At 40.8% G+C, this 973,804-nt stretch overlaps 5 protein-coding genes and 1 non-coding gene across 18 annotated transcripts; 4 read left to right on the top strand and 2 right to left on the bottom strand.

The window, feature by feature from the left end:
• Positions 1 to 71,907: 71,907 nt before the first annotated feature.
• On the top strand, positions 71,908 to 363,286 carry FANCC (FA complementation group C). Of its 5 annotated transcripts, none has more exons than XM_060101949.1 (16): positions 71,908 to 72,119; positions 156,162 to 156,295; positions 163,448 to 163,690; positions 165,578 to 165,662; positions 171,058 to 171,158; positions 279,170 to 279,283; positions 280,203 to 280,267; positions 301,555 to 301,719; positions 325,283 to 325,439; positions 334,904 to 334,956; positions 336,270 to 336,369; positions 343,530 to 343,605; positions 346,287 to 346,368; positions 351,251 to 351,431; positions 355,390 to 355,596; positions 361,143 to 363,286. In XM_060101949.1, the coding sequence occupies exons 3-16, from the start codon at positions 163,526 to 163,528 to the stop codon at positions 361,284 to 361,286; spliced, it is 1,695 nt and encodes a 564-aa protein (XP_059957932.1). In that variant the 5' UTR covers positions 71,908 to 72,119; positions 156,162 to 156,295; positions 163,448 to 163,525; the 3' UTR covers positions 361,287 to 363,286. The 5 variants fall into 5 exon arrangements, with proteins under 5 accessions (XP_059957932.1, XP_059957934.1, XP_059957935.1 ...); XM_060101951.1 differs by having other exon boundaries at positions 171,058 to 171,152; XM_060101952.1 differs by having other exon boundaries at positions 163,565 to 163,690.
• Positions 360,366 to 360,470, top strand: LOC132492880 (U6 spliceosomal RNA). The gene has a single exon (XR_009532930.1). It is a non-coding gene; the product is annotated as a U6 spliceosomal RNA (small nuclear RNA).
• A 10,160-nt stretch (positions 363,287 to 373,446) lies between the features above and the next one.
• AOPEP (aminopeptidase O (putative)) lies at positions 373,447 to 755,876 on the bottom strand. Of its 9 annotated transcripts, none has more exons than XM_060101598.1 (17): positions 755,793 to 755,876; positions 696,970 to 697,882; positions 684,106 to 684,272; positions 666,332 to 666,485; positions 658,639 to 658,884; positions 530,169 to 530,358; positions 525,143 to 525,252; positions 500,231 to 500,333; positions 499,473 to 499,580; positions 489,610 to 489,653; positions 481,803 to 481,863; positions 458,810 to 458,872; positions 458,332 to 458,406; positions 405,445 to 405,561; positions 380,022 to 380,108; positions 377,793 to 377,937; positions 373,447 to 374,667 (listed from the first exon to the last, which is right to left on the bottom strand). In XM_060101598.1, exons 2-16 carry the CDS (start codon positions 697,743 to 697,745, stop codon positions 377,797 to 377,799), a joined length of 2,442 nt encoding a protein of 813 aa, XP_059957581.1. In that variant the 5' UTR covers positions 697,746 to 697,882; positions 755,793 to 755,876; the 3' UTR covers positions 373,447 to 374,667; positions 377,793 to 377,796. The 9 variants fall into 9 exon arrangements, 7 of the variants coding, with proteins under 7 accessions (XP_059957581.1, XP_059957582.1, XP_059957580.1 ...); XM_060101599.1 differs by lacking the exon at positions 755,793 to 755,876 and adding an exon at positions 754,604 to 754,625 and having other exon boundaries at positions 525,143 to 525,249; XM_060101597.1 differs by lacking the exon at positions 755,793 to 755,876 and adding an exon at positions 754,604 to 754,625.
• Positions 755,877 to 846,756: 90,880 nt separating this feature from the next.
• On the top strand, positions 846,757 to 874,402 carry FBP1 (fructose-bisphosphatase 1). Its single transcript, XM_060100789.1, has 7 exons — positions 846,757 to 847,113; positions 857,584 to 857,746; positions 861,033 to 861,125; positions 867,400 to 867,540; positions 870,472 to 870,609; positions 872,312 to 872,431; positions 874,010 to 874,402. The coding sequence occupies exons 1-7, from the start codon at positions 846,944 to 846,946 to the stop codon at positions 874,199 to 874,201; spliced, it is 1,017 nt and encodes a 338-aa protein (XP_059956772.1). The 5' UTR covers positions 846,757 to 846,943; the 3' UTR covers positions 874,202 to 874,402.
• Positions 874,403 to 886,214: 11,812 nt separating this feature from the next.
• FBP2 (fructose-bisphosphatase 2) lies at positions 886,215 to 922,459 on the top strand. Its single transcript, XM_060101092.1, has 7 exons — positions 886,215 to 886,384; positions 890,710 to 890,872; positions 892,964 to 893,056; positions 904,556 to 904,696; positions 913,427 to 913,564; positions 919,107 to 919,226; positions 922,265 to 922,459. Exons 1-7 carry the CDS (start codon positions 886,215 to 886,217, stop codon positions 922,457 to 922,459), a joined length of 1,020 nt encoding a protein of 339 aa, XP_059957075.1.
• Positions 922,460 to 936,861: 14,402 nt separating this feature from the next.
• CTSL (cathepsin L) lies at positions 936,862 to 941,551 on the bottom strand. The gene is made up of 8 exons (XM_060100920.1): positions 941,504 to 941,551; positions 940,876 to 941,012; positions 940,451 to 940,573; positions 940,212 to 940,358; positions 939,323 to 939,547; positions 938,711 to 938,873; positions 937,925 to 938,042; positions 936,862 to 937,113 (listed from the first exon to the last, which is right to left on the bottom strand). Exons 2-8 carry the CDS (start codon positions 940,999 to 941,001, stop codon positions 937,014 to 937,016), a joined length of 1,002 nt encoding a protein of 333 aa, XP_059956903.1. The 5' UTR covers positions 941,002 to 941,012; positions 941,504 to 941,551; the 3' UTR covers positions 936,862 to 937,013.
• Positions 941,552 to 973,804: the final 32,253 nt, after the last annotated feature.

Consider the following 973,804-nt stretch of genomic DNA (forward strand, 5'->3'; position numbering starts at 1 on the left):
GGTTAATTTAAAAATTACAGTATGCATATTTAATTGATGAAAGGTAAAGTTAATCAATACCTTTCTAATCACTTCTCCAGAGTTCCCAGTATCAGTTAATGATAACTCTATTTTTCCAGTTGCTCAGGCCTAAAATCTTGATCAGGGTAGGCTTCATGGACTTGTAACTTGCGCAGTCACACAGGATCCCACACTCAAAGTGCCTTGAGCCTGATTTACTGCCCTGCAGTAGCTGTCTTGAAATTCTTCACAAGTTTTGAACAGAGAGCCCCACAATTTCATTTCACACTGAACCCTGCAAATTGTGCAACCAGCCCTGACCTTGATGTATACTTCACCCCCTTTTTTCCCCTCTTGCCTCACATCTATTACATTAGCAAATCATATTGGTTTCCCTCCTAAATAGTTCCAGAATTTGACAATTTCTCACTGTCCCCCACCCCACCACCATCCTAGTTCAAGTCACAATTATCCTTTGCCTGAATTTTCAATTTAGAGCCAAGTGATCCTGCTCAAACTCAAGTCAGATCATGTCACTCTGCTCAGACTCTCTGAAGGCATCCCATATTACTCATGGTGAAACTTACCAAGTCCTTACCATGACATAAAAGGCCCACAGTATCTGGCCCCTATTCCTTTTCTCATTGCATTTCTTTCTATTCTCCCCTTTTACTCAGATCTAGCCACACTAGCATCCTTCCTGTTCTTTGAGCACTCTAGGCTTGTTCTCACCTCAGAGCCTTTGCAGTCTTCTTTCTGCCTGGAATGCTCTCCTTCTCCATCTGCCCCTCTCCCTGTCCCACCCAACACATACATACTCCAGGCATGGCTAGCTTCCTCGATTCTTTCAGATTGACTCAAAGTCACTTTTCTGTGCAATATTCCCTCGCCAGCCCATATATAATGTAAAAGCCAACAACCAATATTTTACATTCCCCTGATTTGTTTTAGTTATTTCTGTACTTATCACATTATACAATACTTTTTTAAAACTTTTTTTTGTTGTTTATTTTCTCTGTTTACACTAGAATATAAATAAGCTCTAAAAACAAGGGTTTTTGTCTGTTTGTTCATCAGTGCATTCCCAGTGCCTAGAAAAGTGTCAGGTACATAACAAAACCTCCAAAACTTTTGTTGAATGAATAATACAAGAACTTTTGAAAGCTTTAACTCCATGAACTACTCCAATGTATGTTATTATTGTCTTTATTTTAGTTCTACCTTGTTCTTTTTTCACAAGTAGACATTATTATTACTGTTTTTTAATAGTCAGTGTTCATTTACATTTGCCCATATTTTTACCACTTTCTTTGCTCTTCATTCTTTCTTGTATTTTAGACCTGTCATCTGGGAATAATTTCCTACTGCCTAAAATATATATCCTTTAGAATTAAAGTCAGTAAGTACCTGCTGGTTACAAACTTTCTTAATTCTTTTCTCTGAGAATATTTTTATCTCTCCTTCCTTTTTGGAAGATAGTTTTCCTGGGTATGGAATTCTAGGTGATAGTTACCTTCTTGCAACACATTGAAAATATCATCTCTCTGACTTTGGGCTTCCATGATTCCTAATGAACCTTTAATCTAACTACTAATCCATTGAAGAGAAATTATCTTTATTCTGTGGTTGCTCTTTTTTTTTAATTTGTTTTTCTGCATTTTAATTTTGATGTGACTACATGTGGGTTTCTTTTTTTTTACATTTATCATGTGTGGTAGGTTGAAAACTCGCCCCTAAAAAAATATGTCCATGTCTTAATCTTTGGAATATCTGAATTTTAATTTATTTGGAAAAAGAATATTTGCTTATGCAGTCAAATTAAGGATTTTGAGATGAGAAGGTTATATAGGTGGGCCCTAAATGCCACCACAAATTTCCTCATAGAAGTAGGCAAAGAGAGATGTGACAGACACACAGAGGAGGAAGCAATGTGACTACAGAGGCAAGGATTGGAGTGATGTAATCACAAGCCAAAGAATGCTGGCAGCTACCAGAAGCTAGAAGAGACAAGGAATGGATTCTTCTCCAGAGCTTCCAGAGAGAGTACAGCCCTGCACCATCTTGAATTCAGACTTCTATTCTGCAGAAGTGTGAAGGAATAAATTTCTGTTGTTCTTCTAAGCCACATTTGTGGTAATTTGTTACAGCAGCCACAGAAAACTAAAACAGCATGCTTGGGGCTCAGTGTGCATCTCAAATGTGTGTACAGATGTCTTTGGTCAGTTCTAGAAAATTCCTAGCCATTACCTTTTCAAATATTGCCTTTGCTATTTCTTTCTTGTCTCTTCTTTTTGGAAATCAAGTATTTGTTATATTTATCTCACTACATCATAGCTCTTACCTTTTCTTCTGTATTTTCCATATTTATTTTCTCTTTGTGCTACATTCTGAATAATTTCTTCTGATTTGTATTGCAGTTCATGGATTCTGTCTTCTGCTGCTAAACAAGTTTTTTAGTTTTTTTTTTTTTTTTTTTTTTTTTTTTTTTGCTGTATGCAGGCCTCTCACTGTTGTGGCCTCTCCCGTTGCGGAGCACAGGCTCCGGATGCACAGGCCCAGCGGCCATGGCTCACGGGCCCAGCCGCTCCGCGGCATATGGGATCCTCCCAGACCGGGGCACGAACCCGTATCCCCTGCATCGGCAGGCGGACTCTCAACCACTGCGCCACCAGGGAGGCCCTAGTTTTTTATTTTATAAAAGTAATTTTTACTTCTACAGGTTTTGTTTGACTCATCTTCATATGTATACATGTTTGTCATGTTTTATAATTTCCTATTCCATACAAGTTGGCATCCAGGAGACACTTTAAGCTGTGTAACAGCTCCTAGAAGCTAAGGGGTGTGTGATCCCACAACAGCCCAATATGTCTCAATTAGCAGTAATTAAGTCTGGATAGAATGGCGTAAGAATCGTGGCATGTTTTTTGCAATTGGTAGTCTGGAATCAAATACTTAGAAGCCTACAAAGTTTTTTTTTTTTTTTTTTTATACTGGCAAAAATGCTACCAGCCCAGAATAAAAGAGGAGACTTAAATGCTAGAATCCTCATGTCTGTAACTGGTTATAAGATTTTAACTGATATTTATGATCTCCCCCCTCCACTACCCATTCCATGTTCCCTTTCAATTCAGGGTTTACATTTCATAGTTATTTATCCAATGGAGTAACCCAAAATGGATCTGAGCCCTTGGTCTCACTGCACAGGGTTGCTTTGGTCGCTCATTAATTTTTATCACTGAATATGGTAAAACCAGCAGGTGGATCTTGTGGGTTCCACTCATACTCCTCTCAGTTCTTGTTAGGGGGCATCAACCCTATTTCCCTGGACAATTAGTATAAATCAACCCAACCAACACTTAATCCAACTTTTGCATGATCACTTAATAATATGAAGAGCCTCAAGCAATCAAGGTGGAAGTCACAGCTATCAATTCAGTAATTGTGTGCCCAAGGGAAGCATTTCTCTCTTGGGCTCTAAGATCTCTTCTAAATCAATACAGACCAGAATCATAGAGGCAATAAACAAAAATTTTGAAAGGGCAATAAGGGAAAATTTTCTAAGTAGATGATTGAATGTAATAATAAGAGGTGCCATGCCCTCTCCAACTCATTAATTCTGGCCATGGGAGAAACCACATTGGTCATTGATTCCAAGCAAACAGCATGTCTCATGAGACAACATGCCAACATCACAAGGTGTTGTTAGCAACACACCCATCTTCTATAGGCTATTTTGTTATGAATTCAGATGCTTCTGGGTATGTGGGAAGTGAAACCCATTTTTATCTTTCCATTACCTTACTTCTTTATGAAGTGAGCTTCTTTGTCAAAAACACAAAGATGCTTAGGTATTCAGTAAATTCATGAATGTCATTGCTGGAAGAAGCATAGTGGGTAGGGGAAAAAAGCCAAACCCCAAATAAGTGTCTATGTAGGTTCATCAATTGTAATAAGTACACCACTCTGGAGGGAGATGTTGATTATGGAGAAACTAGGCATAGATGGGCTCAAGGGGTATATGGGAAATCTCTGTACCTTCTGCTGAATTTTGCTATGAACATACAACTGCTCTAAAAAATAAAGCCTATTTTTTAAATGAAAAAATCTATTACATTCCCTCTTCACCTACCACAGGTGACTAGCTTGCCCTCCCAGGCATGATACCTTGGCAGGGTTTCAGGCATGGTCACTGCTGCTGGCAAGTTAGGAACTCAGGAATGATGTGAAGGGAAGTGATATGGTTTTGTTTATTGACAGACTTCTTTCCTACTACTGTGGCCACTTTTTTAAAAAGCCCATTGAACAAGCAATTGGGAGGCTATTGAAAGAGGCTAATTCATGTCCAGAGGGTGGGTCATTTGTCCACCTGTATATTTGTAGCCACCTCTGTGATAGGGGCTTTGGGGTGGCCAATCACATGGGATAAAAATATTGTCACACACTACTGCAAAAAAAGTCCATTTAAAATCTTCTTCTCCAAGCTTCCTTGTTACAGTCCTCCAATCTTGGTCCTTCCAAGTCTCTGATCATTTGTCCAAATGATAGCCACTGCCTATGAAACAATAAAGATCCTTACTTCAGGCAATCTCACCTTTCAAGAAAAGTAAACAATGAGCTGTATCAATTAAAGTTCATAAAACTAGGAAGATTTTCCTCGCCAATGTCCTGCTGACCCATTGACTCCACGTTTCAGTAAACCACCCGAGAAGACCATCAAGACCACTTCCAATTGTGCAGGCTATCATATTGAGTCTAGATTCTTTGGTAAGAGATCTTGAAAAGTTCAGATTATCCAACATTCAAATAATTGTTGTTCTAGAGAACAAGAATGGAGAAAATAAAGGGGAGGAAATTAACAATGAAATAATGTAAGAAACATTCCCAAAACTGAAGGATACAAGTTTCTAGATGGAAAGGGCTTAGGCCTTCAGATGAAAATTAACCCGCACCAAAGCACATCACTGTGAAATTCAGAACCTCCAATATTCTAGAGAATATTTTTTAAGGTCACAATCTGATAGACATGAAAATGCTTTTAGACTTCTCAACAATAACACTGGAAACTAAGAGTAATGGAGCAATGCCTCAGAAAAAAAGTCTGAAGGAAAATGATCTCCAATCTAGATTCTATGTACAACAAACTATCAATTAAAAATGAGAGTAAAATAAAGACAAGTTCAGACATTCCAGGTTTCAAAAAATGTATCTCCTACACACCGTTTCTCAAGAAGCTACTGGAGGATACCTTCACAACAATGAGGAAGTAAACCAAGAAAGAGGAAGATATGGGAGATAGAAAACAGGAAATTCTGCATAGCGTAGAATCGAAGGGAGTCTAGGATGCTTGAGAGAGAGCCCAAGATACAGCTGTATCTTGGCCAAGTGCAGCCAGTCCCGACAGAGACAGCATGGCTCAGGGAAGAGCACGTGGGAGCACACTCATCACCATGCCCTCTGCCATTGTACGACTTGCTTGTTGTCCTCAAACAAACACATACACATAGCTTTAAAAGCCAAATAGTACTGAAAGGCATTAATAAAATACAGTTGTCCTGGCAATCAAAACTATACGCAACAACATAGATAAATCTCAGAAATATTATGCTGAGTGAAAGAAGCCAGACCCTCAAAAATACTTTTTATATAAAGTCCTAGAATTGACAAAACAAATCTAATAATTGTGATGGAAATCAGATCAATGGTTGTTTGGGGAGTGTGGGGTGGGACTAACTGGGAAATGGCACAAGAGAACTTTCTGCGGTATAGAAATGTTCTATATCTTACTCAGGGATATTCACTTATCAAATCCCACTGAGCTATACAATTAAGATACATGCATTTTACTGAGTGTAAATGATACCTCAATAAACTTAACATGTGATATATGTGTGTGTATACAAATGTATGTGTATGTATCTGTGCTTTGCCCCACTCCTTTCCATTCCTCCCTTGAGAAGATGTAAGATCTAGGAACTAGGGGATACAATCACAGACAAAGTCAAGGCAATTACAAGGATGACAGAAAAGAAGTCTCAGGATGACAGCTGTACCATTTGCCCAGATAGAGAGAGAATGGAGGTCTGTAGGACCTCCAAGAAAATAAATGGAATGCATAGATTCCTTCATGAGGAAGCCTGAGGACTTTCCTTGTGGAACGTTGTACCAGGAGGTTATTAATAGGTATGGGAAAGAACACTAAACAAAAGAAAAAGGAAGGCAACCATTAACTTCAGGAGAGAAAAGATAAGGAAGAATACAATGCTCAGCTGAGAATATTTGTATAGCCATAGTAACGTAAACACCAAATATTAACTAATTCTAAAATTTGTGACATAATTATATCAGGGGAACAAAGGAAGGGAGTCTGAGAGGATGGCTCCTCTACTGTAGTATGAAGTCAGTAGATAAAACAGATGAGTCAAGGGACTTCCCTGGCAGTCCAGTGGTTAAGACTTCATGCTTCCACTGCAGGGGGCATGGGTTTGACCCCTGGTCAGGGAACTAAGATCCCACACGTTGTGATGGGGCATGGTCAAAAAAAAAAAAAAAACCAGATGAGTCAAAATAATTCACTCAGTTCATACATACATTACTTAGAATCATGGACATGTAACTGGCAGGAAAAAATAGCTTAAAAAAAGTAGTTGTCCCTAAGACAGGAGTGGAGGATGAGGAGAGCAGATACCACAGTTTTGGCACAAGCTGTTGAATACTATTTCACTTTATAAATATTGTGCATGTACTGCACTGACAAAATAAAAATTACCTAAAACTTGTTGTAGACTTTAAATTCTATTTACAAGGCAACATTATTCTTTTCCAGCAGTAGAGTTCAACTTTTTAGGGAGATTTCCAGAGCAATTTGGAAAAAAAATCTGAAGCAATTTAATAAGGTTTATTAATTCAAGAGGCCTTACAGACACACAGGACAGATTCCCCAATTTTTCTTTACTCACTTATTTGTTTCCTTATTTTCAGAGGTTCAGACAAAAACAAGTAAACAAGCAAAAACAAAATTTGAAAGTAGCTTAGAAGCAAAGAAAAGATCGGAGCACTTACCTCCTGACTGTGAGTGGAGCCAGAGTCCCTCTTCTCAAGCAATTTGCAGACCTAAGATCCCTTTGCCCCCAGAGTCCTATTTATCAGCCCGTCAATTCATCATAGTATTTCCTCAATTCTAAGATTTTCTACTTTAATATCCACCATCAATTTAATAACAGCTTTGGAGTAGGCAGGGTGGGGAAGAGTTGGCAAGCCTATTTTGACATGAATTGCGAAATGCATCCCAATTTCAGAAATATTAACATGTGAAGACTGTGTATCTCTCAACTGAGGGATACTTTAAAATGCCGTTTTTTGGTCTTGTTCCATCTTGGACTGACGGCTTTGGTATTTGGGTACACCTGTACTGTGAATGCATCACCAGAGGCCCCTCTAGGACTGAGGCCCCGGTTCCCTCAGCTGTGCTAAGTGTTGGCTGCCAACAGCTTTTAACTGAGTCCCTCTTTATGGTTTGCCTTTGGTTCAGAAGAACTACCTTTCCCAAGTTCACGCCTCTTCCCCAGAATAGCTCGCATCTAATGAGTAATGGGGCAGGGGTGAGAAATACCAGCCCTGGAGGTCACTTTCAGCTCCAGAGCTGCTGGGGTTGGCTGAGGCCTTTGCTGAGACCGTCTAGCATCTCATCCCCTCCTCTGTGCAGTCCTGCTTGCCTCCCTTCTCCTCCAAGGATGCAGATCCGAGAATGCTCCCCAACAGAACCACAGAATGCAAATCTGCTGGGATCCGAACCTGGGATTGAGTCTAATTTCAGACTTCAGCCTTTCCCTTCATGCCGAAGGTAAGAATTCTGGCATTTAAGGTTTTTAGGCCTGACAGGATCATCCCTGTCTGTGTGGAAATGACACCATCAGATACCTGAAGACTTGACTTACTTCCTAATGCCAAAGGCTGGTGCTTTTCTGGGCCAAAGCCAATAGCAACACTCCTGACCATGCCACTCAGACAGACACAGGCTGCAATCCTACTTTTCTACTGATGGGACACCTCCCTTCCACAAACTGCTTACTGCCGTCCTCCACGTAAAATGAGGATAAACGAGAGAACTGCTGGAAAGCAGTTATCACAGGCCTGGCACATCACAGGGGCCCAGGGATCTGTCCTTCCCATTCCTGTCTCCTGTGCCCCACTCCAGGTTGTACCATATCCCAGTCTGCCGCCCTCAGCCCTCCCTCTGAACACCCGATGTAAGATCAGGAAAATGGGCTCAGCTCAGGTTCAGAGCAGACTCCACCTGCGCCTGCAGTGAAAGGCAGGACATGAGCAAACAAGTTTTTCCAGGTGCGGTGGGCCACCCTGATCTCTCACCCCGGCCCCAGGGAAGAGGCCACTGCATTCAGTGAACCAAGAGGCACCGAGGGGGAGGGCTCAAGCTGCCTCCCGTTCCCTTGGGAACAGGAGGGGGTATCAGGATGCATCCCCTTTCTGCACTCAGCTGGGAATGAGCTGGTGGAGAATTTCCCCCTGCAAGCAGAGAGAATGCTCTTCCCCTCCCCCATCCCCACTCCCATCCCCGCCTCAGCCCACCAGTTCTCTGGGCAACCCTGGTTTGCAGTTTGGGCCTTTCTTTCTGCACACAATTGAGGTGGAGAGCCTGAATCTGGTGCATTCAAAAACCACATGGAACACTCTGTTTTTGTCACTCAGCTTCTAGAAACATGACCTTATCCAACAGAGGCAAAATCCAACTGGCCAGTTCTCTCCCAGTGACAATGTCTGTGCTTCCTCCCATGGCGTGCTGTTTTCTATAACTTTTAGATTTAACATTTTAAATTATTTTGAGTGGGGCTCCTATATAGACACTGAGCTCTGGTTACTTTATTCCCCCTAATGCTGAAAAGGTTCGATTCTTCCACCTATCCATCAACAAATTGCATTGAATGACGGTGCTCAGTGACCCAGGATGCCACTGGAGACAAAACACACCATACATATTTTCTGGTCTCCCTGGAAAATTAGTGCAAACACTTTCACCACTGCAAAGAAGGAAAATATGCACAGAGAGGTGAAGATTTGCTTTGTTTTTTGTTGTTGTTGTTTTTCTAAGAAGAGCTTTCTCCCTCCTCCAAACAGTGAACTTTATGTTGTTCTCATTTGTCTGCAATTTAACTAGTTAACTTAAATTCCTGTGTGATTCACTCACTTTCTCCCAGCTAAGGCCCTCCTTTCTACATATTCTACATATGTATTCTTTCTACATATGTATTCTACATACTCCAGGATCACGGTCTTTCCTCCTCCAGAGCGGCTTGAAATTCATTTCATCTTCCTCCTGCCTTGTTAAAAGTAGCCCTGAAAATATTTTAATTCGAATTCTTATCCCCTATGTCCCTCTTTTTAACCCCACTGTAAAGAATCCTCTTTTGTTCATGAAGGACTTGTTTTTAATTCAGTGGAAAACGGATTGGGTTGCTCAGTCCTTTTTCTCTCTTCTGCTAAATTTTCCCTTTTATGGAAGAGATACAGTCTCACCCTCTGGAAATGAAGCAGGAGGAGACCCAGGAGCTCTGGGCCTCGTGGAAGCTCTCACGTCGCGTGCTGTCTGTGAAGTCGCCCCGTCTGTGAGGTGGAGAGGACAATTACTCTTACTACACAGAAGTGGTGCCTGAATGCTTTAAGATGAGAATGTTTGTGTACAGGGTGGTCTATTTAAACCAGTTCCCACATGATGCAATGCATCTTGAAAAGGAAACTCTTTCAGATGAGTCACTCATTTAACAATAATAATTAGCATTTGGGAATCTTGCTTGGAACGCCCAGCAGAATATTTTATTGATTCCTTAAGAGTTTCCACACTCTGGCTGGGGCCTCAAACAAGGCAATATATTAAAGACTAACATCCAATTTCATTCGTAGGAGTTTGGAATGGGGGAGACCAAGTTTACAACAGTTCAAGGGAAAAGAACTTAGGGAATTAAGAAGACTTTAAACTCAGATAAGCCATTAGTGGGACCAAGCTGTTCAAAAAGCCAATAAAATGTTGGGATGCAATAATAAAAGTAAAATATCTCAAACAAGGAAAGTGATGGGCCCATAGTACTCTTTTATAGTCAGGCCATGTTTGGAATATTTTTTCAGATATAGGTGGTGGATTTAAAAATAGACATTAATAAATAAATAAGAAAGCATCCAAGGAGGACAATCTGAATAATGAAGGATCTGGAAACCATACAAAATAATCATACCTAGCTAGGAAAACAGAGTTCTGAGTTAGATAGAATTGGGTTACAGTCCCAGCTCTACAACTTACCAGCTGTGACCTTGGGAAAGCTACTTAACCTTGCCTCTGTATCCTTACCTATAAAAATGGACTAATAATAGTAAAACCCATTATCATGGGGTTATTCTGCAGACTAAATAGGATCATTCATGTATACCTTGTGGCACAGTGCTCAGTAAACATTAGATATTATTATTAATATTGATAATAAAAATAGTCATTATATTACCTTATAGTTGTGTAGCAATTTTTGGTTTATGAACTGATTTTACGTATTTCACCCTGTTTTCTCATGTTCACATTTAATGTTAGTCAGTCGTTATTACTCTCATTTTCAGAAGAAGAGAACTTCATGTGCCCCAAGAGGCCTTTCCTTTATGCTCAGCTACGGAGCACTGATCTCCTATGCCACCACCATACTGTCCTCACAGCCCAGAGCGGCATCTTGGCGCCCAGCAGCTGACAGGTTGAAACGGTCCTACTCCTGAGGAGGGAGCTGTGGACAGCCCAGAGGGAGAGTCCCTGACAATCAATTGGGCCAGTCTTTGTGATCACAAAGCCTCTAGTCAACCTGGCCTTTTGTGAGTGTCTATATCTATAAGTGATAGCTAGATCACTATGCATTATCATCATGCTCATTGCCTTGAGAAAGAAGAGCCTCCAAACTGGCAGCAGTCGAGCCTTGAGCAAGTGATTTTACTTCTGTGCACAAAGGTTTTCTTAGCAGAGAAACAGAGACCCTTCCTGAATCAGGCAGTTCATGAATCAAATGTGTAAGCATATGACAGTCTTGTGAAAACACTAGAAAGTGCCCACAACAGCATTGCTAAAGTAATTTCAAAGCAGATGAAATGTTTAAACATCAAAAATGCTCTAAGTCAAGGCTACGCTAAACATAGCAGACTTATGTAAAAGTCATTGGGTAGATGTTGATAATGAGACATTCGTAAATGGAATCACTATTTGGCTCAGCAATTTTACCTGGAGTGGGGGCCCCTGCCTATGCCATGAGCCATCCAACACAGCAGCCTGGTTCACCCAGTCCTGCCTCGGCTGCCTACATAAACCCAGGCAAGCACACCCCCTCTCCTGGCCTCCCCCGTCTCTTTGAGGAAATCTCTGGACTTCTCTAGTGTCCTGGTCTTTCACCCTATCTGCCCTTTTCCACTTCTGCTTTAGGCATTCATCACTTCTGGTCATTCTTCTGGCACAAGCTCTGGCCCCCAGAAACCCACTTCTTAGGCCAGCTCCCGGTCCCTGGGGAAATGAGCAAAGGGATTCAAATCCCACTCTTCACCTTCACCTTCGAAGGCACCTCAAGGACATGACATCTCTGGAATTGAGGTCTGACCCCAAAAGTGAGGTCTAGGGGAAAGCTCATGACATTGATCTTGGTAATGATTTCATGGATATGACACCAAAGGCATAGGCAATAAAAGCAAAAATAGACAAGTGGGACTGCATCAAACTAAAAAGCTTCTGCACAGCAAAGGAAACAATTAATAGAATAAAAAGGTAACCTAGGGGCCTCCCTGGTGGCGCAAGTGGTTAAGAGTCCGCCTGCCGATGCAGGGGATACGGGTTCGTGCCCCGGTCTGGGAGGATCCCATATGCCGCGGAGCGGCTGGGCCCGTGAGCCATGGCCGCTGAGCCTGCGTCCGGAGCCTGCGCGTCCGGAGCCTGTGCTCCGCAACGGGGGAGGCCACAACAGTGAGAGGCCCGCATACCACAAAAAGAAAAAAAAAAAAAAAAAAAAAAAGGTAACCTACAGGACTGGAGAAAATATTTGCAAACTATATACCTGATAAGAGATTTATTTCCAAAATAGATAAGGAACTCCTACAACTCAATAACAAAAATACTAATAACCCAATTAAAAAATGGTCAAAGGACTTGAATAGACATTTCTCCAAGGATGATATACAAATAACCAACAGGTACATGAAAAAATGCTCAACGTTACTAGTCATCAGGGAAATGCAAATCAAATCCACAATGAGATATCATTTCACACCTGTTAGAATGGCTTTTATAAAAAAAAAAAAAAAACAAGTGTTGGCAAGGATGTAGAGAAATTGGAACCCTGTACCCTGCTAGTGGGAATGCAAAATGGTGCACAGCTACAGAAAACAGTATGGAGTTTCCTCAAAAAATAAAAAATAAAACTACCATATGATCCAACAACCCTACTTCTGGATATTTCTCCAAAAAAAATTGAAATCAGGATCTCAAAGAGATATTAGCACTACCATGTTCATTGCAGCACTATTCTCAATAGACAAGATGTGAAAACAACCTGTGTCTATCAGCAGATAAACAGATAAAACCAATGTGTGTGTGTGTGTGCGCATGTGCACATGTGCACACAGGTGAGAGAGAATCTATGTATCAGTTGAAATACACGAACATCCTGTTGGGTTGAGCAAGGTTATACCTTCATTCTGCTTTAGAATCAAGCTTATAGTATGGCAATGCCAGGAATAAAAATAAAGATATTCAAAGTTAATCAGTCCATTTTTTAAAATTATTTTATACGTATGCATGTGTATCATGTGTCTGTGTGTGTATGATTGTGTATGTGTCAATGTTTGAAAGGAAATACACCTCAAGGTTAACATGGGTTCTTTCTACAGAATAGGTTAAAAGTATTTTTTCTCAATATTGTTTTCTAAGTTAAAGAAATTTACAATGAACTTGTATTACTGAATAATAAGGAACTAATAAGAGCTTTACAACAGTCTGGAGCTCTTGTAACTGGCTCATAGAAACTAACATTAGAAATGCCCAAAAGATGGTGAGTTGGCAGAACCTGCTAGTGTCAATCCAATGTCCACCCTCTCCATATTCCTTACCATCAATCCGTGACTCTGTCTGGGGCAGCACTGGGTCCAGAAATCACTCACCTTCTTTTGCAACCAAGAGTGTTCACACAACCCAGTTCTAATCAACAAGATGTGAGCAGAAGTTACTGAGTGGAGCTTTAACTTTATTCTTGTTATGATCTTCTTCTATCATATCCCTGCAGCAATAGAAGTCTGTATGAAGTATGAATTCAAGCAATTTTCTGACCTAAGAAAATTTTAATACAGAATTGAAGATCATGAAAGCCAGGTGGGCAAACACCTGGAAATAGCATATGGGCAGAATCCTTAATAGGGTACAACACCCATTTGCCCTCCTCATGAAAATGTGGGACTGTGGTTAGACTCCAAATTTGGAGGTCTTTTCAACTGATCTTGACAAAGTAGTGGCAGTAGACCAAGGGAAGGGAGGCAGGTGAGGTATGAGTCTTTTCTTCTTCTAAATTCAGTAATTCTGAATGTCACAAAGGTCCTTTATTTAAGAATACTGCATGTTCCAAGCAATTCCCGGAATTTTTTAAATGGCTTCCATTTTCCTGGAGGAGAAGCTTATAATGATCTGCTTGGCTCTCTGCCTTCATAGCCTCTACTGGAGTCACTTAACCCCCAATTTGTAGGTTCAGCCCTGCTCCCAACCCTGTCCCCAGGCAGGGGGAGGTATGTCAACCCAGTCTTTCCTGTCTGTCTTCCCCGGTCACCTGGATTATCTACGAAAAGCAAGGATCCCTGTTAGTCTCTGATAGAGATGGACATTTGCTTCTGCGTAGAAGTCAAAAATAAACGATGTACTATTTTTTAAAGTCTGTTTGTAAATATAAAACGAAAGTGAAATCTTAAAAGAAAATAAGTGTTCCAAAACACTTGCCAAGTATCTGCACTCTGAGGCGGTCAAGGCATTTAATGCGTGGGGACCTTCTGCTTCCAACTGGTCACAGGAGGCTTAGGGATCCTTTAGGATTTATTCTAATTTTCCAGGAAACATCCCATTTAAAGGGAGAGAAAAAATAATTTAAAAGAATTCCATGAAGCCTCCACTATATAACCCTTAACATACAGCCTCTTCCTTTAAAAGCCTTCACATTTCCATACTATCTCACTTTTATTCAGGCAGGTCAAAACTGTGCTTTTTTTTTTTTAATTTAAGGAAAGTAATTTGAAGAAATTTAACAGCCTTAGTGAATTAAGCTGAGGAAAATGTAGAAGGCTTTAATAACAGCAAACCTATTGAAATGAAAGAGCCTATACATTGTTCTACTGACAGACTTACTAGCAGAGCAAACCAGATGTAGGTTGCCAAGGGAAGTTCAGCTTGTAAATTGTAAGAAAAGAGTATACTGCCAGGCTCTGCTAGGCTCTGTTATTTCTTCATTAAAATGCACTGTCAATCAGGTTGAAAAGAAATGTCTAATTAACACCATAGGGCACCAAAAAATTTAGGGTCAGAAACTCAGCTGCTATCCCCTTTTACAACTGTATCTCTCTAAGCAACTCCATTCGTCTCTTTCAATCCTCCCCCCATAATAGACCCCCCACTCAATATTCTAGCTTATGATCAAAGCATCAGAGAAATTACAAAATGCTTTGCCATTGCACAATTCCCTCTTTATAGCTTTGAACAAGCTAGAACTAAAGTTTCCAGTAACTTCCCTTCTTTTTATGCCCTGCATCATTGCAAGGACCAAAATACAATAGAACATAACAAAAACCAACAGGGTCCATCCTAAGATTCCCCCCCTCCAAGATGTGGAAGAATTAACAGCGTTCTAGCCTGGGAGACTCTAGTGCTGGCTTCACCACTAAAGAACTTGTGTGACTTGGGGGATCTTCCTTCATATCGCTGAGCCTCAGCTTCACCAGTCATAAAATAGGGGTAAGTAATAAGGTCTCATCAGCCTACTTCAAGGATTGCTTCCAGGATCAACCAAGACAAGGCGTATAAGAGGGCTTTGTAATATTTGATGCACGATTATTATTATTACCTTGTGTCAGCAGAGTTGTGTGAAGCCAACATATGTTTGGTTAGTAGGAAGCTTACTGCATTCTGATGCTTCCTGAAGGGTCGTGCAGCTCCCCTCAGCTCACACATCGCTCATGCCCAGGTCATGGGGACCAAGTGGAAGCTGAGGATGAATCCAGGGATTTGGGTTTGGGGGAAGTTCTAGGAGAAGGGAATACAAGATGTCAATCAGAGACTCTAAGGCTTAAACTAGAATCCTCCCTACTTGCTTGACAGCCAGGCACCAAATACTGTTGGTTTCTCCATCATGATGGTTTTCCTGCTTCCACAAATTCTTTCTATTCTCATTTCTCTTAGGAGCACACACTGGCACTCCCGCCATGGAATTTCCAATTGATCTTTATGGAGCCCTCTAGCCTCTAGTCTCTTCTGCATACAGTTACCAGATTAGTCCTAGTTAAACTCCACTTAACATATGTCAGTCTCACTGTCTGAAGATTTCAGTGGTTCCATTGTGTGTATATACAAAGTCCCACGTTCTTCACCTGGCAAGGCTCACCACAGTTATGCCACTATCTGCTTTGCAGGTTCATCTCTCATCACTTCCCTTTTTAAATCTGCCTGGTCATTTTTAAGTCTCTAGTTGCTTACTTGTACTTTTAATAGCCTCTTTTGTTTCTTCAAATATATTCAACATAGTAACTTTATACTCTGTTTATGATCACTTTAATATTGGGTATATTTGCTGGTCTGGTTCTACAGTTTGTTGTTTTGCTGACTCTCACTCATAGTACCTTGTTTTCTCACATGTCCTCTGATTTTTTAAAAAAAAAATTTGATGCACATTCTCTATAATTTTCTCTAAAGAAGTTCTTCAAGGCCTGGTTTTAGGAGCATTCCTCCAAGGAGAATTTTAGTTTGCATCTGCCGTGTATCTCAGCCTGGTTCATTCTGAACTAAATTCTTAGCTTGATATTTATCAAATCATATGGGCAGTGTGAATTTAGGCCACACTCACCATAAGGAGCTGGCCTGTGGTTGTGAATTCTCAGTGATTTCTTCTTCCCCTGAGCTAAAACCAGAAGAGGACAAGTTTTCTTCCAGTCTCCCTTTGAGGTGGCAGATGTTTGTACAGGTAATCCACTGAAGTAGTTTCAGGTTTTTGTGGGGATCTCCAAGCTGACACCCTTTGTCCTTGTCACCCTTGGGCAGCCCTTTAAAGAGCAATGCTCCAGGCAGTCAAGGACTGACAAAGGCTCACAGAGCAGCAGCTGGCTTCAGTGCCCATTACTTCCCTATATCCATCCTTTTTACACATTTTAGAATTCAAAGGTTTCCCTTATTTTTTGAAAATTTAGCTATACATTTTAAAAGACCTGAATAATCCAGAATTTTTAGGGACTTCATAGGTGAGTGATTTTCAGGACATATTGCTATGACTTCTATACAAGACCTCTTGGATAATCCAAATAATCTTTTTTCAAGTCTGCCATGCACCTTGCACACTCCTCACCACAGCGCATTTTGTCTTGTCTGTTTAGAATGCTGTAGTCATCCTCACCACTCCCATCTTGAGGCTTGTCTAAGCATTCCCCTCTTTTTTTTTTTTAATTTTATTTTACAAATTTAATCAGTTATACATATACATATGTTCCCATATCCCCTCCCTTTTGCGTCTCCCTCCCACCCTCCCTATCCCACCCCTCCAGGCGGTCACAAAGAACCGAGCTGATCTCCCTGTGCTATGCGGCTGCTTCCCACTAGCTATCCACCTCACTTTTGGTAGTGTATATACGTCCATGCCGCTCTTTCACTCTGTCACAGCTTACCCTTCCCCCTCCCCATATCCTCAAGTCCATGCTCTAGTAGGTCTGTGTCTTTATTCCTGTCTTACCCCTATGTTCTTCATGACATCTTTTTTCTTAAATTCCATATATATGTGTCAGCATACAGTATTTGTCTTTCTCTTTCTGACTTACTTCACTCTGTATGACAGACTCTAGGTCCATCCACCTCATTACAAATAGCTCAATTTCATTTCTTTTTATGGCTGAGTAATATTCCATTGTATATATGTGCCACATCTTCTTTACCCATTCATCCGATGATGGACACTTAGGTTGTTTCCATCTCCGGGCTATTGTAAATAGGGCTGCTATGAACATTTTGGTACATGTCTCTTTTTGAATTATGGTTTTCTCAGGGTATATGCCCAGTAGTGGGATTGCTGGGTCATATGGTAGTTCTATTTGTAGTTTTTTAAGGAACCTCCATACCGTTCTCCATAGTGGCTGTACCAATTCACATTCCCACCAGCAGTGCAAGAGTGTTCCCTTTTTTCCACACCCTCTCCAGCATTTATTGTTTCTAGATTTTTTGATGATGGCCATTCTGACTGGTGTGAGATGATATCTCATTGTAGTTTTGATTTGCATTTCTCTAATGAGTAAAGATGTTGAGCATCCTTTCATGTGTTTGTTGGCAGTCTGTATATCTTCTGTGGAGAAATGTCTATTTAGGTCTTCTGCCCATTTTTGGATTGGGTTGTTTGTTTTTTTGCTATTGAGCTGCATGAGCTGCTTATAAATTTTGGAGATTAATCCTTTGTCAGTTGCTTCATTTGCAAATATTTTCTCCCATTCTGAGGGTTGTCTTTTCGTCTTGTTTATGGTTTCCTTTGCTGTGCAAAAGCTTTGAAGTTTCATTAGGTCCCATGTGTTTATTTTTGTCTTTATTTCCATTTCTCTAGGAGGTGGGTCAAAAAAGATCTTGCTGTGATTTATGTCATAGAGTGTTCTGCCTATGTTTTCCTCTAGGAGTTTGATAGTGTCTGGCCTTACATTTAGGTCTTTAATCCATTTTGAGCTTATTTTTGTGTATGGTGTTAGGGAGTGATCTAATCTCATACTTTTACATGTCCCTGTCCAGTTTGCCCAGCACCACTTATTGAAGAGACTGTCCTTTCTCCACTGTACATTCCTGCCTCCCTTATCAAAGATAAGGTGACCATATGTCCATGGGTTTATCTCTGGGCTTTCTATCCTGTTCCATTGATCTATATTTCTGTTTTTGTGCCAGTACCATACTGTCTTGATTACTGTAGCTTTGTAGTATAGTCTGAAGTCAGGGAGCCTGATTCCTCCAGCTCCATTTTTCGTTCTCAAGATTGCTTTGGCTATTCGGGGTCTTTTGTGTTTCCATACAAATTGTGAAATTTTTTGTTCTAGTTCTGTGAAAAATGCCATTGGTAGTTTGATAGGGATTGCATTGAATCTGTAGATTGCTTTGGGTAGTAGAGTCATTTTCACAATGTTGATTCTTCCAATCCAAGAACATGGTACATCTCTCCATCTATTTGTATCATCTTTAATTTCTTTCATCAGTGTCTTATAATTTTCTGCATACAGGTCTTTTGTCTCCTTAGGTAGGTTTATTCCTAGATATTTTATTCTTTTTGTTGCAATGGTAAATGGGAGTGTTTCCTTGATTTCACTTTCAGATTTTTCATCATTAGTATATAGGAATGCCAGAGATTTCTGTGCATTAATTTTGTATCCTGCTACTTTACCAAATTCATTGATTAGCTCTAGTAGTTTTCTGGTAGCATCTTTAGGATTCTCTATGTATAGTATCATGTCATCTGCAAACAGTGACAGCTTTACTTCTTCTTTTCCCATTTGGATTCCTTTTATTTCCTTTTCTTCTCTGATTGCTGTGGCTAAAACTTCCAAAACTTTGTTGAATAAGAGTGGTTAGAGTGGGCAACCTGGTCTTGTTCCTGATCTTAGTGGAAATGGTTTCAGTTTTTCACCATTGAGGACGATGCTGGCTGTGGGTTTGTCATATATGGCCTTTATTATGTTGAGGAAAGTTCCCTCTATGCCTACTTTCTGCAGGGTTTTTATCATAAATGGGTGTTGAATTTTGTCAAAAGCTTTCTCTGCATCTATTGAGATGATCATGTGGTTTTTCTCCTTCAGTTTGTTAATATGGTGTATCACGTTGATTGATTTGCGTATATTGAAGAATCCTTGCATTCCTGGAATAAACCCCACTTGATCATGGTGTATGATCCTTTTAATGTGCTGTTGGATTCTGTTTGCTAGTATTTTGTTGAGGATTTTTGCATCTATGTTCATCAGTGATATTGGCCTGTAGTTTTCTTTCTTTGTGACATCCTTGTCTGGTTTTGGTATCAAGGTGATGGTGGCCTCATAGAATGAGTTTGGGAGTGTTCCTCCCTCTGCTATATTTTGGAAGAGTTTCAGAAGGATAGGTGTTAGCTCTTCTCTAAATGCTTGATAGAATTCGCCTGTGAAGCCATCTGGTCCTGGGCTTTTGTTTGTCGGAAGATTTTTTATCACAGTTTCAATTTCAGTGCTTGTGATTGGTCTGTTCATATTTTCTATTTCTTCCTGATTCAGTCTTGGCAGGTTGTGCATTTCTAACAATTTGTCCATTTCTTCCAGGTTGTCCATTTTATTGGCAGAGAGTTGCTTATAGTAATCTCTCATGATCTTTTGTATTTCTGCAGTGTCAGTTGTTACTTCTCCTTTTTCATTTCTAATTCTATTGATTTGAGTCTTCTCCCTTTTTTTCTTGATGAGTCTGGCTAATGGTTTATCAATTTTGTTTATCTTCTCAAAGAACCAGCTTTTAGTTTTATTGATCTTTGCTATCGTTTCCTTCATTTCTTTTTCATTTATTTCTGATCTGATTTTTATGATTTCTTTCCTTCTGCTAACTTTGGGATGTTTTTGTTCTTCTTTCTCTAATTGCTTTAGGTGCAAGGTTAGGTTGTTTATTCGAGATGTTTCCTGTTTCTTAAGGTGGGATTGTATTGCCATAAACTTCCCTCTTAGAACTGCTTTTGCTGCATCCCATAGGTTTTGGGTCGTCGTGTCTCCATTGTCATTTGTTTCTAGGTATTTTTAAATTTCCTCTTTGATTTCTTCAGTGATCACTTCGTTATTAAGTAGTGTATTGTTTAGCCTCCATGTGTTTGTATGTTTTACAGCTCTTTTCCTGTAATTGATATCTAGTCTCATAGCATTGTGGTCAGAAAAGATACTTGATACAATTTCAATTTTCTTAAATTTACCAAGGCTTGATTTGTGACCCAAGATATGATCTATCCTGGAGAATGTTCCATGAGCACTTGAGAAAAATGTGTATTCTGTTGTTTTTGGATGGAATGTCCTATAAATATCAATTAAGTCCATCTTGTTTAATGTATCATTTAAAGCTTGTGTTTCCTTATTTATTTTCATTTTGGATGACCTGTCCATTGGTGAAAGTGGGGTGTTAAAGTCCCCTACTATGATTGTGTTACTGTCGATTTCTCCTTTTATGGCTGTTAATATTTCCCTTATGTATTGGGGTGCTCCTATGTTTGGTGCATAAATATTTACAATTGTTATATCTTCTTCTTGGATTGATCCCTTGATCATTATGTAGTGTCCTTCTTTGTCTCTTCTAGTAGTCTTTATTTTAAAGTCTATTTTGTCTGATATGAGAATTGCTACTCCAGCTTTCTTTTGGTTTCCATTTGCATGGAATATCTTTTTCCATCCCCTTACTTTCAGTCTGTATGTGTCTCTAGATCTGAAGTGGGTCTCTTGTAGACAGCATATATATGGGTCTTGTTTTTGTATCCATTCAGCCAGTCTGTGTCTTTTGGTGGGAGCATTTAGTCCATTTACATTTAAGGTAATTATTGATATGTATGTTCCTATTCCCATTTTCTTAATTGTTTTGGGTTCGTTATTGTAGTTCTTTTCCTTCTGTTGTGTTTCTTGCCTAGAGAAGTTCCTTTAGCATTTGTTGTAAAGCTGGTTTGGTGGTGCTGAACTCTCTCAGCTTTTGCTTGTCTGTAAAGGTTTTAATTTCTCCATCAAATCTGAATGAGATCCTTGCTGGGTAGAGTAATCTTGGTTGCAGGTTTTTCTCCTTCATCACTTTAATTATGTCCTGCCACTCCCTTCTGGCTTGTAGAGTTTCTGCTGAGAGATCAGCTGTTATCCTGATGGGGATTCCCTTGTGTGTTATTTGTTGTTTTTGCCTTGCTGCTTTTAATATGATTTCTTTGTGTTTAATTTTTGACAGTTTGATTAATATGTGTCTTGGTGTATTTCTCCTTGGATTTATTCTGTATGGGACTCTCTGTGCCTCCTGGACTTGATTAACTATTTCCTTTCCCATATTAGGGAAGTTTTCAACTATAATCTCTTCAAATATTTTCTCAGTCCCTTTCTTTTTCTCTTCTTCTTCTGGAACCCCTATAATTCGAATGTTGGTGCGTTTAATGTTGTCCCAGAGGTCTCTGAGACTGTCCTCTGTTCTTTTCATTCTTTTTTCTTTATTTTGCTCTGCAGCAGTTATTTCCACTATTTTATCTTCCACCTCACTTATCCGTTCTTCTGCCTCAGTTATTCTGCTATTGATCCCATCTAGAGTATTTTTTATTTCATGTATTGTGTTTTTAATCGATGCTTGATTCATCTTTAGTTCTTCTAGGTCCTTGTTAACTGTTTCTTGCATTTTGTCTATTCTATTTCCAAGATTTTGGATCATCTTTACCATCATTATTCTGAATTCTTTTTCAGGTAGACTGCCTATTACCTCTTCATTTGTTAGGTCTGGTGGGTTTTTATCTTGCTCCTTCTCCTGCTGTGTGTTTTTCTGTCTTCTCATTTTGCTTATGTTACTGTGTTTGGGGTCTCCTTTTTGCAGGCTGCAGGTTCGTAGTTCCCGTTGTTTTTGGTGTCTGTCCCCAGTGGCTAAGGTTGGTTTAGTGGGTTGTGTAGGCTTCTTGGTGGAGGGGACTACTGCCTGTGTTCTGGTGGATGAGGCTGGATCTTGTCTTTCTGGTGGGCAGGTCCACATCTGGTGGTGTGTTTTGGGGTGTCTGTGGACTTTTTATGATTTTAGGCCACCTCTCTGCTAATGGGTGGCGTTGTGTTCCTGTCTTGCTAGTTGTTTGGCATAGGGTGTCCAGCACTGTAGCTTGCTGGTCGTTGAGTGAAGCTGGGTGCTGCTGTTGAGATGGAGATCTCTGGAAGATTTTTGCCGTTTGATATTATGTGGAGCTGGGAGGTCTCTTGTGGACCAGTGTCCTGAAGTTGGCTCTCCCACCTCAGAGGCACAGCACTGACTCCTGGCTCCTCAATTTGGGATGATTTGTTGTCTATTCATGTATTCCACAGATGCAGGGTACATCAAGTTGATTGTGGAGCTTTAATCCGCTGCTTCTGAGGCTGCTGGGAGAGGTTTCCCTTTCTCTTCTTTGTTCTCACAGCTCCTGGGTCTCAGCTTTGGATTTGGCCCCGCCTCTGCGTGTAGGTCGCCGGAGGGCGTCTGTTCTTCGCTCAGACAGGACAGGGTTAAAGGAGCAGCCTCTTCGGGGACTCTGGCTCACTCAGGCCGGGCGGGAGGGAGGGGCACGGAGTGCGGGGCGAGCCTGCAGCGGCAGAGGTCGGCGTGACGTTGCACCAGCCCGAGGCGCGCCGTGCGTTCTCTCAGGGAAGCTGCCCCTGGATCCCGGGACCCCGGCAGTGGCAGGCTGCCCAGGCTCCCGGAAGGGCGGTGTGGACAGTGACCTGCGCTCGCACACAGGCTTCTTGGCGGCGGCAGCAGCAGCTCCAGCGTCCCACGCCCGTCTCTGGGCTCGGCGCTTTCAGCCGCGACTCGCGCCCGTCTCTGGAGCTCCTTTACGCGGCGCTCTTAATCCCCTCTCCTCGCGCACCAGGAAACCAAGAGGGAAGAAAAAGTCTCCTGCCTCTTCGGCAGCTCCAGAGTTTTCCCGGACTCCCTCCCGGCTAGCTGTGGCACATTAGCCCCCTTCAGGCTGAGTTTTCGCCGCCAGCCCCAGTCCTCTCGCTGCGCTCTGACCGAAGCCCGAGCCTCAGCTCCAGCGCCGCCCTCCATGGCGGGGGAGCAGACAAGCCTCTCGGGCTGGTGAGTGCCGCTCGGCACCGCTCCTCTGTGCGGGAATCTCTCTGCTTTGCCCTACCCAGGTATGTGGGGAGTTTCTTGCCTTTTGGGAGGTCTGGGGTCTTCTGCCAGCATTCAGTAGGTGTTCTGTAGGAGTTGTTCCACGTGTAGCTCTATTTCTGGTGTATCTGTGGGGAGGAAGGTGATCTCCGCGTCTTACTCTTCCGCCATCTTACCCGGAAGTGCATTCCTCTCTTATTGAGGGCCAGACCAGGCCCACCTCCTCCATAAAGCCTTTCCTCACTACTTTCTGTGGTCATCCCTATTGTACTTTGCATTACCCAGTTGTCATTTACTTGTGCTGTAATGCTACCCTATCATGTTATTTATATTTAACAGCTCCCAGTTACTAAGGGCTTCTTATGTCAAGGGCTTCTTATGTTAAGCACAGAGCAAAGTACTTTTCATATATTGTATCATTTAAACTCATAAAAACTTTAGGGACTTCCCTGGTGGTGCAGTGGTTAAGAATCTGCCTGCCAATTCAGGGGACACGGGTTTGATCCCTGGTCCAGGAAGGTCGCACATGCTGTGAAGCAACTAAGCCTGTGTGCCACAACTACTCAGCCTGTGCTCTACAGCCCACATGCCACAACTACTGAGCCCACGTGCCACAACTACTGAAGCCTGTGCGCCTAGAGCCCATGCTCTGCAGCAAGAGAACCCACTGCAATGAGAAGCCCGTGCACTGCAATGAAGAGTAGCTCCCATTCGCCGCAGCTAGAGAAAGCTCGCGCACAGCAACTAAAACCCAGTGCAGCCAAAAATAAATTAATTTAAAAAAAATTTTTTAAAGAAATATTTTTTAAAAACTCATAAAAACTTTAAGTGACTCTAGCACCTATTTTTTGACTCTTTTTAAACAGCAGTTTTAGATTCCCAACAAAATTGAGAGGAAGGTATAGAAATATCCCATATGCCCTCTGCTCCCCCTACTCCACATGCATAGCCTCCCGCATTATCAATATCCCCCACCAGAATATTATACATTTGTTAAAATTGATGAACCTACACTGACACATCATTATCACCCAAAGTCCATAGTTTACATTATTGTTCACTCTTGATGTTGAACATTCTATGGGTTTGGATAAATATATAATGACATGTATCCACCATTATAGTATCATACAGAGTAATTTCACCGCCCTAAAAATCTGTGCTCCATCTCTTCATCTCTCCCTCTCTGCAACCCCTGGCAACCACATATCTTTTTACTTTCTCTGACGTTTTGACTTTTCCAGAATGTCATATAGTTGGAATTATACAGTATGTAGCCGTTTCCAGCTTCTTTCACTTAGCAATATGCACTCAAAGACTCTCCATGTCTTTTCATGGCTTGGTAGCTCAATTCTTTTTAACGGCGAAGAATAGCCTACTGTCAGGATGTACCACAGTTTATCTGTTCATCCACTGAAAGGACATCTTGGTTGCTTCCAAGTTTTGACAATTATGAATGAAGCTTTTATAAACATACAGGCTTTTGTATGGACATAAGTTTTCAACTCCTTTGAGTAAATACCAAGGAGCACAATTGCTGAATCTTATGATAAAATATGTTTACTTTTTTTTTTGCGGTACACGGGCTTCTCACTGTTGTGGCCTCTCCCCTTGCGGAGCACAGGCTCCGGACGCGCAGGCTCAGTGGCCATGCCTCACGGGCCCAGCCGCTCCGCGGCCTGTGGGATCCTCCCGGACCAGGGCACGAACCCGTGTTCCCTGCATCGGCAGGCGGACTCTCAACCACTGCGCCATCAGGGAAGCCCAAGTTTGTTTACTTCTGTGAGAAACTAGCAAACGGTCTTTCACACTGGTTGTATTGAATTCCCACCAACAATGAATGAGAGTTCCTGGTGTTCCACATTCCCACCAGCATCTGGTGTTGCCAGTGTTCTGAATTTTGGCCATTCTAATAGGAGTGTAGTAGTATCTCACTGTTGTTTCAGTTTGCATTTCCCTTATGTCATATGATGTGGAACATTTTTCATATGCTTACTTGTCATCTGTATATCTTCATGACGTGTATATTAACGTCATTGCCCCATTTTTAAAACTGAGTTGTTCATTTTTTTGGTTGTTGAGTTTTAAGAGTTCTTTGTACATTTTGGATAACAGTCTTTTATCAGACATGTCTTTTGTAAATATTTTCTCCAAGTCTGTGGCTTATCTTTTTACCCTCTTGACAGTATCTTTTGTAGAACAGAAATTTTTAATTTTAATGAAGTCCAGCTTCTCAGTTCTTTCTCTCGTGGATTGTCTTTTTGGTGTTGTACCTAAAAAGTCATTGCCAAACTCAGGGTCACCTAGGTTTTCTCCTGTTATCTTCTAGGAGTTTTATAGTTTTGTGTTTTAAAGTTAGGTTTAGGATCTTGAGTTAATTTTTGTCAAGGGCATAAGATCTGTGTCTAGATTTTTTTTTTTTTTTACATGTGGATGTCCAGTTGTTCCAGCACTATTTACTGAAAAGATTACCTTTTCTCCATTATATTGCCTTTGCTCTTTTGTCAAAGATCAGTTGACTATATTTATTTGGGTTTATTTCTGGGCCCTCTATTCTGTTTCAATGATATATCTGTCTTCTTTTACCAATACCACACTGTCTTGACTACTGTAGCTTTACAGTAAGTCCTGAAGTTTGGTAGTATCAGCTCTCTTCCCCAGGTCACAGACTTCTAGTTTTATCAGCACATGGCAGATGGGGCTAGGGGAATTTATGGGATCTCTTTTATAAGAGTACTAATCCCATTCATGAGGACTCTACCCTCATGACCTAATCACCTCCCAAAGGCCTCACAAAGCAATACCATCACCTTTGGGGATTAGGGTTTCAACATATAAATTTGGGAAGAACACAGATATTCAGACCTTAACATTACTTTAAATATAATTGGTCTTAAAATACCAATTAAGAGACAGATATTAACAGAGTGATTTTAAAAATGAACCAACAATATGCAGTCTACAAGAAACTTCAAATACAACATAGGAAGAATGAAAGTAAACAGAAAAAGATACACCAGGCAAACACTAATTTTAAAAATAGGATTAGCTATATTTATATCAGATCCAGTAGACTTCACATCGAAAAAATATACTACAGATCAAAAGAGACATTACATAATGATAAAAGGTTAGATCCATCAGGAAGACATAGCAATCCTAAATGTGTACACACCAAACATCAGAGCCTCATCATACATGAAGCAAAAACTGATAAAGCTGAAAGGAGAAATGGAAAAGTCTGCAATTATAGTTTAAGGCCTTAACACTGTGCACTCAGCAATTGATAGAACTACTAGATAGAAAACCAGCAAGAATACAGAAGAACTGAAGAACACAATCACCAATAGTATCTAATTGACTTATGTAGAACATTCCATCAGTAACAGTGGAATACACACTTTTTTCTAGTGCTTATGAAATATGACTCACCAAGATAGACCATATCTTGTGTCATACAACAGATCTCAAAAAGTTATAAGAATCAAAATCACACTGAGTATATCCTCTGAGAATAAAATCAAACTAGAAATCAATAACTGAAAGACAACAAGAAAATATCCAATCACATGGAAATTAACCAATACACTTCGAACTAATCCATTATTCAAAAGGAAGTCTCAAAGGAACTATTGTAAAAATACACAGAACTAAATGAAAATGAAAATACAACATATCAAAGTTTCTGGGACACAGTGATGAGAGGGAAATTTGTAGTACTAAATGTTTACATTTAGAAAAGAGGAAAAGTCTCAAATCAATAATTTAAATAGCTTTCTCAAGAAACTAGGAGAAGAGCAAAATAAACCCAAAGCCAGCAGAAGAGAACAAAAAGACAAGAGCAGTAATCAATGAAATTGCAATCAGAAAAGCAATAGAGAAAACTAATGAAACAAAAGCTGGTTCCTCAAAAAAAATCCATAAAATTTGTGAACCTTTCATAAGGCTGATGTATTAGTTTCCTAAGGCTGCCATAACAAATTACCACAAACTGGTGGTTTACAACAGAAACCCATTCTCTCATTCAGGAGAACAGAAGCCCAAAATCTAGGTCTCAGGAAGATTGGTTCCTTCCGGGAACTCTGAGCAAGAATCTGTTCCATGCCTCTCTCCTAACTTCTGATGCTTGCCAGCAAACTTTGGGCTTTCTTGGCTTGTAGACACATCACTCCAATTTCTGCCTCCATATTTTACATCATCTTCTTTGAATCTGTGTGTGTCTCGTCTCCTTCTCCTTTTTCTTCTAAGGACACAAGTCTCGTATTTAGGCCCAACCTAAATCCAGGATGATCTCACCTCAAGATCTTTACCTTAATTACACCTGCAAAGATCCTCGTTCCAAACGAGGTGACATTCTGAGGTTCCAGGTGGATATACCTTTTGGAGGCCACAATTCAACCTACTACAACTGACAAAGATAAAAAGAGAAGACACAAATCATCAGTGTCAAGAATGAAACAGGGGTTATCATTGCAGACCCTGTAGGTATTTTTTAAATATTATTCTCTTAGCATTTTTTAATGGCTTCAGGATCTTCAGGGATATCCCCTGTTCATTCCTGGTTTTACTAGAGAATTCTACCAAACATATAAAGAAGAAATAATGCCAATTTACACAAACTCTTTCAGAAAATAAATGAGAGAATACTTTGGAACTCATTTTGTGAGATTAGCCTGATACCAAAACCAAACAAAGACAGCCCCCAAAAGAAAACTACATACTCTCATGAACTTACACATAAAAGTCCTCAATAAAATATTTGCAAGCCAAATCCAGTAATGAATAAAAAGAATTATACCATGACCAACTGGAATTTATTCTAGGTACACAAGGCTGATTCAACGTTTTTAAATGAATCAATGTAATCTACTAATCAATGGGCTAAAAAGAACTAATCACGATTATATCAACTGATGCAGAAAAAGTACTGGACCACATCAAAGTTTAAAACATTTTTTTCTGTGAAAGCCCATGTAAAGAGATGAAAAGACAAGCTACAGGTGGGAGAGAGTATTTTCAAACCACATATCTGATGAAGGACTAGCATCTAGACTACATGAAGAAGTCTCAAAACTCAATAGTAAAAAAAAAAATCCAATTAGAAAACAGGCAAAAGATCTAAACATGTATTTTAGCAAAAAAATGCACAGATGGCAAATGTGCACATGAAAAGATGTTCAACATTATTAGCCATCAGGGAAATGCAAAAATTAAAACCACAGTGAAATATTATTACACACCTATCAAAATGGCTAAAATAAAAAATAGTGAGAACACCAAATGCTGGCAAGGATGTGAGGAAATTGAATCACTCGTACATTTCCGGTGGGAATGTAAAATTGTACAGCCACTCTAGAAAACAGTTGGTAGATTCTTATGAAACTGATCATGCCACTACCATATCACTCAGAATTTTTTTTTTTTTTTAATTTTTGGCCGTGCCACGCAGCATGCAGGATCTTAGTTCCCTGACCAGGGATTGAACCAGCGCCCCTTGCAGTGGAAGTGCCACTGGACCACTAAGGAATTCCCTCACCCAGAAATTTTACTATTGGGCATTTATTCCAAAGAAATGAAAACTTATGTACAAAAATCTGCACATAAATATTCACAGCAGCTTTATTTGTAATAACCAATGTGTGAATGGTTAAACAAATTTTGCTGCATCCATATCATGGAATACTTCTCAGCAATAAAAAGGAGTTATTGATACATGCAGCATGCAACAACTTGGATGAATCTCCAGAGAATTATGCTGAGTGAAAAAAAGAAAAACTAATCCCCAAAAGTCATATACTGTTTTATTCCATTTATATAACATTCTTGAAATGATAAAATTATATAAATGGAAAGCAGATTAATGGTCACCTAGGGAGAAAGTGGGTATGGCTATGAAAGGGCAACAAGAGAGATTCTTGTGGTGATGGAATTGTTCCGTATCTTGACTGTATCAATGTCCATATTCTGGTTGTAATATTGTACAGAGTTTTGAAAGATGTTACCACTGGAGGATTACTGGATAAACAGTATACAGGTCTCCCTGTATTATTTCTTACAAGTATATGTGAATCTACAGTTATCATAAAGTTGAAAGCTTAATTTAATTTAAAAATATTCGCGTGCACATGCACACACACACACACACACACACACACAAAGTAATAGGAGACAGAAATGTACACATGAGGAGGAATGCAGTTCTCCCAGAGTTAAGTGGGGAGTTAGGTAAATTTTCATGGATGATATGGCCATTGACTTGATCTTTCAAGGTAAACGTATGTTCTCCAGATGGACAAAGAAAGGGAAAGAAGGCACTGGAATTAGAGAAAATATCCTGCAAGATGGGTAGACAAACTTGTCCAGAGAGGGGAAGAAAAGTTCAGGGTGTATCAACTCCTTAATGGGCATTTCCAGGAGTGCCTAAGCCCCCCAAAAGAATCATCCAAGCATGGGGGTAGTCAGAAGGTCAATTTAGCTTAAATGAAATAGTGTCTGTTGCAATCCACATTAGTAAAATAAATTAACTTGCTGGTACAGAATTAGAAAATTTGGAGATAACTTCTGAATTGTAATCAATGTAATTATTTTATTGATAAAATTATTTTTTCTCAAATATAATAAGGAAAAATACATGAGTCAATACTTTCATTCAGGACTCTGTGACTCAAGAGATTTCTACAATAGTGTATTTATTATAGGAGGATTTTTATTTGTTTTCAGCAAAGTGACAGTGACATTAACGGAATCTAATCAATCTGTTCTGCCTGTACTCTTCTTTGTGGAGGTTTGAGATATCAGAGCATGTCATCATTTTGAAATGCAGGTCAATACAAAGATAGGATTAGGATAAACAAATTAACTTAATATACACATTGGAATGCAAGTCTTCCAAACTGTAGAATATTTCTGTGCTTACCGTTTTCTCATCATCTCATTTTCTAGAATGAATTAATCTGCCTAGAGGTTAACCCCATCAACCACCAGGGTAAGTGGAGATAGATTTTATCCACAAAATCTGAGGACACTCCAAAAACTAATTCATGAGACTCTCTTTAGCATATCTTATTTTCTAGAAATAAAGGGAATATTTTCATTGTTAGGTATAAAATGTGCAAATTATTTCTTCAGCTTTGAGTATATCTATCAGTAAAAATCTGAAGTTGGCAAGAATGCAGACATCAGCAGGTCAACAACTGCAATACTTTACACAGGGTTGGGGCATATTTTTAAATGCTATTCAGTTATTTTCTGTTTTCAGTCTTTGGTTCATCTCAGATGCTTCATTTATTTTCAGACCCCAGGCTAAAGCTAACTTGTTGAGTTTTTCTTAGCCCCAGAAAGATGAAGAAGGAGACCAACCTTGTGTTTGGCCTCCATCTCATTTTCCAACAGCTTGTTTTTCTCCTTCACCTCTCACTAAGCACCCAGTATTCATGAGCCACCCCTCAGAATCTATAAACCTTCCCCTAGAAATTTAAGTGAATTTGGCCTGTTGCCAGTCTGACCAGGGCAGAGCATCTGAAATGCAATTGAGTTGTAGATGAGCTTTTGTTCTGAATCAACTTTGAGAAAAGACATAAGCCAAAATGTGGGTGCCTGGAGAGATCATTAATTTGATGACTGTATGATGATCCAAACGCAGGTTGGTCTCTAGTTGTTATATAACATAGTAGTGGGCTTCAAACACAAAACAAACCTTTAGTAAGCTCCTTCCATGTGCCAGAGGCTGTTCTAGGTACTGGAAATAACAAGAAGATGTAATCTATGCCTTCAGGTAGCTCAAGATCTTTGAAGAACTCAGGGTCCAAGGGAAATAATTACAGCATACAATTAGTTGCTCCAACTTAGAATTTCCATTGCATTAGGCACAAATGTCTGTTGGCACTTACCTCACACCATGGTTTCCCCAGCTTCTAACACAGGCATATAGCAGGCTCTCAAAAATACCTGATGAAAGAATGAGTGAATAAACAAATGAGTAAGCAAAACATTACTGAATTATCAATACAGAGTATGGCAGAAGCAATTAACTCTGGTGGAAAAAGGAAGTCTTATAAGAGAGCAGAGACTTAAAGCATGTCTAGCACAGTGTCTGACCTTGAATAAGCTCACAGTAAAAGTCAGATAATTCAATTAAGTGGAAGTTCAGGTGGAGAAAGAAGGCATTTGGAGGCAATGATGTTCCAGGTAGAAGTACCTCCAGCACTTACCATACATAATGCCTGGCACATGATAGGAACACAAGGCATACTTGCTGAAGGAATGAATAATGGGTGAATGAATGGATAAAGGAATGTAACAAACAGCATATACAAAGTCACCCTTATTGTGAAAAAGGAGGAACATTTAGGGAATGATATATTTGGAAAATTATGTAATTGTGAAAGAGAGAAGGAAGAGAGAGATGGTTAGGGCAAAAAAAGAATGGAGAATATAAGAAAAACATCATGCAAGGAACAGAGCTGCTTGGAAATAGAGGAACTGGACAAGGAGAAAAGAAATTTTTTAATAAGCACATGGGAATATTTCAGGGACTGCAGAGGTGGAGGTCTGGTGGTTGTGAGGAATGAACTTAAGTGCATCACCAGGGTCAAAGAAGGGCAACAGGACTCTGACTGGGAAAGAAGTACTGTAAATTATTAAGGAAAGATCACGCAAAAGATCATGGTCCAGAAGGAGCTGACCCATAAGGAAAATAAAAATGAGAAGAGTCAGGGGAAAAGATGATTGTCTTTAAGCTGGGGCAAATCTGACTGAGCGTTATTAGACTCTATATTAGTTATCTAATGCTGCATAACAAATTAACCTCAAAAATAGTGGCTTTAAACAACAATGCACACTTATTACCTCATACAGTTTCTATGAGTCAGGAATTCAGGAAAAGTTTAGTTGGTGGTTCTGGACCAAGGTCTGTCCTGAGGTTGCAGTGAAGATGTTGGCTGGAGCTTCAGTCATCTGAAGGCTTGGCTGGGGCTGGAGAGTAACTCAATCACATGTTTGTAGGAGGCCTGAGTTTCACTTTATGTGGAACTGTACGCAGAGCTAATTGATGTCCTTGGGGCATGCAGCTGGTTTCCCCCAAAGCAAGTATTCCAAGAGAGGGCAAAGCGGTGGCTGCAATATCTTTTATGACCCAGCTTTGGAGATGAAACTCCATCATTTCTGCAATATTCTACTGGCTACATAGATCAGCCCTATTCAAAGTGGGGCCTCCATAAAGCTGATACAAGGCGGCAAGAACCAGTGGGAGGCTATCTAAGAGTCTCCCTTGGAGGCTATGTTGGAGGCTGGTTACCACCAATTGCATTCTATAATGGCCCGATCTCATGTAGTTCTCTAAATTTCTCAGGCAGGGAAGTTCAACAAGAGAGACAAAAGTAGCCTTCCATAGTTCCAGGCTTATGATATCCTTGTCATAGTTGGTAATCCTCTCAGAAATAAAACACTACTTCTTGGTAGTTCTAGCCAGGCTCCAGAAGTTGAGCCTCATTGGCTTGGCTTGGCTCCGATAACCATGAACCCAGTCATTGTGAAGCGGTGGGTGGGGAGGTGCTGGCACAGGGACAGGTCCATCTGAACTGCGTGGGCTGTGACCATGAGACACCTCCCAGCAGTGTGGCAGGAGCAGTCAACTCTGGTTGCTTCTGATTCTGGCTTGATTTCCCCCAAAAGAAGAGATGCAGGGCAAACAATAGAAGAGGTGGCAAATACCCTTTACAACACCAATGTAAAAATATGCCCACTCGGCCCATTCTAAGGTCTTCTCTGGCTGGTATAACATCACATCTTTTATCTCCCTGTTTTTCTTTCTTTTTTTTAAAACAAAACATTTTTATTGGAGTATAATTGCCTTACAATGTTGTGTTACTTTCTGCTGTATAACAAAGTGAACCAGTTAATGTATACATATATCCCCATATCCCCTCCCTCTTGCGTCTCCCTCCCACCCTCCTTAGCCCACCCCTCTAGGTGGTCATAAGGCACCGAGGTGATGCCCTCCGTGCAATGCAGCTGCTTCCCACTAGCTATCTATTTTACAGTTTCTAGTGTATATATATCAATGCCACTCTCTCACTTCGTCCCACCTTACTCTTCCCCCTCCCCGTGTCCTCAAGTCCATTCTCTACATCTGGGTCTTTACTCCTGTCCTGTCCTTAGGTTCATCAGAACCTTTTTTTTTAGATTCCATATATATGTGTTAGCATATGGTATTTTTTTCTCTCTTTCTGCTTACTTCACTCTGTATGACAGACTCTAGGTCCATCCACTTCACTACAAAAGACACAATTTCATTTCTTTTTATGGCTGAGTAATATTCCATTGTATATATGTGTCACATCTTCTTTATACATTCATCTGTCAATGGACACTTAGGTTGCTTCCATGTTCTGGCTATTGTAAAGAGAGCTGCAGTAAACAATGTGGTACATGACTCTTTTTGAATTATGGTTTTCTCAAGGTATATGTCCAGTAGTGGGAATGCTGGGTCATATGGTAGTTCTATTTTTAGTTTTCTAAGGAGCCTCCACACTGTTCTCCTTAGTGGCTGTATCAATTTACATTCCCACCAACAATGCAAGAGGGTTCCCTTTTCTCCACACCCTCACCAGCATTTATTGTTTGTAGATTTTTTGATGATGGCCATTCTGAATGGTGTGAGACAAACCTACAAACAAACTACAAACCTCATTGTAGTTTTGATTTGCATTTCTCGAATGATTAGTGATGTTGAGCATCCTTTCATGTGCTTGAAGGCAATCTGTATATTGTCTTTGGAGAAATGTCTATTAGGTCTTCTGCCCATTTTTGGATTGGGTTATTTGTTTTTTGGTATTGAGCTGCTGGAGCTGCTTGTAAATTTTGGAGATTAAGCCTTTGTCAGTTGCTTCATTTGCAAATATTTTCTCCCATTCGGAGAGTTGTCTTTTCATCTTGTTTATGGTTTCTTTTGCTGTGCAAAAGCTTTTAAGTTTCATTAGGTCCCATTTGTTTATTTTTGTTTTTATTTCCATTTCTCTAGCAGGTGGGTCAAAAACGATCTTGCTGCTACTTACGTCAAAGAGTGTTCTTCCTATGTTTTCCTCTAAGAGTTTTATAGTGTCTGGCCTTACATTTAGGTCTTTAATCCATTTTGAGTTTATTTCTGTGTATGGTGTTAGGGAGTGTTCTAATTTCATTCTTTTACATGTAGCTGCCCAGTTTTCCAAGCAACACTTATTGAAGAGGCTGTCTTTTCTCCTTTGTATATTCTTGCCTCCTTTATCAAAGATAAGGTGACCATATGTGCATGGGTTTGTCTCTGGGCTTTCTATCCTGTTCCATTGATCTATATTTCTGTTTTTGTGCCAGTACCATACTGTCTTGATTACTGTAGGTTTGTAGTATACTCTGAAATCAGGGAGCCTGATTCCTCCAGCTCCATTTTTCGTTCTCAACATTGCTTTAGCTATTCGGGACTTTTTTTTTCCATCCGAACTGTGAAATTTTTTGTTCTAGTTCTGTGAAAAATGCCATTGGTTGTTCGATAGGGATTGCATTAAATCTGTAGATTGCTTTGGGTAGTAGAGTCATTTTCACAATGTTGACTCTTCCAATCCAAGAACATGGTATATCTCTCCATCTGTTTGTATCATCTTTAATTTCTTTCATCAGTGTCTTATAATTTTCTGCATACAGGTCTTTTGTCTCCTTAGGTAGGTTTATTCCTAGGTATTTTATTCTTTTTGTTGCCATGGTAAATGGGAGTGTTTCCTTAATTTCTCTTTCAGATTTTTCATCATTAGTGTATAGGAATGCAAGAGATTTCTGTGCATTAATTTTGTATCTTGCTACTTCACCAAATTCACTGATTACCTCTAGTAGTTTTCTGGTGGCATCCTTAGGATTCTTTATGTATAGTATCATGTCATCTGCAAACAGTGACAGCTTTACTTCTTCTTTTCTAATTTGGATTCCTTTTATTTCTTTTTCTTCTCTGATTGCCGCTGCTAAAACTTCCAAAACTATGCTGAATAATAGCGGTGAGTGTGAGCATTCTTGTCTTGTTCCTGATTTTAGAAGAAATGGTTTCAGTTTTTTCACCACTGAGAACGATGTTGGCTGTGGGTTTGTCTTATATGGCCTTTATTAAGTTGAGGTAAGTTCCCTCTGTGTCTACTTACTGGAGGGTTTTTATCATAAATGGGTATTGAATTTTGTCCAAAGCTCTTTCCGTAACTATTGAGATGATCATATGGATTTTATCCTTCAGCTTGTTAATATGGTGTATCACACTGATTGATTTGCATATTTTGAGGAATCCTTGCATTCCTGGGATAAACCTGACTTGATCATGGTGTATGATCCCTTAATTTGCTGTTCGATTCTCTTTGCTAGTATTTTGTTGAGGATTTTTGCATCTATGCTCATCAGTGATATTGGTCTGTAGTTTTTTTGTGTGTGTGATATCTTTGTCTGGTTTTGGTATCAGGGTGATGGTGGCCTCATAGAATGAGTTTGGGAGTGTTCCTCCCTCTGCTATATTTTGGAAGAGTTTGAGAAGGATAGGTGTTAGCTCTTCTCTAAATGTTTGATAGAATTCACCTGTGAAGCCCTCTGGTCCTGGGCTTTTGTTTCTTGGAAGATTTTAAATCACAGTTTCAATTTCATTGCTTGTGATTCGTCTGTTTGTATATTCTATTTCTTCCTGGTTCAGTCTCAGAAGGTTGTGCTTTTCTAAGACTTTGTCCATTTCTTCCAGGTTGTCCATTTTATTGGCATATAGTTGCTTTTAGTAATCTCTCATGATCCTTTGTATTTTTGCAGTGTCAGTTGTTACTTCTTCTCTTTCATTTCTAATTCTGTTGATTTGAGCCTTCTCACTTTTTTTCTTGATGATTCTGGCTAGTGGTTTATCAATTTTGTTTATCTTCTCAAAGAACCAGCTTTTAGTTTTATTGATCTTTGCTATTGTTTTCTTCATTTCTTTTTCATTATTTCTGATCTGATCTTTATGATTTCTTTCCTTCTGCTAACTTTGGAGTTTTCTTGTTCTTCTTTCCCTAATTGCTTTAGGTGTAAGGTTAGGTTGTTTGTTTGAGATGTTTCTTGTTTCTTGAGGTAAGATTGTATTGCTATAAACTTCCCTCTTAGAACTGCTTTTGCTGCATCTCATAGGTTTTGGGTTTTCGTGTTTTCATTGTAATTTTTTTCTAGGTATTTTATGATATCCTCTTTGATTTCTTTATTGATCTCTTGGTTATTTAGTAGTGTATTGTTAACCTCCATGTGTTTGTAGTTTTTACAGTCTTTTTCCTATAATTGATATCTAGTCTCATAGTGTTGTAGTTGGGAACAATAATTGATACGATTTCAATTCTCTTAAATTTACTTGAGAAGAAAGTGTATTCTGTTGTTTTTGGATGGAATGTACTATAAATATCAATTAAGTCCATCTTGTTTAATGTGTCATTTAAAGCTTGTGTTTCCTTATTTATTTTCATTTTGGATGATCTGTCCATTGGTGAAAGTGGGGCATTAAAGTCCCCTACTATTATTGTGTTACTGTCGATTTCCCCTTTTATGGCTGTTAGCATTTGCCTTAGGTATTGAGGTGCTCCTATGTTGGGTGCATAAATATTTACATTGTTATGTCTTCTTCTTGGATTGATCCCTTGATCATTATGTAGTGTCCGTCTTTGTCTTTTGTAATAGTCTTTATTTTAAAGTCTATTTTGTCTGATACGAGAATTGCTACTCTAGCTTCCTTTTGATTTCCGTTTGCATGGAATATCTTTTTCCATCCTCTCATTTTCAGTCTGTATGTTTCCCTAGGTCTGAAGTGGGTCTCTTTTAGACAGCATATATACGGGTCTTGTTTTTGTATCCATTCAGCCAGTCTATGTCTTTTGGTTGGAACATGTAATCCATTTTCATTTAAAGTAATTATCGATGTGTATGTTCCTATTACCATTTTCTTAATTGTTTTGGGTTGTTTTTGTAGGTCTTTTCCTTCTCTTGTGTTTTCTGCCTAGAGAAGTTCCTTTAGCATTGTTTTAAAGTTGGTTTGGTGGTCCTGAATTCTCTTAACTTTTGCTTGTCTGTAAAGGTTTTAATTTCTCCATCATATCTGAATGAGATCCTTGCTGGGTAATCTTGGTTGTAGGTTTTTCCTGTTCATCACTTTAAATATGTCCTGCCACTCCCTTCTGGCTTCCAGAGTTTCTGCTGAAAGATCAGCTGTTAACTTTATGGGGATTCCCTTTATGTTATTTGTTGCTTGTTCCTTGCTGCTTTTAATATTTTTTCTTTGTATTTAATTTTTAAAATAAATTTGTTTATTTTTTATTTATTTATTTTTTTGGCTGAGTTGGGTCTTTGTTGCTGAGTGCGGGCTTTCTCTAGTTGCAGTGAGCAGGAGCTACTCTTCATTGTGGTGTGTGTGCTTCTCATAGCAGTGTCTTCTCTTGTTGTGGATCACAGGCTGTAGGCGTGTGGGCTTTAGTAGTTGTGGCTCACGGGCTCTAAAGCACAGGCTTAGTAGTTGTGGCACACGGGCTTAGTTGCTCCATGGCATGAGGGATTTTCCTGGACCAGGGCTTGAACCCATGTCCCCTGCATTGGCAGGTGGATTCTTTTTTTTTTTTTTTCTTTTTGCGGTATGTGGGCCTCTCACTGTTGTGGCCTCTCCCGTTGCGGAGCACAGCCTCCGGACGCGCAGGCCCAGCGGCCATGGCTCACGGGCCCAGCCGCTCCGCGGCATATGGGATCCTCCCAGACCGGGGCACGAACCCGTATCCCCTGCATCGGCAGGTGGACTCTTAACCACTGCGCCACCAGGGAGGCCCTGGCAGGTGGATTCTTAACTACTGCACCACCAGGGAAGTCCTTGCTAGTTGTTTGACATGGGGCATCCAGCACTTGAGTTTGCTGACCATTAGGTAGAACTGTGTCTTAGTGCTGAGATGGAGATCTCTGGGAGAGGTCTCACCGATTGACATTACATGGGACCAGGAGGCCTCTGTTCGCCCAGTGTCCTGAACTCGGCTCTCCCACATCAGAGTCTCAGGCCTGACAACAGGCCGGAGCACTAAGACCCTGTCTGCCCCACAGCTCAGAAAAAAAGAAAGAAAAAATAAAATAAAATAATTTTTTAAATTATTAAAATAAAAAAATAATAAAAGAAGAGAAGAGAGCAACCAAACCAATAAACAAATCCACCAATGATAACAAGAGCTAAAAACTATACTAAGGTAAAGATAAAAATCAGAAACAAGTCAGTCACAGACAGGAAACCCCAAGTCTAGAGTTGCTCCCCATGTCCACCGCCTCAATTTGGGATGATTCATTATCTATTCAGTTATTCCACAGTTATTCCACCTCACGTTGATTGTGGGGATTTAATCCACTGCTCCTCAGGCTGCATGGAGAAAGTTCCCTTTCTCTTTGTTCGCATAGCTCCTGGGTTTCAGTTTTGGATTTGGCCCCACCTCTGCATGTAGGTTGCTGTCAGGCTTCTGCTCCCACCCAGACAGGATGGGGTTAAAGCAGCAGCTGATTAGGGGGCTCTGGGTCACTCATGCCAGGGGGACGGAGGGGTATGGTAGTTATAATTTGAATGTGGGGCGAGCCTGTGGCGGCAGAGGCCGGTGTGATGTTGCAACAGCCTGAGGCGCACCATATGTTCTCCCGGGGAAGTTGTCCCTGGATCACAGAACCCTGGCAGTGGCGGGCTGCACAGGCTCCCGGGGTGGGGGTGGGGTGGAGTGCGTGTTGGTAGTGACCTGTGCTTGCACACAGGATTCTTGGTGGTTGCAGCAGCAGCGTTAGTGTTTCATGCCCGTCTCTGGGGTCCAAGCTGAGAGCCGCAGCTCGCACCCATCTCTGGAGCTGGTTTAGGCGGTGCTCTGCCTTCTGTGGGTAGACGAAGAAGGAATCCCCTCTCCTTGCGCACCCCGAAGCAATGGTCTCTTGCCTCTTAGGCAGGTCCAGAGTTTTTCCCAGGCTCCCTCCTGGCTAGCTGTGCTGCACTAGCCCCCTTCAGGCTGTGTTCACACAGCCAACCCCAGTCCTCTCCTGGGATCTGAACTCTGAATCCCGAGCCTCAGCTCCCAGCCCCCACCTGCCCTGACAGGTGAGCAGAGAAGCCTCTCAGGTTGCTGAGTGCTGGTCAGCACTGATCATCTGTGCAGGAATCTCTCCTCTTTGCCCTCTGCACCCCTTTTGCTGCACTCTCCTTGGTGGCTCCAAAGCTTCCACCCTGCCCACCCCCCATCTCCGCCAGTGAAGGGGCTTCCTAGTGTGTGGAAACTTTTCCTCCTTCACAGCTCCCTCCCAGCAGTGCAAGTCCCATCCCTATTCTTTTGTCTCTGTTTTTTTCTTTTTTTCTTTTGCCATACCAAGGTATGTGGGGAGTTTCTTGCCTTTTTGGAAGTCTGAGACCTTCTGCCAGAATTCAGTGGGTGTTCTGTAGGAGTTGTTCCACATGTAGATGTATTTTTGATGTATTTGTGGGGAGGAAGGTGATTTCCACATTTAACTCCTCCACCATCTTGAAGGTCCCCCATCCCCATCTTTTTCATCAACTTATTTTTATCATCTGAGTGTATTGAAAATGTAAGTATATAATCCACTAAAAGATGTGCAAGACGTGTACACTGAAAACTATGAAACATGGTTGAGAAAACTAAATAAATGTAAATAAGTGCAGAAATATACTATGTTCGTAGAATGGAAGACTGAATATTGTTAAGACATCAGTTATCCCCAAATTGATCCATAGATTCAATGCAATCCAAATCAAAATTCAGCAAGACCTTTTTTATGGTCCAAATTGATAATAGGATTATAAAATGTATATGGAAATGCAAAGGACCTAGAATAGCCAACACAACATTGAAAAAGAAAAACAAAATAGAGAATTTACTTTACCTAAAAAGCTACAATGATCCAGACAGTTTTTTATTAGCATAAAGGTAGATTAATGGAAGAAAACTAGGTCCAGAAACAGACCCAAATATATACAGTCATTTGACTTTCAACAAATGTGCAAAGTTAATTCCATAAATAAGGACTGTCTTTCCAACAAATAGTGCTGGAACAATTAAATATCTGTATGTTAAACAATGAAGTTCAGTCTATACTTCATATAATATATAAAAATAAACTCAAAATTGGTCACAGACCAAAATGTAAACATTAAAACTATAAATCTTGTAGAAGAAAACATAGGACAAAATCTTTGAAACTTAGGGTTGATCAAAACATTTTTAGAACAGCAAAAGTATAATACATTTTTTAATTGATGTTAGATTTTGTCAAATTAAGAACTTCTACTCTTCAAAAGACACTGTTAAGAGAATGAAAAGACATGTTGCAAAATGGGAGAAAGCATTTGTAAATTAGATATCTGATAAAGGATTTGAATCAGGATATAAAAAGAACTTTCTCGAAACTCAATAATTAGAAAACAACCCATTTTTTGAAAGTTGCCAAAAGGTTTGAACAGACCAATGAAAATATTCAAATGGCAAATAAGCCCATGAAAAATGCTCAACATCATTAGGAAAATGCAAATTAAAACCACAATGAGATACCAGTACATATTTAATTAGAATGGCTAAAATTAAAAGGACTGACTGCACCAAGTGTTGGTGAGAAGCAACTGAAGCTCTCTTACTCTTCTGGTGGGAATTTAAAATGGCACAACCACTTTGGAAAAACAGCTTGGCGGTTTCTTAGACTTAAGTAGATACCTACCATAAGACCCAATCATTTGACTTCCAGGAATCAAAGATCTAAATTTCTTGGAATTTATCCAAAACAAATGATACCATTTTTACATAAAAGGAGAGGAACTGTGCATGAATGCACATAACAGTTTTATTTGTAACAGCTTAAAACTGGAAACAATTCAAATGTAAATGCATAGGTGGTAGAATAAGGAAATAGTGGTATATGTGTATCATGGAATACCATTCATCAATAAAAAGGTATGAACAATTTATATAATGCAACATGGAATAAGCTCAAAATAATTCTGTTAAATGTACACCCTCTATGAGTACATTTTTATAAAATTCTAGGACATTCTAACTAATCTATAATGTCAAAAGATATCAGTTTTACTTACAGGTGGAAGAGAGGCACATGGAGCACCAGAAGGGAGATATGACCAAGGAACAGGAAAACTTTTGGGGGTGATGGTTCATTATCACAATTGTAGTAATGGCTTCACAAGTGCATACACGTGCCATTTGTTTTAAGTCAATTATACCCCAATTAAGCTATAAAAAGAAAGAATGCAAGATCTCAATTTACCTCCCATGTACCCTTTCTCAAGAAGCTACTAAAAAAAAAAAAAAAAGAAGTTACTATAGGGTGTGGTCCATAAAAATAAGGACTAAACAAAGAGAGAAGAAGACAGGGCATTCAGGATAAAGGGAATTCAATGCAGGGGAAAGAAAAGTGAATCCTAGGATAATGATGAAAGGCTATCTCAGTAGTACAACTCTTCAGGAAATTTGGAGAGCAACCAGTTCAGATATGACCAGGTAAGAAGGTTCCTGGAGAGATTTCTTCAAAAAAAATGAAACTGATAGAATGTCCAGTAAGTCCTAATATGTTGAAAGGGGATTTAGTCAAACTGAGAAGAAGAGTCTGGGGATAACTTATAGTAGACATATAGAGAACTCAGCATATGAGGAAATAAGAAAATAACTCCAGGGAAAACAAAATACTGTGCAAGAAAGTAATATTTTCTACATGGCTCTGCTCTAAATTGTGTTCCATCCAAATCTACCAGCATGAAAATGTCAACAATGCATAGTCATCTGGCTAAAATTATTGTATAATTATATGGGGAGGATGGGAGTATAAGAAGTACACGTGTGAGGTAGTAGTAAGCCAGTACAAGAATAAAATCCTCATATTCATGGTAGGAAAAAATAGATAATTTCTAAAATTGAAAAAAATCAAGGGAAGTGGCCAAGATGGCAAAGTAGGAAGATGCTGAGTATACCTCCTCCCATGAGGGCACCAAAATTACAACTATTACAAAGTAACTCTCAATGAGAACAACCTGAAGACTAGCAAAAAGTTCTTTTACAACTAAAGGTACAAAGAAGGAATCATAACAAAATGGGTGGAAGGTGCACAGACACTGTATAGTCAAGACGTATACACCCAGGTGGGCGACCCACAAAAAAGAAGATAAATCAATTGCTGAGGTTATCCTCAAGGAGCAAGGGGACAAAAACCCCATCCCAACAAACAAAAGTCCTGGACCAGAGAGCTTCACAGGTGGATTCTACCAAACAGTTAGAGAAGAGTTAACACTTATCCTTCTCAAAGTATTCCAAAACATTGCAGAGGAAAGAATGCTTCTAAACTCATTCTATGAGGCTAGCATCACCCTAATAGCAAAACCAGACAAAGATATCACAACAAAAGAAAATTATAGGCCAGTGTCACTGATGAACATAGATGTAAAAATCCTCAACAAAATATTAGCAAACCAAATCCAACAATACATTAAAAGGATCACACACCATGGTTAAGTGGGATTTATCCCAGGGATGCAATATCCACAATCAATCAATGTGACACACCACATTAGTAAATTGAAGAATAACAATCATATGATCATCTCATTAGATGCAGAAAAAGCATCTGACAGGATTCAACATCAATTTATGAAAAAACTCTCAACAAAGGGAGTATAGAGGGGACATACTTCAACATAATAAAGGCCATATATGACAAACCCACGGGAACATCATACTCAACAGTCAAAACCTGAAAACATTTCCTTTAAAATCAGGAACAAGACAAGAATTCCCACTCTCACCACTTTTACTCAACATAGTATAGGAAGTTCTTGCCCCAGCAATCAGACAAAAATGAAAAGGAAAGAAATGTTGCCCAAATTGAAAAAGAAGTAAAATTGTTAGTTTGCAGGTGACATGATACCATACATAGAAAATCCTACAGACACCACCAAAAACCTACTAGAACTCATCAATGAATTTGGTAAAGTTGTAGGACAAAAAATCAATATACAGAAATCTGTTGTGTATCTATACACTAGCAACAAACTATTATAAAGAAAAATTAAGAAAACAGTCCCATTTACAATCGCATCAAAAAAATAAAATTCCTGGGAATTAATCTAACTAAGGAGGTAAAAAACTTGTACTTAGAAAACCATAAGACATTGATGAAAGAAATTAAAGATGACAAAAACACATGAATAGCATGCTCATGGAGGAATTAATATTGTTAAAATGACCATACTACAACAAGACAATCTACAGATTCAATATAATCCCTGTCAAAACACTGATGGCATTTTTCACAGAACCAGAACAAATAATTCTAAAATGTGTATGGAAACACAGAAGACCCCAAATAGCCAAAATAATCTTAAGAAAGAAGAACAAAACTGGAGGTAACACAGTCCCTGATTTCAAACTATACTACAAAGTTACAGTAATCAAAATATTATGGTACTGGCACAAAAACAAACACATAGATCAATGGAACAGAATAGAGGGCCCAGAAATAAACCTACACTCATATAGGCAATTAGTCTGTGACAAAGGAAGCAAGAATATGCAGTGGGCAAAAGACAGCCTCTTCAAGAAATGGTTTTGGCTATAATTAGAAAAGATACATACCCCACAATGTTCACAGCAGAGCTATTTACAATAGCCAAGACATGGAAGAAATAGACAGATGATGGATAAAGAAAATGTGGTATACACACACACACACACTCACACACACAATGGAATACTACTCAGCCATAAAGAAGAATGAAATGATGCCATTTGTAGCAACATGGATGGACCTAGAGATGATCATACTAAGTGAAGTAAGTCAAAAGGGCAAATGCCATGTGATACCACTTACGTGTGGAATCTAAAATGTGACACAAATGAACTTACTTACAAACCAGAAACAGACCCACAGACATAGAGAACAGACTTGTGGTTGCCAAGGGGAAGGTGGGGTGGAGGAAGGATGGATTGGGAGTTTATATGATATCTTTGTATGGTGAGAAATGACAATTAGACTTATGATGATCATTTTGAAATGTATTGACATATTGGATCACTATGTTGTATACCAGGAACTAACATAGCGTTGTAAGTCAATTATACTTCAAAATAACAAACAAACAATGAAAAAGAAATCAGATTTGTAGTTATCAGAGGTAGGCTTTGGGGTGTGGGGAGAGGGAATTGGATGAAAGCAGCCAAAAGTACAAACTTCCAGTTATAAGATAAATAAGTACTAGGGATGTAATGTACAACATGACATATATAATGAACTCTGCTGTAGCTACATATGAATGTTGTTAACAGAGTAAATCCTAAGAGTTTCAGTCACAATGTTTTTCTATTTCTTTAATGTTGTATCCATATGAGATGATGGATGTTCACTAAACTTATTGTGACAATCATTTCATGATGTATGTAAGTCTAAGTACTATGTTGTACACCTTAAACTTATTCAGTGATGTATGTCAATTATATCTCAATAAAACTGGAAGAAAAAATAAAATAAACATAACACAGATCTTGCCTCAGAACAGAGCCTGATAAAGTCAGAGAGGTAATTTTCAATGAATAAAGTGCCTATGAAAACTGAAAAAAAAAGAAAAAGATGGGAATTCCCTGGTGGTCCGGTGGTTAGGACTCTGCGCTTTCACTGCTGAGGGCCCGGGTTCAATTCCTGGTCAGGAAACTAAGACCCCACAAAAAAGACCCCACTTTTTTTGTGGCCAAAAAAAGAAGAGAAATCAAAAAGTAGCAACATATTTGATATGTAGACCTAAGTACAGAAGGAATAGATGAAAGAATTGGAAATGGTTGATCCTGAGGAGGAGAAATGGGGAATGGGTGGGCCAGGAATTGCTAATGTAAGTAACAAGCCTCATGGAACCATTTTATTCAAAACTCTGCATTTACATAATTTTGATAGAATTAAGAACCAAATTAATATATATGATGTAATGAAAAATACATCATTTAGGATAGTGGTCACGGTTGCACAACAATGTGAATATGCTTAATGCCACTAAATTGTACACTCAGAAATGGTTAAAGTGGTAAATTTTACGTTATGTATATTTTACCACGATAAAAAACCTCATTTATTATTTAAAAAAGTGAATAATGTGCAAGAATCTTCAGTGAATGATGGGTGACAAAGACCATGTGGGACAAGAGGTGGACTAGGGCATGGAGTGGAGTGGAGGAAGCTTTGAAGAAGGCAGAGGGAAGTTGGGTCGGGGAAGAAGATGCACAATGGAACGGAAAAAGGCTATGATTGAGGATGGATTAAATATTCCATAGTGCGTACAAACTAGGATTTCATGAATCTGAGGTATGTTGAGCTTAGCTAGCTGAAAATTTACCTTCTAAAATAGTTTTCTGGTGAGTGGGAAGACCATTTAGAAGGAATTAGATTCATCTTCTTTCTCTATTTGACAATGCTACACACCCACTGCTAAAGTTTGCTTTTCTCCATTCTAATTCTCTGAGCTGGACAGACACTTAGTGGAGGCATTCTTTCTGCAAATGTGTGACCCTTCTTGGTGAAGCTGCTTTTTCTTGTCAAGCACTTTTGTAAGAATAGTCTACCGTTCTTATTTTATGTTGATTTGACTTAAATATCAAAAGGCAACACCAGATTTGGGGGAGGGGGGATATGGGGTCTTCACTGTCCCATGCACAATTAACTACATCTGACAAGTCCAGCTGTGAAGATCTGGTGTGTTTCCCACCTCCTCAGTGTAATATTTCTTGACCAACCCAGGTTGGAGGGAGGGTTCATTCTGCTCCACTTGTCTCATGCATATTATTATATAATCCAGAATGTTCTCTTGGTTCTTCTAATGCACTAACTCATTGTTCATTATTTAGTTAACCCACATTTTTTCAAGCACCTACAATGTTGAACTATATTAAGCAACTACAAAGATAGCTGTAGAAAGCATTACAGTTCAGAGTGAAAGTACTGGAAAGTCCAGAAGAAGGGGTGATTAACTCCCTCAAGGAAGGAATACCAAAGGAGGGTCAGGATAGAGAGTCTTGAGCTGATCTTGAAGGATGAATATGAGGGTTTTTTAAATAATATAATCTTTTATCATCTATTCAATTATAAGCAATTCAAGACAGGCACCATGCCTTAGACTTTACAGTTTCCCCTACACTCATTAGCCTTGCATGGAGTAAATATTCATTATGTATTAGTGAACTGATAAATAAATTCATATAGATGGACAGAGGCCTAGACTTCTCAGCTTAGAAATTCCATTTTCACTGAGAAATTACCACATTAAGCTTTACAAATTTGTGTTCTGTAACCCACACTGAGATAGTCTAACTTGATTATTAACCTTTTGTGAGGATATGATGGCTATGTTGCCAAAATAAAAATGGGAGCATCTTAGGCAACACGGAGATAACAGCTGCCCTTCTGTTATGTAAAAGTGCTAATCTTGTTTCCTTTAAGCATTTTCAATTTGGGGGCAGAAAACATTCATTCTAATGTGGATGTGGTCATATGTCCCTATGATGTGAAATATTCCAGGCTCACCTTTCAAAATGAAAGTCCACAGTGACCCCATGGGACAGGTTATCATTGCTAAAAATAACTTATGGGTGTCCATCTGCTCTATCCTCACAGCCACGCCTCAACTGGGAACTCCATGAGTTTAATATTATATGCTTCTAGTAGCATCAGATACTATGAAATTCAATGAAAGGAGGAAGTGTTAGCAAATCTGTTAAATCTGTAAGACACAAATAATAAGTTCTGCTTCCTTGTGTGGGTGTCTGCCTCATACATCTACTTCTTGTTTTTAACTCCAAGTGTTTCATGAGTCGAGAGGGAGAGGAAGAAATATAGAGGGATTGAGGGTGTTTCATGTTTAAATGGTAGTGCCGCACCCCTAAGGGACCCCAGGTGGTGAGTAGGAAAGAAGTTTCTGAGCTTTGGTGTAAAAAACAGGTTGATACTGGTTACTTCATTCTATTTTAACATGGAGATATGGGTAATCATATATAAATTATTAGCAATGGTTTGTCCCAGATGAAGTGGGCTCTGGGAAACTAGCACAACATAAATAACATCTGAAATATGGAACTGGCAGAGACCACTTTGATTTCATTCAGTATTTTTTTTCAGCATTGTTACCAATTTTATTTAGGAATTGAAACAGACAAATTTCTTCCCTGGGCATTTAAGGGCTTACTGAATTGCGATTTTTAATTACCAAATCTATCTGGCTTTTACCTACTCGAACCAGTTCAAAGTAATGTTTTTCCTTTGCTACTCTCAAGGTATGCAAATATATTAAGCACAAACTAATTTTCCAGGCTTGTTCTTCCCACAGATATTTTGAGTTCTCACTCCTCATACAAGAGAGAAACAAGTCCAATAAACAAAATTGGCATGCTTGTCAAAAAGTGGTTATTCAGGCAGGCCAAGTATGCTTGTCAGATGGAGATGTTGTGAATGTCCGTTGAGAGAGATGATTCCAAAGTGCTTCCCAGCATTTGTGCCTGGTCATTAAGAAGAGATTCATTCCCATGCCCTCTGAATCTGGCAGCAAAATCTCTTTCCCAGGTGATTTCACAGCCTGGTCCTCAAGTGTGGCTGCTCAGAGGGTGCGACCCATAACTTTCAGAGGAAATCTCCCCATTGAATGCTGAGTTTCCACAATTACTTTCAAGATCCGAAGTAGCAAGTGACAAAGTGCATCTTGTTGACATATGATGTAGGCATATTTACGTAGGGCTCTACTAGACCCACAGTTTGCCAGCCCAGGCATTTTTCTCTCTGAAAATTTCCAGAGGACGTGGGCAGGGGTGGGCACAGTAGGGTAGAAGCACACAGAGATTCATGTGGCTCCAGATGTGATGAGAGGGATGCCAGAAAATATGATTAAGACTTGGAATTCTATAGACACTGGGGGCTGCAGAAGGTGGGGAAAGTAGGTTTTTATTTTACTACTTGCAGAAATGACAAGAATATAGCCCTTCTAAGATGTTTCTCTTTGGCCAGAAGTTAGGCAGATACAAAATTATTCAGGAAACATTGATGGATATACAAATGACTGATACAGGTATATGTATCAGCTAGGATGCTTCTGACTGGAAATAATAGAAAACCTGCTTCAAACAGGATTAAGTGATCAAAGAGATCTACTAGTTCACTGAACTAAAAAGTCGAGAAACAGGGCTGTTTTAAGGCTTGATCCAGAGGCTGACCCATGTTACCAAGGCCTCGGTTTCTTTCCAGTTCTCAGAGCTGCTTTCTGCTTCATCTTGAGATGACTCCTCCTATGGTCCCAAGATGGTTGCCACCAGATTCCAGGGCGGCAGGCTTTTGTCCACATCCAGCAGAAAAGAAAGAGTGATTTTGTCACACCATTCCCATAAATGTCCTGAGAAAGTGCTTATTGAACCCCACCTGAAGCAATCACTGTGGCTAGAAGATGAAATGCATTATCTTAATTAACCTCTAGGTTACATGTCAACCACAAGGGTAGGAAAATATTTCAATTTATCAATAAACATGTGTTTGGGGATGTTGGGTGCAAAAGATGAGGGGACATCTGACTCTGCCAGAGGAAGGAATAGTGTGGGTGGGAAAAAAGAGGTTGGGGAATGCTTCACAGAAAAGGAGATGTCAGCTGGGACCAGAATATGAAGAACCTTGAATGCCATGCTAAGAATCTGGACCTTCAAACTGTGAGGAAAGACATTGTTAAAGCAAATCCATAGCATAAGCCAAATGGACTTATTAGTGTCAAGACATAATTTTCAGAAAGTTAAAACATGACTCGTATAAATCTAGGATGGGTACACGTCAAATATTTCATTCAGCTCATTAATTAATAAGGAATCTGATAAGAGTGTGAAGCTGGTTTGAAGAGCATCTCAGGGACAAGGGTTTATATCACTCATCAGGAAAGTGACTTTTTTTTAAAAAGGGGGTTAGAATAACATTACTAAATTAAAGACAAAACTGGTTAATATGCTTCAGAGAAATGAAATTATAACCTTTGGGGATATCTTTTCTACCTGAAAGAAATTACTCACACTTCTGTTGGACAGGATACAGGTCTACAAGTTAATAGTTAACTGCAAGAAGTCTGAGTCTTTAGTAGTAGCTAGGGAAGTAAAATAATAGTACAATTTCTTAGATGCACAGAATGAAATAATCCTTAGATGGGCCTGTTAAACCACGCTCTAGTAGGACATTAAAAAGACAGACAATCTTCTTGGGTTTATTTCTAAGTTCTGAATAATTTTTGTTATTATCTAATACCAGCAGAGCAATCTATTTAAAGCAGGTTTGTTGTGTGTTTGTTTGTTTGTTTAACGGACTTGAGCCTTATAGTACTTACACGTCAGTAAATACTGCTGATTGTAATCAATTGTAACATAGTCATTAAAGGGAGCTTGAGGAGATCTGCTCAAGGAAAGAGACATTTTGACTGATTCCTTGAGTGGGAAGTAGTTGAAATTAGACACCCTTCACTAGGAGGAGAGGTGTCCTGCTACGGTCAGACTAGAGAAGAGTCAAGTAAGAGAAGCCGGCAGAAATGAGAAAGCCTAGGGACCTCCAGTGCCCACAGAGACAATTGTTCCAGGGGTTATTCAGAAAGCAGCTGGAGTGGAAATCAGGGGTGTTTCAACACTGCCAGTCAAGGAGGCATCAAATCTGAACCCATCCTACACTGTGATAGTCCTACTTCCTGGCCCCTCTCTTGCCCATGAAATGTTTTGGTTAAAAGGGAAAAACATTCTATACACTCAATAATTAAGTAAGGCCAAGCTAAGCCATGTTTAGCTCCACATTTTTGGATAACAGATTTATTAATGGGCTGGTTGAGAGAATTGAACCATTTGGTGTTTGAGAAAATTGGAAATGTTTAAAATAAATACTTGGCATCCTTTCTCTCTGACTGCTGTGATATGTTCATTTATTCTTAGGGGTAAAATGCCCACATTGAAGATTAACTTGATAGAAATTGGTTAGCAGATTTTCACTAAAAACAGAGTACGAAATATTAAAAGGCGAATATCCATTTTCACAAAATGGAGAAAGCAGCTCACCAGTCCAAAGACAATTTTTTGTTTATTGTTTGAGTCTTAGGTGTAATTGTTATCGTGCCATAGAGAATATATGCCACTAGGGTTGCCACATTTAGAAAATAAAAGCACAATATGCCCAGTTAAATTTTATGTATATATATATTTTTTAAATTAATTTATTTATTTTTGGCTGCATTGGGTCTTCATGGCTGCGCGTGGGCCTTCTCTAGTTGTGGTGAGTGGGTGCTACTCTTCGTTGCAGTGCACGGGCTTAGCTTCTCTAATTGCGATGCACAGGCTCTAAGCGTTCAGGCTTCAGTAGTTGCATCATGTGGACTCAGTAGTTGTGGCTCATGGGATCTAGAGCACAGGCTCAGTAGTTGTGGCACACGGGCTTAGTTGCTCTGCAGCATGTGGGATCTTCCCAGACCAGGGATCGAACCCGTGTCCCCTGCATTGGCAGGCAGATTCTTAACCACCGCACCACCAGGGAAGTCGTGCCCAGTTAAATTTGAATGTCAGAAAATCAATGAATAATTTTTTAGTGTAGGTAGGTTCCATGAAATATCTGGGACATACTTGTAGTAGGCAGAAAAATGATCCAAAAAGGTGTCCACATTTTAATTTCTGAATAGTTTATCTTATGTGTCTAAAGGGACTTTCCATGTGTGATTAAATTAGATTCTTCAAGTTGTTAAAAAAAATTAGATTCTTCAGATGGAAGATTATCCTGGATTATCTGAGTAGACCCAATGCAATCATAAGGGTCCTGATAAGAAAGGCAGAAGGATCAGAAACAGAGAGAGATTAGAAGATGCTACAATGCTGTCTTTGAAGATGGAAGAAGGGTTCACAAGCCAAAGAATTGCCAGTGGTCTCTAGAAGTTGTAATAGGTAAGGAAACAGATTCTCCTTTAGAGACTTCAGAAGGAACGCAGCCCTGCTGACACCTTGATTTTAGCACAGTGAGACCCAGTGGGATTTCTGGCATATAGAACTGTAAGATAATAAATTTGTGTTGCTTTAAGCCACTAAGTTTGTGGTAGTTTTTTACAGGAGCAATAGGAAACATACAGAACTTACACTAAAAATCATTTGTTGTTTATCTGACATTCAAATTTAATTTAATTATCCTGTATTTTATCTGGCAACTTGCTTAAAAGCATGAAGCAGTGGGACGTAGTAGAAAACATACTCACATAGGAAGTAGATGACTACTTTACCTTCAGGCCTGACTCCTCTGATGGAAAATGAGGGGCTTGACCAGGATGTCCACTATGGTTCCCTTGTGGTCCATGATCCCATTAAAGAAACAATACTTGCCAAAACAAAATAAAACAAACAGATGAATTTTAAAATGTTTATAGTTCAGGACAGTTGTCTTCATTTGCTGAGTGTATTTGTATGTTTGTGTGTTTGTGTTCTAACTTTTCAGTAGTTCTCCTTTAAGTACTCACCCCAATCTGGTGAGTTGGTTGATGACAGGGCATGGCCTACTTTCCTTGGCTCATGGCCCCACATCACTTCGACTCCTACTGCCATCATCACATCTCCTTGCCCGACTCTGTCCCTTCTGCCATCCTCTTTTAAGGACCCTTATGATTGCCTTAGGTCTACCCAGATAATCCAGGGTAATCTCCTCATCTGAAGAGCCTTAAGTGAATCACATATGCAAAAAGTCCTTTTTTCCATGCAAGGTAACTTAATCACAGATTCAATAATTAGGACAGGGACATCATTGGGGAACCATTATGCTGCCTCCCACACCTACCCAATATCTAGTCTTCCCTTCTTCCTTTTTAATACTTTGTTCAGGGTGAGATTGGTTGAAAATTTTTATTTACAAAGTTCCCTTAAAGCTGCATGTGCTCATGTGACATGTCTGGCCAATGAGATGTCGATAGAAGTCTACTGGCCAATGAGAAGCAGAATCCTGGCTTCCAAGAAAGCTACTGTTTTCCTGATTAAAAGAGGCAGACTCAGCTGTCATATACCATTTGCCCTCTTCCGTTAACTCTCTATCCTGTAAAAAAAATTAATCTGATACCCAGAAGGGCAGCCACTCTATTGACAGAATGAGAATGAAAATCACACATGAAAGATGGCAAAGCAAAAACAGTCAAAGGATCTGAGATCCCTGACGGCATTGTGGAAATGCCTCATCAGCCCAATTCTGCCAGTCCCCAGGTTTGATGGCTAAGAAAAAGAAATCCTTAATTGTTGGCACCAGCGTAATCTATTCATACAACTGATTCACAACTGATGCAACTGAGACACGGGTTCTGTCTAAATCCTCTCTACTCAAGGTGTGCTCCCTGAACCAGCAGCAAGGATGTCACCTGGCAGTGTGTTAAAATGCAGAATCTACGGCCTTTCCCCGGATCAGCTGAACCAGAATCTGCATTTTAACAAGAAAACGATGAACTTTCATTTGCTGGGGTTGATCTAGAGGCACTTCAGAATTGGAGGAGCACTGCTCTGGAGCACACACAGGTCAAGGAAGGACATTTTCCTTAGTTCTTCTCTCCTAGGCTGAAAGATATGGTCTGTCTGGAAACAGTGATATCCTTGGGATTTACTGGGATAAATTTCAAACACTGGGAGGTGGGTGCAAAATTATATATGTACAATCATTAAGTATGTTTCTCACTGCCCCCCGACACACACCGGTTACCCTGATTTAGTTCTTTTCTTGTTCCTGCTTAAAAAGTTGTATTTCATTGCTAGTCAGCCTAAGACCTCACATCTATTTTATTCAATCAAGACTAAATTAATAAGGAGTTGAAAACTGGGTGAAATCAGGAAGAGGAAGACACTTACCTCCTCTTTTAAAAACTCTTTGTGGGGCTTCCCTGGTGGCGCAGTGGTTGAGAGTCCGCCTGCCGATGCAGGGGACATGGGTTCCTGCTCTGGTCTGGGTGGATCCCGCGTGCCGCGGAGCGGCTGGGGCCGTGGGCCATGGCCGCTGGGCCTGCGCATCCGGAGCCTGTGCTCCGCAACGGGAGAGGCCACAACGGTGAGAGGCCCCCGTACAGCAAAAAAAAAAAAAAAATCTTTGTGGTTTGTAAAGACACCTGAAACGTCTTTGGTGTGATCCACCACCCAGATGAAGAAAGTGCAGTACATATATAAATTCACAGAGAGGGAGAGCCAAAGTGCCTTTCAACACACTGCACTTCTCATTTCTATTCAATCTCTGAATTTATGCATTTAATTGTAGGTTAATTTATACATTTAATACAAACTATAAATTGTAGGCTAATTGTAGGCAATGATTTCTATCAGAGTATTACAAAGAAACATGAAGGATAAAGCACAGCCACCAAGTTTCCTGGAGAATGGAGGGAAAATATCAAGGGAGCAGATCTTCTGATTGAATTTGCCCTCTTGAAAACTGTTTTAGGAGGTTTTGTGGGTTTTTTTTTAATTTTAATTAAATTTTGAATAGGTAAATCCAAAAGGTACAGAAGAGTACACAGTGAAAAAATCTCCCCCTCATTAATCCCTCCCTCCATCTGCCAAATTTCTCTCCCTCAAGGCAACCACTGTGACCAGTTTTTTGGGAATCCTACCACATGGGAACTTTGTATGTTGGAAGATGCTAAAAAATGTGGCTGAAAATCAAGTGTGTAGTGTAGATTGCTCTGAACTGTGCTTGAGGGCATACATTAAAATTAACCTTTCTCATCATCCAATTCCTTTCTGTTAAGATCTTATGCTCACATTTAATTTTCTATATCATAGATGTCTGTCAAGTAAAGATCAAGAGTCTTGCCACCTACTCATCCCAGAGGAGTAAGGAGATTGTGCTTACAAAACACTGAGCAAGGCTCAAAATAAACATAAGTGGTTGTTATAGCTGTAGCTCCCTTCTATATAATCTGCATTTTATAACTCACTCCTCACCCCCAAGCCTACCACATACTTTTCCCCTACTGCAGCATCTTTTGAGGGCGAGAAGTTGATAAGAAAGGGTGATTGATATAAGGCAAGATTAAGGAGAATGCTTTGAGGAGTTTTGATTTGTTTGCCTAAAACTTCCCAACTCATTGTTCTTCAAGGAACCTGGAATTTTTTCAAAAAGAGAGACACATAACTGAATAAGTTCACAGTTGTGTGACTTTAATACTTCAAATAATTTGAGAATATTTTCCTTTCTTTTTTAAAAAATAGGATCATATTTTACATACTTTCTTCTTTCACGTAGTAATATGTTATGGGCGTCACTGTTCTGAACATGTTTAATCATGTATAGCATGAGTATTTGAAAATAAGAATAGCTACTGTGTTTAAAGATGCATATACAGAGACTTGGTTCACATGTATACAGTCAAATCAATACATGTTTTGGGGGGACTTCCATGTGCTAAAAACAAAATAGACACTGCATAGACACCTAAGATGTTTTCCCTGCCCAATACAAAACATTCAGTGATAAGCGTGAAATTGAAAGATTCAGAGAGAGTTCTCTGGGACCTGAGAAATGCAGGTGGTGGCTTAAATTGCAGTGTTTGTTTTTGTTTGTTTGTTTTGCAGTACACGGGCCTCCCACTGTTGTGGACTCTCCCGTTGCGGAGCACAAGCTCCGGACGCGCAGGCTCAGTGGCCATGGCTCACGGGCCCAGCTGCTCTGTGGCATGTGGGATCTTCCCGGACCGGGGCACGAACCCGTGTCCCCTGCATCAGCAGGCAGACTCTCAACCACTGCGCCACCAGGGAAGCCCAATTGCAGTGTTTTAAGAAGACTTCTTGACTTTGTTCTAGATCATTTTGAGTACTGATTACCTTCCAGTGAATTGATTAACAAATAGGTATACTTTTTTAAGAGATAAAAACCCCTGTACAAAGATGCTAAGAAAAAATACAAAACTAACTCTGGCAAGGGATATAAAAATCATAAGCAACTGAAATAGATAGAAATTAATAGACTTTGTTTCCTTTTAAAATCCAGGACCTTTAATTATAGCACTGTTGGACAGAATACTGAATGGTGATTTAAATCATCTGATCGGCCAATGTATAAAACAATAATTGCCATATACATTCCAAATTAAAGGGCATAGTGTATAAAGATGATATTAGGAGCTTATAGTTCCTTCTCCTTAATCTTGTACTATAGCTAACCTCCCAGACCCAAGACATTTCTAGCAACTAATGATTGGTTGAGGTTAATAGTTCTGACGAAGCCTTAGCTCATTGATCCTCCTCGTATTGTATATATATGTGCATAGTAGTTTAAAGTTTCTTTAGGTTTTTATTTCTAGAATGTTCTTCCAATACAAAAGAATAATTTGACATAAATATGCTATGTATGTAGGGAAAGCTATTACTAATATCTGGCATCCTAAAATGTTTTTATTGGCTCAAAGAAAAGGGGGTATAAAATTCACTTTAAAGATGGGAGTGTTTGTTTTTGTCCTTAATACTTTGGATGAATTTATTAAAAGTCATAATGTGAGTGAAAATTGGACTGTAGGTGAATGTCCACTTGAAAATGATGCTGTATGTTTCCCATATTCTTAAAAGAACCGAGTATAAAGTGTACTTGAAATATCACAAACATAGGCCAGTTTATTATTATAACCTCAAATCATATTTTTCACAGTAATTTGTTCTGATGTCGGAATTTTCATAAGGAAAGATATGAAGTCTCAGTGGATCATTACATTGCTTACTCTTGATTCAACATTTAATAGGCTTTCCTCTGACTTTATGTCCTGAGTCCATAAAGCTTATTAAATGACACTGCAAAATTTCTTTAGATGGTAGAAAGCTTTGGTTAAGTGAAAAAGCCTGTTGAGGTTTTTTTCCCCTGTAGTTTCCTAATTGGGGCTTCCTTATTACATCACAAACATTAATCACACATTATCCAGATCAGACTTACCCTATCTTTCAGATCCTCATTAATCTACTAGTAAAGTTATGAGCTCCATTAATATGGTTACATTTAGAATGTTTCCCTAAAGCACAGTATACCTATTACTGGGCTGAATAATGCAAAAGCCATAAGTCTCCTTCAGGCTGAAGATGTTTCTTGAAATGTCGGCTCTGACAGAGCAGCCTTCCCCACACTCTCCACATAGGATTCCTACAGAATGTTTGCTTTATTTACTGCTTTGTTTACTCTTTTAGCAGGAAAAATATTCTCTGAGCAGGATCAGGTTTGCATCTTGCAGAGACCAAACCATGTGCTGTTGTCCAGAGCTTGGCTGTTTTCCATTTGGAATGGTTGAAAACAAATGTGAGATCTTCCTATAGTGGATCACCTCATCAAGCAGAGGGAACTGCCATTTCCTTGCAATCCTAAACCGACCAGTATTTCCCGAGTGCAAATGTTTTTTGGATGATTGTTAGTAAAAATGGCAGAACATCAAGCTCACCTGTCCACATCCACATCACCGAATGTGGCCAGTTCAGATGCAGAGCCTAATGCGGTCCTGCAAGAGCACCAGTCATGGAAAGACTCTCCAGCCATTCACAGTTTGTGGATGTCTCATAAATGCCTATCATTTATGAGCTATGGGAGTGTGGGGTTTTCTTTCAGAACCTGAAAGAAAGAAGTCTCTGAGTCTCTCAGCCTACCTCATCGAATTCACTGCGTTTGTGGCTGTAATCAGCAGTTACTTTTTGCATTCTGATTTTCTGTAGAGTAGTATATAGATTTAAGCATGCTGTTGCCTACAAAGGATGTCAAAATGAATAAGCAGTTAAGATATTACTATATACATATGGTATTCATCATAAGACACATTTAAGAGAGCTTAAATAAATATGATACTCTCAAGAAATTTCTTAAAATTAGAAAGTATTCTCCTCAAAACAAAATACTGAAGTCAATGAATATTTTGTCCAACATGTTATCCAGATAAGACAAAATTCAGACTAACAAGGTAAAAGAAGGGAAATATTCATTAAGGCAGAGCTCTGTTAAAACAACTTAGTGATAATATTTTTTAAAGACTAGTTTCAAAGATTAGAGATTATGGATTTGTGAGCAGAATAATGTAGTTATCAAAATTTTCAGCAAAACAATCTAGTCTTGCAATTTGGGGACTCATTTCATTCTTGAGATCAAGGAAACACTTTACTGTTTAGTGAGCTGCAATGAAAGGTAAGGAAAAATGAAATGAGTCTGGAAATAAATGAACAGTTTCTTGGCTTCAGATAAGCACTTCTCAGAGTCTTTCATGATACTATTGTAGAGCACATGGAGAATTAAGGCCTGGGAAATGGTACAGTCTGGTGGATTTATAGTTGATTAAACCTAAGAGGTCAAAGAGGCAATGTATCAATGTTATATGGGAAAGAAGGCCTTTAAAGGAAAGCTCTAGGGCTCTGTATTTGACCTTGCAACAGAGAAATGTGCTTCTCAGATTTGTAAAGTATGTAAAACTCACGATTCAAAGGATCTCTAAAGATTGTAGAGATGGACAAAAATCAACAAAATGAAATTTAATGCACAGAAGTAAAAATAAAAACCTGCCTTTAGGTTAAAAAATCCCACTGTAAAGTACACAGCCTGGCATAAGTTTATATGAGAAAACAGACACACACATGCAAACACATTCTAGGTGTTTCAGTTGATTTCAAGGGGAAAATAAGCCAAGAATGTGAGCTGATAAATGAACTAACTAATGAGAACTTAATTTATATTAACTAAAGGATGGCGTCCAGATCAAGGGAAATAACCATCCCAATAGGCGCGTCCCTGGTCAGTCCACATCTGGAGTTACAATTCTGTGTGCCACCCTGGGGAGGCCAGGCTGGGCTGAAGGGTAATGGAGAACAGGCCGAGGTCAGCAACGAGGGAGGTCGAGGGGATGATTGTGGGGGATGTGGAGAGAGGCAGGCTAATGAGGATCTAAGTCTCTGAAAGCTCGGAAGTTTCCCATAACAGGGAACGAGGCTTATTTCTTCTAGAATGAAAATGGAACATTAAAGGGGCTGAGAGAAAATTTTAAATAAAGGAAATTCACCATTACACCATCCTACAACTGCAACACAAGCAAAACAGTAATCTGATGTATTAATTAAGGGATTGTTTCAACAAATCAGTGGCATGAAAAAGAGAAGGGAAATGGATGGATTTTAAAAGAGCCTTAAGAGATTTATCAACCAAATGAATTGTGTGGGCCTTGTTATATCTTGATTCCAACAACTACCTGGTAGATCAGAGATTTTCTTTTTAAATAATTAGGGAAATTGCTTTTTAATAATAGCTTTATTGAAATGAGTCACCTGCCATAAAATTCACCCTTTAAAAGTGTACAAGTCAGTGATTTTTAGTATAGTCACAATCTTACACAGCACTCACCACTATTTAATTCTAGACCATTTTTATCACCCCCAAAAGATACCCCATAATCATTAACAATCATTGCCCATTCCCCCTCATCCCAGCCCCTAGTAAGCATTAATCTGTTTTCTGTCTCTGTGGATTTGCCCTTCTGGACATGAATGGAATGATACAATATGTGGTCTTTTGTGTCTGGCTTCTTTCACTTAGCATAATGCCTTCAAGGTTCACACACATTGTAGCAGGATATCAGTACTTCATTTCTTTTTATGGATGAATAATATTCCTTTGTATAGATATGCCGCATTTGTTTATCCATTCATCGGTTGATAGACATTTGGATTGTTTCCATGTTTTGACGATTATGAGTAATACTGCTATGAACATTTATGTAAAAGGTTTTGTGTGGTCATATGTTTTCAGTTCTTTGAGATATATACTTAGAAGTGGAACTGATGGGTCATATAATAGGGTAACTCCATTTTAACGTTTTGAGGAACTACCAAATTCTTTTTCCAAAGTGGCTGTACATTTCACATCCCCACCAGTGATGTGTGAGAGTTCAAATTTCTCCACATATTTGATATTATAGCCACCCTAGTCAGTATGAAGTAGTGGCTTATTGTGGTTTTGATTTGCGTTTCTCTATTGATTGATGATGCTGAGAATCTTTTCATGTGCTCATCGGACCTTTGTATATCTTCTTCAGAGAAATGTCTACTCAAATAATTTACTGATTTTTATATTGGTTTATTTATCATTTTATTACTGAGTTGTAAGAATTCTTTATACGTTCTAGATATGTCCCTCATCAGATATGTGATTTGTGAATATTTTCTCCCATTCTGTGGGTTGTTTTTTCACTTTCTTGATGGCATCATTTGAAACACAAAGTTTTAAATTTTGATGAAGTCTGTTTTAATTAATTTTTCTTTTTTCACTTGTGCTTTTCTTTATATTTCTATAGTTGGATTTTACAAATACCTTTTCCACGAATTAATTTAATGTGGTTAAATATGTTATTAAAATGGTGAAATAACCACTGTCATGGTTGTGGAGGAGATGTTAAATGCAGTCCATTTAATTTTATTAAGGTAGCTTCTCATGATGAAGATGATAAATTTTCCATGATAACCTAGTCAGCTTAAATTCACATTATACCAGCAGTTTAATTATCACAATGATTTAGTCAAGTCTGGAAGGCAATAGACCTTGGTGGAAATCATTGTCTAAAACATACATTGCTTGAAAATTCTTCCCCTTGCCCGAAATTTCACAGAATAGTTATGCTAATGAATTAGGGGAAAAAATATTGCTTCTAAAATCATCCTAAACATAGTTTTACCAACTTGCTAAGTCACCTGTCCTCCCTCCTACCCCCAGCAGGGGGAACTAATTAGAATCTGGAGAAATGAGAAAATACGATTTGAATACATATATTTACTCAATACTTTATATTTGGAAATATAAATAAAACCTTACTTTTTGTGTGTGTGTGTGCGGTACGCGGGCCTCCCACTGTTGTGGCCTCTCCCGTTGCGGAGCACAGGCTCCGGGCGCGCAGGCTCAGCGGCCATGGCTCACAGGCCCAGCCGCTCTGGGGCATGTGGGATCTTCCCGGACCAGGGCACGAACCCATGTCCCCTGCATCGGCAGGTGGACTCTCAACCACTGCGCCACCAGGGAGGCCCAATGAAAAGTTTTATATTTGTTCAAAAGAGACATTAGTTTAAAAATATTGGGAAACAGTGTCCCAGCGGAACAGATGATTCATGTTATAGAGGGGAAAATTACAATACTTCCACCCATCATTTTTAAATGTCTTTAAAGATTAGATACTTTTTAGATAGTATTGCACAAATAAGCATATATGGAGTAAAACTTGGTTTCATTTGATAATCAGTGTCCTGATGTAAACACAATCTCTCAAAAAGAAAAATGCAAGTGTTTTTCTTTTATTTTTACATAAATAATATTTATATTGGACATAACACAAATCACTTCCAATTAAATAATTTAATTTTTGCTCCCTCCCAAAATCCCACTAAAATAGGGCAAAATAAATTAAACAGACATAAACCCATAAGAATAAAGAAAGCAGAATAGACAACAGCAGAGGCAAGAGCATAATAAAATTTTGGAAGCTGGCAAGCAAATCAGTGGCTGACATCTTTCTTAGCAAACTGGAAGCGAAAATCTCCACCTTTTGAGAAGATCAGAAGTGAGCAGGTTTGCACTACTAAACCCTGGGATGGCTCAGGAATTGGAGGTGCTGGGTACTTCAGAAGCATGGGTGCAGTGCAGAGTTAAAAGCAGGAGTAAAATTGGTGGTAAGAAATAGACCCCCAAGCTGCATCCCTCCCCTTCCCCACCGTGCAGCTAGAGAATTACCCTGCCCCTACACTGGCTGAAGACAGGAAGATTGAACCACATGGACTCTGATCTTGTGGCTACACTCCAACTTATGGCAGGGATAAAGTTCTGTACTGGAAAACTCCAGTGAAAATCTACACTCTGAACTGGGAGAACTGCAGCCCCCTGTATTCTGCTCAGGTCCCTTACCTCTGGCAGTCAGGAGTATGCTCCCAGGGACGAGCTTCTCTACTGGAAGACTAACCAGCCTCCTCCCCGAAATTCTATAGATACTGATATTTAAGGTTCCCCTGCAAAAAGGACAGGCTGACACCTATCACCATCCATTGAGGACCACCCATTGACAGGATCCAACCAGGTATGTGGAATTTCCAATGGGCTTTTAGTGCCTCAGTATTCAATATGAATAGACAAAGTTCATCATAAATTTGAAGAAATCTTTCAGTATAGAAAACAAAAACAAAAAAAAGAAAACAGAGGAAAAAGACAATGCCAGAAAACTTCAAAATAAGAGAACACATTGTATCCATGATAAAAATTGGGGATTATAAATATGGAACATTTAGAAAACAAGAAAGAGCTTTTGAAAATGAAATATGATTGCAGAAATGTAAAATTCAATCCAATATTCAGAAAATAAAGATGAAGAAATAACCCAGTAATTAAAAGGAAAAAGACAATTAGACAGAAATTTGGAAGATAAATCATAAGAAAAGTAGAGCATTATTCATTCGTTCATTCATTCATTCAACCAATATTTACTGAATGCCTGCTTTGTGCCAGCCTGGGTATTCAGGATATATCAGTAAGCAAGCCAGTAGAAGATCCCTGCCCTCAAGGCTTCACATGTTTTCTGGAGGATCCAGAAAATAAACAATAAACATAATAAATAAGTAAATTACATAATATGTTAGGAGATGCTTTGGTCAAAAAGAATAAAAATTGAGCAGGATAAGGGAATTGGGAGTGCTGGGAGAGCTTTCTGTTTTGGTTTTTGTTTCCATTTTAGATAGGAGGATCAGGGTATACCTCATTAAGAAGGAACATTTGAGCAAAGACATCAAAGAGGTGAGAGAAAGAAGAAGCAACAGCTAGTGCAAGGGCCCCAAGGTGGGACCTTCCATAGCATGCTTGAAGAAGAGCAAAAAGGCCAATGTACTGAAGCCCAGTGAGCTAAGAGGGGATTAACAGGGAGATGATGCCACATCAATAGCAAGAATTCAGATGCGGTGCGCCTTTGTAGGCCAAGCTATGGAGTTTGACTTTTTTTCCCTTAGTCAAATAGGGTGCCACTGGAGGATGTTCAGTGGAGAAGTGCCAATTTTGGCTTTTAAAAGGACTGTATAGCTACAAGGTGGAAGCAGAGAAATCCAACAGCAATGCTTTGTAGTGATCCAGGTGAGAGACGGTGATACCTGGAACTAGAGTAGTAGCAGTTGAGTAGTACTTTTAGGGGAAGATGCAAATGTTGAAAAGTTTAAGAAGTCAATAGGGATAAACATGAGTACAACTGCTACTGAACAAAAATATTACATAACTTAAACTAGCAGAAGAAATCTCAAAGTATCCAGTGGAAATCAGGAAAAGAGAAAAAAATTAATGGATTCATGGATATAAAACAGAAAATTTGAATTAGTTGCTTTTATTTTTATTATTTCTTACTAGTTTATGGTTTCTGAAATAAACTCATATTACCTTTTTTTTTTTTTTTTTTTTGCGGTACACAGGCCTCTCACTGCTGTGGCCTCTCCCGTTGCGGAGCGCAGGCTCAGCAGCCCATGGCTCATGGGCCCAACTCTTTAAAATTTAAAAGGTAATATGGGGCTTCCCTGGTGGCACAGTGGTTGAGAGTCTGCCTGCCAATGCAGGGGACACGGGTTTGTGCCCCGGTCCGGGGGATCTCACGTGCCACGGAGCGGCTGGGCCCGTGGGCCGTGGCTGCTGAGCCTGCGTGTCCAGAGCCTGGACTCTGCAACGGGAGAGGCCACAACAGTGAGAGGCCCGCATACCGCAAAAAAAAAAAAAAAAAAAAGATTGTATCAGTGTCTTAAGCTGTTGCTTAGCCTTCTCAGATAGAAGTATTTCTCATTTGCCCCTTCCCCCTTTCTTCTCTTGAGATAATATCTTGAGATATGAGTGGTAGAGTGTCTTATACCCTCTTATGGTGACAGAGAAGGGTTGGGATGTCTGGTTGAGGTGTCCTTTGACTTCTCTGGCCTCTGGGACCATGGCTCTAGTCCTGTTTGCAGGTTGCCTGGATGTCATTCACCTCTGGTTTGGTCTCTTTGTCAGACTGGTCACAGTCTGAGGTGACCCCTCCTGACTTGGCATCACATTGACCTTCACTGACTGTAGACACCTGGGTCTATGCCACATATTCCTTCCAGCCTATGGGCTAAGCAGACAGAGGTCCATTTACTGTCCACTCACTCTGACCATCAACTTTCAAATCACCCATAGTACTGTGGGGAGCCCCAGAGGCAGAAAGTATTCTTTTTATTGTGGCAAAAAATACATAATATAAAATTTGTCATTTCAACCATTTTAAGCATATGATTCAGTAGCATTAATTTGATTCATAGTATTCATCACCACAATTTCCAAAACTTTTTCAACATCTGAAACAGAATTTCTCCTCATTACTCCCTTTTCCCAGCCTCTGGTCATCTCTAATCTACTTTCTGCCTCTATAAATCTGCCTATTCTAAATATTTCGTGTAAGTATAATCATACAATATTTATCCTTTAGTGTGTCCGGCTAATTTCACTCATCATAATGTCCTCGAGATGTATCCATGTTGCAACATGGAGTAGAACTTCATTCTTTTTTATGGCTATATTATATTCCATTGTAGGCATATACCTAATTTTGTTCATCCATTCATCTGTTGGTGGACACAGGTTGTTTCCACCATTTGGCTATTGAGACTAATGGTGCAATGAACATTGGTGTACAAATATCTGTTTCAGTCCCTGTTTTCAATTCTTTTGGGTCTATACCTAGGAGGGGAATTGCTGGATCATATAGTCGTTCTATGTTTAGCTTTTTGAGGAACTGCCAAACTGTTTTCCACAGCAGCTAAACCATTCTATATTCTAAAAAACAATGTATGAGAGTTCCAGTTTCTCCACATCAGCGCTAACACTTGTTTTCTGTTTTGTTTTGTTTTATTTTATAATAGCCATCCTATTTGGTGTGAAATGGTTTTGATTTGCATTTCTCTGTTGACTGATGATGTTGAACCTCTTTTCATGTGCTTATTGGCCATTTGTAGATCTTTGGAAAGATATCTATTCAAGTCCTTTGTCCATTTTTACATTGTGCTGTCCTTTTGTCAGAAGCAGATTTTAAGAGAAGAGTGAGGACAAAAAAACCCTTGTGCCTTCATGTGGTCTTTATGGAATCTATACACCTTTCTGGAGAAGGGAGGACATGTAGGACATGCTCAGACCCTGGACCAAAGGTCTCTCCTGCCTCTATATTCTTCCCTCAATTCTTAGTGCTAAAAAGAGTGGTGCTTTTCTTTCACTGTTCTTACAGTGTATCCTCCTTCTGTCATCAAGAATAATAGGTAAATTCTATGCGTTGGATTTTCGTGGCCTAAGCCTAGAGACATTACCTCATATTCTTTTTTATTTTAATCTCTTTCCATTCATTTAGAATAATGCTTCTGACTCTACATTCAGAAAGGCAAAAGAGAAAGACTTGTTAGTAATTTTAAAAGTATTATTTCCATGACACAAAAATGAGTGAATTTGGCCTGGCCTTGGGGTGTTTGTGCATGTGTGCGTGTGTGTGTGTTTGTGTGTGTGTGTGAGAGGGATAGGGTTAGCCATGAACTTCATCTAGAGGAGTACTTCTCAAATTTTAATTCATATACACATCACATGGGTATGTTGCTAAACTGCAGATTCTGGTTCAGTAGAGTTTTTAATAAGATCCCAGATGATGTTAATGCTGTAGGTTCACAGATTACACTTTGATTAGCCAGGTCTTAGAGGACAATTTAAACGTTAAAAATGTTTTGTGAAGATTCCCTCAAATAGATCCTGGGCCAAACATGGGTTTAGCAAGCAGGTTCCACACTTGAAAAATGATGGAATACTATTAGGACATCACTAAAGATTTCTATGGCATGTCTAGTACAGGAATCCCAAAGTCAAGCACTTATTGGGGTCAGTCTGGGGCTGGATGGAGGCTACCCAGCTGGAGAACCACTGCCTATCTACAGGAGGTACTGCTCTTGAACTACAGGTGATGGTTCCCAGGCAGAAACGCTGGCCCAGGGTGCCCATATTTTCCATTTTTAGAAGAAAAGTGGGACGTAGAGAATTTTTTGTGAGATCCTCTGATTTCTAAATGTTTTCAATCAATTGTTTTCTCAAACAGCCTTCAAGGTAAACAAAACAAGTCTGTTGGCAAGACGCAAACTTCAGGGTGTTTGCTTATTCTTTCTGGCCCAATATTTTGCTAGACCCTCAAGAGATACAGAAGAAGAGGACCTGGTTTCAGCCCCTAAGATGACTGTGGCCTTGTTGGGAGCTAAGATATATGCACATGAAGCCAGGGAGCAAGGCAAAGACAGGTGTCTGCAAGTGTGAGAAGAAAAGAGATCCAAGACATTTAAGGAAGTTGTGAAATCAAGCCCCAGTGAGACTGCAGATGATGCTCTGTCACTTGCAGTCATGATTTTTTTTTTTACAGTTAAAATGATTATTCCTGATACATTGTCTCTACTGGCTTACATGAAAAATGGGAGTGACATTTTTTAAAAATTATACTTACATGTGATGAGATTATGCCAGAGAAAGTAATCAAATGAGATAATAAATGTTACATGCGTAAAAAAATGCCTGACATAATAGGTGCTCATTAAATGTTAGTTTCTCCCACTCACCTTTATAGATCTTGGATCTTGAGGAATGAAAGCTATATATATATATATGTATATATATATGTATATATTATACAATATACATGTATATAGTATGATATATACATATATGTATATATTATACTATATAGTATAATACTATACTTTATATATACATGTTGGTGTCATGTTTGGGTTTTTTTCCTTTATCATGCAGCAGGTTTTTTTCTAGCATTATTGAATTATAATTGACATATAACATTGTATAAGTTAAAGCATACAATGTGATGATTTGATACATGTGTATATTGTGAAATGATTACAATAGGGTTAGGTCCATCACCTCACATAATTACCTTTTTTTTTTTTTTTGATGAGAACATTTAAGATTTACTCTCTTAGCAACTTTCAAGTATATAATACAGTATTGTTAACTACAGTCACTACGCTGTACATTAGATCCCCAGAACTCACTCATCTTATAACTGGAAGTTTGTACCCTTTGAGCCACATCTCCACATTTCGCCACTCACCAGCAGCTGTTTTATTGTATGATTTGAGTGTATTGAAACCTAAATGTAGCACATTAATAAATGCAGTTAACTAGTCTTACTGAGAAATCCTAGGCAATTAAAGGGTCAATCTGACACTGACACAAGAATGGGAAAAAACTTATTTATTTTTGACTAAATAGTTTCCAGAATTAATCAAATCATAAATGTGCAGAATTTCTTTTCATTTGCTATTTTTAAAGTGCTTATTCTTAGCAGTCCTTTACTATTAATTTCATGCTAAACGAATCATTATGAAATACTTAAGAAGAAAATTATTTTTAAGCCATGTGCTTATTTCAAAATGTAATTTATTATTTTTTGCAGGCAATAAAAATGTGCTATGTTAGTTACAACACACCATGATTAGTGGGAATGCATGCTCTAAATAGGAATGCATTTTTTACTGAACTAAAGAAAATCAGGGCTTCCCTGGTGGCGCAGTGGTTGAGAATCTGCCTGCCAATGCAGGGGACACGGGTTCGAGCCCTGGTCTGGGAAGATCCCACATGCCACGGAGCAACTGGGCCCGTGAGCCACAGCTACTGAGCCTGCACGTCTGGAGCCTGTGCTCCGCAACAAGAGAGGCCGTGATAGTGAGAGGCCCGCGCACCGCGATGAAGAGTGGCCCCCACTTGCCGCAACTAGAAAAAGTCCTTGCACAGAAACGAAGAACCAAGACAGCCAAAAATAATAAATAAATTAATTATTAAAAAAAAAAAAAAGAAAATCAGATGAAAACTGCCCTTGTATACATATCTTTTTTTCTTTTTCTTTTTTTTTTCCCAAACAGGGTATATCATTGATCAATAGAAAAAGAACAAACGTTTGTTTTCTGGGAATTCTGTGTCAGAGATTGCGAAATGATAAAGTTGTTTCTCCATTCTACGACATTTATAGGATTTTAGTAAGCGGATAAGAGTCTCCTGCCTTCCTGTCTCTTGAGGTGGTTTAGGACCCCCCACCCCCTTTTTTGAATGAAACATGCTAGTGTCTTGAGTTTATCTCATTTTGACAACATCTATGTTACTGGCAGAGAAGATGTTGATTAATTAAAGGACGATCCCCTTCACTAGACTAAGCTTCACAAGGGCAGGGGATATATATTTTTTCTCTTTCTTTTATTTTTTTCATCACAGTAACCTCAGATCCTACTATAGTGCCTCAGCTGAACTCAGCTGCTAGCAAGAAAGACCTAAAGTAACAGTAGTGGGGTAGGGAGGGTGGGAGGGAGGGAGATGCAAGAGGGAGGAGATATGGGGGTATATGTATATGTATAGCTGATTCACTTTGTTATAAAGCAGAAACTAACACACCATTGTAAAGCAATTATACTCCAATAAAGATGTTAAAAAAATATAAAATAACAATAGTTATTTAGAAACAAAACAGATTTATTTTTGTTTGTTCTGAAAGAAGTCCAGAACTTCCCTGGTGGCACAGTGGTTAAGAATCCGCCTGCCAATGCAGGGGGCACGGGTTCAAGTCCTGGTCCAGGAAGATCCCACATGCCGCAGAGCAGCTAAGCCCATGTGCCACAACTACTAAGCCTGCGCCCTAGAACCCGCGAGCCACAACTACTGAGTCCACATGCCACAACTACTGAAGCCCACGTGCCTAGAGCCCGTGCTCTGCAACAAGAGGAGCCACTGCAGTCAGAAGCTGGCGCACCTCAACGAAGAGTAACCCCCGCTCGCCACAACTAGGGAAAGTCCGCGTACAGCAACAAAGACCCAACGCAGCCATAAATAAATAAATAAATTTATTTAAAAAATAAAAAAAGTCCAGAGTTAGGAAAACCAGGTGACTCCCATGATTACTGGGGACCCAGGGTCCTTTTATTTCCTTTGCCGTCCGTATTCCATGACCACTGTCCTTGAGGTACTTTATGGTCCAAGGTGACTGGACCTCCAGCAGGAAAAAAGAGAAAGAGGGAAAGAGCTAAAAAGCTCCTTGTCTATTGTCTTTCGGCCTTTCAAGAAACCTTTCTGAAAGTCCTAACCGACAGCTTCCACTTCTCTCTCACTGGCTACAACCTCTTTACGCGGCCACCCCTAATAGCAAGGGAGTCTGGGAAATGTAGTCTTTTTTTATTGGGCACATTGCCATGCTAAGTAAAAGCAGTGTTCTCATACTAACAAGGAAAGAGGAAGTGGTAAAACAAGATTAATAAGGACAATCTAATGAGTTTTTCGTGAAGAAAAATTTATTCAGTTTATAAGACTGTTCTTTGAGACTCCTTCCCATCTTTTTTGAAAGTCAAAAATGTTACTAAAAAAAGTGAAATGATGGTAGATTCCCCCTTGCTCCCCAAAGTCTTTATTTGACCTAATAAACAGTTAACTCTGTTAGTCTTCTAATATTATTGACACTTTACTGGCCCACATACAGGGAACTCCTGGACTATATAGGTGAGCTGTGAGATTTCTCCAAACTCCAATATACTCAGATGGATCTGTGTTTTCAATGCAGCCTATATGCTTCATGCCTTCTGCTTGGGAGGTTCTCATGAGGTATCCACTGATTAACTTATCAAGTAGGTTTTATCCAAAGTGCTAATGCCCAGTAACACAAAGAAGAGCTGCCACTGCCAGGTCCTTAGTCAGGGCTTGCTTTGCAGTAAGGGAGAGAAACTCACTGAAGTTAGAATAAGTGAAGGAGTGATTGTTGCAGTGATACAAGGGAATCTCACCAACAACTAAGAACAGAAAAATAAGCTAGTCAGTTTGCCTTAAAATTGGTCTTAAAAATGGAAAGTTGGGAATGGTAACTACCCTCTATCTCTCATGGAATAACATGGTCTTTCAACATTTTCTGCCAACTAACTTTGTTTGCTACTTATATTTTTTTTTCCCCCAGTGTCTTTGGTTGGCATGGGGTTTGGCTTCTGTGATGTAGGGGTGGGACAGTCAGTCTCAGCGCTGCGATTTCAAATTCCCCAGCAACAGTTTGATTGGTTCAGTGAGGATCAGGTTACTATTTCTGGTTCAAGTCGTTGTGGCAAGGAGCTGGGTGATTAGTACAAATATATTTTCCTAAGGTTCATTCTTTCACCAGAGCCTAGAGAATGAGCATGTTGGGGGAGGGTGGCAGTACCATGCAACAATTATAATACATTTCCCTTTTTCTGTTATTTTCCACCTCTGGCAGCCCTGTTTCCTGACCTCAGGTGCTTTTCCGCCATCAGCGTGGCAGATCAAAGACTTTCACTATTACTTGCAACATTTCTTGATGCATTTCGTGCACAAGCATTATTATTACTGTTTTCATCTGCAATTCAACATTCATTTCCTCAGTCAGAATGTTTTAAGAGGAAAGCAGTGCGGTGATGAACATGCACAGTCTCTGGGGTCACATCACCCTTCCCCCACTTCTGCCCCACTAAAATCTTGGGAAGTGGTCTGGTACCCAGACTGGGGCAAGAGCAAGAGAATGGCAAGTAATAAGAAGCACCAGAATCAATCTACTTGTATTCGAAGGTATAACACCTATTAGTTGAGGTTGCTCTGTGCATCAGTTTCTTTATCTGTGAAACTGGAATATTGTCTGCCACAAAAGATCACTGTGAGAATTAAAGAAAATAATCAGCCTAGTGCTTGGGACTTAATAAACACTTATTAAATATTCACAGTTGAGATACCAGCGGCAAATATTAGAGCCAAGGACAAGATAGTGTTGGGGTGCCAAATGAGAGCCAGAAACCAGGTGGGTGTCTGGACTAACTCTGGAAACATGAGTCTTACTACAATGGCTAGAATCTGAGACAGTTTATTCTATTTGTTTGTTGAATTTTAAAGGAAGATTTAATGTCAGTAACCTTGCAGCACGCAGCTGTGGTGTTTCTTCTCTCTAGAATGTAAAGATTCTAAAGGATGGATTCCATTAGAATGGATTCTAATTCTAATTGTGTCTAAGGATGAAATAATTTCCACCTACACATGCCATTTTTCATTTTTGCCATATTATTTGTGTGATTTGACTCTATACTGTAACCAAAATTGTTTCTAGAACACACATACTCAATTTTATGAGGCAGTTAAAAATAGGATTCATATCTAAGTATTTTTCTCAAGAAACTTTTCAGGCATTTATAGTGATCATCTCAGTATTAAAGTATTAGGATAGCTCCATACATATGGATGCCAGATAAAATGAATGTCTATAAATTCCCATAAATTTATATTTGGAAATTTATACTATACACGCTACCCATTTAGGTCTAAATTAGGCTGAAATATGATGTCCTTTCATATACTGTAATGAGCCATGCAACTCTTTATTAACCACTGAATTAAAAAGACAAAACTACAATATGGCAAGACCTCAATTATTAACACTACAAACACTAGAAATGATTTTTCAGCAAATACTTAAAAGGACCTGAGTAACAAAACAGATATTTTCTCTAAAGAAATACATGGTTTAATTGCTTCCTTTGCTGGTAAACACAAAACTTAAACTTGTCACATTTGTCACCACATAGGCGACTTTCTTCTTATGGCCTAGGTGCCATGATGAATATCACTCAAGCATGTGTCTCTCTGAAAAAGCCCTGCTTTAGACTTACTCACCTTGAAGTATGCACACATCAAACAAGCACAGACCTCTTTAGCTGGCAGGGAATATTTTCAAGAATATAGTTAACACCTTATTTCTTGATACAGATCCTGACAATTTTGTCTCAAATTCTAGGTCTGGTTCCTTTTGCATCTCTCTTTAATTAAAAAAATTTTTGTTGTTGTTGTCACCATTACCCGACACACTAACTTTGTCACTTACAAGCTGTATAACCTTAATAGATTATCTAATCTCTGAATTCAATTTATTCAGTAAAGTGCATATTTGGTAAAGTGGATATTCCTTTATTATAGAAGGCTGGAGGTGTCTGAATAGTTTTATTATGTGTGTACATTGCCTTGTAGTAAATTTTTTGGAAGCACTTGTTAAGTTGTAGTTTTATAATTATGTCATTGATTTAAAAAAAAAAATAAGGGTTAAGGTTAGTTTCCTCAAAAAATTTTTTTGTAAAAATTTAAACATCTGTGAAAAACCTTCGTGTATTACTAAGTTCAAGAATTAAAATAAAAAAACCCACCAAGGCACGCTAATACTAATGACATTAATGGAAGTTTATTAAAGAATGCTGTTTTCCATTTATTTATTTAAACCACTTAGGTTTAAATGCAGCGTAGAACTGATTTGAACCCCAATCAAACAGTGTATAGAACTGATTTTGGTGGTGGTGAGGGGCATCAACCCAAGAAAGATCCCTTTTTTGTGTGTGACCATACTTAGAAAATCATATTCTAGGCCTTCTTTCGAGGTTTTACCTTCTTGACAAAGACCCAATTTTTCTTTTAAAAATTCTCTGCATTTTGAACAGAATCTTGAAATAACTGAGCAACAACCGATTAAAAAATCCTTGTTTTTCCCCTCCAGGTACTTCCTCCGGTCTAGTTGTGGCCAGCGACACCAACCAGAGACCGGTGACATCTAAGGCAGCCTCAGCAGGCCCCCTCGCCGGGGAACCCGCCCCGCCAGACCGACTTCCGGTTGAGCCGGGGCCCCTACCCCGCCCCGCCCCGCCCCACGAGCAAGAGATTCGTCGGAATTTTCCCGCGAGGCCGCGGGGGCGCGGAGCCGCTGGCCAGGCCCCAGAGTGCACTGCGGATACGTGCGCGCGCGGCTCCATTGATGAGCGACCGCGGGAAAGTTCTAAAAAAGTCAAAGCAAAACAAAAAACCAGTACGAGGCAAAGTCAAATTTTCAAGCCACAGAACCGGGCGGTGGCAGCCTTTCCGTCACTGCCCAAACTGCTGAAACAGCTCTGGCGCGGACCAGCTGGTAAGAGAGGCCGCAGAACGACAGCGAAGGCAGCTGCCTCCTTCGGGGGTCTGGCCGACACGTCAGCCTGGGGGTGTGCGTTGGGTGGGGGTGAGGGAGACTCGCTAGAACGTTCTCCCCGTTCCCCGCCTCTAGGTGGGTGAGCAGGGCTCTCGCTGTCTGTAGGGACTGAGGAGAGTGGGTAGGGGATGGGATGGCGCCAGCCGTAGGGGCGGGGCCTCGGGCGAGGGGCGTGGTTAGAGGGCGGAGCAGGCCCAGGGGGTGGAGCCGACAGAGGGGTAGCAAGGAAGGGAGTCCCCCAGAGCGGTGGGAGCTGGGGGTTAGTGTTTTGCTTCTTTCTGTTCATTGAGCCTAGGTTAGCTATGTCTTCTTAAAAGGACAGGAGCAAAGGTGAATTTCTTCGCCCTGGATCCGTGGGAGACGTGAAAAGCTCGCCTTTTAAAATTCATCACCCTTTACAGCTGGCCGCATGCTCTCCGCACCACCCCCCTTCCTCAGGGCGCTGGGAGCGGGAGGCCAACTAGAGGAGCCCAGGGCGGGCTGTTACCCCTCGTACTCTGCAGGCTTTTCATCCTGTGAGGGGAGGAGGGTTCTGGTGGGCGATCATCTCCCAGTAACTCACTTTTTTTGAATGAAAGGCCAAATAGCATCCAAAGCCTTTGAGAGGTTTTTTTTTGGGTGGGGTGGGGTGGGGTGTGTTTGTTTAGCTTGCTTTTTTCGAATTTTTTTACGTTTACAACCATGAACCCTCTGTGGTCATGCTGCATGGGCTAGAAAAGTCGGGAGGGGGAAAAAGATTTGGAGTTTTTAAAACATCAGAAATTTGGGACCAGAATGTCAAAGGCCAAGGAATTTTCCAGCAAAGACCTGTATGTGCCTCTGCATTTGTCCTAATCTAAAATTGTTGGAAAGCTCCCGGGCTCCTGGTTTCATTCTAACCTGTGTCCCATTTAATGCGTCTTAACTGAGATGTGACTGAGTTATTTATCAGATGAGCAGGCACTTTTGGACCACCCAACTTCAGTTCTTTCTGGATGCCACTCACCTTTAGTGATGTGCAGCTCAGAACAGTTTTTTCATTACTCCCCTCATGAGAGGTGGAAAGGTTGTTACAAATGATAGAATTCATACTGTGTGTTGGGGTCATTTATACATAAACTTATATAAAAATATATTCATTGTGACTTTATCCATTAAGCTTAAATCAAATTGATGTTTCAATCTAATGTACTGTGCCAGATTCGCAGGGAAATAAGCCCTCATATACATTACTCATATACGTGTACAAGAAAGACTGCATCAAAAAAGAATTTGCTTTTCCTAGTTATATCAAAGGCCTCTTTCCCCCAGAGTAAAAGTTAGGTCCTGCTTCTTTAGAGTTGAGCTAATTATACCTTGGTATATTATACATTTTAATTCATTCTTTTCATTATTTAGTCATATACCTCTTGATTTCGTGGAAAACGTTTACTAAGGCCCCAGAAAAGAAAGGCAAACTCTGTAGTGGAATATCTGAATTTTTTGTTCCGTTCTCTAATACGAAGCATTAACTTGATTGATTGGCTGGATGTGAAAGATGTGCTGCTGCTTGTATGTGAAACTGTGCATGTACATTTTAAAATAAATGGTACTTCTAACAAGTTCCATATTTCAGCAAGTAGTTCCAGTAACAATTATACAAATTTTGTATTTATGAAAACCAGTTACAGGGAGGCTAGCCTAGCCAATAGAAAGTTGGATTGATTATCCAGGCCACAGAGACAGCTGAGGAAATCTCACATCTGTGGCAGTTCCAGGTTGGTAGTGGCGGAGCCTCAAGTCAGGCTGGAAGTCAGCACCAAATGGATTAATATTATTTTTTTAAGTGAAGTATACTCGATTTACAATATTGTGTTAGTTTCAGGCGTACAGCATAGTGATACAGTATTTTTGCAGATTATACTCCATTATAGGTTATTACAAGATAATGGGTATAATCCCACGTGCTATACAGTGTATCCTTGTTGCTTATCTATTTTATATATAGTAGTTTGTATCTGTTAATCCCGTACCCCTAGTTTGGCCCTCCCCCACTTTCCTTTCCCCTTTGGTAACCATGAGTTTGTTTTCTACATCTGTGCATGTTTCTGTTATTGCATATACCTTCATTTGTATTATTTTTTAGATTCCATGTACAAGTGATACTACACAGTATTTGTCTTTCTCTGTTTCACTTATTTCACTAAGCATAATATTCTCTAAGTCCATCCATATTGCTGCAAATGGAAGTATTTCATTCTTTTTTATGGCTAACATATTGCATATATATACTACATATCTTAATCCAGTCATCTGTTAATGGGCACTTGGGTTGCTTTCATATCTCGGCTATTGTAAATAGTGCTTCTGTGAACATTGGGGTGGATTTATCTTTTCGAATTAGTGTTTTCATTTTTTCCAGAGACCGTACACAGGAGTGGATCATATGGTAGTTCTATTTTTAGCTTTTTAAGGAGTCTCCATACTGTTTTTCATAGTGGTTACACCAATTTACATTCCCACCAACAGTGTAGGAGGGTTCCCTTTTCTCTACATCCCTGGCAACATTTGTTATTTGTAGACTTTTTGATGATAACCATTCTGACAGGTGTGAGGTGATACCTCATTGTGGTTTTGATTTGCATTTTTCTAATAATTAGCAATGTTGAGCATTTTTTCATGTGCCTGTTAGCCATCTGTATGTCTTCTTCAGAAAGATGTCTATTCAGGTCTTCTGTCCATATTTTGATTAGGTTGTTCGGTTGTTGTTTTTTTTAAATTAATTAATTTAATTTATTTACTTTTGGCTGCATTGGGTCTTTGTTGCTGCGCGCGGGCTTTCTCTAGTTGCCGTGAGTGGGGGCTACTCTTCGTTGTGGTGAGTGGGCTTCTCATTGTGGTGGCTTCTTTTGTTGCGGAGCACAGGCTCTAGGCGTGCGGGCTTCAGTGGTTGTGGCTAGTGGGCTCTAGAGCATAGGCTCAGTAGTTGTGGCACACAGGCTTAGTTGCTCTGTGGCATGTGGGATCTTCCTGGAAAGAAAGTGGGCTTGAACTCGTGTCCCCTGCATTGGCAGGAGGATTCTTAACCACTGCGCCACCAGAGAAGCCCAGGTTGTTTGGTTTTTGATGCTGAGTGGTAAGAGCTCTTTGTACATTTTGGATATTAACCCCTTGTCGGTTGCATCATTTGCAAGTATTTTCTCCTATTCTGTAGGTTGTGTTTTTATTTTGTTGATGGTTTCCTTTGCAGTGCAACAGCTTTAAAGTTTAATTAGGCCCCATTTGTTTATTTTTGCTTTTATTTAATTGCCCTAGAAGGCTGATCCAAGAAAATATTGTTACAACTTATGTAAAAATGTTCCACCTATGTTCTCTTTTAGGAGTTTTATGGTTTCAGGTCTTACATTTAGGTCTTTAAACCATTTTGAGTTTATTTTTGTATATTGTGTGAGGGAATATTCTAATCTCATTGTTTTACCTATGGCTGTCCAGTTTTTCCAGCACCACTTGTTGAAGACACTGCTTTTTCTCTATTGTATATTCTTGCCTCCTTTGTCATAGAGTAATTGACCATTGGTGCTTGGGCTCTGTATTCTGTTCCATTGATCATGTGTCTTTTTTTGTGACAATACCATGTTGTTTTCATTACTGTAGCTTTGTAGTATAGTCTGAAGTCTGGGAGGATTAAACCTGTATCTTGTATCCTGCAATCTTGCTGGTTTCATTTATTCTAATAGTTTTCAGTGGAAACTTTAGGGCTCTTTATATAGAGTATCATGTCATCTGCAAATAGAGACAGTTTTACCTCTTTCCTTCTAATTTAGATACCTTTTATTTCTTTTTCTTGTCTTATTGCTGTGGCTAGGACTTCCAGTAGAAGTGACGAGAGTGGGCATCTTTGTCTTATTTCTGAATTTAGCAGGAAGGGTTTCACCTTTTCACTGTTGAGTATTATGTTGGCTGTGGATTTGTTGTAAATGTCCTTTATTATGTTGAGATATGTTCCCTCCATACTCACTTTGATGAGGGTTTTTATCATGAATGGATGTTGAATTTTGTCAAATGCTTTTTCAGCATCTATTGAGATGATCATTTGGTTTTTGTCTTTTCTTTTGTTAATGTGGTGTATCATATTGACTGATTTGTGTATGTTGAGCCATCCTTGTGACCCTGGAATAAATAAAACTTGATTGTTTAGGTGTTCCTGTATTGGGTGCTTGTATGTTAACAAGTATAATATCCTCTTCTTGTACTGGTCCCTTTATCATTATATAATGCCCCTTTAAAAAAAATTATTTTATTGTAGTATAGTTGCTTTACAATGTTGTAAAGCAAAGTGTACAGCAAAGTGAATCAGTTATACATATACATATATCCACTCTTTTTCAGGTTTCCTTCCCATTTAGGTCACCACAGAGCACTGAGTAGAGTTCCCTGTGCTGTACAGTAGGTTCTCATTAGTTATCTATTTTATAAATAGTAGTATGTATATGTCAATCCCATTCTCCCAGTTCATCCCACCCCCTCGTCCCCCCTTGGTTACCATAAGTTTATTTTCTAATCCATGACTCTATTTCTGCTTTGCAAATAAGTTCATCTGAACCATTTTTCTAGATTCCACTTATAAGCAATATTATACAATATTTGTCTTTCTCTTTCTGACTGACTTCACTCTGTATGACAATATCTGGGTCCATCCATATCTCTGCAAATGGCATTATTTCGTTCCTTTTTATTTATTTTATTATTTATTTATTTATTTGGCTGTGCCAGGTCTTAGTCATGGCACGCAGGACCTTCATTGCCGCGTGTGCGATCTTTGTTGCAGCACGTGGGGTCTTTATTTGTGGCATGGAGAATCTTTTAGTTGTGGCATGGGGGCTCTTAGTTGCAGCATGTGGGATCTAGTTCCCTGACCAGGGATCGAACCCGGGCCCCCTGCATTGGGAGCGCGGAGTCTTAACCACTGGACCACCAGGGAAGTCCCTCGTCCCTTTTTAATGGCTGAGTAATATTCCATTGTATATATGCACCACATCTTCTTTATCCATTCCTCTATCAATGGACATTTAGGTTGCTTCCATGTCCTGGCTGTTGTAAATAGTGCTGCAGTGAACATTAGTGTGCATGCATCCTTTCAAATTATGGTTTTCTCTGGATATATGCCCAGGAGTGGGATTGCTGGGTCATATGGTAGCTCTATTTTTAGTTTTTTAAGGAGCCTCCATACTGTTCTCCGTAGTAGCTGTACCAATTTACATTCCCACCAACAGTGTAGGAGGGTTATATAATGCCCTTCTTTGTCCTTCATTATAGCCTTTGTTTTAAAGTCTAGTATTTTGTCTGATACGAGTATTGCTACCACCACTTTCTTGTTGTTTCTGTTTATATAAAATATCTTTTTCCATCCCCTCACTTTCAGTCTATGTGTGACTCTGAAGTGAGTCTCTTGTAAGCAGCTTATCGATGGGTCTTGTTTTTTTATCCAGTCAGCCACCTTATGTCATTTGATTGGAGCATTTAGTCCAATTGACATTAAAGTAATTATTGATAGATATGTACTTATTGCCACTTTATTCCTTGTTTACCAGTTTTTTGTTTTTGTTTGTTTGTTTTTTGTAGTTCTTCCTTGTTCATTTCTTCTTCTTTTTTCTTTCTCCCATTGTGGTTTGATGATTTTCTTTTCTCCTATGCTTGGGTTCCTTTCTTTTTGGTTTTTGTGTATCTATCATAGGTTTTCGATTTGTGGTTACCATGGGGTTCATATATGTTGACCCTTAATTATATCTACTTGCTTTAAACTGATAGTCATTTAAATTCAAACATATTCTAAAAGGTCTACATTTGTCTTTCTGTTTGCTGTTCTGATTGGGTGATTTCTATTATTTTCATCTTCCAGATCACTACGTGTTTTTCTGTGTCATTTGGTCTGCTATCCATTGCTTCTAGAGTGCTTTTTAATCTCAGAAGTTGAACTGTTTTTGATAGGGTCTTCTTTATATTTTCTAGTTTCTTGTTAAGATGATCTGTGCTGAGATCAATTCTCTTCCCTAATTCAGTTAGCATTTTTATTACCAATGTTTTGAATTTATTGTCTGGTAGGCTGATTATCTCTGTTTCATTATTTATTTTTTCAGGGGTTTTCTCTTGCTCTTTCAACTGAGGGTAGTTTCTGTGCCTTTTTATCTTATGTAACTTCCTCTGTTTCTATGAATTTAGGTGAAACAGTTATATCTTGTGGTCTTGAAGGAGTGTTCTTACGTGGGAACATCCCTGTGTAGACTGCGTGTGCCCAGTGCCTTTGGTGTTAGGACTGAATTTGATGTGGATGCCAGTCATGTTTTTCCTCAGAGTGTGCTGGCTGCTATCACTTTGGTAGGGGGTGTGGCTGATGATTGGGGAGCTAGAGTCTGTGCAGGGTGTAAGGCAGTACTTGCTCTCTGCTCAGTGGCTGTAGCCACCCTGTAAGGGACAGGTTCTGCTCCCAGGTTGCTGAAGAGGATGCCCTGAATGTCAGACTGAAGCTGGCTCTGTTTCCTTTAAGTGTGTGTTTTTCCTTCTCCCTGCACTGGGGCCTTTGCCTCAAAGGAGGGGAGTACTGTAGCAAATGGGACTTGTGTGCTTACAAAGACCTGATGTTCTGCCTTTGTAGGCATCTGCAGCTCTGCTCAGACGCAGCTCAAGGTGTGTCTTTTCCCCTGCTGTGGTTGTCCCAGATCTAGTGCTAGGTTGTTGTGTGGCGTGGAGTGGGCAGGGCCGGAGCATTCACTGAGCTGGGACTGGGGAGCATGGTTTGGTGGTTGGGGGAAGCAGTTGTGCTGCTTTCAGAAATCTGGGCTGTGGTGCTGTTTGCATCAACAGTGGCCACTGCTGCCTCACCTGGACCACACCGTAGGCCCCCATGTCTCCTCTGTGTCCCTAGATCGAGTCTTTCCCCAGGTCCTGGCTACCCTAGATCCCATGCCAAGCATGGGATTGGTGTGGATTGGGGAGTGTGGCAAGGAAGCAGCCACTAGGGCAGACCTCTCTCCTCCCTGTCTGGTGGTGAGTCAGCACCTATGTACCTCTTACTAGTGGAGTCTTGGCTTCTCCAGTCTTTCTGTCTGTCCCAACAGTTCTCCAGTCAGCCAAGCGGGTTTGTCTCCTCCGCATAGGTCCCACTCACTCCCCAGGGTAAGTGCCTGCCCATGCCATCTCCCTTTCCCTCTTAGTCCCATCCTAGGGGCACAGGTCCAACTGATGCTTTTCTTTCGGTCCTGCCCAATTATGTACGTATCTTTATTACAGCCTTGATGTAATAGGATTTCTTCTGCCAGTTTCCAGTTAGTTTTCCTTGAGAATTATTCCACATGTAGATGTGAGCTCCATGTCCTCTTATTCCGCCATCTTGATCCCCCTCCCTTAAATGGATTTATTAAATTTTATTTTAGGCTGGGGTATGTACATTCTCTGTTTTCGTTCATAGATCTTGAGTGACTGATTTTTAATATGAAAGAACACTTATAGGGGAAGTGCACTGACTTCGCAGTGTTTTAATAAAATGCAGTAGAAGTAGAGAAGGAAAAACTTTAAAAATTTCATCAGAAAAGTTAGATAACAAGGCAAATCTTGAGCATTTTTAATTTTCTACTAAATATCAGACTTTTTTTTTTTTTGGACTGATTTTGGAAGAGACTTTGCAAAGTTATCTGGTCCATTCTCTTACGCTCTTCATAAACTCTGCTGCATGTGTAGATCTCTGTTAAGATCTCTAATATGGGAACATCTATAATCTTCCTGGTACCTTTCTCTAGTTACAGGAAGGTAGAGTTCATATGGAAATCACCTTTTGGAAACTATATCCTCATTTTCTAAATAATTAAGTGATTTTTAGTAAATTTAGTAAATTTGGGGGATTGTGCAGTGATCACCACAATTCAGTTTTAGAAGTTTTGCATCACCTTAACAAGTTTGCCCATGCGAGTTTTGTACTCAAACCTGGCGCTGGCTTTCAGCTTCAGGCAACCATTGATTTGCTTTCTGTCTCTATTGATTAACTCTTTCTGGACATTTCATATAAATGGATGTATAGAATAAGTGCTGTCTTGTGCTTGGCTTCATTTAGTATAAAGTTTTTGAGATTCATCCATGTTGTAGCATTTATCAGTAATTTGTTCTTATTTATTGATGAATAACCATTGTATGATTATACCACATTTTGTTTATCCATTCATCAGTTGATGGACATTTCAGTTGTTTTTACTTTTTGGCTATTATGAATAATGCTGCTGTGAGCATTTTGTGCAAGTCTTTGTGTGGACATACGTTTTCATTTTTCTTGGACAGATACCTATGAAGGAATTACTGGGTTGTATAGTAAGTTCACGTTTTAACTTTTTAAGAAATTGCCAAACTGTTTTCCAGTATGGCTGTACCATATCAAATTCCCACAAGCAGTGTATGAGGGTTTCAATTTTTCTATATCTTCACTTGTTATTGTGTCTTTTTTTTATAGCCATCTTACTGTGAAGTAGTATCTCATATTGGTTTTAATTTGCATTTCCCCATTGGCTAATGATGTTGAACATATTTTCATGTTCTTATTAACTGTTGCTATGTTGTCTTTGAAATGTCTACTGAAATTTTTTGTCCATTTTTTGGACTGGGTTTGCCTTCTTACTGGGCTGTAGGCATTCTTTGTATATTCTGAGTACAAGTCCATTATCAGATATATGTTTTATAAGTTATTTCGGTAAATAATTTTTTTTACCCAGCCTGTTATCTGTCTTTTCATTTTCTCCATGGTATCTTTTGAAATACAAAAGTTTTTACTTTGAGGAAGTCCAGTTTATCAGTTTTTTTTTTTTGGATCATTCTTTAGGTTTATGATCATTTCCTGTTAACTTTTGTGTATGGTATGAGGTATGAGTTCAAATTCATCTTTTTTTGTTTATGAATATCCAGTTGTTCTAGCACTATGTGTTCAGGAAAAAAAAGGACCTTTCCCCATTTAATTGCCTCGGCACCTTTGTTAAAAATCAAGTGACCAGGGCTTCCCTGGTGGCGCAGTGGTTGGGAGTCCGCCTGCTGATGCAGGGGACATGGGTTCATGCCCCGGTCCGGGAAGATCCCACATGCCGTGGAGCGGCTGGGCCCGTGAGCCATGGCCACTGAGCCTGCATGTCTGGAGCCTGTGCTCTGCAACAGGAGAGGCCACAGCAGTGAGAGGCCCGGGTACCGCAAAAAAAAAAAAAAAAAAAAAAAAATCAAGTGACCATAAATTATTTCCAGACTCTCATTTCTGTTTGAGTGATCTTTATGCCTCTTATTACACCAGCACCACACTGTCTTTATTATATGGTATCTTTGTAGTAAATTTTGAAATTGGGTAGTATAAGTCTTCTGATGTTTTTCTTCTTTTTCAAAATTGTTTTGGCTATTCTGGTTTCCTTACATTTCCATATAAATTTTAGCATCAGCTTGTCATTTTTTCCAAAAAGCCTACTGTGATGGATTTTGATAGAAATTGCATAGACTCTGTAGATCTGTTTGGGGGAGAATTGCCATTGCCATCTTAACATGAACATGGGAATGTCTTTCTGTTTAAGATATTTAATTTCTCTTAGCAATGTTTTGTGATTTTCAGTGTACAAGTCTTGCCCTTCTTTTGTTAACTTTATTTTGAAGTATTTCATTTTTTTGTGCTATTGTGAGTAAAATTATTTTTCAGATTTCATTTTTGGATTGTTCATTGCCAGTATGTAAAAATACAATTGATTTTTTTATATTTATCTTGTATCCTGCAACCTTATTTGATTATTACTGTAAGCAGATTTTTTATGATTTCCTTAGAATTTTCTACATACAGTATCATGTCACTGTGAATATAGACAATTTTACTTCTTTGTATCTGGATGCCTTTAGGTTTTTTTTTTCCCCCTAGAATCTCCAATACATTGCTGAACAGAAGTGAGGAGAGTGGACATTCTTGTTCCTGATCTTAGGGGGAAAACATTTAATCTTTTGTTACCAAATGCAACTTTGTGTGCCCGACGCACAGTAACGGTCTGTGTTCTGTTAGGAACTGGGCCACACAGCAGAAGGTGAGCAGCGGACATGAGAGTGAAGCTTCATCTGTATTTACAGCCGCTCCCCATCGCTTGCATTACCACCTGAGCTCCGCCTCCTGTCAGATCAGCAGTGGCACTAGATTCTCATAGGAGTGCAAACCCTACTGTGAACTGCGCATGTGTGGGATCTAGGTTGCGCACTCCTTATGAGAATCTGATGCCTGATGATCTGAGGTGGAGCTGAGGCAGTGATGCTAGCACTGGGGAGTGGCTGCAAATACAGATTATCAGCAGCAGAGAGGTCTGACTGCACAGAGACCATAATAAATCAATGGCTTGCAGACATATTAAAACACTATCAGGGAGTGGCAAGTGAAAAGAAGCTCAGGGCTCCCACTGATCCTGCATTATGGTGAGTTGTATAATTATTTCATTATATATTATAATGTAATAATAATAGAAATAAAGTGCACAATAAATGTAATGTGCTTGAATCATCCTGAAACCACCCCCCCACCCCGTGGAAAAATTGTCTTCCACAAAACTGGTCCCTGGTGCCAGAAAGGTTGGGGACTGCTGGTGAAGCTAAAGGTTTATTGGTTTTGATCTTTTCAAATCCAAAAAGAACCAACTTTTTGTTTCATTGATTTTACCTGTTGTTTTTCTGTGTTCTATTTCATTGATTTCCACTCTGATCTTTATTATTTCTTTCCTTCTGCTTGCTTTAGGTTTAGTTTGATGTTCTTTTTCTAGTTTCTTAAGGTAGAAGCTTAAGTTATTGATTTGAGACCTTTATTTTTTTCTAATACACCTGTTTAGTTACAAGTTTCTCTTTAAGCACTGCTTAGGCTGCATCCCCCAAATTTTGATATGCTGTGTTTTTGTCCTCAGTTCAAGATATTTTCTAATTTCCTTTGTGATTTCTTTTTTTGACCCATTGGTTATTTAGAAGTGTGAGCCTAATTTCCAAATATTTTAGGATTTCATACATTTTTTGTTATTGATTTCTAAATTTAAGTCCATTGTGGTCAGAACATGTGCTTTTTTAAAAAAAAGTATTTATTTATTTATTTGGCTGCGCCGGGTTTTAGTTGAGGCGTGTGAACCTCTTAGTTGTGGCATGTGAGATCTAGTTCCCTGACTGGCGTTTGAACCTGGGCCCCCTGCACTGGGAGTGTGGAGTCTTAGCCACTGGACCACCAAGGAAGTCCCCCAGAACATGTGCTTTTAAAATTTATTAAGGCCTGTTGTTTTGGCTGTATAACAACAAAACAGCTGTATTTCTCCCCAACAAGGTAAAGCTATCCTTAACAAGTGAACAAATTTTACTCTTTTCCCAAATGAGCAAATGCACAATCCCAAGAGTCATTGTATTAATTGCTTACTATATTACTTTTCAAAATCAGCAGTAGTCCCACTGAATATTCTGTTGCTTAAAGACAAAATCATAAAGCTAACTTCTAAAAACTTGTACATAAGATAAAAATGGGAAGGAAAGAGAAGGAAATTTGCTAACATATGTGTACCTGTGAGTGTGTATATACACACACACACACACACACATATAATAAGCAAATAGAAAATATGCAAAAGTACTTACAATCCTTGTTCCTCTAGTTGACCACAGGGCTATAATTGATATCTGTGACTTCTTTCCACAACTTACTCCCTATTTCCTTTGCCCTCAGCCAGAGCCTTAGATGGTTGGGGTTTTTTTTTTTTTTTTTTTTGCTGTACGCGGGCCTCTCACTGCTGTGGCCTCTCCCGTTGCGGAGCACAGGCTCCGGACACACAGGCTCCGCGGCCATGGCTCGCGGGCCCAGCCGCTCCGCGGCATGTGGGATCCTCCGGGATCGGGGCACGAACCCGTGTCCCCTGCATCGGCAGGCGGACTCTCAACCACTGCGCCACCAGGGAAGCCTGGTTGGGGGTTTTTGCCTGGTAAATGAGCAGATCTTTATTCTTGAAGGATCTAGCTTCAGAGACTTCTCTTGCTCTGATCCCACTCAAAGCAGGCAGCTTACCCTTGACTCTATAGACGGGTCAAAATAATACATGTGAATGTGATATTGTGCCTCCAAAATTCAAAAAAATTACCCCACCATTGTGATTCTTTTCTTGGTAGGGGGTGCAAGGTAGAGAAACTTATATTTCACCTTGTAGAGGATACCTCGACATGCTCCAGATCAAGAATCAGCAAACTATGGCCTGTGGGTCTGATTCGGCCTGCTACCTGTTTTTGTGTGACCTGTGAGCTAAGAATGTGTTTTATATTTTTAAGTGTTTGAAAAAAAACCCCAAAAGAATATGTGACAGAATCCCTAAAGCCTAAAATATTTACTATGTGGATATTTATAGAAGAAGTTTGCTAACTTCTGCTTCAAACTATTAAACCCATTTATTTTACTGAGGTGGGGGACCCATGAATTTTTTGGGGGTTTATCTCTCACCCACTTATTGGCATATGTGTTAATAAGGCATCTAGAGTACTTGTTATTTCCTGTTCATCAGATGCAATCAGCATAATGTTGTTCAAGTAGTAGACCAGTGTGATATTTTACGTACTGTCAGGACAAGTACTTCTAGCTCCTGCAGCCCACATGGCTTCCCCAGTGCCCAGCTCCTGTAGCTTGAGTGGTTCCTCCAGAGCACGGCTCCCCCACTGCCCAGCTCCTTGGACTTGTGGCTCCTCTGGCAGGCTCCTGGGCATGTGTGGCTTTTTTAGTGCCCCGTCCTATTGTGCACTATGGCCAGCAGCACCCAGTTGCCAGCAACTTACCCCATCATTCCCCTCAGGTGATTTTGTAACAGAGTGCCTCTGGTGAGACACCTCCTTGTGACCGTGGCACCCTAGAGGGTAGGTATCTGGCAAGTTACAAAAGGTGGATTTCCAGCAAGTTCTACCGGCACAGCACCCATAGACACTTCACTGTCATTCAGTGAGCCATGGCTGTGCCCTCTCCAACAAGATCTAGATCTTACTGCATGCATGGTGGGTAAGGTCAAAGGGGGTGCTCTTCCTTGGGTGCTGAATTCTAGCACTAGAAGGTAGTGGGTCCTGTTTATATCTGCTATTCCTATATTATTTAGTTTTTTGGTTTTTTTTTTTTTACTTTTGACTAGCTAATCCCTGGTTACTCCAATCTCCTGTTATAGTGACTAATTGTTTATATTTGATTTTCTTTTTTCAAATTACTGTGTGATTTCTCTCTCCTGATGGGACCCAGATTGATCCATTATCTTTGCTTCCAACCTTCTCAAGAGATAGTGGTGAGAGTATTTAGCCTATTCATTTTCTTGAACTGTGAAAGTAAAACCTTAGGGTTATTACCACTTCCATATCACAAAAGGTAGGTTTTGGTGAGAATACGATTTATGTATGTCACTGTACAAAAGTATAGTGATGAATTGGGCTTTGTATTTCCTTTGCTTCTTTCAGGCCTCCAAAAATTAGAAATAGTACAGGTACCAAGGGAAGTGGGGTTGGGGGTAAGAGGGAAGGGGAAGAGGAAGGGAATTGGTGCTGTGATCAGTGTTAATGGCATCCAGTGGGTAGGACCCCCAGATAGCATGACTTTACATCTGTCTGGCTATACTTCTTATTACCTTTTACCCCATGGTTTTCATTTTTCAGATTTTTAGGACTGTTGTTTTTTCATTTTCCTTTAGAGGCCCAACACTGATTTTGTAATACAGAATATATATGTTATATAAACATTTTGTGTAAATTTAATCTATTTTAGCATAATCTGAGATCTGGGGTCTGATACTCTGGTAACTACCAATAAGACAGTTTGAGACTGCTGTTTTTCACATACACACAATTATTCAGGTCAGGCATTATTTAAGAATTTGAGTTTGGCGCTATGATCCCTTACCTGGTCAGGTTTGAAGGTGCAGAACTGCTAAACTAATTTGCTTCTTTCATAGGAATTTGGATGTGCTATTTACCTTAATGACTTCCAACCTCCTCCTGGGGCTGGTTCCTTTTTTGTTGTTGTTGTTTATTTAGAGCAATCACATTATAAGTCCTCCTTGTACTTAGTCCTATCCTAACTCCATTTCTCTGATTTTGTTTGTACATTTATGTGCTGTATCCATAGATTTCCTTACCAAGCCCTGATTGCTTGATGATCATTTCTGGTCCTTATTCACTGTAATTTATACTGTTGTCTTATGTGTGTATGCTTTATTTCCACAACTCTTAGCCTGCTTCTTCAGGATTGTTGACCTTGCTGGGTGCCTACCCAGCATCCGTTCTTGCTTTTCTCCTTCCTTACTGGGCCTGGATTTTCTTTCAGAAGGCACCATTATATAGACTTCAGGGAACACACATTTCACTTCTAGCTCCTGCGGTAGACTCTGATTGGCTTAAAACAATCTGCCTTAAAATAGGCAATAAAATTTGCATGATCACAATCATTGCTTAGGGATGGACATAAGCTTAAACAAGTCCAGTCTGAAAACATCTGAGGTCTTTTACTTGGGGGGATGCTGCAACAGCATCTCATCTATACTCTCTTTTTGGGTGGTATGGTGTGTAATGGGACTCCTGTAGTGACTGAGCTATTTTGCTATCATGAGGGAAATAGGATGGAGGTAGATCAATCATGAAGTCTGCCCTGTCTCAGGATTTTCCAGTTTCTTTTTTTTTCTTTTATAAAATTATGTATCTTTTGATTTAGTAGTACATGCAAGTGATATAAAATTCCCCAAAGTATAAAAACCTATTAAACAATGAACAAGTTGCCTTCCACAGAGCTTGCCACTGTAACTATAAGGCACATGTTTTCTCCATAAGGTGCATCAAAGCCTTCTTGTGTTTAGTAATATTAGTTAGCACTTGAACACTATGCTTGGGGGCCATTTTAAACAGCAAAATCACCCACAAAAAGCATAAAAATGTGAAAAATATGACACTAAACAGACCCCAAAGTAACATTTGTTTATAGTATGAGCAGTGAACAAGAAGGCAGAGAGACATGTTGTTGGACCTCAGTCAGCTAAGAATGAGTGTACAGGGTGGCACAGATTTTTTGCTGTTCTGTGTATATCCGCAAATGAACACAAAAGTTCAATGGATATTGATTTTGGGGTTACAGGAAGATTATACTGAGTAGATGAATTCACAAATGCAGAATTAGTGAATAATGAGGATGGATTTCCTTAATAATATCCCTTGGCAGTCTCTCCTAATAGTACACAGAATGTTGCCCCATTCTTTTAAATAGTTACATTTTATTCAGTCTGTAAATGCAACACAATGGATTTAGATTTTTTTGTTGTTGCAAATAATGCTACCAGAAATATTTGCATACATGTCATTTTGCACATGTGTAACTATAATTGTAGTGTATATTTCTAGAAATTGGATTGCCAAATCAAAGTATATGTGAACTTTTCATTTTTTAATTGAGGTATAATGACATATATTAGTTTCAGGTATACAACATAATAATTCAATATCTGTATATATTGCTAAATGATCATCACAATAAGTCTGGTTAATATTCATCACCATACATAGTTACAGAATTTTAATTTTCTTGTGATGAGAACTTTAGATCTGTTCTCCTAGCAACTTTCAAATATGCAGTACAGTACTACTAACTATAGTCATCATGCTGTACATTATATTCCCATGACTTATTTATTATATAACTGGAAGCTTATACCTTTTGACTTCATTCACCTATTTGGCCTGTTACAGTCCCCTGCTCCCCCACTGTGGCAGCCACCAATCTCATCTCTGTATCAATAAGTTCAGATGTCAGTGAGACCAAACAGTATCTGCCTTTCTCTGTCTGACTTATTTCACTTAGCATAATGTCCTCAAGGTCCATCTATGTTGTCGCAAATGGCAAGATTCCATTCTTTTTTTTTTTTTTTTTTTTTTTTTTTTTGCGGTATGTGGGCCTCTCACTGTTGTGGCCTCCCCCGTTGCGGAGCACAGGCTCCGGATGCGCAGGCCCAGCGGCCATGGCTCACGGGCCCAGCCGCTCCGCGGCATATGGGATCCTCCCAGACCGGGGCACAAACCCGTATCCCCTGCATCGGCAGGCGGACTCTCAACCACTGCGCCACCAGGGAGGCCCTCCATTCTTTTTTATGGCTGAATAATATTCCACCGTATATATGTACCACATACTCTCTATTCATACATCTATCAGTGGACACTTAAGTTGTTTCCATATCTTGGCTACTGTAAATAATGCTGCAGTGAACATAGGAGTGTATATATCTTTTTAAGTTAGTGTTTTTGTTTTCTTCAGTTAAATACCCAGAAGTGGAACTCTTGGATCATATGGTAGTCTCCATAGTGTTTTTCATAGTGGCTGCATCAATTTACATTCCCACTAACAGTGCACAAGGGTTTCCTTTTCTCTGAATCCTCATCAACACTTGTTATTCTTGTTTTTTTTTTTTTTTTAAATAATAGCCATCCTGACGGGTATGAGATGATACATAATTATGGTTGTGATTTGCTGTGATTTGGCTGTAATTTGGCTGATTTGCCCTGGTGATTAGTCATGTCGAGCAATTCATGAACCCTTGGCCATCTGTATGTCTTCTTTGGAAAAGTATCTGTTCAGGACCTCTGCCCATTTTTTAGTTGGGTTGTTTGTTTTTTTGATGTTGAGTTGTATGAGGTTATATATTTTGGATATTAACTCCTTACTGGATATATGATTTACAGATATCTTCCAATCAGTAGGTTACCTTTTCGTTTTGATGATGGGGAAGCTTCACTATGGGAAAACTTTTAGTTTGATATAGCACTATTGTTTATTTTTGCTTTTGGTTCACTTGCTTTTGGAGTATAATCCACAAAAAAATCACTAAGACCGATGTCAGTGAAGTTACTGCCTATGTTTTCTTCTAGGAATTTTATGGTTTCAGGTCTTACATTCGAGTCTTTTTTTTTTCCCCTTCCAGTTTTATTGAGATATAATTGACATAACAGCTCTGTAAGTTTAAGGTGTACAGCATAATTATTTGACTTACATACATCATGAAATGATTATCACAGTAAGTTTAGTGAATATCCATCATCTCATATGGATACAAAATTTAAAAAAAATGGAAAAAAATCTCTTTCTTGTGATGAGAAATCTTAGGATTTACTTTCTTAACTTTCATATATAACATATAACAGCGTTAATTATATTTATCATGTTGTACATTACACTCCTAGGACTTATTTATCTTTTTTTGTAACTTTTTTTTGAAGTATAGTTGATGTACAATATTCTGTAAGTTTCAGGTGTACAACATAGTGATTTGCAATTTTTAGAAGTTATACTCCATTTATAGTTATTATAAATTATTGGATATATTCCCTGTGTTTTCCTGGTACTTATTTATCCTATAACTGGACGTCTGTACCTTTTGATTGCTTTCATCCAATTCCCCTTTCCCCCCAATTCCTGCCTCTGGTAACCACAAACCTGATCTCTTTTTCTATGAGTTTGTTTGTTTTTGAAGTATAACTGACCTATAATACTATGTTATTTCCCATTACACAACATAGTGATTTGGTATTTCTGTACATTTCAAAATGATCACCACTATAAGTCTAGTTACAATGTTATCATATAAAAATATTACATAATTACTGACTATATTCCCCACACTGTACATAGCTATCTTATCTCTATATCTATGATTATTTTAAGTTGCTGATCTCTTAAGCTCAAACACATTTTAACAACACTGCATTTTACTGTTTTGACATCATATTTTACATCTTTTTGTTTTGTGTATCCCTTAACTACTTATTGCGGATATAGACGGTTTTACTGCTTTTGTCTTTCAACCTTCCTACTATGTTTATACATGGCTGATTTGCTACCTTTACTGTATATTTGACTTGACCAATGAGATTTTTCCTTTTGTAGTTTTCATGTTTCTAGTTGTGGCCTTTTTTTGCATGGAGAAGTCCTTTTAATATTTATTGTAAAGCTGGTGTGGTGCTGCCGAACTCTCTTAGCTTTTTGTTGTCTGTAAAACTTTTGATCTCTCCTTTAAATCTGAATGAAAGCCTTGCCAGGCAGAGTATTCTTGGTTGTAGGTTTTTCCCTTTCATCACTTTAAATATATGTGCCACTGCCTTCTGGCCTGTAGAGTTTCTGCTGAAAAGTAAGCTGATAGCCTCATTGGCGTTCACTTGTACTTAACTTATTGATTTTCCCTTTCTGCTTTTAATAGTCTCTCTTTATCTTTAATTTTTGCCATTTTAATTACAGTGTGTTGTTGAGTTGATCCTGTTTTGGACTCTGTACTTTCTGAACCTAGATGTCTGTTTCCTTTCCCAGGTTAGGGAAGTTTTCAGCTATTATGTCTTCCAATATGTTCTCTGTGTCTTTCTTGCTCTCTTCTCCTGGGACCCCTGTAATGCTATTGTTAGCATGTTTGATGTTTTCCCAGAGGTCTCTTAAACTGTCCTCATTTCTTTTTATTCTTTTTTCTGTTCAGCTTCAGTGATTTCCACTACTCTGTCTTTCAGCTCGCTGATCCATTCCTCTGTCTTCTAATCTACTATTGATTCCTTTTAGTATATTTTTCTTGTTTTTTAGAAAAATATTTATTTATTTATTTATTTGGCTGCATTGGGTCTTAGTTGCGGCACACGGGATCTTCAGTGCAGCACGTGGGATCTTTCGTTGTGGCATGCAGGTTCTTCGTTGCGGCATGCGGGCTTCTCTCTGGTTGTGGCATGTGGGCGGCTCTCTAGTTGTGGCGCATGGGCTCTCTAGTTGTAGTGCGTGGGCTCTAGAGCACGTGGGCTTAGTTGCCCCGTGGCATGTGGGATCTTAGTTCCCTGACCAGGGATCGAAACCACGTCCCCTGCATTGGAAGGTGGATTCTTAACCACTGGACCACCAGGGAAGTCCCATATTTTTCATTTTAGTTATTGTATTCTTCATCTCTGCTTGGTTCTTCTTTATATTTTCTAACTCTTTGTTAAAAACTTCCAACTTCTCAATCTGTTCATCCAATTTTCTCCTGAGTTGTTTGAACATCTTTACAATCATTACCTTGAACTTTCTATTGAGTAGGTTGTCTGTCTCCACTTCACTTACTTTTTCTTCTGGGGTTTTATCTTGTTCCTTCATTTTGAACATATTCCTCTGTTGCCTCATTTTGTCTAATTTGCTGTTTTTATTTCTATATATCTGGTAGATTGGTTATATTTCCAAACCTTGGAGAAGTGGCCTTTTGTTGGAGATGTTCTGTGTGTCCCAGCAGTACACTCTTCTCTTGTCACCAGAACTGTACTGTCTATGGATGCCCTCTATGTGGGCTGTATGGGTCATTCTGTTGTGGCTGGCTGACTACTGTGGGCACACTGGTAGAAGTGGCTAGTCCCGGTCCAGTTGGTTGCCAGGTCTGGCCTTGTGTGGAGGCTGCCAGCCACTGGTATGTGGGACTGGGTCCTGGCATTGTTGGCTGCATGGCCAGAGGAGTCCCAGTCCTGGTGCTAGTATGCTGGTAGCTGGGGCTGGGTCATGAAGTGGCTGGCTACAGAGCCCTGGGGGGTCCCAGAACTAGTGTCAGCCTGCCTGGGTGAGGCGGTGGTCCCATGGATCCCAGGGTTGGTGTCTCTCCATTGGTGGGTGAGGCTGGTCCTGGCACGAGTGCTAGCCCACTGGGGATGAGGCCGTGTCCCAGGGTCTCTGGCTTCAGGGCCCTGGGGGTGTGCTGGTGTGCTGGGCTGGATCCTGTGCCTTCTGGTGATCAGGGCCAATCCCAGGGCTGCTGTGGGCTCAGGGGCTTAGGGCAGCAGGTCTCCTGGTGGGTGGGGTTGTGTCTCTGCTCTGCTAGTTGTTTGGCCCAAGGTGTTCCAGTTCTGCTGCCTACAGGCTGGTGGGTGGTCCTGGGTCTCAGCTCTAATAAGCTAGAGGCATGATTCCAAAATAGTGCTCAGCAGCAGCATTGTCCTCCGGGTAGAATGAGCTTCCAGTAATGGCTGCCACCACTGTCAGTATTTACAGGGTGAGCTCCATTTGCCTCCTGCCTCTCTGGGAAGCTCTCCAAGATCAGCAGGTGAGTCTCACCCAGGCTCCTTTTGAATTACTGCTTCTTCCCTGGGTCCCGGAGTGTGTGAGATTTTGTGTGTACCCTTTAGGAGTGGAGTCTCTATTTTGCACAGCCTTCTGGCTTTCCTGAAAATAATCCCCTTTGACCTTCAAAGCCAAATGTTCTGGAGGCTTGTCTTCCCAGTGTGGGACCCCTGAGCTGGGGAGCCTGATGAGTGTCTTGGATTTGGATCCCTCGCTCCTTGGGGAGAACCTCTGTGCAATTGTAATTATTTTCCCATTTGTGGGTTGCCTACCCGGGGGTATGGGTCTTGACAATACTGCATCTCTACCTCTCCTGCCCTTCTATGTGGTTCCGTTATATCTTTAGTTGTAGAAGATCTTTTCTGCTAATTTTCTATTTTTTCTCATCAGTAGTTGCTCTGTAAATAGTTGTAATTTTGGTGTGTCTATGGGAGGAGGTGAGCTCAGGGTCTTCCTACTCTGCCATCTTGGCCACTCCCTTACATTCAAGTCTTTAATCCACATTGAGTTAATTTTGTGTATGGTGTAAAATGGTGGTCTAGTTTCATTCTTTTGCATGTGACTCTCCAGTTTTCCTATTTATTGAAGAGACTATCCTTTATCCATTGTATGTTGTTTGCTCCTCTGTCATAAATTAATTGTTCATGTACGTGTGGGTTTATTTCTGGACTTTCAGTTCCATTGATCTATATGTTTGTTTCTGTACCAGTATCATACTATTTTGATTTTGTTAGCTTTGTAGTATAGTCGGAAATCTGGGATTTTAATACCTCCAGCTTTGTTCTTCTTTCTCAAGATTGTTTTGGCTAGTTAGGATATTTTATGGTTACATACAAATTTTAGAATTATTTGTTCTAGTTCTGTGAATATGCCATTGGAATTTTGATTGGGATTACATTGAATCTGTATATTGTTTTGGGTAGAATGGACATTTCAACAATATTAATTCTTAGCTTCACTTGCAGCTAAGCACAGCTGTGTGATTCTTTAGCTAATAGGTTTTAAGCAAGTTACTTCTAGGTAGAAACATTTAGTAGTAGATGAATGACCTAGCTGTCTCTCTTCCCTGCGGTGGTGATTATGGATGCCAGGTGCTAAGATGTCAGAGTATCTGTCATCTTGGGTCCACAAGTGAGTAAGCAGGCCACTCTCATGCCCTTCACCTCCCACACAGGCATTGAACATACAGCATAAGCAAAAACTTACCATAGCATAATTTATCTTATTTTGATGAATAAAGTTAGGTTTCAGTTACTAGAAACCAAAAGCATTCTAAGTGATATAGCTTATAATTACTTGTGTATGTGATATACACAGTGTATGCAGATTATGTATTCAAACTGATGTGTAAGACTTATGCTTGTTTGAAGAAATCATTTGTACTTAACCCTAGCTTTCTGAACTTGGGGTACTCAAACATGACCTTGTAAAACATGGATTGTGATGATTCTTTAGCCTATCCCTGCAAATCAGCAATTATAACAAAAGGCTATATAGAATGTGTATTTGGACATTTCCAATTTCTAGTGAGACTCATTTTTGCTTTTATTTGAAGCTGTTAGCTATGTATCTGTAATCATAGGCCTTGAGAGTAAGTAACCTTGTGTTAGTGGTATAACAGTATGATATTTTATTTATCAAGTGGTATTTTCTACAGTATTTGGCACACAGAAAAATATCCTGTTTCTGATTCTGATCAGCACCATTAGACTTCTTAGTCATTATACTAAAAATGTTGGCAAAGCTAGTGAAAACTTTGCTTGCTGATAAGTATTTTGATGAATTGGTATTTTTTTGAAACTGTGCAGCCAGTTTTAGAAGTAACACACATAAAAATACTTTTATATGAAGTACTGTAATAAGAATGACTTTATTTTTAAATTGAGTGATTATAAATTAAGATAAGTGCAATGAACAGTGTCTTGAATTTGGTAGTGACATTTGGAACTATATTAAAAGCTAGAAATTTATTTCATTATATGAAAGATCTGTATTTCCATTTAGTTCTACAAGTGTGTACAGTACACATTTAATATATGGCTAATACTGCACTAAGTTCTTTAAGTTTTAAAATAATTTGTCTAATTTCTTTACCTTTAAAATAATGTGAGTTTTTAAAGAATTATCTGTTTTTGCGACAAAATAGTTAAAATAAGACAAGTGTTTGAAAATACTGTTATACTTGATTAGAACAATCTTTGGTTATGTTGTTTTGTGGCCACAGTAGCTATGAGTATCTGACTATACCTTAATTATTTTTTGAAACAGATTGACTGTTTTATTGATAGACAGTGAGCTACAGGTATGTCAAAACATATCAAATTGAACTCTTCAAATATGAATACATCCTTGAAACCATCACCACAATTAAGACAATGAACATGCATATCGTACCCTCAAGTTTCCTAGTGCTCCTTTGTCATCCTCTCCCCTGTTCCACTCCACCCCTTCCCCCATTCCCAGGCAATCACTAATCTGCTTTCTGTTACTGTAAACTAATTTGCATTTTCTAAAATTTTATACAAATTGAATCAGATGATATCTACTCTTTTTTTCTTTTTTCTGGTCTTTTTTCACTTAGTATAATTGTTTTGATAATTGTGTTATATAGCATGTATTACTAGTTCATTTTTATTGCTGAGTTGCATTTCATTGTTTGGATATAGCACAGTTTATCTTTCTCCTTTTCATGGACATTGGGTAGTTTCCATTTTTTGTCTGTACAAATAAAATTGTTATGAATATTTATGTACAAGTCTTTCTATGAACATAGCTTTTATTTCTCATGGGTAAAACTCTAGGAGTGGAAGGGCTAGATTGTAGGGTAGGTGAAAGCTTAACTTTTTAAGAAATTGCTGCTGTACACCTGAAACTAACACAATATTGTAAACCAGCTATACTTGAATAAAAAAATTGCTAAGTTATTTTCAAAAGGGGTTATACCATTTTATATTCCCACTTGCAATATATGAGAGTTTCCAGTTGCTCCACATCTTCACCAGTACTTGGTATGGTCAGTCTTTTTAATTTTAGTCCTTTTAATGGGTTTGTAGTGATATCTCAGTCATTTTAAATTGCACTTCTCTAGTACAAGTCCTTTGTCAGATACCTGATTTGCAAATGTTTTCTTCCCAGTTTATGGCTTCCCTTTTTATTTTTATAATGGTATCTTTTGAAGAACAAGAAGTTTTAATTTTGATGAAGTTCAGCTTAGCTCTTACATTTTAGGTCTATGATCCATTGTGAGTTCAGTTTTTATGTATTGTATGAGGAAAGAGTTCAGGTTCATTTTTTTTTTTTTTTTTTTTTTTTTTTTTTTGCGGTATGCGGGCCTCTCACTGTTGTGGCCTCCCCCGTTGCGGAGCACAGGCTCCGGACGCGCAGGCTCCGGACGCGCAGGCTCAGCGGCCATGGCTCACGGGCCCAGCCGCTCCGCGGCATATGGGATCCTCCCAGACCGGGGCACGAACCCGTATCCCCTGCATCGGCAGGCGGACTCTCAACCACTTGCGCCACCAGGGAGGCCCCAGGTTCATTTTTTTTATGTACCTTTCCGGTTGTTCCATACTTTAAAGATTATTCTTTCCCTATTGAATTGCTTTGGAGCTTGTCAAAAATCACACAGTATATGTGTGGCTCTATCTCTGAACTCTTTTTTCTGTTCCATTGTCTATATACATGTCTATATGCCTTGATTATTATAGCCTCTTGATAAGTCTTGAAATTAAGTAGTGTAAGTCCTCCAACATTGTTCTTTTCAAAGTTGTTTGGCTATTCTAGGTTATTTACATATACATTTTAGAATTAGCTTGTTCATATCTCCAGAAAACCCTCCTGAGATTTTGATAGGGATTGCACTGAATCTGTAGATCACATTAGGAGAATTGTTAGCTTAACAATATTGAGTTTTCCAAGTATTCTTTCTTTCATCATTAAGTATAATGATACATGTAGTAGGTTTTTTGTAGATGTCCTTTGTCAGGCTGAGGAAGTTTTTCTGTATTCCTAGTTTGATGAGATGTTTAAAAACACGAATGGATATTAATTTTTGTTACATGCTTTTTCTGCCTCTGTTGAGGTACACATAAGTTCTTGGAGATTCTATTCTCATTTAACTGTTTTGACTGCCTTTGTGCTAATTTTGTGGTTGTTTTCCACAATCACCTGTGTTTTGAAATTCAAGCCATAATGTCTGTAATGGGGTTGAAGATCATTACTTTAGCATTTGTCAACCAACTCAGAGGGACAGGAATCTTTGCACTTTTGATGCCTAGATTCTTACTTGCCTAAGGCATTTATTTATTTATTTAGGTGTTCATTTAACAAATATTGAACACATTATTAGTCAAAGTAAATGCTAGTTGTGGTAACAAAATCCTAAATCTCAGTGGCTTAACATAATACAAGTGCTAATTTTTGCTGGTGTCACAGGCCCCTGTATGTCAGATGTCTCTTTTGTGCATATTTCCATGGTACAGATTTTCTGCAGAGTCCCCAGTTTCTCTGGGCTCCTTCCATTTTCTAGCTGCACTGACTCAGTCCTTTACTTCCAGCCTTGTGTATTGGGGGAGAAGTTAGACTACTGCACAGGATGTTTTAGAGGCCAGGCCTGGAAGTAGTATACATCATTTATGCTCTCATTCCTTTGGCCAGAACTTAGTCATATGGCCAGCCTAACTACCAAGGAGCTGGGAAATACTCATTTGCCCCAGATGTGGGGAGCACTATTAAACTCTGTCACATACAACTATTATGAGTTAGGCACTGTGCTAGGTGCTGAGGATATAATAGTGGGCAAAGTAGACTTGATTCCTGTCCTAGCTGAGGTTACCTTCCAGGATGGATTGTGGGGAGAGGGTGTGATGGCATACTTGGGTATTTGGTAAAAGAAGAATCGTTTACTGTTTTCCATTTGCGACTGGCCAGATGAATTCTCTTGCTTGATGAAGTTCAGGTAATAATTTTTATAGGAAAAAGCCAACTCTGTTGAATACATTAACATGACTCGTAGTATAATTGAAGCATTACAAGAATGTCACCAAAGTTCTTTTCAATCTTGTAATGGTATTTTAAATAGATCTATATAGAGCAAACATGGTAGAGATGATAAAGCTGAGACCAGATCTGCTTTGCAGATATGTGTGGCTTGCATGATGTTGTAAGCTTTTTTGAGCCACTTACCTACATTTAAACACTTAAGTTATTTTACCTTTAAAAATCCATATTTTCAGCTTATCTTTTAGATTAAAAGCAATCTGGCAACACTAAATCTGACTTCTTTTTTTGGCAGCAGCTGGCAGGAGCTAAGTTCTGGCCGTCTTCTTTGGATAGTGCTTTGTCTTCTGGTTGCTTCAAGCCCATCTGATTGCTTTACTCATTTTACTTACCTATTGTGGACATTTGAATTTATGACCTTTGTCTAAAGTGATTTACTAACTTGAATCATTTTGAAATGCCAAACTGACACTTAGAAAAAACAATGGGTAGTTCAAAACAAATTTATCATACTTATTGGGGAAATTACTACAGTAGTCTATGTTCTCTGGTGAGTTCAAAGTTTCATACTTGTAGAAAAAAGCTTATTATTATTATCTTGAACAATAAAATACCATATACCCTTTAGAAACCAGAGCTTTTGTTCTATTGATGTTTTTAAGAAGTTCATTGATTTTTTTTTTTTGCGGTACGCAGGCCTCTCACTGCTGTGGCCTCTCCCGTTGCAGAGCACAGGCTCTGGACGCACAGGCTCAGCGGCCATGTCTCACGGGCCTAGCTGCTCCGTGGCATGTGGGATCTTCCCAGACCGGGGCACGAACCCGTGTCCCCTGCATCGGCAGGTGGACTCTCAACCACTGCGCCACCAGGGAAGCCCCGTGAAGTTCATTGATTTTATAAGCTTTTTTTTTTTCACTACTTTTGGGTCTTGGTTCATTTCTAACATTGCCTTGGTCATAAGCCCTACTAAATATGTTTCATACTTTCCAAGTTATTTTCATATAGATTGTATGTGATTCTTACAGTAACCATATGTACCAAGGTAAGACAGGTATTAAAACAAAAAGGAAAATAGAGTGGAGCTTTTTCAAAAAAATTAATTTCGACCAGGATTAAGGGTTCCCGAGAGATTGCCCAAAAAGAAGATAGCTGCTAGAGAACTGCTGGGGTTACTTCTGTTGTGCAACTTTTACATATGTCTTAATTCTTATGGCATGATAACCTTTTCAGTTACTAAAAGAGCTGAGCATTTCTGGTTACCCAGACTCAACTTATTTTAGCAGAAAACATTCACGTTCAGTAATAACTTCTCTTTGAAATGTTTGCAGAGGAGGAAGATGAGGTTAGTGGCAAAGCTGTTGAGTGTTACCCTGAGAAGCTAACTCTTTTCGGTGCTCTTTTCATTGCACCAGCAACTCCACATCAAGGGTTGCTGATGCTTCCTATTGAAGCATTCTTTTTTTTTTTAATAAATTTATTTATTTTATTTATTTATTATTTTTGGCTGTGTTGGGTCTTTGTTGCTGTGTGCAGGTTTTCTCTAGTTGCGGCGAGCAGCGGCTACTTTTTGTTGAGGTGTGCAGGCTTCTCATTGCTGTGGCTTGTTGTGGAGCACGGGCTCTAGGTTCACGGGCTTCAGTAGTTGTGGCATGTGGGCTCAGTAGTTGTGGCTCGTGGGCTCTAGAGCGCAGTCTCAGTAGTTGTGGCACACAGGCTTAGTTGCTCCACGGCATGTGGGATCTTCCTGGACCAGGGATTGAACCCATGTCCCCTGCATTGGCAGGCAGATTCTTAACCACTGTGCCACCAGGGAAGCCCCTGAAGCATTCTGAAGAAAGTGTTTGGCAGGCTTTTTTGTTGCATCTTTCTACGTGTAAATAGAGGCATTAGAAGAAATGTAATTTTTGAATACTGCCCAACCAGTTTCCGCTTGATAATGTGCCCCAAGACCCTCAATGAATGCCAGCAAACAAATTAGACCCACAGTGTGTTTGATATGCATATCTTTTCCCCAAACAAAATTTGAATTCAACAAACACAAATTGAGTCATTTTCCAAATGTTTGTATATGAATGGAAGTTTTTGTCTTTTCCTTCTTTAACCAATACCATAAGACTTCTGAAGGTCCATGATGCATTTGTTTTACAGTGTTAATCCAAAACAAAACTATATTCTGACTAAACTTGTAGCTGTAGAGAGATACCAAACTCATTTCCATTGATCAGTACAACATGTTTGTACCAACCATATCCAAAAAAAAAATGTGTAAAAGAGTGCCGTCCTGTAAATTATAGTTGTAAACACAAGTGCAGCTGTTACAAATCTAGCAAAACCTCAGATTAAACAGTTTAAAATTTACTGAAGATGACATTCCAGACCCATTTTTCATAATATAAACACTCTGGGACATGCCTTTGAAATGAGTGGGATTGTCATTAATATTAATGCCACTGAATTCAAGACTGGGAGGTCATTTCTTTTGAGCTTCATTTTCACTTCTAATTTTGGTATAAAATACTTTTAGCCTAAAGTATGGCATGTTTATTCACAGCCTGAAAAAATTTGATACTGTTGCTTTTGAATTGTAGGAATGCAAAAATATGGTATAAGTATTTTTATTCTTTCATTATGGTCTTTTAACTTAAGTGAGTTTGTTAGAATTAAATTAGGCAAAAATTAGCTATTAATGGAATCCAATTGCATTGGTCAATTAAAATATAAAAAGATACTAAAAATAGTTGATATTTTAGGATGGTATTAGTTTGACATTTTATTTTATTTTATTTTATTATTTTTTAACACCTTTATTGGAGTATAATTGTTTTACAATGGTGTGTTAGTTTCTGCTGTATAACAAAGTGAATCAGCTATACATACACATATATCCCTGTGTCCCCTCCCTCTTGAGTCTCTCTCCCACCCTCCCTATCCCTGTCCTCTAGGTGGTCACGAAGCACCGAGCTGATCTCCCTGTGCTATGTGGCTGCTTCCCACTAGCTATCTATTTTACATTTGATAGTGTATATATGTCCATGCCACTCTCTCACTTCATCCCAGCTTCCCCTTCCCCATGTCCTCAAGTCCATTCTGTACGTCTGCGTCTTTATTCCTGTCCTGCCCCTAGGTTCTTCAGAACCATTTTTTTTGTTTGTTTTAGATTCCATATATATTTGTTAGCATACGGTATTTGTCTTTCTCTTTCTGACTTACTTCACTCTGTATGACAGACTCTAGGTCCATCCACCTCACTACAAATAACTCTATTTTGTTTCTTTTTATGGCTGAGTAATATTCCATTGTATATATGTGCCACCTCTTCTTTATCTATTCATCTGTTGATGGACACTTAGGTTGATTCCATGTCATGGCTATTGTAAATAGTCCTGCAGTGAACACTGTGGTACATGAATTATGGTTTTCTCAGGGTATATGCCCAGTAGTGAGATTGTTGGGTCATATGGTAGTTCTATTTTTAGTTTTTTAAGGAACCTCCATACTGTTCTCCATAGTGGCTGTATCAATTTACATTTCCACCAACAGTGCAGGAGGGTTCCCTTTTCTCCACACCCTCTCCAGCATTTATTGTTGGTAGATTTTTTGATGATGGCCATTTTGACTGGTGTGAGGTGATACCTCATTGTAGTTTTTATTTGCATTTCTCTAATGATTAGTGGTGTTGAGCATCCTTTTCATGTGTTTGTTGGCAATCTGTATATCTTCTTTAGAGAAATGTCTATTTAGGTCTTCTGCCCATTTTTGGATTGGGTTGTTTGTTTTTTTGATATTGAGCTGCATGAGCAGCTTGTATATTTTGGAGATTAATCCTTTGTCCGTTGCTTCATTTGCAAATATTTTCTCCCATTCTGAGGGTTGTCTTTTCGTCTTGTTTATGGTTTCCTTTGCTGTGCAAAAGGTTTTAAGTTTCATTAGGTTCCGTTTGTTTATTTTTGTTTTCATTTCCATTTCTCTAAGAGGTGGGTCAAAAAGGATCTTGCTGTGATTTATGTCATAGAGCGTTCTGCCTGTTTCCCTTTAAGAGTTTGATAGTGTCTGGCCTTACATTTAGGTCTTTAATCCATTTTGAGTTTTTTTTGTGTATGGTGTTAGGAAGTGTTCTAATTTCATTCTTTTACATGTAGCTGTCCAGTTTTCCCAGTACCACTTATTGAAGAAGCTGTCTGTTCTCCATTGTATATTCTTGCCTCCTTTATCAAAGATAAGGTGACCATATGTGCGAGGGTTTATCTCTGGGCTTTCTATCCTGTTCCATTGATCTATATTTCTGTTTTTGTGTCAGTACCATACTGTCTTGATTACTGTAGCTTTGTAGTATAGTCTGAAGTCCAGGAGCCTGATTCCTCCAGCTCCGTTTTTCTTTCTCAAGATTGCCTTGGCTATTCGGGGTCTTTTGTAGTTTGACACTTTAGGGTGCTGTATTTAAGGAAATAATTTTATTTAAATGATTCTGAGCATGTTTCTTGTGGTTTTGTCTTTCAGCTAGACCAGGGTGGGACAAGCATTCAAAATCTGCACCACTCTAATTTGTTTTTCTCCTCATTTTCCACTTAGTGATATGACTGGTTAGGTATCAATTCAGCAATATATTTTCTAGAGTTACATTCTGTGCTCTGATTTCCTATGAAATCTTGTATGAATTTGGAGTATATAAAGGTCAAATTTAAGGGTCTATAAAGGTCCACTGGAGGCTTTTTGAATGAATTGGGCCAAATAGTTCTGGCGGGGTCGGGGGTGGTGGGAAGGAGGCAGGTGCTTGTTTTGGTTTTGTTCGCTTGTTTATTGTTGACTAGATTTTAAAATTCATTTGCCTTTACTGAATTTCTTAACTAGAATTTTGAGGGAGCCTTTAAATTGGGTAATAGAGTGGTTATGTGTCTGTTGATAAGCTATCCCTAGTCCCTGAATAAAAAGAGGCAACAGTTATCAAACGTGGGCAGTGGAATCTCTCATTTACATTTGTTCTTTAACTTCTGTTGAACATTTGATCAGGAGAATTGCCAACCATTGTCAAGTACCATGTTGTAACCTAAAGTTGGTAATTTTGAAAGCACAGAGCTGATTTGGTAATCCCTTATTCAAAAGAGCTTTGGATATTTCTATCAACATAAAAGATTGGTATACCACTATGACTGCTGCTGTTGTTTTTGCCTCCCTCTTCTTTCTTGCTTCCCTCCCCATTCTTTTTTTTTTTTTTTTTTTTTTTTTTTGCGGTACGCGGGCCTCTCACTGCTGCGGCCCCTCCCAATGCGGAGCACAGGCTCCGGACGCGCAGGCTCAGCGGCCACGGCTCTGTGGCCCAGCCGCCCCGCGGCATGTGGGACCCTCCCGGACCGGGGCATGAACCCGCGTCCCCCGCATCGGCAGGCGGACCCTCAACCACTGAGCCACCAGGGAAGCCCCCCATTCTTTTAATTTAAGAGTTTGTGGAGGTTTCTTTTATGTCTTTTGGTATTTACATAAACTTCTGTATTTTGAGATGGTAATCTGGGCAGATATAAATAGGCCCTTCCTTTCTTGTTTAAAAACTTCTTTGCAACCATCCTCGGACTTTCCTTCATTGTCATCCATTCTTCTATCCTTTCGTTGATATTATATCTTCTCTTTACTGTATCTTCTCTCTTGGTTCACTCCCTGCTTTTGGTGGAGCACATCTTCTAGCTTCTTCTTAAAATGGTGTGTGGGAGGTAAATTATTTTTGGTCACTGACTGTTGAATGTGTCATTCTACTAGTCATACTTGATTGATAGTTTGTCTGGATATAGAATTCCAGGTTAGAAATAATTTTCTTTCAGAATTGTGGATGCACTGTTCCATTTCCTTCTGCCTTCCAGTGTTTTTATGATTTCATGATGACATACTGTGGTACATCTTTTCATCCATTGTGTTGGGCACTTGTTCAGCCCTTCCAATCTGGAAATGCTTGTCTTTTAGTTCTAAAATAAAGTTTTCTTGATTATATCCTTCCCTTCGTTTTCTTTGGCCCTCCTGTATTTGGAGTTCGACTTCCAGGATTAATGCTTCTGTAACTGGGGCGAATGTTCTTTAAGAGATAGGGGGGCAAGTTTTTTTTTTAATATAAAAATGTTTGTGGTTTGATATGTTGGGGGTGCTCATGATAACCCCCAGGTTTGATGATTTACTAGGAAAACACAGAATTCAGCATGTAGTTATCCTCATGGTTATAATTTATTACAGGGAAAGAACGCAAAGCAAAATCAACAAAGGGAAAAGGTGCATGGGACAAAGTCTGGAGGAAACCAGACAGAAGCTTCTAAGAGTCTTTTCCTTGTAGAGTCACACAAGACTCACATAATTCCTCTAGCAGAGTTGTGACAACACATGTGCAATGTCATCCATCAAGGAAGTTCATTAGAGATTCAATGCCTAAGGTTTATTTTGGGGGCTGGTCACGTAGTTATCGTATGTCTAGCAAGTACCAAAATTCCAGACCCTCAGAAGGAAAGCAGATGTTCAGCATCAATCACATTGTTTGTACAAACAGTTTGGGCAGAGAGAGTCCCTCTTAGTAGTTAGGGAGGTGGGAACTCTTCCAGTATCCAAGTTCCCAGACCCTATCCAGGGGCCAACCTTACAAACAGTTTTTTCTAAGGAGAGCAGTATCAGGCCTGCTATGTTAAATAACTCTTTTCTGCATAATCAGTTTAAGAGGTAAGAAGTCATTTTTGAGGGCCAAAGATAAGTTTTAATCTCAGTGAATTTCAGAGTTGTCTGATGAGAGGGTTAAAGCCTTACTCAGGTGTAAATTGGTGGTGTAGTAAGAGAAGGCAGAAAACTAAGCCTCTAGAAGATTATGAATTAAGGGCAAGAAATATGGCTTATGGAATATTGGAACTCATGATAAAAAAGCTAGTTATGGGAGAGTGGAAGCTTGTGCAAAGACTGAATTTTGCCACCCCCAGATTCACACATTGAAGCCCTATCCCCCAGTGTGACAGTATTTGGAGATAGGGCCTTTAGAAAGATAATTAAGGTTTAATGAAGTAAGGGTGGAGTCCTAATCTAATAGGTCTGGTGGCCTTATAAAAAGAGGATAAGAGATCCCTTTCCCTGCACCCACCAAAGAAGAGGTCATGTGAGTACACAGAGAGATGGCCGCCATCTACAAGGTAGGAAGAGGATCTCACCAGGAGCCAATTTGTCCAGAACCTTGATCTTTGGCTTTTTAGTTTCCAAAACTGTTAGAAGATAAATTTGTGTTGTTTAAGCCACCCAGTTTATGGTTTTTTGTTGTGGCAGCCTGAGCTGACTATGACAGGTTGAGATCAGAGTAGGACCTCAGCTTTATCAAGGTGAATCCTGTGTGAAGCAAGAGAAATATTAACATGGTGCTGGGTTTTTTGTTGTTGTTGTTGTGTGTGTTTTGTTTGTTTCTCTTCTTGTCTTTGTTAGCTTTTAAACTTCACTAACTCATCCACATACCACCTTTTTTGAGTTAGCACAAGTCATTAAACCAGTGTTCTAGATTTGTGCCATCCAGTACCATAGTCAATAGCCATATTTCATGAAACAAATTAATTTAAATTAGTTAAAATTAAATAAAATAAAAAATTAAGTTCCTCAGTTGTACTAGCCACATTTCATGTGTTCAGTAGCCCCATGTGGCTCGTGGCTATGGTATTGGATGACATAGAGAAAAATTTTTCATCCTTGTGGAAAGTCTTTCTTAGCAGCACTTTTCTAGATAGTGGTCTCAAACCTCTCACTATTTATTTTCTGTCTGAGTGGTTCCAAACTTCTGCAGGTTCAAGGCATACTTATGAATACTAAAGTTTTTGGTGGGCATCCCTAAAGTTTTTAAAATAATAACACTAAGAAATGGACACCAATTACAGTGCAAACTCTGTTAAAGTATAATATGTCAAGCTGAGTCTGTAACAATATCTGCAATTATCAAGCTATTCATTTGGTCATGCTTCTGCAGTACGTGCCCCTAGAAGAACTGTTTTCTACTCCTTCTGGGCTTGCTTATATATTTGTAGGACAAAGAACTTGGATAAACATGCCTTTGTTATCTGATGCCTGCTTCCCTGTTTTTCTCGGCTGGATGTTTGCTCTCTCCTGGAGGTAGTAGATATAGATGCTGTAGAAGCAAGCATCAGTAACCAGATTGCTCTGCTGAACACTAATTAGTCTGAGGAATCATAGACTGAGGGGAGGTCAGTAAAAGTGGCAAACAATGTGGCATGATTCAGAACAGATTGTTTCATGAGATGATAAACAGTGTAACATTGTTCAGAAGGGTCAAAATCTCCCTGGTACCTAGCCCACCAGTCTGTTGGCATATGTGGGAGCTGGTCTTGATAATCCTCAAAACAACCCTGTGAGGTATGTATTATTCCACTCCTGAAGCCAAGTGAAGGTAGCACTCAGAAATTTCATGTAATTTGCCCTGGGTCACTGAACTAGTGAGTAGAGATGCTGGATTCAAGTCTTTTCATTGGTCTTCACGGCTTGTGTTTTTTCCACCATAATGCAGCTGGACTTGGCCTGGGGCCCCTCCTCTCCACTGGGTGGGAGCAGGTCTCTCAAAGCTGTGCTCTATGTAAAAGGGGTTTTTGTAGATTGAATACACATTTAGTTCAAGGTAAAGACTGAATGACCTGCAAGGGGATATTTTTTCTTTTATTTGAGGGGATTGTTGTTATTTTATCAATAATTACATTTAAAAATGCAGGAAAAATGAAAAAGAAGTAAAAACCACTCATAATACCAGCACTTATTTTGGAATCATTTAAAGATGTTTCCTGTGTTTGTACAGGCGTATTTTTACAAAAATGTTATCATGTTATTATATGTATTTGTCTGCAGCTTCCTTGTTGAACTTCAGAATTTAGGATGAACATCTCTCCAAGTCATTCAGGAATATTCTTTGTGCAGTTCACTGCTCTGTTACTTTAAAAATGTGTGTGTGTGTGTGTGTGTGTGTGTGTGTGTGTGTGTGTGTGTGTTTAATGGTTATTGTTATACCCACTTTAACCACTCTCCTTCATTTTAGCCTTTAGGTCTATTTTTTCTTTGTATGGTTACTAAGAAATAATTGCAAGAGAGTAACAAAGTCTTAAATTTGGTGGTACTCAGCACCAAATAATTCCAGATGTTTGCTTTTCCCTGCGTGTAGAAAGAACCCACACTGGTGCTGTGTTTGTTCTTCTCATCCTCCCTTGTCTTTATTTCTCTTCCATTTCATTTAATTTTAACCTCAATACCAGACTTCTTTTGTGCAGTCCTTAGCCTGTTGCTGTGGTATATTTGCCACTGGCTCTTGTTCCAGCCCCCAGTCACTGATGTGTCTCTTGGCAGGGAATGGAAATGATGGTGGTCCTCTCAATTGACTCGAGAGCACCCCAAGTCAGCAGTAATATTTGGCATAAAAAGCACCACGGTGGGATAACCACACATCAGTGGACTGGACTTTGAAAGTTGTTAGTTGTCCTGTGAGCTGTGGTTTAGTGATCAGTTTAAGCAAGAGATTAAATTTATTTCCTATAGGCTTCTTTTTCTTGGTCGTCATGTGACATTATTGCCTTATTATCTGTTTTATTCCTTTTTAATTTTTTTGGCTTAAATTTCCCTTTAGTCATTTTACTTTGCTCATTTTTTCTTACATTTTCCCTATTTCTGATTCCTCAGACTTTTTCCTTTTTCTTAATCAGCCCTATGCTAATCAGATTTTCATTCTACTTGCATCTAATGATCTAGTTTTTCATTGGGTGGGGACAGGAGGGTGGGATAGGGAGGTGGGGGTAAATATACCACCTGCTAATTGTTTCATATAATGTTAAACAAGACATTAAAGAACCTAATTTCTTTTTGATTCCTCATGTTTGGGAGACCGTAGAATCAGTTGGACACTAATATCAAGTGGCTTTTGTGTGCAAAGCCTTACAAAGAGATAATGGTAAGTCCCCATTTCCCATGAGTTCATGATGCATTGTGGGAAAAGGTACCTGCCTGTGTAGAAGGTACAAGAAAAATACGCCAGCAAAGATAAACCAACATGACAGTAAGAAACTATGGTATCAGTGACACATACATTGTGAATGGATGATAGATAAAAATGGAAAGACTTTCAGAAGGAGCTGAGTTTTAAGTATACAGAGAGGTTTTATGTTGGCAATAAACAGGGCTATACTGTTAGTTACTCTTATTTGAAGAAAGTTTAAGTACTAAGGGATAGAACCTATTCTGGGCCTCAGAAAACAAGGTTTTGTTCCTAGAAGACAGTTAAATTTGAATAATAATTTCAGTATTGAATTGGACAGCTTCTTACTAAAATGTGGTCTGAATGTGGTTATTATATCTAACCTTATATCTAGCAATAGAATAATTGTTAATGAAGCAGTTAAAGGGACATATAGTTGAATCAGATAGAATTTCTTAACCTGTTCATCATTTTTGGGGGAATCCTAGTTGAAACTGGAAAAATTTTAATTTTATTATTGCTCATTACAAATTATAGGGATTTGATATTGTTCAGTCAAAATTCAGTAGGGGCTTCCCTGGTGGCGCAGTGGTTGAGAGTCCGCCTGCCGATGCAGGGGATACAGGTTTGTGCCCCGGTCCGGGAGGATCCCACATGCCGCGGAGTGGCTGGGCCCGTGAGCCATGGCGGCTGAGCCTGCGCGTCTGGAGCCTGTGCTCCGCAACAGGAGAGGTCATAACAGTGAGAGGCCCACGTACCGCAAAAAAAAAAAAGAAAAACAAATTCAGTAGATTTTAGAAACTAGTTATTGACCTTAGTTTTGCACATTTTTGTTGCTTTGCAAGGATACCCTTAAGGTTCAAATCAAGTTAAAAGTAGGGTAAATGGTGTGTGCCTGTAAAGTCAGACTAAAACTATATTTTTTCCTGTCAACACTTGAATAGAAAAAAACTAGTCTAAGAATCCGACTACAATGTAGAATCTTATTCAAAACCACATATACTATAGTATTTTTAAAGCCTGGAACCAAAATGTAGAATCACTGTGTTTTATAGCAGCTGAAACTACATCTGATATTACTTGTATGTTTGTGCTGCCCTGATATGGCTTTTGGATTGCATTAGTGGTACAAGAATGATTCTTATATTTAAGTAAGATACATTGCTTCACTGCACAGATGGTATCAGTTTTGAATTACTAAGTAAAAGAAAACTAGAACAACAATGATTTTGCCAGTTTTTACTGATTATTTATTTTGGATGACTGTAGTCCTTGTGAAGGTGGCTGACTTAACCTAGAAACTAGAGCCAAGAGCAGAATGGGTGGACACTCCTCCTGTTCCCTACTACAGGTCTGCTAATTTGTCCCAGGAGAATCAGTGCAGTTTCTCCCTGAATGCAAGACTTTGCTCCCTTAAAATGACTAGTGTCGTGATTAACTTCCCTCCCCTCCTCGTTTAAATATCTGCAAGTCAACGAAATCCTCCATAGCTCTCACATCCCTATGTCCTTGGCCCAATCCTTCTTTTTTTTCCATCCTCCCTAGGTTAGCTCATCCATTTCCATGGCTTTAAATACCTTCTATCTTTTGATGGTTCCCACATCTAAGTTTTTAGCTCATATCTGTCTCCTAGCCTCTATACTCATATAGCCCATTGCTCATTGGACATTTTCACTTGGATGCCTCAAGTATCTTACACTCAACATGCCGCAAACTGAACTCATCTTTCTATCTAAGTATGTCCTTGTTCTTCTGTTCCCTCTTTTAGTACATGGTGGCACCATGCATCTAGTTTCCTAATCAGAAACCTGAACACCATCTTTAGTTCCTCCCTATTCCTTTTTTGCCATGTTTAATCAGACACCAAATATTATATACTCTACGTCTTAAGTATCTCTCATACTACACACTTTTCTACGTTCTTTCATGCATTTAGATTAGGCCTCGATTACTAAAATATGATCTTCTATCCTACAGTGTAGTCTTCGTGTTTTCTACTCATTTTCTACACTGCTTCTTAGTGATCTTTCTAAAATACAAACCTAATTATATGACTTCTGTGCTAAAAATTCTTCAGTGGCTTCCCATTGCTCTTAGAATATAGTCTGGCGTCCTTACCAATCTTATAAGGTTCTTTCAAATCCATCTACTGCTTGCCTAAACAAGGTGACAGCCTTGGTCAAATTTACTTTTTTAGCCTGAAGTCCCCCTAACACTTACCATTTATGATGCTTTTCTTATGAGAAGCCAGAAATTTTATTGTGGTCTATTGTCCATTAGTAAACCCCAGTCAGAGCTGTGTGCCCTTCTTCCTAAAGATACATTATACATATTGTAGCAGATAGTTGTACTAGTTGGCAAATTCCATTGAGAAGTCTCTACAAGTTATGCTTGATGTTATTTTAATGTTTTTATTACATACTATAGAGAGGCTATCTACCTTATTGAGCCTGACTCAAATAAAGTAATGGAGGTGATTACATGTCACCGCACCCTGTCATTTTTTTCCAGACAAGGTAATAAAAGAGTTAACAACAGCTCCCATTGAAGCAGTTGCCCAAACATGCCAACAGAGGTTAGCTGTAGGTAAGTCTCCCTCTAAGAGAGTGGAGTTCCTGAAAATCTTAGGAAGGAAAGGAAGGAAGGAAGGGAGGGAGGGAGGAAGGAAGGAAGGAAGGAAGGAAGGAAGGAAAAAAGAAAAGAATGTCTCTGGTGGAGGGATACAAATGATGAGGTCAGAATACAAAAGCACCAGTAGAGTAGTCCTTTGGCTGGTCTCTGTCTCTAAATGCCCTAAAATGTTTGTTTTCATGATTAAAAAAGAAGTCAGTGTTGGCCTCTCCCAGAGAAAGGAGTATTTCCTGATTTGGCAAGATCCTAAAACAGCTCTCTTGTTAGTCTGTGCTTTGTCTACTGACAGGTCCTCTTGCCTCAGTCTTCGCACATGCTGTTCCCTCTACCTGTAACCTTCTGCCTACTGTTCACTTGATGAACCCTCACATGTTGTTCAGGTCTCTTTCTCTGGAAACCTTCCTTGACACCCCAAGTCTGGATTAAGTGTTCTGCTGAGTCTCCCACACCACAGAACACTTCTCATACTGCAGCTTTAGCTTAAGTTCATTGACTAAGACTAATTTTACCATTTAAAATGAAAGGGATTTTAGGAGGTTTTTAAAAGAGAATTGACTAGAGTCATGAGGCATTTCTCCACTCCTGAAACCAATAAAGCCATGAGTTGCCTTTGAACCTAATTACAACTTTGAAAAATTTAGGCAGAGCATACCATAAGGTATTCTGTGGAGGAGAGCTAGCCTGCCCCAGTCTAGTTGTGAATGACTTGAATGTGAATGCTGGTGTTCATGTTTAATGTGCTTTATTTTGGTATATACTCCAGCTTTAAAGCCAGCCCAGTCTTGTCCCAATACATGACCTGTGCTTGTTTGGCTAACTTGATATACCCTACCTGCATTTTCTCCACTTTCAGCCTAAAAGTTTTCTTTGCCCTCTTTAGCACTTAGCCCCTAAATCCCCTCCTGTTAGAATGGATATTTACTTTTATTAACCAGGTGTTTTTCCTCAGGTGGTGTTGTCTAGAACTGTTGTTTCTGAGAGCACTTTTATTTCTATGCTCAGAGGAGTTTAATATCTTGATATACTGTAGTCCAATAAGGATATGTAATTTCCTAATTTATGCTTTACTGGAACCCTATTGGAAAATCCAAATAAATTACCTTTGAATAAGAAAAAAATACTTAACAAAGATATATGGGTTTGATGTGGAATCTAAAGGAGCAATGAAAAAAAGAGTACATTTCTTTTCAAATATGTTTTTTTCACTTTATCACAGTCTTCTTTGTCATCCAAAAGACATGACATTTGGGGCCTCTGTCTCTTTTCCATTTTCTAGGCAATGAAGCCTCCTGATATATTAAATCAGTGTGTCTACATCATGATCCTTATTTCATTTTAAATTCGAGTGTGATATAGAGGGTTTTCAGTATAATATACAGTAGACTTTAGATAGTTTCAGATTTAACATGTGCAGTTTTGGCTATTTGCAATTGATTTCAAAAATCTATGAGATGCAGTAAGTTGTAGTTTTGCTGAGACTCATATTTGAGTAATCGATACTGTGAGGCAAGTTTGTGGGCATGAGGCACTGACTTAGTGAGTAAGCTTAACTCATGCCTCAGAGTCTTCCTTTCAGAGTGACTTTGCTGTCTGCTCATCATAAGAGCTTACACAATAGTTCTTATGAAGTACTAATAAAACATTTTTTAAATGGTTTTATAAAGAAAGCCAACTGCTAGTCCTGTTGAAGAAAGAGAAGAGAAAATATTAAGAGCTAAGAACATGTTGATTCTAGGTGTGAATAGTAAAGTTTTGTATAAATTAAAGATTAGGATGTCTAATTAAATTGTAGTTCTGAACTAAAATGTGAATGAGCCCATGGTAGTCATCAAGTTAGTGAACCTGTTGCATTGAGTACTGAAGCCAGTGTGAAAGTTGCTCAAGCGAATGAGAAATTGTAGAAGTTGGATAGGTAATTAGTTTGTGCTCTGAAGATAGGAAGAAGTCTGCTATTTGTGGAAATATTCTGTAGAAAACCAGGGTCATGGATATAAAATATGAAACATCAAGTATTGAAGGCACTAGTCAATTTCTAAAAAATAATCTTTAATGAGAGTAAAGGTCCATAATTTTTTTTGGGGGGGCAGAATAAAAAATTATATTTTTGTTATACTGCACATAGAAAACAAAGACTAAATGAATAGTCACCAAACTATAATTAATATGTAGAGGGTGAAATTAGATGATCCTTTTTTCCTTTTAAAGGTCCATAATTTTAAGACATGAGGTAAATTTCTGAAGGTTATACTCCATTTATAGTAATTATAAAATATTGGCTATATTCCCATGCTGTATAATATATCTTTTCTAACTTTTTAATTTTATATATAGTAGTTTTACCTCTTAATCCGCTACCCTATTACTGCCCCTTAAAGAATATTTAATAACTATTTTTTCCCTTTCTACCTTTTTATAAATTTATTTTACATGGGGCTAATGAGAAATTTACTGCTCAGGCATTCTTCAGTTCATCAATACAGTAAGTCCCCTACATACGAACGAGTTCCATTCCGAGAGCGCATTTTAAGTCCAATTTGTAAGTCCAACAAAGTTAGCCTAGGTACCCAACTAACGCAATCAACTATATAGTACTGTACTGTAATAGGTTTATAATACTTTTCACACAAATAATACATAAAAAACAAACACGAAAAATAAAGAAAACATTTTTAATCTCACAGTACAGTATCTTGAAAAATACAGTAGTACAGTACAGCAGCTGGCATACAGGGACTGGTATCGAGTGAACAGGCAAGAAGAGTTACTGACTGGAGGAGGGAGAGAAGGTGGGAGATGGTAGAGCTGAAGGATCATCAGCAATAGGAGACGGAGGGCAAGCTGCAGTTTCACTCACGCCTGACGTTGATGGAACGTACGTGTTTGCATCTTTGAGAGTTTGCAACTTGAAGGTTCGTATGTAGGGGACTTAACTGTATGTCACAAATGATTGAATATGGCAGTTAGCAACTTCTAATATTAGAGTACTTCTCCAGGGTTCTGAACATCACACACTGCTTATTCATATTCCTCACCACTTGTTTTTGTCTCTGTCATCTTATAGAGTACACTTCTGGTCAATAACATCTTCACCTTCTGGAACTCAAGAGGAAACTTGTCCCTAGCACTATGATTGGTTTATGCTTCACATTAACTTTGCATTACACAAAGAAAATCCCTGTTATCCTCCCAACACCCCTTGAATCCTTGACCCTCACCCATCCCTGGCAACTGCTAATATGCTGTCCCTATGGATTTGCCTATTCTGGGCATTTTGTATAAATGGATTCTTACAATATGTGTCTTTTTGTGTCTTTTTTCTTTCACTCAGTAAATGTTTTCAGGGTTCCCCATTGTAGTATGTATCAATATTTCATTCCATTTTATGGTTAAATAATATTCTATCATATAGATATACCATATTTTACCCATTCATCAGTTGATGGATATTTGGGTTGCTTCCACTTTTTGACTATTATGAATAATGCTGATATGAATATATGTATACAAATTTTTGTTTGAATACCTGTTTTTTATTTTCTTGGGCCTATACCCAGGAGTAGAATTTCTGGGTCATATGGTATTTCTATGTTTAACTTTTTGAGGAGCTGCCAAACTGTTTTCCACAATTTGCCGCACCATTTTACATTCTCACCAGCAGTGTATGAGGATTCCAGTTTCTCCACAACCCATCAGCACTTGTTATTGTTTTTTTATATCACTAGTTTACAAATGATTTTTTAAAAATTTAACTATTTACAATTGATTTAAAATACTGTTAATTTTCAGTGTACAGCTTCAGATTCTTCTTCATTATAGGTTATCACAAGATACTGAATATAGTTCCATGTGCTATACAGTAAATCCTTGTTGTTTTATCTATTTTATATATAGTGGTGTGTATCTGTTAATCCCATACTCCCAATTTATCCCTCCCCCTCCTTTTTCCCTTTGGGTAACCATAAGTTTGTTTTCTATGTCTGTTTCTGTTTTGTAAATAAGTTGACTTGTATTATTCTTTTAGGTTTCATGTAAGTGATATCATACTTTGTCTTTCTCTGCCTGGCTATAGATGGTTTTGATTGGTACAACAATTAAAGTCTGAAAGAGTCATTTAAAACTTTTAGTTATGTTTTGCTCTGTAATATACTTTATTGGTTTTGACAAAGATCTCAAGATCATATTTCTTATGTAAGGTCTTTTATAGTTAGGAACTTTAATTTATAACAGATTCATAACTGGGTTATAAACTTTTCTTGAACAGTTTCTTCTGAGTAATAATCTAGTATTTCTTCCTTTTTGCTCTTATTTGGATTCTTTTTTTTTTTCCTAACTTCTTGAGGTACCTAACTTATTAATTAAAATTTTTTTCACTGTGGTAAAATATACCGAACATAAAAGTTATGTAACATATAAAATATACACAAAATAAAAGTTTCATTGTATGTATATATCACAATTTATGTGTCTGTTCATCTGTTGTTGGACATTTGGGTTGTTTCCACCTTTTGACTATTGTGAACAATGCTGATGTGAACATGGGTGTACATGTTCCGGTCTCTGCTTTCAATTCTTTTGGATATATACCCAGAGGTGGAATTGCTGGATCATATATGGTAATTCTGTTTAATTTTTAAAGGAACATTCTTATACTGTTTTCCACAGTGTTTGCATCATGATACGTTCATTCCAGCAATGCCCAAGGGTTCCGATTTCTCTACAGTTTCACTAGCACTTATTTTCTGTTTTGTTTGTTTGTTTTGATGATAGCCATCCTAATGGGTGTGAAGAGATATCTCATGGTGGTTATGGTGGTTTTGATTTACATTTCCCTAATGATTAGTGATGTTGACTATCTTTTCATGTGCTTATTGGCCATTTGTATATCTTATTGGGGTTATGTCTATTCAAGACCTTTGCCCATTTTTTAATCAAGTTGTTTTTGTTTTTTGTTGTTGAGTCATAGGACTTCTTTATATATTCTCCATATTAACTCATCAGAAATATGATTTCCAAATTTTTTTTCTCATTCTATGTGTTCTTTTCACTCTTCATAGTGTCCTTTAATGCATAAAAGTTTAAAATTTTTATGAAGTTCAATCTCTTTTTCTTTTGACACCTGTACTTTTGATGTCATATCTAAGAAAACATTACCAAGTCCAGTGTCATGAAGCTTTCCCCTTATGTTTTCTTCTAAGAGTTGTATAGTTTTAGCACTTATATTAAGATCTTTGTTCCATTTTGAGTTAATTTTGTATATGGTATAAGGTTAGAGTACATTAATTTTTAAGCCTTTAAAAAATGTACACAGTTACAGCTATACATGCTTTAATTATGTCCCACTTGTTTTGTTTGTGGAACTATTCCATTTCTTCTTGGAGTTTTGCCAGTTTTTGCTTTATGTTTCACTTTATAGTATCAAATATAGTTTGATACTATATTGTTTGATGAATACAAATTTAAAATTATTATAACATACTGGTGAATTGAATTTTGTCATTGTGAAGTGAACCTCTGTCTCTAGTAATGATTTTTGCTCTAAAGCCTATTTTGTTTAATAGAAAACACTACACCAACCTTATTTTTGTCAATGTTTGTATCCATACTCAGCCTTTCTTTATCCTTACGTTTTACCTGTCATGCTGATAAACATTGTATGTTTGGATAATCCAATTTGATCATCTTTTTCAAACTAGATCATTTTAGTATATTTACATTTGGTGTGACCAATGCTAAATCAGTCTTTTATTTCCTTCCTTCTTTGAACTCCAGCTATTCTGCATTCCATTTTCTCTCCTTTCTTGCATTCTTTTTTTTTTTTTTTTTTTTTTTTTGGCGGTACGTGGGCCTCCCACCACCGCGGCCTCTCCCGTCGCGGAGCACAGGCTCCGGACGCGCAGTGCCCAGCGGCCATGGCCCATGGGCCCAGCTGCTCTGCGGCATAAGGGACCCTCCCGGACCGGGGCATGAACCTGCGTCCCCTGCACCGGCAGGCGGACCCCCAACCACTGCGCCACCAGGGAAGCCCCTCTTGCATTCTTTTTGATTGATAATTTAAAAAAATCATTACATAGTTTATTTCTGTTAGTTTCAAAATTACATACTCTATGTCTGTTCTTTTAATGGTTATCCTCAAAATTCTCTTCCCTGTATCTTTTCTCCACTTCCCTAACAGTTTACCTTCCAAATAAACTACTTCTAGGGAACCCAAAATAAGGCATTTATCGTTCTTGGCATTAATTAGAGTTCTAAGATCTGTGGATTAATGTGCATATTGGTGATGGAAACATACAGTTGGAAGATGTTCAGTTTCCTTAATGATAATAGATTTGGAAATCTGTGGATCAAGCCCCCTTAGTAGTTCTCATGAGTTTTTTTTACATTTTTGGTCATTTAGCACCCCTAATGCTTGAATGTTATTGTTCTGGAACCCAGTGACATGCCTACCCACTCAATAGGTAGAAGTAATAGATACACAGCAATCCCCACACATTCTTCAGAGTTTACTGCAAGATTGGATGGACATGAAGACCAGTTTTCTGGGAGCATTCTCTCAGCAGGCCTAAACTTAAGACATGTCCAAGCATGTTCTGAAATCTGTGTGCTACAGTTAAGGTTAAAATTAAATTTTTTAAAAATTTGAGAATAGAGAATTTTGAATATTGGAATTTATATGAATTCTGTGGAGAAAAATGATTTATGAATTTTAGCATGATCAGAAGCTTTAACTATAGATATTAACACATGAAATTATTACTACCCTGTGAAATACAGGTGTAAAAGACAACTGCCCTTTTATGGTGTGCTCTGTTTATAATATACTTATGTATATTTTGTCAAGGTTCAGTTGTATAGTTTTTAGGTTCCTACTCCAACCAGTGGAAATGCAAACACTCAGTGATTGTGTGAAAACCATACCCATTAATTTATGTATACCTCAGTGGCAGGAGATACATAGTGCTATATATAGGAATTATATATGCTTCTGAGCATTTACCGCACCAGACTTTTTAAAGGTTCAGAAAATTAAAAAAAGAAAGGCTGAATCCCACGTAAGACCTTTGACAAACTGTAAAAGACACGTTAGTGAAATATAAAAGGAGAAACTATAGATTGAAATGAAACTCTTAGAGGAACAGAAAACAGTGAAGAAAGAGAAATGTGATTGGAAATAAGAAAAAGAGTAAAGTGCTATAATGCTAATCAAGTAGAAGCACTGGATGCAAATACTCAACAAACTAATCAAGGTGGAAGAGCATAGGAAATTTGTGTCCTGGCAAGAGCTTGATAATGCAAGATATTAATGCAGCACCAGCTTTAAACACTGAATCCATGTACTACGTGTTATAACTATTACCTATTATGAGAACATTTAAAAGGACATTTACATAAAACACGGACACCTGTATGAGAGTGCAGTTTGCCAGGGGAGCTTGTATCAGGGCATGCTAAGATGAAGCAATGACCTTGAAATGGTCCAGTGGTTTTCAAGTACATGGGCAGATAAATAAAATACATCAATGTCTTATTTATAACTATTAAAATCTGTTGGATGGGAATATATGTATATGTATAACTGATTTACTTTGTTATAAAGCAGAAACTAACACACCATTGTAAAGCAATTATACTCCAATAAAGATGTTAAAAAAAAAGATCTGTTGGAGAAAATAATTCCATACCAAGTTTAATTTTCTCTTATTATGGTCTTAGTAAAGACATGTCATCTTACATAAAAAAGACACGATCACTTGGACAATGAAATTGTAAATAAAACCCTACTTTGAAAATTATTCTTCCTTGTTGAAACATTAGCCTTTGTTGTAGAGAAAGCACAAATGTTTTTAGATAAAAAAGAAACAATTTTTAATCCCATTCATTAATGTTAAATGCCAAACATTTTACTTCTGTCACATACCCTGTTCTAATACGTACATAGATTATCAGGAACTGGGGACATGAATTTTCTACAACTGAGGACATGAATTTAGAAATTAAATTTCAGAGCTCTTGAGAGAAATTGTGTATTGGACTTGGAAAGATAGGGAAACCTTATCAGCTAGAAAAACTGATTTTACTACTGTATAGCCATGGTAAAAACATCTATACCAAATCCCTTATCTTGGATATGTGTCTTGAATTTTGATTTAAGAGAATAAAAGCACATTTTTATTCAGGAAAAAGCATATTGCAGGTAACAGCTTCTGTCTACAAATGCCTGCCTTTTTGTTATAGACAAAAAAGATTTTCTAGTTTAACTTTTTGAGGGCAATTTGAATAGTTTCCATCTTGGAAATTATGCAATTTAATGGTGATGAGGTGGTCAGAGGGAAGTGTTCAGTTTATTCAGCATCATCAGATTGATTTGACAAAAGGAGTTCTTTTAACTGTGTGGAAAACATTTTGCTCCCTTTATCCTTTGGCAGAGGCAGACATTGTCTGTCTGTGGTTTCCCCACAGAAGTTTGGGTGGGTAGAAATGGGATGTGTAAATAGAAACAGCAGACAGAGAGATTGCCTCTGACAGTTGGAAGGACCCACTGAGAATTTAGAATGAGACAGTTGACCCTGATGATGTGGGATGGGACGGGGTTGTTAGAGAGATTTGAGAGAAGAATTAAGTAATTTGAATGTAAATGAGGAATGCAAATGCTCAGAATAAAATGGTAATTTCTCCTTAAGAAATAAGCCAAAAATTTTAGGTCAAGGTCCCCGAAAAATTTTTCTTTTGTTATGGATAAAAACAAACAAAAGTTACTTTTTATATTCAGCCTTCTTTCCTTTTGTGACATGGCATCAGTGATTGTGATGTGGATGAGTACTTGATCTGTTCCTCAGTGAATGGTTCTGTCTCACAAGATACATGACCTTGGGCAAAAAATTTCATCTCTCTTTGCCTCAGTTTCCTCATCTACAGAATGGGATTGTGGAGATTAATTGAGGTATATCAAAAGAGCTTATAGCTGTGGGCATAAAATAAGCACTGTTTAAGTGTTAGCTGCTATAATAATCATCATCATCATCATTTTTATATCAATAGATTAAGAAAGTCTCTTGAAGAGGAAGTTACTTCTTCTAATAACCTAAGTATATTTGATGTATTTTTATAGAAATGAATTAGGAATGAATTAATTGTTCAGTGTTTAAGGTGATTTGTAATATGTCCATGTTACCTTTGAAAAATTAACTTTTGAAAAATGTAAGTATTTTCTTAGCATTTTTCCTAATTAAAACATGAGCCAGTAAATGTCACATAAAAAAAATACAGCCATGTGAAGCCATTTAGTGTAGGGGCAAAGAACTCTACACACCCCAGTGTGCCCTAAGGGCATTATTATATTACGGAGCTACACAGCAATTCTTAATGGTGGCCAGCCCCAAAGTCATCCAGATTTTCAGATGTGCTTTTAAAAAGACATGGAATTGTATATCTGCTTTCGAAAAAGATCTCCATCTTGAATACATATAGCAAGTTTTGGCACTTAAAATTCCTCTGCGATTTTAGCAACCTCTGTCAGGTTTAGTGTATTCTTAGGTGCATTGAAATGAAAGATTCATGTATTTTTTTCACAGTCTTAAAGTTAGCATGAGAGGAAACAAAGCCCTTAATCTTCCTTCCAGACTTTCATACTCCTCTTATCTTTTGTAATATTGTCTGTCCATAATGTGTAATAGGGTAATGATGGCTTGAAGCTGTCTTGTCTTTATTTTTGTTTTGTTTTGCTTAACCTATGCAATTGGTCAGGTTTTTGTTGTTGTGTTGTTTGTTTTGTTTTCTTGTACAATACTGCCATGGAGTCAACAAATTCTCTTACCTGTGACAAATAAAGTGGAAGATGGATGATAATTAAGATTTTTGTATTTAACTACTAAAGCTATTAATTTAGGACTCTTAGAAGTAATAGCAAACATAATCTATTTAGAGATGGGTTAAGAACTGCACAGTAGGTGTTCAGGTAAATGTGTATTGAATGATAAATAAATGAATCACATCTAGATGTGACCGTTTTCAGAAGAAAGCAATACCTCTCCCACTTTTCTTCTCAGAAGCAAGGAAACCTTTCCTGATGTCTCCTTGTATCTCCTTGGCCAGGGTATAGTCACAACAGGGGAGTGGGATTACCCTGATAGACTTAGGTGGAATAAGTGTTTTGGGTAAAGCACAAAGATGACTGTACTGATTATAAAAATAATACACAATTATCATAGGAAATTTGGAAAATAATGAAAAGTATAATTCAGAAAATAAAAACATCACACAAAGATAACTGTTGTTAACATTGCAGTGTTCGCTTTTCAGTTTTTGGTTGTATATGGATATATGTTGTGTGTGTAAAAGAAAATTGCAATTATATTGTATATAGTGTTTTAGAGTCTTAAATTTAGCAGTCTAACACAAGCATTTTTCCATGCCACTAAATCACGTTCATCTAAAATGAGACAGGAGTTCATTGGTTCCTTCATATGGCTATATTACAAATTAATTAATTGCTTGTTATTGGAAATTTAGATAGTGGTTTTTTACTGTTGTAAATATGCAGTGAACATCATTTTATATCAGTCATTGCTTACGCTTCTGGTTATTTCCTTAGGCTCAGTTCCTAGAAGTCCAGAAAACTTGTGTCAGTTACACTCCCATAAACCTGTATATGAGTGACTATTTAACTGTATTCTTGCCAACACTGGGAATTATTATTATTATTATTATTATTTTTTTTTTAATTTTTATTTATTTATTTATTCATTTATTTATGGCTGTGTTGGCTCTTCGTTTCTGTGTGAGGGCTTTCTCTAGTTGCGGCAAGTGGGGGCCACTCCTCATCGCGGTGCGCGGGCCTCTCACTATCGCGGCCTCTCGTTGCGGAGCACAGGCTCCAGACGCGCAGGCTCAGTATTTGTGGCTCACGGGGCTAGTTGCTCCGCGGCATGTGGGATCTTCCCAGACCAGGGCTCGAACCCGTGTCCCCTGCATTGGCAGGCAGATTCTCAACCACTATGCCACCAGGGAAGCCCGGGAATTATTTTTTAATTGCTAATTTTATAGGCAAAAAGTGGTATTCTTTTGTTTTTTTGTTTTTTGTTTTGGATTACCAGTGTAATGGAATACTTTTTCATTTAGTCAAGCAATCCAGATATCAGTTGAATGAAAGAATAAATGTATGTTTCTTGATGTGATCTCCTTTACGTGCATCATTATTTTTACTTTAATATGATATACATAAAGAACATAACATTATAGTTTCTCAGAGCCAACTCTGATTGGGTGAGTTATTTCATCCTTCCTGGTGCTCCTAATTACATATAAACTTCATCTTTGATACTGACTGAAAAATAAATTGTTTCTTTTCAGATTCTTTTATGTTATTTAGTAAATATATGTGACTCTTACTCACATTTCTTTGCTTTGACAACATAGCATTTTATTTATCTTCACTTTCTCCCAGGTATAAAAACCTTTTTATATAGGAGGAATTTTAAATTATGTTCTTTCTAAGCTTTCCTTCTCACTCCATAGATCAGATTCCTTTTTCTTTTTCTTTTTTTTAATTGTATGAGTGTGTGTGTATGTGTGTGTATGTGTGTTTGTGTAATCTCAGAGCTCAAGTAAATGATATTTTCCTGTGTTATTTATTAATAGTTACAACTCTACTTATTGTTAACATTTATCTCATTTAATCTACTTTTTGGTTCTAGGAGATTAGTATCATTACCCCTTTCTTTTAGAGAGAGGTGAAATATTTTAAGGCACACAGCTAATAGTGGTAGAGCTAGATCGGAACCCAGTTTGCTATTAATGTGTTTGGATTTCACATAATAAACTGTACTGTGTTTGGTCTTACACGTAAAAGGAGACCGAACTGAAGTTTCCCAGTTATGCTGAGAAATTTACAGTTTATTTAAATTTGTTTCTTGCTTTCAAGTAGACTCTTCTCGCTATTATTTTCAGCTAGAAAAATAAAAGGCCTCAAATATAATTTAATATAACCATTAAGAACCATACCACTTTTACAATCATTTTTGTTGTAAACTAGTGTTTATACAACCCATGACTTGACAGCAGACCAAACCATCTTATATTACCATATTTTGAATGTAGCAGGAAAACTGGCTTAGCAAAATCTTGAAACTTCTGACTCTAATATTTGTGGTATAGTAAAACAAACAACTTTGTGGCTTTAAGGTTTGTGTGGTGCAGCCTGTCCAAGGCATTGATGCTTATTCTCACTGTTGACTCCCTTGCTTTCATGAGCACTTTTGCTGACAGGCATTTAGATTCGCCAAGAGAGATTATCTCTACCTAGTGGAGAAATCTTGGAGAAAGCCATCATAGTCTTTTTATTAGAAATGCCATAACTAATGATAGTAGCTAACATTTTTTGAGTGCTTACAATGTGCCAGGCACAAGTCTAAGTGCTTTCTAGATAGTAATATATTTTATTATTCACAGTAACCCTCCTAGGTTGTCCCCATTTTACGGATGCAGAAACTGAGGCATGGAGAGGTTAAATAATTTCCCAAGGTCACAGGGCAGAGTGGGGATTCAAACCTTGGTAGTCTGCCTCCAGAGGCAGTCTCCTTAATCACTGTTATACTGACTTTTATTAGATGAAAAGAGAGAGGGGGATAGATGACTCCTAAGTAGCTGTTCATGTTTTTGGAAAAGGTTTAATTTTATGTCTAGTGGCAGCTCAAAATAGTTAAGCTATTGCCATTCATTAAATTCTTAACTCTTAAAAATGAATTGTCTTGTACCTAATATTATGGTAGAAACAGTGGGTAAAGCATATTCTTATGTGTTTATAAAAATTTAGATAAGCTTGCATTTCTAATAAATAAAATGGTCTCCTAGAAAGACAGTGTTTAAAACAAAATATGAAGAGTGGGTTCAGAATCAAAGTGATAGTCACAGAATGATCAAGTGATCTTGTTAATGCTTTGTAATAAATAGACCATGCCTTATTGGTCCTGTACTCCATTCTTTATAACTGAATGTTCTAGAAATGGCAGGCTAAATAGTTTGGAATTGCCCAGGCTGGCTGTAGGCAGAATTTGTCTTTGACACCTTCTCATTTTACCTATCATTGGCACCTTGGTCTCTTCTGCCTTTCCCCATTACTAGGTGGGATGGGGTGCCTAACCACCTTTACTCACTGTCAACAAGTCCCTCCTAAGATATTCATATTAATGTTTAAGATTATAGTTCATCTTCTCAGGGAATTTTCATTTAATAAAAAATCAAAGGCCAGGGTACAGAAGTACTTTCACTATTTGCCTCTCTTCTTCATGCAGCTCAGGAGATTTCTCCTTCTCATCCTCATCTCTCTTCCAGCAGTCTCTCTGTTTTGCTGTCAAGTCTAGACCTCAAGAAGAGGTGATGGACAGGGAGAACAGTAGATGGAAAAAGTCTTAGATGGGAAGAGATATGAGTAGATCATGGATGGGAAGAGTGAGGGATCATGTGTGGGAAAAGTGAGGGAACTCAGGGAAGTAGGAAAGGATGAATCTTCATTTGGAAATGAGGCAAGTATGGGAAGTTGAGGATATTCAGGATAGATAGTTCAAAGATGAAGAAGCTTCTGACTGAGTAGAATACAGTGAAACAAGAATATAGGTATGTTATGTAATAGAGTTAAAATTCTGCAATAAAATGTATATAATTTAAGATGATGCATTTAACTTTTTTCCTGAATTTAGTTATCTTTTAAATTATTCCTAGTACACAATTGATTAAAATGATGTAGACATTGTATGCGTTTTGAAAATAATCTATTAAAGATAAAAGTAAAATGTCATGTGAATTGCAGCTGTTAAGGAGAGTATGGGGTGGTGGTGCTTTGTTGGTGGGTGCCTTCAGAAATGTTATCAGTGCTCATCTTTTGAATGGTCCCTTTGTTTTGCTGTGCAAAAGTTTTCTAATTTGATGGAGTCCCAATTGTCTATTTTTGCTTTTCTTTCCCTTGCCTGAGGAGATATATCCAAAAAAATATTCCTTTAGACCAGGGTCAAAGAGCATACTGTCTGTGTTTTTTTCTAGGAGTTTTATGGTTTCAGGTCTTACATTTAAGTCTTTAATTCATTTTGAGTTGATTTTTGTATAAAGTGTGAGAAAGTATTCCAGTTTGTTTCTTTTGCATGTAGCTGTTCAGTTTTCCCAACACCATTTATTGAAGAGTGCGTCTTTTCCCCATTGTATAGTCTTGCCTCCTTTGTCGTAGATTAATTGACCATATAAATGTGGGCTCATTTCTGGGCTCTCCTGTTCCATTGATCTATGTGTCTGTTTTTGTGCCAGTACCATACTGTTTTGATTACTGTACTGTAGATTTGTACTATAGTTTGAAATCAGGGCATGTGATACCTTCAGCTTTATTCTTTTTTCTCAAGATTGTTTTAGCTATTTAAGGTCTTTTGTGTTTCTACACAAATTTTGGAATTATTTGTTCCAGTTCTGTGAAAGTTGCCATTGGTTTTTTGTTAAGGGTTGCATTGAATCTGTATTCCTTTTGTAGTATGGTCATTTTAACAATATTAATTCTTTAATCCATGAACACGGTATATCTTTCATTTCTTTGCACCATCTTCAGTTTCTTTCAATGATGTCCTATAAATTTTTGGGTACAGGTCTTTTACTCCTTGGTTATTTTAGTCCTAGATATTTTATTCTTTTTGATGCAATTGTAAATGGGATTGTTTTCTTAATTTCTCTTTCTGAAAAATCATTGTTCATGTATAGAAATGCAACAAATTTCTGTATATTAATTTTGTATTGTGCAGCTTTACTGAATTCGTTTATTAGTTTTAATATTTTTTGGTGGCATCTTTAGGATTTTCTATATATGATATCAAGTCATCTGCAAACAATGGTAGTTTTACTTCCTTTCCCATTTGGATGCCTTTTATTTCATTTTCTTTTCTGATTACTGTAGCTAGGACTTCCAATACTATGTTGAATGAAAATGGCAAGAGAGTAGACATCCTTATCTTGTTCCTGATCTTAGGAGAAATGCTTTCATTTTTTCATTCTTGAGTATGATGTTGGCTGTAGGTTTGTCATATATTGCCTTTATTACATTTAGATATGTTCCTTCTATGCTCCCTTCATTGAGAGTTTTTATCATAAATGAATGTTGAATTTTGTCAAAAGCCTTTTCTTCACTGAGATGATTATACGATTTTCATTCTTTAGGTTTTTAATATGGTGTATCACAATGATTGATTTGTGGATATTGAACCATCCTTGCATCTCTGGGCTAAATCCTACTTGATCATGGTGTAAGGTCCTTTTAATGTATTGTTGGGTTTGGTTTGTAATATTTATTGAGGATTTTTTACCTATGTTCATCAATGATATTGTCCTGTAATTGTGTGTGTGTGTGTGTGTGTGTGCGCGCGCGCACGCGCACACGTGTGGTGTCTTTGTTTTGTCTATCAGGGTGATGCTGAGCTCATGGGATGAGTTTGGAAGTGTTCCTTACTCTTAAATCTTTTGGAATAGTTTGAGGAGGGTGAGTGTTAATTTTTCTTTAAATTTTGGTAGAATTTATCCAAGAAACCATCTGGTTCTGGACTTCTGTTTGTTGAGAGTTTTGGTATTACTGATTCAATTTCATTACTGGTAATTGGTCTGTTCATATTTTCTGTTTCTTCCTGATTTAGTCTTGGGAGATTGTACATTTCTAGGAATTTATCCATTGCTTCTAGGTTGTCCATTTTATTGGCATATATATAATTGTTCATAGTAATCTCTTTTGATTCTTTGTATTTCTCTGGTGACAGTTGTAACTTCTCCTCTTTCCTTTCTGATTTTATTTATTGGGGCCTTCTCTCTTTTTTTCTTGATGAACCTGGCTAAAGGTTTATCAATTTTGTTTATCTTTTCAAAGAAACAGCTCATTTATTTCTGCTCTGATCTTTATGATTTCTTTTTTCTACTAACTTTGGGTTTTGTTTGTTCTTTCTGCGTTCCTTTTGGTATAAGTTAGATTGTTTATTTGAGACTTTTCTTGTTTCCTGATGTAGGCTTGCTATAAGCTTACCTCTTAAAATTGCTTTTGCTGGGTCCCATAGATTGTGGATCATTATGTTTCTGTTTTAATTTGTCTCCAAGTATTGTTTTGATTTCCTCTTTGATTTCTTCAGTGACCTGTTGGTTGTTTAGTAGCATATTGTTTAGACTCCACATGTTTGTGTTTTTGCAGTTTTTTCCCTTGTAGTTTACCTCTATGCTCATACCATTGTGGCCAGAAAAGATGCTTGATATAATTTCAATCTTTTTAAATTTATTACTTGTTTTGTGGCCTAGCATGTGATCTATCCTTGAGAATGTTTCATGTGCCCTTGAAAAGAATGTATTCTGCTACTTTTGGATGGAATGTTCTGTATATATCTATTAAGTTCATCTGATTAATGGATCATTTAAGGCCAGTGTTTTCTTATTGATTTTTTTTTGGTCTGGTTGATGTGTTTATTGATGTGAGTGTTAAAGCCCCCTACTGTCATTGTGTTAATGTCAATTTCTCCCTTTATGTGCATTAATATTTGCTGTATGTATTTAGGTCCTTCTTCATTTGGTACATCTTTGTTTACAATTGTTATATCTTCTTGTTGGATTGATCCCTTTATCATCATGTAATGTCCTTTGTCTCTTGTTAAAGTCTTTATTTTAAAGTCTATTTTGTGTGATATAAGTATTGTTACTCCTGCTTTCTCTTCATTTCCATTTGCATGGAATATCTTTTTCCATCCCCTTACTTTGAGTCTGTGTGTGTCTTTAGATCTGAAGTGAGTCTCTTGTAGGCAGCATATATATGGGTCTTGTTTTTTAATCCATTGAGCTACTCTGAGTCTGTTGATTGGAACATTTGTTCCATTTACACTTAAAGTAGTTATTTATAAGTACGTACTAATTACCATTTTGTTCATTGTTTCCTGCTTGTTTCTCTAGTTTCTTTTCCTCCCTCATTTTTTGCTTTCTTCCCTTGTGATTTGATGATTGTCTTAGTATTATGTTTGGATTCTTTTCTTTCTTTTTTTTTCTTTTTTTGTATGTATCATAGGTTTTGGTTTGTGGTTACCATGAGATTCACATATAACAACATATATAAATATGAATATGAATATGAGTGATTATTTTGAGTTGGTGATCTCTTAAGTTCAAATACTAACAACCCTGCATTTTTACTTCCCCTTCCCCCACTTTTTATGTTTTTGACATTCTATTTTACATGTTTATATTTTGTGTATCTCTCAACTACTTATTGTAGATATAGATGATTTTACTACTTTTGTCTTTAACCTTTGTATCTGATTATAAGTGGTTGATCTACTGCCTTTGCTGTATGATGTGTGCCTTAACTAATGAGATTTTTTCTTTTGTAATTTTCATATTTCTAGTTGTGATCATTTCTTTTTCACATAGAGAAATTCCTTTAACATTTCTTAGTGGTGCTGAGATCTTTTAGATTTGCTTGTCTGTAAAGTTCTCTCTCTTCTTCAACTCTTAATGATAGCCTTGCTGGGTAGAGTGTTCTTGGTTTTAAGTTTTTTTTTCTTTCATCATTTTGAATTAATAGTGTCACTCCCTACTGGCCTGCAAAGTTGCCACTGAAATGTCAGCTTATAGTCTTAGTGGAGTTCCCTTGTACTTAACTAGTTGCTTTTCTCTTGCTGCTTTTAAGGTTCTCTGTCTTTAGTTTTTGCCATTTTTGTCTTGGTGTGGACCTCTTTGGTTTCATCTTGTTTGGAATCTCTGTACTTCCTGGACCCGAATGTCTGTTTCCTTCCCCAGAGTAGGAAAGCTTTCAGCTATTATCCTTTCAAATAAGTTATCTGCCCCTTTTTCTCTGTCTCTTTTTCTGGGACTTCTAGAATTCAAATTTTAGTATGCTTGATGTTGTCCCAGAGGTCTCTTATTTAAACTATCCTCATTTTTTAAAAAAATTCTTTTTTCTTTTTTCTGTTCAGCTTGGGTGATTTCCACTAGTCTTCCAGTTCACTGATTGGTTTTTCTGTATCCTTTCATCTACTATTTATTCCTTCTAGTGTATTTTTAATTTCAGTTACTGTGTTATTTACCTTTGTTTGGTTCTTGTTATGTTTTCTAACTCTTTGTTCAGCTTCTCACTTTGTTCATTCATTCTTCTCTTAAGTTTGTTGAGCAACTTTATGATCATTACCTTGAACTCTTTATCAGATAGATTGCTTATTTACACTTTGTTAAGTTCTTCTGGGGTTTTACCTTGTTCTTTGTTTGGAAAATATTCTTCTATCACTTCATTTTGCCTAATTCTTTGTTTTTATTTCTATATATTAGGTAGATGGGTTATGTCCCTGATCTTGGCAAAGTGGTCTTATGTAGGAGACATTCTATGGGGCCCAGCAACACACTCTCCTCTGGTCATCAGAGCAACATACTCTAGGAGGCAGGGGTCCCCAACCCCCGGGCTGCAGACTGGTACCAGTCCATGGCCTGTTAGGAATTGGGCCGCACAGCAGGAGGTGGGTGGCAGGTGAGTGAGCGAAGCTTCATCTGCTGCTCTCCATTGCTCCCCATCATTGCATTACTGACTGAACCATTGCTTGCATTACCGCCTGAACCATCCCCACCCCCGACCCCTGCCATCCGTGGAAAAATTGTCTTTCACAAAACCAGTCCCTGGTGCCACAAAGGTTGGGGCCGCTGCTCTAGGGGTGCCCCCTAGGTGGGTTTTTTGGGCCCTTCTGTTGTCATGAGGCCAACTGCTGTGAGCATGCTGGTAGCTGGGGCTGGCTTCTCAGCCAGTTGGCCACCAGATTCTGCTTTGTGGTGAGGCTGCTGGCCATTGGTGGGTATGGCCAGGGCTGGTGCCTGCCTACTGGGCATGATTCCGGGGTGGCTGGCTGTGGAGGTGGGGGGTCCCTGGAACTGATGTCAATCAGCTGGTGGATGGGAAGCCTCTAGTGTTAAGAGGCTAAGGGGAGGACTCCAAAATGGCACTGTCAGCACTACTGTCCTGGTGGTAAAATGAACTCACTCAAATGGCTGCTTCCAGCATCTGTGTCTCCAGGGTGAATCCCCATTGCATCCTGACTCTCCAGGAGGCTCTCCAAGATCAGCAAGTGAGTCTGGCCAAGGCTCCTTCAAAATTACTGCCTCTGTGCTGGGACTTAGAGCTTGTGATATTTTGCATCCACCCTTTAAGAATGGAGTCTCTGGTTCCTACAGCCCTCCAGCTATCCTGTACCCAAGCCTCACTGGTCTTGTAAGCCAGCTGTTCTGGAGGCTTATCATCCCAGTGCATCCCAGTCTGAGGAGCCCAATATGGGGCTCAGACTCCTTGCTACTTGGGGAGATCCTCTGCACTTCTGATTACACTCCTGTTTGTGGGTCACCTACCCAGTGGTGTGGGTCTTGACTGTACCACATCTCCATCCCTCCTACCCATCTCACGTGGTTCTTTCTTTGTAACTTTAATTGTGGAAAATCTTATCTGCTGATCTTCAGGTTGTTCTCACAGATAGTTGCTTTGTAAATAGTTGTAATTTTGATGTGCCCATGGGAGAGGTGAGCTCAGGGTCTTCCTACTCTGCCATCTTGGCCACTCCAGCTTTAGTTTTCTTTTTTTGTTTTTAGTGGTTCCTTGAAAGCTAACCATATATATTTTAACTTATTTTAATCATTTTCAGGTTATACTAGTTTAATTTCAGTGGTATATAGTAATGTTAATCCTATATATCTTTATTCCCTTCTCCCCCCACCTTTTTGTGTTATACAGATTACATCATTTAATGTTTCAAACCCAACCATTTGTTGTTATAGATATTATTTTACCATATGTAGTTATTTCCTTAGCCTTACTGGGCTTTGCTCCCACACACCTCATTTGCACTGGTATTGGCAAATATATCACACATATCTTACATTTCTTTATGTTATAGGGCCAACAGTACATTATATACAACAGTACATTATATACATAATGTTTTAATTGATTTTTTTTTTTTTTTTTTTTTGCGGTATGCGGGCCTCTCACTGTTGTGGCCTCTCCTGTTGCGGAGCACAGGCTCCGGACGCGCAGGCCCAGCGGCCATGGCTCACGGGCCCAGCCGCTCCGCGGCATATGGGATCCTCCCAGACCGGGGCACGAACCCGTATCCCCTGCATCGGCAGGCGGACTCTCAACCACTGCGCCACCAGGGAGGCCCCTTAATTGATTTTTATACAGTTATGAGAAGAAAGAAAAATATGCATTTACAATTAAATAATTATCTTTACTAGTGTTCTTTGTTTTATTGTGTGGACTCTGGTTACTTGCTTTCAATATGAAGAACTGACTTTCTTCTAAGAAACAAGTTTTCTGCTTTTTATTTTTTTGATGTGGGAAAGTTTCTATTTCATCTTCATTTTTGAAAGATAGTTTTGCTGGATATGAGATTTTTGCTTTGAGCACTTTGATATGTTACCCCAGTCTCTTCTGGCACCTGTTGTTTTTGCTGAGAACTCAAGCTTTTAATCTTACTGGGGTTTCCTTGTAAGTAATGGGTTATTTTTCTTTTGCTGCTTTTAAGATTTTTTCCTTGTCCTTGACTTTCAACAGTTTTATTACTATATTTCTGTTTGTGGATCTCTTTGCTTTTATTCTACTTGGGCTTTGTTGGTCTTCCTGCATTTTTTTCATTAGATTTGGGAAAGTTTAACCATTATTTTTAGTTGTGTGTGTGTGTGTGTGCACGCGCGCATACACGCATTTGTGTGCTCCCTTCCCTCTATTCTTTTCTTCTGGTACTCCTGTTATGAGGATGTTGGTGCACTTAATGGATCCCACATTTCTCTGAGGCTCTTTTCATTTTTTTCATTATTTTTCTTCTTTGAGTTGATCTATGTCAATTTATCTTCAAGTTTGCTTATTCTTTCTTCTATCAGTTCAAATCTGCGATTGAGACACTCTAGTGAGGTGTTTTCTTAAAGGTTTGTTACTGTACTTTTCAACTCCAGAATTTCCATTTGGTCCTTTCTTTGTAATTTCTGTTTGTTTATTGATATCCTCTATTTGATGCAGTATTGTCATCATACCTTCCTTTATTTCTTTAATCATGGTTTTCTTTAGTTCTGAGAACATGTTTATAGTGCTTACTTTGAAATCTTTTTCTGATAAATCCAACAACTGATTGCTCTCACAGGCAGTTTTTGTTGCCTGCTTTTTTCAGGAGTATGCGTTATACTTTCCTGTTTGTTTTCATTCCTCATAGGTTTTTTTGGTTGTTTTTGTTGGAAACTGGACATTTTAAATAATATATTGTAGCAAACCTGGACACTGGTTGTCTTCCCTTACTCCCTTCCAGGGCCTGTTATGCTATTTACTTGTTTATTTCTTTAGCAACTGGTTAGTTTATTTTCCTTTACAGTGTTAAGCCTCTGATGTTGCTCCTCAGCAGCTTTGGTATGCCAGTTGTCACGCTGGGATGACAGTGATAGTGGTAGGGCTCTGTTCAACTCTTTCTCTGACCACACCCAGCTGATGATTTCCACTGATTGCTGGCTAATTACTCTACGGTTTTTAACAGTGCCCTGGGACATACATTGCTCTACAAACTAATCCAATCAAATTGTGACTCCTTTGAAGGTATAGTTTTTGAGATCAGAGTTTGATATTTGTTCCAGGCCCAGAAGGGCTTCTCCTGACTTATCCACAGTTCTCTCCTGCAAACTAGCTAGCCTGTACTGAAGCCTGTTTCTTGAATCTCCTCCCAATTGCCTTTTCCCACATTTTCCAGTGTTTTGGGGAGCACACTTAGGCTTGAACTTCTTCAGACTCTGTTGCAAATGAAATCAGTTCCTTTGGGTAAAGATTAGAAGCTGTCTGTTACGACCGGCTTCCCCTTTCAGGTAAAATCTCTGAGTCGGGACTCTGGAGCTTGGGTTGGTGACAATAACAATCTTCTTTGAGTGACATTCTTGCTCCAGGAGGTGAGCACTTGGTGGGAGTGCAATAGCCTGAGGTCTTCTCAGCTGGCCATATCTGGTGTGGAACCACTGGGGCAGGAGTGTTCAGGGCCCCATTATTCTCTGTGTGCCACACACAAGGTAGAGCTGCCATTCTGCAAGCGGGGGCTGGGTGGAAGAAAGGAGCTCCCACCTTAGTCTTACTCCTCTGGGACTTAGCAACAGGTGGCTGGAGGCAAGATGAGAAAAGCTAAAGTCCCACTCCTTCTAGAAAGAAAGCCTTTGGCTAGTAGCTGGAGGGAGCATGAGCTGTTCTGGATGAAGCAGTGTGGAGTGGGCCACACTGAGTTGAGAGGAGGGAAGTAGATAGTGGTCTGGTTTAAATACCACAGACTCACCCTTACCAAATTTTCATACATTTCCTTGAATTTTTTTCATTTGCTGTTTGCCCGTAGGACCATTTCCAGAGGCTTTACATTGTTGTTGTTTTAATAATTTTCACCAGTTTCACTGGGGAGCAGGTCAGCAGAGCTCCTCATGTTGTCTTGCTGGAAGTTGATCCATTCTTCTATAGGTTTTTAACAAGTGTGAAGTGATAATGGGTTTAGGCTCAAAAAAAGTTTTGGGAATGCTCTTTGCTGTTCCCATAGGATCCTCTGTTTACTCTCTTATGTCACCCATTATATTTTATTATAATTTGTATTGTAATGTATTTCTTCTGCTAGAGCAGGGTTTTCGAAAACTTTTTCACTGTGTTCCACAATAAGAAATACACTTTATATCCTATTTAGAACACACACACACATAATTTTTTAAAAGGTTTCACCAAATAGCACCTACTCTTTCTATGTATGGTACACTATGATATTTTCTACTATATCTTACTTCATTTAAAAAATCCTTGGTTGCTATCTACCTAATTGATTTCACAACTTGCAATTTGAAAATCACTCTTTAGACTGAAGCTTCTTGAGGCAAGGGACTGTTCCTGGGACTTACATTTTGTCACTAATTTCTGGCACAGTGCCTGGTACACAGTAGCCGTTTAATGAATGTTTGTTGAATGATCGTGTGAATGCCAGACTTCCCAGTCTTTTTTTAACAAGTTACTGTGCACTGAGATACCCTAAGAGAGATTATAGCATACAGTTAGAAACCTTATCTGACTCCTGAACCTTTTGATTGTGGAGTCCCTACAAGTATCTCAGAACTAGTGCTTGGGAATTTTTTTTTTAATGAATAAAAGTATGGCTTGTAAATTTCTTTTTCCAATGAAAATGATGGGTAGAACCCAGGATATACCATGTAAACATTTTGTACTTTCATAGGATCTTCCTTCCCAGATGTTTAAAGGAAGAAATCTGTACTATTAGGAAGGAGGCATAGAAACAGAAGACAAGGTAGACAAAAATAATTATGTATGAGCTAGTTTATTTTCATGTCTTAACTTTAATTAGCCAAAGGTTACATTTATGCTTCTTTAGCTAGTGGAAAATTTCAAGATGTTTACCCACAGTTAGTAAGCAAATGGACTCATACTCTTTCTTTCTTTTTTTTAAGATATTAGCCAAATAAATGTCATTAAACCTTTTGAGGATTGCCAGACCAAATACAATTCTTGGGGTGTGACAAGGAATGATCAGTAGCACTTTATTAATACTTAGGCTGGGTACATACATACATGACTAAGCTGTTACTTGAGATTACCTTGCCCCTAAATGAGGGGTCTTGAAGGTGAGGTAGAGGAGGGTAAGAAAAAGACTAGGTTCCTTGTGACAGGGAGAGGAACATCTGTTAGAGGAAGGGATTAAAGAAAAGTTGGTCCATGGAATTAATGCCAGAGGCCATATGGTACTGTTAGAATATCCTGCAGTCTAAGTCGGGATGAAAACTTCTTTAAGAACAAACAAACCCAGCAACAAAAAAACCTTCATATCTTACATGTTAGAGGGGATTTCCCCTGTGAAATTCTTAGTTGACATTGGAAATGCATAATATCTTGAGGGTAGAGTTAGGGGGGGACCCAATAAAAAACTTCTGTATTTTAATTTCCTGGTGGTTGAGGAGTTCACATAGTAGACTTTGAAGCAGATAATACCTCATAGTATAACCAACAGGAATTATCCTCTGTGTCTGGAGGAAGCAAGCATCTGGCTGTCTGAATTTATGAAATTGTAACTCAGGGAACTGATTACTTTTATTATATAGGGTATGAGGGCTGCAGCTGCTGCCAGATAATAGTTGAGAGCTGTTCTTGCCTTTTTTTTTTTTTTTTTTTGCGGTATGCGGGCCTCTCACTGTTGTGGCCTCTCCCGTTGCGGAGCACAGGCTCCAGACACGCAGGCTCAGCGGCCATGGCTCACAGGCCCACCCGCTCCGCGGCATGTGGGATCTTCCTGGACTGGGGCACGAACCCATGTCCCCTGCATCGGCAGGCGGACTCTCAACCACTGCACCACCAGGGAAGCCCTGTTCTTGTCTTTTTCACTCTGTTCCTGCTATTTCTGACCCTTATGCTCAGAGTGTCTAGAGTAGGTTTGGGTTTGTTGTGCCAAAATTGCTCCTGTCACCATGGCCTTTTTAAAAAGACTTTTCTTTTTTAGTAGAGGAGTTTTAGGTTCACAGAAATATTGAGTGGAAAGTACAAACTTCCCATATATTTCTTTCCCCTACATATGCACAGTCTCCCCCATTCTCAACATCCTGTACCACAGTAGTACAGTTGTTACAGTTGATGAACCTATATTGACATATCATAATCATCCAAAGTCCATCATTTACTTTAGAGTTCACTCTTGGTGTGGTACATTCTATGGGTTTGGGAAAGTATATAATGACATGTATTCACTATTAGAGTATCATACAGAGTGGTTTCAACGTCCTAAGAATTCTCTGTGTCCTGCCTATTCATCCTCCCCTCTCCTCAACCCCTGTCAGGCTTTTTTTTTTTTTTTTTTTTTTTTTAATTACCCAAGGACCAGTTCTGTTACAATTCCACTGCTCTGTTGAACTGTGGCACTGTACTTTGACCATAACTAGTTCAGAGGATTTTTACTTCTGTAAGCACTACTGATACCTTCCCTTTATTCCTTTCCTCCCTTCCTTTCCCCCAGTAATGGCAAGTCAGTGACCATATTGTATAACAGAGATGTTCTTTCATTTCCTGAGATTTCCTTGATGGTCTGCTAATTGGAGATACTTCTGGATAAATGATACAATCTGATAATATAGCCCTAAGTAGTAAGGTTTTGCTCTAGACCCATAGATCTAGAAGGAAATTTTTAAATGACTCCTACTCTCTTTACAGATTGTGGTCATCTCTTCCACAGATCTCAGATACAGAAATGACATAATCTTCCTGGGTAGGCTTAACTATTGGGTTGGCCAAAAAGTTCATTCAGGTTTTTCCGTGAGATGTTCATAAAAACGTAAACAAACTTTTTGGCCAACCGAATAAAAGAGCTATATAACTCTTGAGTACCTTAATGCACATGCTGATCATTTCCTCTTTTCTATACCCGCCTTTGAAGAATCTGCACAGACTTTAGTACCTTTCGAACACCAGTCTTTGTGGGATGAGCAGCTGACCCAATAGAAAACAATTTAGAGACTCCATTGGATGGATTGAGCCAATTAAATTTTCCTCATGAGAATGGGGACCTTGAGATTCTGAGATAATTGGTTGATGATGAATCCTTGGGCTGAAGGATCATATAGAGTTGTGACCAGGTTTTGAACTACACCATAAAAGCCATGTGCGTGCAAGTCAGAGGCAACAAAGAAAGCAGAGGAAGCTAGTCTATAGTGAGAAGCTGTAGAGTGGAGCAGATGTATAGAGACCCATGAGAGACGGTGGTGGGAGCTTCTAGTTCCAGTTCTCATTTGGTCCACCTAATCTTTGTTTTCTTTCCTTGTGTATCCATGATATCTTTTGTAGCCTTTTTGTAACCACCCCCCATTTGACTTGGGCTAGTTGTGTGAGTTTTTGTTTTGCAACTGAGATAGTGCTAGTAGAATCTAATATAAGAGAGTCTTGTATAATTAAAGTCTTGAAGACTCTTTGGGTTGTAAGACTCAAAAAAAGAAAGTCAGGGTCTTTATCAGTGCAAAATAAGTGTATGTCACTTTAGTAGCCTTTAGTAGCCTTTAGTCAGTCAGTGTTTGCTTCACTTCTAGGCATTTATTAACTCATTCACTACCCTTCCCTTTTCTAGGCTAAAGAATGTCTGTATCATTTCATCTTTTCTCAAAAAAGAAAAAAGTTTTGTTGTTTTCTGACTCTGACTCAAAAAAGAAAAAAGTTTTGTTGTTTTCTGACTCTTTATTCATCGCATTTTTCTTCAGTTCCTTCATATAACCTTAGGTAGCATACTGGACTAGGTGCTAGGAGCCCTGGATTCTGTTCTTACTGGGACTCCAACCAGATGGATGGTCTAAGGAAGGTACTTCATTCCTCCTTCCCCTGTTACCTCTTCAGCGAAGTGAAAGGGTTGGGCTGGATCACTGATTTCCAACTTATAGCTCTTGCATTCCTTAAAGGTAATATTAACAGGTTCCAGGGATTAGGATGTGGACATATATTCAGTATTTTGGAATGGGAGAGTACTGTTTAACTTACAATAGATGAGATGGCATGTTTGAACCATTTTTAAAACTTTTGTTCCATATTCTTGATAAGGCATTAATGAAGAGGGTTAAGAAATCAATCTACTTACCAGGCATTTACTATAGATGAAATAGATGTACCTTAATGACTTTAATTCATTTCTGTAAACTCAGTCACTAAGTGAAAAGCTAGTGAAGAAAAAACTACTTCTGTTAATTTTAATGGGAAAATTTATGACGTGTTTCAACCTAACCTAAGATACCGAAACATTTTCCACAAATAGACAAATATATCATTGAGCAATGAAAACATTTTTATGTAAGAAGTAAACAATAATTTGAAAACAACTACAGTTTATACATAAAATATAAATAAAATGTTGCTTTCTTGCCTCAATAAATAAGAAAGAGGCATCTTGACAGGCTGTGAGGATTGATGGAAGAAGGAAGGAGCCAATCTTTGGAAGATGGTAGAGTCAGGTGATGGGTTTTCAGGCATGTATTCAATATCAGGAGTGCTTAGTGATAATTTTTTTTCTTTGGGACTTTGACAGAAGAAACTTCTGATTGTGAAAACCTTTGGCATCAAAGAAGAAGTACCTTTGGGAACAAAAAAATAGCAAGATATAAGTTTGCTTCCGTTCTTGTAGTCTGCAATTCTTATACCTCTTTGTAGGATGCTGTGTTAGTTACCTGAGGCTGCTGTAACAAATGACTACAAATTTAGTTGCTGAAAGCAGCAGAAATGTATTATTCTTGTATAGTTCTGGAGGCCAGAAGTCTGAAATCTGGCAGGGCCGCTCTCCTGCTGGGGACACTAGAGGAGAATCTGGTCCTGGCTTCTGGTGTTGCCAGCGTGGCATTCCTGAGCTTGTGGCTACATCACTCCAATCTCTGCCTGTCTTTACGTTGCCTCCTCCTCTGTGTGTCTGTCTCAAACGCCCTCTCCCTCTCTCATAAGGATACATCTGATTAATTTTATGGCTTACCTTGATACTCCGTTGTAAGTATTGATACTTCCTTTCAAGATCCTTAGCTCTTACATCTTTTGCCTTACAAGGTGAATATGAATTCACTCCTTCAAAGTAATAATCACAGGTCCCAGGGGGACTTTACATTTGAGAGGGCTGTCATTTAGCCTACTGCAGATGAGGTGGCATATTTGAATGATTTTAAAAATCTTTTTGTTCTGTGATATTCTTGACAAAAAACTGCTGTGTTGTGTAAATTAGTGAGTGTTCTTTCTCTGAAATCGTAATGTCGATATGTTACCTTCGGTGATTTATGTAGTGTGCTATGGGGTGAAAAAGTCGTATAATGAGGGGAAAAAAAAGGAGTCATTGTCAAAAAAGTGGTATATCTTTTTAAGAGCCCTAATGGCAGGAAGTCATCACCTGAAATCTGTGTTTGCCTACCACACTTCACCCTAAAGCTGGCTTCCGTGTGGATTTGAGATGGCTCGCAGCAGCAACTAGAATTCTTATTTCCTTTACATCTGACAAAGAGTCTTTTTTCAGTAGCTCCTGAGTGAGAGAAGAGTGTTCTAGCATGGGTGAGGGAGTGACATTTTGGGCCAGATAATTATTGGTCTTGGGGAACTGTCCTGTGCATTATAGGATGTTTAGCATCATCCCTGGCCTGTACTCACTAGGTGTCAGCAGCACACTCCTCCAGTTATGACAACCAAAAGTGTCTTCAAACGTTGTCAAAGGTCCCCCTGTGGGTCAAGATTGCCCCTGATTGAGAACCAAACAGAGCTATTCTTGTCTCACCAAAATCTGCTGGCTAGGAAATTTCAGGTCTTCTTAGGAAGGAGGAATGTAGAAAATGGGTGTTGGAGAGGTAACTGCAAATTTTCACTACACCTGAAATTCTAATGAGGACCAAAATTGGGTCAAATGTAGCAGACCTAGTAAATTTTTTTTAGGTCCTTGTTGGTATAGTCTAACATTATGGTCTTTTATATTGGACAAATAAAACCCAATATTATGCCTTTTTAAAAAAAATTCTATGGGCCTGTGACTCACTTGTTGGGTTTTTTTCTGCTTTACTTATGCCAACTAGTCAGTTGCTCTTTATCTTAGAATTTCATTACATCTAAGGCCTAATAGAGGTTACACATACAATGGCTCATAAATAGGGTACCCCCATCAGACCAATAAAATGTAACAAAACTAAATGACTTACAAGCTAGAATTTATGTGAATTGTTCAAATGAGTCTGGGTCAGGGTTTTTGTAATTGGCAATAACTAAGAGCTTCATGAAAGCCTGAAGGGCTACAGAAAGAACCCTGTTTTTGCCATGGCTTTAGTTTTATTCTGTATGTATACAGCATAGCAGAAACAATGTCACACTCTGATATTAGATATTAATATCCCATAAATTATCTTTCCCTATGTATTTTCTTCTTTATTCTATTTTACTAGTATCTCATTTGGCCTCCAGCTTTGCTGGTCTAGAACTTCTGTGTTCATTTTAAGCTCCTTGAGGGGAGGGAGACTATTGTAATCATCTTTAAATGAGTTTGGAAAACAAAGCACAATTCCCTAATCTTAGTATCGTGCCTTGTATGGTTTAAAATTTGACTGAATGACTTGACACATATATCCTTTCCAGGCCCATTAGAACTACTATAGGTTCTCCCCTTGAGTTTTCTCTGCTTCTTGTAAAACAGGTAGGGGAAGAGTTCTAGAAATAGCGGTATTCACTGAGATAGCTGAAGCTGGATAGGAGAGAAAGAGGATATTGATGGTAGCAAGACTCATTTTACTGTGGTTATTAAAGCAAAAATGAGGAGAGCGATTTCTTTTTCAGGAGGTCTTGGCAGGGGCCCTAGTTTTAAACAAGAAAGAGACACAGCCAGTTATATTGAAACGATTTGAAGTCCATCCCTCCACAGTCATATTTTTCTGAAGCCAAGTAAACAGTTGGTTAGAGGTGGGTATATAGCTAGCCATTTTCCAATAAATGGACTAACTTGTCCCTTGGAACAATTTCAGTAGGTGGTGCTCTTATGCCATAATATAACAAATTTTTAAAGAAAATTTCTGAGACCCGGTGGCAAGTTCTAAAGCCTTTGTCCTTATTGATCCCCTTGAGTGACTACCAGATGCACCACTTGGATAGTATCATATGGTGCTTTTGGTGAGAGATTTTAAGTCTGGAAATAAGGTGAATTTAGGTCTTTACCTTCTCTAGCTTGCCTGAGCTCTGCTTTCCAGGGGAACCTAAATGAGAGGTTTGCTAACCTTTTTTAAAAAATTTGTGGCTCTAGTCTTTTTCCAATTATGATGTGTGTTGTGTGTTACCAGTTTTCTGAGACCGTTTGTTCTACTGGAAATCAGCTATGATCCTCCAAATCAAGTTCTTTTCCAGATAACTCAGGCTATCATTCTTATTTCTTTATGTTTTCAGATAAGATGCAATTGAATGAAATAATATGTGGTAGAGAAATTTGTGATGAAGGAACACAGATGAAAAAACATCAAGTTCAGATAGCAGCTAGTCATAACTAGAGCTGACAGTGAGCCCTGCTGGCATCAGCTCCTTGCCTCACTTCTTTTGCTGTGTCATGAGTCTTGGTCTGAAGTTGGTTGTGATACCATGATGGTGAACAAGGCATCCAAGAAAGTCCATGTTTGATGCTGCTGGCAGAAGCGTGGTGGGCAAGGAAGAGAAATTTAAATCCAGACTGAGTATCATTCCAGGGAGGACAAATCTCTTGTTGCTAGAAGTTGCTGGAAACATTTAAGGTTCTGCTTTTTCAGGGAGTTTCTTGGGGTTGTCTCTAAAATGAAAGACAGTCACTTCACTTTGTACCCACCAACTGTTAAGGAAGAGGCAAAATTCTTGTGGGACTTCTGAATCAGCCTGGTGTGCTGATCTGAGCTGCTTAATTCCCCATTGTCTCAGCAGGCTGTCAGGTCTCAGTGAGCTCACCCGGAGCTCCAGCAGCTTGCCTCTTGAGCCTTGTGACCCAGCAGATCCAGTGATGTTCAGGGTGCTTTCTGGTAGCTTTTGAGATTTTCTTTTTACAATTAATATTTTAGTTTGTGTGGGTTTTAAAACTTGATTTATTTATCTGATTATTTAAATTGTCTTTCTCAGTATTTAGAATGTACTTTAAATCTGAGAACTCATGTATTTCTTGAACATTCCTAGCTTTTATCTCTTTAAACAAACATTGCTTCTCTTCCATTCTCTTCACTTTTTTTTTTTCCCTATGCCACCTCCTAGATGTTTGTGGATTTATCCTTATATGTTTCTTAATTGCTCTCTCATAATTTTCTGCTTTTCTTTCTGGGCTGCATTCTGAGTGAATTCCTTAGTATTATCTTCAAATTTACCAGTTCTTTCTTCAATTTCTTCTGGTCTAAAATATCTTGTATACTGAGTTTTTAATTTTACTGACTGTATTCTTCACTTACATAATTTTCAATTGATTCTTTTTTAACCATCTATTGTTTTAATTCTGCACTTCTTGCTTTATAATTTCTTGTTTTTAATTAGCCTTATAACATCTCAAATACAATTATTTTGATTTTTTAATTGAAGTATAATTTACTTACAATGTTATATTAGTTTCAGGTGTAAAACATAGTGATCTGATATTTTTGTACATTACAAAATGATCACCACAGTAAGTCCAGTTACCATCTGTCACCATACAGAGTTATAACAATATTACTGACTGTATTCACTGTGCTGTATATTACATCCCCATGACTTATTTATTTTATAAATGGAAGTTGGTAGTACCTCTTAATCCCTTTTACCTGTTTTGCCCATTTCACTTCTCTTCTGGCAACCACTGTTTTTTTCTATGTATCTATGAGTCTTTTTCTGTTTTGTTATGTTTGTTCATTTGTTTTTAAGATTCCACGTGTAAGTGAAATCATATGTTATTTGTCGTTTTCTGTCTGACATTTCATTTAGCATAACACCTTCTAGGTCCATCCACATTGTCACAAATGGCAAGATTTCATACTTTTATATGGCTAAGCAATATTCCATTTTGTGTGTGTGTTCGTGTGTGTGTGTGTGACATCTTTATCCATTTATCTATTAGTGGACTTCTGGGTTGCTTCCATATCTTGACTGTTGAAAATAAAACTACAGTGAACACTGGTTTGCATGTATCTTGTTGAATTAGTGTTTTTCTTTTCTTGGGATAAATACCCAGAAGTGGAATTTCTGGACCATATGGTAGTTTTATTTTTAATTTTTTGAGGAACCTCCATACTGTTTTCCATAGTAGCTGTACCAATTTACATTCCCACCAACAGCATACTAGGGTTCCTTTTTCTCCACATCCTTCCTAACATTTATTCTTTGTTATTTTTTTGACGATAGCCATTTGACAGGTTTTGATTTGCATTTCCCTGATGATTAGTGATGCTGACTATCTTTTCATGTGCCTGTTGGCTGTCTGTATGTCTTCTCTGGGAAAATATCTATTCAGGTCCTCTGCTCATTTTTTTTTTTTTGGCTCATTTTTTAATTGGATTTTTTTTTTTTTTTTTTTACATATTGAGTTGTATGAGTTTCTTATATGTTTTGGATATTAATCCCTTACTGGATTTGCAAATGTCTTCTTCCATTCAGTAGGTCGCCTTTTTGTTTCATTGGTAGTTTCCTTTGCTGTACAAAAGGTTTTTAGTTTGATGTGGTCTCCTTTGTTTATTTTTGCTTTTGTTGCCCTTGCCTGAGGAGACAGATCAAAAAAATTACTAAAGACCGATGTCAAAGAGCTTATTGCTTGTCTTCTTCTAGGAGTTTTATGGTTTCAGGTCTTAAATTTAAGTCTTTAATTCAGTTAAATATACTTATTTTGTTGGACTATTTTCTAATATTCATTTCATCTGAAATGAATTAGTGGTTTGATGGCTGACTTTTAGTTGCCTTTACTGGCATTAGATTTCTTCATGTACTTTAGAATTTTGGTTGAATGGCCTATTTTGAATGAGATATATTTTTAAATTGCTTTCATTCATTCATTTTCCACCTGTCTTTCTCCCTCTCTGCTCAGTCTTTTCTTGTTTAACAATTTATAGTTGTCTCTGACTGGCTTCCACAGAGCCCCAATCTAGAACTACAGTGGTGTTTCAGTTACTTGGGCAATCACAGGCTGCTTCATTGAGTTCCTGGTCTCTGGCTGGTCTCTGTTCTCCCTCCTCCCTGGGCCATAGCTCCATATGAGATAACGAACCTTCTTTCAGGAATGGAGGAACCCTCCTCCAGTTTCACCTCTGACCCTGCCTTCAAGTATGATGCTAGTTCTGAGTCTGTCCTTTGTGGGTTATGGTTAGCCACCAAATTGTGTAGGTCTCATGCTTCCAGTTTCAGTGCCTGTTTTTGGATCCTGAGCTTAGCGGGCTAAAGGCTTTAACTTTGAGGATTTACCTCACTGTGTTTCTGCCCTATATCAATTTCATAGAAATTTTTATATTGTTTTTGAGCTTGCCTGCATCCTCTTGGTTTTCTCTTCTTGTTTCCTCTCTTGTTGCTGTGTTTGGAGTAGAGGGGATCCATCAGAGAGTGAATTTACTTGCCATCTTAACTGGAGGTCACGTGGGCTGAGGGTTTAAAGGAAACAAAGTCAGATATTTGGTTTTACATAGTACTCAAAGCTAACCACAAAAATGCTTTTCTTTGTGACTTCAGTGACCCATAGCATACATTTATTTAAATTCCTCCTTCAGAGGCTTGCAGCCCCAAAAAGATGCGTGGGATTAAGCAGGATGCCATAGTTCTCTACAAGGATTTCACCTTTTATTTTTTATACATATATAAATTTATGTATTTATTTTTGGCTGCGTTGGGTTTCTGTCGCTGTGCGCGGGCTTTCTCTAGTTGCGGTGAGCAGGGGCTACTCTTCATTGCACTGCATGGGCTTCTCATTGCGGTGGCTTCTCTTGTTGCGGAGCATGGGCTCTAGGTGCAGGGGCTTCAGTAGTTGTGGCACGCAGGCTCAGTAGTTGTGGCTCACAAGCTCTAGAGCACAGGCTCAGTAGTTGTGGCACACGGGCTTAGTTGCTCTGCGGCATGTGGGATCTTCCCAGACCAGGGCTCGAACCCGTGTCCCCTGCATTGGCAGGCGGAAGAGTCTTAACCACTTTGCCGCCAGGGAAGTCCCTTATTTTTCATTTTCATGGTAATTTTAAGAATTCAGTTGTTTCCAAACACCTAACTGCCCACAGTTCTAACTGAACACTGTCTCAAGATGTCAGTGCCTGCAGTTGTGCTTGTCTTGGCACCAAGTAGCACTACTTTTAGATGCTGAAAACCGAACAGAGGTGAAAATGTAAACAATGTGTTTGAATGGGAGAGTGAGAGGTGATTGCTGGGCGAGGTGCCCCTTCTTTTTTTTGCGGAGTAGAGGCTCTGGACGCGCAGGCTCAGCGGCCATGGCTCACGGGCCCAGCCGCTCCGCGTCATGTGGGATCCTCCCGGACCGGGGCACGAACCCATGTTCCCTGCATCGACAGGCGGACTCTCAACCACTGCGCCACCAGGGAAGCCCTGAAGTGCCCCTTCTTGATGCTCCCTGCAGCACCCCGTGTTTCCGTCTCTCACAGCCCTTCCCAGAAGGGATTATGTTTTATCTGTTTGCAGTTCCTGATTTCCTCATTAGCCATGGGTTGCTTGAGAGCAGGTAACACTGCCATCTTTTTATTTGCAGTGTTTTTAGAGTTCCTGTCATGTGGTAGTTTTCCAATAAATGTGTGGGCTTTTTTGTTTGTTTTTGTTTATTTAGTAATAAATTATGAGTAGAACTAAGGGTGGAAAGAGGCAGAAATAACTTGCAGCCAAGTAGGCAAAAAGATTTCTAATATTTTTATATCTAATGTGCTCCTCAGCCCATTTTTGTATCTGGTCTCACTGAAAGCTCAGTCTTACTGTCAGTTAAGTGAATTGAGGACAAGAATGCAAGGAAAGTAAGTAACCACTATTTCTAACAGAATGTATGTGGGAAGACTGGTATTTTTCAAGTCCCAATACTAGATCTTTGGTTCTCTGATGGAGAACAAGGTCAGGGGTTTCTACCTGAGCAGCTTCAAAGGTAAACCACTCATGAAGGGATGCTTCTACTTGGAAGCCAGATCCAGGGAGCAGCTCTACTTCCCACGTGGCTAGGGACATGGGTGGGAGAATGGAGCTCAATAAACCCCCAGAAAGTTATCTGCTGGATTAAACTTCCCTCATTCTTTGCAAAGTTGAGTGCAGAGTGTGTACACTCTGCACCTGGATTGCAGTTGCCTCCTCTGATTCCTTAGGCCCAGATTTTGTTTATGATTGGGGTTTGTTTGAAATTATCTGCAAATTTCAGGTCTGTGTTTTGGTTAGAGTAGCTCAGAGGCCAAACACTCCTGACTCAACAGAGAAAAAGCCAGCTCCTCCTAGTGGACCTTTTCTTAAAACCTCATTGTTTTTAGGGGAAAAAAATATCACTTGTTTCTCTCATAAGTGCTTTATGGGAACAAGAATATTTTATTGTGAATTTTTTTAGAACGCTACAAACAAAAAGACAAATCGATCACTTCTATTTAAAGTAATGAAGCAAAGAAACATTAAAGTAAGTTAAAAATACTGGTAACAGGTTTTCAGTAAGGAAGAGGAGGAATATTGTCAAGTTTAAGCATAGTTGAGCATAAATTTCTTAACTTTATATTTGATCATATTTATGGAGGTTTTAAGTAGTTTCAGACAAGGCCATTGTGCCGCTAGTTAGTGACATTGATTGGAGGCTAGGTATTTGATTTGTCTCTTTTCCTTCTTCCATAAACAGTGTGTTTTCTAGCATTCTGTCCATAAATCTCTGTTTGGTGCTTATTTCATGGGCGAAGTGACTTCAGTTGACTCATGCTCAGGGGAAATGAGGAAAAATAAGAACCAGTGCTTTTTATCAGGTTGCCACTAGGTTATGGTCTGTATTTGGCATGTGTAGACTTACCTCTCATACCTCTGGCTTGGAGATTGTGCAGACTAAAAGAAAGCAATTTCTAACTCTCTTGGCCCACCTGACAGGTACAGTATGCAGCCATTTTTGATACTATGAGGTTTATAATGAGATTTGTTTTAAATGTTGACAATCTGGGAGCTACACAGCATTCTGTCAACACAAAATCAGTCAAAATTTTATCTTAGTCTCTCCTCTACAACAGCCTTAGTGGATTTGTTTGTTTACTTACTTATTTATTCATACATTTGTTCAACAAATATTTATTGAGCTTCTACTGTGTGCCAGCTACGTACACAATGGTGGTTTTCAGAATATGTTCAGCAAACTAGGTTCTGAGGAGATGTGCCAGCTAGGACACATTTGACTGTAAGAAAACCCAATGAATGGTGACTTAAGCCAAAAGGAAAATTTCAAGATTGGCTCCTTCATTCCCTCAGCTGTGCTAGTGAGAGGACCCAGGTCCATCTTTCTGCTTTACTCTTTGCAGCATGTTGGCCAGTCCCCTCAGGCTTACTTACTGCTTGAGTCCCAAGGTAACTACTGCTGTTATTTTGTGTCACATGAAGACTACAGTGTCTAATATGGAAAAAAGTGAATTTATTTAAGATTGAGAAAGACTCTCTCAATAATCCTCCAGCTGAAGCTCAGTTCTTATTGTCCAGAGTTGCATAACATTTCCCATTCCTACATTCCTACAGTTAGTTGGAAGACAAATGGAAATACCATGACTGGTCTGCACCAGCCATTCTCAAAATGTGGCATTGGGTATCTCTGAGAGTCTTTCAGGAGATTCACAAGAGCAAAACTATTTTCATAATAATGCTAAAACATCGTTTATGTTTTTTACTAGTCTAATTTTCTCACTAGTCTACAGTGGAGTTGTTAAGAGGTTACATGATATATGATGACGTCATTGCTCTGGCAACTAATAGAATATATTCTTGGGTTTTAAGTTTTCTCAGTTTCAGTTTCTAACATGGTAAATATTGATAAATATAACTCACTTAAACAAAAGCTCTCAGTAATGTCCTCAATAACGTGTATGAGTATGAAGGGGGCCTGAGAACAAAATGTTTGAGATCCACTGGTCTTCATTAATCAAGATTCACCCCTGGGGCTTCCCTGGTGGCGCAGTGGTTGAGAGTCCGCCTGCCGATGCAGGGAACACGGGTTCGTGCCCCGGTCCGGGAGGATTCCACATGCCGCGGAGCGGCTGGGCCCGTGAGCCATGGCCCCTGAGCCTGCGCGTCCGAAGCCTGTGCTCTGCAACGGGAGAGGCCACAACAGTGAGAGGCCCGCGTACCGCAAAAAAAAAAAAAAAAAAGATTCACCCCTGGCATTTAGGAAGATCCCAGCCTCCCCCAAGACTCAGTGGCTGTGAGATTCCTGGACAAAACTGATTCTGTTAACAAAGAAGCAGTAGAGGGGTTAGGCTGTTGGATGGGCAACCAGCAGTGTTTATAGAACTATTATGAGGAGGGGGCTTTGGCAGGGAGGGCATGGCTGAGACCCAGGGTGTGCTCCAGGTCCTGCCTCTGCTTTGACTGGAGCCACTCCACCCAGGTCTATCCTTTCTTTTTTGATTGTGGTAAAATATACATACCATAAAATTTACCATTTTAACCATTTTTAAAAAGTGTACAGTTAAGTGGCATTATTACATTCACATTCTTGTGCAACCATCACCACTGTTCACCTCCAGAACTTTTTCATTTTCCCAACTGAAACTTTTTACCCGTTAAACAATATATCCCCACCTCCTCCATTTCTCCCAGCCGCTGACAACCACCATTGTATTTTCTGCCTCTGAGTTTTGACCATTCTAGGTATCTCCTATCAGTGGAATCATACAGTATTTGTCCTTTTGTGTCTGGCTTATCCCTCTTAGCATAGCGTTTTCAAGGTTCATCCATGTATCAGAATTTCCTTCCTTTTCATGACTGAGTAATATTCCACTGTCTGCATATATTCATTGTGTTTATCCATCCATCTGTTGATGAACATTTGGGTTGTTTCTACCTTTTGGCTACTGTGAATGCTGCTATGAATATGGGGAAACAAATTATCTGTTTGAGTCCCTACTTTCTTTTATTTATTTATTTCTTTATTTATTTTTGGCTGCGTTGGGTCTTTGTTGCTGTGTGCGGGCTTTCTCTAGTTGCGGCGAGCAGGCGCTACTCTTCGTTATGGCGTGCGGGCTTCTCATTGTGGTGGCTTCTCTTGTTGCAGAGCATGGGCTCTAGGGCACACGGGCTTCAGTAGTTGTGGCTTGTGGGCCCTAGAGCGCAGTCTCAGTAGTTGCGGCACGTGGGCTTAGTTGCTCCACTGCATATGGGATCTTCCCAGACCAGGGCTTAAACCCATGTCCCCTGCTTTGGCAGGTGGATTCTTAATCACTGTGCCACTAGGGAAGCCCAACTTTCAGTTATTTGGGGTATGTACATAGAAGTGTATCATATGATAATTCAATGTTTAATTATTTTAAAGGAACCACCATACCATTTTCCACAGTAGCTACACTCTTTTGCATTCCCACCAGCAGTTGAGGTTCCAGTTTCTCCACATCCTCACCAACACTTGCTATTTTTTGTGTTTTTGATGATAGCCAGCCTAATGGGTATAAAGTAGTATCTCTTTGTGGCTTTGATTTGCATTTCCCTAATGATTAGTGATGTTGAGCTTCTTTTTTTAAATACTTAAAAAATTTTATTCAAGTAGAGTTGATTTACAGTGTTGTGTTAATTTCTCCTGTACCACAAAATGATTCAGTTATACATATGTATACATTCTTTTTCATATTCTTTTCATTATGGTTTATCACAGGATACTGAATATAGTTCCCTGTGTTCTACAGTAGGATCTTGTTGTTTATCCATTCTATATATAATAGTTTGCATCTGCTAATCCCGAACTCCCAACCCACCCCTCCCCCACTTCCCTTCCCCCTTAGAAACCACAAGTCTGGAGAACTTTTATATTTGCTTCTGCCAGATATTACAGAGGTATCCTTCCTCCAGGATCATTTGTATGTTAATTTCTTGGTGTTGGATTTCCGTGATTATGTGGGTAAGGTAAATTCGAACCCCAAATATTGTCCCATAGATATTCACAGGGAAGTTTTTTCTACTTCAGAGCCAAGACTAGGACAGGCTTTGTTTTTCTCAAGGCTGGTGAATCAGTTTTTCACTAATCTGCCTTTTTATTGAGGGTGTATCTCTTCAAGGGTTACAGCCTTCATGTAGGCATCTCAGTTCTGATTCCCTGCCCCACTCAAGGCCAAGATGTCACATATCCCATACCAGTGTTAAATGGTGAAACTCAAGCACTTAGGTCCAAAACTCCCTCAAAGAAAGCCATAGATTCAGCTTATCCAAAATCTGCTTTAGTTTTATTTATTTTTTAAATTTAATTTTTATTTTATATTCAAGTATAGCTGATTTACAATGTTGTGTTAGTTTCAGGCATACAACAAAGTGATTCATTTATACATATACATATATCCATTCTCTTTTAGATTATTTGCCCATGTAGTTGTTACAGAATATTGGGTAGAGTTCCCTGAGCCATACAGAGTAGGTCCTTGTTGATTATCTATTTTATATATAGTAGTGTGTATATGTTAATCCCAAACTCCTAATTTATCCCTCCCCAGACGTTTCCCCTTTGGTAACCATGCAGCCCCATGGTTTGTTTTTGAAGTCTGTGAGTTTGTTTCTGTTTTGTAAATAAGTTCATTTTTAATTTTTTAGATTTCACATATAAGTGACTTACTTCACTTAGTATGATAATCTCCAGGTCCATCCATGTTGCTTCAAATGGCATTATTTCATTTTTTATGCCTGAGTAATATTCCATTATATATATATATATATATATATATATATCACATCTTCTTTATCCATTCATCTCTCGATGGACATTTAGGTTGCTTCCATGTCTTGGCTGTTGTAAATAATGCTGCTGTGAACATTGGGGTGCATGTATCTCTTTGAATTACGGTTTTCTCTGGATATATGCCCAGGATTGGGATTGCTGGATCATATGGTAGTTCTATTTTAGTGTTTTAAGGAAACTCTATACCATTCTCCATAATGGTTGTACCAGTTTACATTCCCACCAACAGTGTAGGAGGGTTCCCTTTTCTTCACACCCTCTCCAGCATTTATTGTTTGTAGACTTTTTGATGATGGCCATTCTGACCAGTGTGAGGTGATACCTGATTGAAGTTTTGATTTGCATTTCTATAATAATTAGTGATGTTGAGCATCTTTTCATGTGCTTTTTGGCCATCTGTATTTCTTCTTTGGACAAATGTTTATTTAGATCTTCTGCCCATCCTTTGATTGGGTTGTTTGTTTTTTTTGATGTTGAGCTGTATGAGCTGCTTGTATATTTTGAAGATTAAGCCCTTGTTGGTTGCTTCGTTTGGCAAATATTTTCTTTCATTGTGTGGGTTGTCTTTTTGTTTCGTTTGTGGTTTCCTGTGATGTGTAAAAGCTTTTAAGTTTCATTAGGTCCCATTTGTTTATTTTTGTTTTTATTTTCACTACTCTAGGAGGTAGATTCAAAAAGATATTGCTGTAATTTATGTCAAAGAGTGTTCTGCCTATGTTTTCCTCTAAGAGTTTTATAGTATCTGGTCTTACATTTAGGTTTTTAATCTATTTTGAGTTTATTTTTGTGTATGGTGTTAGAAGATGTTCTAGTTTCATTCTTCTACATGTAGCTCTCCAGTTTTCCTAGCACCACTTACTGAAGAGACTGTCTTTTCTCCATTGTCTAGTCTTGCCTCCTTTTGCATAGATTAATTGACCATAGGTGTGTGGGTTTATTTCTGGGCTTTCTATCCTGTTCTGTTGACCTATAGTTCTGTTTTTGTAGGAGTACCATACTGTTTTGACTAATGTAGCTTTGTAGTAGTAGTTTCTTGTGTTTTCTGATGATAACCATTCTAGTGGGTATAAAGTAGTATCTCATTGTGGTTTTGATTTGCATTTCACTAATGATTAGTGATGTTGAACTTCTTTTTATATGTTTATTGGCCATTTGTATATCTTTGGAGAGATGTCTGGTCAAGCCCCTTTCCCATTTTTTAAAAACAGGGTCATTTGTTTTTTTATCATTGAGTTATAGTTCTTTGTATATTCTGGATATTAATCCCTTATCAGGTACATGATTTGCATGGGTCTGTCCATTTTGTATGTAGAACTTTTACACAAGGTTTCATTTTGCTAAATGATTTTTAAAAGAGCTTTAAAGCTCTATATCACTGTTGTTGTTATTTTCACGTTTGTTATCCTAGGTGTTACACACTGCACTGGTTTAGAAGGTATAGATGGTAGGACCTTGGTAATTACTTCATTGCTCATGATTAATTTACAGTAACTGCTTTAGAATTTCTCACACTATTCAAAATGTGGCACTGGCTACTCTTATTTGCATACATGGCTTTATAGATTACCTCATATTTGCCATGAAAGAAAACGATGATTAAGGCTAAATGATTTTTTAAATATTTTTTCTTTCATCCATGGCAATTGTATCCTTTGACAGAACTTTAAAGGTACCAGATTCTTCATCATATCAGCTGAGTAGGGATTCTTTTTAGACTTTTCAGAAAATCTTTAAAAGATTGAGTTCTAAGATGTTTCTAGATGGAACCACCATTTGAGATGTGAAAGTGTCATTCAACCAACAGTAATGCAAATGGAGGACCAGAATATCAGGTTAAATTATAGAATGTTTATTTTTCCATCCTGAAACATAGTAACTTAGGAGGGGAAATAATGTCATATAATGTTAAGCAAGAGGCTGAAATTGCTCATGTCATTACTGGTCACTGGTCCTAGCACTGTGGTAGACTGGACAAACTGTGCAGCCCTTGTGGCTCTTTGAAGTCGGGGCTGCTTAAATGCTCAGGTGTTAACATAGAACTTTAGGAGCCCACTTTGCTTTCTGAAAGATAATTTGAGAACCACTGGTCTAGGGCTGTCCCTTGCCAGGTTCTTAAACCTCTTGATTTCTAAATTAAGGGAAATGTTTTTGTTTTTAATGAATTAGGACACTTTGTTCCAGTCTGTCTCCCAGTTGTTTCTTCACTTTTTGTCATCTTTCTTCAGACAGTACGTTAAGTGTTTTGATGCTTTTATTTCCTTCTTCGACTCTAATGAATTGTGCCTGGTGAAATCCATATACCTTGTGTCGACATTTCTATGAAGCTTTTGAATATATCCTTTTCCTAAAGAACAGAAGTCAACCAAAATGGGGAATCTTTTAGCCCTGAAGTATTACTTCTCTCTCACCTGCTGTACTTTGAGTCTGAGTATGAACCGTCATAGACATTGAGGGTATTGAGGGTATGCAATAGTGTATCTTTGTGCCATGTGATTTGAGTTCATAGAATAGTACTTGGCAAGCAACAAAGTAACTTTTGACCAATTTATAGATGAGAGGGGAAGGGCAAATGCAGTGATCCCAACCTGACACCATTTTGGCCCTGTCTCTTTTCAGTATCTCAGGTGTTTGCTGGACCCCATAGCTGGTTTCCCTTGCCACTTTACTCCTCCCCCTCCCACCTCCTGCTTTCCTCTGATCAGCAGGAAACAGGGACATGAACAAGCACATGGGAATCTTTCACAGGACAGTCGTTTCCATTCAGGTGTCTAGGTCTCTCTGCTCATAGGACTTTCCCTTTAGTTCACTCTTCATGAGAATTTCTGAAGGTCATTTTATTTTCTTTTGGATATATATACTGAGGAGAGTAGCAATTTCTGTTATTTTTAGTCTCTGTATGTGGAGAAGGTGAAAACATGGTTTGATTCCTTAGGAACCTGTGTAAATGTGCTAAAAGAGAAATATTCAAGAAATGAAAAAGGGGATTTCCTTCTAACTTTCCATGCCCTTTGCTTTTGCTACGTTAGTATACATTAGTATATATGTGTGTGTGTGTGTGTGTGTGTGCGTGCACAACATACTTGTTAAAATCTTGAGTTTTGAGGAAAGATGTCATTGAGCATCCACCTTTCTTTTATGCTCTTAAATAAAAGATGCTAAACAATATTTCTTTAGTTGTTTGTATGAAATGAATATAGGCATAGACATCCATGTGAGGGCCTATACACTCAGCAGGATCATAAGAAAGCCAAGGATTTACATTCAGGGCAGTATCAAGGATTTTTGTACCGATCAAAAGATGTGGTATCAATCAAAAGTATAGTTAATTCTCAGTTGTGTAGTAAGTGTGCAGATTAACTGGTATAAAAAAATCAGTGCATTTGTGAAAAAAGTTGAAATCACTATGAATCTGAAGAATCATCCCCATTTTACAAGGCATGCATTTCTCTCTCTCTTTTTTTTTGAGATACATGGACACTGCCTCATACATGAGCACAGACCACCTTATGCTCTCACCAGTTATCCTCCCCTGTGTAGTAGATTGGATGTCTCTCCCTTCTTGTGGCAATGGCCCTCACAGGGCAAAGCAGTAGCCACATAGCTAAGGGAAGGGAGATGGAGGGAGAAGGCTGTTGATTTTCTCTTCCTCAGAGCCAGGATTGGGAAAATGGGGACATTTTGAGGACAGGAATAAAGAAGAGGAAGCAAGCGCTGGAACTGTATCCCTGGCCAATTCTGGTGGTTTTAATTTTTTCAAACAGAGAACTGAACTAAAAAATAGAAAATGCAGACTATTTCAACAATTTAAAACCTTTTATTTTGTTCATCAAGTACTTTATGTCTTGATTCGCATTTACAAACTATACTATGTTTTCTTTTTTTCCTTACTTTGGGGTGATATCTGTATGGCAAATATGTAGCTAGAAGTTAAAACAATTTTTCTGTAGTTGTAGAAATAATACATGTAGAAAAGTACATAAACATGATTTACACTTTAATAAATTATTAAAACATTAATACATATGTAACTGCCATCCAGGTCAATAAATAGAATATTGCCAGCATCTTGAAAGCCTTTCTCACATACCCTCCCAATAATACTGCTTCCTTTCCTCTAAATGTAGCAGGTTTCCTGGCTTTTTTGGAGTAATCACTACAGTTTAGTTTTACCTGTTTTTGAACATTATATAAATGAATCATACCTTATATATTCTTATGGGTTGGTTTCTTTCTCTCAACCAGTGATTGTCAGTTCATCTCTATGACTGTAGTAGTAGTTTCTACATTTTCATTGCTCCATAGTATTCCCTTGTACGAATATTTTATTTATTCTACTCTTGATTGGCATATAGATTGTTTTCAATTTAGGTCTATTATGAATAATACTGCTACGAGCATTCTACTAGTGTACATAAACACATAAGCTTAGAGTGTGCTTTGAGGGAAAACTTGTAATTCATGGATTTTTGTCTGATTATCCTATGATTTACCGAGAGAAGTGTGTGAAAATTTCCTGCTATGATTGGAATTTATTATTTTTCATTGTAGTTATGTTAATTTTTGTGTTATATTTTAAGCTTTATATGTTGTTCTACATTCCCATGTTATTGTGTACATGCAAACTTAAATTGTCATGTATTCCTGGTAAATTAAACATTTTATCATTATGAAGTGATTCCGTTTACCTCTAGTAATGCTTTTTGCCCCAAAGTGTGTTTAAATTGAAACTATTTGATTTTCTTTTTTTAACATCTTTATTGGAGTATAATTGCTTTTCAATGTTGTGTTAGTTTCTGCTGTGTAACAAAGTGAATCAGTTATATATATACATATATCCCCATATCCCCTCCTGCTTGTGCCTCCCTCCCACCCTCTCTGTTTGATTCTTTTGGTTAGGTTAACATGGCATTTTTTTCTTTATTCTTCTTTTAGCCTCTCTGTTATTCCTACATCCTTACATTTTAGATGTGTCTTTGTAACAACATTTAGCTTTTTAAAAAATTCAAAACTGATCATCTGTGGTTTTTACGCGTAGAATTTAATCTATTTGCATATTATATAATTACTGATATATTTGAGTTTAAATCTACCATCTTATTGTGTGCTTTTTATTTATTTTGTCTATTCTATATTCCTTTTCTCTCCAGTCTTGCCCTTTTGGGGGTTAAGTGTTTTTTACTATGAATTTTTCTCCTCTGATATCTTGGAGATTCTATACTGTCTTTTATTCTTCCATTAGCGGATAGCCTAGAAATTATGGTATGCTTTTTTGAATTATTAAAGTCGAATGTTAACACTTTTATCCTCCTTTTCCTGGAAAATGCAAGGACTTTAGAAATCTTTAGTCTGTCATTCTCCTGGCATATGTACTGTTGTTTTGTATATTTTAATTTCAGTATATATATGTATAAAACCCCAATAATACTATTCTTATTTTATATCATAAGTGTTAATTTAAAATTTCACATGTATTTATCATTTTTTATTATTTTTTCATTTCTTCTGACATCTCTAGACTTCCATCTGGAATCATTTTCCATCTTCCTGAAGAGCATCCTTTAGAGCAGGTTTACTGGTGACAGATTCTTTCAGTGTGTCAAAAGGGCTTTATTTTACCTTTATTCCTGAAGAGTATTTTAGCTTGGTGTAGTATTCTAGGTTGGTCCTTTCTTCCTTTCATTGCATTGAAGATAGGTTTTCTAGCTTTTTCTCACTGTATTTCTGTGTATCTTATCCATTCTTCTGTATTTTTCCACTGTTTTTACTTTCCATGTTGAATTCTGGATAGTTTCTTCTAATATATCTTCCAAGTTTATCAAATCCCTTTTCAACTGTGTTTAATTAGCTGTTAAACCTGTCTGTTGAATTCTTAATTTCAGTTTTTTTTTAGTTCTAGAATTCCTGCTTTTTTTGTTTGTTTGTTTGTTTTTCATCTACAGGGTCATTTTAAAAATAATTTTCAGTTCCTTGATGAAATTTTGGCTTTCATCTTCATAAGGGACCCTCTTAGTTACTTTATAGTTTTTGTCTAGTTTTTGAACTATCTTGAGTACCTCTCTGTTTTGGGTTTTTTTTTTGTTGTTGTTCTTGTCCATTGTTTTGGGGTTCTTGTTCATGTGTTCTTTTCTTCCTGTGTGCCTGTCTTTGATTATTTAATTTTGTTGGATTTGAAAAATTATTTTCAGAAATAATTAGAAAGGTATGATGATGTTAGTTTTCTCCAGAGAGGAATTTTGTTTGCATCTTGCAGGTACCTAGCAGCACTAGCAACCTGGGACCACCTTAATTCAGTTTCAGTTTCATAGTTAGGCTGTAGTCTGTATGCAGGCTGGTTTACTTCTGGGTCACCCATACTCTCAGGGTGGACCTCTGTGGGTGCAGTCCTCAATGTGGGGTGGTTTACCAAGACCTCACTTTGACAGGCCTGGCCTCCTACTTTTACTCTCTAGCAAGGCTGTCAGAATTGCTGTTTTGTCTTTAAACTACCTCTTCAGGATCAGAAAAGCCTCCCTAGGCCTGTGCCACCTTATGTGCCAAGATCTTTCTCTGAAAATTCCGCACTATCTTGCTGTTTCTTTGGTGATTTTTGAATTATGTTTTTATATTTCATGTAGCCTTATAGAATAACTTTCAGCAGGAAGGTTGGTCTCAACTATATAGTCTGAAATAGTACTGAAATTGGGTGCAATTTTAAAGAAAGTATGTTTGCATTAGATATAGTCTGTATCATACTTTTTTCTACCTCACCTATCCTGGTTAATCAAGAGAACTTATTATAGACTTTACCTCCAGCTAATTTAGAGTGGTTAGAAAAGCCAGATAAAACATATTTGGAAGATACTGGAGAACTATGAAGGTACTCATGACTCAAGGGGTTAAGATCTTGGGATGAAGGGAGGTGCAAAGTTCTGAGCAGACATTTTACAGCAGCTTTTCAACCTCAGGGCATTTGTCACTTCTTGAGAAGCTGGGAGAGACCAAGAACCTAGAAGAGGGCCTGTACTACTAAAAGTGAGAGAAGTTAGCAGACTTTTGGCAATTTCACAGGATTGGAGAGACATACATTGGAGTTCCAAAGGTAAGATTGTTAACCTGACTACCTAAAAATGTACAACTTCTATACGTCAGGAAACATCATAATAGCAGGAGAATGGATAAAATTAGAAAAATCACTATTTTTCAACCTCTGATGGACCTAAAATGATCATCAGAAGATCCTAAAACCATTAGAGAAAAGGTGGTGGTGAACTTTATAATGGATGGATTTGTTTGACAATACCTGAAACCACTGATCAGTTTCAACATTATGATACATGAGACAACCCGATATTATATGTGACTTCTGATTTGATTCAAAGAACACAACACCACAAATGAAGTATTCTTGCAAAAGAACTAACCCTGAATCTAATGAAACCTCTAGGTCTAGCTATCAGTTTGCAAGCAATATAGAAGAGAGAGCAAAACATGTTAAAGACCACCACAAGAAATGCTAAATGCACAAGTGTGAGAGATTCTGTAGGTCAAATGTGTTGGTTTTTCCTGGGGATAAATGATATGAAGAGGTTAAAAAAAAAAGAAGAGTACTTGTTACAGATTAGAGAAGCCTTTTTTTTTTTTACATCATTTTGTTACAGATTAAAGGAGAAATATCAGTACTGACTACATTCAATGTGTGGATCTTGTTTGGATCCAATTATAAACGATCCAAATATAAAGGGAAGTTTTTAAGAAATTTGAACATAGAAGGGCTATTAGATGATAGCATTGTTGGCTTTATTGGATATGAAAGAGATATTGTAGTTAAGTTTCTTCTAAGTCTTTATAAAAAAGAGACACAGATCAAGGTATTTTGAGTAAAGTGATATGGTATCTGTGATTTGCTTTAAAAATGGAAAATCTTGATAATTGTTTGAACTGTTTAAAGGGTACATAGGATTCATTTGGCTGTTTACTTTTTTTTTTTTTTTTTTTTTTTTTTGCGGTACGTGGGCCTCTCACTGTTGTGGCCTCTCCCGTTGCGGAGCACAGGCTCCAGACGCACAGGCTCAGCGGCCATGGCTCATGGGCCCAGCCGCTCCGCGGCATGTGGGATCTTCCCGGACCGGGGCACGAACCCATCTGTGTCCCCTGCATCGGCAGGCAGACTCTCAACCACTGCGCCACCAGGGAAGCCCTACTTTTTTTTTTTTGAATATTAAAAAATACTCACTGAACAGTACCAGAAAAGAAAAAGAAAGAAAACATCATAAAAAGAATTTCACTTGTGCCACACAATTTGTATTTTAAGTGAGATCATCATAAAGTACTCTCCTTAATGGGTGAAAGTCTACGGTTTATGTCAGATAAAAAGGGCATAAACTCATTTTATTTGTATAGTGTATTCCTTAGCTGTTAGTTTTATCTGTTAGACTTGTGTAACTCTTCCACTTCTGAGGAGGCAAACCAGTCTCATTAAAACTATATGGAAAAGAAGGGCAGTTCTTCAGAGCATAAGTGGGGTGTGTATACAGTTGTCCCTTGATATCTGCAGGGGGTTTATTCCAGGACCCCGCAGATACCAAAATCCACAGCTGCTCAATTCCCTTGTATAAAGTGGCATAATATTTGCATATAACCTACACACATTCTCCCATATAGTTTACATCATTTCTAGATTACTTACAATACCTAATACAATGTAAATGCTGTGTAAATAGTTGTAAATACAAGGTAAATGCTTTGTAAATAGTAGCGGGTGCATGGCAAATTTTTTGGAACCTTCTGAAATTAAAAAAATTTTCCATCCACAGATGCAAAACCTGTGGATAGGGAGTGCTGACTGTATATTAAAAGAACAGGAAAAGGGTGTTAGGCGGGCAAAAACAACAGATACGCCCACTGTCTCTTGTTGGTTACTCAAGACATTCAAACCTATTGCTTTCCATACAAAGAATTTTTAAAACACTTTCCACTAACATAATTTAGCTTTCTCTTCCTTCCAAAAAGGGAGGTAATTAAAAGTAATGCCTGGTTAATGCGTCTAGCTTGAAGTCCAGCGGTTCTGGATAATGTCAGTTCCTTTTCCCATCTTTGTTATTATCTGTAAATTATAGATTTTAGCAAATTTATCTACTAATCATATACTTTATATATGCAGTCGTAGGAGAGGGGAAAATGAAAGAGAAGGGAATTTTTAAAAATTATGTGACATAGCAAGCAAAACATATACAGATAACATCCAAAAACCTCACTCATGCATTTTGACCAAGCAGGCATAATTTGCACATGATGATAGAGTGCTGCTGGGTACACCCAGCTTTGTGGCTTGGAAGATCAGTCCAGTCACTGAGGCCTGCCCTAAGGTTTTTCCAGAATCCAGGTCTTCCACACAGGCTATTAAGAGTGTCGGATCTGCTGGATCGTAGCTGAGTGGCGGAGCACTTCAGTGTGGACAGATTAGCTGTATCGTGATTAGTCCTCTGGGCCTACCCACATTTCCTCCTTGCCAGGCAGGTGGGTAGAAGCAGGTAAATGGTCTAAAACCCATGTAGTATATGTGACCTTCAGAATCCCAGAGGTATCAGCCAAGCATTTTGCTTCTTAGCAGGTGTAAGGTATAGCACTTATCATTCACTTTCTTTTTTGTTTGTTTATTATTATTAATTTTGAGTCAGTAACTAGTACACATGGCATTAAATTGAAAAGGTGCAAAAAGGTGTACAGTAAAAGTACAGAAAAGGACATTTCCTTTCCTGCACTTATCATCCATCTACTTAGGTCTCCACAATGGAGGCAACCACTGGTACTAGATTCTGGTATATCCTCATTTTAAAGGGCATATCCTGACCAGACCACAGACCATTGGATTACAAGAAACTTCCTGAAGTGGCAGGCCCTGTATGTTCATGGGATTTATATCCCACCATATGGAATACAAACAAGGCATCCATATCTTCCTACTTTGATCAGCCTGATATCTTCAATATGGTAGACCAGTGTAATGTGCTATATCCGGAATTGATATCTTTGAGTCAGATGAAAGTCAACTGCTTTCTCATGTCCTCAGTTTATCGCCATGGAGAAATGCATTTACCAGCTTCTTAACTGTATTCTATGTGCCAAGGGTAGTGTTAATTTGCTCCAGTTAGGATTCATATCTAAAAGTACACCTTGAGTTGGAGTCACCATTTGATTACATTTATGACAGCCTAATATCACTGACTAAGACCCATTGGCCCCTCAGCTGGGCAGTGAGGTTCTCTGCAAGTCATCAGATATGTGACTTTTTTTTTTGATAGTCAAGTGGTTTCACTTGGCCATTCCTACTAGAAGAGTATAATGATTCAGGACCCCTGTGTGAGGGTGATGCCTCATTGATCTGTATTACCTTCTTCTTCCATGGACTTCTGGTTTCCAGTTCCCTAATAGGAACAGAAGTTTCACTGTCATTTTACCTGACTTGGCCCAGTAGCAGTTCTAAATTCCCCTCCTTTATCCAAAGGTCTGTTGTCTGCAGCCCACTATCTGGTATCAGTTTGTATCCGATACTGTATAACATCAGACTATATCAGTTTGTGTTCTTTTGTTTTGTTTTGTTTTGTTTTGTTTTTTGTGGTATGTGGGCCTCTCACTGTTGTGGCCTCTCCCGTTGCGGAGAACAGGCCCCGGACGCGCAGGCTCAGCGGCCATGGCTCACGGGCCCAGCCACTTCGTGGCATGTGGGGTCCTCCCAGACCAGGGCACAAACCCGTATCCCCTGCATCAGTAGGCGGACTCTCAACCACTGCGCCATCAGGGAAGCCCTGTGTTCTTTTACTGAAAATCACAGAAACCAATAGTGGTTAATTTAAGCAAAAAAAAAAAAAAAAAAAAAAAAAAAAAAATTAGACGGCCTCTGGGTAGCTGACAGAATTAAAGAGAAAGCTGAAAAGTCATACCTTGTTAAGGAGATGACATAGGGATCTAGACTAAGAGAATCTTTGAATGACTTAGTTCCACCTTTATGGCAATCTGCTCAAGATTCAGATTCCCAGTAGAGAGTCTAGTTTGCCTAATTTGTTTTTTTTTTTTTTTTTTTTTTTTTTTTTTTGTGGTATGTGGGCCTCTCATTGTTGTGGTCTCTCCCGTTGTGAAGCACAGGCTCCGGACGCGCAAGCTATGCAGGCATGGCTCACGGGCCCAGCCGCTCCGCGGCATGTGGGATCTTCCCAGACTGGGGCACGAACCCGTGTCCCCTGCATCGGCAGGCGGACTCTCAACCACTGCACCACCAGGGAAGCCCCTAGTTTGCCTAATTTGAATCATCATCTCACCCCTTGACTGATGGCATAGGTACCTTGATTAATGGACCTGCCAAGACTTGGGGAATATAGAGGAGATACTTCCCTAAAGGAAAAGTAAGGTGTTATAACTAAAAATGGCAAATGGTAAACAGGCAAAACCAACAGATGCCCATTCCAGAGTGTGCAGATTAGGTCAGCATTTCTCAGTAGGGGCATCGTTGGTTGGCCTTTGGGGGAAGACCATTTTCCTTTTTGAGCTGCTGTCCCAGTGCATTGCAGTGTGTTCAGCATCCTTGGCTCTTGGACAGTAAATGCCAGCAGCACCTCCACTGCTACCATCACAACCAGGGTACCACCTGTTTCACAACCACTATCATCTCCCTACTCCCACTGCCCCCACTCCCCAGATAGGCTGTGAAATAGAGCATCCAGGACCACTGCACTGCATGATCCCTAAAGCTTTTTCCATTTAAAACAGTCAGATGCATTTCCTTTGCTAAACTAAAGGTTGTTTGTAATTTTGTTAAAATAAAATAGTTTCTTGTCTCTTCTATCAAAAAGTTCTTCAATTTGATATCCCTAAATATCTAAACTGACTTACATGTAGAGCCATATGAAACATGTTAGAAATTCATCAATTTGTTTCTTCAGTTTATTTCTTTGTTTAAGGGCATGGACTTTAGAGCTGAAGTCTTTGAATTCAAATTCCACAACCATAGCTTTGCTAGTTACTAACAGTTACTTCCTTTGGCTTTTACATAATCTTTCTTTGGGCAGTTGCATAATCTCTCTGTGCTTCTGTAAAATGAGGATAGTAGTACATACCCATTTCATAGGGTTGTTGTGAGGATCAAATTAGCTAGTATGCATAAGGTATTTAATATATTGCCAAAAGCATAGTAATTATATGAATATGTAAGCTATTACTATATTTATAAAATGGGATATTAATAATTAAGTTTTACATAGGTAACATAAAAATACCTTCAAAATTTCTTTTTGGGGGGAGTTACCTTTTAAAAATTAAATTGCTCTACCTGGAAAAGCATTTTGTTATAACATTTAGCTTAGAACTATACTTTGAAAAATACTTCCTCATTCAACATTTATTGAGTATTTTCTAGACCTGGGCTAAATTCAAGGAAGACAGAGAATGCATGTACCAGTAGAGGCAATAATAACTGAGTGAACAAGTAAATGCCCAGGGTAATTAACCGGTGTGCTCAGAGCTGTGGAGGCATCGCAGAAAAGCCTGGAAGGAGGGTTTGGTGTGTTGGTAAACAGATGAAAGGCCTGGAGTGGACTCTGGTCAGCTGGGGAGAGGCAACATAGGACATGGGAGGATGTGCTGGAGCTATGTTTTACAAGGCCTTGGAGACTCTGGTAAGGAGCCGGTATCTTTTCTGCAGGGGGTTGAGATTTCCTTCCAAGGAACGTATTGAAGGGGGTTTTAAGCAGGAGTGTACTAAGTCTGATTTACATTTGGGAAAGTTGTTTTTGTTGACAGTGTAGAAAATGAACTGGAGATGAATAGGTGGGACCAGATAGAAGACTCTAGGGAAGAAATGGACAGGAATGGGATTGGGATGGCAGTAGTGGAAATGGAAAGAAATGAATGAGGTCAAATGAAATCACGTATATTTATTTTAGAGGTAGAATTGACAGGTATTGGTGGTGGCTTGGATGAAGAAGATAGAGAAAGAGGAATCAGACATCTAGATTTTTGGCTATGTATGTGCCATTTGACAGTATGCATATATTCCCTCTGTAATTAAACTTTTAAAATATTTTATGGTACTTTTCAAAACTAAATTTTTAGTACTATTTTAAAACATTCATCTTCCTGGTCTAGATTTTTTTTGCACTGCAGCAAAATTGTACAATCTTCCTATTTTTTTTCTTATTTTCCTGTTTAGCAATGAAAACCTCCATTGTTGATGTTATTGGCATTTAATTGGGAGCACTTTATCTGTTAATTATCACTGTTGAAGATTTAAACTCACTTACCACTTGCAGAATAATCTTTTGAAATTACATAGCTGAGTATTATCCCTGCCCCAGGAAACTATGAGTCTGTAAAAGCCTGCACCTGTTGAGAAGTAGCCTTCCCTTCTTTGCCCAGTATGCTTCCCATGGGTGTGGATGGCAAGGAGCTGGGATGGTGGTGAGGCACCTGGAGTTTATTTACCTATCTCTGCCTGAGGTACTCGCTCACTCTGCATGTAACTCCACTATTCTTTTTAACATGTACTTCAGATGTGGTAAGTCAGGTTTGTGAGTTTTTATTTTCTGTCACTTAGGACTGGCATACCTCCTCAACAATTGGAGTTTATCTTATTTTACCAAAATATGATTTCTTCTTGTGAATGGAGACCAAGCATATATAGCAGTCATTAATTAAATTAAGCAGATTGGTCAAATTGGTGCATGTGGAATGAATTATTTTACTTTTTTCTCAGAATTGAGAAACTAGGAAGAAAATTCATTAGACAGTAATGCATAGAGATTTTTTTTACACCTAAATGAGAAGCCAGAAGTGCATATAAAACATAAGAACTTCAAAAACATTTCTTAGGCACAGACTATTATGAAACTCCCATGGATGTTTTTGATTTCCCATTACATTAAAATACTCAAATGAACTTCATATTCAGAACATTTAAAAATAGCTCAATCTTAAAAAGAAGATATAAAGTATTATCAGCTGTGCTTTTTGTACATAATTAGCATGTGCCTATGGAGGTATAATGACTTTTAGTGTAATGATATTACTCATGATAAAAAGTTCAGATGGTAAAAATTGGAGATACAGCTGGGTGACACATTTTAAAATAACTCAAAGATGACTTCACAGAAGGCATGCTATTTTGGTCCCTTGTAATCCTCCTTTCACTCATCAGTGGTTATGAAGGCATTGATAAAAGATCCTTTTTTAAATGTTTCATTTCTTTCCCCCTTTCTTATAGATTTGATGTGTGTTCACTGTTTCCTTCAGTGTGTGACAAACCACTGTGAAGGTACATCACCTTTTCTCTTTTTCTGAGATGGCTCAAGATTCAGTAGGCCTTCCTTCTGATTTTCAGTTTTGGATGCAGAAGCTTTCCGTATGGGACCAGGCATCCACTTTGGAGACCCAACAAGACACCTGTCTTCACCTGCCTCAGTTCCAGGAGTTCCTGAGGCAGTTGTATGAATCCTTGAAAGAGATGGTGAGTAGTGGACCAAAATAATAAGGTTATTTTGTGACATCAGGAACTCTTTACCAGATTTTATTAAGCCTGAATGCAGTCCAGGGACTTGTGGTATTGACCTAACGTATTGAAAGATTAGACAGACAAATTACCTGTAAATATTGTAGACGGGATGTGGTTTCCTAGTGTCTGATTCATTATGACTTTAGTCTTTTCTTTCTTGATTAGTTATATTGTCACATGAGACTTCCCGACCAATCAAGTTTTTTTTTTTTTTTTTTTTTTTTTTGCTGTACGCGGGCCTCTCACTGCTGTGGCCTCTCCCGTTGCGGAGCACAGGCTCCGGACACACAGGCTCCGCGGCCATGGCTCGCGGGCCCAGCCGCTCCGCGGCATGTGGGATCTTCCGGGATCGGGGCACGAACCCGTGTCCCCTGCATCGGCAGGCGGACTCTCAACCACTGCGCCACCAGGGAAGCCCTCAAGTTGTTTTTAAATAAACAAGACTTTGACACTTGTTGTCAGGTAATAATTGGGTTTCTTTTAAAGGCCTTTGTATCTTTTAAATATTGAAGGGTTTGCTGAAATGCTTACTCTTTTCTCAACCCTATTCTGAAGTGGGCTCTACTAAGAGATGATAAATGTTAAGATCTCTTCTTTATAAATATTTTAAGTGGACTTTTCTTGTGAATATTAAGATTATGAGTGTCTTCACTATTGTTGTTTAAGTTACTGTGTTCAAAATTTGGTATTTTTTCATTTTGACAGATTTCTTATTTTCATTGCAATAGGCATTTTTGTGAATTAATGTATTTTCATAATATCAAAATATTATTTGTTTATACTTATTTTCTAATTTCAAAATGAAAAGCAAAATTGTCATTTAATGTAGGTGTTCTTGTGTTATACTTTTCTTTCCTTAATCAAAGAAGCAAGTAGGAAATTTGAAGAATAATTCATAGTGATAATATGAGTTCACATGTCTTTAGAAAGTAGAAGAAAAGATACTGTCTGTATGAACAACTAATGCTAACTTTTAAAATTGTTTTTTGGCAATGAGACTTTTGTAACTTGACCTTAAAGTGATTCCAGAAAGTCCAGGACTGACCTTGATGCTCAGACAAATGTGAGGAATTTATTGCTTCAGCAGTAGGAAATGCTTATCATTTCAGCTTACGTGCATGTTAGCCCAGTTTGGTCTTATTTTTTAACTTTCTTGAAAGGTAAAGAAATGGGAAAGGGCCAAGTGTACAACAGCAAGTGTATTTTTTAATCTTAAGCTGTTTTCTATTTGGTTGATCATTTTTTGTGTCAGGTTTTAGGTCGTTGCAGACAAGTATGATGTCATTTAGCATATAGTAATCAAAATAGTAATAAACAGAGATATGTATCTATATGCTTTGGCTGCTTTTATTTCTTTTTACAAGTTCCAGAGTTCTTGTCCTGCTAAACCTTCTTTGAGATAGCGCTACTGGAGCTGACTCAGGAACTTCTCTTATTATGTTAGAAAAAAACCCCAGGATGAACATATGGTGTTATATAGATATTAATCACCTATATATTTTTTTCACTATTATGCAGTCTTTGTTATTTTTTAGATAAAGTGGCCTTTCTTGACTTAAATATGAGTAAAATGAAGTTAATGCTGCAATAATATTGATTTTACTTAAACTTATACTTCTTAGTTTTGGTGGCCTGGTTTAAGGATGAAGTATGGTGATTGCTTGTTAAACTTTATTAGAATTACTTACCTAAAGATCTTCTCTAACCTTTTTCTCCCCCTACTTTTCTAAAATATATGCTAAACAAGAAACATTCAAGCTCCCTCAACCTATAATGGCAGTTCAGGCTTTTCTGAGTTGCGTAGTGTCCTTTTACTGACCAAAACATAATTTTCTTTTATAGGATTCAAGTGCAATTATTGAAAGATTCCCCACAATTGGTCAACTGTTGGCAAAAACTTGCTGGAATCCTTTTATCTTAGCATATGGTAAGAATCCAAAGCATGTCCTCTCAAAATACAAACTCCTAATGATAATTTTAATCTTTGCATTGTTTAACAAAACACAGAACTTTAAATTATAAGCCTTTCTCTGATTTTTCATGAGACAACTTATCAAATGTATTCCTTGTTCCATTACAAAGAAGGCACCCTTTATTGTTGTCCATATATGTTTGTGTATGTGTATATAGATAAACACACACAAACAAACACATACATGCAGATGTGTAGGAGAACAGAACTCCTTGAATTAGAGGGCAGAAACTCCCAGATGATTGTTATAACTTCATTTTTAATTCAGTGTAAAATGGTTATAATAATGAAATAATTTCTTTGTTTTGCAATTTCATATTAACTCACACACCATTTTCCATGTGTAAAATTCTTCAGTGTTTGAATCCTGCCATGGCTCTGCCATTATTTAGGGGTGACAGTTTGGTTTTACCCAAGGTTAAGAGGAATTTGGGGATACTTTGGGGGAGGTGTCCCTTCACTGACCTCCTGCCTACCTGTCTAGCCTCATTTCCTGTTTAATCCTCCACAGCTATACCACATGCATTGTAGACAGTTTAAATTACTAACAGTGCTTGATGTCTGGGCCTGCGACATGCAGTTCTTTTTGCCTGGAACTCTGTTCTCATCTCATGTCCTCAAATCTTCTTCAAAATAGCCTTGCTAGGGCTGAGTTAGGAACCTTTCTTAGTGTGTGCATAGCTGCCAGTATCTCCCTTAATTATAACACTTACTACACTGCTTTATAATTGTTGGTTTGCCTGTCTGATGCCCTGGAAGACTGAATGCCTCTCAAGAGCAGGAACTGTGGTTTTAGTTCTCTTTGTTGTCCCAGAGCTTAGCACAGGGTGAATAGGCACATCTGAAGGTATATAGTGGAGGTTTATTGCCTTGATTTGACTATATTGTTAGCTAATGTAATATTTACTTTTCATATTTTTAAAGTCAGAGACTAATTGCATAATATAATGATAGTAGAATCAAAAATAATCTGAATATTCCCCTTTGATGTTTAGAGAATTATACAGTATCTCTTTCCTAGCCTGTTCTAAGTCATTAGAAGGAGCTTGAACTAGGTGGGGAAGGGACAACATTTGCATTTGGTTCCATGAGCATACATGCATGGGTGCACTGCATATACTCAAACTTGCTGGCTCCACCCCCATCTTCATTCTATTCCTTTTCCTCTTCACTTAATGCCTCTTGCTTCCTCTTCCCCCTTAAGTTGACGCTTCCTCCTTTACCCACTTAGCTTGTTCAAGTTCTTAATCTAAAATGGCAAAGCCATCACTGTATTTGCCTACCAGGGCCACACTTACCTGCCCTAAATTTATATATTTCAGCTAGGCCAGTGTTTCTCAAAAAACCTTTGACCAGAAATACATTTTCTATACATGTGTATATATGCATACATACAGTTATACACATGCACCCACACATTTCATGAAAAAATGCTTGCTTTTATTATGCACAATTCATATTCACTATACCATTTTTTTAATGGTTTTCATGACCCAAAACTGATTTTACAATCCACCTATAGGTCGTGACCAAAAGTGTGAAAAACATTGAGCTAGGCCAATGCTGTTGATGGCAGGAGAAAGGAAAAGAAACTGTTGAATTTCCTGCATTTAAAGGCATCACTCATTGTTAGGTACTTCATTGACTGAATAACCACTTTTTAGAAAAAAGAAATAATATGCCCTTTAAGTGTACCTAGTGGATGTGGGACACATCCTTAATTCAGAAATGTTAAAATGTGGGAAAGTTTGGGTTGTAGGATTGAAGTAGAATGAGGGGCATTGCTCACTTTGTGCTGAGCACTATTCTCTATGGATTGCATAGTGGGTCTAATTGAATTCTTGATAGGCTTGCAGGATAGGTATTTATGGATTAGCCTAAATATGTCACTTTTCTCAGAATATAGAACTAATAAAATCCAGGATCCTACTCCTCTAAAGCCCATATTGTTGTAATGATCTGCCCCCATGGACTGTACCACTGTGGTTGAAATGTTCCAGTCCTGGCTTTACCACCAGCCAGCTTCATGTGAATGTATATAGTCACTATTTTTTTTTTTTTTTTAATGTCAAGCCCTAGGAAAACATGGCTCACAATTTCTGCCCTCTAGGAGCTTCCAGTCAGGGAAAAAAAGAAACCTAAGGAGATCAGCCAGAGTCAGGATGATGGTTGGTACTGTGGAGCTTTGACTAAGTTGCTGAGGGGAAGGAGAGTTTCACAGTGGAGGTTTTGCAGGGGCTGACTCTTGGAGGAAAATAGATGAGATAGGATTTTCTAAGGCAAGCCACAGAACTCACTGGGTCTCCGATTCTTTATTTGTAAAAGTGAGAGGTTGAGGGCTTCCCTGGTGGCGCAGTGGTTGAGGGTCCGCCTGCCGATGCAGGGGACACAGGTTCGTGACCCGGTCCGGTAGGATCCCACATGCCACGGAGCGGCTGGGCCCGTGAGCCATGGCCGCTGGGCCTGCGCGTCTGGAGCCTGTGCTCCGCAACGGGAGAGGCCACAGCAGTGAGAGGCCCGTGTACCGCAAAAAAAAAAAAAAAAAAAAAAAAAAAGTGAGAGGCTGAACTGATTTTTCCCTGTGGATTTAGACTTGCATCTGTCTGTGATCTTTCCTTAGCACCTAATCTCTATTACTTTGGCCCCCTCTGTCAACCAGAAACAGATTCTCCATCTCTTTCTGTTTAAATGCCTGTGTTACCATTCGAACTGCCCATTAAATTTCAGTTTCCTGTTTGAGGTATGCATTTGGTTTTGAGCTCGTAGAGGAGACTGACAGGCACAGAACAAATGAGTAATCAAATCTTGCCTGTGTTGCCACTGTTGTTTCACTAGTTGGGCACTTTCTTCCAGGAAAGGATCTTTTCTTATGGTGTTGTAATATCAAAATTATTTTTTTTTTTTGCGGTACGTCGGCCTCTCACTGTTGTGGCTTCTCCCGTTGCGGAGCACAGGCTCCGGACGCGCAGGCTCAGCGGCCATGGCTCACGGGCCAAGCCACTCCGGGGCATGTGGGATCCTCCCAGACCGGGGCACGAACCCGCGTCCCCTGCATCGGCAGGCGGACCCTCAACCACTGCGCCACCAGGGAAGCCCCGAAATTATTTTTTAAGTACAGTAAAAGTAAACAGTTTCCATCAAGGAAAGAAGTAAGTAAGTGAGAATAGGATCAGAAATAAGGATAATAAGGAAGGAGGAAGGATTTGGAAATTAAAAGACTCCACAAAGGGAAGAGAAAAAATAGGTAATAGAAAGGGAAAAAACACCTTTTATTCAGTGGTGTTCTCTCCATAAAATTACTGCCTTCACCTCCTTGGTGTTCTGGCTGGTAGGTTCTAGGTCTGAGCTCTTTATTCACATAGCTATAACCTGTTTTCCTCATGCTTTTTATTACTGTGTGAGAGTTTGCCCCCAAACTTGGCAGCTTAAAACAAATATTTATTGTCTAAAAAAATGCTGCCATCACACTTTTAAACTATAGAATTAATTTAAAGAATTAATTTAGCTTTCATTTGAGCTTTCAGTTCAAGATATCAAAAAATAAAATATTAGGTGGCAAATATATGTTGGTATATTCCTTTCCCTTACACTCATTTTTAGATGAGTGCTTTGCACTAATGACTGTCTGCATGATGAGTCCCATGCAGTTTTCTATCCCCAGTGCTCCAGCTCCGATGTCTGAGCCTCTAGGGAGGAGCCTGACAGATGCCATCCCCTGTAGACAGTGCTGGTGGCATTCATGAATAATAGGTGATGGCTTGCATCTTTAAATCCCTAAAGCAAAGTAAGCTCATTAGCAGTGCATTTCACTGCATTGACTCTGGGCAAAGAAATAAAGGCTGGGGGCAAGTTACTCTTGCTCTTCTCTTTCTTTTTGAGAGAAAAGTAAAAAATAATATGCTGTTGAACTAAATGTGCAGAGTCACTCAACACCTGGGGAAAACTCCTATCTTTTGGATTCTTTTAGATTTACACTCCATAATTAACATTTTCTGTTTTTTTTCTCCTTAGTGGTATCTGATTTTTGGAAATGCTCCCCATCAGGTTGCATTCTGTATAACATGGAAAGCTGCTTACATAAGCATATCATTAGATGTGTTTGTCACACTTGTGACATGCAGATAGTTATAATTTCTTCTGATATTTAAACCATAGAAAGTACAAGTCAGATTTTTAATAGTGGCATTGGTTCAACCTGAAGAACCCTAGGATCTCCAGTGGTTAAATTATGTGATTCTTGCAATGAACTGATTTCAGGCAAGCCAGTGATGTATTTGAGCTCATAAAAGCTAGGAAAAATAGGAATATCCCTCAGGATAACCCCTGATAAAGTTTGTTCAGAGATGTTAGTTATTAGGAGAGCCTAAGTTTATGGGGGGAAAATGGATTTAAAATTACTCTCAGGGTCTTTTGGTTTGTGGTTGAAAATGCCGAGATAGCTTACTGTAGTTTGTATTCTCCTTATTTCTTGTTAATGAAGCCCTTAGAAATGCTGTGTTTATGAAATTGCAGTAGATAACAAAGTAAAGAACATCAGGTGATTCTGCAGAGGAGTGATTCCAGGTGCTGGGTTTCCTCAGCATCACCTCCATGGCCTTGTGGTAAAGTCCATAGTAGCTTGGCTCTAGTTCAGGTACTGACATCTTCAGTTTTTAGGTCTCATTTTTGCTTCTCAGTTGTGTTATAGAATCTCCAACTTGAATGGACTTAGTTACCAAAGGAGGAAGGAGAAAATGGCTTACCAAGTAGATGTTCTAGCCAAATAGATTTCAAAGGTCAGCATTGTTATCACATATTTAGTAAAGTTTTATATTTTAGAGTAAAGAATTAGGAGAATGTAAAAGGCTTCTATTTTATCCAAACCATTTGGTACTAAAAAGAATGTATTTTAAAACAATTCTTTTTGTTAAATTTATTTTTAACAAGTGGGGGTATTTTGGCCAGTTAGATTAAATCAGAAATATTGACTACTGCTTATGGCAGTGATATTGCCTTAAAAAGGTTGAAATTACTAATGGTTTGAATATAAAATAAAGAACTGATCTTGAAAAAAGCTAGTTCTTTTAGTTCTTTCCATCATTCTCTTTTGGCTTTAAAAATTGCTGCTGTGACAGAAAGAGAATTGACCTCACAAGGGCTAAGCATAAGTGATCCTGAACCCACAAGAAGGAAAAAAACCACAAAGTTTCACAGATGGTCCTGGATGCTTGTTCTATGAACTTAGTAGTTTGTGATTTTCCTAAAATATAATAAATATATTTCCTTTAGTATATAATGTTACAAATTTTATACTGATTATCTTTTCTTTCTATTTGATAAAACCTACTCATTTTAGTTTTCCTTTTTGCAGATGAAAGCCAAAAAATTCTAATATGGTGCTTGTGTTGTCTGATTAAGAAAGATCCACAGAATTCTGGAGAATCAAAACTTAACTCCTGGACACGGGTAAAAGTAAATCTTGCATTATACTGCTTTGAATTCAGTAAAGGTGCTGCTTTGACAGTCCAGAAACTTTTTCAAACACATCCTTCACTGTTAAACTTGTAAAGCTTTTCAAGAGATTTCATTTTTGTTTGATTGTGAATTCCTTAAGAGATAGGTCCTCAGGGTGAACTTCCCCATGCCTGCAAGAACTAATGTTGAGTGGTTTTAGAAAGTTACTCTCAGGTAATTAAAAGAATGTACTTTCCTTCCCTCTAACAGTTTTTTCTTCCTACCAACATACTTTAAATACTTATATAATTTCTCTTCAGGTACGTCTCTGCCTCTCTCAGAATCTATTCTGTAGTAAAACTAAAATTCAGAAGTGCCCTGGGAGCAGCAGTCTTTATTTTGTGTCCTAAAGTTGGTACCCTGGCCAGTGTGCTCAGACTAGCATCTAGGGCTGGTTGGCTAATGCTGCAAACACCGTCAAATCAGTTACCTGACCGTGCTAGTCCAGATATCTGACAGCTTCCTGAATTCCCCCTGTTTCTGCTTCCTCTTGAATGGTGGGCACACATAGGAGAATGTTGTAAGGCTGTGCTGTAGCTGCCCTCACCACCAGCAAGTTGGCTGGTCTTTTCTCTTACCCCCCACTGTCCTGCTGCGATAACCTCAAGGACTTGCTGATGCCTGTCAGACTCCACTTACTATGCATATGGTCTAGATTAGCTGCTTAGTATTATGAAACCAACCACCCAGATTAATGCATATGGTTTTGTCTACCAATCTGACTGGTGATATCATTCCGTTCACTGCTTTTTACCATTCCTTTGTTTTATACAGAATTGCTGACAGAGATGACAAAGACAGTATTTGTATTTTTGTTAGATTAAAAGGAGAATTGGAGGGACAGTAGAATAAAGAGCTGAAGGAAGGAACTGATAAGTAGAATTAGGGAAGAAAAGGTATGAAAAACAAGGCTATAGAAATAGAATAATATACTTAGTTTTCAATTTTTTTAATTATTGCTTTTGTTGAGTATTTGCTATTTTAGTGATTATTTAGGATATATATATATTTTTGTTTGTTTGTTTGTTTGCGGTACGCGGGACTCTCACTGTTGTGGCCTCTCCCATTGTGGAGCACAGGCTCTGGATATGCAGGCTCAGCGGCCATGGCTCACGGGCCCAGCCGCTCCGCGGCATGTGGAATCCTCCCGGACCAGAGCACAAACCTGTGTCCCCTGCATCGGCAGATGGATTTTCAACCACTGTGCCACCAGGGAAGCCCTAGGATATATATTTTTATTGGCTAGCTCATTAAATCCAGAAATAGGCCGTCTAATAAAGTTTTTTAGAGTGATTAGAGTTTTTAGGTTTTTAGAGTGATTAGGTTAACTTTCTTCATGTAACTCGTGACTTATATTAGCCGACTTTTAAGTTTCTAGCCTTGCAGTTTATTCTGTGGGTTTCCCTTATTTAATATTGTGTCCATTTAATAAATAGGTGCTCATTAAGTATAGTACAGGGAGGTAAAGTTAAAACACTTAATTCCTACCTTCAGGGAGTTTACAGACTAGTAACCAGGTCATTCTAGGGCAGTGTCATTGGATTATTGGTAGAGCTGTGTGTAGGGGTGATGGTGACGCAGAGGAGGGACACTTGTTCAGACTTGGTGGTTTGGAGATGTTTCCTGGGAGAGATGATATATCAGCTGAGTTTTGAAGGATGACTAAGAGAACAGGATAGAGTTTTAGGAACCATATTCCTGCCAGCAAAAAGAGCATGTGCAAAGAATGGTGGTGAGGAAGCAAATGCTGTATTCTGGAAACTGCAGGTGCTTAGATATCCCTGAGCTTGGGATTTTATAGGGTTTATGATGAAGCATAAAGCCTTATGTATGATTATAAGAAGTTTTTATTTTAACTTGAAGGCAGTGGGGAAACCACCGAAGTATTTTAAATGGAGAAATCATATGGCCAGGTGTGAATTTTAGAAACTTACCAGCAAAAGGAAGTTGCTTTGGAAGGTGCCAGGGTTAGCACTTTCGAAGCAATTGTAGTGATAAAAGTGAGAAATCATGAAGGCCTGAATGAAATGGAAAAGAGGGACCAGATTTATGATATTAATAAGGTAAATATGTAAGGATGTAATGGCAAATTAAGTGCAGGTGTACTTAGGTGTAGGTGGAGTTGAACTTAGTGTTTTCAGGAGAGGGGCTGATTTGCACATAGAGGGTTGACAGTCCTCAGGGTACAGGAACAGTGGGAGCCATGCGTGAGGGTGAGATCACCCAAGGAAAGTACCTAGTGTGAGGAGGGGAAAGGGCCTAGGGACAACCTTGGGAGACACTGGCATTTAAGGAGTGAGTAGAAGAATAAGTTACACTGCACACTAGAAAGGGGGAGTCCAAGAAGAAGAAGGAGAAAAGCAGCAGCATTTTAAGAAGGAATGAGTGGTCATTTATATCTAATGCTATAGCACCCCACTGTCCAATAGAAACAAAGTACATTCTACATAGATAATTTTCAGTTTTCTAGTACCTGCTTTAAGAAATGTAAAAAGAAAAAGTTGAGTATAATTTTAATGATTATTTTATTTATCCCAGTATATCCAAAATACCATTATTAAAATATGTAATCAATATAAAAATTATTAATGTGATCATTTTATAATCTTTTTTATACTGAGTCATTGAGATCCAGTGTATATGTTATACTTAATTCAGTGTATATGTTACATCTTAATTCAGAGGCTAAATTTTCATTGGAAATTCTTGATTTGTTTTATAAAATATACAGTTGAAAAAGTAGGTTCACATACCCAAATTGTTTCAAAGAAACTTAAAGCTGAATCATATGTCTGTTTTCAAATTTAAATTTAATTAAAATTTTAAAAGTTAAAAATTCATTTTTCTTGATTGTACCTGTTACATGTGAAAGTGCTGAGTAGCCTCATGTGGCTAGTTGTCACTGTATTGGACACGGCAATTGTAGAGCATAAAGGATTGAAAGAGCAAGGTAAGGACTGAAAAGCACTACTTGGATTTAGCCACTAAGGAGGAATGACTTTGGTTAGAACAGGTTTAGTGGGAGGTTGAGGGAAGTAGCCAGGTTGCTATAGATATTGAGGAATGATGGGGAGGTAGAGAAGCAGAGGTAATAAACTTTGATTACTCTTTGAAGAAACTTGGCAGTGAAGGAAGGAGAGAAAGTTGATTGAAATAAAGATGGTTCTGAATCTGCTTTTACTCTAAGAAGATGGTGCCACTAGAGAGGAGTTGAGCACTTAAGAGACTAGGGGGCTTCCCTGGTGGCACAGTGGTTGAGAGTCCACCTGCCGATGCAGGGGACACGGGTTCGTGCCCCAGTCGGGGAAGATCCCACATGCCGCGGAGTGGCTGGGCCCGTGAGCCATGGCCGCTGGGCCTGCGCATCCGGAGCCTGTGCTCCGCAACGGGAGAGGCCACAACAGTGAGAGGCCCGCATACCACAAAAAAAAAAAAAAAAAAAAAAGAGACTAGGAAAACAGTTTCCCTCATCGTTGTACTAGGCAAACCTGTAATATTAACTGATTAAAAAAAATGATGTGTAGGAATAATATTAATTATTTAACTTTTAGCAGTCTAAAGCTAATTACATATACCTATCACAAATCAGTACCTTCATAATTGTATAATGTTGACTATAAATGCAGCAAGACAGAAGATGGTTGCTAGTTTATGAATCAATTGTACATATCTTGGGTATACTTTCTTTTATCTTGAAAGTTATATTTTCTCCATAAAAGTTATAGAGTGACATATTACACTTTAAAAATGTGTAACTTGTCATCAAGTATCCTTCTAAAACTATGTAACAAGCCATATTTTAATAACATTTGTTAGTTTCATTCAGTGAGCATTTATTTAGTACCTGATCTATGATAGCCTGTTTTAATTGTGGTAATAAAATCTTGGGTCATTCTGTGTTTCTGGAGCATCACAAATGTGATTGAAACACCCTGAGTCAAAAACAAAGAATTTCTTCTATAAATTCTAAAATGCAATAAAAATTCATGTTAATTATTAAATTTGAAAATGTTAGACTGAATTGATTAGTTGTATTTTTAGGACAGAGATGTAATAGAAATTCTGGGGTTTTTTTGTGTGTTTTGTTTTTGCTGAATGACTAGTTAACTTTATTCCTCTGAATTTTCTTATACTTGTCATTTAAAAAAATTTTATATTGGAGCATAGTTGATTAACAGTGTTGTGTTAGTTTCAGGTGTACAGCAAAGTGATTCAGTTATATATATACATGTATCTATTCTTTTTCAAATTCTTTTCCCATTTTGGTTATTACAGAATATTGAGCAGCACTCCCTGTGCTATACAGTAGATCCTTGTTGGTTATCTGTTTTAAATATAGCAGTGTGTACATGTCAATCTCAAACTCCAAATCAATCCCTCCTCCTCGTCCTCTAAGTCTGTGAGTCAGCTTCTGTTTTGTAAATAAGTTCATTTCTATCATTTTTATTAAAGATTTACATATAAGCGATACCATGTGATATTTGTCTTTCTCTGTCTGACTTAATTCACTTAGTATGATAATCTCCACGTCCATCCATGTTGCTTCAAATGGCATAATTTCATTCTTTTTAATGGCTGAGTAATATCCCATAGTATATATGTACCACATCTTTTTCATCAACTCCTCTGTTGATGGCCATTTAGGCTGCTTCCATGTCTTGCTTATTGTAAACAGCACTGCAATTGACATTGGGGTGCATGTATTCTTTTGAACTGTATTTTTCTCCAGATATATGCCCAGGAGTGGGATTGCTTAATAATATGATAGCTCTATTTTTAGTTTCTTAAGGAACCTCCATAACTGTTCTCCATAGTAGCTGTACCAATGTACATTCCTGCCAACAGTGTAGGAGAGTTCCCTTTTCTCCGCACCCTCTCCAGCATTTATTGTTTGTAGATTTTTTGATGATGGCCATCCTGACCGGTGTGAGGTGATACCTCATGGTAGTTTTGATTTGCATTTCTCTAATAATTAGTGATGTTGAGCATCTTTTCATGTGCTTTTTGACCATCTGTATTTCTTCTTTGGAGAAATGTTTATTTAGATCTTCTGCCTATTTTTTGATTGGGTTGTTTGTTTCTTTGATACTGAGCTGCATGAGCTGTTTGTAAATTTTGGAGAATAATCTAATCCCTTATTGGTCACATTGTTTGCAAATATTTTCTTCCATTGTGTGGGTTGTCTTTTCATTTTGTTTATGGTTTCCATTGATGTGCAACAGCTTTTGAGTTAATTAGGTCCCATTTGTTTATTTTTGTTTTTATTTCCATTACTCTAGGAGACAGCTCAGAAAAGACATTGCTCTGGTTTATATCAAAGAGTGTTCTGCCTATGTTTTCCTCTAAGAGTTTTGTAGTACCCAGTCTTACATTTAGGTCTTTAATCCATTTTGAGTTTATTTTTGTCTGTGGTGATAAAGAATGTTCTAATTTCACTTTTTTACATGTAGCTCTCCAGTTTTCCCAGCACCATTTATTGAAGAGACTGTCTTTCCTCCATTGTCTAGTCTTGCCTCCTTTTTCATAGATTAATTGACCATAGGTGTGTGGATTTATTTCTGGGCTTTCTATCCTGTTCTGTTGACCTATAGTTCTGTTTTTGTAGGAGTACCATACTGTTTTGATGACTGTAGCTTTATAGTATAGTCTGAAGTCAGGGAGCCTGATTCCTCCAGCTCCATTTTTCTTTTTCAAGACTGTTTGACTATTTGGGGTCTTTTGTGTCTCCATACAAATTTTGAGATTTTTTTTTGTTCTAGTTCTCTGAAAAATGCTATTGATACTTTGATAGGGATTGTATTGAATCTGTAGATTGCCTTGGGTAGTATAGTCATTTTGACAATATTGATTCTTCCAATCCAAGAACATTGTATATCTTTCCATCTGTTTGTGTCATCTTTGATTTCTTTCATCAGCATCTTACAGTTTTTGGAGTACAGGTCTTTTGTCTCATTAGGTAGGTTTATTCCTAGGTATTTTGTTCTTTTTGATGTGTTCGTAAATGGGACTGTTTCTTTAATTTCTCTTTCTGATCTTTCGTTGTTAGTGTATAGAACAGATTTCTGTGTATTAATTTTGTATTCTGCAACTTTACTGAATTCATTGATGAGCTCTAGTAGTTTTCTGGTGGCATCTTTAGGATTATCTATGTATAGTATCATGTCATCTGCAAACAGTGACAGTTTTTACTTCTTTTCCAATTTGGATTCCTTTTATTTCTTTTTTTTTCTCTGATTGCTGTGGCTAGGATTTCCAAAGCTATATTGAATAAAAGTGGTGAGAGTGGACATCCTTGTCTTGTTCCCGATCTTAGAGGAAGTGCTTTCAGCTTTTCACTGTTGAGTATGATGTTAGCTGTGGGTTTGTCATATGTGACCATTATTATGTTGAGGTATGTTCCCTCTATGCCCACTTTCTGGAGAGTTTTTATCATAAATCAGTGTTGAATTTTGTCACAGCCTTTTTCTGCATCTATTGATATGATCATATGGTTTTTATTCTTCAGTTTGTTGATGTGGTGTATCACACTGATTGATTTGCAGATAATGAAAAATCCTTGCATCCCTGGGATAAATCCCACTTGATCATTATTGTGTATGATTCTTTTAATGTATTGTTGGATTCAGATTGCTAGTATTTTGTTGAAGATTTTTGCATCTGTTCATCAGTGATATTGGCCTGTAATTTTCTTTTTTGTAGTATCTTTGTCTGGTTTTGGTATCAGGGTGATGGTATCCTCATAGAATGAGTTTGGGAGTACTCCTTCCTCTGTAATTTTTGGAATAGTTTCAGAAGGAGAGGTGTTAGCTCTTTTCTAAATGTTTGATAGAATTTGCCTCTGAAGCTATCTGGTCCTGAACTTTTGTTTTTTGGGAATTTTTAAATCACAGTTTCAATTTCAGTACTTGTGATTGTTCTGTTCATATTTTCTGTTTCTTCTTGGTTCAGTTTTGGGAGGCTGTACCTTTCTAAGAATTTGTCCATTTCTTCCAGGTTGTCAGTTTTATTGGCATATAGTTGCTTGTAGTAGTCTGTCATGATCCTTTGTATTTCTGTGGGGTCCATTGTAACTTCTTGTTTTTCATTTCTCATTTTATTGATTTGGGCCCTCTCCCTTTTTTTCTTGATGAGTCTCGCTAATTTGATTACCTTTTCAAAGAACCGGCTTTTATTCATGCACCTTTGCTATTGTTTTCTTCGTTTCTATTTCATTTATTTCTGCTCTGATCTTTATGTTTTCTTTCCTTCTGCTAACTTTGGGTTTCGTTTGTTCTTCTTTCTCTAATTGCTTTAGGTGTGAGGTTAGGTTGTTTGTGACTTTTCTTGTTTCCTGAGGTAAGATTGTATTGCTATACACTTCCCTCTTAGAACTGCTTTTGCTGCGTCCCATAGGTTTTAGATCGTTGTGTTTTCGTTTTCATTTGTCTCTAGATATTTTTTGATTTCCTCTTTGATTTCTTCAGTGATCCATTGGTTGTTTAGTAGCATATTGTTTAGCCTCCATGTGTTTGTGTTTTTACAATTTTTTTCTTGTAGTTGATTTCTAATTTCTGAGCACTGTGGTCAGAAAAGATGCTTGATATGATGTCAGTTTTCTTAAATTTACTAAGGCTTGCTTTGTGTCCCAGCATGTGATCAGTCCAGGAGAATGCTTCATGTGCACTTGAGAAGAATGTGTATTCTGCTACTTTTGGATGGAATGCTGTATAAATATCGATAAAGTCCATCTGGTCTAATGTGACATTTAAGGCCTGTGTCTCCTTATTGATCTTCTGACTGGATGACCTGTCCATTGATTAAAGTGGGGTGTTAAAGTTCCCCACTATTGGAATCTAGAAAAATGGTATAGATGATCTTATTTGCAAAGCAGATATAGAGACACAGACGTAGAGAACAAACTTATGGATGCAAAGGGGGAAAAGAGGGGGTGGGATGAACTGGGAGATTGGGATTGACATACATACACTACTGTATAAAATAGAAAACTAATGAGATCTCACTGTATAGCACAGGGAATTCTACTCGGTGCTCTGTGGTGACCTTAGCGGGAAGGAAATCCAAAAAAGAGGGGATATATGTATATGTATGGCTGATTCACTTTGCTGTACAGCAGAAACTGACACTGCGGTGTAAAGCAACTCTACTCCAATATAAATAAATAAATAAATAAATAAAGCCTCCCACTATTATTATGTTACTGTAGATTCCTCCTTTTATGCTGTTCCCTTATATATTGGGGTGTTCCTATGTTGGGGTGCATATATATTTACAGTTGTCATATCTTCTTCTTGGATTGATCCTTTGATCATTATGTAGTGTCCTTCTTTGTTTCTTGTAACAGTTTTTATTTTAAAGTCTATTTTGTCTGTATTGCTATTCCAGCTTTCTTTTGATTTTCATTTGCCTGGAATACCTTTTTCCATTCCCTCACTTTCAGATTGTATGTGTCCCTAGATCTGAAGTGGGTCTCTAGTAGACAGCATATATATTGGTCTTGTTTTTGTATCCATTCAGCCAGTATGTGTCTGTTGGTTGGAGCATTTGATCCATTTACATTTAAAGAAATGCATATCTATTGTAGATTTTCAGTTTGCTTTTACCATGATGTTTTGATATAGCAGTCTATATATAAACAAGATTGCTTTAAGTTGCTGGTCTTTTAATTTCAAATGCATTTCCAATATCCAGCATTTGTGCTCTCTCCTTCTGACAATTGCTGGTTTGATATCATATTTCTGTGCAGATGATCTCCTACCTTTACTTTATGCTTGCCTTTACCAGTGAGCTTTTCCATTCATAATTTCCTTCTTTCTAGTAGTGGCCTTTTCTTTTCCGCTTAGAGAAGTTTTTTTAGCATTTGTTGCAAAGCTGGTCTGGTGGTGCTGAATTCTCTTAGCTTTTGTTTGTCTGTAAAGGTTTTGATTTCTCTGTCGAATCTGAATGAGAGCCTTGCTGGATAGAGTATTCTTGGTTGCAGTTTCTTCCCTTTCATCACTTTAAATATATCGTGCCACTCCCTTCTGGCCTGCAGAGTTGCTGCTGAGAAATCAGGTGATAACCTTATGGGAGTTCCCTTGTATGTTATTTGTTGCTTTTAGTATTTTTTCTTTGTTTTAACTTTTGTCAATTTGATTACTATGTGTCTTGGCATGTTCCTCTTTGGGTTTATCCTGCCTGGGACTCTCTGCACTTCCTGGACTTGGGTGACTGTTTCCTTTCCCATGTTAGGGAAGTTTTCTGTTATTATGTCTTCAAATATTTTCTCAGGCCCTTTCTCTCCCTCTTCTCCTTCTGGGAACCCTGTAATGCAAATGTTGGTTCATTTAATGTTGTCCCAGAGGTCTCTTAGACTGTCTTCATTTCTTTTCATTCTTTTTATACTGTTCTGCGGCAGTGATTTCCACCATTCTGTCTTCCAGCTCACTTATCCCTTCTTCTGCCTCAGTTACTCTGCTACTGATTCTTTCTAGTGTATTTTTCATTTCAGTTACTGTGTTGTTCATCTCTGTTTGTGCTTTAGTTTTCTAGGTCTCTGTTAAACATTCTTGCATCTTCTCAAACTCTGCCTCCTTTGTTTTTCTGAGATCTTATATCATCTTCACTATCATTACTCTGAATTCTTCTTCTGGTAGATAGCCTATCTCCACTTCACTTAGTTGTTCTTCTGGGGTTTTATCTTGTTCCTTCATGTAGGACATGTTCCTCTGCTGTCATTTTGTCTAACTTTCTGTGATTGCAGTTTCTGTTCTGCAGGCTGTAGAACTGTAGTTCTTCTTGCTTCTGCTGTCTGCCCTCTGGTGGATGAGGCTATCTAAGAGGCTTGTGCCGGATTCTTGTTGGGAGGGTCTGATTACTGCCCACTGGTGGGTGGATCTGGGTCTTGTCTGTCTGGTGAGCAGGGCCATGCTCGGGAAGACTTCAAACAGCCTAGCTGCTGATGGCGGGGCTGTGTTCCCACGCTGTTTGTTGTTTGGCCCAAGGTGCCCAGCACTGACACCTACAGGCTGTTGGGTAGGGCTAGGCCTTGGGGAGGAAATGGTGACCTCCAGGAAGGCTCACGCCAATGAGCACTCACCGGAACTCTGCTGCCAGTGTCTTTTTCCCCCTCAGTGAGCCACATCCATCCCTTTCCTCTGCAGGAGACCATCCAATACTAGCAGGTAGGTTTGTCCCAGTCTCTTATGAGGTCACTGCTTTTTTCCCTGGGTCCTGGTGAGCATGGGACCTTGTGTGAGCCCCCCAAGAGTGGAGTTTCTTTTTCCCCCAGTCCTGTGGAATTCTGCAGTCAAACCCCACTGGCCTTCAAAACCGATTCTCTGGGGGTTCCTCCTCCTGTTGCCAGACCCCCAGGCTTGGAAGCCTGACATGGGGCTCAGGACTTTCCCTCCTTTGGGAGAACTTCTGTGGTGTAATTATTTTCCAGTTTGTGGGTTGCCCACCAGGTGGATATGGGATTTGATTTTATCGTGATTGTGCCCCTCCTACCATCTTGTTGTGGCTTCTTTTTTGTCTTTGGATGAAGGGTATCTTTCCTGTCAGGTTTCAGTGTTTTTTTTGTTAGTGGTTTTTCAGCAGTTAGTTGTGATTTTGGTGTTTTTGTAGGAAGGGGTGAGCTCACATCCTTCTACTCCGTCATCTTGCCAGCCCTCCAGTGACGGCACAAACAACATCCAATGGAAGATGGCACAGAGGCAAATTCCACACCTGTCCTAGAAATTGTTTGATGCTTGCCATATGTTAGCCTTTGTTAATATGTTATGTTGGAAATACATTAATTTTTTTGGAGTCTTACTAGTAACCTCAAATGTACTGTCAAATAACACCGCCTCTATGGCTCTTCTTACAGCTCTTAGAGACTGGTTGAAGTCACAGGACTCTTTCACATCTGTTTGGAATATTTGGTTCTTGAAAAATTTAGTTTTACCAGTGAGTGCATTGAACAGATGCTTTTTGAGAACCTACTGTTTGCCTGGCACTATTAAAGAAGCTGAGGATACAGTAGTGGATCTAAAGACAGTCTGTTCTCAGAGTTTATAATCCAAAGGGAAGGTCTCTGGGCCTGCCAAATTTAGGAACTACTTATGTTCTTTGGTCAAGACCATACCAGTATTATATTTTATTCTGATGAGAAGAAATGGCAGAATACCAGGAGTGGAGATCAGTCAGAAGGGTTTTATTCAATCTTTATTCCCTTTAAATGCAGTAGTAAGCAATATCCAGATGTTCCTGTATTGCTTCAGCCCTCTACTTCATTCTTTAGAATTAAAAAAAAACCCTTTTAAATTACAAAATCTAACCAATATGCAGAAAAGTGCATGAAGCATAAATGCCATACTTAACAGATTGTTGCAAATAAATACCCTTTCAACTATCACCCAGGTCAGGAAATAGAATGGAACATTGTCTCCCTGCTAGAAGCTCCCAAGTGCCCCTTCCTATTTATATGCCCTTATGTGCCTTGCTAGCAGTTACTACTAGCCTGACTTTTATTTACATTGCTTTATGGTTTTACCACTTAATTATGCAGTTTGGCCTGTTATTTTATCTTGGTAAAAATGGAATAATGCAGTATGTATTTGAGATATTGTGATTCATAAGAAATATATATTTGGTCATTCAGATGACCAAATATATATTTTTTATTTATATTTGGTCTTCGTCTGCAGTTCCTGGCTCACAGCTGCCAAAACTCTTGGAATCGCCTAAGTGTTGCGAGTGATAAAAGGTGTCTTGTGTTATGTTAATAAGGTGACTTTTGGAGGGCACCTGAGGATGAGGGCTGCTTGGCAGGAGAACCAACCTTGTGAGTAGAGGGTTGGAACTTTCAGTCCCACCATCTGGTTTCCTGCGAGGGGAGAGGGGCTTGAGGTTGAACCAGTTGCCATTAGCCAGTGATTTAGTCAATCATGACTATATAATGAAGCCTCCATAAAAACCCAAAGGACCGCTTTTTGGCCCCTTTTCAGAGAGCTTCCACATGGGGGAAGCAAAATGTTTCTGCATGCCACCTTGACAGGCCCCAAGCTGTATAAGGACAGAAGCTTCTCTGTTTGGGACCTTGCCCTATGCATCTCTTCACCTGACTGTTGACTTGTATCCTTTAATATCCTTTTATAAGAAATCAGTAATCTAGTATGTAAGTGGGTTTCTTGAATTCTGTGAGCCACTCTAACAAATTAATTGAACCCAGTGAGGGGGTTGTGGGAATCTCTGATTTAGCCAGTCGGTCAGAAGTACAGGTAATAATCTGGGCTTGGGATTAGCATCCTGAGTTGGAGGGGGTCATTGGGACCTCCAGTCACAATGTAGCCAGTCAGTCAGAAGCACAGGTAACAACATGGGCTTGGGCTGGCCTCTGAAGTACCTGTCTTACCTTCTTTTAAGAAAGACATTCAAAATTTTATTGTTGTCAGATTTATCAGTTTTCTCCTTGTGGTTAATAACTTTGTATCTTATTTAAGAAAATTTATCCCCACTTCAGGGTCATGAAGACCTTTCACATTATCTTCTAAAAGTATATTGGTTTGCCTTTCCCATTTAGGTCTGTGATCTACCTGTAACTGTTTCATTGTGTGGTCTAAGGTAGGAGTTCATTTTCACTTTGCTTCCACATGGATACCCCATTGTCCCAACACCATCATTGAAAAGTCTTTTTTCCTCACTGAGCTATGGTGCTACCTTCATAAAAAATCAAATGTCTTTTTTAAAACATTTTTTAAAGTATTTATTTATGTGTGCAGCAACTGGTCTTAGTTGCAGCATGGGGACTTCTTAGTTGTGACATGCACGTGAGATCTAGTTACCTGACCAGGGATCGAACCTGGGTCCCCTACATTGGGAGCGTGGAGTCTTACCCACTGGACCACCAGAAAAATACCATAAATCAAATGTCTTTTTGTGTGCAGGTTTGATCCTAAATGTCTCCAATGTTCTCATTGTCTATTTGCGATGCTTAATTTTATGTGTCAATTTGAATGGGCCATAGGGTGCCCAGATATTTGGTCAAACATTATTCTGGATGTTTCTGCAAGAGTATTTTTTAGATGAGATTAACATATAAATCAACAGACTGAATAAAGCAGTTACCCTCCCTCATGTGCATGGGCCTCATACAGTTAGTTGAAGGGCTGAGTAGAACAAAAAGGCTAAACCCTTCAATGAGTAAGAGAATTCCTTCTGCTTGACAGGGCTTGCACTGGAACCTGAGTTTTTTCCCTGCCTTCAGACTCAAACTAAAACATTGGATCTTCCTAGGTATTGAGTCGGCCAGCCTTCAGAAACCATTGGCTTTCCTTGTTTCAGGCCCTCAAATTTGGACTAGAACTAAACTATCAGCTTTCCTGGGTCTTCAGCTTGCCTCCATAATTGAGCCAATTCCTTATAATAAGTCTCTCTATATGTATCTATATAATCTCCTGTTAGTTCTTTGTCTCTGGAGATTCCCCACTAAAACACTATCTTTATGCCAATGCCACATTGTCTTCATTAATGTGGCCTTCTAAGTGTCTTACTATCCAGGAGGCAGTCCTTGCAGCTTGGTTTTTATTTTTATCAAAAAAATCATCAAATCATCTTGGCTGATGATTGAACTTTGCATTGCCATTATATAGATTTTAGAATCTGTTTGTCAAGTTTCACCCCAAAACAAAATAACTTGTTGGGATTTTGACTGACATTATAATCAATCAATTGGTGAGACTCTCAGTGAACACTGTACCCTTAGGGCAAAATTGCTTGTTATCAGCTTTTTAACTGTTAGCAAATTGAGCAATACCTGCACAGTAAAATTTTGAAAGAGTGAATGAATTCTTATTAAGGTCTATAAATTCATTATTTCACATGGTCTTCCTGATAATTTTGAAAATTTTTTGCTGGCCTCTTATTAGCTTATTCTCTTAATGAGGCTGATGAATAGCTCACAGTGGGAATAGAAGTGTCAGCTCTATCATTTCCTAGTTTCCAACTTTTGTTGCCTTGATAGTATTATCTTTAATCTCTGACTTCTTTGCAAGAATCTTTTTAAGCAATGTGTCCATTTAATGGTTACTTTAGTTAAATAGTATACTCAGTATATCTTCCTTGATGGTCCTGTAGAAACTGTAATGTATATCCTGAAAGTGAATGAAAGGCTGAGGGTTCCCTGCATGTGGTAGAACCCCTACTCTTTCTTCAAGATACCACTTGGACAGTTTGTGACACATGACCACCTTATGTTAAGATTGAATGAGGCTGCAGCATTGATCCATTTATAAAATCTTACTAAAGCTTAATTTTTTCTTTTATATAAAAATTCTAACTTTTTTTCACAACTCAGTGGATTATCTTGTACACAAGTTGGCTTGCACATCCCCAAGTTTAGTGACTACTAGTCTAATTGATAAAATCCACATGCTACCTTGGTATATGCAGCTTTTCTCAACCTTTTCTCAATCCTCATATCCTGCCATTTCCCATTGTCTGCACCCCACACACCAGGAAGGCCATCTCAGGATCTAACTACATCCTAGGATCTTACCACATTGGTTCCATATATGGCAAACATTTTCACAGATTTGTACTTTGCATATTCCTTTTCCTCTTCTTGGAATGGTTTTCAACCCTTGTTTTTCTAGAAAGCTCATATTTGAAAGATAATTTAAAATATCCAACTTATTTGTCCCTTTCCTTTCCCTAGTTCTCCTGAAGTAGGATTGCTCTGTTTGCATGGTATCTATATTTCTTAGTCTTTCATACTGAAAGTAATTGTATTATAGGTATCTTTTACCATGGTCAGGGGCAGGGCAGTGTCATAGTAATTCTTGTAGCTGAAGCTTATGTAGCTTTGTGTCTACCATATACTGTCAGTGCTCAATAAATATTTGCTGGATATATGATTGTTGTTGAATGACCAATGATACTTTGATTTTTACCAATCTTAGTTTTTACTAGTTTTTAAAATTGGTATTCCTCATATCCTGAAGAGTAAACCATTAAGTATTCTCTTCAAATGGAAAATATATTTCTTGTTATAATCAGTAAATTGTTGGTCTGAACTATATATCATTTCCTATAAGATTTGCCAGCATGGCTCAGTGTGTGAGAAGCCTCACTGTGTTGAGTGTGCTGCTTCTCACATTTCTTGCCCTGCTGAGGAGTAGACCCAGGGCCACTGCACTGAGAGGTCTCTGAGGGACCATTGCGAGGGTCTTCCTTTACCCTGGCTCTATTTCACTCCTTTTAATGGTAGTAGAACTTATCATTTATGTAGCTTTTGTTTTTTTCAATATGTTTTGGTGTGCAGTACCTGGAACCTGAACATCTGTCCTTGTGTTTGCTTCTCCTTCTTATTGTCATGTTATGCACTTCCATCCACTGAAGACACTCTTTATCTTGTCACTTGTTTTCTCCATCAGAACATTTTTCCTCCTTCTCTTTACCTGTTTTATACACCGACCTCTTGATTTTTCTTTGCCCTTTATGCCCTTTGGTGGATGTGTGTCCTATTAAATACTAAATATTTTACTTTTGTATCTATCTCATTAATTCTTTTTCAGTTTTTATGATACTTTTTTTCATAAATACTTTCTGGGATTTTTAGTGTATCTTTTAAGTGTCTGTCACTGCTGCACATAAACAGTGTCCAGTGAGGTGAAGGAGTGAGCATCTCCTATGGGAAAGGCTTTGTACTAGGTACTTCTCATAGATGATCTCATGTAAGCCTCACAGCAACTCTGTCAGGGAGGTATTATTGGCCCTATTTTAATAGATGAGGAAATGAAGACACAGAGAGATTAAGTAGCTTGTTTAAAAGTACACAGTGAGTAAGTGATGGGGCTGCAATTCAAACCCAGATCTGTATGACTTTGAAGCTCAGGCCCCTAAGACCATTTATCATGTTGGTGCAAAGGTATAGAACTGAATGGCCTAGGTTTTGGGGAAAAGTTATAATTTTAAACATTTTGTCTGGTAGATATATCATATATTCTGATTTTTGGTTATATTATAATAATTATATATTATATTATAGCATCGTGTGTTAAACTTCGCTGTCCCTAAGCTTAACAAAGGCTTTGCCTCTAAATGAATATGATGGTCTGATCTCAATATTCAGGCAAAGAAAAATAAATTTAGAGGTATAATTTCTTTTTCTTTATTTTGCTTTTCCCCTAAGTTTTCTCTCTGTTGGAATCTAATAAACAGTGGTTTTTTAGTTTTGCTTAGTTTTTTTCCTTTTTTCTTTTTTTCCTCAGTGCAGGCCATCTTTTGTGCTCTTCCTCTGCCATGTTCCACAGTGCCAGTATCTTCTGGAGGGGAGCTTTTACACATGCCTGGTGCCCAGGTTTTTATATACCTGGTGCCCCAGTTTTTGCAACCATAGCTGAGGGACACCCCTTGAGTGCCTGGCTCTGAAGGATGGTGGGGGTCCATCCTGGGTCCCATGGGACTGTAACAATTGGAGAGACAGTTCTTGGCAGTCTGCCACCCCAGGGGCACTGCATGGATAGCAGACTGAAACACAACTCCCATCTTTCTGGTAAAGTAGCCTATTTGCATGCCCAGAAGCTTTGGCTTGAGGGGCAGGCTTCTAGTCTGGCACACTCCTTGAGGATTGTGGAATACTCAGGGAACAGAGGCTGGTGGATGAGTCATTGAGCTCCCCCTCTGCCTTGCTACAGCTTGCTGGTATCTCCCAGAAAGGAACTAATTCCCTAGTCTGGTGCCCTGATTTTTTTTGTAGCTGTTGCCAGGGGACACCTGTATATCATCTGGCTCTGGAGGTCATCATGGCTTATACTCACAGATCCCACAGGACTGTAACCAACAGAGAAAGACTTCTTAAACAGCTACCGTCCTCTACCAGGAAGAGGCAACAGACCCAGGAGATCAGTCTTCCTGTGAAAGAGGCCTATAAGCTCATTATCATAGCTGCAGTCTGAGAGCAGGCTTCTAATTAAACATACATCTCATTGATGACTGCTAACCTTTCTAGGGACCTCAGAAGGTGGGCTCTATCTTCCTGCCCTCTGGTTCCCCAGTTTTTTCAGCTGCCACATGGGGGACACTCGTTGATTGCCTGGCTCTGGTGGCCATTGGAGCTTGTGTTTCTGAGTCTCACAGACTTTAACAATTGGACATTTCCAGATTGCCTACTCTAGAGACCACCAGAGTTTACGATTGTGGTCCCATACAACTGTATATATTTGCATATTTTAAAAGCTGTTGCTTGTAGGTCTGGCCTCTAGCCCTAAACTAGGTGCTGACTGAGATCTCTCTTGTTGGGACACTGACAGGTCTTGGCACATGCTTAAGCTCTAGAAGCTGTTAAAAATAAAATAGGCTGCTTGGACAATCACAAAGGTCCAAGACACAACCATTGCTAGGGCAAGGTTGAAGGAAGATGAATCTCCTAACAAGGCCACTCCTTCACTGGGAAGGTAGCTGTTTCATCTAATACATAGAAACATAGAGAGTCACGCAAAATGAGGAAAACAGAGGAATATGTTCTAAATGAAAGAACCAAATAAAACCTCAGGGGAAAAAAAAAAAGAAAAAGCTTAGTGAAACATAGATAAGTAATTGTCAGTAACTCCTGATAAAGAGTTCAAAATAATGGTCATAAAGTTGATCAACAAACTTGGGGGAAGCATGGATGAACACAGTGAGAACTTCAACAAAAAGGTAGAAAATTAAAGAAAGTACCAAACTAAAATTACAGAGCCAAAGAATACAGTAATCTGAACTGAAAAATACAGTAGAGGGGTTCAACAGGAGACTAGATGAAGCAGATGGAAGGATCAGTGATCTTGAAATCAGGGCAGTGGAACTCACCCAAGCAGAGCAACAAAACAAAAAAGGATTTTAAAAAGTGAAGATAGGTTAAGGAACTATGGGACAACACCAGGCAGAATACATTCACATTATAGGAGTCCCAGAAGGAGAAGAGGGAGAGAAAGGGAGAGAAAACTTATTTGAAGAAGTATGACTGCAAACTTCCCTAACCTGGGAAGGAAACAGACATACAGATTCAGGAAACCCAGAGAATTCCAAATAAGATGAACCCAAAGAGATCCACACCAAGACACATTATGATTAAAATGTCTAAAGTTAAAGGTAAAAGGAGAATCTTTATCTTTAAAGTGCTACACAAGATAAAAAGATGTAAAATGACATAAATATATAAAATGTGTTAGGGGGAGAGTAAAAATGTAGAGCTTTAGTGCATTCAAGCTTAAGTTGTTTTCAACTTAAAATATACTGTTATAAATGTAAGTGTTATATGTAAGTCTCATGGTAACCCCAGAGCAGAAACCAATAGTATATACACAAAAATTAATGAGAAAGGAACCTAAGCATACCACTAAAGAAAGTCATCAAACCACAAAGGAAGAGAGCAAGAGAAGAAGAAAGGAACAGAGGAACTACAAAACAGTCAGAAAATAGTTAATAAAATGTCAATAAGTACATACCTATCAATAATTTCTTTAAATGTAAATGGACTAAAATTTCCCTAAAAAGACAAAGTAGCTGAATGGATTAAAAAAAATAAGACCAGGACTTCCCTGGTAGCACAATGGTTAAGAATACACCTGCCAATACAGGGGACACAGGTTTGATCCCTGGTCCAGGAAGATCCCACATGCCACAGAGCAACTAAGCCCATGTGCCACAACTACTGAGGCTGTTCTCTAGAGCCCACAAGCTGCAACTACTGAAGCCCGTGTGCCTAGAGCCTGTGCTCCGTAACAAGAGAAGCCACCACGATGAGAAGCCTGCACACCCCAACGAAGAGTAGCCACCACTGGCCGCAAGTAGAGAAAGCCTGTGTGCAGCAATGAAGACCCAACGCAGCCAAAAATAGTAATAATAATAATAATCTATATGCTGCCTATAAGAGACTCACTTTAGATAAAAGAAACCTGGGGTAGCTATACTTATATCAGATAAAATAGACTTTAAAACAAACACTATAATCAAAGACAAGGGCATTAAATAACAGTAAAGGCATCAATCCAACAAGAGGGTATTACATTTGTAAATATTTATGTAGCCAACATACGAGCACCTAAACATATAAAGTAAATATTAACAGACCTAAAGGGAGAAATAGACAGCAATCCAATAATAGTAGAGAACTTTAATACCCCACTCACATCAATGGATAGATCATCTAGACAGAAAATCAATATGGAAACATCAACCTTAAATGACACTTTAGACCAGATAGACTTAATAGATGTATATAGAACATTCCATCCAAAAGCAGAAGATCTGCTCCTCAGGTGCACCTACAGCTTTCTAGAGGATAGATTATATGTTAGGCCAAAAGCCAAGTCTTAACAAATTTAGGAAGATGGAAATTATAAGGATTTTTTTTACCACAGTGGTATGAAACCAGAAATCAATTACAAGAATAAAACTGTAAAGATCACAAAAATGTGGAGATTAAACAACCTGCTACTGAACAACCAAAGGACTGACAAAGAAATCAAAAGGGAAATCAAAAAAATACTTTGAGAAAAATGAAAATGGAAATACAACATACCAAAATGTATGGGATACAGCAAAAACAGTTCTAAGAGGGAAGTTCATAGTGATTCATACCTAGCTCAAGAATCAAGAAAAATCTGAAATAAACAATCTAACTTACACCTCAAGTAACTGGAAAAAAGAATAAAACAAAGCCCAGAGTTAGTAGAAGGAAGGAAATAGCAAAGATCAGAGATAAAATAAATGAAATAGAGACTCAAAAGGCAATAGAAAAGATCAATGAAACTAAGAGCTGCTTCTTTGAAAAGATAAATAAACCTTTAGCTAGACTCACCAAGATAAAAGGGCAGAGCTCAAATAAATAAAATGAGAAACGAAAGAGGAGATGTTACAACTGATAGCCACAAAAAATGCAAAGGATCATAAGAGACCACTATGAACAATAATACACCAATAAAATGGACAACCTAGAAGAAATGGATACATTCCTAGAAACATACCACCTATCAACACTTAATCATGAAGAAATGGAAAATCTGAATAGACCAATTACTGGTAAGAAGATTGAATCAGTAATCAAAATCCTCCCAATAGTCAAAAGTCTAGAACCAGATGGCTTCACTGGTGAATTCTACTAAACATTTAAAGAAGAATTGATACCAATCAATTACCAAAAAATAGAAGAGGAGGTAATGCTTTCCAACTCATTTTATGAGACCAGCATTACCCTGATATCAAAACCAGATAAGGACACCAAAGAAAAGAAAATTACAGGTCAATATCCCTGATGAATATAGATACAAATATCCTCAACATAATATTAACAAACTGAATTCAAGAATACATTAAAAGGATTGTATACCATGATGAAGTGGTATTTATTCCAGGATTGTTCAATATCTGCACATGAGTCAGTATGATACACCACATTAACAAAATGATGGTGGGAATCATATGATCCTTTCAACGGATGCAGGAAAAGCATTTGTCAAATTTCACATCCATTTATGATAAAAACTCTCAACATAGTAGGCTTAGAGGGAATGTGCCTCAACATAATAAAGGCTGTATAATGACAAGCCCACAACTAACATCATACTCGGTGAAAAACTGAAAGCTTTTTCTCTAAGATAAAGAACAAGACAAGGATATCCACTCTCGTCACTTTTATTCAACATAATATTGGAAGTCCTAGACAGAGGAATTAGGCATGAAAGAGAAATAAAAGGCATCCAGATTGGAAAGGAAGAAATAAAACCATCACTATTTGCAGATGACGTGATATTACATAGAGAAAACTCTAAAGACTCCACCAAAAACTGTTGTAATAAACAAATTTGGTAAAGTTGCAGAATACAAAACCAGTATGCAGTATAATATATTCATGTCTCTATACACTAATAATGGACTATCAGAAAGAGAAATTAAGAAAATAATCCCATTTACAGTTGCATCAAAAAGAATAAAATACCTAGGAATAAATTTAACCAAGGAGGTGAAAGATGTGTACTGAAAATGATAAGACACCAATGAAAGAAATTGAAGAAGTTACAAATAAATGGAAAGATATACTGTGCTCATGGATTGGAAGAATTCATATTGTTAAAATGACCATACTACCCAAAGCAATTTACAGATTCAGTGTAATCCGTATCAAATTTCCAATGGCGTTTTTTACAGAAATAGAACAAACAATCCTAAAATTAGTATGGAACCACAAAAGGCCCCAGATAGCCAAAGAAATCTTGAGAAAGAACAAAGCTGGAGGCATCACACTCCTTTATTCAAACTATATTACAAAGCTGTAGTAATTCAAACAGTGTGATAGTGATATAAAAACAGACACACAGATCAATGGAACAGAATAAAGAGCCCAGAAATAGAACCACATATATGGTCAATTAATTTAGGACAAAGGAGCCAAGAATATACAGTAGGGAATGGAAAGTTCCTTTAATAAACAGTATTAGGCCAGAGAAAACTATAATTTGAAAAGATACATGCACCCTAGTGTTCATAGCAGCACTATTTACAATAGCCAAGACATGGAAGCAACGTAAATGTCCATTGACAGATGAATGGATAAAGAAGATGTGGTATTATATACAATGGAATACTATTCAGCCATAAAAGAGAATGAAATAATGCCATTGGCAGCAATATGGATGGACCTAGAGATTATCATACTAAATAAAGTCAGACAAAGACAAATACCATATATCACTTATATGTGGAATCTAAAATATGACACAAATGAACTTATTTGCAACAGAAACAGACTCAAAGACATAGAAAATAAACTTACGGTTACCAAAGGAGAAAGGGGGTTGGGGATAAATTAGGAGTTTGGGATTAGCAGATACAAACTACTCTATATAAAATAAACAACAAGTTCCTACCGTATAGCACAGGGAACTATATTCAATACCCGATAATAAACTGTAATGGAAAAGAAAATGAAAAAGAATATGTATACATATGTATAAATGAATCACTTTGTTGTACACCAGTGTAACACAATGTTGTAAATCAATGGTACTTAAATTTTAAAAAGTGGTATTGGGGAGACTGGACAGCCACATGCAAAAGAATAAAACTAGGCCAAAAAAATTAACTCAAAATGTATTGAAGACCTCAAGGTAAGATATGAATCCATAAAACTCCTAGAAGAAAGTATATGTGGTAAGCTCCTTGACATCAGTCTTGGCGATGATTTTTTGGATCTGACCTCAAAAGCAAAGGCAACAAAGCAAAAACAAACAAGTGAGACGACATCAAACTAAAAACTTTTGCACAGCAAAGGAAATCATCAACAAAATGGAAAGGCAGTTTACTGACTGGAAGAAAATATTACAAACTGTATATCTGATAAGGGGCTAATATCCAAAATGCATTTAAAAACTCAGAGAACTCAATAGCAAAAAAAAAAAAAAAAGAAAAAGAAAGAAAGAAAGAAGAAAAGAAAGGTCAGAGGACCTGAATAGGCATTATTCTGAAGAAGACATACAGATGGCCAACAGGCACATGAAAAGATGCTCAATGTCACTAATCATCAGGTAAACTCAAGTCAAAACCATAATGAGATATCACCTCACACCTGTCAGAATGGCTATTATCAAAAGGTCTACAAGTAACAAATGTCGGTGAGGATATGGAAAAAGGGAACCATTGTCCACTGTTAGTGGGAATGTAAATTTGTGCAGCCACTATGGAAAACAGTATGGAGGTTCCTCAAAAAATTACGACTAGAACTACCATATGACACAACAGTTCTCCTTCTGGGTATTTGAAGAAAATGAAGAAACTAACTTGAAAATACATATATATCCCCATATTTATTGCAGCATTATTTACAATAGCCCAGATATGGAAACATCCAAAATGTCCATTGATGGATGAATGGAAAATGTGGTGTGTATATATATAATGGAATACTATTCATACATAAAAAGAATGGAATCTTGCTGTTTGTGAAAAAAAAACATGGATGAACCCTGAAGGCATTATGCCAAGGGAAATAAGTCAGATAGAGAAAGACAAATACTGTATGATCTCACTTATGTGTGGAATCTAAAAACCCAAGCAAAAAAACCCCCAAGCTCATAGGTACAGAGAATAGATTTGTGGTTGCCAGAGGGGAGGGGTTGTGGGGAATTGGTAAAAGGGTGAAGATGGTTAAAAGATCAAATCTCCAGTTATAAAATAAGTCATAGGGATGTAATGTATAGTATGGTGACTATAGTTAATAATACTATATTGCATATTTGAAAGTTGCTAAGAGAGTAGATCTTAAAAGTCCTTATCATGAGAAAAAAAATTGTAACTATGTATGGTGATGGTTGGTAACTAGACTTACTGTGGTGATCATTTCACCATGTATAGAAATACGGAATCATTATGTTGTGCACTCAGAGGGAAAAAAAGTGATTCTTGAGTGAATCCCAAATTGTATGTTTTGTTATTTTTAGTGTAACATATCATTGTCAGGGCATTCTACAGAGAGCATTCTGCATTTTTAGAAAACCAGTATTATTAGACATAATGGTGGTATGTACAGCAAGATGTAAGACAGGCAGGGGACTCAGAAGAAACAGACAGTAGGTTTGGTACAGCCCAACTGCACTAGGAATTGGTCAGCCAAGGGACCGACGCTGATATTTTGGAAACATGATGATGTCTGTGTTATTGGTAATTTCTATTGTTATTTGTTTTTGTGTTGTTTTGGATTTGAAAATTCTAGCCTGGTGCAGCTAGGATATCAAAACTTAGGGAAAGAATTTCTGTCCACATTTGAATGGTAGTTTAAAAGAGAAAATACCATTTTCCTGGGGGTGATTAGTAAAACACAGTAGAGGCAAGGTGAAATTCAGGGACAAAGCTGGGTTAAAGTCTTATTTATTCAAAGGATACTCTGAATAAACAGTGAATTTAATGAAATACTTTTAGTTTCTTAAAAGTTGCTTTAATTCATACTTGATTCATAGTTGTTTTTACCACTACCACTCATTGTGGAAGATATGTTTTGAAGAAGGTGTCCTTAAAAGACCGACAGCAGCATCATGGTGATGTAAGACTTCCCTCAGTTTAGTCTCCCCATAGCATCTATAATTTGACAACTGTCTGTGAACAAAAGTGCCTCTGTGGGAGTTGTGGGATCTAGCACTGTACACCAAGGGACCCCGGGAGGAGTCTCACTGTTGGAAGATGGAGGAAATGAAAGTGCCTACTGAACTGAGAATGCATCTTGAGATCGAAAAAGGAGGCAGACAGCTCCATGTCATCAATGCATCAGTTTATTATAGGGTAAGTTACTCACAGGTGGGATCTAGATGAGGTGGACAGTGATCTGGAAGCATTCACAGATCCACTCCACTCTGCTGAGGGGACATAGGGCTAATTTTATAGTTAACCTAAGGTATGGGGGTTGGTGCTTGGAAACAGGATATGCAGTCCAAAGTCAAGATTTATGAATGAGTAACTAGTGTTGTGGGCTCTGGGAATATGTTAGAGAAGGTTTTCATCATTGTTCGGGGACTAGAATCCACCTAGTCCTAATGATTATTAAACAATATCTGTTAACTCCAAAGCCCTTGACAACAGAGAAGTGATTCACTGCACAGTACAGTCCTGGGTAGGGTCAGTGAAAGGATAGGAGAAACTGTAAGGGCACAAAATGGTGTCAGTCATGCTAACAGCCATATATTTGCCTACCTGTGCATTGGGTAATAGGCAGAAAAACTCTGGGTTGTGGTTAGGGCCCTTCCCAGCCTCAGTTCATTTCACTTTTTTGCACAGTCGTGAAGTGAGATTGTAATGTAATTGTCACCTCATACTCATTTACATAGTAGCAGACTGAAATGGCATAAACCAAAAAAGTGTCACCACAAGATCTTGCTGAAAGAGAGACTAGCCCGCATGTGGTACCTTTATCCCATGTTACAGCTTACCATGTAATAAAGGACTGGCCAATATAAATTTCTTTTTAAAATGTCCCTTTCTCTGACCTGCATCTCCATAAAAATTCTTCAAGTCAGTCATGAGCAGTATACCTCTTTCTTTCTCCACATTTGAAACTTTCAAATATAGTGTGACCTTGATTTGATGAATCATTGTTTTTAAAAAGATTCTTTGCAACCTCCTCTGGAAAACTGACATAACTTAGATATTTTATGGACTTGGTTTTTACTTTCTGAAAATATTGCATTGTAGACCATCTCAGAAAAATAAAGCATAAGGGTACACTAATGTTCTAAAAACAGTACTTGTGAAAATTTGCAGAATTCAAAGGTTCAGGCTTAAAATTGAATATAATAAGTCAGATTTTTTAAATGGTATAAAGTTACACAAAAAAATTCTCCTACTAAGGTTAAACAGTTTTGCACTGGAGATGAGGGTCTTTTATTCATCCATAGGCCAGATGCAATGTAGAAAGCAAGATATGTGCTTCTCCAGACTTCTTACCCATGAAAACAGACTTAACCTGGTAAAACCACTCCCTTGTGTGAAAAGCATTTAGACTCTATACTACATGACATCTGACCTACTCTGGCCAGTGGCCCAAAGTTCATGCAGTATGTGTGATTGCACTGTGTCTACATTTTCTGGAGCGGGACATTGGTAGTAACCAGTGAAGGAGAGCTCGTTCACTGTCCTCCAGACTGTTGGGGACAACAGAGGGCAGAATTTTCTTCATGTGGCCTTGAAAAAGTCTCTATTTTTTCTGAATTGAATACTTAAAAAAAATTTTTTTATGACTAAAAAAAATTAAGGAAGCACTGTTTAAGCAGTATTTGTCAGCTTACCAGATGTTAAATTCCATATAATTGAGTTGTGTCTGTTTTGTTTAGCATTGTATTTCTAGCTTATAACAGGCACAAAATTTAAAACTACTGAATGGACTAAAATTAAGTAAATTTTAATTCAGAATTTTGTTCATTCTCTTTTTCCTAAATTGTAGATTATCAGACGTTTTTGTTTTATTTTGAGATGAATCTGTTTCCAGATCAAATGTGGAAGGAGCCATGAAAGAGGGATAAATTTTTGTACTGGGGGAGGGCACAGGGAGATGTGTGTGTGCATATGCACTAAGTCCTAAGCTTACATCTTTAGGTCAAACCTCTCCTCTGAGCTCCAGATTCATAACTGCCTGTCTGATATCTGCACTTGGATGTCCATAAGCATCTTATACTGAACCTGTCCAAAATGAATTCCTATCTTTTCTCCAAAACTTGTTTCTCCTACAGGCTTCCCTAATCCAGTTAAAAACAACCTTCATCTTTCCTGTTTCTCAACTCAAAAATTCTGGAATCATCTGTGGCTGTTCTTTTCCTCTTGTGTTTCAGTCTGTCAACAAATATGTTGATACCATCTATGAAATATATCCAGGATCTGACTGTTTCTCACCAGCTTCAATGCTTCTGCCTCCATCCAAGCCACCATCACCTCTCATCAGGACCCCTGCAGTATACCTCGTCTGTCTTCCTGCTTTCACCCTTGCTCTCCTATAGTCTCAGTCCAAATGATCTTTTTAAAAGGGCCTCTGCTCAAAACCTTTTGATAGTTTCCCATATTATTCAGAGTGAAATGCAATGTGTATTTGGGTTACGAGTCCCTCCATGACCTGGCCCCAAGTGACCTCTCTGATCTTCTCTCCCATTTTCTCACTTCACTCCAGCCATATTGGCCTTGCTGTTCTTCCTGTGTACCCAGCAACCCTGTCCCTGGAGTTTATGCAAGCGTTTCCACAGCTCTTTCCCAGAGAGCCACATGGTTCTTCTGGCACCTTTTTCAGGCCACAGCTGAAATATCATCTTACCTGAGAGACCTTCCTTCTCATCCTGTCTCAAGCACTTGCTCTTCTCATTTTGAACTATTTTTCTTCTTAGTGCTGATTGTCCCCTGACATACTGATTTTTTTTTTTTTTTTTTGTCTCCCTGTTACCTCCCAACTTGGTTTCAAGTTCCATAAGAGCAGAGACTTTGTTCTAAAGCCTAGAACAGTGCCTGGCACATAAGCATTTGATAATTGTTTGCTGAATTAGTAAATAAATGAGTACAGTTTTAGATGGTAAAATCTGGTGGTGGTGATTGGTGGAGGCGGTTTCCACTTGGAAAGAAGAGAATGAACACAGAGAAGGTTGGGCATGGCCAGGAAAATATGAGTACTCCTAAAAAGGGAGTATTTCCTACATAAATGTATATTTTTTCTAAATAAATATATTTATTCCCTCAGTAAATATAAATAAGATAGTAGCTTTAGTGTTGAAAATACACTTGAGAGCATATTAGGGCAGGGCTTGGTACTGATTAGTTGTTAGGGAAAGGAAAGAAGAGCAGTTAAGAATAATGTTGAGCTTTGGAGGAACTAATAAAGAACACCTCTGTCTTCTCCTGAGATAGGAACCCATTGAGATATAAGATATCAGAGGTAGACAGTTGGAAATCAAAACATCTGTCCCTTAACTGTTAAAACAGATTCAAGAATGTAACTTATGGTTCAGTTGGGCCCTTCTGGATCTGGTAGACAAATCAGCCAGTCACAGCTAAGATGAACCACCATAGGCCTGCCTGGCAGGGAATAAGCCTTCCTGGCTAAACATGGTGCAACAGTAGATAAGATCACATCCCTTCTCAAGTAAGGAAAGTCAGAAAGACACAGGGAGAGCAGTGTGTGGTGCTGGTCATTTTTAGTTTCTTCTTGCAAATTGACCAGTTCTTTCCCTGGAGAGGAGAGTGAGAGAATTGAGAGCTGATGTCATAGTTTGGGCTCACTGGAAATCTGACTTTGAGATGGAGATTAGTGTGCAGGGAGTGTTTGGGGGAGTGACAGTTGTGGAAGGGAAAGGAAGGAGGCAGGACTGTGCAGAGGGAAAAGATTAGCTGCAATGTAGTCTCAACAGAAGCTTCTGCTGTGCCTACAGGGACAAAGATGGGAGACCATTCAGAGCTTTTCTGCTTGGGGAAAGAGGACTGGGCCTTTATACCTCTCTGTCCATCAGTCATGGGGGTGTGGCCACCTCTGGGAAGGGGCTGTGATCTTGGGCAAGGTAGAGACAGCTGAGGATGGTACAGATGTAGCAGCACAACATCCATCACATGTACCAAAAGTATTCCTTCTCTGTTTCCCTCCTAGGGAGCGGGCTGGGTATTCTATCTTCTCTGGAAATAGGAGGGCTCAGCAATATGTTTCCCTCTAAGAGAGAACTCCTAGGTTTCAGACTTGGGCATCATGGTGGATGGTAGTACCATTCACTGAGAAATATAAGGGGCAGAGGTGGCAGGATCCCTGAAATAAGCCAAGAAAGAACATATAAGAGTGAGGAGGTGGAGATCAGGTCATCCCAGCAACTGTCCCATATTCCTCTTCTGTGTCATGTAGAGACCCTGTCTACTCTCCTGCCTTCCTCACTGCTTTTTGTTGTCTCTATACATGCTTGGCACCATAGTGCAGGGAATATAATACAAATTGAGTCCTCTTCCATTTATCTTCCTGTCTGTTATTTAGTAGAACTGACAGGGAACAGGCCACTGAGAATGGGAAAGTGTGGGAAACTTCTTTATAATTTTGTTAATGTATGTTCCCTAGGGTTTTGGAAACCACCAGAGCTGTCTGTCATACTGTGTTTGGGCAGTGGAGTCTGGTAGTAGGCTGGATTCAGCAAATACTTAAGTAAATCCACAAAATGCCATCTGCCTTACTAAATATCATGTTTTTATTTAGTCTGATAAGGTTTTTTCAACATTTCATAGTTTTGCAGTATAAATATGATATTTAGGATTTTTCAGGGCTCTGGAAAATGGAAAATCACTGTAATTCTCATTCCCAGGTATTTTAAGTTCATTTGATGTGATCAGCAGTTCATTGCATATATGAAGTCTAATTGTGAATGTTTTTTGTCTTTATATGTGTGTGTTTTGAGGGAGTTGAAATACACTGAACTTATTAAACTTCCCAGATTGAAAATTTGCTTCCTCTAAAGGGGCAAAATGAGATACCATTTGTGTTTTGGCTAGGTTTTTCTGTTTTTGATTTCATTTAGATGGAGTTCTGCTCATTTTAACTCTAAATCGTATCAGATTGTTTTTTAGTAAGTTGCCATTGCTCAAATAGGCCAGATCAAGGCATTTATTGCCAATTAGGAACAGGATGTTTGAGATGTTTAGTGATGTTCTCCGGATGACCTGTTTTATGTTTTCTGTTTATTTTGTTTTATTTTTTTTATGATCATGTTGGCTTTTCCATTAAACTATAACTTTAATTGAGTTGGCTTAGTAAATAGAACATTAACCAGATCCCCTTCTCTAACTCCTAGCTCTCTCCTCATTCCACACCCCTCCCCCCAATTCTCTTATTGTGCCCCAACCTTAGTCTGGAGTGACTGGAATTTTTAGGTCTGTGGGTTACAGATAAAATATATGTTTCTAAGATATGGGCTCACTGTGTTTCAATCTAAATTGTCTGGCTGGTGCTCCTTGGGCTGTTTAGGGATAAGTCCCTGTGAAGAGCAAATTTAAACAGCAATATCTGTAGTGGGAGGCATTTGAATAGCCACTGGTGAGGGGCTGTGTGGATATCTGTACTACATGTGGCAGCATGATCTCTACATCTGTTTTGAAGTCATTTGTTTCCCAGACTACATGTGTATTTCTTTAAGGGACTGACATCCCTCCCAGCACTCAGGCATTGTAAGCTGGTAACTATAACTGGCTTATTCTTTTTGACCTAGAGATTGTCTACTTTGTCTTAGTTTACTGACTATTGTTCCTATCAGATCTGGTTCTGTTTAATATTGACAACATTGGAGTTTCTATAAATTAGCAGCATGGCAAAAGAACCAGACATATTTAAACCCATAAATCTTGATTTCCAGATCTTTTAAAAGCTTTGTGGTTTAAAATAGTCCTTTACTCCATGGTAGACATAGCAGTACTTATAAAAATTCTGGCTATCAGAAGGCTCTCATAGTTCAACTGGAACTAAAAAATGACCTCAAATGAGTCACTCTTAAGAATCAGAAAATTCAAATCTGTTCTGGCTCTGCTAGTGAGACCTTTTATGAGTCACATACCCTCATTTCCTTGTCTTAAAAAAAGGATAACAAATACTATATGATTCCACTTACATGAAGTATCTAAAGTAGTCAAATTCATAGAAACAAAGTACAGGGGTGGGGGGAGAGAGAGATGGGGGTCTGTTTAAAGGGCATAGAGTTTCAGTTTTGCAAGAAGAAAAGTTCTGGAAATCTGTTACACAACAATGTGAATATACTTAACACTACTGAACTGTACACTTAAAATGGTTAAGATGGTGAACCTTATGTTATTTTTTTCACAATTTTTAAATGTTTTAATTTTTTAAATTAATAGTGTTATTGTTAATTGAGTGCTTAGTATGTACCTTAGATGCATTATCTCAATAAATATTCACAACTCCATGAAGGCAGGTATTATTTATTACCCTGTTTTATAGATGAGAAGACTTAGAGAAGTAATTTACTAGCTAGTAAGTGGCAGACCATTTTGGATCTAGGTGTGACTCTAAAGCCATTCAAAAAATATAGTGCTACCAGCTAAGCATAAGTCATACTATTCCTGTCTTTTTAGCTCTGGAATATGTGATTCTATGATTCTGAGATGCCCCAGGGACCCTGCAGAGACCTTACAAGTGAGGGGGAAAAAAAGTTTCAATGTTTGGTGTTCAGAGACTACCCCCCTACCATGTATAGTGAATAAAAATTGCCATACTAGATTTAGTCTGTGGTACATCAACAGCTCCAGTTGCTGTTTATGGCAGGCCAAGGTGTTATTCAAATGTTAGAAAAATTAAGGTGCTAATAGTGATTACTTCTCTAGAAAGGCTTGGTTCTCAGAGACTGAGAAGGGCCTTCACCTTTTCATTGTATATTTTTCTGCCTTTTGAGTTTTTAATAACAAGTATAAATTTTGCTTTGGGTTAAATTGTGTTCCCCCCAAATTCACGTGTTAAAGTCCTAAATCCCAGTACCTTAGAATGTGACCTTATTTGCAAGTAGGATCATTGCAGATGTAATTAGTTAAGATGAGGTCATCTGGAGTAGGGTGGGCCCCTAATCCAATATGACTTGTGTCCTTATAAAGAAGGAAAATTTGGACACAGAGACAGGCACACAGGGAGAAGGTCAGGTGAAGATGAAGTTAGAGATTGGGGTGATACTCTATGAGCCAAGGAGTGATTTTTTTTTAAGTTTATTTATTTATTTTAATTTTATTTATTTATTGGCTGTGTTGGATCTTCATTGCTGCACGTGGGCTTTCTCTAGTTGTGGTGAGTGGGGGCTACTCTTTGTTGCGGTGCATGGGCTTCTCATTGCGGTGGCTTTTTATGCCGCAGAGCATGGGCTCTAGGCATTCAAGCTTCAGTAGTTGTGGCTGTCAGGCTCAGTAGTTGTGGCTCACGGGCTCTAGAGTGCAGGCTCAGTAGTTGTGGTGTATGGGCCTAGCTGCCCTGCTGCATGTGGAATCTTCGTGAACCAGGGATCGAACCCGTGTCCCCTGCATTGGCAAGTGGATTTTTAACCACTGTGCCACAAGGGAGGGCCCAATTTTTGTGATTTTAAGCTACTCAGTTTGTGGTACTTTTTTACAGCAGCCCTAACCCTCTCCTATAACTTCTAAAATGAAAAAGAAAAAGGAAAAAAAAGTTAGCCATAGTTCCTGGGAATTTATCCCAAAAAGTATTCAAATTAAGAAGGGATCTTAATACATGATGTTCATTATAATAATTTTTATGATCAGAAAGAGTGAGAAGTAACCAAAATGTCTAGGCATTAGTAAATAACCAAGTTATATCTACTTGATGAAATATTATATTGTCATTTTATATAGCCTATGAAAGAATGTGAAGAATGTGTGTAATGTAAATATGTAAAAAAGTTGAATGCAAAATTGTTTATACAAAATGATAACAGCTGTGCAAAGTACATATGCATTCACTAAGATCAGGAGGGAACACAGAAATGAAAAGGCTTTGTTAGGAAAGTGGGATCTGGTGGGTTTTTCCTTTTAATTTGTTACTTTTATTACATATAATTATGCTAATGTATTATTGTGGTTGCAATATTATTATTTTTGTTTGTTTGTTTATTTTTTGTTTTTTTGTGGTACGCAGGCCTCTCACTGTTGTGGCCTCTCCCGCTGCGGAGCACAGGCTCTGGGCACGCAGGCCCAGTGGCCATGGCTCACGGGCCCAGCTGCTCCGCGGCATGTGGGATCTTCCCAGACCGGGGCACGAACCCGTGTCCCCTGCATCGGCAGGCGGACTCTCAACCACTGCACCACCAGGGAAGCCCTGCAATATTATTTTTTAAAAATCAACTTTATTTAGGCAAATTTTATGTAGAATAAAATTTACCCTTTTAAAGTATACAGTTGGGTAGTTTTAATGTGTATATGTCCTTATAACTACCATTGTAATCAAGGAATAAACATTTCTTTCATCACAGAATGTTCTCTGTTGACTTTTATAGTCAGTCACTCTCTCAATCCTGGTCTTAGTCAACTCTGATCTGTTTTCTGCCACCACAGATTAGCTTTTTCTTTTCTGTAATTTCGTTTAAACAGAGTAATATAGTATACTCTCTTTTGTCTGGCTTCTTTCAGCATAATGTTGTTGAGATTTATCCATTTGTAGCTTATCTGAGTAGTTGATTCCTTTTTATTATTAAGAAGTATATTCCCTAGTATTGATATACCAATTTGTTTATCCATTTATCTGTTGATGTTGATTTAGATTGTTTCTAATTTTTGACTACTATGAATAAGTTGCTATGAACATACCTGTACGGGTTTTGTGTAGTCATATGTTTTTATTTCTGTTGAATAAATACTTAGGATTGGAATTGTTGGATTGTGTAATAAGTACATGCTTAATGTTATAAGAAACTGCCAAGTGGTTTTCATTCTCAGCAACAATGTATGAGAGTTTCAGTAGCTCCACATAGTCACCAATGCTTAGTATTTTTAGTCTATTTTTTTTTTAGTCATTCTCATGGCTGTCTCTTTTTGTGATTTTAATATGAATTTTCCTGATGATTTAATGTTGAAACAACTTTTATGTACTTATATTTTCATTTGTAAAGTGTCTATTCAAATATTTTCCTAATTTAAAAAAATTGCTTTCTTACTAAAGTATAAGAGTGCTTTTTTAAGTATTACAGATAGTGCTCCTTTGTTTTTCCTTAGAGAAAGCATTCACTCCATTTGTGGTTTGCGTTTTCATTTTCTTAATAGTATACTTAAGAGTGCATAAGTTTTAAATTTTGCTCAAATTTATGTTTGTCAATTTTTTCTCTTATGATTCAGACTTCTGTGTGTGAAATTTTTGCATATACCAAGTTTATAAAGGTCTTCTGTGTTTTCTTCCAAAAGTTTATAGTGTTAGCCTTCACATTTAGATACATGATCTATTTTGAGTTAACTTTTTACATAGATGTGAGGTAAGGGTAGAGGTTTGTTTTCTTCTAAATTGATATCCAGTTATTCAGTTAGCCATATTTATTATGTTTCTTCAAAAATGTGTGAAATAATTTTGATTGTAATCTATAGATCAATTTGAGGACAACTGAATATTCAGTATTGAGTGTTCCAATTCATAAGCATAGTATAGCTGTCCATTTAAGTCTTTAATGTCTCTCATCGGTATTTTATAATTTATAGTATACATCTCTTGCTCATGTGAAATTTATACCAAGTATTTCGTGTTTTGGGATGCTTATAATTTATATCATTTTCTAGTCTTTGGTGGCCAGTTGATAGAAATATACTTTTTAAAATTGACTTAGTATCCTGGGACCTTGCTATACTTACTAGCTCTACATAGATTATTTAGGATTTTGTACATAGATAGTTATGTTTTAATATTTAGTTCCCCTTCTGTATGCCTTTAACTTTTTTTGCTTGCTTAATTGAACTGGCTAAAACTTCACTACAGTGTTGAATACATGCTGTGAGAGTAGACACCTAGCCTGTTTCCTGATCTTAAGAGGAAAGCATTCAGCCTTTCACCATTAAGCATGACTGTGGTTTTCATGGTTGTCCTTTATAAAGTTGTGGAAATTCCCTTCTATTTATAATTTATTGAAAGTTTTATAATAAATGAATGTTGGATTTTTAAAAAAATTATTTAATTTTTCAACATGGTGATAAAATATACAAACATAAAATTTATCATTTTAACTGTTTAAGTGTACAGTTCAGTTGCATAAATACATTCACACTGCTGTGCAACCACCATCACCATTCATCTTCAGAAATTTTTTCATCTTAAAGAACTGAAACCCTGTACCCACTGAACAAGAACTCCACATCCCACAGCCCTAGGTAACCACCATTCTACTTTCTGTCTCTATGAATTTGACTACTCCAGATTTCTCATATTAGTGGTTTCATACAGCATTTGTCTTTTTGTGACTGGCTTATTTCACTCAGCATAATGTATTCACAATTCATCCGTGTTGTGGCATATGTTAGAATTTCCTTCCTTTTTAAGGCTGAGTAATAATCCATTGTATGTACATACCACATGTATTTATCCACTAATGTGTCAAAACATACTTGGATTGCTTCCACCTTTTGTCTTTTGAGGATAATGCTGCTAAGAACATGGGTGTACGAATGCCTCTGTGAATCTCTACTTTCAGTTCTTTTGGTCAGGTACTCAAAAGTGGAATTGCTGGGTCATCTGATATTTTTTTTTGAGATGCCACCATATTTTCCATAATGCCTGGGGAGTTTTATATTCCTACCAGCAGTGCATGAGGTTTCCACTTTCTCCAAAACCTTCCCAACACTTTTTATCTTTTGTTTGTTTTTTTAATATTAACCATCTTAATGGGTGTAAAGTGGTTTCTCATTGCAGTTTTTTTGTTTTTTTTTTTTTTTTTTTTTTTTTTGCGGTATGCGGGCCTCTCACTGTTGTGGCCTCCCCCGTTGCGGAGCACAGGCTCCGGACGCGCAGGCTCCGGACGCGCAGGCTCAGCGGCCATGGCTCACGGGCCCAGCCGCTCCGCGGCATATGGGATCCTCCCAGACCGGGGCACGAACCCGTATCCCCTGCATCGGCAGGCGGACTCTCAACCACTTGCGCCACCAGGGAGGCCCTCTCATTGCAGTTTTGATTTCCATTTTCCTAATGATAAGTGTCATTGAGAACCTTTTCACCTGCTTATTGGCCATTTATAAATCTTCTTTAGGGAAATGTCTATTCAAGTTCTTTACCCACTTTTTAACCAGCTTGTCTTATTGTTATTGAGTTGTAGGAATTCTTTATATATTCTGAATATTAAGTCCTTATCATATATATGACTTGCATATATTTTCTCCTGTTCTGTGGGTTGCCTTTTCACTGTTTTTTTCCTTGAATTTCATTTTATTATTTTTTTATAGAGCAGGTTCTTATTAGTTGTCTATTTTATACATATTAGTGTATATATGTAAATCCCAATCTCCCAATTCATCACACTACCACCCTCCCCGCCTTGGAGTCCATGCGTTTGTTCTCTACATCTATGTCTCTATTTCTGCCTTGCAAACTGGTTCATCTGTACCATTTTTCTAGATTCCACATGTATGCGTTAATATATAATATTTGGTTTTCTCTTTCTGACTTACTTCACTCTGTATGACAGTCTCTAGGTCCATCCACGTCTCTATAAATGACCCAATTTTGTTCCTTTTTATGGCTGAGTAATATTCCATTGTATATATGTAGTGCATCTTCTTTAAAAATGATTTATTTATTATTTATTTTTGGCTGTGTTCGGTCTTTGTTTCTGTGCGAGGGCTTTCTCCAGTTGGCGGCGAGCGGGGGCCACTCTTCATCACGATGCGCGGGCCTCTCACTATCGCGCCCTCTCGTTGCGGAGCGCAGGCTCAGTAGTTGTGGCTCACGGGCCTAGTTGCTCCGCGGCATGTGGGATCTTCCCAGACCAGGGCTTGAACCCGTGTCCCCTGCATTGGCAGGCAGACTCCCAACCACTGCGCCACCAGGGAAGCCCGCATCTTCTTTATCCATTGGTCTCTTAGCGGGCATTTAGGTTGCTTCCATGACCTGCCTATTGTAAATAGTGCTGCAGTGAACATTGGGGTGCATGTGTCTTTTTGTTTTGTTTTGTTTTTTTAATTATTCTACTCACTTTATTTTTTATTTTATTTTAGTTTTTTAGTTTTTTTTTATTAGTTTCTGCTTTATAAGAAAGTGAATCAGTCATACATATACATCTGTTCCCACATCCCTTCCCTCATGCATCTCCCTCCCTCCCACCCTCCCCATTTTCTCTAGGTATATGCCCAGTAGTGGGATTGCTGGTAATCCAAAGCAATGGTAATTCTATTTTTAGTTTTTTAAGGAACCTCCATACTGTTCTCCATAGTGGCTGTATTAATTTACATTTCCCACCAACAGTGCAAGAGGGTTCCCTTTTCTCCACACCCTCTCCAGCATTTGTTGTTTGTAGATTTTCTGATGATGCCCATTCTGACTGGTGTGAGGTGATACCTCATTGTAGTTTTGATTTGCATTTCTCTAATAATCAGTGATGTTGAGCATCTTTTCATGTGCCTCCTGGCCATCTGTATGTCTTCTTTGGAGGAATGTCTATTTAGGTCTTCTACCCATTTTTTGATTGGGTTGTTTATTTTTTTAATATTGAGCTGCATAAGCTGTTTATATATTTTGGAGATTAATCCTTTGTCCGTTGATTCGTTTGTAAATATTTTCTCCCATTCTGAGGGTTGTCTTTTCATCTTGTTTATAGCTTGCTTTGCTGTGCAAAAGCTTTTAAGTTTCATTAGGTCCCATTTGTTTATTTTTGTTTTTATTTCCATTACTCTATGAGGTGGATCAGAAAGGATCTTGCTGTGATTTATGTCAGAGTGTTCTTCCTATGGTTTCCTCTAAGAGTTTTATAGTGTCTGGTCTTACATTTAGGTCTCGAATCCATTTTGAGTTTATTTTTGTGTATGGTGTTAGGGAGTGTTCTAATTTCATTCTTTTGCATGTAGCTGTCCAGTTTTCCCAGCACCACTTATTGGAGAGGCTGTCTTTTCTCCATTGTATATCCTTGCATCCTTTGTCATAGATTAGTTCACCATAGTTGCATGGGTTTATCTCTGGGCTTCCTATCCTGTTTCATTGATCTGTGTTTCTGTTTTGTGCCAGTACCATATTGTCTCGATTACTGTAGCTTTGTAGTATAGTCTGAAGTCAGGGAGTCTGATTCCTCCAACTCCATTTTTTTCCCTCAAGACTGCTTTGGCTATTTGGGGTCTTTTGTGTCTCCATACAAATGTTAAGATATTTTGTTCTAGTTCTGTAAAAAAATGCCGTTGGTGATTTGATAAGGATTGCATTGAATCTGTAGATTGCTTTGGGTAGTATAGTCACTCTCACAATATTGATTCTTCCAATCCAAGAACATAGTATATCTCTCCATCTGTTGGAGTCATCTTTGATTTCTTTCATCAGTGTCTTATAGTTTTCTGAGTACAGCTCTTTTACTTCCTTAGGTAGGTCTATTCCTAGGTAGTTGATTCTTTTTGATGCAGTGGTGAATGGGATTGTTTCCTCAATTTCTCTTTCTGATCTTTCATTGTTAGTGTATAGGAATGCAAGAGATTTCTGTGCATTAATTTTGTATCCTGCAACTTTACCAAATTCATTGACTGGCTCTAGTAGTTTTCTGATGGCATCTTTAGGATTATCTATGTATAGTATCATGTCAGCTGCAAACAGTGATAGGTTTACTTCTTCTTTTCCTATTTGGATTCCTTTTATTTCTTTTTCTTCTCTGACTGCCATGGCTAAAACTTCCAAAACTATGTTGAATAACAGTGGTGAGAGTGGGCAACCTTGTCTTTTTCTTGATCTTAGAGGAAATGGTTTCAGGTTTTCACTATTGAGAATGATGTTTGCTGTGGGTTTGTCGTATATGGCCTTTATTATGTTGAGGTAGGCTCCCTCTATGCCCACTTTCTAGAGAGTTTTTATCATAAATGGGTGTTGAATTTTGTCAAAAGCTTTTTTTTAATCTAATGAGATGATCATATGGTTTTTCTTCTTTAATTTGCTAATATGGTGTATCACATTGATTGATTTGTGTATATTGAAGGATCCTTGAATCCCTGGGATAAATCCCACTTGATCATCTTGTATGATCCTTTTAATGTGTTGTTGGATTCTGTTTGCTAGTATTTTGTTGAGAATTTTTGCATCTATGTTCATCAGTGATATTGCTCTATAATTTTCTTTTTTTGTGGTATCTTTGTCTGGTTTTGGTATCAGGGTGATGGTGGCCTCGTAGAATGAGTTTGGGAGTGTTCCTCCCTCTGCTATATTTTGGAAGCGTTTGAGAAGGGTAGGTGTTAGCTCTTCTCTAAATGTTTGATAGAATTCACCTGTGAAGCCATCTGGTCCTGGGCTTTTGTTTGTTAGAAGATTTTTAATCACAGTTTCAATTTCATTACTTGTGATTGGTCTGTTCATATTTTCTATTTCTTCCTGGTTCAGTCTTGGAAGGTTATACCTTTCTAAGAATTTGTCCATTTCTTCCAGGTTGTCCATTTTATTGGCATAGAGTTGCTTGTAGTACTCTCTTAGGATGAGTTGTATTTTTGCAGTGTGTGTTGTAACTTCTCCTTTTTTATTTCTAATTTTATTGATTTGAGTCCTCTCCCTCTTTTTCTTGATGAGTCTGGCTAATGGTTTATCAATTTTGTTTATCTTCTCAAAGAACCAGCTTTTAATTTTATTGATCTTTGCTATTGTTTTCTTTGTCTCTATTTCATTTATTTCTGCTCTGATCTTTATGATTTCTTTCCTTCTGCTAACTTTGGGTTTTGTTTTTTCTTCTTTCTCTAGTTCCTTTAGGTGTAAGGTTAGATTGTTTACGTGAGATTTTTCTTGTTTCTTGAGGTGGGCTTGTATAGCTATAAACTTCCCTCTTAGAACTGCTTTTGCTGCATCCCATAGGTTTTGGATCGTCGTGTTTTCATTGTCATTTGTCTCTAGGTATTTCTTGGTTTCCTCTTTGATTTCTTCAGTGATCTCTTGGTTATTTAGTAATGTATTGTTTAGCCTCCATGTGTTTGTGTTTTTTACGGTTTTTTCCCTGTAAGTGATTTCTAATCTCATAGCTTTGTGGTCGGAAAAGATGCTTGATATGATTTCAGTTTTCTTAAATTTACCAAGGCTTGATTTGTGACCCAAGATATGATCTATCCTGGAGAATGTTCTGTGTGCATTTGAGAACAAAGTGTAATCTACTGTTTTTGGATGGAATGTCCTATAAATATCAGTTAAATCTATCTGGTCCATTGTGTTATTTAAAGCTTGTGTTTCCTTATTAATTTTCTGTCTGGATTATCTGTTCATTGGTGTAAATGAGGTGTTAAAGTCCTCCACTATTGTTGTGTTACTGTCAGTTTCCTCTTTTATAGCTGTTAACATTTGCCTTATGTATTGAACTGCTCCTATGTTGGGTGCATATATATTTATAATTGTTATATCTTCCTGGATTGATCTCTTGATAATTATGTAGTGTCCTTCCTTGTCTGTTGTAACAATCTTTAAAGTCTATTTTATCTGATATGAGTATTGCTACTCCAGCTTTCTTTTGATTTCCATTTGCATGGAATATCTTTTTCCATCCCCTCACTTTCAGTCTGTATGTGTCCCTAGGTCTGAAGTGGGTGTCTTGTAGACAGCATATATATGGGTCTTGTTTTTATATCTATTCTGCGAGCTTGCATGTTTTGGTTGGAGCATTTAATCCATTTACATTTAAGATAATTATCGATATGTATGTTCCTATTACCATTTTCTTAATTGTTCTGGGTTTGTTTTTGTAGGTCCTTCTCTTGTGTTTCCCACTTAGAGAAGTTCCTTTAGCATTTGTTACGGAGCTGGTTTAGTGGTGCTGAATCCTCTTAGCTTTTCCTTGTCTTTAAAGCTTTTGATTTCTCTGTCGAATCTGAATGAGTTCCTTGCTGGGTAGAGTAATTTTGGTTGTAGATTCTTCCCTTTCATCACTTTAAATATATTGTGCCACTCCCTTCTGGCTTGCAGAGTCTCTGCTGAGAAATCAGCTGTTAACCTTATGGGAGTTCCCTTGTATGTTATTTGTCATTTTTCCCTTGGTGCTTTTAGTAATTTTTCTTTGTCTTTAACTTTTGTCAATTTGATTACTATGTGTCTCGGCGTGTTTCTCCTTGGGTTTATCCTGCCTGGGACCCTGTGCTTTTGGACTTGGGTGGCTATTTCCTTTCTCATGTTACGGAATTTTTCAACTATAAACTCTTCAGATATTTCTCGGGTCCTTTCTCTCTCTCTTCTCCTTCTGGGACCCCTATAATGCGAATGTTGGTGCGTTTAGTGTTGTACCACAAGTGTCTTAGGCTGTCTTCATTTGTTTTCATTCCTTTTTCTGTATTCTGTTCTGTGGCAGTGAATCCCACCATTCTGTCTTCCAGGTCACTTATCCGTTCTTCTACCTCAGTTATTCTGCTATTTATTCTTTCTAGTGTATTTTTCATTTCAGTTATTGTATTGTGCATCTCTGTTTGTTTGTTCTTTATTTCTTCTAGGTGTTTTTCTTTAATTCTTCTAGGTGTTTGTTAAACATTTCTTGCATCTTGTCAGTCTTTGTCTCCATTCTTTTTCCAAGGTCCTAGATCATCTTCACTATCATTATTCTGACTTTTTTTTCTGGAAGGTTGTATATCTCCACTTTAGTTGTTTTTCTGGGGTTTTATCTTGTTCCTTCATCTGGTACATAGTCCTTGGCCTTTTCATTTTGTCTGTCTTTCTGTGAGTGTGGTTTTCATTCCACAGACTGCAGGATTGCAGTTCTTCCTTCTGTTGTCTGCCCTCTGGTGGATGAGACTATCTAAGAGGCTTGTGAAAGCTTCCTGATGGGAGGGACTGGTGGTGCATAGAGCTGGGTGTTTCTCTGGTGGGCAGAGCTCGGTAAAACTTTAATCCAATTGTCTGCTGATGGATGGGGCTGAGTTCCATCTGTATTGGTTGTTTGGCCTGAGGTGACCCAGCACTGGAGGCTACCGGCTCTTTGGTGGGGTTAATGGTGGACTCTGTGAGGGCTCACACCAAGGAGTACTTCCCAGAACTTCTTCTGCCAGTGTCTTTGTCCCTGCAGTGAGCCACTGCCACCCCTCGCCTCTTCAGGAGACCCTCCAACACTAGCAGGTAGGTTTGGTTCTGTCTCCTATGGTGTCACTGCTCTTCCCCCTGGGTCCTGATGCACACACTACTTTGTGTGTGCCCTCCAAGTGTGGAGTCTCTGTTTCCCCCAGACCTGTCGAAGTACTGCAATCAAATCCCTCTAGCCTTCAGAGTCTGATTCTCTGGGAATTCCTCCTCCTGTTGCCAGACCCCTAGGTTGGGAAGCCTGACATGGGGCTCAGAACCTTCACACCAGTGGGTGGACTTCTGTGGTATAACTGTTCTCCAGTTTGTGTATCACCCAGCTAGTGCTTATTGGATTTTATTTTATTGTGATTGCGCCCCTTCTGCCGTCTCATTGTGGCTTCTCCTTTGTCTTTGGATGTGAGTCTGTTTTCATGAGTTCCAGTGTCTTCCTGTCAATGATTGTTCAGCAGTTAGTTGTGATTCTGGTGCTCTCTCAAGAGGGAGTGAGGACATGTCCTTCTAGTCCACCATCTTGAACCAATCTCCTTAAGCCATACAGAAAATTCGTATGTATGAAAAAGGTTGAGATCCAGTATATTAAGATCTGCCTTTTCACTATGTTGATAGCTTCCTTTGATGCACAAAAGTTTTAAATTTTTGTGAAGTCCAGATTATCTATTTTTTTTCTTTGGTTGCCTTTGATTTTTTGGTGTCCTATTCAAGAAATCATTGCCAAATCTGATGTTATAAAGCTTTTTCCTTATGTTTTGTCCCATGAGTTTTATAGTTTTGGGTTTTATATTTGGAAGCTTGATCCACTCTAAGTCAATTTTTGTATATGGTGTAAGTTAAAAGTCCAATTTTAGTATTTTGCATGTGGATATACAGTTTTCCTAACACCATTTGACAAAAAGACTGTTTTTCCCCATCAGAGAGACTCTGCACCCCTGTCGAAAATCATTTAAACAAATACATGAGCGTTTATTTCTGAGTTCTCTCTACTGTTTCATTGGTCTATATTTTCACCTTTATTCCATTACCACCATGTTTTGATTATTGCAGAGTTGTAGTAAGTTTGAATTCAATAAGTGTGAGACCCCTAACTTGGTTCTTTGTTTTCAAGATTGTTGTAGCTATTTGGACACCCCTGAAAGTCTAATTTGAATATTAGGATAGATTTTCTATTTCTGCAAAAAGCATCATTAGAATTTTAATAGGGATTGCATTGAATTTGTAGATTGCTTTAGGGAGTATTGATAGTAATATTAAGTCTTCTAGCCTGTAAATATTGGATGCCTTTATTGGTATCTTCTTTAATTTCTTTCAGCATTGTATTGTAGTTTTCAGTTTATAAATTTTCTTCTTGCTTAAATTTATTCGTAAGTAATTCATTCTTTTTGATGCTATTGTAAAGCGAATTGTTTTTTTATATTCCTTTTTGGTCATCATTATTCATGTATAGAAACATAATTGGATATTGTGTGTTGACTTTCTGTCCCGCAGCTTTGCAGAATTCACGTATTAGTTCTAACATTTTTTTTGGGGTGGAATCTTTAGATTTTTCTACATATAAGACCATGTTATCTATGAAAAGAGATAATTTTGCTTCTTCCTTTCAAGTTTGGATATCTTTTATTTCTTTTTGTTACCTTATTGCCCTGGCTAGAACTTTCAGTACTGTATTGAATAGAAGTGGTGAGAGAGGACATCCTTGCTTTGTTCCTCATGTTTAGAGGGAAAGCTTTCAGTTTTTCATCATTGAGTGTAATGTTGTGGGCTTTTCACATACGGCCTTTATTATATGACATAGTTTCCTTGTACTCCTAATTGAGTGTTTTTATCCTGAACAGGTATTGAATTTTGATTTTCTGCAATAGGTTTTCTACATCAATTCACATGGTCATGTGTTTTTTTCATTTTGTTATTATGGTTCATTTATTGATTGATTTTTGTATAATGAGTCATCTTTATTTTATATTTATTTATTTCAGGAATAAATCCTACTTAGTCACGGTGTATAAACTTTTTAATGTGTTGTTAAGTTTGGTGGGATAGTATTTTGTTGAAGTTCTTTGTATCACTATTCACCAGAGATGCTGGTTTATAGTTTTTTTATAGTGTCTTTATCTGGATTTGGTATCAGGTTAATGGTCCTCGGAATGATTTAGTAAATGTTCTCTCTTCTTCAATTTTTTGTAAGTGATTGAGAAGGAGTGGTGTTAATTTTTTTTTTTTAATGTTTGGTAGAATTCTCCCCTGAAGCCATCTGGTCCTGGGCTTTTGGAGGACCAAAAACTGTTGGGAGTTTTTTGATTACTCAGTCTCCCTACTTGTTATAAGTCTGTTTAGATTTTGTATTTCTTCATGATTCAGTCTTGGTAGTTTATTTTTTTCTAGGAATTTGTCCATTTCATCTAGATAATCCAATGTGTTGGTATACAGTTGTTCTGCATACTCTCTTACAATCCTTTTTATTTCTGTAAAATGTCTCCTCTTCCATTTTCAATCGTGTTACTTGAGTTTTCTCTTTTTTTCGAATTCAGTAGAGGTTAAAGTTTGTCAATTTTTATTCTTTGTTCTTTACAAAGAACTAACTCCAGGTTTTGTTGATTTTTGTCTAGTTTTTTATTCTCTATTTTGTTTCTCTCTATTTTAGTGTTTGTTATTTCCCTCTTTCTGGTAACTGATGTAGTTTTTTTTATTTTTCTAGTTTCTTAAGATTTAAAGTTAGGTTAAGATTGTTTTTCTCCTTAATGTAAATATTTATAGCTGTAAATTTTCCTCTTACCATGTCTTTCCCTGCATCCCATAAGTTTTCATATATTTTGTTTTCATTTTCATTTGTCTTAATATATTTCCTACTTTCCCTCGAGATTTCTTCTCTGAACTATTGGTTGTTTAAGAGTTGTTTAATTTCCACATATTTGTGGATTTTCCATATTTTATTTTATCATTGTGTCTTAGTGTCATTCCACTGTGATTGGAAAAAATACTTTGTGTGATTTCAGGCTTTTTTAAATTTATTAAGACTTGTTTTGCATCCTAAGTTGTGGTTTGTTCCAGAGAACATTCCATGTGCATTTGAGAAAAATGTGTATTCTGGGATTATTGGGTGAAATATTCCATACGAAAGGAAAAATCCTATTGGTAAGGGCTCATATATAGTGAAGGTAGTAGATCAACCACTTATAAAGTTAATAGGAAGTTTAAAAGACAAAATAATAAAATTATTGGCATCCAGAATAAGTAGTTAAGGGATACACAGAACAAAAAGATGTAAAATATGATGTCAGAACATTAAATGGGAGGGAAAGGATAAAAATGCAGCGTTGTTAGAATGTGTTCAAATTTAAGAGACCATCAACTTAATCATGTGTGTATATATATATATATATATATATATATATATATATATATATATATGGGAACATATTATATATATATATATATATATACATACATACACACACACACACACACACATACATATGGAGTTTGCTATACATAAACCTCATGGTAACAACAAACCAAAAGATCTTTAATAGATACACACACAAAAAAGAAAGGAATCCAAACATAATACTAAAGATAGACACCAAACCACAAGGGAAAAGAGCAAAAGAAGAAGAAAGGCATAAAGAAGAGCTACAAAATCAACCTGAAATCAGTTAACAAAATGGCAGTAAGTACATACTTATTAATAATTACTTAAACATGAATGATTAAATGCTCCGATAAAAAGCAAAGAGTGGCTGAATGGATATGAAAACGAGACCCATATATGCTGTCTATAAGAGACACTTCAGATCTGGACACACACAGAATGAAAGTGAGGGGTGATGGAAAAGGTAGTCTGTGCAAATGGAAATGGAAAAGAAAGCTGGAGTAGCAATACTTTTATCAGACAAAGTAGAATTTAAAACAAAGACTGTAACAAGAGACAGATAAGGACATTACATAGTAATAAAGAGTTTGATCCAACAAGAATATATAACAATTGTAAATATATGTGCTCAACATAGGAGCACCTAAATACATAAATCAAATATAAACAAACATAAAGAGAGAGAAGTGACAGTAACATGATAATAGTAGGGGACTTTTTACCCCACTAACATCAATAGAGAGATCATCTAGGTAGAAAAAAAGGAAACACTGGCCTTAACACATTAGACCAGATGGATATATATATATGCATATAAAAAGTTCCATCCAAAAGCAGCAGAATATACATTTTTCTCAAGTGCTTACGGAACATTCTTCAGGATAGATCACATGCTAGGCCACAAAACAAGTCTTGATAAACTTAAGATTGAAATCATATCAAGTATCTTTTTCAACCACAGTGTTATGAGGCTAGAAAAAAACTGCAAAGAGAAAAACAAACAAACCAAGATGTGGAAGCTAAACAATATACTACTAAATAACCAATGGATCATTGAAGAAATCAAAGAGGAAATTAGAAAATACCTAGAGACACGGCTTCCCTGGTGGCGCAGTGGTTGAGAGTCTGTCTGCTGATGCAGGGGACACGAGTTCGTGCCCCGGTCTGGGAAGATCCCACATGCCACGGAGCGGCTGGGCCCGTGAGCCATGGCCGCTGGGTCTATGTGTCCGGAGCCTGTGCTCTGCAATGGGAGAGGCCACAACAGTGAGAGGCCCGCATACCACCAACAAAAAACAAAAAATGAAAAAAAGAAAATACCTAGAGACAGTGAAACACGAAAATGAAAACACTCTGAAACCTATAGGACCTAGCAAAAGCAGTTGTAAACGGGAGGTTCTTAGTGATACAAGCCTACTTCAGGAAACAAGAAAAATCTCAAATAAACAACCTAACCTTATACCTAAAGGAACTAGAAGAAGAAGAAACAAAAACCAAAGTTAGCAGAAGGAAAGAAATCGTAAATATCAGAGTAGAAGTAAATGAAATGGAGACTAACAACAAGTAGAAAAGATCAATGAAACTAAGAGCTGTTTCTTTGAAAAGATAAAATTGATAAACCTTTGGTGGTACTCATCAAGAAAAAAAGAGAAGGCCCAAATGAAGAAAATCAGAAATGCAAAATAAGTTACAACTGACAGCACAAAAATACAAAGGATCATTAGAGATTACTACATATAATTGTATGCCAATAAAATGGACATTCTAGAAGAAATGGATAAATTCCTAGAAATGTACAATCTCCCAAGATTGAATTAGGAGGAAATAGAAAGTATGAACAGACTGATCACCAGTAATGAAATTGTTTCAGTAATCAAAAAACTCCCCCAAAAACGTAAGTCCTGGATCAGACGGCTTCACGGGTGTATTCTACCAAACATTTAAAGAAGAATTAATACCCTTTTTTTCCCCTCAAACCATTCCAAAAAATTGCAGGAAGGAATGCTTTAGAGTTTATTCTATAAGGCCAGCATCACCATGAATCCAAAATCAGACAAAAACACAACAATAAAAGGAAATTACAGGCCAGTATATATATTGATATACATAGATGAAAAAATCCTCAACAGAAAAGTAGCAAACTGAATTCAACATTAAATGGATCGTACACCATGATCAATTGGAATTTATCCTGGGAATGCAAGGATGGTTCAATATCTGCAAAGAATCAAATGTGATACACCACATTAACAAATTGAAGAATAAAAACCATATAGTTAGCTCAATAGATGCAGAAAAAGCTTTTGGCAAAATTCAGCATCCATTTATGATACTCTGAACCAAAGTGATTATAGAGAGAATATACCTCAAACTAATAAAATCTGTATATGACAAACCATAGCCAGCATTATACTCGGCATTGAAAAGCTGAAAACTTCTTCTCTAAGATCAGGAACAAAACATGGATGCCCACTCTCTTCACTTTTATTCAACATAGTATTGGAAGTCTTAGCTACAGCAATCAGACAAGAAAAAGAGAAGGCATCCAAACAGGAAAGGAAAAAATAAAATGGTCAGTGTTTGCTGATGACATGATACTATATGTAGAAAATCCTAAAGATGCCACCAAAAAAATTATTAGAACTAATAAGTGAAATCAGCAAAGTTCAGGATACAAAATTAATATACAGAAATCTGTTGTGTTTCCATGGACTAATAACAAACTATCAGAAAAAGAAATTTTAAAAACTATCCCATTTATAATTGTTTTAAAAATAATAAAATAAATATGAATAAATTTAACCAAGGAGGTAAAAGACTTCTACATGGAAAACCAGAAGACATTCATGAAAGAAATTGAAGACGATACAAAGAAATGAAAAGATATGTTGTATACACAAATGGAAGATTTAATATTGCTAAAATGGCCACATTGCCCAAGGCAATCTACAGACTTAATGCAATCCCTGTAAAAATTCTCATGAAATTTTTCACAGAACTAAAAAAAATAATCCTAATATATGTATGGAAACACAAATGACCCTGAGTAGCCAAAACCATCTTGGGAAATAAGAACAAAATTGGAGTTATTATGCTCCCTGATTTCACATTATATTACACATCTACAGTAATCAAAACATTATGGTCCTTGTACTAAAACAAACAGATAGATCAATAGAACAGAATAGAGAGCCCAGAAATGAAACCACATTTATATGGTCAGTTAATCTATGACAGAAGAGGCAAGAATATCCAATGGGGAAAAGTCAGCCTCTTCACTAAATGTTGTTGGGAAAACTGGACAGCTACATGCAAAATAATCAAACTGGACTACTTTCTAACAGCATGTATAAAAGTAAACTCAAAATGGATTAAAGACTTAAAGGTAAGATCTGAAACCATAAAAATCCTAGAAAAATCATAGGCAGTATGCTCTTTGACATCAATCTTACCAATAGTTTTTTGAATCTGTCTCCTAAGGCAAGGAAAAAAATGAAGAAAATTAACGGATGGGACTGTATCAGACTAGAAGGCTTTTGCACAGCAATGCAAACTATCAACAAAACAAAAGGCAGCCTATTGAATGGGGAAGATATTTGTAAATGATATGATAAGAGGTTAATATCCAAAATATGTAAGAACTCATACAAGTCAACATCAAAAAAAAATATATATATATATATATATATATATATATATCCCAATTTAAAAATGGGTAGAGGACCTGCGTAGTTATTTTTCAAAATAGATGTACAGATGACCAAGAGACACATGAAAGGATGCTCAGTATCACTAATCATTAGGGAAATGCAAATGAAACCAGAATGAGATACCACCTCATACCACCTGTCAGAATGGCTTTCATTAAAAAGGCAAGAAATTACAAGTGTTGCTGAGGATGTGGCGAAAAGGGAACTCTCATGTACTGTTGGTGAGATTATAAATTGTTGCAGCCACAATGGAAAACAGTTTTGAGGTTCCTCAAAAAATTAAAAATAGAACTACCATACTATTTTGCTTTTTTATATTTACCCTCCCCTCAAAAAAAAACAAAAACACTAATTCAAAAAGATATATGAATTTCAGTGTTCGTTGCAGCATTATTTACAATAGCCAAGATAAGGAAGCAACCTAAATGTCCCATTGATAAACAGATAAAGAAGATGCGCTTAAATATATAACAGAAATTCACTCAACCATAAAAAATATGAAATCTTACCATTAAGGACAATATGAATGGATCTAGAGGGTATAATGCTAAGTGAAATAAGTCAGCTAGTGAAAGACAAGTATTGCACTGATATGTAGAATCTAAAAAACAAAACAAAACAAAGCAAAAGCAGATTCATAGATACAGAGAACAAACAGGTGATTGCCAGAGAGAAGGGGTTGGGGTCAGTGGGTGAAATTGCTGAAGGGGATTAAGAGGTATAAACCTCCAGTTATATAATAAATAAATCATGGGCATGTAATATACAGCATAAGGTATATGATCAGTAATATTGTAATAATTTTGTATGAGGGCAGGTGGTTACTAGACTTACGGTTATGATTTCATAATGTATGCAAATATAAAATCATTATGTAGTACACCTGAAACTAACATAATATTGTATGTCAACTATATTTTAATTTTGAAAGCAATCCATCACAAAATCTTTCTCTTTAAAAAAATAGTAAGAGACTTCCCTGGAGGTCCAGTGGTTACGACTCCACGCTTCCAATGCAGGGGCGCAGGTTTGACCCCTGGTTGTGGATCTAAGATCCCACATGCCCTGCGGTGCGGTCAAGTAATAATAATAATAATAAAATGCTTTTTTTTTTTTTTGCGTTACATGGGCCTCTCACTGTTGTGGCCTCTCCCATTGCGGAGCACAGGCTCCGGACGCGCAGGCTCAACGGCCATGGCTCACGGGCCCAGCCGCTCCGCGGCATGTGGGACCTTCCCAGACCGGGGCACGAACCCGTGTCCCCTGCATCGGCAGGCGGACTCTCAACCACTGCGCCACCAGGGAAGCCCCTAAAATGCTTTTTTATTCATGTATTGGAATGATAATATTTTTCCTTTATACTATTAATGCTAGTATCATGAATTGCGTTTATTGATTTTAGATTGTTAACCACAGCTCTCATTACTGGGATTAACCCCGTTTCATGATGTAGTGTAATCCTTTTTATGTATATTGCTGCTTTCTACATACTAAAACTTTGTTCAAAGATTTTTATATCTATGTTCATGAAGAATATTGATCTGTAGTTTTCTTATAATGTCTTGGTGGTTTTGATATCAGGGTAATTCATCTTTATTTTCTAAGTGTATGTAGTAATAGTATTTTTTATTTCTTAAATGTTTAATTAATATGATTAATGAAACTATCTGGTTCTGATATTTTCTTTGTGGGAGGTTTTTAAATTATGGGTTTATTTTCTTTAATATGTAATTCTATTGAGGTTCTTAATTTCCTTTTCAGTCAGTTTTAGTAATTTTTCACTTTTACGTAATTTCTTCATCTCATCTTGACATAACATTCTTTTAAAATGCTTTAGTTTCTGTAGGATATGTAGTGATATACTCACATTTATTTTTGACATTAGAACCTGTGTGTTCTTCCCTTTTTTTCTCATGAAAGGAACTAGATTTTAACAAATTTACTAAGTTGTTTTTTTTTTTTTTTTTTTAGTGTTTAAATTTTTTTTTTTATTTTACAAATTTAATCAGTTATACATATACATATGTTCCCATATCCCCTCCCTTTTGCGTCTCCCTCCCACCCTCCCTATCCCACCCCTCCAGGCGGTCACAAAGAACCGAGCTGATCTCCCTGTGCTATGCGGCTGCTTCCCACTAGCTATCTACCTTACGTTTGGTAGTGTATATATGTCCATGCCGCTCTTTCACTTTGTCACAGCTTACCCTTCCCCCTCCCCATATCCTCAAGTCCATGCTCTAGTAGGTCTGTGTCTTTATTCCTGTCTTACCCCTATGTTCTTGATGACATTTTTTTCTTAAATTCCATATATATGTGTCAGCATACAGTATTTGTCTTTCTCTTTCTGACTTACTTCACTCTGTATGACAGACTCTAGGTCCATCCACCTCATTACAAATAGCTCAATTTCATTTCTTTTTATGGCTGAGTAATATTCCATTGTATATATGTGCCACATCTTCTTTATCCATTCATCCGATGATGGACACTTAGGTTGTTTCCATCTCCGGGCTATTGTAAATAGGGCTGCTATGAACATTTTGGTACATGTCTCTTTTTGAATTATGGTTTTCTCAGGGTATATGCCCAGTAGTGGGATTGCTGGGTCATATGGTAGTTCTATTTGTAGTTTTTTAAGGAACCTCCATACCGTTCTCCATAGTGGCTGTACCAATTCACATTCCCACCAGCAGTGCAAGAGTGTTCCCTTTTTTCCACACCCTCTCCAGCATTTATTGTTTCTAGATTTTTTGATGATGGCCATTCTGACTGGTGTGAGATGATATCTCATTGTAGTTTTCATTTGCATTTCTCTAATGAGTAAAGATGTTGAGCATCCTTTCATGTGTTTGTTGGCTGTTTGTATATCTTCTGTGGAGAAATGTCTATTTAGGTCTTCTGCCCATTTTTGGATTGGGTTGTTTGTTTTTTTGCTATTGAGCTGCATGAGCTGCTTATAAATTTTGGAGATTAATCCTTTGTCAGTTGCTTCATTTGCAAATATTTTCTCCCATTCTGAGGGTTGTCTTTTGGTCTTGTTTATGGTTTCCTTTGCTGTGCAAAAGCTTTGAAGTTTCATTAGGTCCCATGTGTTTATTTTTGTCTTTATTTCCATTTCTCTAGGAGGTGGGTCAAAAAGGATCTTGCTGTGATTTATGTCATAGAGTGTTCTGCCTATGTTTTCCTCTAGGAGTTTGATAGTGTCTGGCCTTACATTTAGGTCTTTAATCCATTTTGAGCTAATTTTTGTGTATGGTGTTAGGGAGTGATCTAATCTCATACTTTTACATGTCCCTGTCCAGTTTTCCCAGCACCACTTATTGAAGAGACTGTCCTTTCTCCACTGTACATTCCTGCCTCCTTTATCAAAGATAAGGTGACCATATGTCCGTGGGTTTATCTCTGGGCTTTCTATCCTGTTCCATTGATCTATCTTTCTGTTTTTGTGCCAGTACCATACTGTCTTGATTACTGTAGCTTTGTAGTATAGTCTGAAGTCAGGGAGCCTGATTCCTCCAGCTCCGTTTTTCGTTCTCAAGATTGCTTTGGCTACTCGGGGTCTTTTGTGTTTCCATACAAATTGTGAAATTTTTTGTTCTAGTTCTGTGAAAAATGCCATTGGTAGTTTGATAGGGATTGCATTGAATCTGTAGATTGCTTTGGGTAGTAGAGTCATTTTCACAATGTTGATTCTTCCAATCCAAGAACATGGTACATCTCTCCATCTATTTGTATCATCTTTAATTTCTTTCATCAGTGTCTTATAATTTTCTGCATACAGGTCTTTTGTCTCCTTAGGTAGGTTTATTCCTAGATATTTTATTCTTTTTGTTGCAATGGTAAATGGGAGTGTTTCCTTGATTTCACTTTCAGATTTTTCATCATTAGTATATAGGAATGCCAGAGATTTCTGTGCATTAATTTTGTATCCTGCAACTTTACCAAATTCATTGATTAGCTCTAGTAGTTTTCTGGTAGCATCTTTAGGATTCTCTATGTATAGTATCATGTCATCTGCAAACAGTGACAGCTTTACTTCTTCTTTTCCCATTTGGATTCCTTTTATTTCCTTTTCTTCTCTGATTGCTGTGGCTAAAACTTCCAAAACTAGGTTGAATAAGAGTGGTGAGAGTGGGCAACCTTGTCTTGTTCCTGATCTTAGTGGAAATGGTTTCAGTTTTTCACCATTGAGGACGATGCTGGCTGTGGGTTTGTCATATATGGCCTTTATTATGTTGAGGAAAGTTCCCTCTATGCCTACTTTCTGCAGGGTTTTTATCATAAATGGGTGTTGAATTTTGTCAAAAGCTTTCTCTGCATCTATTGAGATGATCATATGGTTTTTCTCCTTCAGTTTGTTAATATGGTGTATCACGTTGATTGATTTGCGTATATTGAAGAATCCTTGCATTCCTGGAATAAACCCCACTTGATCATGGTGTATGATCCTTTTAATGTGCTGTTGGATTCTGTTTGCTAGTATTTTGTTGAGGATTTTTGCATCTATGTTCATCAGTGATATTGGCCTGTAGTTTTCTTTCTTTGTGACATCCTTGTCTGGTTTTGGTATCAAGGTGATGGTGGCCTCGTAGAATGAGTTTGGGAGTGTTCCTCCCTCTGCTATATTTTGGAAGAGTTTGAGAAGGATAGGTGTTAGCTCTTCTCTAAATGCTTGATAGAATTCGCCTGTGAAGCCATCTGGTCCTGGGCTTTTGTTTGTTGGAAGATTTTTAATCACAGTTTCAATTTCAGTGCTTGTGATTGGTCTGTTCATATTTTCTATTTCTTCCTGATTCAGTCTTGGCAGGTTGTGCATTTCTAACAATTTGTCCATTTCTTCCAGGTTGTCCATTTTATTGGCATAGAGTTGCTTATAGTAATCTCTCATGATCTTTTGTATTTCTGCAGTGTCAGTTGTTACTTCTCCTTTTTCATTTCTAATTCTATTGATTTGAGTCTTCTCCCTTTTTTTCTTGATGAGTCTGGCTAATGGTTTATCAATTTTGTTTATCTTCTCAAAGAACCAGCTTTTAGTTTTATTGATCTTTGCTATCGTTTCCTTCATTTCTTTTTCATTTATTTCTGATCTGATTTTTATGATTTCTTTCCTTCTGCTAACTTTGGGATGTTTTTGTTCTTCTTTCTCTAATTGCTTTAGGTGCAAGGTTAGGTTGTTTATTCGAGATATTTCCTGTTTCTTAAGGTGGGATTGTATTGCCATAAACTTCCCTCTTAGGACTGCTTTTGCTGCATCCCATAGGTTTTGGGTCGTCGTGTCTCCATTGTCATTTGTTTCTAGGTATTTTTTAATTTCCTCTTTGATTTCTTCAGTGATCACTTCGTTATTAAGTAGTGTATTGTTTAGCCTCCATGTGTTTGTATGTTTTACAGCTCTTTTCCTGTAATTGATATCTAGTCTCATAGCATTGTGGTCGGAAAAGATACTTGATACAATTTCAATTTTCTTAAATTTACCAAGGCTTGATTTGTGACCCAAGATATGATCTATCCTGGAGAATGTTCCATGAGCACTTGAGAAAAATGTGTATTCTGTTGTTTTTGGATGGAATGTCCTATAAATATCAATTAAGTCCATCTTGTTTAATGTATCATTTAAAGCTTGTGTTTCCTTATTTATTTTCATTTTGGATGACCTGTCCATTGGTGAAAGTGGGGTGTTAAAGTCCCCTACTATGATTGTGTTACTGTCGATTTCTCCTTTTATGGCTGTTAATATTTCCCTTATGTATTGAGGTGCTCCTATGTTGGGTGCATAAATATTTACAATTGTTATATCTTCTTCTTGGATTGATCCCTTGATCATTATGTAGTGTCCTTCTTTGTCTCTTCTAGTAGTCTTTATTTTAAAGTCTATTTTGTCTGATATGAGAATTGCTACTCCAGCTTTCTTTTGGTTTCCATTTGCATGGAATATCTTTTTCCATCCCCTTACTTTCAGTCTGTATGTGTCTCTAGGTCTGAAGTGGGTCTCTTGTAGACAGCATATATATGGGTCTTGTTTTTGTATCCATTCAGCCAGTCTGTGTCTTTTGGTGGGAGCATTTAGTCCATTTACATTTAAGGTAATTATTGATATGTATGTTCCTATTCCCATTTTCTTAATTGTTTTGGGTTCGTTATTGTAGTTCTTTTCCTTCTGTTGTGTTTCTTGCCTAGAGAAGTTCCTTTAGCATTTGTTGTAAAGCTGGTTTGGTGGTGCTGAACTCTCTCAGCTTTTGCTTGTCTGTAAACGTTTTAATTTCTCCATCAAATCTGAATGAGATCCTTGCTGGGTAGAGTAATCTTGGTTGCAGGTTTTTCTCCTTCATCACTTTAAGTATGTCCTGCCACTCCCTTCTGGCTTGTAGAGTTTCTGCTGAGAGATCAGCTGTTATCCTGATGGGGATTCCCTTGTGTGTTATTTGTTGTTTTTGCCTTGCTGCTTTTAATATGATTTCTTTGTGTTTAATTTTTGACAGTTTGATTAATATGTGTCTTGGTGTATTTCTCCTTGGATTTATTCTGTATGGGACTCTCTGTGCCTCCTGGACTTGATTAACTATTTCCTTTCCCATATTAGGGAAGTTTTCAACTATAATCTCTTCAAATATTTTCTCAGTCCCTTTCTTTTTCTCTTCTTCTTCTGGAACCCCTATAATTCGAATGTTGGTGCGTTTAATGTTGTCCCAGAGGTCTCTGAGACTGTCCTCTGTTCTTTTCATTCTTTTTTCTTTATTTTGCTGTGCAGCAGTTATTTCCACTATTTTATCTTCCACCTCACTTATCCGTTCTTCTGCCTCAGTTATTCTGCTATTGATCCCATCTAGAGTATTTTTTATTTCATTTATTGTGTTTTTAATCGATGCTTGATTCGTCTTTAGTTCTTCTAGGTCCTTGTTAACTGTTTCTTGCATTTTGTCTATTCTATTTCCAAGATTTTGGATCATCTTTACCATCATTATTCTGAATTCTTTTTCAGATAGACTGCCTATTACCTCTTCATTTGTTAGGTCTGGTGGGTTTTTATCTTGCTCCTTCTCCTGCTGTGTGTTTTTCTGTTTTCTCATTTTGCTTATGTTACTGTGTTTGGGGTCTCCTTTTTGCAGGCTGCAAGTTCGTAGTTCCCGTTGTTTTTGGTGTCTGTCCCCAGTGGCTAAGGTTGGTTTAGTGGGTTGTGTAGGCTTCTTGGTGGAGGGGACTACTGCCTGTGTTCTGGTGGATGAGGCTGGATCTTGTCTTTCTGGTGGGCAGGTCCACGTCTGGTGGTGTGTTTTGGGGTGTTTGCGGACTTTTTATGATTTGAGGCAGCCTCTCAGCTAATGGGTGGCGTTGTGTTCCTGTCTTGTTAGTTGTTTGGCATAGGGTGTCCAGCACTGTAGCTTGCTGGTCGTTGAGTGAAGCTGGGTGCTGGTGTTGAGATGGAGATCTCTGGAAGATTTTCTCCGTTTGATATTATGTGGAGCTGGGAGGTCTCTTGTGGACCAGTGTCCTGAAGTTCGCTCTCCCACCTCAGAGGCACAGCACTGACTCCTGGCTCCTCAATTTGGGATGATTTGTTGTCTATTCATGTATTCCACAGATGCAGGGTACATGAAGTTGATTGTGGAGCTTTAATCCGCTGCTTCTGAGGCTGCTGGGAGAGGTTTCCCTTTCTCTTCTTTGTTCTCACAGCTCCTGGGTCTCAGCTTTGGATTTGGCCCCGCCTCTGCGTGTAGGTCGCCGGAGGGCGTCTGTTCTTCGCTCAGACAGGACAGGGTTAAAGGAGCAGCCTCTTCGGGGACTCTGGCTCACTCAGGCCGGGCGGGATGGAGGGGCACGGAGTGCGGGGCGAGCCTGCAGCGGCAGAGGTTGGCGTGACGTTGCACCAGCCCGAGGCGCGCCGTGCGTTCTCCCAGGGAAGCCGCCCCTGGATCCCGGGACCCCGGCAGTGGCAGGCTGCACAGGCTCCCGGAAGGGCGGTGTGGACAGTGACCTGCGCTCGCACACAGGCTTCTTGTCGGCGGCAGCAGCAGCCCCAGCGTCCCACGCCCGTCTCTGGGCTCCGCGCTTTCAGCCGCGACTCGCGCCCGTCTCTGGAGCTGCTTTACGCGGCGCTCTTAATCCCCTCTCCTCGCGCACCAGGAAACCAAGAGGGAAGAAAAAGTCTCCTGCCTCTTCGGCAGCTCCAGAGTTTTCCCGGACTCCCTCCCGGCTAGCTGTGGCACATCAGCCCCCTTCAGGCTGAGTTCTCGCCGCCAGCCCCAGTCCTCTCCCTGCGCTCCGACCGAAGCCCGAGCCTCAGCTCCAGCGCCGCCCGCCCCGGCGGGGTAGCAGACAAGCCTCTCGGGCTGGTGAGTGCCGCTCGGCACCTCTCCCCTGTGCGGGAATCTCTCTGCTTTGCCCTACCCAGGTATGTGGGGAGTTTCTTGCCTTTTGGGAGGTCTGGGGTCTTCTGCCAGCGTTCAGTAGGTGTTCTGTAGGAGTTGTTCCACGTGTAGCTGTATTTCTGGTGTATCTTCTCCGGAGGGATCGAATCAGCGCATGTCCCCGCGCCGGCTGCCCCGGGGCCGCAGTGCCGCCGCGCCGGGTCTGTGCTTGGTCCTACTAAGTTGTTTTTTAAAGAACCAGATTTGAGCCTCATCGATTTTTATCTTATTGGTGCATTTTCTCTTTCTTGTATTTCTGCCATTATATTTATTATTTCCTTTCTTCTGCTTACTTTGGATTTAATTGAATCTTTTTTTCCCTTAACTCTTAAGCTGGAGTTTAAATACTTGATCTGAGACCTTTCTGCATCTGTAACAATAAAACTGCTATAAATTTACATCTAGTCACCTCATTTCTTGCTTGTAAGTTTTTTCTTTGATTCATTGGTTATTTAGAAATGTGTTATCTAATATCCAAGTATGTGAGGGTTTTCCAGGTATATTTACATATGTGTAATGTATATATATCTGTTTGTGATACATAGTTTAATTCTGTTGTGACTAAGAAAATATTTGTATTATTTCAGTCCTTTTCAGTTCTCTGAGACTTGCTTTATGGCCCTGAATTTGGTCTGTGTTTGTGAGTATTCCATGTAAACTTGAAAATAACATTGGATGGAGTATTCTGTAGGTGTCAGTTGAGTCAAGTAGTTGAATGTTGTTGAAGACTGTGAATGGTCTGAGATTTTTCCCTCCTTGCAAGCTGACAAGTTAGCCGGCCACTGTTTAATGCCTGCTGGCAGAAGACATAGATCTCCTGAGTCAGCCACAAAGGACTTTATTACTCAGAGCACAAGAAACAGTATGACTTAGATGTTTGTGTCTATTCCCTGTGTCTCCCATATCTTATGGGGGAGATTCAGAGAGTCCCAGGTAAGTACTGTTCATACGTGTTTTTCAGTCACAGCTGAGGAACCTTCAGCTTGGAGTACTCAAATCTTTTATGACAGGCTAAAGACAAACTTCATTTTATCCTGGAGGGAGTCATAATATATTGGATAGTAAACAAACTTGCCTTTTGTTTCTGATTGAGACCCTACTTCTCTCTTCCAAAGCTTTTTGCTATCGAAGCATCTTTGAAAACATAGTCTGGTACAAAGGCAGTCAATGCATCTGCTCCCAAAACATACATATTACAAGAGACTCATGGGAATTGTCTCTTAATAATAGTGTCGTTCAAGTCTTCTGTAGACCAACTGATTTTCTATTTTCCATCAGTTAGTAAGAGATAATGTTGGAGTCTCCAATTATAATTGTGAGTTATCCATTTCTATTTTCAATTCTGTCATTTTTTTTGTTTAATTTATATTGAAGCTTTGTATATTGAAGCTTTGTTATATTGAAGAATTGTTATATCTTTGTGTTGAATCAACTGTTTTATTGTTAATGAAATGTCTGTTTTTGTCCTGGTAATACTTTTTATTGTGAAGTTCAACTTGTCTGATACTTTTTAAAAAAACAAAAAACACCCTAGCTTTCTTTTGTTTAGTGTTTGCATGTTACATCCTTTTCCATCCTTTTACTTTTAAACTATTTGTGTCTTTATATTTAAAGTGGGTTTCTTATAGGTAGCATGTAGTTGGTTCCTGGTGTTTATTCAGTCTGACAACTGCTGTCTCTTCATGTTTAAAGTGTTTAAATATCTGTACTTAATGTAATTCTTGATGTGCTGGATTTAAAACTTTTGTACCAGTTGCTATTCTGAAGTAACAAGCCATCCCAAAATTAGTAGGATGAAATAATAATCATTTTAATACCCTTTTGGATTCTGTCAGTCAGGAACTCAGAACGTGTTATGATTAGAAGTCCTGAGGACGACTGGGGTGCTTTAAAATATTTGAACAAATTAATAAGGCTTTAAGAAATTTCCAGATCAGTTTTATATATTAGCATATATAGTAAGATGCTACTTGCCTTCTGTATAATTAACATTTTCAGGTAACAAAGCTCTATTATGACCTGTCCTATAAGCATACAAATTGTAAAAGTTTACAGAATGTACATGAAATGTTTTAAGAGTCTTTGTTCTCTAATAATTGTCATTTGTTAAGATTGTTAAATTTTTAAAAATTGTTGGGCATTCATATCAGATCTAGTAGGAATTATTCCAGTTTGAGACAGTGTTTTGGAATGGTTATGTGTAGGCACTCGGCAACATAACTGACTGGGTTCAAATTTTGGGTCTGCCACTTATTAGCTTGGTATTACTTTAGGCAAATCACATAACTTCTCAGAATCACAATTTTTTTTCCTGCAAAGGGAAAATAATTTTACCACCTCATGCTATTGTTGGGAGAATTAAATGATTATATGTATGATATATGTGCATGTGTGTACATGTGTGTTGTGTTGTGTGTATGTTAAGTTTTTATAGCAATGGGCTGACGTTAAGTGATCAATAAATAGTAGTCATTATTGTCATTGTTGTGACTGTCATATCAGGGGACTGAGTTTCTGATTAGATTAATGTTTATTCCTCTAAACCTCAAAAAAATTTTTGACCATTTTAATGGAAACATTCCTTGTTTTTTTTTTAAATTAATTTATTTTATTTATTTATTTTTGGCTGTGTTGGGTCTTCATTGCTGCACACAGGCTTTCTCTAGTTGCAGTGAGTGGGGACTACTCCTCGTTGTTGTGTGAGGGCTTCTCGTTGCGGTGGCTTCTCCTGTCACGGGGCATGAGCTCTAGGCACACAGGCTCAGTAGTTGTGTCTCGCAGGCTCTAGAGTGCAGACTCAGTAGTTGTGGCTTACGGGCTTCGTTGCTCCATGGCACGTGGGATCCTCCTGGACCAGGGCTCGAATCCATGTCCCCTGCATTGGCAGACAGATTCTTAACCACTGCGCCACCAGGGAAGTCCCGAAACATCCCCCTTTTTTTAAACCATGTATATCATTGTAGAATTTAAAGAATAATAAATAACATATGTACCATTCAGCATTAGGAATAGAATGTTATGTTCAAAGTCAGCCATACAGCTCTCCCCACTCACATATTCCATTCTCTTTCTTATCTTGAATTTTCTATTTATTGTTGTCCTGCTTTTTAAAAAATAGTTTGACTATATACTGATTTAACCATAAATAGTATATAACTTAATTTTTCATATTGTTTGAATTTCATTTAAATATGATGATGTATTCTTCTACTTCTTGCTTATTTTGCTCAATGTTATATATATTTTTGAGATTCATATATGTTGCCACATGTAGCTGTAGTACATTCACTTTCACTACTATATAGTATTTTTCTTCTAGGTTTTTGCTGTTACAGGTAGTGTGGCTCTGAATATTTCTATGCATGCCTCCTGGTGTACATGTGCTAGAGTTTCTGAGTATATGTCTAGAAACAGAAATTTCAGGTTGTAATTTTCAGCCAGCTGCCAGCAGAAAGCAGTCCAGCATGGAAGTGAGTTGTTGCAGTAGGCCAGGCAAAGGATTTCTGGGGCTTGAACCATAAGGGCTACCAGGTGATGAAGCAGAAGGGAAGGGAAGCAGATGTATTTCAGATTCTGTTTGGAAATTAACAGGTGTTGATAGTGTATTTCATAAAAAGGGGGACCATGCAAGGAAGATGGAGCATCAAGGATGACTCCCAGCCCCCAACAAGGACAGAGACTGCCATCACACCCAGGAGAAACCCAACTCCCTCAGGCTCCTTGGGTCCCTCCCCCACCCCTGATAGAGTGGTGACAGCCACTGAGCATAGGAGAAGCCCCTGCTTGCACCTGGCTCTGGCTCTATCCCCTGCAACTCCAGCCCTACCTCCCACCAAGGCAGTGGCTGCCAGCACAACTTGGAGGGACACGTGGCCCATGCTCAATTCATATCCAGACCTCCCACCAAAGCCACTGGGCACATACAGACCGCAGAGAGAGGAATCATGTTTTAGAAGGAAGAACAAAAGAAAAAACCCTAATAAAAACAGATAATTTACCTGATAAATAGTTAAAAAAAGAAAGCAATAGTGAAAAAGAATGGGAAAAGAATAGACAAACACAGTGAGAATTTCAAAAAGAACCTAAAATATAAAAAAGAACCAGTAATAGTTGAAGAATACAATAACTGAAATGGAGAATATACTAGAAGGGCTTAACAGCAGATTAGGTGATACAGAAGAACTCATAAGCAATTTGGAAGATAGAATAATGGAAACCACCCAATCAGAACAGCAAAATGAAAAATAAAATTTTTAAAATGAGGATAATTTAAAGGGACCTTTGGGACAACATCAAATATATTAACATTTGCATTATAGGGGTCCCAGAAGGAGAAGAGAGAACAGGATAGAAAATGTATTTGATGAAATTATGGCTGAAAACTTCTTGAACCTGAAGAAAGAGACAGATATCCAGGTACAGGAAGTACAGAGAGAGTCCCATACTAGATGAACCCAAAGAGACCCACAACAAGACGTATCATAATTAAAATGGCAAAGTTAAAGATAAAAAGAGAATTTTAAAAGCAGCAAGAGAAAAACGGAGAGTCACATACAAGGGAACCCCCATAAAGCTGTTAGCTGATTTTTCAGAAGAAACTTTGCAGGCCAGAAGGGAGTGACATATATTTCAAGTGCTGAAAGGAAAAAACCTACAACCTAGGATGTTTTACCCAGCAAGGTTGTCATTCAGAATTGAAGGAGAGAGAAAGCTTCTCAAACAAGCAAAAACTAACAGTTCATCAGTACTAAACTGACTTTACAAGAAGTGTTAAAGGGTCTTTTCTAAATGGAAACGAAAAGGCTACAACAGGATTTTAAATGGAGGTGCCATTTACTGAAATGGGGACTTCTCACAATAGATAAGACATTTTATTTTATTTCATTTCATTTCATCCATGGGTATTTTTTTTAAGTTTTAATATCCCATTAGCTACTATTCGTAATGTCAGTATGCTTGCCTATAAACTGTACTGTTCTGTTTCCCATATACTGCTTTAGATCTGCTTTAAACATAAATAAGAACTAAATGGTTTGGGATTATATGTAATGACAATATGGATACAAGAGGCTCCCTTAGGAATATCCTGAGATTTGAACTTGATATCTCTTGATTACACCCAATTTTGAGCTGTGTTGGTGGAGGTTGTTAGTTGGCTAAGTTTCATATAGGTTAGGTATGATCCTGTTAAGGTCTTTTATCCATATTTAAGTAATTTAAATGCAGTGACAGTTGGAGGTAAAAGATGATGCCTTATATGTTAAAGGACAGTGGAAAATAAGGGACATGGCAAATGAGATGAAGTCTGAAGCTGTTTGTTTGAATCTTGGCCCTGCTACTGATGAGATGTGTATTAGTTTCCTAGTGCTTCTTTAACAAATTACCACAGATTTAGTGGCTTAAACAATACATTTTTACCTTGCTGCTCTGGAAGTCAGAAGTCCAAATGGGTCTCACTGGGCTAAAATCAGGTGTCAACAAGCTGCGTTCCTTTTAGAGACTCTAGGGGAGGATCCATTTCCTTGCCTTTTCCAGCTTCTAGAGGCCACCCCACATTCCTTGGCTTGTGGCCCCTTCCTCCATCTTCAGAACCAACAAGTCCTTCTCAGACTGCCATCTCTCTGGTTCTTCCTTTCCTGCCTGCTATTTCTACTTTTAGGACCCTTAGGGTTAAACTGAGCCCAGGTAGATAACCCAGGATAACCTCCCTATTTTAAAGTCAGCTGATTAGCAATTTAAATTCCATCTGCAACCTTAATTCCCTTTTGCTATATAAAGTAACATATTTACAATTTCCAGGGAATAGGACATGCTTATGTGCACACATGCACACCTACCACAAATTTGATGTCCATAGACCAGTCACATGGGCAACTTGAGCACCTTTCTTATCTATGAAATTAATAATAATAACAATAACAGTGCCACCACCCACCTCCAGATTTAGACAAACAGTTGTGGGGTTTTTTTGGAAGACTTTAAAAGAATAAACAGTTTGCAAATGTTGCAAGTGTTATTTGTGTTACGATTTATACTGAAGTCAGTATATAATACAAGAAGACCCTTAAAGACTCATAATCCACTTTAAGCTTGTATCTGTGTGTCCATAAATGAGGCATTTTAAAATTCAGGAGATTTGTATGAATTTTAGTGTATTCTGTATAATGTGTGTAAATGAGATATTTTAAATGTGTATTACACATACTCTAATCCCCATTTCCTAGCTAGGTCAGGGACAAATAACTTTATGGGCCCAAGACCTCTGGCTCTATTGAAAACTCCTTAAACTTGAAATTGTATTAGATTTATAAAAAGAAAAGAAAATGGCCTTCATATAAAACAGGCGTAAAGTAGTAAAGGATATATATGGGTGACTTTTCTCTGAAAAGGCTTGCGGATTAGCGAAGTCATTTAAAGAGCTTACTCCTTTCCAGTCCTTTGCCTCCTCCCTAAAAAGTTTATTAGACGATGGAGATTAAGAGCCAGACCACAATATTGCAGTCAGGGCCGTTCGTGTCATACTCATAAACACAGTCTAATCTATATTAGTAAAATTTTTAAATAAACATCAAAAAGGAACTCTCAAACAATCTGAGGCCTTTAACTCAAATACGTAACTTTACAAACTGTAAATATATCTATTTTTTCGTTTTCCCCTTCCTTGGAACCAAGTAAAATTTAAGTTAAATTAAGCCTCTTAACATAAACTGCTTTATGATTGTAAGGTCAGTTCATGGCTCACACAGCTTTGTGTCATTTTTTTATCTGTGTAGCATTTTGCCACATGTAAAGTATATACATAATGAGTTAGGTGGGAGTGGGTCGTGGGAAGGTTGTGAGAGAGAGACTTCCTTCTTCTCTCTGCCCCATCACTGAGTAGTGGAGCCATCTGCAATTCACGGGAGCATATATCCAGGGGAGAGATGGGAATTGTTGTCTCCTGGAGGCCAGCACAGTTCAGAGTTGGTTTTCTCAGTCTTGGTCTTGTGGTTTTGGGGATTTTATGGCTTTCTGAGGTATGTTTGGGAATGAAGGATCCTCATTCCTTGCTTAACCTATGCAAATAATCTTTAAGGACTTTGATCATTGGGAAGAGGAAAATGAGGCTGTCATCTGTCCTCCAGATGAAAGGCTCATTTTGGCAGGAGCATTACAGAGATGGGTCATGATTTTTTGGTTGTTTTGATTTTATGCTCCTATAAAGGATCTTGTAAAAAATTCTTATGGTTATTTTGTTTTCTTTTATTCTTTCGGTTTCCCTCCTATTTAGTGATAAAAGCCATGGCCAGCTGTCTGTGTGAGCTCACTCATGCACCCCTCCCAAGGCAGGGGCTCTGAAGTAGACAGGTTTAGGTGGAGGTTTGGAGGTCTTCCTTACTTGCCTTTGGGCCAGACCTGCCTGCCAATTTCTGGTTGAGCTGACTTGTTCTTTTCTAAAAAGACTTAAAAAAGAACCCCAACTTCATATTATCCTGGCTCCTGCAGAGAAGGCCTGCTATGCTGGGGCGACAGCTTCTCCAGCAGGGTGGGAGGGTAGGGTTGGGGGAAGTTGTTGATCCAGGAATTGGTAGCATTCCCATTCATTTAGTTCACATCCTTTTCTGAAAGCCTATTCTGGGTGTTCTGACTAACGTTTTCACACTACCTGGGGTAATGCTTCTTGAAACGTATGTCTTTAAAGCCACATTATTGTTGGGGGAAAAAATTACAATGGAAAGCACATTTTTTATAGAAAACAAAAGTTTGGGGGGTAAACAGACCTGCAGAATTTTACAACTGCTGTATTCCTTGGTATTCACCCGTGTATTTAATCACTGGAGAGATAACCGGTGAATTGTTCCTTGATATATGTTTAACCTACCTCTTAGCTACTTATTAAGGGGTTTAACTTGAGCTATATATCTTCTTTAAGAGGATTGAAGGGAATTTGGAGTGGCATATCTGTTTTCATTGTAGTATTAGATGTATGGTAAGTTAAACCATTTTTGTGAAAGTTGAAAGTGTAATATTAAAAGAATTCAGTTTTCTAGGCATTTATGCACGTTATAAATAACTTGCTATTCATGTTCAGTGGTTTTCTTGTTACACAGTGTAGGGAACTTGCCATGACACATGCAACAGATTACAAAAAGACTGCAAATTTAATAATTACAACATGGCATAGACTGTGCTGGCAGATACTGGAGTACAGCACTCTCTTTAATCACGGTGCTTCCCATAGTGTGGGTGGTCACAGTCCGCAGACGTTTCAGGCAGTCCAGCCCCCTTGCGAGAGGGATTGTGAAGCAGAGCACAAGTAAACAGCATTTCACAAGCTTTTCAGGATTTCCATTTCTTTTAGGTTGCTTTTCCACTTTCTCTCCTCCTCCAACCTTCTCCTTTAAATTTTTGTTGCTTAGATTATTTGCTTTTATCAGATGAAACCTTACTGCATATGCTTTTGCTTTCTTTGTTCGGCTTTTTTTTTTTTTTTTTGGCAACAAAATAAAATATGTTTAACACTTTGAAGTTCTGTTTCAGCACAAAAGCTGAAAATGACCAGTAGGATGTTGTGATCATTACAAGTTAGCAACTTCTTGCAGTAAGCCCTGGAAAATTGCATTTAATCAACTTATTATCTTATTTCATTTTTTAAAACATCTAACTTCTGTCCCTTGTTTCCTTTGATGTTTGTTTGACTGAAAGAAAATTTGAATCATTTGCAAAGATTTTTCTTCCCCATTCAAAAATGTTGTCCTTGCTACCCTATTTTGTTCCTTAGTAATCTATTTTCCCTTTTTATAAGCTTGTATTGTCCTAGTCCTTAATGTTTATGAATATCAAAGAAAGAAGCAAGTGATAGAAATGCAAAGTCACTAGTTTTTGTCCATTCATGAGAATTAATGGAATTTATTACAGCTCTTGGTCGATTTCTCTAGGGAGGAATTATTTTAAATGATAAATGGGTACAAATGGTAATGTATTATCTGAAGCTTTAACATTTTCTCTCTGAAAGAGAGATTTTTAAAAGAAAGACTTGGAAAAATGTAAATACGTTAATAAAAGAACAGTTAATGTTACAAATGTGTACCCTTACCTCCTCTCATCCCTCTGTCTTATTGCTTAAAATTATAGACAGGCTGTTCCTATATATAAGAACATATATAAAATTGTAAACAGACTGTTTCTAGTTGTGAAGTTTTTAAATAAAACATGACATTTTAGTTGATATTTTATGTTAGCATACATAAGTAACATAAAGAAGGTATGTAAAAAAGAAAATAATTTGCAAACTTTTATATAAGATATAGTCCCTAATAAAGTCACATATATTGTACTCCTTTCCCGTAAACTGATTATAAATAAGTTGCCTACAATTATAATGTATAACGATACTGTCAAAACCAGCTTAAAGAGAAAGTAGAGTGATTATACATTTTCGAAGAAATAAGTTCCTTTTAAAGTCATACCTGTAAAAAATCCAGTACTCTACATAGATCTTTGGAGAATTTTATTGTTATTCATGAAAGCATTTTAAAAATACTTTAGTCATTTTCGTTTATGATAAAGCTAATCTAATTCTCTGTTCTAATGCTACTTGCCAAGCTTTAGATCACAACGGCTTAATTTAAGAAAAAAAATTGCTGGCTAATCCCCTTTGGTATTTTGAAGCTATTTTGGGCACCCTTTGTTCTATGGTACATTACAGTCTGTTTATGGGGAGCCATCGGGTGTTTGATGTGGGACCCTCTGGCAGAGGGGATTGGAACTTGAGAGTCTGGGTGCAACTGGGATAAGTTAAGGATGCTGAAATTAACTTTCTTTTGGAATTGTCTTTCATCTATAAATTGAAGGATTACATTTAATTTTAAATGGAGTAGGGGTAAGGCAGGTTGGTTTTGGTTTTAGAAATTACCATTTGGAGTTTAGTAACAATATGAAAAGCAGGGATGTTGACATTTTTAATTTTAATAGTACTGGTTAATATACACTTACGACTGAGTGTTCCATCTCCCTTTTCCTGAGCTTCCTGATGGTTCCCAGAATTTGCCTAAGACATCAGGGTAAACCCTCTTTCACAGAAAATGTGCCTTAAAGTCTTAAATGTCTCATTTCAGGCTCATGTGTGGTTCCTCACTGCATGAGACCCAGTGGAGGTACAACAGGTTTCTATCACAGACCTGTTTTCGGAACATTTCCCCGGTTACCAGTATGTAATTATGCCGATGTCCTCATGATGGAGATTCATGGGTTTATACAGATGTAGCCCCTTTAATTTCTTCCATAAAAAAAGATACACAGCAATACAAGAGAGAAAAGTAATAAAACTGGAAGATAATGCTCTGTATCTTATGTTTTTTGTTTCTTGAATGAAATTAAAGCACAAATATATTACATGAACTTAGATTACTGTTCTTGAAATTAATTTCCTTTCCTGGCTTTTGGTCTATAAAGAACACACTAACACACCAATGTGGTGTTTATATGCCCCTGGTGGAATTTACAGTCCTGTATTCCCCTCACTTCACCCAAAGTGTAAATATTCATCATTATGTTTTGTGTCATTGACTAGCAGCTCTCAAAGTGTGGTTCAAGGACACTGGGGTCTCTGAGACCCTTCCAGGAAGCCTGCCATGTCCTTCCTTTTCCAGCTATGTATCTTTGTGATAATGGATTTCCTTTATAAATTGAACCAAAGCAACATATTGCAACAGATTGAATGCAGCAGCAGACATGAGAACAGTTGTCTTCTATTAAGCCAGACATTAAAGAGATTTGCCAAAAAAATGTAAAACCATGCCACTCTAAGTCAAAATTTGTTTATTTTGGAAAATATAGTTTTCTTCATAAATAATATTTCTGTTAACATATAAAGGGTTTATTATCTCTAATGAATTAATATATAATATTGTAAAATTTTCTGAGATTTAATTACTAATATAGTGAATATTGATACATAAAATCTATATAAAAATTTTTCTTTGGGGTCCTAAGACCAGAAAATTTAAGAACTGTTATGTTAAATATTAAGACTGGTGCTGTGATTCTCAAATCAATCTTCCATTGGCTTCTCTGAGAGTCTGATCCAAGTGAGCCTGTAAAATGTATAAAATTAGCCCACAGGCATGAGGTTTTAATGAAATGTCTCCTTTACATTTTCAGGATGTTTTCATGATGTGTCTTTTTATAAATGAAATATCAAGCAAGCTGCCAATGTCCTCTTGTAAATTTAAAAAGGAGACATAGATTATGGAGTTATGATCCCTTTTACTTATATAACTGATATTCTTTGTGGTTTGACATAATATGCTCCCATCTGCATCTTAATACATGGCTTTTTTTTTTTTTTTTTTTCTTTTTGCGGTATGCGGGCCTCTCACTGTTGTGGCCTCTCCCGTTGCGGAGCACAGGCTCCGGATGCGCAGGCCCAGCGGCCATGGCTCACGGGCCCAGCCGCTCCGCGGCATATGGGATCCTCCCAGATCGGGGCACGAACCCGTATCCCCTGCATCGGCAGGCGGACTCTCAACCACTGCGCCACCAGGGAGGCCCAATACATGGCTTTTAATAAACACTATAGATTGCCATATTTCATATATGACTCCATGGCAATCATAGAATCCACAGCAATTTTAATAAGCATAGAATACCTTGTTCTTATGTGTACTTGGGATGTTTCTAACCACATTTGTGTCAGTTACCTAATGTTTTTTATTTTTCAATTGATTCCTAGTTTGGGGATGAAGAAGAAAAAGAAAGTAACTGGCAAAATAACCACTACTTTTGCCTTTATTCTTACCTTAAATCTTTTTCTTTTTAATTGAAGTATAGTTGCATACAAAATTATATGTTACAGGTGTAAAATATAGTGATTCACAATTTTTAAAAGTTTTTATTTATTTATAGTTATAAAATATTGGCTATATTTCACATCTTATACAATACATCCTTATAGCTTATTTTTTACATAAGAGTTTGTACCTCTTACTCCCCTACCCCTGTGTTGCCCCTCCCCCTTTCCATCTCCCCACTGGTAACCACTAGTTTGTTCTCTATATCTGTGAATCTGCTTCTTTTTTGTTATATTCACTAGTTTGTTTTATTTTTTAGATTCCACATATAAGTGATATCATACAGTATTTGTCTTTCTCTGTCTGAGTTATATCACTTAGCATAATGCCCTCCAAGTCCGTCCATGTTGCTGCAAACAACAAAATTTTGTTCTTTTTTATGGCTGAGTAGTATTCCATTACATGTATATACCACATGTTTTTTATCCATTCCTCTTTGATGGACACTTAGGTTGCTTCTGTATCTTGGCAATTGTAAGTAGTGCTGCTGTAAACATTGGAATACATGTAACTTTTCGAGTTAGTATTTGTTTTTTTCCAATATATACCCAGGAGTGGAATTGCTGGGTCATATGGTAGTTCTATTTTTAGTTTTCTGAGAAACCTCCATACTGTTTTCCACAGTGGCTGCAACAGTTTACATTCCCACCAACATTGTATGAGGGTTCCCTTTCCTCCATATCCTTGCCAACATTTGTCATTTGTGTTCTTTTTGATGATGACCATTCTGACAGGTATGAGGTGGTATCTCATTGTGGTTCTGATTTGAATTTTCCTGATGACTAGTGATGTTGAGCATCTTTTCATGTGCCTGTTGGCCATTTCCTCTTTGGAAAAATGTTCAGTTCTGCCCATTTTTTAATCACGTTGTTTGTTTTTTTGATGTTGAGTTTTACGAGCTGTTTAGATATGTTGAATTTTAATCTCTTATTGATCATATCATTTCTAAATATTTTCTCCCATTCAGTAGGTTGTCTTTTCATTTTGTCGATGGTTTCTTTTGCTTTGCAAAAGCTTTTAAGTTTAATTAGGTCCCATTTGTTTATTTTTGCTTTTATTTCCTTTAGGAGATGGATCCAAAAAATATTGCTGCAGTTTATGTCAAAGAGTGTTCTGCCTGTGCTTTCCTCTAGGAATTTTATAGTATCTGGTCTCACCTTTAGGTCTTTAATTCATTTTGAGTTTATTTTTGTGTATGGTGTTAAAGAATGTTCTAATTTCATTCTTTTACATGTAGCTATCCAGTTTTCCAAGCACCACTTATTGAAGAGACTTTTTATTGAAGAGTCTTTTCTCCATTGTATATTCTTGCCCCCTTTGTTATAGATTAAATGACCATAAGTATATGTGCTCTCTATCCTGTTGCATTGATCTATGTATCTGTTTTTGTGCTAATATGTTTTGATTACTGTAGCTTTGTAGTATAGTCTAAAGTCAGGGAGCCTGATTCTTCCAGCTCTGTTTTTCTTTCTCAAGATTGTTTTGGCTATTCAGGGTCTTTTGTGTTTCCATAGAAATTTTAAAATTATTTGTTCTAGTTCTGTGAAAAAATGCCATTGGTATTTTGTTAGGGATTGCAATGAATCTGTAGATTGCCTTAGATAGTATGATCATTTTAATAACACTGATTCTTCCAATCCAAGAACACAGTCCATCTTTCCATCTGTTTATGTCATCTTCAGTTTCTTTCATCAGTGTCTTATGGTTTTCCGAGTACAGGTCTTTTGTCTCTTTAGGTAGGTTTATTTCCAGTATTATATTCTTTTTGATGCACTGGTAAATGGGATTGTTTCCTTAATTTTTCTGATAGTTCATTGTTAGTGTATAGAGATGCAGCAGATTTCTGTATATTAATTTTGTATCCTGCAACTTTACCAGATTCATTGATGAGCTCTAATAGTTTTCTGGCGGCATCTTTAGGATTTTCTATGTATCTGCAGTCAGTGACAGTTTTACTTCTTCCTTTCCAATTTGGGATTCTTTTATTTCTTTTTCTTCTCTGGTTGTTGAGGCTAGGACTTCCAAAACTATGTTTATAAAAGTGACAAGAATGGGCATTCTTGTCTTGTTCCTGATCTCAGAGGAAATGCTTTCAGCTTTTCACTCTTGAGTATGATGTTAGCTGTGGGTTTGTCATATATGGCCTTTATTATTTTGATGTATGTTCCCTCTATGCCCACTGTCTGGAGAATTTATATCATAAATGGATGTTGAAATTTATCAAAAGCTTTTTATGCATCTATTGAGATGATCATATGGGTTTTATTCTTCAGTGTGTTAATGTGGTATATATCACATTGGTTGATTTGTGGATATTGAAAAATCCTTGCATCCCTGGAATAAATCCCACTTGATCATAGTGTATGATCCTTTTTAATGTATTGTTGGATTTGGTTTGCTAATATTTTGTTGAGGATTTTTACATCTATTTTCATCAGTGATATTGGCCTGTAATTTTCTTTTTTGGTGATATCTTTATCTGGTTTTGGTATCAGGGTAATGGTAGTCTCATAGAGTGAGTTCGGAAGTGTTAACTGCCTCTGAAATTATTTGGAAATAGTTTAAGAAGGATAGGTGTATTTTGATTGTCTTCTCTAAATGTTTGGTAGAATTCACCTGTGAAGCCATCTGGTCCTGGACTTTTGTTTATTGGGAATTTTTAAATTACTGATTCAATTTCATTACTGGTAATTGGTCTGTTCATATTTTCTGTTTCTTCCTGGTTCAGTCTTGGGAGATTGTACCTTTCTAAGAATTTGTCTGTTTCTTCCAGGTTGTCCATTTTATTGGCATATAGTTGCTCATAATAGTCTCTTATGATCCTTTGTATTTCTGTGGTGTTGGTTGTAAGTTCTCCTTTTTCATTTCTGATTTTATTGGTTTGGGCCCTCTCCCTCTTTTTCTTGATGAGTCTGGCTATCAATTTTGTTTATCTTTTCAAAGAACCAACTTTTAGTTTCACTGATCTTTTCTATTGTTTTCTCAGTCTCTATGTCATTTATTTCTGCTCTGACCTTTATGATTTCTTCCCTTTTACTAACTTTGGGTTTTGCTTATGCTTCTTTCTCTAGTTCCTTTATTTTTTTTTTATAATTTTAAAAAATTTTTATTGGAGTATAGTTGATTTACAATGTTGTATTAGTTTCAGGTGTACAGCAAAGTGAATCAGTTATACATGTACATATATCCACTCTTCTTTTAGTTTCTTTTCCCATATAGGCCACTACAGAGTATTGAGTAGAGTTCCATGTGCTATATAGTAGGTGCTTATTAGTTATCTGTTTCATATATAATAGTGTGTATATGTCAATCCCAATCTCCCAATTTATCCCTCTCCCATTTTACCCCCTGGTAACCATAAGTTTGTTTTCTACATCTGTGATTCTACTTCTGTTTCATAAATAAGTTCATTTGTACTCTTTTTTTAGATTCCACATATAAGCGATATATATTTACTCTCCAGAAAGTGGGTATAGAGGGAACCTACCTTAACATAATAAGAGCCATATATGACACATCCACAGCAAACATTCTTAATGGTGAAAAGCTGAAAGCATATGATATTTGTCTTTCTCTGTCTGACTTACTTTACTCAGTATGGTAACTCTAGTTCCTTTAGGTGTAAGGTTAGATTGTTTGGGATTTTTCTTGTTTCCTGAGGTGAGCTTGTATAGGGATAAACTTCCCTCTTAGAACTGCTTTTGCTGCATCGCATAGGTTTTGAATTGTCATTTTCATTTGTCTCTGTCTTAAATCTTCCATTTTTAGTTTATCTTGCTTTGTAACTAATCTCTTAGAATGTGGTTACTTCTGACTTAGAAGGTGCTAACTGCCCTATGGAGTAAACTTCTGTATTGGAAATGGAGTCATGTAAGATCTGATCCAGTTCCTTTCTTAAATCTTTGGAACAAGTGATTGCTTATCTTCTGTGTATCTCCAGAAACAGAGAGTATTCCTTGGCAACTTAGGGCTGGGTTGATTCACTGATCTATGTAGGAAGTTGTCTAACTTCTGATTCGTGCTAAGAGAGCTGGCTTTTTCTTGAGACTAGAATTTCTTCCTTAACACCCTGTCCCTTCCACCTCTGCTGGGGGAGTTTCCCCAGCCCTCCTCGCAGCCAGCAGCACCTCTGAAGTCTTCCATTTAGTCTCTAATCACATGGATGGGGAGGAAGTTTTCCTCTTCTGAGCTTAATGCAGCAATTCTATATATTTGGCATTGCAGGTGATTTGCATGATAATGAGCTTACACTGTTTGTTGAGTTCTACCAAATACATACCTAACTGATATTTTCAGTTTTCTTCTGAGATTATAGTAGTCAAGAACCATCGGCCTTCTGTATTAATGGGTAGAGCTGTAAATGCTTTCGTGAAATAAGCAAAATGTAGGTGTGTACCTTATTATAGAAAGTAATGCAATATCCTAATCTGAGGTTTGGAGTATATTAAAGGACTTTGGACTTCAGTTCTGGAAATCTTTTTAAACTTGGAAACCTTTTAAACCAGCTATTACCTATCACTTAAAAATGGATCTACTACTGTCTAAGTAGGTGGCCTTCTGTGTCTTGGTTAGTATGAGAGTGTGGTGTTTCTTATGCATAAAGAAATTTAAATCACTAGGTGCTAAACCAACAGATTTCATTGTGGATTAGTTAAGAACTATTGTAGTTTTTGTTATGTGGTGGCATAAATGGGTTTCTTCCACATTTCGTTTATGCAAAATCTGTCTTCATTCCTTCATCCTTTTCCTTTTTTTCACTGAAAAAAAATTAGCAGTTTTGTTAGTGGGTTGCTTTGAAGAAAATGCAGAGGGAAAGAGAGAACTGGACTGAACCTGTGATTACTTTTCATGAGTGTGGATAAGCATAAGCTTCAGAGCTTGCCAGGACTTCAGTCTTTGGCTTTTTTTTTTCTTAACATTTCCAAGGGTTTTGTTAGTGACTTTCAAATGGAACTTCAGATCTTGGATCAGTTCCATTAAAAAGTTGTGTGGTCTTAGCCACAGTAGCAGCTCAGTTTATTTTTCCTGTACTAGTTTCACAGAGGTTAACTGAGCTGGAATTGATGAGAGACTAGCAGTGCAAGGGTGTGTGTGGGGTGTGTGTCTTTGTGTGTGTGTGTTAGGTTTGGCTTTTTCCCTCTTGATTTGTGTAATAAAGAATGCTTTAACAGAATTAACATTTGCCTATTGCTTAAAAAGGAAGCAAATCAAATGATTCAAAAATGCTTAATGTTACATTGTTTAAAGATTTTGTGTGTGTGTGTGTGTGTGTGTGTGCGCGGTACGCAGGCCTCTTGGTGTTGTGGCCTTTCCCGTTGCGGAGCACAGGCTCCGGACGCGCAGGCTCAGCGGCCATGGCTCACGGGCCTAGTCGCTCTGTGGCATGTGGGATCTTCCCTGACCGGGGCACGAACCCATGTCCCCTGCATCGGCAGGCGGACTCTCAACCACTGCGCCACCAGGGAAGCCCTGAAGATTTTTTTTTTTTTTTTTTTTTTGCGGTATGCGGGCCTCTCACTGCTGCGGCCTCCCCCGTTGCGGAGCACAGGCTCTGGACGCACAGGCTCCGGACGCGCAGGCTCAGCGGCCATGGCTCACGGGCCCAGCCGCTCCGCGGCATATGGGATCCTCCCAGACCGGGGCACGAACCCGTATCCCCTGCATCGGCAGGCGGACTCTCAACCACTTGCGCCACCAGGGAGGCCCCTGAAGATTTTTTAAATGATCTTTTGTTAACTGTATTTTTATATTGCTTAGTACCAGATTGCATTGTGTGGATTTGTTTTCTTGTTGGGAGATGTACTTCAGTTTACAGCTAAGTATAATCTTAGTTGACTTGTTCTAGAGAGTATATTTTGATTATCTGAAAAGAACATTTGACTATGTTCATGATTGGGAAAGTCTTATTCAAATAAATATCATGAAATTAAATAGATGCCTTTTATTCTTTATATTGTTATAGTTTTTAAGAAAAAATGATCTGCCATTTATATGTGATCTGCTTATTATACATGTCAGTAATTCGAGGAATAGTGAATTTCTAAGGAAAATAAAACTGTATTAATACTTTAGATTTGATTCTGTTTAGTAGATTTCGAAGTAAATCCATATGTTATCTAACTTAATTCTCACAACAACCTCGTGATATGACAGGGCAGATATAATTATCTCCATGTCGTAGATGAGATGAGACCCATAAGGAATTTGCCTGAAACTTCCCATTTGGCAAATGAAGGTACTTCACTGAACATCTTGCTGCTCCTCTATGAAAGAGAAACAGCCACATTGGCTTCCAGTTAGATCTCCTTTGTATTTTACATGTGGATGAAGAGCAGTAGTAATATTGTTTATAATGCACATTTATTAACCGCATTCAAAGTGCCACACACTTTGAGATAATGTCTTATCTCATTTAATCCCTTCAACATCCTCCCTATTTTGTAGATGAGAAAACTAAGGTAAAGAGAGATTAAGTAACTTTCCTAAGGTTATAAAGCCAGTAAGTGGTGGGCACCAGTGTGAACCCCAGAAGTTTTGCTCTAAGATTCAGGATTCCTAACTGCTGTGCTACATTAGCTCCCAATAGTGGTTCATCTGCACTAATTTTCAAACTCCAAGTATTCACTAGTATTTCTAATAGCATCTTTTTGCACTTGCCTGTAATCTTAAAGATTTGACAATGAAAATTTAGAAATAAGAGGTTTTAGTCTTTAGATTTACACCAAAAAAAAGAAGGAGAAAACATTTGTAAATGTTAACTATCTATTATGGTCAGTAGGTACACTACCTGGAGCAGATAGATGTTAACTAGTATAAAAGTAAGACCAATGTTTGCTGAGAAAGAAGACTCATACGAGCTTTGAAAATTTTTACCTAATATATGTCCTTTCTCTTATATAAAAGGTTCTTAATAATGTAATATAAAACTTTGAGGGGGGAGTGAGGTATGGAAGAGTCTCATCTAAACAAGAGAATCATTGTACCAAGGTGAATGTGCACCTTTCAAAACCCTGTAAGGAAGTCATTGCTGTAAAACACTCATTCTTGGAATGGAAACCAGGGGCCTCTAATGGTGTTTTTCTCTCTGTTCTTCCACTCCATCATTCACCAGATGGAATGCCTGTCTGTACCAGGCCCTACCTGTTCTGTGCTGAACATACAATGGTGCTCAAACTGACCCAGGCCCTGCCCTGTGGAGCATATTTTCCAGGGGGCAGACTGCCATCAGTCAGTGCTCACTCAGACCAGGGGACCATACCTGGGAGAAGGGTGGGCCAGTAACATCATGGCAAATGGACATGAGGTGCTCTTGGTTGGAGCTAATACCTAAAGAGGGATTAAGGGTTTAGTAGGTGAAGAGCAGAGGGAAGGGGATACAGGAAAGAGGCAACATGTAGTGGGAGGGAACATGATGAGTATAAGGGGCTGAATGAAGCAGTGAAGGCTGTGGGATACAAGGTGGGGCTGCAGAGGTCGACCCTGGGGTTTGTTTGTATCTGAGCCACAGCAGGAGGACATGGAAGGGATTTTAAGGGGTGGGGGAACTTTGAAAGTGTGACCTGAGCGCAGATTGTTTTAAGGACATGGTAAATAATACGGTACTTTCAGACCCAACACCAGTTTCTTAGAACAGATATTTTATAATGCCGCCTTGGCTGTCCTGAAGTGAAATTCATAAATACTTTCTCTGTTTTAAAGTCTATTTTGTCTGATATAAGTATTGCTACGCCAGCTTTCTTTTGATTTCCATTTGCATGGAATATCTTTTTCTATCCCCTCACTTTCAGCCTGTAGGTGTCTGTAGATCTGAAGTGGGTCTCTTATAGACAGCATATATATCGGTCTTGTTTTTGTATCCATTCTGCTAGTCTGTGTCTTTTGGTTGGAGCATTTAATCCATTTACATTTAAGGTAATTATTGATATGAATGTTCTTTTTGCCATTTAGTTAATTGTTTTGAACTTGCTTTTGTAGGTCTTTTTTTTTCCCCCTTTCTTCTTTTCTTCTCTTGTGATTTGATGACTACCATTAGTGTTGTATTTGGATTCCTTTTTCTTTGCTGTGTGTATATCTATTATAGATTTTTGTTTTGCAGTTACCATGAGGTATTGGTATAGCAGTCTATATATATACATGATTGTTTTAGGTTGCTGGTGTCTTAATTTCAAGTACATTTAAAATATCCTGCATTTGTACTCTCCTCTTATCACAATTACTAGTTTTGATACCATATTTGTGCGTAGAAGGTCTCCTTCCTTTACTTTATGTTTGCCTTTACCAGTGAGCTTTCCCATTTTGTAATTTTCTTGTTTCTAGTTGTGACCTTTTGTCTTCTGCTTAGAGAAGTTCCTTTAGCATTTGTTGGAAAACTGGTTTGGTGGTGCTGAACTGTTTTAGCTTCTTCTTGTCTGTAAAGCTTTTGATTTATCCATTAAATCTGAATGAGAGCCTTGCTGGGTAGAGTATTCCTGGTTGTAGGTTTTTCCGTTTCATCACTTTAAATATATTTTGCCACTCCCTTCTGGCCCACAGAGTTTCTGCTGAAAAATCAGCTACAGTCTTATAGGGATTCCCTTGTATGTTATTTGTTGCTTTTCCATTGTTGCTTTTAATATTTTCTCTTGGTCTTTAATTGCTAATCAGTTTGATTACTATGTGTCTCAGCATGTTTCTCCTTGGGTTTCTCCTATATGGGACTCTCTGTGCTTCCTGGACTTGGGTGACTGTTTCCTTTCCTATGTTAGGGAAGTTTTCAGATATTATCTCTTAATATATTTTCTCAGGCCCTTTCTCTCCCTCTTCTCCTTCTGGGACCTCTATAATGCAAATATTGGTGTGTTTAATGTTGTCCCAGAGGTCTCTTAAACTGTCCTCATTTCTTTTCATTTTTTTTTTATTCTGTTCTGTGGCAGTGATTTCCACCACTCTGTCTTTCAGATTTCTTCTGCCTCATTTATTTTGCTATTGATTCCTTCTAGTGTATTTTTCATTTCAGTCATTGTATTCTTCAACTCTGTTTGGTTGTTCTTTATATTTTCTAACTATTTGTTAAAAACTTCTTATAACTTATCACTCTGTGCATCCATTCTTTTCTTGAGTTCTTACATCATCTTTACGATCATTACTCTGAACTCTTTCTCAGATAGATTGCCTATCTCCACGTCACTTAGCTGTTCTTCTGGGCTTTTATCTTGTTCCTTCATCTGGAATATATTCCTTTGCCATCTCATTTTGTTTAAATTTCTATTTGTATTTTTATGTACGTGATAGGTTAGTTATGTTTCTTGACCTTGGAGAAATGTCCCTCTGTAGGGGAAGTCCTGTGTGTCCCAGCAGTACACTCCCCTCTTGTCACCCAAGGGCCAGGGACCAGCTAATTCTGGGGTAGGTTCTGACCTCTGTTTGCAGACTCAGTTCCACAGGCTGTGGGATGATAGTTTTCTTGCTTCTGGTGGCTGCCCCCTGGTGGCTGATCTTTGTCTAGAGGCTTGTGCAGGATTCCTGGTGGGAGGGGCCAGCACCTGCCCACTGGTGCGTAGAGCTGGGTCTTGGCCCTCTGGTGGGCAAGTGTGTGTCATGGGGTGTGTCTAGAGGTGGCCGTGGGCTTAGGAACTCTTTAGGCAGCCTGTCTGCTGATGGGTGGTCCTGTGTTCTGAGACATTGGTGGTTTGGCCTGAGACATCCAGCCCTGGAGCCTACAGGCTGTTGGGTGAGGCCAGGTCTTGGTGCTTATGACCCAAGCAAGCATCTTGCTATGTGCCTCCAGCAAGAATTCCCATAGATGAACAGTCCCCAGTATGTCCGCCACCAGCTTTTATGACCCCAGAGAGAGCCACTGCCACCCTCCCTCCACCTCTCTAGGAGACCCTCCAAGACCAGCAGGTAGATTAGCCCCAGGTTCCTGTGAAGTCTCTGCTTTTGGCCTGGGTCCCAGTACAGCAGAGACCTTCTGTGTGCCCTCCAAGAGTGGAGTCTCTGTTTCCCCCAGTCCTGTGGAGCTCTTGCAATCAAGCCCTGCTGGCCATCAGAACCAAATACTCTGGGGGCTCCTCCTACCAATGGCGACCCTTAGGCTGGGGAGCCTGACATGAGACTCAGAACTCTCACTCCTGTGGGAGAACTTCTCCAATATAATTGTTCTCTGGTTTGTGGATCACCACCTAGGATGTATGGGATTTGATTATATCACAAGTATGCCCCTCCTACTATCTTGTGGTTTCTTCTTTACATCTTTGGATATAGAATATCTTTGTTAGGTAGGTTCCAGTCTTTTTTATCAGTGGTTGTTCAGCAGTTAGTTGTGATTTTGGTGTGTTTATGAGAGGAGGTGATCTCAGAGTCCTTCTGCTCAGCCATCTGTCTCCAGTCCCCGGCAATGGATTCTTTTTTTCCTTTCTGCTTAAACTAGTTTCACTTGCTCATAGGGGGCCACACGCAGAGGCCTTGTACCTAGCCCTTCAGACCAGAGTTCCTACTGTGAAAATCCATAAATACTTTCTTTTAAAAAAAAAATCGTTATATTGCCTTTACTAAAGTAAAGAAAAAAATAAAAGGAAAATAATTTTAAATAAAATAATGTACATTTTGAAATGTAAGTGCTTGGACATTATGACCCTAGAAGACATAATAAACAGCCTGATGTATGCATAGGTCCTGTGAGAGTGTGACCACCACAAATGAAGGCTGATATAGGAGGGTGATGTGGCAGTGAGGCAAATACCATGAGTGACCTTGCCTTCTGTGAGGTGATCTTCTAAAATGATGGACAACTCTGATAAAGCTCTTACTAAAGTGCCATAAAATCTAAAAAAATAAATACATAAATATAAAATGCCGTAAGATCTGCCCTGACAACATGGTAGTTACATTTTTGGAGAAGTCAGAGGATGTCAAAACATGCAAATAATGCTTTGTGTTTATGTGTAAAACAGGTTTAGGCTCTAACAATAGGTTTCAGATGCATGAAGACACATACATGGGACATCTGAAAATTGTATGTGACAGTTCGTCATTGTAAGGTGTATTCCTAGGCTTTGCTTTCTTAACCATTAAATGCCACTAGAGCCACAAATTTAAAGAAAAAAAGTGGATTTTGATTAGTCCCATTGAGAACCACTGTTCTGCACTATAGACTTTTTCTGCCCAAATCTACAGCCTTTAACACCAGTCAAGTGTGTTAGCATTTTGGAAATTCCATTATCACTAGCTGCTGCTAGGTCATGAAGCATGTCTCACTCCTCTGAGTGCTGGCTCTGGGTGCCTTTAGTATACATCAAGGCCTACTTAGCTACAGCTGTTGCCTCTGGCATGAAGCCATGTGCCCATTCTAGGGGTCTGAGTCTCAAGCTTCTGATTATATTCTTGATTGTAGACCATTTCCCCTTCTGAGGTTGACCCCTTCCCTATGGACTCCTGGAAAATGGCCACTATTGCCCTCTTGACTACCATTTTTGGATCCTGTGGGGACCTCTGTTTTTTTACTCCTCCTACCAGGAAGGTCTATTTGGATGGCTCCATCAGTTCAAAACATGGCCAGGTCTGAGATGTTGTTCCTTGGCCTTCTGCCTAGCAACTCCTTTATGTTGACTCAGGGTTCAGTAGCATCTCAGCAGGAGCAGCAGTAGAAAGTTCTGCCCCCGGCACTGATGGTTTTCCTCATGAGTCAGCCCAGCACTTTCAATACCAACAAGCTATGCTTCCTGCATAGAGTGGAAGGGGTAAGCACAAAAACAAGCATGATTATAGGGCTGTGCTATTAGCATCATACCTGGCAGAGAAAGCTGTCAGTACATGTGAACCATACCGTCTCCATTTCTTTTTACTATATTAAGCTTTTAACTTTAGGACCTTGGACCCTGGAGTTCATGGATGGGCTTTAGAGGGTCAGCAAACTCCACGAAATTGTATTAGAATGTTGTAGGTCTGTATAGTTTTCCTGGAAGAAAGTTCATTCCTTTTCTCAGATACTCAGAATAGGTTTTAAGGGACTTCTCTTTGTAACAATTGAAAACTCAACAATTAGATGAACAATATTTTAAAAACATGCTTAAAGGAATGAAAAAGCTGATAAACTAGTAAAGACTTACCAAGTCAGGATCCATGTAAGGACAGAGGCCAAGGGAAGTAAATCCATTGTTTGGGCTGGGGGTGTGTCTACCAATTCCAAAGGAGGCAACCTTATAAGAAGCAAGGTGCTTTTACAGCATTGCAGGCTAAGAAGATAGGAATTAGAGTTCATGGCCTACCAAGTGAGGATGTCCTGGAGAACCCTTCAGTTTAGGTTGGAACTCTGAAAGGATATACCTTAAGAGTAAGTGTTAACTGAAGTAAACAGGCCCTCACAAGGAGTGCAACTTAGCTTCAAATCTTCTCAGTTGCTGAAATTGTATTAAGGTGATCCTGGATTGCTAGTGCTTCAGGTCTGGCAGAATCCTCTTTGGAAGAAACTAGCATCACCTTGGTGATTCAGATTATTTCTACCAACAGTTTTGCAAATAACAGTGTTCGGCACAAAATAAAAATAACCAGTCACATGAAAAGCTTAGACAGCAAAATTGAATCAGTAGAAACAACAGGCTACAAAACTGACACATAAGGGCTCCAGATACTGGGATTATTATAGAACTCAGACTTTAAAATAACCATTCTAAATCAATCAGCATACTCTACCATATTAACAAGCAAAAGAAGAAAAATCATATTATCATATCAGGTGATGCAGCAAAAGGCATTTGATGAAATCCAGCATCCATTCATGACAAAAATCTGTCAATGAGTTAGGAATAGAGAGGAATTACCTTAATTTGATAAAGAGCACCTACAGCTACCTACACTAATAACATCATACTTTATGGTGAAAGATTGGATGTTTTTCCCTTACGATCAGAAACAAAATAAGGATGTCGGATCTCACAGCACTGGAAGTTCTAGCTACTGTTATAAGGCACAAAAAAGAACTAAAAGCTCTACATAGTGGAAAGGAAGAGATAAAACTGTCCCTGGTTGTAGATGATATGATTCTTTATGTAGAAAACCCCAAGGAAGCTACCTAAAAATAAAAGGAAGGAAAAGAAAACATCTCTTAGAAATAATGAGTTCATCAGAGTCACGAAATATAAGATCAACACACAAAAATCAACTATATTTCCACATAATAACAATGAACATGTTGAAACCAAAATTAAAAACAGGGCTTCCCTGGTGGCGCAGTGGTTGAGAATCCGCCTGCCGATGCAGGGGACATGGGTTCATGCCCCAGTCTGGGAAGATCCCACATGCTGTGGAGCGGCTAGGCCCGTGAGCCATGGCTGCTGAGCCTGCGTGTCCGGAGCCTGTGCTCTGCAATGGGAGAGGCCACAACGGTGAGAGGCCCGCGTACCGCAAAAAAAATAAAAATAAAAAAAATAAAAACAATATTACAGTCATTCCTAAGAAATGAAATACTTCAGTATATACTCAACAAAACAGATCTGTATGTTAAAAGTTACAAAATGGCTGATGAATTAAATTTTAAAAGTGGAGAGACATATAGTGTTTGTGCATTGAAAGATTCAACATAGTAAAACCATCTGTTCTCCTCAAATTAATCTATAAGTTTAAAGCATTTCCTATTAAAATCGCAGCTAGGTGTTTTGTAGACAAAGGCAGACTTATTCTAAAACTTACATGGAAAGGTACAGGCACTAGCTATAACAATCTTAACAAAAAAGAATAAAGTGGGAGGAATCACTATTCAATATTAAGGCTTACTATAAGATTAGATCACGTGATATTGGCAGAGGCATAAACACATAGATGAGTGGAACAGAACAGAGACCCTAGAAACAGACCCACTGAAATATGCTCAACTGATTTTGACAAAGGTACAGGAGCAATTCAATGGAGGAATGTCAACAAATGGTGCCAAAGCAATTGGACATCCATCTAAGCCTTACAACTGACCCAGAGTTTAACTGGAATGGATCAGGGACTTAAATATAAAATTAAAACTATAAACTTTGGGGGAAAATATAGAAAATCTTTAGAACTTAGAGCTAGGCAAAGAGTTCTTAGACTTGATAACAAAAGCATAGTACATAAAAGAAAAAATGATCACTGGACCTCATCAGAATTAAAAACTTTTGTTCTGTGGAGACCCATGTGAAGAGGATGAAAAGACTTGCTACAGACTGGAGGAAAATATTTGCAAACCACGTATCTGATGAAGGGTTAGTGTCCAGACTGTATAAAGTCTCAAAACTCAATAGTAAAAACGCAAGCAACACAGTTAGAAAATGGGCAAAAGACATGAGCAGACATGTTATCAGAAAACATGTACAGATGGCAAATAAGCACATGAAAAGATGTTCAACCTCACTGGCCGTCAGGAAATGCAAAAAATAAAATGACAATGAGATATCACTGCACACCTGTCCGGTGGCTCAAATGAAATATAGACTTCTAAATGTTGGTGAGGATGTGGAGGAACTGGATCGCTTACATTTCTGGTAGGAATGTGACAGTGGATACAGTTTTGCATCCGTGGCAAGCACCTTACTTGCATTACTCTAGTACCAGCATTGATAATTAGACTGACGGTTGACTTCTAATAGAAGTAATGGAAGACAAGAGAATGATATCTTCAAATGCCAGCGGGGGAAAAAGACTCCTTCATTGAAGAATGAGACATTTTAAGGTAGACAAAAAGTGGGAGAATTTATCACCAGCAGACTACACTAAAGGAAATACTAAAAGTTTTCTTCAGGCAGAGGGAAAATGACCAAAATAATCCTCCAGCAAAGAATACAAGAAATGAATCCTGTTTCTGTACTCCGTGTGAGCCAGTAAGTTTCAGCTCTAGCTGCACATCAGAATCACCAATGGAATTAAAAGGAAAATAACCTCCACCTTCTTCTGTAGGATTGATGTGTGGCTTGGGGTCCCTAATGACACTGATGCCCAGCCTTGGATGAGACACACTGGAATGCTGGACCAGAATAATGTAGTGAGGTAGCAGAATGAAAAGTAGTGTCATGGCCCAAACTGAATGCATTATCTTCCCTTTAGCAGGCCTATGCCTTCCTTTGTACTTTGTATGTCTTCCTTATGGCAGCATTATTTAGTCTCTAGGTTGAAAACCCCCTCCACAATTCTGATTCCTCCTCTTTTGCACCAGTCGAACCAAATTCTGTCCATTCTGCCTGTGTAGTGTATGTCCCTTTCATCCTTCTTTTTCATTTCTTTGCTGTCGTTGCAATTCAAACACTTACTACGTTTTGACTTTACATAATAGCTGGCTATTAGTCTCTCAGCCTCCAGTATCTTCCTCTTCTTCCAGTCTGTCTTGCACAGTGTTGCCAACCCAATCTTCATAAGCATAGCTAATGTCACTGAGAAACATTTTCATTGTTCCTCACTATCCACAAAATAAAGTTCAAACATAATACCTTTAAAGATATCAAATCAAGTTACATTCCTACTATACACCCTTTAGTGTCATTCTGTTGCACTGGAAATAACATCCGTAGTCCTTATTACCACAGGCTGTAAGACACTGTTTTGAATCCAGTTTCATCTCCACCCTCATCTCATACCATTCTTCCCTCTGCTCACCACGGCCCAGCTCCACTGGCCTTCTTGGGCTTTCTTCAGCAATACTTTCTTTCTTGCATTTGTTCTGGGCTGGAATGCTCTTCCTTCAACAAGCTTTTGGTCCCATACTCAGTTTTCAGAGTTGCCTTTCCTTACTTATCTGAACTAAATCCATTCTCTCCCTCCCTTTTTCTTTTCTAATCACAGCACCCTGATTATTTCCTCTACAACACTTGTCATTATATTGTTTACCTCTTTATTTATTCATTTCCTCTTCCCCTTCCCCTTACTAGAGTAAAAACTACATGAGTGCAGTGACTAAACAGTCTTGTTCACTGCTGTGAGGTACAAAGTAGGTGCTTAATAAATATCCTCTAATTTATTTTGAATTATAGATACGGTAAAGTTCTTATATTAAAGCAACTCTGACAAGAGAAGCTTGGTTTCCATTGATTTTAACATATATTAATTTATGAAATTGTTTTGTTTAATGAAATTCTTTCTGTTCACAGTCTCACATGTAACCTTTGGATGAATGGAAGCCAGGAATGTGGTAGGAAACAAAACTGTATAGGAAAAGACTGATATCCGGGGAAAAACAAGCTAGAAATAGAATTCTATAATTATTGCAATATCCAAGAATTTTTACCTTATGAGTATAGCTTTATATATCTCTTAAACTTCCATAATGATCTTTATCTATTGTTCCTATAATTTTTAGTAAATTAAAAAAAAAGCCAAATTAAAAGTACTTTTTGTCTAAAGGGCATGTCAAAGGGAGTTATATTAACAACTTATATTTGGATGGTGCCCTATAGTTTGTTCACACATAATTGTATTTAACAGCCCACTGTGAAAAATACCATACCTTCACTCCAAAAAGGTGAGGCTCAAAAAGTCAAAAAACATTTAGAAAGCTGGCTAAGTTGGGAAACTAGGAATTTTTTTTGAGATATCTATTACACATTAAAAGATATCAAGTAAGCCAATTACGTATATGAATTTAGGGCATAAGAGAGGGGGCAGGGCTGGAGCTAGAATTTTGGAATGTGTTGCAGTCACTCTACAGGAGAGGATGGACCTCCTACCACACCATCCCCCAATTTGGTTCTGATACAGAGACTGATGGTCTTACACCCAAACCAAGAGGGTACCACACCCATACCAAGAGGGTATAAAAAGATTTATTACTCACATAATGGGGGAGCAGGGCTGGTTCCCCAGCTGTTCCAAAGTGGCTTGAGAGAGCAGAAAAGGAGACTGGTTTAGCTTTCATGGTGAATAGAGGATGCACTTGGGGCAAGAGTTACCCTGTGTGAGCTGGGCCTCGCAAGGTTTGAACTTCCACCCAGGCCTTCTTATCAGCTTCTTTATCAGCTTGCCCAGATGCGGGGCAGAAGAGGAAAGGGGAGCAGTGGGACTTGAAAGCTGTCAGCAGTCAGACATCAAAAGTGGATTTAAACTCTTTATGACAGAAGATATTGGCAATAAATGGTATCTAAAATCATGGAACTAGATAAGACCTCCTGGGGGATTACTGAACTCTGAGGACTCCAGCATTTAAAAATCAGGTTGAGGAGAAGGTAGCAGCAAATTAGACAGGATGAGGGGAGAAACGTGTATAGTGTAGTATGCTACCAGCTAAGACAAAAGTACTTCAAGCAAGCAGAAGCTAGGAACACCAAGTGTATCTGCACAGGTGTGTGCCACAGTGCCATGAGGTGCAGTCTGTGTCTGAACTGGAGGTGTGCAGGGTGGTCCCCTGGGAGGAGAGTCAACACTAGCATAGTGCTGAGGAGGTGAGCAAGGGTGGGGCAGAAGTGGATCCATTGGTTTGCATCATGGAGTTCTGATGGGTGAATTGGTAGGGAAGCCAGATTAGAGAAGACTGAAGAATGAATGTGAGGTGGGAAGTAGAGAAGGCGAATTTAGACATCTTTCTCAGGAAACTGTTAAATGGAGAGCAAAGAAATGGGCAGTGATTAGAAGGAAGGAGATGTTAATGTAGGGACATCTTAAGGCATGTTTGTAAGCTGACATGAGCAATTCAGTGCTCATGCCAGAGGGACTAGGGATCACTGCTGTAGAGAGTCCTGGCCACGAAGGGAGTTGAGGGGGTCAGAGACCAAGTGGCCAACTCCACTTTATGGTAACAGAGACACTTCATCCTTCAGAACAGGAGGGAAGACAGAAAAGGGGTGTGTGTAGGTGCCTGTAAGGTTGTCAGCCGCTTGGTGACGAGATGAGAGGTTCAAGCTAATTGCTGTTTTTTCAACTATATATGAGGCAAGGTCCTCAGCCGGGAAGCAGGGGTGATGTGATGAGAGAGAAGACGTGAAATAATTGCTCAGGAAGTTGCCAAGCAGACTGACTAGGGAAGCATAGGAGGGTGGGTTGGGAGGCAGCACAGAGCCCATCAAGGATTGTGGTAATGAAATCAGAGTCGTTGGCTCAGGTGTCTGATGTTCTTAGCAGTTCAGCTGTGTGGGCACTGACTGGTAAAGAGAAAGTGCAGAATTGGATTCACAAGGGTCAGGGTTTTACAAGGCAAGTACCATAGTACTTTAGAAAGGGAGTGGGCAGAAAGCAGGGAGTTGAGGGTGTGATTACTTAAGCTTGGCAACGTATTTATCAAACACGTGACTGGCTTATAGTAAGTGTATTTAGTAAAGTATACACTTCTATGTCTATCTACTTATAGTCTTTCTGTGTTACATGATTATTGATATGTTTTAATGCCATTGTTTAAATCATTCATACTGTTATTTAGTTCAGGCTTACTTTCTAAAGCCTTTTGGTTTTGATTTTTGGAAAACCAACTCTATCCTCTCTCCCCTGCCCCTCGGAACTAATGAGCGAGCAAGCCAGAGGTTCTGTAAGCAAAAGTAAAAATTGCAGACTTTGTTATGATTGGAGATGTGTTTAGAAATTCTGTGAATTGTGTCATGTCAGCATCCTGCTCATGGAGTAAGCTATGTAAACAATGGGTGTTAGGCGGTTCTGTGAATGAGCAGCCTTCCTTCACACTTACAAACTTAACCACTGCAATTCTCCAGATTTCTGAGTGTTTATTTCATGGTAAAACAGGCTCTAAAAATACCAGGCCAGTTAAGTTTTTTATTGTAGATCATTTCATTTAAGCTGCAATGGGACATATAAATTAAAAAAAAAATTGAAAGCAGGATTTTGAAGGAAAAGCTACAGAAATCTGTGCAGTAATTTGTTCTGGCTATGGATGTAAAAGTGCAAAAGGAATGGGAATAACTTTGTTCCATATTTTAAGTGAGAGAAATTGGTACATTTAATTGATGTTCAAAGGACTTGAATAATAGCATACCAGAATGCACAATATGCCATTGTGAAAATATTACATGTACCAAGTTTTAAATTAAAAGAAATTCTCATTTTGAATTTGATTTTAGGTATCATTCATAACTTTACATCTGTAATATTATTTAAAAAAATTATACAGGAATATCATACCATAATTTTGAGTATCCAGAGTGAAATGAGAAAAAGGTTAAGAGAAGAGACAGGGGCCCACAAGTCATGCAGGGAAGGATTATTAGTTAGGGGATGAGAGGTGGACTTTATACAATGAGAGAACAGGAAACTGCAGGAGTAGAAATTAGTAGGAAACAGATACCCTATAGAGAAAACAAACTCAAACACTTAATTGTTTCAGATTTCCTGGTAACAGCAATTTTAGGGATATAAGTTTTATTGATTATAAAGACTTAAAAGTATGGACAGAAATAATAAGTACAAAGAAAATTAATGTTTTTCCTTTCACTGGGCAATAATTTCTGCCTTCCCAGGAACCCCAGACCTGGGCTTCTCTCTGTTCTCTCAGTTTTCCCCCCAGTGCATAGGAGATAAGTATACATAGCGTTTAGATACATAGTGTTTGAGCTGTGGTCAGGTGCTCGGGTCACAGTGCAGTGAGATGGGTGGTGGTCCTGTTGGAAAAGCAGATTCTAGAGCTCTACAGCCTGAGGTTTTGATTCAGTGGACTGTCTGTATGGTAGTAAGAAAAAAGATGATTCAGATCCAGGTATTTACACATCACACCAGGAGAAACACTGAGGTAGGCAACCCAGTTTTCACATACAGCTCCTCTTGGGTCTCCTCATACATTTCTTATTTGATTGTGGCAAACCTAGAGATGCTCCCCTCACTGTTAGGTAAGTATATGCGAGACCAGGCGTTTATGATGAGTCAGAGATCAGGACACAGACCTTGACTGTGATAGTGAAGAGAGAGAAGATTGAAGGTACCCAGAACCCAGGAATAGGTTTCAATTTTACCCAAACTGAGACTTACGATATAGCAGCCACTGATGATAAAGGATGTGCTGTGAGCTGACACACCATGCTAGCTACTTCCCGTGTATATGTCTCATTTAATTTTATAACAAACCTATAAAATCAATTTCATAATCTACAGTTTATAGAAGAAGGAACTGAGGAGACCTAACACTGTTAAAAAAAATTACCCCAAGGTCATGTAACTAGGACTCAAAGTCTGTTTAATTTGAAAGTCCCATGACCTTTTTTCTTTCTTTTTCTTTATTTCTTAAATTATACAAATAAGTCATTAATAGTCTCAAAAGAAAATCTAATAAATCCAAGCATAGCAGCCTTCCCCCAACCTTATATCCCTCCACAGAAGTAACTCTGATATATCAATTGACTGTAGATCCTTCTAGTCTTCTCTGCATTTATATATGAAAATATATTAATTTGTTTTATGTTTCTTTTCACATTAATGGAGTTATACTGGATGTATTATTCTGCAATTTAACTTTTCTTCATAAAATACTAACTCCTGGAGTTACTTCCATATCAGTCACAAGGTCTCCTTTATATTGCCAGCACTCATCATTATACCAGAGACAAATGAATATTCAAAAAGTATAATCCAAACTGATTTTAAAAAGCAGACAGTTGTCCGTCCCTATACTAGGGGGTTGGTTTCAGTACCCCCAACACCACTTACCCCATCCCCACCCCTCCCTTAGGATACCAGGACCCTCTGATGCTCAAGTCCCTTATATGAAGTGGCATAATATTTGCTAATAACATACACACATCCTCCTGTGTTTTTTAAATCATCTCTAGATTACTTATAGTACCTAATACAATGTAAATGCGATGTAAATACACTGTAAATGCTATGTAATTAGTTGCCGGTACACCAAAATTCAAGTTTTGCTTTTTGGAACTTTCTGGAAACTCTTATTCCCAAATATTTTCAACCCACAGTTGGTTGAATCTGCAGAGGCAGAGCCCATGGATATGGAGGGCTGATCGTATATGTTTAAACCCGAGTTTCTTAGCCAGGACTATTTTGCTCTTGAGGGGATTTGGCAAGGTCTCGAGACAATTTTGGTTATCACAGCTTGGAGGGGGGTTATTATTGGTATCTAGTGGATAGAGGCCAGAAATGCACCCCCCTCACCAGCACCACCACCCCTGTAGCGAAGAATCATCAGGCCCCAAAATGTCAATAATGCCAAGATTGAGAAAACCTACTCATCTCAAGGTATTTCAGCAGCCCCATGAAGGGGCTTGATCAATACATAGTTTCTCAGCACTAACCTTTACTTAAAAGAGTGCTGGGTAATAAATCCATTTGTTTTAAATGGTAGGCTTTCAGGCTTTCTAAGGGAAAAAAAACTGTTATACTCTGGCTTCTCCCTGATTTGAAATCACATTTGAAATTTTATACATCTCAGAGTGTGGTTTATGAAGGAGGCAAAATAATCATTGACTAACTACTAATTGAATTTTGCTTCCCAACCATGTAATAGGGAAAAGTGTTTCTCAACACATGTTTTATATGGTTAGTTTTTCTTCAGTAGTAAGTTGTCCACCGAATTCAACTTTGTCCACTTGTGCTTAAGTAGATATAGACTCTGTGAAATTGGAAGTCATTTAACAGGGAATTATTGTATTGAAATAAAAGGAACTCTTGTAATTGTAGATCTATTAGTTTGAAACTATGAATGCCCTAGTAAGACTAATAAGCAAGACCGTCAACTGTAGGAAACAAATTGTTGGGTTCCAGGTTGGGAATTGGGCATTGTTTGTTTTCTTTGGCATTGTTTAGGTTAATTTATTCAGACTGCCATTTTGTGTTTGAAGGAAATAATGTACAAATCCTAAGCTTAGCCTGTCTTCATTCCTTAAAAAATTTAACCATCCATTATTACTTTGCTAAAGAATACATTATCACAAATATTTGTAATGAAAATAATGAGGTGTTTTTCCCCTCAAAATGATTTTAAATTAATTTAGACATGTTTGATTTTTAGAAAGAATGCATTAGAAATAAACCTATACCTTAATTTAGGATTCATTTCTTCTCGATTTTAATTATAGATTATTCTAGTATTGGGTGTACCAGTTACATGTTGAACTATATTTTAATTCTTAATTTATAGAAATAACAAATACATGGAAGCTTAAAAAAATTTTAACTAACAGAATTCTAAATAAGTTTTCAAGCAATTTTTATCTTATTTTTTTTAGTTTTATCAGCAATGGGTATGCATTATATCTTATATAGTGAAATCTTCCTTATAATTTCAGATATTAAGGATTTCAGATTTTAGAAGACTTAGAAGTAAAACTACATCATAATAATGATATTCCCTCCTGAGAAGTCTCAGAATTACGGGTGCTTCAGACTAACAGACACAGAATAGCTGTTGTGATGGTGTGAAATATTTCATTTGACATACTCCTTGTCTCTTAGAACCTGCATCCAGAAGTAATTTGAGGAATATGTAGTTCTGCCCATTGTATATGTACCCCTGATCAGCATCTTGTTTAGTGTGCCTGTTTTTGAACTTCATAGAAATGGAGTCACCCTATATGTTTACTTCTATAATTTTCTTCTTTCCCTTAGCATGTGCTGTGCTTGGCCACTTGCTTTTCTATGGAAATTTTAGAAAAGCTTCTGAAGTTCCACTAAAAAACATATTTAGGGTTGTTGATGGTATTGCATTGAGTCTATATGACAGAGAATTGACATCTTTATGACATTGAATTTTTCTTGATATGACCATAGTATTGATTTATCTCTCCATTTATGCAGGTCTTTACTATGTGTTTTTTTAAGTTTTATAACACTTGTCTTCTTTCTTGTTTTGTTATGTGCTGTGCACAGAGCATTTCTTGCCATTTTAGTACTTTATAGAGGGCAACTTTTTTTTCAGTGAAGTAATATATTTAGTTGATGCTTACATGTTGGTCTAGTTTCTAGATTGCCTTTGTTGGCAGGGAGAAATGATAATTTAAGATTGTGTTATTAAGAAAATTAGACAATTTTCACTATGGTGTCTAATTTAGAAAAATCTAAATCACTTAGCAGTGATTTATTAATTTGGGAATTTTAATATTGCTTAAGAAAACAAACAGTTTCAGGATAAGAATATAAATGTTTTATTAGATTTTTACATAAAATGTCATGGGAACATAAAAAAGGAAGTGACTAATTCAGTGTTTGGGCACAGGTATTTCATATGGTAAAAGAACCTGCCAGATATTCAAAATGGCAGCATCTCTGCTGGCCAAGGTCTGAATACACCAGATACTTCTGCGAAAGCTTGAGAAAAGAGAAGATTAAACATGTTGTGCTCTACCTCGAGGATTAAATTTTTGGGCCAAGAATAATTGAATAAATTGGATTGAACTAACAAAAGTTTTGTTTTCTTACTTGGGTTTGCTGGGGAAAAAATGTTTTTCAAATGTATAATTTTTATTTAAGCATATCTGAGATAATTTTGTAGTTTTCCAGTGCCCCTTTCAGCAAAGATGGTCCTTGCTACTTACTGATTCTCCTGTCCCTTCTGGGTGCTCTAATACTGTGGCATACTCATAGGTTGCCACAGGCAGAGTTGCACCAAAGCAGTGTTTTATTCAATGAAATTACATCCACATCAATGTGCCAGGTTCCAGTCAGTGTTATGAAATTAAGTAAAACTCTTTGAAGTAAAAGTACATAGCAGTGTAATGGTTTTTTCCAGTATTATGTGGGTATTTCATGGACTGAAACTTAGGAAATTGTGAGAAGATTTATCATTTTGTACTGTAATGAGGTCACAAAGGAATCCTACAGTAATTTTATTGTTCATTGAGTGTAAATGAGCGATTCATTCTAATGAGTTTGATTCAGCTAAGGTTTATTGAACGCCTAGTGTGTGAAATGCCAAGGGCAAGTTAACAGTTGATCTAAAGAATATAAATATTAGTAAGACAGTCTTTTCCTTGGACAGCCTGTGTGCTAATGAGTAGGAGGGGGAAATATAACTACAAGGCAGAACTTGGAAGGCATTGTGAGAGAAATACAAATAGGATACCGTGGAGATTTCAGGAGAATTCTATCTCATACTGTTGGGAATTGGAACAGGAATCTTGGAGAAGGATGGATTTTGAAAGATTGGTATACCTTTGGCAGCTAGAGATGAGTGAGGGTTGTTGGGTTTCTCAGGAGAAAGAAATGGTATGGCAGTGGGAAAGAGCTGGGTGAGTCTGGAGACCAGCAGGGAGTCTGATGTTACCAAATCACGGGGATCAAAGAGAAAGATTGGGAGAAATAAGTTTTTTTTTAACATCTTTATTGGAGTATAATTGCATTACAATGGTGTGTTAGTTTCTGCTGTATAACAAAGTGAATCAGCTATATGTATACATATATCCCCATATCCCCTCCCTCTTGTGTCTCCCTCCCACCCTTGCTATGCCACCCCTCTAGGGGGACAGAGAGCACAGAGGTGATCTCCCTGTGCTATGCAGCTGCTTCCCACTAGCTATCTATTTTATATTTGGTAGTGTATATATGTCCATGCCACTCTCTCACTTCGCCCCAGCTTACCCTTCCGCCTCTCTGTGTCCTCAAGTCCATTCTCTACATATGCGTCTTTATTCCTGTCCTGCCCCTAGGTTCATCAGAACCTTTTTTTTTTTTTTAGATTCCATATCTGTGTGTTAGCATACGGTATTTGGTTTTCTCTTTCTGACTTACTTCACTCTGTATGACAGTCTCTAGGCCCATCCACCTCACTGCAAATAACTCAATTTCATTTCTTTTTAGGGCTGAGTAATATTCCATTGCATATATGTGCCACATCTTCTTTTTTTTTTGCGGTATGCGGGCCTCTCACTGCTGTGGCCTCTCCCGTTGTGGAGCACAGGCTCCGGACGCGCGGGCTCAGCGGCCATGGCTCACGGGCCCAGCTGCTCCGCAGCATGTGGGATCCTCCCCGACCAGGGCACGAACCCGTGTCCCCTGCATTGGCAGGCGGACTCTCAACCACTGCGCCACCAGGGAAGCCCAGTGCCACATCTTCTTTATCCATTCATCTGTCAATGGACACTTAAGTTCCTTCCATGTCCTGGCTATTGCAAATAGTGCTGCAGTGAACATTGTGGTACATGACTCTTTGAATTATGGTGTTCTCAGGGTATATGCCCAGTAGTGGGATTGCTGGGTCATATGGTAGTTCTGTTTTTAGGTTTTTAAGGAACCTCCATACTGTTCTCCATAGTGGCTGTATCAATTTACATTCCCATCCAACAGTGCAAGAGGGTTCCCTTTTCTCCACACCCTCTCCAGCATTTATTGTTTGTAAATTTTTTGATGATGGCCATTCTGACCAGTGTGAGGTGATATCTCATTGTAGTTTTTTTTTGTTTCTTTTTTTTGTTTTTTTTTTTTGCGGTACGCGGGCCTCTCGCTGTTGTGGCCTCTCCCGTTGCGGAGCACAGGCTCCAGACGCGCAGGCTCAGCGGCCATGGCTCACGGGCCCAGCCACTCCGCGGCATGTGGGATCTTCCTGGACCGGGTCACGAACCCGTGTCCCCTGCATCGGCAGGTGGACCCCCAACCACTGCGCCACCAGGGAAGCCCCTCATTGTAGTTTTGATTTGCATTTCTCTAATGATTAGTGGTGTTGAGCATCCTTTCATGTGTTAGTTGGCCATCTGTATATCTTCTTTGGGGAAATGTCTATTTAGGTCTTCTGCCCATTTTTGGCTTGGGTTGTTTATTTTTTTGATATTGAGCTGCACGAGCTGTTTATATATTTTGGAGATTAATCCTTTGTCAGTTGCTTCGTTTGCAAATATTTCCTCCCATCCTGAGGGTTGTCTTTTCGTCTTGTTTATACGTTTCCTTTGCTGTGCAAAAGCTTTGAAGTTTCATTAGGTCCCATTTGTTTATTTTTGTTTTTATTTCGATTTCTCTAGGAGGCGGGTCAAAGAGGATCTTGCTGTGATTTATGTCATAGAGTGTTCTGCCTATATTTTCCTCTAAGAGTTTGATAGTGTCTGGCCTTACATTTAGGTCTTTAATCCAATTTATTTTTGTGTATGATGTTAGGGAGTGTTCTAATTTCATTCTTTTACATGTAGCTGCCCAGTTTTCCCAGCACCACTTACTGAAGAGACTGTCTTTTCTCCATTGTATATTCTTGCCTCCTTTATCAAAGATAAGGTGACCATATGTGCGAGGGTTTATCTCTGGGCTTTCTGTCTTGTTCCATTGATCTATATTTCTGTTTTTGTGACTGTATCATACTGTCTTGATTACTGTAGCTTTGCAGTATAGTCTGAAGTCAGGGAGCCTGATTCCTCCAACTCTTTTTTTCTTTCTCAAGATTGCTTTGGCTATTCAGGGTCTTTTGTGTTTCCATCCAAAATGTGAAATTTTTTGTTCTAGTTCTGTGAAAAATGCCACTGGTAGTTTGATAGGGATTGCATTGAATCTGTAGATTGCTTTGGGTAGTAGAGTCATTTTCACCATGTTGATTCTTCCAATCCAAGAACATGGTATATCTCTCCATCTGTTTGTATCATCTTTAATTTCTTTCATCAGTGTCTTATAGTTTTCTGCATACAGGTCCTTTGTCTCCTTAGGTAGGTTTATTCCTAGGTATTTTATTCTTTTTGTTGCCATGGTAAATGGGAGTGTTTCCTTAATTTCTCTTTCAGATTTTCATCATTAGAGTATAGGAATGCCAGAGATTTCTGTGCATTAATTTTGTATCCTGCTACTTTACCAAATTCATTGATTAGCTCTAGTAGGTTTCTGGTATCATCTTTAGGATTCTCTATGTATAGTATCATGTCATCTGCAAACAGTGACAGATTTATTTCTCCTTTTCCTATTTGGATTCCTTTTATTTCTTTTTCTTCTCTGATTTCTGTGGCTAAAACTTCCAAAACTATGTTGGATAATAGTGGTGAGAGTGGGCAACCTTGTCTTGTTCCTGATCTTAGTGGAAATGGTTTCAGTTTTTCCCATTCAGAATGATGCTGGCAGTGCGTTTGTCACATATGGTCTTTATTATGTTGAGGAAAGTTCCCTCTATGCCTACTTTCTGGATGGTTTTTATCATAAATGGGTGTTGAATTTTGTCAAAAGGTTTTTCTGCATCTGTTGAGATGATCATATGGTTTTTCTCCTTCAGTTTGTTAATATGGTGTATCACATTGATTGATTTGCGTATATTGAAGAATCCTTGCATTCTTGGGGTAAACCCCACTTGATCATGGTGTATGATCCCTTTAATGTGCTCTTGGATTCTGTTTGCTAGTATTTTGTTGAGAATTTTTGCATCTATGTTCATCAGTGATATTGGCCTGTAGTTTCCTTTTTTTGTGACATCTTTGTCTGGTTTTGGTATCAGGGTGATGGTGCCTCGTACAATGAGTTCAGGAGTGTTCCTCCCTCTGCTATATTTTGGAAGAGTTTGAGAAAGATAGGTGTTAGCTCTTCTCTAAATGTTTGATAGAATTCGCCTGTGAAGCCATCTGGTCCTGGACTTCTGTTTGTTGGAAGATTTTTAATCACAGTTTCAATTTCAGTTCTTGTGATTGGTCTGTTTATATTCTCTATTTCTTCCTGGTTCAGTCTCAGAAGGTTGTGCTTTTCTAAGAATTTGTCCATTTTTTCCAGGTTGTCCATTTTATTGGCATATAGTTGCTTCTAGTAATCTCTCATGAACCTTTGTATTTCTTCAGTGTCAGTTGTTACTTCTCCTTTTTCATTTCTAATTCTATTGATTTCAGTCTTCTCCCTTTTTTTCTTGATGAGTCTGGCTAATGGTTTATCAATTTTGTTTATCTTCTCAAAGAAACAGCTTTTAGTTTTATTGATCTTTGCTGTTGTTTCCTTTGTTTCTTTTTCATTTATTTTTGATCTGATCTTTATGATTTCTTTCCTTCTGCTAACTTTGGGGTTTTTTTGTTCTTTCCCTAATTGCTTTAGTTGTAGGGTTAGGTTATTTATTTGAAATGTTTCTTGTTTCATGAGGTAGGATTGTATTGCTATAAACTTCCCTCTTAGAACTGCTTTTGCTGCATCCCATAGGTTTTGAGTCATCGTGTTTTCATTGTCATTTGTATCTAGGTATTTTTTGTTGTCCTCTTTGATTTCTTCAGTGATCTCTTGGTTATTTAGTAGTGTATTGTTTAGCCTCCATGGGTTTATATGTTTTACAGATTTTTTCCTGTAATTGATATCTAGTCTCATAGCGTTGTGGTTGGAAAAGATACTTGATATGATTTCATTTTTCTTAAATTTACCAAGGCTTGATTTGTGACCCAGTCTATGATCTATCCTGGAGAATGTTCCATGAGCACTTGAGAAGAAAGTGTATTCTCTTGTTTTTGGATGGAATGTCCTATAAATATCAATTAAGTCCATCTTTTTTAATGTATCATTTAAAGCTTGTGTTTTCTTATTTATTTTCATTTTGGATTATTTGTCCATTGGTGAAAATGGGTTGTTTAAGTCCCCTACTATTATTGTGTTACTGTCGATTTCCCCTTTTATGGCTGTTAGCATTTGCCTTATGTATTGAGGTGCTTCTATGTTGGGTACATAAATATTTACAATTGTTGTATATCTTCTTGGGTTGATCCCTTGATCATTATGTAGTGTCCTTCTTTGTCTCTTGTAATAGCCTTTATTTTAAAGTCTATTTTGTCTGATATGAGAGTTGCTACACCAGCTTTCTTTTGATTTCCATTTGCATGGAATATCTTTTTCCATCCCCTCACTTTCAGTCTGTGTGTGTCTGTAGGTCTGAGGTGGGTCTCTTGTAGACAGGATATATACGGGTCTTGTTTTTATATTCATTCAGGCAGTCTATGTCTTTTGGTTGGAGCATTTAATCCATTTACATTTAAGGTAGTTATTGATATGTATATTCCTCTTACCATTTTCTTAATTGTTTTGCATTTGTTATTGTAGGTCTTTTCCTTCTCTTGTGTTTCCTGCCTAGAGAAGTTCCTTTAGCATTTGTTGCAAAGCTGGTTTGGTGGTGCTGAATTCTCTTAGCTTTTGCTTGTCTCTAAAGGTTTTCATTTCTCTGTCAAATCTGAAGGAGATCCTTGCTGGGTAGAGTAATCTTGGTTGTAGGTTTTTCCCTTTCATCACTTTAAATATGTCCTGCCACTCCCTTCTGGCTTGCAGAGTTTTTGCAGAAAGATCAGCTGTTAACCTTTTGGGAATTCTGTTGTATGTTATTTGTTGCTTTTCATTTGCTGCTTTTAATATTTTTTCTTTGTATTTAATTTCTGATAGTTTGATTAATACATGTCTTGGCGTGTTTCTCCTTGGATTTATCCTGTATGGGGCTCTCTGTGGTTCCTGGACTTGATTGACTATTTCCTTTCCCATATTAGGGAAGTTTTCAACTATAATCTCTTCAAATATTTTCTCAGACTGTTTCTTTTTCTCTTCTTCTTCTGGGACCCCTGCAAATCGAATGTTGGTGCATTTAGTGTTGTCCCGGAGGTCTCTGAGACTGTCCTCAATTCTTTTCATTCTTCTTTCTTTATTCTGCTCTGCAGTAGTTATTTCCACTATTTTATCTTCCAGGTCACTTATCCGTTCTTCTGCCTCAGTTATTCTGCTGTTGATTACTTTTAGAGAATTTTTTATTTCATTTATTGTGTTGTTCATCATTGTTTGTTTGCTCTTGAGTTCTTCTGGGTCCTTGTTATATGTTTCTTGTATTTTCTCCATTCTATTTCCAGGATTTTGGATAATCTTTACTATCATTACTCTGAATTCTTTTTCAGGTAGACTGCCTGTTTATTCTTCATTTGTTTGGTCTGGTGGGTTTTTACCTTGCTGCTTCATCTGCTGTGTGTTTCTCTGTCTTCTCATTTTGCTTAACTTAAACTGTGTTTGGGGTCTCCTTTTCGCAGACTGCCGTTCGGTAGTTCCCGTTGTTTTTGGTGTCTGCTGCCAGTGGCTAAGCTTGCTTCAGAGGGTTGTGTAGGTTTCCTGGTGGAGGGACTGTTGGCTGTGTTCCGGTGGATGAGGCTGGATCTTGTCTTCTGGTGGCAGGACCGCATCCAGTGGTGTGTTTTGGGTTGTCTGTGAACTTAGTGTGATTTTAGGCAGCCTCTCTTCTAATGGGTGGGGTTGTGTTCCTGTCTTGCTAGTTGTTTGGCATAGGGTGTCCAGCACTGCGGCTTGCTCGTTGTTGAGTGGAGCTGGGTCTTAGCGTTGAGATGGAGATCTCCGTGAGATCTCTGTGTGATATTACATGGGGCCAGGAAGTCTCTGGTGGGCCAGTGGCCTGAACTTGGCTCTCCCACTTCAGAGGCTCAGGCCTGACAGACGGCCGGAGCAGCAGTTCCCTGTCAACCACTCGGCTCAGAAGTAAAGGGAGAAAAAAAATGAAAGAAAGAAAGGAAACAATAAAATAAAGTTATTAAAATTAAAAATTAAAAAAATTATTAAACATAAAAAAATAAGAAAGTAATAAAGAAAAAAGAAAGAACAACCAAACCAAGAAACAAATCCACCAATGATAACAAGCGCTAAAAACTATACAAAAACAAAAAAAAATCACAAAAAATGGGACAGACAGAACCCTAGGACAAAAGATAAAAATTTCTTTGAGGACTTTCAGCTTTCAGGGTAAGGCTTGGCCAGTAAATTGTGGATAATTGCAGCCCTTCTCATGGTAGAGACCACCCATCACCCCCTAGACTTATGGCAGGCAGCTCTACCTGCATTCCTAGATAGGCTTGCGGGAAAAAGGGTTAGCAGTGCTTGATAAATTTTGGTGTAGTATCAAAGGAGAATATGTGTAATGTGTGAAGAAGCTATTATAATACTCCTGTCTTTTAAAACTACATATCTGTGTGGGGCTAGACTCTCCATATAGTTCAACCCAAAAAAACATATTGCAACAAAGTAAATGCAGAAGTAAATACAAGAATCCAGCTGTCTTCTTTCAAGCCATATAGGAAAGAAATTTGCAAACATATAAAAGAGTGCTGGGCTTCCCTGGTGGCGCAGTGGTTAACAATCCGCCTGCCAATCCAGGGTACACAGGTCCAAGCCCTGGTCCGTGAAGATCACACATGCCATGGAGTAGCTAGGCCCGTGCACCACAACTACTGAGCCTGCGCTCTAGAGCCCCTGAGCCAAACTACTGAGCCCGCCTGCCTCAGCTACTGAAGCCCCTGACCCTGGAGCCCGTACTCCTCAACCAGAGAAGCTACCACAGTGAGAAGCCCGTGCACTGCAACAAGAAGCCCGCACAGAGCAACAAGAAGCCTGCGCACTGCAACGAAGAGCAGCCCCCACTCACTGCAACTGGAGAAGGCCCGCATGCAGCAACAAAGACCCGGTGCAGCCAAAAATAAGTAAATAAGAAGAGCACACTGTATACTTAAAAAAAAAAAAGAAACCGACAGACACAACCCTAGGACAAATGGTAAAAGCAAAGCTATACAGACAAAATCACAAAAAGAAGCATACAGATACACACTCACAAAAAGAGAAAAAAGGAAATATATATGTATATTAAAAAAAAAAAAAGGAAGAGAGCAACCAAATCAATAAACCAATCTACCAATGATAATAAGCTCTAAATACTAAACTAAAATAAACATAACACCAGAAACAAATTAGATGCAGAAAGCCAACCCCAAGTCTACAGTTGCTCCCAAAGTCAACCACCTTAATTTTGGGATGGTTCATTGTCTATTCAGGTATTTCACAGATGCAGGGTACATCACGTTGATTGTGGAGATTTAATCGGCTGCTCCTGAGGCTGCTGGGAGAGATTTCCCTTTCTCTTCTTTGTTCTCACAGCTCCCAGGGTTCAGCTTTGGATTTGGCCCCGCCTCTGCATGTAGGTCGCCTGAGAGCGTCCGTTCAAGCCCAGGCAGGACGGGCTTAAAGTAGCAGCTGATTCGGGGGCTCTGGCTCACTCAGGCTTGGGGGAGGGAGGGGTTTGGCATGCGGGGCGAGCCTGCAGCGGCAGAGGCCAGCATGACGTTGCACCAACCTGAGGCGTGCCATGTGTTCTCCTGGGGAAGTTGTCCCTGGATCACAGGACCCTGTCTGTGGCGGGCTGCACAGGCTCCCGGGAGGGGAGGTGTAGATAGTGACCTGTGCTTGCACACAGGCTCCTTGGTGGCTGCAGCAGCAGCCTTAGTGTCTCATGCCCGTCTCTGGGGTCCGTGCTGATAGCCGCGGCTCGTGCCCATCTCTGGACCTCGTTTGGCGGTGCTCTGAATCCCTTCTCCTCGCGCACCCTGAAACAACGGTCTCCTGACTCTTAGGCAGATCCAGACCTTTTCCCGGACTCCCTCCCGGCTAGCCATGGCGCACTAGCCCCCTTCAGGCTGTGTTCACACAGCCAACCCCAGTCCTCTCCCTGGGATCCGACCTCTGAAGCCGGAGCCTCAGCTCCCAGTCCCCACCCGTCCCAGCGGATGAGCAGACAAGCCTCTTGGGCTGGTGAGTGCTGGTCAGCACCGATCCTCTGTGCAGGAATCTCTCCGCTTTGCCCTCTAAACCCCTGTTGCTGCGCTCTCCTCCGTGGCCCCAAAGCTTCCCCCCCACCCACTCCCCATCTCTGCCAGTGAAGGGGCTTCCTAGCGTGTGGAAAATTTTCCTCCTTCACAGCTCCCTCCCCGAGGTGCAGGTCCCATCCCTATTCTTTTGTCTCTGTTTTCCTTTTTGCCCTACCCAGGTATGTGGGGGAATTTCTTGCCTTTTGGGAAGTCTGAGGTTTTCTGCCAGCGTTCAGTAGGTGCTCAGTAGTTGTTCCACATATAGATGTACTATTGATGTGTTTGTGGGGAGGAAGGTGATCTCCACGTCTTACTCCTCCACAATCTTGAAGGTCCCTCCTCGGGAGAAGTTAGTTTGACCACGTAGGCTGAGGCCCTGTAGGGGAGGCTATGCTTAGAAATCCAGTGAAGGATTGGAGTAGTAGGGGTTACAGGAACACTTCCCATGTCTTTGCCCACACACGATGGCCGCTTTTCCACCACCCTTCTCTGATCCCTCTAGTCATTTTTCTCCGTCTAGCGCAGCCAACATTACATACCCTCTCTTTCCTATACCTCCTTCTCCTCTCTCTTTCTCTCCTTCCCTAGCTGTCAGAATCAGCTCAGAAGTCATCATCTCTGGGAGCACTCTGAAACCCTACAGTTAGAATTAGTCATTACTTCCTCTGTTTCTACAGTGATTGTCTTACCCCTTCATTATAGCACTTAGTGCATTCTGTCTTGTATTACGGATATTTCCATCTCTATCTCCCTTCATCGGATTGTAGGGGGCTTCTTATCACAATAGCCCCAGTAGAGTGGCTTGAATGCAGATCATACTTAATATATGTTTGTTGATGAATGAATAAGGGATCCTTGTTTACAAAAGTTTTTATTTATATTATGTGTTCAGAGATAGATGTAGTAGAGACCAAAGTGGTGGAAATTCTAAAGGACTTTAATGATCAGATGAAGAAATTGTTTGGAGAAGTATAAAATACGTGCTCTTTCTCAGTTCAAGAGTATTGACCACAATTTGGCTCTCCTAACCCTTTGCCTGAGCATAAACCACAGCCCTTCTTCCACACCCATACCCTGCGCCAAACCGCAACCTCATAGCTCCAGCTTTACTAACCCGCCTGTGAATGTGCTGCCTGTTACAAGACGGAGCAGATACAATGAGACTAGGACAAGAAAGAACACCTGAAAACAAGGGAAATGGATTTTCCCCTGATTTATTTAAAACTTTTCTTCTCAAAAGTTCACTTTCATGGTATAAGCAGTTTTAAGTGGCTTTTCAAACATTAGCAGAGTTCAAACTCATACATGAATCAAAATTGGGCTTAAAATGTTTTATGCACAGCTGTGTTGGTTCTTGCACTTTCCATGCTTGAAGGATTTTAGATCACTAATCAGTGTGTTGCATTTGCACGTTTTCTTTATGCCTTTCAAATCGGAGCCTATTCATATACATGCACATCTTTTTGTAGATAATGATTTATGTATTTAGAAGCTTACTTCCTCATCAGTAAAATGAGGGGGTTGGAGTAGATTTCCAAGATTGCTCTGTCAGCATTTTAAAATGAGTCAATGATCGTGTGACTGTAGGAATTAATTTTTGTCCAAGGGCCAGTGCCTACAGAATCTTTAATGGTTTTTTCTTTAGAATGTTTGCCACTAGGTGGCAGTAAGAAATATTATTCTTAGCGATGAGAAGTGCTTATCAATTTTTAAGTTTACTTTAAAAGAGAGATTTGTAGGTCTAAAGTTTAAGGTGTCTGTTTTGAAGTTATGCAACCATAGCCAGACCTCAATATGTTGTTTCTAGGATTTATGCTTATTTCATCCAGGGATAAAACTGTTGTGTCCCTTCATAGCAATTTGTATTAGGGAATTATGAGAAAAAACACATAAGTTAAAGCACGTAATTGCATTTTACAAAACATTTTTTTACGATAAAAAGTAAGATATGGTAATTGTAGAAACTTTGGAAATACAGGTAGTATAAAGGAGAAATTTTAAATCACTCCCAGAAATAATATATGTTAACTGTTTGTCATGTTTCTTCCTAGTATTTTTTTTCGCATATAAAATTAATCACATTGAATATACAGTTTTTACACCTTGATTTTCAAATTAATGTTACATTGTCTTTTCCTATGTCATTAAATATCTTTTTTACAATGTGATTCATGCTGTTGGATAAACCAAGATGGATTCAACCAATCCAATGTTGTTGGGTGCTTTGGTTGCTTCTAGTTTTTCACTCTTATAAGTAATACTGTCATGAACCTAAATCTTTCCTTAGGATATATTTTTGGAAATCAAATTACTGAATAAAAGGATATGAATTTTAATGCTTTGGTTACATATCATCAAGTGAGTTCCCAAGAAGGCTTTACAAATTTGTGCTCCCAGAACTTCCCTGGTGGTGCAGTGGTTAAAGAATCCACCTACCAATGAAGGGGACACGGGTTCGAGCCCTGGTCTGGGAAGATCTCATATGCCGTGGAGCAACTAAGCCCGTGTGCCACAACTACTGAAGCCCGTGCACCTAGAGCCCGTGCACTGCAACAAGAGAAGCCACCTCAATGAGAAGCCAGCCCGCCACAACAGAAGAGTAGCCCCCACTCACCGCAGCTAGAGAAAACCCACATGCAGCAACGAAGACCCAACACAGCCAAAAATAAATAAGTAAATAAGTAAATAAAAAATAAATTTATTTATTTAAAAAAATTTGTGCGTCCAACAGCAATGGAGTGCCCCTTACCACATCCTTGCCAACACTGAGTATTAAGGTATAGGGTTGTTTTTCTTTTTATTTTTTAAACAGCAAGAGGTAGGGTGGGGAACTAATCTTTATAGCATTTGATTTTTAAAAAAATCAGTTTCTAACCATATCATTTTGGGAATTTAAGCCAAGACAGGTCTGCCAGTTAAGTTATTTTCGTCTTTCCAAGACCTTAAGCATTATAGTCAGCTTGTATAATGCAGGTGTTGTGAATACTGTTGAGGGAAATGTTTATGGCTATTTTAAACATTACTCAGGAATTATTTACAGTCCCTGATTGCACCCTCTGAATCTATTGAATGTCCTAGATTTTTTTTTTTTTTAACTTTCATTGGCTCAGCTGCCGGAGTAACTCATGCAGTTTTGGGGAGATAACCTCCATGCCTTGGTCCAACACCCAGCCTGTGAGTGCTTCTGGGCAGCACTGGATTACAAGGGAAAGGCTTTACGTGGTTTTCCTTAAGACCTACAATCTTAGCTGACCCTTAACTGTTACCGGCTTGAAACCGGTTTTCTTCTATTGTGCATACACTGTGTTACTTTCTATCTCAACTGGGTCTGTAATACTTCATGCTTTAATTTTTAAAAGTCAATCAAGTGAATTATGATGGCAGCCACCGGTTTCTAGGTGGCTTAATTGAAACTTTGCTTAATTTAATTGTATTAAAAACTGAATTTATGGGACTTTAAGTGATATGCCATACTTAGAGAATGTAGCCCAGTGCTTCACACATGGTAAGCACTCAAAAAACTTTGGTTGTTATAATTGTTAGAATTCCCTCAAGAAGCAACACTTAACCAGCTAAATGGACTAGAACATACTAAAATCTTGGGGGACCAAAGAGCCTTCAGGGCCCCAAACAAGCTAGTGAGGGAAAGTCAGCCCTAGGCAAGGGCTGCAAAACCAGTGGGGCCAGGTTCCTCCTTTGGAGAGAAGTTTGGGCTTCACTATAAGAGTTATTGGGAGTCTTAAGCTGAATACCAATCAGATTTGCATTGTTAAACTATTCTAGCTGCTTCATAGAGAATGCATACAGGGAGATTCCCTACAAGGTTTGGCCGCAGAGTAGGTAACCAGCCTTGGGCATGTTACTTACTTTCATTGTGTCTCAGTTTCCTCATCTGTAACACATTTAGTAGTAGCACTTACCCCATAGGCTGTGGGGATTAAATGAGTTGATATTGATAGAACAGCTCCCAGCATATAAGTGCTTTAAATGTGTGTTAAATAGATGCCAAAAGTTTGGTAACAGAAAGTTAAGCACCGCCAGTGCTGCCCTCCCTCCATCTAACATCAGACTGACCTCCTCTGTGAAAAACCCAGACTGCTCCTGACTCTGAACCATTGGCTGCCTCGTTTCCAAATAAGGAAACTGGGCTTCCTCCCTCCCCCTGCCTGGTCTGCTGTGGGCACCTCCACATGGATGTGGCATATGGTTGGCCAAGCCTGGACTTTTCTTCACCAGAACACCTACATTGCACCCCACACAGGGAGTCAAGTCCCACTTGCTGAGAGCACCATGTGTGCTCCTTGCTGTGGTGAACTCAGCAGAATCTACCAGTAAACACCGCCTCTCAAAGGATGGTACGTTGGCTGTAATTGACTTCTCCTGGCTCTGCCAGCCTAACCACAACTGCTTGATCTCACCCAGATTGCACTTAGTGTTTGAAAATAACTGGGAGATGAACTCTCCTGGGGCTATTGTCAGCTCCTGTTTGCTTTCTGTATTTATAAAGGACAGCTTTGAACTGAAAGGAAAAAAAGGCCAATACATGCAGGTAGCTTCCATCCAGACTTTTCTTCACTCTAGAAGGAGCCTTTTCATGATCTTACACCTTATTAAAAAGTTCACTTTAGCTCTGTAAATTTCCTGTTTTTCTCCCTCTCCAGTTGTTTCATTTTCTGTGAATCACATTATGCATGTGGCTGGGCCTTTTTTTGTTGTTGTTTAAATCATGAATATCTTCTACTGAGTAGCAATATTTCAAAGTTACTTTGTTAGCTTGCTATAAACTCTTCTAATTTGAAAACAGTAGATGGGATCTCATGTAAGGACAGCAGGTTTCAATCTCTATTACTTAGTAGTGTTGCCTGGAGTTCTGTTTTGAGGATACTGAGGCAAGTCTGAGCTCATAGGGAGAAAGTACCATGATCTACCTGAAAGGGTGCACACCAGACTGGGGTAGATTTTTCCCCAGGGAGAAGGACTGCTGTAGAATTGTGGTGGGGAAAAGGAGAGATGGCACAGAAGTCTTCCTTGGTGTTTCTAATGCTTTATTAAGTTACATGGCGGGCAAAATTTGTCATTTTATATCTTTTGAATATGTGAAATCGTTTATGATAGATCTGAAAAGAGTGACATGATGGATTAGTGATATGTGCCCTTTTGTGTTAACTGGTGTGTTTGTTGCCCCAGCCTCGTGGGGCCTACCTGTGACTGAAGTGATGCATAGCCTCTTCCCTAGATTTGACTGCCCTAAGTATTTGTGTATGAACTCACACACATTTATACAAATTCATTTTATCTTGTAATGTGTACTCACAAAATGCAGTACAAGACTTTAAAAAAAGAATTAAAATGAAGACTGTTGGCTGGCTAATGAGTATACTAAAAACCACTGAGTTTTATACACTTAAAGGGGTGAATTTTATGGTATATGAATTATATCTCAATAAAGCTGTTGTTAAAACATAAAATATTTCCAAATAACACTTTCCAAAAAGTAAAGATATTTTTCCTGATTAAAAAGTAGTACAAACAAATATACGAAACTGGAAAGTGTACTGAAGTAGAAAGAAGAAAAAAGATATAAACCCGTACTAGCACCATCCCAGAGACTGTTAACATTTGCTGATATTTTCTTCCATTATTTTTTCATTCCCATGTCTGGATTGTTTTTATATTGATAAGATCATTTCTCTATATACAATTTTGCATCTTCCTTTCTTCATTTAACATTATAACCATTTAAAATGCTGTCATAAATTCTTTATAAGCATTTTAATGGCTTACAGTGAGCCATGGTATTGAGGGTATTATAAATTAATCATTCCCTGCTGTTAGACATTTTTTACTATGAGAAATAACACTGTAGTGAACATCTTTGAGCATAATCCCCATCATGATATTTGGATTTATTTCCTTAAATATACGTTAAAAGCTCTGAATACTTTTAAAAACTTTAATATACATTCTCAAGTTGTTTTCTATAAAGTAGGCCTCTACCAACCTATAAGGTGTCTCCATGTTACAAACATCTAGGCAGACATAGCCCTGGCAGTCCAAGCTTGGGGGTGGGTATGGTTTGTGTTATACTTGCTTACACTCTATAGGTGCCTTCGTGCAGTTCACAATAGCAGTGATGTGTGGATCCCATTTGTATTTTTCCAATAGCTCACACAGAGTACCTGTTTCAGAGAATGCAGATTAGCATTAGGTATTCATGTCTTTAAAACTCTTTAATTCATTTAGTGGAAAATGTTATGTTGATATTTAAATTTGCCTTTTTGATTATGAGACTGAACATTTATCCATGTGTTTCTTGGGCATTTGTGTTTTGTTTTAGGAATTATCTGTTCATACTCCTTTTTTATGCTCTTAGTATTTGTCATATGGTATTTTGCACACTAATATGATTACATATGTCTGTATTATTTGTTGTTAATATTCTTCATAGTTTTGTGCTTATATTATTCGCTGGAAAACACAAGAGTTTTTTTGTTTTTTAATTTAGGACGATCAGTGATTTGCTCCCTTGATTTTCAGTTTACAAAGTTCTTCCCCATTCAGACATGTGAAAAGTACTTGTATTTTCTTCTTGTTTATTTTATTTCAGTTTTACATTGATCTCTTAATTTACAGTAAATTCAAGTATATTTTGATAAATAATGTGAGAATCTAATTTTTTTCAAATAGTTTTCCTAGCACCATTTATTGCATAATCTTTCCTCTGTGATTTGTGGTGTGTTCCTTGTTATGTATTTAATTATCATCTCTACTCTGATAAAAATATTCTACTGAGTTTGAAAACAGTAAAGATCACATTTTTAATATGGTTTAAGCACTGTTCATTAGTTATACATTTTTTTCACTGTTAGTATTTGTTTAAATTTACTTAATGTAATAATTTTATCACTAACTTATTTATTCTTTATACCTGAATCAAAGTGACCTGAGTTATTTGGACAAATTAAGATTATTCGTTTCATAGAGACCACCCCATTTGCAAATGACCCAGATTCTAAGCATTATATATAATGGGGACTTACATTCATTTTTAAGACCTTTTTCTCTTTCTGTTTATGTTTTTTAGGGGTTGTTATCTCATATACTTTCCACATTCAGATTTGATATAAAAGAAGTTGATCTTTTTACTCAAGTTCTTGGGTATGCACCCACAGATTACTATTCTGGTTTACTTAAAAATGTGAGTATTTTTAATTTATTAGTATTGAAATTTTCATTGCTTAATGTACCATCTGCAAAAAAGGTAAATGGAAATATTTCACTCCTCCAGGAGAGCTGTTTAACTTTTCTATGTTTATCTCTTCTTACCTTGGGCGGACTTATGGCCATGTAAGGAAAAAATGTGAGATGGAAGATTATGAGAAAGAAGAAGGAAACCAGGAGAGGTTATTCTAAATCAACCAACCTCTCTGTCCCTTAACACATACGTCTCATTTATTCTCTCAAAGGTTTTTGGGAGAAAAGATTCCCTTAACCAATATAAACACAGCCTTTTACTGTTAGACAAATTTCATATTCAAAAATAACCTGATAGGAATTTTATGTTAAAGCAAAATATTCAATAATAACAATCTTGTTAATAGTATTATATATTTACATCTTAGTATTAAAGCTGCGATTTCGTCTACCTTAAATTTTAGCCAAATTTAAGAAATTTTAACTTGTGGTCTTTCTTAACATAGCTCTTCTAAAAAATGTTATGAGATTTTTAATGTTTATTAACTATTCCTGTATTTTGGAAGGTTTATACATGAATAACATTTTAAAAAAATAAAGAACTAAGTTAAGAAAGAAAAAAAGTAAGCTAACTCTAACATGTTTTTATTTTTAACAGGTTTGGTTTTAATTTGGGGGAAATTAATGACTTGTCTATTATTCATTTGCTTACATCAGAATATGGAGTAACAGACATTAAACATAAAATCCAAGTTATTAGTAAATGTGACTTGGCACTGCTTTGACAAAGTAAGACAAGGAAAAGATTGGTGGGGGAAGAGAGTAGGGAATCTCAACGGAAATATCACTCACATCAAGAAAAATAGAACTGATGTAATCCTGTTTGCAGTGTGAGTTAACCTGCAACTGATTTTGTTTTACAGATGGTTTTATCATTAGTGTCTGAACTCAGAGAGAATCATCTTAATGGATTTAACACTCAAAGGCGGTAGGTGTTAAACTAAACATTCCTATTCTCAAGTTTCAAAACGTATCAGTTTGGTTATGAGAGAAAAATTTTATAATACTTAGGAAATGCATGTTCATAGTTATGGTTGTATTCTATGTGGAGAGATTATTTTCAGGGGATACATGGCAAATTGGTAAGTTTTACAAATTTTCTTTTTTTAATTACTATTCTCTCAACTCTCAGGTCAGTAAGTAGATCATGCAATGACTCTTGGGCACCCATTGAGTAAAAAGCCCCACATATGCAGTATGGAACATAAAAGTAAGAAGTGTGCAGCTCAGTGTGAGTGTGTATCGTTCAGACACACACATACACGATCAGAATATTTACAAGGCAATAGATATTTGATGTACACAAATAACCTATTTTAAGAAACATAATATTCCAAAATCTAGACTAAACAAATCAAACAGATTCAGACAAATTTAAAGGCAATTAATCATATTACAAACTGTTTCTTCACTATATGAAGGAATTCAAAGTTGTTTTTATTGGTGAGCATTTCATTTTTAACAACTCATTAAGAGAATCCGGGGGACAAAGAAATTTGTGACTTTTTTTTTTTGTAAAGCTATTGACAATTAAAGCTCTATCAGAAATGGTCTTTGCCCTCAGCCTTTAGGAATCCTTTGCATTTAACCCCTCAAACTATAAAACTCTTAGATGAAAACACTGGAGAAAATCTTCATGACATTAGATTTGGCAGGGATTTTTGGAATATGACACCAAAAGCACAAGAAACAAAGCAAAAGTAGATAAATTGGATTTCATTAATATTAAGACAACATCTAAGTGAGTGAAAACATTTGGGAATGATATATCTGATAAGGGACTAATATCCAGACTATAAAAAGAACTCCTAAACCTCAACAAGAAAAAACTCAGTTCAAAAATGGGTAAGAGACTTAACTAGACACTCCTCCAAAGATGTACAACTATCCAATAAGCACATTAAAAAAATGCTTAAAATTACCAATTATGGAAATGCAAATTAAAATCACAGTGGGATACCACAACATACCTAGTAGGATAGCTATAATTTAAAAAACGAACAAACAAAATGGAAAACGACAAATGTTGGCAAGGATGTGGAGAAAGTAGAACCCTTATACATAGCTGATGAGAGTGTAAAGTGGTGCAGCCCTTGTGGAAAACAGTTTGGCAGTTCCTCAAAAAGTTAAGCGTAGAATTTCCATAAGTCCTAGCAATTCCCCTCTTTGGTATATATTCCAAAAAATTGAAAGCAGGGATTTGAACAGATACCTGTAAACCAATATTCATAGCAGCATTGTTCACAATAGCCAAAAGGTGGAAACAACCAAGTGCCCATCAACAGGTGAACAGATAAACAAAATGTATATAAATATAAAAGAATACTATTCATCCATAAAAAGGAAAAAATCTTTTACATATGCAAGAACGTGGATGGACCACTGAAGCCACCGAAGGACAAATATTCTATGATTCCACTTATATAAGGTACCTAGAATAAGCAAAGTCATAGAGGTAGGAAACAGAATAGAGGTTATCAGGGGCTTGAGGGAATGGAATTATTGTTTCATAGGTACATAGTTAATGTTGGGGATGATTAAAACTTTGGGTATAGACTGTGGTGACAGAAGGTGAATATATTTAATACCATGGAATGGTTAACCACTTATAATTGGTTAAACTGATAACTATTATGTGTGTTTTACCACAATAAAAAAAATTAAGAAAAAAAAACGTGATACCACTGTACACTCCCTCAAATGACTAAAATTTAAAACACTCACATTAGCATGTGTTGGAAAGGATATGGAACTACTGGATTTCTCACACACTGTTTTTAAGAATGTGAAGTGGGGTGACTACTTTGGTAAACAGTGTGGCAGTTTATTATAAAGTTAAACATACACTTACCACTGAGCCCACCAATTCCACTCTTGAGTATTGTCATGACAAATGAAAATGTAAGTATTCACAAATATTTCTATATATTCATAGCTGCTTTATTTGTAATAGTTCAAAACCAGAAACAGGGCTTTCCTGGTGGCGCAGTGTTTGAGAGTCCACCTGCTGATGCAGGGGACACGGGTTCGTGCCCCAGTCCAGGAAGATCCCACATGCCGTGGAGCGACTGGGCCCGTGAGCCATGACCGCTGAGCCTGCACGTCCAGAGCCTGTGCTCCGCAGCGGGAGAGGCCACAACAGTGAGAGGCCCGTGTACCGCAAAAAAAAAAACCCAGAAATGATCCAAAGGACCATCTGCAAGTGAATGCATAAACAAATAAAAAATTATCTTTTACCACTGTTTAAAAAATGAAAAGACAGGTCATAGACTGTGAGAAAGTATTTTCAAATCATACATCTGATAAAGGGCTTATACCCAGAATATACAAAGATCCCAGTAATAAGAAGACAAATAACCCTGTTATGAAACAGGCAAAAGATTGGAATACATGTCACCAAAAATATGTACACAAATGGCTAATAAGCACACAAATGCTTGTGTATGAATGTTCAAAGTGGCATTATTCATAGTAGACAAAAAATGGAAGCAACCCAAATATCCATCAACTCATGAATGGATAAACAAAATATAGTATTGAATGGATAAACAAAATATAGTATGTGCATACAATGGAATACTATTCCTCAGTAAAAAAGGAAGTCTCCTGATTCATGCTATAATATGTGTGAACTTCAAAAACATAATGCTTAGTGAAAGAAGCCAGTCATGAAAGACCACATATTGTATGATTCCATGCTTATAAAATGTCCAGAATAGACAAATAATACTATAGAGACAGAAAGTAGATTAGTTGTTACCTGGGACTAGAGGTAGATACAGGGATTTCCTGCCGATGAACACAAAAGATCTTGAGGTGATGAAAATGTCCTGAAAGTGGATGATGATGATGATGATGATGATGATGATGATGATGATGGTTGTCCAAGTCATTAATTTGTTAAAAATCTTTGAATTGTACATTTCAAATAGGTGCATTTTGTGGTATATAAAGTATACCTTAAAAAGTAATAAGAAGAGCCTGTAGGGTGCATGGAAAGCACTTACCATCATTTACATGTCAGGTAAAGACTTTGATTTAGCCTTGAGGTGAATGTTGAATAATGGATCTTTTAAATAATAGAATTAAAAATTACTGAAGGGGACTTCAAAAATCAATAAGATGCAGTGTGTACATACACCCCACACCAAACTCCCAATATAGGTAAAGTTGATTTCTTAAAATTCAGCTAAGAATAAATAAAAACAGAAACAGAAAGCTGTTAACAAATAGAAAAGAGCAGCCAGACGGAGAAGATATTTGCAACTTGTAAAACAGACAAAGGACTAGTATGCAGACTATAGAAATGCCTCCTGGAAATCACTCATAAAGACGCAAACACTCCAGTATGGAAATGGCCAAGCTATATAAGCAGGTCATTACCAAAAGAGGAAAACAGTAAATAATAAACATTTAAAAAATTCTTTAGGAGTGATGCCAGCAAGATAGAATAGGAAGCCCTAGTCCTGTTCTTCCACAGAGACACTAACTTAAAAATAGTGTATGACCCAAAGAGACTTTATGAGACTTCAGAAATCAATTACAAAGTCACAGTACCCCTGGCAAACTCAAAGTCAAGCATAGCCGTATCAAAATGGGTAAGAAAGCCATTTCATATCAACCACAGTAGCCCCTCCCCTAAGCTGGCCTGGCTTGGGAGGATTGGGAGGAAAAGTCCAGCTTGAAGTATCTCCCTTGGGAGGGAAAGACTGGAATATGTCCAGTGTTCTAACTTTTGGGGGGCTACCTGAGGGACTGCTATCTGTCCTTCCTGACTCTGACCACTGACAGGGAATCGGCATACTTTCAATTGCTGGAGACCAGGGAGAGTTAAAGAGAGCTCAGCTGCTCTTTGCAGCAACAGAGAACTGGCAGTGCCACAGACAGGTTGGCTCAGGTCAGCATGATTAGGACAAAGTACCCAACTCACAACTTCTCTTTTGGGGTGGGGATGGGGAGAAGAGTGGAATGTGCATACCATGTTACAACTTTTAAAAGGGATACCCTAGAGATTAGTTTCCGTCTCCCCTGACTTGAGGCAGTAACAGAACCAGCATACTTTGGATGCCTGGGGGGCTGGAGAGAACAAAAGAGCTTAGTGGCTTGTTGAAGCATCAGAGAACCTGTGGTACCACAGATAAACACTAGAGGGAGGAGGAGATTATCAACTCCTGAAAAAGAAACTGGCAAAGCTCTAACTGGGAAATTATGTGCCTAGGCCCAGAGAAGATGCATCCCCAGAAAATGTTTGAAGGACCCCCAGGTTCTCTAGCCAGGTTGATTGTGAAAGTCTTCTCCTGTACAAAGCCAGTCTGTAAAGACTGGGAGAGGTGACTGTTTCTTCAAATTCACAAAACAGAAAAAAATAATAAGGCACACAAAGAAACAGGAAAACGTGGCTCAATCAAAGGAATAAAAATAATCTCTACAAACCTACCCTAAAGAAATAGAAGTCTATGAATTACCTGGCAAAGAACTCAAAATAATCATTCTAAAGAAACTCAATGCACTGCAGTAGAATACAGATAAACAACTAAACAAAATCAGAAAAATCATGAATGAACAAAATGGGACTATCAACAAAGAGATAGAAATTATTGAGAAACAACCAGACGGATATTCTGGAGCTGAAGAATACAATGATTGAAATGAAAAATTCACTGGAAGAGTTCAGCAGTAAACTTGATCAAGCAGTTAACTTGAAGACATGTTATTTGAAATTATTAAATTAGGGAAATGTAAAGAAAAAAGAATAAAGAAAAGTAAATTAAGCCTAAGAACTAATGGGACACCATCAAGTGGACCAATTATATGCATTGTGGGAGTCCTAGAAGGAGAAGAGAGAAAGAAAAGGGCAAAGAGCTTATCAAATCTGAGGAAGGAATTGGGCATCCAAATTAAAGAAGCTTAAAGAACTTTAACTAGGATGAACCGAAAAGGCCCATACTGAGACATGTTATAATCAAACTGTCAAAAGTCAAAGACAAGAGGTTGGAGGAGGAAAAAAAGTCAAAGACAGAGAATGTTGACAACAGCAAGAAAAAACTCATCACATTCAAGGAAGCTCCCATAAGATTATTAGTGGATTACTCAGCAGAAACCTTAAGGCCAGAAGGGAGTGGGATGATATATTCAAAGTGCTAAAAGTAAAAACCTGCCAACCAAGATGATTATATTCTGCTAACTGTCTGTGGCAGGAAGGAGAAATTAAGACCTTTCCAGATGAACAAAAGCTGAGGGAGTTCATCACCACTAGACTTGCTGTAAGAATTGTTAAAGGGAGTTTTTCAAGTTGAAACAAAGACTCTAGACAGCAACACAGGAGCATCCCAAGATACAAAATTCTCTGGTAAAAGTAAATATGTAAACAAATACAAAACCATGTAATATGTAACGGTGGTGCATAAATTACTTTTATTTCTGTTATAAAACTTAAAATATAAAATCAGAAAAAATTACGATAATTGTAAAATTATGTTAATGGATACAAAATATTAAAAAGGTGAAACTAGGGGCCTCCCTGGTGGCGCAAGTGGTTGAGAGTCCGCCTGCCGATGCAGGGGATACGGGTTCGTGCCCCGGTCTGGGAGGATCCCATATGCCGCGGAGCGGCTGGGCCCGTGAGCCATGGCCGCTGAGCCTGCGCGTCCGGAGCCTGCGCGTCTGGAGCCTGTGCTCCGCAACGGGGGAGGCCACAACAGTGAGAGGCCCGCATACCGCAAAAAAAAAAAAAAAAAAAAAAAAAGGTGAAACTTATGACATCAAAAACATAAAGCAGAGGGAGGAGGTATAAAGGAGTAATGTTTTTTACTGCAACTGAAGTTATCAGTTTAAAATAGATGGTATATATGTATACAATGGAATACTACTCAGCCACAAAAAAGAACAAAATTTTGCCATTTGCAACAACATGAATGGACCTGGAGGGCATTATGCCAAGTGAAATAAGTCAGACAGAGAAAGACAAATACTGTATGGTATCACTTATATGTGGAATCTAAAATATCAGACAAGCTAGTGACTATAACAAAAAGGAAACAGACTCCCCAGATATAGAGAACAAACTAGTAGTTACCAGTGAGGAGAGGGAAGGTGGAGAGTCAAGATAGGGGTAGGGGATTGAGAGGTACAAACTATTATGTATAAAATAAATAAGCTACAAGGATATATTGTACAACAGAAGGAATATAGCCAGTGTTTTCTAATAACTATAAATGGAGAATAACCTTTAAAAATTGTGTACAGCTGTAATTTATATAATATTGTACATCAGCTACATCTCAATTTAAGAAAAAGTTAAAAAAAATTTTTAAATAAAATAGATTGCTTTAACCATAAGATATTTAATGTAATCCCCATGGCAACAACAAAGAAAATACCTATAGAAGTTGCACAAAGGAAAATGAGAAGGGAGTCAAAGCATATCTCCACCAAAACAAAAATTTTTTTTCAACAAAACAAAGGAAGGCAGCAAGTAAGGAAAAGAGGGACAGAATAACTGCAGGACATACAGAAAACAATGAAATGGCAATAGTAAGTCCTTCTCTGTTAGTAATTACTTTAAGTGTAAATGGATTAAACGCTCCGATCAAAAAACATAGAGTGACTAAATGGATAAAAAACAGGGTCAACTATATGCTGTCTACAGGAGACTCATTTTAGATGTAAGGATATATATAAGCTGAAAGTGAAAAAGATATTCCATGCAAATGGTAACCACAAGAGAGCAGGAGTGACCATACTTATATTAGACAAAGTATAACTTAAGTCAAAAACTGTTCCAAGAGACAAAGAAGAACATTATTTAATGATAAAGAGGATCAGTTCTCTAGGAAGATATAACAATTATAAATATATATGCACCTAACAGCAGAGCACCAAAATATATGAAGCAAACATTGATTGCAGGGAGAAATAGAAAGCAGGAAAATAATAATAGGAGATTTCAATACCCCAGTTTCAATAATGTATAGATCAACCAGACCAAAGGTCAATAAGGAAACAGAAGACTTGAAAAACATCATAAATGAACTGGACCTTATAGTTATATGTAGAACACTCTATAATAGCAGAATGTACATTATTCTCAAGCACACACAGAAATTCTCCAGTATAGATCATGTTAGGCCACAAAACAAGTCCTAACAAATTCAAGATTGAAATCATACCAAATACCTTTTCTAATCATGATAGTATGAAACTAAAAATCAATAACAGGAGGAAGACTGGGAAATTCACAAATATGTGCAAATTAAACAATATGCTATTGAAAAATTAATGGGTCAAAGAAGAAATCACAAGGGAAATTAGAAAATATATTGAGACAAATGAAAACAAAAACGCAATATACCAAAAATTATAGGATGCAGGAAAAGCATTATTAAGAGGGAAGTATCTAGTGGTAAATGCCTTCATTAAAAAAGAAGAGGGGACTTCCCTGATGGTCCAGTGGTTAAGAATCGGCCTTGCAATGCAGGGGATGCCAGTTTGATCGCTGGTCAGGGAACTGAGATCCCACATGCTGCAGGACAACTAAGCCTGTGCCTCAGCTAATGAGCCTGGGTACTCTAGAGCCTGTGCACCACAACTAAGACCTGATACAGCAAATAAATAAATAAATATTTTTTAAAAAATAAAATAAAAATAAAAAGATCTCAAATCAACAACATAATTTTATATCTCTAAGGAGCTAGAAGAACAGGCTAAACCCAAAGATACAGCAGGAATGAAAAAAATAAAGATTACAACAGAAATAAACTAAATAGAGAATAGAAAAACAATAGAAAAAACTCAAACTAGGGTTAGTTTTTTTAAAAAATCAACAAAATTGACAAACCCTTAGCTAGACTAACAAAAATAGAATATTCAAGCAATAAATACCAGAAATGAAAGAGGAGACATTACAACTGATGCCATAAAAATAGTAAGAATCATAAGAGAGACTATGAACTTTTATACACCAATGAATTGAATAACCTAGAAGAAATGGCTAAATTTTTATAAACATACAGCCTATTAATACTGAATTACAAATTTAAAAATCTGAACAGATCTATAACTAGTAAGGAGATAGAATCAGTAATCAAAAACCTCTCAACAGGGCCTCCCTGGTGGCGCAAGTGGTTGAGAGTCCGCCTGCCGATGCAGGGGATACGGGTTCGTGCCCCGGTCTGGGAGGATCCCATATGCCGCGGAGCGGCTGGGCCCGTGAGCCATGGCCGCTGAGCCTGCGCGTCCGGAGCCTGCGCGTCCGGAGCCTGTGCTCCGCAACGGGGGAGGCCACAACAGTGAGAGGCCCGCATACCGCAAAAAAAAAAAAAAAAAAAAAAAAACCTCTCAACAAAGACAAGTCTAGGACCAGATAACTTCACTGGAGAATTCTACTAGACATTTAAAGAAGAATTAATACCAGTCCTTCCCAAAACTCTTTCAAAAAGTTAGAGAAGGGAATACTTCAATATTCATTTTATGGAGCCAGCCCTGATATCAAAATCATACAAATATACCATAAGAAGAGAAAACCAAGACCAATATCCCTGATGAATATTGATGCAAAAATCCTCAACAAAATAGTAGCAAAAGAAACTCAACAACACATTAAAAAGCTGATGCAGCATGACCAAGTGGGATTTATTCCTAGCATGCAAGGATGGTTCAACATACAAAAATTAATCAGTGTAATACACCATATTAACGGAATGATGGACAAAACCACACAATAATTTCCATTGATACAGAAAAATTATTTGATAAAATTCAATACCCTTTCATGATAAGAACATTCAACAGACTAGGAACAAGGGAACTACCTCAACCATAATAAAGACCATATGTAAAGGGCCCACAGCTAACATCAGACTCACTGGTGAAAGATTGAAAGCTTTTTTTTGAAAACCAGGAAGCAAAGATACCCTGTCTCACCACTTGTTTTCAACATAGTACTGAAGTCTTGGCCAGAGCAATTAGGCAAGACAAAGAAATAAAAGCCATTCAAGTATAAAAGGAAAAAGTAAAGTGATGTATGTTTATAGATGACATGATCTTATATGCAGAAAACCCTAAAGACTCCACAAGAAAATGGTTAGAACTAAAAAATGAATTCAGCAAAGTTACAGGACACAGAATCAACACTCAAAAATCAGTTTTGTTTCTATACACTAACGATGAGCAATCCAAAAAGGAAATTTAAAAAACAATCCCATTAACAGTAGCGTCAAAAAGAAAAAATGTTTAGGAATAAACTTAAGGAAGTAAAAGACTTGCACACTGCAAACTACAAAACATTAATGAAAGAAATTAAATATGACACAAATAAATGGTAAGGCATCCTGTGTTCATGTATTAGAAGACTCCATATTGTTAAAATATCCATACAACCCAATCAGTCTATAGGTGTGATGCAATTCTGTCAAAATCCAAATGGCATTCTTCTTTCGCAGAGATAGAAAAACATCCTAAAATTCATGTAGCATCTCAAAGGACTCCAAAAAACTAAAACAATCTTGAAAAGAAAAACAAAACTAGAGGCTTCATACTCCATGATTTCAAAACATAATTCAAAACTACATTCATCAAAACAATTTGCTACTGGCATAAAGCCAGACATGTAGACCCATGGAACAGACTAGCAGTGAAGTTGCAAAAAGATATCTGTAATACGTCATTACTTACACAAAATTTCAAAACACTCAAAACAATGCTTACATATAAAGTAAAAGTGTTAAAACTATTCAGAAATGATCTGCACCATTTCCTCCTGGAAGAGGAAATGGAATGAGAAGAAAGGTGTTTCAACTGTAATTGAAACATTTTATTTCTTAAAACATCAAATATAAATATTAATAAAATGTTAGCATTTTAAGATCTGGGCAGTAGGTATACAGTTGATGTTTAATAATTCTCTATGTTTTTGTATATGTCATAAGTATTTTATAATTAAACTTTTAAAAACAAAAATGCAGTGTTACCTAGTAAAATGCTAAAAATTAGATAATATTCAAAATAAAGAAATGACTTCCTGCCTCCAGGTCTTGTTTCCAAAATAGCAGGTGTAGTTCATGAAAAAATAATCATCTTTAATCAGCCTTAGATAGCTTAGTATGTATTCCTCTCTGCAATTTTCCCCTTTATTTACATATTTTTGCACTCTATCCATTATTTAATTATACTGGTCTCTTCAGACTTTTTTCTCAGAATTATTTGTGCTTTTCTTGTTCTCAGTTTTGGACAAGAGAGGACAGCAGTTCAGAAAAGTGTCTGAACTCTGCTGACCACAATCAGGAGAGCCTGCTGGAAGATATTAGCAGATCCTCTCTTTATAGCTGAGGCTCCGTTTGTACCAGATTGGGCCATTTTGTGGGGCAGGTTCATTTCCAAATTCATGACTGTTTCTTCATTAAGGATACTTGTTTTTTGAAAACAACATGGACAAATTTCCTGGCGCAGAGCAAAGTGCACTGAAGGGAGTCCATGCTGGCACCCCAGCTGGCAGTAGCAGCAAGGATAAAATGGTGATTAATTTGGTTAGTAGTTTAGAGCACTCTTAGTCAAGGCAAATCTGTGATTTAATTAGTAAAATTCTTAACTGAATTTACCAAGAATATGAGATGCCTGTGCTAATAGAATGTCCTCTAGACACTGACACATCGATACATTCCTAATGTGCTCTATTGAATGATGTTTTCTATGGAGTTTTTTTTTTTTTTTCCTTTTTAGAGAGAATTTTAGAATTCAACCAGAGAAACTTCTTGTGGATATTTTTCTGAATGTGTTGTGTTTTTAGGGAAATTCAATCTCTTGGATTAGGTTCATTTATACTTACCAGAAGGTTGAATTTAGAAAGGAATTTGATACCCAATATACTTTTTGAGTCTCATAAAGAGAGCGAGAGCTTTGAAAATCCTACTTTTAAGACCTAAAACCAGGAAGTTCTCTTCTACCTCCAGAAAAGACCCGGGTCCGTAAAACCTTGTGTGAGACTCAGAACTCTTAAGTCTACAGTTCTCTAGTGAATTATAAATTGAACCAAGTGTGTTCTCTTGTCTTGGGTAGGAAGTGATCTTGTGAAATGAGTTAGTGGAAAGTTAGTGGAATGGCATCATGATAATATTTGAAAGAGCTGCCAAACATGCTGGAGCCATTACAGTTGTTGCTGTAATAAGTTATAATAATTAAAATATGTATCATAATAATATGTTCGTCAAACTATGTATCTGAAGTTATCTGTACATTTTTAATTAAAAAGTTTAATTTGAATACAGCATGGTGGGCAAAACTACTTTCTGATACACTTGAATCCAGATATTCCTATTATTTATGAAACTTGAGTTTTATCATTACTTTCCTTCTACTTGTATGGCTTCAAATGTTAAAACAACCAAAAGACTCTCAAACTTAAATTGCTTATAAATGATGCTATACTGCTTTTTTTCTGGGGTTTGTTTTTTTATAGAGGGTTTCTACACTTTTTTTCTTTTTGCCACTTGAATGCTTAAAGTTCATTTCAAAAGATTTGAAAGCCTCATAGAAAATATAGAAATTAATGTAATAACGTCAATGCATAAATTGTCAGTGGAACAAAAGGAGAAATTAGGAAAATCTGTTTGGTTCTTTTTGCATTATTTTTAGACGCCTGATAAACGGTCTTGTCATAGTGCTTTAAATAGAGTTTCACTTGCCACCAAGTAAAATCAACAATCCAATGACAGAATGTTTAAAATCTCTCTTGCTCTTTGCTATAAGCTGTCTAGAAGGAGCAACATTGTGGACTTTCTGAGAATCATCAGTTTATCTTGTAGTTCTATGGTTTGCTGCAGATGGTTTGGAAACTTCAGTACAACCACATAGGAAGGATGTCTCCAGCAGTATATGGTTACCATTGAGCCTTCTGTAGTTGAATTCTTGTGCAGAAATCATTTGGAAGTGCTGCTCTGGCAATCAGTCAAGACCTAATGCTAGTGTAATCCAGTCTGGAAAACATTGTGTAACTCTGGTTGAAGTTGAATCTCTGCTCTCTGGCAAGCTTCTGCCAAAAGAGGGAGCCTTGAAGGCTGTGAGCACTTTGCAGCCCTTCAGAAGATTATCATTTGGCCTGCCTGCATTTTGGTAGAACCAAGAGCTACCTCAGTTTACTGGAGACTTTAGAATTTTTCAGAAAAATTATCTTGGATTTTTTTCAGTCTAAGGAGAGATACAATCTGCAGCCCATAAGCTTCAGTGCTTGATAAATGCCCTTGGTGCTGAGGTCCTCTTGTCCACCCATTCAGTCACCAGTGATAGTCTCTGACTCTCTTCCTTTTTTTTAAGATAATGAGAGAAAAGTTGTACGTATAGGTCTTTTAAAGAGGAGGACTGATGAGTCAAGGCTTTGGAGGCAAAATCACCATCTCTGTCCTCCTATATTTCAGAGTTCTGGATTTATTATGAGTGCATGTAATTCTCAGGCATATTTTTCAATTTCTCAAACATTCATAGAGCCCTTGCTCTATGCAAAATATTCTGCTAGATTCTGTGCAAAATATGCACACAAAAAAGCATCCTACATCAGACACAACTTTCCCTTCTCTTATCCTACCCAGTAAGCTCATATATTCCAAAAATTTAAGGTATTTACAACTCAAGATAAATATGTCTTTTTGTTAACAACTTAGATGATAGACTCAAAAACACATGAATTAATTTTAGGTCTGAAACCACCTAGATGGTAAATTAGAGAAAGATGATAGAGCACTGTGGAAGATAAATGCAGTTGAAGAGACCTCAGTCATTTAGGAAAGTGGTAAAGAACAAGAAGTGAGTTTTAGGGTGAATATTTAAAGAGAAAAGGCAAACTGTTTACACAAAAGAAGATATCATTGTGTCGTTTGACAAAAAAATTATCTCTATGAGAATTTTACTCCTGATTATCAAGAAAATAATGCAGCTAAACTAATAATTTGTAGGAATTAATTAATAAAAATATAAACCTGAAATGCAGTTCTATCATGTTTCCTTAAAGTATTCAGATTATTGCTAGAGATTGATATCTAGTTCTGGGGACTGCTATTAAAGTGTAGAGCAGTATTTCTCAAACTTCAATGTGTATAAGATTCCCCTGGAAAAATGTAAACAGTTTTCTTGGCCTTACTCCCAAGGATGCTGATACTGCTGATTCCCAGGACCATACTTTGAGTAGCTCTGCTGTAGAGAACTTGGACAGACCCTAAAGACTAAGTGCAAGACCTATGAGGAATAGCAACTCTAATAGTCTAGCCAGGAGATTAAGATGAAAATGTAATTTAAAAAATTAAGTCAAGTGATGAACTAAGCACCTGAATGTCCTAGCATTCTTTTTATGCTTCCAACCTCTAGAAATTACAGGGAAATTTTAACAATTAAATATATAATATTGTGAAATAAGGGGGGCTTTTGATGACCCACAAACTGTGAGAAAGGCTTAAAATGGTTGGTAGTGGGATATTTTTTAAGGCAAATATCACATCCCAGAAAGTTTGCAAGAGGGTTGCTTTGGGGGTGGATTCAAGGAGTAGGAGGGTACATGGCAGCCAACAAGATACCTGTTAGAGTACTGCAGTAATGGCAGCCAGCTGACTAGTCCCTCATACACTCCTCCAACTCATCTGCTGCCCCCAAAAAAAAGAGATAACAAAAGTGTCCTGTTTGGGCCTCCCTGGTGGCGCAAGTGGTTGAGAGTCCGCCTGCCGATGCAGGGGATACGGGTTCGTGCCCCGGTCTGGGAGGATCCCATATGCCGCGGAGCGGCTGGGCCCGTGAGCCATGGCCGCTGGGCCTGCGCATCCGGAGCCTGTGCTCCGCAACGGGAGAGGCCACAACAGTGAGAGGCCCACATACCGCAAAAAGAAAAAAAAAAAAAAAAAAAAAGTGTCCTGTTTCCCACAAGAATGGGGGAGGAAGCTTTGGAGGAGAACAAGCACCGGATGGCTGTCAACTCCCAGCAGTGTGGGGACGCTCTAACGCCCAGAATGCAATTTACTGGCACCCCCGGCCAGCACTGCATCCTGACCCTTGACCAGGTGCTGGAGGCGGGCTGCACTGAACAGAGCACTCCCGGGGAGAATAATATGGAACCCCAAATGCCAGGAAGAGCAAATAAACGAAAATCACCAGACGTTCATGAAAAGTTGACCCCATAAGGGAAAAATGAACCAAATGCAACAAACAGAAAATGCAAATGTACCAATTATATGCGTTCCCAAGGACAAGCAAATGGATTTTTAAAATAAAAAATGAATAATTAATTATCTTAAGAATAGTAAGAGAAACGATCAAATCCTTGAAGTAGGAATAAGCTGAGTTTTTTTCTAAAGAGACTTACGGGGGAAAAAAAAGAAAATTCAATAAACAGGAGTTTATTGAGTTTATGAATAGGAGATAAAGCTAAATATTAACAAACAATGACTCCAAAGATTGAGCTGAGTAGTTCTCCTAGGATATAATACAAAAGGACAAAGAAATGGAACGTAAGAAATGTGGTTTTTTTATTTTTAACTTTTAATATGGAGATCAAAAGGGGTGTCAAGGAAGATGGTGGATTAGGAAGTGCCAGGAATCCATCTCTTCACCTAGACAAAAATTTCATTGACAGGATCTGTTTGATGTAACTATTTTAGTACTCTAGTCTGTTTGAGGACTTTGAGCTTTCAGGGTAAGGCTTGGCCAGTAAATTGTGGATAATTTCAGCCCTTCTCATGGTAGAGGCCACCCATCACCAACCCCCTAGACCTATGGCAGGCAGCTCTACCTGCATTCCTAGATAGGCTTGGAGGAAAAAGGGTGAGCAGTGCTTGATAAATTTTGGTGTAGTATCAAAGGAGAATATGTGTAATTGTGTGAAGAAGCTATTATAATACTCCTGCCTTTTAAAACTACATATCTATGTGGGGCTAGACTCTCCATATAGTTCAACCAAAAGAAACGTATTGCAACAAATTAAATGCAGAAGTAAATACAAGAATCCAGCTGTCTTCTTTCAAGCTATATAGGAAAGAAAATTGCAAACATATAAAAGAGTGCCAGGCATCCCTGGTGGCGCAGTGGTTAACAATCCACCTGCCAATGCAGGAGATACGGGTTTGAGCCCTGGTCCGGGAAGATCCCATGTGCCACGGAGCAAATAAGCCCGTGCTCCACAACTACTGAGCCTGCGCTCTAGAGCCCTCAAGCCACAACTACTGAAGCCCGTGTGCCTAGAGCCCGTGCTCTGCAACAAGAGAAACCACCGCAATGAAAAGCCCACGCACTGCAACAAAGAGTAACCCCTGTTCACTGGAACTAGAGGAAGCACGCTAGCAGCAGCGAAGACCCAGTGCAGCCAAAAATAAATAAATGAAATAAATACATTTTAAAAAATAAAAGAACTTTCAATTGAGAATCAAGTAACTAAGAGATCCAGTTTTACCAAGAATTAAAAAAAAAGAGTGCCACTCTTCTCACTAAATATTTTTGTTTTGTAAAATATAGTAATTTTTCAACAAAAATGTTATTCGTGTTAATACCTAATGGATTTGTTATTGTTACTTTTAGTGAATTGATAAATACTTGTAGGTGGCTTTGTTTTAATTCCAAATATGAGTATCAATAGTTATAACCTCAGAAACAAAAGCTGTTTGGTCTTTCAGTAATTTTTAAGGGTTTTTGAAACTCAAAAAGTCTAAAAACTACTGTCCTGTAGTGAAGATCACAGTCACCTTTCCCCACCCATGCACATATTACTCACTACTGGGTTTTTAGTGCCTGACTGTTAAATATAAGATGACAGGCCATAACTTCTGTTCCACTAGCAGATCGCCCAACTCAGAAACAAGAACCAGAAATGTAATCTTTCTCAGGCTGGTCAAGCCAGACTATTGCTGAAATAATTGGAAGTAAACCCTTAAGTTACTACCCGTTGCTACTTTTCCAAAAGTATTGCATCACTTCATTTATCATAGGTAACGGCCCCTGTGCCTTTTAGTCCAGCAAAGTCAAGCTATGGGAGCCCTTAAAATGGTGGAAGTTCACATTGGGTTTGTGGACTATAGTATCAAAAGCCTTAGTTATAACACATTAAGCCTATAATTACACTCTGATTTGATGTGATTTCTGATATTTGGCACTAGTCAAAATGCGATTTTCCCTTTTCTTTTTCTTCTTTTTTTTTTTTTTTTTTTTTTTTTAGTGCAGATGATTGAACAGAGCCTTCCCTGTTTATTTGGTGCAGTGAAGTATAGAAGATAAAATGGGGGAAGGAGAAATGATCACCTTTAACAAGATTAATTTTTAAATGTTTTTATATATATTTGAAATTGTTAAATTGGTTTTGCTGAAACAGAATTTCACCCTTGGGATACTATTTGAATGTTGGTTTCAATAAAGGTTCTTGAAAGTGTTAAGTAATATAAAATAAATTTATATATATGTATATATATATATATATATATATATATATATATGGTGTTTAAAAATAAAGATGATGGGCAATGGTCACTACATATTTAAGGAAATATATTAAGCATATAGTATTGAAAGTAGAAACCAGTAAAAATAAAGAAAAAAAGATTATTTAAAGAAAAGATCATCTAAAATAAATTCATATCAACGTCCCCATTAAGGGACTTCCCTGGTGGTCCAGTGGTAAAGAATCCACCTTCCAATGCAGGGGATGTGGTTTCAATCCCTGCTTGGGGAACTAGGATCCCACATGCCACAGGGCAACTAAGCCCGTGCGCCACAACTATTGAGCCTGCCCGCCTCAACTAGAGAGCCACGTGCCCCAAACTACAGAGCCCACGTGCTCTGGAGCCTGCTGCGCCACAAAGAGAGAAAAAAAAAAAACCCTCACACCACAACTAGAGAGAAGCCCACGTGCCGCAACAAAAAGTTCCTGCGTGTCGCCACTAAGACCCAACTCAGCCACAAAAAAAAAAAAAGTCCCTATTAAAATAAAAGGTAATATTATATCCACTAAACAAGAGCAGAATGCTAAACTTACAGATATAGAGAACAAACTAGTGGTTACCAGGGGGAGATGGAAGGGGAGAGGGGCAATATAGGAGTAGGGGAGTAAGAGATACAAGCTATTAGGTATAAAATAAGCTACAAGGATATATTATACAACCTGGAGAATATAGCCAATATTTTATAATAACTATAAATGGAGTGTAACCTTTAAAAATTGTGAGTCACTATATTGTACACCTGTAACTTACATAATATTGTACAGCAGCTATACTTCAATAAAAAATAAATCAATAAAGGAGTCCTAAGACAAATAAAATTTTAAAAAGGAACCGAATGCTGTTTTTTTTTTAAAAAAGAAACATCCAGGGCTTCCCTGGTGGCGCAGTGGTTGAGAGTCTGCCTGGCGATGCAGGGGACATGGGTTTGTGCCCCGGTCCGGGAAGATCCCACATGCCGCAGAGCGGATGGGCCCGTGAGCCATGGCCACTGAGCCTGCACGTCTGGAGCGTGTGCTCCGCAACGGGAGAGGCCACAACAGTGAGAGGCCCACGTACTGCAAAAAACAAACAAACAAACAAAACATCCAGAGAGTGAAGAAAATAGTTCTTGGAAATTAATAATGAGAGAGTGGTAATTAAAAACATAATAAAAGATTGGAAGGTAAAGTTGAACAATTCTTTCAAAATCTAGAGCAAAAAGACCAAGAGATGAAAAATAAGAAAGAAAAGATAAGAGAGAACTGTCCAGGAAGTTCAATATCCAAAAAATCAGCATCCCCAGAGAGAAAGGAGAAAAGAATAGGTAGGAAATCATCAAAGAAAGAATTCAAAAGATCTTTCCAGATTTAAGGTCCACTGAATGTCCAGCACAATGAATAGAAATAAATCCATACCAAGACACATCAATGTGAAATTTCTAAGAGGATATCCAAAAGCCTCCAGGGAGTAAAAACAGGACTTATATAAAGGGTCAAGATTCATAACAGCATGGGACTTCTCAGGAACAACACTGAAATTGAAAAGATAGTAGAACCAGACTTTCACAATTCTGTAGAAAAATTACCAGAATTCTATAATCTGCCAAAGTATCAATCAAGTATGAGAGTAAAATACTGATATTTTCAAACATGCAAGGTCTCAAATACTTTACCTCTCTTGTACCTTTTCTCACGTGAGAAGGATGAACCAAGAAAGAAGAAGATATGGGATCCAGGAGAGAAGTGAAGGAAATCCCTATGGTAGAGGTCCCAAGATAACTGTACAGAGGGAGTAAAAAGGAACCTGTTCAGATTGGAATAGGTCAGAAGGTTCTAGGAGAAATTTCTTATAAGAAGTTGAAAATGGCAGAATATCAGATATGTTTGAATGTATTGCAAGGAGATTACATACTTGGGTGGGAGTTTAGCATTAAAATAATATCAGTGCCAAAAAAAAGAGAAAAAATCAAACAAGCAAGCCAAGTAGTAGTCACTAAACCCACAGAAAACAACATATTGAATATCTAAAGCATGAGTTAGGCTTGAAAGTGGTTGCCTCTAAGATCAGAAAATGGGAGTGGGAGTGCTTGTTCAAAAGCTGCTGTTTTTTCATAAGCTTTGAAGAGCTATTTGGCTGTTTAAGGTAGTTGTATCTGTAAGTTTGATAAAACTAAAAAATAAGTTAAAAAAAAAAAGACTAATATCCCAAGTTCTTAATACTGGTCTCTTCAAAACCTGCCTTCCTCCTCCCGCCCCACATTCACTCTGGACTTGCCACCTCGGACTCTGTTGTACTTAGATACTCCAGGCCTTCGTGTTTGCTTTGCATCTGCCTGTGACATTCTTCTCCCACATACAAATATGGTTTGTTCATACACTTCCTTTAGATCTCTGCTCAAATGCTCCCCTCAGTAAATTCTTGCCCTCTCTTACCCCTCAGTGTACTTTTACTTTCATTATGGCACTTGATATCATCTGGCATTTTATGCTTTTCATTACTAAGTTTTGTCTTGTCTTTGCTTCTGTAGCACTACCACTGCAAACAGGTTTGAATATAGTAAGGGTTCAAAAAATATTTATTAGATGAATAAATAGGACAAATATACAAAACTTTAAAAACAAATTCACGGAAGCAGAGATACAAGTGGGTAACACACAAATATTCAATCTCAAAAAATATCAGGGAAATACAGATGAAAGCAATGGGATAATTTTTGCCCAGATTAGGAATAAATAAAAATATCCAGAATAATATCACTGTCAGGGGTAGAAAAGTAAATTGGTAGTCTTTTGGAAAGCAATTCAATATGCAGATATTCACATGGGGGCACAAACAGGCATGTGCAAGGATACTGCTGCAGCAGTATTTCATAGTGAAAAATTAGAAACAACCTAAATGCCCATAAATGGAGATATTGTTAAATTACAAAACACATATTTTTTTTTAAACCTATGCATTTTTTAAAATTTATTTATTTATTTATTTATTTTTGGCTCTGTTGGGTCTTCGTTTCCGTGCAAGGGCTTTCTCTAGTTGCGGCGAGCGGGGGCCACTCTTCATCGCGGTGCGCAGGCCTCTCACTGTCGAGGCCTCTCGTTGCGGAGCACAAGCTCCAGACGCGCAGGCTCAATAGTTGTGGCTCACGGGCCTAGTTGCTCCGTGGCATGTGGGATCTTCCCAGACCAGGGCTCGAACCCGTGTCCCCTGCATTGGCAGGCAGATTCTCAACCACTGTGCCACCAGGGAAGGCCCACAAAACACATATTTTAATAATAGGCAGCAAGTAAAAAAAAAAAATGAGTGACAGCTGTATGTTCTATATTGTGGTTTCCTTTGTGTTTCACAAAAAAGACTAAATTTGTAGATTTATGGTTTTATATGAAGATACCTAGAGAATGATCTAATAGCATACATCCCAAACTTTCATTTTGCTGATTTCTAGCTGTTCATTTATTCATTTAATATCTGTTTCTGGAGCTATAAGTAGGAGTTGTCCCTACATACTAGGAATAGAGGAGTGAGCAAAATAGGAAAAGTGCCTGCCCTTACAGAGTGGAAGTCCTAGCAGGAAGAAACAGACCATGAACAATAAACAAGCAAATACGTTATAGGTCAGGTGATGAAAAGTACAGTGAAGAAAAATAAAACAGGGTAAGAGAGAGAAGAAGAACACAGTGAGATAAGAGGACACTTGCTATGTTTAGCTCTGCTGTCAGTGGAGCTTTCTGCAGTAATGGACAAGCCTTGTGAATTTGCATTGTCTGATACAGTAAACCAGTAGCCTCATGTAGCTGTTGGAACTCTTGATCTGTGCTAGTGCAACTGAGGAATGGAGTTTAAGTTTCATTTCATTCCAGTTAATTTAAGTTTAAGTTGCCATATCTGGCTGATTGCTACCATATTAGCCAGTGCATTTATATGGGATGGTCAGGGAACTCCCCTACATACAGCAAGATTTGAGCTGAGACCTATACGAGATGAAGGAGCTAAGCATGTGTTCCAGGCAGAATGAACAACAGGACCTTATCTGGAGTACTCAGAGGCTGGAAAGGCCAGAGCAGAATGGGCAAGGTAAGAGTGGAAAGAGATGAAGCCAGAGAAACAGAGGGGGCCCCACCATGGAAGGCCTTGGCAACTAATGTAAGACTTGGCTTGTTCTCTGTGTGAGGTGGAAAGCCATTGAGCAGACAAGTGAAGTGATCTGAATTTCTAAGGGGTCTGAACCTGTTCCAATGATAGACAAGGCAGGTGAGGGCAGAAGCAGAGAGAAAATTAGGAGGATCTACAGTAACCCAGGCTGGAGGTGATGGTGAATTAGGGGGTAGTGATGGATGTGTAGAGAAGTAATGAAAGAAACTGATGGTATTAACCAGTGGATCAGTTAAGGGGCAGGAGAGAAAAAGGAGGAATCAAGGATGGACTTCAAGGGTTTGGGCTTGAGCAAATGAGATAAGGGAGCACTGGCGGAAGAGAACATTTGGGGAAGGAATTCAAGTTCTATTTTGGGCATGGTAAGCTGGAAGTGCCTGTAGAGGGTTAAGCCACAGTCCTGACAATGAGAGAGATCAAAATGGGAAGTGCAGCTAAAGGGTTTCTTCCTAGAGAACTATGTAAGAGAATAGAGTTCATAGATGGTGTTAGGGTACCCCTTTTTATGTGAGGGGCAAAGCAAGTGACCTGTCATGGACCTTTTTAACATGAAGATTTTATATGCCTTTAACTATCAGTACATGTGGCTCTAAGATTTGGGTACTTATTTCTCATTTTATTTATTCTATAGAATGGCTCCTGAACGAGTAAGGTCCCTGTCACGAGTTTGTGTCCCACTTGTTACTCTGCCAGATTTTGAACCATTGGTGGAGGCTCTGCTCACCTACCATGGACATGAACCTCAGGAAGTGCTCTGGCCTGAGTTCTGTGATGCTGTGAATGAGGCTTTTTTGCTGTAAGTGATGACCATTTACCTTATCATCCAATTTTGTTTTTCCTTTTCTTAGAATACTTCAGTATGTTGGAAATGCAATTTTCAAATGTTTTGGTCTCAGTACCACTTTACATTCCTAAAAACTATTGAGGATCTCAATGAGCTTTCTAAAAAATGTGGGTTTTGTCTATCAATATTTACCATATTTGAAATTAAAACAAAAGTTTAAAAAATATTTATCACTTCATTTTAAAATAACAATAAATTGATTACATGTTAATACAAATAGCATATTTTTAATGAAACACAGTGACCTTTTCCAGGAGAAAAATTGTCTTGACAAGAGTGGCATTGTTTTCACATTTTTGCAAACCTCTTTATTGTTTGACTTAAAAGAAGACAGCTAAGTTCTCACAGATATTTCTGTATTCAGTCTGGTGCAGTATGTTTTTTTGGTTGAGGAATATGAAGAAAATCCAGCTTCACACAGATATGTACTTGTTAAAGATATATTTTAATAGCCATCTCAGGTAATTGTGGATATTCAACATGGATACCTCACCAAAAATTGAAAATGGTGGTTTTTTAAAGGTTAGTTGCGATGTGGAACCTGAAATTATATCAATGAGCTGTTCATACTGTTACATTAAAACCAGTTGGTCTGTCTTGCATCTTTAATGGATCTTATTTTATAGCTTCATACAAGGTTCATTTGGAAAATATTGGTTCATTAAGTTAGGCAGATCTTCCAAACATTGACATATTTCATTTTATACTACCAAAATTTACATTCATTCACCACCAGTCTCATCAGAAATGTCTTATAAGTGTTGAGAAGCTGTAAAGCTCACATTGGTGAAAGCAAATTTTCCAAGATTCTAATTTCTGAGCTTAAAAACTCAAATTTATCATTGGTTATAAATACTGTCAGTTGTTTTCCTTAGCGTACTAGGGTCACTTCTCTAATTTTTGAGAAAGTATGTGCCAAATACTCAAGTCTGAATAACGATTGTTTGTCTGCCAGTGATTTTTTTCAAGTAAATTTCCAAGAAGGAAAAAAGCGGCTAGTTGATCTTATAGCTCAGCAAGTTGCCCAAGTGCTTCTCCTCTAGACAATCATCGTTTTCTGGTATGTAGCAGAAATGCTTTATGCATACCTTTTCACCACACAGAATTTTTTTAATTGGAAGTATCCTCAAGGGTAAAATTTAATGAAATCAATATTTTATATAAATATTTTTCATGAAATGCATTTTTATGTGAAACTGGCAGTGTTTTTACTGTGAGTTTGTAGTAGTAAAGAATACAGTGCCTACTGTCCCTGCTTTGATTTGTGTTAGGCATAGCAGTTTTACTCACTATTGCTTTTGCACTATGAATGCATATGTCAACACAGTTGTTCTAGGAAAACCATGAGATTCAAAATAGTTATTCAGCACTTCAGGTATTTCTGTACACATGTGTGTATTGCCAAGTTCACATAAAAAATCTCCTGTCCTTAGTTGGTGCTAATACCAGATGAATACAAGCAACACAACTTGTCCAGCCATATCTAGAGATTCAATTTTAAGGCAGAAGTACAGTTCTGTTGATGAAATATTAACTTATCACATACACATTTGAATTATTTAATTCCTTTTTGTTTAGATTCTGAATGATTGGTCTCAAGTTGCTGCTGCAATTAATTAGCACTATAATAGTATTTGAAAACATTCTATCGAATAAGACACAGTAAGGTAAATTATTAACATCTATAAAGCCAAGGGAAAAATAACTTTCCTCATATTTGTTTTTCATTTACAGTTTAGTGCATTACTTTGGAGTAGATGTCCCATTCTCACAAGTCAGAGAAATCTCTGACGTTTTGATTTCATCTTTTCCTGATGAAACACCTGTGAGATGAGAAATCTCTTAATTCTCCTTTGTAAAACCAGGGGTCCATTTTTAATATAAGAAAATATATTATAAATAAATTTTATTTTTGAATAAAATATTAAATTCTAAAATAAATCTAAAAATATGTTATATAAAATTTGTAAAAATATATGAAACATAAAATGTATTTATATCTACAATAATTAGGATAAAATTTAGGAAAGTTTAAAAAAATGTTTAATATTATTACCAAATAAGACAAAAATGCACTTGCTTCTTGTTATGTTTCCATGTAGGCACAAGAGAAAATATCAGAATTTATATTAATTTATTACATTTTATTTTTTCCCAGCTTTTTTGAGATATAAGTGACATATAACATTGCATATGTTTAAGATGTACACTTTTATATTGCAAAATGACTACTACCATAGTGTTAGTTAACACCTCCCTCACATCACAGGATTACCATTTCTTTTTTTGTGATGAGAACATTTAAGTTCCACTCTCTTAGCAACTTTCAAATATGCAATACAGTATTATTGACTATAATCACCATCCTGTACATTATTAGATCCTCAGAACTTATAACTGGAAGTTTGTACTTTTTGATCAACATATTCCCATTTCTCCCACCCCCCAGTCCCTAATAACCATCATTCTAGTCTCTGTTTCTATGAGTTCAGCTTTTTTAGATTCCACATAAAGTGATATCATACTTGTGTTTCTCTTTCTAACTTATTTCACTTAGCATAATGCCCTCAATATCCATCCATGTTGTCACAGCCAAGGATTTCCTTCTTTCTCATGGCTAAATAATAGCCGATTTTGTGTATGTGTGTATATATATACACACACTATGTATATATAGCATATATATAACTAGATATAGATATAGATATATATACTACATCTTCTTTACTTATTCATCTATTGATAGACACTTAGGTTGTTTTCATATCTTGGCTGTTATGAATATACCATAATAAACATGGGAGTGCAGATATCTATTTGATATCCTGTTTTCATTTCCTTTGAATATATACCCAGAAGTGGGATTGCTGGATCATGTGGTAGTTATAGTTTTAATTTTTTGAAGAACCACCATACTGTTTTCCATAGTGGCTGCACCAATTTGCATTCCCACCAACTGTGCACAAGGTTTCCCTTTTCTCCACATTCTCATCAACACTTATTATCTCTTATCTTTTTGGTGGTAGCTATTCTTTTTTTTTTTTTTTTTTTTTTTTCTTTTTTGCGGTATGCGGGCCTCTCACTGTTGTGGCCTCTCCCGTCGCGGAGCACAGGCTCCGGATGCGCAGGCCCAGCGGCCATGGCTCACGGGCCCAGCCGCTCCGCGGCATATGGGATCCTCCCAGACCGGGGCACGAACCCGTATCCCCTGCATCGGCAGGCGGACTCTTAACCACTGCGCCACCAGGGAGGCCCTGGTGGTAGCTATTCTAATAGGTGTGAGGTGGTATCTCATTTTGGTTTTGATTTGCATTTCCCTGGTGATTAGTGATGTTGAGTACCTTTTCATGTACCTGTTGGGCATTTGCATATCATCTTTGGAAAAATGTTTATTTGGATGCTCTGCCCATTTTTTAATCAGATTGTTTGGATTTTTTTTTTCTGTTGAGTTATATGAGTTCTTTATATATTTTGGATATTAACTCATTATCAGACATATGATTTGCAAATATTTTCTTCCCTTCTGTAGGTTGCCTTTTCACTTTGTTGATGGTGTAGAAGCTTTTTGCAGTATAGAAGCTTTTTAGTTTGATGTAGTCCCACTTATTTATTTTTGCTTTTGTCACCTTTGCTTTTGATGTCAAATCAAAAATGTCATTGCCAAGACTAATGTCATTCTTATCCCCTATATTTTCTTTTAGGAGTTTTATGGTTTTAGGTCTTAACATTCAATTCCTTAATCCATTTTGAGTTGATTTTTGTGTTTTGTATAAGATAGGGGTCCCGTTTCATTTTTTTGCATGTGGCTATTCAGTTTTCCCAGTATCATTTATTGAAGCAACTATTCTTTCCACATTGTATATTCTTGCCTCCTTTGTTGTAACTTAGTTGATTCATATATGTGTGAGTTTATTTCTGGGCTCTCTGTTCTGATCTGTGTGTGTATACTGATCTATGTGTGTATACCAGTACCATACTGTTTTGATTATTATAGCTTTGTAATACAGTTTGAAATCAGGAATTATGATACCTCCAGCCTGTTCTTCTTTCTCAGGATTGCTTTGGCTATCCAGGGTTGTGTTTCCATACAAATTTTAGGATTATTTCTTCTGTCTCTCTGAAAAATAGCATTAGAATTTTGATAGAGATTGCACTGAATCTGTAGATTGTTTTGGGTAGTATGGACATTTTAACAATATTGTCTTCCAATCCATGAGCACAGTATATATTTTCATTTATTTGTGTCTTCTTCAGTTTCTTTCCTCAAAGTCTTATGGTTTTCAGTGAACAGATCATTAACCTCGTTGGTTAAATTTATTCCTAGGTATTTTAGCCTTTTTGATGCAATTGTAAATGTGATTGTTTTCTTAATTTCTTTTTTAGATAATTTATTGTTAATGTTTAGAAGCACAGTTGATTTTTGTATTGATTTTGTGTCCTACAACTTTACTGAATTTGTTTATTAGTTGTAACAGTTTTTTTGTGAAGTCTTTAGGGTGTGTGTGTGTGTGTGTGTGTATGTATGTGTGTTTCTGTGTGTATCTCCTGTCATGTGCAAATAGAAACAGTTTTACTTCTTTTCAGATTTGAATGCCTTTCACTTCTCTTTCTTGCCTAATTGCTCTGGCTAGGGCTTCCAGTACTATGTTGGATAAAAGCGACAAGAGTGGGCATTCTTAGAGGAAAAGCTTTCACTTTTTCATTGTTGAATATGATGTCAGCTGTGTGCTTGTCATATATGGCCTTTACTATGTTGAGCTATTTGCCTTCTATACCTGTTTTTTTGAGAGTTTTCATCATAAATGGATATTGAAATTTGCCAAATGCTTTTTCTACATCTATTGAGATGATGATAAGATTTTTTTTATCCTTCAGTTTGTTAATGTGGTATGTCACATTGACTGATTTGTGGGTGTTGAACCATCCTTGTATTCTAGGTATAAATCCCACTTGGTCAACAAATTAGGCCCCTGGACCCAATTCCAACGTGTGTGTGTGTGTGTGTGTGTGTGTGTGTGTAGGTTTCTCCACACCAACAAGTAGTTCTCTGACATTAGCAGGCTATTCGAGAATTCAGCTCAATTCTGATATTATCAGAGATAGCATCAGATTGCACAGGTAAAGGGCCCAGTTGCACAAGACCACCTTCCACTTCAGATGCAGTTGCCAGCCCAGGTTGTTGCCTATGCTTCTGACTAACTAGTTACAAATTGGGGGTTCCCACAACTCCCTCCTTGGCTTTGATTAATTTGCTAGAATGGCTCACAGAACTCAGGGCAACATTTTACTTTCTAGATTACTGGTTTATTATAAAAAGATGTAACTCAGCAACAACCAGATGGAAGAAATGCATAGGGCAAGGTAGGGGGAAAGGGTGCAGAGCTTTCTTGCCCTCTCAAGGTGTGCCACTCTCACCTGATCTCCACATGTTTACCACCCTGGAAGCTCTCCAAACACCATCCTTTTGGGTTTTAAGGGAGGCTTCATTAATAGACATGACCGATTAAACCATTGGCTATTGGCAAGTGATTCAATCTCCAGACTCTTCTCCCCTCCCTGGAGGTTAGTGGGATGGGACTGAAAATTCCCATCCTCTAGTCACATGGTTGGTTCTCTTGGCAACCAGCCCCTACCCTTAGGTGAAGTCTAAAAGTCACCTCATTAACATAACAATAGATACCTTAATAGCTCTCTTCACTTAGGAAATTCCAAGGGTTTTAGGAGCTCTGTGTCAGGAATGGGGTCCAAGGCCAAATACATATCTTATTATAAATCACAATATCAGTCATGGTATGTGATCTTTTTAATGTATTGTTGAATTTGTTTTGCTAATATTTTGTTGAAGATTTTTGCATCAATATTCATCAGGGATATTGACCTGTAATTATCCTTCCTTGTGGTATCCTTGTCTGGTTTTGGTATCTGAGTAGTGCTGCCCTCATAAAATGAGTTTGGAAGTGTTCTCCCTCTTCTATTTTTTTGGAAGACTGAGGAGGATTGATATTAGTTCTTTAAGTGTCTGGTAGAATTCACCAGTGAAGCCATCTGGCTGGACTTTTCTTTGTTGGCAAGTTTTGATTACTGTCTCAATCTCCTTGCTAGTAATTATTCTGTTCAGATTTTCTATTTCTTCACGATTCAGTCTTGGTTGGTTGTATGTTTATAGGAATTTATCCATTTCTTCTAGGTTGTCCAATTTGTTGGTGTATAATTTTTCATAGTAGTCTCTTATGATCATTTGTATTTGTATGGTGTCAGTTGTAATATGTTTCCTCTTTTATTTATAATTTTATTTATTTGAGATTTGAGCTCTCTCTCTCTCTCTCTCTCTCTTATTAGTTTAGCTTATCAATTCTTTCTTTCATGGATTGTATTTTTTTTTTTTTTTTATCTAAAAGGTCATCACCATCGCCAAACTCAATCATCTAGGTTTTCTCCTATGTTATCTTCTAGGAGTTTTATAGTTTGTAGTTTAAATTTAGATTTAGGATCCATTTTTGAGTTAATTCTTATGAGGGGTATAAGGTCAGTGTCTAGAATCAGATTTTTTGCATGTGGATGTCCATGTGATGAAAAGACAATCTTTACTGTATTACCTTTGCTCCTTTATCAAAAATCAATTGACTATACTTAGGTCTATTTCTGGTCTCTCTGTCTGTTGCAGTGGTCTATTTATCAATATCACACTGTCTTGATTACTGTAGCTTTGTGTAAATCTTGAAGTCAGGTGGTGTCAGTCCTCCAGCTTTGCTCTTCTTCAATATTGTATTGGCTATTCTGGGTCTTTTGCCTCTCCATATAAACTTTAAAATCGGTTTGTTGATATCCACAAAATAACTTGTTGGGATTTTGATTGAGATTTCATTGAATCTATAGGTCAAATTGGGAAGAACTGAGATCTTGACAATATTGAGTCTTCCTCTCCATGGATATCCTCCATTTATGTAGTTCTTTGATTTTGTTCATCAGAGTTTCGTATTTTTTCTAATCTAGGTCTTGTATATATTTTATAAGATTTATACATAATTATTTAATTTGGGAGGTACTTGGTATCTTCTTTTTAATTTCAAACTCCACTTGTTCACTGCTGGTATATAAGAAGGTGATTGGCTTTTGTATTTTAATTTGTATCCTGCTACTTTTCTATAATTGCTTATTAGTTCCAGGTTTTTTTTATCAGTTATTTTGGATTTTCTACATAGATAATCAGTTAATCTGTGAACAAAGACAGTTTTATTTGTTTATTTTTTTTATTTTTATTAAAAAAAATTTTTGGCTGCGTTGGGTCTTCGTTGCTGTGTGGGCTTTCTCTAGTTGTGGCAAGCGGTGGCTACTCTGTTGCGGTGCGCGGGCTTCTTGTGGAGCACAGGCTCTAGGCACACAGGCTTCAGTAGTTGTGGCTCACGGGATCTAGAGCGCAGGCTCAGTAGTTGTGCCGGACGGGCTTAGTTGCTCCACGGCATGTGGGATATTCCCGGACCAGGGCTCAAACCCATGTCCCTGCATTGGCAGACGGATTCTTAACCACTGCGCCACCAGGGAAGTCCTGACAGTTTTCTTTCTTTCTTCCCAATCTGTGTAGCTTTTATTTCCTTTTCCGTTCTTACTGCATTAGCTAGACTTTATAATGAAGTTGAAAAAGTATGGTGCAGGAGGACATCTTTGACTTGTACCTGAACTCAGTGGGCAAGCTTCAAGTTTCTTACAATTATTATGATTATTAGTTGTAGGGTTTCTGTAGATATTCTTTATCAATTTGAGGGAGTGCCTCTCTATTCCTAGTTTACTGAAAGTTTTTGTATTGAATGGGTTTGGATTTTATCAAATGCTTTTTCTGCATTTACTGATATGATCATGTGATTTTTCCTTTTAGCCTATTGATGTGATGATGTGATGTGATTAATTGATTGATTTTCAAAAGTTGAACCAGCCATGCATATCTGGGACAAATTCCACTTGAGCATGATATTTAATTCTTTATACATTGTTGGATTCTAGTATTTTGTTGAGAATTTTTGCATCTATGATCATCAGAGATATTGGTCTCTAAGTTTTCTTTGCTTGTAATGTCTTTGTCTGCTTTCAGTATCAGTGTAATTCTGGCCTCATAGAATGAGTTAGGAAGTATTCCCTCAGCGTCTATCCTCCAAAAGAGATTGTAAAGAATTGGTATAATTTCGTCCTTAAATGTTTAGTAGAATTCACCGGTGAATTCATCCAAGCCTGGTGCTTTCTGTTTTGAAAGATTATTACTTATTCATTCCATTTCTTTTAAGAGATGTAGGCCTACTCATTTAGTCTTTTTCTTCTTGTGTGAGTTTGGGCAGATTGTGTCTTTCAAGTATTTGGTCCATTTCATTTAGGGTATCAAATTTGTTGGCATTAACTTGTTCAGAGTACTAATTTATTATCCTTTTGATGCCTTAGGATCTGCAGTGATGTCTCCTCTTTCATTTCTGGCGTTAGTAGTTTGTGCCCTCTCTTTTTTCTTAGTTAGCCTGGCTAGTTGATTTTATTGGTCTTTTCCATAACCACCTTTTGGTTTCATTTATTTTCTCTATTGATTTCCTGTTTGCATTTTCATTTGATTTCAGCTCTAATTTTATTTTTTCTTCTACTTACTTTAGATTGAATTTGCTCTTCTTTTTCTAGTTACCTGAGTTGGAAACTTAGATTATTCATCTTAGATATTTCTTTTTTTTCTAAATATATATTCAGTGCTATAAATTTCCCTCTAAGAACTGCTTCACTGTATTCCACAAATTTTGATAAGTTATGTTTTCATTTTCATTTAGTTTAAAATAATTTTAAATTTCTCTGGAGGTTTCTTCTTTGATTTGTGTTACTTAGAACTATGTTATTAAATCTCCACATAATTTGAGATTTTCAAGTTAACTTTCTGTTATTGATTCCTAATTTAATTCCATTGTGGTCTGAGAACAGACATTATATGACTTTTGTTCTTTTAAATTTGTTAAGGTATGTTTTATAGCCCAGAGTATGGTCTGTCTTGGTGAATGTTCCATGTGAGCTTAAGAAGAATGTGTGTTCTGCTGTGGTTGGATAAAGTAGTCTATAGATGACAATCATATTCACTTGATTGATGGTTTTGTTGCATTCAGCTATGTTCTTATAGATTTTCTGGCTGCTGGATTAGTCTATTTTTGATAGAGGGATGTTGAAGTCTCTAGCTATGATAGTAGATTCATCTGTTTCTCTTTACACTTCTATTAGTTTTTTTCCTCACATAATTTGACAGTCTGTTGTTAAGCCCATACAAGTTAAGGATTTTTATATCTTCTTGGAAAATTGAACCCTTTTATCATTATGTAATGAGCTACATATTCCTGATAACTTTCCTTGCTTTGAAGTCTGCTGTATTTGAAATTAATATAGCTACTCCTGCTTTCTTTTGATTAGTGTTAGCGTGGTATATTTTCTCCATCCATTTAGTTGTTGTCCTTTTTTTTTAAAATTTATTTTATTTATTTATTTTTGGCTGCACTGGGTCTTTGTTGCTGTGCGCAGGCTTCCTCTTGCTGCGGTGCTTCATTGCAGTGCGCATGCTTCTCATTGTGGTGGCTTCTCTTGTTGCACGGCATGGGCTCTAGGCATGTGGGCTTCAGTAGTTGTGGCAGGAGGGCTCAGTAGTTGTGGTTCACGGGCTCTAGAGAGCAGGCTCAGTAGTTGTGGTGCATGGGCTTAGTTACTCCACGGTATGTGGGATCTTCCCAGACCAGGGATTGAACCAGTGTCCCCTGCATTGGCAGGTGGATTCTTAACCACTGTGCCACCAGGGAAGTCCCATCCATTTAGTTTTAATCTATATGTGCTTTTATATTTAACATAGGTTTCTTGTAGACAAGGTATAGTTGGGTCTTGTTTTGATCCACTCTGTCAATCTCAGTCTTTTAATTGATGCATTTAGACCATTGAGGTTCAAAGTGATTATTGTTATAGTTGGACTAATATCTATTATATTTATTACTGCTTTATATTTGTTGTCCTTGCTATTTGTTCCTCTTTTTGTCTTCTACCCTTTTTCTGCCTTTGGTGGTTCTAATTGAACATTTTATGTGATCTCATTTTATCTCCTTTCTTGGCATATTTGTTACACTTCTTTTTTTTTACCTTTTTTAGTGTTTGCCCTGGAGTTTGCAATATACATCGGCAGCTAATCCAAATCCACTTTCAAGTAACACTACACCACTTCACAGGTAGTGTGAATACCTTATAATAACAACATAATCCTAATTCCTCCCTCTCGTTCCTTATAGCGTTGCTGTCATTCGTTTCACATACATATCAGCATATGTAAGCATATACATACACATAAACATACATAATTGAGTACATTGTTCATATTATTATTTTTGAACAATTATCTGTTACCTCAATTAAGAATAGGAAAAATAAAAGTTTTTATTTTGTCTTCAGTTATTTCTTCTTCAATGCTCTTCGTGTAGTTCTGAGTTTCTGACCTATATTATTTTCCTTCTTTCTAAAGAACTTCTTTCAACATTTCTTACAAAGCAGGTGTATTGGCAACAGATCCTCTCAATTTCCATTTGTCTGAGAAAGCCTTTATTTCTTCTCCACTTTTGAAGAATAATTTCACAGGGTACAGAATTCTAGATGGTGGGTTTTTTCTCTCAACACTTTTGTATGTCATTTTACTCTCTGCTTGCTTGCATGGTTTCTGAGAAGTTGGATGTAATCTTATCTCTGTTCCTCTATAGGTAAGATATTTCTTTTCCTCTGGCTTCTTTCAAGGTTTTTCCTTATCTTTAATTTTTTTTTTTTTGGTAGTTGCAAAATGATATGCCTAGGTGTAGGATTTTGGCATTAATCTTGCATGTGTTCTCTGAGCTTCCTGGAATTGTGATTTGGTGTCTGACATTAATTTGGGAAAAGTCTCAGTCATTATCATTTCAAATATTTCTTCTGTACCTTTCTCTCTTCTTCTGTTAGACCCATTACACATATGCTGTATTTTGTAGCTGTGCCACATCCCTTGGAAATTCTGTTCTGGTTTGTTTCAGTCTTTGTCATCTTTGCTTTTCAGATTTCAAGGTTTCCATTCATATATCCTCTAGGTCAGAAATTTCTTTTCCCACCAAGTCTACTAATAAGCTCATCAAAGGCATTCTTCATTTCTTTTACAGTGTTTTTTTATCTCTCATGTTTCTTTTTTGGTTCTTTCTTAGTATTTCCATCTCTCTGCTTACATTGCCCATCTGTTCTTGCATGCTGTCTACTTTATCCATTAGAGCACTTAGCATGTTAATCATAGTTCTTTTTAATTTCCAGTCTGATAATTCCAACATCTCTGCCATGTCTGGTTCTGATTCTTCCTCTGTCTCTTCAAATTGTGTTTCTTTCCCCTTTTGGTATGTCAAGTTATTTTTTTCTTAATAGCTGGACAAGATGTGTACTAAGTAAAAGGAACTGCTGTAAATAGGCTTTTTGTAATGTGGTGGTGAGATGTGAGGGGAGGGGAAGTGTTCTATAGTCTTAAGATTAGGTCTCAGGCTTTCAGTGAGCCTGTCTGCACTGGGAACTTCATAAGTTTTTCTCAGTTTTTTCTTCCTCTTAAGTGGGATAGTATGCCTAGAGCTGTCTGGAAGTGGTTATTTCTTTCCCCCTGGTCAGTTAGGCTCTGATAATACTCCTGAGGTCAGGCCTTGTTAAGAAAAACAGAGAGCTCTGTTGTATTTAAAAGTGATTCCCTTTCCCCTCTTTCTGCCTAAAGCAGGGGTGACTTTTTCTCTGATATTTACTATGTGAACCTGGTGGGAACTCCTGGAGGTAAATCTCACAGTATTGTGGGGGCCCCTCTAGGACTGAGTCTCCCTGGAGTGTTGTTGTTGGTTTTTTTTTGCGGTACACGGGCCTCTCTCTGTTGTGGCCTCTCCCATTGCGGAGCATAGGCTCCGGACGCTCAGGCTCAGCGGCCATGGCTCACGGGCCCAGCCGCTCCGTGGCATGTGGGATCTTCCTGGACCAGGGCACGAACCTGCATCCCCTGCATCGGCAGGTGGACTCTCAACCACTGTGCCACCAGGGAAGCCCTCCCTGGAGTTTTTAACTCTCAGAGTTGTTCACACTGACCCTCCAGTCATTTGCTAATTCCAGTTCAGGTTTTCCTACCCAGCACTGGTGCCTGTGGTGGTTTCTACTTGTGGATCTCTGCTCCAGTCAGCCATGATTCCCTGTATCTGCTTACCTATTATCTCCAGTCTCGGGGACCAAGGTTTGCCCTGTGTCCTCCCTTCTCTTAAGGATGCAAGAAGAGTTGTTGATTTTTCAGTCTGTTCTGCCTTTTACTTTTGTTAGGACGAAGTGGTGACTTACAAGCTCCTGACATGCAGAATGGGAAACCAGAAGTCTCTATGGTACATTTTTTAAAAACATTAACTACAGTACCATTTTTTAAATTGACACTGAGTCATGATCATCACCACGTATTTAGGCAGAGAACAAATTCTTCTGTTTGGTTTTTTGGAATTAAGAGTCCAAAGTCCACACATTGCATTTGGTTGATGGGTTCACAAATCTCTTTCAATCTATAGGTTCCTTTTGTTTTGCAAATTATTTCTTGAAGTAATTTTGTTGCTTTTCCCCACTCTCAGGTTACAGAGCATGCTACCACCTTGAGTGTGATAAAGGGTGCATTCGCCCCCTCAACCCTCCACCGACTTAAGATGCTCCCTTAGTCATATACAGTCATCTCTCAGTATCCATGGGGGATTGGTTTCAGGATGCCCATGGATACCAAAATCCACAGATGCTCAAGTCCCTTATGTAAAATGGCAGAGTACAGTTGGTAGTACAGTTAACCCTCCTTATCCGTGGATTGAGTTGTACTTAATTTCTGTATGCATTTAGGCCTGTTTTATTATTTTCTGTTCTGTTTCTTTGGCCTATCATATATTTACACATCAGTACCACTTTGATTTAATAACAGAGTCTTTCTAATATAAAGTAAGGCTATTTCCCACTCATTTCTCTTCTTTTTCTGGGTTTTTCTGGCAATTCTTGATTGTCTTATCTTTCAAGTAAACTTTGAAACCAATTTGTCTAGTTCCAGGAAAGTCAGCTCATGTTATTTGGAGGGAGGCTCGTGTTGAATATGTAGATTAACCGAGGAAGAATGGGCAACTTTATGATGTTAAGGGTTTCTATCCACCTATCCAAGAACACTTATGTTTTTCCATTTTGTTCAGGTTTACTTTTATTATCTTAAGGAGTCTTTTACATATTTTTCACATATAGGTTTTAGACATTTCTTATTCCTAATGGTTTCATTTATTTATTTATGCTGTAGTAAGTGGATCTTCTTCCCATTTTCAAATTGATTTATTACATTTGGAAAGTGAACAACCTCAAAGCTGCCATCATTCTTTCAGAAGAGGTAGTTACCAATAGAGTATTTGTTGTTTTTCATAGATAATTCCTAAAAATTATAATGTATATTTTAATTTCATTTTTTCGAAAGTTATAACTCAGGAATTTGTTAAGGGAAGATTTAGAAAGAGATATAGAATGTTAAATTATTTGATGCTTTAAAAAAAGGTCAGGGGCTTCCCTGGTGGCACAGTGGTTGAGAGTCCGCCTGCCGATGCAGGGGACACGGGTTCGTGCCCCGGTCCGGGAAGATCCCACATGCGCTGAGCGGCTGGACCCGTGAGCCATGGCCGCTGAGCCTGCGCGTCCAGAGCCTGTGCTCTGCAACGGGAGAGGCCACATCAGTGAGAGGCCTGCATACCACCAAAAAAAAAAAAAAAAAAAGGTCAGAACATAATTTTCATGGTTAAAAATATGAAGTCTTTTTTTCTGTCTACTTTAAACTTATGTCAAAATTTATCCAAGAGTCTGAACTTGCTGAGGAGTCTGATCAGTTATCTTTGTTATTTATGTAAGATATTGGGTAATAATCAATCTGAAAGTCTGTATAATGTGGTAAGTGTGCTCCACATGCATGTGTCCGTCACATCATTTACCTGAGTACACACTGCAGGTTCTAGTGGCTCACCCCAGCAAATTTCATTTTTTACCCTCCAAAGCAATTATTCACAGTATTTACTTTTAAGTAAAATGCTCTTTGCATTTCACCTTGGTAGCTCTATTTCTGATTTATTTAGTAATACATCTTATTGAAGAATATGGTCTTAACAACTTGTATTTCCAGTTTTTCAACAAGAGTTGGATTAAAGGGAATGAGAAGGAGAATGCCCCTTGGTATCCTCTGTGAAACCCCACAAAGTTGCATCAGAAATTACTGGCGAGAAGGAGGCCTGCTTAGAGAATAGCCACTCTTCCTCGACCAGCAGTGCTCAGATGGAAAGCTGAGGGTAGTGGCTCCATGAGTAGACCTGAACTCCTTTGCTATTTATTTTACTTGTGATAGCATGTTCTCCCTCAGTAACTAATAAAATTTATTTGGTTTGGAAAATTATGTCTGCTAATCCACAGGGGACAGACTGTCGAGAAATGCTGGGTGGTCTTCAACTTGTCCAATTCTTATGGCTTCAGCTCAGCAAGTTCCCCAAGCAGTGGCGTAAGGGCTGGAGCCTTTCCATGGACACTTTCCCATAGACAGAGCATCCCAGCCACATGTTGACACGGGGAGGCTGATTCACATTACCACCTCCTCACTGGTACCCCCTTTTCCCCAGCCCCTTGAAGAGTTCCCCAAATGTGCTGCGTGGTCATTTAGAAACCATGTACTTTCTTTGACCAAGGTGCCCTGCCCTGTGTTTAGCCTTCCAACTATTTGCTTACCACAATCACCAGTGGAATTTCATCTGGTTTACAATTGGTTGGGTGTCTTTGGCCTTGGCTGCCAAATACAGTCATGTATTTTCAGAAATGGGCAGCCCGTCTTCTTTTAAACAGCAGATGCTTGCTCCTCTCTGCAGTTTAGATAACCTAGAGGAACTTTATAATTTCTTGGCTTAAAAGTCAAACCAAACTCCTTAAGTCTATCCCTGGGGTTGCCGTAATAGCCACCTGCAGGCTGCACATTGTGTAAAACCTTTCTGGGAGGGCTGCTGCAATCCTTTCATAAGTTTGTGGAGTACAAGTAATTCTGCATGACATGGCCTCTAAGGTAAACATAAATCTATTGCTTCAGAAATATTGAGAAGTTTGATAACTAGTTGGAGAATTTCTTCTACATACTGGAATGAATGAGCCAATGAACAAATGAAAGAAAGAGTGGGTGTGTGACTGCCCAAGCAACTGACCGCATGCAGTAACTGTGAGTGTCAAATAGGGTGATGATACACTTATAAGTTGTAGACCGTGACACTTTTGAGAGTTAAAAGAGGTACCTATTATAATTATGGTGGGATAACAGACACAAACCTGTCCTAGGCACACTGAAACATATTTAAATGGGCCTAGTGCCTATAAAATGTTTAGCACGGTGCCTGGCACCCAAAATAAATACTCAATAACTGTTAGCTTGTGCTGTTATTATTGTTGTTGACTTTAATAATAATTATATTATTTTTGATAATGTTTTATTAGGTTTTCTCAAGCTTATATCTTTTCCTCCTAATGAAATTATCACTGAACTAAGTCCAGATGTAGCTAAATTTCCATTGCTGAAAAAACTAATACAGCCTTCAAAGATGCTAAATAAGAAAAAAATAAATTACAAGAAAAGGCTAACCTTCAACCAAGCTTCTAGTTTTGTGTTTTTTCAGCTCTGATAAGAAAAAATCGCTTTAAGGCTTTAAATCTGGCAATCCAGTGGTTAGGACTCGGGAACTAAGATCCCGAAAAACGTGCAGCACGGCCAGAAAAAAAAAAGAAAGAAAAATCAGGCTTTAAATATTGTCAGTATAAATGAATGTCTAAACGAAGAAAAGCTAGTGTAATACCAAGGACAAAAAGTTAGCAAAGCAGTAGTAGTAACTAATACTCCCATTTCTATCTATCCTGGCATCCTCTTTTTTTTTTCTTTTTTTTTAGTCTTACTAAGATATGATCACAAAATTAGTTATTGAAAAAGTTTACTTTTCAAGTAAAAACCTGCTGATACTGATTTGTAATAGACATTCCAGTATGTTGGGATTTGTACATTTCCTTTGATTGGTATTGCTGCTCTTTGCTTTAAGAAGTGACTTCTCTGCACATATAAGTGATAATGATGGCACAGTTTCCTCAAATTTGATATACTTCTTCAATCAAGCTTTCATGGAAATACACCTTTGAAATGTAATAGAGAATATTCTTTCCGGGTCCTTGGAATTAAGTAGTTCTCCAAAAAAGTTGGTCCTGATTTCTTTGGGCTACTCCGGCAGCCCAGCCAGCCCTTGATCTCTTTCTGGTTTGGAAAGATGGAACACTGCCTGTGTTCCTCTTGAGTAAGGAAGCTCCTTTCTCTCCTCTACCTCTCAAACAGTGTTAGAACACATTCCCTACCGATGATCGCCGCCCTCCGGAACCTCTCTTGCAAAGTATTGAATTCCATATTCTGGTTTTGCTATAAAAAACATTTGGAGCCAAAATTATTTAATAAGCATCTGGACCAATTTCTTTACCTAATTACATATTTTTCAAGAGGATGGGGTACACAACTAACTCACTAAATTGAGTATTTAGGGAAACAAAGTACAGTTTTTTAAATGTCCAGGAGGCATCTGTCCAGAAGAGTCTAATAGCAGGAGATGTTGGACAGGGTAGAGTGTCCTGTCCAGGCCTCTCCTGCTCTGTGTCAGAAATTATAAAACAGCTATAATGCAGAAAACTTCCTGTGATTGATTATTAGGTAGGAATTTTGGAGAGCCAAGTTTTTAATCTTAATCTATTTTTCTTGAATTTGTCATTTTGATCAGTATCCAGGCTAGAAGGATGGAATAACTATAGACAGAGTAGGAAAAGGACAGCCTTAGAGTTTCTGTAACTAACACATGTTGAATAGAATGAAATTTTTCAGTGTCCCTAAAAACGTTTTTCATTTTTTACTTTATTGGCTCTTTAACATTTCCACAGAAATATATACATTTTATCAGGTCAGGTCAAACAATGCAGAAGTATATACAGAAAATGTCAATTATCCCCTCCTTATCACACTGTAATACTTCTGGTAACCATACCTTATATTCTTGTAAACATTAGAAATCTATGTGAAACAATTTTCTCTCTTTTTTTAATAAGCTTTTTAAAAAAAAGGAAAACAGCATTGCATCATACACATGACTCTGGAACCTGTTTTTTAACCAACATATCTTGGATATCCCTCAAGGGATATAGATCCAATTCATTATAAAATAGGAACAGGGCCTCCCTGGTGGCGCAGTGGTTGAGAGTCCGCCTGCCGATGCAGGGGATACGGGTTCGTGCCCCGGTCTGGGAGGATCCCATATGCCGCGGAGCGGCTGGGCCCGTGAGCCATGGCCGCTGGGCCTGTGCGTCCGGAGCCTGTGCTCCGCAACGGGAGAGGCCACAACAGTGAGAGGCCCGCATACCGCAAAAAGAAAAAAAAAAAAAAATAGGAACATATTTCCTGTTATGAATGGACCTTAATTTATTTAGCTATTTGCCAATGGATACATTCAAGTTGTTTCTAATTTTTTCTTTAGAATATTGCTGCAATAAATACCTTCTAACTAATGCTTTTATTTCTGCCAGGCAGATTCACAAAAGTATGGTTATGATGACTAGGGATATGTGTATTTTACAGTTTATTAGGTGGTATCACATGACTTAACCAAAAGGGCAAAGCCATTCCCTGTCCCACTTCTGAGAACACCCATATCCTATACCTGCTTTAGCACTGGATGTTACCATTCATCTAAACATTTGCTGATGTGAGCATGAAAAAATGATATCTCCTTGATGTGTTAGTTTACCCTTCTATACTATTAATAAGGTTGAAAATCTGCATATTTTTATTAGCCATTTGCACTTCTTCTTTTATAATTTGCCTTCTTTTTTCCTGGTTTTATTGAGATATAATTTATATATAATGTAAATTATATATAATTTACATTTACAGTCCAGCCAAATTCTGTTATGCAATATATTAAGATCATGTTGCTTTGGTAATTTCTGCATCCAAGATTAATTGTAGTTAAGTCTTTGATGTTTTAGAGAAAATTTGATTTTTTTTTTGTTAATAGATGATTCAAATACTAAACATGAGCCCATAGATTTAATCATTTACAGCAATTAGTAGAGTGTGCTATGAATCAAGGGTAATAAAAAGACAATTGTTAACATATACATTTTTCAAACTGTGTCTGAGAATAGAACAAAAATATTATGTACTTACTGATTTGAGTATAGAACTTACACAACTCTTATGTAATTTTGTAACTGAGCAATATCTTTTAATTCAGATATTTGCTGGAACTACCATTTTACACTAGCTTCCTTTTACATTTGTTCATATCTATCTACTGTTCATCATTCTTAACAGCTTCTGCCTCTGTGCACTGGGCATCACTCGGCCACCATGACCTCATGATAGAAATTACACTGTGCATATTGCTGCTCAGAGGGCTTAGGAATGGGACTGCCTCTGAAGAACTCTCACTGAAGTGAGAAACTTTTCTAATGATGTACATATTTATTTCACATAGAACCTCAAAAAAGATAAGTTGTGATGAGAGCAGGTGTTATTTGGGAAGGGAGGGGCCACTGTGCGGCCAAGCTCTTCCCCCTGCACCTCAGAGCTTCCCTGCCTCCCAGCGGCTTTCTGGCTCTGAGACAGAGGCTACAGACACCCTCTCCCTACTCCCAAGGGGTATTCTTCTTCCTCAAGAAAGCTGGACAGAAATCCCTTCCCAGGCGTCTGTTAATGTGGCTAAAATTGGCTGATAGCCTGGACTTTTGAAAAGACTTCCCTAGACACTGAAGGGAGTGAACACAGAGTCCAGGCATCTGGCTCACCCGGGAAAACTGTCTGCTCTCACCCCTGTACCAGGCCCCAGCTTCTGAGCAACATCCTCCATTATCCTGCCTGCAGAGTGGAGAGGCTTATGTATGACTTGAGGCTGAGGACTGGCTCCAGCACCAGACCTCCTAAGTTCAAATCGTGGCTGTGAGCCCTCGGTCCCACTCCAACCTCAAAAAATAAGGATAATAATGGTACCTGTTTTGTAGGGTTGTTATGAGGATTAAAATACAAGTAAAATGCTTAGCATTGTTCCAGGTGAGACCTTAATAAATGGCAGCTACTGGCCCTTCAGCCTCTCCAGCTTCTCTTCATCCAGCCCATCAGCAGTCAGCCTAAAACACCACCTTTCAGGAACACACAAGGCCACCACCCTGTGTGGCTTCCTGTTGTCACTCACTCCTAGCACAGCCATACCTCTGAAGACCAGTCTGCAATGCTGGCTGCACTTCCACTCTTCTCCTCATGGACTCTGCCTTCAGCTTCCATCACTCCATCCCCATCCAGCACTTTTCTTGGGGAGGTCACAAAGGGCCTGCCCGATGCAGTGCTCGTGCTCCCCTCCGCATGTTCTCAGCCTCTCCGCAGACTTGGTCACAGCTGGACTGGCCTTCTCTTCCTTGGTGACATGGTTCTCTGCTTCTGTCTCCTGTCTGTCTGGCACTCCTCCTTCTGTCTGCAGCTCCTCCACCTCTTCCTTTACCTGTTGAAACTCCTTGGGGCACAGACCTGGGCCCTCTCCCCACTCAGACCTCTGTCCCTCAGAGTTCTCCTCCATTCTCTTGCTGCTCCATGCCAGCTGACAGCTCCCTAATATAGATCTTCAGCCCAGATCTCTCCCCAGAACTTCCAACTTGGATACTCAAGGACCTGCGTCATACCTCTGTTGGATTGTGCCTCAGACGTTCTAAATTCACACACCCCAAACTAAGCTCTCAGTAAATCCTTCACAAATCTTTTCTTCCCTTCTTTCCATTGAGTAAATGTCATGTCCATCCATCTTGCAGCTCAAGAAACTTGCGACAGCCTTGATTCCTACCTCATCTTCACCAGCTCTCATCAAATTCATTGCCAATATCTCTTGATATTACTGCTAGACTACATTATCTCTCCTTCTCCAGTGCCACCCAGGTCCAAGCTAACACCAGCTCCCCCCGGAAATCTGCACCCACCCTGAACTGAGTTCTCCATGCAGCAATCAGAGTGATCTTTGAAATGTAAATTGGATCGTGGCACTTCTCTATTTAAAACCTTCTGGTCCAAGGCTTCCCTGGTGGCGCAGTGGTTAAGAATCCGGCTGCCAATACAGGGGACACGGGTTCGAGCCCTGGTCTGGGAAGATCCCACATGCTGTGGAGCAACTAAGCCCGTGCGCCACAACTACTGAGCCTGCACTCTAGAGCCCGCGAGCCACAACTACTGAGCCCACGTGCCACAACTACTGAAGCATGCACACCTAGAGCCCATGCTGTGCAACAAAAGAAGTCACTGCAATGAGAAGCCCGTGCACCGCAATGAAGAGTAGCCCCTGCTCACCGCAACTAGAGAAAGCCCGCGTGCAGCAACGAAGACCCAATGCAGCCAAAAATTAATTAATTAATACATTTTAAAAAAAAAAAAAACCTGGGCCAGAATAAAACACCAGACCCTTGCCTTGCCTGGGGTCCTGCACAGCCTCATCACAGGCCGCCTCACCTTTGCTCTCTTCTGACACAGCTGCTGTTCCCTCTGCTGAGGTGCTCTTCCCACTACTCTTCACCTTGCCTATCCCACCAAGCTAGTCTCTAGCTAAACTCAACTGGAGAAGCTGTCCCTGACCACCTGGTCTAAATTGGGCCCCTCCTGATATTCTCTTTTTCCTCAGCCTGTCCTTTTCCTTCATTGCCTTTATCACAGTTTGGTGTGTGTGTGTATATATATATGTATGTATACCTCCCACTGGGCCCTAAACCGCTAAGGATACAGGTTAGGTCTGTTTGTTCCCAGTTGTTTGGCCTGCACCCAGCACATTGAGTGCCACACGGGAAGTGCTTAGTCATCTTCCTTGAATGCGTGACTACCAGCTCCTTGCCATCGAGTATAACAGGGGTGGTGGTGGCATGGGAATGGCAGCCCAAAGCACTGGTGCCGCAATAGAGGACATCCATAGTGTGGCCCCAGAATGTGCCAGGTGATACGAGTTTGGGGCACCATGGCAGTTCTTCATTGCCAGGTATGGAGAGGTGAGGGAAGGGGGTCCTGTAAGACTTCCCAGAAGAGCTGATGCTCAGGGTGAGATGGGAGTTATAAAGAGGGTCGGATGAGGGCCATGCTTCCCTCCCTTTCTCCTGCCCTTCTGCCTGCTCCTGTGACAGACCCTACAATTCTTCAGCCTCTTCCAGTCTTGCCCCAGAGTTAATCTAGGACAAGGTCTACAGGAGTTAGGCTATGGGAGAAGAACAAAAAGAAACTACTAGAAATTGCTACCCTGTGTCTTCGCCTATTCATTCCCTGCCCCTGTACCTATTCCCTGGGCTTCATGCCAGCTCCTGCAGAGAAATGGCCCAGAAGTGATGGTGAAGGGAAAGACCCTGAAGGGGTTGTTGGGTAATGGGAAACCTTTGTGTCCCCAGCTTTCGTTTTTCTTATTAAAAGCAGTAAATATCTTTAGTAGAACCTGGAAAAGCACTCTGCTCTCTGTGGTCCTGAAGGTGAAAGGGCAGGAGGCCTTGGAAAAGCAGGGCCGAGAGAAGAAAGCCAAGTTCCACCAGGCCAGAATAGGCTCAGCATTCACAGGGAGGACCCCCCCGCCGGTGACTCAGAGTTAGACAGATGTCCCCCTAGTGCTCCCTCCCAGGAGAAGTAGAATCCCTAATTCACTGACCTGACATAGGAGGAATCTCCAAATACATTATCCTATAGAAATGTAACTATACAAAATGGTTAGGGTCTATAGTGTATCATGCTGTGGATCAACCAGTCCAACCACCTTTTATGAAATTATTACTAAAGAAAATTTTCAACAGATTTACAAATACAGTGATTAAATATTTACTATGTGCCAAGAACTGTCCTAAGTACTCACTGTACATGTGTTATTATTGCCTTTGATCCTTCTGACAACACTAGGAGGGGGGTAGGCCTGTTTTACAGATGAGTAAACTGAGGTTTAGAGGTTAAGTAACTTTCCCAAGGTCATATAGTGAGCAGGTGGTGGCTCTGGGACTCAAACCCAGGGCCAACTCCACATTTTATACCATTATGATGCACTTTCAAACATAACTGTTTCTTAAATTAGGGACTGCATTTACCTGGATATCTCAAGGCCTTTTTCCATCACATTTTTTATCACTCTCTTTCTTCCTTCACTATATATTTGTTCTTTTGAAAGCATTTTTTTTTTCTTGAGTTGAAGTGGAAGCATATTTGCAAAGGGATACTTGGTACATATTCGTTGATACTATAAGTATTAACTGCTACTATGACCATAATGAAAAAAAGTCACAGATTGGATTTGTTACTGCATTTTGAACTTTCTTTTTTTTTTTTTAGAGTATAATTGCTTTACAATGTTGTGTTAGTTTCTGCTGTACAGTGAAGTGAGTCAGCTATATGTATACCTATATCCCTTCCCTCTTGGACCTCCCTCCCACCCCCCAATCCCACTCATCTAGGTCGTCACGGAGCACCGAGCTGAATTCCCTGTGCTATACAGAAGGTTCCCCCTAGCTATCCATTTTATACATGGCAGTGTATTTACGTCAAACCCAATCTCCCTATTCGACCCACCCTCTCCTTCCCCCACTGTGTCCACATGTCCGTTCTCTACATCTGTATCTCTATTCCTGCCCTACAAATAGGTTTATCTGTACGATTTTTCTAGATTCCACATATATGCATTAATATATGATATTTGTTTTTCTCTTTATGGCTTACTTCACTCTGTATGACAAACTCTAGCACCATCCACATCTCTACAAATGACCCACTTTCCTTTTTATGGCTGAGTAATATTCCATTCTATATATGTGCCACATCTTCTTTATCCATTCATCTGTCGTTGGACATTTAGGTTGTTTCCATGTCCTGGCTATTGTAAATAGTGCTGCAGTGAACATTGGGGTACATGTGTCCTTTTGAATTATGGTTTTCTCAGGGTATATGCCCAGTAGTTAGTGGGATTGCTGGGTTGTATGGTAGTTCTATTTTTAGGTTTTTGAGGAACCTCCATACTTTTCTCCATAGTGGCTGTATCAATCTACATTGCCAACAACAGTGCAAGAGGGTTCCCTTTTCTCCACACCCTCTCCAGCATTTATTGTTTGTAGGTTTTTTGATGATAGCCATTCTGACCGGTATGAGGTGATACCTCATTGCAGTTTTGATTTGCATTTCTCTAATGATTAGTGATGTTGAGCATCTTTTCATGTGCCTCTTGGCCATCTGTATGTCTTCTTTGGTGAAATGTCTATTTAGATCTTCCGCCCATTTTTTAATTGGGTTGTTTGGTTTTTTGATGTTGAGCTCCATGAGCTGTTTGTATATTTTGGAAATTAATCCTTTGTCAGTTGCTTCTTTTTTCAGTGACTCATTTATATTAAAATTTTGTTTATTTCTTACTGAAAGGAAGAAGATTTCTCTCCCCACGTCAGCTATACTCTGCCTCTGGCTTCGGCACCTTCCCAGCCTTGAAAATACAGTGCTGCATCTTTTTGAAAAGCTTATCTCCAGTGACAGAAATTTTCTGAGGAGGATCGAATGCTTTATGAAAGATTCATCGCTGGTATGTGCTGGTTTTTGATGAGGAGAAAATCCTTAAAGACGATGCTGGGTATCATTTCTTTTAGTCAGCACAAGCAGAAAAAAATGTAAACTTAAGAGTGATTGGCACCTTTTAAAATAATCATCTATCTACATTTTATTTTTGAAATGCCTAATGTAGGGGGCTTTTCTGCATACTTAGAGCATGTATTAAAAATAAGGTGAGGGAATTCCTTGGTGGTCCAGTGGTTAGGACTTGGTGCTTTCACAGCTGTGGCCCCAGGTTCAATCCCTGGTCGGGGAACTAAGATCCCACCAGCCCACAAGCTGAGTGGCATGGGCAAAAAAAAAAAGGCAAGCTTCGAGATTTACTTGATCATTGCACCTTATATTGCATATTCACAAGAATTGACCTGACATTTGGACAACAAATTTTTTAAAACAGTATTTCTCATTTCCATATGAAAAGTTAAGTTTTAAAAAGTGAGGATTTTATGAACAATAGGAGGAATCAATTAACAAAGAAAAGCATTCAAAAAATAAACTTTTAACCCTTCACTAGAGGAAAAATAAAATACTTAAAAGATACAAAACAAAACCCCAGAAAAATGGTTAAAACAACAAAAACAACTGAGAATTCTGTCAGTTTTCTTTTGGTGTCAGCCTGCCAGCCTTGAACCCTCCCTCCATTCAGGGGCTGCCCAGTCTCCCCTCTACTCAGAACTTCTCAGGCCTGGGAAGTCGGGCGCTCAGTGGGCCAAATGGGCCCTATTGCCTAATCCGGTGTCAGGGGCCCAGGCCCTCCGGCAGTCCTCGGCACCGACCAATGGGGATGCTTTTCCTCTGTGGGAGGCAGCTCTGGAATTTATGTGCATTTTTGTAAGAACAGGAATAAAGACCAACACACTCTGAAAAAAACAATTAAAAACCTACAGGAGGTGTCATGCTTCTGGGGCCTCTTACAGGAACCTCAGTGGGCTCTAGCATGTTTTCTCATTAGCTTTTGTAACCTAGGGGAGATATGGGGCAGAGATTTGCTTCCTATTGTACAGATGGAGAAACTTAGCTTGAGGGAGATGGTGAACCGTCAAATCTTATGTTGGTGTTCAGGAAACTGGGCGGAGGAGAGTGCGTGCCTCCCTGCTGAGCTGAGGCGTGTTGGGCAGGGGGTGAGTCTCTGCATAGAGTGCGCTAAGGTTGGCTGAGTTTGCTCAGCCCCCCCTCCGACACTTTCTATTGGTTTAATTCACTTAGAACTTCCTGGTTTTTTTCTTTCTCTTTTAAATTGGAGGCTGTGTAAGAGAATCATAATTGAATCTGCTGCCTTCTTACAATATCCCAGTTCTCTTTTTAGGTCCTGATCAGTCCCTACCAGCTCACGTGTGTGACCATGGCCGTGCTTGCCTTCTCCCTATTTCCTGGGCTCCCCTTTGCCTTCCCATTCTGGGGCCTCCCAGGTGACCATGGATAGTGTTGTAGTCACCAGCAGCCAAGATGCTTTCATCTGCAAGTTAGCTGGCACAAACTGAACCCAACTGATTTAGAAGTTTATAGTGTTTGATAGAAAAAAAGAAAAGAAGATAGGTATAAAGACTGAGAGAGCCCAAAGAGAGTTACTTTTAGGAAAATTCTCCTTGACCTCATCATTCAAAAGAGTTGCATATTATGGTGAAAAATAAGAAGGCACTTTATATAAAAATAATTATAATAAAATTCAATATAAACAAAGGCTTTTAGAAGCCTCTGGCAACCCATTCAAAACATTACCTTTATTATCAGGTAAATCTATTTCTAACTTAAATATACATCCTATAATTTAATTTTCTCTGGTCCTTTTTCAGTGGCAAAATATAGTAGCTGAGCTCTTTTCTTGCTTTCAAGGTTCTCATTAAATTTCCTTTAAGTCTTCTCCCTATAGAAAAATTCCAGTTTCGTCGACTTCTCTAAGTTGGTTTGATTCAGCAACCTTGTGATTCTTCTCTGAGCCTCTTTGCGTCCTTTTCCCTGTGGCCCTAGGGCCTGAGCAGCACTTCAGTAAACACAGGATACTGTGTATGAGAGAGAGAGCAGGTGCTCCCATTAAACACCGCATTGTATAACCTTCGGTCTCCAATTTACAGTGTAAAATGATTTCCCCCAAACAGTTTTGAAGTCAGTTGATTTACCAAAAGCATTTATCAGGATCATGTGTGTAGACATTCAGAGCTTCCATTATGGTTAAAGGGGGGATTCCAGAGGGTGTTATTTGGTTTAATTTATTGTGGCATTGGCAGGATGTAACCCCTCTGTGCCTTATGGTTCAAGGAGGTAATTATAATACAGAGCTGCAAGTCCTTGATTGGCGTGGGCTGCTCTCCTCAGGCATACTGGGCCAAAAAACCAGGCAGGCTGGAATAAGCCTGTGACGTGACTGAGTGATTGGAAGGGTAACCTGAAGAACCTGCTTCCTAATTGCATCATCTGATTCATTTATCATAGCACAATATCTTGGTGCAGTGACAGGACCGTGCATAAGTATCAGAGAGATCTTGAAGACTCAGCTAACACAGGACTGTTGTACTTTCCTCCAGAAGAAACTCGATGCCTATTACATTAGAGCTGGATTCTGAGAGTAATTAAAGTGTGATGGTCTACATAACTTGTATTTTATATGGAGCACTGTTAATTATGTTTCCGTCTCTTGGGACTATCCAGAATTAGCCCTAGAAATTCTACAGTTACCAAGATGTTGCAAAAACAAAAGATAAAAGTGTAGTACAGGTTGTACAAAGTGAAATAATCTCCCCAAATGTTGTTTGGCCTCTCAAGGACGCGAGGCGTGGTATTTTCCATTAAGACTATGAATAATAAGGCACTAACCTAATAATCACCTGAATTCTAAGTGCATGTATATGTGTTTTGTTTTGGTTTTTTTGCGGTACACGGGCCTCTCACTGTTGTGGCCTCTCCCGTTGTGGAGCACAGGCTCCGGACGCGCAGGCTCAGCGGCCATGGCTCACGGGCCCAGCTGCTCCGCGGCATGTGGGATCCTCCCGGACCAGGGCATGAACCCGTGTCCCCTGCATCGGCAGGCGGACTCCCAACCACTGTGCCACCAGGGAAGCCCCATGTATATGCTTTTGACTTCTAAAATAAAAGTAAGTTTTCAAAACCTGTTTACTTTTGAGACTCACCCTTTGGCTCTCGTGGGCTGGACCTCCCCCAAGTACATGCCCACCTGCCACATTTGGTGCTCCTAAATAAACCAAGGTATTAACCTCAGTTTGTCATCTACTGAGCAGACTGACACTTTTCAAAAGCAGATGGTCTTGTGTGTCCCTTGACAGAACAGGCAATGGAAGACCTAATCCGTAGCTTCAGACTTGACCTTAAAAACTGATGTCACCAAAAGCAGTGAAAGCCACTTGCTAATTATTCAGCTTTCTTGGCACTGTTTGGTTTCCCAAGGCTGGCCCCAAATCAGAAGGATGTTATGTTTTGCAGTTACAATTCTGTTTGTGGAGCCCAGAATGCTATTGTTTATATTCCACATTTGAATGAAAAGTGCTGGCTGGGTGGCACTGTGCTTGGCTGCCCTGCTGCATGCCAGGGCCAGGATATACCCTGGTTCCCATGCCCTCCCATCTGATCCTTCGCTGGCTGGCCCCTCCAGCGGGATCTAGAGATTTGCCCACGAAAGAGTGAGGGGGTGGGGCGGGGGGGTGGTTTTGTTAATTCAGATTTTAAATCAGGAAACACTCCTAGTATTCTCTTCATAGCGCCCTTAAAATTAGTTCTTTATCTTGTCAAGTATACCTCAATAAAGATAGGGTGAAAAACTAGTTCTTGATCTAATAAGAGCTTAAGAATAATAAACATGCAGATACCTCAGTGTCCTGCTTGACCTCCCTCATATGAGATAAGATGGCTTCTTTTTTTTTTTCATTCTCCAGATAGCAATCATAGCCACTTCCAAAAGAAAAAGAAACTTCTTTTACACAAAATTCCAAACACAGCTGCCCTTTAATAAAAAATTATACTGAAGAATTAACTCCACATCCTGGATGATGTCAGTTTTCTCTGTTTGAATAACTTCTTACTAATGTTCTAGGGTTTTCTTTTCCTGTTTTCTCATTAGCAGTCTTTTAAGCATTTCTTTTTTGAGCTCTTTAATGTGATGCATGTAATTTAACAAAAGCTGAGGTAGATAATTTAGCAGTGATCGAATAGAAAAGAGTGGAGGTGGTTTCTTTTTGTAGCTAAGAGGTAAAAAAAAAAAAAAAAAAATCTCAGACAGTAATTGCACTTTCCAGCATCGACCTCAAGGGGGCACCAGATCACCCGGCATTGTCTGTAAAGAAAGAGGCCTAGATCTCACGTTCTGTTTTCACTGCTGGGGATGCAGGACTTGGCAGCCAGTCAGGGATGAAGGGAGAGAAACAAACAAACAAAAAAAACCAAAAAGAGAAAACAAAACAGGGCAGTAGTTGACCTGGGAGGTCACTGCCACTCAGAGGCTGAGCCAAGAAGCAGCAGGGGGCTGAAGAGCTATCTTCCCCGCTCAGGCTACACAAACCAACAGGATAGAGGCCACTGGGCGAGGCTAGAAGAGGAACTTCAGATTTGAGGGATTTTGCTCTGCTTCCAGAGCTGGCATCCCTGTGTCTTAACCCTCTCAGAGAGCACGGATAAATTTAAAATACAAAAGTACATTTGGTACTTGTTAATTTTTTTTTAAGCCCAGAAATGACAGATTTATCACTAATTAAACAATAATTGCATTATGGAGTACTGAAAAAAAAATTGCTTGTAGTATAAACAGCATCTGGTAAAGATTAAAAAGAAAGAATCATTTTTCCGAGCTCAAATTTGTTGAAAGAAATGTGAATGTTTTGAAACAAAACAGATCTTAAAATGCAAAAGGGATATTTACCGTCTTAAGTTTGGTATTTGAAAGAAACGAAGAACATGGCATAATAAAAGAAAATACATGTTTATAAAGGTCCCTTATTTTACATGACAGGTGAAGATTTTTTATATAAGTAGATTTTTTTTAAACCAAATTGTTTTTGAACTCAGTAAAGGAGTTTTTTGAAATGAAACTTATGAAGAGTCTTTTTTTTAAAGAAGAGTGTTATTTCTTGATGAATAGTCACCTTTTAACTTATATATTAAGACAAGGGCTCCTCCCTGTCAAGGGTTTGGAAGAGTCAGCTACACAGTGGGACGTGATTGCCGGCTGTCGCATAAACTGGAGGAAAAGCGTCTCATCAGCAATTAATTAAAAACAAAAAACTCCATTCCAGAGTGAACTATATAAAACTACATAAAAATAGATTATGAAAGAGAAGCTATCCCAGCCTTACTGAACTTCAGTTTATCTCTCACCTGAAATTTCTCTCTTTATTTTTTTAGGAAAAATATCTATGAAGGGTGATCAATGTAGATGGCTTGAGAATTTCTTTTTTCTGTGTCTTCACTGCCTTTTTGTTTTTTATGAGAGGCATTCACTTTTCTCTGTGAATTACCTCAAATCATAGTATAATTTCCCTTTCTGGTTTGTATTATTTTTCATCCCTTTACCCATACTCTTTCTTTCTCACACACACAAATAATCAAAAAATGATAGAAAAAAGGAAAGATTCCTTCCTGAGAATTTTGTTCTTCCATGTTCTTGGGCCTCTTTCAAGTGGCAGGTGGCTTGTAATAATCATTGATGAACCGGGATGAAAACAGGTTAGACACTAAGGACAGAGAGCAAGCACTGATGTTATCTGTACAGTTCACTGCACAGAATGACAAGCTGGCCTCTCCCGCACCTCTGCCTACAACGCAGGCCTAGAGAACGCGGCCGCCGCGCACTTCTCTATGTTGCTTAGTCTTCCCTTGTTTTTTCGAGGGATGGGAAGGGGCTGTCCTTCTGGGCAGAGAGGAGATGAGCAACGCAGTTCTGGGTAGCTGTGGCAGAGGTAAGGGGATGAGCACCCCAGAACAACCTGGTCCATAAGAAAAGGAAACCAGAGTCTGGAGCTCACCGTCATCGTCTTCCAGTCATCCTCTGACGTTTAGTGAAAGAATTGGGGGCAGCGTGAGGGGAGAGAAGAAGGGCATATCTCCTGTTATTGATGGCCTCCTAGTAACATAGTTTCCCTAGACTTGAAATAATCTGTACACGGAAATCGTTAGACCATATGGAGAAGAGAAGAGCTTGAGAAGGAACAGATTTTGGTAGGATGGAGAAAAACAGGCAAACAGATGGAACCCAAGAAAGGTTTTCTTTTCTGTCCTCATTTTCAAGAAAGGTTTTCTTTTCTGTCTTCATTTTAACAGGAAAGATAATTGCCTGGATTGTGGGGCTTCGGAGCTAGGGTGTGGAGCTCTGGGTTGCAGAGTGACCTGTTGTGTTCATGTTAGGGTCCCGTTTTAAAAATAAAACAGGATACAGAGGGGTTAAATGTTTGCCTCTTCCCTCACATGGATGCTGTAAAGATTTAGGGGGGGAATTTATGGCTTCCAGAGGAGCATAAATTAAGACTTTAATTCTATTTAGAGGATTCCCTTGATAAGAAAAGCGGCTTACTTTTGCTTTTGTGATTTGATGTCACTGGGACACATGCCTGGCCTGTGAGCACTCCGGGCTTTATGAGGGGACTCACTGACCTTGAAATTATGTGCTTGGGAAGTGTGAAGAGTGTCTTTTTTTTTTTTTCGCGGTACGCGGGCCTCTCACTGTTATGGCCTCTCCCGTTGCGGAGCACAGGCTCCGGACGCGCAAGCTCAGCTGCCATGGCTCATGGGCCCAGCCGCTCCACGGCATGTGGGATCTTCCCGGACCGGGCACAAACCCGTGTCCCCTGCATCGGCAGGCGGACTCGCAACCACTGCGCCACCAGGGAAGCCCGAAGAGTGTCATTTTTAAAACCATCCATAAAGGCTGCAGATGAGAAAGCTGTTCACAACTCTGGAGTGGCGAGGGAGACTGGTTTTTAAATCAAAATCTCTGCTATTGCTGTTTCAAGCCTGGTCACCTCCAGGAGGTTCCCCTGCCTCCTAACATCTTATCTGTTTTAAAAGCTAAAACAGGTTGTAGAAGCAGGTTGAGAGCAACCAAAGGTCTGAAATATTTGGACAGAAAGAAATCTAAAAGGAGAGTCCATTGGCATGGAGAGAACAGGAAGATTCCACACAGTCTTCAGATATTTAAAACATTTGATTGAGCTGTTTTGCTAGAAAACACTGCATAAAAGAAGAGCATGTCCAAGCTCTTGTCCTCTTTCAACAAACTGAGTTAGAGCTTTCTTGCTTTCCCCCTTGCTTTTCACGGTAGCCCTGTTCTACATGTTGGATCAGCCTTTTCTTTGCCATTTGGAAATCCCTGTAATCAGTATTGAATGATTTTCTACTAGCATCAAATTTATAGAGTGGTTCTGGAGTAGTTAAACCATTTAGAACAAAGGGAATGGTTCTATTTTACCATTTTCAATTTTAGTCTTATTTTCTATCAATGCATTTTTAGGCTCTATGTGTCACATGACAGTGTTGTTTGGTCTTAAACACACATTGTCTATATATAAGACTTTGAAAAATCGTTCTGGCAAATTTGATGAATCACATTTCTTCAAGACAGTACAGTTTGCTTTACCCTTCTTTTTTTTAATTTATTTATTTTATTTTTTGACTGCGTTGGGTCTTCGTTGCTGTGCACGGGCTTTCTCTAGTTGCGGTGAGCGGGCACTACTCTTCGTTGCAGTGCGTGGACTTCTCATTGCGGTGGCTTCTATTGTTGTGGAGCACGGGCTCTAGGCACGCGGGCTTCAGTAGTTGTGGTGCACAGGCTCAGTAGTTGTGGTGTGCAGGCTCTAGCATGCAGGCTCAGTAGTTGTAGCCCATGGGCTTAGTTGCTCCATGGCATGTGGGATCTTCCTGGACCAGGGCTCAAACACGTGTCCCCTGCATTGGCAGGCAGATTCTTAACCACTGTGCCACCAGGGAAGCCCTGCTTTTCCCTTCTTGTTTGATTTTTCCATTATGAATACATAGAAACTTCCATGATATTTTCTGGGCATATATCCAGTGACCTTTTAATAACTGTTATTATTTACAGTGAGGCTGAAAAGCAGAGAGATTAACTGACTTGTCTGAAATCAAAGCCAAAAAATATTCTGCCTCTCTTCTGTTGGACCTGCCTTTCTTCTGCCTCTCTTCAGTTTGAATTCTGCCAAATCACTCTGAGTATATAATGAATTTATCTATGAAAAACTTTAGTTGGTTTCTTTTAGATAAAAATGGACATCAGTGAAGGATTAGGGAGTATGGATTACTCAGAAAATAGAGATCTATAACTTACAAATCGCAAATATCTCTTCAAATAAAAGGAATTATCTCATCATTTTGACAAGTGACAATGCTCTCTTGCCTGGAGCCTTCTGTAACAGCCTGTAATGGCGGTGTTTGAACACTAGATGGCGCACATTCAATGTTACAACAGCGCAGAACAGGGTGGAAGAGAGTCTATGGAGATGGGCATCATTCTTTCTTCAGCTTGGTCTAGAAAACTTAAGAGAAAACGCATCTCCTTTTTTCTGTTTTTATAGTTGAGGGGGTATGAAAAAATGTTTCCCAGAGCTAGTCATATCAAGCTCAGTGTGACTCAGAGAAATTCCCTATAGAGCCAATTCACTAACCTTTGGATGCTACTGTAAAATATCTTAGAACCCAAATGGCATCTTCCTCTGGCTTAATGTCATGCTTTGAGCTCTGGCCAAAAAGATATGGAATCTGGGTCAGGCCCACTGAAGGCCCACCCAGGCCACAGTAGGTCGGCTTCTGCAGATTTATACAATCAAAACCTGTCATAAAAATACTCGTGGAATAAATTAGATTGCTTTCATCATTCAAGATCATGGTATCTTTATTCTTTTTTCATCTGAAGTAATTTAAGCTGCTAAATTCATAGTGCACTAAGATGTAATATTATTTAGTCTGGCATGGTAGTGGCCACTGCATTTCCTCAATAATAATTCTAAATTATGCACTCATTTCCTAATAAGCAGGAATGAAAAGATAGCCGGCCCAGATTCGACCTTGAGGCACTTTTAAGTCATGTGAGGAGGTCAGACACACAGAGCACATTATGTAAAACTAGCAACACAGGTAGGCTCTGTGTCTTCATTACAGCATGCCGGTAGAAGGTATATTTTAATGTTCCATGATACTTAATGACTCTTTTTTCTGTATCATATGGGCTTATTGTTGAAAATGTGGAACGTACAGAGTATAAAGAAGAAATAAAGGTTGTACATAATCCCCTTGCCCCAAGAGAACTACTGTTTGTATTTGTATGTAGGGCCTTTGCTATGAACTGGTTCTTGTTTTTTCCTAACTCACAGGAATGTACCCATTTTCTAGACACCAGCAGTTCTAGACAACTCATTTGCCTGATAAGAGCAAGTCATTATTGATGAAATGCTTCTGATATTTTACTTTCTCATGGTCTTTTCCTTACAGCCTGCAGCTGCCTGCCATCCTGCCATATTCAGAGTTGTTGATGAAATGTTCAGGTCAGTATTGTGCTGTTTCTGCTAGTAAATTGGTCTAAATATGTTCAGCTTCCAAATGCGAATAAAAAACTCTGTGGTAGTCTCTGGCTGTACCACGGGGGAATTAGTTTCTGCTTCCATCCCCTCCTGCTGAGCTTTCTGGTAAAACCCAAATGTCAGTGTATATTTAAAAGCCAATGCCTAAAAATTAAGATAACTATCTTTTTTTAACCTTTTAAAATTCTAATAATAATGGTAGAAAAGCAAAATTACATTAGATTTACATCATTCAATATTCATGTAGAATTTTTCTCAACTCAAAATAAAGCGTAGTAGTGTTCTTCCTTCACCACATGAGGGCTGACCAATCTTTTTAAAGGATTTGAAAGCTAAGGAAAACCAAGAATAATAAATAAATGATGCCATTCTTAACAGAGCTCTTCTGAAAGGCAGAATCAACTATGCATGTTATCTTACAGCACACTAATTTTTATTCTGCAAATACCAGAACTTCTTGGTAAAGGCACTGGATTTACAATGATGAAAGATGAGGGGACCCCTGGACATTAGGTTGGGTTATGGCTGACAGTGGGGGGCCGGACTTGCCCACCCCGGGAGGGTTTCAAGCCTCTTTCCTGGGTGCTGGTACAACCAGGGTATCTACTCTGTTTATCCCATCCCCCTCACACTCAGCAAACAGAGGCCCCATGGCAGACAGCAGTCACTGGGGAAAAGAATTTTTACAATAGCAAGTAATCCAGCACTTGGGTTGGTCTTGAAACATACCAACTTTAAGCTAAATGAGTACAGAAATAAGTCAGAATGCTGTTTTTAGTTTAAAGCTAGCAAAGTTTCAGTTGATTTTTTTGTTATTGTTTAAACAAACATAAAGAAAAGTTAGTTGTGTGAAAATGCATAGAAAACAAACCAGGAATATGCAGATTCTTCCAGCACTTTGCTGGGTGGATTTGACTGAGCTATTTTAACCCCGGGGGCACCTCTTTCTCCACTTGCAAAAGCAAAAGTTCTGTGGATGTTGCATTTCTGGGCATACAGTACGCAAATATTTGTAAAGAGCATTCCAGGCCCATGTGGAAGGGATATGAAGTGCTTAATAATTTAAAAAACAAGAAAGGGAGCTCTGCATGTTTGCAATTTTAAAGAAAATCTTTAGAAAAGGGATTTCACGCAAGGACTGAAAACTGATGAGTTGAGATACTGTTGAAGCTTATGGCACAAAAAAATGTTTCCATTTTTCCCTTTTACATGTTCAGGTTCACGTGTTTGCCAGGTTAATCACTGAATGTGTTGTGATCTGGCTTTGCATTGTTCAGGTACGCACTCCTGGAAACTGATGGAGCCCTAGAAGTACTAGCCACTATCCAAGTGTTTACACGATGCTTTGTAGAAGCTCTGGAAAAAGAAAACAAGCAGGTTCGTTATATTGCAGATATTATTCATTCCCCCAAAGAAAAAGAAGCTGTTAAGAGTATTTGATTGATCACCAGAAGGGAGCACTTTATTTTCAGTGATTTTGATAGACTGTTTTGTTCAAGAAGAAAACTTCCAAATGAAAACCCCAGCAAAGGTAAAACCATTTTAATTGAAAGTAAATCAAGATGGTTCCTGTCTGTCCTGTGTCCTGGTACCCAGAAGCATTTATCTACTGCTGCGCAGAGAACTCTGCCATGCCAGCACGTGCCACCCCAGAGGGTGAACTTTCTGGGCCCTGTGTTGTATGCTGTTTGTCAAGCAGGACTCTGCCCCTCCCAGGCTAGAGAGAGGTATTCTGGAGTCTATATGGCATGTGCTAAGAAGGAAATGCCACTTATTACAAAGCAATACTGGACATTCTTAATTATTAGTTTCCATTCATATCAGAGACCTAAATGTGAATTGGGTTCCAGGGGAGAAAGGAGATAGAGTGACAAGGAAATATTTGAATAATTGTAGATGAGGAGCTAGGAATGGCCGTGATCAAGAGGTGTCAGTTGGACTCAGTAAGCAAGAAGCTGGACCTAGGGATCTGCAGGAGGACTTGCACTGGGGGCCTGTCAGCAGAGGCAGCTGATCCATTAGAGTGACCTGTGTAACAGGAACCTTTTCTACCAGAGAGCTTTTGTCTTTGGGCATTCTAACTGGCCTGTACTTCTGATGGCCACAGACCTAATGTCTGTGTAGTGCTTTGCCTGTTCAAGTGCCCAAGTCCACTGCAGTTTCCTGTGGGATATGTCATGGTCCCTTGGTATGCTTTCTGCAGTTTGACTTAGGATAGCACTGCTGTGATGCTTGGTTGTACTAAAATCCCATACACTCCTACACCAAGAAATCTCTCAGGTTTTAGCAGAGGTTTCTGTTTTTTAAGGCAATGATAAATATTTACGATGCTTTTTTCCCATCTTTTCTTTCCCAAGGGAAGTTAGCTAGACTGTAGCAAACAGCATTATCAATGGTACCAAGCCTGGAATTCGGGAGGAGAGCTCTGCTGAAAGGCACTGGCTGGCCCTCACGCTTATTTTGAGGCATAACTATAAATATCTTTTATCTTCCCTGAATATTCTTAGTATTTCCAATTAGGAACTGACCTCTAGAAAACCTGTGCCTTTGACTCCTGGAACAGACCTAGGTTACGGCGGAGGGCATCGGTGAAAGAAGTATTGCTCTGTACCATTAGCTTGAATCTGTTTTCCTTACCAGCTTTTCCCCTGAGTTGCGGGGTTGGCCTTGGCACTTTAGATTTGGACTGGTTGAACTGTTCTTACAGTGACTTTTAATTTAAAATAGTACCCTGCCCAGGCTACATGTGTCTGCTAGTGTGAGGGGCACAGATTGGCTTCTGGTGGAAGGCAGGGCAGGGATCCAAAAAGAAACAGGAATTCACTGCCCTCACCTTGGGTTTGGGATACAAGAGCAATAACCTCTTAACTTTGCAAATGCCTTCATCCACATTTGTTATGTCATTTCTTTTCCTGGGGCTGTTCCTGATTGCCTGCCTTTCTAGTCAATGCCATTCTCATCATCAATCCCCTGCCTTCCTGAGTGCCCGTTTGTAGATTAATCATAATCCCTGATGCATGACATCCTTTGTCCTACTTGGCCCATGCATGGCCCTCTTTTCTTTCAGTGTTTTATCCATCCATCCACATATTCATTCTTAGTAAATGAGTATCTACCAACCTGACATCCAACAAGACCTGGCCCACTAGTAGCAACTTTCAGGTATCCACGTGCTCCTCCTCTATCCTGTCACTTTGACTTTCTCCCCTCAGGTAGCTGCTGTTTTGATTTTATGTTTATCATTCCTTTGCTTTTTCTGAAAATAGTTTGATCACCTGTATATGATTGCTAAACCGTGTTTTCTTTACTTGTGACTGTTTTTGCACTTTATAAAACCAACAACAGGTAAGAGGAGCACACCGTATGCAGTCTTTTGAGCCTTGTTCTTTCCAGCATCGTGCTACCAGGATTGCTCTGTGCTGTGCGTGGTCGTGGTCCTGGTGGGGATTGCTGTGTAGTGCTCTGTTGGGAAAGTGTACTACAATGTCGCTCTCTTCCTGGTGGTGGGCTTTTGGATTATTTCCAGATTTTGTTTTCTTTCGTAAACAGTGTTGCTCTGAACGTTCTGGGGCATATACTTAGGACTGGAAGTGCTGGTTATTAGAAGTGCTTTGGCAGATGCTGCCAAATGGTTTCCATACATGCTTGTGCAAATTTACATTCCCCCCAGCAGTTTGGTTTTTTTTAGAATATCTTTTTTTTTTTTTTTTTGGATGTGGACCATTTTTAAAGTCTTTCATTGAATTTTTACAATATTGCTTCTGTTTTATGTTTTGGTTTTTTGGCCGCGAGGCATGTGGCACCTTAGCTCCCCGAACAGGGATCGAAACTGGCACCCCCTGCATTGGAAGGCGAAGTCTTAACCACTGGACCACCAGGGAAGTCCCTCCCCCCAGCAGTTTATGAGAAATCCCATTAATCCACATTCTTTCCCATTGTCAGAAATGTTTATCTTCAGTGCTTCTCATTCTCTTTTTATCCTTTCCTCTCACCCTTGTTTTAGTTGGAGAGCACAGTGCAGCTCCATCAATGTGCGCAGTCAGACTAGTAGGCAAGAACTTAAGGCTGTCCTGACAAGCCTCTTTTCTGAGCTTGCATAACGAATGGCTCCAGTACAAACAGCAAACCAGCTCAGGTTCTGGTGCCAGTAGTGCAGAGTTTAATAATGTACTAGACTAAATCTCCCACAGATAAAAACTATAAACTCTGGAGAAAATATTTTTTTAAACTATTTGAAGGTATTGGAGAGCAACCCAAAAAGCAGATTACAACTGGAGGGGATTCAACCCTTGAAAAAGGAAACCACATTGGGTAATCTTCTAACTTTTCCATGAGGGCTGTCATGTAAGGGGTAGAAGCGGGGTTGAGTGAGTGGAGGGGTGAGGGGGTGGCCAGAACTCAAGGCACAATCTGATTGACTTGAGGTGTCAAAAGACAGAGCTGTGGGCTGCCAGAGGAACAAAAAATAGATGGGGCAAAAGAAACTAATATAAAAAGATAAACCCAAATATATCTACAAGTACATTAATTACAAAAACTAAGTGAAAATCAACTAAATATACTAGTAAAAAAGCAAATATAGGACTTCCCTGGTGGCACAGTTGTTAAGAATCCACCTGCCAATGCAGGGGACACGGGTTCAAGCCCTGGTCCAGGAAGATCCCACATGCCATGGAGCAGCTAAGCCCATGCACCACAACTACTGAGCTGCATTCTAGAGCCCATGAGCCACAACTACTGAGCCTGCATGCCACAACTACTGAAGCCCGTGCGCCTAGAGTCGTGCTCTGCAGCAAGAGAAGCCACTGCAGTGAGAAGCCCACGCACCACAAAGAAGAGTAGCCCCCACTCACCACAACTAGAGAAAGCCTGTGCACAGCAACGAAGACCCAACGCAGCCAAAAATAAATAAATAAACCAATAAGCAAATATGTCAGACTGGATGAAAAACCAAGACCCACTATATGTTGTTTTCAAGAGACCGGTTCTAATTATAAAGACACAGATAGGTTAAAAGGAAGGAAAGGGATACGTAATATAAATAATAAGCACAAGAAAGCTGGTATCACTCTACTAGCAGCAGATGCATTAGGTTTCAAGATAAGGAGTATGACCAGACAAAAGAGGTACATTTTATAATTATGCAATAGTTCATCAGGAGAAATGCCAATTACAAATGGATATATGCCTAATAACAGAGTTCTGAAATACACAAAGCAAAAACTGACAGAAGTAAAAAGAGAAATAGACAAATCCACAGTCTCACATAAAACACTTGGAAGTAAATTTTTGAAAAGGTGTATCAGTTTTCCTGGAACTTCCCTGGTGGCACAGTGGTTAAGAATCCGCCTGCCAATGCAGGGGACACGGGTTCGATCCCTGGTCCGGGAAGATCCCACATGCCATTGGAGCAACTAAGCCCGTGTGCCACAACTACTGAGCCTGTGCTCTAGAGCCCACAAGACACAACTACTGAAGCCCACACACCTAGAGCCCGTGCTCTGCAACAAGAGAAGTCCGCACACCAAAACAGAGTAGCCCCCGCTCGCCGCAACTAGAGAAAGCCCGCATGCAGCAATGAAGACCCAGTGCAGCCAAAAATAAATAAATAAATAAATTTATTTTTTTTAAAAAAAAGGTGTATAAGACCTCTACTTGGAAAACTATAAAACATTGGTGAGACAAACCAAAGAAAACTTAAACATATAAAGAGAGAAACGATATTCATGAATTGTTGAGATGCCTGGTTCAATGTAATCCTAGTTAAAACCCCAACATGGTTTTCAAAACAGAAACTGACAGGCTGATTCTAAAACTTATATGAAAATGCAGAGGACCTACAGTAGCTAGAACAATTGTGAAAAAACAAAAGAAAACACATTCAGACTCCCATATTCTTATGGGAAGCCGAGGGGCAATGGTCCATTTTCTGTAACTGCTTCAAGGCTGAGTAGGGGCCTGTCAGGAAGTAAAAATCTCTGGATGCCTGATCTAGGGGCCCCAGGGGCAGGACAGCTCCTTGTTTTAAGTTGGTATGGGCTGGAATCCTCGCATAGCCATCATCTTGATGTGGAACTGTTGTAACGGTTTCCATAGCCTTTCCATGAATCTCCTTGATGATGAGGCACTTTTTGTAACAGCATCAGAGTACAAAAATATCTGTAAATGACAAAAGACTTAAAAGGCATTGTTAAACATCTGGTTACATTTAATTTAACATACGAAATAATCCTCATTAAATATTTCTCTTTGAGATACCTCAGGGGCCCTCTAAGGTATCCCAAAGTTAGCTGGAAATCAAAAGAACTTTACTTAAAATTTGATATTTTAGGAAGTTTGTCAAAAAGTTTTAAAACACTTGGTCAAATAAGATCATAGGTCACTGTGAGACAATACTTATTCCTTAACCAAAGTGGCAATAAAAGATTTCAAAGGCAAAAAAAAAATAATAATAATCAGAGGATTCAAACTACCTGATTTCAAGACTTTAAGCTATAGTAATCAAGACCAAGACAGTGAGGTATTGGCAAAAAGATAGATCAGTGGAACAGAACAGTGTCTAGAAATAGATCCATACATACATTAATATGTAGTCAACAGATTTTTGACAGAGATGCCAGGAAAATCAATGGGAAAAGGAAAGTTTTCAACAAACGGCACTGAAACAAGTGGATATCCAGGTAGGAAAAAATGAACCTCTACCTCACAAACACAAAAATTAATTTGAGATGGATCATAGACTTCAAAATAAATGCTAAAGCCATAAAGCTCCTAGAAGAAAATGAAGAGAATATCTTTTTTGACATTGGGATAATCTAAGATTTCTTAGAAGGAATGCAGAAAAGCACTAGCAATATGAGAAAAATGGATAAATTAGACTTCATCAGAATTTAAAACTTCCGGTGTTTGTAGACATCCTTAAGAAAATGAAAAAGCAATCCACCAACAGGTAAAAAATATTCTCAATACATATATCTGATAGGGGACTTATATCCAGAATATATAAAGATCTCTTACAACTCAAGAACATAAGAAACAACTCAGTTTTAAAAATGAACAAAAGACTTGAATACACACTTCAAAAAATATGTATAAGTTGGCAGTAAACACATCAGGAAAATGAATAGTAAAGTCATAATAAGGTAATATTTCACACCCACTAATATTGCTAAAATTAATAAGATTGACAATACCAAAAGTTGACAAGTATGTGGAGCAACTGAAATTCTCATAAATTGTGATGGGAGTGTGAAGCAGTACAACCACTTTGAAAAATTACATGGCAGTTTCTTATAAAGTTAAACAAGCATCTACTCTATGACCTACTAATTCCATTCCTATGGTATTTACCCAAGAGAATGATAGCACATATCCACAAAAAGACATAAATGTGAATGTTAACTGCAGCTTTATTCATAACAGCCCCAAACTGGAAACAACCCAAGTGCCCATCAATGGGAGAATAAATAAACAGATTATGGTATATTCATACAATGACTACTTCAGAGCAATTTTTTAAAAAGTGAACTCCGCATACACAATAACATGGATGAGCTGCAAAAGAACATGTTGAGCCAAAGAAGCCAGACACACAAAAATACATCCTCTTATGATTCTATTTGTGTGAAATTCAAGAAAATACAAAACTACTCTCTCTTGTTGAAATAAAATATTGGTTGCCAGGATGGGGTGGAGGGATTGACTATAACAGCCACAAGGGAACTTTCTGGGGTGATCGAAATGTTCTGTGTCTTGGGCTTCCCTGGTGGCGCAGTGGTTGAGAGTCCGCCTGCCGATGCAGGGGACACGGGTTCGTGCCCCGGTCTGGGAAGATCCCACATGCCGCGGAGCGGCTGGGCCCGTGAGCCATGGCTGCTGATCCTGCGCGTCCGGAGCCTGTGCTCCGCAACGAGAGAGGCCACAACAGTGAGAGGCCCATGTACCGCAAAAAAAAAAAAAAAGAAAAGAAAAAGGTTCTGTGTCTTGATTGGAGTGATGGTCACATTGGATTTACACATTTACCAAAAGTCATCAAATTGTACACTTAAAGCCCTTGCACTTCACTGCTTATAGATTTTACCTCAACTTTTTACAAAAGTACTTCGAAACTTCTGTGCCTTCTGAGGGCATAGATAGGATAGCGCTTTGGCCCTCAAAGTATTGTGAGCACCATTGTTGTTTTATACTTTTTTGATTATAAAAAAACCATCTCACAACTGCCTTGGAAACTCTCACTTAAATAGAAGATTTATGTATATAATTGAGTTCATGTGAGGTGAAGAACTGTTATAAGGAGTATAACTTTATTTTTCTTAAGTCCTAGAAGGTGACTTTAAAAAGGTTTAATTTTTTGGAACATATTTACAAGATTATTAGGAGATTTTTTTTTTTTTTTTTTTGATAAGCATGCAAGGAAACATTCTGACCACATAAAGTAGAGGGTCTTTTTTGGGCGGAGGATGCAAGATTTTGTATTTTCTTAATACCCTTTCCAATGCTAATGTTCAAATGGTTTTGAATTTTTGATTCTATTGTAGCTGAAGTTTGCATTCAAGACCTACTTTCCATATGCATCTCCATCTCTTGTCATGGTGCTACTCCAGCACCCGAAAGGTATGTGAAGGTTGATTCTGCCCATATTTAAATAACTTCTGGGGGCTTCCCTAGTGGCGCAGTGGTTGAGAGTCCGCCTGCCCATGCAGGGGACAGGGGTTCGTGCCCCGGTCCGGGAAGATCCCACATGTCGTGGAGCGGCTGGGCCCGTGAGCCATGGCTGCTGAGCCTGCGCGTCGGGAGCCTGTGCTCCGCAATGGGAGAGGCCACAGCAGTGAGAGGCCCGCGTACCGGAAAAAAAAAAAAAAAAACAACTTCTGGGAATACACTGATTAAATTATAACTGTTTCCTCCCAGTTCCTTATCTGTAAAGGGAATTGGTCATTGCTAACATCCTTTAAGCTCTCAGGGTCTCACATTCTGTGGATTTTGATGTGAGAATTTGCTTGACTTCCCAGTTACAATCATTTACCAAAAGAAAGAAAAAAAACCAAAATGGTCTCTAGTTGGGTTTTGTTTTTTTTTTTTTTTTGCGATATGCGGGCCTCTCTCTGTTGTGGCCTCTCCCGTTGCGGAGCACAGGCTCCGGACGCGCAGGCTCAGCGGCCGTGGCTCACGGGCCCAGCTGCTCCGCAGCATGTGGGATCTTCCCGGACGGAGGCATGAACCCGTGTCCCCTGCATCAGCAGGCAGACTCTCAACCACTGCGCCACCAGGGAAGCCCTCTAGTTGGGTTTTGATATTCTGTTCTGGATAACACAAGGCCTCTGCTCGTGCCAGCCAGATCTACCTGGATGCCAGGAACAGGCTAAGACTTGGCTGATTTGGAATAAAACAGTATGTTTATTTGTATTTCATTCTGTCTACTCTGTGCCCCCTGTGGCAAAAGAAAAGATAAAATGATGAATGAAGCCAAGGAAGTTTAGTGGAAATTTCTCCTAACCAAGCCAAGGGAAGCCTTTTGAAAGAATTGAGTAAGTGTATTAGACCACAGGCCTCTCTGATTTCATTTGCCAGCCTTCCAGAGGCCATATCCAGTTGGGGAAGTGATGATTCTGCCCTGATTCCACTGATGTTGATCTGTTAACATGCCTGTGAGCTCCTGTTTAAGAAACATTTCAGAGATAGAGAATATAGACATCCTTCCCGTCTAAAGCCTGAAATCTGAAGCAGAGGCAACACTGGACACAAGACAGACTCTGTGCCGTAGAAAAAGGCACGTCTGACCATGGAAGGAAAGAGGGGAGAGAAGAGTAAAAGAGTCCACAATATTTCCTTTTTATGCCGTGTTTTTCCCTGGCTTTTTCCTGAGACTTCAGTAAGTAAATTCATTTGAGGAAAGTATGATTCGAGGTTTCAGAGCATTTTACAAAATCAAAGTTCCTCTTCCTTGTTCTAAAATATTAGGTTCTCACCCGAAGTGACCCACTTGATGCTGTCCTCTCAGATGCTAGAGGTGGAGGTGGTGATGGGCCTGGTGGGATCTCTAGTCAAGTGTTTTGTGGAACTTAACCTGTGGGGACACAATGGAAAAACTTAAATAACAAGACAGAAAAGTCAGTAATTCACTTTCCAGGGCCATGTCTCACAGCCTAAGTCAGATCAGCAAAGCCTAAGGTCAGCCTATGTGAGCAGCTGAATGAGCTCCAGAAAAAGTATTGGGGTTGTTAGTTTTTAAATTTGGAAATCTCTAAACAAAAGACTACCTCTGCTAGTTCCTAGAACAGTTTTCTGCATATTACATTCAGAAAAACAATGTTACATTCACAAATTGAAGTGTTTTTTACCAGTAGAATCTTCTATGCATCAGAAATTGATTTTGTGCCCACTGTAAAGTCTTGTAGGCATAAAAGATGGGTCACTTATGAGCCCTGACTATCCAGGAGCTACAAATAAAGGAGACATAAAATACATATCTAAACAACTAATAGAAAGAAGAAAACAAAAATGCCTTCAAAGCCTGCAAATCAAGAGTTATGGGAGTTCAGAAGAGGGAGAGAGATAATTTATGATTCTTTAACATTTGTGGGGGAGTAGTGGTTATTGTATCACTTACATTATCTTTCTCGTGTATTTAATTATAGAACCTATCACTACATGGAAATGTGGTAACCTTTTTCAGATGTTGTTCAGAACTACAGATACATACATGCTCAGAAGTGTTTAAGACCATGGGAAAATTGTGAAACCAGAAAAACTAACAAAGAAAAGACATTTGTCTCTATGATACCCATGTATTTTTTATGACCATTTAAAAAAAAAAAAAACTATACACCTGAAATCTTATTCTAAATTCATCACAATCGTAGAAAAACAGTTGGGCAGCCCATTCCTAATTCCTTGTTGATTATTTTATTATAATCTCCATGTATGTTGAAATCACAGACTACTAGTGATATAGAGGAGGGGGTAGGTGAGTAGAAAAGAAAACATCCTGGGGCATCTTCCACATAGCCTTTGTAAACCCCACGGTGGGCTGCCTGTGCAGTCTCTGTCCACTCCCATGTACCTGAGTTAAAGAGCCTTTGAGTTTAGCTCTGTGTAACACTGACAGATCTTTCTTCCCAGGCCAGAGACATAGATTCTGGCTGGGATCAGCGTGAGAGCAGTGGTACGGATTCTGTGGACCAGGAAAATTAAGGCCTTTCCTCCAAAAGGCCTCTTCTGGTCTTAGCTGTAGATGATTCCTAATAGGTTTGACTTTTCTTCAGCTCCTCTCTGATGGCTCTCTCCACCCACAGATATCCCACAGGGACTTTGGCACCAGGCACTGAAACATATCTCTGAAATGCTCAAAGAAGTAGTTGAAGACCAAACTCATGGGTAAGCAAACACTGATGACTCGTAGGTCTGTTTCACACGCATTTGCTCTGGATCCTTATCTTCCCTTTGAGCAGGCCTGACAGGGGAGGGCATTACAAGCATACCTCAGAGATATTGCAGGCTTCGTTCCAGACCACATCAATAAAGTGAGTCACACGACTTTTTTGGTTTCCCAGTGCATATAGAAGTTATGTTTACACTATCCTGCAGTCTGTTTAGTGTTCAATAGCATTATGTCTAAAAAAACAATGCACATACCTTAATTTAAAAATACTTTATTACTAAAAATTGCTAACCATTGTCCGAGCCTTCGGTGAGTCATAATCTTTTTGCTGATAGAGGATCTTGCCTCAATGTTGATGCTGCTGCTGACTGATCATGGTGGTGGTTGCTATAGGTTGGGGTGGCTGTGGAAATTTCTTTTTTTCTTTTCTTTTTTTTTTTTTTTTGCATTATGCAGGCCTCTCACTGTTGTGGCCTCTCCCGTTGCAGAGCACAGGCTCCGGATGCACAGGCTCAGTGGCCATGGCTCATGGGCCTAGCCGCTCCGCGGCATGTGGGATCTTCCCGGACTGGGGCACGAACCCGTGTCCCCTGCATCAGCAGGCGGACTCTCAACCACTGCGCCACCAGGGAAGCCCTGGAAGTTTCTTAAAATAAGACAATATGAAGTTAATCACATCAGTTGACTCCTCCTTTCACAAACGATTTCTCTGTAGCATGCAGTGCTGTTTGATAGTATTTTACCCACAGCAGAACTACTAAACCCTGTCACTGCTTTATCAACTAAGTTTATGTAATACTCTAAACACTGTGTTGTCATTTCAACAGTCTCACAGCAGATTCACCAGGAGTAGGTTTCATCTCAAGAAACTACTATCTTTGTTCATCCATAAGAAGCAACTCCTTGTCCATTAAAATTTTATCATGAGATTGCAGCAATTCAGTCACGTCTTCAGGCTCCACTTCTAGCTCTAGTTTTCTTGCTGTTTCTGCCTCATCTGCAGTTACTTCCTCCACTGAAGCCTTGAACCCCTCAAAGTCGTCCATGAGGATTGGAATCAACTTCTTCCAAACTCCTGTTAATGTTGATATTTTGACCTCTTCCCATGAGTCACAACTGTGCTTAATGGCATCTAGGAAGGTGAATCCTTTCCAGAAGATTTTCAGTTTACTTTGCCCAGATCCCTCAGAGGAATGTATTTCTTAAATAGTAAGAGTTGAAAGTCGAAATTACTCTTTGATTTATGGGCTGCAGAATGGCTGTTGTGTTAGCAGGCATGAAAACAACATTAATCTCACTGTACATCTCCATCAGAGCTCTTGGGTGACCAGGTGCATTGTCAATGAGCAGTAATATTTTGAAAGGATTTTTTTTTCTGAGCAGTAGATCTCAGCGGTGGGCGTAAAATATTCAGTAAAACATATTGTTAAATAGATGTGCTGTCATCCAGCCTTTGTTGTTCTATTAATAGAGCACAGGCACAGTAGATTTTTAAAAGGGCCCTAAGATTTTCAGAATGGTAAATAAGAATTGACTTCAACGTAAAGTCACCAACTACATTTGTCCCTAACAAGAGAGTTGGTCTGTCCTTTGAAGCTTTGAAGCCAGGCATTGACTTCTCCTCTCTAGCTATGAAAGTCCTAGATGGCATCTTCTTCCAATATAAAGCTATTTCATCTACATTGAAAATCTGTTGTTTAATGTAGCCACCTTCATTAATTATCTTGCTAGATCTTCCAGATAACTTGCTGCAGCTTCTACACCAGCACTTGCTGCTTCATCTTTCACTTTTACATATGGAGATGGTTTCTTTCCTTAAACCTCATGAGCCAACCTGTGCTAGCTTCAGACTTTTCTTCGGTAGCTTCCTTACCTCTCTCAGCCCTCACAGAATTGAAGAGAGTTAGGGCCTTGATCTGGATTAGGCTTTGGCTTAAGAGAATGTTGTGGCTTGTTTGATCTTTTATCCAGACCACTACAACTTTCTTCATATCAGCAATGACTGTTTTGCTTTCTTGTCATTCATGTGTTCACTGTAGTAGCACTTTTAATTCCCTTCAAGAACATTTCCTTTGCATTCACACCTTGGCTGTTTGGCACAAGAAGCTTAGCTTTCAGCGCATCTCAGCTTTAGACGTGCCTTCCTCACCAAGCTTTGTAATTTCTAGCTTCTGATTTAAAGTAAGAGATGCGCCACTCTTCCTTTCACTTGAACAGTTAGAGGCTGTTGTAGGGTTATTAACTGGCCTAATTTCAATATTGTTGTGTCTCTTACGGAGGCCCAAGGAGGAGAGAAAACGGACAATTGGTAGGACAGTCAGAACACACACATTTATCGATTACGTTCATCATTGTATATTGGCACAGTTCATGGCACCCCAGAACAATTACAGTAGTAACAAGGAACATCACTGATCACAGATCACCATGACAAATATAATGGAAAAGTTTGAAATATTGTGAGAATCACCAAAATGTACACAGAGACAGGAAGCGAGCAAATGCTCTTGGAAAAATGAAGCCAATAGACTTGCTTGACGCAGGGTTGCCACGACCTTCAGTCTGTGAAAAAACACAATTACCTGTGAAGTGCAGTAAAATGAGGTATGGCTGTATTGGTCTGTTTCCATCCCCAAACAGGTGAGCACATTGCTGAGTAAGAAGTGGAGGAAGCACTTCGAGCAGCTCAGAATAAATAGGCTGCATGTGTAAATAGCTGGCATAGAAACTGTTCTGAGTAATGGCTAGTGTTAGGCTTTGAAATGTACAAACATAACAATAAAAATAATAGACCTTAGAGAAAAAGCAGTGCTCACATGCTGCAACCCCTGGCCTGCAGAACGAGAAGGGCACCTCTCTGGGCCCTTCGGTCTTCTCTACCTCTCTAGGGAAGGAAATTCTAAACTCCTGCACAGTAGGATGAAATGTTTCTTTTCCTCCTCCTTGTAATAAATATTTGTCTAAAATTAGAAAATCCATTCTAACATAAAGTAATTTCTAACATTATGATATTAGGTACCCTCTTATATGTGTTATTTCCCTAGAAGCATTCACATTTAGGCTTTGCTAAGTTCTTTGTAACATAGTACCTTTGGCTTCCTCTTCAACTTCTTTGCTTTTAGAGTATACATATTTTATTCATCGTCTATACTAGCCTACTAATACTGTCTTTATTTGTTGCTGCTTTTCCTTCTTGAAATTCTCTATAATCTCATTACTGAGCCATCACATACTACGGCTGGTGCTCTTCTGTTCATCCTCACTGATGCAGGTTTGGGTGCCAGTTACTCACTTACACAGCCTCCCTCCCCAACCCTGTCCCCAAACTCTTAACAGTAGAGGAGACAGACAGAACTGTCAGCCAAGTGGGGATCAGAGGATTGGCCATATGAGTGACCTGCCATACCCTGGCAGCCCCATACACACCCCTTCTGGTTGTCTCTGTTGAAGAGCAGGGCCTAGACCCCAAACCTCTTAGGGCTCCTGCCTAACCCAGATCTGCCTCAACTAGGCTTCAGGGCCACCTGCGGGGAGGGGTCTGTGAACAGCTTTAGGCACCTTCTCAGCCAGCCCCATGAGACTGCATTGCACACTCGGCTGCTAGAGGAAGAGAGGCAGAATGACCAGGCCTTGAGCCGTGATCCAGGAGGGATGCCCATGTGGGGGCAGCGATCATGGGGGAGCCCTTGCTCAGCTCACTCGTCCGTGAGGCCTGCAGGAGGGAGACCCCGTGGAGCTGGTTCCTTGCTTCTGAGACATAACCCAGCCCACTGCTCATGTGGCCCCTGGAGCATCAGCTCTCCCTCTTGTGGGGACAAGGGATTAATACTAATGCTCCTCCTCCTTCCTTTTCTGTCATTGTTTTGCAAGTTAGATTTCAGAACATTTAATCACTGGTTTTCAGGGAGGACTTGAACAGGAGGAGAGCAGTGACTAGGAGAGGTGGGAACGGCGCTGGCTTGGGGATTCCACGGGCCAAGCAGGGGACCACGCACCCAGATCCAGCAAAGACGGAGCGCTGCAGAGGGGCTCAGAGCTTTCCTGTTCTAGGAGCTTCCCCAGTTCAGAAGGAAAGTTCTGCTCTGTGTTAATCTCCGGCCAGTCCTGCTCCATTTCTCCCAAGGGAGACGTTAAACTGCTAGGACTGTCACTATGCAAAACTAGTGGGTCCTTAACCTTAAGCAGAGTCTACCCTTTATTGCAACTCCCGGCTCCCTCTGTGACAAAAGGATAGCTTCACAAAAGCTTTACCTTTTCAGCATTGATGTATACTTGATGACAGGAAAGAGTACAATATACAGCTCATTAAACATTCATAATTGCCAAAATACTGACCAGAATCTTTTGCCTTGTGAGAAAAGGAATAACACGTGTTTCGGCCTGCGTCCCTTCTCTGGTCTCCGTCTGGACCCCAGGGAGCCCCCTTGTTTCTTGCTCGGGGCTACCTGGGTGGCTGCCTGGTGGCTGAGGGGCCCCACTCTCCACAGCAGCCCAACTGTGCAGGCCACACAGAAGGCAGAGAGGTGGGCCTGCAGGTTCTCATCTTGCATCGTTCTTGATGATCATGGGCCAAAACCTTCCTTTCTTGAAGGCCTGTGCTCACTCAGTGTCCCTGGATGACCTTGATTTAAAGATTTAAATGTCTGAGGTCCTCAGGGCACATGAGGTTTTGAGAGGCATGCGGTTGAAAGTCCTGTGACAGGTTCAGGGCAGCATTGTGAGCTCTTTTTCTGAAGCTAACTCGTATTCCTTGAAAGTTGTACTTCAGTGGATAAGAACAATTGAAGCCAACCATTCACAAACGTTAAGTTGCTTTAAGAACCTAAAGGAAAAAGAAATCAAGTTGCCCGGCTGCCATGTGTTTTGGTTCTGTTCCAGGTCCTACGGAGGCCCCTTTGAGAGCTGGTTTTTGTTCGTTCACTTTGGAGGATGGGCTGATATGGCGGCCGAGCAGTTACTGACGTCGGAAGCTGAGGCTGAAGCTCCAGAGGCCCTGCTGTGGCTCCTGGCTTTCAGCTGTGGTCCAGGAGCTGAGCATCAGCAGAGAGCACAGATCATGGTGGGTGGCCAGGCCTATAGTGTGCCGCCTCAGGATCAGTCTCTCAGGGGCTAGAAGGGGCCCTGCAGTGGGTTTGGCTTTCACTGACCCCCAGGCACCTCGGCAGGTACATGCAGACATCCGCCTGGACGAGTGAGTGGGAGCTGGGCCTGTGGTCTAGGTGTTTTCCTGCCCTCAGGAGTGGACTGGAGGCCAGGCGCTGCCTGCTGTCCCGGGAGGCACCGAGGAGATGAGGTGCAACCCTTCCATCCCTGGGTCATTTTATCTCTTCTTTGTCACTGCCACTCTGTCATGCTTCGCAGGCACGCCTGGCCCTGGGGCCGCTCCCTCCAGGGGATGCCATGCAGGGTCTGACCGCTCTTCTGAGGAGCATCGTCCTCTTTCTGATCAGTGGCCTGGCACTGTCTGCTTCCGTCTTGACTTAACTCCTTTTTTGGATCAGTCAATAGATCCTCACAGTACTGGCTTTGTTTAGAACTCTTAGAAAAGTAATCACATGATATTAACCACTTAGCTTCTGGAAAAGGACTTGGTCATTTCCTACATAACAGAGCAGCAAAGTACAGGAGTGGCTAGCTGTCTGTGGCAAAGACAGTTGTTATTTTGTGTGGGATATAATAATTACAGGAGCAATGTTTTGATTAAAGGCATTTGCGCCTTCCTTGCAAACATTTATTTGCTGGTTTTTAAAAGTTCAACTGCCAGCGCTTTTTGCTGATTTTAATAATTAAAGGGAGCAGGTTTCTTTATGTAGAGAGCAGTGCTCCTATTTGCTTGATGTTTTCTGTTTGAAAAAAACAGAGACTAGTTCAGATATGGCTGTATATTTTACTTGTTTAAAAGCATGTTATATGGCAGGAGAAAGAAAAGAGTTGGGATTTTAAAAAGTTGAAATTTGATGATGATTTTGGATCAAAAATAGAACATTTTTAAAGAAATTAACATGTATCTCAGAATTGCTATCTGATGAAAAAGAAAGCCTATTTTTTCCCTTTTAAAATATCACATTAAACTAATTGAAGAGAATCCTAATTTTTCATTATCTTAATTTTAATAATAATTAAAATGTATGAAGCACTAATGATTTCTGAAGCCTTTTTATATATACTTTATATTTGATTCTGTATAAGCTAAATTGGTAGGTTATATGTTAAACTCCAAATCGATCATAGAAGCTGACAGATTACTTTTGAAGTGTAGAGAAATAAATTGTCCAATAAGGTTTATTTTCTAGAGAGTTCTGCATTGGCCTATCTTTCTACTAGTTAAGTTGGTCCTTTTTTTTTTTTTTTTTTTTTTAAATAAAACTTATGCCTAGTTCTTACTCAGGGGGTGCTTTGGCAGCCTGGATAAAAACAGATTAGCTCACTCAGAGTAGTTTAGTGCCGGTACGTCTGTTTCCTTCCTCTTCCTTCTTGGTGTTCAACCTGAGGCACCAGTTTGTGCGGCATCCCGGGGAGCAAATGGGGCCCAGTTTTCCTAGTTTAACTAATAGTGCATACTTCTCGCTCTCCTGACCTTTGATGGTCTGTTGGATGACTTGACAAACTGTGAACTGTCTTTGAAAGCATGATTATTGTAAGATTTGACTGAGCTTGACAATATCTGTGCCTTTGCCTTGAAAGGCATAATTAAATCAGGGTACCGGACTGTACGCAGCAGCGTTCTGTGACTGGAACCGTCACCTCTGCTGGGCATCCTTGAGGTGCAGGATTGGGAGGGGGTGGGGCAAAGAGCAGCCATTCCTGCCTGGGACTTGTACGCCGGCTCAGAGACCGCTCCACTCTGCAAACCATGTTCTCTGCCAGCCAGTGTTCATCTCCTTTTGCTGACTTTGAATTAAATCATGATAAAAGACAAAAACTATGTTTGTATACTCTTAAGAATTAGGTGAGGGTTCATACTCTTTAACCCTATCAATCATTCTACTTCTAGGAATTATCCTAAGGAAGTAGTTAGAGAGCCATATAAAGATTTATGTACAAGATCATTGCAGCATTGTTTGTAACTGCAATAACTGAAAATGGCCTACATTTCAATAGTAAGGATATCAGCTAAATAAATTGTGGTGTATTACAACCACAGAATAGCATTCTACCATGAAAAATCATGTTATCAAAGAAAATGTGCTATAGATAATGGTAAATTGCTTACAGTGAACTGTGAAAACTCTAGAATACCTTTATGTATAGTGAGTGCTGTGTTCACAATGCATAGAAAAAAGATAAGGATGTAAACCTCACTTTCAACGAGTCTCTTTGGATACTGGAGTTATAGTCATTTAGATTATTTTTCTTTTTACTTTTTTGTTCAAATGTTTTACAGTGAGCATATATAAATTTTCATAATGCAGGATAAAAATTAATACTTAGGAAAGAAAGCTTATATTTTTCTCCTGAAAAGATTTTTAGAAAGCATTAAAGTTTTGGGCATTGAGGAAGGTATTTGAAGGGAAAGACGGCCTGCAGTGAAAGAGAAAGGAAGAAGACAAGCCTCAGGGAATATTGGACGAGAGGAGAAAATCAAATGCCAGTCAGGAAGAAAATGGATACGGAGGCATTGCTTCCTAAACCCTGACATTTTTGCAGACCTACCTAGACGCAGGACAGCCATGGGCCCCCGTAGACGCTGTCAGACGAGGGCAGGCTGGTCCCGGGCAAGAGAAGAGGGGGTGAGGGACGCTGCCCTCCTGCATGGAAGGGCCCTGGGGTGCAGTTTCTCACGGTCTTGCCTTGTGGTTGGAGTCGCTCACACAGCACTGCTAGTGTACTGGAGCTTATGACAGACTTCATTGAATGAAGCCTTAACTTCGGGGGAAAAAACGACTCACACAAAAATCCATAAAATTGGTCATGGGAATTTTCAGAGTAGGCCTAAGTATTCTTTTGAAAATGAGGGAACATAGCTCTTCATGAGTTCCATGTGGCATTTTGGATCTACAGCTTTCAGTTTTTACTGTTTTCCAAGTCACAACTTGATGTACCATTCTTAGAGCAAACAGAAATCTCAGCATGAAATAAATATTTTTTATGCAAAAACAACCCACAGACTTATAACAGCCACTATTATTATGTGGATTCCACAGACTTGTGACCTCTCCTTGAGCTTTAAACATGTATGAACAGTGTCCCAGTGTCTAAACCAAACCAGTGTGGTATGTGTGTGTGTGTGTGTGTGTGTGTGTGTGTGCACGCACACGCTTCCTCCCCGCCGAAGGTGGCAAAAAGGCAAACCTTATTCTTTTTTTTTTCTTTTACATCTTTATTGGAGTATAATTGCTTTACTCCAGCAATTATGGAGTAAATTGGTGTGTTAGTTTCTGCTTTATAACAAAGTGAATCAGTTATACTTATACATATGTTCCCATGTCTCTTCCCTCTTGCGTCTCCCTCCCTCCCACCCTCCCTATCCCACCCCTCCAGGCGGTCACAAAGCACCGAGCTGATCTCCCTGTGCTATGCGGCTGCTTCCCACTAGCTATCTACCTTACGTTTGGTAGTGTATATATGTCCATGCCTCTCTCTCACTTTGTCAAACCTCACTCTTATCAGCACGTTGGCTCCGCGGAGGTCCGAACACTGAGCTTTAATTGACCTGTGGCTGTAATAGTGAGCAAGTCTTCAAGGAGCCTTTTGTTCTTTTTCCCACAATATAAAAATCTGACTACATTCTGCTGAGGACTTTTCTCCATTTCCTTTCATACAAAAAAAGGTCGATTCCTGGCATGATGCCCTGGCTGCTTAGTGAGCAGGATGAAAGAAAGTCAAGAAATTTCCATTACGCCATTTGGGTTTGTGTGGCGCAGTGTGTAAACTCTGACATGGTCCACCCCATCCACCCTCCCTCGGGCGCCAGTCCTCTCCTGTTTCTGGGGGTTGCTTCAGAGAACTGAGTCATCCTACAACCTGTGTGTCCCGACTCTTCCCTAATCTCTTCCCTTTGAAATTATACTTCCCAGGTGGAGGTGAAGGCAGTGCTCAGCTGCCTCATGAAGCTGCTCAGGAGTCCAACCTTCTCGGCCAGGGATCTGCAGGCAGCAGCTGGAGAGGGCGGGGAGGGAGCCTCCAGACCGCCTGCCTGTCAGCAGCTGATCAGGCGCCTCCTCCTGAACTTCCTGCTCTGGGCTCCCGGAGGCCACGCGATTGCCCAGGAAGTCATCACGCTCGTAAGTCTCCCCTTTTCTGGCATCCTGGTTCTCATTCTCATCCCAGGGAAAAGGTGGGTTATCACCCAAGGACCCAGCCTTTGAAGAGTGTGGGTACCAGATGCTGTCCAAACGTGGCTGGACAGGCCGGGAGGGGACAGCTGGGCCAGATCCAAAGCCTGCCCTATGCGACACCTGCATGGCACAGGAGAGGGAAGGGAGGCTCAGACAAGGGAGGGGACTTCTCCCAGGTCACACAGCTCACTGCCAGGGCCCACGGTGAGAGCTCATCTCCGGTCTCCCCAGGCTGTCGTCTTTCAGTTACAGTTCATGACTCTTCCTCCTCATGAAGAGAAACAAGACTTCAGTGAGAATATGGTCACTGCAGTGGCTCAAAGAATTTCATTTGATAATTTTTTTTAAAGTTTGCTAATTACAAAGAGCTCCTTCTGGAAGCCCAGCTGACCTGAGGGGTTCTTTACGGTCCAAGTCAAACGTGAGCACCGCTTATGGCATGGGACTTAGCAATGATTTCTTAAATAATGACACTAAAAGCACAGGCAACAAAAGAAAAAATACATTGGATTTCATCCAAATAAAAACCTTTGCAAATCAAAGGACACTACCTAGAAGGTGAAAAGACAAATCTTGAAATGGGAGAAAAATTTCGAATTTATACTTGAAAATATTTGGAAATCACTTATCTGATAGGGGTTTAATGTTTAGTGTTTAGGCTATAAAAGGAATTTGTACAGCTCAACAACAGTAAAACAACCCAGTTCAAAAACTGGCAGTGAATTTTAGACATCTCTCCAAAGAAGATGTACAAATGGCCAATAAGCATATGAATAAAATGTTCAACATCATGAGCTCTTAGGGAAATGCAGTCAAAACCACAATGAGGTACCGCTCCATACTCACGAGGACATATACTATAAACCAAGCCAAACAAAATGGAAAAGAAGACAGAAAGTAGAATAGAGGTTATTAGGGGCTGGGGAGTGGTGCAGAGTTCCTGTTTGGGATAATGAAAAAGTTTTGGAAATGGATAGTAGTGGTGGTTGTACAGCATTGTGAATGTACTTGATGCCACTGAATTGTACATATAAAAGTGGTTAAAATAGCAAATTTTATGTTATGAGCTCATCTCAAAAAAAAAAAAAACAACGTGCTGGTTCTTGGAGTTAGGTTTTTTTATGTTTTTGTTTTTACTTTTTATTGTCATATAAGGTATATACAGAAAGGTATAGCTTGATGAATTTTTGCAAACCAAAAACACCCATGCAGCCAGCAACCAAATCAAGAAAGGAATGTTCCCAGTACCCAGAGGCCCCCTCCCGCTCCCCTCCAGGGCAGGCTCTGTTTGAATGTGAACATGAAGAAAGTCCCAGTGACCAGTGGGACTGCCAAGAGCCTCAGTAACCAGTGCCCACAAGGTTCTCCTTGGTCCTAGGAGAACAACATGTGTGGGGTGGGCAGACCACGCAGCCAGCCTGTCAGTCCGCCCTCTCGGGCTCAGACAGAAGACCTCCCAGAGCCCGGGTGTGGCCGAGAGCAGAGGAGGACTTGCTTGTCACCTGCTGGGTGCCATCTCCTCAGGGCCCGCCCCAGCACAATGATCTATCGTGTGCTTTTATAAAATGCACATCTCACTTACCTCCAAATCCATTTGGGGAGGGGAACTACATAGGTGAGAGTTAAATAATGTCCTCATATCTGTAGAACTTGGTATCAACCAACTTTTTCTCTGGCCAAGTGTAAATTATAATAGTCACTTTTTGGCCACTACCTCAGCCAGGTGATCAAGGTCAGCATCAGCAGGGATAAGTCATGTTGCTATGAAGTGATGAACATGGCACTTTACTTCTGTGGCCTTCCTATCCCAAACCTATAACCCCAGCCTAATTTTGAAAAAACAGTTGACAAAAACCCCAGCTGAAGGACATTTGACAAAAATACCTGACCAGGGCTTCCCTGGTGGCGCAGTGGTTGGGAGTCCTCCTGCCGATGCAGGGGACACGTGTTCGTGCCCCGCTCCGGGAGGATCCCACATGCCGCGGAGCAGCTGGGCCCGTGACCCATGGCCGCTGAGCCTGCGTGTCCGGAGCCTGTGCTCCGCAACAGGAGAGGCCACAGCAGTGAGAGGCCCACGTACCGCAAAAAAAAATAAATAAATAAAACCTGACCAGTCCTCCTTAAGACTGTCAAGGTCATCAAAAACAGGAAAGTCTGAGAAACTGTCACAGCCAAGAAGAGCCTAAGGAGGGATGATGACTAAATGTAATGTGGTGTCTTGGATGGAATCCTGGAACAGAAGGACATTAGGGAAAAACTGAGGAAATCAGAATAAAGTCTGACCTAAAGATAAGGTTAATAAAACATTAATATCGGTTCATTAATTCTGACAAATGTACTATACTAAGGTAAGATGTTAACAGGAAAACTGAGTGTAGGGGATATGGGATTTCTCAGTATTTTCTTTTGGGTCAAACTATAAATTTAAACCTCTTCTAAAATTGAAAGTTATTTTAAAAGTCAAAGGCAGACACTTCTGAATCATGCAGGTGCTGGTGGCATTTTTGTTGCCTGACCTCTGACTTCCCGCCCAGGCCCTGGACACCTGTGGGAGGGGCCTCAGCCCGTGGAGCCTGCTCAGACCCGGCTGCCCCTCCTCCCTGAGCCTGCACCCTCCTGCTCCTCTGCTGTCCTGTCACCCTGAGAGTGGAGAGCAGGCCAAGGAGACCACGGCCGGCCCAGCACATAGGGTGTGAGAGAATGTAACCCAGAGAAGGCTCCTCAGAGACACGCAGGTCTCTGCTTCTGTATTGCAATCACATTTCCCTCCATTCTGGGGAGACGGTCCAGGCTCCCAATGGACCGCTCCCTGGTCTCACCCACAGACTGGCTGCTGGGGCTCAGGGTCTGGGTCGTGTCACCAAGCTCAGGATTGCCGCCGATGCTGGAGCCCCATCGCCACAGAACAGCTCACCTGCAGCCACGCATCAGCGCTGCCAGTCTACACCTGCGCCTGGGGCAACTCGGAAAACCCCAGCGCCTTCATTCACGTTCAGAAGTCAGCTCAGCTGCAAAAAAGATTAACTAAAGGATGAAGCTCGGTGTTTTCTCTTCCCGCACCGGCTCCTTAGGAGGTGGGTGCTGGCCTCCCGGGCACCTCGGAGCCCGTCACAGCTGAGAGCGCCTCCTGGGCGCTGTCTTTGCAGATGTTCAGAAACTGTTTTAACTAACAAACATACCGGCCTTCCTACCTCGAAGGTTTCCTGCAGTGGCCACACAATCGGTTGAAGGCAGCCCGGCAAGAGCAGCTACAAACAGGACAGGTGGAAGGGGTCCACCCAGTGCCAGCCCCTCGTGGGCTCCTTGGGGGCTCCCTCCGTGAGCAGCCTGGGAAGAGCCCTGGGCCAGGTCTGCTTGGCCAGGAGCAGGTGGACGGCCTTTCTCTTTCAGGGGCTTTGGCATCACCACCCTCAGGACCCTAGCCCTGGCCTGGCTTTGGTGTGAACTCAGAGAGGCGGGAGCAGGGCCAGCTTCTGGGCCCGGGTCCTGGTCTCGGCCCTCTCGTCTCGCCCTCAGCTCCGGACAGCCGTGCTCGCTCTAGGCCGCGCGTCCGAGCCCTGTCTCTTTGCGGCCTTCGATCCTCCTCTGAGCTGGCCCTCGCGCCATCGGCTCACCTTCCTCCTTCCTCCTCTCCTGGCCTCACACCCCAGCCTCGGCCACAGCACGCTCCCCCGCTTCCTCAGGCTCCCGCACGGGCCCCAGGGCGCAGCTTCTGAGTCTCCACTGAATCCCCCCATCGGAGCCCCTGCCCCTCCCACCCGCGTTCTGCCCCTCTGCCCCTGCGCCTGCTTGACCAGCTCCGCTCTCTCCTCCTGGAGCCTCCAGGACGAGGATGAGGCGTAAGCAGCCTGCCTGGCGCCCGGATTCCTCCTGCCCCTCGTCCTGCCCTGAGTTCACGTTTCTCTCCCCCTCTCCTTCTGTCTTCTGTTGCTGGACCACAGCAACAAGAGCCAAAAGTTAGCCAGAATCTGAAATATAGAGTTCAGTTAGGTAATTGCTGAGCTCAAAATGAATTTGACCTCCACAAGGGTGCCCTCAGCTGAGCCCGGCAGGACGCGGCTTCCCCTCCCTCAGTGGCAGTGAGGCGGGGTTTGTACGTGACCGGAGACCTAGAGTGGAACGTGGGCATTGAGGTGGCTTGTAAAGAGGGTCAGTGATGGCACCGCCGCTCCGCGTCCGGCTCCGAGGAGCCCCCGTGGTCCCTGGGCACTGGAGCGGGAGGCAGTCTTCCCCCCACTCGGGTCTGAGGTAGTAAATTAACTCTTCTAAGGTGCCCCAGGGAAGCTCATGTTGTTTCATCCGTAAAGTCATCTACAGCATCTGTGACTTCTGAGGAAAACCAAGAGAGGATTCTGTAGACACCAAGAGCCACAGTGAACCCCACCCAGGCTGGCAGCCTGCCCCCTGACCCCAGCAGAGCCCTCTCAGCTTGGGCCACTGCCAGTAATGGCCGGGGAGCACCAGTGCTGTCCAGGGGGCCCAGGGCGTCCCCCGCTGCCACTCACTTAGTACCCGTGCTGCAGAGAGTCTGCCTTGACTCATGGCCAGAGGTGGCCTGGGATTAAAGGATGTCCTGGGCCCTAGGAGAGTCCCGGCTGGACCAGGGCGGCTGGTCACCCTACCAGAAGGGCTCAGTGTGGACCCAGAGGAGGAGCTGACCTTGGGCTACTCAGGCTACTTAAATATTTGACTCACACATGAAAAACGAACATGTGGTGCTCACTTTGGCAGCACATAGACTAAAACTGGAAGGACCCAGACAACTCGCATGGCCCCTGTGCAAGGATGACATGCAAATTCGTGAAGCGTTCCATAGTTAAAAGAAAAAAAAATGAATATGTGGACTACTCTCAAAAACAGAGGTTCTCAATATGCTTGTGTCTAAAAAAATCACAGTAACTTCTCCACGCAGACAAATCGTTAGATTCTCATCCTCCCTTTATGAGTACCAACAGCGAAGGCTGTATTTAGTAGAACTGACAGTTCCTGTGTTTCCTGCTTCCCTTAAGAATCAAGTGTTAAAACCTTAGGTGCCTATTAACAAACAAGTGGGCCTGCCGTTCGCCCACGAACGCCATTTATAAAGCTGTTTGTGTAAGAACAGGTGGCACTCTCTTTTCAGCATTTTCCAGTTCTCATAGTGGTGTGAGCCTTTGGCAGGAAGTCAAGCCACAGCACGCTCATTGGCCTCTGTTCCCCACGGCAAATAACCCCAAAGCTTGTGATGGGTGTTCCAAGAAACAGCATTTGTCTGTAGCCATTGTGGGTCTGAGAGGGCCAGCATTAGGAAATGGCTCTGCTCACTAGATGGCCCACCTCTGAGAACACATTCGCTTTGCTCATCACCTTGAAGACAAAACAAGAGCCCTTTGGAGCTGATAGGAATGCAGGTGCTTTTTGGGGACAGGATGGTTACAGTTGGTCCACTGGACGAAGAGATGAATCTGTCTGGAAAGTGTTTTAATTTGCCTTCTCTTCTGTCCTCACTGCAGATGGCTCAGACTGATGCGATAATGCACGAGATTATTGGCTTTCTGGACCAGACCTTGTACAGATGGGACCATCTTTGTGTGGAAGCCCCTAGGTCGAGAAAACTGGCCAGAGAGCTCCTCTCAGAGCTGCGTGGGCAAGCCTAGCCCAGGCCAGTTAACCAGGGAGGCTACGCGATGAAATGGTGGGGCTGCTTCTTATGGCCTCCGTTTGTCGAATGCATTCCCTCTTTGAGTTGCAAGAATGAGCCATAAACATCTTGGCAAGATCTGGTAGTACATATTTTACAAAATGAGAAGTCAGGTGCTTTAGCCTGAATTCAGTGAGATTTACTCACTAATGACGGGATTATGGTTCAGCATTCCCTGTGCCTGTTCAGCCCGGATGTAGATTAGAGAATCACTCAAGGAAAGGCTTGGATGGGAGAACAGATTTTTATTTCCTTCCCCGCCCCCCCATATCAAACCAAGATGCACAACTATTATTTGGATGTTTCAAACTCTTTGGACCAAGAAATTGGTCATGAACCACTGATAATTTAGAAAGTAACTTAGCCGTTTTCCACAGATCTCTTTTTTAAGAAGTCCTGTAATTGTTACTGGTATTTCGTCTTATCCACCGGGATACTCTCTTGCTCCCCTAAGACGTTCTTCATCCAGGATAGTCAGGATCCCTCAAGTTTCCCTCCCATGTCCCCTGAGCAGAGCCCACCCAAGCCCAGTAGCAAGTAGTGTTGACTGGGGAGCAACACTGCTTAGCAATGAAGTAAAGCCAGCTTTGGGGTTTTTTGCTTTATACTGGCTAAGCACTGGCTGTTACTAAAAGAGCTCATATTACCTCAAAGGTGGCTGACAGGGGAGGGTACAGGACGTGTACTAGAAACATTGGAAGAGATTATGTGTCAGTTCTCTATTAACTAAAATGGAAATTGGAAACTTTTAATAAAGAATTGGGGGGGTTCCCTGGTGGCACAGTGGTTAAGAATCTGCCTGCCGGGCTTCCCTGGTGGCGCAGTGGTTGAGAGTCCGCCTGCCAATGCAGGACACGGGTTCGTGTCCCGGTCCGGGAAGATCCCACATACTGTGGAGCGGCTGGGCCCGTGAGCCATGGCTGCTGAGCCTGCACGTCTGGAGCCTGTGCTCCGCAACGGGAGAGGCCACAACAGTGAGAGGTGCACTGCAACGAAGGGTAGCCCCCGCTCACCGCAACTAGAGAAAGCCTGCGTGCAGCAAAGAAGACCCAACGCAGCCAAAAATAAATAAGTAAATTTATTTTAAAAAAATAAAAAAGAATTGGTGACGCCAACATTAATTTTATTTCACATCAGTTTTTTCCTTTCAGGTTTATTCTTTTGCTCTTTTGTGTATGATCTGTTTGTCGAGTGAGTCCAGACTTCTCTCACTTGGATTTCTGCATCAGTCATCTCTGAATTTCCCTCATTCTTGGCTCCTGTTTGAGGTATAAGTAGAGTTTTGATGTATTCGAGGTTGAGCTTTTAGGGGAGTTACTTGTTTTGGTATATGGATCCACCTGAAGATCTGGAAACTTCCAAGACCTGACCTGAGCCTTTCTTTAGAGAAACGTTACAGTATGAAAGGTATATTGTTAAAATACTTTTATCACAAGTGCCGTCATCATACGCTTCCCTTGGTGTTGAGGACGCCTCTCCTATGTTGGCTTTTGCCAGGGAAGCTGTGACCAACCTCTGTGGACATGAAGAAAAGGGCTTAGTTTGGTGGCAGTGAGTAACCCCTAAACCAAGCCGCCACTGGGAACCAGACCTCCCTGTGGGGAGTGTGCTTCCACATGGACATCCATTCACACTGTATTTCACAGCAAACAATAAAAACAAGACGGTTATCTCAGATTGTTTAAGCTGCATTTCTGGAAAGTCCCTTCCTGTCCTGACCTTACCCCAGTCTGTTTGTAGTATTTCCCAATTCCTTTACAAAGCCTCTAACGTTCTCCTAAGCCTTGGACTTGGATCAAAGAGGACAGAGCCCAAAACTACAGGGAGAAGAGGCATTAATGACCCCCTGAATACAGAGGTTATGTTACTCAGCAGGACTTCATGATGTTTGCAGAGTTTGTTAGCTTTTTAAAATTTGTAATTTGTTTTATAGTTTGTCATTCTAAATAAAAAGTCACATGGCACCTAATTTTGTATTCGTCAAGTATTATAATCTTTCTCAGAGAAAGCTCCCCTCTACTCCCCAATTATGGAAGCTTCAGGTCTCACAAAACCTAGATAGGCCTGCCCCTGGAAAAGACCAACTGTGGTTTATCTCTAGGCCTGGGAATCTTGGCACCGGATGTCTGAAAACTGCCAAGGAGAGTGACTGCAGGGCATGCAGTCAGCAGGAGCTGCTAAAACCAAATGAAATGCGTCATACATATATACACTTTTTTCCCTTTAAGCCAGACTTAAATATTACCACTGAGTGTAAGTTGATCTACACATTGTTTCCCATCTCTCAAGAGGGAGTGCATCTGACAAAGCACAGCCCACCCTCTTGCTCGTTCTGCTGTTTCAGACTCATGGCCCTGGCGCTCCGGCCTCCCCGGGCTCCCCTGGGTGTCAGGAAGGAGGGACTCGGCCCGCAGCTCCACTCATCTTTGAAGCACGCGTCCCGTGGCTCCCACAGGACCCTGGCCGCTCCCGGTTTTACTGCAAGCAGACTGCATGGGTTTTCTAGACGATCACTCTGCTTCCTGACATCGGGCGCTGAGGGCCTCTTATCTTGTCCAGGAGGCACCTGAGACAGCAGAGGGCACCTGGGGACAAGCCCCTGTCCGGGCGTTCCTGGGCTCCAGCTTCTTCATTTGGCCCCGTTCTCGGCCCCGTTCTTGCTGGGACAAGGGTACTAGACAAAAATGGGAGCTCTTCCAGAGGCCAGCAGAAAGCCACATTTTCCGTCAAAGTGGAGGAGTCAAGGACAGGGATACCTGGAGAGGATGCGGACCTGGGCAGTGGGCAGAAATGTGAGGAAAACCTAAATGGAGCCTGTCCCTGTGTTACCCAAAGGGGCCCGGTGTTTGCACAGTGAGAACAAACGTGAGGAATGTTCTTCCTTATTCGACAAGGAATCCAAATTATGCTCTCCAAGGAGGAAGAGAATGAACTTGACTTGTTGCTGTCCTTGCCTTTCTCTTCCTCTGCCAGCCCATCACCACGTCACCCACAGCCAGCACTGCTGATGATGGCATCCTTCCTCTGCCTGACACTGGGTTTGACATGGATTTCGTGAAACAATCCTAAGTTATTAATCATCACCAAACCATCTCACTCCTAAAGAACCAAAATTAAGGCAAAATAAGTGTCTTAAAGCCTTGTAAAATTCAAGTCCACAGTTTGTTTATAGCATGGGTCCAAATCATATCTCTCATATATAGACTGACAGTAATAAAGGAAGCTGATAATGTAGGACCTTCCCTTTTCCCCAGTACTGACATAACTGTGATACAGCTTATTGTACTTGGTGTTTGGGGTAGAAAACTTGCATGCTTGGATACTGAAAGTTTCACACTTCTCAGCTTTTCTGTAGAAGTAGAAAGTCTCAAAAATCAATGTTGAAAATCTCGACCTCTGGTGTTTCTCACAATATGATGAATCCATGTGAATCAGTCAGGATTCTTGGTTGCAAGCAACAGAAACAGACACGATGTTGAGAGCAAAAGGGAAGCAATCCAAAGGGTATTTAAAAGCCCACAGAATTGTCAGGCAGACAAGACTTAGCTCTAGCCAGCCAGCAGCAGCGCCCAAAACCCAGCCTCAGAGTGGCCTGGTGAGGAAACTCCTGCTGCTGCTGTCACTGAATTCTGCAACCCTTGTAGCTCGTCCTGCAAGGTCTGCAACCTTCAGTGGCGAGACAGGTCCCTGCACCCCGCTCTTTGAAGGGCTGGCCACAGCCCCAGCTGCTGCATCTGACTAGAGAAGCCCAGGTCCCCCACCCGCAGTTAGGCTGTAAGGGGAGCTGGGAAAGCAAGTGTGGAGCTGGTTTCGCTTCTGTGACGGTACTGGACATCACCAACTGCATCTCCCACAGACAGGAAGGGGCCAGAGCCTGGGCAGCAGAAGAGAATTTAAAACGTGCACAACACTACATATTGTCGACGCTTCTCGAGCACTGCAGAAGGCTGAGTGCCATGCAGCAGCCCGACACTCTACTCAGTAAGAAAAGGAAGACGAGGGCCCTTAGCAGAAAGCCAGTGTGCAGGCATTTGAGGCTGGGCTTCTCCAGTGTGGCGCTACTACCCTGGGGACCGGGTAAGTCTCTGTGGCGGCGGCTTGATCCCACCCTCTCTGAGCTAGGCGGCAGCCCAGGAGCGACAATCGAAACTTTGTCCAGACATTGCCAAGTTGAGAACCACTGCTCTCTAACTGGTGGTCCTTTCCTTCTGGAAAGATATCCTGAATAGAAACAGTAACTGTCTTAGAGATATAAATTAGACTTAATAGAATCCTAATAGGAGAACTAGATGATCTGACTCCAGAATTCATATGGAAAAATAAACGTTCAAGAACAGCCAAGAAAATCCTGAAAGTGAAGTGTGATGGAGTATAATGAAGAGTACACACATCTTCTAAAGCTCGACTCATTATGACGGCTTGGTGGGACCTAAGCTAGGGAGCCCACAGAGACTGTCCCCATCGGGGTCATGAGGGCCCTCCTTGGGGCTCCAGCCAACCATTCTCAGGCCTCCGGCACCAGCCTGGGCAGTACCTGACCCACTGGGTCTCCCTCCTCCCTGACAGCTTCCTTTGGCTGGTGGAACATTCCAGGGCTTCCCCTCAGCCTGAGGGGGCTGGGCCCTGCTCAATCCCTGACCTCGGCCTGGCGGGTGCGCCCAGGCCCCCACCCTGTGTACCCTCACTCTGCTGGGCTTTCCACGAGCCACCTCTGCAGAGGGGCCGCACCCTCCCCGGACCACAGACCTGAATACCCACAGCCCAGCGGCTGTTTCCACTGAGAGGTCAGGTGACCATGTCAAACTAACACGTCCAAAGCTGATGCCACCAACCCCCGACCCAAAACCACAGTCTCCCCAAGTCAGTCGATGGCCGTCCCGTCTTTCCAGGGACTCAGGCCCAATTGTGTAGTTATTTTTCACTCCTCTCTCACCCCCACGTCTGAGTCACTAGGACGTTGCTGGATCGGACTGTTCCTTGCCCTCCTCGCAGACACCAGCATCTGCCTGCTCTCCCCGCCGCCGCCCTGGCCCCTCTTTAGCATCTCAGCGATCCCTTGCCGGTGCCATCACGTCACACCCCTGATCAGAGCACGACAAAAGCTCCCGTCTTCATTCAGTAAAACTCAACACTCTTAAAATGGCTTTCAAGGCCCTACACAGTATGGGCCCCCTTTTACTCTCTGACTTCACCACCTAATATTCTGTGACCCCTTCGCCCACCCACCTGTTCCAGCCACAGGGGCCCAGGGCCTTTGCATGGGCTTCCCCAGACATGCACAGCTATCCCTCACCTGCTCACATGTCACCACCTCCATATGGCCTGACCCCCCCGTCTCCAGTGGCACCCCACTCTCCACCCCTCAGCTTTCGTCCCTAACACGTAACACCTTCTAGACCCCAGGTAGTCTACTTATATACTTGACTGTCTCCAATACAAGTGCCTGGAACAGTTCCAGGCATACAATAGGTGCCCAATATTTGTTGAGTTAGTCCATACAGGGATTAATATACGGTAAAGGCATTTCCATCAACAGGGAAAGATGGTGCTGAGAAATCACGTTGGAGCTCTACTTCTTAGATAATAATAAACACACACAAAAGTGCCTAGCCCTCTTTCTTTACCAAAGTATCTGGAGGTTTCCTCTCTGGGGTTGTGGGTTTTCTCCAGAGAAAACTAGCAGTTCTGCTCGGAAGAAGAGGAGGGACAAGGGTGGTTGGAAGGCTGCTGCCACTCTGAGAAGAGGGTCTATTACTCAGATAAGTACACAATTAGTTTATAAAATCAAGACTTTCCTACTCCCAAAATGTAGAAAGAATGTTCTTGTATTTCATTAAGAATTTCTTGCTCACCTGTGGTTTGCAGACTTTCACATAAACCCTGATTTCAGCCCCTGGCCTCCCCCTCCCCACTGCCTGGAGTCTGCAAGTTCAAAGCCTTTGGGTCACTGCTTCCAAGAAGACTTCTTGGTCCTTTGAGGGGAGGAGAGGGTCCTTCTCCACAGGAGGTAGGGAAGGGGCCTGAGGCAGAATCTAAGAATCCTGTCTTCAGCCCTCAGGCCAGAAAGGGAACCCTTTCTACACAAGATGCAAACCCAGACCCCACAGCAGGCTGTCCATCGACAGGTGAGTGGATAAGCAAAATGTGGCATACGGCATATCCATACAATGGAATATTAGTCACCCTTAAAAAAGAATGAAGTTCTGACACACGCTACAACAGGGAAGAACCTTGAGGATATTTTGCCACGTGAAGTAAGTCAGACAAAAAAAGACACCACTGTGTGATTTCGCTCACATGAGGTACCTAGAATCGTCAAATTTGGAGAGACAGAAAATAGAACGGTGGACATTTCTACCTTTTGGCTACTGTGAATAATGCTGCTATGAACATCGGTGGACCAACACCTCTTTGAGTCTCTGCTTTCAGTTATTTTGGGAATACATCTGGAAGTAGAATTGCTGGATCATATGGTAATTCTGTTACCATACAGGTGCCATGGGCTGCAGGAGAGAATTCCATTCTCTTCCAGGTTGTTGTTTAACAGGTGAGAGTCTCACCTTGGGGTGATAAAAAAGTTCTGGAGATGGACAGATGGTGGTGATGGCCACACAACAACGTGAATGTACCTAATGCCCCTGAACTGTACACTTGAAAATGGTAAATTTTATGTATGTGTTACCATGGTAGAGCATTGAATAAAAAATTTTTTAACTATATATCCTTTTATCTAGTAACAAAAAGCCAGTTCTTCAGAGCTGCCTTCCCCCACTTCAGGTTGCGTGGACCCACCACGAGCAAGTCTAGAAATTATCCCACAGACACACTGGTGCCCGGGCATATGTGAAATGCCCAGGGCTTTACTGCAGTGCAGCTTCACATCACTGCCCACTGGAAACAACTCACAGGTTCATCAGTAGAGGGCTGGTTGAATAAAGTAAACCAACGATCAAAGGGTAACACATACCTTTATAGTTGATGCCAGGCCCTGTTATCAGGGTTTTACATAAACTCATTTAGTTCTCACAACCACCTAACGAAGCTGTCCATGGTTTATAGATGAGGAAACCAAAGCCCAGAGAGGTTACACAGGCGACATCTAGCAGGGCTGGGATGTGAACAAAAGGACCTAAGAAGACTGTGACCACTGCCTCTTGAGCTGTGTGATGTCCCGACAACGGAGCCGCTGAAAGAGCGGTGCACACCCTGCCGCACGTGTGCGTAAGCCGGGCACGCACGTGTGCTGCGGCACCGCCTCAGTCTCTGCCGCCACTCTCCTCCCAGCGGCGGCCTTGGAGGAGGGGCGGGACGAGGCGGGGCGCGCTTTTTGTTGACATACTGTTTATATGTGATGTGTGCAGGAAGAATTTATAATCATCAGTGTGTGAAGGAAGATTTGTATTTGTCTGTTCCAAGAGAGACTCACTGTTAAATGACACTGCAGAGAAAAGGAGGCCTCCGTCCCCACCTGTAACTCAGAAAGGAGACCCCTGCACTGGCGCCCCTGCTGTGCCACCAGCACGGTGGCACCTTTACAGCCTATTAATAGGACTTATGTTCTAGTACTGGACAGAAAGCTTTCTAGAAGAACAAGAGGTACCCCGACCTAGAGGGAGGGTGGCCTGAGGACCGGGGCTTTGGTCCCCCAAGTTGGGGCAGTCTGTGGGCCATGACCCAACTCCCCTGATGTCAATCCGTCCATCTGTCCAGCTTCTGCCATCACTAATCATCACTCTCTTGCTCTACAAAATGCCTCCTCCGCCCCCAGCTGCGCTGAAGCCACAATTTCTGCACTTCTCTCTCCCTCAACGTTATCATTTAATTTATTAAAGCAGGTAAACTCTCAAAGCTACAATTCCTTTCCCTTTTACGTCTTTTCTTTACAACCAACCTGAGGGCACCATTGTACCTGTGCTGTCCGATTGGCAAACTCTAAAATTGGCTCCTATCTAATTGCTGGCTTATCCCCATAATTCACATTGTCTTGAGCCTCCCTCCTTAGACGTAACTGATGTCAAAGTCCTGGGAGACTTAAATCTTGCAGTCAGAACGTGAAAACCCGCGCCATCTCCTGCCTTTCTAATCTTACCACGAGCGTCCTCACCCGTCTTAGGACACACGCTTCTGCTTCCAAGGCCCGTCCTGCCAGACCTGATGTGACAAGGACAGCCTATGAGAGCAGAAAAGAACTTTCCGAACTTGGGACTCCAGGCAGTGTGGTTAGGGCCCAACGGCAGGCAGTTTCAGCGCCTCCTCCACCCCACAGGTAAGAACACCTTCTGGGCCGGGTTTTCTGTGCTGGAACCATCCCCAAAGGCCGGAGCCGGAGGAAATTACAGGCAGAAAGAGCACGAAGAAGGCTTAAGAAAACAGAAACCACAATGTGCGCCCAGTCCCCTCTGCTTCCCAGACAAAGCCACAGAGGAGCTGTTCGGGAAGCAGGCGCGAGGCTCCCCAGCGGGGCAGGGCTCTGCCCGCCAAGGTGGGCATCCCGCGAGGGAGCCCCAGCCGGCCCCCTTCAGCTGCCCGGGCGGTGGTGAGCAGCCAGAAAAGGCTGGGGGCCTAGGCGGGTGACACAGGAGGCCACGGACAGGTCTCAGGAGCAGTTCGTCCCATTTCAGTCCTTGGAGCTGAGAAGCCAAATCCCTGAACTTGTTTTATCTCAAACGACACTTGGCAGGGCCCAGATTAGTTTTATGGGAGCTGTCTGGAGTAGGGGAAAATGTGTGGTCAGAGAGGCCTTTATCTGCATTTCTGCACTCAGACTCGCATTCCCAAACACGCACACGCAGACCAGCGCGGGGTTCTGGTCCCATCACCAGCCCCCTTTCTCAGGCCCAGCCCCCAAGAGCGGGCTCCTTTGGCTGGTCCTCCCCCCAGGGCCGGGTCTGCCTCTGCTCTGATGCTCCAATGCCAGGGTGCCCGGATGCCCACCCACCATCCAGGCAGGAGGCTCTCGGCAGACTGTGCTAGTCCTGGGAACCACTGGGAACGTTTGTAGTTTTATGGTAACTTCCTTCCGCCCCCAGGCTTGGCTGACAGCCTCCTCCCTCTTTTTTCTCACACCCTCTCTAGTCATCAGACTGGAACAGAAATACCTCATTAGCCGATCAATCTCCCAGACAGCACCAAAGGATGGGAAAAGATCTATAAAACCTCGCCCGTGAATGGCCCCAACCAGCTTCTCCTCCCTTCCACCTTGTAAACCCCCAGGGCCCAGCCAGGGAGGGTGAGGTCATTGTCCCCGGGACAGTGGCCTGGGCGTTTAAGAGCTCTCCTCACTGAGCTTGGCCTCTGGGCACCGCCCTGGGAGGTCCAGGCAGCCCTTTAAACGCCCAGGTCCCTTGGGCTTTAGAGCCCCAGCGCTCCAGCCCTCCTTGGACTGAGGCGGCTCCGGGAGGTCTAGGCCTGGACTCACCACTGTCCTGGCACCTTGTATAGAGTCTTTGCCGTGGCTGGGCCCTGCACAGAGGGCCCCCACCCTCTCTCTGCACCCTGAGGTGGTCCAGTCCAAGGTGCCCTGGGGAGGGGATGCTGTAAAGCATCACCTAACGAAGCCCTGTCGCCTGCTGGCACTTGTAACCTGGTGGCCAAGTGCCAGGGGGAGCATCTCCCTCGCTGACTTCTCAGGAATGGGGTGTGGCCAGCCTGCCGCCCCAGGGAGGCCACAGGCTTGGGACACCAGGAGTTCTGTTTGGCAGGAGATCGTGGGGCACTGTGCTTACTTGCAGGGCAGGTAGGCCGTGCAGAAGTTCTGGGCAGATCCCTTCTCACATGCCCCACCCTCCCATCCAGCCGGCTCCATCCACAGAATGAGGAGGTGGCTGGCCTAGAGCATCGCGCTCTAAAAAAACTAGCCCTTGATGAGTCACTCAGCTTTTGCTTTCCAGCTGTCTGGGGGGTTACCGCTGCCTTTGGTGAGGCCGGCTGTGGCTGAGGCAACCCTTTGCAAGCAGACTGCCCTGCACAGCAGCCTAGCCGCCTCCACGGCACTGCTTGGGGCTTTGCTGAATGTTCGTGCTGTCAGGCCAGTTTCAGGAAACCCAGAATGCACTGGAAATACCTGCCTGAAACCTTTTAGAGGTCTTCTCTTCATTTGAAAGCGATGCGTTAACGTTAGGGACGAGGTTTGCTATTTCTGGTTGCTGCCACTGGGGCACTGGGTTCTGCCTAACGTTACATCTCTGTACCTCGTTTGGGATGCAGACTGTAATTTCGATGTTTTGATGTGAAATTCCAATAAAGCTAAGTGCTTGAAACCCTTTAATCCTAAAATAGAGGCCAAGAGAGAGACCTGAACCTCTTCTCTTGACTTCTTTCCCATCTCCTCCCCCACCTCGGGTCCCGCCCCAGGCAGGCCAGGGGGTGACAGCCAGGCCGGGGGCACATCCACACGTGGGAAGCTGAGGCGAGGGCTCAGGTCCTGTGCCGGGTACCGGGAGCATCTCCATTTGTGGAGTCCTTTGTTCTCCGGGGAGAGGCCATTCGCTTGGCAATTAACGCCTTAACTCGCTCAGGGAACAAGATCACCTCTTCTCACCCGGTTTAACAAGCCCGCAAACCAGGCCAAGTTACCCCACCAACAGTTCTGGACCGACCATGGCGATGAAAGAGCAAGCCGTCCTCTCCCAGGACTGGCCCCTGCCGGCCAGGAATACCGCCAGCGGTCCGGAGCCCAACGTATGCAACGGCAGAAGGGGCACAGGCTGGGGCTTCCTCGCTTCCACCAGACCAGGGCACCAACGGAGGCTCACGCTGGGCGCCTCCTGTGCCCTGGTCCCCCCTCCGGATGGAGGCATCACCTTGTTCGTGACCAGACTGGCTCCCGTCGGCTCATTTCCTCTACTCAGCCTGGAGGGCAGAGCTCATGCCGTCCCGTCTGCTCACCCTGGGAACGTGACAGGGGGAACACTGAGGCTGGAAAGGTATACTTCCTGGGGCAGCAAAGATCAGAAGTTGTGCCCCTGAGAAAGTAAGTGCCAGACTCCCCCATGGACCAGTCTTGACGACTTCCCCACGGGGACATAACTGTTCCAGATTCAAGTTGATGTGCTCCCCGGGCCCCAGCCAGGCCCCCCTCACAGCAAACTGGGTGAGGAGTGCAGGTTCTCAAGTCTCCTCTGGCTAAAGGACAAGACCAGGAATCCCTGAGGAGTTTATTACCGAAGAGACAGTCTACACCCTGAAAGGGACTCGGGGGAGGAGAATCCCGAGCCAGGTGGACACATTGAAATCCCGCCTGTCACTTAGTATGTGACCTTGGGGATAGCACTGTGTAGGCCTGACCCACAGGGGGAACTTGGGGAGGGCAGGCTCCCACACCCTTGCCTCTCCGATACAGCCATCCTCTGTCCCCGGGGCTCCTGGCCCCTCGGCAAACACTCCCCCCTGGACCGAGGCATCCCTCAGGAGGTCCCCGGGTCGTGCTGATAAAGCAGCCTAAGTTCCATGATGTGCCCTGGGGAACCTGCCCATCACCCACATGAAACTTCTTTCAAAACAGATGAATTGTGTACGAATGCAGAGTGCTAGCTTTACACACCTGTCTTCTGACTGACTAGTGGCCACTCTGGAACCCGGCAGCGCCTGCCAGGCCCTGGCCTCAGGATCCTCCACAGCACGCTCTCCGAAGCCCTCGCGGGAGGTACGGAGGGCCAGCTCGGAGAACCCGCCCCAGGAGTCCCGGAGCCTGGACAGAGCAGGAGCAGGTGCGGGGTGCAGCTGGAGGGAGGCCGCTCGCCCCTCCCTCACCACAGGCACAGCCCCACCCGCAAGAGTGCCAGCCTGCAGGCGGGAAGCAGGCGAGGCGGTGCTCGGGTCCCAACGGCCCCTCCAGGACCGGCCGCCTGCGGGCCGGACCCGAGCTCGGAGCCAGCGCGGGACCCCCGGCCACGGGGCTAGGGGACCAGCCGTCTTAGCGCGAAGCCACTCACGCGGCCGCTCACCTCTGCCTCAGCAGTTTCTAAAGATGACAAAGCGTGGCTTTAACTTTTCGGAAAAACAAGACCAAAGCAAACCACCAGGCTGGTTGGTCACCCGGAGCCCCTGCGGTGCACAGAGCAGCAGGCTGTGCCTGGGCTTCCTGCTCCGCTGCACAAAGGACCAGACTCATGCCGACCAGAGGGAGAGTCATTTATTACAAGCCTTCACAGAGAACAGTGTTCTGACATCTCTTCATATTTAAAAACCGAATTTTTATTCTTCTACCAACATGGTGAACAAAGCACATACAACCATAGGCAGAGCACATGTAACAGCAAAGAACCAACCCGTAGGAACCCTTCCGGAATGACGGTCACTGTTAAGTAACTCTGAAGGTCAGGAGCTCCTAACAAAGGGCTGTGTGGAGCCACACGTCCCCCCACCGGCGGGCCCGCAGCCCCACGAACGCAGCCCCTGCAGGCGGGTCAGTTCACTCCCGCTCAGTTCAGCCTCACGCCATCACGTGACTGCACCAACCACTGTGGCTTCTGGAGCGTTTTAAAGCCATCCTTCCCTATGGACAGTCCTAAGAAGCTTCATTTTTTTTTTTTAAACTTCAAACATTTGTGGGAAAAGAGGCAACATCACCACAGACCCCATGGTGCCCGATGGTGCCTCCACCAGGAGCAGGGGGCCCACTGTCCTCCCAGGAATAGCACCACCACCTTGAAAACTACAGGGAAAACCAGTAAGGTGAGAAAAGGATAACACCAGAAGGGGGAGACGACTCTCTTCTTTCACGTTTTTTTTTTTTTCCTTTTCAAAAACAGTATTAAATTAGGAAGCAAACAGGAAGAAAATAAAAACGAATCCATTACATTTTATTATTAATACATCTTAGAATGTTATCCTGCACTTCTACCAAAAGGTACTAAAATTTTGGAAAATCTAAATACAGGCCCTATCAATCAAAGTAATCCTGCAGAGGTGGTCCCAGTATGCAGAAACTCTGACTTTCTGGAAGCGCAGAAATATCCACATATTTATATGAGGGATAGATGGAGAAGGTCCAGCAGGTCTTCCAATGGGCCTCAGGTATCTTCCATCTTTGTGTGAAAAGAACTGCACTGAACTCACAGGGGAGACTCAATTCCGATTCAGGATCTGAGGTGGCACATCCAGGGTGGGCACAAAGGCATCACACAGCCCTGTGGAGACCGTTTACAAGGATGTGCCTTTGACACGGGCTCCACTGTGAGGGCCTCTGGGAAGGTTGCCCCACGATGTGCACACTGCTGTCGGCTGATGGCTTTAGCAGCCCCATAATCCTTCCTTTGATGTCCAGGGTCAATGTGATCCTGGTCCCACCAGGGCTACGAGTAGATGCATGAAAAAGAATCTCGCTGTGATCTTCCCTGCAAAGGAAACAGCAATAAAATTTACTGCCCAGTCACAACGGAGGAATTCTTGTAAACGAGTACCTTTGTGTGTGCCTTTGCTCTCGGCTTTGGAGAGAGGACCATGAGCGGAGGACAGGAGGAGACTAGGGCACATCTCACAGCCCCGAGAAGGGGCTTTACAGCTGCACCATGTGCCATTCACTTTGCTCACACAGGGCTGTGAAAGCCGGCGGCTATAACTTGGGCTCTGTTCACAGGACAGATACTAGAAAGGCAGCCTGTTTCAGCCCCGCACTCACTCCGACTGCTTTCGGGCCGTCCTACACCGTGACAGAGGTATGCACTGCCTGCGTGGCAGGCGTGGCGCCCATGGGTGGAAGCTCGTTCCTGTCATGTCAGCAAAGCTCTAGCAACATCCACACACAGGGCACATACGCAGGGGCCTCCGCCGCCGGTCAGCTCTGCTGCGGACGCTTGGGCCTGTCTTCGTGCGGCTGCAGCCCCAGCTCCCGAGCCTCCGGGCACTCACAGACAGGAAGGCTTTGCTCTAGGGCTCGACTCCTGTTCCTGCTGAACTGAGCCAGTGTGTAAAATGAGAACTGATATCAGCTCAGTAGGCACCGGAGGGCGGGTCCAATTGACAGCCCGGAGAAGCAGTGCCTCAGCTGGGAGCTTGGTCGGCCTCGTCCCGCGCGCGGGCAGCTGCAGAAGACGCAGAAACCTGGACTGCAAATACAAGAGAGAGTTCACCGTGCTCGGAAATCACAACAGGGAGTCTCCTTTGAAAGCACCCAGCTCTACTCACACGCCATCGACTGCTGACATGGTCTTACTCGACTTTCGTGATTCACTGGGTTTTAGATTTTTAAAAGAATAATTTTGCAGCTTTCAATACATTTGAACTTTCAGACACCGATGTCTAATTAGCGGATTTATATTTCCATAGACTTTTGGTATGTTCCTTGCATTCGTAACAAGACAAAGTGCATCATCCTTGGGGCCAGACAGGCTCTCATCCTCCAGAATCGTGCTCGGTCCCCGAGCTGACCGCTCAGCAGCGGCCTCTGCCCCGGCAGCTCCAACTTAACTGTCCCCATCTCACCTTCTCTTCAGGTGCAGAACTTAGCCACTGTGAACAAAGCGGAAACCAGTCACTGTTCACCAATCAGCTAAGCTCTGCACCTCGTCAGAGAGGTCGTCGGCTGGGCATAATGAAAGGGCTGGAGAGCATCTTCCAAGGCTGTTGGCTTCTTCTGTTTCCAGAGAGGAGCTATGAGATGCATCTGTTCCCCGAACTGCAGAGAGAGAGTAACTATGGCTTCTGGAGGAGCAGTCAGGGTCGTGGTTGCGTGGTAATCCCTGGCAATGTGATTTTAATCTTAAGTCACAAATCAGCATGCCAGGAACCCAAGCAGCCAGAGCACTTGGGGGCAGCGCCGCAGGGCTGCCCACATCACACGCACCAGCTTCCTCGGGCACAAGGTGAGAGCACCACCTCCAGGCCTGCTACACTATCAAATGGGTTTTATTTCTGTTCGCTGTTCATTTACTGGGTGTCCTAGGGGTATAATTTTTAAAAATCAAAGGACTCACAGATGACCATACAAATGCCAGTGCAGCTTTGGAAAATGAAATGAAAAATGCACTGAACAGCTGTTCTGGGGTAGCAGGGGGAAAGGGCGTGCACATGACCCTGCGTTCATCCAGAAGGGCAGGGACGGAGGGGCGGTGAGAAAAGAGCAGGCTTGTGACCAGGACTACTCCTTTGCTTGGGGCAAAAAAATCACAATGAAGAACTGCCAAAGCTGTGTAGCCCGCGGTGGTTTCTCCACAATTTGGAACCCAGGGAACATCAAAGGCATGGTCTGCACCACTGTAGTTTCACACACTTCAAGAAACACAAACTCTCCGTGAAATTAAAACTCTGAAGAGAAATACGATTTATACTGATTATATGAGGTTGGCAACACGTAACTGTGTAACTGTTCTGTGTTTTAAACTGGCCCGTCGTTGAACAGGCTCTGAAGCTGCCACAGGGGAGCTCTGGGGAAGCCTGCACATAGCTGCTCCACTATGAGATACACAATCGTGGCAATTATTCCCACTATTTCCCTTCCTGGCCAACATGGCTCCTTGACTCTTCTGGAAGAACAGAATCGGACTTTAGAAAACCTTTCTCTCTTCAGTATTAGACTTCTTTCAGATAAATAAGACAGTTAAACATATTAGACAGAAATGGTTTTTATAAGAGCAAAACATTAGAAGCAAACTAAATGTCCAACAATAGGTTAAGAATATCAACATAAAATATTAAATATCCATTAAAATTATAGAGAAGCTATATTACATGAAAAATGCTTGGAATTTGATGCTAAGTTTTAAAAAAAACACAAAATTAGACACACCCTATATCATCATGTAAAACCTTAAAGAAAACCAGAGAGTCAGAGAAATGACAACGTTAGACAAAAAAAAAAAAAAAATACACTTATAATCCCACAGTTCTACTTACAAAACTTTATGTACCATTGCTAAATCACTTTTAGAATGCAGAAATCCACAGTTAAAAACTGCTAAAACGTGAACGTAACAGGTCAGTGCCAAGCACAATTCAAGAGGAAGCAGTTTAAATATTTAGGACTCCCACTCCAGGTAACCTGCCCAGCTGCCAGCAGACACGCAATGTGGAGATATTCAGGACACTGGGGAGGAAGGACCTGCCAGCCTCGCCCACCAGGCGGTGTCGGACAGCCCGAGGGACCGCAAGTTCTCACACGGCTGCTCACAGCTCAGGGTGTGGGGAGCCCGCCACACACCCCCGCGTCAGCCTTCCCCTTGAAGACGCGGCTCACGGTTCCACGAGGCTCTCTAGCGCACCTTCTAACCGGCTCAGGATGTTCTCCTGCGAATTACCTCCCCACAAATAACAAAACCGCAAGTGGCCAAAACGGCGCCGAGGAAGGCTGTTCCGCCGGGGTGGGCGGCATGGGCTTTCCAGTGGCCGCTCGGCCAGACGAGGTGCCCCCGCACCGTAAGGGAAGCTGCTGGGGCCCTCAGCTCACCACCTGGCTTACTGGCTTACTTAGCTCCTAAGAGGAACCTCAGAGCCGAGCAATGAGAAAGGAAAGAGAGAGAATCACCTCTTTAAAATAACATCTCGGCCACCACCTCGGCTGAGGATCTGTCCATCTGCTCCTTGCTCAGCTCGAAGCACCTGCGGGCGAGATGCTGCTGCCGGGCATCCTCACTCACCATCAGCTCCCCGTAGAGGTAGATGCCCATGGCCTGTAGAAGGCACAGAGGCCAGAGAGCTGAAGAAAAGGCAATCATGTGTCCCCACGCACTTGAGTGCACAGTCTGTGCTTGTTCCGCACGGACTTGCTGGTCTGGAAGTTACAAAGACCCTAGAAAAGACAGACAGCTGACTAGCTGTACTTCAGGAACCTGCAGTTTTCGATCCCCTTCTCTTTCTTGTTCTCACTGCAACCCCCAAGGAATTCTTGGCTATCAAGTCCGTCAATAGACCCTGGTGGTTGAACTGACGACACGGCGAGCATTTCTCTAGTGATGGCTGACGAGGACAGGGAGGTTCCCATGGTGACTGACCCCCGTGGAAACCCCCTCAGCTGAAAGAAGCACCCGAGGCGCCGTGTGTATGTCATACGACACAGGCCATGTTCCTAAGAAAGTGTGTGCCTAGCACAGCTGAGGAACGAAGACCACCCCATCACATGGCGCCACGGGTTGGGAGAGCCATCGGGCCGCCGTGGAAGATGCCTGTTGCTCCAGCCCAGCCTGCCAGCTCCCTTCAACGGGCCCCACTACCGCGGCAAACACTGGCTCTTCTGTTTCGAGAACAATGACGCACATCTGCATTTTTCCTACAGTTTTAAAAACAGCCAGTTATGTTCTGGAAAACCAAGAGATCCACTTGGTTCCGCCTTCTCTCTTGTTCTAAGCTTAGTTATGCTACAAATTATGTTCTCCTGGAGCAAATTAAAAGAAGGATCTCAAATACAGCGCAACAATGGTTAGGGGTTAGGGGGTTCAAAAATTCTTTCCTGAAAAAGCCGATGGTAATCCTTATTTGGCAAAGTTCATGATTCCAAATAGACTGCAGTTAATTTTGGTTTTCAGAACAGGCCTTAAGTTGCTCTTACATTTTGTCCTTATACTCCCCTCTGTGTTTCCAAACACCTCTTGCTTCACTGTGCAAATGTGACATTTCTTCTGGTACAAAGCCGTGTATTTTTCTTTGCGGGAATAACGAGCCCTCACTTGCTGGCTGCCCCCTGTACTCAGGCCCTCTCAAAAGTCCCTTTGTTGGGCTTCCCTGGTGGCGCAGTGGTTGAGAGTCCGCCTGCCGATGCAGGGGACGCGGGTTCGTGTCCCGGTCCGGGAAGATCCCACATGCCGCGGAGCGGCTGGGCCCGTGGGCCATGGCCGCTGAGCCTGCGCGTCTGGAGTCTGTGCTGCGCAACGGGAGAGGCCACGACAGTGAGAGGCCCGCATACCGCAAAAAAAAAAAAAAAAAAAGTCCCTTTGTTGCCCCTACCCCAACTCTCCACCCCAACTGAAACATGGCTCCATTCTGTCAGCCCACAGCGCCCGGCAGAAAGCTCACTCAGAGGCATGCACTGGTCACGCCAACAGGAACGAGAGGCAGCCAACTTCCCGCGGCCGACAGAAGCCATGGCACATGCACCACCATGGACAGCCACGCTGGGGGACACGGTGTGGTGGGGTGCTGACCCCCACAGGCTGCGGCCCAGCAGAGGTGGCAAGGAAAACATCTTCCCACGGGTTCGTGCACGCACGTGCTTCCTGTGGGCTCCTTGCAAGGTGATCGCTTTCCCTGGTGAACACTGAGGAAAGTTCTCACGGGAAGGAATCTCAGCACAAGGTTCCACCTGGTGTGGCAGGTGCAGATACAGACCAGACTGTCCCAGCCAGCCGGGGCTCTCCTCGTCTAATCTTCATATATACTTTAAGTGAGGGCCACTGAAGGCAAAGGACACACCATGGCATCACTAAGCCACAACCCTGACCTAATGAATCTGAGGTTCAAAGATGCAGAAAGCTCCTGAGGTCTGCCCATGCTTCACTTGGTAACAGCAGTGGGCCACAGTTACGTCAAACCAAGGGAGCTTCTAAGGGACATGATTCAATGGGATACAAAGACAGAGGAAAAAAATCAGCTCACAAGTTTGGTAGGTAAGCACCTAACAACTCTTTAAAATCCTTGAAAAATGTTTAAATATTTGCTGTTTAAATAGAGATGTCGACAAATTGGGTCCCTGTGTTAAGTGTACTGCATAGTCAGGGGAGGGCATTTGAAGAATCCCCATCTGCTGAAAACGGAAACTTACCTGATCCTCCTGAAGGAACCTCTCAATGCTTCTGTATGCTTTTGTGTATTTGTGCTTAACAACAAGTTCACACCATCGATGGCGAACCTAAAGAAAGGGGAAGATCCAGTAAGCAAAAAACTGGTAGGTTTCCTTGGCCTAACAAGTTTAATGATGGAGAGCCTTTCCTGTTCGAAAAAGTTACTCTCTGAAGCATATTAACTTTGTTGACACTTTTAAATTTCATTTTAATTTCACTTCTTTTACAAAGGAAGGAACCATGAGGTCCCTTCATGAGGAGGGCTGCCAGTCCACTTTAGGGAAAGAGGGTGCATGTTTCACTTAGGTGTTTTGATGTTTTTAAAGACAATTTTGCAAGATAATAGATAAATGCACAATGTAACTGGGAAATTAAACACACAGCCCTGGGCAGCCAGGCTGCTGCTCTGCCCTGCGGGATGCTGTCAACGAAGGTTTCCTTTATAAACCACAACTACTTAATTTCCTGCAATAACCGATTTGGTTCAGTGCTGGTGATTTCAACAGTAAACACAGTAAAAGGAGGAAGACACCGCTCTCCACATTCCTAAGAGGCAAAGCGCACCCTCTGAGGAGCTCAGGGTGCCTGCCGGAGGGGAGCAGCCCACTTTGACGCAGGCAGACCCTGCCACGTGCCCACGACTGTGTGGCTGCAGGGCTGCACAACCTACTGAAAACAGACGAGCTAAGTGTGGGGGTGCCCTTTAGTAAAGATATGTGACAAAAGGCTTACAAGCAGGAATTTGCCAGGAAACCCTCCCCCAAACCCTACAGACAATAGGGGAGCTGGATCCCAGCACTGGCTGCCTCTGCGGGTAAGAGGCAGTATCGCACCCCCCCCCCCCATCTCTAGGCACTTCAGACACATTCTTTACGTGGAGATGCTACCTACATTTGGTTTAAGAATTCAGTCCTGGGCCATTTTCTACTGCATTAAAGCCCTCTCAGTTAAATCCGGTGAGCAGTCCACCATTTTATATTCCATTATTGGTTCAACACTAGCCATACATGGAAGTGATTACGTGCATTTAAAAAATAAAAAAGCCTCCTTCCATCACTCTTTGTTTTTACTGCCTTTGAAAGAGGGAGACCCTTTATAGTAATCCATTTGTGGCAATAGTAAAATGTAAGCAATTTCAACATTTTGGCTGGGGCCCCTGTAAATTGTATCATTACCCACTGATGGCTGGATCTCTTCTTTCATCCACCATAAATAGATTTACACACAAACAATTAGGAATGAAGTAAAGAAAAAATCTTTTGGAAAGAATCCTTCCCCTAAGCTACAGTGCACTCTGAGACATGAGGGGGTTCTGGTGGTGGGCCCTTTGCTTACAGGCAGCCGGGCCCTTTGAACTTCTAAGAAAAGGATGCCAACAAACTTTTTACATTCACGAAGGAATTTCAGAGGCACATGGAAATGAGCTAATAGCCTTGGATCATCACAGCAAAAGGGAAGCAGGTTGGGCTGGACAGGTCTTGGAAATCTTTCTACCTTCAACAAAATGTTCTCCTTCCTATATAGCCAGTAGAAATTAACACCATAACAGGGAAAGGGTAGCCCTTAAAATATCTGGAGCAAAAGAACAATTGAACAGAGCTCAGATACTGCACCAACCAGAGAAGAAGCTACCAGAACAACCAAATCCCCGCTCTCGTGCTTTGGTTTGAGTCCCAAAGGCTGAGCACTGGACAGAACCCAAATGGGCCCCTTGGATGCCTCCATTTCTCGTTTCTGTCCCAAATCACAGAAACCACCAGTCCCATCCACGCACCAGTGGATGTGCTGTGTCTTTCTGTTTGTGAGCTCTGTGAAAGGAGAAGGCCCCGGCAAGCCAGTGTGGACGGTGGGACGTCCGCCATGTGGCATGAGAGTCAGGGGACTTGGGGCCACCTGCTCTCACTTCTCACCACTGCACAGGGGGACAGCTGTACCAGCTTTTAGGAGAGACAAGTATAAGAGAACTCTTGTCAGCTTGACAGTGATCTAACGACTTAGATTTTGCAACCTGATCACACCAAGCCTTTGACAAGGACAGTTGTTTATCACTCCAAAACTTGGGGACACTATATTTTTTTAGATCCGATTTTGAGAATGGGGGTATTATTGGCCTCCCATTATTTTTCTCCCTGTGCTCTCCTTCATCTTATTTACACATACAGAAGTAACAAAGCATAAATTAGGGTCTGTTTCCTGGTAGGATAAGGTCCACAGAGGGGCAAAAGGCAGGGTCGGTCCCACTACAACGACTGGAAGAAGATCCAGCAGCTGAGCTGAGTGAAAGAGGCTCTTTCACAACCAATATGAAGTCAGCATTTCCACTTCTCTTACTGTTAAAAATAGTCAGTTATCACAATTAATAAGAGATCTAGTCTTCTGACCCCTGAAGGCTAACATGGCATCCAGGAAATACAGACCAACCCCTCTCTCCACCCCACAAAGAGCAGAAAAAACAACAAGACTTTTCATTACAAAAGAATTAAACATAATTCAAAATTTCAATGACAGGATGTTTACAAGACATCACGGAGATGCTGTGTGAGGCTGAGGGCCCAACAGATATCTCTTGCTTGTGCCCAGGGTTTTTACTTCTCTTCGCATTTCTTTGAGAAACAAAGAAAATTTTTATCTCTTATCCTCTAAATTGTCCAGGACCCACAATTCACAAGGCCACTTGTCACACCTGGAACGGGGGTCTTCCCGAAAAGCTGGCAGCAAAGTGACATTTGTCACAATTTCTCCCAGCAATATTTCCACGGTGGGCACTGATGGAATACCTCCTTTCTCCAGATCACTGAGAAACTTAAAAAAAAAAATTCCTGACAGAGGTCACCACACTTGTATCTGGCTCCTTCCCCTGTTGATAATGGAGGAAAGTGAAGTTCCCGGTACTGGGGAGCATCAGAGAATTCAGAAGCAGAGGCAGGTCTCTAAGAAGAAAGCTGTCTGCTCTGCAGATCTGCTCTTCTTCATTTTCTAATTAATTAATTAGTTAATGGCGGTAGTGGTCACCTTGTCTTTTAACTTCCTCAGTGAGGTGAAAAGTAAACAAACACCACCACATAAATACATCTGTGGGAACACCTGGGCCCAGCAGGCCTTCCCAGGCCTTCCACAGTGTCTATGGCCTCTTGACTCAGTTCATTTAGCATCAACGTTTCACGGGTGTATACATTACGCTAAAACCATTCAATACTTACACTTTGAATATCCACATTATTCCACAATGTCTCAAGAGAGAGAAAAAAATTTAATGACTTTTTCAACGGTGACTCAGATTCATAAAGTCATTCCAAAGTCATGCTAGGAATCACCTGAAAGCCTCGAGCCGAGCCAGCAAACCTCAGCCCTGAATTCCAGCAACAACTTCACGCCACAGACAGGTAAGGGGCAAGGGCGAGGGAAGGGGGAGCGGGCAGAAAAAGAATAAGAAATCTCAAGAAAGTCAGAAAAGGGACGTTTCAGGAGTGGGAAGAGGTGAAGCTGCCCGTGGTGGCGAACAGCAGGGTCGGAGGACCTGGAGCACCAGCACCCTCGTTCCAGCTGCCCCAGAGCGTGTGGTGTCGCAGGGCACTGGAAGCCTTGCCTCTGGAGCATGTGCCCATCTTTTCCTCACTGAGTCTTCAGTGCAGACAGCAGCTGGTCTGGCCCACCTCCTGCCAGGACAGGAGTGCATCCACCACCCACACCACGCTGAAGGTTCCATAACACAAGCAAAGCATTTAGCAGTCCCTGGCACAGGAATGAGGGGGGGATGATGATGAAGAAGGGGAACGTGGGTCCCTGACCCTTGCCACAGTGAAGATGTGCACACACAGGTGTGCACCCATTATACTTTGGTCCAACAAAAATTAGTTGGACTAATTCGAACACTTTTCAAAGTGTTCTGCTTAAGGGACATTGAGCAGAAAAATGATATGGGTGGTTCCCTCAGTGCACAGGTAGGTTTTTAATTAGCAGTGCTAATTTACACCTTTGGAAATGAATTCCAGAAGCTTCCAGGTTTCCAAAGCCTCCATGAACAGAGGGTGAGGAGCGCAGAGATATCAGTGCTCTCCCAGGAGTGCCCACTAATGCAACGGTTCTTTGGGGCTGGGTGAACACGGGAGGGTCTCAGAATTTGGGGCAGGAAGAAGGAAGGGTAAGCCTGCAGAAGCCCATTCATGTCAGACCCACATTTGGTGATGGGACATTAAAACCCTCCTATAATTCATGTAACTGTAACTGCTCCAGGATGGGGGACCCCCGACCCACAGCAGGGACTCCACCGGGAGGATGGAGCGTATTGGTGGTAACAGGCCCGAGCCACCTGGGAGACCTGAGCAGACATGTGTCCTGGGTATACAAAATATATTTGGCACATGATATGTATACATGTGTATGTGCACACATGCGCGCGCACACGCACACCGAAACGAAAGTTTCTTTTTTAATACTTTCCCTCACTATATGCACCGCTGAGAGTTACTGTTCTTCTTTCTTTATGCTGGCTGGCAACCTACTCAACTGACGTCATGACCCACTGGGTCCTGATCCACAGCTGTCTCCCCAGGGCGGGGGCCAGAAGAGGCTCTGCCCCTGGGCTACTGTGGGAACTGCCCCAGGTCGCTGCTGCAAGCGTTAGGATTTTGACTCCCACACACTAAGTGCTTGTCTTCTTAGCAGGAGTAGCATGTTTCTGGCTTTCATTTCCACTTCAAAAGTTCTATTTCTTGAATTTATAAAAACTTGATAGTATCAACTCCAAGGAACGGTTTGTTAACTGGTGAAAACCGAAGGAGCAAGGTGCCTGTCAGGTGGGTGTTGAGGAGGGAAGGCACTGGCAGGGAGTGGGAAGCGGGAGGGAGAGGATGGGACAACACAGCGGAGGAGGAAGAGCCGGCCCGCCCTGCACCTAGCCTCAGGACTGAGAGGCCAACGCCAGCGGGAACCCGCAGAGGAAGCAGGGGCTCCTTCAGGGAGGGGCCTCCTCGAGGCCTGGAGGAGCTGGTACTTACCATCCACCCTCGGGGAAGTATACCCAGGGGCCAGGCGCCTGGGAATTTTACAAACCCGTCTGTAAAGACAGCCTTGCCCCAGCATCAGCTCTAGGCACATGGCATTTCTACCATTTCAAGAACATTATCACTACCCAAGAGGCCCAGGCGATCTGAACGACTTCTGGCCGGCCTCTCTGATTTCCAGCAGTGCTGGAAAAGCGAGACCTGCCTTGTAGGGTCAAACCACAGCTCAGATTCAGGGACAAGTCCCACGATCCACTGGGCACCTCTGTGATATAACCACACGTACCTCTCATTTAATTGTTCCCTCCTGGAAAAGCTAAGAAAAACTGCTAAAAGACAACACCCCCCACCAGCCCCCCAATCTCTTCAATCTGAGAATTTTAACACATCCAGAACCAACTCCTATTAAACTCTAGAACAGGGGTTGCCAATTTTTTCTGTCAAGGGCTATACACAGTGAGCATTTATGGCTTCTCACCCCATTTGCCCTCGTATCACAAGAGCAGCCCTAGACAATACGTAAATGAGTGGGCATGGCTATCTTCAGATAAAACTTTATTTACCAAAAAAAAGGGCAGTGGGCTGGACCAGACAGCTCTAGTTTGCTGACCCTTGATCTGCAAAGGAAGCCCACGCCTTAGGCCGCCCGAGTGATGTGCTAACCCCCCAAATCCACCAGCACGACACCAGAGAACACAGAGCTGGGAGGCCCTCACCAGCTGGCTCCGGCCAGCTTCTGCCCATTCTGCCAGGAAATCTAGGGTGTTCTTGAATGTGGGGACTTTTCTTTCCTCCGTGGACTGCACTCCTCTGCAGCGAAAAATCTGCTCTGGCATTCGTTCAGAAACAGAGTACCTCTTGGCCTACAGCCCAGCATGAATGCAAGGCGCCACTTGTGGGTAGGGGATCGAACACTGAGGAAATGCGAACTTTAGGAAGAATAATCCCCTCCACCAGGTCACTCCCAATCTCCCTCGCTGACCAGACGCTTCCTCTGCAAATCACTACACACCCCAGACCCTGTGTTCATTAACACTTTACAATTCTCAATGCTCTTTTTATACCTTTTGTCTCAAATTTCTTTTTTTTTTTTTTGTCTTCAATTTTAGTGTGTTCTCCATGAAGCTACTTCAAAGAAATAATTCTTACACGAGAATACTCCCCCACAAGCTGCTCATTATCTTATGGATTAATTTTCCACAGGAGTTTTTCAGACTTTCCTTAAACATAATTCTTCTTTTAATAAAAATGTAATCTGTAACTCCAGTACATATAAAGACGTATTAGGGAGAAAAACATACGTGGGTTATTCAAGCAGTTTAAATCAGTCTGGTAGAAAACATCTTAAATTAAAGACTAAACTCCCTTGGTTGGGGGGTGCGGGGGGCTGGGTTCCTTTGAGGTGGAGTCTGCAAACCAGGGTCTTACAGAAGCCTAACTGTGCTTGAAGAGTAAGTGGAGTCACAGAGGCTGAACAGACGCGCTGCAGGGTTAGACAAAACAGGTCAGTGTTAACAAGTTGGCTAACACCCCAAATTTGGTTCTGGTAGCCACTGTGCCATCAACAAAGCACATTACACAGTCAAGGTCGGACTCAGAAAATCAGCTGGGTTGCTTCTGTCACTGCAAGCCTGGAGCCAGGGTTTGTTTCGGTGCATACTCACCGCCACGCTTGAAAAAGCACCTGTGGCTCCTGCACACAGCTGCTTCCCTTGCTTTATTTTTGAATAGTAAAAATTATAAAAAGGTAGCTTTACATATAAACAACATGGATATATTATTTTGTGTTTTTCCTTATTCTCCATTTGCTGCTGTTGGATTTACCAGCTTAGTGTGGCCCATATACTTTAACATAATAACAACTGCAGGGCATCCCCTTATTAATATACTACAGTTCCATTAGTCTTTCAATCCACTGACGATGCCAGAAAGTCCATCTCAATCAACTGTGTCCCAGAAAGTCCCAAAGTGTGTTAATAGCCTTTAGCTTTTTACCAAGAAGGCTATGAGGGGTCAAGCCAACAGAGGTCAAGGACATCTGCTGTGACACTGGATGGCACTGCTGTGGCCCCACCTCATCCAGCACACCCTAGGTTAGTGGAATGACCTGATATTGATATGTCCACATCCCTTAACTCACCTCTTGGGCCCAGAATTCCTCAGCTCCACCCGCTTCCCCAGGGGTCACTCTCTCAGATCTGTGTCTTACATCCTTTCCAGCCCAATGGTCGTTGAAACGGCTGTCTCCTTATTCAGTAGTTTATGTCTTTACTAACAATAAAGTGCAAGCTCAGTGAGAGCATGGGCCTGGGAGCCTTCAGGCTACCTCCAGGCCCTGTCTCAATGCCTGGCACATAAGTAGCTGCTTAATAAATGTTTCTGAATAAACGTACCATTTAAAAAACTCAGAATGCTTTTCAGCTACTTTGAAATTATAATGCACAGTTGGAAGCTGTAAAATGCTTTGAAGAATGCCACCCATCCTATTTATAACAGGAAGCACTCCTCTTTTTAAGTCCTTTTGATTTCAGAATTTACTGTTGAAGGGAAAAAAAAAAAAAATCTGTCCAGGGAACACGATCTGGGAAGCCCATTAAACCTCATTTTGAGTTCCATTTTATAATCTGTAAACAGAAAGACCAAGGCTCATGGCTTTTGTGAGTTAATAAGTCTAACACTGCAATAAACGAACCTACTTTTTAAATTTGTGCCCTTAAATTAGATTTAATGTTGCTTTAAAGTGGGTTTACTGCTGGTGAGGGAAGCCTGCCTGGCAGCCTGGGCGTGGGGAAGCCTTCCTAGAGCAGCTCCAGAACAGCCTTTCCAGCAAGTATTTCGTTTAGGGGCCATCTGTAACGATCCAGGATGTCTCATCTGCTCATTCTCATGAGAAAAGATGAGGGCACAGTTGAGTGTACAGTTGTCACATAAAGATTTCCAACACTTCTCTTCTCCTTCTCTCTCTCACCTTACAGCTCCTTACTCTCAAAGGGCTGAGATCTTAACACTGTTTTAACTAAAGGGAATGAAAAGTTGCTCTGTGCACTGCCACAAAGCCAGGCCAGTCAACCCCCTTCGCCCTGAAGTTAAGACAACAAACGAGGCAGCGGAGGCTCTCGGCTCTTTTTCAAGGGCTCTTGCTAACCTTGCTTGAGTCAGACCCTAAAACTCTCTGCTCTATGTTAACTGGTTATAGCCGGTAATAACGGGTTTTTACCAGTTATAACTAGAGCTGTGGCAACGTGCAAAACAGGGATCGTCCAAACCTGCTATCGGGATCATCACACCAAGTGTGCACATGGAGAGTGACAGTGAGGATCAAAGGTGATGACAAACATCAAGTTTTATATGTTCTCTCAGGCCAATTCCAACCTTTCTTCCTTCTCCTATGTATATACTATTTCATTTAATGACATTAATGCTATTCAAGGCAGCTGGCTCCAAAAAGTAGAACTCAGTAGGCCATGTTGAGTCCACCCTGAAATACAGCACAGTGAGCCTTCCCTCCCTATCAAAATAGCACACTAAATGGTAAAACGTTCCAGTATGGAATTCCACCTCCTTTCCTCATTTCAATAACATACGACACATGGCCTTTGCTAAAAAAAGGACTTTTACTGTTGGCAGAAAACTGACCATGGGTTACTTCCTCTGAGAAGCTCTGAAGGGACACCCATGCTTTCTCTCCATTTCCTCAGGGGCAGACGTGACCGACTCCAGAGGGCCTCACCAAGTCTGCCAAAAAGGTTCGCTCCCTCCTGAAGGGGCTTCCCTATAGCTTTAGTTATCCAATCACCTTATCCTGTCATATACTAGTCACTCTATTCCAGAATACCTGGAGATCCAGGAAATGTCATTCTCCAAAAAAATAAGTACTGGGTATTAAGGATGAAGTGGTGAATAAAACAGATAAGATCCTGCCCTCTTTGAGCTTACAGTTCAGTAGAAAGTCTAAGAAAAATCCAGTAAACAGGCAGGAACAGACTCATGTTAGTGACAAACGCCCTGACAGGAGATAACAGGGTGCAATGAGGGCAATGGGAGTGACCCAGGGATGTAGTAAGGAGACTCCCTGAGAAAGGGCCACTCAAACTAAGAGACAAAGGAAGAAAAGACACCAACTGCTGAACGGGGCAGCCTAAGCTCAGTCGATTTCCAGCCTTACCACATGTTCCATGAAAAAATTCAACCCTCCCTTCCCCGTTTCTTCTTAGCGGCTATTTCTTCCAATACCTTCCTTACAGAAGCTAGAGAAATGAACTTTAAAAATTAAACCCGAAGATTTAAATGTAAGAGCTAAAACTATAAAACTCTTAGAAGAAAACACAGACATAAATCTTCTAGACATTGGATTAGGCACTAGTTTTCTATATCTGACACCAAAAGCACAAGCAAAATAAGAAAATACAGGTGAATCAGATGGCTTCAAAATTAAAACGTCTGTGCTTCAAAGGACACTATCAAGAACGTGAAAAGACAACCTAAGAAAATGAGAGAATATTTTTGCAAATCATATACCTGATAAGGGTCTTGTATCTAAAATATACAAAAAACGATTATAATTCAATAATAAAAAAGAAAAACCTGTTTAAAAATGAGCAAAAGATCTGACTAGGCATTTTTCCAAAGATGTATAAATGGCCAATAAACAGATGAAAAGATGCTGACCATAATTAGTTAATAGGGAAATGAAAATCAAAACCACAATGAGAGGGGCCCCGTGGAGCGTCGATGCCTGGGAGAGGATGCTCTAGAGGCAGGGGTCCCTGTGGGAAGTTGCCACTCCCCTAGGGCACTGCTCCACGCCTCAGTCACCTCCTACCCTGGTTTTCTTTCACCGCCACCCACTGTACTTTGTGTCTTGTCACTCCCGAGTCATCTTACCTCCAGTTTTCCAGAAAATAATTCGGATTTTCCTGTTAACTCCTGGTCATTTCCAGTACTGCTGACAGAAGTAAATGCATGGATGAACAGGCTGAACAAAAATTCTGGAGGTGGGAAGTTATGATCAACGCTAAGACCCAGCTCCACCCAATGGTCAGCAAGCTCCAGTGCTGGATGCCCCATGTCAAAGAACTAGCAAGACAGCAAGACAACCCCATCCATTAGCAGAGAGGCTGCCCCAAATCATACTAAGTTCACAGACACCCCAAAACACACCATCGGATGCAGCCCTGCCCCCCAGAAAGACAAGATCCAGCCCCACCCTCCAGAACACAGGCACCAGTCCCCTCCACCAGGAAGCCAATACAAGCCACTGAAACAACCTTAACCACTGAGGGCAGACACCAAAACCAATGGGAACTACGAACCTGCAGCCTGCAAAAAGGAAACCCCAAACACAGTAAGTTAAGCAAAATGAGAAGACAGAGAAATACGCAGCAGATGAAGGAGCAAGATAAAAACCCACGAGACCAAACAAATGAAGAGGAAATAGGCAGTCTACCTGAAAAAGAATTCAGAGTAATGATAGTAAAGATGATCCAAAATCTTGGAAATAGAATGAAGAAACGTTTAACAAGGACCTAGAAAAACTAAAGAGCAAACAATGATGAACAACACAATAAATGAAATTAAGAATTCTCTAGAAGGAATCAATAGCAGAATAACTGAGGCAGAAGAACGGATAAGTGACCTGGAAGAAAAAATAGTGGAAATAACTGCTACAGAGCAAGAATAAAGAAAAAAGAATGAAAAGAATTGAGGACAGTCTCCGAGACCTCTGGGACAACATTGAACGCACCAACTTTCGAATTATAGGGGCCCCAGAAGAAGAGAAAAAGGAAGAGTCTGAGAAAACATTTGAAGATATTATAGTTGAAAACTTCCCTAACATGGGAAAGGAAACAGTCAATCAAGTCCAGGAAGCGCAGAGAGTCCCATGCAGGATAAATCCAAGGAGAAACATGCCAAGACACGTTAATCAAACTATCAAAACTTAAATACAAAGAAAACATGTTAAAAGCAGCAAGGGAAAAGCAACAAATAACATACAAAGGAATCCCCATAAGGTTAACAGCTGATCCTTCAGCAGAAACTCTGCAAGCCAGAAGGCAGTGGCAGGACACATTTAAAGTGATGGAAGGGAAAAACCTACAACCAAGATTACTCTACCCAGCAAGGATCTCATTCAGATTCGATGGAGACATTAAAACCTTTACAGACAAGCAAAAGTTAAAGAGAATTCAGCACCACCAAGCCAGCTTTACAACGAATGCTAAAGGAACTTCTCTAGGCAGGAAACACAAGATAAGGAAAAGACCTGGAAAAACAAACCCAAAACAATTAAGAAAATGGTAATACAAACATACATATCAATAATTACCTTAAATGTAAATGGATTACCATTTGGTCTTGTGTCCAAACAAAAGACACAGACTGGCTAAATGGATACAAAAATAAGACCCATATATATGCTGTCTACAAGAGACCCACTTCAAACCTAGGGACACACACAGACTGAAAGTGAGGGGATGGAAAAAGATATTCCATGCAAATGGAAATCAAAAGAAAGCTCGAGTAGCAATTCTCATATCAGACAAAATACTTTATTTTAAAATAAAGGCTATTACAAGAGACAAAGAAGGACACTACATAACGATCAAAGGATCAAACCAAGAAGAGGATATAACACTTGTAAATATTTATGCACCCAACAAAGAAGCATCACAATACATAAGGCAAATGCTAACAGGCATAAAAGGGGAAACTGACAGTAACACAATCATAGTAGGGGACTTTAACACCCCACTTTCACCAATGGACAGATCATCCAAAATGAAAATAAATAAGGAAACACAAGCTTTAAATGACACATTAGACAAGATGGACTTAACTGATATTTACAGGACATTCCATCCAAAAACAGAAAACACTTTCTTCTCAAGTGCTCATGAGGTTTCTCCAGGATAGATCTATCCTATTCTAGAGGACAGATCATATCTTGGGTCACAAATCAAGCCTTGGTAAATTTAAGAAAACTGAGATCGTATCAAGTACCTTTTCTGATCACAACGCTATGAAACTAGATATCAATTACAGGAAAAAAACTGTAAAAAACACAAAAGCATGGAGGCTAAACAATACACTACTAAATAACCAAGAGATTACTGAAGAAATCAAAGCGGAAATCAAAAAATACCTAGGAACAAATGACAATGAAAACACGATGACCCAAAACCTATGGGATGCAGCAAAAGCAGTTCTAAGAGGGAAGTTTATAGCAATACAATCCTACCTCAAGAAACAAGAAAAATCTCAAATAGACAACCTAACCTTACACCTAAAGCAGTCAGAGAAAGAAGAAAAAAAAAAACACCCCAAAGTTAGCAGAAGGAAAGAAATCGTAAAGATCAGATCAGAAATAAATGAAAAAGAAATGAAGAAAACAATACCAAAGATCAATAACACTAAAAGCTGGTTCTTTGAGAAGATAAAACTGATAAACCATTAGACAGACTCATCAAGAAAAAAAGGGAGAAGACTCAAATCAATAGAATTAGAAATGAAAAAGGAGAAGTAACAACTGACACTGCAGAAATACAAAGGATCATGAGAGATTACTACAAGCAACTATATGCCAATAAAATGGACAACCTGGAAGAAATGGACACATTCTTAGAAAAGCACAACCTTCTGAGACTGAACCAGGAAGAAACAGATAATATAAACAGACCAATCACAAGCACTGAAATTGAAACTGTGATAAAAAATCTTCCAACAAACAAAAGCCCAGGACCAGATGGCTTCACAGGTGAATTCTATCAAACATTTAGAGAACAGCTAACACCTATCCTTCTCAAACTCTTCCAAAATATAGCAGAGTAAAGAACACTCCCAAACTCATTCTACGAGGCCACCATCAACTTGATACCCAAACCAGACGAAGATGTCACAAAAAAAAGTAAGCTATAGGCCAACATCACTGATGAACACAGATGTGAAAATCCTCAACAAAATACTAGGAAACAGAATCCAACAGCACATTAAAAGGCCCATACACCACGATCAAGTGTAGTTTATCCCAGGAATGCAAGGAATCTTCAATATACGCAAATCAATCAATGTGTTAATGATATTAACAGATTGAAGGAGAAAAACCATATGATCATCTCACCAGATGCAGAAAAGGTTTTCGACAAATATGAACACCCATTTATGATAAAAACCCTCCAGAAAGTAGGCAGAGAGGGAACCTACCTCAACATAATAAAGGCCACATGTGACAAACCCACAGCCCACATCGTCCTCAATGGTGAAAAACTGAAACCATTTCCTCTAAGATCAGGAACAAGAAAAGGGTGCCCACTCTCACCCCTCTTATTCAACATAGTTTCGGAAGTTTTAGCCACAGAACTCAGAGAAGAAAAAGAAATAAAAGGAATCCAAATCAGAAAAGGAGAAGTAAAACTGTCACTGTTTGCAGATGACATGATACTATACATATAGAATCCTAAAGATGCTACCAGAAAACTAGTAGAGTTAATCAATGAATTTGGTAAAGTAGCAGGATACAAAATTAATGCACAGAAATCTCTGGTATTCCTATACACTAATAAAGAAAAATCTGAAAGAGAAATTAAGGAAACACTCCCATTTACCACTGCAACAAAAAGAAGAAAATACCTAGGAATAAACCTACCTAAGGAGACAAAAGACCTGTATGCAGAAAACTATAAAACACTGATGAAAGAAATTAACGATGATACAAACAGATGGAGAGATATACCACATTCTTAGATTGGAAGAATCAACACTGTGAAAATGACTATACCACCCACAGCAATCTACAGATTCAATGCAATCCCTATGAAACTACCAATGTTATTCTTCACAGAACTAGAACAAAAAATTTCACAATTTGTATGGAAACACAGAAGACCTCGAATAGCCTAAGCATTCCTGAAAAAAGAAAAACGGAGCTGGAGGAATCAGGGTCCCAGACTTCAGACTATACTACAAAGCTACAGTAATCAAGACAATATGGTACTGGCACAAAAACTGAAATATAGATCAATGGAACAGGACAGAAAGCCCAGAGATAAACCCACGCACATCTGGTCACCTTATCTTTGATAAAGGAGCAAGAATATACAATGGAGAAAAGACAGCCTCTTCAATAAGTGGTGCTGGGAAAACTGGACAGCTACATGTAGAAGAATAAAATTAGAATACTCCCTAACACCATACACAAAAATAAACTCAAAATGGATTAAAGACCTAAATGTAAGGTCAGACACTATAAAACTCTTTAGGGAAAACATAGGCAGAACACTCTATGACATAAATCACAGCAAGATCCTTTTTGACCTACCTCCTAGAGAAATGGAAATAAAAACAAAAATAAGCAAATGGGACCTAATGAAACTTCAAAGCTTTTGCACAGCAAAGGAAACCATAAGCAAGATGAAAAGACAACCCTCAGAATGGGAGAAAATATCTGCAAATGAAGCAACTGACAAAGGATTAATCTCCAAAATATACAAGCAGCTCACACAGCTCAATATCAAAAAAACAAACAACCCAATTAAAAAATGGGCAGAAGACCTAAATAGACATTTCTCCCAAGAAGATATACAGATTGCCAACAAACACATGAAAGGATGCTCAACATCACTAATCATTCGAGAAATGCAAATCAAAACTACAATGAGGTTTCACCTCACACCGGTCAGAATGGCCATCATCAAAAAATCTACAAACAATAAACGCTGGAGAGGGTGTGGAGAAAAGGGAACCCTCCTGCACTGTTGGTGGGAATGTAAATTGATACAGCCACTATGGAGAACAGTATGGAGGCTCCTTAAAAAACTAAAAACAGAACTACCATATGACCCAGCAATCCCACTACTGGGCATATACCCAGAGAACACCATAATTCAAGGAGACATGTACCACAGTGTTCACTGCAGCACTATTTACAATAGCCAGGACATGGAAGCAACCTAAGTGTCCACTGACAGATGAATGGATAAAGAAGATGTGGCACATATATACAACGGAATATTTCTCAGCCATAAAAAGAAACGAAATTGAGTTATTTGTAGTGAGGTGGATGGACGTAGATAGTCTGTTATACACAGTGAAGTCAGTTACAAAGAGGAAAACAAATACCATATGCTAATACATATATATGGAATCTAAAAAAAAAGAAAAGAAAGGGTTCTCATGAACCTTGAGGCAGGACAGGAATAAAGACGCAGATGTGGAGAATGGACTTGAGGACATGGGGAGGGGTAAGGGTAAGCTGGGACGAAATGAGACCGTAGCACTGACATATATACACGACCAAATGTAAAACAGATAACTAGTGGGAAGCAGCTGCACAGCACAGGGAGATCAGCTCGGTGCACTTTGTGACCACCTAGAGGGGTGGGATAGGGAGGGTGGGAGGGAGACGCAAGAGGGAGGGGGTATGGGGATACATGTATACATATAGCTGATTCACTTTGTTATACAGCAGAAACTAACACAACATCGTAAAGCAATTATACTCCAATAAAGATGTTTAAGGGCTTCCCTGGTGGCGCAGTGGTTGAGAGTCCGCCTGCTGATGCAGGGGACGCGGGTTCGTGCCCCAGTCTGGGAAGATCCCACATGCTGCGGAGCAGCTGGGCCCGTGAGCCATGGCCACTGAGCCTGCGCGTCCGGAGCCTGTGCTCCGCAACAGGAGAGGCCACAACAGTGAGAGGCCCGCGTACCGCAAACAAACAAACAAACAAACAAAAAAACAAGCCTAGAGTCAAGCTGGGGAAGGCTGTTTCAGGAAATGGTACTACTCTACGCAGTCAATTCCTGAGGAGACTACCTGCTGTCCTGACAGTGGAGCCAGGGGGACAAGCCTGCTCTGGGCTGCTGGCCGGCTGGTTGCTCTCCCCAGTGCCTGCAGACTTCCACGCTCAGCGTGGCCATCTGCTCCTACCCACAGATCAGTTGGTCTATGGAACACAAGTCCATGTGGTTCAAAGCTGCAGCAAAGCAACACGTAGACCAAGTAGCTTTAAAAATCATTTTTAGTGCCACCCCGTAAAGTCTGCTGATCTTTAAACTTCATGCCCTGACAAACACAAGATACCATCATTTGCACATAAACGGAGGTCCTTTCATTTTTTAAAACAATTTGAATTCAATACAATTGTTTTCTCTTTGCTATCAGGTACCACCACAAACATTCGCCCATAAGAGGCATAAGCTGCCAGGGAATCCTGGAGGATCTATGGAGCACCACCTCCTCCCTAAAGGGCAGGTTCAGGGACCATACTTAGGCCACTGATGCTCTGGGAGGCTCCCATAGACTACAGGAAGAGCTCATGTTATCTACAGCCTGAAGGTTCCACAGCTTGAAGGCCAGAGAGAGCGAACTCTCAAATCCTGGTGTACCATGGAACTAGAAAGCAAAGGAGGGCGCACCGGAAAGGCACCAGAGGGAAGAAGAGCAATCTGGAAAGATATTTTGGCAAAAGGGAGCCCTCTGTTTTAGGGCACTGAAGGCAAACTTTACATGGGAATATGACTCTATAATTGTGAAAGAAAATGGCAGTGGCTCACAGACAACTGTGTGCTTTTTTGGGGGGTGGATTTCAGTACAGAAATCTAATACAAAAATATATAAACTACTGATGGAGGTATAAAGAACCTAGAAACACCAATAAAACCCCACATGTTGATTTTACTCATAACAACATTGAAGACAAAAAAGAATAGGAGATGTAGCTGGGTTTGGGGCACTATCAAAAGAAGAGTGTCAGGGCAATGTTATTTATTAACCCAGAAAATGTGTACATCTCCACATCTTTCTGAGAAAATCTGTACAGACTTGGGGTGGGGGGGGAAACATACACAGATGGCAAGAGGTGATAATGCCCCTTAAATCTCCAAATATCTATACAGTAGGACGTGCTGCTAAGTACATGGAAGAAAGAATGGCAAATAAGCAGCCAGGGACTTTTCTCATAAAGTCTGGCTGAACCTGTAGCTAAAAGCCCGCCGTTAAATGCTCTTTTCCTCTTTTATTTAACAGATAAATTCTAAATGTTTTGACAGATTATAATTGTTTACTTAAAAGGTCTTTTCAGAAAAATTAGGCAGATTATGCAACCAGTGACTCATTTTTTCTTTAAACAAACATCTGATCAGCCACAATGTCCTGTAACAATTCAAGGTAAATGAAACACAGGCCCTGGCCTCAGGAACAAGAGAGGAATACTAATCTAAAAACAAACAAACAAAAAAAACAAAGTCCTTTGTCATTTTAGATCAGTTTTCAAAAATCCTTGTATCACTGTATAAAGCAATGGAGACTTTGTTTGTTTGTTTGTTTTGCGGTACGCAGGCCTCTCACTGTTGTGGCCTCTCCCGTTGTGCAGCACAGGCTCCAGACGCGCAGGCTCAGCGGCCATGGCTCATGGGCCCAGCCGCTCCGCGGCATGTGGGATCTTCCCAGACCGGGGCACGAACCCGTGTCCCCTGCATCGGCAGGCGGACTCTCAACCACTGCGCCACCAGGGAACTTTTTTGTTACAAGGTTTCCACAGAAAAATTCTAGGGGCACTGAACTGAATAACAGAGAAAGAAAACTCCAAGAAGAAATACCTAGAGCTATCTTCCTGACTTTGAAGAAATGTTCTAAAGCAGTAAATGTTTCATAAACCAAATACAACAAAGAAAAAAAATACACAAATATAACTAAAGAATTATATAAGAGCTTTTTATCCCACATTATAGAAGGCACATGTTTTAAAAGTCCCAATATGTCTAAACAACCAAAGAAAATCACCCCAACCAACCCTTTTATCAATCCATACCCTGCCTAGCTTTCCCAACTCTACAAATTACAAGGCTGTGTGAAAATGACAGCTGCGTCCATCACCAGGACTGTTTTAGCTTTTTAAAAAATGGATATTAAGTCACACTACTTATAGTTCACGTCCTAAAGTTCAGATCCATCAATGTTTGACCCTCTGATTTGCAACCTGAGCTTGACCATGTCAAGGAGCCAAGGAGCCAGACCCCTTGTCCCTGGGAAGAAACTGTGACAAAACGGCCCAATGTTGGATATGGCAGGTGTCAACCTGCCTTTCTGAAAGTTCCCATTCCATCTGGCTCCTTGTATTTTACCCTGGAAAACCACTTTGCTAATTGCACCACATCATTCCAACCCTCCACAACGGTCTCCTTTTTTTTTTTTTTTTGTCTACGTTGGGTCTTCATTGCTGCACGAGGACTTTCTCTAGTTGAGGCAAGCGGGGGCTACTCTTCGTTGCAGTGCACGGGCTTCTCATTGCGGTGACTTCTCTTGTTGCAGAGCACGGGCTCTAGGCGCACAGGCTTCAGTAGTTGTGGCACGTGGGCTTCAGTAGTTGTGGCTCGCGGGCTCTAGAGCGCAGGCTCAGTAGTTGTGGCACACAGGCTTAGCTGCTCCACGGCATGTGGGATCTTCCCGGACCAGGGCTCGAACCTGTGTCCCCTGCACCGGCAGGCATATTCTTAACCACTGCGCCACCAGGGAAGACCCAACAGTCTCCTTTTTATGTTCAATCTGAAAACCTGCCTTCTGGCGCACTGTTCCACAATGGTGCCTCCTGACACTGCTGGGCAGTGACCTGGGGAAGCCTGGGGATATGCATTCCCCCAAGACAGACTCCAAAAGGGAAGGAGGGGAGGAAGAGGCGCCCACCAAGGGGGCTGGGGCCGGCGCTCTGGCACTGCTCCTACGCTTGGGCCCTGGTGACCCTGCACAGCCCTGCAGTCCTGCAGGGGCTGTGGCGCCAGCCCGGCAGGCTGCCCTCACACACCGCCGTGATGACAGGACCTGACATCAGCAAGGCTGGTTTCTGCCTTTGTGCTACTTAGATTCCGCAACGAGGTGTACCAAAGGGGAAGGAGGCACCAAGTTCAGCAAACCGCGGTTTACTAAATATAAACAGTTGAGCACCCTGAAGTGGCAACAGAGCCCACTGAGATTACATCTAACCTCTCCTCCAAACTCTTCCTGTGAGGAGCACAAAATAGGAATGTTTTCTTTATTTTGTAGCCAGAATGCTACAGAAAAGCAGCCGGGGGAGAAAAGGGGAGTGCTGAGCCCCTGAACAGACGGCAGGGAACGGACCCTGAACACTGTGCAGAAGACGACGGTCATCATGACCAGAAGGAGTTTTAGCATAAAGGGAATGGGCAGAATCACAGCTACAGATCAGTCTTAGATTTTAAACATTATAATAACCTGACTAAACCTTTATTCTCTGCCCTTTCAGTATGCCTCTCCAGAGGTCGGTTGATAATGGAATGTTCTCAGTTCACAGAAACTATGCTTTTGGCCCAAATGAAATTCAGAAATGAGCATCAGAGCTGTCAGACTTTTGTGGGCCTGCAATCATGCCTTCCACTTGTGGACTTCAAATAAATGCTGTGGTATTTTCTTTTCAAATAAACAATGAGTTCTCTTACTGACAAGTATTAAAATCCACCCCCTCCCTGCATATGTAAAATCCACCAAGGGAGGTGGCCAGTTTACACGGTTTTCAAGGGCTCTTCCACCTGCGCCAGAGGAAAGGCAGTGGTGAGGGAAAAGCCTGCAACGTTGGATGTTCTTCCATTTGCAATCAACCTTGGAAGTGTCCTTTTCAGAGCAGAATGCAGACAGATGCTGGCATGGCTTTCTCTGCGTACTAGTGGTAAAACAGATTTGTCCTCACTCACCTGTTTCCTTAGATTTACTTGCTACTACTACTTTATTTTGCAATTCCTTCTTTATCGTCCATGTGAAACATTTTGTTTTCACCTCCCCCAGGGTTACGTTCTTTGGACCCCTGAGAGAATACAGCCGGCTCAGGGTGGCCCCTAAATGTAGTTAACCATGTTCTAGCTATTCCACTCTGTATTGTAACCATCAGGCAGGCACTTCATTAGATGAGATGAAAAAATTGCCTTTTGTGGTCGGGTGCTGCTTTAGAGCAGTGGTTCTTAACCAAGAGGACTTTATCCCCCAGAAGATATTTGGCGATGTCTGGAGACACTTCTGATTGCCCAAACAGGGGCAGGGCGGGGAAGGGAGAGAACTGCTATTGGCATCGCAGGGAAAAAAACCAGGGGTGTGATACATCTCCCAAAGCACAGGACACCCCACAGCAGAGAACTACCCACTCCAAAATATCTGTAATGCTAAGGTAGAGAAACCTTGGTTTAGAGCACACCACCCTGTACCCGACCCCACCGAAAAAGCCGCCAAGACCCCAGATTAAGAATTCTGTGACCAGATGCTCAGGGGCTTCTAACAGTTGGGAGCTTGCACTTCTTGTCTCTCTTTCTCACTGCCAGTCCTGACAGATTAAAGAGACAATATAAAGGTCGTCTGAGCTAAATACAATTTGACCATTTCACACCAAATGAGAGAATGTGAGTCTTATATGACAAGAAATTATGCTAAAACTTCTCCTCATGGTGTTAACAATCCCATGAGGAGGGGGTTTATGGCTCCATTTTAATCCTGAGGAGACAAGAGGCTCAGGGACCTTGGCCACAAGTCTGAAGGCAGGAAGCTGGTGAGGACTGTGAGATCGTCCTGTTCCACGTTTTCCAAACTGTGGGCTGCGACTCATTAGTGGGTCACAAAATCAATTTGCTGCATCACAATGCACATTTTTAAAGAAAATAAAATAGGAAATAATAGCAAATATAAGAGTAAAAACAGTTTCGTAAAGCCGTTTTTGCCAGTTGGCTGTGGTCAAAAAGGCTGACAGCCAGCAGTCTAGTCCTGGTACTGCTGTGAAGACGAGGAAGAAGGGGCCCGGGAGGGTGGGCAACTTGTAAGTGGCCACCAGCCATTTGGGGACCTGGGACCAAGTCCAGCCTTTTGCTAAGTTGATGCCTCTGCCAGTACCAGGTGCACAGCCTGGGTGTCTAGATGGGATGGAGACCTGGAAGAGCAGTACCCCTGAACAAAGACTGGGGACCTGGAAGAGCAGTACCCCTGAACAAAGACTGGGGCATGGAGCCAGGGCAAGATGGAGACACTGTGCCCACCCCTTCCCACCCCAACCTAACCCAGGAGGCCTCTTCCTTTCAACCAACAGTACTTTCCCAAATACAGTGAGGGGGAGACCTGGTGCTGGTAGTGGCCTCACCCAGAAAACTAAATTTCTGGCTCAACCTACCAACTGAAACATCAGAGCAGAGCATGGTACCGTGGGGACCATTTTGACTAACATCCACCACTCCCATCTGAGCCAGATGAGACAGGGAGTGGCTGCTTCCACATTTTCTGAAATTTCACCTGAGGGGTGCCCCAGTTTTGAAGTGTTCAACTGTAGTCTGTAGAAATAGTTGCTTCAAGGTCAGTCGTGGGGCTTTTGGGGAAAAAGGTCACAGAGCCAAGTTGAGTGGAGCCTCTCTTCACTAACATAGGAAAGCTATTTTTGAGGCTTAGGAGACCTGATAAAGCAGGCTGGAAATTCATTATTTTAAAAAAGCATCTCAGAAAATACCTTTCGTTTGAAGAATCAGTTGTTTAACATGTTTTAAAACCTTCTGGGCCTTTATTGGAACAAATATGCTCGGAAACTGTAGACAATGTATTCCTATAAACTAAGTTTCCCTTTCATTTTCTGACCTGGTTAAAGCAGCCCAGCAATATGGCTAGAGGCGTCTTTGATTCAGGAGGTAAAAGACGGTAACTACTCCTGTAGTCAGTGTTACTTTCCAGGCTAAGGAATACTAACGTTCCTCCTCCAAAGCCCCACTTCTTACATGGTGGCGACAAGAGTGGCCAGGCAAGGCACAAAATGGCCTAAGATGACATGCATTACTGTACCTAGCTTATTACATCTGTCCTCATGTACTTTTCCTTTAAGATTCTGAACACAAGGTGTCCCTCCCTGCAGGGCAGACTTGTGTATTCACAACACATGTGATGCAGGCACACGGAGGACGAGGGGCGCGTAACATGGTACAGCGTGACAGCGTTCCCCTGACATGCAAACAGCTGGCAAAGAACACATCATCCACCTGGTCGCCATGCTCGGAAATCCTGACCAACAGATTGGACACTCTGTGAATACAACCGGAAACACGGAAGCAACACAACTAATACAAATATTGAGCTGCACAAAGAGCATCATTAAACTAAACTTCCCAGTGGGACAGCACCAGCCCACCCACAGACACAGGAGGAGGGAGGAAGGGACAAGGGGGCACGACAGCAAAGGAGCTAAAGCAACTACGGAACAGAGGGAGCTGGTACACAGTTGAGACTTCTGGTACATCAAGAACATGCTGCTCTGCCAACAAGAGAGCTCTGCAGTGCGCTGGGCAATTAGGAGCTTAAACGAGCTACGGAAAGAGCAGGCTCACCTTCTCAAAGAGTGACTTCACAGCTGTGCTCTCAGGAGAAATGCGAGTCCAAGGAAGAGTAGGGGGAGCCTTTCTTTACCTCCTGGAAATATGAGGAAGTAGCCCCCCGCCCCACCACTGTCCTGAGCACTCCCTGCTGCTGTGCTAGAGACGCCCCCTGTCCTGGGACTGAAGTCCTTCTGCACAGACACCTAGTCCAACACCATGGTCCCAGGGCCTGTGACAGCACCCTGAACAAAGAGTATCAGCACAGTCACTCACACTGCTCCTGGTCAGGAAAGTACCTCTAGAGACATTTCCCACACGGACGCTCCACATACAGCCTGCCACTCGCCAGCACCTTCAGCCAGGTTTTGAATGATTGCTATTTATTACATATTTAAAAGCCCTGATAATAACTGAAAGGGACTATCCTTATATGTTTGGTCAAGGAGAAGCACCAAGAATAAAGTCAGAATCCTCATTTTTCCAGCAAATAACAATTCTTTCTCCCATGAAATGTTCTGTCACTTAAAATAAAGGCAGATGGTTAGCCAACGAAATTCCTGCTAATCAGTGTCACAATAAATCACACTTAACTAATAAAGTTTCTAGAACATACCCTGGTTGGCCAAAATCCTGTTGCTTTTCTGGTTCTGAGTGACCTTTCAAGGAAACCTCACAGTGAGATAAGCTGTCAGTGTAACTGACTACGTGCCAAGGCCTTAGAGGGCCTGGGAAGGGGGCAAGGCAGTGGCACGTTAGGCCTCAGGGCCTTAAGGCCCTAATCTGGGCCCTACCCACCCCTGACCTCAACCCTGCAGGCCCCAGAGCAGGGGTCAACAAACTCAGAAGGGGGCAGGCCAAACCAGCCCACAGCTAGAAGTGGTGTGGACATCTTAGAAGAGTTTTTAAAAGGAACAACAACAAAAAGAATTATCTTGAGATGTGATAATTATATGAAATTCAAGTTTCAGGGTCCATAAACAGCTTTACTGAAACATAGGCACGTCTGTTCGTTTACATAGTGCCTATGGCAGCTACAACAGCAAAGTTGAATAGTTAGTTGTGACAGAAACCGTATGGCCTGACATATTAAAATCTGCTCCTTTACAGAAAAAGTTTGCTGACCCCCATCCTAGAACACGCCATGCTCACACCTTTGCACTTGCTGTCACCTCTGTATGGAAATCACTCCTGGCCCCTTGGCTTTGTATGGCCAACTCCTGCTTGCCCTTAGGTCCTGGCTCAAATGTCACTTTCTCTTGTGGCCTTTCCTGAACTCTACCTAGAGACACCTAGCTCACTTTCACCTGCAATCTCCTTTGTAGCTCTTATCTGAAACTATCCTGCTCATTTACTTATGAGCTGTCTTTCTAGAAGAATCCAAACTTCCTGAGGGTGACCCTTGCCACTGCTGTATCCCTAGTGACTGGCAGAGTATTTGTGAACTGCATGAACACTGACCACGCCAGTTTCTTACACTAGTCAAGCCTCCCTCAGGCCCCAGTCTCTCAGAACCAAAGAGCCAAGCCTGAAGAGGCTGCTCTGGCTTTGGGCATCGTGGTCCAGTCTGAGATGCAAAGAAGCAGCCAAAATAAAACCTGTTATATTTCTCGAAGGTTTAAGAAGCTACATATAACAACTAAGTTGAGCTGTAAGTTAAGAACACAGTGTGCTTTATGTTTATGCCAACAGGAAAGGGGTGGGGGGACCAGGGTCTACCACCTCCCAGCTTCTGGCAAGAAGTGGAGGAGTGACAGGTGCCCAGCACCTGCTTTGATCCTCCCGCCTCCGTCTGCCCACTGCCTGTCACTGGGGCCTGGCATTTCAGTGGCATTCAGCTCTGACTAAAGCATAACCTCATGCCTATAAATAGAAACCTCTTTAAAACACTAACTAAAAATAACAAGCTGGCATTTGGAAACTCCTATAAACAAAAATATAAGAGCTGAAATAAACAGCAACAGTTGGACGTTTGATCTATGCTGAGATGGGTAAAAAACTACATATGTCTTCTCTGGAGTTTTTCAATTAACTCCTGAATTTACATAAGGGTTTTAACATGTATAACAGTGCCCATCTTACCTTTTAATCTAATAATGAGCTGGCTTTTCTCCATTTACTCCATTTTAAGAATTGTGAAGTTAATTTTTAATAATATTTTATTTAACCCAACATGTCCAAAATATCATTTTGACACTGTAGAAATTATTGAAACATTTTGCCTCCTCTTTTTATACTATGTCTCCAGTATCTGCTATGCATATTTCACACTTACAGCACACCTCAATTCAGAACAGCCACGTACCAAGTGCTCAATAGCCACATGTGCCTAATGGCTGCCATACTGGACTGTACAGTTTTTAAATGTTCATTTATTCTCAACTGAACACAAATCAAACCTACTTGCCTTTAAGGAGTTTTATATAAGAGAGACTGTGTGCTTTTTTTACTTAAGATGACTAAATAATTTATTATTTTATATATTTAAAAAACTCTGGAACTCACCTTAGGATTCACATTGCATTCTTCACAATAAGCTAAAAGATATTAAGGACCCTATCATATTGCTTTCCCACAAGCATCCAATTTTGCTTTTCAAACCATGGCTGTTAGATTTAGTTTTCATTTCCTTTACACATGGCCCCTTTCCTGTCCTAACTGAATGCAACCAAGAAGCTCTGGCACATCTCACCCAAGTTTCCTTAATGTGCAACAGGACGGCACCACCGTCATGCACAAGATGACCCACCCAAGTTTATAATTCAAAACCATTCCACCCGCCTGCTCATTCCTTTAGGAGACTTATGTCCATCTTAATGATTTAAGAAGAAAGAGGGAAAAACTTAGGACCTCAAAATACCCTGGTAATGACCAGGATCAGAGGCCCCCTGCTGGAGCAAGCGCAACCAGGGAAGCAGTTTACTCTTTGCTCGAAGTGCTGCTTTTCACTCGTAAGACACAGCACGGGATGCTGCTTACAGAGTTCCAACAGTTTGGGACACAATGGGATCATCATTCTTCACCAACAGTGAGGACCCACAGTGTAAATTCTGAGGGTGTTCCTGGTTACCTCTGCATCCTGCTCCGAGAGGTGGTACGTCCTCTCAAGTCTTCGCAGAGTTCGGGGATTCATGGTCTTCTGCTCCAAGAGATGCTCCAGAAGCAAGACCAGCTGGTCTGGAAGAAGCTGAGGACAAAACCAAACAGCCTGTGAAAATGCCATTCAGCTTACAAGAAATTAAACCCAAATGTTTAGACCAAAGACAGCAAATCCAGGGTAACCTGGGGACTCCAAGCAGCTGTCTGAAACATGGGAAGACTGTAGACTTTACTATGGTAAAACCTCAAGGTTTACCTTGTATCCCCAAAGACACTGCATTCTGGGGCCTGATTAAGCCCTATTCTCCATGGCTTTTCATGTCAGTACTATATTTAAGAGCAGATCAAAACTGAGTTTACCTTGTTTATTTTTTAGGTTGTACACCATGAATTTTTTTTAAGGTGTACAACATGATGACTTAAATGTACACATACAGTGTGAATGATAAAAACTGTGCTTATCTTAATAAAACATTATCATGGTTTTATTATATCTTTTTCTCTACAGCATGCATATGCCAAAAAAGGTCATTTAGCCTAGACAAATACTCAAGAAACCGTCTGATCTTAGGTAAACACATGGAAGCTTAACAGAAATAAGCAACTTTCAGATTTCCTTCTTTAGTATGTGTCTTGCAAATGTACACCAAGAAATAAAGAGCATGTAATGAAACTAGAACCATGTTTCACAATCCCTCTATTATAAAAACTGTAAGTTTATTGTTCCATTAAAAAGAAGGTTGTATGTATGATTACACACACACACACACACACACATGCCCAACCACACAAGGTCACTCAGATCCCTGAGTTTTCATACAGGATAAGTAAAAATGGTATTACCACTTAAGGGCAAAGAGAGGAAGATGTTTTTATATGGTTCAAAAATAACACAAACTAATCTGTGAACAATACTTGTGAAATCCAAGAACTTAAAATATCTGTCTTATTCACTCTTGTACCACAGTGCCTAGATCAGCCTCTAGCACAAAGCAGCACACAAACTGTTAACAGAAGTAAAAAAATCAATTTAAGATACATCTTGTAGAAACCAAAATGTATTTATTCTAAAATGAAGGTTTTAAAATAATTACTATGAATTCCACTATTCTCGACATTTAGCTTTTCTCCATTCCTGATTATGCCCAGGCAATCCTTGTCAACTAACCCAAATTTACAGTTCTGGAAGTCAATACTAGAGCAACAGAATATTCACAAGAACACCCGGATTTTAATCCCCATTTTGTTACTCTAAAAGAAATTTAAAAAATTATTGGCTTCTCCCCTACCTCTCTTTACCTTTCAGCCCCAAAGTGTGCGCTGCACCTCTGCCTCCCCCCCTCCATTCACACACACACTCTTCCTAAATGCGCTTGCAGGAAAACCCAGCAGAGACCGCATGCATGAAATTTACCACATAATTCCACAAAGAAAGCATTTCTTATCTTTCCTCACCTCACCTTTCTAAGGTCTAATTAAACCACCACTTCCCTCTAGACAGACAGACACAAATGCACAACACTTGATTCTTGGGTATTTTCATTCCATAACATCACTCCATCCACTACAGAGTCATGCTGTGGATCCTCTCTCAGGCTGACAGGAGAAACAAGGTGCTTCAGCAAAACCAGAGGGTTACGATTCAGCACTGACCTGTGAGGTTATATATGAGAACGCTTAATTTCCTTCCGTTAGAACTACTGTGTTTGTAAGATGCTTTACAGATATCAAATTACTATATACTAGTACAAAAATGCCATTTTTCCATTTTCTACAGTTTTAGACACATGAGGCTACTTTTATGATATTAAAAGAAATTTGCTGTTTTATAAAACAGACCAAATTCAGAACCACCAGCTTCTGGGGAGCATGCATACCCTTGTATACCATCCGCACCATGAGGACCTGGCAGGCAGGCACTCATGGCCGCCGGCAGAGGGAGGAGTCTTACCCAGCCTCTGGCATTCCTAACCAGGCAGCAGAGCTGACACTTTGTCCTCAGCCTTTCTTGTGGCCCCTCTTATTGTAGTTCCATCTTCTCAGCTCGGCCCAGCTGGGCCTGGCACCCAGGCTCCCTCCGCCCTCCTTCCCATCCATCTCACCCTGCAGCCTCCCTCTCTGGATCTTCCTTCCCTATGTTCCAAGAGGGGCCCCTTCTCTTGTGGAGGCTAAGCCTTCAGCCCCAGCCGTGCATGTGCCCCTCATTCCCCCCTAAGGCCACTCTCCCTGATTGCCCTCCTGCATTTGAACCCTTCTCATGGAGTCTACCCTTTCTCCCCAAAATGGTCTCTCCCCACCTGCCCCACTACATCCCTTTCCAAAGTGTGCTCCACGTGGCCCCCACCCTGCGGCGGGCCTAGGTGCCTGTCCGGCAGCAGCCCATCTGTCTGTACAGGGGCAGGAGAGGGTCAGGTCCCAGACTGGGTCAGAATGGCTAGCCAGTCCTGCTTCCCCATGCGCATGCTCAAAACTGGTCAGCAGTGCTTCTACAGGCAGCCAATTCAGGGCAGCAACAGCTACTCAAGAACACCGCTTCTGGGGAAGGGCCCAGCCTGATACAGCACAGAACACCCATGGGCCGCGGGTGGCGGCCTTATTCGCTAACTAAGTGCAGCAGGAACAAGCCCGGCCAATTTGCAGAACTGCAGAGAAGGGAAGAGTAGAAAGAAAAGCATCTCCCTATTACGTGCCTGCGCTTACAAAGAGGCCTATTGTTAGAACCCAAGCTTAGGATTTGGTTTAAACTGGAGAGACCCAGGGAGGAAAGAAACCCTGAGTAAGACGACTAGCTTGGTCCTCAACTTACCCCAGCTGGGTTTGACCAATAAACTCCTTTTTAAAGTCAGAGAATTACTAACATGGGAACCTATCAAAATATCTGGATTCACACTTTTGTATCTCTCGCAGCTTTCTTCTAAGCAAAAAGTTCATACACACCTGCACAGAGAAACAGAACCAGAAGGATCACTGGAAGTTTTTGTCCTCTCCTCATTTTATGCAATGGAAAAATATCTAAAGCCAAGCCCCCTGACTTAAGATGGGCAGCCGAGATGGAAGGGAGGGAGTCAAGCCTTTGCGGTTCTTTGTTAAGTTTAATTTACTTTAATTGGAGAAAGGCAAAGAACAAGCATGCACACACCCCACCAGCTCTCCCTCCTCCTTCGCTAAGGTGCCTGGCAGCTGCTTCAAGAACTAGCTTGCTCAGAGGTGGGCAGGGGCACCAAGGACCAACACAGAGGCTGAGAACATTCCTCCATAATGCTGAGAGGTCTTCAGAATGGACTTGTGTAAATGACTCTCCTTAGTAAAACCACCTGTAGCCATCTGGCTTTCAACTGTAATTCTTCCAATTCGGTGGGGATGGCGGGGGGGCGGGGGGGCAGCTTGTATTTCAAATCGGTGATCAAATGCTATTTTAGTACACAGACAATAAAATACAGTATGTCTCACTCACAAATGAGTAAGTAAACATTACTTAATTTTTACATGAGATTACAGACCTTGAAAAGAGAATACTGAAGCAAAAATGTGGTAAGCAGCTTGCTTTAATACAGCATATTTCTCTTTGTAAAATAAACACTTACTCCCTATAAAGCCACCCTATAATGAAAAAGAAGTACTAAGTAATAAACCAAAATGTTCGGAAAGCAACTGAGAGATATCATACACCAGCAAACGTGTTCAGACGCAGTGCTGGGTGCCACCTGCCCTGGCAGCAAGCACAGGGGCATTGGGAAATGCTGTGTGGGTCACTCCACTCCCACCCATGTAGAAATCAAATTAAATTTCACAGGACTTCTAGGCCCACTGTGTTTAATACAGCAGTGTGGGGCGGTGGGGTGGAGACAGACACGGCTTTAGTCACAGCGTGGAGCGATTAAGAAAAATAAAGCACATGCTTCAGAGCATTATCTCCTGAGAAAGCAGCTCCTTCAAACGTTAGAAAAAGAACCTGCCTTTATTTCTGAGGGTCTAGTAGTGCTCACACCCACAGTTCAACAGTGATAGGAAGAGCAAGTTCTTTCCTTTGCACAAACTAGGAACTCATGATGAGGTTATTATTTTTTCCATATGGAAACCAGCTCGGTATTTTTAAAATGCATCTGCCTCAGAAACTTAGACAAAATAAGAGTGGGGTGCCAAAGCCATGTGGGCACTTGAAACAGAGAACTTCACAACACTGGAAAACTTACTCGAACACACACAAAAAAAAACACCAAAGGAGGTCAATACATTGAGATTTGTTAAGAATTCTGGAAGTCTGTGTTCTTGCTCTAAACATGGAGGATTCCATGGCTGCTAATTGCCCAGAAATGCAGGAAGAGAAAAAAGTCTACCTCGTAATTTTTCCCAGTCAGCCTAAGGGTTGAAGCAAGCTGCACAAGTTTGAACAGTTCTAAAGAGTTCTTATACAGGCTCTTGGAAAGAAAATATGGATTTTCCAAACACACCCTCCTAGTCGACAAGCAGCACAAAGAAAAAGAACCTTGACTCTTCCAGAAGCCTAGAAACCTCTTTTTTCTGTCACGGGGGCATCACTCACTCCTGGCTCCCTGAAGACCAACCACACAACCGAGGCCCTCCACCATTTCTTCTATACGCAGGACTCCGAAAGGGCCAGCCAGGCTCCTAGATCAGAAAGTGCCCCATACGCATCTCACTACTGACCTTCCACAGGCAGGACCAACACAGGGAACCTGGGGCCCGCGAACATCCACGTCCGCTGCCCGCACCCCTCCAAAAGCAAAGGAGGGCACCTCCCCTCACAGCCCAGCTGGCACGCTGCAGCCACACACGAAGGAAGTCTCAGACTCCCAGACGGGGAATGAGCCTAGGACTAATGCAGCCACCGATGGGACAGTGGCGTGAGTTCTATTATTACCTCACTATCACTCTGGGATCTGCGCCTAAATGAAGCATGCTTCCTCCCTGATGCCATTTCCTTTTATCCTGGCTGGAGACTAAATGCAGATCAATGGGGGCAAAACACATATGATGTCACTTCAATTTATAGCAATGGCCTCCGTCTCTTTCGGTCTGCCTGAAATACACAGAAAGATCAATTCTTCCCAAAAATGGTTAAAAAATGCTTAGGGAGCATTCTTCTTCCAGAAAAGCATTCTCTGCTATATTTGTCTATGTTACTACGGCAGGAACTGTTTACACTGAACAAAAACAGAAAAAATGGGGGAGGGAGGAAAAATCTCAAATTCTCCTGTGCGCTGGCTGAAATTCAACACAAGCAGGGTCCAAACCAGAATTGGGGAGGCTGACCTTTGAAAGTCACATGTATTGTGGCATAGAGGCACAAAAGAGAGAGCAGTTCTCCTTTGCCCCTTGGATTAAAAAGGTAATCCCACAGATATAAAAGGTCTTTTTAATAAGATTTCCCCCAAAGTCTAACAAACTCCTTTCTACTCTTCCCAGAAAACACATCCACCACACTACCCACCCTCAGGTGCCCTGAAGAGTATCAGAACTCTGGTGAAGTTGACTTTGCCTACTCCAAACACTGGCCAGGACCATGGTTCTCACTTCATTGTTTGTATAGGATCTTTCATCTGGCACTTTCTTAATGATAAACATTTTTAAGTGACAAAAATGAACTATTTGATAACATACACATAGGAGAGTGTCTGGCCAAGAGGTGTTGTCAACAAGGATATCATGACATAATTAAAATGGTTTTAGTCTAAAATAGTAACTTATATAGAAGAAAAACACAATTGTTCTGAACTGCTTCTAGAAACAAAACTTACAAAAGAAAAACCATCCTTTCCATGTTGAAGAAAAACAATACATTTTAAAGAACTGACGAATTTAAGAATTAAAGTCTCTAGTTCATATTATTTTGGGGACATAAATTTGATTTGCCAACCGATGAAAGTCACTAAATAAAATTAAAAGTGAAAATAATTTTCTTCAAAATAGGGAAATCAATGAATAGATGTATTTATCCAGCATAATTAGTATTTCTGATTATCAAACATCTTTAGGGAGTATGCCTATAGACAAATTTTAGGAAAATTCAAGCAGAAGCAAATATTTATATAATTCAGTTCACATAGAAAAAAAGCATATTTACTATATTTGGGGGAAAACAATTCTAACAGCTACAGTTGAAAAAGACTACCGAACTTCTGAGCCATAGTTTGGTTGTGGTGCTTCCACAAGTGACACCACAGTGACCAAAACAGACACCATCATTAGCAAAGAGTACCTGAAATAATTCATTGGCATAAATCATTCTCATATCTCACTCATGTCAGATTATAAGGGCCAAATTTTCATGTGCTAACACTTCCCTAACTTTTGTAAAAAATATTACCCAAACTATATGCAATTTGATACAAAGCATATTATTTAAACTACATTAAATGCAGTCCTCCTGTCAACTCTTATAATCATGTGTACACTTATGGTTTATGTTATAACACAGTTTGAAAATAAATCTTTGTAAACACACAAATTGAAAATTCCCAAGTATTTTATAAGAGATTCTTGGTATTGGGAGGGAGATGCATGAGGGAAGGGATGTGGGAACAGATGTATATGTATGACTGATTCACTTTGTTATAAAGCAGAAACTAATAAAAAAGAAATGCAAAAAAAAAAAAAAGAAAAAAGAAAATAAATTCCAAAAGTAAAAAAAAAAAAAAAAAAAAAAAGAGAGATTCTTGGTATCTTCGCGTCTGCTTTCCCTATTCAGGAACTTGCCAGACCAATAACCAAAGGGGCCAAAGGGAGACCATTCCTGATCTGAATTTTATGCTTCTCAAGAAAAATGCCGCTCATGAAGAAGAAACTATAAATTCCTAAGTGATTCAGTCCATTCACCCTGCCATGATAACACTCATGCTCCACGCAGGGCTTGTTTAAGGCTTTCTAAAGAATTTGGAACACTTGAAAGGCTCAGAGAATACGTCTAACTTTTCTCGTATTCACAGGTTTTTGGTTTGTTTTTTCTTTTAATAGAAATCTGCTTCTTTTCCTTTCTTTAGAATTAATGCTCTTATCTAAGTTAATATGGTATTTAATAATTTATTTATTTTAAGAGTATACATTTTATGAATCTGAGTTCCTAAGTTATAAAGTGATATTTTCTAATTCAAAATTCTGGTTGCATACCAACTAATTTATGACCTCCAAAAGTCCACCATATGAATATACCTTTACCATGAAAACTGTCAGTCAAAATCTGTGTGTCAAAATCGTGGCTATGGTATATAACCATCACACAACAGAATATTATACAGCTATTAAAAAGAATGAGATGTTAACTGTTTCTGTAATATGCTGAGATGGAGAGAAATATTATTAAGTGGGGGGAGAAGTTAAGAAGAGAACATAGACTATGGCTGAACTTGCGTAAAATTTTTTCTAAAGATATACAAAAAGGAATTAAGCAACTCTTCACATCCACTTTTTCTCTGAGTAACCTACATGAGCAGCTAGCTGCCTGGCCTTTTTCTTTTTCCTGCCTCCAGATCAAGCTGAACTATTTTTCTCAAAACATGTTAAAAATTTCCCAATAATTTACTTAAAGGAGAGAAGATCCACTTTATGAAGAAATTTAATACTGCAACCTAAGCACTGAAATGCGTAAATGATTAAAGCACATGCTCTAACAAAATACTGAGCTAGCAACCTGGAAACCAGGGGCTTCTATAAAGCAGTTAGAAGCAGATCCCCTAGCAGGAGTGTGCACCAAGAAATCTATCAGAGCCTCTCTATTCTTAGTCATAACAACAGTATTTCAAAGCAACATAGGGGCCTCCCTGGTGGTGCAGTGGTTGAGAGTCCGCCTGCCGATGCAGGGGATACGGGTTCGTGCCCCGGTCTGGGAGGATCCCATATGCCGCGGAGCAGCTGGGCCCGTGAGCCATGGCCGCTGGGCCTGCGCGTCCGGAGCCTGTGCTCCGCAACGGGAGAGGCCACAACAGTGAGAGGCCCGCGTACAGCAAAAAAAAAAAAAAAAAGCAACATAGATCTCAAAAGTTCTGATGTCAATACTTCTCTACGTAGAGATGAATACCATTAAATGTAAGACATAAGTTCTGTGCGAGCAATGCGCGAATACTGAAAGAATTTTAGAGCAGCTCCCTCACTGTGATCTATTGAAAGTCAGCCTTCGACATAAGGCTTTATAAGAAATAAAGAATAAAAAAGAAAAAAAAAAGAAACATTGAAAGAATTTAAAATTTTCCAAATGCTTTGCAAATATACATGAAGCATTGAATCAGTCACGTGCTCAGATTTTTATGTTGTCATTTATAATCTAAATGAACCATCAAATATTTTCAGAGTTTTTTCCAAGGGAAAAACCAGTAACTGTAATTTCATTCAAACCAGAATTTCTTCCTATCTTTTTTCAACTTCCGCTATTACCCCCAATATATCAAAATCAGATCGTCTGCGAGGGATTATTTGTTACAAATTTAACACTTCTAGAAAATAACTGCATCAACATTAGATTCTTCTGGGTAACATTCAGTTGAGTTTATTTTCTATAGCTAGCCCTATGCTCCTGGCAAAAAGTGATAATATGCACAAAATTAAGGTGTTCATATGCACAAATACAAAATTCTTAGGAATATTCAGTCTGAAAACAGTTTTCCTCTATAAATTACAGGTGATTAACAAATGGGGGGGGGAGAACCTAAGCATTTACCGAAGTTAAGCTCCTTAAAATTTTATGGACAAAAATAGGATCCTATTTTAAGTTTAAACAAGAATAACTGAGTTCAAATAAAACCATATTTCAACTTCTATAAAAAGAATGTACCTTTTTAAGGCAACTCCCTAAGGGACGGAACCCTATCTTGCTCATTTCATGTGCCACCTACCTCATGCCAGATACTCAAATGTTTATCAAATTTAAATAAAGGACTTAATGCCCAATACGGTAAGATGGAGTAATACAGAAAAATGACTGCAAGAACAGCTGTCAAGCAACCATTCAGTGATTTAAAGAAAACTATATTGAAAGAAATTTTACATAGCTACTACGCATGAAAATTCAAGCCAGAAGTGATTCCCACTTCTAAATGAAAACGAATCCAAAAATTCACAACTTAAATATATCAATTTTAAAAGTTTTGTAAACCTTCTGTATCATAGATTCTTACTCTAAAAGCAAATGGTAAAATAACGGAAATGCCTCCTCAATTATAATCGACTGTAATCAACAAAATGATGGTTCTGCGATGTTTTTAAAGAACTAATCTAATGAATAAGCTAGACTGTAGTGTTTGTAACAACCCATTTTGCGCTAAATGCAGACTCAATAGTATGTCTTACAAAGACCTGTCCCTTTGCTTTCCACAGTCTCCTTGTTAAAACTTGTTATTACAGATTACATTTTGAAAAATTATCAAAACTAACACCTATAAAAACGTAAGCCACAGAAGCATTTTAGAGATAATGACACTAACAAGAGTTGCAAGGTGAGAAAAAGACAAGAAACGGAAGGAGAAACGAAGTCATACTCTGGCGCTTGGCTCAGACAAACGACTTGGGAATGGACACACACATACACTCAACAAATTTTTAAGGAGAGCGCATAATTTACAAGCAAATTTCACTCCTGGGTATTTATTCTGGTGTAAAATACTAACGTTCCATTACTCCTAGTTCCTGTCCTTTCTTCTTCATAGGTTCATAGTCAAAACAACATAAATACCTTTTTGATTAGATTTTAATTTCTACTGTTCTTCTTACATTTTCTACCAAACCCAAACTACGCATAAATATTAGCCACACGTCCACAATTTGTTGTGGTTTCTGTCATAAAGTTGACAAAGAAACATATCCTTAGGGATATGTATAGCCAACCACAACTAAAGAAAAATTGTGGGTGGGTGGGTGGAAGAGGGTAGGAGTCCAACTACAAGAATTATTGCTGGAAAAATAAAGGAATAAAGTTGTTTTTACTTAATAAAAATGTGTTGAGAGTATTGTACAATTTACTATCCAATGTCTCAGTTGTCTTTCACAGAATGATTTAATGTATATAAAGCACAGGAGTCAGATTTCACCCAAATTCTGTACACTTTTGGATTCTAGTCCAGACATTTTATATCCCGGATTAACTCTGAAAAGTTTTATGAGGAATAGAGCAAAGAATTAACTTCTTAAGGGTCACTTAGAAACTTACAGAAATTCATATTATTGAAAAAAACATGGACTTAAGAGCTTCAGGAAAAAGAAAGGCAAAGAACAAGTTTCACATACTTTCAAGAAATGTTTCCCTCACGTTAACTCTTCCTTTTCTCTCTTCCACCTCAATACCAGTGCAGCTGAAGGAAATAAAAGCTCTTAATGGGTCAGCATTTTGTATGGAAGAGAAATGGCTGTCTTACAGATGCACATCATGTGAGAAAGTGAAACAAACAGGTGAATGGGAAACAGAACAATAAACCACATGCACATGAATGATGCCAGGTTTGTTTACCCCAAAGTTGCAGGCCATGTACCAAGGGCTGAATAATTCTTAAATTAATGAACTTTCCATCACGATAAGAACTATTCCCAACTAAACAAGAGACTGAAATAGTGTTATAAAAATGTTCTTTTAGGGCTTCCCTGGTGGCGCAGTGGTTGAGAGTCCGCCTGCCGGTGCAGGGGACACGGGTTCGTGCCCCGGTCCGGGAAGATCCCACATACCGTGGAGCGGCTTGGCCCGTGAGCCGTGGCCACAGCGGTGAGAGGCCCGCGTACCACCAAAAAAAAAAAAAAAAAAAAATGTTCTTTTAAAGCTAAACACACTCTTTACTGCTATCAGAATTCAGACATTAAAATCTTACATCTACTGTGAGCTCCAGCTTGGACTCATGGCCCGGAGCAGCCGGAAGCTGGTACAGGAGCAGGAAATCTGAAATTCGGCCTTGTTTGCTGCCATAGAAAAATCCTCTCATGTGAATTCAAATACTTCAAAGTCAATCAACAGAAGTAAGTCTTCAAAGATGAAAAATAGATACATACCTAAAATCCTAGTAGGTCTGAGACCTACCAAAACCTTTCCATAGGTGTTGGTTGGCATAAAGCTGATTAAACCTAAGATACCTTTTCTGGTAACAATCTAAAATCTCAAGTATTGCAAGTTATTCCTAATAGACTCCTAAAGAAATGTCATACAAATTGTGGTTAAGTTTTAGCATTTCTATCCTTTTTATATCTGCCTTTATGTACATATAATATGCTTATATAAGAAAAATTTGGTATTATTTTATCAGCATAATACATTTTAATAGCACAGAACTTTTGGAAATTACAGGAAATGTTAAGACACTTCTAAGTTTTTGAATTGCTTATCCAATTTGAATGAAAAACAGTCAGTCTGCGAAAAACCAAACTTTCCCTCCCATGAGTATCCAAGCTTATCTGTTTTATGAATTAACTTAGAATTCATGTTAAAAAAAAAAGGGAGCAATCAAACCGTTTTCTTTGTGTAGGTTTTAAGAAATTTTTCTTATATAATTAAAACTAAAAAAAGAGAAACTTTAAAAAATGTTTACTCTCCACATTTTAACAGAATTTCTGCAACTGTGCTTTTATCAAAGTTACAACATACCAATTATAAACTACACATTCTATTCCGAAGTGAAGCTTGACCTGCTTATAACAAATCAACCTGAAGAACCAGTGATCACAGATTCTCCCCCCCCACACCAAAAGGAAAAGTGGACACAAAGATTTTTGAATTTACTAAATGCAACCTCACAGGTTGAGAACCACTTTTCTGCTGACTTCACAATGTAGGGTGTCTCATCTCAGAACTTTACAAGTAATAGTTACCTTTGAGACAGAAATAAAACATGAACAGGCTGCTCCCTCCAGGGCAACCTAACAAACTTTTCCTCGGAGTCAAAGTTTAAAACCTGGTCTACGTTTCCATCTAAGAATGTTTTCTAGGAATTGAGACCAAAGACCAGAACCCCTCTAAGTTAGCACACACCCCTTAACAAAGAGGAAAGAGAACAGTAAGTTAACCTGCAGGACATTTCTAAAGAAGGCTCTAGTCTGAAGCAGTAATTTGTTGTTACCCTTTTCCTGCTGGATTTGTCCTTCAAGTAAGCTTTCTTGAGCACCTCAGAATGTATCTGTTTACCTGATGTGTCTTCCTTGAAGGCTTGGTAAATAAAATACACAAAAAATTACAATACCGACACCCATGCCCTTGAATGCACTCAAAGTTTAAAACGTTTACAAGTACAACGGCGTGAAAACAAAGGCAAGAGCCCGTCAGAAGCACCCCACAGTATTTTTGAAGGCAATGAGAACTCCCATTCACATCAAATGATACCACCATGGTAGTGGGAATGCAAACTCCACAGAATGGGCTGCTCGCTATAAGCAGATAAGGACAGGATTATGAAGCAGAACGAATACGAGTGAACCAAACTTGGCTTTCTTTCCTGCTAAAGCTCATTTGGTGGAGAGACTGAGGTTATTTAAAAGGAGGAAAATGAGAAGGGATTTGGTAGACGGAGAAGAAACCACCTTAATTCTCCTAACGAACACCAGCTGACGGCCCCGGGACCCCGCAGCTGTCAGACGGGCCGGGCTGCGGCGGGCGGGCCCGACTTGGAAAGAAGAAAACGGCTTACTTACTGCGGCTCCCGTCGGGGCGCAGGCCAGAGCCTAGAGTCCTCCCGGATCCGTCCCGGGCGCCGGCTGATATCGGCAGCGCCCGCCGCGCGCGCCGCCTCCTCCTCCCGGGCCAATCCCCGGAGAGGCCGCCGCCGCGCCTGCCCGCCCCGCCCCGCGCGGCCAGCCGGGCCGGGTTCCCACCGCGCGGCGCCCCTTCCCAGCCACACCCCTGGCCCCCACCCCGCCCCCGCCAGTCAGCTCCCACCCAGTAATTACTCTAATTAGAAGTTTTAGTCTCAGCAGTTAAACAATGTACGAACCAGTCCCAACACAGCCTGCAATTCAAATGGCTTTGAGAACAAAGGCAATCACAGCTGTAGCAATTTTTCCTCTAATTTATAGAATGTGAAGACTTTCTCTCGGTGCTCACTGTACTTAAAACAAGTTTAACCTCTAGTGTACATGCCACTTCACTTTCCATTTGAATGGAAAAACACCAGACCATACCCATTACAACAAAGAAAAAAAGAAAAAAACACTGTTTAAAAAAATGAATATTGAACTGATGCGTTTAGTCCCTCCTGCGGAACATTCACAAATGTTCCTGGATCACCTGGTAGAAACGTAAAAGAGGTACAAAGATGCGGGAGGGCTGTTTTGTTTACAGTTTACAGATTATGTGAATAAAAGGGAAACAAACTACCCAGGGCATCTTTCTAGTAAACAATCTGCATAATTCTTAATTAGTACTGGTGGAAGTGATCAGGCCTATTTTCCCCAGAAATTTATTAACCGTCCATTCACAGTTCTGAGTATTAATCTCTTCAGCCTAGTTTGAGATGTACAGGAGATATTTCAGGATGAGGAAAATTATACTCATAAAATATGTGCTTAGAAAAATAAAACCAAACACCAAAAACAAAAAAGCCTTTCTGTACTTTCTTTTCCAGTACTGGTTTGATCTTTAAAGCAGTCTGCATCCATTTTAGAACTACTGAACAATTTAGAAATTAAGTTCATGTGAAAGATTTTTTTTAAATAGGCAATGAACTATTGGAGTAGACAAAATAATAAAACAACCACTACAAAAACACTGCATAAAACAGGTTGTATGACTCATATGTCTTCCCCTTTCAATCTATATATTTCAAAAACATTTTCATTTTTTTCAAAATTTCAGGTAACTATAGTTTTCAGTCTCACTCCATGCACTTACTAGATATGCTCTAAAATTTCTCCATTTTTAAATGAAGGAAATCTTAACTGCCACATTATGGAAAATTAATTTAGTACCTTATTTTACTACAAAATGCTATTTTTGTTTAGCAGCTAAATTTGCCTCTCTAAATATTAATATGACAGATATCTGAACACAATGTAAAGTTTCACTGCAGTAACCACTTTGAAAGTTAATCTCTTTTAAGAAAAAAGCAACTAATTTCAAGTTAAAACAAGTAGAAAATAAGAAACAAAACCAAATGCATTAAATGCTAATGTGTCTACCTCACCTAAAACTTTAATGTCCTGAAAGTAAGATGACATTCTTCAATGCTTAAACTAAGAAAACCAGGTGCCTGGGAAATAAAAACTTTAAAAGGACTCCCAAACACTTGTTCTGCAGGTGAAATAAACATGATGAGCAACTGAGGACACAGGTAGAAAGCGCCTGCAAGGAAAATGTAATATTCCCCCCAAACTTATTTTTCCAAAATTCCCCAATGAGTCAAGATCTAAATCTTTAAATTAAATAGCTTTAAAAGTTTTCTTAGCTAAGTTTATCTCTTGTGTGCAAGACAGGACACCACGCTTTAAATGTTAAGAACATTAATAAGGTTTATGCATATTTTCAAATGTATCAGAACATTTCAAATTTTTTAATGATTTTTTTCAGTTTGAAAAATGCATGATATCTACCTTCAGATAATTAACAAATATTCTTCAGTGAGACAAGAATTAAAAAATTTTACAAAATATACCAAAATGTTCTTGTAAAAGTAAACATCTAACGGCCAAGCACCATGCTGCTATCAGTCTGACAAACTTATTTTAGAATTTACTATTAAACACAAAAAGCTGTTGCTGATTAAGCTGTTGATCAAATCTGCAATTCTGCTTTAAACTGAAAGGTAAAGCAAGACTTAAGATAAAAACCACATACCACATACTGTCCTGAGAGTATCTCCACCTTAGAGTTCTCATCATCACCACAGACTTCATTTCTCACTGACTCCAATACTATTTGTTCAAGCTCTTTTTATAATTACCATTTCCCATTTTGCAAGTCTAATCAATAGCCCTATCCCATAAAATTATTATTTTTTTGAAAGAAACCCTATCTCGGAAATGTTTTACCCTCTTTTTTTTAAGCAGAGCACAGTCGTTTGCTGGCCAACAGTGCTTGGAGCCACCTGTGCATCACCCAGCTCCCATCGCCCTTCAAAGCGGGGGTGGGTGACTCCTTTCCAAAGCAAGTCCCCAAACGGCACTACCAACTCCGCAGGGCACGCTGGGCAATGCTGCCCTAAATCCCTGCACATCCTGCTCCCCGCTCTCCACTAACTTCATCTAAGTTTAATTACGAGGGCTGACATCTGTCCCCGGAGCACGTTCGTCTCTCAAAGCAAAGAATGACCCAAATTAGAAGCACGAGGACAATGGATTATGAATGGAAGAGACCAAAATTACAGTGCCCAGCTCTTAGTGGAGCTGCGGCTGTGGTGCAGCAATCGATCTGAGCAACTCTTGGTTCCACAGCCGAGGTCCTGGTGAACGCTCGGGATCCCTCATTACGGACAGAAACCCTTAGCTCTTCGCCAGAGGACCGAGCCACCAGCGTCCACCAGGAAGGCGCAGTCAGTCTCCGCAGGGAAGATGGGGGGGGAGGGGCGATTTAGGGACTCGCATGTGAATCCAGCCCAAAAGCCGGGCTCCAAAGCCGGGAGCACACCTAAACAACAAGGGTTTAGGTGTGCTAAACCTAAACCAAGCAAGCGGTTCTTCCTCCATGCCCTGGACCCTCACCCGACACCGACCGCGAGGCCCCAGCTAAAGTCTGCCGCCCACGCCACTGCCCAGGGCGGCCTCATGGTCTGAGCATCAGCCCACCGCGCGTGCGGAGGCACTGTCGGCGCGAGACGGAAGGGGGAGGGGGGGCAGAGACGCAGGGCCACCCACGGAGCGGCATCCTGGCCCGGGCCCTACCCCCGCCCCCCACCAAAGCTGCGGCCCCCTCCCCGCACCACGCACTGCGTGGCCCGATGCGGGCCCTGCCTGCTGCAGGGAATGAAACTACCCGTAATTAAACACTAGCGTCCTTTCCTCCGAACACATAAATAGCAGGCACGAGGAGCACCTTTCCGCTGACGAGTCACCTACAACCCGGGTCTAATCCTGCCGGGCTACTCACCTAGTGACCTTGGGCACAAGCTCTGCGACTTTCCTTCTCTCATCCATTAAAAACTCGACCCAACTCTTGAGAGTTGTCAGGAAATCAGGAAACACTCTTGGCGCCCACTTTGCTCGCTCCTGGGCGTGAATTAACGATGGCCCACCCTCCTCCTCAAAGCTCCTTAAAAGACCAACTGTGCAGACAAGTAGCAGAGGATGAGGAATGCAACCGGTGACCCTACCAAAATAACCAGCAAATGTAAACCAGTTGCCCAAGAAACTCCTTTCTCATCCCTGATTTCCAGCGCCCCCCTTTAGTGAATCAGACCTGCCCTGCTGCAAGAACCTGGATTATTAAACCCATTTTGCCCACCACTGCCAGGCCGGGCGAGTTTCACTAATGCACAACTCTGACCCCGGCCTTCCCATCTTTCTGTCCTCTGACTAAAACAATGACATGTATGCCCCCATGTGTGTTGTTCAATACGCTCATTTCCAGTTTCAATCCCAATATGAACTGATATCCCCCTGCCTGGAATTCTCTTGCTCTCCCCCTCTGTGAAGCACTTTTCAAGGGCTACCTTTTTCAAGAACCCTTCCAGAAACAATTTTTGCTTTCTGGGTTTTGTTCTCATTCATTCCCACGTAGGCAGTTCTATTCCGCCATGTAACAGAATCATTAGAGTGCTACTGTGCGTATGCTCAAATTTCTGAGCTCCTTGCAGGCCTGGGATGTCGTCTCTGAATCTCCCCCCCTGCCAGGACCCACCACAGTCAATTTTGTATTAACATAACCTGTCTTGTAGCAAGATCAAAGTTTCGACCTTGTGCCCATTAGCACTAATTTTCAGCAGCTAAATGATAAAAATTTGTTAAAATAGGTTCAACCTTAGAAAAATTTTAAGGTAATAACTTTTTTAAAAGCCTTACACTATTAATTTCACAGGCAAAGAAAGCCATTACAGGTAAATGTCATATCTATTTCAGGGACATTTTCTACTAGGAAGCTGTTGACAGCTTAACCACTGCAGCTCTGCTTTATGCAAATCCATGTGGCGCTTTTCTCCCAGGGAACTTAACAAATCTATTATCTCAGCTGACTTTGCCATGGCCTTGAGGGGGGCAGGACGGGCAACACAGTACCCAAAACCTTAAAAGAAATGACTGGGGAAAAGGAACCAGAAAAGTCTAGCCACTTAACACACAAGAACATGTACAAGAGCGGTTAAAACTACATAAAATTTTTACAGATGTGCACACCGAAAAGGATGTTTATAGTGTTAAAAATAGAGTATCATTTTTATTGGAGGTTCTCCTATGAAGCTGTGTTAATAAAAGCAAACTACAGCACAAAAATGTTCACAAGACAAAACATGATTAATTCTAAAGTTAATAAAATTATAATTGGATCATTCTTTTGAATAGAGAAATGCCAATTTCCCCCAAACCAAAATTATAAATTAGTTGGATGTCACACTTAAAATTCAGCAGTTGACATTGGATGTAACAGTAAAATCCCACTTAAGCTAAAAATATGAATGACTTTTTCCACTGTTATAGCATATATGTATGTGTAAATATACATGTATCAATATAGGTATTTTTCCTGATGGTAGCTAAAAGAAACTGTAAAAGAAGCTGTAAAAACCCATTTCTAATACCACACCCTGTATTTGTCTTCTATCCAACCCTCTGAACTCCCAAATTCACTTACCCTTTACATTATCAACATTCTCTGGTGTGGTAAGTAGGATAACAGCCATATCCTAATCCCTGGAACCTACGACTATGTTAGGTTATATGGCAAAGGGGAATTAAGGTTGTTAATCAACTGACCTAAAGATGGGGAGATGATCCTGGATGATCCAGGAGGGCCCAATACAACCACAAGATCCTTGTAAGTGAGGAAGGAAGGCAGGAAAGAGAGAAACCAGAGAGGTAGCAGCATGAGAAGGACTCAGCTGAACCTTGCTGGTTTTGAAGATGGAGGAAAGGGTCATGAGCCAAGGAATGCAGGGACCTCTGAAAGGTGAATAGGCAAGGAAATGGATTTTGTCCCAGCACCTCTAGAAAGAAACAAAGGCCTGCTGACATCCTGACATTAGCCGAGTGAAGGTGATTTTGGATGTCTGACCTCCAGATACCGTAAGATAATAAATCTGGGGCTTCCCTGGTGGCGCAGTGGTTGAGAGTCCGCCTGTCGATGCAGGGTACACGGGTTCGTGCCCCGGTCCGGGAGGATCCCACGTGCTGCGGAGCGGCTGGGCCCGTGAGCCATGGCCGCTGAGCCTGCGTGTCCGGAGCCTGTGCTCCGCAACGGGAGAGGCCGCAGCAGTGAGAGGCCCGCGTACCGCAAAAAAAAAAAATCTGTGTTGTTTTAAGTCACTGGATTTGTTACAGCAGAAATAGGAAACTAATACATCTGGGTTCCAAGTTCCTCTCATAATGAACCTCACCGCTTCTTAATGTTTGGCTCAACATGTGAGGAAAATAAAAGCATTCTTTAAAATCTCTTAGCTAGGGCTTCTGTGGTGGCGCAGTGGTTAAGAATCTGCCTGCCAATGCTGGGGACACGGGTTCGAGCCCTGGTCCGGGAAGCTCCCACATGCTGCGGAGCAACTAAGCCCATGTGCCCCAACTACTAAGCCTGCACTCTAGAGCCCGTGAGCCACAACTACTGAACCTGCACTCTAGAGCCCATGAGCCACAACTACTGAGATTGCGCTCTAGAGCCCGTGAGCCACAACTACTGAGCCCGCTCACCACAACTACTGAAGCCCGCATGCCTAGAGCCCGTGCTCCGCAACCAGAGAAGCCACCGCAATGAGAAGCCCGCGCATCACAATGAAGAGTAGCCCCCGCTCGCCGCAACCAGAGAAAGCCCGTGCACAGCAACGAAGACCCAATGCAGCCAATAAATAAATAAATAAATTTATTATTATTTTTTTAAATCTCTTAGCTACACCTGAACTCTAATCTTTTCCTTCTAAGAGCAGAAGATTTCTTCGAGGTCCCTCTTCTCACCTCCCTCCAAGTACACACCTTTATGGGGGGATTTCAGGCTCATTTCTAGGGGTTGAAAAGTTTGCTGGGGTTGCTGGGGAAGAACGAGAAGAAAGCTGGATAGGGGTCTAAAAGCCCTTTTGGGTCTGGTTCCTAACTGCCTGGCTGCTCTTATAGTGCCACAGAGGACTGGGCAGAGCATGTCAATGAAACAAAGGACAAACATGAAACAAAACGCCATAAGCAACCACGTCTTGATCAAATCTAAGAGCGATTCAAGTTAATAAGTAACATAACCCTACCACCTTTTTCATGGCTTTAATTATTACAGCCAGTAAAAAATATTCAGGCCATCCCTGTTTAGGGATGTTTTATTTACCCCTAAAGGCTAAAGTCTTCATTAAATGCAGAAGAGTTGTGTTCAATTCAACACATATGGTGAGATCACAGCCCAGTTTAATGTAATTTTTTAAGTGTCATTCCTCCTTCCCCCAAACACAGACCCACACACACATACACATGGACACTGAACACACAGTACTGCAATTACAATCTAGCTATATCAGATTTTACATTATTACATAACTGGTTTAAAAGACAGTCTTATTTCTGAATAGTTTCCCTTATTTTCTATTTTTCCAGCATGAATCAATCCTTCCATGAGGCCATTTCCTACAATGTTCAGAGGGCATGTTACTGCTGTTAACAGGGTAGGGTCTTCCTTTGCCCCCAAGTGTTTCATTCACATAGGTTAAACCTGGCTAAGTCTGAATGGCACAGGACCTTTTGGTTTGAGAAGTTTGACAAAGTGTCTATGTAGTAAAAGGAATGGGTAAGAGGCTGGAACAACCCACATGTCCACAAGATCAACACCATTATCTTCTTCTTTCATTGTGTAGAGACTTTGCCAGGGAACTGCCTGATTATGTTTTCCAGAGTTCACAGTTATATTTTCCAAAGGGAAACAAACAGCCATATCTTTCCAGATTAAACTCTTCACTGAGGAATGAAGTACAAGTCTTTACCATGTCTTACATTAGAAAAGCCATTTTTTCCGATCATTCCTCACTTAGATATGTTTTTTATATCTTTGGCTCTCATTTGGCATTACTGTCCATGGAGCCGAAATGGCATGAGGAGATGGGATCACTCACAATTAAGTCCCTGAACCCCTGCACGAGAAGGAGGCTGAGCTGCGGGGGGTTCTATTGTGCATGGCTTCCACCTCCATGAACATGCAAGCAGGAGAGGATGAGAAAGCCTGCAGCACCAACAGGTGGCTCCTGGAGCACGTGGTCAGAAATAAGTGAAGGAGAGGAGTGGGAAGAGGACACCTCCCTGCTCTCCTATTTAATCTCAGGGATGGAGACAGGATCTGGGGAAGAACTGCAGGCACTAGGAAGTAACCCAAGATGAAACACACCTGGGCCTGGCCCTCTGCCCTTTTTCCTTTGGAAAAAGGTGTTTATCATGTGGCTTTACAATGGTCTAAGGCTAGAGGCTAAACTTGGCTTTGTATTTGATCGCCAATTTTATTAGCAGAATTGCACATCATGATATACAGCCCTCCTTGGTCTCTAGTTCTCGGAAAACCATTCCTGGTAGCTATATAATTCTAAAGGGGGAAAATAAAATGCAGAATAAAAAGGCTTGGGCATTAAATTTTACAAAGCACAGGAAAGTAATGGCTGTTTGATTTCGTACGTTCCTATCAATGTAGGTGCAAGCCTGTGGGAAGGGGCTTGGGGAAGCAGAGCCCTCTGGTGAAGCTGTCGCCTCAAAGTCGCCTGACCCTGTGCTCCTCTCTCCCCTACTGAGGTCCTATGCTCTCCTCTTCTAGTTCCTCTTACGTGCCCCTAATGCTATTCTTATTATATTCCCAGAATTAAATTAAACTAAAATAGCATCTTTAACATGCTTTAGTTCTGTGGGAAAAGGAAATTATCCATCATGCAATAACTATAAAAAATTAACATCCTGAAAACTGTTTTTACAAAATCTGAAGAAGAAAAAAATGTCAGCAATCTTATTTAGTCTGCCATCACAAATCACTGCTCTTGACGATAAATAATGTCAGTGGCTATTGAAAAGATTTCTTAAAATCAGTAACATAAGAAATGAATGAACGACTGTATAAATAAAAAAGCATGATGCCCATAGCAGGGATAAACAAATTAGCAAACTCATAAGCTGTTTGTTTGTACAGCTTGCCCTAAAGCTTTTTTTTTTTTTTTTTTTTTTGCGGTATGCGGGCCTCTCACTGTTGTGGCCTCCCCCGTCGCGGAGCACAGGCTCCGGACGCGCAGGCTCAGCGGCCATGGCTCACGGGCCCAGCCGCTCCGCGGCATATGGGATCCTCCCAGACCGGGGCACGAACCCGTATCCCCTGCATCGGCAGGCGGACTCTCAACCACTTGCGCCACCAGGGAGGCCCTGCCCTAAAGCTTTTGAGAGAAGTATTTCTTAAGTAAAATGTTGTTGTTTTGCTGGTAAGATAGGACTTGCTTAAAACTGTGATTCTGTTTTTGGTGAAGCCATGAAAAATTAGCATTGAAGATAATCATGTAAAAATACATGAATTTGTTCATTGTTTCTATTCGTAGCAATGGTATATTACTGACTTATTATTCACAAAAATATCATTCTTAAACCCTGCCAATGTAATTTAGGTCACTTAATTTTTGTGCTATGAAAATAAAGAAGAGCTTGTGATCACTTCCTCTGAATACAAGTATAAAGGTAAAGATGGCAGGGTGTCTGGCTTCCTCATTACATGAGAGTTTTAAGCCCAGAGGCACCCAAAGACTTGTCTGCGGCCCAAAGGTTAGAACCCTGGTGCCAGCTCATCCCCAAAGCCCTGAACATTGTTATTACTAGATGGAACAAATCCAATTTTTAAAATCTTATCTCATACGTCTTATTTTTTATCCCCATAATATTATTTCTTTTGTTTTTGGACCTGTCTCAACTGATCCACATTGTTCAAGATGCAGACTCCAAAAGCATATAAAGTGGCCTGGCTGATCCCCTCCTAACCCTTCCTGCCATCACATTATTCAGTATTTAAAGGCATTGAACACATACCCACAGGTGTTCCATTTGACTTCTGTCCATCCACTGGGCCACAATAACCATTTTTTCAAACCTAGAGCTGGTCAGTTTTCCACGTGAACCTAAACAGTGCCTAGTTTAACAAGATCACTTAGACTGCCAAATTTACAGGCAACCATATTCAATCCACCTCGTTTATAAATTCGAACTCACCAAGGTTATCTTCAAGCCCAAATCTCCAATAGCAATATTAAGCCACCCCTGATGGTGGGACCGCTCCTATCATCTCCCTTCTTGTGGCAGGGGAGTCACTAATGAGCGCCTGCCCACCCAGAACTTGGACACTTAAATATTTGAGTCCAAAGAGCTTCTATAGGAAAAAATGACTGGTGGATACCAACAAAGCCAGTATTCATCTAGTACCCCTTCATGCACTGAGCGCTCTGCTGACAATAACAAGATCTACAACTTCTAAGAATTTTAATGCAGGACTAATTAAAAGTACAGGAAAAGAAATCTCTTCTCTTGCAGGGGACTTTGGAGGTAGAGTACCCATGATTTGCCTGTACTGTAAGAAGAGTCAGCATTTCACAACAAACAGAGTTATTTACAGCTGCTTTGTCTTCATTTTCTAGGTTTAACTACCAGAATCTTTAAATAGTCAGGTAGTTGCCTGGATTTGTTTGCTGTAGTTACTGAGGGCTGTGGCAAACAGAGGTTATATCATTAAGCTTTCTATAATTTTATTTGTTTTTTTAATTTTGGGGGGAGGGGTATATGTTTATATTCAGATTTAAAATTTGTGCAAGTTGCCTAGAAAACAAAGCACAGAAGCATTCACAGGCTGATGCATGCTAGATGGAAGCTGCTGGAAATAGTATGTTTCCCCAACTACACTCCAGGGTGGGCTCATTCCTATCTAGCCTGTGATTCAAGCTTGATGGTATCTAGTTTTCCAGAGAGTCTGGTTTAGTTATACCATCGCCATGGATAAAATGGGAGAGAAATCAGTGTGGTTTTTTGTCCTGCTTGAATGCACTTTATTCTTCAAGAAACTTGTGTCCCTCCTCCTGTATCAGGACAGTATGTGTAGCTTCAGATTTGGGAGATACAGGCCCAAGTGCATAGAACTTGTTTTGCATGCAGCGTGGATGGATAAATAGATGGAAGCTTTCTCACTCTAAAAGCATCTCCCACACTGAGAAACCTTCATCCAAGGAGTGCCATGTATTTCGTACAGGTCTGACGTGCCAACATTCCCCACCATGTCATCACACTCAGGGTCACATTTTGTAAATGGGGGCTCAGTCAGAAAGCCAGTCAGGATCACTGTATATCCGAAAGTGAAGCCAGATATTAACCCTTAGGAATTTCTTAGCTTGTCCTGCCAGGTACTAGGCTACACTATTTAAATAAATCACTTATAATGTTGCCATAGTTTTCAGGACTGATCACTTCCCTTCTCCAAGAGTGTCTGAAAGCACTCAGCTTTCAGCTGAAGAGGAATGAATAGAGCTTGTGAAGTTTCCTTTTTAGTTTAGCAAACTGGATAGTTAACTACTCCTAAAACGGTCTTTCCTCGGTTCTCCAGCAACCTCTTAGAAGAAACTGTGCCCAGAACAAAGGTTATGCTTTATTTACTCCACAAAATTAGGAGTGGAAAAGAAATGCGACTATACCAGGGGAAAAATGCAAGTTAAACTACTTGGAAAAACACCTGAATTCATCAAGCTCTGGTGCCCAAGACACTGCGTTTTTTTATATCATTATCTCAAACAATAAAACCCTGCACACCCTTTATAACCAAATGAGGCAATACTCTGACAACGACTTTAGGTGCCAAGGACAAAGATATTTTTCATGGTTATTTGTACAGACTATGATTTTCTATCAGCGAGCTCTAATCAGCTTTCTGGTTAAAATAACAAAGGATGACTTCTGGTTAAAATAAATACATACGGCTTCCCTGGTGGCGCAGTGGTTAAGAATCTGCCTGCCAATGCAGGGCACACGGGTTCGTGCCCCGGTCCGGGAGGATCCCACATGCCGTGGAGCGGCTGGGCCCGTGAGCCATGGCCGCTGAGCCTGCGCGTCCAGAGCCTGTGCTCCGCAACGGGAGAGGCCACAACAGTGAGAGGCCCGCGTACCGCAAAAAAATAAATAAATAAATACATAAAATAAAATAAAATAAAATAAATACATAATTCTTAAAATGGTTACAGGTTGTTAAAGAAAATCTTCCCCTCTTTAAGCCACAATAAAGGCTAAAAGGTGGACAAAAAATATGTTACTCCTGAAACTTCATAAAACAGTCACCTATAACTAAACTACCAACAATGCTCTGAGGTCTTTTCGGTAAAAAACTTCAAAAGCCTCTACGGGTTCTCCTACAGTTTTCATGCCCACTCTTACGCTGAAGACACCTCATACTTCTGTGATGTTCAAACTAAAAAGAAGCATATCTGCTTCGAATGAAAAGTCTAACAGATGTCACCACTTTCTGCAAGTGGCACACTGAGAACGCCTATCTTGCCAAATCGCAGTGAGCATCTGATCCCCTTAAAAGTTGAACGGGCAAGAGAAGACACTCGGGGCACTGACTGCTAGGACAAGCTTGTGGTCAGGCTGGAAGAACAAGATCACAGGGCTCCAAAACCCAGAGCCTCCACTAGGCTGACTTCAAGCCTAGTAACTCGAGGTCACATGTGGAACTCATGGCGACAGCTTTCTTCCATCTCAGTTATATCATGCCTGGTGACATTTGGAACAGAATACCATGTTTTCCCCACATTGAAAAAAAATTCCCTACCATTCTGACATCTGCTGAAAGGAATGCAATGCCAGATTTTTGTTTTTTAAGAGCAAGTAAATACATATTTTATTTTATGGCCAATATTTAAGATAATTAAGGAGTAAGGAAAGCTTTTTAAAAAAAGATTAAACACCTTTAAAAGGGATGAAAGACCTTCCCCCACCTTCCATTATGATTCTTGTCATTTTAAGGGTTGCTACTCTAAGGAATTTATTTAAAATTTAGAATTTTTTTCCATAGGCAAAGATTAAAAGAAAGTAGGACCAACTTCAAAAATAAAATCAAAAGATTTTATTTCCATATTTTCAAATAACTAAATTTTTTTAAGTGTCTCGAGAAATCAGTGGTAAGATCTTGAAAAAGCAAGCAAGGTCACTGGAAGATTGCAACTGGGCTCAACCTTAGGCTGAGAGAGATGTGCTCACACAGGATCATACATATGTACATCGTCATAAAGGAACGCAGAAATTCTTAAAGACATCTCAATCACTAGATAGAAAAAGTCTAGGAAGATTTAAAACACAAGTATTTGTATAACCCTTTGTATTCAAGAAAACTCAGTGCGACCAGCATCACAGGAGCCTCTCCTTGAGGTCTACAATCAGAACTCTCATGCTCATTTTCTAGGTGAAGCATCTGAAAGCACAAGGTAGGAGGCACGTCTGGGGGAATGAACTAAGAGGGGGTGGGTGCCTGCTTTTACTGACAGACAAGCTATGTCACAAGCAAGTTCTTTAAAAAATATTACCTGAATCTGGTGTCAAAGGAATTCCTATTTAAAAAAGAACAGCAAATCACCAATACAAAGGAAATTCCTTAGAGTTTTACTACTGCTTAGATATTCAAGGTATTCCAACTGGTCCTCAACTTGAGTCACATTGCTATCTCTGGTTAATGACTGTCCCTATGGGATGTAGAACAGGAGCAGATTTTTCAAATATGCCAACAATTAATGTCCAGTTTCAGGAGAAAATTGGTATGTGATTACTGTTAAAAATGTTTTCCTTCCAAGTTATTAAATGAAATGCTATGTTAGTATAGGATGTCTTCGCACTTCAATCCCAGGTTCATAATAACAAAACCAAATTGTATCAATCAATCCAATCCAGCCATTGGAGAGAATCACAGCAAGGCCTAGTTGTCAAGCTCCTCTTTCCAGAGGTCCATATTACAATACTGAAACAGTATCTGCTTTATCTGTGTGGCCCATGTCAAATCAAAGACAGTCAGCTGATCAGAACTGAAAGCATGATTGTTCCAACCATTTCTCCATTAAAAACACGAGGAGATTTACATCTTCCAAACAAGCGCCTTTAGCCCTTGGCTCTAAAAAGTGATGAGCCAAAGGAGGCCTCACAGGCCTCCAGTGTGTGGCTTAAGGACAAAATTATTAATACCCACATAGACTTTCAAGACTCGCTCGTCTTTGCTTTCAAACTGTTTCAACCTCACTCCTCATGCCATTTCCAACTCATTTATAATTTCCGAGTTATGAGGTGCATGGTCTCAAATTCTCTCATCTCTATGATCTGTGTCAGAACTCAATTTGCATTTTCCAGTTTTGTCCTTTGATACCCTGACGCTATTCTATCAAATCTACCTATTGTAAGGAAGGAGAAAATGGAGGGGAAAGGTATGTTTTAGTGGGTATCTGAATCTATTTTCCCTTGTCAAGGATCCCCTTTATGAAGACAAATGTCTAAGCTATTATCCAAAAGTATCGTTAAGAATAAAGTTTAAATAATCGCTGCTTCCATCTTGGCTTTCAGCATGAAATAAGAATACTGATTATGTTTCACATATATCTGAAAAATACAGCTTTCAAATATGTACCCTGAGAACAAAGTAACACGAATGTCAGGACTCAAAACCAAACTTCTAATAGAGGACAAAGTGGGGACATGGCCTCAACATGTCATTCAGAAAGCAGTTCTCTCATTCTTGATGGCTTCACTACACTAGCACAGCTGACAGCAAAACAGGGGCAGAGAACAGCACACAAAAATTTGAAGTCTCCGGGCCTCCCTGGTGGCGCAAGTGGTTGAGAGTCCGCCTGCCGATGCAGGGGACGCGGGTTCGTGCCCCGGTCTGGGAGGATCCCGTATGCCGCGGAGCGGCTGGGCCCGTGAGCCATGGCCGCTGAGCCTGCGCGTCCGGAGCCTGTGCTCCGCAACGGGAGAGGCCACAACAGTGAGAGGCCCGCGTACCGCAAAAAGAAAAAAAAAAAAAAAAAAAAATTTGAAGTCTCCATTTGGTTAAGCACATAATGTAATTTGATATTATAAATTTCTATTTACAGTATACCACATTTAATTGCTCACATATGGGATTTTGGGCATTTAACTTCTGGCTACACGACAGTCCCACTTCTGAAATGTCACAAAATAAATACAAAAAAAAAAACAGTACTGTGATTTGCTGAATCTTGCCAAAGACTCAATGTAAAGCTCATGTTTTTAAATGTCAAATAATTCCCATGTGATATTTTTGGTGAAAGGCATATTAACTAGGTTAAATTTATTATTAGTTATAGTGTCATATCATTAACCTAATATTTCATTTTCAAGAAGGAGGGCACTTTGAGTTATGGAACTGTACCTCCAGTAAATCTCTTTTAATATGAAGAATCACGGACCAATGGGGAGAGGACCACACACACGTAAGCCCATCAATTCTCCTGGTTTATCATAGCACCTATGGAAGAAAGTCGAGCTAAAGGAACATGATGGGGTGGAAGGAGAGGAAAACTGGACGAAGAGGTTCTGCAGGAGGGAAAGAGCCACCATGTGAGCTGCTGCAGGAACAAAAGATGAGAATGGAGACACACACTGGGCACCTGGAGGGTATGAGCACCTGGACTGACAGGTGGGAGGAGATACCAGCATTGGAAGAACAAAGGTATCAAAAGAAGAGGTGAAACGAGGACACACTAGGCTGGCACCTCCACTGTGCCAACCACTGGCCTCCATGACCCCAGCAGGAAAAAACTGCCTCGGAGACCAACAGCACCCAGTCGTGGGGCTATTCTTAGCTATCTGTGCTGGCTGAAGTCAACCACGTCAGGTGTACCTCCAGCTGCACTGTTTCCAATCTCCTTGGAAGTTACATGGGTACCCTAAAAATAGCCATTCTAAAATGAACTCTAGTGTTCTAGCACTTGGCCCAATATTAGAAAACCCTTATCCCCATTACACACACAAGCACACACACACCCCCACTCAGTAAAGACCTACGGGGAACCTTTCAGGGCAGCACATCCTACAAAATCAGCAATAAGGCACAGAAGTGGGAATAACTACAAATCACCCTGCCCTAACTTTATTCTGTTGTGTATTTACTGATCTCCTTCAGTGAATGTGCATTTATTCCTAACTAACACCTATCATTTACTAGTTATAAATAACTAGCCTCTGGTACTACTGAAATGTGCCAAAATGTGAAATGTGCCAAACCTGGGCCTCAGCGTGACCTACAGAGTAGCGATATGCTGAGAGAACATCAGTTCTTCTGACTAGTCCCATTGGACACCTAAGGTGAAGGTGAACATTGCCATCTTTCACTGGCCCTCCCAAACGACAGAGGAAAACATCTCTCAATTTCACCCTGCGGCTTTTCAATGGAAACACCTTTGAACAACAACTTACTTAAATGAGAACATACCTGAGAGGCACGTTTTAAAAACAGCGCTGCAGGGCCTGCCTCGTCTCCCCAGAGGCCAAGTCCACTCTGGTCCTGAAGGGACAGGCCTTCTGAGGGCCACGTGAGGCCTAACAGACCGTCAGGCCCAGAATGGCTACCCGGCACCTGCAGAACACCTGGCCAGCCCCAGCACTCTGAGAGGGCCAGGAGGTGTACCTACAGCTCTAGGAGGGGTGACCTGAAAGGAAAGCACACTATCAGCAGTTGGCCTCGGCTAGTCAGGGCCACTGGTGTTTTCTTGGACACACAGGACAGAGCATGTCTCCAGGCCTACTCCAAGTCACACCAGAGGTTTCCAGCCACCTCACATTAGTTTGATATCCTGGGACATATGCCTTCTGATCAGGCCCCTTTCCATGTTACGCTTAATACAACAAGATGAGAGAAACCACAAATTACAAAAAACTACAGGGGACTGAGCAACTTATTCATGCCCCCTATAAACACTGGAAAAAGATGTCTTTAACAGAAACATGTAATCAAAAGAAGGGGTGGGGTCAGTGGAACATCAAAGCCCCTCAGCTGTGGCGCACAGTCGACAAACTGGAGAATCCTCCAGATATATGGGACAAGTTGAAAGACGGGACAGACAGTATTCACTTGTCTGAATTGAGATACATTTGGAAAAGCGAATCTAAAATGACATGTTCCAGCGAGCGCTGAGGAAATGTATGTTCTAATTCTCCCACCCTCCAGCACTCCGGCTGAAAGAGGATGCACAGCTGAGCTTTAGCAGCTCTCTGGTGCCTTGTGGGAGTAAAACCCAAAAGTCCCTTTTGGTCTTCAGGAGCATGCAGTTCCAACCTCAAGCTCCACCTGTCGGCCACTGTCAGGGCATCAGCACAGAGCTGTGCTCCCGGTCTTTGATGGATGGCGAGGTTTCAATCAGGTATCAGCTCCTACAAAAAGCTGCTCTAAGGAACTTATTTCCTCCTCACATTAAAATGGAGACCTACCTGACATCACGTTCCGGTTCTCTGGGAACACGTGGAGCACGCCCAACACTTTCTGCTACGGGATATTGTGAGGGAAGGCGGCCTACTTAAGTTTCATGACATTCTTTTTAAACTAAAAAGAGCAGATGCATGAAGAACAAACACAGAGAGAAGCAATGACTCCATTTCATTTAAGTAAATACAGGTAGATGAAGAGAAATCTATTAATTGCCAAAATAATTAATGCTCTTCACCCACACGAATGTGCATTTGACATGCACTTTTATGTGCTAACACTACTGGGCTTGTGGGGTGCGTGTGTGCCTGCACATCCCAGAGATGAGCTGGGCACTGCAAACACCAGACTTTGCACTAGCCTGGGACCACACCTCGCCAGGAGCGGTTTTCACCAATGTAGAGAGCAAGATGGTCAGAAAAGCCAGCCAGTTGGAAGGTAAAACAAAAATACCAAAGAAGTAGCAAAGCATCAGAGTAATAACCCCTTTCAGGATTCAATTATGTGACTTTGAAGTTAAGACGATTTGCATTTTAATAAAAGCCAGAAAGCAGGAGATGGTTGTGTGACTGCATATTCCTTAGAAATAAATGGAGTATCGATTTCAGCATAACTCTTAAAGTAGGACAGAAAGAGCCTCACAGTTAATTGCTGAACAGAGGCTCATCTTCCATAATTTCCATATTGTGACTACAAGCTCAACACACAAGTCACAAGGTGAGCTGGTGGCATACCCTCAGATCTTGAAATGGATGTCAGTTTGATGCCCATTGAGAGAAGAGGAAAAACAGCACAGCTGCTGCCACTGTTTACACCGACTGTCACATACAGAGAGTCAAAGGTAAAAGGAGTCATCCACAAGCCCTCATTACCCAGTCCAACCATCCATTCATGAGACAGTGGTATCAGATTGCAGTCTGTATTTACAGAAGTTTACTCCAGTACACTGGGGATTGTTTTCAAACAGATTTGGTTAAGGTATACAAGTCCTGGGGAAAGCCAGGACTACAGCTGCAGTTAAATGCTGAATTCCAGTACTTGTCAGTCAAGTTACCTTTTAGGAAAAGTACAGATCTTTCCAAAAAGGCAGAATTTCAAAAATTGCTGAATTAAATTTTTTTAAAACAGTAACCTGAATGAACCACCTTTGAAGTCGCAAAGTAGAAGTGACAAATAAAAACATGCTCTCACTCTTTTTCAATAATTATTTTCACCAAAAGATTTAAACGACAAATACCAAAACATTAAGAGTAAGTAGCTCTCTGGATAACTGGATTACTGGTAGTTTTCAATGTTCTTCTTTACACCTTCTTAGATTTCCTAGATTTTCTCTAATCGACAGTATCACTTTTATAATGAGAAAGAAATGTTAATTTCCTTGGCTCATGGTTTGTTTGAAACTGGAAGGCGGGGACTAAATATGCTGAACTGAAATAAAAAGACAGGAAAGGTGCCACACCAGAAAACAAAACTTAGTTACCCTGTGCAGAAATTGGAACATACCACAGCTGCAACAGTCAACTTGCCATTCAATCTAGATTTTAACAATTTGAGCAACATGAACTGGTGTCCCCAGGGAGCCTACCCAAGCAGCCCAATTGGGCATGCTGTAGCCTATGCTGCCCTGTGGTAGCACTCAGATTTAATCAAGGCACTCTCAAAGGTATATGCTAATAAGGCTTAGTGGAAACTCAAGTTTTTATGTTAACAGTGGCTTGGTTATCACAAATGAAACCAAATTAAAATTAATTCCAACCTCCTGCCCCTGAGTAAACCTTTCTCAGGAGTTTTCATGCTATGGCTGAACTAACTTCTTTCCTCTTCACCGTGTCCCTGATAAGCTGCTGGAGAAGGTGCTTGTAATCACTGCAACGTCCAAAATATAAATAACAAATACAAGAAGGAGGAGAACGTTATTAGAAAATCTACAAACTTTGATCAGTGCTAAAACAGCCAGTAAAACGCCACGTCTCTCAAACGTGGCATGGCACGTGCTTGGCATGACACCAAGTGGCCTGGAGTGATGAACGGACGGCAGGTGTCCACAAGCTCAGGAGGGCACTGAGAGCCCAGGTGGGTGAAATGCAGCATGCAGGGAGAAGGGAGCTTACACCTGAGGGCTCCGACTAACTCTACGCTGCTAAGAAAACGCAGGCTGTGGAAGGGGCTGCTCTGGTGTGTAACAGGGCATGGCTCCTTGTCAGGCACACACACCGACAAAAAGGCAAAGGCCAGGAAAGTTGAGACTGGTAAAACGATTGAATGTCTGCATCTATGTAACACCCCTAAGGAATTCAGTAATGATATCATGAAGCCCAAGAGCTTAATTCTTCACTCTCATCTCTGCTCTATACCTCTCAACCACATCCCTTCTCAAAAGTACGTGGCTGGCCTCCTGACACCACTGTTTCCCCACTGAGAGGGCACATGGTGACAGGGATGATTCTGCATTGGTGAAGGCAGCCAAGTCTAGAAGGCCGCATCCTAGGGAATGTTACAGAACCCATTAGAGAATCGGTTTACAGAAAATGAGCACAGATCAATGACATGTAGCACCCCCGCCCCGTTACCAGGATGCTTTGTGCCATCTGCATCACCTGAGAGCTGCTACTGCCTCCTGTCATCTGTCGCATCCCTACTCACACACACGTGCGCACACACACACACACACACGATATTTCGGTAATATGAACCAAAAACCTATCGTAACTTGGAGCCCTGGCTCTCATGATAATACAAACAATGCCTCACTTTTAACACTATCTTGAAATTAATTTTTTTAAATTAATTTATTTATTTTTGGCTGCACTGGGTCTTCGTTGCTGCGCATGGGCTTTCTCTAGTTGCAGTGAGTGGGGGCTACTCTTCATTGTGGTGCGTGGGCTTCTCATTGCGGTGGCTTCTCTTGTTGCAGAGCTAGGCGCTCTAGGCATGCTGGCTTCAGCAGTTGTGGCACACAGGCTCAGTAGTTGTGGCGCCCAGGCTTAGCTGCTCCACAGCATGTGGGATCTTCCCGGACCAGGGCTTGAACCCATGTCCCCTGCATTGGCAGGTGGATTCTTAACCACCGTGCCACCAGGTAAGTCCTTGAAATGAAATTCTTAAATACCATAACTCACATAACACATATGATGCAGGGACCTTAACAGAATGCCTCATCTCTAACATAAAGGAATATTAAAAGGAAAGTGGGTCAGAATGCATTAATACGGATTTCAGTATTTCCAAGACTGAAGACCCTATAAGACATAATGAAGCAATGAGAGGCCTAGGGAATCCCCATAAACACACAGCTATTAACACAAACTGAAGTAGGTGTGAGGTGTAGTTACTCATACACAAAAGCATTCCCACTGATGACAAGATTTTCCAAAATGGCAAACAACTCTCGGGAAAATTCAACAAAATACAATCTTCCCAGATTTATCTGGCACTTACATTCCTAGATAATTCAGTAAATATTAAAACTGTGCATATAAAAGAGCTTCAAGGTTAAACATTAGACACAGGTTTTTCACCTGTGTAACTCTCTAGCGGACACCTGAAGACTGTGTGGAAGGCAGAATTAATTCCTTGCCATGCTGGAAACTGCTGCGCATTGCAGGCACAATGCTCCTGGACTGAGGCTGAGGCCACTAAAGGCCAGGAGCACCCCCAATCACTGTAACACCCACATCACCCCCATGGGGGTGATTCTGACCCAGGAGAACCACCTTTTCACCAAACTGCCCCCACAATGACAAAGTGCCTATGGAACCAGACTAACTCATGCAAATTGTGTCCAGTTGAGGTTCTCTCTTCAGCTATCCGATCATAAGAAAATCATCTCTGCCACTATTTCCCTCCCAGACTTCTGTCACTTGGTGCTTGGATGCCTCTCATCCTTTCCTCTTGTTAGGTCATGTGCCCTCCCTGAAGGGTATCATCTTTAAGCTGGTCATTGCTAAAACCCGCTTTGAACAATCACAAATTCAAAAGACAAATGGGCCTGTAACGAGTGTTCTGAGACTCATGCTTCTGCTCATACCCAAATAGTGGTCATGAACCTCACCCATGATGAAATGTGTATTTTACCAGAATGCTCGGTCATGACTGAGTGTATGACTTACTTAGAAAAATAAGTTTATTTGATAAGCTCACTGCCAAAATAAAGCATACCTGCAAATCCTAGAATAAACAAAATAATGAGCTACTTTCACCACTTGGTCTTGAACATGCACAGTAATCCCTGCCATGTCAAGTGATGTGATAAATTCTTCCTGTAAAACTTTTGTGAGATCTTTGGAAATAGCCCAGGTTCATACAAACATCCCTAGTTGCATTTTTAATAAAGAACCCTTAAAAGCTACCTAATTCTGTAAGCTAGAAACTTTACCATTTAATTATTTAAAGCACCATAAAACATGGTTCTATAGATACATGTGTCTACTCTATATTAAAACAGTGTATATAATCAGAAATATAAACTTACAACCTTTGATTTGAATAACAAGAGAAACTAAAAACAGAAAAGTGCAAAAAATAAAATCCCTTCTAAAAGTAAACTAATGTTTAGACAATTAACGTCATATTAATTATGATTAATTAACACACATACCTACACACACACCCCTCCATACTTTATATTAAGTTTATAAGAAAAAAACATAATTAAATGGAAAGTTGTCAAACTATTGCAAGCATGCCTGGTGGCAGAACCAAGAGATTAGAGAGAACAGAGTACCAAGGACTACAATTTTAGTTAACATGTGTTAACGATGCCTGAAAATTTGCAAAAAACTTAAAATTGTTCCTAGCTTTCTTCTGTGCAGAAGAATATAAAAAACGAGTCAAAGGTTAAGATTATTCCTTAAATATGGCCTGTGATAGGGATGTGGAGAAACTGGAACCCTCATACATCACTGGTAGGAAGGTAATATGGTGTAGCCGTTTTGGAAAACAATCTGGCAGGTTCTTAAAAAGTTAAACATAAATTTACTATATGACTTCTAGGTATCTACCCAAGAGAACTAAAAGCATATGTCCACACACACAGAAAAAAACACCCCCAAACACAATAAAAAACTCCACACATGTCCACACAAAAACTTGTGTGAGTCTTTAAAGATAGCCCCAAACCAGAAACAAGCCCCGATGTCCACCAACTGTGAATAGACAGACAAAAATGTGGTCCAACCACACAATGGAATACTGCTCAGGAATAAAAAGGAACAAACTACTGATACACACTACAATGTGGATGAACTTCAAAAACATTAAGCTAAGTGAAAGAAGGCAAACACGTAAAACCACATATTGAGTTATTCCACTGACATGAAATCCAGAAAAGGCAAACCTATGGTATAGAAAGAGAAAGTAGATTACTGGTTACCTAGGGATTGGGGAGGGGGTGAAATGGGGAGTGACTGCTAATTGTCACCAGGGATCTTTCTGGGATGATGTAAATGTTCTAAAACTGGATTCTGGGGATGACTGCACAACTTGGCAAATTTACTAAAAATCAGTGAATTGTACACTGACTTATATGGTATGTACATTACACCTTAAACAAGCAGTTTAAAACATATATATAGAGCTTCCCTGGTGGCGCAGTGGTTGAGAGTCCACCTGCCGATGCAGAGGACACGGGTTCGTGCCCCGGTCCGGGAGGATCCCACATGCCGCGGAGCAGCTGGGCCCGTGAGCCATGGCCGCTGAGCCTGCGTGTCCAGAGCCTGTGCTCCACAACGGGAGAGGCCACAGCAGTGAGAGGCCCGCGTACCGCAAAAAAAAAAAAAAAAAAAAAAATATATATATATATATACACACACACACACACACACACACACAGAGCCTACAGCTGAAGCCCTGCACAGCTACAAAGTGTTAAATCTGTGTTTTGGTTGTCCCTCTTACTTTCTTGACTCCAGAGTGGAAAAGATGACATCAGGCTATTAACATTATGAGAATGCAGAATTTTGCTATTCAATTTCCTCTTAAAGATAATAAAGGAGGATGAGGGGAGGGAATCATGCAGGGGGAGCAAATAAATCTGCTCTTTCCTCATTATGGAGTTCAAACCGGGTCACGGCCCTATTAGCTGGTAACCACGAGTAGCTTACTTATTACTGTGCACTGCCGGCTGGGGCAGTGCCGGGGTCTGGGAACAGAGTCCACCACCCTATGAACACAAGACCTTTGTAATGGGCAAAGCCAGGCCAGGCATTAGGCTACGCACGATAATGGACACGCTAAACAATTAGGAAATGAGAAACTATAGAAATTCTTATGTTTAGTTCACATATTAAAATCTAGCAAGAGGGAGGGTATATGGGGATATATGTATACATGTAGCTGATTCACTTTTATACAGCAGAAACTAACACAACATTGTAAAGCAATTATACCCCGATAAAGATGTTAAAAAGAAAAAAAAATCTAATACAAGCCACTTATCTCCCAAACCTCAAACTCAGGTTTTATTTGTTAAAATCAGTATCAACTTAATAATTTTACATACTCAAAAACCTTAATCTGGTAAAACAGGCACACCATGTATGATACCCTAAGACAACCTATGTTGCCTCCCCCCTCCCATCTCTTAAAGAGCCAACTTGCCAAGCACGTATTAAATAAACTCACTGCTTTACTCAGTCGGGCCTTACAGCCAATGTGCTCGCTCTGCTTGCAGACTCATGACGGGTCTCTTCGCAGCAGGACAAGGGACCGGATGGTACCGTTACTATGGACAAGGAGCGGGCTCTCTGGGGCCACGTCTGAGTGCTGTGAGCTGATAGTACTCACTGATGGAAGGCTGGAAGGGGCAGGGTGACAAGCATATGGAACAGCCCCTGCTGGAAAAAGGGTCATGAAAGAGCTAAGTGCAAGGATAAGCTAGTCAGAGTCTCTGTAGTTTTCTGACCATCCATAGCCAGGACACCAAGACTGCCCCTGCCACCTACTCACAGAAGTTCCCAGCTAGAAGCTGCAGCACATGTGCCATGTCCAGAAGACATGCATCTTAGGACCATCTCATACGTCCCTGTACAAAAGTTCCTGAATAGGAAAAAAAAAAATAGTAAGTACATAAGTGATAAGAGGACCAGTCTGATAGAAACGGCATGGAATTATTTTTAGTTGAAGTGGAAAGGATCTCATGAAAATGAAATGTTGTGGAAAAGAGTATTCAGGCAGGAAAAAGGAAATACTATATTTATCCCCTTCTCTCCCACCACTCTTGAGCATTTCCTCTACTTTGAGAAGAAAGCAATAAAACTGTTTTCCCTCTGCTCAGAGACACAGTGACTCACAGGCACCACTGTCATGGGGAACCCCACGCTTGGGCCCGGAGTACAGAAAAATACCACCTGACAGGGGTCACACATATATACGGCTGCACACTACTGCAGTGCTTGGGTGAGTGGCACCTCCCTGGCCTATGAAATCCTTCCAGCGGCTCTCACTGTTCTGCCTGGGAGGAAATGGGGAGAATGTTCCAGCGGCCTCCTCAGGGGCCCACACTGTCCCTGACTGCTTGTGAGCCTGCAGCTGAACTACTGCTCCCTGTCAACAGAGGTAAGAATATTCCAAGAATGCCAAGGACTAACAAAATGACCAGCACTGTTTTCTTATGATTCATTCCCCTCGTCCACATCCCACTTTCTCTCTCATTCCTTGATCTCTATTTAAAATAAACTTCACAGGGGAAAACTAGGCATCAGGTGAGTAAAAGCAGCTACCTGCATAATCTGATAGAGCTAGCTGGCTAATATAACATTCGACATGAAAATTATCCTGCATAAAAAAATACTTCCCTTCCCATAAAAAATTTAAGCATGCTCATAATTTAGAGGGCATGTGGAGCTTCAATCCTTAGCAACTAAAAAGCCAAAGTCAGTCTATAGGGTTTTGTCCAATGACCCTTTTAACTACTTGAAAATTGTATCTAATTATCAAATAATGTTATGGCTTATCAATAAAGACTTCTTCCTAAAAAAATATTGATCCTGGATTTACTTAAGCAAGGACATTCTGAGAAGCCTTTTTTAAATCACGCACAACCCATTACTCATAGTTGAGACAAACACTGGACCCATTTCTTCTGTGTCTGGGTGGGTTTCTATTAGTAAGTCACCACCTGGGGAAACTTACTATTCCAAGCCAGTTCTACATAAGAATAATAGTTATGGTAAACTCAGACATCTATAGTTACAGGGTGTGTGTATGGGGATATCTCAACACTTGTCTTTAAAAGCTTCCTGGAATTACATAGGGCTCAGGACACCAGCAAGCACTGTATTTCTTGATGGCCAGACTTTTTGCACATTGAGATCACTTTAACTAAGACCTGAACCCAAATCAATAAAACTGCTCTGATGATTTCAACTAAAATTCTCTTTGGAGGATCCCTGTGGAAACTTCCAACAGAATGGGACGTAGTATTTCCCTGAGGCAGAGTGGCCCCAAACAGCAGATTCCTGTGTCAGTTTGGGAAACAGGTGCACCTCTAGGCATGGCTGGGACCTGCCAGAGAAGTAATGGGGCTGCCTCCCTGGTCTTAACTCTGGGGATACTTCAGCTGGCCCATAGACACCAGGCTGATATTCCAAAATCATGCCCTTAGGGCCATTCTTCCCATGGCCACATTTCTTGGTCTATCCTATTGGTTCTCAGGGTTCCTTCTGTTCTCATTAATATACCACGGATGACAAATGACTTTAAACCCTGGTAACAGCATTGTAAAAGCCCATGACCACCAACATTAATAACTACTGCTGGTGAGCAGTGACGCGGTGGCAGCTCTCTGCTAAATGCTTTACGGTAATTATTTTACAGGTGAGGAAACTGAGGCTTACACAGGCTAGTTTAGTCAAGATAAACAAGCTAGCAAGGGGTGAATATGGGATTTCAACTCATCTGTCTGACTATGAGTTCCATATCATGAAGGCTCTAGGGGGAAGGAAATGTACTTTACGATTTCAATTTACTTCTAAGAGCGCAGATGACCCACAAGGCATTAGCTGCGGCCATCTCCAAAGTTCTGTGGAGAGAGAAGTTAATGGAAACCACACATGTTCTGGGAAAGGAGAAAAAAAGTGTCTATCCACAACAGATTAACACTTCTCTTGCCAAGAAAACTAGAGTCGGGAAACTGCCTGGGAAGTAAATGCTCTTGAGAAATGAACTCTTTATACTGAGCTATTGTTGAAACTGAACTATTGTTGAAATAGTATTTTATTGTTCACTGATTTTAATTTTGAATTATTTCTGATATTACAATTTACTATAATGAGCTTTTTAAAAAAGGAAGTGTTTTTTGGTTTGTTTGTTTGTTTTTGTGGTACGCGGGCCTCTCACTGTTGTGGCCTCTCCCGTTGCGGAGCACAGGCTCCAGACGCGCAGGCTCAGCGGCCATGGCTCACGGGCCCAGCCGCTCCACGGCATGTGGGATCTTCCCAGACCAGGGCACGAACCCGTGTCCCCTGCATCGGCAGGCGGACTCTTAACCACTGCGCCACCAGGGAAGCCCAAAAGGAAGTATTTTTAAATATGCTGTTAACAGTTTTTCACAGGAAAAAGTGCCACCAAGAATACAACAGATATACTTCTTTATTTTTAACCCTCATTTAAATGATGTGTCTCACCCTCCAAGATTACTGGAAGATCACTATAAAGGCAAGTAATAAGAATATTGCAGGTCAAATATATTTATAATACATTCCCCTCCCCTTCTCTGTAACAGTGTATGATTGCAAAACAGGTCTGATACAAAAAAATTAAAAACTGAGCAACTATGAATACATGTTCAAGAACTACAACAATCACTTATGGTTATTTTACTCTCTTTTCCTCGTCCTGTTCAAGAATTTGAACACCAGAGCAAGGAGTCTTGTAGCAACAAGTCAGATTTCCTCTTCTTTTATCTTGAACTTCATCAGGATTGTAGCACTTCCCAAAAAAATTGAATGTGAAGTTAAGCAAAAGTAAACAAAAACGTATCTTTCACCTTCTGTTATAGAGCCAGGTTTGCTCCACCTTCACTTTTTCCACTGAGCCTCTCCCTAGGAAGGCTCACGATGACAATGACTTTGCATTATGCCCAGGGCAGTTCTAGGGAAGCATGAGTCAGAGGCAGACACAGATGAAAACAGCGCCAGTTCTGGAAATAGCGGCTGCAGCTTTCCTCCAAAATGGGAGACAGTGGTCACAGTCTCGGCCCAAAACCTCCCCTGCTCAGAGGTGAAAGGCCAATGAAATGGTTAAAGTGTGTGTGTCTGCATGCACACGCACCCAAGCTATACATGCACAGTGGTACGTCAGTGATCCTTTGATGGAAGATAGTTCAGCATCATTTAGATTCATCTTATGATAATCTGGTGCTCTACGATTAGGTAATGCTACTGTTGACCATGCCAGTGACTTAATCTCTAACAAAGACTCAAAGTATGCCAGGGTTAGCAATACAGGAGTATCATCCAGTGCCTTCTCTCCAGCAGCTTTCATTTTGATGGGAATGAGGGGAAGGGCGCCTTCGACAAGTCTGAAGCAGCTCAGTACCTACCTTTTCTTTTCACCTGCCCACTTGAGACACTATCTGCCAGTTGTATTGCAGAAAACACACAAGCAGTTTCTTCTGCAAACCATAATATTCCTATTCACTTTGTCCTGCCAACAGTACAGAGAGATCTGGGGGACTAAACCTTTTATGACCCAAGTTCAGCATTTAGTAATACTGTTTTGGGGGTAGAGTTGGTTTCATTTGGTCTATAAGCAAATAGCCAATTCAGAAAGATTACAGAAAAACTTCACTTAACTTTAAATTTGCAATACATCAAGGTATGAATATATTTAAACATGGAAAGCAGCCATGCATTTTAGAAAAAGTTATAATGTATATATTAAAAAATATCTGCACAGACTGAAGAAAAGGCATTTGTGAGAGTACCTTTACTGCATTCCAAAATAAAATGGCTTGTTATCTGGTCACACTATTGTTTGATTAAAAACAGCAAAAACATTTTCATGTCAAAGTTGTTTGGTCCGTGACAAACATCACAAAAACCTCAAATACCCTATGCCCTGTAAAGTTTACTAACTTAATATGAAAAGCAAAATTTCACACCAACCCTTGAAGACACCTGTCTCACCACGTAGTCTTACCCACTCTTCGGAAGGCCTGAGCCTTCAAAATCTGACCCAGTCCACACCTAACCAAGCCAGGATGGGAGAGTCCTCCATAAACCATGAAAAGGCCCTCACTCTGGACGAGTTTCTAGGCCACAAGGGGTGGCCTTGGAGGGGCAGCCTGAGTCTCCCAGACCTTGCTTCCTGCCACCCCCAGGTGTCCGTGCCCCAGAACATGACAAAGACCAGCTGCACACGTTTCTCCTGGCCCAGCATCCAAAGCTGCTCCCCACTCCTACTTCGAGGAGCTGCCCTGGCAGACAGCTGAAAAGAGCACGGGGGGACAGAGCCAGGCCTGGTCCCAGGCCCACACTGCGGACCCCCATGTTCTCACATGTAAAACAAGGGTTGGAGTCAGAGAAGCAGTAAGGCCTTCCCCCAGTCTAACAGCTCCAGTTCTGTACAGCATTCCAAATAAAACGCTGAAGTGAAGCGTGAGTGGTTGAGCTCTCCACGAGATGCTCTCCCCACTCTGTTCGCTCCTGTGGCCCAGCACACCCAAGTGTCAAGGACTCCAAGTAGCTTTCATAACATTTTATTCACTAGCACTCTCCTCCAGGTGCTTGATTTATCATTTTTCCAGGTATTTTAGACAGCTCCTAGCTGGTGATTTTATTTTAAGTTACCTGAACTTTTTAGTTATTTCTGATGTTCTGTGCAGCTGTACTACACAACAATGACATTTCCACAGATCCAAAAACTATGTTGTAAACTACGTTAGAAACTCAAGATGACCAAGAACCATTTTAGAGAATATAATCATTTCAAGACAACTACCTGTACTAGAATTCACTTTTTGTCAGGAAATAAATTGAACATTGCAACCCTGCCTAGTGAAAGGTAACAGAGGTAGTTTTCCCCTCAGACCAGAAATCCACTGCAAAATGACAACAGAGGAGGAGGTATGCCCAATACTCAGTGCCATTCATTAGCGCATATTTGTATAAAGCTCCACCAGCCTTTAAGGGAACTTCAAATCATAATAGTTTGGGGAAAATAAATAAAAGCAATGACTTGAGTACAAAACATGATTATAGACTGATTTTAAAATGGAGCTTTGCTAGAATAGAAATCTTATCAACAGCCTGAAGAGCACTTTGAGAGCTTCCTGTTTGGAACAAGAACAATGACAATTTACTATACTGTAGTAGACAAACTGAAGAGAGATGCAAATGAAACAGTAGAGTAGTGCTGAGAAATAGGACCAGTCTTCCTGAATAAAGTCCAAAGATAGAGACAAAACATACAGACTTGTATGAGTACTACCGCTGTATGTGCTGCAAACCAAAGAACAATTACAGGAAGAAATCAAGGCTGGTTGGGGGGGGGGTGTTTTTGTTTTGGGGGGTTTTTTGGTCTATAAATAAATTTAAGAATGTTTTCCTATCTCACTACCATGGAGAAGGAAAAAAAACAAATGAATGGTGTCTATCCACATGCTATTAGGTAGTCAGTCTTTCACCATCTTATTTGAAGAGGTGCTCCAAAATGTACTAAATGCTTCGTTAGTGCCAGCTGTTTTAGATAAGACACCTCACTTAACTCCCACAAGGCTCTAGCAAGACAAGTATCCAGCCCCTTTGACAAGATGACACGTGGTGGTACAGTCATCAGGGGTCCACCATGGGAGCCAGGCCCAAGCCACCCAAGGTCTGCAAGCCACCCAAGATCTGCATACTTCAGGAAGGGTCACCTCTCCAAGACATTAGCACCCCTCTGCAGGAAACAACTGGATTTCATCAGACAAAATTCCAGAGAGACAAGAAAGGATCATTCTACAAAGATCAAAAGAAAGGCACACCTAACAAGGCTACGTGGACAAGGAGGACCAGAGTCACAGGGAGACAAGAGTCGGAACAAAAGTAGGTCACGGCGACTCCAACTGACACATGAGGACTCTAGGCTCAGGAACTCATTTGGGGATCTTGGGGGAGACATTCAGATTTTCCATTTACTGCACTACTGCCTTCTGATCTGCAAAATGGAGGACAAAAGTTTATTAGGATTATCTAGATACATACAGATCCTCACAAGAAATAAAAGCCTTAAGTATAAAAAACATGGTTTAATACCCATGAGAATGGCTAACGTAAAGAAATCTGACAATACCAAATGCTGATGAGAAGGCACAGAAACTGTAACCTTAAACATCGCTGTTGGCAATTTTTAGTAGTTTCTTAAAAATTAAACATACACCTACCAAAAGGCCAAGCCATGCCAGTCCTAGGTATCTACCCAAGAGGAACAGGTCTACATGAAGATAGTTAAACCACTATTCTAACAGCCAGACACTGCAAAATATCCAAACATCTATCGACCAATAATAGATAAACAAAATGTAGTACATCCACACAACAGAATACTTCATAATAAAAAGGAACAGGGACTTCCCTGGCGATCCAGTGGTAAAGACTCTGCGCTCCCACTGCAGGGGGCACGCAGTTTGATCCCTGGTCGCGGTAAGATCCCACATGCCGGCCGGCAACTAAGCCCACATGCCACAACTACAGAGCCCTCGCACCGCAACGAAAGATCCTGCATGCTGCAACTAAGACCCAACACAGCCAATAAATAAATAAATATTAAAAAATAAAAGAAATATGGTATTCCTTATTTTAAAAAATGCTTGATTTACAGAAAGATACATAAAATGATCAATGATTTGGATATACACTTAATGCCATTTTTGTGGCCTACCTCACAAGTTCATTTGTTCTCATCACCAAAAAATAAAAGGGGTATATAACTGTTCTTTAAAATACTGTAAAAAAAAAAAAAAAAAAAAAGAGGTCATCTGTGGTGCTGAAAACACGTGGAATACTTTTTGAATATGAGAACACAACATCCAGAAATCACAAGAGGGGGCAACTTTGAAGAGCTCGGGAACTTGAAGTCACCACCCCTAACTCTGAAACATTCTCATTTCTCATTTTGCCTTGAAACCAAATATTTAGGGGGAAGGAAAAAACCCAAAACTGAAAGATGCAAACAAAAGGAAAAAAAATAGAGAAATAGAATGAAAAATTTACATCCTCAAGTTCAGAGGTAGCCTAAACTTGCTGCAGCACTTTGATTTCACATTAGTGAGCCAGAGAGAAATACAGCTTACCCTTGAACAATGTGAGTTTAAACTGCATGTGTCCACTTACATGTGGATATTTTTCGTTAGTAAATACTACAGTACTACATGATCCATAGTTGGTTGAATCCAGGGATGTGGAGGAACCTCAGATATGGAGGACTCACTGTAAGCTAGTTATACCTGGATTAACCTCCAAGTTGTTCAAGGGTCAACTATACCGACTTCACAGTTTCAGTATGTTCTTATGAAGACAATCTGAATTTTGAGAACAGAAATTATGGCATCCTCAATTCTACAAAATAACAAAAGTCGAATGAACTGGAGCAAATATTTGTATCCTGCTATTAGCCTGGACAAGGCCTGTGGATAATGCAAATAGCCCAAAGTGATATGACTTCCTTTCCTTATGAGATCCAAATTGCTCTGTATGCATACCTAATGTACCTCTGATACAGGTTTCATTCAATTCTGTTTTCTTCTGTTTCTAGTTTTTTACATCTCAACTGTAAACTGTCTGAGGACTGTTTTCCATTCATCTCTGTACTCCCTACTCCTTACTAAGGGTTTTGTGTGTTGTGGATATGCAATGAAGTTAGTAAATAAATTGTTTAAATAAATATAGAATTTAATAAGGAATGCATTACACAGAATCATAAACAGTATTACATTTCTAGCCTTGGGTTTCCAAATCATTCTGATTCATAAGTGTCAGAAGAATTTTTATGATGGGTTCCAGCCTTACTTGCAAAACATGGATGCATTTATTTTTTTAAATCACATATTCAATAAAGACACTAACACTATTTATATGTACGTCAATCAAACCCCTATCTGTGCTTACAGATCAGGTAAAAGCATTAAAATGGATTCAGTTAATTCAATTACTCCATTTCCCACCATAACTTCCAGCCTGCATGTGTAAAGGGCTGCTTTATCAAAACAAGGCCCAGGAATGGAAACTCTAGTCCAGGGTAGCCTCAGGTAAAATGCATCATATACTCATATCCTTAGTTTGTGCTACATTGGTTTAGATTTATTTATCACATGCTATCTTGTAAATGATCTTTGATATGTTGTGTGTTTTATCTCCCATGGCCAGAAATGACATATCCTGTTTCTTTGGCATTTTCCAGCAGGTTCTTACACAGGGCCTTATATACAACAAATCTAAGAAAATATGTTGACTGATTAGACTGATTTAGGTTTTCAGCTCTCCTCATTATCTGAAAAAATAGAGTCCTTTAACTTTTATTTCCTCTGCGTTGCTTTATGCACATATAAACTAAAATCACATAAACCCAGAGTTTTGTGTGGGAAACATATGACAGGAAAGAGTATGAGAAGAATACAATGGAGATGGAGTTTTCTAAATGAGATACTTGCAAAAAGCACCAGTGTTTTTAGGCCAGCAATTCTACCCAAGTGGATCAGGGTGAGTTTATTTACTGCCAGAATACAGATAGAAGTCTTCAGGGTATCCACTTTAGATTTCTCACAAATATAAAGCCAACTCAAATCCGATTGACTATAAAATGAAGTACTATAAATTTTAAAGTTCCTGACAACAAGGCACTTTAAAGGGTAACAAGAAAGTAAAATAAATTTAAAGCACTTTATATACAGTATCTCATTTGGTCTTCAAATCCACTCCCTGAGCAGGCAGAAACAGTTATCATTATTCTCATTTTACAGATGAAGAAAATAAATCTCAAAAGCAAGTGACAATTGGGAAAATGGACCCACAATGAGTTATATTAAAGAAAAATTGGGGGAATTTACAGAAAGAAATCTGGGCATCCAGGAGAAAAAAAACAGGTCACTCTGAGGAAAAGAAATGAGGCCACTGTCAAACTTTTTGCAAGACAATGGAGGAACATATCTAGGATACTTAAAGAAAATATGAGCCAAGGATTTTATGTCTAGTTGAACTGACCCTCATGTATAAAGAACACAAACTTATAAACATACAAGAACTCAGCAACTACTGCTGCCCCAAGCTCTTCCTGAGAAATCCACTATAAAACTGGCTTCAAAAAACCAAAATGACTGAAGATCAATACAAGGGTAGGTGATGAGCATTAAATATAGACGGACTTGCAGAATTAAAACTAAGTGATTTTATAAAGGATACAGTATAATATGTAATGGTTACATGCTCTGACATTGTAGGTACAACTATCAAAAAGGGGAGAGGGGATGGGAAGATTATATGAAAAATACTATTAGTTTGCTGACTGTGTCATAGGTATTTATCTGGAAGCTGAAAGATAACACCTCAAGTCACAGGATGGAAGACAGAGTGGGGTGGGGCAAGAAAAGGTTAGTATCTAATTTTACTATTGCTCACAGCAGGAAATCAATACACATGAGCAAAAAAAAAGTGGACAAGAGGCAGAAATGTATTATCATGTCAAAGTAACCAACCATTAGAACAAAAATACAAGCCTTCCTAAATGCCAAAAAATGGACAAAAGAGAAAAAATGTATCATAAAACTAAGTATTAATTTTATAATTAATACAAATTGGCTTAACTGGCCTATTAAATAAAAGGATTTTCAGATGAAAGCAAAAGTCAAGCGACAAACTTAAGGAGCACATAATTAGGTGGCAGAGTTGGGATCAGTGTCAGTCTTCCTGGCTCTGAGCTCTCTTTATAGAAGAGATGAAAAAGATGATCCACGACAGCCAGGAAAGCTCTACCAAATGTGCTTTAATGGAAACCTCCGTCATTAGAGAACAAAATAAAAACCTGCACATTAAAGTTTTTTTAAATGCAAAAGCCAGGTATAACTTTATAGAAAGGTACCATTTGTGAGATTCACTCATCTAATTCATTCCACAAATATTTACTGAGGCTGTATGTGATCAGGTCCTTCTCTAAGTACTGGAAACACAAGGCTTGAGTGTCATTTTTCCTTTGTGCAGAGACCCAGAAATATAAATGAAGTACATGTTGGCTAGACTTAAAGACACATGCTAGTGTCAGCCTCCTAAAATAGAAGATTAATGGAAACAATGACAGGCCCTAAACTACACTGACACCAGTAGGTGCTACTAAAATAATGCATCTTATTAGTGCCATATGATACCAGGCACAAAACAGCAGCTCATTAAAATGCCTAAGATGAGAATGATTGCCAAGTAAAGCATTCTGTCACAGGAATGTAACTAATGCTTCCTATAAAACTAAAAGTCTCAAAAATTTCCTCTGCCCGCCTCCATTTTCTAGCCAAACTCTTATGTTTTATATTAAAATGGCTTTCATCTCTCACGGCACATAAGAGTTGATGGCTGCTGGCATCAAATCTGCTAAAATCAACAATGGTGTAATTATCTGCACACTTTCAAGTGTTTCCAAAATACATGCTGGTTGAGATTTTCCTAACTTAGAAACGTATGCTTTATGTTGGTGGTCTAGGAATGTCAATAGCCTGGGTTAAAAAGAATTTTTAAGTCTTGCCCAAAGCATTCTTTTCTACAACAATTATTCGATTTGTTTATAACTCATCTACCTCCACAAAGCATCTGACATATCATATTGCTACTTTGTGAGTTACATGAGTTGATACATGTAAAGCACTGAGAAGAGTGCTTGACACATGACAAGTGTCAGCTATTATTACAGTAATAGTTCCATTCAAAGATTGTTTTTAAAATGTGTGAATAAGTGCATGAGGGTAAGTGGATGACTTTTAAATTTTCCCCATCATGCCAGCTGAAAACAGGAAGAAATTTTAGCACACTCAAAATTCTCACTTTTCTTTAAAGAACTGCAGATTCTCAAAAAAATCTACGAAATCGATGAAAATTTAATCCTATAATAAAATTATACAGATCAGACCTTCTTCCTGAGGCTACCAAAAATACATTTTATCAGCAATTCTTTCTTGGTCTAGCTAAGGAAAACAAAAAACAAAAAAAAACCCAAGATCTTGTGAAACCAGATCTAACCTGAGACCTGGTACAGAAAATTGAATAAGTTATGTATTTGTCAGGGATTACAAGGAAAAAAGGGAGACGCACAAAAAAGACTGAGTTCCAAATATTTCAGCAATAAAATAACGAATTGCATATTAACAGTGCTATAATTACCCCTTTTGTTTGGTTTCTTTGTAATTATTTTTAATAAATTATTCTGCCTCCTCCTATCACTCAAGTAAGTTGTCATCCAAAGGCACAATCAGTACAACACAGGACACAAAGCCACTCACTGATAGGGAAGGCGTAAGAGAGGGCGGCTGGTGCCTCAAGAGCTGTGACTCATTAGAATCCATAAAGCTTTTCTACGAGATCAAGTATCAATGAAGCTATTGTAAGAGGTTACAGCTATATAAATGTAGACTAGTTATGAATTCTCACATGGCAAGAGCATTTTCGAAAAGAGGAAAAGGGCACCAGTGCCTGGGAAACCACTCAACACGAATGCTGCCTCAGTTACATAAGAGTGGCTGCCCACACCTACCATTTTGCTAAATGCAGGTAGTGCCTATAAAGAGAAGGGACCCTTTGGTTCAGCACTCCCTAAATTCATCTTGTGTCGTTTTGCCAAGCTTTGTATCCTAAGAGCTCCAGAGTCAAGCCTAACACCGTTGCCGACGGCTGTTACAGATCCAAGAAAAAAAAACAGAAAATTTTTATTAGTCTTAAATACTGTTTTCCAGAAATCATAAACCAAATAGAAAACAGATCTTTGTCACAAAAGACAAATAGCAGTAAAGCACTTTATTAAATAGTTTAAAATTTGTACCTACCTTTATCATTTTGAATATTTCAATATCAGAATTGTAATAAAAACATTCTCCTAGAATGTGTAAAATTTTAAAAGGAGCAATAAATGTGGCAAAATGCATAAGCCAAGTTGGATTCTAAAAATCTTCTGTGAATTATTATCAAGGTTATCAATGATTTCAGTACAGAATCAAGCGTGTGGAAAGAACAAATGAAAAAGCAGAGTGAAAATGGTCCAGAATTTAGGAAGGATATTATCACAAAGAAAATAGTTCCAGTACTTTTCTCTCAAAGACTCAGAAAATAGAATTTACCATTTAGATCCCACTAAAATGGCCGCTAAATGCTATAAATCCAGTTTCACAACCATCTTTCTAGATTTTCATGTTTTACTCAATATTTCAAGGCAAACTTCACCAAATTTTAAACAATTTTATGCTTATGGGTATTATTTTTCAGGTTCTGGCAGAAAATAATTATTAAGGTAACCTTAAAGGGTGCTTTTGCTGGAGACCATTTGCACCTAGCGTTTCTTATGACTAATCGAAACAGAGGCCAATCCTACCCTCACCAAGACACTTGCTTGTCAACAAACTAACACACATGAAGGAGCTCTTGTTAATAATAACAGCAAACTTTAGTATTGTTGAATTTTCAATGTTTTGAAAGTATGCCAATGAATACTTCTGACATCATCATATTACTTACTGATGACTAGAAATGAGTATTTTTTAAATTTGTTCTACTTTCAGATGTGCATAAAGTAGAAAAGGTGCTTCTTTCGAATATGAAAATTGGAATTTTCTTCCTCTAAAGAAATCATAATGCCAGTCAGATATTTTCTTCAAATATATGATTTCATAAATTATTACATAATCCTTAGAATACTGATTAAAGAATTATCAAAAATGCTGTATCATGTATATATTTATAAGAACATTATATTAGTCCTTAATCTTTCAATATGATAGATAATTTGTATTTATCTTTGAACCAGTTAAAGATAAAAGCAGAAAAAAAAATATGTGTTCTTCCAAAACCAGTAGTCATTTAGTAAAATCTATTAACATTATTTTTAAAAATATACATTATACAATTCACCGTGGCAATCGCCATTGTTTAACCCGCCCCTTGCAGAGCAGGCTGATCCATTCATCCTAGCTGTTCTTTGTATAGTTGTTCACATTCCCCTTGCCTTTCTGTTGCATAAATTATTCAAACTAAATAAAAGGAACTCGAAATAGTGAAAAAGAAAGAATATCAGAATGTAAGGAGAAAATACCTGAGGACCAGAAGCAAAAGAGAGGTGAGTTTTGTAACTAAAAATGAAGGAAAAAAAAACTGTCAAGGAATTCAGTTACACCAGTGGAAAAAGGGCTAAAACATAAAGTAAAATGGAAATAACTGTCAGAGAAAATAGGAGAAAACGCAGACAAAAGAATGACACATCTACAGAAAAGACAAGAAATGAAAACCCGTAAGACAGCATAGAAAGACAGTAGAGCTATCTGGTGGGTGGGTGGGAATGACACAACACAGCAGTAGGCCAGGAAAGGCCAGGAGAGCATCTTAAATCACTTTACCGGTGGTACCTCTCATTCACCCAGCTTACTTTATTTCATTATTCGTTATTTTAACCCACAGCTGAGCACAGTATAAGTTTGTTTTGCTTCTCCTTCTGAGTTCACTGAAAACCTCAACTAGTATTTCAAGTTACACCAGGTTATGCCTACCACTTAGCGCCTTCAAGATTTTAAGGGGGGGAAATAATCATTCCTGTAAGATTCCATTCTTTAACGTTTAACTCCTCACCAAACGCCCCTCTTCAGACTCTGGCCTTGCACCACTGCTTTCTGTTTTCCTTCCTCGAGCAGGTCAGTAAAAATCAGAGAAAAAAATGTTATGACTCTAGCATAGTTAAATACAGACCAGTCATCCCACAAGTTCACTCATCAGGGCTGAATCCTGCCTGAGGCCTGAAGGTGCAAATACAGACTCACGGGATGGAGGAAAGGGCAGCAGGAGGGAGAGAAAGGGGCAAAGACAAAGTAGGCAAATAAAAGCAATGGCTAGATTTTAAATGTACAACCAACCAGAAACGACTAAAACTCATATTCTTATTTTACAGTTACATAAAATGAATAAAAGCAGAAAACGCCATAGTTTTATTCTAACGTTGCAGAAAAACAGTAAACGCATGAAAAAAGAAAAATTGACTTCTGGCATGGCAAACATTTAAAAAAGCTTACTAAACTCAATAGTAAGTTAACTACCTACATTCCTACGAATAACAGGTTCAAATCCCAGCAAAAAGTTAACAAATGACCTATTTGAATACTCATAACCACAGAATTTGATCTGCATTTTGGAATAGACACTCGGGCAATCAGAGGACACACCTCGGCTACCAGCTGCAGTATAGCTTCTGTGCCTTTCAGAACTTGTTCTCATGCCCTTGGCAGCTGACCGTTCCCCCTTTCTAAACCCTGCCCTTGAAAATACTGCATATGGCTTTGCCTCAGTGAGCTCCAAACTCTCTCCCAGGTGCGGCAGAGGCAAAACAGTGGGCAAAGGGCTCAGCTGCTGTGCAGAACCAGAAGGAAAGACAGGAGACGCTGATAGTTAATATTGTCTGATACAATTCTGAAATTTCCCACCTTCTCGCCCTGCCCGCCTCCACCCTCAAAGCTAGTCAGCTTTAAGCTTCATTCCTGGAAAGGAAGCTCAACATGATGGTCTCAACCCACTTCATTTTCACGTTCTCCTCAAAACTGCTGCCCACAATTTCTAAGAAAAGTCAGAAGTGCGTCCTCCCCATAAGCTCCAACACAACAGCCTCTCTCAAGGAGAAATGGCTCAATGCAGAACTCCAGTTTTCCTGGAAGGCAAAATCCTCAGTCCCTACCCTTCTCATTCTCAGAAGGCAGTGGTCAGGTCATGGGTGTCACAGATAACGGTTACTTCTAATTCAGATTTGGGTAGTGATGGTAGCTGGTAATCCACAAAGATAAGGGCTTCCCCTTCTTTTATGCATGATACATTGTGTGCTTGGGTAATCTTACTTTGGGTTTAAAAAAATAACAGCTAAAAAATATTTTTTAAAATACTAAATAAGCCGTAATTCTTTTGCCTTCTTTGGACATTTTATGATCTCATCTATCCATCACCTCACAAACATTTTTTAAAACACCTAGACCATGAACCTACCATAGCATGTCAAGGTATGGTCAGAACACTCAAGCCCGTTCAAAATGACAACTTTTTCTATTACTGTTTAACTGAAGTGACATATATAACTCTTTGTTTAAAGAGTCACACTCTTCACACACTGGATGTCTTCTTACAAATGACTATACTCCTAGGCCAGTTCTTTTTGCAATTCGCTCAGAAGCTGCCCTTGGTATCCTTAAATGCACTCTGAAACTTTGGTATCACCTTCATTATGATGTGCTTTGTGCACATTCTCGGACGCTGCAATGCCCATACTAAGGCAACACATCACAGAAGTTGGCAGCAATGCTATCAGCAAGAATTTGGCTTCAGAATCAGAAGTGATTCATCATACATTCTAGCAGCAGAAAAACAACACACTGCTATTTTAATCCCCTGGTGCTTTCAAGAATCAAAAAACAGTAAAATAATTAAAGCAAAAGCAACAAAAATCATATCTGCTGTAAGGTTTGTGAAAACATGATTCACTTTTAAGAGTTTTCCATGAAATCACTCAGGAAACAACAGACTACTTACCTTATTTCGTATTACTTATTACAATGACAAATCAAGTTTTGACTTAACACAATTTCAGGAGAAAACAGGTAGTCCAAACTTCTGCAAAGTAGCATACTGAAATTCTAAGTGTAGAAAAACAAACTTCTCATTTGCATTAGTAAATAAAATCTCTCCTAGTGTTTCAAAAGTAATACACTTCTTTCATTTCCTCTCTCCATTTTTCAGAGCACTCTAAAGTCTAAATGAATGAGTGTGCTGTCTCTATCACGACCAAGCAGAGAAACCTGATACTGTGGGTGCCTTATTCAGAACAACCCCCTTTTTTTAGAGGTAGTTATATAATAATATAACACCATAATAAATACTACTGGTCTAATGTAATAATGGAACTCGCTTATGTCCTAACGCCCTATTTAATAAGCATGAAAGATATCCCTATCCCGGGTCATTCTAACTTCCTGAGAACACAGTACGTTGATAAGTCACTAGAATTATCAACCAGCGTTTCTACAGAACTATCCAGGTAAATCTAAGATTTACTGCACACTTAAAAAAAAAAAAAAAAAAAAAAGCTACTCTGGCGTTGCGACCAAGTATTCAGGGGGAGACGGGGAGACTGATCAAGAACTCCATCCAGGGCTCTCTTTCGGGGACCCCCTACCTTTTCCAACACTTCTTCTGTCTCCTTTCGTTTCCGTTTTCGGGGTCTCCTGTTCACTCGGACCCATTTGGCGACCTGAAGTTCAAAAACCCAGGGCATTTTAAACACAGGACGACGGGTCCTGAGGGCCGCCCCTCAGCGTGAGAAACAAACGATCGACAGCCTCGCGACATAGCCTTCCTCGGCTTCACCTGGGGGAGCCACAGGCACCCTTCGGGGCTCGCAGGGCCGCCTCAGCGCAGGGGGCCCTCGGGTCTGCGGCGAGCCGAGGCCGCGACCTTCGCCCCGGCCGCTCCCTCCGTCATGGGCCCGATTTGCCGCCCCCGCGCCGGTGGGAGCCAGAGCCCCCGAACGAGGGCCATCTTACACACCACTGCCGCGCGTCGCCGCCGACCGGGGTCTCCGCGCCAGGGATGCAACGCGCAACCCACCGCCCGGGAAGGGAGGGGAGCCCAAGGACCGCGCCGCCTGCACTCACCTCGGCGCTCACTTGCCGCGCGAGCCCGCACTCCGCCCCGGCCAGGCGCTCCCTCTGCAGCGGCTGCGGGGGAAGGGGACAGAGTCAAGTTTTTCCCGGGAGCCGCCCCAGCCTCCCTCCCCCGCGCCCCACCAACTCGGCGCGCCGACCCCGTACCTCGCCCGCGGTAGGTGAAGGTGGGAGCCTGGTGCTGGAATCCGCGCCCAGGGCCGTCCAGCCCGACGGAGAGCGGATAACGCTCGAGGCCCGCAACACCTAAGGCACAGCGCGGGCGGCGGGCGAGCGCGGGGCCGGAGCGGCGGCGCGGGCGGCGGGCGGGCGCTGGGCGGGGGCGGGGCCTGCCTTAAAGGTATAGGCGGCCGCGCCGCCCTCCCCGCAGGTCGCCTCCGCCCCCACCCCCGCCGGCGCGCCGCCTGTGTTATTGTTCTCTTCACAAACATCTTTCTTCTCCTCCCTGCGTCCTGCCCGCGTCCTCCCACGCGCGGGCCGATTCCCGGCGCGCGCACTTACCTTTCCAGCCCACAAGCCTGCGGGACCCCGGGTACCGCGAAAGGGCTTCTTGGCCGCGGTGGGAGCAGAATTGCTGCCCGCCGGCAGGCGAAAAGGCTTAGCGGCAAAAGCTCCCTCAACCCCGTGGCCAGCCTGAACTCGCCCTTCGGGTCAGAAACCTAAGTGTCCAGATGGCCTTCGCGGAGGGAAAGGAACTTTCCTAATGGAGTTTTCTCTGGGAATGGATTAGACGCCATTGAGTTGACCTTTTTCAGTGGCCCCTCCGGACTCCAGGGCGGTGGCAGGTGACCTCCTGGGGGAGAAGCCGCGAGCGCGTGAAAGGCGAACCCGGAGCTCCGCCCGCGCGCCGCGGGAGCTAACGCGCTCTGGGTGAGCCCGGCCGGCGCCGCGCTAGCCCGGCCTGTGGACCGCTATAAAGCGACTAGTAGAATTTAAGAAGGGGACAATACGTCTTCATAAATAGGGGTAAACTTTCCACTCAGTTTATAGAAGTGTGAAATACCCTCATTTTTTTCCGCCGACCCCCAAAAGGCTTTCTTTCCATCCTCATCAGAAGTGGGCTGAACCAGCCTGGGGGGTGAGTGCTTTGGGAGAAGAGTCGGGTCGCACTCGTGTTTGCTGATGTTGACCATTCCTTTAACTTTATCGCATTTCTTTAAAGAAAATCTGTCTTGCCCTCTCTTTATTGCTACTCCATCCTTCTTTCAAGATCAAAAGCTTTAGATCAAAGCCAAGATCAAACTCACTACTTTAAATAGAAGCAACTTTGCCATGGAGTATTTTACACAAAGGGGAGCTTCTTAATGGAGACATCAGAGTGGAAAACTTTATTTTATCCCTTCATCCCAGATTCATAACTGGACTAACTTAAAATTACATTGATGATGCACTTCTGTTTCCTAAAACAAACAACAGGACTGCTCAAACGGGAGTTTCTTGACTTAGTGTTTGTGTTAACAGGAATTTAAAAAAAAAAAAACCTATGTAGAGTTAAATCAACATATTAACCGTTATTAGCTAAGTGCTATGAAATGCATGCTCGTTTGCTAAAGTTTTTTCACAGGGTTATCGAATCTTTTTATATATAATGTACAACCATCACATACAATTTTTGTACTATAAAAGAAATGCACAAAAATAGGCTTGCAAGCCTCAAATGCACATCAATATAGGCAGGTAAAAATTACAAATGATGAAGTGGATTATGTAATTGCAGAGCTGCTTAATTTTAAATGGAAATGGAAATAAAACTATTTAAGCTTCCATGCTACTAATAACGGTTCCAGAATCAATAGAAATCTATCACTGACTGACATTTCCCTTTACCCACTAGAATTTTTTTTCTTGGGAATTCACCATGTCTAAGATCCCTGATACAAACAGTTCACTATTGATGTACAGTGCCATGCCTAAATGGACCTCTCTTAAGTGTCCTCTTTGTTGATTTAGCAACAATGTAAAAACATGTAGTCTTAGAAGAAACAAAAACCAAAGTAAATTCCAACAATCCAGCAGCAGGAAGAAAGATAACTTGCAAATTAAACCTTATACAGACTTCTATGAAAATCTGCCGTTACAGCTGGGTAGTTAGTACTTGAAAGCTTTTTCCCCTTATAATTTTCATCTGGTTGTGGTCTCAAATACACACACACACACACACACACACACACACACACACACAAGATTGTTCCTCATTCTAAAAATCCCTTTGAGCCAGTGGAAAGATCTTAAGAACTGAGACCTGGGAACACCATCTCGGTGCCATTGACAGTCTCCTTTCTTGCTAGCACCCAGTTCACAGAGAATCTAACGGTTTCTGGCACAAGCTGAGCAAGAAAACATCCTACTGTTACTCTGCTCTTCTAGGACTTTGAGTGGGTAGCAAAAGCTGTGGTCCATTCTAAGTGCCTACTAACTCGTCTCCTTGTTTGTCCTCTTGCCCCCCAAACCCACCCCCTCAATCTTCCTTCTCCACAAAGAAACTAGGATGGTATTTATAAAGGTAGTTCAAATGGTATCACTTTGCTTTACTGAGAATGCATTTCCTTCCCTTTTTTGCATGGCTGGCTCCTACTTATTCTCTAGTGTTGGGCTTAAACAACACTTCCCCAGAAAGGTCTTCCTCACTCCCCAATCCAAATTATGTCATCCCACTATGTTTTCCTATTTATTTCCTTGAAAGTAATTATCTTTTATAGATATTAAAATATTTTTATTTTTATTATTTTTAAATAATTTTTAAAATAATTATTTATTTTTGGCGGCGTTGGGTCCTTGCTGCACGCGGGCTTTCTCTAGTTGCTGGGAGCAGGGGCTACTTTTTGTTGTGGTGCGCAGGCTTCTCATTGAGCTGGCCTCTCTCGTTGCGGAGCACTGGCTCTAGGGCGCGCAGGCTTCAGTAGTTGCGGCTCGTGGACTCTAGAGCACAGGCTCCGTAGTTGTGGCGTGCGGGCTTACTTGCTTCACAGCATGTGGGATCTTCCCGGACCAGGGCTCGAACCCGTGTCCCCTGCATTGGCAGGCGGATTCTTAACCACTGCGCCACCAAGGAAGCCCTAAAATGTTTTATTTTTATTGAGACATTATTCTTTAGAAAAATTTGTGCAGATAGCACAGAATTCCCGTGTGCCAACATAACCCACAGTTTCCTTTATTATTAATTTCTTGCATCAGTGCCGGGAATTTGTTACAATTAATGAACCAATATTTGATACATTATTAAGTAAAGTCCATAGTTTACAGTCGGGTTCACTCTTGTGTTGTACAGTTCTATTATAACTATTTTTTATTAATTTATCAAATATCTATTTCCCCGACTGGATTTTAAGGTCCAGGAAGAAAGAGATCCTGTCCCTTCTGTTCCTGATTTTTGTCCAGTCACTAAAAACACTGCCTGGCACATAGTAGATGCTCAAATAAATGTGTTAAGTAAGTGAATGGAAGGATAAAGGAATAAATGACTGAATGAATGGCATATGAAATTTCATGGGGGAGAATCTTAAGAAGATCTTTCTAATTAACTCCTGCTTGTTTCTCTACTAAAATACCTTAATTTGTAAAGAGCGCAGAATTATACATTTTTTAAAAGGAGACACCATGGGTTATCAGTTACATTGCCAGGGAACTTCTAAAATGACCTTTTTTTTTTTTTGCTGTACGCGGGCCTCTCACTGTTGTGGCCTCTCCCGTTGCGGAGCACAGGCTCCGGACGCGCAGGCCCAGCGACCATGTCTCACGGACCCAGCCGCTCCGCGGCACGTGGGACCTTCCCAGACCGGGGCACGAACCCACGTCCCCTGCATCGGCAGGCAGACTCTCAACCACTGCACCACCAGGGAAGCCCTAAAATGACCTTTTTAAAAAAATAAAATAAAAATAGAAATGGGAAATAAAAGTTCCTAATTCCCTCATATATTATTCACTAAAATTGTATCCCCAAATGGTGGTAGGAGCTGAATTTAATCTGGAATGAAACATTAACATATTTCATGACCCTGGAAAAGTATTAATTCTCTTTGATCGTGTTCAATATAACCTCAACACGTTTCTCCTTTTGTCCACCTAAATCTACCTTTCTGCATCAGGGGACCCCAGTGAAGGACCCCAGTGAAACTTGAAGAAGACAACTTTTTAAAAAATTGAATTCTGTAGCTGGGGATGAATACTCTAATAACTATCTTTGAAAATGTGGTGAAAGCACTTTAAAGCTATCTTTTAAAAACAGATGTCTTCTATTTTAATTATATCTTTAAAAATGGCTTGTCTAGTAGAGATGCAAGTTTTGGAAAACAAATGTGTTAAGAAACTTTCTTGTCAAAGCAGTTTATAATAGCTGAAGACAATTTCAGAAGCTGAGGAAAATGCCATTGCTTTAAAATAAAAGCAAGACTTAACCTAGTGGCTGGAGATTACTTTTGGAGGGAAAATCCTTTTTCTGTTTTCTTTTTTTAGTCGAGAGGAAGTAACTCCTTGAAATGACTCCTTTCACTGGAAAATGATAGTGATACAAATTTCATATTGTTAATATGGATGTGTGCCTCTGCTTGGTGATGAGGTACAGTCCAGAGGAATGAGAAGCAGCAGCATGCCTTCCTAGGCAACCAGAAGGCTGAAAGGGCTAATGAGGGAAGCCCTTTAATTAGACCGAACAGCTTCAGATGGCAAATTATACTCCCTTGTGCACAGCAGAGGGAAAACTATCCACTATAAGAAGTCAAAAGACTTTTTAATACCAAACAAGGTAGAAAGGTCCAGAAGCTTTTGCTGGCTTCAGAAGGGCTCTATAGCCAACATATATTCAGGGTAAATTAAAAGGTAAGAGTCTACACGTCTGGAAATAAAATCAAAGTTCGTTCAAGTTGCAAATAATAACAAGCAAGGATCAGGGGCAAAGTTATCCAATGTTTATGTCTTTAAATTTTGCTCTATCATTTTAAAATGTAACATTCCTTTATGATATCTTTATATTTGACTTATTTGACTTTAGAAAAATTATAATTTGTATTATTGCCCGTTTTGTCTCTATGTTAGAATGAATGCCTAATTTCTTTCTGAAGATTTTGGCCCTGCCAAATGAACTTCTCAGTGGAAGTCCTTATAAAGCATAGTTTTCAAGAAGGGAAATCCATCCCACACTTGCTCTGCAGTGACCTGGCTGACAGAATCTCTCCTCTGAGTAACCATAGCCCTGGACTCACTGTTGCTCAAAAACTTTTACAGAGCTTGCCTGAGGTAGCATGCTCAGTTCTTCCATTTCTTGATCCCCTCTGAAAGTCTGATGAAGCATTTGCTATCAACTACCGGCTCCCCAGAGAAAAATACACCAAGGTGCATAGCCACCCAACACACCAATTGTCAGGAGGTTCACAGAGTTTGCGGATACCAAAACTCCTACCCAGGAGAGTCTAAGATTTTCTTGGGTTAAAGCAGACCACCTCACAGCTGGTGCGGGATGCATCTTACTGGTGCTCTGTGAAAGTCCTTTTATCGCATTACGTTCTGGGAAGGAGCCATCAACCTTTATTGAGGTGCATTATAAAAAACAACCCATAAAATCCATCACAGTGTTTACCGTAAGGATGGTTTTAGATGGTTGTTTATTATATTAAATAGTAATTTTCTGTGAGGACCCATAGGAAAAACTTCCCCGTAGTATATCAACATCAGGAATACTTGGACTTAGGCAACTGGTTTGTTTTACCTCATGAACACTGCAAATTGATCCTTTTTCCTTCTTCTAGAAAGCTCTGTGACCCTACATTAAGCCAAGTATAGGAACTTCAGGGGGTACATACTGTATGTTAATGTAATTCCTGGCCCCATCTTATTTTCCTAACATTATTTTCACATTGCTTCAGTTTTCTTATTTTAATTTATTTTTATCATGCTATATTTTGCTTTCTAAGAGTTTGCTTAACTCTCTTTTGAACAAGGAGGAGTATAAATAGATAAAATATTCTGGGTTTATTTTTTCTTTCTTTAAATTTCTTTTTCTCTTTTGGAGGGAGGAAAGGGGTCTGAAAAAAAATTTTTATGGTTCTAATATTTCGGTCCATTAACATTTAGAAGTGAAGTATAGAAGGTAAGGACATATGATTATACCCTATTTATAAAATTTGAGGGAAAGAACTGTTTAAAAAGCCAAAAATAAATATAATACTATACAAACATCACAGAGGACTAATATAAAAATGTTAACGAACCAAGTATTTTATCACTTTTGATATCAAAACCAGAGGAACATATAGACGGGTTATTCACTTAACAAACACATTGAGTTTGCCTACTGCAAAACAGAGCGCTAGACTTTGTGAACACAAAGATGAATAAGACACCATCCCTGTCCTCAGGAGACTAGTATGACCAGGCGGTAAGGCGGCATGGTATAAAGAGTGCGCAGACAGCCTGTCTGGGTTTGAATCCAGGCTCTGCCACATATTAGCTGTCTGACCTCTTTAAGCCTCTTTCTCATAGAGTTGTGAAGATCAAATGACACATGCGATGTGCTTACAAGAGAAGGCAGTTGTTACTTATCAAAGTGTAGACTACCAGAACTAAGAAGCAACACGACGTCACTAGAAGCTGGAGGAAAGTGACCTGAAGACAAAAAAGTGCTGAAGTACTACATATATCAGAGACCGTGGAACCTCAGAACTGGTAGAAAGAACCAGAGTGGCCAGTTTTGTACAAGATTAAGTTTACGAAGCACTTCCACATATAGACTGTTCTGTTTGTTTCTCATACTGTCCCATCTTCAGGATGAAGAGACTGAGTCTCAGGGAAGTATAGTGCTTTTAATATCTCATACTGTGTGGCCCTTAGACCTCCTGGCTGGAAATGTAGTGTTCTTTCTATTCTAGCGTGAGAGCTTAGGGAACATCTAGCCCCGACTGTCTCGCTTTAAGATATTTGCTTATTATGTGGATCAGATCAACCATACATTAAAGTAGGAGCCCGTAAAATATAATCCCATACCATAGAGGTCTATTGAAACAGACATTTTAGAAAACAGGTATAAGTATATCCTCCTCAATCCCCATATGACTGCAGTTCTTTACAGGCACTTAACATTCTTGGACACTATAATCTTAAAGAGTTTCACAGGTGAAATATAAAATTATGTAGGTGTGGTTTTAGATCAGTGGTTGCCAAACCCCGATTGCTCATTAGAATCACCAGGAGAGTTTACAAATCCTAGTGCCCAGGAGGCACTCCAGACCACTTAGATTCACATCTTCGAAAGTGGGCCCCAGGCATCAGTCAGTTTACAAGTCCCCCCTCCCTGACCAGGGATTGCAATGGGCAGCCTGTGTTGAGAACCACTGGTTTGGATCATTTTAATGATGACCCATCTCTAATAGGTTACTATGAAGAAATTCCAGGCATTTGAGAGACATCTAAATTTCAAGGTCAATGCCACAGAGGACAGCCACCTATTGTGTTCTATTACAATAAGTCCCTTTGGGCAGATGGCAGACACAAAGCTGGACAGGATGGGCTGTCAGGCTGACCTAGGGTAGCATTTCCTATAGCTTACTCTTAGGGATAAACTTCAGGGCAAAATTACTTAAGTGTGCCTGTGCGCACGCGCGCGTGCACGCACACACACACACACACACCACACAAGAATTAATAAGAAGTGGAAATGGAAGATCTCAACACTACCCAGAAGGAAGGCAAGAATGGATGGATATTTGACTGTCTAGAGTTTTTTCCAGGTTCCTGGTTAATATGATTCTGGATCCTGACTGAAAGAGCATAGATCCTCGTCTTCAGGGACCCTGATTTTAGTGCTGACCTGGAATTCTATATACATGAGGTGGTATTTCCCACTCATCCTCTGTGAACAATGCTCTAATTATGTTGATGGCTGCCACACACTCCCTGGAAACAAGCATTTTGCATTTGGAAGATTGCTGGCTAGGATTAGAGGACAGTGGGTACCAATGGAAAAGACCCTCTGCTGCGTGCAAAAGCTACTGTTTCACACAGAAAGCAACCCGGGTAGCTTGAGTCTTGGGTACCGTGCTCTAACCAAATGGGCTTCCTTATTTAGAAAAGACACACTGCATCAATGCTACAGGGAAACTACTCTGGCAAAATGCCTTATATTATTTATTTATTATTAATTATTATTAATCCCAACCAGGGATTGAACCCGGGCTCCAGCAGTGAAAATGCCAAGTCCTAACCAGTGGACCACCAGGGGATTCCCATGATATTAGTTACTAATTTAAAACACAAACCTAAATGTTAACATTTCACTAGCTTGAAAAGCAAATACTCACGTCTGGGTCCCTTTGGTTATTCCCTAAACTGGAATGGGTGTGGTATCTGTAAGTGTGTGCACATGGAGTGCCCGTGCTCCCTGGAGTCTGTGGCCCTTGGCATGTCTATTTTTCTTTTTCCAACATTTCTATTTTTAAAAATTTGGCACTCAGACTCTGTTGCCTATCATCTAGTCTCCCAAAGGAACTGCATGAAGTCACAATTTGCAAAGTCACAAGAGGAATGGGCCTAAGTCATCCTACCTCTATAGAGAAGTAGGATCACACACGTACATACGTATACACACACAGTGTAGGAAGAATAAAATCCATCACAACTGGGGGGAAACGGCTGTCCCAAATGTAAATAATATATGAAAAAAGCTATTTTCCAGAATGTTTGTTCACCAAACATTTAGATCCATATAAGAGATGTTCCAGAAGAACAATGGGAAGGGCCAGAATTAATTGGCTGCTAATCTCTACCTTTTGTAGGATGTTTCCTCCAGCGGTGGATTAAATCAGTGTTTAATGCTACACAGGCCCAGCTGTGTCCATATTAGGAAATCCTGAGCTCACATCTCTCTCTCTCCCCGTGAAAAAAGGAGGTGTCCTCCCTCCCTTTGCTCTGCTTCCACCCCCTGCATGTGTAGGTGGGAGAGTAGGAGCCCGGGAATGTGAACTTGATCCACCATTGATCAGCCAGGCAGCAAACTTTCATTGTTCTTTAGATACCAAACATAACTTCTTTCTAGTAGGGATAAACCCAGCCATTCTGCACACAACACAGCTTTTGTGCTCAGTAGTATGAGATGGAAAAGAACCACAAAGAACATTAGAGCTTCATTAGACTCATAAACATCTCCTAATATGAAGAATTTAAGAATCCACCCAGCTAATTTATATTCATATTAATATTAGGCATGTTAGGATCTCAAACCTAACAATCTTCTGGTCACTTGATTGTTTTTATAATTATAGATTTAAATTTACAGTTTAAATACTATGGTCTGTTTTAGCTTTGCCTTCTTCCTATTTCACTGCCTTGCTCTCAGGTTCAAGGGCACTGTAAATCATGCTAATAATGTACAACGAAATATGCTGTTGCTGTTTTCGGTGCTAGCTTGTGAATGTGGCTTAAGTACCTCCGTACAAAGCCATGTGTAATGGGAAATACACACCTGAGAACTTAGACCTAGGCACCCTCCATTCTTGCCATCTAGAAGCTATGTAACCCTGAGCATGTCACACAACCCTTAGGAAACCTGCCTCGCAGAGCTGTGCTGAGGACGAAATGAGATGGTGCATAAAGTGAGAGGCACCAAGTAGACCAGTAAATGCTAATTCCCTTCCTCTTTCCCCTCAGAAACAAAAGCCGGTCTCGTATTTTGAACCTAAGTAACCTTTGAAAGGTCTCAAAATAATCGAGCTGTGACATCCTAATAAAAAGCCACCACACAGACACGATGCCACTGGACAGAGCCTGCAGAGATATGACACGTCTGAGGCGCTGCAAACCACTGCCTGTCCCTTCCCAAAGGACTGGTGGACAAAATGGAGCAAGTTCTCTTCCTCGTATGCCTGATTATAAAGGAGATTGTTCTGTTTCTGACCCCACCTCGCTCAAAACAATAAGCCCACTGTTGTTACAGAAAAACCATAAAATGAAATTTGATATTTCTACATTCTTCTCTGAAGATACCAGCACGACCTGGTGCTAGATGCAAAAACATCTAAAATCCTAATAGTAGCTACATGCATTTAAAACCAATATAATAATTAAGAACTTGGGCTTTTTAGTTAGACAGATTTTCCTCATCTATAAAATGGGTATAATAATGATGTCAGTCTTAGCTGTGACTAGAAAAAGTATATGGCAATTATGTATAATGTACTGAGCATTGTACTCAATAAAATGTACCTACTCAATAAAATGATAGCCCTTTTTTCATTCTGGATATTCTAATAGGCAAAATAGTAGACCCCAGTGTACTGTGGGGAGGGGGAAGGATTAAATAAAAAATACAATTCTATAGGGAGTTACACAACCTATATATTCTTGGATTTACCCATTTACAGTTTAATTCACTATAAGTATTTATGCCAACCCAGGCAGACATCCCTCAATTACAACATCAATGACAGTGATGAAAAAATACAACTTGAGAAGCAGAGAACCAGTGAGAACTCAGGAGAAGCCAACTTTGAAATAAATACAACCAGGAAGAGTCCTAAAGAGAATGTGTCTTTGGTTGGCCGCACAAAATATGAAGTTTCAGCACGCATAGCTGACAGAAAAGAGAGAGAGCACAGAGGGAAAAGGAGATGGAGTCCTTGGAGCAAAGGCCAAAGGAGCCACTGGACCTGGGGGGTGACTTCTCCCCAGGGCAACAGGCCACAGGGATGAAGGGGCTCTCTCCAGTCTAGTCGCATCGTCACTTGTGCCCCTGGAGTCTCAGTCCCCCATTCTGATGTATTGACTCTGGCCTACCTCCCATGCGTTTTCATGCCAATAAAGTTGCTGAAATTAAGAACCAAACTGTGACTCTTCGGGGCATAAATAATATCATATTGTAAAGTCTGGGCTGATAACAACCAGGATGCCCTTAACACTCTTAAGAAAAACCATCTGATCTATGATGCCCTCAATGTGGTTTGAAATTTCCCTTGGCCTACAAAGGAAAATATTTTTAGCATGTGGCACAGTTTGTAACAGACATATAAATGCACTGAAAATATAATTTTAGGAAAGCATCTGGGTTTAATCATTTCTTGTTATACCTCAACACCTAATAGGTTCTACTTTCTCAATATAAGGAGCACTGCAACATTCTGTTACAAACTATGCGGCAATCACTGTAGCAATTTCTCATAAATATTTCATTATTGGCTCTGTTTTTATTTTTAAAGTGGCAAATACTCTGATTTAACTATAAAAGCAGCATAAAAATGAAGTGCTCCTTCTGGAGCATTTGCCCCCAGTGTTTTCCCCTCCTTCAAAAAGCAACCTAGAACTCACTGGACAATGTCTCCCAAGGTCATTTGGACAACAGACATATACCAGTACTTACTTTTATGTCTCAAAATGTATCCTAGCAATAGTTGCCACTGTCCAAGGTAAAACTCACCTGCAGTTTTTATTGATACGCAGGAATTTTAAGACATTAACAACCCTACCAAACTTTTTTTCATCTCCTGAGGGTCAAACAGGTTACTATCTGTGAATAATTGATTTTAATTAGTAGCAAGTGCCTATCCTTCAGTGATCAACCAGCATAAGTGCTCTGGCAGATGGATTATTACTTAAGAGTTCTCCCGATAATCTTTCATATAGCAATTTTCCTGTGGAAGAGAAAAGAAAGGCACAAACAGGGTTGTTTTTTTTTTTTTCGGATAGTGTACATCTGTAAAACACCACTCAGGACAAAACATATGAAAACTCTCCCGATATCACTCCTAACTAAGGGCAAGTTTTCAGTCTGAGGGCAATTCAACAGATTCCTGGAGAGGAAAGGAAGACACTCAGAGGAAAAGTAAATTCCAACTTCCTCCTTTCAGAGGTAACCAGGAGCTGAGGCCTCAGCGAGGTACTGGGCACAGCATACGGTGACATGAGGCTCAAAGTGGCTCTGACCTTCACCTAGGCCTGTTCCCCTCATTCCCCAAAGAAGCAGTGAGGACTCAGAGAAGGCAAGTGGCTTGCCCACAGGCACACAGCTTAGTGGTGTAGGGCTCTCTCCAAGGCTGCATCTAACGTATCAATTGTCTCCTTCATCCAACACAGAATATTGCAGAACAAACCTTCACTACCGCGTGCTTTGTGAAAGCAGCACATTGCATGTAACACGCTTGCCTCTGCTCCTCCACCCAGCCTCCACTCTTGTTCACTAACCTCAGAATAGTGCAGCTTTGCACTTTATGCATCAAATTGTCTGAATCCCACTCAGAGTGTGATGATAGAAATTGTAACTAGACAGGATCAGGAGCAGAAAATACGGAGCTTGTAAAGGCCCAAGGCGGAGGACTAACCTGGAAGGATGGGGTCTCCTGCTGAATGAGCTGCACACACTCGTTACCAAGTGCCAATAAATCCTGGAGGACTGCCATTCAGAGATATGTGTGACACGAACGCTGCCCTTTTTTATTTTTATTTATTTTTATTTATTTATTTTTTGTGTGGTACGTGGGCCTCTCACTGTTGTGGCCTCTCCCGTTGCGGAGTACAGGCTCCGGACGCACAGGCTCAGTGGCCATGGCTCACGGGCCCAGCCGCTCCGCGGCATGTGGGATCCTCCCGGACCAGGGCACGAACCCGTGTCCCCTGCATCGGCAGGCGGACTCTCAACCACTGTGCCACCAGGGAAGCCCAACGCTGCCCTTTTTTAAACACACATTTGGATTTGGACAGTTTGACAATCATTGACTGTTACCCTGACCTGTGATACACTTGCTGGTTGGCTGCCACTGGGCTGTGCCACTGACACTCTCCTCCTCTGGGTCAGCAGAGGGGACAAACGAGGGCAAAAGCCAGGGACTCTAGTTGGCATTTGCTTTTGAAAGCAAGTAAGCAGATACGGGAATCATCCGTTAAATGCTTTAGAAGGTACATAAAGACACTTTTTTGTTCAACCAGTTGCTCTTTCTCATTTGTTGTTTTGGCCACCTGGTATTTATTATTTAATTTGGTTTCCAACTCAAGAGAAGAATAGTTGTATCTTTCCAAAGACAATAGACCTAATCTCTACACACACTCGCATTCATTCACTCCAAAAATGATACCAGCTCTTCAGTACAATAATGCCCCGTACTTTCTATGCAAAATATTTTGTCAGACATACAGGGCTACCATTTAGATATATATAAATGGAAGAGGGTCATGTATACCTGTGACACATATGAAGAGCCCTGGAATGTGAGATTCACATTACTGTACACACAAAGCACATTTTTTTTGGCCCTGTAAAGAATAGAAATGACCATATTCAGGAAAAATAGCAGTCATTAATTAAATTCAAAATCATCCCTGCTCAGGCTTTCTGCTGTATTCATTTATTATCTCTTTATAGGTCTTGTAAAAACTAAGTCAAGAATGGGACCAAGCTAATTTGAATTAAAAGCAACTCTGCTAAAAATATAAAATGTCTTACGTAGACTGAGGACTCAGGGTCCTAGAGTGAAGCCCTGGCTCTGCCATTAACTAGGGCTATGAGCTTGGGCACAGCTACCCCACGGATGACCAGATGAGCTCTTCTCCAAGACTTGCTCCTACCAAGGATTCTAAAGCAGACTGAAAGTCCTGCAACACCAGAAAAGCCTAAAGTTTAACCATGAAGCAACAGAGGCCACACCCAAGAGATATGTACCACACAGATATTAAATGTACACCTATTTTATACGACATAATGGCTCTCCACAAAAGAGGACAAAAAAGCCCCATGTTCTAAAAGCAGCCAAGTGTTCCTAATAGCTTTCGTTGTCAGCAGGTGCTCTGGCAGCAGAGACCGGCAGAAATCCCGTGAGCACTGTGAACAGCCACAGTAGGAGTTGATGCCCACAGGCCTGGGATGCAGATCTGAACACCAGCATGTACAATGATGCTGTGTGATATCAAAGAGTCAAGGAGGCCTGCGTGTGTGTGCACCCATGTACACAACTCACCGCACTGCTAGGTCTCAGGGCTTTCCCCCGGGTGTGGGAAGAGCACGATGCAAATATAGAATAATGTGCCTTTGATGAAGAGTCTACCAGAGTATGTCTTCAGCCTAATAGAAGAGAGAATGGGGGCAGTTCTTCTTAAAAGGCAGAACTGAATGTCTTTTCCATTGACAAAAGGTTTGTAATCTGAAGTTGACATCCTTGTCATAATTCTTTCAGTTTACCTTGTTCCTTCTTTCTAAAGATCTCTCTCTATGAAACAGACAAAGCACTGCTCGAGGAAATCCTGTTAAACAGAATCACTCTTTACAAGAGCTACAGTGTCCTTATTTAAGTGAATCTCTCTGTGGGTGCACAATATGTATGAACCTGAAGAACAGGTAATGCCTGTGTGTTCAAACATGACCCACCAGACACTGCACCTTGAGGACAATCACATGGGCTCCCTTGCACAATAAGCTGGCCAACTTGTGACCAAGAGGGGGCAGGGGGGATGGGGGTGGTACAGCCGAGTCTCCAGCCTCCAAGCATGTTGTCTTCTAATGGACTTGGCCTCCTGGCTGAACTTGGCAAATACAGAAGTCAACCTCTACGGTTCCCCATAGGTCTCAAACTCAGAGCAGAGGCCCCCTGAGCACACCTTGAACAATGGTTGGTTTGCAGATGCTCCCGCAAACCATGGGCTCATGGGCAGGGGCTGTGCCCTTTCAGTTTTGTATGTCCACGGCCCAGCGCAAGGCTAGGCATATTGGTTGAACGAGTAAACTAAACCACAAAGCCAAATATTTGGATTGCTCAGGAAGAACATAAAAGTGAAGGCCTCTAAGAGTTTAGATTGTACTCGGCAAAGAAGGAGAACCCTTTTCACAGAATATATTTCAGAAGATGACATAATTATGGATTCTATCAGTCGGTCCCAACCCTCCTTATGGTGTTCCTCATTCAGAGGGTGTGGCCTGAGTCGGGGACCTGTAGTTTTTTGGTTTTTTGTTTTTTTGTGTGGTACGCGGACCTCTCACTGTTGTGGCCTCTCCCGTTGCAGAGCACAGGCTCCAGACGCACAGGCTCAGCGGTCATGGCTCACGGGCCCAGCCGCTCCGCGGCATGTGGGATCTTCCCGGACCAGGGCACGAACCCGTGTCCCCTGCATTGGCAGGCGGACTCTCAACCACTGAGCCACCAGGGAAGCCCCTAATGATGCTTTTTTAAAGTATCCATGTAAATGAATAGCTTCTAGACATCAAATTTCAAAAGTTGAAAACCAAGGAGCAAAAGTCTCTCTTACTGTGCCTCTCACTCCACGAGACTCCCTAGTACCTGCATGGAGGGGAAAGACTTGGCCCTTCATCCAGGGAGTTTTCTTTCCAGCAAGGCTGCTGGCCCACCTGTCCAGGTATCTAACTGCCACTCAAGCACTAGCACTCTTTCTACGAGCCTTCGGTGCATTTTGTGAGAACTCTTCATCATCACATTCAGCCCTGTGCCGTCTGGCTGTGTCCTGCCTTACTAATCAATCCGCTCTGCAGATCCTGCTCTCCATGCAAAGCAGGCAACAATAAACTACTTCCTAAGAAGGAAAATGGAGAGGGAGAGATCACTGTTCCAACTGATAGTCAAAATGTATTCACCTGATGTATTTTATCACTATGAATTGCATTCACCTGTCTATTTTGGGGGGTGGAATCACCTTGGTTAGAGTGTGGCAGGGACCGGGGCTGGGGCAAGTGAGCTGAGAGTGACAGTAAGGCTCACTTAGGAGGGTGGGTCCTTTCCTCCGCTCCTCCCCCCCGGGGAAGTTTCCTCCATTCCCCTTGTCCTGAGGCATTACCCACAGAGCCTTAATCATGCTATGACAAGCTAGTTAGTCAACACCCATCACTGCGATCTGACTCTGCCCCATGCTGCTCAAACATGCACACTTAGTTTCCACCACTAGACGCTGAACATGTCACTCCCCCTGCCTGAAATGACCTTCTCCCCTACCTGTCCTTCAAGACTGAACTTTAAATGGCACGCACCTCAATCCTTTCTGCTTCCACAAATGCAAAATGACCTCTTTCTTCCCAACTCTAAAAGTGAGTTAGTTTTACACCACTTACCGCTCTCTGCCTTAGGTCGGTTATTTGTGTATCTCTTTTTCCCACTGAATTATTAAGCATCCTGAGGGTAAAGCCTGTGTTTCTCTCATCTTTGAGTCATGCACAGTCCCTCGTAAAGGACAGATACATGGGCAACATTCACAGAAAGAAGGGAAGGGGCAGGGAAGGAAGGCACCTGGCTGGGAGGTATGATTTCAGATCCTGGAAGAAGCGTCCCCTAGCAAATCTCATCCATCTGGTCTGGGATGCTTGACAGTTTTGTCGAAGCCTAAGATCTGACACAGTTACAAAGGAAATCTTCAAGGGAGAGGAAACCCTTTTAATCCTTACTATTCACTTGGTGTCTAGTCGTAGATTACTGTGAATGAGATTCAAATTCTTTCTAGAAATCAGGTTTTGAAAGGGAGAGAAAAGAAGGAAGGATACAGTGCTTTCATTTGGGGCACCAAAGGAAAACGTCTCCTGTTTCATGTGGTGGCTTACACTGTGAAGAGGTCAATACATTTGGACAGTGTCAAATCGGACGCCCCCAGTAATACACAACGCCTGGCACAGACCTTCAACGACCTACCTCTCCCTGGGAGAATGGACTCTTCCTTCCCACATTTGTCTCTCATTTCATCAGAGACTTTAAATTTTTGTGGACAGGATGCTAATGTCATTTGGGACCAAAAAAGTTATATCCAAAGCATATTCATTTATAAGGGAATAAAATACAGTATGGTTGACTTGAGTGATTTTTATAGGTCACTTTGAAAGGATTCACAAGAAATGTGGAACTAATCAGAGAAATATTGGGAATCAGCATTATTGTGCACTAAACTTGTACCCTCCAAATTGACATGCTGAAGTCCTAGCCCCCAGTTCCACAGAATGTGACTGTGTTGGAGACAGGGCCCATAAAGAGGTGATTAAAGTAAAATGAGGGCTTCCCTGGTGGCACAGTGGTTGAGAGTCCGCCTGCCGATGCAGGGGACGCGGGTTCGTGCCCCCGTCCGGGAAGATCCCACATGCCGCGGAGCGGCTGGGCCCGTGAGCCATGGCTGCTGAGCCTGTGCGTCCGGAGCCTGTGCTCCGAAACGGGAGAGGCCACAACAGTGAGAGGCCCGCGTACCGCAAAAGAAAAAAAAAAAAAAAAGTAAAATGAGATCACATGGGTGGGGCCTCATCCAATCTGACCGGTGTCCTTATAAGAATAGGAGATTAAGACAGAGCTCTCTACACACACAGAGGAAAGACCACGTGAGAACACAGCAAGAAGGTGGCCATCGGCAAGCCAAGGAGAAAGGTCTTGGGAGAAACCAAACCTGCCCGCACCTTGATCTTGGACTTCCATCCTCCAAAACTGTGAGGCAATAAATGTGCGTTGTTTAAGCCACCTAGTTTGGTATTTTGTTATGGCAGCCTGAGCTAACTAGTATGAGCACAAAGCCACAGATGCCAGAAATAAAGAAAATTAGGCTCAAAATGAAAGTATTTCAATAAAATCTCTCCTCATCTCTTGTGACTGCCAAGCAGTATATCACTCTGAGGAGCTTGTGGGAAGAGGGGCCATTGCTTCGATGAACAGTGACAGTGGTGACTCATCGACAATGCAGGCCCTGCCCCAAGTGAGGACAAAGAACTGATCTCCAAGGATCCCTGACAAGATGTTTAGTCACTTAGAAATTGTTACTCTAACCACCGAACAAGAATGACAGCAAAATTACTAGGAGCCCGAAACACACACCACATTATGGCCACTGCTATTATTGATATAAAAGAACCAAGGATCTCATAGCACATATAATTTGAAAGATATGATTTCTCTGGAATTTGCAAAATAACCAGTCTCAGTTTTCTTGAATGACCATTAAATGTAGAATTTTTATAGACACCACTAAGATTAAGTATCCTAATGGGCCTTTAAATTATGTTGATAATAGTACCTAATCCGTGCTAAAAGAAGCCTACAAGTTATTCTTCTAACAAACCACCTGGCTTGCTCTGTGCTAAAAGCACATCATGGCCCCAATGACATGGAGTCTCTTGCGTCATGTCTTATCAAGTTTCCTCAATTTTGTGACTGCAGCATTTTTCCCTACAAGACTTAAGTTTTCCGTCATTTGCTTGTGTGGCCTTTGGCAACTTGCAGGTGTTTGTTTAGAAAGGAGAGGCATTTTCCAAGATGACACAATAACCTGATGTTCTAAATCCTGGGAGCTTGGCTCCTGCCTGTTTCTAGGACACTTTATGTGATTGGCCATTACCCACCCTCTCTATCCCCAGTGCTGCCCCTGCTGCCCGTGACTTTGCCATTTAAGGCTGCTGAGCGCTTTCCCCAAAGAGTAGCCCAAGCCAAAGAAGGGCTGTGAGGTTCACCAGCATTACTGTGTTACTTGTTGGTACCTTGGGAAATGGGTCACCTGGGAGTTGAAATTAAGAACTGAAGAGAGGCTGGTAATTCGTTCATACCCTTATGAATGCCTGCTGTGAAAGCAGCATCTGACCCCTTACCCGTGGATTATGATCCTCCATGCCATCAAAGCAGATTGAAGGGCGTCTATGGATTGGCCAGCTCCATCTTTATCCATACATTTGACAAAAATACAGATGATTTCAATTCTATCTATTCAGTGAGGGATTTTAAGGCATTACGCGTTCAGATTTTAACTCAACTAATAGCTTTAGAGCATCACTATTCAATATGAATATATGCAAGCCACAGTTGTCATTTAAAAGGTTCTAATTGCCACATATAAAATGTAAGCTGTAACAGCTAAAATATTTTTCTTGGGTATGTATACATTGGGTTATAATGTATCCAAAATATAATCTTGGGTATATATATATATTTTTTCTTATATATATATATATATATATATATATATATATATATATATATTATATATATATATATATTTTTTTCCCTTGGGTATGTATACATTGGGTTATAATGTATCCAAAATATAATCATTTCAACATGTAGCCAATATTTTAAAAACTTTAATGATATATTTTACCTTCACTTTTTTGTATAAGTCCTCTAAATCTGATGTGTTTTCACAGTCCATCTCAATTGGATGCTAAATTTGATTCAGAAATGCTTGGTCTCAATTTAGATTTCATAGAATTGACAGTTGAAAAAGTGGATTCATTCACACACCCATGTTGTTCCAAACCATGACTGTATTATTAGATTTTCAATTTAAATTTAGATTATATTAAAATTAAACTTCAGCTCATAACTATTTGGAGACTGATAATTATGATTGGGCATATGCCTAGCAGTGGTGGAAAATAAAGTTTAAAAAGGTAGCTTGGGGCAGTTCTGCTGACAGCCTCAAACAGCAAGCCAAAGAGATTGTTCTAAATGGGGAAAAAAGTTTCTGGTGAGGAGGGATGTAAGCTGTGTTTGGGGGAAGATTCACTTAGCATTGATGTAGATGATGGATGGAAAGGGTGACAGCTTGGTGGCTAAAAGAGCAACTAGCTACTGCACTAGTCCAAGCAAAATATAATGAAAAAGTGGGGGAGGTGCTAGGAAAGGAAAGAAAATTATAAATTTACAGAAGGATATCAGGTAATGTGGGCAGGAAATCAAAGAAAGGGAGGAGTCAGAGAGCTCTGTAACAACTAAAATAAAGAAGTAAAGAGGAAGGGCTGGAGGGAGAAAAGTTATTTCTAACGTATTTGCATATAAATGTTTAAAAAAAAGATTGGAATATATGTACATATGGGCCGGTGGTGGGAGGAGATCTTTGGGCAAACATGAAAAGAAATAAAAATCTATTTATAGAACTGTCAAATTAGCAGAATGGGCAACTTTCTTAGAAATAATGTATACTATTCCAACAGTTGGGAGGGTCTGAGTAAATTAAATTATGGTACCACTTATTAGAAAGCTATGCAGCTGTTAAAAATCATTGCTCTTGAATTATATCAAGGGATATGGGGAATTGCTTAAGATATATTTTTAAATGAAAACCTTAAGTTTGGATAATAAGATTCCATTTTTTTTAAAGGATATACATTTACCTAATGTATAGCACAGAAAATGTGTGGAAGGACACATACCAGACATAGATTATCTCTGCAGAGTAAGACTGAAAGGGACAAGAGCTTTTATGTTTTATACTTTGGTGGTGCTTGAACTTGCTACAGAGAACATATCATTTTTATTTTTGAAAAGGGAGACCAGAAAAATGACTGAAAGGATTTCTATCAAAAAATTATCTCTGGGTCATTTTTATTTTCTTATTACAACCTTTTTATATTTCAATATGTAATACTTCTATAATCAGAAAAAAGTCATAAAAGAAATCATCTATAATACCAATGACACAATCAATTTTAAGTCTGTTTGCAAAGTCAAAGTTTATAGAGTTGGGTGTTTCTTTAAAGAGGTTTGGATCCAATTTCTTTTACTTCTTTGGGGCTCATGCTTACTTTTATAGCTGCTGAAGCTATTTCCACATTAAAAAAAAATGATTTCCATTCATGTGGGCAAAAAGGAAAATGGAGGCCAACCCCAAGGCAAGCCTTCCTGAGAGAAGACAAAAAGCCTCTGTAACCTGTAGAATGAAAACTTCACCAGTAGAACGTGACTCTTTTGTCGTGAATGACTTCAATTGCTGGTGAACAGAAATTTTCAATGAGAACAAAGAGCATCAGAACGATTTCAGTGCTCTGGTTGTCATTCCAGGCCAAACACACCAGTAACTTTATATTATAATGATGGGGACAAAGAACAAGGTGTTCCATTCACTGTGAGGCTCCTGCAACAAGAGGGCGCAGAGTCTTTCACTGAAGTGGAAATGAGAAGGAACTCTCAAGGAAAGCGAAAAGGGCTGCGAGCAGGTAAATCACCATCAACCGCATAAATAATGGCAGAAAATGGGTGAAGAGATGAAAAGATGCCGTCTGATCATTCACCAATGGAAAGATGTGCACTAAATCAGGGTCTTTTCTGTCTGACGCTGTTGTTTTTACCGAACAGTTAAGCACCCAAGGAAATACCAGTTGGGTCTTAAATACAATTTATAGCCGGGTTGGCCTCATTGCACCTGGCTGTGTTTTGACAGCAGGTTTCGTCAGTTTATAGCGGAGATTCTTGTCTATGCTATAAGCTGTCACTAATGCAGCTAGACCTTTGGAAAAAACATACCGCTCAGAGGCAAATCTCTCCCTTCCACGCACCCCTCCCCCTTTTAATGAAAAGCAAAAGCCTCCTGCTGGTGGCAAAGCCTCTTCTTCTTCAGGGGAAATTAGAGCCTCCTGGGAGCAAGCGGGTCAGCCCCAGTGCTGCAGCCCGAGTGGGGTGCGCCTGCTTCTGGGCACCCGATTAAGGACTCTTTCTTTTCTCTTCCCTCGGGGCTAACCGCTGAACACAGTGGCCTTGTTGTTCTGGGCCAGGAAATGTGGGATTCTGCTCTTTGAGCTCCCAACTCTTCCCAGCTTCCAGGCCCTGCTAAGAATGTCTGGGAGCCTTGCAACAGCCTGGCCTAGGAACACAAGGCAGACGGCTTCGGGGGATACCCAGCCCTCACCTCAGCCCCATCGGAAACAAGAAGAGCAAGGCTTGGCTATTTAGGATCAGACAAACCTTAACTTTGTTTCCCGGGATTTTTGTACTCAGCTAGTGGCCTGGTTTGGAAGCCACTGACGTAGAAATCACAGGAGCTCATTATAATATACACAAGTTGAAAGCACCGCCTCCCAGGACCAGGTGCTGCCTTATTCCACCCATTTTGTTTTGCGCATTTATTCTTCTTCACTCCCAGAAGGACTGGGGCAAACAAATAAGTTTTAACAGGTGACATGCATTCCCGAACCAAAGGCAATGCGTCCTTTTTAGGAATGAGCTCATGGTGGCTGGTGGCCGACATTTCCCCCCGTGTGGTAGAACAGGACAAAGATGTGAGTAGAGGGATGAAAAGGTAATGGAGAACAGCCCCTTCTGTTCCTTAATTTCATGGTTCACAGACCTTCATTGACATTCAGACACTCCCAAGGGGAAGCTCATATAACCGGTCATGAAACCAGAAACGAGCAGGCTAACAGCGCTGCTTGCCTGGGCCCGGGGCAGAGTTTCTCACCACCTTGGGGGTCCACTCCCAGACGCTAGGGCCCACCATGATGGGTCTGCAGCTGCTCCGGGGGCCAGCCCAGGCTGGGAGAGTTGCAGGCCTACAGGGTCCTTTGACCAGCCGCGTCCAGGATGCCACCCTCGGACTTCTCAGGGCCCAGGCTCTAGCTAGGGGCGGCCCTCAGGGCTGCCCTTCAGGCTCCGCGAAGCACAAGACCCGGGGAGCGCGGAAGGGAGAGAAGGCTCCAGGCCGGGTGATCTCCATGCGGCGAGGGATGCCTGGGAACCGTCTCTCCCTCAGAGTTGCCCATGGGCTGAAAGGGAGGGAGAGAAGGAAAGCTGAAGGAGGGGTGGGTCCCGGTCCCTAAGACAGAGAAATGAATCTAAACTGCTCCCTCAGATGAGAAGAGCAGCCTGAGGTACAGATGCACAGCCAGAGGAGCAAGTCGAGGGCAGCCGCACAGGGGTGATGACGACGGAGAAACTACGGGTACGCCCGGTCAGAGGAACGCGGCAGGCAAGCAAGCTCACGCGTATGTGGCCGCATCCAAACAGCAGAGCTCGAGGCCCGATGGCAGCATTGACCTGCTGCCGGGTGACGCCGCCCGAAGTATACGCCACGCTCTGCAAGACCTCATTGAACACTCAGTTCAGGGTCAACCAGAATGTCCACCTACAGCACCACGGTCACTAGAGGCAGAGGCCTGAGGCACACATCACCATGCAGGCCTAAAAGGGTGGGAGACCATCATTTTCCTGACTTGGGGATATTCCAACTCAGCAAGGGGATTACTTTTGTAAGTATATACAAATAAATCATTGTCATGATTGACACACTAAGTGACAAGCCTTACTGTCCTCCACAGACTCTCGGGAAGCACTTCTCTTAAGCACACCTGTGGTATTCCGGAACTCTCCAGCCAGTCTCGGAAGATGTTTTCAACAGACAACCCAAGCCTTTAAAAATAAAACAACAACAACAAAAAGTAAAGGACTGAAAAAGTTACAGAGCATTTATTACACAGAATGGTTCTAGCTATTCGGGCACATCACCGCATCGATCTTCCAGAGAAATCGGGAGAAAGAGCAATGCTGTCGCAGGTTCAAGTGAGGAGGGGGACCCGGTCACGTTCAGTACAGCTCCTCTCCAGTCAAAGAGAGTGCACACGATGAGATCTAAGAATCAAAGGCACACCACAATAGGTGCTTTTAATGTCTTGAGAGGGACTTCTTGGCTGGGAGTGCCCATACAGGGAGGATAGGGCATGTTCATGGGACACAGCAGGCATGAGTGCTTCCTGGAAAGAGGTGGAGTAAAGTGAAATCTGAACACTACAGCACTTAGTGCACCAAAATGAAATTCCAACTTTAGAGTGACCATGGGCTACAGCAAGCAAAAATGATACAAATCATTATTGGAGCCCTAAGAGGCTCACAGCCATGGAGCACACATGGCTTCTGCTGCTTGTTTTCAAGCAGGCCTTCATTCTGCTTTATTGGAAATATTATGATGGCTTGTTACGTCTGATCCAAAGGACGCTGAAATCTTTTGGTTTCATGCTCTGCTGATTTAAATACTCCTTAAATGTACTAAGTATCCAATATTTTTAGGGTCAACAGACTGTCTTCCTGAAGTTTAAGCAATTCCTCCCTGGCTTCTAGATAATTCCTGCTCATGCCTGGTCTCTCTAACCACAGAGGCCTTCCTGGAGCCTCTCCCAGGCTGTGTGTGTCATACCCACCATGCTCCCTGTCCTCTGTGGCACAGCATCCATCACAGTTTGTGAGTGCAATTTATTTGGTTACTTGACTTTTAACTGTCTCCTCACCGGATCAAAGCTCTCTGAGACCAGGGTCCTAGTCTGTTTTACTCACTTCTCTAAACCTAGCACTTAAAACAGTTCTTGGCATAAGAGAGGATCCCCATAGATATTTTTTATTTGCATGAATGAAAACACATTTCATTGTTGACTCAATAAAAATTAGTCCTTTTTAAGTTAATAATCACCTTTCCCAGTAGGATATTCCCAAGTTGTTAAGCTCTGTATTTTAAAAAAATTTTATATACTGTATTACATATATGTAATATTCCCTCCTCCCTCCCTTTGGAATTGTAAAGAAGTTGTGGAAAGATACAATGCTGTCTGCATTAGTTAAGGTGCTGAAGGCCAAGTGCTCCCCTCACACCTGTGCTGGTTGGGCTTTGGGCTGGACCACAGTGAGAAGGGAGGGAGGGAAGGAGGGGGCTGAGCTTGGGGAATACGAGGCTGACTGAGACTGTCCCTTCCTTTTCTTCTCCACTGTCACCTGTGTGCCTCTGTCTTCCCTGCCCAGGGCAAAAGCAAAGATTGCCCAAGGAGGCAACTGTTGCTATTTCAAAACAGAGAAAATACAAAGAGGGAAAGAAACTGGTTTGGATTCATTTTCAAGAAGATGCCCACCTGTGGGATGACCAGGCAGGGAAGAGGCCAGAAGTGAATAAGGGGAAGGTGACCACCTCCCTAGGCTGTTTGTCCAGTTCCCAGGTCAGCGGAATTACTGGCTGTGCCTCTACGAAAGGCCAGGTGCCACCATCCCTGGGCTTTTCCCCACTATTTCTTGTCATCTAACACCACCACTCTCAGTGCAGATGGCCAAGTCCCCTCTGTAGGCTGTGAGAGTGTGGAAGTGTGTGAGTGTGCTCACGTGCGTGCATGCGTGCGTGCCCTCAGATGTCTGTGAGTGTGTGTGCACATGCACGTGGGCCGGGAATGGGGGCGACTAGAAGAGAGGAGGCATCTCTCAGAGCACCTTAAATCAAGATCATTATTCTTTCTTGGGCTTGATTTATTTGCTTGGCCATAGAAAGAGGTGCTGGAAATGCCCTCAACTGGCATGACTGATCTGCTAGGATGAGGAAAGTGGGGCAGAAGGGCCACTTAGAGAAGTGCCCAAGGAGACTTGAGGTTGTTTTATTTTCTAGTGACATTTGTGAGGCTGGAAGGTAAGACAAATCTTGTAATTTCCATTGAAGACAATGCTCAGTGGAAGGCCTGTTCTTGTTTGGAACGAATGCAAACCTGCACCTTGCCTGGCACCCAGGTGGGCAGTTCATTTGGTGGGGTAGAGTTGCTGCCCCAGGGCTGGAGCAGCTGTGGAGGCCCTGCTGGCACTCTAAGTTGTTTGCCCTGATTTAGAAGCAAGGGTCCATTTTCTTCCCTGTCCTTCCTTCATTGGTGCTTCTATCTAAGCAGCTCATTCATCGACTTCCTTTCCAGCCAAAGAGAGACACTCCTGTGTCCAGGGCCCTGGGGCCAAAAGCTCCTGTCATCCATCCTTCAGGGGATACCCAAGGAGGCAGCAGCAAGTGTCTGACTCGGAACTGAGCTTCATTGTGCTGTGGATTCTAGGAAAATGGGCATTCTTAAACCTGCCACAACTTAAGACGGAGACTTTAGAAAGGATTTAGAAAAAAAGCAGTAGTGATGATCAAAGGGGTAAGCACATTGGACCCACAGGGGAGGTCAAGGGAACTGGGATTAAATATCCTGAAGAAGAGAAGTCTGGGGAGTGACTTCAGAGCCATTTTCAAGCGATTTTACAAAAGATGGTGAACAGCTGTTGTGCGTGCCCATGGAGGAGTGAGTAAGAGGACAGGGACATAAATTTCCTTCAGGGAATTTTAGCTTAAAGACACTTCCTTAGCGGTGGCATGGCGGGGGGATGGCATGGAGGAGGGCGGGGGCTGGGGAGTTCAGTCCCGGAATGCTACTAACTGAGGTTCAAGTCTTCACCAGAGAAGACTGAGAACAGGCAAAAGCTTCTCTATGTGGCAAACATTCGGTGGATGCCTATCAGGCACGAGGTTCTATACAAGGCCAATATTCTTATCCCCATCTTAGAGATGAGCAAATAAAGGTCCAAGAGACTAAGGGCCTTATGCAGGGCCTCCTCCTTGTTGATAGTGCTTGAAGAGCTGGGATTCAAACTTGTGTTGCCTGGCTGCAAAGCCCTCGTTTTTCTTTCTGCGTTTAATTCAGGAAATTAATCCACAATACATTGGTTCATGATTTATGAGGCAGACGAGCCTGCAGGAGGAGAAGGCCTGCGCTGGCTCTCACCAACGCTGACTTCTTGTTCACATCTCTCCTGCTGAAGGTAACCTGGCCGCTGCTGCGGTTGCCCTGTGTGTCCGTCCCTCAAGTACAGTTCCAAAGAGATAGGGAGACTCTTGGGAGGGGCAGAAGCATGAGGACGGGAGAGTTCGTTGTTTAGCTGCATCCAGGAGCAAAAGACACTCTCCCGTGAATGAAGAGAACCTGTTTCCAGATCACTTTCCCCTGGAAAGGTTCAATACATCTTATAACCATTATCACTTCATTCCTCATAATATCCTCGTGAAGTGGGTGTCAATTGTTGTGTGGCTTTTTAGCAGGTGGAGAAACTGCAGTATAAGAAGACTGGCCAAAGTCAGCCCAGGCTAAAGAAAAGATCTCAGTTTCTAGACTCCCAGTATCAGCACAGACATCAAACTGCACTGATGTCTGTTTACAGATTCCTAACGTGGAATGAGATGTTAAACTATGAGAGGAAGATCAAAGCACTAACTCCATCTGCCAGAAACAATTTTTTAAGGTAGTATAAGCAGCCTTATTGCCCAAGGAAATTATGGGAGACTGTTTGAAAATGCTGAACTTTCAGGAAAGAAATGGGCTGTATGTTTTTTTTTTTTTTTTTTTTTTTTTTTTTGCGGTATGCGGGCCTCTCACTGTTGTGGCCTCCCCCGTTGCGGAGCACAGGCTCCGGACGCACAGGCTCCGGACGCGCAGGCCCAGCGGCCATGGCTCACGGGCCCAGCCGCTCCGCGGCATATGGGATCCTCCCAGACCGGGGCACGAACCCGTATCCCCTGCATCGGCAGGCGGACTCTCAACCACTTGCGCCACCAGGGAGGCCCGGGCTGTATGTTTTATGAAAAAAAAATGTACGTAATTTTTGCTGTTTTGATCATAATTACTGAGATGACAGTACAGGTGACTTTTTAGTTCTGAACTTGGATATACAGCAGTGGTAAAGCTGAGAGCTGACTTTTTCAAATCAAGACACTCAGAGTCAAAGCCAACGGTGAATTTTTCCCCTCTGAGATCATGCGGCTTAAATAATCACAACAGACAAGCAGAAGCATTTCCACTTCGCTGGGATCCAGAACTTACAGGAAATTACTCTTCTGCATGTCTGATCACTATGGAAATTGATTTTATACAGATAGCTAAAAGTACACAGACCCACGACTGCACGCCCTCCATCTCTGTGCTAGTGAGCGGTTCTTCTGCCTCATTACTGAGACCTCCTGGGTATTTGGAACAGCAGGTTGTTTTACCCTCTGGCTGGAGAGTTCCCTTGCTGTACGCCTACGTCCTGAAAGGCAACTCTGACTTTTAGGAGTGGGTCTCCAGACCCTGTGAGCTCTAAATGTGGTCACGTGTAGTTAACGCTGCAAGGGAGAGAATATGCTGGCCATCCTGCACGATGCTGGCTAGAAAAATAATCTGTGTTTAAGGCTGCAAAAGTGACCAGTTGCTCCTCTCTTCATAATATTACAGTACATAGAAACAGACCCAGGCGTGCGAGAAAACAGTATTGCGTGTGGTGTATTGCTTCTTCAGTTGATTTCTGGGGTGGAGTGACAAGGATGCGGAAGTGACTATTAACCATATCTGCTGCTTGTGCCTATCAGCTTGCTGCTGATCAGGAGAAAGGTCTTTATCACTCTTGGCTCTGTCTTCGGCCTCTTGAGATTCTAAAGATCACATTCTATCTGCGCCTCTAAAGGAAAGCACAAGGCCCGGTAATGTTCCCAGGAACTGAGAGAAGATGGAAAGAATTTGGGAAGTACAGTTCTAGGTGGATGAAGGCTTTAGGAGCTTCCACGCTCAGGGTCTGAAACAGAAAATGCTCTTGTTCTGGAATGCAACTTACATTCTGTATGGGTTTTTAAATTTTAGTAATTTACGTTTGTAAGTTCCCTCCCTATGTGGGGGGATACAAATAGTGTATGCCTCAAAGCTTTGCACATGGCTACTTCTTTTCTTGATCAGAGCAAGTCGTTTGTGCTTGGGTAGATAATGAACATTGCTGAGGTAACAGTTACAAACGAGTACTCCCTAGCTTCGTGGGGGAGGAAAAGTACTGAATTAAAACAAACACATGAATGTGCACACACAAACAACAATAACTGATGAGCAAAGAGAGAACCCGCAGCTGTTGATAGCGCTGGAATATCAGGTGGGCAAGGCATGTTGGATAAGGTGCTGTTCTACCAGGGCAGACAGGCACCCAGGATTTGTTTGAATCTCCTTCTAAGCACTTCTAGCTTTTTCTTTCCTTGGTCTCATCAGCATTTAAACCGAAACCTCACACTGAAGATGTGTCTAAAACATGACTCCTCATCTCCGCTCTTCCACTGCAAGTACCCTCCCTTCCTTCCCTCCGCCCCATACTGATTCCTGAGACCAAACAACTACCAGCTGGATTTCCAGGGCTTCTACACTCAGCGTGTAACTAAGTGGCCAAGAGAGAAAGGTCAGGTCATGCTGGACTCCTCTTTTCAGCTTTCACAACCAATCAACCAAGTCTTAACTGTGGCACCTCCGGAATATTCCTGAGATCTGTTCATACTCTCAAAGCCCACTGCCACCATTCCACCCACGGCTCCAGCTCTGGATCTCTTGAGTGAACTACTGTGCCGGTCTCAAATTGGTCTCCTGACGTCTAGTTCTCCCCACCCCCATCTATCTTCCATGCTGCCTCCCCCGAGTATCTTTCCAACCTGCTGACGGCACTTCCCTACCTAAAACCTTCAGTAGTACCTCTGGCCTGAAGGCTCGAGGCTAGGACTGCTGAACTGTATTTCCATGCACCCAGGACTCTGAAGCTCACCAGAGAACCTCCTACCCTGAGTCATGACATGTGTCATGTACATCTTCGTCTTCAGAAGTTGACCAGGAGCTCCCTGAGGGCTAGGCATAGAATTGATTCCTTTCTGTTACCTAGTGTCCAGCCTAAAATCTGGTAAGGGAGGATGCTCAGTAGGGAATGCTAAAATTAACTGAAGCAAGAGAACAACGGAAATGCAGTATGACACAGACGTGCCAGCCCCAGGACCCTAACTGGCTGGTCTAAAGTGAAAAACTTTGTCCTGTTCAGAACAGCTCACGTGCTTAACAGATGTGCCTGAGGATCAGTTTGCAATGGAGCCAAAGGTTGGAAGCTCCAGGGGTAGGTGTGGGGCCTTTGGAGACCTGGATAAAATTGGTACAACATGCTGCACAGGCAAAAGGGTGAACAGTCTGCTTTAATAGCTGAGTTAGATTCTGAGATTAGTTGGCAGGAGAGAAGATGTTTCAGTTTCAAAATATATTCTAGTATACTTGCTGAAATACATTCATTGTAGCAATGAAATCTCCTTAACTCTTCAGGAGAATTTTAAAAAGAAGCTTAAGCCTGCTAGCCAAAAAGTGATCCTAATTGGGTGAGGCATCCTCTCAAGGGTGAAGGTTGGTGGTCGGTGGTCACCATTCAATGGAGATGCTGCTCTTAACTTCCACAATCACAACAAAAGTCTCTTTGTGGGTCCACAAAAAATATTCGCAATGATAAAATCCAGGTCCCCCAGAGCCAGAGGGCTTGGGGCCATCCAAATGAACTCCATAACCTTATTAGGAAGAGGATGAAAAGAAAGAAGACCTCCAAAACTAAAAATGCACTTTGTTGCTTCTACGAAAATTGCTGTATTTGTGTCCTGAGAAGTTCTTCTTAAAGAATGCATAGTCGTCATTCAGAAACAGGCTTTGGTAACAGCCTAAGGAGGTAATATACAATTTCTATTCATTTTCTTTTGCCTTTTTCTGTATTAGTTCCTAAGGAAACTGCTCCATTCTATTAGAGGACCTGAAAAGTTATTTCAGGGCAAGTACAAAAGAAAAGAAAAGTTCTCACAGGTAAACTGTTGTTCTTGACCTTAGGAATAATGGCCACATCTGATGTGATTTTTTTTTTTTTTTTTTTTTTTTTTTTTTTGCAGTACGCGGGCCTCTCACTGTTGTGGCCTCTCCCGTTGTGGAGCACAGGCTCCGGACGCGCAGGCTCAGTGGCCGTGGCTCACGGGCCCAGCTGCTCCATGGCATGTGGGATCTTCCCGGACTGGGGCACGAACCCGTGTCCCCTGCACCGGCAGGCGGACTCTCAACCACTGTGCCACCAGGGAAGCCCTGATGTGATTTTTTACATGAAGAAAACCCATATTTACTTTAAAAAAAGGATGGTAAACCTGAAACATTTCAGACATTCCAAAACAAGCCACCCTAACTCTTAGAACTTTTCTGCCCTCCATCCTTTTCCACAGCAGCTGAGGCCACAGAGTGTCCTTGGCTTGCCTCCTCTAACATTTTCAGGGCTCCTGACTCTGGGGCTCCCCCGCTGCGTGTGCTGGCTCCCAGAATCCACACTCCCAATATTTCTAGACCTAGCTGATCATCCCAGGACTCCTGCTGTCTGCGGAGGTCCCTCCTCTATTGAGAGAGGAAGATTAAACTTTCTAGGTTGCAAATTGCCAAACAATGGCAGAGCCATTTTTAACATTAAAAATAAAACTGGGCTCCAATAAAGATGTTAAAATAAATAAATAAATAAAACTGGGCCCTTAATTCCTAAATCGGTCCTCACCTTCTTTCTTCTGGGATGCTCTCCAACAGCATTTGAAGGAAATCCTGGAATAAGAAAAAGGCAAATCATTAAAGATGTCCATCAGTAAATAACCCTGCCCAGAGTCATGCCAGGGACTGAGTGTTCCCAGATGCTGACAGCTCACCTGCTAGGGAAGGTAGGCCGATACTGAATTATTAGGCTATACACTCAATTTATTAATTTACCAGGGCTTCAATCCAATCAGTTACAACCACAAACAAATTGAAAAAAGTAACGTTTGTTATTTTGATCTAACCCAACAGTTTATTTCATTTCATGTTTAACTATGTTCAAAAGGCTGGCCAGAGCATAAATGCACTATCCCTCTCTGCTTAACCACGCTCTACTCTTTGTGAGCTTTCCCTGGATATCCTATTACACACTGAATAATCTCAACTCTGGGAGGCTAGTAACCAACAGCTTTTTTGCATTGCTCTATAGACAATAAAGACGAAAATCAAGACAATTAATATCCCAGTGGAGGAACAAAGATGTCACAATTCCAGAAATAGTTCACGGGCCCTTGCCTCCATCTGCAGCCTCTTCTGGCGCCACTGTGCAAGTCCTCGATTGTTTGACATTTAAGATGTTTGAAGAATAGATTTTTTTTTTTAATCTAAAGGCATGACTTACACACAAACCCATTTTATCCTTTACTATGGAAAATTTCAAACACATTCAAAAGTAGTAAAAAAGCATAATTACCTTCACGTACCCATTATCCCACAGCCAATCTGCCCCATCCACTTACCTACCTCCTGTATTATTTAGAAGTTAATCGCAAACATTACATAATTTCACCAGTCAATGTTTCAGTAAATATCTCTAAAAGATAAGGCATCTTTTAAAACATAACCACAATACCAGAAGACCTAAAAAATATTCACACACGAATGTTCAAAATCACATTTATATTTAATTTGCATCTTGTGTGTTGTGACCAATCTTTTTACCCCGTCTAACTCTGGAATTTTGATTTGGTCTCAACTAGGTTTGTCAGATAAAATATAGGATGCTCAGTTAAACTGGGGGCATATTTACACTAAAAAGTTATTTGTTCTTTATCTGTTATGGGGGTTGTACATTTTTATTTGCTAAATGGGTAAGTCTACTGTCAACCCTCCCTCATCTGAAGGTTTGATAAGATACATTTTGGATAAATACAGAACACGAAACAAACAAGAACAATGTTTAACTTTCTAGAGGCTTGATATTGAGCAATAAATAAGACCTATACATGAAGGTTTTCTTTCAATAAATTGAAAATAACCCTTCAAACTGGTCCTTTAAAGAGGGCACATGTGTAGGCCCAGATGACCAAATATGAGACTGCTGAATGAGCATCCCTCCAGACTGAAACGCCCACCCCAATCTAGTCTGCAGATCCAGGGTCAGCACAGGGCTCTGATGAGATCCATTTAACTCAGAGCGTGAGGTGCCAGCAGCAGTGCAGACCGTCATATTACAAACAGATGGAATTACACAGGAATAGAAATCTGCAAACAATTTGTATGACAAGGGTGTTCTTTTACTATCATGGCATTAAGCACAGCCATCACTACACTGGTGAAGCCAGCCATCACTTCCTATGTATTTATGGGTGGCTAGGTCCATTTCTTCCAGAGGCAAAAATCTTCCTATTAAGAGCAGCAGTGAAAGATTTATTTCTTGCAACCTCTGTTCTTCTAAGACTCTACTTGCCTATTGCTGCTTCACCCAAAATAAACAATACAAATACAACAAAACTAATATTAAAAACATGTATCAGTCCATGCACCCCAATGTTCATAGCAGCACTATTTACAATAGCCAAGATATGGAAGCGACCTAAGTGACCATCGACAGATGGATAAAGTATTACTCAGCCATAAAAAAGAATAAAATAATGCCATTTGCAGCAGCATGGATGGACCTAGAGATTGTCATACTAAGTGAAGTAAGTCATACAGAGACAAATATCATATGATATCACTTACATGTGGAATCTAAAAAAAAATACAAATGAAATTATTTATAAAACAGAAACAGACTCACAGACACAGAAAACAAACTTATGATTACCAAAGGGGAAGGGGGGGAGGGATAAATTAGGAGTGGGATTATCAGACACATACTACTATGTTACACACTACTATATATAAAATAGATAAACAACAAGGTCCTACTATATGGCACAGGGAACTATATTCAATATCTTGTAGTAATTTATGATGGAAAAGAATTTGAAAAAGAATATCTGAACCACTTTGCAGTACACACCAGAAACTAATACAACATTGTAAATAAACCCTACTTCAATTAAAAAAAATAAACATGTATCAGTCAAAATGGAAGGGGACAACCCCAAACAGAATAATGCACCTGCAGTGGGTATATTGAGAAAAAATATCTAAGGAAACAAAAGCAATATTTAGAATGCAAAGAAGTATTTTTGACTGAGGTTCTTAGAGTCATTATTTTTATTATTTTAAAAATTATTTTGTAAAAAAAAAGTTGAATTAGAAATTAATTTTTCATAATCTATTATTAGATTACTTTGCAGATATTTCATTGGTTTAATGACAGAATTCTTGCTTCTTAAAAATCCAAGTACTATAATTATAATTTCTTATAATTTTACTTCATTATCTCCTTATAGTCCATATCAACTTATTCCACATTTATCCAGTAATTTATGCCCAATTATGTGGGGGGGAAATTACATTAACTCAATGGCAAGGGGGAGAATTTAATTGCATGAGAAGCAGGAAATCCAGAGTTAACCTTAATTCTGCCCTTTTGCATTTTCCAATTACAATTGGATCTTTCTTTACAAAACTGCAGGGCGCAATGTTTCAGATTTTGTGTGAATACAAGAAAACTGCAGGAGGTCCCCAAGAAACCCTGCTTCATTTTTTAAGAAAGATAACTGTCCCACTTCTTAGCAGGTGGCTATCTGTCTCTTCCTGTCTCAGAGCTGAGACCTGCAGGCCACACAGCAGCTAGCTGAAGGCTGCCAACCAATGCTGAGGATGATGGGTCTAAGGGATCACCCGAGGTCACAAAAAACCAATACCTCAAGCATCTCTAAGACACGATGCCTGTATTTCCACAGGCTATGGGAATGTTTGTCTACAGTGCTAGACATTCTTCTTTGTCCTATGCTCCATCCAATCCAAGAAGACATTTGGTCTCATCCAGGCAGTCTTTGTATCATCAGTGGAACCAACTCAACTGGCCCTTTGTATTCCTTTCATAGACATAATCTTAACCACAAAATGCTAGTTTTCCTGATTCTAGTCATAAATTGGCATATACTCCTGGAGTGCATTCATCAAAGAAGCCTTTCCCCATTCTCCACAACAGAATGTTATAAAAAGAAAGATGTCTCTTATGATTATTCCGTCCCTTACCACCTCTTTTCAATTTTCATCTGTCTTCACTCTTCCCTTCAGCATGTTGGCACTTCTATAAAAACAACTTACAAATATCAATTGGACAAAGAGGGTTTTCTTTCAAGGCTGATTCTAGGATCACTGACAGGATCTAAGACACTGACTTGATCTAGGATCACTGACAAAGTCAGCTAGCAACAAATACTAGGGCTCCCAGTTTCTCACCACTAGAGTATGCCTGAAAAAAATTAAAGCCAAAGACAAAAACAACAACAACAACAACAATCCTGCTGTTTTGACAGTGGTTCGGGGTGAAATTTTATCTGGATCCCTGACAATTGTTACAAGCCCACACTCTAGTCGAAAAACACATTCCTTGGGAATTTTTTTTTCATTTCTTAATCTCCTAATAATCTATATACTAATCAGGTCAGTCCCAGACAGTTTATTTTGATTATCACCTAACAACACTAAATTAAGTGTTACAATTTAAAAAAACTACACCGATTTTGGCACATGACGAATTTGGTAATTATTTTTTAGTCCTGGTGAAAGTATTCAACAAAAAGCAGGCGCATGTAGATTCTACTGGATAAACTGACACTGGCTTGATAATTACAAAGGACTAGGGATTTCTGTCAGACATTTTATGAGTGATTACTATGGTCATAGGGAAGGGGGAGGTAGGAGAGGCAAAACAAATAATCAAATTGTTGAAATACGGACCGTGTTGGCAGCATAAGAACTGAAAAGGAATGAAATGGTCAGGAATAAGTCATTGTTAAGCTCAAGAGAGCAATTTTACTTGGGAGGTAGAAAGATGATAATTCTGAAATACTGGGCAGATGAGGTATTCGGAAAGGAAAGGATTCAAAAATAAATTGGAAAAAGAAGAAACTGAGGAACTTCTGAGTAAAGAAACTGAATCATGGGCTTCCTCATCAATAACTAACTAGCAATATAAACAAAAACACAATCCATTAAAAAAAGTCAGCAAAAACTTCACCAGCAGCATCCACACAAGGAAAGAATACAGCTTGTGGCATAAACTTCAAAGAAACAACTAAAGAAGAAACATAAGATTCCAACACAGCCTCCAACCCTCCCTCTGTACCACCCGCTCCCTCATGCTTAGCAGGAGTGGTACTGGTGAATTGCCCAAACCCCACAAATCCTCACAAATACCCACACATTTGGAAAGAAACAGGAATATCTTTATTTTTCCTCTCTTTTTGACTGTGAAGGGACTGAAAAATGTTTGCTCAAGTGAGATGAGCAAAACCTGGGAAATAAACAACTGAGGATGACACTCTCATGAACTGTATAGGTTCTAGAGCTCTGGGCTGAATTGGAAGAACAATATTAATTGAGAGAGTACCTGCAATGGAAAAACGTGGCACCCAAATTAGGTGAAGAGAATCTTGGCTGGGGACCTTTAACAGAATTTCAAGAGTTAGTGGAGTCAAATTCTTACAACAAAGGCTGTACACAGCTCCAGAGGAGCTCTTCCCCTCCACCTTCTCCATGCATAATATCCAAACTTCAAACCGTAGCTCAGAGGGGAAGAAAAACACTCCTAAGACAAGTTGCAAAAGAAATCAAGGATAACGTTCCAATACATATGAGAATAAACAGAAGGTCAGGACAGTGCAACTCATGCTGAGAATGAGCCAGAAAAAAAGTATGGCAACTATGCAAACTAATACAACAAAAACCCACAAAAAGAGAGGGACAGAAACAAGAAGCATAGCATAAAAGACAAAGAATCCAGTCTTGAAGAAAACATAATCCAAGGCACAGAAGAAAATTCTCCATGAATGCTTTATTAAAAGATTAAAAGAAAATAATAAGAACATAAATTCAGTAAAATGAAAGCTCAGACAAGATGACAAAACAACTAAATGAGAGGAAGAGATTTCAAAGCAAAGGGAATAAATTAGGGACCAAAATAATACCACTATACAAGCATTAATAAAACAGAAACATCAAGGAAAAGAATAGCTATTAAAGAAAAAAATTAATAATTTTATAATAATAACATTATAATAAAAAGTAATATTGCTTGAGATAAACATATACTATAAAGAACAAAAAGACAAAAGCAACTAGAAAATAACAAGTACGGAGGACAAAGATGACATAACATACATATAACCAGTAACCTTGAAATTCAGAATCCTGCAAGGGAAAAAAAAAATGAATGTGTTCAAACATACAATTAAGACAATTTTACTGAAAGAAGGAAGAATAGATTCTGAGTCTAAAAATGCACAGTGTTTTCCAGGAAAAAAAACTGATGCAGACTCATGGACACCAAGCCACTTTTGATTAAATTACTAAACATCAATGGTAAAGAATTCTTCTGTCATTGAGTGGTATAAAGAGAAAAAAACAGACTGACTTCGAAAATTTCAACAGCAGTATTTAATGCCAGAAGGCAGCTGAGCAATAGCCACAAAGTTCCGAGGAAATGAAAGCATGACCCAAGAATATTATACCCAGACAGTTTGTAATTCAAATATAAAGGCAACAGGCAAACATTCTCAAGCAGCTTGAACATCAATTTGCTAACAAAATTTAGCCAAAGAAGAGTTGAATCAAAATAAAGCATTCATGAATACAGAAGCGTGGTAAAATGACTGTTAGTGAATACCGAAATCCTTTACATACAGAGCTAGGACTATGCAATGTGAAAATTATATTGTAGTAACAGCACACACTATAAATGATATAAACCTCTTAACTATGTAAAAATATTAATTAAGAACAATCTAGAATTGGGGGAAAGGTAGTTGAAGTACATAACTACTGGTTTCCTCATCTTTTACATAAGAGAAAAAACTGATGCTTTCTAAAATAAGATATATATCTAAAGAGAAAAAAACTAACAATTTCAATCTCTTCAAGATTTTCTGTGATTGAAGAATCTTTTAGGAAATGATCTCTCTTATATTTATCTGAAGTTCAAGAAAGTCTTTTATATACACCTTAGTTTCTTTTTCATGTGTTAAATCCAAGTAAAATAAAATTTAAAACATTTCATTAAAAAGCACATATAATATAATCATATTTTTAGAAAATTATTTCTAAATATGTCTTTGTATCTATACATGTGTGTACAATCATACACAAACACACATACATATGTACTATATACCCATATACACATAGATATGTGTATACATATCATATATAATATATAGAAAGAGAGAAAGAAACGGAGTGCAATTTCTAGAATGATGTTCACCAATATTAATTATAGGTAATTATGGATGGTGAGATTTTGAATGATATTTTACATTCTTCTTTGTACTTTTCTGTACTGATCACTACATTTTTTTATAATGAGTATGTGTCAGTCGAAAAAGTAATAATTTCCAAACTTACTATGGGACTGGCAGAAGGACAACTGGATATTCACATGCAAAAGAATGAAGCTGAACCATCTACCTCACACTATATACAAAAATTAACTCAAAATGGGTGAGAGACCTAAATATAAGAGCGAAAATACAAAGCCCTTAGAACCAAACATAGGAGTAACTTTTAATTAGGCAAGAAGATATTTGCAAATCATATATCTGATAAGGGACTTGAACTAGAATATATAAAGTACTCTTACAAGTCAATAAAAGACAACCCAAATAAAAAATCAGCAAAGGATCTCAACAGACGTTTCTCCAAAAAATATATACAAATGTCCAATAAGTCCATGAAAAAATCCTCAGCATAGTTACCAGAAAAATGCAAATTAAAACCACAATGAGATACCACTCACACTCACTATGATGGCTATTACCAAAAAAACCAAAACAACAAGTGTTGGTGAGGATGTGGAGAAATTGGAACCCTTGTGCATTGCTGGTGAGAATGTAAAATGGTGCAGCCCTTGTGGAAAACAATATGGCAGTTGCTCAAAAAATTGAATACCACATAATCTAGCAATTCCACTTCTAGGTATATATTCAAAAGAATTGAAAGCAGGGACTCAAACAGATGTTTGTACACTAATGTTCACAGCAACATTATTCACAAGGGCCAAGAGGTATAAATAACCCAAGTGTTCATTAATGGATGAATCGATAAACCAAATGTGGAATATACATACAATGAAATATTGATAGGAAGGAAGGAAGGGAATTCCCTGGTGGTCCAGTGGTTAGGACTGTGTACTTTCAGTGCTGAGGGTTCAATCCCTGGTCGGGGAACTAAGATCCCGCAAGCTGTGTGGCACGGCCAAAATAAATAAATAAATAAATAAAAATAAAAAGGAAGGAAATTCTGATACATGCTATAACATGGATGAACCTTGAAGACATTTTGCTAAGTGAAACAAGCCAGACACAAAAGGACAAATATTGTATTATTCCATTTGCGTGATGTACCTAGGGTAGTCAAACTCAGAGACAGAAAATAGAATGGTGGTTGCCAGGGGCTGAGGGGAGGAAAGAATGTGGAGTTATTGTTTAATGGATACAAGTTTCATTTGGGGAAGATTAAAATGCTCTGGAGATGCATGGTGGTGACAGTTGCACAACAATGTCAATGTATTGATACTTAATGCACTAACTATACACTTAAAAATGGTTAAAATGGTAAATTTTCTTATGTATATTTCATCACAATTTAAAAGGTTAAAAAGTAAAATTTAAAAAGAGAAATGAGGGGCTTCCCTGGTGGCGCAGTGGTTGAGAGTCCACCTGCCGATGCAGGGGACACGGGTTCGTGCCCCGGTCCGGGAAGATCCCACATGCCGCGGAGTGGCTTGGCCCCTGAGCCATAGCCGCTGAGCCTGAACATCCGGAGCCTGTGCTCCGCAACGGGAGAGGCCACAACAGTAAGAGGCCCGCGTACCGCAAAAAAAAAAAAAAAAAAAAAAAAGAGAAATGAGGTACTGATACAAGCTACAACATGAACCCTGAAGACATTATGCTAAGTGAAAGAAGCCAGTCACAAAAGGCCGCATATTATATGACTCCATTTATACGGAATGTCCAGAATAGGCAAATCCATAGAAAGTAGGTTAGTGGTTGCCTACAGCTGGTGGGAGGTGGAAATGGAGCAGTGACTGCTAATGGGTGTGGGGTTTCTTTTGGGGGTGATGAAAATGTTCTGGAATTAGAGAGCAGTCATGGTTGCACAACTTTGTGAATACACTAAAAACCACTGACTTGTACACTTTAAAAGGGTGAAATTTATGGTGTGTGAATTATATGTCAATAAAGCTGTTATGAAAAAACAATAAAGCTATAATTCAGAAGAGTTTAACAAAAGTAAAACTGAACAATTTGGTGGAGGGAGCACTAAGTGTTCCACGGGAAGCGGATATCAGAGCCTCAGAAGTCACAGTAAACCCAACACTCCTTCAGTGCGGCAGTATGTTGGTGAGAAGTGGTTTGGGCTATTCAGTCAACTGATCGTATAAGACTCCTGAGCCAGTTTCCAAGCTGCCTTTCCAAATACATGTTTAGGAACACCGTGCCTCCCCTCAACCAAAGAATAAGAAGAGGGTAGAGACACGGAACAGGTATCTAGTTTTGTTACACTCACGCTATTCCTTGCACATATGTTAAGATTATACATGTACATCCTTTACATCTAACATTGTGCACAGTTTGACTTCAAAGCTGTGTATGAGCACAACTGTCAAAAATCAAAAATACACATCAGTCCAATCTGTGCTGGGACTGCATCCTTTATTCTCTATCAGCTACGAGCACTGTTTTCATAGCCTCTCCCTCTTTGTTAACTTTTTTGCTATGTGCAGCTCGGCCTCACACCCGTATCAACTGACAGAGTCTCTCTCGGACAGTTTTGTGGCCAGACTGTCTGAATATTTCAGTGTATCTTGTCTTTAATCTATTTGTTTATCAAATATATATGGTGTATGTACTGTGTGCGAATCATACACTAAGTACTGGTGAGATAAAGTACTAGTACTTCGTACTGGTGTGGCCTTGTTGAGCTTATACACAGAATGGAGGAGAGAGAAAAGAAACAAATGGACCCGTAAAGGAAAATACAATTGTGAAGAACGGTGATGGCAAGGAAGGCAATGAAAAAGGCAAAGGTTAGAGAAGAACTGGGTGAATGTATATCTGCTCAGCTGGAGTGACTCTGAGATTGCGGTACTGACACTGAGACAAAGGACAAGCAGCCAACCTTGAAAAGCTCATTCCAGGTGGAGGGGAGAGCAGGATTGTTTCGTTTTTGTTTTCCAGGTCACTTAAGGTGCAACTACCCACTTCACTGTGCACAGGACAGCTTTGGGTTACAGTCTGTCCTAAACTACAGGGAGATCACCCTCCCGGAAACAACACTTCCCTGTGTCCACTTCATTAACTTCCTATCTTTCCTATTTTAAAACAAAAATCTTTTCCCTACTTTTTAATATTCACATCATCTAGTCGCCAGAAGCTACACCTCCTCCAATTGTATATCATGGACTCACAAGGACTTATAAATTACCTGGGAAAGAATCAGCTGCCCATGAAATGTGTGCACAAACTTTCTTAAAAATGAAAAATAGGTGTCATCTCCAAGTCTTCTGGCAAGGAACCGGAGAAGGAAATAGCCCTAAAAGAAAGGAAGAAGAAAAAAAGATACTTATCATGTGTTCATCAGAAAAATGCTTACAAAGTCAACTCTAACCTACCCACCAGCACCTTATGCTCATCTAGAAACTTTGGCCTGACCTGTCCCAGGCAGCCCTTTATATTCTTACCAGGAAGGTCGAGTCTGGTACTTAAGGATCAACTACTCTGCTTTCAACTGATCTACTAATGGTATCACCATCTTGTTTATCCTTGGCTTACATGAAGCCTGGATGTCCATCATGGACCAAAAGGGAAGAGGGGCCCAGCTCTTCTCTCCCTCGGCTATCAGGAAAGGCCTTTACAACTTAGAATACTTTTTTAAATCACTCCTATCTTCTACGTGGAACCTGACAGCGATTTTAAGATTCTGCTCTTCAAAGCTGACATGAAGCAGGGAGAAGGGAGGTACAGGGAAGGGAACAGTTCAGCTTCCTTTGATTCGTGCCTCATTATTTGGGTATGAAATGCTTTAACTATTGGATAATCAGAATCTGCTCAGTCAAATGTCATTACAATGTTGATGATTTTTTTGTTTTGCCCCAACCACGTTACTAACCTTCACTGTTTATATGTAAGATCTAAAAAGTGCTGCACCATAATAACTGGCTTCTGCCACTCAGATATGCTTACCTTTAAATAATGAACCTGCATGAAGACCTTCTCCGGATTGAGCCCGTGTTTGATGACAGAAGATCCTGAGTCACTCACATGGCCAGTTTTCTCTTTATTGGGTCTAAAATGATGCAGTAAAATTTTCTTTAAGTATAGCATATTCTTAACTAATTAGACCATAATATCACCTTATTTCTTATTTTCAGAGTTGCCCAACAGCGTCTTAATTCTATTCAATAGTACCAGGTATAATTTAAAACGGTTTACGTTATAAATGCATATACTGAACAGGGAGGGATTTATATCTGGGTTGGCAACCTGAGGTTGGCTACTGGCAGTATTCTACATCATCTTATCCAAGATTAAATCTTGCCAGACCCTCAAGAAATCTCAGCTCCAACATGAATTATTTAAGAAACTATACACTTTTCTTTTGGTGGGAATGTTGGACTGGGAAATGCAATGGAAAATGTAACTTTACTTGGAAGAGTAAAGAACTTACATCTTTTCCAAAAAATTCTGAAAGCCCCAATGTTATCTGCTTCTCTTGATTTGCATTTAGTAATTAAGGCTCCTTTAAGAAATATTCATACTCTAAAGCCATTTTAGAGCCACAAAAACAAAACAAGAAAAGTCACAGAGGCCCATGTTTTTAGAACAGGTAGAGACATTAGTAATCACATACTTGAACCTCCTCATTTCACAAATGAGGGAAACAGGCACACAGAAATTAAATCTGTATCCAAGGTCTCACAGCTTGTTTTGATTCATGGCGACATCAAGGATTGAAACCAATGATGTCTCCTTATTATCTATCAGTGGTTTCCATTATGCTCTGTGGTTTTAAATATTTTTTAAAATTCCCTTAATAAAATATAATTGTGTTACAGTGACAATTCAACAACTAACTAAATTCAAAGTAAGTGACAAGGTATTTATAGTTTTTAGCTGTTCGAAAACCAGTCACTTATTAGACAAACATTGAAGAGCATGTGCTGGGGTGAGGGGAAGGCAAGGGCTGACAAAAGGGCTGGCACATCAGAAAGGCAAGGCGTTGTTTTTATTTTTATTTATATATATATATATATTTAAAGATTTTTTTGATGTGGACCATTTTTGAAGTCTTTATTGAATTTGTTACAATATTGCTTCTGTTTTATGTTTTTTTTGTTTGTTTGTTTTGTTTTGTTTTTGTGGTACGCGGGCCTCTCACTGTTGTGGCCTCTCCCATTGCGGAGCACAGGCTCCGGACGCGCAGGCTCAGCGGCCATGGCTCACGGGCCCAGCCGCTCCGCAGCATGTGGGATCTTCCCAGACCGGGCATGAACCCGTGTCCCCTGCATCGGCAGGCGGACTCTCAACCACTGCGCCACCAGGGAAGCCCCTATGTTTTGGTTTTTTTGGCCGCTAGGCATGTGGGGATCTTAGCTCCCCAACCAGGGATTGAACCCATACCCCCTACACTGGAAGATGAAGTCTTAACCACTGGACCACCAGGGAAGTCCCCATTTTTATTTATATATTTATTTTTTGTTGCTGCTGTTTTTAAACTTATCTGAGGCATAGTTGATTTACAATGTTGTGCTAATTTCTGCTGTACAGAAAGTGATTCAGTTATAGACATATATACATTCTTTTTCATATTCTTTTCCACTATGGTTTATTACAGTATATTGAATATAGTCCCCAATGCTATACAGTAGGACCTTGTTGTTTATCCATTCTATATATAATAGTTTGCATTTGCTAACCCCAAACTCCCAATCCATTTGTCCCCCACCCCCCTCCCCCTTGGCAACCACAAGTCTGTTCTCTACATCTGTGAGTCTGTTTCTGTCTCGTAGACAAGTTCACTTGTGTCATATTTTAGATTCTGCATATAAGTGATATCATATGGTATTTGTCTTTCTGACTTACTTCACTTAGTATGGTAATCTCTAGATCCATCCATGCTGTTGGAAATGGCATTATTTCACTCTTTTTTATGGCTGAGTAGTATTTCATTGTATATATAGCAAGGGGTTATTTTTATTTTTTATTTTTTATTTTTTTTTATTTTTCTTTTTGCGGTATGTGGGCCTCTCACTGTTGTGGCCTCTCCCGCTGCGGAGCACAGGCTCCGGATGCGCAGGCCCAGCGGCCATGGCTCACGGGCCCAGCCGCTCCGCGGCATATGGGATCCTCCCAGACCGGGGCACGAACCCGTATCCCCTGCATCGGCAGGCGGACTCTTAACCACTGCGCCACCAGGGAGGCCCAAGGGGTTATTTTTAAAAGGTAGTTAGTGTAACAAAGTACACAGCATTTGGAATCAGAGAGACCTAGTGTTGACTCTCAATCCTACTCCTTACTACCTGTTACTCAGTAGCAGTTTACTTAAATTCTCTAATCCTCAATTTACTCACTTGCAAAAATGGGGATAACCTTACCTCTCTCCCCAGGTCACCTGGGGAATAACTGAAATAATATATGCAAAGCCCTTAGCGAGGGCTGGGGATACAGAAATTACTCAATAAACTTAATAAGATTTTCTAAAGTTAGCAGTAAATATTGCTAAATTCAAGGTTGGTCATCTGATGTTAGAGGCAATAGATTTCAATGGTTCATCCCCTTAATCCTATATGCCCGCAGACACAAACATGGAAGGGTGCTGGACCTGAACGGCAGTGCCTGAGGATGACCCAGCTTGCCAAATCAGTCCCTTTGCAGTGTGCTCTAGCTGCCAAGCAAAGAACCCCTGATTAAGTCTCTGCTGAATATTCTAGTACATTATCTCAGCAGACACAGGCTCAGAACCAGCAGATACCTAAAGGAGAGACGATGATGACCAGCCACTAGAGCTAACTGCATAGTTTGAATTTTTCTAGTTGATCCCTGACTTACGGACGTGACCATACTTGCAGGAATAACTAGTTAGTCCCTTTCATCTTGATTTAAGACTCCATTGAAAAGCATCAGCTTTATTCCTGCTCTCAAGTTTGTCCTGGAGTTGAATGTTTTTATAAAGAAAGCCATGCTGGTTTTGATAGGAAAGCCTGCCAGACACCTTGAGGGAAGGAAGACTTCTCAGTGTCAACCTGAATTCAAACCAGTTTTCCCAGCCCCAAGACAGACAGAGTTGCTGTGAGTTTCTTTTGCCCTTGAGCTCTGAATGGAGACTGTTAGAAGGGGAGGAACACAGAAGACCAACCTAAATCTCTGCTCCAAAGGCTGGCTTCCAGGCTCAAGTTTCAGATGACGACTTTAGTTGGTGCTTTTTTCCTCTGACTAAAAATGTCCTTCCAGAAAGTATCTCTCTCTTACTCTCCTCTTCCACCCTCTCCAAGTGTTCAAGAAAATTCTTTTATGCTGACAGCATCCAAGGCAAATGTACAAGTCCCCAAGAGATTCCTTTTAAAGTAGACATGGTATGGGAGAGGGCAGTGCCCAGGCGAGCTTCGTGAGAAATCAAAGGGGGCGGTTTTTATGAAGAAAAGATACTCCGCAAGTGGAAAAAGGGTGACTTCCATTTCAGTGCTATTCTGGTTCTCATAATACCACTTACTGCATGTCTGTGCAGGGAGACAAAGCACAGAGAGAAAGCAGGAAACAAATGAACTACCACTACCTACAATAACAGATGACTCTCACAGGTGAATGAAAGAACTCACACCCAAAAAGACTACATACAAATGTATGACTCCAATTAAATGACGTCAAAGAACACGCAAAACAGATCTATGAGGATACAGATCAGAATAATGGTTACCTTTGGGAGAGAGTATTAACAGAGTGGGGAAAAAAGAGGAAAGTTTCTGGGATGGTGGGATTAACTCTATGTTAATCTGAGTGGTGCTTTCATGAGGATAAATAGTAGAAATCTATTGAGCCATCTAGAAATATCTGCGCACTATAGTGTATATATATTTCCATTAAAAAGTTAAGAAAAAGTAGGGCTTCCCTGGTGGCACAGTGGTTGAGAGTCTGCCTGCTAGTGCAGGGGACACGGGTTCGAGCCCTGGTCTGGGAGGATCCAACGTGCCGCCGAGCGACTGGGCCCGTGAGCCACAACTACTGAGCCTGTGCATCTGGAGCCTGTGCTCCGCAACAAGAGAGACCACGATAGTGAGAGGCCCGTGCACCGCGATGAAGAGTGGCCCCCACTTGCCACAACTAGAGAAAGCCCTCGCACAGAAACCAAGACCCAACACAGCAAAAATAAATTAATTAATTAATAAACTCCTACCCCCAACATCTTAAAAAAAAAAAAGTTAAGAAAAAATAGATGCACATGAAACAGTACACATTTTGTGAGAATAAAATGGAATCAGTCTAGAAAAGGGGCTTTGCTGTTCATGTGCCATGAACACATGACTAGGGTTAACTAAGCTCTCTACACCTGAGGACCAATTAAATTAAAAACTTTTTAAGGACATTGTTAGAGGCGGGAAGAACTGTGGCAGATACAATTGGCTCAGTCTACTCCCATTCTCATCCACCTTCTTTCTTGCCACTTGTACAATTAAGTCTAAAAAGGTAAACACTCACTTTCCAGGTGTCCTTGAGGCTACAGAGAGTCAGAAGACGTAGTCCAGGCCAATGAGACAAAAACAGATGTCTGCTGTAGTTGGGAGTGGGGTTCTGGGAAAGCTTTTGCTTTCTTTACAAAAGGGGAAATATGACTAGTACTATTCCTCTTTACCCTAAACATGGTGGATGGAGCTGCAGCAGCCACTTTGCAATCATGAGGCAGCAAATCAACATGCTATGGAGACCCGGATGGAATGAAAGAAGGTAAACAGTCTTTGATAGTACCATTCAGATGCTGGCCAGCCCAAGACTGCCTGCCTTCACACTCACTGTATGAGAAAAGTAACCCCTATTTGTTTAAGTCAACGTTGCCTTACTATTCTATTAGTTGAAGCCAGATTCATTACTAATGGATGGAGAATTGAACCAATACTAATGGCTACCGTTCCTGTTACCTCCCTGTGCCAGGTACTCTGCCAAGCTTTTTATGTAGCATGTCCTTCTACCGTCACAAGAACCTGTGGGGCAGGTACTGTGATGATGCCCATTTAAAAGGGGAGGAAAGTGAGGCCTGGAGACGACCACAGAGCTAGTTAGTGGCAGAATTGAGGCTAGAACCCGGGTCCATGGAGCACCAAAATCCTTGCTGCATTCTGGGGCTTCCCCAAGATCCAGGCCCCCCCATCTCGGTTTTGCCAAAAACTAAGTGGAGAACCTCAGACAACATGTTGACTCTCCCTTACGCTCAATTTCCTCACCTGTAAAGAGTGTGATGAGGCTCAGGTAACATAAAAGCACTTTGTAACGTAAAAGTGTTAAGTATCTCTTCAACTTTTTACACCAGTGTTTATTTCCTTGGCTGGAATACATGGAATGTGAGAGATCAAGTTACCAAGGTCGTTTGGGCTTAAATGCCCTTGGTTTCTGTTGTACCTGGCACCAAATGTAACAACCGAGATTAGCATGACCTTTCCCCGCCCACCTCCTTCCTTTTCCCCTGCACTCACAGAAGCAATATGGACATTTAAAAAGCTGTCAGATGGCAGTGATACTTGATCCACATGATTTGACTTGGAATCAAACCTCCTGAAGAAAGAACCGATTCTGCAGGACTATCGCCAAGGGTGGGATCTGAGAAAACGCCTCTGAAAGGTGCTCAGGCATGTCAGCCGAGGTCTGAACACCTACTGCTCTGCCACAGCCCAGACAGGCCGTCTGCCAGCATTCTCTGTCTTGTACTCCTTGGCAGTAAAAGTGAGAGCCACGAGATAGCTTCATCTATAAACTTGCCACTGTAGTGCTTGAGCCAGGGACGAAGCATCCCAGAAATGAGACAGAAAGGGATTCATCAGCATTCTCACATCCCTGCTCTATCAGTGGCAGCTGCCCCGCAAGGTTTGAGGGTCCGGGAGCAGGGCGTCACTCACCCCAAAGTAACAGAGGAAGTTAAATACTACCTTTGTGGAGATCCCTGGAGACCTCTGAGCTCCAAATGCACAAGTGAGATCTCCTGGGGAAGCAGCATAACACACTGATTGGGTTAAGAATCTTGACTCTGCCACTTAAGTGCCACGTAATCTTGAGTGAGTCAGGCAACCCATAAAGGCCAGTTTTCATCTGTAAAAAGGGGACAATGATAGTGACCGTGGCACCTCATTAGGCTGTTGCAGTGTCTAAAAGTGCTTAGCCAGAGTGCCTGTTGGCATTTTGTAAGCACAATATAAATGATGCTAATCTCATCATAATGAATACTGATTGGGGTCAGGGAGTGCCAGCTAAGCCTTCCTCCGACAGGCAAAGATGTTAGAAAAACATCACCCTATAGTTACATGTGTACGATGTTATCGTTGGGGGAAGCAAGGGGAAGGGTACACAGGAACTCTATTATTTTAGCAACTACTTGTGAGTCTAACATTATTCCAAAATAAAAAGTATTTTTTAAAAAGACTAGGCACATAAATGTGGCCGTACACCTTCCCTTTGCGAGACCCCCGATTTTGAGCATAAACCTTTCAGGGGCTGGTCTGTAAGCCTGCTCCTTGTTGCATCATCATCAGAAAACAAATAAAAAGAAACAACAAATTTCAGGTGTTGCTTAAAATTCTAGAAAGCTAGGTATGGGTGTATTCCTGACACACACCCCCCTCAGTCTATACCACTCTGTGAAAAGATAACTAAAATTTTGGGTGAAAAATGGAGGCAGAATGATTGAAAGTACAGGCATTTTATGTCCTCCATTTGTTTTCGCAACAATTTTTCCATCTATAAAGTGTGTATAATGAACACTCGCCACTGCCTTGCCTTTGGACAGTGCTACCAAAGAGAACTGGACAAAAGGCTGTGCACACCTTTAACTGATGAAGCTGTATCGTGTCAAAGCTACTGGTGTTTGGCAAGTTTGATTATCTGTGTGCTTTTCACAATGGATTTAACAGCTACCCAGCATGAAGGTTTTTCCCATCGGGAACCATTATCCTATAGCAAACACAGCAAGATATCACTCCAGTGCTGAAAAAGGCAATTGATAAAATGATTTAAGACAGAAAGAGACATCTCTCCAAGGAGCCACAGGAAAGTGAAGAAGGTATATTCTGTCCCCTGATGGTGAAAGGAGAAGTCAGCTGCTGACGAGGGTGACATGAAAAGACTCTGTAGTTAGAACTGCGGAAAACACAAAAAAGTCCTCAAATTTTGCTAAGCAGGGCAGGGAAATGAATGGTGAAACTTAGAAAAGCAGGAAGTAATGAGCATTAATAAAAAAACCCAAAATAGTCCTCAGGTTTTGAATGGCCATAAATCAGAAATTCCTTTCTAAGAAATGAAATCCCCCCAAAAGAAAAAAACATGGAACAGACTAATACAATAGTCTGAGCAGTATATCATCATATTCAACACACCAAGAGGTAATTTGCACATGCTTTCAAAGGAGACGAAGAAGAAAACAGAGAGCAAGGAGTGCCCTGGAGGTTTCTGATAAGGTGGGTTGTCAGAGAACATGCACAAAAGAGGAAAGGGGGGATGCTGGAGAAAGCTCACTACAAGAGATGGGAAGCAGTAAAATCATTGCCAGGAAGGCAGAAATTCAGAATGAGCTGGTGCTAAGGGAGAGTGCCTAGGACAACAAAAAGGGCTTTTGAAGTGATGTTTGGAGCCTAAAGAAGACCAGGTGTTAAGAGGTGACAGAACGAATAGAACTACTTGACTCCCACTTTGCTTCAACTTTCCAAGGAGAATAATTTTCAAACTATACATGGTAGAACAAGCACTGTTATGTGGGAACTGATGTTTCATACTTGGGAATTGATCCTTGGTACTGGTGGAGAGGGCTCCTTCATCCTTTAAAGGAGTTCTGACTCCAGGCCCAGGTGAGGGACATGCCACAGCTTGGAAAACTTCCATCTGCAATCACAGGCCTCTGGAGGCATCAAATCATGGAGACGATGGGAAGGGGGCCGATGGAGATAGACAAATGTCATTCTGATTGCAAAGGAAGAGGGAATAAGAGGAGGGGAGGCAAAATTTTTGACTAGGTATTGAACAGATAGTTTGTGAGCACTTAGAAAATGATGGACTGCAAGGAAGCTGCATGGGATCTTGAGGGCCGCTTCCAGAAATTCACTGTGGGTATCAGGCATCCTGACTTCTGGCAGCTGGCAGAATGGATGTGGTGGTTAGCATATGGTGGCTGTTTCATGGCTTTATAGAAGGTTCAAAAACAGAACCCCAAGGCTGTTGATTAATTACTTGGTATAACCAGGAGGGAGTCCTTAGGGCTGTGCCCAAGGAATGATGTCTTATTGGCTTAACAAATTTGCAAATAAGTCGAGTCTGGAAGTCTAGCTGGTTGACTGACAGCATCTACAGTCAAGAAGAGCAACCACAGGCTGGAATGAGGATCCAAAATTAATAAAAACAATAGTTAGTAAGGACAAAGAGGTTTTTTTTTTTTGTTTTTTTTTTTTCTTTTTTGCGGTATGCGGGCCTCTCACTGTCGTGGCCTCTCCCGTTGCGGAGCACAGGCTCCGGACGCGCAGGCCCAGCGGCCATGGCTCACGGGCCCAGCCGCTCCGCGGCATATGGGATCCTCCCAGATCGGGGCACGAACCCGTATCCCCTGCATCGGCAGGCGGACTCTCAACCACTGCGCCACCAGGGAGGCCCAAAGAGGTTTTTAAAATTTAGTATTTACCTATGAAAAAGATTTAGTACATTAAATTGTCTGTAAACTCAACATGTAACAAGAGGTGACTGATGTGGCTTCCAAAACAATAAACACAATAGTAGGTGGATCAACAGCAGCAATGAGATGTAGGGAACGGGGACAGACATCATGGAAGCTGGGCTCTGGAGCCAGACTTGCCTCTGCTTGCACCCTGGCTCTGCCACTCCCTAGCGGTAGAAAGGTGGTCAATTGCTATACGCATCTGTTTCCTCATCTATGAAATGCGGAGGAAGACGGTACTAGTACCTATCTCATAGGGCCATTTTGAGGATTAAATGAGATACATGTACATAGAGTGCTTAGAATAATGTTTGGCGCATCAGAAGCACTCAATGAATGTAACTAAGGAGAAAAAAATGCATGGGAGTTGAAATGCTAAGACTGCCCTGAGAAGGTGTATGATACTAGGTTTAAAAATGAAATATGGTGTATATGTGAGTGCTTTCAACCAATCCTATTAATGCTTGTCCTTTCTTTTCTGGATTATCCAGATCAAGGGAAGCAATAATAGTTACACTCTTCACAGGTGTAACCTCAAACAGAGTGCTATATTCAGTTCAGGTGTCACATCTGGAGAAGGCCATTGTCAACAAAGAGAACAACAAGGAACCAAGCCCAAGAAGGGAATCATTCTCCCAACCCTGTGACCTAGTGACTAGAAAAGGAAAGACAACGGTCTTCAGACATGTGGACTGTTTGTGTGAGAACAAGGCGAATCCTGTGCAACTCTGGAGGTAAGGGCTTAAGAGGACAGGGCAGACTTTATAGGGAGGCAGGTTCCAGCCCAATCCAAGGAAGCCCATTCTAAGATAAGCCGTTCCCATGGGGAAGCTGCTGCTTGCTGAAGCAGTGAGATCTGGATGCTGGGAATACTCTGGTAGAAGCTAGGTGGCTGTCTGTCAGGGATATGGAAGGCTAGGCAAAATCACTTTTAAGGCCCTTTCTGACCCTAATATTCTATGATTGTATGAGATGAGAGCCCAAAGTATATTTAAGCTGCAGCGTTTAGAAGTAAAACATCATTCATCCACTGCGGTGGAATCAATAAGTTTGCTAAATCCACCAAGGGTGATTTTCATTAAAAAAAAAAAAAACTAAATGAATTAGAGGAACCACCATAACTGAATTTTATTCATCCACATATATTCAGGGATAGACTTAGCTAAAGAGTATAGAATCCAAGCAATACAAGGCTCTCATTATCTTTTTTACAGTGTTGTGTTTGAGAGGTGCATATGCAATATACCTGAACTAGTACCCTCATAAGCCAGGTTAAAAAGCGCTAAGGTGATCATAATGAAGCACAGGCTGTCAGTCTGCTCCATACATTCAGAACACAGGAATATACAGAACCTGAAAGTTACAGGAAGCCAAAGTAGAAAGGGTAAAAATGGAAAACTTTTCTTGTAATGTGTCAAAAAAACCTCCATGACTTTATCTTGGAAAGAGGCAAATGAGACAAATGCTGACTTCATTTTACAAGGGGAGACTAGACTCACGGTTTTTTTTTTTTGTTTGTTTGTTGTTTTTTTTTTTTGCTGTACGTGGGCCTCTCACTGTTGTGGCCTCTCCCGTTGCGGACCACAGGCTCCAGACGCGCAGGCTCAGCAGCCATGGCTCACGGGCTCAGCCGCTCCGCAGCATGTGGAATCTTCCTGGACCGGGGCACGAACCCATGTCCCCTGCATCGGCAGGCAGACTCTCAACCACTGCAACACCGGGGAAGCCCTAGAAGCACGTTTTGAACACTAACAGCATGTGTGGTGCTGTGTGCTGAGATAATGGGAAGGATCGTCTCATCTTATGACTCAAAGAGGAGCAGATGGTCTGTGGGAGCTGGAGAAGGACTTTTCCCTCCTCGGTGGAGGATGGTACAGTGCTGGGGACTTAGAGGTGGCAGCGGGTGGAGGGCCTGCGTGAGTCTGAAGCCCAACACACACCAGGATGTAAAACAGGACGAATAGTTGGGAGAGCAGCTCTGTTCTCAGTCTTGTGGGCAACTGTGTACTATATTTAGGTTTTACATTTAACATTCATACATTAACTCTTCAACACAGTATGGTTTGTAAAAGAAAAAAACTAGAAATTACCAACATGTCCAATGGTTAACAAATGGTTAGTCAGTCATGGAGTGTTCATACCCTGGAATATTCTGGAGCAGTTAAAAAAAAGGACCTGCATGCATCGGTAACAGAACAATAGTCAAGATTACAGGGGGTGGAAGAAACTAACACACACACTGGTGCATATACACTTGTACTTGAGGGATGCTTTCTTGGAAGTGAATCATCTCTGTGAGGGGTTGTTATACCACAGACACTATGGAGACGTCTTCCTGGCATCCAGCACTGGAAATGGCTCCTTAAGTCTCATCCAATGCCCTGAGGACAGCAGTTGCCTGCTGCCATACTTTCTTCCTCCATCTCTCCTTGGACAATTGCTGGTCAACCCTGCTAAGGCTACAGTGATGTTATAAAACCTCCAATGATTTCCATCAATCCCTCTCTTTTTTAAACAATTGAGATATAACTTACATATCATAAAATTCACCTTTTTAAACATGTAAAATTAGGTGGTTTTTAGTATATTCACAAGGTTGTGTAACCATCACCAGTACCTAATTCCATAACATTTTCATCACCCCCAAAAGAAACCCTATAAGCAGTCACTTTCCATTTTCTCCTCCTCCCCCAGCCCCTGGTAACCATTAACCTACTTGTTTTCTCTATAGATTTGCCTATTCTGGATGTTTCAGATAAATGGAATCATACAACATGTTGCCTTTTGTGTCTCGCTTCTTTCAGATAGCAAAGTGTTTTCAAGATTCATCCGTTTTTGTAGCACATATCAGTAGTTCAATTCCTTCTTATGGCTGATTAATATTCCATTGTATGAATATAACACATCATATTTACCAATTCATCCATTACTGGATGTGGGTTGTTTCCACTTTTTGGCTATTAAGAATAATGCTTCTATGAACATTCATGTACATGTTTTTGTATGGACTTATGTTTCCAGGTCTCATACATACCTAGAAGTGGAATTGCTGGTTTGTATGGTCACTCTACGTTTAACCTTCTGAGGGTCTGCTGGACTGCTTTCCAAAGGAGCTGCACCATTTTACATTCCTGCAACAGTGTATAAAGGTTCTAATTTCTCCAAATCCTCACTAACATTTGTTCTTATCTGTCTTTTTCATTATAGCTATTCTAGTAGGTATGAAGTGGTATTTCAATGAGGCTTTGATTTGCATTTCTCTGATGGCTAATAATGTCAAGCATTTTATATACTTATTGGCCATTTGTTTATCTTCTGTGGAGAAATGTCTATTTAGATCCTTTAACCATTTTTAAATTGGGTTATTTGTCTTTTCATTGTTGAGTTGTAAGTGTTCTTTATATATCCTGGATACAAGTCCCTCAGATATATGATTTGCAAATATTTTCTCCCACTCTGTGTTGTCTTTTCACTTTCTTGATAGAGTCCTTTGAAGCACAAAAGTTTGACATTTTGATAAAGTTCAATTTATTGATATTTTTCCCTCTTTGATTTTTGACCCTTTTTAGGTGTCATATCTAAGAAACTGTTACCTAAACCAAGTTCATGAAGACTTATACCTATGGCTTTTTTCCTAATACTTTTATAGTTTTAGCTCTTACATTTAGGTCTTTGATCTATGTTGAGTCAATTTTTGTATGTGGTATGAAGCAGAGGGTCTAACTTCATTCTTCTGCATGTGGATATCCAGTTGTCCCATGAACATTTGTAGAAAAGAATATTCTTTCCCCCACTGAATAGTTCTGGCACCCTTGTCAAAAACCAACTGACCATAAATGAAAGGGGTTGTTTTTAGACTCTCAGTTTTATTCCATTGATCTATATGTCTGTCCTATGCCAGTACCATGCTGTCCTGAGTACTGTAGCTTTGTAGTAAGTATTCAAACTGAGAAGTACGAGTACTCCACCTTTGTTCTTCTTCTTCAAGATTGTTTTGACTATTCTGGGTCCCTTGAATTTCCATGTGAATCTTAGGATCAGCTTGTCCATTTTTGCAAAAAAAAAAAAAGGCCACTGAAATTTTACCAGGGATTATACTGGATCTGTAGATCAGTGTAGGGAGGATTGCATCTTAACGACCCTAAGTCTTCCAATTCGTGAACACAAGATGCTTTTCCAATTATTTAGTTCTTCTTTAATTTCTTTCAACAGTGTTTTGTAGTTTCCAATAAACATTTTGCACTTCTTTTGTTAAACTTATTCCTAAGTATTTTATCATTTTTGATGTTATTATAAATGAATTTTTAATCGCCTTTTCAGATTATTTATAGCTAGTGTATAGAAACACAACTGTCTTGATGAATACAGAAGGTGTGGTATACACAATGGAACATTACTCAGCCATAAAAAAGAATGAAATAATGCCATTTGCAGCAACATGGATGGACCTAGAGATTATCATACTAAGTGAAGTAAGTCAGATAAAGACAAACATCATATGATATCACTTATATGTGGAATCTAAAAAATAGTACAAATGAACTTATTTACAAAACAGAAAGAGACTCACAGACATAGAAAACAAACTTATGGTTACCAAAGGGGAAGTTGGGGAGAGGGATAAATTGAGAATTCAGGATTAACAGATACACACTACCATATATAAAATAGATAAACAACAGGATTTATTGTATAGCACAGGGAACTATATTCAATATCTTGTAATTAACCAAAATGGAAGAGAATAGAAAAAAAAGAATATAGATGTATACATATATATATATATATGTATACATCTATATTCTTTTATATATATATATATATATATATATGTATGTATAACCGACTCTCTTTGCTGTACACCTGAAACTAACACAATATTCAATTAAGAAAAAAGAAGCACAACTGTCTTTTGTATATTGCTCTTGTATCTTGCAATCTTACTGAACTTGTTTATTAGTTTTAACAGTGTTTAGGGGAGGATTCCTTCCTTTGGATTTTCTATATATAAGATTATGTCATCTGCAAAAAGATAGTTTTACTGCTTCCTTTCCAACGTGGATGTCTTTTATTTCACTTTCTTGCCTAATTGCTTTGGCTAGACCTTCCAGTACAATGTTTAACAGAAATACAATCCCTCTTTTTTATCCCTTCTCTCCTCAACCACTGACTTGAAAGGGGAAGGAGTCCCTATAAAACTGGATTTTAATATGTAGCAAGAAGTTTTTCTTACTACATATTAAAGACATTATGTGTCTTTGAAGCAGGTTCAGTCAAATAGTTGCACAGTTTTTGTCAGCTGATCTTGGTCAAAACTATTGGCAAGGGCTTCCCTGGTGGCGCAGTGGTTGAGAGTCCACCTGCCGATGCAGGAGACACGGGTTCGTGCCCTGGTCCAGGAAGATCCTGCATGCCACGGAGCGGCTGGGCCCGTGGGCTACGGCCGCTGAGCCTGCGCGTCCAGAGCCTGTGCTCCGCAATGGGAGAGGCCACAGCAGTGAGAGGCCCGCGTACAGCAAAAAAAAAAAAAAAAAAACTATTGGCAAAAACACAATAGTTTTGGGGAGCATGGGGGAGACCCACAGGGAGTAAGCAAATAATTTGTAGAACAGAGTCAATTTAGGATTACATGAGAAAGTACTCACTGGTTGAGAGTTTTTCTGAATGGGAAACTAACACTCATTAGCCAAGAATGTAATATACATAGTGCTAGGATTGGCTGAGGGCATGAGATATCCTCCAAGGATGAGCAAAATAGGAGTGAACTATTATAGGTTGGTTTATGGAGATGAATTATTTTTTAAGAAAATATTTCATGGGCAAATACTGTTATAATGAATCAGTGCCCCACAGGGCAGCAATACAGAAAAATTATGCACATGTACTTATAAAATTTATTTTCTGAAGGATTCACAAGAAAATGCTAGCAGTGATTACCTTAGGGCGAGGACTACGGCGGTGGGGATGGAATTTTATATTTTTCTAAACTGAAATTTCCTGTGATATACTTGTATTTTTAAAAAAAATGGTTAACTAAATAGTGATTATGAGCAACTTTATTCCTTCTTTATGTTTTTCTATATTAAAAAAACTCTACCAAGTGTTATTGCAAAAATGAAACACCATGTACAGTAAGTATGTTATTAGGGGCCTATAAAAGAGAATTCTACCCCTCCCTTAGAAATACCTGAGTGATGAGTAACCAGAGAATGGTCTAGAAGAACGAAGAAGGAAGGGTTATTTGAGTTCAACTATTCAGGACATGTCTGTCATCTTTGCTGGGTAAAAGAAGTGAGAGCTGAGAGTGTCCCTCCAACAGGAAACAGGAACTGAGTGGGCAGCTCAAGGGGGTGGAGCTGGCCTTTAAGACAGGAAAGGACAGAGTCTGTTTCTGGCTGGCTGAGAGCCCTCAAGTTTTTCAGAAAATGCTGGCACAGGTACAGAAGCCTCCAGTCACAAAAGGGTAGAAACAGTCTACACAGCCTAGCATGTGTGGTTCAAATTTAAAAAGCCAAACAAACAAACAAACAGCAGAAAAGAATGGACAGGGAGAATGGGGTGGAGGGGACCCTGAGCTTGAGTGATGGAGGGTGGAGGGCAGAAGTTCCAGGATACGGAGGTAGAGATTTAGGAACCTCACAGGCCAGTGCCAGTGGTCCGAGCTCAGGTTAGAACTCTTGAAGGCCACAGAGGCAAGAACGTTTTTCTTCTCAGGGCGGTAGTCAGATTCTGTATAGGGGCCAGGGAAGCGGAGCCAGAGGGGACACCAGGGTGGCCCTTACGTAGAGATTAGACCAGAAGTAGGTTCCAGGAAGGTATGAGGATCCCATTCATCTTAAAAGCATTGCCAAGTTAATTCTTCCCTCAAGCTATTCATTTGAGCATCTTTGTTTAACATTCAGATTTTTGGGGGAGGGGGGATGGTTTGCTTTTAATCCTATCCTCTTCATTTGTAACCAGGCATTCTCTTGTACTTTTTAAAAAATATTCTCTTAACTTCTTAGCAAAATTAACTTTTTGAACATTCCAGCCAATTGTAAGTTTGTGAGGAGGAAAAGCAGGTGTTTCCAGGCTCAGGTTGTTAAAGAGAGACGAGCAGGATGCCTCTGTGGTTGCCATCCGGAGGGTGGCAGCAGTGAAAGAAGAGACAGAAACCAGAATGAACCAGGAGGGAGAGTGAGGCTGCCTGTGGGGGCTGTGTCCTTGTGCCTCTGTCACTTGTTGGGCAAACTTTTATCAGGTACCAGAGGGTCTAGATGACTGTATCTAACATGTGCTGAGTATTTACTATAGGTTGAACCACAGGAAATTGCCAATAATCAGTTATTTTAGATCCATCAGCATGGCAATTTCCTGTGATTCAACCTAACACATGTGTTCTAAATGATTTGCACGTACTCATGGCATTTATTCCTCACACTCACCTATAAAGTGGAAACGGTTGTGTTATTATTCCCATTCCACTCTACAGCGAGGAGTCTAAAGCTCAGTGTGGTCGTGTAACTCTCAAAGTCACATAGCAAGCAGTGGAGTCAGCACTGAACTCAAATCCAGGCAGTTTGTCTTCCAGGCTTGCTTAACCCTGTACTACTTTTCCTGCGTTGAGAACTGAACACTGACAAGCCCTGGAGAGAGTTCAGCTCTGCATCCTCAGTTGATGTTTCTCTAAAATGAGGCAGAATAGACCAGGTCTTGGCCAAGAAGGCACTGGGACTGTTGCCCTTCACTCTGTTCAAAGTCGTAACGAACTTCACAAAGCTCACACATTCAACCAGTTCCTTTATTGGGTCGATCCTTATCTGCAATCAGGGATAGCCTTACATCATATTATTAGAAGACTTCTTGAAGCTGTATTGACGTTTCAATCAGTTTTGAATAACTCCAAAGCAACTCATTCAAAGCCTTATTAGGCCATCCAAGAAGAGGATTCCAAGTTCTTCTCATCTCAGGTCTGGGTTCCTGAAACAGCCATCTAATTCTATCTGGCCTCTCCACTTTGTCTATCTGATCATGTGTTATCCCAAAGGCTGGGTAATCTTCCCAGAACTCCGTTTGCATTACATCATTCTTGGAACTGAAAATAGCTCCCCACCGCCTGGATGGTCACACGCAAACTCTTGAATTTGGCATCTAAGGAACTCCATTACTTAGCCTGGTCCATCTTCAGTCTCATAGGTCCTTAATGGCTCTCCTCTTCAGTAAACCCATTCTCACTTAATGGACATTTCCACAGTCAATTCACTGTTTATGCCTGCCAGGCTTTGCTCATTGAGTTCCCCTCCCTTCACTGCTTTACCAGCCTCGGTGAAATTCTTTTTCACCATCCCAGCTCAAGCCTCACATCTTCCCAATGGCCCTTTCTAACTAAGCTTACCAATATTCAACTCTCAGCTCTTTGAATTCTGAGGGTGCAGCCTAGAATTTGTCTATTTATTGTCTTGTGATCAATATTTCAACTCTCTGAATAATATACAAAGAAACTCAGGGACAGCTTCCCACTATCTATCTACCTTATGTTTGGTACTGTAGATCAGCTCGGTGCTTTGTGACCGCCTGGAGGGGTGGGATAGGGAGGGTGGGAGGGAGGGAGACGCAAGAGGGAAGGGATGTGGGAACAGATGTATATGTATGACTGATTCACTTTGTTATAAAGCAGAAACTAATAAAAAAATAATAATAATAATAAAGAAACTCAGGGACAGAGATCATGTTGTCTACAGCATTCACTTCTTCAATATTTATCAAGCACCCACTCAGTGCCAAGCACTGTGGTATACAGAAGCAAAGAAGATATAGTCCCTAGGTTCAAAAGGTTGATGGGTCAGAAGAGAGATGTATCAAGCTGGGCAATGTGAAAACGCTGTTTTTATAGGTTTAAAATAGTCAAATATTGGCAATTTAACATGGCTCATTCTAAATATAATTATAAAATAATGTAGTAAGGTCATGGGTGGAGATACAAGCAGAGCATTTAGTGGGTAGAGAGGAGGGTCACCAGCTTATCCTGTCAGGGTAGGGCCTGAGACTTCTGGAAGGCAGTGATACCTGTGCTGAGTCAGAATGATCTGGAGTCACGCAACAAAGGAAGGATATTCTAAATAGAGACAATATGAAAAAAAAGGCAAGGAGATAAGAAAGAACAGGCAGACAGTAGATGTTATGGGCTGAATTACATCTCTCCAAAATTTTTATGTTGAAGCCCTAACCCCCAGTACCTCAGGATGTGACTGCATTTGGAGATAAGGCCTTTAAGAAGGAGTTAAGCTAAAATGAAGCCATTAGGTTGGACCTTTATCCAATCTGGTTGGTGTCTTTATAAGGAGAGATTAGGACATACAAAGAGACAGCAGGAGTGCAGACAGACAGAGAAAAGACCAAGTGAGGACCCAAAGAGAAGGCAGCCATCTGCAAGCCCAGGAGAAACACCTCAGAAGAAACCAAACCTGCCGATACCTTGATCTTGGACTTCTAGCCTCTATAACTGCCAGAAAATTAATTTCTGCTGTTTAAGCCACATACCAGTCTGTAGAATTTTGTTACGGCAGCCCTGGCAAACTAATACAGTAGGGTTCTATGAACTATTTGGGGTGGCTAGAGAGTGAAGCCAAGAATGGTAAGAGAAGAGACCAGAAAAATGGGAGTGATGGTGTGCCGGGCTTTGCCTGCTGTGGAAGTTTTTCCCGGAGACAAGGGGAAACTTTTGAAGAGTTTTAAGCAAGGAGGTGGCGGAACCATAATGGGTTTTAAGTAGAGCTCCTCAGGGGCAGTGAGGAAGATGGATTTGATGGGGCTAGACTACGGGTAGAAAAAACAAGTCAGAGGATATTAGATTGGTGCAAGCAAGCCATTAAGCTCTTAAACAGAGAAAGACAGTGGTATTAGGGGTGGAGAAGGGTTGAATTGAGAAAGACTTATGAGGTAAGTTCATAGTGAAGGCTTAAACCCTCCCAGGGAGAGGGAGGAATTGGACAAGTTTCCCAGGTTTCTACCTTGGATGAGTGTGTGAACTTGTGCTACCAGGGATGAGTTCAGTGCTATCGGAGGTGAGCAGGTGGGAGTGGGAGAGGGCATTACCACTGTGAGATGTAGGGCAACCAGGAAGAGATGATGTCAAATGGACAGCTCAGCGCTCACATCTGATCTTGAAGAGACAGCTAGGCTGGCCTGGAGACTTGGGAGCCTCCAGCACAGAGAGGAGTTGTGGCCAGCAGTGCCCATGCCCTACACATACCCCCTGGGACACATTTATCATTTGTGTGCACGTCAGCTCTTGGCATGTTCCCTGTGACTCTTTTTTGGATGTGACCCTCAGGTTGCCTGAGCCTGTTTTGCCTATGAACACAAGAACCAGAAGCACCTGGAATGTACTCTCTAAGCAATGATGACAGGTGCAGAGATATTTACACTCTGGGCCCCTTGCCCCTGATGAGGACCACTCTGAAGCTGACCCACACGGCTTCCAGAGCAATCCTGTGTAACCTGACTTGATAACATGGCACCCCGGCCTGGCCCTCCATTCTCCCTTCCATTTTCCCCTCCTGGGAATTCTTCCTAACAAATCTCTTTCACACGAATTTCATCTGCTTTTGGGTCACCCCACCTAAGAGAGGGTGTTTAGATGAGACCACTCCAGGCGGATGAGCAGCCAAGAGGGGGGCCCCCTGGGGAAGACCAGCTCTGAGGGATGGAAGATGAAGAGAAGACCGTGAAGGAGATAGAGGAGGGAAGGCAGAGGGGGCCAAAGAAAACCAGAAGAGGGGGAGCCATGAAAGGCAGGTGATAGAAATTTCCAGAAGGGAAGAGTTATTAACAGTACAAAAGGAAGCAGAGGAACCCAATAAGGTAAGAACTGAAATATGTTTACAGAATCCGATGATCATAAGGGCACATTGCCCTGAGGAAAAAGTTTCCCTAGACTTGTGACCCCAGTTCATGTCCAAAGTCATGAGAGCTTCATTCTCCCTTGGTGTACAGATCCTCCTTCCCTTCTCCCTCGTGGGCAGAGGGTTCCAAAACTCACTTATATGTGTAGCTCTATGATCTGCATCAAGGTACATTCAATTCTAGTTCTGTTTCTGGAACCAGAAAATTGTCTTTAGCTGTACTGAGACTGACAAGTTGGCACTCTGGCATCTGAGAGGTCAGGGTAGACGTGGATGCTGATGTGCTTACAGAATCAAAGGGAGAATAGGCTGGTGGCCTCCGTTTTCCCTGTGGGACAGGAGGCAAGAGAAGGAAGAGAGCATGGGGAAGGTCTGGAATAAATACCATAGGCAAGGAGAAGGGAGCTGCCCAAGGAGGAGTGAAGGGATTTATTTATGCCTGCAGGGCCAGTGGAGACTGAAGAAGAATTCTGGGGAGTGTTCAGGCCCAGCAGTGAAGCTCTGGGCTGGAGCTCTTCCATGAGGCAGGCTTGTGCGGCTGAGAATGGACACGTTCCCACATGTGGGTGGGAAAGATTGCTATGTTCTTCAAGGACTAGAAATAAAAATTTTGAAAAAAACTTTAAAGGTGAAAACTTCATGAATACTAGAGAAGGTTTACATATAGGCTTTTAATGGAAACAAGTCTCACTGGTTAAATGGAATACACAGTGCTTAGGCATCATGCAAACTCACAGAACTTGTGGCATGCACATTTCATTTTGGCTGTAGATAGAGTTACATACTTGGGGGGTTTTCCCTATTATTATTATGGGATGTCTTTGGAGCCAGGGTGGTGAGGGATTCATGAGGAAGATGGGAAAAGAGTCTGCATGTCTCTAGAATTGTATCAACTGTGGAGGCAGCAGCTAGAAAGAGCCACGTCAGGCTCCGGGCTTGTCAGCGCCTACTCAGCGTGATATATTTTAACGTTTTTCTCAGCACGAGCTTGACTTTAACAATGAATCCAGAAAAAGGGGGAAGTGATAATAAATCACAAACTATAAAAACCAACAGAGATTTCTTCTGACCCCGCCACCGTAGCTCTTCCATCCCGCCGGCCTGTCATGATACACTAACTGAAAGCACTTAGAGGGAAGATGCTGATGCAGCTATACCCTAGAGACCAAAGGCACGGGAGCCTTTCAGAAGCCCCCTGGCATCTTCCTTGTCAAGAGTCATGGCCGCTGCACTGGACAAGAGTGGGGGGATTGGGGGAACGAATACGAGAGAGCGAAGTGGTGGCAGCCAGGCAGGGCAGAGTAGAACAGCAGTAACATCAGGCTTTGAATGGCAAACGGTCTGCCCAGCCCTGGTGGAGGGAGAGGTGAGGGAAAGTCTGGAGAGAGCCACTGGGGTCTCATCTACGGGAAAGGCATTTTAATAATTAACAAATGGGAAAAGGCATGGAGCCAGTAATGTGACCCTAGCATTTTGAAACTATGCCTCGGGAGCCTGCAGCCATATTACAGGCTCCCCAGCCAGGGAAGGCTGAGAAACTTCGGAAAACACAAGGAACTGTTTTAACCAAATGAAACTTACAACCAGGTCAATTTAAGACACATTTGATGAGAGCCATGATTCAACACTGGATATATGGGAGGCACAAATGGAAAACAGTTCTTATAAATTACCGAAATTAGCAAGTCAGAGACAAACATAATTTTAATTTTTCTCTTCTCACTTTATCAATACCCCTCCAATGGCTATCATCAACACAATATTGAGTTTTCCTGTTTCCCTGTATTGACTGAAATAATCAGACACACACTCTCATGTGTAAAAAGACAAAGATACTTTGCCCAAGGATACTTTTTTCAACCCGACCTTCATGTCCTTCCACAGTTCAAGATACCTGGAGTATTTTTTTTTTTAATGCAACTAAATGCTATATCAAGTTCTTTGGAGGCAGGGAGGTGGTGTAAGGAAAAGAGGATTGTTTCAATCCCCACTCTGCTCTTTACTGGCTGTAGATGTTGGACACCTTAACTGGTCTTTCGAAGCCATGAGTCATCTAAGGGAAGATGTTAAACAGCCAGCAGGAGAGGTGGGGGAGGACCAGCAGTGAGGGAGAAGGAGATCAAGGAGAGTGTGACACAGAAACCAAGAGAAGAAAGTGGGTTTAGAAAGAGGGAGTGGTCAACCATGTTGCAAGTTGCTGCAAAGTTGGGTAGGAGAAGTTTCCATTGTCTCTGGCAACGTGAAACCAAGACTTCTAAATTATTCTTGGTCCATCATTTGAAGACCATGGGGTATCTTAGAAGCAAGAAAGAAAAAAGATAGCATCTTTGACTACTGTATTGTTAAGAGACTTCTTTCCCAAGGTCTTATTTGTGTACCAAAACAAAAATCTGAGAACAAATTTTTACAACTCTGGTTCTTCCTTTCACTGTCAGTCATTTCTAGGTTCTCTGAGCCCATTTAAGGGAGAATTCTAAGGGATGGGAATAAACTAAACCTAGACTATATAATTTGGGGCAGGTTCAGAAACATTTCCTCTTCATTGTAAGTGCATCTGATAACAATATTTTCCATACTGATGTGCAACAAATCTTTCAAATGCACTCATTTCACGGTTAGCCTAAATTTAGGCAAACACAATTTCTGAATACTAAGAAAAAGAAAAACAAATGCCATAATAAGCCTTTTAGCACAAGGCTCTAAAAATAGCGTATTCCTTCTCCCAGCTCCACACACAAAGGAAAAGCTCTTGGACATCAGAAGCTCCACGAACCCCAGAGGCAAGGCCCTCCACACATGTGCACTGACTTCCCAGGGTCCATCTGACTGCTTATAAGTTGAGAACACATTTCACCAACTGTTGTTAATTATAGTGTCCTTACCTGAACCGACGGTCTATGGTCATACAGAACTGGGGGCATCAAAGGGACTTAGAGACTTGGAGAGTGGGGAAACTGAGTCTTGAGAGCTGGCAGGATTGGCCCAGTTATACAGCTCACACATAAGCTTGTTCCTGCATCAGCCACCTTAAAACAAACCTCCCTGACCCTTATTTCCCTCCGCTTCCAGCACAACTTCTCTCACGAAGTCCACACTCAATGTCTCTGCTTCCAGACCTCCCATTCACTCCTCTACCCACTTCAGTCGGGCTCCCTTTTCCACAGCTCACGAATAAATGCATGCATGTCAAGGCCACCAACACCTTTCATGCGGTCCAACCAAAGGTCACTTCTCTCCCTCCCTTTTACACACCCCTCAGCAGCATCCAGCATTTCCTTTCCCGACTTCCATAACTCCCGGCCTCGGGGTTTTCTCTGCACTGATTTCCCCAGCTCCTCCACGGGCCCCTCATCTTCCTCTCAACCTCTTCTCTCACTTTCCTCTTTAGCTGGTCATTTCAACGTGCTCAGAATTTTAAGTATCCATAGGCTGAATGTTCCAGTCTCTCCAATGAGCTCCTGACTTGTAAACCTCACTGAGTTTTCAATATTGAATATCTATTTGGCATGTCAAACTTGACACGTGCAAAACTGGAATCTTTATTCTTCCCTCCAAAGCCTGCCCCTCCCAAAGTCTTTACCGTCTCCCCAAATGGCATCACCACCTGTCTACTCAGCTGCGCAGGTCAAAAGCCTCGAAGTCATTCTGGACACTTTCAATTTCCTTTTCTCCACATTCAATAGACCAAAGATCTGCCAGTGCCACTGCCAAAACATGTCTTAAATAGGTCTGCTTCTTGTGTCTGCCCTGCCACAACCAGGACCTCTAACGTGGACTACTACAACGTTCTAACCCTTCTCCTGGCTTTGTGTCTGCTGCCTGCAGTCCGTGCCACACAGCGGCCAGAGCAGCACTGTAAAAGCACAAGACAGATAAGGATCCTTCCGTGCTGAAGGCCCTGGGGCAGCTTCCATCGCACTCAGGGTAAGGCTGGATGATCTAGCTCCTGCCTGCCTCTCCCCGTCCTTCTAACCACACTGCCTTCCTTTCTGGCCCTCGAGCACCAGCATGGCAAACCCTTTCCCGCCTCAGGCCTTGGTGCTCTTCAGAGAGGCATTCCCCAGCCTCTTGACTGTAAATCTCCGCGTTCCCTTCACAGAACTTCTCACCACCTGTAACTAGCTGTGCCCACAAGAGAGTCCCTGCTACGTGAAAGTCCCATGAGAGCAGGGACCCTGTCCACGTTGGCGGTGGGTGTAGCCATCCCACTGGCTGAGTGAACGGATGCTTGCACAGTGGCGCTGGGTGGGGAAGACAGGGCTCCCGGCTCCGGCTTTCCTAAACAATGGATGAGTCAGCAGACGCCAGGGGTTAGCGTGCGAGAGAGGACTTCTCCGTGGGAAGAGCGGCCACACCCTGTGCTGCCGTGCTGCACAAAGGACTGGCGAGCTTTGCTGGGGTCAGGCTGGGCTCGGCATTCCCCTCAGACTTTGGCCTCAGTGGGCAGTCCTGCGGAGAGGGGTGTTTATTTAAAAACAAACAACAACAGGACGGGTCCAGGCAGGCTTCTACCCAGGCGGTAGACTGGCCTTCAGAGCTGCCATCTAAAATGAGGGGTGATTCCCGGATGGCTGCCTTCCCACCTGTCTGACGGCAGATTCCAAAGGCTTGGCTCCAGTCAAGAGGGGACAGGCTGAAAGCTTCTGTTGCCATAGCAATCACAGTGCTCCTGGGGCCGAGGCTCAGGGTTTCAGATAAACAACTATTTACAGAAGTGGAGAAAAAACAAGCAAACAGAGAGGGACAAAAAAAATGGCAAAATGGCAAGAAGCAATCCTACCAGTGCTGCAAGAAACGCTCTGAAAATACAACACAGGAGCTGAGAGTAGAATCCTCCCACCAGCACAGGAGTGGCCTCCTGCCGGGACACATCCGGAACAAAAGGCCCCATTGACACAAACATCTGTTACTACTAAACACTTAGGAATCAATATTTTCTTAAAGGTTTTTTTTTTCCTTTTGGCTTTAAAGAGTTACTGTCTGCCAGGCTACCAGACCCTAACCTTCTCCAAGTCCACAGCCACCACATAAAGTAACTATTAGAACTTCAAATGAAGAATTTGGTCCCGGAAATGGCCTTGTGCTAGTTTTTTCCTGAACAGAGACACCAGGAAAATGTCAGAAGGCAAATCCAAACCCACACCCTGAAAGACTTAAAACATAACAATCACATCCCTGGGAAGATGAGTAATCTAGCCCAATTTAATTTAAAAAGGAAACACAGCAGATTTAAGAGATGGCCTGGACGTGCCTTGCAGGAAAGGCGGAGCGTTGATGGGGTGGACCGGAAGGTAACGGGATCACGTAGTGCTTTACCTCAACACCTGCATGTCCTCCGGGGAGTCCCGCACCTCGTCCTGGAGGCGACGCCAGCGCAGGCAAGCCCTCAGCTCCCGCTGCTCCTGGGCCTCGTCGGGGGCCAGCTGCTTGGAGCACAGACACACAAACACAAACGCTCAGGACACAGTCACTGACGTCCTCCCGCGGAGTCGGAGCCACCGCTGGAGCAGCTGGCTTTGTTACAGGGGGGATGGCACAGACGGTCCCCGCCGCACCTTGCGCTCCATCAGAAAGGGCCTCTTAGGTCCTCAAACAAAGAACCAGCCCTCACTCCTGCGCTGCCTGTTTGGGAGGTGCCCCCTGGCCCCGGAACCTCCCCCTGCCCCCTCACCTCCATCCCCGGCCTGGAAAGAGCAGACCTCCCTGGGGAGCCATTTCCACTCTGATCCCATCCAGCCTTTTCCTGCTTTGTCTTCTTGCACAGGGTGGGAAAGGTCCCCTCCATTTACCTCCTACTTTTCCCAGCCCTCAGTTTTGTTAAGAGCTGTTTACAGTGCAGCCAGCTAATGCAACCCAGATGATTCTGTTTGCATATAACCAGAAGGAGTGCACTGCCTGGACTCACTCTTGGGGAGGGGGGAGGCCGTCGCACCCTGCCCTACTGGTCAGAATTGGCTGCTGTCACTCGATGTGCTCACAAGGCCCCATGGCGGTAACCCCACAAGGGAGGGCAGCAGAGCATCCACTGGGGCGGGAACTGTCAGTGTCTACAGGCATTTCTGGGAATTAAAGGTCCCTAATGGTTCCCTCAACAGATATTTACTGATTCTCTGCTAGGCCCTGAGGACATAATGGACACAGCTCTGAACGTGAGGAGTCCAGGGAGACAGATAAGCACAGTCACCATCAGAATTCAGTGATGGCAGGGGTTAAGGAAGAACCCAGATGCCACCTGGCCAACCAGGGTGGTCAGAAGGCTTTCCTGAGGAGGTGTTCCCCAGGGAAAGCAGGAGCCAGCCAGAGGAGGAGGAATTTCAGGAAGATGGAAAGCATGTACAAAGCGCGTGGGGCCTGGAAAGAGTGTGAAATGTTTTAAAAATGGTGAGGGTTAGGGTCAGGCAGGGAGCAGGCTGCCAGCCAGGGAGGGACAGAGGTGCCAAGTAGCTAGCAGAGGCCAGGTGATCAACACACTGTGTGTGTCCTGCTGTCGTGGACTGAGTTGTGTCGTCCCCTTCCCCAACAAAAATCGTATGTTGAAGCCCTAATCACCACTGTGACTGTATGTGGAAACAGGGCCTTTAAGGAGGTAATTAAGGTTAAATGAGTTCAAAAGGATGGGGCCCTAATCTAATAGGGTTGGTGTCTTTATAGGAAGAGGAAGAGACATTAAAACTCTCTCTCCATGTGTGCACTGAGGAAAGGCCATGTGAGGACACAGTGAGAAGACGGCCCTTCCCAAGCCAGGGAAGAGAGGCCTCACCAGAAACCAAGCCTGTCAGCACCTTGGTCTTGGACTTCCAACCTCCCAAACTGTGAGAAAAACAAGTGTCTGTTGTTCAAGTCTCCTGGTCTGTGGTACTTTGTTATGGCAGACCGAGCTGACTACGACAGCTGTGAAGGAGTTTAGACTTTCTCCAAGTTGATGACAAGTTATACGATTCAACTTGCCAGTAACTCAATTCACCTCTCCCTACAGAATGCCACTCTGAGAGGAATGTGGGTTTCTATCTCCTCGTTCAAAGATTTCTCACTCCCCTTTGCTGTACTTGCTAATGCTCGGTGCTGCACAGTGCAGTCTCCTGAGCAGCAAAGCAACACTGCACCCTCACGCCCTGTTCAGTGATGAAATGACCTGCTGACTGGGAGTCCCGTGAGGCAGCCCACCCTTTCCTGCCACAAGGAGCACTCCTCTCCTGCTTGGAAGGCTTGCTGTGAATACTTGTCAGGGATCACCAGCAGCTCAGTCTAACTCAACCTTCAAGGAAGGGGCCAGAGCAATGGATGTACTCTGGAAATGTTTCCAAACTTTGTGCTGGTTCTAGAATGGCCACTTCGCTTCAGAGGTGTCCATGTTTTCACATATTGAAGACTTACTGCATGTACCTTAAAGGATGATGAGGTGGATTGCCCCCTACTCCAGGTTAAGGGAAAAGGAGGGATAGGGAAACTTCAACTCCTACTTTCCCTTTGAGGCCCACAAGAAGTCACCTCCTCCAAGAAGGCTTTCTGGATTTTCTCATACCCAGCCTCTTCCACCTGTGAACCCCCACAATATACGGTGTTTACCTCACTTTTCTAACTTATTTTCTTCTTCCTTCTACTGTGTGCTTTCCTTATCTTCAAAATTATAGACTCTGGGCTTCCCTGGTGGCGCAGTGGTTGAGAGTCTGCCTGCCGATGCAGGGGACACGGGTTCGTGCCCCCGTCCGGGAAGATCCCACATGCCACAGAGCGGCTGGGCCCGTGCGCCATGGCCGCTGAGCCTGCGGGTCCGGAGCCTGTGCTCCGCAACGGGAGAGGCCACAACAGTGAGAGGCCTGCGTACCGCCAAAAAAAAAAAAAAATTATAGACTCTGACCTCTTTCAGAGCAGCGTTGTAGTCTTATCCTTTTATCCCTACAGATCTAGCACAGAATGGACACATGGAAGTTGTGCAGCTGTGAGATGCAGCCAGGCCAGCGTTGTGCCTTTTTTGGTAGAGACAGATGTAAGGTAGGGCAGCTGGAGGGAGGACACAAGCAAAGAGATTCCAGGAGGTACAGGCAAGGGGAAGGATAAAGGGGGAGCGCTCTTTGGGGATTCAGGAGATAAAGGACAGAGAGATGATCATCAGATGACTGACATACACTCACGATTATGAAGAATAGCATAAATCTCATTGTCTCAGGATGGAAGTACCTCAGGCAAGTGATGGTGAAAGAGGCACATTTACACTAAACCTATTTAATCCTGGCTGAATGCCTACTATGTGCAAGGTGGTGGCAAAATCAAAGAGGAAGAGAACAAGAAAGGAGAACTGGTATTTCTTGAACACCCTCCACGTGTCAGCCACTGTGTTAAGCTCATTCACACACTATCCCTTTCACTCTGCAAGGTTAAGCATTCCTATACCCATTTTATAAATGAGGAAACTGAGGCTCAGGGAGGCTACATAACCCACTATAAACAGCAAAGCTGGGATTCCAAGTCCGGTCTGACTCCAAACCCAGCCCCTTTGCTCGAGAATCTTCCAGGTGGCCTCTCTCCACATGATTCTGTGTGGAGGGGGACACAGCTATGCACACTGCTAGCTCTACAGCCAAGGTGTGAAAGGGGGAGGATGAGTAAGACACAGTGCCACTTTGAAAGAGGTCACAGTCTAGTCATGACGATAGAAAGAAGAAGAAAAAAGTGAGAAAAAACAGGTGAGTAAGTACAGATACAGTGGAAATCCAAAGTTTCTAGAAGAGTATTATTGAACTGTGAGTGAGATGAACAGTCTGGGCTATCAAGGGAAGGTGACCTTGAGCTGCTAGTGAAAGACAAATAGGATTTCAACAGGCAGAAGGAACTTGAACAAAATCATGCAGATATGCACAAACTTGGGAATTTCAGAAAAAGTCAAGTAGTTCAGTGTGTAGAGATGGTAGGGAACAGAAGTAGCCAAATATTAGAAATTAGAAAATAAGCAGGAAGCCAGTTAGCTGCCATATCTTCCTTATTGCTGGTGGCTAATTCTTTAAAGTTGAGGTTGTAAAAAACAATAAAAAATAAAGCCCACAGATCCATAGAACAGACTGGTGGTTGCCAGAGACAGTGGTCAGAAAGTGGGAGAAGTGGGTGAAGGGGTCAAAACGTACAATCTTCCAGTTTTAAAATAAACAAGTCTTGGGGATGTAATATACAGAAAGGTGACTATAGTTAATAACACAGTATTGCATTTTTGAAAGTGCTGAGAGTAGATCTTAAAGTTTTCATCACAAGAAAAAAATTGTAACTATGTAAGGTGACTAATGTTAACTAGACTTGTGGTTATAATTTCACAATGTATACAAACATAGAATTATTATGTTGTACACCCAAAACTAGTATAAAGTTATATGTCAATTTTACCTAAATTTAAAATTTTTTTAAAATAAAAATAAAGTTAAAAAAAAAAGTTGAGGTTGTAAACTGGGAGTGTGTTGACTAGGTCTGGCCTCGGTGTATGTTTGGTTTGCTTTTTTTGTGTGTGTGTGTGGTACGCGGGCCTCTCACTGTTGTGGCCTCTCCCGCTGCGAAGCACAGGCTCCGGACGCGCAGGCTCAGCGGCCATGGCTCACGGGCCCAGCCACTCTGTGGCATGTGGGATCTTCCCGGACCAGGGCACGAACCTGTGTCCCCTGCATCGGCAGGCGGACTCTCAACCACTGCGCCACCAGGGAAGCCCGGTTTGCATATTTTTTTAATTAGTAAATTTCACATAAAAATCCAGACTCATAATTTCCTTTAAAAAACTAGAAGTCCAGGTTGTATTGAGCCCTCCTTTCAGCATGACAGCAATCGGTTAGAGCTGAGGAGAAGCTTCCGGTTTGCCACAGTCCTTACCATTCCCAAATCTATAACACCAACTGCTTCATTCTTTATTACTTGCCAGCAGACATCTGAGATCATGACTCTGGATTTAAAATTTCATCTCATTATTTAATAAAACAAAACACACCACAACCATACCACAAAGGAGTGCTTGAGTATGCACAGCACCACCTTTTCTTCAAGTCTTTGCTCAGATGTCCCCTTATCAGAGAGCTTCTCTGATAAGCACCTTCTAAAACAGCACTAAACCCACCTCTCTCTATCCGGCTTCATTTTCTTGACAGTACTCATCACTACATGTTAAAGATGTAGTCGTTTATCTGTTCTCTCTCTCATCGCTAGACCATGAACCCCGTGGGGAGCAAGGACTCTCCTCCCATTTACAAAGCAAATAGAACAAGTGCCTAAGTGCATAATGAGCACTCAATACCTATCTGTTGAATGAAAGGAAGACTCTGAGTTGAACTTGACTCTGGGTAGTGAAATGCTTAGCGCACTTGAAACCTACCTGCTGCGCCTTGGCCCAGAATACATCTTCCAAGTGAGTGGCGAACCCTTCACTGAGCCACTCTTCCGTCCAGTCTCGGGCCCCGATAGCCAGGCCAAACCAGGCGTGAGCAATTTCATGGCAGAGACGGGTCCCACAGAGCTGGCTCATTCCAGTCAAGGTGCTCTGAGAGAGGAAGACGAGGTGTGGGCTGTGGATCATGGGGGAGAAAACACACAGAGTCTTATCAGGGCCTGTCCTCATGGCCGCCCCCAGGGCTGGCTTTCTCAGCCCTGCCAGCCTGTTATTATCGTGTGCATGCTAGAGCACGACCAATAAGCTCGCAGCTTAGGTGCTTTTAGAAATAAATAAAGTGGCAGTTTAAGTTCCTGGCAGAGGTTCAGGTTGCCTTTTCTGCCAAGCAGTCGTCTCCGTCATCAAGCAGCTATTACCTGTAATAAGCAACCTGCACCGAGGTTTTACACTGAAGAAATTACAAGGCGATGGAAGCACTTACCCTGAAATCTGGACTGTAAAAGAAGAGCAGGTGTGAGAATGTGAAGCCCATGCTGTCGAGACAGTGATCAAAGAAGACCCTTCAGCCAAAAAATCCAAGCAGCTTACAAACAAAGTGAGAAGTCATGCAGAAGGACGGGAAAAGCCGAGAAGAATGGAACCAAACATTTTCTAGTTCAGACTGAGGGTGGTTACAGAGGCAACAAACTCCTAGGTGCCATGGGTGGGTGAGGTTTCAAGAGACTCTGATAAAGGCTGAGTCTCTGTGAGGCCGAGATTTTCAAAGGTATCTTCTATCTATAGATGCTTATATGTTCCCATGACATAAAACTAGGCGGGGAGAGAGAGAGAAGGGAATTAACTCACTCAGGTGTGCAAATGGTTCCAGGGCTGGCACCAGCCTGGGAGACTTATCTAATCTCATTTCCCACACCTTCTTTTAAAACCCCAAATATCATGATTAGAATTGTATTGATGAAATGGGAAGAAGGGAGGCTGAAGAGAGAAGAGGCAAAGGAAATACCTCCTGTGCTTCCACCTTCGGTATTTCTCATTTATCCAGGACTCGTTTACCGTCTTATGAATGAAGAATTTGCTCTTTAAAAAAAAGCAATCTCTCCTCCACTGATTGAACAAAAGCAGTCGTGAAACCTTCCAAATTAAGAAGTTGTACACACTGGTTCGTTCCTTTAAAAGCCATGCATTTGCCATCGTGTGGGCTCTGCACAAGCCAGGACGGCTTGCAGTTTTGTCCTCTGCCCCCACGGCTGCCAGTAGAGAAAACCCCACCTGTACTTGCCTTGCACAGCATCACCCGTTCAGCTCAGAGAGCTCAACTGAAAGCGCGGGAGTCACGTGTGCCAAAATAGACAGCTTTCATGTGAAATAATAACAGGGCAGGCGCGCAAATGAGAAGGTGTCAGCCAGGATCCCGGCAGAGTCCACCAGCAACGCCAGGAATTAAAAGTGTAGTTGGGGCATTTGGGATACAAAGGTGCGATGCAGTATGCAACAACAGAAGTTCAGAGCACTAAGTCAGGAAAAAAAAAAAAAAAAAGGAAGGAAGGAAGGCAGACAGGAAGGAAAGGGAAGAGGGTGAGAGGGAGGGAAGGAGGGAGGGAGGAAACAGAGGCCCAGGAGCTAAACTTCCTCTTCCTGAGAAAGTCACCCCATGGAGAAGACAAACTGCGAAACCTGGCATTTTCAAGTAAATAACCCTTTGCTCTGGCATGTGCAGCACTGCAAAGAAAAGCCACAGAAATGTACCAAGTAAATAACATTCCAGACATACTGCTGGCAGCACTTCACCCTTTTGGTTAAAGCAAAACAGAAGCAACTTCAGGCTTTGTAAACAAGCTCACAGACAGCCTGCGCTGGAAAGGTCTGCTGGCCAGAGACCCAGACGGTGCACACGCAGTTACAGAGACGGTACAGCTGAGCAGACCCTGCAGCCCAAGAAGCGTACACACGCTGATGACTGTGACATGGCAGCGAGACTGTTCACGAAGAAAAAGGCTGCCCTGTCCACAGCGACCTGCTTTGTCCCAGCGTGGAAGCCGAGCCAGGCCCTTTTATGCAAATATCAAAGTCTGCAAGGGCCTGAAGGAATGCACAAAAGCAGCTGTGTGGGGGGGGGATGGCATTTCATTTTCCTGTCCTGTAGTTTTTCCCCTTCCACAGTCTTTGTTGTCTCCACCAGACCTCCTTCCCCACCTGTCAGTACTTTGGAGATACCACTCTGGCCTTGGCTGGGCTCAGGACAGACCCTGGCATTGCTGGAATGGTGCCTAAATTCCCACTTCCCATCCTCAATACTTTCTTCCTAGCCAGGGAGAAATGTATTTCCTCCTGTCTTCTGAGAAAGACCAAAGCTTAAACTTCCTCCTAGATCGTAGGATGTGCGTTTCACTTGATATAAATGACCCTGTTATCAGTGGAAAACATGACCTTCTCCCTGAAAAGCAATTTTCCAGCTGAGAACCAGACCCCAAATCCTCCTGCGGTGGAGTTTGTCGTCTAAGGTGGGTTTTACCTGTGGATCATAGCTTCTATGAGGGAAACAGGTTCTTTCTTAAACTAAATTAAAAACACAGAGTAAGGTTTTGATAACCTTTCTCAAGGGTTGTTAACAAAATTCTGGCATAAAAGGACCAATAGAATTTTTTTTCAAGGAGAATTTCTTCCTCTCCTTTTGAACCTAAGTGTCAGGATTTTTCATGTTAAGTAGAATTTTTAAACTGCTTTTTCCAACAATGAATGAAGAACGGTATAATGCTCTTAAACTCACTTCAAGGAATAATATTAAATATTCCTCTACCAGCAGATAATCTCCTTCATGCCCACCTTCAAAACAAAATGAATGTTTAGAATTTTCTACTCCTACCTTACACTTGATTTATAAGTTTTACCCCTGGGTTCCTCACACTTTCTGAGTTCTCAGAATCTTATTCATGGTCCTAATCAGCCAGCGGGGCACCAGCCTTCATTCTGACAGGCCCTATTTGAAAACAGGTTTTCTTTTTTCTTTTTCCTTTTTCCCCTGAAAGGGCCTGTGTCAACTGCCTCTACAAATGCCAAATTGTTGATTCATCATCGTTACAGAGGACGGAAGATAATCACTTCAATGACATCTTCATCCTAAAGAAGGTTTTTGGGTTTGGTTTTGGTTTTTTCTTTAAATCACAGAGTTGATCATTTTTCCCAAATAAGAGATGGGTGGGAAAGTAATATTTTCAACTCTCAGAAAGTACAAGCCCTCTTGTTTGTATTCTCCATCATAAACTCTCTTTCACTGCAAGTGATCTAGGAGGCCAGCAGGGCAGAGCAGGGGGCTGGGCAGAGCGACAGCAAGACGCGTGTTCTCCTTCTTTCCCAGGAGACCACCAGCAGCGGGGCTCCCTCCCGACAAAGGCCACGTGGTACTGTCTGTCTGCCGCCTTGCCCCTCAAGATTAAAAATATCATTTCTGGTCTGAAAACAGTTTCTCAAGATTGTTCCTAAAAGCTACCTCCCCACCCAGATGAGAAGGCTGCGTCAGTTCATTTAAAACATGCTTCTAGCAGAGGAGGAAGGAGGGCCTTCATTACACGGGAGCTGCTCCAATCCTTCGGGAGAAATTCAATTTGGAGCGGAAATGGGGAATTTCATCAGATCTTAAGCAGGGGCTGGAGTGTGATTTATTTCTGCTTTGTCCAGGGAGACGTGACCAGCGTGGCCCACCTTGCTGCTCAGGGAGAGGTACAGCACTGGGGGCTCCAGCCCTGCAGGCTGCAGGGGGACCAAGAGGACAGGAAATTGCTTTTGGTTAAGGACAAGAAGAGCTCCAGGCCACCCCTCCATTATACTGGAGTGGATCCCAACTCCCCTCAGGGGGAGCAGATTCACTTTTTGTACAGATCCTTGGAGGTTTGTCCAGGAAACAGACATATATTCACCAAGTTTGAACTTCTTATGGGTTCAAAGTTTTTCACCATCTCAACAACATGTGGAGCCCAATAGCCCATTACAGAGAGGGAAGAAGAACAAACGAAGAGGGGAACTCGGGCTCCTGTACTTTCAGACTTAAACTGGAGAGTTCTAAGGGCCTCATCATCATGTGAAAGCAACTTTTACTCGCATGACTTAATTTCTTGCAAATTTAATTTGGATAACTGAAAGGTAGGCTCATAGTAGTCTGGGGCAATCTGAAAGGGAGGACAAATGGTAGTTAGCTGTCCCTTAGACTCAGGACATGCTTTCTCTTCCTCGGTAAGGTGTGATGTGATTTGTGCAAGTACCTCACTCGGTGCATTTACAAACCAAATGCGCGGCTCGGGCCCCTTCATCTGTGCAATGAGATCCCTTAGCCCCGCTCCCCGATGCAGTCTAAGGTAGGGGATGTGTCTGTTGTCCCAAAGGCAAAGGGACGGCCCAGATGACCTGGAGGGCCTCTGCTTCCCTCTGGCTCTGAGACTGCTCACTGGAGACTAGTAACCTTCCCTTTGCTCCATCAGGCATCCCACGCTGTGGCCACACGTTGTAGTCTTAAACGGGCACCTTAGGAGATATGGGGATATGGGCCTTTCAGTAGCCTGAGGGGGAAACCAGATCTAAAAACTGGAAGAAAACTTACTACGGCGGATCAACACAAGGATCTAGGTTTGAGAGAAAAAGCTAATGTTAGTTAGTGTATGTTTTCCTTTAAAAATTCTAAATAGCGGGACTTCCCTGGTGGTCCAGTGGTTAGGACTCCGCGCTTCCACTGCAGGCGGCCCAGGTTGGATCCGTGGTCAGGGAACTAAGATCCCGCAGGCCATGCAGCGTGGCCAAAAAATAAAAAAATAAAAATTCTAAATAGCAAAGAGGCAGTAAAACATCTACTCACTTACCTAAATGAATTTTGCCTAAGGCTGCCAACATGACTATAGCAGAGAGTGACTGAGGGGAAGCCCCAGGGCCAGAGACTTCTACCAGAAACATATACTCCTTCGAAAGACTCAAATGCTTGAGTATTTGCTATGTGCTAGGCGCTATATTTTACATACATCATCTCAGGAGATAGATTTTATTATCAGCCCCATTTTACAGATGATGAAAGTGAAGCACAGAGAGGTAAAATGACTAGCTCAAGGTCACACCGCTGATAAGTAATGGAGATGGTATTTCCATTCACACAATCTTGACCCTGAAGTCCTACTCTGACCCACTCTGCCCAGGGTCACTGGGTTTAGACCTGTGGCTTCAGGGCTCCCATTCCTCTGTGCCAGCTCAAGCTGGTGGTACAATGCTCACTATTCTCCCTGGTGCTCCATCTTCAGAGTCCACCCAAGGGGAGCGACCAGCCACACCCCAGGATCCAGCTAGAACTGGCCGGAGGTTATCAGATCTTGTGATCAGCAAAGCTTCGGCCACTTTCTGGTGAGAAGGAAGGTAGGGAAGGAAGGGAGAGGGGAAAAGAGAGGGGAGCATCACTGCTCCTCTAGTGAAGCCCCCCCAAGAGCCTAAATTCCTGAATGCAACACCATCCTTCCTAACCCTGTCCTATGCCAGGTCCCTTGTGGGCCACTGCAAGGGGATGCTTAGACAAGCAGGTGCAAGGGTGCAAGGGTCAGTCCCTAGGGTACGATTTCAGGAGCCCAGGAAGGACAACATGCCAGACTGCCTACTGCCTCTCCCCAGCCTCTACCTCCCACCCCCTTTTGTTAAAGCCTGACTTTTCTTTTTCCTGAAGAGACATTTTTTTTTTATAGCAGTTTTGGGTTCATAGCAAAACTGAGCAGAAAGTACAGAGACTTCCCATACGCCCGGCCGCCACACACACAGCCTCCTCCTCTATCACCCTCCCCCATCAGAGTGGTGCATTTGTTATTACAGACGACAAATCTACATTGATGTATCATTACCCAGGGTCCGTAGCTTACATTAGGCCTCACTCTTGGTGTGGTGCAGTCTGTGGATTTGGACAAATGTATAATGACATGTATCCACCATTATAGTATCATACAGAGTAGTTTCACTGCCCTAAAAATCCTCTGATTTTTTTTTTTAAGAAGAGATGGTTTAAAGTGATCACAAACTCAAAGGACCACAGGAGCCAAGAAGATAACAAAATGAGGGAGGTGGATAACTCAGTGGAGAGAGTAGAAAAAAGATGAGGAAGTAGACAAAGAGGTGGGGGGAGTAGACAGGAGATGGGAAAGTAGATGATGAGATGAAGGAAGTAGATAAGATGGGGGAAGCTGGTAACAAACGTCGGGAAGTAGATAACAATAGAGGGAAGTGGGTAAGGAGATGGGGAAATAGGTAATGAGAGGTGGGGAAACAGATAAAATGAGGAAAGCACATAACAAAAGGTAGGAAGTAGATGACAAGATGGAAGTAGAGAACAAGATGAGGGAAGTAGATAACGAGATTAGGGGAGCGATAACAATATAAGGAAATAGGTAACTACAGGAGGAAAGTAGGAAACAATAGGGGGAAGTAGACAACACATTTAAAAAACGTTTTGCCAAAGCAAACCAACCTATGGACAGGAGCTACCAGTTTATCATCTCAGGTTTGAAGCAGTTACCTTAGAAGGAGAAGTGCACGGCCTCATGGCACGTTAAGGTGTAACATCTGGATCCTACCAGGTTCCACGTGGCTGCTCACAGAAAAGAGGGAAAGGCCCCAGAGCTGAGCACGGATGACAGCTGGGAGGAGAAAGGGGGCTCCTCCTGAGGTATAAGGAGGGGGAAAGTGGTGCCGCTGGGGACACCGAAACATTTTTGCCAGCTTCATAATTTTGTTTAGTGCTGGCCTTGGCCTACTGCTAAGAGTAAAAATTAATAGCATGGGGCTTCCCTGGTGGCGCAGTGGTTGAGAGTCCGCCTGCCGGTGCAGGGGACGCGGGTTCATGCCCCTGTCCGGGAGGATCCCACATGCCGCGGAGCGGCTGGGCCCGTGAGCCATGGCCACTGAGCCTGCGTGTCCGGAGCCTGTGCTCCACAATGGGAGAGGCCACAACAGTGAGAGCCCCACGTACCACACACACACAAAAAAAATTAATAGCATGGCGATGACAAAACATGGAGACCACCTCTGACTCTAGACAACAGAGACCGCCTTTGGTGGACTGCTCAGCTAGCAACAAGCAGAGCCATAAGCAGAGCAGACACTTCACTTCTGTGTGCAGGCATCGTCCCTAGAGCTGGATTTCTAGATCTCAGTCCTGCGTGCTAAGTGAAGGCAGCCCCGGCAGTCGATGATTAGTAGTTGGCTACACCTAACTCAGGCTACCCTGCCTGAGGAAGGTGGCAGGGTGGGCATCTCATGGTTATGCTCACCTAAAAAGCTAAATAAAGCTTCAAGTGGATGTCTCAGGTTTTAAAGCTAAAGATTCAGAGACAAAAACCAGTATTTGATTGAATTTTCCAACTCTAGATTTGGACTCCTTTCTTTCTGAATCTTAAAGGTACATGTTCAACCTAAGGAGTCTCCGGATTCTCACAGACGAGAACAAAGAATTAACTTTTTTTTTTTTTTTAAGTTACTGAACACCCTGGTGTTTTGGATACCAGGGGCACACCCATACCCAACTATATAAACAATATTTAATGTAGCTGAAGAGGTCTTCTGAATCATCTCTAAATGAGTTATGAACTGAGAGCTGTGCATTTTCTGCAGGATCTGGAGCACTCTTCTGGTAAGTAATTACCAATTAAAACGTGTTGGCAGCCTCCACTGGAGCACATGGATGACAAAATGTGATTCTCTCTGCTCCCTCACCCCCGCCCCCCGCTCCCGGCCTCCCCAGCCAGGGTGATGATGTTTGTTCCCATAAAGAGAGCTAATAAAATTAGCCTCTACCATGATACAGGGAAAATCTTTATTTAATAAAATAATGCATTTTGCTTCATTCCCAGAACAGCAATAATATGGCGCAACTGAGAACCATAATAGCTCATCCAGTTGGTTTTCGCTGCGTGTACAAGTCTGTCATTTGTGGCCATGTGGAAGCTTGGAAAGCTGCTTCATGAAGGGAGACGTTTGGGCAGCTTGCACCACCCGCAGTAAGAGCAGTGCGGTTATGAGTTTCCTTTGAAATACAGTGCAAGCACTCTCTGGATCCACAAATCAAGTCTAAAGAAAGAAATGGTGAGGAATTCCCAAAGAGTACTCAGAACTTTAATTGGTGAGGGGGCCATCAGTTGCTTCCACAACCGAGAGCAAGCATCCGTGGCCCAGTCAGGCAATCTGGGCATCTGAAAACTCAAGATGTAGTCAGAAATGTGTTTAAGTGTTGTGCTAGGGGCTGGTGAAGGCACACTTGAAGCACAAAGGCTGGTCGTTACAGCCATAGGACTGGATACAGCAGGGCACTGCAGGCTGAGAGGATGAGCCCTGAAAGCAGATGCTGGTGTGGAAGGACGCATGAGTGTCCTCTGCCAGACAGCCACACTGTCAACTAGCTTTCAAAGCAGGAGGTTACTTTGGGCAGGAACAAGCACCAGAGCTACCATAGGGCTTAGGGTGTCAGAATCAGTTCTATCATGAAATCAAAGTTGGATCTAGGAAAAGAGAACTGAAGGAAGCTGAGTTCAAGTGTTCCCTGACAGTTGGAATGATGGTGGTGGAGAAAAAGGAAAGGAAAAATAAAGTACTGATGACAGTAAACTCTTAGACATTGCTTACCCTCTCTCAGGCACGGTTCTAAGGACTTTATGTTCACTAACTCATGCAGTTCTAACAATAACGTTGTGAGGGAGATATTATTATCCCCGTTTTACACACAAGTAAACTAAGCCACAGAGAAGTTATACTGCTTGTCCAAGATCCCACAGTTAGTATGTGACAAAGCTGATTCAAATACAGGCAGCCTGGCTCGCATACATGTTTTGCTTGATCCACATCAGCGTGTTTCAGAATCACCTAAAGGTAGGTTGTTAGACACATACTAGACACTCAGTTAAATCTGAATTTCATATAAATAACTAATAATTTTTTAGTGTGTGTCCCATGCAATATTGCTAAACCTGGCAACCCACCTGGAGGGCTTGTTAAAACAAACCATGGGGCCCACACCTCCCAAGAGTCTGATTCATAGGCCTGGGTGGAGCCTGAGAGCTGCATTTTCTATGAAGTTTCCAGGTGATGCTGGTGTTGCTGATGCAGGGACCTCACCCTGAGAGCCGCTGATCTACACTTTGACAGACGCATTTTTAACTTAAAAAAAAAAGAAATCTGGGCTTCCCTGGTGGCGCAGTGGTTGAGAGTCCGCCTGCCGATGCAGGGGACACGGGTTCGTGCCCCGGTCCGGGAAGATCCCACATGCCGCGGAGCGGCTGGGCCCATGAGCCATGGCCGCTGAGCCTGCGTGTCCGGAGCCTGTGCTCCACAACAGGAGAGGCCACAACGGTGAGAGGCCCGCGTACAGCAAAAAAAAAAAAAAAAAAAAAAAAAAAAAAAAAATCCATTGCCAAAATTTATAAATAGGAAGATTTCACCTAGAAATCTAGATTTTCTAATTTTATTTAAAATTTGAAAGATATGACTACAGTAGGCTCACATTCCTATGTAGTCACTGCAGCTGAACAGCAGCTGACCCTTTCAGAGGGGGCTTGGGCTCCCCAACTCCCCATCACTCCCCCCTATCTCCCCACCACTGGCTGACTCCATTTGTCATTTATAATCATATGTGATTATATGTGCTTCCCTCCACCCCTTTCCTATAGCAGGATTAAGAGAAAAGTGAAATATTTCTTCTATCCACATCTTCATCAAAAGTAGGCAGAGAAGACCAAGTATTTCTTAAAGGATGCTCTGCCCATGCACTCATTTATACTTGCTGCCTGACTCCTTACGGGCACGTGGATTTAACCTCTTGTTTAGTTTTTCTTATGAAAAATTCTACTATAAAACTTGTTCATGGCTAGAAAACAGTTGAGCAACTCTTGCTTCGTGGAGAGAGCAAAGATACAAACTTTAGCCTAGTTCAAGTCAGTCACTACCAATTCCGTATTACTAAGCGTGGAATTTATTGGATTTATTGTAGTTTTTAAATCCAAACACAGTTTCAATTATTACTAGCCACTAATGGCTTATAATAAAGGCAGAGCTTGTTAGCTAAGCAAACAACTGGTATGTTTGTTTAAAGTGTAAATAAAGGGAACTTCATGAGTTAAATGAATGAATTCATTGATTGTTCTCCCTGGGCTGTAAAGGAGTATTCAGCTGCCATAATATATATCACCACCTTTTTGCTCGAGTTGTCTTTAGCTGGCCTGAGATCTTTCTTAGTGGTTGCTTACAAAGTAAAAGTCTCTCTGAGTTTTTGAAAGTACTCATCCACATCAGTAAGTGCCATTAAGGATAAGGGATCACCTGGCTCCTGGGGGTTCATAAATAACTGAGCTTTTAAGAACAATAGCCATATCTCCGAATCTCAATCTGTGACTCCACAAATAGACCAAAGCCGCACACTTGTGGAGATAAAGGGACAATATGCCTCATATTTTCCAGGGTGGTCCTAGAAAGTATGGGACAGATGGTCATTCTCAGAGGTACTGAACTTAACAGCATTTCTCTGGTGAGGTAATAAACCTCACCAGAAACAAAAATAAACAAATAAAAGGTTTTGCTCTCCAAAGTCTCCTAGCTCTAACTAACCTTTTCATTTAAAATTACGAGCACTGCACTTCTTCTCTCCAAATGCAATGCATCAGGTTTACTGGATATCTATAGTGAAACCCCATTTTCCTGGGATGGCTCCCCTGGAGGTGCTCACCATGGTGATAGTGTGTGTGTGTGTGTGTATGTGTGTGTCTGGTGGGGGGATCAGAGGAATTTCTCTCCTTCTAAGTAATTCTTTGTGCCCATGTCCCTATTTCTGGGTAGTTGCCTTATTTATAGTGAGCTGAAAGGCACCTCGATCCATTCGGAACGTATTCGGCTTCGAGTAACAGAAAAGACAACTAGTGTTGGCATGCACAAGGCGAGGTTTTATCCTTTCCTGTAACAAGACCCCTGGAGGAGGGTAGTTGCTGGGGTTGGTTCAGTGACTCAGTGATGTGGTCAGAGCTCTAGGTCTTTCTAGCTTCCCACTCTGCCATCCTTACCATGTTCACTTTCATCCTCAGGCTTGCCATCTCATGGTCACAAGTTGGCCACCACAGCTGCAGGCATCACTTTCATGTTCAACAGAGGGAAAAGGGGGGGGGCGGGGCTGCAGATGAGGGGAGCCGTGCCAGCAACATCTATCCCTTTCATCAGGAAAGCAAAACTTTTCCTAGAAAGCCCATATTATATTTCTACTCATTGGTAACCCAAGCTACAAGGCAGCGTGGGAAAGGGGATCTTTGGCTTTTTCTGATTCTATGGTAGAGGTAGACAGGAAGAAGGGAATTGCTCATGGGGTGCTAGGTTCATCAACCCACAGGGTCAGCTGCAGTACCCTAGTGTAGCCCTCTTTCTCATAAATATGAGAGAGTCATTCCTTGGGTCTTTTAGAATGCAAATACTTTAGGAAGGGATAATATACTAAAATAATCCACACTGAAGTGTTAGTAACATACCATCATATTACATTTTTCTAGACAGGAGGCGTTCTGAACATGGGGACTGTGGGATGGGCAAGTCAGCATACTTCGAAGACACGTTCTACCTATTTCCCAACTTAACCTGATGCTGGATGACATTTGGACTTTTATTTTACCTTCTGATCCTCCACAAAAGGCCAAAACCCTACTAAAGCTGAAGGCAATATCGTATATTATGGTGGTTTTTAAGAACTCAGGCTTTGGAGACAGAGCCCTGACTTTGACGTGTGGCTCTCCCATCTACCAGCTGCATCACTCTATCAGTTTTCTATGGCTGCTGTGACAAATAACCACAAACGTAGGGGCTTAAAATAACACAGATTTATCATTTTACAGTTCTGTAGGTCAGAAGTCTGACGTGAGTCTCACTGGGCAAACATCTATGCTATTAGAAGTCAGGACACTGGTCCCTGTGTGTATCAGGTGGGAGGTGACTGGAAGGGGGCCCAGGGGTCTTCTGGGGCGTTGGTCACATTCTGCTGTTTTTTAAAAAATATTGATTTATTTATTTTCCTTTTTTTTTTTTGGCTGTGTCGGGTCTTAGCTGTGGCACACGGGATCTTTGTTGAGGCATGCGGGATCTCTTCATTACGGCGCGCGGTCTGCTCAGGTTTCTCTCTAATTGCTGCACGCAGGCTTCTCTCTAGTTGTAGAGTGTGGGTTTTCTCTCTCTAGTTGTGGCCCGTGCGCTCCAGGGCGCGTGGGCTCTGTATTTGCAGCATGCGGGCTCTCTAGTTGAGGCGCACGGGCTCAGTAGTTGTGGCACGCAGGCTTAGTTGCCCCGCGGCATGTGGGATCTTAGCTCTGGACCAGGGATCAAACCTGCATCCCCTGCATTGGAAGGTGGGTTCTTTACTGCTCGTCCAGCAGAGAAGTACCCACATTCTGTTTCTTGATCAAGGTGCTAGTTATAGAGGTGTGTTCAGTTTGTGAACTTTCGATGAGCTGTACACTTAAGATGTACACTTTTCTGCATGTATTCAATGAAAATTTAAAAACAAAGAAACACACAACATAGAAACAAGTATCTTGGGAGGTATCCATTTTCTCTTTGGAGAATCAAGGCAAAGATTAAGCCAGAGTCTTGTCAGTAGGGGCAGAAACGAGACCAGAGACTGGGCTGCCTGCCCCTAGTCCGTCCAGATGAATGTACTCCAGGCCAGTTCCCAACACTAATTGTACATATATTTTAAGTCTCTTGAGGAAAAGTTTTTTTTTATTTTCTTTAAATTTGCTTTTGCCATAGAGTCACATTTCTATTGCAAGTGAAAGGTATCTTGTATCCTTCAGACACACCTGTAAAAACAGAACTGATACTGTCCTATATCCACGTCTGCTTCATTTTCTTCCAGACGCAGTGGAAAACATGACACGATAATAAACCCCTTTTCTATCCTCGCCAGCTGGAAAATTACGTTATGACTGAAATGACATCATTCAGCTACGACACTGAGCCAGCGGCTGCTCTGAGAAATCAGGGTGAGGCAGTGGCAGCACGGATGGGAACGCCACTCAACGATGAATCCCACCCTTTTTACTAGCAAATGGCTTTTTTATTGCCATGGCATTTTTTTGTGTGTGTGTGGTACGCGGGCCTCTCACTGCTGTGGCCTCTCCCGTTGCGGAGCACAGGCTCCGGACGCGCAGGCTCAGCGGCCATGGCTCACGGGCCCAGCCGCTCCGCGGCATGTGGGATCTTCCCGGACCGGGGCACGAACCCGTGTCCCCTGCATCGGCAGGCGGACTCTCAACCACTGCGCCACCAGGGAAACCCTATCACTACTTTTAAAAGTATAACTGATAAACCTGTTTACTAGAGTTTTTGAAAGTACAGATTCGAGAAAAATAAATGGCCTCAGATGATATAGCTGCTGCAGTTTCATTTTCAAAATGCCATGGCAGGGCTTGCCATCCCCAAATGAGCAATTTCACAGGGCTCATCCTATAGACTGTCCCTCCCTCACCCAAGACACTTGGCTGCAGAAACAGCAAGATCTAAGGAAATTCCCATACTTTTCAAGCAACAGAATTAGAAACACCACTGCATCCCACTGTGGAAAAGTACAGATGAGAGGTCCCTGGCAAATGACACTGTGCTGTCCTTAGAAAGCGCCGGACCCTAGTCACTGCCCCAGATCAGTGCCACCTTAGTCCTTTGCCTGCTCAGTGTGAAGCCAGGTGCCTTAGGGTAGAAGTAGATCTTCAAGTCAACAGCAGAAACGGGAGTGGTCAAAGCAGGGAGACTGGAACAGCAGTGGCCTCCAAGGCTTGGGGGAGGCTGAGTGGATGTGCAGCTAATGTGCCACATGCTACAAGGCCATCCAAGACCCATGTCTGCACCTGCACACCGGGGTGAACAGGCTGGGCCATTACTGCAGCAAAGCTGGAATCCTAACTGGAGAGTGTGATTTCAGTCGACCAGCCTGCCACAGATACCTGAGCCAGCCCCAGTGGATTAAGTATCACACGGTCCCAGGGCCCAGTGGAGAAAGCACGCTGCTTCAGAGCCACTTCCCCCAAGGAGCACATGTGTACCATGTTCGGTTCCAGCTGCCAGGAAGGGCTCCGGGAAAGAGAACAAGTTCATTTTGATGGAGGACTGGAGGTGAGGCGGAAAGGTGAGAGTATAGGGAGAACTATCAAAGGGAAAGAATTAGTCCATAGCGGGCTGGGGCTGGGGAGGAGGGTGGGAAGAAGAGCACATCTGGGGCAGGGACACATGGATTCAAAGGCCAGTGCAGAATCCGGCTCATAGGTGGGATAGGGTCTGCAGTGGAGAGACAAGCTAACAGTGAAGTCAGGGAAGGTGTGAGACTGGCTCAGGAATGCCTGGACACTCAATCCAAAAGACATCTTAGAGACCTACCCCTCCCCATCCTACATAAGAGAGAACAGGGACCCAGAGAGCCAGCTTGTTCACGCCACATGGTGGGAGCTGCCTGCGTGCCACAGCTAAGCCATATCAGACCTAAATCCGCCCGATGGTTTATTCAAAACTTGTTTTACAAAATCTTAGTCATGGGCTTCCCTGGTGGCGCAGTGGTTGAGAGTCTGCCTGCCAATGCAGGGGACGCGGGTTCGTGCCCCGGTCCGCGAAGATCCCACAAGCCGCGGAGCGGCTGGGCCCGTGAGCCATGGCCGCTGAGCCTGCGGGTCCGGAGCCTGTGCTCCACAACGGGAGAGGCCACAACAGTGAGAGGCCCGCGTACCGCAGGAAAAAAAAAAAAATCTTAGCCATAGCAGAACCAAAGGAGACCCCCCTTGCCTGAAACTGGTGACTCACTCAAGGCTAGAAGCTCACGGCGACTGAGGGCAGAAACCTGTGTTTGCCGCCCTCTGTAGCCACCTTCACAAAAGGCTTCTGAGATGGGTATGACACCGAGTACCAGCAGCTGTGCACTAAGATGTTCACTCGGGCAAGACTTGGCCTTTTCCTCTGCTGACAAAGAGCTACCTTGAAGGAAAGTTTCAAGAACCTCAGATATCACGTTGGTTTGTTGTTCACCAGTTTCACTTGGGAGGAGAATGACAACAGACAAGAGAAAAAAAACATTTCACACTATCTTCTAAGTATAACAAGTGTCATATTTTTCACAGTTGTGTTATTATAATGGCTTACCTAATTGTTTTCAAATGTTCTTTCTTGTTCTTTCATTTTTTTTAAGGCTCTGAATATTCACCTTTGAGTTGAACACATTTGTGGAAAGAAAGCCTGGCCTGAAGAAAAACCGGACCGTGCTGGGGCGTCAATGCACGTAACCTTAACTACAGTGTTTGCTCCTGCAAAGACTATAATGTATGAAATACAATATTAATAGCCATTACCTCAGTTCTTCTGAGAACAGACCTGAGGCACAGTTTTCACGTGGCATGATTTCCACACATGTGCCTCACCGTGAACACTGCTCACATTACCAGGCGAGGGAAGCCTCAAAGTGGGCGAGACCAAGGGGAGCGTGTGTTTTTATTCCATAATGTCATGGGCAATGTTGCTTATTTTGGCGACCAAGTTCAATTCTCCTGAATTTCCCATCTATTAACACATTATAAGACGAATCACCTAAACATGTACTAGGAGGGTTGGCAAAATTATTTTTAACTCAGAAAGAAAAATATTGGAATAAGATTAACATCTCTATTATTCATCAGCAGCTAAATTAGCAATCACTCAGCTGAACTCTCTGACATTTGCAAGCATCAAGAGGGCAAAATATTTGTGTGAATGGATGTCTTTCCAACGCCTCATATTTGTGCGTTGCAAATGGGCATAATTAGATTTTTAAACTTTGTGTGGATGCTGTTAAGAATGCTAAAGACATTCAGCTCCCCAGGGGCTTATGTTATGGTAGGTATGGTTTCCCCTTCTCTCCCGCTGCTTGTCCATTGTCTTCTTGATAAGCTTTGGGTTCTCAGTGGCCTAAAAACCAACTGTTTGACAGTTTTGTGTCTGATGATTATACAGCTGAGTTAAACAAAGAATGAAAGTCAAGTGCCCACCCTAGTACACGGCACACAGTAAACATGCCGCAAATGGTAGTGCCTCCCCCTTACACTCTCTCGTAGATTGCTAAGTGCTTTCAAGTCTGTGTTTATAAATGATTCTTCAAATCCCCCATGCGATAGTGTAAAGTGAACATTTCGCTTTTATTGGCGGGAGGCCGGGAAGGGGAGGATGGCTAATTTACTCCTTGAGATGGGATCCTGACATAGTCCGAGGCTGGACGGCCGCAGCTTAGCGGTGGGGCTCCTGGGCTAAATTGCTTCTTTAGGTGGCCTGCCACACTGAGGTGTGTTTTTTAAATCTGTGCAATAAAACTTCGTGTGGTTGGAGAGGCGGCGGAAGGGAACCCACCCACAGGCAAATGACGTCAAAAAGCTAAAGGGAAACATTGGGCTTCTCTGTTCTCAAGAAGCTTCTGCTGTGTTAAGCAACCTCAGAAGGAAGCTGGCTTTCCATTAAAAAACAGCCACTTTGGCAGTTGTCACAGACAGCCTGGGGTCTATACTTCCCCTCTTAGGAAAAGTGGGGAAAATAATTTTCATAAGTTGGAAAGGAAGAAACCTGGAGTTCAAAGAGTCTTAGAGCTGGACAGGCACTTGATGGCCATTTGATGTAACCTCTACTTCCAAACAAGGAAACTGAGGCTCAGAGCAGGTTGGAGACTGAGCCTCGGCCCTTGGGTCTCCAGAGCAACCCACTCTCTATACCACACTGTCGTCACAAAGCCAACAGTCTGCACCTTTACAGCTGCTCAGGGGAGAAATTACCTTGCATTTTGTTTACAAAGGGGTTGCTTCAGCAAAAGTTCATGGGTGGCTGAAGGAAGAATCATCCTGTCCCACTGACCCCCTGAGGCCAGAGCTTTTGCTTGGGAAGAAGCTCAGGAGAGGCTCTGTGTATGTATAAGGGGAACACATACAAGCAGACCCTTCCCTCTTATACCTTTGCCCCCAGAAAACAACCTGATATATGGGGTTAAACACACTTTGCAGGGGAGCCCATACCCTGGAACTCTGGGGAGCCCCGCTGCTCAGGGACTGGGGCCAACCACTGGATCTCTCAGTTCTTCAGATTTCTCCTCACAGGAAGGACCCCGACATGACTGCTAAGGGACAGCTGAGAAGCAGTGTGCACAAGTCACAAAGCAGGGCTGTCCACCTGTTCCACACATAGCTGTAGGTCCAGCTCTTCCGTGTGTCTTTGGGAGAACAATAAAGCCTGATATTAAAATACCATTAAGTCGCTTATCATTTATTTATTAGTATTTATTATATTATTATTCATTTATCATTTATTATATTATTTATTATTTTCCTTCATAAATTAACTCTCCTGTCGGTGACCTCCCAGAGAAAAATCCTTCAGTTAATAAAGTAAATAGTAATATCCTTATCATTTTAAAAGCCCTTCACTTCCATATTTTCTTTCTCTTTTTAATTGAACCTCAACAGCTTTGTGATGGTTGTGGATTTTTTTCTCTTCAGGTGAGGAAATGGAGGCTCAGAATGTGGAAAAGACTGCCCTGGAACACCAAGCTTGAGCATGGCAGAGCAGGAACTCAAGCCCAGGGCTTCTTTCTAACACCACTCTGAACACATGCTCAGTGGGACCAGCTTTTGGTTCCTGGACCACAAAGTGATTTCATTCAAAGAGCAGAAACTCTTGGTCCAAGACTAGGTTGGACAAACAGGACACAGAAGGCAGATAGTGATGCTGAACCATTCATTCATTCAGCAAATATTTACTGAGAGCCTACTAACTGCCAGGCCCTGTGCTCGGTGCTTGGGATACACTAACGAACAAAAGGGACAGGGATGGGGTCTCATGGAGATCACAGTCTAACCATGGGGACGGGGGGAATTCAATAAATGAGATTATTTCTTTATTGAGTCATTCACTTCTCTTCCTCTGTTGGCTCCTGTGTTTTCACCTAGAAACTTTGGGTCGTGTTTGGAGAGCACCACCTTGGTTTGTGTTCTGCTCACTACTGGGCTCTGCCGCAGCCCTCCCTTTCCCCTCCCTGCGCAAGGCCCAGCTCTCCATTGCCCGCTGAAATGACAGGGGTGATGGATGGTTCTACACACTGACTGCTTTAGTCTTGAGTGTTGGCAGTTGTTAGTGATGGGTGTTATTATCTGATCACTGATAGGTTTCATTCATTGTACCTTTCTATCATGGCTTTTACCGAAAGTGTGTGTGTGTGTGTGTGCGCGCGCATGCACGTGCGTGTGTGTGTGTCACAGAGCATATTTTATGATAGGTTTTAACAGCACTGGGGCAAAAGTGTGAGGTGAGCAGCTTTCCAATAGAACTCAATGATATGCACAGGGAAGGTGTATTTGGATGGCAAGGCTGTTCCCCTAAATATAACTACAGAAAAGAAATGACAGAAGAACGTGCATTTTTACCATTTTGATTAAACTAGAGTTCTAAATCAAAGTTTTATCTTTTTTTTCTTTACTATATGTAACTCTTCATTTCTTGATCCACAGGCTGACTCCTCCGTGTTACTCCTATTATCTGGGGATTCAGAACAGTTATTAAATGCAAGCCCTACACAATAACTGCTTTTATAATGTTTTTAAACTTTCTTTCTTAAACAATATGTAAATGGAATATAAAGGAACCAATATTTTAAGTTTCCTAAAAGATCACTGATTGCTCTTGAGTATGTTATTGAGATGAGTGAAACATATTCTTTAATCAGGAAAAAAGAGAGGAAGAAATCACATAAAAGCATAAGCAGCAACTCAAAAATTACTTTCTTGGTTTATTTTATGTTGCAGCTACACAAGCCAAGCCATCCCTTTTTGTGCGTCCATCAATAAGATATCTGTTGTGCTTTTGTACAAAGAACAAAGATGCTTTTATCAATTCTCAAAAGTCTGTAGGACAAACCATTCATGCTGTCAAACCCCCTAAAACCCTTTCAGCAAATAATGAAATCCATCAGTGACAAATGTCAACATACTAATTTGTTAAATACAAAACAAAAGCAACATTCAGACAAGGCGCTTCATTTCATGTTATATCAGCACTCCAATTTGTACCAAGTTTATGGCAACCCACAGATCATGCAATATTAAACAGGACTGTATTATAATGAAAGCTGGAACAAAAAACTCCCCTAGAATGCTAATAGTGTAGCTGAAATACATGCTATGATTCTGGAACATTCAACTTCTCCCAAACTACTAGAAATTCTATGAAGATACCTATTTCTAATAGTGATGGTATAACCCAAATATATGGATTTCAGGTAGATGAGAAAAGAACCTTGAGAAGTAAAATTTCTTCTTCCTAGAGAAGACCTTAAAACTCACTTAGTTCAGCAAGACCAATCAGAACAAAACGAAATTCTTAAAGGTATGAAAGAAATATATAATGAGAGGATCTTCCTGATTTTTGTTGTTGATCTTGATAAAAAGGATATTTTAACTGAGACTATCACATTCCACATTATAGCAGACTTTTATTTTTTTTTTATTTTTATTTTTTGCGGTATGCGGGCCTCTCACTGTTGTGGCCTCCCCCGTTGCGGAACACAGGCTCCGGACGCGCAGGCTCCGGACGCGCAGGCTCAGCGGCCATGGCTCACGGGCCCAGCCGCTCCGCGGCATATGGGATCCTCCCAGACCGGGGCACGAACCCGTATCCCCTGCATCGGCAGGCGGACTCTCAACCACTTGCGCCACCAGGGAGGCCCTATAGCAGACTTTAAAAAAAAAACCCTAGAGGAAACAAGAGGGTGGGTGATGCTGAAGCACAGGGCTCTACTGGAGTGTGAGAGGGAGAGCCTCTGAATAACGTTTCACTGTGATTTAAAAAAAAAAGCTTCAAATGGCACCGAGTGCCCTAGAGGACTCGCAGTACATTGTCAGAGACCTACTGGGTCTGGCACAGGCTTTTTTTTTTTTTTTTTTTTTTTTTTTGCGGTACGTGGGCCTCTCACTGTTGTGGCCTCTCCCGTTGCGGCGGAGCACAGGCTCTGGACGCGCAGGCTCAGCGGCCATGGCTCACGGGCCCAGCCACTCCGTGGCATGTGGGATCTTCCCGGACCGGGGCACGAACCCGTGTCCCCTGCATCGGCAGGCGGACTCTCAACCACTGCGCCACCAGGGAAGCCCCTGGCACAGGCTTTGAGGCCAGACATACTTGAGTTCAAAATCCTGGCTCAAGTGCATGGCTCAAGTGTGACTTCAGACCAAGCTCTCCACCTCTCTGGGTCTCAGTTTCCTTTCTCTAAAATGAACATCACAGCCACTTGGCAGGGAAGCTATCAGGATTTCCAGTGCCATGTACTTTTTTTTTTTTTTTTTCCATACGCGGGCCTCTCACTGTTGTGGCCTCTCCCGTTGCAGAGCACAGGCTCTGGATGCGCAGGCTCAGCGGCCATGGCTCACGGGCCCAGCCGCTCCGTGGCATGTGGGATCTTCCTGGACCGGGGCGCAAAACCGTGTCGCCTGCATTGGCAGGCGGACTCTCAACAACTGCACCAGCAGGGAAGCCCTCATGTACATTTTTGATACATGAATATCTTGGCCACACTTTCCTCAGACCAGTTGATTTCACCTCCTTTACTTTTGGAGAGATTAATGTAGTCGGGCTTGTGAGCAGCTCAACTGAAAATTCAGTATTTTGGACAAAAAGAAGGTTAAATCGGGTAGTTAAGGTGTGCAGTCAAATGGCATCAAATGGCAATCAGAAGTGTTTTAGTGATATTTTTACATGTGTATCTAGTTTGGATTTCCATGTCTCTTCAACCTTCAATTACCATAAAGAGAGGGTGAGGATGATATCTGCTGTATACCACCGCAGATCCATGTGCTTCCACTTTCCTCCCCGCACGGAGGGGAGGAGGTAAGGGGTGGGGTGCTGTAGCTGCCTTGTTACAACCTTTAAAAAAGAAACAACAAGCAGAGCTACTTCAGGAAACCTGAAATGCAAAGAATTATCACAAAAAGATAAAAATGAGCTTCCAATTTTCTTCTTTAAATGCCATGCACACAAAATATATTTCTAAGAAAACACTAGGAAACTGTGGGCCAGAAAATATACCTAAAGTGTGGTAAAAGAGGTATAGAAACACATCGTTGTAGAAGATAAGTCACATAAATCACACTGCTGTTAACTTGGTAAATTTCCAATTGGGCAATTGCCACCTACCTTTCCTTACAAGGAAATTGCCATTCCTTGTAATTTCTTTTGGATACAATATATTCCTACGTTTCCAGTCCTAAATTGGGGTGTGCTGTTAGGGGAGACATTAAACAGAGGCTGGGTTTCACCCCACAGTAACCTATGTTTTAGCAGTTGACACTGCTCACCCTACCCCCACTCTGGATCTGTTCGCTGAGCTGAAGCACACATCACACAAAGCAATATCCGGCCAGCTTCATCATTTTCCTTTCTCATCTTCTGAACATCATTCATACTGAACCCTATTAACCCTTCTTCACCCCTTTCTATATATATGTGTGTAAGAAACATTAAATGACGTATTCACTGGCAAACTAAAACATGTCTTTCCTTCATAAACACTCAGTCAATAGCACACATAAGTCAACTGTAAATTCTTGATACTCAAAGTGTGGTCTGGGACCAGGGCCATAGGCAACTCCTGGGAGCTTATTTATTAGAAGTGAAGACTCTTGGCCCCAACTCAGAACTGTCAAATCAGAATCTGCATTTGAACAAGATCCCCAGTTGATTTAAATGCACATTAAAGTTTTAGCAGCATAAACATTGTGACAGTGGTTGAAGAATCTAGTTTTCCTTTTGTTTTCTTTTTTCCTCTTGTGGATAGCAAAAGGTATGCAGGACACTGAGAAGCAGGGGAGAATCCTAAGAACTCAAGGTGAATCCCACATTCAGGAGACAAACCCCCCATTTAAAACTATCAGGTGAACATCAACCATATGTGGAACACTAAGCCAAGTGGAGGGGGTTTAAGGATGAATAAGTTCAAGGCCTGTCCTGCCATTTAAAACATTCACTATTCCCTCAACATAATAAAGTTCATATATGACAAGCCCAGAGCTAGCCTCATACTCCACTGAAAACTTTTCCTCTAAGATCAGGAAAAAGACAAGGATGCCCATTATCACCACTTTTATTCAACACAGAATTGGCATTCCTAGCCACAGCAATTAGGCAGGAAAAAGAAATAAAAGTGATCCAATTAGAAAAGAAGAAGTAAAACTGTCATTATTTGCAGATGATATGACATTTTATATAAAAAACCCTAAAGACTCCAACAAATAACTGTTGGAAGTAATAAATGAATTCAGTGAAGTTGCAGGACAATATACAGAAATCACTGCTTTTCTATATACTAATAATGAATTATCAGGAAGAGAAATTAAGAAAGTAATCCCATTTACAATTGCATAAAAAAATACCTAGGAATAAATTTAACCAAGAAGGTGAAAGATCTCTACACTGAAAACTATAAGACACTGATTAAATTGAAGACGACAAAAATAAATGGAAAGATATTCCATGCTCGTGGATTGGAAGAATTAATACTATTAAAATGTTCACACTACCCAAAGTGATCTACAGATTCAATGTAACCCCTATCAAAGTTCCAATGGTACTTTTCACAGAAATATAACAAACAATCCCAAAATTTGTATAAAAACACCCTGAATAGCCAAAGCAATTTTGAGAGGAAGAACAAAGCTGGAAGCATCATGCTTCCTAATTTCAAACTATGTTACAAAGCTATAGTAATCAAAACAGTATGGTACTGGCATAAAAACAAACATAGATCAATGGAACAAAATAGAAAGCCTGGCATATATGGCCAGTTAATTTACAACAAAGGAGCCAAGAATATACAATGGGGAAAGGACAATCTCTTCAATAAATGTTGTTAAGAAAACTGAACAGCTACATCCAAAAGAATAAAATTGGACCACTATCTTACACCATACACAAAAGTTAACTCAAAATGGGTTAAAGATGTGAATGTAAGATCTGAAACTATAAAACTCCTAGAAGGAAGCATAGGCAGTAAGCTCCTTGACATCAGTCTCAGTGATGATTTTCTGAACACCAAGAGCAAAGACAACAAAAGCAAAAATAAACAAGTGGAACTATATCAAACTAAAAAGCTTCTGCACAGCAAAGGAATCATTCACAAAACGAAAAGGCAACCTACTGAATAAGAGAAAATATTTGCAAATCATATTTTTGATAAGGGGCTAATATCTAAAATACATAACATGCTCATACAACCCAATAGCAAAAAAAAGAGAAAAAAGAAAAAAAATTAAACTCTGATTGAAAATGGGCACAGAATCTGAATAGATATTTTTCCAAGGAAGACATACAGATGGCCATCAGGTACATGAAAACGTGCTCAACATCACTAATCATCAGGGAAATGCAAAACCAAAACCACAAGATATCACCTCATACCTGTTAGTATGGCTGTTATAAAAAAGACAAGAAATAACAAGTGTTGGTGAGAATGCAGAGAAAAGGAAACCCTTGTGCACTGTTGGATGGAACGTAAATTGGTGTAGCCACTATGGAAAACATGCGGGTTCCTCAAAAAATTAAAAATAGAGCTACATATGATCCAGCAATTCCACTTCTGGGTATTTATCCTAAGGAAATGAAAACATTAACTCAAAAAGATATCTGCATTCCCATGTTCACTACAGCATTATTTACAATAGCCAAAACACAGAAACAACCCAGTGATGGATGGATGGATAAAGAAAATGTGGTATATAGATACAATGGAATATTATTCAGCCATAAACAGACAGAAATCCTGCCATTTGCAACAACATGAATGGACCTTGAGGCCACATGCTAAGTGAAACTGTCAGACAGAGAAAGACAAATATTGTATGATCTCACTTATATATGGACTCTAAAAACACCTGAACTCACAGATACAGAGAACAGATTGGTAGTTGCCAGAGGCAGGGGGTGGGAGGTGCACAAAAATGGGCAAAGGGTATCAAAAGGTACAGAATTCCAGTTATAAAATAAATAAGTCCTGGAGCTAAAATGTGCAGCATGGTGACTAAAGTTAATAATACTGTGTTGTCTATTTGAAAGTTGCTGTGACAGTAAATCTTCAAAGTTCTCAACACAAGAAAAAAAATGCATAACTATGTGTGGTGATAGATGTTAACTAGACTTACTGCAGTGATCATTTCACAATATACTGTATATACATATAGGTTCATTATGTTGTACACCTGAAACTAATGTATTTTTACATGTCAATTATATCTCATTTTTTACAAAATAAAATAAATAAAACATTGATTACTCCATAATATACTGTCTAATACTAGTTAGGTTATTAAAACTGCTACAGTGAAAGAATGTATTGAGGGGTATGGGGCACAGAGGAGGAAGCAATCAATTCTTTTGTAATCTGAGCAAATCTGAATTCTCTATTCTTTGTCATTCCCCATTAAAAGGTGGAAGGTGCCACAAATATGTCAACTCCACATAAGTCAGAGAAGATTATGAAATTTTGATTTCCTGTTTATTGACAGTGAGTACCACATTCTACTTGTTTTGATAATGACTCTCACCTAACCACTTACTGAAGTGATGTTTCATACTATTTATCAACTGTGCATGAATTAGAAATAGAAACCCAAAGGGTAACCATCTCCTGACACAAGGTAATACTGGAAAAGTCAGTTTTGCCAAAATCTGAGAGAAAGTGGGTCAATCAAAGCATGAAGTTTATTGGAGGAAAGACTTGAACAAGGTCTAAAAATTGGGGCACCTGGAAAGTGTCCCACTTAACTCATGAGTCAGATATATCCTCACTGCAAAGCTTCGTGATTCTGTTTAAAGTCAGTTCCTGGAATCTCAGATATATCCAGAATTCAAAGCTAAGAAGAAAACACTAAATTTGTCTAAATTATTGTCTAAACTATATTGTCTAAAGACAAATATAGATGATATTTGGATTATCTACACTCCCCACTCTCCTTGATTAGGGGGAAACCTGAAAGTTGACTAAGATACAGATATGCAGAGAAAACTGTTTCAAAGAGTTATCAGTATTGACTAGTATTCCAGAGATGACAGTTTGTGTCCCATGATATCTTCTACCTGAGTACCATCAAACACTTTCCTAATGTAATGTGAGGCAGGAGCAATAAGAAGATGATGATAATGCAAGAGAATCTCCTGAGAGACAGGGAAGCACAGGGAAGACCTGAAAGGCTCAGAAATGGTGAGAAAAAATGGGTCTGCACTCACCTCCATGAAGGGTGAAGGACCACCAGCTCTCAATAACATATCATCAGGACCCAGGGACAATACTGTTTTGGACCTCGAGAGCGCAATTTGAAGAATAATGTTTACATTAGCTGGCTATGGTGGTCATCGCAATAGCTTTGGTGGCATTGAAAGTTTACAGAGTGTTCATAAATCAGAATTCGACAGCTAGAAGGGTCTTTTGCCACCAGCTCTTCATTTTACAGAGGCGAAAACTCGGGCTCAAAAAGGGTAAGGGACTTGCTAAAGTCCCACAGCAGTTGTAGTTAGTGGTGGCATTCATTCCCTAACTCCCCGTCCAGTGCTCTTCATATTATAATAGTGTTCCTAACCTGGGTTCCCCTGATCCCTTCAAATCCTCTAAGTACATGGGAATACATTTCAGTATTTCAGAAAGTTCCTTGAATCTATATATTTGCTGGAAGAAAAGGCAAAACGGATTAAAGTGCCACATCTCTGCCTTTGGTTAAATTTATTTTAACTCAGTATATGTTAATTCTAGTTAGAGAGGCAGTAATTTGGGATGTATGCTTTAAAATGAAAGTTTTAGGGGCTTCCCAGGTGGCTCAGTGGTTGAGAGTCCGCCTGCCGATGCAGGGGGCGCGGGTCCATGCCCCGGTCCGGGAAGATCCTGCGTGCCGCGGAGTGGCTGGGCCCGTGAGCCATGGCCGCTGAGCCTGCGCGTCCGGAGCCTGTGCTCCGCAATGGGAGAGGCCACAGCAGTGAGAGGCCCGCGTACCGCAAAAAAAAAAAAAAAAAAAAGAAAGAAAGTTTTAAAGTTTTATAATGTTTATTGAAAATGTAGTCTGTACTTTGTTCCTACTTTTGTAATTTGAATGATTAATAAATGATTAATAGAGTAACATGTACACAATAAAAGAGTCAGTGTAAAAAATTAGCACACGAAGAGGAAAATTCTCTTCTTATCAGTCCTCTGAGTCTTTCTTCTCCAAAATAGCTATTGTTAAAAGTTTATTATGAATCTTTCCATAAAATATTTTCAGGTATATAGGACAAATGCATGACGGACACTGTATCTTGTTTCTTAAGTTGATAACTATATCCTGGAGCTTCTCCCACATGTAGTTCCATCTCATCCCTCTTAAAGGAATCACTGAATGGTGCAGCAGAATGCATCTATCCTGACCCCTGCTAATGGACACAGGTGGTGTCTAGAGGGTTATTTATTTATTTATTTTTATTGAAGCATAGTTAATTTACAATGTGTTAGTGTCGGGTGTACAGCAAATTGATTCAGATATCTATCTATCTATCTATATATACATATAGGTATATGTGTGTGTGTATATATATATATTTTTTTTCTTTTTCAGATTCTTTTCCCATACAGGTTAGTACAAAATACTGAGTATAGTTCCCTGTGCTATACAGTAGGTCCTTGTTGTTTATCTATTTTATATACAGTAGTGTGTATATGTTATTCCCAAATTCCTAATTTATCCCTACCCCCACCTTTCCCCTTTGGTAACCATAAGTTTGTTTTCTATGTCTGTGAGTCTGTTTCTCTTTTGTAAATAAGTCCACTGCATTTTTTTAGAGTCCACATATAAGTGATGTCATATGATATTTGTCTTTCTCTGTCTGACTTTCTTCACTTAGTATGATAATCAAGAGTTTTGTTTTTACCAACAATGCTGAAGTGAACATCCTTGCCCATTTACTCACCTATACTTCGCTAAAATTCCTAGCAGTAGAGATCCTAAGTCAAAGAGAATATGCTTTTGGGCTTCCCTGGTGGCGCAGTGGTTGAGAGTCCGCCTGCCGATGCAGGGGACACGGGTTCGTGCCCCGGTCCGGGAAGATCCCACATGCCGTGGAGCAGCTGGGCCCGTGAGCTATGGCCGCTGAGCCTGCGCTTCCAGAGCCTGTGCTCTGCAACGGGGGAGGCCACAACAGTGAGAGGCCCGCGTACCACAAAAAAAAAAAAAAAAAGAGAATATGCTTTTGAAACTTTGATAAACATTGCCAAATTGTCCTCAAAAAATTCTCCCCCTCCGAGAATAAGTGAGAATGCCAGGTTCATTTGCCCACTTTTCTTTTGGGTTATATTATATTTTCATTTTGGGAGAAGATTTTTTAAAACGTTTGTTAGAACACTTTATAAAATAGGGAATTTAGCTCCTTATTTGTCATATGCTGTAAATATTTCCCCTCTTCCATTTGTTTTATTTTTTTGGTATTGTTTATGGCATTTCTTCAATAAAGAAGTTTAAAATTTTGATGTGAACATGTTTCTTACTATTTCTCTTTATGGCTTCAGGTTTTACTGTCTGACTGTAAAAGATTTCCCAGATTTTAAGAGCATAAATAAATTTATCCATGTTTGTTTACTACTATGGTTTGATTTTTTAAACATTTAATGTTTGATCTGGATTTTTGTGAAAGAAATAACGGTATGCAGATAAATTTCAAAATTGCTTATCAGTTATTTCAATAACATTTATTGATCAATCCATCTTTTCCTCATTGATGTGAAATGCCACCTTTATCATATGAAAAGTCCTGAATGCATTTGAATCTGTTCCTGAGTTCTCTTCTATCACATTCCAAGTGCTTAGTTCCTTCCCAGCAAAAAATTATTCTAATATATCTTTGTAACATTTATAATGTTTGATAGAACTAGAACATTTTATTAATTTTGATTTTTCCCATTAATTCTCACGTTTATTTTTTATTTGCTTATTTATTTAGTTGCGCTGGGTCTTAGTTGTGGCAGGTGGGCTCCTCAGTTGCGGCATGTTAACTCTTAGCTGTGGCATGCATGTGGGATCTAGTTCCCTGACCATGGATCAAACCCGGGCCCCCTGCATTGGGAGCACAGAGTCTTAACCACTGCGCCACCAGGGAAGTCCCATTCACATGTTTATTTTTTCAGATGACCTTTAGTATCTTTTTTCTTTTCTTTCTTTCTTTCTTTCTTTTTTTACTTTTCTAAAATATGTATTTATATGTTTGTGATCTGGGAAATTTATTGAGGCCAGTCTATACAGTGTATTTTACCTTCTTTTTGATTCTTTTTTATTTAAATGAACGTTTGATTTTAGAATAGTTTTAGATTTATGGAAAAGTTGTGAAGATAGTATACCCCCCATCCAATTTCCCCTATTGTTAACATCTTACAATAGTATGATACATTTGTCAAAATGTACCATACTAGTAACATAATGAACCAATATTAATACATTATTAAATTCCACAGTTTATTCAGATTTCCTTAGTTTTGACCTATTACCCCTTTTCTGCCCCAGGATCGTATCCAGAACCACATTACATTTAGTCTTCATGTCTTACTCATGAAGACATGAAGTAAGCTCCCTGGGCTACACAGCAGGAGGTGAGCAGCGGGCGAGCAAGCGAAGTTTCATTGGTATTTACAGTTGTTCCCCATTACTTGCATTACCGCCTGAGCTCTGCCTCCTATCAGATCAGCAGTGGCATTAGATTCTCATAGGAGCGCAAACCCTACTGTGAGCTGAGCATGCAAGGAATCTAGGTGTGCGCTCCTTATGAGAATCTAATGCCTGATGATCTGAGGTGGAGCTAAGGTGGTGATGCTAGCGCTGGGGAGTGGCTGCAAATACAGATTATCATTAGCAGAGAGGTTTGACTGCACAGAGAGCACAATAAATGAATTGCTTGCAGACTCATATCAAAACCCTATCAGTGGGGCTTCCTTGGTGGTGCAGTGGTTAAGAATCCGCCTGCCAATGCAGGGGACATGGGTTCGATCCCTGGCCTCGGAAGATCCCACATGCCGCAGAGCAACTAAGCCCGTGTGCCACAACTACTGAGCCTGCACTCTAGAGCCCGCGAGCCATAACTACTGAGCCTGCATGCCACAACTACTGAACCTGTGTGCCTAGAGCCCATGCTCCGCAACAAGAGAAACCACCGCAATGAGAAGCCCACTCACCACAACAAAAAGTAGCCCCTGCTCGACACAACTAAAGAAAGCCCGTGTGCAGCAATGCAGACCTAATGCAGCCAAAAATAAATAAATAAATAAATAACAAAACCAAAAACCCTATCAGTGAGTGGCACGTGACAATTAAGCTGCATCTGGTGGCAGGCTTTAAGTCAGAATCCAACACTTATTTTAGTCTGCGCGTGGCCCGCCCATTATTTTATTTGCCACTTCCGTCCGCGCCTCTTTTCTGCACTGTGCACTTGTCTCAGTCACAGTTTTGGTAAGCCCACAAGCTAACCCTAGCCAAAATGAGTAAAAATCAAACGTTGCTGGAGAGCTTCTTTGAAAGGGGGAAAGACCCAATGATGAGACAGCAGAAGACTCTAAGACTGCCAACAAAAGGAAAGCTGCATTTAAAAGAAAATACCAAGAGTCCTACTTAAATTACAGGTTCATTGCAACAGGTGATTTACATTCTCCAAGCCTGCTTTGTATAATATGTGGCGACCAGCTATCCAACGAAGCCATGAAACCTTCAAAACTGCTTTGCCACCTGGAGACCAAGCATCCTGCATTAAAAGACAAGCCTTTGGAGTTTTTCAAAATAAAAAAAAAACGTGAACACGAAGAACAGAAGCAATTACCAAAGGCCACCACTTCATCAAATGTTTCTGCACTGAGAGCATGATTCTTAGTGGCTAACTGCATTGCTAAAGCTAAGAAGCCCTTTACCATTGGTGAAGAGTTGATCCTGCCTGCTGCTAAGTCCTGCCTGCTTCTAAGGACATTTGTCGTGAACTTTTAGGAAAGGCTGCTGTTCACAAGGTGGCACGTGTTGCTCTTTTGGCTAGCACTAAAACTAGATGAATTGATGAAATAGCAGAAGATATTGAGGTACAATTGTTAGAGAGGATTAATGAGTCACGGTGGTAAGCAATCCAGGTTGACAAATCTACCGATCTTAACAACAAGGAAACAATGCTTGCTTTTTTGCCATATAATTTTCAGGAGGATGTGCATGAGGTTATATGTTATGTGTACATTTGCTGCCAACTAACATCACAGCTACAGAACTATTCAAGTCTTTGAATGATTACATATCAGGAAAACTGAATTGGTCATTTTGTGTTGGTATGTGCACAGATGGAGCGGCTGCCATGACTGGACGGCTTTCTGGTTTCACTACTCAGGTCAAAGAGGTCGCTTCTGGGCTTCCGTGGTGGTGCAGTGGTTGAGAGTCCGCCTGCCGATGCAGGGGACACAGGATCGTGCCCCGGTCCGGGAGGATCCCACATGCCGCGCAGAGTGTCTAGGCCCGTGAGTCATGGCCGCTGAGCCTGCGCGTCCGGAGCCTGTGCTCCGCAACGGGAGAGGCCACAACAGTGAGAGGCCCGCGTACCGCAAAAAAAAAAAAAAAAAAAAAAGAGGTCGCTTCTGAATGTGAGTCTATGCACTGTGTCATCCATAGAGAAATGCTGGCTAGCCAAAAAATGTCACCTGAACTTAATAACGTTTTGCAGGAGGTGATTAAAATTATCGACCACATTAAAGTACATGCCCTTAACTCACGTCTGTTTGTGCAGCTCTGTGAGGAGAGGGATGCAGAGTATACATGTCTTCTCTTATACACAGGAGTGAGATGGCTTTCTAAAGGTAGATCACTGGTCAGAGTTTTTGAGTTAGGAGAGCCGCTCCGGAGATTTCTTTTAGAAAAACAGTCACCACTGGCAGCACATTTCAGTGACACAGAATGGGTTGCAAAACTTGCTTACTTGTGTGACATATTCAACCTGCTCAACGAACTCAACCTGTCACTTCAGGGAAGAATGACAACTGTGTTCAAGACGGCAGATAAAGTGGCTGCATTCAAAGCCAAACTGGAATTATGGGGGTGACAAGTGAACTTTGGGATTTTTGACGTGTTTCAAACATTAGCACAGATTTTGAAAGAGACTAAGCCGGGGCCTTCTTTCTCCCAGCTGGTGCATGATCACCTATCTCAGCTTTCAAAAGAGTGTGGGCCTTACTTCCCAACCACAAAAAAAACCTGAACTGGGAAGGAATGTATCCGCGACCCATTTGTGAATAAGCCAGGTGAATCGACTTTGTCCGTGCTAGAAGAGGATTAACTCTTTGAGATCCCAAATGACGGTGACCTTAAAAGTGTGTTTGAGACAACTTCAAATCTCCATACGTTCTGGGTTAAAGTCAAGGTGGAATATCCTGAGATTGCCACAAAAGCACTGAGAAGCCTGTTTCCATTTCCAACATCCTATCTTTGTGAAGCAGGGTTTTCTGCAGTGACAGCAACCAAAACAAGATTACAGAGTAGACTGGACAGAAGCAACACACTTCGGGTGTCACTGTCCCCCATCACCCCCAGGTGGGACCATCTAGTTGCAGGAAAACAAGCTCAGGGCTCCCACTGATCCTGCATTATGGTGAGTTGTATAATTATGTCATTATATATTACAATGTAATAATAATAGAAATAAAGTGCACAATAAATGTAATGTGCTTGAATCATCCCAAAACCATTTCTCCCCCCGCCCCCACCCCCGCCCCGGTCCATGGAAAAATTGTCTTCCACAAAACTGGTCCCTGGTGCCAAAAAGGTTGGTGACCACTGTCTTAGCCTCCTCTTTGTTGTGACAGTTTCTCAGACATTCCTTGTTTTTGATGAACTCATGGACTGTTCATCAACTTGTGGACTGGTCAGGTATTTTAAAGAATGTCTTTCAGTTTGGGTTTGTGTTATGTTTTTCTCATAGTTAGACAAGGGTTACAGGTTTGGCGGAGGAAGACCACAGACATAAAGGGCCATTCTCATCACATCACATCAAAGGACATGCGATGAACAAGACTATGCATTACTGTTGCTGTTGGGGCTGAGGTGGTAGTAATGTTTTTCAGGTTTCTCCACTGTAAGGTTACTCTTTTTCTCCCTTTCCATACTGTACCCTTTAGAAGGAAGTCACCATGCACAGCCCACATTTAAGGTGTGTGGCATTATGATCCATCTCCTTAAGTGAGGGAGTCTCTACATAGAGAGTATCTGGAATTCTGCACAGGAGATTTTTCTATTCTTGCCCATTTATTTATTTATGCAATCATTTATTTATATCTGTATAAAGTCACAGGTATTTCTTTTATACTTTGGGTTATAGTCTAACATTGCATTAGTTTATTGCTCAATTTGTTCCAGGTTTTGTCATTGGGAACTCTTTCAGTTGGGAACTCTTTCAGTTGCATCCTTTTGACATATCCACATCATCGTCGGGGGTTTTGTTGGTTTTAAGACTTAACTTTCTGGCATTACAGAGTTCTATAGACTTATCTTGTATGTTCCTGCCCTGGTCCTAGAATCAGCCATTTCCCCAAGGAATTCTGATTCGTTTTATTGGAAAATGTTAGAAACCAAGATCTTGATACCAGGTGCGATCTTTGCTGTTGCGGTTTCTTTGCTTCTAGGTCATCTGAGTGGACAGAACAATGAAACATATGTGCATATACAAACTCATGTTTATACACACATTTATACATATTTTTATATGCATCCATCTGTATCTATATTATTTAGTATCATTTTTAAGTCCCCTTTCCCCCACCAATTCAACCCATTTCCTACTGATTTTAATTGGCATCACATTGAATTTACAGAGTATTTGAAGTTGTTTCTTTTTTGTAAGAGCTTACTGTAAAATAAGTGATAGACATATTTTTATAAGTCTATCATTTTCCTTCCCTTATGATCCTCAAGAAAGTGTAGGTTTTTCTTCATATGTTTCTATACACATTTCTTAGGTTTATCCTGAGAAATGTTTTTTTTGTGTGTGTGTTTTTCTAAATGGGAGTTCTTCTTCTACTATAATTTTTTATTGTTCATAAAATAGAAAATCAATGATTTTTAAAGAAATTTATTTTGCAACCATCCATCTTGTTGAATTCTCCTATTGTTTGTGTTTTCTGTTCAATTGATTATCTTGGGTTTCCGATGTATCTTCTGCAACTAATGATAATTTCACTTCTTCCTTTTAATAATTATATCTTTTATTCTTTACCTTGTCTACTTGTACTGTCTAGAACAGAGATGGTCAAACTTTTCCTATAAAGGGCCAGACAGTAAATACTGTGGACTTTATCACATATGTTCTCTGTCACAACTACTCAATTCTGCAACTGTAGCATGAAAGCAGACATAGACAATATATAAATAAATGGTCAATACTGTGTTCCATAAAACTTATTCACAAAAACAGGCAGTTGGTCCACAGGTGGTAGTTTACTGACCACTGGTCTAGAATCCAAATTATGTTACATAATGATGGTGATGGTGGGTACCTTGTCTTATTTTAATCTTCACTTTAAACAGAATGGTTATTGTGTTTCACTATTAAGCATAATGCTGGCTTTCAATTACAAATATACACACACATATACACATAGTTTAAATAATGTTAAAGAAATATTCACCTTGTCCTATTTTCTCTAAAAGTGTTTATTAGGAATATTGTTGAATTTTGTTAACTGCTTTTTTTTTTTTGCACCTATTGAGCGTTGACTCTTTGTCCTCTATTAAGCTATGTTAATACATTTCTTAAGATGGAGCCATTCTTACACTTTTGGTATAAAACTCACCAGGTTTTGTTTTATCATGTTTTTGATATGTTATATACTACTGAATTATTTTTAATAGTCTATGTGCGATTTTTACATTGATATCACAAATAAGAGTAGTTTGTAGTATGTTATTATTCTAACTTGTCAGGTTATGGTATAAGTAGTTTGCTGGCTTCATAAATATAACTTGAAAACCTCACTTTCTATGAAAATATTTTTATGGTTAGGACTTGCCTGTTTATTGAAATGCTGAGCAAATTCACCTATAAAACCCCCTGGGTCTGATGTTTTTCCAGGGAACACTCTTTGATAACTTTCTCAATTTCTTCCATGGTTATTGTTTATTTGGTTGTTTAGTAATAGTTCTTTTGGTATCAATTTTTGGTGATTCATATGTTCTTAGAAAATCATTTATTTCACCCAGGTTGTCAAAACTATTTGCTGAAAAGCTTATGAAGTACTGTTTACGATTCTTTTAATTTCCTCCGCATCTGTTGTTGTTTGCCATTTTTCGTTTCTAATCTTCTGTATTAGCAAGTTCTTCCTTTTTCCCTCTTAATTAAGCTAGCCAATAGTTATTTCTGTTTTATTGGTTTTGGCAAAATATCAACTATTGGATGATTAATTCTGGCTTTCTTTTTCATGTTTTCTAATTACTTCATGTTTGCTTTGATCTCTATTTCTTCTGGGTTCTTTAGGTTGATTTCTTTGTTGTTTCCTAACCTCCTGAGAAATGATGTTGGGCTATGAATTTTTCATCAAAAACAATTTTAGTGTCACCCTATAGATTGAGCTATATGGTGTTTCATTTATGTTTTTTTCTAGATATGCTGCAGTTTAGGTCTAGTTTCTTCTTTGATGCAAAGGTTAAGAGAGAAGAGTTTTTTGGGGGGAGGTATTGTTTCTCCTTTAATATTTCTTACCTTTATTATTTTATTGCATTGGGATCAGAGATAGTCTTATTTCTATTTTTGAGGAACTGAATGACATTTTTAGTAAGCCCTCAGACATGATTAATTTCTATAAATGTTCCATGATCTCTATATATATATTTTTATATAAATTTATTTTGTATATTTATTTTTGGCTGCATTGGGTTTTTGTTGATGCACATGGGCTTCCTCTAGTTGCAGCAAGCGGGGGCTACTCTTTGTTGCGGTGCACAGGCTTCTCATTGCAGTGGCTTCCCTTGCTGCGGAGCATGGGCTCTAGGCGCGTGGGCTTCAGTAGTTGTGGCATGTGGGCTCAGTAGTTGTGGCTCATGGGCTCTAGAGTGCAGGCTCAGTAGTTGTGGTGCATGGGCTTAGTTGCTCTGTGGCATATGGGATCTTCCCAGACCAGTGCTCGAACCCGTGTCCCCTGCATTGTCAGGCAGATTCTTAACCACTGCGCCACAAGGGAAGCCCATGATCTAATTTTTAAAAGCAATTACACACTTTACATTTTTCTTTCTAAGGACCATGTAAAGTTGTTTCTGCATTATTGTTTTCTTAAGAGCAAGAGACCTATGTTATTCATGTTTGTATCTCATATCTGGTACTGTGCTTGGTACACAATTGTTGTTCAGTAAGTGGTTGATGAATGAATGATTGAATGAATGCTGCCTGTATTCAATGAGTTTATTTTTCTGAGGATAACTGGCTCTGGACAGTCTCTTCTCACACTGGCACAAGACTGATGGACTACTAAGCCACTCATTTTATAGGGTCTGTGATGAAATGGGTCAATGACAAAGTTAAAACAGAATTTTATATGTAGGTTGTTAAAATCCTGGTTTATATTCTGTGTTCTTAAACGTCTCCTCATCTGCTCATTTTATACTCATTTTTTAAGGCTGAAGACCTGACTCACCCATGAAATCAGGCTGAGTTCACTGACTTTCTCCTTTCTCTACTCTTGTAACCTTCACTCACTAGACTCATTTTAGCATGTGATCTAAAGGGCCTTGTACTGTAATCCTGCAAGGATAGATTGGGTAGATATTGCTTTGATCCTTATTTTTGAGATGAGAAAACTAAGGCTCAGAGAGGTTAAATACCCTGCCCATGGTAGCAGTGCTATTAAATAGTGGAGCTGAGGCCTAGAACCCAGGTCTCTCTGACACTAAAGATACTTGGTGAAAGTTTTTTTTTTAGTCGAATTAAATTTAATTTACATACAACAGAATGAACAGATCTTAAGGGTTTTTGACAACTGAATACACACAACTAACCACCACTGAAATCAAGAGATAGAACATTTCCATTACCCAGAAAGTTCCCTCATGCCTGATTTCCAGTCAATTCCCATCCTCTCCCCAAAGACAGCTACTTTTCCAGCACATACATTAATTTGCCTATTCTTGAATTTCATACAAATGGAGTCATATAGTATATATTCTTTTGTACCTGGCTTCTTTTGCTAAACACAATGTTTTTGACATCCATGTTGCTGTGTCATTAAGTAGTTTATTCCTTTTTATTGCTGGGTAGTATTTCATTATACTAATACACTAAAATTCATTTATTCTCCTGTTAGTAGGCATTTGGGTTGCTTACAGTTTGACAATATTAAGAATTAGGCTGCTATAAATATATTTTTAAAATAAATTTATTTATTTATTTTTGGCTGTGTTGGGTCTTCGTTGCTGCACATGGGCTTTCTCTAGTTGTGGCGAGCAGGGGCTATGTTTCATTGCAGTGTGTGGGCTTCTCGTTGTGGTGGCTTCCCTTGTTGTGGAGCATGGGCTCTAGGTGCACAGACTTCACTAGTTGTGGCATGCGGGCTCAGTAGTTGTGGCTCATGGGCTCTAGAGTGCAGGCTCAGTAGTTGTGGCACACAGGCTTAGTTGCTCCACGGCATATGGGATCTTCCTGGACCGGGGCTCAAACCCACGTTCCCTGCATTGGCAGGCAGATTCTCTACCACTGTGCCAACAGGGAAGCCCTGTTATAAATATTTTTGTACAAGTCTTTTTGTGGATAACTTCTTTTGAATAAATTCTTCAGAGTGAGATTCCCAGGTCATATGGTGGGTGTATTTTTAACTTTATAAGAAACTACAAAAATGTTTTTCAATGTGGTTATACCATTTTACAGTTCCACCAGCAATAGAAGAGAGTTCCAGATGTTGTATATACTTGTTAACATTTGGTAAAACAAAATAATATTTTATTTTAGCCAATCTTACCCATTAGAAATTCTTATAGACATATAAGTGGTATCTCAGAGTGCTTTGAATATTTTCATTCTGCTGATGACTGATGATTTTGTATACTTTTTCATGTGCTATTGACTATTTGTAAATCATTTTAGATTGGGTTATTTGTCTTCTTTATATATTTGAAATGTAAGCCCTTTATAATGTGAATATTTTGTCCCGGTCTATGGCTAACCTATTCATTTTCAAAAATTTATAATAAAAACTTTAAATTGTATTAACTTTATCATTTATGGTTAGTGCTTTCTATGTACTAAGAAATCTATGTGTACTCCAAAGTCATAAAAATATTTTATATTTTCTTCTAGAAGAGTTACAGGGAATTCCCTGGTGGTCCAGTGGTTAGGACTCAGAGATTTCACTGCCATGGCCTGGGTTCAATCTCTGGTCAGGGAACTAAGAATGCACAAGCCGCATGTGGTGCGACCAAAAAAAAAAAAAATTAGAAGAGTTACAGTTCTAGAGAGTTCTAAAAGTCTTCTGTTAGAGACAGCAGAAGCAAGAAGAACTACAGTCCTGCAGCCTGTGGAACAAAAACCACGTTCACAGGAAGACAGACAAGATGAAAAGGCAGAGGGCTATGTGCCAGATGAAGGAACAAGATAAAACCCCAGAAAAACAACTAAATGAAGTGGAGATAGGCAACCTTCCAGAAAAAGAATTCAGAATAATGATAGTGAAGATGATCCAGGACCTCGGAAAAAGAATGGAGGCAAAGATCGAGAAGATGCAAGAAATGTTTAACAAAGATCTAGAAGAATTAAAGAACAAACAAATAGAGATGAACAATACAATAACTGAAATGAAAAATACGCTAGAAGGAATCAATAGCAGAATAACTGAGGCAGAAGAACAGATAAGTGACCTGGAAGACAGAATGGTGGAATTCACTGCTGTGGAACAGAATAAAAGAAAAAAGAATGAAAAGAAATGAATATAGCCTAAGAGACCTCTGGGACAACATTAAATGCAACATTCGCATTATAGGGGTCCCAGAAGGAGAAGAGAGAGAGAAAGGACCTAAGGAAATATTTGAAGAGATTATAGTTGAAAATTTCCCTAACATGGGAAAAGAAATAGCCACCCAAGTCCAGGAAGCGCAGAGAGTCCCAGGCAATATAAACCCAAGGAGAAACATGCCGAGACACATAGTAATCAAATTGGCAAAAATTAAAGGCAGAGAAAAATTATTGAAAGCAGCAAGGGAAAAACGACAAAAACATACAAGGGAATTCCCATAAGGTTAACAGCTGATTTCTCAGCAGAAACTCTACAAGCCAGAAGGGACTGGCATGATATACTTAAAGTGATGAAAGGGAAGAACCTACAACCAAGATCACGCTACCCAGCAAGGATCTCATTCAGATTTGATGGAGAAATCAAAAGCTTTATAGACAAGCAAAAAGCTAAGAGAATTCAGCACCACCAAACCAGCTCTACAACAACTGCTAAAGGAACTTCTCTAAGTGGGAAACACAAGAGAAGAAAAGGACCTACAAAACCAAACTCAAAACAATTAAGAAAATGGTAATAGGAACATACATATCAATAATTACCTTAAACATGAATGGATTACATGCTCCAACCAAAAGACACAGGCTTGCTGAATGGATACAAAAACAAGACCCATCTATACGCTGTCTACAAGAGACCCAATTACAGGGGAAAAAATGTAAAAAACACAAACACATTGAGGCTAAACAATACATTACTAAATAACCAAGAGATCACTGAAGAAATCAAAGAGGAAATCAAAAAATACCTAGAGACAAATGACAATGAAAACACAATGATCCAAAACCTATGGGATGCAGCAAAAGCAATTCTAAGAGGGAAGTTTATAGCTATACAAGCCTACCTCAAGAAACAAGAAAAATCTCAAATAAACAATCTAACTTTACACCTAAAGGAACTAGAGAAAGAAGAACAAACAAAACCCAAAGTTAGCAGGAGAGAAATCATAAAAATCAGAGGGGCATCCGTGGTGGTGCAGTGGTTGAGAGTCCGCCTGCTGATGCAGGGGATGTGGGTCTGTGCCTTGGTCCGGGAAGATCCCGCATGCCGCAGAGCGGCTGGGCCCGTGAGCCATGGCCGCTGAGCCCGCGTGTCTGGAGCCTGTGCTCCTCAACAGGGAGGCCACAACAGTGAGAGGCCCGCACACCGAAAAAAAAAAAAAAAGATCAGAGCAGAAATAAATGAAATAGAAACAAAGAAAACAATAGCAAAGATCAATAAAATGAAAAGCTGGTTCTTTGAGAAGATAAACAAAATTGATAAACCCATTAGCCAGACTCATCAAGAAAAAGAGGAAGAGGATGCAAATCAGTAAAATTAGAAATGAAAAAGAAGTTACAACAGACACCACAGAAATCCAAAGCATCCTAAGAGACTACTACAAGCAACTCTATGCCAATAAAATGGACAACCTGGAAGAAACAGACAAATTCTTAGAGAGGTATAACCTTCCAAGACTGAACCAGGAAGAAATAGAAAATATGAACAGACCAATCACAAGTAATGAAATTGAAACTGTGATTAAAAATCCTCCAACAAGCAAAAGTCCAGGGCCAGATGGCTTCACAGGTGAATTCTTTCAAACATTTAGAGAAGAGCTAATACCCATCCTTCTCAAACTCTTCGAAAATATTGCAGAGGAAGGAACACTCCCAAACTCATTCTATGAGGCCACCATCACCCTGATACCAAAACCAGACAAAGGTACTACCAAAAAAGAAAATTACAGACCAATGTCACTGATGAATATAGATGCAAAAATCCTCAACAGAATCTAGCAAACGGAATCCAACAACACATTAAAAGGACCATAACCATGATAAAGTGGGATTTATCCCAGGGATGCAAAGGTTCTTCAATATGCACAAATCAATCAATGTGATACACCATATTAACAAATTGAAGAATAAAAACCATATGATCATCTCAATAGATGCAGAAAAAGCTTTTGACAAAATTCAACACCAATTTATGAAAAAAACTCTCCAGAAAGTGGGCATAGAGGGAAACTACCTCAACATAATGAAGGCCATATATGACAAACCCACAGCAAACATCATTCTCAATGGTGAAAAACTGAAAGCATTTCCTCTAAGATCAGGAACGAGACAAGGATGTCCACTCTCACCACTATTATTCAACATAGTTTTGGAAGTCCTAGCCACGGCAATCAGAGGAGAAAAAGAAATAAAAGGAATACAAATTGGAAAAGGAGAAGTAAAACTGTCACTGTTTGCAGATGACATGATACTATACATAGAGAATACTGAAGATGCTACCAGAAAACTACTAGAGCTAATCAATGAATTTGGTAATGTTGCAGGATACAAAATTAATGCACAGAAATTTCTTGCATTCCTATACACTAATGATGAAAAATCTGAAAGAGAAATTAAGGACACACTCCCATTTACCACTGCAACAAAAAGAATAAAAAACTTAGGAATAAACCTACATAGGGAGACAAAAGACCTGTATGTAGAAAACTATATAAGACACTGATGAAAGAAATTAAAGATGATACCAACAGATGGAGAGATATACCATGTCCTTGGATTGGAAGAACCAATATTGTGAAAATGACGCTACTACCCAAAGCAATCTACAGATTCAATGCAATCCCTATCAAATTACCAACGGCATTTTTTTCAGAAGTAGAATAAAAAATCTTAAAATTTCTATGGAGACACAAAAGACCCCAAATAGCCAAAGCAGTCTTGAAGGAAAAAAACGGAGCTGGAGGAATCAGACTCCCTGACTTCAGACTATACTACAAAGCTACAGTAATCAAGACAATATGGTACTGGCACAAAAACAGAAATATAGATCAATGGAACAAGGTAGAAAGCCCAGAGGTAAACCCATGCACCTATGATCAACTAATCTATGACAAAGGAGGCAAGCATATACAAGAGAGAAAAGACAGCTTCTTCAATAAGTGGTGCTGGGAAAAGTGGACAACTATATGTAAAAGAATAAAATTAGAACACTCCCTAACATCATACACAAAAATAAACTCAAAATGGATTAGAGACCTAAATGTAAGACCGGACACTATAAAACTAAGTAGAGGAAAACATAGGAAGAACACTCTTTGACATAAATCACAGCAAGATCTTTTTTGATCCACCTCCTAGAGAAATGGAAATAAAAACAAAAATAAATAAATGGGACCTAATGAAACTTAAAAGCTTTTGCACAGCAAAGGAAACCATAAACAAGATGAAAAGACAGCCCTCAGAATGGGAGAAAATATTTGCAAATGAATCTACGGACAAAGGATTAATCTCCAAAATATATAGACAGCTCATGCAGCTCAATATTAAAAAAAAAAACAAACAATGCAATCCAAAAATGGGCAGAAGACCTAAATAGACTTTTCTCTAAAGAAGATAGATGGCCAAGAAGTACATGAAAAGCTGCTCAGCATCACTAATTATTAGAGAAATGCAAATCAAAACTACAATGAGGTATCACCTCACACCAGTCAGAATGGGCATCATCAGAAAATCTATGAACAACAAATGCTGGAGAGGGTGTGGAGAAAAGGGAACCCTCTTGCATTGCTGGTGGGAATGTAAATTGATACAGCCACTATGGAGAACAGTATGGAGGTTCCTTAAAAAACTAAGTATTACCAAATGACCCAGCAATCCCACTACTGGGCATATACCCAGAGAAAACCATAATTCAAAAAGACACATGCACCCCAATGTTCATTGCAGCAGTATTTACAATAGCCAGGTCACGGAAGCAACCTAAATGCCCAGCGACAGATGAATGGATAAAGAAGATGTGGTACATATATACAATGGAATAGTACTCAGCCATAAAAAGGAACAAAATTGGGTCATTTGTAGAGACGTGGATGGATCTAGAGACTGTCATACAGAGTGAAGTAAGTCAGAAAGAGAAAAACAAATATCATATATTAACGCATATATGTGGAACCTAGAAAAATGGTACAGATGAACCAGTTTGCAGGGCAGAAATTGAGACACAAATGTAGAGAACAAACGTATGGACACCAAGGGGAGAAAGCTGCAGGGTGGTGGGGGTGGTAGTGTGATGAATTGTGCGATTGGGATTGACATGTATACACTGATGTGGATAAAACTGATGACTAATAAGAACCTGCTGTATAAAAAAATAAATAAAATTAAATTTAAAAAAGGAGAGTTACAGTTCTAGTTTTCATTATCTAGAGCTACAATTCATCTCAAATTAATTTTTCCTTATGGAGTAAGGTAGGGGTTGAGGTTCACTTGTGTTCATAGTGATATATAGTTTTTTCAGCCCCATCTCCCCCCACTGATTTCCCTTGACATCTCTGTGAAAAACCAGTTGACCATGTATGTATGGATCAATTTCTAGATACCCTATTCTGCTGTAGTTATCTTTTCTACCCTGTGTTCAGCTTCCATCATTTCTGAGGAAATGCCTGCCAACGTTTCTAATGTTGTCCCCCTGAATGTAATGTGTCTTTTTAATTTGGCTGCACTTTAGATTTTCTATTTATCTTTGATATTTAGCATTTGACATGACCTTCATAGGTGTCATTCTGTTTTAAGTTTGTTATCCTGCTTGGGGTTTGCTGAGCATATTAGATTTGTGGGTCAATTTCTCTGACAAATTTTGTAAAATTATTGGCCATTATCTCTTCAAATATTTTGTTTCTGCATTCTCTCTCATCTCCCTCTGGGACCACAACTACTTACGTGTCAGACCATTTGATAACATTCTATAGTTCTGAGATGCTCTGTTCAGTTTTTCTCTTCATTTTATTTTATTTCAGATAAATATACTTCACTTTATTTCAGATAAATTCTATTGACTTGTCTTGAGGTTCATTGATCCTTTCTTCTCTGTGTCTAGTCTGCTCTTTATCCCATTATATAAATGTGTCATTTAATATCTTTTTTCTTTTTTTGACTTTCCATTTAGTTCTTTCTTAGCATTTCCTTTTTTCCTCCTGATATTCCCCATCTATTGTCTACCTTTTCTATTAGATCCTTTAACATATTTATCATAGTTATCTTAAAGTCCTTGTCTGCTAATTCCAACATCTGGGTTTTTGGTGGTCTGCTTCTAGTGACTAATTTTTTTCTTGATTTTGGGACACATGTTCCTATTTCTTTACCTTTCTTTCCTTCATTTTTGTTTTTCTGCTTACTCAGCTGAGTGTAAAAAAAAGACTAAAGTAGATAATATTTACCCCAGGAAAAGGTATGCTCTTTCCTTTGTCAGGCTAAGGCAATATAACCTGTAGTCAAACAGTGGCTTGTTTTTGTTGCAGTTGTAGTTCAATCAGTTCACCACTGGCTTCAAAACGTTTTGAGGTTTGGATCATTAATTTTCCTCCAGAAGAGCCAATTCCAGGAAGAATCAGATACTGGAATTATCTCACAAGGTTTTTAAAGCAGCTGTCATCAAAAAATTCTTAAACAATCAATTAAAAAGTACCTTGAAATAAATAAGAAAATAGAAAATTTGAGCAAAGAAAAAGATGTTATAAAAAAGAACCAAGTGGAAATTATAGAGCTGAGAAATACAATAATTAAAATAAAAACTCAGTGGATGGGCCTGATAAGTAGAGTAGAGATAATGGAGAATAGAATCAGTGAACTTGAAGGCAGATCAATAAACTTAACTCAGTTTTAACAACAGCAAGAAAATGGATTGGAAAAAATAAGCAGAGCTTCAGGGTTCTCTGGGAAAATAACAGAAGATCTGACGTTTATATCATTACAGTCTCAGAACGAGAGGAGGAAGAATGTGGAACTGAAAAAGTATTCAAAGAAATAATGACCGAGAACTCCCCAAATTTGGCAAAAGACATAAACCTACAGTTTCAAGAAGTTGAGCAAATCTCATATAGGAAAAACCCAAAGAAATCCACACCAAGACCCAGCAGTGCTAAACTTCTGAAAATCAAAGAGAAAGAAAAAGTCTTGAAAACAATCAGAAAGAAGTGTCACATTATCCATAAAGGAACATCCATTCAAATGACAGTGTTTTTTTTCATCTGAAAATATGGAGGCCAAAAGGAAGTGGCACAATATTTTTCAAGTATTGAACGAGATATCAACTCTGAATGCTGTATATAGTGAAACTCTCTTTCAGAAGTAAAGAGAATATAAAGACGTTCTCAAGTGAAGGAAAATTAAGAGAATTTGTTGCTAGCAGATCTACTCTTAAAGGATGGCTAAAGGAAGCTCCTGCAACAAAAAGAAAATTATATCAGAAGAAGGTTGGGAGATTCATAAAGGAAATAAGAACAGAATGGGTAAAAACAGAAGTAAACGTAATGGACTATTCTTTACCTCACAGGTTTCTTTAATCATATTTTATGGTTGGAGCAAAAGTTATAATACCATGTGATGTGGTACTCAAAGTATGTAGATGAAATATTTAAGACAAAATATATTTTAAAAATGGGAAGGGTAAAGGGACCTAAATGTAAGGTTTCTGCACTGCAGTTGAAGGAATAAAATGTCAACAACAGTAGGCTGTGATAAGTGACATATGTAAATGGTATCACCTAGAGAAACCACTATGAAACCTAGAAAAAACAATATACTTAAAAACATTATAAATAATCAAAATGGGAGGAAAAAACAGAAGAATGACAAACACAGAAGAGCAAACATAAAACAAATAAAATGTCAGATTTAAGCCCTGTCATGACAATACTTAGCTGTAAATGGTCTAAATATGCCAATTAAAAGACAAAACCCAACTCAACTACAAAAGCAACTGTCTACAAAAACTCACTTCAAACATAACATTGGTAGGTTGAAAGTAAAAGAGTAGAAAAAAGATATATCATGCAAACATGAATTTAAAGAGTAGGAGTGACTATATTAATATCAAATAAAGTAGACTTCAGAGCAAAGAAAAGTATGAGAGAAAGAGTATTAATTATAAAAGAAGTTATAGCCATCCTAAATGTGTATGCACCAAACAACAGAGCTTAAAAATAAAAGGACATGCAGCAAAATCTGATAAAGCTGAAAGGAGAAATAGGCAAATCCATAATTGTAGTTGGTTTCTTTAACACCCCACCTGCAGCAATTGATAGAACTACTAGACAGAAAATCAGCAAGGATTGAGAAGAACTGAACAACACCATCAACCAACAAGATCTAATCTGATATTTATAGAACACTCTACCTAACAATAGAAGAATACATATTCTTTTCAAGCACCCAGGGAACATTTATCACAATGGATCCTAGGTCACAAAACAAATATTAACAAATTTAAAAGAACCGAAAATCATACATAATGGAATAAAACTAGAAAAATCTCCAAACACTCGGAAATTATACAACATCCTTCTGAATAATCCATAGTCAAAAAGAAAGTCACAAAGGAAATTTTTTTTAAATATAAGAATGAAAATGAATATATCAAAGTTTGTGGGATACAGCTAAAACAGTGGCAGAGGTAAATTTGTAACACTGTTTATATTCAAAAAGAGGAAAGACCTCAAATCAGTGATCTAAGTTCCTAACTCAAGAAACTAAAAAAAGAAGAGTAAAATAAACCCACTGCAAGGAGAAAGAAAAAAATAATAAAGATTATAAATCAATGAAATGGAAAACTGTCAAAACTCAACATTAAAAATCAAATAATCCAATTAGAAAATGGGCAAAAGACATGCACAGACATTTCACTGAAGAGGATATACATATGGCAAATAAGCACATGAAATGATACCATTAAGCATTAGAGAAATGCAAATTAAAACCATAATGCAATATCACTACATACCTATCCAATTGGCTAAAATAAAAAACAGTGATGACACTAAATGCTGGAGACAATATGGGAAAACTAGATCACTTATATATTGCTGGCAGGAATGTAAAATGGTAAGCCTCACTGGGAAATAGTTTGGCAGTTCCTTTTAAAACTAAAAATGGACTTACCATGTGATTCAGCAATTGTACTGCCTTATACATTTATCCAAAGAAATGAAAACTTATTTTCGGGACTTTCCTGGTGGCGCAGTGGTTAAGAATCCACCTGCCAAAGCAGGGGACATGGGTTTGAGCCCTGATCCAGGAAGATCCCACACGCCGAGAAGCAACTAAGCCCGTGTGCCGCAACTACTGAGCCTGCGCTCTAGAGCCCGCGAGCCACAGCTACTGAAGCCTGTATGCCTAGAGCCCATGCTCTGCAACAAAGAGAAGCCACTGAAATGAGAAGCCGGTGTACTGCAACAAAGAGTAGCCCCCGCTCGCCGCAACTAGAGAAAGCCCACGTGTAGCAACGAAGACCCAACACAGCCAAAAAATAAATAAATAAATTTATACTAAAAAAAAAAGAGAAAACTTATTTTCACACAGAAATTTGACATGAATGTTCACAGAAGCTTTATTTGTAATAGCCAAATAGTGGAAACTATTCAAATGTCTGTCAGTGGTGACCGGTTCAACAAACTGGTACATCCATACCATAGGATTCTACTCAGCCATAAAAATGAATAAACTATTGATACACACAACAACTTGGATGAACCTCAAGGAAATTATGCTGAGTGTAAACAGCTAATTTCAAAATGATACATATTGTATAATACAATTTATATAACTTTTGTGAAATAATTATAGAAAAAGAGAATATATTAGTGGTTGCCAGAGGTTAAGGATGGGGGAAGGGGTAAGGTACAGCTGAAAAGGGACAGTATGAGGGAGCCTTGTGGTGATGGTATACTTAAGTATCTTGATTGTGGTGGTGGTTACATGTAATGTACCATGATACATACATGATAAAATTGCATAGAGCTATACACATACACACACACACACACACACACAGAAATGGATACATGTATAGCTGCTGAAATCTGAATAAACTCTGTGGATTGTACCAATGTCAATTTCCTGGTTTTCACATCATGCTATAATTATGCAAGATGTTAACACTTGGGAAGGCTGGGTAATGGGTACATGGGACCTCCCTGTACATTTCTTTGCAACTTCCTGGACTCTGTGATTATTTTGAAATAAACAGTAAACTCACACATATAACATGTGCATGGTCTCAATTTATTCTATGAAAGATTAACATTATATGAGCACTATGGCCAAAAATGTTTAAAGTCTCATCTTATGGAGAAGGGAGTAAAATTCTAATTGGTTGACACGCCACCTATTATGGATAGATTTTCTTGCTCATTTTCATTTTTACTCCTTTCCTTGTCATTAAGTTACTTATATGCTACTGTAATTAACGTAATGCTCTTTCTAAGAGGTATTATTAGGAAAAAGATGAAAGTTTGGTGAACAGACATATTTTCAATAGTCAGTTAAAGCAAACAATGGCCTTATAATTAGAAAATTTAACAGTGTGATGAATCTGTTTCCAATAAAACCCACTGCTCTCTGCCTATTGAGGGAAACTTCCAGTGTTTACACTGGATTTCTCAATGGGCTTATTTCACGTAAATATGCACAGCCTAGCGTCTCTCTGTACAGGCTGAAGTTCGAGAAAAGAGCCCAATTTGCCTTCATTACATCAGATACATTAACAGTGCCTTGTGCATAGGTCCATCTGAGTGTATTTGCCATGAGGGCAGGGAACATAGGACTGAACTATCTCACTGATTTGGTCATCCAACGTAACTTCCGGCAGAAACTCATGAAAATTCAATAGCAATAAGACTGACATGGTGCCAGCCCTCCTGACACTGGTGAAGTCAACCTAGTGGGGACCTCTTAATATGTTTAGTACGTTAGAGTTTACATCATTTCGTTTGCTCTTTATAGAACTTATGAAGTAAGTAGTATAAGCCTCATCTTATAGGCAACAGAGGTAAAGCCTGGAAAGATCAAATGACTTGACCAAGATGATAAAATGCCAGGACTTCCAACTCAATCAAGTCTAGTGCTTGTTGCTCTGTACCATGGAATTTCATCCGGCATGGACATAACTTTCATGAACTAAGCCATACCCACTCATAATAAAAAAAACTACTAATAATTTAAGTAGTACCATAGACAACACTTGCATGTACATTTCATCATTGATTATACATTAGTCTATATTACATATTCATATTACATAATAGATTTATATAAACAAATCCACATACAGTATATTTTGTGGGTGCTTTAAGGGATTCTAAAGATAATTGCAGCTACTGGAATTTTAGACTCATGAACTTAATTTAAAATGTTACATAAACCCTTTATAAAACTGTCTCCACTGTCCCATAATAATTCAACAGTGCTAAGGAACAAAGAGCAATCCTACTGTAGGAAATCAGTCTAAACCCCTTTCCTACGAAAATCTTGCATGATACCAGCTTCTTTTTACTTTTCTTAATTCTAAAAGTAACATATTTATTATAGAAAATTTGAAAAAAAATTCTATTTTGGATTTTTAAAATTATCACAAGTTTGCTTTCTTAAATAGGTAACGTGAACTGGTAGGATAATCTACATCAAGAAAATTAGTACATGCTTATAGACCACATGAATATAACAGAATTTTAAACTTTTCTGTATGGCTCAGTTACACAGGTATCTTTTCTAAAGCATTAAAATTGGATTTTTACAAATTTAGTTTGTGGACATCTTCTCAGAAGTGTTTACACATTAAGCAAAGAGCATCTGGCCCTTGGCTATATTTTATTTGTGTACTTTAAGAAGTGCCAGGGAAATTCCATTGCCCACCACCTGTCAGATGCACATGACTTCTCCCTCTCCTTTGGGGTAGCTTTTTCATCAGACAATAGAAAATTTAACTAAATTGCTGTGACCCTTGTGTTCCATCCAGACCTCTCAATTTTCTCCAATGCTTTGTGGTTTTAATTTTCACTAACACTTTGGGGTTTCAAGTGTACTAACCTCAGGTTGTACTGACACTGACCCTGGCTGCTGAGCCAATAGAGTGAATGTGGATTTTACAACGATGGGTCAGTTGTTTGTTACTGAATGGAGAATATGCTTCAGAACTTCTGGCACTGTCCTGATTTTGCACGATGATACCCTGTTAAATTAAAGTAACTCTTTAAATATACAACCAGGCTTCCTTGGTGGCACAGTGGTTAAGAATCCTCCTGCCAATGCAGGCGACACGGGTTCGATCCCTGGCCTAGGAAGATCCCACATGCCGCGGAGCAACTAAGCCCGTGCACCACAACTACTGAGCCTGCGCTCTAGAGCCCACAAGCCACAACTACTGAATTCCACGCGCCTAGAGCCCGTGCTCCGCAACAAGAGAAGTCACAGCAATGAGAAGCCTGCCCACTGCAACGAAGAGTAGACCCTGCTCGCCACAACTAGAGAAAGCCTGTGCACAGCAATGAAGACCCAACACAGCCAAAAATAAAAACAAATAAATAAAATTTTAATAAATAAATAAATAAATAAATATACAACCAAATGAATTTAATATTTATGATTTTATAAGACTTCATAGAAAAAGCTTTCACTAATCAGAAAAAAATTTTTCAGGCCACATATAAAATGTTCAGTTAGCAAAAATATGATCACTGCACATGTATTTTACCCACATGATATCGTAAAAGAGAGAAACAGCTAGGAAATTCTCGATGGGTTTTAGGGTTGTGACAGAGACTTTTGCTCAGCAAAATCTACATTCTCCTCTTGTTCCTGGACTCCCAGTGTTAGGCTGTATTTTCCAGCTTCCTTTGAGGTTAGGTGTGGCCATGTGACTGAGTTCTAGCCAGTGGAATGTGAGTAGGAGTAATGTTAGCCAGGACCAGGCCCAGCTCATAAAACCTTCTTATGTGTACTCCTCCATGTTTTTTCCCCTTCAACCATTTGAATGTCAGCAGATAACTAAACACAAAATATTTTTACATTTTTTAGTACAAAATCATCATCATCATCACAGCAGTTATTACTATAATATCCACTTTGTGCCAGTCCCTGATTTAAGAGCTATCCGTGCACTAACTCATTCCACCTTAACAATCCTGTGAGATAGGTACCACAGTAATATTGTTTCCACTTTTCAGATGAGGAAACTGAAGTGCAGGGATGTTAAGCAACTTCCCCAAGATCACACAGCAAACAAGTGGCAAGGCTGGGTGAGCACGCTGCCGTCCAGGTTCCAGTGTCTGTGCTTTGTGCTAGACATTACTCTCTGCTAGACATTACTCTAATTCTTTACCGATTAGTAACATGTGTTTCATGTTTTGTGATAACTCTAAGTTAACCTAAATATGTGTTCAGTCAGAAAGTCCCTACTACCTAACAGAATTTCATCTTCGGCTTTCCCAGCAGTTGAGTTGGTTTGCCACACCCAATTCCTTATAAATTCATTCTTTAGCTAGTAGAACAGCTATCTTGCCTTTGGATTTCAAAGCCTCACGTAGGCATCGTTAATTGTCTTTCATTAACAATTTTACCTGCTAATACTTGGAGGGAATTTGAGACAAAGGAAGAAGTAAACACCATTATTAAAAGGTATTTCAGGGCTTCCCTGGTGGCGCAGTGGTTGAGAGTCTGCCTGCCGATGCAGGGAACACGGGTTCGTGCCCTGGTCTGGGAAGATCCCACATGCCACGGAGCGGCTGGGCCCGTGAGCCATGGCCGCTGAGCCTGCGCGTCCGGAGTCTGTGCTCCACAACGGGAGAGGCCACAGCAGTGAGAGGCCCATGCACCGCAAAAAACAAACAAACAAACAAACAAACATGTGGGTGAAAAAATACGGCCTTTGAGTTGAAAAATATCCCCCAACCCAGCTCTCCACCTTAACAACTGGAAGAATATCTAGAAAGGCCACTGAATTATACCTACCAAAGGAAATCAGCCTATTTATTGTCTAAAAATGGCTAAGTCTTGAGACTTTTAATCAACAAAATCTTACTGGATACTTCATAAAACTTCGAATTACTGGCAGCCTATTTTCCTATCCTTGGCCTGGGAAATATTTATAGATTAATTCTTCAGCCAAGAATCCATCTTTGGGACTTCCCTGGTGGCGCAGTGGTTAAGAATCAGTCTGCCAATGCAGGGGACATGGGCTCGAGCCCTGGTCCGGGAAGATCCCACATGCCGTGGAGCAATTAAGCCTGTGTGCCACAACTACTGAGCCTGTGCTCTAGAGCCCATGAGCCACAACTACTGAGCCCATGTGCCTCGACTACTGAAGCATGCCTAGAGCCCGTGCTCTGTGACAAGAGAAGCCACCGCAATGAGAAGCCTGTGTACCACAGGCAAAGAGTAGCCCCCACTCACCACAACTAGAGAAAGCCCGTGCACAGCAACAAAGACCCAATGCAGCCATAAATACATACATACATACATACATACATACATACATAGATACATACACAAATTTATTAAAAAAAAGAATCCATCCTTAATCCTCTTTCCCTACACAGGTGAAAGGCATCAATTCACCTTTGGAAGAAATATTATAAGTAACATAGTTGTCCTGTTAAAAAATAAGAAAAATACTGATGAAAATGTCAGTTCAGTAAAGCAAGTCTGCCTCTGTATCTTGGAATAATTTAGGACTCGGAGTCTACTGAGTACCTTTCTGGACACTTCAAAATACGTAGAGATTTCTGTCTCTGGTTTTTAAGTTGTAGCATGTGTTATCGGGAATTTGAAGAGCTTTTCCGTGGCTCCTTCCTTCATCACACTGAGTTCCTAGTGGGTTGGGACCAAGCCATATTTCTTCTGGCCTTTAACAAAGAAAAAAAAAAGAAAAGAAAAAAAGAAGTAAAAAAGGAAAAAGAAAAAAGGAGAGTCCACATGTCTTTGGACCTTAGGACACAGTGAGTTCTCTGAAATCAAATAGAAGCAGAATTACTGCCCAACCTTCTAAGTGTGTTATGGATTGATGAGTCGACGTTTGAAAAGTGCTTGAAAGTTCTTAGATGAAAGACCACAGATCTGTATAAAGCATTATCATTACAAAAGTAACTCAATTTTCCTGTGGTTATTCTTTTGTTTAAAAGGAATATTCATTTGGTTGCTGGTTTTTGTTTGTTTGTTTGTTTTGTTTTTTTGCGGTACGTGGGCCTCTCACTGTTGTGGCCTCTCCCGTTGTGGAGCACAGGCTCTGGACGCACAGGCTCAGCGGCCATGGCTCACGAGCCCAGCCGCTCTGTGGCATGTGGGGTCCTCCCGGACCGGGGCACGAACCCGTGTCCCCTGCATCGGCAGGCGGACTCTCAACCACTGCACCACCAGGGAAGCCCTGGTTGCTGTTTTAATCAATTAAAAAAAAAATTAAAACCACCAAAAGTAGGATATTCTTGTAAAAGAATGTGAAATAATCAGGACTTTTCTGGGATTAAAAAAAGGGAGTAGGTAGCTGAGCAATGCCTTTAAGAATGCTCAAGGTGCTGCCAGGATGGTAATATTGGAGAACTGTATTAATACAATTAAAAAATTTTTATGATTGTATTTAATGAACTATAACAGGAAAATTTCTAATCACCATTTTCCACTTTTTTTCTATCTAGTTTTACAGGGAAACCACATTTCTCTAGGATCACAAAATAAAATATAAGCCTCATATTCTTTACATGCCCATTCCTTCTTTTTTTGAAGAGAAGCTGTATTCCACATCCAGGCTGCACACAAGAAGGAATGTAGTCAATCAACTACTAATAGTTTACGTATCCTCCATTGAGAGTAGGACCTATAATCTTCTCACTTCACTGAGCACAGTGGCTGTAACTGTCACAGTGGCTGTGACCTGAATTATGTTGGGAATATATCATATACTGGACTTCCCTGGCAGTCCAGTGGTTAAGACTCCACGCTCCCAATGCAGGGGGCACAGGTTCGATTCCTGGTTGGGGAATATCCCACATGCTGCATGGTGCAGCCAAAAAAAGAAAAAAAAGAAAGAGAAAAAATATATATATCATGTACTACCTAAATCTTTTTATAGCATGCTGATGAAACAGAGAATAATATATTACTGTTTCAAAGAAGTTGTTTGAAAAAAATTATACTAAGCATTTCTCATTTTTATTAAGTCAATAAATATGTATTAAATATGTGAGTATAATACACAGAATAAAGAAAATGAAATTTTTTTCTTTATGGTCCACAGATAACTGCTCAGATTCTCCAGGTTGATAAATTCTTATGTACAAACCAGACACGGAAGGAGAGAAAAGTGAAATGCAGAGCAGAGATTTCTCCTCTTCTTTGTTCTTTCTTCCAACTTGGCCCAAGTCCAAACTTGTTTTCAGAGTTATCTCCTAACCACCCAGGCAACTGTAATTTATTAAGTTATACTCTGGCTCCAAAGATGTCAGGTGTTTCCCAAAGTGATGAGCTAAAGACCACACCTCACATATGTTAATTCCAAAAAACTCAAGAATCAGAACTTTAAAATTATATTCTTGGTCAAAAGGTATAACACTTTCTTTTATATTCTTTCAAATAAGAGAAATAAAAGTAGAGGTTTGGGGAAAGCATTCAAGTATTTCAGTAGGGAGTTTTCTTCTAAGTTTCCTTTGGACACCAAGCCAAAGCATTTTTGACAGATAATTGGACTAGAAATAGTGCCCTTGGAAACCATCAGCCAGCATTCCCACCCATTAATTAGGTGATTAATTTTCATCTTTTTTCCTCCCCATTCCCCGCCCCCCCCCCACCGTTTCCTTTTCCCACCCTTTCCTTGTTGGTTTTTCTTTGGATCCTCTATACCTCTGCTCTCCTCCTCTATTTATTTGTGCTATAACTCACTGCCTCTGGATATATTTCCTGTTCTTATTGTCTCTCCTGGCCTCTGGGTACCTCTTTGACAGATCCTCCTGTCTTACTACTTTGTAAAAAACCTTAACCATGTTGCAAGTGAGAAACCTCTCTAGAAGCCTCCCTGGACTGCTCCAACTTCCAGTGATTTTTATTTCCCTTAAAGTTCTGTGGCACCAATGACTGGTACCACACAAATAGCACTTTATTGCTGTTTGTTCATCTTTCACATCTTTTCTTTCCAATTGAGTAGGCAGCTGCTCAAGGACATGGAACATCACATCTAAGTCTTGAAAAGCATACCATATAAACTTAACAAATAGTTTCTGATGGAGTAGGATAGTGGACATATCTCATGGAAGTAAGTTAGAGCCTCATTTGGGGATAACAGGATTTGAGGTAAATGAGTTTTAGATAGTTAAGCTCTTTTACTCAAGAATATAGGAGACACATGGGTTATAAGAAGCTAATTAATGGAATATAGAACTTTTGCCTCAAAGAGGCATTTCTATTGCTTCATCAGTTAGTGACCCAATATTATGTGGAAGTAAGGTTTCAGAATTTCTCCTAGAGGTTCTGAGTATATGAACTCATGAGCCGTGGGTCTGAGAGACCATTTCTTTCATAAATTATCTTAGTAATCATGAGTAGGTCAACCTTTTTTGGCTTCAGTTTACTCCTCTGTCAAATGAGGGAGTTGAATAGATGCCCTTTAAAAACCAAATAAAGAAAACAAAAACAAAACTAAAGAATGATTAGTACCCTCATTTAGATCTTTATCAGGAAGTGTTATTGTTTATCCTGCCATAAATCTATTTTAAACACATGCCCTACTTAGAGGATCACTCATTCAAATATCCAGAGAAATGTCATCCAAATGAGACCCAGAGAAGAAAAGAAGAAAAATGAAATGGAAATTCTAGGTACTATTTTTATTGTCATCAGGACCATTTACTTCCTATAGATATCTTGTTGGACAATAGAAAACTAGTAGGAAAAATCTTCAACCTGTCATATTTCTTATTACTCTATGAGATACAAGACAAGGAAACAAACCAACTGATCTTCAGTACCAGCAAATATCAGATAGATGAAATACTTTTAAGTCTGGAATGATGAGGTTAATAAAAGGTTACAGAAATCCAAGTGTGCTGGAATGCCAATTTGACACTCCAATGTTAGTAAAACAGTACATGCCAGAGCTACTTTCTTAAATCAAGCAATCTCTGTGGTAAAGGAAAATGGATCAAAATATCAAGGCAAGCATGCCATTGGCTTGAGGTATGTGTCAGATTTATCGTGGCCGAGAAGATTAAAATCAGCCAGCATTAAGGAGGGTGTGTATGTGCCGCATTCAGATGTCAGGAAGTCTGAAAATTATGCCATCAACCCAAAGAGTTTCCTGGGTTGATGATAAATAAAGGACACACTTAAAACAGAAAGGCTGAAAAGCAGCCAAGACCTGAAGATAAAGTGATCACTTGAGTCGTGGCATTACCTGTGCCTATGGTTAAGAGAGCAAAGCTAAAGATAGCAAGATGAATCAAGGTCATATGAAAGGACTATAATGAGAGTGAGGAGAAAGGCTGCTGACACAGGCTCAAAAATATGGTGTCAGGGTGGGGTATCAGAATGCACTCCAGGGTACAGACCCTTTCAGAGAATGGAATTGGGAGTTACGCCCATGTTTCAGAAGAGTAGGGGTGGAAGGTTGAGAGAAGGATGGAGAGAAAGAGGAATGACCGACCTCGGGCATTGAGAAAGAACACTATTTAACTGCTGGAGGAGTGTACTCTGGCCTAGCCCAGTAGAGCAGAGAGAGGCGGGTGATGGTCCCACCACCCTTCAGAAGGCCAGCCAGCCACAGACAGACCTCAAATAGGGCAGTGATCCTTTGAGGCCAAAGGCGGATCTGTAAAAACCCAAATCATAGTGACTTTTTAGGTTTTTTGGCTCTTCCTTAGAAACCACATAACCACTAACATTCTACTTCTTTTCCCACTGAGCTGACCCACATCCAATTTATATATTCCCTATCCACAAAAGTCACAGCATACATCCAGTCATCACCCTGTGCCAGGCACCAGTGATGATTCTTGTCTATGGCAAAGCTGAGTTGCTGCTAAACTGTGGCATCAGCAAGCTTGGTTTGCTGGAGTGTGTAAAGAACCCCGCCTCTATGGCCACGTTGGGGTCCAATCCCAGCCCTTCCATTACCAATTCTGGGACCTTGAGGGAACTGTCTTAATGTCTTTGAATTTTTCTCATCTACAAAATGATAAAACAAACATCCATTTTGCAGGGTTGTTGTGAGAACTGAGTGGTATTTGAATATATGTAAAGCACTTGGCATGTGCTGAGCGGTACTCTAGAAATGGAAGCGATTATTATTAATTCTCTGTACTCTTCTCCTTTAAAAAAAAAAATCATGTTTTGACCATTCCATCCCCCTTTTCAAAAAAATCCATGGCTTTAATCCCCTCCCCTGCCCAAGCACCAAGCACCCTTACGTTGCCTCATCTTTCCTGTTACAGAAATCAATTTGATTATGTCACTCATATCAAAGGATGACTCTAAAAAGCAATGCATATAATGGGATTGGGCAATGATTATATAAAAGCATAATTTGTGGAGAGATATTCACAGCAGATAGGCTGTCCTCAAATGACATTTCTATAGATGAGTAATCATTCATTCTGCTTCTGGGTAAGACAAGCCTTATCTGGCTTAGATTCTACATCTCTACCATGCTTCCTTTTATACTAATTCAATCTAATTTGAAGGTAAATAGTGTAACCAAAAAAAACATTACCCACTTCATTCTACATGGCTATGCCACCCCACAGCAAATGATTGCCAAGAGACACTAGTAAACTTTTCCAACACATATTTTGCCCAGACAATGGCTGAATGGAAACCCAGTGAAACAGATAAGGGTTGATGACTCAAGTCTCCAAACAAGTTTTCAGTTAAATAAAGCTTCAAAGGCTAATCACCATATGAAACCCACCCAAGCTAGAAATAAGGCAGTCAATAATAATCAACAACTCCCTACAAGATCACAAACTTGGAACTTCGGAAACAGAAAATTAAACTGGACACCAAGGCTAGTGCCATAACAACATGGACAAATTTCAAAAACATACAGTTGAGAGTAAAAAACAAGCTGCTGGATGTGTACCAAATGACACTGTTCACAGTAAATTTTAAAAAACAACAAGCGATACTAAATACATGTTTTAAGAGTACATACATATGAAGTAACAAAATAAAGATATGCAGGAGAATAAAAAATAATAGTAGTTGCTGGAGGGAGGGGCAGGAAGAGGAATGAAGTTGGGGAAGGTAACACAGGGAACTTCCATTGTATTTGTAATATTTTAGGTCTTATTTGGATGATGGGTACCCAGATAATATGTAATTCTCTAAATCTCTTTTTCTGTGATATTTTGTATTAAAAAATATTAAAAAATAAAAACAGTTCTATGACACATAATTGTTGACCTATGAGAGAGAAGTCTGTTTGATAATATTGGTAAGTTGTTAGTAATAATAAAATGGATCCTAGCAACCCTCATTTCCATTTCACTGGGTTGAGTGGGGAGAGATTAGGGGAGGGTTAGATAAGAGGGAGCTGAGCTAAAGGAGAGAAGGCCTGCCTTGAGACAACTCTTTGATAGGGGCTGAGCAAGGGCAATCTGGGTCAAGGTGGAAGCATCAGCCTCTGGATCATTCCTGCTCTCAAGACCTTCCCAGCAGGCAAAACTAGATAAGGCAGGTGAAGCATGAAGCCCTATACCTTTTAGGATCTTAGTCTACATAGGAGGTACAGAGTACTCAGGGCCAGCTTCATGAGCATGTGACCTGTGTAGTCAGTCACACAAGTGTTCCTCGTGCTTGGCTTAATGTCACTGTCTTGAAATTCTTAATAGTGTTGTCTTTGAACCTGTGGTGTGTAAGTGAAGACCGATGGAACAACGGAGTGTGTGCATAAACAGAGGAGCTACAAGCATTATGTGTGTCTGCCACTGTTCCTTACCACCCTGTCCACATACAGCAGTCGCAATGCCCGTGAACAAAGACTTCTGGTAGACCCACAACGTGTGGGAGGTTCAGTGAGACTCAAAGTGAGTACAGGGTAGCTGTGTTATGTCTAAGACTGAGTAAGTGAAATTGCTGACAGCCTGACAGGCTCTGCTTTCCATTTGAACCAGAATTTTCTTCAAATGCAGAAAGAAAGCAGCAGTGTTCTAAGAAACACTAACAACCGAAAAATCCTATCACATCATTTCTTATTCCTGCTACTTCTCCATATTAGCCAACCACGTTTGTTGAAAAAAGGCATAAAGGAAAAGGAAAGATAGGGCAACCTATCATTCATTTCCTTTTAGTTTTTCTTTACTCATCAGTAAGACAAAAGTAGAAAGTGCATGTATCAAGAAGTTAAATAAAAACAGTGAGTTAGTTTTGTGCAGCCTTTCCACTGTGCTGGTAAGAAAAAAAGAATACACGTGTGTACAAGCTACGAAGAATTGTCTCATTTCAATGACGCTGCATGTGAGTTAGATGTTCTTATATTTGCATTTAAAATTGACTTTGATAACATAGAGATGTGTTGTAAAATTCAAGCTAATAATTTAATCTTTAAATTTTTTCTTTACTTAAAAATAATAGGAGCCGGAGGAAGATGGCGGAAGAGTAAGACGCGGAGATCACCTTCCTCCCCACAGATACATCAGAAATTCATCTACACGTGGAACAACTCCTACAGAACACCTACTGAACGCCGACAGAAGACCTCAGACCCCCTAAAAGGCAAGAAACTCCCCACATACCTGGGTAGGGCAAAAGAAAAAAAAGAATAAACAGAGACAATAGGATAGGGACGGGACCTGCACCAGTGGGAGGGAGCCGTGAAGGAGGGAAGGTTTCTACACACTGCAAGCCCCTTCGCGGGCGGAGACTGCAGGAGGCGGAGGGGGAAAGCTTCGGAGTAGCGGAGGAGAGCACAGCAACAGGGGTGTGGAGGGCAAAGCGGAGAGATTCCGGCACAGAGGATCGGTGCCCTCAGGCACACACCAGCCCGAGAGGCTTCTCTGCTCGGCCGCCGTGGCGGGCGGGGCTGGGAGCTGAGGCTTGGGTATCGGCTTTCAGTCGGAGCGCAGGGAGAGGACTGGGGCTGGCGGCAGGAAGAGAGCCTGAAGGGGTTAGAGCACCACGGATAGCCCGGAGGGAGTCCGGGGAAAGGGTCTGGAGTTGCTGAAGAGGCAAGAGTCTTTTTTCACTTTCACTTTCGTTTCCTGGTGTGCGAGGAGAGGGCATTAAAAGGGCTGCTTAGGGAAGCGCCGGAGACAGGCGCGAGCCGCGGGTAAGGCGTGGACCTCGGAGACGGGCGTGGGCCGCCGCCGCCGCCCGCCGCCGCCGCGGCCCGCCGCCGCCCACCGCCCGACGCCGCCCGCCGCCGCGGCGGCCCGCCCGACGCCGCCCGCCGCGGCCCGCCGCCGCCGCCGCCGCCGCCGCCGCCGCGGCCCGCCGCCGCCGCGGCCCGCCGCCGCCGCCGCCGCCGCCGCCGCCGCCGCGGCCCGCCGCCGCCGCCGCGGCCCGCCTGCCGCCGCCCGCCGCCGCCGCCGCCGAGGCCCGCTGCCGCCGCCGCCCCCGCGGCCCGCCACCGCCGCTGCCTGCCGCCGCCCGCCGCCGCCGCAGCCGCGGGGCCTGTGTGCGAGCGCGGGTCACTGTCCGCCCCGCCTTCCGGGGGACCTGTGCACCCCGCCACTGCCGGGGTCCCGAGACCCGTGGACGGCTTTCCCGGGAAAGCGCACGGAGCGCCACGGGCTGCTGCAACGTCACGCCGGCCTCTGCCGCCGCAGGCCCGCCCCACACTGCGCGCCCCTCCCTCCCCTCTGCATGAGTGAGCCAGAGCCCCCGAATCAGCGGCTCCTTTAAACCCGTCCTGTCTGAGCGAAGAACGGACGCCCTCCGGCGACCTACGCACAGAGGCGGGGCCAGGTCCAAGGCTGATACCCGGGAGCTGTGAGAGCAGAGTCAGGGAAATCTCTCTGTGCAGCCTCGGAGGCAGCGGATTAAAGCTCCACGGTCCATTTGATGTGCCCTGCGTCTGTGGAGTGCATGAATGGACAGCGAATCATCCCAAATGGAGGAAGTGGACTTTGAGGACAAGATTTAAGACTTTCCCCCCTTTTCCTCTTTTTACAACGAATTATCCCAAATTGAGGAGGTGGGCTTGGAGAGCAAGATTTTTGATTTTTCCCCCTGCTCTCTTTTTGTGAATGTGTATGTGTAATCTTCTGTGTAAGATTCTCTCTGTATAGCTTTGCTTCCACCATATGTCCCAGGGTTCTATCGGTCCGTTTTTTTTTTTTTTTTTTTTTTTTTTTTTTTTTCAATAATTACTTTCTAATTTTAATAACGCTACTATATTTCATACTTTACTCTATTTTACTTTACCTGCTCTTTCTTTTGTTCCTACCTTCCCTTCCTCCCTCCCTCCCTCCGCTCTTCCTTTCCTTCTTTCTTTTTCTTTCCTCCCTCCCTCCCACCCTTCTTCTTTCCACTTTCTTTTTCTTTCCTTCCTCCCTCCCTCCCTCCTGTCTTTCTTTCTTTCTTTCCTTCCTCCCTCCCTCCTCCCTTCTTCCATTCACTCTTCCTTTTGCTTTCATTGCCCCCTCCCTCCCTCCTTTCTTTCCTTCTTTCTTTCCATCCTTCCTCACTCCCTCCCTCCTTTCTTTCTTTCTTCCTTCCTTCCTTCCTTTCTTCCCTTCTTCCTTTCTTTCCCTCTCTCTTTCTTTCTTCTACTAATTCTTTCTTTCTGCTTTTTCTCCCTGTTATTCTGAGCTGGGTGGATGAAAGGCTCTTGGTGCTGCAGCCAGGAGCCAGTGCTGTGCCTCTGAAGTGGGAGAGCCAACTTCAGGACACGGGTCCACAAGAGACCTCCCAGCTCCACATAATATCAAGCAGCGAAAATCTCCCAGAGATCTCCATCCCAACACCAGCACCCAGCTTCAGTCAACGACGAGCAAGCTACAGTGCTGGTCACCCTATGCCAAGCAACTAGCAAGGCAGGAACACAACCCCACCCATTAGCAGAGAAGCTACCTAAAAACATAATAAGGCCATAGGCACCCCAAAACACACCACCAGACGTGGACCTGTCCACCAGAAAGACAAGATCGAGCCTCAACCACCAGAACACAGGCATTACTCCCCCCCACCAGGAAGCCTATACAACCTACTGAAACAACCTTAGCCACTGGGGTCAGACACGAAAAACAACGGGAACTACGAATCTGCAGCCTGCAAAAAGGAGACCCCAAACACAGTAACATAAACAAAATGAGAAGACAGAAAAACACACAGCAGGTGAAGGAGCAAGATAAAAACCTACCAGACCTAACAAATGAAGAGGTAATAGGCAGTCTACCTGAAAAAGAATTCAGAATAATGATGGTAAAGATGATCCAAAATCTTGGAAATAGAATAGACAAAATGCAAGAAACAGTTAACAAGGACCTAGAAGAACTAAAGATGAATCAGGCATCGATTAAAAACACAATACATGAAATAAAAAATACTCTAGATGGGATCAATAGCAGAATAACTGAGGCAGAAGAACGGATAAGTGAGGTGGAAGATAAAATAGTGGAAATAACTGATGCAGAGCAAAATAAAGAAAAAAGAATGAAAAGAACAGAGGACAGTCTCAGAGACCTCTGGGACAACATTAAACGCACCAACATTCGAATTATAGGGGTTCCAGAAGAAGAAGAGAAAAAGAAAGGGACTGAGAAAATATTTGAAGAGATTATAGTTGAAAACTTCCCCAATATGGGAAAGGAAATAGTTAATCAAGTCCAGGAGGCACAGAGAGTCCCATACAGAATAAATCCAAGGAGAAATACACCAAGACACATATTAATCAAACTGTCAAAAATTAAACACAAAGAAATCATATTAAAAGCAGCAAGGGAAAAACAACAAATAACACACAAGGGAATCCCCATCAGGTTAACAGCTGATCTCTCAGCAGAAACTCTACAAGCCAGAAGGGAGTGGCAGGACATAATTAAAGTGATGAAGGAGAGAAACCTGCAGCCAAGATTACTCTACCCAGCAAGGATCTCATTCAGATTTGATGGAGAAATTAAAACCTTTACAGACAAGCAAAAGCTGAGAGAGTTCAGCACCACCAAACCAGCTTTACAACAAATGCTAAAGGAACTTCTCTAGGCAAGAAACACAACAGAAGGAATATACCTACAATAACGAACCCAAAGCAATTAAGGAAATGGGAATAGGAACATACATATCAATAATTACCTTAAATGTAAATGGACTAAATGCTCCCACCAAAAGACACAGAGTGGCTGAATGGATACAAAAACAAGACCCATATATATGCTGTCTACAAGAGACCCACTTCAGACCTAGAGACACATACAGATTGAAAGTAAGGGGATGGAAAAAGATATTCCATGCAAATGGAAATCAAAAGAAAGCTGGAGTAGCAATTCTTATATCAGACAAAATAGACTTTAAAATAAAGACTATTAGAAGAGACAAAGAAGGACACTACATAATGATCAAGGGATCGATCCAAGAAGAAGATATAACAATTGTAAATATTTATGCACCCAACATAGGAGCACCTCAATACATAAGGCAAATACTAACAGCCATAAAAGGGGAAATCGACAGTAACACAATCATAGTAGGGGACTTTAACACCCCACTTTCACCAATGGACAGATCGTCCAAAATGAAAATAAATAAGGAAACACAAGCTTTAAATGATACATTAAACAAGATGGACTTAGTTGATATTTATAGGACATTTCATCCAAAAACAACAGAATACACATTTTTCTCAAGTGCTCATGGAACATTCTCCAGGATAGATCATATCTTGGGTCACAAATCAAGCCTTGGTAAATTTAAGAAAATTGAAATTGTATCAAGTATCTTTTCCGACCACAATGCTATGAGACTAGACATCAATTACAGGAAAAGATCTGTAAAAAATACAAACACATGGAGGCTAAACAATACACTACTCAATAACGAAGTGATCACTGAAGAAATCAGAGAGGAAATTAAAAAATACCTAGAAACAAATGACAATGGAGACACGACAACCCAAAACCTATGGGATGCAGCAAAAGCAGTTCTAAGGGGGAAGTTTATAGCAATACAATCCCACCTTAAGAAACAGGAAACATTTCGAGTAAACAACCTGACCCTGCACCTAAAGCAATTAGAGAAAGAAGAACATAAAACCCCCAAAGCTAGCAGAAGGAAAGAAATCATAAAGATCAGATCAGAAATAAATGAAAAAGAAATGAAGGAAACGATAGCAAAGATCAACCAAACTAAAAGCTGGTTCTTTGAGAAGATAAACAAAATTGACAAACCATTAGCCAGACTCATCAAGAAAAGAAGGGAGAAGACTCAAATCAATAGAATTAGAAATGAAAAAGGAGAAGTAACAACTGACACTGCAGAAATACAAAAGATCATGAGAGATTACTACAAGCAACTCTATGCCAATAAAATGGACAACCTGGAAGAAATGGACAAATTCTTAGAAATGCACAACCTGCCAAGACTGACTCAGGAAGAAATAGAAAATATGAATAGACCAATCACAAGCACTGAAATTGAAACTGTGATTAAAAATCTTCCATCAAACAAAAGCCCAGGACCAGATGGCTTCACAGGCGAATTCTATCAAACATTTAGAGAAGAGCTAACACCCATCCTTCTCAAACTCTTCCAAACAATTTCAGAGGAAGGAACACTCCCAAACTCATTCTACGAGGCCACCATCACCTTGATACCAAAACCAGGCAAGGATGTCACAAAGAAAGAAAACTACAGGCCAATATCACTGATGAACATAGATGCAAAAATCCTCAACAAAATACTAGCAAACAGAATCCAACAGCACATTAAAAGGATCATACACCATGATCAAGTGGGGTTTATTCCAGGAATGCAAGGATTCTTCAATATACGCAAATCAATCAATGTGATACACCATATTAACAAGTTGAAGGAGAAAAACCATATGATCATCTCAATAGATGCAGAGAAAGCTTTCGACAAAATTCAACACCCATTTATGATAAAAACCCTGCAGAAAGTAGGCATAGAGGGAACTTTCCTCAACATAATAAAGGCCATATATGACAAACCCACAGCCAACATTGTCCTCAATGGTGAAAAACTGAAACCATTTCCACTAAGATCAGGAACAAGACAAGGTTGCCCACTCTCACCACTCTTATTCAACCTAGTTTTGGAAGTTTTAGCCACAGCAATCAGAGAAGAAAAGGAAATAAAAGGAATCCAAATCGGAAAAGAAGAAGTAAAGCTGTCATTGTTTGCAGATGACATGATACTATACATAGAGAATCCTAAAGATGCTACCGAAAAACTACTAGAGCTAATCAATGAATTTGGTAAAGTAGCAGGTTACAAAATTAATGTACAGAAATCTCTGGCATTCCTGTACACTAATGATGAAAAATCTGAAAATGAAATCAAGAAAACACTCCCATTTACCATCGCAACAAAAAGAATAAAATATCTAGGAATAAACCTACCTAAGGAGACAAAAGACCTGTATGCAGAAAATTATAAGACACTGATGAAAGAAATTAAAGATGATACAAACAGATGGAGAGATATACCATGCTCCTGGATTGGAAGAATCAATATTGTGAAAATGACTCTACTACCCAAAGCAATCTACAGATTCAATGCAATCCCTATCAAACTACCACTGGCATTTTTCACAGAACTAGAACAAAAAATTTCAAAATTTGTTTGGAAAAACAAAAGACCCCGAATAGCCAAAGCAATCTTGAGAACGAAAAAAGGAGCTGGAGGAATCAGGCTCCCTGACTTCAGACTATACTACAAAGCTACAGTAATTAAGACAGTGTGGTACTGGCATAAAAACAGAAAGATAGATCAGTGGATCAGGATAGAAAGCCCAGAGATAAACCCACGCACATATGGCCAACTTATCTTTGATAAAGGAGGCAGGACTGTACAGTGGAGAAAGGACAGCCTCTTCAATAAGTGGTGCTGGGAAAACTGGACAGGGACATGTAAAAGTATGAGATTAGATCATTCCCTAACACCATACACAAAAATAAGCTCAAAATGGATTAAAGACTTAAATGTAAGGCCAGAAACTATCAAACTCTTAGAGGAAAACATAGGTAGAACACTCTATGACATAAATCACAGCAAGATCCTTTTGGACCCACCTCCTAGAGAAATGGAAATAAAAACAAAGATAAACACATGGGACCTAATGAAACTTCAAAGCTTTTGCACAGCAAAGGAAACCATAAACAAGACCAAAAGACAACCCTCAGAATGGGAGAAAATATTTGCAAATGAAGCAACTGACAAAGGATTAATCTCCAAAATTTATAAACAGCTCATGCAGCTCAATAACAAAAAAACAAACAACCCAATCCAAAAATGGGCAGAAGACTTAAATAGGCATTTCTCCAAAGAAGATATACAGACTGCCAACAAACACATGAAAGAATGCTCAACATCATTAATCATTAGAGAAATGCAAATCAAAACTACAATGAGATATCATCTCACACCAGTCAGAATGGCCATCATCAAGAAATCTAGAAACAATAAATGCTGGAGAGGGTGTGGAGAAAAGGGAACACTCTTGCACTGCTGGTGGGAATGTGAATTGGTACAGCCACTATGGAGAACAGTATGGAGGTTCCTTAAAAAACTAAAAATAGAACTACCATATGATCCAGCAATCCCACTACTAGGCATATACCCAGAGAAAACCATAATTCAAAAAGAGACATGTACCAAAATGTTCATTGCAGCTCTATTCACAATAGCCCGGAGCTGGAAACAACCTAAGTGTCCATCATCGGATGAATGGATAAAGAAGATGTGGCACATATATACAATGGAATATTACTCAGCCATAAAAAGAAACGAAACTGAGCTTTTTGTAATGAGGTGGATAGACCTAGAGTCTGTCATACAGAGTGAAGTAAGTCAGAAAGAGAAAGACAAATACCGTATGCTAACACATATATATGGAATATAAGAAAAAAAATGTCATGAAGAACCTAGGGGTAAAACGGGAATAAAGACACAGACCTACTTGAGAATGGACTTGAGGTTATGGGGAGGGGGAAGGGTAAGCTGTGACAAAGCGAAAGAGAGGCATGGACATATATACACTACCAAACGTAGGCTAGATAGATAGTGGGAAGCAGCCGCAGAGCACAGGGAGATCAGCTCGGTGCTTTGTGACTGCCTGGAGGGGAGGGATAGGGAGGGTGGGAGGGAGGGAGATGCATGAGGGAGGGGATGTGGGAACAGATGTATATGTATGACTGATTCACTTTGTTATAAAGCAGAAACTAATAAAAAAAAAAAAAAAAAAAAAATAATAAATGATAAATAAAACATACCATAAGAAGTTGAGAGACTGAGGAAAAAAGGAAAAATCTCTCTGTTACTACCTTTTTCCCTGCCTTTGAATAAAGGGCCCCACATTTCATTTTGCACAGAGCCCCACCAATTATGTAGCCAGTCCAGAGAATACTTAACTACCAAGTTCTCCCCCAAAGGAAGCATGCTAACAGTCTGAAACGAGTGTTCATTTAATTGACAGTATCTGTATTTAGCTGTATCTCCTGAACAGCATTTTAGGAAGCGTAAGTTTCGAAGACACACTTTGAAAAAAAGAAAAATTGTTAAGTCTGTGCCATTCTGAAGAGAAAGAGGAAATTTAATTGGAATATATACCTCCTAATGTTATTTGGCAATGTTAATCACATTCTCTTCTGAAACCACCTTTTCCCCAAGTATCAGTAAGTAGATATGGTTATACATTTTGGTGAAGGTACCTTGAATACTTTTTTGAGAAAGAGAGAGAGGGAGAGAGAGAGAGACAGGTTGAGAGCACAGCATGTTATGTGTGTGTGTGTGTGTGTGTGTGTGTGTGTCTGCTCAGCAGTGCACACTCAACACAGGGGAGCACAGGATCCTAGTTCTGGGCTGTCAGTAACTCCCTGGGGCTCCTCCTCGAATTCCAGTTAGGAACTGGTTTTACCTTTATTTATCATATTTAAAACATTTCACAAACATTACTCAAGTGGCTCAAAAGCTTAGGAGACACGTGATGTGTAACTATAACAACTGAAAAAAATCAATGTTTTGAAACAGGTTTTCTCCAAGGTCAGAAAGCTCGTCCTCAAGATCAAGGGACCCACAGGTATTCTTAGCCCCGGCTAACTGTCCTCCCCACACTGGTGAATTGGAGTACATCTGAGCCTATCTGGATCTGGAAAGAAGAAGTAGTCATCTGCAGCCTCTAAACTACTTTCCTGGGAAATGAGTGACCCAAGGCCTGTCTATCCTGGTTGTTATAATAATTAATGCTAATAGATCTTGGGAATGATTGATTTGGGTCCACTGTTTTAACCCAGCAGTGGGCTCATTTATTTGAGCGTTGTAATTTTCCTTAATAGATAACCAACAAATCCTTAATTTGGCGGCCACTGTGTGTAAGCAAATCTCCAGAGTTTTCTGACTGTCAGAACGTAAAACAGCCATGGGGCAAGGGTTGAGAAAACAGGAAGGATTTATATTATAAACATGTTACTGTCCAGGCTCTCATTTTCCTGGCTGGTCTGATGTTATAGCTTTATTTGATACTTTGACATGGTTGAAATGAAAGGCAAGTGACTTAAATTGCCCAGCTACAGGGAAGTCAATGCACTAGTACATAAGAAGCAAGGTTCATTCATCAAGAGAATGTTCCTTGATGTTTTGAGTCAGAACAGATGCTCTCAGAGCTGGGAGGACTCTGGTAAGGATGATAAGGGGTGCTGACCTAGTGCCATTCCTTTCTTTGGGATGAGGTGGTGGGAAGGGGAGCATTCAGCCATCATGGTTGAAAGGCCAGGTGCCTTCCGAGACTGGAAAAGAGTCAGGCAGAATAGGAAATCAGACAGAAAAATAAACCCATTCTCCAGAATATGAGGTGAATTCCATTACTCTTTTAATGTAGAGTCAACGAATTTAGACCAAGAAAAGAAAGTAGGGAGGATGCCTTGGTTAAAATATTTTCTTTTCCTTCGCCAATCGTGTGGAACAGGCAGACTTATATGTGGACTGCTGAGGTTGACGTTGAAGTGACCTCTGAAAGCAACCCCCCCCCCCAGTGAAACTGTTCTGTAAATCGAAATGACTAGACATTCCAGGCCACCGCAGCATAGGGAAGACTGTGCTAATGACAGTTCAACACCTGTAAGTAGCAAGTATTACTGAACAGAATTGGATGGATGCAAATATCCTCTCTGATTTTACAGTAGAGATAAAATTTTACATTGGATAAAGTTGTGTAAGTAATGGAGATCTAAACAGTTCAAAATTTTAAAGAAAGGCTTTATAAACTTGATAGGTTGTAACAGGAAGACTTTGCTGTTTTAAATCTGAATGGTAGGAACTAAATTTAATCAAAACAGCAGGCCGCAGACTGAAAAGTATATAATATAATATGGACTAATATGTCATTGGCTCATGTTCACTACAATGAGATTAACTCCCATCAGCGTCATAACTTTGCTGGTTAGATCTATGTCCAAAGGACATATGGCCAGAAATAAGGTTAATGCATTTCACATTAAAATTTTGACTTATTTAAGTAAAGTTGCTTTTAAGAAATCTTCACATTGTATAAACCGATTGCGAAGCATCAAACCCTTCAAAATCCCCTTACATAAACAGTGTTAAAAAATCCGTTTTGAACAGTGGTTATATTGATTTTGCTTATATTTTTAATCAACCAACGAACTTCATTTGTAAAGCCAAAGACTGGGTTTTAAAAAGCCATATATCTGATGTGCTTCACACCAAAAATCTGCATATTCAAGTGAGCTGCTTTAAAAAAAAAAATCCTAAAATTCTAAAAACTGTTTGAAGTCATTAATCTCTTCTAAGGGCTTTTCTTAAAGTAAACAATCTGAAATATTCTTTTTGAAAAGTGGCTTCACGGATGCTTGTTATATTTTTCATCAACCAATAAGCTTTATTTGTAAAATTCAAGACTTGGTTTACAAACGCCATGAGGCCTGGGCAGAATCATCAGAGAGGAGCCCTGCATGTCCTTTGTGCATGAAAGTCAATAGGATTAAGGCTTGAAGAATCGAATAAAACCCTGAGCTGGTTAAGATGGGTGTGTCACATTTCAGGGCTCCCATTTCATAACTGGCATGCCCCACTTTTCATAAAGTGAAACATGCTGGTGAGCTTATTTAAATGGTTCTTCAGGAATACGTTGATTCCAGAAACTTTAAAAGGAGACGAGTGTTCATTTCCTTGAGCCATGTGGCTTTTTGTATACTCAGCCTGCCCGGTTTTTGGCTTGCTCCTGCTTCACAGTCAGCAATTCTCTGCTATGGCCCAGTTACATGGAGAAGAGAGGACAAATTTCTGTGCTCAGAGAATTTCTGTATAAGACCTAATACTTTCTAATTTTCACAATGATGCAATTTGCACTGGACTTAATCATCCGTAAATAAAGCAAATCTAAGGTAAAATGCCAAAGACCTGTTATCTTCCTCCAGATCATGTAATGGAACTGGGGATCTGCTGCTTTCTGCTATTAAGGTGGTTATTATCAAGTATAATTTGTGGTTGGAAATGTTTGGCATTCCTGTCTAGCAGTAGCCCAGAATGTTTAGAATAGCTTTTTACATAGGAGTTCAAACATCTGTCCATTTTAGGTCAGATTTCTGTGAGAATTTAAGCATATAGTATCTAAACAAATGCAGCTGTCCCAGATTAAATGGGAATGGTTTCTTGAATTACGATGGCAACAAAGGGTCAAGTTTAAAATTAAGAATATGAGAATAAGCCTAAGAATGGTAAGCAAAAGGTATTCTCATTCTACAAAATGCCAGATAATGTTACCAATTAAGAGTTGGACTAGAAGTCTGTTTAAGTACTATCCTGGCAAAAGACTCATTAATTAGCAAATTTATAACACCAATTTGCCTATGGATCAATATGCAGCATTACAATTTCATTATAGATTCCTTTCATTTGCAATTCCTCTATTACAGGAATCCAGTTTGAAGTGAAAAGTGCTTATTAAATGAAAGCTGTATATAAAACTGCAAAGAAATATAACATCAAATTTTGGAAAGGAAGTTGACAAAGAATTAAAACAAGCTGTGATAATCTTAACAAAGACACATAAAACCTGTTACTAGGAAGAGTTATTTGGTCCAATTTCCTGTTTCTTCCTAAGTTCTGGTTTGTTTTCAACATGTCGTCAGCACACAGTTTATTGTTGTTGATTAACGTTTCTATGTGTAAAATCAAGAACTGTTCTCCAGGACTTCTTATTTAAAGATATTCTAAACAATATGGATTTTATCTTTCTTATCCAGATTGTGCTCTTCGCCATAATTAAGAGATGACAGGCCATGGATCAAAATAGCTGAAAACTAATATGATAAACTAGAAAGTTACTCAAGCATGGGTTAATGAAAGAGTCATAAAATGAAAATTTCATAAAATATCCCTTTATCCTGAAGCAATTTTACTACAAGATTCCAGGAATCGACTTGGACTGCTATAAAGCACATCAAATCAAAGCCACACGAGTGTCACTGATGGCTCTTTGTTCTGTTCACTTAAAAACAAACAAACAAACAAACAAACAAAAACTCCTCTGTAAAGACATATCTGACTCTAACGGCAACATATTATAAAATTTTAAAAACTGAATCATGCTGTTGTATGTGAAATGTAGGGAAATAAAAATTCCTCCCCTGGGAAAAGAGTATAAAACATTAACATTTTTCTAAGTATTTTATAAATTATGCAGCTTTATTAAACACATACCATTAGAAATCTCTTCTATTACTGACAACACTTTTCTTAATGGTCTTTACATGTTTAAATAAATGGCTCCTGAAAAATGTGCATTTATATTATATAAATAAAACCTTAATTAATATAAATATACACCAGATATAAACTTTTTAGAAATGTCGGCTTAAAACTTTCCAGTCTAAATAAATCCTCTTATAAACGGTCCAGCAAAGCAACCTTTAATGCATTTTTCCCCCTAAAAAGCTCATAGATTTACAGGCACAATCCAAAAGAGAAACCAAAATAGCTTTGAAGAAGACTGAATGTTTCATTCATGTAATTAATACCTCTAAGCATATTCAATAGATGGATAGTTTTTTAAACCAACTAAGACAAGTGATTTTATTTTCTTTTCAGTACTCACTCTTATCTCATATTATTTTGTACACTTATTTGTTCTTCTGTTTATTGTCGTCTCCCTCACTTGAATTGTAAGCTTTCTGAGAGTAAAGTCATCTGTCTTGTTCTCTGCTCTATCTCTAACACTTAGAAAAGTGTCAGACACAACAGATGCAAAGAGTGGCTCTCTGAAGAATTCATGAATGGTTTGATGAGATAAAGCTAAAAAGACACAGTTATTTCAATGTACTTCACTTTATCCAACTGATCCTATGTGTTAGAGTCTCTAGCTGCTTTCCCTTTTCTTTCTTAGTATCCCTAAGTTTCCACTGAATACATGGCCCCGTGGAATAAAGACTATATTTTCCAGCCTCCCTTGCAGCTAGGTGTACTAGATGTGAACTAATAAGATGTAAACAAAAACATTTAACAACAGCTTTTTGGAAAGCTCCTCGAAAGACAGCCTGTGTGAGGGGCTCCTTTGCCCCTTCTTCTTCCTCCCTCTCTCCTTCCTGCGGCCTAGAATGTGCATGTAACGGCTGGAGCTCAAACAGCCATTATGGACTATCAGTTGACCTTGAGAATCTAGGAGTTGACCTTGAGAATGAAAATCATATGTGAGGATCATAGAGCAGCAAGAGAGAAGGCTGGGTTCCTGCCCTGTGGAGTCCCGCTCCACCCTGGACTCTACCTCTGCCTTTTTTTTTTTAACATGGAGAAAGAAATAAACTTCTGCCTTAATTAAGTCATTATTATTTTGAGCTTTCTCTCACATGTAGCCAAATCAAATAGTGATATGATTTTGAAACTAATTCGGGAAACAGGCACAGGTAGACTTTACATATGCCTTTTTGAAATCTATTATTTGATAAACATACTGAGAACTCTTTTCAATGAGGAGGCAAGTACAGTCACACTCCAATATCTGTAGGCAGTTGGCTCCAGGATGCTCACCAATTCCAAAATCCATCGATGTTCAAGTCCCTTATATAACATGGCATCGTAAGGTTGGCCCTCCTCATCCACAGATAAGGATGGCCGACTGTATTTGTGGGCACATATTTTGTCTTCAGAATTAAACCTGATACTATAAGAGAATATAAAGAAATTCAAGACCAGGTTTTTATCCTTAAGAAGTTAGTGATTTAGCCGATGGAAAAGAACATGCATGAACTGCCAATACCTGCATCCCCAGGACACTCACCAAGAGGAAACAATGAGGAAACCGCACACAGCAGCAAAGAACAAAAAGTGAAACTGAAGTGAGATGGCAATTATGGAAGGAATTGGGAAGCCAAAGGGGCAGTGAGGACTGGGGCTCTTGGGGAAGGCTGCAGGGAGGAGCTGGCCCTTGAGGTGAGCCCTTCAGGAGGGGCAGAACCTGGAGAGTCGTTGGAAACTAGCTGGGTGTCCCCAGGGTGGGGACCAACAGCAGGGAAACCACTGTTTCAGTAATGAGCACAGCATGTTCAAGGAGACTGGAAGGAGGTCAACCAGATGTGTGGCCTCTAGAAACAGAGCCCTCCCTTTTCTCAGAAGGTGGTCTCTCAGTCCTCGTAAAGGATGGCTTACCTCACCATTCACCCCATGTTTAGGAGATGAATCTCTGCTGCACATTCTCCCTGCCTTGCATATAACACACACCTGACATTGCTTATGGCTCCCCCAGGGCCGACGACGTAGGCCCTCAGCCCAAGGCCCTTGCTCTTCTTTAGAGATCCTGCTCAGACCTCAGCCCAGGAGTGACTTCTAGAGCAATGTGCTTCCTACTCTGCAACAGGCACGTACGAAGTCTAGCCTGCACCCTCTGATGGGGCTTTTTAAATTAAACTGTTAGGTAGAGGTAGTGTGATCTGCTCCTACGTTGTTGAAATAACAATAAAGCCGTAGACTGACCAGTCATTGCTTCCAAAGAAGAGGCCAGGGAATTCGATTACTCACAAGCTAACCACCATCACAGGATGAAGCAGCATCTTTCCCAATAAGTTTCCTTTCAGTTGCTCCTCATAAACAAAGTCGTTCAGTTTTGTTTTGTTTTGTTTTTTAAAATCAACCAACACCTTCGGGGAAAAGGGCACTGTCTAATCTAATGAAAGACTCGGGCACAGCCTTCAGTCACAGAACATGCTTCGGGAGAGTCAGCATTCCAAAACTGGGGAGCCCAGTTGAGGTCAGTAAAATAGAAGGATCCCTATGGATCAAGGCCCAGCCAGGTTTACTAGTGACTAATAAAGCACTGACTGAGGAGAGGGCCCAAATCGTAACAAGTTACAGAAAGTGTTTTTCTATCTGGAGGTTGGGAGGAGTGAATAATCTCTCTGGGGTCTCGACGAAGGCAAATGAAACCAAACCTGACGCTCCTTCCAAACTTGGGCCTAAAATGGCTCGCAGGAGTCACTGCTGGCAGCCCAATGGGGCAGGAAAGTGCAGAGCAGCTTTGACTGCTGGTCCGGCTCTGCCACCGTGGCAATTGTTGTTGACCTTGGTTTCTTTCTCTGTAAATGAAGGGAGTTGGCCCGGAGATGATCTACCCCTAACACCCACTCTGGCTCCAGCCATGACTCTATGCTAACTACAGAGGAGTGCACAGGGAAGAAGGAAATATGATTTTTCACTCCTCATCCTCTTTTCTGCCCATCACCATTTTTCCATATGCCCCAAATCACATTAATTTGCCAATGAACAGGCGGCCATCCTTGGCTGCAATCTCCTCCTCCGAAGCTTAGTGAATTTCATGCTTATTTGGTGACAGCAGCAGCTGCTGCTGCTCTCCTCAAACCACATCCTTCCCTTCGTCATGAGGCCTCCTCGCTAGCCACAGTTTGCCTTGGCCAGACCTCCCTCTGCGTCAGCTTCCACCAGAAACTGCCACCCATGTGCAGAGTTCTAGTTCGTCAGCCTCTCTGAAGGGGATCCAACTGGCCAGAGTAGCATTCCAGGTGGTCAAGACCAAAGAATTTCATGGCGCTGCAGGCATATTAAAGCTGAAAGGGAGCACAAAACGCATCTAGTTCAACTCCAATTTATAGATGAGGACGCTGATGCCCAGAGAGGTTTATGTATCTAAAGTGGCCTAGTCGGAGCTAGAACCTAAGTCTATTGACACAAAGGCCAGTTATGATTTTGAAATGACTGACTGAAATAGAAGCTACTATTTATGGTGTGCTCTGTGCCAGGCACTGTGCCAAGTGACATCTTAAAGGTTAACATATACAAACTTGAACTCAGAATCTCTCCTCCAAGTGTGCTCCTCCTGTCCTCCCACCTTCATCAGTGGTACCCTCCCCCATCTCACTGCTTACGCCAGGGACTTGGGAGTCATCCTTGACACCTCCCTCCCCCACATAAAACTTTCAAGTTCTGCCATTTCTGCAGAGCATATCTTGAATCTCTCCAATTTTCCCCACAATCACTATCTCCACCCTGGTCCAAGCCACCTTTGCCTCTTGCCTGGACTATGGCCAAACCTCTGCTCTCACATCCCACTGCCACCACTCCTGTCCCTGTCTGTCCCTTCTCTAACCAAAAGCCAGAGTAATTCTGTGAAAACACAAACCAGATCATGTCATGCCCAGCCCTATTCCCACCCTGCCACTGCATTAAACCCATAGTCTTCCCAATACACTTAGGATGAAGCTCAGATTTCTAGAAGGCCCTGCCTAGTCTGACCCCTTGTCTCACCCCAATCCTCCACAGCTCCCTAAGTCCTACCAACACTTCTTTCAGGTCCTCCAGAGTTCCAAGTTCCTTCCAACCATAGGCTGTCCCTCCCTGCATGAAATGCTCTTCTTTCTACTCCTAGCCATGCTCACTTCTCACCATCCTTCAGATCTCAGCTTAAACACTACTTCCTCAGATGGACCTTCCCTAAGACCTTGTCAGGAGCCACTTCTTCTGCATAGCATTGACCAGTTTGTGGTATTATATTTTTCAGAGTATTTGTTTAATTTCCATTTCCCGAACAAGACTATAAACCCCATGAGGACAGGGACCATATCTATTTGTTCATCATTGTAGCCACAGAATTTAGTGGCAGGCACATAGTAGGTCCTAAATAAATTAGTGTTGAATTAATATGTTTACGTTCTTAAAACTTAGGTTACGTCAGGAGAAAAAGAAGATATAGGAGATATGGAAGATATAGGAACCATGATGTTTAGTGGATTCATTTGGAAAAAACGGAGCCTGTGATAGGCTGAAAAATGACCCCCCAAAAGATATCTACATCCTAATTCCTGATACCTGTGAATGTTACCTCATATAGCAATAAATACATAAATAAGGAAGAAAGGGAGAAGGTCTTTTGAGAGGTGATTAAGTTAAGAATCTTGAGGTAGGGAGATTATCCTGGATTATCCACCCATGCAGGCCCTAAATGCAATCACAAGTGTCCTAAAAGAGAGGCAGAGGGAGTTTGACACACAGAGGAAATGCGGATATGAGAAGAGAACAGAGAGGGATTTGAAGATGCTGGCCTTGAATACTGGAGTGATGCAGCCACAAGTCAACAAGTGTTGGCCACCAACAGAAGGTAGAAGAGGCAAGGAACAGATTCTCTCCTACAGCCTAGGGAGGGAGTGTGGCTCTGCCAACACCTTGACTTCAGCCCAGTCACTCTGATTTCAGACTTCTGGCCTCCAGAACTGAGAGAGAAGCAATTTCTATTGTTTTAAACCAACAAGTTTGTGGTGATTTGTTATAGTAGCTATAGGAACCTAATACAGAGTCCATCACATTACCCTGCTACAACACAGTGGTTTATACCTGGGGAAGTTCTACTCCTTCCCTATGTCCCCCATCTGCATTGCACCATACACTATTCAGCCACAGATAAACGTGGCACCTCCATTCTCAGCACCATCGCTACTATGCATTCCCAAAGACAAGAATGAGCAATGAGGAAAGAAAAAACAAAAGAAACAACGACCACCAAGGATCAAAATGCTTCAAAGCTCAGGACTTATGTCCAAACTAACGTAAACAATGTCTTAATATTGCCTCCAAAATGTTTTTGGACCCACAGAGGTCTTCTGTTTTCACTTATACAATACAGTAAATTATTTATAATAGATTAACAACTGCTTTCAAATAGCTAAAGAATCATATTCCATGAAACTAAAGGCCATGTACTTTCAAATTCATCTTTCAGCCTACCTTTGGGTCATGGTTTCATATAGTAAAGGTCTGGATTTGGCAGAGTGATAACATACTCTGCTTTAAGATAATCTATAATTTTATAAGACAAGGTGCTGAGAAACATAGTTTTCAATGACTTATTTTAACATCATAAGTCAAATGCTGTTTATGAGGTGAGACATACTGCGAAGAAATACATTTTAACATTCTCTCAATATTCCCACCCAGAGTCCAGGGATGATAACCCTCTTGCCAGAGCCGCCATCTTGCTATTATTCCATTTAGAGCTTCCAGATGGGAAAAGGATATTAAGTCGTTGGAAATTAATCCTGCCAAAGGAAATCGGAAATTTTCAAAGCTGTTGTCAATATGGCTCTGCAGTTTAGGATGACATACATGAGGTGAATTCACAGTAGTTAAAATCTGGCTGAAGAAATGACTATCATAAGAGCTGTGTAAGAGAGCACAAAGAGAACTCTAGATGATGAGGGGGAGAGAGAAAATATGGTTGATGGAATTCGGTGAGGTAAGTCAAGGTTGCTGAGTTTTGACAGAGGCAAGGCAGGAAGGTGAGGATATTTCAATGCAAGAAAATCTCCTGAGCAAAGGTGCTTCTCAGACAGTCCAGGGCATAATTGGGAAGCAGTTAAACCTCTTAAAAAGTATTTCATTTATCGCAATATTTAGAGAGTAGGAAAGACTTTTGGAGATCATAGCTCAACTGCCCCACTTTATAGATGAGAAACTGAAGCAGACATGGGTTAGGTCACCCTCTTAAGGACAAGCAGCTGTCAAGTGGCCAAGCTGGGATGAAACCTCAGGTCAGGTAGACCCTCCTCTAGCACTCTGTGTGCTCTGCCTCTCCACATTCATTTCAGACATTAGAGATGTATCTACTAGCTTAAATAATGACAAATTACCTCTTATTTCTTAGAGGCAAATTAAGTTTTAAGCACTGTCAATCTATCCTATAATGAGCTATTTCAAACGGATTGTTTTTTACCAATTCTTTTCAATAGGACATTCGAACAGATGTAGCACCCCCATCATCTTCCTGCTCCTCTTCTATCCTTTGCCTCCCCTTCATCTCCTTGGTGGTAGACAGTTACTTGACCAGATAGTTTTCATTGAGACTGCGCTGGTTTAACAGCTGAGTCATTACCAGCCACCCTGAAGACCGCAGCCTGTGGTGACACTGCACCTTTGCTGAGCGCAGGTGCCGGGTGAGTGCGTGTGTGCACACTGGTCCATGGCTACAGTGCCTAAGGCACACATACCAGATGTGATGCGTGCCTAGCCATCACACTCAGGGGCTCTAACCTCTCTGCTGCTGTACCCCCAGCCCAGAGCTGGTGCCCAGAGGTATTGGCCTCCCCAGTGACAGCTTGCTTCTTGGCTTTTAGATTCAACTTAGGATGTGAGTAACTCTAAGGCATGAACCCTGCGTATGTGTCCCTTTGCTGGGTTATGTTAACGCTTCCTCAGTGGTGACTCATGCACATCTGATGATGGGAGTACACCTCTCCTTCATCATATATTCTTTGAGTCTCACCCCAGAATCCAAGAAGAGGACACCTGTGACTTTGTATAATGGAGTTTTTATCAGAATAATTTGCAAATATGTTTTGTCTATCTCTAGGCTATTATTTATCAAACCCAATGGGAATCTGACCCACATGCCAACCACCAGTTCTAGGCAAATTAAAAACAAGGTTCCTCACAATGTTTAAAGGATAAGCTAAAACATGGTATTAAAAAATCATTATTTTATATAAGTTCATATCAGTAAAAGGGATGATATGGTTTATAGCATTTAGTTAATGTATCTGACATGTCTATAATAACAAGTTATTTTGTTATTATACATATAATGAGAAATAGTTTGAGCTGTCTTCTAGGTAGTTTCTTTTCTTATTTTTTATTTCTGCTAAAATAGAATCCTTACATGTAAAGATTGTCAGAAAGGGCCACAAGTGTTTGGTGGCTCTGTTGTATATATTTGGATGTTCACATTCAGCATAGTCCTAGAAATCATGGGATGATTTCTCACCAAGGACTTCTTTTGGTGCTGGTAAATATAAATTGATGAGCACATTAGATGCAAGAGCTAGAAGACTGGGCTGAATATTCCAAGAGGATTAAAGCAACAAACAGAGGCTTAAGCTACTTTCTGGTTGTATTTGGCAAGCATGTTGCAGCATTTGGATGTGGTTTTAAAACATAACCTATACTATACCATCAGTTCTTTCTCTGACTAATGACTGAACATCCATTCATTCAGCAAATATCTATTGAGCTACTGCAGACATTGTTAGGCACTAGGGGTACAGTAAGAAACAAGACTGGTCTCTGTCCTCACAGACCCACAAGATAACAGGATTTCTTATACTTAAACATTAAATATCTTAATGTTCAGGTCCAAAATAGTATATCACTTGAAAAAGCTACCTAAATAATAGAAATGGCTTTTATAGTCACTAATCAGAATCACAAACATATGTTTTTAACTCATACCACATTCTAAAATCTCCTCCTCCTCTATGCTATTTGCTATTTGCTGCCCATTTTCTTCATATTGCAAGAAATTGACACACTTTTCACTATTTCTTTCAACTACAGTCAGGATTAAGAGTCACAGTACAGATCACCCACTGTTCTCTGAGAATAAAATAATGTTGTCATTCACATTCTAGTGCAATTTATTTTATTCATGTAGCAATGTCGTTTCTCCTTCTTTATCTATCACTACTGATTCCAACTTACCTTTTTCATTCTCCTTCATGGCACGCAATATAATCATTGACCAAAACAAAACAAAACATTCTTCTCTATGACAAGAGTTTTCACTGAACAGAAACTCATCAAGCAATTCTCTTTCATGTAAGTACTGCACATAGGTCAAGAGTTGACTCATAATCTGCATGTCACTGGTTTTGCCCAAATGTAAAGTAAAAGATCTGCTAGCGTATACTATTATATACACTAACTGCTTTTCCATACTTATATCATGGATATTATGCAGTATCCACTTGATAAAAGCATTTTGCCAAATACCCTATTCTGCTTTCTCTGAGAATTACACTTGTCATTAACTTTGGAGACAATCTTAATGCGCTTTTCAACGTAGTGCAATTTGTGCCTGGTTTTCTCTATGTGGAGTATAGCACTGAGTATTGTCTCAGTCATTCTGATGTCTCTGATTTCATTATAGCGTTCAACAATCTCATTTTGAAAATCACTATTTTGGATATGTTCTGGAAAAACTTAATGGATTTACCTCTGTTGTGTTAAAAGTAACAGAAAAGCTTCAGTGACTTCATGGCACTATTTGAGAAAAGGGGACTGTGAAATGTTGTTGAATGGACTACTGGTTCAATAAAATCTAATTTCAGATATTCATCATTATTCTTTCTTCCTTTTCTGGCTGTTTATGTTGAGTCATGCTACTCAAGTAGTCATTTGTCCCACCAGCTTACAAATACACATTCTATCTTTGTACAGGTACCCTGCTCACTATTTATAGTTCCAACAGTATTATGAGTGCTAGTACTTACCTGACTCATTCCATTCTTTTGCCCTTTACCATTGAGCCTTTTTTTAATTGGTGTATAATAACTGTAAAAAAATGAAAATTTATGTGAACAGTAATGGCAGATAATGTAAAAATATGTCCGCTAAGATGAACTTCACTTAGCTGAACAAGAAATAGCCAAGACAAAGTGATTGATAGTCTTTCTAGCACATACACAATCTTTAAGAGTATAAAGATTATTAGGAATAGGATTACTGTGAAAATAATAATGTTAATGTTATTTCCAGTCAATAAAAGTGCGTGAATAAAATGACTTCTTTGATCTCTTCTCCGAAACTGTCAAAGCACCTGTGGATCACCCAACCAGATGGGGTAGGGTAGGAGGGAATCCATTTGGGCCACACTGAGAAATTGCTCTCAGCTTTCCAGCTTGACTTAGTTTTGTGTAACAATCAGTCATATAATTGTCATGGATTTCAGACTCCACTGTCAACTCAAACTGAACCTCAAGAAGAAGCGTTTATCTTCTCCCCTCATTCCCTACCCTATGTCCAACTTCCAGCCAGCCCTCCCATCACCCCTGGTCTATGCAAACTTCTCCTCAACATCACAAGTCAGGAAGCTTGGGATAATCTGTTTGATTTCTAATATAAAAGTAGGGTCGGGCTTCCCTGGTGGCACAGTGGTTGAGAATCTGCCTGCTAATGCAAGGGACACAGGTTCGAGCCCTGGTCTGGGAAGATCCCACATGCCGCGGAGCAACTAGGCCCGTGAGCCACAACTACTGAGCCTGCGCGTCTGGAGCCTGTGTTCCGCAACAAGAGAGGCCGCGATAGTGCAAGGCCCGCGCACCGCGATGAAGAGTGGCCCCCGCTTGCCACAACTAGAGAAAGCCCTCGCACAGAAATGAAGACCGAACACAGCCATAAATAAACAAATAAATAAATAAATAAAGCCAAGCATTTGAAGCCCTTTTTTTTTAAAAAAAAAAAGTAGGGGGGCTTCCCTGGTGGCACAGTGGTTGAGAGTCCGCCTGCTGATGCAGGGGACACGGGTTCGTGCCCCGGTGCGGGAGGATCCCACATGCCGCGGAGCGGCTGGGCCCGTCAGTCATGACCGCTGGGCCTGCGCGTCCGGAGCCTGTGCTCCGCAACGGCAGAGGCCACAGCGGTGAGAGGCCCGTGCACCGCAAAAAAAAAAAAAAAAAAGAAGTAGGGTCAAATTCTACTGCTATTCTTTTTTTTTTTTTTTTGCGGTACGCGGGCCTCTCACTGCTGTGGCCTCTCCTGTTGTGGAGCACAGGCTCTGGACGCGCAGGCTCAGCAGCCATGGCCCACGGGCCCAGCCGCTCTGCGGCATGTGGGATCCTCCCGGACCGGGGCACGAACCCGTGTCCCCTGCATCGGCAGGCGGACTCTCAACCACCGCGCCACCAGGGAAGCCCTCTACTGCTATTCTTATAAGGCAGTAGTTCTCAATCTCATTAGAATCTCTTGGAGAGTTTTAACAAAATTAAAACGGACCATTGCCTAGACTCCACCACAGAGCAATTTAATCAGAATCTCTGGATGGGGTTCAAGTACTTTATGTTTTTAGAAAGCTTCCCCAGTGATTCTAACACGTAAGCAGGATGAGAATCACTGCCATAAGGTAGTACTGCCATAAGTTATCTCCCATAGTAGTCCCTCAATTATTATGCCCGATGATCCCACTCACCTGCTGAGATCATTATCTCTCATCAGGGCTACTGTGACAAGCTCACTGCTGGATTCTCTGGATCCAGTGGATCTACTGATGCGGGTGCCTTTTACATCTACTGTCAACACAGTTCTCAAAATAGCCTTCATCATCTTTCCCTCTGGCTATATTATTCTCTCCCTCCAGGACAATGGTCTCAGTTGACTGAACTCCAGAATCCACTAAGGCCTTTAAAATACCAACATCCAGGCTGCACCCCACACTAAATAAATCATCACCTCTGGGGATGGGAACCAGGCATGAGTGCTGCTAAAAATCAGCCAAGATTGAGAATCAGTACTCTGGGACTGCATTATCTTTCTATGAGTACCACATCTAGGTTAATCTAGGTACCACGATTGAGCTTGCTTCTGGGCTTCCGGACAGCCATTCTCATCAAGGAACTTTTTCCACTCAAGAGCTTACAGTCCACTGGCAGAGATGAACTTGAAAACCCAATCTTTAAATCACAGTGATGTAAGTGCCATAAAAGAAATATTAAAAATCTTTTATAGGACACAGGAGAGAGCAATTAACAACCTACGAAATTGGGGAAGGCTTCTCAGAGGAAATTATACTTGAATGGGATCTTGAGGGTCGTCAGGCTCAAAGAGAATGGGGCATCAGATGTTTTCTTAGAAACATACATTTACCCTTTCAAATATTTTAATTAAATTTTTTTATTACTGATACATAATTTTTCTCTTAGGTGTTTTTGATCAGTTAGTACAGTGTTTGCCAATCTTTTTTTTTCATCGATATATTTAGTTGTCACAACCATAGGTACATTTTCATCTTTCTTGTATTTTTTTGTGAGTTTACTTTGTTTTTTTAATAGAAAATTTTTTTCTGATTTTTAGTAGGAAAAAAATTTTAAGCAGTTTTAGGTTCAGAGCAACACTGATCAGAAGGTACAGAGATTTCCCATATATGCCCTGCCACCACACATGCATGGCCTCCCCCACTATCAACAACCCCCCCTCCCCCACGCACCACAGTGATACATTTGTTACAACTGATGAACCTACCTAAACACATCATTATCTCCCAAGGTCCATAGTTTACATCAAAGTTCACTCATCCCACTTTGTCCAAACTCTACATTTGTTACAATTGATGAACCTACCTAAACACATCATTATCTCCCAAGGTCCATAGTTTACATCAAAGTTCACTCATCCCACTTTGTCCAAACTCACAGAATGTTCAAATTCTCTCAAAGTTGTACATTTTGTGAGTTTAGACAAAGTATATCGACATGTATCTACCAACATAGTATCATACAGAGTAGTTTCACTGCCCGAAAAATCCTCTGTGCTCTGCCTATTCTGGGTATCGGCTACCTCTTTAGGCTGGTGGAGAGACGGCTGCCACATTGCTAGGCATCACATCCAGATGTGATAAGATCAGGGAAAGAAGAGAGGTGTCTTCCTTATTTGTCTATTTCTCTCAGTGAAGAAATCATTCTCAGAAGCCCTCGGAAAGTTACTCGTACTCCCTCAGCCAGAATCTTGTCAAATACCCTGGCTTAACCAGATTCTTGGCAAGGGGAAATGGATCACCATGATCGATTTAGATGAACCAGGACTGACTCATGGAAATGTGGACAGGATTCACCTTCTCTGAGACACATAGGGAGAAGTAAACAACCAAACAAAATCAAGTCTCTTTCAGCAAGGAAGAAAGTGGGACTAGGTTTTAGGCAGGCAACAACAGGTCAGTTCAGGTTTACGTCATATTAGAAACAGGCTATAGAGCATAGTGGTAAAGAGCATACACTCTGGAGTCGCAGGCAGTGGGCTCAAATTCCACTGTACCAATTATTAACTGGTTCTGTGGGCTTCAGTTTTCTTCTTTCTGAAAAAGGGATAATTAAAGTTCCTAGCTCAGAGTGTTGCTGAGAGGATCTATAGTGCTTCAAAAAGACTTGGGCCCATATTAGGGCTTCATAAATGTTACTGGCCATCTCCACAGTTTCTTTCATAGGTGATAATAGCTAACAAGCAGGGGCTACATCCGTAGGGGAGAAGGGTCCTCTCTGACTAGTACTGAGTACAGTGTCATGCTCAATTAGGCATTCAATAAGCTCATTTGGTTTTTTGCATATTAATAACTAAATTAAAAGGACCATTTCTTCTTATTGCAAGCAAAAAGATGTTACTGACCAAAAGTAATTACAGTTGGAAATACTTCAAAAATCTATTGCTTCCTGGAAAATATATTCAGAGAAATACAATAATAATAATTATTATTTATAATGAATATTTATTGAGCCTTTATATACTATGTGCTGGAGACTGCTATAAATGTCTTACATGCATTATCTCATTTAATCCTAAAGCTAATCTATGGAGTCAGGCTTATCAGTAAAACATTCTTAAAGCTAACCTTAAACAAAACATAGGCTTATCTTTTTTTTAAATAAATTTATTTATTTTATTTATTTATTTTTGGCTGCATTGGGTCTTCGTTGCTGTGCGTGGGCTTTCTCTAGTTGCGGCGAGCGGGGGCTATTCTGTTGTGGTGAGCAGGCTTCTGGTTGCAGTGGCTTCTCTTGCTGCGGAGCACGGGCTCTAGGCATGTAGGCTTCAGTAGTTGTGGCACACGGGCTCAGTAGTTGCTGCTCACGGGCTCTAGAGTGCAGGCTCAGTAGTTGTGGCACAGGGGCTTAGTTGCTCCACAGCATGTGGGATCTTCCCGGGCCAGGGCTCGAACCCGTGTCTCCTGCATTGGCAGGCGGATTCTTAACCACTGTGCCACCAGGGGAGCCCCGAAACATAGGTTCATCTTTAAAGAATAAATGTTTCCACAGTATAATGTCAAATGAAAATTTTAGCAGCCTAATTTCCAGTTCTAAGATATGTTTTCTCCCCTTCCTATGACCTCTACCCCTATTTTAACATTGCTAAAATCAGGATGCATCTTATATTCAGTGTTTATGCTTACCATAATAATGTGTGTGTGTCCCACTGTTATTTACTTGGTGAGGCATTCGCAAAAGGGAGGAAGCTCAGCAGTTCCAGCCATCAGGAAGTCAGGTTCCATGTTTTACTCATTAACCCTCATTAACCAAATATATGCTGCTTAGATGCTCTCTTCCACAAAGGGCCTTAAAATGGGAACTGAATGACTAATTGCAGTATTACATTTCCCCTGGAGCCAGTAGCCAAATAATTCCCACTTTAAATTGTAGAAATTATGTGAAGCAGTTAGGGTCTGAAAGTTAAAGACTAAGTCATATGCCTCAATCCTGCAGGTGGTTCATAGTCAGGATTTACCGCTTTGCTTCAGTCCAGGGACAAAGTAAAGCACTAGAAATTCAAGGATACCATTTAAATTCTGGATCTATCATTAATTTGCTGGGTGCTACAGGCAGTTACAGAAACACTCTGGGCTCTCATTCTTCATCTGTTAAAGGATATCAACTGTCCCTACAGAATGTCTAAGGATATTAAGAGTAACTAATGAGATTGTTTTGGTTCCACCATAACTCAAATATTCTCCCACTCATATCTGTTTCCTCTTTTACCACACACGAAGGCCCCAATCTCCCACCCCTTGAATGATTCAACCTATTAAGGAAATCAGCTACACGCCTGCAGCTAATAACATAGTTCTGCTTCACTACTTCTTGAATGAATTTTATTTTCTTCCAATCTTCTATAAGAATCTATTCAGTTTCAAAATGGTAGGTGTTAACAAGAAATCAAAAGCATAAAGAACCAAAGAGAGATGTCACCTGGTCCATGGCAACAGCCTCTGACTGTGGCTTCTGTGGGAAACAGAAGCAATCAACATGGAATGCCCTAACTCTTCCACTACCAAATCTACCATCCTACCTGCACCCACCTCCACATGTGCCTCTTCTTCTTTGAGAGTGGGAGAATGTTTTCTGTGCCCATCAAAGACTCACTCTACTCTCATTCTAGACCCCCCATCCTTCTCACCACAATGATGCATATGGTTGCTGCCAACATCACCTGTCTTCTCATTCTCTCCTTTCTCATCAGTTTCTTCCTCTTTACTCATATCATTCTCATCAGTGTACAAACATGCTCTGATAAAGTCTGTCCTTAAAACATCCCCACTTGACTTCACATCCTTATCCAGCAACCTCCCTATTCCTCTGCTCCTTTAGAGTGGGACTCCTTCAAAGAGCTTCCTTACTAGATATCTCAACTTTCTTGGCCCCCCATTCTCTCCTTAACTCACTCCAATTAAGCTTTCTTTCCCACAATGCTGTCACCATTGTTCTTTTTAAGGTCACCTCCACTGGACCAAATCCAATAGCCCATTCTCAGGCCATGTATATTTCACTTCCAGTGGCTGACACACTTGGCCACCACATCTCAGTCCTCATACCTCTTATCTTTTCTTTCTATCTCCTTCCATGATGTGCTTCTTGGTCCCATGACTTTTAATACCACCTGTATCCTAAAGAACCCCTCCAAATTCATATCTCCAACCATGAGCTTCCCTTTGAATTCCGGCTACATTGCCACTTAGACATTTCAAACACAACAAATTTAAAATCAGTCCTGATCTTCCCCAACAACCTTATTCTTTCCCTGCCATTTCCATCTCAATAAAATAGCACCAACATTTTGTTCAGGCCCTAAATCTTGAAGTTGTCCCCGATTCCTCTTTCTCTCACATCTTACATACAATCCACTCTAAAATCTCATCAATTCAATCTTCAAAATATCCCAAATTTGAACATTTCTTACCTCATTCACTGTTACCACCCTAGTCTAAGCTACCATTATCTCTCATATAGATTTCTCTGTTAGCTTTCTAATTTGTATACCTGCTCTGCTCTTACCTGCCCCTATCCCCCAACCCCAAATATCAGGCATCCATCCAGAATCACATTTTCAAGGTATAAATCAAATCATGTTACTCGCTACACAAAACCTTCAGGTGGTTCCCCCATATCACTCAGAATAAAAGACCTAGAAGGCCCTACAAAATTGTATCATCCATAGCTTCTCCAGCTCCACTCTCTATCACTCTTTCCTTTGTTCATTCAACACCAGCTACCTGGCCTTCTTTCAACTTGCTAAGTATATTCCTACCTCTCCCTGGCCTTCTCTCCCTTGCTTCATTCAGATCTGTGCTCAAATACCACATTAGCAGAAAGTTCCACCTGAACTCGCCATAAAAAAATAGCAAGTTTCCTCACTCTCAGTTCCCTTACCCTGCTTTATCCTACAGAGCACTTTCATTACCTGGCTACATATTACACGTTCATTTGTTTGTTTATTATGACTTCCTCAACAGAACTTAAGCTCCATGATGGAATGGACTTTGTCTGTTCTGAGTCCCTCGAATAGTACTTGGCACATAGTAAGTGTTCAATAAATATTTGTTAATTGACAGGTTGAGTAAATGATTAAATTCCTGGGCTTCTTCACTTTTTTCTGAAATGGACACATTTTTATTGCCACGTGGACTGGCTCAGGTAACTTACTCCCTGGCCTAAAAGGCTTCACACCATCCTACCTGAACTCCATTCCCATAGATAGCCCCTTGCTTGCTCTGGCTTCACAGGCAGCCCTCAGAAAATGTCCATCAGCCCCTGAGACCATGAATTCTTCCAGGGCACAGATTTTGGATTTATCTTTCACCCCCAGTGCTAGGGGTTTCTGGCACAAAGTGGCTATTGACTATGTGTTTTTGGATTTAAATAATATGCTAGATATGACTGAGCAACTCCATGGAGAAAAATAAATAGCCCAGATATAGTTAGATGAAGCAATAACTATACCTAGGTTTACTCAAGAATTATTTTCATAGCATAGATCTTTTCCATAGCATAGGGCCCAACAATCAGATAGTAATAATTGAAAAAAAATAACACCAAGACATATATAAAAAGACAGGAAGGTATGTTGAAGGGAAACAAAAAGCCAAGTGCAAATAGTATAGCTCAGGCTATAAGAGAAAAAACTATGAGACAGTATAATCTTTTCCTTTCTGAAGAGTAATAGGGTGTTCAAGAGCCATAATCATTACAGTAATACTAGACAAGACAAAAAAAAGAGTCCTGGTCAAATTGAACGCTTTATCCATAATTTCCATTAAAAAAACTTGGTTCAAAGGTTCATGGGCATTCTATGCCCAGTACCCAACCTACCCAGTAGGCTAAAGGAGCAAGAATGATGATAATATAAACTAGACATTCATTCACTGGTTGAGCCTCTTCTAAATGCCAGACTGTGCCAGGCACTGAGAATATATGTACGAATAAGACACAGTAGACCATGAGGTCCTTGAGAACTGAGGCTAAGAGAAGGAGGCATGGACACAGACCATCATAACAGAGTACAAAAAGTGTAATAATAAAAACACATGGAATGTACAATGGGAAAGAAGAAAGCTAAAATGAACTCACTCTGGAGAATCAAAGATGGATCACCAAGGATGAAAGTCCTGAAATGGTTTTTCTAGGACAAGTAGAAGCTTGTCAGACAGCAAGGGAGGGGAGTGGGGAAACAGGGAGGGCAAGTTAGGCAAAGCAACAAGATGTGAAAAGGTGCAGAGGCACAAAAACCTCAAATTGTGAAGGAATCTGGACAGAGAGTTCTGTGTTGAGACATGGGCAGAGGCAGGCAGGGAAGGACCTCGTGTATGATGCTAAAGGGATAAGCAGCCAATTCTAGTTACTTTTCAGGCAGGTTGGATAACCAGGTTTGCATTTTAGAAGGATGATTCTGACAGCAGTGTAGAGAATGGATTTGAGGGGAGCAGGTCCAGAGGCACGAGTACCCAAGAGAAGCCTTCCTCAAAAGCTCAAGTGAGATGCTAGGGTCTCTAATCAGGAAGCACCTGCAGAAGGGAGAGAAGATGGCTGATTTCAAAGGTACTTTGGAGGAAAAACAGGTAGTGTTTGGTGACTAGTAGACGTAGCGAATGTGAGGTCAGCAAGAGTTCAGGCTAACTTGAAGGTTTGTGTCTTAAGTCACTGAATGGATGTCCCACTAACCAAGATAGAAGAGGGGAAGAGGGGAGGGAGGAAGATGACAGCTGTTAAAGAGATGGCTGTGTCTGTGCCTGCTCAACTCGGCCTGGGTGCGGCAGTGGGGCCTCCATTACACTCAGCTTGTTCCCCAGAGCTTCCAGAGCTGGCCTGAGGAGAAAATAGGTGTGAGTGCCCTGGACTCTGGCCTCTCTGAAGAGATGTGGTGTCACAGGGCTGGGGACACTGCTTCCCTGGCATTGTGCCCTCACACCTGTTGCACCATACAAACACCACATTAAATAAAGCAGAGGTGACATGGTCACCCCATCTGCTGACAGAAACTGAAAAACCACAGGACTTGGCATCCTATAGCCTTCAAACTGTATCGTAAGTTTAATGGCACATGAATAAGTTTTTGGAGGGTGAGCATGGAATTTTTGGAGACTTCAACATTTTCTTCTGTTTGTTCCTTCTTACGTATTATTACTTCCATGTAAGATAAACATTCCAGTTATAGTCTGAAAACATTTTTGAATTTTATTCACTTTTGGTAAATAAAAATGGATTAATAAGTGTTTATTTTCTAAACTATCACTACTATAATCAATTTCAATAAGCTTTTATTAGTATCATTATAATACAGACTACAAGAAAAAATGAAAGTACCATAAAGTCCTTTGAGAAAAACTCTTGGTTCATGCAGGGTAACCAAATGTTAACTAAAAGAATATAGGTCCAGTGGAGTTCTGGTTTCAAGTTGTATGGAATAAGCCCACTTGACCCTCTCTCTCCCAATGAATGCAAATCTGAAACACTGACAGAATGCATGGAACAACTATTGGAAGACTCTGAAAAATAAATTGTAGGAGGAGATTTGTACATGAAGACCAGAATTCAAAATACTATTGAACCAGTGGTGAAATCCCCATTTTTCCCACAGCATTCCCCAGAGGAAACTCAAAAGCAATCTGAAAACCAATGAAAAGCACCAAGACAAGGACAGATAGCACTCCAGGAGAAATCCTCTAATTCAAAGGGGGAGTAGGATGGAGAGGAAGAACACTTAAAGCTCAGAGGGAGGGGAGGGGAGACACATGGAAAGAAATCCCCCACTTCCTCTTTTTTCTTTCTTTCTCCCTCCCTCCCTCCCTCCCTTCCTCTCTCCCTCCCTCCCTTCCTCCCTCCCTTCCTTCCTCCCTTCCTCCCTTCCTTCCTTCCTTCCTTCCTCCCTTCCTTCCTTCCTCTCTCCCTCCCTCCCTTTCTCTTTCTCTCTTTCTTTCTTTCTCTCTTTCTCTCTTTCTTTCTTTTTTGCATGTGGGATCTTAGTTTCCCAACCAGAGATGGAACACATGCCTCCTGCAGGGAAGCATGGAGTCTTAACTCCTGGACCGCCACGAAGTCCCATTACTCTTCTTTTCTTTCCTCTCTTTGCTCACATCCTACCCCCAGGCAATTCTGAGTGGCTGTGGTGACTGGAAGTAGAGACTTTGGGGTGGAAAACACCTAAAACTGAGGGTGGGAACCTTCCTTTACTTTTGGAGAAGCTGTGATCCCAAGAGGCTGGGGAAAACACCTATTGCTTTTTTTTCTTTTTTCTTTTCCTATGTCTATACTCTTGCTGCTTGGCCCTGAACAAGGGCAGAGTTGTGGGCATTATGTGAAAGAGGAGGGTAACTAAAGCTCCAGCTTTCTGGCCAGAGCACCAAAAAAAAGGAGGCCCAGGTAACCAGACAGTACTAGAGAGAATGCAGAGAGAGAGGGGCTCAGGAACCCACAACATTGTTTACAAATTCCTAAGCTTAGTCCCAAGCTGTGCAAGTAGGGATCTGATCATAAAAGGCGTACCAAAGACATTGAGAGCTGCACTAAGGGAAAGACCATCTCCCAGTGCCCACTGGGTGGTACACATGAGGGACAGGTCCAAACAGCACTGCAAAGACTTTTACAACAGAGCAGACATTGAAACCATAACCTTACAGAAGGCTGGTCATAACTTCTTGCCTAAACCCAATTGTATCAACTACCTGCTCTTAAAAAAAGAAATCAACATAATCCATAGGTTTAAACAAGACCCAAAATTTCATAATATTCAAAATGTCCAAGATACAATCCAAAATTACTTTGCATATGAAGAATCAAGAAAATTTCAATTACGTGGGAAAAGACAGTCAACAGATGACAGTGTGGAGATGACAGAAATGTTGAAATTACCCAACAAATACTTTAACATAGCAATTGTAAAAATGCTCAGCAAAGTGAGGCTGAACACCTTGAAATGAATAAAAAAAATAGAAAGTCTCAGCAAAGAAACAGAAGTCATATGTAGCATTACTTACAATAGCTAAATTATAGAAACAATCTAAGTGTCCATCAATGACTGAATGGATAAAGAAAATGTGATACACACACTCACACACACCACAATGGAATATTATTCAGCCATAAAAAAGAAGGAAATCCTGCCATTTGTGACAACATGGATGGACCTTGAGGTCATTATGCTAAGTCAGACACAGAAAGACAAAAGTACAAACAACTTATGATCTCACTTATATATGGAATCTTAAAAAAAAAATCTCATAGATACAGAGAATAGATTGGAAGTTGCCAGAGGTGGGGGGTGAAGAAGGTCAAAAGGTACAAACTTCCAGTTATAAAAGAACTAAATCCTAGGATGTGAGGTTCAGCATGGTGACTATAGGTGATAATACTGTATTGTACATCTGAAAGTTGCTAAGAGAGATCTTAAAAATTCTCATCACAAGAAAAAATTATAACTATGTGCAGTGATGGATGTTAACTAGACTTATTGTGGTGATAATTTCACAATATATACAGATAACTAATCATTATGTTGTACACCTGAAACTAATACAATGTTACAAGTCAATCATATCCCAATTTAAAAAAAGAAATAAAAGATATAAAGCAGAGACAAATGAAAATTTTAAAACTGAAAAATATAATAACCAATATTTTAAAAAGCCACTTCATTGAATAGGCTCCATAGCAGATTAGAAGTGACAGAGAAAAGAGTCAGTAAACTTTAAGATATAGTGATAGAACACAAGCTGAATAACAGAGAGAAAAAAATTTTTTTTAATGCTCAAAACCTCAGGGACCTGCAGCCACTAAAAGGGCTAATATTTGTTTCATTAAAGTCCCAGAGAGGAATATTACTTAGCCATGAAAAGAATGAAATATTTCCATTTGCAGCAACTTGGATGGATCTAAAGAATATTATGCTTAGTGAAATAAGTCAGAGAGAGAAAAACAAATACTATATGATATTACTTATAGGTGGAATCTAAAAAATAGTACAAATGAATCTATATACAAAACAGAAACAGACTCATAGACATAGAAAACATATGGCAAATTCGGAGTATGGAATTAACATATACAAACTACTATACATAAAATAGATAAGCGGGCTTCCCTGGTGGCGCAGTGGTTGAGAGTCTGCCTGCCAATGCAGGGGACACGGGTTCATGCCCCGGTCCAGGAAGATCCCACATGCCGCGGAGCGACTAGGCCCGTAAGCAATGGCTGCTGAGCCTGCGCATCTGGATCCTGTGCTCTGCAATGGGAGAGGCCACAACAGTGAGAGGCCTGCATACCACAAAAAAAAAAAAAAAAAAAGATAAGCAATAAGGATTTACTGTATAGAACAAGGAATTATATTCAGTATCTTGTAATAACCTATAATGGAATATAATCTGAAAGGAAGACCTGAATCACTATGCTGTACACCTGAAACTAACATAATATTATAAATCAATTGTACTTCAATTTAAAAAAATCCAGAGAGAAGAGAAAAACTGTAGTACAGAAAAAAAATTTGAGGATATAACATCTGACAACTACACAAATTTGGCAAAAGACATAAACTTACAGATTTAAAAAGACGAGCAAAGCTTAAACAAAATAGAAATCAATTCCAAGACAAATCATAACCAAACTGCTGAAAACTAAGGACAAAGAAAAAAATCTTGAAAGCAGCCGGAGAAATCACTTATAAGAGAAACTGTGTAATTCTCATCAGAAACTATGGAGGCCAGAAGAAAGTAACAACATTTTAAAAGTGTCAGAAGAAGGGCTTCCCTGGTGGTGCAGTGGTTGGGAGTCCGCCTGCCGATGCAGGGGACACGGGTTTGGGCCCCGGTCCGGGAGGATCCCACATGCTGCGGAGTGGCTGGGCCCGTGAGCCATGGCCGCTGAGCCTGTGAGTACGGTGCTCCGCAACGGGAGAGGCCACAGGGGTGAGAGGCCCGTGTACCGCAAAAAAAAAAAAAAAAAAAAAAAAAAAAAGTGTCAAAAGAAAAGAACTATCTACCCAGAATTCTATGTCAAAATATCCTTCAAGAATGAAGGTGAGGGCCTCCCTGGTGGCGCAGTGGTTAAGAGTCCGCCTGCCGATGCAGGGGATACGGGTTCGTGCCCCGGTCTGGGAGGATCCCACATGCCGCGGAGCGGCTGGGCCCGTGAGCCATGGCCGCTGGGCCTGCGTATCCGGAGCCTGTGCTCCGCAACGGGAGAGGCCACAACAGTGAGAGGCCCGCATACCGCAAAAAGAAAAAAAAAAAAAAAAAAAAAAGAATGAAGGTGAAATGACATTCTCAAATGAAGGTAAATTAAGATAATTTCTTGTCAGCATATCTGCTCTAAAACAATTGCTTAAGGAAGTTCTTCAAACACAAGAAAAATAAAACCAGAAAAAAAAAAAACATGCAACATTGGGAATGAAGGAAAAGCAAGAGAAAGGGTAAATATCTGTGTACATATAATAGACTAATCTTCTCTCATTGAATTCTTTAAAATATGCTTAATAATTGAAAGTAAATATAATATTGTATGATGAGATTAAAAACTTTAAAAACAAGAATTAATACCACAAAAGATGTGGTCTCTGAAAATAGCAGAATTAACTGGAAATCAATAATAGAAAGATAGGGACTTCCCTAGAGGTCCAGTGGTTAAGACTTCGTGCTTCAAACACAGGGGGTGCGTGTTCGACCTCTGGCTGGGGAACTAGAATCCCACATGCCACATGGCATGGCCAAAAGAATAATAATAAAAATAATAGAAAGATAAATGGAGAATTTGTAAACAACTGGAAATCAAATAGCACACTTCTAAACAACCCATTGGTCAAAGGGAAAATCTCAAAGGAAATTAGAAAATATTGACTTGAACAAAAATGAAAAAATATCAAGATATGTGGAATACAGCTAAAACAGTGCTAAAGGAAAATTTATGCTATTAAATGTTTATATAAAAAAGAAGAAAGGTCTCAAATCAATAAGCTGAGCTTCTACCTTAAGAAACTGGAAAAAAAAGAAGAGTAAAATAAATTCACAGCAAGCACAGGCAGGAAACAATAAAAATAAGAGCAGAAACCTATTAAATTGTCAATATAAAAAGCAAAAACAACAGAAAACTCAAAGACACCAAAAGTTGGTTTTGCAGAAGATCAATAAAAGTGATAAATCTCTAGCAAGATGACAAAGAAACAAAGAAAAAAAGCAAATTACCAATATCAGGAATGAAATTGTATCTACAGAGTCTGAAGACATTAAAAGGATGACAAGGGGATACTATAAACAACTCTATGTACACAAATTTGACAACTTAGATAAAAGAAAACAATTGCATGAAAACTACAAACTACCAAAACTCTGCCAAGATGAAACAGATAACCTTAATAGTACTATAACTTTAATGAAATTGAATTTGTAGTCAGAAACCTTCTGATAAGGAAATTCTCCAGACCCAGATAGTTTCATTGGTGATTTCTACCAAACATTTAAAGAATAAACAACACCAATTCTATACAATCTCTTCCAGAAAAAGAAGAGGAGGTAATTAATACTTGCCAACTCAGTTTATAAAGCCAGAATTATCCTGACATCAAAACTAATCAAAAAGTATAAAAAAAGAAAACTGTAGACCAGTATCCCTCATGAACATAGATGCAAAAATCCTCAATAAAATAGTAGAATATTGCATCCAGCAATATATAAAAACAATAATACACCACAACCAAGTGTGGTTTATCTGGAAATGCAAAGCTGGGTCAATATTTGAAAATTAATCAATGTAATCCATCATATTGACAGTCTAAAGAAGAAAACCCACATAATTATACCAATTAACACAGAACAAGCATCTGACAAAGTTCAACATCCATTCATGTTAAAATCTCTCAGCAAACTAGGAATAAAAGAGAGTGTATTCAACCTGGAAAAGACATTTACAAAAAGCTACAGCTAACATCATATTTAATGGTGAAAGACTGAATGCTTTTTCCTTAAGGCAAGGATGTGTTCACTCCTTTTCAACATCATACTGGAAGTCCTAAGAGTGCAACAAGGCAAGAAAAAGAAAGAAAAGTTATACATTTTAGGAAAGAGGAAATAAAACTATTCCATTTGTTGACTTCTAGAACTAAGAAATGAGAAATAAGATCACAACATAGAAGGTCAACCCACAAAAATGAATCATATGGCTATATACTAGCTATGAAAATTGGAAAAAAAAATTTAAAAAGAATACCAGTTATATATTAACTTCAAAAAAGTAAACACTTATGTCTTGATCTAGTAAGACATGTATAGGGTCTTTATATTATAAACTACAAAACACTGCTGAAAGAAATCAAAGACCTAAACAAATGGAGAGACATACTATGTTCATGAACTGGAAGACTCAAAGTAAAGACTCAGTAAAGATCAACGCTTTCCATATTTACCTCTAGATTTAAGGAAAATCTAATCCAACTCCCAGCATAATATTTTTGTAGATATAGATAAATTAATTCTAAAATTTATATGGCCTAGCCAAACAATTTTTTCAATGAGGAAAGCTGGAGGAACTACACTACTTAATTTTAAGAATTATTATAAATCTTCAGTAATCAAGACAGGTACACTATTGGAGAAGAGAGAAAACACAGAAATCAATGGAAAAGATTAGAAAGTCCAGAAATAAACCCACACAAAAATGGTTAGAAATTTTTTGCAAAGGCAATTCAATGGAGAAAGAGTAGTATTTCAACAAATGATGTTAAAACACCATTGGCCATACGAAGACAAAAAAATGAACGTTGACTTAAACTTCATACCTTATCAAAAAGTTATCTTAAATTAATCATAGACCAAAATACAAAGCATAAAATTATAACATTTTTAAAAAACATAGACAATCTCCATGACGTGGAAAGAATTCCTAGACATGACACCAAATACAAAATCTATAAAAGAAAAGATTGATAAATTGGACTCCATCAAAATGAAAATAGTTTGTTCTGTAAAAGATACTGTTAAGGGAATAAAAAGACAAACTACAGATTGGGAGAAAATATTTGCAAATCACATATCTGACAAAGGACTTGTATCCAAAATAAATAACTAACTTTCAAAACTCATTGGTAAGAAGACAAACAACCCAATTAATAATAGGCAAAATGGGCTTCCCTGGTGGCACAGTGGTTAAGAGTCTGCCTGCCAATGCAGGGGACACGGGTTCGAGCTCTGGTCCAGGAAGATCCCATCATGCCGTGGAGCAACTAAGCCCGTGCTCCACAACTACTGAACCCACATGCCACAACTACTGAAACCCACATGCCTAGAACCCGTGCTCCACAACAAGAGAAGCCACCGCAATGAGAAGCCCACGCACCGCAATGAAGAGTAGCCCCCGCTCAACACAACTAGAGAAAGGCCGTGTGCAGCAACAATGACACAACGCAGCCAAAAATAAATAAATAAAAATTAAATAAAATAATAATAGGCAAAATATCTGAACAAATACTACACCAAAGAAAATAAGCATATGAAAAAAGGTTCAACATCATGAACTATAGGGAAATGCAATGAGAAACCGTTACATGCTAATAGAATGACGGAAATTTTAACAACTGACAATACCAAGTGTTGCCCAGTATGAAGAGCAAGCGGTGTCTTGTTCATTGCTGATCAGAATGTAATAGTGAAAAACCACTTCGCAAAATAGGACATTTTTTAAAAAATTAAACATACACTTACCATATGACCCAGCAATCCTCTCTTAGCTATTTACCACAGAGAAATGAAAACTTATGCTCACACAAAAACCTGTACATGAATGTTTACAGGAGTTCTGCGCATGTCTGAAGTTACATGGAAATTACATTTTCCTTGAAAAAGGTGTGTGTGCCTCTGTGCCTTTGGGCGCATGCACAAACACACACATACACACACAAACTAGCAGGAAGAAAAGTGAACCAAATGCACGTAATCTCATCAAGGCTCTTTCTCCTATAAACATACACAGCTCCATGCCCCCACCCTGCACCACTGCATCTCTGACCTCAAGATCCCCTGCTCTGGGACTGACTGATTTTCTAGGGAAAAAGAGATAGACAAAGAATGGTAGAAGAATCCAGAAAAAGCCCGCTGAAACCTCAATCAGTTGATCAAAGGAGGCTTTGAGCTCACTGCCTAGAAGAGACACTGGGACTAGCCATAAATAAAGAATTGCCTTGGCCCTCTACTCTCTCCACTCATTTACTCTTTGGAATTTTACAGATACTATTTTGACTGAAGCAAAAAGGAAGTAAGTTCAAGCAGTCACCTATAAACTCTGTGTTAAAGCCTTTGCTCTCACCTGGTTTAAAGAGAAAGAAATATAACAAAATTTTAGTATAATCAGAAGCCTCAATACCTTTCTTAGAGAGGCCTTGCATCTCTAACTCAAGTCACTGGGAAATGTAGGAAACCAAGTTAGAGATGTGACAGCAAGTTAGACTTACTTTAAAGGAGAAAAAAGAGGCTTATTTGATGATAGAAAATTTTCTATACCCCCTTCCATCAGTCACCAGATTCTCCCCAGTGTCCTGGTTGTTTCTAGTAATGTAATGAAGGAAAACACTGGTCAAGGTAAGGAAGGAACAGATCAAGGGTGATCACAGAGCACGCAACAGTTGAGCCGAAGCAAAACCCTGACTACAGCAACCCTTAGTAAAGAGTTAAAGTATATATTATTGTGGAAGAAAATCACTGCTGTATGTCCTGTGGTGGCAACTCCCCTAGCTGGATTCCTGTCCGTCTAATCTATTCTGCTCACTCATTTACATATAATAAAATGCACTAGTTTAAAGGGTGTGTTTTGATGAGTTTTAACAAATCTGTACACCCAAGTAACCACCACAATAGTGAAGATGTACAATATTTTCCATCTTGCCACTTATGCCCCATCCCAGCTAATCTGATCTGTTGCCTATCACTAAAGATTTATCTTTTCTAGAGTTTCATATGAATGGAATTATACCATGCACTCTTTCATATCTGGCTTCTTTTAGCATAATGCTTTTGAGATTCAACTACGTTGCTGGGTGTGTCACTTCTTTTACAGGCATACCTCATTTAATTGCACTTCACTTTATGGCGCTTTGCAGGTATCCTATTTTTCACAAATTGAAGGTTTGTAGCAAGCCTGCATTGTCAGATAATGGTTAGTATTTTTTAGCAATAAAACATTTTTAATTAAGGTACGTGGATTGTTTTTTAGATATAATGATATTGCACACTTAATAGAGTACAGTATAGTTTAAACATAACTTTTATATGGACTGGGAAACCAAAAAATTCATGTGACTTGCTTTATTGTGATATTTGTTTCTATTGCAGTGATCCGGAATGGAACCCGAACTATCTCCAAGGTTGCCTGTAATGTTGAGTAGGATTCCATTATATGGATAGTATGGATCTACCACAATTTGTTTACCCATTCTCCTAATGGTGGATGTCTGGTTGTTTCTAGTTTAAGTGGCAATGAACATTGGTATATAAATCTTTGTGTGGACATACACACAATTTTAATTTAGTTTTAATTTCTCTTGGGGAACTATCTAGAAATGGAATTGATAAGTCATTTGGTAAATGTATGCTTAACTTATAAACTGCAAAACTGTTTTCCAAAGTGTTTGTACCATTTTGCATTCCCACCAGAAATGTATGAGTGGTTTAGTTGCTCCACATCCTTGTCAACGCTTGCTACTATCAGTCAGTCTTTTCAATTTTATCCATTCTAATGTGTAGAGGTCAACTGAGGTGACTTTGAGGTGCAATTTGCATTTCTCTGATGACCAGTGATGTTGAGCACATTTTCAATTGTTTGTTAACAATTTATATATCTACTTCTCTAAAGTATCTGTTAAAAAATCTTTTTTAAATTATAGTTGATTTATAATATTATATTAGTTTCAGATATACAACATAGTGATTTTAAAAAATCTTTCATCAATTATTTATTGAATTCTCTTCCTATTATTGAATTGTAAGAGTTATTTATTTATTATGGATAAAAGTCCTTTGTCAGAAACATATATTGTGAATATTTTCTCCCAGTCTGTTGGCTTGCCTTTTCAGTTTCTTAACTATGTCTTCCAAATAACAGAAATTTAAAATTCTGATGAGGTCCAATTGAACCTGCTCCCCCTGCAGTGGAAGCCCAGAGGCCTAACCACTGGACTGCCAGGGAAGTCTGCTTATGCTTTTTTTTTTTTTTTTTTTTTTTTTGGCGGTACGCAGGCACCTCACTGTTGTGGCCTCTCCCGTTGCGGAGCACAGGATCTGGACGCACAGGCTCAGCGGCCATGGCTCACGGGCCTAGCCGCTCCGCGGCATGTGGGATCTTCCCGGACCGGGGCACGAACCCGTGTTCCCTGCATCGGCAGGTGGACTCCCAACCACTGTGCCACCAGGGAAGCCCACGCTTATGCTTTTTTTTTTTTTTTTTTTTTTTTGCGGTATGCGGGCCTCTCACTGTTGTGGCCTCCCCCGTTGCGGAGCACAGGCTCCGGACGCGCAGGCTCAGCGGCCATGGCTCACGGGCCCAGCCGCTCCGCGGCATATGGGATCCTCCCAGACTGGGGCACGAACCCGTATCCCCTGCATCGGCAGGCGGACTCCCAACCACTTGCGCCACCAGGGAGGCCCCGCTTATGCTTTTTTATGGAAGTTTTATGTTACTTTTTACTTTAGGTTTATGATCCACTTTGAGTAAATTTTTGTGTATTGCATAAGGTAAGCATCAATATTTGTCTCTAATATGGCTATCTAGTTGTTCCAGAACTATTTGTTGAAAAGACTGTCCTTTTCCACCATGAACTAACCTGGCATCTCTGTTGAAAATGAACTGACCATATACGTATGGGTCGACTTTTATATTTCCTACCCTTTATTGTGCCTCTTCCTTTCTCAAGAATCTATAATGACTCCACACTGCCCATCATATCAAGTATAAATTTCCCATTCTGACATCAAAGTGTTTAAGTCCAGCAACTTTCTGGTTCAGCTAGACCTACCTCAACCTCCACCACCATTTCCTGAATATTGTACACCATTCTCACTGCTGCCCTATCACCCCATTCATGCCATTTTTCTTTATCAGCCTGGGATGCTTTCCTACCATCCTCAAAACATTTCCTATCCTTCCACATTCCTTGATAATTGTATGCAACAAAGATCTCTTCTCTCACTGCCTATAGTGCTTACGATGCTTACACTACATGCAAATGTCATACCCTTTCATCTTTAAATGTGATTCAATAGGTAGGCATTGGTTATATAGAAGTGAAAATAAAGGATCATCACCCAGAAAGTCACAGACTAATGAGGAAAGAATCAAGTAAACAGGCAAAAATAATTCAATATACTCTCTTATACTGTTCACTACATCATGTTATAATTGTTTCATGATGTACATCTTGTATCCTTCAAATATTTCAGAATGTAGCTCTAAAAGGACTCTTTTTTAAACAAAACAATACCAATATTATACCTTAATACTGTAATAATTCCTTAATATTAACTATCCAGTCAGTTTTCAAATTTCCTCGATAGTCTCATAAATGTTCACTTACAGCTGGTTTGTCCAAACTGTTATCCAAATAAGGTCCATATATTGGAATTGGTTGGTATTTCTCTAAGTTTCTTTCAGGTTCCTCTCTCTCTCTCTCTCTCTCTCTCTCTCTCTCCTTGCAATTTATTTGTTGAATAAACCAGGCTGTCTGTCTTATGAGTTTAAGATTGCCTAGATATTGCTCATTGTATTCTTGTAGTGTTATTTAATTTGTTATGCTGTCATCTGTATCTCCTGTAAATTGGTGATCAGATCTAGAGGCTGGATCAAATTCAGGTTGGTTTTAGTTGGGAAAGAATATTTCAATGAAAGTGTGTTGTATATCACCATGAGAAGGCACAAACGACCATTGCCTAGATCCATTAAGTAGGTGTTGCAAATCGGTAATATCACATTCTACCATTACTGGTTTTTTTTAACTAGAATATTGAACAGTTTATTTTCTGTTTTTGCATAAATCAGGTGACAAACATTATTTTTTTTTTTTTTTTTTTTTTTTGCTGTACGCGGGCCTCTCACTGCTGTGGCCTCTCCCGTTGCGGAGCACAGGCTCCGGACACACAGGCCCCGCGGCCAAGGCTCGCGGGCCCAGCCGCTCCGCGGCACGTGGGATCCTCCGGGATCGGGGCACGAACCCGCGTCCCCTGCATCGGCAGGCGGACTCCCAACCACTGCGCCACCAGGGAGGCCCGACAAACATTATTAAGTTTGCCAAATACTGTCATCTTTTGGCAATGTTAACGTCTCTGGCTTGATCTATTTTCTTTGTGTGTGTGTGTGTGTGTGTGTACTGTTCTTTATTATTTTGATTTATTATTATCATTATTATTTATAGTTTTCTTTAAAAAACTTAGGTTTTTTGTTTGTTTGTTTGTTTGTTTTGCAGTACACGGGCCTCTCACCGCTCTGGCCTCTCCCGCTGCGGAGCACAGGCTCCGGACACACAGGCCCAGCAGCCATGGCTCACGGGCCCAGCTGCCCCACGGCACGCGGGATCCTCCCGGGCCAGGGCACGAACCTGTGTCCCCTGCATCGGCAGGTGGACTCCCAACCACTGCGCCACCAGGGAAGCCCCTAAAAAACTTAGTTTTTTATTGAAGTATAATTGATTTATACAATATTATATGAGTTTCAGGTGTACAGCATAGTGATTCAGTATCTTTACAGATTATACTTCATTAAAAGTTATTACAGGATAATGGCTATAATTCCCTGTGCTACAATATATCTTTGATGTTTTTCTATTTTACATATGGTAGCTTATATCTCTTAATCCCATACCACTAATGTGCCTCTCCCCCGTTCCCTCTCCCCACTGGTAACCCCTAGTTTGTTTTCTATGAGTCTGTTTCTGTTTTGCTTTATAGATTCATTTGTATTTTTTTTTCAGATTCTACATATAGGTGATAGGTACAGTATTTGTCTTTCTCTGTCTGACTTACTTCACTAAGCATAATATTCTCTAGGTCCATCCATGTTGGACCATGTCACATCTTCTTTAACCATTAATCTGTTGATGGACACTTGGGTTGTTTCAATATCTTGACTATTGTAAATAATGCTGCTATGAATAGTACATGTATCTTTTCAAATTAGTGTTTTCACTCTTTCCAGATATATACCCAGGAGTAGAACTGCTGGATCATATGGTAGTTCTATTTTTAGTTTTTTGAGGAATCTCCATACTGTTTTCCACAGTGGCTGCACCACCAACAGTGTACAAGGATTCCCTTTTCTCCACAACCTTGCTAACATTTGTTCTTTGTAGATTTCTTGATGATAGTCATTCTGACAGGTATGAAGCAATATCTCATTGTGATGATTAATGATGTTGAATTAATGATTTCTCTAATTATTAGTGATGTTGAACATCTTTTCATGTGCCTATTAGCCATCTGTATATATTCTTTGGAAAAATGTCTATTCAAGTCTTCTGCCCATTTTTTGACTGGGTTGTTTGCTTTTCTGATATTGAGTTGTATGAGCTATTTATATATTTTGGATATTAACCCCTTGTCAGTCATATCATTTGCAAGTATTTTCTCCCATTCTGTCAGTTGCCTTTTTGTTTTGTTGATGCAAACAATGAGATTAGAACATTTCCTCACACCATATACAGAAATAAACTCAAAATAGATTAAAGACCTAAATGTAAGACCTGAAACCATAAAACTCCTAGAAGAGAACATAGAACACTCTTTGACACAAATTGTAGCAATATTTTTTTTGGATCTGTCTCCTGAGGCAAAAGAAATAAAAGTAAAAATAAACAAGTGGGACCTAATTAAACTTAAAAGCTTTTGCACAGCAAAGGAAACCATTACTTCTTAATTTATTAGCTGAAATTCTTCTATAAAGAGAAACTAACTTTCTCAACAATTTGATTATGCTGTATGCAAGAAAGACAGGATAAATGCTTGATTCTTTTTCTTCATCTCTTTTTAAAATACTGAGTTAATTCTCTGGCATCCTTAAAAGGCAACCAATTATGTGAATTTATTTTTATTATTATGAACTTGTGGATTTAAACATGTTTGCTGTGTTTTAAACCACTGCAGTTTTTACCCTTTTGATGCTCAAATCGTCCCAGTAGGAACGTCTTCAATTTGGTTCCTGAGTCTTTTGGCAATGGCTCTAGTTGTCTTTGATAGTTTCTTTGCTTTGTGGTATGACAAGAAACTCCAGGCACAAGTTATACATTTCCTGCCCTAAACTGGGAAAAAAATCGTTTCTATAAAGAGTCCTAGTTCCTTTTAGCAAGAAAAGGTACTTAACATCCACACACTATATGCTAGAGATACTCACTGCTACTGTGTTAGACACTATTCCTCAGCCTTTCAGCTGACAAGAGCTGGGAAATATTTTTTTCTCATGATGAGTTCATACAAACACTTCCAACTCAAATTCATGACTGTAAAGTTTTTACTTAACCTCATCAATTTTACATCTGGATCTTATTTCTCCCATGCCTTAAATCTCAGTTATTAAAGATACCAACATAATTATTCATTTGCTTTACCCTACAATAGAATACAATTTCAAAATAACAATACCATCACTACAAATCATGCTAGATAGACCAGAGTAATCTCACTAGGAGTATACAATCAAATTACTGTATTTTAGTCACTTGGAAGAGTTATTCTGTGCAGTTATGCTATCAACCCCAAAACAGAGATAAGTTCATTTGTTTCATTTTGCTTTTAATCTTTAGAGATTGCTTTAAAATAACTAGTTTTGTAATTATATACAATATTTACTTAGTTCCAAAGTCAAATCTACAAAGCAAGTATAGTCAGTAGAAATCTAGCTTCTATCCTTGTCCCTGCCACACTGTTCCCTTCCTTCTGCATAGGTAACCAGTTTTTTAAGATCACCATTTATATTTCCATTGTTTTTGTTAAATACAAATGGAAATGATATTTAACATACCATACACATTTTCTCCATCTTTTTCTTTCCACTTAAAATGTACCTAAAGGTTACCGTATAGCTTTAGAGATAGTCCTCATTCTTCTATATAGCCATATAGTGCTCCACTGTGTGGATGTACCATAGTTTCTTTAAATAGGCCCAAATTAATAGGCATGTGGGTTGTTTTTAGTCTTTTGCTGTGCCAATAAATAACCACATATATGAGTATTTTCATATTTTTGCCAGTGCATCTTTAGTATAATTTCCTAGAAATTGGAGTGTTGAATCAAAAGGCTATCTAATTTTGTTAGATATTGTAAACTCCCCTCTATGGAAGTTAAACCGGTTTGTATTTCTATCAGCAAATTAGACAGCCTGTTTCCCTGTGCTCCACCAACAGAGTATGTTGTCAAATTCTTGTATCTTAGCCAGTCTGATAGGTAAGAAATGACAACTCAGTGCAGTTTTAATTTGCATTTCTCCTATGATGAGCAAAGTTGGGCATCTTTTTATAGTTTTCAGATACTTGCATTTGTTTTCTGTGAACTCTTTGTTTATATCTCTAGCTCATTTTTCTATATGGCTGTGGGGTTTTATATCTTATTCTGTTTTTAGAAGCTCATTATTTATTTGTGGCATAAACTCCAGATATTTTTTCTCAAGGAATCATTTGCTTTGCTTTTTTCTTTACATGCAAACATATTTTGTTTTCATGTCTAATTTATCAGTCTTTTGTTTTATTGGTTCTGGATTTTGAAACCAGGATTTTTTTTCCACTTTCTGGTTAAAAAAGGAATTCACTCATGTTTTCTTCTAGGACTCAACATAACTTTTTTTACTGATCATCCATCACCCTTTCCCCTTCCGTTCCTTAGAAAATGTACAAAAGCAGTCTTTTTTTTCTTTCTTTCTTTCTTTTTTTTGTGGTACGTGGGCCTCTCACTGCTGTGGCCTCTCCCGTTGCGGAGCACAGGTTCCGGACGCGCAGGTTCAGCGGCCATGGCTCACGGGCCCAGCCGCTCCGCGGCATGTGGGATCTTCCCAGACCAGGGCACGAACCCGTGTCCTCTGCATCGGCAGGTGGACTCTCAACCACTGCGCCACCAGGGAAGCCAAAAAGCAGTCTTATACTCAGTCAGTTCATATGTTGGAAGTAGTTCACTTACCATTTTAAAAGTCAAAAACTCGATGCGGCTCATGCCATCATTTTCCTAACACTGTTCTTTCACACACATGAACACTTAAGATTGTGCAGACAATGTAAAGGGTTGCCTGTGAATGCGTCATTGTGTTTCCCTTTTACAGAGCTCCCCTGTGCCACCTGCAGTCATGAAGTCAGATAGTACCCAAACCACCAAATGCCCCAAAAGCCAAGAGAGAGCTAGCGTCAAGGCATTTTGTTCCTTCTCCATTCAGGGAATGAACAGCAAAGGAAATCTAGGTGCAAGAGAACAGATTCTCCCTGGGTCCAGTCAGCACCTGCCAAGTGGCCAGGGCAAGTAAGGGGTATTCACATAGATGTTTTGTGGGTGTTTTTATGGAAGAGAGAACAATTTTGGTAGAAAGAGCAGCTGCAGCCAGCTGCTCAGGGAAATTCTGCCCAGTGCCCTGGCATCATGGGTATGGCCTGTTTTGTAAAGTGCATCCAATTTAGGAATGGGGGGAATAGTTTCTTACTTCTCTTTCCAGAGATATATCATGTTTCCCATCTAAAATATTTCTTCGTCAATAGACTTTTGGAAGAATGACTTCCACAACTGCAGTCTGGTATGTGGTTTGACAATGGCCTCACTTCTTTGGATCTCAAAATAAGGCCACAGAAAAGGCTGACTTTTTCATGTTGAAAAATATAAATCAATGATATTCAGATATTTGATAATAATCTAAAAGGTAATAATATCCAGGCCTAGCTAGCTTTCAATATATAAAGCAGTGATTCTTACACTTGAGTTATATAAGAGTTTTATATATATATATATATATATGCATATGTAGATATATATATAAACTCTTTATATATATCTACATAAACATATGTGTGTGTGTGTGTGTGTGTGTGTATATATATATATAAAATCAGTCTGTTTGCTTTAACAAGCAATCCAGGTAATTCTAATGCATGTTTCCTTGTATTATACTTTAAAAAAAAACTCTGCTCAAAAGTCTAGATAAATCCTCTAAAAGTCTACCTTACCTCCCAATTTCTTGAATTGCTTTTTTTGTCCCCAGGTTCTGAAACCACTCTGATACCACTATTTTGTTGACAGTTCTATCCCTGGCATCCAACACAATGCCTGGCACACAATGTGTATGTCATACATATTTGTTGAATTAAGGAATAAAAACCTGGGACAAGCAGATATCCTCAAGCAAAAGGATGAAGTTCTCATACCATAAACAAAAATCAACTCAAAATAGATTAAAGACCTAAAGAGCTAAAACTATAAAATTCTTAGAAGAAAACATAGGTATAAATCTTCATGACCTTGGATCAGGCAATGGATTCTTAGATATGACACCAGAAGCACAAGCAACCAAAGAAAAAAATAGATAAACTGGACTTTATTGAAAATAAAAACTTTTGTGCTTCAAAGGACACTATCAAGAAATTGAGATGACAGGGACTTCCCTGGTGGTCCAACGTCTAAGACTCCACACTCCCAATGCAGGGGGCCCGGGTTCGATCCCTGGTCAGGTAACTAGATCCCACATGCCACAACTAAGAGTTTGCATGCCACAACTAAAGATCCCAGATGCTGCAACTAAAGCACCCACATGCCACAACTAAAGATCCTGCATGCCGCAACTAAAAAAAAAGATCCTGCATGATGCAATGAAGATCTCACACGGGGCAATGAAGATCCTGCGTGCCACAACTAAGACCCAGCACAGCCAAATAAATAAATAAATAAATAGAATAGAATATTTAAAAAGAAAGAAAAGAAATTGAGAAGACAGCTCACAGAATAGGAAGAATAAACATCTATTATAGCATCTGCCACCATGCTTCCTATAGAAATATTTCCCTGCACCAACTCTAGAACTGCTGCTCTTCATCCTTCTTTTTCTTGCTATCTGTCTCTGGTCCTTTCTTTTTCACTTCTCATCTTTTTTCTTTTCTTTTTGTTCCCACTCTGTTTCTCCATCTTTTTCTTATTCTGTGCCTAGGGAATGCAATTTAAATTTTTATTTTTATAAATGGGATTCTGTTTTTTTGTTTTGTTTTTTTTCCCCCAGTGTCACTAGGGAATTCGTTTGAGGGTTAAAGACCCTGGGTACCACAGGGCCTTCACTACGCTGCCAGTCGCCTGCTTCTGTATACTTATCCAAGGCTCACGAACAGATACACACAAAGTAGGCCTTTGATCCTGAAAACCTAGGGATCCCACTGGGATGATGATAAATATTTATCTCTATTTGCTTTTTTCTGTTGGGGCCTGGTTTCTGGCTTGCTTAATGTCCTATTTGGCCAAAGACCAGCCAGGTCAGGAAAAGATCACACCACAGATCCAGTCTTGAAAACATGCGGGAAGAGCCTCCAAACAGTTCCCATATGAATTTTAAAAGGGTCATTTGAGTACACTATGAGTGTAAGGAAATATGTAGGAAGAAAAGACATTCTTTGCCCTCATGCTAAGTTAGAGAAGAAAACCAAATACAGAATATTCTCTTATGAATTTCTTCTCATACCCTTACCTAAGTAAAGACAACAGACATTCTAGAATGTTCTATGAGGGCTGAAACAGTTCTCTGGTGGCTGCAATGCAGGAAGAAGTAAAGGGTTTGGGGTCACATAAACCATGGTTTTCAAATCCTAATTTTGCTACCTATGAGCCAAGCCTCACTTTCCTAAATCTGTAAAACCAAAATAATAAAAGCCTACTTAACAGAGTTGTTGAAAGGATTTATAGATAATCATGTATGTAAAACACAGGGCATGGTTCCTGGGACAAAGCAGCAATTCAATTTTGGTAGAATTACTAGATACGTCCCACTCTCTACTAATGGCTCTGGTTCCAGAGCTTCAGGTCACCATGTTCCTTGATCCTAAACTGGAAACCATAAAAGAAGATGGGCTGTTCTCTGACTCTAAAATGGAGACCTGCCTCTGAAAAAAGGGCATGTACCCATCTCACCCACAAACAAACCTCACTGTTCAGTGGAAGGCAAGATCTACCAAAAGCCAGTTGTTAGCTCCACTGGGCATACTGTGTGTAGCAAAGGGACAACGAGCAGATTCCCTAAGCCAATGCATCTGCAAAGATGAAGAATGGCTTCTGTAGGCAGAAGTCTGTAGCCCCCAGTGCTGCCACCACCACCATCTCTACCCATCACCACCGTTACTTCCCCCATTGCCACTGCTGCTATTGTCATTGACCACTGCCATGGCCATCACCACCTCCACTAGTGACATTATCCGCACCATCACCATGACCAATACTACCTTTTCTTCTTCCCCCATCACAACCACCACTACCATCATTATCATCACATGGCATCAGTCAAGGCCCCGGTTGCTAGAAAAAGAATGGTTAAAAGTAAACCTGCTTAGCATGATGACTTAAAGGTGGTTCTATTTAGAGAACTTTTGAATCACCTGGAAAAACGGTGCCACATCCATCTCTCAGCATGGCCTCACCTAAAGCCACGTGCTACAACAACTACCTCTAAATTGAAAAGAGACTCCTGGAGAGGCACACTCCTTCCTCCCCTTCCCCACCCTTGTGGGACACAGAGCAAGGACTGAGAGAAGGCTCCCCAGGCCCCCAAGTGGGTCTCTAACCTGGCTTTGTACCTGGGCTATTCACTGTGTCCCAACATACAGGGCCCAGAAGGTTAGGGTTGAGTGGAATAAGTGAGTAGCCATGGCCTCATAACCAGAAGGGCTGGCCATATTTCCATCTGCCAGGAAGAGGCTGGCCAGGAGTTTTGTTACAGCGAACTTGAAGCCCACTGACAAAACAGCTTTGCCAGTAGTCCTATGGGAGGCTCATGTCTTGGGAGAACAAGAATGCCCTGCCTGTCACCGTAAGGAAAACTGAAACAATACCTTTTTAAAATATCTTTCACAGAGATTTTGCTGTTTTTTTCTTTGAAGACATAAAAAATATGGAACAACTCTGTCCACATTTAAAAAATAGGTCACAAGTTTCTGTTTAAACAACAAAAAAAAGGAAGCTGTTTTTATTTCCTTACATCCTTGTAACTTAACAGTAATAAACAGCTAGACTGAATTTTTAATTATCTTTTTAAAAAGACTTTTTTAAAGAAAATAAAGGTTATTCCTAGGCTGACACTGAATATGCCAGGTCTGTAGCGAAAAGCAAATTTTTATAGCTGGTTATAAAGCCCTGAATATGAGTTTATATTGGAAAAGCTGAAGCAATCTTAACTTCAACCATGCCGATGGGCGCCACTTTAATTACAGTCCCAGAATCAAATAAAATACAGTCTCTCTTCTATAGTAGCATCACAAAGAAGCCCATTAACTCTCCAATTACTAAATGAGGAAACAACGTTCTCTAGAACCCAAGCCAAGGAAAGAAGAGCAGTGCATGTTCCAATTTAAAACCTTAAAACTGGGCTTCAAAGTTACAGTCTACATAAGAAGACTATCCCCTGCACATGAATGTTTACTTCACTTCTTTAAAATAAGTGAGTGTCCTAGCCAAGGTTCACATAAGACTATATTTGTTTAACAAATAAAGATGTGTGTTTCCTGGAGTGTTTCTAATTGGGATCTGAGATCCCATCTCCTAAGAAATCTGGGCTTGGATACCTCCTGCAGGATGGCTTTGACAATGTGGGTATCCCCTATTGAGGAGCGTAGAGGGTCTGGTGTTCATAAGGAAGCACGCACATGGAAAAAACTATAGAACAAATGGTTTGTCTCCCACCAACGCATCCATCACGCTTTTCAACAGGAAAGAAAAGTGGAGAAGGTCAAAACGGTGTCCAGTAGGATTTGTAAATTGAGCTATTCAGTAGGCAAGCAAACTTTAAAAATAGTGATTTGGGGGAGGTCAATTTCCCTCATCTCCTCCATTCTCTCACTCCTGGCTCCCCGATCTGCCATGCTCCCCCCCGCTGTCTTTGCAACAGCAGTTAAACAGCCCTGTTTTCAAAGCCATGCTAACATCTTGGGAAACACCAGGGCAAAATCAAAGATTCTTTGGCTGGGCGTGTAATATAAAACTTGAAGTTGTTCCTGTTAAATAAAAACAGCCATGTTAATTTTGGTGCCATTGAAAACACAGGAAAATGCTGTTGCCAAATGGAAAAGGGGAAAAAAAAAATAGCTTACCAAAAGGGAAGCAGTTGTATTTTCAAGACTTGAGAACGGTATTATAAAAACTGGAGAGCAAAATTGAAAGAGGAAAAAGAGATGTAAAACAATGGTTGTTTTCTCTATTTAATTATTTTCCTCCATCAAGGTAAAGGAATGCACCCATAATTCCCTGGAGGGGACATGGAATTCAAGCCTCAGGGGTTTCATTCCCTTGTACTGTAAATAAGGAACCATTTTCTTGCTGGGTCTCCAGCGCTTGGTTCCACCCTTCTGCAAATGCACTCGATAACACTCCCGTGGTTTACAGATTAACTGAGCTACACAGCAACCAGAAAAAATATTCTGTACTCAAGATCTTGTTTTGAGCTGAGTTTGACAATTGATTGGAAGAGCATAATCGTAGAGGTAGAAATTGTTTATTTTCTGGTTCCACCTGTAAGGTAGGAACTATTCCCAGCAGTGTCTCCAAGTGCCTCTGAGTTCTTAAATATAGTAGACAGCAAGCTACACTTGTAATGATGGGTATAATTGCAAGGGATTCGCAGGAGACCATCCTTGGCTGATTTTAACATCTTTGGGAAAGAAACCAGAAAAGGGGAGATGGAAAGAAATGCCAAAGACCAAAGACTCTTGAGATCCTCTTTTTAGGGGCTTGAGGAGATTCTGGAACATTGATTTTGTGGTTGTTTGTTGTTATTCCTAAAAAGATGTGTTATGAGAGAATACTTTTCACTTTAATTTTAATTTCAAGTATTACTGTAATGGTGATTCCTGTCTTACTCTCCCCTGTTTAAACTGATGTCCATACACTGGGGAAATCACACCAGCTTCGGCAAAAAAGTAAAATTGCTTTCATCACCACTGCTACTCCTATATGCCTTCTTTCCCTCACTTTATAAATAGTAACTGAATGTCATCTACATGCCCGGTACTGTGTAGTATGCTGGTTGTGATACAATTCAGCGTCAGGTGAATATTTTTCATAGACAGTGTTTTTTCATTCCGAAGACATGACTTCCACAAACTGGCATCTCGGCAGCGCCCCACATTCTCAGTAAGAGCAATGAGTATACGGTAGCCCTGGCCTTGAAACAAAATCCTAGTTAGATTTCCTAGTTCTGAAGTTATTGTGAAATTCTGGTGGATCCTCCAAATAGATAGTACTTAAAAATTCACTGCCACTGGACAGCCAACATTGTTGCTCACTCTACACCTCTTTCCATTCAGTCTGCTATGGAAACCTGGGGGAGGGCCAGGGTAAGCGTGGGGAATGACATCAGGGAGGGCACTGGACACCCAAGACTCCCCAAGGGGCGCACCAGTTAAGAGACCTCATTAGATCCTCCAGGGAGCCAAGCTTAGAGGAGTTTGCAGCCTGTTGAAGGGCTGAATTAGAATGCAGAGAGAATCAAAGAACTTGGAAAAGTGGTTAAATAAAATGAATTTCCAGGAACGCATGCCCACCAGTCTGAAGTAAGGAATGACTAACCGTGTTGTTAATGAAGTAGTAAAAGGGAGCTTTAATGATATAAAAGGAAAGCAAGTCAGCTGCTCAGTGAAGTTGTTAGAGTTAAATATAAGATTCTGGGATCGGTGAATGAAATCATGGCACCAGGGAGAAGTGGTTTAGACTGCAGGCTCCACAGTCAGAGACTGGGGTTGAATTTCGGCTGTCACTTGGGTGATGGAAAAGACAGAGAACTACTCTTTTCTCAGCTTCTTCATCTACAAAATGCCAGTAGTAATAGCCTCTACCCTGTAGAGGCTGTAAGGCTTAAACAGGATAACGCACGAAATGTCCTCAGCACAATGCTGGGCCTAGAGTTAAAAGCGCCATAAATGGATCCTAGTTTCACCGTGGAGACACCTTTGCAGCTTCCTGTGCCTGGTTTTGGACTTTTCAACTTCTGAGTAATGATGAGAACTAGAAAGTGATCCAGAAGAAAGCCACTGAAATGATTAAAGAAAAGGAAACTAGAAACCATAAAAAGGAACTCAAAACTGTTGGGACTATCTAGCCTAGAAAAGCAAAAGGCGGAAGGTTAAGTAGCAAAGCGAATAAGCAAGAAAGCACCCCTTATTCCGAACGGGGTGACCAGCTCTTCTGCTGCTGGAGTTAGGCTGTGAGGGAAGATATGCTATTGCAGCAAGAGGAGCAAGGGTTAGCTATAAAAAAGAACTTCCTCACAATTTTCTTTTTATGAAGCGTCATTTCCCTTGGCCTTAGAGACCAGACAAGCGCAAGTCTATTTCCCATCAGATGAGGCATCCATTTCAAAGTATAAGAAAAATGAGCCTCCAGGTGCTGCTTTAGCTTCTAACAAGATCACCACACCCCTAAAGGGGCCCAGGGTCCTGCCAGGTGGCAGAGGTAACACAAATGACCAGCAGCTCCAATGACTGCGCTCTCTGAGCCTCTGAGCCCTTCTGTAACAGTTCTCTCTGTCTGTTCCCCCTAAGTGATGACTGTCCTGCCAAGCCAGTGTGGGGATCACTGTATTCTGTGTGTGTGTCTATAGGAAATAACTCTCAGGGAGGTCAATAGGTTGAATGCTTGTGGTGTGTGTTTACATACAGTGCAGAGGCCTATAGCTTATATTAATTCTGTATCCACTAAAGTGGTTGCCCTTTAGAGATTAAAAAAAAAAAAAATTGCCATGCTGGTAAAACATTTTCCAAATTTGTTCTTTCGTGTCATGCCTTATTAAGGCTGCAATAAATCATGTCCATTGCTTTCCTCCCATTGATGTTACCGAAAAAAATTAGATTATCCTGGCCAACATGAAACCATAATGGAGTAGCAGGCTAGGCCCTGCCAACTATTTAAAATTGAGTTTTGAGTGATATGCTCTAGAATTCTGTGGCATAAGGATATTCAACTGAGCTTTAAAAAATGTTTCAGCAACACTGCCACAATTCAACCAATTCCTTGAAGAGCCTGGAAATTCGGACACATTTGGTTGTTTCCGTAACTCACTACTTTCCACTTCCCTTTCTGGCATTTCATTCTATGTTTTCTGTATTCAAATCATGCTTGGCCTTCTGCCTAAGTCTGAAGATTAAAACCATTAAAAATCTGTCTCCTCAACATCCTCCTATTAAAAAAAAAAAGATAGCATTAGCCTTCTCCTTCATTTTTTTCTCACTGTGGTTAAAGACTGTTTTCCCTTTTCCTCCTTCAAATTTTCTGACTTGAAACCTACACAAAGGCATTATTTTATAAGACTGGTTGCTGGCCTTTTGGTCTGAGCTGAGTGCAGCCTCTTGCTGGCCTACCTCTGGAGTAAACGCTCTGCTCTTAGAAGCCCAGCTACAGGTCCCTACACCAGCTAGTACTGCTCACTCAACACCAGGGCGCAACCCAAATAAATATAACCGACAGCTCCAATTGTGTAAATAATATCCAGTTCTCTTTACCAGAAAAATAAATGGTACTTCTTAATGCTATTTAAAAATAGCAAATATATGGGTTCGTTTTTTTTTTTTTTTTTTTTTTTTTTTTTGCTGTACGCGGGCCTCTCACTGCTGTGGCCTCTCCCGTTGCGGAGCACAGGCTCCGGACACACAGGCTCCGCGGCCATGGCTCGCGGGCCCAGCCGCTCCGCGGCATGTGGGATCTTCCGGGATCGGGGCACGAACCCGTGTCCCCTGCATCGGCAGGCGGACTCTCAACCACTGCGCCACCATGGAAGCCCGGTTCGTTTTTTTTTTAAAAAGGTTCTGTAAACTTCCGAAGTTACTGAGAATAGAATGAACACAATTTTACGGTTGTTCAAGTTAATGAAATCTGAAGAACAAGGTCATTACAAAACTAGTGAAAAGGGGATCATCGTGGCTTCCACTTGGTTTATTAGATGAGGACCTGGGCCTATATAAGCAAGAGCTTCACAATGATACATTAGGTTTATTCATCTTATTTCCATCCCTACTTTACTGCACGGAGGCTCCCCCAAGTCTTAGTGAGCCACACAAAAGTGCTGATATTCCATTGCGTTGGAAATTTCCCAAAACAGAAATTTCATGTGTTTCCACCTACAGTTATAGCACTGGTGGGGGATCAATCGGATGCAGCCACATCCTTACTTCCCACAAGATGGCAGGTATATCAGCAGAATAACAGAATCTTTGTGCAATTTATTGACTCTAAAATGCACCAAGAGTTCCATGCAGCATTGTTTACAACAGTAAAATAGTCAAAGATCTCTAATCTGGAAAAATGAACTGAGAACATCCATAGAATAGAATACCATGCAGCTAAATAAAAACAGAATGAGAAAACTCTCTAAGGCCTAATAATAGAAAGAAATCCAGGATATAATGTGAAGTGATAAAAGCACAGTATAAGCAGGGTGTGTACTCTGCCCTCTTTTGTATAAGAAAAAGGAGCGGGGATAATAATCTGTATAGTTTTATTGGCTATTTATTATTGCATCTGCATGAAGACACTCCTTAAAAAAAGAAACAACCAGTCCAAAATGAAGTCACTTGTGCTTAAGCCCCACATCAGCAAACCAAAACCTAATACCTAGCACAATTGCAGTTTCAGCCTCTCCCAGGAGCAGAATTTTCAACCAATCAGTCTGGAATTTCCTAATCAACATCAGTGAGGTAAGCTGCATGACAGATGCACCTTTCCTCCAAAGGAAGGTGACTTTGCCTGAAACAACCCTTTCTTTTGTTTTTGACTTCCTTGTTCACCCACTGTCTGCCTTTAAAAATCTTCCATTTTGTACAGCTTCCCAGAGCACATTTCTGCTTGCTGTCTGATTCATGAATCACTGAATAAACCCAATTTATTGGGATCTTCAATTTTACTCAGTTGAATTTTGTTTTTTAACTAGACGCAGAAGGTTATACAAAAAGCTACTAAAAGTATATAAGGAATGAGAGGAATGGGGTAGATGGAAACAGAGGTGGGGAACAAAAGTAGAAAACAATTCTACTAAAGAAACTTACTATTCAAATGCCTTTTAAGATTGATTCCTTTGCAAAAGCGTCTGGAGCCATTCTGGGCTACAGGATTATCTCAACCAACACAGGCAGTACTATTTACAAAATGCTGTGTGTGCTTCTGGGAGAGGGGCCTTGGAAAGGCTGTAGAGTGGGACTGGTATTCAAAGGAGAGCAGTGCGAGTCACCCCACCCTGCTGCTGCTTGCCCCCTCCATCCTGGCCTTATCTCTGACTCTGAGCCTCTCTTGCTCCATTTGGAAGCAGCAGATGTAGCAACACTGGGTTCTTTCGGAAGTTTCCATCATGTAGTCCTTTCAGGCACAGGTTAGATAATGCCTCTGATACCAAGAACAAAGCAGAGACAGATCAGAGACAGCTGCTTCAGGAGTGGACAGGGCTCAATCTCTGACCCAAAAGTGAGGGGAAAAGAGGTCACTGTCCAACTGGTGGACCCAAAGCCCCAGAGGACCTTGGACACTTCAGTCGAGTCCAGGTGGGATCCCAAATCCCCGGAAGATCAGGATTTCTTTTAATTTGTTATTAGGTATGGAAAAGGAACTAAGAAATGCATTCGACCTAAACCAAAAATGCCCAGTGGTTTTATTCTGCTGCCCTCTTCAACTTTCTTTTGAGGGGAAGAAAAGTTAATATGTATGTTTAAACTACTAAAGTTCAAGCTACATCCCTAAAGGAAGACCTGACAAGAATATAGGTGCTACTCTAAAATGCTCCCTCAGTGAATTAAGAAATTCCATTTGTACAATCTAAGTAATCTGGACTCAATAACTCTTTGAAACAAACCTTTCATGTTTTCATACTACCATGGTTACTTATCACACCTATTTTTTTCTTCTCGCTGCAGCTATTGTTTCAGAGAATCTTGGACATTCTGGGTTGGTAGGGACCTTAAAGTTTGTGATTCACACTCATAAGCAATAAATCATAGGTGTTTTCTGACCCCCAAAACTACCAAATTTCTCCAAGCTTACTGAAACAAAGGGACCAATGCCGAGGACGTCTTACACATGATCTTATCTAATGTGCCTAGCGTCCTGGAGGTGAGTAGTGCTTTCACAAACGAGTAACTGGCTAGGTTTCACAGCACTCAACAGCACAGTTGCATTGCCACCTGGTCTTCTGACTGCAAAATCAGGACTCTCTTTCCACCATCTCACATGGCGTCCCGAGGGTCGGATGGACGAGCACGGGCTCTGAAGAAGCGTGCAGTAACAGCACGGCAGTTCTACAGGCCAACCAAGGAGAAATAAATGAAATGAGAAGGCAGTAGGTGCACTTGGTTGCCTGGGGCTCGCCCTTCCTTAGCTCACAACCCAGGCGTGGGCCTGCAGGTTTCTACCACTCAGCTCAGGCACACAACCATCATTAGGCTCCACTTGCCCTATGCCTCAGAGGCCGAGAGTCACAGAAGCCTAGGCCCTGATCCCAGCTGTCAGCACCTGCTGGGACTCATCACCCCACAAGATAAACTTCTCGGCTGAGCAGAAAGTAGGAGAATCATGGGAGGGGCTCGGCAGAGAGGCCTTACTCAGTAACAGGGATTCGAGGTCTCAGACACACTGGGGAGAGCTGCCACAACAGGGCTGGTCTTGAGGGAAGCTGTGGGAAGCCTGTGACAGCCGGGCCATGGAAGGGGGCTGAGAGCTTGTTTGGGAGGATCAAATGAGAGAATGTATATATATATATGTTATATATGTTGTGTGTGTGTGTGTGTGTGTGTGTGTGTGTATTCTCTCCTTTGATCCTCACAAACATATATGTATGTGGAGACACTCTACAACCTATAAAGAGTCAGGTGGTATCATCATTAAAGAATGAAGGCTGGAGGGGAAAGGATCCAGAGGTGCTCAAAGCCACTGACTTCTTCTTTTAATCCTAAGGACTAATGATGCTTTTGTTGGTATAGGCAAAAAAGAAGTAGCCCTTGTAAATTAGTCAGGGCCCTGGGTTGTAAATGTCAGAAACACAGCTCAACTAGCTTGGGCCAAAAAAAAGGGAAGGGGCCCACAGGCGAATGCCATTTCTCACCCATATTTCCGCTTCTCTTACATTCTCTGAGAGCAGGTCCCCCTGGTGACTGGAAACATAGTCCAGTTGCCCTCACACCGCACGCTTCGCAGCCTCCTCTGCTCTTCATTCCAACCAGGAAATCCCAGGGAAGGACTTGTGCCAAAAGTTAAATAATAAGATCCCTACACAGAGGTGCCCCTAGGGCAGGGGTTAGGAAGAGTAAGTGGCTTGCGTCCCCTGGAGGGAGACAGTGTGAGGTACAGCCATGGCTTGGGAGGGTTCCTGAGAGCTGAGGAGGATGCGTTGACTAGCACTGATCTTCCTCTCAGATCCTCAGCCAGATCTCAGGGAGGTGTCTTGAGGACCAGCAAAGACTCTCTCCTCCAGGCACCTGTGGGAGCCCACTGAATGGGAGAACACATGGTTGGTGGTGGCAACGTCAGAAAGGTAAATATCTAGATCTGGACCTACGTCCCTTCAGATGTTGGAGGAAGTATTACAGAATAATAAGATGTACATTCACTTGTTCTTGAGAACAAGCACCCTCTCTCTCACACTCTATCTTTATAGTACAGATTACCTTCAACAACTTTGGGCCCTACACATGGAAGTCAAAGAAGAAGGGTTCCCGGAATAAAGAGCCATCATCTGTATCCTCAAATAACTTGAAACTATCCAAGCATTCGTAGGCATGAGGCTGAATCCAAGGGGTTTCCTGCATCTGTCCGTTCACTCTCCTCACCCCAACTTCCGGACACCAGCTTGTATGGTCTCAGAAGGCAGGAGAAAAGCTCAAAGTTTAAAAAGACAAAATTCAAACAGATGCCACAGAGATGACCCTGGACCACATAGGAAAGGTCAGAATTATTCCCGAAGAGGTCTGTCCCCCGAGACACCACTTAAGCTGAGGAAGTACCTCACCACCCCCCTAACCCCGGGGATCTGGTTACCAGAACAGGCACAGGGGCTAGGGTGGAGGGTCTGGAGGCTGGCAGATTTTCTGGGTCCCATTTCCTGTGGTGGCCTGGGGACCAGGGCCTGAGCCCCCTACCAGGCATTGTGCCTTGCTGAGCTCTGGGGTCCATAATCTCCTGATTGCTTGCAGCTCTGCTAGGAGATATCAAAGACAGGAAGAAATGGTTTGAAGCCAAGCAGAGGGGGTGAAAGAGCAGGGAAGGCTGACTGTGGGTGGAGGGAGACTGGAAGGGGTAGCGGGGAGAGCCTAGGGGCGGGGAGGGTTAGGCCAAGGGAGAAGAGAAATCAGAATTAAATGAAAACAGCATTTGTAGCTGGGCCCCTCTCAGTAAAGTCCTGCCATGCATGCATTAACCCTCCGTCGATGAAAACAAAATCCAGGGGCCTGGTGCCTGCCTGCTGGTGCACATAAAGAGTAGGGGATATAATATCTTCCAGGTGGGTGTGCCCAGAAGCACACAAAGGTGCTTGACAGGTCGTTTAAAGCTGACTGTCAAGGTCAAAACAACACCACCTGCAGGTTAAACTGAAATGTCTTCATCCATCCCCCACCCCGGGTTGTCTGCTGTTGTTTGTTTTAAACCAAAGCACAGTTTGAGCAGCAGAGAAGCCTGACAACTGTTCAAACATATGTACGTGCAACTTATTGGCTTGCAAATGGAGATATCTGGAGGCTAAAAACAAGTGGGGGGGGGCAGGGGGGAGTGACAAATTAGCTGCTAACTTTGAGGAGATGTGGGGAGGGGGTTCTGAATGGTAAATTGCCAGGCTGAAGGAAGAAGGCCTTTTTCCACACAGCATACTCCTGATGTAGTATTTGGAAATGCTGTTTTGCATTGATGGTGCACAGAGCAGAGGGGGCTATTATGAAAGGAAGGGGCCCCTGACCTTGAGATCTGTTTATTTTGCAATTGACTAGGGGTAAGAGAGGCCCCTTCTGAACCTCCTGCTTGCAGGCCTAACAGTTAAATGCCTACTGCTGCCCAGGTGCCCAAGTACAAGGAAATCGCAGGCTTGTGATCTAACTAGCCCTCACATCAAAAAGAAAATATACCTGTGTGTAAATCACTGAATGAAACTGAGTCACCCCCACTCCTGTTCAAAATAAAACTCAAACATAATCAAATCAAAGAACGCTAAGGCTCTAAGACACTCTGCAGGCGATTCTAAATCAGCCCCTTACTTTTCCAGAGAAGAAAACTAGGCCGGGGAGGCCCAGTGACTTGCCAGGGGTTCTGGCCTGTCACTGGGCCCAGGAGCACACCTTCCTTATGAATAACAGACAAGCAGAGGAGCTTCCCCACCATCCTCTTTCCTCAGTCTAACATGCTCACCTGAGAGAAGACGGCAGGGTGTAGAGTCTGTGAAAACTACCCAAGAGACACTTACCTGTCCAGACATGCCCTCACAGTCCCCACAAAATAACACCTGCAGCAGAATCACCTGGGCAGAAGTGTTAACATTCCAGATGCCAAGACGGCACCTCAAACCCACTGAATCAGAGTCTCCGTGGTGGGACCCAGGTAGCTGCAGAGACCCTAGGGCACTAGCCAACCCAATGGTGTGCAGGGAGAGATGTTAGAACTTCCTTTCATAATTGTTTTCTTCTTATGGAAACTTTTAAGTTTCCGTTTTTGTGTGTATTTTATAATATAGCTAATATATTAACACCGTACTAAATGTATACAACTAATAAATAAATATAAATATATGGAAGGGGTGATTGTTCAAAAATTGATATATAGTCAGAAAAGTGTGGGATCTCCTGCACTAAATGGTGACCCCATCTTCTTCACTGCTGTAAAGCAAGGCCTTTGAGCAGTGCCTGACACATGGCAAGTCCGCAACTGCTACTGACAGCATGAAAGCTGGATTCTGCAGCCAGCTGTGCAATGGGCTCCAAGATATTTTTTCCCCAAGAATCATTTCCTAAAGTGTGTTGTGAGGAGGTGGTTTTCTTGAGACCACAACGGCCCCATGAAATGAGCATGGTAAAGGGGGATCCCTGGGCATAAGATTTGGGGGAATACTGCATATTATGGCCCTGTCTTTGAGAGGCACATATATGACAGGATATTAAATCAGGATAATAAGGATATTAAAGGCTTTCTTAGAAGTCCTCCAGTAAAGACTCCCTTTTAACTTTCTTTAATCCATTCATTTCCTAAACTAATTAACCCACAGTTCCTTTTCCCACATTATAAACATTCCACAAGACTAGTCTTCTTGGAACCTAGGTAGAAAATCCTGACTTAGGCTAAAGATTTCATATTTCCTTGGAGCCAGAGAATCATCAGCATTCATCATACCTGTCCATTGATATGAGTCAATCCTTGGCTTTGCCCATCCATCCTTTCCAACTGCCAAGTTGCACATGTATGATAAAAGCTAGAAACTGCAGCTGACTCATTCTCAGAGTAGATTCTCGGGGTCTCCTCTTAGGGGAGACTAACTCAAAAACTAGGATCTGCCAACCATAGTCCGCATCTCTCAGCAAGTGGGCGTCTAAGGAACAAAGGCCTTGTGGTGAGTCTTCAGGCTCACAAGAGCACCCTGACTTCCTTGGCCAACCTAAGTTTTGGCTGGGGAGCCCGAGTATCATTCACACTCTCATGAAATGGAATTCCGAGATTTCCATTTTAATGGTGAAAAGGGGACGTGATAATTTTCAGCAAGCTGACTGGGAACATAAAGGGGAGATATGGCATTCTGTCTTTCTGGAACAATGTCTAGACTCTCTGAGGAGACACCTCTATAAACAGCATGGTTAGTTAACCAAGAAATACAACATTTCTATTTCAAGCTTCTTCAAGCTCCACTCTGGGGTTAAATCAGAGTGGACTTTTGCAGTGTAGCCACAAATCCCTCAAAGTAATGAATTTTTTTTAAAAGTAACACACTTTTAAAGGAGTGTTTCCTCACATCTTTGGCCTTTTAAAGTTAATGCTTCTTTTTAAGAAAAGTAGCTGGGATACTCTTCCAATTACATTCTAGGGGTGGGTAAAGTGACAAGGCAACCTCTTACCCACTTAATGCAAACAGGCCTCTGGGGCTTAGACGGCGGTGGGTTCCAGATGCGCAATGGCTATCATACAACAGAGGCAATGTTCCCTCGAGCAGAGCTATTCATAGATTGTGCCTTGCTTGAGAACTGTCTCCGGAGTTGGTGTTTTCCCTAAAAGGAGTCCAGCCTTAAGAGAAATACATACACCGCTCCATGGCCACATGCACACACAACACAGTCCAGAAGCCAGGAGGATTTGCTCACTCTGTGAAGTGCTTCAAGGAGTGAGAACGCACAACACTGGTAATATTCCAACTCAGACAACTTTGCACATTCAATTCCATGGTACTTTTTCACCCAAGGAATGTATGTTCTATTCAGTAATGGTGCTTCTGTAGAGAAATAACTGAGAGGAGAAAAAAAAAATACAAGGCTTTTCTTTGCAGTGGAAAAATGGAAAAATAGGGCCAACTGGCCAACTCAGGCTCAAGGGCTGGAAAGGATTAGGGGCCTATGATGACATCCATAGAGAGCGAAGATTACAAATGTAGTAGATGGATGATTGCTTCAGGAAGGCCTTTCAAAGGCCTGACAACTTCTCTTGAAGAATGGCCCCAGCAGTGTTCTCTGAAGGTAGGACTGTCCGTCTATGTGTGTGGAGAACAGTTCAAAGAAGACAAAACACTTAAGCGTAATCTTTCAGAGGGTGAGGAATCGTAGTAAAATGGTGATAAAATGCTACTTCGGGACCTGACAAGCAGCACAGCTGTTTGATAGCAAGAAGGAGATTCTGGCTAAGCCGAAAGCTGTGAGTTCACTCTGCCTGCTGCTCCTCTATACAGAGAATCTGGCCCCAACATACTCATGTGATCCAGGAATTTGCCTGGTACCCAGATTCTATGGTTGCCTCAAAGTGAGCCCACAGTGAACACTGATCTTCAACTAGACTCCATGACACTATGATTCTACAGGGGGACCTCGAAGCAAATATATATACCTCAGAGAGGGTTACAGATAAGTCTTGCCTAAGTCTGAACCCCATGCTCTGACAGCCATCCCAGGATGAGGCCCTTTTACTTCTGTCTCTGACTTCCCAGCTCTAAGTGACTTGGGGACATCATATATTCTCCTGGACCTGTGCTGTAAAGAATGTAGCGTACGCACACCTTTTCACTCCCGTCTCAATCACTACAGACTGACATTGCCAAAACTAACCAAATAGTCCCAGTCAAGGGCTTCCAGAGTCCCAGAAGAACATCACCTTATGAATACCTGTTTCTATTTCAAGAAAGAAAAATGAAAGAACCAGAACACATTAGGAGGGGAAAGCCCTTCTCTATAAGCTAGGAGGAAAATAAAGTCAAGTAATTTTCTTAAGAAGAAAAATAGAAGTAGAAAACAGAGTGGAGAAATAAACACAAAGAAAGCAACAAAGGGGAAGCATCTGAGGGGGCCTGAGCCCCCTCGTGTGGCCCTGTGGACCTTGTTACTCACAACGGATCCTATTTGCTCATTGCTCCAGCAATGGCAGGGGTGCCAGTAAACAAAGGATTAAAATTTTACAGGAAAAAAAGAAGGTATGAGCTGCTTTCTATCATTCACACCCACCTGTTTGTAAAAACAGAAAAGAGTTATAGAGGAAAACAGGGAAAGAAGTGCTCCTTCAAAATACTTTTAAAAACAATCCATGCAGAAAGAAGAATTTATTAAAGTCTGGGAGACAAACAGCAACAATAACAAAGAACTTAAACCCACACATAGACCCCAAAATCCACAGCACATCAGAGAGAGCAGAGGACCTGGCAACCTTGGTGAACCAGAAGGTACACTAATTTCTGGCTCAAAATCAGTTTCCCCAAGGAAAGAATCACTATGGTTGCATCCTGCCTCGAAATCAAGGGGTCACAGCCCCTGAAATTTACAAGAGGATTGTTGAAATGTATAGCAGTTTTTGGTTTAGGGGGGCCAAAACTTCAAGTAGAAGCTAACAAAGAACAAGTAAAGAAAAATTCCCAAAACTGTGAAACGTTGCTACTTAAGATAATGACAAAAATTTACGACCGCTTCCTTCCCCAATAGAAAGGAGCACAATCAGAAGGCTGAAAACAACAGGCCCTTTGTACCAGCATGTTATGTTTTGCTTATTCTATTACACACTGGCTGGGAGATAAGAATAAACGGGGCAATACCCTGTCTAACCCCAGGAGGAGGAGGTGGAAGGAGAGCTCGTTACATTCATTCTTGGGCATGTATGTGCACACCGCTTATTCGCAAATTGAGGCACTTAAGAAAATTGGGCATGCAACAGTCAGCAACTAGTACAAGCATTCAGCAGCCTTTTATTGCACAATCCAATCTTTTAAGAACAAGTCATGTGTAATTGGGAGCTTTATAGTTTTGCTCCACTGTGAAGTGCACTGAAGATATTTCAGTAATTGATAATTCTTTCTCTATGTTCTTTACCTATCAGTCCTATTTTTGTTCAGTCTTTAAAAACCTTAAAAATCAGGCTGAGCAAACATATAAATAATGCCTCCCTCCTTGTGACATGTTGTGTTAAAAAAAAAAAAAGCTTGCAAGAAATCAACCAGCAGCCACTGGGGAGAGTTGCCAGTCTGGGTGCCAAGTGCTCTGATGCCCCCTCAATGGAGAATTCTGCTCAAGCACAGTAGATGCTTAGCCAAGTCAGGCTCCAGTCAGTCAGTCACAAGATGCCAAGGCACCACTGGTCCCCAGGAAGCCGAGAAACGATTTGACCTCTCTGACAGCTCTCTCCATATACACAGGACTGCGTGGAACCTTCGATCTCTGCTCAGCCTCTGCCCTTTCTTAGTGGCTCTCCCTCACTTTCCTCAAATGGGTGTACGGGTGGCTCAGGTGACCCAAGCCCTGCAGGACCATGGCATTTCCTGGTGCCCAAAATGAGTCTAAGGAAAGCCATTCTACAAGCTCATTGCCCTCTAGTCATGCTGGCCTTCTTTCTGCCCCTCCAGCCCGGTTCCCTTGGGGCCTTTGGACTTGAACTTCCCTCAGCCTGAGTTGATTTCCCACCAGATAACCACAAGACTGGCTCCTTCCTGTTCTTCAGTCTCACTGCAAAAGTCACTCTTTAAAGAAGCCTTTGCCTCTTCACCCTAACGATGCTACTGGTCCCCAGTTACTCTGTCACTTAATGTGGCTATATTTTCTTCATAGCACACATCTTAATTGTTTGTTTTCCTGTATACTATTTTCTCCCCTGACTGGAATGTAAGTTCCGTAATGACAGAGATTTCATCAACCTTGTTCACCCTTATAGACTCAGCATCTTAAATCCTACCTGCCACACAGTACGCGCTTAATAGAACTTTAAGAATGAATAAATGAATAAACAAACAAACAAATGAACTGATGAACGAGACAATCTGGTCCAGAACCAGAGGGAAAAAGATCAAAGCAGAATTGGTCACCTATCATCAACCACACTGCTGCCTTTTTTTTTTTTTTTGTCCCCAGTTTTCCAAGAAGGACTGGGGTGAAACTACACGTGAATGGTCGAGTGGGGAAGCACAGCCATAGAGGACATGGCTTTTTTATTCAATGCTCTATACATAAAACCACTCTGAAATGATTTGCAGAAGATTCTTCCAATTCAAATAGAGGAGGAAAAAAAACAAGAACATATTTCGATGTCAGCAAGGTAGTTCTGCCAACCTAATTACACCCCGTGACATGTAATTGTGAACTGCTGAAAGACAAAGGATGGAGCAAAGCACTTATTACAAACATACACAGAGGTAAGACTGAAGTGTTAATTTTGAGACAACTGTCATAAATCTGATTCCAGGATATTATTCCATTAACATTATTATTATTATAACAAAGAGTGTAAGGAGGATGACGAACTCCTTTCATGAATTTCGCAATACCTAGGAAATTAGGCTTACTAGTCAATGCCTGGCTGAGACGTTTGAGAAAATATGAGGACACAATGAAAATGACAGAATGCTAATTACACCAACATGAAGAGAGTTGTTCTATACATTAGAGACTCATTTAAAATGCATTCTTATCTTCGTTTAGATACCATATTACTCAATCCAAGAAATGTACACTCCACAGCTCCTCATATGGCAGATTCAGCCTTTATAGAAGGCAAAAGTAAAATGAAACAAAAACAGAAAGCCCACATTTACAAAATGAGAAAAGGATGGGAATGGAACTGTGAATAGTGCCTTAGAGGCAAACTAGTCATTTTTCTTAAAATCAGAATAGAATGAAAGTATCTCTCCCCTGGAGCAGTGATTCAGAAAAAGGGGAGGGGTTGATAAGTAACAGTTCCTAGTATATTAAAAGGTGACAAAAATCATGAAGTGCAGTATTGGTAAATGTTCTACTTACTGCTATGTTTGAAAAACACTCCAAATTCGAAACCGTTGTTGTTTTATTATTTACTTTGTTATAAACTGATTTGTCATTATCATACATTCAAATTGTACAAATGTTTTTTTCTTGCTTTACTGAAATATCAGAATCAGGCTCAAAAACAGACTCAGAGAGGAGAGTCTGAAGGTTATTCATGTGAACTATGATATGTAATATATAAAATACAGTGAAATTATTATGGATATTATCCCAAAAGTTTTTAAAACTTTTATTAATAATTCACCCATTTTAGTTCATGTGGGACTGCTTAATGTCATCTACTAAAAAAGAACACTAAGTTTATGTAAAATGTTATTCATTATGATTAAGACCTAGTCACTAAAGAAATCCAGAGGTATGGAATTTATGATCTTACATACATGTTTATAAAATGTGGACTCAGGAAAGAAGCATTTAATTTACCAAGGAATCCTTTGATCTCCAGTGCATTACAACTAATAGGACAATGGCAAATTTCAGTGTAGATGTCTTTTTCTTTTAATAGATCTTTATTGGAGTATAACTGTGTTAGTTTCTGCTGCACAACAAAGTGAATCAGCCATATGCATACATATGTCCCCACATCCCCTCCCTCTTGAGCCTCCCTCCCACTCTCCCTATCCCACCCCTCTAGGTGGTCACAGACCACTGAGCTGATCTCCCTGTGCTATGCTGCTGCTTCCCACTAGCTAACCATTTTACATTCGGTAGGGTATGTATGTCGACGCTACTCTCACTTCGCCCCAGTTTTCCCCTCCCCAGCCTGTGTCCTCAAGTCCATTCTCTATGTCTACGTCTTTATTCCTGCCCTGCCACTAGGTTCATCAGTACCATTTTTTTTTTTTTAAGATTCCATAGATATGTGTTAGCATATGGTATTTGTTTTTCTCTTAGACGTCTTCTTGAGTGGCTCCTACTAGACTTGGGGTTTCTCTGCTCCTCTTTAGGGTACAGAATTGACTTACAAAACTGTCATTTTTGTTCCAGTTTGCTTTATAGAGCCCCAAGCAAAGATTTGACCATAAATAAGGCAACAGGGCCCCAGGAGCCAGCTGAGTCATAAACCTCATTCAGTTGCATGTGGCTCAAGGTGTGGGGATCCCGAGAGAGTCAAGCCAAGCAAGTGGAATCAATTTAGGTCAGAGTTAGGAAAAACAGTGCCTCCATACCCCCAACTGGCAGTGGAAGATACCACAATCCCCCCTCCACTGTTCAAATACAGGGAGAGGTAACTAAGCCCAGGAAAACATCTAGACCAGGGCGGACTATTTCCACAGTCTAAAAAGAAGGAAAAAAATGGTATTTGACAACCAACCACAAATTTTTTAATGTACGGTTCTCCTGTTTTTAAGCATAAAAGCAGTCTTGTTCCTGCTAAGTTATTATCACCATCACAGTTTTTGACATTTGTGCCCAGTACCATTTGGCCGTAGGGTACTTAGGCTTACTACGTTAAAAAAACAGATTTAGGCATGTTTAAATCAATTTAAATATCTCAAAAAGAAGCAAACACACAGCTTGGGCACACAAACTTAAAAAGAAAAGCTTTATAGATTGGCCTACAGGTCAACAAATTCTGGTTTTGGCAGACTGATATCAGAAAGGAGCTATAGAAAATAAATAAGTTTCTCTGTATGAAAAATACTATGCCTCTGGTTCCCTCAGGTCAGAACATGGAACTGTTAGCAAACATGCCCTGAAAAACTGCAACTCTCATAAAGTGCTAAAAACTCCCAAATAAACACGGTCCCTCAAAACGGTGTACAAATCAGAAACATTTAAAGAACGACCCTTCCTTTGCCGGTAATTCCACTCAAATTAAGTCCAGCAGACTCTTCAAAGGGACCAAAGAAGACCCCTTGTTAAGACAAATTCTATATATAGACAGCCAAGACAATTACATGAGGCACATAACCAAATATATATAATTATCCTAGTCTTTACATTCCCATTATCTTCATGAATATAGGATAAACATCAGTCTAAATGACCTTCTCAGACCTCCTCAAGGATTAAGACTACCAGCCAGCTTTTAAAAAGTATACGTATGTAGTAAAGATCAAAAGCAAATGTTCTGGTCAGTTCTTTTCTACTCATGGGTTTCACTAAGAATGTGTGCAGCTTTCAGGGAAAACACCACAAATGACAGCTGTTCAAAAGCATAGAAATTAATTGGCAGCAGGAATTTCCTTGACTAATAGGGAAAAACTTAAAGTCACATGTTTTGATGAGCTTATTTTTCCCATCCTTAGTCGAGCATATTCACTGTTAATGATTAAGATTTTCAAACAGAAATATAACCAAGAAAATCCTGAGTACATAACCAAGTAAAACACTGAGTGAAACGCAGTTACTTATTACTGAATGAACCATAGCATTAATGAATGAATTTTAGGCATAAATTACATATAGGAAAATGTTCAACTTTCAGGTCTTGATTTTCCATAGGAACTAAACTGGGGTAACAATAAGAATAATACATTTATTATATTAAAAAACAGTAGCAAGACAAGTGACCCCCCTAACCTTCCCTAGTGAGCCATCTGGTTTGAGCTGTTTTTCTAGCAGTGGTGATAGATTTACACTGATTCATCCACAGTCTCTCTTGACACAGGGGCTCTCAAGTCGTTGCCCTTGTGACTAGTGGTGAGAATGCATGAGACAGCTGGTCGGGAATACGTGAGCAGCCTGTGCTCTAGAACCAAGTTGTGTCACTCTGCCCAAGCTATGACGTTGGGCTTGTTAGCATTATGCTCTCACCACCTGAGCTAACTAGCCCCTGATTAGCCACAATCCAACATACACCATTCTGGGGGCACGGTGTGTTCTCCATCCCAGCAACAATGTGAGTGTTTACTCTCAAGGCAACTGAATTGAGCCCATGACACCCAAAGGCTCATGCATGGTGGAGTATACACACACCGTCCCTCAAGGCAGCAATGAGACGGCCCTTCCAACCTAGTCAAATGACTGCTCTGACAGAGCTCAGGGAAAGCAAGAAGTAGTCAAAAAACGTCCACAGAGCCACAACAGAACAACGTACCTGGCCATCCCCAGACTCGGAAAGTTGGCAGGGACAATGAGTACATCCAACCTGGAGAACGGGTGTGTTCCCAGGACAGAGTGCGCTGCTGAGAGGCAAGGAGGGATCAGTGGCAGAAGGGTCTCTTGGCAGGTACCCTTCAGGCACACTGGAGCAAAGACCCGATGAGGAATTATCTCCTGGGTGGTGGCAGAAGCATTCTGGAAGCGGCAGGGGTATTCCATGTGACCACAAACACCAACATACCTGGGAACAACACGAAATAAGTAGATGTGTTTTATTGGTAAATCAGGTTTATTCCTCTTGCCATGGAGACGAGGAACTCTCACAGACACAGACAACTTCTAGGACACAGTGGCTCTGATGGGCTTATAAGCAAAGCAGTTCACTTTGGTTCTTGGCTTGTCTGTTTCTGCAAAGTGGTGAAAAATTACAGGTCAAAATACTTGTCAATGTGCTGAATTGACTATTTTCAATCTAAGCTAAGCAAAAGTAGTAAAATCTTCTTTTAGAATAAATAGGGGGAACCTCCAAGATTCAAAATAACAAAACAACCCCCCACCAAAATAAAAAGCAATTTCCTGCCCTCAGAAACGTGCCTTTCAAATGTCACTATGGGGAAAATCTTCTCCAATTCAGGGACAATTTGCAACTCAGAAAGAAAGGGACAGTGCAACCAAGTTAAAGATCTCACTCTGAAATGTTCTACAATAAAAGATACAGACTCAGTGATGTATCACGCGAACCAAATGACAAAGCTTTTCAAAAGAATACAATCCATTTTACTGAAAAGTAACCTAGCTGTTCTTTACAAAGGCCATCAAAAGTGGTGCTGTTAAGGAATACAGAGGCACTTTGATACAGTATTTCCCCCAATCCACTTTCAATACAAATTTCACTGAATCACCCTTTTAAGGAAACAGACCAGAGCCCAGCCCATACCACCTGACCACTGCCAGTTATTCTGTCAAAGGTGGAGCTGAAAAAGAATTCCTAGAACCTGACTCAGAGGCCTCAAGAGAACTTATCTACCCAAAGAAACCAACATCAAAGGAAACTCTATTTTTCCACCAGTTAACACATCCTTTATTCAAACAGAATGGAAAGCCTCTCTAATTTAAATTTACGAATTATAATTCTAACCATAGGTGCTTATTAGATTCATACTGAATACTGAAAAACCTTAAAATGCTGGCACATCCCAATAAGGGCAGACTGCAACAATAATTCCTCTCCACGCTCCTGAAGTGCCTTTCACCCATCCAAGGCCAGCACTGCCCAAGGAGATCCACGCAGCTATGGAGATAAGCCTTGCCCTCCACCAGCCTGGGACGTAGAACACAGCTTCCAGCACTGATGACATTTTAGGGTAAGAGAAATGGGTGGAGACCCATAAACACTTCTGCCAGGATAAAGTAACAGGAAGAACATCATTATTGACATTGAACGCTAGCCAAAGTCCCTGGATTGACAACCTTGCCTTACAGAGAGTGAGTATAGGTGCCTATTGGTAAACATCTAACTGAAAAGGCTGCAGTCGTCCACCTAATGACAAGTACTGTGTTGGTGCATCGATTCAGTCAAAGGTTAGAGAATAGTTTGGGGCGGCCAAAGGTATACCCAAAAAAGCCACTTCATTCAAAAGAAAAGGTGAGTTAAATTCTCTCTGGACAGGAATGGCACTAGCCAGGGTAATGAAGGTCATTCCGGTTGTGTGAATCAGCACCATTTTTCATAATCAAAGCCTGGGAGAATATGCAGGACTTTAAGGCAATCTAGCTATAATCAAGCTATGTGAGACCATTAAGGCTCCCAATAGAAATGGAAATGGCATCTGGGAAGCTACACGTGTGTTCCTAATGTGGGGATCAGGAAACCTAGGCTTCAGAGTCTGTTCTCAGACTGGCTAGCTGTGACCTGAGGCAAGCAACTCAGTATCTGGGGCCTTTTTTTTCCTCATCTCTAACATGGTCTCACAAAAGTGGCTGCTGGGGGGAGGGGAGAAACTGATTGGAAGGGGGTGTGAGGGAACTCACGGGGGCGATGGAACGTTCTCTGTCTGGTTTAGGGTACATACAATCAGCAAAAGCTCATCAAGCCAAACACTTAAGATCCATGCATTCTGTTGTATGTTAAGTATGCTTTAATTAAAAACAAACAAACAGAAAACCTAAAATGGTTTCTACGATTTCTTCTGGCTCTGTGATTCCATGACAACCCACCACAGAAGCCCCTCTTCATACAACAGCCATGTTCCTGAAGCAGTGAAGCAACACTGTAGTTGCACAGTCAAGAATAGTCTTCCGCAGAACCAGTGTTAACTCAAAGGTGCTGTATCTTCCTTTCACGCTAACCTTCAGTTATTCATCTCTGTGTATGTGCCTGCTCCAATATACGCTCAATACCAACAAATCAAGCATTTGTAAATACCTCTTCCTGTGCCCAGACTTGTAACCAGAGTAAATATATGAATAGTGCAGATCATTAATAATATTCGATTGTTAATTAATAATCTATAATACCAACTATAATAAGAATAAACAATAATAACTCCTACCACAACTGCTACTGAACATGTACTATGTGCCAAGCACTGTTCTGAACACTTTATGTACATTATCCCAATTAATCCACACAACACTCCTAAAGAGTAAGAACTATTCTTTTCATCACATCGTGAATCATCATAAGCTCCTCGCTGCTGACCCTCCTTCTCTACATACTTCAGGATGCTTCTTGAGTTAACTGGGACCCTGGATTTTTTTCAAAGCTGAGCTCAGCTGGTCTGTGGTTCTCTGGCTTCCTGCTCCTTTTTTTTTTTTTTTTTTTGCGGTATGCGGGACTCTCACCGTTGTGGCCTCTCCCGTTGCGGAGCACAGGCTCCGGACGCGCAGGCTCAGCGGCCATGGCTCACGGGCCCAGCCGCTCTGCGGCATGTGGGATCTTCCCGGACCGGGGCACGAACCCGTGTCCCCTGCCTCGGCAGGCGGACTCTCAACCACTGCGCCACCAGGGAAGCCCTTCCTGCTCCTCTGTGTAGTTATTGCCCATTAGTGGGCAAGAGTGGGAAGAACTGGTGAAATATATGTTAGGCTAGTAAATGATGGGAAACTGATCACTGGTTCCCTGTCATACAATTTCTAGGCTGAAATTATTTTATAAGAGGTCCTTCCAAGGAGTGAGAGTGACCGTGTTTTATTCATAATCCCAAGATTGGAAACTGTCAGGAAGTTCTCCTTCAGCCATCCTCTTGTTTCAAGAAGGTTCTGAACTAGAACCACCTGACACAAATGTTTCCCTGTCATAGGTTCAAAAGGAATGGCTAGAAAAGTCTCCCTTGGGAATGCATAGCCTTTACTCACAAACCCCTTCCTCGGTTCAACCTGACAATTTAGTAAATATTTCCAGTATCCTTGCTCTATTCAAGGCACCTCAGAGGATGCTGCTGTGTACACATGTATGAATAAATCTCCAACCCTATCTTTTTTTTTTTTGCGGTACGCGGGCCTCTCACTGCCGTGGCCTCTCCTGTTGCAGAGCACAGGCTCCGGACGCGCAGGCCCGGTGGCCATGGCCCACGGGCCCAGCCGCTCCACGGCATGTGGGATCTTCCCGGACCAGGGCACGAACCCACGTCCCCTGCATCGGCAGGCGGACTCTCAACCACTGCGCCACCAGGGAAGCCCTCAATTAAACTGAGGTGGTATCTTTGAGGAGCTTTCTCTCTTGGGAGAAAAAAATTTAAATTCTGAAAGGTACAGTGACACAGTTTACACAATTTATTAACATATTTCAGCAAGCAGATTAGATGCTTGCTTACCGTAAAAATCACGAGGGTTCAAAATGCCAGCACCAGCCCCCAGTGAATTGTTGACAATGATGTCAATATATACAGTGATGTAGTAGTGTCTGGAAGCTGGATGCATTTTCTCAGGGCATTCAGTACATTGCAAAGCAAATTGAGATGGGTGCAACAAGAGACAGAAAGTCGAAATACCTTGAGGGAGCAAGGGCTGGAGAAATCAAACCAAGCCAGAAAGATATGGAAAGGCTTCTCTCATAGTGAAGGGTGTACTGGAAATTGGCATTTTTTCCTATGATATATATATATATGTATAATATGTTATATATATATTATTCCTTCTTTTCCAGACTCTCAAAGAGATAGAAACAGCATTCATCCTCCAAGGTCCACAAGGGAAATTTTCATCACCTTTACAACTCTAAAGAAGAACTCTTCCCCTACCAAGTCTTCCCTTCTTTAGAATGAACAACCTCAATGCCTTTTCTTCCTTGGCTTGCCTGCTTTCCATGCTTTCAATCATTTTTCCTGAGTCCTCTGAACTTTATCCAAGTTTCCATGTCGTGCTTAAACTGTATGGCCCCCAAGTGAAGACAATGCTTTAACAAAGGCCTTTTGAGAGGTTAAACATAACACAGATTCCCCTGTGGCTGGAGAAGGTTATACTGCAGCCAAAGAAAATTGATAAACTTTCAAAAGTTTACCTAAGTGCCTGTTAACTAACGCATTTGCTCACCCAGAATGGGCCAGAGCATGTGTGGAACTGGAGCTGGAAGAGAGAATGTTCTTCCGATAATTTAGGCCACATGAACAGTGATCAAAAGTTCAGTGACCAATACTTTGGTCAAATTTCTGGGACCCAGATGAACACTTCAGTCAAACGCAAGCCTGTGGTATATAAGGCCCCTGTACACGTTACATTTACATGAATTGAACTGGCGGTCTTAGGAAGGTTTGAAGTAGAAAAGGGCAGCGGGGCAGGGGGGTATTGGGGGGGGGGAGCCAAGGGGACCAGATGTGAACATAACCAAAAACACCACTGCGGTTGGCACTTCAGAGCACCTCTGTTGGCAAACTTAGCATGGAGCCAAAGATTTACTGGATAAAAACACAAAGCCACCCTTTGATGACTAAAGACAGCACACATGAAGCACGCAGCCAGGGAAGGATTAAGCAAATGTAAGCTACTAATTTATCAGCAGTACATTTTTGATGGACGGAGGGAAAACTTAGTCATAGCATGTCAGGCGTGGAAGGGCGTGCGGGAGGGACGCCATTCCGCAGGCCCTTGTTTCCATACAAGGACATGCTTCCCCGGAGTGGCACCCTTGACCTCTCTCCACAGCTGATAAGACTGGCTTGCCACTCTGGGCTTTCTCTTGTTTAATCCGCTTGCCCACAGAGGGGTTACTTTTGGCTGTTAGGCAGTCTGTGTTGTAGAGGCTGGCAGAGGTCCAGCTGGGTGGGTCACTGGGTGGGTGGGTAAGTTTGTCTAATTTGGAAATGAAGTACTAGAAAGCCCACTGAAACTGTGCACCTGAACACTCCCCCCCGTCCAGCTTCTGTCAACCAAAACAACCTTTATTTTGCTCTCCTTCTGTCTGTTTCTCAATTGGCTCTGACTCAGGAGGACAAAAGAGGAAAGAGATGTACCCCTTCCCCTAAACCCCAGTAGGAATTTCAGATACCATCTCTTCCCAGAATCCCCACTCAATCTGTCCATATCCTGCTCCCATCACAATTATGGGTGAAAGAAGAGTGAAAAGCCATTGCAGTTACTTCTGGGCAGCAAAGAGCACACACGAGAAATGGCTGCTGCCCACTCCCCCACCTCGTGTCTCTGGGAATATGGCTAGAAGGACAAAATAACAAATTTCTGTCTTTGCTTTCACCTCTCTTCCTAAGGCACACAGTTTTCAATGCACACCTCCCCTAAGAGTCAATGAGTCCTGAGGGTGTAAATGAAGAGCACAGTGCTTCTTTACGACAAAGAATCTGAGAACCCCGAACAAAGTCTGTATTCTGCAGAGAAGGGAAGTATGGCTTGCCCAAAGAGACATACCCAATCAGTAGAAATGGCACCTTTGGCCTCAAAGGCAGTGCTCTCAACTTCTGTTTTCTATTCCAACATGACAGGTTCCAATCAACAACCGTGGCTCAATCATGGTGCTGACTCTCCAGGTGGGAAGGTAGATCAGACTCCAGGTGAGGTGTAGATGTTACGTAGAGTTTTTAAAAGTCCCCAGGCAAGATTCTGAATCACCTGTCTAGCGGGTCAAGCCCAGATGTGAATCTGGGCATTGTAACTCAGTAGGGTTATGAACATGAACAAGTTGCTGTCTGAAGCTTCAGTATCTTTATGTGGAAAATGGAGATAATAAAGCCTATCTAACTTATAGGCTTATCCTCAGAACTGAGATGACATTTAGATCAAGACTTTCCCTGACTACCACATCCAGTGGCTTCTGTATCAATTCAGGATAGACTAGGATATGCTGCAGTAAGAAATAGCCCCAGTGTTTCAGTGGCTTAACGGAAAAAAAGGTTATTTCTCACTCATACCAAGTGCACTGTGAATCCAAGTGACTCTCCAGGGCACCTGTCCTCCCCACTCAGAAGTCTAGGCTGCCTGCAACTGCAAAGTGAGGCCTACTTTGTGATCTCAGTAACAAGGGAAGAGAGTATTGGAGGGTTGCGTATGCAATTAAATGTTCCCATGTGAAAGCAGCATGTCACTTCTGTCCACAATTCTCTTCTTCCCTCAAGAGTGCATAAGTAAAATCCAGTAAGCAATCTAGGATCCTCTATATAGCTCAGGGCTGACAGTCCAAAACAGGCAAGTTACTGAGTAGGAAGTAGAAATTACTTCCTTTCCTCCAAAAAGTAAATGCGGGCAATAAGTCATGCCTATGTTAAGAGAGGCCTCAATGGCTTTATCTCCTAAGGATACCAACCACTGTTGTCACTGTGGTAAGAATGAAAGCAACATAGCAAAATAAAACAAAAGGAATTTGCACTAAGAGCGTATCTTAGTTGGTTTTCAAGGATGAACTAAGCATCTGTATCATTACTCTCCACCAAAAGGTACTGACTTAGTGACTTTCTGTAAACAGGAAAAAAGATTAAACTGAGGTGGCTGTCAAAGTCCTAGGAATAAAGCATGATGCAACAGTGTACAATGAGCACACTTCTGTGCCTCATATGTTCACTCTCCTCCCTATTGGCTCTGAAAACTAGAAATAGGTGAATGCCTTGGGAGGCTGCAAGTAAATATCCAAAGGCTTATACTAACTTAAAAAAAAATTTTATTTTCTCTGATCCACCCTGAAAAAGAAGACATTGCTGCTGAAGTTAACAGAGCCCTGACCCGGCAAGATTCTTATAACCCAATGGCCTTCTGACAGCTTCCTCATGTCCTGTGCTCCTAAGGAGGCTGACTCCCCCCACGTTTGTAGAGCTGCCCCTACAAACGCACTGCTAATAGCAGTCACAGAACCAAAACAGCAGAGTGGCCTACAAGGTAATCCATCAGACAAGCAACTTCTTTCTATTAAGTTGTGTTTTTGAACAAGTAAGTACTGAAAACCAAAGTTAAAAGGTGTAGAAGGAAAGTACTGAATCTGAAGATTCTGCTGACTTAATGAAACACATAAAAATATTTCACCTGACTACACAGAGGATTTCATATATATTTCTTTTCTCTTTCTTTCTGCATAAACAATATGCCCACATTTCTGCCTCTCAACTCTCTTTCTCTCCCAGCAAGGCTTTGATCAATCATATTTTGGTTTAATTTCTCAGCAGGAATGACTCACATTCCCAGGGCTTGGAATAAATGCATCATACTGCTTCCTCAAGTGTTTGTTTTTCAGCAAGTTCCCAAGTACAAACCTGAAGTCAGCCTCGAAAGGTGAGAAGGATCTCTCTGTTGCCAGATCATTTGATGAGCAGATCTCTGGCTTCATTTCTGTCCAGGATCCTACTGCAATTGTGAAGGTGGAGGCTGGCATTGGCATGGTTACGTAGTAATGCCAACTTGAGCATCCTATAAACAGAAAGAGAAAAACATAATGAGGCCAATGTATGGTCCTAGACCTTACTCTGTAATTTTTCTCTTTAGTGACTTCAAGAGCTTGTGTGCTAAGCTGGGATGAGCTAATTCTTGGAGGTGGGTCATGTCAACTGTGGGGGCATTATTCTAGGTCTCAGGGAAAGCAAAACAGGGATGATGGATTCAAGACAGCCAAGGAAATCTGGATCTCCTCCAGGGATCAGTTTGAAGCCCTTCAAGTGAGGCTATAAATGAAGGGTGGTCGAGGTGGCCACTAATAGCTGCAAATGCGTAAGGACAGAGGTTGTACGCTGCTATGGAGTCAAGGACACGGCTCATCCGTATTGCCTAGCATGGTACTTGGCATAAAAAAGAAGATGCTGTGTTGAATGAATGAATGAATGAGTGAATGAACAAATGAATGATTGCTTCTGTGCTGCCAAACTACTTTGTCTAAATTCAGTTCAAGTCAATCTAAAATGTGTATAGTAAAAAACAATGAGACTAGGGAAGGGAAGTACCTGGATTTTAGTCCCAACCCTGAAACTACTTATCTATGGAAGTTCAGTCTTATCCCTCACCCTTTTTATCTGTTAATGTATTGGGGTGGTCCTAATTCCTCATTAAGCAGATGAAAAACAGGTCTACAGAGGTTCAGGGGAGCCAAGGACTCCCAGCTAGTTTGTAACAGGGCTGGAATTTGTAGCTGGGGCTCCCTACCACAGCCAAAGGTACACCCTCCACTTAGTCCAAACCATAAAAAAGGTTTTTTAACCAAAGGAACAAATGACTAAACTTATAACACTATGATTCCTTTCTTCTAAGACGGGAAAATGATTTTAATGTTACTGAAATCTCAATGTATCGCTCAACCTGATTTAATATATTATTTTTTCTGAGCATCTGCTATAAATTAATGGTGTGTCTTCAGGGATTTGGTATCACCTCACACTATGGAACACAGTTCTCCACTCTTCATGTTCCCATGGGGGGAACTTCCACTAGAGTAACATCCCTAGCCTCTCTTTCCACCCCTTATTGATTCCTTTTGAGGAGCTATTCTTTTCTTTCTTGTTTTAAGTTTTTGAGGGTTAAACACTTATGGAGTGGCCTGTGGTCATCCAATTTGGTCAATGAGTGAATAAGATGTCAAATTCAGGGTAGAAATATTACCATGCCTATACTGACCAGCAGACCTCTAATGACATTTTTTAAAGTGCTTTACCAGTAAAAATCAGTAATAGGTTAGATTTTGCTCTCCATATGCTTGGATTTTTGTCTCTCAACTAATTCTGAACTTGGGAAGGTTAGTGGGGTCATTATGTATTACCCTCTGAAACTCTACCAACTTAGATCCAAAGAAATACATGACAGAACTTCTCTGATAAACAACAAAATTTTAAGTAGGAAACAATGACAAAATAAACATGATATCAAGTCTGAATAAATATGATATGATATCACGTTTAGAAGTTATTAGAGGAGATACTTGAAGAAGAAACGTAGAAGGGCATGCTGCTGGAAACCCATTACAGAGGCAGCCATTCTCTCAAACTTGCTTGTAAGTTTGATCCTGGTTCTAGAATCAGAATGGCCACTCTTGAGATCACTTCCTCCACAGCTGACTAAGAAGCTGAAGGTATGCTCCTCTTTAAAGAGACAACCAAATCCAGTGATGCTGGAGACAATCTGATGAGGTGCGTAGCTTCTACTGGGCTTGAAGGAAAACCACAGCTTTAAAGAAAATGGCTGCTGTGATCCCAAGGCAGTAAGAAGAAGGCAGAGACAATCCCAGCAGTCTTGATAAAAACCTGACATGGATCTGACATGACATGCTGTACTGCACCCACCTCCCTAATGTTTCTACTTTCTCATAACTACCTCCCTCGCAACCTGATGCCTCCCTGTAGTTAGTTGCTCCATGAACAACTTCAATTTGGACTGAACAACACAGTGAGAGCTGGCACAAGTTGGGTGGGGGGAGGTGGAGCTAGAAGAAGAGGAAAGAAGGTATGGGTAAAGAACTAAATGTTTTGAATATCCTAGGTTTAAAAGAGAAATTTTAAATAACAAGACTCTCTTGGTCAAAGGGCTGTGGTCTGGTCATTCTTTCTCTGAAACATATCTTGGAGTGTTTAACATGGGCCATTGAACCTTCCTTTTAAAACTTCAGACTCTTGGGGGTTCAGTAAATAAACAGCAATAGTGAGGATTTCAGGTAAAAATGGAAGATTCAACACTTATCTGATAAGGAGTTAATATCCAAAATATATAAGGAACTCATACAACTCAATAGCAAGAAAACATATAATCCTAGTTAAAAAATGGGTAAAGGACTTAAATTGCTTTCTCCCAAAACCCAATTAAAGGACAGTAAAAGGATTTTTTTTTTAAGGCTTAAACCAAAAGGAACAAGGAGAAAGTATATGAGACGATTACCGCAAAATATTGGAAGCCAGAATGCAGGTGGGAAGAGTGGCGAATGACAATGGCAGCCCTGAATCCTAAGTTAGCTGTGGGAAAGACACGATTCACCTCATTTTATCCCTCAGATGCCCCCAAAAGGCTGGGAGTAGAAGAAGTACTAAACTAAGCAGGACAGGCTGGATAACTAAGAAGGGCTCAGATCTCTGGATGGCTTCCCCTACTCCTCACACCTGGACTATCTGCCCATTCCCCCCCCCCACAGCAAATAACTGGAGGTTTATTTTCTAGAGAATAAAAGAGAGGGCCTCCAGGGGGAGAATGGCATAGTTGAAGGCAAACTGAATGGGATTAGATGAACATATGCATTATCAGATACTGAGACCATCAGCTATTTCCCCTTATTTGGTTCCCAAAATGCTGACAACCAGGTTTTTACCTCCAGGCAGGAAAATGAAAAAACCTGACCAACCCAAGAGAAGGATATTGACATTGGAGGTTCCCTATGATCAGCCTATGATGAAACTTACAAATGACAAACAAGCCTTATGTACTCACTCAGTGCTCCAATCAGCATTTTAGTCCCCTACCCTCAAACGCCTACAGACAAATCAAGGACCTTCAGGCATCTTTAGAAAGCCCCTAATGTAAAACTAAGAGACCCAAACAAAGAGAAACAAGCAACTTGGAGGACAGTGACCATGCAAGAAGAAGAAAACTTCAAAAAACACCAAACAGATACACACTGAAAGTTCAGAGAATTTATTGCAATGCTGAAACAAGAACAGTATAAGATTTAAAAAGAGGACTTGAAAGTAAAGAGAATTAAGGATAGAAGGTAAGAAAAAAATTAAAAGGAGTAAGAGGGGATATAAAGCTGAGGATATCTCCCTAGAAAGAAAAAAAAGACAAAAACATGAGGGAAAAATAGAAGAGCAGTTCAGAAGGTCCAGTATCCAAGTAATAGAAGCTCCAGAAAAAAGACAACAGAGGAAATAGAAGGGAGAAAATCGTCAGCTAAGAAATTCGAGAAAATTTCCCCAAAGTTAAGGGACCATGAGTTTTCAGATTGAAAGGGCACACAATACCCAGGACACTGGATACAAATCCAGGCACATCATGATGCATCATTATGAAATTTAGAACCCTGAGGATAAAGACAAGATCCTACAAGCTTCCAAAAAGAGAGAGAAAACAAAAATCACATACAATAAGGACATTTTCAGACACGTAAAGTTTCAAAAAAAATTCACCTCCCACACATTCTATTCTCTGGAAGCTACTAGAGTATGTAAAATATGCTTCAAAAGGAGGTAGTAAACCAAGTAAGAGGAAGACAGATGATCCAACACAAGAGAGACACAAAGGGAACCTGTAGAATAAAGTCTACTTCTGGGTATATACCTGAAGGAAATGAAATCACTTATCTCAAAGATAGATGCACCCCATGTTCATTGTAGAATTATTCATAATAGCCAAGACATGGAAACAACCTAAGCCCCAAATGACAGAGGAATGCATAGAGAAAATGTGATACACACATGCACTCACAGAGGAATATTATTCATTCATAAAAAAAGAAGAAAATCCTGCCATTTGCAACAAAATGGATGTACCTTGACGGCATTATGCTAAGTGAAAAAAATCAGACAGAAAAAGACAAATACTGTATGACCTCACTTACATGTGGAATCTAACAGGAAAAAAAAAATCATAGAGAAAGTAGATTGGTGGCTGCCGAGGGTGGTAGGTAGAGGGCAGTTGGGGGCGGGGGGGGAAATGGGTGAACGTGTTCAAAGGGTACTAACCTCCAGTTATAAGATGAATCAGTTCTGAGGATGTAATGTACAGCATGGTGACTACAGTTAACAATATTGTACATTTGAAAGTTGCTAAGAGAGTAGATCTTAAAGGTCCTCACCACACACGCACACACACACACACACACACACACACATATATATATCTATATATATCTATATATAGAGAGATATAGATATATAGAGAGAGACCTTATTGAGGTCATTTTGCAATATATACATATATCAAATCATCACACTGAACATCTTAAACTTACATAATGTTACATGTCAATTGTATCTCAATAAAGCTTAGGAGGAAAAAAAGAATGAAACACTACACACAATAGGCTTTCTCCCTACGTTCTGCTTTGAACTTTTGAGCTGTTTTTTTGCTGCCCCTCTAGTTCTTGTACCATCCATCTAGCACAGGGACAAGATGAGACTTGTGGAAATAGCAGGAATTGAAACTACTTTCAAGAAAGAACACTGCTAATGGAATAAGAGGTATCTGTTAGGTGCCTGCACATGGTCATGGAGAATCCACACAGAGTGCCCAATCACACCATGTCCCAGCACCTTTATCAGAATGTCTGTACCCTCAAGGTGATGTGGAGAGGGCACTGAAAGCCACAGAGGGGTGTGGCAGGGGACTGGAATGAGATTAGCAATTAAAAAAAGTCAGAAACCTTAAAATGACCTAGAGTTTGGGAGTGAGATAGCAAAAGTGATAACAGAAGCTGAGTCAAGTCCAGCAAAAGTATTTTAGAACTGCCATGCTCTCTCCACAGTCTTCTCAGGAAGTTAAATAATAGAAAGAAAAGGATTTGAGGGGGAAATGTGTTGAAAACATCCCCCAAACCCATATTCTAAATGTTCAAAATGATTTTCTCCTATACAGCCCTCAAGACTTTTTATATTTTTAGATTTCTCTACTTAGTGGAGCTCATATGGAAGAAATTGTTTCATACTTCAGGCTTTCAAAGTAAAGTTTTCTAGGCTACCAAGCAAGTCAAATAGGGGCAGATCATCACTAGGCTGGGCCACATAAGAACTGGCCAGGAACCCACTTCCCAAAGACCCTAGCTGGACTCTTCTCAGAAGCTTCTCAAAGATCCAGTCCAGTGGGCTTCTTGCCTGACCCTGGGTAAATCTGGAGCCAGTGCTGTGACAACTGAATGCTTCCAGGGCTCTGGGGAGGCTCTTGCTAGTTGATTACTATGAGGGCCTGTCTAGTATCCTCATTTGGTAGCAAAGTCTCTTTTCGGTTGTCTGTTCACGGATTATTCCACTGAGTCCAATCTTGCATGAAGACAGCCCACTGCTACAGGGAGGTAGCTGCTCAGGGAATAGCTGACCTCACCTCAAACCAGACTGCAAAAAAATGCAAATAACAAGGTGGGAATACTGCCCCCAGAAAGCAGAGTGTGCATTCCAAAGACAAAGAGAAATAATTTCTGGATTATCTATTGTTTGGGGTAAGGCGACCTTGCAAGGAGAATTGACGAGAGTTTATTTCTCTTGAATATATCCACTGACTGAGTTCCAGCTCTGGAATCTGATTGCAAGGGTTCAATTCCCTGATCCACACTTACCAGTCTGGGCACATTGTTTAATCTCTCCATGCATCAGATTCCTCATCTATAACGAGGGAATAATCACAGTCTCTACCTCACAGCATTATGTGAGGATTCAGTTAGATAACATATATATTGATGGGAATCTCTAGGCATAGTAATTGGCACATAGTAAGTGGGGAAGAAATGTTAACTGCTGTCATCTTTACAGCTGCTTCCCCCTGTTGCTTGGGCTGACTTTCTGGAGGCAGAGACTAAGAATGTCGAAGGTATGGCTGCCACATGTGCACTGAAGCCTGTGGCCCGATGAGGCCCACATATGGGGTTTAAGGTTGAATGGCATTAAAACACTGTGCACACAAAGCGATCCATTTAAAGGAGAATGACAGCCCAAAGGGGGCATCCTGTATGACTTCATATAGAATGGGCCATTTGGAGACTATTTAAATGGTGTTTACTTTAAATGAGCCATCCTCGATGAAATAGACAGTGAATGCCTTCATTTTCCTTTTTGATTCAATCCACTTGCCCTAGACTCCCTTGCTACACCAGCTGCAAAGCAAAGAGAACATCCTGTGCTTGAATTAACCCAGAGTTTTTCCTCTGCAGATGATTTCACGGCCAGGCCAGGATTCATTAGCAAGATGCACGGGGAGAGGGGCGGTAGGAAGGGGCCCAGAGGAAGAGGCGCTCCCTAACTGCAGGCTTGAGCAGCCACCAGTTCGCCTCCCTTCTGGGCCTCCTCATAAAGTTCCTGAAAGCCTCTACGCCACCTCCTCTAATTGGAACGTGTTTAGAAGAGAAAATTCTTATACTTCAATTGTCTCCCTAGTAAGACAGATATAACAAATATTGTTCTTATAATTGTGCTAGCAGCTGCTACAGGATCCAAATAGACATTTTCATCTTCAAAACAGGACTGAAATTTTCCTTAAAGATGATTGTGTGTTTTGCAAGTACGATCAGAATTTGAGATGGGTAATTTTTCAAATTGTAAGTTTTGAAAATCCTTATAACTAGAGAGTGTTAAAACAATTACCTTAATTATTTTCTTCATATACTATTCTAAAAAACTGTCTTATGAATTGTCTTGAAGATTCTATCTTTCAGGGGAGGAAAAGTGGAGAGGAAGAAAGGAAGAACATGATGGAGTATTCCATTCATGGGAGGAGAGAGAACTTTTTATGCTAAACCTGTGAGAAACTTTGCTAATTATTTGAGGAAATTGTTCTTACAAAAAGAAAAAAGAATTAAGGGGAAAAAATCAAGATACCGTAGTTATTTCTACACATCAATCATGCCTGCTAATAGTAACTTAAATACAAAATTTATAGAACATCATTGTACTATTCTTAGGGGAGTCTTGGACATACTCACTCAACTCACACTAAAGGCACTGCCACACCACACACAAACACTCTGCTTCCACAGAGGCAAAAGCAGATGATTTATCTTTGCAAAGTTAAGCATCTCACAAAATTTCTTGTTTTTAAAGAGTTATTGTTTCACTGAAAATTAAAACAGGTACTTAAATTCTCCCTATTTAAAGCATCCACTTTATCTTTTAAACTCTTCCACTGTAGGTTAGACAAACAGCATGAAGCAATTGGAAACACCAAATTGATACGTGCTTTTATTTACATATATTTCTTTACTCAGTTCTTCTGTAGTGCCTGCTTCCTTCCTACCTCAAGCTTGTTTCTTTCTCTAGCCACTATTCTTAATTTCAGAACTTCCTGCCCAAACTAGTCCATATGTCAAGCTACTTCATTATTTTGGAACATCTTCGTATTACAAATTTAAAATGCTTGATGGTATATATAAGAGCATGTATGTATAGGACTATGAATTTATAAGTGTATGTAGACACACTATATGAAATGTTTTTATTATATATTTTTATATATTTATTATAATAAATATAATAGATACCTAACAAGATAGGTAAAGCTCCCAGTTTGGGTTGCTCTTCTTCTTTCGGCTTCTTTCTCTAGTGCTTGGGGCTTTCAGCAAACCCCAGCTTTTTTCTTTCACTACTCTTTAGATGCTGAGTCTACACGTTCTGGTTTTATGAGCTAGTACCACCCTCCTGAATACCCATGGCATGACTGTCTTTTGTTATTCCTTTTCCGCTGTTGCTCAAGGGCGAGAACTGGCACCAGAACAAAGGAGACAGTAAGACGCCCTGGGCTGGTATGCACCAGCACTGCCTGACCAGGGCCATGTGCCAGGTCATGCCACCACTTCTCAGGCACTGATGCCACCCGGCAAGGCTTCAGGTTTCCTTTCCTGGCAACATGGTACTGCTTATGGCACAGGAGACCCAGGAGAGAATGACCTTCAAGCTCATTCTCGTGAACCAGGTAGAAGAGTGCCACCTACTGAACCCAGAACACAAGCACCTCCACAGGTTTGGAGGTTTTCCCTCGTGGCTAATGGAATACCTAAAGGAATACATTTCACCAGGCTTGTTATGCCAAGTCTCACCTGCACTCTGCCCTACACTGTGGATAACCTAGTTCCCCTTAAACTTAAATACAAAGTGGATCAACAAACTGGACACCAAATCATTCTGTGCCAGATGGTCACAAGTGTGCTTTACTACTTTACTCACTTGAGAAAATTCATGAATGTCAAGCCTAAAACAAAAATCCAGGGGCCTTTCCTGGTGGCTCAGTGGTTGATAATCCACCTGCCAATGCAGGGGACACGGGTTCAAGCCCTGGTCCGGGAAGATCCCACATGCCAAGGAGCAACCAAGCCCGTGCGCCACAACTACTGAGCCTGTGCTCTAGAGCCCGTGAGCCACAACTACTGAAGCCTGCGCGCTTAGAGCCCGCACGTACTCCGCAATGAGAAGCCACCGCAATGAGAAGCCCGCACACTGCAACGAAGAGTAGCCCCTGCTCGCCGCAACTAGAGAAAGCCCGTACACAGCAGCGAAGACCCAACACAGCCAAAAATAAATTAAAAAAAAAATCCATAGCAACAAGAATGGGTATACACACGCCTGCCGGAATCATCCTTATCCAAAAGAAAGCACGATGACTTCCCCGTTTGCCAAATATGGCAAGTGCAACTCTAGGAGGGCAAGCAAGAACTAGACAAAAAGCAAATCACAAACAAAAGAATGAACTGACAAAGATTTAGAAAGTGCAAGGCATTATGTGAGACCTTATGAAGGATGTAACAGAGCAGAACACAGTCATCAATCAACAGTAGCTTTCTAAAGAGAAAAGATGCATTCACTATGTACTCCTACCCCTTGAAACACATGTATGTATACTAGCCCAGAATAAAGTTTCCTCAGTTCAAGAAACAAGGAGCTCTCTCTACTTTGCATTCTCTCTTTGTGAAAACACTTAATCATAACCATTCCTAATGTCTTTTAATTTACCATTTCCTTATACGTAATTCCTAGTCTCATACTGTGGAAGCAGTCTAAATAGTAGTATTGCTCATTTTGAGCCATCAAGAGGAAAGAAAAGTTGGCTTTCAATTGCACACAGGAGGGTCCGAACCCTGAAATCTTGGCTTTTCCCTGGAATTTCCCACACGAAATCAAGAGAGAGAATGTCAGGGAGCTGGTCAGTTGGGCAGGCCTGAGAGTAGCATTTTGCCCAGGATGAGGTAATGTCTACAGTCTCTTACTTTTGCATAGAAAAATGAAATCAGATCCTAAGCAGAGGCACAAATAGTTTTTAACACCTTTCACTTGTTCATATGTTTTTTCTCCTATATTTGGAAGGACCTTAAATTAGTCAGTCTTGTTCATTTACTTGAGGCTTTCCATGAAAAATATAAGTGGAATGTTTTAATTTTCTAGGAAGTAGACACTAAATTAGACTCTGTGAAAATAAAACAAAATTAAACAACAACAACAAAATTACCAAAGTGGGGGAAATAAGAATGTACTACACCAATTTTTTCTTTTTTAAATATACTGAGCCCCGGGCTTCCCTGGTGGCACAGTGGTTGGGAGTCCGCCTGCCGATGCAGGGGACACGGGTTCGAGCCCCAGTCCAGGAGGATCCCACATGCCGCGCAGCGGCTGGGCCCGTGAGCCATGGCCCCTAAGCCTGCAAGTCTGGAGCCTGTGCTCCACAATGAGAGAGGCCACAGCAGTGAGAGGCCCACGTACCGCAAAATAAATAAATAAATAATAAAATAAAATATACTGAGTCTGGAGAAAAGGCATAAACTCTAATCAGAAGCAAAACTAAAGGAATGACCCTGAAATCACTTTTGTTACTATCAGTAGTGATTTTAAATGCTTCTTCCATGAACCTATTACTTCTGTCTGATAACAGAGAACACATTTATTCAACAAATAGGTATTGAGCACCTGTTATATACAAAACACTGTACTGGACATTGGGTCTCTGTGCTTAATAGTTTAGCTACATTTTGGTAGGGAATATAGGCTGACAATAACGCACAGGCTAACATTTCTGTCTGCCCAAATGACATGATGCTGGGGAAGTTATATAATAAAGGAGCTAAATAAGTCAATCTAAATCTATGGCCTTGACTTAGCCTTATTGAGAAAAAGGATAGTGATTTCTCAGCTACTAAGATTCTTATGATGGTCATCACACTACCGTCTAAACCATTAGCCTTCTTCTTAAAAATAGCCAGGAGGAATGATTTCCCTCATGTAGTGAGAACTCGGAGGTCCATCGTCTGATTTCCGTCCCCTGCCCAAGGGTTGTTATCATTTCTGTCGCTATTATCTGCCTCATTACATTATGCTGCTCCCAGGTGCTTTTCTTCTTTCGGGAAATCAGCTGGTGCCTGGCAAATGTACTAATCACGTTGACGTGTCACTGTGATGGAAACTGTGACTTGCGGGTTGGGTTTTGCTGCTCATGTTTTCAATGATAGCTCTTTGCTTTAAAGGGCACTGTGCACAACAGAGTGGAGGTCCTATGAGACCAATCTACCAGTCTAGAAAACATGACTTGGAAAGGTAGTAGCATCTTGTATCCACATACCCTTTTTCTCTAAGGAGTGCAGACACATTTGGAGATATTATTCCATCCTCTGAACAGCCATTTTGGGCCTGGCAAAGAGCATTGTTAATACTCTTGCCTGATTGTCCTCTGATAAACCCCAGCTGTGGGCTGCAGGAGGCATGCAGTATTAGCATAAAGTTCTTTCTTCTGGTGTAGCTCTAGCCTCTCTCAGTCTGAATTGGTAAAGTCTGCTCTATGGTATCATATAAAGTTGTATATAAGCAAATCTCAATTAGCATCTACTTTATTAAAACTATGCCCTGAATTGGAAATTCGGAAAAAAAAAATCCACAGATACACTGTTGGAGGTATGAACATTTTCCATGAAAATGTTAAAGTCAATTCTTGTTTTAATTTTTGATGGTAATCTTCAAATAGATAGGTAAACAGACAGATGTTGAAAGGATCAGAAGACTTTTTTCTGTAAAGGGCTAGTTAGTAAATATTTTAGCCTTTGCAGGCTATGCAGTCTTTGTTGCAACTGTTTAACTCTGCCATTGCAGCACCAAATCAGCCATAGACAATGGTTGTATTTCAATAAAACTTTATTTACAAAAACAGGCAGTAGACTGGATTTGGCCAAAGGGCTGGATTATCCAGATACAAATGAGTCCTGACAAACAGTTTCAGAGTTCACATCTGCAGTAGTGTATATGATTGCACAGGGACATGTAGCACTGCTTTAATTATTGAGAGATAATGAGAAAAGAACATAAGAATGATGCTTTTGGTGAGTAAAGGCTAAATGACATCACGGCATGCTGTGTAAGCAAAAGCTTTACAGCATATGGAAGAAAAGTGGTGGAGGATAAGATCATCACGTGGCTCAGGGTAGAACAGGCACAACGACCTCAAGAGAACCTTCATGGAGCTGTCAGCACCACATTCATATTGTAAGGGGCAGCTTCATTTCAGGAAAATAATAATCTTTTACAATAAACTGAAGTTGTCCATTTGAATTTCATTGATTTAATGGTTTGGTCTGCATTTAATTTAGACTTTATTTTTGGTGTTTTAGATGTGTAAGAGTATAGGAATACAAAATTGTTTGGCAGGATTTATTTATATCTGGATAATCCAGCCCCCTGGCCAAATCCAGTCTACTGCCTGTTTTTGTAAATAAGCATACATTTATAGTTTTAAAGATATCATTCTAATACAAATAACTTCAGTCATCCCTGGTGAATCATGAGGTTTTTTCCCTCTGACAAGAAAAATAATGCTCAAGTTTGAGAAACACTGCCAAACACAAGCTTTTACATCTGAACTGCAGGACCAAACCATGAATGAGAAAGCATGTAGGCTTGGTGAGGTGGGGGTAGGGAGAGCCACATCGCATCTTGGGAAGTGTAGTTATCATCACAAGTAAGCCAGAACTGGAGGCTGGAGGAGTCCAGGTATCAGTGCCTGCTTGAGACTGTAGTGTTTCATTTACTCAATCAGTTCAGCGTGTCAGGGAAACAAGCAGGGAGGGTTAAAAAGATGCTGTGTGAGTCCCAAAGAACTTCACCAGACAATTCACGAGACACCAAAACCTGGATAGAAGAGCGGTGTGCCTCAGTAACTTTTCATCTGTTGAACAGAGAGAGGATTTCAGGCAGCACACAAGTGGACAGTGAATGGAGCTAAGGGAAATCCTCAGACATTATCCTGTCTGTTGAAACACACGAGAGAGGAAAGCCATGAACATGACAGGAAAAAATACTGCAGGATAAAGGTAAAAGAAAACATTGTTCTAAGGACTCAGAGGAAGAACAAGCCTCAGAAATGAATTTACTACAGAAACCAAAACAAGTTTAGAAAACTGGCATTCCCATTATGATACAAGAAGATAAAACTTCTATGAAAAAATGGTAAAAAGCCATGAGAGGACAACAGGCTGAAACAGTGTAACAGACTGAGATCAAAAGACAACAAAGTAACAAAAAAGATAAGGAAGAATTGCAAGGGTTGTTACAATAACAATCTATAATGGAATTACTAAAGAATAAAATGTCTCCATGGAAACTCAGTGGTATAAAGTGTAAATAAAATATGAAAAGGCAAGCCATACAGTCGGGGAGAATATATTTGTGACACATATCTGGCAAAAGGCTAGAATCTAGAGTCTAGAGAATATATTTGTGACACATATCTGGCAAAAGGCTAGCATCTAGAGTATATATAAAGTATTCTTACAGTCTAACAATACAACAACCAAAAAAACCATATTAAATAAATGGGCAAATGACTTGAAGAGACACTTTTCAAAGGCAGACATAAGAACGTACAATAAGGGCATGAAAGTTGCTCACCATCATTAGTTATCAGAGAAATGCAAATTAAAACCACAAGATAGTATTTCACCCCAGTTGGAGGGCTAAAATTAAAAGGACTGACATCAAGTGTTTGCAAGGATGCACAGCTACTGGACTCATACACTGCTGTTGGAATATAAAATGATTGAATCACTTTGGAAATAGTTTGCCAGATACAAAGTTAACTTCTCTGACCCAGCAATTCCACTCTTAGGTATCTATCCAAGAGAAATTAAAACCTTTGTCCACAAAAAGGCTTACACATGAATGTTCACAGAATATTTTTTGTAATGCCCCCTCAAAATTTAAATGTCCATCAACAGATGAGTGGATAAACAAACTAGTTTACTCACAGAATAAACTATTGATATCCACAACAATATGGGTACGTCTCATGCTGAGCAAAAGAAGCCAGACACAAAAGAGTACACACGAATGATGCCATTTATATGAATGTTTAGGAGAGGTAAAACTAATCTGTAGATATGGAAATCAGATCAGTGGTTGACTGGAGTGGGGTTAGGGAAGACTCACTTAAGGAGGGATGGCAAAGGCACAAGGGAATTTCTAGGGTAATAGAAATGTTCTACATCTTCATAGGGGTGCTGATTAATTACATAGATGCATTTTTTTGTCAAACACCATTGAACAAGACGAACTGTGTGCATTTCATTATACATAAATTATACTGTAATTAAGTTGATTAAAAACCAAGGTACCCACAACCAGCTCCATTCTAGAAAGTTTTGAATTACATAAATAAATTTTTTAATTCTATGAGCCTGTAGGCAGAAAAATCCGACTACTTTCAAAGAATTTTTTTTAAATGATATCACATTTCTCCTCTGAAATACTAAGTAAGATATGGTAATGAAAACATTTACAGTCGTTTAAGAGGGGAAAGAAGTAAGAATTTAATACCTAGCCAAGGATTGTTCATAAGTAAACACAACAAAAAGCTCACCTAAAAATGGGAGGGCTCAGAAAATATACCACATACCCATCCTTCTAGGAAGGAAAAAAAAACAAACACCGAAGCCATTTCCCAGCTGACTAGGAGATGACTCAGACTTAAGAGATCAAGAGTAAAGAAAGTCTAAATACTTATTGCAAATATAAAAATATAATTTGAAACTGGATGAAAATGTAAAACAATGGTAATTCCTAGAAAAGAAGATATAATACAAAAACAAAATATAGAGAAATATGAGTCGCAAATCCCAAACTGTATTTATTAAAACTGGAGAATGTGGGTGAGGGAAGTTGATAGAAGTAAATGCCCATTAAATTCTTTATTTGATATAGAATGAAGTTAAGAGCTATTGGTTAACTAAATTGTGAAACATCCATTTATGGAATACTCTATAGTCATAAAAATATTGAGGAAGCTCTTCATGGTCAGATACGAAATTATCTATAAGATAAACTTATTCTAAAGAGGGAAGCACAATACAAAAAAGTGTATAGCATGTTATGATTTGTGCAACAAAAGAGGAAAAAATATACTATACAAAGGAAACTGGTGACCTTGGTTGCCTTGGGGAAGGGTTACTGAGTAGCTGGGAATTAGGAGTAAAAAGGAGACTTATTGTAAATTTTTTTGCCCTTTGCTCATTTGTAAATGAACCATGTAAACGTGGCTTATTTTTTAAAATGAAATTTTAAAATGTATGATTTGTTTTGTTTTGACTTTGAGAATCAAGTAAACATTCATTGAAGACTTTATTACATGTGTAAATCTAGTTTTTTTATGAAGAAGACATCACAAATCAGAAAAGATTCAATAAATGATCTTGGATAACCGGTTTCCTATTCGAAGACAAAAATGTTTAGTCCTCATTTCACAACCCTGACCAGAATAAACTACAAACAGATTAAAGAGTGAAATTACAAAAATAAATAAATAAATAAAAATTAAATAAAAATATTAGAACAAAACAGGTGAATCGTAGAGCAAAGAAAGACTTCCCAAGAGGAACCTAACATATTTGATTACATAAAATTTAAAATCTCCTATAGATTAGAAATATTATATAAAATTAAAAGGTATACTAAAAACTGAGAAAAATACTTTCCAAAAATATAAGAGATTAATATCTCTATTTTATTTTATATATTTTTTAAACAGGAGAATAGCTTACAGATTTATGTAATGTAAGTCTTATGTGACACGGGAGCCTCCACAGGAAATGAAGGCCCGAAGAAACAGACCTGCATACTTTTCTGCTGGGTTTGATGATGAGTGGACAGTCAACTCAGGAACAGCCAGATGGAAGAGATGCACAGGGCAAGGTACAGGAGAAGGAGCACGGAACTTCCATGCCGTCTCCAGGTACACAATTCTCCCCACATCTCCACATGTTCACTAACCTGGAAGTTCCAGTATCTTTATTTTTTAAAGATCCAATCAAATTAGAAGACAAAACAAACTTTTGGAAACCTCACTAACACCTCAATATAAAAATGAGCAAAGGAAATAAACAAATAGGAAATGAAAATGGTTAAGAAACATATAAGGATGTATGAAACCTCATTGATAATTGAAGTGATCTAAATTAAAGAGAGGCCTTCTCTTGCCTATCAGATGGGTGAAACGCCAAGGAAAAGGAGACCTTCATAACTACTGATGGATATGTAAATTGGTACAACCTTTCTGAAAAACAACTTGAGATATGTATCAACAGCCTTAAACAGGTTCAAAACTTTTGACTAAGTAATTCTAATTTTATACAAACTATCTCCCCAGGAATTTAATGCAACTTTATTTATAGTAAGAAAAAACCCTGGAAACAATAAAAATGTCCAATAACGGAAATGTTAAGTAAAATCTGATATATTCATACAATAAAATATTATGCAGACATTAAAATTATCAACTTGAAAAATACTTAATGACCTGAAAGACAAGCAAGATATAAGTGAAAAAAGTAGAATACAGAACTGTTATATGCTATGATGACAATTTTTAAATGATAATATGTACTATAGAGAGAGATGTTTTTTCTTTTTTTAATACATTTATTTATTTATTTATTTTTGGCTGCATTGGGTCTTCGTTGATGGTGCCCAGGCCTAACTGTGGCGAGCAGGAGCTACTCTTCGTTGCGGTGCATGGGCTTCTCATTGCAGTGGCTTCTCTTGTTGCAGAGCACGGGCTCTAGGCGCACGGGCTTCAGTAGTTGTGGCACGTGGGCTCAGTAGTTGTGGCTCGCAGGCTCTAGAGCACAGACTCAGTAGTTGTGGAGCATGGGCTTAGCTGCTCCATGGCATGTGGGATCTTCCCAGACCAGGGCTCGAACCCATGTCCCCTGCATTGGCAGGCGGATTCTTAACCACTGCGCCACCAGGGAAGTCCCTATAGAGAGATTTTAAATACCAGAGGGAAATGCAACAAAATGTTAGCAACCATTTTGGTTAAAATTATTTAATTTTATTACTTTTACTTTTTTGTATAAGTCTCTATAATAAATAGTGGAAGGAGACACCATATTTTAAATAAAGAAATATTACAATTACAAAAATTTTACCTGGCATCAACATGCCCAGGATCTCAACTGAAAGTGTTAATTTTTGCAATAAGCAAGAAATTCGAAGTCAAAACCTTGATGATGCATTAGCACTTGCCTTCCATCTTTCTTATACACCTTTGGTTCAAAACTTCATGGCCAGGGCTTCCCTGGTGGCGCAGTGGTTAAGAATCCGCCTGTCAGTGCAGGGGACACGGGTTTGATCTCTGGTCTGGGAAGATCCCACATGCCATGGAGCAACTAAGCCAGGGGGCCACAACTACTGAAGCATGCACTCTAGAGCCTGCTTGCCACACCTACTGAGCCCGTGCTCCACAGCTACTGAAGCCCTTGTGCCTAGAGCCCGTGCTCTGCAACAAGAGAAGCCACCGCAATGAGAAGCCCGCGCGCTGCAACAAAGAGTAGTCCCTGCTCACTGCAACTAAAAGAAAGCCCGTGCGCAGCAACGAGGACCCAACACAGCCAAAAATAAAATTAATTAATTAATTAATTAAAAAAACAAAACAAAACTTCACGGCCAAATAGTGTACAGAACAGATGTAATACTAGGATGACTCCAGTGGGCCAGCCAACAGGAGCACTATCGCTCAGAATAATGAATAACCCTATACAGCCTCCATGACCAAACCACAGATAACTCTACTATAATGGTGTTTCCATGACACACTTGCCTGCCCAGAAAGTCTTCAACCAAGAGCACCCACGTACGGCCCACAAACCATCAGCTGAAAGCAACTGCTTTAATAATCTAGGAATTGATAACTCTGGCATGAAGAGCCCCACATGCCATGCCTAGGCTCCCAAGCGCCTCTCCCCATCCCGGGCTGTTTTCTCTGACAGGATGTTTTATAGTATGTTCAGTTCAACCCAGCTAATAAAGGAGCTCTTTTAAAGTGGAGAAAAACACTGTGTATTGGGTTGCTGGGTCCAGCATGTGTGCAATACATAAAGAAGCACAGAACACATGTACAGTACCTTCCCGAAGCTGTGTTGGCTTGGCAGAATTTTCCCCACTCATTAAAACAACAAAAGAGGCAGCTGCTCGAACTGTAGCCTGCCATGTTGACATGGCAACGGGTGGCTCCTGGCATGGAAAAAGGGCCCTGTTGTTTATGGGCGATCCCGTAGTATAAACACATGGCCTGCAGAAGAAAGACAAAGAAACAAAGGGGGAGAATCTTTAAAATGAGTTGTCACTTTTCTCACCACCATGGTAGCAAAGGTTAAGTTGAGCTTTCAAAGAGAAAATATCTGAGACTTTGTAGTTGACTGGTTTCAGAGCATCTTGAACTGAAACTGCCAAGGGCTGTGTGAAGAGCTGAGTGGTAATTTCTCCCAAATGAATTACTTAAACATGTAAAGAGAGTTTTTTGTTTGTGTGTTTGTTTGTTTTTTAAGGGGAAAAATATTTTTTTGGATAAAGTTTTAAATACTAGTCTGCCAAATTAAAGTTTACATTAACCTTGCCCCTCCCTTTAGGCCCTTAGGCCTTCGAAAGAAAAAAGTTTTAGAGATTCTTAAAAATTTTTGGAAAATATTCTGGAAAAGAAAATATGTTCAGCAATCACTGAGATATTAATACTTAAGAAAAAACAAGCTGGTGGTCTCAAATCCAGTGCTGGCGGACAGATACCCCCAATCTTGGCAACCACCATCTCAAATGGAACCCTTGTGGGAATCCTTGTGTGGAGGCCAAGAACAGGGGTTGGCATATCAACAGGACTGTAGGTCACAACAACCAGGCTTGTGACGGGAAGGCCAAGTGCAGAGTTGTTACCAAAGCAAGTGTAGGAAACCAACGGGATGACATTAGGGCTCATTCTGCTACAGTTAAAAAACACAAACCCACACATACCAAGAACAATCCCTTCCATGATTAAGTGACAGACAGAAATGGAAAAAAAATCTATGAGATCAAAGAAATCTATTCTTTTAACACCACAGAGGAGAAGGTACAGCCTGACCCTCAGGAAGATGTCTTAGGAAAATGTTCCTACTTTTTGCTTTTCAGGAGTTATGGCAAATATGATATAGTTTTAATCAGTTTGATTTATAGAGTAAATAATAGAGCAGAGCATTACCTCTCTTGCATAAACTTGTTTTCCTTTTTAGTTAACATTGTTATGACTGAACATTTATTGTGTTCTTACAGTGAGCAAGAACACACAGAATGATGGCCCCACTCCATCAGTCAGGGTCCAGAAAGGAAAAAGGAAACCAGTCTAGGACTTAATAAACAGAGGTAATTTAATATAGGGAATTGGTCATACAAGTAATAGAAGTGCTGAGAAGCCAAACAGGGGAGAGTGAGGCAACTCAGAGATTAGCCACAGTGGTAAGGAGCTGTGACTCCACAGGTTGGAGGAGCTACTGTTACTGGGTGTTACAGGGTCATTTGACAGAAGCCATAGTCACAGTGGGGAATGTCCAATGGGTGCTGGGACCAGGGAGACTCAGTCATTGATGGAGATGCCAAAAGAAGTAGAAAGAGGGGAGGAAATACCTTGTTTCTCGCCAACTCTCAAATGTTCCATCACTGCTCCACATTGGCCAAACCTGACAGGAAGCCAGAAGACAAGGCAGCCTGAGAAATGAGGTTCCTTGTCATTCAGAGAAGATCATAATAAGAGCAGGAAATGGACCTTAGAGCAAACAGGCAGTCTACCTCCTAGAAGTGTATATGTTGTGATAACTCATAGAATTGACATGAGGCAGGGAAAGAAGATCAGAAATTCAGAAGACTTTAGTCCTGGCTGGGTTATCAACTCATTAAATGGCTATGGAAAAGTCCCCTGACCTCTCTGAGTCATATGCAAAATGGGGATGGGGGGCAGGTATGTGACTTCTATTGTCTGTTCTGGTCCATAAACCTATGATTATGTCCCAGAAACATAGATACAAGAACAAAGGCAAATTTTCATGGAAGGCCCAGAATCCCCCATCGATTTCAGTGAGTGCTGAGCTCCCACCCTGGTCCCCTTGGATCCTTGGTTAATTGACTTAGCCTTAGTTAACTGCCCAACTTCAGGTTGTTTGAGAATCTAATGACGAAGTCACCTAAAGCCACCTCCTCCTAGGCAGGGCTGCTGGTTGTGGTTGCCTGGGGTGGGGTGGGGGGGATGCTTTAGCAGCTCAAGTTCTGAAAATTCCACCTGTTTTTTCCCAAAAGGCCCATCTTAGGGAAGGATCCCAAGACGAAACGTATGGTCAGTGGAAACGGAGTATATTGCCACCGGCCAAATGGCAGGTATAACTCCTCTTCCTCTGACAATGGCAGCCATTGAGAATCAAGACTTTCTTTCTCACTGAAGCAGAATGGACCCCACAATTTTACTCAGCTCATGAGCTTTAGGAATCCACTTCCAGTATAAGTAGACTTGTGGAGATAAACCTATTTGTGACGCTCACAGGGAAGTGGGAGGCCCTTGCCTAGAGATCGCCTACGACTTTCTCTGCCTCATGCACAGGGGAAGCTGACCCCATATTATGGTCCTAAGTCCTAGGGTACTTAGGCCAAGTCTGAAAGTATCTGTGCTCTTTTGCTTTTGCACGCACCATCTCATTTCCCTCGGGTGACTCTGGTGTTACAGGTCTTCCCTTCCCTGCACAGGGAGCAAATCCTCCCCAAAAGACTGGCTTGCCCAGATGTTTGCTCTCCTTCTCCCGGTAAGCTTGGGTTGGAGGTCATGCTGATATATTATTATCTTTTTATTTTTATTTTTTTTGCGGTACGCGGGACTCTCACTGTTGTGGCCTCTCCCGTTGCGGAGCACAGGCTCCGGACGTGCAGGCTCAGCGGCCATGGCTCATGGGCCCAGCCTCTCCGCGGCATGTGGGATCTTCCCGGACCGGGGCACGAACCCATGTCCCCTACATCGGCAGGCGGACTCTCAACAACTGCGCCACCAGGGAAGCCCCATGCTGGTATATTATTATGCATTCCACCTGTGCCCTTAGGTATGTGGTCCCCAAGGCTTCCTCCATCAGCCTCCATACCTCTTTCCAGAAGAAACAATCAGATGTGAGATGAGGTCATATGTGAGAAACACTGCAGAGGAAGAATCAGAAAGACATAGTGATTTGCTGAAGGAGAAGGAACAGAAGGCCTCTCTGAGGTAACCAACTTCCAAGATGGACCCCAATGACCCCTGTCCCTGGTATGCACACCCCTGTGTAGTCCCCTCCCACACTGTATCAGGTTGGCCTGTGTGACCGATGGCTATGGCAGAAGTGATGTCACTTGTGAGATCAGATTATTTAAAAATCTGTGACTTTTGTTCTAGGGGTTTTCCTCTGTGTCTCATCACTTCCTCAGGACAGGGCGGGGGGTGCCATGTCATGAGGACACTCAGGCAGTCTATGGAGGAGCCCATGTGGTAGGAACGAAGGCCTCTGGCCCACAGTCAGTGAGGATCTGAGGCCTGTCAACAACCTTGCACGTGAGTTTGGAAGAGGATCTTCCAGCTCCAGCCAAGCCTTGAGATGTCTGTGGCCCCGGCAGACAGCTGACTGCTACACTGTAAGAGATCCTGGGTCAGAACAACCCAGTTAAGCTGCTCCTGAATTCCTGACTCTCAGAAACTGTGTTTAAGTTTTGTTCTTTTAAGCTGTTTAGTTTTGAGGTAATTTGTTATGCAGCAATAGATAACAGAATTTCCTCAGGTTTCTGCCTCAAGAGAGAAGATGGATCATGAAGCTATTAAACAAGAGAAGAAACTAAGGGTGCCAAGCAGGTCACAGGAAGGGACAAGGGAGAAGGAGAGTTCCTACCTGGTTAATTTGCATAGAAAGGGCTTTACACACCATATGGCAAAGGATACTTGTATGGACACAGAGACCTCAATTTCCTAACCCTAAACAGTATAGTGTCCAAAAATGGGACTGAGTGTCTGAAATTAGACCTATCTCAAAAATTTAGAAATGATGATTTTATGAAGTAGTCAGTTATTGAGGCTGAAGGCAGATCTGAGTCTGGGTATCATACACAAATAGGGAGGTGGGGAGGGAATACTTCCATTGACTGGATTTTAAAAAGCGTGTTATCACCATCATTTCCTCCCCAGTTCTCTATTATTTCCCCCTCTAAACAGCCTAGTTCTAGATATTTTGTTCTAGAGTTTTGTCCTGATCCCCTGTCATCCTCTTGAAGGCTCTTTTTGCATCGGCGCCTGAAGTCTCCCACCAAGGGGATTAGTTGCCTGGCCAGACCCCAGGAAGCTCTCAGCTCCAATCCTCCCACTGTCCCCACAAGTCTCTTTCCCTCCCTTTTTTTTTTTTTTTTTTTTTTTTTGCAGTACGCGGGCCTCTCACTGTTGTGGCCTCTCCCGTTGCGGAGCACAGGCTCCGGACGCGCAGGGGCATCCTTTCTGCCAAAGTCTATATGTTTTCTTTCTAGCTTTCCACTTGGTCTCTAGAGCTATAACTCTGAAAGTATAGATCAATTCATCTGTCTAAAAGCCACACCCATAAATATACCCTTGTCTGATATAAGACTGAATCACTTTCTTATTGGAATGTTTTCATAAATAGGAAAACAATCCTAGGCAAAATTTCTTGAAAATGTAGATTCCCTTCATGTTCCCAGTCTACTCCCTTCTTGGTCTTCTCTTCTTTCTCAACTGCAGCTTCACTCCTCCCTCCTCAACACACTCAAACCGAGTGCCAGTGACTTCATAACCGATGGTTTTTTCAGCTTTCACAATCTGATATTCTTATGCATGTCACACGTCATGGTGCAAACGTCTAAAACAATCTAAAGTTAAGTCACTATATTTTCACAGGGATGAAAGCTTTAACCCCTGGATAAAGGTCTAGTGGTGGAATTTTGGGCATCCGACAAAAAGTGGAGAACTGGTCGACATAAGGTCTTCATGGAGTTAAACTCTCCTGAAAATCATACTCTCTACGAGGTGACTCCTATCACACACACATTCCCCACCCCTCCCTCCCCCCACCCCTGTGTCCCAAGAGGGGAGGAAAATCTATGTGCATTTATAAACATGCTCTGCAGTTATCTGGATATGTAATCACCGAAAGAAATGCAGCTGTGTTTATTCAACATGCACAGCCTTGCACCTCGTCCATGTTGCTAAAATGCTTATGGGATAGATGTTTAGGCGCCAGCCTGCAATTCTGATGTTTATAACTTCATTATTTCCCAACTGAACAATTTCTTCCAACATGAAAAGGAAAACTCTCTTTCACCAGGGCTCGTTCTACATGCCCTGGGATACCCACCCGCATGGAAGACTCCCCTGGAGAGCCCAGACTAACTGCACAGGAGTTGTGGGAATGGGAGGAGGCCACTGAAAATCAGAAAGAAAACAGGGTAAGATGGGGGTCACAGGCAGGCCCATGGCTTGTTGCCATTCAAGAACTTCTAAATTGAGGAAGAACTTGTCAGAGTAACAATTACTTCAGCTTCTTGTTACATGTTTGTGTGTATGCAGAGTAGTCAAGTGAGGATAAGATACACTATGCTGCTATGGTCTGAATGTGTCCGTCCAAATTCATATGTGAAATCTTAATGCCCAAAGTGATGGTATTAGGAGGTGGGGTCTTTGGGAGGTGCTTAGGTCATAAGGGCACAACCCTCATGAATGAGATTAATGCTTTTATAAAAGAGGCCAGACCGACCTTCCTAGCCCCTTCCACCATGAGAGGCCGCAGCCAGAAGTCGGCAGTCTGCAACACAAAAGAGGGCCTTAACCAGGACCTAACGACGCTGGCATCCTGATTTCCGACTTCTAGCCTCTGGAACTGTGAGAAATAATTTTCTCTTGTTTATAAACCATTCGCTCTGCAGTATTTTGTTACAGCAGCCCAAATCGACTAAGATATCAACTAAACTAACATGTTTGCTTGTCTTTTTAGGAGGAGCTATCTTTAAAGCCATCTATAAAACTTGTAGGGAATAGATTCAAACCATATATTTTCTTTATTTTCAGTTTACTATCTGCATGTCTTTTTGCAGTTGGAGTGAAAGGGGGTTATTTTTAGTTTAAAAAAATGTTTCAAGTTTCACCACTTTCCATAAAAATCACCCGTTTTCAGAGACTTGATTAACACAGATCAACAACTGGGGAGAGGGCTGCTTCAACAGGCTCCGGTAGGAGGTGATGAGCCCCCTGTTGCTGTGGGTGTGGCTTGATGGGATGTTTTCCCACACTGGTCTGGTCACTGGAAGCCAGGGGGCCACAGATGTGACAGCTCAGTGGGTCAGATTCTTTTATAAACTCCCCAGAGTTACAAAGTCTTCAGGCCTCCTCTAATTCCTTTCCATCTGTACTCCTTCCTGCACCGGATCTTTTTTATGGCTCCATGTTCTCATTAAACCTAAGTTACAATTTCCATCGTAGGTAAGCAACCCTCTTGCTTTCTTGTTACACAAAAACCAAGAGCAGACTACTAAAACAGGAAGTGTCAACCACAACTCTCTTTCACCCCTACACACACACACACACCCACACATTCTCACACACACCCCTTCTTTATTATCATTCTTCTTCATGGCACAGTCACCAAAACTGTAACTCACCAATCATAATAAACATATATGGCAAGTCCAAGGAGAATGCTGCTTTGACTTGGATAGATTTTGTGTATGGTCAAAATGGACTGGACTGAAAGTGGCTTTGAGTCAGAAAGTCACCTCTTCTTTAACAGAGGTGTTTTGGGTGCAAAATACGCAAGCTGTTTGTACAGGCAAAGACAGTACTTTTCATCTGGAAGTCCCTTGTGAGTATAGGATTTCATGTATGGAAAACATTCGGAGATCCTCTCACGGAATTTTCTCATTTTACACACGAGGAAATTAAGCTCCAGAGATGTAAAATGACTTATCTGAAGTCACACAGCTAGTTGGCAGCCCAGCTCTGAGTACTCAGTTCTCTTGGCTCTCACTTTTTAGATTCTTTTCAACACTCCATGCTTTTGGTTATAGGGCATTTTGATTTGTTATTTTCTGTTGATGTTTGGTGATTCATGTTTTTTGTTGTTGTTGTTTGGTTGGTCATTTTTGTTACTTGTTTAAATTAAGACAGTCCATCATTGCCTTTTCTCCCAAGACTCAACTGGGATTCTGAGAAACAGAGATCCATCTAGACAGTGCAGCAAGGGGATAAGGAGGCTGAAAAAGAACACTTCCAAACATTTTCATGTTTGGGATTATCAATTCCTCCTTTGCAGTTGTACAACGATATTATAGTATTAATGTGTATTTCCCCTTCAGTTCTCATGAATTTTACATTGGTTTCTTGATGCAAGTAGGGGGTAAAAAAGGTATTAATTACAGAAATGTTCATTTTAGACCTGAAATCTCTTCTAAAATATCTTCTGCTCATTCTTCTAATTTAAAAACTTAATAGTAAGATACAAAACAATGAAACTATTTTTGTGTTTGTGTGTGTGTGTGTGTGGTGAGGGGACATGTTTTAACATCTGGTTTTGATATCAAACTAAAAATACTCCAAAGGTCTACATCGTCCTTGGTCCAACAGCTGAACAATAAATGTAATTTTAAAAAATCGTTCCCTTCTTAGTATTTTGCCAACATCATTTTGGCTTTGTCTAAAACAAAGAAACATCATAGTGATCTAGGAAATTTTAAATTTTAATATCACTTTAAGTTATAATGTATTTTCCTAGTCAGCTATCTTTAACAATGACCCAAATAATTATAGTTTTTAAAATAAATTTCCTATGTTTAACTGAATTTCCCCTCCGTTCAACTCATGTTCAGTGATGTCATCAGCTTAAGCAAGATCTCCTAGACCACTTGGCTGGTTCCACAACTATTATAATGATCCAAAGGGAAAAAGGAATGGGTTACCAGAAAAAAATGCTTTGGTTTTAAATAACATTTTATTCACTGGAATGGAAAAAAGGCAGGAAAATGCAGAAAGTACATAAACTTTGAATAAAGATTTCCATTTTTTAAAGATTTTTTTTTGTAAGTATGTTGAGGCTCTAGAATCAAAAAGATATTAAGGCCTCTTCCTGTCTAGCTTAGCAAGAACACCATTACACATTCTTGACTGTTCCAGGTCTCATCAAAATATTTTCAAAGGGCACACATACTCACACACCACACAAAAGTAAACATTTTTTCCAAGAAGCATGTATCATATTGTTATGTATGTGGTTATTTCATCAGTCATTTTTAAAGGTCACCTAAAATCCAGTTATCTGAATGATGGAGGCGAGAAAGAGCACTTAGGTTCAAGAGAAGCCAGAACCCCACAATGGCTAAAACAAAGTAAGAAAATGTAGTTTTTATATTTCCAGCTATTTCATTTTAGAACTAGAATAACAATGAGGAATAAGAAATGATTGACAATGATTGAAAGAAATACTCTTTTATGGCTGCAAATACATTTTCAGTTCTTGTCCAGAGAACATTGCTACTTGGTAAAAATGGGACGAGAGCTCTTATGAAAGAGGAATTTCAGGATGGAAAGATGATGATTTTTTTTTTCAAATTTGAAGTTTATTCTTTAATGAGTTTTTTATTTTATCAGTTTCAGATTTATTTTTTAAAGTACAAAGATAAAACACAGTCCCCATATATCCCATACCCAGTTTGCCCTACAACTTACATTAGTATATTTGTCACAGTTGACACATTATTATTAACTAAAGTCCAGATATTAACTAAACTACTCAGATTTCCTTAGTTTTTCTCTAAAGTCCCTTTTCTGAACCAGGATACTACATTAATTTTAATCATCATCCTTAGGCTTCTCTTGACTGTGACAGTTTCTGAAGACTTTATTTATGTTGGCCTTGAGAGTTTTGAGGAGTACTGGTCAAGTATTTTGTTGAAAGTCTGATTTATCTCATGTTTTTCCCTTGGTTAGACTGGGGTTATGGGTTTGGGGGAAGAAGATCACAAAGATGCCATTTTCATCACACCATACCAAGGGTACATACTATCAATGTGACTCATCACCGTTGATGTTAACTTTGATCTCCTTGCCGAGGTCACGTTTGTCAGATTTCTCCAATGAAAATTTACTTTTTCCCCCTTTCCATACTGTCATCTTTGGAAGGAAGTCACTATGAATAGCTCACACTTAGGGAGTGAGGAGTTATGCTCTACCACGTTAAGGGCAGAGTATCTATATGACTTGGACTTCTTTTGCACCATGGATTTGGCCATTCTCCTCCATTTGTTTATTTAAGTCAATCACTGTTTTATATTAGTATGGACTCATGGATATTTATTTTATACTTTGGATTATCATCCAAAACTATTTTTTGTTGTGTTTTGTTTTGTTACTTTTTTTTTAACATCTTTATTGGAGTATGATTGCTTTACAATAGTGTGTTAGTTTCTGCTTTATTAAAACTATTTTATTTTGTTGCTCAGTTTGAGTCATTAGGAGCTCTTTCAGATGGCTCCTTGGACTTTGACAGACACACGTAATTCCAGGTTCTTGTTGCTGCTGTTTGAGCATTTCCTTATTTTCTGGCACTATAGATGCTCCAGCTTCATCTTGCATGTTGCCTGCCCCAGTCCCAGCCGTTTCTCCAAGAAGCCCTGGTGCCTTTACTGGAGAATATATTAGAAACCAAGATCCAGGTGCTAGGGTACACTCACTGCTTCTAAACCCACTCAGCTGACAAACAAGGAAATATATGTGTATATGCTATCACTTGCAAACAACCGTATCTATAATTATTTCTATATGCAACCATCTGTATCTATAGTGTGCTAAACATGAGTTCATAGTGATGTTTCCAATTCTAATCCATTTCCACATGGATCATTCTAGCCTCCTCCCCTTGCTCATCTGTAGTCTCCCACTTCAGCAGTGAGAAACCTGGCTCCCATCATCTGCATCCATTTACTAAATTGCTCAATTCCAGGATACACATACAGCGGTACCAGGATTGTTAACCTGTACCCCCATGGGAAACAACTATATCAACTACAGTACAGTATTTATGTACAGTTCCTTTTGCCTTTAGCCTTAAAGTTACTTAGGTCAGTATCTGTTTCCTCTACTCCCTTCAGTGAGGTTGTTTCGTACATTTTTAATATAGCTAGATTGTTCTGTCACATTTTACATTTCATCCTAGGATCCTCTGACCCCTTAAGTGATTCTTTATTTACATATTATCAAACAAAATAACAAGTTTTATTCTCAACAAAGGGTAGGATGAGAGTGAGAAGGGGAGAAGCCACTGATGGAACTTGAAAGTACCAGTTTAGAGCTTTTCTTAAGTTTCTGTCTAGTATCTGCTTAAAAATAGAAGTTTATTGAAAGCTAATATAATTTGTTTTTTTAAATGTATTGAAATCTTTGCATACAATAAGGGACATGGTAAAAATCAAAAGTAAGAAACATAGCTCCCTTTCACAATTAACACATGGATTTTTCTAGGAGCTTTCAGTAACTTTATGCAATTTTCCTACTTGTAAAATGGGAATAAAAAGTTTCTCATACAGACTAAGAATTTATAGTAGGCATATGGATAGTATTCTGCCATTCAAGGATAAAAATGTAACCACTGGGCTTCCTTGGGGGCGCAGTGGTTGAGGGTCCGCCTGCCGATGCAGGGGACATGGGTTCGTGCCCCGATCCGGGAGGATCCCATGTGCCGCGGAGCGGCTGGGCCCGTGGGCCGTGGCCTCTGGGCCTGCACGTCCAGAGCCTGTGCTCTGCGGCGGGAGAGGCCACAGCAGTGAGAGGCCCGCGCAACGCAAAAAAAAAAAAAAAAATGTAACCACTACTTTAGTTTAATAAATGTAGACTCTATGCCTTGAAGGAAGTAAGCTCTAACCAGTTATATTTTTCACACAATTGGGAAATTTTACATTTTCACACAATTATATTCATAAAGCACTGTAACCCTGATGATTACTATTTGCTCATATCACTAAGCAATTATTTGTGTCTAGTAACCTGGGATCCTTGGGCATTTTAAGTCCTTACAGTATCCAAACAGTTACCAGTATATACCTAGATTTATTCTTAAGCATGTGGGAAAATTTACAGATTTGGTGGCCATTCATGGAAGATTGTCTTGACTGTAATAAAATTCCCCCCAAAAAAAGAAAAAAAAAGGAGAAAAAAAATCTTTGAGGATTAAAAAAAATTTTTTTAGCCCTGTAAGACTGCATAAATGCCATTTATTTACTAACATATAATCACAAACTTCCAAAAATACAGCTTAAACTCCTGCTGTGATCATGTGTTTTACTGAATTTTCAGAAAAGGAGACATCAAGAGTAAATTCAAGTCAAACTTTCAGGAGCAAAATGTGCCCACGGACCTTCTGAGTTTCTTTAAGGAAACCAGCATTTATCAATAACTCATTCCTACTCAACACTTTACATGCAGTGTAATTCACAAGTCTAATCTCTTTCTTTGTAGTAAGCACTGAGAAGAAAGTCATGTTTGAGGCCATTACTGAGTATTTCTTCTAAATACTGTTGATAGTTTCTTCTTTCCCGTTATTCTAACTCAAAAATGAAATATCTGAGAGTATAAAACCTAGAATTTCCTAGTTAAAATTCAGAGACAGTATATTGTCAAATCTTACTGAAAAGCCCATCTTCAATAATTTCAAAAAAATATGAAGATACAGTAGGAACACCTATTTCTTTCCCTCACAGACTCCCAAGAATATCAAATAAGTTATTCTATAGATAAGTCACTATGCTTTTGTACTGATGTAAATTTGCACCACCCCTGCACTATCCCAAAGGCCGCCTCAGACTCCAGCAGAAATGACAGGAAGCAAACTCATTCTGAGCAGGGAGGGAGACCAGAGCAGGAGGTAAGATTAGAGGCAAGGAACGGGATAATGAGAGCTCAAAGTCAAAGTGATGCTTTAAAAAATATAATCTAAAAGGTTTTTGGGGGGCTGAGTTGGGGGAGAGATGTAAGCAATTTACCGAGACCACTGCCTCCACTAAGGGAGTCCAATGCTATAAAAGAAGGCGCTGAAAACAAGCTCACAGAGATGAACACTCCTCCAACCAAGATCTGCTATAATTATTGGATTGCTTTGCAGTACATTAGCACAAAGAAATAGGTAGAATAATGAGGAATCAATAAAGTTTGATTTGAAAATTCACAAATTCTAAAAACCCTGAACAACTGTTAGAGGACAGGCAGGAAGAAAAGAACAAATGACTGCCTAAATACCCGCCCTCTGAACATCGATGCCTCATCAATTCCTTCTCCCCACACAAAAAATCAGCAGTCTCCTTGGTGTCAGTTACCTAGAATCATGGTCAAAGAGGCAAGTGTGGACTCAGCAGGACTGACTGTCACCCTCAGAACCAGATCTTTCCAGTGTTTGAGGGTTCATATTACATAATAACTGACAAAGTCCAGGGAGGCATTGCTGCCAAGAGACAGGTACAGTAAGAAAGCCCCAGAGCAGAGCTGGCTTTATTTGGAAGCACTTTTGCCAGGCTTCACACCAACCCAACTTGGCAGCTATGTAATCCCTCAGGGGGAATATGAAGGAACTCTGAGCAAGTATTTGCTCAAAGATATATATCGTTTCCATCTACAGTACTGGGAGTTGCCAGCAGAGATCTCAACAGAGAGCTAGGCTCTGCATTTAACCATTAAACCTGACTTTCAGTCTCCTAACTCAGAAATACAGGGGCTTAATAAAGTAATCTTTTCATCCTGACTTAAGGGAAGTAATCCTATTAAGAGTTCAGCATGCCTGGGAATTTACCTGCTTCACTGTGGGTCGAAGGATTTAAGGTTAGATGGGTAATGCCACAATAAAGAGGAGTGTCTTTACAAAGACTCACCTCCCAGGTATGTAAGATTAATGGGCAGGGGACTGCAGAGTGCCCAGAAAACCTACCTGCCACTCTGGTCTGAGGTCCACGTAACTGATCGGCCCTGGGGTTTGGTTGTGTACCGTATCCTTATGGCATGAGGAAAGTCAGTAGCTGTCTGAGCCCCTGTCTTCCTGATCTGTAAGCTCCAAGTGTCAATGTCAAACAGGAGCTCCCCACAACCAGGAGCCTGGCTGCAGCGAGCATAATAGTCTAACTGTTCCCTCCAACGATCTGCAGGCAGAGCCACGAGTTCACGTACAATCTGATTCCTGAGCTTGGGAGACCTTGTAAATTTTTCAATACCTGGCACCGCAGCAACATCCACCTCCTCAACCTTTAACACAGATAAATCACAGCAGTCCAACACTAGCAAAAAATCCTCACTCCCATGATTCCCTGTGTCACAGCAGTACTTTGAGCTAGAAATCCCAGAAGCCTGTTCCTGGTTGTCATGGTTACCATCTTTACCAGAAGTAGCTTTTTCACCTTTACCACAGACTACAAAATCATTATATCCCATTTTAGATGAGATGGTCCTTGTACTTGTCACAGGAATATGGCAGGGTTCAGGCGTCCTAAATTTGCAGGCTTCGTTTGACTCTGATGGGTAGGTTTCCTCGGTGGAACTACTCTGTTTCTTGAATTTATTTCCAGACTCGAAGAAAAGCACTATGGTGCCCTCAATGATTTGACTTTCGAAATCCACATCTAAATCCAGTACATAGTGCTTCACAAGTATGTGGCTGGTGTTGGCCATGAGAGGCAGGTCATCTCGGGAAGGATCCAGCTTTATGTCCATGGTATATGTGTTGTTCGAGAACTTTGTTAAAATCTCAGAAGGGGCTTCCTGTCAGTCCCAATCTTCCAGAGTCATAAATGGCTGCTTACCAAAAAACACCTGATGCCACAAATTAGGGTTCCACAACTTTCAGTCCCCTGGTAAAGAAGAAAAACACAATCACACAAAATTCCAAACAAGACCCTTTGCTCCTGCAACTGCTGCTTCTGCAAGTTGACTACCTTCTTAAATAACTCCCCAGTTTAGTAGAAGCTCATGGCTAGAAGGCAGACTAATCTTTTTGACTGACATCAAAGAAAACTACATTATGGGTTTCTAAAAATATTTCAATTATCAATGGAATGAAAGGGGCCTCCACAAAACCAGAAGAATCATGTTCCTAAGTAGAACAGTCCTTGTTTTGGAAAAGAGCAATTGTTAGGCAAAAGTGTAACATCACTGTACCTCTTGTTTTAAAAGATATTAAATGTATCGTTTCTAATTCTGTGCACCAAAAGAAAAATGATTGTTTCTCTACTGTGATTCTAAGTAACAAATGTGAATGAAGGCTAAATGGTCTCATATGTTTTATTCTTTGAGAGTAATCATTTAATACATACAATGTAACTCCAGGGATTATTGTACTTTTCACATTAGGACTGCTCTCATATCAGCACTTCCAGTAAATTACAGGAAAATGAGCCAATTTACCAAGAGTGCATTCTAAGTATTCCTTTGAGATTGTTCATGGAGATTTTTCAAATTTATAGTTAAATACTCAAGGTATATCATTACATCTTAATAGCTGAAAGCCCATTAACATTCTGGATAATAGCCTTCTTGTGGCAAACGAAAAGGTCTTCTCATCTGAAAAAAAAAAAGGTATGCAAATGCCTATAAAAGGAAGGAGAGAAATTAAAACGTGGAAACAGATGTTGTAATAAAATGCCCAAGTTCTTTTTAAAAGTTCTGATCAAAATGTAGTCCTATTTTATAACAGCAATCCAGCTAAAAGAAAAATTATTTGAAATTATTTCAGTCCCTGTTGTGTACCTAATTTCTTTCAGCATATTTTTTTTAACCAAAAGTGAAAAAAAAAATGGCAGGGAAAAAGAAACAAAAACTCTGACAGAGTAGATTTATTTAAAATCACTTTTGTATTTCTAAATATCAAGAGGTATTCTTTTATCAACAGCAAAACAACATTACTTGCTTGACTTTTCAAGTAAAATTGAGTCCTCCCTTTTTATTGTTTAACTCCTCCTCACTTCCCTTCTAACTTTTTCTGCCAATCTCCTAGACTCTTATTTCCTTTCCTTCTAGAATCTCATTCCAACAATCAAAACTATTGAATTTTCATTTTCTACCGCTCCACAGGCTATTTCCTCATCAAAATCTCACCTATCCTTAAAAGAAGCTGGTTCCCTGCAGCCTTGTACAATCTGGTTTCAGGCTATTTTTTCCAGTCATGGAGACCACACTCCCTTTGAATCCTTGTCCTCTAGTCAAAGGGCCTGCTCAGCACACTGCTCCCTAAAGATGACCTGACATCTTGCCTCCATGCTTTTTGGAGGCAAATAGTGGGCCATACCTGGAGTGCTCCTGGCTCCCACCTCCCATATCCACCTGCCAAATTCTCTTCTCCCTCCACACAGTTCAAGTCCAATTGCCTCCTGAAATCCTTCCCTGCTCCGTACTCTCCCTCCCCCATCCCCACCAAACTGTATGTGGTAATACACACTTTGACTTTAAGAATGATAGGAATTGAGAGAAATCAGGGATGTAAAAGAATAGCTTGAGATCACTTTAAGGAGAAGCTGGCACTCACTTTAATCCTAGAAAAGTCAATGGGCAAAGGTAATAAGCCAGGGTATTTTCTTTTCTGCATGAGAACAATTGAACTTGTCACATAATGAATAATAAACTACAATAAAGTTGTTTCTATGTAATTAGAAAAAACGGATGTTAAAACTTCATCTTGCTGGTGTTTGGAGCTGCTGTAATGCAGTATTTTGTTAACTGGGCTATTAAAAAAATTTTTTTATAATAATAAAAAAAAACTGAATACACACACGAGGAAAAGCCTGAATCAATTAAGACAATGGTTAACTTTGTGGCTGTCTAAACTACCAAACTTGAAAAAGAATACTTTAGTATTTCTAATAATATAGATAAAACCATTTATTGTCTAACCCTAATAGATTCCTTCATTTACTTGTGAAAGTTAATATAATTTAATAAAATATATTCTATAGAGTAGTTTTCATCACTTCTGTCCCTGGTGGCTGTCCCTAGGCTGCCTTAGAGCCCTGCCCATCCAAGACTGTTAATGTCACTTTTTTTGTCAACCTAACTGGAAATCTTTTTGTCCTCTTCAGTAGATTCTTTTTTTTTAAATTGAAGTCTAGTTGATGAACAATATTATATAAGCTACAGGTATACAATTCAGTGATTCACAACTTTTAAAGGTTACATTCCATTTACAGTTATTATAAAATATTGGCTATATTCCCTGTGTTGTACAATATATCATTGTAGCTTTTTTTTTTTTGCGGTACGCGGGCCTCTCACTGTTGCGGCCTCTCCCATTGCAGAGCACAGGCTCCGGACGCACAGGCTCAGCGGCCATGGCTCACGGGCCCAGCCGCTCCACGGCATGTGGGATCCTCCCGGACTGGGGCACGAACCCGTGTCCCCTGCATCGGCAGGCAGACTCTCAACCACTGTGCCACCAGGGAAGCCCATTGTAGCTTATTTTATACATAATCATTAATACCTCTTAATCCCCTACCCTTATGTTGCCCCTCCTCCTTCCCTCTCCCCACTGATAACAACTAATTTGTTCTCTATATCTGTGAGCCTGCTTCTTTTTTGTTATATTCACTCGTATGTAGAATTTTTCAGATTCTACATATAAGTGATCTCATACAGTATTTGTCTTTCTCTGTCTGACTTATTTCACTTAGAATAATACCGTGGAAGTCCACCCACGTTGTTACAAAAGGCAAGATTTTCATTCCTTTCTATGGCTGCATAGTATTCCATTGTATATGTATACCACATCTTCTTTATCTGTTCATGGACATTTACGTGGCTTCTGTATCTTGGTAAGTGTAAGTAATGCTGCTAAGAACACTGGGGTGCATGAATCTTTTCCAATTAGCGTTGTTGTTGTTGTTGTTTGAATATATACCCAGGAGTGGAATTGCTGGGTAATATGGTAGTTTTATTTTCAGTTTTTTGAGAAACTTACATACTGTTTTCCACAGTGGCTGCAACAATTTACATTCCCACAACAGAGTACAAGGGTTTCCTTTTCTTCACATCCCCTCCAACATTTGTTATTTGTGTTCTTTTTGATGACAGCCATTCTGACAGGTGTGAGGTGATATCTCATTGTGGTTTTGATTTGCATTTCCCTGACAATGAGTGATGTTGAGCATCTTTTCATGTGCCTGTTGGCCATCTCCATTTCCTCTTTGGATAAATGTCTATTCAGGTCTTCTGCACATTTTCTAATCAGGTTGTTTGTTTGTTGTTGTTGTTGTTGTTGTTGTTTTGGGGGGTTTGATGTTGAACTGTATGAGCTGTTTATATATTTTGGATATTAACCCCTTACCAGTCACATCATTTGCAAATATTTTCTCCCATTTAGTAGGTTTAGCAGGATGTCTTTGTTTTTTTTTTCTTTGCTGCACAGAAGCTTTTAAGTTTAATTAGGTCCCATTTATTTATTTGTGCTTTTATTTCCTTTGTTTAGGAGATAGAGCCAAAAGAACATTGCTGTGATTTATGTCAGAGTGTTCTGCCTGTGTTTTCCTCTGGGAGTTTTATGGTTTTGGGTCTTATGTTTAGGTCCTTAATCCATTTTGCATTTATTTTTGTGTACAGTGTTAGAGAATGTTCTGATTTCATTCTTTCACATGTAGCTGTCCAGTTTTCCCAGAACCACTTATTGAAGAGACTTTCTTTTCTCCCTTGTATATTCTTGCCTCTTTTGTTGTAGACTAGTGACTTTATTTCTGGGCATTCTATTCTGTTCCATTTGTCTATATTCTGTTTTTGTGCCAATACCATTCTGTTTTGATTACTGTAGCTTTGTAGTATAGTCTGATGTCAGAGAGTGTGATTCCTCCAGCTCTACTCTTCTTTCTCAAGTTTTGGCTATTCGGGTTCTTTTGTGTTTCCATACAAATTAAAAATTTTTTTGTTCTAGGTCTGCGAAAAATACCATTGGTATTTTGATAGGGATTGCATTGAATATGTAGATTGCCTTGGATAGTATGGTCATTTTAACAATATTGATTCTTCCAATCCAAGAACATGGTATAGCTTTCCATCTGTTTGTGTCATCTTTCAATTTCTTTCATCAGCGTCTTATAGTTTTCAGAGTACAGGTCTTCTGCCTCCTTCAGTAAGTTTATTCCTAGGTATTTTATTATTTTTGATGTTATGGTAAAGGGGATTGTTTCCTTAATTTCTCTTTCTGATAGTTGTTAGTGTAGAGAAATGCAACAGATTTCTGTATATTAATTTTATATCTTGCAGCTTTACTGAATTCATTGATGAGTTGTAGTAGTTTTCTGGCATCTTTAGGATTTTCTACAAATAGTATTATGTCATCTGAAAACACTGACAGTTTTACTTCTTCTTTTCCAATTTGGATTCTTTTTATTTCTTTTTCTTCTCTGATTGCTGGGGCTAGGGCTTCCAATATGATGAATAAAACAAGACAAGGGCATCCTTGTCTTGTTCCTGATCTCAGAGGAAATGCTTTCAGCTTTTCACTGTTGAGTATGATGTTAGCTGTGGGTAGGTCCTATATGGTCTTTATTATGTTGAGATATGTTCCCTCTATGCCCACTTTCTGGAAAGTTTTTATCATAAATGGATGTTGAATTTTGCCAAAAGCTTTTCTGTATCTATCAAGATGATCATCTGGTTTTTATTCTTCAATTTGTTAATGTGGTGTATCACATTGATTGATTTGCAGATATAGAAAAATCCTTACATCTCTGGGATAAATCTCGCTTCATCACTGTGTATGATCCTTTTAATGTATTGTTAGATTCAGTTTGCAAATATTTTGTTGAGGATTTCTGCATCTAGCTTCATCAGTGATATTGGCCTGTAATTTTCTTTTTTCGTGATATCTTTATCTGGTATTAGGGTAATGCTGGTCCCATAGAATGCGTTTGGAAGTGTTCCTTCCTCCACAATATTTTGGAATATTCAGAGAAGGATAGGTGTTAACTCTTCTCTAAATGTTTGGTAGAATTCACCTGTGAAGCTATCTGGTCCTGGACTTTTGTTTGTTGGAATTTTTTAAATTACTGACTCGATTTCATTACTGGTAATTGGTCTGTTCATATTTTCTGTTTCTTCCAGTTCAATCTTGGGAGATTGTACATTTCTAAGAATTTGTCCATTTCTTCTAGGTAGTCCAGTTTTCACAGTAGAGTTGTCTCTCATGATCCTTCATATTTCTGTGGTGTTGGTTGTAACAGCTTTTGCATTTCTGGTTTTATTGATCCGGGCCCTCTCCCTTTTTTCTTGATGAGTCTAGCTAAAGGTTTATCAATTTTGTTTATCTTTTCAAAGAACCAGCTTTTAGTTTCATTGATCTTTTCTATTGTTTTAGTTTCTATTTCCTTTATTTCTGCTCTCATCTTCATGATTTCTTTCCTTCTACTGTCTTTGGGTTTTGTCTATTCTTCTTTCTCTAGTTCCTTTAGGTATAGCGTCAGGGGCTTTTTGGCTTTTTTTTTCCTATAAGTTATGATAATGTTTTATTTCTTTTTTCCAGCTTCATTGTGATATAATTCACCTGTATTTTTTTCCATTCTTTTTTTATTGACGTATAATTGATTTACAATGTTGTGTTAATTTCTGCTGTACAGCAAAGTGATTCAGTTATACATATATACACATTTTTATATTCTTTTCTATTATGGTGTATCATAGGATATTGAATATAGTTCTCTTGAACTATACTGAATATAGTGCTACACAGTAAGACCTTGTTGTTTATCCGTTCTATATATAAGAGCTTTCATCTGCTATAGGGTTAGGTTGTTTACTTAAGATTTTTCTTGTTTCCTGAGGTAAGCCTGTATCGCTATAAACTTCCCTTTTAGAACTGCTTTTGCTGCGTCCCATAGGTTTTGGATAGTCATGTATTCATTCTCATTTGTCTCCAGGTACTTTCTGATTTCCTCTTTGATTTCTTCAGTGAGCCACTGGTTGTTTAGTAGCATATATATAAAATTGCTTTAAGTTGCTGATCTGTTAATTTCAAATGCAATTTAACAATCCAACAGTTGTACTCTCCTCCCCTCATGATTACTATTTTTGATATCATATTTTACATCTAATTGTTTTGTGTCTCCCTTAACTGCTTATTGTGGATATAGATTATTTTACTACTTTTGTCTTCTAACCTTCCTACTAGCTTTGTGCCTGGATGATTTCCTACCTTTATGTTTGCCTTTATTGATGAGCTTTTTCATTTTATAATTTTACTTGTTTCTAGCTGTGGCCTTTTCTTTCTCACCTAGAGAAGTTCCTTTAACATTTGTTGTAAAGCTGGTTTGGTGGTGCTGAATCCTTTTAGATTCTGCTTGTCTGTAAATCTTTTGATCTCTCCATCAAATCTGAATGAGAGCCTTGTTGCGTAGAGTATTCTTGGTTGTAGGTTTTTCCCTTTCATCACTTTAAATATATCATGCCACTCTCTTCTGGCCTGCAGAGTTTCTGCTGAAAAGTCAGCCGATATCCTCATGGGAGTTCCCTTGTATGCTATTTGTTGCTTCTCCCTTGCTACTTTTAATATTCTCTTTATTTTTAATTTTTGTCATTTTAATGACTATGTGTCTTGGTGTGTTTCCCTTTGGGTTAATCCTGTAGGGGACTCTCTGCACTTCCTGGACTTGGATGACTGTTTCCTTTCTCAGGTTAGGGAAGTCTTCAGCTATTATGTCTTCAAATATGTTCTCAGCCTCTCTCTCTTTTCCTTCTGATACCTCTATAATGCAAATATGAGTGCACTTGATGTTGTCCCAGACGTCTCTTAAACTGTCTTCATTTCTGTTTTTTTCTTTTTTCTTTTGTCTCTTCAGTGTCAGTGATTTCCTCTACTCTGTCTTCCATCTTGCTGATCCCTTCCTCTGTATCATTTAGTCTACTGTTGACTCCTTCTGGTATATTTTTCATTTCAGTTATTGTATTCTTCACCTGTTTGGTTGTTCTTTATAACTCTTTGTTAAAAACTTCTAACTTCTTGTTCTGTGCATAAATTCTTCTCCCAAGTTCTCTGATCATTTTTATGATCATTACCCTGAACTCTTTCTCAGGTAGATTGTCTATCTCCACTTCACTTAGTTCTTCTTCTGGGGTTTTATCTTGTTCCTTCATCTGGAACATGCTCCTCTGATGCCTCACTTTGCCTGAGTTGCTATCTGTATTTTTATTTATCTGGTAAGTTAATTATGTTTCCTGACCCCAAAGAAGTGGCCTTCTGTAGGAGAAGTCCTATGTGTCCCAGCAGTGCACTCCCCTCTCGTCATCCAAGCTGTATGTTCTAGGGGTTTCCCCTATGAGGGCTGTGTGGGTCCTTCTGTTGTGGTAGGCTGAAAATGTGGGTGGTCTGGTAGTCTTGGTTGGCCCCTAATCCACTTGGTTGCCAGGCCCTGCCTTGTGCGGAGGCTTCTGGCTGCTGGTTGGCTGGGCCTGGTCATGAAGCAGCTGACTGCAGAACCCCAGGGGGCCTCGGGGCTAGTGCTGGCTCACTGGTGGGCAGAGTCAGGGTCCAGTAGACCCCAGGGCTGTTGTCTACCCACTGGTGGGTGAAGCCAGGTTCTGGGGTTAGTGCTGGACTACTGGCTCACAGAGCTGGTCCTGGAGTCTGGCTACAGGGCCCAGGGATCCCACAGCTTGTGTCAGATCACTGGTGGGGAGGGGCTGGCTCCTGACACAGTTGGGTACAGTATCCGGGATGTCCCAAAGCTTGTGTTTGCCTGCCAATGGGCAGGAACAGGGCCCAGCTGGCCCCAGGGCAGGGTCTGGCCTGCTATAGGCAGGCTGGGTCCATAGGCTGTGGGATCAGTTTTCTTTTTCTTTTTTTTTTTTTTTTTGTGGTACGCGGGCCTCTCACTGTTGTGGCCTCTCCTGTTGCGGAGCACAGGCTCCGGATGCGCAGGCTCAGCGGCCATGGCTCACGGGCCCAGCCACTCCGTGGCATGTGGGATCTTCCCGGACCAGGGCACGAACCCGTGTCCCCTGCATTGGCAGGCGGACTCTCAACCACTGCGCCACCAGGAAAGCCCCATAGTTTTCTTATACCTGGTGACCCCCCCTGGAGCGTGGAGCTGGGTCCTAGCCCTCTGGTGGGCAGGATCATGCCTAGAAGCATGTCTAGAGGTGGCTGTGGGCTCAGGAAGTCTTTAGGCAGCCCATCTGCTGAGGGGTGAGGCTTTTTCCTACCCAGTTCATTCCATGGCCTGAGGCATCCCTACACAGATGCTAACGAACAGTTGGGTGGAGCCAGGTCTTAGAACTAAGCTAGAGGGAGGGTTCCACAAAGGCGCCTACCAGCACCAGTGTCCACATAGTAGCAGCTCCCCAGAATGGCTGTCACCAGTGTCTATGTCCCTAGGGTGAGCCACAGCTGACCCCTGCCTCTCTGAGAGACTTTCCAAGACCACAGGTAGGTCTGGTCCAGGTTCCTATCAAATTACTGCTTTTGTCCTGGGTCCCAGAGCATATGAGATTTTGTGTGTGTGCTTTAAGAATAAAGTCTCTGTTTCCCACTAGTCCTTTGGGACTCCCGAAATTAAGTCCCACTGGCCTTCAAAGCCAAATGCTCTGGGGGCTTGTCTTGCTGGTGCAGGACCCCCAAGCTGGGGAGCCCAACGTGGGGCTCAGAACACTCACTCCTGTGGAAGCACTATAATTATCCTCCAGTTTGTGGGTATGGGAGTTGATTATATTGTGAATCCGCCCCTCCTACCCATTTCATTGTGGGTCCTTCTTTATGTCTTTAGTTGTAGAAGATCTTTTCTGGTAGGTCCTGGTCTTGTTCACTGATGGTTGTTCTTAAAATAGTTTTGATTTTGGTGTGGTTGTGAGAGGAGGTGAGCTCAGGGTCCTTCTACTCTGCCATCTTGGTCCCCATCTCTAAACCTCTTTCAGTGGATTCTTGAGTATACTCCATATAGAGGCAATTATAAATCTTTTCTCCTTTTAACTTTCCAAGTCCATGCCTGGTGACTCATTCTTACCTGATTATTTGGCCTCCTACCTGACTGAGATGATTTTGAATCCCTGAAACTCCACCATACCTCAAGGATTTCTAGGTCTTCACAATTAGTGCCATCTCCTGATTCAGAGGAAACATATTGCCTTCTCCAGATTCAGAGGAAATAATAATCCCTTCTCACCAAAGCCAATTTTTTCCCCCTGCATCCCAGCTTTTGGAGTCTGAGAGAGCCAAATGAACAGCACTCTTCTTGCACATCCAAATTCTGAACATACTGGGAAATAAGATGAGGATATGGCAAAGGGAGACCAAAATATCACATTATTGATGAAGACTAAACTGGAGAATATGACTTAGCGTGGGAGCCATATATATCTCAAAGCATTATGTTGTACACCTTAAAGTAATACAATATTATGTGTCAATTATATCTCAATGAAACTGGAAAGAAAACAAACAAGCAAAAACTACGTTTGGTCCTGTTGTCCATTTTAACTAGTCTACTTTACTGAATTCTCAAGCTGAAAAATTCCTTAGGGCTCATTTCCAACACTCTAGTTTTACAAATGAAGACAATGAGGTCCAGAGAGGTAAAGCAATTTGCCCAAGGTCAATTTCTGAGGCTCTTCCATTTGCTGATACTTTTCCTTGAAATTCTCATCCTCATGACCATTTCCTTCATATTGCCCAAGTCATAAATCAAATGCTAAGACTCTCTTCCATATCCCCACTCTACCTTTTTTATCTTCTTTCACTTGTGTGGACTAGAATCAATTCAGAGTATAATAGCTTTGGAGAAAAAAGGAGAATTTTTAAGCAAGCCCAGAAGATTCAAAAGATCACCATCACCTTCACATGGTTTCTAACCTAAGTTATGTATAATGTGTAAGTCTATTAAAACTTGCTTCTTATTACACCTATTTCCTATTTGCCTTGGATTCATGGATGACCTAAACATTTTTCTCTGCAAGTACAAAACTCTCATTGACATCAATCAGGGTCACAGTCCCATGTTTAGGGAAGAACTGAACTGACTGTGGTTGCAAACGCATATATCTGGCCACCTTGAAAGCCCTCTCTCAGCAAATAGTAACCATATTTCTAAGCAGTTTGTTGACTTCAGCACTTTTTGCTATTATTGTGCTCCAATTTTAAATGCCAGCTCAACTCACTAAAGCATTTTTCCATTCTCCGTCATAAGCCATAACATAAAATTCCTCCCTTTATCAAACCCAATGATTAGTTTCCAGTGGCTAACCACTGCTACCTCTAAAATAAGTGTACTATGTGGTGTGTGTTTTAAATGTTTAAATGATTGTTTCAGCAACACCATTAAAGGTTTTGAAAGATTTAATGTACAGCAATATTTTTCTTAAGAAAGGCAGGGGGGCGGGGGTAACTGGAAGAGGATTAAATACTAAACAGAGCTATGGCACCGCAAAGAAACTGCCTTGTCACCTTCAATCACCCAAACAGCAATGAGCACATTTACAAATGTGTGAAACAGCTTCCATTCTGGAACCCTCCAAAGAAAATAATTTCTCTCCTTTCAAGCTACAAAGCCTTCTGTATCACTCTCATGGCCCTTAACTTATCCTGCCTCGTTTTATAGTTACCTTCATCTTCCAAAGGTCTATAAAGCCTAACTCATCTCTGTGTTCATGACCATGTTAAGTAGAATACTCTGTACACAGTAGGTTCTCAATAAATATCTGTGGAATTTGACATCTGAGGGCATTTGTGATTTCAATGTCTAGTTATTTACAGCACAGGGATTCTGGTTTGCATAGGTTCTAGAAGAAAGTTATTGCTTAAACATCTTCTTCCAGACAGCTCTCATTTCTTCTTCTCATCATACACCTGTACTTCTTTCTGCCACATCTCTTTTCTTGTAAGCAACTCAAGGGAAAAGGAGAGAGTTTTGCATATATGCTTATTACATAGCATTGAGAATACTGGGAATAGTTACAAAATATTTAATTATACAGATTACTTGTTCAGAGGAAGACAGTTGTCTTCTATTGGAAGTGTGTTCATTCTTTAGGATACAGTGATTGCTCTTAATGACAGTAATTAGGTTACTGAAGTATACTGTTTCTGGGCATACTTCCTCAGATAGTCAAATGCATATAGTCATAGGAATATAGCTTATTGATGTGAAATTTGATGATTTCAGAATTAGAAGGAATCTTAGAAGTGCAAATGTATTATGTTTAGAAATGTCACACTAACATATTATTTTGTAACTTATTTCTCTCACTCAAATAGTTGCAAAATATAGCCATGAAAATGCAAATAAATCTAGCTTATTTAATTGCTATACATTGTCCTGATATGAATATTCCACAATTTTTTAAAAAAATTTACTTGGTTGCACCAGGTCTTAGTTGCAGCATGCATGTGGAATCTAGTTCTCTGACAGGGATCAAACCCAGGACCCCTGCATTGGGAGTGAAGAGTCTTAACCACTGTGCCACCAGGGAAGTCCCTGAATATTCCACAATTTATCCATACATTTCCCTACTGATAGAAATTTCAGTTCTTTCAAATTTTTCATTATTAAAATATTGCAATGAACATCCTTGTACATTTCCCCTGGTACACATGTGCAAGTGTTTCCTGGGTAAAACACCTAGAATTCCATTTTGCCTAATATTAATATTGTCACACCTGCTTTCTTTCTTTTTTTTTTTCCTGATATACTGATATATCTTCTCTATGTATTTATTTTTATTTTTAACTTCTTTGGGTTGTTTTCCCTTGGGTATCATTTTTAAGCAACATTGGGCTGTATTTTTTAAATATATAGTCATTTTAGATAACTGAAATTAATTTTATTTACAGTTATCATGATTATAAGAGCACTAGTCTCAACCAACTTATTTTGCGCTATTTACCATGAATTTCTTTGCTTCTTAGCTTTTACTTTTCTACTTTTTGTTGAATTTTTCTGAATTCTTTTTCCCTCTACTGTTTCATACCTTATACAATCTATTTCTTTTCTTGAATATGCCTACTTAAAGTCAATCTCTGAAAAATACAAGACCATAGAAAGTCTTATCATGAGTCCTTCCTCTTCCCTACTCTACACCAGCTTCCATATTATTGTCGCTAATATCTTAGCATCACATTGTTTTCAACAACCTTCATCCAACTTAGGAAAAAGTCAGTACTTATTTGTTCACAAGCTTCCTTGATCATGATGGATTCATACATTTCACTCCTTCTTTCAGGGTTCAATTTTATTACAGTTACTACTGCTACATAACAAATTAACCCAAAATTTTATAGCTTCAAACAGCAAGATTTTATTATATTCTTTATAAATATAAAATATATTTATTATACAGCTTATATATATTACTCAGGGCATTCTTCTGAATCTTATGAATTTGACTATGGCACTCAGTGGAGAATGGGCATGTCTGGGAGGTCTGATGATCAGAGTGGCTACACAAAACCTCTCTAACATGGAAATCTCAGAATAGTCAGAAAACTTATACGGTACCTGGAAGCCTCCAGAGCAAGTGTCCCAAAGAACCAGTTGAAAACAGAATGACCTTTTCTGATCTAGCCTCAAAGGTCAAGGCTTTGTGGAACTGGTATCACTTCCACCAGATGCTATTGTTTCAAAAGAGAGTCATATGGCCAGTCCAGATTCAAGAAGAGGGAATTCAACTCCACTTCTGGTTAGGTAACATTGGAGAAGAGCATGTGAGATGGTAGATATTGTTATGACCCCTTTTGGAAAATACAATTTGCCACAAGTTCCTTTTTACTAAAGTATATCTTTAGTAACTCTTTCCAGAGGAATCTGGGAGTAGTAAACTCTTTCAACACTTGTATGTTTGAAAATGTCTTTAATATATCCTCACTATTAAATGATCATTTAAGTGTAGACTTTTAGGCTGACAGTTATTTTCACTTAGCACTTTGAATATATATTACTCTACTATATTCTGACATCTTTTTGCTGATAAGAAGTTCGTAATCAATTTGCATTTCTTGATATTTATTTTCTCCCTAGTAGCTTTTATATTCCTTCATTATCTTTGAGTTTCTACAGTTTCATTCAATGTGACTAAATATGGATTTATTTTTATTTGGCTTGATCAAGATACAGTGTGCTCCTTCAGTTGAAGGACTCGGCAATTCTTTCCATGTCTAGCCCTGAGTAGACAGCAGATTTCCTTGCCTTTCTGTTGGGACAGTGTAACGGAATTTTCTTTCTCCACTGAATGTAGGGATCTCCCCCTTATGGCTTCTGGCTTTACACAAATAATTCAGTTTTAGTTCTCCACATGTACTGAGTCCACGGCTGGGTACCCCTTCCTTGGTGGAGATCAAGTCTCCCTTACCCGCCGCCCCCCCCCCCAGCTATTAAGGCCTATACCTATTCCTCTGTGAGAGCCTCTTAGATTATATTCCTATTCATCATACTAACTTTACATTCCCTCTCCATTCTGGTCAACTAAGATAAGCCTTTCTTGGTTTTGAATTTGTGTGTGTGTGTGTAGCCATGTGTATGTTGTTATAATTTACCCAGCATTTCTAAATACCTGATATTGGGAGGGGGATTTCCTTTCAACTCAGTTGATCATATGGACCATAAAGCCATGAACCCTGCTATACCACTTAAATAGTCCATACCCACAAGTCCTTTGGCTCAAGAAATTTTCATGAAGGACATGCTTCACTGAATAATTTTATAAGGACCATAGCTATAGATACCCATTCATCATCACAGAAGCCTGGAGAGATGATTAAAGATTAAGAGGATAAGAATATGTGCAAAGAAAGAAGCCAAGATGCAGAGAAAGCTGGATTATATTATTCATTCATTCAACAAATATGTGGAATCATCTTCAATTTTCCCTTTGTCTAGTAACTCTCTCGCTCTCCCCACCATGTCCTCAAGGAAAACTTTCCTGACCTCACTGATTAAGTCAAATTCCCCTATTATGAAATCTCACAGCACTGTGTACTTTGCAGCACAAAAAAAGTTTTAGCTTTACATCTGTTTTTGTAATTATTTAATTAATATTATTCTTCCTCTTAAATGAAGGGGAGTGTCCCTTCTGGTAGTAATGGAATAGCTTATATCAGACCAATCCTCCCACTGACAACACTTATAAACTCTAGACAACAACAACAAAAATCTAAAGGCACATGGGAATAAGCAAAAAGCTCACAGAAACTGTAGGTAGTTGACACCTGGGAGAAGAGAATGGCACTGAGTTTCCAGTTTTACAGTTTTTCATCTAACACTAGGCCCTACTTGGTGCTAGGCAGAGCAGCTAAAATTCAGACTGAAATCTGCAATTTCAATGGCTGAAGAATAGGAGGGCAGAGTTCAGAACTGACTCAGCAGCTAGAAAGTAAAGAAGGAAAACTTCAGGAAGGATGAGAGCCTCATATTCTACATATAAACTGCCCAATTTTCTAACTGACCCCATGTTCGGGGCAAACCAAACAGTCCCCTTATGATAAATGAACAGAACTAAACTGAGATTTTTACTGCTGCCTAATGCAGGGAAGGTGAAGTCAGAAGTCTGAGTTCAGCCAAGTTAACTGCCTGCTAAAATAAAATATTTAGTACTGCTTAGAGGAACATAAGGAACCCAGAGTTTCTATAAAATATCAACACAATGTCCAAGATAAAACCCGAAATTATTAGGCATAAAAGAAACAAGAACATAGGACCCGTATTCAAAGAAAAAGCAATCAAGGGAAACTGACTTGAGTGGACCAAAATATTAGAATTAGCAGGCAAGGACCTTAAAGCAGCTATTAGTATTATAATTAAGGACATAAATGCTGTAATAAATGAACTAAAAGGAAAACTGAGCAGAGATAAACAAAACTAGACTCACCAAGAAAAAAAGACAGAAAGTTCAAATAAATAAAATCAGAAATGAAAGAGGAAAAGTTACAACTGATACCACAGAAATACAAAAGAACATAGGAGACTACTATGAACAATTATATGCCAACAAACTGGACAACATAGAAAAAAATAAATCCTAGCAACATACAATCTTCCAACACTGAATCATAAAGAAATAAAAAATCTTGAATAGATCAATTACTAGTAAGGCAACTGAATCAGTATCAAAAACCTCCCAACAAATGGAAGTCCAGGACCAGATGGCTTCAGTGGTGAATTCTACCAAACACTCAAAGAAGATTTAATCATATCCTTCTCAAACTGTTCCAAAAAACTGAAGAGGAGGGAACACTTCCAAATTCATTTTTTGAGGCCATCATTACCCTCATACCCAAACCAGAAAAGGACACCACAAAAAGAAAAGAAAAGAAGAGAAAATTACAGGCCAATATCCCCAATGAACAAAGATGCAAAAATCCTCAACAAAGTATTAGTAACCTAATTCCAACAATACATTAAAAAGATCCTGCACTATGATCAAGTGGGATTTATTCCAGAGATCCAAGGATGGTTCAACACAGCAAATCATCATAGGGATACATTACATTAACAAAATTAAAGATAAAAATCATATGCTCATCTCAATAGATGCAGAAGAAGCAGCTGACAAAATTGAACATCCATTTAGGATAAAAACTCTCAACAAAATGAGAATAGAGGGAACATACCTCAACATAATAAAGGCCATATAGGACAAACCCACATCTAACAACATACTTAACAATGAAAAGCTGAAAGCTGTTTTTCTAAGATCAGGAACAATACAAGGATGCCTACTCTTGCAACTTTTATTCAACTTAGTATTGGAAGTCCTAGCCATGGCAATTAAGCAAGAAAATAATAAAAGGCATCCAAATAAGAAAGGAAGAAGTAAAACCATCACTATTTGCAGATGATATACTCTATGTAGAGAAAACTCAAAAGACTCCAGCAAAAAACTCTTAGAAGTACAAATGAATTTGATAAAGTTGCAGGATACAAAATTAATATACATAAATCTGTGGCATTTCTATATAGCAGTAACAAAATATCAGAAAGAGAAGTTAAGAACACAATCCCATTTATGATTGCATCAAAAAGAAAAAAATATCTTGTTATAAATTTAACCAAGAAGATGAAAAACCTAAACACTGGAAACTATAAGACACTGATTAAAGAAATTGAAGACATAAACAAATGGAAAGATATTCCAGCCTCATGGACTGAAATAATTAATACTGTTAAAATTCCCATACCACCCAAAGCAATCTAAAAATTCAATGCAATCCCTATCAAAATTACACTTTTCACAGAACTAGAATAGTTCTAAAATTTGTGTGGAACCACAAAAGACCCTTAATAGCCAAAGCAATCTTGAGAAAAAAGAACAAAGCTGGATGTATCATGCTCCCTATTTCAAACTATACTACAAAGCTATAGTAATCAAAATAGTGTAATGCTGGCATAAAAAGACACACATAGATCAATGGAACAAAATAGAGAGCCCAGAAATAAACCCACACGTATACTAATTTATAAGAAAGGAGCCAAGAATATACAACATACATACAATACAAAAGTATTGAAAATACTTTTCAATAAATGGTATTAGGAAAACTGGACAGCCACATGCAAAAGAATGAAACTGGACCACTACCTTATACCATACACAAAAATTAACTTGAAGCAGATTATAGACTTGAATGTAAACTGAGAAACCACAGAACTCCTAAAAGAAAACACAGGTGGTAAGCTCCTTCACATCACTCTTCTATATGCGTGTGTGTGTGTGCGTGTGTGTGTATTTGGATCTGACTCCAAAAGGCAATGGTAACAAAAGCAAAAATAAACAAATGGGACTATACCAAACTAAAAAGCTCTGCACAGCAAAGGAAACCATCAGCAAAACAAAAAGGCAACCTACTGAATGGAAGAAGTTATTTGCAAATCATATATCCAATAAATGGCTAATATCCAAAATATATAAAGAATTCATCTAACTCAATAACAACAAAAAAGGTGATTAAAAACTGGACAGAGCATCTAAATAGACATTTTTCCAAAGAAGACATACAGATGGCCAACAGGCACATGGAAAGATGTTCAACATCAATCATCAGGGAAATCAAAATCAAAACCACAATGAGGTATCATCTTACACCTGTCAGAATGACTATTATCAAAAAGACAGGAAATAACAAGTGTTGGAGAGGTTGTGGAGAGGTGGGATCCCTCCTACACTGTTGGGGGGAATGTAAATTAGTGAAGCCACTATGGAAAACAGCATGCAAGTTCTTCAAAAACTTACAAATAGAACTACCATATGATCCAGGTACTCCATTTCTGGGTATAACAAAGAAAACAAAAACACTAATTTGAAGAGATATATGCACCCACTATGTTCACTGCAACATTACATACATTAGCCAAGATACAGAAACAACCTAAGTGCCCACTGATGGATAAATGGATAGAGAAGATGTGAGTTATATATACATAATGTAATACTACTCAGCCATAAAAAAGAAGGAAATCTTGTCATTTTCAACAATATGGATGGACCTTGAGGGTATTATGCTAAGTGAATCAAGTCAGTCAGAGAAAGACCAATACTGTATGATTTCACTTATTTGTGGAATCTAAAAACCAAAACAAATGAACAAAAAAACTACACTAAACTAATAGATACAAAGAACAGATTGGTAGTTTATCAGTGGGGAAGGGGTTTGGGGGTGGATGAAAAGGGGACCAACTGTATGGTAACTGATGGTACCAGAATTTTTGTGATGATCACTTTGTAGTGTATACAAATATCAAATTATTATAGTGTATACCTGAAACTAATATACAGTTGACCCTTGAACAAAGCACGGTTATGGGCGTCAACCCCCGTGCAGCTGAAAATCTGTGTATAACTTATAATCAGCACTTCATATACATGGTTCTGCATCAGCACATAACAACCATGGATCATGTAGTACTGTAGTTCGTATTTATTGAAAAAAATCTGCATGTAAGTGGACCTGCAGTTCAAACCCATGTTGTTTAAGGGTCAACTGTAATGTTATATACCAATTTTACCTCAATAAGATATTTTAAAAATAATGAAGAGTGAGAACAAGCAGCACCCAGACCGTGGTTTCTAAATACCTTTTCCAATAACAGGAACCAGGCCTCCTTGGAGAAAGGGCTGACTCTAGTACGGGGACAGGGAAAACATAAGATGAGCCTGGAGCATCATATAGGCCCCAAAATAAGGAAGTTTAAAAAAAAAAAAAAAGGAAGGGGCATCTAAAAAGGACATAGGAACCAAGTGAAAGAGCTTCCAATGGCCAAAGCTGGAACAATCTGAGCAAGATAATAAATAGTGATAGTACTGGATTAGAACCCAAAGAATAAAATAAATACCTATGATAACTCTATTTTAATATAAACAAATGATTGATAAATAGGCAGAGGGGAGGTAGGGTAGGATACATCTTCCTTAAAGAAGAATTCCAAATATTAGATGTAGGTACTACCTCTTCCAAGAAGTAGAGTTTAATTTCCCTCCTCTTGAGTATAAGCTGCATTTAGTGACTTGCTTCCAAAGAATAGAGAATGGAAAAGGAAAAATACTAAGTTTACAGTAGAGGAACCTGCAGACATAAACTTGACCACATTATCAAAGTTATTAAGTCATACCAATATCATTATTGCCTGATTTGATTTGATAAGAAGGGCTCTTTACCTCTGTAGTATTCTTCCCAAAACCAATAACCTCAGTCTAAGCATAAGAAAACACCAGACAAACTTGACATTAAGGGACATTCTAAAAAATACTTGACCAGTACTCTTCAAAAATGTCAAGGCATGGGGACTTCCCTGGTGATCCAGTGGTTAGAATGCCATACTTCCACTGCAGGGCGCAGGTTCCATCCCTTGTCTCGGAACCAAGATCCCACAAGCCATGTGGTGTGGCCAAAAATAAAAAAAATAAAAAGTCAAGGCATGAAAAGCAAGTAACATCTAAGAAACTGTTACAGATTGGAGGAGACTTGGGGATATGAAAATGGAATGTAATGTGGTATCCTACACTGGATCCTAAAACAGGAAAGAAAAAAAAAAAAGGACATTCGTGGAAAACTATAGTTCATATCATTGTACCAATGTTACTTTTATCATTTAACAAAGATATCATGATTATATATATATTATGTATACCATTAGGGGAAGCTGGATGGTGTATGTGAGAGTTCTATACTATCTTCACAACTTTTTTAGTAAATCTAAAAGTGTTCTGAAAGAAACCATTTATTTTTAAAAGAATAGTTAAAATTTTACAAATTTGGTGAGATATATAAATCTAAAGATTCAAGAATCTGAACAAACCCAAACAAGATAAATGCAAAGGAAACCACACCTAAGCATATCACAGTCAAACTGCTGAGAATCAAAAAATTTAAAAATTGACGGCTTCCCTGGTGGCGTAGTGGTTGAGAGTCCGCCTGTCAATGCAGGGGACACGGGTTCGTGCCCCGGTCCAGGAAGATCCCACATGCTGCGGAGCGGCTGGGCCCGTGAGCCATGGCCGCTGGGCCTAGGTGTCCAGAGCCTGTGCTCCGCAACGGGAGAGGCCACAACAGTGAGAGGCCCGTGTACCGCAAAAAAAAAAAAAAAAAAAAAATTTTTAAATTGAAAGCAGCCAGAACAAAATATTACACTGGGGGACAGTAACACAAATGATAGCTGGCCTCTCATCAGAATGTCACTTGACTTATCAGAAACAATGGAGGCCCAGAAAACAATGGAATGATATCTTAAGTGCTCAGTGAATTGGGAGCAAAGTACATTTGCGTCAACTATATTAGCCCTAAAATCTTATAATTTGTTAGGAAGTCCTTATTTTTATACATAGCAAAATGGCAGCCCATTTCTGGTTAAAATTATCCAAAATTCTGAATGAGTTGAGATTGAATTAATTTCTACTTTAGTCAAAATTGGTATCTCCTCTCATTTATCTGTCTTTTTAAAAATTCTATTTCAAAACAAATATATTCTAAAATACTAACCCTCCCTCCAAAATATCTAGCTCTTTCCTTCTTCAAGTATAAATTCTTATGAATATTGGACAAATGGTCATAGCATGGAACAGGTTTTCTACTCAAAGGTTTGAGCAGCTATTAAACTCTCAAGTCCCTCAGAACTTTTCTTTCAGCTCCTCATTTTCATATCTCCTCAATTTAATAGAAATCATTTGCTCTTAAACAGTTAATAAACTTTAAAAGTTGAAGTAATTTTTAAACAGCAGACACAAGCCAATCAAAAGATCACCATTATCTCTGGTACAATTTTAATCTTTGAGTTTGGGACATGCTGACATGCTTTCAGTCACTGTATTTGGTTTCTAGCATGTTAACTTTAAGTTTTTCCCCTTTGTTCATTCCTTTTAATTTTTCTTTTACTTCAAGTAAAAATACAGTGTTAAAACAACATTAAGCTATATGTTTTAACTGAGTAAGTACCAGGATATTCGGAGTTTAAATTCCCTTGGGAACCATAACTCTAACAACCTTCCCCCTCCCCCATATAAATACATGCTACAATAGGGTCTTTCATCACAAAACTCATACCCTCGAGGCAACATCATTTATCACTGAGTAAATAATGCAAGATAACATAATGAAAAGGGGATGCTTTATTCCCTTAACTATAAATAAAAATATATAGCACTTTGCAGGATTACCACATGTGGTAGGATATTAACTTAAATACCAATCTTTAAGCCAAACTATAAATAAGATAAACTATGCTCTCTGGTCTCAAGTTTTAAATAGTATCTCTTTTCTTTAAACTTACTGCTTTCATGAAGCATATAAGAGTGACTGCATATAATTTGTGATCATTGTGATCATGTAATGAAAGATCCTATTGTGATATGTATATGTGAAAAACAAAAACAAAAAACAACTAGAGTTAAGGTTGTTGCAGGAATTACAAAAAGTGCTCATGATGAAGATAATGCAGTGAAGCCAAGTCAGAATCAGAGCCAAAGACCTTTTCCTGGATAAAGAAAGCAAATCACTGTCAGCTGTGGCTTGATTTATATATTGTAACAAACCAGTCAAGGGGTGAGGGAGAAAGAGGTCGAAAATGTGAACACTGAAAACAAAAACTGATTTTACTCGCATCAGTATCAGTACACTGAATTATGCTTCAACATGATGTGGTATGATGGAATTCAGATTCCCTCATGGCAGCTTGTGTTTATTCTGGCTGTTCTGATCACATCTTAGCATCCAGATGCCATTCCTCTCTGGTGCCTAATGTGTTTATGCTCACATTATCATCAGGCATTGGGTTGCAAAGATCATATTAGAAGTGATTTCACTCCATTTTCAAAGAGGAAGGAATTTATCCCTTCGATTGCTACTTGCTCACAAAATACACCTTGTTTCAGTTTTCTAAAAAAGTGCCACTTAAACTCAATTATAGCAGAGTGATCGGAAAAGGACTCCTGGGAGAACTCATTACAGTTATACAGAAAAGGAGATTTCGCTCTTCTACGCCTTGTTCAAGACGTCACACTTGCCCATGGAGGCCAGCCAGTGAAGGCACTGGAAAGGTTACTTACCTTCTTAACTTCGATATCTGATTCCTCCTTAGCAGATGTCTTCATCAACACTGACTTATTTGTTTCGGGGACTACCAACAATTAAAGATTTAAAATGAAATACCTAAATTAGAAAATTAGAAAATAACCTTTCTGTGTCAAAACTATTAAAGACATATCGATAGAACACAACAAAGAATGAAGCAATCAGAACACTGTCTGTTGTAGCTACACCTCTCCTATCAAGTTTGACCGTGTCCTCCTATAATCCTTTATCCTTCCCTCTTCCCTTGGCCTTTGTCATCTTGCTCAAGGAACAAGACTTTATATATCCAGACAACTTTCCACTATCCAGGGGCAAATAACCTGATTTGTCAGGGTTTTTTTTTAAAGTGCGCTTATGAAAAACTTAAAACTAGTGAAAGGTAGTGAAAACATCTGTTAGAGAGTATCTACTTAGAAGAATTTATTATTTATTGAGTGCTTACTATGTAGCCACCACTCTCCTACTCTCCTGAAATCCTTTTTATTCTTACTATCCCCTTTTACAGATGAGGAAATTATCCTCAGACAGGCTAAGTGCCCAAGATTACCAACATGTGAACTCATGCAGCTGGACTCCAGAGTGTTCTTAATCACGATATACATGGCGTCTAGTGCATGGCAATCCTACAGAGTAACCAGGCCATGCCACCTTGTATCAATGTCATTTGGAAAACAAAAAAAAAGGCCCATCACAGACAACAGCCCAGGTGAGGGGACTCCTGAGGGCTGAGTTCAGGACGGTGAAGGGAGAATAATGAGGTCAGGGAAGGGAGAAGTGGGTACAAACAATAGACACTCATCTCTGCACAGCTCTTGTCCCACTCTAACACTTAAAAGAAGAGACAGTTCAATGAAAATGAGAGATCAGTAACACAGTTCTCTGACAGGTAGGAATTTTGAGGCGTTTTTCAAACTTTACAATGTTTAGTGCACCTAACTTCACACATTTATTCTTTTCTTACATTTGAAGAATAATGACTGTTTCTAAATATTAGCTATAAATATAATTAAATAATTTTATCCTATATCCATTTTATACCATATTTTTATTCTCCTTTTAATCATGACTGGGGATTAAGTAACCCCACTCCATTCCTCCCTCCATTACATTATTATTCAATACTCCCATTTACTGAGCATTGACTAGAGTAAGAAGTTGAATTTCCTAAGCTGAACCCATAATCACAATTCCGAGCCATTTCATGGATACTCTCACAAGGGCTTCTGAGTCCCTGCTTACTTAACTGTGACCACATCCACCGCATTAATGCTTGACCCCAGTAAAGCGCCCCCTTGTATTTTCCAGTCTGAGTCAGCTGAGACTTGCAAGTTCCCATGTTTGCCCCTTAACCACACGCGCTTTGCCACCTCCCAGTAGTTACCTGGGTTCTGCACCATTCCTCTTCAATCCACCCTCATCTCCACCCCCAGGTTCACTGCCATGGCCTCTGCTTTCCACTCCTGCTCCTGGCCACAGATCACTGCCACTTCCTTCCTTCTTCCCACATCTACTTTCCCACCTCTCAGCTGACAGGAGCCTTTAAAGTTGCTCAGGCTTTCATGCTGGAAAGAAACAAGGATAACAAAAATGTGTTTTCCCTTTCTTGGCCCAATAACTACCATTCTAGTCTTTACTTTCATTTTGCTATCAAAGTTTTTCAACTGGTAATTTATACCTCTTCCATTGTATGATCACACATTTCTTACAACTGTTGAAATCTGGCAACTGACCAAACCACTTCACTGAAAGTTTACTTTTAAACATTCACAATGACTTACTTCTTACCACATCTAGCTTGACCTCAGTCCTCATTTTTCTTGACTCTCTGTGGCATCTGACACTACTACCTTCCTCCGATGATTCCTTAGACACTGACTGTACTGCCTACATTTCCTCTTACATCTCTGACTCCAGAACCCTGGGTGTTCCCCAAGCCTCAGTCCTGGGCCCTCTTCCATTCTGTAGTCTTCCTTTTGCTCACATATCAGATACTCAACTCATCACTCTATGGAAAGGACTCAACACCTTAACAACAGCTCTGATCGTTAAGTCCCTGTCACCTATCTCCAAAGCAATGCTGCTCAAACTATCTGTGGTGAAGGGCTAGTCATTTTTTCCCCTGTTACAGGTCAAACACTTTTGTAAAATATAATAAAAACAAATCACAAAAAAAGACATACAAAATACAAGCCCCTATTTTAAAATTATTAGATTTAATATAAACATAATCAGAACATAGGAAAAAAAGACAAAAATTACTATAACAGTTTCTAAATGATTACTCGTTATTTCTGCACTTCTATTCTTGCAGACCAACTAGTTTGTGGGTAGACACTGGCCGTGGACTACATTTCAAGGAGCACAGCTCTATAGAGGCCTGTAGGGCATCCAACTACCATCCTGCCACTCCCTTAACAGACACCAACTTCCATATTTCTGTCTGTTATGGCAGCATCACCTTCCACTGGGCCCAAAAGTTTTGCCTCATCCTGACTCCTCTTTCCTTTGTAACTCTAACCAATCAGTTACCAACCTTTAAATTTTCTTCCTTCAAATTCTGTCTTCCATCCAACTCTCCTCCACATTGACTGCAACAACCCTAATTCAGAAGCTAAGACCCCCTACTTGAACTATCATACAACAACCTTCTAAATGAGTCTCCTTGTATGGTGAGCAGTCATTAGTGCTACTTATGAATATTTCCAGTTTTACCTCCCTGGCCCTCCTCTCAAACACAGAAAACTACAATTTCTGGAACGCTTGTAGTTGGTTACTGCCATGTGACTAGTTGTACCCAATGAGTTGTAAATGGAAGTATGAGTGTCATTTCCAGGCCTCGTATTTAATTGCTGGTGCATGACCCTCTAGAGTGTTCTTTTCTCTCTCTTAAGGCAAACAAAATATGAGATATTGGCTATTCTATCAGACTGGGTCTCTGAATGACTGTGATAAAGAAGAGCCTCCAACTGAGCTGTGATGGACATGCAGCATGAGCAAGAAACATATCTCTATTTTTTTAAACCACAAAGATTTTAAAGATGCTTGTTTCTATTGCTAACTCATACCTTGTACACTCTAACCCAAGCCTCTCCTCTCTCCAAAACCACACCACCAAGACGAAGGTCCCTGAAGCACTAATTTATCATCATGTCCCTACTTTTAAAAAATAAAATAAAACAAAATGGCATGCCTCACATGAATTTCTGTGGTTTAAAGAAAAAAAAACAAAAAATGCAAACTCTTTAGTACCAAAGCTCTCACCAACCTATTTTTTCAAACATCCTACCAGATCAACCTCTTTTACCTGAATCTGCCAGACTCACCACCCCATACCATCCCCTGCCCAAACAAAGGAACAATTCCTCTCTCTTTCCTCCTTAAAGGAAAGGTCAGTTCTATCCATTCCACTAAACTTCCTCCACAGTCCTAAAATCAGCCAGCACTTAATGAATACTTACTAAGTGCTAGGCTTTGCTCTAAAGTTAGTACTTTCAATGTACTAACTCATTTAGTCTCACAATGACTCTATGAGGTAGGTATCATTAAACTAATTTTACAGATGAGGAGACTAAAACACAAAGATTAAACAACTTGCTGAAGGTTATACGACTAATAAATTATGAAGCCAGATGAACCCAGCAGTCAGACTCCAAAGTCAAAAGTCTGTCCTTTTAATCACTGCCCTATATTGTTTCTAGGACAATCTGATCTCCCCTTTCACTGAACTTCCCATTACACTGTGTGGATCTTCCTAGCACATAAAGTTGTGCCTTGCATGACTAGTCACAGTTTCATGTGTGCAGTCTTTATCCATCAGTACTAAGCTAGACTGTAAACTCTGGGGATATGCTTTACCACTCTTTGTATCATTCAATAAGAAAATGTCCCCAAAGGAATCACTCTGTGATAAGTACGGTTCTACTGGAAAGGATAGATATTATCATGTTTTTTTAAATTTTCTGTATTTTATAACACTTGAGATCTTGAGGCCTTGCTGATCCTGGAGAGACAACCCCTTCCAGGGCTAGCTAATATGCAAACCAGCCAATCCAGAGTCCATACCCCCAGCCACCTCCTTTATCTAACTCACACATCAAGTCAATATTTCCCCTACCCTAAATCACCCAAGGCAAGATACCAGACAACTAGGGACCACCCTTGTAGCCCAGAGCCTCTGAAATTATTCCAACTAGCCAATCCTAAGTCTGCTGACCCTGTCCTGTCTTGCCTTTCCCCCAAAAACCACAATAAAGGCTCATGCCCATGTTTCCCCCTTACTCCTCCTGCCTCCTGATCAACCCCGGTGCCTCCAGTGTGACCCTGCATAGCCAGCTCCCTTCTCCTGGGAACTGTAAATAATAAATTCTTCTTTCAAAGGCAGTTTGTCTCCACGTCTGTCATCCTATCATACCTGATTAAAACAAAACGCCGGGTATATTTTAAAACAGATCATCACATCTGGAGGTCCTTGGAAATGCAAACTGCACACTTGAGACCAGGCAGGATTCTATCTCCATTGGTGCTGGAAAGAAGGATTTTCAGTGGGCATAGAAGAGAGAGGGGAGTGGTACATGGAACAGAATTAGTTTGGTGGCCTTCCTGCTTAGCATAAAGAAGACAGAAGCCCATCTTGTCTTCCAATTCCAATTTTAGCAGTTACTATCTCAGCACTGAATTGGTAATTGTAATTGTAGAATCTCCAAATCTTTAAACAACTCTACATATGTTAGTTGTTTTCTATTTTTTCCATAAGGATTAGCAAGAAAATCCCTAAGAGTCTGAAGACAACAATAGGGGCAACAAAGAAAGGCAAAAACTAAGGAAAGTGTGGCTTATCTGTAGACAGTCTTAGGAAAAACAAAATCCAAGGAGAGGAGTGGGTGCAGGCAGTTCTGAGAAGAGAGAAAACCAGCTTGAGCCTCTGCAACCTGCCACCAGGAATAGTATAAAGATCCCAACCTGGATTTGAGAAGCTGTCTTAGTAATGAAACCCAAGGGGTTTCCTAACACACTCTCTCCTAGACAAAGCTAAGCAGTATCCATAAATGCTTAATAGACACTTGTTGAATGGATACCTCAATCATATAAAATTGAATAGTTTTATGATACTCACGGAGACGTAGATGTAGTCCACTTTGTCCCCCCATCAGTGTAAAACCTTTTTTCTTGCCCTTTTCTATATCTCCCCTGAGACAAAGGTACTTCTTTTCTTTTTTTTTTTTCATGGTCCCAATTTTATTTTTAAATTATAAATGAATAGTGTATCTATGCATTGAAAAATTGTACATAGAATATTAATCATTGTTATTTCTGTGTAGTAGATTATTGGTTACTTTTTCTTCTCTATTCAGTCTTACTTTTTTTTTTTTACATCTCTATTGGAGTATAATTGCTTTACAATGGTGTGTTAGTTTCTGCTTTATAACAAAGTGAATCAGCTATACATATACATGTGTTTCCATATCTCTTCCCTCTTGTGTCTCCCTCCCTCCCACCCTCCCTATCCCACCCCTCTAGGTGGTCACAAAGCACCGAGCTATTTCCCTGTGCTATGTGGCTGCTTCCCACTAGCTATCTATTTTACGTTTGGTAGTGTATATATGTCCATGCCACTCTCTCACTTTGTCAAAGGTACTTCTTTTCTCCTACAGGATAAAATGGTGCAATTTTTCACAGTGCTCTGAGGTTCCAGTGTTCCTATGGAATATCTGCACATTCAGCCATTGCTCCTCTGAAAAAATGCCAGAGAACTACCACTGCACAAACACTCCACGTTTCAGAGGTTCAGGAAACAAGGTGGGGAACAGATCTAGACTATGGCAGGCCAGGAGAATACCATTCACCCAAAAACTTCCCTAGAACATATTGGTCCCAAGCTAGCAACATGAATCTAGAATACCTTAGAGAAATCAGATAGACCAGAGTCTTTAGCTTATGGGGAGTCAGTCAATTCAGAACTCCTCCGGACTACTCAGAAATCTTTGAGAAGGCACCTGACCTTTGCATAGCAGTATTAACAACAATTAGCAACTCCATCTAACAACTGCCTGCTATAAGGCTAGGCATATTAAGTACATCATTGCATCTATTTACCTCTCCCTACCCAGTGAGGTAAGTTTTTCATCCTTTCTACAGATGAGTAATTTGAGGCCCAGAGAGGTGAAGATACTTCCTTAAATTCAGTTATTAGATGGCAGAGTTGAAATTTAGATTCATATGGTCTAATTTCAGATCCCAGACTCTTAAAACTACACTTTGCCTGAAGCACAGTCCAAGTCTAGATCAAAAATGTCCATTTAAAGCACAGGAAGTGCATTAGATCCTAAACCCATGAGCTGAAAGAGAAAGGCGACACTGAAACAGGTCAAAAACTATTCCCATATTCCCATACAAACATGGCTATCCAGCATCACCAGTCTTCCCACCACTCACAAATACCATATTCTACTGCTTACTGGCAAGGCAATTTATACTATGTCACAGGTCCTGCAATTTATACTATGCTACAGGCCCTGCTTTTTAAGGAGTAATAAAATCTTACACATACACACCAAGTGAAAGGTATATTTTAATCCTGACCTAATAAAAGTTAACTATATAAAATTGCATAATACCAAACAACACTTTACATGTTGATATTCTATTTGTTAAAGCTAAAATCATGTATTAATGATGATGCAATAATATAACATTCTATATATCCTGAATAGGCAACATACTATCCAGAAACCATTCTTACCATGAGATACTGGACTAGACATTCTAGGGGTTGGAAGATGGCGGAAAGGTAAATAAGGATGGAAAATTAGAACACAAACTCATGTTTTAGGTCTACTTCTAGGTTGCCAGGAATACCAGCCTTGTTGATATATGCTTCTTTCACTCAAATTTCTTCCCACCATTCTCCAGAAGAAAAGACTTCTATAGAAAAGCTCTGAATGGCTTCATCTTTTCGAAAATGGAACAACATCAGTTCTTTCACCTGATTTTCACATGACAGTTTCTAAAACCCTCATAAAAATCCCAGGTCACACTCAAAGTCACTCACTGTCCTCAATGCAGTACAACAGTTGAAATAAGGTATGACCATAGCAGATTCAAAAGGAAGGGGTATTATTTCACCAAGTGCTTTGCATACCACAGGCCCAAGATAAGTAACTATTGAACACTTTTGTGGATATAATTCAACTAATATAGCCTTTAAAAATAAAAAGAACTGGCTTAATATCTAATAGTTAATGATGAAAGCATTATCAAACTACCCAGGAATTTTTGTTATGCTATGATAAAAATTAACAAACTTTAAAAACTCTATTAGGACAAGTAATAGAATTTATTATATCCATAAATATTCATATACTGGAAACAGGATCTAGATTAATAGAGCTGGGTTACAGGGTTCAGTAGGGTAAAAATAAAGAAATTGGAAAAGAAAATATAGAGAAAAATATCACCTTTTTAAGTAAGATTTCCTCTTCTAGAAATGTTGAAAACCACTGGGTTTTTTTGTTTGTTTTTACTTTTTGAAGCCACACCGCATGGCATGCAGGATCTTAGTTCCCCAACCAGGGATTGAACCTGTACCCTCTGCTGTAGAAGCACAGAGTCTTAACCACTGGACTGCCAGGGAAGTCCCTGAAAAGCACTGTTTTTAATAAAAGCTATTTTTGATATTTTGGCCTTAAAGAAATAATGTGAAAGTAGTTTATTAGTAACAAATGTTCTACCATGGAGAAAAAGTTACTGCTCTAGCTCGTAGGAGAATATATTTTATTAGCATAAAGAGATAACAGATGCAGACTCCTCGAGTCTATGATCACAAAGGACTAGAAATCAAGTTCCCACTCACAGCATGAATCCCCTCTAGAACACACCTGCAGAGTCATCCAATGACTATTTCAAAAGCCCCAGGTATTTTTAATATTGTTTAAAAACAGCAGAACAATCCAAACGCCCATCAAGTGATGAATGGAAAAACAAATGTGGTATATCCATACAATGGAATATTACTCAGCCATAAAAAGGAATGACATACTGATATATACTAAACATGGATGAAGCTTGAAAAAATTATGCTAAGTGAAAGAAAGACACAAAAGGCCAAATATTATATGATTCTATTTATATGAAATGTCCAAAACAGGCATATCCACAGAGACAGATAGTATATTAGTGGTTGCCGGGGGCTGGGGAAAGGCAAAATGGGGACTGACTACTAATGGATAAAAGGATTCCTTGCGGAGTGATGACAATATCCTAAAATTAAACTGTGGTGATGGCTATGCAACTGTGTGAATATACTAAAAACCACTGAACTGTACACTTTTAAAGGGTGAATTTTATGGTATCTGAGTGACATCTAAATAAAGCTGTTATTTTAAAAAATGGGGAAAAAAAGAAAAGCAAACCATTTAAACAAAGCTTTACAGTGATTTTCTCACAAGTGTCCTATGGAAGATAGAAAATCTTACATAATTTAGAACAAAAGACTCAATAGAAACACATAAATGATATTAGCAAGGATTATTACGGATATTAGGATTGACATATATACATTACCATGTGTAAAATAGATAGGTAGTGGGAACCTGCTGTATAGCACGGGGAGCTCAGCTCAGTGCTCTGTGATGACCTAGATGGATGGGATGGGGTGGGCAGTGGGAGGGAGGTCCAAGAGGGAAGGGATATACGTATATATCTAGCTGATTCACTTTGTTGTACAGCAGAAACTAACACAACATTGTAAAGCAACTATACTCCAATAAAAAAAAAATAAGTTTAGTACTTTAAAGGGACTATTTTTAAAAGATACATATTGGGGCTTCCCTGTTGGCACAGCGGTTGAGAATCTGCCTGCTAATGCAGGGGACACAGGTTCAAGCCCTAGTCTGGGAGGATCCCACATGCCACGGAGCAACTAGGCCCATGAGCCACAACTACGGAGCCTGCGCGTCTAGAGCCTGTGCTCCGCAACAAGAGAGGCCGCGATAGTGAGAGGCCTGCACACCGCGATGAAGAGTGGCCCCCGCGGGGCTTCCCTGGTGGCGCAGTGGTTGAGAGTCCACCTGCCGATGCAGGGGACACGGGTTCGTGCCCCGGTCCGGGAAGATCCCACATGCCGTAGAGCGGCTGGGCCTGTGAGCCATGGCCACTGAGCCTGCGCGTCCAGAGCCTGTGCTCCGCAACGGGAGAGGCCACAACAGTGAGAGGTCCGCGTACCGCAAAAAAAAAAAAAAAAAAAAAGAGTGGCCCCCGCTTGCCACAACTAGAGAAAGCCCTCGTGCAGAAACGAAGACCCAACACAGCAAAAATATAAATTAATTAATAAACTCCTACCCCCAACATCTATTAAAAAAAGATACATATTGATTTCAACAGGAACTTACAGTTAAAGAATTATGCTAAGTACACGTCTCCTTCCAACATAGCACAGCATTTCAATCTTAGAACTTATTTTGATATTATTTTGAAGACTATTTCAAAAAGTGTTAGCCCTGAGTATTTGTTTAAAACAGTATTTCCCAAGCTTTAGTCATGTATGTACCATCTTCAGTATTTTTGCCATCCTCACACCATCTGTATTATTTATTAAATATTTTCCTTCAATCCACTTCACCATTGACTTACCTGTTGTAATAACCATGAAATCATGGGTTTGAAGTGCTAATACACACGTTTCCCATATATTAAAATTCAAAATATGCTTATCCATGTACCACTTTAAATCATCTTGTATACAACTCAAGAAAACACTGGTTAAAAAAACCAGCTTTGGGGGCTTCCCTGTGGCACAGTGGTTGAGAATCTACCTGCCAATGCAGGGGACACGGGTTCGAGCCCTGGTCTGAGAGGATCCCACATGCCACGGAGCAACTAGGCCCATGAGCCACAACTACTGAGCCTGCGCGTCTGGAGCCTGTGCTCCGCAACGGGAGAGGCCGCGACAGTGAGAGGCCCACGCACCGCAATGAAGAGTAGCCCCTGCTTGCCACAACTAGAGATAGCCCTCGCACAGAGACGAAGACCCAACACAGCAAAAATAAATAAATTAATTAATAAACTCCTACCCTCAACATCTTCTTAAAAAAAAAAAACAGCTTTGGGCTTCCCTGGTGGTGCAGTGGTTGAGAGTCCACCTGCCGATGCAGGGGACACGGATTCGTGCCCCAGTCCGGGAAGATCCCACATGCCATGGAGCGGCTGGGCCCGTGAGCCATAGCCGCTGAGCCTGCGCGTCCGGAGCCTGTGCTCCGCAACGGGAGAGGCCACAACAGTGAGACGGGAGAGGCCACAACAGTGAGAGGCCCGCGTACCGCACAAAAAAACAAAACAAAACAAAACAAAAAAAACAGCTTTGCCTGGTAACATATCTATACTTTAAAAAGTGACAGGGAAATTAGAATGTTCAGAAAACCACTGTTAGGACTTTTCTATAAAGTAAGGCACACGTTCAATGGGAGCAACACGGCTTGCACTTGGCCAAGAGAAAGCCTTTGAGAACAGTACTGGGGTGGATGGTGGAGGAAAATGGCGGGCAGTAGGCCTCCATGAGGGAAGCAGCTGAAAGAACAGGGATGCTAGGTCTTCTCTACAAGTTCTTGGATACAGTGTGATACAGTCCACGTGCTACTGCCATGTTCAGCTTGTCAAACAGAGCTGAATTTGGCAGAAGGAAGACTGTCTGATGATCAGATGGGGCAGGGCTTTTTTTTCTTTTCTTTTTTCTTTTTGCGGTACGCAGGCCTTTCACTGTTATGGCCTCTCCTGTTGCGCGCAGGCTCAGCGGCCATGGCTCACGGGCCCAGCCGCTCCGCGGCACGTGGGATCCTCCCAGACCGGGGCACGAACCCGCGTCCCCTGCATCGGCAGGCGGACTCTCAACCACTGCGCCACCAGGGAAGCCCAGGGGCAGGGCTTTTTATTGACTCTGCCTCTTCCTTCCTGTTGACACCAGTCCTAAAAGCCTGCAGAGGGGCCCACTACTAAAGTAGTGACTCCAGGGCAGAGAAAGTCTGGGCTCTCCTACATCTGTTCCTCTTGTGTAAAGGAAACATGAGTTAGATTTCATTTTGAGATATTAGTATGAAGGGTGGTTTGAAACAGATTCCTAAGAGAAGCTTATTCCCATTCCTGATGGGAGATGTCATCATACAACCCCTTTTCAAAAAAACTCACATTGAAGACCCTGGAATAATTGATCATCCCCTTTCTTACTCCCTTTTTCCCACTGCAGAGGAATCAACTACTGTTGTTGACAATTATCCATCCTAAGTAGGTGAATCAAAAACATGCCACTGTCTTTACTCTTATCCATTTAAGAAGCCCTAACTGAATTCTGGAATAGCGAGGTATACAGAAAGATAGTAACCGAAGGCTCTCTCCAAAGAGAACAGAAAAAAAAAAAGGAAAAAGGAAAAAAAAAAAGCTTCCTTCCCTATTCTTATTCATTAATCATTTTCCTGAGAGCTAGATATAACAACTTTAAAAAAAATCTATGTAAGAAAAAATCATAAATCATTTTTTAAATTTTATTTATTTTTGGTTGCATTGGGTCTTCATTGCTGCGTGCAGCCTTTCTCTAGTTGTGGCGAGCGGGGGCTACTCTTCAATGCGGTGTGCAGGCTTCTCATTGTGGTGGCTTCTTTTGTTGCAGAGCATGGGTTCTAGGCGCACGAGCTTCAGTAGCTGTGGCACATGGGCTCAGTAATTGTGGCTCGCAATCTCTAGAGCGCAGGCTGAGTAGTTGTGGTGCCTGGGCTTAGTTGCTCCATGGCATGTGGGATCTTCCCAGACCAGGGCTCGAACCCATGTCCCCTGCATTGGCAGGCGGATTCTTAACCACTGCGCCACCAGGGAAGCCCCATAACTCATTTTAGATAAATCTACTCCTGCCCCTGAAAGTGATCTTAAGGTTCTGGTCAATAGGCTCACTGACATATTATTTTCTTAACACTCTTGATGCCTTTTAGGCTTCTAGCACATGGCTTGGAGACTGTGGAAAGATATACTTTCCTAGTATTTTCTCAAGTTAATTTATTCTTGGTGTGAAGCTTTGATATATAGCCCCATAACTGTAAAGATAGGCTTCCTAAAGACTGTTCAGAAAATATAAATTATAGAATTACAAAACCTTGAAGTCTGATTGGTTTTGTGTCATAATATTATACTGTCAAAATGGTCTTTGGGAGCATTTTAACCTAGGAAGACTACTGATGATTTCTCAAAGAATTTCATCCCAAGCATCAATTTCCATTGAACATTACACATTCAGGTAGCTTCATTACTAGCAATTCAGATTCACATCTGTAAATATCCTCAGAAACTCATGAAAACATTTGTTTTATAACCAGATAAATCGCAACTCTTCTCAGAGATCTACCACAGTGTGTCTCAAAGTGTGGTCTGAGGATCACACCCACTAGAATCAAATGGGGAGGGTGTTTGTTAAAAATACAGATTCTTCTAAAATATGACACAAATGAACTTATTTATGAGACAGAAAAAGACTCACAGACACAGAAAACAAACTTATGGTTGCTAAAGGGGAAAGGGGGTGAGGGAGGGATAAATTAGGAGTTTGGCATTGGTAAACAATAAGGTCCTACTGTATAGCACAGGGAACTATATTCAGTGTCCTGTAATAAACCATAATGGAAAAGAATATGAAAAATTATATATATATATGAACTAACTGTGTTATACACCAGAAACTAACACAACATTGTAAACCAAATATGCTTCAATAAAAAAAAAAGATTCCTAGAAATTATGTCAGAGCTATTAAATCAAAATCTCCAGGGATGGGGCCAATAATCCACATTTTATATAAGACAGCCAGGTAATTCTTATGTACCTTAATGCTCTGAACCACTTAGCTACTTGGACCAACTCTTTGCCATCACAAAAACACAAAAACAGGATTCTCACAAGTCACTGCATATATAAAGTATACATTAAAAAAAGAATCAAGGAATAAATATTTAAAATGGAAAAGAAGGCAAAGTGAAAAGTTCTCTTCTATTACAGTCTGGAAGAATTTAGATTCTAGTGTGAACTGCAGCCATGAACAGGAAGTATTCTCTACCTGTAAGATAAGTGTTATTTATTATTCATATTTATAGTAAAGATACCAATATCTCTTCGGTCATTCAATGTGAAACACAGGATACTCTGTAAGAGGAATGCCATACTTACATAATGATTAAAGGATGCTCCAGCATGCAATAAAGTCTGCACTCATTCTTTCTCAACATTGTGACTTTGCCACCACAATTAGGCAAAGTGGTTCTCAACCACTTTGAATTTCTTGGGCCAGTGGTTTTCAAACTAGACATACATTAAAAATCATCGGAAGATCTTGTTAAGACACAGACTACTACTTGCATTTACAAGTTCCAGGTGACTACTGATGCTGTTGGTCCAGAGACTAGACTTGAGAATCATTGGCTTAATCTAACTCTGGTCTCCTTCAATGAGTTCAATGATGCTAAAAAAAAAAAAACTACTCCAACTGGCAAAGACTCTAACCACCGGTTTCAGGGCTTTTTGTGTAGGACCCTTGTTGTTCAGTATCTTCAGGAAGTTCCCATCATTCAAAACTTGTAGTAAGGGCGATAAGCTTGTCCTTTCTTGGCAGCTCCAGGGATAAACACCCTTCCTATCCCTCCCCCAATTCCTGGCCTCTGTCTAACTCTACAGCCTCACTTCCTACCCTGAAACTATACTTCCTATGCAGGAAAGCTGTTGGAAAGTCAAGAGGTCCGTCTGTTCCTGTCTTAGGGAACTACACTTCCTTTAGCTGGAAATCAAGGCAGGCTCCCTCAAGTTAGTGATTTATCTGATGACTGTCTCAGGACTACAGCTGTACAAATGAACTCAGCAAGGAGTAAAACGTCTGGAGGCACAATCAGGTCAAGTATAAACTCAAAAGATTGTCCAGAAATAGAAGCATTCAGCTCTCAACATTTACATACTGGTCCTTCGTGGAAATAAATATATAACACAGATTTCTCCATTCAGAGATAGATCCAGAATTTACAGACTACAAATGGGTGCCCCATTCTCTCTAAACAGCTTTCAAATTCATCTCATCAAGGTTTAAAATATACTCCCAGCATCAGGTTCTAAGTGGTGAATTGCGTATATATTCAGTTCATCCTTCCCAAGAAAAGATATTTCAATAAATTCTTAGAAATTGAAAAGCATTTCGGAGCAAGGTAAGAAAACGCACTGGATAAAGCTTAAATATCTTTAGAGGATCTTCAGGAGCTCAATCATCTTTTCAATTTGAACATATAACTAACAATTTGGGGACCATGTTAAAATTAATTAGGAAGTTTAAGAGGTAAGGCTAAACAGTTTATTTTTCTTTTTTCTTTCCTTAAGAAAAAAGTAAACCTGGAGAACAAATACAGAACTACACCAATAGGGAAGGATGTTTTTTAAATGTTGGCCATAAGCTAGTTAAACGTTGCAAATACTGCATAACATTAATAATTTACTATGTATGGTAAAAATATATGACTTCCTTAAACCATTGTAAGAAAATGACTAAATACAACATATACTATAACCATGGTATTTCCAAAACCTAGAACACTTGCTTTAACAGGAAAGGATGTTAAGCCATGTTCGGAATCAAAAAAATGTGTTATAAACAACAGTCCAAATCCTTGGGCATCCACTTGCTCTACTGTGACCACTGAAGAGTCTTAGGTTTGTCCAACTACTGAATATGGGTGCAAACTGAGCACACAAATCATTTAATGTCATCTGCTACAGGAGACCAACTGATGGATGTAATGCTGCTGCTTTTTACCACACAACTTCTTTGACAAAATGTTGTTTTCTGGCATGTTGTCATATTTAGCATAAACATCCATTTTCATGGTTTGGAGAGAGCAACCCATTTCTCCTTTGAGGTGCTAGATCCTAAACACCAAAACATATGATCCATATGGTATAAAAAACTGGTCATCATTCTTTCTTGAGGTAATTAATTAATCTTTTTCTTAGAAAGCCCCATACTTAAGTATGGAAATAAGGTCCAAAAAAATTGTTAATCAGATTTCCCTGGTGGCACAGTGGTTAAGAATCCACCTGCCAATGCAGGGGACACAGGTTCGAGCCCTGGTCTGGGAAGATCCCACATGCTGTGGAGCAATTAAGCCCGTGCACCACAACTACCGAGCCTGTGCTCTAGAGCCTGTGAGCCACAACTACTGAGCCCGCATGCTGCAACTACTGAAGCCCACACGCCTAGAGCCTGTCCTCCACAACGAGAAGCCACCGCAACGAGAAGCCCGCGCACCGCAATGAAGAGTAGCCCCTGCTCACCGTAACTAGAGAAAGCCCGCCCACAGCAACAAAGAGCCAACACAGCCAAAAATAAATAAATAAAAATAAATAAACTTATAAAAAATATTGTTAATCACCAGTAGAGGATTTAGCTATTATAGGATACTCCTTGACAGAAGCTGATTTTTTATACTACATCAAATAGATTGGCTTCCATGAAAAATAATTTGTATGACATTCCCCTGCCCTGCATATAGCCACCTGGGGACCCGGTCCTGCTCTCCAGCAGGCCAGCAGCAGACCCACACCACCCCCCACCTCTGAGCAGCCAACCACACCAGAAGCCTACCCCACCCTCCAGTAGACCTGCAGCCACCAAAGGAGGCAGCCCTGCCTACCAGCATGCCCACAGCAGTCTGCCTCACCACAACAGAAGGGCACACACAGCCCACATAGGGACACCTCTAGAGCATATAATTCTGATGACCAGAGGGGAGTGCACTGCTGGATCCCACAGGATGTCTCCTACATTAAGGCCGCTTCTCCAAGATCAGGAGACATAACCGAACTACCTAATACACAGACATAAACAAGAGAATTGGCAAAATAAGACAGAAGAATATGTTCCAAGTAAAGAAACAAGACATAACCTCAGAAAAAGAACTAAACAAAGTGGACATAAACAATCTACTCAAAATGAGTTCAAGGTAATGATCATAAAGATGCTCAATGAACTTGGGAGAAGAATGAACACAGTGAGAATTTCAACAGAGTTAGAAGATACAAGGAAGAACCAAACAAAGCTGAAGAATACAACAACTGAAAGAAAAACTACATTAGAAGGAATCAACAGTATATTAGATGATACAGAGGAATGGATCAGCAGTCTAGAAGACGAGTAGTAAAAATAAGCCATGCTGAACAGAAAAAAAGAATTTTTAAAAATAAGGACAGTTTAAGAGACCTCCAGGAAAACATCAAGCATACTAACATTCATATTATAGGGGTCCCAGAAGGAGAAGAGAGAGAGAAAGGGGCAGAGAACTTATTTGAAGAAGTAATAGCTGAAAACTCCCCTAACTTGGGGAAGGAAATAGACAAGAGAGTCTTAAACAAGATGAACCCAAAGAGGCCCACAGAAAGACACATTATATATACAATGGCAAAAATTAAACATAAAGAGAGAATCTTAAAAGCAGCAATAAAAAAGCAACAAGTTATGTACAAGGGAACTCCTATAAGATTATCAGCTGACTTCTCAGAAGAAACTTTGCAAGCCAGAAGAGAGTGACAAGGTATATTCAAAGTGACAAAAGGGAAAAAACCTACAACCAAGAATACTCTATCCAGCAAGGTTATCATTCAGATTTGAAGGAGAGATAGAGTTTTACAGATAAGTAAAAGCTGAAAGAGTTCAGCACCACTAAACCACCTTTACAAGAAAAGTTAAAGGGTCTTCTCTAAATGGAAAAGAAAAGGCCACAACTAGAAGTATGAAAATTATGAAAGGAAAAAATCTCATGAGTAAAGGGAAACATACAGCAAAGGTAGTAGATCAACCACATATAACACAAGTAGAAAAGGTTAAAAGACAAAAGTAGTAAAATCACCTATATCCAAAATAAGTAGTTAGGGAATACACAAAACAAAAAGATATAAAAATGTGACATCAAAAACACTTGGGGGGGTGTGAGTAAAAATGTAGGGTGGTTAAAATGCATCTGAACTTAAGAGATAATCAACTTAATCACATATATATAGGTTGTTACATATGAACCTCAAGGTAACCACAAATCAAAAACCTCTGATATATACACACACACAAAAAAGAAAAGAATCCAAACATGAGACATCCCTGGTGGTCCGGTGGTTAAGAATCCGCCTTCCAGTGCAGGGGACGTGGGTTTTTGATCCCTGGTTGGGGAACTAAGATCCCACATGCTGCAGGGCAACAAAGCCCATGCACCACAACTACTGACCTGCATGCTCTAGAGCACACATGCCACAACTAGAGAGCCCATGTGCCGCAACTACTGAGCCCACACATTCTGGAGCCTGCACGCCACAACTAGAGAGAAGCTAACGTGCCACAACGAAGAGCCTGCACACTGCCACAAAAGACCCCGCATGCCGCAACGAAGATCCCATGTGCTGCAACTAAGACCCGACACAGCCAATAAATAAATAAATTAAAGTTTAAAAAAAAAAGGATCCAAACATAGTCGTAAAAATAGACATAAAATCACAAGGGAAGAGAGCAAAAGAAGAAAGGAACAACAACAAAACTACAAAAGCAAAGAGAAAACAATTAACAAAATGTCAATAAGCACATACCTATCAATAATTACTTTTGAACACAGAGGCAAAAGTCCTCAACAAAATACTGGCAAACTGACTCTAACAATAAATAAATTTAAAGGATCATATACCATGATCAACTGGGACTTATCCCAGGGATGCAAGGATTTTTCAATATCTGCAAATCAATCAACATGATATACCACATTAACAAATTGAAGAATAAAAACCATGTGATCATCTCAATAGATGCAGAAAAAGCTTTTGATAAAATTCAACATCCATTTATGATAAAACCTCTTCAGAAAGTGGGCATAGAGGGAACAAACCTCAACATAATAAAGGCCATATAGGACAAACCCACAGCTAACATCATACTCAACAGTGAAAAGCTGAAAGCATTTCCTCTAAGACCAGGAACAAGACAAGGATGTCCCCTCTTGCAACTTTTATTCAACATAGTACTGGGGGACTTCCCAGGCAGTCCAGTGGTTAAGACTCCATACTTCCAATGCGGCAGACGTTGAGTTCAATCCCCAGTCAGGGAACTAAGATCCCACATGCCACGTGGCGCAGCTAAATAAATAAATAAACAAACAAACAACATAGTATTGGAAGTCCTAGCCACAGCAGTCAGAAAAGAAAAAGAAATAAAAGTAATCCAAACTGGAAAAGAAGTAAAACTATCACTGTTTTCAGATGACATGATACTATTCATAGAGAATCCTAAGGATACCACCAGAAAACTACTACAGCTAGCTCATCAATGAATTCAGTGAAGTTGCAGGATACAAAACTAATATACAGAAATCTGTTGCATTTCTACACACTAACAAGAAAATATTAGAAAGAGAAATTAAGGAAACAATCCCATTTATGACTGCAACAAAAAGAATAAAATACTTAGTAATAAACCTACCTAATAAGGCAAAAGACCTATACTCTGAAAACTATGAGACACTGATGAAAGAAATTGAAGAGACACAAACAGGTAGAAAGATATATCGTGTTCTTGGATTGGAAGAATCAATATTGTTAAAATGACCATACTATCCAAGGCAATCTACAGACTCACTGCAATCCCTATCAAATTACCAATGGCATTTTTCACAGAACTGGAACAAAAAATTTTTTAATTTGTATGGGAACACAAAGGACTCTGAATAGACAAAACAATCTTGAGAAAAAAGCACAGAGCTGGAGGAATCAGACTCCCTGACTTCAGACTATGCTACAAAGCTACAGGAATCAAAACAGAATGGTACTGGAACAAAAAGCAGACATATAGATCAACAGAACAAGACAGAAAGCCCAGAAAGGAACCCACACACTTATGGTCAATTAATCTATAATAAAGGAGGCAAGAATATACAAGGGAATAAAGACAGGCTCTTCAATAAGTGATGCTGGGAAAACTGGACAGCAACATGAAAAAGAATGAAATCAGAACATTCTTTAACACCATACATAAAAATAAACTCAAAATGGATTAAAGACCGAAATGTAAGACTGGATACTATAAAACTCCCAGAGGAAAACATACTCAGAACACTCTTTGACACCCATTGCAGCAATATTTTGGGGGAACCATCTCCTAGAGTAATGGAAATAAAAACAAAAATAAACAAATGGGACTTAATTAAACTAAAGAACACCAGTCAGATGGCCATCAATAAAAAGTCCGGAGAGGGTGTAGAGAAAAAGGAATCCTCCTACACTGTTGGTGGGAATATAAATTGGTATAACCACTATGGAAAACAGTATGGAGGTTCCTTAAAAAACTAAAAATAGAATTACCATATGATCCTGCAATCCCACTCCTGGGCATATATCCAAAGAAAACTCTAATTTGAAAACATACATGCACCCCAATATGTATAGTTCATAGCAGCACTATTTACAATAGCCAAGACATGGAAGCAACCTAAATGTCCATCAACAGATGAATGGATAAAGAAGATGTGATATAGATAGATAGATAGATAGATATAGATATAGATATAGATAGAGATAGTGGAATATTAGTCATAAAAAAGAATCACTTTGCTGTACACTTGAAACTAACACAACATTGTAAATTAACTATACTTCAATAAAATAAATAAAAATAAAATTACTTGAAATGCAAATGGGCTAAATATTCCAATCAAAAGGTCAAGGCTGGGGGCTTCCCCGGTGGCGCAGTGGTTGGGAGTCTGCCTACCGATGCAGGGGATGCGGGTTCGTGCCCCGGTCCGGGAGGACCCCACATGCCGCGGAGCGGCTGGGCCCGTGAGCCATGGCCGCTGAGCCTGCACGTCTGGAGCCTGTGCTCCGCAACGGGAGAGGCCACGGCAGTGGGAGGCCCGCGTACCGCAAAAAAAAAAAAAAAAAAAAAAAAGTCAAGGCTTTTTTTTTTTTTTTTTTGCATTACTCGGGCCTCTCACTGCTGTGGCCTCTCCCGTTGCGGAGCACAGGCTCCGGACGCACAGCCTCAGCGGCCACGGCTCACAGGCCCAGCCTCTCCGCAGCATGTGGGATCTTCCCGGACCTGGGCACGAACCCGTGTCCCCTGCATCAGCAGGCGGACTCTCAACCACTGTGCCACCAGGGAAGCCCAAGGTCAAGGTTTTTAATGTCAACTACTTATTTCCTAGTTTGCAATGACAATACTTGTGATATAATAACAAAAACTAGGTCAGCTTGTATCTGTTGATAATATATATAATTTTTAATGCTTTGTAAAAGAGGTACGAGTTAGTACCCATTCTTGATGAATAATGCAGGGTAAGTTCATTAAGATAAGGCCAAAAAATAAGTTCCTCTGAAGTCTGGATTAATCAAACATAGAAAAAAGCACATTTATAGGCATATTCTACTAGTAGTTTATGTCCTGCTTACTAAGTCCATTGTAATTACCTGTCAATCAAGATTGTACATACATAATTATATGTTCCAAATAAATATGAAACAATAAAGAGCAGGTGGGAGAAGGCAGGGGAAAAGAATACTTCTAAGAGGTTGTAAGATTTAATGATAAGTTGACATTACTTCAGCCAATGACTGAGATGCCCAAACACAAAAGAAATGTTCTGAAATTAGGTCACATAGCACAGAACCAGGGCCTTTTGAAAAGCAGAATACTTAAAGGTAAAGGATCACAAAATCAGATCAGGAAGTATTGAAAAAGAAACCAAAAACAACTACTCACCTAAAAAAACACTGCAAGAAAACCAAACTGGATGAATTCCATGACTTTTTAAAACACTGCAGGAGAGAAGTACAAGTTCAGGGAATTGACAGTGTTAGAAAAAGAGTTGAGTAACACTTACTGGATAGAGTAAGAAAACAAACATCCAGAAAGTCTTAGTTCTTGTCTTATTTCAGAATCTCTTAGGATGGCCCATGACTGCTTTTCCAACTTGCTCTGGCTACTTTCTCTCTCTCCCAAAATTACCTACTCAGTGCCAACAACCTTCATCTTCACTCCACTCAGCAAACCAGTGGTCCATTCTTGACATTTTTATTACTTGGAATAGATCTACATCTAAAATATGTAATTTCCAAAATAAAATAAAATATGTAATTTCCATAATCTAATCTCAGAACACGACCTCCTATTCTCCCCACTCTTACTCTGGCTTACTTGCCAACTCTTTTTTTTTTTTTTTTTTTAATTTTAAAACTTGTCCTCTGGGTCCCAAGTCCTGCACTCTAACTCCAGAGAGCTCCCCTCCCCACCTGCACTCTCTCTCTTTTTTTTTTTTGAGTTTATTAATTAATTTATTTATTTTTGCTGTGTTGGGTCTTCGTTTCTGTGTAAAGGCTTCCCCTAGTTGTGGCAAGCGGGGACCATTCTTCATTGCGATGCGCGGGCCTCTCACTATCGCGGCCTCTCTTGTTGTGGAGCACAAGCTCCAGACGCTCAGGCTCAGTAGTTGTGGCTCACAGGCCTAGTTGCTCTGTGGCACGTGGGATCTTCCCAGACCAGGGCTCGAACCTGTGTCCCCTGCATTGGCAGGCAGATTCTCAACCACTGCGCCACCAGGGAAGCCCCCAACTCTTTTACTTATTGCACTGAGACCCCAGTCCCTCACCCTTCCTCTTATCTCCAATCCATCTGCTGCTTCTGACTCTAAGGCAGTGGTTCCAATCAGAAGTGATTTTGCCCCTCAGAGGGCAGTTGACAATGTCTGGAGATATTTTTTATTGTTACAACTGGAGGGGGCTGTTACTGGCATCTAGTAGGTAGAGGCCAGGGATGTTAAACACCCTACAATGCACAGGACAGCACCTACAAAAGAAAATTATAAATGTTTCTAAAGTTGAGAATACCTGCTCTATGGTCCTCTTTAGATAATGTGGTCCATTTCTTCAATCACTCTTAGAACATTTTAACCTAAATTCTCTTGCCCTTTCATCCTTCTGACACACCTGTTCTATAAAACATAACTCTCAACCAATTGAATCATCCCAATTTTCTACTTCTAAACTTGGTGTACAGAGCTCAACAAAAGCAAAACAAACAAATAAATATCACATAATCACAAAAATAGCTGACAGTACATATTCAGATTCCAACCTCAGCAAAACCCTCAGCATAATCAGGCAGGCAACTCTTCTTGTCTCTTGCTAGTCACCCCCTTGACTCCTATCTTTTTCCCTCAGTGACTATTCTAAACACTACCTGTCCCCTCAAACCCCCACTCTCCCCCAAATCAAACACTCAATGTCAGCAACTTTAGATGCTTCACAAAAGACATTTTGCTACCACTAGACAAGAACTTCCACATATTCCTTCCCCATCCTATGGGAGAATTTTTTACATCTATCCCCACCTTTCTCCCTAGGAGAAAGGAAGAAGTGTCCCTCCTGTCCCAGCAAACTCTGATCATGGTCTACGCTCTGGATATCATCTCTTGCTGGTCTCCTCCTGGACCCTGCTTCATCAATTATCCAACCCCCTAAATCATCTACCTCAACTTCTTCCTCTTTCCCAGCCCTTTTTTTTTAGGAGAAAAAAAGTACAAATGAACGAATGAAAAAAAACCCTTTCCTTCCACATCTCTCTCATCATAGCAAAATTCCTTAAAAGAACTGCCTTCACTCTGTTCTCATTACTCCATCTCCCTGCTCACATCCCTACTATGCCACCAAGACTCCACAGTGGAGGCAAATGACTTCCTAGTTATCAACTTCGGTGGGTTCTTTCAGCCCTTAATTTTGGAGCATTAACACAAATTACCATGCCTTCCTTAAAATTTTCTCCTCTTTTGGTGCTTGCAATACTATTCTCTCCTCCATACATACCTCTATGGCCTTTCCTTCTCCCACCTCTTAGATGTCGGTGTGTCCTGTAGTTCTAGCTTCAATCTTTCTCACTTGTTTGTGCAATCCATGCTCTAGTCACTTCAAATCATACATCCGGCCCTGATTTCTTCTAAGTTTTCCTAGTGAATGACATCACCATCTACCCAGTTACCCACAGTAGAATCCTAGGGATCATCCTAGATTTCTTACTCTCACCTACACATAAACAATTGCAAAGTCCTATCAATTTAATCTAAGTATCTCTTGGATCCATCACATTCATTCTCTCTGCAACCTAATTCAGATCATTATCTCTCACCCAGACACATTACTCCAAGAAGAATCATAATTAAGCGTATACAGGTAAAAAACTTGGAAGTCCCTTCTTACCAGTAAGAATGCTACACAAATACAATGAGGTATGATTCAAAAGGACACAGAACACTGGTACTCTTTTTTTTAAAAATGGATTCTAATACTGTATAAATACAGGCAAATCATTTTATCTCAAGCTTTAGAAGGGTAAAAGAGATAAATCTAAGGACCTCTGAACCTTTAACATTCATTCTATAATTCTATTTCTACCAGACATTACTCAGAGTTCCTACCTCCAAATATGCACCATACTTGCTACATATGCAAGATATTATTGGTGCCAAAAGAAACAGGCTGATATGTCCCCTTTGCTGCCAAAATATAGCCAGCATATCCTGATTACCATCAGTTTCAAAAGACTAAACCTTCAATTACAAGTGTCAAAGAAATAAAATGTAAGCAAAAGAAAAAGCCAAGAAAAAAGTGTAATGAAGCTGACTATATATATAGAAAAATGCTATTTCAAAATAATTTCTTCAGGAATCAAGCAACATAGAATAATGAGTTGGATATAAAATGAGTGCACTATAAACCACTGTGACAGTCAATAACAACATTATGAACAGAAAGCTTTTTCTACCCACAAAACAGTAGTGTGGGAATTGTACAATATCCAAAGTCAAACACCAACACAATATATATGCAATATGAGATCATAAAAAGTTTTAGGATCTACCTTTCAAAGACAAGGAGATAATACAAACAAAGCTGTGAAAATGCAGTCTGAATCCCATTAAAGTGCTGTCACCCCACTCAAATGAGAAGCACCTGTTACTCTTTTGACAGTTTGGGTTCAGTTGCTCTTCCGTTGCCTACTAAGCTCAGAAGTAATGTTCTGTTTTGAAGATCATATAGAAGAAGAGGGTAGAGAAAGAGTGTGTTAGATAAAACAATTTACATTGTAAAGTTGATAATGACCTAATGGTTGGTCAACTCACAATTTAGGATAAATCAACTCTAGAGCCACATAGACTGGGTAAACTCCCAATGTCATCACCTACCAACCTTGTAATCTTAAAAATTCATTTAATTTCTCTGTGCCTCAGTTTCTTCATCTGTAAAACAGAACAATGATAGTACCTACTTCATAGGTAAAGTGCTTGGAACAATGCCTAGCATACTGTAAATGCTATAGAAATATTGGGTAAAGTTATCATTATTATTATTTTCCTTCCTATTTTTTGACTAAATATTAGGTGAGAAGAAAAACAACACTATAATGTATGCTCAAGCTCCAGTTTAACACTGTTACCAGGTATTTTGTTCACAGTTCAATAACAATGTTATTTCAGTCAGTTGATATCTCCAATCCTGATCCTCTAGGCACTCACAGTCAAATCAAGTCACCGAGTGTTAAGTTCATACCACATGAAATGAGAAGTATAAACAGGCATAATTCACACACACACACACACACACACAAAATGAGACACATAATTAACTGAACAGAATAGAGAACCTAGGAATAAACCTATGCATGTATGGTCAATCAACTTATGACAAAGGAGCCAAGAATATACAATGAGGAAAGGACAATCTCTTCAATAAATGGTGTTGGGAAAGTTGGACAGCCACATACAAAAGAATGAAACTGGACCACTATCTTACATCACATACAAAATCAACTCAAAACAGATTAAAGACTTGAATTAAGTCCTGAAACCATAAAACTCCTAGAAGCAAATATAGGTGGTAAGTTCCTTGATATCAGTCTTTGCGATGAGTTTTTGCGTCTGATACCAAAAGCAAAAGCAACAAAAGCAAAAATAAAGTGGGACTACAACAAACTAAAGTTTCTGCAGAGTGAAGGAAACCATAAACAAAATGAAAAGGCAACCTACTGAATGGGAGAAAATAATTGCAAATCATATATCTGATAAAGGGCTGATATCCAAAATATATAAAGAATTCATACAACTCAATAACAACAACAAAATCCAATTAAAAAATGGGCAGAGTATCTGAATACCCATTTATCTAAAAAAGACGTACACACGGCCAACAGGTACATGAAAAGGTGCTCGACATCACTAATTATCAGGGAAATGCAAATCAAAACCACAATGAGATATCACCTCACATCAGTTAGAATGCTTATTTTCAAAAAGACTAAAAATAACAAGTGTTGGCAAGGATGTAGTGAAAAGGGAACCCTTGTATACTGTTGGTGGGAATGTAAATTGGTGCAGCCACTATGGAAAACAGTAGAGAGGTTCCTCAAAAAATTAAAAATAAAACTACCATATGATCCAGCTATTCCATTTCTGGGTATTTATCCAAATAAAACAAAAACACTAACTCAAAAAGATATATGCACCCCATGTTCACTGCAGCATTATTTACAAAAGCCAAGATAAGGAAACAGCCTAAGTGTTCATCCATGAACAAATAGATAAAGTGTGGTATATACACACAACAGAATATTATTCAGACATAAAAAAGAATGAAGTCCTGCCATTTGTGACAACATGGATTAACCACAAGGGCATTGTGCTAAGTGAAATAAGGCAGAGAGAAAAAAAATAAATACCATATGTTCTCTTAAATGTGGAATCAATCAATCAATCAATAACCAGGCTCACAGATACAGAGGACAGATTGGTGGTTGCCAGTGGCAAGAGGTGGGAGGTGGGAGAAATTGGTGAACTGTTTTTGTTTTTTTTTAGTATGTATGGTCAATTAACTTATGACAAAGGAGCCAAGAATATACAATGAGGAGAGGACAATCTCTTCAATAAATGGAGTTGGGAAAATTGCACAGCCACATACAAAAGAATGAAACTGGACCACTATCTTACATCATAAACAAAATCAACTCAAAACAGATTAAAGACTTGAATTCAAATCAAATTCATTTTTTAAATTTTATTTTAAAATCAATTTTTTTTAATAAATTAAAAAAACAGAAAATTTAAAAAAATTTTAAATAAGCAAAATTAAATATGCATCAGAAGTACAGCATATGGTAGATAATACAATGAAATATTATTCAGCCATAAAAGGAATGAAATTCTGATACATGCTACAACTTGGATGAACCTTGCAAATATGCCAATTGAACTAAACCAGACACAAAGGATAAATGGTGTCTGATTCCACCCACATGAGGAACCTAGAATAGGCAAATTCATAGAGACAAAAAGTAGAATAGAGGTTAACAGGGGCTAGGGCAGGACGGTACAGGGAGTAAGGGGAATGAGGAGTTGTTGTTTAATGGGTACAGAGTTTCTGTTTGGGAAGATAAAAAAATTCTGAAAATGGATAGTGGTGATAATTAAATAACACTGTGAATGTACTTAATGCCAATGAGCTGTACACATAAAAATACTCAATTTTATATTATGTAAATACATTTTACCATCTTAGAAAAACTTTTTTAAACTATAGCCTATATTTTCAACAAGAAGTTTTAACATGATTATCAGCCTTAATAGTATTAAAATAAAGGATAGATCATTTATTCTCAAGTTCCTAACTAGGGACATCAAAGGAGTCAATATCAACTCTTAGCTGGTCTTGGATTAGAGTACACATCTGAAAATGGGTATATACCTTGCAAATTTCATATGGAACATTATTTCACGTTGTTGATAGAGTCAATTTGTTTTTTACTTCCATGAGGGAGATAGAAGGAAAGAGAACTATACTGAGGAGATAACGTTATATGAGGCCAATGCATAATGGTGGTTTTATAAGGAAGTACTTATCCATAAAGAAGCAAGATAACATGAGTGCAATAGTATACCTGCCCAAGGCACCATAAAGGGTTGTGTAAACCAACTGACATTCAATTCAAATGTAGAGAGGGTTCCCATGTATTGGTAAACCATAATTTAAAACACTGAAATATCCCCCAAAATCCAAACAGATGTTGAAAGTCCATTATTTTAATACATATAATAAAGGGAAATATTTGAAAGCTCTACTCCAAATACTCTAAGAAAAAGGCATATTGCATTACAAAGACACAATGAAAGTGAATTTAATAAATTAACATACGGGTAGAAGAACTGAGCCTCTGGCCAACAGCCAGCCAGAAACTGAAACCTGCCAACAACATGAAACTGAAACCTGCTAACAACATGAGTGAGCTTGGAAGCAGATTTTTCAGCCCCAACTGGGCTTGAGATTTCTGCAAGCCCAGACTTCAATTTGTCTACGCTTCCTAAGAGACCATGAACTACTCAGGGCCTTGGTGCTCCAGCCGGGTGACAGGCCTGTGCCTCTGAGGTGGTACAGCCGAGTTCAGGACATTGGTCCACCAGAGACCTCCTGGCTCCACATAATATCAAACGGCAAAAGCTCTCCCAGAGATCTCCATCTCAACGCTAAGATCCAGCTAAAAACAATGACCAGCAAGCTACAGTGCTGGACACCCTATGCGAAACAACTAGCAAGACAGGAACACAACACCACCCATTAGCAGAGAGGCTGCTTAAAATCATAATAAGGTCACAGACACCCCAAAACACACCACCGGACACAGTCCTGCCCACAAGAAAGACAAGATCCAGCCTCATGCTCCAGAACACAGGCACTGGTCCCCCCCACCAGGAAGCCTACACAACCCAATGAACCAACCTTACCACTGAGGGCAGACACCAAAAACGATGGGAACTACAAACTTGCAGCCTGCAAAAAGGAGACACCAAACACAGTAAGTTAGGCCAAATGAGAAGACAGAGAAACACACAGCAGATGAAGGAGCAAGGTAAAATCCCTGAAGACCAAACAAATGAAGAGGAAATAGGCAGTATACCTGAAAAAGAATTCAGAGTAATGATAGTAAAGATGATGCAAAATCCCGGAAATAGAATGGAAAAAATACAAGAAACGTTTAACAAGGACCTAGAAGAACGAAAGAGCAAACAAACAATGATGAACAACACAATAAATGAAATTAAAAATTCTCTAGAAGGAATCAATAGCAGAATAACTGAGGCAGAAGAATAGATAAGTGACCTGGAAGATAAAGTAATGGAAATAAGCACTGTAGAGCAGAATAAAGAAAAAAGAATGAAAATAATTGAGGACAGTCTCAGAGACCTCTAGGACAACATTAAACGCACCAACATTCAAATTATAGGGGTCCCAGAAGAAGAAGAGAAAAAGAAAGGGACTGAGGAAATATTTGAAGAGATTATAGTTGAAAACTTCCCTAATATGGGAAAGGAAATAGTTAATCAAGTCCAGGAAGCACAGAGAGTCCCATACAGGATAAATCCAAGGAGAATCACGCCAAGACACATATTAATCAAACTATCAAAAATTAAATACAAAGAAAAAATATTAAAAGCAGCGAGGGAAAAGCAGCTATTAACATACGAGGGAATCCCCAAAAGGTTAACAGCTGATCTTTCAGCAGAAACTCTGAAAGCCAGAGGGAATGGCAGGACATACTTAAAGTGATGAAAGGGAAAAACCTACAACCAAGATTACTCTACCCAGCAAGGATCTCATTCAGATTCGAGGAGAAATTAAAACATTTACAGACAAGCAAAAGTTAAAAGAATTCAGCACCACCAAACCAGCTTTACAACAAATGCTAAAGGAACTTCTCTAGGCAGGAAACACAAGAGAAAGAAAAGACCTACAATAACAAACCCAAAACAATTAAGAAAATGGTAATAGGAACATACATATCTCTAACTACCTTACATGTAAATAGATTAAATGCTCCCACCAAAAGACACAGACTGGCTGAATGGATACAATAACAAGACCCGTATATATGCTGTCTACAAGAGACCCACTTCAGACCTAGGGACACATACGGACTGAAAGTGAGAGAATGGAAAAAGATATTCCATGCAAATGGAAGTCAAAAAAAGCTGGAGTAGCAATTTTCATAACAGACAAAATAGACTTTGTATAAAAACTATTACAAGAGACAAAGAAGGATACTACATAATGATCAAGGGATCAATCCAAGAAGATAAAACAATTATATTTATGCACCCAACACAGGAGCACCTCAATACATAAGGCAAATGCTAACAGCCATAAAAGGGGAAATCGACAGTAACACAATAATAGTAGGGGACTTTAACACCCCACTTTCACCAGTGGGCAGATCATCCAAAATGAAAATAAATAAGGAGACATAAGTTTTAAATGATACATTAAACAAGACAGACTTAATTGATATTTACAGGACATTCCATTCAGTGAAAACAAAATACACTTTCTTCTCAAGTGCTCATGGAACATTCTCCAGGATAGATCACCTTGGGCCACAAATCAAGCCTTGGTAAACTTAAGAAAACTGAAATCATATCAAGTATCTTTTCAGACCACAACACTATAAGACAAGATATGAATTACAGGAAAAAATCTGTAAAAAATACAAATACATGGAGGCTAAACAATACACTACTTAATAACCAAGAGATCACTGAAGAAATCAAAGAGGAAATCAAAAAATATCTAGAAACAAATGACAATGAAAACACGGATAACCCAAAACTTATGGAATGCAGCAAAAGCGGTGCTAAGAGGGAAGTTTGTAGCAATACAACCCTACCTCAAGAAACAAGAAACACCTCAAAAAAACAACCTAACCTTACAGCTAAAGCAATTAGAGAAAGAAGAACAAAAAAACCCCAAAGTTAGAAGAAGGAAAGAAATCATAAAGAGCAGATCAGAAATAAACGAAAAAGAAATGAAGGAAACAATAGCAAAAATCAATAAAACTAAAAGCTGGTTCTTTGAGAAGATAAACAAAATTGATAAACCATTAGCCAGACTCATCAAGAAAAAGAGGGAGAAGACTCAAATCAATAGAATTAGAAATGAAAAAGGAGAAGTAACAACTGACACTGCAGAAATACAAAAGATCATGAGAGATTACTACAAGCAACCATATGCCAATAAAATGGACAACCTGGAAGAAATGGACACATTCTTAGAAAAGCACAACCTCCTGGGACTGAACCAGGAAGAAACAGAAAATATAAACAGACCAATCACAAGCACTGAAATTGAGACTGTGATTAAAAGTCTTCCAACAAACAAAAGCCCAGGACTAGATGGCTTCACAGGCACATTCTATCAAACATCTAGAGAAGAGCTAACACCTATCCTTCTCAAACTCTTTCAAAATATAGCAGAGGGAGGAACACTCCCAAACTCATTCTACGAGGCCACCATCACCCTGATACCAAAACCAGACAAAGATGTCACAAAGAAAGAAAACTACAGGCCAATATCACTGATGAACATAGATGCAAAATCCTCAACAAAATACTAGCAAACAGAATCCAACAGCACATTAAAAGGATCATACACCATGATCAAGTGGGGTTTATCCCAGGAACGCAAGGATTCTTCAATATATGCAAATCAATCAATGTGATACACCATATTAACAAACTGAAGGAGAAAAACCATATGACCATCTCAATAGATGCAGAAAAAGCCTTCAACAAAATTCAACACTGATTTATGATAAAAACCCTGCAGAAAGTAGGCATAGAGGGAAGTTACCTTAACATAATAAAGGCCATATATGACAAACCCACAGCCAACAACTTTCTCAATGGTGAAAAACTGAAACCATTTCCACTAAGATCAGGAACAAGACAAGGCTGCCCACTCTCACCACTCTTATTCAACATAGTTTTGGAAGTTTTAGCCACAGCAATCAGAGAAGAAGAAGAAATAAAAGGAATCCAAACTGGGAAAAAAGAAGTAAAGCTGTCACTGTTTGCAGATGACAGGATACTATACACAGAGAATCCTAAAGACACTACCAGAAAATTACTAGATCTAATCAATGAATTTGGTAAAGTAGCAGGATACAAAATTAATGCACAGAAATCTCTTGCATTCCTATACACTAATGATGGAAAATCTGAAAGAGAAATTAAGGAAACATTCCCATTTACTGCTGCAACAAAAAGAATAAAATACCTAGGAATAAACCTACCTAAGGAGACAAAAGACCTGTATGCAGAAAACTATAAGACACTGATGAAAGAAATTAAAGATGATACCAACAGATGGAGAGACATACCATGTTCTTGGATTGGAAGAATCAACATTGTGAAAATGACTATACTACCCAAAGTAATCTACAGATTCAGTGCAATCCCAATCAAACTACCAATGGCATTTTTCACAGAACTAGAACAAAAAATTTCACAATTTGGATGGAAATACAAAAGACCCCGAATAGCCAAAGCAATCTTGAGAACGAAAAACGGAGCTGGAGGAATCAGGCTCTCTGACTTCAGACTATGTTACAAAGCTACAGTAATCATGACAGTATGGTACTGGCACAAAAACAGAAATATAGATCAATGGAACAGGATTGAAAGCCCAAAGATACACCCATGCACATATGGTCACCTTATTTTTGATAAAGGAGGCAAGAATATACAGTGGAGAAAAGACAGCCTCTTCAATAAGTGGTGTTGGGAAAACTGGACAGCTACATGTAAAAGAATGAAATTAGAACACTCCCTAACACCATACACAAAAATAAACTCAAAATGGATTAAAGACCTAAATGTAAGGTCAGACACTATCAAACTCTTAGAGGAAAACATAGGCAGAACACTCTATGACATAAATCACAGCAAGATCCTTTTTGACCCACCTCCTAGAGAAATGGAAATAAAAACAAAAATAAACAAATGGGACCTAATGAAACTTAAAAGCTTTTGCACAGCAAAGGAAACAAGACGAAATGACAACCCTCAGAATGGGAGAAAATATTTGCAAATGAAGCAACTGACAAAGGACTAATCTCCAAAATTTACAAGCAGCTCATGAAGCTCAATATCAAAAAAACAAACAACCCAATCCAAAAATGGGCAGAAGACCTAAATAGACATTTCTCCAAAGAAGATATACAGATAGCCAACAAACACATCAAAGAATGCTCAACATCATCAATCATTAGAGAAATGCAAATCAAAAGTACAATGTGGTATCACCTCACAGCAGTCAGAATGGCCATCATCAAAAAATCTACAAACATAAATTCTGGACACAGTGTGGAGAAAAGGGAACCATCTTGCAATGTTGGTGGCAACGTAAATTGATACAGCCACTATGGAGAACAGTATGGAGGTTCCTTAAAAAGTAAAAACAGAACTACCATATGACCCAGCAATCCCACTACTGGGCGTATACCCTGAGAAAACCATAATTCAAAAAGAGTCATGTACCACAGTGTTCACTGCAGCACTATTTACAATAGCCAGGACATGGAAGCAAGCTAAGTGTCCATCAACAAATGAATGGATAAAGAAGATTACTCAGCCATAAAAAGAAATGAAATTGAGTTATTTTTAGTCAGGTGGATGGACCTAGGGTCTGTCATACAGAGTGAAGTAAGTCAGAAAGAAAAGAACAAATACCGCATGCTAACACATATATCGAATCTAAAAAGGAAAAACAAAGGTTCTGAAGAAGCTAGAGGCAGGACAGGAATAAAGGCGCAGACGTAGAGAATGGACTTGAGGACACGGGGAGGGGGAAGGGTAAGCTGGGACAAAGTGAGAGAGTGGCATGGACATATATACACTACCAAATGTAAGACAGATAGCTAGTGGGAAGCAGCCACATAGCACAGGGAGATCAGCTCAGTGCTTTGTGACCACCTAGAGGGGTGGGATAGGGAGGGTGGGAGGGAGATGCAAGATGGAGAAGATATGGGGATATATGTATGTGTATAGCTGATTCACTTCGTTATAAAGCAGAAACTAACACACCATTGTAAAGCAATTATATTCTAATAAAGATGTTAAAAAGTAAGAAAATAAAAAATAAAGCAGAGATCAGCAAACTAGAAATTAATTAATTAATTAATTAATTAACATACAGTTTAGGATACAGGATTCTAGTTAGTATAATTTAATTTTCTTATTTCTTATAATTACCACATATCAAATACTATTCAAAGAATAACAATTTTCATAGAGAAATGCAAATCAAATGTGTATCACCTCACACTAGTCAGAACAGCCATCATTAAATTGTCTACAAATAATAAATGCTGGAGAGGGTGTGGAGAAAAAGGAACCCTCTTACCCTGTTGGTGGGAATATAAATTGGTGCAGCCACTATAGAGAACAGTATGGAGGTTCCCTAAAAAACTAAAAATAGAATTACCATATGATCCTGCAATCCCACTCCTGGGCATATATTCAGAAAAGACAAAAACTCTAATTGAAAAAGATATATGCACCCCAACGTTCACAGCAGCACTATTTACAATAGCCAAGGTATGGAAGCAAACTAAAGGTCCATCAAGAGATGAATGGATAAAGAAGATGTGGTATATATGTACAATGGAATATTACTCAGTCATAAAAAAGAATGAAATAATGCCATGTGCAGCAATATGGATGGCAATACGGATGGACCTAGAGATTACCATACTAAGTGAAGTAGGTCAGACAGAGAAAGACAAATACCATATGATATCACTTACATGTGGAATCTAAAAAAAATTATACAAATAAACTTATTTACAAAACAGAAATAGACTTATAGACACAGAAAACAAACTTATGGTTACCAAAGTCGAAAGAGGCAGGAGGGATAAATTAGGAATTTGGGATTAACAGATACATACTACTACATATAAAATAGATTAACAACAAGGACCTACTGTATAGCACAGGGAACTGTATTCAATGTTTTGTAATAAGCTATAATGGAAAAGAATATATATATATGTGTATGTATAACTGAATCACTTTGCTGTACACTTGAAAATAACAGAACATTGTAAATCAACTATACGTCAATTAAAAACATAAAAATAAATTAGAAAAACTTTTTTCAAAGAACTAGAATACAATATTCAAAGAACGAAAAGCCAAAACCAGACTAATAAAAATATTAGAAACATTTACATGGCTCTTAGTATATGCCCGGTTTGTTATAACCTCTTTACATATACTACTAACTCACATTACCCTCACAACAACCTCAGACAACAAGTATTCTTATTATTCCCATTTTACAAATGAGAAAACTGAGGTGTAGAGGGGTCAACCATGTTGTCTGGGCTCACTGCCCTACTAGTAAGTGGCAGAGCAAGGACTGGAATCCTGCAAGTGTGCTTTCCCGGTCCTTAATTTTAATTGCTATGATTTACAATCTCTTGGTGATATTAAGGAGTAGACTACATAAAGTCTAGGAAAACTCAAAACGCAAAGCAGTTTGGGGGCCAAATATAACAAAAGTTCTGAGGAAATCACCAAATCACAACACAACAATAAATGAGATTCATAATGACTGCTCTGAGACATAAGGGAAAGTTAAAATATGTTCAGTGTACTTACTGTTTTAGAAGGCAAAGAGTTATTTAGTGCATTTAAATTTTCTCCATCCAAAACTGTCAATATGATTTTCATTTCTAAAGGGGTAAAACTTTCAACTGTCCAAAATTACTCATTCCCTGAGAGTTCCAAACAGAAAGTTACTGAGCAATCTTATTTGCCAATTATCTCATTCTTAATGAAAAATATGGTATGTGTGTGGTGTGTGTGTGTGTGTGGTGTGTGTGTAGGGGGATCATAAATAAATTAAGGTTTCCAGGTGTTTTGATTCTAGGTATATAAGAACTTAATACTAAAGATATTAGAAAGTGTCAAATCATTTGGATAGATGAGTGAATAAACTCATAGAATTGTGTCATTATTGTAAAAAGCCTAGAATCTTATCACTCAGTGAGTTATAAAAAAAAAAAGTAGAGGCTTTCAACTCATACATAGAACTGAACTTCAAGCTCGTCTCCACCAGTATAGTTACTATGAATTTTTGGCAAGTTAATTTCACATACCTGAGCCAAAGTTTCCTTCTCTGTAAGTTGAGGATACTAATTCCTAACTCACAAGGCTCTTGTGTGAGCTAAGGAAAAAACACATGCAAAGGTGCTGAACACAGTTCCTGGGATATAGCAGATGGTCAACAAACAGAGACTACTATTATTCCCTAACCTTTTTCTACTTTGTCCCCCAAATGTAAGAGCCTAATCTTACCAGTTAGCAAGTCATTCATAGGCTTCTCAGAATTACAGTAAGTACAGTACCATACGCCCTATTCAAAAATGGAGCATATTAAAGTACAGAAAATACAAAACCAAATCATCAAATGAGACAAAAAACGTCGGAATCCTGTATCTCCACCCATATCTTTTCTGGTTGGTTTTGTAATAACCCGCATTCCTTTATCAACAATAACGAATCCTATCTTTTTTTGGCGGTCTAATTCCTAGTTGGGTACTGTTGCTTATTTATTTTGACAGCTACCTTTGCGAGGATAATTGTAATCATTGCTTGAAAACAAAAAAGAAATACAGGACAGGAGCATTTTAATGAAATGCTGTAACTGTTTCATCTATCTCGACGTTTGACTGGATGCCATGTGGATCATTTATTATAGCAATAAATTTTCACATTACTGCGCCACCCCGTTACCCAACAAATACATGCCTTAATGAGCAAAACTCCAGACTGACAGTGAACGAATGCTCTTTAGGGACACAATAACTCAAAACTTGGTGCTCTCAGTAAGGATCCTCGGGGAGGAGGGAAGGTGGCCGGGTGTCAATGCAAGTGGAAATGAACAGAATCGGAAACTGTTCTGTCTCCTTAAACAAGATTGGAGATGAGCCCTGTGGGGCTAGGAGCGGAGAGAAGTGGGTTAGGTGGGCCTTGGAGGCAACAGAGGAAGGAGGCGGCAACTGCAGTCTGGGAAATGTCTGTGCCACCGGGGAGAGGAGCGTCAGAGCCCATCACCACCCGAGGGTGGAGGCGGAGAGAAGCGGCAGGCTCAGCCCACTCCCCAGAACCGGTTCAGCTTCAGGAGTCTTGGAAGGACTGAGCGGGAATGGGGACCCAGCTGATCAAGGAAGATGAGGGTAGGGGTGGGCTCCTGGCTGCCTTCAAAACGGGACGCTGCTGACCCCGCCGCCATCCAGGTGCCGCTGGAGAGGAAGGCAGGGACCCAACAGGGAGCGCTCAGGTTACCTGTCTCAGCCGCCTGCCAGCTCGTCTCCACTTCCGCAGACTAGGTGGTACCAAGGGCTATCCGGGCACGCGCCGAGTGACGTCATCCTCGCGCGCCCAAGCCGCCGTCCGCCTGGCCCCGCCCCCTTGAGTGCAGGGGGTGGGGCAGTGGAGGTCTACGCAGGCGCGGAGCTGCCTCGGGCTTGGGAAGTCTTGAACAAGGCTTGTTTTGGATTTTGTAGGGTCGCCGACTTACCCTCCTACTCCTAGTTGCAAAATCTTATAGGCACTTAAGGAAAAAAATGTTATTGAAATACAAACATGGACTTTTTATTCTTTATTTTGCTCTTCCTCTTCTGTATATAACTCTTGTTTGTATACTCGTTCGTTCCAGCGCAGTTTATTTAGTCCTATTGTGTTCCAGGCAAGCACTGTTACAGAATCTGGGATACAGCGATGACAAAACAGACACTATGCTTCCTCATGGAGAAAGCAAACACTGAATAACTCAACAAAGATATTTTAGGCGTACCTCATTTTATTGCCCTTCACTTTATGTCACTGGGCAACCCTGCCATTGTCAGATAATGGTTAGCATTTTTTAGCAATAAAGTATTTTTAATTAAGGTATGTATTATTTTTACATAATGCTATTGCACACTTAATAGACTACAGTATAGTGTAAACATACTTTTATTTTCACTTAAAAACCAAAAAATTCATGTGAGTTACTCAAAAACTAAAGGAGGATGTCAGAGAAGTGCCCTATGAAGAGGCTCATTAAACTGAGAAGGGAAGAAGCCAGCTCTATGAAGATCTGGAGCAAGAACAACCAAGAGAATGATGGAAAACTATGGGGAGGGGACAGAATGTAGTGGTGCCCTTGAGAAAGTGAGAAAATAGGCTAGGGGAAGAATAGAAGATGAGATTAACAAGGCAAGGAGAGTTCTGATCTCGCAAAGTTTCTTTGCAGGAGGCATGGATTTTATTTTAACTATAATGGGAAGCCAGTGAAGAATTTTAAACATGCAAGTGACAGCATCTGGTTTTATAAGATCACCCTGCCTGCTGTGTATAAGAATAAACGATTTGGAGTCGAGAAAGGGTTCAAAGAGAACAGTTGCTTTTGCAATGATCAGGTAAGAAATGATGGAGAGAAGTGAACAAATTTAAGGAATAATTTGGAGGTAGATATGACAGACTTGGAGATAGATTAGATAAGGCCATAAGGAAAAGAAAGGTGTCAAAATGACTCCTAAATTTTGGGCTTGTGCAAATAGCTGGATAAAACAACTAAGACAATTTCTAATACTTCACAAGATTTTCTTCTCCTTTCAACCGTGATCCCTTTGCTTCTTTGTTACCAAGCCCTCTCAGTTCTCCTCTTACCTTTCTGATCATCTCCCCTCAGTTTCCATCATGGGGCTCCTTTTTCCTTTCCTTTTCCTTAACTCTTTACCCCTTGATCTTCTTATGCTACATCAGGGGCTGCAAACCCCAAAGCTTACAGTGCCCAGGCAGTGAACACAAAGGAGTGAACCTGGTGGATAGAGACTATGAAGAACTGGAGCTCATGGTCCCTATTCAGCTCTAATTGATTTTTGCCAACCAGCAATCTTTCCCAGTGATAATCAGATCCTCCCATTTTTAAAGAGAAATCAATATGCAGATACATGAAATCTCTCAAATTTCAAATGTTGGTCACTAATTCAAATTTTGTTGAACTTGTTTTTGGACCAAACAAAATGCATCTGCAGGCCAGATGAGGCCTGCAAGCTACAACTTTGCCTCCTTGATGTCTTCCCAGGATGGTGATTTTTGTCTACTTTCATGTGACTATCACCTGTAAGCTGATAACTCCCAAGCCTATCTCACCACCCAAGCCTTTCAAAATTTCTTATTGAAGTACCCAGATTCCACTGAGATATCCAGTTGGCATCTCAAACTTGACATTTAAAACTGAACTCATTATCTACCTGGCCCCCAAACCTAACCTACTCAAGTATTCTGTCTCAGTTAATAGCATCAATGTCCACCCACTCACCCAAGCCTGAAATCCAGGATCATCCCAGCCTTGTTCCTCTCCTTGTCCTGATCTTGATCTCTTCAATATTTATCACATCTGCCCATCACCTCCACTCTAACTAATCACTGCCTTTGCTCAAGCCTTTCTTATCTCTCTCTGGCAAGTCACTTGGCCTCTCTACACCTGTTTTTTCACTTGTTAAATGAAAGGATTGAACTAGGTGATTCCTAGGATCTGTTCCATTGTCAAATTCTGTTTCATAAAGCCACCAAATTTGTCAGAGTAATTACTTATCACTTTTATGTTGGTTTTTTGGCCTGGCTTTTTTTTTTTCTTTTCTTTTTTGCAGCTCCACACTGCTAGCCAGATCTTAGTTCCCTGACCAGGGATTGAACCCCAGCCCTCAGCAGTGAAAGCGCGGAGTCCTACCCACTGGACCGCCAAGGAATTCCCTGGTCTGGCTATTTGAATACCAAGAATACTGCGGCTAGATTGACAGGAAAAACTGGACTTGATAAAAATAATCAATACAAAAGGAAATTAACATTGACTAAAACTGGACACAATTTTATTATAGAATAAACACTGGCTGAAAAAGAACTACTGATTGGTAACATTGAAAACTGAAAAAGCCGAGAAATATAGACAAGGTAAAATTTGTCGTTTGGTTAAAGTTGATGTAAAAATCAAATATTCATGTCAAAATTTAGATCTACAAAGTTTGTGCAGAAAAAAAATTGGCCTTGGTTAATTACCCACAAAAGAAAGTTCATGATGTCAGAAGCTCCAATGGCTAGTATATTTCATGAAGAGAAAAAATAATACTGAATTATAACTTCAAATGTAAAACAACTGGAACTGATTCCAGCTAAAATGATTTTAGTAAAAATGGAAAAACAGGACAGTTTAACTATAATATAAAATTGATCATGGCATTAAATTGGCATAATGAAATTTGCTCCAGAAAGTACTATGTTTTATATTAAAGATTTCAAATAGAATTTTTTTATATGTATATATATATATATTTTTTTTTTTTTTCGGTATGCGGGCCTCTCACTGTTGTGGCCTCTCCCATTGTGGAGCACAGGAGCACGGGCTCTGGACGCGCAGGCTCAGCGGCCATGGCTCACAGGCCTAGCCGCTCCGCAGCATGTGGGATCTTCCCGGACCGGGGCACGAACCCATGTCCACTGCATTGGCAGGCGGACTCTCAACCACTGCGACACCAGGAAAGCCCTATATGTATATTTTTATTGGAGTATAGTTGATTTACAATGCTGTGTTAATTATTGTTGTACAGCAAAGTGACTCAGTTATACACATATAGACATTCCTTTTCTATATTCTTTTCCATTACGGTTTATCACAGGATATTGAATATAGTTCCCTGTGCTATACAGTAGGACCTTGTTGTTTATCCATTCTAAATGTAATGGTTTGCATCTACCAACCCCAAACTCCCAGTCTATCCCTCTCCCTCCTGCCCACCACTTGCCCACAAGTCAAATAGAATTTTAAAACTTGGATTGCAGTCACGAGCATGGTCATTTCTGATATTAACAAGTTATAAAAAGTTGGTTTAGATGCAGAAGTTTTCTCATTTTGATGATTTGGGCTAAAAAGAACTCAGAAAATTAGAAAAGTGTGCACTTAAAACTCTGTATGTGGCAGTTAAAACAAACAACTAGAGCCAAGACAGCAAACCACTTGATATGAGCTATTTTGTTTTTCTGAGTCATTCATATAGTACCAATCACCACCATGCTTCAACTGACACTTTGTTATATTTGTACTCATAAAAATAAAGATCCCCTTCCATTGTCTTGTTTTCTTTCTACCTGTTTCTCATGGTTATGTAGGAAAAGTCAGCTTTTACAAAATAAATTATTATGAAAAAATGTAATCTTTTTTTTAAATAAATCAATTTCTAAGACTCTGGTTTATGTAAAATATGGTGAGTGTTCTTGAAGGTTATTTGCACAACACTTGAAATTATAATTATGTAAGTGCCATCTTTCCTACAGAGGAGATGCTTTGGTTTTAATTTGAAAGATTTTAAAAACCCTGATATTTTAATGTCAGTTTCTTATACCTCAAAATACGTAGAAAAAGGTAAATCAAGTCAGTTTATATACTTGATACATAAACACAGCAATAAATGTTTCATTTTCAAACATGAAATAAATAAATAAATAAAGGTTATCTTGAAAAAAAAAGAAAATTTAAAGAATCAAAACTCACTGTCTTTTTTTTTTATTCTCTATCTCTAGTTTTGCTTTTGTAGCTTCAGCCTTCAGATATTTTTAAATATAGTATTTATCTTTAGATGGAGAAGAACCCATCAAACTTGAAAATGTAAAATACCCAGGCCAGCAACTGAAGGGAAAATATACCCCCAGCCCCACTTTGGCTTACCTTACTTTGCATATTACTTCTTAAAGCTAAATCTCAAAAGTCTATCAAAAAATTTCTCACAAAAGAAAAGTATTTTTGATTGGGTCCAAGAGTGTTCAGGGACTTCTATTTATAATACTTTAATGATCCATTTAAAAAATAGTTTTCTAGAAAATACTTTTTTTTTTTTTTTTTTTTTCTTTTTGCGGTATGCGGGCCTCTCACTGTTGTGGCCTCTCCCATTGCGGAGCACAGGCTCCGGATGCGCAGGCCCAGCGGCCATGGCTCACGGGCCCAGCCGCTCCGCGGCATATGGGATCCTCCCAGACCGGGGCACGAACCCGTATCCCCTGCATCGGCAGGCGGACTCTCAACCACTGCGCCACCAGGGAGGCCCTAGAAAATACTTTTTTTGATGAAAATTATTGGTGTAAGTATAATTTTGATTTCATGTTAATATACACAAAATCAATGCTTCACAGAATCAAAGTTAACGTCTTGTATTCATTCAATAGCTCCTGAGAATCTTTAATCTTTCAGTTCTAAAACTCATATTTTTGAGTATTTATTCATGCCACAAGCTGTTGTATTTCATAAGGTCTGCATAATTGGAGTGCATATAGCCTGGTTTCAAATATGCTTTTCATTAATGACTACTTTTCCCTCTGATGCTATCAGCTCCATGAAATCTGTTAATATTCCCACTGAGATTTAGTGCATTGGATTTAATTTCAAGAGAATTTCTGACTTGGCCCAGGTGAACTAAATACAATAAAGGAGGAGAAGGCGGAGACTGCTGACTATCCCTCAATATCCAGGCTCTTTTCCTCACAGAAATAGAATCCCTCATATTTTAGATAATAGAATATCCTATCTTAGCTGGACACATGACCACTCAGAAAAAAGACAATATTTTCCAGCCTCGCTTGCAGTTAGATGTGGCCCTGTGACTAAGTGCTGGTTAAATGACAGTAAGAGTAAGTATAATGTAGCATCCCTTACAAAATAGATAGAACATGAGTTTGTTTTTTTCCCATCCTCCTTCCTGTTGACTGGAACACAGATGTGTTGGCTACTCCTAGAGTAGCCAACTTGGTTTATAATTTAACCTTCAGAGGCTTATGGGAAAGCAATGAGATAGAAGGAGCCTGTAACCCTGAGGACTTTGTGTACCGAGCCACAATACCAGCTCTGAACTATCTACCTCTGCCCTTGTGCCAAGAGAGATAAGCCACTCTCTTTTTTAAAATTTTATTGAAGCATAGTTGATTTACAATGTTGTGTTAACTTCTGCTATACAGCAAAGTGATTGAGTTATACATATATATATTCTTTTTCATATTCTTTTCCATTGTGGTTTATCACAGGATATTGAATATAGTTCCCTGTGCTATACATTAGGACCGTGTTGTTTATCCATCCTGTATATAATAGTTTGCATCTGCTAATCCCAAACTCCCAATCCTTCCCTACCCCCACCCCCCTCCCCCTTGGCAACCACAAGTCTGTTCTCTATGTCTGTGAGTCTGCTTCTATTTCATAGATTATGTTCATTTGTGTCATATTTTAGCTTCCACATATAAGTGATATCATATGGTATTTGTCTTTCTCTTTCTGACTTACTTCGTTTTGTATGATAATATCTGGGTCCATCCATATAGCTGCAAATGGCATTATTTCTTTCTTTTCTATGGCTGAGTAATATTCCATAATATACCACATCTTCTTTATCCATTCATCTGTCGATGGATATTTAGGTTGTTTCTAGGTCTTGGCTATTGTAAATAGTGCTGCTATGAACAGAGGATTGCATGTATCTTTTCGTATTATAGTTTTGTCTGGATATATGTCCAGGAGTGGGATTGCTGGGTCATATGGCAGCCCTATATTTAGTTTTCTGAGGAACCTCCATACTGTTTTCCATAGCAGCTGCACCAATTTACATTCCCACCAAGAGAAGCCACTCTCTTTTTAAAGTCACTTTATTTTGGGTCTATTTCTTCCACCATACCTAACTGATATATAAGGACTAGGATTCAAAAGAAAAATATACAGTTAAGGCATTTTCAGACTTCATGCAGACCTGAATAGCAAAAAGAAAAAGCCTCCTGAAGGAAGTGCAGGCTCGCTTCAGTAACCCCAAGCCATGAAGACCAGAAGACAAAGGACTGTAAGAGGTATTGTCTAATGGCAATAACTCCTAAATTCAGTTTCTTTGTAAAGCAAGTACTTCATGTTTATAGCCTTACTCATTGTATCCTACCTAATATCCTGTCTTTCCCTTACTAACAGAGCCCTGATTTTGTGGAAGAAAATCCATCAACCTCAGAGAAGTTAGGCCCCTTCACCACCCCAACAGATGAAAGATTATAAATCTAAGCCAGTTATGGAATCCCATTCCTTTCTGTCCTTTATTCATGGGCCCAGGTTTCCTTACAGCTAAGTGTGGCCATGTTGCCCAGTCTAGCCAATGAAATGGATAGGTAGCTGCTAAGAGCTCCTGGGACAGATTTTACCTCCTTATAAAAAGATAGCCATAAAAGGAGAGCTAGCTGCATTGTACTGTCCTTTTCTTTATTACTTGTGACGCCAACGTAAGGGAAAAGATGGTTGGACCACCATGTTGACCGTAGGTGGTCATAGGATGGAGTCAACATGCTGAGGAACGAGGGGGAGAAAAAGTGTAAGAGCCTGAGTCATTGCTGACATTGTTGAGCTGCTGACCAGCCCTTGATATCTTCCTCTGGTCTCTTAGTAAACAATTCTGCATCTGGTTTTAGCCTTTAGTACAGGTTTTGTTGTTTTTGTTGCTGTTGCTGCTTGCAATTTTTTTTGTTGTTTTTTGCAATTTAAAAAGAAAAAGAAAGAATCTCAGCATTTTTCTGTGTTACAGATTTCTCTCTTGACTCCTTCCCATAAAGACTTGTTTTCCATGCTTGTGTAGTACTCAGTGCTGACGCTTCTGCTGTTACTCTTGTGCTTCTTGCTTCTGTTGCTACTATCATCTTTCACTTTTAAATGTGCTAAAGAAACCCTTCTACATAATTTTCTCTACAAATTATGGATTTAAACTGTATTTAAACTATATTTACAATAGCCTTTCTGCATAGTTCTAATATCAATCCAGTTTTTGGTATGTCATTCCCACTGCTTTAGGCTGAACTGTGAAGAGTTCACAGAAAGGAAATGGGTCTTTGTGTTCAATAGAAGATATAGCTGTGCCTTGCTTGTTATAAGAGGCCCCAGGAATTCTGGGTATTTGTGTCCCACTAAATCCCCAATTTACTAGAGGAAAATCCATAACTATTACTGATCCTGTCACTATCTACTCATTCAACTTCTCTGAGCTTGCTTTGTTCTCATCTGTATATTAGAGAATGTCACTAAATGATTTTATGAGCTATTTTTAATTTCAAAATTCTTCTTTTCCAACTTCACCTAGATACCAAATATAGTTATACAAGCCTGTAAGTTCTTGATAAAATTTCCTGAAGAATAAGCAAGTTAGCCTAAAGCCTGTCTGCCATGCCTCTGGCCTATTTAATGTCACCATAGTCCATCTACACGTCACACCAAAGGAATACGTGTGACAGACCCAGCTTGGGTTTGCATGTCATCATTTCCTAAGGCAGGAACTGTGGCAAACAGATTCTGTCTAAAACTCACTGTGGGTTGATGAGAGGCAGGTGGGATGAATGTGTCAAAATATAAATGCAGGATTTGAAATACTTGCAAGTTTCCAGGAGAAAAATCATATTAGAGAGGGACGGTTGGTAAACGAAAGTTGAATATAATGATTGACCTGGCAGCCATGAGCTGAAAGTCATCTCAGTGACTTGGTCAGTATGAGTTGAAGAGATTACTGTAGAATTTACATATATAGCAGTTTGGGCCACAGATTCTGTCACTACAGAGAGCACTGGTAGCTGATGCCAGAAGTAAACAGAGAGAAGAGTCTGTGGCTTGAAGGGACAGGGTCACTTCCAAGGGCACTGAGTCTGAAAATGATGCTCTTTTTACTAAAAATAAAAAATAAGAGGCTCAGGGAGGAATCAAGGTAGTGTTGCCAAAGAGGATGATTCCTAAAAAGAAAGAAAGTGGAATTCATGGTGAAATTTCATTTTTACTGGAGAAGGAGAAAACAGTTTACAAAGAATTCCAATGAAAGTAAACACATCAGCGTGGGTGGCACAGAGCCTCTGACTTCTAGAAAAGAAAGTCCCTCTACCCCCATCTCTGGTCTCTTTTTTTGCTCTAATGATGGAGCACGGTCAGTGGGAAAGGGGGTGTGTGAGGCTTGGCATTGATACATCGCTGCTAATTGAACGTGTCATATAGCCACACTCATTTTTTTTCTTCCAGCAATATTTCCAGATGCTACCATGTATTAGGTACATTTTTGGGCTCTGAGGACACAAAGAGGAAAAAATATATCCCTGACATCAAAGAACTTCCAGGCTACTCTGGAGAAAAAAAGTGGTTTATTACATTAGAGGCCAGAGCCCTAGACTTGTGTCCTATATGGGTTCCAAATAGCAAAACCAGTATGGCAAGAAAAGACAGACCAAGAAATGGGGGTAAAATTGGGTAGGGGAGTGGGATATTGAGAAACCAAGAAAGCTGAAGACAAGGTAGAATGGAGAGGTCAAAAAGAGCTGTCCTGAGGTGGCCCTAGGATGGTCATTCTGGTTGACAGAATGGGAGATGTTAAGTAGTTTGTCAGCCTCAGGCTAACATAGGCAGCCAGTTGCAACGCCAAGTAATACTGTCCTTGGGAAGGTGCTCAGTGCATATTTATTTATTTATTTATTAAAAGAATGAGTGAATTGTAGATAAGACTCTTTTATGATTTTTGTGCCCATGTTTTTGGTAGGTGGGAAAGCAGAGACATGAAAATATAAACATTCTCTATGAATGGGACTGGGGGGAGGCATATTCTGTCTACAGCCAGACACTGAGCCAACACAGCACAAGTAATACTTCACCCAAGCACAAACCCAAAGGTATAACTTTGGAAAGATGCCAGCAAAGCTCTCTCTGGTGGGCCTCTCACAGGGACTGGGTCCTGGCAACCCAGGCAATCACCCCATAGGAGGGCTCCTCCCACCAGTCCTGCTTATGCAGATGGAAGCAAGTTGCACTGATCACCAATGACACTGTTGGAAACAGCCAGAACTGGGGTCCATTTGCCTACCAAAAAACAATGATTTTAAAAGCAGTAGCAAAAACTTGCTATTTGTCCCAACCTAGAGAGATATATTCCTGAGAACCTGTGGGATTCAACTTGATTGAAGCCCTTTCAAAAGTCACTGAATTGGGACTGCCCTGGTGGTGCAGGGTTAAGAATCCACCTGCCAATGCAGGGGACATGGGATCGATCCCTGGTCCAGGAAGATCCCACACGCCGCGGATCAACTAAGCCCATACGCCACAACTACTGAGCTTGCGTGCTGCAACTACTGAAGACCGCGTGCCTACAGTCTGTGCTCTGCAACAAGAGAAGCCACAACAATGAGAAGCCCGTGCACTGCAACAAAGAGTAGCCCTAGCTCACCACAACTAGAGAAAGCCCACGTGCAGCAACGAAGACCCAACTCAGCCAAAAGTAAATTAATTTTTAAAAAGTCACTGAACTTCTCTAATTCCATCACTGCCAATAATAACAATGTTTTAAAGATTCTGATTTTAAAACCCACTTAGGGCTTCCCTGGTGGCGCAGTGGTTAAGAATTCGCCTGCCAATTTAGGGGACACAGGTTCAAGCCCTGGTCCGGGAAGGTCCCACACGCCATGGAGCAACTAAGCCCTTGTGCCACAACTACTGAGCCTGTACTCTAGAGCCCAGGCACCACAACTACTGAGCCCGCGAGCCACAACTACTGAAGCCAGCGCACCTAGAGCCTGTGCTCCGCAACAAGAGAAGCCACCTCAATGAGAAGTCTGCTCACTCCAATGAAGAGTAACTCCCACTCGCCGCAACTAGACAAAGCCCATGAGCAGCAACGAAGACCCAACACAGCCAAAAATAAATAAATACAAACAAACAAACAAACAAATAAATAAATAATAAAGTAGCCCAGTCCCTGCCAGGACAAAAAATAAAATAAAATAAAACCCACTTAAAACACAAACACTTCCATAAAAGGATTGATAAACGCTAATCTTTATTTAGCCTTTTCAGATGAAGGAGCACTGTGATAGAATTACTGTGGGACAGCACAAACATTCCTCAACATTTTAATCAGTATTTATATGTATTTTTTTAAAAAATCACATAGCTCATTATTGCCAACTGAGTTTTAGCAGGAAGCCAGCAGTGAAGTCACAATGCAGAGGCTCTTGGGAGATTCTTTTGAACACAGAAAAAAAGTTAATGTGTCAGCCATAATGTCTCCTGTTTTCCATCAGTATTTATTTCCATCCTTCAGAAAAACTGATAGTTCAATATTTTTTTCTGGATGAATTGAAAGAAGAACAGATCTTAGCAAACAGTTTCATTGATTGAAATGTACTCAGAAAAGGCCCATGGTCAATGAACTGTGAAATTTTTCACTGAAGAATAGTAATATTTTGCAAAGATGAAACATAGATAGGAGGACTTCTAGGCATTACACAATTTTTTCCTACATTAGTAATGAATGAATATGAGTAAGAAATGAAACTGGCTTTTGATGAGATAATTATGACAGGATATTAATTTGTGTTTGTTCTTAGTGCTGTCAGAGTGAATAAGGAGACGTTGTCTTTTCCCATCTCAAGAAGCCTTTGTGTTCTGTGTTTTACACCCTGAGCCTAGGAATGGCTTTTGTGTTGGGAAGCTGAAGTTTAAGGCCCCTGGAAATCAACTCCCTGCTACCCAGGGAGGATAACGGGTGATGGGAGAGTGGGGGTAGTGGGGTGGAGGCAGAGCTGGCCAAGTGATGAGAAGAGTGGGAAACTTACCCTAAAGGGGGGGGTCCCAGGGGTAGAAGGTCAGGTCATCCTGCGGATGTGAGGGCTGAGGAACATTCCAGAAGGAACAGCATATGCAAAGATCCTATGACAAACAGATACACAGTACATCCAAGGAACTTAAAGAAGAGAGGGGGAGCAAAGTAGGAAAGTGTGTCTGAGCGATAGGGAGGGGCCAGCATTTACAGGGTCTTGTACCTTGTGTTAAGAGATTTTGGTCTTTTTCTTGAAAGCAGTGGGAAATCATTGAAGAGTTTTAAGCAGGGGAGTAATGCAATCACATTTGCTTTACAGGCATTTTATCTTTACAGTAACGTAAGCATAATGGCAGGCTCATGCAGCTAGCTTGGGGGAAGTTTAGCAACCCTGTACCTTCCATCAACCGCCCCACATAAACATGCATTCTTATCAGACAAAAAACAAAACAAAACAAAAAAACAGTGTGCTGACTATGGAAATGCAACTTCTAGACAGTCCTTAAGCGCTCCTTCCTAGCACCTCTAGACCTGGAACTGCCACTACTTGTGTGCTATTATTATTTTCCGAGATAAAGAAATTAAAGCGCAGAGAGATTAACTAACTTGTCCAAGATCAAACAGCTGGCCAGTTTCAGAGTGAGGATGTGAATCAAATCTGATGAGAGTTCTTGCAGCAGATGTGGTTAGTACCCCACTCATATCCCCTTGGCCCACCTAGGAGAACACCTACAGATAGTCCCCCCACATGCCCACCTGGAAGGTCCCCTGCGGATATTTTCCCAACATGCCCATGGGCTTCTTGCATATCTCTGCATGAGGGCCTTCTCTGGCCACTGGAATTCATTTGACCTGTGCACAGGAATTTAACCTCATAGAAGCGACACTCAGTCAGTGAGGACAGGAGTTAGGAAACAAAGAGCCCCGCTTGCTTGTTCCTCCCTCAAATGCTTCTGAGGTATGCTCCACAAGTCTCTCAGAGGGTCCCCAGCAGGAATGTGTCTCAGCTGCTCACACAGGTAACTGGATCATTAATTTACCCTTTATTGGCTCTCCTCCCTTCTCTAACTCCCTTCCCTAACTCTCCCTCAGTGCCTCCTGGAATCAACTTCTATACAAATTACTTGCACCTAAATCCTTGTCTCAGGGTCTGCTTTTGGGGGAGTCCAAACTAAAACAGCTTTTAACCAGTACAGTCTACTGCATCTCTTAGTAGTGGTTGGAGAATTTCCCCCAAATTCCCTTATTATGAGATCAATTTAATGAGCATTTAATGGGTACATGACCCTGTACCAGCGGGTACAAAGGAGCCATTATGACACTTATTTTGTTCATTACTTTGGGCAGAAGGTGACAACTCCAAAGAGGGAATGAATAAATGATAGAAAGAGAAAGACGACAATATTGTGTGTAGGTGGCTCTCTATGGGGGTATGATAGAGCAATAGCACTTATTTTCTAATATATTACTTTACACTCTGATTCCAGGATATTAAATGTCTCCATCAGGGAAAGTAATGTCATGCTATTAATAATTAATAATATACACTCTTGGACAACATTACCCTATTAATTCTAGTTCTATATCAGTTGAATACAAATGCTGTTTAGTGTTTGGATGATTTCCAAACACTAGTGTTTAGTGTTTGGATATTTCATATCAAGATATGAAATAAAGCTTGCCAAATCTTTAGCTATAGTCATAAGTAATTTCACCATCTTTTATTTCACATTTTCTGTTTAAAAGGCCATATACTGGCAAACTTGTCATAGATGCACTTTACTCCTCAATTTCTCTTTTGAGCATGAACTCTAATCTTTAAATGTGGCATACTTTTCATGACTTTTCTAAAAGTATAAGTCAAATGACATGGTATAGAATCCTACATGAATATTTCATAAGATTTGCAAATCTACTTTACTCTTCTAGCTGTCCTAAGAGGAAACACCAGATGGCTTGGCGTTAGCCATGCCAGCTTCTAGAAAGGAGTAGAGTTTACTTCACAGTTGACTGAAGACACTGACTATTCCAGTCCTGGATTTCCACTGATTTCTGAGCGTCGTTAAAACAAGCCTCATGGCTTTAATTAAAACAGCATTTGTGTAATTCTGTGTATGAACACACAGAACTCTAGAATGTCCCGGCATATTGTCGCCATTCCTAGTGTGCTGAGGTCTTAGGGTTCTGAGGGGTTGACATGCAAGCCAAGGAGTTCAACTTACTAGAATTCTCTGCACATGGGGGCAGGGTCTTGGAGGCACCCAGAAGTGGAGGAAAACTGTTGTCAACTCAAACTGCCCCCAAATAGCAATGGTGAGAGAGTCTTTGGAACATTTAGCATTCCATGAACATCAGATTACTTGCAATCATGCTGGGGAGACTTCTGTAATCATGTTATACTCTAGCAGACCTAGGGTTAAACCATTCTGGAGTCATGACAAAGGCATGGCGTGAAATGTGGGGTGAGAAAAAGGCACAAAGTCACAGGTTCAGTGATTGGGAGTCAGTCTATCTAACCTCTCCTAGATATGCCAAAACATTTGAGCTAAGAGGTAATGATAGGAAAGAAGAGAGACAGAGACAATTCATACAGATGCTTGAGAGATAGAAGCACTGAGAGGAAGAATTGTCTGTTGACATCATATTCAACTGATTGACATTTCCAAGAAAGAAACTACAGCTGATCGTGGCTCAAATTTCAAAACAACTGAAGAAGAATGAAAAGCTGTACTGGGTGATGAAAAACCGTGTAGGTGACAACATGCACCAACAAATTAATATGAAAGGAGGAGTGAAACAGGGCCTGGATAGGCAATGAACACACAAATAGCTCACAGCATTATTTTTCTATCTTGATGAAAAATTTGCAATTTTTACATTGGTGCAGACCAAAGAAATTAGCAACTAACACATCTCAACTTGCATTACCCTTTCCGTGAACTTTTTTTGGTATTTTTTTTTAACAATATCATCATGCTTACAATAGTTACAAAAATAACCTCCCCTCCCTTGTGAAGCTGCCTAAGAGAAGCACCCCTCACCTTTCCCCTCAACCTACATGACATGCCAATTATCATTCGCTATTTTTTTTTTTTTTTTTCTGTATGCGGGCCTCTCACTGTTGTGGCCTCTCCCGTTGCGGAGCACAGGCTCCGGACGCGCAGGCTCAGCGGCCATGGCTCACGGGCCCAGCCGCTCCGCGGCATATGGGATCCTCCCAGACCGGGGCACGAACCCGTCTCCCCTGCATCGGCAGGCGGACTCTCAACCACTGCGCCACCAGGGAGGCCCTCATTCGCTATTTTTTTAACAGCTTATCAAGGGATAATTGACATACAATAAACTGCACATATTTAAATGTAAAATTTGACATTTTTTTGACACTGTGTCCACCTGTGACATCATAAAATTATCCTGGAAACTTTTTTCTTTTCCTTTGTAATCCTTCTCTCACATTCCTCCCCCTCCCTAGGTACGACTGATCTTTTTCTGTCACTATAGATTAGTGTGCATTTTCTAGAATTTCATGTAAGTGGAATCCTACAATATGTACGTGGCCTGGCTTCTGTGACCACATAATTACTTTGAGATTCATCCATGTTGCACTGTGTATCAGTAGTTCATTACTTTTAATTGCTCAATAGAATTCCACTGTACGCATATACCGTAATCTGTTTGTCTATTCATCTGTTAATGGACATTTGGATCGTTTCCAGTTTTCGTTACTACAAATAAATTTGTTACAAATATTCATGTGCAAGCCTTTGTATGGACATATGCTTTCATTTCTCTTGGGGAAATACCCAAGGAATGGAATGTCAGGATAATACGTTTAACTTTTTAAGGAATTGCCAAACTGTTCTCCAAAGTGGTTATACCATTTTAAAGGTCACCAACAGTGCATGAGAGTTCCAGTTCCTCCATACCTTTGCCAACATTTGGTATGGTCAGTCTTTCTAATTTTAGTAGTTTTAGTAAATTAGCAGTGGAATCATGCTGTGATTTTAATTTGCATGTCCCTAACGACTAATGATATTGAACATCTTTTCATGTGCTTATTTGCTATCCATATATCTTCATTGGTGAAGTATCTGTTGAAATCTTTTACCCATTTTCTATTTGGTTGATTTCTTATTACTGAGTTTTGAGAATTCTTTCTATATTCTGTGTATGTTTTTATCATATGTATGTTTTGAAAATATTTCTCCAGTGTGTGACTTATCTTTTCATTATTTCAAAGTGTTTTTCAAACAGCATAAGTTCTTAATTTTGGTAAAGTCCAATTTGTCAATTTTTTTTCTTTCATGGATCATTCTTTTGAGGTTGTATCTAAGAAATCTTTGTGTAGCCCATGTTCACAAAGATTTTTTCTGATGTCTTCTTCTGGAAGCTCTATAGTTTTAGGTTTTACATTTAGGTCTAGGATACATTTGAAGTTAATTTTTGTACAAGGTGTGAGATATGAATTGAAATTTGAAATTCTTTTTTTTTTTTTTTGCATGTGGATATCCAATTGTTCCAGCATTTTAAATAAGTTCCTGGGTGATGTTGATATTGTTGGTCTGTGGGGCCATACTTTGAATTGCACTGTAATAAAACATATGCAAGTGAAAAAATAAGGAAATTCTTAATTTTAAAAAATGATTAAAAGAAAGGAATAGCAATCATAACACATTACTTGGCTCTGCAGTTAGTATATGTATAGTTGTATTAGTCTACTGGGGTGCTGCTGGGTGGCTTAAACAACAGTTCTGCAGGCTGGCAAATCCAAGATCAAGGTGCTGACAGATTGTTCCTGGTGAGGACTTTCTTCCTGGCTTGTAGATAGCTGCTTTCTCGCTGTGTCCCCACATGGAGGAAGGCAGTGAGAACTCTGGTCTCTCTTCCTCTTCTTATAAGGGCACTAATCTCATCATGGGGACCCCACCCTCATGACTTCAGCTAAACCTAATTACTTCCCCAAAGTCCCATTTTCAAATACCATCACACTGAAGGTTAGGGTATTAACATATGAATTTGCAAGGTGCAGTGGAGATACAATTCAGTCCATAGCAATGGTCATAATGATGAAAGCATTTGATTATTGATTTCTCTAAAAGTATTAATAAAACTAAAAAGGGAGAATGAGAATAGTGGGAAACAAACTAAATCTCCGTCTATCAAAAGAAACTCGATACATAATGCCAAAAATCGATAACTCAAGAAATAACAGTATAATGCTATTCTTTAGTGATATGAAGGCAGCTACAGGGCTGGTGGTCTCTACTTACTATTGGTTCTAAAGAGTGAATAGATCTAGGGTTCAGTAGAGTGTGTGGCAGGAGCCAGCTGTTTTTAATTATCAGCCTTTTAGTATTATTTGATTTTAACAGTGTATGTTATTGTGCTTAAAATAAAAATTAATTAGATTTGAAAATACAGGCATTCTATACAGAGTTTGGTGTTTTTGAGTAAACTTAGGCCTTTTTTAGTTCAATATTCTAGTGAAGGGCAGAGCTGAATAAGGCTTTTCAGGATAATTAAGCCAAATAAATATGGAAAATAGGCCTTTAATTAATTAATCAACTAATCTAACTGTTGGAATTATAAGCACCACATAGACCCAAGAATAAGGTTGCCAGATTTAGCAAATAAAAATAAGTGTGTCCCATGCAGTATTTGAGACATATTTATCCTAAAGTATTATTTGTTGTTTATCTGAAATTCAAATTTAACTTGGCTTCTTGCATTTTAACTAAAAACTCTATCCAAGAGGTACGTGACTCATGAAAATTGCTAGAATGGAACACAGTGCGGGTGGGAGGTGGGAGATTTTTCATTTACTCATCCTGCACTGAGGTGGCCCAGGGTTGATCTCAGGGTATTTCTGGGGTGAGATCCTGGTGTTGCAGCACTTTTTTTTTTTTTTTTTGTCCACTCCGGTCCTGCCAGTCTGCCATTAACAGAGCACATGCACTTATAACAGGAAATGGTCAAGTTGCAATCCTTGAAAATGAATCTTGGCCCCCAGAAAGATAATTTCTGAGGGCAAGAAAGAAAGTGGTCAGAAATGAAGCAAGTGTACATTTCTGTTGCTTTTATCTTCATCCAAAATGTGGCATTTGAAGCAGGAGAAACTTAGGTCTATGGTTCCATATTTATAGTTCGATTGTGATGCTACACCAGAGTCTCCTCTTCTGTAGATGTAAAAAAATTAGAAATTATTGTGGAAAATTTTAAACATATACAAAAGTAAAGAGAATAGTTTAATGAACCTCCATGTATTCATCACCCCAACAACCATCAACTCATGGCTGGTCTTCCTTTGTCTCAATTCCTATTCTTTATCCCTCCCCAGTTATTGTGAAGCAAATTCCAGACATCATCTAATTTCATCTCTAAATATTTCAGTATGTATTTCTGACATACAAGCACTCTCCCTTTTAAACATAACCACAATACCCTCATCACACACACTCCAAAATCAATGATAATTCTAAAAAGGCATTTTAAAAACTACTTGCTAGATGAAACAGAAATGCTCTCCTAGGATTTTAGCCAATACAAAACTTTCTGGTATTAATTAAACGATGTGAAAAAGTTTAAATACCATTCTGGTACCACTTCAGAGGAGGTAAATTCAAACACTCCAATTGGGTATTAAAATAGCTTGCTGTTTTAATATTGAAAGAAATATACTACTGTTCAATCACTCCTTGATCTGACAGATATTTATTGAATACCTATCTTGCTGAGCACAGGATACAAAGATCAATACCTTTGCTTTTGAGGCATTGTGGAGCATGCAGGTTTATATCCAAGTACATGTGATACAAAGCAGAAGGAATTAGCCACAAATAAGGGTACAAAGGCAGAATTAGCAATTGAAAAGTGTTCTAAAGGATGTGTGCTCATTCTATAGTAGCAGAGGAGGACTTTTCACTGGAGAAATCAGCATGAACAAAGGTATAAAGAAGACAAAATCTCCTTAATTATTCACTCTTCAAGAACAAAGACTAGGTCTTTCACATCTTTGCAAATCTCCTGCCCTGGCCTGTGACACCTAGCACAGTGCCCGACATGCATGGACATTTATTGAAGAAATGAATATTAAATTCACTTTTTACCCTAGTGATTATTAATATTAATTCTCAGCCAGTCCTAAAAGCCTATGTTATACTGTATTGTTTTCATGCACGAAGACCATGCCACAGAACCCCTTCAACCCCCATGAGGAAGAGGCAAGCGTTAAGCTATTTTACAATGTGGGATCGATTGATTGCCCTGAACGTTTTCAGCAAGATGCCGCTTCCCTTTATGCGCTAGTTTCTTTCATATACTCAAGCATTTTGTTGGTGAATTTTTGCTGATCTCCTTTATTAGTTTAAAAGATGATCGAACCATCTGTGATTCCCCCCACCCCCGCTCTGCTATTGTGACCTGCCCATTCACTTTCTAGTGAGCAGATATGAAATTTGCTGTACTGACCATTTTCTCTGAAAATAAAAGCCAGAGTGAAGTTTTGCGAACCATATGATTGAAATTTATTGCCATTGAAAGGACTGTGTGTGTGTGTGTGTGTGTGTGTGTGTTTAGGGTTTGGATGGGGCTCTAGATTAAAACTTAAATAGCTCTCTGTAATCATTACATGGACTGTACTGTCCTGAGTAAGATTTAATCCTATCTGTTCCATAGGAGAGAAGGTCTGCGTATTTACCAGCTGGCCAGCAGTGCAGTAAATTTATATGAAGTTATTTTCCATATCATTTTATTTATTTATATAGGCCCGATTAGACCCTTTCAAAGGCTTAACTTAGTGTGGCAGTTGCAGACAGCTAGTTTACACCAAGCCTTTCTTGGCAAGACTTGAAAGCAAATGGTAAATGGTGTAAACAATTGTACGTGATTATACACTGCCAAATAATGTGCATCTGGGAAGGCAAACAAAACTTATTAAACAGACAACAAATAGCTGAGGTAAATATCAAATATGTTAACTCTACAAAACACGGGGCTGTATCTCGTCAAAGTCTTATTAACTCAGCACAGCTGGATTAAAATAAAAAGCACCATTTAGACTTAAAAGCAAGGGATCCCCAACTTAAAAAGTCTGGATTCTGTTCCTGTCTCCATCACTAATTCACTGAGTGACATTGATTATTACTTTGATTTTTGTTTGAGTTTTCCCATCAATGGCAAAAGAATTTCAGGGCTGCTCCTGAGAGCATAGGAGAATGGTCACCATATGCCTTCCTTGGAAGGGAACACAAGAGAATTGCTGTCTGGTTACCTCCCAATTTATCCTGCAATCTCCAAGAGTTTGAGGTCCTCTGGAAATTGAGTCGGCCTAAGTAAAAATTGGGGAAGGAGATGACATTCTCAAGTTAGGTCACCACCGCGACCATGGCAGGCTTCGGAGGTAGGCAACAGTATGGGGACATAGTTACTAATGACCAATTCTGCTTCTGAGTCATATGGGAGAGGGAAGCATAAAAAGGGGGAGACCATGACAGCCCCAAAGTAGATAGTCACGCAGGACCCTTGTCAAACCGCTCTACAGCCAGAGGCATTTGGAACCATACATGGTTATGGCCATCTTTGAGTGTTTTTAATAGAACTTGCTTTAAAAGCAAAGCGTTGTCAGTGACTTCTTGCACCTAATTTTACCTACCCTTGTTTCTTTCCTGCCTCGTGCCCTGAAATGTCATCTACCTCACAACCTAGGGTTCCCACTATTCTCTAGATCAGAAATGTTCAACTCGGCTGCACATAAGAATCATCTAAAGAGATTTTTAAAAATCCTGATGTCCAGGCTTGCACTCCTAGGATCTCTGAGAGTGGAACAGACACATCAGTATTTTGTAAGTACCCTGGGTGCACCCACATGGAGAAGCACTGAACTAATGGTCCAAATGGCTGATCATAATTTAAAGTAGTGGTGCTCCTTAATCTTGGAGATTCACTTGAGTTACCTGTGGTGATTTTAAGTCTCACATTTGCCTGGGCCACACAGTCTGAGTATATCCCAGATGTAACTGTTGCGTTCTCTACCGCTTCTATGTTAATTCATGCCACTGGCATCTCTATCCTCTACTTCTGCAACAATATCTCTGTTTCCATGGCACCTAGCGTGAGCCTTTGAAGCATAAATCTGATCATTTATCATCCTGCTCAAAATCCTTCAAACTTAGAATAAAATCCAAGGTTCTGACTATGGCCAGTTGGCCCTAAGTGACTAACCCCTGCCTCTTTCTCTCCAGCCTCATTGGCTCCCACCGTGTGATTGACTCTTCAGCCTCTGTACTGTGCCTCTGACATACCCAGCTGGGTCTTATCTCTGGGCCTGTGCACTTGCTCTTCTCTCTACCTAGCATGCTTCCTCCCAGATATACACATGGCTTTGCTCTCTTCATGCAGGATTTTATTCCTCACAGAATACCTTCCCTTAACTATATCTATCTCAAATAACACTTCCCTTCATTTTGTCCCCTTACCCTGCTATATTCCCTTTCATAGTTTTTGCCACTACCAGAAACTAGCAAGATAAACTACTTGCTAGTTTATCTATCTAGTGCCCATTTTCTCCTAGAAAATAAAAACTCTATGAGAGCTAGGACTTTGTTTGGGTGTAACCCAATATCTGGAATAGTGCCTAGAACATAGTAGGCACTCAATACATAGTGAATGAATGAATGAATAAATGTCCCTTACTTTCATTTTACTCTTATTGTCAAATATATCACAATTATGAGGCTATCGCAGAAAGAGCTATTTAGATCAACCAGGTTCCTGAAATAAGAAAACATGTAGATGCATTTTTGCTCTCATTTATTTGGCTCCCTTTAATTTGAAATCTGAGTTTCCCTAGATCTCACCAGCTCATAAATACATTGAGTCACGTAAAATATCAGTAAAAATTTATTTTCATGGGAAAAGGTGACTGCTCCAAGTTAGGGCTGTCAGATTTAATAAATAAAAATATAAGCTGTCAAGTTAAATTTGAATTTCAGATAAACAACAGATAACTTTTTAGTATCAGTATGTCCCATGCAATTGGGACATAACACTAAAAAATTACTCATTGCTTATCAGAAATTTTAATTTGGGTGCCCTGTATTTTTATCTGACAACCTAAATCCAAAATGCAGTGGAATTTGTTTTAATACAGGAACCAGTATGAAGTCAGATGAACTGGTTTTGAATCTTAGCTCAGCCACTTATTGGGTATGTGAACTTGGGGAAGTTATTTAAATTTGTCAAGCTGTAGTTTTCCCATCTCTAAAGTGGTGATAATAATACCTGCTTTGTGTGATTATTATGAAGATTACATTTTAAAACTATCTAAATCGGGCTTCCCTGGTGGCACAGTGGTTGAGAGTCCACCTGCCGATGCAGGGGACACGGGTTCGTGCCCCGGTCCGGGAAGATCCCACAGGCCGCGGAGCGGCTGGGCCTGTGAGTCATGGCCGCTGAGCCTGCGCGTCTGGAGCCTGTGCTCCACAACGGGAGAGGCCACAGCAGTGAGAGGCCCGCGTACCGCAAAAAAAAAACAAAAAAAAAATATCTGAATCACTTAGTGTAGCAACTGGCCTATTACGATCACAAATAAAATTACTATCATCATTGTTACCATACGTACAGTGATCAGTTATCCGAGATTTGTCCAGGACTGAGGGGTTTCCTTGGTTGCAGGACTTTCGGTGCTAAAACTGGGACAGTTGGTCATCTTGGTAGCTACTTAGAAAAAGTTTAGTACTGCTACACTACCGCTCTTACTTTAAGCTTTAATTAATATATGAGGATTGTTTTCTATCCATTACCTAGAAATGTCTGGTTGCACTGGAAAGTTTTCCAGCTTCTACTGCAAAAAGCATATCTATTCTTTTAACCTTAGACACATTTAGATCTTCATTACCGGAAAGACGTGTGTTTGAGTTGTATATACTTAGAAAACAATTCAAGTGGTGCTGTTAAGGGTTGATTAATACACTTTTAAACCATTAACTATCAAAATAGGGAATTTGACTGCCAAACAGTTCTGTGCATTTATAGTTCAGCCTTTTGTTCTCTGCACCAAAAAAGGCTGTTAAGAAAAAACTTGTTTCACAGATGAAATGGTGCTAATTTATGCAAATACAATGATTGAAGCAGCAAGGTTCAAAGAGGTTATATCTTAAATCTCTTAAGTACGGAAATGACTAGGATGCTATCTAAAACCCTCTGTAAAGATAAAGTCTCTCAAATAGGTGCTTTCTGTGAGCTGATACTTGCTAATATGGTTGAATTTGGAGAAGAATACATCCCTTTGGCAGTGACCAAGCGTAACTGAGCGGTTACACAGCCTCTGTGTACTGGATTTCCACCTTTAGAGTTAGTTTCAGTAGACAAAGCACAGAAGACTTGGTTGAGGATTAGGTAGCATCTTCGTGATATAATGGTGTTTTACCAACAGAAAGTGGGCAACAGGAAGAGGGGGAGAAAGGAGGAGACAAGCCCCAATTAGGCAACATCCTCATTTTATAGTGGGGGGAGTTGCTGGAAGAGAAACTAGAGATTCAAGCATATTATTTATTATATTATAATAATATTTGCATATAGTATATTCTTTATGGTTACAAAGATCATCCATAGAAGAGCTAATAATTATCATTTAACTCTCGAACACTAGAAGAAGTGGGAGGAAGAGATGGGCTAGACCAAAGCAAACTAAAACATCATCTTTCTTTTTTTTAATAAATTTATTTATTTATTTATTATTTATTTTTGGCTGCATTGGGTCTTTGTTGCTGCACACGGGCTTTCTCTAGTTGTGGCAAGCGGGGGCTACTCTTCATTGCAGTGTGTGGGTTTCTCATTGCGGTGGCTTCTCTTGTTGCAGAGCATGGGCTCTAGGCACAAGGGCTTTAGTAGTTGAAGCACATGGGCTCAGGAGTTGTGGCTCATGGGCTCTAGAGCTCAGGTTCAGTAGTTGTGGCACATGGGCTTAGTTGCTCTGGGACATGTGGGATCTTCCCGGACCAGGGCTCTAACCTGTGTCCCCTACATTGGCAGGTGGATTCTTAACCACTGTGCCATCAGGGAAGCCCCAAAGCATCCTCTTTCTTACCAGAGTTAGTAAATAGTCCAGAATTAAGTCAAGAAACTGAGAAATAGGCATAAAATATAGAGATGAGATGGAAACCACCAGAAGAACTAAACATAGAAATCTTTCTTTATTTTTTTAATGATAGAACTGAGTGGGGAGAGCTGAGGTGAAGACAACTGAATTCATCCAGAGCTGCCCTGCTTGACTTACTGTCATGTGCACAGATTACTTAGATTAAAAAAATCAATATAAGGTGGTAGTATTGTGGTACAAAGATGTGGTTATACTGTTCTCCTTAGGCAAAAGTGTGCAATATTCTCAGTATTGTTGTTTGGTGAGCTTTCAGGAAATTGAATTAGAGTTGTTTACACTTTCTTTGTGGTTCAGGGGCCTTAGAAACTACTTGGCACAATTCAAAATACTAGGCAAAGAGATATTTTAGAAGAGAGAATAAGAAGAAGAGCGAGAAGAAAGGAAAAGAAGTCCAAGATCACTTCCTTTATGCCATAGGTAGTGGACATAGCACCTACGAACCTTAGTACAGTTGAACCTTGAACAACACAGGTTTGAACTGCATGGGCCACTTACATGCAGATTTTTTCTTACTGTACTACAAAATTCAAGGTTGGTTCAATCCAGGGATGTGGAACTAGGATACTGAGGAAACGTGTGTACTATATATGGAAGGCCGACTATAATTTATATGCATATTTCCAACTGCACAGAGGGTTGGTGCACTGTTCTGCCCTAAGTACTAGTTATATATGGAGAGAAGCATCTTATCACCTCTCACACCCATGCCGGTCCCCCTGGCTTCCTCTTGTTCTCTGCCTCTCTCTACCTTTAACGCTAAACAATGTATCATTTTTCATTTCTCTTCACTTTCCATTTGTTTTAAATTTTTTCAGACACGCAATATTATCTTCATTTATCGGCTGCTGCATTTAAGAAGTGTGTGCCATCTGCACAGGGCAGAGGATTGTTTTAAAACCCGGAGCCTTCAGTCTTAGCAACAAACCAATGTTCCTCATTTCGAGCAAGTTTGCTGCCAGACAGGATAAGAGTAAATCCCTGTCGGTCCAGCTGTTCATGGAGTACAAATAAACACAGTCTGAGAGTGGAAGACTGCTGCTTTGCTCTTTATTTTTCTTTCTGACTTGAACTTGCATTTTCTTTCCCAATCAAGTGCTGTTATGGCCCAACCTGCTTGTGTGAATTAAAAGCCTTCCAAGCATAAAGGAATCCTTCTTAGAGAATCATGTCAAGCTCAGATGCACTTTATAAGGGTCACGTCTCCAATCACTGTCAAATTGTCTCCTTTTGAATTCGCTGTCTTTCCTCCAGCCAACCCTTCTTATTCAAGTGTTTCCTCCCCTCTTTGCCTGGTTTCACACCATCCAGGCTGTATTCATTTGCAAAGGCTCTGGCCCAGGGACAGAGAAGTAAGGGTTGGGGGGAGAATGTGAGCCTCTGATGTAGGAAGCCAGGTGGGGGACACCTCTCTCCCCAAACCCCAGAAACGTTGAGCAATACGGACACTAAGCCCTCATAATTGTTGCTGTGGCATTGAACTGTGGTGGCAACGACAGTTGTGACTTCATTGAAGAAAGCAGAACAGCTGGTGAGGCCTGGTGGGTGTGCTCCTAATTTGTGCACAGATAGCTTTGTTGTAGTTCACAATGGGTTCCGGCCTTCAGTGACTGGAGCCAGACAAAAAAGTGCCCTTCTATTGAAAATGTGGCTTCCTCCTCCCCATTGAAGTCAATGTCAAAATTTGCTCTTGTGGGGGCCAAAGGGTTGAGCCCAACAGTTTTAAAGAAGCAACACGCACACACAAAAAGGCAGTTTTCAAGGCTGACCACACTTTTCTCATGAATTCTGAATGCCTACTGTCTTCTCTTGGCTGGTCATTGTGCAGAATAAAGCTACGGATGAGATTTCTGAAAAATACTGGCATCTCTAAAAACATAATTCCTTTATTTCCAATTATAAATTTAAGAATTCTTTGCATTTGAGAAATCACTCTTGGATCTACGTGGAGCAAGATGATGCCTTTCTGAGACTTGCTGAAGTAAAAGGAGCAAGGCATGTGCACACAGGGCCAGGTGGAAGTTGGGGAGATACCTAGGTAGTTAGCTCACACCTCTTCCATTTCATTGGTCTTGACTATCATATAACTCTTCTTTTATCATGTTTTTCTTTTAGTGGACATTTATCACTTTTTGGCCACCCAGCAGCCATTTTCCCTTCTTAGCAGTACTTGGTGATTCCTTCAGGAAATCTCTCTTCCTTCTCAGCACTGTGGCTTGGGAGGGATTAGACCTCATTTCCCACTCTTAGGCATGAACGCTGCTTGGCTTAAACCAATGAACTTTTCTCATTTACCTATTCAACTCCTCCACTGGTCCTCAGATAAGCCAGTAACCCAGTCAAATCCATCAAGACACAAAGAGACATTTGAGACCTCTGAGAAAGACCAGCATCCTCTTTCTTCCACAGATACTACCAGAAAAGATGCTCATTCTTCCTCTGGAAGATGTGGGAGGAGATCTGAGGTCTGGAGTTGCTGCAGCCATTTTGCTGCCACAAGTGGAGACCCTGGAACTGCCTGTGAGGAGAAGGGGATGGGAAGGAAGGACCATATGGTGTCTGAGGATGAAGCAGAGACAAAAAAGAACCAGCCCCCTAGTGTCCTTGTTCGGATTGCTACATGAAACCTTAACTGAGGGCAGTATCACCTGTGGACATTTTCATTGTGTAAGCCAAGAAACTCACTTTATTATTTAAACCAGGTCAAGGTGGCTTCTCTGTTGCTCATGATAAAATAGTTCCAAGTGATATAAGTCTCTTGTTAAGAATCCTCTATATCTCCCCATTGTCTATAAAAATGAGCTTAAATTTCTTAGCTCAGCATTTGAGATAGTCCACAGGTGGAACAGAGCCAACTTTTTTGTTCTGGTCAAATTAGTCTTATATCAGTTCCCACCACGCTCATTTTCTCTGCTTATTCCTCCTTAAAGGTCACTGCCCTTACATTTTACATCTTCTGTGGTCTTCCCAAGCTATACTTATCTCTCTTGATCTATGTTTCCCCTCACATTCTTCCAATTATTACTTAGACTGCTATATTTTCTTTGCCCTTTTTGTAGGCTCTCTTATGTTGTTAACCATTTTAATGTGTGTTTAGCTTATCTCCTTGTGAGCAGATATTATAGCTTTCTGATCAATGTCTATCTCCTTGCAGCTAGAACCATGCCCTACACGTATTTGGTACTAGTTACTAGCTACATGCTGGATAGTTAGTAATAGCCATGTTTTTTTGATCAGCATCAACACAAATGGTTATGTCTGGGTAAGGTTAAGGACTCAAATACTACTTAGATACATGAGAACAATAAAACCAGGGGAGTCTGACTAAATAATTTTCACTTGAGAATAAAATGGGGCTACTCCATTTTAAGAAAACCATTTAGATGAGACGAACTTTGTTAGTGGACTATAACCTAACTCTTAACTTTTCAAATCACAGGGCTCATGGAAACAAATGAGGTAAACTGATTTGCCTAATACATCTCTGTTACGAAAACCCGCTGGAGCTTACTCAATTATAAGCAGGTATCAAGTGGCCATATAATATAGCCCTATAACTCAAGAGCTCCCTGTGGTCAAATACATCTACCAGGAAGGCATGCAATTTTGTGGTCCCAGTTCCCAGCTCTATGCAGAGCCTCTGTATGATGACCAGTCAGCCAAGAGGCCCCCAACCCAAAAGCCTGCAGAGTGGCTGTGTAATGCTATTCATTTCATCATTTCCTGTTTCGCTTTCCACCTACGGTCCCTCTGGCTTCATGGAGTCTGTTTACAAAGAGAAGTAAAGGCCCATATTCTGTTTGGCCTCCATGTAGGTTTTATTGTAACTCTTTAAAGCTTTATGACATTCTAAGGTATATTTCCCAGCATTCCAGCATGATCCACAGTACAGTGGAAACAGGCTGTGCTTAGCATTTCATAACCTGAACATTTAATGACGTCACTCTGTGAGATGAAGGGAAAGCTATAAGAAAAATCCAATTTGGGCTGCTCTAGCCACAGTTGCCTTAATTAGCCTCCATTTTTAATGTAATGAAAGGAATAAACCTAAAGATGGCCAGCTAGGAAATTTATGAGCTTTCAGGTGTGCTGGGTTACTGTAATTTTTCTGCTATTAGAAAACATTGTTAAGCCAGGGAATTGCTCTCTATCCTCAGAACACAGACTAGAATGAGAAAGAAACGTACACACATAAATTTTTTAAAAGGCATTAAGTATGTTATCTGGTACTATCACCATCTTGGCATCTTATTCTTTCCAGAAAGCTTAAGCACTTTCTCTCTGTGTTCGTTCCTCCTTCTTGCTGTGAGCCTTACAATTTTGGGAAACATAAATATGCAATATTGAGCTGGATTGGATCCCCCCTTCACTATAAAGCTACATTGTCTATGTTGGCATCCCTTTGGAGTAATCTTTAAGCAAAGACGCATTTGGAACCTCAGATAGAATAAGGCACATTTTCTCCTAAGTGTGGGCTTTCTCCTTCTGAGTAAATAGATGCTTCAAAAGAAGCCGAGAGACTTCCGGGTAAGATGGCGGAAGAGTAAGACGCGGAGATCACCTTCCTCCCCACGGATACACCAGAAATACAGCTACACGTGGAACAACTCCTACAGAACACCTACTGAACGCTGGCAGAAGACCCCAGACCTCCAAAAAGGCAAGAAACTCCCCACATACCTGGGTAGGGCGGAGCGGAGAGATTCCCGCGCGGAGGGTCGGTGCCGGGCGGCACTCACCGGCCCGAGAGGCTTGTCTGCTCGCCCCGGCGGCGCTGGAAGCTGAGGCTCGGGCTTCGGTCGGAGCGCGGGGAGAGGACTGGGGCTGGCGGCGAGAACTCAGCCGGAAGGGGGCTAGTGAGCCACGGCTAGCCGGCAGGGAGTCCGGGAAAACTCTGGAGCTGCCGAAGAGGCAAGAGACTTTTTCTTCCCTCTTGGTTTCCTGGTGCGCGAGGAGAGGGGATTAGGAGCGCTGCTTAAAGGGGCTCCACAGACGGGCGCGAGTCACGACTGAAAGCGCGGAGCCCAGTGACGGGCGTGGGACGCTGGGGCTGCTGCTGCCGCCGCCAAGAAGCCTGTGTGCGAGCGCAGGTCACTGTCCACACCGCCCTTCCGGGAGCCTGTGCAGCCCGCCACTGCCGGGGTCCCGGGATCCAGGGGTGGCTTCCCTGGGGGAGCGCACGGCGCGCCTCGGGCTGGTGCAACGTCACGCCGACCTCTGCCGCTGCAGGCTCGCCCCGCACTCCGTGCCCCTCCCTCCCGCCCGAGTGAGCCAGAGTCCCCGAAGAGGCTGCTCCTTTAACCCTGTCCTGTCTGAGCGAAAAACAGACGCCCTCCGGCGACCTACACGCAGAGGCGGGGCCAAATCCAAAGCTGAGACCCAGGAGCTGTGAGAACAGAGAAGAGAAAGGGAAACCTCTCCCAGCAGCCTCAGAAGCAGCGGATTAAAGCTCCACAATCAACTTGATGTACCCTGCATCTGTGGAATACGTGAATGGACAACAAATCATCCCAAATTGAGGAGCCAGGAGTCAGTGCTGTGCCTCTGAGGTGGGAGAGCCAACGTCAGGACACTGGTCCACAAGAGACCTCCCAGCTCCACATAATATCAAATGGCGAAAATCTTCCAGAGATCTCCATCTCAACACCAGCACCCAGCTTCACTCAACGACCAGCAAGCTACAGTGCTGGTCACCCTATGCCAAGCAACTAGCAAGACAGGAACACAACGCCACCCATTAGCAGAGAGGTGGCCTAAAATCATAAAAAGTCCACAGACACCCCAAAACACACCACCAGACGTGGACCTGCCCACCAGAAAGACAAGATCCAGCCTCACCCACCAGAACACAGGCACTAGTCCCCTCCACCAGGAAGCCTACACAACCCACTAAACCAACCTTAGCCACTGGGGACAGACACCAAAAACAACGGGAACTACGAACCTGCAGCATGCAAAAAGGAGACCCCAAACACAGTAAGATAAGCAAAATGAGAAGACAGAAAAACACACAGCAGGAGAAGGAGCAAGATAAAAACCCACCAGACCTAACAAGTGAAGAGGTAATAGGCAGTCTACCTGAAAAAGAATTCAGAATAATGATGGTAAAGATGATCCAAGATTCTATTTCCCAGATCCAAAATCTTGGAAATAGAATAGACAAAATGCAAGAAACAGTTAACAAGGACCTAGAAGAACTAAAGATGAATCAAGCATCGATTAAAAACACAATACATGAAATAAAAAATACTCTAGATGGGATGAATAGCAGAATAATTGAGGCAGAAGAACGGATAAGTGAGGTGGAAGATAAAATAGTGGAAATAACTGCTGCACAGCAAAATAAAGAAAAAAGAATGAAAAGAACAGAGGACAGTCTCAGAGACCTCTGGGACAACATTAAACGCACCAACATTCGAATTATAGGGGTTCCAGAAGAAGAAGAGAAAAAGAAAGGGACTGAGAAAATATTTGAAGAGATTATAGTTGAAAACTTCCCTAATATGGGAAAGGATATAGTTAATCAAGTCCAGGAGGCACAGAGAGTCCCATACAGAATAAATCCAAGGAGAAATATGCCAAGACATATATTAATCAAACTGTCAAAAATTAAACACAAAGAAATCATATTAAAAGCAGCAAGGCAAAAACAACAAATAACACACAAGGGAATCCCCATCAGGATAACAGCTGATCTCTCAGCAGAAACTCTACAAGCCAGAAGGGAGTGGCAGGACATAATTAAAGTGATGAAGGAGAAAAACCTGCAACCAAGATTACTCTACTCAGCAAGGATCTCATTCAGATTTGATGGAGAAATTAAAACGTTTACAGACAAGCAAAACCTGAGAGAGTTCAGCACCACCAAACCAGCTTTACAACAAATGCTAAAGGAACTTCTCTAGGCAAGAAACACAACAGAAGGAAAAGACCTACAATAACGAACCCAAAACAATTAAGAAAATGGGAATAGGAACATACATATCGATAATTACCTTAAATGTAAATGGACTAAATGCTCCCACCAAAAGACACAGATTGGCTGAATGGATACAAAAACAAGACCCATATATATGCTGTCTACAAGAGACCCACTTCAGACCTAGAGACACATACAGACTGAAAGTAAGGGGATGGAAAAAGATATTCCATGCAAATGGAAACCAAAAGAAAGCTGGAGTAGCAATTCTCATATCAGACAAAATAGACTTTAAAATAAAGACTACTAGAAGAGACAAAGAAGGACACTACATAATGATCAAGGGATCGATCCAAGAAGAAGATATAACAATTGTAAATATTTATGCACCCAACATAGGAGCACCTCAATACATAAGGCAAATACTAACAGCCATAAAAGGAGAAATCGACAGTAACACAATCATAGTAGGGGACTTTAACACCCCACTTTCACCAATGGACAGATCATCCAAAATGAAAATAAATAAGGAAACACAAGCTTTAAATGATACATTAAACAAGATGGACTTAATTGATATTTATAGGACATTCCATCCAAAAACAACAGAATACACATTTTTCTCAAGTGCTCATGGAACATTCTCCAGGATAGATCATATCTTGGGTCACAAATCAAGCCTTGGTAAATTTAAGAAAATTGAAATTGTATCAAGTATCTTTTCCGACCACAATGCTATGAGACTAGATATCAATTACAGGAAAAGAGCTGTAAAACATACAAACACATGGAGGCTAAACAATACACTACTTAATAACGAAGTGATCACTGAAGAAATCAAAGAGGAAATTAAAAAATACCTAGAAACAAATGACAATGGAGACACGACGACCCAAAAGTTATGGGATGCAGCAAAAGCAGTTCTAAGAGGGAAGTTTATGGCAATACAATCCCACCTTAAGAAACAGGAAACATCTCGAATAAACAACCTAACCTTGCACCTAAAACAATTAGAGAAAGAAGAACAAAAACATCCCAAAGTTAGCAGAAGGAAAGAAATCATAAAAATCAGATCAGAAATAAATGAAAAAGAAATGAAGGAAACGATAGCAAAGATCAATAAAACTAAAAGCTGGTTCTTTGAGAAGATAAAATAGACAAACCATTAGCCAGACTCATCAAGAAAAAAAGGGAGAAGACTCAAATCAATAGAATTAGAAATGAAAAAGGAGAAGTAACAACTGACACTGCAGAAATACAAAAGATCATGAGAGATTACTACAAGCAACTCTATGCCAATAAAATGGACAACCTGGAAGAAATGGACAAATTCTTAGAAATGCACAACCTGCCAAGACTGAATCAGGAAGAAATAGAAAATATGATCAGACCAATCACAAGCACTGAAATTGAAACTGTGATAAAAAATTTTCCAACAAACAAAAGCCCAGGACCAGATGGCTTCACAGGTGAATTCTGTCAAGCATTTAGAGAAGAGCTAACACCTATCCTTCTGAAACTCTTCCAAAATATAGCAGAGGGAGGAACACTCCCAAACTCATTCTACGAGGCCACCATCACCTTGATACCAAAACCAGGCAAGGATGTCACAAAGAAAGAAAACTACAGGCCAATATCACTGATGAACATAGATGCAAAAATCCTCAACAAAATACTAGCAAACAGAATCCAACAGCACATTAAAAGGATCATACACCATGATCAAGTGGGGTTTATTCCAGGAATGCAAGGATTCTTCAATATACGCAAATCAATCAACATGATACACCATATTAACAAATTGAAGGAGAAAAACCATATAATCATCTCAATAGATGCAGAGAAAGCTTTCGACAAAATTCAACACCCATTTATGATAAAAACCCTGCAGAAAGTAGGCATAGAGGGAACTTTCCTCAACATAATAAAGGCCATATATGACAAACCCACAGCCAGCATCGTCCTCAATGGTGAAAAACTGAAACCATTTCCACTAAGATCAGGAACAACACAAGGTTGCCCACTCTCACCACTCTTATTCAACATAGTTTTGGAAGTTTTAGCCACAGCAATCAGAGAAGAAAAGGAAATAAAAGGAATCCAAATCGGAAAAGAAGAAGTAAAGCTGTCACTGTTTGCAGATGACAGGATACTATACACAGAGAATCCTAAAGATGCTACCAGAAAACTACTAGAGCTAATCAATGAATTTGGTAAAGTAGCAGGATACAAAATTAATGCACAGAAATCTCTGGCATTCCTATATACTAATGATGAAAAATCTGAAAGTGAAATCAAGGAAACACTCCCATTTACCATTGCAACAAAAAGAATAAAATATCTAGGAATAAACCTACCTAAGGAGACAAAAGACCTGTATGCAGAAAATTATAAGACACTGATGAAAGAAATTAAAGATGATACAAATAGATGGAGAGATGTACCATGTTCTTGGATTGGAAGAATCAACATTGTGAAAATGACTCTACTACCCAAAGCAATCTACAGATTCAATGCAATCCCTATCAAACTACGAATGGCATTTTTCACAGAACTAGAACAAAAAATTTCACAATTTGTATGGAAACACAAAAGACCCCGAATAGCCAAAGCAATCTTGAGAACGAAAAATGGAGCTGGAGGAATCAGGCTCCCTGACTTCAGACTATACTACAAAGCTACAGTAATCAAGACAGTATGGTACTGGCACAAAAACAGAAAGATAGATCAATGGAACAGGATAGAAAGCCCAGAGATAAACCCACAGACATATGGTCACCTTATCTTTGATAAAGGAGGCAGGAATGTACAGTGGAGAAAGGACAGTCTCTTCAATAAGTGGTGCTGGGAAAACTGGATAGGGACATGTAAAAGTATGAGATTAGATCACTCCCTAACACCATACACAAAAATAAGCTCAAAATGGATTAAAGACCTAAATGTAAGGCCAGACACTATCAAACTCTTAGAGGAAAACATAGGCAGAACACTCTATGACATAAATCACAGCAAGATCCTTTTTGACCCACCTCCTAGAGAAATGGAAATAAAGACAAAAATAAACACATGGTACCTAATGAAACTTCAAAGCTTTTGCACAGCAAAGGAAACCATAAACAAGACCAAAAGACAACCCTCAGAATGGGAGAAAATATTTGTAAATGAAGCAACTGACAAAGGATTAATCTCCAAAATTTATAAGCAGCTCATGTAGCTCAATAACAAAAAAACAAACAACCCAATCCAAAAATGGGCAGAAGACCTAAATAGACATTTCTCCACAGAAGATATACAGACTGCCAACAAATACATGAAAGGATGCTCAACATCTTTGCTCATTAGAGAAATGCAAATCAAAACTACAATGAGATGATATCTCACACCAGTCAGAATGGCCATCATCAAAAAGTCTAGAAACAATAAATGCTGGAGAGGGTGTGGAAAAAAAGGAACACTCTTGCACTGCTGGTGGGAATGTGAATTGGTACAGCCACTATGGAGAACGGTATGGAGGTTCCTTAAAAAACTACAAATAGAACTACCATATGACCCAGCAATCCCACTACTGGGCATATACCCTGAGAAAACCATAATTCAAAAAGAGACATGTAGGGGCCTCCCTGGTGGCGCAGTGGTTAAGAGTCCGCCTGCCGATGCAGGGGATACGGGTTCGTGCCCCGGTCTGGGAGGATCCCATATGCCGCGGAGCGGCTGGGCCCGTGAGCCATGGCCGCTGGGCCTGCGCATCCGGAGCCTGTGCTCCGCAACGGGAGAGGCCACAACAGTGAGAGGCCCGCATACCGCAAAAAGAAAAAAAAAAAAAAAAAAAGAGACATGTACCAAAATGTTCATAGCAGCCCTATTTATAATAGCCCGGAGATGGAAACAACCTAAGTGTCCATCATCAGATGAATGGGTAAAGAAGATGTGGCACATATATACAATGGAATATTACTCAGCCATAAAAAGAAATTAAATTGAGCTATTTGTAATGAGGTGGATGGACCTAGAGTCTGTCATACAGAGTGAAGTAAGTCAGAAAGAGAAAGACAAATACTGTATGCTGACACATATATATGGAATTTAAGAAAAAAAAATGTCATGAAGAACATAGGGGTAAGACAGGAGTAAAGACACAGACCTACTAGAGAATGGACTTGAGGATATGGGGAGGGGGAAGGGTAAGCTGTGACAAAGTGAAAGAGCGGCATGGTCATATATACACTACCAAACGTAAGGTAGATAGCTAGTGGGAAGCAGCCGCATAGCACAGGGAGATCAGCTCGGTGCTTTGTGACCGCCTGGAGGGGTGGGATAGGGAGGGTGGGAGGGAGACGCAAAAGGGAGGGGATATGGGAACATATGTATATGTATAACTGATTAAATTTGTTATAAAGCAAAAAAAAAAAAAAAAAAAGCAGCCGAGTCTCCACTTGGTGTATCTGAGTAGGTGTTTGATATTTGCACTGAGAAATATTGAATTCCTAGAACACCAAGAAGTGATTCAAGAATTTTCTCACAAGTCAGTTAGACTTTAAATCAATTATTTGCATATTTATGAGCAGAAAAGAGCACAAACCATCAACTCTACCTTTTCTATGGGCATGTCTTATGATACACAAGAATCTTAGGTGATATGGTTAAAAAAAAAAAGTAGATTAGGCAGAAGGCCCTCGGGGTGATTAACTACCCAAACCTGTAATATCTGTGGAATTAAAACAGTCACAGCCTTTCTAAGGTCTCTGCTAGGTTGTGATCCGAGAGTTTGAATCATATGCCGTAAGTCAGCAAGTTACTTGCTGGTTGGTGGGCCTAGCCAGTCACCAGCATCCACTCCCAAAGCAACTTTATTGCCCTCTTCCTTAGGTAGGATATGCAGTAACTCTGATGACTTGTTAAAAGTGTTTTCCTAGAAAAATGGCAACTTCTGTCCTCTCTCACCTCCCTGCCCCTTAAAGACAGGGAATGCTGCTGACAGAAATGAAAAGTGAAAAGATTTAACAAAGGGGTGGTGTTTATGATCCATCGCTCTTGAATATCAAGGTCACTGTGGTTGTGTGACCTGGGGCACTTTGACCGATATGAGCCTTATTCTTTCCTTCCTTCCCTTATTCCTTCAGCTCCTCATTTATTCAACATTTATTTACTATGTGTAGGCACTGGTCTAGGCAGCAGGGATATAATGGTGAACTAAACAAAGTCACTGCCCTCACAGAGCTTATATTCTGATGCGAGAAGGCAGGAGAAGACAGACAATAAGCCATAACACCTGATTGTTTTTAGTCAGTTTGCTGGGACAAATGAAGCCACTTTATTCTCATTCTGTGGACAAGACTTTATATTTAATTATTTTAAAATAGGGACTCTGCCTTTTAATTAACCTTTATAACATCTTCTGAAGGGCTTATTCTGCAGCGTTCCTTGGGGCAACACTCAATATGAACCGGAGGTAGCAGAGAGTCAGGGCTTCCTGCACTTACTAAGTGCATTACTTGCCGAATTCACTTAACCTCTTAAAGACTTCAGTGTGGCAATAATGCCCTCCTGTGTTAATCTAAGAACCAAGTTGGGGTGAGCTCTGGGACACAGCACTAAGAAATACAAAGGCTAATCCCAGGGATGCTGATTAAGGTGCAGTAATGCCACAGTGACAAGAAACAAGAGGGGAAGTATAAGGTCATTTCTCTCTGAGTTTCTCTTCGGCTTCTAGGGGGGTCCAGATTCGATCTAACAAGACACCATTGACAGTTACAGAAAATGTGTCAGACACTCGCCTAACCATATATCTAAACCCACAGACTGGTGACAGACACTGTTTCCTCTGGGCTCATTCATTTCCTTGTGGGTCCCGTCACCTCCAGCAACGGGCATTACCAAACGAAACTGACTAGCCTGAAGAAACCCCACCTCGCCTGCACCTCCACAGGAATCCTTACTCAATTTAGGCTCTGAACATTGAATTGTCTTGTGTTCTTTAGTGTCAATGTTAATATTTAAAGATACATAAATCATTGCTCTTAGTGGAAATTGAATGGACTATTGGTGAAATAAAACTGCAGGTAGAATATATCTTTCTCGATTTTCAATCAGTTTTGGACTGAAGTCAAGGAAAGATCGTATTAGCAAAAGAAAACTTTGCCTAAATGTGAGAACAGTCGGCTTTAAAATATATATATTGTTAAGTATTCGCGGAGTGTCAAGAAGCCAAGAAAGCACTCAGTGGAGTTTTCCATTCCACTCTCCACATCTTGTTTGCAGAGTGTGTACTTTTTTGTCTTAAAGCACCCTGCTCCCAAGTTGAGAGAGGTAGTCTGTCTTTCTTATTTCTATGTAAATAAAAACAGTTAAAGAAGAAACAAGCAGAATCTTGATTTGAAGAACAGATAAGTAGATTAAGACATGTTAAGCTAACAGAACCTTTTCCCCTCGAAGACCTCGTCCTTGTTAGGGATGACAGTCTGGTCCTAACCCAACGCAGATGAAAGCTAATTGACTATAATTCCCCAAGCATGGGAGTGAAGCTGGGAAAGCCCAGGAACAGAACTCAGGCTAGAGATGGAATGATTCTATGTTGCTTCTGCAATAAGTGTGAGATGAACTATTGATACAAGCAACAACACGGCTGAATCTCAAAAGAAGACACAAAAGAGCATATACTGTCTGATTCCATTTACATGAAGTTCAAGCAAAACTAAGCTATCTAGTGTTCAGAACAGTGGTTGCCTCTGGGAGGCAGTTATTGACTGGAAAGGGGAATGAGGGAACCTTCTGGGGTGATGGGAACATCTTAACATCTTCAGCTGGGTGGTAGTTAGACAGATGTGTACACATATGGAAAAGTCATTAAGCTGTACCTTAAGATTTGGGCACTTCACTGCATGTAAGTTATATCTCACTTATTTTTAAAAAGGGCATCACCCTTAGGAGCCACCCGAGGACAACGATATATTTATAACATTTGCCAGTCTACAAAGGACTTTCGTATGCATTATCTCTTGATTCTTGCAAGCACCTCTGAGATTAGATGAGGAAGGTGAGGTGCATCAGAGTTAAAGGTAACAAGGATGTCTCAGGGACACCAGTGTGTCTTAGTCACAGTGCTTCTCAATGGGGCGCTGATGGCATTTGGGTCAGGACATGTCTCACTGCGTGTGTCTGTTCCACGGATTGCAGAACCTGTGCCATCTCTGGCAAATGCCCTTCCCTGAAGATGAATGGGCTGAGCAGAAACTCGTAGGAGCACACTACCAATCCTGGTAGAGAACCCCTGTGCTCACAGCATCCCTGGATAACCGGGCCTGAGTGCCAGTTAATTACTAAGTCACAGAGGAACCGGAACCCTGATGATGAGAGGGCTTTTGTTTGGGCACTGATGCAGAATGGGATGCTGGGCTACATCCTCTGCTTGAGCCCCTGTTTCTGCATTGGCTTGAGGCCCATCACACAGGTCCCTTCACTTTATCATGGGCCCAGCATTGCACATCCATTAATGTGCTATTGGGATGGGGCTTGAGCTCACAGTCTGTTCCCTGGAGGGCCTGTCCTGTGACCATGTTCCTTTCCTCTGCTGCTCCACTAGAATCAAGTATCTGCAACTCCCTTTGGCCCTGGAACATAGGAGGTCAGCCAGGATCCCTAACTTTGTCGCCCACCCCCCCACGCCCCGCTCAGAAGTGAAGCCTCTGCCATTGGCAGAACCTCCAGCAGGGCCTTCTGCCATAGATGTGACTGTTCAAGATCACGTGATTATAAGTGATGGTGCAAGGGCTTGAACCCAGCTCTCCTTACCTCAAATCTTGCTTTTAATCAGCTACACCCTGGGTTGGCAAACCATGGCCCATGATCCAAATCTGGCCCACTGCCTGCCAACTCAAGGATGTTTTAAATGCTCCAATGGCTACGTTTAAAATGGTTATATATGGACTTCCCTGTGGTCCAATGGCTGAGACTCCACGCTTCCACTGCAGGGGGCACAGGTTCGATCCTTGGTCTGGGAAATAAGTTGCTGCTTGCCTCGCAGTGTGGCCAAAAAAAAAAGGGGGGGGGTGTTATATACATATACAATTTTGCCTCTTGGCTCTCAAAGTCTAAAATATTTACTATCTGTCTCTTTACAGAAAAGTTTTACCGACCTTTTCACTGTCATAATGCTTTTTTCCAGGATAGGACTCTGACAGGGTTTATGAACAAATCTCCCCTCTTGGGAGCAGTCATGACTTCTCTCATACTGCCAGAACAGGACAAGGGCCAAGAAAGAGATCAACTTTATTAGATATCAACCAAGCCTATTAGGGAACAAGGAAAGTTAGATGTTAAATGAGAGTGTAGGAACAATCAATTGCGTACACAGTTCCATCATTTTAAATCAAATAGTTGCATTTGATCTTCTCACCTGTGCTCCCTGCCCATGACGGCTTGATGACCAGCTTCCACACTGAGCTGGTTGACATTAAAAAAATCACTCAAGAAATGGCAGAAGAACCCCAATGTAAGACGTTAGTAACCTGCCTAATTTATTGGATTTTTGCCTTGGGGTTCTTAGGACCACAGGCCGTTCATCCATCAACAGACATGAGAATAGAGAAGAGGAGAGAAGGGTCCCCTCTCCCAAGGAACTTCCCGAAAAGTAAACAGATCGCTACCTTGCAGCTGAGGCAGGAACAAGAGGAGAGGCGTGTGCCCTTGCTGGAATGGAGAATGTGAAGTCCAGGCTAGGTCTGGGTTCACCTGCCAGGTGAGCAAAAACCAGGGGGAAGGGCATTCTAGGCAGAGAAGAGCATGGACGTCTATTGTGTAGCATCTATTGCATACTTTTTTTTTTTGTGGTACGCGGGCCTCTCACTGCCGTGCCCTCTCCCGTTGCGGAGCACAGGTTCTGGACGCGCAGGCTCAGCGGCCATGGCTCACGGGCCCAGCCGCGCCGTGGCATGTGGGATCCTCCCGGACCGGGGCACGAACCCGTGTCCCCTGCATCGGCAGGTGGACTCTCAAGCCACCAGGGAAGCCCTATTGTGTACTTTTTTTTTTACAGTGTACATAAAAAAATAAAGTAAATAAAGGCATGGAAGCAAGATGGAGCATGGGGCGTTAGAAAACAGTGAAGAGCTTAGTACAGCAGGCACCAAAGGTGAATGTGAGGGCAAGAGCCGCCCTTCAAGGTCAGCAGGGCCAGACCCTGAAGGCTCCTGTAGGTCGTTGTCTCAGGTGGGGCTCCCCCAGAGGCAGCTCCTGAGACGAGGCGAGGTAGAGTCAGGACGGCCACAACCCCTTGCTACTTCTCCCACTGAGAAGTGGAGTCTTATTCACGACCCCTTGAAACTGGGCTGGACTTAGTGACCTGCTAACTAAAAGAATGTGGCAGAAGTGACATTCTGAGACTTCTGAAACTAAGTCACAAGAAGCCTTGCAACATCTGCCTGGATCTCTTGGAGCATCCTCTCTGGGAGCCCTGATCTGCCACGTAAGAACTGGCAATGACCTCCAAATGACCCTCCCACAGTCATGTTAGAGAGACCGTGTGTAGACCCTCCCAGACAAGTCTAGCCTTTCAGCCATCCCTGAAATCCCTGCCAGAGAGCCCGGCACACGAACAAAGCCGTCCTGGATACTCTGGACTTTCCCGGTTGTATGTTGAACACCTATGAGTAACCTCAGTTGACACCACGTGGAACAGAAGATATGCCCTGCTGAGCCCTGCCCAAATTCCTCACCCAGAAAGTTGTGAGAGAAGAGAAAATGGCTGTTGTTTTTGTCACTAAGTTTTGAGGCAGTTGTTACGCCTAGCAATAGATAACTGCATTCATTGCCCAGGGCCACTGTAACAAAGCACCACAAACTAGGTGGCTTAAAACAACAGAAATGTATTGTCTCACAGTTCTAGAGGCCAGAAGTCCAAAACCAAGGTGTTGGCAGGGCCAGGCTCTCTCTGAAGTTTCTAAGGGAGAAAACTTAGAAATGCTGGAAATCCTTGGAATTACTTGGCTTGTAGACATATCACTCCCATCTCTGCCTCTGGTGTCACGTGACGTTCTCCCATGTGTCTCTGTCTTCACACGGCATTCTCTGCCCTGTATGTGTCTCCCTCCTCCTCTTATAAGACACATATCTTATTGATTAGGGCCCATCCCTCATCTCAGCTTAATTACATCTGTAAAAACCTTTCCATATAAGGTCACGTGTACAGGTACCTGGGGGTCAGGAATTCAACATATCTTTGGTGGGGACACAGTTCAACCTAAAACAATAACCAAAACACAAAGATTTGAGTACAAGTCGTTCATCTGGGGGGTGATTCTAGGAAGCATTGGTAGAGGAGTGGGAGAGAGAGATAGAGAAGAAAAGGAAGCCAAAATAATGTGCATTATGGAGTGGTCGCTGCTGTGGGCAATTGAAGTCAGTCCCACTGGGAGCATCTGGGAGATAGTATGGAAAATACTTCAAAGTTCTTCTCTCTTTTCCTCCCCACCCCCCTGCCCCAGGGGCCAGGAAGATGGAGGATTTATCCTTCAATTCCCATCCATCACTGGCTGAGGCTGCTCCCTAGGACCATTAATTTCCTGACACTTATCGCTCACAACTAAGAGAAATCCCTCAAGTGAAGAGTAGCAGACGCTTACAATAGGATGCTGTGAGCATATCCTGGAACAGCGAGTGCTAGGGGATATGAGTGGGGCACTGACAACCTTTGCTACAGCCACGCTGAGGAGGTGGAATTTTATTCTTGAGGTTATGGAAGCTGGAGGGAGTGGTGAATTGAACTATTTAATGCAGCAGAGCGATGTGTTCAGATTTGAATTATAAATCACTCCGATGGGAGCTGAAGGGGGCTGGACTCTCCAGTTAGGAAGCTGTATCTGTAATCCAGGGGGAAAATCACAAATGCACAAACAAGTGCAATGGTAGGTCAGATGGAGAAGAAGGGATCCATTCAAGATATTGATAGATGAGGTAGAACCAACAGGAAATGCAAAAAGAAGGTAAGGATAAATTTGAGGAAGTCCTGGGACCCTAAAGGAACTCTTCACATTGAGCTAAACTAAAGGTGAAATCTTATCTTTCATTCAGATGGAATACAGATGTGATAGCACCCCGCCTCAGAGCCCTTGCACGGCTGTTTCTCTGCCTGCAACATCTTCCCCCACAGTCACGTGACCCACTCCCAGGCATATTGCAGGTCTTTGCTACCATGACCCCTTTTCAAGAGGACCTTCCCTGACTCCTTAATTCAAAATCGCAGGCTACATTCCCTCTGTCATTTCTCCCTATTGCCCTATCCTGCTTTATCTTTCTCTGCTCGGCACACTCTGATGTACATTCATTTTAATTATGCATTTGCTTATTGTCTGTTTCCTCCTACTCAAATATGAGCTCCACAATGGTGGGAATTTTGTCTGTTGAGGCTGCCTCGCAGCATCTAGAATAGGACCTGGCACACTGAAGGATGTCAGTACTTGTTGAATGAATGAACAATTTAAAAAAATGTTGTTAAACACAAACAGACTGTAGCTGCTTCTGTCTTCTAAGGGGGAGGGATGAGGGTGACACAATTTATAGTCCAGGAGAAATACAATTCTATATCACTCCCTTTCCCCTGCAAAGATGAAAGGATAAAGAAGGGGAGATGCCTGGGCAGAGTGCAGGGGACATTTTAAAATATGCATGGGGAAGGCCTGTTGTTAGCTGGGGTATCGCAAGAGAAGAGGGAGAGTGTAGGCATTGTTGGTTTTGAGAAGGAAGTAGATCAAAGAAAGCAGCCAGGGAACCTTCACTCAGTGTGGTAGAATGGGTAGAATAGCCAAAGGGAGTCTCAGATTCAGTTTTATGGTATTTGGAGTTTCTGCCATGTAAACCTTCTCTGTCTCCTCAAAAACATTAGGAAAGTCTGCTACAAGCACTGGCCTTGTGTGAAGTTTTGGGAGGAAATGAGGAAAGGGCTGGAATTCTATATCTGGATTGACACATTATGAAGCAGGGACAGCAAGCAGAGAACCTGAGATGATACAGAAGTGGGATTCAGAGGAGACGGAAGAATGGAGCCAGGCATGATCTTGAGATTATGGGGCCCCGAGAATTTGTGGAAAATTTGGGAAATGCTTTGGAGTGAAGACAGTCACTAATCAGACCAGTCACTTGGACTGCCATAGTACAGTACATTCATACGGTACTTTATAATTTAGAAAACGTTTCGCAGACGTTATGTCATTTTTATCTTCACCCTGCACAACAGAGAGTTTGGGTAATTTGCCCAAGACCACTTGAGTGTCAAAGCTAGAGCTGAACTTCAGCTCTTTGCACTGGAAGTCAAATGCATGACTACATTACTCCTAGCTTTTGTAGATTCAATATTTGCCCTTTCAGCTATTTGAGAAGTTCAAGTGATGCAGTACCTTGATACTTTTGCTGTGGCACAGCTCAAATCTGTTCTGGGAGGCTGGTCTACAGGAGGGAGGCCCTGAGCTAGTGAGTGAGTCTGGCCACTTGCCTAGTAACCTCGGCCCTCCTCAGCTCTGTTGCTCCAGCCTGTGGTACATGGTGGAGGGTTTGTAGGGTTGGAAGGTCTCGGGATCTATCTGTGGCAAAGAGCAAAGGGCTAAAACTTTTCTCTTCCAACATGTTTTCAGGAGGGGAACTTAGAAGTTGCTTTTAAAGAAAAGGAAAAAAAAAAGATGTCAATTTCTTATGCTGTATTTGGGTCTTCCATGGTTAAAAGCATGAATGGAGCATAAGTCTGGGTTGGAAAATTTGGGAAGATATATTTCCACAATCCTTTCTCAGTTTAAGCTGTTGCTATGATATCTTACCCAAAGTATCCTGACTCTTTTCCCAAGAGATTGCTCTTCTCGGAAAAAATGCAATGATACTCAAGTTAAAAATGGAGCATGACACAAATTACTCTTAACGCTGCTTCTCTTGGTGGAGGAAGGGAGGCATTTGTAGTTCTGATTAAAACTGGAGCAAAAATATGTTATATGGACCCTAACTGAAATGAGGGAGAAATGCCACTTAAAATTTTCTTTAACATATATGCTTATGAAGCAGGTTTGTGGAATAAGAAATAAGCAGACCTGTTTTGTTTTGTTTTTTTTTTTTTTGTGGTAAGTGGGCCTCTCACTGTTGTGGCCTCTCCCGTTGTGAAGCACAGGCTCCGGACGCGCAGGCTCAGTGGCCATGGCTCACGGGACCAGCCACTCCGCAGCATGTGGGATCCTTCTGGACGGGGGCACGAACCAGTGTCCCCTGCATCGGCAGGCAGACTCTCAACCACTGCGCCACCAGGGAAGCCCAAGCAGACCTGTTTTTTAATCCAGAAAGTAATCCACGAATAGAACCCAGTGTGGCAGTGGCATAAAATTTAATTATTTACTCAGATCCATTACACCTGTTTCCCCTCCTTTCTGTGAATGACGTTGATGTGCCCTGAACCACAAAGGTAAATTTGTAGAAAATGGGCACTAAATCTATTTCTGGTTAGTGAGACTGAGTAAGTGATTCCTTACTTTCTTCCTTGTACTTTATTGCTTGACTTTTAAAATTATGAGTGTGTAGTATTAAATTTCAGAACAACAGAGCTATTACAAATTAAACTATTACCGTTTCATCAGGGTACAACCGGGAAGGCAGAATCACTATGAGTTACGGAACTCAGAATCGATTACAAAAAGTAGACATTACACCATGGCGAGAGGAGTTGGGGAGGGAAAAACCTGAAAGGAGGACTGGGGATCAGAGGACTCAGGTTCCAGTCAATCCTAGAAGCCAAAAACATCCCATCCCTGACCACCAAGAAGCAGCTGCAGGAGAAGATGTTGTCTTTGGGGCTCCACAGCCAAGCATCTGGTGATGGGCCAGAAGTCAGGAAGCAGATCAAGATACAGAGCACAGGAAACAGAACAAGCTGGAAACCTCCAGCACCTCCAGGAATGCCTGTCCAACTGCGATGACCATTCAAGTTGCGGCTGTTGCTTCCCTTCCTCGTGCAAATTCCTCTTTGGACAACTTTAACCTGGAACCACACAGGGAGGAGATTCTGGGAAACAAGTTTCCATCTTAACCAAGCTGACACCCGACCCCACAGATACCATGAAGCATTGTATTTATTTGATTCTGAGCAAGGTCCTTCATTAAATGAAGCTGGGCATAAGAAATCCCATATATAATCAGTTAACCCCATTCTTTATAAATTGAAACCTCTGGCACAGCCTCTGGTGTACCTACATCTTGTCACAACTTGTCTTATCACAACTGCAAGAAGCTAGTTATTGGAGAGGGGCTGTTTGGACTGTGGAAATAGCAGTATTTTCCATGCATTGTGTGTAGACAAGGAAAATCTAAACTGACATGCTCATGTTTTTACCCTCTTAATGCTGTAGAATCAAAATCTCATGAACTACAAAGCTGTTTCTGTTCTGTTCATACATCATCTACTAATCAGTGTCAGATCACAGAAATTTCATCGTAAGATGTACAGTGTGAGCAGCCAGAAAAATGTCTAAATACTGCTTTATTTTCATCCCAGTGTTTAGCACAGTGGTTACCCAACTGTCTGATAAAATGATTCAAAGACTTTGGTCTTTCAATATCACTTATTTTTCCCATATTTATTAAGCTTCTACTAGGTTCTATCCAAGTGTGTGCATTTAGGATTAAACAACTCATGATAAGGGAAAATTTTAACAATGGTACCAGAGCACAAAAGAAGAGAAAACCCCAAATATTCAAACTGGTTGTGTGTAAAAGTCATTCCCATCACTGTCACTTGAGAATCACCAACCTTTAAGACTATATCACTCTATGATATTATTGGAAGTGTAATTAATATGTGCCAGATTAATTTTGATCATGTTTTGTTTACTTCCCCACATATACCTACTTTGTGCTTTATATACTCATGCTCTAGAAAACATTGCCACATGCTTAGGATTTTTTAAAAATTTAAGGGATCCTGCATGTTTCCACAGGAGGGACTGCCTTTTGTTCATCACTCTATAAAGAGTCTTATTTTACAATCACATAATGAGTTCTTGGAACATTCTATTTAAAAGGATAAATGCAGAATTGCAACAAAACAATGTTATTAAAATTTGATAACCTGAAAACAGCCATTTGTGGTTCTTTTAGTACTTAAGGCTCCTTCAAGATAGTACTTGCAGTTCTTCTAAAGTGCATTATTTATGACTCTAGAGGAAGGGTAAAGAATTATGTTATTAAAAGAAATGTTGACCAGTATAATACAGTGTGATTGCTTATGGCTTTCGCTTAGCTTAACCTTCTTTTTAGCCCCATAATATAGTAGAAAGGGAATGAGATTTGGAGTCCACCAGATTTGGGTTCAAAATTTTCTATTCCTTGATTTATTTTATTTTATTATTATTGTTATTTTTTTGCAGTACGCGGGCCTCTCACTGTTGTGGCCTCTCCCGTTGCGGAGCACAAGCTCCTGACGCGCAGGCTAAGTGGCCATGGCTCACAGGCCCAGCCGCTCCGCGGCATGTGGGATCTTCCTGGAGCGGGGCATGAACCCGTGTCCCCTGCATCGGCAGGCGGTCTCTCAACCACTGCGCCACCAGGGAAGCACAATTCCTTGATTTTTTAGCCAAATGACTGATGGCAGTTTATTTATCCACTCTGAGGCTCAGATTCTTTACCTATAATATGGGAATAATAATTTTTAGTTTGAGCCAAACTGCTGCTGCTCAACGATTTTTGACTTATAAAAATGACAATTTAATGTGGTTCAGCCTAGAATATACATTACAGGTCGGTGGGGAATTAAATATTCCTGAAGGTGAAGCACTTGGCTCACCACCAGCAACACTGTCAGCATTCACTGGATGCTAATTCTCTTTTTTTTAATTTTTAATTTAATTTATTTATTTTTGACTGCGTTGTGTCTTCATTGCTGCACGCGGGCTTTCTCTAGTTGAAGCGAGCGGGGGCTACTCTTCGTTGCAGTACGCGGGCTTCTCATTGCGGTGGCTTCTCTTGTTGCGGAGCACGGTCTCTAGGTGTGTGAGCTTCAGAAGTTGTAGCATGTGGGCTCAGTAGTTGTGGCTCATGGACTCTAGAGCACAGGCTCAGTAGTTGTGGTACAAGGGCTTAGATGCGGCATGTGGGATCTTCCCGGGCCAGGCTCGAACCCATGTCCCCTGCATTGGCAGGTGGATTCCTAACCACTGTGCCACAAGGGAAGTCCCAATACTAATTCTCTTAATGCTAGGAGGATGTCATCGTGGGGTTCACTTCCCAGGTGTCCGACAGAAACCCAAGGCAGAAATTCTGGTCTAGGAGAGGAGACCTGGGCCCTCACTGGTCACCTGCTCCTCAGCCAGCTGTGGGAAGGGACCTTCTAATTCCTCATCTATAAAGTACTGGGAGTTAAAGAATTGCTTAGCCCTTCCCCAGTGCTAATTTTTTTGGTTCTGTAATTCCATGTTCATTAACATTGGTTAACTCCTGATTGAATTATGTGAGTTTTGATTGTTTTAATACATGAACAAGTATTTGGGTACTCTCCTTAAATACCTGGGTTTTTAGAGTTCATTATGGTTAGTGTGTGTTTTGCTTAAACAATGCAGCGATTCTCACAGTCATTCTGGAAGGTGACTGTAGAGTCAAAATCTACAGTAGATTTTGACTCTAGGCTCAAGTGTGCTTTGTGGAATCATAAGTAGCTGGGAAAGGCAAGGCACTGGCAGCATTTATCCATTCATTCAATGAAATGTTTGTGTGCCTGCTATTTGCCAGCCACTGTTTTGGGGACGTATGAAAGTGAACAAAACTCCTTGATCTTTGTAGAGAGAAAGATAGACGGTAAGCAAGAAATAAACCTAATAATGAGGGGAAAATATATTAGAAGGTGTTGATACAGTGGTGAAAATAGAGTAGGGTAAGGTGCTAGGAGGCCAGCAGTGACCCAAATACTTGCAACAACTTTTTGTAGTTCTCAGGATAGAGATTGGTCCTCTCTGAGCTTCCCTTCTGGCCTTTGAGGGAACCCTGCAGGCCACACTGATTCCACTGTGCATTCAGCAGCCACCAGCTCCTGGTGGCAGCCATGGGGAATGGACTATTCCAGACCCCATGAGGCAGAAAACACTCACTCCTGCAGACTATACACCCACTGGAAATTACACGATCCATAATTTAGTTACATGTTCAGCTACATCTAGCTGTTGAGCACACACATACACAGGATAAAGACTAGGACAGATTTCCTAATTTTTTGAAAACAGTTTCCTTAATTTTTTTTTTTTTTTTGCACTACACGGGCCTCTCACTGTTGTGGCCTCTCCCGTTGCGGAACACAGGCTCTGGATGCGCAGGCTCAGTGGCCATGGCTCACGGGCCCAGTCGCTCCGCGGCATGTGGGATCTTCCTGGACCGGGGCACGAACCCATGTCCCCTGCATCGGCAGGCGGACTCTCAACCACTGCGCCACCAGGGAAACCCCAGTTTCCTTAATTTTATGTTAAAAAGTAGCCTAGGAAGTTTCAAGCAAGGTAGAAGGCCTCAGAGTACCAAATTCTTTTACCCTTGCTCTAGCCAGTGGCTTTCCAAGTGTCCTCCTAACAAGTAACATCAGTATCATCTGGGAATTTGCTTGGGCTGCAAATTCTCTGGACCAGAAACTCTGGAGTAAGGCCCAGCAATTCATGGTTTAATAAGCCCTCCAGGTGATTCTGATCCAAGATCATGGTTGAGAATCACTGCTAGACCATACTTATGAAAATAATTGATAATAAAAATAATGTTTTATAGTTTTAATAGTCATTTTCTCACTTGAGCTGTGCTACAACAGTACAGAATCAGGATAGCCGTCACGCACATGAAAAAAGCAAAACAAAACAAAACAAAACAAATGAGGATACTTAGACTCAGAGAGGTTAAGTGAGTAACCCAGGATCACATAGCTAGTGAGCACTGAAGTAATGTCTTGGTGTTCTGTTTCCTTGTTCCTTCCGAGCTCTCTCCATTTCATTCTCAGCTCTCCCTTCTTTATCCACAATCTACATATACTGGAACTGAGATGCCTGCCTTATACCCTCAGATCAGTAGGGGACAGAAAATAGAGATTATAGTTGATATGGCAAAATATTGTTGACAAAAATCAGTGTCTGAACTGTAAGCTTCTTCAAGTGAAGGGCTTAGAGTTGCAGTTCAGTGTTTCTCTCTTTAATAAGAATAAAAGACCTTGCAAAGTTGGAAAATATTCACTCCAAGTAGCCTCTCAGGCTAGTTAGTGGTCTGACTGCTGTTTCTAGGTTCCTTTGCAAAGACCCCTGAGCCCAACACATGCCATTGTACCAGGAGGATTCACTGGCTGGTGGTGAAGTGTCCATGTGGATGGTGTGGTTTTATGATCCACACTGCCATCTTCTGGGGATCTCACCCATAGCCAGCTGTTCCACTTCTAGTGCCAATGTTCCAAGTCAAAGATGGGTCCACTTATCTCAACTGGACCTACCTATTTCAATGAGTTGAAAAGATGACAATGATGATGATGATGATGATGATGATAATGATAAAATACAGAGGGTACTGTGGTTTACAGCTCTTCTCACTGTTTTAAAAGCACATCCCATAAAGAGTACAGCTGATCAAACAGAAAAAGAGAAGAAAATACACAAGAGAGTTGCTACTATTTTTAAAAGGTGGAAGCGGATGGAATGACCAGGGGGAGGAAGTGAAGAAAACTTGAAAATATATGATCTTCAGTGATTGGCTCTGGAACATGGGATCATGAGCACTCTGTAAAGTTTCTTCTTTGTTTTCCAAAATTTCTACAGTAAATGGTTTGTAGGGTATATTTGGACTCTATTAGTTTGCTAGGGCTACTGTCACGAAGTACCACACAATGGGTGCCTGAAAACAACAGAAGTTTATTCTCTCACATTCAGGAGGCCAGAAGTCTGGAAGCAAGGTGACAGGAGGGCCATACTCTCTCAGAAGCTCTAGGGGAGAGAATCTGTTCTGTGTCCTTCTCTCGGTTTCTGGTGTCATCGGCCATCCTCATCATCCCAAACTCTGCCTCTTTCGTCCTCACGTGGTGTTCTCCCTGTATTTCTGGGTCTCTTCTCCTCTTATAAGGACACCAGTCGTGTTGGATTAGGGTTCACCTAACTCTGCCATGACCTCATTTTAACTAATTACATTTACAGTGACCCTGTTTCCAAAGTCACATTCTGAGGTTCTGGGAAGCGCAGGAATTTGGGAGACCATATCCAACCCAGCACATGGTCATTGGATTCAGACATCATCTCAGCTACTAATGAGCTGTTTCACCCTGAACAAGCTGCTGACTCTTTCTGAGCATCCATTTTCTCATCTATAAAGTGAAGCCAAGAATATCAACCCCACAGGCCCTTTGAAAGGATGGATGTAAAGGGCTTAGCATATGCCTGGAGCAGAGTAAGTTCTCAGCAGGAGACAACTATTTCACTCTCAGGAAAAAAAAAAAAAAAAAAAACTTAACAAATTTAAAGAGGGGAGAGAAAAGGGACACAATCTCTTGACCAAAGCACGCCATTTAAATCCAGAGAACTTTGGGGAAAACAATTTCTACCTTTCTCTCTCACATTATATTTAGTACTTAGTTAAAAAAAAAAAAGAAATTTAGCCCAGGAGATACTGGGTTGTGGTTAACTGATTGTTTCCACTGCAAGAGGTAGTATTTGGGTCTGTTTCAGTCTCATGTGAGAGGCTCAGAAGAGAGACACTTTTAAAATCTAAGAGTACCTGCAGCTCCCTTTCCCGTTTCCCCCACCCCCCTCCAGCTCTGTGCAAGCCTGACTCTCCAGGACTAGGTTCATTCTAACTTAACTTTATGGAAGTTTAGTTAGAATGTCCAAGACCTTTAGTGTTAATAGAAGGGACTTGTCAGAAAGTAGCCCCTTGTCAAGCTGATTAAACTTCTCTTCATTAAGGTTGGGGACTGGAGACTTAGAGATATGTTATCTGGGAAGACCACGGTATTGACTTATTAGAAATCATTACCACTTTAGGATGCATTTGCTTTCCAATAAATTAGAAGCTCAAGAGACTAAGACATTCTCAGGGGAGGAAGAAAGTTGAGAAATTTCCAGAGGCTGACTTGCTGCAGGGTACATGTTTACCTGAGAAAAGGTAGTAACTGAGAAAAAAGACCCTGAGGCACCAACTGTCTTATTTACATGTGCAAAATGTTTCATGGCTCCTCTAAAAATGTCCATGTGGCTCTGTGTATACATATGTTTACAGAATGTGTAAATAAATATGAGTAGAATATGAAACACATGTGCCTGTGTTTATAAAATATGCATCCACTTATGCTAATGGAATTACTTCCATCTGAGAATAAATGGTCATTGTCTGCAGAAGCACTAGGAATTAGGGAGATTCCTGGAATTTTTATCCTTACGCTTGGAGAAACTGAGTCACTAAAGTAATGTTTTTGTCATGAAAGGCAGGAAATGTGGCTTATGCCAACACTGAAAACTTTATTGCTTAAAGAGAATATAAGTTAGGGCCTCCCTGGTGGCGCAAGTGGTTAAGAGTCCGCCTGCCAATGCAGGGGATACGGGTTCGTGCCCCGGTCTGGGAGGATCCCATATGCCGCGGAGCGGCTGGGCCCGTGAGCCATGGCCGCTGGGCCTGCGCGTCCGGAGCCTGTGCTCCGCAACGGGAGAGGCCACAACAGTGAGAGGCCCACATACCGCAAAAAGAAAAAAAAAGAAAAAAAAAAAAAAAAAAAAAAAAAAAGAGAATATAAGTTAGAAAGAAAGCTACTCAGAAATCCTACATTCACAGCAGAGGAAATTTTAAACTCAAATTCACTTCCAGTGTTCGTTGCAGTAAGCATGTCCAGTTTTAGCAAACTTCTCCAGGCCTCCCAACAATTTGATGTGCATAAAAATCCCTGGAGACCTTGTTTAAAATGCATATTTTTGTTAATTATATTAATCATGTAGCACAATACATCGCTAGTAATTATTTGTCTTATAACTGAAAGTGTGTACCTTTTTTTTTTTTACGGGCTCTAGGCGCACAGGCTTCAGCAGTTGTGGCACATGGGTTCAGCAGTTGCAGCTCGTGGGCTCCAGAGCACAGGCTTGGCCGTTGTGGTGCACGGGCTTCATTGCTCCATGGCACGTGGGATCTTCCCGGACCAGGGCTCGAACCTGTGTCCCCTGCATTGGCAGGCAGATACCCAACCACTGTGCCACCAGGGAAGTGCCAAAAGTGTGTACCTTTTGACTATCTTCATCCAATATATATACTGGTTATATCCAATATATAATTAACACTGCTGTATATTATATATGAAAGTTGTTAACAGAACAAATCCCAACAGTTCTCATCACAAGGAAAAAATTTTTTTTCTTTTTCTTTTATTTTGAAACTACATGAAATAATGGATGTTCACGAGAATTATTGTGGTAATCATTTCATGATATATGTAAGTCAAATAATTATGATGTATACCTTAAACTCATACTGTGCTACATGTCAATTATATCTCAATAAAACTGGAAGGAAAAATGAAATTAATTAAGTAGAAAAATAAAATGCATATTTCTGAACCCCACTTCCAAAATGTCTAATTAATTAAGCCTGGGGACCGCACTTTAAGAAACACGGCTCTAATGTCTGAGTGGTGGAATGAGGATCAGTTCTTTTTTTTAATGGGACATGGGTAGGGAGGAACATTTATATAGAAGATGACACGCAAACAAAAGGGAACAAAAGTCTGTCTACTCAATGCAACCCCAAAACCAATTCCACTGGATGGCTAATAGGAGTTAAAGTTGTAGCTCAGCTGCTCAAACACAGGTCTGCAGAGACTGAGGTCCTTCTTCAGACAAATCAGTTCATGTAGCCACAGCTGCATGTTAATCCAATGTCCACCCTTGGAGAAATAGGGCTTAATTTTAAAATTATGGGTTGCAACCTCATGATATCAATCTAATGGGTCTTGAGCAACATTTTAAAAAACTTTTGTTTTGAAATAGAGATACACAAGAAGTAGCAAAAATAGTTCAGGGAGGTCCCATGTACCCATCACCTAGTATCCTTAAAGGCAGCATCTTATCATCTATAGCACCTCATCAAAAGCAGGAAATTGACATTGGCATAATACATTCACTATTAAAGATTACTGACCTCACTCAGATTTCACCACTTTTTACATGTACACATTTATGTGTGTATGTATAATTCTATCCCATGTACAGATTTGTATAACCACCGCCACTGTAATCAAGATACAGAACTCTCCCTCTCTATGAAAGTTGATGTTACCCCTTTATGGTTACCCTCTCTCCTATTCATAACCCCTGGAAACCACTGATCTGTTCTCCATTTGAGCAGTATTTTAAAAAATGAAATAGAATAGAACAAATGGAAAATAAGAGAAGAGAATAGAAATAAGAATGGAAACTAAGAGAAGAAGAAATAGCTGAGTGCATTTCAAAGGGGAAGAGGAAGTTTTGATTTGGGAGACTTTTGTTTCTGTTATATGTATGTATGTATGTACTGGGCTGTGTTAGAAAATATATTTCTTATGGAGAGTAACAGGCAAGAAAAAAAATTGAGTAATGCTGTGATATTAGACAGCCTGCATCATCAGCAAAAGCTTCCTGCTTCCTGGGCTCATAGTCACTGAGTAGAGGCCTTTTCTGTTGGGTGATATCTGCTGTTGTCCTCCAGGCCCTTAGTTAATGACTATCTGTTTCACATTTGGATGGAAATCCACCATCTGGACCCTAAGTGTTTGGATATTTCTGCTCAGACCTGCAGACCAGGAGACAAAGTGAACCAGAAGCAGGTAAAGGACCATGAGGGACTCAAGGACCATACAAGTTCCAGGCTTCCCTGCCCCCCTAGCCTCCCTTGGGGCCTAGAAGCTAACAGAAGCCAGAAGATAAACTCCTCAACTCTACTAACACCCCAAAGACTGTTCCAATGAGCAGCTAAGGGTGTTCCTGGAACATTTTTTTCATTTATAAACCAATTTGTGGTGTGTGGTTCATTCTCAGGCAATTTCAGGAAAACTTAAAAGATTCATCACAATTTTAAATAAACATATTTGTTAACGTTTTAAGTAATATATTTCATATTATTGACAGGGATAATATTTTGGTAATAGTTGGTAATATTTCACCAAAAAATATATATATAGGGCTAGAAAGTAAATGGATTGATGCATAGGTGAGGTTCCCCACTTGTTTTCATGTTCCTTATTCCTAATGAATTAGAGCTTATTGTGAATGGCACGTGTTTAGTCACTTTGTCAAACCCATTCAGAAACCACAAGGTTATTCCTCTGTAGGATGCCTGTTAGCGCCCTGCAGTTGAGAAGTGGATGGGCTTGTTCTGCCCAAAAGCTGAAATATGGAATGTTTCATCTCGGGAGACAGTGGTGAATTGTTGGGTGCCTAATCCATTCTTTGGTTGCATATATCCCCAGAAATAATTCCTTCACATTCTGTTGCAACATTTGGGCTTGAGTTTTTAAGTATGTCCAACCTTATGCCATCGATCTATTTCACCAACGAGCAAAGGAAAACACCTAGAGTTGGGGAGAGTCCAGCTCTCAGGGACTGAGCCGCTTACAATAGAGCTTTGTCATCGTACAAAGTACGGATAGCCTACTCTCAATGCTAAGAATTTTTACAGCCTGAAGTGACTGAATCAGATATTTCAGGGTACTGAAAATTTCGCTGCCAGATGTCACTTGAACAAACTTTATGAAATCACAGAAACAATCTTTACTAAAATTATCATTCTTTACTTCAGAACCTCATGTGAGCATTCTTTACTTTGACAGCTTGTTATATTGATTTTGGAAGAGCAACATCACATGTTTACTGTCATTTTTTGCCACAGCTTTTTTTTTTTTTTTTCAGTACATGCATTTGGATCACAGGTGCAATTTTCTCCATTTTCTTAAATACTGACTCAGGATCAGAAGCATGTTATCGACCATTGGCTGTTCTCTGGGGATAACCCTGAGTGTGGATCGACATTCGATGTAGCCTCTTTTCTTTACCTGGCAATGTCCCTTCTTGTGGACACAGAGCCGATACCCCATCAGCACTGACCCCATGGCAGCTTTTCCAGGTCACATCACATCTCCCAGATTATTTAACCAAACAGCCACATACACCATTTTTCCATAGCATGGGTTCTCATTGGTAATCAGCAACAACAAAGTCATTAATTCTTCTCCCTCATACAAACACTATGACAGGGACCATGGTTTGTTGTCCCCACACTGTTTCCTCCTGGTTTTTCCCAGTGTGTCATTTCCAGGCTAAGGTATTTAAGAGCTGATGTGCCTCCTCCATCTCTTTCCATGCTGTAGTGATCTTGGAAGACCTTGTTCTACATGGCCCAGCTACAATACAGTAGGGGGTCACCCAGCTGCATCAGACTTTATAAAGGCACAATTTCAGGGTTTATTTGTTGTTACATGTAGTCTAGCCCTACTTGACTTTACACAGACCAAAAGTTGATTCATACTTTGGACATGAACACTTTTATCCAGCTTTAAAGTAAACTATCTGCTCATACACATATGATAGCAATGGCTTTTCCACATTTTTACACCACTGAATTTTTTGATGTCCACAGAGATGTTTTATATAGGAATTTACTCTGCTGTTTCTCCTGGCATGACATTTACAAATTTGGGACTGATTTGACAAGATTCTTGGAAGCAAAGCAAACTACTTGTTTTTATTAAAAGAAGTAGGAATTTGAATGGTGTCTCTATGGTTTTGGTCTCTTCTTTGGCCTTAGCAACAAAATTGAATACTGCAAAACATTACTTTGTGCATATCCTAGAAAAACTCAATTGTTCTACTAGGGAGTTCAGAGTGTTTTGTATAAAAATAAAGCAGGAGTTTGACAAAGTTTCATAGAAGACAGTACATGCTCAATTTGACTTTTCTTTTCCTGTTTCTTTTGTGAAACATCACTTGTTTGATCCACATGGACTCATATTCCATATATACAAGAAATTCCTACCCACTGCTTATATTTGGGAAGGTTTTCTGAATTGTAGTTTATGTTACCATGCTCATTACTCTGTTCATGCCTCAGTGAACCATTTTAAAACCAGTAACCCAGTTTCATAAATTGGGAATATAAAATAATTGTTTTAACCCAGGTCTTCAAGAAAGCAGAGCCTGAGACAAGGATTAAAGTTCTGGTAATTTATTTGAGAGGTGCAAACCTAGGGCAGTGAGGGTGAGGGAAGAGGGGGTCTGTGAAGCAAGGAAAGATGTAAATCAATGTGAGGTAACACACTACTGCACTGGCCATGGCATCACAATGAGCCACAAAGAGAAAGAGCATACTGTACAGCAGGCATGGCCACTTCCCAAGGGGACTTCTCTGGATGGGTTATAACTCCATGGAAGAGGGGGCATCTATCTGTCCAACTCCTTCCTGTCTCCTATATCCCAGTGGTCAGTGTATACCCCTAGATGGCCAAATGCCTGTCATTTCTGGGTTGTGTCATCTAGACCCTTGGTGGCTTCTAAGCCTCATTTCTGTCCTCTGTCAAATGAAGACAATTATATGATCTCCTTGTGAGGTGTTTAGAGGGTTAAAGAGGACAAAGAATTTAAAAGCTTAACAATTGCAGGTATTCAAATAAATGACTGCTAAAGGAAAAGATGATAGGAACTCCTAGGTGCTCAGCTTTTGACCAGAGTTCCTATTCATCTATGAAATGATGAGGAACTTGCAACCAGCCAGACAGAAAGGAACAGTGGAGACAGCTTGGTGTGGTGACAGACTTGGAACCTGGTCCAACAGTGATGTACAGCTATTTTGACCATATTCATGAGAGTGGATGGAAAGGATGGGTTCCAAAAATGTTTCAGCAGGAATAATAATAAGCAAAAATTAAATAACTTTGGAAGGAAAAGACCTGCTCAGCAGTGGCCAAACAAAATACCTTATAATGGCTTCCTCAGAAAAATGTCTATTTCAACATTGTTCTGGGAATTCAGAGAATGCTGGAAATCACTTATTTTACCCTGTTTCTGCCTTTTTTTTTTTTTTTTTTTTTTGGTAAATATCACATAGACCAAGAGCAAAAGTTTACATCTCCATCTGTTGTCTCACTGGGGCAGAGCTGTTCCTTTAAATCTGGGAGGTAAGAAAATCAAAGTTCCCAGAGCTGTCTCTATTCCCCCACACAGAATTCTCTTATTTTGAATGGCATAGTTACAGGTTTCACTACAGAGTGGCAACCCCACTGCATTTCAGCCAAGAAACTCACACTTAGAAAAACTATTTCCAAGCCCTGCTGAAAACAGATCCAGTGCTAACACAGCCAAATTAAACACTGAAGTCAAGACATTTAAAAATCGGTGTCCTCATGTTGCATGCTACTTCTTTACATGGCATGCAACTGAATACCTTAAATCTCTGTTGAGTTCATTAAGAACATGACTTTTCATTCAGCAAATACTCTGTTGAGTTCATTAAGAACATGACTTTTCATTCAGCAAATACTCCTTGAGATTTGGTGTAGTGCTATGGACATTAACAGGCAAGCATTGCATATCATTTGAGCTTTCTATTATTTAGTTAAAAATATGTGACAGTTAACTAATACAGTAGTGAAAAGGATGTTATAAGGCAGTATGTGATTCTGGACTACTGAGTGGTAAAGATAGCTAACTCCAATGCCGAAAACTCGGTCTCTGTGCAGTGGTGCCAAATCGAGTCACCGAGACAGAGTTTTGGGTGAAGTAGGAAAGAATAGCTTTATTGCTTTGCCAGGCAAAAGGGTGGCAGGCTCATGCCCCCTCAAAACAGCAGGCTCATGCCCCCTCAAAACTGTGTGTCCCAACACAGGAGGATTCAGTGAGGAGTTTTATAGCAATGGTTCAAGGGCGGGGTTGCTGATAAAGATTAGGGTGTGTGCAGGGCCTGCACTCCTTTAATCTCATCTCAGGTGGTCTCCTAATCTTGATGAACTTCTCTGATTCCTTTAATCTTGCCTCAGGTGGTTTCTTGGCTGCTCCTCCCTTGATTAAAAGCAAGGATGTGATTGCCATAAAAGTCAAGATGATGATTAGCTCTGGAGTAGGGAGGTGGAAGGGAATTATGATGAAAAAAGGATACAAGATGACATTCTAAGGCATTGGTGATGTTCTTTAAACAGTACATTTGTGTTTTATAAACTTCTATATATGCTTCACAATTAAAAGTTAAAAAAAAAACCTAACCACATTAGTCAAAATTCAAAACTCTTATCCTCTTGGAACAAAAAAGTACATAAATAGAAAAATAGATGAATTTCAAGTAAAATCTGAGGTGTAATTAATAATGTACCAATGTTAATCTCATAGTTTTGATGCATGTCCTATGGTATGTAAGATGTTAAAAATCAAGGAGGATTTTTGGCGTCAGGAGCAGAAAGGTGCTTCAGTCTGTCTGACGAGCCACAAAACTGGGCATAGGAAAACCTCAGCACCACTGGTGACTGTAAATGTTAGAGTTTACAAGAAAGCACCAACAGAGGAACAAGGAAGGACACAGGAGGACCTTCAAGATGGCAGAGGAGTAAGATATGGAAATCAACTTCCTGCCCACAAATACATCAAAAATACATCTACATGTGGAACAACACCTACAGAACACCTACTGAATGCTGGCAGAAGACCTCAGACTTCCCAAAAGGCAAGAAACTACCCACGTACCTGGCTGTGTGGCTGACAGGGATTTGTTGCTCTGGCCGGATGTCAAGCCTGAGCTGCTGAAGTGGGAGAGCTGAGTTCAAGACATTGGACCACCAGAGACCTCCCAGCTGCACGTGATATCAATTGGCGAGAGCTGTCCCAGAGATCTCCATGTCAAATGCTAAGACCCAGCTCCACTCAAAGACCAGCAAGCTACAGTGCTGGACACCCCATGCCAAAAAAAGCAAGACAGGAACACAACCCCACTGATTAGCAGAGAGGCTACCTAAAATCATACTAAGTTCACAGACACCACAAAACACACCACCAAACGCGGTCCTGCCCACCAGAAACACAAGATCCAGCCTCATTCACCAGGACACAGGCACCAGTCCACTCCACCAGGAAGCCTACACAGCCCACTGAACCATCCTTACCCACTGGGGACAGACACCAAAAACAACAGGAACTATGAACCTGCAGCCTGCAGAAAGTAGACCCCAAACACAGTAAATTAAGCAAAATAAGACAGAGAAATACACACCAGATGAAGGAGCAAGGTAAAAACCCACCAGACCAAACATGAAGAGGAAATAGGTAGTCTACCTGAAAATGAATTTAGAGTAATGATAGTAAAGATGATCCAAAATCTTGGAAATAGAATGGAGAAAATACAAGAAGCATTTAATGAGAACCTAGAAGAACTAAAGAGCAAACAAACAATGATGAAAAACACAATAAATGAAATAAAAAATTCTCTAGAAGGAATCAATAGTAGAATAACTGAGGCAGAAAAATGGCTAAGTAATGTGGAAGATAAAACAGTGGAAATAACTACCACAGAGCAGATTAAAGAAAAAGAATGAAAAGAATTGAGGACAGTCTCAGAGACCTCTGGGACAACATTAAACACACTAACATTCGAATTATAGGGATTCTAGAAGAAGAAGAGAAAAAGAAAGGGATTGAGAAAATATTTGAAGAGATTATAGTTGAAAAATTCCCTAATATGGGAAAGAAAATAGTCAATCAACTCCAGGAAGCACAGAGAGTCCCATACAGGATAAATTCAAGGAGAAACATGCCAAGACACATATTAATGAAACTATCAAAAATTAAATACAAAGAAAAAATAATAAAAGCAGCGAGGGAAAAGCAACAAATAACATACAAGGGAATCCCCATAAGGGTAACAGCTGATCTTTCAGCAGAAACTCTGAAAGCCAGAAGGCAGTGGCAGGACATATTTAAAGTGATGAAAGGGAAAAACCTACAAGCAAGATTACTCTACCTAACACGGATCTCATTCAGATTCGACAGAGAAATTAAAACCTTTACAGACAAGCAAAAGCTAAGAGAATTCAACACCACCAAACCAGCTTTACAACAAATGTTAAAGGAAATTCTCAAGGCAGGAAACACAAGAGAAGGAAAAGGCCTACAATAAAAAAACCCAAAACAATTAAGAAAATGGTAATAGGAACATACATATCAATAATTACTTTAAATGTAAATGGATTAAATGTTCCAACCAAAAGACATATACAGGATGAATGGATACAAAAACAAGACCCGTATATATGCTGTCTACAAGAGACCCAATTCAGACCTAGGGACACATACAGACAGAAAGTGAAGGGATGGAAAAAGATATTCCATGCAAGTGGAAATCAAAAGAAAGCTGCAGAAGCAATTACCATATCAGACAAAAATAGACTTTGATATAAAGATTATTACAAGAGACAAAGAAGGACACTACATAACGATCAAGGGATCAATTCAAGAAGAAGATATAACAATCGTAAATATTTATGCAACCAACATAGGAGCACCTCAATACATAAGGCAAATGCTAACAGCCGTAAAAAGGGAAATTGACAGGAACACAATCATAGTAGAGGACTTTAACACCTCACTTTCACCAATGGGCAGATCATCCAAAATGAAAATAAATAAGGAGACACAAGCTTTAAATGATACATTAAATAAGATGGACTTAACTGATATTTGTAGGACATTCCATCCAAAAACAGCATATAACACTTTCTTCTCAGGTGCTCATGGAACATTTTCCAGGATAGATCACATCTTAGGTCAAAAATCAAGCCTTGGTAAATTTAAGAAAATTGAAATTGTATTAAGTATCTTTTCTGATCACAATGCTATGAGACTAGATATCAATTACAGAGAAAAAAATCTGTAAAAATTACAAACACATAGAGGCTAAACAATACGCTATTAATAACCAAGATATCACTGAATAAATCAAAGAGGAAATCAAAAAGTACCTAGAAATAAATGACAATGAAAACAAGATGACCCAAAACCTATGGGATGCAGCAAAAGCAGTTCTAAGCGAGAAATTTATAGCAATTCAATCCCACCTCAAGAAACAAGAAACATTTCAAACAGACAACCTAACCTTACACCTAAAGCAATTAGAGAAAAAAGAACAAACAAACACCCAAAGTTAACAGAAGGAAAGAAAGCATAGAGATCAGATCAGAAATAAATGAAAAAGAAATGAAGGAAATGATACCAAAGATCAATAAAACTAAAAGCTGGCTCTTTGAGAAGATAAGCAAAATTGATAAACCATTAGCCAGACTCATCAAGAAAAAAAGAGAGAAGACTCAAATCAACAGAATTAGAAATGAAAAAGGAGAAGTAACAACTGACACTGCCGAAATACAAAGGATCATGAGAGAGTACTACAAGCAACTATATGCCAATAAAATGGACAACCTGGAAGAAATGGACAAATTCTTGGAAAAGCACAACCTTCTGAGACTGAATCAGGAAGAAATAAAAAAATATAAACAGACCAAACACAAGCACTGAAATTGAAACTGTGATTAAAAACCTTCCAACAAACAAAAGCCCAGGACCAGATGGCTTCACAGGCACATTCTATCAAACATTTAGAGAAGAGCTAACACCGATCCTTCTCAAACTCTTCCAAAATATAGCAGAGGGAGGAACACTCCCAAAGTCATTCTATGAGGCCACCATCACCCTGATACCAAAACCAGACAAAGATGTCATACACACACACAAAAAAACTACAATCCAATATCACTAATGAACACAGATGCAAATCCTCAACAAAATACTAGCAAACAGAATCCAGCAGCACATTAAAAAGATCATACACCGTCATCAAGTGGGGTTTATCCCAGGAATTCAAGGATTCTTCAATATACGAAAATCAATCAATGTGATATACCATATTAACAGATTGAAGAATAAAAACCATATGATCATCTCAATAGATGCAGTAAAAGCTTTTGGCAAAATTCAACACCCATTTATGATAAAAACCCTCCATAAAGTAGGCATAGAGGGAAGTTACCTCAACAATATAAAGGCCATATATGACAAACCCACAGGCAACATCGTTCTCGATGGTGAAAAACTGAAACCACTTCCTCTAGGATCAGGAACAAGACAAGGTTGCCCACTCTCACCACTATTATTCAATATAGTTTTGTAAGTTTTAGCCACAGCAATCAGAGAAGAAAACAAAATCAAAGGAATCCAAATCGGAAAAGAAGAAGTAAAACTGTCACTGTTTGCAGATGACCTGATACTATATGTAGAGAATCCTAAAGATGCTACCGGAAAACTATTAGAGCTAATCAATGAATTTGTTAAAGTAGCAGGATACAAAATTAATGCACAGAAATCTCTTGCATTCCTATACATGAATGATGGAAAACCTGAAAGAGAAATTAAGGAAACACTCCCATTTACCACTGCAACAAAAAGAATAAAATATATAGGAATAAACCTAGCTAAGGAGACAAAAGACCTGTGTGAAGAAAACTATAAGACACTGATGAAAGAAATTAAAGGTGAGACAAATGGATGGAGAGATATACCATCTTCGTGGCTTGGAAGAATCAACATTGTGAAAATGACTACACTACGCAAAACAATTTACAGATTCAATGCAATCCCTATCAAACTACGAATGGCATTTTTCACAGAACTAGAACAAAAAATTTCACAATTTTTATGGAAACACAAAAGACCCTGAATAGCCAAAGCAATCTTGACAAAGAAAAACGGAGCTGGAGGAATCAGGCTCCCTGACTTCAGACTATACTGCAAAGCTACAGTAATCAAGACAGTATGGTGCTGGCACAAAAACAGAAATATAGATCAATGGAACAGGATTGAAAGCCCAGAGATAAACCCACATACATATGGTCACCTTATCTTTGATAAAGGTGGCAAGAATATACAATGGACAAAAGACAGCCTCTTCAATAAGTGATGCTGGGAAAACTGGGCAGCTACATGTAAAAGAATGAAATTAGAACACTCCCTAACACCATACACAAAAATAAACTCAAAATGGATTAAAGACCTAAATGTAAGGTCAGACACTATCAAACTCTTAGAGGAAAACATAGGCAGAACACTCTATGACATAAATCACAACAAGATCCTTTTGGACCCACCTCCTACAGAAATGGAAATAAAAACAAAAATAAACAAATGGGAACTAATGAAACTTAAAACTTTTGCACAGCCACGGAAACCATAAACAAGATGAAAAGACAACCCTCAAAATGGGAGAAAATATTCGCAAATGAAGCAACTGACAAAAGATTAATCTCCAGAATATACAAGCAGCTCATGAAGCTCAATATCAAAAAAACCAACAACCCAATCCAAAAATGGGTGGAAGACCCAAGCAGACATTTCTCCAAAGAAGATATACAGATTGCAAACAAACACATGAAAGGATGCTCAACATCACTAATTATCAGACAAATGTAAATCAAAACTACAATGAGGTATCACCTCACACTGGTCAGAATGGCCATCATCAGAAAATCTACAAACTGTAAATTCTGGAGAAGGTGTGGAGAAAAGGGAACCCTCTTGCAATGTTGGTGGGAATGTATATTGATACAGCCACTATGGAGAACAGTATGAAGGTTCCTTAAAAAACTAAAAATAGAACTACCATATGACCCAGCAATCCCACTACTGGGCATATACCCTGAAAAAAACATAATTCAAAAAGAGTCATGTACCACAATGTTCACTGCAGCACTAATTACAATAGCCAGGACATGGAAGCAACCTAAGTGTCCATTGACAGATGAATGGATAAAGAAGATGTGGCACATATATACAATGGAATATTACTCAGCCATAAAAAAAACGATATTGAGTTATTTGTAGTGAGGTGGATGGACCTAGAGTCTGTCATACAGGCTGAAGTAAGTCAGAAAGAGAAAAACAAATGCCATATGCTAACACATATATATGGAATCCAAAAAAAAAAGTGGTCTGAAGAACCTAAGGGCAGGACAGGAATAAAGACACAGATGTAGAGAATGGACTTGAGGACATGGGGAGGGAGAAGGGTAAGCTGGGATGAAGTGAGAGAGTGGCATTGACATATATACACTATCAAATATAGATAGCTAGTGGGAAGCAGCTGCATAGCACAGGGAGATCAACTCAGTGTTTTGTGACAACCTAGAGGGGTGGGGTAGGGAGGGTGGGAGGGAGACGCAAGAAGGAGGGGATATGGGGATATATGTATACGTATAGCTGATTCACTTTGTTATACAGCAGCGACTAACACAACAATGTCAAGCAATTATACTGCAATAAAGATATTTTTTTAAAAAAGAGAAAAGTAAAAACCAAAAACAACAATATAAAACAAACAAAATTAAGGAAACTGGGTGAGGGATATAAGAAGTCTCTCTGAACTCTGTGGCTTTCTATAAATGTGAAATTAGTTCAAAATAAAAAGTTCATTTAAAACAAATCTCATCCTGGGACTTCCCTGGTGGTCCAGTGGCTAAGACTCCACGCTCCCAATGCAGGGGGCCTGGGTTCAATCCCTGGTCAGAGAACTAGATCTCACATGTTGAGACTGAAGATCCTGCATGCCACAGCTGAAGATCCCACGTGCCGATACTAAGACCCGGCACAGCCCAGTACATAAATTAATTAATTAATTAATTAATTAATATTTAAAAGACAAAACAAAACAAACAAAATCCAAATCTCAGCCTAACATTTGTAAATGTTTTTCATTTACATTTCATTGGAGAAAATTGTTTTTCTCCAATCTTTCATCTTTTTCTAAGTTTTTACTTGATCTTCTTTTGCTAATATGAGCAATAGCTATGAAAACCAGAGCTAATAATTGCAAAGCATTTATTTTATGCAAGGCACTGCTCTAAACACTTAATCAGTATTCACTCATTTCATCCTGACTGAATTCCAAGAGTTAGATGTGATTACTATCTCCACTTTTCTGATGGTGAAATAGAGACAGAGAGCTGTGTGTGAGGACTAGCCCAGCTGGCAGGCAGCAGAAAGGGTAAAACACCAGCAGTGGCAACAGTCTGGCTCCACAGTCTGTGCTCATAATATACTGGCATTACTGGGAGTTTGGGAAGTACCGAAAAGTATGAAGAAACAGAAAAAAAAAAACAGATGCAACCACTAGTTTTTACTGTAGCATGCTTCCTTCCTGCCTTATTTTCTCTGTGTGTTTTAATTTGGTAGACATCATTTGTAGCCAGATTTTCTTTTTACTCTAAACATCATGTCATAAGCATTTTTCATGCCACTAAAAATCTAAACAAAGCTTTAAAGGCTACACAGTATTCTGTGTATAGACACGCTATGCTTTACATACCTGTATCTAGAATGCTGGACGTTTAGGTTGTTTCCTTTGTCATTCTATATAAAGCTGCCATGAATATCCTCATTCTTAATTCATGTTTCCTTTTTTGAGTATTTGCTCAATTTCTTCTTTTTTTGTCACTGACTTTTTCTGTTTTTCTTACCGTAACTTACTATGCCAAGCAATTCTATAAATTCACAGGGTACCATTTTAGTATAAATATTTGAAAGCTTTTAAAACTCTCTATCTTATACCATTCAGTATTCCCCCTTACCATTTAAGAGTGAATGGCAGCTTTTCCATGCTATGGAAATGAGGTGAATAATATCTTTCTTTACATGTGATAGAAGGGAGGTTCCAAAGTGAAATGGGATTGAGACAATGACAGTAATAACTAAGGATGAGGAGACAAGTAACAGCTCGAAGCTTCCAGTGATGTAGCAAGTGCTCTTGGCATGCCGTATCTCACTTATTCCCCTAACCAGTACCATAGGTAGACATTGCTATCCCCACTTTACAGATGAGGAAACTGAAGCCCAAACCTAGAAGGAGTGGGCAAGGAAATAGGGATGATATGGGAGGGGGAGAAACTGTGCAGACAAAACCCCTTGGGATATGTGTCTCTGAGTGCTTAAGCCAGATTTGTACTGAATATTTACAGGAAAACACACACACACACACACATCCCTTCAGGGTTGGAATCTTCAATTTATGACATTCTAACAGATATTTGCATGAATTCAATCCACTTGGGGTGAGGCTGGGGTGGGAGTGTGGTGCCTGTAAATCTAACACCTGAGTTTGTCAGACACAGGGAACATCAGACCCCACCCCAGGCCCACTGACTCAGGATCTGCATTTTAACAAGATCCCAGGAGATCTGTGTGCACATCAAAGTCTGAGAAACACTGCTCTAAGAGTTTATTAAGAAGGAATTTCTTTCTTTCTTTCTTTCTTTTTTTTTAAGAAGGATTTTCTTAGGGTGTGTTTGAGCCCAGTGCAACACCTACAAGCCATGAAACACGTTATCCAGCTCGGTATGTTCACAAAAGTGGCTCAAAGAATGTTGGCTGACAGCAGAGTCTGTCTAGGGACTCTTGGAAAGGCAGGTGTGGAATCAGAGAACTTCAGCTCTGCCAACATTTTCCTGCCCTATTCCTACTTCTAACTGCAGCGAATTCCAATGTACTCTAAAGTTCCAAGGTGGGATGGGTTGGAGGGCATCTGGGGGAGTCCTATAAAAAGAAAACAGCTGAGCCCCAGCTGCTACTAGTATAAACTTCCCGGAAAGGACAAAGACCGCAAAGCCAAAACAATGCTACATTTGGGAGGTAAGGGGCAGGAGGATGATCTCTCCTCATGCTTTTTACAGAATTGAATTTTTCTTTCAAGAACTGACAAGATCTTTAGAAAGGGTGTAGTCCAACCTCCTTGTTTTACATGTGAAGGAACCAAGAGCTTTTACTGTGATCACACAGCTACTAGCAAGGGGCAGAGTCGGTGTTCACATTTGGTTCCTTGGCTTCCAAGCCCAGTCCTGCCCCACATCACAGGTGATGCTAGAATGGGCTGGTACTCAGCATCCATTTCCAGCTCCTTCTAGCATGCTTTCCTGCATCTCCTTCAGAAGTAAGAAACCTCCTTTCCAGACTCTCCTACAGTTGGATTCTGGATATGATTTGGGTTACATGGATTAGATGTACTCCCATGATGTCTGAAGGTGGATTAGCGCAACGCATCTTTCTGTTCTTTCTGATGGCAAATTCAGCAACGGAAGTAGATTGTTTGCCGCACAGCTGCCTGGGAGTCAAGAGACATGGAGGAATACTAGTTTTGCCAGAACAATCTAGGACAAGAGATGTGGCTCTGAGGGCTGAGGCCACGAGGCTTTCTGATTCCTGACTTGCATCAGAAGTACACCCCAAGGCTATAGTCCCGGGAGGCTTCTTGATTCCCCATCTTTCTGAGGATGCTGAGGCAACAGCTCCTAGAGGGCTATTCCTCCAAACCCTCTGATGATTTTGTAAGCACATAACTCACAGTATTAAGTCCCTTTGTGCTTAAAGTGCCTAGGGCATTTCTATTTTCTGCTGCTGAACCCGGATGAAAATATTCACTCTCTTAATTGTGACATAAATTTACAGTAAATTATATTAGGAAGCAGTTGCGCCAAGACCCATTTTTTCCTTCTCTCTCTGAATACTAACACACAGTATTTGAAACACAAATGTTTCACAACACACGATTATTTTGGAATTTATATTATGTCGTCACCCAAACTTCCTGGAACTGTAGGATATTGGAATATAAACTTTGTCATAGGGCTTCCTTGGTGGCTCAATTGTTGGGAGTCCACCTGCCAATGCAGGGGACACGGTTCAAGCCCTGGTCCGGGAGGATCCCACATGCTGTGGAGCAACTAAGTCCATGCGCCACAACTACTGAGCCTGAGCTCTAGAGCCCCTGAGCCACAACTACTGAGCCCACGTGCCACAACTACTGAAGCCCTCACGCCTAGAGCCCGTGTTCTGCAACGAGAAGCCACCACACCACAACAAAGAGTAGCCTCTGCTGCTGTAACTAGAGAAAAGCCCATGTGCAGCAGCAAAGACCCAACACAGCCAAAATTAAAATAAATAAAATAAATAAATTAAAAAAATAAACAAACATTGTCATACATCAAAACTCTAGGTATCAGGGAAAATGTCAGGTTTCATTTAATTTGAAATAGTAGTGCTTGCTGACAGAATAAACAAACTTGACTCAACAAGAGTTACTGGGGGAACAGGAAAATTTCAATTTTTCTTCTGAACATTTGTATGCAACATTTCTAATGCTGAGTCCTTTTTATTTTGTTACAGTGCAGCTTGCATTCATTCATATGGCATATTTTGCTCAAAAGCTTTGAAATTAATCATTTAGAGAAAACATTTATTTCAAAATTCTAGCTTATTTTAATAATAATAATAATGATAGCTGTTATTTACTGAGATTTTCTATGCTCCAATCATTGTGCTAAGTGCATTCTATCTTGTGGGCATTATTGTGTTGAATGTTTCCATAAAGGAGATATTATTATTTCCATTTTACAGATGATGAAACTGAGATTCAGTGAGATTAAGCATGTTGCTCAAGGGTACACAACTAGTAATTGACAAAGCTGGCATTTGAACTACTCCTTTTTGACTCGAAAGCTCATAAACATTCTACCATCATCTCCCCAAATAGCACCTGCCTGAGAGAATACAACGTTTAGGATTTCACATAACTTTAAGAAGTTCAAGATGTCTGCTGTAAGTTCTAATGCAACTAAAGGATGCTAAGGGAATGGCTTCCTTTAAAAAAAAACACAAAAATCTTATTCCCTTTCCTGGTAAAAATCTTGGTCATGTAAACTTTTTATTTTTATTTTTTTTATTTTTTCCTTTTTGCGGTATGCGGGCCTCTCACTGTTGTGGCCTCTCCCGTTGCGGAGCACAGGCTCCGGATGCGCAGGCCCAGCGGCCATGGCTCACGGGCCCAGCCGCTCCGCGGCATATGGGATCCTCCCAGACCGGGGCACGAACCCGTATCCCCTGCATCGGCAGGCGGACTCTCAACCACTGCGCCACCAGGGAGGCCCTAAACTTTTTATATATGTCTTAATTCACGGAGTTCTAGAGAGAGGGGTTAGTAATAGGTACTCATGAAAGGTAAACTAGACCAAGGTGGGAGGACAGGAAATTTGCCTTTCTGTTTCTCCCTCTTGACTACCTGAGGATTCTGTGCCATCCACATTTTGACAAAGGTTCGTAAGGATCTGACGCTTGCTGGATCTCACTCCAGGCGGGTGTGAGGTGCAAACTCATTAGTCATCAGGAAAAGCCCCCATCCTCACCTCCATCCCCCAAAGTAGCTTTGCGCACATCCCTGCAACATGCCTCGTTTTCAGTGCTGTGCTAAGAAGCGCCTCAGAGATAACCTTATCTGTAGAAAAATGATCTTTCCTGTTTGCTCAACATTTATGACTAAAGGAGTGTGGGGAAGCAAGACTGCCGCCCACAGCAAAGAGCTTTATTCACTGGGGCGTTGGAGTTGAGACCTTGGCAACTGGATGCTGGAAGACTCGGGCTGGGTTTAATTTTGAATGTTGCCCCATACCCAAGTCCGACAGTTACGTGACTGCAAACAAATGCTGGCTTCCCTTCCCTGAGTACGGACGTCATGAGGGGTTGGGTCCCAGTTTTTCAGTGGTTGCATCAGTGGCTTTTCGCAAGAATAGCTGACACCAAGAGCTATTTTCCTGTGTTGCAGGCTCGAGGCCCCCAAAGCCCACAGGGCCTGCAGAAGTTCCCCTTACATCTGGACCTTGTGCTCCAAATCGAACACGACCCACTCTGCAGCACAGAAATATCTGATTCGGCTTTCGGTGACTCTTCAGACACGACCTTTCTCCTATATTCTCTAAACTTGTTTTTAATAAATGTTTAACTTCTTGATTAATTTCCTTAATTTCTGAGGGCAGTTTTTCACAACTGGGATAATGTGTTCTAAATGCTTGCTAAGCTGCTGGCGCACTTAAAACTGTAAACACTTCAGACTGCTTTTTGTCTCCCTAATACTCTCCCTTATTATGCAGGCTTGCATCGCCAATGAAATTGAGGCTTTATTCTTTCCGCCATCTGCATAATTGCCAGTGTTTAGAGATGCTTGCTTCTCCCTTTCTTTGCCACTGGGAAAAGAATTGTTTGTTCAACCTTCACTAAATTAGTATTTTTCTGACTGCTTATCTCTCATTTCTTGAAGAGTGGTATGTAATTAACTCCAAAATTTTGACGGTTTTTCACGTTACTGTCTTTTCTTTGGCAGTTCACCTGCTTTCTACTTTCTTTCTCCCGGATCTGTTTATCTCAGGAGGGGGGACTTCTCACTCACATCTTTGTTCCATTTGCTTTTTAAAAGGCTTTGTGGTTCTTTGGAAGAAGAGAATGTTATCTGCTCCCGTAGAGCCTGAACCACTGGCTCCTTTGTTGTTTTGCCTGCGCCCCCTGGGCCACATCCCCCATCCTTGGGATGCAGGTATTGGACTTGGAGGCGCCGCGTAATCCCATAATGGAACCACATTTAAAAGCCGGATGGATTCCTCAGAGTACTATTGCTGTACTACGTTCCCATTACCGGCATTTGTTGATACAGGGCTGAGACAGCAAAGCTACTAGGAGGATATTTGAAAATGGGAGAAAAGACCTGGATGATGTGAATCTTGGCAGATTTTTTCCAGTGTTTCTTGTCCCTCCTTCCATAGCCCCTAACAGCCTTCCTTATTTTATTTTTTTGCTCTCTCTCCTTATTATGTTGCCTTTTTCTTATAATAGCAAGTGATTTATTTTTTATTTATTATTTTTTTTACATCTTTATTGGAGTATAATTGCTTTACAATGGTGTGTTAGTTTCTGCTTTATAACAAAGTGAATCAGTTATACATATACATATGTTCCCATATCTCTTCCCTCTTGCGTCTCCCTCCCTCCCACCCTCCTTATCTCACCCCTCCAGGCGGTCACAAAGCACCGAGCTGATCTCCCTGTGCTATGAGGCTGCTTCCCACTAATAGCAAGTGATTTAAACTAGAAATCCTGTGATAGGATTTTCTAATCACTCATACACACTGGTTTTTAAACACAAATTGAAGAATGCTGTACGTACTCTTATACACCTTACTTTTTCCATTTAAACCTGTAACTTGAAGATTATTCCAATTTCCCTCTCTGTTCTTTTGCTTTGCAAAAAATAGTATCAGATAGTGCATTACAATTTTCAATTAGCCATATACAGCAATCATCTTTCCTTGCTTAAAAATATCCCCTTTAGGGGCTTCCCTGGTGGCGCAGAGGTTGAGAGGCCACCTGCCGATGCAGGGGACACGGGTTCGTGCCCCGGTCTGGGAAGATCCCACATGCCGCAGAGCGGCTGGGCCCGTGAGCCATGGCCGCTGAGCCTGCGCGTCCGGAGCCTGTGCTCCGCAACGGGGGAGGCCACAACAGTGAGGGGCCCGCGTACCGCAAAAAAAAAAAAAAAAAAATCTATATATATATCTATATATATATCTATATATATATATCTATATCTCCGTTAGGGCTTCCCTGGTGGCGCAGTGGTTAAGAATCCGCCTGCCAACGCAGGGAACACAGGTTCAAGCTCTGGTCCAGGAAGATCCCACATGCCGTGGAACAACTAAGCCCGTACGCCACAGTTACTGAGCCTGCACTCTAGAGCCCGTGCCGCAACTACTGAAGCCCATGTGCTGCAACTACTGAAGCCCACGTGCCTAGAGCCCGTGCTCCGCAACAAGAGAAGACACTGCAATGAGAAGCCCGCGCACCGCAATGAAGAGTAGCCCCCGCTCGCTGCAGCTAGAGAAAGCCCGTGCGCAGCAACGAAGACCCAATGCAGCCAAAAATAAAAAATCATGTTAAAGGAGTTTTGTTTTGTTTTTTTTTTTTTGGTTACATTGGGTCTTTGTTGCTGCGCGCGGGCTTTCTCTAGTTGCGGCCAGCAGGTCTTCGTTGCGGTGCACGGGCTTCTCATTGCGGTGGCTTCTCTTGTTGCGGAGCACGGGCTCTAGGCACGTGGGCTTCAGTAGTTGCAGCACATGGGCTTCAGTAGTTGCGGCGCGGGGTCAGTAGTGGTGGCTTGCGGGCTTTTGAGCGCAGGCTCAGCAGTTGTGGAGCACAGGCTTAGTTGCTCCACGGCATGTGAGATCTTCCCGAACCAGGGCTCGAACCTGTGTTCCCTGTGTTGGCAGGTGGATTCTTAACCACTGAGCCACAGGGAAGTCCCAACGTGATGTTTAAGAAGTTTAATTTTCAGGCTTCCCTGGTGGCGCAGTGGTTGTGAGTCCGCCTGCCGATGCAGAGGATGCGGGTTCGTGCCCTGGTGTGGGAGGATCCCACATGCCGTGGAGCGGCTGGGCCCGTGAGCCATGGCCACGAGGCCTGCGCATCCGGAGCCTGTGCTCCGCAATGGAAGAGGCCACAACAGTGACAGGCCCACGTACCGCAAAAAAAAAAAAAAGAAAAAAAAGTTTGATTTTCCATTTTAGGATCCTGTCTTAGGTATCAGTAACTCCCCTTTTGCGGTTACTAGGTGCTCCGTGAATATCTGTGGACTGGACTTGAATTGAACAGATGCATTTTTATGTAGAAAGTTAAATAATAGATTTGAGTAGTCAGAGGTGGGGTTTAGGGAGACTAGATTCTAAGCATCCAAAGGCACCCAAGGTTTTTTCGGTTTCTTGTTTTTCTTGTTGCTTTATTTCTTTAGAACAACCAGAATTATTTTCAAACCTCTCATCAGAGTGGTGATGAGTGTTCTCATTACACCAGGGAAGATGGGAGGGAAACTGGTCTTCTCAGTCAGCAGTGACATGTAATTTAGATTTTCTCTCTCTGAGATGATTTAGGTATAAACCTGCCAGGAAGCCTGCAGGTTGGACTAAATGCTCTCTTGAGGCCTTTGCCAACCATATGGTCTTATAATTCATGGTAAAATGTCGGAATGACTAACTCACACTTACTTTAAGATAAAGCTCAGAAGACGGTGGAGATATGAAAGGAAGTCACCCTGAGTGATCCCAAGAGCTTATAATTTGACTTTCTTTCACAAGTGGATAAGAATACCCCTTGAGTAGCATGGTATTTTAATAGCTCTGAGGTCTTAATTTTTGAAGTGTGAATCAGATCCTGTTACTTGCCATTTATAATGCTCCAGAGGCTTCTCCTTGCAAATGGGATAGCATCCAAACCCTTATTGTGGCTCTACATCGGCGCCTCTTCACCACCCAGGACTCTGTTCATTCTGGTCTGCATCTCACTCACCTTCAGTGGCATGATAGGATTCCTTAAAGCAGTTGCTCTTTAAAAGCGTGCCTTCAAATCACCTGGACTGATGTTTGAAAATCTGATTCCCACCTGCCCTTCCCCTCCTCCACCTTCTGAAACAGAACTTTTGTGGGGGTAGGACCCCGGAGCAGATATAATATTTTGAAACTTCCATGGGATTCTGATAAACACCCACATTTAGGACTTCTGCCTCACAGGGAAGTTTCTGGGCCTAGCTGCTGGCCTGTCACCACATGGCTGGGGCCATACCCCCTGTCATCCAGGAGTGCTGACAACTGGGCTAACTTCTCAAAATCCAGACCAAGGAAAACAAGACACAGATAGAGGATTTCCCTCTCCAATCTGCCTGGAGTTCACCATTTAACTTTCTGCCTCCTGTCTGAGGATTGCCTCTCCACCCAATATTCAATCCCAGATATGGACTCATCTTCAGGAGAGACCTCCCTGCTGCCCCCTCACAACTGTGCCAGGAGCTGATGGGCTCAGCAAGGCAACCACATCAACATATGACAAAACACGACCCAGTGCACCCAGCTCCCCACAACAAGGTCTGAGTACCTGAGGGTTATTCCAAATTTCCAAGGAAACTGTTGGGTTTTGGTGTTTTATTATCTATTTTGTTATGTATATATGGCACCTCTATCTGCACAGCCCCCTTCAAATCAAGCCCTTCAGCTGCCTCTCTGGCACTGCTGGTTCTTACAGTAATCATGGAAACCCTCCCCTCATACCTCTGGAAGTTAAGCACCAACACCTGGCCTCTTTTGCTTCAAGACCCTGTCATCCCCACTGCACTCATCCAGGCAAATTCTGTGACTTCCTCTCCTACCCTCCCCCTGCCTGCAGAGGTGACAACATAGAACTGCTTAGTGATGCTGGAGTCCCCTCCCCAGCCCCTCCCTGATGTGAAGGGTGTGTCCCCTAGGACCCCACACTGGGGGGGTCTCAGGTCCTCACATTCATTCTAGCACCCACTTCCTTGCCTTTTGTTCTTTTTTAAGAACATAAATTTATTTACTTTATTTATTTTATTTTTGGCTGAGTTGGGTCTTCATTGCTGCACATGGGCTTTCTCTGGCTGCAGCGAGTGGGGGCTGCTCTTTGTTGCGGTGCGCAGGCTTCTCATTGCAGTGGCTTCTCTTGTTGCAGAGCATGGGGTCTAGGCGCGTGGGCTTCATTAGTTGTGGCACACAGGCTCAGTAGTTGTGGCACACAGGCTTAGTTGCTCCACGGCATGTAGGATCTTCCCGGACCAGGGATCGAACCATTGTCCCCTGCATTGGCAGGTGGATTCTTAACCACTGCGTCACCAGGGAAGCCCTCCCTGCCTTTTGTTCTTTAGTGGAAATTTTTAAGTAAACAATTTAGTAGTATTTAGTGCATTCATGATATTGTGCAATCTCCCCTGTCTAGTTCCAAAACATTTTTATCACCTGTAAGAGATCCTGTAACCCTAAGCAGTCCCCATCCCTTCTCCCCATAGCCCCTGGCAACCACTAATATGGTTTTTGTCTGTATGGATTACCTTCTTCTGGACCTTTCGCCGCAGACAGCACAGGAATTGCACTGTCCCAACTTTGACACTGCTCTTGCAGGAGACCATACCTACAGCCACTGCTCAGTTTACTTAAGTCAGCCCGAGGCTGACTTTTAGTTATATGCACCCTGAACCAATAAACTGTGGCTGGGTGGGTGGGAGGCAGGGTCACAGGGCCTCCTAGGCAGGAGGGGCTGTTGACTGTGTAATTTCTTTTGGAAGGAAGTGTGAGAATGCATGCCAACATGATATCCCTAAAACAGCACTTGAAAATAATTTGCAGAAGTCTGCTTGGCTAGGAGACAACTGAGAAACCTAAGAACCTGTATAGGGAAAAAACAAAGAACAAGAATACTGAGGAGAGAAGTTTTACAACTTAATAATTTTCCAAGTGCTGAGCTGGGTGGTCCAAAAGAATTCTCTATAATGGAGGCATCTAAATTTTGGTACACATTAGAAGCTCCTGTATAGTGGCTTGAAACACACTGCAGATTTCCTGGATTCTGATTCACTGGGTGGGAGAAAGGATGTGTTGAGAATCTATATTTTAAAAATATACTCCTCTGTTGATTCAGAATTTGAGAAAAACTACCCTATAGGAATTTTCAGTAAGAGGAGAATTAAAACAATAGAAAATCAAGCCTCATTCTTGGTCTAAAAATTCCTTCTCAGCTGCCTGCCATCTGCTCTGGCTCTAGGCGGTAATTCAGCAAGTGAGAAATTAGAATGCATTTTAAAGTTTAATAATGATAATTGTAATAATAATAATAATAACATACTAAAAAGGCAGTCAGATGCTATGAACAGAAAGGGATACAGTCATGTAGGAGAAGGAAGGAATCCGTGTTCTAATTAGGGATTTTCAAAGAGAGTGGTGGGACTTCCAAGCCAATAGGGGGTAGCAGGGACTAGGTGTATCCTTCCACCTGAAACACCTGGGAAAAACCTGGACAAAATAGCAAAGTGGTGAGACCAATAATATATATTGATCAATAACAAGATTAATATAAAACCCCAGTTTCTTTTTTTTTTTACTAACAATAAACCATTAGAGGTTGAAATTTTTTAAAAAAATGCTATTTACTATAGCGTCAAAAATTATGAAATGCTGAGGATAAAATCTGAAAAAGGATGAGCAAGACAGGTACACTCAAAAAATACAAAACATTGCTGAGAGAAATGAAACAATATCTAAATGAATTGAGAGTTATGCTATAATCATGGGTCAAAATGCCTATCAGAATTCTTGCAGGATTTTGTAAGAATTGACAAGCTGACTCTAAAAGTCATATAGAATTGCAGGAAGCTAGCATAGCCAAAGCAACTTTTAAAAAGAACAAAGTTGGTCAATTAACACTACCTGATTTCAAGACTTATTTTAAAGCTACAAAAATCAAAATATATGGTATTGGTATAAGACAGACAAATCGATCAATGGAACAGAATAGGGAGGCCAGAAATTAGATGCACACATACATGGACAACCAATTTTTCACAAAGGTGCAAAGGCAATTCAGTGGAGAAAGGATGGTGCTGAACAATTGGGTATCCATAGGCAAAAAATTGAACTTGGATCCATGCCTTGCAGCACATATAAAAATTAATTCAAAATGTATCGTAGACCTAAAGATAAACCTAAAGCTGTAAAACTTCTAGAAGAAAACTTGGAAGATAATTTTGTGATATTGAGCTAGTCAAAGTTTCTTTTAGATATGACAGTAAAATACAATCCATAACACATAAAATTGATAATAGGACTTCATCAAAATTAAAAACTTCAGCTCTTCAAAAGACACTGTTAAGAGAATGAAAAGACAAACCACAACCTGGTAGAAAGTATTTGCAAATCATATATTTGATAGAAGGCTTGTATGTGGATTACTTAAAGAATTTTCAAAACTCAGTAATAAAAACAATCAACCCAATTTTTAAAATGGGCAAAAGATTTGAACAGAAACTTCATTGAGAAAGACATACGGTTGGCAAATAAGCATATGAAAAGATGCTCAATATCATTGCCATTACAGAAACGCAAGTTAAAATTACAATAAGATACCCACACAGGGCTTCCCTGGTGGCACGGTGGTTAAAAATCCACCTGCCAATGTAGGGAACACAGTTTCGAGCCCTGGTCTGGGAAGATCCCACATGCCATGGAGCAACTAAGCCCGTGCGCCACAACTACTGTGAGCTACTGAGCCTGCGCTCTAGAGCCCTCAAGCCACAACTACTGAGCCCCCGTGCCACAACTATTGAAGCCTGTGCACCTAGAGCCCATGCTCTGCAACAAGAGAAGCCACCGCAATGAGAAGCCTACGCACCACAACAGAGTAGACCCCTCACCGCAACTAGAGAAAAAGCCCGTGCGCAGCAACGAAGACCCAACGCAGCCAAAAATAAAATAAATTAAATTAAATTAATTAAAAAAATACCCATATAACCTGTTAGAATGGCTAAAATTAAAATTACTAACCAACCATACCAAGTGTTGGTGAGGAGGTAGATCAATGTAACTTTCATAAATTTCTGATGGGTACAAAATGGTACAATGGCTTTGGAAAACAGTTTGGCGATTTCTGAAAAATTAACTGTATGCTTACCATATGATCCAGCCATTCCACCCGTAGGTATTTTCCCAAGAGACGTGAAAGCATATGTACGCACAAATGTTTGCAGCAGCTTTATTTGTAACAGCCCCAAACTGGGAACAGCCCACATTTCTCAACAGCTGAAGAGCTAGATTGTGGTATATCTGTACAACAGAATACTACTAAGCGATAAAAAGAGATTATTGATGCTAGCAACAACGTAGATGAATCTCAAAACAATTATGCTGTGTGAAAAAATAAAACAAGAGTGAATATTGTATGATTCCATTTACATGAAATCTTAGAAAATACAAACTAATTAATCTATAACAATGAAAAGCAGACCAGTGGTTGCCTGAATATGTGTGTGCTCTCATGTGTGCAGGTGGGGGGCGGGACTGGCATGGGGGAGTAGTTTGGGGGGTAGATTGTAAAGGGCATGAGGAAATTTGAGGTAGCGATGATATGTTTATTATTTTGATTGTGAGGTTATTTCCACAGGTATATACACATGTCAAAGCCTATCTAATTTAAAGGTATGCATTTTATTATCTGTTAATTATACCTCAACAAAGCTGTTTTTACAGAAGGTCTTATTAAGGGTTCTCACTTCCTGTGACTATCCCATAGCAGCAGGGAGAATGGGTCTAGAGTAGAATCTGGTAACACAGCAGCCTTGGGTCACTAGGCTGGTGGCATCTCCCAGGGACCCAATCACCTGCAGTGCCTGCTGAGGCAAGAAAATGTTCCAAAGGATGGCTCTGGCTGTATCTGAATTATAATCAAAGCTGCAAATAACCCCAAATGAATTAAGACTCCTCAGCTAATGTGTTGCTCCTAATTTAACTGGCCTCTGAATGAGAGCCTCAGCCTTTCTCAGAGGCAAAATTTCCCAAATGAAGTGACTTTAAACTGCTAAGTAATTGCAAACTGGGGGGCTTTATCACAAGAACAATTGTTATTGTTCTTTGATTATTTGCTCAACAGAATTGTTCCCTCATTACCATTAGAACCATTGGGACTTTGATGTAGTGCCCCTTGCAGCACATAAATATTTTATAAGACAGACTGGAATGGAGGGTCCCTCAAACCTGCTTGGCCTGGGAGAGCTGTTGATTATCTTGACTTTCTGAGTGTTTGGAGAATCTAAAAGCATATTTCAGAAAGAAATGAACAGCCCATACAGTTCATCCAAGTAACTTGCAGCTTATGACCCCTGTTGTTTGGAGACATCAATTTTTATTTAGCCCAAGGATCTAGGTTATGAGCTCTGAGGTCATCCCGCAGAACCAGTCTCTTGATGGTTCGACAGTTTTGAGATGCAGCCTATTGTACCTGGAGTAGAAATAGGAGGGAAAAAAGTCCTCTATTTTAGACTGTTTCTCATCAGCTGTGTGATGTGGGTATGTCGTTAGACCCCTCTGAGACATAGGCAGAGAGAATTGGTGGGAAGAGTATGAACTTTGCAAGAAGAATCCACATGCTGCTCCAGTGCTCAGCTGCTTGTTTTCAGGAGAATCACTGAACTGCTTTCAGTTCCCTCCTCTTGCTCAACAACTGCTATCTTGGAGAGTTGCTATGATTATTGAATGTGATCAGCTGTGTGGAAACATTTCATACTTGCTAAGATATTATTTTTCTCATCTGTAAAATGAAGGAATTCGATCAGGGGATTTGAATTGTCCCTGTATTAGTTCCCCATGGCAGCCATAACAAAGTACCACAAATTGGGTGACTTAAAACAACAGAAATGTATTCCTGCACATTTCTGGAGGCTAAATCTGAAATCATGGGGTTGTCAGAGCTGTATTTCCTTTGATGGTTGTAGGGGAGAAACCCTCCTTGACACTTACCACTTCTGGGGGCTCCAGGTGTTCCTTGGCTTCTGGCTGCATCACTCTAGCCTCTGCCTCTCTCTTCAGGATGTGAAACAACAGGAACTCTCATACATTGCTGGTGGGAATGCAAAATGGGACAGCCTCTCTGGAAGGCAGTTTGGTGGTTTCTTACAAAACTAACATACACTTACCATACAGACCAGCAATCATGGTCCTTGGTATTTACTTAAAGGAGTTGAAAAGTTATGTCCACACAGAAACCTGCAAGAGGATGTTTATAGCAGTTTTGTTCATTATTGCCCAAACTTGGAAGCAACCAGGATGTCCTTCAGTAGGTGAATGGTTGAATAAACTGTGGTTCTTTCAGACAATGGGATATTATTCAGCACTAAAAAGGAAAGAGCTATCAAGCCATGAAAAGACATGAGGAAACTTGAATGAGTATTATTAAGTGAAAAAAGCTAATCTGAAAAAGCCACATTGTGTATAATTCCAACTATGACATTTGGGGAATGGGCAAGACTATGGAGACAGTAAAAAGATCAGTGGTTGCCAGTGGCAAGGGGGTGGGGAGGAATAAATAGGCAGAACACAGAATGAGAATATTCTGTATAATATAATCATGAATATATGTCATTATACATTTGTCCAAACCCATAGAATGTACAACACCAAGAGTGAACCTTAATGTGAACTATGGATTTTTTTTTTTTTTTTTTTTTTTGCGGTACGTGGGCCTCTCACTGTTGTGGCCTCTCCCGTTGCAGAGCACAGGCTCCGGACGCGCAGGCTCAGCGGCCATGGCTCACAGGCCCAGCCGCTCCGCAGCACGTGGGATCCTCCCGGACCGGGGCACGAACCCACGTCCCCTGCATCGTCAGGTGGACTCCCAACCACTGCGCCACAAGAGAAGTCCTGAACTATGGATTTTGAGTGATGATGTGTCAATGTAGGTTCATCCTTGGTAACACATACCACTCTAGTGAGTGATGTTGATAATGGAGAGGCCGTGCATGTGTGGGGCAGAGGGTGTATGGGAAATCTCTATACCTTCCTCTCAATTTTGTTGTGAACCTAAAACTTCTCTAAAAAGAAAAAATGGGGTCTTTCTGAAAATATGAAGCAACTGAACGTAGGAATCTGGAGCTCCAAGGGGAGATCTGGGATAGAGATGGGAGTTTAGTAGCCATTAGAAAACACATGGTAATTAAAGCCATGGGCTGGCCTTGGGAGACTACTACCAAGAGGGTCAGTGAAGAGCTCCAGAGGGGTAGAAGACAAAGCAGGAGGGTGTGTGACCAAGGAACCAAGAGAGTGTTGCAAGAAAAAGGGAGCAGTCAACAATGTCTAATGTTCCTGAGAAGTCAAGAGGAGAACTGAAAATGTATGCTGAGTTTAGCAACATGGAAGTCATCAGTGACCCTGGCGAGGGTTTATTCAATGGGCAGATCAGGTTCAAAGCTAACCCACCATAGGCTGTGAAAATGGAGCAAGTTTTTATAGTCGTTGACCCTTTTTACATTTTCTCAAGAGTCTTGACTGTGAAATGGTAGCTGGAGAGGAGTAAGTGGGGGCAAGGGAAGGATTTTGTTTGTTTGTTTTCCTTTTAAGATGTGAGGAATTTGAACATAATAAGATAATAAGACAGATCCATTTGAGAGGAGGTAGTTGAATGAACAAGAAGCAGACATTCAACAGTGGGGCAGGGTTTGCTGAGATAGCAAACAGATGGGCTCCAAGGCTCAGATGCAGGATTGGATTTAGGAGGAAGGAAGGAGGGTCAGATTAGAGTCCGATGTAGTTAGATTTCTCACTTAGGCAGAAGTTGAAGAGCTTCTACCTAAAGCTTTTATTTCATCAATAAAGTTGGAGGTGAGGGGCTGGAGGTTTGAGAATAGGTGGGTGAATTGATTGGAGAAATGTCCAACAGTGTTGAGGGCAAAGTATGGCTTTATGAATCTATGGTGAGCCAGTTGGTATGACTTTCTCCAGTGGAGTGATCAGTGGAGAGAGCAAATAGCTGGGTTTATCCTGGCGGAGGTGATGAAAATACAGGAGGGCAAGGAGTTGAGAATATTGCCAAGAATGTCAATGAAATGATGCCTTGTGGGACCTATGCTGGGAAAGGAAGTCTGGAACAAAGAGGCTGGTAGATTAGGAAAAAGTAGAGGATGACTACCAAACCCAAGTTCACCCCTCACTTCCTCTGTGAACGCTTCCCCGGTTACCTCATGGAGAAGTGATCCTGCCTTCTTCCTGGTTCCTGAGGAATCCATGTGCATATCATTCCTCACCTGATGCAACAGTTATTTGTATTTAGGACACTCAACAAATATTTACTGCACTTACTAGGTGCTGTCAAAGACTAATACAATGACCATCAGAGAGAGCCATACATACATAACTATACTACTACTACTACTAATTACAATAATGCTGAATTTATTCACTTGTCAAGCAAGTGAAGAAATTCGCTCGTTTTCTGGGAGGAGAAAACTCAGGGTTTTTTTTTGTTTTAGGAATTAGAAAAAATAGGTTTCGTGGTAGCTATGCTAATTGAGGATTGACAGCATGTACCCTGGATAGGATGGCTTAGAAAAAAATCCCTTGTTCATTGGTCACCAAAGAGTCTTCAGTGAGTTCTACTATGGGTCTAGCATCCTGGGTCTCTTCAGCCAGTTAGAACGAGTTGAGGTGAAGCAGCATTCCGTTTTGATATCTCCTCAGCGAGTGCTGCTCTAAGTAAAAACATTACCCTTTTACAGTACGATGCATTGTTCTATGTCCTGGGGCAGCAAGGGCAGTTCCTGCCCTCCTTGGAGCTTGTAGCCCAGTGTGGGGGGCAGCAAAGGTACTGAGCACTGGAATAAGTAGATGATGGAAGAGGTCCAAAGGGGTAGAAAGGGTCCAAAGGGTGAGGGCTCACAGGAGGGGAGCTGACCCAGCTCCAGGGAGCTGGGCCTCAGAGACCTGTCTGGTGGCCAAGAATTACCAGGGACAAGTGAGCTCAGGGAGAGGGGTGAACTGTTTCAGGCAAGGAAACAGCAGGTGGCCCAGGCTTGAGGCAGGAGAGAACTGGGCTACAGAGATCTTGGAAGCCAGACAGGCTAAGAAGTAGACTCCTGAGAAAGCTTCTCTGAGTTAGAACCTGCTAACCCTGCTGCTTCGCTGTGTGACCTTGGGAGGGCTACTTAATGTCTCCAAACCACAGGTTCCTCATTTGTCAAAGTGGAATCATAGCTGCATTTATTCATAAGGGTGTGTGGGATCAAAAGAGATAATTTGTTTAAAACCACACTTAGCACAATGCCAGGCATTTAATAAGAACTCAACAAACATTAGCTATTATTATTACTCAGAGACAAAAAATGTAAAAGAAGGAAGGAATTTTGCAAAAACATTTAGTTTCACCTCCTTATTTTACAAGTAAGGAAGCTTGGCCCAAAGAGATTAAGTGACATTCATAAGATAAGCTGGTTCCTAGCAGAGCTGGTCCTGGAATCTGGGTGTTTTCCTTCTTACTCTCATCCCATGATACAGGAGCAGTATGTTTAGTGCTTGGGTTCAAATCCCCACTCAGCTACTTATTACTGTATGGCATTGGGCAGGAGAGTAAACCTGTCTAAGCTTTATGAAAATGGAGCTAAGAACCTCAGGAGATTGTCATAGAGATTAATCACTGTCATAGGCAGTGAAGAACCATTCAAGAAACCCAGTCCGTGGATGTTCCATTATGCACTTTTTCTTTTTTTCTTTCTTTCTTTTATTTTCTTGAGAAATTACACTTGGAAGAATTTATTAAAAGGAAAGATTTGGACATATGGGCAACACTTGGTGTACATGAATATACATCATTGCATCATACATTATTATTATTATCACTTTTTTTTTTTTGGCTGCATTGCATCTTTGTTGCTGTGGGCAGGCTTTCTCTAGTTGTGGTGAGCAGGGGCTACTCTTCGTCGTGGTGTGTGGGCTTCTCATTGCAGTGGCTTCTCTTGTTGTGGAGCATGGACTGTAGGCGCACGGGCTTAAGTAGTTGCACCACGCGGGCCCTAGAGTGCAAGGGCTTCAGTAGTTGTGGTGCATGGGCTCAGTAGTTTTGGCTCGCATGCTCCGTGGCATGTGGGATCTTCCTGGACCAGGGATCGAACCCGTGTCCCCTGATTTGGCAGGTGGATTCTTAACCACTGTGCCACCAGGGAAGTCCCCATTATTATTTTTAAAAACAGAAACAATTCAATGGATATCATCAGTAGGAGTCTAGTGAGAAGTGTTTTGGTATACTCACAGAGTGAAATACTTTCCATTAGTTAAAAGAATCTCCAGGTGATAATTTTGGGAGTGGTTTGTTTTTGTTTTGTCTTTTAAATTTTTTATTTTTTTATGACTTCATCATTTAAATGTTTATTCTATATTGGAGTGTAGTTGATTAACAATGTTGTGTTAGTTTCAGGTGTACAGCAAAGTGATTCAGTTATACATATACATGTATCTATTCTTTTTCAAATTCTTTTCCCATTTAGGTTATAACAGAATATTGATCTCTGCTCCCACTGGCCTTTATTGGCTCCCACCCAGACGGGCCTGGGAGCCTCCCACTTGGTGTCTCTTTCTCCATTTTCTCTCCACTTCAATCTACCCCAAGCGTTACATCTAGGAAAAGTAGAATCTTGTCACATGTCATTTGTCATAAAACTTTGAAGGTCCTCTGCTGTCCTCAGTGGTGCTTCTCAAACTATTTGTGGTGAAAGACTGGTTTTAAAAAACATTCCCAATCCATCATGGGTCATTGCTTCTGTAGAATACAGTAAAAGTGAATTTCAAGAAAAATGAGATTAAAAAGGCATAAAATACAGGTCCCAATTTTTTATTATTAGGTTCCTTAGACATACATTTGTTGTCAAATTGCTGTCAAATTTTACTCCCAATCTCTATACTTATCATAGACAGGTAATGAACACTGTAGACCAGACCCCACCTGCAGTGGCAATGGCCTCCAGAACTACGTTCAAACACCTTACTCTCATGTTCAAACCCTCCATAGTCTCAGCCAATCTACTCTCCAGTCTTCTCCACTATTCTTCTCTCATCACAACCTTCCACCTTGTCAATCTGGTTGGCTCACTGTCCCTCAAACTCGACTCAGCTTTCTTATGCTATTTCTCATTCTTTTTAACTCTAGAATGTTCCATCTTGGATATCAACCCTCAATACCTACCTAAATCCTAACAATAGCAGTAGATTAAGCATCTATTAATTTTCAGGAGTTAAGCTTTTATGCATGATTTCATTGAACCTGTATAATAGGCAAAATGCTAATGTTTATAATTATTTACATTTTTTATAGATTAGAGGAGATTCAGTGTTATCCCAATAATGACAATCATTGGCTGAGGAATGATCACTTATCTGGACCAGTGAGAGTTCAACTTTGGATTTTTTCTGGAACTGGGGGGTGGGGAGTAACTGAGCTGGTAGAACATAGGTCTGGAAATGCCTTTGGCCATACATGCTCTTTCAAGGGGAGAGAGTGTCTGAGTGGTGACACACAGAGGAAAAGAAAACTGAGAGATGCAGAGAGACACTTGCCTCACCCCAGTTCCTAGACTTCTTTGGTTATTATTCACCCAGTTCCTCACTGAAGTCAAAGAACTTGTTCTCCAGCTCCTGGGACTATTGCCTGGGCAGAAGAAAGCTACCTCTCCTATGTCATGACCCTTCCCACAGCAGCCTAGAGCCAATGACAGGTTGACATGGGGATAGAAATTCTGGCCCCCTTGCCCCAGCTACAGACTACTCTGAAGGGTCACCCCAGCTTCAGAGGCCCCCACAGGGCTGGCTGAGCCCACTCCTGCAACTGCACCATAAGCTCCATCCTGCTGCTGCAATAATCAGCCTGTTTACTATCATCAGGGGTAAGAAAAGAAAGCTGACTTTTTAGGTAGGAGAATGGATCACTGGGGAGTGGGGTGGAACAGAAGGAGAGGAGGAGGCATCATAGAAATGGAGCATGGTGTGGGAAGGAGTCTCAAGGAGTCAGTGGGTTCAGAGCAGGACAGGAAGACACTTCAGAACCTTGCCATATGAGCAACAGATGAAGGAACTGAAAATATGTAGTGGAGAAGTAAAGATTTATGAGGAATATGAGCAGTCTTCACACATTTTTTTTTTTTTTTTGGCTGCATTGGGTCTTTGTTGCTGCTCCCAGTCTTTCTCTAATTGTGGCGAGTGGGGGATGCTGTTCGTTGCAGTGTGCGGGCTTCTCATTGCGGTGGCTTGGATTATTTCAGAGCACAGGGTCTAGGCATGCAGGCTTCACTAGTTGTGGCGTGTGGGCTTCAGTAGTTGTGGCTTGCGGGCTCTAGAGCGCAGGCTCAGTAGTTGTGGTGCATGGGCTTAGTTGCTCCACGGCATGTGGGATCTTCCCGGACCACGGCTTGAACCCGTGTCCCCTGCATTGGCAGGTGGATTCTTAACCACTGTGCCACCAGGGAAGCCCCAGTCTTCACACATTTGACAGGCAATCAAGTAGAGGCTGGATCAAACTCCTTCTGCTGGTCTCCCCACTTCCACCTTGACCGCCTACAGTATATTCTCAGGCCTTTCATCATCTGGCTGTTGCTTCTCTTTTCAACCTTATCTCCTATGGCTCTTCCCCACCCTCCCCCACTCCTTCTAGCCACACTGGGCTTCTTCTTTCTGGTCCTTGAATACTCCAGCCTATTTCTACCTCAGGGCCTTTACACCTGCTGCCCTCTGCTTGTTCTTCTATATGCTCATTTGTCCCATTCCTTCTGTTGTTCAGTCTTGAATCAAAGGTCATTTCCTAAGAAATCTTTCTGTGATCAGTTTCTACTTCGTTGCCCTGTTTCACGTGCTTCATAGCACTCTTTGCCCCCTGTCTATTCTGTGATTCTGTTTCCTGAGAATGTAAGCCTCATACGGACAGAGATAGGTTTGTGTAGTTCACCACTGTAACCCCAGCGTGTGGTACAGTTTTAGCACACAGCAGGTGTTCAATAACTTATTTGTTGAGTGAATGAATGAACACAGGCCTAAGAAGTAGGTCTAGAGCTAATGGGTAGAGAATTTGTAGAGCAGATTTTTGCAGCTGTGGTTGGCAAGCTTAGAGCCTCACCACCAAGGCAACTGTGGAACCACCAGGCCAGTGGGAACGTGGGGTTTAAAATCAGATAGACCAGGGTTTGAGTCTGGGCTCTACCACTTCTTGGCTGGCCACAGGTGTGGACAAGTTCTTTGACCTTGAAAAGCCTCAGTTCCCTCATCTGGAAAGACAGGAGCATGAGTAGAAGCCACTGACAGGGCTGCCAGGTTAATGAAAGGTTGTGACGACAGCCCTCTGTGAATGCTGGGCACTTAGCAAGTGCTAATATATAGATGTCAGTTTGAGGGCTTGGCTTTTTAGTTTCTGTCACTCCAGAGATTACAGGTCCTCTCTCTGTTACCTGCATGAGGCCACTGAGATCACAGGAGCTGGTGCTCACCTAAGGAAGGGCCATGCTGCTGCAATCCCTCTCATCAGCAGCCTCTTGGTATTATCTTTCCCTGTCGCAGTAGCTGCCCTGGGGTGCGGGGGAAGCAAGCAGCAGTGCCCTCGGTTCAGGGGGTGGGTGGTAGGGTGGCAGGTGATCACCCAGGCTGTCACTTCTCAACTTCCTGCCTCTGACACAAAGCACAGCTGACTTCCTGGGGTTGGAGCCAGGTGAGGAAATGGGTGATGCTCCTTCTTCATGGGACTTAGAGCTGTAACAAAATTGGTAGTGGCTCACACACTATGCAAATCTGCAGTATTGTGTGAGGTGAATGTGTTTTGTGATGTGTGAGGAGGAGAAATTGTTGCAGCACAAGGGAGAAATCTCATGTGCAGAGGTGTCCACTATCCTCTGGTCATGCACCTTCCTGACTCTGGCTAACACCCGGGCGATGGGTTTATGTATCTTGACCCAGAAAAGAACTAGTCACAGTCAACGACATGATGAATGGGACATAAATGCACAAAAGACAAGTACAACCTGAGTCTCCATTCCCAAGTCCCTTCAGCCCCTTTTTGATGACAAGGGAACTTTCTTCTGTTCTGATGAAAACAACAGTTGTTGAAATGGAGCAGGACCCTGTAAGGGCTCTCTGGGTACAAATTCTTTCCGTGTCTCATCTCTAGTTTTTAGGAAATAGGCTTCATTCAGCCTTCTAGACTTTCCCTGAGTTCCAAAGGGCAGATTCAAATAGTTGCTAATCATGGAAGGAAGGGAATGCAGAAACAAAGGAGGAGCAGTCAAGAAACAATAGTGTAGCCATGGGACAGCGTCCTGGTTCTTTCTCAAGTAATATATACAACAATATCTTTGAGTTCTTCTGCAGGCACTAAGGCCCCTACCTGGGTGGAGGGTGGTAACTTCAGGCTGAGCCCAAGATTCCTGAAATACTGCCCTATTACCAACCAATCAGAAGAAAGTCTGCACACAGTGGAAGATAATGACGACTCTGACCCCCTCCCCAAATGATTCTTCCTTTAAAAACTTTCATGGTCAAGCAGAATCTTTGGAGTTGGTTCTTGGACATGAGTCTGCCTTTTCCCCGGGTTGCTGGCCTCCTGAGTACAGCAAACTTTCCTTTCCAACCAACACTTTCTTGAGTATTGGCTTCCTCAGTTTAATAACATGGTCACTACTCATATAACAAAGCTTACATGGCACGTACTTACTATAGGTTGGGTGTGGTTCTTAAACACTGTACCTGCATCACTGTATAATCTTATGAGGTGGCTACAGTCATTAGCCCCAATATACAGATGAACAAAATGTTGCTCAGTGATGTCCATAACTTGCAGAGGCCTATAACACCAGTAAGGGGTAAGGCCAAGACTCAGACCCAGGCCATCTAGCTCCAGGGTCTATGTACCTGACCACCATGCAAAGTGGCCTATATCTAAGGGGATGGTTTGTCTTGTAAGTAGTGGGTGTCCCTTCATTGTGGGTGACAGGGATCAATAGCCGAGCTAGACAGAGGTCTCTTCCATGTACTTAGTGTGTCCTCTGTGTCCGGCTGAGAGTTGCGCACTCTGCCATCATATCACGTCTTGCTCATGACACCCCTCTGAGCTGGAACAACCATCCTACTTTACCAACAAATAAATTGGGTTTAGCAAGATTGGGTAACTGGCTGAGGTCTCCAGCCTGGGGAGAACTGGAGCTGGGAATCCAGCAGGTCTGCCCAAACCCAATCCTGAGTGCTTCACCTCTTACCAGGGATGGTTTCCAAGGGATTAAGCTTCAGGAGGGCTGGGCTGGACTTTGACAGTCCCAGCAAATCTGAGATCCCCAGGGACTAAATGTCTGACACATAAATGGGCAAACACTTGAATAGAGCTGCTATAACTAGTTGCTAGGCCAAAAATATTAGTCATTACACTTCAAATTTTATATTTGAGGAAATATTTCTTTTCCAAGGCCCTCCCCCCTTTTTAGCTCTCTGCAGTATTTCTCCTGAAAAGTTGCCCAAGGAGCAAAGAGTTAACTGGGTCCTCAAGGGTCTGCTCTTTCTGCTGTGTGAGGTGGCATCAGCCCCCCTTGCCTCGGGCTATGTGAGGAGTCAGTAGCTGTCTTTCCTGGTGGTCCCACCAACTTACCTCATCCAGTGTTCCCCCATCTGACAACCCTGGGCACAATCATCAGCACCAAGGTCCCCATGGCTGAACTCAGCAGTCAGTTTTTAGCTCTCACCTTGCTGGGCCCATCTGCAGCATTTGGCACATGGGTCAGCCCTGAATCCAGTACAATAGTACAAAACTCATCAGTTACAAAAGAGGTTGAGTTCAAATTGCATTTCTGGAAAACAGAACAAATGAAGGTCACCTGTTTAGATGGTTAACCCCTTTTTACTAATATTTTTCTTTGTTTGTTTGTTTTTGTAGTACGCGGGCCTCTCACTGTTGTGGCCTCTCCCGTTGCAGAGCACAGGCTCCGGACGCGCAGGCTCAGCAGCCATGGTTCACGGGCCCAGCCGCTCCGCGGCATGTGGGATCTTCCCGGACCGGGGCACGAACCCGTGTCCCCTGCATCGGCAGGTGGACTCTCAACCACTGTGCCACCAGGGAAACCCTCAACTAATTTTTTTTAAACGTATAAGATAATCAGACCCAAGTTTGGCAGTCAGTTTCTGCCATCGGAAGAGTAATTTCAGGGACCCTGTTCACACCTGTGTTCCCTGCACTCAGAGGTCTCTTGTTTCTTATTAAAAAGGAACTCAACCCTCGCCCCCCTCCAGTCACAGAAAAGGTGGCTTTTAAACCCAGAGGTCTCTAGTTTCCCACAGGAAGGAATGCAACCTTCCAGAATAGTAGGAATGGAGTTCCCACTCACAGAGACCTGTGGTTCCTTACCGGCAGGAATGCCACCTCCCAGTTATAGAAATCAGAATCCCTGGACTCAAACCCAGGGTGAAATCAAATACCCAAGCCCAGTTGTGTGCTTCTCAAATTCTGCTTTAATCAAAAGTGAGGCTATCCTGATATCCCCACCTATTATAGCACCCGTCCTGAATTCTACACACCATCTGAAGTCTGCTGGTGTAACATGGAAGAGCTAAATCGGATTCCATGTTCGATCCGTTTCTTTGACTTTAAGCTTTGCTTTTCGTTGCTTTTGTTATTATAATCATACATAATGGCCTGCCTCAGGGAACCCTGCCCCTCTGCCTGAATGTGAAACTAAAGTGCCTCTGTTCAGCTCACAGGGAGACAATCTGACTCTGCCCACCTGTGGATGGCTGCAAGAAAGAAGAAATTAACACATCCCCTCCCTGAGGCTGGCCATTTTAGGGGATATTTGCAAAACTTACGGCGTTTTTTACTTTACTTCCTCATCTCCTCCCCTTCTCTGTGCGATAAAAGAAACTGGCATCCAAACCCTGATAAGACGGTTTTTCAGCAACACTAGTCTGCCATCTTCTCGGTCTGCCAGCTTTCCAAATAAAGTCGTCTTCCTTGCCTCAACAGCTCTTCTCTGATTCACTGGCCTGTCATTAGGCAAGCAGAGCGAGCTTGCACTCGATAACACTAGCACTGAACAGAGTCGTTCGCGTGACCACTTTGCCCACAGAGATCCAGGGGGCGAGCAGTCTCTGAACCATTAGATACCCAGAAGAACAATGTTTGACCAAGAGAACCCGGATGATCTGACCAATACCAGAAGCGAATAAGTCTACTTCACTCCGATGTGGCCGGCTCCCCTTGTCCCTGGTCAGGGCACATGTCCTATCAGAGTTGCCAGAAATTGTACTGGACTCAATGGGTCCATCTTTTGGGGTGCTTAGCCAATGAACACACCAAGTACTTAAAAAAAAAAAAATATATATATATATATATATATATATATATATATTTATTTATTTATTTATTTGGTTGCACTGGGTCTTAGTTGCGGCATGCATGTGGGATCTAGTTCCCTGACCAGGAATGGAACCCAGGCCCCCTGCACTGGGAGCACGGAGTCTTGTCCACTATGCCACCAGGGAAGACCACACACCAAGTACTTTGATTAAACAGAAGCATTTGTTACTTGTGACAAGGAGACAGGGGACAGTTCTCAAAGCACTGTGTCACTAACAGTAAGTGCTCAATAAACGTTGTTCTATGAATCAGTGTATGAACTGCCTTAGGACTGCAGCAATGTGCCTACAAAGCAGTCAAGATGTGGCCTCAGAGCCCCTGTCCTCAGTATGGTATCCAGGAGACACTTTCCTGCGTCTGTGACAGTTTTCTCTGCAAAATGCAGTTGTTGGAAAGGAAGGTTCCCAATAAGCTCTCAAATTACAGGAATCTTGAGAAGAGGCCTGAATTAAGGATCCAAAGCCGGGCCATCAGACGGTAAGGAACAAGGGAATCCACGTCTCCTGAAGTTGGTCAGAAGAGCCAGGTGACAGGCCAAGCAGGGGTGGACAGAGGGCAGGGAGCAGATGGCAGGTGGCCACGGTGGGGGAGGGAACCGCAGCGGTTAGAGCCTCCTGCCGGAACCGGGAGCAGCTGGGCTGCAGCGCTGCACTGAGCACCACGCTTACCCTTCCCAACTTACGTTTTATATCTTGGGGGGAAAATCATGATTGCACCTCTGTGGCAGGGTCTTTGTGGGGACTGAAAAAGACCATGTAGGTGGCCCGGAGCAGCACTCCACCACGCCAGTGGCCGTGCTTTGAGGAGGCGTGGCGCGGCGACAGCGGATGAACCGGAGGTGGCTGTGGGCCGCGGGGGAGGGGGCAGCCCCGCTGTTGGAGGAACTGAGACTGGACAAGATCCCGGACGGGGGGTGGGGGTGGGGGCGGAGTGGGCGGGGCTGCAGATGGAGGGGCGGGGCCAGGGCGCGGAAGTGTTCCTATGGGCGGAGGGCGGTGACCCGCGTCTATAAGCTCCGCGGGACACCCCGCTGGGACCGGGCCCACTCCGAGCGGTTGCTGATCCTCGGAGGCCGTCGGTGTGCGCTCCAGCCGCGTCCCACCGCGTCCCGCCGCCTGCACCTGCCGCCCAGCGCTCAGCAGCCCGGCCACAGCATGACGGACAAGGCGGCCTTCGACACCAATATCGTCACCCTGACCCGCTTCGTCATGGAGGAGGGCAGGAAGGCCCGCGGCACGGGCGAGATGACCCAACTGCTCAACTCGCTCTGCACCGCGGTCAAAGCCATCTCCACCGCTGTGCGCAAGGCGGGCATCGCGCACCTGTGAGTCAGGCCTCTGTACCCCCGGACCCCTCACCTTGGCCGCGTCCTCTCTCTCTGGCAGGGGATCTGCCGAGCAGTCCGATGTCTGATCCTCTGCCCCTGCTGTCAGTCTCTCTGTCTGACATCTGGGACTCTCTCACCCTCTCCCTCCCTCCCTCCCCCTCTCTCTGCCCCTCTGCCGAAGCTCAAGCAGCACTCAAGCCTAGTTCCGCCTTCCATTAAGCTTCCCACCTGGGGGCCTGTCTCACAGTCCACAGCTGCATCCATCCTGCAGCCTGCTCCCCTGGGCTGAGCAGCCTGCCTTAGCACCCCTCTGGCTTTCTCCTGATGAAATTGGCTGGCCAGGTGGGTACCAGGCCTGACTGCCATACCCATCCTAGCCTCAAACAGGAAAGTGCTGGCCCAGGTGCCTTCCTTTCCCTTTCTTTTCTTTGACCTCCTTCACTCCCTTTGGAATTGGGGTCCCAAGTCAGGTTTCTAATTCAGTATCTCCTTGACCCTAGACAAGTCCTGTTAGGAGCAGTGGGTGGAACCCCCACTAGGAGGAGGCCCTCTGTCTAGAGCTTTCAGGGGCGGCAGTGCTGGTGTGCACAGGGCTGCAGGAGGTCTGGAGTGGGGCTTGAGATGCAATATTTCTAAGACGTTCTTCTGTAATAGGTGGTGCTGAGACTGCTGGTCCGCAGATCACATTGTGTTTAGCAAAGCAATCACAGGACATGGGGAATCAGAGAGTACCTTCTTGTGTGGCTTGTTGTAAGTAACACAAGCGCCCTTTGGTTTATTCTGGTGTGCACGAGCATTTTATGTTTCGACTGGTCCTCAGGATAGCTGAAGGGTGCCTGGGTTTTCAGATTGCCCACACTCCTTCCTAATATTTCCCACTCTTAGGAACACCTTAAACATTGTGCACCGTGCTCTTAGCTGATCTGAAAAAGTATAACCCCTGGAACCTAGTTTCCTTTTCTGGTCAGCTCTTTGCCTTTGGTCCCACAGTATGGCTTGGTAGAGCTAACTCTTTTTTTTAAATTTTTATTTTATATTGGAGTATAGTTGATTAACAATGTTGTAATAGTTTCAGGTGTACAGCAAAGTGAGTCAGTTATACATATACATGTATCTATTCTTTTTCAAATTCTTTTCCCATTTAGGTTATTACAGAGTATTGAGCAGAGTTCCCTGTGCTGTACAATAGGTCCTTGTTGGCTATCTATTTTAAATATAGCAGTGTGTACATGTCAATCCCAAACTCCCAATCTATCCGAGCTAACTGTTAAGGAAGGAGTGTATCATCACATTTATTTTCAGATGTCAAGCAGGGATGGCCCTTGCTGGGAGAAGGATTGGGACAGCACGTTAGGAAGGTGGTGATTCCATTACTATTTCACCTATGGTCCCTCTTAATACATTTCTAAGGAGACTGTGCTTTAGGAAACACACTCAATTAAAATCTTACTTCAAATTTAATTTACAGTAAGTAAAAGTGTCCAAATAGCTTTACCTGCTTTTGAAAACTAGGGGGCTTCTTCAAAAAGAGTGCTTGTCATTTCTTGTATTATTTAAAAATGTGTCAGCACCTTTCACAACCCCAAAGAGACTCAGAAACAAAAGATCTGCTTTGAGGTGCATCTTTCCCACCTTTTAAGTAATGTCAGATAGTGGGACCTTAGGTAGTGGGATTTTGATAGTGGGACCTGGACAAAGGGTGCTAATGTAGGCTATATAAGTTATGTATATTTTACACTAGGTACCTGTAAATACCAGGTTAAAAAATATTGTTGTTGCTATAATTATAAATTCCTTAATAAGTTGCACTCAACAAACATTCAAACCACTCAGAAGAACACAACGGGAAAAGTGAAACACACCACTACCCATTCCCTGGGGTATGCACTATTCATAATTTACTGGTTATTTTACGAGATACTTCTTTTTTTTTAATGTCTTTTTTAAAAATTGGAGTATAGTTGATTTACAATGTTGTGTTAGTTTTTGGGTGTACAGCAAAGTGAGTCATTTATACTAGATACTTCTTTATATTAATATAAATTTATACCTGGATACATACTTCCGTATGACTCTTTGTAAATAGCAAACAAAATGGAACACACTTAACATATTCTTCTGCAGTTTGCTGTCATTATTCAACAATATATATATTCAACATCCTTCAATGTTAGGACATGTAAATCCACCTCCTCCTTTTTAATTGCTGCATTGTGTTCCACTGCATGGACATATCATGAGCTATTTGACATTTCCCATATGTTTGGGCATGCCACTGGTCTTTGACTATTTCAAACAGCATTGTACCTGTGAAATGGGTGTTGATGCATGGCCATGTGGGTGGCTGACAGAGGAGGACTAGAACCTGGACATTAAGTACTCCTGTGGGAAATTAAGTTTGACTGTCTCAGTATCACATGTAGTTGAACAGGGGGCAATAAGACAAGATCTTAACCTAAGCCTCCAGATTACACTCATGACTTCGATAGCCTGGATGAAAAGGCCAGCATGCCTGCAAATAACTTGTTAGTGCTGTTGACTTGCCCTAGAAGGGCATCTAGCCAGAGGAACAAGATGATTGCAGATTGCAGGAACCTTGCGGAACCAGATTATGGAGCTCAGCCATGACTCCTCATCAGGGACAGATCAGGAGTTTAAACATAGAGCCTGGAGAGCTCTCTCTCTCTCTCTCTCTCTCTCTCTCTCTCTCTCTCTCTCTCTCTCTCTGTCTCTGTCTCTTTAGTTCTAGAAGAGACTGAGAGATGAGAATGATACAGAGGTTATGCTGTAGGGAAAATATTACAAGTATAGAATTATAAAACAATAGAGATCTGAAAGATACTTTACTAGAGGTATCAAAAATATGATGTGGATGCAGAGGACTGTGGAGTATCAAGATAGGCATTTGCAATGGTCAGGAAAAGATGGTCATAGGCTTGATGGCTGGAGAGCATTTTAGGCTGGGCCATCATGTGAGGAAATGTACAAAGTAGGTAGATGTTTCTGGAAAAGTTGCTCATTCAGTTTGACTGAAGCCCGGACTACTTCAAGTAATGTAGTGGTGGGGCATTTGCGGGTGTTAAATTGTGGGTGCATTGGGGGAACATCAAATGGCAGGGGTGAATACTTTATATTTGGGGGGATAAGCAAAGGGGAGAGGTACAGGTTTTTGAGTGGGGCAGTGGAATGAATGGAGATTCATCCGGGGCAGGTATGGCTGGAAGTATAGAGTTAAAAGAGAGAAAGCTAAGACATGTGGAACACCAACTGAAGAGGGGAGAGGTGAGGAAAGCAGCATTCAGAGCTAGGGGATTAGAGGGGAGGAGGGGGAGGACCTGGGAGAAGTCTGGGTGGGGATGGGGGAGAAGGACAGCAAGGGAGCTTCTCAAAGAACCCTGAGAGCCATTAACAACAAAAACAAAAACAAACAAAAACGAAAAAACACCCCCCCCCCCCCCCCCCGCAAAACCCAGAATTCCAAAGGAGGAGCTGAGTGTTAGAGGCTGGAGAAGGGTAGGAAGATGGTGCCGACATTTTGGTGATGTGGAACTTGAGGTGTTAGAGGGCCATACAGCTGGAGATGTTGCCCAGGCTGCAGTTAGTTGCGACAGTCTGGAATTTGGGTGTGAAGAGCTGACTAAAGATTAGGCCACTGGATTTTGGCACATTCACCCTCAGGCAAGAGGAAGAGGAGAAGAAAATTAGGACCGGGTTTAGCAGAACAGGAACATGCAAGGCTTTAAGAGCGCTTTTTTTTTTTTTTTTTTTTTTTTTTTTTTTTTTGCGGTAAGCGGGCCTCTCACTGTTGTGGCCTCTCCCATTGCGGAGCACAGGCTCCGGACGCGCAGGCTCAGCGGCCATGGCTCACGGGCCCAGCCGCTCCGTGGCATGTGGGATCTTCCCAGACCCGGGCACGAACCCGTGTCCCCTGCATCGGCAGGTGGACTCTCAACCACTGCGCCACCAGGGAGGCCCTAAGAGCACATTTTGGAGAGAGGTGGAGCTGGGCTCAAATTCCTGCCTCTGCTATTTAACTTCTGGGAGGATTTAGGCAATTGGCGTAACATCTCTGAGCCTCAGCTTCCCCACCTGTAAGATGGAGACAACTGTTTTTTTAATCCTCAAAGAGTTGTATGTGGAGGAACTGAGTTCATTAAATTGATACTGTCATCATTGTTTTCCTAGGTTGAAGCTTTTTGTTTCTAGGAAACAGATAGCTCTATATTCTGCTTTTCATTCCTTAGTAGTTGCCCACATGCATTTCAACAGGGATATATTCCAGGCTAGAATATTATATATTAGGTGACTTTGCTCCCTCAGATTGGTCACCGGAAACTTCCCATCATGCTCACGTGACATCAGGAAAACTTTCTTGTAAATATGAGGTCACTTCTGTTGTTTGGTGGAAGAAAATAATAAATAACTTTAGTTTTAATTTTGGAATTACAGGTCAGTTAACACATACTTGAGCTTATCTTCAAGTTTGCAGAGTTTACAATCTTAAACTTCTGGAAATTTTATCATATGTAGCTTATATTTCTTGAATTATCATCTCCATATTACCAAAAAGGAATTGTAACTTCCTTTCCACACCAAAAGCATAGCCAGCCACATACCATCCTATTTGCTCATTTTGGGCTGGCATGAACTCAAGCCAACGTTGGGGTTTGTGGCCTTTGAAGCTGTTCTGGTTGACACCTCTTCTTCAATGTATAGTCGTCTCTAGGTAACCACCAGGGGTTGGTTCCAGAACACCCAGGAGATACCAAAATCCGTGAATGCTTAAGTCCTTTAGGTAAAATGGCTGAGTACAGTCCGCCCTGCGTGATCTCGGATACAACTAACTACGGGTGGAAATTCGCAGATGCAGAACCCAGGATACCGAGGGTGGCCTGTTTCTCATCTGACCTTTGGATGTTCTGGGCTAGGTGAATGGTTGGCCATTTACTTCAGAATCAATCAATAACAAGTCATGAGTTATTTGACTTCACTTCGACTTCAGTGATAAGGATTAAATAATAATCTGCCTCCCTTTTTCTTCTAAAAATGAGCTCCTCCACTTGGCTCTCGTGCATGCTGTCTAAAGGGCGGCCTGCTTTACACTGCCATGCTGACATCAGAAGGAAAAGGCCTAGTTAGTTAGCAAATCAAGGAAGTCATCGAAAGTTCTTCCCTAAGTGTGGCCCTGGCTCTGGTCCTTGTGTCTAGGGATCTGCTTCAGAAATGTTAAAGGAGCCTTTCCCCTGACCATCATTAATTGCAGACTTTATGGCTGTGAAATGGCTGTAGAAACTGTATGCAAATTTGAAAAACCATGCTAATATTTAGTCCAAATATCTAAGGATTTAAAAATACTGGCCAGGGCTTCCCTGGTGGCGCAGTGGTTGAGAGTCCGCCCGCCGATGCAGGGGACACGGGTTCGTGCCCCGGTCCGGGAAGATCCCACATGCCGTGGAGCGGCTGGGCCCGTGAGGCATGGCCGCTGAGCCTGCGCGTCCGGAGCCTGTGCTCCGCAATGGGAGAGGCCACAACAGTGAGAGGCCCGCGTAACGCTAAAAAAAATAAAAATAAAAATAAAAATAAAAATAAAAATACTGGCCAAATTAACCTATCCTTCTAAAGAGTTTCCCATCATATGAATTAAAATGACTTAACAGTGGTTTCAAATTTTCAGTGAGGTTTTTATAGGAAGCCTAAAAGGAGATATTACAATACTCGCCCTGTGGTGTGGCCAAAAAAAAAGAAGAGATATTACAGACAGCAGCTTCTCAAATTGATTTTTCTCCCCAAACTCCAGAAAGAAATTTTGTGTCTCTGGGGGCTGAAAAACAAACAGTCACAGGGGCATAAACCCTGACAGCATAGACCACAGGATGCTGTGCTGCCCTGAACAACTTGGGCTGCAGGGCCAACTAATATGAATAAAATTGAAGGGACATATCATAAGCATCTCAAAAGAAATAATATTCCCAGGGAGACTTCAGTCAAAGGTGAACTTTGAGCACTTTCTTTTCTTGTCAGTTAGTTACCTGTGACACTGTTCTGCATTGCCTGTCTTTCCAGAAGCTGCCTGAAAAACTGGTTTAGAAGTCATTTCCCCTCCCCTTCATCAACCAACGTGTACAACCAACCTGTGGGCTCCATTAAGAACAATGATGGCTGCCATTGGCTGCTATGAATCAGGTGCATCACGTGGGTTAGCCCTCACCCTTACAAAGCCTGGAAACAATCAGGGAGCTGAGACAACTTGATGGAAGTCATATAATCAGTAAGAGGAAAAGCAGAATTTGAACCCAGGTCCCTGGTGCTGTGTTCTTGTCAGGACCCACCTTGCTTCTCAGCATGGTTGTATTACTGCTGCGGGGAGTTAGGGATGGAAGAGAATGATACCATTTCTTGTTCACTACCTTGGTGCCAGTCTCTGTTCTAAGCCCTTTACCTATGTCAACTCATTTACTCCCCCTCTCTACATACTATGACATAGATACACTAAATTCCCATTTTACCAAAGATCAGAGAAGCTAAGAGATTTGCACAGGGTTGGTTAACACGTGGCAGAGCTGGGATTTGAACCCCCAGGGTCTAGAGTCCCAGCCCATGGAGGAAAGCACCTGATGATGCTGCCTTTCCCCACTGCTCCTGCGCGTGGCCATCGGGTTATACAGTAAAGGCTCTTCTTCTATCCTTTGGGGTCTTTGATGGAATGATGACTGATCAGAATGCAGAACAGTATCGTTTCTAAGGGATTTTCTGAAAACTTATGAAGAAAATAAACTCTATATGCTCTTCAGCTAATTAGTTCCTTGAGGATTTTCTTCTGTCAAAGTTGTAGAAGCCTTTCCTGCTTCCGGCTTTTCATTGATCCATGGAATGTGTTCCCTCGGGGGTCTTGCTTCCCTTCTGGGGGCCCCTCCTGAGGTATCTTGGGAGAAGCCTGACTGAGCGTTTGCCTAGTCCGGACTCATCATCCCTGGGCCGGATGACACAGGGCTGTGTGAGAAACTCCTCGTGTCATGGCTAACTTCCCGTGCTAAGGTGCAACGTACAGAATCTGAGGTGATTGGGTATAGACTCAGATATTGTCACTATTGACATGGCAAACTGGGAATTCATTCTCCTGAATCCTGTTTCTACCTTAGAATCACTTTCCTGGGCCTTCTCGAAGACTTTCCTAACACAAGGTCTCACCAAGGGAAACCCTCCCAGAAGATGACCTAGAAGAGTTATAAAGTGCCTGAATTTTGAATTTGAGGGTCCCAGAATCATCTATCTCCATGTTTTTTATGCTTCTCAAGCAACTGGAGGATAGATGGGGAAAGGTCCTTCTGGTTAGAACAGAGGAGGGACCCTCCATGGGAGTAAAGAGGAGGAAGGAGGGGTGACCACCTAACCAGGCAGGGAGGCGGAGCCATCCAGTGGCCTGCATGGTTTGGCCATGAAGATGGCCATTTCAGTTCTGGTGTGGTGAGTGTCCCCTACAGTGTTCATCCTGCAGCTGTTATATGGCCCCTCCCAACTCCCCGTGGACAGGTGGTGCCACTCTCTGTGACCCAAGGGCAGGATCCACCTCAGAATCTTGGAACGGCAGTGAGGAACCTGGCTGGTGGTCTTGGCTGGACATTCCAGCTGCCCTGATGCTGATGGTAACCTCTTGTAGCCCACAGCATGGGAAAAAGACTTTGAGGTTTAAAAAGTTACTTATATAAATGTGCACAGAGTAACTCCTCCCATTTGGAAATATGTGAAAAACAAACTCCCTGTTCCTTTGGATAAATTACTGACCCAGAGCTGTTCTTTGGAATCATTACTGGCTGGCTTATTTGGGCCTTTTAGGGCTTTGTTATAGCCTCATTTTTGTTTGAAAAACATTCAAAGTATCCTTCAGCTGGAACTGCTCCTTTGCAGTGAGACCTTCCTTGACCATCTAAACCCCTTGCCCTGCCATCCCCCAGCATCTTTTTTCATTTTATTAGAGCACCTGTCACTATCCAACATTATCTTATTCATTCAAAAGCACTTGTTTCTTGTTTGCCTCACTCACTAGAATATAAGCTCCATGAGGGCAGGGATCTCATCCATCTTGCTCAGCACTGTAACCCCAGCACTCAGCACAGTGGGGACAATAGATATTTGTGGAATAAATGATCACTCACACAGGCCTCTAGGAAGCTTTTGAGTAAGAGGAACTGAGGCCTGACTGTTCTTCACTTATCTCGCTGAGCCAGATACCCAGAACAAAGTGTAAAGTAGGCTTTTCCCATGCCTGCCTCAGTGCCTTGTCCACCTGTCCCAGCCTCCCAGGCCTCCCTGGAACTGTCCCTATAGGCCGGTCCCTCTGGGGACTGTGCCAGTGGCTTCCTCCACACTCCAAGGTGTGGAATGACCTTGAAGTCTACCGCTACTATACTTATTCCTTCAGGCTTGGGTTTCTCTTCTCTTCAGCGGATGCTTTTCAGCAAGTATTGCTAGAGGGCCTACTGTGTGCTGGAAGTTGGGCTACAGTGGGGGAAAACATACCCTCTGTCCTCATCCTCATGGAAGTATAAATTAAACAACCATGCCAACATGAAGATGATGAAGCCTGGGGGATCTTGAGAGCCCCCTCCCCTCCCACAGTATTGCAGATCCCTAATGAGTGCTCCCTTTAGCGAGCAAACAAGGGACTTAGCATGAGGCGTGAAGGGCTGTGCTAAACGCTTTGTGTATGTGTGATAAGTGTATAATCCTCCAACAGCCCCATGAAGCATCATTACCCTCCATGGTAAAAGGAGGACTCAGAGAGAGCAGGGGACTTGCAGAGCTGAGGGCTGAGCCAGGTCTCTGCCGTGAAGCCCATGTTCTTTTCCTTCAGCGTTATTCACCCTCCTGAAATTAGTAGTGACTTTAATGGTGGAAGTGTCAGGCTAGGAAGGAGAGCCAGCTGGTGCCCGCAGGGCCATTGAAGAAGATGTAGGCCATTGAACTGTTGACCCCTGCCAAGCCCTAGTTCCATCCAGAATTTGGCTGCCTTCTTTCTTCATCAGTGTCGGCCTCACAATTGAAATGAGAAAGGGACTATGTGGAAAGAGAAGTGAAAACCCAGCTGCAAGTCTGATAGATCCCTTGGTCTTCTGCTCATGAAATAGGAGTGACATGATGAAAAGAAGTGGGAGGAGGGCTGGAGGGACAAGACGCTGTTTTCCAGGTGGGCGAGGGAACGATGCTGAAAGAGGCAACACTGGAGAATGGGCTTGATGATAACTGGAGTTACCTCCTGGAGTGTCAGGCCAGGCGAACCGTTTGGGTTCAGACAATTTCTGATGTTGGCTCAGTTTTGTCCAGCAAGAGATGTGCAAGTTATGTTTAGGGAAAATGCGTTTTCAGGAGTTGAGCTGTGAATGCCATGACAATCAGTCCCCAGGCAAGTGCTCCCAGCAATCTCAGCCAAGGGTGCCATGGTACCCCTTCTCTCCCATTCTCAGCTGTTTGGTGGTATCTTCAATGCTCCTATTCTTTCCCTTCCCACATCCAGTCTCTTATCTTGTTCAGTGCATCCTTTTTCTAAAACATTTCCCCTCCTTTCAGTGTTGTTCCTACTCAACCCCAGGCTATGACAACCCTCCTCTTCCTTCATTCTAACAAACTAGGCTCCATTTTGGACCAGCCGCTTGGATTCTGGAAGCTCCACAATTACTGACTTGCAGATACCTTGAAAATAAAGTAAGGACTGCAGACCTCCCAGTGCCTTCAGCCCCTAGGACTCCTGCCAGAAGCAGTGAGGTGCCATTAGGAGAGGCCTGGCTTGGAAGTCAAAGTGAGCTTCTTACCTCTGCTCTGCCGCTCCAGTTTAGAGAAGCCCATTGGTGTCTTGGAGTGAGCATCCTCCTCTATAAAGTGGGGTAGTGGGCTCTGTCAATATTTCTTTTCTTTTAGGGTCTCATCAGCTATAAAACCATAGATTCCTTGGCTTAGTTTCCCTCTCAGGCTCCTTCCCACCCAGAAGGTTTCTTTGCTTGCTGTGTCTGTCAACTGATTCATTATGCATTAGCTCATGCATTTGGGAGTGAAAATTGGTTCTTGGGGCAGGTGAAAAAAAGCCAATCTTTTTGGGTGTGAGATATATGTACATACAGTGCATAAACAGATACACACTATATCTGCAATATTAAAATTTCATGGGGGAGTGTGTTAGGGAAAAAAAACCTCCTTAGGGGCCATAATGAAAAAAAAGCTTGAGAAACATCGATTTAACCACAAAGGTGTGCTGGGTACAATGATAGGCACTGGACAGGTGAACGACAATATCTCCTTCCCTCCAGGAGCCAATCCAGATGGATGACCATCTTTCTCATTCTACTTCTCCCAAACCATGTGTCTTCTTTCCTTCCTTCTAAATCTTACCAAATGCCCTCTTTGAGTGAGTTTATAGATGCATTGACATATTCTGGTGGTCATGGCTTATATTTTTGTATCTTTTCTTCCCTGTAGCTATGGAATTGCTGGCTCTACCAACGTGACGGGTGATCAAGTGAAGAAGCTGGATGTCCTCTCCAATGACCTGGTTATTAATGTGTTAAAGTCATCTTTTGCTACCTGTGTTCTTGTGTCGGAAGAAGATAAACACGCCATAATAGTAGAACCTGAGAAAAGGGTGGGTCTGCTCATATACTACTGAGGATTTTAATGTAATCATTTTTCTTTCTGGCTTCATAAATGACTCCACTTGTTCAGCCAAGCTGGATTTCTAAGACACAACCTAGATCCCTCCTGAACCATCAGTCATCATTTCACAGATTCCACTTCACTGCCATATCTCAAACTGTCCTCTCCTATCTACACTTCCACCACAGTCCATGCCGTTATCATCTCTCCTGCATGCTCATACATGGGAGAGACTCAAATATACTCATACTCATCTCCACTTCTAACTTTTTATTGTCATGTTCAAGCCTCTTCAAAGTCTGGCTCTGTTAACTATGTCCTTTCATCCACCCAATTCCCAACCTTCATAACCAACCTTCCTGCCAATCTAAGCTGTTCATATCAGTGATTCATGCATTGGAATCCATTGGAATCCTATTAATCTTGTTACCAAACTCAGGACTCAGGATGCTCAAGAATCCAATACTGAGAGACAAGTGTTGGGTAAAAGGAAGGATAGCCTTATTGAGGAAGCCAGCAAACCTGGGGAGAAGGTAGACTCACGTCCCAAAGAACAAACTCCCTGTGCTGATCTGGGGGCAAGAGTTTTTAAAGGGGAATTTCAGGGGTGTATAAGCAGAGGGAGGGGGCTACATGCAGAACAGCACAGTTAGCTCTGATAATCATCTTGAAATTGGCCATGTGGTGGTCTGATCAGTGTCATCTTGATTGTTTTAAGTACAGCTAATCTTCAACTGACTCCTGGGTCAGTTTGTTCCCATCTCCTTGAGGCCAGTTCTTAAAAAGAACTGTGTAAGATGGAGGAGCTTTTGTCATTTCTAGTCTGGTCATCATGTAGTTAACTTCTCCCACCTGTGGGGGATTCAGTATCTGCAAAACAGCTTAAAGGATATGGCTCAGAATATTATCTATACCCCATGAGGAGGAACTAAAAGTTCCTGAGTTTGTTTAATGACTAAACTATTATTATTTTGTCTATTTGATTGTTTTCCTTTGTTTTTTCATTTTCTCACTTCTCTGGTTAAACTTATTCTTTGGCTAAAGTTTTCCTACAGACAAGAGGCAGGCAGAGGACATCGGGGTGGGGGGAATCTGTCTTAAGAAAGCCCTGTAAGGTCCTGCTCAGTTATGGTCTGATTGCTTCTTGAGGGTAGAGAATGAATTATATTCTTCTCTGTATCCCAGCCTCTAGCACAACATTGTAGGGGATCAACAATAAATTATTGTTGAAAAAGTGAATGAAAGAGTATATCCAGCTTTCACTGAACAACAAAAATCATGTAATAATAATAACAAAAAAAAAACCCGGGGCTTCCCTGGTGGCGCAGTGGTTGAGAGTCCGCCTGCCGGTGCAGAGGACACAAGCTCGTGCCCCGGTCTGGGAGGATCCCACATGCAGTGGAGCGGCTGGGCCCGTGAGCCATGGCCGCTGAGCCTGCGCGTCCGGAGCCTGTGCTCCACAACGGGAGAGGCCACAGCGGTGAGAGGACTGTGTACCGAAAAAAAAACAAACCCATTTGAGATGGGTTACTATCTTTCCCTGTTTGAGATGAACTGGGGACATGAAGGAGTAGGATGAGAAAAAAATCAATCAGAAGATGAATTTAAAGAGACTGCCTGATATCCAGTCTCACCTTTGTAAGAGGGATGGGGAGCCACATCTGATTAACTTGTTTTACATCGTTCTTAAAATACACTATGTGTCAGATTCAAAGCTCATTTTGTTCTCTGCTGGGCTTCTGAAGGTACTTGGCAGTTTTAGGCATGTGGACTGAATTTGTTGTTTAGTATTCTCTATTGGTCTGACTAACTTCTCTGACTACAGTGTGCCTTCGTGGTAAGCATGTTCCTGTTTTCCTGATGACAGTTTCTCCTGTGTCAACCAAGGTGATTTGTTAAGAGCAAGAGGTTAGGGAATCAAAGAATTGCTTTAATTTGATGCAGAAATTTAAAAACCACCTCTTTTTTTTTTTTTTTTTTTTGGCGGTACGCGGGCCTCTCACTGTTGTGGCCTCTCTCGTTGCAGAGCACAGGCTCTGGATGCGCAGGCTCAGCGGCCATGGCTCACGGGCCCAGCCACTCCATGGCATGTGGGACCTTCCCAGACCAGGGCACGAACCCGTGTCCCCTGCATCGGCAGGCGGACTCTCAACCACTGCGCCACCAGGGAAGCCCAAAAACTACCTCTTAAAGTGGCTAATTTGGAGGTGGAAAATCTCCAGTGGTGTGCTGGTAAACTGGCTCTCTATTAAAAAAAAAACCCTCTGATTTGTAGCACTTGCCACTTTCAACTGTGCAAATGGTCCCCCAGAGTTGATTTTAAGCTACCGACATGACATCACTGAAAACAGACTTGGGAAGAGATGTGCACCATTGGCCCTTGAGAGCTGACTCCAGCCAGCTCCCACATACCCCTGAAAATCCTGTCCAAAGAATGAGTCTTTAGTAGTCCTACAACAGCTGAGGGTTATTTCCTTTGGGAATTACAGTAGGGATATGGTTGAGAACTCTGTGCACTGTAACCCCAAGCGTCATCTATAAGAACTGCATGAAAATATTCTTAGAGATCTTAATGTTGTCTTTGCTTCACCTAAGATATTACGTTTTGCCCTTATGAATAAAGTTTTGTTTCTCTTCTTCGTTTGACTGCCAGGAAACTCAAAGCAAAATTATGATTCATTCAAATCAATGATATAGGAAATTATTACTTAATTATATGTATTCCTCACCGTCATCTATATCTATGCCTCCTATTCTAAGTTGTGTTTTCTCTGCCTAATGATCTTTTGATATATATTTGTTGTTATTTTCACTCTGTATACCACCTCATACCTTCCCTGACAGAGTATAAATAAGACACATTTCTTGAATTTTCACCTAGATTCCCTCTTTTAACCCCTTAGCGTATACTCTTTATTTTGTTACAATGTGTTCTTTTTTGGCTGCATTGGGTCTTTGTTGCTGTGCGCAGGCTTTCTCTAGTTGCAGCGAGCAGTGGCTGCTCTTTGTTGCAGTGCACAAGCTTCTCATTGCGGTGGCTTTGCTTGTTGTGGAGCATGGGCTCTAGGTGTGCGGGCTTCAGTAGTTGGAGCATGCAGGCTCAGTAGTTGTGGCGCACGGGCTTAGTTGCTCCATGGCATGTGGGATCTTCCCAGACCGGGGATCAAACCCATGTCCTCTGCATTGGCAGGCGGATTCTTAACCACTGTTCCACAAGGGAAATCCCAATGTGTTCATTTTAAATGTAAAGTTGTGTTTTCTTTTTTTTTGCTCAGGGTAAATATGTGGTCTGTTTTGATCCTCTTGATGGATCTTCCAACATCGACTGCCTTGTATCCATTGGAACCATCTTTGGCATCTACAGAAAGGTAAAATGTAATGGATCAAGCTCCTGGTTTGGGACCAAAAGGAGAGTTAAGGTTGAACATCCAGTCCTGTTTCACTATTGGTGGCACAGCCAGAATGTACATCATGAAACCTTGTGAGGCTTGAATTAGGTTTATATGTCAAGTTCTGGCTTTTTCCAGCCTTAACTGCATAGTGAAAATCTATTAGGTTGTTAAAAGAAAATGTAGTAAAAGGTGGGTGGGAAGAGAAAGATATTTTACTCTTTTAACTGCACCTTGCTTTCTTTTGTGACAGAAAATAAAATTAAAAACAAAAGAGACAGTGTAGGGTAGCTGCAATGATGTAACTATGTGAACTGAGAATTGTGAGAGTGTGACAACAATAGAGAGTACTTATATCAAAATTTTCCTTTAAATCCTCTAAATCAGGGGTCTGCAAACTATGGTCTCCCTGGGCCAAATCCAGCCCATTGCCTGATTGTTATGGCCTGTGAGCAAAAAATAACTCTCTTGAATTTTTGAATGGCTAAAAAGAAAATCTAAAGAATAATATTTCATGACCCATGACATTTATATGAAATTTAATTTTCACTGTCCATAAAGTTTTAATGCCATATGGTCAGCTTACTTGTTTACTATGTTGCCTTTGGCTGATTTTGCACTGCACAGGCAGGGTTAAGTGATTTTGATAAAGACTGTGTGACAGTAGAGCCTAGAATATTTACTATCTGTTGGTTTATGGAAAGAGTTTGCTGACTCTGCTAGAAATTATAGAAAGCACACTGGTACAGTGTGGGGGTCCAGGCTCCTGCCCTGGGTCTTTTCTACTTGGGTGACCTGAGCAGGTAACTCTACCTCAAAAGTCTCTCTTCCCTTCTCTTACTTTAAGTGTGTGTGTGTGTTTGGGGGTGGAGGGGGGCGGTTTGGTGGAAGTGCATTCAAATATATACAAGTGAAAAATAGAATGAATAGCCATGGGCTCATCATAAAAAATGATGAAATCTAAAGTATGTCATCTTGGCTTCAGCCTTCTTGTTTATTTTAGAAATAAAACCTCACAGATGCCTTTGAGGCTGAGCCCTTTCCTTCATCTTAATGGACGAGGTGGCTAGTTCAGCCAACCTCTGAGGTTTCCTATTCTGGGATACAGAGGCCATAACTTAAGAAGTGAGACCGCAATTTGTGCTTTGTTTTTCAAAGTGACTTGTTGTCTACTATTGCACATAATCTCCTTTCAAACATGGGAAGTAGGACCACCATGGGACAGTTCTCTTTCCTCACTGAAATGTATCTTGCGTTTGTCTTGGCTGGGAGGCAGATCAATTTGAGTAACTGAAAGGTCTAATACTCATACCAGAAAGACAAAGGTAGTAATTAATCTGTTTTCCAAGTCACACCATGAAACATCCCATTCTTGTTATAGACATGGAGGCATGTAATTTTACCTGCAAGTTATCAGATCTATGTAGTATAGCTAGAGAACTTTGCAGCAAAAATTCTTCATGTAGAGGAAGACTTCTGGTAATGACTCAACCAAAGCTAAAGCAGCACTAATGTTTGCCAGCCCCAGTTTCCACCTTAACCCCCCAAATAAAGACTCTTTTTAAGGGAAAAAAACCTAGAAAACTGACACTGGCTATCAACTAAAAAAAAAATCAAAACAGCCTGCAACAGGGCTTCCCTGGTGGCGCAGTGGTTGAGAGTCCGCCTGCCGATGCAGGGGACACGGGTTCGTGCCCCGGTCTGGGAAGATCCCACATGCCGCGGAGCGGCTGGGCCCGTGAGCCATGGCCGCTGAGCCTGCGCGTCCGGAGCCTGTGCTCCGCAATGGGAGAGGCCACAACAGTGAGAGGCCCGCGTACCGAAAAACAAAAAACAAACAAACAAAAAAAACAGCCTGCAACAGCAACTCGAATTACAAATGCTAGAACAACTCAACAATGAGTCTCCACACTCTTCTCAATAAACCTGAAGTGACTCTCTTAAAAGACCGAAAGAGGTGTGATGAGTGTCACATTCCCTTTAAGTCACTTCAGTTTTCAAAAGCCTTATTGATTGTTTGAGGATTTATGGGGCATAAATATTGACCGTCTGATGCTTTAAAGGAGACCTTTCCTGCTTTCTGTAGCGCTGAATCTGGGCTGGAGTTCAACTCTCTGGTGCACCCGCTCAGTGGCATAACATTAGTTGGTAACTGGAACTCGGAAACAGTGATCTGGTCTTGCCCACATGGTGCCTGGAAATAGGCTCCAAAGGGATCTCTTAGGGCCTGTGGTCCAGTGTTTCTACGAAGTTCCTGCCACAGCACCTCTGGAAGGGTCACCCCGCCTCTGGCTGGAGACATTCAGAAAAGGTAGATTCTAGAGTGTTTGTCCAAATATTGGGTCAAAATCTGTCTCCCTGTTGCTCATATGGCCTTTTGGAGCATCAGAAAATAAGACTCTTTTACATGCTTGGAAATGGCTTTTTTGCCCTCCCCTCCCCTTCTTTTAAATCTTCTTTAAGTTGAAGATCTTTCATGTGAGATGGTTTTTCGACCTCTCTAGTGTGGTCACCCTCTATTGGATACCATTCTAATTTTCAACACCCTTTAAAAATATCCAGTCCCCACGACTAAAAGCAGAGTTTCAAAAGTGCTCTAGCAGCTTCAGAATCCAATTCACTTCCCTTAACTGGGCACAGGGAGATGTAATAGCCATATGGAATGTGGTTTCCTGACATTGATGCTTACTAGCTCTGTGGGACCTTGGGCAAGGTAACCTCTTGTTTCCATATCCATAAAGGGGAGATACTGAAAATTAAGCATAACGGCAATGAAAATAGTGCCTGGCACATAAGAAGTGCTCTATAAATGGTAGCTATTAATATTGCTTGTCTTGTTTTTTGTATTAAGATTCAACAGAGAGTATCACAACTCAAACTAGCTTGAGGGAGGAAAGAAAGGAGGGAGGGAGGAAAGAAAGGAGGGAGGAAAGGAAAGGAAAATTATTGGTTCATGTAACTAGAAAGTCCAGTGGGTAGTACAGCTGCATTCAAGGACTCAGACGACATAAACAGGACACACTTCCTCTCCATCTCTATTGCTCCCTCCTCTCTGGTGGCAAAATGGCTCCCAGTAGGTCTGGGCCCACATCCAATCCTTTCAGCAACTCAAACAGAAGATGCAAACCTCTTTTCCAACAATTCCAACAAGAATATCATCTCATTGGCCCTGATTGTCTTGGCTTAGGTCATGTGTCCATCTCTCAACCAATCACTATGGCCTGAGGCATGCAGTGATCTGATTGGCCAGACCAGGGTCATGTGCTCACTCCTGGAGCTGAGGGCCATGGGGGTAGTATTTTGAGGAAGGTTAAGGTGCAATTATCAGCAGAAGGGTGATGGGTGCTAGCCAGGCAAAATCAATGGATGTTCACTGCAGATTATAAATGCCTTGAGAACAGGGACCTTCTCTTGTGTATTTTTTTGTCTGCTAGGCAGCCTGGTACAATAGTAAGTGAACAATATTGGCTGAGTTACTGGAGACTCTGCCATATGCCCTATGAGACCTTCTAGGGAGGGTTTGGCTGCCGCTCTGAGGGAAGACCATCTGATGATATGACAGCCCCACCCCACTTCTGCCTGATTTTCTCCTCCACAACCTCAAGTCTCCAGAATCCATGGTGTCTTTCATACTCTATATGGAGTGATGTGGATTAAAACACCTACAGCAGGTGGTGGCCTGGGATAAGGAAAGGTAGGGTCCAGAGGCTTTTTAATTTTCTCAAGGGCTTTATGCACATTGGTCCATGAGCATCCACATGAGACTGTAATGGATTCCCTTGGAACAAAGGCATTCATTGCTGAGGGTTTGGAGGAGGGAATTCATGCATCAGAAAGGGGGTCGGGGTAGAAAAGTATTCCTCCAAATTAATGACTAGATGGAATTATTTTGTCTTTCTTTTGAGTATATGGATCATAGATAATGTTATCATTTCTTATTCCATGCAAGGAAGTTGAAGGCTGAGATTATTTGGTGACAGTGTTTCAGTGAAAGGCTCTCCATCCTTGTGCCACAGACAGACGTGGGTGGTTCTGGATGAGGTGAATCTCTGGGGGACTTTTCTTGGTGGAGAACTGACTACTCCAAGCCTAGGGGCTTCCAGTCAACTTACTTATTTACATGTTGTCTTTGCCTTATTGTGTGCTGCACTTTCAGGGTTAAGTAGTTATGACAGAGGAAGCGGTTAGAGCCTGACTGTTTTCCTCCCACTATGTCACTGGCTTTGAAGGAAGCCGGTTCCTTTTTCAAGGTTGTACACTGGCAACATTTGGAGTTTGAGAAACAACTCAGATTTGTGATACTGTGTTTAGTCTGTGTTTAGCTGCACTGCACTACCCTGTGAATACAAACCAAACTAAATTAAATAACTTGACACAGCCCAACCAGCCAAGCAAGCAACCAACCACCTAGATGAAAACTATTAAACACAAAGATTGGAGACAAAGGGAAAATAAAAGAGAGAAATGGCTTTTGTGACATTTCCTTTTTTTTTTCTCATTTTTTTTCATATTTTATTTTATTTATTCATTCATTTTTATTGCAGTACGTGGGCCTCTCACTGCTGTGGCCTCTCCCGTTGCGGAGCACAGGCTCCGGACGCGCAGGCTCAGCGGCCATGGCTCACGGGCCCAGCCGCTCCACGGCAAGTGGGATCTTCCCGGATCGGGTCACGAACCCGTGTCCCCTGCATCGTCAGGCGGACTCTCAACCACTGCGCCACCAGGAAAGCCCTGTGACATTTCCTTTTACAAGAGTAGTTCTTAAGCTTCAGTGCAAGAGTCAGCTATGGTGCCTGGTAAAATACAGATTCCCAGGGCCCACCTTAGAAAGTCTGACTTAGTAAGTCAAGGCTGCAGCCCCAGAATTGCATTTTAAATAAGCACCTCAAGTGATTCTGATGTACGTGGTCTCTGGACCACACTTTCAAAAGTTATAGGAAGAAATTACCAGGAGTGTATTTCTTTTTTAAAATATTTATTTATTTATTTAGGCTGCACTGGGTCTTAGTTGTGACACGTGAGATCTTTAGCTGCGGCATGCAGACTATTAATTGCAGCATGCGAACTCTTAGTTGCGGTATGCAAACTCTTAGTTGTGGCATGCATGAGGGATCTAGTTCCCTGACCAGGGGTCTAACCCAGACCTCCTGCATTGGGAGCATGGAGTCTTACCCACTGGACCACCAGGGAAGTCCCATACCAGGAATGTTTTTGCTGAGATGACCTCCATCTCTGGTATCATGATATAGATAGATGCCCTTACTTATTCTCAGCCCCTGGAATCTGTGGCTGGGGAAGGAATAAATGAAATTGGCAGAAACTGCCCATTTTCACTTGTTTAAATTCAAGTAGAGAATATTCAAGCTGAAAGATTTGTTTGAGGCTGTTTTGAGAACCATAGGAGCCAATTGTCAGGTGTTAAGAAGGTAATCATCAGTTAGTAATCATTGATTAGGAGCCATGCCCTTAAGTTTTTCCTTTCCTTAGTATTAGAGAACAAATTGAGTCACACGACCAAGTGGGCTGTGTTTTTAATGAAAAACAAAGAAAAGATTAGAGTACATGTCATGTTCTAAATGTAAGTATTGTTTTATTAAATTTTTGTAGTTGTGTGTGCGGGTGCATGTGTGTTGGTACTGGTTTGTGATGCAAAATGTATTTTTTTTTACTGTGGGTCATGGTCAGAAAAAGGGAAAGCATTTGCCCTACACTGTAACAACTCTGGAGAGAGATTCTCAGTTGCTGTATTTCTGAGAATTTCTTTGATGTGTGAGTATGGACCACACTGCTCACTGGAGTATGTGCTGCAACAGGCAGGAGCTCATGAAATTGATTTCCTTACCAGACCTGAAGCCCTGCAGCCCAGTTTTAATTTGTTTAAATAAAGATAGAGTAGGCAGGGGAAAGACATTGATGACTGTAATAAGATTAAATTAGTAGAAGCTGGCAAGGAGGCATGCTCTTTTTTTGAGAGTGATAATGGAGAGATGAGGGAATATCAAATTAGTAAAATTGAAGGAGGACCCTGATTGGAAAGAAGGATCCAGATGCAGGAAGTTTGGGGTTTGGTGGGAAGGCCGCTGTGGTAATATAATCAGGATATTACTGATGTGAGGAGGAAGGCCTCTCTGGGAAGATGCCCTATTTCATTACGAGAGCACCTTGATAATGCATCTTGCTAATGGATGAACTGTAAAAAGAACCACAAAACAGAACACAACAAAAACGTGTTTTTTTTTCTTTCTTGTCCTAGATTTCAACTGATGACCCTTCTGAGAAGGATGCTCTGCAGCCCGGCCGGAACCTGGTGGCTGCCGGCTATGCACTCTATGGCAGTGCCACCATGTTGGTCCTGGCCATGGCGAATGGAGTCAACTGCTTCATGCTGGACCCGGTGAGAGACCCCAGGGGAAGCTGGGTGCTTTGCTGGTGGCTGTGAGTGAGTGTTTAGTGTGTGTGTGTGGGGGCGGGGAGCGGCAGTACCTAGAGGTGGACAATGAGGCCCATGAAGGGGCAGAGATGATGGGTTGGGGAAGGGGGGAAGGGAGATGGAGGGACCATCATGAGAAGATTATTGAGGTGAGAAATGGTGTCTGTCCCGAGCATAAGGAGTCTTTCTTCCACGATGAATTCTTTAGAGTGGACATTACTCAGCTGACTCAGATGCCCACTGGGCTGAGCAGGCCACACAGATGAGTGGAGTGTGCTGGGAAAGGATGGTCAGGGTGGTGGCGGGGCATTGGGGAACTGGGGAGGTCTGGCAGTTGCTGCTCCTTGGGAATAGCGGCTCAGTCTTGCCAAGGCTTCCAATGTTTCAAGAAACACTGGATTTTTAGAAAATGTAATGTTTCTGGATGTGTAAAACACTGTGCTAGCCAACTAAAACACGTTTGTCGACCAGATGGGGCCTGTAGATGGTCTGCTTGCCACCCACGCTATCCATTACTAGCTTATTTTCCTGAGGTGAATGGGTGTCCCAGCTGAAGCAGTGGACCACCTCATTTCTTCAAAATTAGCTCTGAAATTCATTTGATGTGCACGTGCACGCAAACCTTCAGTGAACCCTTGTGGTTTTGAAAGGCTTTGCCGAACTCAAGGAAATGAAAATAAAGAAGGAAATGAAGATAATTCCTCAGTCTGTCCAACTTATAGAGAAAAACGCCCTCGGGAGTTCCCTGGTGGTCCAGTGGTTAGGACTCGGCGCTTTCACTGCTGGGGCCCAGGTTCAGTCCCTGACAAGGCTAAGATCCCACAAGCCACATGGTTCGGCCAGAAAACAAAAAACGAAACAAATTCCTCATGGAGAGGAGCCCAAGGTGCCATGAAAAGTATTCATTAACAATTTTTTAATTTGTGGATAATTTCTTCCACATGTGTATTAATTGGAGTTCTTTATTCTGTTAGATGACAGTATCGACAGAGCAGATAAATTGAGCAAAGAAATCTCTTTACATAGTTGGCATAACTAAACCCACCATTGAAATGGACTCCATAGAATCATCTTCCGTAGGTCGGCACATTCATTGTGCATTTGGTCCAGTGTCCCGAGGGAAAAAGAATTGAGGTTATAAATACCTTTCAGTTTTAGAAATGTCCTCAGATGACATTAATGAAACTACTGATTTGGTGCTTTTTGCTGACAAACCGAACACCAGGTACAATCAGCTGCTAGAATCCTGTGAGGGGCCGGTTGCTGGTGGTGGGGCCTTGAGGTTTGTGGGTGGCGGGTGGGATAAATCAGAATGTAGGCTGCCTTTGTCACCCGCACGCTTGCACAACTGGACTTTGCCTCCTTGGAAGCACCCGTGCTTAATAAATCAACAAGGGTAGGGAAACAGCACAAGTGTAAGCCTCCAAAGGAGGTGATTTCAGGGTAAAGTAGTGGCAGAACCCGAGCGAAGTTCACTCTGAACCCAGGGTACAGTTTGCGAAATCACTGATGTTTTGGATTTATCCTCTCAGCAGGCGTTTACCGCTTCCCCAGACATTCTTCTGGTAACTTCTCTGTTACCTTTCAGTTGATGGATGTGTAGAAAACATGAAACCTCTTCTTATTTCCAGATTGCAGACCTTGTGTCCAGGAGTAAGTTTCTGTGTGTTTGATAGTCTTTTGCCCTCCTCACACTTAATGGCCAGTGTTTGGAGGCTGCGCTACCCCCTGCTGGCTGACCTCCCAGATCTGATGAATGCCTGCAGGGTGGGGGTCAACTTAGTGCTTTCTTTTCATTTTGGCTGACAGTGTCCGCTAAGAAGACCACAACAGCTTTATTTGCATTTCTAGATGGCTTTAAGGTTTGAAAAGCTTTTCAGTCTCTTTCTCACATACAAGAGACTAACCTCCTTCACAACTAGGATGCTCTGGCCAAGTACCAGGGTGGGGTGCCTGCAAAGCATGGCTTCATGAGCACCTGTTGTGTGATGGCTTCATTTTCCAGACTTTTACCAAAAAACCATAGAAGAAAAAAAGAAAAGAATCACTCACAATGATACCTTTCAGTGACCACTGTTAGTTCTAGTCTCTTTTCTCCCCCTGCCCTCCTCTCTCCCTCCCCCACTTCCTCTCTACTTCCAACATGCTCCATATTGGCAGGAACCAAGCTTTGCTACGGGAATAAGTGGCTGGGGAGAGATGTGTCCAAGGTGGGACCTCCCTTCTTAACTCTGTCTCCATGGAGCAACCTCCCTCCCCAGATGAGCGGAGCCTCACTCACTCTCTTATCAGGGACGTGTAGGAGCCCCAAACAGTCCTCAGTCCAGAGCTATAGGAGTTATGTGACACCTTACTCCAAAGTCCGAATCTCCTTTGAAGAACCTAAGCCTTAAAGGCATCAGCTTAGCACTGGGACTTTGTGGGAGGCTGAGTTCTGAGAAGCACTCTGTAGATCAGTGAGCAAAGGCACCGGAAGCTATATATGCTGTGAATCGAAACTCACGGTGCTCGGGTAAAATGACATCAACATAGAAACGAAAAAATGGAAAGCTAAGAGCAGCCATGAAGACTTTGGTGTAACTCAGCTGCCCATCTCTTGTGATATCCTACCTCCTGTCTGCACCAAATTTTTTTTTTTCAAAGGCATGGGTGTCCCAGGCCAAGGAGAAACTCCCTTGCTGGTAATCATTTCACAATGTTACAAATATTGAATCATTATGTTGTACACCTGAGAGTAACCTAATGCCATGTCAATTATACCTCAGTTGAAAAAACAAAAAAATAAAAACCAAGGTCTTTGTGCTGAAGGACACACGTGACCTCAGGCCTCACGCCACCCCCTCCCACAGGCCTGAAGGAGACGTCATGGCTCCACCTTTCCTTCCTGTTTCACAGGCCATTGGAGAGTTCATTTTGGTGGACAGGGATGTGAAGATCAAAAAGAAAGGGAGCATCTACAGCCTCAATGAGGGCTACAGCAAGGACTTCCACCCTGCTGTCACGGAGTACGTCCAGAGGAAGAAGTTCCCCCCAGTAAGTGAGGGCTGCGGGGTCGGGGTTGGGGGAGGGCCCCTGAGTTATCTGTTGATTCATGGTCTACCCTGGAGAGAAAGGCAGCAGGGACAGAGGCGGGTGGATTCCACTGTGCTGGGGACTGGAACCCCTGCCCTGAGACACCAACCCCGTTGCCACTTTCTCTTGGCAGAAGAAAATCAGGACTGTGAAGTCCGCCAGATGAATGAAGTCATGGCAGTAAAACATGCTTCACTGCTGGGGTCCCTGATCCCAGTTGGTACGAAACATGGTTCTTGCACCCCAGGCCCCAGCCCTGTGGCACCTGAAGGATTTCTATCAATCATCTCTAGACTGAGAGCATCCATCATGGCATCTCTCTAAAGAGGCTACCAGTCACTGAACACGAAGAGAAGAAATGGCTGTTTGTAGAGACGGTTCTATGTAGGAATATCCAATCCGGTCCTACTCTTGTTACTGAAAGCTTAGCCTCTCTGTACACACCGGTGCCGAATCAAATCTCGGAGACAAGAGTTTTGGGTGAAGTAGAGAAGGATAGCTTTATTGCTTTGCCAGGCAAAGGGGGACACACTGGGCTCCTGCCCTCGAAAACTATGTGTCCCAGGGACTTCCCTGGTTGTCCAGCGGGTAAGACTCTGCACTTCCAATGCAGGGGGCCTGGGTTCAATCCCTGGTTAGGGAACTAGATCCTGCACGCCACAGTGAAGATCCTGCATGTCGCAACTAAGCAGGCATGGCTAGAATAAATATTTTTTTAAAAGTTTTATTAAAAAAAGAAAGAAAACGAAGAAAGAAAACTATACCTCCCACCCTGGGAGGATTTGATGAGTGTTATATAACAGTGGTTCGAGGCTGGGGTCTCTGACAAGATTAGGGTGTGAGCAGGGCCTGCCCGCCTTAATCTCGTCTCAGGTGGTTTCCTAATCTTGACGAGCTTCTCTGGTCCCTTTAATCTTGCCTCAGGTGGTTTCTTGGCCGTTCCTCCCTTGATTAGCAACTGTTTAAATCTGCCCTTTGGAACTCAGGGAAGGTCATGGAGGCTGGAGTCTTGCCTACAAGAAATGGGGGACAAAGGGGCCTCCATGCCTGGGAGCCCCACCGGGCCTCACTCAGTTTCACTCTTGCTTAATGCCATTGAAGGCTGCTGTGTTCTGAGGAAGAAGCCCAGATGTTGTTAGTTTGGCATTCAGGGCCCTCCAAGGTGGCCCCAGTCTCTCTCTCCAGCCTTATTATCTCTCCTTCCACCTTTCCCTAGAGATCCCTTCCTGCCCCCAGCTGCACCAGGCTCCTCCCAGGGCCCAAGGCAGACTGCATGTGCTTCTCTAGTTGCCCCACCTTTGGCTGGGCAGTTCCTGCTCCTGCAGAGATGAAAACCCCACCCTTGCCCCCTCTCCTTAGCTCTGCAAAATCTTTCTTCTCCTTTGGGGTCCTGCTAAATGCCTGCCCCACCCCAGAGCCTGAATCCACCACACCCTCCTTAGGGCCTCCTCAGGTAATTTGAGTTATTGTAAGATGTAAGAGGCTGTCTCCATTATTCCATTTTCTGCTACTTGGGGACAGAATTTTCATCACATTTCCTAGCACAGCCCCAAACACACACCTTGATGGTGCTCTGTTTGACTGTTGAATCAAATAAGCATAGAGGACATGAAGAGAGCGCTCTCTTCTGTAACCCTAACTATTGCTGGTCTTAACCTTGTAGGACAACTCAGCCCCCTACGGTGCCAGGTACGTGGGCTCCATGGTGGCTGATGTTCACCGCACCCTGGTCTATGGAGGAATCTTTTTGTACCCAGCTAGCAAGAAAAGCCCCAACGGAAAGGTAAATAAATCCCCTGAAGAGTGGTTGAGAAGCAGTGGATTTCATCTGCAGCCTGGGGGATTGGACTGAGAAAGAAAGAAAGGTCATGGTAGCTGTTATGCTCTGCAGTAGGGTGCCAAGGATATCTGTGGCATATTCTTTTCTAGATTAAAGGCTGTCCTAGTTAAAGCCAGGCAATATCAGCTAAAAATGATCTCTTGAGAACCCTTCCATTGCTAAAGATAAGTAATGATGCTATGGTCAGAGGGTACTAAAAGTACTTCCTGCTTCCAGTGGATACACATGGTTTGGCTTGGGCAAAATGAATGCCATTCATAAAATGAAATGAAACAGTCCAGCCTCATTACCAAGGCAGCAAATCACATATGCATCCCAAACAGGTTTTCTTTGATTGTTTTCAAAAGGCATAAAATTGAAATGACTAGTGAGCTGACATTTGCTGCTTAGAAAATGCTACCTTTCTAGGGAAGGAGAGCATCTCTGGGGACACCTAGAACTTTCAGGTAAGCTGTAACTGATGCATTGGTCTCATGCCCACAACCTTCTTACAAGCCATGGGGTGGGCTGTGCTTGTCATGCTGGAGAAGGGACACCCACTTTTCTTCGACACAGAGGGACAGTGTGTTTCCTTCTCAAGTATTGTCCCTTTGTTTTTCCCAAAGGACAGACAGGTTTTTCTTATTTTATTTTATTTTTAATGTGAGAGAAGGAATAGGAATAATCCCCATACTTAGAAATGGATGTATTTCAGATATGCTCAGATCTCTGTTTATGGCATGTGGCGTCCAGTTCACTGAAAACATTAAAACACCCACTCTTACCATAGTCACCTACCTCGGGCATCCCAACCTATGTGATTAGCCTGCTTTATAGCGCTTTTCTCTAATGCCTCAAAAAATTGTTCCTTAACACAAATATTGAGGTTCCTCCTTTTTCTTTTTTTTTCAGTTTTGAAAATCTGACCCTGACACCTGTACGGAAATAGAGTCAGGAAACACCTGCAAAAAGCTGTCTACTCAGTAGGCAGACTGCATGAAAATGCATACAATAAAAAAGTTAATATTTAAAAGTAAACGCCAAGATGTATAACATACTAAATCCCAACCCTCAAGCCTTAGGAGAATTGTAAAAGGAATGTGTACAGAGTTGCAAACAATATTATACTGTTTGGAGGAGCCAGTCTGCTTTCCAGATGTCTGCAGCCAGACACTACCATGGACTTTTAAATGCTTATAGAATAGGCAAAGCTCCATCCAAAACACACACAGAATCACTCATTAGGTCCAGTTTCCGTGCTACAAAGAGAAGGGAAACATCGGTTCTGCCAAAATGTCATTCGGTCCTGAGCCCAGGTGGTCTGCCTCACATTTGCATCAGGCAATCTATTGCTGGTTCTTGATGGATGGCTTAATTTAACCAAATGGTTAAATTAACCATTCGGTCTTAGATGCAACCTTGTGATGGAAAGTTAAGGGAAAGTATCAGTTCATTTGATCAGCTCTGCACTATTTTGCTATGAAACAGATCTCTTTTCTGTGTAATCTATTCTGTTCTGAGAATGCTGCTCTTGTTTTCCAGTTGAGACTATTGTATGAATGTAACCCCATGGCCTATGTCATGGAGAAGGCAGGAGGATTGGCTACCACGGGGAAGGAAGCTGTATTGGATATTGTTCCCACTGACATCCACCAGAGGGCGCCAATCATCTTGGGGTCTCCTGAAGACGTGACTGAGTTCCTGGAGCTATATAAGAAGCACGCTGCCAAATGAAGCGCTGGCCTTGCCCACACCAAATAGAATTGCCTTTTATCTGGACCTTTGATCTCACAGGGTGCTACCCCATTCTGACTGTGCATCACATATTCCTAGACACAGAAATAAAAAATATGGATATTTTCACCATCAAATGCTGTGTAATGCCTTATGCTGCCTAACCAAAATGCTATCTCAGTAATGCCACAGATGGTCATGATATGTTTTGAGTGGATAGAGGAGAAATAAACATATTCTTCCTTTTTCTAAAAAAAAAAAACCTTCATTGCGTTGTGCCAAATAACAGTAATAATAATAACAGCTAATGCCTATAACATTAGATAATTCATTTAATCTTCATAACAACCTTAGGAATTGGGCACTGTGAATAACCCATTTTGCAGTTGATGAAATGGAGGACCGAGAGGTGAGGTCATCTGCCCAAGGTCACCAGCCCATGAGCGACAGAGCTGGGATATGAACTCAGGCAGTCTGGCCACTAAACTCGGAGTTAATGAATCGCTTCTCCTGTGTGTTGTCTGTTCAGGTATGGGTGTGCAGAATCAACATGAGCAATGCTTTTAAGCCCTCCTGGGAACTGGAGAAGTGATATATTATCGGTGGTACCCATCTAGGACCTCTTGGCCTCCTGTACATGGGTGTAAGCATCTGAGGCACAAATGAAGGTTTATGTTATTACTCAGTGATAAGTTTTTTATAAAAACATAACAATTCAGTGAAATAATATAATAATTCCTAAGGTTTAATTACCATAAAGAAAAGGATTCATCATAAGAACAAGATTTAGGAAATACAATTTGTTGCAAACAAGCACTTTTCTATTAGGCTCTGTGTAAAAACAGTTCCTCCCTTAGATGACCCTGGTTCTTTCTGGACTGGAATTCCAAGATTATAGCAAGTTATATCAGATGTTAAGAAACGTCTGGACTTTCTTAAGCTCTACATATATTAGGATTTTGCCAATGGAATGTAGGTGGAAATGATGTATACTAATTCCAGTTTGAAAACCCAATGAATAATCCTTCATCCACTCTTTTCCATGCATTAAACGTCGTGAGTTTCAATGACAGTATTACAACAGGACAAAAGCCTGGCTGTCTGAGCCACCATTCTGTCTACATTAGGTTGTGATGTGAAATAGAAATGAACCTTTGATGTACTAAGCTACTAGGATTTCAGGCTTATTAGTTACTGCAACATAACCTAGGCCATCCTAAGACTGAGCTTGGGTAAGCTTTTTTTGTGTTTTTTTTTAACTTCTCTAAACCTCAGTTTCCTCATTTAAAAAATGTTAATTGTAGTACTTATTGTTGTAGTCAAGGCCATATTCACTGTAAATAACCTACTTAGGCCAACTAAATCAGAAAGGGAATTTGTTGGAAAGATTCAAGGGGATCTCATGAAGTCCAGTACCCACTGCAGAGGACAGCTTACAAAGGACACATCCTTCTTAGTTCCAGCATTATTATCCAATTCACTAGTGTCTCTGTGTCTCAAGCTAAGTTCCCAGGACAGAAAATCTGATTGGCTCACCTTATATCAAATGTCTACCTCTGATCCAATCAGCTGCAGCCAGAGACAGGGTCACACAAGCAAATGTGTCTTGAATCTTCCTCTTATGGGCAGGGTGCAATTTTCTCCAAGATGGGGATCATGGGCTGAGCAGATACCTCAAAGATATCTGCCATGCTACACACAGGGATGTTGAGGTTACATGAAAAGGCATATGCCGGGCTGATTCTGCATTGTCAGGAGCTTGGAAGTCACCACTCCAGCCTAACTGCAAGTGAAAAACTGAAAAGGCTGGAAAGTCAAAAACTCTTCTTGGGTCCATAAGAGAAGGAAGAACACAGGGCAAACCATTGTCCCCAAGGTTGGCGAGACAGATGAAAACAGGCAGTCATCTCACCAGAGCAAAGACTCATGAAGGGAAATTGCTGCAGGAGCCAGTGCCGGAACTGTAATTAACAAATTGCTGGAAGCTCAGCCTGGACAGTTCTGAGAGTTAAAAACTCCAGGGCAACCTACAGGGGGCCCCCCAGGATTGTGAGTTTTACCTCTAGGAGCTTGACCAGGATCCCACAGTGAATGCTGGAGAAAATACTGGGCTTCTGGCCCGGATGGGAAAAGGAAACATTTTGAAACACACCAGAGCACTCTGTTCTTAACAAGGCCTGCCCTTAGTGGAAATTAGTTAACTAGAGCAACCCAAACAAGGATTATCAGTCTTAACTGACCTGGGGAAGGGAAATACCCGACTCTAGCCAATTCTAGCCATCCCCTACCACTTAAGGGGGGAGAAAAAAACGGAGAAACACTTAAGTTCACAATCTAGAAGCACAGGCTCACTAAATGCTGAGACCTAATCACAGGACTAGGTCCCTCGCCTCACATCTCACCACCTCCTTACTAAAGGCCTATTTACAGCAGTTCCTTTTATCCAGTACACTATGTCCAGCTCTCAAGAAAGAGTTACAAGGCAAAACAAAGGGCAAAAAACCACAATTTGAAGAGACAGAGCAAGCTTCAGAACAAGACATGGCAGGGATGTTGGAATTACCAGCCTGGGAATTTAAAACAATTATGATGGGACTTCCCTGGTGGTGCAGTGGTTAAGAATCTGCCTGCCAATGCAGGGGACACGGGTTCGATCCCTGGTCCAGGAAGATCCCACATGCCACGGAGCAACTAAGCCCGTGTGCCACAACTACTGAAGCCTGTGCACTCTAGGGCCTGCATGCCACAACGACTGAGCCCGTGGGCTGCAACCACTGAAGCCCATGCACCTAGAGCCCATGGTCTGCAGCAAGAGAATCCTCTCAATGAGAAGCCCATGCACCGCAACGAAGAGTAGCCCCCACTCGCTGCAACTAAAGAAAGCCTGTGCGCAGCAACGAAGACCCAACACAGCCAAAAAAAAAAAAGACAATTATGATAAATTTGCTAGGGACTGTAATGGATAGACAGCAGGCAAGAACAGATGGGCAATGTAAGCAAAGAGAAGGAAATCCTAAGAACCAAAAAGAAATACTAGAGATTAAAAAAACATTGTCACAGAAATGAAGAATGGCTTTGATTGGAATTTGATGGTCATGGCTAAGGAAGGAATCTCCGAGCCTTAGGATATATCAATAATCTTTGAAAACTGAAAAGCAAAGAAAAACATAGACTGGAAAAAAAAAACTAGCAAAGAAACCAGGATATCCAAGGACTGTGGGACAACTACAAAACATGTAACATGCATATTGGGAACATCAGGAGAAGAAGAAGAAAGAGAGAAAGGAACAGAATAAATATTTGAAATAATAATGACTGAGAATTTCCTCCAAGTTAATGTCAGACACCAACCACAGATCCAGGAAATTCACAGAATAACACACAGGATAAATGCCAAAAAACCACACCTAAGCCTAACATCATCAAACTACAGAAAATCAAATATAAAGAAAAAATTCTGAAAGAAGCCAGATGAGGAAATAAACACCTTACCTACAGAGGAACAAAGAATTACATCTGACTTCTCCTCAGAAACCATGCAAACAAGAAGACTTGGAGTGAAATACTGAAAGTGTTTAGAGGAAAAAACCCATCAACCTCTGAATTCTGTACCCTGTAAAATTATCCATCAGAAGTGGAGAGGGACTTCACTGGTGGTCCACTGGTTAAGACTTTGCCTTCCAATGCAGGGGGTGTGGGTTTGATCCCTGGTCAGGGAGCTATAATCCTACATGCCCCATGGCCAAAACACCAAAATGTAAAACAAAAGCAATATTGTAACAAATTCAATAAAGACTTCAAAAAAAACAAAGTGAAGGAGAAACAAAAACTTTCTCAGACTAACAAAAATTGAAGGCATTTGTTGCTAGTAGGTCTTCCTTGCAAGAAATGTTAAATGATGTTCTTTAGAGAGAAGGAAAATGATATAGGTCAGAAGCTTGGATCTACATAAAGAAAGGAAGAGCACTGAAGAAGAAAAAATAGAAGGTAAAATAAAAAGTTTTATTTTTTATTCGTAATTGATCTAACAGAAAACAGTTTTTTCAAAATACTAATAGCAAGAATGTATTCAGTTACGACTTATTCTTAATTGATCTAACAGACAACAGCTTGTTCAAAATAGCAACAATGTATTCAATTATATCTGCGTATGTATATATCGTATATAGGCACTTATGTATGCTTACATATAAGTGAAATGAATGATAGCAATTATACAGGGACAGGAGGATGGCATTAGAATTATTTTGTTATTATAAGGTACAACTACCCATGAAGAGGTATATGTTACTTGAAAGTGAAATTGGATTTGTTGTAAATGTATATTGCAAACTCTAGGGAAAGCACTAAAAATAGTAAAAGGAAGTATAACTGATATGCTAAGAAAGGAAAGAAAAGGAAATCATATAAAATGACTAATTAAAATCACAAAAGGGGGCTTCCCTGGTGGCGCAGTGGTTGAGAGTCCACCTGCCGATGCAGGGGACACGGGTTCGTGCCGCGGTCCGGGAGGATCCCACATGCCACAGAGCAGCTGGGCCAGTGAGCCATGGCTGCTGAGCCTGCACGTCTGGAGCCTGTGCTCCGCAACGGGAGAGGCCACAGCAGTGAGAGGCCCGCGTACCGCAAAAAAAAAAAAAAAAAATCACAAAAGGCAGAAAAAGAAAGGAAGACAACAATAGGAACAAAGAACAAGGGCAAAAAATAGAAAATAGTAACAAATATGGTTACTATTTTCCATTAATCCAACTGTATCAATAATCACTTTGAATGTCAATGATCTAAATACACCAATTAAAAGAGTAGATCAAAAACATGACCTAACTATATGTTGTCTACAAGAAACCCACTTTAAATATAAAGACATATATAGATTAAAAGTAAATGGATGGAGAAAAATATATCATGCTAACACTAATGAAAAGAGAGTAGGAGTAGCTATATTAATGTCAGACAGAACATACTTCAAAGTAAGGAAAGTTATTAGGGATAAAGAGGGGTATTACATAATAATAAAGGAGTCAATTCTCCAACAAGACATAATAGTGTATGTGCCTAACAACTGAGCATCAAACTTCATGAGGCAAAATGGATAAAACTGTAAGGAGGAAGAGGAATCCACTATCATAGCTGGGGATTTCAACACTCTTCTCTCAGAAATGGAAAGGCCCAGCAGGCGAAAATCAATAAGCACATAGTTGAACTTAACACCATTTATCAACAAGATATAATTGACATCTACAGACTACTTCATCCAACAACAGCCGAATACATATTTTCCTCAAGCTTACATGGAACATTCACCAATATAGACCACATTCTGGGCCATAAAACACACCTTAACATATTTAAAAGAATAGAAATCACACAATTGATTTCTATTGCAAAACTAAAACTCTTAAAAGATAATATAGGAGAAAACCTAGATGACCTTGGGTATGGTGATGCCTTTTTAGATACAGTACCAAATAAACAATCCATGAAGGGAGTAATTGATAAACTGGAATTTATTAAAATTTAAAACTTCTGCTCTGGGAAAGACAGTATCATGAGAATGAGAAGGCAAACCACAAACTGAGAGAAAATATTTACAAAAGACACATCTGATAAAGGACTGTTAACCCTTAACACTCAACAATAAGAAAACAACAGATTAAAAAATGGGCCAAAGACTTTAATAGACACCTCACCAAAGAAGATAAACAGATGACAAATAAGCATATGAAAAGATGCTCCACATCATATGTCATCAGGAAAATGCAAATTAAAACGAGACATTCCTACACACCTATTAGAATGACCAAAATCCAGAATACCAAATGCTGGTGAGGATGTGGAGCAACAGGAACTCATAAACTGCTGGTGGGAATGCAAATTGGTCCAGCCACTTCAGGAGACAGTTGGAGGTTTCTTACAAAACTAAACATACTCTCGCCATATGATCACACTCCTTGGTATTTACCCAAAGGAGCTGAAAACTTACATTAGTACAAAAACCTGCAGACTGTTGTTAATAGTAGCTTTATTCATAATTGCTAAGACTTGGTAGCAACCAGGACGTCCTTCAGTAGAGGAATGAATAAATAAACTATGGTACATCCAGACAATGGAATATTATTCATTGCTAAAAGAAATGAGCTATCAAGCAATGAAAAGACGTGAAGGAATCTTAAATGCATATTACTAAGTGAAAGCAGCCGATCTGAAAAAGCTACTTACTGTATGATTCTGTTTTACATTCTGGAGAAAGCAAAACTACGGAAGCAATAAGAATATCAGTGGTCACTAGGGGTGAGGTGGTGGGGAGCGATGAAAGGCAGGACACAGAGAACTTTTAGGGCAGTGAAACTACTCTGTGTGATATTACGATAGATAGACATATGTCATTATACAATTATCCAGACCCACAGAATGTACAACACCCATAGTAAACCTTAAGGTAAACTATGGATTTTGGGTGATAATGATGGGTTAATGTAGGTTCATTTTTGTAAAAAAAAAAAAAAAAAGAGAAAAAACATACCATTCTGGTGAGTGATGTTGATAACAGGGAAGGCCGTGCATGTGCGGGTACAGAGGGAAATGAGGAATCTCTGTACCTCCTCGCGATTTTGTTGTAAACCTAAACTACTCTAAAAGATAAAGCCTTATTATTATTATTTTTAAAAAGCGTAGTATGGGGCTTCCCTGGTGGCACAGTGGTTGAGAGTCCGCCTGCTGATGCAGAGGACACGGGTTCGTGCCCCGGTCCAGGAAGATCCCACATGCCGCGGAGCAGCGGGGCCCGTGAGCCATGGCCGCTGAGGCTGCGCGTCCTGAGCCTGTGCTCCGCAACGGGAGAGGCCACAGCAGTGAGGGGCCCACATACCGCAAAAAAAAAAAAAAAAAAAAAAAAAGCGTAGTATGATGAGAATATAAGAAAATGGTGCAATGGGTACCAAAGAATTAAAATATAGTTCCAACATATACCAGTCCCACTTTAACTTTATTTTTGCATTTGAAGAATGTATATAGCATTTTCCTACATATTTTTATACATTGAAAACTAGACTTGGTATCTTGGTAAAACTATGTTATAGGAAAGCAGAAATTGTATTCTTTATTTTTTATCTTTGTTTTCTGTTATCCAACAAAGCTGATGCTTAAGCATCAAGCTGGTTTCACTGGCACATGAGAAAAGGAAGGTGTGATCTGCAAAGAAACAGAGTTCCTATGTGAAGCTGTTTAGAATGGCACTCAATGTTCAGTGCTCAAGTATGTAGTAAGTACTGTAGTCCTATGGGGGCAAGTGTGTAGATATTTTGAAACATTTTACCATAATTGTAAAATTTTTTGCATTTTTACCTGTTGGCATTATTTCCTTTTTTTTTCGTTTTTATCAAATTTATTTATTTATTTATTTATTTATTTATATTTTTGGCTGCATTAGGTCTTTGTCACTGCCCGCTGGCTTTCTCTAGTTGAAGTGAGTGGGGGCTACTCTTTGCTGCGGTGTGTGGGCTTCTTACTGCGGTGGCTTCTTTTGTTGTGGAGCACGGGCTCTAGGTGTGAAGGTTTCAACAGTTGTGGCACATGGGCTCAGTAGTTCTGGCACACAGGCTCAGTAGTTGTGGCTCGCGGGCTCTAGAGCGCATGCTCAGTAGCTGTAATGCACGAGCTTTGCTCCACGGCATGTGGGATCTTCCCGGACCAGGGCTCAAACCCATGTCCCCTACATTGGCAGGCAGATTCTTAACCACTGCGCCAACAGGGAAGCCCAGCATTATTTCTTATAATAAAACCTTTTCTGATTGAAAACTTCAAAAACAAAGTAAAACAAAAACCTATGTTGGGGACTTCCCTGGTGGTCCAATGGTTAAAAACTCCACACTCCCAATTCAGGTGGCCCGGGTTCAATTCATGCTCAGGGAACTAGATCTCGCATGCTGCAACTAAGAGCAGGTGAAGCCAAATAAACAAATAAATATTAAAAACAAAACAAAACAACAACCAAAAAACCTATGTTGGGATTACATAAAGCATTTTAGCAGAGTTTTGCTAACAAAGAATGGTCCCTCAGCTGATATTCTAGAGGCACATTCCAGATCCTTGTCTTTGGGTGGAGGGCCCTGAGGCAGGAGCAGGATTGCCCCAGCCATTAGGACGGTCTGCTTGACCTTATTTACTTAGACTCAGTCCTGTGAACATCTTTCACTAAGCAGAGCAAAGCCATAGATAGCTTTGTGGTCACAGTGTATCCTTGGCACTGAAATAAGTGTGAGCTGGATGCTCTTCTACCTTCCTCTGGGCTTTCGCCACAGCTGCTCTTTCAATTTCCACCCTGTCCTATGCCCTGAAAGAACTTTGGCATTTGCTGAAAGGTCATCAGCTACAATTTTAGACCATTGGGTAACAAACTTCTGACATTTAAATGCAGCTGCAAAGTGGTGGGATTGCTGTACTGGCTGTCAGCCTGGGCTGGACGGTGACAGAAGTAGCAGCCCCTTCCTCAGATCCCTTTATGGACGAGTGGTTGACTGCTTATAAAGGACACCAGCCAATACTCTCCCTTCTGACTCCCAAATTATCTAGTCTTGCTCATTCTTAACAACCACAGTGTGCTGGGCACCAGGAATTCTCCGGACAGTTGTGCTGAAGCACTAGTTTGTTTGTTTACTTCCAATCTCTTGTGAACAAATACATAATAAAAATTAACTAGAAAGGCTAATAAACACATGAAAAGATGATGAACATCACCAATCATTAGGGAAATGCCAATCAAAGCCACAATGAGATACCGTTTCATACCCATTAGGATGCTAGTTATAAACAAACAAACAAACAAACAAAAAAACAGAAAATAACAACTGTTGGCAAGGATGTTGAGACATTGGAACTCTTGTGCACTGCTGGTGGGCATGTAAAATGGTGCAGCCCCTGTGAAAAATGGTACAGTGATTCCTCAAGAAGTTAAACATAGAATTACCATATGATCCAGCAATTCTACTTCTGTGTATGTATATACCCCCAAAAAACTGAAAACAGGGACTTGAACATGTATTTGTCCTACTGTGGACATGATAGCATTATTCACAGTAGCCAAAAGGTGGAAACAACCAAAGTGTCTGTCGATGGATTAATGGATAAACAAAATGTGGTATATCCACCAATGGAATATTATTCAGTCTTAAAAAGGAAGGAAATTCAGACACATGCTACAACATGGATGAACCTTGAAAATATGATGCTAAGTGAAATAAGCCAGCCACAAAAGGAGAAATATTGTATGATTCCACTTATATGAAGTACCTAGAATAGTCAAATTCATAGAAACAGAAAGTAGAATTGCTGGTTGTCAGGGGCTAAGGATTGAGGGGGAAGAGAGAGTTATTGTTTAATAGGCACAGAGTTTCACTTTACAGTAAAATGACTTTTTAAAAATGTACAGTTCTCTGAATTTTAACACATGTATGGGTTCAAGTTCAGGATACAGAACAGTTCCATCAGGCAAAAAATTCCCCATCCTGTCCTCCCTGCCCCACACCAACTATCCCTGGCAACCATGAAATTGGTCTCTAACTCTCTAATTTTGTCTTTTTGAGAATATCATATAAATGGAATCATACAGCATATAGTCTTTTAAGACTGGCTTCTTTCACCCAGCATAATGACTTTGAGATTAGTCCCAGTACCACATGTAACAATAGCTTGTTCCTTTTTATTGCTGAATAGTGTTCTATTTTATGGATCTACCACAGTTTCTTTACCATTATTGAAGAGCATTTGGGTGTTAGCAGTTCCTGACAATTATAAATAGAGCTGCTATAAATATTCATGAATGGGTTTTGGTGTGAACATACAATTCATTTCTCTAGGGAAGATGTGATAGTCCACTCTGCGTGGCATCGGTTTTGTACCACCACAAAGAGGGGAAACCCTCTTAATCAGATGAGGACATTTGACTTCAAAGGAAATCTGGAAACCAATCAGCCAGGCCACTCTCTTTATCTTGTAGCCATTTACTGGCCCAGAACTCCTAATACCCAGCCACTGCTCTTTCTATAATTATGTCTGAAGAATCATGGTTGATCTATGTGAAAGACAAAACTGAGTTATTTATTGATGGCAACCTGAAACATCAGGATCAAAGAAAGTTCCATTCTACAGTCCTTACAATTTCCAGAAGCTCTTGGGGAAGAAAAAGAAAGTTCCAGTTTAGACCCTGGTGATGTCAAAATCAAAATGTTCTGACATAGAAGCTCCTCTTCTAGGGCTGTATCTTACTGAAGCCCTCACACAAGCACATACACAAAGGTAAGGATCTTGGTGCAGCATTGTTTGAGGAGGAAATATTTCAAAAATATCTGACTGTCCACACGTGGGAAAGCAGTATGTCTCTGTGTGTTGACACGGATGTATTTCCCAGATGTTTTGCTGTGGAAGACACTTCCGATTGGTTGATTCAATATCAGTGCCCGACTCTTGCAGCAAAGCATCATCATAGGCCGTAAATCTGGCCAATGCTTCAAAAGTGGAAGGCTACTTGGGGTGGGGGTGCGGGGTAGGCAGAGGGTGTTTCTGGGGAACTATTTCTTTCCTAATAAAAGGGAACGGATGTGGTTGCCCTTCTCCCCTCTTTCGGTCTTCAGACGTTCAGAGCTGCAGTAGCCATTTTGTGCCCGTGAGATGATAAGCTTGGAGGCAAAAGCCAGCCAACCGAGGATTACGGAGAAGAGACAGAGAGGGGTTCCTAATGGAACTTTTGACCAGCTAAATGAATGCCAGCTGCTGCCTCGGAGAAAATATGAGACTAATGAACCCCACATATTTAAATCACTCTACATTTGCTATTACTTGCAGCTAAACACATTCTGATTGAAGTAACTGTCAAAGGAAAATAATCAACTTGCACAGCAATGTGCATATTGTCCTACTTTGTAAAATGAAATTGTATATGTACACATGATAGTTATACATACATCAACAAATTGGAAGGGTAATAACAACTAACAAGTATTGAGCACCTACTATGACAGGCACATCTTATCACTTTAATCCTCACAACCACTTTGTCAGGTAGATGTTTTATTGCTATCACCATTTACAAGTGAGGAAACTGAGGCTTCAGGAGCTTTCCCAAACTGTACAACTAGCAGATGACTAGCCTGGGACTCAGAGCCAGGTGTCTCTGCCCTTAGAGAAAGTGCTTGGACCACCCTATGCAGACCTCCTCCCCTGTTTACAAATACAGACCCCCACCACCTCTAATGCAGTTATTTCTGGCAGTGGGTTGGAGGATGGGCTGGTTCTGTAGTGTTTCCTTTTCAATAAGCAAGCAACATTTTTGCTATAAAAATGCAAATCTAGAGAAACTGAAAAAATAAAGAATTGATAAAATAACCCTAGTGCTAGGCACTAGGAATATTTTTTTCTTCCAGATTTGAATACTTATTATAAATATCCATCCAATCATACATGCTTTTTGGAATTTAAAAGCATCCTTTTCAAACATATGAAAGAACCCTGGCTAAGAAGTCCCAGGATTGCCATTATTTTGTTATGTGACCTATACCCCAGATAAGATATCTGCCAATCTGCCTCCTGCAATGTGAGGGAATGGGGCCCTGCAGTAGATACATGTGAAGAAACCTTTTGAGTCTTTGAATAAGAGGGTTTTATGGATTTTTTTTTTTTTTTTTAGTGGCTGGAATTCTCATCTCTTTACCTTTACTAAACGGTTGCTTCTTAGGATCTTTAAAGGAAAAGTTTCGTCAAGAAAAAGTAGGTCTCTGTTTCCCAGCTGCCCGGTTCTATTTACAGCTTGGCAGCCTTCAGATCAGCCAGGCCCGAGAGGTTTCCTTGAGGACTCGCCCAGTTATCTCAACCACGTGGCCTGGGGCACTTTCCCTTAAAGGTCCTGGCACGGCCAGTACAGATTTCTAATCAGCTCTGATACCGCAGAGCCACTGACCAGCCCTTAGAGATAAGGCTTTCTTCTGCAGGGAGAAAAGGATTTGAAAAACTACCCGCCACAATGGGGGACAGAAGCCCCTTCGCAACGGATATGCTCACCCTGACCCGCTACGTTATGGAAAAGGGGCGTCAGGCCAAAGGCACCGGGGAGCTCACACAGCTGCTCAACTCCATGCTGACGGCCATCAAAGCCATCTCCTCGGCCGTGCGCAAGGCTGGCCTGGCCCATCTGTGAGTCTACCCACCCTCCCACCCCGGTGACACGCAGCGACGGGGGGCCCAGGTGCGGGTGGGCAGAGCTGTAGGTGCTTGGGCCGAAACGGACTCAGAAGTATTAGCCCGTGTGCCCTGGAGGGAAGTTGCCTTTAAACTTTCTGCCAGGTGTCCTTTGATAAAGGGGCCTTAGACTTGTTTCAAGAAAGAAACAAAATACTTGGAGACATGCTATGGAGAAAAAATATATAATTTTCCCAGTTACCATGTATTATAATGATAACAAGCTCAGGGGCTTGCTCCATTGAAACATATCCTGAGTTATCGTGACTTGTGTTTGCATTCTCACTGGCACAAAGCAATCGCCAGGAGACTTGAGAGGGCGCTTGATGCCCTTTGCAGATATGAGCGTTTTATTACCATGACCTTTGCCCATCATAGTCATTAGGAGGTAGAAATCATTTACTGAATCCCAGGGCCCGTTGTCCATCTCCTTTCTCACCATCAAAAAGAGTCTTTTGCTTTTAAAACAATATTTTATTTCTTCTCTGTGACTCAATCTTCTCTCCACTTGGTGTGCAGGAAGCTGGGAGGTGCTGGGCCCGGGAGGAGGGAATGCAGAGTGTTTTTCCACTTTGCTCTCTTGGTGCTTTACCCAAGTTCATGCTACAGATGCCGATCCTCAGAGCCAAGGGTCCAGTTTAAGTCTGTGGTGAAAAGAAGCAGTCTTTCTTTGGGCTTCCATTTTCCTGGTAGCAATTGCAGTGGAGGTCCTCTCAGAAGATGAACAGACCCATTGTTGTTATTATTATTATTATTCCAAAATGAAGAAATAACAAAGTCCAATAATTTGAAATATTTATTCTAACAACTTGGTTTTTTTTTTTTTTTGGTGATACGCGGGCCTCTCACTGTTGTGGCCTCTCCTGTTGCGGAGCACAGGCTCCGGACGCGCAGGCTCAGTGGGCATGGTTCACGGGCTCAGCCGCTCTGCGGCATGTGGGATCTTCCCGGACTGGGGCACGAACCCGTGTCCCCTGCATCGGCAGGCAGATTCTCAACCACTGCGCCACCAGGGAGGCCCCAACTTAGTACTTTTAACACACAAAAAATGTGATAATTACAGACTTTATTTATATAATGCTTGGTGACTCAGTAATGAGCTCCAAGTTAAAGGCGATTATGACTGGTTTTCCCCCTCTCTGTGTATTGCTATAACTGTATGAGTACCTCATCTGGCAGTAATGGCCAGCTCTACCTTTAAAGACCTTCATGAACCTGAGACACAGCTACTTGCCTCTGTTCTGCTCCTATCTGGTGGTGAGCTGGGCTACGCATAGAGCAGTTTCCTGGGTTGCCTGCTGACCTCTCAGTGTTCCCCATGTTAATGGGCTCCCCAGTGCAGGGGGGCTGGGCTGGGCAGGGGCTGCTGTGGTGGGGTTGTGCTAATCGCTGCAGAACTCTGACTTTGTGGCCATGGAGTGTCCAGAGGATGCGGACTCAGCGACTGGATAATTCAGGTGCTCCTCTGACTTGGTTTTTTGTGCCATGTGATCATGGTCAATGATCTGCTCTCGCTAGGGCCTGTAAAAGTGTAAAACGGATTGGATACTAATAGCACCTAACTCTTAGGGCTAGTTGTAAGGCTTAGTAGGTCCATGTGATGATGATTTCGACAGTGCCAGCCCCGTAATAAATGATCTTTATTACTGTGGTTCCAAGCCCGAACCTGGGGAAATTTGCCGGCTAACAGGGCGATGTCGCTGACCCACCACTAGGTGGCAGGCGCAGCCCGTGGAAACAAGACGTCAGGATTTCGCGTTTTCTCGGAGGCTGAGGCAGGTGTCCTCCGTTAAGGCAGAGACCACGTATTTTGTCAATTCAGGCGGCATCCTTCCCTGGGTGCCTCTGTAATAGATACCCAAAGTGTCAGTGGGAGAAGTCCATTGGCTGGAAATTTCTTCTTTCTAATAAGATGTTGAGATAATTTTAAGAGGACCCTGGAATTGCTTCTCCAAGAGCTCAAAGTTTGCATCCTATCCCAGAGCAATTCTGCTCATGAAAATGGGACTTTAACATATTCCTGCCACTTTCCCATTTAGGGGACCTCAAGCCCCTCATTCCTTTGCTTCCTCTTTTTGGGAAGACATTTCTAGGCACCTGCTCGATAAATGCAAAACGGATCAGAAAGTCTCATATTTTTCTCTGCTTCTTGCTGTAGGAAGAAGGGAATGCTAGAATACCACCCCTGGAATCCTCTCCATGGCTTTTTAATGTCAAAACAGCAGAACAATCCATTAAAAAATTACCAGTAGAGCTTAAATGTTAGTTAAGATCTAAAAAATACTGTCTTACGGGTTAAAAAGCACTTTTCTGCCCATGATCTAACTTGGAGCAGTTGTCAGGCAATTAGATCTCATTGTGATGATCTTTCATTCTTTCTGAAAGGAGGGGTGTGGATGGTGGGAGTGGGTAGGCAGAGAAGAATGCTCCGCACATGCAGGGGGGGTGCAGAGGGTGGGTTGAGGGGCGGGGATAAGGGCGGGGTTTGTGTGGAGGTGGAGGAAGTGTTTGCAAAGCACAGGACAGAGAGCCTGTTTCTCCAACATCCACAGGCCTCGGGCACCCCAGCTCTTCATTCTCTGGTAGAAGCCGTATCAAGATGCCAGTTAAACAACAGGATTGGGTTTGTGGACCCTTTAAATTCTGATGCAGCATAACCCAGTTTTGTGGTTGCTGTTGTGTGTTTGTTTGCTTTTATTTTGAACCAGAAGGTACAGTCTTTGAGGTGAGGCCACCAGTATTGTTTTCCAAGGCAGATCTCATCACATCAGACATCAAGTGATGGGGGGATCTGTGGGGGATCTGTCAATCAGGGAAAAGGGTGGGAAATGAGCTGTCCCCCGCCCCGGCTTAGGGTGAATCAGTGGATCTCAACCCTGGCTACCTGTTAGAGCCGCCTGAGGATTGCTTCAACAAATAAATGGCGTTAACAAAAAGGAGAGGGGGGGAATTACTTTCCTGCCATCCATTCTTCATAATTCAGTGAACATATATTGAGCATCTGAGCACCGTGGAAACAAGTACAGTGAGTCACAGCTCTTGCCTTCGATGAGCAGATAATCTAGCAGGAAGGACATTCCCACAAACAGATTGTGAGCTGCTCTGGAAGGGCTGACAAGGCTGTATCTGGTGTGTATGGCACCAGGGAAGCTTCTGGAAGAGGTTAGGAGGGCAAGTAGAAGAAAGCGGTCTGTGGGCAGAAAGCACTCCCATGGTGGGGGATACCATGAGTGAAGGGGGAGAGGAGAGAAGCAGCTTGCTGGGTGCTGGTGGCCTCAGGACCTTGGTGGCTGTTGGCATGAGAAGGGCTTGAGGGGGGTGGTAGCCATGTGGCTCACGGAGAGAAGAGCTTGGGGGGTGGGGGACAGGGAACCCAGGGATCTGTGTAAGGCAGGTGTGTGCCCGTTGGGCTCCAGAGGCTGAGACTGAGGGTGAGAGGGCCAAGAGGCAAGGCCAGTGTGGGACCAGGCCTTCCTTGGTGCAGCCTGAAACCCAAAGAGGACCTGGGGACTCTGGGAGAGACAGGGGTGATCTGACTGCTTTTAGAAGGATCCCACCCACAAGGGTGTGAGCTGGAGACTTTTTTTTTTGGCCGAGCCACGCAGCTTTCGGGATCTTAGTTCCCCAACCAGGGATCAAGCCCGGGCCTGGGGAAGTGAAAGCACTGAGTCCTAACCACGGGACCCCCAGGGAATTCCCTGGAGACCTTTGCATAGCAATCCTCTAAAACACAAAGCCTCCAGATAGAATTCTTACAGTAGTGTTCATTCTTACATTGCTTGGAATAGTGGTAAAGAATCAAATTAAACTAGTTAAGTCTGTCCCCCACTTTCCTTATTCAAGTAATACCAAGCTACAGCAGAGCAAATTTTAATTCAGCCCAGCAGGCCACTATTTGAGGATAATCAACAAATACTAGAAATTCCGGGGCTGGAAAGCCACGGTCCTTTACTTTTTAGAGTTATTAATTACGGCGATGTGTCTGACTTTATGAATTCTCTCTCCCAGGGCCGGGGGCAGGGTTGCTCGTTAGTAAGATTGAATTCTGGTTAGTGTTACTGGGACGACGAGGGACTTAGGACAATATCCCTGAGGTGTAAAGGAAGCAAGAGTAAGAACCAGCTCTGTGAGACAGGACGCACTTGGTCGTATTTATAATTTGGAGACTCTGGAGCCATGAAGGGAAAAGAGGGATGCAGGGGGCAGTATCTTGGAGTCTGGGCATCTTTGCTGGAGTCCAGGCTCCCTTCCTGATTTCCTCCAGCCTTTTGTCTTCTTAGGTACGGAATCGCGGGAAGCGTGAACGTGACAGGGGATGAGGTGAAGAAACTGGACGTGTTATCCAATTCCCTGGTCATCAACATGCTCCAGTCCTCCTACAGCACCTGCGTCCTGGTCTCGGAAGAGAATAAAGACGCACTTATCACCGCCCAGGAGAGGAGGGTGAGTGTGGCAGCCTTGCTGAAGTTCCTCTACTCACCAGTAGAGGGCGAAACTGAGTTGGGAAGACTTTGGTTGCCTTGCTTTTTTAAATTTCTGGTATTTTCCTCTATTGCTTAATTTTTTATTTTCTGGAAACAAACAAGGGATTGCATGCTTCTTTAGTTGGAATCCTTATGCTGTCTAGTCACACAGACTCTGTAATAGGGCAGTGATTCATTCAGGAAATAAATCAGAGTGCTTTACCGTAACTTCTCAGTGGATGGGGCTCATCATGGGTTTTCACTTACTGTACTGGTAACAAGTCCCAACATTTTGGAGCGCTTGAAAATCCCGTCCGGTAAAAAGTAGAGTTCCTGTGGTACTGTACCGTCTCTTAATCTTCTCATCCCCACTATACTCCCAGCCCCTTCCCCAAGGGGGTTTTGTTTCAGCAGAGATTCCTTCATGCCTGACAAACTGTTAGACTAAAACATAAAAGAATTCATAAAGATCGTTGCTCTGGCCTTAATGCAATGGTAAACTTGGTTAGTGCAAGGCATGACTGGGGGGGGGGGTCTGTATTCACTATGTTTTCACGTTTTATTTAAAAAAAAAAAAAAGCTGGTGGCCAAAAATTTCAACCCATATTCAGCTGCCGTACAGTAATGCCAAATAAATGCTAAGACTGTTAGCCCTTGTTTTGTACAGTGGGTCCTGGGGACAAGGTGCCATTTCCTTGTGATTAGCTGAAAGAATGGAAAAAGTAAAGCCAAATTTATTGAACACTTGCTGTGTGGTGGGGACTGTGCCAAAGCACGTTATACTTGTTGTCTCACATAATTAGGCTAAGTCACACCTATTATTTTCAACTTTCAACTTCCACCGATATGACCCTTGATTTATCTCTCTGATCAAATCTCACGTTTTCTTTCCCCGTTGGCCTGAGCTACACAGGTCTTCACGCTAGTCCTTGAATACTCCTTGCTTGTTCCCACATCAGCTCGTGAACCTTCTCCAGCATATGCTTGATGTTCAACAAATATCTGTTGAATGCACGCATGTGTGAAGTGAATGGGCTGAATTGGCTTATCTACAGGGAGAATGGGGAATTTCCAAGTTTATGAATTCCACTGCCCTCCCTGCTTCACCTCCTGTTGAACAAGGAAAAAAGAAAGGAGAAAAGGAAGAAAGAAAGGAAGAAAGCTCACATTAAGCTAGGGCATTACTCATTGGAAAGTCAGGGAAAAGTAGTTTAGTGGTGGGAAAAATGACTCCCATTTTACTTGATGCTTGATTATCAGTGTTTAATTAGCCAGGACACCCCAGTCCCCATCACTGAGGCTCTCACAGAACCTTGCACATAGGAGGCCTGTAAAAAGTATCTGGTGTTTCCTTTCCCCTGAGCTGCCGGTGACAGCAGCGTGAGTGGGCATGAGGGACATGGTATCTCAAGACCCCACCTACTCTGTCTCTGGTCTTCACATCAGCAAGATGGGTGGATGCAGCAAAACCCAGAGGAGTATTTTTATTCTCCTGATGTAGTCATACATACCAGCTACTTTAATAAGACAGACCCAGAGGCCCTGGGACGTTGTTCTGAGATTTTCTTTCAGTAAAAATGTGCTAAAATGAAAAAAGCCTGTCTGGGGAGAGGCTCAGAAGTATCAGTAAATCAACAGCCAACCTTACTGTGGACGTGGGTAAAGCTTGTCCAAGGTCGTCTTCAGCTTCTCCACCTCTTCCCTGCAAGGTGCCCATTTCAGACCTGGTTTCCTCTCACACCCTCAGCAGCTCTAAGTCCCCACTGGTCCCAGGTAGGAGGGGAGGGCGGAGCCAGGGCAGGTGGGAGGAGAGCTATTTGGAGGTGGGTGGGACCTCCATCACCCACTGTGGGTGTCAACTAATCTGTTTATGGGCCGGCGGGCTCTGAGCTGCGCAGTTAATGTATGCTGATACACTCTGCACTCCTTAAGTAATTGCATTTTTTGACGAGGATATCCCTTTGCTCTGAATTGCTTTTGGTGTAGTGTTGTCTGCCACACACAGCCACGTACACAGAGTGTGTTGCTCGGAAGGTGACCTGATCAGGTGTTCCACCCTCTGTGCATGTAGGGGAAATACGTGGTCTGCTTTGACCCACTGGATGGATCTTCGAACATCGACTGCCTGGCCTCCATCGGAACCATATTTGCCATCTACAGAAAGGTGAGTAAACAGTATGCTCTTTAACACCTCCTTCCTCTGGTGGCTTCAAACATTCCGGGGCTGGGAGCCACGAGTCTGGAGTTCTAACCTCGGTCCTCCCACTAACCAGACACACCGTGGCAGGCAAGCCATGAGCGTCGCTCTGGCTTGGGCTCCTCATGGAATACCCGAATCGGTCATTTCCTTCAGTCCTGTTCTCGGTGTTCCTAGGAAGGGAGGGTGAGCTGATAGATGGGGCCTTGTTTTGAAAATCTGGAGGCAACACAAATGCCAGATGTGAAATTAGGTTCCAGGTGGCACCTGAAGGCCCCTCGTTCCTTCCTTGTGTATCCTAAATCTTACTGCGTTTGCTTTCTGTTGCTGCTGTAATAATTCACCACACATTTAGAGGCTTAAAACAACCTCCATTAATTATCACCCAGTTCTTGGGTCAGAAGTTTGGCAGGCATGGCTAGGTTCTCTGTCTTGTAAGGCCAAAATCTTGGTGTCACCCAGCCTGGCATCCTATTGAGAAGAATTCGCTTCCAGGCTCACTTAGGCTGTTGGCAAAATTCACTGAAATGGTCAACATCCATCCCCACACATAATTACAATTTGTGTGTGTGTGTGTGTGAGTGTGTGTGTGTGTGTGTGTGATGAGGACTTTTAAGATCTACTCTCACAGCCACTTTCAAGTAGACAATACAGTATTTTTTTTAAACATCTTTATTGGAGTACATTTGCTTTAAAATGGTGTGTTAGTTTCTGCTTTATAACAAAGTGAATCAGCTATACATATACATATATCCCCATATCTCCTCCCTCTTGCATCTCCCTCCCACCATCCCTATCCCACCCCTCTAGGTGGACACAAAGCATCGAGCTGATCTCCCTGTGCTATGCGGCTGCTTTCCACTAGCTATCTATTTCACATTTGATAGTATATATAAGTCCATGCCACTCTCTCACTTCATCCCAGCTTACCCTTCCGACTCCCTATGTCCTCAAGTCCACTCTCTACATCTGTGTCTCTATTCCTGTCCTTCCCCTAGGCTCTTCAGAACCATTTTCTTTTTTTTTAGATTCCATTCCATGTGAGGTCCATGTGAGGTGATACTTCATTGTAGTTTTGATTTGCATTTCTCTAATGATTAGTGATGTTGAGCATTCTTTTTTTTTTTTTTTTTTTTTTTTTTTTTTGCGGTATGCGGGCCTCTCACTGTCGTGGCCTCCCCCGTTGCGGAGCACAGGCTCCGGACGCGCAGGCTCCGGACGCGCAGACTCAGCGGCCATGGCTCACGGGCCCAGCCGCTCCGCGGCATATGGGATCCCCCCAGACCGGGGCACGAACCCGTATCCCCTGCATCGGCAGGCGGACTCTCAACCACTTGCGCCACCAGGGAGGCCCGATGTTGAGCATTCTTTCATGTGTTTGTTGCCTGTCTGTATATCTTCTTTGGAGAAATGTCTATTTAGGTCTTCTGCCCATTTTTGGATTGGTTTTTTTGTTTTTTTAATATTGAGCTTCATGAGCTGCTTGTAAATTTTGGAGATTAGTCCTTTGTCACTTGCTTCATTTACAAGTATTTTCTCCCATTCTGAGGGTTGTCTTTTCGTCTTGTTTATGTTTTCCTTTGGTGTACAAAAGCTTTTAAGTTTCATTAGGTCCCATTTGTTTATTTTTGTTTTTATTTCCATTTCTCTAGGAGGTGGGTCAAAAAGGATCTTGCTGTGATTTATGTCATAGAGTGTTCTGCCTATGTTTTCCCTTAAGAGTTTTATAGTGTCTGGTCCTACATTTAGGTCTTTAATCCATTTTGAGTTTATTTTTGTGCATGGTGTTAGGGAGTGTTCTAATTTCATTCTTTTACATGTAGCTGTCCAGTTTTCCCAGCACCACTTACTGAAGAGGCTGTCTTTTGTCCATTGTATATTCTTGCCACCTTTATCAAAGATAAGATGACCATATGTGCATGGGTTTATCTCTGGGCCTTCAATGCTGTTCCATTGACCTATATTTCTGTTTTTGTGCCAGTACCATACTGTTTTGATTACTGTAGCTTTGTAGTATAGTCTGAAGTCAGGGAGCCTGATTCCTCCAGCTCTGTTTTTCGTTCTCAAGATTGCTTTGGCTATTTGGGGTCTTTTGTGTTTCCATACAAATTGTGAAATATTTTGTTCTAGTTCTGTGAAAAATGCCATTGGTAGTTTGATAAGGATTGCATTGAATGTGTAGATTGCTTTGGGTAGTATAGTCATTTTCACAATGTTAGTTCTTCCAATCCAAGAACATGGTACATCTGTACATCTGTTCGTATCATCTTTAATTTCTTTCATCAGTGTCTTATAGTTTTCTTCATACAGGTCTTTTGTCTCCTTAGGTAGGCTTATTACAAGGTATTTTATTCTTTTTGTTGCAATGGTAAATGGGAGTGTTTCCTTAATTTCTCTTTCAGGTTTTTCATCATTGGTGTATAGGAGTGCAACAGATTTCTGTGCATTAATTTTTTATCCTGCTACTTTACCAAATTCATTGATTAGCTCTAGTAGTTTTCTGGTAATGTCTTTAGGATTCTCTGTGTATATTACCTTGTCATCTGAAAACAGTGACAGCTTTACTTCTTCTTTTCCGATTTGGATTCCTTTGATTTCTTTTTCTTCTCTGATTGCTGTGGCTAAAACTTCCAAAACTATGTTGAATAATAGTGGTGAGAGTGGGCAACCTTGTCTTGTTCCTGATCTTAGTGGAAATGGTTTCAGTTTTTCACTGTTAAGAATGATGTTGGCTGTAGGTTTGTCATATACGGCCTTTATTATGTTGAGGTAATTTCCCTCTCTGCCTACTTTCTGGAAGATTTTTATCATAAATGGGTGTTGAATTTTGTTGAAAGCTTTTCCTGCATCTATTGAGATGATCATATGGTTTTTCTCCATCAATTTGTTAATATTGTGTATCACATTGATTGGTTTGCATATATTGAAGAATTCTTGCATTCCTGGGATAAACCCTACTTGATCATGGTGTATGATCCTTTTAATGTGCTGTTGGATTTTGTTTGCTAGTATTTTGTTGAAGATTTTTGCATCTATGTTCATCAGTGATATTGGCCTGTAGTTTTCTTTCTTTGTGGCATCTTTGTCTTGTTTTGGTATCAGGGTGATGGTGGCCTTGTCGAATGAGGTTGGTAGTATTCCTCCCTTTGCTATATTTTGGAAGAGTTTGAGAAGGATAGGTGTTAGCTCTTCTCTAAATATTTATTTTTTATTTATTTATTTTTTTTTGCGGTATGCGGGCCTCTCACTGCTGTGGCCTCCCCCGTTGCGGAGCACAGGCTCCGGACGCGCAGGCTCCGGACGCGCAGGCTCAGCGGCCATGGCTCACGGGCCCAGCCGCTCCGCGGCATATGGGATCCTCCCAGACCGGGGCACGAACCCGTATCCCCTGCATCGGCAGGCGGACTCTCAACCACTTGCGCCACCAGGGAGGCCCTCTTCTCTAAATATTTGATAGAATGTGCCTGTGAAGCCATCTGGTCCTGGGCTTTTGTTTGTTGGAAGATTTTTAATCACAGTTCCAATTTCAGTGCTTGTGATTGGTCTATTTATATTTCCTATTTCTTCTTGCTTCAGTTTTGGAATGTTGTGCCCTTCTAAGACTGTGTCCATTTCTTCCAGGTTGTCCATTTTATTGGCATATAGTTACTTGTAGTAATCTCTCATGATCATTTGTATTTCTGCAGTGTCAGTTGTTACTTCTCCTTTTTCATTTCTAATTCTATTGATTTGATTCATCTCCCTTTTTTTCTTGATGAGTCTGGTTAATGGTTTATCAGTTTTGTTTATCTTCTCAAAGAACCAGCTTTTAGTTTTTTGCTCTTAGCTATTGTTTCCTTCATTTCTTTTTCATTTATTTCTGATCTTATCTTTATGATTTCTTTCCTTCTGCTAACTTTGGGGGTTTTTTGTTCTTCTTTCTCTAATTGCTTTAGGTGTAAGGTTAGGTTGTTTATTTGAGATGTTTCATTTTTCTTGAGGTAGGATTGTATGGCTATAAACTTCCCTCTTAGAACTGCTTTTGCTGCATCCCATAGGTATTGGGTTGTCTTGTTTTCATTGTCATTTGTTTCTCAGTATTTTTTGATTTCCTCAGTGATCTCTTGGTTATTAATTAGTGTACTGTGTAGCCTCCATGTATTTGTATTTTTGTACAGATTTTTTCCTGTAATTGATATCTAGTCTCATAACATTGTGGTCAGAAAAGATAGTTGATATGATTTCAGTTTTCTTAAATTTACCAAGGCTTGATTTGTGATCCAAGATATGATCTATCCTGGATTATGTTCCATGAGCAGTTGAGAAGAAAGTGTGACAACATGGTATTATTAACTCTAGTCCTGATGCCGTATATTACATCCCCACCACTTACTCATCTTATAATTGGAAGTCTGTACCTTTGACCACCTTCACTCATTTCACCTACCCCACCCCTTGCTTCTGGAAACTACCAATGTGTTCTCTGTATCTATGAGTTTTGTTTTGTTTTTTTTAGAGTCCACATGTAAGTGAGATCATACAGTATTTGTCCTTCTCTGACATTTCACTTAGCATAATGCCCTCAAAGTCCATCCATATTGTCATGAATGGCAGGATTTCCTTGTTTTTCATTGCTGAATTTTATGTATATATATCTGTGAAAGAGTGATTTCATGTCCTTCAGGTATATACCCAGAAGTGTAATTGCTGGATCTTATATAGCTCTATATTTAATTTTTGGAAGAACCTCCATACTGTTTTCCATAGTGGCTTCACCAATTTACATTCCTACAAGCAGTGCCCAAGGATTCCCTTCTCTCCACATCCTCACCAACACTTTTTATTGCTGATCTTTTTGATATTAGTCATTCTGACAGGTGTGAGGTGATATCTCATTGTGGTTTTTTTTTTTTTTTTTTTTCGGTACGCGGGCCTCTCACTGTTGTGGCCTCTCCCGTTGTGGAGCACAGGCTCCGGACGCACAGGCTCAACGGCCATGGCTCACGGACCCAGCCGCTCCGCAGCATGTGGGATCTTCCCAGACCAGGGCACGAACCTGTGTCCCCTGCATTGGCAGGCAGACTCTCAACCACTGCGCCACCAGGGAAGCCCTCATTGTGGTTTTGATTTGCATTTTCCCCTGATGATTAGTGATGTTGAGCACCTTTTCATATACCCGTTGGCTCTTTGTATGCCTTCTTTGGAAGAATGTCTATTCAGTCAGATCATTTGTTTTTTTGCCATTGAGTTGTGTGAGTTCTTTGTATATTTTGGATATTAATCCCTTATTCTATGTATGATCTCCAAATATTTTTTTCTTTTTCATTTTGTTGATGGTCTTAATAGCTTCTTAAAGCCAACTGATTTAAAAACAAAGAGGAATAATGAGGGAGGCTGTGCATGTGTGTGGACAGGGAGTATGTGGGAAATCTCTGTATCCTTCTCACAATTTTTCTGTGACCCTAAAACTGTTCTCAAAAAAATGAAATCTTTGAAACAAAAAAAGAAGAATATTACTATACATAATATGGGATATTCACGCTTGAATTTTGGTGATTTTGAATACAGAGATTTTGTCTTAAAATTCAAATAAACCAGAGGCTTGAAGGCTAGTCCAAATAACCATAGATTTTCTCTGATACTGTTTCTAAAGAAGGGGGGCAAGTTTGAGAAATGAATGAGATATGAAGAGAAAACTTTGTGATGCTTAAGCAATATCTAATGAGAGAGCAGCTTGCTTCAGAGAACTCACGGGGCTGTCACAGCCTCTTAGAACCTTGTCAAAGCCAGGGATGATACCCGTTTCTGACAAGGATTTCTGTGATTTTCTATAAGCATCAAGATAGAAGTTTCAGGACTGTCAGAGAACTGTCAAAAGTATTTTTTTCCCCCTTATCTCTGAGGAGCATTGCTAAACACCCTTTAAGACATCCCATACTGCTTTCAGCTCCCTGTTCTATGATTTTCCTTTTTCTTGAAGTTGACATTTTCCATTTCCAACAGTCACAGATTAGACAAAGTGCAAACTCTCTCCCTTCAGGACATCCAGAACTTTTGGATACAATATATCATCCTTTAAATTCGTGGCTGAGCTCATTGAAATGAACAAGCAATAAACACAAGGTAAGGGGCGGGGGACCAGAATCACAGAAAACTGAAAACCAGAGGCTTAAGAGGAAGACTGAGGGAGTCGTCCTGATGGGAGGAGCTGGTCTTGTTGATCTGAGTAAATCAAGGGTGTGGGTTTTAACACCCCTACAGGGTCAGGAGACCCCATCTCCCATTATTATGGGTAAGTCAACCTCACCAAAATTCTACTCTTTTACTGACATAAGGATACATAGACCAGTGGAACACAAAAGAGAGCCTAGAGATAAACCCACACGTGAATGATTGCCTGATTTATTAAAAGGCAATACTGAAGTTTAATTTGTACAGAATGATCTCTTCAATAAGTGATGCTGGTCCAGGTGAATATCAGTATGAGAAAAAATGAACTTGACTCCTACTTCACACCATACACAAAGATTAATTAAAGACCAGAGACTTCACTGTAAAAAGTAAAGTTATAAAGCTCCTAGGAAAAAAACCACAGGAGAATCTCTTCATGCCTTTGGGGAAGGTAAAGATGTTTTAAACAGGACGTAAAAAGTACTAACCATGAAGGAAAAGGCTAGTAAACTGGGCTTCATTGAAACTAAGAACTTTTGTTCATAAAAAGACAACATTAAGGATGGACCTAGAGATTGTCATACTGAGTGAAGTAAGTCAGACAAAAATAAATAACATATGATATCACTTATATGTGGAATCTAAAAAAAAGGTACAAATGAACCTATTTACAAAACAGAAATAGGATCACAGATGTAGAAAACACACTTATGGTTACCAAGGGGGAAGGGGAGGGAGGGGTAAATAGGGAGATTGGGATTGACATATACACACTATTATATATAAAATAGATAACTAATAAGAACCTGCTATATAGCACAGGGAACTCTACTCAATACTCAATAATGACCGATATGGGAATAGAATCTAAAAAAGAGTGGATACATGTATATGTATAAGTGATTCACTTTGCTGTACAGCAGAAAGTAACACAACATTGTAAATCAACTATATTCTAAGAAAAATTAATTTTAAAAAAAGACAACATTAAGAGAGTAAAAAGTCAACTACAGACAGATGGAAAAATTTTCAATGCATACATCCAACAGAGAACTCATATACAGAATAAATAAAGAACTCCTACAAATCAATAAAAAATACTGTCAATCTGATCAAAGGAATGGGCAAAAGACTTGAACAGGAACTTCGAAAAAGAGATTTTTTTTCCCCAGCTGGTTAATAAACACGTGAGAGATGCTCAGCATCATTAGTCATCAGGGAAATGGACATGGAAACAGCACTGAGACATCATTTACCACTTGCCCCCAACCAGAGTGGCTAAAATTAAAAAGACTAACCATACCAACTGGAGATGAAGAAACTGGAATTCTAATATATTGGTGGTGGGAGTAGAAAATGATACAAACACTTCAGAAAAATTTGATAGCACCTGCTAGTATTAAACATATACTGATACACTATGGCCCAGCAAGTCCACTCCTGGAGTGCACCCAGTATAAATGGGTGCCTGTGTCTGCCAAAAGATGTGTACAAATTATTCATAAAAGACCCAAACTGAAAAAAATCAAAAAGTGTATCAACATAAGAATGGACAAATAAACTGTGATATAGTCACACGACAAAAAGCTACATAGCAATGCAAAAGAACAAACTATTGCTATGTGCAATAACACAGATAAAATCACAAAGACATATGTTGTGAAACATAAGCCAGATACAAAAGAACACATGCTTTGTAATTTCATTTATATGAAGTTCCAAAACAGTCAAAACTAATTATTCTTTTGATGTCCAGATGATAAAGGCCAGAATAGAGGTTACCTTGGGGGAGGTGATAGTGATGAAAGAGGGTATAAGAGAATCTGCTAGGTGGCTGGAAATATTCTATAAATTGATCTTAGTAGTTACATCGGTATGTACTATATATATGTAAAAATTCGTCAAACTGTATATTTAAGACTTGTGTGCTTTGGTATATGTAATGTATACCTCAATTAAAAGAAAAATAATCAACTTTCCCATACCTTCTACCACCAAACACCACTGCCTTTATATGTGACAGGGAAGTAGGGGGTAGGGAAAAATATAAAGATTTTAGTGGAGTAGGGAAAAATATAAAGATTTGAGAAAGATAACACTAAATCATTTGTAAACTCCTCTGAGATTTTTGAGAAAAGTGTCATGGCAATGGAGAATACTAACATGAAGTGTATTTTGGGAGTTCCAAGACCATATTGGAGGGAAAACGAGAGTTGAAACTTTCTTTTTTCCAGGCACTGAAATAAGTTACAGATGGCTTGTAAGTTTGGTGGAGAGGTGGGGGATAAAACCAGAAAAAAAAGTGTAGAATATTTGTCTAATCTTGTCTTGATGTAGGAGAAATTCTGTCTAAACATAAAGACAAGAGAAGAAAATAATTAAGCTGTAATGAATAGTTTAATTACCAAAAAAAACTGCAAAAAAAATACACTATAAATAAAATTAAAAGGCAGATGACAATTGAGGAAAATGTTTGTAACATATAACGTATTTATATCTTTCATATATAAAAAGCTATTAAAATTAACAATAATAAGATGAATAACCTGATAGAAAAATAAGCAATGACATCAAACAGGCAACTTACAAAATAAGAAATAAAAATGGTCAATAAATGTATAAAAATTTACTTTATTAATTATACAAAATGGAAATTAAAGCAGATGTCTTTTTTTCCACCTATCAAATTGGCCAAGTTGAAAAGACAATACTTCTTATGTTTATTAGATTCTGCATGGCAACTTTTCAATATGTATCAAAAGTATTTTACCCAATACTTTTATTATTTGGAATTTCTCTTGGGAAAATAATCAGACAAACACATGTTTATGCACTAGATTTTTCATCTCAGAGTCATTCTGATATTTTAAAACATTTGGAGACATCAAAAGGATAATATAATACTATAACTAACTCTATACACATAAATTTGATAACTTAGATGAGGTAGACCAATTCTTTAAAAAACACACTACTATTACTCACTCAGTATGAAACAGATAATTTGAACAGCCCTATAATTACTAAGAAAATTGAGTTCAAAAGAGATATCTCTAGGCCCAGATGGTTTCACTGGAGAATTATACTAAATGATTAAAGATTATTCAATCTCTTCTAGAAAAGAGAAGGGAAAGGAATACTTCCCCGTTTATTTTCTAAAGCCAGCATTACGCAGATACCAAAACCAGATGAAGACAGTTCAGAAAGGAAAACTACAGACCAATATCTCTCATGAATAGATGCAAAATCTTCAACAAAATATCAACAAATAAAATTCAACAATGCATAAAAAGAATTATATACCATGAGTAAGTGGGTTTACTCCAGTGATGGAAAGCTGGTTCAATATTCAAAAATCAGTCAGTGTCATCCACCACATCAACAAGCTTAAAGAAGAAAAATCATAGAATCATGTCCATCAACGAAGAACAACCATTTGACAAAATTCAACACTCAGTTATAAAACAAAACAAAACAAACAAACAAAAACTCTCAGAAAGCAAGAAATAGAGGGGAAACTTCCCTCAATTTGATAAAGAACATCTGTAAAAAGACAACAGCTAACATTATATTTAACAGTGAAAGACAAAATGCTTTTTCTCTAAAATCGAGAACAAGGCAAAGATGTCCAATCTCACCACTGTTATTCAACATAATGCTGAAAGAGCTAGCTGGGGCAGTGAGACCAGAAAAAGAAATAAAACCATACAGATTAGAATGAAAAACTGTCGATAGGATGGTCCATGTAGAAAACTCCTAAGGAATCTACAAACACCAAAACCAAAGCCAGCTTCCTAGAACTAATAAGTGAGTTCAGCAAGGTCACAAGATACAGAATCAACATACAAAAATCAACTGGATTTCTATATATCAGCAATAAACATATGGTAACTAAACTTTAAAATATGATACAATTTACAGTTACTCAAAAAAAAAGGAATAGTAATTCTACCAGTAATTACTGATGAAAGTAATCAAATAATATGTCTTGTATGGAGAAACATACCATGTTCATGGGTTGGAAGACTCAACATTGTAAAGGATGTTAATTCTCCCCAAACTGATATATGAATAGGTTTGACTCAATTTCTCTCAAAATCCTGGCAAGATATTTTGTAGATATAGATAAGCTTATTCTAAAAGTTAAGACTATATGATATTAACAGAGGGATAGACACATGTTCAATGGAACAGAACAGAGAACCCAAAAATGGTTTCACACAATTTATGGCTAACAGATTTCTGACAAATTTGTGAAAACAATTCAATAGAAGAAGGAGTCTTTTCAGCAATTAATGCTGGAGCAACTGTATATCCACAGAGGGGAAAAAAAAGAACTCAACCTAAACTTTATACTTTATACCAAAATCACCTCAAAATAGATTACAGGTTTAAAGGTAAAGCTTTATTTTTTATTATTATTTTTGGCTGTGCTGCACGGCTTGCGGGATCTCAGTTCCCCGACCAGAGATTGAACCCGGGCCACGGCAGTGAAAGGCCGGAATCCTAACCACTGCACCACCAGGGAAGTCCCTCCTTGCCTTTTTGAGCACAAGGAAGTAGGGAGGGACGAGCCCTTCAAGAGATACCTGGAAAAGTAGGTTGTGAAATCCAGTCTCAGTTGTGGCTCTGCCCCTCCATCAAGGACATTTGCTCTTCCTTCGTCAGCATGCCTGCCTTGCCCTGTCTCTCTGAATTCCCACTCCCATTGGCACTGTTAGTGCTGCTAGCCAAAGAGAGAGGATTCCTCAAGAAAACATCCAGAACCGTAGACTTGGGAACAGACAGGGGCAGGGTCTTCAAGGGGCAGCGCATGGACGGTGACGAGCTCTTGGCCCAGCTGCCTGGGTTGACTCCATCTCCTCTTGATGTTGGGTGAGTTATCCAGTTGCTCAGGCTCTGAGTTCTTCATCTGAACGATGGAGGTCATAAAGGTATCTACCTTGGAGTGCTGTTGTGCATGTAGAATGAGGTACTGCACAAAATCAGAGCTCAATGACCTTGGTCATTATAATCATCAAGGAGCATGGCTTATGATTTTTAAGAGAAGGTGTAGTTTTAGCACTTGGGGATGTTGTTCTTGGCAGGATGGAGACAAATATGTTCAGAAAATAGGGAGAAGTCCAAGAATGGTCTTTGCAATGGTTTAGCTAGAACCATTCATTAACATGGCAACGCGTTTCCTCCAGATGTATCTGCTGTGGCTTGAAATTCTAGAACTGCGTTTCCTTCAGTGGTTCAAGTAGATCTGAAATGCAGGCCTCTGGCAAAGCATTCTCTCCAGAGACAGTAATGTTTCCCTTTTCTCTTTTGCAGACCTCAGAGGATGAGCCTTCTGAAAAGGATGCCCTGCAGCCGGGCCGCAACATTGTAGCTGCGGGCTATGCACTCTATGGAAGTGCAACACTGGTGGCTCTTTCCACTGGGCAAGGAGTGGACCTCTTCATGCTTGACCCAGTAGGTACCCAATAAGGCAGTATGGGCCTTTGTGCTTTAATTCCTGTCCTCTGAGATAATTTCCTAGTCATTCCTAATACTTGCTTTTGGGGCCAGAGAGTCTAGTTTGGAGAGCCAACAGAATCATCTAAAAACATTAAGAACCTCTGTTCAAGTGAGGGCATTTGAGGGGTTCTACAGAGTCAGTTGTAGCAACTCAGGCCCTGTTCTTAAGGAATTTATGACCAAAAAATGCATTCAACTTCTTCGGTTTATGGGAATACAATGACTTAAGAATCCCAATGATGGCAATTTCCAGCCAGAAGCATGGATTCTTTAGAGTAGCACCATCCAATAGCACTTTCTGTGATGATGGCTACGTTCTGTAATCTATACTGTCTGTTACGGTGGCCACTAGCTTCCTGTGCCATTGAACATTTGCAGTGTGGTTAATGTGACTAAGAAACTGGGTTTCTAAATTTTATTTCTTTTGAATTAACTTAACTAGCCACATGTGACTAGTGGCTACCCTACTGGACACCAGTTTGGAGGACTTCCCCTAATGTACATGTTCTTCCCAATGGGAGGAGTGACTGGTAGAAAGCTATTTTATCAGATTCTGTGTTGTTCTCCACACTTTCCACAATGAGAAAATGCTCAGTAGCAAAAGGGGAAGAAGTACAACCTCTGGGTAGATGAAAAATATGATAGCACAACGCTGTTTGGAGGACGACATAATTGGATAAAGACACAAGAGTTCAAAAATAAAGGGTGAGCCTTCATGGCAAATGTACATTAAAAATGTTCAGCAGAAATTTTGGAAAATATGTGTAACTTATAGAATTTCTCTTTTAAATGCTGGTTGTTTTGCTTTGCTTATTACTTGTGAACTACTTTGCTAAATATAATCAGGTCTTGTGAAAACTTAAATAATTTTGACCAAAGTCCATTTCAAAATTTCCAGTATTCCATGAAGCAAAAGCTATTGTTCAGTATTTCAATTTAATTTGAAATTACAAATGTTTATTGAGCATCCAGTGTGTCCCCAAATACCATTCTAGGCAGTGGAGGGAGATAATGCACTGATCAAACAAACATTTTAGACAAACACTTCAGGATTCTACATGCTGGTGCATGTGAAACCGCACAACTCAGATTGGGACTTGAACTCACTATCTTTTAATTGAGATCACACACCTGGTCTCAGGTCTCAGGTCTCAGGTTCTTTATGTCTTATCGCAGAAAGAATTCAGTGAGAGACAAAGTGATAGGTGAGAAGTGGATTTACTTAGAGAGATACACATTCCATAATCCGTCTCAAAAGGCAAGATTGGCCACAGGACATGGGGTTGTCTTGGAAAATGAGAGTGGCCAAAGCAGAAACATATTCCACAGACAGAGTGTGGGCCATCTCAGAAGGCAAGAGACCCGGAAATATGGGGTGGTTAGCTTTTTATGGGCTGAGTAATTTCATAGGCTAACGAGTGGGAGGGTTATTCCAACTATTTTGGGGAAGGGGCGGACATTTCCAGGAATTGGGCCACTGCCCACTTTTTGGCCTTTTGTTGTCCTTGGAACTGTTATGGTGCCGGTGGGTGTGTCATTTAGCATATGCTGGTGTATTACATTGAGCTATAAGGAGGCTCAAGGTCCACTGGAAGTCAAGTCTTCTGCCATCTTGAGCCTAATTGGTTCTAACCAGTTTTTGTTGTGTCCTCAATGGCTCTGTCATTCTTTTTTTTTTTTTTTTGCCATATGCGGGCCTCTCACTGTTGTGGCCTCTCCCATTGTGGAGCACAGGCTCCGGACGCGCAGGCTCAGCGGCCATGGCTCACGGGCCCAGCTGCTCCGGGGCATGTGGGATCTTCCCGGACCAGGGCACGAACCCGTGTCCCCTGCATCGGCAGGCGGACTCTCAACCACCGCGCCACCAGGGAAGCCCCTCTGTCATTCTTTTAAAGGTTGTGCCTGCCCCCTTCTTTCCTGTTTCACATGTGACTGGAGGGAAGGGAGTTACAAATTTCAAAACAGTTAAACTAAACTTTATAGTATGGAAATCTGGTAGCTTTTATTTTTTAAAATATTTATTTATTTATTTATTATTTAAAAAAAAAATTTATTTATTTATTTTTGGCTGCATTGGGTCTTCGTTGCTGCCTGTGGGCTTTCTCTAGTTGCGGCGAGCAGGGGCTGCTCTTTGTTGGGGTGTGCGGGCTTCTCATTGCTGTGGCTTCTCTTGTTGCGGAGCATGGGCTCTAGGCACACAGGCTTCAGTAGTTGTGTCACGTGGGCTCAGTAGTTGTGGCTTGCAGGCTCTAGAGTGCAGGCTTAGTAGTTGTGGTGCACGGGCTTAGTTGCTCCGTGGCATGTGGGATCTTCCTTGACCAGGGCTTGAACCTGTGTCCCCTGCGTTGGCAGGCAGATTCTTAACTACTGCGCCACCAGGGAAGTCCATCTGGTATCTTTTAAAGTCTAAATTTTTCACATATAAACCCATCAGAGCAAAACGCATTGCTGTGTTGGTTTACTGATGCTCTAATTTCTCCTTATTTTCATAGAAGCAGGAATCTGTAGTTCACAAATAATGTTACTGAGCCCAAGCTCATTCTGCTTGCCGCAAGACAGCCAATAAGTTGGGAGGCAAGGTGTTGAGGCAAGGAATAGAGACTTTATTTGGAAAGCCGGCAGACCGAGAAGATGGCAGGGTAGGGTCCCCCAGAAACCATCTTACCAGGCTCTGGATGCCAGTTTCATTTATAGAACAGAGACTGGGAGGAGGTGAGGAAGTGAAGTAAAGAGGCCATTAGTTTTGCCTGTCTTGGATGACATCGGGAGGGGATGTGTTAATTTCTTCACAGGTGGTAAGGGTCAGATTATCTCCCTGTGAACTGAGCAAAGGCACTTTAGTTTAACATTCAGCCACATGGTAAGGGTTCCCTGTGGCAGGCCATTATGTATGATTATAATAACAAAAGCAATGAAAAGCAAAGGTTAAAGTCAAAGAAACAGATCGAACATGGAGTCTGATTTAGCTCTTCCCTGCTACAATAATACCCTCAGAATAGTAGCTGACAGTTACAGTGCTTATTAAGTGGTGGATAGGTATCTGTTCTAGGCAACTTGCATATATTAATGCATTTAAGCCTCACAGCAGCCCTGTGAGGGTAGGTCCTACTATTATTCTCATTTTCAGACGAGGAAAGTGAGGCACAGAGAGGGTAAGTAACTTGCCCAAGGTCATGCTAGTAGCAGTGGAGCCAAGAGTCACACTCAGGCTGTGATAATTGTGATTTATAAGAAAAAAATAAATTTGATCATTCAGATCGAAACAGGAGGGAAGGAGGCAGGGCACGACCTTTGAATGAATGACATAGCCCAAGGACACGACTTAAACTGATTAGAACCAAATGGGTCCAAGATGGCGGACAAGTCGACTTCCACTAGACCTTGAGCCTCAGTATATGCTCACTGTAACACATCAGCAAGCTAAATGACACACCCACAGGTGCCATGACAGTTCCAAGACTGACCATAAGGATCAAAAAGTGGGCGGTGCCCCAGTTCCTGAAAATCTCCATCCCTTCCTGAAATAGCTGGAATACTCCTCCCACTCATTAACCTATGAAATTACCCACCCCTATAAAAACTGACAACCCCATACCCTGGTTCCTTTCTCACCTTCTGAGATGGCCCACACTCTGTCTGTGGAGTGTGTTTCTCTCTAAATAAATCCACTTCTTACCCATCACTTTGTCTCTCACTGAATTCTTTCTGCAGTGAGACATCAAGAACCTGAGCTTCATTAAGTCCTGAAACCAGGTGTGGGATCTCAGTTGGAAGACTGAGTTTTGGCCAGGTTTGAGTCCTAGCAGTGTGGGTTCAAGTCCCAATCTGGGTTTAGGCTGTGTTCGAGTTATGGCACAGGGATTCAAGTCCCAATCTGAGGTGCATGGGCTCAAGATGACCAAAATATATTCCTCATATATTTGTTATTCATCCATGATTCCTGGCTCACAGCTCCCAAAACCCTTGGAATTTCCTAAGTGTTGAGAGTGCTAAAGGTGTCTTTTGTTATGGTAATGAGGTGACTTTTGGAAGGCTCCTAAAGATGGGGGCTGGTTTCTAATGGATCCAACCACGTGATTAGAGGGTTGGGACTTTCAATCTCACCCCCTGGCCTCTGAGGAGGGGAAAGGGACTGGAGGTTGAATCAATTGCAAACGATTTAATCAATCATGCCTATAATGCCTATATAATGAAGCCTCCATAAAAACCCAAAGGACTGGGTTCAGAGAGCTTCTGGGTTGAGACTGAGGAGAGAGGTGAGCCTGGAGAGGGCAGTGGAGCTCTTCACCACTTCCCTGTGCATCTCTTCCATCTGGCTGTTCCTGAGTTATAGACTTTTATAAGAAACCAGTAATCTAGTAAGTAAAATGCTTCTTTGAGTTCTGGGAGCCACTGTAGCAAATTAACTGACCTGAGAAAGAGGTGCTTGATGCCAAAATCTTGGCTTTCCTGCATACTGATGCTGAACAGAAATATGGAGACAGAGTTGTGGAGAAGAAAGAAAGCTTTATTTCTTTGCCAGGCAAAGAGGGAACACAGTAGGCTAGCGCCTCAAGAACTGTGCCCCCCTCCCTGGGGAATAGGGAGAGGTCTTATAATCTGGGCTCATGGTCAGAGGTATGTGATAAGGATCAAGGCAGTCATAGTCTTGCATTCTTTCTTCTTCAAAGTTTCAAAAGGGTGGGGTTGCTGACAAGATTAGGGTTGTGCAGGGTCTCAGGTGGTCAGGTCTCCTAATCTTGATGAGCTTCTCTGGTCCCTTTTATCTTACCTTAGGTGGTTTCATGGCTGCTCCTTTCTTAATTAGCAACTATTCGAATCTGCCCTTTGGAACTCAGGGAATGTCATGGAGGCTGGAGTCTTGCCTGCAAGAAATGGGAGACAGAAAGGCCTCTATGCCTGGGAGCCCCACAGGGCCCTGCTTGGTTTCATCCTGGGAACCTCTGATTTATGGCCGGTCAGAATTATAGGTGACAACCAGGGTTTGGAACTGGCGTCTGAAGTGTCCCCACTTCGGAAGAGGGCAGACTTCTAGGACTGAACCCTTAACTTGTAGAATTTGATGCTATCTCTGTGTAGGTAGTGTCAGAACTGAGTTGAATTTCAGACACACTTCTGGTGTCCGAGAATTGCTTGGTTGAATTGTTGCAGGAAGGGGGACCCCTTCCAGGGCCCGAGAGTGGGCTCTTGTCTAACATTTGGAAATGAATTGTCCAAGGAGACACGTGCTGACAAAGCAAGAGACTTTATTGGGAAGGAGCACCCAGGTGGAGAGCAGCAGGGGAAGGGAACCCAGGAGAACTGCTCTGCCATGTGGCTCACAGTCTTGAGTTTTATGGTAATGGGATTAGTTTCAGGGTTGTCTCTGACCCATCATTCTGACTGAGGGTCCTTCCTGGTGGTGCCTGCCTCGCTCAGCCAAGAAGGATTTCAGCAAGAAGGATTCTGGGAGGTTGGTAGGATCTATATATGGACTAGGGTCTCCTCTCTCCTTTTGACCTTTACTGAATTCTTCCAGTTGGCGGTAGCTTATTAGATCCATGTTCCTTACCAGGTCGTTCTGTTGTAAGATAACTCATGCAAGTGAGTGGTACCTGACCAGGGCGGGCGGTTTCTGTCAGTGGTTCCCTTAAGAGTATGTGTGGGATTCCTCCCCTACCCACTCCCCCAACACACACACATAAACACACATAAACGCACACACAGAGGAAGTGGCCTTGGCACACCAATTCACAGGCAGTTTTGTGCTTAACTATTATACCAGACAATTTTGAATAAACTCTCTCGATTACAAGCAAAATATCTCCAAGAACATTCTGAAGTGGTTCTAAGGGTAGCAGGGAGGTGTCTTTGGCTCAGGGGTCCAGCTGAAGGATTCTAGAGACACAGCTCATGCTTTCCACCTTCGGTCACGATAGGGGGGCCCAGTCTGGATACAGGTAGGCCAGACAGTTTGATTACACATCAGAAAGAAGAGACGGACCATAGCATGCTCTCTGCTGAGCTCTCTTTATTAGCCTGAAAACCCTTTGGATCACATCACCCTACTACAAAGGACACTTGAGCAAGGACCCAGTGTATGAAGCTGAGGACCAGTTTGAAAGGTTGACTTCAAGTCGAAGCAGCTTATGGCAATTGTCACAGGTAGAAGACCATAGAGGGTGGCCCGCAGTTTATTCAGGCAGGGCCTCACAGGCCAGAGTTCCTTGGTGGGGCAACAAGAGCCTGCCTGATCTGTGAGTTTGCAGGGCTGGTAATTTGATTTTGTCAGAGCACACATTCTGTTCAGGCACAGAGGGACCGCCTCACGTTAACCAAACTCTCAACTGTGGTATAAGCCACAATGACAAGGCATTTATTTACAAATAGCAGATATCATTTCTGGGTGACAAGGATATGGTGCCTGATGATCAGGTACCTTCTTCTCAAAGCTGTGGGAGGCCTTTTTTTTTTTTTTTTTTTTTTTTTGCGGTACGCGGGCCTCTCACCATTGCAGCCTCTCCCGTTGGGGAGCACAGGCTCCAGACGCGCAGGCCCAGCGGCCATGGCTCACGGGCCCAGCCGCTCCACGGCATGTGGGATCTTCCCAGACCGGGGCACAAACCCGCGTCTCCTGCATCGGCAGGCGGACTCTCAACCACTGCGCCACCAGGGAAGCCCTGGGAGGCCCTTTTAATATTCAGTGGGTGCCAGTGATCACACAAAAAAAAAGGCATTTATTTTCCAGGTTAGAGTAAGACTCCACAGCTAGTTCCTCCATCCCACAATAGGGAACAACTCTCCGGGGGCCTGAGTGTCTATAGCCCCTGGGGTGGATAAATAAGTGAAGACATTATTTAGACAACACTATCTGTCTTTGATCTTTGCTGATAAACAAAAAGAAAAGGATCCTGGCTAAACTAAGTAAAGGACTTACTGTATTAATGGGAAAGCTCAGGCCCCAGGCTAGAGATGGGCAGGTCTGGGAAGCAGGATTCACAGGAACAGTCCCACGGGACAACCAGTCTGGTCTGGACACCACCCCTGATGCTGTGTCTCTCGCTCAGGTTTCAAATGCCAGGGAGGGGTATGTAATTTGCTAAGCTCAGTCAGTTGCCTGACCTTGGGCTAGAGGAGGCCCAGCTTAGAGTCTTCTTAGACTGGCATCCAATGAGAAAAGTTAATTATTCAAAGGAAGTTCGGGTACTTTTAGGACGTGGAACTCCATGCTGAGCTGCTCCAAAGCAACAAATGTCCAGAGCAAGTTATTAAAGCTCATGATCCAGAGACCATCAAGTACTTCCCCGCAACATAAGAAGCTGGTTTACTAGCAAGGGAGAAGGCACTATGGAGGAACCGTGAGGCATCGTGCTAAGAGGGGGTTGGCTTGGGCTTATGATAGCACTTGGGGTTTTGCTTGATGATTCTAAGGAGTATTTGAGAAAGAGAGGGTCAGTTCTGGATTGGGTGTTGTCTAGATGTGGGTACAATGAATGATGATGTATCTCAGTTTGTATGTAGGAGGTGGGAAGTTTAAAGTGAGGTTAAAGATTCATTGGTAAAGAAGCACTCATCACTCACATTTGGCAGAAGAGAAGCATGTTGAGTTGTTTTTGCACGTGAGTATCCTCATCATTGTCTTATTTCAGACACGGTCAGTGTGGCCTTGTCTCTTTGTGGGAGTGCTGTAGACGTTCATTAGTAGCCTTCTAGCTGTGAGCTGTCATCTTGGGGGATTTTTATTTTCTCAGTCTTCAAAGTTTAATCAAAACTGATTAGATTTCCAGGGTCTGATTTTCTTCCTAGTGACTTAGAGAGACATCCAGCCTTTCAAAGTGAATCTGCAGCTAGCTGATTACATTCTTAGGGATGAGACTGTCAACACTCTAATTCTGAGGATTTAAAAAACATTTTTTTATCAACTATTCCTCATGCTGAGCCAATACAGTTTCTGATTGAAGGGATTTCTCTTTACCCGTATAAGAGCAGTTGGGATACAAGGAACTTTGAATGGTTTCCAACATTGAGTCATTAAGATAAACAAAATAACTGGGGACTTCCCTGGTGGTCCAATGGTGAAGACTCCATGCTTCCGATGCAGGGAGCACAACAGGTTCGATCCCTGGTTGGGGAACTAAGATCCCACATGCCTCACCATGTGCCCCCTGCCAAAAAAAAAGCTGAACTGAATGTGGAAGAGGATGGCAAAAACATTATAGGAAATACAGGATAAATAAATTAAAGAAAAATAACTGGACCCCAAATTAGTGATCTAACTGCATCCCCCACCTTCATGACAAATCCCATTCGAGTAACTTCTTCCTCTCATTGTTGATGGCCCAAATCTTCCTGAAAACATTAGGAATTAACCGGGGGTGAGAACTTGGGGATAAATACAGCTAGGTTCTTACAAATGAGTAACCTAGCTACGGTGAAAGTTACAAAGGAAATTTTCCCTCTTTTTCCTTTGAATTATTTTATTTCTTGTTATATCACTGCTTGAGCTGCCTGTGCAGGCTCCATATTGTCACTGTTCTTTGTATAACTCATAAAAACATCACTGGGTAGGCTGCAGAGGACCTGACAAACCCCAGGGTTCTTTTAGCAGACCCACATCTTCTACTGTTCTCTGGTTGTTGGTGTGTGCTGTTGACTTCTGTTTCCTGGCATCTCTCTTCTTCCTGGTGTTTCTCTTCACCTTTCTAGGCTCTTGGTGAATTTGTCCTGGTGGAAAAAGATGTGAAGATTAAAAACAAGGGAAAGATTTACAGCCTCAATGAGGGTTATGCCAAGTATTTTGATGCCGCCACCACAGAATATGTGCAGAAAAAGAAATTTCCTGAGGTGAGTGAAGAGAGCTAAGGCAGAAGCAGGGGGAACACTGTCTCAGTGGGTTCCTGTTTTGGGGACGGCTGTCGGGGCCTGGATGAAAGAGGTTGATGCCCCCGTTTATGGCTCTGGACCATATGAGAATGGCAAACTCTGACTTTCTTCGTAAGCAATCAATATCTTTCATAGCTAAAATTTACGTACTATAGATGATACTCTCCAGGTGAGTTTTTCCAGGAGAAATTGTCTATGAAGAAGGCAGAGACCAATATTTCAAAATCCAGAGTTTCAGGCCAGAGCATCTCCCCTGTCATTTTTTGCTGAGCTACCACCTGTGCTGATTCTGGTCACTTAATTGTATTTAGATGGAATAATTATGTTTAAAAGTACAATTCGTATGCTCTAATATTAGGGCCTGGTGTTTACTCCAAGTTTTAGGAAGGTCTTTGGCTCTCAGTGTGATCACCGAGTCCTGGACTTCATGTGGCTACTAATATAGCCCAAACAATCCAGTATGTATGTCTGCCATACAAAGAGCGCTTTTAAGACAGGTGTGGGAAGGAGTCAGAGCATTTTCAGATCAAGAATTGGAAGTCTGACCTACACTGGAAGTGGCTGGAAAAGCAGTGGTGTGATGTGCCAGCCTGGCTGTCCCTGGAAACCCTTCATGAGCTCCAGGGAGAAAGAGCTCAGGATTCCAGAGGGTCCAGAGCAGTTAGTCAACAGGGTGCTGGGACCTGCCTCTGCTGCCTCAGACGGAGGCTTTAGAGAGTTTTCTTCTTTCTCTGTTCTGTTTGTTCTTTAAGCAAAATTCTTAGAAGTGCAGTCTCCTATACCTCTCCTTTGCTGTCATGCACAAACCTGTTAGACATCTTAAGGGCAGAAGTAACAGGATATGAATTGTGAGGTTGATAAAGTCAAAATTATTTACAAGTTCCCAGTCTTGGAGATGATTTCACGGTGGTTCCCATTCTAAACTAAAATGTGCCTCTTCTAGAACCCATAAAGGACAATACTTATTTTACCACTGAAAAACCAAACTCATATGAAAAAAAACCCATAAATCTTTTTGAAGGAGAAGTTGCAAACTGAGAAAAAAAGTAATCACCACACATGACTGACAACAGGTGAACAGTCTGTCTACACAAGGACCTAAATACAAGGATGAACACCCAAACAGAAAACCAGGCAAAGGGCACAATAGTGCAAGTCATGGAAGAAATAAATATCCAGTCAGCAAATGGGAAGATGTTAATAAAAAAGAAATGCAAATTAAAAAGCAGCATCGTTTCCACATATGAGACTTGCACAGATCTAACAGATGAATAGTGCTCAGTGGTGTGGGAAAATAAGCGCTCTCATAAAATGTTAAAGGAAACATAAATACCACAACCTTTCTGGGGGGAGGCAATCTGGCAATATGATTTCAAATATTAAATATTCAAATCTTTTGACTTAGTTAATCCTAAATTTCCCCTGGAAACTGATCCTAAAGAACTAATAGGTCAAATAAAAAAAGATAAATGAGCAAGGATATGTCACTGCAGCATTGTTTATAACAGCAACAAAGGAACAACTGAAGTATTGTATCCATCAGGAAGGATTGGTTGGGGACATCCACAATATTCTAGTGAAATATTGTGCCACACATCTATTCATCCATTAGGAAGGTAAGTGCTTCTTTATATATTGGTAGTGAAACATGTCCACAAAATATACATATATATGTGAACGTATTTATGCACCCAGATATACATAGTATGTATGTATGCATAAAATGTCTTAAAAATGTGCCATCTTGTTAATAGTGGTTTCTGGAAGTTGAGGTTATAGGGTTCTTCACTTTCTCTTGTGTGAATATGTGCAATGATCATGTGTTATTGAAAACGGGTCATTCCAATTCTCTTTGTAGAAATTATTGCAAAAGCATTGTCATTTGAAGAGGCAATCAAAGAGTGTACAACCAAGAAAATTTAAAGGGAAAAAGCATATCAAGTAGTTAATTAATAAAAATATATTTTTTTCTGGATTTTATGTTGTTTAGTATAGTGTGAGTCAGCTTTTAAAAATTTGCAATGTGTTGTGGTTTCTTCCTCCATCTAAAATGAATGTTTACTTTTGCACTTAAAAATGGAAAGAAGGGGCCTCCCTGGTGGCGCAAGTGGTTGAGAGTCCGCCTGCCGATGCAGGGGATACGGGTTCGTGCCCCGGTCTGGGAGGATCCCATATGCCGCGGAGCGGCTGGGCCCGTGAGCCGTGGCCGCTGAGCCTGCGCGTCCAGAGCCTGTGCTCCGCAACGGGGGAGGCCACAACAGTGAGAGGCCCGCATACCGCAAAAAAAAAAAAAAAAAAAAAAAAAAAAAAAAAAAAAAAAAAAAAGGAAAGAAAATAGATCATTCTGTTTTGAAAAAGAAGTCCCCTTACTCTCTTGTAGTTTTGCCCTCAGGAAGCCCCTCTCGAGTGTGAGCAGGCAGTGCTCCTCCCACACCTCATTCTTCCTGAGGCCATTGCTTGCCTGCAGGATCTTTGTGTTCCAGCTGCCATTCTCCCACACACCGCACCCCAGGGAGATGGGAAGTGGTCCAGGCACTTTTCCTTACCCTCCGCCATTGTGGAAGGAGCAGTCCTCCTTTGCTGTTTGTCTCCTGACAGCAGCAGCTTCTCCTATCCCTGACTGCACTCTTCTATTAGTCATGATAATAGTAGCTAGTGTATACTGTGTCAGACACTGTTCCTAGTGCTTGTTGTGTACTAACTCATTCAATTCTCCAACAGACTACAAGGTAAGTGTTAATACCACAGTCCCCATTTTACATATGAGGAAATTGAGGCCCTGAACAGTCAAGTAATGTTACTGAGTTCAAGCTCTTCTTGCTTGCTGCATGGCAATAGAGGTCAATAGAGAGACGAGTTACTGGGGCAAAAAATAGCGACTTCACTGGGAAAGCCAGCAGACCAAGAAGATGGTGGACTAGTGTCCCAAAGAACCACCTTACCTGAGTTAGAATTCAGGCTTCTTTTATACTAAAAGGGAAGGGGGTGTGATTGGTTGTTGCAGACTTCTTGGTGTCAGAATCCTTTGTTCTTGCAGCTGTCAACATAGGTCAGGTCAGGATGTTCCTGTAAATCTACAACAAGACAAATGTTATTCTCTGTTCTGCAAATTTTTATCTCTATATGAATGGAAAAGTGACCTTTGAAGGTCAGAGCCTTGAGAATGGGCTGTCCTTTATATTTCAGCCTAGAGACAACATTCTTAATTTGTAGCAAAAGCAATGGAATACGAAGGTTAAAGTAAAATAAACAGATCCAATATGGAGCCAGATTTGTTCTTCCTTATTCAGTAACTTGAGTAAAGGTGACCTTATTTAACTGGTAGAGCCAGGATTAAAATCTAAGCCTTCTGTTGTGCAACAGGTCTCTAGAGCTTTTTTTCATCTTGTAAAACTGGAATTCTACCTCCATTGAACAACAATTCCCCATTTCCTCATCCCTGCCCCCATCCCTAGTAACCACATTCTCCTATGTATTTCTATGTGCTGGATTACTTTAGATACCTCAGATAAGTGGAATCACTTAGTGTTTGTCTTTTTGTGACTGGCTTATTTCACTTAGCATAATGTCCTCAAGGTTCATCCATGTTGTAACAAGTGACAGGATTTCCTTCTTTTTAAAGTTTGAATAATATTCCACTGTGTGTATATACCACATTTTCTTATCTACATATCTGTCAATGGACACTCAGGTAGCTTCCACTTCTTGGCTATTGTGAATAATGCTGCAGTGAACATGGGTATGGAGATATCTCTTTGAGAGTCTATTTCCTATTTTTTTAGGATAAACACCCAGAAGTTGGAAGGATGTTTCCTTTTTTTTTTTTTTTTAAGTTTTTCTTTCCTGTCATTCCCTCTTTAACCCTCTTTGGTCCATTGTCTGCCCTTTATAATCCTCTTTTACCTGTGTTGCCAAATCCAGCCTCATGTTTCCACCTTGTGTTACCTGACCTTTCCATGGCATTTAGGGATGTTTACCCCTTCCTTGGCCTTGTGTCTGGTTTTCCATCCACCTTCCTAATCATCTTCTTAGCCTCTTTTAGTGGCTTCCACACTTCTGCCTGCCCTTCAAGCTTGGTACAGGACTCTATTCCAAACAAACCTCTCAGCTCACACTTGGTATCCTGCCAGGGTGAACTCATTCAGTCTCTTCTGATGGAATTCAGATATACTTGCTCCTCAGACACCTAGAACTCCACAAGTCCAACTCTGACCCTCCTATCCCCCACCCCCAAGCCTGCTCCTTCCTGGTTCTTCTTCTCTTGATCCACACTGCTCAACCATCATACTCATTCCCAACAACATTCGGGGAGTGAGTCGAGAGGATTAACTCTTTCTTATGCCCATGTCTAATCATTCACTTGGTGTTATCAACTCTATTTCCTAAATATCTCTCAAGTTAGTCCATTTTCTTCATCCCTATGGCCATTGGTCTAATTCAGACCTGTGTTCTTTTACCTACTGAGAAGTCTCTTAATTGGCATCTGAAGGTGTTTTTATATACTTAATATCATTATGTGAATAAAATGGAGGAGGCAAAATCTCCCATGTAATTTTTAAGGTAACAACCTGAGTAGTGCTTTCAAGAAATCTCACGTAAATGAAATTCAGTAGGTATTTTCCCAGCACGTACGTTTTGTCTCAAACCAGGCTGGGCTCAGGGAAAGCCAAGATCAAGCAGAGTCTTTTCCCCAAGGGCGTCACAGACTGATGGAAGGGCTTATGAATATAAATGCTTATGAAATCAATGCATTTTATTGTGGCTGATGCCACACAAAACACTGGATATCTGCCCTGAGGAATTTTGGTGTTTCCCTGCACTGTCAGAGAATTATTAGATTAGACACAGAAATCTCAGATGGGTCACTGAATGAGGAAAAGCAAACCTGCCCAAACCACTTCATCAGATAGTCGTGCCTTACCTGACATGCTCTACTTGAGGGAAATTATGAGCTTTGTTTTTTTCAGAACAAATATTCTTTTCATTACATGACTAATGAAATTGAGGTTTATAAGGAAGTTGTATTTCTTTGCATGATTTCTAAGGCTCTTTAAAATAATTTTGCCAGTGAATAAACACTGCTTACACTAAGTGCAAAAGTTGTCATGTTCAAGGGAATCTGGTTTTCAGAAAGCTAAAAAGTGCTCTGAACTCTGGGGGCCAAGGAGGAGATTCAAGGAGCAGACAAACAGTTGGTGTTTGTCTGTACTTCCTTTTTCTTTCTTTTTTTAAATTTTTTTTTTCTTGTTAGCTTCTGTCTTAGGACACATATTGTCTCTCACTTTAAGTAGTCCAACATTTAATGAGTCCAATCACTAGTTGAGGTTTGGGGCTCCTAATGAATGGAATGCTCAGTTATATAATATTTTCAATTCCTAAGCTAGTGGGTGGAAGAAGGAGGCCCTGGAATGCAGAGGTTGCACCAGCTGGATGTGTGACCTGAAGCAGGTGCTGAGTAATTGCTAAGCTCACTGCATCTTGTCTCTTTCCTCCTGCCTTCTAGGATGGCAGTGCTCCCTATGGGGCCAGGTATGTGGGCTCCATGGTGGCTGACGTGCACCGCACCCTGGTCTATGGAGGCATCTTCCTGTATCCAGCGAACCAGAAAAATCCGAAGGGCAAGGTAACTCTCCTTTGTCTGCTGGCTGAACCCATTCAGGGAACCAGTCAGAATTCGCTTTCTCATCATGCCTGCTTTTTGGCTACTGCCCTGTTCTTGGCATGTCTGTCTGCGAGTGGGCAGGTGGAAGAGAAACAAAGTCTATATCCCATTAGTGAATTCTGAGGCTGTGGTAGAAGGTATGGAGAAGGAGGTGGCTGAAGTTGTTGTTATTGGTGATTGTCACTGGCCTTCAGTTCCGCGGGCCTCACTCCCCTCAATTCACTGTGAGTCAACTGTGTTCATCTCCCACTTTCCCAATGCTGTGTCAATCTTTTAGCTTCATCAGCAACTGATTTTGCATCATAGATCCTTTTGAGAATTTAATGAAACTTATGGACCCACTTCCCAGAAGAAAATTACACGTAAACATACACATTACATATGTTTTCAGGGGGTTCACGATGATCTGAGGTCTACCCAAAAATTCCCTAGAGAGTTCCCAAAGTCCAGACTAAGCAGTTCTGCTCAAAACTCATTCAATATTTCTGGAAAGGTAGCTCCTGGAAGGTCTCACTGCAACTTTATGATCCCAATGCATCTGTTTTGAATAGACACCGCCATGGAAAGGTGTCTGATTTTTAGCCAGTCACAGAATCATAGGTAAGTAGACAAATCCAGACAAAGGCCTGTCATATTCTCTGACACACTAACAAGTAGCCACATGTATGTCTCTCAGCACGGGCGACCTGAATTTTTGGAATGCCAGATTCAAAGCCACGATAAGAAATCTAACACAGCACATGAGACCAGAGAGGAGATTTTAATATGCAGATTGGTATGTCAGGCATTTTTTTCACGTGAGTGTTTAGCTCACCTATATGAGCTGGTTGAACTAAGAGTCACAGATAAATCTGCACAAAAGGTGCTGGAGGAAAGAAAAGTGTTACGGAATATTAAGTGAGATAGAGTAGAAGGTGTGGAAATTCTTTTTTTTGGCTGCGCTGTGGAGCATGCAGGATCTTAGTTCCTTGACCAGGGATTGAACGCACGCCCCCTGCAGTGGAAGCGTGGAGTCTTAGCCACTGCACCACCAGGGAAATCCCCTATTTTTTTTTTTTAAATGTGGAAATTCTTAAGTAGAACTGCTCTTGCCACGTACGCATTTCCAATGGGGAGAACATTAAGACTAATTATTACTAATTATTAAGATGATTTAAAATGAGTCTGAAAATATCCACATATAATTACAAAAACATTTCCATAAGCATATATAATTGCATATATAGATCTATATTCATAGCACCATATTGAAAGTATCATTGGTTTCTGACCTCCATGTTTTAGCTCTCAAGGTCTCTGTGACCACATTTGTGTGTGTGGGTGCGTGGTTGGGTTCTCTTCCTATGTGCGCTTGTCTCTGTAGAGCAGTGTAGATTTTAATCGTGGAAAAAAAATAGATTGCATGGCCTGCAGGTCAAGGTACCATGAAGATCCGGACATTGTGTTTTAAGATGCGTTTACTACAACAATGGCATTTTAAGGTCAGAACAAACCTTGCCTCCGAGACAAGCTTTATGCAAGAATGCCGTGCTTATTTATTTGTTTACTTATTTATTTATTGTATCTGAATCAACATGATACAAACAAAAGCATGGTATGCTGTTTTCCCAAAATAGCAATAAATGCCCTCTACAGTCTTAATTTACTTTCTCCTCGATGCCTGGCTCTCCAACCCAGATTGGAGATATTTTGTTCCTTTCTTTGAAATAACAATAATTTAAAAATCAGCACAAGATATAACTATTTTCTCCAAGTAGTTTTAACGAATGCATTTCAAGAAAAGAATGGAAAGAAAAAGGCTGCACAGAGGTAGATCTTTGAAAGCTCATTGAAGAAAAGGAGAAAAATTTTTTAACTACAGATTTTGTACCTATGGGGGAAGGAAGGAGAAGATAGTATGATACTGAGTCAGAGCGTGCAGCTAGAATGTCACCCTGAATCTAATGTGATGTGTGTGTGTGTCCGCTGTGGGTCAGGGGATGGGGAGGGAGTCAGAACATAATGACAGAAGTAGACCCAGAAAGGACATTCAGTCAGCCATTTCAATTCAATACACCATATTCTAACTGGACACAGGACAGACACCAACTAGTTCTCACAGTGCCTTTTAGAAAGGCATTTCTTCCTCAGAACAGGCTCGACCCTGGACCCATGTACCTGGCCTGGCAAACAAAGGTGCAGACTGATTCCCCCCCCGCCACCATTTCTGCCCTCCACTGGGAGCCCCTGTGCAATGTACACGGTAGCCTTGTTTGGACACTCTCTACATGTCAGGCAGTACTAGGAATGGAGATGCCACAAAGACCAACCTTGACAGACCCCTCCCCTGCCTTCAAGGGAGGGCGTCCAAGGAGGAAGGCAGATGTTAAACAAACTTCAGAGTCAGGACTGTTATGAAAGGGGAAGTACAGGATTCTGTGGGACAGCATGCAATGAGAGAGTTAACTAACTTAGTCTAAGGGGCCAAAAGGAAAGGCCATTTAAACACCAGCAAACTGTTCGGCCAAGTTGACACTTGAGATGTTCCTCCCCACGATGCCGGCCACTGTGGTTATCTTGAGAGACTGGCCAGCACTCCCGAGGTGACCTTCCGATCCCATCCAAGCTTGACTCTTGACTGGCCATAAGGCCTGGCATATAGAGGCTCCTAACTGGGCCCCGCAGAATCAGTTTACCTCATTGCGGAACCAGAGAGAAATGAGTACCTAGATCTCATACTCCCAAGTGAGAATGCCAAGCTCTCATAAGCACAAAGTCACAAGATAGGTAGATATCGACCAGAGGTATCCCCAAAGGCATATGTGATGAGCATCAGCTGAGGCACCCAGCCTTCTGGAGAGTGTAGGGCTCGGGCAGCCAGCTCCGCTGAGATGAGCAAATGTGCTCACACTAATGGGACAGCAGTTGAGTAGTTGGAATTCCTCGTGGAGCTTTAGGGGCATGGCTTGGGAATTTTGACAACTTGCAACACTTGTCCACCTGACTCTGTTCCTCTGCAGCTCCGGCTCTTGTATGAGTGCAATCCTGTGGCCTACATCATCGAGCAGGCAGGAGGCATGGCGACCACAGGCACCCAGCCTGTGCTGGATGTGAAGCCTGAGACCATTCACCAACGAGTCCCCATCATTCTAGGGTCCCCGGATGATGTGCAGGAATATCTCACCTGTGTACAGAAAAACAAGGCAGGCAGGTAGTGAGTCTGACCCCTCAAGCCCTCTTCTCTTTGTGTTGTACCTTGTTAAGGACCCTAGATGAATGATAGGTGAATGAATGCTGGTGATGAGAAACAAAAGGCAAATCCACCAAATCACATCCAGAAGAGCAGCATCCAAGTGCTCACGATAAGTCTAGAAGCCAGAGGCGAGTCTGTGGTCAGTGTAAAGGGCTAAAAATAAAACCCACATGTGAAAAGAACAACTTTGATTTGTCTTCTGTCATGAACAATGGCAAATAGTGTTGTGATTCTAAGTCTATCAGCCCAAGTAATCAGCAGCTATCCACCTGTGGGCAAAAGGTACAGAGATCAGTTAAGAATTTGTCTTGGTTTGCTTAAAATTTGAACCTAGTGTCTGAGTCCTATAGTGATTAATTTCCTTTCTTATAAAATAGATATGTATATTTTATATATATACTTATTATATATACTTATATATATTCAAGGTATATAAATATATACATTATATATATTTAAATATATAAACGGCTGACTTAATTTCTTAGAAGTTTTTGTCTTATTGCGGATAGGTTTTGAGTTAGAAATCTCATGGGTATTAAATTCTAAAATTTTGGATCAAGGCCTTATTAGGAGCAATTATTTGGATAACCAACAACTATTTGAATAGAAAAATGTGGTCACCTATTGACAAAGCCACATGCTAATTAATACCTGCTTTTCTCAACCTCTTGACTTTTCCTTTTCAATATTTTCAGGAAATATTTTAATCTATCCTAGGCCCTAACCAGAGTGCACTGGTTAATGACCCTTCATTTGTCCTAATTATGTCTAGATTGGGACGGGGTGGCATATGCATCAGAAATCTCAGCTTGCTTTTCCAAGAGTTGCTATATATGTTTATGGACCTGGAGGCCAAAAATACCTAATGAAACATTCACAAACAAATCCAGAAATATTTAAAACAAAGATACATCAGGACAAAATCGGCTTAACTCCAAAATTCAAGAATTATTCAATATTAGAAAATCCAGGGACTTCCCTGGTGGCGCAGAGGTTAAGAATCCGCCTGCCAATGTAGGGGACACAGGTTAGAGCCCTGGTCCGGGAAGATCCCACATGCCGCAGAGCAACTAAGCCCATGCACCACAACTACTGAGTCTGCGCTCTAGAGCCTGTGCTCCACAATAAGAGAAGCCCCCGCAATGAGAAGCCCGCACAGCGCAACGAAGAGTAGCCCCCGCTCACCGCAACTAGAGAAAGCCTGCGGGCAGCCACAAAGACCCAGTGCAGCCAAAAATAATAAAATAAATAAGCTAATTAATTAAAAAAAAGAAAATCCATTAAATAATGCATTAGATTAAAGCAAAAGGCAGTGGTGGAGAGGTGGGGGCTAGGAGAAACCATGGGAAAAACATTCCTTTCCCTCTTTAGCTTTGGACAAGGTGGTTCATACCACCCAAAGATGGATTTCAATTTGGATATAATTCAGGATTCAGTAGTGTTCCTCAGTCCACCTCTGCTTGGCAGCAGTAACAGAAGCAGTAAAATTTAATACGTAATCGAAATTTTTTCATCTTCCTCCACGAAACACAAAGATTTTCTAGGAAAAATTCTGATTCTAACCAATGGGCTTTTAATGCTTCATTAGACATTTCATCAGAAACTTATATCTCAAAGATTCAAACGGAAGTCTTCACTTCTTAGGAATAAATGGATCTGGTGAGCACATGGTTTCAGGACTACACAGCCAGGAGGGGAAGGATTTTTTGGAAACGAAGGTGAATGATAGCACCTTCAATCATGGTCTATGTTGCTTTGATGAATGTGGTAGGTGCTCAGGGAAAGATCCGTTCACTCACTACCCTTCTTCAAGTTTGAGACTCTTGGTCCCTGCACCTCAAATCTAAGAATGGGAAACTAGGGAAGAGTATGGGACTCGCATTCCATTCTCAGTGGCTACATATCAAAGATTTGAGGGCATTGGTGCAATGGTGCCTGGGTGACCAGTGCTTTCATAGGCAGGGTCTGGAAAGACCCTCAGAAAGAAGTTGGTCTCTCTGGCCGAAGTGATCTGAGAATCCCTTTCCTCTTGGTTTCTCATTCCCTCCTGATTGCCTTCCCAGTTTAGATGCTTTTGTCTATCTCAGGAGAAATCTAGCTGTTCTTTCTATTTTCCAGCAGCCCCCAAAGTACCCTCTACAGGTCTGGCTCCACTTGGGGAAGGTGGGACCATTCACTGGTTTCTATTGTATTTTGGGCAGATGAGCTTCAGCAGCTTGGGGAGCAGACCCATTAACACACCAAAAGGAAAGAAGCATTTTAATAGATACTCTTTAAAAATAAGAAGAAAACATGGTGTTTCAAATCAGTGGGACATGAATGACTGGTGTTTGAGTAATAAGCTAGTCATTTTGGGGGAAAAAAAATCCAACCCAAAACCTTGATCCGCAAACATGTTGCAGATGCATTTCAGAATTAAACATAAAAAATAAAACTCTCAAGTATGGCAAAAAGATAAAGAAGAATATATGTATGACCTTAAATGGGACCAAAAGACACAAAGCATAAGATATAAAGGAAAGACAGATGTGAATATATCAAAGTAAAAACAATACACCACGTAGTTAAAAGACAATTGATAGCTTAGGAGAAAATATTTGTAACCTATAACAAAAAATGAACATCAAGAATCATACATAGGGCTTCCCTGGTGGTGCAGTGGTTGGGAGTCTGCCTGCCGATGCAGGGGACATGGGTTCGAGCCCTGGTCTGGGGGGATCCCGCGTGCCGCGGAGCGGCTGGCTCCGTGAGCCACAATTACTAAGCCTGCACGTCTGGAGCCTGTGCTCCGCAACGGGAGAGGCCGCGATAGTGAGAGGCCCGCGCACCGCGATGAGGAGTGGCCCCCGCTTGCCGCAGCTAGAGAAAGCCCTCGCACAGAAACGAAGACCCAACAAAGCCATAAATAAATAAATAAAATTAAAAAAAATAGCAAAAGAAATCTGAATGAAGTATGGTCTTAAAAAAAAAAGAATAAATAGCCTTTAAAAAAAAAAGAATCATACATATTGAGAGGAAAAGGAAACTATCCTAGAGAAATAAACTAAGGATATAAAACTGCAATTTGCAGAAGAGAAAACACAAACAGTCAATAAACATGTGAAAAGATGGTTAGACTCCCTGATGATCAGGGAAATGTAAGTAAAATAACATCACTTTTCACTTATCAGATTGGCAAGGTACAATGAAGACTGAAAACATCAAATGTGCTAACAATGCAGGGAAATGACCCCGTTTCCCCTGCTGTTGAGACAGATGGTGGGGCCAGCCTTCTGGGAAGGCAATTTGGCAGTTCTGTTTAAATGGACAGCCCCTCTGGCCCAGTAGTCCTACACTTTGGTATGTATAAAACAGCCTATATTAGTCTTTTAAAAATTAAGTATTGCTTGTAATGGCAAAAAAATGAGAGCAATTTAAATGTCCACCTGTAGGGAGATAGTTGGTTTGTTGTGCAGCAGTTTAAATAAGTTGGGACTTACAAACCCACTCCAGTCTTTTATGAATATGGAAATAAATACCTTAAATAGTTTTATACAAAGGCATTCTTAACATCAAAATAGACAAATGCAGAAAGAAAGAAATATATCAGCTAGCACCCTAAGGTCTTTTGTTTCTTTTTAACCTGATGAGAATTAACATGTTCTTTACTCTCTGGCTTCACTTTCATGAAATGAAATCTAATCGCTTTTTTTTTTTTTTTTTTTTTTTAAGTGAGGAAGAGAATACAAATGAGAAAGATATGGAGGGAAGGTAGGAAATGGTGGGTGGGTCTATATATCAGTCAGGGTTCTCCGGAGAAACAGAGCCAATAGGGGACACACACACACCTATGTTACAGTCTTTATTTATTTTTTAATAAATTTATTTATTTATAGCTGTGTTGGGTCTTTGTTTCTGTGCGAGGGCTTTCTCTAGTTGCGGCGAGCGGGGGCCACTCTTCATTGCGGTGCGCGGGCCTCTCACTGTCGCGGCCTCTCTTGTTGCGGAGCACAGGCTCCAAACATGCAGGCTCAGTAGTTTTGGCTCACGGGCCTAGTTGCTCCATGGCATGCGGGATCCTCCCAGACCAGGGCTCGAACCGGTGTCCCCTGCATTGGCGGGCAGATTCTCAACCACTGAGCCACCAGGGAAGCCCCTATGTTACAGTCTTGAGGCAGAATTCCTGCTTCCTAGGGAAACCTCAGTTTTGCTCTTAAGGCCTTCAGCTGACAGAAGAGGCTGAAGGGGTTCAGGACAGGCCGTCTCAAAATGTGCTGCTTTGGCATATTGATTATTTTGAGCTGAAGGCACTTGAGAATCAGCAGATCCAGCAGATCCAGGAAGAGCTTTCTGATCCGCCCTTTCTACCTAAAAGCAGGTCATGAAATTTCCCATGAGAGATGTGCCCTCCCTGTACCAGGAAGAGAAATACATGCTTGTCACCAGAGACTGGGAGTCAACACGGAAATGGATCTGTGTGAACAAACCTGCTAAAATAACCCATCTTCCACTAGTTTTGCACCCCTCTGCCCCCATATACAGCTTCTAGTCACTTCCCCACAATTACTGCCCTTAGGCCAAACCCCTTTGTCTTGTAATTTTTTCACAAATTTATCATTTCTTTGCCTAAAGGGTATAAAAGCTTTCAGCTCTGGTCACTTCCTTGGAACTTCATTCTCTTGTAAAAGTCCCCATGTATGTAAAATTTAATAAAATGTGTATGATTTTCTTCTGTTAATCTGGCTTATGTCAGTTTAATTCTTAGGCAGGCCAGACACCCTAAGAAGGTAGAGGAGAATTTTTCCTTCCCTACAGGCCCACTCACACCATCGAGAAAAAACTTTAAAGTCAACTGATTGTAAATGTTAATCACTTCTACACAGTATCTTCACAGCAACTTCTAGACTAGTGTTTGACCAAAGAACTGGGCACCATAGCCTAGCCAAGTTGACACATAAAATTAACCATCACAATCTGAAGTACAAACGAGGAAAGATAACCAAGCTATAATCATAGGGGAAAAGGGCATTTTGCAAATAGATATGACGTGATGCCACTTTCATAAAATAAAATATAAAAAAAAATGACAAAACTACATGATCCAGTCCTTCACATTTCACTAGTGGCTATAACTTCTGTGCAGTCTGCCAAGACCTACTTCTGTAATTATCTGCACACACACACACACACACACACATGAACCAGGTACCATGCCTGGTGCTAGGGATTTAGCTGTGAAGTAGACAGAAAAAATCCCTGCCCTCAAAGAGCTCAGGCCTGTTGGATGGGACACACGTGTAACTCTGGGGATAAAGCACTGTGTGTTTGCTTTGGAGCCACTTAGAGGAGCTGCCACTCCAGAAGTGAGGAGTCAGGCAAGGCTTCCCAGTGGAAATGACGTTTAAACTGAGGCCTGAAAGTGGGACTAGAAGCTTGTCAGGAGAAGGTTTGGGAGGACGGAGAAGACAAGTGACAGGGATGAGCCCTAGAGGTGAGGGGACAGATGGGCAAAGATTTGAAAATGGTTAGAGTATGATTTATTGGGGGCACAACTGGTAATTCATTATGGCTGTGGGGGGTAGAGTGTGAGGAGGGTAGTGAGAGATGAGGCTGGAGGGGTAAGAAAGGCTCAACTCATGCCGGGTGTTTTGAGTTGGTTAAGGAGTATGGAGTTTGTCCCGAGGGCAACGGGGAGCCACTGATGAGTTTTAAGCAATGGAGGAACAAAATCAATATGCATTTTAGTAAATATTACCTACAATATAGACAATGGATTTGAAGTAGTCAAACTAGATACTTGTTAGGTCACCGTCAAGAAGGTTAATGTCATCATCTTGGCAAAAGTTGATGGTGATGATGGCCCTGATCAAAAGCCATGAGGTTGGAGAGAAGTGTAGGTGTTTGAGAGCTCTTCATGAGGGTTCATGTATTGGTGATTGATTATGTATGTCAGAGAAAGGGAGAGGGGAGGAATGTAGGATATGGATGGACGTGCCATCCACAAAGCCAAGGAGCACTTGGAGATGACCTGGTTCCAGGGAAAGATGATGATTTCAGCTCTGTACGTTGGAGTCTGAAATGTCTGTGGGTTAGCTGAGTCAGGATGTCTCGTAGGCAGTTGGATACATGGGTTTGGAACTCAGGAGAGGGACAGGAAGTCATCAGCATGGAGGTGGCACCTGAAGTAATTAGACAAGATGAGGTCATTTGGGAGGATCTGGAAGGAAAGCCTTACTTTAGGGATGGACCTAAGTTAGGATGAGAATAGAAGGTGAGGAAGTGGAGGATAGCAAGTTTAGACAAGCTGTTCAAGGGGTTCAGTTGGAAACAGGAGGAGGAACATAATGCAGTAACTGGAATAACCCAGGGTTAAGAGGGGTTTTGCTTGCTTGTTTTATGATGGGCAAGACACACTTACATCTTTAAAGAAAAAAAAAGAAGGAACAAAAACAATGAAAAACAAAACTGCATGTGTGTTTGGGTAAAGATAAAGCAAAAGGACTGTTAATATCCCTGAATTAATAATTGTGGTTGTTCCTCTGAGGTAGGGGAATATTTAAGGGGATACATTTCCAAAATGGGCCTTTGCTTTATCTTCACTGCTTGACTCTTAAAACTCTGAGAATGTGTTCATATAATGTGGATACATCAATTATTCATTCGTCCAGAGAGCAGATCTTGTTGTGTGCCTGCTTTGTGCCAGGTCCTGTCTTTAGTGCTGAGGATAGAGAGGTGAACAAAACAGAGCTCCTTGTCTCTGTATGGGTCTCTGTACAGACCAAGTGCTGATGTGTGGAAGAGACACAATAAACAAAACCAACAAATAAAATGTAATAGCATGTCAGATGGTGATAAATGCTATGGGAAAAATAAATCAGGGGAGGGGAGAACAGTACTACCAGGGGTTGTTTTAATTTTAGTTCCTGGTAAAGACAGGCTTCACAAAGAGGATGACATTCCAGCCAAATCCAGGGGGAAGGGAGGAACCTTGTACACACCCAGGGGAAAGCCTTATAGTGAAGGGGACAAAAAATACACAAAAGTACATTTAAACTAAAAAAATTTTCAAAACATTAAAAAAAACTACTCTATGCATGTTTTTAAGCATCCTACTTCCAGAATCTCACTCACCATGTCTCAGGAATGGCCTGACGCACATTTTTTGTTGTTGTTGTTTTATTAATTTATTTTATTGAGGTATAGCTGATTTACAATGTTGTATTAATTTCTGCTGTACACCAAAGTAATTCATTTATGCATATATCTATATTCTTTTTCATATTCTTTTCCATTATGGTTTATTTCAGGACACTGAATATAGTTCCCTGGGCTATACAGGAGGACCTTGTTTATCCATTCTATATATAATAGTTTGCATCTGCTAATCCCAAGATCTCAATCCATCCCTCCCCCCACCCCCCCACACCCTTGGCAACCACAAGTGTGTTCTCTATGTCTGTGAGTCTGTTTCTGTTTCATAGATAAGTTCACTTGTGTCATATTTTAGATTCCACGTATAAGTGATATCATTTGATATTTGTCTTCATCTAACTTACTTCACTTAGTATGATAATTTCTAGGTCCATCCATATTGCTGCAAATGGCATTATTTCATTCTTTTTTATGGCTGAGTAGTATTCCGTTGTATATGTGTACCACATCTTCTTTAACCATTCATCTGTTGATGGACATTTAGGTTGTTTCCATTTCTTGGCTACTGTAAATAGTGCCGCTACGAACCTTGGGGTGCATGTATCTTTTAGAGTTATAGTTTTGTCCATATATATGCCCAGGAGTGGGATTGCTGGAGCATATGGTAACTCTATTTTTAGTTTTTGAAGGAACCTCCATACTGTTCGCCATAGTGGCTGCACAAATTTACATTCCCACAGTGTAGGAGGGTTCCTTTTTCTCCACACCCTCTCCAAGCATTTGTTATTTGTATTCTTTTTCATTATGGCCATTCTGACTGGTGTGAGGTGGTGCCTCATTGTAGTTTTGATTGGCCGGTGCACATTTGATAGCTGGGAAAGTGAGTAGGAAGAAGATAAGTGCAGGTTGCCACCAGGTGAATTGTTAAGTCCACCTGAGACCATGTTCTCTGGCCTGTTCCTTAACAAAAGAGCTTCTCAAGGGGTTTTTTGTTTGGAAATGCAGCTCATCCCCAGGAAGCTATCTTCTTCTTGGAAGTTAGACTGACACCCGGGACAATATGACAGTCATGTGACAAAAGGCTCACAAGACATCCAGGGACAGTGAGGATGGTGGGCCAGCAGACCAGGACTACCTCCTACCAAAGGAAACCAGAAGTTGCCACAGGAGACAGCCTACATTCAGGAGGCAGAGCACGAAACCCTGGAAGAGCACTTGTTATCAGAGATCAGGACTTTAGTGTCAAAAAAGACCACAGGGGCTTCCCTGGTGGCGCAGTGGTTGAGAGTCTGCCTGCCGATGCAGGGGACACGGGTTCGTGCCCCGGTCCGGGAGGATCCCACGTGCCTCAGAGCGGCTGGGCTCGTGAGCCATGGCGGCTGAGCCTGCGTGTCCGGAGCCTGCGCTCCGCAACGGGGGAGGCCACAGCAGTGAGAGGCCCGTGTACTGCAATAAAAAAAAAAAAAAAAAAACCCACAGTATTTCCCAGCATGAGTTAGGCCATTTTGTGTCACCACTACTTTTTTTTTTTTTTTTTTTTTTTTTTTTTGCAGTACGCGGGCCTCTCACTGTTGTGGCCTCTCCCGTTGCGGAGCACAGGCTCTGGGCGTGCAGGCTCAGTGGCCATGGCTCACGGGCCCAGCCGCTCCGTGGCATATGGGATCTTCCCGGACCGGGGCACGAACCCGTGTCCCCTGCATCGGCAGGCGGACTCTCAACCACTGCGCCACCAGGGAAGCCCACCACTACTTTTTGAGCAGCATATATAATATGAAGTTTCTTGGGGCTGTGAGCGGCCGTTGACGGTGGTAACCGCAATGCTGAGGGGCGATGGCCGGGGATGCTAGACCGTTCCGAAGTCGCGCCGTAGGGCACTTTCCACTCGCCCTGCCTGTGGGCGACTTGAGCAACTTGCATTTTAAGGAAGAGAAAATCAAACCAGATGCCAATGGTGCTGTGGTCAAGACCAATGCTAATACAGAGAAGGCAGATGAAGAAGAGAAAGAGGACAGAGCCGCCCAGTCCTTACTCAACAAGCTGATCAGAAGCAACCTTGTTGCTAACACCAACCAAGTGGAAGTTCTGCAGCGGGATCCAAACTCCCCGCTCTACTCAGTGAAGTCCTTTGAGGAGCTTCGGCTGAAACCACAGCTTCTCCAGGGAGTCTATGCCATGGGCTTCAACTGTCCATCCAAGATACAAGAGAACGCGTTGCCTTTAATGCTTGCTGAGCCGTACGTGTCCTGATGCAACTCTATCCCATTTTTAACCTCCCATGTTTTTTTTTTAACTTTTATTATTTTAAAAAACTATACTAGTAATACATGCTTATTTTAGAAAAGTTAGAAAACAGTGAAAAATAAGAAAAAAGAAATAATTTGTAATCTCCCTCTCCCCTACACTATTAATATTTGGAGTAGAGATTTCTAGATGTTTTTCTATGTAAACTTGCATATGTATACTTTTTTCTTAAAGGAACCATATAAAATGTTTAAATGTTTTTTTGATACGATAATTACATAATAATATTTCTATGTTGGTAAATACATTTATATCATTTATATACACCATGATTTCATTATATGGATAAGTAAAATATATGTGTCAAATGTAGAAGACAAAAACCAAACAGGGTTCTAGGAGACCAGAATAGTACAATTGCTAAGGTCATTTTCTGGTGCAGTGCTTCTTACTCTTTCATAGGCGTTTGAATCTCATAGGAATTTATTAAAATGCAGATTCTGATTTCAGTAAGTCTGAGGTGGGGACTGAGGTTCACCATTTCTAGTAAGCTTCCCGGTGTTGCTGGTACTGCTGGTGTCAGACCACATTTTGAGGAACAAGGTTCTAGAGCATGAGGAACTGTTTATAAAAACTGATTCCTACATCACATATGATTATCTAAATTTGTACTGCATATAATCCTAAATCCCCCTTTCCCTATTTGTCTGAAAATAGATGCTTTAGGTCTGTATTTTCTCAAAGTTTTTTTTTGTTCTGTGTCATAATGTATTTTTCAAGATGGATAATGTCTTTTGAGCATACTTAAAAATGAATAAATTGACTGCTTATTAGATTGTTAAAAAAAGAAGAAGATATTAATTTTCACCAAGTTAAATAGAAAGAGAAGGAAGCAAAGCTTGTTTTCAGTGCATTTTAATGTATGAGAATGTGTTGCTATGAGGTATTGACGGTTCCTGGTTTGCAGCGCTGACCAGTGCCTGATTTAGATGAGAGAGGATATGTGAAGAAGGGAAAAGATACCCAAACTTCTTGTGTCTTTTCTTCTGCTTGCAAATCTTTAAATCCAAACTTCTCCCGTCTTAGCCAACCATTTCCTTGTGGATTGTAGCATTTGAAGCATGTGAGGAAAGGTCAAGAACCATTGTGAGCTGAGAGATTTCTTACTTATCTCTCCCTTATGTTCAGCAAGTCTGACTTGTCTTTGGTGGTGTTTTTGTTTTTTTTTTAAATTTATTTTTGGCTGCATTGGGTCTGCTTTGCTGTGCACGGGCTTTCTCTAGTTGCGGTGAGTGGGGGCTACTCTTCGTTGAGGTGTGTGGGCTTCTCACTGCGGTGGCTTCTCTTGTGGAGCACGGGCTCTAGGCGCATGGGCTCAGTAGTTGTGGCTCACGGGCTCTAGAGCACAGGCTCAGTAGTTGTGGTGCATGGGCTTAGTTGCTCCGCAGCATATGGGATCTTTCTGGACCAGGGCTCGAACCCGTGTCCCCTGCATTAGCAGGTGGATTCTTAACCACTGCACCACCAGGGAAGTCCCATCTTTGGTGGTCTTGACCAGACCACCAAAGTGCGGCTCTGCTCGCCACACCTGTGTCCTCTGGGCTGCTAAGGAGAGCACGAGGCTAGCTGTGCAGGACAAGTGCAGTAGTTTCCTGGGGCTGACACAACATATACCACAAACTCACTGGCTTAAAGTCACAGGAATTTATTCTCTCATGCCTGGAGGCCAGAATTCCAAACCAAAGTGTCTGCAGGGCTATATCCCCTCCGAGGGCTCTAGGGAGGAATCCTTTGTTGCCTCTTTGCCTCTTTCAGCTTCTGATAGTTCATGTTTCAGACAAGTTTTTTGTGTCGACTGAAAAAAAAAAAAGCACAACCTAAAAGTTGAGAATTATGCTTTATTTGTCAGACATCCTGAGGACTTAAGCTGGGGAGACAGCCTCTCAGATAGCTCTGAGGGACTATTCTGAACAGGTAAGGGAGGAGCCAGGATATATATAGGAGTCTTTGCAAACAAACAAACAAATAAAACCAGGTAGTCAGAACATCAAAAGATTACTGTTAATTAAAGAAAACCAGACATCTCAAGTTGACGAATTTAGTGCTTTTCCATGAGTAGGAAGATGCCAGAGTCTGGACTTATTGAAACTACTCCTTTGATATGCATCTAACTATCTAGGGCCGGTATCCTGTTTTTCTCCATCCTGAATCCCCTCAGGGTGCACCGTTGGGGGCAGTTGCAGTGGCAGAGGGCTTGATGGCTGCAACATTCTTGGCTTACTGACATGGCAGGCGACATTCATCCACATTTGTAAAATCAAAATTTGTTTTCAGCTTTATTTGATTCATGTCGACTGGCTTATTTTAAAAAGCTATTATGATAGATGCTGTTTGGAACTTTTCACAGTTTAAATTAATTAAGTGTCTTTGAAAGTTACAGAACCTTCTAACATCTGTTTAATCCTTTAGGTATTGTTTAGTTTGGAACTTTTCCCAAGTTTAAATAAATATAAATGTCTTTGAAAGTTGCAGAAGACTCTAGTATCTGTTTAATTGTATGACATCTGAGTGGTCTTCACATTTTCATTCATATTAGCACCTAGGCATTTTCTTAGAGTCTTGAGCTGTACTTCCATGATTATGTGGACAGCAGTATGAGCTAGCCTGTCATGGTGAAGCAAGGTGACAGTCACTAAGGAGTCCTTTCTAGTGGACTTTCAGAGACTGAAGGTGGCAGATTGCATTTTCCAAAGATGGCCACAACGTCTTCCATCCCACATGCTTTTCTGCTAAGTGACCTTGCCTCTCCCCACCAGGAGGTAGACCGTCAGCCCCCTGCCCTGTAATCTGGGCGTCCCTGGTGACATGCTCTGAATACAATGCGGCAGCAGAGGTTTCACTGGGGACTAAGACCAGGTTATAAGAAGCCTTGCAGTTCCTCACTGGGCATTCTGGCTTACGTTCTCTTGGGATGTTCCTCTCAGAGTCACCCTTCGTGCCATGGGAACCCAAGCCATGGAGAGGCCCAGGTAGGTACTCTGGTGGTCAGCCAGGGCTGAATGCCCAGCCCACACCAGCATCTAGGACAGCCATGTGAGTGAGCCTGCTTGGATGTCGGCCCAGTCAAAACTGCTAATGATTCCGGCACACGTGAAAGACTTCCAAAGTAAAACATGTAGTTAAGCCCAGTCAGGAAATTGGAAAGATGGTTTTTTCAAGCTGCTATGTATCCTGGTAGTTTGTTTTCCAGTAATAGATAACCAGAATAGTCTTTTCACTGCATGCCCCATTGGTTCCCGTGTCCTAGAAACCTGTGTGTGGGCCCAGCCTCATCTCCCACACCTCAACCTTCCCACTTTCTCTAAATGTTGTTTCTCTTTTCTAAGGGGTTCTGACCCGGGAAGTCTCTGCTCAGATACCCACCCTTTTATCCTGTGTTACTGCCCGGCTCCTCTGGGTCCATGTCCCGTTTCTCTTCCTTCTGGTGTTTCAACCACCTCCACTAACAGCACCATCTCCTCCTCAGGGTTGGGAATGTCTCTTCCACAGGGTGATGACTGGGATGCCATGGGTGCTACATCAATTCCAGTTTGTCTCTGTGTGGTCCCAACCAGTAGAAGGGACTCAGATTGGGAGCCTCCCAAATCTTCCTGTGGCTACACTTGATCATGCTATCCCAAAACCCACAGAATTTTACTCCAAATGACACAACATCTGTCATTTTAGGTCAGAAAGTTGGAAATGTAAGCGCCCGCGAGGGAAGGCCACATTGAGGGTCCGGCATGCACCCTCCAGTGCAGATGGACTTGACCAGAGGCTGCTGGAGGTCTTGTGGGCTGAGACCCCAGTTCTCCTCCACCTCATGTCTTCGGAAGGAATTACAGGGTCTAATAACCAAATGCTTCCACCTACTCTTTATTTCCTTGAGTAGGAAGGAACATGAGAATTTTAAACCCAAGGACAGCAAATGAAACTATATGCTTCCTTAGCCTGCGAAATGTAGGGAGTTTTTCTTTTTTAAAACAAATTCAGGAATTAGGCAGCTAGGTGTAAATTAGGCTTCAGACTATCTCTTTCGATGCTTTCACCTATTGCCCACCTCTGAGGCCACAAGACTATTTCTGAAGCCCAGCCTCAAACGTGGGAGCTTATCCTTCATCGCATATGGACACAAAGACAAACATTCTTGGCAATCCATTGTGTCTGGTCCTTCCCCAGCTGCAAAGCAGCCACATAGTTTTCGCTAGAAGTTGGGGAAGATGCACCAGAAATTGGCCCTGTGACGTTCATCCTGTAACTCTGCTGGGTTGTCACCATAGTGGGTCAAATGATCATGATCTCTAAGGCCCTTTTCTTTCTTTTTTTTTTTTTTTTTTGTGGTACGCGGGCCTCTCACTGTTGTGGCCTCTCTCGTTGCGGAGCACAGGCTCCGGACGTGCAGGCCCAGCGGCCATGGCTCACGGGCCCAGCCGCTCTGCGGCATGTGGGATCTTCCCGGACCAGGGCATGAACCCATGTCCCCTGCCTCGGCAGGTGGACTCTCAACCACTGCGCCACCAGGGAAGCCCCTAAGGCCCTTTTCTTGATTGGAAATTGTATGTATATGTGTTCACTTTTCTAAAATGTGAATTTTTTCCTTATTAAAATAATTTACCTTTGTCCTTTAGATTGTTTGCCAAATTTTGTTCTATTCAAGGGTTGGGTCAGACACAGTCAATAGGCAGCTGACACATTCAGAACTATAAGAACCAGAAGGCCACACAGCCATTCTAACAGACCACTGGCACACTCAGTTATGTCTTCAGGGCCCAATTACCTTTTTTACTCTACAAAAACGTAATGTATTAAAAACAGAAAGATGTACCACCTCTACTGTGAAATTGTTTTATTTTAAAGGTAAAACTTTATACATCCTTTTAAAACATGAAAATTCAAAATTCTTGAGGCAAGTCGATCATACAAAATTATTTACAATAGTATTAAAGGAGTGGCAACATTTCACCAGCATAAAATGTCACAGAATTCAAATCACAACTTGGATCTTCAATGATTCAAGTGTTTCATCCCACACAATAAGGTCTGGTTAGTTTTAAAGAAAATTCTTCCTCTGGATATTCTGTTCTCAATCCTGCCTTTGAGATTTAGACAGTAGGATAACTGGCCATGGTGGCGATTCCACAGTTGTTGTCCCGGTCTTTGGCCATCTTTATGTAGCCATCCATGCCCCAATCTTCACCCCAGCTAAAAGAAGAGAGGGTTTTCCATTTTATACAAAGAATCAAACACATTTATCATTATTAATACTTAAACAGTACCCCAGAGGCCAGGACAGATTCAGAAAGAAGCAAGAAAGACAGTTGTTCTTGTTCCTGGTTGAGTTCTAAATGTGTAAATAACTTCAATCTCCAAACCTCTCACGGAACTGCAAGATTAGAGACAGAAAAAGGAAACTCTTGGGGCCAGATGTGTTTCAGATTTAAGAAAATTTTCAGATTTAGAAATGCAATGGTGCTGGGACTTCCCTGGTGGCGCAGTGGTTAAGAATCTGCCTGCCAATGCAGGGGACACGGGTTTGATCCCTGGTCTGGGAAGAACCCACATGCTGTGGAGCAACTAAGCCCATGCGCCACAACTACTGAGCCTGCATGCTGCAACTACTGGAGCCCACGTGCCTAGAGCCTGTGCTCTGCAACAAGAGAAGCCACTGCAAGGAGAAGCCCGCGCACGCAATGAAGAGTAGTCCCCACTCGACGCAGCTAGAGAAAGCCCACGCAGCAACGAAGACCCAAGCAGCCAAAAAAAAAATAATAATAATAAATTAATTAAATAAAAAAAAAAGAAATGCAATGGTGTCAGAACTACATCAATACCCTAGGCAAGCTTGAGAGAGTACCTTAATGTTATAATCAAACATTAATATGTCTGTGCTCACCCTAAGTGGCATAAAGACTTTGGAAGTGTACTTAAGGGTTTGAGAACCTGTATCCAAATACTGATTCCAAAAGGGACTCCCATTTTAATCTCAAATGTAAGTATTTTGGGCACTTTATACCTGTTTTTGACAAGCCAGTATTTATTGTTATCTGAGTCTGCTCCTTCAAACCCATAGCCAACCGCCAGAACACCATGATCCAGGTCTTCACTGCTGCAGTATGGATCATAATAAATGCCTGGGAAAATAAAATTCAGTGTTGGGGTGAGGACCTTCAAGTGACACATGACAGTAACCCAGCCTATCAACTAGGATAAGAGAGACACCTCAAAATTCAGCTAAAGGACATAAATCTAGATAAGATTTAAAAACAAGATCTATTTTTTTAAATCTAGGCTAGGGACCTAGCCTAGCGGAAATACTGGAACAATCTCTTTTGTACACTAGCGGAAATACTGGTACAATCTCTTTCGTAAACAATGTGTCAAGAGGCATAAAAGACCACTCCCTAAAACCTTATCATTTGACTTTCAGAATGTCAGTCTAGGGAAACAGCACACAACACAAAATTACTTCAGGCAAGATGTTCTTTCCAGTTTTAATTACAGTAGTAAAATTCTTTGGAAAATTTCAAAGGTCTAACAACTGGAAAAAAGTAAATTAAGCTATACGAATCAAATTAAGTAGCCATTTAAATATATTTGTGAAGTGCTTAAAATCATGGGGATATGGTTCAAGTAATGTCAAATGGACACATCAGGCACAAGTACTACATGAACAACTATGTTAAATCTACACCCCCCCAAATTATACACTGAATTCTACACACCAAAGAGTCAATCCTGCTGTATGTCATGGTGGTTTTCCAATTTTTCTGCCTAAACTTCCATACAGACAAATGCTTACCTGCTTTATAGAACTGGAAGGTTGGATGGCCTGCATCTATAGCAACAGAGATGGGGCCCACAGTTGCCACTGCCTTCATAAGGGCCTTCTCTTGCTTAGGAATGTCCACGAAACCAGTGTCGTTGGCAGCAGAACTCTGGGGTCTGTAGTGGCAGGATTCATCCTTTCAAAGGTAATGGGGAAGAGACTTGATTAATACCATCCCCCTCCTGGGGTAGATGAGTTCAAGACAGTCTGCAGCTTAATGATTTCCAAGTCAAGTGTGTTATAAAGCATCCTAGGAGATGAAATGATATTGGTTGTTTTGAAATGGAAAAAGTGGCTGGTGTCTATTCAATGAGACATGCTCAGTCTACCTGTCCATAAGAAACTTTTACTCTGGAGAAATTTATACTTACATAGAATGGTATGTATATTTCCACATGACACAGAAATATTAACAGCTTTATGGTAACTATCTAAACAAAGAGCCGTGCAAGGCTAACATATTTTAATACTAGTTCTGACAGTCTGCAGATATAGAGTCTACAATCTAAAATATGAATTCTAAATTGGTATCTGTTTTCCCCCAAAGTGTTCAACTTTGATAACAAGATAAGGAGCTCCTTTTACCCTTCCAAAATATGGATAGGATTCCTCTGAGTCCAGGCCTCCGTTGTCCTTAACATACTGGAAGGCATTATCCATTAGGCCACCATTGCAACCCTCATTGCCTTGAGGCCGAGAGCAGTCCACCAGGTTCTGCTCACTCAGTGAAATAAGTTTGCCAGTTTTCCGGAACATCTGTCCTTCAAGGGCGCCAGTTGCACTAAAAGCCCAACAAGAACCACACATACCCTGAAAACAAAATTTAAGAGCTCTTAGTCTACAACACAAATAGCAAGACTTTGACAACAGCCCATATATCTGAAAATGCTTTTAAAAACTAGTGAATTGCATCCAAACTCTAGTCATTCACAGCAGCCCATGGGGCGTTTCCAAAAGGAAACCTCTTCTCCAGGCATTTGAGGGCTCTTGTGTCCACTTTCAGTGCTTCAGAAGGAAAAGCCTTCAAGAGCTGGCAAACAACTCTTCATCACAGCAAATGCATCTCTCATTCCAAGAAACTTATCAACACAATTCTTTTTCTCTCAAGGAAATTTGAAACCAAATAAAATGTTTTAAATTCTTGAAAAAACAAAAAACGAGTGAATCTCATGTTGTTCCATAGCCTACCATTGCAAGGATGGCAACTCTGGGCTTCCCTGGTGGCGCAGTGGTTGAGAGTCTGCCTGCCGATGCAGGGGACACAGGTTCGTGCCCCAGTCTGGGAAGATCCCACATGCCGTGGAGCGGCTGGGCCCGTGAGCCGTGGCCGCTGAGCCTGCGCGGAGCCTGTGCTCCGCAATGGGAGAGGCCACAACAGTGAGAGGCCCACGTACCGCAAAAAAAAAAAAAAAAAAGGATGGCAACTCCTATTTGGCTTTACTCTTGGAGAGAGATCTGCTGAATACTGTCATACCTGATTCTTCACAGGAGTTACATAGCCTTTCTCTCTCCAGTCCATGGATGAGGGAATCAAAGCAACGACAGGTACTGGGAACACTTTCCCCTTCTTGTGCTTCTGGTTTCGAAGACCATTCATCACCTGCCTGAATTCTTCACTGGTCTTCAAGGAAAAGGAAACAATGTTGAAAAGCAAGAGGTTATTTTCCTAAAGTACTAAGGAGGGGAGGCACAAAAAGTTCATGCCACACTCACCATGTCACCAAAGGCATTCATTGCCATGGTGAAGCCATGTTTCCCTTGGCTGTATTCTTGATTGTGCAGGTCAATCATTTTCATATTCTTCTCCCACACTGTTCTCCTCCATCCTTCTTCATTCTACAGGCAAACAGGTAACCTATACTCTTTATTTCTATTTAAAACCAACCCACCTTCACCAAGTGGATTTGCAGAAAGAGAGGAAGAGAAACCATGGCCAGAGATGGCTTTATACTCTTGGGAACTGTTTCCCAGCGCCCACACAACAGGGTCGTATGCCCGTACTGTACTCAGTAATGGGTGCCACGAAGTTACTGCCCTGGTAAGAGCCAGCCTCAAGAGGCTACTATCTGCTATAAACTCCCAACAGCCTGGACCATTCTCTGCGGGGTTTCAGATGGACAGTTTCAGATGTTACCAACCAAGCCATATAGTTTCCTGTGTGTTGCCTTCCACAATTTCCATTGTGCATTTAAACTGAGATCAAGTTTTGGAGCCGCTAAGGCTATTCCCAAGCAAAGGGCAGTCAGGATGAGTGAAGGATTCATGTTTCAAAAGCCTAGGAAGGGAAAAAAAAATGAGTATCTCATTAAACCAATCTTACTAAAAGGCCATCCTACTTTTTTCTGAGACGTTATACCCACTATGGTGGAGTAAAAACATTTATCTTCCCAAGTATTTACACAAGGACTGTAGGGGAAGGCTAAGTACGTGGATAGAAAAAAACAGCTCGAGTCCCCAGTTGCCGCGCCGGAGACGGTCAGGCTCTTCTGGGACTTAGAGTCGCGGCTAGGGTGAAGCTCCCTCCCGCGTTGCAGGCGGGGCCAGGCCAGGGGCGTGCCGCCCCGCCCCCCGCCGCCGGCGAACGCTCGCCGCTCTCAAAGGATGTTGACGCGGCGCAGGGAACAGCGGGCACTGCAGCCGGCGTGCGGGGGTCAGGCTGCCCTGTGTGACCGGCGCCTCCTGGGACCCCTCCAAACCCCAAGCCTGGCAGTCCCGCTGGTTCCCGGGGTGACCCCGCCGCGCCAGGCCCCAGCTCGGGGTGCTCACCTGCGGCGGGCGCAGCTGCGCGCAGCCAGCAACTGTAGATCCGGGGGCGTCGGAGGTTGGGCTGTGGGCGCATGTCCTCCCATTTAAGGCTCCGGGATTCCGCTCGGCCGGCCCCGCCCCCCGCTAGCCCGCGCCGCGATTGGCTGAGCTGCATATGGACGGGGCCCCTGTGCTGGGACTCCCGGCGCCTCACGGGACTGGTCCCAACTTGGCCAGGTGCCAGCCTCAGTGGACCCGACGGCGGCGAGCTGGGCAGCACTGAGAAGGGCGGCCGGCGCCTCCTTGGGGACCCGGATCAACTAGTTACCTCGATTGCGCTCGGCCGGTGGTTCACGAATAGAAGCTTATAGCGAGCACCAAGTGGATTATCAGCGCAACCCTGTACCTCCTTTAGTCCTAGAGTTTTTGGTGGGTGAAAGTCTGCGGGAGGGCTGTCTAGTTTAGGGGTTACCGCTTATTCCACAGCAAAGGTGGGGCGGGCTGGAGGAATGGGGAGCCCTCAGGCAGACGCCTTACCTCCCGGGCTGAGGGTGGTACCAGCTGGGTTTGAGAAGAATCGGAGCGGAAAGGCAGTTCCTCAAAGCTCGGGACGCGCTGGTCACTCCCCAAATCCCAGGAAGGAAAGGGGACGGGCTGGGTGGGTCTCCAGAGAAGGCCTGGCATTTTGTAATGCCCCTTTCCTGTCTTCCCGGTCAGGGGTTCCTCTCACCTCTCAAGCTTTCCTCAAAACCAACAGAAACGAGTTATTTACAGAAAAATTTAGTTTTAAAAAAGGAAAGGTGGAAGGAGAAACTGCTTTTACCTTCCCACACTCTACATTAGGGATTGTTATGTCTTCCTTAGTATCTAAGGTGCTTTTCTTGAGATTTAAGAAATTTGACTTTTACTTCAGTGAGTTCTACTTTACATTTAATGTCAGGATTTAAACGACAGTTAGTGAAACGTTTTAAATGGAGGAAAATAGATTTATATATTAAATATTAATTTATATAATTAATAATTTAAGGAGCACAAGCCAAAAAGTTGTACATGTTTGTCCTTTACTACATAAAAATGTATTCATTGTAGAAAATACCTTTTATAAAAAATTATTACCTCATGTCCCTTCCCACATTACCTTTTTTCTCTGCATATTTTGAATTTTTTTAATATAAATGTAGTCATGGTTCACTGGCCTTGTAAACTAATTTCTACTTAAGATTAAATGGATAAGCATTCTGGAAGCACAATCAGACACAACTTTACTGTGTTAATATGTACATAACATAAAAAAGTCTATTTTAACCATTTTTAAATGTGCAGATCAGTGGCATTAAGTACATTCACATTGTTGTGCAACCATCACCGTCAGCCATCTTTGGAACTTTTTCATATTCCTAAACTGAAACTCTGTACCCACGAAACAATAATTCTGCATTTCTCCCTCCTCCCAGCCTTTGGCGACCACTATTCTAATTCTGTCTCTCTGAATTTGACTATGTACCTCTCATAAGTGGAATCATCTAATATTTGTTCTTTTACGCCTATGTCACTTCACATAATGTCTTAAAGGTTTATTCAGGTTGTAACATGTCAGAATTTCTCTTTTTTTCTAAAGGTGAATAAAATTCCCTTGTATGAATGTACCGTGTTTTGTTTCTCCAGTCATCCCTGGATGGATATATGGGTTATTTCCACATCTGACTATTTTGAATGATGCTGCTGTCAACGTTGTTGTACAAACGTTCCAATTCCTGTTTTCAGTTCTTTTGGGGATCTACACGGAAGTGGAATTGCTGGATATGGTAGTCCTGTGTTTAATTTTTTTCTATGTTTTCCAAGGTGGCTGCACCATTTTACATTTTACCAGCATTGCACAGAGTTCCAATCTTAAATATTTTCTTAAATTCTTTGAGTTGCCTTTTCATAAAGTCAATACTGTCCTTTGGTGCACAGAAGTTTTAAATTTGAATGAAGTCCAGTTTACCTATTTTTTCTTTGGTTGCCTGTTCTTTTGGTATCGTATCCAAAAAATTATTACTAAACCCAATATCAGGAGGCTCTTCCCTTGTGTTTTCACCTAAAGTTTTATAGTTTTAGTTCTTATGTTTGCGTCTTTGATCCATTTTGTGTTAACTTTTGCATATGGTGTAAGGGAAGGGTCCAATTTCATTCTTTTGCATGTGGATATCCGACTTTCCCAACATCATTTGTTGAAAAGACTATCTTTTCCCTATTGAATGGTCCTGGCAACCCCACACAATTTAGAAAAATCAATTCTTTAAAAATTTTAAGATCTTTGAAGAAATAGAAACTTTTCTTTCTCAGACACGACTAGAGGCTGAAGCTCTGAGGTGGTTACAAAAGTGTGTTGTATTATAAATGACTGGAGGTTAAAAATTTTTTTTAATACACCGTGGAGTTCAACACAATCATTCACTCAAAAAATCTAAGTACATAATCTAATATATGGGTTTTACAGTTGCCCTTGGGTCACAGGGTGGAAAAACCTGCCACTGCATGACCATGAGTACCTGGAGCAATAACCTGTCTGGAGGCTGTTTTGAAGAGTGGCGGCTCCTTTGTTTCTTGGAATGTGATGCAAATGCATTGAAGAATGCTGGACTTTTAAAAATACCGAATGTGCCTCAAATCTGCAATTAGACCAAGAAATATCTAAATGCCAGAGAAATATGGGAGAAGGCCATTTAAGCAAGAAACTGCAACATCTATTTATATAAAATCCGTTAAGTAATGTATTACAGAAAGACATTAACTTAGCCATTTAGTTCTTATTTCTACTCTTCTATCTCATTTCTTTGCCAAATAACTTAGATGAGTGCTCATTATTAAAATGGTCACATTTTAGTCAAGTGACCAATCCTTAACTCTGCCTTTGATAAAATGCAGTTAGCAGAACTTACTGATTCCTATTTAAAATTCAATATCTGTGAAAGTATATTCTATTTTTTTGAATTTTATTTTCTTATACAGCAGGTTCTTATTAGTTATCTATTTTATACATATTAGTGTATACATGTCAATCCCAATCTCCCAATTCATCCCCCCCCAGCCACTTTCCCCCCTTGGTGTCCATATGTTTGTTCTCTACATCTGTGTCTCTATTTCTGCCCTGCAAACTGGTTCATCTGCACCATTTTTCTAGGTTCCACATATATGCATTAATATACGGTATTTGTTTTTCCCTTTCTGACTTACTTCACTCTGTATGACAGTCTCTAGATCCATCCACGTCTCCACAAATGCCTCAACGTTGTTCTTTTTTATGGCTGAGTACTATTCCATTGTATATATGTACCACAACTTCTTTATCCATTCATCTGTCGATGGGCATTTAGGTTGCTTCCATGACCTGGCTATTGTAAATAGTGCTGCAATGAACATTGGGGTGCATGTGTCTTTTTGAATTATGTTTTTTTCTGGGTATATGCCCAGTAGTGGGGTTGCTGGGTCATATGGTAATTCTATTTTTAGTTTTTTAATGAACCTCCGTACAGTTCTCCATAGTGGCTGTATCAATTTACATTCCCACCAACAGTGCAAGACAGTTCCTTTTTCTCCACACCCTCTCCAGCATTTGTTGTTCGTAGATTTTCTGATGATGCCCATTCTAACTGCTGTGAGGTGATACCTCATTGTAGTTTTGATTTGCATTTCTCTAATAATTAGTGATGTTGAGCAGCTTTTCATGTGCTTCTTGGCCATCTGTATGTCTTCTTTGGAGAAATGTCTACTTAAGTCTTCTGCCCATTTTTGGATTGGGTTGTTTGTTCTTTTAATATTGAGCTGCATGAGCTGTTTACATATTTTGGAGATTAATCTTTTGTCCATTGATTCATTTGCAAATATTTTCTCCCATCCTGAGGGTTGTCCTTTCGTCTTGTTTGTAATTTCCTTTGCTTTGCAAAAGCTTTTAAGTTTCATTAGGTCCCATTTGCTTATTTTTGTTTTTATTTCCATAACTCCAGGAAGTGGATCAAAAAAGATCTTGCTGTGATTTATGTCAAAGAGTGTTCTTCCGGGCCTCCCTGGTGGCGCAGTGGTTAAGAGTCCGCCTGCCGATGCAGGGGATACGGGTTCATGCCCCGGTCTGGGAGGATCCCATATGCCGCGGAGCAGCTGGGCCCGTGAGCCGTGGCCGCTGGGCCTGCGCGTCCGGAGCCTGTGCTCCGCAACGGGAGAGGCCACAACAGTGAGAGGCCCACATACCGCAAAAAGGAAAAAAAAAAAAAAAAAAAAAAAAAAAAAAAAAAAAAAGAGTGTTCTTCCTATGTTTTCCTCTAAGAGTTTTATAGTGTCCAGTCTTACATTTAGGTCTCTAAGCCATTTTGAGTTTATTTTCATGTATGGTGTTAGGGAGTGTTCTAATTTCATTGTTTTACATGCAGCTGTCCAGTTTTCCCAGCACCACTTATTGAAGAAACTATCTTTTCTCCATTGTATATCCTTGTCTCCTTTATCATACGTTAGTTGACCATAGGTGCGTGGGTTTATCTCTGGGCTTTCTGTCCTGTTCCATTGATCTATATTTCTGTTTTTGTGCCAGTACCATATTGTCTTGATTACTGTAGCTTTGTAGTATAATCTGAAGTCAGGGAGTCTGATTCCTCCAGCTCCGATTTTTCCCTCAAGACTGCTTGGCTCTTCAGGATCTTTTGTGTCTCCATACACATTTTAAGATTTTTTTGTTCTAGTTCTGTAAAAAATGCCACTGGTTATTTGTTAGGGATTGCATTGAATCTCTGGATGCCTTTGGGTAGTATAGACCTTTTCACAATATTGATTCTTCCAATCCAGTAACATGGTATAGCGCTCCATCTGTTTGTGTCATCTTTGATTTCTTTCATCAGTGTCTTAGAGTTTTCTGAGTACAGGTCTTTTACATCCTTAGTTAGATTTATTCCTAGGTATTTTATTCTTTTTGTTGCAATGGTGAATGGGATAGTTTCCTTAATTTCTCTTTCTGATCTTTCATTGTTAGTGTATAGGAATGCAAGAGATTTCTGTGCATTTATTTTGTATCCTGAAACTTTACCAAATTCACTGATTAGCTCTAGTAGTTTTCTGGTGACATCTTTAGGATTCTCTATGTATAGTATCATGTCATCTGCAAACAGTGACAGTTTTACTTCTTCTTTTCCAATTTGTATTCCTTTTATTTCCTTTTCTTCTCTGATTGCGATGACTAGGACTTCCAAAACTATGTTGAATAATAGTGGTGAGAGTGGACATCTTTGTCTTGTTCCTGATCTTAGAAGAAACGCTTTCAGTTTTTCATCATTGAGAATGATGTTTGCTGTGGGTTTGTCGTATATGACCTTTATTATGCCCACTTTCTGGAGAGTATTTATCATAAATTGGTGTTGAATTTTGTCAAAAGCTTTTTCTGCATCTATTGAGATGATCATATGGTTTTTATTCTTCAGTTTGTTAATATGGTGTATCACATTGATTGATTTGTGTATACTGAAGAATCCTTGCATCCCTGGGATAAATCCCACTTGAGCATGGTGTAGGATCCTTTTATTGTGTTGTTGGATTCTGTTTGCTAGTATTTTGTTGAGGATTTTTGCATCTATATTCATCAGTGATATTGGTCTGTAATTTTCTTTATTTGTGGTATCTTTTTCTGGTTTTGGTTTCAGGGTGATGGTGGCCTCATTTAATGAGTTTGGGAGTGTTCCTTCCTCTGCAATTTTTTGGAAGAGTTTGAGAGGATGGGTTTTAGCTCTTCTCTAAATGTTTGATAGAATTCACCTGTGAAGCCATCTGGTCCTGGACTTTTACTTGTTGGAAGATTTTTAATCACAGTTTCAATTTCATTACTTGTGATTGGTCTGTTCATATTTTCTATTTCTTCCTGGTTCAGTCTTGGAAGGTTATACCTTTCTAAGAATTTCTCCATTTATTCCAGGATGTCCATTTTATTGGCATAGTGTTGCTTGTAGTAGTCTCTTATGATGCTTTGTATTTCTGCGGTGTCTGTTTTAACTTCTCCTTTTTCATTTCTAATTTTTTTGATTTGATTCCTTTCTCTCTTTTTCTTGTTGAGTCTGGCTAAAGGTTTATCAGTTTTGTTTATCTTCTTAAAGAACCTACTTTTCGTTTTATTGATCTTTGCTATTGTTTTCTTTGTTTTTATTTCTGCTCTGATCTTTATGATTTCTTTCCTTCTACCAATCTTCTACTTGTTTGTTCTTCTTTCTCTAGAGTCTTTAGGTGTAAGTTTAGATTGTTTATTTGAGATTTTTCTTGTTTCTTGAGGTAGGATTATATTGCTATAAATCTCCCTCTTAGAACTGCTTTTGCTGCATCCCATAGGTTTTGGATCATCGTGTTTTTATCGTCATTTGTCTCTAGGTATTTTTTGATTTCCTCTTTGATTTCTTCAGTGATCTCTTGGTTATTTAGTAATGTATTGTTTAGCCTCCATGTGTTTGTGTTTTTTTACATTTGTTCCCTGTAATTAATTTCTAATCTCATAGCATTGTAGTCAGAAAAGATGCTTGATATGATTAAAGTTTTCTTAAATTTACTGAGGCTTGATTTGTGACCCAAGATGTGACCTACCCTGGAGAATGTTCCGTGTGCACTTGACAAGAAAGTGTAATCCGCCCTTTTTGGACGGAATGTCCTATAAATATCAATTAAATCTATCTGGTCTATTGTGTCAATTAAAGCTTGTGTTTCCTTATTAATTTTCTGTCTGGATGATCTGTCCATTGATGTAAGTGAGATGTTAGAGTCCCCCACTATTATTATGTTACTGTCGATTTCCTCTTTTATAGCCGTTAGCAGTTGCCTTATGTATTGAGGTGCTCCTATGTTGGGTGCATGTATATTTATAATTGTTATATCTTCTTCTTGGATTGATCCCTTGATCATTATGTAGTGTTCTTCCTTGTCTCTTGTAACATTCTTTATTTTAAAGTCTATTTTATCTGATATGAGTGTTGCTACTCCAGTTTTCTTTTGATTTCTATTTGCATGGAATATCTTTTTCCATTCCCTCACTTTCAGTCTGTATGTGTCCCTAGGTCTGAAGTGGGTATCTTGTAGACAGCATATATATGTGTCCTGTTTTTGTATCCATTCAGCAAGCCTGTATCTTTTGGTTGGAGCATTTATCCATTCACCTTTAAGGTAATTATCAATACGTATGTTTCTATTATTATTTTCTTAATTGTTATGGGTTTGTTTTTGCAGATCCTTTTCTTCTCTTGTGTTTCCCACTTAGGGAAGTTCCTTTAGCATTTGTAGTAGAGCTGGTTTGGTGGTGCTGAATTCTCTTAGCTTTTGCTTGTCTGTAAAGCTTTTGATTTCTCTGTTGAATCTGAATGAGATCCTTTCCGGGTAGAGTAATCTTGGTTGTAGGTTCTTCCCTTTCATCACTTTAAGTATATCTTGCCACTCCCTTCTAGCCTGTAGAGTTTCTGCTGAGAAAACAGCTGTTAAACTTATGGGAGTTCCCTTGTTTGTTTTTTGTCATTTTTTCCCTTGCTGCTTTCAATAATTTTTCTTTGTCTTTAATTTTTGTCAACTTGATTACTATGTGTCTCGGTGTGTTTCTCCTTGGGTTTATCCTGCCTGGGACTCTGTGCTTCCTGGACTTGGGTGGCTATTTCCTTTCCCATGTTAGGGAATTTTTCGACTATAATCTCTTCAAATATTTTCTTGGGTCCTTTCTCTCTCTTTTCTCCTTTTGGGACCCCTATAATGCAAATGTTGTGTGGTTAATGTTGTCCCAGAGGTCTCTTAGGCTATCTTCATTTCTTTTTATTCTTTTTTTTTTTTTTTTTTTTTTTTTTTTTTGCGGTATGCAGGCCTCTCACTGTTGTGGCCTCCCCTGTTGCGGAGCACAGGCTCCGGACGCGCAGGCTCCGGACGCGCAGGCTCAGCGGCCATGGCTCACGGGCCCAGCCACTCCGCGGCATATGGGATCCTCCCAGACCGGGGCACGAACCCGTATCCCCTGCATCGGCAGGCGGACTCTCAACCACTTGCGCCACCAGGGAGGCCCTTTTTATTCTTTTTTATTCTGTTACACAGCAGTGAATTCCACCATTCTGTCTTCCAGGTCACTTATCCCACCTTCTGCCTCAGGTATTCTGCTATTGATTCCTTCTAGTGTATTTTTCATTTCAGTGATTGTATTGTTCATCTCTGTTTGTTTGTTCTTTAATTCTTCTAGGTGTTTGTTCTTTAATTCTTGTAGGTCTTTGTTAAACATTTCTTGCATCTTCTTGATCTTTGCCTCCATTCTTTTTCCGAGGTCCTGGATCATCTTCACTATCATTATTCTGATTTTTTTTTCTGGAAGGTTGTGTATCTCCACTTCATTTAGTTGTTTTTCTGGGGTTTTATCTTGTCCTTCATCTGGTACAGAGTCCTCTGCTTTTCATTTTGTCTATGTTTCTGTGAATGTGGTTTTCCTTCCACAGGCTACAGGATTGTAGTTCTTCTTGCTTCTGCTGTCTGCCCTCTGATGGATGAGGCTATCTGTGTGAAAATATATTCTTGTGTGCATCTGTCTAGATTTCTTTTGCTTACTAGTTAAACAGGATATGATTCTTTACCCCATCTCTGTAAGTTTTAAACCATAAGGGAGTGAACAAATCTCATGTGGTGGTATTCAAGACCCTGAGGCCACTTAACAGCTCTGCCCAATATAACACCCCCCCCAATTTGATTAAATTTAATGAGCCAAGAATTATGCTAAGAAACATTATCCAGACAACTGTCCATTTGTAAAGTGGTTTATTGTCACTTATAATTTTATGGAAAAGAACCTGTTTATGACAGCAAACTGTTGATATTCATATGAAGCCATTTATGAAACAACTTACTTTTTTGAGCTACTGTAACATTGCTTTTCCTGTAGGGTTAAACAGTCAGCCTATTCATTAAATCAATCAGTCAAAAAGAATTAATTAAGCTCTGACCTTGTGCTCATTCTCTTTTGCTTGGTGTAGTTCGAGAACTTCTGTAGAGACAATCTACATGTTCCTTTCCTAACAGTTTTCTCAGACTCAACCTCTCTATTTTAAAACCTAAGATTCCCACCATCATCCTGATTTTACAGCAAATGGGCACAGAGCATGATAGATATATATCAATGAAATTATGGCAAGCGTCTTGGAGCATTAGGTAAACTTGTGACCTTGTGTCACTTTCCCCACATTCCTCATCCCTACTCCCAAGTCTATAAACAATCCTCTGAACACAAGAGGATCTCTTCTGCAAATCTGACCTGGGTGTTCTGCCATCTACTTAACTTCTCTTAGAATGAGAGAATATCATCTGGGCACAGGATGCTATTAGTAATAAAATGCATTTAAAAGAAGCAGTTGTGGCTTCCTTCAACCAGAACTCTGTGTTCTGTACTGAACTCTTACATGCTATTTCATCTGGCCATGTTAGCAGTACTCTCCAAGAACAATCAGATTCTTTATTCAGAGAATAAGTTAGTTCTCAAAAATAGAAGCTGTGTTCCTCAGTGGATTCTATAGATTTGAGGATAAAGTTTAGATGTGCTTGAATCCACAGCTACAGGTCTGCTTTGAGGCTGATGAAACCAGGATAGGGAGACAACAAGCATTATGCGTTGGGGGGGGACATACAGGACACAAGGAAAAACAAAAATAAGCCACACAGTGGAGTCAGTAACTCAGTCAAACATCCAAAGTTTATATTGAGAAGATATCCTTGGTTTTGGTTTTTGAGGTGATCATACAGAGAATTGGGGATGCTTGATTACACAGTTCTTTTTGTTTTTTGTGGTCTTAGAATTTTTAAAAGCATGTTTCAGTGTGCCTTTAGAATTGGTGAATGAATGAACGTCATTTTTTAAAAGCTGAGATTATCATTGGAGGTAGGTTGCAGAGGTTTTGTCACCAAGAAATGATCAAGCAAAGAACACAGAGCAAAGGGCACAGGGCAAAACACCCTCCTGGAGGCTGATGGGGTGGGAAGAGGCCCAGTCCAGGGCAGGCAGCATGCCTCCTGTGTGGCTCACCTGTCTTTTCCTCCTTTCACATGACACCAGGTAAGTCAGCACTGGCACTGAAGTCCAGAGCCTGGCCCTGGGGAGCTTTGGTTCCTTATCTCACCATGTCCTCAGTGCTCATGTTTTATTCTCCTGGTGCCTTCTGGCACCCAGAGTCCAGTTTGCCAAACGAGTGATGGGGGCTGGCGGGTGAGGGATGAGGGCAAAGTTCCCAAGGCTCAGTTTCCTTTTCAAAGCTCTGCTGGCCTGAAGCACATTTATTTTTTCACTTTAGAGGGGAATCTGGCACCACCCTTGATTTTGTATACCCCACTGCTGTGACCATCTTCATCTGTAAAATGGGGCATACAATAGCACCCATCTCCTGCGGCAGTGGTTCTCCAAGTGGGTTTCCTGACTGGTAGCATCTGCATTACTTGGGAACTTGTTAGAAAAACAAATTGTGGAACCCCCTCCCAGACCCACTGAATCTGACACTAGGGGGATAGAGGTCAGCAATCTGACCCCCAGGTGATTCTGATGCACCCTCAAGCTGGAGAACCATTGTCATAGTGTTGTTGGGAACAGTAAATGAAGGAGCACATATAAAAAGCTCAGAACATTGCCTGGCACCTGTGTTATTTAGATATGAGAATCATCATTATCATCCCAGGAATCTTTTCTAATCATGTTTTAATTTCTAGGAGTACCAGGTACTCACAGGTGGAGATGCCCTTCCTGTGGAACAAACCCCAGGGCACTTATATACGCAAGCTCTCCCAACAACACAAAGATTTCCTCTGTTTGACTACTTACCTTAATGATATAGGAATTGATTTTTACTTATGTCCTATTTCTTTTTTAATATATAACATTATTTTAACATATAGTCCACCATTTCCACGTGAATATTTTGTGGTTTTTTAGTATATTCACTATGGTATGCAACCATCACCACCATCTAATTCCAGAACATTCACATCACTCCAAAAAGAAACTTCATACTTATTAGTCTCAGTTAGTCCCAATTCCCTCCAATTCCCATAATCTACATTGGGGCTCTATGGATTTGTCTATTCTGGACATTTCATAGAAATGGAATCATGAAAAATGTGACCTTTTGTGCCTGGCTCCTTCAGTTAGCATAAAGTCTTCAAGGTTTTTTCATATTATAACATGTATCAGTACTTCATTCCTCTTTATGGCTAATATTTCAATGTATGAATACACCATATTTTAAAAATTCATGCATCAATTGATGGACATTCGTGTTTTTCTCACTTTTTTGGCTATTATGAATAATGCTGCCATGAACTTTTGTGTACAAGTTTTTGCATGAAGGTAATTTTTTATTTCTCTTGGGTATATACATAGGAATTGGTATGTATAATTTTCTGAGGAAGTACCAGACTGTCTTCCACAGTGGCTACATCATCTTACTTTCTCACCAGCATCATATGAGGGTTCTAATTTCTCCACATCCTCTCTAAGACATCTTATTGTTCCTTTTGAAATGGTGTCCACGCTAGTAGGTAGAAGTGATAGCTAGTGGTTTTGATTTGCATTTCCCTAATGAATGATGATGTTGAATATCTTTTCATGTGCTTGTTGGCTATGTGTATATATTCTTTGGAGAAACATCTATTCAAATCATTTGCCCATTTTAAAAATTGGGTTATTTATCCTTTTATTGTTGACTTGTAAGAGTTCTTTATATATTTTGAGTATTATACATTTATGATCTGTGTGATTTGCAAATATTTTTTCCCATTCTGTTGTTTGGATTTTCACTCTTTTGATAGTGTTCTTTTTCAAAATTGTGGTAAAATACACATAACATAACATTTACATTTTAACCATTTTAAGTATACAGTTCAGTGGTAATAAGTACATTCACATTTTGTGCACCCATGATCACCATCTGTCTCCAGAAGTCTTTTCAAATTGCAAAACTGAACCTTTGTCCCATTACATAATAACTCTCCATTCCTCCCTTCCCCCAACCACTGGCAACCATCATTCTACATTCTGTAAATATACTACAAACCACTGAATTGTCCATTGTAATATGGTGACTTTTCTGATATGTGAATTATATCTCAATTTAAAGAAAAACAAGGAACTTCCCTGGTGGTGCAGAGGATAAGACTCCACGCTCCCAATGCAGGGGGCCCGGGTTCAATCCCTGGTCAGGGAAGGAGATACCACATGCATGTTGCAACTAAGAGTTCACATGCCACATCTAAGGAGCCTGCCTGCCACAACTAAGACCAGGTGAAACTGAATAAATAAATAAATATTAAAAAAAAAGAAAAGCGTGAGAGAGAGACTGATTGAAATCATTGGACATTTTATGATGTCTCATAATGTCACTATTGTCTCGTGGATTTTACTAAAAGTTGTCTGCCTTTCTCCCAAGAGACCCCCTACAGGGATACTGAGGAGGAGGAAACAGTTTGTGGAAAAATGGTAAAAATGAGCATGGAGGTAAGACTCATCCTAACCAAATGTCTCATCTAGTGATTTCCACATGTACCAGCATAATAAAATCATTGGCATTTACCCCTGCTAAGCACTTTCCAGATCTAGGCACTGAAACCCACAGTCAATAAAACCTGTAAACACAATGGAAAGTTGTCACCTCAGAATGGATAGTTTGATCATTTGCCCAGTGGATGAAAGGACAGAAAATTGGGACTTGTTTGAACTTTTATTTCTGTTTTATCTTTTTGGTTTTCCTTTTGGATTGAAGAAGCAGTGAAAATCATTGATGCTTTCTCTTCTTCCTGTTTATCATTTTGATTGAGGTGGAAGAAAGCATTAATAAATAATCATGTTTTGCTGGACATAGTAAACTTTGAAAACACAAATTACAGAGCATCCTAAGGCTTCTATTTCAAAACTTTTCTATGTTACTGCCATGTTTGCATTAAAACAATCATGGAAAAATGACAAACCAACAGAAACAACAATTTTTATAGCCCTTGACTTCATGGTTTTACCACCCGATAGCACTGGCTTTGAAACAGATAACTCCAATCTCATCTTTGGTAGTCATGAACTTGGTACAAATAACTTATCTTGGGACTTCTCTTGTGGGGCAGTGGTTAAGAACCTGCCTGCTAATGCAAGGGACACAGGTTTAATTCTTGGTCCGGCAAGATCCTACATAGCGTAGAGCAACTAAGCCCGTGCACCACAACTACTGAGCCTGTGCACCTAGAGCCCGTGCTCCACAACGAGAGAAGCCACTGCAATGAGAAGCCCACGCACTGCAACAAAGAGTAGCCCCCGCTCGCAGCAACTAGAGAAAGCCCACGTGCGGCAATGAAGACCCAACGCAGCCAAAAATAAATAAAAAAATATAAATAAATTAAAAAAAAAAACAAACCAAAAAACCCCCAAATAACTTATCGTCTCCAAGCTTTGGTTTCATCCACTATAAAATGTGGATAATACTAATGACCTCATAAGACTGTATTAAAAATTAAATGAGATAACATGTGTATTGATATAAGCAGCCCCTTACAGAATTTCTCCCTCGAAAATGGACATATCCTTGAGAAATGACATTCCGTCCAAAGGCACACTATCATTGCAGTGACCTCTGTTGCCACTGTCTGTTGATCATGTCATTGCTTTTACCTTTCATCTAGAACCCTACTGTCAGGCAGTAGAGAAGTTTGTAACTTGATTCAGGGAAGCAGTCCTCAATCACCATAAAACCATGGGAGCTTGTACCCTTCCCATTCAGCATGGTCCTCTGCCAAATCTCCTCCATTTTTCCACGTTATTGTCCTAGTCTCCCTCCAGGGACTCACGAACCTATGAGTGGATTTGAAATTCTCTAAGAGGGTGATAGACTTGTAAAGTATGCTTCCAGTTTCATTTGAGGAAATTGAGTGGTAGGCATGAGACAAAGGCTCTTGAGGAGTTTAGGCCTCATGCACACAGCACTGGCCTAGAGTGCCAGGCCTGGGTCTAGAGTGACACGAATGACTGAGCCTTGCCTTTACTGCCAGCCCTTTAGCCAGATCTGTAGGACTGGGTGTTGGCTCCATTTCCTCTCCACTCTGTCCCTCCTGGGAATACTGTATAATGTGTTGGAATGGAAGGGCAGGAGCCTTGGGATAATAACAGCACAATGGCTAGATTCAGGAAATGATGTTTTGCTATTCATTCTAGGAATCCTTACTGAGTCCGCTTTATGTCAGGCCCTGTGCTGAAGAATCAGTGATGAACAAACACTGATACTTCCCTATGCTGGAGGAGCTCACGTCCATGCAGTAAGCATGAATCAAATATTCCCTTTGGATAATATATAGACTTGAGCTTCCTTTCTTCCTCTATTGACCTAACAATCTGGCATTTTCTCATTTTGTGGGTCCCCAAGTGATGAAGTTTCCATGTAGCCATCCCATCCCCCTGGTAGAGGGAGACTCAGAAAGCATGGCAGCCTCCTCTTCTCTGGATTTCATCAGGAAAAGGAGGAATCCAGAACGACGCTTAATAAAAGACCTTCTGACCTAGTGCCCTTCATTAGAGATCAAACGTACCTGGTGGATTCAGGTGTCTCTGCTGTAATCACAGGGCTCAGCATCTGCCACCAAGCTCTGCTCCAGCTCACCCAATTGTGACCTGATGTTTGGTCTCAGTCTTCAGGGAGTCGTCTGACTGTACCATTGACCCTCAGGCTGCCCGCATGGTGTCCCTGTGGTGACCTCACTATTACCCTCTGTAGGTGTCCCTGTATTAACAGAGAAAACAAGGGTCAATATTCCCATCAGAGAGGACAGGTAGTGGTGGAATGGTTCAGCCTCACCACTTTGGAGTTATTTCTCAGGAGGGCAAAATGCTTATTTTAACAGAATGGGTAGAGAATCTATCCCCTGTCCACCACTGAGGTATTATCAATATGTCTAGGATCATAAATGGCATCAATAATACAAATGCTTCTATTTTAAATCCAGTACTATACCATGGATATCTTTCCTTGTCAATACATACAGCCTTCCATTGTTCAACCGTAATTCCCTTAACAATTTCCTTTTTACTTACTGATGGACATTCAGTTTATCTTTCATTTTTTCTTTTGTAACATGGCAGTCAATATCTTTGCACGTACATCTTTGTCGATGTGTATAAATAGTATTATAAAATTAATTCCTGGAAATGGAACTACTTGCTGAAAAAAGTTATTTCAATGTGTAATCCCACCTGTAATGAATTTCCTCACAACTCATAAACGAGCTCTTTTAATAGGCAAAATGTGATCTAATTTGCATATCTTTTTTTGGGGGGGTGTTCTAATTTCAACTTTATTATTATAAAATCAAAGTAGTATTATTTTCACCATTATGTTTATCATTATCATGGTCTTTACCCTAAATAATTGATGTAAACTGTATTTACCATGTATTGAGAACCCATTCCACACAGAGTTGACTTAATATAATTTAATTCGCTCCTCACAACAACGATATGAGGTAAGAATTATTCATTGTACAATTGAAAAACAAAATGTGAGTTACTTTGTGCCCTTAGGCAAGTAATTTTAATTCTCTGTGCTTCCATTCTAAGAACACAAAAAGGGAAATAATATCTTCCTTATCTACTACATAAGGGTGTAGTATTTTTACAGTATTAAAGTACTATATATCTGCCAGACATTTTATGGTGCCTGTGAATTGTTCTGGTGACAACATGAGACATGATATGTTCACAGTTTAAAAGTGCTGAGAAAGATGGCAGAACAGAAATAAGACTAAAAAGACATGAGGTCTGAGTGCTGGGATGTGGTCTAACCACCAGCAAGCTGTGTGATGTAAGTCACATAATCAATCTTTCTCTGGACCTCCTTTTCCTCATTTCTTTTTCTTTCTTTTTTTTTTAAAGCAGGCACAGCGTTTATTAGAAGCACAGTACATGTGGGAGAACACATGGGCAACCTTGTAGAGTGAGATGCACACTTCCTCATTTCTAACATATAAAATATAAAAGTAAGGAGTTAGACTAGATGGAGTTCAACTTTTTCAGGGTTAAAATTTCTAGAACTATTAGTTTGCTTAAATCCACAACTGGGCTTTAAAATCTTTTTTTGAGCAACATGGATAGACCTAGAGATTATCATACTAAGTGAAGTAAGCCAGACAGAGAAAGACAAATATCATATGATATTACTTATATGTGGAATCTAAAAAAAAGGATACAAATGAACTTATATACAAAACAGAAATAGACCCACAGACATAGAAAACAAATTTATGGTTACCAAAGGGGAAAGGCATGGGGAGGGATAAATTAAGAGTTCGGGATGAACACACACACATTACTATATATAAAATAGATAACCAACAAGGACCTACTGTACAGCACAGGGAACTCTATTCAATATTTTGTAATAACCTATAAGGGAAGAGAATCTGAAAAAAAACAGGTATATATGTGTGTGTAACTGAATCACTTTGCTGTACACCTGAAACTAACACAACATTGTAAATCAATATACTTCAATAAAAAAAGAATCTTTGTTTATTGTCAGCTTTGAGGTATCTTTCACAAGCAATAAACTTCATTAGTTTTAAGTGCACAGGTTGATGAGTTTGACAAATTCATCCAGTTGTGTAGCCACCACCACAGTCATGATAGAGAACATTCTCATAACTCCACTAAGTTCCCTCCTGCCCCTTTGTAGTCCATCCCCTCCCCCAGGCCCAGTCTCTGGCCATAAGTCATCTGCTTTCTGGCACTGTAGTTTTGCCTTTATTAGAAGTTTATATAAATGGACTCATACAGTACGCTTTCCCTGTGTCTGGCTTCTTCCACTTAGCACTATGCTTTTTTTTTTTTTTTTTGCGGTACACTGGCCTCTCACTGTTGTGGCCTCTCCCATTGTGGAGCACAGGCTCCGGACACGCAGGCTCAGCGGCCATGGCTCACGGGCCCAGCCGCTCTGCGGCATGTGGGATCTTCTCTGACCGGGGCACGAACCCGTGTCCCCTGCATCCGCAGGCGGACTCTCAACCACTGAGCCACGAGGGAACGCCAGCACTATGCTTTTGAGATCCATATCTTTGATTATTAGTGCATTTTGTTATAATTTGTATAGGTTCTTTGTATTTCATCTAAAATAGGCTGTTTACGTCTTTGCCCATTTTCTATTGGCTCATTGCTCTTTTCATTGTAAATTTATAGAAGCACATTTTTAAAAAGTCAGTTAATAACATGCAAGTTGATTTTATTTTTCTAAAGCTTCTTGAGTGTCTTTTTCCACCCAGTGACCTACTTGGAGCAGTGATGGGCATAGACATCACCTTCTTTCTCTCTTCTGCCACCTCTGGAGGTGCTTCCTCCCTTCCACCTCCCAGCTAGCCACAGAGGAGCACACGCTGCCCATGTGGGACTGAGAGGCCCTGGAAGGGGAAAGGAGAGGACAGAGCCCCTGCTTCCACCCACCCCTGCTCCTCGGCGCCCATCTGGGGTGATGTCCCAGCCGCAGATTTCTATCTCCCGACCCAGCTCGTTGTCCCTGAGCCCGGGCACCTGGTCCTGGGACCAGACACCCTGCATGGCCAAAGCCTGAATTTGCTCTTACCTGCAGCCAAGCCTCCTTTTAGTCCTGTGCAATAGGATGAACCAAGGGGAGGAGGAGGACTGTCACCCTCATCATGTTCTGCCTCATTTCCCCCCATAAAGACTCAGAAAACCTCCGCAGGGAGGGCATTCTCTGTAGTGGCCACTTCCAAATCCTTAGCGAAAAGGGAAGGCTGGGCAGGTGTAGGGGGCTGGGGAACAAAGGGTGGTGGGAAACCTACTGGGATAGACAAGGTCACTCCAGCCGCACTCAGCCCGAGGCCGCCTGAATGCCACTCCCATGTATCCTCTTTCCCAGGCTGCACTGTCATGTTGCAATGATGGGAAGAGCCCGCCATCTCTTGCTGTCTTGAAGGCCTTGATCTATTGCACTGGGACAGGTGTGTGCCTGGCTTCCAGGGAGACTTTGCTGCCCACAGGGGTGAGGTTCTACTGGGTGCCATCAACATGGCACTGCCTCAGGTATACCCAGGGTAGTGGGCTGTCCTGTACCAGCCTCAGTGCCTAACCACAAAGCACTTGACACCTGGGGGAAAATACGACTTGTTTTCCAATCAGCCCATTGGCCAAACACTAAGGGCACATGACCTGCTTATAGTCAGGGGTTACCCTGTTTAAATCTCATAGAAAGCTTAAGAGTGCTTCTCAGTCAGGCATAGGTGCATTTTGTTCAGTTTTCCTTTTTATTCTGACTCTATCTAGTTCAAGATGGAATTGAAGAAGACATACAGTAACATGGAGTAATTCAAAATGAGGATGGTGACAGTGGTGAAAAAACAGTCTTGATTCAATTCCAACGCCCACCTAAAACCTCTTTTATTAAAAACAGTTAGCTGGAAAATATGTACATAACTGTCCTCCTATGATCATTTCAAATGTGTTTTTGTCCAAGAATTTCTTTATGGAACTCTTCAAAATTCCCAACTCTTAACTAACTGAATCTTCCTTAGAATCTTCAAATTCCCCAAGTCTTTAGAGATTTGATGGACCTTGTAAAAGGATTCTGGAGCTTTCGACTCAAGAGTCAACAAAGGCCCTCCCAAACCTTTAGTCTGACTCTTGGCTCCCCAAAGAGACTGGGAGCCGTTCTCAGCATCTTTCTGTGGAAAGACAATCTGCTCCATCCTCCGTTGCACCACAAATAACCATTGTGAAGCTCGATGGTGAGTTTCAATGAGTATATTTTACCACGTGTGACCCAGGTAGGCTCGGACTTAACAGGTATGTTTGTGCTATGTTTCATATTCCAATGCACAGTTCCAACAGTTTAGTTTATAAGTTGTATTCTTTGTCTTCCTTGTATTCTGTCAAGCACCAGGTACAGTGTCATTCCTGTGTGGGTGCTCTGCAAACACTAATTGGTTGGTGATCAGGAAAATGATGTTGACACATGACTCCATGAAACTGATGAATCATTTGGTGGATGAGGCCAAGTACAGCAAATATGTATTGTTGCTTCACCCAACAGGTAATGTTTCATAACTAAGAGCACCATAGAATATTTTGCCTGTCAGTTCCTGGTCACTATTTCCAGTTGGAGCCAAAAAGTCTTCTTTGTAGAGTAAAACTTTTCAACCACATTGACCCTGTAGGCAGACTCTTAATATGAGATACAGCTGTTTCCTTTGGTTCAGGCTACTACCAAAACCTGGCTCCTTCATACGTTGGCAATAGAATAAACAAAAAGATGAAGCAAGAAGTTTGAATCAGCTAATGAAAACAATCTAATTCATGTGAGTATTAACACTTCAATGGTACTGTTCCCACCCCCCAACCCCACGGAACGATCTGGACCTTTTAAAACAAATTGGTTGTGGAATAGACAAATTTACAGAAAAGCTTTTGATTTATCTGTATGAGATTGTTGATATTCGATGATTTTTGACCTTCAGAATGGCAATTTCAAGTGGTTCAAATTAATAAAAGATTTAAGAATTCTTGCTTTGTTTAAACCTCTAAGCCTTTTCAAATGTTTTTTCACCCTATACGACATCTCTCTTTCGACCTTTTCTCTAATGAATACATCTGTATTTATTCTTTAATACCCAGTTGAAATGTCACCACCCTTAGAGGGCAGTTTATTTTTTTGCTTTCCCATAGGTCATAATGCAAACTTCCATTGCAAGCACTTATCACACATATTATTGATATTTTCTTTATGTCTATTAATTATGTTATGAAGTTATGCAGTAAATGGACTAAGTTTTGTAATTGTATGTATACTTTATTAAATGTAGGTAAAAATATTTGCAAAATTATAAAGCAGTATTCAAATTGTAAAAAAAAAAAAAAAAAGAAGGGCTTCCCTGGTGGCACAGTGGTTGAGAATCTGCCTGCTAATGCAGAGGACACCGGTTCGAGCCCTGGTCTGGGAGGATCCCACATTTCGCGGAGCACCTAGGCCCATGAGCCACAACTACTGAGCCTGCGCATCTGGAGCCTGTGCTCCGCAACGAGAGAGGCCCCCATAGTAAGAGGCCCGCGCACCATGATGAAGAGTGACCCCCGCTTGCCACAACTAGAGAAAGCCCTCGCTCAGAAACGAAGACGCAATACAGCAAAAATAAACTAATTAATAAACTCCTACCCCCAACATTTTCTTAAAAAAAAAAAAAAGAGAGAGAGAATTCTTTTACTCAGAATATATCTATATAAACATAAATAAATACTAAAGTAAAGAAGCAAATTCTTAATACTTGCTTCATGGACTTTCCTGGTCGCTCAGTGGTTAAGAATCCACCTACCAATGCAGGGGACACAGGTTCTATCACTGGTCCAGGAAGATCCCGTGTGCTACGGAAAAACTAAGCCCGTGTGCCACAACTACTGCGCTTGTACTCTAGAGCCCGCGAGCTACAACTACTGAACCTGCGCGCCTAGAGCCTGTGCTCCAAAACAAGAGAAGCCACCACAATGAGAAGCCCATGCACCGCAACGAAGAGTAGCCCTCGCTCGCTACGACTAGAGAAAGCCTGCATGCAACAACGAAGACCCAATGCAGCCAAAAATAAATTAAAAAAAAAAAAAGAAAACTTGCTTTCTGGCAAATTCATAATTACTTTCAGTTGATCTTCCTTTTCAGGTCTAAGTGAGGTGAAAAAGTACTTTATGTGTTTTCTTTCTTTTTTTTTAAATTAAAAATATTTATTTTATTTATTATTATTTATTATTTATTATTTATTTATTATTTACCGAAGATATTGGGTCTGCACAATCATTAACACTTTTAAAAATGTGAATCCTTTAGATCAGGGTGGCATCCTGCACTCAACAAAGGCCTCACCACTCTCTACTGTTCCCCTTCAGCATTTATTTACATTTTCCTGGGGGCCCTCCAAGGCATTTCGATTTGCAACCTCTGCCTTGGATGAATTTTTGTCTCATTGCTTTTGCTCCTCTGATGTGATGAGAACATTCTGAGTCAAGGAGTTCAGAGGAGAGACCCTGCTCCCACCATAGATTCCATCTCATGACCTGTCTTGTTCTCACAGTATAAGCAAAAGAAGATGAAATACCAGAAGATGCTCACCCTCTCATAATCCAGGAGATGCAAATTAAGATCTTTTTCTATTTTTAACCTCTCAGCTATGTGAAAGTGTAAAAGGCTGATGATGTTTATGGTTGGTGAGAGTGTGGAGAAATGGGTCTTCTTGTTCGCTTTTGGAAATTGATACAATTTTTGGTTCAGCTACTGGGAAATCTTCACCATTTTTTAAATGTACATACTTCACATATTCAAATATTTTTATTGTAGTACTGTTTGTGATAGCAAACTTTGGAAAATAAACAATATTTGTCAGTTGGGGATTGTTTAGTTATGTTGTCCAACATAACTGTCCATGTGTCCAAATATGGAAAAATTTCCAGCATTTATGGCTGAGTGCAAAAAGCAAATTCCAGAATAATGTGCATAGTAAGATCCCATTAAAATCCAACATAAAATAAAATAAAAGAACTGTATCTATGTATTTTGATAAAAGAACATAGGTTTATATAAAGAGAAAATCTAGGAGAATATGTAGCACACTAGAACAGTTATCTGTGGCAATGAGAAAGGATGGCCTATGTTGGAGACATCATGTTTTTACTTCATGTTCTTTTTTGTTATTCACCATTATTTTATTTAAACAAAAATTTGAGTAACTTTTTTACAGAAGTCACATACTGCGACCTTTCCCCACCCCTAAATATATGAAGGTATATAGTCAAAAGTTTTCTTTCATCTCAGTCCCCATCCCACCCATGTAAATCTACTGTTCATTTCTTATGCATCCTTCTAGAATTTCTTTATGTATATGAGAACAAATGAAAATATAGATTCTTATTCTCTCCTTTTCTTTTTCCACAAAAGGTAGCACATTATGTGCTGCTTAACACTTTATTTTTTTCCCCCTTCAATGGTATACACTTTTGTACTTTTTGGAAAAAACATTTCATAGTGATACTGATTCCTTTGATATTAAAGCCTACAAGAAATGTTGGGCCCTGTGTGGAAGGGAGTTGCAGTTGTAGGGTGGGATTAGTCATCTTTTATAAAGATGGCCAGGCCACCTCTAGCAGCTGGAAAGCTAAGCAATATTCCTAAAACTGAGACATAAATAGCTATTTCAAGCAAAGAAGTGTATATATTGAATTTGCCCTCTGAGTATTGATTTTGCCCTACTTAGAAGCATCTTTTCATATCTCTAAACAGTTAGGCACCGCCTGCTTATCTTGAAATACCTCTGTGAAGGCAGCCTGTGTTCTTTCTTCACGTCTGTCTTGAACACTTCTCTGCAGTGTGAGAGTGGTGTACAGAGAGACTCAGTATGTGGGCTCGAGGTCAGGGTTGGAGCAGAGCAGCCATTCTGCAGCTTTCCAGCTGTGGGGCGGTAGGCAGCTTATGTAACTCCCCTAAGCCTCACTTTTCTCATTGAGGAAATGAGGATACAAATTATATTTTTTTCATAGGATTGTTGTGAAGATGAAGTAAAGCATTAGCTTCTATAGTAGGACTAATATAATACTGTTTTATTGTGAGGTCAAAAAATCCTTCCAGAGGTCTTGCTTAATTCAGAAAACATTTACGCAAGGATTTGATTCACAGACAATCCCTACTTACCTCTTTACTTCCTATGAGCCAGGTTACCAAATTAGTGAAATGAACCATAAACTATAGCGGTGAGTAAGCCTATATGTTAAAAGCCAAGATACAGTTAACATTATTAAACGATGCTTCCCAACTGATAAAATCAGGCCTACATGTCCTAAGACTATACCCACAGAACTTAAAATACAATCCATGGTCTCATATGTTTGACCTGTATGTTACACATAACTTTACTTGCCTTATTAGAATTTAGGAGGTCCTTTGAGGGGTGCTAGGATGGCTTAAGTTTTCTTAGAAACTGTATGCGATTACAGTGAGGTGACATTTCATACCCAGCAGAAAGGATACAGTTCAAAAGGGGTGCAATACTTATTGATGGTGAGGATGTGGAAGAAGTGGAACTCTCACACATTGCTAGTGGGAGTGTAAAATGGAAAAAACCCTCTGGGGATGTATTCACTAGTTCCTCATAACATTAGCCATACACCTACCCACTGACTCTGCAATTCCAGCTTTAGGTATCAATATTTACCCAAGTGAGACTGTTCATAGTAGTTTTACTGATAATCGCTCCAAAGCAGAAACAGATGGACAGGTGTCCATCCACAGGAGAATGGATAAAGACACTGTAGTATATTCAGACTCAACAATTAAAAAAAGAACAAATTCCGTTTACATGCAACAATATAGATGAATCTCAAAAACACTATGTCAAGCAAAAGAAGGCCTATGAAAAAGGACATATTATATAATTCTATTATATGAAGTCCAAGAACAGGGGAAATGAATCTGTAGTGATATCAGAACAGTGGTTACCTCAAGGGGAAGTATTGACTGGAAAGGGACCTGAGGGAAGTTTCTAGGACTATGGGAATTCCTATATTTTGATCTGGGCATACACCCATGGAATGGGTGTATGCATTTGTCAAAACTTAAGGAGCTCTACATTTAAGATCTGTGAATTTTACTCTATGTAAATTGTACAGCCTCAAAAGAAACTTTGTTAGCATAAACATGTCAGAGATCAAGGCAAAAAATGTTACATTGTAAAGTATAGAAACCTGTCTCAAGATACTGAGCAGATTTCTTCCTTTTCTTTGGGGGAAAAAAAAAAGCATCTGCATAAAGTATCCAAGAATCTTTCTATTGATCCTAGAGCTGTGCCCAAAATAGGACTACTAAATATCTGTGCTTGTTGATGCTTAGAAAAAAGGGGGAGACTGTAGGCCTCCCTCTGAAAAGCAGCTGGGAAAGGAAAGGTTGACCTTCAACTTCTCCCCTTCACCAGTGCCTGCAGCTTGGGTTCACTGAAAGCCATGGGGCAGCCGCTCCGGCAGAGCAAAGCTGTCTGAACTCAGGATGAGCTATTGAGAAGCCTATTTACCAATCTGGCCTTACTTTCTTCTTCTGTAAATTATTCTAAAATTCTCAGCTGACATGGGATTTAAATAGCATTTTTTGGCCATCATCTACAAATAATAAATGCTGGAGAGGGTGTGGAGAAAAGGGAACCCTCCTACTTTGTTGATGGGAATGTAAATTGGTTCAGCCACTGTGGAGAACAGTATGGAGACTGAAAAACTAAAAATGGAGCTACCATATGATCCAGGAATCCCACACTTAGGCATATATCTGGAAAAGATGAAAACTCTAATTAGAAAAGATATATGTACCCCCATGTTCATAGCAGCACTATTTACAATAGCCAAGCCATGGAAGCAACATAAGTGTCCATCAACAGATGAATGGATAAAGAAGATGTGATATGTATATGCAATGGAATATTCTCAGCCATAAAAAAGAATGAAATATTGCCATTTGCCACAACATGGATGGGCCTAGAGATTATCATACTAAGCAAAATAAGTCAGACAAAGACAAATATTACAACACTTACATGTGGAATCTAAAAAGTAATACAAATAATCTTATTTACAAAACAGAACAGACTCACAGACATAGAAAACATACTTATGGTTACCAAAGGGGAAATTGGGGGGAGAGATAAATTTGGAGTATGGGGTTAACAAATACACACCATTATATATAAAATAGATAAACAACAAGGATTTACTGTATAGAACAGGGAACTATATTCAATATCTTGTAATAACCTATAATGGAAAAGAAGCTGAAAAAATTATATATATATAAAACTGAATCATATTGTCACCACTTTTCTGTATGGAGAGTTTGTTTCTCTGCTCTGCTGTGAGGAACCTTGTCTCTACTAAACTATATGCCCCAAGCCATTCCATACAAAATAAACACTTTCAAAGACTTACAGTGTTTATGCCTCTGGGGAAATTTTTCTTTAAAAAATGTATGGCTTCAGTCAACCGTTTATTTAGGGTAGTTATCTGGTCTAGTATTCCAAATTTTTTGAGTAGATGTAATTTTTTTCCCTCAGATTAGATTTTAAAAAAATGGTTAGTGTCTAGAAATTTGATATTTGATGTTTGATATTCATTTAAACTGCTAATGTCCAATTGAATTCAACATTATTTGTTGATGTTAGTTGAAAATAGATTAGGAAGTGAAAAGTTCAGAGATATCTAGTTTAGTTCTTTTTTCATCTTAGACTAGTAAATTATTAACCATATCTCTCTTTAAATGCCTAAATAGAAATCATTATTTAAAATTAATTTTTAGTGCCTTGCCAACAGGAAAAGACTCTCCGGTAACCCTGTGCCTTGGCTAAGAGAAATATAAACAGAGAAGAACTGGCTCCCTCCTTCTCTTGCCTTGTTCTTCTGCATCCTCAGGGGGCCCGTGGGCAGGTGGCTGCAGGGAGAGAAGTCTGAGAGGTGCAGTCATTTTGAGGCTCCGTGAGGGCAGAGAAGGAATGGTGGCCCAAGTGCTAGGGGTACACTGGTGTTTATAGTACTGTTTCACCGGGTGCACACCCTAGGTCAGCCCACGTGCACTTCCCAACCACCCAGGGAGGGGGTCAGTCATTAGGGCAGATATGACTGTGTACTTTCTGAGCGAGGAATCCAAAGAGCTTCCATGAATGAACATATATTTCTTGTCTTGAGTTGGTGACATATCTGGGTCTACCCACCATGGCTTCTGCCTCAGTCCAAAGCTCCTTCCAATTTGTGATGTTGAGAATGAGAACTATGAAGAATGAAATGGCATCTTAGTCAATAAGAACATCAGCTACAGCACCAGAATGGTAACCTTAGATGTTACCTTTCCAACCACCATTTCCCATTGAACATTTCTGGGCCCAAACCAAAAAATAGTGTCTTCCTTACCGCATTCAGTTCCTTACTTCTGGAGTGGAGTTAATTCCGCCTATCCCAGTGCATTCTGAAGGCAGCAGTGTGATTACAACTAGATGGAATCATGTTAGTAATCCTTTTACCTTCTCATTCCTCCACTGACTATACCTCCTTTATAGATTTGCTGAACAAATGTGGCTTAGCAAATACTGTCATCTGGCCCCTCTGCTGGGATCTTATGGGCTTTTATAATTTTTTCTGTCATTTATTCTTTATTCTAGAGCAGCATCAAATGAGATAGAAGTACCAGCTACACAGCTTTTCTCCCGTTACTGTGTTGGCTCCTTCATTGAAAAAGCATAGGAAAATTGTTGGGTTTTTACAGAAAGTCTTAAATCATTTGGAATGGAGGGTAAAAACGTACAAAATTGAGGCAATAAATCCCTTCCGAATTAGGAGCAGCAGGGAAGAGATAAAGTATCTTGAACTAAACGCCTTAGCAATTTAAGTTAAATCTCTATTTGACCAACTAAGAAAGGGTAAAAGCTGTTAATGACTTAACGACTTCACCTCGATCATCTTCCTTCCCACAAATACATCAGAAATACATCTACATGCGGAACAGCTCCTACAGAAAACCTACTGAATGCTGGCAGAAGACCTCAGACCTCCCAAAAGGCAAGAAACTCCCCACGTACCTGGGTAGGGCAAAAGAAAAAAGAGACAAAAGAATAGGGACGGGACCTGCACCAGTGGGAGAGAGCTGTGAAGGAGGAAAGGTTTCCACACACAAGAAGCCCCTTCGCGGGCGGAGACTGCAGGTGGCAGAGGGGGAAGCTTAGGTGCCACGGAGGAGAGCGCAGTAACAGGGGTGCGGAGGGCAAAGCAGATAGATTCCCGCACGGAGGATCGGTGCCAACCAGCACTCATCAGCCCAAGAGGCTTGTCTGCTCACCCACCGGGGTGGGCGGGGGCTGGGAACTGAGGCTCGGGCTTCGGTCGGATCGCAGGGAGAGGACTAGGGTTGGCGGCGTGAACACAGCCTGAAGGGGGCTAGTGTGCTACGGCTAGCCAGGAGGGAGTCTGGGAAAAAGTCTGGAGCTGCCGAAGAGGCAAGAGACTTTTTCTTGCCTCTTTGCTTCCTGGTGCGCAAGGAGAGGGGATTAAGAGCGCCGTGTAAAGGAACTCCAGAGACGGGCGCGAGCCGCGGCTACCAGCACGGACCCCAGAGACGGGCATGCGACAGTAAGGTTGCTGCTGCTGCCACCAAGAAGCCTGTGTGCAAGCACAGATCACTATCCACACCGCCCCTCCGGGGAGCCTGTGCAGCCTGCCACTGCCAGGGTCCCGTGATCCAGGGACAACTTCCCCGGGAGAACGCACGGCACGCCTCAGGCTGGTGCAACGTCACGCTGGCCTCTGCCGCCGCAGGCTCGCCCAGCACTCTGTGCCCCTCCCTCCCCGGCCTGAATGAGCCAGAGCCCCCGAATCAGCTGCTCCTTTAACCCCGTCCTGTCTGAGCAAAGAACAGACGCCCTCAGGCGACCTACACGCAGAAGCCGGTCCAAATCCAAAGCTGAACCCCGGGAGCTGTGCGAACAGAGAAGAGAAAGGGAAATTTCTCCCAGCAGCCTCCAGAGCAGTGGATTAAATCTCCACAATCAACTTGATGTACCCTGCATCTGTAGAATACCTGAATAGACAACGAATCATCCCACATTGAGGAGGTGGACTTTGGGAACAATGATATATATATATATTTTTTCCTTTTTCTCTTTTTGTGAGTGTATATGTGTATGCTTCTTTGTGTGATTTTGTCTGTATAGCTTTGCTTTTACCATTTGTCCTAGGGTTCTGTCTGTCCTTTTTTTTTTTGTTTTGTTTTGGGTTTTTTTAGTATAGTTTTCGGCATTTGTTATCATTGGTGGAATTGTTTTTTGGTTTGGTTGGTCTTTCTTTTTTTAAATTACTTAATTTTTTAAAAATAATTATTTTTTGTTTTTTATTTTAATAACTTTTTAATTTTTTCTTATTTTATTTTATCTTTTTCTTTTTTTCTTTCTTTTTTTCTCCCTTTTATTCTGAGCCGTGTGGATGACAGGCTCTTGGTGCTCCAGCCATGCCTCAGGGCTGTGCCTCTGAGGTGGGAGAGCCAAGTTCAGGACATTGGTCCACCAGAGACCTCCCAGCTCCATGTAATATCAAACGGTATAAATCTCCCAGAGATCTCCATCTCAACTCCAAGACCCAGCTCCACCCAACGACCAGCAAGCTACAGTGCTGGACACCCTCTGACAAACAACTAGCAAGACAGGAACACAACAGCACCCATTAGCAGAGAGGCTGCCTGAAATCATAATAAGGTCAAAGACATCCCAAAACACACCACCAGATGTGGACCTGCCCACCAGAAAGACAAGATCCAGCCTCATCCACCAGAACACAGGGACTAGTCCCCTTCACCAGGAAGCCTATACAACCCACTGAATCAACCTTAGCCACTGGGGGCAGGCACCAAAAACAACAGGAAATAGGAACCTGCAGCCTGCAAAAAGGTGACACCAAACACAGTAAGTTAAGCAAAATGAGAAGACAAAGAAACACACAGCAGATGAAGGAGCAGGTAAAAACCCATCAGACCTAACAAATGAAGAGGAAATAGGCAGTCTACCTGAAAAAGAATTCAGAGTAATGATAGTAATGATGATCCAAAATCTTGGAAATAGAATGGAGAAAATAAAAGAAATGTTTAACGAGGACCTAGAAGAACTAAAGAGCAAACAAACAATCATGAACAACACAATAAATGAAATTAAAAATTCTCTAGAAGGAATCAATAGCAGAATAACTGAGGCAGAAGAATGGATAAGTGACCTGGAAGATAAAATAGTGGAAATAACTATCACAGAACAGAATAAAGAAAAAAGAAAGAAAAGAATTGAGGACAGTCTCAGAGACCTCTGGGACAATACTAAACACACCAACAATCGAATTATAGAGGTCCCAGCAGAAGATGAGAAAAAGAAAGGGACTGAGAAAATATTTGAAGAGATTATAGTTGAAAACTTCCCTAATATGAAAAAGGAAATAGTCAGTCAAGTCCAGGAAGCACAGAGAGTCCCATACAGGATAAATCCAAGGAGAAACATGCCAAGACACATATTAATCAAACTATCAAAAATTAAACATAGAAAAAATATTAAAAACAGCAAGGGAAAAACAACAAATAATATACAAGGGAATCCCCATAAGGTTAGCAGCTGATCTTTCAGCAGAAACTCTGCAAGCCAGTAGGGAGTGGCAGGACATATTTAAAGTGATGAACAGGAAGAACCTACAACCAAGATTATTCTACCCAGCAAGGATCTCATTCAGATTTGTTGGAGAAATTTAAAACCTTTAGAGACAAGCAAAAGCTAAGAGAATTCAGCACCACCAAATCAGCTTTACAACAAGTGCTAAAGGAACTTCTCTAGGCAGGAAACACAAGAGAAGGAAAAGACCTACAATAAAAAACCCAAAACAATTAAGAAACTGGTAATAGGAACATACATATCGATAATTACCTTAAATGTAAATGGATTAAATGCTCCAACCAAAAGACATAGACTGGCTGAATGGATACAAAACAAGACCCGTATATATGCTGTCTACAAGATACCCACTTCAGACCTAGTGACACATACAGACTGAAAGTGAGGGGATGGAAAAAGATATTCCATGCAAATGGAAATCAAAAGAAAGCTGGAGTAGCAATTCTCATATCCGACAAAATAGACTTTAAAATAAAGACTATTACAAGAGACAAAGAAGGACACTACATAATGATCAAGGGATCAATCCAAGAAGAAGATATAACAACTGTAAATATTTATGCACCCAACATAGGAGCACCTCAATACATAAGGCAAATACTAAGAGCCATAAAAGCAGAAATCGACAGTAATACAGTCATAGTAGGGGACTTTAACACCCCACTTTCACCAATGGACAGATCATCCAAAATGAAAATAAATAAGGAAACACAAGCTTTAAATGATACATTAAACAAGATGGACTTAATTGATATTTATAGGACATTCCATCCAAAAACAAGAGAATACACTTTCTTCTCAAGTGCTCATGGAACATTCTCCAGGATAGATCACATCTTGGGTTAGAAATCAAGCCTCAGTAAATTTAAGAAAATTGAAATCATATCAAGTATCTTTTCTGACCACAGCGCTATGAGACTAGATATCAGTTACAGGAAAAAATCTGTGAAAAATACAAACACATGGAGGCTAAATAATACACTACTTAATAACCAAGGTATCACTGAACAAATCACAGAGGAAATCAAAAAATATCTAGAAACACAGACAATGAAAACACGACAACCCAAAACCTAAGAGATGTAGCAAAAGCAGTTCTAAGAAGGAAGTTTATAGCAATACGATCCTACCTTAAGAAACAACAAACATCTCAAATAAACAACATAATCTTACACCTAAAGCAATTAGAGAAAGAAGAACAAAAAACCCCCAAAGTTAGAAGAAGGAAAGAAGTCATAAAGATCAGATCAGAAATAAATGAAAAAGAAATGAAGGAAATGATAGCAAAGATCAATAAAACTAAAAGCTGGTTCTTTGAGAAGATAAACAAAATTAATAAACCACTAGCCAGACTCATAAAGAAAAAAAGGGAGAAGACTCAAATCAATAGAATGGGAAATGAAAAAGGAGAAGTAACAACTGACACTGCAGAAATACAAAGGATCATGAGAGATTACTGCAAGCAACTATATGCCAATAAAATGGACAACCTGGAAGAAATGGACAAATTCTTAGAAATGAACAACCGAGACTGAACCAGGAAGAAATAGAAAATATGAACAGACAAATCACAAGTGCTGAAATTGAAACTTTGATTAAAAACCTTCCAACAAACAAAAGCCCAGGACCAGATGGCTTCACAGGCGAATTCTATCAAACATTTAGAGAAGAGATAACACCTATGCTTCTCAAACTCTTTCAAAATATAGCAGAGGGAGGATTAAGTTATACATGTCCCCCATGTCCTAGCAATTCATTCATAGGTATTTACCTAAGAGAAATGAAAGCCTATGGCACAGAATAACTTGTACCAGAATGTTGAGAGCAGCTGAATTTATAACAGCCCAAAGGTAGAAACAATCAAAATGGACATCAACAGGAGAATAGATAAATGGTTGTGGTATATCCATACAATGGAATAGTATTCAGCAATGAAATGGAGTGAACTACTGATATAGGCAACAACGTGGATGACTCTCACAGACATTATGTTGAGTGAAAGAAAGCAAGACACACAAAAAGTGCATACTGTGTGATTCCACTTATTTAATTCAAAAACATGTAAACTAATCTGGTGAAAGAAATCAGAACAGAGGTTGCCTACAGTGGTACAGGGCATTGACTGGAGCTTGAGCACAATGGACCTCACTGGTTGGATTAAAATGTTCTCCATCTTGAGTTTGGTGGTGTTCACACAAGTGAATACATTTATCAAAACTCATCTACCTGTGAGGTGAAGACATTTTACCTCAATTAAAATTATGCCTCGGGACTTCCCTGGTGGCACAGTGGTTAAGAATCCGCCTGCCAATGTAGGGGACATGGGTTCAAACGCTGGTCTGGGAAGATACCACATGCTGCAGAGCAACTAAGCCCATACATCACAACTACTGAGCCTGAACTCTAGAGCCCGCAAGCCACAACTACTGAGCGTGCGCGCCACAACTCCTAAAGCCTGTGTACAGCAATGAAGACCCAATGCAGCCAAAAATAAATAAATAAAATAAATAAATTTATTTAAAAAAAGAAGTATACCTCAATTAAAATAAAATGAAAACTAGATTCTCCCATATGGGAAATATATGGGAACAGTCCTCATGCCTCATTTTTTTGCTCTGTAAAATGGAATTAATATACCCCCTCCCTCTTTCACATATATTTGGGGAAAATGAGCTGGATAATGTATATTTACATCCCTTTGATATATGAGCAATGAATAGGAAATCATTATCTTATCAGAGAGTAGCTTTCCAAACCTAAATAGCTGTACCAACATATTCTGGTGATTCTTCAACTTTTGTATGCATTCCTGTCCTGGAGAACCTGTCAGAACATAGAATACAATTTAAGTATGACGTTTGAATTTGTGCTCTTATGAAATAAAAGTGGCGTTCTTCATTTCTTATAACCTTGGTTTTGGCCTGCTTTGGATAAGATGTCCCTCACATGGAGGGGTTACTTGTAGCAGAAACTGCCAGCAACAACATGGCGCCATAGCAGCAAACTCTTTTTAACTGGAATGCTGGTGGCATCATCTGCACTCAGAACTATTCTAGTGATTGGACAGCCTTGGCAGGAGGTCCATAATGAATA

The sequence above is a fragment of the Mesoplodon densirostris genome, chromosome 6, assembly GCF_025265405.1.
Source record: "Mesoplodon densirostris isolate mMesDen1 chromosome 6, mMesDen1 primary haplotype, whole genome shotgun sequence".
NCBI classification, from domain to species: Eukaryota; Metazoa; Chordata; class Mammalia; order Artiodactyla; family Ziphiidae; genus Mesoplodon; species Mesoplodon densirostris.

Bases quoted from the DNA above. Each gene is read 5' to 3' on its own strand.
- FANCC (XM_060101949.1), top strand. From the start codon at position 163,526: ATGGCTCAAGATTCAGTAGGCCTTCCTTCTGATTTTCAGTTTTGGATG. The intron at 163,691-165,577 runs GTGAGTAGTGGA...TTTCTTTTATAG, and splicing joins ATGAATCCTTGAAAGAGATG to GATTCAAGTGCAATTATTGA. The intron at 279,284-280,202 runs GTGAGTATTTTT...TTTGTTTTACAG, and splicing joins ATTCTGGTTTACTTAAAAAT to ATGGTTTTATCATTAGTGTC.
- FBP1 (XM_060100789.1), top strand. From the start codon at position 846,944: ATGACGGACAAGGCGGCCTTCGACACCAATATCGTCACCCTGACCCGC. The intron at 870,610-872,311 runs GTAAGTGAGGGC...TTAACCTTGTAG, and splicing joins AGAGGAAGAAGTTCCCCCCA to GACAACTCAGCCCCCTACGG. The intron at 872,432-874,009 runs GTAAATAAATCC...CTTGTTTTCCAG, and splicing joins AGAAAAGCCCCAACGGAAAG to TTGAGACTATTGTATGAATG.
- AOPEP (XM_060101598.1), bottom strand. From the start codon at position 697,745: ATGGACATAAAGCTGGATCCTTCCCGAGATGACCTGCCTCTCATGGCC. The intron at 458,873-481,802 runs GTGTGCTTAAGA...CTTCCCCCGCAG, and splicing joins AGAGTTCCGGAATACCACAG to CCGCTGCAGAGGGAGCGCCT. The intron at 458,407-458,809 runs GTGAGTGCAGGC...TTTGAACTTCAG, and splicing joins CGCGGCAAGTGAGCGCCGAG to GTCGCCAAATGGGTCCGAGT.
- CTSL (XM_060100920.1), bottom strand. From the start codon at position 941,001: ATGAATCCTTCACTCATCCTGACTGCCCTTTGCTTGGGAATAGCCTTA. The intron at 940,574-940,875 runs GTTGGTAACATC...GTTTGCCTGTAG, and splicing joins ACAGGAAACTATATGGCTTG to AATGAAGAAGGATGGAGGAG. The intron at 940,359-940,450 runs GTGAGTGTGGCA...TTTTCCTTGAAG, and splicing joins TGAATGCCTTTGGTGACATG to ACCAGTGAAGAATTCAGGCA.
- FBP2 (XM_060101092.1), top strand. From the start codon at position 886,215: ATGGGGGACAGAAGCCCCTTCGCAACGGATATGCTCACCCTGACCCGC. The intron at 913,565-919,106 runs GTGAGTGAAGAG...CCTGCCTTCTAG, and splicing joins AGAAAAAGAAATTTCCTGAG to GATGGCAGTGCTCCCTATGG. The intron at 919,227-922,264 runs GTAACTCTCCTT...GTTCCTCTGCAG, and splicing joins AGAAAAATCCGAAGGGCAAG to CTCCGGCTCTTGTATGAGTG.